The sequence below is a fragment of the Staurois parvus genome, unplaced genomic scaffold, assembly GCF_062004578.1.
Source record: "Staurois parvus isolate SC_StPar_1 unplaced genomic scaffold, SC_StPar_1.0 ptg000358l, whole genome shotgun sequence".
NCBI lineage: Eukaryota > Metazoa > Chordata > Amphibia > Anura > Ranidae > Staurois > Staurois parvus.
In genome coordinates this window covers 2727148-3864372 of record NW_028318154.1, presented here as the reverse complement: position 1 = coordinate 3864372, position 1137225 = coordinate 2727148, and the positions used below count along the sequence as shown (strand labels likewise).

Here is a 1137225-nt window from a genome sequence, read left to right as displayed (position 1 = left end):
CCAGGTGGAGATGGATTTCCTGTCTGGTGTCAGGGTGCCACTGGAGGGATTCGTTTCACAGGTAAGTCTGTCATAATGTGCTAGTATGTAGTGTATACTACTACATTATGATTTTACCCTGTGGGGTAAACCGGTTTTTCTTTTTTTCAGCAGCAGTTTACTACTGCTGTAACAACAGAGGCACTAATGAGTGAAAATGGTCAAAATGCTAAAGCATTGGCAATTTTTTGGGGATGTTTATGTTTTGACGCTTCCCTCAATTTAAGAATTGATAACTGTGACGGAAGCGTAGGCAGGACAGTATACACACGGAGGATGATAAACGCACAAAGCTTTATTGAACTATGGAAGGCACTCAATCAGGGTAGGAAGGTAGCGTCCAGGTACCCAAAGAGAGGGGGGGGGGGGGGAGTCCAAACAGTTATAACTCGGCCCACAATAGGGCGATTCGGGTAGTGATGGCCCGAGAACTCGGGGGGGGGGGGGGGCGCAGTCCAGGTAGCTACGATAATCCAGACACGCAATAGGCAGTCCAAGAAAGTATTAATCCCAGCACACAATAGGGGCAGTTCAGGCCAGGCTAATCTGGGCACACAATAGGGGCAGTTTAGGGAAGGGTAATCTGGGCACACAATAGGGGCTGTTCAGGGAAGGGTAATCTGGGCACACAATAGGGGCAGTTCAGGGCACTCCGCAACATGCGGCTTGTAGGGCCACTTACGGCAGGTGGCTTCCAGGGACACTCGGCAGCCAACAGCTTCCAGGGACATTCAGCAGCGAACAGCTTACAGGGACACTCAGCAGGCAGTGTGCAAGGATACTCAGCAGCAGGCTTGCAGGGACTTGGCAGGGTCTTGGCTGTGGGGTCTGGCCTCAACTCAGACCTCGCTTCCAGGGACACTCAGCAGTGATCAGCTTCCAGGGACACTCACGACAGCTTCCAGGGGCACTCGGCAGCGGACAGCGTGCAGAGACACTCAGCAGCTTCCAGGGACACTCACAGCAGGCAGCGAGCAGGGACACTCAGCGGCAGCTTCCAGGGGCACTCAGCAGCGGACAGCGTGCAGGGACACTCAGCAGCTTCCAGGGACACTCAGTGGCAGCTTCCAGGGGCACTCAGCAGCAGACAGCGTGCAGGGACACTCAGCAGTGGCAGGTACCGATACTCCTTGGCACACAGCGGGTAACAAGCAGGGGCAGCTCCCCAGGGACACAATGATCAGCGGACGCTCAGCGGGGTCTGGCCTCAGCTCAGACCCCACAAAGCCATTCTCCTCTCGGTGCTCAGCTTTCTAGGGACACAGCGGTCAGCAGGCAGGAGCAGCTCCCTAGGGACACAGCGATCAGCAGACAGGGACCCTCACGGTGCTCACCCTTCTAGGGACACAGCGGTCAGCAGGCAGGGGCAGCTCCCCAGGGACACAGCAATCAGCAGACACTCAGTGGGGTCTGGACTGTGGGGGTCTGGCCTCAGCTCAGACCCCACACAGCCATTCTCTTCTTGAGCAGGGGACCACAGGCTTGCAGGGTCTTGGCTGTGGAGTCTGGCCTTAGCTCAGACCTCGCACAGCACCCTGTCCTGAGCATGGGACGAACATGCGGGCTGGGTCCCGCTCCGGCCTTCTTAAACTGGAGCAGGACGCTTCTCGGTTGCCCCAGCAATGGCCGGCCCAGCGTCGGGTTGCTAGGGCAACGAAGTACACCCCCCCTCACTCGGGCTGCGTTCAGGGAGTGCGGCCTTTCTCCGGGGAGCGCAGAGTGCGGAAAGCCTGCGCCCGCCGGGAGGATGCACAGAAACATCCCGGCGGCCTACGCTGGGGATTCCTGGTGGGGGGAGGGCGCGACTCCTCAGCGGCCTCACAGAGGAGAGGTGCTACCCGCACCACAGGGGGCATTTCCTCCTGTCCTGCAGTCTTTGAAGTAGGCTGCAGCAGGATGTGAGGAATCTGCAAGGGGGAGGGAGGGATTGATCAAAGGGAGAGGGGACAGTAGGGGAGGGGGGTGGACCGTGACAATAACAAATACATCCAAATCTTTTAATGCCCAATTTATATATACACATAGATAATAGGGGCCATGAAGAAACATTTTGAATGTTTACATTAATTGTTTAAATTATGATTAAAAAAAAACTGGCAGCACTTTTCACTTCATAGTGGAATCTGATTTATCCAAATGATTTACTGGAAGATGTTCTTCAAAATAATACAAGTGTTAAAGTCTTACTAAACCCACAAGGGGTTAATCCTCTGCATTGTGTAAAAAGGCTGTTTGATCCTGACTTCTCTGATTCTCCCCTTCTTCCATTGTCCCCTTATTATCTCCTGATAAGATATATCATATGGATTCACTCTGCACATGGTCAGTTTGATGTGTATTGGTAGAGAGATTTGTTTTTTTTTTTGGGAGAGTGCATGTGATCTGCACAGGGCCAATCAGCACTGTCCAGACAGAGGGGCAGGGGTTCTGATTCCTCCTAGAGCAGAAAGAAAACTCCTCCTACAAGCTGTAACCAGTGCTCTACTGAACAATGATAGAAGTCACAAGACTGCTCGAACTGCTGATGAGAAAAGGTATTTAGCAGTTTATATTTACTAAAATAATTACAGTTCTGTGTACTGTGAAAGACCAGATATAGTGGATGCAGGGTCCTCGGTTTAGTAACACTTTAACTTAGAAATATGGTCTCCCAATAAAAAAATGTGCTGCAGCACTTAAAGGGGTTGTAAACCTCAGACATAAAAAATGAACAAAGCATATACCTCCATAGTGTGTACTTGTCAGTGCTCAGTGTAGTTCTTATTACTCTGCTGTCTGTATGAATTCACTGAAAAGACTAAGCCAACACCACAGCCTTCAGGAGACAGCCTGCCCTCCTTCAGCACATAGATGACTCACCGCCATAGCTCTGTGCACTAGCTATGCAGTGTGTGTGTGTGTGTGTGACATCACATATCCACCCCTTGCTTTCTGGTGCTGTGCAAAATGTGTGCATTAGGAGTCTGTAGGGAAGATACGGCTGCAGATAAACAGAAACAACTTATGTGGGAGGATCTGTTTCATCTATGTGCATCACCTGAGATTGTCACGTCACTGGGTATATGTAAGGGTTTACAACTACTTTTATATGTGTATCTACATATATAGTTTTCTTTCAGTTCTGCAAAGGTTTGACAGCAACAACAACCTAATGCTGCTACCTGTGATTGTATCTCAGCTGTGCTACATTGCTCCTGAATTCAGAGCAGAGTTTCCAGTCTAATGTTGGCACTACAGTGGAATGACAATGTGTTGCAGGGTAAGTGGCTATCAGCATTGTCACTGCTAATTCACATACCTGTAATTTGTCAGTCATTACTGACTCTGTTACTAAAATCCTCCCACTGTCTAGGTGGGAAGCAAGCGAGACAAAAATGAAGAAAGACATGGATCAGTCAAGTAAAGTAAACATCACCTCTTCACTACTTCTTGGCCACAGCAAGTATTTGGTTGAATGAGTCGAATATCTGATTCCTGCAGTAAGCTTGTAGATCTTGTGAGGGAGCAGCAAAGTTTCAGCATTTCAACAAATAGGTTGCAGGAAAAGTCAGTATAGAAACTTTTCTATTACAGGAAAGCTTTTTACATAAAAAGTGACCCTGTGCTGACAGTTATTTTAATGCATCCTGCGTGTCTTGCAGAGGAACAGCCATGACATATCTATTACATGCATGCTAATGAAATCATTAACCTTCATATATTTGAAAAACTTTAGCTTTACATCATTTTTGTTGACATTCCAAACTTGGATAAACATTAGAATTCTTGCTTACTAATGACTGCGAGGCAGTTAGCAAAAATGTACTGTTCTCTCAGGAAAAGATGTGAAAAATTATACACCCCCAGGTTTTCTAAATCACCACTGTTTTATTTTACTTAAAGATAATGTCAGTGAAAAATGTCTTTGCCTTTGAATAGTACTTTTCATATATAATAATTTCCCAATTGGGTGTAATTTTACATTTTTGTAAGCTTAATGTTGTTCTTCACAATGCTGAATTACTAGTATCATGCTGTCCCTAAATGCCGTCAGGGAAACTGTCAATTTTGGCAACTGCTGTTTCCACCATGAGAGCAGTGTAATAGTTGGTGCTCCCTTAGTTTTCTTCTCATGGGCTGGTTGTTCTCCCACCATTCCTGGCTCTCAGTGTTAGTCTGTGCATACTGAGCTTCTAAGTATTTCATGAGCTTATCACATAAAATGAGGTAAGCCAAATGCAACAAAATGTTATCCATTACAAATTCCAGCCTTTGTGTTTGTGTGTGTGTATGTGTTTTTTTTTTTTTCTAGCAGACCTCAAACTCGTGTGGGAAATATTCTCTATCCCTGTTTTGAGAAGAATTAATTTTTTCTGACCAGGAGTAGCCCAATTCAGGCATAACAGATTGATAGAGATTCTTTTACTGTTAATGTCCTTGTTACAGTTACCAAATTGGCTAAAAGTACCAATCAACATATAACTGCCTAGAAAAATCTCACTTCATCTCATGCTCTGAAATGGGAATCTGCTGCTCTGCCTTTTATTGCAGAAAAATACCCATCTACACAAGCCTTTAGAGCAGGGGCTCCAAACTCTTCATTCAAAGGGCCAGTTTATTGTACTTCAGACTTTAGGGGGGCCGGATTGTGGTCAGTGGGGGTAGAAAATGTCCTGGGACAAGTATCTGCGAGAATAAACATGGCCTCAGGGTTGGTGGTCAGTAAAAGGAAGAGTGTTGGCCCATCATTGGTATCAGTGGAAAAAATAGTGCACCTTTGTTGGTGTCAGTGGGAGGAATAGTGCCCCAAGGGCCGCATCCAGCCCCCAGGCCACATTTTGGAGACTTCTGCTTTAAAGAATAGGTAGGATGCATGTTCTGTTTTCAACTGCCGTTTTATGCCTTGACATACCTCCTTCAATCCAGTGGGGTTTATTTACTAAAGCTGGAGAATGCAAAATTAAGCTTACTTCTGCATAGAAACCAATTGGCTTCTAACTTCAGTTTGTTCAATTAAGCTCCTGCAATAAAACCTGGAAGCTGATTGGTTTCTATGCAGAAGTGAGCCTGATTTTGCACTCTTCAGCTTTAGTAAATAAATCCCTCGTCTGTCTGGACAGTATGATCACTTACTGATTTGGCACCATCCACAGGCAACTTAACTCTTCAATAAGATACAGAAGGTGAATCCAACACAATTTTGCTTCAGCTAATTTCATTACAAAGGATGCTTTTTTTCCAGTCTTTTAAAGTCGAACAAACAATGACTTTCCTAAGCCCTGTCTCTGCGAAGTACTAACATAGACTGAGGGAACATGAAAGAAATGGGGAGGGTCTAGCTAGGCCTAAACTAGCACTAACAAGTAAGGGAGGAAACATGTACATACTGTAGTGTCCCAAAATCTCAGCTAGATGTCAACATACTACTGAGCAATAAATAATCTGATGCATTTTAATACAACATAGAAAACAAATTACATGTAAATAGGACAGAACAATATGCAAATAAAATCCATGAAGATAAAGATAACCACTTTGACCATTAACCTGGCTCAAGTTGGATAATGCACATGTGCTTACAGAGGATAGGATATTTGAACATTAACTCATTATCCTCAGATTTTCCAAGATCGTATACTGAATGGAAGAGCTTGGCGCACATTTAATATGTAATTGATTTTTGGATGCTGCCCAATTCTGTCCAGCATCCTGGCTGGTATTGCATATATGTCAGCCCTCCAGCTGTGGATATCACAGTCTATTTGTGATGAGTGGATTGAACATGTTAGAGTTGATGGATTTTCTCATGTTTGCTCATATCTGCTTCCCACAGTAACAAGTGGGAGAGCTTGTGTGGCTATATGTAAAAGCCAAGAATGGCAGCAAGCTATGAAATAATTGGTTGGTGTGCAACTGTTTCATGCTGTTCAGAGGATCCCTGTTGTGGTTGACTGTTACTTGCAGATTGCCTTACTACATCACTTCTATGAAAGGGGTGGAGTACACCTAAGATCCCCCATGAAGACTGCCACTTCTCTCCTGTCCCAGCACACAGCTTGAGTAGTGCACAGATTGCTCAAAACACATGGCAATTACAGTTATAGAACTGTTACTAAAACTGACCCTGAAACTGGCATGCCAAACTCCAATGCTGCTATGTTCTCCGTACTGAAAAACAGTGTAACATTTTATGGGGTTCCAATTTCTGTCATATACATATAAAAAAAACATTAAGGCTGGTTCTTGTGCATCTGCATTTTCATTTTTCTTGCATTTTTATTGAATGAAGTCTATGGGTCTAAAAATGCACACCAAACTTAGCGTCTTTACCTCTTTTCCAAGTCGCACAAAAGTGAATTAAATAGGTGTAAGTGGGCTCCATACACAATAATAGGGTTCCTAGTGTCTTGTGATGGCTGAAGCGCCATAAATTGCACTCGTGTGAAGGGGGACTAAGGACTGTTTGCCCATTTCTTAACATTGTGTAGCTACCAATGGATGGGAGGGAACAAATGTGGCTCACACTGAGTGCCAGTGATCTTAAAGATGGATGAGCAAGGACATTAATGATTCTGGTTGCCTGATAAAGTAACTCTACTAATTTGTATACAGTATTACTAACCATCCCTGTTTCATATTCTGTGCTTCACTGGCTTGTTAAGAAAACCAATAGCTGGGAGTGTACTGTAAACCAAATAGCAGATGTTTTAACACACAAATACATAACTTGAGCTTTAGAAGAACTTAGGAGTGGCTTCTTTTCCACCAAGGATTTTGCATAGACATATTGTATGACTCATACACTTCTGTAAGCAAAGTGTTCACCTCCTAAGGATATTTTGTTTAATAGGGTTTGGCTGCATAGTTATTTTTCTAACGAAAGATTGTATTGAATGAGTTCATGCCAAGAATTTAAAGATCTATAAAAATAAATCAGCGCAAACCTGGTACATATAACCTACCAATATTCAAACTGTACACCACAAGGGTAATATCACAATACCTCCAAAGATTAGGTTAGCTACACTGGTAGCAAACCAAGCGCCCATAGCTACTCCCCGTACTTGTACAAAATATTGTTGATCATACCAAAAATAGTTTTTACAAAGACAGAAATACAATCTAATATATACCTCCTATGTACCCTGGTTAGATCAGAACTCGAAAGGACCCAATTGACAGAGGATAAAGCATCCTTATGGTTAATAGTGTATAACGAGCTTACATCTGCTGTAACTAATATACTAGACGGAGTGCTCACTAAAGAATCAAGGACCTGTAATGATATGCTTGGTGTCCTAAAAAAAAAAAAACAAGTGCCTGACACTAAAGGTTGTACATAGAAATCAATATACTGGCCCAAACAAAAATTGTGTATGTATAGCAGAGCACTATCTCTTCTGTTTTTTATTTTTATCGACTTCAATGCATATCAGATGATCTGCCAACCTGGACTGGTATTGGTGTCTCTGGAAATATGTTACCCATATGGGAAAGTGCAGTATGACTTACCTGTTCGTTCAGGGGTTATATATATATATATATAAGATGAGAGGCCTAGAGTGCTTGTTCTGGGTGTTGGGATTTATTTCTCTTCCTACAAGGAGTCCGCCATATGATTCATGATTCTTCATATGTTCCACTGTGTGTGGGTTGTCCTTATTCACTGGACTATTATCCTGGAAGAATGTGTTATGTTCAGAGGGTGAATTCCAGAATATGTGGGGTTAAGAAACTTTATCTCCTGTTACAGGTTTCCTGGGATCAACTATTGTTTGCTGTAATTAAGTTTAGGTTTATAAGCTCTCACTTTGTTTAACCACTTGCCTACCAGGCATTTTTACCCCCTTCCTGCCCAGGCCAATTTTCAGCTTTCAGTGCTGTTGCACTTTGACAATTGCGAGGTCATGCAACACTGTACCCATATGAAATTTTTATCAATTTTTTTTAAACAGAGCTTTCTTTTGGTGGTATTTAATCACCTCTGTTTTTTTATGTTTTGCTAAACAAACCAAAAACAACTGAAAATTTTGAAAAAAAAATGTTTTTTCTTAGTTTCTGTTATAAAATTTTGTAAATAAGTGATTTTTTTCTCCTTCACTGATGTGCTCTAATGAGGCTGCAGTGATGGGCACTGATGAGGAGGCACTGGTAGATGGCACTGATGGTCATTGACAGGCATCACTGATGGGCATTGATAGGCGGCACTGACTGGCACTGTTAGGTGGCACGGATGCGCACTGATAGGCGGCACTGACTGGCACTGATAGGCAGCTCAGATGGGCACTGATATGTGGCATTGATGGGCACTGACAGGTGGCACTGATGGGGCTACACTGATCATCCGTGTACATGTCCCTTCTGAGTAATGCCGATCACCGGCTCTCCTCTCCTCATGAGCTGTCAGCGTGAGGAGAGAAAAGCCGATAACCGGCATTTCCTTATTTACATGCGATCAGCTGTGATTGGACACAGCTGATCACATGACAGAGCCGACGTCATCTGCTCTTTCCATTCATCGGTGATCTCAGGGACACAGAGCACCACCAATCGCTGCGCTGCACCCCCCCCCCCCGCGGTTAGAGTGGGAGGACGTCATATGACGTCCTCCCCGAACGAGAGAGCCACCTTGCGTCCGTCATTACCTTATATGGCGGGTGGGAGGCAGTTAATCACCTCTAGAGTCCAGACTGCTAGGTGTCCGGAAGGAATCCATTGTTTTCTTGTGTTTGATTATTTATGTAATGTAATTTTCTCCTGTGACTTGTAATGTGGGCCATACCTGTCTAGGGGAGGCGTTTTTTGTATAAATGCTGTGTTTGTTAATAAAGTCAGTTCTGTTTTACTCCCACTCCCAATCTGATGCTTGGGGTAAATTTTGCTATATCCTGGTTCCAGAGTGGAGGAAGCTGTAGTTGAGATGTCGAGGTGTTAGGTAGTCCTTCACAATGGTATTGCACAGAACTTCCCCAGACCTCCTCTACTGGGTCCTCCGCCAGCGCTTTCAGCTCCTCCTCTTCTCTTTGTGCCACCATAGGAAGCCACTTGATCCTGAGCCGGGCTGTGTATGCCCATAGACAAACATAATGTGGCTTGGCCCACCCCCTGCTCCCAGCTCACATGATTTGATTGACAGCAGAAGGATCCAATGGCTCCTGCTACTCTCATCCAAGCCTGTTAGAGTGGGTAGAGAGGACTGGCAGCTGGGCACATCACTGGATCAATACAGTGAGTAGGTACGTATTTGGGGGGGCATCAATTGGAAGTTTTGTTTTCTTTTTAACCATAATGCATAGAATGCATTAAGGTAAACAAAAACCCAACCACTTTAATCCTGTTCCACAGAAACCTTATTCTGAAATAAACTGGAAAAAAAAGAAATGTTTATTCTTGGATTTGCAACTCTTAGTAACCCAGAAGGTTACAATAAAGGTATAGGATTCTATATATCAGCTGACTGTCATGGGCGTCTTGTTTATCTAATTTGTCCAGGTGCTCATGGTAATTTTAAAGTTAACCTAACTTCATGCAACCTTATCCTTCAAACAGTCCAAGACAAGTCAGTTGTGAATGACATACAGTAAATCTTCTAAAGCTGCTTCTTTGCCTAGATCACATTTGCCATCCATTATGCAGCCCCATGAGGCTGTCACCATATTAGTGGAAATACAAGCTCTCACCAAAAAGCAGACCCAGCCCCTTGATGATACTATGGGCAACGCATACTGCTTAAGTGTCTTTTTATGCTAAAGACCTTTTAGTTACCTTTTAGTTACCAGAGCATAGGGAATTAAACTTTATCCTGCCATCCAACAGGATCTTAAAGCTCCATGTACACTAGCATTCTTTTACGCTAAAGTAGTGTGCATGAACATATAGGATAACACTATTTAGCTTTTGGGAGCATAAAAAATGCTAATAGGCGCTAAAAAAAAACCAACTAGTGTGCATGGAGCCTTAATCAGCAAGTGTCATTTCAGAGTTGAAATCAGACACCCAAAGCACTGAGATGTGCCCTGTAACTATTTTGTACTATATAAGTGAATGTTCTTGTTTTCAGCTTTTCCATTTTTCTGGTTTGTGGGTATAGAAACCCACAACTTATCATTGCCAATTTGTTTTATCGCACTTGACAAAAACAAGTTTGGATTGGCATGTTTTGTACATGTGGTTTTGAAATGTTTTCATACACTGAGACCAACAGAGAAATGAAAAAACAAGAGTTTCACAGCAATCCATCCAGAAAGTAGGCAAAGGAAGACATAAACCCGTGAAAGATGGGAGAGAGGGCTGAAATGTTTAGGTACATTGGGTTAGGCTGCTGACTTCAGAAGATTGGATGCAGGCGAACAACACTGTAAAGACAGCCCAGTCAAACCCCTCCCACTCCTAGTCTGTCTCAGTTACAAGTCCTTCTGCTGTGGCATGAGCTCCCTCTATCCACTTGGCGACCAACGACATACCTGTACATCAATGGACCTCAAGTTGTGGTGGCTGGCTTTCTTGTAAAACCAATCCTAGTGGCTACTTAGCCTCTAGATTGCTTATAGAAGCATTGGAGGGGACATCCCCTTCCTCCCTCCTGCCACCTTCTGTGGCTCTCTTGGGCTTTCCCGTCCCACCAGAAGACCCAAGCGATCAGCTGGAGGTTCTTCCGGCTGACCATAGTGGTAATCAGAGACCAGAAGGGATCTGATAATCTCTATGGTATAGGAAACCAAAAGTGATGAGCATTCATCACTTCCGGTTTTGCAGGATATAGACAGCGCCATTTTCTTAAATTGGGAAAGCATCTGATCACATCAATCCTGGTGTGATCAGATGCTGTGAAGGACCTATCACTGCCTATTGCTGTCATAGGGAATATCTATTTAAAAAAATGATAAAAAAGGTCTAATGCAACAGTGTAAAAATAAAAAAAAACTTTTTTTAAAACGCCCTGTCTAGGGCATTGAATTCACTATACAGGTGAAACTTGAAAAATTAGAATATCATGCAAAAGTTAATTTATTTCAGTAATGCAACTTAAAAGGTGAAACTATTATATGAGATAGACTCATTACATGCAAAGCAAGATAGTTCAAGCCGTGATTTGTCATAATTGTGATGATTATGGCTTACAGCTCATGAAAACACCAAATCCACAATGTCAGAAAATTAGAATATTGTGAAAAGGTGCCATATTCTAGGCTTAAAGTGTCCCACTCTAATCAGCTAATTAAGCCACAACACCTGCAAAGGGTTCCTGAGCCTTTAAATGGTCTCTTATGCAGGCCATAGATGGGTCGAAAATCGGCCGATTTTTCGGCCGAAAATAAAATCGGCCGATTTTCGGATCGTTAGTGGGCGATTTGGTCGGCCGTTTTTCGGTATTTTGGCCGTTTTTTTTTTCTGTAAAGTTGGAAAAAAATCGGCCGATTTTTGCGGCAATTAGTGGGCAAATTGGCCGATTTTTTAACCGATAAAAAATCTGCGCATGAGCAGTGACCTGCAAGAGGAAGACAAAAAGAAGAAAAAGAAGAAGAGGATGGGGATGAAGAAGAGGATGAAGAAGAAGAAGAAGAAGAGGAAGAAGAAGATGATGAACAAGAAGAAGAAGAGGATGAAGAAGATGAGGATGAAGATGAGGATGAAGAAGAGGATGAGGATGAAGAAGAGGATGAGGATGAAGAAGAAGAGGAAGAGGATGAAGAAGAGGAAGAGGATGAAGAAGAGGATGGGGATGAAGAAGAGGATGAAGAAGAAGATGATGAACAAGAAGAAGAAGAGGATGAGGATGAAGAAGAGGATGAGGATGAAGAAGAGGATGAGGATGAAGAAGAGGATGAGGATGAAGAAGAAGAAGAGGATGAAGAAGAAGAAGAGGATGAGGATGAAGATGAGGATGAAGAAGAGGATGAGGATGAAGAAGAGGATGAAGAGGATGAGGATGAAGAAGAGGATGAGGATGAAGAAGAGGATGAGGAAGAAGAAGAGGATGAGGATGATGAAGAAGAAGAAGAAGAAGAAGAGGAAGAAGAAGATGATGAGCAAGAAGAAGAAGAGGATGAAGAAGAAGAAGAGGATGAAGAAGAAGAAGAGGATGAAGAGGAGGATGAGGATGAAGAGGAGGATGAGGATGAAGAGGAGGAAGAAGAGGAGGATGAAGAGGAGGATGAGGATGAAGAGGAGGATGAGGATGAAGAGGAGGATGAGGATGAAGAGGAGGATGAGGTTGAAGAGGAGGAAGAAGTAGGATGAAAATAAGAGGAATTCCAGTCCAGCAAAAAGTGTCTCTGCAGAGAGCTCCGCTATTTCTTTGACAGTTCCTTGACATTTACAGCGGTTGCAGCATTGTATCTATTTGTTTCTGAATAAAAACATCTGTATCCTAAATGGAAACAAATAGATACATTGTTGCAACCTCTATAAATGTCAAGGAACTGTCAGAGAACTGTCAAAGAAATAGCAGAGCTCTCTGCAGGGACACTTTTTGCCGGCTCTAGACGGGATGAAAATCGGCCGATTTTTTTTTTTACCATTGATGGTAACGTCGGCCACTTGAACGACCGATTTTTCGTTTTTTAAAAGAAAAATCTGCCGTTTTTCTCCCCATCTATGGCCTGCATTAGTCTGGTTCAGTAGGAATCACAATCATGGGAAAGACTGCTGACCTGACAGTTGTGCAGAAAACCATCATTGACACCCTTCATAAGGAGGGAAAGCCTCAAAAGGTAATTGCAAATGAAGCTGGATGTTCCCAAAGTGCTGTATCAAAGCACATTAATAGAAAGTTACTTGGAAGGGAAAAGTGTGGAAGAAAAAGGCGCACAAGCAGCAGGGATGACCACAGCCTGGAAAAGATTGTCAGGAAAAGGCCATTCAAAAGTGTTGGGGACTTTCACAAGGAGTGGACTGAGGATGGAGTCAGTGCATCAAGAGCCACCACACACAGACGGATCCTGGACATGGGCTTCAAATGTCGTATTCCTCTTGTCAAGCCGCTCCTGAACAACAAACGTCAGAAGCATCTTACCTGGGCTAAAGAAAAACAGACCTGGTCTGTTGCTCAGGGGTCAAAAGTCCTCTTTTCTGAGCAACTTTTGCATCTCATTTGGAAACCAAGGACCCAGAGTATGGAGGAAGAATGAAGAGGCACACACTGCAAGATGCTTGAAGTCCAGTGTGAAGTTTCCACAGTCTGTGTTGATTTGAGGAGACATGTCATCTGCTGGTGTTGGTCCACTGTGCTTCATTAAGTCCAGGGTCAACGCAGCCGTCTACCAGGAGATTTTATAGCACTTCATGCTTCCTTCCGCAGACTAGCTTTATGGGGATGCTGACTTCATTTTCCAGCAGGACATGGCACCTGCCCACACTGCCAAAAGCACCTAAACCTGGTTCAATGACTGTGGGATTGCTGTGCTTGATTGGCCAGCAAACTCACCTGACCTGAACCCCATAGAGAATCTATGGGGCATTGCCAAGAGAAAGATGAGAGACATGAGACCGAACAATGCAGAAGAGTTGAAGGCCACTATTGAAGCATCCTGGTCTTCCATAACACCTCAGCAGTGCCACAGGCTGATAGCTTCCATGCCACGCCGCATTGAGGCAGTAATTGCTGCAAAAGGGGCCCAAACCAAGTACTGAGTACATATGCATGCTTATACTTTTCAGAGGTCCGATATTCTATGTACAATCCTTGTTTTATTGATTGCATGTAATATTCTAATTATCTGAGATTGTGGATTTGGGGTTTTCATGAGCTGTAAGCCATAATCATCACAATTATGACAAATCACGGCTTGAACTATCTTGCTTTGCATGTAATGAGTCTATCTCATATATTAGTTTCACCTTTTAAGTTGCATTACTGAAATAAATGAACTTTTGCACGATATTCTAATTTTTCAAGTTTCACCTGTATCTGGTATCCCACAGTACACAGAGCATGGAAATGCAATTATTTTAAACTGCTAAATACCTTTTCACATCAGCAGTTAGAGCAGTCTTGTGACTTCTATCAGTGTCCAGCACAGCACTGGTTAAAGCTTGTAGAAAGAGTTTTCATTCCCCCCTGGTTGCCCTATAAGGCTGCAGGAGCCCTGAACCTCTGGTCAGTGGTGATTGACCCTGTGCTAATCACATGCACTCTCCCAAGAAGAAAAAAACTCTAGCAATACACACCAAACTGAGCATTTGCAGCTTGTCCCTAAGGCTCTGTTCTATCAGTAGATGGATTGTGAACAGTAGAAGGGGAGGATCAGAGCACACAGGATCAAACATCCTTTTTACACAATGCAGAGGATTAACCCCTTAGGTTCCACAGTGAGTATAACAAGCATGCTTTACTGCATATACACACTGATTTTACTGTTGTGGGTTTAGTAGCACTTTAATTCTTCATGTCCTGGCATTCATTTTTTGAGTACCCTTCTGGGCAGTCTACTATATGATTGCGGTATCATGATTGCGGTATCATAATTGCAAGGGCAGCAGCCCTAGAGGCTTGGTCAGCTTGCAATCCACTAACACTGCTGGGTATTCTTGCAGTGTCCTCTTCAAAGGACTGGATGCTGACAGCCCAGATCAATGTCTCCTGTCTGAGTTGCAGAACTCCTTTTGAGTTTTCCTTAAAGTGGTATTAAACACAAAGCATACGTTTATTATATTGCAGCTTACCAATTATTAGATGTGATGGCTGTATTAGTTTCATTTTTTGTTTTTTCATCTAGTGATCCATCCAGTAAGCCTGTTGTTTTTCAGAAGCTTAAGCTCTCCAGCTGAATGTATCAGTTTACATAGAAAAGACAACCCATTTACCACTGATCAAATTATCAGCTTTTATTTATTGATGTAAAACCTTTATCTCAAAAGGAAAACATGTTGATGTAACGGACTATAAACTGTGAGCTGGAGTTTGGCTTAAATTTTTTATTCAAATCTGCTAATACATTTAACACTACCCTCCCCACAGACTGACAGTGCTGCTGTCTGCTGTGCCTCCTGTGCTCATTCATCCATAGTTGTGTCTCACTAATACAGGAGGTGTGTTATTGGCCAGATCACAAGTTGACAACAGAGGAAAGAAGCCCAAGAAAAGAAAACTGATGCAGCCACCACATCTAACGATCGGTAAGCTGCAATATATTAGATTTTTGGTTTTGATAATTCACTAAAAATATTACATCAACAGCTCTCAGATCACACCAGTGTTCCATAGCTGTAGATGTGAACATTATCTCTTAAGATCTCAAACTTTTTTCCATGGGTTCCTCCAAGGTAAAAAGTTTGAGAAACCCTGCTCCAGACTGTTGCAACTCGGTTTTTTGCAAGCATAGGTACAGTCTCTGGACAGTCTCACATGCCTGACCTTCAAAAAAAGGCTTGCCTATCATGGTGGTAAACAAGTTTAGTGCTGGAATAGGCAAAAGTCCTTCCAATGGTGTGGAAGGTTCTCCAAACAGATGCCAGCCTATTGGGTTGGAGTCCTAGACACCTCATTCAACTGAGCAGGCTGAATGAAAAAAACTGAGTAGCTCGCCAGGAGGTCGCTGTACTAACTATGCAATGTTAGTACAGCAATCTCCCCGCTATGCTATTGTGTTCTGATAGGGGTACCATCCCCTGGCTAGAACACACCAGATGCCAACTGGCTGCTCGTTTCTAGGATGGTTGTCCGACAGAAGCCAGTCACGAGATCAGTTTCTATCAGACAAGGACATGTACACACTGTCTGAATGTCAGCCGGTATTCAGTCCGTGTGCATGGGGCTTTAGTGACATCCTGATTAACATTCCACTATCACCAGATGGATTTGACAACTCCTCATTCAGGCTTATGATCTCATGAGAAAAGTTCCACCTTTCCCTCTCAAAGTACACTCCACCAGATCAGTTAGTGCCTCTTCGGCTTTTCAGCATCAGGCATCTGTTTCTCAGATATACAAGGGTGCCAGCTGTTACTCTTTTCTCACGTTTTACCAGGTGGATGTTCAGGCCTCAGTTGATGCCGACTTCCATCATAGGATTTCTGAGGTGACTGTCAAGTTACCTCTGTTTACTTGTTGGTTATTGTGGGCTTGTTTGCCTTTTTCTTGCTGTGTTGACCACCCCTCAGATGGACTGCATTTGGATGTCCTATTTCATCTGAATACTGCATCCTGTGTGCCTTAATGTAGGATTAACTTATTGTAAAATCCTTTTCTTAGAGTACATTAAAGCAGAACTTCACTCTCTCAATCAACATGGACTATTTCCAATCCTTATGCTGCTAGCATTAGTAAATAAAAAGGAAAGTACAGTTGTGTTCAAAATAATAGCAGTCAGACATCACTAACCTGATCAATCACTGTTTTTGGTAGAAATGATATTTCTACATGGCAAATAATTTACTAGCAGGTGTAGTAGAGTAATAGAAATCCAACAGACCCAACAGTCATGACATGCATGCTGCTGATTCTGTGTAATTGAATCACTAATTGAAAGGGGCATGTTCAAAATAATAGCAGTGTGGAGTTCTATTAGTGAGGTCATTCATTCTTTGAAAAACAGGTGGCAATTATTACCCCTATTTAAGAAAGGCAGCAAATGTTGTACATGCTGGTTACAGTGCATTTCTCTCTGAAATCCTAAGGAAAATGGGTCGTTCCAGACATTGTTCAGAAGAACAGCGTACCTTGATTAAAAAGTTGATTGGAGAGGGGAAAACATATAAATAAGTGCAAAAAATTATAGGCTGCTCAGCTAAAATGATCGCAAATGCTTTAAAATGGCAACCAAAACCTGAAAGACGTGGAAGAAAGCAAAAAACTACCATTCGAATGGATAGAAGAATAGCCAAAATGGCAAGGACTCAGCCAACAATCAGCTCCAGGAAGATCAAAGAAGGTCTAAAGTTACCTGTGAGTATGGTTACAGTTAGAAGACGCCTACAGTTGCAAGAAAAAGTATGTGAACCCCTTGGGATTATGTGGAGTTTTGCATGAATTGGGCATAAAATGTGCTCTGAATGTCATCTAAGTCACAACAATAGAAGAACACAGTCTGCTGAACATAATACTACACAAACATTAGATGTTGCCATGGTTTAATTGCACATAACATGTAAACATTCACAGTGCAGGGAGGAAAAAGGATGTGAACCTTTGGACTTAATAACTGGTTGACCCTTCTTTGGCAGCAATAACCTCAACCAAACGTTTCCTGTAGTTGCAGATCAGACCTGCACAACGATCTGGAGTAATTTTGGACCACTCCTCTTCACAAAACTGTTTCAGTGTAGCAATATTCTTGGGATGTCTGGTGTGAATCGCTCTCTTAAAGGTCATGCCACAGCATTTCAATCGGGTTGAGGTCAGGACTCTGACTGGGCCACTCCAGAAGGCGTATTCTGTGCTGTTGCAGCCATTGTTTTGTTGAATTACTTGTATGCTTTGGGTCATTGTCCTGTTGTATCACCCATCCTCTGCAGAGCTTCAATTGACGGACAGATGGTCGTACGTTTTCCTGAAAAATGTCTTGATAAACTCTGGAATTCATTTTCCCATCATGACAACAATCCGTCCAGGCCCTGAGGCAGCAAAGCAGCCCCAAACCATGATGCTTCCTCCGCCATGTTTTACAGTGGGGATGAGGTTTTGATGTTGGTGTGCTGTGCCTTTTTTTCTCCACACATAGTGTTGTGTGTTCTTCCCAAACAACTCAATCTTGGTTTCATCTGTCCACAGTATATTTTGCCAGTAGTGCTGTGGAACATCCAGGTGCTCTTTTGCAAACTTCAAACGTGCTGCAATATTCTTTTTGGACAGCAATGGCTTCCTCCGTGGTGTCCTCCCATGTACTCCATTCTTGTTTAATGTTTTCCTTATTATAGATGTGTCAACAAAAATGTTAGCATGTGCCAGAGATTTCTGTAGGTCTTTAGCTGACACTCTGGGATTCTTCTTTACCTCATGCAGCATTCTGCGCTGTTCTTGCAGTCATTTTTACAGGACAACCACGCCTAGGGAGAGTAGCAACAGTGCTAAACTTTCTCCATTTGTAGACCGTCTGTCTTACCGTGGACACATGAACATCAAGGCTTTTGGAGATACTTTTGTAACCCTTTCCAGCTTCATGCAAGTCAACAATTCTTGATGGTAGGTCTTCTGAGAGCTCTTTTCTGCGAGGCATGGTTTACATCAGACAGTGCTTCTTGAAACCAGTAAACCCAAAACAGGTGTGTGTTTTTTAAGGGCAGGACAGCTGTCAGCAACACCTCCAATATCATCACACTGATTGGAGTCAAGGTTGGCTCACTCCTGGCTCCAGTTAGCTCTGGGAGAAGTCATTAAGCTAGGGCCTCACATACTTTTTCCTCCCTGCACTGTGAATGTTTACATGTTATGTGCAATTAAACCATGGCAACATCTAATGTTTGTGTAGTATTATGTTCAGCAGACTGTGTTCTTCTATTGTTGTGACTTAGATGACGTTCAGAGCACATTTTATGCCCAATTCATGCAAAACTCCACGTAATCCCAAGGGGTTCACATACTTTTTCTTGCAACTGTATGTGAAGCCAAGCTATCTGCAAGAAGCCCCCGCAAAGTCCCACTGTTGAAAAAAAAGACGTGCTGAAGAGGTTACAATTTGCCAAAGAGCACATTGACTGGCCTAAAGAGAAATGGTGCAACATTTTGTGGACTGATCAAAGTAAGATTATTCTTTTTGGGTCTAGTGGCCGGAGACAGTTTGTTAGACGACCCCCAAACACTGAATTCAAGCGACAGTACACTGTGAAGACAGTGAAGCATGGTTGCGCAAGCATCATGATATGGGGATGTTTCTCATACTACGATGTTGGGTCTATTTATCGCATACCAGGGATCATGGATCAGTTTGAATACATCAGAATACTTGAAGAGGTCATGCTGCCTTATGCTGAAGAGGAAATGCTCATGAAATGGGTGTTCCAACAAGACGACGACCCCAAACACACCAGTAAACGTGCAACCAACAAGATTGACGTTATGGAGTGGCCAGCCCAATCCCCGGATCTTAATCCAATAGAAAACTTGTGGGGTGACATCAAAAATGCAGTTTCTGAGGCAAAACCAAGAAATAGAGAAGAACTGTGGAATGTAGTCCAATCATCCTGGGCTGGAATACCTGTTCACAGGTGCCAGAAGTTGGTTGACTCCATGCAACACAGATATACAGCAGTTCTCAGAAACAGTGCTTATAAAACTAAATATTCATTAAGTGATTCAAAGGAAAGCAAAATCTTCAAACATTTTTCAGTTTATATAGTGAATGTTTGAGTCTGTAAAGAAGAATACAAACACTGCTATTTTTTTTTGAACAGTCTAAGATTCACTTTTCTTCAATTTTTTTTAGAGGAACAACACAAATTTGATATATTTTTCTTCATGTTTTGATTTGGAATGGAATGTGTAGTGTTCCCAATGCATTTGTGTGTATGGAAATAAAAGCTATTAGAAGGATTTTGAGCTTTATTCACTTTTTTCAACACACTGCTATTATTGAAAACAACTGTATATAATATTTACTTGTTTAAACCTTTTTTTATTTACTCCATTTATTTCCTGGTTTCCATGCCTAGGCAAATTATACATTCCAGGAGTATACCTGAGCAAAGGCAGCAACTGCCACATGAATTATCTGCCCTTACTCAAGACAGCCTCTGTCAGAAATGGATGGTCTTGAGAAGAACCAGTGCTGCATCCTTTGTATTCATTTTGTTCATAGATTGGGTCCATACTGTTTTGCATGCACCTGGCATCCTAATAATTATCAAGTTTGAGATCCCACTGAAGTGCTTTGACTAGCATTTATAAGCTTGTGAGTAGCCAATGTCTTAATTGAAATGAATAGACTTTTTTTTCTGTTTGCATATACAGTTGTGTTAAAAATATACAATATATGCATATACAGTGTGTTTAACCACTTGCCTACCGGGCACTTATACCCCCTTCTTTACCAGGCCAATATTCAGCTTTCAGCACTGTCGCAATTTGAATGACAATTGCGCAGTCATGCAAGATTGTACCCATATGAGCTTTTGATAATTTTTTTCTCACAAATAGAGCTTTCTTTTGGTGGTATTTAATCGCCGCTGAGCACTTTACTTTTTGCGCTATAAACAAAAAAAGTGCAAAAAATTTGAAAAAAAAAAAAGTTTCTTTGTGTCTATTATAAAAATTTTCAACCAGGTAATTTTTCTCCTTCACTGATGTGCGTTGATGAGGCAGCACTGATGGGCACTGATAGGCAGCACTAATGAGGTGGCACGGATAGGCAGCACTAATGAGGTGGCACGGATAGGCGGCACTGATAGGTGGCACTGACTGGCATCACTGGCCACTGACAGGTGGCACTGCTAGGCACTGACTGGCACAACCACTGGGCACTGACAGGTGGCACTGATTGGCAGCACTGCTAAGCTGCACTGGTGGGTGGCACAGGTGGGCACATGTGGGTGGCACTACTGGGCACAGGTAGGTGGCACTTCTGACCACAGGTGGGTGCACTGCTGGGCACAGGTTGGCGGAACTGGTGGGTGGCACTGCTGGGCACCGATCATCAGGGCACTGATCATCAGTGCCCTGATGATCGGTGCCGATCCATGCTCTGACAACTGCCGGTTCTCGGCAGTACCTTTCTCAGGAAAGTGCAGGCGAGAACCGGCAATTGCATTTCCCGGTGATCAGCTTGTCATTGAATATGGCTGATCACGTGGTAAAAGGCCGCTGTGATTGGCCTTTTACCACATCACATGATCAGCTGTGTCCGTAGGACACAGTGATCACGGAGATCGCCGGGGCCGCGTCCCCGGGGTGCGCAGGAGAGCGTGTTCTGGGAGGACGTCATATGACGCCCTCCCAGAACTGGCCGGCCGCAGTGTGACCGTCATTCGGCTATCTGCGGTCGGCAAGTGGTTAAAAAAAAGTGAATAAAGCTTTTATTTCCTTACATGCAAATGCATTGGGAACACTGCACAGTCTATTCCAAATAAAAACATGAAGAAAAATGTGTGATTACTATACAGAAAGTGAAGAAAAGGCATATTAGGTTGTTAAAAAAAAGCAGTGTCTACATTTTTCTTTACAGATTTAGCTTTCCTGTGAATCACTGAGCCCTTGTTTTCAAAGATGCAGATCAGTGTGATTTGTAGCTCCGATTTCACTGTGCCTTGCAACTTCATTGAACAGAAGTCAATGCAAGTTGCAATGAAATCAGAAAAAAGTAGTGCAGGAACTATTTTTGAAATTGCGCTACTTCAGATCACACTGATTAAGACAGTACGATATATATGACTTCAGGTGCAATTTGTAAATCACATGTCACATCTGAAGTCGCACCGTGTGAACCAGGACTGAATATTTAGTTGTATAACCACTGTATTTGACAACTGCTTCACATCTGTGTTGCATGCAGCCGACCAACTTCTGGCACCTGTGAACAGGTATTCCAGCCCAGGGCAATTGCACTGCATTCCACTATTCCTCTGCATTCCTTGTTTTTACCACAGAAACAGCATTTTTGATGTCACCCCACAAGTTTTGGATTAAAGTCTGAGGATTGGACTGGCCACTCCATAATATTAATTTTGTTGGTTTGGAACCAAGATGCCGCTCATTTACTGGTGTGTTGGGGTCGTTGTTTTGTTGAAACATCCATTTCAAGGGCATTTCCTTTTCAGCATAAGGCAACATGACCTCTGCAAGTTTTTTTGATGTATTCAAACTGATCCATGATCCCTGGTATGCAATAAATAGGACCAAATACCATATGAGAAACATCCATTATATCATGATGCTTGCGCCACCATGCTTCACTGTCTTCACAGTGTACTGTGGCTTGAATTCAGTGTTTGGGGGTCATCTTGACAAACTGTCTCCGGCCACTAGACCCAAAAAGAATAATCTTACTTTCATCAGTCCACAAAATGTTGCGCCGTTTCTCTTTAGGCCAGTCAGTGTGCTCTTTGGCAAATTGTAACCTCTTCAGCACGTCATTTTTTTCAACAATGGGACCTTGTGGGGGCTTCATGCCAATTAGCTTGGCTTCATATATGCGTTACTGGGTTGTTACAGTACTCACAGGTAACTTTAGACCTTCTTTGATCACCGTGGAGCTGATCAATGGACTGAGTCTTTGTCATTTTGGCTATTCTTCGATCCATTCAAATGGTAGTTTTCCATTTTCTTCCTCGTTTTTCTGGTTTTGGTTGCTATTTTAAAGCATTTGAGATCATTTTAGATGAGCAGCCTCTCAGTTTATGCACTTCTTTATGTTTTCCCCTCTCCAATCAACTTTTTAATCAAGGTACGCTGTTCTTCTGAACAATGTCTGGAATGACCCATTTTCAGAAAAACAATGCACTATACCCAACATGTTCAACAGTTGCTGCCTTCATCCTTAAATAAGGCCCACCTGTTTTTTTCACAGACTGAATGAAAAAATAATTGAACTATACCCTGCTATTATTTTGAACACACCCCTTTCAATAAATGATTCAGTTACACAGAATCGGCAGCATGCATGTCATGACTGTTGGGTCTGTTGGTTTTTTTTTACTCTACTATACCTTTTAGTAAATTATTTGCTATGTAGAAATATAATTTATACCAAAAAATGTTATTGATCTGGTCAGTGATGTTGGACTGCTATTATTTTGAACACATCTGTATATACATGGGAATGCACAACAGGCAACATCCATGGCAAAGGTTTCAGGGAACATGGCACCAGCTTCACAGGAACAGGAAACCTGTAAGCACTGCACATGTGGAAGTTAAATGCATCTACCCATCATCTAAGATTAATTGCAAAATAAGCTTGCCCCCATTTAAAAGTTGCTTTAACTCTTTTACAGTTCTTCAAAATGTCTGAAAGAATGAAAATGTGTCGAGGGGAAGGAGAAGGGAGAATCTGCAGAGGTATTCATTGATATATGTTACTGTTGGCTAATTGTAAGTTACCTTAGGTGGAATGTACTGTTAAAGAGGTGCTGTCTCCAAAGAACTCTGTGTCTGCAAAAATCTGCCCCAGCACATAGAAAAAAAAGTAGACCTAAGAGTGCCCAGGGTGATCCATTATGGTTTTCAAGCAATTAAATTAAAAAGGTTCAGATGTTATATTTGCAAACTTGCTCCATTTGTCTCCAAATATGTTGAGGAAGCTAAGGTGTTTTAAAAGTGCACCTATCAGGGGGGCAGAGCTGGCTTCCGGCAAGTGAGCAGCGAGTGGTCAGAGCTCCAGCTGGGACACATCATCTTACAGCCATCCTGATAAACAGAGGACTGCGATTTTGTACCCCATGGAGACCTATAGGGAGGCTGAGGTGGGTGAGCACCTCAACATGGTGAAAATCGGGCAGGCTGGAGGGAAATCCTCAGGAGAGTGCCTGGCTAGATTTGCCTGGGGCTCTCAAGACGGCGACCGTGGTCAGGAGACAGGTGGAGGAGCTACTACAGTCAACCTCTGCAGCTATGAGCACTGTGTCGATGGGAAGCTCCTTACCCTAAGAAGGATCGCTCCTGTAAAAAGGGACAGTCAGTGGTCAGTCTGCCAGGGTTAGAGGAAGGTGAAGGGGACAGAAGAGAGGGAGAGCAGGAGCCATCGCCGAAGCAGATCATGTCAGCCATACACCTCTGGCAGACAACCCTTACAGATCATAGTGATGGGCTTAAAGTTGACTTGTCATTTCTGAAGCAAGACATGCAAACAGTTAAGGAAAAAGCTGCTGAGGCCGAACAAAGGATCAGTGACTTGGAAAACATAATCCATCCTTTAGAGGGATCTGTGCAGAATGCTACCAAGGAACTGACAGTTCATACTGGCAAGCTGGGAGACGTAGAGGACAGGCTGATACACAATAATATCAGGCTGGTGGGCTTCCCGGAGGGGGCCGAAGGAAAGTAGCCTGAGTATTTTCTAGAAATTAGCTTAAGGAACATATGGAAGAGCATACTTTCTCCCACCTATTTGCCATAGAAAGGGCGCATAGGATTCCAATGCAGGCTCTGCGTCCAGGAACTCCACCTAGACCTATGATAGCACGTATACTACACTTTCGGGACCAAGAGAATATTTTGAAAGTGACTAGAGCACTTTGAGAACTTATCTACAACGGCAATCGTATATCTATATATCCTGATTTTTCAGTCACGCAGAAACAACGATCGAGTTTTGTTCATGTAAAAAAGCAACTGCGAGAGTGTCATTTGATGTACTGTATGCTGTATCCTGCTAAGTTGAGAGTGGTGGATAAGGGTGCAGTGCACTTTCCTTATCTCAGTGGAGGCCTTCCAATGGCTGGACGCCAGGGGGTGCCAGCGGCGGATGGCCAAATGGAGGATTGATCTTCTATATGGATGTCTTTTATCCTAAATGGAACTTGTATCTTTTCCAGAATGTCACTGCAGGGGAGGTATTTTTTTTTGGGGTGGGAGCCCTGCAAGAAAGCGGAGATGCATGTGGAATTCCTGGCTACTTACATGTTGAGACTTTGCTTTCTAAAGATTGATGAATGACTGTATATTAGGTCCTTCTGTGACAATACTCTGATTTAGTCCTATGTGGGAGGTTTAGTACCTCTGCATACGGTGGTTATTTACTGTTCATAAGTGTTTCTCTATTTGCCACTCCCAATAGGGGATTCTGTTTCTAGAAGTTTGTTTGGAGACGGGACCCCCTATATAGGTGTTTTGGGGTTTGGAGTAGACCTTTTGACTCCCAAAAAACATCTTTTTCTATGTTATGGGAATGAAGCACTCAACAAGTTGGGGTTGCGTGCCGGGAGGGGGGAGTTTGGGACTGTTCTTCTTTGTTGCTGTTGGGATGTGCTGCTTGCCCATTCATTTTATGCTGTATCTTAGGGGGTTATTATGCTTCCTTGGTGTTTACGCTGGGACTGGCGGGGCTTTGTGGATCTGGAGCTCTTCTATTTGTCGGATATTTATGATTTCATGATAATGGCTCAGTTGATCAAATTGTCTTGGAATGCCCAAGGCCTAAATTCTAATATTAAAAAATCTCTTGTTTTTGACTATGTTAAGAAACATAAACCTCATATTATTACTGTTTCAAGAAATATATTTGCAAGGCTCCAGAGTCTTGGCTCCATGGCGTTCTTATATTGCTCAAGGTTATCATGCAGAGTGCTCCACCTGTTCCAGAGGGGTTGCCATTTTAGTTCCTAGATCCTTAAGTATACATTTTCTGCGGATTAAAACTGATCCAGGGGGAAGATTTCTTATTTTGGTCTGTAAGATTTTTAGCCAATGTTTCACTGTTGTGAGTCTGTACATTCCCCCACCATTCTCTTTTTCAGTGTTGGAGGATATTTTCTCAGTGGTTATCTCTGTGGCAGAGAGGCTTTACTGTTCCTGGGGGATTTTAATGTGGTTTCTAATGCTTACTTACTACGGTGGATGGTCTTTCATTGGTTCACCAGGTTAAGTATTTACTGAGGGCAATCTCTGATCATTCTCCTATGGAAATCAGTTTACAGCTGGGAGTACGTTCAGGACTTAAACATTGGTGTATGAATGCGGGGTGGTTGCAAGAGGCATATGTGAAACTAAGCTGTCTGTAGGCAATAAAACATTATTGGATGGATAACTATGCTGTGGCTGATGTGTCTAACCAATGGGATGCTTTTAAAGCAACTCTTAGAGGTGCCTATATGAACGTGGTGGGTGATTTCTCTAGAGCTCTGAGAGTTGATGTAGAACAGCTTGAGACTCAAGTATCTCAGGCTGAATGTTCATATGTCAGTGATCCCTCTTCTGACAAATATAAGACATGGCAGGAATACCTACCCTTGTATCGCATTCTTTTGGCAGAACAAGTGAGTAAAGGTCAACTGTATCAACGTAGACGCATATTTGAGTTTGGGGATAAAATTGGACTTCTTCTAGCATTTTTAGCCAGACCCTCCTTCACTCTAGTTTCTATGGTACGCATTTGCAATTTCCAAGGAAATATTATTGAAAAGACACAGGAAATATTGTACATTTTTGAACAATTTTATAAATCTTTTTGTATCAGTCTCAGGGAGAGGTTTCAACATCCTCTATGTCAGAATATTTAGCATCTATCTCTCTCCCTGTATTGTTTGGGGAAGAGAAAAAGGGGTTGGAACAGGCTATTACACCAGAGGAGATTCAGGCTGTGATTGCATCTTTTGTCCCTTACAAATCTCCTGGCCTCGATGGTTATCCAATAGAATGGTATAAATTGTATGGGGAGCTGTTAGTGCCATACCTCCTAAGGGTTTATAATTCCTCTAGGCTGAAGATGGAATTTCCACGGTCTATGCAGGAGGCTCCTATAGTTTTACTCTCTAAACCTGAGAAAGATCCCCTAAAGTGTGAATCATATCGTCCTACTTCTCTGATTAACACGGACGTTAAAATTTTGGCAAAAGTGTTAATGAGGAGGTTACAAGAAGTGATTATAAAGCTAGTCAGGTTTGACCAGACTGGCTTGATGCCAGGCAGATGTGCTCATATTAATCTTGGGCGGCTCTTCGTTAACTTGCAAATAACTCATGACAATACAGCTGATTGTGAGTGACTGTGTCATTAGATACCAAAAAGCATTTGACTCAGTAGAATGGGCATATCTCTTCCCACTCCTGGCTAAATTTGGCTTTGGACCCATGTTAATTTCCTGGGTAAAGCAAAGCTGTAATATTGGGAGCCTAGAGCTCGCATTATGATTAATGGACTCATATCAGACGCTTTTCAGATCCATAGGGGAACCAGACAGGGTTGCCCCTTATCACCTCTACAATTTTCACTGACCATTGAGGGAGGATGCTGGAGTCCAGGGTCTATGTGTTGGAGGGTTGGAGGAGTGTGTATCTTTATATGCTGATGACATGTTATTATATTTAAATGACGCCCATGTGTCACTATGTAGGGCCTTTTTGCTGATTCAGGAATTTGGAGATTATTCAGGGTTTAGAATAAACTGGTCTAAATCTACTCCTACTGGATGCACAGCGGTTTTTGATTTCAGAATTAGGGTGCCCCATTGTGATATCGGATAAATTTAAATCTCTAGGGATTACTGTACAGCTTCCAGTAAATTCATATCTAAACAATAATCTCTGGCCTATTGTACGAGCATTTAAGAAAGGGTTTGTAATTGGAAGGACCTGCCCCTGACCTTTTTGGGAAGAGTAAGCTTGTTCAAAATGATTTATCTTCTAAAGTTTCTGTATGTTCTCTCCAATGCGCCCAGTTATATTCCTAAAAAAAATTTCAAATGTATTCTTTGCTTATAAATACAATGTGAATGTGATATCAGATCAATAACCCCTTAAACCTGCACTAATTCCAAATTGGAAAAAAAACTTTCAACCCCTGAAAGTTTAAAATCAAATAAATTAGTCCAAAAGAGAATCTTCCCTCTTTTATCAAATAATCTACCTATATATACAACAACAAAAGTTTCCCCATATAATTCTATACGTGAACTAACAAAAAATCATAAAGTCCAGTGTCCCAATGATCAAAACTAAATCATAAAAGTCCAGTGTCTCGATAATCAAAATAGTAGAACCGAAAAAAAGGATGTGTATCTTGCAACGTTGATTGTGTTCGGTGATTTATGTGAAAAACCTCAAAGATAAAAAAACTCACAATAGTGCATTACCATAATATAATCAAAAAAATAAATAAATAAATATATATATATACGCTTACATGCACACACAAATGTGTATCATAAAGTTGTGCAACACTAAGTGATAGTGAAACACTTGTGAAAACCTTCCAAACAAATAGTAAAATACTCGTGCTCAAAAATTCTGAAATCCTGAAGTGAAACACTCAGTGAAACTACTATCCACACGTGACACTTCTAGTGAGTAAGGCAAATGTACCCTTACCAACAGTAGAGAAAAACCACGCCTTTATAGTATAATTAGTAGAAATCCTCCAAAGGAACTTTCTCCTCCTCTCCTCCTTCACTTATTGTTAGGGTGATGTTGTAATGCCATCCACTTTCCCAAGTCTATAATCATGGGTTTACCAGGCTCCAGTATAATAGAAATTAGCCATGACGTACCTCCATGTATTCAAAATAACATTTTAATAAGTCTGCTTACATTAAAATATGCGATTGAGACAAATCCCACTTTCTGGGGATTACCAGGCAGTTCCCACAGTTTTCCAGGCAGTTCATACACAGGTATCCAGCGATTCCCCAACAAAGATGGCCGCTGTAACACTTCCGGTTCCTGTTTCTTGCGTATGACGTCACTTCCTCTTGACGCGTTTCGTCACATCCGGGACTTAATCATAAGAGAGAGACATAAGAGTCTCTCTTGGGACACTGGACTTTATGATTTTTTATTAGTTCACGTATAGAATTATATGGGGAAACTTTTGTTGTTGTATACTGTATATAGGTAGATTATTTGATAAAAGAGGGAAGATTCTCTTTTGGACTAATTTATTTGTATTCTTTGCTTAGTTCCTTCTTTTTGGGTTCTACGCCTCCCCGGGTATCCCTGGAAATACTTCAACTGCTGGTACAGACCTGTCTGTCTGTGAAAACGCCCTGGAGGAGGGGCGAAATGCATTGACGCATTTCCGGCTTCGCCGTCCAATGTACCACGTCACTTCTGGTGAGTGGAGCGCACGCCGGCATGCGGCGCTCTTAGGGGCCATCTTACTTGAGGGTGGATTCTTACATGCTGTCATCTATTGCTGACTGGGAGATCTTTACCCTGGTGATGTGGCATTCTGGCTCCATATAAACAATAAATGCTGATTATATTCTTTTAAAATGTGAGTGGTTTGGTATTTGCATTCATCCTGTCTGAGGCTTGCAGTATTACACTATATACATTTTTTCTCTGTACCAATCATCTTTTTATGGCAAGTGATCTCTGGTGATCCTGGAGGTTGGAGGCTTGGTTTTACCATGGTTTGGAGGTCTGAAGCATATATCTATACCTTCATTGGGGGAGTTCCCCCTAAACCCGGTGATTGGAGGCTGAATTGAATGGGTATAGGATTCCAAAACCTATAATTAAGGCGTTTTTTGCACCATTATCTGGTGAGTGCAGTATGTTAGCTGAGCACTAACGGGTGTGAACACGGGTCAAGGGTCTTTTGAATAAGGACTTTTCAATTTCACTACTCACCATAGTCATCTCAATAATTATTTTGTTGGAGTGGGACTATCCAATTTATATTATATTTATTACAAGTTTTTTGTATTCTTTATTATATATATTTTTTCGTGAGTATTGATTTGTGCTGTTTGATGTTTTTTTTTAGTTATATACAATCGATGGCTTCCTTTCATGTCATCCATTGTATACAAGTGTGTCTAGCTGTGAATGGTCACAGTGATCACATGCACAGGCTGAGCCAGTCACAGCCCATCTGTGTCATGTGATTAGCTACAGCTAATCACAAGAAAAAAAGCTGAATGAATCGATTTTATTCAGTTAAATGCTTGTTTATAGCAAATAAATTATTTGCTATAAGCAATCAAGTTGTGTAAAAAAAAAATAAAAAATACTGATCACCTCCCCAAAGTGGAACAAATGTGTTACTATGGTAACATTATACTACTTTGGGCATAGTGTAATATGGAAAAAATATTTAATAAAAAAACAATTAAAAAATGCTAAATTTTTTTTTAAAAAATTATCATTTTTTTTTCCATACTGTCACCAATCAGTGTTCCTGGTCACCACCACACCAGTTATATGATGATGCTGTACTGCACTGGTGACAGTATGTTAAAAAAAAAAATTGTGAACATTTTTTTAATTTCTTCATTTTTTGAAAAATTATGACAAAAAATTACAACTTCAAAAAATTCACCATGCCTCTTATGAAATACGTTGGACTGTCTAATTTTTGGGTCTCAAGAAATTAGATTGGCTGTCAGTACTTCAGGATTGATCAATTTTCAGATATATCCCCTAGTTTGTGAACTCTATAACTTTCCTACAGACTAAATAATAAACACTGATTTGGGTTATTTTCACCAAAGAAATGTAGCAGAATACATATTGGCCTAAATTTATGAAGAACAATTATTTATTTGCAAACTTTTATAACAGAAACAAAGAAACTTGTTTTTTTTGTTTTCAAAATTGTTGTTCTTTTTTTGTTAATTTAGCAAAAAATAAAAACCCCAGCGGTGATTAAATACCACAAAAGAAAGCTTAGTTGTGTGAACAAAATTATAAAATGTTAGTTTGGGCACAGTGTTGCATGACTGCGCAATTGTCATTCAAAGTGTGAGAGCGCTGAAACCTCAAAATTGGCCTGGGCAGGAAGGGGGTAAAAGTGCCGGGTATTGAAGTGGTTAATAATTGATGGTGTTTTGCATTCTACATGCATAGTTTATTCACATCATTCTATAAATTGGACTATATATGAATATGTTTGACTTTTACCTGATCATTTGGAACATAAAATTGGATAAAAAAAAATTAATTTGCAAGGTTTGTTCTCCTATCAAACTAATACTTCATTACTATATTGTACAGAGCATCCAGAATGTATTCACAACACATAACTTTTGCCACATTTTATGTTACAGCGTTATTCCAAAATTGATTCATTTTTTTCCTCAACATTCTACAAACACTACCCCATAATGACAATGTAAAAGAAGTTTGTTTTGAAATCTTTGAAATGTATTAAAAGGAAAAAAAGGGAAAAAAAAACACATGTATGTAAGCATTCACAGCCTTTGCCATGGCACTCAAAATTGAGCTCTGGTGCATGCTGTTCCCACTGATCATCCTTGATATAATTCCACAGCTTGATTGGAGTCAACCTGTGGGAAATTCAGTTGATTGGAGATGATTAGGAAAGGCATAAACCTGTCTCTATAAGGTCCCACAGTTAACAGTGCATGTCAGAGCACACACCAAGCCATGAAGTTCAAGGAAGTGTCCGTAGACCTCCGAGACAGGATTGTATCAAGGCACAGATCTGCGGAAGGGTACAGAAACATTTCTGCAGCATTGAAGGTCCCAATGAGCATAGTGGCCTCCATCATCTGTAAATGGAAGAAGTTTGGAACCACCAGGAATCTTCCTAAAGTGGGCCAAAATGAGCGATCTAGGGAGAAGGGCCTTAGCCGGGGAGGTAACCAAGCACCTGATGGTCACTCTGAAAGAGCTCTAGCATTTCTCTGTGGAGAGAGGAGAACCTTCCAGAAGAACAAACATCTCTGAAGCACTCCACCAATCAGGCCTGTATGGTAGAGTGGCCAGACGGAAGCCACTCCTTGGTAAAAGACAAATGGCAGCCCTCCTGGAGTTTGCCAAAAGGCACCTGAGGGACTCTCAGACCATGAGAAACAAAACTCTCTGGTCTGATGAAACAAAGATTGAACTCTTTGGCCTGAATGCCAAGCGTCATGTCTGGAGGAAACCAGGCACTGATCACCACCTAGCTAATACATCCCTTCAGTGAAACATGGTGGTGGCAGCATCATGCTGTGGGGATGTTTTTCAGCGGCAGGAACTGGGAAACTAGTCAGGATCAAAGGAAAGATGAATGCAGCAATGTACAGAGACATACTTGATAAAAACCTGTTTCAGAGCGTTCTGGACCTTAGACTGGGGCAACAGTTCATCTTTCAACAGGACAACGACCCTAAGCACACAGCCCACATAACAAAAGAGTGGCTACAGGCCACCTCTGTGAATGTCCCGGAGTGGTCCAGCCAGAGCCCAGACTTGAACCCAATTGGACATCTCTGGAGAGATCTGAAAATGGCTGTGCACCGACGCTCCCCAACCAATCTGATGGCTTGAGAGGTACTGCAAAGAAGAATGGGAGAAATTGCCCAAAAATAGCTGTGCCAAGCTTGTAGTATCATACTCAAAACAACTTGAGGCTGTAATTGGTGCTAAAGGTGCTTCAACAAAGTATAGAGGAAAGGCTCTGAATACTTATGTACATGTGGTTTTTTCGTTTTTTTCTTTAATAAATTGCAAAGATTTCAAAACAAACTTCTTTCACATTGTCATTATGGGGTATTGTTTGTAGAATGTTGAGGAAAAAAATGAATTTAATACATTTTGGAATAAGGTTGTAACATAACAAAATGTGGCAAATATTAAGTTCTGTGAATACTGTCTGGATGCAATGTACTGCTCTCATTGTAATTCTTTAACTCTTTTTGTGCATATATAATCAACTTATTAAAATTGATTGCAAAGGTGAGAAAATCCAATATTTAACGTGTTATGCTCTTGCATAACAAATAAATAGCTAAGTTGTGGTTCTAAAGGACATACATTTTTTACCTCAATGCATTCCCAGCACTAAGATAAAAAATGTCCCACCAGTTGTATCACCCCCTCACCTCTGTTTATACCAGGGATGGACTGACCATTTGGAAACTCGGGCACTGCCCGAGGGCCCGGGGTCAGTAGGGGGCCCCATGAGATGCCCCTGGTACCTTTTTCATCTGCTTTTTTGAGTTTGGGCAAGATCACAGGGGCCCCACGATCCCCTATTGCCTGGGGGACCCATGAGTTGTCAGTCCACCCCTGGTTTATACTATCTTGATCCAGCTCTGTGCCTGTCTGCAGTGGCACAGCTCTCTCTTCTCACAGGACTCTGTGAGAGCAGAGGGAGCCATTGACTCTTGCTGTTGTCATTCAAATCCTGTGGGGAGGGAGTGGGGGGTGATGTTGAGCTGAGTTGTGTATCAATGGACACATACAGCCCAGCTCAGGAGCAAGCCCTCAGGTGCACCACCATAAAAAGCAGTTTCCTATGGTGTCACAGAGAGAAGAAGAGGAAAGAAGAAGAGCTATGATTACTATTTTATAAAAAAAATACCCTTTATGTTGAATTATATTTATCTATATGGTATACATTCCTTGACTCAAGGCTTCTCCTAGGAGAAGGTATTTCATGTATTGACTCAACATAAGGTCTTCTTCATATCTGAATGCAGAAACCATCATACTACTAAAACACAGCCTCTGCTGAGTGAGTCCTTACAGATGGGCAACAGAGAGGTAGCAGGCTATTTGTGGTTCATCCTATGAAGAATTATGAGTATGTTAAAGAAGGCCAAAGCTATATCACACTGGATGTCACACCACTTCCTCAAACTCAAACTTCCCAAATCTGAGCTCACAATATTTCCTCCCCCACGGGCCCCTTCCCATAACTTCTTTGTCAAGATCAAGGGCTTAAAGTGTTACTGAACAGAAATACAGGAGTCACCTTTAACCACTTGGTAACCGCACTATAGCCGAATAATGGCCACAGTACAGTTACCCAGTTGTGGGAGGGCGTCACATGACATCCTCCACAAACGGGCACAGCTGATCACGTGATGAAGTAAAAAGGCCAATCACAACACCCTTTTACCACGTGATCAGCTGTGTCCAATGACACAGCAGAACATGGAGTTAATACAGTTGCCAGTTATCGGCAGCACTTTCCTCACGCTGTCACAGTAGAGCACTGGTTAAAGCTCGTAGGAGGAGTTTTCTTTCTGCTCTAGGACCTCTGTCTGGGCAGTGCTGATTGGCCCTGTGCTGATCATATGCACCCTCCCAAAAAAAAAAAAAACACACCTCTCTAGCAATACATATCAAACTGAGCATGTGCAGAGTGACTCCACACCATATGTCTTATCAGGAGATAAGACAGTGACACAAGGGGAGGATCAGAGAAGTCAGGATTAAACAGCATTTTTACACAATGCAGAGGATTAACCCCTTAGGTTCCACAGTGAGTATATCAAGCATGCGTTACTGCATATACAGGTTGATTTTACTGTTGTGGGTTTAGTAACACTTTAGAGATTGATGTCTTACCCTCCTGTTCTAGGCTCTATCTTGTTGTCTCTGAGGAAGAAGGGACCTCCCTTCAAAGCACGTCAGCCTTTTACGAGAGTTTCCCTGCCAGTGGGATTCACACTCTACTTGATCTCTTGTGATCCATCCTTGGACACTAGACACTTTTTATATTGCTACATTTGTGAGCACACATCTTATTTTAATAAAATCATCTTATTGCCGAGGTAATGCGCAAGGTTGGTGCGCGCTCTTTTTTTCTTATTTGTAGCCCTTCGGTCGTAGGTACTGGTCTATAAGGGCCTTTATGGTAAATATGGTACATAGGCCCTTGACTCCAGCTGAACTTCTCAAATAGATGCTCATGAACTGGCATGCTAAATACAGTATTTCATATCCAGGCACCAGTAGACTGCACGTAAATGGGCACTGGTAATATATGCCTCAGTCAGTGCAGCTCTATGAGGCAAGATAATGGATCTGGAAAAATGTATCAGATCCGCCTGTGCATAACTCTACTACACCATGCCAAGTCTGTTGCATTGCCTTAATGTGTTTTGTGTTAAGACAGGCCATTATTCATTTTAATGGAATGCCAATGCACCACAATGGACTGAAAATTGCTCCTGCAGCATTTTGATACGCCATTGTTTATTGCAGTGCACTGCAACACAGGTTGGTAAGGTTGCAGAGGGTGCACACAGCTGCTACATCCTTAGCAACAATAGACAGCTGGGATAGTGGTGACCATCATTGCTCAAATATGGCCATGCAATGATAAGTAGGCAATAATGTAACCTGCTTCATTCCTTGCCCATTTTCTTCCATATCTGGGGTTTCACAGCCATATAAGTGAATGAGCCAGTTGACATTAGTGGTTGGTAAGGACGTAGCAGGTGCAAGCAGCTCCTGCTTCCTTAACTATTGACAGCCAGAAGCAGTCATGTTCCTTTACACCAAACACCGTAAGCGATGGTCTTTCAGCCAGTGTTTGGTACATACATACATTTGGACTAAACACTGAGCTCATCCCTAGGTGAGAGGATCTCCTGCTTTGTGACTCCTAGTCTCATGAGGTTTGGTGATGTCATTACTGGGCAGCTCACTGTTCTCCTTGAAGAGGAAGCTGTACCTGGGACCTGCCATACAAAGATCTCCCTGCTACTGTCTAATTTATTTTGCGGATCTGTGCTTTCAGAACCTCTCCTGCTGCTTCTTAAATATCCCCCCTACTGGTCATCACATCTCCAGTCATAAGGGGGGCATCTCTAGCATAAGAAAGAAAAAACATATTCTTCTACTGAGATGACTAAGTTAAAAATGGAAAAAAGATTTACTGCAGGGAGTTTACAGGGTATACTGGTGACTAGACCTGTGTCCTCAACTTGCATTTTTGACACAGCTTCCAGAGTTCCGTTCCTCCTTTAAGTTTCCGTGTATTGTATACAGATCCTAGTGGATGAGGCCTTCTTTGACAGGTTTTTGTCAATAAACAATTGACAAAAACTGACAGATCAGGGTAGTGGTTATACATTTCTTCACTCTGTTGGGAAAATAGAAACTATTAGATGATGACAGCATCTGTTAGCAGATGTGTTCTTTGTACTAAGATGACATGAAATAAAATTGCTGTCATTCTCTTGTGGCCCAAAATGGCTTACTGAAAAAGCAAAAACACATGGAACCTGGTCACATAACAAACATAAAAAGTTTTGAACTTCTATGCATGGAAATTGATACATTATGCAGAGAAGTATTATTAGGTGTTTCAAATGATATAACTTACTGTTTAGGTTGTCCAGCCTTTTACAGTAGAGCTGTGTTAGGCTTTAGAATTATCCTCTATAGTCAGAAATCAGCAGCTTGAGGGACCTGTATTTTATTTCTGCCTTGCACAATATAATATTCCTATATGCCAAGTAAATCAGACGTACAGATTTTCTATTACCCCTGTGTAATAAACCTTCATAGTGATATACTGTATATCCAACAAGCATCAAACTCTTTCTACTGTAAGTCAACTGCTGTTGCTTAGTGAGGATGTTTGTAATAAATTAGTACAAGGTATTTAAGAGTCTATAATGTATCATACAAATCCAAATATTATGAAAGAATAATTAATAATCTGATATGTTCTATGGTTCTCTGGTATAAAGGGGAATAAATAACAGAACAGATCAACAGTCTGTATTATTTCATTGACTCTGGAACTGAGATAAGGTGATTTGTGGCCTCCTAAATCCTGTCAGCATGTGCTGTCTCCTCCCTCAACAAACACACCCTAATAGCACATTCAAAATGAATTTAAAGTGGAACTAAACTGTATCTGAGCACCACAAACCGCTATTTAATTCATTGTTAATATTCAAAGCAAACCCACCAATCCATCCATCATCTCTCTATGCTTTATATTGTTGTTGAAATGTTTTTTTTAAACACCCACCTATAATTTCTAACCATCTTGAGTAAGGGTAAGTGATTCATGTGACATTTAGGTCTTGGAATCTGTCTGCCCTTAGCTCAGGCATGCATGCAGGAATATGTGCTTAGCTCATAAAGCCTCTCCTCCAGATGAAAGGAAAAAAATACCCATTAAGACTCCTGAGAGTCCATAATTTTGGCCTAGGCCAGGAAGCAACTGAAGAAATTTAATAAAGTTTGAAACATGTAAATATAATCTATCTTCCTAGCTATTTACCAATGCTAGCAGGATATGGATGATGGATAATGTTTGATTGAGAAAATTTAATTCCACTTTAAAAAAGAACACCAGGCAAAAATAAATTATTTCATAAATATGCAGTTTGGAAAGCTATAAAAGTGTATATAAAGTTTAGACTTGTTTTAATACAGTAGACAATGGTTAAAGTTGTATAAAACCAAAAACAAAAATATATTGCATTGCAATCATTTGTTGCATGTGGTGGTTGCTTAAAGTGGAACTGGAGGTAAAATAAGAGCGGACAGGCAACATTTTTAATACAGAAGAGAAATGCTTTGCCTCTTCTGCATTTCACTTTCTGAAAATAATGAGTTCACCAGCTGAAAAGAAAGTGGAAAAAAAAGCCCACATTAACCACTTGAGCTCCTGAGGATTTACCCCCCTTAATGACCAGGCCTCTTTTTGCTACTCGGTGCTGCACTAATTCAACTGATAATTGCGCGGTCATGCAATGCTGCACCTAAACGAAATTTACATCCTTTTTTTCACACAAATAGAGCTTTCTTTCGGTGGTATTTGATCACATGTGCGCTTTTTATTTTTCACGCTATGAACAAAAAAAGGCCAAAAATTTTGAAGAAAAACAATATTTTTTACTTTCAGTCTGGGGGCGGACTGACCATTTGGAAACTCGGGCACTGCCTGAGGGCCCGGGGTCAGTAGGGGGCCCCATGAGATGCCCCTGGTACCTTTTTCATAGGCTTTTTTGAGTTTGGGCAAGGACACAGGGGCCCCATAATCCCCTATTGCTCGGGGGGCCCCATGAGTTGTCAGTCCGCCCCTGGTGACCAGTATGTAATTGAGGCAGTCAGCAGTATGTAGTGGTAGGACAGTCAGTGAGCAGTATGTAGTGGAGACAGTCAGAGAACAGTATGTACTTGGGGCAGTTAGTGAGAACTATGCAGTGAGGGCAGTCAGTGAGTAGTATGCATTTGGGGCAGTCAGTGAGCAGCATGTAGTAGAGGAAGTCAGTGAGAAGTATGTAATTGGGGCAGTCAGTGAGTAGAGTGTAGTTGGGGCAGTCAGTGTACAGTATGTAGTGGGAGGGCTGGGAGCAGTTCCCCAGTATTTTGGATGAAACATAGCAGCCAGTGTAGGAGCCTGTATGGTGGGAATTCGTCATGGAAAAAGGAAAACCTCTCCCCATCAGCCACTTACAGCATGGCTGGAGGACTAGGCTAAAAGACTCCCGGGCTGCCATCTATGCTCTTCTGCCTTCCCATTTTCAGTTGCTAGATCAGCCAGAGCAGCCACCTACACATGAGGGAGAGTCCAACCACACCCCTGCCCTGCCCACCACCTTTCTCAATCCCCATGGACGTCCAGTCTCAGGATTGTTCATGCAGGGCACTAGAGGTACAGTGCAGCTGGTGGAGAAAGCCAAAGGCAGCCCTTACCAGACCCACCTAGTGACAGAGAGGTCACAGAGATGGGGGTGCTAGCAATATTTTTCGGGTTCTATTGCACACTCAAGCACCTCCCCTGGCACTACCCATGTGGACTGTTGAAGGAAAGGTAGGTATTGCAGACTTTAGCCTTTCTTTAATCAAAGCTGGGGCCCAGATGACACCACAGGTTAGCTAACTAGCATGACTGACCCTGATTAATTCAATCACCAAAGTCCCAACACATCCACAGTGTTTGCCCATATATTTCCTCACGCATGATCTTTTTACAAGAGAATATTTGTTGACCTAAAAGAATGTCCAGAATGGAGGGTACTTGCTTAAACAAGGGTCCTTTAATTAATTAGAATGTTTCCAACATGCAGATTTGCATTATTCAATGCTGTAAGATACAAAGTATCTTTACAAATGCGTATTAGGAGTGCCCTTTAAAGCTGGTACAAGTGCCTTCAAATGTCTCTTTACTCCAAGGGTATAGCTGACAATGCAATCCCTGCTCCACAACAAGAGAAGTCCCCCGCTCCAGAGATGGAGAATACCCCAGCTCCCCCAAAGGGGAACACTCACACTGTGTGTACTCGCATTATGAAGCAGAAGTTGGTTCTTTCCAGAAAACAGATTCCTTCCTTAGGTCTACTTCTCCATTCCAACAACCATCTAACACCACTCATCTTACATACCCTCAGCTTAATGTCAAAGACTGACATCTGGGGTAGCCCAGGAACCTTGATGGTAGGACAAATTAAAGGGGCCTACACTCTCCTACAAGGAGAGAGGGTGGTGTTCTATATTCCTAAACACCACCTTTTTGGCATGTCAATGTTTGTCGTCCATAAATACAATACCATACAGTGAGTGCATTGTCACCCTAGGAAAGAAGGTGTGTTTCCGATCATTGCGTCAAAATAAAGGGGAAAAAAAGAAATAAAGAAAACTAACACAACTACCATATCTAAGGCCTGGCATGCCACAATATATTAATTTTTTATTTGGTTTAGATACTCTTTCTGAAATTTAAATGGAACTATGCAAATCAAAATTACTGCTGCACATTTCTTACTCTCAATAGACAACACAAGCATGTGAGCAGTGATGAGCCAGCTGGAAACTGAGACTTCCCTTGGCACTCTGTAGGGCTAACATCTGTATTTTCTATATGCAGTCCACTGTTAATGTTACAAGATTGGGAGTGTAACCCACTGAGCTCTTTTTATTTTATAATGATCTCTACTACTACACGACAGAACCACTGATACTAGGTGAAACTAGGTCACTGAAGTCTGGAGTAAGAGAAAACACTTCTCCGGAAAGGTGTAGGATACAAAGTCTTTGCTCTAATTCTATTCATATTTTTAAGGAAAGATGTCAAAATAAATATTTCTCTGCAGCAATTCCCCCTTCAGCATTTTGTGGTACATTAAAGAAAAACTCACAGAGAGCTGGGCCAGGTTCATTGTCAGCACATCATGCTGTGTACGCTTTCCCACACAGCGTTCCTCAACCCTGACCTACATTACTTCCAGATCTGGGCCTCTCAGTACAGATAACCAATTGTGTGGATCTCTGCATATTGAAATAAAAATATGAAATTTCATTGACTGTGTAAGCTGTGAACTGGCAGGATTACCTTGTCTACCTGAACCCTCCATATTCTATACTCCTGTCAGTATAAGACATTTAGCTGGAATGTTTTTTTGCAAGTGCAATGCAATGATATCAGACTATCCCACATTTTAGCCATAGCTTCCAAAATGCGGTATGTTGTTTACTGCAGACACAAAGCTCCATTGCCATGATACAAAAAAAAAAAAAAGGGTTCCTGCATTCACTAGGCTATTTGTTACATTCTACAAATTATCCCACTCTGTCCCAAACTGTACACTGCGCCGTGTGCTGTTGGTGACATACTTCGGACTACAGACCTACTCCAGCGTTGCATCACCTATGAGGCCATTTGAAGCAGCTGTCTCAAGCGACACTCATACAGGCATGAGGGGTAAGGCGGCACTGGTCTGACATCACGACGCTTAAAACAACATACAACAAGTATTCAACTATATTGGAAAACTTTACTGTGGATTCAAATTTTAACTTTTAATGCGGTTTTAACTTGCAATACATGTGAGTGCACTACTTTATTCAAATCAATTAATTTTAAAGAGGATAAGGCACTATATTCTTTTATTACATTTCATGGCCATTACACCTATGGAGAAAAATCTCTAAGGAAGCAAGGAGACCCCCTAGTGCGAAGAGGGATATTCCCGTCCATCCATTCGGCTCCAGAAAATCCATAAGGAAGCGAGGGGACCCCTGCTGGGAAGAGGGAACACTCCATCCATCCCAGGGAAAGAGGGATAATCCTATCCATTTGCGACTAAGTCCAATTAAAGGGACACAAGCTTTTTATGACCTCATATAACGGTTTGGTCATATACACCAGGTGAGAGCACAAGGTGTATAATATTTTTTATGATTGGGGAACTGCACGGTTATTATCTCGCATCACAGCAGAAGAAGAAGTGTCAAAGACACAGACTTAATAAGGACATGTTTGCAGCAGCAATATAACTGCAGTGATATTGTTATATATTCTTTTGATGCTGGACTTTTATTTATTCATTATTTATTTACTGACAATTTTTGTAATTGGTAGTGGAGCGTGACACTATTTATGATTTTATTAAGATTCTATTAAGATCTGGCAGTGTTACTGAGCTGCCTGCCTGTCCACTGCAATTGTGACACAGGCAGGCACAGCAGTCAAATCTCTTTAATGAGAAGAAGCCTGTTAAATGTGCAGCACAACTCCTGTGTGTGACAGGCTCAGTGGCTGGGCCAGAAACTCTGCTCAGTTCAGCTGAGCCTGCTCCCTTTAATCACATGCCGCCCAGCCACTGTATAAATACGGCGGCAGGGCGGCACGGCTGGGCAAAACCACGGTTTAAAAATGTGTGTTTTGTAAACAGGTAGGGGGCGCACGAGGCGCACCGCCACCCTACCTGTCCCACCGATCACAGCCGCGAATGTCAGTCGCCAGGTCACAGCTGGTCGTTACCGGCTATGTCCCGGCGATCGGTGGCAATCGCTGACAGAGAGCACAGCTGCAGTAGCTGTGCTTTCTGTCAGTTCCCTGACAGCTCCAGGACAAGCTGATCGGGACAGAAGAGTTTCTCTCTCCCGATCAGCGGTGTTCCCTGCAGTACACACCCCCGCCCCCTAGTAAAACACTCCCCTCACACAGTTAACCCTTTACCTGAAAAATAAACTTAACCCCTTCCTCCCCAGTGCCATTAGTACAGTATCAGTGTTTTTTTTGCACTGATCACTGTATTAGTGTCACTGGGGATGTCAGTGACCCCAAGTCAGTACCCCCCAATGTCAGAATGTCCGCCGCAGTCCCGCCATAAGTCGCTGATCGCCGCCATAAGTCGCTGATCGCCACCATTATTAGTATAAAAAAAACCTAAAAATCCCAGTATCTTTCCCGCCATTTGTAAATGCTATAGCTTTCACGTAAACCAATTAATTTACACGTATTGGGTTTTTTTTTAGCAAAGACATGTCGCAGAATGCATTTTTGCAGAAATTTATGACTAAATTTGATTTTGAAATTTTTTTTACTGGACATGTTTTATAGCAAAAAGTCCAAAATATAGTTTTTTTTTCCTCACAATTGTCAGCCTTTTTTTATAGCGCAAAAAATAAAAACCGCACAGATGATCAAATACCACCAAAAGAAAGCTCAATTTGTGGTAAAAAAAAAGATGCAAATTTCATTTATGTACCGTATTGCATGACCGCGCAATTGTCCGTTAAACTAGCGCAGCACTGTATAGCAAAAAAATGCGTAAATTGCAGTATCTATACCACAGTTTGTAGACGCTATAACTTTCACACAAAGCAATCAATATACACTTATTGGGATTTTTTTTACCAAAAACATGTAGCAGAATACATTTTGGCCTAAATTTATAACCAACTTTGAGTTTACTATATATTTTTTATAGCTGAAAGTAAAAAATATTGTTTTCCTTTTTTTGTTCATAGCGTGAAAAATAAAAAGCGCACATGTGATCAAATACCACCGAAAGAAAGCTCTATTTGTGTGAAAAAAAGGACGTAAATTTCGTTTGGGTGCAGCATTGCATGACCACGCAATTATCAGTTGAATTAGTGCAGCGCCGTGTAGCAAAAAGAGGCCTGGTCATTAAGGGGGGTAAATCCTCTGGAGGTCAATTAACAGGCTCAGCATCACTGAGCTGACTGTTTGTGTACACACACAGGCAGCGTTACTCCTTGAGGTGGCCATGATTGCTACAGGATGGGAGTTGGTAAAAAGTGGCCTCCTTGGCCCTGCCTTACTCCATACATTGGCTGTAGGTAACATAATGCAGGCTACCCCACTCTGTTTTGTGTGATGGTTATAAACCACTCCAGAGTTGTACAGTATGTTACAAAGCCAACACCTCTGCCCCAGAGGCTGTGCTGCACAATATATACTCCATAATGCTGACCATCATAGTATTGTCACATAGGAGTTATTCATACTACTAGGAATTGTGAATGTCACTCTACTTAAAGTGTTACTAAACCCAGGACCCTGCATTCACTCTATCTGGTCTCCCACAGTACACACAACATGGAAGTGCAATTATTTTAGTAAATATAAACTGTTAAATACATTTTCTCATCAGGAGTTAGAGCAGTCTTGTGACTTCTATCAGTGTCCAGCTGAGCACTGGTTGAAGCTTGTAGAAGGAGTTTTAAATTTGCTCTAGGAGGATTCAGAACCCCTGACCTCTATCTGCACAGTGCTGATTGGCTCTGTGTTGATCACCTGCACCCTCCCAAGAAAAAAAAAACCCTCTCTAGCAATACACAAATACATATCAAACTGAGCATGTGCAGAGTACCTCCACACAATATGTCTTATCAGGAGATAAGAGGATGACACTGGAAGAAGGGGAGGATCAGAGAAGTCAGGATCAAAGCATTTTTACACAGTGCAGAGGATTAACCCTTTAAGTTACACAGTGATTATAAGAAGCATGCTTTACTGCATAAATGGACTGATTTTACTGTTGTGGGTTTAGTAACACTTTAATGAATTTAATGAATGGGCACACTTGCTAATGTATAGTAAAAATAATTTTAGTCAGAAACCTGCAAACATTTCAATTCTAATGTTTCAGCATGTTTTCATATCTTGATTATATTATTATTCAATTTAGCACCAACAGTTTGTGTGGCACTTTACAAAAATAAAGGGAAACAGTACATTCGCATTGAACATGAAATATAAAAGTGTAGCGCTGCCCTAGTGAACAAACAACAAAAAATGAAAAAAAAAATAAAATACACTAATAGCTCACTCAAACACAAGTGTAAAAATAGGTGAATAAATACAATAATGAATAAAGAGATGAGTTCAAATAATTCCATCAAAATAGTAATGAATAATATATAACGAATCCCCCCCACACAACTATAAAAAGGTGTATAAATAAATAAATAAAACACAAAAAAATCAGATACATTAAATGTAGCCTAAATACACAAGACATAATGCTAAACACTTGGCAGCCCCGCTAACCCCAAAAGGTGCTAAGGTGCAATGCAATATGTAACCACTACCACAAAGTTGATAAATAAATGAATACCGGTAAATATAAATAAGAAGTGAATAAATAAATAGGTAAAAGTGATCCACAATACACAAAATTAATCAGTGTGTGAAAAGTCTAATAACAGTTCAATCATAAAAATAATCTGTGTTCTACACTTTCCACGAATCAGTGAACACCAGTGAATCCAATCCAATATGTGCACTTCCACCACATGAGAGGCGCCCTCAACTTGGTAATTGAACTATATAGAACAGGTAAAAATGTGCTCTCAACTCAAATAACCAGCTTGCCACGGTTGCCCGCCAGATGGAGTAATACACCATACATATAAAAATGCATTTACATTAAAAACAAGTCCACAGACTCAAATACAGCATATCAGATTACACAACCACGTGACTTCCTTAGAAAAGGGAGGCACAGTGACCGAGCCTGATATAAGTAAGAAAATTGTATAGCAGTTGCTAGGAAACAAATCAACTCACGTGCACCATTTTAATGGAGACCGTAGGACTGTGCACAGCAGACCTGAATGTGCAGCAATAATCAGATAAAATAAACCAAAAAATAATCAAATAAGTAATACCAATACAACCTGCACAGATGTATTGTAACTGATGAGTAGACTGCTGATAAAGAAAAAATAGAATGTAAACCACCAGATATACAAAAAATATAACCCATACGTAATAATCAATAAAAATATAATTTTATATATATATATAAGAATTATCCCTACAGAAAAACATGATTAATCTCTAAGGGGTAAAAAAAATATAATATCTAATAAAAATACAATAAAAATTGTAACCATTAAAATATATACCATTAAAAATACCAAAAATAATAAATACTTGTATATAACTGGTGGACCTAACATATGAAATGGCAGACCTAAAAAACACCCCAATGAAAACAGGACATATATACAGAAGTAAAAATAGAGACACCAGGCAAAACCTAAAGATCCCACAACAAACAAATCAATAATCAGAGATGCCCAGATGGGGCCAAAGTCTGCATCACATAAATCCATTTTGATTCTGCTTGGCTAAGTACTGTCAATTTGGTACTTTCCCGCCAATATGGATGATATTACTCTATAGCCCAGAACACCAAAGAAGCTGGATCTTTATTATGATGTGATGCATAATGCTGAGAAATACTATGTTTATCATAGCCTTTTTTTAATATTTTGTACATGCTCCCTTAGGCACTTCCACAAGGGTCTTTACGTCCACCCAATATACAGTAACCCACAAGAGCACTGCAGGGCGTATACAACCTCCCCAGACCTACACATAATAGATTCATTTTATGATCTACTAACTGCTAAAACCATTGGCCACTACTCCATACTCTTATTACTTGACCTCTCTGCGGCTTTTGATACGGTTGACCATATCCTCCTCAAAAAATTCCACTCTCTTGGCCTCAGAGACTCTGCTCTCTCCTGGTTCTACTCCTACCTATCGCAGCGCTCCTTCAGTGTTAACTATAACGCTGCCTCCTCCTCTTCACTCCCTCTTTCTGTAGGGGTCCCTTAAGGTTCTGTCCTTGGACCCCTTCTCTTCTCCATCTACACCTCCTCCCTTGGTCACTTGATAAACTCCCATGGCTTCAAGTACCATCTCTATGCTGATGACACACAAATCTATCTTTCTACTCCTCACCTCACCCCTTCAGCCTCCACTCGCATTACTAACCTACTAAGCAACATATCGGCATGGATGTCACTCCACTTCCTCAAACTCAAGCTTTCCAAAACTGAGCTCTTAGTATTCCCCCCAGCCCGTGCCCCCTCCCCTGACTTCTCCATCAAGATCAATAACACAATCATCAGTCCCTCCCCTAATGCCAGGGTACTAAGTGTAATCCTAGACTCCCATCTGTCCTTTCAGCCCCAAATCCAATCACTGTCCAAATCGTGTAGACTTCACCTCCGCAACATTTCCATGATACGCCCGTTCCTAACCTCGGAAACCACTAAGCAACTTATTCACTCCATTGTTATATCTCGCCTTGACTATTGTAACTCCCTCCTCATTGGCCTACCTAATCGCAGGCTATCCCCTCTTTAGTCTATCATGAATGCTGCTGCCAGACTCATCCACCTTACTAACTGTTCTGTATCTGCCACCCCTCTCTGCCAATCCCTCCACTGGCTTCCCATTGCCCAACGGATAAAATTCAAAACATTAACAATAACGTATAAAGCCATTTATAACTCTGCCCCAAATTACATCACCAATCTTGTCTCCAAATATCACCCAAACTGTACTCTCCGCTCCTTGCACGACCTCCTGCTCTCTAGTTCCCTTGTCTCCTCCTCCCATGCTCGTCTCCAGGACTTCTCCAGAGCTTTCCCCATCCTCAGGAACTCTCTACCCCAATTTATCAGACTATCGCCTACTCTGCTCACTTTTAGGCGATCATTGAAAAACTATCTCTTCAGGGAAGCCTATTCTGCCCTCAGCTAATAATGGAATCCTCTACTTCCAACCAGTCCATCCCCCACAGTTACTACCTTTCGTACCACTAGCCCCTCCCTCCTAGATTGTAAGCTCCAAGGAGCAGGGCCCTCCTATCCCTCTTGTATTGAATTGTATTGTTGCTGTATTGTCTCCCGTTATATTGTAAAGCGCTGAGCAAATTGTTGGCGCTATATAAATCCTGTATAATAATAATAATAATAATACAGTACTCCATCCCCATTGCATAGGATGTAAACATGTCTCTCTTCTTGTTATTTCCTCTTGTTTCTTAACAAGCATAACACCTTCTGCAGGGGAAGAAGCCATCCTGGTGGAAAAAAGATCTTGACTTCTTCTCTGGAGAGTTCACAACATTCTTCACTGGTCTATCCCTTAGTGAAGGGGCTTTCCTGTATGTGAATGTAGGATGCTCAGGAAAAAAATCTTTTAAATGCTTATATCTCCTCAAGATGGGCCAGTATTTTTTAAAAATCCATTCTATTTTCTTATGCTGAATATTAAAAATCTAAGATAATGGGCAGTACATCATTATCATTTTCAGGTCTAGTTTTATCCTTAATTAAATCCAGCTTTTCCAAATCACCTACTTCCTTTATTTTTTTGATCAATAAAATCTTTTTATAGCCTTTTTGAATAAATCTCTGTCATGGTTTCATGGTTGCCGGCTCAACAAAAAAATGCCTTCTCAGAACAGTTATGCCTTGATCATACTAATTGACCTTTTGGTATATTATCCAACCATGGTGCATAATGACAACTATCTAGTGGAATGTACCCATTCCTATCCAGTTTTGAAGAAGGTTTTTGTTGAAATGCCTTTCCCTTCAATATTGATCTCTAGATCCAGAAATTGTATCTTCTTCGGATCAATCTCCCAAGTAAAGTTGGATACTTTTCTCATTAGTCTTCAAACCATTCAATAAACATTCCAGGATTTGCTGATCTCCTTCCCATATTAAAATCATGTCATCAATTAATTACTTAATCAACTTCAACTGATGCAGTCTATTGCAATACACAGCTCCTTCTTCCCATTGGGCCATAAACACATTGGCCAGACTCGGAGCAAAGTGCGCGCTCATGGCTACTCCTTTTATTTGCTGGAAGTAGGTATCCTCATGCCAAAAATAGTTTAATTTTTAGTACATTCACAATCCAATCCAATGCAAGAGGGTTTAGAGGGTTCCCCTCACAAGAGCTTACAATCTAAAAGGGAGGGTCAAGTGATATTAAAGACAATAACTGAGGAATGATCTAATGGAGAAAGTAAAGGCACAATTTATTAGGTGGAGGCGGGATAGGCTATCTTGAAGGAGTGAGTTTCCAGGCGATAGGAATAGGAGGAAGAGAGCTCTGGGGAAGTTCTGGAGGGCAGCATGGGAGACAGTGATAAGGGAGACAGAGAGCAGAAAGTCTTGGGAGAAGCAAAGAGGATGGTTTGGGTAATATTTTAAGGTTAGCTTGTTGATGTAGCTCGGGGCAGAGTTGCAGATGGTTTCGATTTTGTGTATTGTTAGTGTTATGCTCTTTGTTGTGTGGCAGCCAAATAATTCACCATCTTCTAGATCAGCGGTTCTCAACCTGGGGGTCGCGACCCCTTTGGGGGTCGAACGACCATTTCCCAGGGGTCGCCTAAGACCATCGGAAAACATATTTCCGATGGTCTTAGGAACCGAGACACCGCTGCTCTGTCTCGCGATCTGTGGGCGGGATGATATGCTGCCCCTGTAACCTGGCCACACCTCTGGGATCACTCAACAGCTCCGCCTCCTCGCCGCTCATTGGCCACCGGAACTGTAGCTCAGGAGAGGCACACAGGCAGCCAATCACCGGCGAGGAGGTGGAGCTTGGAGAGGAGGAGCCGAGCGGCAGAGCGCGCAGATCGAAGAAGATCGAGGGAGCTGCCGGACCGAGTGAAGAGGAGAGAGGCCAGAGAAGGAAGACAGCTGACAGGTAAGTGCAAATTTTGCTTCTGCAGGCTGTAGATGGGAGAGGGAGAGAGCGAGCCCAGGCTGGAGCAGGGGTCAGCAAGGTAAGTATCATTGGTGTCAGTGGGAGGAATAGTGCCCCATCATTTGTGTCACTAATACCAACGATGGGGCACTATTCCTCCCCCCACTGACACCAATGATGGGGCACTATTCCTCCCCCCACTGACACCAACGATGGGGCACTATTCCTCCCACTGACACCAATGATGGGACACTATTCCTCCCCCCACTGACACCAATGATAGGCACTATTCCTCCCCCCACTGACACCAACGATGGGGCACTATTTCTCCCACTGACACCAATGATGGGGCACTATTCCTCCCACTGATACCAATGATGGGGCACTATTCCTCCCACTGACACCAATGATGGGGCACTATTCCTCCCACTGACACCAATGATGGGGCACTATTCCTCCCACTGACACCAATGATGGGGCACTATTCCTCCCACTGACACCAATGATGGGGCACTATTCCTCCCACTGACACCAATGATGGGGCACTATTCCTCCCACTGATACCAATGATGAGGCACTATTCCTCCCACTGATACCAATGATGGGGCACTATTCCTCCCACTGACACCAACGATGGGGAACTATTTCTCCCACTGACACCAATGATGGGGCACTATTCCTCCCCCCACTGACACCAACGATGGGGCACTATTCCTCCCCCCACTGACACCAACGATGGGGCACTATTCCTCCCCCCACTGACACCAATGATAGGCACTATTCCTCCCACTGACACCAATGATGGGGCACTATTCCTCCCACTGATACCAATGATGAGGCACTATTCCTCCCACTGATACCAATGATGGGGCACTATTCCTCCCACTGACACCAATGATGGGGCACTATTCCTCCCACTGATACCAATGATGGGGCACTATTCCTTCCACTGACACCAATGATGGGGCACTATTCCTCCCACTGACACCAATGATGGGGCACTATTCCTCCCACTGACACCAATGATGGGGCACTATTCCTCCCACTGACACCAATGATGGGGCACTATTCCTCCCACTGACACCAATGATGGGGCACTATTCCTCCCACTGACATCAGTGATGGGGCACTATTCCTCCCACTGATACCAATGATGGGGCACTATTCCTCCCACTGACACCAATGATGGGGCACTATTCCTCCCACTGACACCAATGATGGGGCACTATTCCTCCCACTGATACCAACGATGGGACACTATTCCTCCCACTGACATCAGTGATGGGGCACTATTCCTCCCACTGATACCAATGATGGGGCGCTAGTCCTCCCACTGATACCAATGATGGGGCACTATTCCTCCCACTGATACCAATGATAGGGCGCTAGTCCTCCCACTGATACCAATGATGGGGCACTATTCCTCCCACTGACACCAATGATGGGGCACTATTCCTCCCACTGATACCAATGATGGGGCGCTAGTCCTCCCACTGATACCAATGATGGGGCACTATTCCTCCCACTGCAAAATTACAGTTCTGAAGTAGCAACGAAAATAATTTTATGGTTGGGGGTCACCACAACATGAGGAACTGTATTAAGGGGTCGCGGCGTTAGAAAGGTTGAGAACCACTGTTCTAGATTGTAAGCTCGAAAGAGCAGGGCCCTCGATCCCCTCATGTTTTGCATTGTATTGGTATTGTTCTGTCACATGTTCTGTCCCCCTTTGTAATGTACAGCGCTGAGTGAACTATCGGCACTTTATAAATACTGTATAATAATAATAATAATAATGCTTTTTCAATCAGGTTCAATATGGAAAATAATGTGGCAACAGTATGCATATTTATTTTACTCAAACTGGTATGGATATCTTTTTGCAAATTATCCTGTTTTCCTTACTTTCTAACAATTTAATTAGTAGCAAAATCCGGTCTTATTTTAAATTAAATGTGAACCCTTACCTTATAAAACAACCCATTCAGTTTAAAATAGAAATGAAAGGGAAAACATTTGTATATACAGTAGATATAAAAAAAAATTATAGATACGTTTTCCCCTTTTTTATAAGTGATCACATACCCTCTGATATCAGCTGCATAAGGTACTTAGAAAGCTAGGGAAGTTGAAACAGCAGCACACTGGTCTTACCAATGAATGGCTGTGTGTCAGGGATCGCTTTGGGTAGGTCTGTCAAGTGGGCAGCCAGAGGCACCACCTGGCGGATCATAACACTGTGCAGTGGAAAGCGCATATCAGCAGAAGTCTGATTATTGGGGGGGGGGGAGCAGACTCAGTTCACAGCACAGCCAGAGAACTGATTACACTATGCTCTCATGCCTAGCGTGGTCAGTTTTTAATAGGAAAGCAGAGTGACTGTCAGGAACACCAGGGATTTCACACAAAAGAAGCAATACAAAGAGGACAGAATACTTTTTCATGCATGTATATGGTAAATCAGGCACATACAGTCATGGCACCACTGCATTTCTGTTAGATAGTGCAACACTTTGCCCAGAGAATTGTTGCAATTACAAATGTTTTGACAAGTTCATGTTTATTTCTTTTGTTTGTATTGGTATGACACAAAAAAGTGGAGAAACAAAAAGCCAAATCTGACACAAAGCAAAATCTCAAAAATGGACTGGAAAAAAAATATTGGCACCTTCTCAAAATTGTTAAAAATAATTGCATTCCAAGTTTGTGATAGTCCTGTAATTTGTAATTAAACTCACTGGTATCAATTAACAGATCTTAATGCTCCTCTGTCCACTGCACAACATTGTCAAAAAGTTTACAGTCTATGGTACTGTAGCTAATCTCCTTGGACATAGATGAAAGAGAAAAACCTCATCAACAATTTCAGCAAAGGATTGTTCGGATGGTGGCTAAAGAACCTTGATCAACTTCCAGACAAAATCAGGCTGACCTGCAGGCACAGGGTACAACTGTGTCAGCTCACACTATAAAGTGAGGAACAGAAGTATTTGAACACCCTGCAATTTTGCATTCCCACTCTGAGAGACAGAATTAAAAAAAAAAAATTCAGGAAATCACATTATATGATTTTTAAAGAATTTATTTGTCTTGCACTGCTGAACATAAGTATTTGAACACCTGAGAAAATCAGTGTTAATATTTGGTACAGTAGCCTTTGTTTGCAATTACAGAGGTCAGACGTTTCCTGTAGTTCTTGACCAGGTTTGCACACACTGCAACAGGGATTTTGGCCCACTCCTCCACACAGATCACCTCTAGATCTGTCAGGTTTCGGGGCTGTCGCAGAGCAACACGGAGTTTCAGCTCCCTCCAAAGATGTTCTATTGGATTTAGGTCTGGAGACTGGCTAGGCCACTCCAGAACCTTGATATGCTTCTTACGGAGCCACTACTTGGTTATCCTGGCTGTGTGCTTCGGGTCGTTGTCATGTTGGAAGACCCAGCCACGACCCATCTTCAATGCTCTGACTGAGGGAAGGAGGTTGTTGCTCAAAATCTCACAATAAATGGCCCCGTTCATCCTCTCCTTAATACAGTGCAGTCGTTCTGTCCCTTTTGCAGAAAAGCACCCCCAAAGCATGATGTTACCACCCCCATGCTTCACAGTAGGGATGGTGTTCTTGGGATGCAACTCATCCTTCTTTTTCCTCCAAACACGACGAGTGAAGTTTAGATCAAAAAGTTCTACTTTGGTCTCATCTGACCACATGACTTTCTCCCATGCCTCCTCTGGATCATCCAGATGGTCATTGGCAAACTTCAGAGGGGCCTGGACATGTGATGACTTGAGCAGGGGAACCTTCCGTGCAATGCATGATTTTAAACCATGACGACGTAGTGTTCTACCAGCAGTGACCTTTGAAACTGTGGTCCCAGCTCTCTTCATGTCATTGACCAGCTCCTCCCTTGTAGTTCTGGGCTGATTCCTCACCTTTCTCATCATCAGTGATACCCCACGAGGTGAGATCTTGCATGGAGCCCCAGTCCAAGGGAGACTGACAGTCTTTTGCCTCTTCCTTTTTCTAACAATTGCTCAAACAGTTGATCTATTTTCACCAAGCTGCTTGGCAATTGCCCCGTAGCCCTTTCCAGCCTTGTGGAGGTCCACAATTTTGTCTCTGGTGTCTTTTGACAGCTCTTCGGTCTTGCCCATGGTATTAGTTGGTGTCTGACTGACTGTGGGGTGGACAGGTGTCTTTAACCTCCCTAGTGGTATGATTATTTCAGATTTTTGGTGCTGAAAGTGGTACCATTATTTTGCATGGAAATATGTAGTTTTTTTATTGTAGGCTGTAATATTTAGGAATAACTCACTGAAATCTGTCCGAACAAGAATCTATTAAACATCCCAGGTATGATAAAATTTGAAACACAAAATCATAAATTATAATTTAATAAATAATCATAAAAAATGATAATATAATAATAATACATTTCATTCAATAATATAATCAAACCAAAAACACTGAAATTTGAAATATAGCGCCAAGTCCGCACATCACTGAGCAAAGTCGCAAAATTGTTTTCAGTGTCTGATGACGAATTTCTCCACGAATCATTATCACTCAATTCTGCAAGTGGTTCTGATTTACTCTCGCTGTTCTCTAGCTGATCTAAACCCGCTTTTGACCTAAAGGGATGCTTTTTCGACGCCATGGACTTTTCTAAGTTTCCAGGCAGAAAGAACAGTCAAAATGCAGACAGGGGACAGGACAAAGCTCTAGGGACAAAATGTATGTGAAATGGTTTGAAACAGCAATGTTTTACTATGTAAAATTCGTTTTGAAAAAAATGACATTTTTTTAAAATTTTAAAATTTCCCGCCGCCAGCGGCGCCCGTACGTCCCGACGTCACAGGGACCGGAACACAGAATCCGGATGCCGGCATCAGCCGGAGGAGATGGCCGGGGACGCTGCAGGGGACACAGGGGAGCGAAGGACAAGGTAAGCTCTGCAGGGACTCCCTGAGCAACGCCGCATGGTAAGCCCGAGCTACACTCGGGAATACCGCCAGGGAGGTTAAAGAGTCAATAAAATTAGAAACAATGGCTCTGAAATGACAGAGCTCAATTCTTTAGGGACCCGTGGGCGTATGCCATCCGGTCCAGGTGCTTTATTCACCTTTGTATACACAGAGCTGAAGAAGGTATATCTTAATTTGCCTTCTCTTTGTCCCCAGTCACCCGCTCTAGATTATTCTGTAAAGAACCTACATGCTCGGACCAGACCTTTTTACTATTAATATATTTGAAGAATTTTTGGGGGGTTTGTCCTGCTATCTTCTGCAATCTGTCGTTCGTTTTCAATTTTTGCAGACTTTATTTCCTTTTTGCATGTTCTGTTATACTCTTTGTAATGTTTAAATGATGATAGCATTCCTTCATTTTTATATTTAATAAAAGCTCTTTTCTTATTATCTATAGCTTTTTTAACTTTGGCCATAAACCACATACGTTTGATTTTTAGCCTTTTAAACTTGTTGCCCATGGGAATATATTTTGCAGTGTGTTCACATACAGTCTTTTTGAAGAACTCCATGCCTAGCCCCTCCCAGTAATTTATCAACCCGGTCCACCACATGCTGACCCCTGTCGATCCTGGTGACAAATTATTTTATTAGTCCTTCGGATTATAGAATCCCCTACTACCACCAGCTGTCTACGCCTTCCTACACTACCCTCACCACCCCTCCCAGATGGTCTGCCCTGTTAAGGATAGCAGTTACATCCAGGACTGCCACCCCTGAGCTTGCCAACCCCACATCTTCACCCAACTTGGCAAATATTTTTGGGTGCTCAAACCCATGGCTGGCCTTCCTTTTCTGTGAGCCCCTACCACTCCCTCTCATTACAGTAACCCATCTTCCTACCTGATAATCCTGATTAGCCCCTCCACATCAATCCCATTAGCTACCTGCTCAGGGAGCAGAAGACCCCTTTCAAGGTTGTCGGTTCTGTCCAGTGTTGCAACTTGCTCCTCCAGATCTCTAACACGAGTTTCCAGAAGGGCAACCCGCTCACATATGGATCCATCCATCCTGGAGCTGTTGCTCCATTGTTGCATAAATGCAGCACACTGTGCACTGCACAAAACCTTCCACCCTGCTAGCACACATTATCCCAGTTACAATAGTAATAGGAAATATCAGATGTCACTTACAGATTAGTAGACTCCTGTTATAATCTCCTGTTTTCCACTCCGGTATTTTAACTCCACTTATCAAATGTCCACTTACTAAAAGGTGCTGCAAGCAAAATACAGGCAAGCTCAAGAATCAGCAAGCTCCGAGTGAGCTCTACAGAAAGTTATATAATACCTGTATCACCTGTGACCAATTAACTCCTCCCCTTAATTAGCAGAGTGAAGGAAGACAAGGAAAGGAAGAGAAAAAAAAAATGCTATTTAATAAGTGACAGAAAAAGTGATTTAAGAAAGTAAAAGCTTTTAGTAAGACCCAAAGAAGAAAATAAAACAACTACAAGCACCAGCAATCAAAAGTAAAACTTTTTCACTCTCCACTCAAATTTCCCACTCTTTTTAGTTATCGGCCAGCAAAAACTGCCAGACGAAAGATGGATGGTCCTTACAGGATGTCTTTAACTTACAAGCCGACCTCAATGCACTGTTTAATTGGGCAACTATGTGGCAAATGAGGTTTAATGTTGATAAATGTAAGGTGATGCACTTGGGGATTAAGAATATGTATGAATCATACATACTAGGGGGCATATAATTGGAATCAATGGTGGAGAAGGTTCTTGTAGATCACAAGCTTTATATGGCATGCAATGCCAAGCTGCTGTTTCCAAAGCAAGCAAAATCCTCTCTTGTATTAAAAGAGGTATAGACTCCAGAGAGAGAGATATCATTTTACCCCTGTACAAATCATTAGTAATACCTCATCTGGAATATGCAGTTCAGTTTTGTGCACCAATTCACAAAAAGAACATTGGGGAACTGGAGAAAGTACAGAGAAGTTCAACCAAACTGATAAGAGGCATGGAGGACCTCAGCTATGAGGAAAGATTAGAGGAACTGAATTTATTCTCTCCTGAGATGAGGAGAGTAAGGGGGGGATATGATCAACATGTATAAATACATCAGTGGTTCATATAGTGAACTCGGAGTAGAGCTGTTCACCCTGAGGTCATCACAGAGGACAAGGGGGAACTCTTTATGTCTGGAGGAAAAGAAATGTAATCTCCAAACACGGAAAGGTTTCTTCACAGTGAGAGCTGTGAAAATGTGGAATAGACTCCCTCAAGAGTTTGTTCTGGCCAGCTCAGTGGATTGCTTTAAAAAAGGCCTGGATTCTTTCTTAGATACACAGAATATAACTGGTTACTAACATTTATAGGTAAAGTTGATCCAGGGAATATCCGATTGCCTCTCGGGGAAACAGGAAGGAATTTTTTTGCCCTGCAGCAGCAAATTGGATCATGCTTTGCTGGGTTTTTTTGCCTTCCTCTGGATCAACTGTGGGTATAGGATTATAATTTTTTTTTTAATGGTTCAACTGGATGGACTTTTTTCTTTTTTTCAGCCAGACTAATTATGTAACTATGTAACGAATACAATCAATACATGTTATTCATAGTTTCCCTTTAGCACTGTAAGTGATGTGAGAATGTGCATAAAAAGTGAGGACTAATTATGCTGCTTGGTGCTAGGTATGTGAAAATGGGAGCGTGAAGTTATATGTTATATGTTATAATGTTTTAAGTTTACAGATGGAGGTGATATATGATGCGGGGAAGTAAGCCTAAAGCTGAACTCCAGCAAGGAAGAACAGAATGTGATTAGCAAGGTACTTCTTCTGAAAAAGCTCTCTCCATTTAATTTTACATTCCTTTTTTAACTACTTCTTCTCTCCTAAACAGGTCATTTATCTTTCCAGTTTATTGTATATTTGTGTGACTGGGTGCTACTGTTTTCTCCCCATGGAGAGATGGCTTCCAGCCATGTTTCCTCCTCTTGTAGTTGACTAAAGGAAATTGGTGACATGCTTATGTCATGCTTCCTTCTGTGGGTGAGTATTATCTACACAGCACTCACCCCCAGTGTCAAGCATCTGTGGTAGTAAGCCCTTGTAGGTCACCAGCTTGGAGTTCCTCAGGGCGCGGAGTCTAAGCCCCAGCTTGCTTCTTCATCAGAGCTCCTGATGGTGGGGATGGACTTGTAGCAAACTGGAACCAGGTCGTGGCCCCCAAGTACACCCAGCTGACAATCTGAGATCACTCATTTGTGCAGGGTACAAACAGCAGGAGACAAGAGGAAATCCAAGAGACAAGCCATCACTGGGCGGGAAGCAAACAAGCACAGATGGTAAACGAAGCCAGGGTCAATACATGGGTAGTCAGGCACAGGATACACAAGTAAAAAGCAAACATAAGCTCAGAGAACTGTGAAGTTGCTTAGGTATTGGCATGTGGCCTGCAATGAGCATGTCTTACATAGACAAGCAAACTAGGAGGCAGGCCAGGAAAGAATGGAAGAGATGGAGATAAAAGCGCACAGAATAACAGGCAATACCGAAAGGAGAGCACAGCTAACTACACATGTGAAGGGAATCAGACTAGAAAATGCCATGCAGCAAGGAAGTAAGAATACACAAGCAGGAAACTGCAAGTTAACTTGTGACAATACCCCCCTCCTACTAGTTCCCACATGTTTAGAGCCAGGCTTGAGAGGAAACTTCTGATGAGTTTCACCAAACGAGGGGCAGAAACATCAGTAGAAGGAATCCAACACCTCTCCTCAGGACCATATCCCTTCCAGTCAATTAGATACAAAAGTCTCACCCTGGAGAGTTTGAAATCTAAGATTTGCTTGATTTCATACTGATCCGAGGTACTGACTGTAGAAGAAGGATGACGAAGAAGACGGGAAACCTATTGATGATGTATGGTCTCAGGACAGAAACATTAGGGATCCTTAGATGTGACCGGAACCAGAGCTTGAAAGTGACAGGGCTAATCTAGCAGGGAATGGTAAAGGGACCAATGAAACGAGGAGCAAATTTCATTAAGGGTACTCAGAGATGGATATTCTTGGTAGAGAGCTAAACCTTGTTGCTAGGAAGAAATTTGGGACTCGCACAGTGATGTGACCATACACAGTGAAAAAGGGAGATTCACCAGTGCTGACATTAGTATGATTATCAAGGATAAACTCTGCCAAGGATAAAAGGTCTACCCAATCATCCTGATGAGCAGAAACGAAGATACCGTTCCACATTCTGGTTGACCCTTTCAGTTTGCTCATTTGACTGCGGATGAAAGGCTGAGGGGAGGCCCAACTTGATTCCAAAAGATGTGGTCAGAGCCCTCCAGAAGTGTGCTGTAATTTGAACTCCTCTATCAGAGATGGTATGCGAGGGCATACCATGAAGACAGAAGATTTCCTTAATAAAGATGGCAGCTAAAGTGACAGCAGAGTGTAGTCCTGGAAGTGGAGTTAAGTGACACATTTCAGAAAACCTGTGCACAACCACCCAGATAACAGTGGAGCCCTCTAAGGGGGGTAGTTCAGAGATAAAGTCCATGGAGATGCAACACAAAGGTACACCTGGAACAGGTAGAGGTAAACAAAGACCTGCAGGAGCTGACGTGGAAGACTTAGACTGTACACAAATGGTTCAAGCCTGGACATATTCTTCAACATCCTTCCGAAGTGAAGGCCATCAGTAGTAACGCTGCAGGAAGGCACAGGTACATTGCAAACCAAGATGCCCTGAGAGTTTAGAGTCATGTGCCCATTTGAGAAGTTTGGTTGGAAGGGAGGGCACCACAAAGGTCTTTCTGGGCGGAATGCATGATGACTGAATATGGGTTGAAGCCAGCATATGATTGGCAGGAATAATAGGTTCTAGTTCAACATGACAGTCAGAGTCAGCAGTGTCAAACAATCTGGAAAAGGCATCAGCGCGGTAATTTGTAGAACGGGGCCATTAAGTGATATTGAAAATAAACCTGGCAAAGAAGAGAGCCCATTGCGCTTGTCTGGGATTCAAATGTAGGGCAGATACTGGAGGTTCTTATGATCAGTATAGATCAGGATATGATGTGGAGATCCCTCCAGTAGATGTCGCCATTCTTGCAGTGCCAGCTTGCTATCCAGGAGTTCCTGATCCCCAATGGTGTAATTTCTTTCTGCATCCAAACACTTCTTAGAGAAGAAGGCACAAAGATGGAGCTTACAGTCATGCATTTGGAGAAGAATGGCTCCTACTCCCATGGATGAATAATCTACCTCCAAGAAGAAAGAATGGAGAATGTCTGGAGGTATGGGAATAGATGCAGACAGAAAGGCCGTTTTGAGCTTCTGTAAAGCCTCAACTGCCTCAGGAGGCCAGGTTCTGGCATTAGCACCCTTCTGGGTCAAAGAAGTGATTGGGGCCACCAGAGAGGAGTAATGAAGAATGAAACGACAATAGAAATTGGTGAACCCCAAGAACCGCTGCGTGGGTTTTAGGCCAGAAGGCTGAGGCCAGTTTGAGATGGCTTGACATTTGGCTGCATCCATAAGCAGGTCTTTATCTGTGAAAATGTAACCTAGGAAAGGAATGTGAGTTTGCACGAAGAGGCACTTCTCCAACTTTGCGTACAGACAGTGGTCCCAGAGACATAGAAGAATTGTACATAAGTGCTGATGATGAAAGTCCAAATCTGGAGAAAAGATGTCACCCAGATACACAATGACACAAACGTATAAGAGATCAGAAAAAGTGTCATTAAAAAAGTTCTGAAAGACGGCTGGGGTGTTACACAAGCCAAAGGGCATTGCAAAGTATTCATAATGCCCCTTTCTCGTGTTAAAAGCTGTTTTTTATTCATCACCCTCTCAGATCCTAATCAGATTGTATGCTCCTCGCAGATCGAACTTAGTGAAAATTCAAGCATCTCATAGCCTGTCAAAAAGTTCAGAAATCAAGGATAGCGGATACCGATTCTTAATGGTGATGGCATTGAGACCACTATAATTAATGCAGGGCCAGAGCGTACCATCCTTTTTCTCCACAAAGAAGAAGCCAACCCCAGCAAGAGAATTGGACTTATGGATAAATCCCTTCTGCAGATTTTTCCGGACATACTCAGACATGGCTTGAGTCTCAGGGACGGAGAGAGGGTAGACTTGACCTCGGGGTGGAGTAGTCCCAGGTTGGAGGTCAATTGTGCAATCGTAGGGACGGTGAGGACGCAAACTGTCAGCAGCTTTTTTACAAAAAATGTCTTGAAAAGCCAGATAATGCAGAGGAAACATTGGAGAGGTGGTGACCTCTGCCACAGGTACACAAAGAGATAGGAGCACCTTAGAGAGACAAGTCTGATGGCATTGCAACCCCCAATTCTAAAGCTGAATAAAAAGAGATTGGGCGACCATCGGTGGTTGAAGGTCACACCCAAAAAAATTTTATAGTGCCATGTTCCAATTGAAGAATAATTATATTAAAAACTGCTAATGGACTTTTTAGGCACATAAACTCAGTACACAAAAGATAAAAGCAATTGCTACTTTATTAACATATCATATCTAAAATATATCTTTTTGTGTATTTAAAATTGCATTGTACATTAAATCACAGCATGTTTCCTCCCATCAATTAGAAAAATTCTAGGTTTTTTCAATGGAAGTTTCATAAAGATGGTAGACACAATCCACTTCAAGTGGTACTGAGTTAATGTGCCTAAAAAGTCCATTTGCAATTTTCGATTAAAAAAAGAAAAAAAAATTATATCGAAAATTGTTTATGGACTATTTAGGAACATAAACTCAATACACAGAAGATAAAAGCAATTGTTACTTTATTAACATATCATATCTAAAATATATCTTTCGTGTAGTTAAAATTGCATTGCACATTAAATCACAGCATGTTTCCCCTTATCAATTAGAAAAATTCTAGGTTTTTTCAATGGAAGTTTGATAAAGATGGTAGACACAATCCACTTCCTTCAAAAGGAGGGGAATATCCAAACATGAAGCCAAACATGTTTCGCAACTGAAGAAGCTTCTTCAGGAGCTAGCAACGCATCTAAAAAATGAACAAACATGATAGTAATGATTGTAAAGTCAAACAGCGAATACCAATGCAACATGTGTACCGCCTACCAGACACTTACATGGAAGGTAAACAGTGTGTATTGTGTGATGAAGGACTCCCCAATGCAGCAACACAGGTCCCCCCAGCTGACCAGAGCAGGAACCCCAAGGTGGGTATGGGGGCACATCAATTGGGCAATAGGCAAACAGAGACACCCCACAGGAATCATAGACATTCAGGAGGGAAATAAAGAATCAGAGGTATAGGGCGACATTAGGCATCATCATCGTAGTTATCCAACTAATCAAGTATAGTGATGGAGGACAAATTAGGCCTATAAAAATATCAAAATATAAAAAGTAGTTAGTGGTGCCTTGTAAAAGGCAACCCATCTATAAGTTGCATAATAATTCAAGGTACTTACAAAAAATTACCTCTTTGAATGACACAACACATCCGCTGTATACGCCTGAAAGGGCACATGAGGACAACCACTACCCATGAAGCAACAAATCCACAAATTCAGAATAGATCACCTCCACTATAAGGCATAAGGGCCAATTGGCCTGAAAGACAAGGAAATTTCCCAGATTGCAAAACTCCCCTCTCAGATAATATCCCCATAGAAAACATGTACCCATCATTGCAACTACTAAGGTAGTGCAACTATACCTATTATGCTATAACCAGAGGGAAGGCTCGTCAGTCTAGAGGAGCCACAAAGATGCCTCTGTGGGGTTTCAGGATTCCCAGGGGTTTGTCCGCTAACCCACGCTGCTTAGACCAGGCACACCAATGCCTAAAGGGCGTGTGACATCATCCTGGCCTGGCCAGAGCATCCACTCGTTTACCAGAGCCCCCACGCCACAGTGCCAAAACAAAGGCAGCTACGCACATGCAGACAAAGGGGGGGTAGGCCCATCGACCCCCACGCCACAGATGACCAAGCCCAGACATCCCCACCCCCCCTAAGCCCAATGGGCCATGGAGGGGCGGGAAAGCCAGCCCGTACAGCAGCCACGGCCCACTGGCTGCACACCCGACCATATAAGGGGGTCACCGCCACGGGGGCTAGGAGGCCCATAGGCCACAAACAGGAGTCCAAAACCAATCAACACAAATCAATAGAGTTCTACATGAAAATAACAAAGAATAAAGCACAATAAGCAGATCAATTATGGATAAGAGAGATAAAGCCACAAAGTAGTTCACAGATAGTGCAAGGCAGTTTGGTCCACCAGTGACACATCCACAGTAGAACATATACACACTACCCAGTCCAGGACAACTAACCAAGGTAGCATAACCATAGGAGGCCACTGATACAGGAAACCCCAGAAAATAGATACATATCTAAGTATTCCATAGTTGTAATATTTGTCATAATAGTTACAATTGTCATAGTTACAATACTTGATAGAACCAAAAGATATATTAATAACTATACACACAGATTAGTATAGACAGTAAGGGATGACATGTTTGAAACCTGCCTATATCTTGGGTAAACAAAGTGACCATGTGTTATCATAATGGGAAAGCCCCCACTTTCTGCCAAAAATAAATAACCATAATGGTACATCCCATAGCTGGAATCCACATAATCCTAAATTGACCACACATGATGTTGTTTGTAAGTCTATACCCTCCAGTCATAGAAAAGATTTATACAATAGGATTTTATTAAGTCGTGGTGGGTGGATTTACAGCGTTTAGACATTCAATCCACATGGTTTCTTTACAAAGAATTTTTGTATCCCAATTGCCTCCACATGGATCTCTCTAAAATACCTCCAACACAATAAACCTAGTATATGTGTATCAAATTTGTGATACAGTCCCAGGTGACGACCAATGGGGGTAAGCATTTTAACATTAGATGAATAATAGACATGGTCATGTATTCTTTGGCTAAGCTGATGTATGGTTTTGCCACATAATAGGCTCCACAGGTGCATGTCATAAGGTATACTACTTCCCTAGCTGTACAGTTGGCATGAAATTTGGGGGTACAAATCTCTCCATTAGGTAAAATAAATTGTCGTCCAGTCTGCACCCAAGGGCAGTAAGTACATCTGCCACAAGCAAAAATACCACTGGGGAATGTAGAAACATTGGTTCTAGGTATATAGTGACTCGATGTTTGTTTATCTTTAATAGGAGCTGCTTTCCAAAACACTAGCTCAGGGTAATCCTTAATATATTTGTTTAATAAAGCATCCTCCTGCAGGAGAGGCCAATGATGTTGTAACATATTACGTAATTCCTGATGTTGTATAGAATACTGGGCACAATTCACTAAAGCTTATCGCATGAGTTAAGTCAGTCACATGACCACATATCACATGCGATACTGAAAATGTCAATTTACTATTCCTAGTATGCGGTATTTACCGAAAACAGCAAAAACACTCTGTAAATACTGCATAAAAAGACCTAAAGTCAATTCACAAAAGGAAATAAATAATTAAATGCATGCGATAATTAAGTAGTGGTCCAGGCATGCGGTATGTACTGGTATCTGCCAGTTCTGTCATGGGTTGTTAAGGAATGGGTAATTGCCCAGTCCTTAACAACCTATGAGTCATCAGCTGTCAGCAGGGTTCTCCACTGACAGCTGAATGTATAAAAAAATAAAAATTGCCGGCAATGAAAAATTAAAAAAAAACTGCGTGGGGTCCCCCCATCCATACTAAGCCCTTCGGGTCTGGTTTGGATTTTGAGGGGAACCCCCACGCCAAGATTTAAAAAAAGGTTGTGGGGTTCCCCCCAAAATCCATACCAGACCCTTATCCGAGCATGCAACCCGGCAGGTCAGGAAAGAGGGGGGACGAGCAAGCGCCCCCCCCTGAACCATACCAGGCCACATGCCCTCAACATGGGGGGTGCTTTGGGGCAGGGGGGCTCCCCCCCCAAAGCACCTTGTCCCCATGTTGATAGAGACAAGGACCTCTTCCCCACAACCCTGGGCTGTGGTTGTGGGGGTCTGCGGGTTGGGGTCTTATTGGAATCTGGAATCCCCCTTTAGCAAGGGGGCCCCCAAATCCCGCCCCCCCAGTGAATGATTATGGGATACATGATACCGCTAGCCATTCACGAAAAAAAAATTGTAGTGTGAAAAGATGGGACACAGTCTTTGATAAATCCTTTATTAAAAGAAAGAAAATATGAGAATGTCCTCCAAAGTAGATCCAATGTCAATCACGATGCCCGCCACCGCCACTGCTACCCGAAAAAAAAAAGCACTCCACTCCCGACGCTGGCTCCTGGCCGTCTGACTGCTCCGCTGGCTTGACAGTTCTTAAATATGTAAGGGGTGGGGTCACCTGGTGACATCACCTGTGTGATTTAATGTGCAAAGCAATTTTAAATATACGAAAGATATATTTTAGATATGATATGTTAATAAAGTAACAATTGCTTTTATCTTCTGTGTCCTGAGTTTATGTGCCTAAAAAGTCCATTAGCAATTTTTTTATATAAATTGCACCCCTAAGACAACACTTAGCCAGAGTTCCAATCCAGATAGGTTGAGTGTTTCTGCAACTATGAAAGTTCAAGAATAATGGGACTAGAAGACTTAGGGGGAGTCAGACAGGAGATTTCCTCACGATGAAGGACACTGACATGCATAATGATGGAGGTAGTTTGAAACCGTAGGGGTCCTAATGCCAAGGTAGATCCTTCAACTGCAGATACTGATAGAACAAGAGGAATGCCCAATTCAGTGGCCAAGGACTGCTCAATGAAGTTCCCAGCCGCTCCAGAGCCACATATACAGAAACCTGATACGAGTTTAGGGCCCAATGAAGGGCGACAGGTATGATAAATTGAGGGAAAGTGGCGGAATTCGAGAGTTTCCTGGACGGAAAGGACAGGACTTTATTATATGAGCGTCAGCCCCACAGTAAAGACATAAGCTAAGTCTCAGACAATGCAACCGCTCTTGTGGTGAGGCATCTGGCCTAATTTCATAGGTTCTTCAGATGCTGATATAACTGCAGAGACGGGTTGTTCAGGAGCTTTCTGGACACTAAAAGCTAAACAACCCAGTGAGGGGCGACGTGGACCAGCCTTTTCCAGATCCCACTCCTGGAAGTGGACATGGATTTGGACGCTAAGGGCGACCAAGTCATCCAGGGTATGGTTCTGCCAGCTAGCTCATCCATAGTACGATCCACTATACCCTTCCAAAAGGTTACTGTGAGGACCTCATTATTCCAGTTCCAAAGCCAAGGTGAGAAACTTAACTGCATACTGACCAACAGATGCAAAGGCGCAAAGTTTTGCGGAAAGCTTGCAGGAAGGCAGAGAGACTGGAAACAGCAGGATCTTGACGCTCCCACAGTGGCGAGGCCCATGCCAGTACATCTCCAAAAAGGAACGCCACTCTGGAACGATCAATAGGAAAATTTTTGCCCGCTAGTTTGAAGTTAATTGAGCACTGATTCATGAAGCCCCCAACATGCTTTAGGATCACCAGAAAAGCGAGGCGGTGGAGGCAGCTGGAGTTTCAAAGGACTGCCCTCCTCTGGAGGGACAGCAGAAGCCGGAGCATCAAGAACCGGAACAGGAGCCGGAACAGAGGGTGAGGAAGTGGACACCACCTGCAGCTGATCCAAATGAGAGGAAAGTTCCTCCAGATACTGCATAATTAATTCCTGATAGGCCTGCTTGACATCAATTTTCCTCATTGTCTCATTGTCTGAGCAAACTGTCAAGTGGTAGTGAGCCCTTGTAGGTCTCCAACTCGGGGTTCCCTAGGGCATGGAGTCTAAGCCCCAACCTGCTTCTTCACCAGAGCCCCTGTTGGTGGGTATTGAAGCAAGCTGGAACCAGGTCGCGGCCCCCAAGTATGCCCAGCTGAGGAAGCGGAGATCACTCGCATGTGCAGGGTACAAACAGCGGGAGACAAGAGGAAATCCAGGCGAAAAGTCGAGGTCAGGGTGGGCAGCAAATAAGCACAGACGGTAAATGAAGCCAGGGTCAGTAAACGGGTAGTCATCCACAGGGTACACAAGTTATAAACGAACAGGAGCTCAGAGATCTGTGAAGTTGCTCAGGCAATGTGACCTGCAATGAGAATGTCTTATATAGGCAAGCAAACTAGGAGGTGGAGCAGGAAGTGATGGAAGGGAAGAAAATAAAAGCCCACAGAATAGCAGGCAATGCCCAAAGGTGAGCACAGCCAACTAACTATACATGTGAAGGGAATCAGACTAGGAAAAGTACTGCAGCAAGGAGGTAAGAATACACAAGCAGGAAACTGTAAGTTAACTTGTGACACACATTTATTGTATTTGTTTTACAGTAGATTTGTCAAATTAAAGGAAATAGAGGCATGTTGGTATGTCAAAAACTCTACATTTTATAAAGATTTACTTTACAAAGTTAGGATCCTTCCTGCATGATACTAAATGGGAATAAATATTCTTAACAAGGAATACAGAGGACAATTGGGCATGTTTTAAGGAAGCATTAAACAACTACATTTGTCAGTGCATTCCATTGGGTAATAAATATAAAAGAACAAAATGTGGCTAAATTCTAGTTTAACAAAACAAATAAATTAGAATACTGACCTTTAAATATACAAATTGGAAGGGACATTGTTGGCATTCCAGAGTTACAAGGAATGCAACAAGAGATGCAAGAGAGCAATCAGGGCAGCTAAAGTAGAATATGAAAACTATATTGCTAAAGAAAGCAAAACAAAAATAAAAAAGTTTATCAGCAACAAAAAGGTAAAGATGGAAAACATAGGCCTCATAAAAGATGAACAAATGACAGGGAAATGTCAGATTACTTCATATTTCTCTTCATTTTATGAAAATGAAAAAAAAAAAGATAGGTTCAGTAGTTGGAATAGTAATGCTAATAACTTTTTACTGGATGCACCTCTGTGACCAACAGAAATCTGGGTTCAGAACAGACTAGAAAAACTTAATGTCAATAATTTGCCAGGACCAGATAACTTACATTTGCAAATCCTCACCAAGCTTAGCTTTGTTATAGCTGTATCTATAGCAAAAAAAAAAAGGATGGGCAGCTACATGGCGAATGAGGTTCAATACTCAAAAATGTAAAGTTATGTACTTTGTTGCTAAACATACACACACAAAGTAATCATTAGAAGGGGCTCCTCTGGAAGAGGGGATTTGGGGTCCTTGTAGATTCCAGACTTCGCAATAGCACTCAATGCAAAGCTGCAGCTAACAAAGCTAACAGAAATCCCTCATGCATTAAAAAGAGAATATATTCAAGAGATAAGTCAATAATTCTACTCCTTTACAAATCATTGGTTGACTATGCAGTTCAGTTTTGGTCACTAGTCCACAGGAAGAATGTCCTTGAACAAGAAGAAGTAGTGAAAAGGACAACAAAATGAAAAAGGGGGGCTGGAGGACCTCAGCTATGAGGTACTTTACTTCCAAAGGTAGCGGTATTAGCTAAGAGTTTTTAGATGTCTCCCTCAGTAAATATAATACACAGGGGTATTGGAATTCACACACGTCTTTTTTCACCCCTATCAACTATCAACTATGTAAGATGTGAAGTGGGTTCAAACTTTGAGACTGAGCTACTAAAAATGGAGAGTACAAAATCTAGTGCAGCAATATACAGTTGCAAGAAAAAGTATGTGAACCCCTTGGGATTACGTGGAGTTTTGCATGAATTGGGCATAAAATGTGCTCTGAACATCATCTAAATCACAACAATAGAAGAACACAGTCTGCTGAACATAATACTACACATACATTAGATGTTGCCATGGTTTAATTGCACATAACATGTAAACATTCACAGTGCAGGGAGGAAAAAGTATGTGAGGCCCTAGCTTAATGACTTCTCCCAGAGCTAATTGGAGCCAGGAGTGAGCCAACCTTAACTCCAATCAGTGTGATGATATTGGATGTGTTGCTGACAGCTGTCCTGCCCTTAAAAAACACACACCTGTTTTGGGTTTACTGGTTTCAAGAAGCACTGTCTGATGTGAACCATGCCTCACAGAAAAGAGCTCTCAGAAGACCTACAATCAAGAATTGTTGGCTTGCATGAAGCTGGAAAGGGTTACAAAAGTATCTCCAAAAGCCTTGATGTTCATGTGTGCACGGTAAGACAGACTGTCTACAAATGGAGAAACTTTAGCACTGTTGCTACACTCCCTAGGCGTGGTCGTCCTGTAAAAATGACTGCAAGAGCACAGCGCAGAATGCTGCATGAGGTAAAGAAGAATCCCAGGGTGTCAGCTAAAGACCTACAGAAATCTCTGGCACATGCTAACATTTTTGTTGTGTTGTGGGCTTTTGAATTATGTCTCAAAAACATGATTTATCAAGACATAATCCTATATAACATCAAGTCAGCATAGCCGGATGTTAAGGGGTTAATTTGTCTTGGTTGGAAAGGCGAATGACCATCTAGCTAGAGAAATGTAATGGGTGAAGGGATTGTTTTTCTTTCCTCCTAGAGACAATACTATTTTGAAGTTCTACAGGTGATCAAACACCATTATTCAGACTTCAATAAGCAGGTAAACATATACAAGGTCTGGACATGACAATAGAGGAACCAAACTGATTGTCTGAGAGCTTACCCAAACCTTGTAGAGTGTGATGAACCAACAGACCTCTGAAACTATTACCATATACTATTGTTCACCAAGGGTGAAAGCATTAACAGTTGTTTACCATGAGTCCAATACAAGGGCCAGGCAAACAGAGAGTTTTTTTTCCTACACAGAGAAAATGTTGATTCTGAAACAAAAAGGTGAAATTCAGGACATTTAAGTCTAAAAGTTCACTGTATATAATTACAAAAATATACTACAAAACATATTATAAATAAGATGGTATAGTTTTTAAACACCACTAAATACTCAGCAATGGGAACTATATATCACTAACTTGAGTATTGAGATGATGGGAAGTAAGATGTATTATAGACTAGCATTAGTTACATGTCTTATCAGGAAACAAACAGGATGGTACTTCAAGAAGGAATAACTGAATATACACCTATATTCCATGGTCCCTATTTAGAATAGTATAGGTATGATCACTGCTATATCTGGAAAGAGCCGTATATTTAATTCCTGAAATTACCTGAAGATTCCACCCAAGGTATGAGTCATCTCAAATACTCACATTGTTCTGTGATACATGACCGCCACCTGGCGGGCAGGTGAGAAATAGCTTATGTACACACATTTCTCAACTAGCCAATCAGGAAGCCTGGTGGGAAGGTATCTTAGAACAATGGACTAGTGGATATAAAAGCCCTTGTGCTTTAAGATAAAAAAGAAAAAACCCTCATAAAAACCTCATGGAAAGACCTGATCAAGAAGAAGATCTCTGCTGAACAACTACTCTTCCATCTTTTAAAACTTCCTAAAACTTTAACTAAATTCCTAAACCTCTAATCTTATAACTTCCTACATTCTCCCCTACTGAGAATCTTTCACTTGCCCTATATATCAGTCCAAAGGCGTTCCACTGCCAGCTAAATCCACGGGAGAGTTGCCTAGTCTGAATTCCGGGTGTGGTGAGATGTTTATTTGATTTTGTATTAACCTATTTTCTCTGTTGTGTGGAATCATAAAATTATCTTAGTGTATCACAACAATATTGGGTAGTTAGATATATGTAGAGAAATCCTATTTTACTGTTAAAAATTGTTTATTGCCATATTATAAATTTTTTCATATTTCATAATTTATTGAATATTAATAACCAGAGTATCATATATCAAGGGCTTGCTTCTTGCAATCCTATGGCCACGGCTTGCGAGAATATAACCTTTGAGATATTCGAAATTATTAATTATTAATAAATTTAATAAATAATCAGATCATTTAAAAATTGTGATTGATGTAATTAGTTAGAAACTTTATTATTGTGTCTTACATTGGTAGGATATATTCTTGATTGTGTGTACCAATATTCATTTATCACCAGTCTTTTGCGTTTTGTGTTAATATATATATAATTTTTGTACATAAATAAATTTTTATATTTATCTATTATAAGGCAAATTTTGTGTGTATGGTACGAAATCATATTGGCTAAAAGAATTCAAGGTATAATAATAAGTGGTGATCAAATTATCAAGGTGTCCAAATTATTGGTTCACTAAATATTTGCCGTATTTTAACGGCTGGAGGCACTGTAATATTTCATCTAAGGGAAAGGGACACGCCCTTTATAAGTAAAATATATCCTTACATAAACCACCACAGGATAAATTTGGAGGCACTGCTGAGATCCATAGAAATCGTACCATAACACAAAACGCACTGGTGATTGTATATTTGTACACTTGGTCAAACATATATTTTATATCAAAATGGCATCCAGTAATCACGGATCCACCTCTTCCAAGCATAACGAGGAAAATATGGCGGCTCAAGGCATTGAGCAGGAAGCTATGAAGCCAGCTCGGAAAGCTGCCGGTGCTTGGCAGAAGTATGTTGAATGTGAAGTAATAGATTATCTCCGCAAGAGATTAGGTCTGGGGGATAGCAATAATGAATTTGTGGATGAAGAGAAACAGCAGGCCATGAGCACCTTTGAGGACCTGTTCAACCAAAAGGGCCAGGTTGTTGGGTTTTTAATAGCATTTGCTGGAGCAGAAAGTGATAGAAGCCGTGACAGACTTCTCCTAGAAGCTTGGCCCATGTTATGGTTCATGACCGCTGGAGCTGCCCAGCGGACCATGACTCTAAGGGAAGAGTTGTCAGAGGCCCGCCTCTTGTTAGAAAGCAAAAATCAGGACATTGAGTCTTTGAAAGGGAAGCTTGGTCATGCCGGTATTCGTTTAGACGAATCCGAGAAACATTATGATAGATTGGTCGGAGACTTTCGAAGTGCTCAGGACCTGTATGAAAGAAACTTTCAGGAATTAAAACAACTTCAAGAGAAGTATCAGGACTTAAAAGATGAGGTGAAGTACTTCAGATCAGAGAGGTTATCTCCTGTCAAAATTAAAGTTCACCCAGGGGATAAGCATGACCAGTCAGAACTTACCTTGATAAAATCTGAGCAGAAAACTCTGGAGGAGCAGATTATAAGGATGACGGCCCAAATAAATTCTGGGGTCCAAAGACGGACCAACCCAGTCAAGCCAGAGGCTGATGAGCGGAGATACCCGCATCACAGCGAAGTATCTGATAGTGAGTCAGGGTCAGAATATAGGTCACCTCCTAAGCTTTCAAGATACACTCCAGAGCGCTCTGAAGAAAAATATGAGGTTTCATATAGGCAGGAAGGGAAATCCCAGGGGTCATTCAGGAGATATGACACCCCAAAGGTCATTAAGTTCCTGAAGGACACTGTTCCTATGTTTTCTAAGAAAGGGTCCTTTGAGATCACCGAACACATGAAAACATATGAACAGACGTTAGAGATTCTGGGCATTAGAGATGACCACACCAAAATAGAATTGCTGCCATGGGTGTTTGAAGAGAAATACCGGCAATTCTTTGAGACCTTGAGGGCCTATTCCAATCAGTCCTGGAGAGAGGTTAAACATAAGTGCCACATGGAATTTGGGCCTTATAAAACTGTAACCTCTGCCAAGGCTGCGGCCTACAATTTAAAGTGTGGTCCTCACCAAAGCCCTGCAGAATTTCTGGCTGTCCTCAGAAATGCCTATTTCCTGGCTGAAAAGGATCCCAATCCTAACCAGCCAGAATTCAAGACCCTATTCTATGAAGCATTACCTGCTTACATAAAATTGGGACTTGCAAAGGATTACAGAAAGGGATGCTCTCTTGATTGGTTGGTGAGAGAGAGTGACTATTTATTCTCGATCCAACAGTCCAGTGAGGGCGGGATAAAAAGAGAACCTAAAAATAGCCCCAAGATAGTAGCAGCCACTACCGTTTCCCCTCCAAATCCAAATTTGCAGGCAGAGAAGAAATCATATGCGGAAGTAGTCCGTGGGGGTAAAACCAATGGTTCCCCTAGATTTGTACCTCAAACCCAGCAGTGAAGGAGGTCCATAACTTTGCACCCCAAAACCAGTGGGTGAGAAAGGATAGACAAAAGCCAGGAAACTACGGTAGTGGAAGTGAGAAGAATAAAAAGTATGGTAAGGGTCAGTACAGTGATGAGAATCAAAGGAGTCAATGGTATCCTCGGAGGTTCTATTATCCTCGCCAAAACCAACATGGGAATTTTTATGGGAACCCCAATTTCAACAGGAACCATAATTACAATAAGAATCCCAATTTTAATAAAAACTCTGACTTCCAAAGATTTCATCCACGCCAAGAACACCCTCAAGCTCAAAGGGGGGATACAGTACCCCAGGCTCCCTTTAATAACAGGGAGACCCCAAAACCTCAGAGAGAACAATGGCGTCGGGACCAGAGCAGTAGTTCTGACTCTGAGTCTCATTACCAGTCTCGTCCAAAATACAAGCGCAAGTATAGGAAAAGGGAGAATCAACAGAATGACTCCTCTGAGCGTATTGGACAAATAGAGGCACAGGTCAGCAAAATGGCTGAACAAATGGACAGGCTTGTCACTCAATTTCCATCCAATCCTTTTTTAGGAGCAGCTCCTGTGACCAACCAAGGGTCACAGAATTAATAGGCAACCAAGCCTTAAACCAACAGGGGAGAACACTGAGTCGAATGACAGAAGATGTGTGTACCGTCCCAGACACGCCTACTAATAGAGAATCTAGTTCTCAGGCAAAGGGGGACCAGTTGTTGGGTATTAACGATTCTCCTGTTTTTCAGTGTCCATCTATTGCCCCTAATATAGTCGCGGCATCGGAAGTCGTCGGGATTGACAAGCCAGACGGAGCACCAACTTCTAGTTGTGCTTCTGTCTTGAGACAGTCCAAGAATCCCACCAGGGAGGATAAGGGTAATGTGTCCACCACATGCGGTGAGATAAGAGCTAGTCGCATGTTATTGAAGGGCCCACAGATCTTCAACCACACTAATTTCATGTGTGAGCTGACTGAATCTGATGGGAGATATTATGCCACAGTACAGGTGCAGGATGCCAGTGATCTTCCTATTGTCGGCCTAATAGACACTGGATCCCAAGCAACCATCATGTCACAGGAACATTTTGATAAAGTGGCGAATGTCATGCCCACCAAGCCGAGACTTAAAAGCTTTGACAGCTCATTAATTGGTGTAGGTGGAGACCCTTTACAGGTCATGGGTACCGCCTGGCTTAAACTGAAACTGGGTAATAAGGAACTGAGACACCCCATCATCATTGCCAGCATCTCCCGGCACCACATGATAATTGGGATGGACTTCCTAAAAAGGCTGAACACCATAGTTGACTGTGTGAACCAAGTACTGTGGTCACAGGTAAATACCCCGATTAAATATGGGAAACTTAAAACTCCCCATTCCCGACAACACTGCCACCTGGTGGAAGAAAGGCCTGGATCATTAGAAATCCATTTCAGGAACAGCCAACTTCCTGATGTAACGGTTATCAAACCTGATGACCATAACCCTATCAGAAGAGATGAGGAACACATTTTTAGAATTCCCCAAGAGAAAATAAAAGATATCTCCCTCCAAGATGACATCCTTACGATATCTTTTCATCAGGAGGATAAACCAAGAAAAGGGGGAGATCATACCCAATTCTTGACAGGTATTGAAAGGGTTAACAGCGACTTGTTTATCCCCATCCGGATAAATGGTCTTAATAGGTCAAAATATGCCAAACTAGATTTGAGACAGGAACACAGCTTTGTAAGCCATGGGCTGATAAAACACCTGACCGAAATGGAAATGATCCGTTTCTCCACACCTCAGCGTCATTGGATTTCAGACTCCATTGATGACTCTGATGATCACAATTCAATGGCTAGGTGTCTCTTAAACGTCACTGTAGGAAACAAAACAGCCACCCATGTGTTCCTAGTCTTGGATAATCCCCAAACTAAAATTTATTTTGGCAACGATGTATTACATCGCTTTGCAATGCAAGTCGACCTAATTAATGACTGTTTATGGAGTCGACTAAAGGGGGACCCCGAAAAATACCAAAATCTGGACTTAGCTTTAAAATCCCAGCAACAGATGCCTTATGCTGTTGAAGTCCAGGTAGCCCAAAAGATTACAATTCCTAAGGGCATAAATAATTTCATACTCCCCATCCAAGTTAAAAAGGGACATAGACTGAAGGGGTCAGATGCATTAGTATGCCTCTCCCATAAAATGCAGGGGGAGGGACTGAACATTACACACACGCCCCTAGTCAACACACATCAATCCCCGATGTACATTTACGTACATAATCTGTCCAATCAGGACATCGTCTTACCCAAAGAGACCCTTATTGGTCTAGCGGTAGAGACTGAATATTACACCTTTGGGGTCACTAACCAGGTGATTGGACTCATCCCCGATGAATATTTGTCGGAGGAACAATTAATTGAACAAACATTCCATTCATTACCAGAGGGTATTTTCACCATAGAGTCCATTTATCCATTCGATTCTAAAGATGGCACCTGTCGAATCGAAGAGACATCAATTGTCTTTGATCACCCAATCAAAGAACAAGAGTACCCAAAAGAACCTGGATGGCAGGAGAACACACACACACATCACATACCCAATGACCTCACCACAAAACTTGAAGAGGCATATGAGATAGGTCAGCCGGAAAGCTTTCCTGGATTCAAGGAGTTAGTGGAAGAGATGGTGGCCCTCGCCGATGCGTGTTCCAGTGATCTCGACCGACAATTGCTCCGAGAGCTTCTCCTTGAATTCCAAGAAATCTTTGCCAAGGATTCTTACGATTGTGGGACTACTGACCTACACATCGCTAGGATCCAAACAGATCCAGATGCCCCACCAGTATTTGTAAGACAGTATAGATTACCATTAGCTTCCTATGAATCTCTAGCTGAGATTATCAGGAAGTTACATGAAAGGGGTATAATTCGGCCCATCCACAGCTCCTACAACCACCCGATCCTGGGTATCTTAAAACCCAATGGACAATGGCGTCTGTGCACTGACCTCCGTCAGCTAAACAAGCGTGTGTACATGTCAGGATGGCCTGTCCCATACATAGACCAGTGTTTAGCCCAGCTCCAAGGATCCCAAGTTTTCACAGCCTTGGATTGTGCACAGGGGTATTGGACCATAAAGGTGAGTGAGGAAGACCAATACAAACTGGCTTTCAGTTTTGGGAATCGACAATATTGTTGGGTGAGAATGCCTTTCGGATTCATAAATTCCGGACATGAATTTGCTGTGTTCATGCACAAGGCCATGCCAGACGCCTTCGAAAGGGGGACGTTGGCATATGTGGACGATATCCTGATCAAAAGTACAGATATGGCCAAACACATTACAGAACTTTGGCATGTCCTGGGCCAATTAAAAGCAGCAGGAGTTAAACTGTCCTTACAAAAAGCCCAGTGGTGTCGCACGAAGGTAAACTTCCTAGGCCATGAAGTTACTGCTGAAGGTTTGAACCCACAAAAGAAGAAGGTTGAGGCGGTTCTGAACTGTAAAGTCCCTACTAACCTTAAAGAATTGAGATCATTCCTAGGTATGGTAAACTACTCGCGTAAGTTTATTGATAATTACGCCGAGATAAGCAAGCCACTGCTTCACCTACTGAAGAAGGATGTCGAATGGTCGTGGGGTAAGAAACAGGAGGACGCCATGAAGGAATTAAAGGAACGTCTCACACAAGCCCCGTGTCTCGGATATCCCGAAGGGGGTAAAAATTTCTATCTAGAGACAGGGTTTACGCAGGTAAGTATGAGTTCTGTTCTTTACCAGAAACGTGATGATGTCAGTAAGGTGATTGCCTATGCCAGTAAAACTTTGTCCCCGGTTGAAGTAAAGTTCAGTGACTGTGAAAAAGCTCTATTGTCCACCGTGTGGGCATTACAGAATTTCCGCAGTTACATTCAGGGAGAGAGAATCATTGTTGAAACGGCACACCAGCCTTTACAGTATTTAAAGAGTGAACGTATCAAGGGAGGAAATGTGTCTAATAGCCGCATCACTGCTTGGACTTTGTCTTTGCAAGGGTGGCCTCTTGAAATTCGGTACAAACAGAACAAGGAAAGTCCAGTAGCCCAGGGCCTAGCCGAGCTCCATGATTGTTCCGCAACTACGCCTGCTATGGAGGGCCCGGACACTGACTTTCTGGAAGAACAACTGTTCTCTCCCTACAAGGTTTACGATGAAGAATACTGTAAACAGCTGCCGTGTGTATATGTGGATGGTTGTGCTTTTCATCACAAGGATGGGGAACAGCTCCAACTTGTGGCAGGTATTGGAATCGTTTGGACCCAAGGTGTCACCCCAATTTCTGTGGGATACAAACTTGGACCAAAAAGCAGTCAGGTTGCTGAACTTACTGCAATTCTTAGAGCAGTTGAGATGGCTATAGAGTTCAACATCAGAGAGTGTGCCATCATAACCGATTCCAATTATGTCAGGAATAGTTTTGTGGAGTATTTCCCTAGGTGGAAGCGAAACAACATGAACAAGAGTAATCACAAACCCGTGAAACATGGTAAGCTCTTTTGTCACATCGATGAACTGGTAAGGTCCAATGATCTCACCCTGCACTTCAAGAAGACCAAAGGCCACTCCAAGGTTCTAGGTGCCGAGAAAGAAGGGAACGATCTGGCCGATTCTCTAGCCAAGGAAGGGGCAATCACCGGTGAACTGTTAGACATTGACCAATTTTTAGGTACCGTACAGGTTGAAGCTGTCACCAGGCAAAAGGCCAGAACAGCTGGTGATCCGAATGCATTACAGTGGAGTCACGATTCTCCTAGTGAGGATTTAATTACTGCCCAAAAAGAAGACCCAATAATTGGCTTATTTTATAGTCATATAGAAGATCCCAACCAAAATCCCATAAATAAGGAAGTATGTAGTGGGAAGGAGGATTTACGTATCTTAATGAAATCCAAATCCCAATTCTCTTTATACCAGGGATTGTTGATACGAACCTCAAAGGGTGGCGTACAACAATGGGTCGTCCCACTTAAATTTAGAGGTTTGATGCTACAGCATGCCCATGATGCTCCCACTTCCGGTCATCGTGGAGAGAAGATCACGTATGAGATCCTGCGGGATTATGCCTACTGGCCTCATATGTTACGTGATGTGAAGGAGTACTGCCAAGGTTGCCTAATATGTCCCCAATTTCAACCTACCAAGCCAACTCACAGAGCACCTCTCCAGAAGAGGGGGATATGTATGCCTTGGTCAGACCTTCAAATGGATTTTATTGGGCCCGTAACAAAATCTTCACGAGGAAATCGGTATATGTTAACAGTTACATGTTTATTCACCAAGTATGTCGAATGTATACCAGCACCAAATAATAGCTCCGAGACATGTGCTGCATTGCTAATAAATCATGTATTTTCACGTTTTGGCTTACCTCAGAGGATAGAGTCTGATAGAGGATCGCACTTCACTAGCGAAGTGATGGCCAAATTGTGGAAGATTTTGGGGGTTAAAAGGAAATTGCATATCGCCTATCGGCCAGCCTCTAGTGGTGGTGTAGAACGATACAATCAGACCATCGTTAATGTCCTTAAGAAATTTGTTAAGGAAACAGGCAAAGATTGGGATGTCAAACTTCCACTGGTCCTGATGGCGTTGAGGGCTACTCCGAATACAGTTACAAAAATGTCATCTTTTGAACTGATGACAGGTAGACGGATGGTACTGCCCCAGCACTTATTGTATCGCACTACAGATCAAAATTTGATCAATGCCACCACCACACACCAGTACATAGAGGATTTACGTAAACATCTGCAATATGCTTTTGCCTTTGCCCAGCGAAATTTGGAAAGAGCTGCAACTAGTGCTAAGACATACTATGACCTCAAAACCTCCAAGAAGGAATATGAGATTGGTGACAAGGTCTATTTATACAACTTTGCAAGAGACCAGATCAAGGAACGGAAATTCCTTCCATCTTGGAAAGGTCCGTTCTCTATCATTGATAAAATCTCTCCGGTCGCATATAAATTGCAGGTTACCCGGTATGGTGAAATCAGTGATAGATGGGTGCACATCAACCAATTACGTGCTTGCCATCCAAAGTCTCAATTGCAGTTGTTGGAAGACTAACCCATCAGTTCCTATCTGGAGATATTGAGATCATCATTAAATTTCCTTTGAACATATAACTCATCTTTTGCCTTACAGGATCCAGTAATATAATTTTATGTATATCCAATACTTAAACTGTTCATTTTAATAATTTAGAAAGGAAGGCCCAGACTGTGATCAGACCGGCGATCGGAGGTGTCAATGACCAGACCCTAGAAGGAAGCTATAATGTCCTGTGGGAAAGACCAGATGCCAGAGATCGATTCGGAGACGATAACCTGATGTCCCAGGCCACCAAGGGCCAGTCCAGAGGAAAAGACCCGCCTAGGAGACCGTCTAAGAGACCTGTCGTGCGGAGGACCCATGGACCCCAAGGTGGATGTGCCAGGCCAGGCCGGCCTCATCACAAGACCAGGATCGTCATCAGAAGTGTCCATCTAAAGACGCCGAGTCAAGCTGAGGACCAACCAGCATCACCGCTGCCATTTTATTATAAAAAAAAAAAAAATTTTTTTTTTTTTTTTTATTTCATTCACTTCACCGGAGAAGACGAACAATCACTCTAGCCAAAAGCCCCACTCATGTTTTGCGACACAGACACCCCTATACACGTGCCTGTACCCCAAACAAAGGGGGATTTGTTGTGGGCTTTTGAATTATGTCTCAAAAACATGATTTATCAAGACATAATCCTATATAACATCAAGTCAGCATAGCCGGATGTTAAGGGGTTAATTTGTCTTGGTTGGAAAGGCGAATGACCATCTAGCTAGAGAAATGTAATGGGTGAAGGGATTGTTTTTCTTTCCTCCTAGAGACAATACTATTTTGAAGTTCTACAGGTGATCAAACACCATTATTCAGACTTCAATAAGCAGGTAAACATATACAAGGTCTGGACATGACAATAGAGGAACCAAACTGATTGTCTGAGAGCTTACCCAAACCTTGTAGAGTGTGATGAACCAACAGACCTCTGAAACTATTACCATATACTATTGTTCACCAAGGGTGAAAGCATTAACAGTTGTTTACCATGAGTCCAATACAAGGGCCAGGCAAACAGAGAGTTTTTTTTCCTACACAGAGAAAATGTTGATTCTGAAACAAAAAGGTGAAATTCAGGACATTTAAGTCTAAAAGTTCACTGTATATAATTACAAAAATATACTACAAAACATATTATAAATAAGATGGTATAGTTTTTAAACACCACTAAATACTCAGCAATGGGAACTATATATCACTAACTTGAGTATTGAGATGATGGGAAGTAAGATGTATTATAGACTAGCATTAGTTACATGTCTTATCAGGAAACAAACAGGATGGTACTTCAAGAAGGAATAACTGAATATACACCTATATTCCATGGTCCCTATTTAGAATAGTATAGGTATGATCACTGCTATATCTGGAAAGAGCCGTATATTTAATTCCTGAAATTACCTGAAGATTCCACCCAAGGTATGAGTCATCTCAAATACTCACATTGTTCTGTGATACATGACCGCCACCTGGCGGGCAGGTGAGAAATAGCTTATGTACACACATTTCTCAACTAGCCAATCAGGAAGCCTGGTGGGAAGGTATCTTAGAACAATGGACTAGTGGATATAAAAGCCCTTGTGCTTTAAGATAAAAAAGAAAAAACCCTCATAAAAACCTCATGGAAAGACCTGATCAAGAAGAAGATCTCTGCTGAACAACTACTCTTCCATCTTTTAAAACTTCCTAAAACTTTAACTAAATTCCTAAACCTCTAATCTTATAACTTCCTACATTCTCCCCTACTGAGAATCTTTCACTTGCCCTATATATCAGTCCAAAGGCGTTCCACTGCCAGCTAAATCCACGGGAGAGTTGCCTAGTCTGAATTCCGGGTGTGGTGAGATGTTTATTTGATTTTGTATTAACCTATTTTCTCTGTTGTGTGGAATCATAAAATTATCTTAGTGTATCACAACAATATTGGGTAGTTAGATATATGTAGAGAAATTCTATTTTACTGTTAAAAATTGTTTATTGCCATATTATAAATTTTTTCATATTTCATAATTTATTGAATATTAATAACCAGAGTATCATATATCAAGGGCTTGCTTCTTGCAATCCTATGGCCACGGCTTGCGAGAATATAACCTTTGAGATATTCGAAATTATTAATTATTAATAAATTTAATAAATAATCAGATCATTTAAAAATTGTGATTGATGTAATTAGTTAGAAACTTTATTATTGTGTCTTACATTGGTAGGATATATTCTTGATTGTGTGTACCAATATTCATTTATCACCAGTCTTTTGCGTTTTGTGTTAATATATATATAATTTTTGTACATAAATAAATTTTTATATTTATCTATTATAAGGCAAATTTTGTGTGTATGGTACGAAATCATATTGGCTAAAAGAATTCAAGGTATAATAATAAGTGGTGATCAAATTATCAAGGTGTCCAAATTATTGGTTCACTAAATATTTGCCGTATTTTAACGGCTGGAGGCACTGTAATATTTCATCTAAGGGAAAGGGACACGCCCTTTATAAGTAAAATATATCCTTACATAAACCACCACAGTTGACACATCTACAATAAGGAAAACATTAAACAAGAATGGAGTACATGGGAGGACACCATGGAGGAAGACATTGCTGTCCAAAAAGAATATTGCAGCACATTTGAAGTTTGCAAAAGAGCACCTGGATGTTCCACAGCACTACTGGCAAAATATACTGTGGACAGATAAAACCAAGATTGAGTTGTTTGGGAAGAACACACAACACTATGTGTGGAGAAAAAAAGGCACAGCACACCAACATCAAAACCTCATCCCCACTGTAAAACATGGCGGAAGGAGCATCATGGTTTGGGGCTGCTTTGCTGCCTCAGGGCCTGGACGGATTGTTGTCATTGATGGGAAAATGAATTCCAGAGTTTATCAAGACATTTTGCAGGAAAATGTACGACCATCTGTCCACCAACTGAAGCTCCGCAGAGGATGGGTGATGCAACAGGACAATGACCCAAAGCATACAAGTAATTCAACAAAACAATGGCTGCAACAGCACAGAATACGCCTTCTGGAGTGGCCCAGTCAGAGTCCTGACCTCAACCCGATTGAAATGCTGTGGCATGACCTTAAGAGAGCGATTCACACCAGACATCCCAAGAATATTGCTACACTGAAACAGTTTTGTGAAGAGGAGTGGTCCAAAATTACTCCAGATCGTTGTGCAGGTCTGATCTGCAACTACAGGAAACGTTTGGTTGAGGTTATTGCTGCCAAAGGAGGGTCAATCAGTTATTAAGTCCAAAGGTTCATATCCTTTTTCCTCCCTGCACTGTGAATGTTTACATGTTATGTGCAACTAAACCATGGCAACATCTAATGTTTGTGTAGTATTATGTTCAGCAGACTGTGTTCTTCTATTGTTGTGACTTAGATGACGTTCAGAGCACATTTTATGCCCAATTCATGCAAAACTCCACGTAATCCCAAGGGGTTCACATACTTTTTCTTGCAACTGTATACAAATCAATTAGCTTTTAGTTTTCTTTTTATCAAAGCTTAATTCAACAAACTAAAGTTAGAAGTTAAATGGCTACCATACACTGCTGCACCATAATTGCACTCTCCAGTTTTAGTAAATAAACACCTTTGTCTTTGGTCAAAATGGGTTCTCAGAGTAGCCAACAGTAGATGTTGAATCCCACCAATTTAAAGATGCCCCAGTTAATAAAAACACCAGATGATGAGGATGAAGTTTCCCACTCCCAGGTTGTAGCTGTTGTGATTGCTGTAGCATTGACAGCTAACAGTCTGACAGATGCAGGCTGAACACTAAATCAAGAGATGGAATCACAGTTAAATTCTAACTTGAGGTAAATGCATGTAACAGACAGGCATAGATGAGGAACTAGACAGGAAAAAGAGATGACCCTAACCATAATCCAAGCTAAATAACCATGAGCAACCAAATGGAAGATAATACCAGATGACTAACCAAGTCAAAGCAAGAGGCATCCAAGCAGAAGCCATTTAAAAAAAAACTGCAGTAGCCATGTCAGGATCGGGACTGTATGCAAGAGGTAAAATTAAATCAACTGGAGCTGCAGAGCAGGATAACTCCAAAAAAGCTTCTAAAACATTGACAGGACACATGAACATAACACTCCTTTCTTCAAGCATTTGTATAAGCTGATTGAGCCATATATATATTTTTTTAATTCTCTTTATTATTTTGCAATAAAGAATATTGTACAAACACCATACAAAAAACCAACTGCAAGGTCACCAGGTGGTGACAAGCAGCTTGAAGAAACATTTAACAAAAAAGGAAACAAGCATGTCTCCCAGTTTATGTTACTCTGATTTCCTATTAATAAAAATTGTTTGAACAAGAAAAAGGAAACAAGCAGCAATGCCTGTAGGTGTCACATTAGGGACCCACAGAATAAGGGTACACAAAAACCTTACTACAATACAATTACTGAAGTGTGTTATAGAAGCAACCAACTGCTTATCCCTTATACAAAGCGGCATACAGTCGCAGAGCAAGGTTACGAACAAGTACTATACAAGGACACATACATCTGGGAAACCTATCTAGGGACCTCAAAGGTTGGAGATTCATTAGAATGTGACTCAATCTGAGACGGTGAAGGGGGAAGCTACCCACCCACCCCAAACCTTATCATATTTGAGCAGTGCACCACTATTCAAGTATATGGCTTTATAAAAGGGTAACGTTTTGTTTATTAGGGATTTCCAGGCTTCTGCTTTTGGAGCATTGTTTTTTTTCCAGGACAGAATACGTTTTCTGGCATGATAAAATATCAAAGAGAGCAGCGTGCATATAGCTTTAGTGGGGGCTAAGTCATCTACCAGACTTAAGAGACAATGTCTCACTGATGGGCATAAGGGTATAGTAGTCATTGCCTGGATGCACAGAAGGACCTTGGACCAAAACCAAAGATGTGCATGAAATCAGCCCCATCTGCAGAACAGTGCCAGCAGGAGGAGGAACCTGATTCAAAAATTTTAGCAATCTTAGCTGGGGTCATGTATATACAATGTAAGAATTTAAAATGTATGTTAGTTGGTCTCTAGTAGAGACAAGCCTAGTAAACGGCGCATCCCAAACATCTTCCCAGTCCTCCGTGCCTAAATCAGGGACCACTGACTCCCACTTAGACCTGCACCCAAGAGTTTCTTTGTTTCAGGGAAAAGAAACTTTTACATAGTGGACAAGGGCTATTCATCATCTCGTAGCAAAGACTCTAAATCTGACGGGAAAAAGAGGACCCCGAATTGCGACTGATAAGTATGCTGCAGCTGTATATACCAGGAAAAGTGATTATTAGGAAGATGATACAATGATTCAACTCATCAGAAAATATCAGTTTCCCATTATGTGTAATGTCACCTAATGTGTAATGTGTCCACACAATAGGGTCCTCATACATATAGAAATGAGATAGGTTAGAGTTTTTCCATAAGCGAATATGGGGTGAAGGGGCAAAAGGTCCCCCAAACTCAACCCCATGCCTCACTGTCCAAGTCCTCATTGAGATAGTTGAAACATATGGAAACTTGAGACCTCTATGCACCAGATGGGTCAAAGTTTCCTATGAGCCAACTACAGCTGCCACAGTAGCATTGTCTAGAGGGCCTGTCAGCCATGTGAAAACTTGGTTGAGCCATATTTAAACCTCAGCAGGTGATGTTTACAAAAATCCCTCAAATCAGTACTGAATATCTACCACCAGGTGGTTCAGTGAGCACCTCGGTAAAATGCACCCACCCAAGGCAGAAGCAGGGTGGAAAGAGGAGCAACCCAGTACAGCTGCTTACAGATGATTTATGAATGAGGAGTAGCAGGTCTGCCTTGGCAAGCACGCATGCCAGGTGGAAGCATCACACAGTCTCCTCTTGCATTACTAACTGACATATCAGCATGGGTGTTGCATCACTTCCTAAGCCTAAATCTCTCTAAAACTCAGCTGATAATACCCCCCCCCTGATTGTGCCCTCCTCCATGACCTTTCTATCAATATCAGTAATACAACTATCAGTCCCTCCCTTCACGTCAGGGTATTAGGTGTAATTCTAGACTCTGACTTGTCCTTTCAGCCCCAAATCAAATCGCTGTCAAAAGCTTGTAGACTTCATCTCTGTAACATATCACCGCTTTTTAATTAATGAAACCTCCAAGCTACTTATTCACTCCCTTGTTATCTCCCGCCATGACTATTGCAACTCCCTTATTATAGGCCTACCTCTCCATAGGCTATCCCCTTTTCAGTCTATCATGGATGCTGCTGCCAGACTCCTCTACCTTACCAACTGCTCAGTGTCTGCTACCCCTTCCGATTGCAAAATAAATTCAAAATACTAACAACAACATACAACGCCATTCACAACTCTGCCCTGAGCTACATCACCAATCTTGTCCCCAAATATCAACCACATCACCCTCTCTGCTTCTCTCAAGAGCTTCTGCTCTCAAGCTCCCTTGTCTCCTCCTCCTATGCTCAGCTCCAGGACTTTGCCAGAGACTCTTCCATCTTCCGAAACTCTCTACCTCAATCTGCTCAGCTATCTCCCACTTTGGCTGCCTTTAGGCGATCCCTGGAAACTCATCTCTTCAGGGAAGTCTATCACACCTCCAACTAAACTTTTATCACTTCCATCAGCTCATTCCCCACAGTAATAACCATTTGTACCACTTGCCCCACCCTATTAGATTGTAAGCTCTTATGAGCAGAGACCGCTTAATCCTCTTGTTTTTTATTGTATTGTAACTGTACTGTCTTCCTTTATATTGTAAAGCGCTGCGCAAATTGTTGGCACAATATAAATCCTGTATTATAATAATGATACACAACAAGCAACTGAGTGAGCTGCATATTTAGGTCACACAAAACAAAATCTGGATGCTTGCATCCATTCACCATTGCTCACATTAACTCAAAATGAGGGATATTGCTGGTTTATGTTACAATTAATTTCACACACTGGATCTTGATGATCATTCTGCACAAAGTATCTGTGACTACAGATATATTGCTATCTGTTTCTGATACTGTTGTTTACATGTGTGCTGCTTTGTAACAAAGGGTGGGGATGCACAATGCCTTTCTCTGCTTTGTGCACTTGTTGTTATGTCCCTACAGTTTAGCAAAATATTTTTATTTGCATTGAAATTAGTTGTGCATCATCCCTCATTATTGGGATACAGTGAAGGAAATAAGTATTTGATCCCCTGCTGATTTTGAATGTTTGCCCACTCACAAAGAAATGATCAGTCTAAAAATCGAATGGTAGGTGTATTGTAACACTGAGAGACAGAATAGCAACACAAAATTCAAAAGAAATGCATGTCTAACAAATTATGCACTGATTTGCATGGTTATGAGGGAAATAAGTATTTGATCTCCTTCATAAAACATGACTTAGTACTTGGTGGAAAATCCCTTAGCAATCACAGAGGTCAGACGTTTCCTGTAGTTGACCACCAGGTTTGCACACACCTCAGGAGGGATTTTGGCCCACTCCTCCTGGCAGATCCTCTCCAAGTCATTTAGGTTTGGTGGCTGATGTTTGGCAACTCGAACTTTCAGTTCCCTCCACAGATTTTCAATTGGATTAAGGTCTGGAGACTGGCTAGGTCACTCCAGGACCTTAATGTGCTTCATCTTGAGCCACTCCTTTGTTGCCTTGCCTGTGTGTTTTTGGTCATTGTCATGCTGGAATACCCATCCATGACCCATTTTCAATGCCCTAGCTAAGGGAAGAAGGTTCTTACCCAAGATTTGATGGTACATTGACCTGTCCATTGTCCCTTTGATGCTGTGCAGTTGTCCTGTACCCTTAGCAGAAAAACACCACCAGAGCAGAATGTTTCCATCACCATGTTTGACAGTTGGGATCAGAGGTGGACTGACAACCCATGGGGCAATAGGTAATCATGGGGCCCCTGTGTCCTAGCCCACACTCAAACCACACCCAAACAAGTCTATGAAAGGTACCAAGGGCATCTCATGGGGCCCCCTACAGACCCAGGGCCCCCGGGCAGTGCCCGAGTGCCCAAATGGTCAGTCCGCCCCTGGTTGGGATGGTGTTCTTGGGGTCATAGGCAGCATTCCTCCTCCAAACACGGAGAGTTGAGTTGATGCCAAAGAGCTCGATTTTGGTCTCATCTGACCACAACACTTTCAACCAGTCCTCCTCTGCATCATTCAGATGATCAGTGGCAAACTTCAGATGGGCCTGGACATATGTTTTCTTGAGCAGAGGGACCTTGCGGGCACTGCAGGATTTCAATCCCTGTCCGCGTAGTGTGTTACCAATTGTTTTCTTGGTGACTGTGGTCCCAGCTGCCTGGAGAATATTGACAAGATCCTCGCATGTAGTTCTGGGATGATTCCTCACTGTTCTCATGATCTTTGACACTCCACAAGGTGAGATCATGCATGGTGCACCAGACCTAGGGAGACTGACAGTTGTTTGTGTTTCTTCCATTTGCGAATTATTGCACCAACTGTTGTCACCTTCTCACCAAGCTGCTTGGCAATAGTTTGGTAGCCCAGTCAAGCCTTGTGTAGGTCTACAATCTTGTCCCTGACATCCTTGGACAGCTCTTTGATCTTTGCCATGGTGGAGAGTTTGGAATCTGATTGTTTAATTGCTCCTGTGGACAGGTGTCTTTTATACAGGTAACAAAATGAGATTAGCAGCACTCCCTTTAAGAGATTGCTTCTAATCTCAGCTTGTTACCTGTATGAAAGACACCTGGTAGCCAGAAATCCTGCTGAATGATAGGAGATCAAATATTTATTTCCCTCATGAACATGCAAATCAGTGCATATATTGTTAGACATGCATTTCTTTTTCATTTTATTGTTGCTATTCTGTCTCTCAGTGTTACAATACACCTACCATTCGATTTTTAGACTGATCATTTCTTTGTGAGTGGGCAAACATTCAAAACAGCAGGGGATAAAATACTTATTTCCTTCACTGTATATATGTACAGTATATGTAGTAAATACATTAGACCTGTTTGTTACCACCAGTTTAGCATGGTCCAAGTATGATGCTTTTATCTTTTAAGCACTCCTGTTATTTAAAATGTAAATGCTAGTCTGTGATTTTGTCAGTAGGAATGTTTACTTTAAATGTGCTATTTGTAGAAAAATAGAAAATGTAACATGACAGGAAGCTATGTATACACTTTATTTGGTATAATTGAAGGGGAGAACAGGTAAATGCTTACTGCAAATGTGGGGTTGAATCATACAAAAGTGAGCACACATAGCTTAACAAATGTAGTCCAAATTGGCACCGAAATTCTGCAAACATTTTGTTCTTGTACAAGCTTCTAGAGCAAGCATAATAGTCCATGTCCTTACCAAGTGGCCTGTCTGATTGTCTTCTTTCAATTTAGTGTTTACTTTTGTCGTATATAGTTGCATTCATCTGGCTGAAGGGAGAAAGAATGAAAAGAAGGGAAAATGGTCATTCTCATCATCACAAGCATATTTCAGAAAATGTTACCTTGAAAATGCTTTCTTAACAACTTGCCTACTGGGCACTTTTTCCCCCCTTCTTGCTCAGGCCAATTTTCAGCTTTCAGTGTTGTCGCACTTTGAATGACAATTGTACGGTCATGCAACATTGTACCCATATGAAGTTTGTATCATTTTCACTCAAATAAAGCTTTCTTTTGGTGTTTTTAATTGCCACTGGGTGTTTTATTTTTTGTACTATAACCAAAAATAGAGCAAAAAATTTGAAAAAAAAAGTTTTTCTTTGTTTTTATTATAAAAATTTGCAAACAGGTAATTTTTCTCTTTCACTGATGTGCGTTGATGAGGCTGCACTGATAGGCAGCACTGATGGGCACTGATAGGCAGCACTGATGGGAACTGATTGGCACTGATGAGGTGGCATGGATAGGCAGCACTGATGGGCATGTATAGGCTGAACTGATGAGGAGGCACTGATGATGCTGCAATGATATGCAGCAATGATGGGCACTGATAGGCGGCACTGATAGGTGGCACTGATGGGCACTGATAGGTGGCACTGATGGGCGGTGCTGGAGGGAGGCACTGCTGGGCACTGGTGGGAGGCACTGCTGGGCTGCACTGCTGGGCACTGATCATTAGTCCTCTGTGTCATTTGCCGGTTATTGTGTCAGCGGGAGGAAAGTGCATCTGATAACTGGCAACTGTATTTACTCGGTGATCTGCTGTGTCATCGGACACAGCTGATCATGTGGTAAAAGGCCGCTGTGATTGGCCTTTTACCCTATCGTGATCAGCTGTGTCTGTAGGACACAGCGATCACGGAGAGTGCCGGGTGCACGCCGCTGGGGGTGCGTGGAGGGCACGTTCTGGGAGGACGTCATATGAAGCCCTCCCAGAACTGGAAAACCTTACTGTAGCCATCATTCGGCTATAGTGTTGTTGGCAAGAGGTTAAAGATTATGTGCACTCGTGTTTCTCAAGGTCCCCGATCCTCCCCTCTGCCAGCATTTCCATATTGGAAAATTCCTGCCTAAAATGCAGCTCCTTGAAAGCCTTCCCAATGAAGTCTGTCTGGTGCCACACAGCAAATCTTCATGTTCTTACCCCTGTACCTCATTCCCAATTAATTTGTGATTCACACTCCACTCATTTTAAAAGGAGAGCCAGTACCACCTGTGCCCAAGTGCTGCATATGCATGTGCTTGTCCATGATCAATGACCCACCACCAATTAGTAAAGGAGAAATAGCAATTCTGGAGCTTGTACCTTCAAAAACAAATCTGCAGTAGGAGTTTATATATTTCTTCCCTCCCATGTTCATTTTATTTACTATGTATAAGCAAAGATAAATATGGTCCCCTGTGCTCAAGAGTGGTATACTAGGATGGAAATGTATCAGGTCCTTCATGTGTCCAGTGCCAGCACAGGCCTTCTTTACACCTAATATGTCCAACTAAAATACATCCATAAAATAAATATAAACAAATCCATAAATCCCCAAAATATATAAATATAGGAAAATAGTTCAAAAGTAAAAATGTCCAAGGTGTCTCTGAAGGAAATTCTTTCAAAATCCTCAAACACACTCGTATCCTTCTTCAGACATCCAAAATTGAATCTTCTAAAAATCTTCATAAACCTCAAAAATATAAACTCATGATAGTGTATTACCCTTAAATTTAAACACCCATACAAACTTGTGAAAAACCGTGTATCATGCTAATTACATAACGTGTATTCACACGTGAGAAAAAAAAAATATATACAAGATATGTGAATCAAACTCACAATGAATAAATATACTCTTAAATGGTAATCAAAATCGTGACCACTCAACTACAAACTATAAACATACGTGATCACTCTAAATAGTGAAATAATAAGTGAAATAGAACCCCCAAAACTAACATGGGCACTACACACTTAATAATAGTGAAACATAGAAGTGATCTCCTTCAATTGGTGTTACAATGGATAACTCTTAGAATAAGTATCAACCTATAACCAGTGGACATTAGTGAAACCCAAGTGATCTCCTCCAACTGGTGCAGCAAATGGATAATTACCCTCTGGAAATAAATGACAGTCTTTGAACAATGGATAATATTACTCTCCAGACCTCCTACTGTTCCTGTGCCATTCTTCGATAGTCCTCATAAGGTGAAACAGAAGATAATCAGCAGTATATAAAAATATCTTAAATCTTTATTAAGTATCTTACATTGTATTGGGAGAAAATCAGCTTCCAAACATCTACAATCAAATATATTAATCCAAAAAAGAATCTTCCCTCTTTCAACAAATTTACCACCTATATTAAAACACCAAGACCTCCCCCATATCAGCGATAATTATATACGCAAACTGAAAAAAATCATAAAGTCCAGTGTCTCAGTAGTCAATAAATCAAAAGTGTAGAACTTGAAAATTTTCTTGCAATGTTGATTGTGTCCAATAACTTTTATGAGAAACCTCAAAGATAAAGAAACTCAAAATAGTGCATTAACATAACACAAACAGAAAAAAAAAAAAATATATATATATATATATGTATATATATATACACACATACATGCACACACATATGTATATCAAAAAGAATGTGCAACACTAAGTGAGACAAAAAGCAGTGAAACACTTGTGAAACATTCCGAAAAAAATTAATAACACTCGTGCTCAAGAAAATATATAATCCTGAAGTGATACACTCAGTGAGAATCCTACCCACACGTGACACTTCTAGTGAGTAAGGCAAATATACCCTTACCAACAGTAGGAAAACCAGCGCCTTTATAATACAATATGTAGAAATCCTCCAAAGGAACTTTCTCCTCCTCTCCTCCTTCACTTGTTACTAGAGTAATACTGTAATACCATCCTCAATCACAAGCCTTGATCACAGATTTACCAGGCTCCAATGTAATGGAAATTAACCATGATGTGACTCCGTATATATTCAAGATAGTACCATTTTAATGAATCTGCTTACATTTAAAGTTGATTAAAATTGTGGTTTGGAACAAAAACCCCACTTTCTGGGGATTACCAGGCAGTTCCCACACGAGGTGTACAGCGATTCCCCCAACAAAGATGGCCGCCGTGACACTTCCGGTTCCTGCTCCTTGCGTTTGACGTCACTTCCTCTTGACACGTTTCGTCATATCCGGGACTTAGTCATAAGAGATAAAATGGTACTATCTTGAATATATACGGAGTCACATCATGGTTAATTTCCATTACATTGGAGCCTGGTAAATCTGTGATCAAGGCTTGTGATTGAGGATGGTATTACAGTATTACTCTAGTAACAAGTGAAGGAGGAGAGGAGGAGAAAGTTCCTTTGGAGGATTTCTACATATTGTATTATAAAGGCGCTGGTTTTCCTACTGTTGGTAAGGGTATATTTGCCTTACTCACTAGAAGTGTCACGTGTGGGTAGGATTCTCACTGAGTGTATCACTTCAGGATTATATATTTTCTTGAGCACGAGTGTTATTAATTTTTTTCGGAATGTTTCACAAGTGTTTCACTGCTTTTTGTCTCACTTAGTGTTGCACATTCTTTTTGATATACATATGTGTGTGCATGTATGTGTATATATATATATACATATATATATATATATATTTTTTTTTTTCTGTTTGTGTTATGTTAATGCACTATTTTGAGTTTCTTTATCTTTGAGGTTTCTCATAAAAGTTATTGGACACAATCAACATTGCAAGAAAATTTTCAAGTTCTACACTTTTGATTTATTGACTACTGAGACACTGGACTTTATGATTTTTTTCAGTTTGCGTATATAATTATCGCTGATATGGGGGAGGTCTTGGTGTTTTAATATAGGTGGTAAATTTGTTGAAAGAGGGAAGATTCTTTTTTGGATTAATATATTTGATTTCAAACTTTCAGGGGTTGAAAGTTTTTTTCTAATTAGGAATTAAAGTAGGTTTAAGGGTTCTTTGGTTTGATATCATATTCACATTGTATTTATAAACATCTACAATCGCTTTGGCATAGCCCTGTATGCAGGGAACCACATGTTCCAACTTCAAAAATGGCCATGTCCGCACTTCCGGTTTGTGCGAGTGTGTCAGACGTCACGTGTCCAGGCGCATTTCGTCACTTCCTGGACTTTTACTTTTTTCCTGGTGAAAGTCCAGGAAGTGACGAAACGTGTCGGGACATGTGATGTCTGACCCACTCGCGCAAACCGGAAGTGCGGTCTGAGCCCTGCACACTGCAAACCAGGGCAATGATAAATAACTCCACAAAACATTGATAACCTCAAAATATTAACCAATGAAGTGATAAATAAAATTAACAAAATAAAGACTACGAATAAACACTCTGGCTGCCCTCCTGGTAAAAATAAAAAATGTGTTATAAACATGTGAAACTATAGTTTCACATGATGAAGTCACGTGATGCGTGACAACGTAATTTCTGGTGCGGTGACCCCAACCACCATCTTGGTTTACCTTTATGCTTGAATAGGGCTATTAACCCTTAGCTCCATGTCAGTGTATATATATATATTTTATACTTATTAATAAATGCTAATACCTACTACACTACGAAGAGCCTCTGTGTTTCTGTTTGAGCTTTATGCCCAACTATGGTGTATCAAAGCAGGCCCCTACTTCTGTGATATCCAAGTGAAGGAGGATTTCATTTGAGCGCAAGTTGACCTGATTTTAGGTCAGAATTGGGAGGTAAGCGCATACCGCTGGTGGAGGTTGATACAGCAGTGTTTGAATTGGGCATTTTGAAGATTGTGTTTTCTCATATCGTGGCTTGATTATTATTCCATTGAGACTCTAATCTATCACTGTACACTTGCACTTGATATATGTTGATTATCATTTATACATTTAAGTTGCTCATCTTAATAATGTATTTGTTACAGTATATGTTGTTGCATATTTCTTAGGAGGGCTGTTTGTTTGTTTATTTATTTACTCTCTTTCTCTCTTTTTGGAGGATCACTATTTGTTTTGTTAAGAATTCACTATGGTTTCACATGTTTATAACACATTTTTTTATTTTCACCTAGAAAGGCAGCCTGATGTTTATTCTTAGCATTTTTATTTTATTTTTTAATTATTATTTATTTTAAATGTAATTATTATTTATTTATTTTTTATATTTTGAGGATATCAGTGTTTTGTTGAGTTATTTATCATTGTCCTGGGTTGCAGGGCTGAGCTGGGTGTTTACTTTATTACTTTATTATTATTTTTTATTTTATAGTTTATTAGGTGGCGAATTTGTTATGTGTTAGCACAGCATCTTTTATATATATCTTTATACCCTGTATATATTTTTCTATATCTCTAATTTGGTGTGGGAACACCTGTGGTTGTGTGCAGCTTACACAGTTGAAGTTAAATGGGATCCATTCATCCTGCCTGGTAGCGCATTTGATTTATTTATTTACATTCACTTCTTAAAAAGACATTGTCAGTTTGCCTATCCAGGGCAAAATGACAGTGTCTCCTGATAGCCCACCCTCCCAGCAAGGTATAATCCCTGGTTGCCACCTCTCCACTCTGTTGGAACCCTTGGTCTGTCGCATAACAGTGCAGTGCTTATAGACATAAAAAGACATGTGACTTCCCCCCCATGTGACAGGTCTCAGGCCTAAGCAGCCAAATGCCAAGCCTAGACACTCTCACTTGGCAGGATAGGTGAGGACCAGGGGCGGACTGACCATTTGGAAAGTCAGGCACTGCCCGAGGGCCCGGGGTCAGTAGGGGGCCCCATGAGATGCCCCTGGTACCTTTTTTTATAGGCTTTTTTGAGTTTGGGCAAGGATACAGGGGCCCCATGATCCCCTATTGCCCGGGGGCCCCATGAGTTGTCAGTCCGCCCCTGGTAAGGACAGTGACTTCAACCATCTGGGTAAACTTCAACACCATCCAACACTGAAGTTTACTCAGGGTGAACTCCTACAGTGGGGAGATGGTGAGAGTATGCAGATCAGTGAGTATACCTTGCAGGGGCGGGGGAATTGTTGTAGCAATCATTCACTGAAACAGTGCTACATTTTATATATTATTACAGGCTTATTCTATGATCTGATCCTGACTTTGTTGTACCAAATATATATAGTGAAAAGGTTCCTAGTTTTCATAAAGAATATTCCCTATTTAATCTTTAAATTACCCCAGATTAAAAGTACCTAGCCCTAGTCAAGTTCTTCCTCACCTTCTCGCCCTAGCTAGTTGTTTTGCTGTTGTTGCTTTTCATGTACTCATGCTTTTCAAATATTTGTTTGTTCTTTCTTATGAGCTGTCTGGACCTAAATCTGAATCTTCTGTAGGTGTACTACTTTAGCTTGATCTGATATAGTCACTTTCTATTATTAAATACATACACAAATGCATTTTTATCTTGTCCTTTATTAAAAGAAATTATGGACTAATCCTTCATAATCCTTATAGAGAAATTCCATTGTTTTAGGCTGGCAGACCCCCAGGACTCTACAGCCTTGAAATGTTTCCTGAATAAATCACAGTGGGTATAACATTAGAAATACATGTATCTCTAAGATGAAAGTACTTTTTCTTATTGTCTATGGATCCTATTGAGAAGGACAGCAGACATACAGTATATTTAAGTTAATCTTTCACTGCTTATTTATATAATTTATCTATAATTTGCAAAGCCGTTTCTGCTGTATATCAATGGACAGACAAATGGATCAGAAATTGGATTTCATAAAGCTGCCATCCTCAAGGTTTCTCATCAGAAGAAATGTTTCTGTGAATTCCAAAAACGTTATTCTAATATTGATCCAGATGAGCATCTTACCACTGGTTCCAGCTTCAGAAAGAGAAACAGAGATGTATTCTCCAATTTTTTTCTCTTTTGTGCAATGGATTGTTTAACAATTATACAAATAAAAGGTGTTGAAAGAGATACCCTTACTGATTTTAAAATGAGCTCCAGGTAAACAGATGAATATTTGTTTGAAATACATATACGTGGGCTGTTATGTATTTGTATTTCTGTATGTCCATTTGTTGTCCGGTGTTACTGTAGCCACCCTATTTCTCACAAGTGGTGTTAATTGCATGTAGTGGTGCATTAGCTGAAGCAAGGTTAAGTCCCATTGTGGGGGTATATAGGGGAGTGTTCCCCGGGGGCGTTGCTCTCTTTTGGTTCTATGAGAAAGGAGGAAAAACCACACATCATACAATGCGATCAATAGCAGATGGAGGAGTCCACCTGGTAGGTTAAGACATAGAAAATATTCCAGCAATGCCAAGAAGTGCCTTGTATTCCCAGTGGAATGTGCTGTGAATAGACCAAGGTTTTCCACTCCAAATCAAACATGATCTGTTGAACTTTACCAGACTAAAATACATTGACTGGTTCTTGAAATCTGCTTGTTGGAACATGCATTAGTTTATAACAAGGTAGAGTTGGCTTCTACTATAGAGGTTCCCACCTCCTATCCAGTTGGGCGATAAGCATCAAATAGGGTTGTTTTTTAGGAAGTCAGGGCAAAGCAGTGGAGAATACTAATGTGTGGACCTTTGCCCCTGTGGGAGCCTCAGGGCCCATGCATTCTAGAGATGTAAATACCATCCACCTTAAAGAAATATTAATGTAATAGTAATGTTGTTAAAATAACATTGTCTTTCTGATAACTGATATGTAATTAGTGCAACTTTTGTGAGCTTTTTCTTTGCTCTGCCTATAATTTGGCCTCTGTCTAGCACAATTTTTTTCCAACCAGCATATTTGGCTGGGTATTGATGGAGCCATTTTGATGTCAATCCTTACAAAGAAATGTGTATGTTTTATGTAGAAAAGTGGTCACAAACAACATAAACTGACAAATTTTTAACTGATATTTTAACAATACAGAAAATAAATATTGGTAGGCAGATATCAAAGCCCAACTCCAGTGAAAATGTTTATTTTGTCTTGGATAGAGTGTGGAAGGATTGGGACCTGTGTTACTCTTGGGAACAGGAGCAAGAAACAATGAGGAAATCTTTCCTATAGGCATCAATAAGAGGAAAGACCAGCACTCTAAAGTAAAGCAATAAAGTACGGGCAGCACAGTGGCTAAATGGTTAGCACTTCCGCTTGGCAGCACTAGGGTCCTTGGCTCAAATCCCAACCACAGCACCACCTGCCTGGAGTTTGCATGCTCTCTCTGTGCCTGCATGGGTTTCCTCCAGGTACTCCAGTTTCCTCCCACACTCCAAAGACATGCTGGTAGGTTAATTGGATGCTGTCTAAATTGGCCCTAGCATGTGTATGTATGAATGTGAATTAGGAACCTTAGATTGTACACTCCTTGAGGGTTAGGGACTGATGTGAATGTACAATATATATGTAAAGAACAGCATAAATTGACAGCTCTATATACCTGTACCTGTAATAAATAAATAAAGTACTTTTACTATGTCAAAATTTAACAACTGAAGTGACAACCTCTTTAACAAGCCCTTGTGTGCCTTTGAAAGTTTACATCAGTTGTGTACCTTTTGATGGAGTAAAAGAGCTTCATTGCTTTATTTTGGAGCACTGTCCTATCCTCACATTGATGTCTATGGCACCCACAAGCACAGCGATGAGAGGTATTTTTGGGGGATGCACTCTGTATACATCTCTCCTATAGGGTCACCAACAAAAACACATGATTTGGTAAAGTGCAGCAAGGTTAGAGCTACATTTTCCAATGACAATTGTTAACTCCATTTTCTGTAAAAAGGACAGAAAATGGTGGACAAAGTATAAACTTTTAACACTTCCCCCACTTTATCCAAAACAAAGAAAAATGTGGCTTTTATCAGAATTGTTATTGACATAAAAGTTCCATAAGCTGGTGAGCAGTGAAGCTACTATGACATCTGCGTGGAACATCAGTACATCAGTAGCACATGTGATTGAAATGATGAACAGAAAAATTATTCTATTTTTAAATAGCAACCACTTGCATTTTTTAATATTTTATAGGTGTTTATGATTACTACATCTCAATTGTTTAGATGATTCTTTGGCGGATTACATTAAAAATTGTCCCATACATTACCAGCGTTATTTGTATGTGTGTGTGTGTGGTCATAGTCAGGGGCGGACTGACAACTCATGGGGCCCCCAGGCAATAGGGGATCATGGGGTCTCTGTGTCCTTGCCCACACTCAAAAAAGCCTATAAAAAAAGATACCAGGGGCATTTCATGGGGCCCCCTGCTGACCCCGGGCCCTCGGGCAGTGCCCGAGTGCTCAAATGGTCAGTCCGCCCCTGGTCATAATAGTAAGGGGAAGCTCAGAGTATTCAGTCCTGTGGCTGGACCTCCTGCTATAGTGGAATACTTGTGTGCATAGACTAAAGTTGGCCATACACGTATAGATTTTTGTCTGAGAATTTTTGTTTCAAGAATATTCGTTTGATTTTCTAATCGTTAGTGGGGTCAAATCGATGTTTGTTTTCGAAAATTCATAGGGGCAGGAAGGAAAACTTTTCTCGATTAAACACATTTTTGGCCAGTGTATGTGGTTATCGTTCAGAAATTGCATTCATTTTAAAATCGAATTTTAAAAGCAAAAGACAATTTTTGAATGACATTTGTCCATTCATCGAATGTGCAAAGAATTTTTGTACGACTTTTCTTACTAATATTTTCGGCTGAAAATCTACACATGTATGACCAGCTTAAGGAGGTGGGTGCTTTACCTTCCTGAGATGAGACTTCAGCACTAATAAAAGAAACAGTAGTCTCCAGTAATGTCAAAAACCAGTACTGTTCTGACGGGTACCCATACTGCATGCAGGATGCCTTTAATTGGCATCTGCCCCCAGCTGCAGACAGTGCTTATTTATGGCCTTGCACCCACTCCTAGATGGCCATCAAATTTTGACATGCTGCAATGTAGCCAGTGTGACTGGATCCTGTACCGCAGGCTGCCTCCACGCAGCTCAGGGTGGATGCAGACTCCAATACAAAGGCCTCCTGTATGCAGTATAGGTGCCAGCGCTCATCTGAATGAGGCCTATAAAGTTTATTACTCGCAACCTTCCACATGGTTTACAAAGGCCTCCAAAACATCCTAAAACAAAACAAATAATCAAATAAAAGCCTGCCACTGCCTAAATAACTATGTGTGGGTTCACAGCACAGTGCATGTGTCCGCCAATATGCATTAACATGCCTATGATGCATGTTGCATTTTTTTTTTTTTTTGCTATTTTTATTGTACCTAGAGTTTGCCTCAATTTCTTTCAGTGTATAAAGGTAGTTTATTGGTTTGAACTGGTACAATAGATAACAAGGCTTTTTGCCTTGGCCATGCGTTGGCACTGTGTAGACCAAGGCAGCCCAAAGCATGTGGTGAGAACAAACCTTCAAGAAAAACTAAAATCAAAACATTATTTTTTAGTTTTAGATAGATTGGAGAGGGATTAGAACACCTGCCAGGTTTTTATTGCTGTCTATGCTCCTGTCACTCTATCTATTGATCATGTTCACATTATCAAAAATTTTTTTATATCCCCAGAACATTAATAGAAGAGGAATCTTCCAATGGGGACATTAGTTCTAGTGACAACCAGGGATTCCCTCTCACTTCCTGTTTGGCTAAGGAGCAGGAAGTGAAGGGAAATTCTCCCAATGGGACACAGATGGCAAAAAATCTGACAGAGGTTATGACTAGGGTTGCCACCTCATCCCTTTAAACCCAAGCACATATGAATTACACAGTTTCTGTGACTGATTAAGGTGTTAATTAAACTCACTTAGTGCCTTATCTGCAATAAATTAGCCTCAGAACCTGTGTAAGTCATATGCGTTCGGTTTAAAAGGGGTGAGGTGGCAACCCTAGTTATGACCTTTCTTTGTTCTATCCAAAGAGAAAAAGTTTTGCCTTTATTTCTACCTAATGGTAGGCCCTGACTACCAGACTGCCTAGATTTTCAACATGCCTATCCCCTTCTTCAGACAAAATAGAGACAAACCTTGTATGAGTATGGTGTTTCCTATTTTCTCAAATCAACAGACCAAGCAGCCTGTTCCTGGGTCAGAAACCCACCCAAAGCTGGCCTCAAACTTTAACTTGCTCACCTGTGTTTGCCCAGAAAAATCCAGGCTTTATTTAAGGGATCAAGATAACATAAAGCAAAACATGAGGGATATTTATATCCCCTTCTGGTCTTTCCCAGACACAAGTTCAACCTTCCTGTCACAAGTTGCATTATAGCTAAAAATGACAAGGAAAAACTGACAAAAGCAGTGGGAATAACCAAAATATAGGAGGAAATGTACTAGCCAACAGATACGTCATTTGAATATAGAAACTTTTAAGGATTTTCATCAAAATTAAAATGAATCATCCAGAGAAAATGATGTTTATGGGAAGACTTCAGTATCCTATGAGGAGGAAACTGTGAAGATAAATTTGTGTTTTAAATAAGAGAAACCTGGCACAGGTCCAGCACCTGATAGAAAATCCCTGAGTATTACTGGAAACAAGTGATTCTTGTTGATAATACATTCATAAATCCACCCATCCTAAAACAATGTTCTGTTCCTCTATTAAACATGACATAAATATACGTGTGCTTGCTGAGTAAAGTGAGTCACTAATACATATCTCAAGATGTGAACATAATAAGGTAAAATTAGCACTACAATTTACTCTTCCAAAATGGAGAAAAACATTCGCCATGTAAAATAAATGTGCTGTTTTGCAATATATCAATCTTTTTTGATGTTTTAAGCTTTGTTCCTATACTGTATACAGTATAAATTGCTTTAAAAAAGTATTCACCCCCCTTTGATTTTTATGTTTTATTGTAATAAATCCTTAAATCACAGCCAATTTCATTTTTTTCTTCACAAAGAATTTAAGTGAAGACAGATCTTTGCAAAGTGATTTAAATGTATTACAATTGAGAATTTATATTTTTTTATGAGGCTTTTTATTTCTGCTGGATACTATTGGACTTTTTATTTTATTTATAGCGCCGTACTTTTTTGTTTTATATGTTTTATGTATTGTTACCTGCGATACTGTGGTGGCTGCTTTTTTGTTGCTATTAATCTCTATGTGATATTTGAATTAATATACCGCAGAAGTGTTAAATTGTTAATTGAGAAAAAATGACATTATATAAGTAATATGATGCACATAATTACTGCAGCCAGTGATTTTCCATAATGTCACATAGTTAAAAAGAGTTATTTATTTATTAGAGGTATTTTCATAGCACTGGCAATTTACACAACACTTTACATACTGTGCATTTACATCAGTCCCTGCCCTCAAGGAGCTTACAATCTTATAGTCCCTATCTTATATGCATATACAGTATACATGCTCACACATACTAGGACTAGTTTAGACAGGAGTCAATTAAACTACCAGCATGTCTTTGGTGTGTGGGACAAAACTAATGCAAGCAAAATGAGAATATGAAAATTCCATGCAGATAGTGTCCTGAATGGGGTTCCAAAAAGGCACATCAGTTCTTCAAGTCTGAAGTGCTAACCACTCGAACACATTATCTTGTATAGTGTGGTTTATTGCAGTATTGTAGAGAACTGGAGGTTGAGAGGTTGTGCCTTCAATTTCTTTGAAGTAGTTGATGAAGGAATATGGCACTGCTAACTGTACACTGTGGGTTTTGAAGTGCATTTCTCCTGTGGAGTTGAGTCACTGGTCATCCATATGGAGTTAGTGGTCTTAGAGGAAGTGCTTCTGTGGAAATTGTGTTGACATTGATCATGCCTATTTACCAATAAATCACACCTGGCCTGAAGGTAATACAAATGCTTCAATAGGGAAATAGAGTTTACACTGGTTACAGAATAGAATATCTTTCCGTAAAGACATTGTTAACTGAAGTTGTGTAGACATGGATCACTTCTAATTACCATTAAAGAACACCTGGCCTTAAGGTAATGCAAATACTTCTGTTTCAATATTTTTATAGAAAATTAACATATAAAAAGAGGTAGATAATAGTATCACTATAGGCCCCTTATCGCCACACAGAAAAAACTCGCAATGCAGGCGAGACACAAAGATACTGAAAAATAATATACATCAATGATATAGAAAGAGAGTATAGCAAGTCCAGGTGTCTTAATCCACCTCGAAGCAGGAGACACTAGGATTGGTCAACAGCAGGCACAAAGGAATGGAAAACCTGAATCTGTGGAAGCAATCCAAATGTTCCAAAGCCTATCTATAGTCCTATATATCAGGCACAAGAGAAAACAAAATACTATACAATGTATCTTTAAATTACAATAAGACATCAAGCCATCAGATGGCCAATCGGGCAATAAAAGGAAGAAAGATGGAGAAAAAGAAAAAGAGAAGTAAAAGAAAACAAAGGGAGAAATAGAGTCCACCCATGTGACAGGCTTCACCGAGCCAGCACAGAGAAAAAAGAGCAATTTTAGGACGTAGCTTGCAGGTAACTAATCCGTGGGTTCTAGACTCGCTCAAACTTGACAGAGGTATCTTGCAGTATACTGATCATTTTCTCATTGATCATGATCCAGGAAAGTTTTTGTTTCATTAACGCTAAGTCCACTACCGGGTTCTTCCAGGCAGTAGCGATCACAATTATGGCTGCTAGGAACATGAAATAAATTAGGGTCTAAGCAGATCTGGAAGCTCCAGCTATTGGTTCATTAAGCAGCGCAGTTCTAGGGTTTTTTATGACAATAATCATGGTCACCGTGAAAATCAGGGAATGAACTCGTATCCAGTACCTTCTAACCTTAGGGCATGTCCACCATACATGGAATATCTTTCCCACTTGCCCACATCCTTGGAAACAGAGTGAGTAGGAGCCAGGGTACATTCTCGACAATCGATCCGGGACTAAATACCAACAAGAGAGGGCCTTATAGCCTGCCTCTACAAGGGAGACATTTATGATGCCCTTGTATATTCTAAGGGACCATTCCCTCCAGTCCTCCTCTCCTATCTCCTCACACACATCCTTCTCCCAGGCAAGCATGTAAGGTAGTTTACCCGAGGTGGAAACAAACAATTTATACAGACTTGAGATGCCCCTCTTCTGAACCTCACCTCAGAAACATCTGCTTTCAAAAGCTGTTTGTGTGGTGACGCTAATGGCATTCCTTTGTAAGGTGCAAATGAAATGGAGGATTTGCTACAGACAATATAGTTCAGTTGCGGGCATCCCAAGCTGTTGTAAGAAATAAGTTGCGGGTTGTATCCCCCTATGGCCTAAGAAGTGTCCCACCCGATACAAGCCTTTATTTATCCACCAGTGTACTTCCAGTGGGTGAAGACTAGGGGGAAACTCTGGGTTGTCAAATATTGGTGCTACAGAGGAGTAGAGTGAGTGAAGAGCCACCTGTTTGTGGGTAGAATCCCAGAGATGCAAAGAGTGGGACAGCATGGGGTAAAGAATAGCCCTCCTTTTCTTAGGGGAGATCTACATTAAAAGATCGCTAGGGAGAGGTGCACAAGTCTGCGCCTCCAGGGCTATCCATTCTGGTCGATAAGAAATGGCGTATATTTGGGACAATTGAGTTATCTGAGCCACCCTATATTATTTCCTGAGATCCGGTACTCCTAACCTATCAGAGTCTCGTAAAGTATATAACATCGCCGTTGTATTCTGTGGCTCCTACTACCCCAAATAAAGTGTATCAATTTGTTCTGGAACCTATGGAGGTAAGAAGCTGGAACAACTATGGGCAAGGTGCGAAAAAAAGAAAGTATTTTGGGTAGCACTACCATCTTAACTGCTGCAATCCTACCCATCCAAGATGGAGAAGCAAAAGATAATCACTGTCCAACGTCCCTCAACAAATGTGCCAAAAGATGTGGATAATTTGCCTTATAAAGAGTCGCTATAGAAGAGGTAAGCTTAAGTATGGCAAAGAGTTTGTCTGCCGCGTAAAGGTAAAGTGGTTCTTTAGGCTTTTCAAAATATCCCCTTGTAAGTTGATGTTCAGGGCCTCAGACTTCTTCCAGTTCACGGCCAGACCAGAGATGCTCTGAAATCGAGCCAGAAGGTCAATGAGGGATGGGAAAGAGGTATGTGGTGAAGTAAGAAAGAGGAGAATATCACAAAATGCATTTGTGTTGTTTATGCGTGCTGTCTATTCCCAAGATGTCAGTATGAGTCCTGATGGCCACTGCAACAGGATCAGAGAGGTACCCCCGCAGCCGTATTTGCACCGCAGGATAACTATTTAGTGTTTGGAGGAAAGTTAGGAATCTGGGCCTGAAGCATAATCACGAGAGAATTTGGAGTACTCCCAAGAAATGGTGTTGAATGCTTTCCGGATATCCAGTGAAAGCAGCATACCTCTCCTTATAATACAAATACTTCAATAGGGGAATGGGGTTGCAAAATGTAGATTACCATGACTACAAAAGGAGCTGCAAGGGTAAGCAAGCCCACATAGAGAGAGAACAAAAGATAGATAGCATGCTGTCCAGGGTGAAAGGCAGAGAAGAAATGGTGAGGAGCCCATGGCCTGCCGGAGTCCCGTCCTACAGAGAAAGGAAGCACATAGAGTTGGGGAATTTGAGAAGGGAGTGTGGCCCAGGAGATTCTCGTGGCTATTAGGGCAACTGCAGTTTGAGAAGCTTGCAGAGAAGCTTCTAGAAAAGAAAACCCACTCTGCCATGATGAAGTTGCCATTCAAAAGCTGTTCACTGTGCATTCCCAAAAATGCATTTTATATGTTTACTACAAAATGTGTACTTTACTATTTAGATTATAGTACCCTAATGTAACTCTGCATTTCTTGACTGCAATGTTTCTAAAAGTTTTTGCCTGGTGTTCCCCTTTTAAAAATAGTTATTAAAAAAATTAAATGGCCAGTTTTAGGAGTCCTCCAGGAACCTTCCAAAAATCACCCCTTTCTTTATATATTCTTGGAAGCATACTCTTCATTAGTTGCTGACTGAAAGTTGCTCAAGGCCGAGCTGTTATGCTCACTGCATGCTTTAAACATTATGCAGGCACTTTTGATATATTTTGCTTAGGTAACCTGGCTTATATCACTAAGGATGCTTGATATATTTGCTATTTTGTGTCTCTAACATTGTTTGTGCAATTTTCTTTTCTGTTTTGCACTGTAAGAGTCCTACCTGTCCGTTTTTTTAGCATCATCGTGGGTTTTCCAGGTGCCTTTTGTATTGTCGAAAAATAATAAATATATTGAATGAGAAAAACATATAGCAAATGTGCTATGTTTAATGTTAGCATCTCGTGAATTACTTTTTGCATTTGATTTTTTACATTTGACACTGCTCTCTGTTTTTCTCTATGTATCTGTAAGATGCCATCCAAAATGAATAATGCAGGAGAAAGTTACTGAGTCACATTAACTGTGTAAATTGTATTTGCAAACAACATTTTCTTGGCAGATATTGGTTTACTTTTCTACACCTGGATTTAATCTTTGAAAAAATAATCAAAAGCTTAGCAAAATGAGATATTGTGATGTTACACCTGCTTAATTAGTGTTACCTAATTGCTTTGATTAGTGAGCATAGCACATTTGTAATTTTAAACATATTCTGAAGAAGATATTCTTTCTCCAGATGCTCATAGATAGCAAAAAGCCTTGCCATAGTTATGTTTAACCCATACAGCTGAAGATGTTATGTATCATGAAGGAATACTTAAAACCTAAAATCTCAGTAACACTTAGACCTGCTGAACTGATCCATTATCTCAACTCTCTGATCATTTTACAAAAAAAAGGACCTTGAGCACATTTGTTCATGGTATAGACAGTTAATCTAAATTAAAGACAAAATTGGGGCAGTCACACATGTGTACAAAACCCTTTGGATGCCATGTTAGGCTTGTGTGAACTAAGCCTTCATTCTCAGGCACATAAATAGTGACAGGTGAAGAGTAGCCACTATGGTGTCCTATTTTCTCATAGCCCATGTGACAAGGAACAGGCATGAAATATCTTCTTCACTAGCACCTGAAATTTCTGTGAAAATCTGTGTTTTTTTAATGAAATGTCATGCTTTTAGCAAAATGCATTAGTGGTGAAATTAAAATTAAGATGTTGGTGGTTTTAAAGTGATACCAAAGGTATTTTTTTAATAACAAACATGTCATACTTACCTGCTCTGTGCTATGGTTTTGCACAGAGTAGCTCTGAATCTCCTCTTCTCTGGTCCCCAGCTCTCATGGCCCATTCCCCCTGCTGAGTGCTCCTGTAGCAAGCTGCTTGCTATGGGCATACTTGTGTGGACTTGCTCCTAGGCTGTGTTCTGTGTGTCCATAGAGATACAGAGCATGGCTCAGCCCTGCCCCCACCTCCACCAATGGCTCCAGCTACTGTCTCTGAGTCAATGAGGAGGGAGAGCGCCGGGAGAGTTGCTGCTCTTGTGCACATCACTGGATAGAGATCAGGCTCAGGTAAGTATGGGGTGGGGGGACTGGGCATTGATGTTTCTTTTATCTTCATGCATAGAATGTAAAAAACCTTCAGCCTTTAGAACCACTTTAAGGGTTTCAGTGGGCCTAGCTCCTGTCATTGACACAGCAGAGTGAGTGAGCGTAGCCACCCAGGGACAGAACATATTTTTGTTTCAAGATTACCAGGTGAAAATAAACAAAAAATATCTGAAAATGAAAACTAATGCAGCTACCTTATCTATGGTCTATATTTATACTTTAGGAATTAAGCAAAATGATACCCATAAAAACTGACCTGCATAAAGTATTGCAGAACATAGCCTTTTCCAAAATTGAATGTGTGTAAGAACTCCTGATTTTTAGATATCTGTGTATATTTTGGAATGCAATTAATGGAAATGTCACTGCATCTCAGAAAGCGGAAATGCCATCTTTAAATCTGGAAACCAAGAAACGTGTTTCTTCAGTCCACCTACATCACCATCTGGAACTCCATAAAACATCAGTAACTGTAAAATAAAAATAGTTACTGTAAAACAGGTGATAACATTCATAAATATGTAAGTATCAGTATCTGTGCAGAAAAGATGTGTGGTGTTGCTTGTTACTTTGCAAACGACTATTCCTAAGCTATCAGCTGTTTTAGGCTAATAAAAGCTTACAGATGTCAATTGTGCTCACCAATACATCTCCTCCCACTTCACATTAAAGATTAAGTGGGCCTATTATAGACCTTAGTACTTTGAATATATTCAGGACTGTTAAACTGTTTTGTAAAGAAAACTTTTCCCTTTTGTCATTGCTCTTCTTCAGCAGATCCAACAGGATATTATTTATATTCCTCATCAGTTTCATCCATAGACATTTTTCTGACTGGTCTCTAGTGTCTCTAAATATAACATCTCTCCAGTGATGATTTAGGCCCCATGTACACGGAACGTTTCTGGATGTTGTGGAGGTGAAGCCTACAATATTTGGACAGCGATTGGATTTGGGGCTGAAAGGACAGATGGGAGTCTAGGATTACACCTAGTACCCTGGCATGAGGAGAGGGACTGATTGTCGTATTATTGATCTTGATGGAGATGTCAGGAGAGGGGGTACGGGCTGGAGGAAATAGTATGAGCTCAGTTTTGGAAAGATTGAGTTGAGGAAGTGGAGTGACATCAAAGCCGATATGTCACTTAGTAGGTTAGTAATGCGAGAGGAGACTGAAAGGGTGAGGTGAGGAGTAGAAAGATAGATTTGTGTGTCATCAGCATAGAGATGGTACTTAAAGGCATGGGAGTTTATCCAGTGACCAAGAGAGGAGGTGTACATGGAGAAGAGAAGGGGTCCAAGGAGAGAACCTTGAGGGACCCCTACAGAAAGAGGGAGTGGAGGAGCCAGAGTTAAAGGTAATGCTGAAGGAGCGCTGCGATAGGTAGGAAGAGAACCAGGAGAGAGCAGAGTCTCGGAGGCCAAGAGAGTGGAGATTTGTGAGGAGGAGGGGATGGTCAACAGTATCAAAAGCCACAGAGGGGTCAAGTAGTAAGAGTACGGAGTAGTGGCCATTGGTGTTAGCAGTTAATAAATCCTTAGTGAGTTTTAGTAGGTCAGTTTCAGTGGAGTGTAGTGAGCGAAATCCAGACTATAAAGGATCAAGAAGGTTGTTGTCAGTGAGGTTGGAGCTCAGGCGACTGTAGACTAAGAGTTTAGAGGTAAACGAGAGCAGGGAGATGGGTCTTAGGTTGTTCAGGTCGGTGGGGTCCAACAAGGGCTTTTTAAGTATGGGAAGATGTGTGCATACTTTAGAGTGGTGGGGAAGGCACTGTTAGAGAGGGAGAGATTGAAGATGTGAGTGAGGGAGCATAGGATAGAAGAAGAGTTTGACCGTAGTAGTTGTGAGGGGACAGGATCCAGGGGGCAGGTAGTGAGACGGGCTTCTGAGAAAACCTTAGTTACCTCTTCGGTAGTAGCAAGGTTAAAAGAGGAAAGTGTTGAGGGAGGTTTAGTATAAGGTATGCTAAGTGGGATGGATGTCTGTGCAGTGGAGATGCCCCTACGAATTGCATCAATCTTGTTTTTGAAATTATTTGCAATCTCGTAAGCAGTGAGTGAGTTACTGGGTGGAGGTGGAGGTGGAGAAAGTAGAGAGTTAAAAGTAGGGAAGAGACGACAAGGACTGGATGACAAGCTATTGATGAGAGTGACAATGTAGGCTTGTTTGGTAGCATGGAGGGAGGAATTGTAGGTTAAGTAAGCACCACAATCGTTCCAGCGCACGACTATGTCACTTAAGATTTCTGGTGTCATCAGTCTGCCACGGCTGCAATGGTTGGGGCCTGATACTTCGTGTAGTTAGAGGAGCAAGTGAGTCTAATGTGGATGAAAGCGAACTGTTGCAGACAGCAGTGGCCAAGTGAGGGCAGGACAGGGGAGAGATTCTGTCATAGAGGTGGTCAGTTGCAGAGTGGAAAAGAGAAGGCTTAAAGTTGTGAAGGTTTCTGCGGGTAATAGTTTGCTGCATGGAGGGATAGGTGTTTGAAGACGAGGACTGTGAAGGTGATTAGATTGTGATCAGAGAGAGGAAAGGGGGTGTTTGTGAGGTTGTTGGGAGTGCAAAGATGGGAGAAAACAAGGTCTAATAAATTCCCATCAGAGTGAGTGGAGGACTGTGTCCATTGTGTTAAGGCAAAAGATGAGGTTAGGTTGAAAAGTTGGGATTAGAGATGAGCGAATCGAACATGGCGAAGTGGAATTCGTTTTGAATATTGGGAAATATTCGATTCGCGCCGAATCCGAAAATTAGCCAACTTCGGATGCACGAATCGAATTTTCCCAAAAATGGCGGCGACATGTGTGGCGACGGAGCGGGGATCTCTGGGAAGGCGCGCAGACAAGGCGCGCTGACCCATAATGCATTCATTCATGACATGTGATCGCATTAGCCAATCAGCAGCCAGCCAGCCAGCACTGTGTAATGGTGGAGCTATAAATTGCGGCCATCTTACAATTCTCCATTAGCATCCGGTCATTCAAGAGAGACAGACCTGTCTGTATTAGGGACAGAGTTAGGGCCAGAGAGACTTTAGGGCCACAGAATCGTTACTCAGGGACACAGAATCATTACTCAGGGACACAGAATTGTTACTCAGGGACAGACACAGAATTGTTACTGAGGGACACAGAATTGATACTCAGGGACACAGAATTGTTACTCAGGGACAGACACAGAATTGTTACTGAGGGACACAGAATTGTTACTGAGGGACACAGAATTGTTACTGAGGGACACAGAATTGTTACTCAGGGACACAGAATTGTTACTGAGGGACACAAAACTGTTACTCAGGGACAGACACAGAATTGTTACTGAGGGACACAGAATTGTTACTGAGGGACACAGAATTGTTACTGAGGGACACAGAATTGTTACTCAGGGACACAGAATTGTTACTCAGGGACACAGAATTGTTACTGAGGGACACAGAATTGTTACTGAGGGACACAGAATTGTTACTCAGGGACACAGAATTGTTACTGAGGGACACAGAATTGTTACTCAGGGAAACAGAATTGTTACTGAGGGACACAGAATTGTTACTGAGGGACACAGAATTGTTACTCAGGGACACAGAATTGTTACTCAGGGACAGACACAGAATTGTTACTCAGGGACACAGAATTGTTACTGAGGGACACAGAATTGTTACTGAGGGACACAGAATTGTTACTCAGGGACAGACACAGAATTGTTACTCAGGGACACAGAATTGTTACTCACGGACACAGAATTGTTACTGAGGGACACAGAATTGTTACTCAGGGACACAGAATTGTTACTCAGGGACAGACACAGAATTGTTACTGAGGGACACAGAATTGTTACTCAGGGACACAGAATTGTTACTGAGGGACACAGAATTGTTACTCAGGGACACAGAATTGTTACTCAGGGACAGACACAGAATTGTTACTCAGGGACACAGAATTGTTACTCAGGGACAGACACAGAATTGTTACTCAGGGACACAGAATTGTTACTCAGGGACACAGAATTGTTACTGAGGGACACAGAATTGTTACTCAAGGACAGACACATAATTGTTACTCAGGGACACAGAATTGTTACTGAGGGACACAGAATTGTTACTCAGGGACACAGAATTGTTACTCAGGGACAGACACAGAATTGTTACTCAGGGACACAGAATTGTTACTCAGGGACACAGAATTGTTACTGAGGGATACAGAATTGTTACTCAGGGACAGACACAGAATTGTTACTCAGGGACAAAGAATTGTTACTCAGGGACACAGAATTGTTACTCAGGGACACAGAATTGTTACTGAGGGACACAGAATTGTTACTCAGGGACACAGAATTGTTACTCAGGGGCAGACACAGAATTGTTACTGAGGGACACAGAATTGTTACTCAGGGACACAGAATTGTTACTGAGGGACACAGAATTGTTACTCAGGGACACAGAATTGTTACTCAGGGACAGACACAGAATTGTTACTCAGGGACACAGAATTGTTACTCAGGGACACAGAATTGTTACTCAGGGACAGACACAGAATTGTTACTCAGGGACACAGAATTGTTACTCAGGGACACAGAATTGTTACTGAGGGACACAGAATCGTTACTGAGGGACACAGAATTGTTCCTCAGGGACACAGAATTGTTACTCAGGGACACAGAATTGTTACTCAGGGACAGACACAGAATTGTTACTCAGGGACACAGAATTGTTACTCAGGGACACAGAATTGTTACTGAGGGACACAGAATTGTTACTCAGGGACAGACACAGAATTGTTACTCAGGGACACAGAATTGTTACTCAGGGACACAGAATTGTTACTCAGGGACAGACACAGAATTGTTACTCAGGGACACAGAATTGTTACTCAGGGACACAGAATTGTTACTGAGGGACACAGAATTGTTACTCAGGGACAGACACAGAATTGTTACTCAGGGACACAGAATTGTTACTCAGGGACACAGAATTGTTACTGAGGGACACAGAATTGTTACTCAGGGACACAGAATTGTTACTCAGGGACAGACACAGAATTGTTACTCAGGGACACAGAATTGTTACTCAGGGACACAGAATTGTTACTCAGGGACAGACACAGAATTGTTACTCAGGGACACAGAATTGTTACTCAGGGACAGACACAGAATTGTTACTCAGGGACACAGAATTGTTACTGAGGGACACAGAATCGTTACTGAGGGACACAGAATTGTTCCTCAGGGACACAGAATTGTTACTCAGGGACACAGAATTGTTACTCAGGGACAGACACAGAATTGTTACTCAGGGACACAGAATTGTTACTGAGGGACACAGAATTGTTACTCAGGGACAGACACAGAATTGTTACTCAGGGACACAGAATTGTTACTCAGGGACAGACACAGAATTGTTACTCAGGGACACAGAATTGTTACTCAGGGACACAGAATTGTTACTCAGGGACAGACACAGAATTGTTACTCAGGGACACAGAATTGTTACTGAGGGACACAGAATTGTTACTCAGGGACACAGAATTGTTACTCAGCGACAGACACAGAATTGTTACTCAGGGACACAGAATTGTTACTCAGGGACACAGAATTGTTACTCAGGGACACAGAATTGTTACTCAGGGACACAGAATCGTTACTGAGGGACACAGAATTGTTACTCAGGGACACAGAATTGTTACTGAGGGACACAGAATCGTTACTGAGGGACACAGAATTGTTACTCAGGGACACAGAATTGTTACTCAGGGACACAGAATCGTTGAATTAAAGAGTATGTCAGGCAACACGCAGAGGAGTGGCAGAGAAGGCAATGTTTCAGGAGCGAGCGGACGTAGAAGCAGAGGAAGGGGTCGAGGCAGCACTATTCGCAGCCAGAGGCCAGTGCTCCCGGTGTCATCCAGCGGTCGTGTCTCCACCGACAACCCTGCCGTCATCGATTGGTTGGCTCGGTCGTCTTCCTCTTCCCAGGTCACCTCTGACACCTACAGCCAACGGTCGGTGGGTACGTCAGACACAACCGTTAGTTGGCATGGCCCGGGAGCAAGCCCACTGAAATCACGTGTCCTCTACCTGCCCCTGTCCTTTGGTGTTCCCTCACCAAGCGAAGTATCGCATGCTGTGGGCTCAGCCCCACTGTACAGTGAGGAAGAGCTAACAGAGGGCGGTCAGGAACGGGGGGAGACATCCGCCTCTTCAGCAGCCAGGCGAAGAAGTACTGGCGAGGAGAGTGGCTCGGTAGCCGGTCTAGAGACAGGTCTGTCTCCTGACCCACACGCAGCCGAGGGGGCTAGTAGTGAGGCGGAGACCCTAATTGATGATGATGAGGCTGATCGCACTTGGCAGCCTTGTCGTCATCTGCCAGGCCCGTAATCTGCCATGGGCCCCTGTACCGCCTCCTCATGCTGCTGCCAGGCCCGTAATCTGTCATGGGCCCCTGTACCGCCTCCTCATGCTGCTGCCAGGTCCAGAGTGTGTCATGGGTCCCTGTACGGCCTCCCATTGCTGCTGTCTCCATCGCCACACTCTGCCATGTGCCACTTTCAGGTCTCCTCACACTGCTGGTGGGTTCCATTTTGTCATAGGGTGCTGGCAGATTACGGGCCTCCCATTGCTGCTGCCAGGCCCGTAATCTGCCATGGGCCCCCGTACCGACTCCTCATGCTGCTGCAGGCCCGTAATCTGTCATGGGCCCCTGTACCGCCTCCTCATTCTGCTGCCAGGTCCAGAGTGTCTCATGGGTCCCTGTACAGCCTCCCATTGCTGCTGTCTCCATCGCCACACTCTGCCATGTGCCACTTTCAGGTCTCCTCACACTGCTGGTGGGTTCCATTTTGTCATAGGGTGCTGGCAGATTACGGGCCTCCCATTGCTGCTGCCAGGCCCGTAATCTGCCATGGGCCCCCGTACTGACTCCTCATGCTGTGACGTTGCAACAAGGTGAAATTCAACCCTACATATGTTAGACCGCCTTTACGAACAGCGAAAGGCCATCACCGATTTCCTGATGTTACAAGCGGATAAAGGTACTCCCCTGTGTAACTTAGATGTCAGCCATTGGCAGCTCATGCGTGACACCTGCCGCTTGCTCAGGCCCTTTGAGGAGGCCACGCTATTCGTGAGTCGGCAGGACTATGGGATGAACGACGTCATTCCTCTGTTGCACGTCCTGGAACAAATGCTGTTAACAATGCCTGGTCAGGGTGCGGTAGACGTGGCGCACAGATCTCAACGCCACATGACCCCTGTGGGGGCAGGACAGGAAGAAGAGGAGGAGGTAGAGGAGGACATTGGTGCTCAGGAATTATTGAGTGAAATGGGTGGTTTTTCCACTCAGCGGACAGGAGTGGAGGAGCAGGAGCATCTGGTAGAGGAGGAGGAGGAGACAGAGGACCCAGACGCACCGTGGCAGTTTGCTGTGGAGATGGAGGCAGGGAGTCCCTCGCATTCCTTGGCACAAATGGCCCATAGCATGCTCGGTTGCTTGCGTAGCGACAGCCGAATAATAACCATCAGACAGAGGGATGACTTTTGGCTGTCCACCTTGTTGGACCCTCGCTACCGTTCAAAAATGGTGGCCTTTTTCACACCTGCTGAGAGGGAGGCCAAAATAATGTACTATAAAAACCACCTATGTAGTCAGTTGGTCTCTGCCTTTCTGCGCCAACGTCCATCCTCAGACACTGTGGGCCCTGTGCACTCGCGTTCCGCTGCCATGGCAGCAGGGGAGGGGTGGGGTGGTAGGAGCAGTGGCAGCTCCACCAGCAGCAGCTGCCTCAGTCTGCAGTCGATGATGAGTACCTTTCTTCACCAGCGCAGTGAGGAAACTACTAACCAGCCGCAGCAGCAGCAGCATCAGGTGGACCTGGAGCAGGACCTCAAACAACAGGCTTGGGCCTACTTGGACAGCACCCTGCCAACCGAGGTAGACAATCCCCTTGACTACTGGGCAACGAAACTTGACCTTTGGCCCCAACTAGCTGAATTTGCCCTTGAAAGGCTGTCATGCCCGGCCAGTAGCGTGGCATCAGAGCGCGTGTTTAGTGCGGCAGGAGGTATTGTAACTCCGCGGAGGACACGACTGTCCACCCAAAGTGTGGAGAGACTCACGTTTGTGAAAATGAATCAGGCGTGGATTAGTCTGGATTTCAAACCACCAGTTCCTGACACAACTGACTAAATCCGCCATGAATCATGCCCCAAACATGTTATTATTTTTAACATAGGCCTCTGTATGGCCTTCAATTTAAGCTGCTTACGCTTCGCCACTCTGCCATGGGCCCCTGTACCGCCTCCTCTTGCTGCTGCCAGGTCCAGAGTGTCTCATGGGTCCCTGTACGGCCTCCCATTGCTGCTGTCTCCATCGCCACACTCTGCCATGTGCCACTTTCAGGTCTCCTCACACTGCTGGTGGGTTCCATTTTGTCATAGGGTGCTGGCAGATTACGGGCCTCCCATTGCTGCTGCCAGGCCCGAAATCTGCCATGGGCCCCCGTACCGCCTCCTCATGCTGCTGCCAGGTCCAGAGTGTCTCATGGGTCCCTGTACGGCCTCCCATTGCTGCTGTCTCCATCGCCACACTCTGCCATGTGCCACTTTCAGGTCTCCTCACACTGCTGGTGGGTTCCATTTTGTCATAGGGTGCTGGCAGATTACGGGCCTCCCATTGCTGCTGCCAGGCCCGTAATCTGCCATGGGCCCCCGTACCGACTCCTCATGCTGCTGCCAGGCCCGTAATCTGTCATGGGCCCATGTACCGCCTCCTCATGCTGCTGCCAGGTCCAGAGTGTCTCATGGGTCCCTGTACGGCCTCCCATTGCTGCTGTCTCCATCGCCACACTCTGCCATGTGCCACTTTCAGGTCTCCTCACACTGCTGGTGGGTTCCATTTTGTCATAGGGTGCTGGCAGATTACGGGCCTCCCATTGCTGCTGCCAGGCCCGAAATCTGCCATGGGCCCCGTACCGCCTCCTCATGCTGCTGCCAGGTCCAGAGTGTCTCATGGGTCCCTGTACGGCCTCCCATTGCTGCTGTCTCCATCGCCACACTCTGCCATGTGCCACTTTCAGGTCTCCTCACACTGCTGGTGGGTTCCATTTTGTCATAGGGTGCTGGCAGATTACGGGCCTCCCATTGCTGCTGCCAGGCCTGTAATCTGCCATGGGCCCCCGTACCGACTCCTCATGCTGCTGCCAGGCCCGTAATCTGTCATGGGCCCATGTACCGCCTCCTCATGCTGCTGCCAGGTCCACAGTGTCTCATGGGTCCCTGTACGGCCTCCCATTGCTGCTGTCTCCATCGCCACACTCTGCCATGTGCCACTTTCAGGTCTCCTCACACTGCTGGTGGGTTCCATTTTGTCATAGGGTGCTGGCAGATTACGGGCCTCCCATTGCTGCTGCCAGGCCCGTAATCTGCCATGGGCCCCCGTACCGACTCCTCATGCTGCTGCCAGGCCCGTAATCTGTCATGGGCCCCTGTACCGCCTCCTCATGCTGCTGCCAGGTCCAGAGTGTCTCATGGGTCCCTGTACGGCCTCCCATTGCTGCTGTCTCCATCGCCACACTCTGCCATGTGCCACTTTCAGGTCTCCTCACACTGCTGGTGGGTTCCATTTTGTCATAGGGTGCTGGTAGATTACGGGCCTCCCATTGCTGCTGCCAGGCCCGTAATCTGCCATGGGCCCCCGTACCGCCTCCTCATGCTGCTGCCAGGTCCAGAGTGTCTCATGGGTCCCTGTACGGCCTCCCATTGCTGCTGTCTCCATCGCCACACTCTGCCATGTGCCACTTTCAGGTCTCCTCACACTGCTGGTGGGTTCCATTTTGTCATAGGGTGCTGGCAGATTACGGGCCTCCCATTGCTGCTGCCAGGCCCGTAATCTGCCATGGGCCCCCGTACCGCCTCCTCATGCTGCTGCCAGGTCCAGAGTGTCTCATGGGTCCCTGTACGGCCTCCCATTGCTGCTGTCTCCATCGCCACACTCTGCCATGTGCCACTTTCAGGTCTCCTCACACTGCTGGTGGGTTCCATTTTGTCATAGGGTGCTGGCAGATTACGGGCCTCCCATTGCTGCTGCCAGGCCCGTAATCTGCCATGGGCCCCCGTACCGCCTCCTCATGCTGCTGCCAGGTCCAGAGTGTCTCATGGGTCCCTGTACGGCCTCCCATTGCTGCTGTCTCCATCGCCACACTCTGCCATGTGCCACTTTCAGGTCTCCTCACACTGCTGGTGGGTTCCATTTTGTCATAGGGTGCTGTATGGCCTCCCATTGCTGCTGCCTCCACCGCCACACTGTGGCTCCACACTCTGGTTTTGGCCCCGTGACTGCCCAAATGAGTGAAGTGAGCGGTGATTCTAAGATCGACGGCACTCATCTGCATGTCATACTGACTGACAGTATTATTTCTCTTCCCCAGCAGACTCCAAGGGCATTTAAATTAAAGGTACAGTGTTCTGCACTAATATAAAGGCTCTCTGAAGCCTAGAAACACCCTTTTTATAAGTTAAATTCGCAGCGAATATATTCGACTCGAATTGAATTTACTCCGCGAATTCGCCGAATCAGCCGAATCGAATTTTTGAATACTTCGCTCATCTCTAGTTGGGATGTAGCTGGGTTGTTCACATTAAGGGGGATGTTAAAATCTCCAAGAATGATAGTGGGTATTTCAGAGGAGAGAAAGTAGGGTAGTCAGGCAGAGAAGTCATCAAGAAAGTGAGACACCGGTCCAGAAGGCCAATAGATCACTGCAATCCTCAGAGAAATGGGAGAAAACAGCCGAATGCAGTGAGTCTCGAAAGAAGAGAAGGATTAAATATATTTAGAAAATTTAAATTGAATTCTAAAAACCTGCAAAAATAAAGCAACGACAAATATGTTTAGATGTAAAATAAAAACTCAATAGGATAAAAAAAATGGGCTGAAAATACCACTAAATTCCAAAAAGTGCCACATAAAGGAAACCAGTCAGGGAAAAAATATCCCCAACCCACACATTTCATTCTGTGCTAGGCACATTAGAGCACAGATACTTAAATCTCCCCTAAGGCTGTGGAACTTCTTCAGGAGGACAAGAACAATGGCTGCTCCAGATCCCAGACTAGTTATGTTCTCCCCAGCCACCTACTGGGTACATTCTCCCCAGGGATTGGCTGAAGCACACTGTGACATAAATGTACAGATTTGAGTAGCTGAAATGTGACCTGTAGCAATATGTAATTGTAAACGTAGTTTCATTCTTTGTTATTAAAGATATATTCAGTCATAGGTATCCAGAGACAGATGGTCACGCATTAGCATCTGAAAAGAGACAGAGCTTCCTCAGGCTGGAAGTGACACCTGGGTGGTAATAAGATTTTGTCACCTATATGTAATGAGACTTTACCACCGTCCTGAAGTTTAAAGGAGGAACTCAGACGTTTCGGCTTCATGACACCAGGGGGGCCTCGACCTGTCTGGGGAGCTCTAAAGTATATACATAGATCAAAGGAGCATGTTTCATCTCTCATAAAAGCTAAAATATTAGTTGCAGAGAGATGAAAATACTTCCTTCTGGTTGGGCACTCTGTAGGCTACGTCGGCATGTAAAAACTGTACTTGTAGCCTATGTAGAATGCCAGAAAAATGCAGGAAATGGTTATGTGGCGCTGGATCATGATAGCTGAACAGTGATTGGTACTGTCACAATCGGACTGATGCGCTGGTGTCGGAAAGTCAACCCCTGACTTGGTGATTCAAACCGTTCCTGGTTTAATCGACTTTGGGCATTCCAGTACCCAGAGTGTCCTGTGGGCTGGTACAGAAACACCCCCTAGAGTCAATTGGCCAAGAACTAATGTCCCGCCTACGTCCATATTCCCATAAATTGAGGACCCAGAGATATGGACATTGTGGTTCGTATGGAGCTGGTTCGATCGACTAACAGATTACGGACTCTCTGACTTGCTCCAGTCGCAGGATAAATCTTGGTAAAAGTTTTATTTCTGTTTTTTATTCCCTTTTATTTTATAGTAAATAGTCAATGTGTGTCTTCTTGTATTTTTTGTATTTCTGTAACTTTTTATACTTTGTACATATTTTATGCACTGCCCACTTTCGGGATATTAAATCTTAAAATTAATAAGTGACTTCTGTGTATTTAAGCACAACTCATATCTTCGGAGAGATTAGATTGTATGGTATTTTAGTGCCTTTATATGCTCTGTTAAGCTCATTGCCAATCTGTATGCAAATGCATTGTGTGTTGGCAGATTGTGTGCAGATTGTAAAGGTAACAGATCTGCCAGATGGAGATCTGTGTGTGTGGGGTGTCCCAGCAGACCATTCTGCGGATAAACTGTTGGGTGGTGGCAAGCTACCGTTTGTGGTGTGTCTGGTGTGGGGATGTGTGGACAGTGGAAGAGTGATTAACACTGGGGTTCTGGCTTGTAGGATAGCTGGAGGGATCCTAGAAGGATGCGTGATTGCTAAGCTGCTCCTGAACTCTAATTAGTGCACCAGATTGTATATAAGATTTGTATCTGCCAGTGTGTGTGGTCGACCAGCTGGATTGGAGTGGAGTCTCCCTCCGGTGGTGGCCAAGAGGTAGTGCGGGCTGTGAAAGTGTATCATGGCCGGCCTTGTATACTTTTATATATTCAAAGTTAAGTCCCCCTTATTCCCTCTTACCCTAAGTCGCAGTCGCATGTGCGTGCCTCGGTTAGCTAGTCGCTGTGGGCGTGGCGTGTGGGTGAATCGTGATACACACAAAATATTTAAGCTGCTCATTTGCCTCTCTCAGCCCTCTATGTTCTGGAGGCCTCCAGACTGCAGGGGAGAGCAGCCAAACCTGCAGCCTACAGCCTGTGAAATCTAGAATAGCGCAAGTGAATGGATAGAAACTCCAGTGATTACAGAGGAGCCAAAAAAGTAAATGTATCTAACATCCTAGCAACCTAACTAGGAGGGTGCTACAAGCTATCAAGTATTTACCTTTTTCTATTTGCAGTCTGTTTTTTGCCTTCTCTGGAAGCAAGGTCCTTTATGACATCATCATGAGAGTTCCCAACCTTGTTGCTTACTGATAGTCCATGCCACCTTTTTTTTGACCTACTGAAGACTTCTGGTATGTCTTTATAGGATTAAACATCCTTGCAGCACTCACAGGAAGGATATTAGATACTGTATTTGTAAACGTCTAAAAGATTTGGGAATAATTTACAACCTATTTACATTTTAAGTAAACAAAGTAAAAAGTTTTAATCTGTTTATCTGTAAATGGTATTATTCTTGGGGGCTCTTATATTTGCTACAAGTTCTCTTTAGTCAATGTCAGACTTTTCTCCGTATGAAAATATTTTTCATTTGGTTATAGCTGTTCCTCTGTTTTTGACCATCCAGATCATTAAATCAGTCCAAAGGTTTATTTCCCTAAAGGCTATGCCTGCTCTACAAAGTGCCTATTTGTATTTCTAAATATTAATTTGTTTACATACCTGCTTTGCTGAGACCTGCAGGGTAAGATTGGCCTGGGGAAAGAACTGAGGATCCTTTGGGGGAAGGGGGGGCACAGCCGTGCTGCATTGATGGCTCAATGATCAATTGAACCATTCTGCACAAACCTCTGCAGCTTATATAACCAAACAGTAAAGTCTACGAGCTGCCTGTGAGCAGATCTAACCAATGTAATAGACAGTGTTACTGCACCCTCAAAAGAAAAAAAATTATACACACACAAACATGCACATACTGTATATAGATATAGTGTGTGTGCGCATGTATATATCTATATATATATATATATATATATATAGAGAGAGAGAGAGAAAGAGAGAGAGAGAATAACTAAGGTCATATTATATGCTTGTCTGAAGAGGTGGGTTTAAATGTGTCATTAAATATTTCACAGATTGAAGAGCAGATGATATGTAGGATGGAAATCCAGAGAGTCTGTGAGTCCTGGATGTGAGAGTATTGGAAAATGACCAGGATGGGATAGAGGCACTGGTGTAATGGGCAGCTAGATTAGCCAGAAAGGGCAGTTAGATCTGAGAGCCTGGGAGGAAGAAGACCTCCACCACCTCCCCGAAGAGGTGAGCAGCAGCGGACACAGGGCGCACGGCATCTCCATCATGGGCGTGCCTTCCAGAGACTGGATTCCTTTTCCAACCTCCTCTCCAACATCACAGTGGCAACAGTCTGGAGGAGAGGATGACCGGGGACCTGAAGGATGAGGACAGGCGGGAGGTACAAGTGCCTACTGGCATGGAAGGTACCAGGCATCATACACATACCCGCAAACAGAGACTGGGACAGGGGGGCAGAGGAGAGACTGCAGACAGGGACAGGGCTAGAGGTCTTTCTCATTTCCCCCATCTCCCACCCCCGTCTCACCACCCCCTCTCTCACCACCCCCTCTCTCTCTCTCTCACCACCCCGTATCTCTCTCTCACCACCCTATCCCTCTCTATCTCACCCTCCACCCCTCTCTCTCACCGCCCCTCTCTCTCTACCCCCCCCACCCTAGGGTTGCCACCTCTTCCCTTTAAAACTGAACATATATTACTTACACAGGTTCTGTGGCTGATTAAGGTGGTAATTAAACTCACTTAGTGAGTTATCTGCATTAAATTAGCCTCAGAACCTGTGTAATTTATATGTGTTCTGTTTTTAAGGGATGAGGTAGCAACCCTACCCCACCCCCCTCTCTCTCTCACTGCCCTCTCTCTCTCATCGCTTTCTCTCTCTCACCGCCCTCTCTGTCTCACCCCCCTCTCCCTCACCTCTCTTTCTCTCACCACCCCCTGTCTCTCTCACCCCCCCACGCCCTCTCTCTATCACCCCCCCCATCCTTCTCTCTCTCTCTCACCCCTCTCTCTCTCACCGCCCTCTCTCTCTCTCTCTCTCTCTCTCACCACCCTCTCTCTTACCCTCCTCTCACTCACTCCCCTCTCTAACCCCCCTCTCATCTCCTTCCTCACTCACTCACTCCCTCCCTCTCTCTCTCACACCCCTCCATCCCTCCATCTCTCTCTCACCCTCTCTCTCTCTCTCTCACCTCCTTCTTAACCCCCATCTCTCTTTCCTGTAAACTGGACTGGTTAACTCCTGGGGGTGGGGGGGGGGTGACAGACAGTGTGCACAGAGCCTGCACAGCCCCTGTCCGCCCTCCTCAAGCTGCTATACAGAACTCTGTGCAGTGCTGTGTCCTCTTCTCTCCTGTTTAGTTTACACAAAGTCCAGAGATGCAGCCTGCTATTTAAGGCACAGGATTGTGAATGATTGTAGCTGGAGAAGAGCACTTTCATTCACAAAAACACAAGCTGACAATGGCACACAGTGGCTACTACACTTGTCCTAGACAGCTTAATGTAGTACCTAGCTTGTGTTGTTGTCAAATTTTATTATAGTGAATGAAAGCCCTCTGGATGCAGTCATTCAAAGCACAAACTGATAGTTTTTATTTCTCCCAGGACAGCAGGCTGCAGTGTACATTAAACAGGAAAGATGTGGAGACACAGCAGTGCAGAATGGAGAAGGAGCAGAGAATGGAGAAGGAGCAGAGCTCAGTGTTGGCTATACCCCCCCCCCCCCGAATCTGGGGAGGTAGTGTTAAATGCACTAGTGGATTTAGATGGACTTAACTAGCAAATTCATTTTTTTAAGTAGAAAAAGTACGTACAAGCAGCAGCTTTTTTTTTGTTTGGGATAAAGGTTTTATAGTTGTAAATAAATTAATTAAAGATGATCATTGTAAGCACCCCTGTCAGTGTTAAATTGTTTGTCTCATTAACTTCCACTTTTGCTGGACAGCTTGATCTGTTAAAAGAAGTTGAAAAATAACAGACTTGCTGGCTGTATCACCAGGGGAAAAGAAGGGAGAAAACTAAAAACATGAAACTGTATCCTAAGGATTGGTAAGTCACAATATAATACATTTTTGTTTTGGGGTTTAATACCACTTTAACTGCAGCCTCGGCTACGCAGAAAGGTTGCACCATCCGCATACCCCCGTCTGCTCTCTTCATCATTCACAGGTTACTACATTCCTACAATGTATTGAGTTCTGGGAATGGGCTGTGGAGCAGTTGAATGACAGGTCTCCTCTGCCCAGTCACAGAATGCAATGCATTGTGGCATTGTAGCAAGACAAGTTCTCTTGTTCAGAAACATCATCTTGCAGTCAACACGGCAATTATTATTCAAACTGTGACAGTCAGAAGATGACCACTATCATAAGTCTGTGAGTGAGGCCTAACCTAGTGATTCTGCTCAAAGGCATATTGTCCAAATTAAGCACATTTCCAGTTTAGATATACAGTATATGCTTTTGGCTAATTTAAAATTTTGTGACATAACCTTAATATACGTAGGTGTATTAATTTGTATGTTGTTTACTATGGCTGTAATCCATGCTCTTGCAGTATATTTATGTTACAATTTGTGGCTGTGCTTGACTTAAAATTCACAGTGTGTTAGTTCATAGTAAATCATTTTCATTCCCGAGCACACTTTCTAAAGTTAAAGCCAATGTTTGGAAATTGCAGTACAGTCTGGCTAATACTTACTCCAAGGTACTAAATAGAGTATGATGGCTTATTTCCTCTACAGTATGGTTAAATGCAACTGTTAAAACAATATTATAAAATATTTGAATCCCTAACACTCATCAAATGAAAGTGTTGGATAATTAAAGCACCTAGTTTATTATAACCTAGTTTTACAATGTGTGGTTTAATACAGTTGTTAAATCTGCCCCATTTAACAACTAGGTGCTTTAATTAACACGTGTGTTTAGCGTTAATTATATAATTCAATTATTTTTCTAAAAAGCCAGACGAAGCAAAATATACTAGAGCTAAAAGTACTTCTATTAATGCTAATTTACGATGACATTACTTTTCCCTAATAATAAAGAGAACATGCCATTTAGCCAATTTTGAGCCGCCTGAATCTTTTTTCTTTTACTATTCCAAGATGCAGGAATTGTCTGCGTCAAACACAAACACACATATACACACACCAACTATATTCCCTCTAAGTACCCTTTCATTTAGTCTACCAACTGTACAGTGGGGATCGAAAGTTTGGGCACCCCAGCTAAAAATTTGTATTAATGTGCATAAAGAAGCCAAGGAAAGATGGAAAAATCTCCAAAAGGCATCAAATTACACATTAGACATTCTTATATGTCAACAAAAGTTAGATTTTATTTCCATCATTTACACTTTCAAGATAACAGAAAACAAAAAAATGGCACCTGCAAAAGTTTGGGCACCCTGCAGAGTTAATATCTTGTACTGCCCCCTTTGGCAAGTATCACAGCTTGTAAACGCTTTTTGTAGCCAGCCAAGAGTCTTTCAATTCTTGTTTGAGGTATCTTTGCCCATTCTTCCTTACAAAAGTCTTCCAGTTCTTTGAGATTTCTGGGCTGTCTGTCACGCACTGCTCTTTTAAGGTCTATCCATAGATTTTCAATTATGTTGAGGTCAGGAGATTGTGAAGGCCATGGCAAAACCTTCAGTTTATGCCTCTTGATGTAATCCCCCGTGGATTTCGAGGTGTGTTTAGGATCATTATCCATTTGTAGAAGCCATCCTCTCTTTAACTTCAGCTTTTTCACAGGTGGCATCAAGTTACCATCCAAAATTTGCTGAAATTTTATTGAATCCATTTTTCCTTCTACTTGTAAGATGTTCCCTGTGCCACTGGCTGCAACACAACCCCAAAGCATGATTGATCCAACCCCATGCTTAACAGTTGGACAGAGGTTCTTTTCATTAAATTCTGTGCCCCTTCTTCTCCAAACGTACCTTTGTTCGTTCCGGCCAAAAAGTTAAATTTTAACCTCATCAGTCCACAGAACTTGTTTCCAAAATGCATCAGACTTGTCTATATGTTCATTTGCAAAGTTCAAACAATGATTTTTGTGGTGAGGACGTAGAAGAGGTTTTCTTCTGATGACTCTTCCATGAAGACCATATTTGTATAAGTATCTCTTTATAGTGGAATAGTGTACCACAACTCCAGTGTCTGCCAGATCTTTCTGGAGGGATCGTGCAGTCAAACGTGGGTTTTGAATTTTTTTTCTCACAATCCTGCAAGCTGTTCTGTCTGATATTTTTCTTGGTCTTCCAGATCTTGCTTTAACTTCCACTGTTCCTGATGACTGCCATTTCTTAATTACATTCCGAACAGAGGATATTGACATCTGAAAACGCTTTGCTATCTTCTTATAGCCTTCTCCAGCTTTGTGAGCGTCAACTATTTTCAGTTTCAGTTTTCTAGACAACTGCTTAGAAGAACCCATGGTGCTGATTGTTGGGGCAAGGTCAGATGAGTCTGGGCATTTAAAACCTTTGAGATTGACATCACCTGGTCTTCCCAGATGATGATTGAGAACAATCCATGACACTGGCAGGTCTCAGCTTGGCAAAGGGGGCAGTGCATGCTATAAATTCTGCAGGGTGCCCAAACTTTTGCAGACGCCATTTTTTTGTTTTCTGTTATTTTGAAAGTGTAAATGATGGAAATAAAATCTAACTTTTGTTGACATATTGTAAGAATGTCTAATGTGTAATTTGATGCCTTTTGGAGATTTTTCCATCTTTCCTTGGCTTCTTTATGCACATTAATACAAATTTTTAGCTGGGGTGCCCAAACTTTCGATCTCCACTGTACATATACTCACAACACTATTCTGATTTACAAAGCTGGCAAATTGTAGCAGATCTTTCAGTGCTGCAACTGCAAATTTATGTACTCTACAATAAAAAGAAGTCTTTCTATAACATATCATTTTTATTGTGTCCCCCATGGAACCAAGTGCATGCAGCATTGGTAATACTAGATCAATATTTATATGACGATTTCATTTAGTAGATTATAGTTCACTATAGCCAAGTTTTACAGTGTGAGATTGAGAAAAAGTTAAGATGCGAAGCAGAAGCTGGACAAACAGCTGTGTTTGTCACGGATCCACGATCGCCGCCACCAACATGCGACAATCGCACGACCGCGACTAACAGTAATACGTCACGCCCACGGCGTCAGACCCCAGACCTTCTCACCAAACTCGTGACCGAAGGACCGGACGATCTAAAACCGCGGTGTGACGCGCGTAACGAGGTCCCACCCAGCTGCACCCTGCACAGCGATTGTCCAGCTAATGGGCTACAATCGGTGCCTGCAGCCTGAATGCGCTTGTTACTGGGTCAGGTTAATTACACCACTAACCCTTCACACTGCCACCACCGTCTTGAAATGTACAGAGAAGACGGACTCTGTCAGAAATACACTATAATGATTGAAAAGTCACCTGTCCAATATGGTCAGTTGGGCAGGGAGTAAACAAACACAGTAGCGTCTCTTCAAAAGGCAGGAATTCGTGAATTGCAAGTAAGCGCTTATAAACAGTTTAACACTTTCAGACAGAAAGATTTATTACTAAAAGAGTCAAACGGGTGCAATAAAATATTTACAAAGAGATGTCACAAAAATATATATATGTATATAAAGACACAGCAAAGAGATAATTAGGAAGAAGATTACAGGGTTAAGTTACTTGCCCATATTCCTGGGTTTGCAGATCCAAGTTGCAAAGGGTCTCCCCAGGTGGTAGATTGATGTTACGCTGGGAGATCTGTGTGTCGCTCTAACTCACTTGTCTCTTCTTAAAAGTCCCTCTCAAAGGGGGGGGGCTCTGACTACACGTTTTGGGAGTGGTCAGTGGGAAACTCTGAATTAAACTACAGCTTCATAATCCATGACATGAAACATACGGTTGACCCGAGGAATGTTCAACTCTCTTTTAAGTCCGGGAGAGAAGCTATCTTATCTTGATTATGATGGGGGAGAAGTTACATGTTCCAGCAGACTGCCTGGTACCTGGCTGATCCACCCCATCTGTCAGGAGATAACGTTTCCCTCTCAGGACTGGAGGGGGTAGGGAATGAGGGCTGAGAAATGCCTCAAAAAACAGAACAGAACACGCATAAGGGGGAACTCCGCGTCCGACTCTGATGAGCTGGTTTGCTACAGTGTTATCTCTACGTAAAGCTCTGTGCATTTTTGACAGGCTCCCTCAGTGAACAGGGGGTGGTGGGAACCAAGTTCTGCTTGAGCTTAACAATAGGAATAACCACAAATTGGGCAAATTGGGCAGAAATGGAAAGATGAAAGAAGTAAGAAATATATTTTCTTTGCTTTGGAGAACTGATAGGTATTTACATATTGCTCTCAGCATTTATTTTTTTAATGCTTATGAGACTTCTTCTTTAAAGTTCCCAGTAGCGCTTTGCAAGCAGGGGCGGACTGACCATTTGGAAACTCGGGCACTGCCTGAGGGCCCAGGGTCAGTAGGGGGTCCCATGAGATGCCCCTGGCACCTTTTTCATAGGCTTTTTTGAGTTTGGGCAAGGACACATGGGCCCTATGATCCCCTATTGCCCAGGGGCCCCATGAGTTGTCAGTCCACCCCTGTTTGCAAGTTTGTTGTTTTATTTATATATATATATAATGGAGTATATATGTTGTTTAAAATAACCTTTCTATTCCAATCTACAGTGAGTTAGAATTCTTTAAAACTATTCCAAAGACCAAAACATTCTCTGCAACCATCTCAGCAGTAATTGTAGACAGGATTTTACAACTGTACTTTTCTTACATGTGTACAGAGAGCTTAGAATCAAACTACAGACATCATTGGCAGTCTAAAGTTATAGCTAAGATCCTTTAATATTACAACACTGTGACTGTACATATAAAGGCTAAGTTCACCTTTCAATTTTAGCAACCTGTTGCATGTTACACCCGTATTTAGGGTGTAGCATAAAATTTTACTATTCAGCACCTCTCCATCCTATACTTTGACAGTGGGCAGTGGTTCTTCTCCCTACACCCGCTGTCACAATTTAAAATTGGAGAAGCAGTATGGGGTTCCACCCACACAGCTGCATCATTCACTAACAGGAATCTGTGAATGAAGAAACAGACAGACTTATAGTTTTCATGGACTGCGAGAGTGCTGAAGAGTACACTGGTAGTCTATTCAGTATTCCTGCAGCTCTGAAACTGAAAAAAAAAGTCATAAATGCACATTTTTTTATCTCGAAAAAAATGTGCATTTATTACTTTTTCTGTAAAGGTAAACCTAGCCTTTAAAGTGGAATTCAACGCTAGAACTAACTAAGCTTAAAACAGCTCCCACCCCATTCATATACTTAGCTATTCTCAAGGTTTTCCCGTTTGGTCATGTGATCTCCCCAGCAGCTGATTTCAGGGGAGAGCGCCAACAATGGATGGAAAGTCTGCACTAAGATACAGAATGCCCCCTGAAAATTTCCTATTTGTGTGATTGACTTACTGATTTTCCCAGAAGTCTGCACTAAGATACAAGTCAGATTTTAGGCACCCCTGCAACAAAAAAGTCATTTTTGGTGAGATACTCCTAAAGGAAAACACATCTAAAATGATGCAGACCCTACAATTTTGAAATATGTACCTACCAATCAATTGATGATTGATCCTCCCATGCCTGTCTGGCAAGCTTTTCAGATTTTTCACATTTTCTACTTTCTAGTCAGCCCAGACAAGCTACCCCTCCCAGCTTTTGAAACCATGTGTAGGTATCCCTCACTGCTGTTGGTACAAATAAATAAGTTTTATAAATGTAAAAAATGTTTGCATACAAATATTTATAGTCTTCCAAATCCAGACATTCAAATATAAAGAAGAGAATTGTGCTTTTTTTCATTGCTATCCTTTGGCTTTATGTGTATTTGTCTATTGTATTCCATGGAGGTTATTATGTATAATTTATTGAAGGTAAAAACACATCAATGATAAAACAGCTATTAACTGGGGCTACATAAAGGGCTCCTTCAATGAAAAACATGTTTAGATTTTAAAGTCGGGAACACAAATAATAATGCAAATGTGTCTGAGGAATAATTGTTTGCTCTTCTTCTTGCTATTATTTAATCTCAGTAGTACTGGAGATACTTCAAAAGTAGTTGGCAATAAAGGAGATACTGTATGCACTTACAAAAGCAAATATATCTATTTATATTGTTTTAAAATAACTTTTAACTGGTTCTGCAAAGATAGCTACCTCTATGAAAAGCATGTTCAGATTTTAAAGTAGTGAATGCAAATAGTAATGCATAGATGTCTGTGGAATACAACATAATTGATTGCTCTTGTTATTACTATTATCAGATAATAATAGTACTAAAAGGAAGAAAAGGTAGTTGGGAATAAAAGAGATAAACTCTATTGTTATTTCTGCAGGTTACAGTGGGGATGATTTAAAAACAATGGAGAAAGAGTGGAGCTGTTTTTCTTGTAGTCAGTAGCCACCAATTAGATTCTTTGTTTCATTAGAAAGAATCGGGCAGCTAACTCCTCTCTGGGCCTTGATGCAAAATGTAAACTATTAGAGTTCTGAGCAGGAAAACCATTTCCAGGTAATACAGGCAATGCTATATTTCAAGCACTGTTGGTTCAGGGTCACAGCTAGAATCCTGAGCCCCACAGGTACCTTGGAAGCTATTACAGATGCCAGTCTGAAGGCTAACGCTGGAATGCCTGCTATGGAAAGCAATTGCAATTTTCATTCAGTATTCCCTTTTTTTTAACGTCTATCGCCAACCTAAAAATATTATAGGTAAAAGCACAGAAAAATCAATTTTAAATGCTTGTTTGCAGTGTTTTTCTTTTCCATAAATTATTTTTATTTACTTGCAATGTGTCTTTGAACTTGCTTGTAAATTCAACTACTTAGGAAAGCATCAATACCCTAGTGTCTGTTTTTGCACGTCATAACCTTCTCCTCTTCTGGGAGTGTCTGATTAGTGTCTGTGCTGACCCAGCATTTCTGCCCTTCCCCTCACCTCCCTACATAATATTCTGTATAGCTGCTAGGGCAGGAGCAAAAGGGGAATTCTATAGTGTCACAGTGACAGCTGTGATTCTGCTGGGGCTAGTGACATCACATTCTGATGGCACTGTCCAGCAGCAGTCTCAGGGCTTTTGGATGTCTACACAAGAGTGGCTTTTACAGGAACAATATCACTGTAAAAGAAATTGTACATTCTGTATATAACTGTATTATATTTTGTACGCTTTGCCTATGTATTGCACACTCCACCCATTGTACACACTGGATAATATTTTGATTGCATGTTTGCATTCTTTCAAGTCCTGCTTGGAATTAGCCTTACACTCCTTGTTTCCAAAAAAAATTAATTGTAATATTTATGTGAAACCTACGTAATCATGTAACCACTAGTCAATATGAGTATAAGAGTTGCCTATCTATAACATTTCCAGAACAGTTGGCGAGCCAGCCAGGAAGGGATTTACAGGTGGCCCTGAGAATTCAAAACTAAGAGCTTCAGATGATCTGGAAATTTCTGATAATCAGCTGGCTGATGTAAACTCTTTGCTTAAATTTGAGTTATCAGACTTCATTGATCGGTAAGGCATTTTTGTGTCAAAGCGTACCTATTTTACTCCTCTTAATTGAACTGTATTGATTGGTGATTATATGTTATGCTGTCACTGTCTACTGTCCAACAGAGTGTTATAGATAAGAAAAGGAAGAATAGTGCTGCTAACGGGTTACATGAAGCACACATCTGCTATAATAATAGTTTAGAGGCAAGAGGGTATAGGCACATGTAGAGAGGAGAGAAGACTGGTCAGTCATTATGGGCATTAAGTTAAGTACAGGGAATGAAGGGTAAGAGACCCTTGCCTAGCACAAGAGGAACTCTAGAGGATATATGAATTGGAGGTATGTTCTGCCTATACTGAGCCCCTAGATAAATGATTAAACTGGATATACAATGGGTAATAGGGTTTCCAAGTCCACAGGGACTAAGAATCATGCAGATTAAACAGCTAGAGAAACAGCTATCTATATGAGCAGGATGGATCAAGAGTGAAAGACAATTACAACATTAGGCATTAGGGATGCACCGATACCGGTATCATTGCCAATACTAAGCATTTGCATGAGCATTGGTACTCATGAAAATGCACCAATACCGGAAGTGACGTCAACATGGAGGGGGAGAGGGCTTCGTTCCCCCACTTGGCGCTCGTGAGTGCTTACAGGTCCCTTGCTGACTGCTGTACATGTCCCTAGCTGACGTTCTGGTGATTGACAACTGAGGCTGCAAATGGCGGATCTGGAACTGCAAAATCACGTATATATAAGTGATTTTGTGCACCCCTGCCACCCTGTAGCAGTATTTCTGCTATAGGGTGGATGGGAAGCTGTTAAACATTCAATCCTGGCATATTCTTGTCTGCAGGATATTCAGATCCAGCTCAGTCAACCTGTTAAAAGACTTCAACAAGATGTTCAGACTTGCTGGAACAGAACTTTTTACATGCTGCTGTCTGATTGAACACAAGCTGCCTGCAACTATCACTGCAAATCAATGCAATCTCATGGAAAAGATGACTACATTTGAAGAATTGATTCGCCAAGTGAGTTCAGATTCTTTTGCTTCAGATGTAATTCCTGCAGTCATTGTGTTACAGAGACTCTTATCGAAAGAAGTGGATGAAGACTATGGTGTTGAAACTATGAAGAACATGTTGCTTGGTGCTTTCAGAAATGCTTCTCTGACATGGAGCAGAACCCACTCTACTGCATCAATAACTTACTCTATCGAAAGTAATTTTTTTTCTTAAAAAGTGATATGATATTTTTTTTGTTACAATGACGTGTATTATACTTACCTCACCCGCTCTTTGCACAGAGCAACCCTGATTTTCCTCTTTTCGGGTCCCCTGTCGGCCCTTCTGGCTCCTCCCCTTCGAGCGGTCCCCACGCAGCAAGCTGCTGCTCTATGTGTCCTTTTAAGACACACAGAGCTGCAGCTTGGCACTACTCTTCTCATTGGCTCATTGACTGTGATTGACAATAGCAGGAGCCAATGGACTCCAACTACTTTCTCATTTAATGAGGAAAGAGAGCCCTAGGAGAAGCTCAGCTCTCGTACACATCACTGGACCAAGAGGGGGCTTGGGTAAGTATTGGGGGGGGCGCTGCACAGAGAATATTTTTTACATTCATGTATAGAAAATAAATAAAATGCTTGAAGGAAAAACCTTGTGCCTTTATTAAAACCACTTTAATTTCTTTTTGGTGTCATTTTGTTTCTTAATGCACAAACAGGGATAGCATGCTGCAGTTCTTGGTTATTCATCATTGTTGTCTTGTTGTTTAGGTATAAAGATTGGTTCTTCTTAAATGCAGACACTGACAGGCAGGCCAAAGAAATGTTCCTACTGGAACTCCAAAAAATATCTGAACAGGTGCACCCAAGGTGCTTGAGACACCAGCTGTCAAAAAGTCTCACACTGTCCAGCCAGGTATCAGTCTGGACAGTGTTTTTCAAGAGATTGCTTATTCATCTACATCTGAGAGCAGTGCTTCCACAACCATTACTATACAACTAGAAAAATATCTTGGAGAGGTCACTGTGCCTCGTTCGGACAAACCTCTGAAGTACTGGGCAGTTAATAAACTGAGATTTCCAACCGTGGGCCTAATGGCACAAAAATATCTTTCAGCTCCTTGCAGTAGTGTGAAAAGTGAGAGATTGTTCAGTGCAGCGTATTTATTTGTAAAACATTTTGAAAACCATTTATCATTTTTCTTCCACTTCACAAATATGTGCCACTTTGTGTTGGTCTATCTGTAAAATCCCAATAAAATACATTTACGTTTTTGGTTGTAACATGGCAAAATGTGGAAAATTTCAAGGGGTATGAATACTCTTTCAAGGCACTGTAGCTAACCGTATTGTACTTGGTTGATGGTGAATGTGAACTTGTGAAGTGTGATGTTTAATACATACATATTTAATATGTCTTTTGAGGTACAGTTCTTGCTCTTCATGCTTAAATATTACATACCTACCTGCATTGCACTTGGTTGGTTGTGAACTTGTGAAGTTGAGATGTTTTATACATTCATATGTCTTTTGAGGTACAGTTCTTGCTCCTCAGGCTTAAACATAACTGTATTGCACTTAGTTGTTAGTGTGAAGTTAACATGTGATGTTTACATACAAATCTGTCTTTTGAGGTACAGTTCTTGCTCCTCATGCTTAAACATAACTAACTGTATTCCACTTGGTTGGTTGTGAACTTGTGATGTTTACATACATTTTATTTAATAATTTAGCCACTTGCCCTCCTGAGGATTTACCCCCCTTCTTGACAAGGCACTGCTTTACTTTAACTGACAGTTGCTCGGTCATGCAACGCTGCACCCAAATAAAATTTCCGTCCTTTTTTTTCTAAAATGGAGCTTTCTTTCGGTGGCATTTGATCGCCTGTGCATTTTTTATTTTTTGCGCTATAAAAAAAAGGCCATCAATTTTGAGGAAAAAAACAATATATTTGACTTTTTGCTATTAAACATGTCCAGTAAAAACATTTCATAAATTTACGCCAAAATGTATTCTTCTACATGTCTTTGCTAAAAAAAAATCCCAATATGTGTAAATTAATTGGTTTACATGAAAGTTATAGTGTTTACAAATGGCAGTGTATATACTGGGATTTTTTTTTCTTTCTTACTAGTAATGGTGCCAATCAGTGACTTATAGCGGGACTGTGGCAACTGTGAAACTGACTTTGTTTCACTGACATCCCCAGTGATACCAATACAGTGATCAGTGCTAAAAAAAAGCACTGACACTGTACTAATGGCACTGGGCAGGAAGGGGTTAACACGAGAGATGATCAAAGGGTTAACTGTGTGATGGGAGTGTTTTACTACTGCGCGGTATCAGTGTGCTTCACTGTAATCACACTGCTTTGGATGGCTGTGCTGTGCACAGCCATCCAAAGCAGCGTGCCCGAGCTGACAGGGAGAGAACTTTTTGTAAACAAAACAGTTCTTCTCCCCATCAGAGATCCTCGGAAATCTCCGGGCACCGGCGAGTAATCACCGGCCAGGACCTGGTCATTGACAGCTGCAGCTGCGAATGGCGACGCAGATAGCGCGTGTGCATGTGGCCCCTACCTGAAAATGTAAAATCACGTGTATATATACATGATTTTGTGCACCCATGCCGCCCTGTAGCGGTATTTCTACTATAGGGCGGTCAGGAATCGGTAAACATGTTCTGTGACATTTGAGCTTTCACAACTTTGTGACAAGCAAATAAAAATGTTTTGTTTGTTTCACACTGTCTTTTGAGTTACAGTTCTTCATAATTAGAAAGAAACGGTAATAACTTTTTATTACTCGGTAAAAACTTTCACATGACAGTAAATATAGATATTAAAGGGAATCTATAAATAATCAGAAATCCTCCTGCGCTATAAATGGTGAAAGACCAACCTTAAGCTGCCAACACTCCCCTGCTGATACCTAGTACAGTGTAAACTCCATAAATAAATAGTGTGGTGCTCAAAATAAATAGATAAATAAATAAATATGAAAATAAATATGTGACCAAATAAATAGATGAATAAATAAACATGAAAATATAGATATGTGACCAATTCATATAGTGTAATCCATGAGAAACTCCCAAAAAAATGACATAAAATAAATATCAATACATAATAAATAACTGCGTATCATATATACCTCAAGTGATCACATATACAATTAATCTAGTGTCAAAGATAAATGATCAAAATCATGCTTATACATAAAAAATATTATATTAAGTGACCAAGTATTATTGCACCCTATACAAAGTGAACAAAGTGCTAAAGTGCCAAAACAGGTGCAAAAAACATATATTCAAACTTTTAGATAATCAATGGAAAACACAGTCCATCAGGTGATAGGTATAACCATGTGATGTGTGGTGATAAAAAATTGGTGATTTGTGCCAAACTCCTCTCCTACAGGTGGCTAGATTGCCTCCTCACCTCCTCCCGGTGACCCCTAGGGGCCAGCAGGCTTGCAGGATCACCCTGGATCCCTAATTCAAATAGGCCAGCAGCTTTTCTCCTTCATTAGATCCCTTTGTGAGACTCCTGTTTCTCTTACTCAGCCAAGATGTCTCTGAAGAACAATGGCTCACCAGTCCACACACTGGCGGTCTCTGCCTGAGCACATGGAGGTCTTGGTTATGTGGCAGAAGGCTCCTGTTGAAGCAAGGATGTCAGCACTGCACAGTTAGTAAAATGAAAGAGGTTCAGAGAAAGAGGAAAGTGCACTAGATTAATTGTATATGTGATCACTTGAGGTATATATGATACGCAGTTATTTATTATGTATTGATATTTATTTTATGTCATTTTTTTGGGAGTTTCTCATGGATTACACTATATGAATTGGTCACATATCTATATTTTCATGTTTATTTATTCATCTATTTATTTGGTCACATATTTATTTTCATATTTATTTATTTATTTATTTATCTATTTATTTTGAGCGCCACACTATTTATTTATGAAATATAGATATTGGTAATTGGTATCCATGAGTACATGAGGAAAAGTATCGGTACTCGTACTCAGTCTTAAAAAAGTGGTATTGGTGCATCCCTACTAAGCAAGGAAAATTTTATGTTAAGTTGTGGAATGAATTTAGGGTCTGGCACTACAACTAGCAAGTTATATAAACATGGGAAAAAGCCAACACAGAGAAATTAGATTCCAATTTTATAGGAATAACATAATTTTTGGTCCTGGACCAAATAGAATACTTTATAAGTGGTCAGAGAAGAAAGCTGGCATGAGCACTATGGCTGCCCGTCTGATCATAAGAGCTACAGTAAATTGAGTACAGGACTACAGTACATGGAATGCAAAGGATATCAGAGAGCAAAATAAGAAAGGCAGAATTTAGGGAGGTAAAACTAATTTAAGCAGCGAAATTTTGAATACAGTTAAAAGACACAGTGACAGCATGATATGCATGTGTGTGTAAAAATGGGAAAAATGTAAGGGATTTTAGAGATATAATCACGTTTGTGTGCGAATGGGTGTGCTGGGGCTTTTAGTTCTTCTGTTTGTTCTATACCTCTGTGCAGAAGTGCCCCCTCCCTTTCTCTTTCCCATGAAAAGAATGTGCTGGGATGAAACAAGACTGGCAAGGTTACCCATGTTATGACTGCAAGTAATAATTACATCATGTGACGGGTTTATTAATTGGATAACAATGTGATCACAGTTAATCACAGTTATTTTGAGTCTGCTTTACTGAGATCACTTGAGTATTAATTTCTGATATGATGTTAACAATTTTAATAATGATTTAAATACACTCACCAGCCACTTTTTCAGGTACACCTTGCTAATACTGGGTTGGACCCCCTTTTGCCTTCAGAACTGCCTTAATTCTTCCTGGCATTGGAAACATTCCTCAGAGATTTTGGTCCATATTGACATGATAGCATCCCGCAGTTGCTGCAGATTTGTCGGCTGCACATCCATGATGCGAATCTCCTATTCCACCACATCCCAAAGGTGCTTTACTGGATTGAGATCTGGTGACTGTGGAGGCCATTGGAGTACAGTAAACTAAGTGTCATGTTCAAGAAACCAGTTTTAGCTGATTTGAGCTTTGTGACATGGTGCATTGTCCTGCTGGAAGTAGCCATCAGAAGATGGGTACACTAGTCATAAAGGGATGGACATGGTCAGCAACAATACTCAGGTAGGCCGAGGCATTTAAACAATGCTCAGTTGGTACTATGGGACCCACAGTATGCCAAGAAAATATCTCCCACACCATTACACCACCACCAGCCTGAACCAATACAAGGCAGGATGGATCCATGCTTTTATGTTGTCTATGCCAAATTCTGTCCCTATCATCTGGCAGCTGAAATTAAGACTCATTAGACCAGGAAACATTTTTCCAATCTTTTATTGTCCAATTTTAGTGAACCTGTGTGAATTGTAGCCTCTCTTTCCTGTTCTTAGCTGATAGGAGTATCACCCGGGGTGGTCTTCTGCTGCTGTAGCCCATCTGCTTCAAGGTTTGACGTGTTTTGCATTCAGAGATGGTATTCTGCATACCTTGTTTGTAACGAATGGTTATTTGAGTTACTGTTGCCCTTCTATCATCTCAAACCAGTCTGCCCATTCTCCTCTGACCTCTGACATCAACAAGGCATTTTTGGCCACAAAACTGGCACTCACTGGTTATTTTCTCTTTTTCGGACCATTCTCTGTAAACCCTAGAGATGGTTGTGCGTGAAAATCCTAGTAGATCATCAGTTTTTGAAATACTCAGACCAGCCCATCTGGCACCAACAACCATGCCACGTTCAAAGTTTGTTTAATTACTGAAAAAGCTGTACTTTTGTTTAAAGCATAATAGCTTTATAAACACTGCATTTCACATTCCCAGACATTTTATAACCAGAATTTGTAAAACTACTCCACACTGAATTTATTTTAGAATTTTTCCAAAAACTACAATTTTTTCCAGGGAAAAAAACAGGAAAAAAAAACATTTTCCCATCCCTTTTCTATTGTGCCAAATAAACAGAACAGTTATTTGGAAAGAAGTGGATCTTTTTGTGTCTTTTCCCTACTGCAGTAGTTATTAAAAATTGGAACCACTAATCAATATGAGAATAGGAGTTGCCTATCTATAAAATTTATAGAACTTAATGCTTAAAATAGGTTTTCTCTCTTTTTCTTTATGTTATAAAATATTGTAAATGCTAAATTTTTGCAGAAATTAATGTTCTGTCCACAGGGTCTTATTACTGAACTCTAAGCAAATATAATACACATAAATGAGTGCAGCTCTGTAATCATCAATACATGCTTTATTTTTATTTTACAATAGAAGTAGCAGAGTGACTTGGTATTAGCCTTTTGCAGCAGGTCCCTCAAAATAGCATATATATAAGTAAATTGATGGTGCTATACAGTCATGGCCGAAATTGTTGGCACCCTTGATATTTTTCCTGAAAATCAAGTATTTCACACAAAAAAGGTATTGCATTAACACATGTTTTGCTATACACATGTTTATTCCCTTTGTATGTATTGGAACAAATATAAAACAGAGGCAGAAAAGCAAATATGACATAATGTCACACAAAACCCCAAAAATGGGCTGGACAAAAGTATTGGCACCCTTAACTTAATATTTGGTTGCACACCCTTTGGAAAACATAACTGAAATCAGTCGCTTCCTATAACCATCAATAAGCTTCTGACACCTCTCACCCGGAATTTTGGACCACTCTTCCTTTGCAAACAGCTCCAGGTCTCTCTTATTGGAAGGACACCTTTTCCCAACAGCAATTTTAAGATCTCTCCACAGGTGTTCAATGGGATTTAGATCTGGGCTCATTGCTGGCCACTTCAGAACTCTCCAGCGCTTCTTTGCCATCCATTTCTGAATGCTTTTTGACGTCTGTTTGGGGTCATTGTCCTGCTGGAAGACCCAGGATCTTGGACGCAAACCCAGCTTTCTGACACTGGGCCCTACAGTGCGACCCAAAATCCTTTGGTAATCCTCAGATTTCATGATGCCTTGCACACAGTCAAGGCACCCAGTGCCAGAGGCAGCAAAACAACCCCAAAACATCATTGAACCTCCACCATATTTTACCGTAGGTACTGTGTTTTGTTCTTTGTAGGCCTCATTCCGTTTTCGGTAAACAGTAGAATGATGTGCTTTACCGAAAAGCTCTATCTTGGTCTCATCTGTCCACAAGACGTTTTCCCAGAAGGCTTTTGGCTTACTCAAGTACATTTTGGCAAACTGTAGTCTTGCTTTTTTATGTCTCTGTGTCAGCAGTGGGGTCCTCCTGGGTCTCCTGCCATAGCGTTTCATTTCATTTAAATGTCGACGGATAGTTCGCGCTGACACTGATGCTCCCTGAGCCTGCAGGACAGCTTGAATGTCTTTGGAACATGTTTGGGGCTGCTTATCCACCATCCGGACTATTCTGCGTTGCAATCTTTCATCAATTTTCCTCATCCGTCCACGACCAGGGAGATTAGCTACAGTGCCATGGGTTGCAAACTTCTTGATAATGTTGCGCACTGTGGACAAAGGCAAATCTAGTTCTCTGGAGATGGACTTGTAACCTTGAGATTGTTGATATTTTGCCACAATTTTGGTTCTCAGGTCCTCAGACAGTTCTCGTCTCCTCTTTCTGTTGTCCATGCTTAGTGTGGCACAGACAGACACACAATGCAAAGGTTAAGTGAACGTCTCTCCTTTTTATCTGCTTTCAGGTGTGATTTCTATATTGCCCACACCTGTTACTTGCCCCAGGTGAGTTTACAGGAGCATCACATGCTTGTAACATTCTTATTTATCCGCAGTTGTGAAAGGGTGCCAATACTTTTGTCCAGCCCATTTTTGGAGGTTTGTGTGACATTATGTCGAATTTGCTTTCTTTCCTCCCTTTTTTTGTTTTGTCCCAATACACACAAAGGGAATAAACATGTGTATAGCAAAACATGTGTTAATGCAATACGTTTCGTGAGAAATACATGATTTCCTGGAGAAATATCAAGGGTGCCAACAATTTCGGCCATGACTGTATATGTACCTTAAATAAATAAATCAATCATGGCCCCCTGGCAAAGTAATGCACTGGACCCCCACCAGGGAGATGGTGATCTGTGGTGCATGTATTGCGCTGTGGCGGAAAGTGGGCGTGGTTAACTTATCCTAAATATTGGGCTTTTTTTTTAAGTCTTATAAGAAACAACAAAGAAAAACAACCAGTGAATTATCCAAAATTAAACTCACCCCTTGTGCACACTGCCCCACCCTCTGTACATACTGTCCTCCTGTATACACTGTCCCCTACAAACACTGACCCCTTTTTCCCCTGCATACATTGCTCACACTCCTTTTTTACACTATCCCCCACACTGCCCCATCATACAGTAAATGCCTCTCCCAGCCTGTCAGCAGCCTTAATTGTCTGTACGTTACTGTTAGACCTGCTGTCGCATATCCTGTGAGCCTATAGTGGCAGAGCCTAATGCAAGATTATCATGGAGCCCCCATGCACCTGGGGCCCCTGGGCAGTGCTGATGGGGCCCATGAATTAAGAAAGCCCTGTCTTGCATTCCCTATAAAGCAGAGCTCTAAGAAGGGGAGGGATAAGCAGCACAAGGTGCCAATCTTGTGTGTTGCAGTTTAAAGAGGATGCTAAGAGGAGGAGGGAGAAGAATGACAGAGATAAGCACATTAGTGTAAGTGAAAATGAAACAGCAGCAGATAAATGTTAGGTCTCTCCCCGTACAAGCAGGACTTTGCTGTGTCACAGAGCTGTGTAAATCTCAGGACTGATAGGAATGCAAGTCCTTTTGGCAAGCAAAACAGCTTTCATATACAGTTGTGACCAAAATTATTCAACCCCCACTGAAATTGAGTGTTTTGGCCAGTTTGACATTGCTTTTGATCATTCAGTCATCTTGCTTACATTTACATTAAAGAGGCACTTGTAGGTCAGACAAATATAACATAACAGTTATAATGAAATAACCACAAATGTCTTTTCTGTGCTCACAGCATTATCAGTTTTATTCAACCCCCAAGTGACATTCAATCTTAGTACTTAGTACAGCATCCTTTTACAGTTATAACAGCTTTTAAACGTGAAGCATAGCTTGACACAAGTGTCTTGCAGCGATCTACGGGTATCTTCGCCCATTCTTCATGGGCAAAGGCCTCCAGTTCAGTCACATTCTTAGGCTTGCGCACTGCAACTGCTTTCTTTAAGTCCCACCAGAGGTTCTCAATCGGATTTAAGTCTGGTGACTGCGATGGCCACTCCAAAATGTTCCAGCCTTTCCTCTGCAACCATGCTCTAGTGGACTTGGAGGTATGCTTGGGATCATTGTCCTGTTGAAAGGTCCAACGTCTCCCAAGCCTCAGGTGTGTGACGGACTGCATCACGTTTCCATCCAATATCTCCTGGTACTGAAGAGAATTCATGGTACCTTGCACACGCTGAAGCTTCCCTGTACCTGCAGAAGCAAAACAGCCCCAAAGCATGATTGACCCTCCACCATGCTTCACAGTAGGCAAGGTGTTCTTTTCATCATAGGCCTTGTTCTTCCTCCTCCAAACATAGCGTTGATCCATGGGCCCAAACAGTTCTAATTTTGTTTCATCAGTCCACAGAACACTATCCCACAACTTTTGTGGTTTGTCCACATGGCTTTTGGCATACTGCAGTCGACTCTTCTTATTCTTTGGAGACAGCAAGGGGGTACGCCTGGGAGTTCTGGCACGGAGGCCTTCATTACGCAGTGTGCGTCTTATTGTCTGGGCTGAAACTTCTGTACCCACATCTGACAAATCTTTTCTCAGTTCCTCAGCAGTCACACGGGGACTTCTCTCCACTCTACGCTTCAGGTAGCGCACAGCAGTCGAAGTCAGCATCTTCTTTCTGCCACGACCAGGTAGCGTTTCAACAGTGCCCTTTGCCTTGAATTTGCGAATGATGCTTCCTAAGGTGTCTCTTGGTATGTTTAACATCTTTGCAATCTTCTTATAGCCATTGCCCTTCCTGTGAAGAGAAATCACCTCTTCTCTTGTCTTCCTGGACCATTCTCTTGCCTTCACCATGTTTGTAACCACACCAGTAAATGTCTAGAAGGAGCTGAGTATCACAGTCATTTTAAAGCTGCCTAATTGGTGCTTATTATGCTTGATTGCTGCTCGGTGACATCCACAGGTGTTTTCAATACCTGATGGAAAGCACCTGTATGAACCTCTGTTCTTCAGAGTGGTAGTCTTTAAGGGGTTGAATAATTGTGGCAATGAAGAAACCACATAAGAACCATTTACTACTGTATTACATAAACAATTGATGTCATTTTAGTTGCATTTGGGTAGTTACAACGTCCTTGTAGGATTTGATTCTGAATACAATTCCAAATGTACACTATAGTCCCTAAACCCCTTTACAGCATTGGGGGTTGAATAATTTTGGTCACAACTGTATGTATTTAATTTGTGTTTTTAGCCATTCATCTGCAGTTCAGCTTTAAAGCTGAACTCCAGCTAAACAGTTAAACAAGACACTGTGAGACATATATAAGAAACCAATTTTACCTAATGGAGGAATTATATTTCTATTCATCCAGTTTCAAGATTTACACAGCCCTGCCGCATAGCACAGCCATGTCTGGCAAGGCAGGAGAACTGATTTTAAGGTGCTGCAGTTGAGTTCAATCACGTGACTGGACAGTGAATGAAGGAGCAGTACACTGATTAGATGATCCCTCACTTTGTTTCTTTTTGAACTGTAACAAAAATGAATGGCTTCTTGCTCTGCTTCTCACTCCCCCAGTCTTTGCTGTATAGGGACTGGAAGAGACTGATACCAGGTCAAATTAAGGTAATTACACTTTTCAAATAAAAAAAAATACATTTAAGGATGTATTAATTAATAATTTTTTAATGCATTAAATTGTGCTTTTAATATCTACCTGACATTAGCTTTATCATAGTCATATGTTCAGACAAAACAGCTAAGACTGACAGTCAAAAATAATAGAATTCTTATTCATACAGGATAAATGCTCTTTTTAAGCACATATCTTGAGTATTTCCCCTTACTATGCTGAACATTTGTGCAATTTGTCATATACTGAACTATAACACAACTCCTTGGAGATCTTCGCTATGTGACCTGCTTGTATCACCCATCAGGTTGACCTATGTTGATGGCTTTCCGCTGAAAGCCGTGAAGAACAAGCACAAGAGGTGTGAGAGAGGACTTGGAGGGTTGTGGAAGAGATAAAATGGATCCTGTGCTCAGCTGCTATAGGAATATCCTTTTAACGCCAATTAGCAAGTGCCACGAGGAGCACAATACCTACATCAAAACACTCACAATGTCTCGGGATGGTGGTACGCTTTTTAAAGTGCTTTGAACATTTTAGAAAAAGCATCACCAGCCCAAAATGTCAAGCATGCTATGCTCTGTGCAGCTTTATTCCTTTCATTGCTATTCCTAATGTAGCGCTACCCCCATAGGAGCCGCTAGAAATTACGCAGGTTCTTTTCCCAGCAAATCGCCTCACAGCCAGGCACACTATCACAGACACTCTTTGGCTCATTAACAAGTCTAGGGGTGTGCTTTTTGTTGTTTTTATTTTTGAAGTAACTGGGATAGGATTGGGGGAATTGAGTGGGATACTCCATAAAAGAAACTACGTGCAGGTTGAGGACAGTAAACGCCTTTCTGAAAGCTGAAGCAGAAGTCATTGCAATAGCAAACTGTGGACTTGGCTTGTAGTGGAAGCATTTTAAAGCAGGCTTCTTCTTTAGAGCAACAAGAGCAGAGTCCCTTCACATAGAATTAGATTGACTGACCCCTTCAGGGCACTAGCCGATGTCCCCTTTAGACAAGCACACAGCTGACTCCTAACACAAGAGGGGTGGTAGCAGCCCAAAAGTCTCTAAGATCTCTCACAGCAGTCTGTACTCACAAATGTCTAGGGAAAGTTGGTTACCTCCTTCCAACATCCATGCAACATTTTTCTTTTGTGATTACAGACTACATCTTCATATGACAGCCCCGCAGTCAGCTCTCTGTAGCTTCAGCATTCTGGCCCTCAGGTTGCCCACTTGAGGCCTCACAAACAGCAAGAAAATGGCAGCCCTACCCAAAGGGCAGCAAGCCCTCCAAGCTGGACTTGCAGGCAAAGACCCAGAAGCTCTGCATCTGACTATTTATACAGATTCCCAGCAGCCTACAGGGACACCCTCCCGGGGATTGGCCAGTGCTGTATATTTATTCATACTGCTGTTTGCATTGCTCCACATCTATGTTCCAGAGGATTCTAATGCTCTCTGGAAAGCACTAAGCAGACCTAACTAATCGGATGCAGCTGAACCGATTACAGTGAGCGCAACTAAATTTACCTAACACAACAATTGCAGCCACAGTGGTTACAGTGAGACAAGCCAAATTTACCTAACCACAAAGATACAGCTCCATTGAACACAGTGAGTCAGCACTAAATCTAACTAATCCTAGCACCTATCTAGGAGGGTACTACACTAATACTCAATAAAAGGCCATGTTGTTAGAGAAATCTGAGTCTGTTTCTTGTGCGAGCTGATGATTCCCCCCCGATGAATCTGATGACTGGTGGGGGCTATTCATGAAGCATTAGGAGAGGTGGAGGAAGCATAGTTCCACAGAATGAATGAAGTATAAGCAGAGACTTTTTTTTCAGATTACAGGTCCTCAGGTACATTGTTCTCTCTAACAATTAGAACAGTTAGCAACGCAATAATCACATCACCAAGTCTTACTCCAAATCTTGTGAGACTAATGGTAATCATACATGCTTCGATAAATAATCAATTTCTTGGCTGACTTATCTCTTTCAATAGTCAGCAACCAATTCGATCAATAGACCACACACGGGGAAGTGGATTTCGATCAATAATTAAGATACGAAGGTTGTTGATCACATCTTGGCTTCCATCATGTATGCTCATCATTTAATTGATTGAAAGACATTCATGAACAAAGTTTCTCAGTGCTGTCAATGTATGCAAAGTGGTCACTAATATTCCACCCTGGTCAGTTGACTTAGTTTGATCGAATCCGATCAAAACTATGTTGATTGGAAAGGATATTATAACTATTTGATTGCTTGCAGATTCTATTGTTTTGATCCAATTGCACATCGATTGGATATGAAAGTAGAAATGTGAGTGGCCACAATAACAGTCAGAGACAACAGTGTCTTTGGTCTCACACTGCAGATATAAAAGCTATGAGGCTTTAGGCACAAGAATTGCACTGCTATTTTGTAGGCGGAAAGGTTTGGGCACAATTAACATTTCTAGATCTTCCCTATAACATAGCAAACCTTCACTGCAGGAAACACAGATTACAGCTTTAGTATGTACATTACTACAGAATATATGTTTTATCCTGTCAGGCTTGTGAGTCCAAATTCATTTGTAAATTTGACCAGATAAGACCCCTGGGACAAATCATGTAGTCACAAATTAATTATAATATAGTTTGTATGGAAGCTAAAGTTTGTGCCTCCTTCATTTTTTATTACTTTTTATCTGTACTCTAAACTTTTTTGCTCTGGAGTGATAGAGATCATTAATTTCACACAATTTAATAATTCATTGAATTATACCCGGAATTTTAAGAACATCTTGCATACCACATGATATTTGCTCAACGGAGAATTTATAGAATGATTTAGACATACAAAGCCTTAATTATTCAAATAAACATATATATTTATTTAAAAAAAACTGTATTTATATAAGCTCCATTTCCAGGGAATTTTGAATGTTAGGGATAACATATCAAAGAGTGTTGTCCAAACTGCAAATAGCTCTCAAGTTAAAAAAACAAGCAACAGATGAACCAATTCATATGACCAGTATGAGACCTAGGTGGTGTTGTTTCATTCAACAGCAAAAACAGTTTCACCATATTTGGTTTCTTGGGAAATTTAGCAGGAGCACTAACTAACATTTTCAGATGATCTGCAGCTAATTTTGTTGGCAAGGAGCCAGACAAGTAAAATAAAACAATGCCTCAATTTATAAAGCTAAAACATCTAGTTAAGGATACTTATTTTCAAAAAGTGACAGATATTTTCAGTCCAATGAGACTAGAATTGCAGTCATGTGGCTGAAATAAAGATACTTATCTTTGTGACTTGAACCTATTGTCACCCAAAAAAAGCAGCATGGTTTTGGAAGTGGCACTGGGAAATTCTAGGAACATTCTCACAGATTATTGAACGTACAGTTGTGCTCAAAAGTTTGCAAGTTTTGGCAGAAATGGTGAAATTTTGTCATTTATATTGAAAATATGATCGATCATGCCAAAAACTGTCTTTTATTTAAGGATAGTGATCATATTAAGCCTTTTATAGCTGTTTGGCTCCTTTTAAAGCATAATGATAACAGAAATCACCCAAATAGCCATGATGAAAAGTTTACATACCCTGGAATGTTTGGCCTTGGTACAGTAATAGCTGTTGATCATTATATAGCATTGGATGGAATGTGAAAATTTGCTAATTTTGATGAAGAAGAGACATCAAAGGGAGGTGACATTTCATATAATCAAAACACAACTCAGTTATCTGGAAGCATATCTATATTAGTATATAGCGCAGGGTGAATCTACCTTGCTGCGGCACAGGCAATAGAAACCTGACAGTTTTTAATGTTCAAAACTAGAAAAAAAATGTAAATGATTAAAGCCCAACTCTAGTCAAAACACTATTTGAACAGGGTGAGATAATGTTAGAAAATCTGTTTTTATGACTCCAGTGAAGAGATCTCCCTTCACTTTTTATATGTGTGACTCTTGGACAAGAAATGAAAGGAATACATGTCACCTGGGCAGGAAGGCACCAACAAACCTGACAGAGGTTCTAACCCCCTGTCTAATCCGATACAGAATGTGTTTTTGTTTCTGTCTCCTTTAGAAAAATTTCCCTTGTGTTTCCCATGACCTAATGACAGATAATGTTGTTGTTTTTGACTTTAGAAATCAGCAGAGAGTTGATGTGAGCTGACAAAATTATGTTAAAAATGTGCACGTGTGTGTGTTGTGGGTCATATTCACTGCCCAAGTGTAATGCCCCTTTATCAGTCAATGATGAATACATCATGACACAGGAGCAAAGACCTTATTCAAACATTCCCTGTCTGTCTATAAGAAAGGATTAGAGTAATGGTTCCCATACTTTGCTTAGATGTATTCCATTAGAATGATCTTTGCAGCGTGAAAGTGTCACCCATACGAAATAAAGTTAAAGCAGACCTTCAGTCACTTTTACTTCTTCATTGTATCTTACTCTTCCTGCTCCCTTACAGCAAATCGCAACAATGGAGGATGAGTGTATAGTCTCAGCATAATTGTGTGCCGAGATTCTCCATCTGGGCCTCACCAGTCAAGATTCCAGTGACTTCAAACAAGAAAGAAAACTGGAAGAAGATTGAAATGCCCATAGTGGAGCATTGACATCAGGATTGCTTTCTTAGGTAAAGCTTCCACAATGTGCAAATATGCTGTGCATGCTTCTACACTATGGCAACAGCCTCCTGGAGAAACACAAACATGAGTATAAAGCTCATTTAATTTTAAGGGTGCAAAGGGGCTCAAATTAAATTGAGTGTTTTTGGTTTCTATGGCCCTTGTAGAACGCCAACTTGGGGTTCCCCAGGGAGTCTAAACCCTAGCCTGCTTCTTCACCAGGGCCCCTGATGGTGAGGATGAACTGGAAACTGAAACCAGGGCGTGGCCCCCAGGTACGCTTAGCTGACAATGAGGAGACCACTTGCGTGTGCAGAATACTGATGCCAGGAGACAGAAGAGGATCCAGGAAAGAGCCAAAGTCAGGGAGCAGGCAAGTGAAAACGGAAGTCAAAGACAAAGTTGGTACATGAGTAGTCAGGCACAGAATGCAAATAACACAAGGCAAAATAGGAGGACATATAAAAGTAACTGGGAAGAAGCGCCTTAGTACTAAATACAGTAAAGCTGCTATGCACAAATGAGGTACCAATAACCCCTAGAAAACCGTAATAAACATAAAGTAGAGTGCAGCGCTAAACGTTTATAGATAATGACATATATTCAATCAATTCGATCAATATAGAAAGTCCTCCTCAAATAGATGGAAGAGAATGGGTGCTCAGGTGATCAGGTGACTTGATCCTGGTATCCGTGCATGTAAATGATAAAGCAATGCGCACTCACCAGACCCGCATAAAATATGCGCCTTTGTGTATAGATGTTCCAGATGTCATCCGGTACTTGGGTGGTCCTCCCTCAGCTGTGTATGAGGCTGATGATCCTCTCCACTTAGGGGTCCCCCTGATGTTGGATGTTAAGAGATCTGGTCTGGGTCCCTCCGGTGTATCCAGGAGTAGGTCTGCAAATTAGAGTGCTCCCCCAGGGGGTAACAAAGATACTCCCATAGTGTAGTATTTTGTAATAAAATAAGGTTTTATTGAGGTTAGGCATAAAACGTTGCAGACAGTTATTAGTGCACAACTAACCGTCTGGAATGCTAAGATGGCTGCCAGAGCTCCGCGTTGCTCTGACGGCGTGACTTCACGGCGTGTTATGGCTCCTCCTTACGCGTGTCGTGCTCCAGCACGTCTTCAGAGGGGGGTTGCCAAACACGCCATACCGTTCGTCACTCGTATTTAAGCGGAAGTGCGCACATGCGCAATAAGGTGTAGCCTGACGGGACATGCAGAACGAACTGTGCATGCGCGAATAGACGCGCGCCATTTTCCCTTGGTCTCCCGGGTGAATAAACAGTACAGGCAGACCGTCTGTCTATTCAATACTGTAATATGCTAAAATTACACAGGGCGAAGAATGTGACACCCTAGAGCAGAGAATGGATAAAAGTATTCTATATTTACACTATGGAAATGACCATACCCCAGCAGAAATACTGGATTAGTATGAATAATAGCTTAATAATAAGCAACTAAAAAGGAGTTTTTGGGGATAATCTGTGTTACATAGCTAGAATTACTGCGCATGTGCTGATCAGAAAAGACATAATAAAATCAAAAACAATGATAGTATCAAAAAGGAACCAAATTTGGTAAACAATAATAATATGTACCAGCCAACTCCAAGTCGGCTTAATATTACAAATAGAAGTGGTGTAACATCGTATGGCCCATATGGATACAAAAATATTAATAAATCTTTACATACAGATGTGAGATAAAAGCAAAAAGACAGAAAAGGAGTATCCACTTTCTGAATATTACTAGGACAATAGATGAGAGTAAAAAATGTATAAAAACCTTAAATGTGTTAAAAATGAGTACACATAATATATATATATATGTATGGAAACTTACACACATATATATAAAAATGACATAACCTTAAAATGGTAAAGATGGTATAAAAAGAAAGAACTATAAAATGAGATAGTTCGTCATAGAGAACAACAGAGGACGGCTGATAAGAGTAAATAGAATATGTAAATAGTAAATTGACCCAATTAACTGTTTTCAATAAAACTGTTAATGTCTACCTCTATATTGAGTCCCTTAGGTTGTAAAGAATGGAGCTCATATATCCATTTCATTTCTAATTGTGACACAGCTCTTTTTTTGTGCATTCCTCTCCAATGGGGTTTGATTAAGTCTATTCCTGTAAATTTAAGTGAGGTGGGGTCTTTATTATGAAACCTCCTAAAATGATTCGAAACCGAATGTTCTCTGTATCCACGTTTTATATTATTGACATGTTCCCGTAACCTATCCCTTAGTCTCCTGGTGGTACGTCCAATGTACTGCAATTTGCACGGACATTCGAGCAAATAAACAAAAATTTACTATTACAAGTAATGAATTTGTTAATGTTATAGGTGTTACCCGTTATGTGTGACGTAAAGGTGGTTTGTTTATGTTTCCTAGTGTTATCACATCTACAAGCTATACATTTATTACATGGATGGTAACCATTTAAATCGTTAAACAAGGAGATCTCTTTAGGAGGGTCTATTACGTTAGGTGCAAGATAGTGGCGTAGGTTAGTCGCCCTCCGAAAAACAATCTCTGGTTTTTCTGGTAATATATTAGCGAGTACTGGGTCGGCTTTTAGAATCTTCCAATTCTTATAAATGATATGGTTAATTTCTTTATATTGTCTCGAAAATGTCGTGACAAACGGACATACGTGGCTTTTCTTAGGCCTCTGTTTATCAATCAGGAGGTCATTCCTATTTAGGTGAGCTACAGAGTCAATAGTATTCTCTAGAATTTTTTCTTCATACCCTTTTTCTAAAAATCTACTTTTTAATATTTCGGATTGTTCTTGAAATGTTTCTAAATCAGTACAGTTCCTACGTAACCGAATGAACTGCCCTTTGGGAATGTTAGCCAACCATCTGGGGTGATGGCAACTGTTCTTGGGTATGTAACCATTACGGTCTGTCTTTTTAAAAAACGTTTTAGTCACTATTCCACCTTGATAATTGATCAATGTTAGGTCCAGAAAACGTATTTCCTTTGTACTATAACTATAGGACAACTCAATATTGAGGTCATTGTGGTTAAGGGTGGTGAAAAAATTGATCAAAGATTGTTCTTCCCCATTCCAGAGGAGGAAGACGTCATCAATGTAATAGTAAATTTGTTGTTTATTTGCTCGAATGTCCGTGCAAATTGCAGTACATTGGACGTACCACCAGGAGACTAAGGGATAGGTTACGGGAACATGTCAATAATATAAAACGTGGATACAGAGAACATTCGGTTTCAAATCATTTTAGGAGGTTTCATAATAAAGACCCCACCTCACTTAAATTTACAGGAATAGACTTAATCAAACCCCATTGGAGAGGAATGCACAAAAAAAGAGCTGTGTCACAATTAGAAATGAAATGGATATATGAGCTCCATTCTTTACAACCTAAGGGACTCAATATAGAGGTAGACATTAAGGCCCTGATTCACTATTGGGCGTGGGCGCATATTTATGGGCTTAAGCCCAATTTTCATGGGCGTCCGTCATTTTTTTACCCTGCAACCTAATTCACTATTGAGCAGAGCCCATAAGCAGATGCCCAATCTAATTCACAAACAGACACACGCCCGAAATCAGACTCACAAAACAGACTTGCTAAGAAGCAAGTCTAAAACCATGAAAAATCACTGCAGAGACATGTTCACTTAGAAATTTGCTTTGCCAAATATCAGGACTTCACTTTAAACAATATCTGCTATTTCCAAAAAAATTAAAAATGTGTTAAAAATCGTTTTTTTCAAGGAAATCGACACAGTAAAAATCTAGAAGCCCGTGCAGTGTCTTTGGCAGATACAACTGAGCATGTGCAGAACACATTTTAGACTTCTGCCATGGGCGTTTGCTTTTTAGCCACTGACTAATAGTGAATCGGATTGTGGATTCCTCTGAGAGCCGGCACTCGCTCGCGACTATTGTGTTTAATAAACAGCACTCGGCATATCTTCATGTAATCTAACTAGATTTCCTTAGTTCTAGTGATTCTATTTTTGTTTCTTATCCTTTATAATTATTTCTGTAATGATTTTACTTATTTCAAAGGTCTAGATAATATTTATTTTGACAGCTGAATGTCATTAAAAAAAAAAAAAAAAAAAACAGCGTGGGTCCCCCCTCTCATCCATACCAAGCCCTTCAGGTCTGGTATGGATATTAAGGGGGAACTCCACGCTGAAATTTAAAAAAAAAAACAGCGTGGGTCCCCCTCAATATCCATACCAGACCCTTATCCGAGCATGCAGCCCGGCAGGTCAGGAAAGGGGGGGGACGAGCGAGCGCCCCCCCCCCTCCTGAACCATACCAGGCCACATGCCCTCAACATGGGGGGGTGCTTTGAGGCAGGGGGGCTCCCCCCCCCAAAGCACCTTGTCCCCATGTGATGAGGACAAGGGCCTCTTCCCCACAACCCTGGCCGGTGGTTGTGGGGGTCTGCGGGCGGGGGGCTTATCAGAATCTGGAAGCCCCCTTTAACAAGGGGGCCCCCAGATCCCGGCCCCCCCCCTACGTGAACGAGTCTGCGGTAGATGCTCCCACAGACTCCCACAGACTCCTTCACAAAAAAAAAAGTGTGGTGTAAAAAAAACACAGTACAGGGTCTTTGACAAGTCCATGTGAAGAAGAGGCTAGCTGACAGTTCTTATATAGGTATGGGGCAGGGCCAGCCGGGCACATCATCCCCGCCCCTTACCTATTTGAGAAATGTCACCCTGTCTCTCCGCTGAGGCTAACTAGCTGAATGCAGGAGACAGTCTGACATTTCTTATATAGCTATGGGGCGGGGCCAGCCGGGGACATCATCCGAGTGACCCGCCCCATGTCACATGCTTGCTGTTCCCGGCTGGCCCCGCCCCATACCTATATATAAGAAATGTCAGACTGTCTCCTGCATTCAGCTAGTTAGCCTCAGCGGAGAGACAGGGTGACATTTCTCAAATAGGTAAGGGGCGGGGATGATGTGCCCGGCTGGCCCCGCCCCATACCTATATAAGAACTGTCTTCTTCACAAGGCTGGGAGCCTCCGACGGGAGCGGAACCTTTTTTTTTTTTCTTTTTTCGGGTCCCTGCCGCCGCCGCCGTGATTGACGTTGGATCTACTTCGGGGGACATTGTTTTAATAAAGGACTTGTCAAAGACCCTGTACTGTGTTTTTTTTACACCACACTTAGTTTTTTTGTGAAGGAGTCTGCGGGACCATGTACCGCAGACTCGTTCACGTAGGGGGGGGGGCGGGATCTGGGGGCCCCCTTGTTAAAGGGGGCTTCCAGATTCTGATAAGCCCCCCGCCCGCAGACCCCCACAACCACCGGCCAGGGTTGTGGGGAAGAGGCCCTTGTCCTCATCAACATGGGGACAAGGTGCTTTGGGGGGGGGAGCCCCCCCTGCCTCAAAGCACCCCCCCATGTTGAGGGCATGTGGCCTGGTATGGTTCAGGAGGGGGGGGGGCGCTCGCTCGTCCCCCCCCTTTCCTGACCTGCCGGGCTGCATGCTCGGATAAGGGTCTGGTATGGATATTGAGGGGGACCCACGCTGTTTTTTTTTTAAATTTCAGCGTGGAGTTCCCCCTTAATACCCATACCAGACCTGAAGGGCTTGGTATGGATGAGAGGGGGGACCCACGCTGTTTTTTTTATTATTTATTTAATTCACGGAAATAATTTAAAATTCAGCTGTCAGTGGGAAACCCCGATGACAGCTGAAACATTCCTTCTGTCCCTGCAGAGAGCTCCGCTATTATATTTGACATTAAAAAGTATAGAGACTGCAACATTGTATCCATTTGTATCCATTCCGGATATAGATGTTTTTATTCGGATACAAATAGATACAATGTTGCAACCTTTATACTTTTTAATGTCAAATATAATAGCGCAGCTCTCTGCAGGGACAGAAGTAATTACTTCGCTATTATATTTGCAGGCCGTAGATGGGGCGAAAATCGAACAATTTTTTTGCCATTGGTGGTAACGTCGGCCCATTGAACAACCGATTTTTTTTTTTTTAAACGGTCAGTTTTCGCCCCATCTAAGGCCTGCATTTTTCTTTTTCTTATTCTTTTTTTTTATTCTTTTTCTTGCAGGTCATGGCTCATGTGCAGATTATTTATCTGTTAAAAGATCAGCCAATTTGCCGATCATTGCAGCTAAAATCGGCCGATCTGCAAAATCGGCCAATTTTTATCCAAATTTACCAATTAAAAAAAGTTGCAAAATCCCCAAAAATGGCTGACCAATTAACCCACTAACGGGCTGAAAATCAGCCGATTTTTTTTGCGGACGATTTTAGACCCATCTAAAGCAGGCCATAGATGGGTCTAAAATCGGCCGATTTTTCTGCCGAAAAGAAAATCGAACGATTTTCGGGCCGTTAGTGGGTTAATTGGTCAGCTGTTTTTCGGGATTTTGGCACATTTTTTTTATCAGTAAATTTGGAACAAAAAATTTTCAACTTTACTGGTAAACAAAATATGCTAAAATCCCAAAAAATGGCCGACCAATTATCCCAATAACGGAAGAGGCCCTTGTCCCCATTAACATGGGGACAAGGTGCTTTGGGGGGGAGCCCCCCTTCCCCAAAGCACCCCCCCATGTTGAGGGCAGGTGGCCTGGTATAGTTCAGGAGGGGGGGCGCTCGCTCGCCCCCCCCCTTTCCTGACCTGCCGGGCTGCATGCTCGGATAAGGGTCTGGTATGGATTTTGGGGGGATCCCCAAGCTGTTTTTTTTATTTCAGCGTGGAGTTCCCCCTTAATATCCATACCAGATCCGAAGGGCTTGGTATGGATGGGAGGGGGGACCCCACGCTTTTTTTTTTTTTTTTTACATTCAGCTGTCAGTGGGGAACCCCGCTGACAGTTGAAACATTAACACATGGCTGTCGCTCCTACAATCCCGCATGAGTTATGTTATCAACTCATGCAGCATTTTAGTAGCGAAAACCAATGCAGCGCTCATGTTTCAGCTGTCGGCGGAGTTCCCCACTGACAGTTGATGTAAAAGTATTGCAGGGAATTATAAACAATTTGTAAAAAACCCGGCGTGGGGTCCCCCCTCCCATCCATACTAAGCCCTTCGGGTCTCGTATGGATGTTAAGGGGTAACTCCACGCTGAAATTAAATAAAAAACAGCATGGGGTACCCCCCAAAATCCATAACAGATACTTATCTGAGCATGCAGCCCAGCAGGTCAGGAAAGGGGGGGGGGGACAAGCGAGCGCCTCCCCCCCTCCTGAACCATACCAGGCCACATGCCCATACCAAATTATTCAAACATTTGTAAACAGACCAATTAACTGAAATGGTTTGGCATTTGTACCCCAAATATGACGTTCCCTGAGGCATTGGTAAACCGAGGTACGCCTGTATTAGTATTGCAATCCTTTGTATTGGGATACATAGAACCATCATACATGTGAATTGGCAACATAGCACAACATTTGTGTCACATTGGAGATATCTGGCTAGTTACACTGAACTTGCCCAGGGACCTAAGATTGATTCACAGCACAGAAATACAGGCTGGATTAGCAATGTAGCTCCGTGGATTAGTGGTTAGCACTACTGCCTCACAACTCTAGGGTTGTCGGTTTGAATCCCAACCACGGCAAGGAAGTAGTATGATCTCCGTGTGTGGCTGTCTTCAAATAGATGTTCTGGCAACATCTTTGCTTTCTGACTAAGTGATCCCTAAAATGTGAATTAGAATGAGGCCTTGTCTGTTGAAACACCTTCAAAGCTGTACCTTATGTGAATGTCATACAATGGGGTAAGATAAGAGCCTGGAGCACTAATAGATTTGATAATGATGGTTTACACTCAACCCACTTTTGTGAAGGATTTGGCAAGCAAAGAGCTGACAGAGAGAGAGAAGAGCGAGCCAGTGAGATGAAGAAGAGTGAGCGAGAAAAACATACTGAAGAGTGATAAAGAGAGACATACAGAAGAGTGAGCGAGAGAGAAGAGCGAGCCAGTGAGACAAAGAAGAGTGAGCGAGAGAGAAAAGACTTGGTTGGTGAATCCACACATCAAACTTGTCACAAATACTGGTATGGATTTTTCCACCAAATGCAAAGCAGACCGCACGCCTTCAAAGATTTATTTCCTTTGTTAATTCTCCTGCTTCGTTCACACTATATGCAAATGAAAATTACTGTTTAAGTTGCCAATTTTACTGTGTTTTCTAGAGAATTACTAACTAGTTGTGTTTTCAATTGTGTGTAGCATTGCGATTTCTATTTGAGTCTAGATGTTAAATTGCTAATAAATGGCCAAAATCTTCAAATACCTTTGAACTCTCACTGCAACAAATGGCGTACGTTAATACACTCACATTCACATTCATTATATCCAATATCAGGTACGATGTCAATTCACAAATCGCACCTGAAATTGCACACCCTGGATGCGACTTGTCATGCGATTGGCATGGCCAGCAACTTGCCCTTTGCATGGCAAATTGCACACAATGTTACTGGGGGCTAACACCACTGTCACATCTAATCCGATGCGGCAATTGCCCAACTTACAGTGAAGTTGCACGAGTTCACAATCCAATTGGATGTGAACAGAGCCTACAGTGGCCAATAGGGTGCGACTTGGTCTACGATTTGCAAGTCGCCTGTAATGCCAATTGCATGGCAATCGCAAACAATGTTACTGGGGGCTACCCGGTCACATTAAAGCAGATTTCTAAGTGGTGTTATTGACACCACAGTCACATCATGTGACTTGCATAGAAGTTGCATGATTTCAAAGTTAGGGTACATGGTGATTTCAAGTGCAATTTGCAAGACAATCGACACCGATCTCTCAGCAAATTGCATGAAAAGTAGTGTATTCATTACTCTATTATTACTTGCGGCTCCAACCAAGTTTGAACCACAACAATATGAACGCTCCAATAGCGTGCACATTGAGTGGGACTTGGCATGTGATTTGCACAACATGCAAGTTGTAAATTGTCTGCAAAGTCGCACCCTATTGTCTGCTATTAGAGCGACCACATGGGTGCGTTTCAAACACTGATTTCTATAGTAGTACATGTACTACTTTAGTGGCAATTTGCATAGAGATCTGTGTCAGATGTCTTGAAAATTGCATTAAAACGGTCAACTTTACTGTAAGTCGCAGGATTTGTAAATCAGCTTTGCCCAGAGTGTAATGTTTGGTGATGTTTGATTTCTGGAGTGTTTTGCCAATTGATGGGAAATTCACCATACTAGTCAAATCGATTTGTCATTTTCAGTATTGCATACAAGATGTGGTCATGTGACTGTCTTAACTCATGCGAGAATCTGGAGGGAATTGTGACCATAGTAGCAATAACGGTTCCAATTGGGGTTCCCTTTCACATCCCTGCTCAATGTTCTGTGGTATGCTGCACACGTACATTTCACTGTATATATCTTTCTGATTTGTGGGGCCTGTATACCAAGGGTTAATGCAGGTAGGAAGCGGATTCATCAGGTGAAAACACTTTCACTGACCAAATTAAGGTCAGTGGTGGGTGTGGCTTCATTGGGTGTGGGGCCTTGTTTGGCACGCTCCAAATACACCCTAGCTTATATAAAGATGTGCAGTAGGGAGTGATTTGGCCTGTTACTAGGCCGGGTGGTTTGTGACTAAGTCCTTGCTTGTAGTGGTTTGGGGGAAGAAGAGATTTTGTGCTGAATTGCCCCAGACACCACTCAGGCTGTGTTTGGAAGTGGGCTGGAAATGTTTGCATATTTTTGGCCTTGTAAAGTGTTTGTGTGTTATTGCACAATGATTGTATTTTTTCTCTTTGCATTGAAAGCCTCACACATGTCAATCGTTTTGTTTAAAATCTGCTCTTGTTTTAATTTTGTTTGCTTATTTAGACTCCAATGCATTTTTCTGACAAACCTGCTGACAAATGTATGTGTAGGGGATTTGTAGAGGTGGGAGGGGATTTGTAGAGGTGGGAGGGTTTTTTTTCACATGCTTTGTTTTCTTGATATTTTGATCTGAAGACTTTTTTTTTTGAATGGATCTTTATACTACGTGATTGTGTAAGTAAATCCTATGTGCATGAAAATGTTACTTGATTCATCTTCCCCTTTGTTTCCTGCTATAACCTGAGCACGCACCGTTCACTAGAAGTATCTTTAGATTGTAAGCTCTTATGACCAGGAGTGTTTTATTTTTGCCACATCAATCCTATTTTTGTGACTCACCAAGATATTGACTGTACCTACTTGTTCCTGCTGACCAAATAAATGACGATATATTTGATCAATAAATATTTGACCGATGTTTTTGTGTTTATTTTATGTTCAATATATGAACAACCTTAATAGTTACTTTGTATACTTATATAATCTGCTCAAATGTAGCTTGTAAGAGCGTGAATATGCAAGTGTGTGCAAACTGGCTTTTTCAAAACCAAAAAAAAAAAACCTACTTGCACCACAATATTGTTATGTACTAATGAATGTCACATTCACTGTGCAGCCAGCTACAGGTTTTCTACAATTCGATTTACAGTAATAAAATAGTCCACACTTTGTTGATTTTTGGCCTTTGGCAACAAATATTAGCCAAGGTTAAAAAAAACAAATCAATAAGAAACACACATTTGCGAAAGCTATCATAGCCGCACATAAAAATGCGCGATTGCAAACAAATAAGCACCAAACAGGTGTCCGCATGGCGCATGAACGGCTATCCTGGAAGTCCGTCATCACGTGCGCACGCACCCGGAAGTGGTTGTGGGGAGTGTAAGTGGATGACAAGTGGTTGGAGGTTTTGTGTTGGTTGAAAATTTTGATAACCTTATTGGCATTTGGACATGGCGAGAGCACAGTTATCAACTGAGGAGATGATCCTTATATGTACAGTAAGTGTGGCCATTGCAAATATGTTAATAACATGTGAGGGACAGGTAATTGCAATTTTGTGGGTGGGGCCTAGCAGAATCTCACTTGGTGCACATGCTACTTATCTGTACATTAGCTCCTGGGTATTGATGGGTCAATTATATTAACCACTTGCCTACTGGGTACTCCTACCCCCTTCCTGTCCTGGCCAATTTTCATCTTTCTGCACTGTTACCCTTTGAATGACAATTGTGCGGTCATGCCACATTGTACCCATCCTCAATTTATATCAGTTTTTTCAGACAAATAGAGCTTTCTTTGGGTGGTATTGACTTGCTGCTGTGTGTTTTACTTTTTGCTCGATAAACCACAAAATAGCTCATAATGAATAAAAGTCTGTTTATATTATAACATTTGGTAAACTGGTAATTTAGCAACACTGATGTGCGTTGATGAGGCAGCACTGGTGGGTGGCACTGCTGGCCACAGGTGGGCGTAACTGTTGGGTGGCACTGGTGGGCACTGATCATCGGGGCCGACCCCTGCTTTGATAACTGCTGGTTCTCGGCAGTACTTTCCACACATTCTGATAGCGTGATGAAAGTGCAGCCAAGACCCGGCAAATGCATTTCCCGGTGATCAGCGTGTCATTGGACATGGCTGATCACATGGTAAAAAGCCGCTGTGATTGGCCTTTACCACATCACGTGATCAGCTGTGTCCTTAGGACACAGCAATCACGGAGAGCGCGTTCTGCCAGGATGTCATATGACACCCTCCCAGAGCTGCCTGGATGCAGTGTAGCGTTATTCGGCTATCTGCGGTCGCCCAATAGGTAACCAGCTAGGCCTTCATGGCTAATCTTTGAATATCTGGACATGTATACTGCGTATAATGCATTACATTCTACAATGTGTTGGTGTACATGGTATTACAGTGTGCAATGCGTTGCTGGATTCTGCATGACAGTGGACAGCGTATCACAGTGTGCAATGCGTAGCTCCATCCTGCATGACAGTGTACAGTGCATTACAGTCTACAATGTGTGGGTGTACACGGTATTACAGTGTATTACAGTGTGCAATGCGTTGTACACTGCAGTGTGCACTAAAGCATTTTACACTCATGCACTGTACACACTAAAGCATTTTACACTCATGCACTGTACACACTAACGTATTTGACATTTTTAGTGTGCAATGCGTTAGTGTGCAATGCGTTAGTGTGCAATGCCTTGGACAGTACAATACATGTGCATACCCTGAAAAAGGGTCCTGCACATTTTTGGCCCGGATGCGGTGCAATTTGAGGTGTGCAAAATGTTTGTCTCTAATTGCAACGCACACAAATTGCATGTGATTTGCCCAGGAGTGCGGTGTTAGACCACAATGCATGTATGTGAAGCCAGAATAAAAGGATGTGGATTTTGTCTACTTTTACTTGCGCATGTTAACATTATGTAAGTGCATTTTTTTTCTGTTTAACATGCTATAGAAATGCAACATGCATTTGGATGGAGTGTTTTTGTATGTGCATTTTGGAAGTATTCTAAACACACATTGACCCTAGGGCCACACCATATCTTATGCAGGCCATAGATGGGTCGAAAATTGGCCGATTTTTCGTCCGAAAATAAAATCGGCCGATTTTCGGATCGTTAGTGGGCTATTTGTTTGGGCGTTTTTCGGTATTTTGGCAGATTTTTTTTTTCGGTAAAGTTGGGAAAAAAAACGGCCGAATTTGCCGATCGGCCGATTTTCGCGGCAATGATGGGCAAATTGGCCGATTTTTTACTGATAAAAAATCTGCACATGAGCAGTGACCTGCAAGAGGAAGACAAAAAGAAGAAAAAGAAGAAGAGGATGAAGAAGAGGATGATGATGAAGAAGAAGAAGAGGATGATGATGATGAAGAAGAAGAAGAGGATGAAGAAGAAGAAGAAGAGGATGATGATGAAGAAGAAGAAGAAGAGGATGATGATGAAGAAGAAGAAGAGGATGATGATGATGAAGAAGAAGAGGATGATGATGAAGAAGAAGAAGAGGATGATGATGATGAAGAAGAAGAAGATGAAGAGGATGATGATGAAGAGGATGATGATGATGAAGAAGATGATGAAGAAGAAGAGGATGATGATGATGATGAAGAAGAAGAGGATGATGATGATGAAGAAGAAGAAGAGGATGATGATGATGAAGAAGAAGAAGAGGATGATGAAGAAGAAGAAGAAGAGGATGATGATGATGATGAAGAGGATGATGATGAAGAAGAAGAAGAGGATGATGATGAAGAAGAAGAAGAGGATGATGATGAAGAAGAAGAAGAGGATGATGATGAAGAAGAAGAAGAAGAAGAAGATGATGATGAAGAGGAGGATGATGATGAAGAAGAATAAGAGGATGATGATGAAGAAGAAGAAGAAGAAGAGGATGATGATGATCAAGATGATGAAGAAGAAGAGGATGAAGATGATGAAGAAGAAGAGGATGAAGAAGAAGAGGATGATGATGAAAAAGAAGAAGAGGATGATGATGAAGAAGAAGAAGAAGAAGAGGATGAAAAATGAGAGGAATTCCAGTATGGCAAAAAGTGTCCCTGCAGAGAGCTCCACTATTTCTTTGACAGTTCCTTGACATTTACAGCGGTTGCAACATTGTATCTATTTGTTTCCGAATAAAAACATCTGTATCCTAAATGGATACAAATAGATACATTGTTGCAACTGCTGTAAATGTCAAGGAACTGTCAAAGAAATAGCGGAGCTCTCTGCAGAGACACTTTTTGCCGGCTGTAGACGGGATGAAAATCGGCCGATTTTTTTTTTACCATTGCTGGCAACGTCGGCCGCTTGAACAACCAATTTTTCATTTTTTAAAAGAAAAATCGGCCGTTTTTCTCCCCGTCTATGGCCTGCATAAGCATTAGTGTGCCTGGGGGAGGGGGGGACCTTTGGTCTTTCCAAACACAGTAGATGCTCCAAGAATGTTTCCTTGAACTCTTGAAATGGTTAAAAAGGAAAGACACTCTAGATAGCCTGCACTGAGAATTGACTGTCATGATGACGTGTCAATGATTATTTGCTCTCATTTTTCAGGAGTGGTACTGCTTGCGGTTGAAGCTGGTAGAAATCCACCATCACGTCCTCCACTCACCTTCACTCGTGGCCAGTGGATATTTTGTGGCCGCAGGCAAGAACTGGCATCGAGGACCTGCATAATGACCCTGGCATGCCAGAGGTGGTTTGGAAGCAGCACAGCAATTTGACCATCCCTTTCCTCTATGTTGGTTTTAGGGGTGCAGAATTGCTTCTCGTTCGTGAACGGACTGTCGCCGGATATCAGAGTCCCCATATTTTCAAGATATGTTTTAGCCATGTTGGCTTATTTTTATGTTATTTTCCAAGTGTGTCGCACCTAACCGCACAGTAGTGTGGTGCCATGCGTATTTGTGGCTGTGAATGGGGCTGTTTTTAATAGACGTGTGTAGGTGCAACAACGTTTTGGTACCTCATGGTACCTGCACACATCTACATAGGGCATTGCATTTCTTTGCTGTGCTGGAAAATGTGTGTTCTTGCATGCGTTTCTGCACCACCAATGGTGTGAACAAGTCCTAAGGGCTGGTTCACACTATAGAAACAGTCTAGATGTGTTCCTGATGGGTTTTTTTCATGCCCTTTTGGCATGCATGTTTAGTGTGTTCCAGTACATTTTGAATGCGTTTTGGACATGTTTACATTGCATTTTTATATCCCTTCCACTTATTTTTTTCTATTTTCTTTGTATTCAATGTAGTTAGGGACATGTGCGTTTTAGTACATTCAAGGACGTTTCAATGTGTTCCAGTACAGTTCTGTGCAGAAACAATGCAGCGTGGTCAACTTTGTTTACAGCACCTGCAATGCACTGAAAATGCAAGCGCTGATGTGAACTATGACATTGACAACCATATAACCTTCTTTCTGTGCGTTTGTGATGCCGAAAAAGCAACTGAAACACATGTAGTGTGAACTGGCCCTAAAGTTTATTAGAGGTCAGGGAACGGGACTGACCAGGAATTGTGAATCCAATCAGACTAGTGGTGAGATACAATCAGCAATTGTATAATAATGTGAGATCTGAGCTGTAGCTGATAGAAAATGAGACACATTCACTTGATCAGTACATAGATAGTTAAAGAGTGGGGCGGTGATCCATAGATTTGCATATGGGACAGGTGATGGCGGGGTGGGGGAGGGGGTCAAGTTGTATAAGGAGACAGATTTAAAAGAGAAAAATGTTACAATGAAATATACACGGCATGAAACTTGCACATTTCCTAATTGGCAGAAGAGTACATTCATCCACTTTCTAGTCATTAGGCAAAATCATAATTGTTTGATCAATATTCCTGGCACTGACACAACCCAGAAAATTGATCTCCATTTTTTAGGATGTAGCCATGACCGGGATTAGAACCCATGACCCAAGTGCTGTAAGTTCTGAGCTCTAACCACTAAACCACTGTGGGAGACACAGTTTGAGTTATAATGTAGAATAGTTCCATTGTTTAAAAATGATAGCGCGAGCTGGTCACTGATATAGACTAGCAAAATGGTATTACACAAGATAAATATAACCACGAACAGTAGTGCATGAACTCGTGAAAGGTCATCCACCCCTGTGACAGTGTACTACACTATTGAGCACCTTTCTGGCTCCTGTGGCTGAGCTAATTCCTCCCCAGGACCATTTGGGCACCCACCCTGATGGATGGATGGATGGATGGATGGAGCTGGATGACTAACCCATAACTGCCAGCATACCGCTGCACCCCCAGATGTGTGGAGTGTATAACCCATACACATTAATACTTTTGTTCTGGTGAGTGTAGACCAGTCCCAAGGGTGGTTTACCTTTCACGAGTTCATGCACTACTGTCCGTCACGGAGAGACCACACGTGCCATTCATAGGCACTCTCTGAGTTGGTACTCTCACACGAAGGACATTCCATTATTCAGGAATGATTCTATGAACTTATTTTAGCACCATTTACAATATTACATCATTGTTGCAATTCTTTGCACTTTTTGGTTTTTACATGCGTTCATTATTGATCACATGCATTTATAGCGCTGCACTTGTCTTTACCATAGAATAGTTACGTGATTAAAGAGAATGAAGATATATAATTATATTGGGAAATTAGAAGTATATAAATTATTTGAGATATAAGTGTGTAAATGTTTAACATTTGAGTACAGAATGTTTGACATTCATTAGTAAATGCATTAGTTTCCTGATCATTTTGGAGACACAGCAAGAAAATAAATAGAAGAAAATAGAAAATTCTAATACAGGTGTACAGGTGTATTTATAACATTCTAAGAATTCTTTTGCCATCATGAAAACGCCAATGTAAATAAAGCCCGCGCTTGTGCGCCATCTAGCGAACATATCCGGTATTGCACCTAAAAATGTGCCAGTGATAGCAAAGTAGTCAATAGACGCTCGTCAATGAGCTTGCTAGACGCTGGTCAGACGACTGATTGATTGACCGGAGTCTGCCTGAATGGTCAGTCTCTGCTATTACACTCACATCTTAGTGAATCAGGGCCTAACTGTTTTATTGAAAACAGTTAATTGGGTCAATTTACTATTTACTTATTCTATTTACTCTTATCAGCCGTCCTCTGTTGTTCTCTATGACGAACTATCTCATTTTATAGTTCTTTCTTTTTATACCATCTTTACCATTTTAAGGTTATGTCATTTTTATATATATGTGTGTAAGTTTCCATACATATATATATATATTATGTGTACTCATTTTTAACACATTTAAGGTTTTTATACATTTTTTACTCTCATCTATGGTCCTAGTAATATTCAGAAAGTGGATACTCCTTTTCTGTCTTTTTGCTTTTATCTCACATCTGTATGTAAAGATTTATTAATATTTTTGTATCCATATGGGCCATACGATGTTACACCACTTCTATTTGTAATATTAAGCCGACTTGGAGTTGGCTGGTACATATTATTATTGTTTACCAAATTTGGTTCCTTTTTGATACTATCATTGTTTTTGATTTTATTATGTCTTTTCTGATCAGCACATGCGCAGTAATTCTAGCTATGTAACACAGATTATCCCCAAAAACTCCTTTTTAGTTGCTTATTATTAAGCTATTATTCATACTAATCCAGTATTTCTGCTGGGGTATGGTCATTTCCATAGTGTAAATATAGAATACTTTTATCCATTCTCTGCTCTAGGGTGTCACATTCTTCGCCCTGTGTAATTTTAGCATATCACAGTATTGAATAGACAGACGGTCTGCCTGTACTGTTTATTCACCTGGGAGACCAAGGGAAAATGGCGCGCGTCTATTCGCGCATGCGCAGTTCGTTCTGCATGTCCCGTCAGGCTACACCTTATTGCGCATGTGCGCACTTCCGCTTAAATACGAGTGACGAACGGTATGGCGTGTTTGGCAACCCCCCTCTGAAGACGTGCTGGAGCACGACACGCGTAAGGAGGAGCCATAACACGCCGTGAAGTCACGCCGTCAGAGCAACGCGGAGTTCTGGCGGCCATCTTAGCATTCCAGACGGTTAGTTGTGCACTAATAACTGTCTGCAACGTTTTATGCCTAACCTCAATAAAACCTTATTTTATTACAAAATACTACACTATGGGAGTATCTTTGTTACCCCCTGGGGGAGCACTCTAATTTGCAGACCTACTCCTGGATACACCGGAGGGACCCAGACCAGATCTCTTAACATCCAACATCAGGGGGACCCCTAAGTGGAGAGGATCATCAGCCTCATACACAGCTGAGGGAGGACCACCCAAGTACCGGATGACATCTGGAACATCTATACACAAAGGCGCATATTTTATGCGGGTCTGGTGAGTGCGCATTGCTTTATCATTTACATGCACGGATACCAGGATCAAGTCACCTGATCACCTGAGCACCCATTCTCTTCCATCTATTTGAGGAGGACTTTCTATATTGATCGAATTGATTGAATATATGTCATTATCTATAAACGTTTAGCGCTGCACTCTACTTTATGTTTAAAATAGGAGGACAGGCAGGGCCATGGATAAGGGGGTACCACCAGTACTCCTGTACGGGGCCCAGGCTAGCAGGGGGGCCCAGGCAGCAGGGTGAATCGGGTGTGGGCAGGAACGGTGATTGACACAGCAGGGGGGGCAATTACTGGAAAAGATCCCCTGTATGGCTCTCTCTGCAGCAACTGAAAGCTGGCTTCTTCTCCTCTCCCTCCCGCTGGCAGCTGCTGCAGAGAGAATCATACAGGGGATCAGTTCCAGTAATTGCCCCCCACCACACCATCACCCTCCCTTTGCGCCATACCTTTCCCCCTGCTGCCCAGGCCCCCCTGGGTGCCCCCACCTCCACAGTGTTACCAGCTTCCCGCCCCTCTTCTCCACAGGCATCTGCAAGCACACAATAGGGTCTTTGAGAATGGAGAGTGGGGGGGAAGGGCAACTGAATGAAAACAATGAGTGATCAGTACTAATCACTCACTGTGTTCATTCATAACTGAAGCATAGTAAACTGTGTGTGTGGAGGGGTTGTCTTTTTTAGGGCCCTGTCAGGTTGGCTGTATGGGGCCCCGTGGTTTCTATCAGCAGCCCTGAGGGCAGAGGAACTAGCAAGTTGCTCAGACAATGCAGGCTGCACTGAGCATGTCTATATATAGGGAAGCAAGTTTGGAGGTGAGCCAGGAAGTAATAGAACGGAAGGGGATATAAATCCAGAATAGAGCAGGTAGTGCCAAAGCTGAAGAAATCAGCAGCACATGAGAATGGAATCACAGGTCTAGCAGAACCACTACAGCAAAGAGGTAAGAATTACACAAACAGAAGACTGCAGGCTAGACTGTGATAAGTGTTATCAAAACTCTTTTCAACTACCAATCTAACAATGTTAATCAAAAATGGCCCCACATTAATCAAAAACCCCAAAAATGAAAAACAACTAATTTTTACAGTAAAAAGGAGAAAATCTTACTTTTCATAGATTCGTAAATAGAAAATCATATTAAATGAATCTATGCATAACCAGTATCCCAGAGAGGGTGGTTTACCTTCTAGACAGCCATGTTGGAGAGCATACTAGAAACGAATGAAAAGGTTAAAATGTTATAGCATCCTGGTCTATTTTGCAGCTAATTTGAAATTTATTGGCATTGAGCAAATAAATTAAAACTGGAAGAAAGGTGATATTGTGTTAATTATAAGCTAAGAAGAAGGACAGTGGATATATAAAATGAGTATCTTTTAGCCTGGTTGACTGTTTCCTGTGATGGAAAAAACCCTTTCAATTATATAGAGTAGATCAATGTTAACTCCTAGATCAGGGGTCTCCAAACTATGGCCCTCCAGATGTTAAGGAACTGCAAGTCCCATGAGGCCTTGCAAGACTGACAGCCCACATACAAGACTCCCAGAGGCAGGGGCATGATGGGACTTGTAGTACTTCAACAGCTGGAGGGCCATAGTTTGAAGACCCCTGTCCTAGATCAAGCTTTTCTAATAAAGGTTGCAATGCACACCGACCAGGGGCGGACTGACCATTTGGAAACTCGGGCACTGCCCGAGGGCCCGGGGTCAGTAGGGGGCCCCATGAGATGCCCCTGGTACCTTTTTCATAGGCTTTTTTGAGTTTGGGCAAGGACACGGGGCCCCATGATCCCCTATTGCCCAGGGGCCCCATGAGTTGTCAGTCTGTCCCTGCCTGGTACCTTTTTCATAGGCTTTTTTGAGTTTGGGCAAGGACACAGGGGCCCCATGATCCCCTATTGCCCGGGGGCCCCATGAGTTGTCAGTCTGCCCCTGACACCGACACATAGTAAACGTTTTTCTGTGAATGCCTTTTGAATATCTTTTATGTATAAAACCTAAATGGCGATTGCCTGCAGCAACAGGACAAGCTAGCAGGTGGGGTACGTACAAGGAAAGCTTGCACTTGAACTTTCTGTTGTGATTATTTTCTGTGAGAGATGCCGAGTAAAAAGATATTCAAAGTGTGAGTGGTTTTAGGAAACATATTTTTAAAATATCTCTTTTAAGGCGCTATTCTTTAAAATAACAAAATATAAATTTCTATAAGTGCTGTCCCTTCAAGTACTCAGCAAACACCAACGCAACAATTTTAAGCAATAATATCCATAAACATAGTACCATAAAAACAGTCCATGCAGAAAGTGCAATAATTACAATAGAGTTGAGCTTTTACCATGCCAGAACACCAGTAATTTGGATCTATCAATGCCACCAGAAAATATAGCCAAACTCCTTACCATACAGTCTGACCCCTTTAATTATGGAGGTCAGACAGCGCCTGTTGTCAAATAAATTATATCCACAAACCATTGATTCCTTGCTCCAGACTCACAGAGATGGCTCACTAGGATCACACGGATGGCTCACAAGGATCACACGGATTGCTCACAGGGATCACAGGGGCTCACTCCAGATCAGCCTTTCCAGCTCCACAACTCACTCAGCACAAACCATAAAGTCAAAAAGCACACCACACATAGCGTAATACCGCTTAAACATTCCCATTTATTGCTAGTAGTCATAAAAACAAAGTATATGTGCATATTTTCCAAACTGCATGTGCATATATTGCAATCAGCAATATTGCTTGCATAAAGCAAGATGGTATGATCGGGATCAGTACCCAGTGCACATGCACAAAAATGTGATAATGGCAGACTATATGCCCCACATAACAGGTCAGAACCGCTTGTTCCCTTTAATAAGGGTCTTATCATCTCAATAGGGTAAGAAACGCCTACATTTAGGTGTTGCACAATGCATTGATTCGAGCAGTATCTGGAAGGTGGAGATGTGATAATGAGAGGACCCCTATTAAAGGAAACAAACGGTTCTGACATGAAAGAGGACAGGTCAGTTACTAGAGGTGAGCACAATATTTGAACGGTGGTGGATACACGGTGTGACTGTTCACAACCGTCTAGGACCTGGGACACGTTTGTCATGGAAGATAATTAAGTGACACAATTGTTCAATGAGGATATTCACTTGGCACATTATATGGACTGTGGATTATTTATGTTATGTGGTTTCTGCTTTAAAGAATTTTGGTGTTTTGTTGATTATGAGGGATTGTTTATTTACAGATGATTCTTGATGCACATTTTATATGATTATAGGTAGGCACAGCATACTGTTATATATTTTTGGGTGTTTTAATATTAGTGTGGAAACACTTTTATGCTTGCAGCCACTCAAAGGTTCACATTTTATATCCTATTTAATAGTGGTTTTTATATTTTATTACACAGTGATTTATGGAATTACACACTTTACCTATAGGTGGCATGGGATACACACAATACACACATCTTTCACTATTCTAGAACATGGAAGTGCAATTATTTTAGTAAGTGTAAACTGCTAAATACTTTTTCTCATCAGCAGTTAGAGCAGTCTTGTGACTTCTATCAGTGTCCAGCAGAGCACTGGTTAAAACTTGTAGAAGGAGTTTTCATTCTCCCCTGATTGTCCTATGAGCCTGCAGGACCCCTGACTCTCTGTCTGGACAGTGCTTATTGGTCCTGTGCTGATCAAATGCACTCTTCCGAGAAAAAAATAACACTCTAGCAAAACACACCAAACTGAGCATGCGCAGCTTGGCCCCAAGGCTCTGTTCTATCAGGAGATATATTGTGGGCAGTAGAAGGAGAGGATCAGAGAAGAGAGGATCAAGCATCCTTTTTACACAATGCAGAGGATTACACCGTAGATTCCACAGTGAGTATAACAAGCATGCTTTACTGCATATACAGACTGATATCACTGTTGTGAGTTTATTAACAGTCAGGTCCAAGTCTAGAATTATTTTGTAGCATCCCTCTATTCCTTCCATGTAATTTGTTTAAATTGATAACACATTAACAGGGGCGGACTGACAACTCATGGGGCCCCCGGGCAATAGGGGATCATGGGGCCCCTGTGTCCTTGCCCAAACTCATAAAAGCCTATGAAAAGGGTACCAGGGGCATCTCATGGGGCCCCCCACTGACCCCGGGACCTCGCGCAGTGCCCAAGTTTCTAAATGGTAAGTCCACCCCTGCACATTAAAAATCTCCAAAAACCCCATAATACTTTTTTTTTTACTTTTTTTACTTACTGTTACATGACACTCTGTAATACAATATATATTCTGGGAGTGAAGTTATGTGCACTTGCAGTCCAGGCCTGCCATCTTTTTGCTGCCCCTCATGTTGTAACATCATGGTACTGTCGATGGAAATCTTCAGGAGCCTGCCAATGGATTCTAAGGTCACATGCACAATGTATTCTTTTAGACACCTTTTCTCCTACAGGAGAAAAGCAGCAGAAAAAATATGGTGTTAATGCATGCTATTGGCCAGAATATTAATTTATTCTATATCCATTAGAATATATTAACGTGCCTAAATGTGCCTAGCATTAAAAGGTGTTTTTACAGCCCAAACGCTCCTCTTAGCCTGGGTTCACACTGACGCGGTGCGGAATTTGCAGCGGTTTTTGTGCGAATTCTGCACCCATCACAATCACAAACCACTTCGGGTGTGTATGTTAAGTTAACAACACCCCAAAATCGGTCCACAAAACACGGTACGATGTGCAGAATCGGATTGCATTGGGTGTGAATACCCATGCGATCCAATTCTAGTGCAGACCAAAAAAAGGGTCCTGCACCTTTTTGGTGCGGATGCGGTGCAATTTGAGCCATGCATAAGAATACACAGAATTTGTATGTGATTTGCACAGGAATACAGTGTGGTTCCTGTGCGAATTACATGCAATAAGCCGCACCACACTAGTGTGAACCCAGGCTTAAGTAGGGTCAAGTAATTTTTTTTTCTGTCTTTAAATGACCCTGCCTCTAAGCTTCTGTAAATGTGTGCATGGAGGGGCGTTTAACCTTTTGCCGCCTGGCCAATGACTGTTCGACGGCCGGTAAAATCCCTCAGCGTTCCGGGTGGATGCCATATGGCGTCCTCCCGGGCATGCGCAGTTTGCATGCCTGCAGAGCTGCGCAGCGGCGCGATCTGTCACCGGCCGTGTACCTCGGACATGGCCGATGACAGATCTGAGTGCCGGCCCCGTTGCCGGTACCATGTGACCTGCTGTGACCAATCACAGCAGGTCACATGACAGTTGTATACAATGGATGGCTTCATTCATGCCATCCATTGTATACTAGTGTGTCTAGCTGTGAATGGTCACAGCGATCACATGAGCAAGCTGGGCCAATCACAGCCCAGCTGTGTCATGTGATTACCTGTGGCCAAATCACAGCTAAGCACAAAATAAAACTAAAAAAAAAAACCCCTGAATGAATCGATGTCATTCAGGTAAATGCTTGCTTGTATCAAAGTAATTCTTTGCTGTAAGCAAATTGTTTAAAAAAAACTAATATTGACCACTTCCCCAAAGTAGTACAATGTTACTATGGTAACATTGTACTACTTTGGTCATAGTGAAATATAAAAAAAAATCTTAAAAAAAGAAAGAAAATGTAATAAAGAACTAAAAATTAAAAAAAAAAAATTAAAAAAAAATTATATATTTTTTTCATACTGTCACCAGTCAGTGTCCCTGATCACCGCCATGCCAGTTATATGATGATGCTGTACTGCACTGGTGACGGCATGTAAAAAAATAAAATAGTGAAAATTATTTTTTTTAATTTTCCGAAAAATTATAACAAACAAATACAGCTTCAAAAAACTCGCCATGCCTTTTATGAAGTACGTCGGACTGTCTACTTTGCAAAAAGTGGTCATTTGGAGGATATCTGTACTGTTCTGACATTCTTGGACCTCAAGAAATTAGATTGGCTGTCAGTACTTCAGGATTGATCAATATTCAGATCTATACCATAGTTTGTGAACTCTATAACTTTCCTACAAACTAAATAATACATCCTAATTTGGGTTATTTTCACCAAAGACATGTAGCAGAATACATCTTGGCCTAAATTTATGAAGAGCAATTATTTATTTGCAAACTTTTATAACAGAAACAAAGAAAAATGTGGGTTTTTTTTCAGAATTTTCGGTCTTTTTTTGTTAATTTAGCAAAAAATAAAAATCCCAGTGGTGATTAAATACCACCAAAAGAAAGCTCTAATGTGAAGAAAATGATAAAATTTTAGTTTGGGTACAATGTTGTATGACCGCGCAATTGTCATTCAAAGTGTGAGAGCTCTGAAACCTGAGAAATGGCCTGGGCAGGAAGGGGGTAAAAGTGCCCTGTATTGAAATGGTTAAAAAATGTCAAGTGTGCATGAGGTCTAACAGTCAATGGGCAGCATCTACATCAGCAGGGAGTAACATAGGAATGTAAGAAGGAAAGTCCAACACTGCACATCAAAAAGATAGAAAAAGAAATACTGCTGTACACACATTCCACACTTTGTCCCACACTGTTAACATTTTATATTATCCAGAAAGCTCAAAATGTATAGGAATAACAAAGAAGGCAGATAGCACAGAAAAGTAAACTACCGTACATTTAGTACAGTACTGTGACTGCAATTGTAATAGAAAAAAAAATTCCAAAAATAGAAGGCGTGTTCTAAGTACGCTTCTTCAGTATTTGTATATGCTAGATTGATAAAATAGAATTTAATTAAAACAAGCTTCAGTGTAAGATAATTGATTGGATAAGAAAGTCCGCAGTTTAAGATTCTGCTGTGGTATGACCATACATCCTGCCCATTTTGTTTGAAGTTATATGATAATGGAAATGCTTTGTTCCATAAAATTCATCACATGTGCAGCTGGTTTATCTTATCTCTCCTGTACCGCATGGATTAACAAATGTATATTTCAAACTCAAATGTACAATAAATCTGTTAATGCCTTAACCGATAGTGCCATGGCATCCACAAGATATTGTAGAAATGTTTTATATGAGGAACAGCTGAATATATTTATTTGTTCTATGTTTTAGAAAGATGCTTTATTCAGCTTGTGTCTCCATGTAGTTACTTGTCAATGTTTTACATTTCATAATTGCATCATTTTTTTAAAAACCTGATTAAAGAGTTTGTTACCCCTAAAACAGATGTGTCAATTTTCAGTGGATGCCAATGAGTAATCGGACAGAGTGGTTAATTATACCTCTTAGGAAGTTGGATCCAAAGATTTCAAATTTTTGTATCCCCTTTTATAACTATTGCAAGCTTCCTGGGAGTATGGAATTTAGAAGCAAAGACTGTTTGCAAACAAGCTTTTTTAAATGAAGACAATAGGAAATTTGACATAAGAGGTCAAGCACATTTCAAAAAGGACAATGACAATATCTGGTTTTTTTCATATTTCAGTTTTAATTATAAACAGTTTTTTCCAAAAGGTAGAATTATTTCTAATGAAATAACAGGTATCATTTACAAACACATGGTGGATTTGCAATGGCGTTGGTGTATTTTTAGCAAATCTGTGTTTAATACAATAGGAACAGTGTAATCGTAATCGTGATCTCCCACGAACATGGGTCTCACTGTGGCTACTACTTCGTCTGCCTGCCTCAGAACTCACTGGCAACACCTTATTACAGGGAGCTACAGTGGGTGGAGCTCTGAACTACAGACAGGTTCTTGGCTATAAAGGGTAAGCCCACCAGCACACATACAGTTTGCTGGTCTCTGGTAAAATGTGGACAAAAGGATAGAGGCCTCTCCCTCCCAAAGCTCTTTGAAGCCTCTGGACTCCAGACCCCAATCTGGGTGTTAAAAAAACCAGAGGAAACTGAAAAGGCAATTTTCTCCACTCAAAACAGACATTCTGAAACCCTTCAATCAGCATCCGTGAGAACCCTGTGTGTGATTTACCTTTTCTAACACAGTGACAGGGCCTAGCAGTGTCACACTGTATAAAGAAAAAATATTGAATAACTTCAATCAGAGAGAGAACAAAATGCTGAATAAAGGCAGAATATTTTCAGTATCGTACCATATCTATTCTTGGCCACACACTGGAACCAGTGATTTGTTTCTTTATCCAAAATGATCAACAGAATCTGATCTGTATCAAAAAAGAGGTAACTAGTAGTCTTTGGCTACTTTCCCCAACTATAGGAAACCCCTTACCAAGGCCTGGACAAGGGGTGGGCAGGAGGAGTGGCTGCCCTGGGCGTGGTTGGGGATTTGGAGGGTTGTGCTAGAAAGGGTGATTTGGAGGGAGATTTGTACTAGGAGGGTGGATTTGTTAGGAAAGGAGATTTGAGGGAGGGGGGATTTGTGCTAGCAGGGAGTATTGGAGAGACATTTGCTAGGAGAGAGGATTTGGGGGGATTTGTGCTGGGAGAGAGGTATTTGAAAGGGGGAAAAAGATTTATGCTCAGAGGGGAAATTTGAGGGGTAGAGGATTTATGCTAGGAGGGGGGATTTGGGGCGGGAGAGGATTTGAGTTCCAAAGGGAGATTTGAACTGGAAGAGGTGGAATTTTTTTGGGAGAGAGGGGATTTTTGCTGACACACAATGCTTTTACATTGTCTCGGCACTGCTGCTTACCCTAGCTTTACTCATACAACACACACTCCAGAAACACAATGGACTATCCTTCTATTAATATCCCCTACTTGATTCAAAATTATGACTGTGTTTATGTTGTTAGTCCACTAGAAAGTTTACTTCTAAATTCAGATGTTTACACCTTAACTTATTGCTCTTCCTGCAGTGGAAAACCAAAAAGAACAATGAGCATTTCAAGCCTTTCTACGAATGATTGTTATCTATCTTTACAAAATTTTCTGCTGTTGGAATGTGTCTGTCCCATTAACGATATGTAAAGATTGATTTCGCAAACACAAATGTGTAGCTGTTATTCATAGTGATCAGATTTTCCCTTTATTTCCTGGGAAAACCATACACAGAATCTAATTAATGACTATGTTTTTTTTGTAAATAAATCTTTTATTATTGTCTTCTCCGTATAAGAATTCCTTTTTCCTTGGCTTTTCTTTTTATATTTGTTCAAATGAATTACAGAAAGACACAAGCAAATGTCCTTAAAAAAGAAGATCTGTTCTGTGTTAAAATTCCAAGAAAATCTATTCTGGAGGAACATCTCTCTTGTTTTCCAGTGTGTCTTGGCAGATGCCATCTCTGGTGTTACGTAACACTAAGGTCAGGTATGATTTTCATTTCCTGTCTTTCACCACATGCCTGAAACAGAGATAATGTACTTCTCTCTGCTGGAAACTTGTTGCAGAAGCCAATGATTAAGTGTCACAGTTCACAACAGAGTATCTTTTAAGTCCAAGTATAACCTTGTATTGCTACACAAGCACCTGATTTTATGCTTCCAAGGAAAACAGTCATTTATGGATTCCACTCAGCCCTTGCTAGAACAAAGTCGTATGCTTCTCAAAGATTTGGGAGCCAAAGATCCACTTCTGATCTCTCACAAGTGATCTTGCAAAATGGCATATTTGAACTGTGAGTCATTTTTTAAAGTTTAAAGGATATTTGCTCTATAAAAGGAAACTTGTACTTGGAGAAATATGTAGGCTTCTATTAGAGGCCATTGCCAGAAGTGTAATTTACATGGTGTACCCCAGCGTACTGGGGAAAAGAATACCAGACTATGGCGAAATGTGTGCGTAGTAATGGGCATAACTAGATGGTAACAGACCTTTCATATATTTTTTCCCTTCACATGCAGCTACTCAGCAAAGCTCCTGTTAAGCTACCGAGTGGGTAAAAATCAGGTTTAGAACCAGAAATCAGGGTTAAAGTCAAGGGAGAAACTAAAAAACATATGCAGCATTCATCTGCAATAGATGCACCTTTCCTGTGTTTTGTGTCTTTGAAGATCCTGCAAATACAGAAAAATACTTGTTAATCAGCCAAGAATGCACTCAGCTCCTAATTTCTGTTATGGCCCAAAAACACAGTATTTTTTGGGTGGAGTGTTGTCAGGCCTGCCTAGATTTTCCCTGCCAAACTACTCAGACTCATCTACACTACTTATTGCTACAACATACAGGCCAATCATTTAGTATTCCGAAGATAAGGACTGGGAGGGACCATTACTCTTCATGAGATAACACATAAAGAGAGCACAGAAGACAGGGCAGCTCTGAATTTCTGACATAATCAACAGGCATTTTTTGCACTTATCAAACAAATATAACAAAACATAATATACATGGTACATTTCAAAGACTAAAATGGAGTAAATAAGAGAAGATGTTAGGGTTTACACACACTTTAAATGTCTGTAGTGTTGACCCTATTAAAAGAGCCCCTTGCATTACATAGCTAGCATAGCTCATCTGATATCCAGATACCCCCTCATTCCATAGTTATGCACTGCCTTCATTTGTGGGCTACATCACCCCTAATTTCCATCTGGCACCCTATATATAAGACACAGACACCCCCCCCCCCCCCATTGACATTGAGCATGCCCCCCATTCCATACTTCTTATAAAGTAAAAACTATGCTCCCCCCCCAACCTGTTCACAGTCAACACTTCTGTATTATTCCATCCACAGCCAGACAGCTCCTTCACTCCAAGCTCCAACAGAGCTACTGTCACTCACAGAAAGATCTTCTATTGTGTCACAAGACATTCTATTCCTATATTACTTTGCTGTACTCCTGTAATCAATTTCCCCTTCATTCCATATCTAGCACCCATTATAACAGCCATGTATTCCAACAGGCTAGAGTAAAGCCCTTGTCTCCTCTGCCATAGGGTAATCTCTACCTCTGGCTGTGCCATGCAAGATTTATGGTCTTTGTTGGCCAAACACTGTGAATTTTGGCTGGTTTGAAATTTGAGTTGTGGGTGACCCTCTCGGCACCCCCCATCCTGCCCAACCCAAAGAAGCTGAGCAGAAAATCATCAGCCAAATAGTACAGCAGTATTGGGGTATTCTGACAGTTGTGGGCACTGGCTATCAGAATACAATATCCAACAAGGGAAGATTTTGTCATTTATGCTGTTTGGCTTGAATGGGGAAATCAATAGAGTGTTTAGCCAGCTTTACTGCTTTTAGAATATTGACCACTGGCCTAGGCTAGACCTAACACTGACATTTGAATTGTGCAGAGCTGACTGAGTCTGAGCTGCTGAGCCAAAGCGGTAAAGAGAGCATAACAGGCACGCTGCACAGTTGTGGAAATGACGCTCCTTTAGAGTGTTCCTGCTGGTAGTTCAGAAGATGTGAAAGGCGATTTTTATTTTGTTTTTTAATTTAAAAAAAATGTTTATTTAAGACATGGCATGTACAACATGCATAACACAGGATATCCATGAAGGAAATGAGGTACAATACAATGTATAAGATTTAATTTGCATAAACTGATATTACACATTTCATCAAGAGGAGAAACAAGACAAATTGCACCAATCGGTTAAAATGCCTGTTCGTCATAAATCATACCGACATCACCATGTCAATAGAGAATTATATGAATAAAACAGTGTCATAAAACAAGCTAGAATAAGAAAAGTATAACCTAAAAGTCCCAGATATTTAGCTTAGAATTCTAATCATCCGGCTAGATAAACAGAAAATCTTTGGAGATCCCTACCTGGTCCTATCCCTGCAGAAGACTATCTTGGACCAATTGGTGTGCTAAGCCTGGGATATCCAGCCAAGGCTGCCATAAAGAATACAATTTTTCGGCTACATTTCGATGTTGATATGTGCATTTTTCAGGTATAAGCATGTTATTCACCTGTTCCACCCACTCTTTCTTAGTTGGCAGTTGGGGAGATATCTAGTACTGAGCGTTCAACTTGCGAGCAAGATATAATACGCGTAAAACCGCTACATGGGTTTGTGGTGTAAGTGATTCCTTGTCCAGAGCACCCAACATACAAACAATAGGGCTCCTTGAGAGTTGAAATAGAAACACTTAGAATATGGAGGTGATAACGTCTGGCCAGTATCGGCATAATTTGGGGCATCTGCAAATAATATGCAAGAGATCCTCATTGTCCCATTCACATTTCGGGCATAAAAGGTTGGTCTATTCCCCCATGTATGTAGTTTGCGAGTGTCCTATATGCCCTGTGTAGTAGGCATAGCTGGGAAGGTTTTTGGGATGCTGATACTGGTACCAAAGGGAGTGGAGAAAGGTGATTTAGTATAATAACTTCACGTCTGTCCCAGAAACAGCTGAAGTATACAATTAGCAGTGAGAGTTTAAGGAGGTACATGCATTTTTAATGCAGAAAAAGGCAATGTAGAAATCAATATAGTGGTTGCATACAAACACCAGAGCTACAACTTCCAAGATAGGCACTGTGTTTGGGATTTCAGTGCAGAATAGGCACTGTGTTGTCAACTCGAACGAAAATTCCGGTAGATAAACAGGAATTGTCTGTACTTGTGATGTTTTTAACCATTTTCCCTCTGACCTATAGCAGAAGTACTGCTACAGGGTGGCAGGGCTGCGCAAAATCACGTATATATACGTGATTTGCATTTCTGGGTAGAGATCACGCACGCGTGCATCGCCCTACCCACGCCGCTATTGGCGGCTAGAAATGTCAATCACCCAGTCCGATCCATTATGCTCCCCAATCCGCAGATCCGATCCATCCTGTGGGGATCTTCGGCTTGCTTTACAACTTACCTTTTCGTGGAGCGGATCTGGTGTCACCCCATATAGGTTACATGCCAATGATTCCCGCAGGATGGATCGGATCTGCAGATTAGGGAGCATAATTGGATCGGACTCTGATCCATTATGCTCAATCCACAGATCCGTTCCATTCTGCTGGAATCGACGGAGGGGGTGTCACCAAATGTTATCGTACCGGGTGACACCAACCCTAGGGAAGTCCCTGCCTATGATCGCCCCAAATGTTAACCCCTTCCTGCCCAGTGTCATTAATACAGTGTCAGTGCTTTTTTTTAGCACTGATCACTGTATTAGTGTCATTGGGTTGTCATTGATAGACAGTTTCCCCCCAGTATATATACCACCATTTGTAGACACTATAACTTTTATGTAAACCAATTAATTTATACGTATTAGGATTTTTTTTTTAGCAGAGACATGTAGCAGAATACAGTTTGGCCTAAATTTATGAAGATATTTAACTTCTTAAATTTTTTTATTGGATATGTTTTATAGCAAAAAGTCAAAAATATAGTTTTTTTTATCAAAATTGTCAGTCTTTTTTTGTTTATAGCACAAAAAATAAAAAACACAGAGGTGATCAAATACCACCAAAAGAAAGCTCTACAGTGGGGATCAAAAGTTTGGGCACCCCAGCTAAAAATTTGTATTAATGTGCATAAAGAAGCCAAGGAAAGATGGAAAAATCTCCAAAAGGCATCAAATTACAGATTAGACATTCTTATTTTTTTGTTTTCTGTTATTTTGAAAGTGTAAATGATGGAAATAAAATCTAACTTTTGTTGACATATTATAAGAATGTCTAATCTGTAATCTGATGCCTTTTGGAGATTTTTCCATCTTTCCTTGGCTTCTTTATGCACATTAATACAAATTTTTAGCTGGGGTGCCCAAACTTTCGATCCCCACTGTATTTGTAGGAACAAAATGATATAAACTTCATTTATGTACAGTGTTGCATGACTGCGAAATTGTCAGTTAAAGTAACGCAGTGCCGTATCACAAAAAATGGCCTGGTCAGGAAGGGGGGTAAATCAGTTGGAGGGAAAGTAGTTATAGAAATAAAACCTGGGAAAATTATCGCAGAGATGAACTTAACATGGTTGTAAAGGTAGAATGCGTTAAGGTAAAAAATCTTCTGTGTGCAGCTCCCCCTGCCAGCCCCCACTTATACTTACCTGAGCCCATACCGCTCAACTTCCTGAGATTGGAACGGGGGACACCTATAAGCAAAAGTATGTATTCATAGAACACAGCACTTGCCATGCCCGCTTGCAAGGAGAGTATTTATGCAAAAAATGACTAGTTAAAACCACACACGTTTTTTTTTACAACTACTATTCCTTTATATTGGCTTTTGAAATGTAGAGATGCTACAATTTCAAAATTGGATGAAAGGTTTGGCACTGGGAAACACTTTTTGATAGATGAATGGTGCATTTTTTTATACAACTATATAGATTAGACCATATGCAGGGTAAATGATGAGGAAAGAGGGGCAGAGGGACTTTGTTCTAAACGAGGGACAGTCCCTTGAAATCAGGGACAGTTGGGAGCTATGCCTGAGCCCATTCTTGATCCAATTCTGTGCTTGAGAGCGGCAACTCGCTCAGTTCTCTCCCTCCTCACAGGGTCCAGTGATAGCAACAGGAGCCATTGGCTCCTGCCGTTGTGAATCAAATCTTGTGATGATGAGCAGGAGGTGGGGCTGAGTCACACTGTCTGTGTCAATGGGTGCAGACAGCGCAGCTTGGGATCGAGCCCACAGGCGTGCCACAATGGGAAGCGGATTCTATGGTGGCACGCGGAGAAGGGGAGGAGCCAGGAGCACCAGAAGGGGATCCGAGAAGATCAGGCTGCTCTGCGTAAATCCTTTGCACAGAGCAGGTAAGTATAACATGTTTGTTATTAAGAAAAAAAACAAAGAGACTTTACAATCACGTTAATATTTTTTTTATTTTACCCTGACTTTAAACATTAGTTATCATGCATGCATTTCACATGGAGATAATAAATATAGGCATATGACTATAACTGTTAGGTCCCTTTTTTACCTTGTGCCTAGTAGCCTAGCACTCAATCTAGTGGCTGAAAATAGTAAATATGAAATATTCATAGACATCACTAAAAAATGTAAACATTATTTTAAAACTTTTTTTAGATCTGAATTTATATCTACACGCAATGCATATATATAAACAGCAAAGCTGCAAACAGTGATTATACACTCACCTCCCTCCAATTACCCCACAGCTCCTATGGCTTACAATGAAGAGTTACTGGAAGCACACCACATTGCCACCAGCACGCACAGAAAGCAGCTGCATTCACTAAAGCCCTGCCATGTAGAGTCATACAAAAAGACAACACCATTTGTATCCCGTTAAATAATGTCTTTGATGTAACCATGCAGGTATTGAACTTAAAAGCCACCTGAACATAAGAAGCAATGTGTAGACCACATGACTTTTTCTCCGCTAGTATTCGTGAAGATTAAAAGCATGACAACAATAATAGCACATGCAATCAGTAAACTCCACAAAACAGGCTGGTAACTTACTGGGAAAAGTACAGCAACTTGCACTACATATACGAATATCTTTTCTAAAGTAGCACTTTACCAGATTGAAGGGATTTAGGAATTCAAAAGCTTCTTGGCTGGTGTTTTTTCAATCGCACAAAATAATGAAGGCAGTTTGTGTAGCTAGCACTGCACTGTGTCTATAGCTTGGTGACTGCTCGAAATCAAAGGTAAACCTGGGGCAAGAAATTCAGGTGCCCTTTATTTTCATGTTCCTATAGAGCCAATGGCATTGCAGGTGTGATAATATTAGTGAGTAATGTAATTGTCCAAACTTTAAAATGCACCATCGTTTCTTTTCATCTAAAACTTTTATATTTCTATGGAAATTAGAAAAAAAATATGTTTTGTCACCGCTTCAGCCAACGTTTACTTTTTCTTTTCTGATTATGGAGAAGGAACAGAGGGTACTTGGTGCAGGCATTTGTATTGTTATTAGAAAAAAAGAAGGAACAACAATTATTATAACTACACGAAAAGCATATGATACGTTTATACTGGTATAATACATTCTAGCCCTTGTCAAGAAATGACTCTAAAGGACCTCTCAGAAAAGAAATATAGGGTCTGCCAATGCTGATGCAGGCAAGGCGTCAGATGTCACCTGAAGTCTGACAGTTGCTGGCCTGCCAACTGTCTGACTCTAAATACTGGGGGGGGGGTTGATTTACTAAAATCTGGTGCAGCTGTGTATAGAAACCAATCAGCTTCTAACTTCAGCTTGTTCAGTTAAACTGGCAAAAAAAAAAGAAGCTGATTGCTTCCTTTACAGAGTTGCACCGCATTTTGCATGCTCCAGTTTTAGTAAATCAACCCCACTGTGAACCAGTATGCAGTGTATGAACTTAGTCAATTAAAGTCTCCCTAAACTACATATAAAGCATTGGGCAATGTACTGTATATAGTAAAGCTAATTAAAGGGGGAATATAAATCTTTCATGAGAAAGCCTATACAATCATAATAATTAAAGTGACACTGAACACCATTAAAAAAAATATATTCTATTCAAGTATGTATTCTTAAAGTATATGTAAACCTTCACCGTGTAAAACAACCCATACAGTTTAAAATAGAAATAAAAGGTAAAATATTTGTGCATAGATTGGAAAAACATTGAAAACACCTCTTTTCCTTTTTTTTATAGGTGATCACAAACCCTCAGTCTTTCCAGTGAACGGCTTTGTGTGTGTGCATGTGTGTGTGTGTGTGTGGGGGGGGGGGGGGGGTGTCAGGTCAAGACTGATCACTGGAGGAGAGCAGAGCACGAGAACTGACCATGCTTTGCTATCTTGCCTAGTGTGGTCAGTTTTTAACAGGAAAGCAAAGGGACTGGCAGGAACACCCAGAAAGCACTACACAGAATACACAGAAAGCAATACAAAAAGAACAGCATACATTTACAAACAAGTACATTGTACAACAGGCACATATCAGGCATATGAAATATTGGGTTTACATATTCTTTAACTCAAAAGGTGCCTTTTATTGCTCCCAGCCTAATCCAAATCTCCAAATTCCTTTTTTTTTCTTTTTGCAGCTTTGAGCAAAAGTATGTAGTATGTCACAGGGAAGAAAAGCTCTATATTAGGCTCCAGTGATAGCACACGTTCTCCAGTTTGTTGCATGAAGCAAGTTCGAGATGCACAGCTATTCCAAATTCTCAAGTTGCAGTGAGTGACTTTGCCTGTTGTAAAGCAGAAGAATCAACTTGACTTCACTGGATCTTCTATCCTGTGAACAGGGCCGGGACCAGGGTTGGGCAGGAGGGGCAGCTGCTCTGGGCACTGTGGTATTATGTGAGGTGGGGTGGGGGCACTGCGAGGAGTGTGGGGGGAGGTATTTTATGTTAGGAATGGGAATTTGGGGGGAAGCAGGAGTTAAGAATTGGTCTAGGAGGGGAGATTTTGGGGGGGGGGGTGCTAGGAGTGGTGATGTAGAGGGATTTGGGTTAGGAGGGTGGATTTGGGAAGAGAATTTGTGTTAGGAGGAGGAAATATATGCTAGAAGATGTAATATGGTAGAAGGGGAATTGTGCTAGGAGGGAATTTTTTTTTTGGGGGGGGGAATTTGTGCTAGTAGGGATGATTGGGGGGTATTAATGCTAGGAGGGAGGTGGGTGGGGGTTGTACTGGGGGGAGGATCTGGAGGGGGGGTGTATACTCAGAGAGAAAATTTGAGTGGTAGAGGATTTGTGCTAGGAGGGGTGATTTCTTTTTTGGAGGATGCATTTGTGGTGGGGAGATCTGGGGGATGTGGCGGAAAAGATCTGTGCAGGGAGCACAAATGACTTCAGCAGGGAGGGAGATTTGTAATGGGAGGAGGAAGAATTTATGCTTAGGGGTAAGCATGCAGATCAGTGCTCATTTTATTTTTTTTTTGGAGGGCGGAGGGCTCATACATCTTGGGGGGGGGGGGCACAGTTTGGCATGTTCGCTCTGGGCTGTAGATGACCTTGTCCTAGAACTGTCTGTGGATGTTGAAAATGGGTGCTGTAGCTACGATTTTCCATTATGACAGATTCCTTATATATCAAAGATTCAGTATTCCTCTCCTGGTGTTCTGCAACTGATGGGCTTCATTAAAGTAGTATTCAATTCTGATTTTCAGTTTAAAGTGGTTGTAGAGGCTGAAGGGTTTTTACCTTCATGCATTCCATACATGAAGGAAAAAAACCTTCAGTGTGCAGCTCCCTCAGCCCCCCAATACTCACCTGAGCCCGATCTTGATCCAGCGATGTGCACAAGAGCAGTGGTTCTCTCGACTCTTTCCTTCCTCATTGGCTAAGACACAGCAGCAGAAACTATTGGCTCCTGCTGCTGTAAATCACAGCCTGTGAGCAGGGAGCGGGCAGCTGGGCCAAGCCACACTCTGTGTGTCTTGACACAAAGAGGTAGCTCAGGAGCGAGCACACATTAGTGCCTCCAGAGCAAGCAGCTTGCTCTGGGGGCACTCAACAGGGAAGAGAGGCCAGGTGCACTGGCGGGGGACCTGAGAAGAGGATAATTGGGGCTGCTCTGTGCAAAACTATTGCACAGACCTGGTAAGTATGACATGTTCATTATTTTAAAAAAAATCTGAACCTTTACAATTGCTTTAAATTATTGAGCACAATAAAATAAACATTCCACATTAAACTATTTGTTAAAATACATACCAAGGGGGCGTGGTCTTGACATGGCCACGTGAAGACGTGCTTCACCAGAGCTTCCAGCTGGCAGCTTCTCCACAGCCTACCTACAGCAGACATCCCACATTGTGAGCCCTCACTGCCCCCCCGGGCACTCACCGGACAAAGTGTATAGGGTCCCCGGACTGATCCTGCTAATATGGAGCGCTATTTAGGACCACTTCAGCCAGCAGTCTCTGCTCCGGATCCTGCTAAGATGGTGCCTGCCTGCCCTGTGACTGCAGCGGCGGCTGCAGCCTCTGTCCTGTCAAGGCAAGATACGCGGCAAGAGGACACACATCTACTGCCTCCCTTCACTCCGCCGAGCGATCTCTCCCCCTGTGTCCCTGGCTCTCTCTCCCTGACACCTGACAGGGATCTGTGCACGCACAGCCCAGCACCAAGTGGCTCTGATGAGGGCTTGGCCTCTCCAAGGGACTTCAGCCTCAGCCAGGCAGTGACACCGGCCTGCATGGACCCAGGGCGTTCCCCTCAGGGCACTGTAAGTACTTTGATGCCCTGTATCTTTGACCTACAACCTATGACTGAATTACCTACAGCACAGACTCTGTGGTCTCTACTCTACAACTACCTACCAGAGCTGACTTTGAGACACTTGCAAGCAGAGTAGAAACTGCGTTGAGGGGTGAGGTACAGGGCCTTAAACAAGAGGTATCTGCTCTGGACTGTCGGTTGTTGGTGGTAGAACAAGATCGTGACGCTATGTCCCACTCTATCCAGTCCCTGCAATCCTCACAAGCAAACCTGTCAGAGCAAATTATTCACCTCCAACTATCACTGGATGATCTGGAGAATCGCAGCCGGCAACAAAACATCTGGCTCTGTGGGATCCCTGAGTCGATACAACCGGGAGAGCTCCGATCTACAGTAACAGCCATTTTCAACAGATACTTAGACCATCCACAGGACATGGAAATTATTATCGACAGAGTACACAGGACCCTTGAGCCTTAATACCTTCTACCAAATAGGCCTAGAGATGTACTGTGCTGTTTACATTCTTATATCCTAAAAGAGGAAATTCTGCTGCGCGCTTGGGGGGTTGGAGTTTGACAATGCAGCTGTACATCTACTGCCTGATGTCTTGAGACGAACTCTGCTAATGCGCAGGACAATCAAACCCCTACTTGAACAACTTGGTGAGTTGGGTCTAACATGCAAATGGGGCCTCCCATTCCATGTGCTCGTTCATAAGGGGAATCACACGTTCTCACTACATCGACCTTCTGAGCTGCCGGATCTCTTAGCTTTTGAGGAAATGGATGCTTTCCATGTGCCAAACTAGCTAACCACTGCTGTCTCGCAGGACCATCCACCAAAAGCTCCTGGGAGCCAACCCCAAAGGGAAAGATCCAACCAACGGGCCCATAGGGGTCGATAACAGAACTCTCAATGGCATGCATCCTGAGGACGTAGTCCTACAAAGGGACTTTTTCATAGTTCATCTGAGCTCTCTACCTTTCCTTTTTTTTTCTTTTTCTTTTTTTTTGATAGTGTTCACTGGTCCCTATATTTTCTCCGGCATCGATAGCTTATTTCAATTGTTCACTATTGCCTGATCCGTTTCGGAGACTTCTTATCACTATGTAAGAACACTCTTCACTCCAAGGGGGTCCCTGAGAATGGGCCTTCTTCCAGAGTGCGTGTGGTGGGGCGGTGCCCCTTTTGCCCTATGGGGTCCCTAGGTGTGGGGCCAATTGGTGGGCGGGGGGCAACCTCCTACTACATATGCTAGGTGTATGGTACCGCAGTACTTGAATTAGATCTATGTTATTGGTTTATCCTGCTCAGTTTTGCCTGAAATACCAAAGCTCTCCTTTGTGGAGTATTTGTTAACTCGTGTTCTGGATATATTGATGTATTTTCATGTTACGGTATACATTTGTTGGATTGGCTAATGCTATGTCTGTAACTAGGCTCCCCGGGAAGGCCAAGTTTGGCTCACAGAAACCCCCCATACATGCTGTGGGGTTCCATACAGCCGGGGCTCTGTAATTGTTAATGCCTTACCTTACCACCTCCCACTATAGGCCTTTTCTGCCCTGGTGTCAGTAGACTTTCTCTATGGAGACTGCATTTTATGGTATCTTTTTTCTGCATCTTGCTCTAAATTTTTTCTTTCTTGGTTTGTCCATTCTTTCCTCTCCCCTTCTTATCTGACTCCTTCTCCTCTCCCTTCTCCTCTTATATCTGTCCCCCCCCTTTTTTTTTCCTATTCATTGGAGAGGGGGCTGACGTGTTGTGCCTGGTACTGCTATGACATTGAAGATCCTACCTTGGAACATTAAGGGATTAAATTCTTTCGAGAAAAGCACAAGCTACCAAGCAGAACTCTGGAGACATAGAGTGCAAATAGTCTTCCTTCAGGAAATCCATTTTAAAATTGACAAAATTCCCAAAATCTACAACAAACGCTTTCCAACGGTTTATCATAACCCATCTCCATCTTCTAAATCCAAGGGCACCAGCATTCTAATATCAAACTCCCTTCCCTGGCAATTCCTTGATGTCTGCACGGATCCTGAGGGCAGGTTCCTGCTGTTCAACAGTTGTATTTACACACATACATTTACCCTTGCAAACTTTTACTTGCTCAACTACGACCTGCTCCCAACTTTAGAGAAGTTCCTCTCTACACTCGACTCCTTTTTGGAGGGAACTTTGATCTTAGGGGGTATTAACAATTTGACCCTAGACCCTGGCCGCGACTCTTCTAAGGGTTCCTCTTGCATATCCAAGAAGGGTAGGTACCATCTTTTAGACCTTCTCCATTCCCATCAATTTGTGGACATCTGAAGCATATTACACCTATAGGAAAAAGATTTTACCTTTTATTTGTAGAGAGGTGCTGGTTGCTTTAAATCTTAAACAGCAGTTGCAAAGCATTTTTTTTCTTTTCCCTCATTGTGAGCGACAGGAAAAGCAGAACTGTGTTCTGATTGGTGGTTGCTACAGCTGAGAAGGATCCACCCATAGCAGCACTGTTGCAGCTGAACTTATGATTGGCTGTGGAGGAAAGGAGAGAGGAAAAAGGAAGAAGAAGCACATGTGAGGAGGGAGACATTTTCAGGGGACCGCATGGAGCAGGGGCTCCTGATGTAAAGTCACAGAGGCTCACTCTCTGTGCTGCTGGAACCCATAAACTGGGGTGGGAGTGTGTAGCAGAGAAATTGTTGCAGGAGGACAGTGTGCAAACCAAGGATTGTCTTGCCTGACACTCAGGATTACAGCCACTCAATTATGCAATTGAACATGTGTCTCTCAAAGTCTGGAGCTGCTGAAAGAGAGAGGATTTCTACTACTGTCTAATGCTATCTAGAGGACAATCCAGAAACAGTGAGTACTCTGTGATGAAAGGGGATTTTGATATTGCTGCATTTGCTGTTCATCTCTGGAGAATGGTCATGAGAAAGCTTGCTCTCTAATTCTCAGATCTTGGAAAGATTCTACCTAACCTGGAAAGGCATCGGGACCAGATGGTTTCGCTTCAGCTTATTATAAATCCTACCAGTCGATTCTGGCTCCTCATTTTACCACTGCCTTCAATGCTATCACTGACGGCAAAGCTGTTCCCTCCGATCTTTTGCATGCTTGCATATCCCTGATTTCTAAGCCGGGTAAGGATCTGCTTTTATGTAGCAACTATAGACCCATCTCTCTCCTGAATTGTGATTTGAAGCTTTTCACTAAAATAATCACCATGCGATTATCCCCTTTTCTACCTCGAATAATTTCGTTGGACCAGGGGGGCTTTATCCCAACACGGGAAGCTCGAGATAACACCATAAGGACTCTTAATATTATTGCCAAGGTTTGGAAATCACATACCCCGCTCTTACTCCTGTCCACAGATGCAGATGACAGAGTAAATTGGAATTTCCTTTTGGAAACTTAACAACACATAGGGTTACCAACACAGATGCTGTCGTGGGTATCCTCGTTACTCAGCCATTGTCCGCTTAAATGGTTTTAATTCAGATCCATTTTGGATATCCCATGGCACTAGACAGGGCTGTCTGTTATCGCCCCTATTGTTCATCCTTACTTCGGAGCCATTTCTTCAACACATTAGACACAATAGTTCTGTCCAGGGTGTGCTAATGAAGAATTACCACCATAAGGTAGCGGCTTATGCTGATGATTTGCTTTTTTATGTCACCAGCCCTCTTACTTCCTTGCCCTCTATTTTGTTGGAATTGAAAAAGTTCGGTGTACTTTTCAATTTTAAAGTTAATCTTCAAAAGTCCGAAGCTATAAACGTATCCATACCGGATTTAACGGTTGCTAGACTTCGCCCTTACTTCCCATTTAAATGGGCTACTCAATTTATACAATACTTGGGAACAAAAATGTTAGCACATCTGGATGCTATTTATCCCCTGAACGTCAAACCTCTCCTGATGGTATTATCCGCTGACCTTAAGAAGTGGTATTCCCTTGCTTTGTTGTGGTTTGGTTGATGCTACGTGTTGAAAATGAATGTTATGCCTCGATTGTTGTATCTTTTACAGGCCCTACCAGTTAAAATCCCACAAGCTTTCTTCCATTGTGTGTGAACTGTATTCACTTGCTTCGTTTGGCATGGTAAACATCCACATCTCAGTAGGAATTTATTGCGTAGACCTTAGTTGAAGGCGGGGAAGGTCTCCCAGTTCTTGCGCTATACTATACAGCTGTCCAGATGACTAGAGTAATAGACTGGTGTAGACACCAGAAGCACAAATTAGGGGTCTCATTGGAACAATAAATATGGGAGCCCTGCTCGCACCATGTTTCGCACCTGTATGTCCATCCATTAATAAGTCCTGTACTGGTTGAACTAAACAGATTTTTTTCCTTGGCATCTTTGGAGAGCTTTCCCTCTCCCATGATGCCTATCATAGGACATCCAGGGTTTTTACCTGGGCTTACTGATTCCTGTTTCCAATCCCTCTCCTCGCAGGGTCAACTTTGTGCATCTCACTTTTTGTGGCGTTGGATACCTTGTTCCCCAGTTCGTCTACTTCATTTACGGGCTGCTGGAAGACCTTCCAACTATCACACTTCCTATGTTCGCTACCTAAACATTTACTGTTCCCTACAAAGCTACACGCATTTGAGGAGCTGTGTTTGGGAGACGATCCGATACAAAGCTCTCTTTTTACCTCTTACAAATACCTCCTAAATCTACCCCCCCTACTTGACTAAATAGGAAAGAGACTTGCCAGTTACTTTTACTGATTCCAAAAAGGAACACATTCTCTTCTTTGCACATAAATCGTTCCTATGTAACAAATACCAAGAGACCACCTACAAGATAGTGACACAGTGGTATAGAAATCCGTCGATCCTTGCAAAATTGTACCCTCAATAGAGTGATTCCTGTTGGAGATGTGGTTCATCGGTTGGTATTCTCTTACATGTCTTTTTCGAATGCCCTAAACTTCAAACATTTTGGTTATCGGTACTACACCTTATTCACAAATTTACGGATATTTCACTGCAAGATAACCCTGCTGCAATTCTGCTTAATCTCACTCCGTTATTGAAGAAGCAATATTGCAAATCTCTTCTGAAACACCTGTTGAATGCGGCGAGGGCCTGCATTCCTAGCCTATGGAAACAACAATCTCCCCGGGCAGTTGCCCATTGGCTTGCAAGGGTGAATGATATAGAGCAATTGGGAGACCTGACCTCAGCCCTGTGAGACAAACATAAGGAACATAAGACCAGGTGGTTTTATTGGAATCTCTTTAGTTTATCCAATGAATATATGCAATACATATGAATATGACTAGCGCAGTCTCCTTCTATCAGATTTTCCCTTGGAAAGAAGTAGAGATGCGCGCCCTCCAGGTTCCTTCAGAGGCTTTCCTCTCCCCCCTTCCACCTCCCTCCCCCCTCACCCCCCCTTTTTTTTTTCTTCTCTCCCTTTATCAGTTTTCCCTAAAAATCCATACCAGACTCGAACTCATGCAGTATTTTAGTAGCTGTGTGGTATCTTACCACATACTCAGATGCAATAAGATACCACTTAGTGAATTGTCCCTGTTTATGGTTTGCGGTTGAACATTCTCGCAAACCAAACGGGGGGGGGGAGGGATGGGGTTTGGCCCATCACTAGTGTGGGGGATATTTTCTTGGCACTAGCAAGGTGTACCCAATAAAGTGGCAACTGAGTGTACATTATTTAGAGCTGTAGGGAATGGAGATTGGAATGAGTTACAATGTTCTTGTGATATGATGCATGAAATAGACAGTCATCTGGATAGACAAATCCATACATAGTTACAGCAGTATGGATTGTTACTGGTAACCCAATATTGCATTGTTATTGTATTTTTAATCAGAAAAGTTCTTTGATCTAAGGCGACTGAATAAACTTCAACTGATAGTATTTTGCAAATTGCAAAGCCTTACTTACTTATTTACTTAAAGACACAAGCTGTTTTCTGATTCAAACTGACTCTTGCCTTTTAGGTGTATTAGGCTATGGACTACTGAACGTCCAATGTGACCTGTTTTGTGACAAGATAGCCTCTAGATAAATGCAACATTAAAAGAGCTTGTCATATAAAATGCAGGAAGCCCTAAAATCTGGGAGCATGCACATAGAGCAAGATTTAAACAGAGAGGTTATATAAACCAACATTTTAAAGTCAAAAAAGGTCCTTTAAAACTCTTTGTAAACTTAGCAGGTTGGATATATACATTTAGCTGTGTACATTAAATATAGAGTATTCCCCCTGCGCTAAATATGTACCTAAAGATTACTAAGCAGCTAACACCTGAATCCTATACCTATAGGTGAGCAAATGCAACCAACAATAATGGTGTAGCGCTACATAAATATTCTATAATAATAAATAACCAGAAGATCATGGATGTGGGGGTATTCAGTGGTCTTCAGATTTCAACTCAACACAGCAGCTGCCATCACATTGGGCACTCTTCATTCATGACAAGTATCATACCTGTTTTCTAAAAAGAATGCAATTTACCAAAATTCAGCTTTAATGGTGGTTTATAACTGGATTAACCCATTTACAGTCAAGGACGTAATACATCAATCCTGACACTACCCTTTTTTACAAAGCAGCAGTGATATACAGTGAGGAACAGAAGTATTTGAACACCCTGCAATTTTGCAAGTTCTCCCACTTAGAAATCATGGAGGGGTCTGAAATTCACATTGTAGGTGCATTCCCACTCTGAGAGACAGAATGAAAAAAAAATTCAGGAAATCACATTGTATGATTTTTAAAGAATTTATTTGTCTTGTACTGCTGAACATAAGTATTTGAACACCTAAGAAACAGCAAGAATTCTGGCTCTCAAAGACCTGTTACTGTGCCTTTAAAAAGTCCACCTCTACTTCACTCATTAATCTAACTTAGTAGCACCTGTCTGAGCTCTTTAAAGACAACTGTCCACCCCACAGTCAGTCAGATGCCAACTACTACCATGGGCAAGATCAAAGAGCTGTCAAAAGACACCAGAGACAAAATTGTGGACCTCCACAAGGCTGGAAAGGGCTACGGGGCAATTGCCAAGCAGCTTGGTGAAAATAGATCAACTGTTGGAGCAACTGTTAGGAAATGGAAGAGGCTAAAGACGACTGTCAGTCTCCCTCGGACTGGGGCTCCATGCAAGATCTCACCTCGTGGGGTATCACTAATGATAAGAAAGGTGAGGAATCAGCCCAGAACTACAAGGGAGGAGCTGGTCAATGACATGAAGAGAGCTGGGACCACAGTTTCAAAGGTCACTGTCGGTAGAACACTACGCCGTCATGGTTTCAAATCATGCATTGCACAGAAGGTTCCCCTGCTCAAGTCATCACATGTCCAGGCCTGTCTGAAGTTTGCCAATGACCATCTGGATGATTCAGAGGAGGCATGGGAGAAAGTCATGTGGTCAGATGAGACCAAAGTAGAACTTTTTGGTCTAAACTTCACTCGTGTTTGGAGGAAAAAGAAGGATGAGTTGCATCCCAAGAACACCATCCATACTGTGAAGCATAGGGGTGGTAACATCATGCTTTGGGGGTGCTTTTCTGCGAAGGGGACAGGACGACTGCACTGTATTAAGGAGAGGATGAATGGGGCCATTTATTGTGAGATTTTGAGCATCAACCTCCTTCCCTCAGTCAGAGCATTGAAGATGGGTCGCGGCTGGGTCTTCCAACATGACAACGACCCGAAGCACACAGCCAGGATAATCAAGGAGTGGCTCCGTAAGAAGCATATCAAGGTTCTGGAGTGGTCTAGCCAGTCTCCAGACCTAAATCCAATAGAACATCTTTGGAGGGAGCTGAAACTCCGTCTTGCTCAGCAACAGCCCCGAAACCTGACAGATCTAGAGGAGATCTGTGTGGAGGAGTGGGACAAAATCCCTGTTGCAGTGTGTGCAAACCTGGTCAAGAACTACAGGAAACATTTGACCTCTGTAATTGCAAACAAAGGCTTCTGTACCAAATATTAACACTGATTTTCTCAGGTGTTCAAATACTTATGTTCAGCAGTGCAAGACAAATAAATTCTTTAAAAATCATACAATGTGATTTCCTGAATTTTTTTTTTAATTCTGTCTCTCAGAGTGGGAATGCACCTACAATGTGAATTTCAGACCCCTCCATGATTTCTAATTGGGAGAACGTGCAAAATCGCAGGGTGTTCAAATACTTCTGTTCCTCACTGTATGTAAAACATATTCCTGTCCTCTCTACTGAACCTGGAATTGATATGGGCCGGCTACACAGCTACAAAATCAAAATCTGGACACCCCCCCCCAACTCACTGTTGTCTCCTCTTGATGGCACGTGCAGTGATTAGCTTTAAATACAGTGTATTAGTAAAGGCTAAGTTCACTTTTTGTTATATAAAATCCAGCTCCCCTATGCACCTATGTACCATTAATGTACCTTAGTTGGAAAAATATTTACACTCTCTTTGACCTGGAGAGCAAGGCCTTTCCTTAGCCCTTGGTAAATTTATTGGAAAGCTTTTTCCATTCCTGGAATGTGGACAGAGGAGCCAGTAGGACACTGGAAGCAGATTATCAGCTGTTCTCATTGGCACACACATTCTGCACTGACCTCATAAGTACACACCCATCACCCATCAACTATTTGTTCACAGCATCCCTGGGAAATCTCCCCACGTACATTTGCCTGGATAGATGCTGTGTCCTCCTAATATATAGTTTTGACAAATCTAAGAGATTGTATCTATCTGATTGTATAGTGTATGGCCACTTTTATACACCTAAAATTATCTAGTTGCACTTTCAGTGTAATTAATTGTTAGCAACACACCAAACACAGAAACAAGCACACTTTGTGCCACATGAAAAGACGTGTGGCAAATGCAGCAAAACGTGCAGCAAAAAATGTTCAACACACATCACGTCAAAATGTCCCATGAGCCTTTGCCACGTGTAGTATAGCCCATTGAAATCAACAGTCTGCCCTATGTGTGTCACTAGAAAAATTAGCTAAAAAACATACGATCTCTCTACTCTCAGTATGAATGGGACCTGAGAGTGAAATTGGTGCGTTTACACAAGAACAATGAGGCTCCATCCACATCTGTGTGTTTACGAATGCTTGGCAAACTGCACAGAAAATGCACTCTTTGCCATGCGTTTCAGAAACACGCTTCAAATGTGCTTTGTGTTTATGTTGTCATTACATGTTAACCCCTTGCCAACTGCGCTATAGCCGAATGATGGCTACCGAGGGCATGCACCTGGCGATCTCCGTGATCGCTGTATCCTATGGACACAGCTGATCACGTGATGTGGTAAAAGGCCAATCACAGCGGCCTTTTACCATGTGATCAGCTGTGTCCAATGACACAGTAGATCACCGGTAAATGTAGTTGCCGGTTATCGGCTGCACTTTCCTCATGCTGTCACAGCGTGACGAAAGTACTGCCAATAATGGGCAATAGTCAGAGGATGGATCAGCACTGATCATCAGGGCAGTGCCACCCATCAGTGCCCAGCAGTGCCGCCAGTCAATGTCCAGCAGTGTCGCCAGTCAGTGCCATCAGTCAGTGCCACCCATCAATGCCCATCAGTCCTGCCCATCCGTGCTGCCTATCAGTGCCCATCATTGTTGCATATTATTATTATTATTATACAGTATTTATAAAGCGCCAATGGTTCGCTCAGCGCTGTACATTACAAAGGGGGACAGAACATGTGACAGAACAATACCAATACAATGCAAAACATGAGGGGATTGAGGGCCCTGCTCTTTCGAGCTTACAATCTAGGAGGGAGGGGATATCAGTGCATCATCATCAGTGCCACCTCATCAGTGCTGCCTATCCGTGCTACCTCATCAGTGCTGCCCATCAGTTCCCATCAGTGCTGCCTATCCATGCTCATCAGTGCTGCATATCAGTGCAGCCTCATCAATGCACATCAGTGAAGGAGAAGAATTACTGGTTTGCAAAATTTTATAATAGAAACAAAGAAAAAAAAATGTTTTTATTCAAATTTGTTGCTCTTTTTTTGTTTATAGAGTAAAAAATAAAACCTCCAGCAGCAAGTAAATACCACCAAAAGAATGCTCTATTTGTGTGAAAACAATTATAAAATTTCATATCGGTACAGTGTTGCATGACTGCACGACCGTGCTATTGTCAAAGTGCATCAGCGCTGAAAGCAGAAAATCGGCCTGGGCAGGAAGGGGGTATAAGTGCCCAGTAGCGCATCGTGCTCCGCTTGAAAAAAAGTTCTCGAGCTTTTTCTAGGTGATTGTTGCGTGTATGGCAGCCTGTTCAAGTGAATGGGCTGCCCTATGCGTGATAAGAGAAAACACTCCAAAACACCCAAAACAAACGCATGCAGGAATGTGAGTCTTCACTACTTGGAGATGTGAACGGGCCTGACAACTGTCTCCATCCACTCCCTCCTATGTACTTGTATAAAGATGGTCATACACTATGCAATCTGATTGTACAATCGCTGTACAATTTCCTTTAGATTTACCAAAACTATGGAATAGGAGCACACACCTGAACAATCTATTCCATTTGTATCAAATCAGACCGGCCCTTGTACTACATAGCTGATGGGAGGAAGGTAGTACTGTAATGATTGTAAGCTCCAGGGAGCAGGGCCCTCGAACCCCTCGTGTATCGCACTGTATTGTTATTGTACTGTCTCCTGTATTGTCTCCCACAGTAATGTACAGCGCTGAGCGAACTACTAGCGCTTTAAAATACTGTATAATAATAATAATGGGGGAATTGTGGTCCATAGTGGTTCCCACACCCTATCATACCCTCTTCTAGGATGCAATAAGGAAGTGAAGGCTTCTGAGAAGTGCCGTACAGGAAGTGAATGCTGAGAGAAAATCGACAGGAAATGATGCAATCTGAAAATCCGTTCAAAATCTCAAATAAACTTACAAAAAATTAAATGCCCAGTGGAAGAGGTAAGTAAGAGAAAAGCACATTGGGATGGGGCCAGATTTGGCATTGGAAAATGCCTTTATTTATTATGAAAAGTGAAGTTCTGCCCAAAAAGATAAACTTACCCTTTAACTGCTTTCCTGCCGCCCTATAGTAGAACTAGAAGAGAACTACAAGTCAGCAGGGCTGCGCAAAATCACGTATATATATACGTGATTTGCACTTCTGGGTAGGGGGTGTGCCATTGGTGCCTATAGATGTTAATCATCGAGCACCAGCTGGAGATTCCCCGCCGGCACCTAGCAATCGCCATGTGGAACTGACAGGGGAGAGACCTGTGTGTAAACAACAGTAGTTAATTCCCGTATATATACTTCCATTTGTAGACGCTATAACGTTCACCTAAACCAATTAATTTACACATATTGTCATTTTTTAGTTTTTGCAAAGTCATATAGCAGAATACCTTTTTGGCCTAAATTTATGAAGAAATTTGATTTTTAAATTTTTTTTTACTGCATATGTTTTATAGCAAAATCAAAAAAATCAAAAATATTGGTTTTTTTCAAAATTTTTGGTCTCTTTTTGTTTATAGCACAAAAAAGTAAAAACGCACAGGTGATCAAATAGCACCAAAAGAAAGCTCAATTTGTCGTATACGTAGATTTCATTTGGGTGTTGTGTGACCGCGCAGTTGTCAGTTAAAGTAACGCAGCGATGTAACTTAAAAAATGTCCTGGTCAGGAAGGGGGGTAAATCCTCAGGAGGGCAAGTGGTTAAAAGTCAAAAATATCGTTTTATTTCTCTAAATTGTCGTTCTTTTTTTTTCATTTTTGCGCAAAAAATAAAAACGCACAGGTGACCAAATACCACTGAAAGAAAACTCTATTGGTGGGGAAAAAAGAACGTAAATTTCATTTGGGTGCAGCGTTGCATGACCGTGCAATTGTCAGTTAAAGTAATGCAGCGCTGTAGCGCAAAAAATGGCCTGGTCAGGAAGGGGGGTAAATTCTCAGGAGGGCAAGTGGTTAATCAACAGGAAATCCAAGTATGACTGTATTTAAGACACAGACTATGTTACAAATGTCAGGCCCAGGTTGATTTCAAGCTGCTTAGTTAACATGTCCTATTGTTTTCCTCAGTACAAGCTGTGATGTTAAAGGAAACCTATTTTGAAAGAAATCTGAAGGCTACCATTTCCTTTCCGTCTGAAAATAATAGTTGCTTGCTTTCCTGACAATTCGTTTGATGTAAAGCCCAACTCTAGGAAAAGTAAAGATCCATCCTTGCACTGCAAGGGTTAAATGCTTGTTTAGGTCTAGGGTACGGGAAAACGTTTTTACTTAATATAAGAAATGTATATACTGTGCTAATAGAAAGCAAATGAAATCACAAATAAAACCAATTTAGAGCAGCAACAGCACTATGAGATACAGTATACATCACAGATCAGAATATTAATACTTCTGTTGCGCCAATAGATGTAAACCCACCAGTGACAATATATGCAAATATATCTACAGTGAATCCATTCAGAAACTTTTTCTAAAATGAAAACAATTCAAAGAATCAAAAGTCCAAATGCGTGTCTGCAGTGAATGAAAAAACTTCAAATATGAAATAGGTCCTGTGCAGAGATAGTGTTATCCAACTAAGATCCAAGGAGGTACCAAAGTGCTCCCACCACTGAGGGTTAAAGCGATACTAAAGGTTTGCTTTTTGGGGGGGGGGGAAATAAACCTGGTATTATTATTATACAGGATTTATATATCTCCAACAGTTTGCGCAGCGCTTTACAATATAAGGGAGACAGTACAATTACATTACATTTCAGTACAGAAGGAATAGGAGGGCCCTGCTCGTGGAGCTTACAATCTAAAGGAAGGGGGAGGTGATAAAAAAGGTGATAGCTGAGGGGGATGATCTGGTGGAGGTGATTCAAGTACAGTTCTTAGGTGGAGTTGGGGTAGGCTTCCCTGAAGAAGTGAGTTTTCAAAGATCGCCTAAAGGCAGACAGGGTGGGGGCTGACCGGACATGCTGTGGTAGGGAGTTCCAGAGGATAGGAGAGGCTCTGGAGAAGTCCTGGAGGCAAGCGTGGGAGGAGGTGATTAGGGAGCTAGAGAGGAGGATATCATGGGAGGAGCGGAGTGGGCGATTTGGACGGTATCTGTGGATGAGGTTGGTGATGTAGCTAGGGCAGTGTTGTGGATGGCTTTGTAAGCTGTGGTTAGTATTTGGAATTTTATACGTTGGATTACTGGAAGCCAGTGGAGGGATTGGCAGAGAGGGGCAGCAGTCGCTGATTGGTTGGTAAGGTGTATAAGTCTACTAGCAGCATTCATAATAGACTGAAGGGGGGATAGCCTGTGTAACGGTAGACCAGTAAGGAGGGAGTTGCAGTAATCGAGGCGGGATATAACTAAGGCATGGATAAGTTGTTTTGTGGTGTCATTGGTCAGGAAGGGGCGGATTTTGGAAATGTTCTGGAGGTTGAGGCGGCAGGATTTAGCCAGTGAGTGGATGTGGGGCCAAAAGGAGAGGTCAGAGTCTAGGATTACGCCTTGCACCTTGGCATGAGGGGAAGGACCAATGGTAGTGCTGTTGATCTTAATGATAAAGTCATGAGTGGGGGATCGGGGAGGAGGAAATATTACAAGCTCAGTTTTTGAAAGATTGAGTTTAAGGCAGTGATGTGACATCCATGCTGATATGGTGCTTAGTAGATTTGTGATACGTGAGGAGATTGAGGGGGTGAGCTGGGGAGTGGGCAGATAGATCTGGGTGTCATCAGCATAGAGGTGGTATTGGAAGCCATGGGTGGTTATCAGTTGGCCCAGGGAGGAGGTATAGAGAGAGAAAAGAAGGGTCCAAGAACAGAACCTTGGGGTACCCCAACAGAAAGAGGAAGCGGAGCGGAGGAGGAGTTGTATGTGACACTGAAAGTGCACTGAGAAAGGTAAGAAGAGAACCAGGAGAGAGCAGAGTCACGGAGGCCGATGGAGTGGAGTTTACTGAGGAGCAGCGGGTGGTCGACTGTGTCAAAGGCAGCGGAAAGGTCAAGGATTATGAGTATGGAGTAATGGCCGTTGGTTTTACAAGTTAGTAGGTCATTAGTGAGTTTTAGTAGGGCAGTTTCTGTGGAATGTAGTGGGCGGAAGCCAGACTGTCGGGGATCAAGAAGGTTGTTGTCGGTGAGGTAGCAGTTCATACGATTGTGAACAAGGTGCTCGAGAAGCTTGGAGGCAAACGGGAGCAGGGAGATGGGTCTTAAGTTATTCAAACAGGTGGGGTCCAGCGAGGGTTTTTTGAGGATGGGGATAACCAGTGCATGTTTGAGTGGGGAGGGAAAGGTGCCCATGGAGAGTGAGAGGTTGAAGATGTGAGTTAGAGAGTTTAGGATAGAGCAGGAAGGAGGCTGCAACAGTCATGAGGGGCAGGATCCAGGGGACAGGTGGTGAAGTGGGCCTTGGAAAGGAGTTCGGTAACTTCCTTGGTGGTAACAGGGTCGAATGAGGAGAGTGTTGAGCCTGGTATGTTGGTTAGAGGAGGAAGCTTGACACTGGAGATCTCATCACGAATTGTGTCGATCTTCTTCTTGAAGTGACTGGCAATCTCCTGTGCAGTAAGTTGGTGGGTGGAGGCAGTGGGGGGTGGATTAAGGGTAGAGAAGAGTTGACGAGGATTGGATGAGAGGGTCTTGATGAGAGTGTTATAGTAGGTTTGCTTAGCAGCATGGAGGCTGGAGTTGTATTTGAGGAGAGCGGATTTGTAGAGGATAAAGTTTTTCAGGGATTTATTTTTACGTCATGCTCGCTCAAGAGTGCGGCTGCGTCTCTTGAGACCTCTGGTGTCATCTGTTTGCCAGGGTTGTGACAGGCGAGGCCCGGTTCTGCGTGTAGAAAGAGGAGCAAGAGCGTCCAGGGAGGACGGTAGTTGTTGTAGGCAGACGTGGCCATCTCTGGGCATGACGGGTGCAATTTCATCATAGAGACGCTCAGTAGTAGAGTGGAGAAGGTCAGGGCTGAGGTGATGGAGGTTTCTACAGGTAACGGTTTGCTGGTTGGAGGCATGGGAGGTAGGAGGCAGGGAGAGTGTGAAGCTTATAACTTTGTGATCAGAGAGAGGAAAAGGGGTGTTAGAGAGGTTACAGGGAGTGCATAGGTGGGTGAATCTAAGGTCAAGGGTGTTGCCATTGGAGTGGGTGGTGGATTGTGACCATTGTGTTAGGTTAAAAGAGGAAGTTAGGTTGAGTAGTTGAGAGGTGGCAGGGGTGTGTACATTGACTGGGATGTTAAAGTCAATGAGGATGATGGCAGGCACCTTTGAGGAGAGAAAGTATGGTAGCCATGCTGAAAAGACATCAAGAAAGCGTGAAACTGGGGCCGGGGGCCGGTAGATGACAGCGATCCTCAGACAAACAAGAGAAAAGAGATGAATACAGTGCATTTCAAAAGAGCGGAGGGACAGAGATGGAAGGGCAGGAAGAACCTGGAACGTGCTTTGTGGGGAAAGAAGAAGTCCGACTCCGCCCCCTTTTCGTCCGCTGGGTCTGGGTGAGTGAGTACAGAGGAGGACGCCATGGGAGAGTGGAGCTGAGGAGACAGAGTCGGAATCCTGGAGCCAGGTTTCAGTAATAGCAAGAACGTTGAGGGAGTAGGAGAGGAAGAGGTCATTGATTGTAGAGAGTTTGTTAGAGGCTGAGCGGGCATTCCAGAGGGCACATAGAAGGGAAGGGTTGGTGCGTAGAAGAAGGGAAACTGAGATGAGAAAGTGAGGGTTGCGGCTGCGGCCAGAGAGGGGAGGCTGCTGCTTCTGTGGGTTGGAGATTGATGGTGGAGGGCCAGGGTTTGGGGCAATGTCTCTAAAAGTTAGTAGTAATAGGAGGGTGAGGGAGATGAGGTGGGAGCGAGATTTATATGAGGACAAATGCCGCAGTGCTTTTGTAGCGGTGACATTATGTGGACCAAGAGAGAGCAGGAGGTAAGTGCAGTGATATTGAGGGGCAGAAGTGAGGGTGATATGTACAGGTTGTGTGGTGGGGAGGAGGGGGAAACAAGAGAAAGTTTGAGAAGAGAGGGCATTATAGCAACAAAGAGAGTTAGCAAGAGCATGCTGGAGAGAGGAGAGATAACAAAGGAAGGCAGAAGGAAAGAGGTAAGAGGGAAAAGCACATGCAATCTACTTGAGGTGGAGCACTAATGTTTGTACTTGCCTTAGTTAAAGTACTGTGTTGAAAGTGCGATGTACTTAGCACCTCAATGCGTACTTTGCGCAAGGAATGCCAGCCTGTCCCCCTCGCCAGGCCATCCTCCAGACTGTACTAAATTTATACTTGGATGGACAGGGGGGGGGAGGTTAGGCAATCCTGCAATGGTCACATAGCAGGTATACAGTACTTACAGTACCTGCTATGTGCAGTGGTTTTGCACAGTGCAGCCTGGATTCTCCTCTTCTCGGGTCCCCTGCCGGCACTTCTGGCTCCTCCTTTCTGTTGGGTGCCCCCACAGCAAGCAGCTTGCTATGGGGGCACCCAAGCAGGCGTGTTCCCAAGACACTGCTCCATGTGTCCATTTACACACAGAGCTCCTGCTTGCTGTCTCAGCCAATGAGGAGGCAGAGACCAGAGACAGCCAAGGCTGTTGAGCACATCGATGGATCGCGATGAGGCTAAGGTAAGTATTGAGGCGGCAGGGGGGGGGGATGCTGCACACAGATGTAAAAAACCTTGACCCTTTACAACCACTTTAAAGTGCTCTCACCAAAAAAGTGGTATTGCACTTACATAATAATAAAATCAATATTGCACTGTAACTGCCAGCTGATATACAGTACAGGGTAAACAAGCTTCATAGTTCTAGGTGCATGGTGACGTCAGCAACGTAGCTCTGCCCTACACGTTTCGTCACAGGTGTCATCTTCCTCGGGTATGAAAAGTGAATACTTGTGAGCTATTATGAATGAGGTGTTCAGTAACAATTATCTATTTATAATGTGCTTGGTTCGCTGGCACTTACACAAACCCACTAAATTGTGTTCCAATTATCCAAATATATATATTTATAGTGCCGCGCTCCTATTTTAAATCCTTAATCATAAAATCTCTCACGCTTATAAATGCATAAGCTAATACATACATAAAAAATGTGTGACCAAATGAAATACTGTGACTTATAAATTAAAAATTAGAAAATGAATATAAATAAATCAAAATCATGATCTATGCTAATTCATATCATATGTGATCAATCCTTATCTGTGCAAATTCATAAATCAATGTGCAAATGTGCAAATACAAACGCATTAGTACCATAATCAGTACCAATACTTATCATATGTGATTAATCAAAATATGTGCAAATTCATTAAAAAATGTGCAAATGCAATCCATAAAGTGCATAAATAAAGTCTTTTATCAAATATGTGCAATGTGCAGGTGATCTCCTTATTCCCTCTCTCCAGGTGCCGTGTGGTCTCAATATTACCTTAATATTTGCCTAAATAAATTTAGGCAAATAAGCTTTTAATCCTTCCAGGATTGGTGGGATAGTACTCATATATTAAATGTTTCCACAAAAGATCTGTAAGAATCCTCCTGTGCTCTCCTCTTTCTCCATAGGAAGCTGCTTATAAATGAGTGTTTATAAAGATCTATAGGGATCTCCCATTTCCCCTCCTGGGGACACCTCTTCCTTATATCCTCCTTTCCTCAGTGTGGGGAGTATAGATCAAACAAAAGAAAGAAGAAAGACCTTGGTGCCTTATCCTTTTAAAATGAATGATTTATTGCTGCCAGATGCGGTGATTTACAGCACTATATGGCACTTAAGTACAGGTCAGCAGTAGATGGTATACTCTGCCTTTGCCTCTCTGTCTGCCTTGCTGGAATCGCCGAGCCTCTCCGATGCAACGTCGTGACGTCAGAGCAATGTCGTGACGTCAGAGGGGAGGGGCTCTGTTGTCACGACGTTGCATCGGAGAGGCTCGGCGATTCCAGCAAGGCAGACAGAGAGGCAAAGGCAGAGTATACCATCTACTGCTGACCTGTACTTAACCACTTGCCTACCAGGCACTTATACCCCCTTATTTACCAGGCCAATTTTCAGCTTTCAGCGCTGCCGCACTTTGATTGACAATTGCGCGGTCATGCAACATTGTACCCATATGAAATTTTGATCATTTTTTTCTCACAAATAGAGCTTTCTTTTGGTGGTATTTAATCGCCACTGGGCGCTTTACTTTTTGCGCTATAAATAAAAAAAGTGCAAAAAATTTGAAAAAAAAAAAAAGTTTCTTTGTTCTTTGTTGTGCTGGGCACAGGTGGGCGGAACTTGCGGGTGGCACTGCTGGGCACCGATCATCAGGGCACTGATCATCAGAGCCCTGATGATCGGTGCCGATCCCCGCTCTGACAACTGCCGGTTCTCGGCAGTACTTTCCTCACGATCTGACAGCGTGAGGAAAGTGCAGCCGAGAACCGGCACTTGCATTTCCCTCTGATCAGCGTGTCATTGGACACCGCTGATCACATGGTAAAACGCCGCTGTGATTGGCCTTTTACCACATCACGTGATCAGCTGTGTCCATAGGACACAGCGATCACGGAGATCGCCGGGTGCGCGCCCCCTGGGGCGTGCAGGAGAGCGCGTTCTGGGAGGACGTCATATGACGTCCACTCAGAACTGGCCGGCCGTAGTGCCGCCGTCATTCCGCTATCTGCGGTCGGCAACAGGTTAAGTGCCATATAGTGCTGTAAATCACCGCATCTGGCAGCAATAAATCATTCATTTTAAAAGGATAAGGCACCAAGGTCTTTCTTCTTTCTTTTGTTTGATCTATACTCCCCACACTGAGGAAAGGAGGATATAAGGAAGAGGTGTCCCCAGGAGGGGAAATGGGAGATCCCTATAGATCTTTATAAACACTCATTTATAAGCAGCTTCCTATGGAGAAAGAGGAGAGCACAGGAGGATTCTTACAGATCTTTTGTGGAAACATTTAATATATGAGTACTATCCCACCAATCCTGGAAGGATTAAAAGCTTATTTGCCTAAATTTATTTAGGCAAATATTAAGGTAATATTGAGACCACACGGCACCTGGAGAGAGGGAATAAGGAGATCACCTGCACATTGCACATATTTGATAAAAGACTTTATTTATGCACTTTATGGATTGCATTTGCACATTTTTTAATGAATTTGCACATATTTTGATTAATCACATATGATAAGTATTGGTACTGATTATGGTACTAATGCGTTTGTATTTGCACATTTGCACATTGATTTATGAATTTGCACAGATAAGGATTGATCACATATGATATGAATTAGCATAGATCATGATTTTGATTTATTTATATTCATTTTCTAATTTTTAATTTATAAGTCACAGTATTTCATTTGGTCACACATTTTTTATGTATGTATTAGCTTATGCATTTATAAGCGTGAGAGATTTTATGATTAAGGATTTAAAATAGGAGCGTGTCATCTTCCTCGGGCCACTTTTTCATTCACTGTGGACATGCATTTGGACTCTGGTTTCTTTGAATTGTTTTCATTATAAAAAAAGTTTCTATACGTGTATGTTCACTGTAGATATATTTGCATATGTTGTCACTGGTGGGTTTACATGTATTGGGTGTTAGCGCAACATAAGAATAAACAATTTTACTTACCTGATCCTCTAATTTCCCTGACAAACAGAGCTCCCCTAGGCTCCAGTAGTGGACTGTCACTTGGCAGCCTTACATCCAATGCAGATCTATGGGTCAGGCATTAGCCTTGATGATGTCCAAGAGTATCCAACCTCCCTCAAATGTAAACAAGCAACCCTTTTGCAAGGGAGGATTTTTACTTTCCCTAATTTCAGCTTTAATATTTCTGTTATTCATCAAGAAACATGTTTTTAGATAAAGGCTTCTGACTGTTCTCTGACTTTCCAGATCTGCATATACAAGTATCCTCTGCACCCCATTGTCATTCTCATTGTTCATTACAGAATGCAGCAGTGATGTAACAATAGCCATAGCAGCCCACACAACTGCTCTGAGGTCTGGAAGGATGTGAGTTGTTTAGGCAATTTCAGCATAGAAATCCTGTGTGCATGTGAAATTAGAATAAATCCAGCACTGTATCATTAAAGCGATATTAAACCCAAAACCAAAAATGTTTTAAATTGTGGCTTACCAATCATTAGAAGTGGTGGCTGCATCAGTTTTCTTTACTTTTTCCTCTTTGTTTTCATCTTGTGATCTGGCCAGTAACACACCTCCTGTATTATACAGACATCACTCAACAACAGATGATATCAGATGCACATGAGGACTTTTAAGGACCATTATTCTTAAGCACAGACCACCCTTTGCAGGCTGTGTAGTAAGTAGTATTTGCTCAGTATTGAAGATATATTGCCCTTAGAGCTGCTGGTCATCCTGGCCAGCACTGAAACTAACTCCTAATGCAGTCTTCTTCAGGCTGAAAAAAATTCAGCTAAAATCTGAGATTTCATTGTAGTTCTGCAAAAAAAAAAAAAAAAAAGCAAAACAAAACTTTATGGAAGTTTGTATTAGGGTGTAATTGTGTTTAGCAGCACTAACAAATATGTTATAAAATACAGTGAATATAAAATATTGTGATGGTCACCCATTATTACTACTCTTGTTTATTTGTTTATTTTACTGCCTACTATACCACTTCTTTTAGATTTGGTTTCCATGATGCTGTGAGGCAGGGGTGTCAAACTCCATTTCATTGTGGGCCGTATCAGCATTATTGTTGCCCTTAAAGGGTCGGTTGTATCTGTAAGACTAGATGTCCAGAGCACCCCATCATCAAATGTCAAGAATCCCACACCCTCCCTAACATCACTGTGCACCCATTTGGGGGCAGATCTGGAAAGCAGAAAGTGCTGGGTCTGGAGGAGGACCAGAGAAGGAGTGGAGCCAGTTACCAGAATCTGCTGAATGCTGAGACCAGGGGAGGAAGAAATGAGGGGGTGCTGCAGCTGCACTGAGAGGTGCAGGATTTGGCAGAGGAGTTCTATTCACCTCTCCGCTGCTGACTGTTGAGACAAGGTGGGGCGGAGACAAAGGGGTACCTGCAGGACAGGTGCAAGGGCCATATGAAATGGCCTGGAGGGCCTTGTGTTTGACACCTGTGCTGTAAGGGGTGGAGGGGTTTTGCTTTTACATCAAAGCCCAGAGATGCAAGATCCTGAGTTATTAAGGACAGAAGAGTTAACTGGAATATTGATGTATAGATAGATAGACTTTATGTTAATATTAATGATAGTTGCTATGGGGCCTCACGATCTATATGTACATCTCTGGTATACAGGTAACAGTACTGTCTGGGCATCTCTTGCACACTGACTGAAGAGCTTGCAGGCCTTAAAGCAGTGGTTCTCAACCTTCCTAATGCCGCAACCCTTTAATACAGTTCCTCATGTTGTGGTGACCCCCAACCATAAAATTATTTTCGTTGCTACTTCATAACTGTAATTTTGCAGTGGGAGGAGTATTGCCACATCACTGATGTCAGTGGGAGGAATAGTGTCCCATCGTTCGCATCAGTGGGAGGAATAGTGTCCCATCATTAGTATCAGTGGGAGGAATAGTGCCACATTGTTGGTGTCAGTGGGAGGAATAGTGCCCCATCATTGGTGTCAGTGTGGGAGGAATAGTGCCCCATCATTTGTGTCAGTGGGGGGGGGAATAGTGCCCCATCATTGACACTAGTGTGGGGGGGGAATTGTGCCCCATCATTGGTGTCAGTGGGGGGGTAGTGCCCCATCGTTGGTGTCAGTGGGGGGAGGAATAGTGCCCCATCATTGGTGTCAGTGGGGGGAGGAATAGTGCCCCATCGTTGGTGTCAGTGGGGGGAGGAATAGTTCCCCATCGTTGGTGTCAGTGGGGGGGAGGAAATAGTGCCCCATCATTGGTGTTAGTGGGAGGAATAGTGCCCCATCATTGGTATTAGTGACACCAATGATGGGGCACTATTCCTCCTACTGACACCAATGATACTTACCTTGCTGACTCCTGCTCCAGCCTGGGCTTGCTCCCTCCCTCTCCCATCTACAGCCAGCATACCTGGCTGCAGCAGCACCATCTGCACACTACAGAAACTTACCTGTCAGCTGTCTTCCTTCTCCGGCCGCTCCCTTGCTTGATCGTCTTTAAACTTCGCGCTGCTGCTCGGCTCCTCCTCCTCGCCAGTGATTGGCCGCCTGTGTGCCTCTCCTGAGCTACAGTTCCGCCGGTCAATCACTGGCGAGGAGGCGGAGCTGTTGAGTGATCCCGGGGATGTGGCCAGATGACAGGGGCGGCATGTCATCCCGCGCACACATCGCGTCCAGGGAAATGTGGACGTATCTGCATGTGGGCAGACCCGCCTGGAGACTAATAGAGGAGCGGTGTCTCAGTTCCTAAGACCATCGGAAATATGTGTTTTCCGATGGTCTTAGGAGACCCCTGTGAAAGGGTTGTTCGACCCCCAAAGGGGTCGCGACCCACAGGTTGAGAACCGCTGCCTTAAAGTATAACTAAAGGCAAAACTTTTTTTTTTTAGTTTTGGATAGAGTGGAGAGGGAGTACAACACATGTCAGGTCTTTACTGCTGTCTGTGCCCCTGTTAAGGAGATTTACCATTTCTACTGGTCCTTTTACTGGTATCACTAATAGTGAAAGTGAAAGAAAATCCCAATTTTGGCTTATTACCAGAACAGGAAAATTAGGGATTTACTCTCACTCCCTGTTTTGGCTATGAGACAAGAATTGAAGGGAAACCTCTCCAGTGGGACACAGAAAAAAAACCCCAGAACTGACAGGGGTTATAAACCTCCTTACTCTATCCAAAATAATATTAAATTGCCTTTAAATGTACTTTAAATAGAATCACCTACACCCTTTCTCCTGTCCTGGCCATCATTTAGAATACAGTAGTTGAGCAATAGTCACCTGTGCTAGCAGTATTCTGTATTTTTATTACATTTGAATAGTAAGCCGATGCTGTGAAGGTATTTAGTATATGCATCTTATTAGTCACATTCTTATGGAGCAATGAGGAACATAATATACAATAGCATTTAGTATTGTTTCAATGGGAAACAGTTGTTTAAATTATGACTAATCTGAATTACACACACATGTCCTGGAACACAACCTTGGCAAAAGTTTAGAACTCCCTGTAAATATATTTAATGATTTCAACAACTCCCCATTTTTAACATTACCCTGCTCTTTTTTTTAATTAGACCTCAATAGTTCTTTAATCGTTCTATTGGATCCGTTGTACCATAAAACCAAAACAAAAACCAAAGCATGACTCATGACATATGTGTAAAGGAATCTATGTATGTAATTGATAAAAGCCCTTCTCTTCTTTACCCCGACTTGATACAGCAAACAATAATTCAGCATATGAGCTTGTGAAAGGTTTTCTCTATGATAAACAGCTGCAGGGAAGGTGCTGAACATCCGGAGGAGGATATTGTCCTCTTGGGTCTGGCTTCAGAACATTAGTTTTGGGGAGAGAAATGTTTTCTAAGAATAAGAACATATCCATCCTCAATAGGGTGCACAGATCATTCTACAGCTGTTGTATGGTGAGCCTTTAACTACATCAATATTGCAGTGGGAGGCTGAAATTTTGTACAAAAACGTTTATCCATTAAAGGATATATAAAATATTTATAGTCTGAAGCTGGTATACTAAAGACTTCCACACTGCAGGTAAATCTGCCACATATAGTTTTGAACAAGTTGAAACAATATGTACAGTACCTCTTAAAGTGTTTGTAAACCTCTGACATGAAAATAAACAAAGCATAGCATTCTATAGTGTGACCCAAAGCACCAAGTGCGATTTCTGTCTGCAGTCTGGTTCCTCTACTATCTGCATGAGTAATTTCTAACAGGTTTTGCTGACTCCAAGGGATCTAGGAGGGGGGTAGGAAGAAAAGCACCACTGAACAGCCTGTGATTGATAGCCTCAGCTGTGCATGTTTCCCTATGAGATTGTATAGAGGGGTGTGTGTTACTTTCCTCCATTCAGGTCTCAAATTATACTCAGCTCTCCTCTCTGAACTGTGTACTTCAGATCCACACCCCCTGCCTCTGGAAGCTCAGATGTACTGTGAAAATTCTGGACTTTAAACAGATGTAGAGAAGACATGGCTGCAGATAAACAGGTACAATGTATGTAGGAGGATTTTTTTCATCTCTGTGTATCACATGAGGCTAGACACTGGATATAACATACTGTATGTAAGAGTTTATAACCACTTTAACCACTTCCCGTCCGCCCTATAGCAGAAGTACTGCTACAGGGCGGCACAGGTGCGCAAAATCACGTGTATATATATGATTTTGCATTTCCAGGTAGGGGGCGCTTGCCATTCACAGCCCCAGCTGTCAATCACCGGGTCCCAGCCAGTGATTACACGTTGACGCCCGGTGATTGACGAGCATCTCCAACGGATGGGGGGGGGGGAGAACTGCTTGTAAACAAAATAGTTCTCTCCCCTCTCAGCTCCTGCATACTGTTTTGCATGGCTGTGCATGGCTTTGTGCAAAGTAGTGTGCATAAAGTGAAGCACAAACATACAGCCCCACAGTAAAACACACACACAGCACACAGTTAACCCTTTGATCACCCCAGATGTTAACCCCTTCATGCCCAGTGCCATTAGTACAGTGTCAATGCGTTTTATTAGCACTGATCACTGTATTGGTGTCACTGGGGATGTCAGTGACACCAAGTCAGTTCCCCCCAGTGTCAGAATGCCCGCTGCAGTCCCGCTATAAGTTGCTGATTGCTGCCATTACTAGTAAAAATAAAAACATTTTTAAAATCCCATTATATATACCACCATTCGTAAAAGCTATACATTTCACGTAAACCAATTAATTTACACATATTGGGATTTTTTTTTAGCAAAGACGTAGCAGAATACATTTTGGCATACATTAATGATGAAATTTGATTTAAAATTTTTTTTTACTGGACACGTTTAACCTCTTGCCATCCGCCTGCTGTTTATAAACGGCAGGGCGGTGGCGGACGGCACCCGCCTTTTCTAGCTGTGCGCGCTCCCTGGGAGCGCGCACCACCGCGATCCGGTGCCCGCTGTGTCCTCCGGACACAGTGAAACACCAATCGTCGGACGGGACCTCTGTACGAGGTCCCGATCATGTGATCACTGATTGGCGAATCAGTGATCACATGCAAAGTAGTAAGCAAGATGTCACTTGTGACATCATTGCTTACTATGTGTGAAATCTGTGAATGATCACAGAGGTCACATGGTACAAGGCTATTCACAACAGCCTTGTACCATGTGACAAGCTGTGACCACTCACAGCTCACTCAGTAATTCTCAATGACTGCAGGAATGCAGACAGAGAGAAAGAGAAATGATTGCTTTTACATCCTATATGGGTGTAAAAGCAATCAGTGTAAAAAAAAAAAAAAAAATCTTCATCACCCTCCACAAGTAGTACAGTGTCACCATGGTGACAGTGTACTGCTAGGGTGACAGTATGTAAAAAAATAAAAATAAAAAATAATATAAAAAAAAAATAAAATGTAAAAAACAATGTTTAAAAATTATAATTTTTGGTTATAAACTAATTTGGATTTTTTTTTTTTTATTAAAAAAATAACGGAATAAATTTTGGCTAAGATTTATGATGAAATATTATTTATTTGCAAAATTTTATTTAAAAAAACACTTTTTTTCAAAATTTTTGAACTTTTTCATTTACATAGTAAAAAAAATAAAAATCCCAGCAGTGAATAAATACCACCAAAATAAAGCTTTATCTGTCTCAAAAAAATGGTAAAAAATTCATATGGGTACAGTATTGCATGACCGCGCAATTGTCATTCAAAGTGTGATAGCGCTGAAAGCTAAAAATTGCCCTGGACAGGAAGGGGTAAAAGTGTCCGGACAGGAAGTGGTTAATATCAAAAAGTTTTTTCTCAAAATTGGAATTTTTCTTTTTATAGCACAAAAAATAAAAATCGCATAGGAGAGCAAATACCACCAGAAGAAAGCTCTATACGTGGGAAAAAAGGACATAAATTTCAAAATTTCAGTTGGGTGCAGAGTTGCATGACCGCGCAATTGTCAAAGTAACGCAGCAGCGCCGTAACGCAAAAATTGGCCTAGTCTGGAAGGGGGGTAAATCCTCAGGAGGGCAAAAGGTTAATGCATTAAAGTAAAAAACCCTTCTATTGTTATCTCCCCAACAGGTTACCCCAACCCCCCCAAATACTTACTTGAGCCCAATCTCAATCCAGCAGAGTGCCTGAGCCAGTAACTCCTGCTGCTGTCAGTCAAATCCAGTGAGGAGGGAGCAGGGGTAGGGCAAAGCTGCACTATGTGTGTCAATAGTCAATGTGCGACCATAGGAAGCAGCTGGATCAGGGCTGCTCTGTGCAAAACCACTGCACAGAGCAAGTAAGTATAACATGTTTATTATTTTGAAAAAAACATATTTGACTTTATAATCACTGTAAATTCATGCTGCTGGAGTACGTATACAACCACTCAGGATTAATAATTATAATAAATATATTAGATTCTAGGCCGCATCCTCAATATTTAAAGAGATACTTTCTTATGTGGCATGAAACACTTGCTTTACAATTGCTATTAGGAAAACAGGAAGTCTGCTGAGACCAGCACATTATTATTTATTGCAGGTGCTTATATAGCGCTGTCAGTTTATGCAGTGCTTTGCATATACAGTTGTGTTCAAAATAAGTCAGACATCACTAACCTGATCAATCACTGTTTTTGGTAGAAATGATATTTCTACATGGCAAATAATTTACTAGCAGGTGTAGTAGAGTTATAGAAATCCAACAGACCCAACAGTCATGACATGCATGCTGCTGATTCTGTGTAATTGAATCACTAATTTAAAGGGGCATGTTCAAAATAATAGCAGTGTGGAGTTCTATTAGTGAGGTCATTCATTCTTTGAATAACAGGTGGCAATTATTACCCTTATTTAAGGAAGGAAGGCAGCAAATGTTGTACATGCTGGTTACAGTGCATTTCTCTCTGAAATTCTGAAATCCTAAGGAAAATGGGTTGTTCCAGACATTGTTCAGAAGAACAGCGTACCTTAATTAAAAGGTTGATTGGAGAGGGGAAAACATATAAAGAAGTGCAGAAAATGATGGGCTGCTCAGCTAAAATGATCGCAAGTGCTTTAAAATGGCAACCAAAACCTGAAAGACGTGGAAGAAAGCAAAAAACTACCATTTGAATGGATAGAAGAATAGCCAAAATGGCAAGGACTCAGCCAACAATCAGCTCCAGGAAGATCAAAGTAGGTCTAAAGTTCCCTGTGAGTACTGTTACAATTAGAAGACGCCTATGTGAAGCCAAGCTATCTGCAAGAAGCCCCCGCAAAGTCCCACTGTTGAAAAAAAGACATGTGCTGAAGAGGTTACAATTTGCAAAGAGCACATTGACTGGCCTAAAGAGAAATGGCACAACATTTTGTGGACTGATGAAAGTAAGATTGTTCTTTTTGGGTCTAGTGGCCGGAGATAGTTTGTCAGATGACCCCCAAACACTGAATTCAAGCCACAGTACACTGTGAAGACAGTGAAGCATGGTTGTGCAAGCATCATGATATGGGGATGTTTCTCATACTATGGTGTTGGGCCTGTTTATCACATACCAGGGATCATGGATCAGTCTGAATACATCAGAATACTTGAAGAGGTCATGCTGCCTTATGCTGAAGAGGAAATGCCCTTGAAATGGGTGTTCCAACAAGACAACGACCCCAAACACACCAGTAAACATGCAACATCTTGGTTCCAGACCAACAAGATTGACGGTATGGAGTAGCCAGCCCAATCCCCGGATCTTAATCCAATAGAAAACTTGTGGGGTGACATCAAAAATGCAGTTTCTGAGGCAAAACCAAGAAATAGAGAACTGTGGAATGTAGTCCATTCATCCTGGGCTGGAATACCTGTTCACAGGTGCCAGAAGTTGGTTGACTCCATGCAACACAGATATACAGCAGTTCTCAGAAACAGTGCTTCTACAACTAAATATTAATTAAGTGTTTCAAAGGAAAGCAAAATCTTCAAACATTTTTCCGTTTATATAGTGAATGTTTGAGTTTGTAAGGAAGAATACAAACACTGCTATTTTTTTGAACAGTCTAATATTCACTTTTCTTCAATTTTTTTAGAGGAACAACACAAATTTGATATATTTTTCTTCATGTTTTGATTTGGAATAGAATGTGTAGTGTTCCCAATACATTTGTGTGTATGGAAATAAAAGCTATTATAGGATTTTGAGCGTTATTCACTTTTTTCAACACTCTGCTATTATTTTGAACACAACTGTATATATTGTACATTCATATTAGTCCCTAACCCTTAAGGAGTGTACAATCTAAGGTCCCTAACTTATATTCATACATACACATACTAGGGCCAATTTAGACAGGAGGCAAGTAACCTACCAGCATGTCTTTGGAGTGTGGAAAGAAACCCATGCAGGCACAGGGAGAACATGTAAACTTCAGGCAGGTGGTGCCATGGTTGGGATTTAAACCAACAACCCTAGTACTGCCAGGCGGAAGTGCTAACCATTTAGCCACTGTGCCGCCCCATGCATACAGGGGTTGATTTACCAAAGGCAATTAGACTGTGCGCTTTGCAAAGTGCAGTTGCACTCTGCAAGTGCAGATGCTCCAGAGCTTAGTAAATGAGGTAATACTTCACTTTGCAAAGAATGCCCAATCACATGCAAGGAAAATTAAAAAAAACAGCGTATTTGTTTGCACATGATTGGATGATTGAAGTCAGCAGAGCTTCTGCTCATTCACTAAGCTCTGGAGCAACTGCTCTTGCAGAGTGCAACTGCACTTTGAAAAGTGCACAGTCTATTTGTTTTTAGTAAATCAACCCCACTGTAAACATGACTTAGAGTGTAAACCAGCCTTATACTATCAGGTTTTCAAACAAGCGTTTGACTTGAAGAATATCAATAAAATGTACTTCAAAATTTTGTTTGCCTTTAACCCCCGATTTTCAAATAAATGTAATTTCCTGTATTAAAACCATAAACACTGCTAGCCTAATAAAAGGCTAAAAGGCAGAAAACTATAGGGTCTGGTTCCTTTAGTTCAATAGTAGTAGTAGCTAAAGCTGTAGAGGCCCCAAAGCCTATTCTAGACAAGGGGAACCATTTTATGCCCCCCCACAGTTTACTACCGCCATTTGTTATAGAACAAAACCTACATTTATAGAGTACCAGCAGAGAGATGCTTAGAAATGACCCTTCAATGCAGACCTGTAGAGGAAGCTGCTGCTGCTGATGACATTACCCCATTTACCGTTTGCATCTAGTCATCACAGATCACATAAAGAAGTTCAAGAGATGCATAGGCCACCTCATTTTGCCACTCATCAGTGAATTCCCTGCACAGTTCTGTACTGATGCACTCTGTTAACACTATACAGCAGACTTTCTCCACCTTGTTACCTTGGAGGAACCCTAAAATAACTTTCTGGTCTCAGGGGACCCCTGCTAATATTACTAATAATATGAATATATTTATAATATTAATAATATTTACTACTAATAAAGAACTATGAATGATCTTAGAAGGACCTCAAACTGATTTCAAATACATGCTGAAGGCACCATAAAGCATGCTGCATTTGCCCAGCGACAAAAGACAACAGCCGGTGACACAGACCTTACCTCAGTTAGTAAACTGCTGTCCAAGGACTCCATGAAAATTGATCAAGTCCATTGTTTGTATTCCATGTTTGAAGCCAATGTGTTTTTACTACAGTATTGCTTCTGACTTTGACTGCAGTCTGTTGTCACATGATTTAGGGTTGCACCGATACCGATACCGGTATTGTACTCGTGAAAATGTTCCCAATACCTGAAACCAACACTTCTGAGGTGCGATTTGAGCCCATACCAAATGAATGGGCTCAAATCTCACTGCAAAGAACTGAATGTGACTTGAACAGGAATGCGGTGCAATTCCTGTCCAAATCGCATGCGGTTTCCCGCATAGCTCTTGTGTAAACCCAGACTTGCCATAAACCAATACCTTTGCAGTGTGATTTGAGCCCATTCATTTTGTATGGGTTCAAACCACACCGCAAAGGTATTGTTACTTGTTATCAGAGAGTACTTGACCAAAAGTATCGGTACACATGCTCACCGGTTAAAAAATGGTATCAGTGCAACCTGAACATGATTCTATCCTTTGAAAACCGTCTTCTGGCTTGCCAAAGTGTATGGTTGAGGGTGTAGTGTGATTCAATGAGGCCAGTGCTAGAATCATGGAACTCACTAATCATCAATTTTACAGCTCAGATTAAGGTCATTCAGATGGTGATGATTCCCACTGAAAACGAACATAGCACAGTAGAATAAGGTCTGGATGAACTTTGCAACAATTCAGTAGGCAGATCACGGAGCCTGAGGGCTCTTGCACACAGGCCACATGTGTGTTCAGTGTAATTGTACCCATGTAGTATCTCCTGTCCCAGGCAGCCCAGCTGCAGCATACAACCTGTCATTAACATAAATGGTTGTGCGTCACTGTACTTGTGCATAACACATAAGTGCAGTGTATGGGCATTTAGAAAAAAATAGAACATTTTGTATTCACTGACTATAACACTGATGAAAAACTATTTCTCTCTAGTTGTAAAAATAGGACCTGCGTTATTCTGGTGGCCAAAGTGCTAAAATAATGGATAATAGTAAGAGCTATCTGCATGAAACTTGAAGTAAAGGAGGGTTATAACCGCGGTCGGTTTTATTTTTACTATCTGTGTCCCATTGGGGAGATTTTCCTTCCCTTTCTGTCCCATAGCCAAAACAGGAAGTGAAGGATGTAAGGTCACCATAGCTAGAGTTCCCATTGGAAGATTTCCCCCTGTATTCTAGTTTTGGTGACAGGGGCACTGTGTGTGTTGGCAGAAGGGGTTATTAGGATGCTGTGTAGTGTATTGGTGAAAGGGGAGAAGTGTGGCCATTTCTATGTCCCCACGACCTAGATGGGGACCAGCTCTGAACTTCCTAATTGCAATCAGCATTCGACATATCTCTGCCAGCTGTGCACTTCAGGGAGCAAATACCCCATGTACCCTATTCAACCCCCTCATGTAACTATTTTCACTACTCATCACGCAACTCTCCACCTCTCTTCATTGCTCTATACCCCTCTTCATCCCCCATCTGCTTCTTCATCACCTCATCCCCCTCTTCACCACTACATCCCCCTGTTCACCACCTTGTCCCCCACCTTACCACCCCATCTCCCTAAAATTGTATTGCACAATGTACAATATGTTAACAATATGCTTCTTGTATGACCACACCCATTTTAAACAAATGCCTTGCCCCCTAACTAAAGTGCATGCTCCACCTATGATGGCTTGCGGAACACACAGCAAAAAGAAAGGTGTCCCTGAAAATTGTTTTCGCATGAAGCTTGAAATAAAATGACACCAGAATATTGGAAGTAGCACAACCATGAACTGGTTATATTTTATTATGTTTGGTGTCACAGCATGTTAGTGTTTTATACACAATAAAACCAAGTTGTGAATAGAAAATATTTGAATAGGTTCAATACATTGGGTAATATGTGGCTTCATTATCAGTGTCAAATACAGTCATGAATGCCATCACGTCAATGGACCCATAAATGACATCATACTGTCACGTGTATTCTCATAGTATTTAATATGGGCAGCAATGCATTCAGAGATGCACACAACTATAACAGGATACTATAATAAGGCAAATAAGGTTTACTAAGCAGCACACACTCCAAATTCCAAACGCAATCCTGCTAAGTGGCAGTGGTGCTGACCACACATTTTTCACTTTGGTAAATTTTATTTTTATTGTTCTAACAGTATAAATTACATAGTGGTAGATACTACAATAAGAAATATAAAAGGTTTACAATGTTGGGTTAGCAAAAAAAGATTACAAAATAAATATAGATCAATAAACAGCCTATGTCGATTGCAGAAATTCAATTCTTGGACAGAAATAACAAAGAAAATATTAAATAAAATAGTATATAAATGCATTTCTTATTAGATATACAGTACTGTGCAAAATATTTGAAGAAATACTATAAAGTAAGAATACTTTCAAAAATATATATTTTAATTATTAATTTTTATCAATTTACAAATGCAAAGTGAGCGAACAGAAGAAAATCTAAATCAAATCAATATTTTGTGCCACTACCCTTTGGCTTAAACCCAGCATCAGTTCTTACACTTGCGTGCTTTGTACACTTGCACAAAGTCAAGGATTTTGTAGGATTAGAGTCAGGAGTTTGATTAACCAATTATACCAAGCAGGTCCTCATAATCATTAGCACCTGAGAGCGGTACAATAATGAGTGTCAGCAGGCAACTGTGAAGCATGGTGGAGGTTCCTTCCATGTTTGCTGCTATATTTCTGCAAATGGAGTTGGGAGATTTGGTCAGGATCAATGGTGAACTGCAGTCATAGAGTTCTCAGATGTCATGTGACTAAACTCTAGGAGCTGCAAAGGAAGCTGATGCTGGAAGATGTGAAAAGATGTGTAACAATAAATCTTTAGAAGCACCTACCTTTCCCCATACCTAATAGTCATTGTGGTACAGTTTAATTTGTGCAAATAATCTATTACTACCATAAAATGGCTATTTAGTTGTCTTAGGGTTTACATACACTTTGTAAATTTACTATTAGTTGAATCTTAGTTCTAGCCTTACCTTCAGTTGTACAGGTTCCTTTCCTGTACTGAAATTGCTTACTTTGATTTCACTGCACACTGTTCGCTTCTCTCAGTATAGGCTGGATCCAGCCTATCTGATCTGGGGGTGCAGTGAAAAAAAAAAGTCAGGGGGCATAATATCAGCACTGTGTGTGAGTCAGTGACAGTCTGTCACAAAGTCTCATAACCTGGGAATTAATATTATGTATTGGGTTTCATTAGATTAGGATAATTAAACAAAACCCATCTGCCCTATATCAGATGTTACTACCTTTACATCAGGAGTCCTCTTCAAAGTCCCTCTTAACATCATGACTATTCATCAGAGTCCCCCTTTACATCAGCTTTCCATCAGCGTGCCTCCTTACATTAGGTGTCCCCATCTGAATGCCCCCGTACATCAGTGTTCCCACCAAAGTGCCCCTTTACATCATGTGACCCCATCTGAGTGCCCCATTACATAAGCTGTCCCCATCAGAGTGCCACCTTACATTAGGGTCCCCTTAAGAATGCCCCCTTACATCAGGATTCCCATCAGAATACCCCCTTACATCAGGTGTCCCATCAGAGTGCCCCCTCACATAAATGTTCCTAATAAAGTACACCCCTTATATTGATTGTCTTTATCAGAGTGTCCCCTTACATATCAGGTGTCCCTATCAGAGTGCCCCCTTACATCAGATGTCCCCACCAGAGTTCCCGCTTACATCAGTGTCCCAATCAGAGTGCCTCTTTACATCAGGATCCCTATCAGAGTGCCCTCTTACATCAGATGTCACCATCAGAACACCCCTTACATCAGTGTCCCTAATAGAGTCCCCCCCCACATCAACTGTCTTCATCAGAGTGTTCCCTTTTATATGATCATTTATCCCCATCAGAGTGCCCTCTTAAATCTGGTGTTCTCATCAGAGTGCCCCCTTACATGGATTATCCCTATCAGTGTGCCTCCTTACGTCAACTGGCTGCATCAGATTGGGGGGGAGCACAGCCCACCCCAGCACCCCCATAGATCTGTCCTTGATTAGAAGCTGCAGCAAGACAGATTGAACTCAGGTCCTTCCTGTCTTGAGGATGTCCAGCATCACCTAGCTTTCCTCCCCAGTCTCTGCTTTGCCCCTTCATTCATTGCATTTCAGTTCTCTAGTCATTCAGGCTCAGCACCGCATGTGGGCGCTACGAAGGGCAATATGCAAACTGCAGTCTGTAAATGTAGCCCACTTAGAACTGCCCACTTCTCTAGACTGACATCCACCTATCAACACGTGTTGATATTTGTGTAACTCTTCCTGAAAGCCAGCCCACTGCTTGCATCAGGGCCCTTGAGAGGAGTACTGAGACTGGGTTATGTGATGTTTTTAAGAAATTACGTACAACACTCTCTTGATCACCCAGTGATGACAGGCAGGGGACAGGCTTTTCTACTCAGGGTGTGGCTGATTTTTAAAGAAAACCAGCTTTAAGACTTTGAATAGCTTTCTGTTTGATGCACCTGGAATGTATTAAGCTGATTTAAACTGAAAGTTTAATTGAGCTTTAATAGAAACTCATTTGAATTGCATGCCAATCACATTCTTTGTTGTACAAAACTACACAATATTAACTGATTTCGACATTCAAGTAGTAGGAATATATACTAGGAATATACAGTAAGTCAGTGGCAGTGCCTACTTGGAGTGGTTCTGCTAAAAAATTGATTATCAGGCTGTCTCTGGCAGGCTTTTTCATAGTTGGCAAAGGCAAACAGCTGTATTCTAACAAGGAATGCTCACATTAATGACTATGATTAAAGTAATGGAACCATCCTGCATTTTGTATTAGGTTTCCCAATATTTTTTATGACTTACAGACAGATGGCAGATGACAGTCTTTTCTACTAAAGACTGAAGCCTTTTGAAGACTCTTTTTCACATACTTTTTGAATGAAAGTTTGAACCAGGCAGGAAAGCCTGGCTAAAATGCTTGGAACTCATTCCGCTAGCTTCAGATGTGGCTACTTCAGTTGGAATGGCTCTTGATCCACCTGGAATGGGTGTACCAGGTTATCACCCCCTCACTGATCCTGCCCTCCCTTGCCTGGGTTTTGGGAAGGGTGTTGGCTCTAATAGATGAGCACCTTCATTGGCATGGGTGGCTCTGTACATTCAGGCCCAGTGGGTCAATGGAAGGTAAAATGTGATGGTGTTCCACTATGTGAGGTGTCTACATCATCAGAGGGGTCACTACCTTTGGGGATTTCAATTGAAATCAGTGGTTGCTGAGGGAAGTGGATGCTGCACTTCAGTTTTCTGTCCCCATCTAGGTTTGCTAAAAATCAACAGGGGGCTATTACTCCTGTGCAGTCCTTGGCACCATGGGTTCATTCACCGCTGCAGAGTCTGCCGTTTGGGCCTTGATCACTGTAATCAATTTAGCTGTTTGAATATTTAGGTCTGTTCTGTGTTTCACAGGCCGCAGGTTTGATTACTCCTCCTGCCTCCTAGAACCTACTGGATGGTTCTGGAACATAGGTGTGACGAGTAAGGCAAAGGAGCAACAAGAATATTTATACTGTCTCAGCCAATCCCTGTGGGAATATTGCACAGGTGGGTGCTGGGATACTTTATAAACAGTTTGAGACCTGGATCAGTCTTGCCTAGTCCCTGAGGAGATTACAGCCTGTAAGAGCTGATTGCCCCCCAGGCCACCTTCCTCGTGTTTGCTATTATCGCGATCCCAGCTGGGCGAGATAGAGAGCCGAGTTTTGCTGAATTTGACAGGTACCTGCTCCCACTTCCGCTGTGATCGCCTCTCTCCCCGTAGTCTTCTGGGACACATGACAGGTCCCAGAAGACTACGGGGCCATTCACAAAGCACAGCGCTTCTCGCGCATGCGCAGTGGGAACCTGGCTGTGAAGCCGCAAGCTGTCACAGCCGGGTGCACACACTAAAGATGATGAGGTGATGAGGACACTGCTGGACTGAGGAACAGGTAGGACAGAGGAGCATGTTCTGCTGCACAGAAGAGCCGAGCAGCTGGCCTGGTATTCTAACACGGCGGCGACGGGGGAATACCGGGCCAGCCGCTCCATATTTGCTCCATAAGATGCACAGACATTTCCCCCCATTTTTTTGGGAGAAAAAAGTGCATTTTATGGAGCAAAAAATATGGTAATCCTTAGTGAAAGGACTTTGCTTGAACTGTTAAGAGAGGAAGATTAATCTCTTTAAACTAATGCTACAACACTTAGTACACTCCTTTACTTGTGCAAGGACCTGGCTCATAGTTCTACAGAAGAGAAAGTGTCCTCCTATTTGTACATAGTTTTGGAGTATCCCGCACAATTCTCCATTCCTACCCAAGTTTCCCAAAAATAAAAATACCAAAAGCAATTGTCCTGGACTGTTCATTGATTCAAAGAGTGACTGTGACCATGTGCCTGGCTATGAGGCAACTGTTGGGAATGCAACAGCATGTACTATAATGTACTATATACAGTATTCTGTGTTAATATCACTTGACCAGTAGATGGCACTATACACTAAAAGGTTACTAGTTGTGTATATCTGAAAACTTGTTTGTTCCTCTCTCTCTCTATCATCTCTTCAGGAAGTAATGAGTCTGTAACATGTCTGCTGTGAAATGTGCTCTGTATGTTTGTAACTTAAGCCACACAAGTAAAGCCTGAATTCTCCTATCACTACCAGTGTCTTCTATAACACATAACCAACAGGTTATGGGCCCAGGTCCAGACACTGGAAAAAGGAAAACTACAAGCAAGTAAGTGCTGCATTTACAATCCAATTCACTGAAAGATGGCAAGTGCTTCAGATATGACGTTTACAATAGCAAAGCTCAACAATACCAACTACCAGCTATGGAAGTTTAAGCTTGAAATGCTGTTATCCAAAGAAGATGACTTGTGGCAGGTACTAGATACACAGAGACCCAATGACAACCCGGAAGAATGGGACAGAAAAAACAGGCAAGCAAAAGCAGTCATAAGCCTGTTAGTGGAGGACGATCAACTCATTCATATAAGGAAAGAAAGCACAGCTAAAGGTATGTGGACTGCACTACAAAGACTGCATGAACGTGCAAACCTAAACAGTAAACTATATCTGCTACGCAAACTGTATAAGATGAGGCTGGAAAAAGGGCAGGAAATGGGTGAACATGTAAATGCCATGCTAGAAATTGTGGACCAGCTGAGTGCAATAGGTGAAGATTTAAAAAGCAACCATGTTCTGTCAATACTTCTGTGCAGCCTTCCAGAATCATACAGTGCCCTTATAAATGCTCTAGAAACTAGACCGGAAACTGAACTGACACTAGAATATGTTAAGGGAAAATTAATTGATGAATACAGCAGAAGAAAGGAAAATTTGCATAGTGAAGAGAACGAGAGACCAGAGGCAGCTCTGAAGGTGCATGAAGGCATAAGACAAAGCAAAGAAACCAGGGTATGTTTTCGCTGCAAAAAGGCCAGTCACCTGAAAAAGAACTGTTCAATCTGGAAAGCTGAGCAGCGAAAGCAGGAGCTACCCACAAGAGAGAGAGCTAAAGCAGTCATGAAAGAAAATGAAAGTGCATCATGGAGTGGTACTTTTAAAGTGACTCAGAATAGTACCTCACATGGATGGTACATTGATTCAGGGGCAACAAGTCACATGACAAGCAACGAGACATTCTTCACAGAAATTGATTTTAGTGTAAAAGATAAAGTCTTCCTAGCAAATGGGAAAAGTATTACAGCAGAAGGTAAAGGTCAAGGATTTCTGAACTGCAAAACACCATCAGGGGGCAAGCAGAGCATCCTTGTAAAGAATGTTCTATATGTTCCAAGCCTAGAAGGAAGCCTCCTATCAGTTAAAACCCTTGCAAGCAATGGACTCACTGTCCAGTTCAGAGGTAATGAATGCACAATTCAAAATGGAAAGCAAATCCTAGCAAGAGGAAGATTAAATGAACATCTGTACAAACTCATCACTGAAAGTGAGAAGGCTAATGCGGCAACTCATAACCCACATGACAAGTGCATCCACCTGTGGCATAGAAGATTGGGGCATCGAAACGCAGAAGCTATAAAGGACTTTGCAAAGAGAGGTCTATCAGAAAACATGAAAATATTGCCTTGCCACACACTCAGCAAGTGCACGTGTTGCATCAAAGCAAAGGCCACCCGAACCCCTCTTCCACAGACCAGTCAGAGTAAAACCATTAAACCCATGGAACTGATACACAGTGATGTGTGTGGACCAATGAAAACCATCACACCTGGTGGGAACAGATATTTACTGACTTTCATCGATGATTATTCCCGGCACACAATAACGTATCTAATGAAGCACAAAAGTGAGACATTAGAAAAACTTCAAGATTTTGTAGCTATGACAAGCAACAAGTTTCAAAGGAAACCTGGAATAATACGCACTGACAATGGAGGGGAATATATGAATAAAGAGATGGAATCATACCTAAAGAAACAAGGTATTATACACCAAACAACCGTACCACACACTCCTGAGCAAAACGGTGTAGCGGAAAGAAAGACTCGCACTCTTGTAGAAATGACCAGATGTATGATTATGGACGCTGGCTTACCTAACAAATACTGGGGAGAAGCAATAATGACTGCAACATACCTACAAAACAGGCTCCCATCAAAAGCTATTGAGAGTACACCATATGAAATGTGGAATGGATCAAAACTCAACATAGGACACATCAGAGTATTTGGCTGTAAAGCATATGCCCACATTCCAAGTCAGAAACGCTCCAAGTTGGAGAACAAAGCCATATAAGGCATTCTGGTTGGCTACAGTGAGCAGAGTAAGGGATATAGAATCCTTTGTCCAAAGACCAACAAGGTCACAGTAAGCCGCAGTGTTTATTTTGATGAAAGTGAAGAACCAGATAATACAATTCTTGAAAAATGTGGAGAGGATTTACACACTGAATCGGCAAGAGACACTGATTTATGCGAAGCAGGACAAGAGCCAGAACAAGAAGTGGAACTTACAATCAACGATCCAATAGAACCCACTGAACAACAAGAAATCAGAAGATCCTCTCGAATGACAAAAGGGATACCACCCCGCAGGTTATCATACGCTGCTAAAACACATCAAACACAGGAGCCAACATCCTGGGAAGACATAGAAACTTTGCCGAGAAGGGAAGCCGATCAGTGGAGAAAAGCAGCTGAAGAAGAAATAAAATCACTTCAAGAAAATAAAACTTGGTCACTAACAGAACTCCCTCCTGGTCGCAAAACCATCGGAAGCAAATGGACTTTTAAAGTGAAATATGATACAGAAGGAAACATCTATAGATACAAAGCAAGATTAGTTGCCAAGGGATACTCCCAGAAATTTGGAGAAGATTACGATGAGACATTTGCTCCAGTTGTGAAACATTCTACTATAAGAACACTCCTTAGTATTGCTGCCGGAAAGGGAATGCAAGTAAAGCATCTAGATGTCAAAACTGCCTTTTTGTATGGAGACATCAAGGAGGATCTGTACATGGAACAGCCACCAGGCTTTGAGAAAGAAAAGAACCTTGTATGCAAACTGCAAAAGAGCATCTACGGGCTCAAGCAAGCGGCGAGAGCATGGAATGAAAAAGTGAACGAAATACTCAGAAAAGAAGGGTTCTCAAAAAGTAAAGCAGATCCATGTCTGTATTCAAAGAATCAAGAGAACAAATGGACATACATCCTAATATACGTCGATGACATCTTGACGTGTTTTGAACAAGAAGGGGACTATGACCAAATAGTTCACAAACTGAAACAAAATTTTGAAATTAAAGAGTTGGGGAACATTACTCACTACCTAGGAATTCAAATAGAGCGGGAAGAGGATGGAAGCTATCTTCTTAACCAAAGTCAGAAAATTACAGAAATGTTAGAACAGTTTTACATGCAAGATGCAAAGGAAGCAAAAACACCAATGGAACCAGATTATCTAAAAAACAATGGAACAGAAAACTTGTTACCTAACAATGATTATTACCGCAGGGCAATCGGAAAATTGCTATACATCGCCACCGTGACAAGACCAGACATCGCCCTAGCAGTGGGAATACTTTGCAGGAAAGTCGCAACGCCGTGTCAACGCGACTGGAATGCAGTAAAGAGGGTAATGCAATACCTAAAGGGAACAAATCGGATGAAGCTGCGATTTCCAGCATCGTCAAACCCAAAACTGATTGGATATGTGGACGCCGATTGGGCTGGAGACACCACTGACCGCAAATCTACAAGTGGTTACATCTTCCAGTATGGACAAGGAACCATAAGCTGGTCTAGTCGGAAACAAGTGACTGTTGCACTCTCTTCAACTGAAGCGGAATACATAGCAGCAGCACATGCATGTCAAGAAGCCATTTGGATTCGTCAACTTCTACTAGACATGGGACTGAATATGTCACAACCCACACCCATCTTTGAAGACAATCAGGGATGCATAAAGCTTACACACTCTGAAAAGATTAACCCAAGAACCAAGCACATTGATGTAAGATATCATCTGCTCAGAGACATGCAAGAACAAGGGGTTATCGACATCCAGTACTGCCCATCAGAGGAGATGACTGCAGACGCACTCACCAAACCTTTGCCAAGGGAACGTTATTGTTTTCTACAAAAGAGACTAAATGTCATATAATTATGCACATGCCGTTGAGAAGGGGTGTTGGGAATGCAACAGCATGTACTATAATGTACTATATACAGTATTCTGTGTTAATATCACTTGACCAGTAGATGGCACTATACACTAAAAGGTTACTAGTGTATATCTGAAAACTTGTTTGTTCCTCTCTCTCTCTATCATCTCTTCAGGAAGTAATGAGTCTGTAACATGTCTGCTGTGAAATGTGCTCTGTATGTTTGTAACTTAAGCCACACAAGTAAAGCCTGAATTCTCCTATCACTACCAGTGTCTTCAATAACACATAACCAACAGCAACTACTGGGAAAACAACCCTGGGCATCTCTCTAGTGGTTCCTACAGGGGTACCGCTACATTTCTTCTCCTGCACTCACTCTTTTCTGGACAAGATATCAGGCTCCTTCAGGCCCCCCTGACTAATTTTATTCAGATTAAATCTGTTGAAAATGTCACTGCTTCTATTCCAGTGCTGACTGCAGAAGAATAAGGTAATTTTGCCACTCATCATGCTTTGGAAGCTTCCAGGATGGTGGACCTGTTGATTTATCTTTTTCTTAAATGTTTTTTTCTGGGATTTCACAATCATCTGTTGACAGGGAATCAGCTGTTGTTTGGTCCCTACCTCTGAATAAGCTAATTTATGTATTTTAGCTGTCATTCCTCTGGTTCCTCCTTCTATTGGTAAATCTCAAAATGTACCTAAATGCTGCCTTAAAAAAGCAATGGTTGAAATATCTGTCCGAATACTGTGGATCATCTGATCAGGGTTTTTTCATAGGAGAATAGGGGCAAGTACTCTTTCCCCCCTTCCCCCTAGATTCACCCTTGTCTCTGCTGCCCCTTACACATCTCCTTTGTCTTTGCCACCAACCTGCCTTTTTAGAGCCAAGTATCATTTTGTAGTGCTAAATAATTTGTAAATAATTTGGAATGTGTTAATGATAACAAGAAAGGAAGGAAATAGATTCCCTGCAACCTGTACCAGTAGATCCCCCAGCAAAAATAGATACCCCTGCAGCAACTGTATGCTACCCCAGAAACAATAGGTCCCCCCACAAAAAAAGCCCCCCCTTCAACAATATACTCCTCTCAGCAAAAACAGACCCTCTCAGCAACAATATATCCCTCATCAGAAAAAACAGATCCGCTCCACCAATAATAGACCCCCACCAGCAACAATAGATCTCCCAACAGCCAGCATCGATAGACCCTGCAGCAGCCAGCAGCAATATGTGTCCCTGCAACGAGCATCAATGGACCTCCCAGTAAATTTCACTCCCCATCCCCTGGAAAAGACCACCCAATCTGTCAGTCTATGCAGGTAGTGGAAGTGAATAAATGGTAACACTTTTTTAGTGCAGTGGGCTACAGAAAGGACACGGGTACCAGGAGTCAAGACACCAGAATGACTTAGCACTTCGCCAGGGACTAAATGAGCTGGCCTAAAACTATAAAATAAGTGCCAACAAATGCATGGTCCAGCTGCACTCAAGTAGTCCCACTGCTTGTGAATGACAACAACCTAGTAGGATATATTGTAGGAGCTTCTATAGCAACTGTTATTTGGGATGCTAAGAGATATGATGGGGTGCTGTCTGCTCACCAAATCACTCCTTTCCAGTACATACATTTGGTGCTGGAGGTGCCAGTGCTATGCACTGCTACATTCCCACTGGAAAAAAAGTCCTGGTTCTGATGACGATAGATGTTGACCTATCAGCAACAATTTTCTTCAAGCCTTTTGTATTCGTGCAAGTTGTTTAGCTGAAAAACTACCAGAGAAAATGGCTCTTTACAGTATATTGATAGAATTTTGAAAGCCTATAAGAACTTTTCTGGTGTTTCCTGGTCAGGGGCGGACTGACAACTCATGTTGCCCCCGGGCAATAGGGGATCATGGGGCCCCTGTGTCCTCGCCCACACTCAAACCACACCCAAAAAAGCCTATGAAAGGTACCAGGGGCATCTCATGGGGCCCCCTACTGACCCCGGGCCCTCGGGCAGTGCCCGAGTTCCCAAATGGTCAGTCTGCCCCTGTTCCTGGTATTACTATGATGAGACTTAATGTCAGAAACTTGAAGTTCATCTCTTTTAAGGTGGGGGGTCAAAGACGAAGGCTTGAGGCCTTGACTGTTAATCTGTCCAGACAACAGGATGGTAGCCCTGCTAATTACGTAATTAGTTTCTTTAGGTTTTAGTCTACATTCTCTGGGTTAATAATTTAAAGCGATTGTAAAGTTCATTTTTTTAAATTAAAATAACAAACATATTATACTTGCCCACTTTATACGATAGTATTTCACAGTGTTGCCCAAAACCTCTTCTTCTGAGGTCCCCTGCAGGTGCTCTAGGCTCCTTGTATTCTCTAAGTGCCCCCTTAATAAGCCGCTTGCTATGGGGGCACTCATGAAGGCTTGATCCTGAGCAAGGCTGTGTGCATCCATTGTATGCAAAATGCAGTTCAGCCACTCCCTCATTACTGGATTTGACTGACAGCAACAGGAGCCAATGGTGTTGGATTGAGAGTGGTATCAAGAAAATGTTTGGGGGGGGGGGGGCACAGTGGACAGTTTTTTTACCTTAATGCATAGAATTTTTTAAGGTTTCATTCATGGTTTAGATAACAATTTTCTTTGGGTAGCGCAGCAGGTCTATTCTCCGATTTGACTTTTACCAATTTTAGAATTTCTCCTCTGGGCCTTTTGCCTTGTGAAGATTGTTCCTTCCAGGTCATTCACCATCTATCTTTCCCCATGGGTTGTTCACTCAGTGATGATATTGGCGCTGATCTAAGTTCAGTTTCTTATTTTTCATCCTTAGATGATGCTCTAGAAACAAATTAGATCCCTGGTGAAAGGAATGTTTTTAACTAAAGCTGATATGCAATTAGCCTATTCTTCCTAAAGTGTTTCATTCTCTGGGTTTCTTTTTTAATGGTCATTTCTTTTTGATAAATAATTGCATATGTTTTCCCCTCTTCATCAACTTGGTACTCATAAAATTAGACTTCCTTTGGACAAAATTTATAAGCCAAGGATTTTGGTGCTGCACATGCCAGGAGATGCAATTGTTGATGGTCTCTTGGCTTTTGTCACCTCTGTGTAATTCTGATGGGTCATAGTTTTCCCCGTAGTTTTTATTTAGTCAGTTCTGGTTTATATTTGCCTCATGCTCACATTTGCCTATCTTCTGTTTAGAAAGTGTGTTTTTCATCCATGAGCTTTATCAATAGTTGCTAACTGGCAGATAGATTTTCTTTTGGATAAAGATTCAGTTTATCTACTGATGTTGCTGGTGCTTTTAGATTTGAGCTTTTTCCCAAGAGTAGTACTTCCATGGCCCATGGCACCCAGATCACAACAGTGAGGAGTTTACAAAAAAAAATGGGTTTTGTGGAAACTTGTTTCTATAGTAGTACAATTGAAATATAGGGTGCACCGTTTATTAATTGCAGAATTCCACTCTTCCAGTATTTGGTTCTGAAATATCTACTACTTAAAAGTGTTACTAAACCCAGGACCATGCATTCACTATATCTGGTCTACCACAGTACACATGCAAATGCAATTATTTTAGTAAATATAAACTGCTAAACACCTTTTCTTATCAGCAGTTAGAGCAATCTTAAGATTTCAGCAGAGCACTGTTTAAAGCTTGTAGGAGGAGTTTTATTTCTGTTCTAGGAGGATGCAAAACCCCTGACCTCTTTTTGGACAGTGCTGATTGGCCTTGTGCTGATCACCTACACTCTCACAAGACAAAAAAAAAACCTCTCTAGCAATACACACCAAACTGAGCATGTGCATGTGGTCATGGGTTCAGTCTGTCTTATCAGGTGGACAACTGAACAAGAGGAGGGCAGAGAAAACAGGATCAAACTGCCTTTTTACACAATATAGAGGATTAACCCATTGCGTACCACAGTGAGTATAACAAGCATGCTTTACTGCATATACAGGCTGATTTTACTATTGTGGGTTTAGTAACACTTTAACTATTGCAGCATACCAATTCTTAGATGTGGTGGCTGAATTAACTCTTCTTTTTTAGGCTTTCTTTCTTCTATTTTCATCTGGTGACCCCGTCAGTATGTCTGTTGTTTTTCAAAAGAACAAATGCTCTTGCACATGTATCATTTACAGGGATGAGACAAACTATTCAACACTAGCAGGGATGCTTACAATGATCAGTTTTATTTATTCATGTAAAACCTTTATCCCGAAAACTGCTTATAAGTTGTTAGCTGGAGTTTGGCTTTAATTTGTTAGTGCATCTAAATCTTGTAGTACATGTAACACTCCTCTCCACCCTGACTGACAGTGATGCTGTGCAAAGGTGCACTCTCTGCTCCTTCATCCAGAGAGAAGGCACTCTAAGGCAGAAGACGTTAATGGCCAGATCACTTGGTGAAAACAGAGGGGAAAGAGTCTAAAAAAAAAGACAACTAATTCTTAGTATCTAATGATTGGTAAGCTGTAATATATTACATTTTTGGTTTTGGGTTTAAACTGCTTTAATGTGTGGATAAAAGGTAGTTATATTTCTAGTAGATTTAATTTACAGCAGATGCTTTGTTTCATTTTCAGCTTGCCAGGTTTAGGGAATTAGTAACAGGAGTGGATAAGCAACTCCTTAAATTGTAAATGTATGGGATTTAAATGAGCTTTTACCTGGGCTAGTACTGTACATTCTGTAGCTCCTGCAACACAAGCCATTTCTATGGCTGCACAGGGGTATTAGTTTTGCTTCCCTAAAGAATATGTAAGCTCAGCATTTCCTATTCTTGATATGGGCCTGCTGTACTATGTACTTGTATGAAAAAGTATCCTGTCCTCTTTGTATTGTATCTTTTGTGTGAAATCCCTGGTGTTCCTGCCAGTCACTCTGCTTTCCTATTAACAACTGACCACACTAGGCAGAAGAGCACAGCATGGTCAGTTTCCTAGTTGTTCTCGGAGCTAATCCTATGACCAGACCTGTGCTGACATGCCCCCCCCCCTTCCCCCACATAGCCATTCACTGGAAGATCAGTGTGATGCTGTTTCTTCTCCCCAAGCTCTTATGCAGCTGAGAACAGAGGGAAAGTGATAATTTATAAAAGGGTATTTATCATTGTTTTTATGACTGTTCACAAATGTTTCACCTTTTATTTCTATTTTAAACTGAATGGGTTGTTTTACAAGGTGAGAGTTTACAAATACGTTAATGATTTTTCTACAGATAATATCTTTGTTTCAGAATGTTTTGTATTATTATTTGTTGAACATCTTATGTGATAAGGCTTCTCTTACTAATATATTCATAAAACAATGTCTGGTGTTTCCTTCTTTTTATGTTTGCTTAACCACTTGCCATCCTGATGATTTACCCCTCTTCCTGACCAGGCCTCATATTGCTATTTGGCACTGCACTATTTCAACTGGTAATTGCACGGTCATGCAATGCTGTACCCAAACAAAATTTACATCCTTTTTTCACACAAATTAAGCTGTCTTCTGGTGGTATTTGATCACCTGTGCACTTTTTATTTTTTGCGCTATAAACAAAAAAAAAAAAACCCCAATATTTTTTACTTTCTGTCATAAAAAAAACCCCAATATTTTTTACTTTCTGTCATAAAAAATATAAAAAAAACTCAAATTTCATCATAAATTTAGGCCAAAATTTATTTTGCTACATGTTTTTGGTAAAAAAAATCCCAATAAGTGTATATTGATTGCTTTGTGTGAAAGTTATAGCATCTACAAACTATGATGTAGATAATGCAATTTACACAGCTTTACCTTTCTGACTGGCTATCACATTTCTTTAGGTGCTAAAATACCAGGATAGTACAAACACCCCCAAATGACCCCTTTTCAGAATGTGCTGTCTGCTGAGAGGCATATTGGGTCCATGGAAGATTTATTTTTTCCCCAACAAGTTTTTGGAAAATGACAAAAACATTTTTTTTTTTACACAAAGTTGTCACTTAAATGATATTTACACAAGCCAAATAGTGCAACCCTTATACCAAAATCCAATAATTAAATACATTAATTTAAATAAATTGATTAATGAAATTAATAAAATTAATCCACCACTGTGTAGGTGCACAAATATTATAAAATTGATTAAATTAAATCCTCATGAAGTCCATTCACAAAAGTCCATATATATTCAAATATGGTCCTCAATCAATGAAGTCATGGAATCTTCCTTCACCAATGTGATATCCAGTGTTTTAACACCCTATCAAAATGCACACTCACCAAAAACTGTTGATAAACCAGCATATCTGTGTATATCCAGCACTCCACCGCTGAGTCTCAGCTTATGGATACCCGTAACACTCCACAGTAAACATGTAGGTAGAAAAGACACTCGCCATAGTGCAAATTTTCATTTAACATTTATTCCAATCAATTCCCCCCTTTTTTAAAACCGCACTCACAATGAGTAATATATAAACCAGCGTTTTGTTACACAGGAGCACAGAGCTCTCTATCCGGCGTCTCACCAGCCTGCCTGCAACCAAGATGGCGTTGTTGCGATCACGTGGTCCAGACCCGTGGATTGGCGTGCGTAGTGATGTTACCGGCTAGCCACACCCTAACCGTTTTGTCATACGACTTCTTCTGAGGGAGTGGCAAACAGTACGAGGAACGTACTCTGAAAGAGCCGCCTCCTTTTCAATTGATCAGATTATAAAAACACCTGGGGGATGAGTCAATGGTCTGAACTGCACCACTAATTGGAACACCACACCATATCATCATAACCGCACCATCTTGTGTACAAATTACATATAACAATTCCACTAATGAATATATTAAGGCTCCACAACTACATGTCAGTACAATTCAGTGTAATCACATAGCCCTAACATAAATGAATAAATAATATAAATATGCTAATTAAAGTAATAATAATTATATCAAAATAATAAACACAACTAAATCAATTAAATTAAAATAAATTCAATAAATTAAATTAAATAATCAAATATAATGCAATTACATGTAATTAATACATTAAATAAATTAATAAATCATAAATCACTAATAAAACAATTTAAGTCCAGTTCAACATTAAGTCCCTTCGGAGCCAAAGCCTCAGTCATGTAAATCCATTTTGTCTCACATTTTGATAATTCTCTCACTCTATTGAATCCTCTCCAGGCTCTAGGTATAGATTCAATAGACCAAAATTTAATGTTAGTTGGATCACAATTATGATACTTCTTAAAGTGTAACGATACACTATGATACTTATATCCCTTAACAATATTCTTGAAATGTTCAAGTACCCTAACTTTGAGTTGTCGTTTGGTCCTCCCAATGTAAATCAAACCACATGGGCACTCAAGACCATATACCACATGAGTTGACTCACAGGTCAAAAAGGTAGAGATATCAAACTCTCTCCCATTTGACTTGGAGGAGAATTTTTGACCATATTACAGGCTGAACACTTCTTACAGGAATAAAAACCTTTTCTTTCTGCAAACATTTTTATAGGTTTAGGGGGTCCAAGATCTTTTGAACTATTTTATCTCCAATAGTTGGCCAATTATTTGGTAAAATATAAAACATGATGGTATGCCAAGTAAATAGATACCAAACATAACATGCTTTAAAACTGACCACAGTAAATCAAAGACGAATTCTCCTGCGCTCTAGGACTCAGACAGGTGGCGAATAGATGGAACCAGGCCTGGAGAAATCGTCCACCAATGCATAAAGGGCTGTGCGGCTCCAAAACAAGGCTGGGGAAGCCCGATCAATACTGCAGAATGAAATGAAGATGAAATGAAATTCGCTGTTTGTGAGTATATTTTTTACAATTAATACATTTTGGTTACTGAGGTAATGCGCAAGGTTGGTGCGCTTCTCATTTTCATTTCATTCTGCATGCTTTAAAACTGCACATGCCCTGTGTAATGCCAACAAACTGCATACATTTTTAATATCCATAGGCAATGCTTTAAAAGTCTTTACAAGCCACCATTTTAGATTTACAGAGGAGGTCTAGTGCTAGAATTACTTCCCTTGATCTGACGTTCGTAGCGATACCTCACCTGCATGGGGCAACTGCTGTTTACATACTGGCACAGAGTCAGCACGTCAGCATGCGCGCGGGGGAAAGAGGGTGCTTTTTTTTTTTTTTTAAGTTATTTTGATTTTTTAAACTATTTTTACACTGTCCCTTTCTTTTTTTTTAATCAATTTTAATGCTATCATAGGGAATGCAAATATCCCCAATAACTTCAATGGGCATTGTCATATATTCTTTTTTTTTTTATATCTGGGGTCTATCAGACTCTAGATATCTCCTTTGCCCTTACATTATCTAATCTCCCCAACAGATCAAATGCTTTCCCAATTTACAAATGGCGCTGTTTATATCTTGCGAAATTGAAGTGATGAAATGCTTGTAGCTTCCGAATTCTTAGACTATAGAGATGATTGGCACCACTCTGGGCTCCAATCAGCTCTATGGTCAGCTGGCAGAAACACGGCTGCATTCTCAGGTTCCTCCGATGGCTCGGGATTGCCCGAGAAAGCCATAGAAGGCAGCGGGGGGGGGGGGCATCTTCTCCCGCTGCTTGTAAAAGCAATCCTGCAGCTAATTAGCCACTAGGATTGCTTTTACATGAAAGCTGATCGCCAGATGAAAAAAACGATACCAGGATGATGCCTGCAGCTGCAGGCATCATCCTGGTATAACCACTCAAAGTCCAGTGATGTACCAGTACGTTGCTGGTCCTTTTTGGGTGTATATGCTATGTTCTTTTTTTTTTATGTGGGCTAAATGAAAAAAAAAAATGAAAAAAAGAGAAGAAATCTCTGCCAGAAAAAGTGTGTGATATGCCCACTGTTAGAATATACTGCCCTGCATCCACCCACGTCTAATGATGCCAGTCCAGTGATGTACCAGTACATCGCTGGTCCTTGTTGGGTGTATATGCTATGTTCTTTTTTTTTAAGTGGCCTGAATGAAAAACAGAGAAGAAATCTCTGCCAGAAGAAGTGTGTGGTATGCCCACTGTTAGACTATACCGCCCTGCATCCACCCACTTCTAATGTGTCAAAAGATATTATAAAATGTATATGCCGAAACATAGAGGCTCTCCACCCACCGGCCACCCCAGGCCCCCAAGCTTCAGCCTATATGCTCTTTTTTTAACTGTGGATGAAAAATCACATCCAACAGCGCTGCCCACACTGACTTATGTATATTCTGAGAGCAAGACCCAGTTGCTGTAAGAATAAACAAGTCGGTGCTCCAGCTGAATGACATCCTCATTTCTCAAGCAAGCTTTTTCCCCCTTTCTAAGACAGGTGTTTACAAGCCGTTGGGGGAAGCCCCAGCGATTAGGTCACATGGTGCCACGTGTGTCAATTCCAAGGTTGTACAAATGTCTAAATAGTGGCACGCTTGAATAAAAATTGTCCACGTGTAAGTGGTACCCCATATGGTAAAAGGATGACATCAAGTCCCAAACTATCTTGCCACTTCTCCCCATGTAGTCTGGGCATCCGAGGGGCTCCACGTGACTATCTTTTCCCTCGTAAATCCAAAACGTATATGTATAGCCTGTTGCCCTCTTACAGGTCTTATACATCTTGACCCCATATCTGGCACACTTGCTAAGGAGAAATTGTTTGAATGCAAGGCAGCCAGAAAAATGAATGAGGGACTCATCAACACAGATGTTTTGCTGGGGAGTATAGACATCTGCAAAATTTTGGTTAAGGTGATTTACGAGGAGCCGAATTTTGAGGAGCCGGTCAAATTTAGGGTCACCCCGAGGACGACTGAGTGTGTTGTCATTGAAATGCATAAAACACATGATACTCTCGTATCTATGCCTGGCCACGGCAGGAGAGAACACGGGCGTATGATGAATCGGGTCTGTGGACCAATAAAAACAAAATTCGTTTTTTTTAGTAATACCCATGTTGAGGGTTAGGCCAAAAAAACCTTTAAATTCGGAAATCGTAATGGGTTTCCATGTGTATGATCTGGCAAGGTTTAAATTTGGGTTGGCGGCGATAAACTGTTGTGCATATAAATTGCTTTGATCCACAATCAACGCATACAGATATTCCGTGAAAAACAACTCCAAAAAATCAAGGGGAGTATTTAAATTTGCTGTTTCCATCTGAATTCCAGATTGGGCCGTGAATGGGGGAAGTACGGGTGCTGCAGAATTTTTGGGCTGCCAATCGAGATTTGCAGGCACATCTGGAAGGATACTAGGGGCTCTATGGGACTGTGTGTGAATTCTTGGTGGCTGCGGGACACTAACAGCTACAAAGAAAATTACCAGCAAGTGGTAACAGAGATTAGGCCTGATTCTGCAAACACTGCAGTTTTGTGTGCAATGTATCAAGTGACAGGGACCTACTGACACTGCACTTGCTGGAGTTAAAGGGGGGCGTAAGCGTAGGGGCTAAACGCAGGTGCTGGCAGGTGCTGATCCTGCAAACGCTGCATTTTTGGGGACACTATACTAATGTGAACGCTAGTATAGTGCTGATCTGATCAAAGATATTGATCCATTCAGACACTATACTAGCAATGGAGGATTATTGTGTATGTGAGCATGTTCCTGACAATCAAGCGGTTAAATCTATATTTGCAATTACCTTTTGAGGCTTTCCCTCCTTATGGAGGGTATCAATGATGGTCTTCTGCACAACTGTCAGGTCAGCAGTCTTTCCCATGATTACGATTCCTACTGAACCAGACTGAGAGACCATTTAACCTCCCTGGCGGTATTCCCGAGTGTAGCTCGGGGTGAAATTTCAGTACCAAAAGCGGTATTCCCGAGCTACACTTGGGCTTACCATGCGGCGCTGCTCAGGGATTCCCTGCAGCGCTTACCTTGTCCTTCGCTCCTGCAATGTCCTTCCTGCAGCATCCCCGGCCATCTCCTCCGGTCGATGCCGGCATCCGGCTTCCGTGTTCCGGTCCCTGTGACGTCGGGGCGTACAGGGGCCGGAAGCGGCGGCAAATTTAAAAATTTTAAAAACTGTCATTTTTTTGTAAAGAATATTACATAGCAAAACATTGCTGTTTCAAAGCATTTCACATACATTTTGTCCCTAGTGCTTTGTCCTGTGCCCTGCCTGCATTTTGACTGTTCTTTCTGCCTGGAAACTTAGAAAAGTCCATGGCATCCAAAAAGTGTCCTTTTAGGTCAAAAGCCGTTTTAGACCGGCTAGAGAACAGCGATAGTAAATCAGAACCACTTGCAGAATTGAGTGATAATGATTTGTGGTGAAATTCGTCATCAGACACTGAAAAGTTTGCAACTTTGCTCAGCGATGTGCGAACTTGGCGCTATATTTCAAATTTCTGTGTTTTTGGTTTGATTATATTATTAAATTAAATTTATTATTATTATATTGTTATTTCTTATGATTATTTATTAAATTATAATTTATGATTTCGTGTTTCAAGTTTTATCATATCCAGAATGTTTACTAGACTCTTGTTCGGACAGATTTCAGTAAGTTGTTCCTAAATTACAGGCCTACAATAAAAAAACTACATATTTCCATGTAAAATAATGGTACCGCTTTCAGCACCAAAAATCTGAAATAATCATACCGCCAGGGAGGTTAAAGGTTCAGGAACCCTTTGCAGGTGTTATGGCTTAATTAGCTGATTAGAGTGGGACACTTTGAGCCGAGAATATTGCACCTTTTCACAATATTCTAATTTTCTGAGATTGTGGATTTGGGGTTTTCATGAGCTGTAAGCCATAATCATCACAATTATGACAAATCATGGCTCAAACTATCTTGCTCTGCATGTAATGAGTCTGTCTCGTATATTAGTTTTACCTTTTAAGTTGCATTACTGAAATAAATGAACTTTTGCACAATATTCTATTTTTTTGAGTTTCACCTGTATATTTTAAAAATATTCTTTTTAAAAATATATTTTTTTAAAATATATTCTTCAGATTTGTTAACATATAAAAAAGTAATTTTAACATATATTTTACATATATTTGTAAATGCATTCCAAAAATGTAGATTTGTATTTTTAAAGACATACTAAATATTTGAAATGTATTTTAAAAAATATTTTTCATATATTTTGTAATAAAAACGCATTTCAACATGCAGTATATATATATATATGTGTGTGTGTGTATATATATATATATATGTATGTATATATATATATATATATATATGTATATATATTTATTGAAATATATTGAATACGGCCAAAATTGCAGCACTTCAAATCTATGGCAATATAGTTGGGAAGAATATTTTAAAAATATATTTCAAATATATTTTTCTTTCATGTGGGTATATCCACTTGGCTGACAAAAAAAGGCTAACTGGAGAATGTACACAGAGAATTTGGGGCTTTACCTTTACTGTTACAGTGGTTTGTGGTTTAGAAAAAGGGACGTGTTGGAAGACGCTTTTTACTTCCTTTTTGCCAGTTGTTGTGTGTCTGGCCAACCCCCTCTATTTTGATTGTTCATTTAGGAGGAAAAATATTTACATGTTTTATTTAACATTCAGTTTTATATACATAAATTAAAATTAACATTCCTTAACTTATTGATTGTATTTTCCGAAATGAACCCTTGCTTGCTTTGGCTGGAGTCTCTGCCAATGAAACATCTGGAAAAGATAAGAAAGAGGTTGAGTCATCGACTTTTAAGTTTAAGTCCAAAATAAATTGCTTAGTGTTTTGTCATGGAGACATGGAAAAAGGTTTGCCAGGCCTGTGTTGGACTGATTGTATACATTTGTTGGACATTAGTCTTGACATTTTAAAGTTTGGTTTGAACTGACCATGGTCAGGGTGGGTTCCAGTATCAGTCATTAAAGTGGAACTATGGGAAAAAAATTAAAATGGCCGAACAGGCAGGATTTTTAATGCAGAAAAAATATGCTTTTTTATACTGAAGTAGAATATACTGTATACTGGTGTACTGATTATGTTAAAGTATAACTAAAGGCAAACATTTTTTTGTTTTTGTTTTGGACAGAGTGGAGACGGAGTAGAACACCTGTTAGGCTTTTATTGTTGTCTGTACCCCCATGGGGAGAGTCACCCTCTCTATTTGTCTCGTTTACTATTATCATTGAAACTGAAAGTAAAAGAAAACCCAAAATTTTGGGTTGTCCCCAGAAGAGTAATAGAGGGGACATTTTCCAATGGAGACATTAGTTCTAGTGATTAGTGATATTCAACAAGCTGCTATGCACAGAAAAACGGTACCAATGACCTATGGAGAAGACAATGTATATAAAGAGTGCAGCGCTTATAAACAACAGGTGAACAAAAGAGAACAGTAAAGTCCTTAATGCTAGAATTGTGGAATAGTCCAGCAAATATATAGATGAAAAAAAAAAATTGAGGTGACTTGGGTATCCCTGTGGTAGTGGTAATGAAATGCGCACTTACCGGACGCGCATATTAAATGCGCCTTATGTGTGATTATCCTGATGTTAGGTAATAGGTGGTCCTCCCTCTATGGGGTCCGAGGTAGGTGGTCCTCTTCCTCAAAGGGGTCCCCCTGTGTAAACCTGATGGATGCTGTCCCTCCGGATAGTCTGGGTAGTGGGTGGTATTCCTTCCTTAGAGTGGATCTGTGGGCTAGAACACTCCCCCAGGGGGTGACAAAAACACGCCCATAGTGTAGTATGTTGTGAAGGCTTTTATTATTAAAGATATATCAGGGTACATCTGGGTAGATTAGGAAAAAATCGTTGCAGACAGTAGTCTGCCATACCACGCCGTGACGTCACGCCGCCGGAGCAACGTGGAGCTCCGGCGGCCATTTTAACATACCAGCTGGTCAGTGCTTTTTCAGACTACTGTCTGCAACAATTTTTTCCTAATCTACCCAGATGTACCCTGATATATCTTTAATAATAAAAGCCTTCACAACATACTACACTATGGGCGTGTTTTTGTCACCCCCTGGGGGAGTGTTCTAGCCCACAGATCCACTCTAAGGAAGGAATACCACCCACTACCCAGACTATCCGGAGGGACAGCATCCATCAGGTTTACACAGGGGGACCCCTTTGAGGAAGAGGACCACCTACCTCGGACCCCATAGAGGGAGGACCACCTATTACCTAACATCAGGATAATCACACATAAGATGCATTTAATATGCGCGTCCGGTGAGAGCGCATTTCATTACCACTACCACACGGATACCCAAGTCACCTCAATTTTTTATATTCATCTATATATTTGCAGGACTATTCCACAATTCTAGCATTAAGGACTTTACTGTTCTCTTTTGTTCACCTGTTGTTTATAAGCGCTGCACTCTTTAGATAAAAAAAACAAAGTGACATATGTTCTACAAGTTCATAAATAAATAAAATTTGCCCAAAACTGTGTCCAAAAATCTTTTTTCAAAAATAATCAGATTTCCAAAAAATGTTTCTTTATAAAGTGCCAAGTGCAAAATCTCAGAAAATTTCTCCCATCAATGTCTTGGTTCAGTGATCACCACCACCATTTGCTCCAAAAAAATCACCAGACCAAATTGCTGATATCCTTCAAAACCAATCTTGTAGGATCAAAAACCCAGACATGCTGCCTGACAGGGATACCTAAAAAAAGCAAAGCAGAACAGAATTACAAATCTGAGGGCAGGTAAGCCATTTCAAATATATGAATTTTAACTGTGTAGTTAGCTCTTTGTATAGGGGTAATCTTTCATGTCTCATTCATACTTGTGCTGGTATCCACAACAAACCTACTCAATGTGCAGAGTGTTGCTGATCCCTCCAATATGATCGGCACCCCACAGCCATGCATGATGCACTGCAGAGCACCAAAACAGCCATAATGAATGGGCTACCTTAGCGCAATGTGCAAAGTATTGCATGTTAACACATATGTGTTTATTAAATGTCTATAGCTGTATACCCATTAGGGAAATGTCATCTTCTGAGACCGGTAGTGAGGGGAGATTTCACTAACAAGGAATCACAAAAATAAAAACACTTTTTTAGTACATTGGGATTGGTTCAATTTCACAATACAGTGGCTCTACAATCATTTGTTCACAGACTGAAGTAAAAATAAGAAAGCGTTTTTGACCATTCACTGACACATTCAGCACAACAAAATAAACATTCCCCAGTAATCTGTTACAATTCTTACCTTGGCACTTGCAGTTTTAATGCTGCTGGCTCCTGCTCTCTCAGTGCTGTTTCCCTGAACTTCTGGCTTTCACAGGAAAAACTTGACAGTGGACAGTGCAGTCTCCAGTCTGTTTGTTAGCTTGGAGAATGGAGAGGGAAGGGGAGGGAGGAGCAGGGGTGTGCCTTGCAACCTTAGGCTATGGGTCTGTGTATTTCTATTGATGCACACAGTGTAGAGAGGCACGACTCTAGTCCCTGCATGCATGGATGGCTCCATAGGTTGCTGCAAGATAAAGAAGCCACTCTGGAATAGGAAAGCTGGGGATGTGGTCATAGCACCAGAGGAACTTCCCTAAGCTTTTTTTTTTTTTTAGAATAAAGTCAGCAGCTAGGAATACTGTAGGAGTGGGTACTGACAAACCAGTACTTGCCCCTCCACCCCAAAAAAAGCCTGCAATTCAGATCAGTGGTCTACTTTGGTTTGGTGCTGCCCTAGGCAAGACTAAAATCTGGCACCCCCCCATCTAAATTTGTCCCACCCCTTCCTGTTTAAGGTCCACCCCTTAAGGCCGGGGGGGGGCAGCATGACGGGGGGCAGTGGGACACGAAGGGGTTAGCAGGACAGGTGAGGGGCAGCAGGACAGGAGAGAGGCTGTGTGACAAGGGGGGGAAGCGTGATGGGGGGCAGCGTGACAGGAGTGGGGAAGCACCAGTCCTCCAAGCTCTGTCCAGCAGTGGCTCCTCAAGATGGTGTCAGGATCTGGTGCCAGAAGGGGTAGCTGAGCCTGTGTCCCATCTCCACTGGGATCTCTGGCAGCTGCTGCAACAAAGAACAGGGGGGGGGACCCTCCACCCTGACCTCGTCCTCTTCTTCCTCCTCCTTCACAAGCCCTCCGCCAGCACCCCATGGCTTCACTCACCCCGCACAGCCCGGCATACTCGGTAAGTGAAGGGTTCACCTTTCCACAAAACATGAAAAGATGAACTAAAGCTGGCCATAGATGGATCTGTTTTTATTATTGAGCCAGTGAGCTGAGGGATAACAAATGGATCCCTCCATCCACAAGGGCAAGGTGGATGGAGGAATTCCCCCTCTGGACCATTGGATTTTGATAGTAGGGACTCTGCACTGTCAGAATACACTGATCTACATCTGTGGCCAATTGGCTGCAGCTGGCTGATCAAGAAAATTGTTTACAACAAGCATGTTTAACAAAAGTTGATCAAATGATTGACATCTGATGAACAAGAATGGCCACACATAAAACGAAATTCATCTGTTCCCTGCTGAACCAGTCAATCTTCAATCCATCTATGGCCAGCTTAACTCACAATCCCTGCTGAAGTTACCCATCCTCTCAGAATCAGTCCCATACTGCAAGCCGGCTGGCGGCTGCTAATCACTGTGAAGTTCCAGCCCTTCTTTTCCTATTCATCAGCGGAGGCAGAACTGCGCATGATGAGGAAGGTAATGTCTGACTCTGATGTCTTCTGTCTGTGTGAGTGTGACCCGGCTGGCCGGCCATCCATCACATGTGCAATGTGTCAGTGAGTGATGACATCATCACAATCCCACAGCCTGCTCTTCTAGTGCCTGCTGATCTGTGTCAGTGTTGTTGGTGGTGTGTTGTGTCGTACCTGACACTGTGTGGGTTCGCTCAGTTCGGGTGTTCTCTCTGTGTGTTTGGGCTGGGCTGCCTGCTGTCATATTGTTTTTATCTCCCCCTCATTGCCTGGGGAATTCCAGCCTGGGATCAGTCAGAGTGTGGCTCAATCATCCTCCACTCACTGAAAATGTCTCCCTGCCACTGCCAGCCACAGATACAGTCCATCCGTGACACTGATTTTGTCTTTAATATTGGTGCTGGTGGCATCTTATGGCACTTATTTGTGAACATTAAAAGAATTTTGCAGTTTCATGTTTTGTTGATTTAATATTTTCTATTGTTTTTAAAATTATTTATTTATTTGGAGGGGGGGCAAGTAGCTGGTCTTGCCTAGGGTGCAAAGTAGTCTAGCACCAGCCGTACTTGCATGATTATCTTCTGCTGCCCATGCCTGCTGGTGTAGCAGTCCAGGCATTTGAATGCCATGCTCTTCTGCACCCTTCTTTCTTCTGGGATGGCTCATTGATTCTCATTGGCCAATGCAGTGATATGTATGAGCACTTTGGGAACATTACGGTACTACACAGACTCTGGGTTGTATACGTACATTTTTAAAATGACCATACTGGCTGGTATGGGAAGCAGAATGGGAGGAAAGTGTAGCAAGGACTGCAAATGTGCTGAGGGTGTTAATAGTTCTCCTTTTCATATTTTGTGAAAAGGTGAACTAACGCTTCAAATCAGCTGCTGAAAGTGCTTACAATCTGGGGATTTAATGTAACTATAAAGTGATATTGAACCCCAAACCAAAAATGTAATACATTGCAGGTTACAGATCATTAGATATAGTATTAGTTTTCATTTCTTTGGATCTTCACCTCTGTTTTCACCTGGTGATCTGGTCAGTAACGCGCCCCCTGTATTACAGCGCCCCCACCAGTGACACTGGTGATCTGGTCAGTAACGCGCCCCCTGTATTACAGGGGCCCCCTCCAGTGACACTGGTGATCTGGTCAGTAACACCCCCCCCTGTATTACAGCGCCCCCACCAGTGACACTGGTGATCTGGTCAGTAACGTGCCCCCTGTATTACAGCGCCCCCTCCAGTGACACTGGTGATCTGGTCAGTAACGCCCCCCCCTGTATTACAGCGCCCCCACCAGTGACACTGGTGATCTGGTCAGTAACGCGCCCCCTGTATTACAGCGCCCCCTCCAGTGACACTGGTGATCTGGTCAGTAACGCGCTCCCTGTATTACAGCGCCCCCACCAGTGACACTGGTGATCTGGGTAGTAACGCGCCCCCTGTATTACAGCGCCCCCACCAGTGACACTGGTGATCTGGTCAGTAACGCGCCCCCTGTATTACAGCGCCCCCACCAGTGACACTGGTGATCTGGTCAGTTACGCGCCCCCTGTATTACAGCACCCCCACCAGTGACACTGGTGATCTGGTCAGTAACGCGCCCCCTGTATTACAGCGCCCCCACCAGTGACACTGGTGATCTGGTCAGTAACACACCCCCTGTATTACAGCGCCCCCACCAGTGACACTGGTGATCTGGTCAGTAACGCGCCCCCTGTATTACAGCACCCCCACCAGTGACACTGGTGATCAGGTCAGTAACACACCCCCTGTATTACAGCGCCCCCACTCTGGATGAAAAATGAAAAATAGTAGACTTACTATAGCCAGATCATCAGGTGATAATAGATAAAGAAAGCCTAAAAAAACTCATGCAGCCATCACATCTAAACAGGAAAACTCATGCAACTATCACATCTAAGAATTGTTAAGCTGTAAAATATAATAAATGTTTCTTTTCGGGAGGGGCTTATCACTTTAAAGGGTTGCTGGCCCCCTGGCAGTACCCCAGCCTCTGTCACTGTGAATGATAATAATATTTCAAGTATGAGAAGTTAAAGGGAGAATCCCCCTATAATTGAGTGTTCAGAGCCCCCTCCTCCCTGTCCTGGCTGTACAGCCCGTGTCTCTATGAGTTAGTACTTAGCTCTTGTAGTTCCTGCAGTCAGTCCTTCCTCTGCTCCTCATCGTGTGCCCAGTGATGGAGGGGGCCCCCTCCTCTGGCACCCAGTGACACACCCAGGGGCCGGGGTATATCTCCTCTCACACGGACCAGGCTGGACTCTGTGCCATGATGGGACCCAAGGCTTCCTCCGGCTTCTACCTGAGCAGGACGTCGGCGGCGCTCCTGGCTCTGCTCCTGGCTGCTCTGTTCCTGGCTCTCATCGTGCTGGCGGCTCTCTATGCCCGCTCTGTAGGATCGGAGGACACCCAGCCGGAGCTCCACTTCTCCACCGCCAATGTCACCGCAACCCCCTTCTCCTTCACCCTCCCTACAGACCCCCCCGGGCCCCCCGGGATCTGGGACCACCCCAGGCTGCCCCATCACCTACAGCCGCTCCACTATGACCTGGAGCTCTGGCCGAGGATGGAGCCGGACGGGGCCGGGAACTACCCCTTGTCTGGCCAAGTCAACATCACCCTCCGCTGTGTGGACGGGACAGACACCGTCCTGCTGCACTGCCACAAGCTCAACGTCAGCCGGGCACGGATCTCCGCCAGGGGCGACGGACGGAGCGCGGACAAGGCTGGACACACGGACGGTAGGTACCCCCCGACCAAGGACGGACAGAGACTGGAGGGGGCTGCGTACGGAGAGCAGAGCGGAGCTCATGTACAGGACACCCGGGACCGGTCCCTGGAGGAGGGCGCCGACATCCCCATCACCAACCTGTGGTACTCACCTAGACACCAGTACCTGGTACTACACCTGGACCGACCCCTCCGAGAGGGACTGCACTACTCCCTACACCTGGACTACACCGGGCTGCTCAGTGAGGACTACTCCGGACTCTTCATATCCCACTACAGGGACCTGGAACACGACAAGTAAGTCTGCACACAGCCACTGCTTGTGTCCAGGGCGACATTACTTGTAGCATGATTGCATTATTATTACATGATTGCATTATTATTATCATTACTACATTGTTATTATTACAGTAATACCTCGGTTCACCAACTTAATTCGTTCTGACCCCTACGAACATGGTCACGAACCAAACTTGTTCGTGGAGCTCGGCTTTAATCCGTTCTGACCCCTACGAACATGGTCATGAACCAAACTTGTTCGTGGAGCTCGGCTTTAATCCGTTCTGACCCCTATGAACATGGTCATGAACCAAACTTGGTTGCCAACCGAATCAAATTTTCCCATAAGATTCAATGTAAATAAAGTTAATCCATAATGAACTTATTTTTTTTTTTTTAAACCACCAAAATATGCAACAAAGTACAGTACAGTATGAAGAGAGAGAACACTAACTTGCTTGAGACGACTTCTGGCGTGGAGGACAGGAAGGCAGGTGGTAAGCAGTTATTGTTCGGAGGGAGAGTCCCCCTCCATCAGGACATTGGGGAGATCTCCTTCAGGGGTTCCTCTCTTCTTTGTCTTTTAGCTGCAGGCTCAGTTTTGGTGAAACATCTGTCCATTGTCACTTGTCTTTTCCTGCGCTGCATAACCCTCCGGAAATGAGAGACCACGTTACTGTTCATCAGATTCAACACTCTGTTGGTTACAGTTATGTTGGGGTGGTGCTTCTTGTCACCTTCATTACCGCTCTGCACTTTCTTTTTAACAACGTGCTTGCTCTGCACATTCTGCTCACCTTCATTACCACTCCGTACATTTTGCTCACCTTCATTACCACTCCATACATTTTGCTCACCTTCATTACCGCTCTGTACTTTCTTTTTAACAACATTCTTGCTCTGCACATTCTGCTCACCTTCATTACCACTCTGCACATTCTGCTCACCTTCATTACCACTTTGCACGTTCTGCTCACCTTCATTACCGCTCCACACGTTCTGCTCACCTTCTTTACCACTCCGCACATTCTGCTCACCTTCATTACCACTCCACACATTCTGCTCACCTTCTTTACCACTCCACACATTCTGCTCACTTTCATTACCACTCCACACATTCTGCTCACCTTCATTACCGCTCTGCACATTCTGCTCACTTTCATTACCACTCCACACATTCTGCTCACCTTTATTACCACTCCACACGTTCTGCTCACCTTCTTTACCACTCCACACATTCTGCTCACTTTCATTACCACTCCACACATTCTGCTCACTTTCATTACCACTCCACACATTCTGCTCACCTTCATTACCGCTCCACACATTCTGCTCACTTTCATTACCACTCCACACATTCTGCTCACCTTCATTACCGCTCCGCACATTCTGCTCACCTTCATTACCGCTCCACACGTTCTGCTCACCTTCATTACCACTCCGCATGTTCTGTTCTTCTTCATTACCACTCTGCACTTTCTTCTTACCACCATGCTTTCTCTGAATTTTCTTTGGAGCCATACTGGATGTCCGGTACAGTATTTGCTAAAAAGCACACAAAAAAGCTTTACATCAAGTGTCCACAGGGATGTACAGTACAGTGTGTGCTAAAAAGCATACCAAAAAGCTCAGTACTGTAAGTGTCTTCACAGTACACTTTTAGTGTCTGTCTGTGACCGCGATCTCGCCTACAGGAAGTCAGAGCCATGTGTCAGAGCAGGGAAGGTGACCGCGGCTCGTATTTGTCAACCAAAGCGGAGTTTGCAAACCCAAGCAAATTTTTGCAAACTCTTCTGTTAGGCGAACCGAGTTGTTCGTGAACAGAAGCGTTCGTGAACTGAGGTATCACTGTATATTATTATTATAAGCTTATATTTTTATTACCATTACCTAATTTATTATTATTATTACTTCAATATTATATTCTTACATTATTATAATAATAATAATATATTACAATTATGTTTTACTATTATTATTATTACTGCATTATTATTGTCGTTATTATTATTTTTATTAGTAGTAGTAGTATCCTCTCCGGCTCCAGAAGATTTTACCCTCTTCATGCCCAGGCCATTTTTTGCTATACCGCACTGCACTATTTTAATTGGTAATTGCGCTGTCATGCAATGCTGTACCCAAGCAAAATTTATATCTTTTTTTTTTCACAAAAGTAATGCTTTCTTTTGGTGGTATTTTTTAACACCACTGGGTTTTTTTTGCGATAGAAACGAAATAAGAGCAAAGATTTTGAATAAATTTTTTTTTACTTTGTGCTATAAAACATGTCCAATAAGAAAATATTTTCATAAATTTTGGTGAAAATTTATTCTGCTACACATCTTTGATAAAAAAAAAAAAAAAGCCAGTAGGGTGTATATTTATTGGTTTGCTTGAAAGTTTTAGCGCATACAAACTATGGTATATAAACTGGAGTGTTTTTTTTTTTTTACAATACTAATGCCAGTGATCAGTCTGACAGTAACTGCCACTGACATTAATACAGTGGTCAGTGATAATACCATACACTGTCACTGTACTAATGACATGGGCCGGTAAGGGGTTAACATCTAGGGCAATCAAGGGGTTAAATGTGAGCTTAACTGTGTGGTGTTTATTATGTTCTACATTTGCTAGCTGATCTCCCAGCTTTGCAGGGATGAGAAACTGACAGATCATCCCCTCTGTACAGAGCTATGTGTTGTTTACCAGCACAGAGCTCTGGTCTGCAATTGTACACAGCCGATCAGCAGGTCCCAGCCGTGAATCATTGGCCATGCTGACATGCTCCAGCTGTGTACAATCACAGCGGGTGCTGGTGTGGGGGGAGTCGCTGTATGAACCCGAAACCCAGATATAGGCAGCGATGCACCGTACATCGCTTTGCCTACAGTGGCCCCCTGTCCACTGTATGTTGTGTACTGGCAGTCGTAAACTGGTTATTATATTATTATTACAAGATTACATTATTATTAATACTACATTATTACAGGATTACATTATTAATATTACATTATTATTATTATTATTATTATTATTTTTACATTGTAAAACCTTAAAACAAAAATGTAATATATTGCAGTTTACCAATCCATAGATGTGATGGCTACAATAGTTTTCTTTTTAGGGTTTGTTAACACTGCAATCCCTGCAGTCAGCATTCATTTCTGCTTGTACGTTTACATGCATTTGTAATGCATTTGCAGTGCACTTTTATTGCTTTTTTGGCATTGATTTTGTTTTTAGGGCTGATTCACACCATGATCCAGCTGAGATAAGCGCAGTTTATTTATTTTTTTTAACACAGACATCTCATAAAGCTTACTTGCCAGCCAAGCAGTGCGCTGCACTGAAAAAAAAGTACTGCATGCAGTGATGCACTACAGTGCAGTGACTGTGCTGGAATAGCTGCCCAATTCAGTCCCACTGTATCAGGTGTGAACCAGCCCTTACTGATTTGCATTTGCATACATTTGCATGTGTATTCTGGTACGTTTAATGCAAAAAATGAAGCTTGTACTATTTTTTTTTTAAAAAAAAACACGGCAATGGTATAAACTAGGCCCATTGAAACACAATATATTTTTCAGTATATGCATTTAAAAGCACGTTTTTAGATGCATATGGTACCTACAAATGCAACTTCCGTCAAGTGGGGAGTTCCACACACTGATCAAAACTTGGCCAGTCCCTACTGAACTAGCCAAATTCAGTCAATTTATGGCCAACTTTAGAAGCACTAGCAGATTTAGGTGGGCTTAGCTAAACAATTAACACTTTTTAAGCAGTTACAGAAACTTTTTCTTCCTTTTGGGATAAATGTTTAAACTATATGAATAAGAACTGACCTTTGTAAGTACCCCTTTCAGTGGTAAATGGTTTGTCTAAACCCTCTAACTGCCACATTTGTTGGACAACATGGTCTGTTAAAGACAGTTTAAGGGTAAGAGACAAAGGCAGCCCATTGATGACCCTTGGTTCACACTAGTTCCACAGCTGCAAGCTGGTTGCGGGTGCAGGAATTGCACCTGTTTCCCCTCCTGCAACCACCCACAGCCACATTGCATTTCTCTTGCGAGACGCAGGGGGGTACCATTCAATCTGAATAGCACCCCCACACATCTCATCCCGCAGCCACCACATCTAAGATGCAGGATCAAAAAGAACATGCGGTTTACGTGAGGATTTGTTTTGCAAAAGGTGTATACACCTTTTCCTTGCGTGAAATGCGGGCACAGCAGCCTATTACATTTAATGGGCTGCAGTGCCCATGCAGATGCAGGCCACACGGCCCGCACTAGTGTGAACCTGGCTCAGTCAATTTTTTTAATTCATCCATCAGGTTTAAGAAAAAAAAAACTTTAATCTATCCACACATTTGAATTGGATAGGGGAATCCTCCCCATTGCGACATTGTATTCTGACAGCAGGGAGGCTTCCCTGCTGTCAGAATATACAGTTGCAAGAAAAAGTATGTGAACCCCTTGGGATTACGTGAAGTTTTGCATGAATTGGGCATAAAATGTGCTCTGAACATCATCTAAGTCACAACAATAGAAGAACACAGTCTGCTGAACATAATACTACACAAACATTAGATGTTGCCATGGTTTAATTGCACATAACATGTAAACATTCACAGTGCAGGGAGGAAAAAGTATGCAAACCTTTGGATTTAATAACTGGTTGACCGTCCTTTGGCAGCAATAACCTCAACCAAACGTTTCCTGTAGTTGCAGATCAGACCTGCACAACGATCTGGAGTAATTTTGGACCACTCCTCTTCACAAAACTGTTTCAGTGTAGCAATATTCTTGGGATGTCTGGTGTGAATCGCTCTCTTAAGGTCATGCCACAGCATTTCAATCGGGTTGAGGTCAGGACTCTGACTGGGCCACTCCAGAAGGCGTATTCTGTGCTGTTGCAGCCATTGTTTTGTTGAATTACTTGTATGCTTTGGGTCATTGTCCTGTTGCATCACCCATCCTCTGCGGAGCTTCAGTTGGCGGACAGATGGTCGTACGTTTTCCTGCAAAATGTCTTGATAAACTCTGGAATTCATTTTCCCATCAATGACAACAATCCGTCCAGGCCCTGAGGCAGCAAAGCAGCCCCAAACCATGATGCTCCCTCCGCCATGTTTTACAGTGGGGATGAGGTTTTGATGTTGGTGTGCTGTGCCTTTTTTTCTCCACACATAGTGTTGTGTGTTCTTCCCAAACAACTCAATCTTGGTTTCATCTGTCCACAGTATATTTTGCCAGTAGTGCTGTGGAACATCCAGGTGTTCTTTTGCAAACTTCAAACGTGGTGCAATATTCTTTTTGGACAGTAATGGCTTCCTCCATGGTGTCCTCCCATGTACTCCATTCTTGTTTAATGTTTTCCTTATTGTAGATGTGTCAACAAAAATGTTAGCATGTGCCAGAGATTTCTGTAGGTCTTTAGCTGACACTCTGGGATTCTTCTTTACCTCATGCAGCATTCTGCGCTGTGCTCTTGCAGTCATTTTTACAGGACGACCACGCCTAGGGAGAGTAGCAACAGTGCTAAACTTTCTCCATTTGTAGACAGTCTGTCTTACCATGGACACATGAACATCAAGGCTTTTGGAGATACTTTTGTAACCCTTTCCAGCTTCATGCAAGTCAGCAATTCTTGATCGTAGGTCTTCTGAGAGCTCTTTTCTGCGAGGCATGGTTCACATCAGACAGTGCTTCTTGAAACCAGTAAACCCAAAACAGGTGTGTGTTTTTTAAGGGCAGGACAGCTGTGAGCAACACATCCAATATCATCACACTGATTGGAGTCAAGGTTGGCTCACTCCTGGCTCCAATTAGCTCTGGGAGAAGTCATTAAGCTAGGGCCTCACATACTTTTTCCTCCCTGCACTGTGAATGTTTACATGTTATGTGCAATTAAACCATGGCAACATCTAATGTTTGTGTAGTATTATGTTCAGTAGACTGTGTTTTTCTATTGTTGTGACTTAGATGACATTCAGAGCACATTTTATGCCCAATTCATGCAAAACTCCACGTAATCCCAAGTAGTTCACATACTTTTTCTTGCAACTGTACTGAACAGTGTTGCAGGCTACTGCTTGCTGCACTGATCGAGCAGAGAAAATCCAACCGGGTGGTTGGATAAAAGTTGATCGGTAGATGAATTCTGTACAAATACAGTGCCCATACATGGATTGAAATACATATAGGTGAAAATAAAGTGGAAAAAAAATAAAATAATTGTAGCCACAACATCCAAGAATTGGTAAACTGCATCTTAAAATGTTTTTGGGTCTAATACCTGTTTAAAAGTAAATCAGAAGCCTAACTGGATGATATTTAGCTTGTCAAAGCATTGGGCATCATAAACATGTGTTTATAATTTGTTTTCCATAAAATACTGATTTTGCCTTTTGTCATCTATTTTTTGCATATTAGTGCTGCTGATCTCTGCAGCTTCTTTCAGCCACTTCCCATCTGTATGATTTCACTCTAGCTCCATTGGCTGAACAGAAGTTTTTTTTACTGACAGTGACAGTGGGGACCATGCTTGTATGAGGTGGCTGGTTTTCTTTTTTAGGTATTTTTTACCTTTATTTTCACATAGGGATGCTGTGCATAACACTTTCTGCCACAAGGTGGCCACGCTCACTGCTCCACTGTATCTGTGGAGGGAGCCAGGGTTGTCACTAGAGATGAGCGAATCGAACATGACGAAGTGGAATTCGTTCCGAAGATTTGGAAAAATTCTATTCGCGACGAATCCGAAGATTAGCAAACTTCGGATGCACGAATCGAATTTTCCCAAAAATGGCGGCGACGTGTGGCGACGGAGAAAATGGACAGAGAAGATGGGGCGGGGATCTCTGGGAAGGCGCGCAGACAAGGCGCGCTGACCCATAATGCATTCATGACATGTGATCGCATTAGCCAATCAGCAGCCAGCCAGCACTGTGTAATGGTGGAGCTATAAATCGCGGCCATCTTAGAATTCTCCATTAGCCTCCGGTCATTCAAGAGAGACAGACCTGTGTGTATTAAGGGACAGAGTTAGGGCCACAGAGACTTTAGGGCCACAGAATCGTTACTCAGGGACACAGAATTGTTACTCAGGGACACAGAATCGTTACTCAGGGACACAGTGTTCAGTGTTGTGCGCATTAAGCCAGACACCAAAGGGCAGCACAGACCTGTTATTACTCGCTCAAGCATGGCTGAACAAAACCAGTCTCTACCACAAATTGGACCCAGACCTGCCCAGGGTCTCGTAACTAGATTGCACGGAGGAGTAGAGTCCGTTATCGGAATTAAATAGACAAAACGCCACACCAAAAAGAGTGGCCATTTCCAACACTTATTCCAGAAAGAGGAACAACCCGTTTCATATACGGCCCGTAGACGTTTCACGTCTGCCACATTCAGTCGATTTAAGACGCAAGCTCCACTTCCTGTGGTCTCTGACCGTCGATATACCTTTAAGTGTCAGCTTTGAAGCTATATTCCCTCCGGAGCACTGACACTGGTGCCCTTCCGTCAACATGCCTTTAAGTTTCAGTTTTCAACCATATTCCCCACAGAAGCCAAACTCTTGGGTATCCCAGAAGCTGCTCAGCGGGTCAGGGCAATAAAGCTCCCGGTTCGCAGGTTGTTCCGTCTTATGGATGGAAGTACGACGGTATATGATCTTCTTCGCACCCACAGCATTACCTCATAAAATTTCTGCATTGCATCTGCAATCACAACGCTGACTTCCCGGATCGCCACTCAGCCATTGGACTCTTGATAGTCGTCTCCCCACACTGCTGCTGGGGGGACTTTTTAACCTAGGCCTGTGTATGGCCTTCAATTGAAGCTGCTTCCGCTCCGCCACTCTGCCATTGGACTCTTGATAGTCGTCTCCCCACGCTGCTGCTGGGGGGACTTTTTAACATAGGCCTCTGTATGGCCTTTAATTGAAGCTGCTTACGCTCCGCCACTCTGCCATGGGCCTCTTGGGTATCCCAGAAGCTGCTCAGCGGGTCAGGGCAATAAAGCTCCCGGTTCGCAGGTTGTTCCGTCTTATGGATGGAAGTACGACGGTATATGATCTTCTTCGCACCCACGGCATCACCTCATAGAATCTCTGCATTGCATGTGCAATCACAACGCTGACTTCTCGGATCGCCACTCAGCCATTGGACTCTTGATAGTCGTCTCCCCACACTGCTGCTGGGGGGACTTTTTAACCTAGGCCTGTGTATGGCCTTCAATTGAAGCTGCTTCCGCTCCGCCACTCTGCCATTGGATTCTTGATCGTCGTCTCCCCACGCTGCTGCTGGGGGGACTTTTTAACATAGGCCTCTGTATGGCCTTTAATTGAAGCTGCTTACGCTCCGCCACTCTGCCATGGGCCTCTTGGGTATCCCAGAAGCTGCTCAGCGGGTCAGGGCAATAAAGCTCCCGGTTCGCAGGTTGTTCCATCTTATGGATGGAAGTACGACGGTATATGATCTTCTTCGCACCCACGGCATCACCTCATAGAATCTCTGCATTGCATCTGCAATCACAACGCTGACTTCCCGGATCGCCACTCAGCCATTGGACTCTTGATAGTCATCTCCCCACACTGCTGCTGGGGGGACTTTTTAACCTAGGCCTGTGTATGGCCTTCAATTGAAGCTGCTTCCGCTCCGCCACTCTGCCATTGGACTCTTGATAGTCGTCTCCCCACGCTGCTGCTGGGGGGACTTTTTAACCTAGGCCTGTGTATGGCCTTCAATTGAAGCTGCTTCTGCTCCGCCACTCTGCCATTGGACTCTTGATAGTCGTCTCCCCACACTGCTGCTGGGGGGACTTTTTAACATAGGCCTCTGTATGGCCTTCAATTTAAGCTGCTTACGCTTCGCCACTCTGCCATGGGCCCCTGTACCGCCTCCTCTTGCTGCTGCCAGGTCCAGAGTGTGTCATGGGTCCCTGTACGGCCTCCCATTGCTGCTGACTTCATCGCCAGACTCTGCCATGTGCCACTTTCAGGTCTCCTTACACTGTTGGTGGGTTCCATTTTGTGATAGGGTGCTGTATGGCCTTCCATTGCTGCTGCCTCCACCGCCACCCTGCGCCATGTGCCTCTGTCGTCTGCTCACGCTGCTGACGGCTTCCGCTTTTTAACCGAGGCCTGTGTTTGGCTTCCGAATACTGCTGCATCCACCGCCACCCTGCGCCATGTGTCTCTGTCGTCTGCTCACGCTGCTGACGGCTTCCGCTTTTTAACCTAGGCCTGTGTATGGCTTCAGAATAATGCTGCCTACACCGCCACCCTGCGCCATGTGCCTCTGTCGTCTGCTCACGCTGCTGCCAGGTCCATACTGATTCATGGCCCCCTGTACCAGCTCCTCATGAACGTGGTTCAGCGGGTTTGCATCACTTAACGGCAAATCGTTGACAAACGCTGGGACGTTCAGTGTTGTGCGCATTAAGCCAGACACCAAAGGGCAGCACAGACCTGTTATTACTCGCTCAAGCATGGCTGAACAAAACCAGTCTCTACCACAAATTGGACCCAGACCTGCCCAGGGTCTCGTAAGTAGATTGCACGGAGGAGTAGAGTTCGTTATTGGAATTAACTGTGAGGGACTTTTAAACCTAGGCCTGTGTATGGCCTTCAATTGAAGCTGCTTCTGCTCCGCCACTCTGCCATTGGACTCTTGATAGTCGTCTCCCCACGCTGCTGCTGGGGGGACTTTTTAACATAGGCCTCTGTATGGCCTTCAATTTTAGCTGCTTACGCTCCGCCACTCTGCCATGGGCCCCTGTACCGCCTCCTCATGCTGCTGCCAGGCCCGTAATCTGCCATGGGCCCCCGTACCGACTCCTCATGCTGCTGCCAGGCCCGTAATCTGTCATGGGCCCCTGTACCGCCTCCTCATGCTGCTGCCAGGTCCAGAGTGTGTCATGGGTCCCTGTACGGCCTCCCATTGCTGCTGTCTCCATCGCCACACTCTGCCATGTGCCACTTTCAGGTCTCCTCACACTGCTGGTGGGTTCCATTTTGTCATAGGGTGCTGTATGGCCTCCCATTGCTGCTGCCTCCACCGCCACACTGTGGCTCCACACTCTGGTTTTGGCCCCGTGACTGCCCAAATGAGTGAAGTGTGCGGTGATTCTAAGATCGACGGCACTCATCTGCATGTCATACTGACTGACAGTATTATTTCTCTTCCCCAGCAGACTCCAAGGGCATTTAAATTAAAGGTACAGTGTTCTGCACTAATATAAAGGCTCTCTGAAGCCTAGAAACACCCTTTTTATAAGTTAAATTCGCAGCGAATATATTCGGCTTGAAGTGAATTTATTCGGCGAATTCGGCGAATCAGCCGAACCGAATTTTTGAATAATTCGCTCATCTCTAGTTGTCACACAGACCTAGCTGCAAATATGTCTTCATCTCCTTTATATGGGGTGGGAGCAGGGGCGGACTGACCATTTGGAAACTCGGGCATTGCTCGAGGGCCTGGGGTCAATAGGGGGCCCCATGAGATGCCCCTGGTACCTTTTTCATAGGCTTTTTTGAGTTTAGGCAAGGACACAGGGGCCCCATGATCCCCTATTGCCGGGGGGCCCCATGAGTTGTCAGTCTGCCCCTGGGTGGGAGAATTAGTTTACAGAAGTAAGAAAACTTTGTGCTTCAGGTCAGCTCAAGGGAAGTGACAAGAGCACTGCATTTCTGGTATTTTCTGTGCTTGCTGAAAACTTACTTAAATGTAACTAAATGTAAAAAAAAATCCTGAAAAAGAAAACTAATGCAGCCATCACATCTATGGACTGGTAAGCCGCAATATATCATATCTTTGTTCTTAGGTTTATATATCCTTTAGGATACCCCTAGCCAGGTATAATTTTTAATGCAGGTTGGTTACAGAAGGTGTTTTTCTGAAGCTGCTATCACTTTGCATGCTTTGACCACTTTTGTATTGTATTTTTTATTTAATTTTGTGATTTTGCTGTCTTTTATTTGTACAGTGCTGAAAATTCTTCCTTGTAGTGAAGCTGTGTCCATACTGCAAGGGTAACCGCATGTCTAGTTATTGTCATTTAGACAGTAAAAATAGCTGGTCATACACTGAAGGAGATTCAGCTGTTCCCTGCTGGAATGGGCCCAGTGGGCCATCAGTGTGTACCCCCCCCCCACACACACACACACACACACACTCTCCTTTGACAGAAGTTCATTGTTAGCCAATCAGCTGCAACCACTGATCAATATATTCTGACAGCAGCAGATGCCACTGTGAGAACACAGGAGGTGGGGGGTTTAGGGGATACATCCATCCATCTTGTTTGTGGGGATGGAGGAATCTGTTAGTCTTTTTCAGTTAGCATCTTGGCTGAACAAAAAAACTAACAGTGTATGGCCAGATTAACCCAAGATTGTACTCCCCAGGAGACAGTGCTCCCCCATGCTCTGATGGTGGACTGTTGCTAAGTATTCTCACGTCCATTGTAGGTCTATGGTCCCTGCATCATTAGATCACCAGAGCATAGGGAAGAACAGGCTACAGGGGCAGACTAGCAGGGTAGAGGAGCCTGCTAGAGCAGAGGATGGAGCAGGGGCGGACTGACCATTTGGAAACTCGGGCACTGCCCGAGGGCCCGGGGTCAGTAGGGGGCCCCATGAGATGCCCCTGGTACCTTTTTCATAGGCTTTTTTGAGTTTGGGCAAGGACACAGGGGCCCCATGATCCCCTATTGCCCGGGGGCCCCATGAGTTGTCAGTCCACCCCTGGGATGGAGTTAGTAAAACTGTTTTTCCAAATCCTCTAGATAAAAACAAGTAGTGAACTACAAGGGAGGTTTAGGTTTCCTGAAGTTCAGTTTTATTAAAGTGTTACTGAATCCACAACAGTAAAGCATGCTTGTTATTCTCACTGTGGAACCTAAGGGGTTAATCCTCTGCAGTGTGTAAAAAGGACATCTGATCCTGTCTTCTCTGCTCCTCCTCTTGTTCAAATGTCCACGTCTTATCTCCTGATAAGACAGACTGAACCATAGCCATTCTGCACATGCTCAGTTTAGTGTGTATCGCTAGAGAGGTTTTTTTTTTCTTGGGAGCGTGCATGTGTAAAGCGCTGAGCAAACTGTTGGCGCTATATAAACCCTGTATAATAATAATAATATTGTGTAAAAAGGCAGTTTGATCCTGTTTTCTCTGCCCCTCCTCTTGTTCAGATGTCCACCTGATAAGAAAGACTGAACCCATGACCACATGCACATGCTCAGTTTGGTGTGTATTACTAGAGAGGTTTTTTTTTTTTCTTGGGAGCATGCATATGATCAGCACTGGACCAATCAGCACTGCCTAGACAGAGGTCAGGGGTGCTGTATCCTCCTAGAGCAGAAAGAAAACTTCTCCTACAACCTTTAACCAGTGCTTTGCTGAACACTGATAGAAGTCACAATACTGCTCTAACTCCTGATGAGAAAAGGTATTTAGCAGTTTATATTTACTGAAAATATTGCACTTCCATGTTCTGTGTATTGTGGTAGACCAGATATAGTGGATGCAGGGTCCTGGGGTTAGTAACACTTTAAATACTTGGAAAAATAACCTAATGAATTATGGCAAAGAAGGAAAAATTACATATTTTTTATAATTTTATAACTATATATCTAGGTGTTCATAGGTAGGAGCAAATTGGTCACTACAAAATCACTATAACTCTTAATGAGAACCTGTCACCAGATCTTTTGTATGAACAAGATTATTAGTGCATTTAATATATTTTATAGTTATTTACCTGTAAAAACCTTCCTTGTGTTGATATCCAAAAACCCTGAGACAGCCGTTGGGTTCTGAATCCAACTCTAGCAGACTCACAGGTGACACTCTATAGTATTCACATTCTCTTTAAAAAAGGGAAATTGAATTAAAATTCACGGAGGTCTGGTCATTAACATTTTCATCCAGGAGAGGTCCAAGCCTCATGTTTGTGCTATGACTCGGGTTCTTCATTTCACAGCCCCCCCCCACCCCTTACAGTACAGTGTACAGTTTCCCCTTTACATCACAGCCCTCTTCGTTCACATCACAGTGCCCCCTTTATACCACAGTACCCCCTTTAAAATTGCTGAACCCCCTCTTTACATCACAGCACCCCCCTTTACATTACAGTACCTGCTTTACATCACAGCCCACCTTTGCATTCAAATCCCCCCATTTTGCATCACAGCACCTCCTTTACTTAACTGTCCTTTGTCTCCCCTTCACATCACAACCCCCCCCCCCCCCACCTTTACATCAGTGTCCTCAGCCTCCACCTCACATCACGGTCCCCCTCCTCGTGTACTCTGTGTCCCCTTTACATCACAGCCCCCTTACCTAAATACCAGTCCCCGTCACAGCCCCCCTTCCTTTCACCCAAGTCCTCTTTACAGCTCCCCTTATTTGCATCTCAGTCCCCTTTACAGCCCCCCTTCCTTGCACCCCTATCCATTTTACAGCCCCCCTTTTTTGCACCCCAGTCCCTTTTACGGCCCTTCCTTACTTACATCTCAGTTCCCTTCATAGTTCCTCCCTTCTTTGCACCCCAGTCCCCTTTAAAAACCTCTTTGCTTGAACTCCAGTCCACTTCACAGCCTCCTTTTTGCACCCCAGTCTCCTTTACAACCCCTCCTTACTTACATCTCAGTTCCCTTCACAGTTCCTCCCTACCTTGCACCCCAGTTCCCTTTACAGCCCTCCTTCCTTGCACCCCAGTTCACTTCACAGCCTCCCTTCCTAGCACTCCAGTCTACTTCACAGCCCCCCTTCCTTGCATCCCAGTACCCTTTACAGATCCCCCTTACTTGCACCCCAGACTCCTTTACAACCCCCTTTTTGTATACTGGTTCCCTTCACAGCCCCCCCTCCTTCCTTCCTTGCAGCCCAGTCCCCTTTGTGTGAATGCCCCCTTCCTTACATTTTCCCCCTGCCATTCACAAACCTCCTTTTCGATCCTACCTTACACAGCAGGTAGAAGGCAAAAGGCATGACATGCCTGGACAGAGGGTGGGACATGTTGGACAAGCTTTTCATGTTAACAGGTAGGTGTTTGCTTGTTAGGAATGCCTAGCAACAGGGTGGATTTGATTTAAATCAAACTGATTTAAATCACGATTTAAATCACAATTTAAATCACTAGTCAGTAAGGCTTGATTTAAATCATAGTTTTCTACATAAAGACTAATTCTTGCTGGTATAACTTTAATTTGCAAGTAGATGAAGATTTTTAGAATAACAACTTTTCATATTAGTTTTTTTATCCCCAGTTTAATAGGTTAATCATTCATATTTGGACAACTTTTCTGTTGTACTTAGGAAGGAGAAAAATAATCATTACCTTAATAATAACAATTTAAATAGATTTATTCATCTGAAACAATAACATTCCAGCATATGTTATTTGCTTAAACATCAATGTTTGTTAACTAATTTGGCTAAACAAAATATATATATTTTAAGAAACTTAGACTGTCAGCCCCTTCCTCCTCACACTTAGTTTCACTTTCTTCTTGTGCAGATCTATTCCACTCCAAACAATCAGAAAAATATTGTTTCTATTCTATTCACTGAACTTCTTGAAACTTAGCACTGAAGGGGTTGATTCTGTATTCACAGGTTTGTAGAAGTTAGGATTAAGGTCTTTTTCTTAACTCTGTTCATGTTATAACATTTTTGCTGTGAAGAAGAGGCATGTGATCTCTGCTGAGTCAAATTCAGTTTTGAGAACTGCAAAAGTAAACCAAGCATCTGTGATAATATCTTGTAGGCAGAGAAACTGCCCAATAATCTTACAAAAACCTCTGGAAGAGCATGACATTGTGAATGGATTCATGGAATTTATTTACCAAAAAAATTAAACATGTACAGCCTTATTCTACATAATTAAAAAACTAATCTTTATTTCATGATGGAATAACCTTTGGCTGGTAATATATTTTCCTCAAAAAGCATTTTATTCAAAAAAATCCGAATCATTGATTTTTAACCACCCTGCCTTGCAACCAATCACTGGCTTGTTAACTTGAAAAGTTGGATAGCCCTCGCCTGCTGGCTGGACATGCCGTGCCTTCTATCTTCTATAAAGATGAATGCTGTGGTGGCAGCGGGGGGGACAGGATATTCGATGCAGAGGACATCCAGGCTGCTAAGTGTCAGTGTCTGTATAGGACTGTCATTTGGTCCGTTTGTGGTCCGCAGTCCACCATTTAATAATGACTGCGCTAAAAGGTTATGTAGGCAGGTGAAGGGAGGGGTGAAGGAGCTGGGTCAGCAAAAACAATAAATAGACACTCCCAAAGGAGGAGGGAGCTATGATGTGCAATGAAGGAGGGAGGTAAAAATTGAAACTTCCTGCCATAGTCAAATTCTCTAGCAGGTTTAAAGGCACAATGGAAAAAAATCATTCATGAAAAGGAAATGCAAGTTAAAGAATAGTTTGTTCTCTGCTACCTCCTTTTTCTCCTATTGGTTACTGAGCCTGCTCATTACAATAAAGGAGTGAGGCTCGCTGTCCTGGTCAGTCATAGATTTTTATATTAAAGCAGCTCTGTTGGAAGAATTTTTAAGGCATCCTGCAAAAGTAGATTATTAACAGCTAAGAATCAAGTGGATGGTGAATTCTGTCTTGGTGTTTTGCAGAGCTGGTGGCTGAAAAATTCTTAGCATCTGACATACCCCTGGGATTGTCATACATCTGTATTCCTCGCTGTGCGCTGTGGGGCTGGCTGCTACATCCCTACAGGACATGGTAGTAACATAGTGGCAAGGGAACCACAGTTCTGACTATAACTGTACAGATGAGTTAGTATATTTACAGCAAAATTATTTGTGAATGAAGATCTTTGACTAAGTCTTCTTTCCTACTAGGGAAAAAAGTTTTTTTTGCATGTGTTTGTATGCTTTTTAGGTAGTTTTATTGAAGTCTGTTGAGACCAAAAATGCATGAAGCTTGTAGCTTAAAATAGGCTCATGTACTTTGAGGTACAAGCTTCAAATGATGTTACTCTCAGGTACAAACAGGCAGCACTGAACACTATGGGGTTTTGTATGTTGAGCATTTTGGAGCATCAAGCTACAAAACACTCAGGTGTAAATGAGGCCTTAAAAACACAAACGAAATTCAGGCCTGTTGTGTGAACTGTACCCAGATGAATACCAGGGTAGCATCATCCCAATTCACCCACCCTTGACGAATACTGCACTTATGGCGGTCCCAGTTTGATGTATGGCTCTCAGCATTAGGATACAAATAAGTACAAATAAACTTGTATTTTCATGCAGGCTTTGCATCTGCATCTGTCATGGTGACACTGTACTACTTGTGGGGGGTGAGGAATATTTTTTTTTTTTACACTGATTGCTTTTACATCCATATAGGATGTAAAAGCAATCATTTCTCTTTCTCCCTGTCTGCATTCTTGCAGCCATTGAGAACTACTGAGTGAGCTGTGATTGGTCACAGCTTGTCACATGGTACAAGGCTGTTGTGAATAGCCTTGTACCATGTGACCTCTGTGATTATTCACAGATTTCACACGTAGTAAGCAATGATGTCACAAGTGACATCTTTCTTACTACTTTGCATGTGATCACTGATTGGCCAATCAGTGATCACATGATCGGGACCTCGTACAGAGTCCGGAGGACACAGTGGGCACCGGATCGCGGTTCTGCGCGCTCCCAGGGAGCGCACACAAGCAGGTTGCAGGGAGGCCAATTATAAATGGCCACCGGACCCTGCAGTGCCACCATCCGGCCATTTATAAACAAGAGCCGGACGGTAGGTGGTTAAAGATGAACTATGTACACAAAAACTTTCATTTATTATATTCCTCAATAGCCACAAAGGATACAACGGCACTTTGTGTGCACTAAATGCCTTTGCAACCTAGTTACTACCTTGTAAAAGTAGCAGTGACATCATTGCTGTGCTGCATATAGCCTGAGCAGAAAGCAGAGTTGTGGGAGGGACTCAGGAGCTTCACCAACTACAGGATTTCTGCAGAAAACTACAGAAGGGGGCTGAGACAAGACCAGTTCCCCTGCACAAGGAGAGAGAACAGCACTGACCAGTCTTTATTACAGGAAGTTCCTGCACAGAAGCAAAGTTGCACACTGGATTACTGCACAGAACAAAAAAGTACACAAATTCCACCCAAGAAGAATACACGTCTTTTGACGTCTTTTGATTTTTGACAATAGTTGCTTATCTTGGAGTTCAGCTTTAAATACAGGTGTAAAATTCTGTATTAACCTATCACTCATGTTCGTATCTGAGATATTTAAATTAATTTATATTTAAAATGAATCTATGCTTTACCCATTCAGGGCAAGCAACAGGTTCACTTGTGCTCCCCTCTCAACTTGCACACACTTACCTACTTTTATTTCCTTTACTCTTTTGTTCAGCCTGCCAGGAAGGAAGAGAGAAAGCTGTGACTTGGCACTTACACAGCCTAAGGACTCTCTCCTTACCCATGGGCAATATATACAGTACGTTTGCCCTAGACGCCCCCTTAGACCCTTAAAGTTGCCAACTAACGGCAGAGATCCAAAAACTGGACTGGCAACATTTTTTGAATGCAGCATACCACAACGCAAGGCATATGCATAGTGGCATAGTGGTACCCTGGAGTGCGGGACCATTGGTGCCTACTGTATTTGTGTGTTTGATTATTACTGAGTGCTGTGTGTTACCGTGCCTTGTGGTGACATGCCCCATTTACCACACATTACTGCAACGCATGAGTCTAAAGGGGCCCTTAAAGTATATATAGTAGGGAAGGATTAGAATCTTCTTTGAAGAGATTCCTCCTCTTTATTTGTCCTGGTGACTATTCTCATAATGGATGGAAAGTGATGGGAAATCAAAAAATTTACAGTTGTCTGCATCTCCAGAACAGAAAATTAAGGGAAATCTCCCTAGCAGCGACACGGAAAAAAATAAAATTACTGGCATTTCATCCCTTCCCTATTCTATCCAAAATGGAAACAAAAAACACAACACATTAGCACTGAAGCTGAGGCTCCTTCATAAAGCCATCCACTACATGTAACTATTGTTTGATTTGAAAATACTCAGTGGAATGTCACAATATGCCCACAAATGAGAAGCACATGTAGGTCATGCTGGCCATTATCAGGAAGGGCTGATCCAGTGCTTGGATGTAGATGAAAGTTTGAAGCAGATGTGCAAAGGAGACAGATGACGGGAGAGTGCTGAAATGACAAAGCAGAAGTTTATATAGTTGCACAAAACAAAGCAGACAGCACAGTACAGTACTGAGTAATGAGTAAATGGACTCTTGCTCTCACCCATTCCTCTACATCAGGGGTCTTTAGACGTTATAAACAAAGGGTCAGTTTACTGTCCTTCAGAATTTAGGGGGGCCGGATTGGGGCCAGTGGGGTAGAAAATGTTCTGGGCCTAGCATCAGTGAGAATAAACCTTGTCTCAGGGTTAGTGGTCAGTGACTTAGTGTCATTGGTCAGTAGCAGGAAGAATAGTGTATTACTGGGAACACCAGTACTCCATCATTGATATCAGTGGAAGGAATAGTGTGCCATCATTGAAATCAGTGGAAGAAATAGTGTGCTTTCATTGGTGTCGGTGTGAGGAATGGTGCCCTATCATTGATATTAGTGGGAATAATACTGCCCCATCAGAAATAGTGCCTCATAGGGCTTTTTTTCAGTGGGAATGCGGGGGAATGCAGTTCCGGAACCTCCAGCACTAAATATATGTAATGGAAAGGGGTGCTGGGGTGTGCTGGAGGGTCTAATATTGCTGACTGCTGGGGAATCTATTGTCAATGAAGGGTATCTATTTTTATGTGGTGGTCTGTTGTTGCTGGGGAGGTCTATTGTTGCTGGTGGGGTATCTGTTGTTGATGGGGGTCAATTGTTGCTGTAAGGGATCTACTGTCGAGGGAGGGGTCTATTGTCTATTGTTGCTGGTTTCTGTAGAGTCTACTGATGCTGTCTGCTGGGAGATCTGTTGTAGCTGCTGGGGGTCTATTATTGCTGGGATGGTATTTTGTTGTGGGAGTCCATTCTTGCTGGAGGAATCCATTGTTGCTTGGGACAGGGAAAGGGTCTATTGTTTCTGGCAGTGGGGAATCTATTTTTCTGCTTTTCTTGTTATCATTAACAATTTCCAAACAAATTATTTAGCAGCACAAAATTATACTTGGCTCTTCAGTCTATAAATGGAGATGTGTTGGGAGGTGGGTAGCGGGTGGAACCAAGTGACAGAGCTCAGAGGTGAGTAGAGGACAGAGACAAAAAGTTACGTGGGGGGGCGTTCCTGCACCTATTTTTTGAGAAAAAAAGCCCTGGTGCCTCATATCAGTGGGAGGAATAGTCCCCAGGGGCCGGGTAAAGGCTAGCAATGGGCCACATCCAACAATCCACCTGCAGTTTGGAGACCACTGCTCTACATTCCATATTGTTGATCAGCTGAATCCATGAACAAAGGTTTGTAACAATATGTGCACACTAGCCCAGTCTCTGAAAGGCGATCCACATTGGAGCACCTTTCAGAGTATGGCTAAGCCACTGTCAGGCATTTGGGGGAATGATCCTTCTGCTTCCTGAATGCCTTTTTTTTTTGTCGAATGGCAATGGGACTTAAAATTTACAATGTCTTAAATGGCCGAGTTTGACAGTCATTGCGGCCTGTCTACTCAGGATACTGTGTTTAATTTTCCACATCGCAAAGCATTGTGAGGGTGGCATGTGAAGGCCCCCCCGGCTGTATTGAAGACTTGAGGTGGGTGATCAGGGGGCCGTAAATTGTTGCTCAGTCACCTGTTTTTACCGCTTTCTATTTGAAAGAGGCCTTTTTCATCTCACTTTTGTGCACTCTTTGGAGAAGATACCTTGAAGGTGAAAAGATGAATTTGTTATCAGCTTTTAGAGGCCTTTCTGTACAATGTTTTAAGCTTCCTATTTCATCCTGTCCTAAATACATAACTTATATCTTGCATCTTCTCTGTCCTGTATTATCAGTATGTCAAGCCACAGCTATTTAAGTTCGAGAAGTGATTGAGCTCTACTATACTTACAATGTTGGATACCATACAACCTGAGATAGAGAACCTAGGGTTCAACGTCTAGTTTTGCGTATTTGTTCAGATTCTAAAAATAAAGAGTGATATAGATGTAATAGAAACTTGAGGAGTACATGTATAAGCCAGTAGCTATAGAAGAGTGCTGGACAAGCTAGAATCTAACAGCAGAGTTCAGTATTGGCAAATGTACATCAGTTATAAGCAAACATTAGGGCTCTATTCACACCTGTATGTTTTGTGTGTTCAGGGTACAGTGTATGTATTTTGAATTTTGCATGAGCTTTCCTTTCATCCTATGTAAAGTGCACCAAAGATTGTCACGTACCTGATGGGAAACTGAAATGACGAGGTCGGCCTCACTTGTGTCACTAGCCCTGACCCCATTGGAGTTGGAACAGAGGGTGTCTAGGGACCAGGGGGACAAGAGCGCCAGTAGATGTTGTTTGCAGCCCTTGCAGATGATGACCTTGGAAGACTGATGATCCTCTGATTCAGGCATAGTAGTAACATGCAGAGCTGGTTTTTTAGATCGCCAGGTGTGCACCAGAGTAAGGCAGGAAGCGAGGGTGAGAGACAGGAGCAGTGTCATAGGAATAGCCAGGGCCATCAACAGGCGGACCGCAAGGTACAAAATCAGAAGCAAAGCCGAAGTCAGGAGCAGAGCCGAAGTCAGGAACCAGTATCAATCAGGAGAGGAATCAGAGTCAGGTCAGGAACAAGTCGGGTCAGCAACAAGGAAATCACACAGGAACAAGCAGAACATGGGGGAGCTGAAGACCAGTCAGCACCCAACATGGGCAGAAACACCCTTTAAATAGTCCTTGTGGCGCCAATCTTCGCCCGTGCGTGTGCGCTTGCGCGTTCGTGCATTTCCGCGTGCATGTGCACAATCGATCACTCTGCTCCGGACGTTTCTGTGCGCATGCGCATTTCTATTCACAATTCGTCTCACCGGAAATCCCTTACAAAGATGCAGCAAGCAAAACATGCAGATGTGAACAGGGCATGAAATGTTTGGGGTTTTTTTGTGATACAGAAGCCATTATATAATTTGAATCATGCTAAATGATAAAAGATATATATCTTTTAATAGTCACTTTTTGTTCACCAAATGTCTTTGCAAACCCTGATATTACCTGGCAGTAGCAGTAGCATCATCACTGTGCTGCACATAACCTGTGCAAAGAACAGAGCTATGGAAAGGACTCAACTTCTCCACTCAGTACAGGCTGCCTGCAAAAAACTACCAGAAGGGCGGATACAAGACCAACCACCTGCACAAAAAGAGGGAGCAGCAGTGACTGGTCCTGATTACCGGAAGCTCCTGCACAGGCAAAATTTCAAACTGGATTACTGTAAGGATCTGGAAAATATACACAAGCAAGAATACATATGACTCTTGTATTTAAAAATATTTGCTTTTCATGAAGTTCAGTTTTTAAGAGAGTCAGTCTGGGCCACACCAGGGTTCTGAGATAGTCTGACTTAGGGACAGCAGCATAGGTAAGGGACTTTACTGGCTTCCCCCTACCCAACAAATAAAATTCAAAATATAAACATCAACATACAAAGCCCTCCACAACTGTGCTCCTAGCTACATCACCAAACTAATCTCCAAATATCACCCAAACCATCCTTTGATCCTCCCAAGACCTTTTGCTCTCTAGCTCCCCCATCACCTCTTCTCATGCTCCACTAAATTACTTCTCCATAGCCTCTCCCATCCTCTGGAACTCCCTACCACAATTAGTCCAGTTATCTCCTACTCTGTCCTTCTTTAGATGATCCCTGAAAGCTCATCTATTCAAGGAAGCCTATCCCACCTCCACATGGAAACTGTACATCTACTTTCTACATCAGCTTAACCCTCACAGTTAATATCTTTTGTATCACTTGCCCCTCCCTTATAGATTGTAAATTTAATGAGCAGGGCCCCCTTAACCCTTTTGTCTTGAATTGTATTGTACCTGAACGGTCGCTCTTGCTTTATAAAGTGCAATGCAAACTGTTGGCACTATTTAAATCTTGTATTATTATAATAGTAATTTCATTCAATATACTGTACTTGTGATACCGGAATAGTCATTTTGTGCATTATATTTTAGCGGTGTCACTGGCTGATACTTGCAATGTGCCATTGAACATGTAAGAATTTTTCTTTAATTCTTTTTTTTAAACAGAAATGGCATATAATAAAATCCAATAGAGAACACAAAAGGCCAAACATCTGTAAACTATAACAATATTCAAAGACAGCCTTATCAAAGCTGGGTAGACTAGAGTGATCATATGTTCAGTGTACCAACAATTTTTTAGAGGTAAATATAGTAACACCTATCCGATTTTGAACAGTAAAACAAAGCAAAAGAATGGAGAGAAAAGAAGAAAAAGGTAAAGGAAAGTTTGCCACCTGGGATGACCCAGTGACCACTGAGATCCCATGAAGGGCACTGAAGTCAGTTTGGTGATGAGAGGCAAAGAGAACAGGTAAAGAGATAAAGAAAGAAAAAAAAAGGGGGGGGGTAAGTGTGCAGGCTGTGTTGAGAGCCCTGAAAGACATCCCCTAGAGAGCCTCTCCATGGACCCTCAAGGCAATCACATGACTGAGTGAGTAGACAGCATACTGAGTTCACAATGGAGATCCCATTACGATACTCAAGCGAGCCAGTAAATTAATTCCAAAAGAACAATGTTTTACGGAAAGGATCTTCCCTATGAGTTGCCAATGCCGTAATTTCATCCTTCAATTTAATTTTGCTAATTTTAACAAAGCATAGGCTGGTGGGAGGCAACGTGTGAGAAAATATGACTACTCCATGAAGAGTCAATTCTCTACAATTTCTTTGACCCTCCCTTTTCTGTAGTTACCAGGGGAAGAGGGAGATGTTCTTTAACACCAGCTTGCACATTAAAACAATCTATTTTAGTATGCGGGCTGGTGCCCACTGTGTAGTGGTAGTGAGTGGTGGTGCCTTGCATTGTTACAGAGCAAGGCAATCCTTACCTTTTTTTAAAAAAACGTTATTAAAATAATTAAATTACATTTCTTTCACTCCTGTGCACTGCAGTGGAGCCATATCTTCAGGTGAGCAGTGGTGTGATGCGGAAAAATTCAGCATTTCAGAATTTTTACAGGGCATACTGCAACTCACCTCAAGGCAGTGTTGTGGTGTGAACAGGGCACATAGCAAACAATATTGAGCCTGTTCATCGATGCAGATTAACACAGGTTGACATGGTGTGAACAAGCCTAGAGTGCCATTTGAGTGACAGCTGGGACTGTTCTGCAGCAGTCTCATAGCTTTTGGATGTCTACACGGTAGTCTTTCAAAGGTGAAACCCATATATAGAATATATTAAATGCACTTATAGTCTAATGGGAAGGTCTTTGTTGAAATAAATTGTGTAGCAAAAAGGTCTCTTGATGTCTTCTGTGAAGGTGAAAAATCTCTACAGTAAAGTGTGATTTACTCATAAATCCATACTTATTCATTACACACTGCAGTACTGTATTTATTTCTGGGTATATTGGTCCATGTCTGTCCAATGATACAAGGAACAGAAAAGATCCCCTGACCTCTTTTCAACAGCCAGTTGGATTGCATCAGTTTTCACAGAGTTCAGAAATATGTGAGGCCAACTGGTGCAAATTAAAACCTAAACAATGTGAACACTCATCACAGTTAAACAAAGCCAATACACTCATTATAACCACATCATTTAAACAAAGTTTCACCGCATTTGTACAGTCAGCTTTCTAAAATGCAGTAACAGTCATTTTACAGAAACCAAATACAAACCGCAGGCACATACCAAGACTCCTGGATGAAGGAAAAGGCAGAATATGTTCCGTTATCTAGATGAGATAATTGGCCTAATTCAAAAGAGGTTTGTATTTTGCGTAATGTTAGCATTTTTATGTAGTGTTCTAAAATAACTGGACTATTGAAAAAAAAGTGTGCACTGCACATGGTTAAAGGGAACAGCGAATGGTTAAAAGCCATGTCAGTTTATTTTTGTGCTGTCTCTGTCTGATTAGGGAGATTTCACGTCAATTGCTGTTGACGAGTGAGAGGAAATCTCTGCAAAGTGAGTGGAATCCCTCAACCCTTAAGGGTGAGAACTTTAAAATTTTGGATTTACTATCAATTTCTATCCGTTTGGTGGTCACCAAAACAATTAGTAAGGATGAATCTACCCTGCAGAGACATACGAATCAATAAAAATCCTATGTTTTTTTTTTATCCTTTCTTATTCTTATTATAGCACCCGTTTTGAAGGGCTTTGGGCTTGTGTCAATATCATAAGTTCTTCTGATATGAGTGAGAATTCATTGAGAGGTGCAGACCCGCATTTGACCTTTTTCAAGTAGATTATGTTTTTTTATAACCTTGTATGGGAATGCAAAACCCATCTGACTTAAACAGAAATATATAAATGAGCAGTCAGCATAGTAGTAATCTTAGCGTGACTATAACAATCAGTGTGATAGAAAATACAATCCTTGAATGCTGGTAAACATCAACAGTGCTTTCCACCACACTATACATACTCAGAATACCACAATGATGTAGCACAAACAAAAAAACAAAAACAAACAAACAAAAAAAAATTAAAAAAGTAAAAAATGTAAAGTCCAAACTTCTGCTGATCAATAGTGCATCACAATTATGTTACATATCATAGCCATTTGCGAATGCTTGGTAGCAGATCTTCCCTATGCATTTTGTCATACGTGACATCATCAGGGACACGCATGCCGATCCACGCACTTAAATAGAGGTAGCGGCCGAAGAGGATGGCTGCCATTGGTTAGTAGTTACCAGGGGGAAAGCCCAAACACCTGGAGCCTATTATTCAAACAATACCTGGGTTGAACCAGCACAGGCAGAAAAACACATGCACTCCACAGCGCTGTCTTGTGATAAAAGAGGCTAACAAAGCTGTGAAATAGATGGTAGATGACCCCATTAGTATGGTAAAAACACATATGATCCATAGGGCCATCTTGTGATAAAAAAGAAAATTAAAATCAAAATGGAGTACATACGTTTTTTTTGCCTGTGTTAATTCAACCCAAGTATTGTTTGAATAATAGGCTCAAGGTGTAAAAAAATATGAAATTTAAATTATTATTTTATTACAAATTGTACCAATAAAAAACATTACAAAATCCATTAAAAAATCCTTGACCGAATTAGATGCCAAAAACAATCCTCCTTAATCTAAGGCAAATCACCTTGATAAAGGTTGGATGTCGAAATCATGAACAACCTATTAGAAATAATGAGTGTCCTTCTAGTGGTTCTGATCAGTTTGACCTCGCTTTTTTTTACTACTTTTTCATGTCAGCAAAATCTGTCATTAGGAACATTATTAGAAAATATTGGCTGGTTCTAAAGAATGACCATGTTTTTGGTCCTATTTTACCTGAACATCCAACAGACATCTTTAGAGGGGCCAGTAATTTGAGGAATAGGTTGGCACCCAAAGTGCTGGATCCTTCAACCAGGCCCACATTCTTTACTAATATGGATGATTACCATTTTTGTGGAAAATGTAAAGCATGTCAGGTGAACTCTTTTAAAGGGAGAAAGATGACCAATTTTGTGTCTGCACAGATCAGGAGATCTTTAATTTCATGCACGACAAAAAATGTATATGTGTTGCGTTGCTTGTGTGGTTTGGAGTATGTTGGACGCACTACACAAGCCCTACATGTTTGCTTAGGTGAACACATTGCCAATATTGAGAAAGGCTACAAGGAACACTGTGTGTTCAAATATTATGCCTTAAAGCATAATAACAACCTTATAAATACAACTTTTATCTCGCTAGAAAATACATACCTCACTGGAGGGGCAGTAATGTTCAGTAGAAGTATATCTAGGGCTGAGACCAGCTGGATATATCGGCTTAAAACCTATAACCCTCTGGGTTTAAACATAGAGTGGGATATTAATTGCTTTATCAATACCAGACTAGCTAAGTTGGTGTGTGTTTCCAGTTGGTCTCTATGTGAAGGGTATACAGTATGTAATGTTGGGGTATATATCATTGGTATACATAAGGTTATTGTATACTTATCATGTATTTGCGTATTCTCATTTCCTCCCCTCCTTTTATTGTATTAGGTTAAGGAAGATGTTTTTGATTGGTATAATTTATATTAAAATATTTTTTTAATGTTATTTTTTTTGGATCATATATGTCTCTGTTTCAGTGCGTGGATCGGTGTGTGTGTGTCCCTGATGATGTTGCGTATGATGAAATGCGTAGGGTAGAGCCACGCACATGCACTACCATGCATGCGCAACCGGCCAGTGGCCATCTTTCTTCCTGGAAAGAGTTCTTCTTTGGAGTTTTTTACATGCTTGTTTTATGGGATACAATGTAAGTGGAATTTTATTTAATAAAATCTCTTTTTGGTCTGAGATTGGCAGTTATGACTCTGGAGTATTTCTTCATTACATGTATTCTACTGCAAGTTCCGGTTCCACTGATTAGAGTTTGAATTTCTGCGGAGTTATTGTTGGCCACAGAGGGGGCTGTGGCTAAAATTGCCTGTCACAATTTTGGGATTCTTGATGATGACTATCCAGCTTCCATGATGTCAACGTTATCTTCATTCATTGACCACTCTTAGTAGTGAGTCACAATCCTTCTGGTAAGCCTTGCATGAGAGTGGATGGTGTCACCTGGGCTTTCTCTGAAGTTTCCTGTTTCCATCACAGCATGTGGGACTGATTATTTTAATATTCACAATATTCACCTTTTGGACACTTTATGATCACAATTTTTTATATGTTTATTATATTTGTCACATTTATAGGTGTAGGTCTAAATTGCCCTCTACTTTGAAAGAGCTAAGTGCTGCACTGTTGTTATATACATTGTGTTACATATGTGAAGATTTCTATAAACTTCCCAAACTTTCATGCTGTGTCTCCAGTCACCGAGTGCAATATATCTGCTCACCTTCAAATGTGGACCCCAAAATAATATCAAGGTCATAAAAGCTTAAATCACCAACACCAAGGGATGTCTCCAGCATGCGTCTATATTCTCCTCCTCCAGCAGCCAATGTGGATCATCTGGGGCTGTGTGAATACCATGCCCATTATGGACAAGAGCTCCCCCATGCTCCTTTGTATACACATAGCTGAAGACGGTATTTAATTTGCCTTCTCTTTGTCCCCATTCACCCACTCTAGATTATTTTGTAAAGGGCCTACATGCTCAGACCTGACCTTTTTGCTTTTAATATATTTGAAGAATTTCAGGGAACGCGGCCACCCATCGCCCTTCGCCGGGGCGAGGAGGGGGCCAGCGCGTTGCGCTGCTTGCCTTGGGACCAGAGCACGGACGGAAGCAGGCCAACGCTCTCCCAGAGCGCATTGCATGTTTGTTGGGAACCTGGTGTTAAATCATTTGTAGAGGACCTGATTCTGGGTCATGGTTTTGTGCGTAGCAGAGCAGCTACCTCGCTGCGATCTATTGAAAGTCATCCCTTGTTCACTATTGATTCCCCTGATTGATACGGATTTTTTCCCAACAGGGAATGATCATATCTCAGGGAAATGGTTTAGAAATAGAAATGCACAATTAAGGGATATAGTTGATAAGGGGAAGTTATGTAAATTTCAGGAACTAAGGAATAAAAAAGATTTATTTTATACACTGGATGAATTTAGATATTATCAGTTGGGTCATTTTGTGTCAGCACTCCCCCAACCACTGAGGATGTCGGAGGATATGCTCCCTTTTGAAAAAATGTTGAGTCATGGGTCCGCCTATAAACATATAATTTCTAGAATATATGATTCGTATTGAATGGGCGGGGCCAGAACCTCCGTTATTCTTAGAAAGGTGGGAAAGAGAGCTGGGTACAAAAATGAATGAACAACAAAAGAATAAAATATATAAGTTGATGCATGGATTGGTAAATATAAACACAGTAGAAATAAGTGCTTAGGTGGTACTGTACACCGAGTGTTGCACATATACAGAGAGAAGAAGTTTCGCCACTATGTTGGCGAGGTTGTGGGGAAAGAGGGACTATGACTCATATTTGGTGGGATTGTATAAAAATTCAGGGGTTTTGGCAAGAGGTAATTCAATATATACAGGAGATTGTGGGAATAACTATCCAAAAGGATTTGTTTTATAGGACTGAGTTGTCAATAAAACAGTATAAAAATAGTTTAATATATCATTTAATTAGTGATGCAAAAGGATTAATCCCTAAATGCTGGCAGGTTCCAGATCCCCCAAAAATGAGAGATTGGATGAGGAGGATTGAATATATAAATACAATGGAGGAGTTATACCACATAGATGAAGATAAAATGGGAAAATTTAGAGAAGAATGGAGTAGGTGGTACGTTTTTAAATCATCAGAAAAATATCTCAGGATAATGGGTACCAAGTAGGTGGATTTAGAGATTCAAAATGAATAACTGGAGAGTGGTAAATATGTAGACTGATCATAGGTGTTTAGTAGAAAGCTTCAGGAAGAGATTAGTAGAAATAGATTTACAGGGGTACTTATGGGGATAGAGGGATTGGGGTGGGAAGGTGAGAGGGTTTAGGAAAAGGACAACTAGACTGTTTATGTTATGATAAATTGTGTACTGTTTTAATGTATTCTGAAATAAAATTTAATAAAATATGTTAATTTAAAAAAATATATATACATATATATATATATATTTTTTTTTTTTTCTATTTGAAGAATTTTGGGGGGGTTTCTCCTGCTACCTTTTGCAATCTATCATTCGTTTTCAATTTTTGCGATTTACATACAGTATATCACTCAAGTACCATAACTACAGGTCACCAATTGCTCTGAACTTGTATCCATCTCCATCTGGAATGCTTCACAAAGTATTACCAAAAAAAGAAAGAGCAATAAAAAAGGAAGAAGAAAAGAAACTTAGAAAAGGAACCCAGGATGAGTAAAATAAGAAAGGAGAAACCATAACTCTCCACTCTCATGGACAACAAGTGCTGAGGTCCTAAGATGGGGGGGGGTTCTCCTGGAAGTGGCAAAGCTCCCAAACCTTATTATGTCTTTCCAGTAAGATGTACTGTAAGGGATTCCATAAATTCCACATCCTGAAATCTAGCATATAATTCTACAGGAGGGCTAGGTTTGTTTTTTCCAGTGAAGCGCCATTGAACACTGCACCGCTGTGAGGATATGGTGCGCTAATTTTTTAGTGGTTTTAGAGAGTTTAGGTGGAAGCAGACCAAATAAAAATACTTTAATAAAGAAAGGGAAATCTATGTCAAACAGATGTTAGAGAAGGTGGTGGACCATCTTCCAAAACAATTCGAGAAGTGAACAATGCCAGTAGAATGTAGTAGTATGTAACATGGTTCTCCAGTCTCTGAAACATCTCCAACAACGATCTGTAGCAGTGTGATAAATGGCTCGGAGATGTGAACGAGTTAAATACCAAAAGTAAAGTACTTTGTAGGAATTCTCCTTATAAAAAGTAGAAATTGAACTTTTTGCTGCTTGAGACCAGATTACCTGCCACTGCTCTAGAGGCATCGCCTCACCAGTTGCTTGTTCCCATTATTCTTTTTTTTTGTTTGCTTGTTTGCGCTATATCATTGTGATAACCTGACTTGAATGAAAGTCTGTTGATGCAGCAGGGACTAATGACAGTGTGCTTTCATGTGCAATGTGGTCACCTTTGTTATATATGGAGGGCCATGTGGTCAATTTTTTCAATATATGATAAGATGACAGACTAGCAGTGTTTCTGCCTATTCATCAGAGCTCTTCCCACCATGTTGAAAATAAAACCTCAGGCTCAGTGGTATTTTACAATGTTTCTTAAAGGAACAAACATTTGTGAGGCTTACTTGCTTTACAAATTCAGTTTTCCTGTTGGCCCATGGGCACTGTGCTGTCCTACTAATGGTTAGGCGACAATTAGCTAACAGAAGCAGCATTGTGTTTAACCCCACCCCAGGATTAAATCAATTACACCCCAGGGGCGGAGTGAAACACAATGCTGCTTCTGTCAGTTTTGTTAGCCAGCTGTGGGCTAACTGTTAGCAGGACAGAACAGTAAAAAGGCATACGTATACAGGCGAAGATAAAGGTGTTTAATTTGAAAGTGAAAGAATCCACATGAAAAAACTGTACTCCACTTTAATTCATACATCATGGATCCAGATAGGAGTGTGAACTTTCTGCATCAAACTTCAAAGATCAGGTCTCACATGTCTGGCTCCAGATATTCAGGGATCATCCAGCAGATCATCAGTCAGTTCTGCAGGCCTCAGAACAAGAGCAAGGCAGAGGGAGTATGTGCAGAGGCCTTATACGCTCAAAAAGAAGCTGACTTGATGAGGTAGAAAGCAGAATTAGAAGCCAACTCCTTGAGACAGGATGCCAACTCCATTAAGCAAAAAGCAGAGCAAGAAGCTAGTTTGCATGTCTTGCAGACTCAAAGGGCAGCAACAGCAGCATTAGTAGAAGCCACGATATACGAAACTGCGGTTGGTTCAGAAGGAGATTGCTAAAGTAAAGGAGCCGTCTATTGGGTGTTCACTGCAACTGCACTTGTCTTTTTTATTCCTTTCAACAAGAATATGATGTGTCTTGTTAATAAAGATTGCCCATTTACCACTGCAGCCATTTTAGATTCCTGAAGAACACCATTGAAGGTCTCCTCTAAGTTCATTCGTTGTGTTTGTTAAAGTCACGTATATATCCAGATTGCATTTAAATGTATTTAATGTGATTTGTAGGTAGCTGTTTTGCATGTGTTCATTGTATGCATTTGTGAGAGACATGTAAATTGTAACTTTAGTGTATGTATGTAATAGTATTGCAGTTTTACTATTCAGAGAAGTAAATTCAGTTTTGGAATGAAACACTCTGCTGCTTCTGTCAGTTTTGTTTGCTAGCTGTTGGCTGTTAATTTGCAATTGAATTCTGATTACTGAAAAAAACCATGGAGAGACTAAATTATTAGTCTTGCTGTACTGTTTTTTGGATACATAGTTCTGATTGTGGAGAAGGTGTTGTTTGCGAACTGCTACCTTGCCACTTAATTAGAAATGCCCCACGATTGGAAAGCTGTTTCTGCCCTTCTTAATACGGGGGAAACCAAGTGGTAACACATGTCTTCTATAACTATATATTTCCCCTAATATGTATACTAATATGTGATCCAAAGAGTAGTGGAGAAATGGGGAAAAGCCAACACTACAGACAGGTGATGACGATCCTATGATGATATCCTCAAGCTGCCCCTCGCATATCATCAGTCTCTCCAGTAAGTACTAAATAAAATGGTATTGCAATGGACATTTTTTCTTTAGGAAATCAGAGGAATCTGACAAGCTTCATTAAGCACTACTAAGGATGTAAAGAAAAACCTTTAGGTACTAAATACATAGAAAAATCCTACTTACAGTACTTTGTACATCAGACATCTCCAAGCACCTATATCATGGCTGATTATCCGTAGACTATCTCCAGGAGCCCCAGATACTAGAACACGTTTAGAAGTTAATAACTGCCAGCTCTCATGGGCTCTGACACTAGTAGGCCACCTCATTGTTGGCTCATCACTGCAATAGGAGAATCACTAATCATGCAATCAGCTATCATGGGATCTGGCCCTTTTTTGCATATCAGCATATCCTGCTGTGTGGGACTCCTGGGGTGCTCTATAGAAAATCTGACATGATGTTCAGGTACTTGGAGGTTCTTCCTTTATAAAATAAGTGGCAGCTTTTTTATGTGTTTTATAGCCATGAGAAAACTATTGCTCTGTAAATGCTGACAGCACAGCATTAGATTTCCATAATTTATCAGTCGATCCACGCATCAAATTTTATGATTTAGACCAACTTTATTTACACAGGCATATTAAAGCTAAGCTGAACTGTATCTAAGCACCACAAAATGAAAATGTTATTTTATTAATTTTAATCTTCAAAGCAAACTCACCTATCCATCCACATTTCCATGCTTTATTTTGTTGAGAAAACATACCCTAGCATTTCCAGCTATGCCCATACTGAGTAAGGGTAGATGATTTATGTAGCATTAACTTTCTGGAATTCATCTGCCCTTAACTCAGGCATACAGGCAGGAGGGTGTGCCTAGATGAGAATGTCCTTACTCCAGATGAAAGAAAAATATGCCCGGAAGTTTAAAACAAGTAAATGTAATATACCTTCCTATGTATTTACTAATGATAACAGCATAAGGATTAAAAATAGTTAATGTTGATTAAGAGAGTTTAGTTCTGCTTTAAGCATCTAGCTTTTATCATGGCATCAGCTGTGCATATTGCAGTTACCTAAGCATTAGCAGAATTAGCTAAGATTTACACCCAACTAATGTTTTTTTCTGATATGTTTGCGTCTAGAGACTACGCCAGCTTACACTTGGCATATTTTCGAAATCTTACAGTGTGCGTTTACAAATTCCGTAATAATTCCCCGGCAATTAAGGATCATTGAATTGCAGGTTGCTTAAATCGCAATTAACAGCTTGCAGCTGACATTTTTTTTACTGAATTCTTTAAAATGATCATTCCGAACACTGATTTACTGTCAGAACTGGGACGCTCAACAATTAGCTGGTATGTCCATGGGAACTAAAAACCTCAAAGTGTTTCACAGGAGTACCTTGCTTCTTCAAGAGGAAAAAGGGAGACCAATTAGGTGCTTACATGTACAGAGTCCCACAAATGTAGATGCAACACCTAGTTTGCTCCAGGGGACAAGCGTGAGGACACTTAAAAAAACAGGACTGTATGTATAAGACATGCTGAGGTTCTCAGCTTCTTTGGACATCCCAGCTCATTGTTTTTCATCGATTGAGACAGATACCCAGTTTCCATTTAGTTAAAGGTTTATGTATGTGGAGCATTTACTTTGCAAGAGTGGGATACCAAGGAGGGCATTAATTAGGAGAGAGTTATACACCTCTGCCATATACTACAGGCAGAATGATGTTTTAAGGCTTAATTTCCTTTAATGGTATGTTTTTATATTTATAATAAATATAAAGTCCACTTCTAATATACAGTGCACTGTTATAGGGTGACAACCCTCTATCTGTGATTATCCACTGTGCTCCTGTGTTGTCACATTCTCAAAGGGGCTTCCAAAGGAGGCCTCATGAGGTTGTTTCAACAAACATTATGCAGACTTGATCAAGTATTTTCATTATCAGGATACCCACCCCGAGAAAATGTCATGCAGCTGTCGTTAGAATGTATTCATGTATGTAGATAGAAAGAGGCTGCAGAGGATCACCAAAGTACTGAGATGCAAAAGAAAAAAAAAAGTGAAAGGTGTTTTCGTAAATACGATGACAGTGTTTTTATACAGAGTGTTTTAGCAGTGTCTAGCAGGTTGATTTATAGAGTGGCTAAAAATATTTCATATTTTATGATATACTCCACTAGGGTACACATATTGTGTGCATTTTATGTGCTTTCATAAATTCCAGGTTGCAATACGGAGCTTGTGGTGCCCCAATGAGAAGAGAGAACTCCATGATTGAAGGAAAGCCGGTCATGTAACTTTGACAGGGCTCTTCTTCCAGCTCTTTTCTCTTCTTATTCAATGTATTGCCCTCCACCATCTTCTCCTGAAGCTTCCAAAGCCAATAGAGTGCAAAGAACATTTATAAAGCACATCACTGTGTATATTTATTTTCTTAATTTTGAAAGTAGTGGTATGGTCGCATCATGGCCATAACACCATTTTTTTAAATGGACCCTTAAAGTAGGTATTGCATTCTCTGAATTAGGGTAAAAAACCTTCTGTGCCACAGAATGCCCCCCACCCCCTTATACTTACCTGAGCCCGATCTTGACACAGCGCTGTGCCCGAGAGCAGTGGCTCTCTCCACCTTCTCCCTCATCACAGGACAGATTGATAACAGCAGGAGCCATTGACTTCTGCTGATGTCAATCAAATCTTGTGGCATGGGGGCTGGTGGCGGGCCCAAGCCACGCTGTGCATATGTGTGTCTATAGAGGATCGAGTGCGCAGGAGTGCTCCCATAAGAAGCAGCTTCCTATGGGGCACTTGCCGAAGAGGTGGAGCCAGGAGCTCCAACGGGGGACCCCAGAAGAGGAGCATCGGGGCTGCTGTGTGTAAAACTATTGCACAGAGCAGGTAAGTATGACATGTTTAATATTTAAAAAAAAGGTTTGTAATTTCTTTAAATGTAATTCTGTTAGGGTTTACAGCTACTTTAACCATTCTTCTATCAAGCACTATGTGAAGCCTGTAAGATGCAAACTAAGCTCTCACCACTTTGGGGTGTTGCCTATAGCAACAAATAGAAATCCTTGTTTCATTTTTAAATCATGCATAGCAGAAATAAAAGTTGGATGTTGATTGATGGCTATGGGTAGAAATATTCTTGTTAGCACAATATCATTCATATGCCTCTTTATTTTCAGATGTATACATAAGCCAATAAGGCTATATTACATTCTTTTTAGTTTAGCAGACTTCGCAATACTTGTACTGTGGCAAAGGGGATCCACATATATTCTTATCCGAATATGACAGTAACATAAACTATCTGGCTGCTAGAATAATTACTGTAAATACGTTTTTATATCTTGCAGTCGACTTGTAGAATGGCCCAGGAACCACTGGGAAATATGTAAAAGCTTTATATGACAGCAGATCATTTTTAATCTTGAAAGCTGCAGTATTAAATACTGAACATGAAACGTTGGCTTTAACAGATAAACTTTGTTGTAGCCAGTGATGAGTGTCATAAGCAAGGATGAATCATACTGATATATATATACCACAGATAAAAAGCAAATAGTATATCTTGTCAGCCCATTTGTTTTATGATTTATTTTGCCTAAGGATAGATTGTATTTATCTTGTGGATGTTAAAAAAACTCCATTCTAAACAAAAGCTATTTCTATAGCTTCTGAAGTCACACAATTTGGCTGGCTAAATATAACCTAGTCAAACTTTTTCACAGTTTGAAGCTGGGAGGGCTAAAAATTTCTATTTGTTTCATCAAATTTTAGTGTAAAGTGTCCTTAGCTACCCTAGTACAGGGTGCTGCTTAAAGCATATATAAACCCAATCACTATTATCTCATATACAGTGCTCAGCATAAATGAGTACACCCCAACAGATTGGTCAGAAAACCTTTCCTTTCCTTTCAGAATCAACATTTTCTATGGGACACTATACTACAAAATACTCACACAAATGCTGGTCATTTATTGCAAACAAGATTTGTTAATTTGCACACACAACAAAAGTGTTTTTCCTAACAAATCCATTCAAGACCATGTTGCAAAAATGAATACACCCCAATGACATTCTTAGGAGCTAAGCTACATTTTAGACAACAAAATCCTAATTAACAAGAATTCAACTACAGGTGAGTCTAATTTGTCATTAATCAGGTGTCCAGCAGACAGTTGATTATAAAAGGGTGTTACTTAACAAAGAAAACCCCTTCCCATTTCATGCTGTCAACAATGGCACCACATGGAAGAGAAGTGTCACAAGGTCCCAGAAAGAAATTAATTTCTTTACACAAGAAAGGTAACGGTACAAGAAGGTCAGCAAAGCTTTACTTATCAGTCAGAATACTGTTGCAAAAGTGATACAAAATGTAACAAAGATGGAACTGCAACCATCTCACAGAGACATCCAGGCTGTCCACGGAGGTTAACATCTCAACAGGAGTGTCTTCTGATGAGAAGGTTGAATAAAATCACCATGCAAGTTCACTGCAGTTAGCTAAAGAAGTAGAAATTTAAACTGGGGTGATTTTTTCCCATAACACAATACGGCATACACAGCAGAGGAAGGGCATGCATGAGTGTCTTCCACGCAGGAAGCTTCTACTAAAGCCCATGCACAAAAAAGCCCGCCTAGAATTTGCCAGGGCCCATGTTGAATAAGAAGAAGTCTACTGGAACTCTGTACTCTGGAGCAATGAGACCAATATAAATGTTTTTGGAATTGATGGCTTCAAAACTGTATGGCATCGCAAAGGTGAGGAGTACAAAGAAAAATGCATGGTGCCTACAGTGAAACGTGGTGGCAGTGTCCTTCTGTGGGGCTGCATGAGTGCTGCTCCTGTCGGGGAGCTGCATTTCATTGGTAGTATCATGAATTCACAGATGTATTGCTCTATATTGAAAGAGAAGATGCTACCATCACTCTGTGCCCTTGGTCACTTTTCCAACATGACAATGATCCAAAACACACATCTAAGGCCACTGTTGCATTTCTGAAGAAGAACAGAGTGAAAGTGATTCAGTGGCCAAGTTTGTCTTATAATCTGAACCCAATCGAACACCTATTGGGAATTCTGAAGAGACAAGTTGAACATGACTCTCCATCTAGCATCCAGGCTCTAAAAGAGGTCATTCTTGAAGAATGGAAAAAGATGGATGTTGCAACATGTCGCCAACTTGTTCATTCCATGCCTAGAAGCCTTAATGCTGTCCTTGCAAATTAAGGAGGTCATACAAAATACTAGATGTAGTAGTTTTTGTTGTGAGGCGTTTTCATTTTTGCATCAATTAATTTGAGTAAAACTGAAGATTTTGTAATCTAAGTTATATTATTAACCTTATTTTCATGTAATGAGCTAACAAAACTCAGTGTCCATTGAGATATTGATTAAAATCTTATTTTTCAAAAGGGGTGTACTCATTTATGCTGAGCACTGTAAATATTTAACATGTTTAAAGACCATATATATTATTTTTTTAAATATTTAAATATTCTGCTCTTCCTTTGATTTCTGCACTGTTTAGTTTTGGTTTTTTACTTACCTTGTCCAAAGACACTGGAAATCTTCTTCACAGCTCTTTTGGTATTTGGAGCAGGTAGAAGGATGGAAGAATGTGTCCATCTCTGAACAGGGTTACAACATTGCAGTAATTTCACTGTAGGGCAATTTCTATTGTCACATTGTTGAAGAAAGTCCCAGGCACTTGTAGGATCAACATATATTTTTAAAGAGATAGGCAATACAAATTCCACTTCAAGTGGAACTAAACCCATCAATTTTCCTAAATAAGTACATTTAAGGTATGCCGTGAATGATGGCTGTCAAAGCAACTTTACTCTCTCAACCAAACTGTCAAGGCATCAAATTGCTGCTGTTATTATTGATCATATGTGCAGTACCATGGCAGCTGCAGATCAAACAGAGACTACGGCAGCCCATAGAAGGATCAATTTTTTCATTAAACCAGTGTGTTCAACTAAAACTACTGGCTCAATTCCCCCATCCACACATTCAATGTGGATGAGGGACCTTCCCTGTTGAGCAATTGTACTCTGACAATGGGGAGATTGCATTCTATAGCCAGAAGCGCTGATTGAGCATGAAAAATCCAACTGATCAACTTCTTTTCAACCACCCTGCCCATACATGGATTGAAATTTGGCAGGTCCCTGCTGAACCGACCGAATGTTGATCCATGTATGGCCAGATTAAGATGGAAGCTTGTCTGTAAAGGATAGGAGGGTTTATTTTTTAGTGATTTAAAGTAGAAGTAAAGGATATAATAAACAAAGATTAAAGCCTTGCCTTCACACTGCAGATAAAAAGGGATGAGCTTAAGTTCGAACCAAATCAGGGAGTAAGCTATCAGTGTTGTCTCAGTCAGCTGCAACCTGGGCATTCCTCACTGCACAGCTGCACATACACAAATCAATGATGTTATGAGCATCTCTGCCCCTTTCTGTATGTGCAGCTGTGGGGTGAGGAATGCTCCAGCCGCAGTCCAGTCTAAAATTTAAAACCATAAATCTTACTTACTACAGCTCTTCTAAAACTCACACACGATCTATTAATGGATGAAACTAATGGATGCTATTCTGTAATCCTACTCCTGGGCCTCTCTGCTGCCTTTGACATGGTCTACCACTCCCTCCTCCTCAAAAAACTCTACTCCTTTGGTCTTCGTGACTGTACTCTTTGCTGGTTCTCAATCCTACCTATCCCAACACACCTCCAGTGTCACTAACAACTCTGCTTCCTATTCTCCGCTTTCTTTCTCTGTTGGTGTCCCCCAAGGTTCTGTTCTTGGACCTCTCCTATTCCCGAGCTACACCTCCTCCCTGGGTCAGTTAATAGCCTCTCATGGCTTCCATTTCTACGCGGACGACACCCAAATCAATCTCTATACTCGTCAGCTCACTCCACTAGTCTCCACATGCATCACTAACTTACTAACGGGCATATCAGACTGGATGTTATACCACTTCCTTAATCTACCCAAAACCGAGCTTGTAATATTTCCTGACCCACGTGCCCCTTCTTCTGACTTCTCTGTCAACATCAAAGGTGCAACTATCAACCCATCCCCGCATGCCAAGGTGCTAGATGTAATCCTGGACTCTTAACTCTCCTTTCGGCCTCACATCCAATCAATGTCCAAAGCTTGCCACCTCAACCTCCAAACATCTATAAAATATGCCCCTTCCCAACTAATGATATCACAAAGCTCCTAGTCCTCTCCCTGGTCATCTGTTGCCTTGACTACTGCAACTCCCTCCTCACTAGCTTACCTTTCCATAGGCTATCCGCTCTTCAGTCCATTATGAATGCTGCTGCCAGACTCATGCACCTTACCAACCGTTCAGTATCTGCTACCCCTCTCTGCCAATCCCTCCACTGGCTTCTGCTTACCCAATAAAATAAACTGAGAATACTAACAATAACTTACAAAGCCATCCACAACCCTGCCCACAGCTATATCACTAACCTAGTCTCAAAATACCAATCAAATTGTTTTCTTTGTTCCTTCCAAGACCTCCTGCTCTCTAATTCCCTTGTCACCATGCTTGCCTCCAGGACTTCTCCCTAGCCCCTTCCCTCTGTAACTCCCTATCCCAATCTGTCTGACTGTCTCCTACTCTGTCCACTGTTAGAAGATCCCTGAAAACCTTTTTATCTAGAGAAGCTTATCCTGCCTTCACCTAACAACTGTACTTCTATTTTCATAATCAGCTCATCCCCCACAGTTATTACCTTTTGTTTCTTTCAACCCTCCCGTTTAGATTATAAGCTCTAAGGAGCAGGGCCCTATGATTCCTACTGAATTAAATTGTATTGTAATAGTACTGTTAGCCTTATGTTGTAACACACTGGGTAAACTGTTGGCACTTTATAAATACTGTATAATAATACTTATCAATGGGAAACTTGAGTCTGGGGCAATGCACACAGCTGCCTTGATTAAATTAACTTCATATCAGAAGCCCTCTTCACATCAGAGGCTCCCCCAACACAACAGAACCCCCCCTTTACATTAGAGTCCCCCCATCATGTCAGAGGTCCCTCCAGCATGTTCGGGTCCCTTTTTCAGGTTAGAGTCAACCCCTCACATCAAAACCCCTCCTATACATCATATACTCCCTATAAATGAGAGCCCCTCATCATAACAGAGTCATCCCTTTACATCAAAGGCCTCATATACCTGAGTCCCCCCATCACATCAGAGTCCTCCCAATCACAGTGTCCTCAACCACAGAGCTCCCCCGTCACACAGCTCTCCCCCACATCAAGGAACCTCCCATGACATAGTTCCCCATCACAGAGCCACCCAATTCACATCAGAGACCTACTGTACTTTCTAGCTCCAGCAGAGTGGCAGAGGGCACAAGGTGGATGAGGTTTGAAGGAGATGGACTTTTGTCTTCTCCTGAATGCTGGGGGCAGCCCTAGATCATAGCCATGCAGTACCATGCTGTAGCCGAGCTGGCTGCCATTATGATAGCAACAAATGATGCTGTACGTTTTTGCCCTAGAGCGTCTTTGGTAGTTATAGCTGTGATGGCTGTCCCACCTACAACATGGCATCTCTTGAAGCTGATCCAGGGCAAACTGGGTCCTGTGCTAGTGGCACCTCTGGGGAACCCAGATTGCATCCCAGCATGCCAACGCACTCTGGTTGGGAAACACTGACCTGGAGAACTACATGGGGACAGTTATTTATTTATTTTTAGAATCCCATCTGGCCAAAGTTCAGAAAAGTAATTTTATTAACACCAAATTACAAAATAGGATTGTATAGTAATTATCTATGTCAAATTTTTTTTCTTTCCACTAAGTAGAGTTACCTTGTAAGGCTTGCGCATAACCCACAGCATCCAAAAGGTTTGGTGGAGTACCTAGGGCTCGATAGGTGCCATCCCCCCAGTACAGCCAGCTATAGGACAATAAGAGAGTGTAGGCACAGGTGCGCAAATTCACATCTCACCTAATGGTACCTGTACAGTGTTTTTCTACCAGTTCATGGATGAGGGCAGCATACACAGTAGGGGAGAAGCTGGCCGCTACTGAACTGAAGATGGTGAGGCAGAAGAGTGTCTTTTTTTCAAGCAGACTGACTATGTAACTGCAGCTGGGCATACACATATAGATTTTCATTTGAGAATTTTTGTTTCAAGAATATTCTTTGATTTTCTACTCATTAGTGGGGTCAGATCGATGTTCGTTTTCCACAGCAGTGACAGAAAAATTCGAAGGAGTAGGAAGGAAAACTTTTTCTCGATGAAATTTATTTTCGGCCAGTGTATATGGTTATCATTCAGAAATTACATTCATTTTAAAATTGAATGTTAAAAGCAAAAGACAATTTTTGAACGGCATTCGTCCATTTATCAAATGTTCAAAGAATTTTTGTACAACATTTCTTACGAATATTCTCGCCCGAAAATCTACACGAGTATTGCCAGCTTGTGTGTGGTTGGTGTGTGCTTGTGTTTCTCTCACTACCTACTCTGTCTGTACCTGTTTATGTAGTGATTGTCTATTTGTTGTCTGCATATTGTCAGAATAGCGTGCTTGCTGCCTGCATATTATAAAAATATTGCCTGTTTGTTGTCTGTATATTGTTAGGATTGTTTTATTCTCATTTCATAATAATTACTGAAACTAATTCTGACATATACAGGAAGGGGGTGTTAAAAAAAATTCTGCACCATGTGCCTAATTTTCATTTCAGTAGGGCTAGGGACACTACTCATGAAGCCACTCTGTGAGAATTATGCCCCTTGTACACAGTTTGCACACATTGGGGAAGATTTACTAAAACTGATGCAATCAGAATATAGTGCAGCTGTGCATAGTAACCGATCCGGTTCTAGGTTTTATTGTAGAAGAAACAATTGAGTACTGTCCGTGATACTTTTTTTATTTCCACTGACATACAATTTTGAGGACAAGCTTTTCGGGGACTGTCCCCTTCTTCAAGGTCCAAGCAGTACTATACAAATACAAATCACAAAGTTTCAGCAGAATATTAGAAGAAAAAAGAGGCTAGAGATAAGAGACAGCAAAAGTGAGGGGGGGGGGGATACTACACTCACACAGAGGCAGTCATGCTTGAGGTAATAAAACTGTTGGATAATGGTTGAGGAATCCCATGTCCAAATTCAGGCCGTTATCTCTTGTGTCAAATAGAATTATCATTCTTAGTTCAAAAGTTTTTCTTTCCTGAATAGATTTGAAATTTCCTTTAATAACTAAAATATTGAGGTCTCCCATTGTGTGGCCTGGTTGTGCGAAATGGTGTCACACAGGTGTGCAAAGGTATCTTCTTTATGTTCCTTAATGGTATGTCTGTGCAAATTCATCCTTGTTTGCAACTACTGTCCTGTTTCACCAACATAAGATCCTTTGCTACATTTTCTGCACTGGATAAGGTACACAACATTACTGGAGGTGCAGCTGTATGATCCGGAGATATTGAAGATCCCTTTTGAGTGTCTGACACTTTCTGATGGATTGATTTGGTTGCACAGTTTGCAGTGTTTTCTATTGCAGGGTGTGCTTCCATTATTTGTGACATCTTGATCAGAAGGAAGTTTCCTACTGATTAGTGTATTTCTGAGGTTGGGGGGTTGTCTGAAAGCTAGTATTGGTGGTTGCTGGAATATTTCTTTCAGAGTTCAATCCTCTGTTATGATGGGTTGTAAATCTTTGATTATTTTTTTTTTATTCCTTCTAGTGCTGGGTTGTATGTGGTTACTAGAGGTACACGGTTGTTTGTTTTTTTCTCTTTGTACTGAAGTAGATTTTCTCAAGGCTGTGTTTATCTTGGTGTTGATAGTTTTGTCCTTGTAACCTTACTTATGGAAGGCATCTGCTAGTGTCCCGAGATGTCTATCTCTGTCTCTTGGGTCAGAACATATTCGGTGGTATCTAATGGCCTGACTGTGTATGATGGCACGTTTCGTGTGTTGGGGGTGGAAGCTGGAACTGTGGAGGTAGTTGCATCTGTCAGTAGGTTTCCTGTATATTGAGGTGTGAAGCGTATCACCCCTGATATATACTGTGGTGTCTAGGAAGTTGACGTGTGTGTTTGAGTATTCCATTTTTAGTTTGATGGATGGATGAAAAGTGTTGATCAATGAGTAAAATTGTTTTAGATTTTCTTCACCTTCTGTCCATATGATGAAAATATCATCAATATAGCAATAGTATCTGTATGGTTTTTGTTTCATGCTGTTCAGGAATGTTTCCTCCAGGTCAGCCATAAATAAATTGGCATATTGGGGTGCCATTTTACTTCCCATCGCAGTACCCATGCATTGAAGATAGATGTCTTTATTGAAGGCAAAGTAGTTGTGTGGAAGTATGAATTCAATGAGCTGTGTAACATCCTCAGCAGTGTATTTGTGGTTTGGTGGGGATGATAAGGATCTGTGACATGCAGCTAATCCATCCTTGTGAGGGATATTACTATACAGGGATACTACATCCATAGTCACTAGAAGTGTGTTAGATGGTAATTGCTGTATGTTGTTGATCTTGGTCAGAAAGTAAGTTGTGTCTTGCAGGAAACTAGCAGTATTCTTGACTAACGGTTTTAAAAAATTTTCTACAAAGCCTGAGATTTGTTCGGTGAGTGTATTCATACCTGTTATGATGGGTCTGCCTGGATTTCCTGGCTTGTGGACTTTGGGCAGCATGTAGAAGTCCCCGATTTCTGAATGATCCGGAATTGCATTTATAAGTTCTGAATGTAGGTGGGCTGGAAGTGTTTTAATGAGACCTTTTAATTGCTTTGTAAAGTCCTGGGTCGGATCATAATCCAGTTTTTTATAGTAGATGGCATTTTCCAGCTGCCTCTGGCCTTTTTGTATGTAGGTTTTATTGTTAAAGCTTAACTGAACAAGCTGAAGTTAGAAGCTACCTGGGTACTATGTACAGCTGTACCAAATTCTGTGTACACCAGTTTTAGTAAGTTTCCCCTATTGTGACATGCCGAGTTCAGGTCTGCCTCACCCTGCAGTGATTCTTCTGTAATCCTCAGGCACAGCTGTAGAAAAAAAAGTCACTTCAGATCAAGAGATCAAAGGTCTCAGCTAAATATTGCATTTTAGTCAACTTTAGTGAAGCTAAATGAAAAAAAAGCTCATGTGCTCTTCTCTCTATCGTCATTGAGCTTAGGGCAAATTTCTTAATAGTCCACATGGACCTAGGATGACACCAAGCCAACTCTATATATTGTATATTTTGACAGCTAGGGATAAATTCTTCTTCAACTGATGCCTAACCTACCAGTGCCATCTGGCTGCATCTTTATTGATGCTGCCCCAGCATTGTTGCCCAAACAGTCCGACTGGTGGTACAGTGTACTGTGTACTAACCGATACACATCCTCTGCATCAACTGTGGGTATTGGATATAGAAGTTTTCTATTTGTGTGTGTGGTTTTTTTTTGGTTGGACTGGATGGACTTGTGTCTTTTTTCAATCAGATTAGCTTTGTAACTTAAAATGATTAGATGCTACATACAGTGCCTTGAAAAGGTATTCATACCCCTTGAAATTTTCCACATTTTGCCATGTTACAAACAAAAACATAAACTTATTTTATTGTGATTTTATGTGATAAACCAACACCATCCCCACCGAGAAACATGGTGGTGGCAGCATCATGTTGTGGGGATGCTTTTCTTCAGCAGGGACAGGGAAGCTGGTCAGAGTTGATGGGAAGATCGATGGAGCCAAATACAGGGCAATCTTAGAAGAAAACCTGTTAGAGTTTGCAAAAGACTTGTGACTGGGGTGGAGGTTCTCCTTCCAGCAGGACAATGACCCTAAACATACAGCCAGAGCTACAATGGAATGGTTTACATCAAAGCATATTCATGTGCTAGAATGGCCCAGTCAAAGTCCAGACCTAACTCCAATTGAGAATCTGTGGCAAGACCTGAAAATTGCTGTTCACAGACTCTCTCCATCCAATCTGACAGAGCTTGAGCTATTTTGCAAAGCAGAATGGGCAAAAATGTCACTCTCTAGATGTGCAAAGCTGGTAGAGACATCCCCAAAAAGACTTGCAGCTGTAATCGCAGCGAAAGGTGGTTCTACAAAGTATTGCTTCAACAGGGCTGAATACAAATGCACGCCACACTTTTCAGATATTTATTTGTAAAACATTTTTAAAATCATTTATCATTTTCCTTCCACTTCACAATTATGTGGCACAATGTGTTAGTCTATCACATGGGTGGGCAACTGTGGCCCTCCAGCTGTTGTAGAACTACAAGTCCCATGAGGCATTACAAAACTGACAGTTACAAGCTTGACTCCCAAAGGCAGAGGCATGATGGGACTTGTAGTTCACCAACAACTGGAGGGCCACAGTTGCCCACTCCTGGTCTATCCCATAAAATCCCAATAAAATACATTTACGTTTTTGGTTGTAACATGACAAAATGTGGAAAATGTCAAGGGGTATGAATACTTTTTCAAGGCACTGTATGTAGCACCTAATCATTTTAAGTGCAAACCCTGCAGGCTTAAAAATGAGTGTTGACACATAACTAGTCCAATTTTGGGTGAGGCGGGCACACATTAAAATATAAATCTGATCCCTACATAGCTAGTTTGGCTGAAAAGAGACAAAAGTCCATCCAGTTCAACCATTAAAAAAAAAAAAGTTATAAGCCTATACCCACAGTTGATTAAAAAGCCCCAGCAAAGCATGATCCAATTTGCTCCTGCAAGGAAAAAAAATCCTTCCTGATCCCCCGAGAGGCAATCGGATATTCCCTGGATCAACTTTACTTATAGATGTTAGTATCCAGTTATATTCTGTGTATCTAAGAAAGAATCCAGGCCTGTTTTAAAGTAATCCACTGAGCTGGCCAGAACCAACTCTTGAGGGAGTCTATTCCACATTTTCACAGCTCTCACTGTGAAGAAACCTTTCCGTGTTTGGAGATTAATGTTCTTTTTGTGAATTGGTGCCCAAAACTGAACTGCATATTCCAGATGAGGTGTTACTAATGATTTGTACCGGGGTAATATGATATCTCTCTTTCTGGAGTCTATACCTCTTTTAATACAAGAGAGGATTTCTCTCGCTTTAGAAACCGCAGCTTGGCATTGCATGCCATTATTAAGCTTGTGATCTACCAGAACTCTGAGATCCTTCTCCACCATTGACCACCCCCAGTTGTACCCCCCCTAGTATGTATGATGCATGCATATTCTTAGCCCCCAAGTGCATAACCTTACATTTATCAACATTAAACCCACATAGTTGCCCAATTAAACAGTGCATTGAGGTTGGCTTGTAAATTGAATACATCCTGTCAGGATGTTAGTCCACTGCACAGCTTGGTGTCATCTGCAAAGACTGAAATGGGATTTTTAATCCCAGACCCTATATCGTTTATAAATATTTTAAAAAGTAAGGGTCCCAACACTGAACCTTGGGGTACACCACTGACAACCCCAGACCATGGAGAGTATGAATCATTACCCACTGCTCTCTGAATACGATCTTTTAGCCAGTTTTCTATCCATTTACATACGGATTTTTCCAAGCCTGTAGACTTTACCTTACACATTAGCAGTGTATGGGGAACTGTGTCAAACGCTTTTGCAAAATCCAAGTATACCATGTCAACTGCCACCCCTCTGTCCAAGGTTTTGCTCACCTGCTCATAAAAAGAAATCAGATTTGTTTGACAACTTATGTCTTTCATGAGAGTCTTGCTTAAAATATTTTTTTCCAGCAAGAACTCATCTATGTGGTCTTTTATTAAACTTTTATTAAACTCTCCAGTATCTTCCCAACTATAGAAGTTAAACTAACAGGTCTATAATAACTTGGTAAAGATTTTGACCCCTTTTTAAATATTGGCACCACATTGGCCTTACGCCAATTCAGTGGTACTATGCCAGTCATTAAAGAGTATCTAAAAATGAGAAACAATGGCTTTGAAATGACAGAGCTCAATTCTTTAAGGACCCGTGGGTGTATGCCATCCGGTCCAGGTGCTTTATTCACCTTTATTCTGTCTAAATATTTTTGGATCATATCAATTGTGAGCCAAAGTGGATCATCTGGAGCTGTGTCAATACCATGCCCATTATGGACAAGAGCTCCCCCATGCTTCTTTGTATACACAGAGCTGAAGAACGTATTTAATAAATTTGCCTTCTCTTTGTACCCAGTCACCCACTCTAGAATATTTTGTAAAGGGCCTACATGCTTGGACCTGACCTTTTTACTATTAATATATTTGAAGAATTTTTGGGGGGTTGTCCTGCTATCTTTTGTAATCTGTCGTTCAATTTCAAATTTTGCTGCCTTTATTTCCTTTTTGCATATTCTGTTATATTTTTGTAATGCTTAAACAATGATAGCATTCCTTCATTTTTATATTTAATAAAAGCTCTTTTCTTATTATCTATAGCTTTTTTAACTTTGGCCGTAAGCCACATAGGTTTGATTTTTAGCCTTTTAACCACTTGCCTACAGGGCACTTATACCCCCTTCCTTACCAGGCCACTTTGAATGGCAATTGCGTGGTCATGCAACATTGTACCCATATGAAATATTTATCATTTTTTTTCCTCACAAATAGAGCTTTCTTTTGGTAGTATTTACTTGTTGCCGGGGGTTTTATTTTTTGCGCTATAAACAAAGAAAGAGAAAAAAAATTTTGAACAAAAAAAAGGTTTCTTTGTTTCTATTATAAAAGTTTTGCAAACAGGTAATTTTTCTCCTTTACTGATGTGTGTTGATGAGGCTGCACTGATAGGCAGCACTGATGGGCACTAATAGGCAACACTGATGGGCATTGATAGGCAGCACTGAAGGGCACTGATAGACAGCACTAATAAGGTGGCACAGATAGGTGGAACTGATAGGCGGCACTGATGATGGGTACTGATAGTCAGCACTGATAGGCGGCACTGACTGGCAGCACTGCTGGGCACTGACTGGCAGCACTGCTGGGCATTGACTGGCAGCACTGCTGGGCTGCACTGATGGGCACTGGTGGGTGGCACTGATGGGCACAGGTGGGTGGCACTGATGGACACAGGTGGGTGGCACTAATGGGCAGAGGTGGGTGGCACTGATGGGCAGAGTTGGGTGACACAGGTGGGTGGCACTGCTGTGCACTGGTGGGTGGCACTGCTGTGCACTGGTGGGTGGCACCGCTGGGCACTGGTGGGCGGCACTGCTGGCACAAGTGGGTGGAACTGGTGGGTGGAACTGCTGGGCACCGATCATCAGGGCACTGATCAGCACTGCCCTAATGATCGGTGCCGATCCCTGCTCTGACATCTGCCAGTTCTTGGCAGTACTTTCCCCACGCTCTGACAGCGTGAGGAAAGTGCAGCTGAGAACCGACAATTGCATTTCCCTGTGATCAGCGTGTCATTGAACACGGCTGATCACGTGGTAAAAAGCCTCTGTGATTGGCCTTTTACCACATCACGTGATCAGCTGTGTTCGTAGGACACAGCGATCACAGAGATCGCCGGGTGCGCGCCCCGGGGAGCGTGCAGGAGAACGCGTTCTGGGAGGACGTCATATGACGCCCTCCCAGAACTGGCCAGCCGCAGTGTAGCCGTCATTCGGCTATCTGCGGTCGGCAACTGGTTAAACTTGTTGCCCATTAGAATATATTTTGCAGAGTGTTCACATACAGTCCTTGAAGAACTCCCATTTCTGTGTTGTGTTCATTGATGCCAATATTCCCTCCCAGTCTAAGTCTTGGAGAGCAGCTCTATGCCTTGGAAAATTAGCTATCGTAAAATTGAGCATTTTTATTTTTCCCGTATCTGCTCGCTGTTTACAGCTAACAATAAATACAATGGTTAAATGTGTACAGAAAGTATACTATTTCATAGAGCCATGATCTCTTAGGTTAAAAAGCTGCCCCTGGCATCAGGAACAGAGTATGTATTAGTAATGAAGATAGTAAAGTTAGAATAAACTCTTTATTCCAAAATAAAAAGCAGAAAACAACTCAAAAAAATAAAAACCTGGTTGGCAGCTCAGTGTTCATGATATCATGGGTTTCATAATAAAGAATAATAGGTGTTGCACAGCTAGGCAGACACTTCTTTATACATAGCTTATTAATTGGCCTCCTATGAATAAATTAGTCCCGTAACATACACTGAACAAATAACACATTTATTTATTCTGCATCTTTTTTACCATTACAAAGACGACAAATGCTTTAACAAAATTCTATTCTGAGACTTCTGCATGCATTTTAAAAGAGGGGAAAAATACTCCAGTATAAATATAGCTTTGTGCATTTTAAAAGCTGAACTGAAATGGGCTTGAACTTTACATGTCGATTTCTACACCCCAAGTATTCCACCTTTATCTCTGAATTCAGATACTGTAACACACCTGAGGAGTAGTCTCTATTAAATTGCCATTCCTCATTTTAAATCTTTTTGCTTTAAGTATATGTTCTGGTCGTATACAAATCTTATTTGAACATCCCTTATAAGCAAGTGTCTAAGTCAGGGGTCCTCAAACTTTTTAAACAGGGGGCCAGTTCACTGACCTTCACACTGTTGGGGGCTGGACTATAGTTTGAAAAAAATATGAACAAATTCCTATGCACATCGCACATATCCTATTTGTAGTGCAAAAAAACAGGAAAAAACAATACAATATTTAAAATGCACTGTACTCTGTAACGCACTGGACTCCGTAATTCACTGTACTCTGTAATGCACTTGACACTAAAATGCACTGTACACTGTAACGCACAGGACACCACATTGCACTGTACACTGCAATGCACTGGACACAGCAATGCAATGTACACTGTAACACACTGGACACAGCAATGCACTGTACACTGTAATGCACTAGACACCGTAATGCACTGTACTCTGTAACGCACTTGACACCAAAATGCACTGTACACTGTAACACACTAGACACTGCAATACACTGTACACTGTAATGCACTGGACACCCTAATGCACTGTACTCTGTAATGCACTTGACACCTATATACACTGTAGCACACTGGACACCAAAATGCACTGTACACTGTAACACACTAGACACTGCAATGCACTGTACACTGTAATGCACTGGACACCGTAATACACTGTACACTGTAATGCACTGGACACAGCAATGCACTGTACACTGTATTGCACTTGACACCGTAATGCACTGTACACTGTAACACACTGGAAACTGCAATGCACTGTACCTGGTGCTTGGTGTGCTCTCCTCCTCTCCTGTTGCTCCTCTGGCTGCTGTGGGTGAAATCAGGGGCTTCCAGACTGCCGCTCACTGGGTCCTCATGGCTGAGGACCCAGCAAACAGCCTATCTATTTGCTGACCGGCAATGTTTTTTTGTCCGTTTTTTTTTTCTGGCTGGCCAGGCGTGTTGGGTAAATGTCTTTGGCGGGCTGTATCTGGCCTGCGGGCTGTAGTTTGAGGACCCTGGTCTAAGTGCTCAAAATTAAATCTTGGAATGTATTTGAAATTAAATGTTTCCTGGCATGAACAGTTCACATGTCTTGATGGACATTTTAAAGGAAGCCTGCTAAAATGTGAAGACTGTTGTTGCCACCCTACTAAAAGCTCTAGATGCCTGCCTGTTATGCTGATCAAACATCTTCAGTACTTCTGTTTATTAAACCGTAAAGAATCAGCAGATCTATAGTTCTAAATTCACTAACAGCTTTCTTGTTATGGGCCAGTGACTCAGTATTAAAGTCAAAGTATTAAAGCCAGATCAAGGCAACTAACATTTCTAGAAGGAGGTTAGCAAGCTTCAGCATACATAATTATCTTACTGCAGTTTTCCCTTAAGATTGCCCACTCTCTTCTATATGACATACTGTTGAGGTTAAATACATTGGCTTCTGTTATGGAGGGGCCATTGCCTATGACCATTCTGAGCCAGGCAGGAGTTTGCACTTACTAGAAATGCTCTGCAACATCAGTTAAGTTTCCCATAAGCACAGTAAGCATGCTCTGTTCATGTACACATCTGTGTTTCCTTTAACCACACCTTATAAATATGGCACCATGGACTAGTAGTTAGTATGCAGCACTATTGTTTTGTTACTTTGCTTTTGTCCTTGGTTCAAGTCCCAATCAGGATACTAAATGTATAGTGTTTGCAGGTTCTCCCTATGATTGTGTGAGTTTCTTTTGGGTGCTCCAGTTCCCTTCCATGCTCCAAAAGACATACTGGTAGATCAACTGACTACTAATGAGATTGATCCTAGAGTGTGTATGTATGCAGGTGCAGCATGGGCTGTGTCACGTACCTGGTTGGAGGCCGATTTATTGAGAGGGCTTCCCTTGCGGCTGAGTACTAAGCACTCCTGAAGGTGAGAACAGGGAGTGCAAGAAGCACGGGGTAGCTCTGCTGGTGGTCGCTGGCAGCAGAGTCCACCTGATAGTTGCCAGCTGGTCTGTCAAGACTGATGGCAGGACCTCTTTTGCCCTTAGAGATACAACAGGACCAAGGCAGTGGTCCTAAGCAAGATGACACCTGAGGTGGTGGTGTGGTCAGACTGGTAAGATCAGACTAAAGCAGCGTAATCAGGCTAGAAGCTGAGCTCATACACAGAGCGTGGAGCAGGAGTGTGGTCATGAACAATAGCCATGGTCATACACAGGAATCAGAAAAAGCAGACAGAAGAGTAGTCAGGTGACAGTCCAGAGTTACGCATAGTTGGAAAGGAGTGGCAGAGTAGTTAGAGCAAGCTGGGGTCAAAACCAGGAATCAGGGAGCAGGAAGATTCAGAAACAAGTCGGGTCAATAATAGGAAGTCCAAGGAATACAGGATACACAGGAGCAAGGAGTACTGTTAGCTGTAGATCATCCAGAAAGTGTCCGTATATAGAGTGTTTGACACCAGTCCTGGTAGCAGGTGAGCGTCAATGTGCGCCAGTGCACACACCCGCGCTAACAATGCACATTTATGCACATGCGTGCATTTCTGTGCAAACGAGCATGGCCATGTATAGTATTGGCAACCATGCCAGGTTTTTTCCTCAACACATGCTCATTTTTGTTCTGCTGTCTTTGCAGCACATAGCCGCCTCTGCTCTGCATGGTGCCCTGACAGACTGATGTGGATGTACAATGCATAAAAGTGCTGCATAAATTGTTGATGTTATACAAATACAATACCTGCAGTAAATAAATAATGGTAGCCATATGTGTACCCTTATGTAGATGTGAAGGTCCAAGATCTTCATCTCTGGATAGGTTCTGATTCTTTGCTAGCCTACATTCATGCAGAGATGGTAAATAATGAAAGCGCCAATCTTCAGGTACAAGTCCAGCTTAGTAGCTGTAAAAGTCAACAAAATAGGGCAATGTTTTTCAGGGGGGTTACGAAGGTCCCCCTTCCTCAGAGCTATAAATTGTTAATGCTTTGGATTGTAATAGCTATTATAAGAAGTGAGGAATTTTGCACCACAGCCCAAGTTCGTTCCAGGAGAAAACCATTTACCTGGTGGCCTTCACTGGTCCTGTAGAGTGCAGTTTACATTATAGGAATTAATTGGATTACAGCATCTGTTAAGGCCACATAATAATGATCGCTGGATCAGGGAAAAAGGTGTGTATCAGACCAGGAGTGCTGCATTCATTAAAGCAGATCTTCACCCTCAGGGAAGAGTTCCCTCCTATCCATCGCTCCCCTCTGGTACAGGAATAGGGCTGTCTTTTGTTTTTAACATTTTTTTAGTGCATGTCTCTCCTAGGTGAATGACGTGTACTGTTCTCACTCTGCCTCCTGAGCTTTGCACATCACATATCCCAGGAGGCATAGTGCTGGCTGAACCAGGAAGAACTGTTTTGATGATGTCACAATGAGCATGGGGGTACAGGACAGAGAGGTGCCAAAAGATGAGGTTCTCCATGGGACAATGCTGGATCCTCAAAGTGGGTGAGCAGAGGGGGGGGGGGGGCTGGGGGAGAAGGTTTGGTGGAAATGGGGGCAAGATTTACTTTAAAGTATAAATAAAAGCACATTTTTTTTAAATATAATGGTGATGAATTAGGACCCATCTATATTGTTGCCTGTGGGAGATCCACCCTTTTTATTTGTCATGTTTACAGTTACCATCTAAAGTGAAAGAAATTCCCAGATTTTGGGCTGTCCACAGTACAGCAATAGAGAAAAATCTATCAGTGGGACATTAGTTCTTGTGATCCAGGTGACAACCAGAAATTCTGGATAATCCCTCTGCACACTGCTATATACCCTTTTTTAGCTAATTTGAAATAAAAAAACATGGATTTGTTGTTCAACACATATTGCAATACATGTTTTAGTTGGCCAACTATGTCAAAGTAATCCCTCCTGGCCAGTCCTACTCTGCTCTTGCCAATGCAAATGCTACCGTGGACACAATGCCGATATGGGTCAAACAGACACAAAGTGGGGGAGAGATACTAGGTTTAGGTCTGGTCACTGACCTGCAATACAACAGAACAAGTGGTGACAACCAGGGATTCCATCAGTTTGGAGGGATTTCCTCTCACTTCCTGTTTTGGCTCTGGGACAGGAAGTGAAAGGAAATCTTCCCAAAGGGTCATAAAGAAGGAAAAAAACCTTGTACCTAAAACACAGTTGTGCTTTAAGGTTCCATCATGAAAATCTTAATTTCTGTATCTTTTGGAGAAGCGTAGTTATGAGGTTCATCTGTAATACAACTTGGCTACCTGCAGCCATAGTCATTAACAAAAAACTAAAGGGTGGTCAAAGCAAGATTACCAAGAGTACTGAGCTTGCACAACTTACAGCACAAAGCTAAAGGAAAGAAGGGACCACAATGAAAATATGGAAGAGTATATCTGGCCATAAACTGAACAAAAGAAATCAGACTCCTCCATCCACAGACTCCTTCCTTTCTAAACAGCATGGAAGAAATCAGACTCCTCCATCCACAGACTCCTTCCTTTCTAAACAGCATGGAAGAAATCAGACTCCTCCATCCACAGACTCCTTCCTTTCTAAACAGCATGGAAGGATGACTCTCCCTGCTGGGCTATTGTATTCCTGTTGGACTGACTGTTCGGTCAGACATTTTTGCAGCAAGCTCCTTAAACAAAAGTCAATCAAACGATCGACTTTTGTCAAATGGAACAGAGTTTGCAGGGCTACCTGCTGAGAGGTCTTTAACACTGAGCCAGGAGGAGAAAGAGCCATAGTGTAGGAGAAGAACAGTGCATATTATATCACACAGCCTGAAACATAGAGCCAGGTGGAGAAAGTGGCCATGGTGTAGGAGAACAACAGTGCATATGATATCACAAAGCCTGTAACACTGAGTCAGGTGCAGAAGGGGCCATGGTGTAGGACAGTGGACTCCAAACTCCAATCCTTTGCATGCCTTTATCCGGCCCTGGGACACTATTCTTCCCTCTAACATCAACAATGAGGTATTATTCCTCCCACTGACACCAATGATGAAGCATAAATTATTTCTTTGACACCCATGGTGGGGGACTATTCCTTCCACTGACACCAACGATGGGGTACCATTTCTCCCAATGACACCCAACAATGGGACATTGTTCCTCCCACTGACTCCAACAAAGGGCACATTATTCCTTCTTCTCCTAACCACATAGGTGCAATGTAATTTATTTACTCCCACTGACTGCCAAGCCTGAGGCATTATCTACTCCCACGGGCCACAGTCTGGCCCCCCTAAAGTCTGAAGGACAGTAAACTGTCCCTTGTTTAGAAAGTTTGAAGACCCCTGGTGTGTAAGAAAAGTGCATATGATATCACAAAGCCTGTAACAGAGTCAGGAGGAGAAGGCACCATAGCGAATGGGGTTGAGATTCTGTGAAGAAAAAGTATACTGTGGTTTATAAATCGGAATCTCACTAGCTAAAATAGGAGATTATAGCCCAGAATTTCCCTTTCATTTCTGTGTCTAGGTAGCTCTTCCCTCATAGACTGAAGTTTCAGAGCCCAGCCGCCGACACTGAAGGTGTCACAGTATGGATGTTCTGCATTCTCAGAGCACTGAAGTGAAGCAGGAGGTTTTGATTTAAAATCTCTATGCTTATTTATCAGGAGTCAGAAGAACCTGAACAATAATTGCTTCAATATTAGGATGAGGTTGCATGCTGAATATGATGAAAATCACTTTTCTGTATAATAATGTGTTTTTTGCATTTGCAATTACCACAAATATCATTTTAAATAGCTGGAAATTATGCAGTTGCTGTGCATACCATTCATTTTTTTTACCAAGAGAATTATTTCATACTGTGCATGGCAAGTTAAGAGGCAGGAAGGAAAGACTAACATACAGACTGGCTGAATCAGTTCAATTTGCCTTTGATTGCAAGGAAATCTGAGGACATGATCTGAATCTCCATAAAGTATAATGCATTTTATTAGTATGCACACTTTCTCAAGTAAGGAAACTTAGCTCACTTTCACTCTACAACCCTTCTAAATGCATGAAATGTATGAAAACAAATTATACAAATGAATTTATTAATGATTTTATCCAACTTACACCCATGAGTTACACATCCAGGTGAATTTATGAAAATTTGTGAATCTTGGGTGAAAACATTGAATAATAGTCCCCTTAATACAGTATAATGCATAAGTGAATCTGGCAAAATACCCATCAGAAAAGGCTATATGTAAGAATTTTCCTTTTTAAAAAGGAAACCCTAGCTTTAGAAAAACTGCGCACAATTATCTGAAATAAAATCTTACATTCCTCCTAAGTTTCTGTAGAATATACATTGAGTTGTGCATTACAGCCTGACACCTCTGTTCTGACAAAAAGAAAATACAAGTAAATAATACGAAAATAAGGTTTTCTATGAGGTTTTCTATGGGCATGGCCTATGTATGTGTTCATCACAATACGTGAGCACGGGGAGACGGGGGCACTTTAAACTTTTATTTATTTATTTTACAGGTAGTGACAGGTCCTCTTTATGAAGAGATATGGGGTCAATAAGACCCCCCATCTCTCTTCTACAATGTAAAGCATTAGATCAAAAAATTAATTGATCTAGTGCTTTAAAAAAAAGTGGCCTTGTTTACAAGGTGGTCATCTTTTCTTCACTGATCTCATGGTGGGTGGAGGGCGGCAAGCGGCAGGGTTATGTTTGGCACCTGTATCGGTGCTTATTTTCATATCAGCTAACGACCGTTAGGGATGTTTTCGGCCGAAATGTTTCGGCCCCCGAAATTTCAGTGCATCCCTACAAGTGCTTCTTATGTCTGCGATTTACCTTCACTTCCTGTTCCAGGAGCAAACAGGAAGCAAGAAAACAAATGTCTCCTTTGAAAGATTTTCCCTCACCTGCTGTTTCAGAGACAACTGTAACATTGTGAAAGCCTCAGTGTTTTCTGTCCCAGGACAAATATCAGGGATAATTCTCCCCAGTGAGGACAATAAAACCTGACGGGTTCAAGCTGCACTCTAGCTAAAAATGTAAAGGAAAAAAAAGGTCCTGCCCATAGACACTAAGAAATAGTGTTCCTCCACAGCTTTCCATTGATATTGAAAAGAACAGGCTCGGGGCCTCTTCATACATCTGAAACTGAAAAGTCAGTTTTCGTTGGGTTTACCATGTGGTATTAATGCACACTAAAGAAGATGTACATCTGTTTTGTTGCTTTTTCCTCTTACTGTGCACCCTGTAAAATAAACTGACAATTGCATTGTTTGGGTACATTAGAAGCAGTTCGAATGTGTTAGAAACATTAGAAACACTTGATATGTGAGCTGCCATATTGTGTTACTCATTTCTTTATATATTAGGGTAAATGATGGTAGTAAATCCATTTTAAAGCTTTACTTCTGTAATACTGTATAATAATACTTCAGCTAACAGTTTTTTTTTGTTTTAAAAAAAAATTATATATTACCGCACGACAAATGCCCAGCAAAGACTTGCAGACACGTTTGTGGAGCGTCACCATAGACTTGAATGGGAGGCTTAGAAAGGCTTCACACTCCTCCAGACTTGACATGAGGCTTCAATTTTGAAGCGACGTGACGCTAATGCTTCATGTTTTGATAATGTGAACAGCACTGTGTGGTGTCCATATTATCATTTGCATAGGCGTTTGAGGTAGGTAGGTAGGAAGGGTCAGTGCCTAGGCTTCCCACCTTCCAGGGTCACCTTCTTGTCTGCCTTCTTCAGCACACCGCCTGGTCATGGGAGGCGCTCCTGAGGACTCCAAGAGCCCAGAGCGGGAGGCTCAAGTCCACACTGCCATGGTGTCACTGAGAGCTGCACAGGGCACCCTGTCGGCTCTGCTCCTCCCCTCACCTGGCCCTCCTACTTCCCTACAACCCAGAATCTCTCCTAACCCGCCCTTCACAGCCCTGCCCCTCTCCTCCTTTAACCCACCCTTACAGCTCTGCCCTCTCCTGCCTCATATACAAGTGACACCAGCCCAGCAATGACAGGACTGGCGTCTGTTCCATGACCCCTAGGGCTGTGCTCCTCTCAAGAGGTTGTAGAGATGATTACTTGTTCTTTATTGAACCCAGCACACTTGGGACAGCGCAAGACTAATTTCTGCTCACCAAATGTTGCGTCTGGGGTGACCATATTGGCTGCCATCGCCACGCTATACCACTGCCTACACATGTGCTTTCTTGAATTCTGTGACATATATTCACTATGTCCTGTGAGTAGGCACGGCAGTGTCACACATTTCACAGAGCCTGCCTTGCCTGCCACAAAGGTGCTGAGAGGAGGAGTTTCAGGAAGAAGTGTCAGTACGTGAATCACTGCTTGCAGACAGCAAAGTACCATGGGATATTTATTCATTAGAAATGGAAAGTAATCTGAAAAGCCGTAGGACATGCAGGGAATCCAGGAAGTTGTGGAAGGAGATGACCAGCAGACAGGCAGAGCTCACAATATGAAAGGAGGTTTTTCAAGTAGGTTTATATTGGATTGTCAATAATAACTATTGCTTGCATTGCTATTACAATACTGATGTTATAAAATGAAAGTGTATGCTGGGACCATAGAACTTCTTTAACTTAGGGTTTAAGGCTCCATGGACACTGCCCTAAGAATTTTACGGGTCATTTAGGGAAGGTTTTTCTAGAACAAAATGCTTTTAGCTTAGTTTTTCTTTAACTCCTTGGCGCCAACGGTACCCAAAAATGCAGCCTCTGGACGGCTGGGCCAATGAAGCCAAGAGGCAGCATATTTGCGTACCCAATGTAAATAACATGTCCAAGAGCACACGCACTGCATGCTCACAGAAAGCTGCCAATTGCTACTTTTCCAATCATGTGACCACTGTGACAGCCAGTCAAGGTGGACACATGACCCTAAACCCTCCTCTCAGAATAGGAAACTCTTAAAGGGACCTCTTAAAGGGGTTAAATGTGTAAATTGTAGTTCTCTATCCTCTTCCTTTTTTTTCAATACCAGAATGGACTTTTTGCATCTGTGTACAGTTGTGTTCAAAATAATAGCAGTCAGACATCACTAACCTGATCAATCACTGTTTTTTGTAGAAATTATATTTCTTCATGGCAAATAATTTACTAGCAGGTGTAGTAGAGTAATAGAAATCCAACAGACCCAACAGTCATGACATGCATGCTGCCGATTCTGTGTAATTGAATCACTAATTGAAAGGGGCATGTTCAAAATAATAGCAGTGTGGAGTTCTATTAGTGAGGTCATTCATTCTTTGAAAAACATGTGGCAATTATTGCCCTTATTTAAGGAAGGAAGGCAGCAAATGTTGTACATGCTGGTTACAGTGCATTTCGCTCTGAAATTCTGAGGAAAATGAGTCGTTCCAGACATTGTTCAGAAGAACAGCGTACCTTGATTAAAAAGTTGATTGGAGAGGGGAAAACATAAAGAAGTGCAGAAAATGATAGGCTGCTCAGCTAAAATGATCGCAAATGCTTTAAAATGACAACCAAAACCTGAAAGACGTGGAAGAAAGCGAAAAACTACCATTCAAATGGATAGAAGAATAGCCAAAATGGCAAGGACTCAGCCAACAATCAGCTCCAGGAAGATCAAAGAAGGTCTAAAGTTACCTGTGAGTACTGTTACAATTAGAAGACGCCTATGTGAAGCCAAGCTATCTGCAAGAAGCCCCGCAAAGTCCCACTGTTGAAAAAAAGACATGCTGAAGAGGTTACAATTTGCCAAAGAGCACATTGACTGGCCTAAAGAGAAATGGCACAACATTTTGTGGACTGATGAAAGTAAGATTGTTCTTTTTGGGTCTAGTGGCCGGAGACAGTTTGTCAGACGACCCCCAAACACTGAATTCAAGCCACAGTACACTGTGAAGACAGTGAAGCATGGTTGCGCAAGCATCATGATATGGGGATGTTTCTCATACTACGGTGTTGGGCCTATTTATCGCATACCAGGGATCATGGATCAGTTTGAATACATCAGAATACTTGAAGAGGTCATGCTGCCTTATGCTGAAGAGGAAATGCCCTTGAAATGGGTGTTCCAACAAGACAACGACCCCAAACACACCAGTAAACGTGCAACATCTTGGTTCCAGACCAACAAGATTGACGTTATGGAGTGGCCAGCCCAATCCCGGATCTTAATCCAATAGAAAACTTGTGGGGTGACATCAAAAATGCAGTTTCTGAGGCAAAACCAAAAAATAGAGAAGAACTGTGGAATGTAGTCCAATCATCCTGGGCTGGAATACCTGTTCACAGGTGCCAGAAGTTGGTTGACTCCATGCAACACAGATGTACAGCAGTTCTCAGAAACAGTGCTTATACAACTAAATATTCATTAAGTGATTCAAAGGAAAGCAAAATCTTCAAACATTTTTCAGTTTATATAGTGAATGTTTGAGTTTGTAAAAAAGAATACAAACACTACTATTTTTTTGAACAGTCTAATATTCACTTTTCTTCAATTTTTTTAGAGGAAGAACACAAATTTGATATATTTTACTTCATGTTTTGATTTGGAATAGAATGTGTAGTGTTCCCAATGCATTTGTGTGTATGGAAATAAAAGCTGTTAGAAGGATTTTGAGCTGTATTCACTTTTTTCAACACACTGCTATTATTTTGAACACAACTGTATAAGTGTATACATGTGTTTGTATGCATTTACAATCATAAGCTCATAGGACTCCTGTTCTCAGATGCTAATTTTTCTGTTTGTGGTTACAGACTTGAGCACAGTGCATGTCTTAATTGAAAACAATACACCTGCATTCAGATCTGTAAACAAAAAACACTGTGATATGCATGAAGCCTAAATAGTTAAAGAACTAGGACACATGCAGTAAATAGAAAATGTATCAAATTGCCTAGGACATACCTGGTATATCCTGTTCTTTCTCCCCTGCTGTAGGCGCTGTACCAAGCAAAATCACTAGGATTGAGCAGATCCTGAACCACACTGCAGATAGTGACTACTTTGTAAATTAAGCTGGCAAACGGTATTTGCCAGCTTTGTTCACAAATATGTTGTAACAATATCTTAGTGCTAATAGAAAAAACAATAGACCCCCTGCAGTAACGATTGTTAACCCGAAGCCATGTGAGCTAGGTTTCTCAGGCTGGAAAACAGTAGCATAAATCATGGCATTTTTTTTCTTTTTGTGGCATCTGCTATTATGGCTGCAGGTAAACTTAAAGACCTACTTATGCTCTTGTATGCATTAAATAAATACATTCCCCTGGGAGTCCATTAGTCCTTGCTCCAACCCTGACCCCTTATGGATACTGATTAAACAGTAGAGGAAGTATTAAAAGAAAAATATGAAAGTGTGCATTAAAGTATATATATATATATATATATATATATATATATATATATATACACACACACTGTATATAAAAAAACAGCACCCACAGCCTTTCAGAGATTTAAACTACATGAATATTAATACTTAATACAGTAATTTACAATGCCTTAACAATATAGCACTCGTTTTGCATACAGATTTAAATGCATGGCTTTTCTCCATGGGGCTCCTTCGCTTCAATCTCCCAGAATAGCATGATTTAAAACATTGGTAAGAATTTTATTAATCCCATTGTTTGTAAAGTAAAATCAGATTATCGTTTAGGCAGATACAAAAAGCTGCATACGTTCGAATGATATTCACTTTTATTAGCCTAATTTTAGAATGACAGAAATAACATAGGAATATACTATCAAGTAGACAAAAAGAAGTCTGCATTTTCTGTCAATAACACATTCAATATTTGTTTAATTTAGTTTCTATCGTTTGTTGGGGCAATCATTTGAAATATATGTAAACCCAATCACTAAAATCTCATATAAGCTTAACATGTCAATGTAATTTCAAAAGTCATTTCATTATTTATACATCTTCAGAATTCAGTAAAATAATACCTAGTGATATTGCCAGTAAGATCCTTGTTCAGGTACTTCCTGTTGTAAGGACACTGTTCTGTCAGTGTCTTCTGTGTTTCTACGTTGTCACCATTTGACCCAGGCTTCCAGTGGAAGACCATGTCTACACACATTATGCATGTATGGTCCACTGTTGTCAGCAGGGCTGCTGTTAGAAACCACGGGGCCCCATACAGTCAATCTGACAGGGCCCCCCTACCCTCCAAAAAACACAGTGTACTAGGCTTCAGTTATGAATGAACACAGTAAGTGATCAGTACCCATCACTCATTGTGTTCATTCAGGAAAGGAAGAGGCTGGTAAATGTGACCCTTCCCCCACTCTCCATCCTGAAGGATCTTGCAGCTGCTGTGGTAAGGAGAAGAGGAAATCTGGCAGCACTGGTGGAGGGGGTGGAGGCACACAGGAGGGCCTGGGCAGCACGGGGACCCATATGGGGCACAGGGAGGGTTTTGGGAATGTGGGGGGTGGCTATTACTGGATCTAGAGCCCCTGTATGGCTTTCTATGTAGCAGCTAAAAACCAGTGGGAGGGAAAGGAGGAGAAGCCAACTTCCAGCTGCTGCAGAGACAGACATACAGGGGATCGGTTCCAGTAATAGCCCCACTGCCGCACCCATCACCCTCTCTGCCCACATCCAATTCACCCAGCTGCCTGGGTCCCCCTGCTGGCCTGGACCCCATACAGGAGGACTGGTGGTACCCCCTCATCCATGGCCCTGATTTTCAGCATTGGAGAAAGGCGTCCTGAGATACTGTATGCCATGCAATCATTAAGTGGGTGTGTGTAGACTTTTAACAGAATTAGGTAATCATTTGAATGATCAGACAGAAAGTAAGTGTAACTTTACTAAACAAGTGCAGATTTAGAAGCCATAAAGCATAAGAGGTGTAGGATGACAAAAAGACACACATACACTTTAGAATAATAAAAGCAGCACAAACATGGACTCTTCACAGCCGCAATCACAATAACAGGTGGCTGCATAGCATAGTCCCTATAGACTATAACAGTAGAGTTTGCTGAGGATCACTACTTCAGTAAAGCAGTTCTTAACACAGCTAGGATTACCTTTATAAATAGTGTCCCTCACTATGAAGTCCAGGGTATCTTTGGTAACACAGGTGAACAGCTGGAGGGATCCAAGGAAAAAAGGGCCAGAGAGGGGTTCCCCAAAGTAGCTGGGCATTGTAGAGAAGCTGAGTGCTATGAGGCTCTAGCTTGACTTCCTGCAAAACAGTTCAGACAGCAGAGGGTCTCTCACATGGCTGCAGATCACTGGACCAGCTACTGTACCTCTGCCTCACCAGATGTGGCTTCTCTGAGCTGCTGAGTGATGGAAACTGAAGAGCTTGTCTTCCCTAGGCATGTCCATGAACCAGTGGAATTTTTGCAAAAAGGGACCTGCCTCTACATTGAAGCATGATGAGTAAATAGGCGCACCACTACAAGACAGAAGGTGACTGCCAGAAGGGGCCAGAAGATCAGCTGTAACAAATGATAAAATGGTGAAAATAATTTTATTAAACATAGTTGCAATTGTTTATTATACTCAGTGCTTTGGCAAACTTAATGTCATTCAGTTAAGGTTTACATTTTAAATTAAAGTGAACCCATTCGCGGGGCATTATCAAAAGCTATATAAATTAATAATAGCAGTGCTCTGTAGACACTCTTATCAGGCATGCACATCTTTCTTTTGTGTAAACACTGCTCAGTTTGAATGTTCTTCTCTTACGTCCACAATTATTTTGTATTTTAATCACATTGTGGAATATCAATAAAGATTTTTGTCATATGCTCTTCCAATATGTAGAAACCACCTGCAGATAAAAGGCAAACATCCAACATCAATTGCGTACACAGTGCTTCCAGAAAGGTGGGAATCTTGAAAAGATTGCTTTAAAACAGGAAGCTTTGTTTCCTGTACTATTCTCTATCATAGGAATTAAAGAAACCTGTCACAACAGAAACAAGATGCTTCCTTTTCTGTCCAGAGAAAAATATAACATTTTAGTGAGTCATTTAGCAATTTTCTGCTGTTTGTTTCACCAAAGAAAACTTTCAAATATTAACTAAAGGGCTTGATGAATCTTTGGGGCCAGGATCTAGCACCTAATTGACCTGTCCCTAAAACATATTTCCACTTTCCAGTCAAATTTGAGAAAACCTCACTATATGTTATGGGTTCCCATTCTCACAGCATGCCTTAAAAATAAAAAAAACATGAGCAGCGCTTGCAGATGGCTGCTCAGTGACTGCGCTCCTCCACCACCGGGCACATCTGCGATCACTGTGCCTCCTGGAGAGCCCATCCTACCCTCCACCACTGTCCTTGTCCTCCGGGGATCCCCCCACCACACATGGGGAAGAAATCGACAGCCTCCAGCGCTAGATTGCCAGACCCCTCCGGTCCTGTGGCTTACCTGCCGGCGCTCTCGCCAGAAGCCCCAGCCTCGATTTTGGCAGCTTCCTCGCTGCTCCTCCCAGGCAACCCGGATGCTCCCTCTGACCTGGAGAGCCTGCAGACCGCCCACAGCCTTCCTTGCAAGACGCAGACCTCCTGGCCAGGTTCCAGACCATGCTGCAGCAGGAACTTACTACAGCCACCTCCAGATTGGCCACTCATCTTACTAAGTAGATTTGAGATTTGGGAAGTCGCACTAACACCCTTGAAGATGAGATGGATGCTGCGGTCATGGTGATAGAAAACCATGAGCAAGACTTTTCAGATCTGAAAAAGGAGCTTGATGCGGTTCTTCTGTGTTTGGAGGACTTTGATAATAGGTCCCGTCGGGGTAATTTTCACCTGTGTGTCCTGCTCAAAACCATAGTTGACCTCATGTCCACTGCTACTTTTCCAAGAGTTGGAACCAGTGATACCAATAGACCGCCTGCAGTTCAATCGTCTGAGGATGTTTGATAATTAAGTTCACCTACTACCATACGAAAGAATCGCTCCTATGCTTTGCACGAGACAAACAGGATCTTCACTTTCAGGGTCATCCATACCAGCTGTTTGAGGATCTGGCACCATCCACCATACAGAAACATTGACAGATGAAGCCCTTAACGTCAGTCCTCTTGAACAATCACATCAGGTACCAGTGGGGCTTTCCATTTAAGCTTACGTTCGCTTACCAGGGCTGGAGCCATGTTGTCCACAATCTGGAGGAAGCCAAGTCGATCCTAGAGGCACTGCAGCTTCTGCACTTGCAGGATAACTCAGACAGCCCGGTGCGGCCCTCCAGCTCACACCCTCCTTCATCTCAGCTGGGGCACATGTAGGAGAAAGTTGGAAGCCATGAACGCTCCCTCACTAGTACCCCTCCACTGTCAGGATCCTTCCGTTCCAACCCAGATTGAGTCCGGCTGGTTGGGTAAGCTCTTCTCTTCCTAGATGGCTTGGTCCATTGCTGTGAACCTCCACAGCCCTGGCAGGGTGGAGGCCTTGACTGGCCCTAGTTGGGCGAACTATCTGTATGTTTCATGTTCTTATTTTTCACAGTTTAAAATGTTTTTCTGTGCAATACTGGACTGTGCTGGTGGAGATCCTCGGCCCCCGCCGGCTTCCTGTTGTCCGGCTTTGATTTACTTCTTCCTACAGGAACTTGGGTGCTCCTGGGTTTGATTGTCTCTTGCTAGGCAAAATGTTTGTAGGCCTCCCTATTCTCTCCAATACTGGACTCTCTTAGTGGGGATCCCCGGCTCCCGCCAGCTCATTGGTTTTTGACATAGAATTGCTGCACCCAGTGAGAACTATTAGGGTCTTGAACTTTCTGGTGCCTTTGTATTGCCAGAAGTTTTTTTTTTCCCTTCCTCATGTGTTGCCTTCCTGATTTTTCTCCCCCCCCCGCCCCCACCTTTTTTTTCTGGGGGGTAGTGTGCCTTTATACTGTACTTCAAGGGCTTTCCTGGCTCGTGGTCTTATGCTTTCTATGGTTGGTGTTGGCTTCCAATCTGTCAGGACCACGGCCCAGGAGTGCTTCCTTTTATGTTATGCTGACATGTTTGTGTTTATTATTATATTTCTCTTTGTATTTTGAAGTGATATATGATGCATTACTTGTGGTTTTATATTTGTAAATGACTATTTTGCCTGTTTAGGATCTCCCCCCTCCTTTTTTTTCCCCCTTCATCCCCTGCTCCATGATGCTTTTTTTATGCTCTCTATGACACACCCATGTGTCCGGTGGTAGAGCCACCCCCCATGAGTGCCCTTGAAGTTGGGACGCAATTCCCACTGATTGTGGTTTTGTTACACTACCTTAGAGTGTACGTTCTTTTCTTCTGTCTCTTGTCTCTTTTCTGTTTATTTTTTCTTTTTTTTTCACAGATCCGGGGCCACCCGTGGCAAGGATGCATTTGAGGTTTGGACCATCATTCTTAGCGTACCTTAGCAGCTGAATTCCCCTGACTCAGTATGGCTTTGACACCTGTAAAGATTTATTCTCAAAATATTCATGGTTTTAATTCTCCGACCAAACGTTCTAAAGTGTTCCATCATCTCAAGTCCCAAGATGTGGACATAGTCTGTCTGCAGGAGACAAGATTTTCCCAATCCTCTGCGCCACGCTATCTCGCTCACCATTATCCAACCTTTTTCTCTGCTTCCACCCCTGAGAAACATAGGTGAGTGGTGTTTGCTTTTAGACACAATCTGATGTTCACTTGCAACCTGGAAATAGCCAATCCCACAGGCCGGTATCTGCTCCTGCGGGGTACCCTTTGGGACCATGAAGTGACCCTGGTGGGCTATTACGCTCCAAACAGATTTCAACACAAATTCTTTTCTCATTTTCTGAAAGTGATATCACACCATCAACGTGGTATTCTTCTTTTGATGGGTGATTTGAATGTTGCTGTTAATTCCTCTATCGATGGTCGTTATCCTACTGGAGTGACTCCTACCCATGATCTTGTCCAGGAATCTAAGTTACGTGATACATTGCAAACCTATGGTTTGGCAGATGTTTGGCAGGAACTGCATCCCATATCGCGGGAATACACTTTTTATTCAGCTCAAAACCAGAGCTACCTACCGACATCTATCTTTAATTCATAAGCTTGTCATCCCGATCTCTCCTTGGTCTGATCCTGACCCTCTGGTCTTCTCACTGCAGCTCTCTGGTATGGCTCGGCCCTCCTTTCAATGGAGACTAAATTAAGCCCTTCTCACCACTCAGACTTCCTCTTCTCAGGTTCTTTCACACATTTAATCTTATTTTACGGATAATGTGGGTAATGTATCTTCGGCCGTCTCCTTGTAGGAGGCTCACAATGCCACCATTAGAGGTCACCTGATTCAAATTGCATCATCCAGCAAATGTGCCAGAAGAAAGAGGATGCTGGAATTGACCTCTGCATTGGGCACAGTGGACGCTACCTGGAAAGCTTGTCCTACTGTGACCAATAGGAAAGCTTGGGATACCGGGGCAGCTGAACTTGATCTTCTCTCTACTATGCAGGCTGAGAAGTCCTTGCATTGGGCCGGACATAGGTCTTCTAAATGCGCCCATAAACAGGGGCCAATGTTGGCCCAGAAACTTAATTCGCTGAGTCGCACACATAAACCTGTTCAACTCCAAGTATGGGGCGGTGGTCTTACCCTTGACCCATTGAAGATTACACACAGATTTGCGGATTTCTTATCCTCCCTTTACAAGAAACCGAGTGCCTTTGTTGCGGAACATGCTGATAGTTTCTTCGCTGATCTGCACCTTCCCTCCTTATCTGCTTTAGCCCAGGATGCTCTGAACATGGATATCTCCGAAACTGAGATTTACCAAGCTATCAAATCTTTGAAGCCCTCCAAGGCTCCAGGCCCTGATGGGTTCTCTGGGCTGTACTATAAAAAATTAGCCACCCTTCTGGTTCCTCATTTGGCGGCCTTTTTCAGTTCTTTGAAGCGCACATTAGTATGATCCCCAAGATGTCTGAGGATGCCTTTGACCCGCAAGCTTTCAGACCAATCTCGTTGCTAAATGTAGACTTGAAGATTCCAGGAAAGGTTTTGAGCAACCAAAATAAATAAATATCTGTTCTCACTCGTCCACAGGGATCAGGTTGGTTTTGTTCTGGGGAGACAGCCTGCGGATAACATGCATAAGGTCACCCATCTCATTCATATTTTAAATCACTGCAGGATACCCGGGTTCCTTTTACCCTTAGATATATATATAAAGCGTTCAATTCACTTTCTTGGGAGTATTTGACCTATACGTTGTCTAGATGGTGGTTTGGAGACGCATTCTTAGCATCTCCCTCGGTCTCTGTCAAATATGCAGGCTTTTTTTCCTCATCTTTCCCAATTTTCCAGGGCACGAGACAGGGATGCCCACTGTCGCCTGCCCTTTTTGTTCTCACTCTCAAACCTCTAGCTGCAGGCTTTCGAAACCATCCGGATATATCCAGTGTCCCTTATGAAAGAACTCAGTATAAGGCAAACTTTTATGTGGCCGATGCCCTCTTGGTTTTAACCAATCCTCTCATCACTCTCCCCAATCTCCAGGGCATACTGAACCGATTTTCAACTATATGTGGCCTTAGCATTAACTTGTCCAAAACCATGGCATTGAATATTATGCTCCCTGCTGACCTGGTTGAATGGTTGCAGACACTATTTCCATACCACTCCCTAGATTATCTTGGCGTTAAACTTCCTACTTCCTACTCTACTTTATTTTTGGCTAATTATTACCCTTTATTACGATTCGTGACTTTCATACTTCATTCCTGGCAGTTTCTTTGTCTAGAATTGGCCAGATACATGCTGTCCAGATGACTATCTTGCTGAAGATTCTGTACTTTTTTCGCACTCTACCTATTCAGGTCCCTGCATTCTTTCTCTGTCTATTGCAAAGTCGGATTCTTCATTTTATCTGGGCTCATAACCGTCCCAGAGTTTCTACTCTGTATACCCATAAACTACAGGGAGGCTTGGGAGTTCTGCATGTTTCCAGATATTATTTAGCAGCTCAAATTTCCTAGTTGTCCATGCTTCACGCTACGACAGATCTCCCATTATGGGTACTCTTGGAATTGCCCAACTGTGCCCCAAGTTCGCTAAATACCTTGCTTTGGCTTCCGCATAAGTTGCCCCCTCCAGACCTGAGCCCCATCATGCTTCACAGTCTACGCACCTGGGATTCTGTTAAATATTCGGGTAACTTAATATCACCTTTTCTACCTCTTTTGCTGATTATGAATAACTCTCTATCCCCCCCCCCGGCTTAGAACATCCCCCTCTTTTTCTTGGTGGACCACCCATGGCTTTGTTACTGTACATAACTTCCTTACCACATGTTCGTTTCCATTTTGGTAGACTCTTCAGGAATCACGGGGGGCTCCACCATGGGAATATTATCATTATTTACAATTGCGCCATTCGATTAAGTCTCTATGGCGTACTCCCACACATCCTTACCACAAAATGCCCTTTGAACACATTTGTCAACATTCCTCAGGGTACCCTGGTCTAATTTCTGTAATTTATGCCTCTGTTAACAGTAGGTCTCACCACCCCTGTCTTATGTGTCTCAATAGGAGCGAGATCTAGGTTCCTCGATTGCGGCGGAGGTTTGGAACAAAGCCTGGAAGATAGTGGCGAAATAATCTTTCAATACCATCACTCTTTAAGCAGCCTACAGAGGTCTCCTGCGGTGGTACTGGGTCCCGGCTTGGACTGCTCACTTTAATCTGAGTGGTGGAAATAGGTGTTTCAGGAACTGTGGTCTGCGTGGGGACGTCCTGCATATCTGGTGGTCATGCCCACGATTGATTAGCTTCTGGTCTAGGGTTTTTGTTCTGCTGCAAACGTTGTTTCATATTACGGTCCATAAGGATGCAAGAGTGGCCCTCTTGCATTGTCCAGTTTTGGGTCTTTTCATGTCTCAGCAGAAATTGGCATCCTACCTATTCATTTTGGCCAAAGGTGCTATAGCTCAATCCTGAAGATCCCCTTCAGTCGCCTTCCAGGGTGTGAAGACACAGCTGAATGCTGTGATGATTAATGAACAGATGTCTAGCATTTTCCATGATTCTCATCTGAGAATGCCTTAAGGTTTGGGAACCTTTGATAAATTATTCCTTGCCGTCCTTGCCTCCTACTAGTTATGGTCTCTTGCAGTCGATGCCTGTGCTGGCCCTGGATCCTAGATCTGGATGAAGTCTGGCCAGAAGTGGAAACAAAGCTAAATGACTCAACTATGCTCAAAAGTATAGAAACTAGGGTGCAGAAAAATGGCAGCAGGAGCTCTGAACTGATGAGTAAAAATTAGAGAGCGGTACAATAATGAGTGTCTGCAGCCAACAGTGAAGAATGGCAGTGGTTCTTTGTATATTTGGGGCTGCATTTCTACAAATGGAGTTGAAGATTTGGTCAGCATCAATGCTGAGAAATACAGGCAGGTACTTATCCATAATGCCATACCATTAGGGAGGTGTGTGATTGTCCCCAGATTTATTCTGCAGCAGCACAACAACCCCAAACATACAGCCAATATCATTAAGAACTATCTTCAGTGTAAAGAAGAGTCCTGGAAGTGTTGGTTTGTCCCCCACAGAGCCCAGATCTGAACATCTTTGAGTCTGTCTGGGATTACATGAAGAGACAAAAGGATTTGAGGCAGCCTACATCCACAGAAAATCTTTGTTAAATTATCCAAGATGTTTGAAAAAACCTACCTGTCGAGTTCTTTCAAAAACTGTGTGCAAGTGCACCTAGAAGAATTGATGCTGAAAGCATTCTTAATTTACAGCATTTTTTTATACTTTGTAAAACTTTTGCACAACAGGAGCTGTTGTGGATGACTGCAAGGTTTTTTGATCACTGTTACAGTGAGTCTATCGCAAGTCTGTCTTCATTAACTTACAATGCAAGAAACCTAGTTGGTAAATCTTTGTTAAGACAGACAGTGTTCATATTTATTTACAATATTTACTTATTTTGATTTCCTGTAACCCGGAGTCAGCTTATAGTGGGTTATTGCCAGCTGTCAGCTGACATAGCAAAGCAGCTTCAGTCTCTGGAAAAATCTCGACCATATTGTCAGGATCCACCCAGCTGCCTGATTGACAGCTGGCTCCACCTCTCAACACTTGGCTGAGACCTGAACTCAGCTGCTCCTGTCCCCTCTCCAGCATGGTGCTTCAGTGAGTGCTGCAGGGGCAGAGCAGAGAGCAGTGACTGACAGTTATTGCTCTCTGCTCTGAGCAGACCAAGAGTTAAGCATTGTGAATGGGGACATGGGTCTGCATAGGTGGATCTTGTCTGCACAGGTTTCCTATTACATTAATGATCTGAGGCTTAATATCATCATACTGAGCAGGTAAAGGGAACAGGATGGAAAATGAGAAACTGTATATTTGGAAGGCAGAGAACAGAGATCTAGATTTAAATTGTGTGAATGGAGACATGTAATAAATATAAAGTAAGTGTTATTCCAGTTTGACTTTTCCAATAATACTTGACTGCAGTGAAGGTGAAAGTGTCTGAGCTGGATCAGTCAAACTTACATGTTCCTGCAGTAAACCAGGGGATCAGGTCAACTGGTGATACCTGGGAACGGGCTGGGCACTTGCCTGTCACTTGACAAGATGTCAGGAATCAAGGAATGACCAGAAAGGTGTGGACTGACACAGGGAAACGCAGGTTTCAGGTATAGTATAATAATACAGGTTATTATTAGCCACCCAGATATATATATATATAAACGCACAGTGTACAAACCAACCTTTCACTAATCTTAGTAGGTGCAGGAACACAGGCGCAGTCAGGGCTGGAGAGGTGGAACGGTCAGGCCGGCCGTAGGGTTCTGTAATGACCGTTTGGTGGTACCTCTAGTGGTCCCCAGGACAGGATTCCCCAGGGAGCGGAGTCTAAGTCCCAGCCTGCTTATTCACCAGGGCCCCTGATGGTGGGGATGGACTTGGAGCAGACAGGAACCAGCTCGCGGCCCCTGAGTACACCTGCTAGTGGTAGAGGGATCCGCCAGAGGTATGTGCAGGTACGGCTGGATCCGTGCAGGATGGATGGATGGCAGAGTAGTTAGCGTGGTCAGACGGGCCAAGTCAGCAACGTGCGGGCAGCAAGGTACCCAAGGAGCAGGCAGAGAATAGTCAAGGTCACAAGCCGGGTTCAGTAACTCACGGACAGCGCGGTACAGGGGATCAGACAGAAGGATGGTCAGGCAAGCCAGGGGTTCAACAGGAGATGGTCAGCAGAGGTCAGAATCAAGCCGGGTCAGCAACGAAGCAGGAACACAGGATACCAGGTACAGAGGCTCATGGGAAAACATACACCAAGGCCCAGAGCACAGGCCTGGTCATGGCTTAAATACACCTTTCTGCAATCAGCCCCAGGTTTGCTGATTGCACGTGTGAGCTTCTCTCTGCTGAGAGCACCCACTGGTCAGCTCTGGTACTGCAGCCCACACGGCAGGCGAGTCCCACCACCAGTGCTGAGTCCATTCCTGACACAAGGGCTGTTGCAAATATAGGCAGCTGGTGTCTGATGCAGTGGGCCATGCCAGTACAGACAATTTACAGGTGAAACTCAAAAAATTAGAATATTGTGCAAAAGTTCATTTATTTTAGTAATGCAACTTAAAAGGTGAAACTAATATATGAGATAGACTCATTACATGCGAAGCAAGATAGTTTAAGCCGTGATTTGTCATAATTGTGATGATTATGGCTTACAGCTCATGAAAAACCCAAATTCACAATCTCAGAAAATTAGAATATTACATGCAATCAATAAAACAAGGATTGTACATAGAACAATATCGGACCTCTGAAAAGTATAAGCATACATATGTACTCAGTACTTGGTTTGGGCCCCTTTTGCAGCAATTACTTCCTCAATGCGGCATGGCATGGAAGCTATCAGCCTGTGGCACTGCTGAGGTGTTATGGAAGACCAGGATGCTTCAGCTCTTCTGCATTGTTCGGTCTCATGTCTCTCATCTTTCTCTTGGCGATGCCCCATAGATTCTCTATGGGGTTCAGGTCAGGTGAGTTTGCTGGCCAATCAAGCACAGTAATCCCATGGTCATTGAACCAGGTTTTGGTGCTTTTGGCAGTGTGGGCAGGTGACAAATCCTGCTGGAAAATGAAGTCAGCATCCCCATAAAGCTCGTCTGCGGAAGGAAGCATGAAGTGCTCCAAAATCTCCTGGTAGAAGGCTGCGTTGACCCTGGACCTAATGAAGCACAGTGGACCAAAACCAGCAGATAACATGGCTCCCCAAATCAACACAGACTGTAGAAACTTCACACTGGACTTCAAGCATCTTGCAGTGTGTGCCTCTCCATTCTTCCTCCATACTCTGGGTCCTTGGTTTGTTTCCAAATGAGATGCAAAAGTTGCTCTCATCAGAAGAGGACTTTGGACCACTGAGCAACAGACCAGGTCTGTTTTTCTTTAGCCCAGGTAAGACGCTTCTGACATTGTTTGTTGTTCAGGAGTGGCTTGACAAGAGGAATACGACATTTGAAGCCCATGTCCAGGATCCGTCTGTGTGTGGTGGCTCTTGATGTACTGACTCAGTCCTCAGTCCACTGCTTGTGAAAGTCCCCAACACTTTTGAATGGTCTTTACTTGACAATCCTCTCCAGGCTGCGGTCATCCCTGTTGCTTGTGCACCTTTTTCTTCCACACTTTTCCTTTCCACATAACTTTCTATTAATGTGCTTTGATACAGCACTTTGGGAACATCCAACTTGTTTTGTAATTACCTTTTGAGGCTTTCCCTCCTTATGGAGTGTTGTATTGATGGCTTTCTGCACAACTGTCAGGTCAGCATTCTTTCCCATGGTTGTGATTCCTACTGAACCAGACTGAGAGACCATTTAAAGGCTCAGGAACCCTTTGCAGGTGTTATGGCTTAATTAGCTGATTAGAGTGGGACACTTTGAGCCTAGAATATTGCACCTTTTCACAATATTCTAGTTTTCTGAGATTGTGAATTTGGGGTTTTCATGAGCTGTAAGCCATAATCATCACAATTATGACAAATCGCGGCTTGAACTATCTTGCTTTGCATGTAATGAGTCTATCTCATATATTAGTTTCACCTTTTAAGTTGCATTACTGAAACAAAATGAACTTTTGCACGATATTCTAATTTTTCGAGTTTCGCCTGTAAATGGCTCTCTGCACCTATTAAAATCTTTGTTAATTTTATGCAGTAGGGTAAAAGGCAAAATTAAAGGTAGACTATCTGTGTCAAGTGTTATTATTTTTTAACAAATTGGGGTGGACTGAGATGAGGGCCATGGGGTGGAACAAGGGTTTGCAATCAGGTCTGCATAGGTTTCCTATTGAACTAATGATCTCAACTGAATAACAAACTGAACAGGTAAAGGAAATAGGATAAAAAAAAGAGCGAAATGTGAAAGTGTATATATTTGGAAGGCAAGGAACAGAGATCTAGATGTTTAAGTTGAATCTAGCTGGGTTAGTACAGGGAAAAAGGTAAAAATAATTAAAAAAAAAAAGAATGAATGAAGATAATTACAGGGTGAGTGCAAGGAGAGAGGTCTCTGGCAGTGATTAAGAGGTAAGATACTCTGCTGCTCTGCTTAGGACCCCATTTGCCCTTAAACTGGCTTTAGGAAGCATATACTGTAGGCCTGGGGAATTTTGCTAGCTGACTAAAACAGGGCTGTTTGTGTCTAAGATAATCTATCTTGGCCTTTCTCAACCTTTCTACCACAGAGAAACCGTTAAAATAACTGAGGTTCTGGATGAACACTTTCCAAAAATAACATATCTTCAGTTCAAAATACATTAGCATGATCAGTAAGTTGTAGATATAGGAATACATTAAAGAGTAAAGACAGTGGTGTGCATATATTTGACACATTATTGAAATAATAATAATAATGCACTGAAAAGAAACACAGTGAAAATTGTAGTGGCTTTTTACATTTGCGGCCAGTGTAGATGTGTTCCCTTACATTGGTTGTCAGTAGGAGAGGTGTCCCTTTATGTTGATGGTCAATAGAGAAGTGCCCCTTACATTGGTGACCATTGGGTGCGTGAGGTTTCCCCCTTACATTGGTGGTCAGTGAGTAAAGAGGTGTCTCTTTACATTGGTGGTCAGTAGGAGAGGATTCCCTTTATGATAATGGCCAATAGAGAAGTGCCCCTTACACTGGTCACCATTGGTTGAGGTTTCCCCCTGCATTGGTGGTCAGTGCTAGAGGTGCTCTTTTACATGGATGGTTAGTGGTGAAGGACCCTCTTACATTGTTGGTCATTGAAAGAGGTGCACCGTTATGTTGGTGGTTAGAGGGAGAGGTGCACCATCATGTTGGTTACTGGGAGAGGTGCACCGTCTTGTTGGTGGTTAGAGGGAGAGGTGCACCGTTATGTTGGTGGTTAGGGGGAGAGGTGCACCTTTATGTTGGGGGTTAGTGGGAGAGGTGCACCATTATGTTGGCAGTTAATAGAAGAGGTGCACCATTATGTTGGTATTTAGTGGGAGAGGTGCACTGTGATGTTGGTGGTTAGTGGGAGTGGTGCACCATTATGTTGGTGGTTAATAGACGAGGTGCACCATCATGTTGGTGGTTAGTGAGAGAGGTGCACCATCATGTTGGTGGTTAGTGGGAGAGGTGCACCATCATGTTGGTTGTTACTGGGACAGGTGCACCATCTTGGTGGTTAGAGGGAGAGGTGCACCGTTATGTTGGTGGTTATTTGGAGTGGTGCACCGCTGTGTTGGTGGTTAGGGGGAGAGGTGCACCTTTATGTTGGAAGTTAGTGGGAGAGGTGCACCATTATGTTTGTGGTTAATAGAAGAGGTGCATCGTTATGTTGGTGGTTAGTGGGAGAGAGGCGCACCATTTTGTTGGTGGTTAGAGGTAGAGGTAGAGGTGCACCATTATGTTGGTGGTTAGTGGGAGAGGTGCACCATCATGTTGGTGGTTAGTGGGAGAGGTGCACTATCATGTTGGTGGTTAGTGGGAGAGGTGCACCATCATGTTGGTTGTTACTGGCAGAGGTGCACCGTCTTGGTGGTTAGAGGGAGAGGTGCGCCGTTATGTTGGTGGTTATTTGGAGAGGTGCACCATTATGTTGGGGGGCACAGTCTCTGATGGGGGTGCTGCATTGCATGAGTGCTGCTTTGATGGAGTGCTAAGAAGAAGCAGTTAAACACAGCAGTTGAACTAATGCAGGAGAACTCAAGCAGCAGGAAGACACAACAACAGCAAGAAACTCTACTGCTTGCTGGACAGACTGCAAGCAAACACCCTGGGAAACATCTCTTACAAATCTGAGTGCCACTCCAAGTACCTTTTTAATATGTCCCCTCTACTCCTCCTTTGCATATCACTATCTTGTGTTCCAAAAATCTAATTTCTTTACCCCTCTGCTCCACCCCAAAACTTGTACATCTCCCCCTCACTGCTACCATCTCCCTATTACTGCTCTCATCACCTCCTGCTGATACTTCACTCTCCTGCTGACCCAAACACCAGGCCTGGAAGGCATGTGCACTCGTGTATATATGGTGTACCTCCTGCACTATTATACCCCCTATCGTTAAAGCTGCTAGCACTTGAAATGCCACAACCAAGGCACAAAATACAATGTAATAAAGAATAGATAGTGCAGCGCTAGAAATAAAGTGCTAATATATATATAAATACACATGCAATAATAGTGATACCCCTAAAATGGGGTGTATCTAGGTTGGCTCTCAGTGTTGTGAGCAATATAAAATAGTGCAATCCACACACATGCTGTACAGTGAGATTTATGACAAACACATGAATCGCTCTTTGTGAACGTGCTCCACACTGAGTGCAGACAAACGGGATGTCAATCCACAATGACAGGGGTGCCCCCTCACCTTCCTGCCCAGGCCCCTCAGGACCAATGAGCCAAAAAGAGTACTTAGTAATTCCTCCACAGCCCGTCAGATCGTCCTCAGCAGTGGTGATGGGACCCTCTCATTAGCACTGAAACCGGAACCTCTCCATATACGTTCCCAGCAAGGCAAAGAAATCCAGCATAGTGTAAAACCATTTATTAGAATAAAACGCCAATACAAAAATTCCTACTCACATTTAGATAGTTGTAAAACAAACTTTTCCACCACACTATGGGTGTACTGCATGCATGGACTCTGTAGGGTGTACCAAGATGGCCCCCACGCCGGATGTGACGTCACCGCGTCGACCGCGTCACCGCTAGAACTCCTCCCACGAACGTATCTACGCGTTACATCACGATTGGACCACGTGACTTCGTCAGGATATACGCCCATCTTAGGCCTGCACCTATTTATCTCTCTTCTCGGCCAATTATGTGTCTGGGGGTGGTGGTCTGGCGGCCATTTTCATGGAGTCCGTCCTCTTACCTTAATATGGGGACATTAATCTACAACCCCAAGGACATAGTGTACTCTCTAACTCGAACTACTCTCGATATTTACTGTGATATTCTTCTATGCAATGCCATCATAGAAACCCCCTAATTGTATTTAAAAGGTTAGTATATAAAAAATATAAATATATAAAAAACATTGTTTTTATTAGTAGATGATAATATATAAAATATATGGAATCCTATGTGAATGAACATGCTCCCTTTATTCAACTATAGAGTATCACTATCTGCAATGTGTACCAATAGCGTGATGTCACAACTCATAATAATCAGTATACAAATGATAAAAGCAAATAAACATCATATAATGCCAAAAAATCCCATATAATGGGAAAAAATAGGTAAAAAAATTATAAAATTATTTTTATAAAAATATATATATCTAGTGAATAATATTCTTCACTCATATTGTCAATGCCCTGAACCTGAAGTCATAGTCTATGATAGTCCTATATGCATAGTCGTATATTCATATGGGGATGCTGTTATTATATCCCTCTCACTCCATCATGCTATTATATTCCTATCATTCCATCATGCGCTAATCATATGTCGAGCCTATACCATCTTAAATACGCTTGAGTATACTCAAACGTCCTATTCATACTACTCATGTTCCCCAAACCTCCAGGCCACTTCCTAGAGTAAAAGAAGGAGACTAAAGGTATCAATACGAGAACAAAAGAGTTTCAGGCTAATAACACAGGTATTATGTACACGATTAGAGACTTTATCTCATGTCAAACGAAAGGAGTAGTGTACTGCCTTGAATGCAAATGTGGTTTGCAATACGTAGGGAGGACGAAGCGTCCGATGTGGAAAAGGATTAGAGAACATGTGCAAAACATTAAGAAGGGTTTTTCGAAGCACAGTGTATCTAAACACTTTTTCACACATCATCATAATGATCCTTTGTCACTCCGATTCTGGGGAATAGAAAAATATAAGGGTCACTGGAGAGGGAGTAATATGGTTAAAAGCCTTAGTCAGGTGGAATCCAGGTGGATCTTTTTGATGAGGTCGCAAGTTCCAAGAGGTTTAAATGTGGATTTTGACCTCAATTGCTTCATTAGCGACTTCTGAATAAAATGTATATAATATTAACAACAATATTATTGTCCATTTATACACAATAGGAGGTAGATCAGTGGATTGTATAAGTATGGGATAGCATGTTTCTTTTACTCTAGGAAGTGGCCTGGAGGTTTGGGGAACATGAGTAGTATGAATAGGACGTTTGAGTATACTCAAGCGTATTTAAGATGGTATAGGCTCGACATATGATTAGCGCATGATGGAATGATAGGAATATAATAGCATGATGGAGTGAGAGGGATATAATAACAGCATCCCCATATGAATATACGACTATGCATATAGGACTATCATAGACTATGACTTCAGGTTCAGGGCATTGACAATATGAGTGAAGAATATTATTCACTAGATATATATATTTTTATAAAAATAATTTTATAATTTTTTTACCTATTTTTTCCCATTATATGGGATTTTTTGGCATTATATGATGTTTATTTGCTTTTATCATTTGTATACTGATTATTATGAGTTGTGACATCACGCTATTGGTACACATTGCAGATAGTGGTACTCTATAGTTGAATAAAGGGAGCATGTTCATTCACATAGGATTCCATATATTTTATATATTATCATCTACTAATAAAAACAATGTTTTTTATATATTTATATTTTTTATATACTAACCTTTTAAATAAAATTAGGGGGTTTCTATGATGGCATTGCATAGAAGAATATCACAGTAAATATCGAGAGTAGTTCGAGTTAGAGAGTACACTATGTCCTTGGGGTTATAGATTAATGTCCCCATATTAACGCGTAGATACGTTCGTGGGAGGAGTTCTAGCGGTGACGCGGCCAACGCGGTGACGTCACATCCGGCGTGGGGGCCATCTTGGTACACCCTACAGAGTCCATGCATGCAGTACACCCATAGTGTGGTGGAAAAGTTTGTTTTACAACTATCTAAATGTGAGTAGGAATTTTTGTATTGGCGTTTTATTCTAATAAATGGTTTTACACTATGCTGGATTTCTTTGCCTTGCTGGGAACGTATATGGAGAGGTTCCGGTTTCAGTGCTAATGAGAGGGTCCCATCACCACTGCTGAGGACGATCTGACGGGCTGTGGAGGAATTACTAAGTACTCTTTTTGGCTCATTGGTCCTGAGGGGCCTGGGCAGGAAGGTGAGGGGGCACCCCTGTCATTGTGGATTGACATCCCGTTTGTCTGCACTCAGTGTGGAGCACGTTCACAAAGAGCGATTCATGTGTTTGTCATAAATCTCACTGTACAGCATGTGTGTGGATTGCACTATTTTATATTGCTCACAACACTGAGAGCCAACCTAGATACACCCCATTTTAGGGGTATCACTATTATTGCATGTGTATTTATATATATATTAGCACTTTATTTCTAGCGCTGCACTATCTATTCTTTATTACAATGTGCACTCGTGTACATCCCGCTCCCATGTTACTTTCCTCACACTTCTTCTTCTCCTAACCCCTGGGGATATTTCCCCAAACCCTGGTCCTTCACCACCTCACTCACCCACTGGGCTCCCTCCTACCCCCACAAACCACCGCAACCCCCTCAACCTTATACCTATCCCCCTCCTCCCCGTGTCCATCCCTCCACTCGCTGTTGCACTCCTGAATGCCCGATCGGTTTGCAACAAGCTCACCTCCATCCATGACCTCTTTATCTCCCACTCCCTCAACCTCCTAGCGGTCACCAAAACCTGGATCCAAGCCACTGACTCCGCCTCCCCTGCGGCACTCTCCTATGGAGGTCTCGTCTAGTCCCATTCACCCAGACCGAGCGGCCGTAGAGGAGGTGGGGTCGGTGTTCTCTTGTCACCACTGACCACCTGCCAGGTCCTCCCAAACCCCCCCACTCTATCCTTCTCCTCCTTCGAGGCCCACTCCACTCTTCTCTCCCACCCCTCTGAGGATTGCAGTAATCTATCGGCCTCCTGGATTGTATCCTGCTTCCTTGACGACTTTTCCGCCTGGCTGCCCTTCTTCCTTTCCTCTGAGCTACCCACCATCATCCTTGGAGACTTTAATATCCCTATCAATGTCAACAATCCGGCTACATCCCAACCCCTCCACTTAACCACTTCTTTCACACTCACACAGTGCACACAGTACTCCACCCACACCAATGGGAACACCCTGGACCTCGTTTTCTCCCATCTCTGCACCCTCCACAACCTCACAAACACTCCTTTCCCTCTCTCTGACCACAACCTCATTACATTCTCCGTGTCACCGTCCTATAACGCCTCCTCCCCCAAACGTCAAACCATCACCAGCTGTAACCTCCGTAACCTGAACCCGTAACCTGAACTGTCTTGCCCTGACCTGGCCACTACCGCATACAATGACTCACTGTCAGCTGCCTTAGACTCCTTAGCACATCTAACCACAAGTAGCATTAGACCCCAACCGCTTCAACCCTGGCAGAACGACCACACTAAAAATCTTAAACGATGCAGTCGTGCGCTGGAGCGATTATGGCGCAAAACCAGATTGCCTCGAGCATTCTCTCTCTACAAATCAGCCTTCCTCACCTACACCTCCTCCCTCCATGCCACCAAACAAGCCTACTTCGTAACCCTCATCAACACCCTCTCCACCTGTCCTCGCTGGCTCTTCTCCACTTTCAACTCCCTACTCCCCCCCCCACCCAGTACCTCACTCACCGCCCACAAGATTGCCAATCACTTCCAAAATAAGATCGACGCAATCCGTAAGGACATCGCCAATGCTCAACCTACCTCCCCACCTAGCCTCCCTCCCACCATAACCCCACTAACTCTCCCCTCCTCTGACCTCACAACCGCCCTACCCCCCACCACACCTAACGTCCTGCACACTATAACCTCCCCAACACTCCGCTCCTTCAGCGTTGCTACCACTGAGGAGGTCACTAAGGTCTTCTCAGAAGCCCGCCTCACCACTTGCCCCCTTGACCCTGTCACCACACAACTCCTACGGTCACCCTCCTCCTCCATTCTACGCTCCCTCACCCACATCTTCAATCTCCCCCTCTCTACTGGTGCATTCCCCTCCCCCCTAAAGCACGCGCACATCACCCCCATACTCAAAAAACCCTCCCTGGACCCCACCGACCTGAACAACCTTAGACCCATCTCCCTGCTGCCATTTACTTCCAAGCTCCTTGAGCGCTTAGTCTACAATCGCCTAAGCGCCCACCTCACTGACAACAACCTCCTCGATCCACTACAGTCTGGCTTCCGTCCCCTACACTCCACCGAAACCGCCCTACTCAAAATCACTAAATACCTGCTAATCGCCAAAGCTAATGGCCACTACTCAGTCCTCTTACTCCTCGACCTTCGACACAGTCAACCACCCTCTCTTCCTTAACAAACTACACTCCCTCGGCATCAGAGACTCTCTCCTGGCTCTCCTCCTATCTATCCCAACGCTCCTTCAGTGTTACCTATAATGCTACCACCTCCTCCTCTCTCCCCCTCTCTGTTGGGGTACCCCAAGGCTCGGTCCCTTCTCTTCTCCATCTACACCTCCTCCCTCGGCAAACTGATACATTCCCACGGCTTCAGCTATCACCTCTACGCCGATGACACGCAAATTTACCTCTCCACCCCTCGCCTCACCCCTTCTGTCTCTGCCCGTATCACCCACCTACGGAACGACATATCAGACTGGATTTCGCTCCATTTCCTCAAATTGAACCTTTCCAAAACCGTGCTCCTGATTTTCCCCCCCAGCCCGTGCCCCCCCCCCACCCTCTCCATCACGACCAACAATTCCACCATCAGTCCCACCCCACAAGCCAAAGTCCTAGGTGTCACTCTAGACTCAAACCTGTCCTTCCAACCCCATGTCCAATCGTTGGCAGACTCATGCAGGCTCCGCCTCCGCAACATCTCCAAAATACGTTCGTTCCTAACCCCAGACATTACTAAACAACTCATTCACTCCCTTATTATCTCACATCTGGACTACTGCAACTCCCTCCTCACTGGCCTACCCCATCGCAGACTATCCCCGCTTCAGTCTATCCTGAACTCAGCGGCCAGACTCATCCACCTTACCAACCGCTCCTCTTCTGCCATCCCCCTCTGTCATTCCCTCCACTGGCTCCCGATTGCCCAACGCATTAAATTCAAACTACGAACACAGACATACAAAGCCATTCATAACGCTGCCCCAAACTACCTCCCCGACCTGATACCCAAATACCACCCAACCCGTAATCTTCGCTGCTCACAAGACCTCCTACTTTCTAGCTCCCTGGTCTCCACCTCCCACGCCCGACTGCAGGACTTCTCCAGGACTTCCCCCATCCTCTGGAACTCACTACCCCAATCTATCAGACTGTCACCTTCCCTCCTCACCTTTAGGTGCACCCTGAAAACCCATCTCTTCAGGGAAGCCTACCCCGCCCTCACCTAACAACCGATCTCCTCCATTCCTCCCACCACTCCATCCCCCACAGCCACTTCCTCCTGTACCACTATCCCCTCCCTCTTAGATTGAAAGCTCGAAAGAGCAGGGCCCTTGAATCCCTCGTGTTTTGTTTTGTCACTGTATTGTCTCATGTTCTGTCCCCCACTATAATGTACAGCGCTGAGCAAACCTATTAGCGCTATATAAATACTGTATATTAATAATAATAATAGTGGGCGAGGGGCACCGTTATGTTGGTGGTTAGTGAGAGAGGCGCACCGTTATGTTGGTATTTAGTGGGAGAGGTGCACCATTATGTTGGTGGTTAGTGGGCGAGGGGCACCGTTATGTTGGTAGTTAGTGAGAGAGGTGCACCGTTATGTTGGTATTTAGTGGGAGAGGTGCACTGTGATGTTGGTGGTTAGTGGAAGAGGTACACCATTATGTTGGTGGTTAATAGACGAGGTGCACCGTTATGTTGGTGGTTAATAAGAGAGGTGCACCGTTATGTTGGTGGTTAGTGGGAGAGGTGCACCGTTATGTTGGTGGTTAATAGACGAGGTGCACCGTTATGTTGGTGGTTAATATGAGAGGTGCACCGTTATGTTGGTGGTTAGTGGGAGAGGTGCACCGTTATGTTGGTGGTTAATAGACGAGGTGCACCGTTATGTTGGTGGTTAATAAGAGAGGTGCACCGTTATGTTGGTGGTTAGTGGGAGAGGTGCACCGTTATGTTGGTGGTTAGTGGGAGAGGTGCACCGTTATGTTGGTGGTTAGTGGGAGAGGTGCTTGCTTTCCAGAGAGTATTTGACAGGTGGTGAGGAGGCTTTGTGGTGCGACCCTATTCACTTGTGACAGTGCGGGATAATTTCATGAATGCAACAGTGGGGATCATTTTTGCAGTAGCCTGTGTATACCCCATATGACTGCCTTTGCAGCTTTGCTCTGCTCATCTCATTTTATAGCCCCCCATCCGTAAGTGTAAACTAAGCCTAAAGGCTCAAACAGGAAGTAAAGCTGAGTTTTCATTGTAACAAAAACAATTTAACCTTTCAAATATTTTTGTGAAAAGAGTGTTGTGTATTTCTGAAACTGCTAAATGAAAATGGTGATGTTAACTTTCCCACAGAATGTTTTTTTTTCAGCATTTAATGATGTCCATTTATATAATTGAGACATTAATATAATTGACTATCATCTGTCTGAAAGCTTAAAATATCCCTGTCACATTTTTCGCCAGAGTCGGTTATGACCACTGCAGTGTTATTTATTCAATTGGCAGTTACATGATTTTCCTGTGCAGCTTTTCAAGAGTAATGGAGAGAAGTATATATTTCACTTAGAAATGGAAAACGTGTTCACAGGTAGCTCAATACTGAAAGCACATATCTGTATAATGCAGCCATTGTAGCCAAAGCAGACATGAAAGGTGTTGTTCTTATTCTATTTCCTATTGTGTGTGTATTGTGTATGAACAATAACTGTGCCGGATGTATAGGGGCTTTTGTGAGTAATTTCAGGCTAAAGCCAGGCAAGCATCTATTATTTTCACTAAGCTGTCACGCATGGCATGTTCTATAGATGGCCATCCTAAGAAGCAGAGGTTTCTGACTTAGGATGGGTAAATATGCAGAAGAAGAGGTACATAAGTGTTAGGGCTCAAAGGCAAATAAGAAACCTTATTTACCCCAGGTTCACACCTAAGTGTTTTCTGCAGCGTTTTGCAGAAATGCAGTATAGTCCATTTAACATGATTTCCTATGGGACACGTTCACATGTAAGTGTTTTCACCTGGTTCGTTTTTTTTGAAAGGGTCAAGGACTTTTTTTAACGCAAAAAGTTGCGTTTTTGGTTGTATAGACTTCAATGGAAATGCTGCAGAAATGTATGTATTGCATTTTTGCTGTGTTGTTGCCACTTTTTTGATGCATTTTGAGTTTTAAATCTGCCTAGCAACAAGAAAAATGTAAAAAAATTAAAAAAAGCAAAAACGCAATGCAAAAACAGCTCAAACTAGAACCTAGCTTAATGCAGTTATGTATTTATTAAGATCAAGGAATGTTTTTTATGTAGCATAAGTATGTGATGTTGACTTGCCATCAGCCCCCTGTGATCCCCTTCAGAGCACCACTTAAAGTGGGAAAGCTTGTGTTCAGTCAGATGTGCTGCTTGCAAATGTGCAGACATGGTCAAGAGGTGACCTAGCTGTATTGCTTAACCACTTGACCTGTGGAAGATTTACCCCATTTCATGACCAGGCCATTTTTTGCTATATAGCACTGTGTTATTTTAACTGACAATTACACAGTCATACAACGCTGTACACAAATTAAATTTTGTCATTTTTTTCCCCCACAAATAGAGCTCTCTTTGGTAGTATTTGATCCCCACTGAGTTTTTAATTTTTTGCGCTATAAAAGAAAAAAGACCAATTTTGAAAAAAAAAAAAAAAAAACAATATTTTTTACTTTGTGCTATAAAACGTATCCAGATAAAAAAAATGTGTCTTCATAAATTTGTATGTATTCTGCTACATATTTGTGGTAAAAAATCCCAATAAGAGTATATTAATTGGTTTGCACAAAAGATATAGCGTCTACAAACTATCGTATATATGCTGGAATTTTTTTTTCTTCATATACTAGTAATGGCAGTGATCAGCTAGTTATAGCAGGACCTTGATAGTGCAGAGGACAATCTGACACTAACTGACACTTTCTGGGAACCATTGACAGTAATACAGTGATTAGTGCTAAAAATATATATTGTCACTGTTTTAATTACACTGGCTGGGAAGGAGTTAAACATCCAGGGCGATCAAAGGGTTAAATGTGTGTCTAACAATGCTTGTTGTATGTACTGAGGTGTTTTAATTGGGTAATGTGCTGTATTTATTCTCTATTTAGCTCTTAGGCTTTTATTTATTTCAATGGCAAGTATTCTGGACAATGAAGTGAATAAACGTCCAGGTGCTAAACATGGCTAAACGAGACACTGCGTTTACACACGTTTTTGCTGCGTTTAGCATTTTTCTGCTGCTAGTAAAATAAACATTCCAGTGTACGTGAGGCCTTAAGTTGCAGTGAATTTCATTAACCACTTGCCGACCGCGCATAGCCGAATGACGGCTTTGCCGCGGCCGGCCAGTTCTGAGTGGACGTCATATGACGTCCTCCCAGAACGCGCTCTCCTGCGCGCCCCAGGGGGCGCGCACCCGGCGATCTCCGTGATCGCTGTGTCCTACGGACACAGCTGATCACGAGATGTGGTGAAAGGCCGATCCCACCGGCCTTTTACCACGTGATCAGCGGTGTCCAATGACACGCTGATCACAGGAAAATGCAAGTGCCGGTTCTCGGCTGCACTTTCCTCACGCTGTCAGATCGTGAGGAAAGTACTGCCGAGAACCGGCAGTTGTCAGAGCGGGGATCGGCACCGATCATCAGGGCACTGATGATCAGTGCCCTGATGATCGGTGCCCAGCAGTGACCCCCGCAAGTTCCGATCAGCTGTGCGCCCACTAGCCCCGCCCACCCATTCCCAGCAGTGCCCCCACCTGTGCCCAGCAGTGCCCCCACCTGTGCCCAGCAGTGCCCCCACCTGTGCCACTCTGCAGTGCCACCTACCTGTGCCCAGCAGTGCCACCTACATGTGCCCAGCAGTGCCACCCACCTGTGCCCACCCACCTGTGCCCACCAGCGCCACCCACCTGTGCCCACCAGTGCCACCCACCTGTGCCCACCCACCAGTGCTGTCCACCAGTGCCACCCACCAGTGCCACCCACCAGTGCCACCCACCAGTGCCACCAGTCAGTGCCCAGGGGTTGTGCCAGTCAGTGCCGCCAGTCAGTGCCCAGAAGTGATGCCAGTCAGTGCCGTCTATCAGTACCCATCATCAGTGTCACCTATCAGTGCCGCCTATCAGTGCTGCATATCAGTGCCGCCTATCCGTGACCCCTAATTAGTGCTGTCTATCAGTGCCGCCTATCCGTGCCACCTCATTAGTACTGCCTATCAGTGCCCTTTAGTGCTGCCTATCAGTGCCCATCAGTGCCGCCTATCAGTGCCCATCAGTGCCGCCTCATCAACGCAAATCAGTGAAGGAGAAAAAATACCTGTTTGAAAAATTTTATAAAAGAAACAAATAAACTTTTTTTTTTTTTTTCAAATTTTTTGCACTTTTTTTTAATTTATAGCGCAAAAAGTAAAGCGCCCAGTGGCGATTAAATACCACCAAAAGAAAGCTCTATTTGTGAGAAAAAAATGATCAAAATTTCATATGGGTACAATGTTGCATGACCGCGCAATTGTCAATCAAAGTGCGGCAGCGCTGAAAGCTGAAAATTGGCCTGGTAAGGAAGGGGGTATAAGTGCCTGGTAGGCAAGTGGTTAATAAATCTGGCACTTCTTCATTTTAGAGCAGTCAAAGCTCTCTTGATCTGGTAGAAAAAATATACCTTCTTACAGATGGTAGCTTCTTCCCAACTCCTTTGTGATGGTCTTCAACAAGAAGATCCTTTTCCAGCCCAACTAGCTCCAGATAGTCACTCCAGCAGAGAGCCTAAAGCATTTTCAGTCTTGGGGGAGGATAATGTTAGATGAACTAGCAAAATTAGGTACACTAGCAAACTGAATCCAAAGTAACACTTTTTAAGCAGTTACAGCAACATATTTTTCCTTTTGGGCTAAAGGTTTTACATAAATATAAAAGCTGATCTTTGCAAGCACCCCTGTCAGTGTTAAATGATTTGTCTCAACCCTCCAGCTACTACATCTGCAGGATAAGCTGTTCTGTAGAAAAACAAATTTACTGGCTAGATCAACATAACATCTAAGAATTGATAATCTGCACTATAAACATTGTTTGCTGTTGGGTTTCTTGCTGCTTTAAGTCCCTGGGCCTCAGGCATTCTCCAGGCTGAGGCAAAGCTCAAGTGTTGAGGCACTTTAAGTATGTATTCTGCCCATGCAGAGCCACGGAGGAAAAAGGATCATCTGGAAATGTGCCCCAAACAGTTATCATCTCCTGAAATCACGCCCTTCAAGAAGTGCCGCAGGGATTGTTTGGGTCAGATAAATAATAATAACTCAGGGATTTACCTTTCCATACTGCATGCTGGTGCCCTCTTCATAGTAACAGAAAAAATAACCAAGCAACCGAACTTAGGGGAGACCTATAGAACCCAGAAAAGGGTACATAACAGCACAGGCTGATTACTAAATGTTACCTAACTTTAGTTATGGTCAGGCAGCATATGGAAGGGTCCCTATGTATATATAAAGGCAAAACCTTGGATACAGTATTTTAAGGGCAATTGAACACTGATCCATAGCAAAAATGCGATACAAACTCATATGCGTTTTTGCAGCAATTTTACCATGATTGTGGTGCATTTTGCATGAAGATAAAAAACCTGTGTGCTGCAGCCCCCCAATGCTCACCCAAGCCCCCTCTTGATCCAGCGATGTGCACTGGAGTCTCAGCTAGCCCAGGGCTCCCTCTCCTCATTGGCTGAGACAGAAGCGGGAGCCATTAGCTCCTACTGCTGTCAATTAAAGCCAGCGAGCCAGTGAGAAGAGAGAAGGGGCTGGGCCGACCTGTGGCTCTGTGTGTGAACAGACACACGGAGCAGTGGGTGCCCCCATAGCAAGTTGCTTGCTGGGGGGGGGGTATCTGACAGGAGGGAGAGGCCAGGAGCCCAGCTGGGGACCCGAGAAAAGGAGGATCCGGGCTGCTCTGTGCAAACCACTGCACACAGAAGGTAAGTATAGACATGTTTGTTATTTTTTCTAAACAAAAAAATAAGCCTTTAGAATCACTTTAAATTTATACATCTTTCTTGCACAAATTAGTCAGTATAGGTGTTAGGAGGTGGATTGGAGCATTTTAGAAGTAGATACTGCAGGTTTGGCCTGGAATTCTATCTTAACTGCTGCAGTAGAGAAAAGTCAGGTCAACATCCTAGCTTCTCTGTCTAGGGGAGCTGTACAGGGTTTGTTTGCGAAGGGACTGGCCACCTGCACCCGCATGTATGTCAAATTAAGATGAGTGGCTGTGTCCTTGCAGCCGCTGCTTCTCCATGGGCTGCCTGCACTCAGTACCTGATGGCTCAAGCCACGCAAAGAAATGGCCCATTCACAGTCTACAGGCATCAGCATCAACTGTTTCTAAGGGGATGATTAAGAGCTAAACTTTTATTATAGGGATTAGATTAAAAGCTAAGGGTTCAGATAGTGGGATGGTTAGGATTTAGGGTGCAATAAAATGTTAGGTAAACTTTCAGTGACAGTTAAGGGGATTGCCATTGCTAGTTGTTTCCACACCCCATAAACTATGGTACTGGTCTCCCAGTAGTGAAAACATATCTCCCTGTGAGACAGAAAGCAAATGAACATGAGGACTCTTCCTACAGGTTTTTAATTCTAGAAACCATAAGAATGCAAATGCAAATGAGCAGGTTTATTTTGCAAGGTAAGTAATTGGGTTTTAACTCATATAGCCCACATTCTGCCCCCAGTGATCAGTAAGCTGGAATCTGATCAGTTACTTTGACCTGCTGCACTTTGTTCTGGAGTTCCTTCTATTATTCGTGTACGTATTATGTATACAGAGCAGTGGATGTACCATATAAAAGCCCAGAGCTGTGGAAGAAGACCCTATAACCTCTATTCATGTGCATACGAAATGAAAAGCTTTATAAATGTCTGCTGAAAATAATGTAGTTCAAACACTGTACTGACTGACTAGTTATAAAGTATAATTATTTCTAAGCATTCATACAAAAGGAGTTCCAGCATTCGGAAAGGTTCTTGTGTCAGCTTGTGTAGAACATTAATGAGAAACAAGGGATTGTTCTCAGGAAGTTGGGACTTTATTACGTGATGAAAGCTTTTACCTTTTTTAACTTTTCGGAAAGTTCATAGAGATTTATTTTGTGAACTTCCATACTCTGTTAGCCAAACAAACCTTCAGAATCTGTTTTACATATCCTCTTCTAATGCATCCCCCTTCAGCTATGTTTATCCCTTAACAGTCCTTACTTTATTTTATATGTACATCATTTTCTGGTATGTACCTTGGATTTTAAATGGGACTGTAATGAAATCACTGTAATTATGGTCAGGCATCCAACACTGATTTTTTTGGTCATATGCTGGAGATCACTATTGATACATATTACAGCAGACTGTAGGTACGTGTTGCAATCCAAATTTAATTGCACCCCAACGCACAACTACAGCATGCTATAATGCAACACAACACACTCATACTTATGCTCTGTGCATTGCAATGAGAAAATTGTGCAGCACACTGTGTAATAGTGAGACCTGTGAATTATCATACAATAATGCATGATGCATAGTGAATTACAGCACCATTTACAGTCAGGTCCATAAATATTGGGACATCGACACAATTCTAACATTTTTGGCTCTATACACCACCACAATGGATTTGAAATGAAATGAACAAGATGTGCTTTAACTGCAGACTGTCAGCTTTAATTTGAGGGTATTTACATCCAAATCAGGAGAACGGTGTAGGAATTACAACAGTTTGCAATTTTACCATGAATGATCTGCTTTAACACATCGTGCCTTAATGCTCCAGAATGTGTTGTGTTAATACATGTGTGTTAACACAACTCAGAGTGTCAGTGGGCCCTAAAAACAAATTTAGGGAGGCCACAGCATACTATTTCTTCTGAAAATGCTGGATTCCTAGCTGTCATGCTGATCCTCTAAACATGCCATCAAGAATGTGTCTAAATATAAGTGATAGGTGATTTAAGTGAAACAAATATTAACCTAATATAAATACATGTGATCATAAATGAACAATATTCATAACTCATATAGCACAAAGTCCCAAACGTATAACTGTGATGAATCAATCTTCGGCAGTGAAAATTAATACGTGCTCAAGTGCATCAGACCATCTGTCACCGTCTAGCGTGCACGCTTACCTCCAATCTTTGACCCTCAAGGAGTCATAAGGCATAACAAATCACCAGTATAGTTCCAGGTGGGATGAATCTCACTCTCTGGATGGACACAGGATCAGCTTCCACACAGCCCATGGTTAATCAACCATTACAATGATAAGCACCTTTACAAAACTCCTGCACTCTCCCAATGGCTCATAAACAGGGAATCATAGAAAAAGCCACCAGGGATCCCTGGAGAAGTCACATGTTATCGTGACGCAACATGTCGGACTAGAGCATGGTGATGCAATTACGCACGGACGGAAGCCATCTTTGGACTCCCTATGCAAGCACCCTGACTGTGGGTTTTACAGTTCATGCCTGGTGGGTGTATGACCCGATTTTTATGTGTGAGTAGGTCTTTGGCACTTGTGTATGGTATAATAAACTTTACTTTATTACACTATGGTGGCTTTTTCTCTGCTTCCCTGTTTATTGACCAGCAACAAGTATAATAAGGAGTTCCAGCTACTCTGAATTTCCACATCTGCTTGAGGCCATCAGGTCAGAACAGCAGTATGGAAAGTAGGATTTTCAGGACTGGTCAGCAATGGCAGCCCCACATTTCTCCCTTGGCAAGTTTACTTTAAAGCAGAGCTCCAGTCAAAATTTACAAAAATAAGTCAGCCACTACAAAAACTGTACCTGCTAACTTTTAAAAACAGACACTCACCTGTCCTTCGATCCGGTGATGTGCTTACAGCAGGTTTTATGAGCTTTCCTGTGTCCCCGGCATCTTGAGTGTGGGCACCTGGCTGTGACAGCTTGTGGCTTCACAGCTGGGTGGCCACTGCACATGCGTGAGTAGCGCTGTGCATTGTGAATGGTGCTGTAGTCCTCTGGGACCTGTCCCGTGCCCCAGAAGACTACGGGAAGGGAGGGGGGAGAACAACTTCTGAATGGAAGTGGGAGCGGGTACCTGTCAAATTTGAGTACCTGCTCCCCAAAGGTGCCAATCCTTAATGAGGAACGGGGGATGAGGCCTTCCGAACTTCCCCCGTTTGGGTGGAGCTCCGCTTTAGGGCAGTCATAGTCATAAGATTAACTTTGGAAACAGTTATTATTTCAAAGGTCACCTTTAGGCCACATGCACACTTGGTGTTTTAAATGCCACTTCTAGTGTCTTGCGGGGTTTTTTTTCCTGCGTTTAAACGCCCCTCAATGCTAGCCTATGTGACCATGCACACATAGGCATTTACAGGCATTTAGAGGCAGGGGTGTTTAGAGGCAGGAAAAACCCCAACTGCCACCACGTTCAGAAGCATCAGTCTTTTGGACTAAACGCATCTAAATGTGCTTAAGCTCTAGGCACATTAATTTATTTTAGTGGCCAGAATAAATTAATATTCTGCCCACTGAAATGAATCGCTGTGCTTTGTGAATGGTCCAGTAGTCTTCTGGGACCTGTCACGTGCCCCAGAAGACTACGGAGAGTGAAGGGGGGAGGATAACTTCCGAGGGGAAGTGAGAGAGAATATCTGTCAAATTCGGGTACCCGCTCCCCAAAGGTGCCAATCCTTAATGAAGAGCATGGGATGAGGCCTTCGGAACTTCCCCCGTTTGGGTGGAGCTCCGCTTTAAGGCAGTCATAGTCATAAGATCAACTTTGGAAACAGTTATTATTTCAATTGTCACCTTTAGGCCACATGCACACTTGGTGTTTTAAATGTCACTTCCAGAGTCTTGCGTTTTTTTTTTCCTGCCTTTAAACACCCCTCAGTACTAGCCTATGTGTCCATGCACACATAGGCATTTACAGGCATCTAGAGGCAGGGGTGTTTAGAGGCAGGAAAACCCTCACTGCCACCACGTTCAGGAGCAGCAGACTAAACGCCTCTAAATGTGCTTAAGCTCTAGGCACATTAATTTATTTCAATGGCCAGAATAAATTAATATTCTGCCCACTGAAATGAATCGATGCACTTTAGGCGTGTTTTTTTACACGGCTTTTCTCCTGCCAGCAGAAAGACTTTTAGAAGAGCTGGGCAAACACCCAGTGTGCATGAGACCTTAAAATATGCAATGCACTCTCTGATGACAGAGCTTGGGAAAATGGCAGTCAGCCATATTAGGTAAATTTGCATAGTCACTAATGTCATTTCCTGAAAAAGGTCAATGCTGGAGCCTATGTGTGGTGCCCACAAAAGGGGGAGTAATGCTTATCTTTGCTGTATTCTAGAGCTTCCCGACACTTAAAGGTAAGTTGTTCTGAGTGAAATATGAAGCTGCCATTTCTGAGTTGTTGTTTTTTTTTTATTAGAGTGCTAGCTGCTTGGCTGTTTTCTGTCATTTCTGTATTGAAACAAACACGGAGATAAAAAAAAAGTTGCTTTTGTTGAGAAAAAACATTCCCCTCTGGATGATATAGGTACATTGCAAGGATTTTAACAAACGTTTTTGCAGATTCCAACCTTTTGTTATTCTGAAGAAATAGATACTTGTTTGTCTGCATCCATGTGCAGAGTGGATGTGAATGGGAGTGATTTTATCATTATCAATTAGCCGCTGAACCGGCAGGGCTCTAATGAGGAAATTGGCAAGGTCTGCATCCCTTTATATGTGATTTCCCTTTGGGGTTTTCTCAGTAAGCCAATCACACAAGCAGGAAATTACATTTGGGGGTGTTCTGTACATCGTCCGTGTACAGAATGCCTCCAAGTTGCTATTTTGCATTGCATTGTACAGAAAGTTACAGCACTGCAGACTGAAAAGTAAAGGTCATTTTTAATAACATTTAATTACAATATGATTTGAGTTGCAATTGTATACGCTATATGTTTTTTTATCACTTGCTAATTTTTTTTCCTGTGAAAGTGAAGTTATCCTTTTAAAGAGTAACTCTACTTTTGTTGAGAAACAAACTTTCCCCTCTGGGTTTTCTATGTACATTGCAAGGATTTTAACAAACACTGTTGCAGAATACTACCTTTTGTTATTCTGAAGAAATAGATGTTTATTTGTCTGTGTCCATGTGCAGACTGGATGTGAATGGAAGTGGTTTTATAATTTTCAATAAGCTGCTGCATCTGCAGGGCTCTAATGAGGAAATTGGCAGTGTCTGCATCCCTTTATACATGATTTCCCTTTGAGAGTATCTCACCAAAAATGACATTTTTGTTGCAGGGGATGCCAAAAATCTGACTTGTATCTTAGTGCAGACTTCTAGGAAAATCAGTAACCAAATCACACAAGCAGGAAATTTTCAGTGGGTGTTCTGTACACCATGTGTGTACAGAATGCCCCCAAGTTGCCATATTGCATTGCATTCTACAGAAAATAAGAGCACTGCTGATTGAAAAGTAAAGGTAATTTTTAATAATGTTCCATTACAATATGGCTTGTGGCTGAGGTGCAATTGTATACGTTATATTATTTTTTTTATTATTTGCTATTTTTTTTTACTGCAAAAGTGGAGTTACCCTTTAACGTGTATGTAAAGGCACAATTTAATTTTTTTGTATTAAATAATACAGGGAATGGTTGAAACTGTTACCAGGATATATTTTGCTGCTTGTTTTCCACTGGATAAGACGATTTCCCTTCACTTTTTGTCCCAGAGAACCACAAGGAAATGAGAGAAAAAATTCCAAAGTTAGGGAAATCCCCATCTTCCAGTATATTCACAACAAGCATTTCAGTACTTTTTATTCCACCTATTTGTTATTGTTATGCACTGCAGCTTGTTCTGAAGTATTACAGCATAGCAGAACACACTGTGCAAATGCAACATTTTTCCTTTTTTTTTTTTTTTTTTTAATACTTGCCAACACAGCACGTTGGGTAAACTAAAATCATAGGACATACCATATTGCCTTGCTGCCCTGAATGGGCACTTAGAGAGCTATCACAGTAACAGGTGTCTGATTGGAGGATTCCCCTTCCCTTTTTTCTCAGTTTACATCCCAGAATTTTGGACTCATCCTCTTTTTGGTCTCCAGGACAAACAGAGTGGTGACAAAGATAGACATGAAAACTTGGGTCTACCTCTACCCCATCCAAAGTTTTTTAAAATATTTCCTTTCGTAAAAAGTTTGCTGTGTGAATGTCTCGATTAATACTTGTAATGTTTATAATACATATGAAATGTCAGTTTCTATTTGCTGCCTTTCACAGGACAATTGTAACATTCCCCAGCATTCAATCCTAAAAGAAAAAATCCTTAGGAACATTTGACCAGAAGAGAAAGAACATTTGAACAATAGAGAAAATAGCCTAAAGCTTCCCATAGATAGACTGAAATTCAACCAGTTTAGCAGGGACTGAACAAATTTCCATCAATCTATGATCATTAAATCGATTTCTCATGAACTGGCATTTTGGAAAATCTTGCTTCAATAAGACCATGCAACCAATCAGCTGTCAGAATACAATTTCACAACGGAGGATTCCCCCCATCCACCTCAAATGTGTGGATGGGGAATCGGTTCAGTTTTTTCATTCAGCCCGCTGGTCTGAACTAAAAAAAAACAGCCATGTATGGTCAACTTTACACTACAGGCTAAGAACACTTAAGAGAAAGGGAGATCGCTGCACTGTGTACAAAGAATGTGGAGGTTCCTGTACTCACCACCTACAGTGTAATTATTATTAATATTATTATACAGGATTTATATGGCGCCAACAGTTTTCTCAGCGCTTTACAATATAAAGGGAGACAATACAGCAACAATACAGTTCAATACAAGAGGGATAGGAGGGCCCTGCTCCTTGGAGTTTACAACTAGGAATCACCTACTGCAAAGCATGACATCTATACAGAATTGATTCAATGTTGCAGAGACAGAACTTGTTTGTTAAGTTTAAAGGAGTGAAACCCCAAAGATAAAGCAACAGATCGCATAAGATAAACAATGGAGTTCCATGTCTGCAACATTGTATTCATTCTGTATAACAGCTTACTCTGTTGCCTGTTAGATTGCTGTTGGTGCCCCTCAAAGTAGAGGTGAAAGCATATCACTGTGTCCCAGAAAAGGGGTGCAGGCTTGTTCTAATACCAATCCAGAGGGCTAGTAAATGTAAAGAGGATAGGGTTGCCGCTGCCCCCATATCAACCCAAGTGAATAAATGATAAAGAACAACCTCAGTCTACATGTCTCCACCAAATCACACACCCTGATGCATGGGGCTTTGTCATAAGGAGTCCCTATGACCCGTGGGATGAAATGCATCAGGGTGTGTGGTTTGGTGGAGACATGTAGGCTGAGGCTGTTCTTTATCATGTATTCACCTGGGTTGGTTGGGAGTAGCAGCAATCATTTCCTCTTTACAGTTCACTCTCTGTTCTCTGTGGGTTGAATGTTCTTCATCTCTTGTATGTTCTTAAAGCTTGGTAAACACAGACAGTTTTTTTTGTTCAACCCAGCAGGCTGAACCAAAGAAAAAAAATGAGGATATTAGTATAGCGATCTCCCTGCTGAGCTATTGTGTACTGACAGGGGGACTTCCCCCTGCCAGAACATCGGTCAGTGCTCTTAGCCATTGACTGCGAGTGCCGATTGGCTGCTGTTTTTCCAGTATGGCCATTTGACAGAAGCCAGACAGACTGATGTATACACAGCAGTTGCTGTTGAACCAACTGATGCCAGCTGATATTTGGCCCATGTGTACCAGCCTTAACCACTTAAGCACCTGAGGATTTACCCCCCTTAATGACCAGGCCTTTTTTTGCTGTTTGGCGCTGCACTAATTCAAATGATAATTGCGCGGTCATGCAATGCTGTACCCAAATGAAATTTATGTCCTTTTTTTCACACAAATAGAGCTTTCTTTTGGTGGTATTTTATCACCTGTGCGCTTTTTATTTTTTGCGCTATAAACAAAAAAAACACGAAATTTTTTTAAAAAAACAATATTTTCTACTTTCAGCTATAAAAAATATATCGTAAACTCAAAGTTAGTCATAAATTTAAGCCAAAATGTATTCTGCTACATGTTTTTGGTAAAAAAAATCCCAATAAGTGTATATTGATTGCTTTGTGTGAACGTTATAGCGTCTACAAACTATGGTATAGATAATGGAATTTATGCCTTTTTTTGCTATACAGCGCTGCACTAACTCAAATGATAATTGCGCGGTCATGCAATGCTGCACCCAAACGAAATTTACGTCCTTTTTTTCACACAAATAGAGCTTTCTTTTGGTGGTATTTGATCACCTGTGCGCTTTTTATTTTTTGCGCTATAATAAAAAAACATGAAAATTTTGAAAAAAAACAATATTTTCTACTTTCAGCTATAAAAAATATATCGTAAACTCAAAGTTAGTCATAAATTTAAGCCAAAATGTATTCTGCTACATGTTTTTGGTAAAAAAAAATCCCAATAAGTGTATATTGATTGCTTTGTGTGAACGTTATAGCGTCTACAAACTATGGTATAGATACTGTAATTTATGCCTTTTTTTGCTATACAGCGCTGCACTAACTCAAATGATAATTGCGCGGTCATGCAATGCTGCACCCAAACAAAATTTACGTCCTTTTTTTCACACAAATAGAGCTTTCTTTTGGTGGTATTTGATCACCTGTGCGCTTTTTATTTTTTGCGCTATAATAAAAAAAAACATGAAAATTTTGAAAAAAAACAATATTTTCTACTTTCAGCTATAAAAAATATATCGTAAACTCAAAGTTAGTCATAAATTTAAGCCAAAATGTATTCTGCTACATGTTTTTGGTAAAAAAAATCCTGTGCATTAGCGGGCAAACTGGCGCTATCTGGGAGGGGCGCTAACACTATCGGAAGTCGCCAGCGACACTGATACAGTGATCAGTAAAAATCGGTTCACTGATCAGTGACACTGGTGACAGGGCAGTGAAGGGGTTAACTGGGGGGGGGGGGGAGATTAAGGGGTTAAATGGGATTACTGGTGTACTAGCGGGCAATCTGGCGCCATCTGGGAGGGGCGCTAACACTATCAGAAGTCGCTAGCGACACTGATACAGTGATCAGTAAAAATTGGTTCACTGATCAGTGACACTGGTGACAGGGCAGTGAAGGGGTTAACGGGGGGGGGGCGATCAAGGGGTTAAACGGGATTACTGGTGTACTAGCGGGCAAACTGGCGCTATCTGGGAGGGGCGCTAACTCTATCAGAAGTCGCCAGCGACACTGATACAGTGATCAGTAAAAATCGCTTCACTGATCAGTGACACTGGTGACAGGGCAGTGAAGGGGTTAACTCGGGGGGGGGGCGATCAGGGGGTTAAATGTGACCTAGGTGTGTTCTAACTGTTAGTGTAGTGCTTTCTACTCACTTTTACTGTGTCTTTTTCTCTGTCTGGAACGGAATGTGTCCAGGCAGAGAAGAATGACATCATATCCTGCCCTGTGTAAATGTCAACACAGGACAGGATAGGACAGGGACCGATCATCTGATTTCAGCCAGAAATCACTGGCTGAAATCTAATGATTGATCCCTCCTAGATCGAATCGTGTCACCCGCGGGTCGGCGGGAGCGCACGCGCGCGCCCCCTGTCCCGCGAAAGTGTCGGGAGCGCGGAGCCCGTTTTAAAACGTGGTTTTGCGCTCCACTGCCGCCCTGCACACCTATATATATACAGTGGCAGGGCGGCAAGCAGTTAAAGTGGTTGTAAACCTCAGACATGGAATTTGAACAAAGCACATATTTCTATAGTGTTTACTTGCCTCTCTGCAAAGCACTAAGTGTCATTTTTCTCTGCTGGCTCCTTCCTCTTTTATCAGCATGAGTCACTTCTGACAACTTTTCCTGACATGTAGAGAAAAAAAGGTGACAGAGGATTCGGGAAGGACCTCCAGCCCACAGAATATGATTGACAGCCTCAGCTCTCTTCCTGTGTGCTGTGTGAAGGGGGTGTGTCCCTTCCCCCCCAATCAGCTCTTAGAGCTCCTATACAGTATGTAACTGCAGCTCACTGCCCCCTGATCATTGTCCTTTAGGTCTGTGTCCTAAAATATATGGAAGTATATGGAACATTGGAATTGGATTACTTTGTTCCAATTCCTTCCATAGCATTTTCAGAGAGAGGGTTGTTAATGAAGCCTTATGTTCTCTCAGTACAGGTTTCCATTAATAACTTCCCATCTGGCCTATTGCAAAATGATGGCTAGGCAGGACTTTCACCATTCCATGTGGATGTCATATGACGTTCTCCAAGAACGTGCCTCACATTCAACTGTAGGTGCGACCTGTCACTGGCTGTCCAAAAAGAAAAATGTAACCAGCACACCAATGAATCCTCAAAAGGGTCCAAAGCTTTATTTAATGGTCACATAATATCAACAGCGGCAACGTTTCTGGGCCATGCAGGGCCCCTTCGTCAGGAAAATCCACCAGACACAGCCAATGACAGCTCATTGTACTAGCCTGCTGCTGGTACCATGTGATCACGGTAACCAATCACAACAGATCACATGGCTTCAATTCATGTCATTCTTTATGTACAATTGTGTTGCTAGCTGTGATTGGTCACAGTAATCACATGGAACAGATAAGGCCAATCACAACCCATGTGATTAGTTGTGGCCAATCATAGCTTATCACAACAATACATACTGAATTAATATATTTCATTCAGTAAAAATGATTGCTTATAGCAATAAAATGTATTGCTATAAGCAATCATGAGTTAAAAAAAACACTATGGTAACATTATTTTGCTCTGGTCACAGTCTGTTAAAAAAATAGAAAATGTAAGAAAATAATCGTAAAAAAGTTTTTTTTCATACTTTCACCAGTCAGTGTTTCTGATCACTGCTTCACAAGTTATATGATGACGTTGTACTGCACTGGTTTTGTGGGGGTTTTTTTTTATTTCTTCATTTTCCCAAAAAGTTATGACAAAAAATTACAACTTCAAAAAAACTCACCATGCTTCTTACTAAATACCTTGGACTGTCTACTTTCCATAAAGGGGTAATTTGGGGGATATTTGTACTGTCCTGACATTTTTAGATAGGCCATCAGTATCGATTTTCAGATACATACCATAGTTTGTAGACTCTATATCTTTCCTACAGACTAAATAATAAGCACTGATTTGGGTTATTTTCACCAAAGAAATGTAGCAGAATACATCTGGGCCTAAATTTATGGAGAACAATTATTTATTTGCAAAATTTTATAACAGAAATATAGAAAACACATTTTTTTCAAAATGTTCAGTTTTTTTTTGTTTATTTATCAAAACATAAAAAACCCAGTGGTGATTAAATACCACAAAAAGAAAGCTTTATTTGTGGGGAAAAAATTATAAAAGTTTCATATGGGTACAGTGTTGCATGTCCGCGCACTTGTCATTCAAAGTGCAACAACACTGAAAGCTACAAATTTGCCCGAGAAGGAGGTAAAAGTGCCCAGTATTGAAGTGGTTAATGACGTATTCATACTGCTGTATCCAGTGTTGTGTGAATTGCTAACATACATTCCCTTCGAAGATACTAGAGGGGCACTAAATCCCTCCATATACAGATGACAGCTGCTGCAAATTCTCTGGCATTCCCTGGAAACATCAACACTTCTCCAAATGTTTACAGTATTTTATGACATGCATTGAAATCACTGATATACTCTAAAGTAATAAGGTTTTAAACCAGAAAATGAGATGATTTTAGATTGTACATTTAAAACATTTACATTTTGAATAGCGTGTTCTGTCAGAATGAAATTCTGCTCTCTTTGAGCCACTTAAGTGCCATATAATAATTTACAGTTAATAAAATATGGGATTAAATCTCAACAAGGTGCAAAGTCATTAGCTCACAAAGGATAATATGAACAATCACTGCACAATCTTAAAATTATAGCTTTAACAGAAATAGAATACAAAATGGAAAGAGTTAGGAATGTACACAGCAGTTGTCATTTTGGGGAGGCTTAGAACTTGATACAAATATACATTCTGCTGTGCATTGTTTAAAGATTTGGGGAAGATTAAAATCCTACCTTGTTCTTGGTACAGACTGTACCCACTGCAGTAACCTATAGTTTTTACTTTTTTTTCTAAGTTCATTGCGCAACTGTTTAAAAAAAAAAAAAAAAGTCTGTTTAGATACAGTACTCATTTTCACCCTAGTGCTGTCCTCTGAAGAGCTTTGTCGTGCAGGGTTAGTTTTTTTTCTGGCTTGGCACCCAGCATTAAGCAACCCCATTCCTGTGAGCCCAGGGCATTAACCTCTGGGCGCCGGCACCTCCTGGCCCTTTAAGAGTTTCATAAGCCGGGAGGCGGGCGGGGTTTTAGGGTCATGTGACCGCTGTGATTCACCCTCACGGTGGTCACACGATCAGAAAATGTCCCGATTGAACAGGGCGCACGCTCTCAGCACATATGTATTTTTTAATTGCACGCAAATATGCGGCCGTTCGGTGTCAAGGCCCAGATGCCAAGAGGCTGCATATGTGCATGCGATCGGTGTCAAGGGATTAAGGGTACAATGCCTGGGGATGCATCATGAAGTCACGCAAGCTAACCATACACTATTAGAATTTTGGTCAAAAAAATGTTGGTTTTATGAACATTTGTTTGATTTTCTAATAATTAGTGGAGTTAAATTGTTGTTCATTTTCAACTGCAGTGACAAGAAAATTTGAAGGAGCAGGATGGAAATCTTCTCAAATGAACAAATTTCTAACAGCTAATTTGTATAGTTTTTTTGAGAAAATGCATTCACTACAAAATCAGATGTTAAAATAAATGTTTTTTGAAGTACTTTCAAATATCATTCGTCATGTCATTGAATGTAATGAGGAGAATTTTTGTACAAATGTTCATTCAGAAATCTAATAGTGTATCGCCAGCTTAAGGGTCATGGTAAAAGAATTTAGAGATAAGTATTGACGTCATTACATTAGCAATGCTTCCTGCATCCTTTTGAACCACCCGGCCCTGGACAAAAGAGAGACAGAAGATCACCCTGAACATCAAGTGACTGCCCAGTGACATCTGAAAAAGGTAAGTATGGAAAAGAATATAAAAATACAAATGAATGGGAACATCCAGAAGGAGAACTTGGGGGTGGGGTTAGGAGGCTTGAATTTGGGCTTTTACAAACTTCTTTAATAAACACTATAGGGAGCAAAGCAAAAGTTACCAAAAATAGATATCAATCATAATATTTATTCTAAATTCAGACAAGTACTACAGAGTTTCTGACTGTGTGCAATGAGTGCTTATTTTATTCTTTGGTCCTTGCACTGTTATATTGAATAAGCCCATAAACATGCTTAAGGTGGTATTAAACCCACTTTTTAAAAACAGGCAGGGTTTTTATGACAGAAGAGACCCTGTCGGTCATAAATGCTTCCCCCTGCCTGTCAGCTGTAATGTACACTGAGCCGCACGCGCAGGAGTGATGTCACTGTGGCTTATTGAGTATGTGGGCCTAATATATGTAATCATAGACCAATTTTATTGTTAATGTATGGGTTTACTACATGAGTAGGAAGTCATGCCCTTGAGTCCTCTGTAGTTAGTAGTTTTATATTTGTGTATTGTTTCGCTACTCAGTAGTATATAAGTCATTTATATAATAATATTTTAATTTTATAATACTAATAAACTTTATTATTTTATATCGTTTATAGTGCTCTAATTATGGTATTTAATATTATATATTTTTAATCTCCATTCTTAATTTTTAAGCAGTGACAGAATTGATATATTTACAGTTTATATATATTTTTATATGGGTAAGGGTCTGAAATTTATCACAGGAAATGGCTTATATACAGCTATAGCCATATATAGTTAGTCAGAAGGATGACTGTCTATCCCAGGGGTGGGCAAACTTTTTGAATTGAGGGCCGCAATGGGTTCATATATTGGACCCGGGGGCCGGACCAAGAGTAGATGAATGATGTGTATGTGTCATCCATAGTAAGTATAGTAATATTCCCCCATAGTAAGCATAGTAATTAATCCCCCATATAGTAATTCACCCCCCATATAGTAATTCATCCCCCATATAGTAATTCATCCCCCATAGTAATTCATCCCCCATAGTAATTCATCCCCCATATAGTAATTCATCCCCCATAGTAATTCATCCCCCATATAGTAATTCATCCCCCATAGTAATTCATCCCCCATATAGTAATTCATCCCCCATAGTAATTCATCCCCCATATAGTAATTCATCCCCCCTATAGTAATTCAATCCCCATATTAAGTCCCCAAGTCCCCCCTGTGTCAATTCACTTACCTTTGCTCCGCGCGTTCCTCTCGCCGTGTTCCCGCGCCGTTCCGGTGTAGCATGAAAATCTGTCTCCTATGAGGATCTGTCCCCCTCGACGTATCAGCTTATTTTACATCGTAGAACATGGATACATAAGTGCATGTTGTATTCATGGATACTCATACCTCAATACATCTGAATAAAATAAAAATAGATAAGTATTGCTATAATAAATTAATGATATATATCAATTCACAGGTGAAGGAGCACATAATAGGACAAATAATCCATTGCCTTGTCCTCACAATGAGTGTGCCCATATGCTTATTGTCTATGTTGATTTCGTCTGGTTTACTTTTTAGTTTTCATGTTTTTTTTCTACTCTGGGGTCTGTGTATTGATGACATATATAGCAGAGGTCCTACAAACAAACAAGGCTTGAGAACCCCTCATCCTAGTCTGTTAACTGCTTCTCATTTTCTGTCTGCAGAACCCTTGTGGGATCGGAGCTGGAGCCATCATCTGCCAGGATGGTTTACCCGTGCTTTGATGAACCAGCATTGAAAGCAACCTTTAAAACTAGGATTGTCCACAATTCCAGTTATGTGGCCCTCTCTAATATGCCAGCTATAGGTAGGTAAATGTAACTTTTTTGTCTGACTTTACAGTGCCTTGCAAAAGTATTCATACCCAATTTTCAACATTTTGTCATGTTACAACCAAAAACGTATATGTATTGTATTGGGATTTTATGTGATAGACCAACACAAATTGGCACATAATTGTGAAGTGGAAGGAAAAGGATAAATGGTTTTCAAAATTTTGTACAAATAGATATCTTTAAAGTGTGGCGTGCATTTGTATTCAGCCCTCGAGTCAATACTTTGTAGAACCACCTTTGGCTGCAATTACAGCTGCAAGTCTGTTTTGGGGATGTCTCTACCAGCTTTGCACATTTAGAGAGGGAAATGTTTGCCCATTCTTCTTTGCAAAATAGCTCAAGCTCTGTCAGATTGAACAGATAGTGTCTGTGAACAGCAATTTTCAGGTCTTGCCACAGATTCTCAATTGGATTTAGGTCTGGACTTCGACTGGGCCATTCTAACACATGAATATGTTTTGACCTAAACTATTCCATTGTAGCTCTGGCTGTATGTTTAGGGTCATTGTCCTGCTGGAAGGTGAACACTTTTGAGATATCTATTTGTAAAAAATTTTGAAAACCATTTATCATTTTCCTTCCACTTCACAATTATGTGCCACTTTGTGTTGGTCTATCACATAAAATCCCAATAAAATACATGTACGTATTTGGATGTAACATGGCAAAATGTGGAATATTTTTTTAAGGCACTAAACGTGGCCAATGGTACAAAACCAAAGAATTTCTCGGTTCAAGTACTTGAACCATGGGTGCTGATGGCTATCCAAGTTCATTCTGCAGAAGCAAAGAAAAGAGCCACCACACACCACATACATTACAAACATCCACATTCATTGTATATCTTCCACAAATACCACACCTTCTAACCACTCCCCTAATGCATTTCACCCAATCAGGGCTTAGTTATTGAGATAGTTACAGAAATCAGTACAACTAAGCCCTGATTGGGTAAAATGCATGAGGGGGTGGTCACCCCTCATGCATTTCACCCAATCAGGACTTAGTCATAGTGATTTCTGCAGAAAAAAGAACAATACACAACAATGGAACAAACCTTCAAAAATGTTAATATGTTCCCAAAAGTGAATTTATCCTTTAAACTTCCTATTCCATTCAAAAACACTTGATTTCCTCATGGATTGTTCACCATAAGCCTGTTGAAAAATTAAAGTTTAATTTGCTCAAAGGTTAATTGGTTATGTTAATTTAATTTACAATTTGGTGTTAATAAAATCCCACCCTTCTTCTGGTCCACAAATTATTTTGAAAGATTTGAACAGTATGTGCATTATTTTAAAATCTTAACAGATTAATCAGCCTAGTTGCTGCAACTATTTAAGGAATGTACAATCAGAGGGGCAGGAGATTAATTCAAATTACTCAGAGTGCTGCATAAGTAAAAGAGGTCATGGTGTCAATCGGTATGAACAATCAGCAATGTAAATTGCCCATGTACAGTACAGTCATATGCTTTCCTCAGTTCCTCAGTAATTTAAAGTGGAACTAAAGTTGAAAAATATAAAAAAAAACAAAAAACAGACAGATTCTTTATTGTAGAAGAGACATGTAATGTCCCTTCTGCAATAAAATACATTTACCTGCCTGTTCGCAATCCCCTGTAGAATATACACATTCCGGCACACAGCCTGTATGCTGGGATGACTGTACTCATGCGCATGTCCAAGATTGACATCATTCAACCCTGGCCAATCAGGACGGCTGAAGTCTGGTATCCGGATGCCAGTGCTGGCGATTGACCTTGCAGACATTTGAACAGTTGGAACTAAGATAAGTATTTTATCTTTGGTTCCGGTTTAACACAAAATAAGGCTCTCTAATTTAAGCATGTGATTGTAATTTTCAAATTTCATTGGACTCATGATTCCGTCACTTACCTAAGCAGATTTCACAATTGATAGGATCCACCATGTACCCAACCCTCCGTCCTTCCAAAGGAAATTCCTAGGGATGTCATGCTTCGGATCCACTTCTTCCAAGTAACTGAGTAACTCCTATCGACAACTGAACACATTGCCAGAGCAAGCAACAAAGTGTCATTGGACTCAATGGAAAAAATAATTGTCACTTCAAAAAACAAGTGTACTTATCCTGGAGTGTTAGTTTGTGAATTGAGCCTCTTTGGTATACAAGGATTCTTAGTAATGTAATATTACCTGACCAGTGGAACAATCCCCACTTCCCAAAACTATTTCTGCAGATATGCAAAAATTAATTAAAATCAGGAAAAAAAATTTAAAATGCATGTGTGCAGTTATCACAATATTAGGAAAACAGATTTTTTTCTAATTTAACAGTAAACCCAATAAAAACCTCATATGTATGTCCCTAAATAAGATTTATTATTAATGCATTAGTAAATTAGGATGTAATAAGACATGCTAATTAGTCAAGGGGCTATTGTTAACTGGCACATGCTGATGCTGCAAAATTTGGCCTGGATATCTAGCCATTGATGGTGCAAAAGGGTTAGGAAATTATTTCTGATAGGTTTGTATGAGTTAGTGCATGTTGTATATCTTTACATTAGTAACCCCTTCTCACCGCCTCCTCCTGGCCCTAGAGGCTCTAAATGCTAGGAGACGGAAGCGGGCATTCTGATTATGTGGCCGCTGATTGGCATTCACAGTGGTCATAGGATCGGAAACCTCCGGATTGCAAGTATGCATTGCAAGTATGGAGCCTTGCCGGTTACTGTGCTGGGAGAGTGTTCTCAGCACTGGAAAATGTTTACAAAGGGACCCATATATGCGGCCTCTGTGCGTTAAAGCACACCTGTTGCATATATGTGTAACTCTGGTAGGAAATGGTTAAATATTCCCATTGCTTTATATCTTACTGTATGAACTGTACGAACATGTGGGATGTGTGTATTTCTGTTCTGTGTCAAATGTGTGTTTGTTTGAATATTTCTGTAGTAAATGGAATTCCTTTTCCTGCAGCTATGTTCGAAAGGGAGGATGAAAATGGAACTAAATGGATGGTTACCACATTTAACACTACTCTGAAAATGTCAACCTATATCACTGCATTTGTGGTATGTGACTTTGATTACGTGAATATGACGGAAAGGGGCAGTGAGGTAAGTCTAATCTTTTTAAAGAATAATAAACCCAACATTTCATATTCCTGATATGTGCCTGCTGTACCATTAACTTGTATGAAAAAGTATCCTGTTCTCTGTGTATTGATCCCTATGTGTGAAATCCTTGATGTTCTTGCAAGTCTCTCTGCTTTCCTATTAAGATCTGACCACACTAGGTATGAGAGCACAGTGTGGTCAGTTTTATGGCTGTGTTGGGAGCTAATCCAATGATCAGGTGTGTGCTGATATGTCCCCCCCCCTCAGCAAAGCCATTCACTGAGAAGATCAGCGTGCTGTTGTTTCTCCTCTCTGAGCTCCTTATGCAGCAGAGAACGTAGGGTGTGTGTGATCACTTAAAATAGGAGACAAAATATATTTATAATGTTTTTTATATCTATACACACATTTTGCCAGGCACCCCAATGCACTTAGTGAGTAGGCGGCATGTATTTTATCACACAGCAACACACAGATGTAAACAATACACGCATTGAAGAAAATAGTACAGGTTCTTTAACACAGCACACCTTAACACACAGAAATGTGTGGAGGAACAGTGTGAACAAGCCCCCATTGTCCCCTCATGGAGTACAACAAATTATTCATTCATTTTTCCAAGAGTACATATAGAAGTTTAGTGACCTAATACTATGCATTGCTGAGTAGATATTCCCTATTGCACCTGTTCAAGTTAAAGTGATTGTAACAGCTTAGGTTTTATTTTTAAAAAATAACAAACATGTCATATTTACCTGTTCTGTATAATTGGTTTACACAGAGCAGACCCAATTTCTTTCTCTGGTCCCCCACCAGCGTCTTGGCAAATCACCAAGTCGAGTGCCCCCATAGCAAGCCACTTGCTATGGGGGCACCTGTGTGTGTGCTTGCTCCTAAGCCGACTCTGTGTATCTCTTCACACTGGCTGTGATTGACAGCAGTGGGAGCCAAGCAAAGTAAAGAAAAGAAGACAGAAGAATCATGAAGTGTGGTGTCATGTCAGTAAAATGGGCATTTGGATAGGTTTTAGATTTTTTTTTATAGTAGCAGATATTATGTCATAGAGATTTCAGTCCGGACCAAATCTAACATTCCTCTTGTACATGTAATAAACTGAATTTTTGTGCTAGAATACTACGTAGAACCCCCAAACAATATTTTTTTTTAACCAAGGTCCTAGAGGATAAAATGGTGTGTGTTGCATATTTTTATGTAACATGATTCTTGTGCAGCTTTTTTCAACCGCAATTTTTTTAAAAAAATACACTTTAATGAATTTTTAATGCACAAAGGCACAATATAATTCCCAATTGTTTAGTAAAATGTAAAAGATGATGTTACACCAAGTAAATAAATACCAAACTTGTTATACTTTAAAATTGCGCACACCTGTGGAATGGTGCCAGACTACGATACCTTAAAAATCTTCATAGGCAACACTTTGGGCAAAAGCCTTTATAGGTTACCATTTTGGAGTTACAAAGGAGGTCTGGCACTAATATTATTTCCCTCTCTGTGATGTTTATGCCGATACCTCACCTGTGGGGTACGATCGCCGTTTACTTATGTGTGTGGGACCTACGTGCACATTCACATTTGGTTTTTTTTTTATTTATTTTGGTAATGTATTTTATTTAAAAAAACACTATATCCTATTTTTTTTAAATCTCTTTTATTGCTATCAGAAGGGATGTACAACATTCCTTGTGATAGCATGGGCCATAGCAGGTCTTCTTTATGGAGTGATCTGGGGTCTATTAGGCCCCAGATCACTCCTCTACCCGCCAAAGCATTTGATCAAACCAAGATTTGTTTGATCAGATGCTTATTTAAGCCAGTAACAGCTTCTTTACAAGAGGCTGAAACCAGAGGTGATAAAATCCTTGTCGCTTCCGGTTTCTGACATCACAAAGTGGGAGGAATAACATCAGTTCCTCTCACTGTGTCCCAGGAACGGGATTCCACCAGTTGCATCCTCCCTGATTGCACGGGAGAGCCTAGTGAAGGTGGTGACTGCAGGGGGTGAGACCCCCTTCCACCACCTGTGAAAGTAATATAGCAGCAAATAGGATTACTTGTACATTGAAGGGAATCGCTGCCACTAAAAAATGATATCTCGATCATGGCTGCAGGTGCAGTGATGACTGTGATATCACCCTACTTATCCATTGACATACCAGTACACCTAGGATTGCCACCTTATGCCTTTAAAACCAAACATGTATTAATTACACAGGCTCTGGGGCTAATTTAATGCAGATAAGGCACTAAGTGAGTTTAATTACCACTTGCCTTCCAGAGGATTTACCCCCCTTCCTGACCAGGTCATTTATTGTGATACAGCGCTGCATTACTTTAACTGACAATTGCGCAGCCATGTAATATGTGTATAAATGACATTTATTCCACACAAATAGAGCTTTCTTTTAATGGTATTTGATCACCTGTGTGTTTTTGTGCTATAAACAAAAAAAGACCGACAATTTTGCAAAAAAAAATATATTTTTGACTTTTTGCTATAAAACATATCCAGCAAAAAAATTTAAAAAATAAAATGTCTTCATAAATTTAGGCCAAAATGTATTCTGTTACATGTCTTTGCTAAAAAAAATCCCAATACGTGTAAATTAATTGGTTTACGTGAAAGGTATAGCATCTACAAATGGTGGTATATATACTGGAATTTTTATGTTTTTTTTTTTTTTTTACTAGTACTGGCGGCGATCAGCGACTTATTGTGGGACTGCAGCGGGCATTCTGACACTAAGGGGGGCTGACTAACTGCCACTGACATCCCAATGACGCTAATACAGTGATCAGTGCTATTAAAAAGCACTGACACTGTACTATTGGCACTGGGCAGGAAGGGATTAACATCTGGTGCAATCAAAGGGTTCACAGAGTGCTGTGTGTGTTTTACTATGTAGACAAGCTGCTTTGTATTGCTCTGCCGTGCAGAGCAATATAAAGCAGCCCGTTCGTGCCTAAAGGGGAGAGATCTGTGTTATTTACATACAGACCTCTCCCCTATCAGCTATGCCGACAATCACCGAGTCCCGGCCCAGAACTGGCGCCCTCGATAGTAGCCAACCAGAGGTACGGGCAGCCAGATACACAGATGGTCTGCAGGACTGTGGCATTACACCCACGTTCTGCTGATCTTGGGTGCAATACTTTACAGGTCCCTAACAAAAAAAATTATACTTGCATATTTTTTTACCTGCAAAAACGTGTATTTATCATTTTTTTTTTGTAAAAGTGAACTTATCCTTTAACACAATGCATATTAATGCGTGACACAGAGCACATTAACAAGTGTGCATCAACAAAATACACAGAAATGCCAAAGTGTGAATGGACCCTTAATGTTAGGGCTCCACTGGTGATTTTAGTCACTTGTCAGCAAGAGGTAACTCCTTACTGACAACTGTATCTTTTGACATGCCATTTTTGCAGTTCAGGCATTTGTCAGTAAAGAGTTAAATCTGTTGCTTGCGGAATATTTAAATCACCTGTGAAGCCCACCGCTCCAGTGGAGCCATGCTAATTCTAGTTATAGGCTGCAATGAAGGCTCTGGCGGCACACCTGCTGTGCACACACTTTGCTGAACACAGGCGCGTGCAGGTGCATAGCACGTAAACGTATTCTGTCAGCTATTTTAAACCTTTAAAATTGAAAGTCCTACCTAAAAAGCATGCACCAAGGTATCAGCTATTACCTTTATTAGCCACTGTGCACCTTCATGATTTAGTTTCATTGTAATACAACTACTTTGACTTCAAAGTGTAAACTCTCTGCCTCCCTGCACTTTGTTCAGTAAGCCAAAAATGTGGTCAAAAGTCAGGGAAACAACCCCTATAAGAGCGTAAGACTTTTGGCTCAGTCACAAATGCCTGCACACTAAAGTAATCCATTTTAATAAGCAGGCTGATCCTTGTTCTGTGCCGGCAGTGGGGAGTGATGCCTTTATTTTTATTATTATTATTATTATTATACAGGATTTATATAGCACCAACAGTTTGTGCAGCACTTTACAATATAAAGGGTGACAGTGCCATTACAATACAATAAACAATCAAGAGGATTAAGTGGTCCCTGCTCATAAGAGCTTACAATCTAATAGGGTGGGGCAAGTGGTACAAAATGTTATAACTGTGGCGGATGAGCTGTTGAAGGCGTGATAGGTTTCCCTAAAGAGATGGGTTTTCAGGGATCGCCTAAAGGCAGCCAGAGTAGGAGATAGCCAGACAGATTGAGGCAGAGAGTTCCAGAGGATGGGAGAGGCTCTGATGAAGTCCTGGAGACGATCATAGGAGGAGGAGACAAGGGATCTCGAGGTAAGAAGATCATGAGAGGAGCGTAGAGGATGGTTTGGGTGATATTTGGAGACAAGACTGGTGATGTAGCTTGGGGTGGAGTTTTGAATGGCTTTGCATGTTGTTAGTATTTTGAATTTAATTCACTGGGCAATTGGAATTAGTGGAAGGACTGGCAGAGAGGGGTGGCTGACACTGAGCAGTTGGTAAGGTAGATTTCCTTGGCAGCAGCATCCATGAAAGACTGAAGAGGGGATAGCCTATGGAGAGGTATGGCAATGAGAAGGGAGTTGCAACAGTCAAGGTGAGAGAAAACAAGGTAGTGAACGAGTAGCTTGTTGGTTTCATTAGTTAAAAAAGGGCGAATTTTAGAGATGTTACGGAGGTGAAGTCTTCAACTATGCAAGGCAATAGTTACCCTTTTTTTTTCAAACTTTATTAAAATGTCAAAGTGACATTTCGTTCATGCCTATTGCAGCTAAACTGCTTTGCAGTAGTCGCTGCTGACATCAGATGAGCTCTAGTGCATGGGAATGCAGGCCGCACATACTCCCTCCCCTGAATACTAATATTTATAAATAAATAATGACACAATACGATTTCTTGGCATAAATGTTGGCCGCAAAACTTTTATTGGTGTAATTAAATTAATACTCAAATAATATATAATCTCTTTAAAATGTTCTTATTAATTTCATATACTACTGAACGTTAACATCCAAAAATGAATTGCTCAGTCATTAAGGACTTGAGCATAGCATGAATAAAAGACAACACAAGCCCCACTAGCCGTACTCGTATTAACAAGCCCGGCCCACCATCAACGCAAGTTTGTAATCCCACATTAAAAATATCCAGTCCTATGTCCGATAAGTGGACATATTCCGACTGGTAAAGACCACTAAATCCGCCTTCCAGATCCACATGTCGATAAGAAAAACCATTAATGGCATACATTTTTCCATTGACTTATTCAACCTTCTCCTAATCTTCTATAATGCTTTAAATTGTGCGTATAACAACTATAACAAATGTGGAACTATTTCGGAAAAAATTAATGTAGTATTCGGGGCTACTAACATGAAGCAGTTTAAATCCCGCTTTAGCACCAGGTAAGACGCTTCCAGGAGATTTTGAAGCACTTCATGCTTCCTTCCACAGACGAGCTTTATGGGGATGCTGACTTCATTTTCAAGCAGGACTTGGCACCTGCCCACACTGCCAAAAGCACCAAAACCTGGTTCAATGATTGTGGGATTACTGTGCTTGATTGGCCAGCAAACTCGCCTGACCTGAACCCCATAGAGAATCTATGGGGCATTGCCAAGAGAAAGATGAGAGACATGAGACCGAACAATGCAGAAGAGCTGAAGGCCGCTATTGAAGCATCCTGGTCTTCCATAACACCTCAGCAGTGTCACAGGCTGATAACTTCCATGCCACGCCACATTGAGACAGTAATTGCTGCAATAGGGGCCCAAACCAAGTACTGAGTACATATGCATGCTTATACTTTTCAGAGGTCCGATATTGTTCTATGTACAATCCTTGTTTTATTGATTGCATGTAATATTCTAATTTTCTGAGATTGTGGATTTGGGGTTTTCGTGAGCTGTAAGCCATAGTCATCACAATTATGAAAAATCACGGCTTGAACTATCTTGCTTTGTATGTAATGAGTCTATCTCATATATTCGTTTCACCTTTTAAGTTGCATTACTGAAATATATGAACTTATGCACGATATTCTAATTTTTCGAGTTTCACTTGTAAACCCCCAATAAACTTGAAAATGCTCTGGATCCAAGGACAAGTTAGTAGAATAACAGTGTTGAGCTACTCTTTTTCTTGCCCAAAATACAAAAGAATGTCCAACTATTCACACGCATCTCTTACTACCTGAAATTCAAATAGAAAGGTCAGGTCTGATATATAACTGAAAACGTTTTGATTCCCATCTACCAAGTTGTTTATCGTTTCATCAAGGCCCATTCTAGCAGCTTCTATAGCTGCACCTATTCTGAATGAATGAGAGGTAAATCTTAGATGCTGTAAACCTGTTAGTCTAAGGAACTTTGTAAATACAGAACTAAATTGGTATTTCGTAAAGGGGGGATGAATCAGAATGAATTAAAAATAAGCCGTTACTTTCCGGTCTCACCGACCAATCATTTTTAACTGTCTCTAAAGGGCATGTGCTGTGATCTTTAAAAGCATATAAACTAATCCATCTGCCTCTACTAAATTTGTCTGTTTTTATTTAGGAATAAACAGTCGCACTCCATTGTCAAAAAGTACCACATGGTCAACTGCCAGCCCTTGGCTGGAAACTTTATACCTCGGTAATGACTCAGATATTCGTAATGCTCCAAAGAATGCTAGAACAAAGGAAACTTTGAATAACAATGCTTCATAATTTGAAAAACATACGCTAGTAGTAGCTACACCTATGTTTTTTAAAATGGGGATTGACAGAGGTCTACGACTATCTTGTCATATGGGCTTTTTTTTTACCCCTTACGGGCCTGCTGAACCATAAAATAACTGGTACATGGGGTTTGAGTGTTAAACTTTAGAAAAAATTATACTAATAATTTTATTATATGGCTATATGAATATTCTAATTGCATTAAATAACACAAAAAAAGACAGAATAGCAGTTTCAGAAGGAGAATCAAATTGGAAACCAAATTCTCTAGAGAATTCTTTCCACTTATACCATGCAACCAAATACTCAGTCCATGCACTGTGAGCTAAGGAACTTTTAATAGAATCAGATATTACTGTCAAATCCATCTCCACAGGTGATCCGGACAAGTAACGCCTTCTTGATCTGCATTGGGTAGTAGTTGACAAAATCTTGACATCTGTAATCAACATAACGCATCTGCAATTTGATTCTCCTTTCCTGGAACATATTTAGCCTTAATCCATATGTTAAAATGCAAACATAAGAAAACCAAGTGTCTTATAAATTTAATGACATATAACGATTTTGAAGATAAGCAAATCACCGCATAAATTACCGCTTTATTGTCTGAATGTATGATAATCCTTTTGTTTCTAACATTTTCCCTCCACATTTCCAAAGCTACAACTAACGGGACCAATTCTAATAATACAATGTTTTTTGTGGCTTTTTTAATTATCCACTCGATAGGCCACATACCACAGCACCAGTGTGTTTGCCATATTGCTGCAAATCCTTTTGAACCCGTTGAATCTGTGAACAGTTCCAAAGCTATTGCCCTAACAATGTCTTCTCGAAAAAATACGTACCATTGAGTTCGTCAAGAAAGTGAAACCACACACTAAGATCTTCCTTGAGATCCTGTGTTAAACAAATATGTGAAAATGGGGATTTTAATTCAGCTGTACCTAAATACAAACGACGTGAAAAAATTCTACCAACTGACATAATTCTACACGCATATGTTAACAGGCCAAGCAAAGACTGTAGCTCTTTTAACAATACTTTCTTTTGATGCAAAAAACATGTTATTAGGGATTTTAATCTCTCTATTTTTTCCCTTGGTAATTGAAACTCCCTTATGACCTTATTGATGTGTATTCCTAAAAAGTAGATCTCCGAAGATGGTAAACAGTTTTTTCATTTGCTAATGGGACACCAAAATGTTGTGTAATGTTTTAAGAATAACTGAAGCAAGTCCTCGCAGATTGGTGAGTTGGCTGGACCTATAAATAAAAATAAATAAAAAATTGTCCAAATAGTGTATAATGCCATCTATTTTTGATTCAAAATGAACCACCCATTGTAAAAATGTTGCAAAGGCTTCAAAATAAACACATGACAATGATCAGCCCACGGGCAAGAACATATCGTAATAGAAATTACCTTCAAAATAAATGCCTAACAAACTCATAGGCATTTACTACATGATTAAAAAACACCCATGTTTGGATTGATTGAATTACTCTGTCAGTAGATGAATAATTCTATATACCTTTCTATTTATATTGCTCATGTACTTAAGTTCTTTATTCTTTTTCTCTCTTCTCTTTCTCTTTACCTTACATGATTGTACTTTCTGACATGCACATTTCAGTTGTGCCTTGTTTCTGTTTTATATACTGTTTGAAGCTGTAATGCTACTTTACAGTCTATAAAATCGTTTGTAAACAAAAAAAAATGCCTAATGAATTAAAAGACCAAGGAGAAATTGGTAATAAACGAAATGCCGCTTTTATATCCACTTTTGCCATTAACGCTCCCTGACCGAATCTTTTAATTTTTTCTATAGCTCCTTCGAAAGAACAATATGAAATAGATGAAAATTCATCCGCTATTTCATCATTTAATGATGAACCTTTGGGCAATGATAGATGATGTATTAAATGATAAGAGTTAGGTTCTTTCTTTGGAATAATACCAGTGGAGATATAGGCAAGGGAGGGAAGGAAAAGGGCAAGCCATGCGGCCTTCTTTAATTTCTTTTCCCTTACTATATCTGAAAAATTTTTAAGCAATTTTAAATTTGGAACTGTCTCACTACCTTCCCCGTTTTTAAAACCATCAATAAGGAAATTAGCTTTCTCCTTGTCTGGGTACAAATGCAGCCATCAAAGCATTTTTGCTAAATTCACAGGAGTGTGTGCTTTTATGAAAATGTTCTCTTGATGGGTGTTGTGAATTGTTATTTCTTTTATAACATTTAAGTACCTGTGCTGTATGAGCATTCATGTTTATATTTGCATGAGGCAGCCCATTTGCATTGGCTTTCATTATAGGCATAACAAGAACCTCTTTTATATGGTGACATAAAAGATGAGGATTGTGGTTTAGGAACTGTTTGATTCTGTGGTACCATCAAATTTAACCACAACCCTACATCCTTCATTCCCCATTTTAAAGAAGGGTCTATTGTAAATTTTTGCCTATATGACTTGTCATAGAAAAAACATCCGAATCCTCAGAAATTCTTATATGCTTCCAGTATATGTTCAAGATGCTGGAAAAGTCCACTGCAGAATTCCGGATGTTTTTCTCCTAATACACTAACAAATGTTGAAAAGGCGTGTAACCAGTTATTAAATGATCTTGCAACTGGTTTACATCTCTCATCTTCTAATTTATCATCTGCTTTTTTATCTATTTTTATAAGAAATTATTTTGCTGATGGTATTAAGGACAATATATCAATGTATTCTCCTTTCCAAATTTTTTCTTTAATTTGCGTTGTTAAATGAAAACCTAATGGCGAAACTTCGCAAGGCATAACTTCTTTGACACAGGTTTCTGGAATCAAATTGCTACTATTATTAAAATTAGGTCCAACCACAACCACAGATTCTTTCTTTAATACTGTAGGCACAGCACTCCTGTTATTTGTAGATGCATTAGACCAAACATTAGCATATACAGAATTATAATCTTTTTCTATATTAGACTCATAACTATTAGCATGTGTATCTAAATTATTACCTGCTATACTGTTAGCCAGTATGGAAAATGAATCCATAAATTTAAGTAATAATTGATGCAGCTCACCATTTCCACTATGAGCCCTTATTTCCTCATTAATCTCAGGTGCTGACCTCTGTGACTCTCTGATGCCCCCGTTGGCCAACGAGGGAATAGTCTGCCCAGGTTCAGCCTTCACACCTGCTTTTTTTTTATTATTATTATTATACAGGATTTATATAGTGCCCACAGTTTGCTCAGCACTTTACAATATAAACAGAGACAATACAGCAACAATACAGTCCAATACAATAGGGTTAGGAGGGCCCTGCTCCTTGGAGCTTACAATCTAAGAGGGAGGGGCTGGTGGTACAAAAGGTAATAATTGTGGGGGATGGACTGGTAGGAGGAATAGAAGATTCCATTATTAGCTGAAGGCTGAAGATCATGGTGCTGCTTCTCCGGCACTGTGATCTCTTACTGATTGTGACTTTTGCCTGGCAAAACTGTTCTCCATACTGTGAGGTGCCAAAATGGACTCCGCTTCCTGCCTATTCCCTGCACGCCTGCACCCTTCTCTGGCTGGCGATGGCGAGTAGTGTCTCCTCCTCTTTGTTCTCATACTCGACTTGCCACCAATTCTACTTCTGCCGACCCTAGCTGCTCCTCCTCTTGACCTGGGGGTGTTCCTTCTCTTTCTCGTGGCAGATGACACTGAAGCCGCAGGCCCTGTAGCTAGTTCTGCCTCTTCGCCGGTTCCTTTCAGGTGAGTCACCTGATTCGCTCCCTTCTTCTTCTATGTCTTGACCTTGGCGATCTTCTTTCTCTGCCAGGTCCAAGCAGTGCGGAAGCCATTTGTCCCCGCCGTTGCTTCCCGTCCGCTCCAGGACTCAGTGCATCATGGTCTTCATGGTCAGTGAGCTCAGCAAAGTATTATAGCTCAGTAGAGCTCACTGAGAAGCACTGACCAACTGGCGAAATGCCTCCTCAGGCAGTTACTTATATAATAAGCCCCTAATTCTAGAACTTTCCACAGGCCATGTTGGGTACTTTTCTTCCCGCTCAAACTACTGCAGTTTCTTAAAGGGGCACTAACCTATAATTTCCGTTTCCCTGAGGTGAATAATAAAACCTTTTAACAATCCTATAATCAAATAGAAGGAGAGGTGGCCGCATGCCCATGCAAACGGCACATATTTATCATTACTGCACAACACATCATACCCGTTATGGTGTGCATGTGACACACAGAAATTGTTTACTATGTGGCCTTGAAGAAACTGTCGTGATCTGCTGAGCAAAAATGCCAGTCACTGCATATAGTGTGAAGGGGCCCCTAATTATGATCAATCTCAGTTTATTAAAGCTTTTCAGAAACTGTACAAAAAAATCAACTGACATATAAACAATACAATGGTAGGGGATACAACAGAAAGGTACTAAGGAAGGGCGAGGGAAGGGGTGGAGAAGAAGGGTAAGAGAACATGAGGCAATAATAAACAATAACAGTCTGGCACTACATAGCTCCAATTGCAGAGCTCCTAATTAGAGAGGCACACTTAATAAATATACAGGATATTTACTCTTATGAAGGACTAGTTTTAGTAAGCAAGCTATATACAATTTTGGTAAAATGTACTTTAGGCTGACAAACAGCTATATAGACTTTGGAGCTGCTTATACAATCCATTCTATGTATTTCCAAGTCAGGTAGCCATCATTCATTATTTATTTATTTCAGTCAGCTCAGGTAGTCATCAGATAGCCAAACTGACAAATTGAGAAGAAGTTGTACAGCCCGACTGCAAGGTGTATGGCTAATGTATACTTAGAAATCTTCAGTGACAGTTGAAATAAAAGTTTGAGTCTGGTTATAACGATACACATATACAGGTGAAACTCGAAAAATTAGAATATCGTGCAAAAGTTCATTTATTTCAGTAACGCAACTTAAAAGGTGAAACTAATATATGAGATAGACTCATTACATGCAAAGCAAGATAGTTCAAGCCGTGATTTGTCATAATGGTGATGATTATGGCTTACAGCTCATGAAAACCCCAAATCCACAATCTCAGAAAATTAGAATATTACATGCAATCAATAAAACAAGGATTGTACATAGAACAATATCGGACCTCTGAAAAGTATAAGCATGCATATGTACTCAGTACTTGGTTTGGGCCCCTTTTGCAGCAATTACTGTCTCAATGCGGCGTGGCATGGAAGCTATCAGCCTGTGGCACTGCTGAGGTGTTATGGAAGACCAGGATGCTTCAAATTTGCATGTAATGAGTCTATCTCATATATTAGTTTCACCTTTTAAGTTTCATTACTGAAATAAATGAACTTTTGCACGATATTCTAATTTTTCGAGTTTCACCTGTACATTCTTGGATACCTCACCAAGAGCAAAAGGCAGTAGGAGATTGCGCTTTGCTAGTTTGAAACGCCACGTTGTAAAAGGCCACAGAGATATACTTCTGCAACACCAATGTAAGGATTATTCCCTTATCTATAGAAAGAAGGGAACAGCTGCTGAACAATTGTAGGTTTGCAATGTGCTGGAAAATCTCTGCATAATGAACACTATCAATGTTCCCAAATGTTTGTCACCATCTGGATCACCTCAGCATGGCTCAATTACTGCAGATGAGGCCAAAAATGTATCCGAAGTGAAAACTTTTTTTTTTCTTTTAATTTATGGATAGAGTCTGGTTAAATCATGTCTCAGGATTTTTGGTTGTCTGTATGATTGGGAAGATTTTTGTCCCAGAGACACAACAGTTAGGGCTGGTGCACACCATAGAAACACAGTTTGGATACATTCCGGATGCCTTTCGGCATGTGCATTTTTTTATGCAGTCCAGCGCATTTTTGATGCATTTTGGTGCATTTTTGTTCACCTTAAATAAAGACGTGCTTATCTGGTGCGTTTTTGATTGGGTTGCAGCAATACCGTTTTTTTATTGGCATGTTTGAGTACCAATACTATTACATCAGTACTCGCCAATACCAGTTTCCGATACCTTTGCAGTGCGATTTGAGCCCATACAAAATAAATGAGCTCAAATTTCACTGCAAAGAATCGCATGTGATTTGAATAGTAAAGCAATGCAATTCATGTCTCAATCACATAGTTTCCCTGTGGGTGCGGTGCAATTTGAGCCATTTGTTTTGTATGACTCAAATCGCATTGCACCTGCAGGGAAGCCACATGTAATTTGGACAGGAACAACACCACATTCCTGTTCAAATCATGTGTGATTCTTTGCAGTGCAATTTGAGCCCATTCATTTTGTATTGGCTCAAATCGCACCACCAAGGTATCAGATTCAGGTATCGGAGCATTTGCACAAGTACAAGTACTCAATTGTAATTGTATTGTCACCGATACCGGCATCGGTGCAACCCTAGTTTTGATGCATTCTAGTACAGTTCAGTGCAGAAAAAATGCAGCATATTCTACTTATTTTTCTGGAACGCCGTCGGAAATCATATAACCTATCATCTATGCATTTTTGATACAGAAAAAAAACACACTGGACTGCCTGTAGTGTGAACCGGCCCTTACAGGGCTGTGAGATCATTCAGAATTTATTGACAGGTGCAGTTGACCTTGAGCTGTTCTTGTATTCGCCTAAATTTGTCATGGGAATGCAAAACCCATCTAAAGTGAAAAAAAGTCACAAACACAGACCCTTACCCTAGGTTCACACCTAAGCGTTTTCCGCAGTGTTTTGCAGAAACGCACTACAGTCCATTTAACATGATTTCCTATGGGACACGTTCACATCTCCGTGTTTTTACTCCGTGTGTTTTTTGGAAAGGGTCAGGGACTTTTTTAAATGCAAAAGGTTGCATTTTTGGTTCTATAGATTTCAATGGAAATGCTGCAGAAAAGCATAGTACGTTTTTGCTGCGTTTTTGCCGCATTTTTAATGCGTTTTGAGTTTTAAATCTGCCTAGCAACAAGAAATATGCATAAAAAAATGCATCAAAAACGCATCAAAAACGTGCAAAAATGCACTGCAGAAACAGATCAAACACACACTGCATAGGTGTGAACCTAGCCTTAGTCAGTTGTCACCAGAACAGTTGTCCTTAGAAGATTTCCCTTTACCTCCGTGTCCCAAGACAATTGTAAAATTTAACATTTATCATCACTTTGCATTCCAGGCACAACAGAGAGGTTAACTCTCCTGGCTTTAAAAACCTGACAAAGGGTCTAACCCACTCCTACTAAAAAAAAAAAAAGCTATGGCCTTAGATATACTGTACTAAAGTACATGCTTTTCTTGTCAATTAGGCCATGCGTGGCCAGAAGAAGAGACAGTTTTTATTTCAGTTGCATAGATAAACAAAGTACATGTGTGATCTGCTAAAAATATCTGTTCAGAGAAAACAGCTGCACAGTCTGTGCTATGCTACAAGTTACATCAGTTGTATAGTAAAGCAATGAAAAGCAGCCTACTCAGGAGGGAACAGTGATGAAGCACAGGATGTCCACATGCATCAAAGCAACATATTGTCTATCCTAGGGACAGCAGGTCATGGAGCGCCCTAATCTGAATATTGCTAAACCTCTTCTTTAGATAACACTGCAATAAAAAATCCATGTAATGTTCTTGCGTTAGCAGATGTTACATAGAAGAGTGACAGCAGATAGGGTCTGCCCCCTTTTTTGTTTATAGATATAGACAGATTGTAAGTTCCACGGAGCATCCCTCTTGTATTGAACTGTATTGTTGCTGTATTGTCCCCGTTATATTGTAAAGCGCTGAGCAAACTGTTGGCGCTATATAAATCCTGTATAATAATAATAATAATAATAATAGACAGAGTATAGATAGCATGTGTAAATTCACTTATTGTTGAGTGACTCACTACCTCTGCTGGAAGTCTGTTGCAAGCATCAAGTACTCCTTTAGTAAAATACCACTTTCTAAAAGTAGTTTTAGACTCAGTTCACACCGATGCAGTGCGAGAAATGCTGTGAATCCTGTGCATTTCCTACACCGCGGTGCAATCGCATGGCGTTCATGCAATTTGGTATGGGTGTCAATGTTAATTTAATGACAAACGGAAATAGATCACAAAACACAGCGTGATTGCCAGAAATGTACAGGTAAAACAAAGGGTCCTGCACCTTTTTGGTGTGGATGCAATGCTATTTGAGCCATACAAAATGTATGGCTCAAAGTGCACCGCATAGATATTGCATATAATTCGCACAGGTATGCGGTGCGATTCCTGTGCGAATTACATGTGAACCCAGTCTTCAACTTTCCATCTGCCAATTTGAGGTCATCATGTCCCCCGTTCATGATATTTGCTTCATATTAAAAATACTGCCCTGCTGAGCCTTAGTCCTCATGCACGCTGGACATTTTTACAGCGGCTGTTCTTGGCTTTTTCGTGTTTATTTCTACAGCCAGAAAACTCCCCAGCATGTTATCCTATGTGTCCATGCACACACAGACAGTAATCAGCGTTTTTTGGCTGGAAACAAAACAGAACTAGTGGGTTTTTAAAGGAGTTTTTTTAGCTGTAAAAACACTCTAATGCTGAAAAACAAGGCAAACCGGTGTTTTTGGACTTTTTTTGAGCAAAAAAAAAATTTGTTTTTGTTAAAAGACGCTAAAAACCACAAATGTGCAAAAACGCAGGGAAACGCAGCAAAACACAGCTAAACGTTAATGCAGAAATGCTGAAAACTCAAGTTTTTAACGCGACTTTACACAGCTACCGTTACCAGCGTCAGGGCCGTGGATAAAGGGGTACCACCAGTCCTCCTGTATGGGGTCCAGGCCAGTAAGGGGGCCCAGGCAGCTGAGTGAATCAGATGTGGGCAGGAAGGGTGAACGGGGAAATTAAACTGTGTTTTTTTGTGGGGATGGGGGGCCCTGTTAGGTTGGCTGTATGTCACCCTGTGGTTTGGGGGGGCCTATTAGGTTGGCTGTAAGGGTCCCCGTGGATTCTAACAGCAGCCCTGACCAGTGTTCTAAAATTGCCCAGTGTTCATGGAGCCTTATTCACACTCTTAATGACATTAACCCTTTCTGCCAGAGTCATTTTCTGCACACTTGTTAAAAACATTAGGCCTGAAGGTTAATTAAAACCCCCAAACAGTATATATTTTCTGAAAACAGAGACCATGGAAAATAAAATGGTGGTAGTTCCAATTTTGTTTGTCACAAAATATTAGTGCAGCAGCTAATCAAGTGCCAATTTTCAGCAAAGAATACACTAGCATTAATTGTAATGCACACAAAAATGCAAAATATTGCCCAATTTATTTCTATAATATACTGTATATAATATGAGGTTGTGCCAAATAAAAAGATACCCAGTCTTAAAATTGCATGTACCCATGAAACAGCATCAAGCTTGGGTACCAAAATGTTCCATAGGTGACACTTTAAAAGCATTTACAAACCATCATTTTAGAATTTACCATGAATAGTGGCCCTAGAATTGTTACTCTCATTCCAGCATGCACAGCAATATGTAGCATGTCAATATGTAACACAGTCAGCGTTTTCATATGTAGGCTCCCCTGATGTGTGCATTTGTATGTATTAAAAACGTGTAAATAAGTGAGCGCCTTCCAAGTAGCAGCAGCTGTACACCAAAGGCACCATATAAAACCTTCCAATCCACAATAATATACAAAAAAGGTGCAGCGCTAAAGCACAAATAAATGAACGTATATACACATGCACAAAATCATGCAACAAATGTAAAGTGATACTGTGCACTCATATATATGCCACTATATGGTGGCTAATATAACGTGAGGAAAAATTGCTGTGTCCACAGATAAGTCCAACGTGAAGATGTGAGCAAGATCTCAACCGATCTATAGATTTCCAAACGACACAGACTGTGCACACGGTGAAACAGTGAGGATACAGATTACGCACTCACCAGATGCGCAACCTTTATGCGCTTTTATATAATATAGAGACTTCCAATATGTCATCAGAGGTCTGGTCAGGTCCCCTTTGTTATCCCATACTTTGCACTCAGCCTTCTCATTAGGTGATGACCACTCTATGGATGTACCTGGCTCCCACAGGAGCTCAGAAAAAACAGAGGAGGCCAGTAGTGCAATATGTCTTTAGGATACTTTATTCCCACACACAAACAGATGCTAATCAGGTACAATGCAAGGAATAAAATTAAAATGAAGTACTGACCCAGTGTAAAGTTGCCGCCGGGACTCCTCGTGGTGCCGGCGGTATTAGCGTCAAACAGCTGCAGCCCGACTCTGACGCGTTTCGAGCAAAAAGCTTTTAGTCATAGGGTTTTTGGCGCTACATTTGTATGTATGTTTGTGTATGTACATGGGGACACAGGGAGGTGCAAAGTTTTTTTTGAGGGGGCATGTTTAAGTGCTTAGGGGTACATTTAATTTAAGTTTTTTTTTTTTACTTACCTCTATGTGATATATGATTACTTACCTCTATGTGATATATGATTACTTACCTCTATGTGATCAATGTCCTCTATGTGATATATGATTACTTACCTCTATGTGATATATGATTACTTACCTCTATGTGATCAATGTCCTCTATGTGATATATGATTACTTACCTCTATGTGATCAATGTCCTCTATGTGATATATGATTACTTACCTCTATGTGATATATGATTACTTACCTCTATGTGATCTATGTCCTCTACGTGATATATGATTACTTACCTCTATGTGATCTATGTCCTCTATGTGATATATGATTACTTACCTCTATATGATCAATGTCCTCTATGTGATATATGATTACTTACCTCTATGTGATCTATGTCCTCTACGTGATATATGATTACTTACCTCTATGTGATCTATGTCCTCTATGTGATATATGATTACTTACCTCTATATGATCAATGTCCTCTATGTGATATATGATTACTTACCTCTATGTGATCAATGTCATCTATGTGATATATGATTACTTACCTCTATGTGATCAATGTCATCTATGTGATATATGATTACTTACCTCTATGTGATCAATGTCATCTATGTGATATATGATTACTTACCTCTATGTGATCTATGTCCTCTATGTAATATATGATTACTTACCTCTATATGATCAATGTCCTCTATGTGATATATGATTACTTACCTCTATGTGATCTATGTCCTCTATGTGATATATGATTACTTACCTCTATGTGATCAATGTCATCTATGTGATATATGATTACTTACCTCTATGTGATCTATGTCCTCTATGTGATATATGATTACTTACCTCTATGTGATCTATGTCCTCTATGTGATATATGATTACTTACCTCTATGTGATCAATGTCATCTATGTGATATATGATTACTTACCTCTATGTGATCTATGTCCTCTATGTGATAGCATATTTATAGTGACAAGTTCTCTTTGAGACATCAGGGTTCTATTAAATTAGGTTCTTAATAGCTAGGAGAGATAAGTGAATAGACTTTTGCTGGTTCCTCTCCCCTGTATCCTGCAACACCTGACATGCAGGTCCTGGGCCCGCAAGTAGGATGACAGAGTCAGGGAAACGTGATGTGGGGGGGGGGGGGGAGCGGCATTTCTGGGGGTCCATGGAAGTGATTGGATATCTGCACAGCCACCTGATCGCTTCTATCTGAAATCCAATGTTGCCTTGTCTGAATTTTAAGACCTACGAAAGGGTTGAGGCCCCTTTCACGATTTAGGTTTCCAAATAACTTGGCAATAGCAACAAAACACGCTGCGTGTGGTTGGGTGCCATTATCCTTCAATAACACCCTAAATGCGCCACAATTCTGCTGCACAACAAGATTGCAGAGCAATCTCAGCAAACCACGCCTTTAGATACAAAAATACACAGACTGTGCTAGTAAAAGATGTAAGAATAAAGAAATAAAAGTGTCCGTAACAAAAATATATCTAAATCATACTGATCCCGAAACATATCATAACAAAGTTAAATCAATCATAAAGTCCCCAAAAAATAATTTAGTAGTGAAGATGAAGAAAATTCAATGGAATCCACCAAGTGTATCCACCACCAAATAAACTGAATAAACTCACCAGAACAATATGCTGATTATGTTATAAACCAGCAGAAGCGCTTTTCTGCTCTGGGAGCAATGATCTGTAGGCTTGGAAAAACCGATCTCCTCTAACCCCAGAGCAATACTCTGCAGGAGACTCTGTGACTCTGTAGATCCACTTCATTCATATCCCATCCTATTCAAAGGGTGTTGGAATGGCCACTCGGAATATACAAAAACAGAAGCTCATGGTGCAGTGACTCCTAAAATCGTTGCTTTATTAAAACTAAACACACTTACAAAAAACGGTGTCCAGACGACACCAGCACAGCCAGCATAATCAGATGCCAATAGACAGACCCAGCCACACCAAACCATGCCTTGCCAAAGCTTTTCGCCCAGACAATTGTATGTGTAGGAGTGGGAGTGGGTACCTTTAAAAACCAGATAACCGCTGCCACCCCCCAAAGAAAGTTTTTTTAAAAAGTTCAAGATGAGGGGGGGAGGAAGCAAAAAAGCAGAACTTATGCAGGCCATAGATGGGTCGAAAATCGGCCGATTTTCGGATTGTTAGTGGGCTATTTGGTCGGCTGTTTTTCGGTATTTTGGCCGTTTTTTTTTTCTGTAAAGTTGGAAAAAAATCGGCCGATTTTGCCGATAAAAAATCTGCGCATGAGCAGTGACCTGCAAGAGGAAGACAAAAAGAAGAAAAAGAAGAGGAAGAGGATGAAGAAGAAGAAGAAGAGGATGAGGAAGAGGAAGAAGAAGAAGAATAAGAGGATGAGGATGATGAAGAAGAAGAGGATGAGGATGATGAAGAAGAAGAGGATGAGGATGATGAAGAAGAAGAGGACGAGGATGAGGAAGAAGAAGAGGATGAGGATGTAGAAGAAGAGGATGAGGATGAAGAAGAAGAGGATGATGATGAAGAAGAAGGAGAAGAAGAGGATGAGGATGAAGACGAAGAAGAAGAAGAAGCAGAGGATGAGGAAGAAGAAGAGGATGAGGATGTAGAAGAAGAGGATGAAGAAGAAGAGGATGAGGATGAAGAAGAAGAGGATGAGGAAGAAGAAGATGAGGATGAAGAAGAAGAAGTGGATGAGGATGAGGAAGAAGAATAGGAGGATAAGGATGAAGAAGAAGAAGAGGATGGGGATGAAGAAGAAAAAGAAGAGGATGAAGAAGAAGAAGAAGAGGACGAGGATGAGGAAGAAGAAGAGGATGAGGATGTAGAAGAAGAAGAGGATGAGGATGAAGAAGAAGAGGATGAGGATGAGGAAGAAGAAGAAGAAGAAGAGGATGAGGAAGAGGAAGAAGAAGAAGAAGAAGAAGAAGGAGGAGGAGGATGAGGAAGAAGAAGAAGAAGAGGATGAGGAAGAAGAGGATGAGGATGATGAAGAAGAAGAAGAAGAAGAAGAAGAGGATGAGGATGAAGAAGAAGAAGAAGAAGAGGAAGAAGAAGAGGATAAAGAAGAAGAGGAAGAGGAAGAAGAAGAAGAGGATGAGGATGAAGAAGAAGAGGATGAGGATGAAGAAGAAGAAGAAGAAAAGGATGAGGAAGAAGAAGAAGAGGATGAGGATGAGGAAGAAGAAGAAGAGGATGAGAATGAAGAAGAAGAAAAAGAAGAAGAAGAAGAGGAAGAAGAAGAAGAGGATGAGGATGATGATGAAGAAGAAGAGGATGAGGATGAAGAAGAAGAGGATGGGGATGAAGAAGCAGAAGAAGATGAGGATGAAGAAGAAGAAGAAGAAGAAGAAGAAGAGGATGATGAAGAAGAGGATGAGGATGATGAAGAAGAAGAGGACGAGGATGAGGAAGAAGAAGAGGATGAGGATGTAGAAGAAGAAGAAGAGGATGAGGATGAAGAAGAAGAGGATGAGGATGAAGAAGAAGAAGAAGAGGATGAGGAAGAAGAGGATGAGGAAGAAGAAAAAGAGGATGAGGATGTAGAAGAAGAAGAGGATGAGGATGAAGAGGATGAGGATGAAGAAGAAGAAGAAGAAGAAGAAGAAGAAGAGGATGAGGAAGAAGAAGAAGAAGAGGATAAGGATGATGAAGAAGAAGTGGATGAGGAAGAAGAAGAGGACGATAAGGATGAAGAAGAAGAAGAAGAGGATGAGGATGAAGAAGAAGAAGAAGAAGAGGACGAGGATGAGGAAGAAGAAGAAGATGAGGATGTAGAAGAAGAAGAGGATGAGGATGAAGAAGAAGAGGATGAGGATGATGATGAAGAAAAAGAGGATGAGGAAGAAGAAGAAGAGGAGGATAAGGATGAAGAAGAAGAAGAAGAGGATGAGGATGAAGAAGACAAGGATGAGGATGAAGAAGAGGATGAGGATGAAGAAGAAGAGGATGAGGATGATGAAGAAGAAGAGGATGAGGATGAAGAAGAAGAAGTAGGATGAAAATAAGAAGAATTCCAGTCCAGCAAAAAGTGTCTCTGCAGAGAGCTCCGCTATTTCTGACAGTTCTCTGACAGTTCTTTGACATTTACAGCGGTTGCAACATTGTATCTATTTGTTTCTGAATAAAAACATCTGTATCCTAAATGGAAACAAATAGATACAATGTTTCAACCGCTGTAAATGTGAAGGAACTGTCAGAGAACTGTCAGAAATAGCGGAGCTCTCTGCAGGGACACTTTTTGCCGGCTGTAGAAGGGATGAAAATCGGCCGATTTTTTTTACCATTGATGGTAACGTCGGCCGCTTGAACGACCGAATTTTCGTTTTTTAAAAGAAAAATCTGCCGTTTTTCTCCCCATCTATGGCCTGCATTATCCTTTTGGGTGAAGTTCCACTTTAAACAGTCCCAACTCAAGTGTATAAAATATTAGAAGGGTTGTTACATCAAAAATATTACTGAAGATGTATTTTTGCAATCCTCCAAACATAGTGCAATTGTTATTCAGTTTAGAATTTGTCCTGATGTCTAATGATTTAGTAAACATGATTTTTTTTTATGTGAATAGTTTCCATCGCCTGTTAATTATTCTTTGGCTAATGTCTGGATATATTGCATGAAAAATAGATATGCATTCTTTAACATTCCATAAAATGTATGGTTTATTAACTGGAACATTTTTTTTCAAAGTAGATTTAAACTCCAGCTGGATAACATATAGACTTGGTTCACATCTATGCAGCTCTGCATGCCATGTTTGCATGACAGCCCATTGACTGAATGGGCTGCAGTGCCTGCCTTTTCTGCATCAATACAGCTGAATGGAAATTGCATGGTGCTTTTGTACCATGTGTTTTCATATGCAAAGAACCATACCACGTTTTTCAGTGTGTGGGGGTGCCATTAAGAGCTAATGTCGCTCCCCTTTGTTTTCTTTAAAGCAATGTGTTTTTTGTGCGGCTGTATGTGGGTGCAGAGATGTGTGTGACCTACACATATTCCTGCACCCGCACAGATTTGAGCCTAGCTTATGGGCTCTTACTGGCTGCGGCAGCCCTTGCCATCCGTTTGTAAAGTGATCCAAAGTGGATTGCTTTTTAGAGGGCATTTGACAGATATTGCTTTCTCACAGAATGTTTTAACCCTGAAAAGGCTAAACCAGCATGCCACAACCATGTGCATTATATGGGGTTGCAGGGTGGTTGTGGCGTGACCCCATATACCTAAATTAGTCACATTCAGCGTCGGTGCCACCCACTGGTTGTAACATATGGTTTCATTTTTCCAATGGCCACAAAGCATTGCATGTGTGCAGCCCTGAGGGGCCCTTCTACATACACTTGCTTTAGCTTTGGCTGCACATCATGCTCAGGACTGATTTCCTGATAGAACCTCTTTTTTGGAGCTAATATGGATGAGCTCTGTGTGTCATTTATCACATATACAGGGCACATGGGTGGCAAAGGTCTATTTCTAGCAGTAACTCATTTAGGCAAGTCATATCGCCTCTTCATTCATGAGCAAGCTCAGCTTTTTGTTGGGACGACTTGAACTTAGCTTTTCACCTAATGGTTCATAAACTGTACATATGACACTTCATACATTGTCAATGCAGCATAAAGAAATACAGCTCCTATGTATCATACTCTAGAACCGTCAGCATTATCACCCTTCACAGCAAGATATAATTCACATTTTATTTAAAAAAACATGTTCCTGCTCAGGGACGAATTTCGGGTGCCTGTGTAATATTTATCTGACATAGATTAATGAATATTAGTCATTTATTAAAAAATGCTATAGAAGTCAAAAGGCTAATATAGTTAGAACATTCACAATATACAAAAAGAAGCATATTTTAGTCTTCTACAGGGAAAATATGCCCACCCTCACAGTTATTAACTTTTGTATCACTTGACCCTCCCTTTTTCATTTTAGGCTCTAACAAGCAGGGCCTTCTTATTCCTCCCGTATTGAATTGTATTTTAACTTTACTGTCTGCCCTCATGTTGCTGCAAAAACTGTTGCCATCTATATAATAATAATGTATTTATTTGTACTTTATTATATCCATGCTTTTACAATATTGTAATGCTCTATTTTACTTTTTTTTCAATAGATACGAGTTTGGGCGCGGAAGGAAGTAATACAAAAGGGATATGCAAACTTTGCTTTGGCCATTGCAGGGCCAATGCTTTCATTTATGGAGGATTTTCTGAATGTCTCATATCCACTGCAGAAAACAGGTGAGCATGGTCCTTCATGTATTACCAGTAGATTATGATATAAGCCGTAATGTTTTTTAAATCAATTGCTATTGGCTGTCAGTTTATTGAAGCTGTGACATCTTGGGGTAGAGACAGTAAAGATTTGATGCTGGACAACTTTGGCACTAATAAGTATGCATTTTAGGGGTTAAAGTAATGTTAGGTTAAGGTTAGGGGGAGGATGGGGTTAAGTGTTAAAATTATGATCAAATAATAGTTTGCCGTGACGGTCCCCACTGATCCTTATTTTCCCTATTCTTACCTGCCTTTTTATCTTCTGGAATCCTGAATAAAGTGGTTGTAAAGTCAGTTTTTTTTACATGCATTCTCTGCATTATGGTAAAAAACCTTCCACTGTCTGAACCATTGGCTCCTGCTGCTGTCAGCAGGGGGGTGAGACCAAGCCTAGCTGTGTGTGTCCATGGACAAACACAGCCCAGCTTGGGAGTGTACCTGTCCAAGTGCCCCCATAGCAAGCTGTTTGCAAAGGGAGAGCTTAGAGAAGAAGAGGAGCGGGCAGTGCCAGCGGAGGACCCTAGAGGAGAAGGTTCAGGGCCACTCTGTGCAGTACTATTGCACAGAGCAGGTAAGTATAACATGTTTGTTATTTTATGACAAAATAACAGGTCCACTTGACAGCCCCCACTGATACTTAACTTCCTATACTTCCCTGCCAGCCTTTTCATCCCCTGGAGGTCTAAATTTAAGTGGTTCTAAAGGCAGAAGGTTTTTCACCTTAATGTATTCTCTGCATTAAGGTAAAAAAAAAAAACCTTCCACTATTTGAGCCACTGGCTCCCACTGCTGTCAGCCAAATCCCGTGAAGAGGGAGCAGGGGGTGGGGCCATGTCCTACTGTGCGTGTCTATGGACAGACACAACCTGGCTTACCCTAACAATGTCCCCATATCTAGCTGTTTGCTATGGGAGTACTCAGAGAAGAAGAGGAATGAACAATTCTGGTGGGGGACCCCAAAAGAGGAGATTTGGGGCTGCTCTGTGCAGTAGCATTGCACAGAGCAGATAAGTATGACATATTTGTTATTTTAATGTAAAAGAAAATAAAAGTCTTTACAATTACTTTAAAAGCACTGTGTAAGCTTCATGACATTCTGTGTCTGGAGCAACACACTGACCTTCCCCTCACATTTCAGGGTTTTGATCTGCTCAGATGCCAAGCATTTTTTGGAGGAAGGTCTCCATACATGCTCCATACCCAGAACTAATGAGTATATCACAGGGCTGGACAGGCAAACAAAACTGCAGGAAAGCAGTGTAAATGTAAGCATCAGAAGAAGCAGGTAAGGGCTATGGAGAATCTGTCCCTTGTGTTGGTATGTGGACACCTAGAATGCAATCAGCTGCCATTGTGCTCTGATATGCTTCTGGTGTGTCCCTGCACCTTTAAGGAGGAATGTGTACTGTCCAGGTATACACGCCCTTCATTTATCTATTGCTATATATGCTCCAACATGGAGACTGTCGCAGACTAGACTTAGGACCACACTATACAGAGGGGTCTTGATGAGACAGTGTAGCTTTAAAACTTCTATTTTAATGCAAATTTTTAGACAGAGTTTTTTTTTTTTGCCGGCTAGCTTGAGTGTGCTGGGAAATACATTTTGTCTTGTTTAATCTGTCACTCTACTCGAATAGGCAAAATTACAGGTATGCTTTAAGTGCTAAGCTTAGTATGTTAAGGGGGGGGGTACATGTTAAGGGTTAAACAGTAACTGTTAGGTTAAAGGTTAACGTTTGATGGGGATTTGGACATGTATTAGGTGCAGGCCAGATAATATTAGGATTTGTTAGGGGTAATGTTTAGAGGGGATTTGGACAAAAATGAAAGTGTATCTAAAGTCAAACTTGTTTTTTTTGGATAGGATGGTCAAGGGTTTGCTGTCGCTGTCCCCTTTAGAAAGATTCACCAACTCTAAATGACCTGGTGACTATTGTCACTGGAACACAACTTGAGGGAAAAATCCTAAATTTTAAGTTGTCATTAAAACAGAAGTAGAGGAAAAACCTTCCCATGGGAACACTTGTTCTGGTAACAGGTGATTTCCCCTTACTTCTTTTGCATCTGAACATCAGGAGGGTGGAAGTCAATGTAGGAGTAACCATTAGGATTATGTTGAAGCTTAGGGATAGATTTCACATTCAGTGTAAGACTGTACACATTTTTAGATTTTTAAATTTGACTCTAAAAGCCCCATTCTGAAAACTGTGCCAGACTTCTGTGGTGAAAATTGCACTGACACCTTTGTCTTATGTTTGTCTACCAAATTCCATATCACTAATGCCACACCAGCCTTCAGTTTCACTTTCAAACATTTCCAGCCAGAGATAGTGACGCACCCATCAACCCAAAGCATTGAGGACCTACAAATATAGTCCACACCTAGCCATAGCTCCCACTGTCATCCCCTGTGACAGAATGGACTTTACATTTTTTTGCTGCCTGCAGAGTATTCTTTTTAATCTATAAAAAATGTAAGGCACTGTGTATGTGTGTTTTAAATATAAAGAAGTAACTTCTGGCCCTGGACGTGTACGGTATCACATTGGTACTTGCAAGCATTGGATCAGGGATATTGGATAAAATAAGATGGTCTTCCAGTCATGCTGTTTAGGGAAATCGGAGAGACCTAATGTAATGTAAAGATGAACCCTTGTCTTCTTTTCTTCTAGATTTTGTAGCAATGCCAGACCTTGGTGTTGGTGCAATGGAAAATTGGGGATTAATTACTTTTCAAGAAAGCTCACTGATGTATAACCCAAACCAAAAATTCAGCACTTCTAGAGCGTTGACTTCTCTGATTGTTGCTCATGAGATAGGACACCAGGCATGTGGTAAAATGTCCCATATCTTTTTTAATTATGCTGTTATGGAGTCTTAATAATGGATGGATGATGAATGACTGAAATAAAGCTGTAATGGTAGAATGTGATCATACATTGCCCGTGGATTGGTTCGGTCTAAAAATCTGGCAGAATGGCAATCAACATCCATCTGCAATATGAAGAAATCAATTCCCAAGCCAACTTTTGGCTTAAAAGATAAGTATGGCTTTTCAAAACAAAACAAACACATATACTTGCCTAGGTCTTAGAGGAGATGGGGGACAGATGCAGCATTGGATCAATGCTGCATCTGTCCCCCACCGCCTCTAAGACTGAAAATTGAGTGATCAAATAATGCTGATCGCTCAGTTCTCAGTCTTCAGTGAGCAGAGAACCGGTGACTGTGACTGGCTAAAATTAGCTGATGTTACTCAGCATGGCTAAGCTCTGGAGGAATCCTGACTTTGATGTTGGGATCCACCCAAATGCCAGAGCAGCAGCTGGTTCAGCCTGTCAGGGCGCTGATGAAAGCTTGAGCCAGCTGCTTCTGCCCCCTCCACAGCCTAGCGCCCCAGTCACTGGCTCACTGATCCCTTTGATTGGTCTTTGATTACTCAGTTCTCAGTCTTAGAGGAAGCAGGGGACAGATAAAATATCAGATCAATGCTGCATCCACCTAGATGAGTATGTGTGTTTGTTTTTTTGAAAAGTCATATGTCTCTTTTGATTGCTTTATCAGTAAAATTACACAGCAAGTTGAAATCTTTAGTAACTGCTGAGTTGAAATATGAGTAACTACACATAGTGTAGATATGGCTTATGAGCATTAATTTTATCAAGGTCACAGGAAGAAAATGTGTGAATCTGAAGATTATATGTTGAAAAGAAGGTATCTGGAGTAAGAAATTTTTGCCAATAAAGATGTGGCTTTGGCCAGACTTGTTTTAATATTAAAAGCTTGCATAACTATGGTTACCTACTATCCACAACAGCATTCTGTATATGTAGTGCAGTCAAAAGAGATAGCCAGGAACATCAGAAGTAGATGTGGTTAGAGACATAAAAATAGAAAGGGTTATACAGTTAATTGTAAAGACTTAAAGTGGTTGTAAAGTCTAAACATTTTTAACTTAATGCATTCAGTACATTAAGGTAAAAAGACTTTCAGTTTGTGTATTGGCCCCTCACCCCCCTTATACTTACCTGAGTCTGATCTTGATCCAGTACTGTGTCCGTCTGCAGTGGCTCTCTCTTCTTCTCCCTGCGTTCACAGGCTTTTCTGAGAGCAGTGGGAGCCATTGGTGTTGGACGGTGGACCCGAGAAGGGGGTGATCAGGGCAGGTATTGCACAGAGTAGGTAATTATAACATGTTTGTTATTGTAAAAGGAAAAAATTGACTTTACAAACACTTTAAACCTTCATCCATAATTTCATCAGATACATTAAATATTTACCATTGGTTCTAATATACTTAAAGTGAACTTGTATTTTACCCATGTAGGGTTAGAAAATAGGCTCATTTTAAAGGATACGTTCACCTTTAAAAAAATAAATAAATGCACATCTTTTTGCAGGCAAAAAATGTACATGTATTATTTTTTATTGGGAGCCTGTAAACCATCCCACCTACAATCGGTGGATTGCTGCTGCAATGCAGAGTTCTTGCAGACTGTTAGTGTAAGCTGTCTGCCCATACCTCGTACAGACAGAAAGCAAAAGCTGCAAAGAAAGCTGCAAAGGCTGATGGTACTTGTAGTTTCTCATTCACAGAATTCTATAAAAGAATGCAAGGGCAGATGGGCTGAGACCCACATGGACAAACCTTTTTTAAATTGAGACAGCAGGTGTGAGGAGAAGATCCCCAGCTTGCTGTCATAGTGGGGACTCGGCGGTATGGGGGCAGCTGCAGCAGTAACATGTTACATGTTACACCTGAATATAGAATGGGAGTAAGATGTGATACAGATACATTAGTTGTAATTCAAAAGCCATGCAAGGCACAAAAGGAAAAGGTTACAAAAAGTAGTGAAATTAAAAATACATCCATTACATGCATACATTAACTGAACATCGTATCACAGTTCCCAGTGCAGAAGGAACCAACTAACTGGGTATTACTTAACAAGATGGAAATCAAAACGATTAAAATAACAAAAAAACGATTCAGCATACAATGCCTGTAGATTTTCCATTTACAGTGGATATAAAAAGATTTCACGCTTCTGTTAAAATGTCAGGTTTCTGTGATGTAAAAAAATGAGACAAAGATAAATAATTTCAGAACTTTTTCCACCTTTAATGTAACCTATAAACTGTACAACTCGGTTGAACAACAGACTGAAATCTTTAGGTGGAGGGAAGTAAAAATAAAAAACTAAAATATTATGGTTGCATAAGTGTGCACACCCTTAAACTAATACTTTGTTGAAGCACCTTTTGTTTTTATGACAGCACTGTCTTTTTGGGTATGAGGCTATTAGCATGGCACATCTTGACTTGGCAATATTTGCCCACTCTTCCTTGCAAAAACACTCCAAATCTGTCAGATTGCAAGAGCATCTCCTGTGCACAGCCCTCTTCAGATCACCCCATAGATTTTGGATCGGATTCAGGTCTGGACTCTGGCTGAGCCATTCCAAAACTTGAATCTTCTGGTGAAGCCATTCCTTTGTTGATTTGGATGTATGCTTTGGGTAGTTGTCATGCTGAAAGATGAAGTTCCTCTTCATGTTCAGCTTTCTAGTAGAAGCCTGAAGGTTTTGTGCCAATATTGACTGGTATGTGGAACTGTTCATAATTCTGTTTACTAAGGCCCCAGTGCCAGCTGAAGAAAAACAGCCCCAAAGCATGATGCTGCCACCACCATGTAGTGTTGTTTTTGTGTCAAACATATCTTTTGGAATTATGGCCAAAAGGTTCAACATTGGTTTCATCAGACCATAACCCATTTTCCCACATGCTTTTGGGAGACTTCAGATTTGTTTATTCAAAATTCAGCCGAGCTTGGATAATTTTCTTCGAAGAAAAGGCTTCCATCTTGTCACTCTACCCCATAGCCCAGACATATGAAGAATACGGGAGATTGTTGTCACATGTACCACACAGCCAGTGCTTGCCAGATATTTCTGCAGCACCTTTAATGTTGCTGTAGGCCTCTTGGCAGCCTCCCACACCATTTTTCTTCTCGTCTTTTCATCAATTTTGGAGGGATGTCCAGTTCTTGGGAATGTCACTTTTGCGCCATATTTTCTCCACTTGATGATGACTGTCTTCACTGTGTTCCATGGTATATCTAATGCCTTGGAAATTCTTTTGTACCCTTCTCTGACTGATACCTTTTAACAATGAGATCCCTCTGATGCTTTGGAAGCTCTCAGTGGACCATGGCTTTTGCTGTAGGATGCGGCTAAGAAAAAGTCAGGAAAGACCTACTAGAATAGCTGAACTTTATTTGGGGTTAATCAGAGGCACTTTAAATGATGGCAGGTGTGCACTGACTCCTATTTAACATGATTTTGAATGTGATTGCTTAATTCTAAACACAGCTACATCCCCAGTTATAAGAGGGTGTGCACACTTATGCAACCACATTTTTTTTTTATGTTTACTCCCCCCCTAAAAGATTTCAGTTTGTTTTTCAATTGAGTCGTGCAGTTTATAGGTCACATTTAAAGTGGAAAAAGTTCCGAAATTATTTAACTTTGTCTAATTTTTTTACATCACAGAAACCTGACATTTTAACAGGGGTATGTAGACTTTTTATATTCACTGTATATAGTAAAGAAACAATGATAGAAAATAGATTGTGCCATGTGCTTTTGTGCTGTTAATAAAGCAAGATTCTTCGAAGGGTATAACTGGTCATCTTTTGACTCAAAAATAAGGAATTCAGGGGGAGACACTTCACAAGTATCAGGAAGAGCTAACAACTCATCCCATTATCCTATCAAATATTAGCAGACTACTGCAATTTTAGCACTGGTGGTTCTAACCAGAGATCCAATAGGCATAGTGAAACTCCTTATGAAGGCCACTGTAAGGTGTGCAAGAAATCTTGCCACTGGTGTCCTTGAGAAATAAAAGAATCTGTTAGAATGTTTAATTTTGGGGGGGGGGGGGTGCATTGACCCTTAAGGCAATAAATTCACTTACCTTGTGATGGCAGCACATGATCATACAAGCCGTTGTCATTTCATGTTTTATTTCTAATCTAGTGGTTTGGAAACCTTGTTACCATGAAGTGGTGGAACGATATATGGCTTAATGAAGGGTTTGCCTCTTACATGGAATATGCAGGGGCTAGCCTTGCTGACCCCAAACTGAGACTGGTAGGTATCATTTTTTACTAAACTGAATTGCTTGTTCTCAAGATAGGACTTTTTTGTAAGCTAGATAGTGTGTTTTTAAAGGATTCATTTTTTAGGGGTGGGGTAGATGTCCAATAAGCACAATGACATTACTATACATGATGCATTTACACTTTTATATGTAGTTACCTAGTGTTAGTCCTACTGTGTCCTCATTGGTATTATGTATCTATGCAGGAGGGTCTTACTTGACCTCCTACTTTTTTTCAAAATGTATGATAAATTCATAAATGCATAATCCAGTCATATTAGGCAGGACAATACAGTGGACATGAAAGAAAGTCATAGCAGACTGGAAAATCAGGTGGCGCTGGGCATTCAGGTGTAGACAGCTCATTGTGGGATTCTCTAAAAATAGAAGGAACAGGTCTGATGCTACTTTTCACCTTCTAAATGTAGATTTTTGGGAAAAAATAATTAGTACACAATATGACACATGTCGATATTAGGTATCAAGTAGCCCTGCATACAGCTTAACCACTTGCCCTCCAGAGGATTTATACCCCTTCCTGACCAGGGCATTTTTTGCCATATGGCGCTGCATTACTTTAACTGACAATTGCGCAGTCATGCAACGTAGCACCCAAATTAAATTTATGTCCTATTTTCCCCACAAATAGAGCTTTCTTTCAGTGGTATTTGATCGCCTCTGCGTTTTTAATTTTTTGCGCTATAAACAATAAAACTACAACAATTTTGAAAAAAAACACAATATTTTTGACTTTTTGCTATAAAACATATCCAATAAAAAAATTTTAAAAATCAAATTTCGTCATAAATTTATTTATTTATTACAGGTACTTATATATCGCCATCAATTCACACAGCGCTTTACATATATATTGTACATTCACATCAGTCCCTAACCCTCAAGGGGTTTACAATCTAAGGTCCCTAGCTCACATTCATACATACACATACTAGGGACAATTTAGACATGAGCCAATTAACCTACCAGCATGTCTTTGGAGTGTGGGAGGAAACCCGAGTACCCGGAGGAAACCCACACAGGCACAGGGAGATTTTTTTTTTATACTAGTAATGGCGGCAATCAACGACTTATAGTGGGACTGCGGGACTGTGATGGGTATTCTGACACTGGGGGGGAACTTACTAACTGCCACTGACATCCCAATGACACTAATACAGTGATCAGTGCTAATAAAAAGCATTGACACTGTGATAATGACACTGGGCAGGAAGAGGTTAACATCTGAGGCGATCAAAAGGTTAACTGTGTGCTGTTTTACTATGTGTGCTGTGTGTGTTTTACTAGAGAAACATGCTGCTTTGTATTGCTCTGGAGACACTTTAAAGCTGGCCATACACTGTTTTCTATTCAGCCAACAGATTCCTCCATCCATACAAATGAGGTGGATGGAGGAATTCCCCCTGCCAGAACATTGTATTCTGACAATGGCATTCCAGAGCTGTCAGGATACACTAATCAGTTGCTGCAGCCACTGAAGGAGTTAGATTTTCCAAAATGTCCCTTAGACAGAAGTCGATCAAAGTGCCAAATGCTAATAAAAAGTTAGTCAATCCCCGCTGAACTGGCCAAATTTCAATCAGTGTAGGGTCAGCTTAAGAAAGAAAATGTGTTTGTGGTTTTATCACCAGGTGAAAATAAAAGGTAAAAAAAAGCCTAAAAAAAAGAAAACTAATTCAGCCACCACATTTAAAGGGTAACTACACTTTTACATGGGAAAAAAATAGCAAATAAAAAAATAATATAGTGTATACATTTGCAAATTAAGTCATATTGTAATTGAGTGTGTTCAGACATTACCTTTCCTTTTCAATCTGCAGTGCTGTAATTTTCTGTAAGATGCAATGCAATATGGCTACCTGGAGGCATTCTGTACACAGATGGTGTACAGAACACCCCATGAAAATGTTGTTTCCTGCGTGATTGACTTACTGATTTTCCCAGAAGTCTGCCAAAAGAAAGAAGTCAAATTTTAGGTATCCCCTGTAACAAAAATTTCATTTTTTGGTGAGATACTCCTAAAGGGAAATGAGATTAAAGCAATGCAGACCTTGCCAATTTCCTCATTGGAGCCCTGCAGGTGCAGCAGCTGATTAATAATTAAGAAAACACTCCCATACAGATTCACTGAGTACATGGACACAGAAAAACAAACAGCTTTCTTTTCAGAATAACAAAAGGTTGGAATCCGCAACAAAGTTTGTTATAATCCTTGCAATGTATGTAGGGGAATGTTTTTTCTCAACAAAAGTGGAGTCACTTTTAAAGCTGCAACATATTTAGTTATTGTTTTTGGGTTTAATACCACTTTATTGAAATTCAGAGCTGCATTAACCTGTGTCTTTTATATCTGCCTAGATTTCTGCTTTATTTAGATCCATTACTGGCCATTAAATGCAAACTCTTGGTTTATTCAATGATACCATAGTGAGAGGGTTTGTTAAATTCTTTCCTGCCTTGTTAACAGCTTATTTAGGAGAGCAAAAAATGCCCCTTAAATCCAAATAAATTCTGCTATTTTGTTATGTCTTCATGTCTTCCCAAGAGATTTATGCCATAATGTACTAGTATATTAGAACATTATGGTACTTACCTGTCAAATGAAGCCCTCTAGCACTGGACTGGCACTGCTCCAGCTGGTCCCAGACGTTTGCACCTTCCCCATCTTCTTCCAGGTTTGCTCTGTTCAGCCACATAAATGGCCAAGCCACAATGATGTCACTCCCGCACATGTGCATGGAAGTCTTCATCACAGCACAGATTGGTGTCGTTAATGTATGCTGAGCTGTACATACGTGGCTCAATGCACATTACTGCTGACAGAGAGAAGCATTAATGATAGAAGAGACCACTAGAGTCTTTTCTACTATAAATACCAAGCCTGTCAACATTTTCTAAAATTTCTATTTTAATTCCACTTTAAGTTTTGCAAATGTGGAATTGATGGTTGAATTCTTTTTTGATGAAAAACAAAATTGCTGAATGATTATTCATGACTTTTTGTCTGAGACAGAAGTGAAGATTTCTGTGGAACTGCTATTAACACTAGAGTAATTACTATATGTAAGTGTTATTGTGTTGGTATGCTTTTTTGTTTGTTTTTTGTATTTGCAAAAAAAAAAATCTAACAAAGAGTACTGATGGTACATTCCCCTGCAGAGTAAACTGTGAGCTTGTCCTTAGCATAATAAAGTTCTGTATGATGAACAGACATTTAAAACATAAAATCTATCATTTAAAATATATATAAAAAATGGCAATGAGAAAAATATTCAAGCCTTGAAAATTGGTTAAAAGGGGTCACAGAATATGTCAAGTGTATCTTTAGGGTTGGTATATAAATGGAAGCAATTTCAGGCACATTTTCCCAGTGTAAGACATTTGCTATGCTGCATTTATGGACAATTATGGAGGTTCTCTGTTTAACATAGCAGGGTGTAGTTTTCTCTAGATTGTTGAGCAAGGCATCCACCTTGAAATGGAAATGAACAGAGGGTAGGTGAGCACTTGGGGCTAATTATCTCTTACACATAGCACAGAAGCTTGCTGTGCCGTTTCAAGCAAGAACATATCTCTCTGTGTAAACAGCTTTCTTCTTTAGGCCAAAAATTTACTACAATTTTCACTGTTTACAGCCTATAGGCATGTGGAGAATGAACATACTTGTTCAATATTCTCTCCAGTTTACACTAAGATGTGATACGAGGGATGTTGATTTATTACAGGAAACAGGATTGTATTTGCCATGATGGCGTTCATGGCACTGGTAGCATGGTATGGTGGGACAGCACCAAGCTTCAACATTTACAAACTGACCATTTTTTGCCACATGCCTCCACAAACATACATATAAAAACACATAGATAGAGTAACAGGGGACTGCTATAGACCAAGGTTCCAATAAACCTAGCTGTATACACAGAAAAGGCATTGTACAGCCTTGGCATGTAACAGGTCAAGCACACCAATAAACAAGATGACTTCACTTAACTGAATAGCGATAAGACCAAGGCACGGTCTACAATGAAATAGCAAAATGAGGTATTGGAGCTAAATTTTGAATATAAACTTATCAAGTATGTACACAAATTGTATTCAAAGTCCCCAGAAAACTCTCCTTGTAGCCCAAGTGGTAGAACTCACATGGGGACATCACACAAAGAAAGGACAGACAGGAGAAAACTAGAATGAAGAAAAGAAAAAAGATAGAAGAAAATACGTGCCAACCCTCCATACCCTGAGCACTGTCTAAACTAAGGCATCCCCATTGGATATTGGATCCAGGGGCTCCAAGTTTTTTCCAACAACGTAACTTTGTCATGCAATATTACTGAGAGGCGTTCATTTACCATGATCCAGGACAGTTTGGTCTTTACTAGGTCAAATGGTCTTACAATAGACCTCTAGGACCTGGCTATCTTTTCCAATTCCAAAGTTTCACCCAGATGTCTCTCCCATTGCAGCATGTAAGATTGTTTCACAGAAGTAGTTGTTAAATAGAATATATCTCGGATATGTAGCCCCTTAGCTTGTCATATTTACAGTATTACACAAGTATTCCATGGGTGTCATTGATGTTATATCCAAAATGTTGATCCGGCAACTGATATTTTTCTATTTAGTATTGCTATGTTATTAAGCCCTTGTGGTCACATAAATCAGCAATTAGCAAAAACTTTTTATTGATCCCCCATTCAAAGGAGTGGGAGGTGAGGCCAGAGGTGAAGTCCAGATTCCAAAAAAGTGGAGCCGGAGGATTATGAAGGGATTTGAAATTGTAAACCCCGGACAACCTATCCCATGACCCAAGGAAAATAAACAAAGTTGGTCATAATACTGTTGGTCATTCTTTAAATGATAGCCACATCGTATGTGATATTGGTCTGGCTGGACATGAGCGTGACTCAGCCCACACCCACAAAGAACAAGACCTCTCTTTATTAAATCAAAATAGGCGTGCCAGTTGAGCCAGATAGAACTATTTGACTAGTTCTGGGACTCCCAGACCGTCCCTGTTGGACTGTATAGGATGCGTTTTTTCACCCTAGGGCTTTTAGCCCCCAAATGAAGGATAACATTTTCTTTCAAAATGTATGCAGGTCAGTTATGTTTATCACCATCTGAGAACAGTTTTTTCCTTGTTTGTTTCTCTCTTCTAACCAATTCTGAGCAATTTGGCCAATATAGATATTGCGGGAGAAGGTCATCCAGCGCCCAGGGCACAGATGGCAAACTGCCATGTAGGATTACAAACACTTATAAACCTTAGCACAATAATTAAGAAAAAACCCACTGCCATTGCATACAGTATGATTTGTGCACACCAAAACAGACAGAGAGCTGACACTTTGAGCCTACCTTAAAGAAGAACTTGGTTCCTCAGCAATCAGTAACTGTTGAGACAATGAACACTTTGGTGAAATGTATGAAATATACACTATGGTGTATATAGTGCAGGAGTATGTAAAGCAGAATGCAGAAGTCCGGAGCGTATAATGGAAAAAGTTCAAATGTCAGGACTGCGTGACACACAGAGTGCTGCAATGAGTGCTGGGTTTAGGAGTATAAAACACACAGAGAGTAGGGGTCAGGAGTTTGTAATGGACAGAATGCAGGGAACAGGAGTGTACCCTAGGGATCAGGAGTACAAAATGAAATGAAAAAAGTGTAGCACAAATCCCTCCATTCCATCCCTCCAGCACAAATCCTCTCCCCTAAGAGCTGATTCATACATGTGCAGTGCGGATTGAAGCTCAGGTTTCACAGCTAATTGATACAGTAGTTGTTCAGCGGTTCCTGTCAGGTTTACATCAGGTTCAGGACAGGATTAGCTCAGGATTTTATCTTTTTCAGACATATGCAGTTGAGAAATGGTTCCTATAGAAATCAATAGCTTGTAATCTGCACCTGAAGGCACTGCACAGAAATCGTACATGACTCTTTTTCGAACCACACTGAATCTGTAATGCCAGTTTACCAGACATATGTGAACAGGCACTATAGGGAGCAATGTTTTTACACATGTCATGCGGATTGGATGCAGTTCAAACCGCATTCAATCTGCATATATGTGCACCAGCACAAATCCCTTCTAGTACAAATCTTTTCCATCCTATTCCAATAAATCCTCCCCCCATCCCCCTTCTAGTACAAAACCTCTTCCCCTCCAAAATCCCCCCCATATCAATCCACCCTCCAGCACAAATCCTCTTCCACCCCTAATTCCCCCATCCACCACAAATCCTCTCTACCTCCTTCCTACTTTACTTTACTCTCACCGATCAATATCTACTGTCATTTGCTCCACGCACAGCCCTCAGACTGTGTATACAGCGTGCCTCAATGCCGGGGCAGAAGATATATGTCCTCCCAAGCTGCTACTCATGTTTTTTCATAGGGCAAATCAGGAGGAGCCTTGGGGAAACTTCCCTGGCTCATTTGACTAACATGACTGGCAGGAAGGGATGAGGATGATGCAGGTACTGGTGATTGCAGCAGGACAGCAGCTGGATGCTCAGCTAAGCTACAGGCACCCCCCACTCCATAATTACACCAACTGCACCTGGAGCATGTGCCCTCTCTGCCCACCCCTTGTCCTAGCCCTGAATATAGGTAAGTTAGCTGCAGGAGGAATTGTGTCCAAAGAAGAGTCAGAAGACTCACTATAGTTCAAGAATCATGAAACCATTTATTTCTTGTTTGTACATACCTCCAAACTTTGGAACTTGAAAAAGAGGGACCCCTTGGGCTGTAGAAGATGAAAATGGGTGGCTAAAAGTGAAGACCTCAGTATTCAGGAAAACAGAATGGAAATAAAAAAACATAACACGAGGAAAAATGTATATAGTGAAGTCACTGAGATAAAATCTTTAGGCACAATATCATCTGACATTTGTATACAAGACAATATAATTCTCTAAAATAATCTTTCAATGAACTTTAAAGAAGAACTTTGATCTTGCTAAAAATTGTAATAAACGTGAATAAAGTGCTGCGCTAAAAAAATCACAACAATAAATGTCTTAACAATATCCACAACATAAATCAGTGATAAATGGATTGCCCGTATAGTGATATCAAAAAGAACATCTTGTATGCAAATATCAGCTCAAAGGAATCAGATCCCATACATCAAGTTTATTCCACTGTGAAAGTGCAGAAATGGGAAATGGATTGGTTTTCCAAACAGTGCTGACACAAGATCCTTACCAGAGAAACTTGACCACTGTGTAAAGAATGGTGAAACAGCATATTTAAAGCCCAAAAACTCCGGTCTCACCGCATTCTTGGAAGCATCTGCTAGTTTATCTCATATTCTCTATATAAGAGTGCACACTCACATTATATAAAATACAATCCAAAGTACATGCATCAGATTGGTATCAATACTTTCCCACCTCTGGTAACTTGCGCAATGACATCACATCCATTAGCCCCGTCCTATGCATTTTGTTTCAGAAGACATTATCAGGGGGATTGGCATAATAAATTAATTTATACTTCTGGTGTTTATGAACCAAGTGTTGGCTGTTCAGTGTAGTGTGTGTCCCTTACAGGGCTTAGTTACATAGTTAGGTTGAAAAAAACACAAGTCCATCGAGTTCAATCATTAGAAAAAACATGCATAAAGAGAATCTTATACCCACAGTTTATCCATTGGAAGAAAAACAATGATAAACCATGGTCCAATTTGCTCCAACAGGGGAAAAATCTTTCCTGATCCCCTAGGGCAATCAGATATTACCTGGATCAGTAATCTCTGGTGTTATTACTTATATATGTAATAGCCAGTTATATTTCATACATTTAGAAATGCTTCCAGCTTTTTTTTTAAACAATCAATCAAGCTGGCTAGAACTAGTTCCTGAGGGAGACTTTCTGAGGGAGTCCACAGCTCTTACTGTGAAGATGCCTTTCTGTATGTGGAGGTTAAACTCAGGTTAGTATGATTTATTACCTTTACAGTTTAATATTTCCAGATGCAACATAAACACAATATATTCTATACATTACATTTTTCATAAATTATGTAACTATTGTCAGTCTGTTTCTTTTTTTTATATAATCTCATTTTTATTGAAAATATTTTTCAAGACAGAATACAAAAAGCATAAGAAAGAAATGAGGAGCATAAGAACAGACGTGTTGTAACCATATATCCACATGCCATGTAACCACCTGCCCGCTGTCTGGGCAGTTAGTATAGGCGAATTCTATACCGCCCAGGGACCCCGTGGCCATACAGGAACTAAATCTCTGCGCATGACCAGTGAGTTCCAAGGTGATAAGTTGGTTGTGTTATAATAAAACTGTTATATCATAACAAAAACATGAACAAACACATTTGATAGCAACATAAAAATAGAACACAATACATGATTCAGGGTACAAACATGAAGGAAAGAAAGAAAAGTAGCAAGAGGCACAATAGGCAACTGCAAAATAACTGTGATCACAGGGCATAACACCATTTTAGATGTGAGGTAAGTGGGTAAGTGTGCAGGTGAAAGATCAGTATACCATGAGGTTGTGTATCCTCTAGAGGTTAAGGAGAGAAAGTTCATCAGGCATGTGGCAACAATCATCAGTGAAGGGGCATCGCCAACCAAGTACGTCCAACAAAACCTCTAGGGAATATAGCTTATATTGCCAGTATTGTCAGTCTGTTTCTGAACAATAAGTTGTTGGATTTGTATTTGCAGAATGAATTTTTTATGGTGCACAACCTGATAAATATTTTTGAAAGAGATGCCCGAGCAACTGCCAGAGCTGTATCAGTAAAAGAAGAAGACATTGGTCATGTGGATGATATAATGCTATTATTTGATGAATTCACATATGACAAGGTAAGAGATGTCAACTATTCCCATTAGAGCTGTAACTTACAGCAGCTGGGCCCTATTGTAAAGTCTAAACTGCTTATATCTCATACTAGAGTCTGTAGGCCTTCAGGATTAGGGGGGTTTTGACCTCTTTACAATTACAGACTCTCAAAGGATTTCCCAATATGCCCCCATACCCATTTGCCAGACTGTCAAAGTCATCAAATCACCAGTCCTATTAGGTTCCAGTATGACTTCAAAAGATTTCAATAGCTTGGTTTTACTTTACATATTGTACGGGGGATGGGCTCAACTGGTAGTGGTAGTGCAAAATCATGCACAAAACAGGGACACACAAGAATAATCCAAGTAGGTTTGTCCTGTACTTTTAAACACAGCTCAATGCAGGAGGGTTTTAACAGCTAGCTCATAGCAAGAAAACCAAACATCAGCTCATCCGAAGCACCAACTGAACTCAGGTCTGCTGCTGAATAACAGTGTGCCCGCTAATGGGTTCATGAAAACAAACAGGCAACACATGTATCTTTTTTAACGTTCTGTCAGAGGTCAGCCTTTTCACCAGCAACAGGCTCTCACAGCAAGAAGAGAGCTCTTGGGCCTCAGTCAGCTCACACTAATTAGCGAGGCTCCCAGGTAAAACATGAACTTAGGACTTGAGGCTTTATGTCACCCAAAGCTCTACAAAGCCACCAGGCTGCAGGACCCAGGCCAGAACAAAGATTTTTTTCCTCATAACAGACACAAACCCTGGAGTCCTTCACCATATATAGGTGAAAAACCTAGGTGACACATATACACTTTCCACAACCCTGCCAGCCAGTAACATTAGGTTAATATGGTATATTATGAGGGACTTTCTCTTTCTGAGCTGGTATATCTAGTAGTTGATAGAGAGAGATTTTCTCTCTCTGTGCTCATAGGGACCCTTCCACTTTGGCAGAAATTAAATCTCTACAATGGGTGACAAAACTAAGACTCTTTCTCCCAGGTTGAAGGTTCTAATTTTAACAGACCAGTTATAAACTCTGGCCTGCGCCTCTTAGGCTTGTTGCATTATTTATTTAACATAGGTCATAATTGCCACTATCCAATCCTGCATGTTAAGAATGTGTTTGATTTAACTTTTGTGAGGTGTGGCATCATGCTATATACCTGAGGGTCCCCAGGGACATCTCTGCTACACAAGTTATAACAGGGAATACCCTGTAGAGGACTGTGGCACTTCCCTGATTGAAAACATTAAATTATGACTCCGAAGTCAGAGTTTTCTCTTATCTGCAACTTTGATATTGGCTGTCCTTTCTCTGCTGTACCTCTACCTACCCTTTTCGGACAACAACGTTAGAACATATCCATCTCAAGGTTCTCCGGGCCTCATCTCCCTTCTCTATGCATTGCTAAATAGTCGATCGTCCTCCACCTCTCTTTCTTACATGACCCAGTGGGAACAGGGCGTTTGAGATAAAACCAGCAGACTGGAGCAAGGCCTGGCCTTCTGTTGCCAAATGTTCATTTAACACTGCCACCTTAGAGGTGGAATACAAAATGCTTCTATGGTGGTATTGGGTCCCTACCCCAATAGCCCATGCCATTCTGACTCTCATTGACTGCTGTTTTCGGGGCTGTGGCCATCACGGAGATGTTTTGCACACTTGGTGGATGTGTCCATGCTTAGCAAGCTTTTGGTCTCGAGTTTTTGGTTTATTGCGCACCCCACTCCATCTGAACATCCAGAAGGATGCTAAATTCCCACTGTTACATTGTCCTTTTCTGTGCCTGTATGCCCACCAGCAAAAATTGGCATTCTACCTATTTTTATCAGCCAAAAGAATGATTGCCCAGGCCTGTGAAAACCTTCCCTTTCAAGGAATACATGACCACATGACGGCCTTGATGCTTAATGAACACATGTCTAGCATCCTCAACGACTCCAATGCCAAATTTTTAATGATTTGGGAAATGTGGCTGTCATATGCCTTTCCTGTCCTCCCTTTGCATAGTGTGGGACACCTAGGATTGACATTCCTGGTGATCTTGAGTGCCTATCTTTTTTTTCTGTTTTGGCCTTACCGTCTTTAGCTTCCTTCCCTCTTTGTTTTCTTTCTCTCCCAATGGGACTATGTCCCCTCCTTTCTGGTCTCTGTATGGGCCCATTGCTTATTGTACAGTTGTCTATTACTCACTCTGTCCAGGCTTGCAATTTGCCAGGTGGAGCTTTCCTGGACCCCTCCATTATGGTGTTCCTATTAATTTTGTCTGTAAACTGCTGCTGATGTTTTCCCTCTACACTTTACTTGCACCATATAAGCTTAAATGTACTTATGCTGTCATCCTTCAGGATAAGTTTTACACCCTGCTCTATCAAAGTCTATAAGTCAGTTCCTGCTCCACCATTTGCCTCTCTCACAGGTCCTATATCTGCTGCTGTAGAGACAGGTTCTCTTGCTGCTGTCTTTTCAAGAAAGCCTGGTGGGCTTCAGCCAGCGGTCACATTTGCTGGGTGTTTATGGAGTTTGTTGCATTCCAATCAACATTTGCTGATATACAGTCAGGTCCATAAATATTGGGACATCGACACAATTCTAACATTTTTGGCTCTATACACCACCACAATGGATTTGAAATGAAACGAACAAGATGTGCTTTAACTGCAGACTGTCAGCTTTAATTTGAGGGTATTTACTTCCAAATCAGGTGAACGGTGTAGGAATTACAACAGTTTGCATATGTGCCTCCCACTTGTTAAGGGACCAAAAGTAATGGGACAGAATAATAATCATAAATCAAACTTTCACTTTTTAATACTTGGTTGCAAATCCTTTGCAGTCAATTACAGCCTGAAGTCTGGAACGCATAGACATCACCAGTCGCTGGGTTTCATCCATGGTGATGCTCTGCCAGGCCTCTACTGCAACTGTCTTCAGTTCCTGCTTGTTCTTGGGGCATTTTCCCTTCAGTTTTGTCTTCAGCAAGTGAAATGCATGCTTAATCGGATTCAGGTCAGGTGATTGACTTGGCCATTGCATAACATTCCACTTATTTCCCTTAAAAAACTCTTTGGTTGCTTTTGCAGTATGCTTTGGGTCATTGTCCATCTGCACTGTGAAGTGGCGTCCAATGAGTTCTGAAGCATTTGGCTGAATATGAGCAGATAATATTGCCCAAAACACTTCAGAATTCATCCTGCTGCTTTTGTCAGCAGTCACATCATCAATAAATACAAGAGAACCAGTTCCATTGGCAGCCATACATGCCCACGCCATGACACTACCACCACCATGCTTCACTGATGAGGTGGTATGCTTAGGATCATGAGCAGTTCCTTTCCTTCTCCATACTCTTCCCTTCCCATCACTCTGGTACAAGTTGATCTTGGTCTCATCTGTCCATAGGATGTTGTTCCAGAACTGTGAAGGCTTTTTTAGATGTCATTTGGCAAATTCTAATCTGGCCTTCCTGTTTTTGAGGCTCACCAATGGTTTACATCTTGTAGTGAACCCTCTGTATTCACTCTGGTGAAGTCTTCTCTTGATTGTTGACTTTGACACACATACACCTACCTCCTGGAGAGTGTTCTTGATCTGGCCAACTGTTGTGAAGGTGTTTTCTTCACCAGGGAAAGAATTCTTCGGTCATCCACCACAGTTGTTTTCTGTGGTCTTCCGGGTCTTTTGGTGTTGCTGAGCTCACCGGTGCGTTCCTTCATTTTAAAAATGTTCCAAACAGTTGTTTTGGCCACACCTAATGTTTTTGCTATCTCTCTGATGGGTTTGTTTTGTTTTTCCAGCCTAATGATTGCTTGCTTCACTGATAGTGACAGCTCTTTGAATCTCATCTTGAGAGTTGATAGCAACAGATTCCAAATGCAAATAGCACACTTGAAATTAACTCTGGACCTTTTATCTGCTCATTGTAATTGGGATAATGAGGGAATAAAACACACCTGGCCATGGAACAGCTGAGAAGCCAATTGTCCCATTACTTTTGGTCCCTTAACAAGTGGGAGGCCCATATGCAAACTGTTGTAATTCCTACACCGTTCACCTGATTTGGATGTAAATACCCTCAAATTAAAGCTGAGAGTCTGCAGTTAAAGCACATCTTGTTCGTTTAATTTCAAATCCATTGTGGTGGTGTATAGAGCCAAAAATGTTAGAATTGTGTCGCTGTCCCAATATTTATGGACCTGACTGTAAGCTGCTTTACAAGCGCCTCCTTTTGTTCAATAATAGTTCATTGTCTCTTTAAGACACTGCCCTCTTCCTCCACTAAGTTGTAAAGGGAACAGGCTTAGATGATATTGCTAGCGGTCATCCCTTTCCCGGAAAAGCAGGCTATCACAGCAGAGAGAGAGAGCCTTGGGCATCAGTCAGCTGACATATATCTAAGCTGCGGACAGATTAGACTAATTAGTGAAGTTCTGCTACAAGGTAAGATGTGGACCTGGGAATAAGGGTTTTATCCCATCCAAAGCTCTACAAAGACTTTAAGCTCCAGAATAAGCTCAGAACTTCAGATCTGAGAAAACAAAATATTTGTTTCCTTCAATACACACACAAACCCTGGAGCTGCTCACATGTATAGATGAAAATGGTAGATGAAACATATACAGCATCCAATACAGCTTCCACAACCAGCCAGCCAGTGTCTCCTGATATTGATAGCTATGAAATAAACAGCTGAAAGAAAATAAGGATTTTCTGATACTTGTTCACATAAACACAGCAATTCACAAATAAGCAAACTAGCTACAATTAGCCAAAATTCACACTAGAATGCTGTGCGGCAAACCATGCACCTTTCCTGCACCGCATTTAAAATGCACTGCCTTTGCAATTTGCTGTCAGTGTAATCTTATTGATACCCCAAAAGCAGTAAGTTTGCCTGCACTGGATCCCATGGTACAAAACGACCATGCAATCCAGTTGTAGTGCGATTCTAAAATTGGTGCATGCATGACTTTGGTCTGATGTGGTGCAATTTGAGGCCATTCAGACTGAATGGGCTCAAACTGCACTGCACTGAATCTCATTTAAACTGCATAGGAATGCAGTGTGGTTCATGTGCGATTCATATACGGTTCATAGTGTACATAGGCACAAGGACTACTGGATAGCCTTTCATGGAATTTAATGATCTGTAGTCATCTGCCACTTATGGTTTGTTTTGAGTGACCAGATCAGCAAAATTTGCCTTGAAGCTACTTAAAATGCCTATTGACTGCCACTGGATGGTTTTGTTAAATTTCTACAGTAATTCCAGAAATTTGGTTTCTAGAAACAAAGTACCAATTAAAACACTGGGTGAACAATTAATGTGGACTGTTCATTTCTAAGTGATTTTAATCCTTATTGCCAGTGTCTGCTGACACTTCTCTCACCTCTGATTGCACTTGAGGTGTTACCTGTCACATGCAAGGCGAATTTAGAGAATGTGTAAAAGAGCACTGACTCTTGCCCTTCCCAGAGATATCTATTACTGATCTTGTGGATGTGTATCCCTACAGCACTCAGGCAGACATTAAAGCCAGCCATCACTGGCTCTGATATAAGTTCACTGACAAATGATGTTTAGCAATGGGTAAAACCTGATGGGTTGCAACAGCTTCTTACATTTCTTGGAGAGTTCAACAGCAAGCTGTCCCTGCCCTAGTTCCTGACTAAAAGCTTTGGTTGTTGTTTCCCACTTTTGTTCCAGGTCAGAGCGTCATTCCCCGATATATAAAATATATAATAAATGCAACAGGTTGAATGACATACAGTGTATATAAAAAGTCTACACACCCCTGTTAAAATGCCAGGTTTCTGTGATGTAAACAAATTAGACAAAGATAAATCGTTTCAGAACTTTTTCCACCTTTAATGTGACCTATAAACTGTACAACTCAATTGAAAAACAAACTGAAATCTTTTAGAGGAGGGAAGTAAACATAAAAAAACTAAAATAATGTGGTTGCATAAGTGTGCACACCCTCATATAACTGGGGATGTAGCTGTGCAGAATTAATCAATCACATTCAAAATCATGTTAAATAGGAGTCAGTACACACCTGCCATCATTTAACGTGCCTTTGATTAACCCAATGTTTCTCAACTCCAGTCCTCATGGACCCCCAACAGGTCATGTTTTCAGGATTTCCCTCAGATGAAACAGCTGTGGTAATTACTAAGGCAGTGAAACTGATCAAATCACCTGTGCAAAATAATGGAAATCCTGAAAACATGACCTGTTGGGGGTCCATGAGGACTGGAGTTGAGAAACACTGGATTAACCCTACATAAAGCTTAGCTGTTCTAGTAGGTCTTTCCTGACATTTTCTTAGTTGCATTCTACAGCAAGAGCCATGGTCCGCAGAGAGCTTCCAAAGCATCAGAGGGATCTCATTGTTAAAAGGTATTAGTCAGGAGAAGGGTACAAAATCATTTCCAAGGCATTAGATATACCATGGAACACAGTGAAGACAGTCATCATCAAGTGGAGAAAATATGGTGCAACAGTGACATTACCAAGAACTGGATGTCCCTCCAAAATTGATGAAACAACGAGAAGAAAACTGGTCTGGGGGGCTGCCAAGATGCCTACAGCAACATTACAGGAGCTGCAGGAATATCTGGCAAGTACCGGCTGTGTGGTACATGTGACAACAATCTCCCGTATACTTCATATGTCTGGGCTATGGGGTACAGAGGCAAGATGGAAGCCTTCTCTAACGATGAAAAACTTCCACGTTTGGCTACATTTTGCAAAAAAAACATCTGAAGTCTCCCAAAAGCATGTGGGAAAATGTGTTATGGACTGATGAAGCCAAGGTTGAACTTTTTGGCCATAATTCCAAAAGATATGTTTGGCGCAAAAACAGCACTGCACAGCACCAAAAGAACACCATACCCACAGTGAAGCATGGTGGTGGCAACATCATGCTTTGGGCCTGTTTTTCTTCAGCTGGCACTGGGGCCTTAGTCAAGGTAGAGGGAATTATGATCAGCTCCAAATACTATTCAATATTGGTACAAAACCTTCAGGTTTATGCTAGAAAGTTGAACATGAAGAGGAAATTCATCTTTCAACATGAAAACTACTCAAATCAACAAAGGCATGGCTTCACCAGAAGAAGATCAAAGTTTTGGAATGGCTCCGCCAGAGCCCAGACCTGAATCTGATCAAAAATCTGTGGGGTGATCTGAAGAGGGCTGTGCACAGGAGATGCCCTTGCAATCTGACAGACAGATTTGGAGTGTTTTTGCAAGGATGAGTGGACAAAGATGTGCCATGCTAATAGACTCATACCCAAAAAGACTGAGTGCTGTAATAAAATCAAGAGGTGCTTCAACAAAGTATTAGTTTAAGGGTGTGCACACTTATGCAATCATATTATTTTAGTTTTTTTACTTTTACTTACCGCCACCTAAAAGATTTCAGTTTGTTTTTCAACTGAGTTGTACAGTTTATAGGTAACATTAAAGGTGGAAAAAGTCCTGAAATTATTTATCTTTGTCTCATTTTTTTACATACACCAACAATTCTCCTCCTGCACTCAGAGACCCAGATTAGGAAATAATTGACTGACCATCCTTGGAGAAATAGATCCACCAAATGAGCAATACTGTGCAGCCCTTTTAGAAGGCTGGGGAAGCCAAGTACAATGCTGTGCATTACCTCAGTGGCAAGAAATTTATTGAAGGATAAAACAGATGTACAGTATGCTCACAAACGCCAAAATTTCATAAGCATATTATATCCAATACTGGACAATCAGACCAGAGCCCTTTGTGAATCCCAAGTGGAGGAAGACCCTAAAATTTCTGACGCATTTCAAATGGAGATCCCTTCCTCAGAGCCAGTCATTTTGTTTACATCACAGAAACCTGACATTTTAACAGGGTGTGTAGACTTTTTATTACCACTATATGGCCACATAATGACATAACAGGTGTCCAAACCAAGGCAGTCCAGCACTGATATCTCACTACTAAAGAGCACAAGAAATATAAGATGTCAGTAATTTATCTGAAATATTGGTTTTGGGTTGACTGATCCTATTGCTTATCTAATTTAAATAAATCAATCTTTGTTAACTAAGTCATTAGTTATATATATATTATACTGAATGCTACTGAAAATATTAGCACATACTTACACAAAGTATCCACTTCTCTGTAGGCATCTGCTTTGCTCCGAATGGCTTCCACCTTCCTGACAGAGAAACTCTTCATCAAAGGGATCAGCGTGAGTTTAGAAAATCATTTTTGGAATTTTTGAACTTTTGGCAATATAAGACTAGACAGACACAGCTGATTCATTGATACACCATGGATCTCTCTCCTCAAGAAGTAATGCACCTTCCATTTGTCTCATCACAGTCATACTTGAAGAAATTTTCATTCTCAAATGCTGACCAGGATGATCTGTGGAATCATATGCAAATGGTACTTTTTCTATTTTCCTCCATCTATATGACATAAAACATTTACTAGTGGTTTCTCTTAGGCTACTAACTTTCCATATGTTGCATTGTGAATTGCATTCTTACACCTGCTTTTTAATACACATTTCTAGTTGTGTTCCTGAGAGAACCATCCCATGCAAAAATACGTTGCCATTGTTAACTTTTCAAAAGAAGAAATAGGGGGTCATATCTATATCTATTCAAAATGGAAGAAAATCCAGTACATAAAAGGACCCCCAACAAAGAAAAACTACAGGACTTTAACCGTTTCAATACCGTGCAATTTTACACCTTCCTGCCCAGGCCATTTTTCAGGTTTCAGCGCTCTCACACTTTGAATGACAATTGCGCGGTCATACAACATTGTACCCAAACTAAAATTTTATCATTTTCTTCACACAACTAGAGCTTTCTTTTGGTGGTATTTAATCACCGCTGGGGTTTTTATTTTTGTCTAAATTAACAAAAAAAGACCAAAAATTTTGAAAAAAAAACACATTTTTCTTTGTTTCTGTTATAAAAGTTTACAAATAAATAATTGTTCTTCATAAATTTAGGCCGAGATGTATTCTGCTACATGTCTTTGGTGAAAATAACCCAAATTAGGATGTATTTTTTAGTTTGTAGGAAGGTTATAGAGTTCACAAACTGTGGTATAGATCTGAATATTGATCAATCCTGAAGTACTGACAGCCAATCTAAATTCTTGAGGTCCAAGAATGTCAGAACAGTACAGATATCCCCCAAATGACCCCTTTTTGCAGAGTAGACAGTCCGACGTACTTCATAAGAGGCATGGCGAGTTTTTTGAAGTTGTATTTTTTTGTCATAATTTTTTGGAAAATTAAAAAATTAAAAAAAATATTTTCACTATTTTTTTTTTACATACTGTCACCAGTGCAGTACAGCGTCATCATATAACTGGCATTGCGGTTAACAGGGACACTGACTGGTGACAGTATGAAAAAAAAAAATATATATATATTTTTTTTTTTATTATATTTCATTTTTTATTACTTTTTTTTTATTTTTTTTTAAGATTTTTTTTCATATTTTACTATGACCAAAGTAGTACAATGTTACCATAGTAACATTGTACTACTTTAGGGAAGTGATCAGTATTTTTTTTTTTTTACACAATTTGCTTATAGCAAAGAATTACTTTGCTATAAGCATGCATTTGCCTGAATGAAATCGATTCATTCAGCTTTTTTTTTCTTTTTTTTTTTTGTGCTTAGCTGTGATTTGGTCACAGCTAATCACATGACATGTGCATGTGATTAGCTGTGACCATTCACAGCTAGGCACTAGTATACAATGGATGGCATCATGAATGAAGCCATCCATTGTATACAACTGTCATGTGACCTGCTGTGATTGGTCACAGCAGGTCACATGGTACCAGCAACGGGAGCCGGTACTCGGATCTGTCATCAGCCGTGTCCGAGGTGCACGGCCGGTGACAGATCGCACTGCTGCGCCGCTCTGCAATAGCGCAAACGGCGCATGTGCGGGAGCACGCCAAATGGAGTGCACCCGGAATGAAGAGACACATCTGAAGCCGCCAAACGGCCATTGGCCGGGTGGCTAATGGTTAAAGGTACCAAGTCATAACAACATTATTAAAAAATTGCATATTTTTATTCTTGCCATTACAAATGTTGAAGATAAAACACGTTTGATGCTGTTCCTCATACATACGAGTTTCATCTACATCATCCCAGATACCCCAATACATATAATTAACTGTATTTGATTATTTCATAATGCACCATTTCATTGTTTAATTCAAGCATTGGGATAACAAAGACTTAATGCATCCAGCATTTTAACCCGAGAGGGGGGGCCTCACCAACCAGCCATCAATGGGGCAACATAAGCCAAAAAAAAAGCCTCATATGGCACTGTAAACATATAAAATATATATTTTATAGTTTGGGGGTAAAATACTCTGCTCATGCAGTGTCATGTAAATGTATTTAAGATAACATAGAATCAGATATAAAATCCTAAACTGTCATATATACTTGCATATGAAACATGAAGCATCAATTTATTTATAAAAATCAAAATTAATATCTCTTTCATTAAAACTTTACAATACCTATCACATCAATAAAAAAATAGCATACCTCCCAGTGTTGAATGGATATTAAAAACTCCTTAAATCTATGATAACCACCAAGCCATCATGATCTTGTGCAATACAATGAAAATTACTTCAGCATGGGTTTGATTTACTAAAGGCGAATAGGCTGTGCATTTTGCAAGTGCATTTGCTCCAGAACTTAGTAAATTAGCCAAAGGTCTGGTGACTTCAACCATCCAATCATGTGCAAGAAAAATGCTGTTTTTTTTTATTTTCCCTGCATGTGATTAGATATTCTTTGTAAAGTGAAGCTTTATCTCATTTACTAAGCTCTGGTGAAACTGCACTTGCAAAGTGTATAGTCTGTTTTCCTTTATTAAATCACCACCCTTCAATGGCCTGGGCCCCTCCTGCTTCTGGAACTGGTCCCACCAAAAAACGTGACAGAATAGCATCACAATGTAAATATATGTTATGATGTACCAACGCAAAAGTTTAAAACGTCATTACCAGTTCCAGAAACTAGACATTTTGGGGTATCTGAGGTGAACTGATACATGTGAACTCATATGTATGAGGAACAGCATTTGTAACATGTTTTTTCTTCAACATTTCTAATGACATGAGTAAAAATATACAGTACTATTTTATATAATGTTGTTATGGCTTGGTACCTTTAAAGTCCTGTCGTTTTTCTTTGTTAGGATCCTTTATATATGCCATTGCTAACTTGTTTTAGAAAGTGCAAGCTCCAAGGCCATCATTTCTTTCCTTGCATCATAAATAAGTCACAGATCTAGAACATGTATGCAGGTCAGGAGCTCTGATTTTGCAGGTTTCATATTTGTTCCTGGTGGTCTGTGGGCTCACTAAGTAGTAAAGCAAGGATGAGAGCCTTGATATTTGATAGATGGATCAGAACATGACATTCTTAGCAAATGCTATAGCAATATTGCAAATAACATGCACGTTTTGGTATTCTGCTCTGATCTACCCCATGAACAATGCTTGAAAAATGTAATGTATGGTATTACTTTTTTAAAAATGTAACTTAAATAAGTTTGTGTTGAATGTTACATCATTCATCATGACATAAATAAACCGTGCTGGTAAAACTATAATGGCTTGCATACTCTTACTGGGTACCCTGATAACTGGGGGTAGTTTAGTGGTCTGTCCAATTAACTAAACACTCCAACACTGTAATACTCTATATCAGGCTTATTTTCAGGGAGCCAGTCTGTGAGCTCACTAGGAATGTAATGGAAGCGTATTTCTTCAAGCTTGTGCTATGTAATTTCTGCTCTGTCCCTTTTTAATGGATCTTCAATCACGTGCAACATCCAAGTCAGATCTCAATCTGATTGCTGGCTGAAAGGTTGTTGGCTTTCCCTTTCATCTCTATATATAACCCGCAGTTGTACCTGTGTACTGCAGAATAGTCATCTAGCTCAAAACTGCATGGAAGCACTGCCAAAGTCATTGGAGGGCTGGGTAGTGGGGAGTGGGTCTGAGGTTTGTGTGTGGTATATTAGACCAGCCTTTCTCAACCACTTTAGCCTGGTGGAACCCTAGAAGTTATTTTGAAGTTTCAGGGAAACCCTGCTAAAATTTGTATCTACATTTCATGGTATAAAAGCATCAGTGAACTGTTAACAGTGTTACATAAAAGAATAAATATTAAATGCCTAGAATATTTGATACCCAGAGCCATTTTTTATAGCACTTCTTTTTCAATAATATTTAGGAAAACAATAAATAATATTGGCCAGAGAAGAAAGAGACTGAAAAAACTCAAGTGTCTTTTTATGTTTTTGGTCAGTGGAGACATACCCACTTACATTTGTTGTCAGTGGAAAATTGCCCTGTTACATTGGTAGTCATAGTAGGTGGAACAACAGTCTGTCATTGCTCAAAGAACCCCTGTCAATCTCTGGAGGAATCCTAGTGTTCCAGGGATCCTTGGGTAGCCTCCCTAGCGGTCTGATTATGTCAATATTTCTGTGCTCAAAGCAATACATTTTTTTGCATGGAAATATGTATATTTTTATTGTAGGCCTGTAATTTTTAGGAATAACTCACTGAAATCTGGCTGAACAAGAGTCTAGTAAACATCCCGAGTATGTTAAAATTTGAAACACGAAATCATAAATGATAATTTAATAACTAATCATAAAAATAATAATATAATATTAATAAATTTAATTCAATAATATAATCAAACCAAAAACACGGAAATTTTAAATATAGCGCCAAGTTCGCACATCACTGAGAGAAGTCGCGAAATCGTTTTCAGTGTCTGATGACGAATTTCCCCACGAATCATTATCACTCAATTCTGCAAGTAGTTCTAATTTACTATCACTGTTCTCTAGCTGGTCTAAAATCGCTTTTGACCTAAAGGGACGCTTTTTGGACGCCATGGACATTTCTCAGTTTCAAGGCAGAAAGAATGTTAAAAATGCAGGCAGGGCACAGGACAAAGCACTAGGGATAAAATGTATGTGAAATGGTTTGATACAGTAATGTTTTACTATGTGATTTTAGTGTATTTAGTGAATGTCACTTTTTCACATTTTTAAATTTCCTGCCATTTCGTCCCCGTACGTCCTGACATCGCAGGGAACGGAACCCAGAAGACAGATGCCGGCATCGGCTGGAGGACATTGCCGGGGACACTGCAGGAGGGACATCGCGGGAGCGAAGGACAAGGTAAGTGAAGAAAAGATCCCGGAGCAACGCTGCAGGGTATTCCCGAGTGTAGCACGGGGTTACCGCTTGTGGTGCTGAAAATTTACCCCGAGCTACACTCGGGACTACCTCCAGGGAGGTTAAGAAAGCTTGTAGTGGACTATGGCACAGGAGTGGGTCAGGGAAACCCATATATGGGGTTTATATTCTATTAAACCTTAATCTTAGTGCACGGTCACACTGGTGCGATTTCAGGTGCTATTTGCGAATTGAAATTGCACCTGAAATCGCATCCAATAAATGTGAATGTCAGTGTCTTAACATGTGCGAATTGCTGCAGCGCGATTTCTATAGTAGTTCTTGCATTACTTTTTCTGCAGTTTTTGTGCGATTTCACTTACATAGAATATAATAGAAATTGCCCTGCAAATTGCAAGAAATTGTTGAAAATCTTCACAAGTAATAATTTAGACTTCAGAAATCGCACTGAAATTGCACAACAGTGTGACCGGTGACTTAAAGTAAATGCCTAATCTCTAACCTAAACACAGAATCCTCACAACTCTCCTACAAATGATAACAGTGCAGAACTGTGCGCGTCAATATTGAGTAATTATTATAAATCAAAAGTAGCTTCAGTTTAGTTTCCTTTGCAGCAGTTTAAGATGATTTCTCTTGCTCATGCTCATTGGATTAGATGAGTGCAACATCTGTTGTGTGTCTGGACAATCTAATGGAAAATGTTCTCATTAGAACACTAGGACATAAAAAAATACACTTTTAAAACTGGAATGTTACTGTTTTTGTATAATTCTGATTGGATTGCTCTTCTAGTTGGTTATGTCTTTTGGGTGCTCAGAGTAATGGAGATTGAGAAAGCTTGTCTAAATTGTGCTTTATACAGCATACTATTACTGCAATTTCCTTTGTAAATGTATTGACTTGATTACTTCCTTAGTTCTCTAATCACACTCCAGAATTATTGCCTTTATGTTCTAACATGGAATTGATGGCAATGGTTTAACAGTGCATGTATGTTTGTGATGTCCTGTAAACATAGCTTATCAATTAGAAAATGAGTGTGTCCTATAGCCACTTGAGCTCTGGAAGGTTTTACCCCCCCCAAGACCAGGGTATTTTTTCTATTCAGCACTGTGCTAGTTCAGCTGGCAATTGCGTGGTCATGCAACCCTGTACCCAAATCAAATTGATATAATTTGTTTCACACAAATAGAGCTTTTGTTTGGTGGTATTTGATCACCACTGTTTTTTTTATTTTTTATTATATAAACAAAAAAACAAAACAAAATAAAAAAGAATATTTTTTCATTTCTGTTAGAAAAAAAAGTTCAATTAATTAAAAAAAAAAAAATCAAATTTCTTCATAAATTGAGGTCAAGATGTATTCTGCTACATGTCTTTTGTAAAATACAAATCCCAATAAGTTTATATTAATTGGTTTGTGCAAAAGTTATAATATCTACAAACTATGCTGCTGGAATTTACACAGCTATAGACGCTAAACTATAATAGTGATGATCAGCAACTTATGGTAGGACTGTGATAGGGTGGTGGGAAATAAGGCGCTAACAGACACGATCTGGGAGGGTCACTAACTGACACTGCCATCACTAGAGACAAAAATACAGTGACCAGCGATAATACTGTACACTGACACTGTACTAATGACACTGGCTGGAAAGGAGTTAACATCTAGCGGCAATCAAGGGGTTAACAATGTGCCTAACAATGTGTAATGTGTGTTATATGTGCTGCTTTTTCTTTACTATCTGGCTGTTTTTTCTCCCTGCTTTTCAGGGAGAAGAAACAGCCAGACTCTGTTCCTATGCACACAGAGTTCTGTGTGTTTGTAAACACAGAACTCTGTGTGTGATTGGATAGAGCCAATTAGCTTTCAGCCAAAATGATTGGCTGAAATCTGCTGGCAAACTCATGCTGTGTCCAAACCTGAAAGAAAGTCCCAATGTACAGGTACGTAATTGTGCCTGTACCTGCCACCCACTTGCAGTATATTTACTGTGAGTGGTCGGCAGGTGGCTAGAAATATTTAATTTTCAATATATATGTTTAATATTTACCTAGATCAGGTTAGATTAGGACTTGGAATATTGAGCCAATGGGTTTTAGGTTAAACGTGAACTTGTCCTTTAACTAATATTAACTAATTTTATTGAAGCATGAATGTATACTGTTAAATCAAGGTCAGCAGCATATGCCATTTTCTAAGTTTATAGATGACCAAGATGAAGTTCAGTTGCCAACATCACTGAAAAAGATCATGGATTCATGGACATGGCAAAAGGGCTTACCACTAGTGACAATTAACACATCTACCGGGACACTGACCCAAGATCAGTTCAAGACAGCTTATGCTGATAACACCACAAGCGATAACAAGTATGTTGCTGTTGTACATACAGTAGTCTGTATTGTTTGTTGTAACCAGCTTATTGTTCACTGCGATGCTCTTAGATAAAGAAGAGACATTGGTTTAAAATTTAATTTCAAGAAAAATGAAATGATTATTAAAAAAAAAAACATTAAATATATAACTCTATAACAAACTGTGCTGTGCTATAACAAAGCTTATTGTGCATATTTAAAGTTAAGAAGTACTGTATCAACTCAAAGAAAAAAGACAAAACGTCCACTTGGAATTTAAAGTCCACTTACCAATTCCAATATTCCACCTAAGGAACAAGAGCAAATAGTGCATCCCAAACCAGTGAAACAAGCTATTACCATGGGTAGATTTGCAGAGGCTTACCAGAGTCTCATGACCCCCTATATAAATAGAAAGGTCATAAAACGTATGGGTTATTTTCCCTGGATCCCTATAAGGCAGGCAAGTTGATAGTAGATCAGACTCAGGAATACTCACAGATGTTCAATCACTTTCACACAGAGCACAAAAGGAACTCCAATGGCTGTTTTACAGGACACTTCTGATTTTACACGCAAAAAAAAAATAAAAGGAGAGCCATGCTCCATATAGTGAAAATCAGCCGCCACTCTTTTATTAAAAACTAAAATTTAACTCACATGTGAAAAAATCAAGACAGCGTTGCAAAAAAACCTCAATCCAAACTCAGCATGGTATGCGCTGGAGTCACGTGCATGGCTCTACCCTGATATGTTTCATCAAATGTGACATTCTCAAAAGACTAAATGTATAAAACTGCTTATATCCTATGCATTTAGTGCAGTTTAGGCTACACTGCTGGGAAAGGTTGATCCCCTCTTCCCCTTTAGATGATCAAGTTATTTGAGCATGCAAATTGCTATTTTATGTACCTGATTGTTTTTATTAGTTCTGATTGTCATTCATTAATTGTTATAGTAAAGAGCAATCATTACACTATATGACTTTTAACCAAGATCACACGATTTTTAAATCTTATGTGAAAAAGTGTGAATCTTAGGTGAAAGTTGTGCAAATCTTGTGTAAAAACATTCATAAATTAGGCTGAAAGTTCAAATTCACACAAAGTGTTGGATTCTTCTCACCAATTTCCACCCAAGACTAGCACTATGTATTTAATTTTTTATAGAGAATAAATCTACGTTTGGTTCTAAGGCATATTTCATGTTTAAAGTCTTTCAATCAATGCTGTAGTCTGTGAGTGGTTAATAAAGCTTACATTTTCCTGTAGGTTTCCTGTTACAGGGTGCTGTTAGATCAGGATTTGGCAGATCAGTTTAAAACATATCTTTTCATTTCAACTTATACTCACACTATAAAAGCAATGAATAAACCTAAAATATGCACAGTTCTGGCCCCAAGCCAATCCTTTGACCGTTTTTTCTGCTTGAGAAAGGCAATATATGACTGCATTGATCTTGGATATATATTATAAAAAGCATGCATGTCTTTACACACATAAATGGACTACAGCATATTTTTCTACAGTCATACATGGATTATTCCCATCTCTTGGATGAAAAATGGAATACAGCAACCAACAGTATGGCTAGACACAAAGACAAGTAAGTACTTATTACCTTTGTCATGTCATTTATATATTTTAGCTAATGCACAATATAATTTTTCATGTAATTATATAAAAGGCCAACAAAAATATTCCACACATTTATAAGAAACACATTTATAGTCACTTGGCTACACAAATTCACCTGGCAGGGGCAAGCTAGTGCATGGCACCCCTGCTTTGCATCTCCTGTTGTGTGCCCCAAGTCCCTAGTGCCAAGATCTCCCTCTCTTCAGCTGCCAGCATTTCTCCCTGCCAACTGCCTGTAATATCAGTACATGTCAGCTAGGCCGCTGCTTGGCTCTGACATGTATCATGCACAAGAGGAGGAAGAGCCAGGAGTACGGATGTCCCCCTGATCGGAGGTCTGTTTCAGGGATGGAAAATTGCACTGGAGGGGCACATGACCTGGTGGAGGCAGTTAAAAAAGATTTGTGCTGGTAATGGACTTATGCTGGGAGGGGAGGATTTATTCTGGGGAGAGATTTGGAAGGGGAGGATCTTTCTAGTAGGGGGGGAGATGGTTGAAGGGAGGGGGATTTTTGTTAGAAGGTGGGATTGGAGGGGGGGGGGTATTTGTGTTAGAAAGAGGTGGGGGGGGATTTGTACTAGAAGAGGTGAGAGCATTTGTACTGGGAGGGGGAACTTGTGCTTGAAGAGGGAAATCGGTGGAAGGAAGATATATATGTATTATGGTGGAAGGGACTCAGGGAATGCCAACAGTCCACAAGTTAGGGGGTACAGTACTTGCCTTGCTCCGGGCTCTGGCAACCCATGCTAAGCCACTGGATCAACAGAAGTTCGAAACGAGGACTACTTTCAGTAGTAAAAGCTTATTTAAGAGAAAACAATTTTGCTAGAATACATTTACAATTATTATTATACAAGTGCTGAATGCACCAGTTTTAGTAAAACTCCCCCTAACGTATCTTCCCAAACAGTTTAGGCGAGAGGCACACATGTGTAAAACAGAATTCTGTTGCTGGGACTTTGTATCTAGCTTTCTAAAGATATCATATGATAATAATTACTGGTTAACATTCAAAATGTAGTCTTGCTTTCCCATTTTCAGAAACTTTCCCAGAAATGACTACAATGGATAATGAATGGATTCTACTAAATATTAATGTAACTGGGTACTACAGAATAAATTATGATGAAAAAAACTGGGATAATCTTGCAAAAACGCTTGAGGAACAACCACAGGTAACGCTTACAATGAATTTACTACAGTTTAGTACCTGTATTCCAAAATATCCTAAATTAAGTTAAAAAGTGATTTGTAAACACGGATCAAAGAAAACTTAAACTATGAAATCCCTGACAAAGAACCTCTCTTATTTGCTATCTTTTGGTATGTTAAATATACCATTGCTGCATATCTAGTGGACCTGTCCAGTGTTAGCCAGGTTTTGGAGTTATTTAAACTTCATACTTACCCAATTCAAATGTCCTTTCCCTAAAGACCCTTGGCCTGTGCTTCTCAACCTCAAACCTCCCGCTTTCACAAAATCTCAATTTAATCTACCATGTATGTGTTGTCAGTGGCCAAACAATGTATCGTTAAAGCATATGCAGTAAGCATTTTGTATACTTTATGAAAGTTAAACAATACATGGACCCATTTGTTAATGAGAAACATATAAGTATATTTATGGATATCCACAAGAAATGTCTTAAAGTCTGGTCCCCATGAATCTAATGCTCCCTTGCTTTCACCCCGACCTGATAGCTTCACACACACACCCATTTAGTTTTTTCCCTCCTGCTTTTTGCCCCCTATTCCTTTCCTCTCTGCTTTCCTTCCTCAACTGCAGAGAGAGCGCTGTGTATTTTCTCTACTCCAGCTATTAACATGAAATTGGTATAAGTAAAGATGAATATGTAATACTTTTACAAACATCCTCATTTTATGCAAACTTCGTAGCAGTGAATTTGCCCTTATGTGACTATGTAAAAATCTGTTATCAGTTAGCATTGTTCCCAGGTCACCTCTGTGAACTGCAAAACATTTCTCCCCTATATTTTGTCAATGATGATAATAGGGGGTGTTCTGTAGTCTTAACACATCTCCTGTCCTATAGTGACCACAAGGCGTCTTTATACAGTACAGCAAGTGAGTGTTGTCAACCTAGGACAGAGAGGTGTTAATATTAGAATTTCCAGGTGAAAAATAACAAAAACAAGAAAACCAACGCACCCACCACATCTAAGAACTGGTAAAAGAAGAGCTGTTTGTCCATCTGATCAGATTACATCCTACATAAAAAAAGAAAAATTCTGGTTAATTGCTGTCAGCTCTATATTTGTTCCAGTTTTTATATATTTGGTTGAGCTTGCTATGCTTCTCTATCACTGTGAGTCTAACTCTGCGCATTATAACTAGAGATAACAGAATCTAATGAAAAATGTTTAATATTTAAAAAGTATGTGTTCATTCAATGACATGGCTTCTGACATCATTCTTATTCACTATGCAGGTGCTGTCAGTGGTAAATAGAATTCAGGTCATCGATGATGTGTTTACACTGGCAAAGTGAGTAGAAAGTGGATTTATTTTGGAAAGCTGGTAATAAGGTCATGTCTATATAAATATATAGGAATTATATGAGTATTTATTTTGTGGTAAGAGGCTTTACTGGTTCTCACAAATGTATGTTTTGGTTTTTTTTTTGGGGGGGGGGGAGAAATATGGCACAGGGGTGTACCTTTCAAGAAGAAACCTTTGGGTTTATTCTAGTTTTGCTGATAAAGGAACAAATACATATGAAGTTCAGGCAATTATAATTGCAGAAAAAGTATCAACATTAATTTACTGCTGCTACTTTTTTAAATTATATATTGAATTATGCTCTCTTAGTGTGACCCTAACCAAAGGCTCCTGCCTTGAAATCTAAAGCTGCTCACAAAGAAGATAGATAATGGTGATCATGACAACAAGTTGTAGGTTATAGGTGGCCTTGTTTGTTATACATTCAGCTATCATGGGCATCTGCTAGGTCAGCCTTGGAATCTCATGTTTGCAAGTATTACTATGGCTAATTCCTATTACAGGGTGCTCGGCAAACTCCATAGACAGAAACATAGTTCATACAGTAACAAACTCTGGTACTTTAAACACATACATATCCCCTGTTTTAAGGTGGCAGAAAATGTGTACACAAACCAAACACATACAGTATATATTGTTACAATGTTAAAAAAAAACAGGTCTGTCCACCTTAACCTTTGTGCATGTGTGTGTGTATGTGAGATTTTTATTCTCTAACAATATCTTTTCTGCATCCTGAGGAAGACATCTAGGAAGAAGGGAATTACACATTTTACTGCTTTAACAATAAAGAACTCTTTCCTCAATGTAAGGTTAAACCTTCTTTCTTCTAACCTCAGATCATCCCTGCATGTCCTCTTGAGGGTGTGATTTTTATTCTCTAACAATTCCCTTAGTCCTGTATTTTCTGCTTCCTGAGGAAGACATCTAGGAAGGAGGGAATTATACATTTTACTGCTCTAGCAGTAAAGAACCCTTTTTCTCAGTCTATGGTTAAACTTCCTTTCTTGTAACCTCAAATCATGGCTGTGTGTCCTCTTCAGAGTCCTTAAAGTAAATAGCTCATTACAGTTACTGTAATGATATTTTTTTTTATATATATTTTTACATTGTATTCATATACCCTCTTCAGTGCCTCTTGTCCAGAGTGAATAACTGTAATGTGTGTAATCAATCCTCATAGCTGATGTCCTCTATCCCTCCTGCTCTTCACTGTACTCTTTCTAATTCAACAACGGATTTCCTGTGGATTGATAACTAGAACTAAACTGCATATTCAAGATGAATTCGAACCAGTGTTTTGTAAAGTAGTAGAATTGATTTATCTCTTGAATGTATGCCCTTTTTATTGCATAAGTGTATTTTGCTGGCTTTGCATGCTATGTCTGTGATCTACAAGCACACCCAAAAAACACACACTTCCTTTTCCGTCACTGATTCTTTCAGGGAAGGCCTCTCCAAATGTGTATTTTGCATGTGTATTTTTGGTACCCAAGCGCACAACTTTACATTTCTCAATATTTAACCTCATCTGCCATGTAGGTGTCAAATACTCTGTGTCAAATATATTCTGTGGCAAAATTGTTTCCCTGCATAATGTGGTATTATCAAACAAATTATACACCCACCAATAATAAAAACACAACCAATCTGTGTATCTGAGGTTAATACCATTACCCACTTTATCAACATTATCCCATTATAATGTATGCCCAAAATTTATGATACCAGCCAGGGGCGGACTGACAACTCATGGGGCCCCTGGGCAGTAAGAGATAATGGAGCCCCCTGTGCCCCCGCCTACACTCAAGCACACCCACACAAACGCCCTACCTACATATTGCAGCTCAGCTGCATAGAAGGGGCATTTAAATATTTACTGCAGCAAAGACTGCATGAATGTTCCTGACTTCTTTCCGTAGAAGCCACTGGGCACTTCCAGGTTTAAAGATGGCTGCCATGTGGGGGAAGTGAAAGAGAGAGGGGAGTGAGAGGGTGAAAAAGAGGAAGGGTGTGAGAGAGAGAGAGAGAGGAGGAAGAGGAGGAGTGAGAGAGGAAGGGATGAGAGAGGAGGGGTGTGTTTTAAATTGCGCTAAAAATTGGGCATGGCTTAAAAGGGGTGTGGTTAAATAGTGTCTGAGATGACTTATATAGTGCAGAATGAGGCAATGTTAAATAGGGAATGTACAGTGTGGAGTGTATGACAGTGGGTAGTATGTACAGGTAGAGGAGTGCGGAGTGTATGGCGGTGGATAGTATGTGTAGGATGGTGTCAGTAGGTGGTGTCAGTAGTAGTTCATTTTTATTAGTATTATTTTTTATTTTTTTTTACAATTTTATGATTTTTGTTTACAAATTAAAGTTTTATTATTTGTATCATTTTTTTCAAAATGCTTTTGGGTGGCCAGTGGGTGGTGTCAGTAGAGCAATGGTGTGGGTGTCAGAATTTTTTAATTTTTATTATCTAATTTTTAAATTATTTTTTACAATTTATTTCTGTATTATTTTTTTCACAATGATTTTGTGGGGGCAGTGGACAGTGTCAGTAGGGAGTGAACAGGGAGCACTAGTATATGTTGGGCTGTCATTAGATTGTGATGAATTAAAGAAAACCTGTACCCCCTTATATCAGAAGGAAGGGGATGGATGGAGGGAAGGAAGGAAGAAAGAAAGGGGAGGGAGGGAATGGATGAAGGAAGGAAGGGGAGGGAAGGAAGGAGGGGTGGGAGGAAAGAATGAAGGGTGGGGATGGAGGAAGAAAGGGGAAGCAGAAAAGGGAGGGAAATGGAGGGAGGAAGGAAGTAAAAAATGGTTGGAGGAAGGAATGAAGGAAAAGGAGGGAATAGAGGAAGTTAGGAAGGGAGGGAGGGAATGGATGGAGGAAGAAAGGGGAGGTGAGGAAGGAAGGAAGAAAAGGGAGGGAATAGATGGAGGAAGGAGAAAAGGGGAGGGAAGGAAGGAAGGAATGGATGGAGGAAGGAAGGAAGGAGAGGGAAGGAAGGAGGGGTGGGAAGAAGGAAGGGAAGGAAGAAAAGGGAGGGAGGGAATGGATGGAGGAAGGAATGAAGGAAGGAAAGAAAATGGATGGACGAAGTAATGAAAATAAAGGAGGGAAGGAAGGAAGGGGAGGGAAGGAAGGAAGAAAAGAGAGGGAATAGATGGAGGGAGGGAGGGAGGAAGGAAGGGAATGAATGGAGGAAGGAATGAAGGAAAGGGAGGAAGGAAGGAAATGAAAGAAGGGGAAGGAGGAAAGAATGAAGGGAGGAGATGGAGGAAGGAATGAAGGGAGAAAGGAAGGAAGGAAGGATTGAAGGAAGGGGAGGGAAGGGGGAAAGAAGGAATGATTGAAAGACGAGGAGGAAGGGAAGGAAAAAATGAAGGGAGGGGATAGAGGAAGGAATGAAGGTAAGGGGAGGGAAGGAAGGAGGGGAGAGAGGAAGGAAGAAAAAGGAGGGATGAAATACATGAAGGAAAAAAGGAAAGAAGGGGAGGGAGAGCGATAGGAAGGAAGGGAAAGAGGGAGGGAGGGAAGGAAGGAAAGAATAAAGGGAGGGGAAGGAGGAAGGAAGAAAAGGGAGGGAGGGAATGGATGGAGGAAAGAAGGAAATGGATGGAGGAAGGAATAAAGGAAGGGGAGGGAAGGAAGGAGGGGAGGGAGGAAAGAATGAAGGGAGGGGATGGAGGAAGGAAGGAATGAAGGGAGGGGGGAAGGGAGAAAGGAAGGAAGGATTGAAGGAAAGGGAGGGAGGGGGGAAGGAAGGAATGATTGAAGGACCAGGAGGGAGGGATTTAAAAAATGAAGGGAAGGGATAGAGGAAGGAATGAAGGTAAGGAATTAAATGGAGGCAGAAATGAAGGAAGAAAATGGATGGCGGACGGAATGAAGAAAGGGGAGGGAAGTAGGGGAGGGAGGAAGGAAGGAAGAAAAAGGAGGGATGAAATAGATGAAGGAAGGAAGGAAAGAATGAAGGAAGGGGATAGAGGAAGGAAGAAAAGGGAGGGAGGGAGGGAGGGAGGGAGGGAATGGATGGAGGAAGGAATGAAGAAAGGGGGGAAGGAAGGGAGGAAGGAAGAAAAGGGAGGGAATGGATGAATTAAGGAAGGGAGGGAAGAAAGGAAGGAAGAAAAGGGAGGGAAGGATTGGAAGAAGGAAGGAAGGAATGAAGGGAGGAAGGAAGAAAAGGGGGGGGGGATGGATGAAGGAAGGAAGGAAGGAAAGAAGGGAGGGAAGGAAGGAAGGAAGAAAAGGGAGTGAAGGATTGGAGAAGGAAGGAAGGAATAAAGGGAGGAAGGAAGGAAATGAAAGGGGGGGAGGGAGGGAGGGAGGGAGGGAGGGAGGGAAGAATGAAAGGCTGGGATGGAAGAATGAAAGGAAGGGGAGATAGAGAAAGGGAGAGAGAGGGAGGGAGAGAAAGATGGAGAGCGAGAGGGAGTGAGAGGGAGAGAGAGGGGGGAGAGAGAGAGGGGAGTGGGAGAGAGAGAGAATTACAGAGCTGCCGGCTGATCTGGACAGGGGAGGCAGAGCAGATCCTCTCTCCTCTGCTCTGCTATGGAGGATGGGGGGAGGGGCTGGACACTGGAAGATGAAGCATCAGCGACCTGCGAGGGAAGGCTGAGGAGCACAGAGGGGGGGCCCAGGAGGGAAATCCGATGCACAGTCGGGAATGATCGGTGCAGTGGAGGGACAGTGACAACACCGATCTGCCTGCATGAATTTCAACGAGGCAGCTGGAAGTCTCTTACTCCCGTGGCTTTCAGCTGCTTCATTGAAATCCATGCAGGGAGATCGGTGCTGTCACTGTCCCTCCACTGCACCGATCACCTCCGACTTTGTTCCTGATACATATCATCCATGGGGGAAGGGTGTGTGCAGGGTGTGTGCAGTGAACATCCCGCACTATGGATGATATGCCTCTCACCTTCCCACTGCCCACCGGCTCCATCACCAGCACAGTGTCTGGACCCATCACCCGACTCACTCTGCCACAATGTGAAGTGACAGGTGAGCTACTTTTGGGTCGGGATCTGAGACTTCCTCCTCCTTCGCTCTCCACACTGTCACTGGACACTGATCCTCTCACGGGCCCCCTACTGACCCCGTGCCCTCGGGCAATGCCCGAATGGTCAGTCCGCCCCTGATACCAGCTTCAAATCACCCAAATACTCAAAGAGGGATAAATAGCTGAAAATTAATGGAGCGGTGCCAGTCCTTAACATGCTTCATGAGCAAGGAAGCAAAATACGTACCCCTAATTGTGCCAGTCATTGGTATCATTGAATCAGGATGGAGAGCAGTGTTCTAGACAGGGAAGTGCTACTGTGCATGTCTGCATATTCCATGGACCTGAAATGCACTATTCTGTATGCTTGTGCCTTATTATCGGGAAATGTTCTAAAAAAGGAGGACCTATGAGTCTCTTAAACATCGATGGTTGTTGTTTCATGAACTATGTTTTGCTATTAAAGTGATACTAAAGCTAAAGTCATTTTTTACTGTAATGCATTTTTTGCAATAAGCTAAAAAACATTTTATATTTCTCTGTCCCACCTTTTCTGTGTGGGAGGGGTGGGGAGAATAGGTCCAGTGCTGTGCACTGCTGCATCTCTTCTCCTCTCACTTCTTCACACAGCAACAGCAGGAACCATTGGCTGCTGTCAATCAAATGCAAAGAGGAGGAAGTGGAGGTGAGGCTAAGTCCTACTGTGTAAGTCTATGGAGTGGCTCCATAGACACACAGTTTTAGAGCGTGCAGACACTGTGTGCCTCCATAGCAAACGGCTTGCTATGGGGACACACAAAAAAAGAGAAGGAGCCAAGATTGCTGTCAAGGGACCTGAAAAGGGGAGGATTGAGGCCGCTCTCTGCATTACCACTCTACAAAGCATGTGAGTATAACATGTTTGTTGACTTTAATAACACTTTAAGATCTCAGTAAAATATTGAAATCTACTTTTCTTGCTATGCTGGCCATTTTTGCCTATGCTAGTGCTAGCAGACTGCAGAAAACACCCCCCGGGAGATTGTTCTTTCAACATTTTCCAATAGCTGTTGTTTTCCCAAAGATAACACCCTTGCCAGCAAAATCTGCCTGCTCTATTTAAAAATGGCCACTATCATGGGAAATATGGAAAGATATTTCAGAATATTTTACTTGTCACTCGAACTTGAGCATTGAGAACCAAGGGGAGTCAGCTTATCCTTACTGAATGGCTCATTTGGAGGATAAACAGCAGTGGCGCTTATTGTCTTATATGGAAAATGGAGCACAGCAAATTTTCTCGTACAGCAAAATGTTGGTTTGCCTTACAATTTGTAAATGTGTAAGAAGAGGAAACATCGTGTATAATGCACCATTTTTTTTCTCATTTTTATAGCTCTGGATATCTGGAATATGAAACTGCGCTCAGTTTAACAAGATACCTGGAAAAGGAAATGGAAGTAATTGTATGGTACATTGTTCTGAAACACATGCATTACTACAAAAAGACACTGGTGACATATCATTCTTTTCCACTTATAAAAGTAAATATATTTTGTTTGCTAGTACATTTATGTCCTGTGGCAGTATCATTAAAAAATTCCAATTCTCTTTCGCAAGTTGAATAGTTTGGGAAAAATAAATGCCTGCCATAATGTTTCTGCACCCTGTAGATTACAGGTTTCCATGTTTCACAACACAGGTTTTTTTTTTAAAGAATAAAACCTCATTCCCCCTCTCACAGATTTACCCCATAGTGTACGCTACAACACACCATAATATAGACTTTTGTTGAATCCAGTTTACTGTACACCCTTCTGTCTGCTCCACGTCACCTTCATTACTGTGTACCCCTTTGTTAGCTCCATGCCATCTGCTTCAGCTCACTATGCGCCACTTTGTTAGCACCAGATGTTGGAAAGTAAAACTAGCTGACAGTTTCTTAAGCCTTATGGGGGCTTATTTGGTGAGAAACTGGCACTTTGGTTCTTGGATCTGAAAACTAGTGTGGTCATTTTAAGTGAGATACCAATCCTTCTCGTTGAATTTTCTGTTTATATAGAATGCAATAGGAGACCCTGGAACACTCAAAACTCCCATGTGGACAGCAACAGGAGTCAGGAACTAGTGCAGGGAGATCTCCATGTTGGAGCATCCAAAACATATGGAAAGCCAGGAACAAACTCATTTGCCAAGCTCCAACTCTTACTGATGTATCACTTTGTTAAAACTGGCCTTTAGGTTAACCCAGTGGTTTCCAGACTGTGCCCCGGGGGCTAGATGCAGCCCTTTGCTTGCCTTTATCTGGCCCTTGGGGCACTATTTAATCCACTGACACCAACAAATTCGTCCCAATGATACCAATGATGGGACACAAGTCCCACCAATGACACCAATGATGGGGCACAGTTCATCCCAATGACACCATCAATGGGGCACAATTCCTCTAACACCAAAGATGGAGCATTATTTACTCCCAATAATGCCAGGACATTTTCCCGTCTGGCCCCCCTAAAGTCCGAAGGACAGTAAACTGGCCCTTTGCTTAGAAAGTTTGGAGACCCCTGGGTTAATCTAAATTAATTTCTTTGTGTATTTTAGCTAATACTGTAATTGCGAAAGTGAGTGATGTTGGTGACCCGAGTTTCATAATAGGTGTTTCATGTCACAACACTGCCAGCTTTCTATTGCTGTTAGGGTAGTCATTTCTCTTGTAGCCATTGATGTAAACTGATGTAAACACAAGATTAGCAAACCAGATGGCTGGTCACCATGACTTTTTAGGGTTGATGCAGCTGTAAATGCAGATGGTGTTACAGAAGTTAAGTGTATAAGCGAGCAAATATTACTGTATAAACCATTCATAGAAAATACAGTAACATTGATACTGACACCACACATTCTATTACTTATATTTAATAAAAAGGGACTTCTCCCAGTCTTCATCTTCTTGCAGTTGTCATGATTCTCACTCATATGATGTTCTTGCCTGGCAGTTCTGTTGTAGTGTGGTAGTTAGTTCAGATCACACTGTAGCTTGGATATAAAGGTCTTTTTCTGATAGATTAATTAAACTCACATTTGTCAACATAATAATCATTTAAAATTTTAACATTTCATCAGTATCCTGGCATCAAGCTCTTACAGCATACTGTCTACCCTACCTAGCAACATGATGGTATCATCTAGGACTAGGTTATAAAATAAGGTTCCGTTGTCATCTACATGTTTTACGTATGTTCTGTTAATTCTGTTCTAATGTTTAAACTGAATGGCTCAGTTGGTTGCTGATTTGCCTGGGTATATGGCTCCATTGTGTTATACCTTCTTTAATATCACACTAAGTGGTGTGTATATATGTGAACTCGGGCAGGACGTGGGATTCTGATTTGGGAGGAAGCAGGCTCTCCAGTTTTGTTCATTGTCATATCCTGAGTACCTAACAGACATCACTAGAAGCACTTTGCTGCATCTTCTATGTAAAATGTTTGCACATACGTTTCATTGTTTTCAACTAGATCTGTTTCCACCAAGCTGACTGCCATGGGTAGCATTTCCTGCACCTGTCTGTCACTTCTCGTAAACATGTGTTATAAGGAAACGCATGCTCGGGTAATTCTCCCCTGGTGCCAAAAAGCACCTGCAAATTAAGCTAGCTATGTACCGTGCCTTGAAAAAGTATTCATACACCTTGAAATTTTCCACGTTTTGTCATGTTACAACCAAAACGTACATGTAATTTATTTTGATTTTATGTGATAAAAAAACCATAAAAAGACTTGCAGCTGTAATTGCAGTGAAAGGTGGTTGTACAAAATATTGACTCAGGGGGGCTGAATACAAATGCACGCCACACCTTTCACATATTTATTTGTAAAAAATTTGGGAAACCATTTATCATTTTCCTTCCACTTCACAATTATGTGCCACTTTGTGTTTGTCTATCACATAAAATCCCAATAAAATACATTTACGTTTTTGGTTGTAATATGACAAAATGCAGAAAATTTCAAGGGATATGAATACTTTTTGAAGGCACTGTAACTATGCTTATAAATTCCCTGTGTGTATGAACCTTTAGTCGTCTGTCATGTAAGACTGTGACTACAAAGGCAAATTTAAGGTCTAACATTGTTTCTACTCATACACGTGCATGCAAGTGCAAAATGTAGTAGACCTGCTATGCCTTCCATGTGACCCGCTGCATCCAAAGAAATGCATAGCAAGTGAAGCATAGCATCAGAATAGGCATCCACGCTACACCATTATCGAAAACAGAAAGCCCATCTACCTTAGCCCTTACTATTATCTTCTTGTTGACAATTGCTTCATGTACAACGCATTGATTATTACTGCAGTAGTCAACAAGGAAATGATTCTCTTGCTAGCAAGCTTACTGAGCCATATTTCCCTTATTGTAGTACAGCTACAGATTTGTAGATTTGCCCTTCCAGTCAGTTCTACATTTTATATGTTCCAGTTACCATACACCATGTACCATATTTCCATTATTGCATTATATACTGTAAATACCAGTTACAAGTCTGTGTCTGATTCTGTATTACACAGACAAGGCACGAGGAGCACAAGTTGTTTAAATATGTCCATATTAGAACTTACTCTGTGTAATTGTTTGTTTCAGAAATATATTTTGAAGAGAATTAAACCAATATTCCAACATTATGCAAGTGTTCTTCAAAGAGATTTTGATGAAACTGCTGACGACTTTTTTGTTCAGTAAGTGCCATGCAGTTATTCATGTTTATAGTAATCATTCCCACACTTACTTAGAAGAAGCACATGGAACCACTATGGTAGAGTTTTTATTAAAGGGCTCTAACAGCTCACAAAATGAACAAATTGCAAAGTTGTAGACACAATCCCATGAATCATAGATCAGTAGTGCTGTGTCACAATTACATTAGTAAAATTGGCTGGATTGTTACAGTTTAGCCATTTTCTGCTGGCCATATGCCTCTTTATTAGGTACACCTGTTCAATTGCTTGGTAACACAAACTGCTAATCAGCCAATCACATGGCAGCAACTCAATGTATTTATGCATCTAGATGTGGTGAAGACGACTTGCTGAATTTCATGGCATGGTTGTTGGCGCTAGACGGCTTGGTCTAAGTATTTCAAAAACTGCTGATCTACTGGGATTTTCACGCACAATCCTCTCTAGGGTTTACAGAGAATGGCTCGAAAAAGAGAAATATCCAGTGAGCGGCAGTTGTGTGGACAAAAACGCCTTGTTGCTGTCATAGGTCAGAAGAGAATGGGCAGACTGGTTTGAGATAATAGACAGCCAACAGTAACTCAAATAACAATTCATTACAAACAAGGTATGCAGAATACCATCTCTGAATGTACAGCACATCAAACCTTGAAGCAGATGGGCTACTGCAGCAGAAGACCACACTGGGTGCCACTCCTGTCACCTAAGAACATGAAACGGAGGCTACAGTTTGCACAGGCTCACCAAAATTGGACAGTAGAAGATTGGAAAAACATTACCTGGTCTGATGATTCTCAATTTCAGCTGCGACATTCAGATGGTACGGTCAGAATTTAGCATTAATAACATTATAGCATGGATCCATCCTGACTTGTATCAATGTTTCAGGTTGGTAATGGTGGTGTAATGGTGGAAGGGATATTTCCTTGGCATACTTTGGGCCCCTTAATACCAATTGAGCATCGTTTAAATACCACGGCTTACCTGAGTATTGTTGCTGACTATGTCCATCCCTTTATGACTAGTGTACCCATCTTCTGATGGCTACTTCCAGCAGGACAATGCACCATGTCACAAAGCTCAAATCATCTCAAACTGGTTTCTTGAACATGACAATAAGTTCACTGTACTCCAATGGCCACCACAGTCACCAGATCTCAATCCAATAGAGCACCTTTGGGATGTGCTGGAACGAGATTCACATCATGGATGTGCAGCTGACAAATCTGCAGCAACTGCGGGATTCTATCATGTCAATATATGGACCAAAATCTCTGAGGAATGTTTTCAACACCTTGTTGAATCTTTGCCATGAAGAATTAAGGCAGTTCTGAAGGCAAAAGGGGGTCCAACCCGATACTAGCAAGGTATACCTAATAAATTGGCCGGTGAGTGGTATACCCAGTGTCAGTATGAGAATTCCCGCTGTACTATCGCAGTCCAGCTATAAGTCGCTGATCACCGCCATTACTAGTTTAAAAAAAAGATAAATACAAATTCCAGTATATATACTGCCATTTGTAGATGCTATAACTTTCGCGCAAACCAATTAATATACACTTATTGGGATTTTTTTACCGAAGACAAGTAGCAGAATACATTTTAGCCTAAATTCAAGAAGAATTTTTTTTATTGGATATGTTTTATAGCAAAAAGTTAAAATATTGTTTGTTTGTTTTTAAATTTTTGATCTATTTTAATTTATAGCGCAAACATTTTTAAAAACAGTGATGATCAAATACCACCAAAAGAAAGATCTACTTGTTTGAAAATATGATATAAATTTCATTTGTGTACACTGTTGCATGATCGCACAATTGTCAGTTAAAGTAGCGCAGCGCCATATAGCAAAAAATGGCTGGTCATGAAGGGGGGTAAATCTGGAGAGCAAGTGGTCATATCAACAGAGTTGATCAACCTTACATTTATTTAGCTCTTTATATACAGCTGTATGCAGCCAATCCTGATATAATGTATGCAAAAATGCTTATTGTGCAACATATTTTCTATTTCGAAGGGAATAATATGCTAAAGTCAGATAGGGGAGTAATTTTCCTTTATGAAAAAATTACTAGAATACTAAATTTTACCTGGTATACAAACTACAGCTAACTCCAATCAGATATGTAGAATTTCTGGAAAGTTTAATACCATCGGGAAAAAAAAACAAAACTTTTTTTCCCTGCTTTTTTTCCAGAAAAAAAAAGTTTTTCTGAAAAATGTAAAAGTTCAATGTGGAGTAGTTTTACTAATTGAAAGTCATTTTGTTAAACTGGGAATGTGAAATGCAGTGTAAATAAAAGTATTATGCTTGAAATAAAACTACAGCTTACTCAGTAAATAAACTAAACTTGCTTTTTAAAATATGTGATGGTCCAGATGCTGCAGAGAGAGTGTTTCTGGAATGAGAACTCTGAAGGGAAAAGCTATTTGCACTTTCAATCTGGTCCTCATCATTTCATTCCATAAAGTATTTTTTTAATGTCTTTAGGACAGCTCCTGCATTTAAGGATGTGTTTTGTCATCCTTGTAGCATTTGAAAAAGAATATTTCATATCACAATATTTGCAAATTGTTCTCACTGCACTGTGGAAATGTTTCCAAACTAGATGTTAGTCTCACCATTTACAGAGAGAACGAAAAAGAAAAAACAATTTACTGACCAGACTATAGGTAAACATTAGGCTGTAGCTGTGGGAAATTAATAGGAATCATTTAAAGGTTATAAAGATACATTCATATGTCAGAAAAGATTACCCTCTTACCTGTCAATGAAGGCCCGAGAGGACAGAAACTATCATCTACTGCAGTGGTCTCCATGCGGCCCTTTGCTAAAAAAAAAAAATAATTTCACATGTGAAAATTCTACTATCCAGTGATAAGTTTGCACGTTCCTTTGTTGACATTTAAGTAGTCTGTGTATAAAATATAAAATGTAACTATGTTGTGAGCTTAAATGTTTTTACTCAAGACTTGTGTATGAACATTTTTTTTCTTCTTTAAAGTACAGGAATTGATCTTATATTTAAAACAGCTTGTTCCCTTGGGCTGCAAGACTGTCTGAGTTTGGCAAGTGGCATCTATACCAAATGGATGGCTAACACTTCCAATAATGAGTAAGTTATGTAGTCATACTGTATATGTATAGTACATTCAATGAATGTTTTGTTAGGCAGACTCAGTGGGAAACAGACATTTTTTAAAATAAAGTTTAACACAAAATTCATCCAAAAAAACTTTGCATAGCCTCTGCTTGCTACTATATTTTCTGAACATTACAACTCCACCAATAACATCTCTAGTCTATATGTCAGGGGCAGAGGAGAGTAGAGGTTCAATTTACAACATAAAGCATCCACATCCACATTTCTCTTATAGCCTTCTAACATTGCTCAGAGCAAACTGCTTTTAAATAATGATTCTGAAGATTGAGAACATTGAGCAGTGAGAGATCTGTCCATCTCCCCCTGATCAAGTGTCAAAGAAAGCTAGCAAGCTCTGGAGCTGGTAAAATTGGACCCGCTCATTTCTAACATAAAATCACTTTGATTCTCCTCTATTGCCATTGAGGTGTAATGTTATAATAAATATAAAAGTTCAACTAAAAGCCTAGTCCATTTAACAGCGCTGACCAGTCAGATTCCATCTGGTCTGTCCTGGAAATGCTGGCGGAGAACAGTAGGGATTTCCAGACCACTGGACCGGCTGTGGGAGCCCTGACATCTCAGAGTTGCTGGAAATAAGTACAGTGGGGACCAGTGGGGTGGTGAAGGTGTCTGGTGTTTGTCCATCTTTACATTTTTTGTGTAAAGGTGAACTAACACTTTAAGAAGTATTTCACTACAGCTTGGAGGGTGCAGTGTGTTGTACTCCATCTGTATACAGATGCAGAATAAACATGCAGCTTTTTGACATACACAATTGTAGAAATTACACCTCTATAACTAAGACAAAAGAACAGTTGGTTTGTTACTACTTCTAAGGCCCCTTTCACACGACTGTTTCGATCAGATTTGCCTATCAGTTTTTCAGGTGGACCTGATCGAACGGTCCATTCACCACTATTGCCCGGCGAGTGTAAACGAACATATGTCTATTTACATCTGCTTACCTCCAATCTGATCAAGGTCCACTAAAAAAACCAGAAGGGAATCTGTTCTCCTCCTTCTAGGCAGATCATCAGGCAGTCCATTTACACCCAGTCACCCATGGAGCAGAGCGGGATCTTATGTCTGCATAAACTAAGCAGACATGGACCTGTCATCTGCCCACTCTATTCTGCTCAGCAGGAGATCAACAGACCGATCCCCTGCTGAGCAAATCAGATTTCACTCTGTGTGAAAGGAGCTTTATGCAAGCCATAGATGATGCAGTTTTCTTTCCTGCAACAGTCAGTATTGATGGAGCAGTTCCTCCCGCAGGGCTATTGTCTCCTGCCAGGCAGGGAGCTTTCCCTGTCGGCAGAAAACAATGATCACTGCTAGCAGCTATAGCCACCTTCAGCTATCACATGCAGACTGGTTGTACTGAAGTTGATCAATGGATTGACTTCAGTACAACCAGCCTGCCCATAAATGGCTTGAATCTCGGCTGGTGTCTGCTGAAAAGGCCTAGATTCGATCCATGTATGTCTAAGTTAAGCAAATACTGTCAGAAGGTAAGGAAATACCATAATACATCTCCTAAATTGTAAGCTCCAAGGAGCAGGGCCCTCCTAACCCTCTTGTATTGAACTGTATTGTTGCTGTATTGTCTCCCGTCATATTGTAAAGCGCTGAGCAAACTGTTGGCGCCATATAAATCCTGTATAATAATAATAATACATGCAACAACTGAAGTGTTGACAGTGGTAGCTGTAAAGCAGTGGTCATCAACTTAGGAGCTGAAGGGGGTCTCAAATTCTGCCACTGACATCACCAAAGGACCACACATAATGTTCAATATATGTAATGCTTGAAAGGACTGTCAGAAACTAATAGAGGAAATGAGGGTCAGAGAGTGTAGACAAGATACATTTTGGGTGGGGATATGCTACAGAAGACAAAATGAAAAACTGGGAACATGTTACATGAGTCTAGTAGAGATCAATGCTATTACCCTAACCATTGTTCCCACTACAGACTGCTGAGGTCCGAGGACCGCACATCATATAGCAAAGGCCCACAAGTTAGGCACCAGAGCTGTAAAGTATATATTCTGTATACACTATATTTCCAAAAGTATTGGGGCACTCCTCCAAATCATTAGATTCAGGTGTTCCAATCACCTCCATGGCCACAGGTGTATAAAGTCAAGCACCTAAGCATGCAGACTGCTTCTACAAACATTTGTAAAAAAATGGGTCGCTCTCAGGAGCTCAGTGAATTCAAGTGTTGTACCGAAGTCAGCCACAAAGTGGTAGGTGACATAAAATGACCGAGCGGGGTCAGTGCATGCTGAAGCGCACAGTGCGCAGAAGTCGCCAATTGTCTGCAGAGTCAATAGCTAAAGACCTCCAAACGGCAAGCAGCCGCATCCAAGCCTTCTCTGAAGTGAGGAATCATGCTTCTCTGTCTGGCAATCTGATGGACGTGACTGGGTTTGGCGGTTGCCAGGAGAACGGTACTTGCCTGACTGCATTGTGCCAAGTGTAAAGTTTGATGGATGGGGGATTATGGTGTGGGGTTGTTTTTCAGGGGCTGGACTTGACCCTTTACTTCCAGTGAAGGGAACCCTTAAGGAATCAGCATACCAAGACATTTTGGACAATTTCATGCTCCCAACTTTGTGGGAACAGTTTGGGGATGGCCCCTTCCTGTTCCAACATGACTGCACACCAGTGCACAAAGCAAGGTCCATTAAGACACGGATGAGCGAGTTTGGGGTGGAGGAACTTGACTGGCCTGCACAGAGTCCTGACCTCAACCCTATAGAAAACCTTTGGGATGAATTAGAGCGGAGACTGTGAGCGGAGACTGTGAGCCAGGCCTTCTCGTCCGACATCAGTGTTTGACCTCACAAATGCTCTTCTGGAAGAATGGTCAAACATTCCCATAGACACACTCCTAAACCTTGTGGACAGCCTTCCCAGAAGAGTTGAAGCTGTTATAGCTGCAAAGAGTGGGCCATCTCAGTATTGAATCCCATGGACTAAGACTGGGATGCCATTAAAGTTCATGTGTGTGTAAAGGTAGGCATCCCAATACTTTTGGCAATATAATGTATATAAACCTGGGGGAGAGGGGGATTTTGGGTAACTTTCATTTTATTTTTTTATAATGGATGGGTGTGCATGTAAGATGCTAATTGTATGGTTGTTGCCTTTTTTAGCTGCAGTAGATTATTGTGGTAAAAAGCTATGGACAATACACACCTAAAAATGAAATCCCAAAAAATACCCTTTCTGCCAAGTAACAAAATGCAGAACACATAACCTAATACAGTCTTATCAAATAATAGGATTTTTTATGATCCACAGTTATAATAGATAGTCCATTTCTCTGCTAGGCGAGATAATGTATCTAACAGATCCAGGGACAGTTTTCTCACACATTAGTAATGTTTTGTTTTGCACTACAATGTTGAAATAGATCCTCAAATTATTCTGCCAGACAAGATATTGTTGCTAAAAGAGCCTGTGATTTTTTTTCTCAGGCAATAATGGTGTTTGGTTATCTGCTACAAAGTTTCTGTAGATTGTCAGTTTTTTGCAACACTTGTTCATTTTGCTAACTGAGTCAGGAACAGTTTCTTCACAGAGGTTTCCTGTTGTGCTGTCTCTGTACTCAGCAATAATGGTTACTTACTCCTTATGCTGGTATTTAATACAGGGATATGCCCATGTTTTCCATCGCTGGAAATGCCTGGCTACTGATTATAGTAAAGGTATTCACAGTATATAGTTAAGGTATATAGCAAAAGTGCCCTTGCCCTTTAAGCAAGCTGTTTATGGATTAGATGGGATTCCAGTCATTATACTGTATATATTCGAGATGAAATGAACTGTTTGTGGAGTACAGGGTATGTCAAGGATTATAGTATAGGCAAGGTGAAACTAGCTTTAAACAGTTCCTATTTAAACTATCAGTGTGCAATGATCACAATACTGATCACATGGTTTTGTTTATCAGCAGAGCCATGTGCAGAACATCATGATCATTGCATTCTCCTGGTTTTAAGGGAGATTTTTTTTTCTCCTTGCAGTGCCACATGGTAAACTTAGAGGCTGATTTCAGTGAATTTGCTGTTTTCGTCTATAATTGCATCTCTTATGTTTATCGCTTCACAAGTTCCCTGTAAAAAGAACCTGTGCATTTCCTATGCCAGGCAAGCAGGTTAATTTAAATTGAACCTATGCCCAGACTATGCAAAGTAAAATATTTACATATTCTGAACACAAATTAAACACTTTAAAACAAGTCCTCATTCATGTCTAGTTATCAGCTTTATGGAGAAATGTGTCTTTAAACCTCTTGCACACAGGCAAATTAGGCCATACAATGTAAATTGCAAGCATATTTCTGCGCTTAAAGCCACCCATAGTAATGAATATATACAGTTGCAAGAAAAAGTATGTGAACCCCTTGGGATTACGTGGAGTTTTGCATGAATTGGGCGTAAAATGTGCTCTGAATATCATCTAAGTCACAACAATAGAAGAACACAGTCTGCTGAACATAATACTACACAAACATTAGATGTTGCCATGGTTTAATTGCACATAACATGTAAACATTCACAGTGCAGGGAGGAAAAAGTATGTGAGGCCCTAGCTTAATGACTTCTCCCAGAGCTAATTGGAGCCAGGAGTGAGCCAACCTTGACTCCAATCAGTGTGATGATATTGGATGTGTTGCTCACAGCTGTCCTGCCCTTAAAAAACACACACCTGTTTTGGGTTTACTGGTTTCAAGAAGCACTGTCTGATGTGAACCATGCCTCGCAGAAAAGAGCTCTCAGAAGACCTACGATCAAGAATTGTTGACTTGCATGAAGCTGGAAAGGGTTACAAAAGTATCTCCAAAAGCCTTGATGTTCATGTGTCCACGGTAAGACAGACTGTCTACAAATGGAGCAAGTTTAGCACTGTTGCTACTCTCCCTAGGCGTGGTCATCCTGTAAAAATGACTGCAAGAGCACAGCGCAGAATGCTGCATGAGGTAAAGAAGAATCCCAGAGTGTCAGCTAAAGACCTACAGAAATCTCTGGCACATGCTAACATTTTTGTTGACACACCTACAATAAGGAAAACATGAAACAAGAATGGAGTACATGGGAGGACACCACGGAGGAAGCCATTGCTGTCCAAAAAGAATATTGCAGCACGTTTGAAGTTTGCAAAAGAGCACCTGGATGTTCCACAGCACTACTGGCAAAATATACTGTGGACAGATGAAACCAAGATTGAGTTGTTTGGGAAGAACACACAACACTATGTGTGGAGAAAAAAAGGCACAGCACACCAACATCAAAACCTCATCCCCACTGTGAAACATGGCGGAGGGAGCATCATGGTTTGGGGCTGCTTTGCTGCCTCAGGGCCTGGATGGATTGTTGTCATTGATGGGAAAATGAATTCCAGAGTTTATCAAGACATTTTGCAGGAAAACGTACGACCATCTGTCCGCCAACTGAAGCTCCACAGAGGATGGGTGATGCAACAGGACAATGACCCAAAGCATACAAGTAATTCAACAAAACAATGGCTGCAACAGCACAGAATACACCTTCTGGAGTGGCCCAGAGTCCTGACCTCAACCCGATTGAAATGCTGTGGCATGACCTTAAGAGAGCGGTTCACACCAGACATCCCAAGAATATTGCTACACTGAACAGTTTTGTGAAGAGGAGTGGTCCAAAATTACTCCAGATCGTTGTGCAGGTCTGATCTGCAACTACAGGAAACGTTTGGTTGAGGTTATTGCTGCCAAAGGAGGGTCAACCAGTTATTAAGTCCAAAGGTTCACATACTTTTTCCTCCCTGCACTGTGAATGTTTACATGTTATGTTCAATTAAACCATGGCAACATCTAATGTTTGTGTAGTATTATGTTCAGCAGACTGTGTTCTTCTATTGTTGTGACTAAGATGACGTTCAGAGCACATTTTATGCCCAATTCATGCAAAACTCCACGTAACCCCAAGGGGTTCACATACTTTTTCTTGCAACTGTATGCCATGCTAGTGTAAACATGCAAATGTGTGTAAAGCCTTATGTGCGTCCAAAGAGTTACACCCCTGTGCGATGGAGCTGTGTCTCCCAGGCATGGAAATACTCCTCTAGTTTTAAAGTGATTGTAAACCCTCACCTGGTAAAACAACCCATTCCATTTAAACTAGAAATGAAAGGCAAAACATTTGTTTCTAGACACAAAAAAAATTATAAATACATTTTACATCCCCTCTGTTCTCAGCTGCATAAGAGCTAGGGGAGGAGAAACAGCAGTACACTGATCTCGCCCAGTGAATGGTTGTGCAAGGGGGGTGCTGCCAGGACAAGTCAGTTCATTGGAGGAGAGCAGGCTGAGATCCCAGCATAGCTAAAGTACTGACCATGCTGTGCTTTCATGCTTAGTGTGGTCAGTTTTTATTAGGAAAGCAGAGGGACTGGTAGGAACACCCAGTGTTTCACACAAGCAATACAAAGAGAGCAGGATACATCTGTGTGCATGAGGCTTCTCAACAGATTCAGTAAAATCTCAGTGTCTTTTTATGGAAAGCACAATATTGGCAGCTTCTCCAGTGTAAACACACAGTGGGTATTGGCTGTGTCTGGGTTCTGGGTTGCCAGGAGAACAGTTCTTGCCTGACTGCATTGTGCCAAGTGTAAAGTTTGGTGGAGGGGGGATTATGGTGTGGGGTTGTTTTTCAGGGGTTGCGCTTGGCCCCTTAGTTCCAGTGAAGGGAACTCTTAAGGTGTCAGCATATCAAGACATTTTGGACAATTTCATGCTCCCAACTTTGTGGGAACAGTTTGGGGATGGCCCCCTCCTGTTCCAACATGACTTCACACCAGTACACAAAGCAAGGTCCATAAAGACACGGATGAGTGAGTTTGGGGTGGAGGAACTTGACTGGCCTGCGCAGAGTCCTGACCTCAGCCTGATAGAACACCTTTGGGAAGAGAGTGGAGACTGTGAGCCAGGCCTTCTCGTCCGACATCAGTGCCTGACCTCACAAATGTGCTTCTGGAAGAATGGTCAAACATTCCTATAGACACACTCCTAAACCTTGTGGATGGCCTTCACAGAAGAGTTGAAGCTGTTATAGCTGCAAAGGGTGGGCCAACTCAATATTGAACCCTATGCACTAAGACTGGGATGCCATTAAAGTTCATGTGTGTGTAAAGGCAATATTTTTGGTAATATAATGTATATATATATATATATATACATATATATGGACCTTTTAACAGGAAGTTGGATCACAGCAACAAAAAAAAAGGAATCTGGAGATTTGAAGGCGGTTCAGAGTAACTCAATGTGCTTTTTTGAGCTAAGAATACATTAATAGAATTATTTTTAAACCAAAGTTTAGTGTCACTCTAAGCTTGTTGAAAGCTTGCTTCCAAATTGTTTGAAAGTATCAGAAAGCACTTCCATTATGACCTGCCTTTAACATTTCCAAACTGGAATTGAAGAGTTTTTAAAGACTTCAACAAAGTTGTTCGAGACCTTCTGGAAACCTTACTGTGCACACTGCTCGTATACAAACTGTAGCCTGTGTGTCTATTGCATGCCATCTTGTAATCTGTTAATATTTTAATTAACATGGTTGTAAACTCTTACATATACCCAGTAAAGTGACTATCCTCAGATGATACATAGAGATTAAACTAATTCTTCCAAATGAGTTGTACCTGTTTATCTGTAGCATTTGTCCAGTACCGCCTTGTAAAACTCAGAGACAAAAATGATTTTTCCCTTCACACATAAAGAGAGCTGAGACTGTTAATCACAGGCTGTGTGCTGGTGCTCCCTCCTCTGTTACCTTTTACCTCTTGGTGTCAGGAAAACTTCCCGGAAGTGACGCATACAGATCACACTAAAAAAATATGTGCTTTGTTCAGATTTCATGTCTGAGGTTTACAATTACTTTAAAGTGGAACTATACTCATCTTGGCCCCAGCGATGCGGCTCCCTGGAGCTCCCCGCCTGGCCACTGCCATCTGCCAGGTGGGCAGATTCTGGGTCTCGATTGCTGGCCACTTTCATTGGCTGGGCAGGGATGACGTCCCATTCATGTATGGGATTTCAGTTAAATTTGGCATTTCTGAATTTGTACAGTGAGCTGTGCTTGCGTGGCTCATTGTACAGGGGTGGACAGGCAGGTAAATAGCTTTATTGCAGAAGAGACAAAGTATGTCTCTTATGCATTAAAATTCCTGCCTGTTCGTCCTTTTTTTTATAACCTAAAGTTCCATTTTAAGTTTGATTATAAAACCATGCAGTTATGTCTCCACTTTTAAATAACCTTTCTAATGAAGGTCAGAGCTTTTGTGGGAATAGTACTTATAAGTATGTCAATGTGCCAAACTCTGAAATTACAATTATGTTGTCCTGAGCAGCCTGCACTAGAAAATGTCAATGGAGTATGAAAGTGTGACGTAATTGGCTGCTATGGGGTGAACTATATAGTTATTTTTTAGGAAAGGCAAAGAACAATCTGCAAAGAGTTTATTGTTCACTGGTTTCCTTAGTTCAGCTAGTCATAGGCTGTCATTGATTACTGTGAGTTATGAGTAAGGCCAGTTGAGGCAGAAACACATCAACTTTTTTTTCTGTATTTCTTACCCCTGTACTGAATTTACTAAATAGAGAATAAGGGCTGCGGTCTATCTTGTTGACGGCTCTTATGGTCAGTTCATTGATCACTACCCTGTGCACTTTACCGCTGCATCTCTTTACCTTAGTACGGTAGTCTGATCACCTCTGATAGCAACATGGTAACATATTTACTCCATGGTGTCTAATGCTGCAGGATACCACAGTCCATTAAAGGAACAGTTTACTGCTATGGTATTGCAGAGGGTGGCGAAAAGGAATGGGATCATGCCTGGAGTGTATACAACAAATCAGACCTTGCAGATATCTGGGATTACAGTTACCTGAAACATGGCTTGAGCTGTACCAAGGAGCCGTGGCTGCTGTATCGGTAAGCAGTACATCAACACTCAATACAACCTACTTATTATGCCAAAAGAAAGGCTGTGTGCTGGGGGTTTTATTCACTTAACTAAAGTTATACAGAACATACAAGACCCATCCCAGTAGCCCAGAGCCTCTGTATTTTTATCCAGACATGGCTATAGCATTCCATTCCACATAATGTATAAATGGTTGTTTTTGCTGGTGTTTTGGAAATAGACTGTTGAACATTATGAATGTACAGTTTGGGTATGCTTTTCTGCATCTGTCTTGGCCTTGCTAATTTTTTTCAAACAGAGAGAATTTGCTCAGTACAGTTGTTTTACAATAACTCCATCTACAATCATATTTGAGAAAGTTTGCAGAATCTGGGTTAAATGAGTTAAAGCGGCATAAACCCCAGAACAAAAATCTGTTATATTACAGATGACCAAATCTTAGATGTGGTGACTGCATTATTTTCTTTATTTTCACCTGGTGATCCTGCCAGTAAGTCTGTTATTTTTAACTTTAATTACCAGGCCAAGTTGTATTGGGTGCTTACAATGGTCAGCTTTATGTAAAACATTGACTTCAATGGGAAAAACTGTTGCTGTAACTGCTTAAAAAGTGTTGACTAGAGTTCAGCTTTAATTTGTTAGTCAAGTCTATCTAATGCTGCTAGTCTAACAATACCCTCCCCTTGATTGACAATGCTGCTGTCCAAAGGAGTCTCCATTGCTCCTCCATCCACAGTGGTGCTATCCTAAGCAGTGGTGTATTTTGCTTTTGTGCTGCCCTAGGCAACACAAAAATTGGGTACTCCCCCTCCCCCAAATGAGAGTGAGACAAAGAGAGAGGGGGGGGGGAAGAGAGAGAAAAAAATAGAGAAGGAGAAAGAAAGAAAGAGAGAGAGAGAGAGAGAAAGAAAGAGAGGGAGAGGGGGGTGGGGGATAAAGATAGAGAGACAGTGAGAGAGGTTGAAAGAGAGAGGGGGAAGAAAGAAAGAAAGAAAGAAAGGGAGAGGGGGGAGAAAGAAAGAGAGAGAGGGAGAAAGAAAGAAAGAAAGAAAGAAAGAAAGAAAGAAAGAGGGGAGAAATAAAGAGAGAGGGGGGGGGGGAAGAGAGAGAGAGAGAGAGAGAGGGGGGGGAGAAAGAAGAGAGGGAGAAAGAGAGGTTCAAAGAAGAGAGGGAGAAAGAGAGAGAGGGGGAGAAAGAAGAGAGATAGAAAGCAAAAGAGAGAGGGAGAGAAAGAAAGAAATGTAGAAGGAGAGAGAAAGAAAGAGAGAGAGAGAGGGAGGGAGAGAGAAAGAAAGAGAAAAAAGAGCGGGAGAGAGAGAAAGAAAGAGCTGTAGAAGAAGAGAAAGAAAGAAAGAGAGGGAGAAAGAGAGAAGAAAAGAGAGGGAGAAAGAGAGAAAGAAATAGAGAGAAAAAGAAAGAGAGGGAAAGTGAGAGAGGGAGAGAGAGGGGGAGAGGGAGGGGGAGAGAGAGGGGAGAGAGAAAGAGAGAGGGGAGAGAGACAGAGAAAGAATGAGGGGGGGGGGTGAGACTCTCAATGTAAAGAAAGAGGGAGAAATAGAAACAAGGAAAGAGAGGGAGAAAGAAAGAGACAGAGATGTCCGATTGTTACCTTCACCTGGCAGTCATAGGGAAGTATGAGCTGCCAGGAATAAGGATTCACTCCTCCAGCCGCAGCCTCTTCTTAAACTCCTGTCATAGGCGCCGCCACCCTAACAAACGCCTTGTTTGCCTTGCGGTAAATACGCCCTTGATCCTAAGACAGAAGGTGCGTTAAAGCTCAGATCACCAGGTCAATGTAAAAAAAGCCTAAAAAAAACTAATGCCGCCACATTTAAGGATTAGTCAGCTGCAAATATTACATTTGTTTGGGGGTTTAAAACTTCTCCCAGTAGTGCCTGTTGGAAGCATCACAGGTTCCTTCAAATGACCTTTATCAAAGAATAAATATTACAGCTCACCAGCCCTTTTTCCTGCCCTGCCCCCCTCCACCTCTGCCACTGTCGCAGATATTCCAAAGAAGTTTAGAAATTGTATGTATCTACTGTGTTGCCTACCTACAGTGTGTGTGCCCTGTTCTCCATCCAAGCTAAACTGTGAAAATACAGTCCATTACATGCAGTAGGGCGTTGAATAGAGACTGCCAAAGAGAATAATGGGAGTATCTGTCTTCAACTCAGTGAAGGTATTTTACATTTGCAATTTTTCTCTTTGGCAGCTTATCATCCTTACTGCAGTCTGCCATGCATGCACAGGACTATAATTTACAGGTCAGATGAACTATGGAGAGAGATCAGGCTGCCCACTGGTTGCATCAGGTCTGAGAGTTCTTGAGAGGAGTGCTAAGGCAGGGTGGTGTGATGTTTTTAGAAAGCTATATACAGAGCCCTGTATATAGCCACACCCACCAGCCACAATCTTCCTGTATTGCATAGAGAAGCACAGAAGCCTAGTGATGACATCTCTGGATCTAACATAAGATATGTAATAAAAACTGAAAATGTTAATGTAACAAGTTGATTAGCATGTTGATAGTGGTGGAGAAAGGAAGGGGGGTAAATTCATCTTTAAAAACATCTTAGCCTCTCTAGTTGTTAATGGCAGGAAAACATGTTAAATCCATGTGCTGTAACTTTATTACACAAAATTACACAACATTAGATATTTTTTAGTTTTGCCGCCAGAAAAGAACTTAATACTTTCCAGTTCCTAGAAAATTATTTTGAAAATGAACCAGTTTAAATGTGTTGTTGCAGTTACTTGGACATTGTCCTGTTTGATGGGGCTCACAGTTTAATGGATACATTCACCGATATGTTTAAGAATGATATAGGAAGGCACATAGCCTGGGAGTTCCTTAAAGAGAACTGGCATCGGTTAAAGGATGATGCGTAAGTACTGCATTTATTGGACATCATACATTATCTATGTTGCTGTTGATTCTTTGCTTTCTGATCTGTAAAACTGCAAAAAATTGCACCTAAAAAAAACTATATAGGCTGTGTACCCCATCTGTACAGTTCAGCCCTGGAAAGGAATGCAAGGAAACTGCAACGAGGATGGACTGCACAACAAGTGAGGATACACAAGGCCTCAACTGATATTTAGACCCTTGCGGACCTTATACGTTATATATAAATGTTCTGTGTATGCTCCTGCATGCATCCCCGATGAACCCTGCTGTTAAAGTGAAGTCCTCATTAGTGGGCAAAAATCAGAGCAGCCCCAGCTTTAATGATAACTACAGCAGCCAGTTGCTGGGATTGATCAGTGTATCTTTGTAAAAGTTACAGTACAGCAGATATGTTAGTTCATATCACCAGCTTGTTCTGTGATATCATCCTAGTGTAGCACTACCTCCTTAAGGGTTGCTTAGTAATTTTTGGGTCCCCTGTCAATCTGGACCTCTTGCTGAAAGCCCAACCTCTGTTGACACCACCGTGCTCTTGTGACCAAAATAAATCACAACTGTAAAATGGACACATAAGTTAGTATAAACCAATATGAAGTTTATATTGGAACTAAATGTAACTTGGTCAAAAAGAACAAAATGACACGGATATATGCAGCAAATATAATAATTCTTGGCAATTGTGAGAAAAAGTAATGACATTCACGGTAAAGCAACAAAAACTGTTAGCACGCCTGCTTTCAGAAATAATCCACTGCCTGCAATCTAAGGGGACTGCTGAATCCCCAGTGGGCAGGAACAATTATCAAGAAGCGGATAAGCTCACTGTGGGTCCTCAGAACTAGATGACAAGGATTAGATGTGAAGTAAAGGGAATTCTCATTTGTGTCTTTTGCATGCTTGTTGGGGCCCAGTTGGTATGAAGTTGAGTTGAGGTGTGGAATATAGTTCCTCAGGATGGCAACACAAAGACAGTGAGGGAAAAGGGAAGATTTAACACTTTTCCTCTTGGTGGTAGCAAATTAGTGCGGGGTCCCACTTAAAGCAATAAACATAGGGCAGGATTGAAGTAATAAATAGCAACAATTGGCATAAGTGTCTATGGACAAAGACAACTCCCTCTGAAGATCAAAGGCAAAATGAACAGTAGTAGGAATCCTGTTTTTTTTAAAAAGGGAAACTTATTGTTTCAGTTGGAACTGCTGTATTGTGGCCTGCAACTGTATGTCCTGCAGTCAGCTTGTACAATAAACTGTAATGCAGATGTATCTCAATGATAGCAGCTGGGAGAACTAGGCCGCAAACTGGGGCAACTATATGTAATGTTCACAACTGGTGTAGGCAGATAGCTGAGATGGAAAACTGTCAGTATTCACTTGGTTAGTGGGTGCATGGGTCTCTCTCACCTGATCAAAGTAGTCAGGAAGATCATAGTGGTCCATCTTTCCCTGCAGGTGGGGTCAGTCCACAGACTCTCTAGCTCATACTCAGTGTTCTGTCTGGTCTCCTGCTGTCAGATCGCACTGCTGGGCAGCATGGCAGACTAGATGGTCAGTAGGCTCCTTTCGCTCTGCCTCTCTCTCCAACCCTGGCTTCATGGCCTAGTTCAGCACTTCAGCCATCGGCACACCTCCTTCTCCTTCAGTCTGTCCCTGCACTCTTCTGGCCAGTCTCCCGAGCTTTGATATTTATATGCCCCCACACACTACATTTCTTGGGAAATGTAGGCCCTGACTGCCCTGCTCACCAGCTGAGTCCTGCTGTTCAGCATACAAGTCCCAGAGTGCTGTTCTGTCCATGTGAGTGACCCTGAATGGCAGGCCACCACCATCTAATGTCCAACTTAATGTATTGCAAGTAATAACACTTAAATTGGTTACACTAGCCATCCTGTAATGTGGGAATAAAAATATTTTTTTATTCATTCAAGATTTTCTCTTAAACTCCTTAAAGAGGAGCTTCAGTCAGGTTCCAAAAACTGTAGCTGCTGACTTTTAATAAGCAGACCATCACCTGTCCAGGAATCTAGCACCATCCTCTCCTGGGCCAGTTCGTTGCTGGTCTTCAGGTCCCTGGCACCAGCATGTTAACTGTGAGAAGCCAACTTTGACTTCTTGCAGCTTCTCAACCAGCTTCCAACTGAACATGCACAAGCTGCGCTGCACCCTGTTAATGGTTCCGCAGCCTCCAGGGAACTGTGACGTTACAGAAGGTTGCTGGCAGTGATGGAAGACCAAACTGGGAGAGGGTAATGAAAAACCCAATATTGTAGAGGAAGCAGGAGGAAGAACAGAACCCCTTTTGGGTAAAGTTTCACTTTAAACACCCCTAATTAGCGATAATTAGCCCCCCAGTTGATCTCTTTATCATCTTATCTTTTCATTTTTTAGTGGTTCCATTTTTACTGCTTTATTTGTGTTCATTGCATAGTGTAGCTTTAAAAAAATACATTTGTTACTTTATCAGCTACACAAGGTGGGGGTGCTGCAGTGCTATACACTTGCTGGCCACTTTATTTGGTACACCTGTTCAATTGCACAAATTGATAATCAGCCAATTACATGGCAGCAATTCAATGCATTTAGGCAACTAGATGTGGTGAAGATGACTTGCTGAAGTTCAAACTGAGCATTAGAATGGGGAAGAAAGGGGATTTAAGTGACTTTGAATGTGGCGTGGTTGTTGGTGCCAGACGGGCTGGTCTGAGTATTTAAAAAACTGCTCATCTACTGGGATTTTCACGCATAACCATCTCTAGGGTTTACAAGGAATGGCTCGAAAAAGAGAAAATATCCAGTGAGTGGCAGTTGTGTGGACCTTAATGCTTTGTTGATGTCAGAGAATTAGCAGACTGGTTTGAGATGATAGAAAGGCAACAGTAACTCAAATAAACACATGTTACAACCAAGGTATGCAGAATACCATCTCTGAACGCACAACACGTTGAACCCCGAAGCAGATGGGCTACAGCAGCAGACCATCACACTGCGTGCCACTCCTGTCAGCTAAGAACAGGAAACAAAGGCTACAATTCGCACAGGCTCACCAAAATCTAAGATTGTAAAAACATTGCCTTGTCTGATGAGTCTTGATTTCAGCTGTGACATTCAGATGGTAGTGTGACGGGCGGTGTCAGACCCCAGCCCTTCTCACCAACTTGTGACTGAAGGACTAGCCAATCTAAAACCGCGCTGCCACTTGCGTAACAATGCCACTCTCAGCTGCACCCTGCACAAAGATTTTCCAGCTCGCGGGACCACAATCTATGTGCCAGTTGCCTGAGAGCGATTGTTACTAGGTCAGGTTAATTACGCAATTAACCCTTCACACTGCCACCACCACCTTTTTACAGAGAACGAGGAAACACACAAATCTTAGCAGTAACATTATGTTTGAATAAGCGTCTGTATACACACTGTCACCGCAGACAGATGTATCCAGAGGTTTTATAACACACAGTAGCACTCTTCAGAGACAGGGATTCTTAGTTTGCATTAAAGAGCTTTAGAAACAGTTCAACACTTTTCAGAAAATAGGATTTATTACTAAAAAGGTCAAAATGGTGCAATAAAAATATTTACAGAAAAGATGTAACAACTATATATATACAGTTGTGTTCAAAATAATAGCAGTGTGTTGAAAAAAGTGAATAAAGCTCAAAATCCTTCTAACAGCTTTTATTTCCATACACACAAATGCATTGGGAACACTACACATTCTATTCCAAATCAAAACATGAAGAAAAATATATCAAATTTGTGTTGTTCCTCTAAACAAATTGAAGAAAAGTGAATATTAGACTGTTCAAAAAAATAGCAGTGTTTGTATTCTTCTTTACAAACTCAAACATTCACTATATAAACTGAAAAATGTTTGAAGATTTTGCTTTCCTTTGAATTACTTAATGAATATTTAGTTGTATAAGCACTGTTTCTGAGAACTGCTGTACATCTGTGTTGCATGGAGTCAACCAACGTCTGGCACCTGTGAACAGGTATTCCAGCCCAGGATGATTGGACTACATTCAACAGTTCTTCTCTATTTCTTGGGTTTGCCTCAGAAACTGCATTTTTGATGTCACCCCACAAGTCTTCTATTGGATTAAGATACGGCGAATGGGGCTGGCCACTCCATAACGTCAATCTTGTTGGTCTGGAACCAAGATGTTGCACGTTTACTGGTGTGTTTGGGGTTGTTGTCTTGTTGGAACACCAATTTCAAGGGCATTTCCTCTTCAGCATAAGGCAGCATGACCTCTGCAAGTATTCTGATGTATTCAAACTGATCCATGATCCCTGGTATGCGATAAATAGGCCCAACACTGTAGTATGAGAAACATCCCCATATCATGATGCTTGCGCAACCATGCTTCACTGTCTTCACAGTATACTGTGGCTTGAATTCAGTGTTTGGGGGTCGTCTGACAAACTGTCTCCGGCCACTAGACCCAAAAAGAACAATCTTACTTTCATCAGTCCACAAAATGTTGCGCCATTTCTCTTTAGGCCAATCAATGTGCTCTTAGGCAAATTGTAACCTCTTCAGCACATGTCTTTTTTTCAACAGTGGGACTTTGCGGGGGCTTCTTCCGGATAGCTTGCCTTCACATAGGCGTCTTCTAATTGTAACAGTACTCACAGGTAACTTTAGACCTTCTTTGATCTTCCTGGAGCTGATTGTTGGCTGAGTCCTTGCCATTTTGGCTATTCTTCTATCCATTCGAATGGTAGTTTTTCGCTTTCTTCCACGTCTTTCAGGTTTTGGTTGCCATTTTAAAGCATTTGCGATCATTTTAGCTGAGCAGCCTATCATTTTCTGCACTTCTTTATATGTTTTCCCCTCTCCAATCAACTTTTTAATCAAGGCACACTGTTCTTGTGAACAATGTCTGGAATGACCCATTGTCCTCAGAATTTCAGAGAGGAATGCACTGTAACCAGCATGTACAACATTTGCTGCCTTCCTTCCTTAAATAAGGGCAATAATTGCCACCTGTTTTTCAAAGAATGAATGACCTCACTAATAGAACTCCACACCTATTATTTTGAACATGCCCCTTTCAATTAGTGACTCAATTACACAGAATCAGCAGCATGGATGTCATGACTGTTGGGTCGGTTGGATTTCTATTACTCTACTACACCTGCTAGTAAATTATTTGCCATGTAGAAATATAATTTCTACCAAAAACAGTGATTGATCAGGTTAGTGATGTCTGACTGCTATTATTTTGAACACAACTGTATATATATAAATAGAGAGAGCAATAACACAACAGAGAGATAAAGAAAGAAGTTTAAGAAGGTAGAATACTTGCAGAAGTCCTGGTTTAGGCAGAGTTCAAGTGTCCGGAACAAAAGGGTACCTTTTCTCCCGAAGTTGGTTCCTGATGTTAAAAGGAAGAATCTCTTCACCCTTCTCCAGGCATGACAGCCTTTTTTCTAGGAACCCAGCAGGGTGTCTCCTTAAAGCAGAGAACTCACACTATGACCAAATCCCTCACTCGTTTATACCATGGTCAATAACCTTCTATAGGTACATGTAGCATCATAGTCACTGGCAGATTATTATGCAGAATGATATCCTGAATGTCCAGACATCAAATATGACATATCTTACCATTCCAGATAAGGACATATTGCTTTCTACTCTCGTGTAGGTGCCACATAGGGGTGTAAGGTATCAGGTGACTCGTATTAAACCGACCTATCTGAATATATGCTTTGTTTTATTGTACCTTGTTCCTATTGGGAGTTATGAAATTGTATGAAAACGTGGTTTCAAGTGGGATGTATTTTTTACTGCCATTCTGGAATGCTTTTCATGTCCAGTGACGGACTGATTTATAGCTTTACGACCAGGCCAAGGCAAGAGCCTGACAGACATCCTGGAACCAGGTAATTGGGTTTACAACCATGAAGCATATCCAGCTGTGCCCTGTGTACTCCTGAACTCAGCACACACACAGACTACATTCCCTGCAAGGGGAGGGGCTGGAGGGACAGAGAATGATATTTGCAGAGTATGATACAAGATGGTGGATCTTTAACAAAATGGTTGTCCACGTCCAATCGCCACAGGTAGGGACAGAATTTGGCATAAACAGCATAAAAACATGGATCCATCCTGTCTTGTATCAATGGTTCAGGCTGGTGATGGTGGTGTGATGGTGTGGGAGATATTTTCTTGGCATACTGTGGGTCTCATAGTACCAACTGAGCATCGTTTAAATGCAACGGCCTACCTGAGTATTGTTGCTGACCATGTCCATCCCTTTATAACGACAGTGTACCCATCTTCTGATGGCTACTTCCAGCAGAACAATGCACCATGTCACAAAGCTCAAATCATCTCAAACTGGTTTCTTGAACATGACAATGAGTTCACTGTACTCCAATGGCCTCCACAGTCACCAGATCTCAATCCAATAGAGCACCTTTGGTTTGTTGTGGAACAGGAGATTCGCATCATGGATGTGCAGCCGACAAATCTGCAGCAACTGCTTGATGCTATCATGTCATTACGGACCAAAATCTCTGAGGAATGTTTCCAATTCCTTGTTGAATCTATGCCACGAAGAATTAAGGCAGTTCTGAAGGCAAAAGGGGGTCCAACCCGGTACTAGCAAGGTGTACCTAATACAGTGGCCATTGAGTGTAGATTCCTTGTCCAGAACTCAGCCACTTCTCTACTTCTCTGATTTTGAATACAGAACAAAGTTCTTAAAGCCCAACTCCATGTTTTAGTAAACTTCAAATGATTTGTTTGGACCAAGCTGGTATAAACTAACTGTTTTCTTCACTAAAATATGCAGCAGTTGTCAGCACTTTATGAGCCTCAGCTACAAACAGTATGCAGGACTATGTTCTGGCAGTGATACAGGGACTTCCCTTCCAGCTCCAGGTAAAAAATCAAGTTTGGCTGAGCACTGCTCAGCCTTTCACAGGAAACTTTGTATTCTTTGAATGAATACAAGGCTTCCACTGATTGGCTGAGGCAGAGAACAGGCACATTATTTTGTTCCGAGTGTGGGACAGGAAGACCTCATCCTGCTGCCAGAATACTGTAATGATGCATACTGTATGTAACTGAGGCTACCTACAGTTCATACAGTGCTGACAGTCGCTGCATGTGTTAGTAAAGGAAATAGTTTGTTTGGACCAGCTTGGTCCAGATGAACTATTTACACTTCACTAAAACCTGGAGTCAGGCTTTAATGGTGTTTTGGGCACGTAACTGAGAGGGCCTGCAGAAGGAGGTGACACGGTCTACTAACTCCTGTTACATGTGGACATCATTCTTAATATAAAGCTGTATTTGTTTGTTTTTCAGGTCTGTGGGAGAAACCGAAATACTTTTTGAAAAATTAGTAACAGATTTGGGATGGAAAGCTACATCAGAGCTGCAGTTTCAAGAGGTGAGGCCACACACAAGGTCTCATTCACTGGGTTGCTGTATTTTGATGCATAGGCGCCGATTTACTAAAGGAGTTGAGAATGTTCACTCAGTAAATAGTGTGAAGATTTACTTCAGTTGCCTAATCATGGTAAAAGAAAATTCCTGTTTACTTATTTTTTGTGCATGATTGGATAACTGAAGTGAATATTTACACAATGTATTCATTCTCTGTCTAATTCTTCTTCCCCTCATCAGTGGTCTCCTTGGTTGTCTGATATTGGCCTGGATCAGCAGAGGAATGTACAGCAGCAGTGGGAGTAGAGTGCTGCTTAACCTCCATAAGGAACAGCTCTGATCCTCCTGAAGAGCTTTGCAGCATGCATACGAAGGTTGGAGCTGCAGTGTGCTCCCCTTAATCTGGCCTATCAGGTGATCAGCAACTGATGGAGCCATTGCTTCCCTATTCACATCTGAAGCTAGCCATATACAGCTGGAATTATGGTGATTCCTTTGAATTAATTGAAATTTGAGCCATGGGAGGCTCTACTGACACCACCCGGCTCTATGAACTTTGATTGAGAAATCAAAGGAACCAGGCGGAAAAAGGTCAGTGGGTGGTGGCTGTCAGAATATAGTAAGCAGGCAGCAGGAGATTCATCTGTTTAGCATTTATGGGGGACTCTATGGATTTTTCTCATCCAGCCCAGCATGTATGGCCAGCTTAATACAAGTTAAAGTAAATATATACCACAACTGGATGACATTTTGTTTGCTGAAGCAAGTTGCTTCACTATTGACTGTGCAGTAATGTTTAGGACCAGCTTCCTGATAGTAAGAATGGTGAACTGTGCCTGTGCAATGTGAGTCAAGTACAGATGACAGGGTGACAATGCAGGAGCACAATTGTGAGACAGTGGTCACACCATAACAGGAGGTGCCTGAATAGAGATCTTTAGCAATTGCCAGGTATTGTTTCATTACACGGTACTGATGCATGACTCTCAGATATTCCTGGCAGAAAAATTGCGAGAATGGGCTGTATAGCACTTGTGTGTATTTGATCACACGCATAAAAATTCTTTTAGTTTTTTTAGCTTTTTATTTTTTTAAATTAAGGGAAGGTGTCATATGATTATTATTATAATACAGGGTTTATATAGCGACAACAGTTTGTGCAGCGCTTTAGAAAATGAAGGCATATGCACATATTTGCACTAACTTGTACAAATACTTAAACACTGATGTATGAGCCTCAGATATTCCAGGCAAACAATTGGGAGAATAAGCTGTATAGCACTTGTGTGTATTTGAGCATATGGGTTCACATGCATAAACATTCTTCTAGCTTTTTTTAAATCAAGGGAAGGTGTCATATTATTATTATTATACAGAATTTATATAGCGCCAACAGTTTGCGCATCACTTTACAAAATGAAGGAATATTCACGTATTTGCACTAACATGCACGTATGTAAAAATACTGATTTGCGATGCAAATTTTTATTTTTATTTTTCCTGATCTATACACAGCATACATTTACACGCATGTGTGTACAGGCCCATTAAAAACAATGGGCTGCATTTAGCTTAGTAAAGAAAAATGCCTGAATGCCTACAAACTTTTCATTTTAAGCCATCCCGTGTGCAAGAGGCCTAAAGCTGCAGATTTTAAAAAACTGAAGGCTTATTTGAGATTTTGGTGATCCGAAATGCAGGTTGTATCTACCATAGACTATGCTATGTCTGTTTTTCAGAGAAAAAACAAAGGGTCCTAGTTTGACCCCACAATGACTAAATCACATAAAGCTGAACTCCATGCACAAAAAAATAACTTTGATAAATTCCTCAATAGCAGCAAAGCATATAAATCCACTGTGTGTGTCAAATGCCTTTCCAAACCAAGACATTACTTTGTAAAATTAGCGTAAACAGCTTGTGCAAAAAACAGAGCTGTGGAAGGGACCATGCAGGCTCCATCCACAGTAAGCTGCCTGCAAAAAAAACACAGAAGGGGCACATTCAAGACCAGTCACCCTGCACAGAGCAGTGACTGGTCTTTATTACAGGGAGCTCCCGCACAGAGGAAATGTTGCACACTGGATAACTGCACAGATCTGGAAAAAATACACAAAGCATACCAAGATTCAAGTAAGAATACAAATGACTGTTATGTTTAAACAAATAATTGCTTATCCGGGAGTCCAGCTTTAAAGATTTATTATAGCAACTGAAGTAGAATGTCTGAATGAACGTAATGCCATACTCCAGTTTCCATGCTAAAGACTCAACATACCTTTTACATAAGAATAGGGGCTTTCCATTTCAGCAATGTGGCTATGATTTGCAAATCTCACTGGAATCCACTGAATTTATCTGTAACTTTTTTTAAAAATAAGGAACCTTTGTGTGTTCACTTTGTGAATTGAGCCTTCTAAGTCGTAATTAGGTCCCATATTCAGTATGAAATATGTAACATGTTTAAAATCATACAGGCTGATATCAGCACAGCCAGAGGCCCACATCCTTGCATCCCTTTTGTTATGGAAATGTAAGTCCATATGCTTTCTGTGCCAGATGTTTATAATTTACGGCATGGTAAAAAGATAATTAAGAATGCTCTGCAGAATCATTGGATCAACTGCTGGGCCAAGTTTTATTTACACACGCTAGGCATACTTTTCACCCACTTGTGACAGTACTTGAGCCTGGCGACTGACCAGTCACCCAGCAATGCATTGTGGGACATCATTAGAGGGTACCTGCTATAGACTTTGGGAGTTATTTGGGATTTCTTTTTTAACACATTTACTGCTTGAAACAGGTTTTTTTTTTACTCTAACAGCTTTCAAAAGTGAAACTATAACTGTGTATTGGTTTTGTTTTAAGATGCAACTCTTCATCACCACTGCTATGGATGAAAGTTTTCAGGAAAGTGAAGTACAGAGGTTAGAAAGAAGAAAGAAAGCTCGCCTAGAGTGGGTAAATATTGTGAATACGAAGATTATTGACTGGTTACAGAAGAACACACTGGATTCGGATTTATGAGACCTCTCATTTACATCACAGATTACAGGATTTTATAGCCTTTTTCTAAAGAATATTCTCTAAAATTGCCAACTATTTTTCATCTAGACTGCTGAATTTGTATGATATATATTTTTTTACAACTTGTAAGAATGTGATTAAATATGTGCCGATTTACAGTTTTGTACATTGTATCTTTGCAAATGAAAAAAAATAATTTATTAATTAAAACTCTGTTTTTGATTGGGTTAATTGTATCAAATAAAAATGGATTCCTGGGATAGTTACAAACCTTTCAGCCACTCATAAAAGACATGTAGTTGGTGTTTTAGGGTCTCTGCCCAGGCTGCAAAATATCTGCCATGTTTTCCTTCTTTTAGTGTTGCTTTGTGTTGATGTCTTTTTAATGTATTTTTCATCAGCAAATGGGTCGTACTCCTATAAAAGAGACATTATTACTTTGCCCAATTCGGACAAAGTGACATTATCTGCAGCAGGGTCATGTTCTGAAAGCAGTAGGCTTGGGTACAAGATCATAAGTTGGGCTCCGTTACTCAAGAAGAGAAAGAAAGAGGTGGTGCACTGTGGTGGCCAACAGTGAGAGAGGCCTTAAAACATGAGCCTTTGTACAAAGTGCAGGGGTTAGACATATGCGATGTATTGAGTGCAGGTGTTAGGGGTGGGTCACACACAGAGTGCCAGGGTCAGGATGCATACACTCTGCAAACACACTGTGTATACACTATACTCACTGCATAAACACATGCATACACATGCACATTTCTCACCTATGTCAGCTGCTGACTGTCCACTTCGGGCTCTGAATACTAGAAGAAACTGCAGCTCAGGTAAGAAGTGCTCTTCTCCTTCATGTGGTCACCCAGGCACTTTCCAAACACTTTTCTCTACCTTGCCTCTTCTCTGCCCGCTCCTGAAGCACCTCAACAGGATCCCTAGGCTAGACCTAACCAGGCATCCTTCTAGACATGCCCACTCAGCACTTTTCCCTTTCATCCAGTGGGCGATGCAGACTCTCTTGTGCTGTCAGATGCTGGCATATCGCCAATGTGTGCAGTGAATGAGAAAACAGTGGGCCCCATCACATTTGTAGAATACACCACTGATCTGCAGATATCCCACCCTCCCAGGCTTTTATATGTACAGAGCAATGCTTCCTTACTTCCCTCATGCTTGGTGTCAGAGCTTAGACAGGGGGGCAATATCAGAACACCCCCCATCACATGATAGTGTTCAGGGCCCGGAGATTTTCTCAAGCGCAAACATTGTAACATAGGGGAGGTCATGTGCTGCCTGCTGCCCCATATGTCATAGCAGCTACTGGACCTACAGCTTTCCTGTGTTCATTAACTTTCTAATTGCAAACATTGCAGGACTCATAATACATATTTAAAACAAAAATCATGGTATACTATCTTGAAAATCCACACTCAAACCCCTATTTTTTTACATTCCAATGAACAACTCTATCCATGGGCAAATAGCTGCGTAAATTGATGGCGCTAATAAAGTATATGTAATAAATAAAATAAATAAATATATTCATATTGAAGCACCTATGTTATGTGTTTATTCTAAGTTATGAGTCTCTTATGTAAAATAATAAATCAAGATACAATGTATGATTTTGTCCTGTGGCTGCAATACTTCGTTATTTTCCTTGTTTGTAAGTGTGTTTCACTAACTCAAGCATAACAGCCCCATGTTTTATAAGAGCCATCATTATGATCCATATTGTAACCTATATACAGTATATGCCCATCAAATCTAGATGCAGGTTTATATGACACATATTTTCTGATGCATCTAAACTATTGTCAGCAAAATATATTTTTCTATTATTATACATACTATATTGTCTTATACATATACTTGTACAAAAACATCTAATTTGAGATAAAGCCAAACAATACCTTTATTTTTACTTTGGACAGAGTGGAAAAGATATAACACCTGTCCAGGAAATCTCCCAATTGGGGACACAAATGGCAACAAAAGACTATTTTTCAACAAAACAAGGAAGGCTTAGAACGTCTGTCAAATTATTATTACCGTCTGTATCTTCCAGTGACAGCTACACCTCTGATTTTTTTTTCATGCTGACACAGGGACAAAAAGTCAAGTCAAATTTGTCCAACAAGCGCCCTACTTTACTGTTGGGCTACTTATTTGTGCAGCCACTGGCTCATTTGAGGGCCCATTCACCAAAACACACAAATTTTACACTCTTTTTTTTCCCCCAAAGAATACCCTAGCGCATTGTACAGTAGAAGCCAATGCACACTGCTATTAATGCTCAGCAGCACACCACAGCATATACAGTTGTGACCAAAATTATTCAACCCCCAATGCTGTAAAGGGGTTTAGGGACTATAGTGTACATTTGGAATTGTATTCAGAATCAAATCCTACAAGGACGTTGTAACTACCCAAATGCAACTAAAATGACATCAATTGTTTATGTAATACAGTAGTAAATGGTTCTTATGTGGTTTCTTCATTGCCACAATTATTCAACCCCTTAAAGACTACCACTCTGAAGAACAGAGGTTCATACAGGTGCTTTCCATCAGGTATTGAAAACACCTGTGGATGTCACCGAGCAGCAATCAAGCATAATAAGCACCAATTAGGCAGCTTTAAAATGACTGTGATACTCAGCTCCTTCTAGACATTTACTGGTGTGGTTACAAACATGGTGAAGGCAAGAGAATGGTCCAGGAAGACAAGAGAAGAGGTGATTTCTCTTCACAGGAAGGGCAATGGCTATAAGAAGATTGCAAAGATGTTAAACATACCAAGAGACACCTTAGGAAGCATCATTCGCAAATTCAAGGCAAAGGGCACTGTTGAAACGCTACCTGGTCGTGGCAGAAAGAAGATGCTGACTTCGACTGCTGTGCGCTACCTGAAGCGTAGAGTGGAGAGAAGTCCCCGTGTGACTGCTGAGGAACTGAGAAAAGATTTGTCAGATGTGGGTACAGAAGTTTCAGCCCAGACAATAAGACGCACACTGCGTAATGAAGGCCTCCGTGCCAGAACTCCCAGGCGTACCCCCTTGCTGTCTCCAAAGAATAAGAAGAGTCGACTGCAGTATGCCAAAAGCCATGTGGACAAACCACAAAAGTTGTGGGATAGTGTTCTGTGGACTGATGAAACAAAATTAGAACTGTTTGGGCCCATGGATCAACGCTATGTTTGGAGGAGGAAGAACAAGGCCTATGATGAAAAGAACACCTTGCCTACTGTGAAGCATGGTGGAGGGTCAATCATGCTTTGGGGCTGTTTTGCTTCTGCAGGTACAGGGAAGCTTCAGCGTGTGCAAGGTACCATGAATTCTCTTCAGTACCAGGAGATATTGGATGGAAACGTGATGCAGTCCGTCACACACCTGAGGCTTGGGAGACGTTGGACCTTTCAACAGGACAATGATCCCAAGCATACCTCCAAGTCCACTAGAGCATGGTTGCAGAGGAAAGGCTGGAACATTTTGGAGTGGCCATCGCAGTCACCAGACTTAAATCCGATTGAGAACCTCTGGTGGGACTTAAAGAAAGCAGTTGCAGTGCGCAAGCCTAAGAATGTGACTGAACTGGAGGCCTTTGCCCATGAAGAATGGGCGAAGATACCCGTAGATCGCTGCAAGACACTTGTGTCAAGCTATGCTTCACGTTTAAAAGCTGTTATAACTGTAAAAGGATGCTGTACTAAGTACTAAGATTGAATGTCACTTGGGGGTTGAATAAAACTGATAATGCTGTGAGCACAGAAAAGACATTTGTGGTTATTTCATTATAACTGTTATGTTATATTTGTCTGACCTACAAGTGCCTCTTTAATGTAAATGTAAGCAAGATGACTGAATGATCAAAAGCAATGTCAAACTGGCCAAAACACTCAATTTCAGTGGGGGTTGAATAATTTTGGTCACAACTGTATTCCATGTGTTGTGGTATGCTGCATTTTTAAAAAAAGTTATGTGCATTTATTCATCCGTTGTGGTACATTGACAGCCCATTCATAATGAATAGGCTGCCCTAATGCATCACATGTTCGTGCATTAGCACACCGCAATATGTAATTTAAAGTACAACTAAAGGCAAAACTTTTTTTTTACGCTTTTGACATAGTAGAGATGGATTAGCACCCCTGTTAGTTGTTACAGATGTTTGTATGCGCGTTAGGGAGATTCACCCTCTGTGTTTGTCCTGTTTACCTTTATCATTGAAAGTGAAAGTAAAAGAAAATCCAAATTTTGAGCTGTCACCAGAAAAGTAATAGAGGGGAAATCTTCCAATGGAGACACTAGTTCTTGAGACATGGGGGTCCCCAAGGGATTCCCTTGGGAATTCCCAATTTGAAGCAGATGGGAAAAAATAAACTGATGGGAGTTATGACCCTCCCATACTCTATCCAAAATGGAAAAAAAATTGTTGCCTATAGTTCTACTTTAAGTGTGAATGGGACCTTAGTAGAGATGAGCGAATTATTCAAAAATTCGGTTCGGCTGATTTGCCGAATTCGCGGAATAAATTCGCTTCGAGCCGAATATATTCGCTGCGAATTTAACTTATAAAAAGGGTGTTTCTAGGCTTCAGAGAGCCTTTATATTAGTGCAGAACACTGTACCTTTAATTTAAATGCCCTTGGAGTCTGCTGGGGAAGAGAAATAATACTGTCAGTCAGTATGACATGCAGATGAGTGCCGTCGATCTTAGAATCACCGCACACTTCACTCATTTGGGCAGTCATGGGGCCAAAACCAGAGTGTGGAGCCACAGTGTGGCAGTGGAGGCAGCAGCAATGGGAGGCCATACAGCACCCTATGACAAAATGGAACCCACCAGCAGTGTGAGGAGACCTGAAAGTGGCACATGGCAGAGTGTGGCGATGGAGACAGCAGCAATGGGAGGCCGTACAGGGACCCATGACACACTCTGGACCTGGCAGCAGCATGAGGAGGTGGTACAGGGGCCCATGACAGATTACGGGCCTGGCAGCAGCATGAGGAGTCGGTACGGGGGCCCATGGCAGATTACGGGCCTGGCAGCAGCATGAGGAGGCGGTACAGGGGCCCATGGCAGAGTGGCAGAGCGTAAGCAGCTAAAATTGAAGGCCATACAGAGGCCTATGTTAAAAAGTCCCCCCAGCAGCAGCGTGGGGAGACGACTATCAAGAGTCCAATGGCAGAGTGGCGGAGCAGAAGCAGCTTCAATTGAAGGCCATACACAGGCCTAGGTTTAAAAGTCCCTCACAGTTAATTCCAATAACGAACTCTACTCCTCCGTGCAATCTACTTACGAGACCCTGGGCAGGTCTGGGTCCAATTTGTGGTAGAGACTGGTTTTGTTCAGCCATGCTTGAGCGAGTAATAACAGGTCTGTGCTGCCCTTTGGTGTCTGGCTTAATGCGCACAACACTGAACGTCCCAGCGTTTGTCAACGATTTGCCGTTAAGTGATGCAAACCCGCTGAACCACGTTCATGAGGAGCCGGTACAGGGGGCCATGAATCAGTATGGACCTGGCAGCAGCGTGAGCAGACGACAGAGGCACATGGCGCAGGGTGGCGGTGTAGGCAGCATTATTCTGAAGCCAAACACAGACCTAGGTTAAAAAGCGGAAGCCGTCAGCAGTGTGAGCAGACGACAGAGACACATGGCGCAGGGTGGCGGTGGATGCAGCAGTATTCGGAAGCCAAACACAGGCCTCGGTTAAAAAGCGGAAGCCGTCAGCAGCGTGAGCAGACGACAGAGGCACATGGCGCAGGGTGGCGGTGGAGGCAGCAGCAATGGAAGGCCATACAGCACCCTATCACAAAATGGAACCCACCAACAGTGTAAGGAGACCTGAAAGTGGCACATGGCAGAGTCTGGCGATGAAGTCAGCAGCAATGGGAGGCCGTACAGGGACCCATGACACACTCTGGACCTGGCAGCAGCAAGAGGAGGCGGTACAGGGGCCCATGGCAGAGTGGCGAAGCGTAAGCAGCTTAAATTGAAGGCCATACAGAGGCCTATGTTAAAAAGTCCCCCCAGCAGCAGTGTGGGGAGACGACTATCAAGAGTCCAATGGCAGAGTGGCGGAGCAGAAGCAGCTTCAATTGAAGGCCATACACAGGCCTAGGTTAAAAAGTCCCCCCAGCAGCAGCGTGGGGAGACGACTATCAAGAGTCCAATGGCAGAGTGGCGGAGCGGAAGCAGCTTCAATTGAAGGCCATACACAGGCCTAGGTTAAAAAGTCCCCCCAGCAGCAGTGTGGGGAGACGACTATCAAGAGTCCAATGGCTGAGTGGCGATCTGGGAAGTCAGCGTTGTGATTGCAGATGCAATGCAGAAATTCTACGAAGTAATGCCGTGGGTGTGAAGAAGATCATATACCGTCGTACTTCCATCCATAAGACGGAACAACCTGCGAACCGGGAGCTTTATTGCCCTGACCCGCTGAGCAGCTTCTGGGATACCCAAGAGGCCCATGGCAGAGTGGCGGAGCGTAAGCAGCTTCAATTAAAGGCCATACAGAGGCCTATGTTAAAAAGTCCCCCCAGCAGCAGCGTGGGGAGACGACTATCAAGAGTCCAATGGCAGAGTGGCGGAGCGGAAGCAGCTTCAATTGAAGGCCATACACAGGCCTAGGTTAAAAAGTCCCCCCGGCAGCAGTGTGGGGAGACGACTATCAAGAGTCCAATGGCTGAGTGGCGATCCGGGAAGTCAGCGTTGTGATTGCAGATGCAATGCAGAAATTTTATGAGGTAATGCCGTGGGTGCGAAGAAGATCATATACCGTCGTACTTCCATCCATAAGACGGAACAACCTGCGAACCGGGAGCTTTATTGCCCTGACCCGCTGAGCAGCTTCTGGGATACCCAAGAGTTTGGCTTCTGTGGGGAATATGGTTGAAAACTGAAACTTAAAGGCATGTTGACGGAAGGGCACCAGTGTCAGTGCTCCGGAGGGAATATAGCTTCAAAGCTGACACTTAAAGGTATATCAACGGTCAGAGACCACAGGAAGTGGAGCTTGCGTCTTAAATCGACTGAATGTGGCAGACGTGAAACGTCTACGGGCCGTATATGAAACGGGTTGTTCCTCTTTCTGGAATATGTGTTGGAAATGGCCACTCGTTTTGGTGTGGCGTTTTGTCTATTTAATTCCGATAACGGACTCTACTCCTCCGTGCAATCTAGTTACGAGACCCTGGGCAGGTCTGGGTCCAATTTGTGGTAGAGACTGGTTTTGTTCAGCCATGCTTGAGCGAGTAATAACAGGTCTGTGCTGCCCTTTGGTGTCTGGCTTAATGCGCACAACACTGAACGTCCCAGCATTTGTCAATGATTTGCCATTAAGTGATGCAAACCCGCTGAACCACGTTCATGAGGAGCCGGTACAGGGGGCCATGAATCAGTATGGACCTGGCAGCAGTGTGAGGAGACCCGTAAGTGGCACATGGCGCAGGGTGGCGGTGGAGGCAGCAGTATTCGGAAGACATACACAGGACTAGTTTAAAAAGCGGAAGCCGTCAGCAGCGTGAGCAGACGACAGAGGCACATGGCGCAGGGTGGCGGTGGAGGCAGCAGTATTCGGAAGCCATACACAGGCCTAGGTTAAAAAGCGGAAGCCGTCAGCAACGTGAGCAGATGACAGAGGCACATGGCGCAGGGTGGCGGTGGAGGCAGCAGTATTCGGAAGCCATACACAGGCCTAGGTTTAAAACTGGAACCCAGCAGCGTGAGCAGACGACAAAGACGCACATGGCAGAGGATTGATCTGGCAGCAGTATGAGAAGGCGGTACAGGGGCCCGTGGCACAGTGTGGTGATGGGGGCTACAGCAACTGGATGCCAGAAAGTGGCCGATAGGGCTATATACTGCATGGAATTATAAAGTTGTAAAGACTTTAGCAGTTTGGCAGAGACCGACATGCTCAAAGACTGGCCCACCATCTCTTCTACATGTGAATGCAGGGCTGGCACTGCCTTTTTGACGAAGAAATGCCGGCTTGGCACTCTCCACCGCGGCTCGGCACAAGCCATCATTTCTCGGAAAGGTGCTGAGTCCACCACTTGGAAAGGGAGGGACTGCAGCACCAGCAACTTGGACAGGAGGACGTTCAGCTTCTGCACCGTCGGGTGCGTGCTCGCAAACTGTTGTCTCTTGGAAACGGATTGCAAGAAAGACTGCTGACGGAATCCGTGAAGAGGAGTAGCAGGAGAAGGAGCATCTGAACGAGCGGAAGATGCCAACGAGCGACAACTCCCCTCAGCAGAGGTGTTGGAGCCTTGACTGGCTGATAGAGGGCGATTGACGTCGGGTGACGGAGCAAGTAACGGAGCGGGTGATGGAGCTGGGGCTGGGGCAGGCAGAACCGCCGTATCTTTATCACGGTTTTCCCAGGCCACCGAATGGCGACGCTGCATATGCTGACGCAACGCTGTAGTCCCAACATTGGCCCCCTGGCCACGCTTGACTTTCTGGCCACATAGTCGACATACGGCTACGTTTACTTCCTCGGGCGGCTTGACGATAAATTGCCACACCGCCGAGTAGGAAACTTTGCCCCCGCTACTCCTCACTGGCTGACTGCTACTTCCTCCGTGCACACCGGCACCACTACTGGCCGTGGTGGTAGGCTGCAGTGGAGCTGGTGCTCTACTCCGTGGCCGTTTGGCTCCACTGACACTGCTGCGACCCTGCTGCCTCCTGGGCAACCCACCGACTGTTTTGCTCGCTGGCAAGCTGGCACCCTCTTCTCCTGATGATGCGGAAGCAATAGCCTGATGACGACGAGGCTGCCAAGTGCGATCAGCCTCATCATCATCAATTAGGGTCTCCGCATCACTACTAGCCCCCTCGGCTGCGTGTGGGTCAGGAGACAGACCTGTCTCTAGACCGGCTACCGAGCCACTCTCCTCGCCAGTACTTCTTCGCCTGGCTGCTGAAGAGGCGGATGTCTCCCCCCGTTCCTGACCGCCGTCTGTTAGCTGTTCCTCACTGTACAGTGGGGCTGAGCCCACAGCATGCGATACTTCGCTTGGTGAGGGAACACCAAAGGACAGGGGCAGGTCGAGGACACGTGATTTCAGTGGGCTTGCTCCCGGGCCATGCCAACTAACGGTTGTGTCTGACGTACCCACCGACCGTTGGCTGTAGGTGTCAGAGGTGACCTGGGAAGAGGAAGACGACCGAGTCAACCAATCGATGACGGCAGGGTTGTCGGTGGAGACACGACCGCTGGAGGACACCGGGAGCACTGGCCTCTGGCTGCGACTAGTGCTACCTCGACCCCTTCCTCTGCTGCCACGTCTGCTCGCTCCTGAAACATTGCCTCCTCTGCCACTCCTCTGCGTGTTGTCTGACATACTCTTTAATTCAATAAGCACCCCAAAAATAAAACCGGATTTAACTCTTTGAACGTACAATAGTGGTTGTGAAGCAGAAAGTCAGTTTATTTAGCACAATTGGTCAATTGCAGCTTGCCGTTGGCTGGAAACTGTACGTTTATGTCACTGGAATGCACTAATCACCCAAAAAATATTACCGCCACCCGGCGTGTAAATGGATCTAACTCTTTGAACGTACAATAGTGGTTGTGAAGCAGAAAGTCAGTTTATTGTACACAATCGGTCAATTGCAGCTTGCCGTTGGCTGGAAACTGTACGTTTGTGTCACTGGAATGCACTAATCACCCAAAAAATATTACCGCCAGCCGGCGTGTAAATGGATTTAACTCTTTGAACGTACAATAGTGGTTGTGAAGCAGAAAGTCAGTTTATTTAGCACAATCAGTCAATTGCAGCTTGCCGTTGGCTGGAAACTGTACGTTTATGTCACTGGAATGCACTAATCACCCAAAAAATATTACCGCCACCCGGCGTGTAAATGGATCTAACTCTTTGAACGTACAATAGTGGTTGTGAAGCAGAAAGTCAGTTTATTGTACACAATCGGTCAATTGCAGCTTGCCGTTGGCTGGAAACTGTACGTTTGTGTCACTGGAATGCACTAATCACCCAAAAAATATTACCGCCAGCCGGCGTGTAAATGGATTTAACTCTTTGAACGTACAATAGTGGTTGTGAAGCAGAAAGTCAGTTTATTTAGCACAATCGGTCAATTGCAGCTTGCCGTTGGCTGGAAACTGTACGTTTATGTCACTGGAATGCACTAATCACCCAAAAAATATTACCGCCACCCGGCGTGTAAATGGATCTAACTCTTTGAACGTACAATAGTGGTTGTGAAGCAGAAAGTCAGTTTATTTAGCACAATCGGTCAATTGCAGCTTGCCGTTGGCTGGAAACTGTGCGTTTATGTCACTGGAATGCACTAATCATCCAAAAAATATTACCGCCACCCGGCGTGTATATGGATTTAACTCTTTGAACGTACAATAGTGGTTGTGAAGCAGAAAGTCAGTTTATTTAGCACAATCGGTCAATTGCAGCTTGCCGTTGGCTGGAAACTGTACGTTTATGTCACTGGAATGCACTAATCACCCAAAAAATATTACCGCCACCCGGCGTGTAAATGGATCTAACTCTTTGAACGTACAATAGTGGTTGTGAAGCAGAAAGTCAGTTTATTGTACACAATCGGTCAATTGCAGCTTGCCGTTGGCTGGAAACTGTACGTTTCTGTCACTGGAATGCACTAATCACCCAAAAAATATTACCGCCAGCCGGCGTGTAAATGGATTTAACTCTTTGAACGTACAATAGTGGTTGTGAAGCAGAAAGTCAGTTTATTTAGCACTATCGGTCAATTGCAGCTTGCCGTTGGCTGGAAACTGTACGTTTATGTCACTGGAATGCACTAATCACCCAAAAAATATTACCGCCACCCGGCGTGTAAATGGATCTAACTCTTTGAACGTACAATAGTGGTTGTGAAGCAGAAAGTCAGTTTATTGTACACAATCGGTCAATTGCAGCTTGCCGTTGGCTGGAAACTGTACGTTTGTGTCACTGGAATGCACTAATCACCCAAAAAATATTACCGCCAGCCGGCGTGTAAATGGATTTAACTCTTTGAACGTACAATAGTGGTTGTGAAGCAGAAAGTCAGTTTATTTAGCACAATCGGTCAATTGCAGCTTGCCGTTGGCTGGAAACTGTACGTTTATGTCACTGGAATGCACTAATCACCCAAAAAATATTACCGCCACCCGGCGTGTAAATGGATCTAACTCTTTGAACGTACAATAGTGGTTGTGAAGCAGAAAGTCAGTTTATTTAGCACAATCGGTCAATTGCAGCTTGCCGTTGGCTGGAAACTGTACGTTTATGTCACTGGAATGCACTAATCATCCAAAAAATATTACCGCCACCCGGCGTGTATATGGATTTAACTCTTTGAACGTACAATAGTGGTTGTGAAGCAGAAAGTCAGTTTATTTAGCACAATCGGTCAATTGCAGCTTGCCGTTGGCTGGAAACTGTACGTTTATGTCACTGGAATGCACTAATCACCCAAAAAATATTACCGCCACCCGGCGTGTAAATGGATCTAACTCTTTGAACGTACAATAGTGGTTGTGAAGCAGAAAGTCAGTTTATTTAGCACTATCGGTCAATTGCAGCTTGCCGTTGGCTGGAAACTGTACGTTTATGTCACTGGAATGCACTAATCACCCAAAAAATATTACCGCCACCCGGCGTGTAAATGGATCTAACTCTTTGAACGTACAATAGTGGTTGTGAAGCAGAAAGTCAGTTTATTGTACACAATCGGTCAATTGCAGCTTGCCGTTGGCTGGAAACTGTACGTTTGTGTCAGTGGAATGCACTAATCACCCAAAAAATATTACCGCCAGCCGGCGTGTAAATGGATTTAACTCTTTGAACGTACAATAGTGGTTGTGAAGCAGAAAGTCAGTTTATTTAGCACAATCGGTCAATTGCAGCTTGCCGTTGGCTGGAAACTGTACGTTTATGTCACTGGAATGCACTAATCACCCAAAAAATATTACCGCCACCCGGCGTGTAAATGGATCTAACTCTTTGAACGTACAATAGTGGTTGTGAAGCAGAAAGTCAGTTTATTTAGCACTATCGGTCAATTGCAGCTTGCCGTTGGCTGGAAACTGTACGTTTATGTCACTGGAATGCACTAATCACCCAAAAAATATTACCGCCACCCGGCGTGTAAATGGATCTAACTCTTTGAACGTACAATAGTGGTTGTGAAGCAGAAAGTCAGTTTATTGTACACAATCGGTCAATTGCAGCTTGCCGTTGGCTGGAAACTGTACGTTTCTGTCACTGGAATGCACTAATCACCCAAAAAATATTACCGCCAGCCGGCGTGTAAATGGATTTAACTCTTTGAACGTCCAATAGTGGTTGTGAAGCAGAAAGTCAGTTTATTTAGCACTATCGGTCAATTGCAGCTTGCCGTTGGCTGGAAACTGTACGTTTATGTCACTGGAATGCACTAATCACCCAAAAAATATTACCGCCACCCGGCGTGTAAATGGATCTAACTCTTTGAACGTACAATAGTGGTTGTGAAGCAGAAAGTCAGTTTATTGTACACAATCGGTCAATTGCAGCTTGCCGTTGGCTGGAAACTGTACGTTTGTGTCACTAGAATGCACTAATCACCCAAAAAATATTACCGCCAGCCGGCGTGTAAATGGATTTAACTCTTTGAACGTACAATAGTGGTTGTGAAGCAGAAAGTCAGTTTATTTAGCACAATCGGTCAATTGCAGCTTGCCGTTGGCTGGAAACTGTACGTTTATGTCACTGGAATGCACTAATCACCCAAAAAATATTACCGCCACCCGGCGTGTAAATGGATCTAACTCTTTGAACGTACAATAGTGGTTGTGAAGCAGAAAGTCAGTTTATTGTACACAATCGGTCAATTGCAGCTTGCCGTTGGCTGGAAACTGTACGTTTGTGTCACTGGAATGCACTAATCACCCAAAAAATATTACCGCCAGCCGGCGTGTAAATGGATTTAACTCTTTGAACGTACAATAGTGGTTGTGAAGCAGAAAGTCAGTTTATTTAGCACAATCGGTCAATTGCAGCTTGCCGTTGGCTGGAAACTGTACGTTTATGTCACTGGAATGCACTAATCACCCAAAAAATATTACAGCCACCCGGCATGTAAATGGATCTAACTCTTTGAACGTACAATAGTGGTTGTGAAGCAGAAAGTCAGTTTATTTAGCACAATCGGTCAATTGCAGCTTGCCGTTGGCTGGAAACTGTACGTTTATGTCACTGGAATGCACTAATCATCCAAAAAATATTACCGCCACCCGGCGTGTATATGGATTTAACTCTTTGAACGTACAATAGTGGTTGTGAAGCAGAAAGTCAGTTTATTTAGCACAATCGGTCAATTGCAGCTTGCCGTTGGCTGGAAACTGTACGTTTATGTCACTGGAATGCACTAATCACCCAAAAAATATTACCGCCAGCCGGCGTGTAAATGGATTTAACTCTTTGAACGTCCAATAGTGGTTGTGAAGCAGAAAGTCAGTTTATTTAGCACTATCGGTCAATTGCAGCTTGCCGTTGGCTGGAAACTGTACGTTTATGTCACTGGAATGCACTAATCACCCAAAAAATATTACCGCCACCCGGCGTGTAAATGGATCTAACTCTTTGAACGTACAATAGTGGTTGTGAAGCAGAAAGTCAGTTTATTTAGCACAATCGGTCAATTGCAGCTTGCCGTTGGCTGGAAACTGTACGTTTATGTCACTGGAATGCACTAATCACCCAAAAAATATTACCGCCACCCGGCGTGTAAATGGATCTAACTCTTTGAACGTACAATAGTGGTTGTGAAGCAGAAAGTCAGTTTATTTAGCACAATCGGTCAATTGCAGCTTGCCGTTGGCTGGAAACTGTACGTTTATGTCACTGGAATGCACTAATCACCCAAAAAATATTACCGCCACCCGGCGTGTAAATGGATCTAACTCTTTGAACGTACAATAGTGGTTGTGAAGCAGAAAGTCAGTTTATTGTACACAATCGGTCAATTGCAGCTTGCCGTTGGCTGGAAACTGTACGTTTGTGTCACTGGAATGCACTAATCACCCAAAAAATATTACCGCCAGCCGGCGTGTAAATGGATTTAACTCTTTGAACGTACAATAGTGGTTGTGAAGCAGAAAGTCAGTTTATTTTGCACAATCGGCAAACTGCAGCACCAACTGTGCACGACAGCCACCAAAAAAAAAAAGGGTGTATGTCACTTTAAATTTTCGATTCTTTGATAGCTGTGGCCCTAAGTAACGATTCTGTGTCCCTGAGTAACGATTCTGTGTCCCTGAGTAACGATTCTGTGTCCCTGAGTAACGATTCTGTGGCCCTAAAGTCTCTGTGGCCCTAACTCTGTCCCTTAATACACACAGGTCTGTCTCTCTTGAATGACCAGAGGCTAATGGAGAATTCTAAGATGGCCGCGATTTATAGCTCCACCATTACACAGTGCTGGCTGGCTGCTGATTGGCTAATGCGATCACATGTCATAAATGCATTATGGGTCAACGCGCCTTGTCTGCGCGCCTTCCCAGAGATCCCCGCCCCATCTTCTCTGTCCATTTTCTCCGTCGCCACACATGTCGCCGCCATTTTTGGGAAAATTCGATTCGTGCATCCGAAGTTTGCTAATCTTCGGATTCGTCGCGGATAGAATTTTCCAAATCTTCGGAACGAATTCCACTTCGTCATGTTCGATTCGCTCATCTCTAGACCTTAGGTATAAGTGATGAGAAAATGCTGGCTGCTTACTGTTTTAGTGGCAGCGCTTTCTGTTATGGAAGCTGTGCCTTTGTCCTGTAGAATGCCCTGCAGACTCCTCCAGCTTGTGCAGCTAATAGCTAAGAAGTGAGAAACTGCACATACAGAAGAAAGAGAATTAAAAAAAAGAAATCACAGGGACTACACGGGTGGGGGAGGGGAACCTTTTAGTCAAAAAAATTGTCTTGCCTGGTGATAGGCTTTAATTTAAGAGCTAATTCACACGTGCAGTATTGAAGCTCAGGCTTCAGAGCTAATTGACACAGTAGTTGTTCAGCGGTTCAGGTCAGGTTTACATCAGGTTCAGGACAGAATTAGCTCTCAGGATTATATCATTATAATCCATATTGTAACCTATATACAGTATATGCCCATCAAATCTAGATGCAGTTTTATATGACACATTTTCTGATGCATCTAAATTATTGTCAGCAAAATATATTTTTCTATTGTTATACATACTATATTGTATTATACATATACATACACTTGTACTAATAGCTAATTCACACATGCGCAGTATTGAAGCTCAGGTTTCAGAGCTAATTGACACAGTAGTTGTTCAGCGGTTCAGGTCAGGTTTACATCAGGTTTAGGACAGGATTAGCTCTCAGGATTATCCTGTTCGCACATGTGTGGTTCCCATAGAAGTCAATAGCCTGTAATCTGCACCTGAACCGGACCGCACTGCTCAGAAATTGTACAAGGCTCTTTTTCAAACCGCACTGAATTAGCACCACCAGTGCACCGGACATACAGTTGCAAGAAAAAGTATGTGAACCCCTTGGGATTACGTGGAGTTTTGCATGAATTGGGCATAAAATGTGCTCTGAATGTCATCTAAGTCACAGCAATAGAAGAACACAGTCTGCTGAACATAATACTACACAAACATTAGATGTTGCCATGGTTTAATTGCACATAACATGTAAACATTCACAGTGCAGGGAGGAACAAGTATGTGAACCTTTGGACTTAATAACTGGTTGACCCTCCTTTGGCAGCAATAACCTCAACCAAATGTTTCCTGTAGTTGCAGATCAGACCTGCGCAACGATCTGGAGTAATTTTGGACCACTCCTCTTCACAAAACTGTTTCAGTGTAGCAATATTCTTGGGATGTCTGGTGTGAATCGCTCTCTTAAGGTCATGCCACAGCATTTCAATCGGGTTGAGGTCAGGACTCTGACTGGGCCACTCCAGAAGGTGTATTCTGTGCTGTTGCAGCCATTGTTTTGTTGAATTACTTGTATGCTTTGGGTCATTGTCCTGTTGCATCACCCATCCTCTGCAGAGCTTCAGTTGGCGGACAGATGGTCGTACGTTTTCCTGCAAAATGTCTTGATAAACTCTGGAATTCATTTTCCCATCAATGACAACAATCCGTCCAGGCCCTGAGGCAGCAAAGCAGCCCCAAACCATGATGCTCCCTCCGCCATGTTTTACAGTGGGGATGAGGTTTTGATGTTGGTGTGCTGTGCCTTTTTTTCTCCACACATAGTGTTGTGTGTTCTTCCCAAACAACTCAATCTTGGTTTCATCTGTCCACAGTATATTTTGCCAGTAGTGCTGTGGAACATCCAGGTGCTCTTTTGCAAACTTCAAACATGCTGCAATATTCTTTTTGGACAGCAATGGCTTCCACCGTGGTGTCCTCCCATGTACTCCATTCTTGCTTAATGTTTTCCTTATTGTAGATGTGTCAACAAAAATGTTAGCATGTGCCAGAGATTTCTGTAGGTCTTTAGCTGACACTCTGGGATTCTTCTTTACCTCATGCAGCATTCTGCGCTGTGCTCTTGCAGTCATTTTTACAGGACGACCAAGCCTAGGGAGAGTAGCAACAGTACCAAACTTTCTCCATTTGTAGACAGTCTGTCTTACCAAGGACACATGACCATCAAGGCTTTTGGAGATTTTTTTGTAACCCTTTCCAGCTTCATGCAAGTCAACAATTCTTGATCGTAGGTCTTCTGAGAGCTCTTTTTTGTGAGGCATGGTTCACATCAGACAGTGCTTCTGGAAACCAGTAAACCCAAAACAGGTGTGTGTTTTATAAGGGCAGGACAGCTGTGAGCAACACATCCAATATCATCACACTGATTGGAGTCAAGGTTGGCTCACTCCTGGCTCAAATTAGCTCTGGGAGAAGTCATTAAGCTAGGGCCTCACATACTTTTTCCTCCCTGCACTGTGAATGTTTACATGTTATGTGCAATTAAACCATGGCAACATCTAATGTTTGTGTAGTATTATGTTCAGCAGACTGTGTTCTTCTATTGTTGTGACTTAGATGACGTTCAGAGCACATTTTATGCCCAATTCATGCAAAACTCCACGTAATCCCAAGGGGTTCACATACTTTTTCTTGCAACTGTATATGAACAGGCACCATAGGAAGCAATGTTTTTTCACATGTCATGCAGATTGGATGCAGTCAAACTGCATCCAATCCGAATATATGTGAACCAGCACTAACAGTTACAGAGACAGTAAAAATGCAATTTCCAAGCAGGTTTAGCAGAAGGACTGACCATGTGAACAAAGATGAAGCATATTTTGGAACAACAGTAATGTTTTTACAATGTGACATTTGATTGAAGAGGTGAAAGTGTTTTCTCATAGTTGTATATTTAGTCAGATTTCCAACTGTTAACATTATAATGCTTTCCCATGAGTGAAACCGTGTAACTAAAAAATCTGGAATGAGATCAGCCTATCCACATTTATTAAAATGCCTTCTTGTTATGTTCAGTAAAATTGTTTTTTTTAGCTCCTTAATTATTATACAGAAGGGCATATTTTCTCAATGGAATGCTATAAACAGTCTAATCCAATAACAAGCAATAATCGGGGGCAGTGAACTGTTGCATATTAAGCTAGTGTATATGTAATATATAAGCTATTATTCCTGCGCCAACAGATTCCCACAGGTTCTATACTGCTGCTGTGCACTGTGCAAAAAACACAAACCACAATAAATAATAAATAAACCAGCGCAAACATAGACCTCTACACACAATCAATATATAAAGTGCATCATAATAATAAAAATTAATAGTGAAAGTCCACAGAAAACACCAAAAAAATTTTTTTTTGTCCGTGAAATATATATAAATATCAAGTGAAACAATTAGAAAAATTTTTTTTATAAAAATTTTTTTAGTGAAAAAAATGATTATTATTATTATCAAGTGAAATTCTTCTTTCCCAAAGAATCTTCAAATACACTAAAAGAGCTTTATTTATTTGTGTATATGTAAACCCAGTTACTTAAATCTCATGTAAATATTAACACATGTAATTTCATCAGTACTTTTTAATAAGTGTAAAATCACAGCTTTTATTAAAATAATACATGGTAATCCTGTCATGCAGGTCCTTGTTTTTAAGGTGACAAAGCTCTGGCCCTGTCTTCCAACAGTGCTCATGAGAAGTCCCATTGGGTTATAAAGAAGTTAATTGGCCATTTCAACACACATTATGCCAACATGGTCCCCCGTGTATCACCGTTTGTGTATAGATATCTATGGTCCAGAGTGGTTATGTTGTGGACAAAATGGTGCCCAAAAAACACACTGCATTGGATGCAGTCAAAGCCTTAGTAAAGTAAATGTTTACTTAGTAAGTAAATAAAGTGAAGCAATTTTAAAATGGTTGCAAACAAATACCCAGTGAAGTGACTAGTGTCAGGAGATACAGGGAGATTAAGCAAATCCTCCTACGTATGTTGTACCTGTTTATCTGCAGCCATTTCTCATTTATATCAATTTAAAGTTCAAAATTTACACAGCTTGTCTGAGCTTTCACATGCAGGGATTTGGGATCTGAGGTCACACACTGTACTGCTCAGAGAGAAGAGCTGAGTGTAATCTGAGACCTGAGTGTATGGGGAGGACACATCCTCCTCTATGCAATTCTCATAGGAAAACATGTACAGCTGAGGCTGTCAATCACAGGCAGTGTGATGGAAGCCCCATCCTCCTCCATTCTTGGAGTCGGCACAGCCTGTCAGAAGTGACTTATGCAGATAGCAGAGGAACCAGACTGTGGATAGAAATCACACTCACTGTTTTGAATTGAGGCAAGTACACACTATAGCAGGATATGTTGTTTTAATTTTTCATGTCAGAAGTTTACAACCGCTTTAACTTGTATGGCTTGCTCACACTTGTGGCTTAGTAGTAATAATAAGTGTTTGAGCTGTTTTGCTTTGTGGCTCTGGGAAAAATTATACCTACTTTCATGTTTTGCTGCAGTTGCCTCACAACCACATGAAATCCGTGGTTGCCTCTATTCAAGGAGGGAAAATATCTTCTCCCAGCCACCTGTCATCCACCCTCTAAAAATGATCTATCAACAAGCCTTTAATTACCCAAATATGTGCAGGGGAGTTAAAAAAAAAGGAGTTGCCAAGCGATCGTTTGCATGATTGACTGCATTCATTAAGCTAAGTAAACATTCACTACTCCTTTAGTGAATCAATGTCCTTAGTCCTCATTTACACTAGCACTCCTGTGTTTAGCTATTTTAAACTTAAATGCTATCTGGGAATTATAGACAATTTTATGCTCCCAGGTGAATTTTTCCTGTGTTTAGCCATGTTTAGACCCATTTACTGTACATGTGTGTAGCCATGTTTCAAGTTTCTAATCCAACACTACAAGGAATGCAATAAGAAAGAGCATGATCAGGGCTGCGAAAATAGACTGTGAGACATGGAGGAGAGTCAAAAGAATCTCAAAAATGTTAAATATAAAACAAGTAAAAAGGCAAAGTCAGAACATATTGGTCTCATAAAGGTTGTTTCCAAATGATCGGGAGAAGCAACTTTGTTAAATACATTGTTCTCCTCAGTTTGTACTATGGAAAAGGGGGAGTGTAACCGACAAGACAGAATGTTTAGCAACACAGCACGGATTGTACCCTTGTGGCTAACAGAAACAGAGTTCTAAAAAGGCTTAAAAAACTTAATGTGAACAAATCATCAGGACCAGATGGCTTACACCCAAGAGCCCTCAAAGAACTTAGGTCATTGCTAGACCATTATTCCTAACCGTAAAGAACAGTTTACTGGCTGAAATAGCACCAGCTGATTGGTAAAAAGCTAACGTGGTACCAATATTCAAAAAAGGGCCGAGATACATACTTGGAAACTACAGGCCAGTTAGCCTAACACCAATAGTATGTAAACTATTAAAGGGGATAATACGGGACCATATCCAAACATTTACTGAAGAAAATAGTATCATTAGCAGTAACCGGCATTGATTTATGAAAGATGGTTTTTGCCAGACCAACCTATTAACATTCTATGAGGAATTGATCTTTAATCTGGATAGAGGAAAGTCTGTGTATGTATTGTATCTAGATTTCACCAAAGCATTTGGCACAGTACCCAATACATGATTAATTTACAAATTGAGGTCTATTTGCATTGATGATAGTGTATCTGGATATAAAAAAAAGGTTGGTGATTAATTGTGTATCTTCTGAATGGTCTGGAGCAGTGTTTCTCAACCTTTTTTCAGTCAAGGCACCCTTTAAAATTTTGGATAGTCTCAAGGCAACCTTTGAAATTCTGGACAGTTTTGAGGCACCCCATTCTAAAACAGGGTACCTCAAGACTGTCCATAGTTTTTTTTATAAGTTTTATATAATGCAGCTACATCCACATACTGTATGTAGGACACCTAACATTAGAGGTGATTTATTCTTCCATAGCAAATACACTTTTGCACACTGATACTAAGTAGTATTCCAATGTTTCTCTACTCCCTCAGTTTTTCTCCATCACTGAGCTAATGTGACCCCACCACTGATAGAGAGAGGCAAGGGAGGGTCAAAGTAGGATGCAACTGATATCCTCCTTATCAACTGATGATGTCATTGGTTGTCAGGACGCCGGCAGCTAGAAGGTGATAATGGTGAACAATGAAAACCTGTGGCTTTGTGTACATAAAAGGTGGGCTTGTTCCACCCGCTGGCTTGTATATAATGTATTTGGGCAATTTTTAGACATTTTGTCAAGGCACCCCTGACAAAACCCCAAGGCACCCCAGGCTGGTCTGGAGTTGTAAGTGGGATACTCCAGGGTTCAGTCCTGGGACCACATCTATTTAACTTGTTCATAAACAATATAGATTGGTATAAATAGTTCAATCTCAGCGCTTACTGATGATACAAAGCTAAGCAGGGCAATGAGGTTAAATGTAGGAAAATGTGAAGCAATGCCCTTGGGACTAAAAATATGAATGCAAGTTACACAGAAGGGTAGAATCACTGGGGGAATGGAGGGTGGAAAATGATCTGCGAGTCCTAATTGATGACAGACTCAGCAATAGTATGCAATGCCAAGCTGCAGCAAACAAAGCCAGTAGACTATTAGCATGAATTAGAAAAGAATATTTACTTAAGAGATAAAACTATAATTCTAATTTTGAGTATGCTTTCAAGTACTAGCCACCAGTCCTCAGGAAGGATGTGCTGGAACTGGAGAGAAACAGAGAAGGGCAACAAAACTATTAAGGGGAGTGGAGGACCTCAGGTATGAGGAATGACTACACACATTAAATGTAATTTCTCTGGAGAAGAGACTCTTAAGAGGAGATATGAATGCAATATACAAATACTGTATCTAAACGGTGATTCTAGCATAGGGAGGAAAACTTTTCAGTCTCAGGTCACTCAAGAAGACACATGGCCACTCAGTGAAGTTGGACAAGAAGCAGTTTAATATTAAATATTAAAATAGTTTTTATACTGTAAGGACCCATTCACATTAGGAATTGCACAGTAATGCGATTTGCGTTCCTATCTGATTAACATGCAGTTCTGTGTGGTGTGATTTCAGCCCATTCATTTTGAATGGACTGAAGTCACACCACATGAAACGTAGAGCATGCACTAAATTTGGAAATGTACTGCAACCAGATCGAAAGGTACTTTTGTACCATGTGATCTGGTGCAGGCAAACGCACTGCATTTGCAATCTGTGTTTGGGGCATTGTTAACATTGCACTGACACCCGCTGCAGATTGCACTGGCAGCGAGTTCTGACTGTGGTGTGGGAATCCCGCACGCAATGCAGGTTTCCTGCATGGCATTCTAGTGTGAACGGGCTCTTAGAGTAGTGGTGTCGGTTGGAAGTGTTGATAATTTAAAAAAAAAACATTTATATGGGCAACTTAGCAAACACAATATACAGGGATACGGGAAACAGTAGAGACATACTGTAAGTACTTATACACTCCCACACCCACACAGGTTGAACTTCAGCCCTCGATATTTTCCACTCCCCCCCTCACGTTGGGCGAGTGGAAATAAGGTGGGGGCGAACAGCATCGGGACTAGGGGTGTGTGGGAAGGGCGGCGGTGGAGGCAGTGAGAAGCAGAAATCTCATGTATGACTTGCAATGAAGCTGCTGGAAGCCGCTTCTCCTCCTCTCCCTCCCGTGACCTCCAGCGGCTTCATTGCAAGTCACAGAGGAGATCACTGCTTCTCACTGCCCCAAACGTGCACCGATCATCCCCGATCATTCCGTTTCTTTCTACCCCCCGTGTGCTCCTCAGTGCCCTAGCCCCTCCCCCCATCATCTACACCAATAGGAGAAGAGGGGAGAGAAGCTGGATCTGCTCTGTCTCCCCTTGTGCCCACCCACACTCCAGTCCGTGCAGCTTCAGAGGAGGTGTGGGCAGGAAATTGAACACAGAGCAACCGACAGCTCTGAAGCATCTGACTTCCTTCCACCCACCCCTCCCTTCCTTCTATAGTATATTGTGTGTTATACATTTATATTGTGTGTTACACATATATATTGTGAAGGAAAATTAAGTTTTTTTCCCCCAAAATATTGTGGCAGTGATTAGGGAAACTGCCTGGTCACAGTATACAAAAAAACAAAAAAAAAATACACTTATTTTTTTTCTTTTTGTTACTTTTTTTCCTCTTTTTTTATAGATTTCTTAACATACTGTGACCAAAGCAATACAGTATTACCATAGTAACAATGTACTACTCTGTTGAAGTGGTATTTTTTTTTTTTCCATACACAGTATGATCGCTTATACCAGTGAATTTCACTGGTATAAGCAGCCATTTTTACTGAATTAAATTGATTAATTCAGTATTTACTATTGTTAGTTGTGATTGGCCACAGCTAATCACATGGTACAGGTAGGCTGTGATTGGCCATGTCTATACATGTGATTAATGTGACCAATCACAGAGATCAACACAATAGTAGACAATGGATGGCATGAATGAATGCCATCCATTGTGTACAATTGACATGTGATCTGCTGTGATTGGTCACAGCGATCACATGGTACAGGCAGCGGCTGGTAGACTGATCGGTCATCCCCTGTGTCCGGTGGACACAGTGGGTGATAGATCGTGCTGTAGTCCGGAACATTCTGGGGAGGATATCATATGACATCCCCCCCGGAATGTCAAGTGTCCCTGTCATTTGACAATAGGCTGGGCAGAAACTGGTTAAATACAAGGCCAAATATCTTCAGTCTTGAAATTTATAGAAAAGTACATACTGGTAAAATTTACTATTTTTTTAAAGCAGAGTTAGTATGGTATGATTATTATTACACAGGATTTATATAGCACCAACAGCTGCTGAGTACAGTCCAACAGAGGAGGGTTAGGGGGCCTCGCTCATGACAGCTTACAATCTAAAGCAACATTATAATGCTGCAAGGAAGCATCCAGCACAGGAAAGAAATAATTAGGAATTGGGAATGCATCCATGACAATAGCAAGCTATAGAATTCACACCCCTGCGTTTTTTTAGGTCAAAACTATCATAAGTCCATATGTTTAGAACGCTCACACTTCTATTCTGTTACATTGTGTAGGTTGCTGCTGACAATTTGCCGCTTTGCTGCGTTGTCACACATAGGAGGAATATCAGTGAATCTAAGCTGAAAGAAACTAACGAAAAGTCAGCAGAAAATTAATGACAAGGTTGGTCATAAACACCAAGTATTTACTTTTACTGTTACCGCTCATGATAAACCCATGTCAAAGGAATTCTGTACTGAAAGAAAGAGTCTGTCATTATTAGTCGTCTGGCTGTCTCCAGCTTCATTAGTCCCTGAGACACTGTCCTACAATCAGAATGTAAATACCACAATTTAGAGTGAAGCTAGACCCCCAGGATAACATATTTGTTTCAGGTCAGTAGCTCAGAAGAATTGAAGCCACTGAATCAGAACAACAGCCAGAGGACTAGTATTTTTAGAAGGGAAGGCCAGGAGTAGCTACCTCCATATCTTGTCAGCACAGGCTTCCTTGAGCCCTTGTTCACAATGATGCGATGCAGAATTTGCAGCGTTTTCAGTGCAAATTCCGCATAGCATCAGAATCGCACCCCATGCATGCGAACCACTGTGGGTGTGTATGTTAAGTTAACAACACACTGAAAGCGGTCCGCAAAATGTGCAGAATCAGATCGCATAGGTGTGAATACCTATGCGATTCGATTCTAGTGCGGACCCAAAAAAGGGTCCTGCACGTTTTTGGTGCGAGTGCAATTAGAGCCTCCAATCACACCGCACACAATTTGCATGTGATTTGCACAGGAATGCAGTGCAGTTCCTGTGCGAATTACATGCTCACCGCAATCCATGACCTCTTTATCTCCCACTCGCTCAACCTCCTAGCGGTCACTGAAACCTGGATCCAAGCCACTGACTCCACCTCCCCTGCGGCACTCTCCTATGGAGGTCTCGTCTGGTCCCATTCACCCAGACCGAGCGGTCGTAGAGGTGGTGGGGTCGGCATGCTCTTGTCACCGCTGAGCACCTTCCAGGTCCTCCCAAACCCCCCCTCTCTATCCTTCTCCTCCTTTGAGGCCCACTGCATCCGACTCTTCTCTCCCACCCCTCTGAAGATTGCAGTAATCTATCGGCCTCCTGGACCCGTATCCCGCTTCCTCGACGACTTTTCCGCCTGGCTACCCTTCTTCCTTTCCTCTGAGCTACCCACCATCATCCTTGGAGACTTCAATATCTCTATAAATGTCAACAACCCGGCTACATCCCAACTCCTCCACTTAACCTCTTCTTTTGCACTCACACAGTGCACATAGTCCTCCACCCACACCGACGGGAACACCCTGGACCTTGTTTTCTCCCATTTCCCTCTCTCTGACCACAACCTCATTACGTTCTCCGTCTCCCCGTCCTCTAACACCTCCCCCCCAAACGTCAAATCATCACCAGCCGTAACCTCCTTAACCTGAACCCGACCCCTCTGCACTCTGCAGCTGACCGTCTGTACGACAGTATCCTTCCACTGTCCTGCCCTGACCTGGCCACTACTGCGTATACCGACTCGCTGTCAGCTGCCTTAGACTCCTTAGCACCCCTAACCACAAGCAGCATTAGACCCCGACCGCTTCAACCCTGGCAGAACGACCAAACTAAAAATCTTAAATGACGCAGTCGCACGCTGGAGCGATTATGGCGCAAAACCAGATCTCCTCGAGCCTTCTCCCTCTACAAATCCGCCTTCCTCACCTACTCCTCCTCCCTCCATGCCGCCAAACAAGCCTACTTCATAACCCTCATCAACACCCTCTCCACCTGTCCTCGCCGGCTCTTCTCCACTTTCAACTCCCTACTCTCCCCCCCCCCACCTCCACCCAGTACCTCACTCCCCGCCCACGAGATTGCCAATCACTTCTAAAATAAGATCGACGCAATCCGTAAGGACATCATCAATGCTCAATCTACCTCCCGGTATCGGCAGTGGCGGTCTCATGATTTTGGCATCAGAATTTCTGATTTTGCCCTGTAACAAAAATGTATTTGAAGTGCAGATTTAATTTCTTTCATTGAACTGCTTAGGCAAAAAAATTTACTTTTTTTAAAATGTATTTTTTTTGTTTTTTGATTACTTTGAGTATTTGATTATTGCTTATATACTATTAATTTTACATTTATTTTACCTTTTGCATTGTCTGTTTTTCTCTTTCTAAAAAAAAGCATAAAATAATGGGAAAAATGAAGGACCATTTTTCTGTCACAAAAACACAATAGTTGAAAGGAGCTTCTGTAGACATTTAAAGCTCACTGCATCTTTAACCACTTCAGTATGGGGGACTTTTACCCTTTTACTCCCCAGGCCAATTTTTAGCTTTCAGCGCTGTTGCACTTTGAATGACAAATGTACGGTCATGTAACACATGAAAATGTTTTCGTTTTTTTCACACAAATAGAGCTTTCTTTTGGTGGTATTTAATCATCACTGAGTTTTTAATTTTTTGCTAAACAAGTCAGAAAATCAAAAAAAAAAAAAACACGTTTTTCTTTGTTTCTTTTATAAGATTTTGCAAATAAATAACCTTTCTTCATAAATTTAGGTCAAAATATATTCTGCTACATTTCTTTGGTGAAAGTAACCCAAATTAGTGTACTATTTAGTCTGTAGGAAAGTTATAGAGTCCACAAACTATGGCATGCATCTGAAAATTGATAAATCCTGCTGTACTGATTTCTTGAGCCTGAAAACACCAGGGCAGTACAATTGACCCCTTTTTGGAAAATAAACAGTTCAAGATATTTAGTAAGAGGCATGGTGAGTTTTTTGAAGTTGTATATTTTTTGTCACAATTTTTTGGAAAATTAAGAAATTAATCACTTGCCCTCCAGTGGATGTACCCCCCTTCCTGACCAGGCTATTTTTTGCAATATGGTGCTGCGTTAATTTAACTGACAATTGTGCGGTCATGCAATGCTGCACTCAAATGCAATTTAAGTCCTTTTTTCCCCCAAAAAATAGAGCTTTTTTTCGGTGGTATTTGATTGCCTCTGCGGTTTTAGTTTTTTGCGCTATAAATAAAAAAAGACCAACAATTTTGGAAAAAAACCCTATATTTTTTGCTTTTTGCTATTACACATATTCAGTAAAAAAAAATTAAAACATCAAATTTTGTCATAAATTTAGGCCAAAATGTATTCTGCTACAAGTCTTTGCTAAAAAAAATCGCAATAACTTAATTGGTTTACGTCAAAGTTGTAGCGTTTACAAATGGCGGTATAAATACTGGAATTTTTTTTTTTTACTAGTAATGGTGGTGATCAGCGACTTATAGCAGGACTGCAGGACTGCAGCGGGCATTCTGACACTGGGGGGAACTGATTTGGTGTCACTGACACCAATACAATGATCAGTGCTAATAAAAAGCAAAGACACTGTTCTAATGGCACTGGGCAGGAAGGGGTGATGAAAGCGTTAACAGTGTGCTGTTTTACTGTGTGCTGTGAGTTTGCGTTTTACACTGTAAGCACACTGCTTTGTATGGCTCTGCTATGCTGGCAGGGGAGAGATCTGTGTTGTTTATACACAGGTCTCGTTCGCGGTCATACTCGGCGATTGCAATACCAGTGATTGATAGCCGAGGGCACGAATGGTGGCACGGGTAAGGGGCGCGCACTTACCCCACCCGAAACTGCAGAATCACATATATATGTGATTTCGAGCACCTGTGCCGCCCTGTAGAGTATTTCTGCTATAGGGTGGCGCACAAGCGGTTAGGAAAATCATTTTTCCACAATTTTATTTAACATATTGTCACCACTCCGGTACAGCGTTATCATATAACTTGTGTGACAGTGACCAAGGACACTGACTGGTGACAGTATGTGGAAAAAAAAGTGTTTCATTTCTTATTTAATTTTCTTTTCTTTTTATAACATTTTTTTAAATTTTGTACGATTTGTTTTAACACATTGTGACCAGAGCAATACTGTGTTACCACAGTAACACTGTACTACTCTGGGGAAGTAATCAGGTTTTTTTTTTACACTTTATGATTGCTTATACCAATGTATCTTATTGATATAAGAAAACATTTTTACTGAATGAAACTGATTCAGTCAGTGGCTTTTGTTGTGATTAGCTGTGATTGCCCAAAGCTAATCACATGGTACAGATGGGCTCTGTTTGCCCTGTATGTACCATGTGATCACTGTGACCATTCAAAGCTAACACCACAATTGTATACAATGGATGGCATGAAAGGAAACCATCCATTATTTACAATTGTCATGTGATCTGTTGTGATTGGTCACAGTGATCACATGAAACTGGCAGTGGGTCGGTGTACTGATCAGTCATCAGATGTGAGCGGTGCCTCCTGAGAGGACGTCATAGGACGATCATGCAGAAGGAAGAACGTCTCACTCGGGCTGTTAATCCGCTGTAGGTCATACGGGAAGGTGTTAAAAACCTCCAAACACTCTTTAACAACAGCATTGTTCATATTAGCAAGTTCCTAAAAGTGGATTCACAGATGGATTTAGATAGTTGGGGCCTGTACAATGCACTGACAGACTGATAGTGGCCACAGCTGTCCAATGGTGTTCGCATGAGATTACCAGTGGTTAGGGACAGATGATTGTCCCTGGTGCAAACAGCTTGCATCAAGGGGTGATCATCTATCCCTAACTGCAAGTAATTTCTCCATGTTCAATTACATGCAAACACCCAAGGAGTACTTGATGCAGTGCAGATTTTAAGAGTGCGTAATGCAAAGAGTTCAGGGCTCAGAACTGAATATTGCACAGAGTGCAGGGCTGAGGAGTGCATAACACACAGGATGCAGGGCTCAGGAGTGTGTATCACACAGGGTGCAGGGCTCAGGCGTGTTCAACGCACAGGATGCCATCCTAAGAAGTGTGCAATGCACAGGGTGCAGGGCTCTGATGTGTGTAAGGCACAGGGTACAGGGCTCAGAAATGCATATTACACTGGGTGCAGGGCTCAGTAAGCAGGGTTCCAGAGTGTGCATTGCTCAGGGTGCAGGGCTCAGGAGTGCCACAGGCTATTTTTTAACCAAAAATGACCTTCTCCTAAACCACCGCAGTACAGAATTCTCCCTCCAGACTCCCAGCACAGTTCTCTCTCTCTCAAATTCCCCTCAACACCCCCAATACTTAGCTTTCCCCACAACTTCTCCCTCGGTACAGAAATTTCACCCCACCCCAAAATTCTACATCCTAACATCCTACAGAGTGGCAGAGAGAGGGAAGAGCAGATAGAATTTGCAGCATCAGAGTGGACAGTGCTTGCTGGGGGCAAAGGCTGCAGGAAGAGCTGCTGCCACCAGACTGGTGCGCCTATTGGAATCCCCCTCCTTCAGATATCAGAGGGATAGTGCAGGAAAGGGAGGGTTCTGTGTGAGCTGCTCAGGAGAGCTGCGCTGTCACTTGTAAACCCAGATGCTAGCACATTAAAGTGGTTGTAAACCATTACATATACCAAGTGAATTGACTGACCTCAGGTGATACATAGAGACGACACCAATACTCTACAAAAGTTGTCCCTTTCTATCTGCTGTCTTATCTTCTCTACAGCTGTTCAAAGTAGTAAATTTATAAAGCTTTTCTAAGAGTTCAGAAAAAAGGGGGAGCTGGAAGGGGAATTCTGAGAGCTTATTGGATGGAAGGGAGACACCCCCTCCACACAGTTCACAGGAACAGAGCTGAGGCTGTCAATCTGCTGAAGGTCCCTCCCCTGTCACCATTTTTCTCTTGGTGTCAGGAAAACTTGTAAATCATGCCGATAACAGAGGAACGAAGCAGCAGACAGAAATTACACCTAGTGCTCCTAAGTGAGACAAGTATATACCATAGAGGGAAATGCTTTGTTCATATTTCATGTCTGTTTACAACCACTTTAAGTGAATGACATAGAAAACTTCCTCCGCTAGCTTTGGCGCTTACAGGCAACAGCGGTAAGCACAGGCCAATAGTGGTACTCCATACTGCCACATTCCAGGTGAAAAAAAGCCATTTTTTCCAGGTCCGTGATTCAGAAAGTACTGAAACCAAAGCATCAGCATGATAACCAGGGAACTAGCATTTTCAGACCCAATGGTCAGCATGGAAGCCTTCTTTTCAGCATATCTGCTAGATATCACAGACACATTAAAAGATATACAGTATGCTTGGTTTCTGAATGATTCTACCCGGCATCAATCAATTATATACTTATACAGAATGCTCGGGTGTTCACAAGACAAACAGCAGCCTTGGAAAATAAAATGACCCCGCTTCCACAGCTTCCCTTTTGTGGTTGCTATGACCTGTCTTGTACTACAGTGTACATGACTGGCAATCACAGTCAGACTAGGAGGTTTTCAGCAGCTATACTGTCTGCATCCACTGGGGTTGATGTACTAAAACTGGAGAATGCAATCAGCTTCTAATTTCAGCTTGTTCAATTAAGTTTTGACAAAAAACCTGGAAGCTGATTGTTTTCTATGCAGAGCTGCACCAGATTTTGCACTTTCCAGTTGTAGTAAATCAACCCCACTGAGTCTCAATGAGTGCTACGATCATTCAAGGCAACCAGGAAAATGTAAGTCTGTTCATAAATTTGAAGATTTTACTGCTTGCCTTGTATTAGCACCACAAACGGGCAGATAGGAATTTTGAAGAAAATGTAAACCCAACATTTCATATTCCTGATATGTTCCTGTATGTGCTGTACTTGTATGAAAAAGTATTCTATTCTCTTTGTTTTGGTTCCTCTGTGTGAAATCCCTGGTGTTCCTGCCAGTCCCTCTGCTTTCCAATTAAAAACTGACCACTCTAGGCAGAAGAACACACAGTGGTCACTTCTCTAGCTATGCTGGGAACTCAGCCTACTCTCCTCCAATGATCACATTTATCCTGACACATCTCCTCCAGCACAGCCATTTACTGGGAAGATCAGTGTGCTCCTGTTTCTCCTCCCCAAACTTCTTATGCAGCTGACAACAGCGGGTATGATCACTTATAACAAAAGGGGGAAATTTATAATATACAAACATCCGATGGCCGCACATCCAGTGCAATCACCTTTATTTCTTCTTATAGCATATTCCACAACTATGACAGGGATACAGGACTCCAGCTAACGCATTTCACTCTCCACTAGCGCTTATTCATAGCTCAAATATACACTGTCACATACAGATATATTTTATATATATATATATATATATATATATATATATATATATACACATACAAAGTAGCATAATTAACATTCATAATGTTTTCATATGTATACACAAATGTTTTACTTTTCATCTTTATTTTAAACTGAATGTTTTGTTTTGTTTTACAACGTGAGCGTTTGCATATACTTTAGGCATGTAGTTAAAAATCTGCTTTAGCTGCAACATTCACATTCTATCCAGTGTTTTCCCCTGCAGTACTTCTTTCTGCCACTAGTTCTGATGGCCAGACTCATTCAACCTACTCTCTCTTAGCCCAGACTGTCTTGGATTCTCCATAGCCTGTGACTTAATGTGGTTCTAAAGCAAAAGCGTTTTTTACCTTAATGAATTCCCACCATTAAAGTTATATTAAACCCACTTTGTTAATTTTTACCTACAGGTAAGCTTATAGTAAAGCTTACCTGTAGGTACAACGAATATCTCCTAAAAGTACACTGTTTAGGAGATATTCGGGGGGGGGGGGCTTTAGTTGGCATATGCCCTCTGAAGTAATGGCATACTCACGCCGTTCCTTCAGAGCACTATGCTGTGGACCGTGACAGGAGTGACGTCATCGCGGCTCGGCCAGTCAGATGGTCGGACCTAGAAGTAAGACTGGGTGAAGATGGAAGTCTTTACAGCGGCGACAGCGTGCCGCTGGAGGGCTTTGTTTTAAGGTACGTTTTACATAATGTGCCAGTATGAGATGTATACTAGCACATTATGCCATTGCCTTGCAGAGAATGTTTTTGTTTTGTTTTTTTTTTATGCGATTTACCACCGCTTTAAGGTAAAAAAAGGTTTTATTGCTTTCTGTCCTCCCCCTTCCCTGTGTGAAGGGGAAGAGATCCAGCGCTGTACATGGCTGTCTCTCTTCTCCCCTCTCTTCCTCTTCACACAGGGACTTGAGCAGCAGCAGGCGCCATTGGCTCCTGCTGCTGTCAATCAAATGGTGAGAGGAGGAAACAGGGGGGGCGGAGCTAAGCCCTGCTTTGTCTGTCTATGGAGCTAGCATGCACTGTGTGCCCCATAGCAAGAGACTTGCTATGGGGGCACATAAAGAAGAGGAGGAGCCAGGATAGCCGGTGGGGGACCCTAGAAGAGGAGTTTCAAGGCTGCTCTGTGCAAAACCATTACACAGATCAAGTGAGTATAACATGTTTATGACTTTAATTAAAAAAAAATACCATTAGTGTCACTTTAACAATGAAAGTAGAAGCAGCACAGTGATGAGCTCATCTCTCTGTCACTCTACTTTTTCTTCTAATCAGCATGTTTGTCAGCATGTGATCTGATTGGCTCTTTGTTCTGCTTCTTCCTCTCATAAGTACAAGGACTGTACAAGGACTGCAAGAAGTTGATATCCGGTCCGCACATAAAATAATACATTTGATCATTAATTAACTGTTTCCACTCTGCACTATAGCAGAAATACTGCTACAGGGCAGCATGGGTGTGCAAAATCACATATATATATATATATACATGATTTTGCAGTTCTGGATAGGGGGTGTGCACGCTCTACCCACGCCACCATTCGTGGCCTTGGCTGTCAATCACCAGGTCCTGGCCGGTGGTTCCCTGCCAGCACCCGGTGATCTCCGAGGTTTTCCGATGGGGAGAGACCTATATGTACACAATAGAGATCTCTCCCCCGTCAGCTCCTGCACACTGCTTTGTATGGCTCTGCATAGCAGAGTCATACAAAGTAGTGTGCTTACAGTGAAACACACACACACAGCCCACATAGTAAAGCAGCACACAGTTAATCCTTTGATCATCCCAGGTGTTAATCCCTTCCTGCCCAGTGCCATTAGTACAGTGTTAGTCCTTTTTATTGGCACTGATCACTGTATTGGTGTCATTGGGGATGTCAGTGACACCAAGTCAGTTCCCCCCAGTGTCAGAATGCCTGCTGCAGTCCAGCTATAATTCGCTGATTGCCTCCATTACTAGTAAAAAAACCAAACTATTAAAGTATATATACCGCCATTTTTAGACGCTATAACGTTCACGTAAACCAATTAATTTACATGTATTGGAACTTTTTTCAGCAAAGACATGTAGCAGAATACATTTTGGCCTAAATGTATGATGAAATTTGAGTTTTTACATTTTTTTTACTGGATATGTTTAATAGCAAAGTCAAAAATATTTTTTTTTCTCAAAATTGACGGTCTTTTTTTTTTTATAGCACAAAATATAAAAAATGCAGAGGTGATCAAATAAAATCACGTAAAAAAAAATAAAGAGAGGATCAGAGCAATGGGAGCAGCAATTACCAGGCAGGGTCTTGTTACATAGTTACATACAGTGGGGATCGAAAGTTTGGGCACCCCAGCTAAAAATTTGTATTAATGTGAATAAAGAAGCCAAGGAAAGATGGAAAAATCTCCAAAAGGCATCAAATTACAGATTAGACATTATTATAATATGTCAACAAAAGTTAGATTTTATTTCCATCATTTACACTTTCAAAATAACAGAAAACAAAAAAATGGCGTCTGCAAAAGTTTGGGCACCCTGCAGAGTTAATATCTTGTACTGCCCCCTTTGGCAAGTATCACAGCTTGTAAACGCTTTTGGTAGCCAGCCAAGAGTCTTTCAATTCTTGTTTGAGGTATCTTTGCCCATTCTTCCTTACAAAAGTCTTTCAGTTCTTTGAGATTTCTGGGCTGTCTGTCACGCACTGCTCTTTTAAGGTCTATCCATAGATTTTCAATTATGTTGAGGTCAGGAGATTGTGAAGGCCATGGCAAAACCTTCAGTTTACGCCTCTTGATGTAATCCCCTGTGGATTTCGAGGTGTGTTTAGGATCATTATCCACTTGTAGAAGCCATCCTCTCTTTAACTTCAGCTTTTTCACAGATGGCATCAAGTTACCATCCAAAATTTGCTGAAATTTTATTGAATCCATTTTTCCTTCTACTCGTGAGATGTTCCCTGTGCCACTGGCTGCAACACAACCTCAAAGCATGATTGATCCAACCCCATGCTTAACAGTTGGACAGAGGTTCTTTTCATTAAATTCTGTGCCCCTTCTTCTCCAAACGTACCTTTGCTCATTCCGGCCAAAAAGTTCAATTTTAACCTCATCGGTCCACAGAACTTGTTTCCAAAATGCATCAGGCTTGTCTATATGTTCATTTGCAAAGTTCAAACGATGATTTTTGTGGTGAGGACGTAGAAGAGGTTTTCTTCTGATGACTCTTCCATGAAGACCATATTTGTACAAGTATCTCTTTATAGTGGAATAGTGTACCACAACTCCAGTGTCTGCCAGTTCTTTCTGGAGGGATCGTGCAGTCAAACGTGGGTTTTGAATTGTTTTTCTCACAATTCTGCGAGCTGTTCTGTCTGATATTTTTCTTGGTCTTCCAGATCTTGCTTTAACTTCCACTGTTCCTGATGACTGACATTTCTTAATTACATTCCGAACAGAGGATATTGACATCTGAAAACGCTTTGCTATCTTCTTATAGCCTTCTCCAGCTTTGTGAGCGTCAACTATTTTCAGTTTCAGTTTTCTAGACAACTGCTTAGAAGAACCCATGGTGCTGATTGTTGGGGCAAGGTCAGATGAGTCTGGGCATTTAAAACCTTTGAGATTGCATCACCTGGTCTTCCCAGACGATGATTGAGAACAATCCATGCCACTGGCAGGTCTCAGCTTGGCAAAGGGGGCAGTGCATGCTATAAATTCTGCAGGGTGCCCAAACTTTTGCAGACGCCATTTTTTTTGTTTTCTGTTATTTTGAAAGTGTAAATGATGGAAATAAAATCGAACTTTTGTTGACATATTATAAGAATGTCTAATCTGTAATTTGATGCCTTTTGGAGATTTTTCCATCTTTCCTTGGCTTCTTTATTCACATTAATACAAATTTTTAGCTGGGGTGCCCAAACTTTCGATCCCCACTGTAGTTAGTCAGGCTGAAAAAAGACAAAAGTCCATCTAGTTCAACCATAACAAAAAAAGTTATGATCCTATACCCACAGTTGATCCAGAGAAAGGCAAAAAACCCAGCAAAGTATGATCCAATTGCTCCTGCAGGGGAAAAAATTCCTTCCTGATCCTCCGAGAGGCAATCAGATATTCCCTGGATCAACTTTACCTATAAATGTTAGTATCCAGTTATATTCTGTGTATCCAAGAAAGAATTTGTTTTTTTTTAAAGCAATTCACTGAGCTGGCCAGAACCAACTCTTGATGGAGCCTATTCCGCGTTTTCACAGCTCTCACTGTGAAGAAACCTTTCTGTATTTGGAGATTACATTTCTTTTCCTCCAGACATAAAGAGTGCCCCATTGTCCTCTGTGATGACCTCAGGGTGAATAGCTCTACACCGAGTTCACTATATGAACCACGGATGTATTGATACATGTTGATCATATCCCCCCTTAATCTCGTCTTCTCAAGAGAGAATAAATTCAGTTCCTCTAATCTTTCCTCATAGCTGATCTCCTCCATGCCTCTTATCTGTTTGGTTGCCCTTTTCTGTACTTTCTCCAAATCCCCAATGTTCTTTTTGTGAATTGGTGAACTGAAGTGAACTGCTTACTCCAGATTGTGATGTCTTTTCTTATAGGATTGCAGAATTGCAATCATTTCTGTATTTTATATCTGCATAGAGTTCATAGATATCAAACAACAACAAAACCAGATTCATCTAAACAAAAACCATAGGTCTCATGGGTGCTTTTAGTGGGAATAAGTCTGTCTGCTTCACAAAAGATGAGCGATGGAGACATCTGGCAGTGAATACAAGTATACCCCAGAGAGTGACACTCTCACCTGTCGCAGGTAAATAAACACAGGCATCCCTGGCCCCGCCCACTGTGTGGCTCGGCTGCTGATCCATTCTATTGCTGCTTCACAACAGGTGACAGGGAAGACATCCGCAGTCTACAGGTATGTAAAGATCTATTATATGGCAAATACAATTACATATACATATCACTTAATCAGCAACATGCGTTATATCACATAGTTATTAAAGGGTGAGCTCACCTTTACAAAAAAAAACTGCTTATGCTGGAAAGGTGTATTTGTAGATAAAAAACTGCACAGCTCTGAGTAATGCTGAATATTACACATGCTATAGGTGTAAGCCATTTACATACCTTCCAAAGCCTGACTGGAATACACCCAGGGCATTGCTAGGGCGCTACTAATTCAGGCCTAGTCCTTACTGCTCGCCTCTATAATCACAGGAGTGAGCTTTTTCTACGATTCTACGAGTTCTCTTGTTCTGGGAGGACGTCATATGACGTCCTCCTACTCTAAGCGATGACGTCGGCCCTGTCATGTGATCAGCGGATCTCATGTAAATAAGGAAATGCCGGTTATCTGCATTCCTCTCCTCACGAGCTGTCACGCTGGCAGCTCCTGAGGAGAGGAGAGCTGGCAATCGTCATTCATCAGAGGGGACATGTACACTGATCATCAGGGCACTGATGATCAGTGACCTGATGATCAGTGTAGCCCCATCAGTACCACCTGTCAGTGTCCATCAATGCCACCTTTAGGAGCCCATCAATGCCACCTGCCAGTGCCCATCAATGCCAAATATCAGCGCCTACCAGTGCACATCAATGCCACATATCAGTGCCCATCTGAGCTGCCTTTCAGTGCCAACTATCAGTGCCAGTCAGTACCACCACCTATCAGTGCTGTCAATCATGCCACTTATCAGTGGCAGTCAGTGCCGCCTACCAGTGCCCTTCAGTGCCGCCTAACAGTTCCAGTCAGTGCCGCCTATCAGTGCCATATATGAATGCTGCCTTCAGTGCCCATCAGTGATGCCCATCAATGCCCATCAGTGCCACCTACCAGTGCCTCCTAATCAGTGCCCAGCAATGCCGCCTATCAGTGCCTATCAGTGCCCATCACTGCAGCCTCATTAGCGCACATCAGTGAGGGAGAAAAATCACTTATTTACAAAATTTTATAACAGAACTAAGAAAAAACTTTTTTTTTCAATATTTTCAGTTGTTTTTGGTTTGTTTAGCAAAAAATAAAAAACCCAGAGGTGATTAAATACCACCAAAAGAAAGCTCTATCTGTCTCAAACAAATGATAAAAATTTCATATGGGTACAGTGTTGCATGACCGTACAATTGTCATTCAAAGTGCGACAGTGCTGAAAGCTGAAAATTGGCCTGGGCAGGAAGGGGGTGAAAGTGCCTGGTAGACAAGTGGTTAAAGAAGAATTCTGATCTGCAGAAAACTTGTCTATGGTTTGCAAACCTGTTTAGGAGCTCAGCTCATCTACTAAATGGAACTCTCATATTTTGCATCTGCTTGTCCTGATTTAACCACTTGCCCTCCAGAGGATTTACCCCCTTCCTGACCATGCCATTTTTTGTGATACGGCGCTGAGTCAATTTAACTGACAATTGCGTGGTCATGCAGTGCTGCACCCAAATGAAATTTATGTCCTTTTTTCCCACAAATGGAGCTTTCTTTTGATGGTATTTGATTGCCTGTGCAGTTTTAATTTTTTTGTGTTATCAGCAAATAAAGACCGACAATTTTGAGATAAAAACAATATTTTTGGCTTTTTGCTATAGAACATATCCAGTAAAAAAATTGTAAAAAATCAAATTTCATCATACATTTAGGCCAAAATATATTCTGCTGCGTCTTTGCTAAAAAAAATCCCAATACGTGTAAATTAATTGGTTTACATGATAGTCATAGCGCCCACAAATGGCAGAATATGTACTGGAATTTTTTTTGTTTTTATACTAGTAATGGCTGCGATCAGTGATTTATAGCGGGACTGCGGCATTGCAGTGGGCATTCTGACACTGGGGGGAACTAACTGTCACTGACATCCCCAGTGACACTAATACAGTGATCAGTGCTAATAAAAAGCACTCACCCTGTACTACTGATACTGGGCAGGAAGGGGTTAACAGCTGTGTGTGTGTTTTACTGTGTGCTGTGCTTTATTATGTAAGCACACTGCTTTGTATGGCTCTGCTATGCAGAGCCATACAAAGCAGCATGCAGGAGCTGACGGGAGAGGTCTGTATTGTTTACATACAGACCTCTCCCCCTTCGGTGATGTTTGGTGATCGCCAGCTGACGCAGTGATCGTCAGCTGAGGCCGCCAATGGAGGCGCGGGTAGGGCGTGTGCTTGCCCCCTACCCGGAGATACAAAATCACGTATATGTACACATGATTTTGCGCAGCCCTAGCACCCTGTAGCAGTAGCTCTGCTATAGGGCAGTCAGGAATCGGTTAAGGAACTTCTTGTGTTCTTCTTGTGCCTCCCCACAACTGACAGCCATGACATGCTGAGCGGGAGGGGGGAGAAGTCACACATAGCTCCTATTATGTGTAAAAACATAGGGGCCCAATACAGACAATATACTACTTACAACGAGGCTTGTTTTTTTTAGTATTTGCATGTTTAGCGAAGACCCCTGTCACATGATCAGTCTGATCAGGTCCGCCTGTCTGTTTTTTAGGCAGACATGATCAGATCCTTCATTCTCCTCTATGGAGTGGCGGATGTACACGGACATGCGTCTGTTTGCACCCACCTACCTTCAATCCAACCCGTCAAAAACAAATGGAAGGGGATCCGATCCCCTCTGTCTGGGGGGATTTGATTGGAGGGCAGTTGGGTGTAAATAGACAGCTGATCCATTTACATCCGACTGCCTATAGAGCAGGGAGGGCTGTGTCCATGTCAGCTCCCATGGACCTGTTATCCGCCCACTCCGCTCTGCTCAGGGGAGATCAGCAGACATATCCCCCTCACTGAGCAAAACAGATCCATCCCGTGTGAGACGGGCCTTGAAAGAACATTTCTTATCATTTATTAGTTGCTATAATTATTGTTTTCTAAGTAGATAATACCTGTCAAAATGATTGGTCACATATAGGCATATTTTGGCCATTGTAATGACTCCCGGACTGCTTGCAAAAGTGAGGCTTGTATAAAGGTGACATATAATTGTACTTTAGGGCTTGTTCACGCTTTGGTCTCTGAAGAGTGATCCATGTTCTGATAGTCAGACAGGAGATGTAACGACTCCTCACTGCCTGCTTTAAACCCTTGATCCCTGCACTAGAGCACCGCAATCACATACATGGTTCAATGGTTTGCATTGAATGAGTTGTATTCGGCGGGCACTATGCCCACAGAAAGTGACAGGGTGCAGCTGCTGCCAAGCAAAGCATCGCAGCTGCAGTATGTGTATACCTCCGGTTGCTGCTACAGGGGGTAGTGGTTGGGGGTGGTAAAAGTGCAACTCAACTGTTTAGGCTGTCCACCTATAGCTGTTTTGAAGCATCCCAAATCTATAGATCATTGAAATCCTCGAAAATGGAGAGAACTCATTATTTGATAAAAAGGTGAACATAAGTAATGGATAGTATAATCAGGGTTGCTTTAAGACATAACTGAACCCAGGACAAAGGTCCCTATGGTGGGATGCTGCCATCTGTTTTAGTTGCTAAGCTCTAGACCTGATAGTGATGCTCATAGGACTGAAATTTATAGACAATGGGGTTAGATTTACCAGAGGCATAGAGACTGTTCACAAAGCTGGTCACACCAGCAGAATTTTGTTGGAAATTTTGAACAGAGATTCTACAAAATCAATTGTCGGATCATTTGTTCTTCTCATTATTGAGTTAACCAATTTTGTATAAAAGTCCTTCAAATTTAATGAAAGCCCGCTACTTAAATGGAGGTGCAGATGTATTAAATGGGTTTGTTTTGTGTCTATGCATATGACAATATGTACAATTGAAGGTTAGAATTTGATTTATTCGAGAGAAAATTTCCATCCTGCTCCATTGAATTTTCTTGTCACTACGATCAAAAATTCGATCAGTCAATTTGTGCCCACTAACCACTGAAAAACTGAATGAACTTCATGAAAAATTTAAATTTTATATGAAATTCAACTAGGGTATGGCCAGCTTAAAAAGGAAAGAAGTATACAATTACGTACCAAGGATATAAAAAAAGATATAAAAAAAAAACAAAACAGAATTTTTGCTGACACATGATTGGATATGCAAAGTAATACCAGATCTTATTTACGAACACTCACTTGCAAAGTGAAAATATACTTTGCAAAGTAAACATTTCTTAAAGTGTTCCTAAACCTACAACAGTAAAATCAGTCTGTATATGCAGTAAAAAATGCTTGTTATACGCACTGTGGAACCTAAAGGTTTAATCCCATGCATTGTGTAAAACTGTTGTTTGGTCCTGTCTTCTCTGATCCTCCCCTTCTTCCAGTGTAACTCTTGATAAGACATTATTATTATAGAGGATTTATAAAGCGCCAACAGTTTCCGCAGCGCTTTACAAAATGAAGGTAGACATTACAGTTACAATACAATTTGGTACAAGAGGAAACAGAGGGCCCTACTCGTTAGAGCTTACAATCTAGGCATATGTTTGGAGTAACTCTGCACATGCTCAGTTTGGTGTATATTGCTAGAGAGGTTTTTTTTTTCCTCTTGGGAGAGTGCATGTGATCAGCACAGGGCCAAACAACACTGTCCAGACAGATGTCAGGGGTTCTGCATCCTCCAAGAGCAAAATGAAAATTCCTCCAGCAAGCTTTAACCAGTGCTCTGTTGGACACTGATAGAAGGCACAAGACTGCTCTAACTGCTGATGGGAAAAGGTATTTAGCAGTTTATATTTACTAAAATAATTGCATTTCCATGTTCTGTGTACTGTGGGAGACCAGATAGAATGAATGCAGGGTCCTGGGTTTAGTAACACTTTAAGGGTTCATTCACACATTTTTCCGCACTGAAAAAACAGCAGGTACTGCTATGGCACATAGAAAAAACTGCATTCTATGTTCCCCATTTGCACTGCAATGCAGCCCAGAGGTGCTGTGCAGTGATGCAATGCACAGGAAGGCACCGTCTGTCACTGCACAATAACGCAGTGACACTTCTTCCTCATGGGCCGGTTCACACCATGCCCACATCAGAATCGCACAGGAATGCGCTGTATGTCCCTGTGCGATTAACATGTGTCTCTGTGAGGTGTGATTTCCATTACTTTCCATGGGCACTAATTAATTTCCCCGGGCATTAATTTCGTCCATGCAGTATGTCCATACCCATAGTGGATCTCCCCACTGGACTCACTCCCACTTCACTGGGATCAGTCACACAACCAGTCCCTTTCAAAATGGTGACAGTCTTACCCTTTCCTAGGACAGGTGTTGCACCCTTCATTGTCTTTCCTTTGTAGCATTTGGACAGGCCTATTCCCCCAGACAGCCACGGGGCAAATTTACAGCTTTTCTGGACTCTCCAGCACCCCCTGAAGGTCAGACAGGTTCCTTGTTGCTAGAAGTAACAGCAGACCTGTACTCTGCAGGAACTTGGCTATATCCCATGCATGGTGTTGGATACTATGCCAGAATTTCTTGAAACTGTAGGATTTGCTGCGGACCCTGCACAACAGCAAGCTTGAAAAACCAACTTATTGTATCCGAGGTTCCCTTTTCTTCCAATTTCACACAAAAGTAAAACAAAATACAGTTACTTGAGTTGAAAAAAAACGTAACGGCCGCCTACAAATATCTTTCCGTAGAGCACTTCCAGCACACAAAACCCTATTTTGAAGGTACTGAGCATCAACTTTGGTCAATTATTGTAACCTTTTTATATAGCACCAGAGTATGCCATAGAAAACATAAGGGAAAAGGTATGAGGATAGACCTAACAATGTATGATTGAGATGGGTTCTTATTCATATTTCAACAAGATTTCCAAGTGGGCTCTGAAAAGAAAATGTTTGAAAAGCATTGCAGCAAAGTACAATGGCACCACCTATTGGAGGAAAATGATATCTACATGTTCATAGAATACAGTAACTACATGAATCTGTAGTTATTGTCCTAATGCTGTAAAATATGACCAAAAATAAGATTTATTCATTTATTTACTGTATGATTATTTTTGTGCTCTAGATATCTGGATCCAGATATGAATTCAGTTATTTAGTAATGTTAGGGAGACAAATATGATTGGACGTATGCACAAATCCAAACATTTTCACCTAGTCAGTCACATTCATGCAGCAAGGCAGGATGTGGGGGTTGCCAACAGAGTTTTTCAACCAGACTTCCAGGGGGGCCATATGGCCTAGAGCATTGAACTTTTTACAAAGTTGCACAGTTTTTTAAATAACTACTATGACCCCCTGAATACATAGGCTATTTTCTGGAAAAAGTTTATTACTTTAAGTACTGTAATTCTACATACGTATTTAGGAAAGATGTATAACACTTTTTTAACCTAACTTTGTTTTTCTGAGATGACTTTTGGAGCAAAGAGACAAAGCTAGAGGGTTACTTGTGAACTATTAAATGCCAACTGCCTGCTAAAACTCTTTCTTCCTCCCAAGGCCTCCTGCTCTCTAGCTCCCTTGTCACTTCCTCCCATGCTCACCTCCTGGACTCCTTCTGAGTCTCTCCCATCCTATGGAACTCTCTACCCCAATCTGTCCAACTGTCTCCTACTCTGCCTACATTTAGACGATCCTTGAAAACCCATCTTTTCATACAAGTCTTTCCTGCCCCCACCTAATGTCTGTACTTTGTTTTCTTCATCAGCTTATCCCCCACAGTAATTATTATTATTATTATACAGTATTTATATAGTGCCAAAAAGTTTGCTCAGCGCTGTACATTATAATGGGAGACAGTACTTAAGACAATACAATACAATACACAAGGGGTATGAGGGCCCTGCTCCTTGGAGCTTACAATCTAGGAGAAATATCTTTTGTATCAATTAACCCTCCCTTTTAGATTGTAAGATCTAACGGACAGGGTCCTCTGCTTCCTACTGTATTAAATTGTATTGTAATTGTACAGTCTGCCATCACATTGTAAATCGCAGCGCAAACTGTTGGCATTATATAAACCCTGTATAATAATAATAATAAAACTCACATTCTGGAATTCATAAACAGTGATGAAGTCACTTCTTAAAAATATATGCACCGCCATTTGACAAATATTGGTAAATATGACAAATTCATGTACATATCAGAAACAAATGCGTAAATTTGTTGCAAAGCCTGCATTGTGCACAGATCTCAAGGACGTAGCGTGGCCGAGCTTCACTGGTTGTTAGGATGATGGTGGCCTCACGGTAGAAGGCATCAGTGATGTTCTGCTGCTGAGTGTCATTGGTTGCTAGGATGCTGGCAGACCTCCCAGGTGATGAGCCTCTTCTACGGTGAATGCTTGTGAGAGTGATTCAACCTGGAAGAGTTCTACTGGTTATGGTTGTGTATGGCTAGCCCAACCACACCAATCACTAAAATCAGAGAAAACTGTATATAAAACACCATGTAAAAAGTCAAATGAATATTAGTTTTTTGTGCAGAAATCCACAAAGCACAAACATTTGTGAAACTCTGTACTGGCATTTTGCTTCTAAAATGAATGATCTGTTAAAAGTTGAGTTGTTACCTGTAGTAGCCAATTAGGCTTCATGTTTTCATCCTGGCCAGATCTGTGGATAAGCAATCTAAGCCAGCTCATAAGGAGGCAAGGGGGAGGGAAGTGGCAAACAGCCTCATGTCATAATTTTTCCTCATCTTTCTCTCTTTTGGGCAGAACAGGGTTAACATGTGGGGCGATCAAAGGGTTAACTGTGTGCTGTAAGCAGTGTGCAGGAGCTGACAGGGGAGAGAACTGTATTGTTTACATACATTCCTCTCCATCCGTCGGTAATGCTTGGCGATCACCGGGTGCCGGCGAGTAATCACCGGCCAGGAACCGGTGATTGACAGCTGAGGCCGTGAATAGCGGCATGGATAGGGCGCACGCACGGATCGTGCACGCCCCTGACCCGGAAATGCCAAATCATGTATATATACGCTCACCCCTGCCACCCTGTAGCAATATACTTGCTATAGGGTGGTGGGAAAGCGGTTAATTAATACTATATTTTTCTGTTTTGCATTTTATTTTTTAACTTAAAGCGGTAATTAATCCAAAAGCAAACATTTAATATATCACAGCTTACCGATTCGTAAATGTGATGGTTGCATTCGTTTTCTTTTTTAGGCTCCTTAATTTTCACCTGGTGATCTGGCCAGTAAGTCTGTTATTTTTCAGCAGAACAAGCTGTCCTGCAGATGCAGCAGTTAGAAGGTTGAGACAAACTATTTAACACTGACAGGGGTGCTTACAATGATCAGCTTTTATTTATTTAAAACCTTTTTCACAAAAGGAGCACAACTGTTGCTGTAACTGCTTATAAAGTGTATGTTGGACCTTAGCTTCAATTTGTTAGTGTAACTAAATCTGCTAGTCCATCTAACACTCCCCTCCCCAAGAATTACACTGCTGCTGTCCAAAAGTGTCTCTATTGCTTCTTCATTCAGAGTGCAGGCACTCGAATACAGGAGGTGTGTTACCAGTAAGAACACCAGGTGAAAATATAGGAAAAAAGCCAATAAAAAAACAATAAAAAAGAAAATGGATACAGTCACGACATCTGTGGATTGTAAGAGTTAATACCACTTTTATTTCTATCATAAGGAGGCTGATTGGGTGTGTGACAGGTACTCTTTATGGATATACCATGGGATTTTTTGACCCCTCATGCCTCCCCTGCACTCAAGCAATGTGTCCAAGAATGCAGTATACTCTGATTGGATGAAGTGGAGAGGCAGGGCAGTGAAGTCACAATTTCCTCATCCAATCAGAGAACGTTATGCATTAATTGAGAAAATGCAACATGCTCTCTGAATGACACCAGTGCCAAGTGAGCAACCCCCATTGTTCACTAAATAGCAGGCAGAACCCGGAAGCTAGTGTCAGTCCTTGTACCAGCTTCCGCAGGGATCAGCCAGGTATGGCACATACATTATCACACTGGTCTAAGTTGTAACTATAATAAACTACATTTCAGCTTTGAACTGTGCTCTATTTTACTTTTACCCCCCCCCCCTCCCCTCCTGACCAGGCCATTTGTGGCGATTCGGCACTGTGTTACTTTAACTGACAATTGCGCAGTCACGCAATGCTGTATATAAATTAAATTTATGTTATTTTTTTCCCACAAATAGAGCTTTCTTTTGGTGATATTTGATTGCCTGTGCGTTTTTTATTTTTTTGCAACAATTTTGAGAAAATAATATTTTTTACTTTTTGCTATAAAACATATCCAATCGAAAAAAAATCAAATCTTCATTTAGGCCAATATGTATTCTGCTACATGTCTTTGGTAAAAAAAAATCCCAATAAGTGTACATGAAAGTTATAGCGTCTACAAATGCCGGTATATACACTGGAATATTTATTTATTCATTTTTTTATTACTAGTAATGGTAATTACAGCGACTTATAACGGGACTGCGGTGGGAATTCTGACACTGACACTGGGTGGGAACTGACTAACTGCCATTGACGTCTCCAGTGACACTAATACAGTGATCAGTGTTAAACCCAGGAAGACAGGATCAAACAGCCTTTTTACACAATGCAGAGGATTAACCCCTTAGGTTCCACAGTGAGTATAACAAGAATGCTTTACTGCATATACAGACTGATTTTACTGTTGTGTGTTTAGTAACACTTTAATAAATAGCACTGACACTGTACTAATGATGCTGGGCAGGAAGGTGGTAGCATCTGGGGTGAGCAAAGGATTAAAAGTGTCAATGAAAGGGTTAATATGTGTCTACCTATGATATGGGTGCAAATGTGCTTTTACTCACATGTGGTGTGTCACAGAGTTCACAGAACCTGCCTTCTGAACTACAGAGGTGCTGAGAGGTGGAGTGTCAGGAGGCAGTCAGTACAGGGATCACAGTTTGCAGGCAGCAATGTACCATGGGATATGTAGTCTAAGGACTTCTAAGGAAGTGGAAAGTAATCAGCAGAGGAGAAGCTGCAAAGCATGCAGGGAATCGAGGATGTTGCAGAAAGGGGTGGCCACTAGTCATGCAGAACTCACGTAAAAGGAGATTTTTCATGCAAGTTTATATTGGATTGTCAATAATAACTATTGTTTGTATTGTTATTACAATGCTGAATTTGTAAATGTATGTACTGTATGTATGTACTGTAAGTTGTAATGTATGCTGTGACCATAGGTTTCCTTTAACCACTTCCCATGTCTGGCCCATGTATATAAACGGCCGGAAGGGAGCCGTTTATAAACGTCCTCCCTGCTTGTGCGTGCTCCCTGGGAGCGCGCAGCTCCGCGATCCGGTGCCCACCACTGATCGTTATACGGGACCTATGTGTGAGGTCCAGATCATGTGACCACTGATTGGCCAATCAGTGATCACATGAAGAGTAGTAAGCAAGATGTTACTTCTGACATCATTGCTTACTACGTGTGAAATCTGTGAATGATCAAAGAGATCACATGGTACCATGTGACAAGCTGTAACCAATCACAGCTCACACAGTATTTCTCAATGGCTGCAAGAATGCAGCCAGAGAGAAGGAGAAATGATTACTTTTACAGCCTTTATGGGTGTAAAAGCAATCTGTAAAAAAAAATAAAAATCTTCATCACCCCACACAAGTAGTACAATGTCACTATGGTGATACTGTACTGTTAGGGTGACAGTATGTTAAAAAAAACCCATAAATAATAATAATAATATAAAAAAATTAAATAAAAATGTAAAAAACAATTTTGAAAATGTATAATTTTTGGTTTTAAACTAATTTGGGTTATTTTTTTTACTAAAAAGATAAGTGAATAAATTTTGGTCAAGATTTATAAAGAAAGATTATTTATTTGCAAAATTTTATAAGAAAAACACTTTTTTTCCAAATTTTTGGACTTTTTCATTTATATAGCAAAAAAAAAAAAAAATCCCAGTGGTGAATAAATACCACCAAAATAAAGTTTTATCCGTCTCCAAAAAATGCTAAAAAAATCATATAGGTACAGTGTTGCATGACTGCGCAATTGTCATTCAATAGCGCTGACAGCTGAAAATTTGCCTGGACAGGAAGGGGGTAAAAGTGTCCGGAATTGAAGTGGTTAAGTATTAAAAAGTTGTTTATATTTCACACAAAAAACAAAAAAAAACATGTAAATAGCAATATCTAAAAAGACAATATAGTAGACGTTTTAGTGCAGATTAGGAATATAGGAATGGTTGTCACTGGATACAAAGCAGACATTAGAATGTTCCCAGTAGAGCCTGTATAAGATACGAGCAGATGAAGCACTGATCACTCTCCCAGCTTGTAATCTAATGTGGGCACACTGGAGGGAAGAGTCTCACTTTCACTTTTGTGAGTACACAGGGTGGAGAATGACACACAGGACTCCTCTTATCAGTTAGGAGCCTAGAACATACATGGTACAAGAAAAGTGCCAAGTCCCCGACAAATAAGACGTGTAGGAGGAATTCTGGAGAACATACCAGGTGGAGGGTCTCTGTTGGAGGTAATGTTGCTGTGTTTTACATACTGTTGTCTACTTACCTTTGAGGAGGAGCCACCTCTGTGTACTTAGAACTGATTACAGGATTTCTTTGTATAATTTGTCATTGTTTCCAGACATTCTTGTTATAGCAAATATGGTGGATATAAGCCAAATCAGAATATATCCCTATGCACGCTGGGTGCAATAATGACTTCATGAGCATGAGCAAACATAAGGGAAACACATGAGGATAGTCTAGCCCAGGCAACCTGTGGTTCTCTAGCTGTTGTGGAACTACATTTCCCATGAGGCATTGCAAAGATTACAAAACTTGACAGTTACATCTATGACTTGCAGAGGCATGATGGAACTTGTAGTCCTGCGGCTCTCAGGTTGTCTACCCCTGGTCTAGCCAAATCTTTTTTTTTTTGTTTGTTTTCTGTTTAACCCATTCCCGCCGGCGCCATCTGGCCCATTAAGAGTTTCAGACGCCGGGAGGCGGGGTGGGTGGGGCATGGTTTAGGGATCATGTGACTGCCGTGACGCATCGTCACAGCGGTCACATGTTCGGGAAAGGTCCCGATCAAAAGAGCAGACCGGGACCTTTCCGTGAGTACCGGACATGTGTGCTGGGAGCAGGGTGCACGCTCTCAGCACATATATTTTTTCTTACATGAACGCAAATGTGCGGCCGCTCGGCATCTAGGCCCAGACGCCAGCATAAAGGTGTTAAGGCTCTATGCACCCTAGCGTTTCTTTTTTCTTAAGCTAAAAAAATGCTGAGTAAAAAATGCTGATAATATCAATTTTTCAGTAGCGTTTAGGAGCATTGGCGTTTTATTAGTGTTTTTACAGTACAAGTAGAAAAAAAAAGAAAAAGCTAGAAAATAGCTGTTAGTAGGGTTTAGGAGCATTCAGCATTTCTTTCAGCTGGAAGAATGCTCATAAAATTTCTACAAAAACTATTTTTCTGCTCCTAGAAGCTAAATAGTGTTATCCTATGTGTCCATGCACAGTACTTTAAGTTATTAGTATTTTTAGATATTCAGCTTTTAGGAGCAGAAAAAAAATAGTTTTTGTAGTTTTTTTGGACCGTTTTTCCAGCAGAAGACAAATGCTAAACTCTTCTAAATGCTACTAAAACACTACTAACAGCTTTTTTCTAGTTTCTTATTTTTTTCTACATGTACTGTAAAAATGCTAATAAAATGCTAATGCTCCTAAATGCTTCTAAACGCTACTAAACCGCTACAAAAAAATGCTATTATCAGCGTTTTTATTCAGTGTTTATTCCAGTGTTTTTTTAGCTTAAAAAAATGCTAGTGTGCTTGGAGCCTTACAGTACATTTATTTATTTATTTCAGGTACTTATATAGCGCCGTCAATTTACGCAGCGCTTTACATATATATATATTGTACATTCACATCAGTCCCTAACCCTCAAGGGATGTACAATCTAAGGTCCCTAACTCACATTCATACATACACATACTAGGGCCAATTTAGACAGGAGCCAATTAACCTACCAGCATGTCTTTGGAGTGTGGGAGGAAACCCACGCAAGCACAGGGAGAACATGCAAACTCCAGGCAGGTGGTGCCATGGTTGGGATTCGAACCAACGACCCTAGTACTGCCAGGTGGAAATGCTGACCATTTAGCCACTGTGCTGCCTATTTAGAAAAAAAAAAAGCTAGAAAAAAGCTGTTAGTATTGTTTTAGTAGTGTTTAGGAGCATTTAGCGTTTTTTTTCTGCTGGAAAAACGCTCCAAAAAACTCTACAAAAACAAATGTTTCTGCTCCTGAAAGCTAAATAGTGTTATCCTATGTGCTCATGCACACTACTTTAGGCTATTAGTATTTTCTGAGCTTCAGCTTCTATAAGCAGAGAAAAAAATTGTTTTGTCCAGTTTTTTGGAGCGTTTTTCCAGCAGAAATAAAAGCTAAACGTTCCTAAAGCTATACTAACAGCTTTTTTCTAGCTTTTTCTTTTTTTTCTACATGTACTGTAAAAATGCTAACGCTCCTAAATGTCACTAAACGCTACTAAATGCTAATATACATGGAGCCTTAAAGTGATTGTAAAGTCTTATATGTTATTTTTTTCAAATAACAAAGAGGTTTATACTTACCTGTTGGAATTGCACAGACCAGAGCGATCCTCTCTTCTCGGGTTCCCCACCAGCGCCCCTGGTTACTCCTCTTCTTGGTGTGCCACCATAGGAGCTGCTTCCCCTGCATGCTTGATCCCAAGCCCCGCTGCCTGCATCAATAAACACAGACAGTGAGGCTCAGCCCTGCCCACTGCTCACACCCTCATTACAGGATTTGACTGAAAGCAGCGGGATCCTATGGCTCCCATTGCTCTCAGCACAGCCTGTGAGAGTGGGGAGAAGAGAGCATCTACTCTTGTGCACAGCCCTGGATCAAGATCGGGGTCAGGTTAGTATAAGGGGGGTGTGATGGGGCAATAATTTAACCCAAACATTTCTACCTTAATGCAAGGAATGCTTTAAAGTAAAAAATGTTTAGGCTTTAGAACCACTTTATGTGAAGTAGAGATCAATTAGAACCCCTGGCAAGTTTTTATTCTTGTCTGTGTCCCCACTGGGTAAATGTACCCTTTAGCTGTCCTGATGACCATTGTCACTGAAACAAAGAGTGATGAGAAATCCCAAATTTTGGATACCAGAATAAAGAGTGCGTTTTGGGGCCCATTTATATTTGTGTGTTGCGTTAATGTGCGTTATGCCACACTGTAAACGTGCATTGCATTAAGGCAGTCGATCGGAATAAATGTATTTCTGACGCACAACAATATCCCAATTTTTGGATATGTCAAAAACTTTTTGTGCAGTGAGTGTGCTCTTGGGTGCTATTCAAAATCACAGTGCATCAACACAGTGATTTTGGAACCACAGTGCAGCAACACATGTAATGTGCGTGGGTGTGTGTGCTGTAGTTGCAAATCATCTCTTAGTGTTCCAAAGGAGACAACAGTTGTGGCGACAACTTGGGGATTTCCTGTTTCATCTCTGGAACAGGAAGTAAAGAGAAATCTCCCCCAATGAGACACAGACAGCAGTAAACTGACAGGTTTTTTATTCCTTCCCCATCCAAAAAAAGGTTTTGGCAATAGGAACATGGTACCTTTGGGCGCTACAGTATTGCAGGTGTAGGGGTTGTGTATTCATACTTCAAGCCATGTCCTGAGTATTTTCTGGGAAACAGAATCTACTTTTGTTAGTATGCATTTGTGAGCTATGCATTAAACATTGTATGGTGCTGATTGTTTCATAAACCCGTCACTCTTTTTTTCTTCTCTTTTCTAGAGTATAGTAGTTGTGTTAATCAAACTGCATTGTTACACTTTTTAGCAGAAAAAAGGAAACATGAATTGGCTCCCATATAAACCAATGGAAACATTCTCTAACCTGTGGAACCATGTAGATGGTTAAATCTTCCTGTTATTTCAAGGCAGCAAATGTCTCTTTAAATAATTTTGAATTAGGCCCAGTATATTTGTGTTTGAAATTCTCATAACTAATTTGTATTGTACAGTATAAGTGCTGTTCACACCAGAACGCGGTGCAAGAAACCTGTGTTCTGTGCGTGTTTCCTGCACCATCCTCAAAATGCACTGGGTATGTGATCGCAAATGCAGTGTGTTTACCTGCACGGGATTGCTTGGTACCGCAGTACCATACAATCCGGGTACAGTGCGTTTTTAAAAGTAATGCATGCACTACTTTTGGTGCAATCCAGTGTGGTTTCAGCTCATTCAAATGAACAGGCTGAAAATTGCACTATACTGAATCAAACAGGAACACAGAGCGCATTTTTGTATGATTTTGGTGTGAACTGGCACAAAATATGTGTAAACTGTGCCTTGTATATACTGGATAAAAGTAACTAGTACAGATATTTTAGCAGGATTTTTGGATTTCCAGCCAAGAAAATGAGTGAAAAATCTGGGAAGTCTACCTCTTCAACAAATAGTGAGACTCAGGAAGAAATGGAAAGAGATACTGCCAAGGAAGATCCACCTCGGGTTCAAAAACAGTCGGTAAGACTTTTGGATAAATTCAACTTTGAGCTCAGTTATAGGTGGACACTGGTAGGATGAATAATCTCCTAGTGTATTTCTGTGGGATTCTATAAATGAGGTCTTCTTGAAACATATAGTGCATGTAAATATATATACAGTGAACACTCGTCAGAAATAGTGCCTATCATACATACATATAGTCTGTGACAGATCTTATTGTGCATATAAATCCTGTGTACGTGGAAAAATTGTTACAATTGGTGTCAATCGTCCAAACACATAACAATCTGTGACAAAGCTTGATGTGCAAAAAAGTTCAATTAAAAATGGTTGTAAACCACAGACATGAAATAGGAACAAAGCATATCCCTCTATACTGTGTACATCTCAATTAAGAGGACTGCATAACTTCTTCTATCTGCAGGAGTCACTTCTGTCAGGTTTTCCTGATACCAAGAGAAAAAAGGTGACAGGGGAGGGACCTCCAACATACAGCTTATGATTGACAGCCTCAGCTCTGTTCTTGTGTGCTCTGTGAAGGGAGGTGTGTCCCTTTCCTTCAATCAGCTCTCAGAGCTCTCCTCACTGAGCTCTGCAGGGTGCTGTCTGCCCCCTTCTTTTTGACAGCTCAGACAAGCTTTACATATTCTGATCTTTGAATGGATGTAGAGAAGAAAAAACTACAGATAAACAGGTACAACTTATGTAGGAGGATTTGTTTAATCTCTGTGTATAATCTTAGGCCAGTCTCTTCACTGGGTATATGTAAGGGTTTACAACCACTTTAATAATTTGTGAGCACTCTAGTGTATAATGATAAAATGCGGTGATCCTGGTGGGAGCATCTGTGGAAACTGGAAATTGCTGTAATAGGTGCCACTACTACAATGATCACTGCTAGCTTACAGGTCTTCGCTCGAGCAGCTGCCCTTCTACTTACTGAATACACTTCTTATCATTAAAAATATATCCAGAAACATGGTGAACATGGGTTTTAATATGTACAGTATGCTGTACTAGAACACAGAGCAAGGTAGTGGTGTGAACCAGACACATAGGAAACAAGGCAGTTTGCTGGAATATCTGCCCAGCAAAGTCCCACATATCCTAATACATTCACCTTGAGGACCACATAAACATATTGGCCACTTCTTTGTTGTTTGTGGTGCCTATTCTCAGGGCACTTCTCTCACCTTCCCCACCTCTAATATATCTTTATTAAACACTTTGCGACTGGCCCATTGTAGCTTCAGGGTGGCCGCTAATGTACAGTTGCAAGAAAAAGTATGTGAACCCCTTGGGAATACGTGGAGTTTTGCATGAATTGGGCATAAAATGTGCTCTGAACGTCATCTAAGTCACAACAATAGAAGAACACAGTCTGCTGAACATAATACTACACAAACATTAGATGTTGCCATGGTTTAATTGCACATAACATGTAAACATTTACAGTGCAGGGAGGAAAAAGTATGTGAGGCCCTAGCTTAATGACTTCTCCCAGAGCTAATTGGAGCCAGGAGTGAGCCAACCTTGACTCCAACCAGTGTGATGATATTGGATGTGTTGCTGACAGCTGTCCTGCCCTTAAAAAACACACACCTGTTTTGGGTTTACTGGTTTCAAGAATCACTGTCTGATGTGAACCTAGCCTCAAAGAAAAGAGCTCTCAGAAGACCTACGATTAAGAATTGTTGACTGCATGAAGCTGGAAAGGGTTACAAAAGTATCTCCAAAGCCTTGATGTTCATGTGTCCACGGTAAGACAGACTGTCTCCAAATGGAGAAAGTTTAGCACTGTTGCTACTCTCCCTAGGCGTGGTCGTCCTGTAAAAACGACTGCAAGAGCACAGCGCAGAATGCTGCATGAGGTAAAGAAGAATCCCAGAGTGTCAGCTAAAGACCTACAGAAATCTCTGGCACATGCTAACATTTTTGTTGACACATCTACAATAAGGAAAACATTAAACAAGAATGGAGTACATGGGAGGACACCACGGAGGAAGCCATTGCTGTCCAAAAAGAATATTGCAGCACATTTGAAGTTTTCAAAAGAGCACCTGGATGTTCCACAGCACTACTGGCAAAATATACTGTGGACAGATGAAACCAAGATTGAGTTGTTTGGGAAGAACACACAACACTATGTGTGGAGAAAAAAAGGCACAGCACACCAACATCAAAACCTCATCCCCACTGTAAAACATGGCAGAGGGAGCATCATGGTTTGGGGCTGCTTTGCTGCCTCAGGGCCTGGACGGATTGTTGTCATTGATGGGAAAATGAATTCCAGAGTTTATCAAGACATTTTGCAGGAAAACGTACGACCATCTGTCCGCCAACTGAAGCTCCACAGAGGATGGGTGATGCAACAGGACAATGATCCAAAGCATACAAGTAATTCAACAAAACAATGGCTGCAACAGCACAGAATACGCCTTCTGGAGTGGCCCAGTCAGAGTCCTGACCTCAACCCGATTGAAATGCTGTGGCATGACCTTAAGAGAGCGATTCACACCAGACATCTCAAGAATATTGCTAAACTGAAACAGTTTTGTGAAGAGGAGTGGTCTTTTGGACCACTCCTCTTACTCCAGATCGTTGTGCAGGTCTCATCTGCAACTACAGGAAACGTTTGGTTGAGGTTATTGCTGCCAAAGGAGGGTCAACCAGTTATTAAGTCCAAAGGTTCACATACTTTTTCCTCCTTGCACTGTGAATGTTTACATGTTATGTGCAATTACACCATGGCAACATCTAATGTTTGTGTAGTATTATGTTCAGCAGACTGTGTTCTTCTATTGTTGTGACTTAGATGACGTTCAGAGCACATTTTATGCCCAATTCATGCAAAACTCCATGTAATCCCAAGGGGTTCACATACTTTTTCTTGCAACTGTATATGTATGTGATTCTGCATTTCCAGGTAGGGCCTGCGCTCGTCCACCAATCCAGCTGTTCTGTGATTTGTCACAGCACATGCCAGTCATCTGGTGCCGCCTGGTGATTGGCTGCCAGTGCCTGGTGATCAGCTTTGAGACTCATAGAACACAGCTCTGTCAAAGTAAACAGGTTATGATTAAGATCGTGTGAAACGCGCTGATAAGTCCTGTATTCATGTCCTGGTGTTTTGTGTGTCCTATGGATCAATAAATACACACTATATTCATCTATCCTCCGGTGCGCGGCTGACCCTTCATCCTGTTGCATCGTGTGTGGTGGCGAGCCAGAGCCTGCACCTGTCGTGGATTGATCTGGATTGTTTGCCTGAGCGGTATACCTTTTGTTCTTTGGTCAAAGTAAACAGCACAGAGCTGTGTTCAGTGACAGGATCTAGTTGACTTTTTTTTTGCAGGGAATGAAAACAACTAGATCCACATTGAAAGCAGCATGCAGTACACACACAAACACGTTAGGCACATATATAACCCCTTGATCTCCCTATATGTTAACCCCTTCCTGCTCAGTGTCATTACTACAATGACAGTGCATATTATTAGCACTGATCACTCTAATAATAGCACTGGTGATATCAGTGACAGTTAGCTAGTTCCCCTCAGCATCAGTTTGTGCCAGATTGACTGCCGCAGTGTAGCAATCCTGTTATAAGTCTCTGATCGCCACCATTACTAGTACTGAAAAAAAAAATTACATTATATATCTCATAGTTTCTACATGCTGCAACTTTTATACAAACTTGTCAATATACACTTATTGGGGTTTTTTTTACCAAAGACATGTAGCAGACTACATTTTGACCAAAATTTTAGTAAGATATTCAATTTTTGTATGGGATGTGTTATATCAGAAAGGAAACAAAAAAATTCCAAAATGTTTAGTCTTTTTTCTTTTGTTTAATAAAAAAATAAAATCACAGAGGTGATCAACTACCACCAAAAGAAAGCTCTATTTGTGTGAAAAAAAATTAAATTTCGTTTGGGTACAGCGTTGCCTGACCACGCAATTGTCAGTTAAAGTGGGGGTATATCTTCCGGAGGGCAAGTGGTTAATAGCTGTCACTGTCAAAGGAGATGATGCCTCATCCCTCTGCAACCCTGTATGATGAGTGGCATAACATGAGTGGCAAAAGAAATAATGACATTGTGTTCTCTATATTTAGTGGCCACACTACATTAGAGCTAAGCTATGCCTCTGTTGAGATGTAGGAGGTAAAATGCAGCATATTGACATTGTTATTGTTTTGACAGCAAATTGAACGACAGTTGAAATGTCTAGCCTTCCAAAATCCCGGACCACAGGTTGCTGATTTTAATCCTGAAACTCGAAAACAAAAGAAAAAAGCTTACATGTCCCAGATGAATGGATACTACACAACAACCAACAAGTAAGGACATTTAGTGTCTCTGTCATGACCATCTGTGCATCACTGGTGTTTATTAGGATCAATTAACAAAGCTGACACACCAAGATAAGGATATTAATTTTCAAGTGACATTTATTTCCAGTTAATTCTAATGGAATTTGAAAATTACAGTTACATGGCTTCAAGTGGAACTTTACTTAAAAAAAGAAACATTTTGAACAGGCTGGATTTTTAATGCAGAAGAGACATGTCTTTTCTGTATTTGGTGTCCGTTTATGACACACAGAATAGCTGCGATTCAGAGGATCACAGCTATTCTCTGGTCATTCACAGTTTATGACACCCAGGAGAATATGTTCAGCCCTTCTCTGGAGATCTGTGTTCTCCCTCCAGATTCTCCAGCCCAGAGCTGGAGAATCGGAGGGACCGCAAACTAAGCAGAGATAATTTACCTCTGCTTAGTAAACTGATCTTTTACTGTAATCTCGCGAGATTATAGTAAAATCAGCCGTTTCCAGCGTTTGTAGACCGTTCTCCCTTCGTTTGGAGAACTGATCTACATATGCTTCATAAACGGCATTCACAGGAGAACTGTGTTCTCTGAGAATGCCGGAGAACTGAGCAGCGATCTATTACTGCTGGTTCATAAACGGACACCTTTGTTACTTAACTGCCTGTCTGCACTGTTCACGAGCAAGACTTTCTACAGTGCCATGAAGACTGGACTCCCAGGTGTGCAACATGTAGCTAAAGGTGAACATATCCTTTAAAATAAATTCAGTTGCTATTACATATTATCACATTCAGTTTCTTTGATTTCTGAGATGTACACTGACTGCTCTTTAGAGTTTTAGGTATGGAAGATTGTAAATGATAGGGCCTATAAACCCATTTATTTGTGAATAGCTCGTGCTCTTCCCCTGTTTTTGTACCATCTCATTAGCACTTACAATCTAAAAGGGAGGGTCATTTGATACAAAAAGGTAATAACTGTGGAGGATGAGCTGATGGAGAAATAAAGTGCAGATATTAGGTGAAGAAAGACCTGTCTGGAGAGATGGGTTTTCAGGGATTGTCTAAATGTAGATTGAGTAGGAGACAGGATGTGACAATGGAGCTTGAGAGCAGGAGGTCTTGGGAGGAACAAAGAGAACGATTTGGTTGGTATTTTGAAACTAGGGTAGTGATGCAGCTGTTGGTTGAGTTGTGGATGGATTTGTAAGTTGTTAGTATTTTGAATTGAATTAGTTGGGACAGCAGAAGCCAGTGGAGTGATTGGCAGAGAGGAGTAGCAGATGCTGAACGGTTAGTAAGGTGGGTGAGTCTGTCAGCAGCATTCATGATTGACTATTTTCAAAATAGATAGTGCCGCGCTCCCATGTACCAATATGTATATCTTATACTTTCAAAGTGCTAATGAATAGCTTTCAAGATACTGCATGTATCAAACAATTATTACTAGTGACTCAAAACATCATTGTGAATATTAATCTTCATGCAAGTGACATTAATAACTGATAATCCTAAGGTGATAGTGCCTATTAAAGTACAGTGATATACAAATCAGAAATACTCCTCTATTCTACTGTGATCCTTATATTTATATTGTGCAAACACATATATATTATGTGCACGTGCTTATGATATATTCAATAAAAAAAAAAAAAAAAAAAAAAGTCTTTCAAAATAAATGTGCAGGTGGATTCTTGGTTCCCTCTCGCCGAGTGCTTAATGGTCTCCCTATGTGCTCACCTCTATATTTGCCTGAATGAATCCAGGCAAATACACTTTTTATCCTTCCAGGATAGATGGGATGGAATGATGCTCTTGAATTATCTCAGAAGGTGGATGTGGATTTATATTTGTTCTCCTGTAGCTGCTCATGAGTGGGTATACTGACCATCTCTCTGAGGATCTCCCAAATCCCCTCCTGGGGCTGTTTCCTTTTCCAGTCCTCCTTATATCAGCTCAAAGGGTGTTGTTCAATTGAGAAAGGAAGACAAACAGACCATAGTGTCTTATCCTTGTGCAAAAAGGGGGTTTATTGCTGCCAGTTGCACAGTAGTATACAATTGTAGTCCAGCATAAATGTGCTCTGCCTCTGTTCCTGCAGTGCTGTCTACCTGTGTCTGTATTCAGATCACCGAGCCTCTCCAGTGCAATGTCGTGACGTCAGAGCCCCTCCCCTACGCGTATCGTCACAGGGTCACGTGACTTCATCAGGGGGAATGATTAGATCTAATCATTCCCCCTGATGAAGTCACGTGACCCTGTGACGATACGCGTAGGGGAGGGGCTCTGACGTCACGACATTGCACTGGAGAGGCTCGGTGATCTGAATACAGACACAGGTAGACAGCACTGCAGGAACAGAGGCAGAGCACATTTATGCTGGACTACAATTGTATACTACTGTGCAACTGGCAGCAATAAACCCCCTTTTTGCACAAGGATAAGACACTATGGTCTGTTTGTCTTCCTTTCTCAATTGAACAACACCCTTTGAGCTGATATAAGGAGGACTGGAAAAGGAAACAGCCCCAGGAGGGGATTTGGGAGATCCTCAGAGAGATGGTCAGTATACCCACTCATGAGCAGCTACAGGAGAACAAATATAAATCCACATCCACCTTCTGAGATAATTCAAGAGCATCATTCCATCCCATCTATCCTGGAAGGATAAAAAGTGTATTTGCCTGGATTCATTCAGGCAAATATAGAGGTGAGCACATAGGGAGACCATTAAGCACTCGGCGAGAGGGAACCAAGAATCCACCTGCACATTTATTTTGAAAGACTTTTTTTTTTTTTTTTTTTTTTTTTTTTTTTTTATTGAATATATCATAAGCACGTGCACATAATATATATGTGTTTGCACAATATAAATATAAGGATCACAGTAGAATAGAGGAGTATTTCTGATTTGTATATCACTGTACTTTAATAGGCACTATCACCTTAGGATTATCAGTTATTAATGTCACTTGCATGAAGATTAATATTCACAATGATGTTTTGAGTCACTAGTAATAATTGTTTGATACATGCAGTATCTTGAAAGCTATTCATTAGCACTTTGAAAGTATAAGATATACATATTGGTACATGGGAGCGCGGCACTATCTATTTTGAAAATATTATATATACACTAGCATATGAGTCAGTGCAAGTGCCAGCGAACCTCACGTGAGAAATAAGGACATCTAAAGTCACATATTGAACACCTCATTTCATAATAGCTCACAAGCATTCACCATTTATATTCATGATTGACTGAAGAGGGGATAGCCTATGTAAAGGTAAGCCAATGAGAAGGGGGTTGCAGTAATCAAGGTGAGAGATGACCAGGGAGTGGACTAGGAGCTGGTGTGCTAATCTGAAGGCCACACTAAGTTTGGAGGTCCTTAGCTATTGACTCTGTCTGTTGGTGACTTCTGCGCACTTTGCGCTTCAGCATGTGCTGACCCCGCTCTGTCATTTTACATGGCCTACCACTTTGTGGCTGAGTTGCTGTTGTTCCCAGTTGCTTCCTCTTTGTTATAATACCACTAACAGTTGACTGTGGAATATTTAGTAGCAAGGAAATTCACGGATGGACTTATTGCACAGGTGGCAAACTATCACGGTACCACACTTGAATTCACTGAGCTCCTGAGAGCGACCCATTCTTTTACAAATGTTTGTAGAAGCAGTCTGCATACCTAGATGCTTGATTTTATACACTTGTGGCCATGGAGGTGATTGGAACACTTGAATCCAATGATTTGGAGGGGTGTCCCAATACTTTTGGCAATATAGTGTATGTATATATATATTATATATAAAAGAAGAGAAGCAGGTGCAAAGCACGTCAGAATATTTGCAGGCGCAGTATATGTAATCAGGCCATCCCAAAGGCCATATATTAAAATGCTTCAAAAATTTACAAAGCAGGGTCTCATGTACACGTGAACTCTTCTAAACATTTAGCTCTCCTGGCAGCAGAAAACGCTAAATGCGTCAAAAACGCGTGTAAATGTAATAGCACGTTTACCCACGTTTAGTGCTTGGACATTTATTCATTTCATTGGCATTTACATTGGCATGAATAAACGCCCAAGTGCTAAACTCTGCTGGCGTTTAGACACATCTACATGCGTTTTTGCAGTATTCTACGTTTTGTGGCCAAAACGTTCCTCTCCTGGACGTGATTCTTCTGCGATCAGGAGAGGGATGTTTATCCTCCTCTAAACTCTGCTGCTCCTAAACTCTGGTAAAAGCCTATGTGTACTGTATATGGACACATAGGCTTTTATTGAGTCATGTTTAGGGGCTTTGGAAAAAAACCACGAAAAGCTCTTAAACTCACGTTTATGAGCAGCAGTGCACATGAGGCCTAACAAAATAAAATCTTTAAGGAACATGTTGATTATTTTGTAAAATTCAATTCAATAAAATTTTGAGTGTGGCAAGCCATCTTTGGGGCATTTATATGTACATAAGCACACACACACATACTATATATATATATATATATATATATACACACAAGCACACACATACATATATTGTATATATTATATTATGATATTACAATAAAATCCTAATAAATAATGAATGTTGAACCTATATACTATCCCATTAACAAGTGCAATGTCTTTTCAGGGCTTCAGTTAAAAAGTATGACAAGCAAGGAAAACTCCTGTGCAATAATGAAGATTTATGTGACTGCCTGGAGGAGAGCTGCCAAGGATGCTTCTATCCATGCCCAAAATGTGGCTCCAACAAGTGTGGCCCAGAATGCCGCTGCAACAGGAAGTGGGTCTATGACAGAATCCAGACAGAGACTGGGGATATTATAAGTCAGCTCCCTTTTTTTGTCCCTGATTAGTGGTATTCAATTTGTGGCATGAGAAATGTGTGCAGTGGGTGATTGGCCACTTGTCCTGATATTTAGGAATATTTTAGGTTTAGTATTGGATGTTTGATCCAAAAAGCATGTTCTATGCATAATGCTCATTATTCCTTGAAAATGCTATAAGAATTAGTTTTATAGCCTTAAAAACAGGAGATATATTTCTGGTGGATAAGCACCTTCAACATACACACACAACCCATCACTGATTGCAGTCATAGGATACAAAATAGAGTGATCAAAGAGACACTGGGGTTTATTTACTATGGAAGAATTGGCTGTTTACTTTGCAACATGTATGTTGGTACATCAAGTGAAACTTTGTCAAAATGAATACTCAATTATATGCAAGAGAAATTAAAAAAATAAATAATAAACAAAGGGAATTTTCCTTGCACATGATTGGATGATTTAGATGAACACAGCTTCACCTCATTTAATAAAACAAGTAAACATTTACTTTTCTAAGTGAACATGCTCTATTCCTTTTGCAACCAACCCCAAAGTCATCACAAAAAGTTACATTTAATAATGCTTTGGATATTACTTATTTTTTAACACTTGCCATTAGCATCACTGTGGAATCTAGTCTTTGCTCCCCCCCACATTCTTAGGCCCCATGAACACAAACAACAAAAAATGCCAATATCCATATTTCAATGTACATTGTGGCATTTAGATTCTTATTTTAGAGCAACATTTAGGGCATTAAAAATGGAGAGGAGTATATTAGCATAATTTGTGTACATACGTGTAAATGCGCACATATGCATAAATTTACTCTAGTGCCTAGAACAAATGAATATTTTAACCAACGGAATGAGTTTAGGCATCTACTCTGCTAAATGTCATACATTCATAAATGCATGTATATATATATATATATATATATACACACACGCCAAAACAAGTATTTTTTATGTTGGATTCTTTTACCAGCTTCTGGTCACTAGATTGTCGCTATCCTGATCAAATCTTGTTTGGTTCAGCAGGGACCAGACGAAATTTGGCAGGGTAATTTTACCCAAGTGGATCCATCAATGTCAGTTGGATTTTTAGCAAGCAATTACTGCCTGCGGCTATGGGCTGCTAGCAGTAATCATAGTGTTCTGCCAGCCAGGAAGGTTCCCCGCACACCCCCCTCCCGCCAGCAGAACACAATAGCACTGCATGAGGGATTCCAGTGTTGATGGGGAAATTGAGCAATTTTCTTTTCTTTGGCTTGCCTAACCCTGTTTTCCAAAGCAATGTTTAATCATTACTACAGAACTTACTTTTTCCTTGTGTGTGAAAGAAGAGTTGTTTATGTTAGCTTGTGTTTTGTTTGGAAAGAGTTTTATACTGTGTATTTTTCTACCTTTGCACTAATTTGAAATTGTTTATTTTTATACACAGTATAATTTATATTTACATTTTTGCTAATAAGTAGTTTATATGATGAAGAGGATACATATTTTGAACAGGATAACTTATTTTTAGGTGTACATTTGTAAATAAAAGATTTTTTGGTTTCTTTTTTTTTTACTTTTATTGGTAATCTGTGTTTACTTTCAAGCTGTACTGTCATTTTGCTGTAAAATAACTTTGCCTACTATTAGCATTTAAAGTGTATTTCCTTTTTTGCAGTCAAATTTGAGAAACCTCCACTATATGTGTGTTATGTGTTCTCAATCAGTATCTAAAAATATAAAAAAATAAAGGATTCTTGCTTTTAGATGTTTCTTTGGAGCAGGCCTCTGTTCAGACTGTCTATTCTTTCAGTGCAAGCTATTCTAAGCAAATTTAAAGTCAGTCTGTTGGGAAAGACTGAGTTTCCCTTCATAAACATACAACACAGAAGGTCATCTTTTAGATATTTTATCCTTTGGGGTGGATTTACTAAAACTGGTGCACTCAGAATCTGGTGCAGCTGTATATGGTAGCCAATCAGCCTCTAACTTCAGTTTGTTCAGTTTAGCTTTGGCAATAAAACCTGAAAGCCGATTGGTTTCTATGCAGAGCTGCACCAGATTTTGCACTATCCAGTTTCAGTAAACAACTCCCTTTGTTGGAATAAATAGTATTCACATCTGGATTTTAACTAATAGTGAGATTTACCAGCACAGTGCAGTCAAGGCTAATTATGGTAAACATTAACTGGCGTTTCAAGAGATGAGTAAGTAAAATGCAAGCAACTATATTTTGTAAAATGAGAACATATTTAAAACAGGTGTTATTCCAATTTTGTTGCAAAAGTAGAAACCCACTTTACATTTTGGATGCAGTCAATGGAGTCAAACCCCCAATCTGCATACTTTTTCCTGGTAAGTAATTCAAGAAATAAGCACTAGGCAGGTAACATTTGGCCACATATGGATTCTTTTTTTTATTAGCCAGCTGGCTGATCAAGAAAAAAAAACATTCCCCCATCCATACATTCAATGTGGATGCAGGAATCCTCCCTGCTGCACCACTGTATTCTGACAGCAGGGACTCCTTCACCATCAGAATACACTGATCAGTGCTTCAACATTCCCATTCAAGAGCAGTCAATCTTTAGACCATAAACTTAATCAGGAGGACTACAAGACCCATCAGGAACTCCACATGCCCCACCAAAGCTTGCATGACTCTTATTTCATCATAAGAGTCCAATATATCTGGTGAGTTGGTGGGCACACAGGAGGGGAGCACAGAGCACGAATCACATACTGTTTTGGAACACTGATTATTGGCACTAAGGACATTATTTTTCACTTTGTATTTCTATTCTTAATTTTGTGCTGAATTGTACATAAGTATATGTATCATATTTAGGCTGGGAATTTATTGTATTTGGTTTCTAATATTACCACTACTGATGGCTGCACGTTGAGCTAATTCTATGCCTGTTTCACACTGAAGCTTGCGAGTGCATTACCACTATTTCGTTGGTTAGCATAGCCCCCCATACACTATCCAATTTTGATTACACAGATTCAGTTTGAATTTTTAGAAAGTGAATGGTTGATTTTTTTGTTAATTTTTTTATATTGTGAAGTTGTACTTTTGTTTGTCAAAAATATAAGATCCTTGTAATGAAATGTTTTATTTAGGAAGACATATATCATGACCGCTAAATCTGTGTCTGTAGTGCATGTCCAAAAATCTTAAAACCATAAATAATAACATGTTACTAGATTTTTACTTAAAAGAGAAGTATGGGAAGGTTTTTTTTTTCAAATCATGCTTATAGGTGGATGCAGCATTGATCCAATGCTGCATCTGTCCCCCGCCGGCTCTATGAGAGGGAACTGAGCAATCACATGACTGCTGATCACTCAGTTCTCCCTGCTGCTCTGAGCAGAGTGCTGACTGTCATTCACCGCTCTCTGCTCTGGGGGTACTGTCACAAGTTAGCCTGCAGTTTCTTGTTTGTGTATTCTTACCTCCTTGCTGCAGTGCTGTTCCTGATCCCTTTCACATGTGTGGTTTGTTTGTGCTCACCTATGGGCATCGTCTGCTGTTCTCTGGGTTTTATTACCTTCCCTTCCATCACTTTCTGGCCAACCTCCTTGTTTTCCTGCTTATATAAGACATACTCAGTCTAGGCCACTTTGCCTGAGCAACTTCTTAGTTGTCTTAGCTCCTGTGTGTTGCTAACTCCTGTATCCGACATTTGACTACTTGTGTACCAACCCCGGCTTTATTCACTGACTGTGCTGTTTTCCACACATCCTGACCTCAGCTAGTCTATTGGATTTCCGTTTGTCTTCTCCCATTGGTCTCAACATCCTCAGCTGGGTGTAGCTGGGGGGCGTGACCTGGTCCCAGCTTGCTGCAAGTCCATCCCCACCATCAGGGGCTCTGGTGAAGAAGCAGGCTGGGGCTTAGACTCCGTGTCCTGGGAAACCCCAAGTTGACTATCTACAAGGGCTCACTACCACAGGTGCTTGACATCCTGAGGAAGCAACTGTCGTCGAAAAACTTGTCTGGCATTACCTACATTATCTGATTGTCCCTTACCCCTCTACAGGATTATTCTGTTGGTATTGTCTACACTGTAACCATTGATTGCAATCATTACAACTGTTTGGTGGGTTTTGGGATATTCACTGTGGGTGAATTGTACAATAATATCTTATCAGATACTTTTTAGATATGATGCGATGTTGAATAAAGGAACATTTTTTCATTTTTGTGTACAGAACTTCTGTGCCTAGAAAGTCCATTTTCACATTTTCTTCTATAAAAACCCGACCAAATAAAGTGAACCCAAAATTTAAAAGATGCCTACAAAACCTTGAAGTCCTCTTTAGTTTCCTCTCCTGCATTGAGCTTGCCTTCTTTCAAAGTTCCTTTTCATGTGTATGCTAGAGACGTTTGTAAAACCATGGCGGTGGTAGTCGCCCAGGTACATGGGAGGGCTATGCGCACCAGTAGCCTATTTTTACAAAGTAGTCCCTGTGCCGGTGCAAGGCATGCCGGCGTGTCTGAGAGCTTTGGCGGTGTGTGCAATGGGAGTGGAGATATCTATGGCTATTACATTGGGACATAATACAGAGTTACATACCACACATCATGTATTACAAATTCTAAATAATCTTATTACACAACACATTCAAAGACACTCAAAGAACCAGTGGGTATGAGGTTATTCTCACTTCCACTGTTCATTTATCTATTAAATACTCCTCTTCAAGTTCAGGACCAATTGCTGTTTTAAACGGCATGCTTGGTTTGAAGTCAGAATCTGACATTCCTGCTGAGGAACATGATTGTGTTTCAATTATACATGAAGACACTACTCCCAGATATGACATGTTGCAAGTGCCAGTAGAAGGAAGTGTTGATATTTTTTGTAGATGGTTCATGCACAAGACCTAATGACAATGTCTACTTGTCAGGTTATGCAGTTGTTCAACTCTCAGATAAGGTTTGGGAAGAAAAGCCCCTCCCTTATCTCTCAGCACAGGCTGAGGTACCTAAAGCCCTTACCCATGCTTGTGAATTATTTGAAGGAAAAGATGTTAACATTGACAAAGTTTCCAAATATGCCTTTGGTGTAGTGCATGATTTTGGCAAGATTTGGCAGCGAAGGGGATTTATTACAGCAGATGGTAAAGGTATTTCTCATGCATTTTTAGTGAATGATCTTTTAGAGGCCATACGCAAACTCCGTAGTATTGCTGTTATCAAATGTAAAGCCCACACATCTTCACATGACCCCATATCTCTGGTTAATGCATTTGCTGACCATATGGACAAGGAAGTTGCTTTGCAGCCTTTACAGGAGTCTGACAGTTTTGTTTTGATTATGTTAGAGCCGCCCATGCTCCCAGTACAACAGTTACTCAAAGAATTACAGTACACAGCCACAAAAGAGGATATTGAATATTGGAAAGATAAAGGTTTGACATTGGACCAGAATGGTCTAATGTCCAAAGAGAGGATCATAGGGATACCTCGGCACAGTGTTACGGTGCTTATAGCACAGTTTCATGGCATAGGGCACAGAGGATGGCAGATGACTTTGCAGGAAATGAAAAAGTGTTTTTGCATAATTTGTCACAACGGGTGCAAGATCAGTTAGGAATATGTGTTATTTGTATGAGGAACAGGACAACAGTATAATCAACATGACCATATTCCTCCACCACAGGGTCCTTTTGAGGAATTACAGATTGATTTTACACACATGCCTAACAACAAGAGAGGTAAGTATCTGCTGGTTATAGTGGATACATTTTCAAAATGGCCGGAGGTTTTTATCACTAACAAAGAGGATGCCTCCACTATGGCCAAAATTTTGTGCAAGGAAATCATTCTGAGATGGGGATGCCCTCTTGTGATTGATTCAGATAAGGGCCCAGCATTCACATCCAAAGTGACTCAACAGGCAGCCAAATTAATGGTTATTCAGTGGAAATTTCACATCCCTTATCACCCACAGAGTTCAGGATTGGTAGAGAGGATGAACAGGACAATTAAGGATAAGTTAAGGAAAGCCACTGGAGGCACATTTGTTAAATGGGAGACTTTTCTGCCCACAGTGTTGGTTGAAATCAGGATGACACCAAACAAAGCAACTAAATTGTCATCTTTTGAAATTTTAATGGGCAGACCATTTCCTACCCCATGGACCAAAGGTCCCCTGGTGATTATGCCTGGAGATTTAGAGCTGATCCAAGAAGCATATGTGATGAATCTTATAAGGCTTTTGAATGGCATTTACTGTGATGTATCTATTTCTTTTCTGCTTCCCTCACAGGAACCAACACATCTGTCAAGGTCCTACCTTTTCCCAGAGGTTATGTTACTCCATGTGCTGGCATCCATCTTGGATTTCTGCTGAGCATGGTGGGAATCTTTTATGCCTTCAGGTCTCTGAGGTCCATCCCCCAGAGGGGTGTGGCTGAGTACATATAAGCCTGTGATCCGCACATGCTCTTTGCACTTGTGTCTTTGTCTTGCTACAGCTCTGTGTATACGCTTGTGACTCTTCTGGTATCTGACTCGGCTTGTGACTAAGACCATTCTCTGTGGCTTCCTTCGATCTGACCTTCCGTTGCTGAACCCGGCCCCTGACCTGTGATTCTCTGTCTACTGTTCTGTACCGTTTTGTCCTGTTGTTGTCGACCCGGCCTGCCTGACTATGCTATTGTCATTCTCACCAACTACACGCCATTGGCGGCGGCCATTACTGCAGCCGGGGTGTCTCGGGGGCCGCGACCTGGTTCCTGGCTGCGTCAAGTCCATCCCCACCATCAGGGGCCCTGGTGAAGGGAAGCCTGGGACTTAGACTCCGCGCCCTGAGGGACTTCGGTCTGTTGGTGGTGGTTGTCGTCCGCCAGTGCGTTACCCTGCCACTAGGCCTACCTGTCCATTCCACAGCCCAGCCCTGACAACATCCCTGCAAGCCTGGAGACCATGTCGTTGTTAAAGCCCTACATAAGCACAAGGTCTTGGATCCACCTTATGGGGAGCCCACGGTGATAACAGCCGTGACATGTACAGCAGTTCTGACTGCAGATTCTCAGGCCTGGATCCATGCATCAAGGATAAAGAAAGTCCCGGACTCTCCTCTAGCTAAAGTGTTGACCACAGACAAAGAGGGCGAAGCAGGTGTCAAACACCCTGAAGCAGACATGTTAGAAAGAGAAGAAGACGATATAGTTCCACTAGAAGACAGATGGACCAAGACCAATCAAGAGGTCCATACTTTTGCATCCACAAACCTCTTGGAAAATCTTCCTTTTAATAGGTTGCCTTACAGTGATAGTGTTTCTCCCAATTTGGGTGATTAGTACATGTTATTATCACTCACAGGACTTGATGTACATTTGCCCGCAGCCCCAAAAGACTGACCCCATGCCCCAACACAGACATCCAAGTGAACTGTTAAAACAACTGGAAAATGTTTGGGTTTATATGGCAAGGAGAGCGATGAATGTTTCCAATTTCTGTCTGTCAGATATGTTTAATCTCACCGATCTTTTAACTACGTTTGATGGCCATTCCCACTCCAAGTTCAGTTTTGATGGACATTTTCAGAGTAATGACTAATGATACTGATATAAGAATGGATGATGTACCATTTATTTCATTGAATGAGTACTGTCGGAACTGTCCAGGTTCATTTAAAGGCTGGGAAAATATGACTAGTATAAAAACGTTAAATGTTACCCAAGGAGATGTATGTTACATAATGACATGTGATTCTGAAAAGATTCCCTGGTGTTGGTATCTAAGATTTACATATGGCCCACATCAAAAAACCCTATCTCCTCAGGGTAGTATTTCATGTAAGTCTAATAGAACATGTACTTCAGTACATAACGCAATGACCTGAAATCATGTTTTATCACAGCCCAGCCACATTAAGCATGTCAAACTACCTTTAGGATGGTTGTTTTCTTATGGAAATACCACATATTCATATATTCCAGGCAATATTACTGGAGGGCCTTGTACTTTAAGCTGTTTGAGTATGATATTGCCTGAGCATCCTAAAGCTATGGAGAAGGATCTAAGCTCAAGAAGGAATACCGAGATTGTATCAGAAAATTGTATATCAGATATTACACTTTTTTAATTTAAGTGATCATGCCCGGTAGTCATCCAAATACCCAGTTCCAGCAATTACCAGTAACATCCTGTTTAATTCCTGAGGCCAACTCATGTAACGCCTTTATGTGTGATTGCATATACAGTGAGGAACAGAAGTATTTGATCACCCTGCAATTTTGCAAGTTCTCCCACTTAGAAATCACGGAGGAGTCTGAAATTCACATTGTAGGTGCATTCCCACTCTGAGAGATAGAATTTTAAAAAAAAATTCAGGAAATCACATTGTATGATTTTTAAAGAATTTATTTGTCTTGTACTGCTGAACATAAGTATTTGAACACCTAAGAAACAGCAAGAATTCTGGCTCTCAAAGACCTGTTACTGTGCCTTTAAAAAGTCCACCTCTACTCCACTCAATAATCTAACTTAGTAGCACCTGTCTGAGCTCTTTAAAGACACCTGTCCACCCCACAGTCAGTCAGATGCCAACTACTACCATGGGCAAGATCAAAGAGCTGTCAAAAGACACCAGAGACAAAATTGTGGACCTCCACAAGGCTGGAAAGGGCTACAGGGCAATTGCCAAGCAGCTTGGTGAAAATAGATCAACTGTTGGAGCAATTGTTAGGAAATGGAAGAGGCTAAAGACGACTGTCAGTCTCCCTCGGACTGGGGCTCCATGCAAGATCTCACCTTGTGGGGTATCACTGATGATAAGAAAGGTGAGGAATCAGCCCAGAACTACAGGAGAGGAGCTGGTCAATGACATGAAGAGAGCTGGGACCACAGTTTCAAAGGTCACTGTCGGTAGAACACTATGCCGTCATGGTTTCAAATCATGCATTGCACGGAAGGTTCCCCTGCTCAGGTCATCACATGTCCAGGCCCATCTGAAGTTTGCTAATGACCATCTGGATGATCCAGAGGAGGCATGGGAGAAAGTCATGTTGTCAGATGAGACCAAAGTAGAACTTTTTGCTCTAAACTTCACTCGTCGTGTTTGGAGGAAAAAGAAGGATGAGTTGCATCCCAAGAACACCATCCCTACTGTGAAGCATGGGGGTGGTAACATCATGCTTTGGGGGTGCTTTTCGGCGAAGGGGACAGGACGACTGCACTGTATTAAGGAGAGGATGAATGGGGCCATTTATTGTGAGATTTTGAGCATCAACCTCCTTCCCTCAGTCAGAGCATTGAAGATGGGTCGTGGCTGGGTCTTCCAACATGACAATGACCCGAAGCACACAGCCAGGATAACCAAGGAGTGGCTCCGTAAGAAGAATATCAAGGTTCTCGAGAGGCCTAGCCAGTCTCCAGAAATAAATTCAATAGAACATCTTTGGAGGGAGCTGAAACTCCAAGTTGCTCAGCGACAGCCCCGAAACCTGACAGATCTAGAGGAGATCTGTGTGGAGGGCCAAAATCCCTGTTGCAGTGTGTGCAAACCTGGTCAAGAACTACAGGAAACATTTGACCTCTAATTGCAAACAAAGGCTTCTGTACCAAATATTAACACTGATTTTCTCAGGTGTTCAAATACTTATGTTCAGCAGTGCAAGACAAATAAATTCTTTAAAAATCATACAATGTGATTTCCTGAATGTTTTTTTTTTAATTCTGTCTCTCAGAGTGGGAATGCACCAACAATGTGAATTTCAGACCCCTCCATGATTTCTAAGTGGGAGAGCTTACAAAATCGCAGGGTGTTCAAATACTTCTGTTCCTCACTGTAGGTGGCACGATCACCATTCCCAAATTGGTGACAATGACACATTCAGTAAAACAATACTGAAAGGTATAAAGGGTGAATACAGCAGTTGTCACTTTGTGACACAAAGGAGGTTGTGAAAGAGTTCATAGTTAACTAACTTTTGCTTTGTGCCTACTAACTGATTTATTTACATACAAGATGTTCCCTTGGGATTGAAATGCTGTTATCTATGCACATGCTTTCTCTGTGAAATTGCAGAAGATATTACTCTGTTGCATTTTTGTTATGACTAGCCACAGAGTAGTTTACTGAAATATTTTTTCTGTATTCTGATTGGTGCTTTATGGAAACCGCCTGAAATATGTGGTGTTATCATTTATTACTTAAGGCCTGATCAACAATAAAGAAGTTGCATTCTGCATCACACATCTAGGCATTTGTGTCACATTGTTCCCAAACTACTCTGAACTGTATGTTTATTATATGGAGAAGAGGGCCCTAAATTGATATTCCTAACAGTCCCACTGTAAGTCACTGGTCACTGCCATTGCTAGTATAAAGGTAATAAATAAAAATTCCAGTATATATACCATTGTTTGTAGGTGCTATATTGTTCAAACCAATCAATGTACAGTTATTGGGAACATTTTCAGTATTTTTTCGTTTATATAATAAAAAATAAAAAACACAATTGCGCGGTCATGCAACAATGTACCGATATGAAATTTTTATAATTACTTTCACACAAATAGAACTTTCTTTTGGTAGTATTTAATTGCCATTGGGTTTTTATTTTTGCACAATAAACAAAAAAAAGCAAAAAATTACAAAAAATAAAAGTTTTTCTTTGTTTCTATTATAACATTTTGCAAACAGGTAATTTTTCTCCTTCACTGATGTGCGTTGATGAGGCTGCACTGATAGGCAGCACTGATGGGCCTTGATAGGCAGCACTGATGGGCACTGATGAGGCAGCACTGATAGGTAGCACTGATAGGCTGCACTGATGAGGTGGCACTGATGAGGCGGCATTGGTGGGCATTGATGAAGAGGCACTGATGATGCACTGATATGCAGCAATGATGGGCACTGATGGGCATCACTGACTGATAGCACTGACTGGAGGCACTGATGGGCAGCCCTGATTATCAATGCAGATCTCCTCTGTCACATTTGCCGGTTATCAGCAGTACTTTCCTCACGCTGTGATGAGGAAAGTGCTGCCGATAACCAGCAACTGCATTTACTTTGTGATCAGCTGTGTCATTGGACACAGCTGATCATGTGGTAAAAGGCCGCTGTGATTGGCCTTTTACCTTGTCATGTGTCCATAGGACACAGTGATCATCGACAGCGTTGGGTGCGCATCGCTGGGGGAGCATTCTGGGAGGACGTCCATGGACGCCCTCCCAGAACTGGACAACTGAGCTGTAGGCGTCTTCCAGATAAAGTGCTGTTGGCAAGCGGTTAAAGTGGAACTTCACTCTTCCAATCAGCACCAAATTGTTTTAAAATCCTTATGCTGCCAACATTAGTAAATAGATAGCAAAGTATGTCATATTTACAACTCCTCTCCTTCCCTGGCCCAGCTCAGGAAACAAATGCCTATATGCTGTATGTGCAAAAATGTCCAAAGTTTGTAATACACCCCCCAAAAATTATTCAAAATCACCAGGAATGCAGGTATCTATTTACTCAGTGCAACATCATATTTTATATTTTACAAAACAAATTGAGTTATGTATTGTGTTTTTTTGCACTAAAATCCCAAAAAGTGTATTTTTTTCAAAAAATTAGTTTGAAAAACCACTGTGCAAATCCTGTGAGCCATAAAAAATTACAAAACCCACCAATGTTTTCTCTAGGACCACTTGCTTTAAAAATATATAATGTTTGGGGGTTCTGAGGAATGTTCTAGTAAATAATACTGCTTATTACATGGAACCAAAAGGTGCCAGCACAGGGCTTGGTGAGGGGCACTTCTGTCTTATGACCCAACTTCCAGTGAACTCTGCCACCTGGTGTACACATATAATACTGCACTGTACTCGGCGCAGCGTATGAAGCCTGACAAGCATAGCTGTACACCGTGCCGCCTGTCCATACGCCCGCCCTCCATCCACAGCACGTAGTAATAGAGCACAGGTGTTTGCAGGTGAAATGACCGGGGTTTCGTGCGGACAATAACCGAGCACAACCATCCAGCTCAGTTCGCGTTTTGAAGCGTGCGGGTCGCCGTAGTAATATAGGAAGAGGTCGGTCAGCTGACGAGCTGTGCGGGAGTCACGTGACTCGCACTCTGAGTTGAACCTTCAGAGGCGCGGACTAGGTTTGGAGGGTGTCTGGGCGTCTGCTGGTTACCATGGCGACGGCGATAGTAAAGGAGAGTGCCAGGTACTGTGTGAGTGACAGCTGTCACCGGAGGGCGGGGCTGGCATACAGAGATCATTGTAGTGACCATGGAGTCATCATATGTGGAAGAGGGAAACTGATGTGTCCTTTATTATCTATGTACATCTGTCCTGATGGTGGACAGTACCCTCATTTGTCATTGGAGAAATATGGAGGTTACTTCAACATGTGTGACCAATTAGGAACTAAAGGCGCTAAACTTCCCTCTTTTCTGGGTCCCTCTCTGGTGCCGCTCTTCATCTTCATTGGCAGGCTTCTAAGCCAGCCTTTCTCAACCAGGGTCCCTTGAGGTTTCTTCAGGGGTGCCTTGGCAAAATGTCTACAAATTGCCCAAAACTTGTATACAAGCCAGCGAGTGGAACAAGCCCGCCTTTTAGTTACACAAAGCCACAGGTTTTCATTGTGCACCATTATGACCTTCTAGCTGCCGGCATCCTGACAACCAATGACATCATCAGTTGATAAGGAGGATGTCGGTTGCCTGCACAGCATCCTAGTTTGCCCCTCCCCTGCCCCTCTCCATCAGTGCTGGGGTCACGTTAGCTCAGTGATGGAGAAAAACTAAGGGAGAAGAGAAACACTGGAATACTAGTCAGTACCAGTGTGCAGAAGTGTATTCGCTTTGGAAGAATAAATCGCCTCTAATGTTGGGTATCCTACATGTGTGGATGGTGCTGTGTTATATAAAACTATTAGAATAGTTTTTCGCATTTTAGAATGGGGTGCCTCAAAACTGTCCATAATTTTATAGGGTGCCTCAAGACTGTCAATTTTATAGGGTGCCTCGGGACTGTTCATAATGTTTATGAGTGCCTTGACTGAAAAAAGGTTGAGAAACACTGTTCTAAGCACACAGGGACAGGGACTAGGGTTGCCACCTCATCCCTTTAAAACCGAACACATATGAGGTACACAGGTTCTGTGTCTATTTTAATTGCCTCCTCATTAGCCTACCTAATGGCAGGCTATCCCCTCTTCAGTCTATCATGAATGCTGCAGCCAGACTCATCCACCTTACTAACCATTCTGTATCTGCCACCCCTCTCTGCCAATCCCTCCACTGGCTTCCCATTGCCCAACAAATAACATTCAAAATATTAACAATAACATATAAAGCCATTTATAACTCTGCCCCAAATTACATCACCGATCTTGTCTCCAAATATCACCCAAAACGTCCTCTCCGCTTCTCCCATGATCTCCTGCTCTCTAGCTCCCTTGTCTCCCCTTCCCATGCTTATCTCCAGGACTTCTTTAGAGCCTCCCCCATTCTCTGGAACTCTCTACCCTAATCTATCTGACTATCGCCTACTCTGCCCACTTTTAGGTGATCTCTGAAATGGAAGCATATCCTGCCTTTAGCTAATAACGGAATCTTCTATTCCACCTACCAGTCCATCCCCCACAGTTATTACCTTTAGTACCACCAGCCCCTCCCTCTTAGATTGTAAGCTCCAAGTAGCAGGGCCCTCCTAACCCTCTTGTATTGAGTGGTATCATTGCTGTATTGTCTGCCTTTATATTGTAAAGCGCTGAGCAAACTGTTGGTGCTATATGAATCCTATATATATATATATATGTGTTTGGTTTTAAAGGGATGAGGTGGCAACTCTAACAGAGACGCGCTAGCTATGTAAGCTGAGCAGTCCATGCACAGTTCAGGTTATATGCCACAGGGAGCAGGCAGCTAGGGGTATTTTATTGCAGAAGAGACATTGGAAACAAGGTTAACTCCTTGGCCCTGAGCGCACAACTATGCGGCCTCTTGGAGGCTGGGCCTTGGCGCTGAGGGGGCGCATATTTGCATACCCAATGTAAACTAAAGATGTCCTGAGCGCTCCTGGCACATTTACCGGCACCTCTTGGAAAGGTCCCCATCGCTACTTGCAGTTGGGAGCTTTCTGGTCATGTGACAGCCAATCATGACAGTCACATGACCCTGAACCCCACACTGCCTCCTGGCGTCACAAACCCCTTAAAGGGCTGGGAGTTACCAGTGCTAAGAGGTTAAAAGAGGAGATCCAGTCTCCCCCAATAAATTAATAGTCAGCAGCTACAAGTACCGTAGCTGCTGACTTTTAATATAAGGACACTTACCTGTTCAGGGATCCAGTGCTGTCTTCACCTGAGCGTATTCTTCAATCAGCTTTGTATGCAGGTGCCAGCATCTTAGGTAAGGGAAACCGGCAGTGAAGTCTTGCGGCTTCACAGCCAGTTTCCTACTGCACATGCACAAGCTGCGCTATGCTTTGTGAATGATCCTGCAGTCTTTTGGGACCTGTGATGTGTCCCAGAAGGCTGTGGGGTGGAAGGAGCAGGGGCTGAATGTCGCCGCAGCGATCTGACTGGAAGTGGCAGTGGGTACCTGTCAAAACCAGGGTGCCTGATCCCCCCCTCCCTTCCAAAAAGTGGCAAATGTGGCATGGGGGGGGGGGGGGGGGTGCAAACAAGCAGAACCTCCCCTTTTTCGTGAAGTTCCACTTTAAGTGACTCATTTAACTATGCACAAAAACATAGGAAGTCAGGTGCAGAAGAATGGTAAATGTTCAGAAATGTGGCTGTAGAAGGAGGCAGTTTGTTCCTCAAAAGGTCTGTAGGCAACAGTGAAGCATGGTGGAGGTTCCTTGCTAGTATGGGGTTCAATTTATGTAAATAGTTTTGGAGGTTTGAGCAGGATCAATGTTGTCCTCAATGCTGAGAAACACAGGCAGACACTTATCCATCATGCCATACCATCAGGGGGCATGTGATTGGCCCCAAATTTATTCTGCAGCGGCGACCCCAAACATCCAATGTCACATTAAGAATTACCTCCAGTGTAAAGAACAAAGAGTCCTGAAAGTAATAATTTGGCCCCTACAGACCCCTGATCTCCACATCATCGAGTCTGTCTGAGATTACATGAAGAGACAAAAGGATCTGGGGCAGCTTACATCCACAGAACACCTGTGGTTAGTTCTCCAAGATGTTTGGAAAAACCCAACTGCTGAGTTCCTTCAAAAATTGTGTTCAAGTATATCTAGAGGAATTGAAAAATTGATACTGTTTTGAAGGCAAAGAGAGGTCACACTTAATATTGATTTGATTTGGATTTCTCTTCTGTTCATTTACTTTCCATTTTGTTAATTGCTAAAAAAATCAAGACTTCTATTTGTGAAAGCATTCTTAATTTACAGCATTTTTTTTAAAACCTATCTAAAACTTTTACACACATTATATATAAATAAGACTTTTATCTAGCCAGCTTTTTCTTTATTCTCTCCTTATCTCTTGCTGAAAAACAAAAAACAGTTGTTTACAGAGCTCAATAGCTGAAGCTGAAATACACCCATGTGCGAGCAGAGACTCTATCATTCAGAGACAGGCACAGCTCTGACAAAGGGAACAGCCTCTGCTGTGCTCTTCAAACAATAAAACCTGTGGGATGCCTTTGCAACAGATGCACCTTGCATTAAATATTTGTTGTAAATCAAAGAATGTATCTAATATAACTGATATAAAACATTGATTTAAAAATGTTGACCCAAAACTGTTATAGTTTCTATTTAATATGTATCTCTCTATTTTTCCCAGCATTAAACAAGCAGTCTCAATTATAAATGAAATGGACGAAGCCAAATTTCCCAGACTCCTTTCTCGCATTCTTCAAAAACTGCACCTCAAGGTAAGTAAGACTGAAAGGGATTTTACAATGTGTGGGTACCCTCCTGTTTATATTGTCTGTTGAAGGCCTCATGCATACTGGATGTTTTTCTTAGACGTCGTTCCTCCTGGCATGTGCGTTTTGGCAGAAAAAGAATGCTTGACCCTTATAAAGTGTGTAACACATTTAGCGGCGTCAAGCATCTGGGGGCGTTAATTCATTTCATTGGCCAGAATGATCATTTTTCTGGCCACTAAAATGAATTAAGGCACAAGCGCTAAACGCACCTAGCACGTGTTTAGAAGCACCAAGCATTTTCTTTTTCATAAAACACTGCTGTTCCTGAACACACTGGCAGTGTTTTTTTCCTGTTTCTAAACTCCTCTTAAAACTCCTCTTAAAGCCCTATATACCCCTGCACATGTGTTTTTGACACATGTACAGGGGTATATAGGGGCAGGAAAAAAAAACGCCAGATGCCCTTAAGAGCAGCTGAGAAAACATCTAATGTGCCTGAGGCCTAACTAGTTTAGGACATACAGCAGGGTGTAGTATGTCCAGTCCTTCTGCCTTACTACCGTGTCTCCCCCTTCCACTTGCCTGTAATTAAAATAAAGCCAGGAGTTGCTTTAATCCCCTAAAGTGGAACTAAACTGAAAACACTGTTTAATTCCTTTTTAATAATCAAAGCAAACTCACGCATCCATTCATGTCTCCATGCTTTATTTTGTTGAGATATTGCTTTGAAAAACACCCCCTAACGTTTATGGCTGTGGCCATCTTGAATAAGGGCTGAAGATTCATATAGTAATTACTTTCTGGAATCCATCTGTCCTTAACCTTCTCACTTGTGTAACTGGTTGGCCTATTTCCTTAAAGTGTAACAATGGCAAAATGACAAATTACATACTGCATATGACACAGTGGGGTTCATTTACTAAAGTTGGAGAGTGCAAAATCAGGCTCACTTCTGCATAGAAACCAATCAGCTTCTAACCTCCGCCTTTTCAATTAAGCTTTGGCAAGACAACCTGGAAGCTGATTGGTTTCTGTACAGAAGTGAGTCTGATTTTGCACTCTCCATCTTTAGTAAATAAACCCCAGTTTGTTAGTAGTATGGTACAGCACTCTTCCTCTATCTGAGTCTTGCAGGTAACAGACGTTTATTCCCTTGTGATCCAGCCAGTAAGTTTGTTGTTTTTCAGATTACTTTAACACCCCAATCTGTCCAGCAAAGGTGGCAGTTAGAGAGTTGATACAAACCATATAAAGTGGAACTAAAGTGGCTGGCGGGGTCGCCCCGAGGGGATCCTGGAAGAGGACAGCCTCGGTCCTGCTTTTTGCCATCCCCCATCTCCCGATCCCCCTCTCTTCTTATCTTTGTTTATCTCTCCAACTGACTTCTCCTTTTTCTCTTCTCCTTCTGTTTTCTCCCCCCCCCCCCCTTTTTCTTTTTTTTTGTTTGTTTTGTTTTCATTTGGATTTTGATTTATATTCTAGTTGATACGGAACTAGCTCGCTTTGTCTCCTACATCTCATTGTGGATGCCCTCCTCGACACGATATTTATTCATATCTCCGTAATACCTGCCATTATGTTATTGATCCTTACATTTCTCCATTTTTTTTTCTATGGAACTATTTTCACCTGAATCATTGTTACATTTGTGCAATAGTTTTTCTTATGTATGTACATTTGTACCTGTTTTCATTTTTCCTCCATGCCATGTACTGTTAAACTGTTGAAAACGTAATAAAGACAAATTTGCCTTTAAAGTGGAACTAAACCCTCCTATCCTTTACAGGCAAGGAAGCTGCCATTGTAGCATCTGTTTGATCTGCAGTTGCCATAGTGCTGCACATGTGATCAGTTTTGAGATCAGTCATTCAATGGCTTCACAGTTCGGTGCAGTGCACTTATGATAGTTAAAGCAATGGTGAACTGCCACAAAAAAACAAATCCGGCCCCCTGCAGGTTTAATCATATTGTACTAGTATGCACCACATACTAGCACATTATGACAGACTTACCTGCACACGGAGCCCTCCAGCGCAGCGCTGTCATGGCTCCCTGACCCTTCCATCTTTTCCCGATTTTTTCCTTCTGGATTCGCGGACTCTTGCTGTATGAATGGCCAGGGCCTCGATGACATCACTCTCGCGCATTTGTGGGGGAGCCCTGGCACAGAGCTCTGAAGGGACGGCACGGGTATGCCCTCTCTTCAGAGTACTTGCGCCCATTACGTCACTGGCTGCATCCTGTGTGAATATCTCCTAAACCGTGCATAGGTTTGCCTGTAGGTACAAGGTAAAAAGTAGACTTTCACAACATACTTTGAATGTAATGGTTTTGGGGAACAGTTGAATCCAGTATCCCTGGTCAGCTGTTATTTATTTATGTAAAATGTTTATTCCAAAAAAAACAGTTGCTGTAACTGCTTTAAAAGTGTGAGGTGAAATTGGACTTTACACGGTTAGTAAACAATGTAAAGTCCATCTAAATCTACAAGTTCATCCAACATCACCATCTCCACTGATTAGCAATGCTGCTGTGCAAGAAAACTAATGCAGACACCACATCCAATGATTGGTAAGCTACAATATATTACATTTTTTGTCGGATTTAGTTATGCTTTCAGTCTGTGCTGGTTACTTTCATAAACCAATAGCTTTACCGCTTGAGATTTTTGATGGAGAACCTATATGAGCACTTATATTACAGTAAGTAACTTATGGGACCTGCTTTACTCATGGTAACCTCAACCAGATGATTTTTGGTACCGTGTGATTAGATCTGCTCAGCTGTTAGGAAGTATTAGGGATGTTAGTGTAACGGAACCGACCCAGACTGCGCTGGAGTACTTCCGTTAGAATACCGCTTCCCCGTCCGAACACCGACAACAGACACCACAGCCGACCATACAAGACTAGACGACACCAGTCTTGAAGTAAACCTGGAGGTAGACTAGTTTATTTGAACACAGATACAAGATATATACACTCAGGGGACAATCCCCCCTCCCTGCATATTGACACAGGGCAGGGCAATCTACATTTAGTAACAAGAGACACACAAGTATTCAAATTTCACACCAGCAGACAGTCCCATCAGGAGGGAGGGCTGCTGGAGACCCTCCCCCCCTAAGCTAATACACATAAACACATACATCCCATAATAGTTTGCTCCCAAGCCAGACAGACAATAGAACAATGGGATGCAGCCACATAACATTAAACAATCAACAACCCCCACCCACCTCCTAAACATGTCTACATAGTCTGAGACAAAGCCCACACAATATTAGGACAGATCACTCTGTACCCCTAACAGGCACAAGGTGATTTACACATAAGAGGGATATGGGGAGGTGAGACAGGGGTCTCCCCACCTCTCCAAAGTGAGCTGGTTCCATGATCCCCCCCCCACCCAAAGTGACTCCCGTCACAGTTTGCTTATGCAAAATAGTTTTAATTTGTGTATATCATTGGAATCCGTGGCGTATTATGTGGTCGCCCTGAGCGCTGCATTTAGAGGGGTGCAGAAATTAGTCCCACTTCCCGCACCATCCCAAGTGTGCTGGGTCCAATGCAGGCCAAGCAATCAACTCTACAACCTCTGGAGAGGAGCGCAGCTCCAAGTGTCATGGAACAGATGCCAGTCCTGTCCATGTTGGCAGGTGTCTCTGTGTCATGTGTGTGTATAAGGCCGGGGGTGGGGAGGGGTGGAGCTGTGAGGGCAGGTAAAGCAGGAGTAGGGCAGAACTGGGAAGGGTAGGTTAAAGGAGATACCGACCTTAGGAACAGCGGTGCAGGTGCTGAAGAAGGAGGGGAAGGAGGTGACCCTGGAAGATGACTAACCTAGGCATTGACCCCTCCCCCTGTGATCCATCCCCCTGCCCCTCCCCCTCCGAACCATCCTCCCCCAAACCATGACCCCAGTGGAAGGGACTCAGGGAGTGCTAAAAGTCTGTGGATTAGGGGGTGCAAATTACTTGCCTTTCCCCGGGTGCTGACAACCCACGCTACGCTACTGATTGGAATAAGACAACTTAGACAACCTCTTGCCAATCAAACACTTCATTTTCAGTAGGACTGAATTCAAGACCCTGGTTTGCCCTTTCTAATTATTTTTTTTTCTTTTTTGGCTACCCATGTTGTAGTACTTGACATTCTGCTCTTGAATTTTTTGATACAACTTGTAGCACAGTAGAGCTATCTCAGAACAGATGGAATTCACATATCTCAATCCATTATACGTACCAAAACTAAGTGAATTGTTCCTCATTTCAGGACCGTGGGCTGAGCCATGCAACTTGTTACTTTTCACCCCTAAGCCCTATTCACATACACTATATTGCCAAAAGTATTGGGACACCCCTCCAAATCATTGGATTCAGGTGTTCCAATCACCTCCATGGCCACAAGTGTATAAAATTAAGCAACTAGGAATGCAGTCTGCCTCTACAAACATTTGTGAAAGAATGGGTCGCTCTCAGGAGCTCAGTGAATTCAAGCGTGGAATTGTGATAGGTTGCCACCATGATAAGTGCATCCATGAAATTTCCTTGCTACTAAATATTCCACAGTCAGCTGTTAGTGGCATTATAACAAAGTGGAAGCAACTGGTAACAACAGCAACTCCGCTACGAAGTGGTAGGCCACATAAAATGACAGAGCTGAAGCACACAGTGAGCAGAAGTTGCCAACTGTCTGCAGAATCAATAGCTAAAGACCTCAAAACTTCATGTGGTCTTCAGATTAGCACAGCAACAGTTCGTAGAGAGCCTCATGGAATGGGTTTCCATGGCCGAGCAGCTGCATCCAAGCCTTACATCACCAAGTGCAATGCAAAGCGGCAGATGCAGTGGTGTAAAGCACGCCGCTACTGGACTCCAGAGCTGTGGAGACTTGTTCTCTGGAGTGACAAATCACTCTTCTGGCAATCTGATGTACATGTCTGGGTTTGGCGTTTGCCAGGAGAATGGTACTTGCCTGACTGCATTGTGCCAAGTGTAAAGTTTGGTGGAGGGGGATTATGGTTTGCGGTTGTTTCTCAGGGGTTTGGCTTGGCCCCTTTGTTTCAGTGAAGAGAACTCTTAAGGCATCAGCATACCAAGACATTTTGGACAATTTCATGCACCCAATTTTGTGGGAACAGTTTGGGGATGGCCCCTTCCTGTTCCAGCATGACTGCGCACCAGTGCAAGGTTCTTAAAGACATAGATGAGCGAGTTTGGGGTGGAGGAACTTCACTGGTCTGCACAGAGTTCTGATCTCAACCCAATAGAACACCTTTGGGATGAATTAGAGCGGAGACTGCGAGCCAGGCCTTCTATTCTGACATCAGTGTTTGACCTCACAAATACACTTCAGGAAGAATGGTCAAACATTCCCATAGACACACTCCTAAACCTTGTGGACAGCCTTCCCAGAAGAGTTGGAGCTGTTATAGCTGCAAAGGGTGGGCCAACTCAATATTGAACCCTACGGAATAAGAACTGGGATGCCATTAAAGTTCCTATGCGTGTAAAAGCAGGCGTCCCAATAATTTTGGCAGTATAGTGTATCTGCGATTTTGAATGTGTTTTTAGCCTGACGAATCGGATGATCGTTGGAATAATGTCTGTTTCTATGGACGTGTTCACATATGTGCAGTTGATCTGCACTGCGTTCTTACGAAGAGTTCTTGTGCAATTTCAGGATGACTGCGATGTAATTTTGTGTTATATAGAGTTCGGTGGGAATGGTCTGTATCCAATGAGTTTTTTGTTATGGATTGCAGAAAGGAGGTGAGAGAGGGAGATTGCAGCTGTTATTTACATGAAAAATGCATTGCTGTTTACCGTCCTTCCTTGCTGTTATTGGACATTTTATTATTTGGCTAATACAAGTCAGCAGGATGTACCTGTTCCTGAGTTATTGTTATGCTCGACCCCTGCGTGGGCATATATTGAGCTTGTTGTGTTCATAAAACAAAACTTTCTTAATAAAAATATTGAAACAGAAAAATCTATTGCTGTTCATAGAATAACGCATTTGATTCACACTGCTGAATCAAACTCAAAACCTGAGCAGTTCTAAGCCACATATGTGTGGCTTACTGTACATTTTGAGCCACTTGTGTATAGTACAGATACAAATTGAAATGAATTGGTACGGAGATAACCCAGACGTTATGCTGTCTCAATTTCCAGGTGAAATGATGTTGGTTGGTAAGCTTTCTTAAAACATTCTATGTACATATACAAAAAAAAAGATACATCAGCTGTGAAGCATCCAGGTGGATGATGAGTGATTTGGGAATCATTTGTTTTTGTTTCTTGGAGTGGAGCGCTATTCTCCATGGTAACCTCCTAGACCTCCATTCATGGTTTTCCTATGATAGATTCATGACGGCAGATGTCATCAGGTGCAGTAGATGTGTTCGCTGGTTTGTCACCTGTCTAATGATTTTACGGTGTGCTCTAGCAGCGATCTTTGCTGGACACCCACACCAAGGAAACGTTAAGAACAGTGCAAATTTCTTCCATTTGTAAATTGTATTAGCCTAACTCTTTGGAAACGCTCCTTTTTATTGTAATACATTTCAGTATCTCTTATAAGGATCTCAGAGGTCCTTCTGTAAGGGAAGAGTTATGTTGTGAAGAATCAATCACTAAAGTGTGATATTTTTTTTTTTTTTTTGATGTTACAGATCAAATCTTTACTTGAGTTGATGGGAACAACCCACAAACTTTAACTATATTTCCACTTTGCAGGCAAGTAGGGATAGCACCTTCCTTATATTTGTAACATGTCCCTGTTCAGATAGCATAACTAAAAAAAAAATCTAAATTTTAGATGCTCTTTTCTGGGAACTCCAACACTGAAAATTCCTGCTTAGTTCTTTGTTTATGAGGGGCTGGGGAGCTGTATTTGCCATAATTAACCCTGTCTGTACTGTGCTGGCAGATCTCATTAACAGTTGGAAACCAGATCTGAACCCCAATTTACCTAATTAAGAGTTAAATGTTTAGAAGAGGGGCTTCTTCACTGTAAATTAATGGGAGGAAACTCATCACTGTCTTTAGCTTTTTGTATTGGGAGAGACTGACATTGTTCATAAATGCTTGCAGTCCGTCACAACACCCTATCTTAGGAAATTTGTAAAAGGTATGCTGTGTCAGTCTCATCATATATAGTAGGGTTTTCTCAAAAGTGGAAATACACTTCAAAGTGGAACGTCACTCTCTCAATCAACATGGACTATTTTTAATCCATATTCTGCTAGCATTAATAAGTGGATGGGAAAGATTATCATATTTTAAACTTATTTTTTTTTTTTTTCATTTCTTCAGTTACTTCCTGGTTTCCATGTCTAGGCAAATTATGTTGTACATCACAGCAGTCTTCAGTAGGGGAGGGAGTGGTCTCAGCTCAGCCAATGCCTAAGCTAAGGGCAGATGGATTCCAGGAAAAAATTGCTACATGAATCATTTGCCCTTACTCAAGAATGCCACTGCCAGAAATGCCAGGGGGTGTTCTTCAAAATGATTTCTCAGAAAAATAAAGCATGGAGACATGCATGGATGGATGGGTGAATTTGCTTTGAATATTAACAATGAATTAAATAGCGCTTTTGTTTTGTGCTGCTCAGATGCAGTGCAGTTCCACTTTAAACAAATGGTCAGAGCTCCTCCTGCGCTATGAAATGAAAGTATGCAACCTAGTCTAAAGCTGCCAACACTCAAAAACTGATACCAAAACAGTGTTAGTGATACATAAAAAATAAATAGCGTAGCGCTCTAAGCAAATAAATACGTGCCAAATATACTCAATAAAATCCTAAAAATAAATAGATATATAATAATCCTTCATAAATAATAATGAAAGACAGATATGATTAGTGCCAAACTGAAATCTATTACCCACTTCATATGTATAACAAATAGTGAGTGCCTATTGGTAAACATAAAAGTGCACACACACCTATAGCAAACAAGAACAATCCAAAGAGCTATATCCAATAAAAAACTATAAAATATAATACACAGTGCTCACACAGTGCCAAATAAAACAGTGTCCTCTCGGTTGAAAAAAACTCTTAGCAATATCCTTTTGTGAAAACAATATAATCATGCAGTGTGAAATGGTGATACATCCGTGATTGTGTCAAGAAAACACTCTTCTCCTATTAACGGCTAGATTGCCTCCTCACCTCCTCCCAATGAACCCAAAGGGCCAACAGGCTTGCAGGATCTCCCTGGATCCTAGGTTTATAATGGCCAGCAGCTTCCTTCCTTTACTGGGTCTCCTTATTGGGGCTCCTATCGCCCCTGAACAGCCAAGATAGTTTCTGAAGAATAATAGCTCACCAGTACAGTGAGCCAAGAAGAAACTCTAAGTGAAGTACTTCAAACCACTTTCGTTTATTAGACAAGGTTTAAGAGTAACACTCACATTTCAAAGCAGTCTTCCCTCCTCACTGATGTGTGGGTACACTGCATGTGAATGGGACTTCCTGGGTGCGACGCCATTTTGCTACGCCCAGTGTGTGTGTGTGTGTGTATGTAATGTATGTGTGTGTGTATATGTACATATATATATTTATTTTGCCCAACATAAATGAGTACACCCCAACAGATTTATCAGAAAACCTTTACTTTCCTTTCAGAATCAACATTTTTAATGGGACACTATACTACAAAATACTCCCACAAATGCGGGCCATTGATTTGTTAATTTGCACACATAAAGAGGTAATAGACAACAAAATCCTAATTAACAAGAATTCAACTACAGATGAGTCTAATTAATTAAACAGCTTTCCAGCAGACAGTTGATTATAAAAAGGGTGTTACTTAACAAAGAAAACCCCTTCCCATTTCATGCTGTCAACAATGGCACCACATGGAAGAGAAATGTCACAAAGGCCTGAGAAAGAATATAATTTCTTTACACAAGAAAGGTGAAGGCTACAAGAAGATCAGCAAAGCTTTACATATCAGTCAGAATACTGTAGCAAAAGTGATAAAGAAATTGAACAAAAATAGAACTGCAACCACTCACAGGCTGTCCACAGAAGTTAACACCTCAACAGGAGTGTCTTCTGATGAGAATGTCTGAAGAAAATCACCATGCAAGTTCACTGCAGTAGAAGAAGTAGAAAAGAAGTAGAAAGTCAAATTGGGGCTGCTGGTGTCGGGGAGCTGCATTTCATTGATGGTATCATGAATTCACAGAAGTACTGCTCTATATTGAAAGACTGCTCTATATTGAAGGGGAAGATGCTACCATGACTCCGTGCCCTTGGCCATCGTGCACTTTTCCAACATGACAATGATCCAAAACATACATCTAAGGCCAGGCCACTGTTGCATTTCTGCAGAAAAACAGGATGAAAGTGATTCAGTGGCCAAGTATTCCTCCTGATCTGAACCCAATCGAACACCTATGGGGAAGTCTGAAGAGACAAGTTGGGCATCACTCTCCATCCAGCATCCAGGCTCTAAAAGAGGCCATTCTTGAAGAATGGAAAAAGATCGATGTTGCAATATTTCGCCAACTTGTTCATCCCATGCCTAGAAGACTTAGTGCTGCCCTTACAAATCATGGAGGTCATACAAAATACTAGATGGAGTAGTTTTTGTTGTAGGGTGTATTCATTTTTGCATCAACTAATTTGTAAGCTAAGTTACATTATTAACCTTACGTTCGTGTAATGAGCTAAATAAATGCCCTACAAAACTCTTTTTGTCAAAATTTTGTAAATTGTTTTTGTTTTCATGGAGATATTGATTAAAATCTTACTTTTAAAAAGGGGTGTAGTTATTTATGCTGTATATATAATTCCAAAGGTAGCCATGGCACTCTGTTTGAGATAAATGCCCAGGTGCTCACTCACAAAGAAATCCATATAAATCCAAAACTGGTTTAGAGGCACTCACAGGTCTTGCCGAGGAGGAAGATCAAAAACAGCAGTGTTTTTATTGTCAGTGTTTCAATGAAGTTCATCTCATGTCTGGAGAAAGATGGGCCGAGCATCATAAAAATGTTGACAATAAAAAAACTGCTGTTTATGATCTTCCTCCTCTACAAAACCGGTGAGTGCCTCTAAACCACTTTTGGATATACACTATGTTGCTAAAAGTATTGGGACACCTGCCTTTACACACACATGACCTTTAATGGCATCCCAGTCTTAGTCCGTACGGTTCAATATTGACTTGGCCCACGCTTTTCAGCTATAACAGCTTCAACTCTTCTGGGAAGGCTGTCTACAAGGTTTAGGAGCGTGTCTATGGGAATGTTTGACCATTCTTCCAGAAGCGCATTTGTGAGGTCAGGCACTGATGTCGAATGAGAAGGCATGGCTCACATTCTCTGCTCTAATTCATCCTAAAGGTGTTCTATCGGGTTGAGGTCAGGACTCAGGAGTGGAGGTCAGGACTTAGGAGTGCAGGCCAGTCAAGTTCCTCCACTCTAAACTTGCTCATCCATGTCTTTATGGACCTTGCTTTGTGCACTGGTGCGCAGTCATGTTGGAACAGGAAGGGGCCATCTCCAAACTGTTCTCACAAAGTTGGGAGCATGAAATTGTTCAAGTGAAGAGTTTCCTTCACTTGAACTAGGGGGCCAAGCCCAAACCCTGAAATCAACCCCACACCATTATCCTCCCGCCACCAAACTTTACACTTGGCACAATGCAGTCATGCAAGTACCGTTCTCCTGGCTTCCACCTAACCCAGACACGTCCATCAGATTGCCAGACAGAGAAGCATGACTCGTCACTCCAGAGAACCCATCTCCACTGCTCTAGAGTCCAGTGGCGTTGTGCTTTACACCACTGCAACCAATGCTTTGCATTACATTTGGTTATGTGAGGCTTGGATGCAGCTGCTTGGCCATGGAAACCCATTCCATGAAGCTCTCTATGCAGTGTGCTCATCTGAAGGCAACACTAAGTTTGGAGGTCTTTAGCTATTGACAGATATATACAGTTAGGACCATATATATTTGGACACAGGCACAATTTTTTATTTTTCAGGTATTTACCAAAACATATTCAAGCTACAGTTATATAATGGATATTGGCTGAATGTGCACACTCTCAGGTTTAGTTTGAGGGTATGTACATCCACATTGGAAGAAGGGTTTGGGAATTACAGCTCTCAAGAGTAGCCATCCCCCCTTTTTCAAGGAACCAAAAGTAATTGGACAATTGAATATAATCATAAATAAAATGTTAATTGTTTAATATTTTTTTGAGAATCCTTTACTGGCAATGACTGCCTGAAGTCTGAAACCCATGGACATTACCAAAGACTGGGTTTCCTCCTTTCTGATGCTTTGCCAGCTGTCTTCAGTTGTTCTTTGTCTGTGGGTCTTTCTGCCTTTTAGTTTTTCCTTCAGCAAGGGAAATGCATGCTCAATTGGGTTGAAATCTGGTGATTGACTCGGCCATTGCAGAATATTCCACTTCTTTTCCTTCAAAAGCTCCTGGGTTGGTTTTGCAGTGTGTTTTGGATCATTGTCCATCTGTATTGTGAAGGTCCGTCCAATCAACTTTGCTGCTTTTGGCTGAATCTGGGCTGACAGTATATCTCTAAACACTGCAGAATTCATCCGGCTCCCTCTGTCTTCTGTCACATCATCAATAAACATCAATGACCCAGTGCCATATGGAAGCCATGCATGCCCATGCCATCACGCTGCCCCCACCATGTTTTACAGATGACGTCTGCTTTAGATCATGAGTTGTTCCAAGCCTTCTCCACACTTTTTTCTTCCCGTCATTCTGGTACAGATTAATCTTGGTTTCATCTGTCCAAAGAATGCTTTTCCAGAACTGGTCTGCATTTTTTAGATGTTTTTTGGCAAAGTCTAATCTGGCTTTTCTATTCTTCAGGATTATGAATGGTTTGCACCTTGTGGTGAACCCCCTGTATTTGCTCTTGTGAAGTCTTCTCTTAATTGTAGACTTTGACAATGATACACCCACCTCCTGGAGACTGTCGTGCACTTGTGTGGATGTTGTGAATGGGTTTTTCTTTACCATAGAAAGGATCCTGCAATCATCCACCGCTATTGTCTTTCATGGACGTTCATGGCTTTTTATATTGCAGAGCTCACCAGTGCATTCTTCTTTCCTCAGAATTTACCAAACTGTTGATTTGGCCACTCCTAATGTTGCTGCTATCTCTCTGATGGATTTGTTTCCTTTTTGAAGCCTTACAATGGCCTGATTCACTTGCATGAACAACTCCTTTAAACGCATGAGGTAGGTTCACAGCAATAGATTCCAAAGGCAAATACAATGCTTAATTGATGAAGAAATAATGGAGTAGTCCACACCTGGCCATGAAACCGCTTATGATTCAATTGTCCAAGTACTTTTGATCCCTTGAAAAAGGAAGGATGGCTACTCTTAAGAGCTGTAATTCCTAAACCCTTCCTCCAATTTCGATGTACATACAGTCAAATTAAACCTGAGAGTATGCACTTTCAGCCCATATCCAATATATAACTATAGCTTGAATATGTTTTGGTAAATATCTGAAAAAACTAAAATTGTGCCTGTGTCCAAATATATAAGGACCTAACTGTGTGTGTGTGTGTATGTATGTATGTATGTATATATGTATATATATATATACAGTGGGGATCGAAAGTTTGGGCACCCCAGCTAAAAATTTGTATTAATGTGCATAAAGAAGCCAAGGAAAGATGGAAAAATCTCCAAAAGGCATCAAATTACAGATTAGACATTCTTATAATATGTCAACAAAAGTTAGATTTTATTTCCATCATTTACACTTTAATAACCGAAAACAAAAAAATGGCGTCTGCAAAAGTTTGGGCACCCTGCAGAGTTAATATCTTGTACTGCCCCCTTTGGCAAGTATCACAGCTTGTAAACGCTTTTTGTAGCCAGCCAAGAGTCTTTCAATTCTTGTTTGAGGTATCTTTGCCCATTCTTCCTTACAAAAGTCTTCCAGTTCTTTGAGATTTCTGGGCTGTCTGTCACGCACTGCTCTTTTAAGGTCTATCCATAGATTTTCAATTATGTTGAGGTCAGGAGATTGTGAAGGCCATGGCAAAACCTTCAGTTTATGCCTCTTGATGTAATCCCCCGTGGATTTCGAGGTGTGTTTAGGATCATTATCCATTTGTAGAAGCCATCCTCTCTTTAACTTCAGCTTTTTCACAGATGGCATCAAGTTACCATCCAAAATTTGCTAAAATTTTATTGAATCCATTTTTCCTTCTACTCGTGAGATGTTCCCTGTGCCACTGGCTGCAACACAACCCCAAAGCACGATTGATCCAACCCCATGCTTAACAGTTGGACAGAGGTTCTTTTCATTAAATTCTGTGCCCCTTCTTCTCCAAACGTACCTTTGCTCATTCCGGCCAAAAAGTTCAATTTTAACCTCATCGGTCCACAGAACTTGTTTTCAAAATGCATCAGGCTTGTCTATATGTTCATTTGCAAAGTTCAAACGATGATTTTTGTGCTGAGGACATACAAGAGGTTTTCTTCTGATGACTCTTCCATGAAGACCATATTTGTACAAGTATCTCTTTATAGTGGAATAGTGTACCACAACTCCCGTGTGTGCCAGATCTTCCTGGAGGGATCGTGCAGTCAAACGTGGGTTTTGAATTGTTTTTCTCACAATCCTGCGAGCTGTTCTGTCTGATATTTTTCTTGGTCTTCCAGATCTTGCTTTAACTTCCACTGTTCCTGATGACTGCCATTTCTTAATTACATTCCGAACAGAGGATATTGACATCTGAAAACGCTTTGCTCTCTTCTTATAGCCTTCTCCAGCTTTGTGAGCGTCAACTATTTTCAGTTTTCTAGACAACTGCTTAGAAGAACCCATGGTGCTGATTGTTGGGGCAAGGTCAGATGAGTCTGGGCATTTAAAACCTTTGAGATTGACATCACCTGGTCTTCCCAGACAATGATTGAGAACAATCCATGACACTGGCAGGTCTCAGCTTGGCAAAGGGGGCAGTGCATGCTATAAATTCTACAGGGTGCCCAAACTTTTGCAGACGCCATTTTTTTGTTTTCTGTTATTTTGAAAGTGTAAATGATGGAAATAAAATCTAACTTTTGTTGACATATTATAAGAATGTCTAATCTGTAATTTGATGCCTTTTGGAGATTTTTCCATCTTTTCTTGGCTTCTTTATGCACATTAATACAAATTTTTAGCTGGGGTGCCCAAACTTTCGATCCCCACTGTGTGTGTGTGTGTGTGTGTGTGTGTGTGTGTGTGTGTGTGTATGTATATGTATGTATGTGTGTATATATATATATATATATATATATATATATATATATATATATATATATATATAGTGATATTCTGGGGGATTACGTTCACACTGGCGGCATGTGAAATCAAGGTCAGTCTTTATTTTTCAAATAAAGATAAACACAGGTTTCTGGCAGCAACAAAAAAAGAAATAAAACTGTCCCAGCAGCGGGATGATATCCTTCACACAAAAATAATCTTTGTGGCTTACCACCATCCAGAGAGTAGTTCATTTCACAGCACTGTCACTTCAGTGCTCGCCTTCCTCTGAGGGTCAAACACGGCGCTTAGCCAGTCTGGCAAAAATGGCTCAACAGGTTAGGAGCAGACACTGTTCCTCATCCATTAAAATGGATTTAATCCATTTTGGAATAAGGCTGTAACATAACAAAATGTGGCAAAAGTTAAGTGCTGCGAATACTTTCTGGATGCACTATATATGTACTATACACTACAGGATATGCTACGATGTGACTATTACAAATGCTTTGATTGTTCCTCAAAAAGGCATAATCATAAACCTGATAAACTAGGATTGATTAAAAAAAAAAAACAGGCTAATGCATACTTTACATGTGGTATCTAAGGCTGTCTCTTACCTGGAAGATGCTGCTATGGAATCTGTGAGGATCTTAGCTGGATCTAATGCCTTTCTCAGTTTCAACCAGTTTGGCTTTAAGGGTTAGTTCACCTTTATTAAAAAACTGCCTATGCAGATAATTGGAGTCTTCAGGTAAAAACAAATTGTGCAGCTCCAACTTAAGTTGAATAATGCCCTTTATGTACTGTAGGTGTATGATCTCCTCCTTTCCACTAAAGCCAAAAAACATGATGATACTGTACGTATCATTACTTGCTATTCTACACAACATCAACAAATTAGACAGATTGTAGAAAAATACTGGCATCTGCTCACTATGGACCCCATGCTGGCCCCCCATGTGCCCACAGTGCCAGCCATCACCTACAGAAGGGTTCCCTCGGTGACTGTTCGGCTGGTTCGCAGTGAGTACTGGGGGGTTAACAAGAGAGACTCTTGCAAAAAACGGGGGACCGTTCCCTGTGGGTCCTTCTCATATTGCAAATTTATGGATACACAATTGTATATCAAACTCCCTAATGCTCAAATTTTCTTCCCTAGACACTATATCAATTTCAAGATACTAGGGGTTGTCTATTTACTTCAATTGGAATGTGGGTGCTTTTATGTTGAAAAGACGAAGCTGCCATTTTGGAGTAGAGTCTACCGAGATGTTACCAGCATGAATAAGAGTGATCCTTGGCTTGCTTTGGGTCGCCATGTGGCATCCATCCATGGGGGAAATCTTTCCTAAAATACAATTTTTAGGGCTAGATCGTATCCACCTGAGTCTCAGAGGGGGGACTTCAACAAGTCCCTCCTATAGCGGGAACTAAGATGGAATTATGAACTCAATGGCACAAATCCTCCTGGCCTCAATGAGACCTTTAATTGCAAAAACTTCCTGCCTGGTTTTCGCTCTGAGGGTTGTGAAAAGGACTTTTAATTTATTCTGTTTCATTTGCCATCCATGTACTGTTTGTTTTTTATATTTTCCCTCTTTTTTTTCCATCATTTCCTTCCCCTATATAGGTCTGAATATATATGCACTATATTTATTATTGTCATGAATTATTGATACTGTAAGGTGGATGCCCCATGTGCCACTCTGGGGGAGTGTTGGTAGGGATTGCCTGTGTTTTTGCCGTTTTTGCCGCAGTCAGAAAACGAGGGGGGACCTCTCGTTTTCTGACTGCGGTTTTAGGTGGCTGCTATTAGCCTTCTCTCCACCAACCCCAGTGTGGTGCAACTCACCATGGGACGCTGAGTGGGTGGTTTTGCTTGCCATCCTATTCTCCTGTGTGGAGACTGCGGCCAGTGTGGTGCGTTGGCGCTATGTGCGTGACATCATTGCGCCAGCGTGCGGGGTGCCGCCGCATGCACATTGGGCCGGGGGACCGCCATTGACGATCATGTGGCTGCCCATGTGCAGTGATGGATATTTAATAATTAAAATACAGGCTGACACTTATTTGGCGCCAAATAGTGGCAAACAGCCATTGGTCTACAAGCACCAGGTTGCTACTATTTATATCAGCTACTCTGCAATCCTTGACCGCTTGCTGGATGATCATGACGTGGTTCTATATGATACTACAACATCATGATTGGTGAGCATTTTTTACCACTTTGTATACAATATTTCTCCAGTTTTTTTGTATATTTGGGTGGATTTCTATACATATGCTTATATGCTTCTTGTGCTATTTTTGCACATGTCTAACACATTGGGTTATTGACCATTATATATTTGTATAGATCCCTTATATCAACAATTTTTGCCTTTGGGCAATATATGATATTTTTTGCCTGCAGAAAATAGCAACCGTTGGATCTTTTTTACTTCATGTGGCTTTTATTGCATCTTATAGATCCCTTCACTGGTTGTTGTAGTGTGGTCATTGCTGGTAGATGGTTCATTGGGCCGCTCCTGGCCGCCCTTTCCCAGGTGTGTCACTTGGGAAGACTTTTTTCACCTAATTCTTTATGATCATTTTGTATCTACTACCTGATGTGGTGCAACCTGTAAGGGTATGAGTAACCAGCTTCTTTTGTACATCCCTAATATGACACTATTTTATCTGGATTTATTTTATGCTCTGTTATATTTTAGACATGACATATTTATTCCCTGAAGTAAACATGAGTTCTGAAATGCGTTGAATTTGTCTGGATACTATCATTGTTCAAGTCTTTTTGGGCTCCTAGTTCTCTTGTCAGTTGTATTACAGACTGTTAGGCTATATGTACATTGTATATTTCATTTACTTTAAAGCCATGAATTGTTGTGCTGAAGCTCAATTTCATTGAATCCTTTGATTATTTTTACCAAAAAAACATTTTGCAATAAACATTTGCTGTTTTATACTTTTTGTACACACTTTTTTTTGCCCCACAAAGTCCCAGGGAAATATCTCCATATTTATTTTCTACAGGTGTAGACCATTTACGTACCTCATGAAGCCTGACCTGAAAACTCCCAGGCAATTTTTTGGTAAAGGTGAACCAACCCTTTAAGTCATGGAGTAGGGGCATTTGCTTCATATTTAAATTATATGGGGTACCCTTTAAAGGCAACCTGCTTTTCAGCGCAATGAGAGTCTGTCCTTTCCAGATCTGCCCAAAAAGGAACACTTTCCCTGAAAAGAGAGAGTTTGGGACCAGACATGTTTTCATATTGCTCTGTTCCAATCTAAATAAGGATCTAAAATCAGGACACAAAGAAAAAAAATGGCCAATTAACATGGCAAAGCATAAAAGATATCGGTTGTTTAATTCTGCAGAATTCTCCAACAAAGACAGTGAGTGATCTCAATGTCCACATCAGGGGACTTTCCCTTTTTAGTTATCCATGGGAAAGCATTTCAGAGAATCCGCTTGTGTTACAACTATTAAGGGTCAGTTATCGTCTAGAGATTCTACCAGGTCACTAAGAGATTGAAAGATGTCAGGGGCTCTGACAGAGTACATAGAAAATTTGGTTTTGGTGAAGGAGCCTCTGTGGGCTTTTCAATACTTTGTGAGGAATCGCAAAGTCTTGGTTTTCTTTGTAGCGCTAGAGATTCTGTCTTGAGGGAACAATTTACTCTCAATTTCGGTGGTATACATCAAAGGATCTCAAAACATCTTGGAAGACTTGCTCAGTTTAACTGAGAAATTATTTGTTTCAGCAACTATTAACAACACTCGTAAGTTTTGTCAGATTGCAGACAAGTGGGGCATGCACACCACATAACTGCTGAAAGCACAAAAAGGAAAGTAGAGCATTTCTTCTTGCTGGAAGGAGTCTTTAGTGTACTCTTGCACTACCTCTCCATTACATTTTTTTTAACAACCACTAATAAACATTCAGTGCTCTAAGTGTAATGCATATTTTAGCAAAGTAATAGGGTGGATCTGGATTTAATTTATTACGAATACCAGCAAGTAATTGGTTACACCGCCTAATGGTTCCAATTACAGGGATGTCTTAAGGGGAATACATTTTATCAGCTTGTCTGAGGTGCATTGGTATGTGCACATTCAAATGTGTTTTCATTACCTTATTTTAATAAATGGATGGTTTTACATATGACGCTATGTAGCCATTTTCTTCTGATTCTGAGCTGTGATGCCCCCCACTGGAGGACTAAAGAGAAGGATTCTGATTTCTTTCCAGCACTGAGCTTCCACCAGGTGGTTACTGAATCAGATCCTGCCATGTATGAAATAGGACATGATAAAAATATTTTGATTTTGGAGACAATACTCTTATCAAGTAAGGAAGATGAATGTGGATTGAGATTCCTAGAAGTTGCAGAGAGGAATACCAGTCATGGCTATAATGACCCTGGTTTAAAGGGGAAGGTGCAGTAGACCTAAGTTTATTTAGGTCATGTAAAGAAGGCGAGGGCATCTGTTTGTTGGTGTGGGGAATTGCACTTATATGGTGAAATTGGAGCACATGTATTGTCAGAAAAGAGTATAACTTGTGAGCACATATGCATGCATAACAAAAAGTAAAAGGACATGGACATTTTTTATGGTAAATTGATAGTATTTATTGAAGGACTCGCATTCATGAAGTTTATTTTGTGCAATTTTGTATGTAATATTAGTTATGTATTACTTTTTTATCACATAGTTACATAGTTAGTCTGGCAGAAAAAAGACAAAAGTCCATCCAATTCAAGCATTGAAAAAAAAAAAAAAAGTTATAATCCTACACCCAAAGTCGATCTAGAGGAAGGCAAAAAAAAACCCAGCAAAGCATGATGCAATTTGCTCCTGCAGAGAAAAAAATTCCTTCCTGATCCCCAGAGAGGCAATCTGGATATTCCTGGATCAACTTTACTTATAAATGTTAGTATCCAGTTAAATTCTGTGTATCTAAGAAAGAATCCAGGCCTTTTTTAAAGTAATCCACTGAGCTGGCCAGAACCAACTCTTGAGGGAGTCTATTCCACATTTTCACAGCTCTCACTGTGAATAAACCTTTCCGTGTTTGGAGATTAAATTTCTTTTCCTCCAGATGTAAAGAGTGCTCCCTTGTCCTCTGTGATGACCTCAGGGTGAATAGCTCTACACCGAGTTCACTATATGGACCACTGATGTATTTACACATGTTGATCATATCCCCCTTTAATCTCCTCTTCTCAAGAGAGAATAAATTCAGTTCCTCTAATCTTTCCTCATAGCTGAGCTCCTCCATGCCTCTTATCAGTTTGGTTGCCCTTCTCTGCACTTTCTCCATGTTCTTTTTGTGAATTTGTGCCCAAAACTGAACTGCATATTTCAGATGAGGTTTTACTAATGATTTGTACCGGGGTAATATGATATCTCTCTCTCTGGAGTCTATACCTCGTTTAATACAAGAGAGGATTTTACTTGCTTTAGAAACCGCAGCTTGGCATTGCATGCCATTATTGAGCTTGCGATCTACCAGAACTTCCAGATCCTTCTCCATCACATTATTGTAAATTCGATGGGTATTGCATGGCAATGTTTTCTGAAGTTAAGATCTTTAGAGGATGTCTGTGTACCCCCCCCCCTTCCCCCCCGGATGTTGTCAACCAGACAGCCTGTTGCTGGATTCAATTCTTTAAGCTATGATCTTGAAAGGGGCATGCAAAGGGAAAAAGGCTGCGCAGACAGTTGGTAATCAACACCTTACACTACGTTTGTGTGTGGCAAAGGTATGTGAAAACCTCTAGGATTCTCAGTAAATTTGAAGGGATATTTAGAGTCTGGTGCTTCAATCATGGGATGATAATCAGATGTGAGTTTTAGAGGCCTTGTCTTATTGAAGGCACAGAAACCTGGATTTTTACTATGTAAGTCTCTCTCAAAGATCAAACCAAGAGCAAGACATATACTATAGATCTAAGAAGACCTTGGGTTTATGTCTAAAGACCTTAAATGCCATACTTGCACTTGCAAATGTCCATGTTAATAAATCTATCATCTGTGGAAGACTAAATAACAGTGGTGGGCATGGCAGGATTGCATGTACTGTACACTCTACTATACGCTCTACTTTTTGCCGCATTTTGCTGGCTAGAAGGTAAAAAGAGTGGGGAATTTGAGTGGAGAGAGAAAAACAGTTTTGCTTTTGATTGCTGGTGTTTGTAGTTGTTTTATTTTCTTCTTTGGGGTCTTGCTAGCAGCTTTTACTTTTTTAAATCACTTTTTCAGTCCCTTTTAAATAGCATTTTGTTTTCTTTTCCACCCTTCAGTCTGCTGATTAAGGGGAAGGGTTAACGGGTCACAGGTGCTACAGTTGGTGGTAATAGGGGATTCTGTAATCAGAAGGACTGATAGAATAATTTGTCGCCAAGATCTCCTCAGCCGAATGGTTTGCTGTCTCCCTGGTGCCAGGGTTCGGCATGTGGTGGACCAGGTTGATAAATTACTGGGAGAGGCTGGGCATGACCCAGCTATTTTGATCCATGTTTGGACCAATGAGAGAATACATGGAGGGTGGAGGCTCCTTAAGAATTGATTTAAAAAACTAGGCTGCAAGTTGAAGGGGAGGACCTCCAAAGTGATATTCTCTGACATTTTACCTGTGCCATGCGCAACACTGGAAAGACAGGGGAGATTAGAGAACTGAATGCATGGCTAAGGACCTGGTATAAGAGGGAAGGATTGGTTTTCTAGAGCACTGGGCTGACTTTTCATTGGGGTGCAACCTATATGCTGGAGATGGATTCCACCTAAATGGAAGGGGGTCTGCTGTGCTGGGGGAGAGGTTTATGGGGAAGATGGGGGAGTATTTAAACTAGGATCGAGGGGGGGGGGAGATTTAGATTACAATGGGTTGAATGGGTCCTTAGTGGTGGGTGGAATGGGGAAAGATGGGGGGAGGTCTATGGCAGGTGATAAGAAGGTTCCAATGTTACAAACAACCATTGGAATTGGTACCATTTGTACAAAAACAAAAAATATGCAAAATACGTGTGCAAAAGGTGTCAATACATTAAAGTGTTAGTTCACCAATGCCAGAAGTCTGCCAAGCAAAATAGGTGAGTTGGAAGCTTTGGTGCATGAAGAGAACTATGATTTAATTGGTATTGCTGAATCTTGGCTTCATTCTTCACATGACTGGGCTATTAATATTCCTGGCTATGTTCTCTTTCGGAGAGACAGGGTAAAAAGGAAAGGTGGTGGTGTCTGTCTCTATGTGAGAAGTGATCTCAAAGCGAGTGTGAAAGAGGACCTAGTTGATGGAGAGTGTGATGAGGCTTAAGCACTATGGATGGATTTGCACATGGGGGTGCATAATACAAAGGTAATCATTGAAGTTTGTTATAGGCCACCCAGTGTTAATGAGGAGGTGGAACTATCAGTACTCTGATGATCAGTGCCGCCCACCTGTACCCGTCAGTGCTGCCCAGCTTTTCCCATCAGTGTCACCCATCTGTGCCCCCCATCAGTGCCACCCACCTGTGCCCTGCAGTTCCACCAATCAGTGCAGCATCATCAGCGCCAGCTCATCAGTGCCCATGAGTAGTGCCTATCCATGCCACCTCATCAGTGCCCATCAGTGCTGCCTATCAGTGCCCATCAGTGCTGCCTATCAGTGCAGCTTCATCAACGCACATCAGTGAAGGAGAAAAATTACCTGTTTGCAATATTTATAATAGAAACAAAGAAAAGCTTTTTTTCCAAAATTTTTTGCTCTTTTTTTTGTTTTTATAGCGCAAAAAATAAAACACCCAGCGGCTAGTAAATACCACCAAAAGAAAGCTCTATTTGTATGAAAAAAATTATACAAATTTAATTTGGGTACAATGTTGCATGACCGCGCAATTGTCATTCAAATTGCGACAGCGCTGAAAGCTGAAAATTGGCCTGGGCAGGAAGGGGGTAGAAGTGCCCAGTAGGCAAGTGGTTAAAAAGGGATTAAAATCTTTAGTAATTATAGACATGTTAGTTTAACATCTATAGTTGGGAAGATACTGGAGAGTTGAATAAAAATCACATACTGTAGATGAGTTCTTGCTTTAAAAAAATTATTTTAAGTAACAGACCGCATGGATTCATGAAAGACAGAAGTTGTCAAACAAATCTGATTTCTTTTTATGAGGAGGTGAGCAAAACCTTGGACAGAGGGGTGGCAGTGGACGTGGTATGCTTGGACAGAGGGGTGGCGGTGGACGTGGCATACTTGGAGTTTTCAAAAGCGTTTGACACAGTTTCCCACACACGGCTAATGTGTAAGGTAACGTTTACAGGCTTGGAAAAATCTGTATGTAAATGGATGGAAAACTGGCTAAAAGACCGAATTCAGAGAGTAGTGGTTAATGATTCATACTCTGAATGGTCTAGGGTTGTCAGTGGTGTACCCCAATGTTCAGTGTTGGGACCCTTACTTTTTAATATATTTATAAACGATATAGGGTCTGGGATTAAAAATAACATTTCAGTCTTTGCAGATGACACCAAGCTGTGCAGTGGAATAACGTCCTTACAGGATCTCTAACAGCCTTAATGTTGATAAATGTAAGGTTATGCACTTGGGGGGCTAAGAATATGCATGCATCATACACACTAGGGGGAGTACAACTGGGGGAATCAATGGTGGAGAAGGATCTGGGAGTTCTGGTAGATCACAAGCTTAATAATGGCATGCAATGCCAAGCTGCGGTTTCTATAGCAAGCAAAATCCTCTCTTGTCTTACAAGAGGTATAGACTCCTGAGAGATATATATCGCTCTACCCCTGTACAAATCATTAGTAAGACCTCATCTGGAATATACAGTTCAGTTTTGGGCACAAATTCACAAAAAGAACATTGGGGAACTGGAGTAAGTGCAGAGAAGGGCAACCAAACTGATAAAGAGGCATGGAGGAGATCATCTATGAGGAAAGATTATACGAACTGAATGTATTCTCTCTTGAGAAGAGGAGATTAAGGGGGGATTTGATCAACATGTAAAAATACATCAGTGGTTCATATAGTGAACTCGGTGTAGTGTTATTCGCCTGGATGCCATCACAGAGGACAAGGGGGGCACTCTTTACGTCTGGAGGAAAAGAAATTTAATCTCCAAATACAGAAAGGTTTCTTCACAGTAAGAGCTGTGAAAATGTGGAATAGACTCCCTCAAGAGTTGGTTCTGGCCAGCTCAGTAGATTAGCCTGGATTCTTTCCAAGATACACATAATATAACTGGATAGTAATATTTATAGGTAAAGTTGATTCAGGAAATATCTGATTGCCTCTCGGGGGATCAGGAAGGAATTTTTTCCCCTGCAGGAGCAAATTGGATCATGCTTTGCTGGGGTTTTTGCATTCCTCTGGATCGACTGTGGGTATAGGATCATAATTTTTTTTTTTTTTTTTTAATGGTTGAGCTAGATGGACTTTTGTCTTTTTTCAGCCAGATTAACTATGTAACTATCCAAAACAAAACCCTGCTGCCTAAAGTTCCATATTTTGTCTCAAAAGAATACAAAGTAATAATATACAATATTTTATACTTAACTGAGTAAAACATGTTTTATTTTTTTAGTCCTGACCATAATAAGTAAACAAGGAAAAAGATTTTTAGCTGTGTTTTGAGGAGTCTTATATCATTATGCTATTACTTTTCTCTACAGTTTATTAATTTGGACCTAAGTCAGCAAACATACAGTGCCTTGAAAAGGGATTCATGCCCCTTGAAATTTTCTAGATTTTGTCATTTTACAACCAAAAACGGAAATGTATTTTATTGAGATGTTATGTGATAGACCAACACAAAGTTGCACATAATTTTGAAGTGAAAGGAAAATGATAAATGGTTTTCAAAATTTTTTATAAAAAAAAATATCTGAAAAGTGTGGCGTGCATTTGTATTCAGCCCGCCTGAGTCAATACTTGATGTAAGGACTGTATGCAACAGAGACTTTCCTCTGCCCTATCGTAAAGCCATAATAACTCTGTCAAGCTCTCACACATGTTTTGTAAGGCCATTAAGGCTCTAGGAATGCAGAGCGTGCCATAAAATGTCTACTCCGCAACTTAACAATTCCACATACAATTCAACAGAGCACATTAATACTAGCTATATATTTGAATGGGGAATATCATACCGAACAAATCAAGGTCATACATGACTATGTTAACACATACGAAAGGGGAGAAAGCAGTCTCCTGCCACCTGGGTGACAAGGTACGCTTTGTTTGGTTCGAAATACAATTCTGAATATTAATCTGCCAGTTGCTAGAATACCACCTGCACATACTGGAAGTTATTAATATTAGTATGAAACTGGAGTTGGGACTTGGTCATAAATTTGGTGACATCCTAGCACCCATCCTTTAACCGAATTATTGGTCAGTTGGTCTCTGGCGACACCCCTATGATATCATAGAAAAGGGACTGACCGGATCTAGTAAAAGAGCTTGGACAATTGGACTCTGCTAAACCCAGGACTTTGCAAGTATTCTGCATTCTTAACTCCTTTCTTTTATTTCCCTGTTGCTTTATTCTCTTTATTTCTTTGTAACATCCCTTTCTGTAAATATTTTAATTGCACCATTTGACCTTTTCATTAATATTTTGAAAAGTGTTAAAATTATCTCTAAGGCTTTTAATACAAACTAAAGAATCCCTGTCTCTTGACTATATATAATAATCCTTTGAATATACTTGTCTGTGGTGAAAGTGTGTGTTACAGACATTTATTGTTCACATTTGTTCTTGCTAACATTGTGAAGGGTTGATAGTCCCAAACTTATCTGGTGGCAGTTTGGAGTATGAAGGGTTAATTGCGTAATTAATTAACCCAGTGACAATCGCTCTCAGGCTGCTGGCACATAGATTGTGGTGCTGCGAGCTGGAAAATCTCTGTGCACGATGCAGCTGAGAGTGGCATTGTTGCGCAAGTGACAGCGCGGTGTGAGATTGGATGGTCCTTTTTCAAGAATTTGTTGAGAAGGGCAGGGGTCGGGCACCGCGTTCATCACACTTGGTAGAACCACCTTTTGCTGCAGTTCCAACTGCAAGACTTTTTGGGTATGTCTCTACCAGCTTTGCACATTTAGAGTGACATTTTTGCCAATTCTTCTTTGAAAAATAGCTCAAGCTCTGTCAGATTGGATGGAGAGTGTGTGAATAGCAATTTTCAAGTCTTGTCACAGATTCTCAATTGGATTTAAGTCTGGACTTTGACTGGGCCATTCTAACACATGAATATGCTTTGACCTAAACCAGGGGTCTCCAAACTTTCTTAACAAAGGGCCGGTTTACTGTCCTTCAGACTTTAGGAGGGCTAGAGTGGCCAGTGGGAGCACAAAATGTTCCAGCATCAATAGGAGTAAAAAAAAGTGACATACTGCTTGTAGTCAGTGGAAGGAGGAATAGTGTCCCATCATTGGTATTAATGGGAGGAATAGTGTCCCATCATTGGTGTTAGTGGGCTGAATAGTGCCCTATCATTGGTGACAGTGGGAGGAATAGTGCTCCATAATTGGTGTCAGGGGGAGCAATAGTGCCCCATCACTGGTGTTAGTGGAGGAATAGTGCCCCATCATTGGTGTTAGTGGAGGAATAGTGCCCCATAATTGGTGTCAGTGGGATGAAGAGTGCCCCATCACTGGTATCAGAGAAAGGAATAGTGCCCCATTCTTGGTATTAGTTGGAGGAATAATACCTAATTGTTTATATCAGTGGGAGGAATTGTGCCCCATCATTGGTATCAGTAAAAGGAAAAATGCCCCATAGTTGGTGCCAGTGGATGAAATGGTGCCTCCTTGTTGGTATCAGTGGGAGTAATAGTTCCCGAGGTCCAGTTAGAGGTAAGCAAAGGGCCGCAATCAGCCCACGGGCCGCAGTGTGGAAACCTCTGGTCCATTCCATTGTTGGTCTGGCTGTATGTTTAGGGTTGTCCTGCTGGAAGGTGAACCTCCACCACAGTCTCAAGTCTTTTGCAGACTCTAACAGGTTTTCTTCTGTGATTGCCCTGTATTTGGCTCCATCCATCTTCCCATCAACTCTGACCAGCTTCCCTGTCCCTGCTGAAGAAAAGCATCCCCATAACATGATGCTGCAACCACCATGTTTCATGGTGGAGATGGTGTGTTCAGGGTGATGTGCAGTGTTAGTTTTCTGCCACACATAACGCTTTGCTTTTAGGCCAAAAAGCACCTTCTTGTACATGTTTGCTGTGTCCCCCACTTGGCTTCTTGCAAACTGCCAACAAGACTTCTTATGGCTTTCTTTCAACAATGGCTTTCTTTTGCCACTTTTCCATAAAGGCCAGATTTGTGGAGTGCACGACTAATAGTTGTCCTGTGGACAGATTCTCCCACCTGAGCTGTGGATCTCTGTAGCTCCTTCAGAATTATCACGGGCCTCTTGGCTGCTTCTCTGAGTAATGCTCTCCTTGCACGGCCTGTCAGTTTAGGTGGACGGCCATGTCTTGGTAGGTTTGCAGTTGTGCCATACTCTTTCTATTTTTGGATGATGGATTGAACAGTGCTCCTTGGGATGTTCAAAGCTTGAGATATTTTTTTTATAACCTAACCCTGTTTTAAATTTATCCACAACTTTATCCCTGATCTGTCTGGTGTGGTCCTTGGCCTTCATGATGCTGTTTGTTCACTAATGTTCTTTAACAAACCTCTGAGGGTTTCACAGCTGTATTTATACTGAGAATAAATTACACACAGGTGGACTCTATTTACTAATTAGGTGACTTCTGAAGGCAATTGGTTCCACTAGATTTTAGTTAGAGGTATCAGAGTAAAGGGGGCTGAATACAAATGCACGCCACACTTTTCAGATATTTATTTGTAAAAAATTTTGAAAACCATTTTCCTTCCACTTCACAATTATGTGGCGATTTGTGTTGGTCTATCACATAAAATCCCAATAAAATACATTTACGTTTTTGGTTTTAACTTGACAAAATGTGGAAAATTTCAAGGGGTATGAATATTTTTTTTAAAGGCGCTGTAGCTGTCTATGGAAATTATATTGGCAAGAAACATTTGAATACAGATGGTTCTAGCTACCTTGGAAACACATTATGTTTATGGAAATGAGTATGAGTTGAGATTTTTACACATCCACTGTGGCTAAGCCAATCATTTGAATAATCTGTGATACAAACTTCTTGGTTACACTATAATTTTTGTCTAGATTTGAAAAGGTTTTCCATCTGAGTGAAAAGTGAGCATTAGCTTCCATTTTACATTTTACTTGTCATGGAGAGACCCTCATTTATAATAAATGTTAGAAATCCAGATTTTCCTAAGAATGTGTTTTGACAGGTATTGGTGACACAAAACAGGAGATTGCTGATTTTCAAGGAGCTGGCCACATGTTGGGGTACAGCACGGTTGCATAGAAACCAATCAGCTTCCAATTGTTTTGTCAAAGCTTAATTGAACAATTTGAAGTTAGAAGCTGATTGGCTACCATGCACAGCCGCATCAGATTTTGCACTCTCCAGTTTTAATAAATCAACCCTTAGATGTTGCCATGCTGACATTTTTTGCAAAGGAATGTCCCCCCATTGTCGCCATCAGAAAGCCCTTTCAGAGCAATGATGTGTTTCTGCTATTGAAATGTATGTTCCATGATAAGAAATGGCTGAAGAAGATCAGCAGCACTGAGAAACAAAAAGGAAGAAAAGATGAAAATGGTATTTTTAAGAGAAAATTGCAATTGCTTGAAACACAGGGCTTTGCAAAGAAATTATTATCCTGTAAGGGTTTAGATATATTTTACCCTTGCCTTGATAAGGCCTCATTCACACTGACAGTGTCAAATCTGCGTTTTATATGCATTTAGTTCTAAATGCATATAAATGCAGGTGTGACGGAGGAAAGGCAGGACAGAACACACAGAGTGGATGGCAGACGCACAAAGCTTTATTGAGACAAACAGACGGCAGTCCTTCAATACGGGAGGTGGCAGAGAGGGTGGATTTGCCACTAAATGGTAACGAGGGGGCCCCACCCACTTATAGTCCACTAGGAGAGCCAAGGGGGTGTCCCTGTAACAGGGGTAGTCCGACACAGGAGAGGGGTGCGAGGAGTCACCACCGCAACAGTTCAGGTAACACAGTGGGGAAGCAGGTACTCACGGATCCAACAGGGTGCCTGGTCTCCCAGGGGTAGAAGCAGAACGCAGGTACCTGTGGAGTCTGGATCAGGCGGGTGGCCTCTGGCTCTGGCAGATGGGCTGTGGTAGTCTCTCCCCCTTCTGTGGGGTCTCTGGCAAAAAGCAGGCAGGCTGGGATAGTCTCTCCCCCTTCTGTGGGGTCTCTCACAATCGCAGGCAAGCTTCTCTGGTTGTCTCTTCCCTCCTGTGGGGTCTCAGTGAGGCTAGGGTTAGGCTTGCAGAGTCTATTCACAAAGGTCTCGCCGAAGCTTGAGATCCTTTGCAGACTACACACCGGAATGAATAGGAGCTCCCAGCATCCACCTCTTAAAACTGCTGCAGGACGCTCCCCGGTCACCTTGGCAACTGGGAGGGGGAAGGGAACACTAGACCCCAGGGAGAATCAGGTTGGTTACAGGGACATCCTGGGGGGCAGGGATGATGTCTGCATAGATGAAAAGTTGGGAGGTGTGCAGAGAGCTCCCAGCCAGCTGGCCGGGAAGGAGGGGGCCCAGAGTAATTTGATTTGGTCATTTGGCCTAGTGACACAGGGGACAATTGGAACAATACAGAGCAGGACACTGAGGGCATGTGATATAAGGGGATTAATAATTGGCAAGCTCCCATACCGTGACACTCCTCCCCCCTCCTTTTCACAAGTGCCGATAAGGGGGACCCACCCGGGTTCCCTGGAAGGCACTTGTGGGGCCTAGCTACTGTGGGTCTTGGCGAGAAAGGCCATCTGCGTTTAGGTGCTGGCTTCCCCGCCTGTAACGAATGGTAAAGTTGTAGGGCTGGAGGGCCAGGCTCCACCTAAGGTGGCGCCCATTGTCCCCAGACACCCGGTTCAGCCATGTGAGGGGGTTGTGGTCGGTGACGATGGTGAACTCCCGGCCGTACAGGTAGGGCTGTAGCTTCTTCAGGGCCCAGACTATGGCCAGACACTCCTTCTCCACTGTAGCATAGGCAACTTCCCGGTCCAGTAGTTTGCGGCTGAGGAAGGCAACGGGGTGTTCCTCCCCAGCCTCGTTGACTTGGCTGAGGACAGCCCCTAGGCCATAGGTGGAGGCGTCTTTCTGCACGAGGAAGCGTCTGTTGTGGTCAGGGGCTGCCAGGACGGGGTTGCTCGCCAGGACGGATTTGAGGGCACGGAAGGCGGATTCACAGGCCGAGGTCCAGGTCACCATCCGGGGACTGTTCTTCCGGGTCAGGTCGGTCAGGGGCTGGGCCATGGAGCTGAAATTAGGTACAAATTTATGGTAATAGCCGGCAGTGCTGAGGAATGCCATCACTTGCTTCTTGGTCTGGGGAGTGGGCCAGTCATAAATGGCCTGAACCTTGGCTGGCTCAGGTTTCAGTGTCCCCCCCCCCCCCCCCCCCCTACTCGGTGCCCGAGGTACTGTACCTCCGCCATTCCCAACTGGCACTTGTCTGGTCTCACTGTCAGCCCGGCCCTGCAGATGCGGTCTAGGATGGCCCCCACGTGGGACAGGTGCTCCTCCCACGTGTCGCTAAAGATAGCTATGTCATCTAGGTAAGCGCACGCGAACTCTTGGCATCCCTCCAGTAGCTGGTCCACGACCCGTTGAAAGGTGGCGGGGACGTTTTTCATGCCGAAGGGCATGACGAGGAATTCATACAGGCCGAACGGGTTAATGAAGGCGGAGCGCTCAACGCCCTCTTTTGTGAGGGTGATGTGCCAATAGCCCTTGCTGAGGTCTAGGGTGCTAACGTAGCGGGCTCCGTCTATGCGGGGCATGGGGTAGGCATCACTGACAGTGTAGTCATTCAACCTCCGTTAATCCATGCAAAAGCGGGTGGTCCCATCCTTCTTTGGCACAAGCACCACCGGGGAGGCCCAAGGACTGCCCAAGGGTCAGATGATACCCAGCTGGAGCATCTCGGAGAGTGCTGCCCACATGGCCGCCTTCACGGATTCGGGGACTCGGTATGGGGCCTGCTGGATTGGTTTGTGTCTGTGGGTCTCCACGTGCTGCCTGGGGTGGCCAAGAAGGCGACGGCCCGGTCCGCTATCACGGCCCGCATCTGGGCCGTCTGGCAGGGGTTCAGCCGAGCCCCCGTGGGAATCTGATCTAGGGGAGTGGTGACCTTGGTGGCTTGCAGGAGATTGGGCAGGGCTCCCTCGTCTGCTCCGCCCGTGGAGGCGGGGCAGACAGAGAGCACTGGCAGAGCCCGGTCATGGTACTCTTTCAACATGTTGATGTGGACCGTACGCTGTTGGCGGTTGCGGGAGTCGAGACCAATGACGTAACTAGTCTCGTCTATCTTGCGGAGGACCTTGTAGGGTCCTTCCCAGATGTGCTGGAGTTTGTTCTGGGGGTTGGGGACGATCTTGAGCACCTGCTGCCCTTCAGTGAACTCGCGACCGCGTGCCTTGCGGTCGTACCAGACCTTCTGACGTGTCTGGGCTGCCTGGAGGTGGCTGTGGGCCATGGTGGCCAGGCGGGTCAGCCTTTCCCGTAGCTCGAGAAAGTAGGGAACGACAGGGGTACCTGTGTCCTCTATCTGCCCTTCCCAATGTTCCCGGAACAGGGATAGGGGACCGCGGACCTTCTGCCCATACAGGAGTTCGAAGGGGGAGAACCCCGTTGACTCTTGCGGTACCTCCCGATATGCAAACAGCAGGTGTGGAAGGAGCTTCTCCCAGTCCACCTACTCATCAACGAAGGACCTCAGCATGCTCTTCAGTGTGCCATTGAAGTGCTCGCAGAGGCCATTGGTTTGGGGGTGATAGGGAGTGGTCCGGATTGCCCGTACCCTGCACGTGCGCCAGAGGGATTGGACCACCTCGGACATGAACTGGGTACCCTGGTCCGTCAGGATCTCGCTGGGGAAACCCACCCGGGAGAAAACGGTGACTAGGGCCTCGGCTACTTTGGGGGCGGAGATGCTGGACAGGGGGACAGCCTCGGGGTAGCGGGTGGCGTAATCCACTACCATGAGGATGTACCGCTTGCCGGCCTTACTGGGCCGGGCCAGGGGCCCCAGGATGTCTACAGCTACCCGCTGAAAGGGCTCGTCAGTGATGGGTAAGGGGCGGAGTGGGGCCTTGGGGTGGTCCCCTGGGCGTCCCCTCCTCTGACAGATGTCACAGGTCTGACAGAAGTGGGCTACGTCCTGGGTGATACCTGGCCAGTAGAAGGCTTGGGTCAGCCGCAGCCCCGTTTTCCTCTTACCCAGGTGGCCAGCTACTGGAATGTCGTGTGCTATCTGGAGTAGCGGGAACCGGAACCGTCTGGGCACTATCAGTTGTGTGGGGCTAGCAGAGGGTTGACCCGGGCGGCTTGGGCCTACTGTGCGGTACAACAACCCCTGCTCCCACCAAAGCTGGCCCCCATCCCCCTCCTGCCGCCCTGCTGCGGCCTGGGTCCTAAACTTAGCCAAGCTTGGGTCTGTGGCTACCTCCCGCTTAAAGGTCTCCCGATCCCAGGTCAGGGGAAGGTCTGCGTCAGGTAGGGGTTCACTCACCGAGTCCATGCTGGGGAAAGGTCCCGTGTTGGCTTCATCTGGAGGAGGACCTCGACCTGCTTGGCGCCGGGTCACCGCCCCAACGTACTGGCATCGTAGCTCCCCTAGGTCATTGCCGAGTAGGACATCCGCCGGGAGGCCACCCATGACGCCGATCTGGCACTGTTGCTCCCCGAATCCATAGTCGAGGCGCACGGATGCCCTGGGGATGTGATGTCTGGCTCCTCCCGCCAGCTTGATGGCGAATCCAGGGCCGTGTTGGATGGCTTCCGGCCGGATCACTCGGGGATCAGCGATGGTCAGGAAGGCCCCTGTATCTCGAAAACCGGTGGCGGGTTGCCCGTCTACCCGCACAGCCTGCAGGTGGCGTTGTTTGGAGTGGAGTATGTAGCCCCCCGGGGGGTGGACACTGTAAACCCCCCAGGGTTGGTTGGTGTCTGGGGGGCTCATCCATTTGCTGGGAGGCGGGCGCAGTGGTTCTTCTGTGGGATGGAGTTCCAGGTAGTGAACCGGACGGGTAAAGTGCCGGCTTCGAGAGGTGGGGCAGTTGGCTTGGAGGTGCCCTGGCTGGTTGCATCCGCAGCAGCTGCGCTCCATGGGGGGCCCTGCGAACCGGGCTCTGGGGAGTGGCCCTGTGGGATTGGCAGTGGTATGTGGGGGGCCCATTTTGGCAGAGGTGGCGGGGGGTGGGGCCCTTGACGGCTCAGGGGCCCGCCGTTTCCAGTGTGGCTTGATGGCCAGGATCTCATCAGCCAGGGCAGCGGCCTTTGCAAGGGTGGTAGGGGCTTTCTCTCTTACCCATCCGCGCACCTCCACCGGGCAATGGTTGTAGAATTGCTCCTTCAGAAATGCTTGAATGATTTCTTCTGCGGTGTGGGCCTGTTCCCCCTCTAGCCACCTCCGACAGGACTGCGACATCTTGTGTGCATACATCCTATAGGACGGTTCCGCATGGCAGGGAAGGTCACGGAAGCGCGCCCGGTGCACTTCTGGGGTCACCGCATAATATTCCAACACAGTCTGTTTGACCCGGGCGTAATCCCGGCCATCCACATAGTCCAGAGTGCGGTAGGCCGCAGCTGTACCCCCTTCTAACAGACCCACGAGGTGCCGTATCCAATCCATGCTTGGCACCTCCATGAGCTGGCACTGCTGCTCAAAGTCCTGAAAGAACCCCTCTACATCCCCGGCGGCTTCGTTGAAGGGTTTAAAGTCCTTGCGGCTGACCCGGGGAGGGGGGTATCCCTCGGCCCTTGGGCTGGACGGACAGCTTAGGTCACGGTGGCTCCCTTGGCTCTCTCTTTCAAGCGCCCTCCGGATAGCTTCTCGCTTGTCCTCTGCTGTGGCGTCTGACCCTAGGAGGGCCATCTCTTCCTCCACCCGAGTAAGCCAGGGGCTCTTGGGCCCTGGATCCTTGCGTGCTGGGGAGGCTGGAGTTGATCTGCTTTTTCCTGGGGCGTCTTGGGGGTCCACCTCCTCAATGGCGGTGATCAGATCCTCTTTGGCTAGGCCCCTCCAGGAAAGGGCCAGCTCCTCAGCCCTCTCCTGCAGACATGCCACAGTCCACTTCCTGTATTCGCTGGGCCGGGCCTGTTCCTGCATCCGCTGGCTTTCGCTGTCTGCCATCTTCTCAGTGTCCTGATCCCACCGCTGCCAACCAGTATGTGACGGAGGAAAGGCAGGACAGAACACACAGAGTGGATGGCAGACGCACAAAGCTTTATTGAGACAAACAGACGGCAGTCCTTCAATACGGGAGGTTGCAGAGAGGGTGGATTTGCCACTAAATGGTAACGAGGGGGCCCCACCCACTTATAGTCCACTAGGAGAGCCAAGGGGGTGTCCCTGTAACAGGGGTAGTCCGACAAAGGAGAGGGGTGCGAGGAGTCACCACCGCAACAGTTCAGGTAACACAGTGGGGAAGCAGGTACTCACGGATCCAACAGGGTGCCTGGTCTTCCAGGGGTAGAAGCAGAATGCAGGTACCTGTGGAGTCTGGATCAGGCGGGTGGCCTCTGGCTCTGGCAGATGGGCTGTGGTAGTCTCTCCCCCTTCTGTGGGGTCTCTGGCAAAAAGCAGGCAGGCTGGGATAGTCTCTCCCCCTTCTGTGGGGTCTCTCGCAATCGCAGGCAAGCTTTCTCTGGTTGTCTCTTCCCTCCTGTGGGGTCTCTGTGAGGCTAGGGTTAGGCTTGCAGAGTCTATTCACAAAGGTCTCGCCGAAGCTTGAGATCCTTTGCAGACTACACACCGGAATGAATAGGAGCTCCCAGCATCCACCTCTTAAAACTGCTGCAGGACGCTCCCCGGTCGCCTTGGCAACCGGGAGGGGGAAGGGAACACTAGACCCCAGGGAGAATCAGGCTGGTTACAGGGACATCCTGGGGGGCAGGGATGATGTCTGCATAGATGAAAAGTTGGGAGGTGTGCAGAGAGCTCCCAGCCAGCTGGCCGGGAAGGAGGGGGCCCAGAGTAATTTGATTTGGTCATTTGGCCTAGTGACACAGGGGACAATTGGAACAATACAGAGCAGGACACTGAGGGCATGTGATACAAGGCATTAATAAGGGGATTAATAATTGGCAGGCTCCCATACCGTGACAGCAGGTAATGATTTTTACGGTGGCGTTTTACAGCTTCGACCTCTGTTTAGGTGCCCTCAACTTAACTGTGTCTAGAGAAAATAGAATTATGTGTGTTTTAGGATTCGATTAGAAACTCTAAATGTGACTAAGCGCTACTAAACCCACGTTATAGCAGGAACATCTAAACACCGGAAAAGTCATCTGGGACACATGCATTAATTTTTCCCAGATAACTTTTCCAAATTTAAAAAAACAAACTGGTGTGCAACTGTGAATGTAGCCCAATAAGCAGTGTTGGCACGTTTCCCCCATGCCTACTTTTTTCAAGGATGATTGCACCTGCTGTTGCTCAAGATTAGCTCTCATTCACACTTGACATTTTGATAACGTTGGTAACGTTAGCTGTGTAAATGCGTGTTAAAAAATGTGAGTGTTTCAGCTTTTTTAAGTGTTCCTGCATTAGTGTTTAGCGGCGGTTTGCCATGTATAGCTGTTTTTTTCCCTGTTTTGCGTTTTCTAGAATTTTTTTGAACCCCCCCCCCCCCCCAATTTTTTTTTTTTGGTCAAAACGTCCAAAAATTCTGGTTTGCTGCATTTTACAGTGTTAGAGCATTTTTACAGCTACAAAACTCCTCTAGAAACCCACTAGTCCTGGGTATTTTTTCCAGCCAAAGAAAGTCCCAGCCAGACAATGTTATTTACAGTCTATGTGTGCATGGACACATAGGATAACATGCTGGGGGGTTTACTAGCTGTAGAAAAAAAACATCAAAAGCCAAAAACAGCCACTGTAAAAATGTCAAGTGTGCACGAAGGCTTAGATATGAGCTTGGACATCTTCTGAACTTGTGGCCATATTTTTACTCTAATGAGCTATGGGCTGGATCATTCACGCCCTTCAGCCCACCTATTTGTTTTTGTGCGAGTGACCCAGTCCACAGCCCACTGAAGTAAAAAAAATGAACATGAGTTTGGCTAGAAATGAGTTTGGAGGACGTCCGAGATCATTTTTACCCAAGATAGACAGTGTATTTGGATAAATAAGAAATGCCATGTCAGAGTTGCATAGACTACATTCACACTAGCTCTCCTTCATTTAGGTTATTTAAATGTAGTTATAATTTCTAGAAAGTGTATACAAACTTTATACCTCCCAAAGTAAATGAAGATTATCCAGCATTTACTTGCCTTTACCTAAGTTTACTTATGTTTATGTGCATTTGGATGTATTCAGGGTGTCTAATGTGCTCCTGGGTGCACAGATAACTGAAGGTACCTAAAAGCTGGTAAATATTCCACGTAAATTTATACCATTTCAAATCAATGTCCTATAAACGCATATAAACACAAGTTTGTCAAGACTAGCGTGAATGAGGCCTAAGCCTGAGAGTGATGTTTAGGAAAAAGAGACATATAATCAAAGCTTTGCAAAACTGTGTTAAATTATATGTATAATATTTGAGGACTTCACTGAAAGTTAGCTTTTGTACTTTTCTCTCTTTTCTAAAAAAGTAGGCTTTGAGTACTCAGCTCTGGTCTGATCAATAAATGCTTTTTTAAATGCTTCTTTACATGACTTCATATCCTCAGTTGATGCATTCCACTCAGTGTATCAGTGAATAGAACAAGATAAGATTCTAACAGGCAGCGCTAGACTGATGAATTCAGCCCCATCAGAATCTCAATTATCCCTCAGAGACCATTTATTTTCCAGATTTGTTATGTGATTTGAGCCTTGGGATTATCACTAGAGAATTTTCGTGACTAGCCTAAAAGATACAAATAACTGACATTAGCTTTGAATGGGTTGAAAATTGCATGATCTTTGCATTTATGTCTCTTTCTAGATACAAATATAAAATGATAGATTTGATTCTTGCAAGGCGGACAAGATTTGAGAAACATAATCTAGTCTTCTGATTTTACTTTGGAAATGCTGAGATAAAGCCCTTGGTAGAAGCTGTGCCAAAAGGAGTAAAAATGATATTGTAACATGAAAGAGTGTTCCATAAAGACTTTGCAGAAATGATAATTGCAGCACCTCTTACTACAGATTCAAACCCGATCACTAAAAACTCATATAAGTTGTCATTTCAAAAGTTGTATGTAATCCTTTTTTTTTTTTTATGGGGTGGCAACTTTTTTTCCACGTGTGCAGCTGCATTATCACCCGTTCACATGCTTCCCTTGGTAGATGATACCACCAAGCGGGTGCTAACACCCATGTGCTGGTATTGTCTACCATTGTCACTATGGGAAGCTGGTCCACAGCATTGTTTATTATAACCAGTGCTTTAAGAAACTAAGCAACATTCAGTTGAGGTTCAGACATTGCCCTTTTTTATTTGTGTTCATAGTTGGTATGGCATACGGATTTACCATTTTGTTGACATTGAGCCATCATGATGACTTTGACAATCACCATATGAAAACATTTGTGATACTCAATGGACTCAAGGCCCTGGTTTTATTAAATATTTGAAGGTTTGTTTTTTTTTTGGACATTTTGACTTGATCAGATTTACCAACAGAAATTCATTCTCTGCCCATGTAAACTGTTCTTTGCAGTCAGGTGTTGTGGTTTTGATGTGTTTTTTAAAAAATATTATTCAAACAGTTTTATTTAATTTTCACATAATTTCCTGCCTTCCATTGTACTTGTACCTAGTTTGCTGGCATGTGCTCTTTTCTATTCTATGAAATAACAGTTAATAGGAAAGGGTGAGTACAAAAGGACTTTAAAGGAACCAATATACCGTAGGTCATAACAACATTGTCACTGTTAAAACATCATTCTGATTTTATTAAAAATGATATTTAAAAATATATATTCTATTCATGCTCTTTATGGGTTGTAATATATAAATTCCTCAATGTCTAATCCACCATATATAGATGTAGACCACAGAATCCATTACTTTACAGCAATGACATATTCAACAACGTCTATGCAACAATTTAAGTGTTACTAAACCCAGGACCCTGCATTCATTATATCTGGTCTCCCACAGTACACAGAATATGGAAATGCAATTCTTTCCGTAAATATAAACTGCTAAATACATTTCTCATCAGCAGTTAGAGCAGTCTTGTGACTTCTCTCAATGTCCAGCAAAGCACTAGTTAAAGCTTGTAGGAGGAGTTATCATTCTCCCCTGACTGTCCTATGAGGCTGCAGGACCCCTGACCCTCTGTCTGGACAGAGCTGATTGGCCTTGTGCTGATCACATGCAAAAAACTCTCTAGCAATGCACACCAAACTGAGCATGTGCAGCTTGCCCCTAAGGCTCTGTTCTATCAGCAGATAGATTGGGGACTGTGGAAAAAAAGGGAGGATCAGAGAAGACAGGATCAAACATCCTTTTTACACAGTGCAGAGGATTAACGCCTTAGGTTCCACAGTGAGTATAACAAGCATGCTTTACTGCATATAAAGACTGATTTTACTGTTGTGGGTTTAGTAACACTTTAATGATAGGAAGACCATATACTTTCTAAGAGTTTCTTTGAACAAAGGTTCTCTAAATCAGGAGAACAAAAGAGGTAAGTATTTATAATAATATAAATATGTTGCAATAACACATAGATAAATGCTATTCAAATGTAAAGAACACCCATGTGCTGCATATTTTCATCCATGGGGACTGTTGCGCCATAAAAGGAGGTGGCAGGAAGGGATTAATAAACATAGGGATTGGGGATATTTTCATATCCACATGCAAAGCTGCATTCACCAGGGAATTTTGTGTTTTTTTTTGCAGGGGGGAGGTCAACTTTAGGCAGTTCTTGGAGCTGCTGTGCTTTGAGGTGCCTACCTTGAAATCTGTTAACTGCCACAAACTTTGTGTTCCTTGGTTTGCCTGGTAACGTTTTTTTCCATTTACCAAGACCTTATAATGATGAAGGAAGTCTGTAGTCACTGACACCTTGACTTTCCAGTTTGAGTTTTTGGAGACCTAAACTTTTTTAATGTGTTAGCAGTTTATTGCTTACCTTTTGTACCGTTTTAGGTCATTGACTGAATTGCTGAATTTTTAATAGGAAACTGGAAAAATAGTGGTGTTCTAAAAGATTTGATCAATAGAGTGTGTAAAATAACTTCTTTTTGTATGCATGTACTTGTATGCATAAAGTTTTTATATGTGATTCCATTTTAACCGCTTCCCAACTGCGCTATAGCCGAAAGACCAGTTCTGGCAGGGTGTCCATGGACACATCTGGCGCTGTGGGTGATTGCTGTATTCTGCAGACACAGCTGATCACGTGATGAGGTAAAAGGACAATCACAGCGGCATTTTACCAGTTGATCAACGCACATCAATGAAGGAGAAAAATTACCTGTTTGTAAAATATTATAATAGAAACAAAGAAAACTTTTTTTTTTTGTTTTTTGCAAAGTTTTCATTTTACAGTGCAAAAAATAAAAACCCCAGTGGCAATTAAATGCCACCAAAAGAAAGCTCTATTTGTGTGAAAAAAATGATAAAAATTTCATATGGGTACAGTGTTGCATGACTACACAATTGTCATTCAAAGTGCAGCAGTGCTGAAAGCTTAAAATACGCCTGGGCAGGAAAGGGTAAAAGTGCCCAGTAAGCAAGTGGTTAATTTCTGAAATTCTATTTATATCTTTGTTATAAAATGTAAAAATCTAAAATTAATTTTCATGTTTTCCTTTTCAGGCTGAACAGAGTTTTAGTGAAGAGGAAGAAGAAAAACTTCAAGCTGCCTTCTCAATTGATAAACAAAATCTGAAATTAGTCTTGGAAACAATTTCGTTCATTTTAGAACAGGTACAGTTATTCCTTCTTGCATTGAAAGGATTGTCCAAAGTGTACATTATGGAAGTCATGCTTCTACACTTCTTTCTTTTTTTTTTTTTAGCTCAGTATTTTTCTGGTTCTCTGTAGCCCGTATAGTGCTTTCTGTAAGAACAATGCAGCTGAAATTAAAGTGAAGTTCCACTCACGCTGTCAAAAAATAAAAGTCAGCAGTTACAAAAACTGCAGCTGCTGACTTTTAAAAACACACACACTCACCTGTCCCTCGGTCCCGCGATCTGTCCCCTGCAGCCCATTTTACCGGCCTTCTTCTCTCCCTGGGTGCCGGCATCTTCAGTGTGGGCACCCGGCTGTGACAGCTTGCGGCTTCACAGCCAGGCCCACTGCGCATGCGCGAGTAGCGCTGCACCTCCTGAATGGTCCTGTAGTCTTCTGGGACCTGTCACGTGTCACAAAAGACTACGGGGAGGGAGGAAGGGAGGACACCTTTCATTTCTGATCGCCTAGGTGATTGGAGTGGAAGTGGGAGCGGGTACCTGTCAAATTCGGGTACCCGCTCCCCCACCCCCCAAAGGTGCCAATTCTTAATGGGGAGCAGGGGACCAGTATTTAAAACGGAACTTCCCCTTAATGAAGGGTTTCTTTTTTGCAGATATTATTTGCCTGACTTTTCTGCTTTTTAAAATCATTTAAGAAATGTTCTAAATCTAGTGAAGTTTATTATAGCTGACACAAAGCAATGACTACTCTCTTGGGCTGATAACATTGATATTTCACTGTAACCTTTTGTACCAAGGTATACCGAAACATTTTCAGTGGTATATTAGTGACAGAAAAAGTGATTTAAAGACGTAAAAGCTGCTAGCAAGACCCTGATAAAGAAAATAAAACAACTACAAGCACCAGCAATCAGAAGCAAACTCAAATGTCCCACTCTTTATGGCTTCCAGCCATCAAATGTGCCAGACACAAATGTGTGCTCAACAGAAAGTTATATAGTACCTGGAGAACCTGTGACCAATTAACACCTCCTCTTAATCGGCAGACTGAAAGAAGGAAAGAAATAAAATGCGTTTTAAAAAAAGACAGAAAAAGGGATTTAAAAAAGTAAAAAACTTTGTATGTTTGCAGGAATTGTGGCCCTACACTTATCAAATTCTTTCCCTTCATCTAGAATGCCAGCTTTTTTATGCAGATATGCATAGAAGGTTTACTTGTTAACAGCAGACTATCCAAAAATCCTTTTTTCAAAATGTAATCATCCAAAGAAAGTAGCACACTGTGAATGTCACTCCTCATGGATACAGTTTTTTTTCTGCCACACTGGCTTGCTGAGAATCCTCTTCATGGATTCTCAGTGAGCCTGAATCTCTGTCAGAATATTTTTTTTTTTATGCGAATTGACTTTCACAATGTACAGCTTCCTTTAGATTGTTACATTTTGAACAGTTGAATTGCTTCTTATTTAGAAGTCCTTCAAAAAGATACATTCTGAGGGTCTGCTTCAAAAGTGTATAAGACAAGGGTCAGCAGCCTGTCAATCATCTACCTGTGGACTACATGCATATGCCGGGTAGTTCATGAATGACCCTGCTTTCTAGCTCCTGCGACTGTCCATTGCAAAACCATGCCCACCCAACCTGCCGTGCACAGGCCTGAGCCAGCAAAGCAGCCTGTCAGTACCTTTTGCAGGAGCAGAAGGTGAGTGACAGTTGTTGCTGTGCTGGGGATGCTAGGCATTAGGGTACCAAACAGGGACTGCAAAAAGACTTATCCATAGATATAATATGGGCACTGGATGGTAGTTGTATGGCATTGAGTAGAGATGGGCTGCTCAGGCCAGAATCTGTCTTTTCTCTGACCAGAGAGGGAAAGTGGAATTTAGAGCAGCACTTGATTCTGGGGATTTCATAAACCGTGTGTTCAAAATTTAAAGTGGTTGTAAAGGATATTTTTTAATTAAAATAACAAACATGTTATACTTACCTGCTGTGTGCAATAGTATTGCATATAGTGGCCCTGAACCTCCTTCTCAGGGGGCCCCTGCTGGCACTCTGGTTCCTCCTCTTCTGTGTTTGCCACCATAGCAAGCCACTTGCTATGGTGGCACACCTGCGGGCTCTGTCCCAATACAGGCTGTGTATCTTTATAGACACATATAGTGTGACTTGGCCCCACCCCCTGCTCCCTCTTTGCAGGATTTGATTGACAAAAGCAGGAGCCAATGGCTCCTGCTGCTGTCTCTGTGTCCTGTGGGGAGAGGAACACAGACCAGTGTTGTTGCAGACAGGCACAGCACTGGATCAAGATAGGACTCATATATGTATATAGGGAGGTGAGGGGGTGATACTAGTACTGGGACATGTTTTTACCTTGCAGGAAATGCATTAAGGTAAAATATGTGACCTCAAAGACCTTAAAGTGTCGCTCCAAGCTCGAGGTGTGATATGCTGCCTGCTAGAGCTCAAGAGTCAGGGTGTTTGTGTCCTGTCACTCATTTAGAAGTGCTGACATGTATATAGAAGATGTGGGATGCCGCTCACCCAGCCCAGCGTTGCACTATTGGCCACACCCACTGACACATTTCGTTCCGCCCACCAGGAGCATAGGCATAAAGGAGAATGCATTAAGGTAAAAAAAAATGTCTTGGCTTTAGAACCACTTCAAGTATGTATTTAAAGCCACCAAACAAGTAATGACCTTTTTATTAAAAGTGATTGCCATCTGATCTTGACCAGCCTCTTTCCTCAGTTTATGCATACCTTACAGCTCACCACGGTGCTAATACACATTCACTCTTCGCAACATGGCATTCCTATTCTTTCTGAGAGGAATGGGAAAACGTGGTGGCCCGATACACAAAATTAATGATCTCTGCAAGGGATACATTTATCCATTTGACGTTTTTACATTGGATATCTTATACCCCCCAGAGGCTCCATCGCATTGATCCCACTCTTCACAAATGCCAGTGGCACTTTTTATGATATGGTTGAATTTTTGCTAATTGGAAAACAAGTGACAACTAGATTGACTAAGGCACTGAAGGTATCCTTGACCTTGGATCCTTCAATTCTGTTTTTATAGGTCTTTATGATTCCCTCTCCATTTTGAATCCTGCTGAACTACTGTTGTTCTACACGTAACACTATGCCAGAATGGAAATGTTCCCCAAATGGAATGCCACCCTAATACAATGATTGGTGCTCAACTGTTAGATCTGCACTTCGCCTGTACCGCCTGATGTACACTGCTCAAAAAAATTAAATGAACACTTTTTAATCAGAATGTAGCATCAAGTCAATTAAACTCCTGGGATATTGATATGGTCAGTTAAGTAGCAGAGAGGGTTGTTAATCAGTTTCAGCTGCTTTGATGTTAATGAATTGAACAACAGGTGCACTAGATGGGCAGCAATGAGATGACCCCCAAAACAGGAATGATTTTACAGGTGGAGGCCACCAATATGTTTTCCCTACTCATCTTTTCTGACTGTTTTTTTTAATAGTTTTGCATTTGGCTAGAGTCAGTGTCACTACTGGTAGCATGAGGTGATACCTGAACCCTACAGAGGTTGCACAGGCAGTCCAACTCCTCCAGGATGGCACTTCAATACATGCCATTGCCAGAAGATTTGCTGTGTCTCCCTGCAGAGTCTCAAGTGCATGGAGGAGATTCCAGCAGACAGGCAGTTACTCTAGGAGAGCTGGACAGAGCTGGCCACTGGCGCCCTCTGCTTTTCACAGATGAGAGCAGTTCACCCTGAGCACATGTGACAGACGTGAAGTGGTCTGGAGAAGCTGTGGAGAACGCTATGTTGCCTGTAACATCGTTCAGCATGACATTTTTGGTGGTGAGTCAGTGATGGTCAGGGGAGGCATATCCATGGAGGGACACACAGACCTCTACAGGCTAGACAATGCCTCCTGATTGCCATTAGGTATTGGGATGAAATCCTTGGACCTATTGTCAAACCCTACACTGGTGCAATTGGTCCTGGGTTCCTCCTGGTGCACGACAATGCCTGGCCTCATGTGGTGAGAGTATGCAGGCAGTTCCTGGAGGATGAAGGAATTGATACCATTGAATGGCCCCCACGCTCGCCTGGCCTGAATCCAGTAGATCACCTCTTGGATATCATGTTTTGGTCCATCCAATGCCGCCGGGTTGCACCTCCGACTGTCCAGGAGCTCAGTGATGCCCTGGTCCAGATCTGGGAGGAAACACCCCAGGACACCATCCGTCGTCTAATTAGAGCATGCCCCGACGTTGTCAGGCATGCATACAAGCACGTGGGGGCTATGCAAACTACTGAGTACCAATTTTGAGTTGCTGCAATGAAATTTCAGCGAAATGGACTAGCCTGCTGCATAATTTTTTCACTTTGCTTTTCATGGTGTCTTTGAATTCAAGCCTCTGTAGGTTGATAATTTCATTTCCATCAAAGTATGGGGCTTCCTTACTTTTCTAACACATTACCCAGTCTACATCAGTATAGATATCCAGCATCATATTTTTCCCCATTGAGATATGATGGGTTTTCAAAGTGTTCCTTTCATTTGTTTGAGCAGTATATATGTGTAAAGACTGGCCAGCCAAATATGATAAAATCTGGCTTGCATGGTTGGATTCCATTTGATCCTCTTCCTTTACTGTATTTCTTGTGTTTTGTTCTTGGATTTTGTACCGGCTATATTTTTACATATATTACGTTTTAATACAAACTTTTCTGTTAAAATAAAAAGTGAATGCTGTTCAATTTCCTGCTGCAGTTGGGATTTTATGGTTCTCCAAACAATGCTATATAAGAGATTTCAGTCTTTGTGATCTGTCAGTTTGCCTGTCACTTGTTTTGTCATTATTTCATTGTTATAGAGAGCACAGCGGTAGATCGTTTTGTTTTTTTTGTTTTTTGTTTTTGTTTGTGCTTTAGGACTTCTGGACTTGTTTTGGTTAACTTTAGATTTCTTGTTTTTTTATGCTTTATTATTCTGCGATTAAGCACAGAAGACTTTAATGGGTTACAGCATAAAGGGAGATGGTAACTGCCTGATGAGTAAATATTTTACAGTTCCATTAAATATTAAAATCATGTGAATAGTAATCTGAAAAATGCTGAATGCATTATTCATTCCTGTAAATATGTCATAGCCTAACAATTCTAACTGTGCTCACATGAGCTGGTGTATTAAAGTGTAACTAAACCCAGGACCTTGCATTCACTATCTGCTCATCTGGTCTCCCACAGTACACAGAACTCGGAAATGCAATTATTTTAGTAAATATAAACTGCTAAATACCTTTAGCAGTATATAGCATTATTGTGACTTCTATCAGTGTCCAGCAAAGCACTGGTTAAAGCTTGTAGGAGGAGTTTTCTCTAGGAGGATGCAGAACCCCTGACCTCTGTCTGGGCAGTGCTGTTTGGCCCTGTGCTGATCACATGCACTCTCCCAAGAAAAAAAAAATCTCTCTAGCAATGCACACCAACTTAAGCATGTGCCGTGTCTCCAAATGATATGTCTTATCAGAGAGGGAGACACTGGAAGAAGGGGAGGATCAGAAAAGTCAGGATCAAACAGCATTTTTATACAATGCATAGGATTAACCCCTTAGGTTCCACAGTGAGTATAACAAGCACCCTTTACTGCATATACAGACTGATTTTACTGTTGTGGGTTTAGTAACAATTTAAATTATGAGGAAAGCAATGTTTTAGCTTTTTCATTTTGTAGTTTGCACTGACAAATGACAGCTAGAACTTGATTGGTTGCTGTGTCATTAGTTCTATTCCTTGTTTAAGTGGTTCTAAAGACTGAAGGCTTTTTTTTACCTTAATGCATTCTTTTCTGAGTACGGCTCATCTCGATATAGTGTTGTGCACTAGAGCAGTGGCTCTCTCCCGCCTCATAGGCTCAGAGACAGCAGTGAGAGTCCTTTTCTCCTGCTGCTGCCAGTCACAGCCAGTGAGGAGGGAGCGGGGCGGGTCTGAGCCACGCTCTGTATGTCAGTGGACACACAAGTTCCCCCATAGCAGGCAGCTTGTTATAGGAGCACTCGGTGGGGAAGAGAACCCAGGAGCTGGTAAGTGTAACATGTTTGTTATTTAAAAAAAAAAATATGGGTTTACAATCACTTTATGCATGGGTTCACACTGTTGTGCACCAGTGTTGGTGCTCTGTAGTACCATTCATTCTTTATAGAACCCCAACACATCTTACCAGCACACCTGTGCACCACTATGCATTATGATGAGCTGCGTTACAAAAAAATAACCTTTTTTATGCTTTAGGCACTTCATTCAAATGAAAGCAATGAGCTGTATAATGCCGCATTTGAATTTTCCATACAGTTTTTGTTTGTAATGCATTGCCATTTAGTTCATTGGCACTCCAATGTGCAAATGTGGCCAAAATAAACAAACCTGCCTCTCGGCATATTGAAACAGATGTATTTTCAGCATGCATGTATTGTCTTGCGGGCTTTTTTGACCTACTGACAAGATGTTCGGGCACACTCAACACAACGCATGTTGACCCGCCATAAGTGTAATAGGTAGGGATTGGCTATATTGGTAAAAATTCCCAACTTCTTGGAAAGTCTCAGCACTCAAGACAATAACATCCTCACCAGAAGTACACCTTAAAGCAGAGTTCCACTCACACTGTCAAAAAATAAAAGTCTACACAAAAGCTACAAAAATTGTAGCGGCCGACTTTTAAAAAACACACACACTCACCTGTCCCTCGGTCCCGCGGGTGTCCCCTGCAGCCCGTTTTACTGGTCATCTTCTCTCCCTGGGCGTCGGCATCTTCAGTGTGGGCACCCGGCTGTGACAGCTTGCGGCTTCACAGCCGGGTACCCACTGCGCATGCGCGAGTAGCGCTGTGCTTCCTGAATGTTTCTGTAGTCTTCTGGAACCTGTCACGTGTCCCAAAAGACTACGGGGAGGGAGGAAGGGAGGACACCTTCCACTTCCAATCGCCTAGGCCAGGGGTAGGCAACCTGTGGCTCTCTAGCTGTTGTGGAACTAAATTTCCCATGATGCATTGCAAAGATTACAAAACTGACAGTTACAGTTATGACTTGCAGAGGCATGATGGAATTTGTAGTCCTGCGGCTCTCAGGTTGCCTACCCCTGGCCTAGGCGATCGGAGCAGAAGTGGGATCGGGTACCTGTCAAATTTGGGTACCCACTCTCCCCCCCACCCCCCAAAGGTGCCAATCCTTAATGGGGAGCGGGGGGGATCAGTCTTTAAAGTGGAACTTCCTCTTTTGGGTGGAGCTGCGCTTTAATCAGTTGTTTTCCAAGTCAAAAGGAAAATTGTGGTGTGTCTTAGCAAGCCATGTGACCAATAATGGCCCAAAGCCTCCCCAGCTTTTCCCTCACTTTCTGTTACTTGTATCCACCCCCTCTTCTAGTTTTCTGCAGGCAGCCCAGTGCACACACAGTGCACTCTATAAATGTGTGACTATTAAGGAATATATTTAATTATTTGTGCCTGGAGTTGAGCTTTCAAATATTGCAAATTTGTTTGAGCATATCAAACACAAAAATAAACATCCACAATCATTGTACATTCTTTTTCAGGCCGTGCATCATAATTTAAAAGCCTCAGTCTTACGTCAGCAGCTGGAGAATATCCACCTAGACCCAAGTAAAATTCAATCTTTTGTCATCGCCTGGGAAAGTGCAGGGCAAGAGACCGTCGACAAGTTCAGACAACGGATTTTAACTCCAAAAATGGTAACCACTGAATAATGTCTATAACATACAGTTCTTTTAGTTCCCTTTTATTCCAGTGGTAGTGTTTTTTTTTTTTTTTGTATAAAGATGTCATTAGGGTAATTTTTAATGAAATGCTTGGCAAGCAAAGTTTGTGGCTTTTCCAGTTATTTTATTGTACTGTAGCCAGACAAGGGTTTTGCTTTTACCTCCATATGACCCTCAGATTTCTCTGCTTGTTCAGGGAATTGGAGATGTTTAGCCCTCACTGATCTTGGTTGACTTCTGCAGGCAGGCTGGTGTGATTCCAGGAACCATTGTGGTTTGTACTCCTGAGAACTCCTGTATGTATAGGTTATTCATGGAAACCGGGAGAATTAAGAAAATTGATTGAAAAGAGTTAAGAAAGGGGAAAAAAGTGTTATTAAAGCTGAGCGTCAGGCAAACCATGAAATATCTATAAGGGACCTGTTTTACCAAATTATTTTCTTCTCTGTCTATTCATTCCTGTGTTTTATACAGCTCTGTAGGTCAACCTAGCCAGTAGGCTGGCACCATTTTCTCTGTAACAGTTAAGAATTACAGTGGCGTCCCCAGTCTGTTGATTGGAAAGTTAGGAGCAACAGCAGACAGATTAGGTCATCTCTCCACCTGCAAGCTTGCCTGTTTTCAGAAATTTTTTATGCGATACATCTGGTTGGCTTCCAGTGCTGAATCTACCTCTCCCAGTCTGAGTAGTACTGTGCAGATGGATGCCAGGTTAAAGGAGAAGTACAGCCAAAGCTGTTTTGGCTGTACTTCTCCTGTGGATCACAGGAGTGCTGTTCTTTCTGCACCCCTGTAACCCATTTTCAGCTCACAGCGAGCTGAAGGCCACTGTCGGTTGACGTCACTCAGCCAGTCCTGGTGAGAAATCAGCAATCAGTTGTCATGTGATCGCTGAATTCTCCCACTTAGAGCCAGTGGGGGACAGATGCAGTCCAATGCTGCATCCACTTAGGTAAGTGTAATTTGGGGGAAAAAAACAAACCCAGACTTCTCTTAAGTTTAGGGACTATTGCAATAAAATATTTCCATTTAACCACTTGCCCTCTTGAGGATTTACCCCCATTCCTGACCAGGCCATTTTTTGCGTTACGGTGTTGTTACTTTACCTGACAATTGCGCAGTCATGCAACGCTACACCAAAATGAAATTTATGTCCTTTCTTCCCACTTATTGAGCTATCTTTCCGTGGTATTTGATCGCCTATGCGTTATTTATTTTATGCGCTATAAAAAAAGAGACAATTTTGAGAATAAAACAATATTTTTTACTTTTTGCTATTAAACATGTCCAGTAAAAAAATCAAAAAAATCAAATGTCATAGATTTAGGCCAAAATGTATTCTGCTACATGTCTTTGCTAAAAAAAAAAAAATCCCAATACGTGTAAATTAATTTGTTTATGTGAAAGTCATAGTGTTTACAAATGGCGGTATAGACACTGGAATTTTTTTTCTGTTTTTACTAGTAATGGCGGAGATCAGCAACTTATAGCTGGACTGCGGCAGACGTTCAGACACTGAGGGGAACTGACTTGGTGTCACTGACATCCCCAGTGACACCAATACAGTGATCAGTGCTAAAATAAAGCACTAACACTGTACTAATGGCACTGGGCAAGAAGGGGTTAACATGAGGGGCAATCAAAGGGTTAGTTGTGTGCAGGGAGTGTTTTACATAGGGGGCGGTGTGTTTGGGCTTTACTTTAATCACACTGCTCTGGATGGCTGTGCTGTGCACAGCCATCCAGAGCAGTGTACCCGAGCGGACAGGGAGGAGGACTGTTAGTAAACAAAGAGTCCTCCTCTCCATCGAAGATGCTCGGTAATTACCGGGCGCCGGCGGGGATTTACCGGCCGGGACTCAGTGATTGACAGCCGTGGCCCCTAATGGCGGAGTGGGTAGGGCGCGCGTGCCCCCTACCCGGAAAAACAAAATCACATATATATATATACGTGATTTTGCGCACCCCTGCCGTCCTGTAGCAGTATATCTGCTTAGGGTGGTTGGGAAGTGGTTAATGGTTGTTAGTAAATGTAGAGCTGAATTCATTGGTGTCTTTTTTTATCTGCCTGGAATCCAGTTTTAAATAAAACACGAAACGATGAATTCACAGAGTATTGGAGAATTACATTTTCTGGAGGACCTGGAACCAGTCTGTCATGTTTGAGATTCCCTGTTTGGGAAATCATAACATTTAAGGCAGTCATGTTTGCGGTGCATTGCTTGCCTATTGTTCTGGACATTAATACTGAAAATTTTAGAGATAAGCAACTCCTATCCTCATATTAATTAGTGGTTCCGTATTAATAATTACTGCAGAAGGGAAAAGACACAAACAAATACACTCAGCATCTTTTTTTCACTGTTTATTCTGCGCATTTGAAGTTTTTTTTCTTTATACACATGATTACGTAGGTATCACAATAATATTACAATTGTATTTTATGGTAACAAAGGTCATTGGATAGGCAGGGTAATTTCTAATCAGGACTTGAAGGAATGCAAACATAATGGAAACATTATTAGTGCAGTGTGCTCAATGAGTGCAGTGTACAATACATAGGCAAAGCATTCAAAATAGAATACAATTTTATACAGAATTTACAAATTTCCTTTACCATCTCCGCTATTTTAATCAATATTTTACATTTTGATCACAGACCACAACTATCGTACTATGATCTTTCACCTGGAGCCTCCTTATAGGAACTAGTCCTGTCCTAGGAGGAAAACTCCACTGGGGAGAATCTATTAGCTGAGAGCAGCTATATCATTGCAAAATGACCTTTTATTGTGACTAAAACTTACATAGAAAGCAAATGATTGATAAGAAATATTTACAGAGTAATTGTCTGTACACTCAGATCTTGTGGTCAGAATGGCTTTGTATCTTAATTGTGGACATGCTGAATTATCAGCATAGTTAAACAGACAATTCTACATAAAATGGAAGACATATAAAAGACAATATGACTTCAACATGGCTGATCAACTTTTCAAATGACATTAAATATACCTTTATCACTTACTAATATATTTATGAAAGCATTTGAATAAATAGTACCCCAGACTGTTATTCCAAGAGGAAACCAAATTAAACACAGAGATACTTTCATTTTTTGCATTGTCTGGCCTAGCTCCTGGTGACTTTTCCTTCAAGTGTTGTAAACTGTACATGAAATAGACTCTGTATTGCGTCTCCAACCATTTCCTCATTTCCATATTCAATCCACAAGTCACCTGGCTTTAGTTTATGAGATTCTTCCAAACTGTAAAAACCTTAAGAAATCAGCAACATTCTCTGTGAGATCTGAGTAGAGGACTTCAGCTGCTGAGAAAAATATACGCAAGTGAGCAACACACTCCTAAACAAAATCTCAAAGGGAGAGTTCATATATCCCCTTGGGGGATTAAAACCTATAAATACATTGAGGCCATAGTTTTCTAGTTTAAGACATCCCCTTAGTTACTCTACTTTTTTAACTACATTGTGGATGCTAGGGGCTGTAGAATAAAGCCTCAAACGTCTTGTAAGAAATCTCCTATAAAATGAGTTCCTCTGTTATTCTGTCTAGCTTCTGGGGTTCTGTACTTACAAACTACCTTTGATAACACTCTTTACTGTGGCCTTTGCAGTAGCATTTTCCACTGGCCAAACTTTTGGCCATTCAGAAAACATGTCCATACAGACCAGTGCATACTCGTTCTTGGGCATCTGGATATATCCTTTTGTAATCTCTGGAAGGGATATTCAGTTTTTTGGTAACGTCTTTGGTAACAGGTAAAACAAGAAGCGGTATATTTAAAAACAACTGTGATAAAACCTGGTGCTATTCCATGCTCACTTACTAAGGCAGCCATAACTGCATTTGACTGCTGACATGATCCATGTGTCAAGCTGAAGGGAAATGTGTAGCTGGCAGACCTAAAAGATCACCTTTTTCCAAAGTCCTGCTTCATAAGTTGCCTCTACTGTGGACCACTTGTTCTTGTTCTGGCACCCTCAAAGTTTAATTATTAATCCCAGAACTAGGGTGGAATCTGTGAGTTGCACAGACCCAGCAAGTGTCTGGGGCTGTAATGCAGCATTTTTAGTCACCTAGTCTGCTTCCAATGTGTGCACTTTTAATGTTAGTATGGCTACCTCAACAAGAAGCTGGAAGGCTGAAGAAACCAATAAATTAACTTTGCATGCTTGATTGCTTTACCTGTCGGAGTAAAAAACTTTTAACCCTTCAAATGGAACCAAAATCATACGCCACCCCGAAAGCGCTCTAATTCTCTACTATCTACATAAATGTATACTCTTTAATAACTCACAGGCTTTGGTAAAGCTTGGATCTCTGCTTCTTGAGCTGGGGAAAAGGATCCAATTACTTTAAATACAGAGTGTTCTTCTGGGTGATAAACTGCATATTCAGTATGGGTCTAGCCATCCTCGGTATAAAACCAGGATCAAATCTACAAAAAAATCAAATATCTGGGTCTTTAAGGAATGTGTCCTGCACTGGGCTCACAGCAGCTGATTCCTACGTCATCAATATAACACACGTGGTTTTTCTTTGTCTCCAGCCTCCTGCTACACAGGTAAAAGGGTGTCTGACTTCATCATACACCTTTTTCATTGTTAGATTTTGTACATAAACAACAATACAAATTCATATTTTGTGAACCTTGCATTAGACAAATATTTAGTTGGGCTGTTTGCAATAATTGCTGCACAGAATGTGGGACTATTAAAGACTATCAATTGTATAATTGACCAAAATAATGTCTGTACCTTTGTCTAATAGCATCTTGCATGCAGCTACTACTTTGATATAGCCGGGTGAATCCGTCATTACTGGGTCCAGCTTGCATGAAATATATCTCAATGGATTGTTTTTTCTATTATGCTCTTTGTGTAAGAACTCCCGTTTCATGTTCTAAAAAGACGACAATGTTTTCCTGGCAATATTATAATTTCTCTTTGCATGCTCTGTTGTTAGATTTAGCTAGATAACACAAGTTCTTAGTTTACATCTTACATATTTTCCTGATGTCACAACATAATATATGATAACAATACCGTGCGGTCATGAAGAGATGTCCTTAAATCCAAACTTTTCTTCAGCTTCACTTACAAGGGAAAGAGACGCATCATTTAACAGTCCACACATTCTGCTTTGGATTCAGAAATAAAAATAAATAAAAACAAAAAGTACCAACAATATGTATATGAAAAAAAGAGAAAAATCATTAGCCAGATCAAAAAACTATAAAACTGCCGGCTGCATGTGGCTTCTATCCTAACGGGGTGTGTGGACTTGGTGAGATGTTTCTGCAATTTTATATACTACTCTTACATCATGCACCACACATCAAGTTACTATAAGACCTTTAGTTTTCAGTTTTATAGAAAAAGTTCTCATGTATTCCATCCATGCAATACAACCACCTCATGTTAACCTAAAGTAACCCCATATCCACCCTATTAGATTGTAAGCTCTTATGAGCAGGGCCCTTTTTATACTCTTGGTTTTTTTGTTTTTTTTTATTGTAACTGTATTGTCTCCCTTTATATTGTAAAGCGCTGTGCAAACTGTTGGCGCTATATACATCCTGTATAATAATAATAAGAAGCCAACTAAAGTTTGTCTAAACCAATTAAAATATATCTATATCATTAATAAAATTGAACACTTCATTTCAATTTTTTAAATGCACGGTTTCCACTATCAAAAGATATTTAATTTGTTATTTTATACTATATGTACTTTTAAATTTAACCTTCATTTTACTGTGATTATTGTAATCACATTGTGTATCAGATTAATTAAGCCGACACGTTATGAAAACTCGTAGTCATATCAATGGTTGTGTCCTTGTCATGTCTCATCCTAGCACATTCTTCTCATGGGAAAGAGAAAAGGAGGGAGGGGGGAAATCTGCACAGACCTACAAAACACACAAAAAATTGTAGGACCAAAATGCCCAGCACACCCATTCACACACATACACGATCATCTCTCAAAATTCACTTACATTCTTCCAATTTTTTACACAAGACATGCAAATCATTCATTCTCTAACTTTCATTTAACTCTCTTCAAAGTTTTCCTACTGAAATTAGTTTTCCTTTTTTTGTTCTATGATATCCCGTCATCACATACTGTAATCCCATACTTAACTCACTCCAGCTCCTATGATCAGATGGGCAGCCATAGTGCTCGTCCCATCTTCCTTCTCTGATCACATATAAAATATTCTGTTTGGGCCAGGGCCAAGAATTATATTATTTCTATACAATTTGACTCTCATTTTCTGTTTTGTTTTTTTCCCATGTTTTTTTAGAATGTACTAGTTATGGTGCCTTACTCTAAATTAATTCCACAACTTAGTGTTACTTGACCCATGAACCAGCATTCACTCTATCTGGTCTCCCACAGAACATAGAAATGCAATTATCTAAGTAAATATAACCTGCTAAATACCTTTTCTCAGCAGTTAGAGCAATCTTGTGACTTCTATAATTGTTCAGTAGAGCACTGGTTACAGCTTGTAGGAGGAGTTTTCTTTCTACTCTAGGAGGATGCAGAACTCCTGACCTCTGTCTGGATAGTGCTGATTGGCCCTGTGCTGATCACATGCACTCTCCCAAGAAAAAAAGACACCTCTAGCAATACACACCAAACTATCCATGTGCAGAGTGTCTTCACACGATATGTCTTATTAGTAGATAAGAGGGGAACACTGAAAAAAGGGCAGGATCAGAGAAGTTGGGATCAAACAGCATTTTTGCACAATGCAGAGGATTAACCCCTTAGGTTCCACAGTGAGTATATCAAGCATGCTTTACTGCATATACAGACTGATTTTACTGCTGTGGGTTTAGTAACACTTTAACATCAAAATTTTCCTTTATGTCTAATATACATTGCCTATCACCCATCATCCATTCTGCTCAAATAGAAAGCTCTTCCTCTAGTGGTTTAATCTGCATAATTCTTAGTCCTTGTGGATTTGGTAACCCTGTTACACATTGTGGATCTCTGTCCACTCTATCCATTTATCTAGGGCAGTGGTCGGCAAGCCACGGCTCGCGAGCCACATGCGGCTCTTTACACAATTTAATGCGGCTCTTCTGTGTGCCGGGCGCCCGCTCCCCTCCCTCCTCTCAGGCACCCGGCACATTGGCTGTCAGGATGTAGGCGGGGCAGCGTGACGAACTCCTCTCCTCTCACAGTCCGCCCTGAAGACCGAACGGCGCGGGAACACGGCGAGAGGAACGCGCGGAGCAAAGGTAAGTGAATTGACACTATAGGGGGGATGAATTACTATAGGGGGGATGAATTACTATGGGGGATGAATTACTATAGGGGGGATGAATTACTATAGGGGGGATGAATTACTATATGGGGGATGAATTACTATGGGGGATGAATTACTATATGGGGGATGAATTACTATGGGGGATGAATTACTATGGGGGATGAATTACTATATGGGGGATGAATTACTATATGGGGGATGAATTACTATATGGGGGATGAATTACTATATGGGGGATGAATTACTATGGGGGATGAATTACTATATGGGGGATGAATTACTATATGGGGGATGAATTACTATGGGGGATGAATTACTATATGGGGGATGAATTACTATGGGGGATGAATTACTATATGGGGGATTAATTACTATGGGGGATGAATTACTATATGGGGGATGAATTACTATATGGGGGATGAATTACTATATGGGGGATGAATTACTATGGGGGATGAATTACTATGGGGGATGAATTACTATATGGGGGATGAATTACTATGGGGGATGAATTACTATATGGGGGATGAATTACTATATGGGGGATGAATTACTATGGGGGATGAATTACTATGGGGGATGAAATACTATATGGGGGATGAATTACTATGGGGGATGAATTACTATATGGGGGATGTATTTTCAGTTTTAAAAATGTGGCTCTCAAAATAAATTTCAATCGTGGTTTTGGCGAGATTTGGCTCAGTTGAAAAAAAAGGTTGCCCACCACTGATCTAGGGACTCAGTATAGGCAGAACCACACCTTCGGTTCATATATTCTCTAGCGCTCTTCTTGCGCTGGGCATTTTCAGAGGGTATCCTCTTACCTTTCAATCCCTTACTTACTTACTTTAATGCCCATAATGACTGGCCAGTCCCTTCTCTTCTCTAGATGTGCCTATAATTCTTGCCTCTAGATCTACTATTACAGCAGATGTGTGCTTCATATAACCTGTTAACAGCAATATTCTTCCTTTTCTTATCTATAACACTCAAATGCACAGTAGAAAGTGACAACATAACACATAATCACCAATCAATACAGTTCGATTAAGGGGAGTAAAATAGGTACCCTTTGTCCCGAAAATGCCTTACTGATCAAGGAATTCTGATATTGCTAAATGTAAGCAAAGGCTTACCTCAGCCGACTGATTATCTCAAATTCCCAAATCTCCACAGGCTCCTCGTTTTGGATTCTCAGGATCACTTCTAAATATCCTCCTAAACAAAGCTTGCCACCTGTTCTGGACATTAATAGTGAAAATGTTATAGATAGGCAACTCCTATCCTCATATTGATTAGTGGTTCCAAGTTAATAATAACTACAGTAGTAGGGAACAGACACAAAAAGATACACTCAGCATCTGTCCAAATAACTGTTCTGTTTATTCGGCTCATTTGAAGTTTTTTCATACACATTATTACGTAGTTATCACATTAATATTACAATTGTACTTTTATGGTAACGAGGGGTGTTACATAGGCAGGCTAATTTCTAATCAGGACTTGAAGGAATGCAAACATGTAATGAAAATCTTATTAGTGCAAGGTGCACGAGTGCAGTGTACAATACATAGGCAAAGCATACAATATAGAATACAGGTTTATACAGAATTTACAAATTTTCATTTGAACCTATGGCTAGGTACACACACATGCTGTGATAGCTCCAGCCTGAGATGTGAAATTGGGATACTTTTTTGAGTGAAGATGGTCCAGACCTCCAACCAATCCACTCCAATGGTTCTGGCACCAGACATTTGAGGGTTTTTTTTTTTTTTTGGCTGTTCTGTGAATCCATGGCTTTGTTGTGATCACACAAGATGGTATCCTGGGAGGCTCAATATAGACCATTACTTTTGATCACTACAGACAGAGCAGACAAACTCAGATGTCACCACTGCCAATTGAGACTCATTGAAGGGAGACCAAAACAATAAGGATCCTATTTTTGAAGGATTATTCAAGAAGTATTTCTTCCTACTCCTACTAAGAGAGATTTTGTAGGTTATGTTAGCCCTTCTCAAAGATTCCCATAAGAAAGACATGGCAGAATTAGAGTCCAAGCCCTGTGGCTTCACCTGGAGGACCAGCATCGCGGGATCAACCTTTGTATTCATGCCCTACCTGAGCCCACAGACCCAATTTCAATTCTACAAGTTGTGGGTATTTATACGTGGCCCTTTGCACCTTATTTTCAGAAGAGTTAGTCTGTGTTTTGGTGCAAACTCAGGCCAGTGAAGAAAAAAAGTTTCCTTTAAAAACTGTACATTGCTCTCCTCTTGTGTTTTTTTTTTTTTTTTTTTCTCTTACCTTTCTTTAATGGGTCTTGCCGAGAGAAAAATCAAATGTGAAACAACTAGTTTTTAAGGGGCCGTAAGGAGCTCAAATGTGTTATCCTTGATTTGTAGAGGGGATGTAATAGCCTTGATCCATATCAGTCTCATGCTACTTTTCTCTAGTCTCTGAACATCTCCTGTAGCATGCCTGCAGCCTCTGATAGTCTCTTGTAGCATGCCTGTAGTCTCCTGTTGCACATCTGCAGTGTTTGAAAGCTGTCTGTAGCATTACATTTACTGCATATTATGTAGGGTTCTTTGGGGTTGTCAGGCGCTACACTTGAGGCCCCATATTTTAAAAGCGAAGTTCACTTTTGAAGCATGTTCCATGTTCCGGTCATGTGACAGGCTTGTGGCGCCACTCAAAGTCAGGCAATATGAAGTAACCCCGCCGATGAGAGTGGGAGCAGGCGCCCTAACACTCCTGGGGTATAGGATCGCAAGGAGATATGGACACCGCTCAAACCTGCCCACATGATGGATTAAGTGGAGATTGTTTGTGCTGGCACCAGTCCTCACTCTGACCATGCCCTCGTGGCCAGAGCGAGAGTTGAGGCCAACACAGACGCTCTCCATTTAATCCATGTGGGCCGCTTTGATTGGCGTCCATATCTCCTTGTGATGTTACATGTTCCATCTGTTTTTAGGGATTGTCTCCTCACACGGCTGTGTCATTCATTCACAATTTCCTGTGAATGACTGCCTACAAGTACCGTTAGCCATTGCAGCTGATGCATTCCCAATGATCTGTGAGGGCACTGGTGAGTGCTCTTGTAGTCTGTTGATCTTCCTGCTGTCAGGTAACTGCCTGCCCTTAAGAGGTACAGGCAAACAGTTATGCAGAGAGCCTGCAGGAGCCTCAGATTGCACCCTCAATCTGCTGATCACGGGAGCAATGCTCTGCAGGCTGCTTAGAGGGAAAAAAATAATAAATGCACATTTTTTTACCTTCAAAAATGTTTTTTTTTTTCTTTTCAAAAGGTGAACTTATCCTTTAAGTAAGATATTCATCACTGCATTAGAGAATATGAAGTTAAGAAATAACGTGCCTTGTGCCCTCTAGTGGATTTTTAGACATGTATAGAGAATGTTAGAGAATGTACAGTATATGAAGGTTAAAAAAACAGCGGCATTTATCTGAGTTCTTTGTTAGCTGTAGCTGTTTCAGGAATAGGGTGAGAAGTTTATACTGATGTTACAGAGAGCAGTAAAGAACCAGTAGGTGGACTAACCATGGTTCAGTCTATTGAAAAAAGAATAAATGTTTTGAATTGAGGTTTTATTCCAAGTTTTTTACTCTTTGCTGCTACATTTCACTAGTGGCTTATAGAAGCAGATTCTACCTTACCTTTAGATTTCTTTAGAAAATATATTACAATATGTTCCATAGCTAATATAAAGTATTGGTATTTGAAAAGGAAAGGAACACCTTTTTCGCATTTCCAGACTTCTTGGTAGTGACACTGAAGATTTGTGTGCCTTTAGTTAGACACATTCAGTATGGATGCTTCCTGCCTAGGACTTGACAGTGTAATCTATATTCGCTCTGCTGACAAAGATCAAGCTCCTGTAGGCAGCTGACTCACACAAGTCATACATCAAAATTAGGGCATAGAACATGTCATTGGTATCATCATGAAGCATGTCTCTGTCACTGTCTAATCTGAGTGCTTTGTGCCCACTTACGCTAGACATACATTATACAATTTTCTTGAGAATTTTTCTTTAGATTTACCAAAAACCATATAATATGAGGTCAAACCTAAACAACACTTTCATTTGTGTCCAATTAGGCAGGCCCTTGCACTACATAGTTGATGGTAAATCTAAAGGAAATTGGGCAGAAATTGGACAGAAAATTGTAAGAAAACTATATAGTGTATGGCCAGCCTTAAAGCTAAGGAAGGCCATACAAAGCAGTTGGGCAAGAAGATATCTCTCCTTAGTTTATGGAACGTGAGACATCTGCCTATATGCAAACTAAGGCTGGCTTTGTATTGGGATCCATATAACCGACGCACATCTCATTTAGTAACACAGCACCACATTTGTATTCCATTTGAGAAATACTGCTTGTTACACTTAGCATGCTCAGGAACTTAGGGCTGGTTCACACCACACAGATGCAGTCTACATCAGGCCTTGAAATTTCCACTCGCCTGCTCGTGAGGGCCGTCTTGCTGAGCAGATACGGAACTCAGTCCGGATCTCTCATTGGCACAGGGAGCCGTCAGACTGCTCAATAGCTGAGCGCAGTGAAATCAAAGGAAGGAGTGTGTGCTGTGTTCTCTGCCTCCCCCTAGAGTGCAGTACCCGGATCTGTGAGTGAACAACAAAGTACTGCAACTTTTTATAGGGTGTGTGTGTCTATCTAATTTCAGCTCACTCAGGTCACATGATCCTCTATGTCAGCCAGTGGTTGCTTCAGGGGAGAGGAGAGAGCACTTAACAGCATGCGTGTGTGTCTGTGTGCATGTACGTGTGTGTGTGTGTCTGTATGTATGTACATGTGTATGTACATGTCTGTGCGTGTGTATTTCTGTGTATGTATGTGTATCTGTGTGTATGCGTGTCTGTATGTTCCTGTGTGTGTATACATGTGTCTGTATGTGTGTGTACATGTGTCTCTGTCCGTGTGTGTACATGTTTCTGTGTGTGTATGTTGGTGGCGAGTAACTCTTAAGGCCTGGCTAGTAGCTCAGGACTTGAAATTTTAAGCCCTGGTTACATGCTTGTGGCAGCACAGTGGCTAAGTGGTTACTACTTCCGCCTACCAGCACTAAGGTTGTTGGTTTGAATCCCAACCATAGCAATGCCTGCTTTGAAGTTTGCATGTTCTCCCTATGCTTGTGTAGGCTTTCTCCCACATTCCAAAGACATGCTGGTAGTTGTTTTGGCTCCTGTCTACATTGCCCCTAGTATATGAATATGAGTTGGGGACTTTAGATTGTAAGCTCCTTGAAGTCAGGGCCTGATGTGAATGTACAATTTATATGTAAAGCACTGTGTAAATTGACGGCGTTATATAAGTACCTGAACTAATAACAATTCATGTTTTATATGTGTTTTTTTCAATATTTTACATGTTAGAAGGTTTCACATTATGTAAACAAAAGAGCTGACATCACAAAATAAACAGTGTGTGTATGGGGGGGGGGGGGCACACTTTTTTTATTATTTATTTTTCCTTTCTATTGCATGACAGTTATATCTCTGTTATATGACAAATCATTGTGTGTGTGTGTTGGGGGGGGGGGGGGGGGAGGCAGGGCTCACTCCTTCACCCCACTTTCCTGGCCTGCACGACTGTATGATCAGATAAGGGTGTTTTAGCGATTTGGGGGGGGGGAGCCACACTTTTTTTATTTATTTTTTGGGCACGGGGTTCGCCTTCAAATCCATGACAGACTGAATGGTCTATGCTCTTTTGGCACATGTTGGCTTTGGTCTTTCCATTCTGCTGTCATTGGGGAATCACAGCTGACAGCAGGGGTGAGTCACTGGTTGCTATGATGCCGGCAGGTACTAACTCCTAACAAACCACAGAATTTACAGGCAAAAATGCCTAGCCATGTACCAGTGTAGGTCAATGCAGAACACATTCATCATGTTCTAATTTGGTGGGCTGCACTGCACTGGGGGGGGGGGGGGACTAGAGCCATTGGAATAAATGGGAAATACTGGACAGTGTTTTGGCAGCCCTCACAAATGTGAAATTTCCTGCTCTGTACCCTGCACATGCTCAAGGACTTTCAACTTATTATTATTTATTTAGTCTTTATCACTGAGCATGCCCAGGAAAATGTCACACTTTCTGTTGTACACTGCATTGGTACACATGCTTAGATAAATGTTGCTTTCCTTCTGTTCACGCTAATGGACTTGTATCTTTGGCCTGCAGTGTGTGAATTGATACACATAGCCAAGGGCTAACATAGTTGGAAGGAGTATGTGTGCTAATCAGGTGCAATCAGTTGAGGCCCACATGATGAGACAGATTGAATAGTACTGCTGGGTGTGTCCTTTACTGGGTATGCTAGCAATACAGTGTTATATAAAGGACTGCAGTAGCTGGGTTTGCGTGGCCCGAGAAGAGGCCAGATTACTTGCTGTCAGCAGTCCTTGGCAGGGCTTTTTTTTTTTTTTTGTGGGGGTGTATTGTGCATATTGACCAACCCCACTAAGGTTTTTTATATGTGTTTTTGTGTGTTTACTGTAATTGTTGTGCATTTGGCCCTCAAAAGTGGGTTTTTGTGGGCATGGCTTCAATGTTGTGTTTATTTTTGAATGCCTTTATGGTTTTGTGAGCATCTGCTGACCCTATTTGTTACTAACAAATGCCAATTGTTCTACTCTTACAACACCCAACTTTGATCTAGTTTGCGTAATCATGTAGATTGTGCGGTCATGCAACACTCACCCAAATGAATTTTACAACCTTTTTTTCCTACGAATCAAGCTTTCTTTCAGTGGTATTAGATCGCTTGTGCGTTTTTTATTTTTTGTGCTGTAGAAAAATAAAAGCGACAATTTTGAGAAAAAACATTATTTTTGACTTTTTGCTATTAAACATGTCCAGTAAAAAATTTTAAAAATCAAATTTTGTCATAAATGTAGGCCAAAATGTCTTTGCTAAAAAAAATCCCAATACGTGTAAATTAATTGGTTTACATGAAAGTTATAGCGTTACAAATGGTGGTGTGTATATATACTGGGATTTTTTTTAATATTTACTAGTAATGGCGGCGATCAGCGACTTATAGCGGGACTGCGGCGGGCATTCTGACACTGGGGAGAACTGACTTGGTGTCACTGACATCCCCAGTGACACCAATACAGTGATCAGTACTAATAAAAAGAACTGACACTGTACTAATGGCATTGGGCAGGAAGGGGTTAACATGTGGGGCGATCAAAGGGTTAACTATGTGCTGTTTTACTGTGTGCTGTGTGTGTGCTTTCAATTGTAAGTACACTGCAGAGTCATGCAAAGCAGTGTGCAGGAGTTGACAGGGAAGAGAACTGTATTGTTTACATACAGTTCTCTCCCTCCGTCGGTAATGCTCCTCGATCACCAGGTGCCAGCGAGTAATCACCGGCTGGGACCCAGTGATTGACAGCCTAGGCCACGAATAGGGGTGCTGGTGGGGCGCGGCCCCCTACCCGGAAATGCAAAATCATGTATATATACATGCTTGTGTGCACCCTTGCTGCCCTGTAGCAGTATATCTGCTATAGAGCTGCAGGAAAGCGGTTAAAGCCTGGAAAAAGTACAAGAACATGGGCAGGATAATCATCTTTAAGATGTTGCAACGTCCAAACCAGGAGTGTAGGCCTTAATTCTATTTGTCCATAAGGGTACAGACTTTACTGAACAAAGGTGGGAAGTTGAGTGGAAAAGTATTACTTAGGACCGGTGGAATATGGGTACTCAAATACTTCAGAGCAGAAGTCCACTTAAGGTGACAGATTGTAAAGTATTCAACAGAGCAGAGGGTAACGCTACACCCATGGCCTCCGATTTATTGAAGTTAATTTTCAAGTTGGAAAGGGCACCGTAGATCTTGAATTTGTCAAAAAGAGTCAGTAAGGCGGTATGAGGGTTGGTTAGAGAAAATAACATATTAGCGTAGGGGGATACCTTACAGTGAGAGGGTCCGACCTGTATACCCTTAATGTCTTTGTATGACCTGACTTTACATGGGAAGGCTTCCAGGGTGAGGGCAAATAATAAAGGGGAGAGCAGGCAACCCTGTTGAGTCACATTAGATATTGCAAAAGGTTTTGAGAATACCCCATTTGCCTTAACTGAGGCCATCGGGGTGGTATAGACATTGTATATCCAATGTATGACCCATTCTCCTAACCCCATGTGATGCAGGACTGCGAACATGAACTTCCAATTCACCGTCAAAGGCTTTTTCCACGTCGGTACTCAAAGCATACGTGATCTAAATGGACCAGCTGAAGCAGATGTGGTTGAATGCAGGAGGCTACGAGTTTGGTAAACAGTTTCAAGTCAATGTTAAGTAATGAGATCGGCCAATAGCTACAACAAGATTCGGGATCCTTAGGATATTAGCTAGAAGAGCTGCCGACAGTAGTGAAGAGGACTCGCCTAAGGAGTTAACCTTGATGTTCTAGCATGGGGAGGAGGGCTTTATAATGTTGTATAATTAAACCATCTGGGTTCGGTGACTTTCTCAATTTAGTAGCGCCAACCGCTGCCTGTACCTTCTATAGTTTATTCGGGGCCTCAAGATCGCGTCATATCAGAGAGGAAAGATGTGGAAGTCGTGAGGTAGTCTTCAAGGGATGAAGGTGAAGAAGGGGCAGCAGAGAGATTGTACAGGGACGAATGATATTCACAAAACGCTTGAGCTATGGCCTTTGGTAATGAGCACTTCTGTCTGTCTGAGCCAGTAATGTGCTGGATATAAGACGCTGTCTGATAGCCACGTAAGGTCTGAGCCAGTGGCCTCCCACGCTTGTCCCCAGATTCATAGTAGAGCATCTTACATGTCTGAAGAGCTGCCTTGGCCTTCAATCTCAAGAGGTCAGTTACCTGTTGGTGAAGATGTGTCAGGTCTTGTTCCAGTAAGGAGGTGGGCGCTTGTTTATGTTGCAGTTCAAGGGATTTGATGTCGGAGAGCAGGTTCATTAGTTTAGCTTCACATACTCGCTTAATATGTGTTTAATCAAAATCCCTCGTATAACAGCTTTATGAGCTTCGCAGACTATGATCGGGTCGCTGCCAGGGGTGTTGTTGGTCTGGAAGTAAGTTGTCAGTTCTTTAGACATCAGCCAAGACTTCAGGGTCTTGCAATAGACTCTCGTTCAGGTGCCATTTTTGTTACACGGATGAAGAGGTATCCGTGAGTGAGAAGTGCAGGATGACTCTGTAAGCGCCGAGATAGTACAAATAAAGGAGTCTTTGTGTAAATTTGGAGCGTAGTTGGTAGCCAACGGCCCTTTAACAGTGGCAATACTGCCTTTGACAAAGAGATAAAGCCTGTGGGTGTTGGAGCGCATGTCCGCAAGTGTCCATGGTACCTATCTAGAAATCAGTTTAGAGACCCCTTTGGATTTGGCTTCCCAATTAGAGGGTATGATAAACATTAGGGTAACATTTATTCTGGAGGAAAGATAGTTTACCCTCCCTAAAATGAGTTTCTTGCCACATCAGAATGTAGGCATTGCAAATCATGTATAGCATATGTCTTTTCTTGGAGACATTGAGTCCTTTTACATTAAGAGATTTACGGCGGGGGGAGCAGAAGAAAAAAAAAAAGGGAGGGGAGAGTAGAAGAATAAAAGGGGATACGGACTAAAGAGAAGGAAAAAAGAAGGGGGACAAGAAAAGAGGAGGGAAGGGAAGAGAGAAGAAATAAAAAGAGAGAGGTAGAAGGAAGGGGTTAGGTAGAAAAAGAATATGGAAGAAAAAGAGGAGAAAGAAAGAAGGGGTGGGATCAGGGACTATCCCTGAGAGCACACTATTGGGGACTAATAAGAAATTTTCAGAAAGTGCTCACTACAGTATAGCATGAGCATGAGTAATGCATGAGCGCAGGCCTAGATGGGGATGAGGAAGGATACAACCAAGGAGTAGAACCCCAAATGCTCCAGCAGGAATACATGAATTACAAGGTATTAACAATATATATTGCAGCAATAAATCAAGACAGTAGGCATACAGTAGAGCAACAAGCTGTTTCAGGGGAGGAATATTGTACTCCAGAAGCTGATGGTTTTATTACAGCCTATAAGCACCCATGTCTAAGTAGTGACTGTACTCCTACGGTCCATTCAGATGCAGCAGACCTGGCGTATTGCCAAGGGTCCCCCACATCCAGATAGAGCACCCCCAATAGGGGGGACCATGCAAATTGATGTACGAGGGGTGGATCAAGATTACGCCCAAGCACATGGGCCACAGGGCATCTCAAAGAGGGCATAAAACCATACCCGTATAACAATAGAACACATCAACTGGGTAAAACAATAACCGTTAAACAGGATACATCCCTGAGGATTAAGAGTAAAGGAGCACATGTTCACCTGCGATCAGGTCTGGATAAGCGAGGTCTTGAAAATAGATTTTAGTTGCTTAGAGGAAAGAAAAATTAAGGAGCTAAGCCCTTTAGGTGGCTGGCAACAGAGTCACAATTAGAGGATATATAGTCCTGAGAACGGTTGTTGGCTACTTCTAGGGAAGGTGATAGAAAAATTGAGGAGCAAAGCCCTCCAGATGTCCATGGAAATGTCAGTGTCTCTGAAAAGGCAGCAGCTAGAATAGCAGGTAAGAGGTATCACTTGCACTTACCAAGAAGCTAGCAGTATCAACTGCAGGGGAAGTCAGGATTCTGGGCCCAAAGATGGAGAACGGGAGCCACGTCTGCTTCACGAGGGCGCTGAGAGAGACCCATGGATTAAGAGGCAATCCGTCTGGAGAGTCACAGGAGCAGCTGTAGCCAGTTTGGAACTGGGATGCTTTCTGTCTCCCAGAAGACAGATAGATCCGGTAGATGATCTGGATGCTGGAGGATGAAGGAAGATGAAATCCTACGGACCGTGAGAGGGAATTCCCCAGCGGTATGTGCACTTCAGGTGGCGTAGTCTGTCCAGCAAGGGATGGAGCAGGGTGGCTCTAGAAAGGTCTGGAAGTATTTTCACTGAGGCCCTGTCAAAGACAACCTCTCCAGCTTCCCATGCCTGAGTTCCTTGTGGGAATAGCAATAAAGGCGGCAGGTAACCTACCTCGGTCTGTTAGGGTCAGCAGAACGGGGGTGAGCGCTCTGTGCACTCTATCGAACTCCAATTGCAGAGGTGGGATAGAGCCCAGGGACCTATGGAAAATTGCCAAGACTATGTCTTGAAGAGCTTCCTGGCCAGTGGCCTCCGGGAGAGTTGGTGGGAGCTCTGGTGCTGTATGACTCTACACTGCCATGTCCAAGTCCCCCCTTTGAAAAAATGTTTTATTGGGTTTCTGAAACATAGAAAAAAATTACAGAAACACAATTCTCCACATTTATTATGTCAGACATAGCCCCACAAAGCAGGGTAAGGGAGTACAGATAAAAACCCCACCTAGGGCATAACCATACATAAGCACTGTGAATAGGGGGAACCACAGACCACTAAAAAGAAAATCTGGGGAAATCATAATACACACATAATGGTAATTTCTTCTTGATAAGGATATTAATGGAAGGGAGATAAGGGTATGTCTTCCTCCTGTGATTTATTCATCTCTGTGTGCATTCTGAATAGAGATGAGCAGTATATCTGCTTTTTACAGCATAGAAGTGTAAAACTACAGAAAGTCATGCTCTAGAGCTGGTCTGCTGGCAATGCTATATATTCTTTTTGAGCACCATATTTCAGATCCTTATGTAACAGATTGTTTATTGTAGTTTTATACAGTTTAATTTGCAGAGTTTTGCTAATAATCTTTTTACAAAGTAACATTTTATTTCATACTTTTGTTTGAGCGTTAATTTCAACGCCTTCTTTGTTTTTCTCTGTAATAATAGTTCATAAACATGTAAACACATTATTTTAGTACTCTACATATTGCTGTCTGCACAGTGTAATAATAGATTTAGTTTTATTCTCTGATTTTAAAGCCTGTATTTTTGACTTCTCTTCCAAACAAATTAAATCTTCTCATAAAACATTTGTAAATTGTGACATTGAACTTCCCTTTTAAATATATAATTGAAAGAATTTTGTTATGTCTATTTGATGCCTGTTGATCTGCTCAGATGTTCAGAGCTGTCCTGTGTCCTTGCACACTTCTTAAAGCGTAGTTCCAGTCGGTTTTGTGTTTATTAAAAGTCAGCATCTACAAAAACTAGCTGCTGACTTTTAATAAATACACTTACCTTTCCCAGGGTCCAGCGATGGCTCACCCGCGCCGTCCCTTCTCTGCCTCTTCTCTCCTCAGTGCCGGCATCACAACTGTGGGCACCAGGCTGTGACAGCTTACAGCTTCACAGCTGGGTGCCCACTGCACATGTGCAAGTCTGATTGGTCTGGCAGCCCTCCAGTTCTTTTCTTGGTTTGCAAAAAAAATAGGCCATATGTTGTGGAGATGAGGAGGGATTCAGAAGTTTACTAAAATGTGTAGGGATGACACCATTTCTTGTGATTTCAATTCAGAAAAGGAATATGTTGATAGTCATCCACAGGACTAGAGTGCATTGCTGGCAGATCAACATATATTTTTCTGTACCTGCAGGTCTTTGAAGGGAGAAAACATAAGGAAATATGCATGTAATCCAGAGATGTACTGCATGTATTTTTTGCCTTGGCATTCACTTAAAATGGGCTTTATTACTGGGAGGCGGCGTAGCTTCCAGATCACGTGACTGTTGTGACTGACTCTCAATTCAGTCTCATGATCGGGATTGGGGGTTGAGTCAGTGTTTGATACTTTATTAACTCTAATGGTTAATTTTTCAGGACAAGCTTTTAAGAACATTGTCCCTGTGTTGATGGTCAATGGAAGTAACAAAGGTCTAATATATCACCAATCTGTGGCAGGAATGTACCTCAGCCTAGATGTCAATAGGAATACCCCCCCCTTTCCTAGCATTGGTGTCAGTTGGTTTAAATAAAAGCCCTTCTCCTGGCACTGGTATTGGTGGACCCTTACTTCATTGTAGGCTCCATGTCCCACACATGCTCATCACTGTGACATCAAAGCCAGGAACATACAGGCACCACTGGACAGGAGATAATGCCACCCAATAGTGCCTGTAGGATTGCTGGGTGGTTGAACCTTCTTCTTTCCACTATCTGGCACCCTGTCACGATCTGGAGTCAGGCTCAGAGGCCAGTAGCTTTAGCAGTTGAGCAGCACCCACTGACAAACGGGACAGGTATAAAAGCAGTTCACCCTGGTGGACGTTGGTTCACTTGAGTTGTGGGGTCTAAGTACTAACTGGTATTCACCAGAACTCCTGATGGTGGAGATGGGTTCTGCTGCGTGTTAGTTCCAGGTCACAGGATTGTGCCACTAGGAAGTGAGCAAGCTGGGGTCCAGTAGCAGATAAGCAGGAAAGGATTAAGTAGAAGTGTAGTTAATAAACAAGCCAAAGGTCAGAAACGAATAGTTTCAGGTTGGGATTAAGCAGAAGAGTAGTTGAGGAACAAGACAAAGGTCAGTAATGACTGGTAGCAAAGATATGGACAGGAGGGAGGAGAGGGAGATATTGGCTGGGGAGAGTACAAAATTTTATTAATCATTTATTTTCAATAAACTTAGTGGATGAGTCTTTTCATTTTCAAACTAGCTACTGTATGCTTCTATAGTCCTTTCAAGTGTTTTTTTCTTGTTGTATCCATTACATTAAAGTTTTCAGGGTCAAACATTTTAATTTTTCTTGTTTTGAATGTATTGAATTTGCAATTATTAGATAGCATTTTGGTTTTAGATAATAATAGTTTGAAGATTAATACTCTTCAATAGCTCACACCTAAACATTGGATATTTGTTTTCAGCACATTATTTTGATTGGTTGCTATGGTGTTGGCATATATCGCATCACTTTTTACACTTGGTATGGAAGTGAAACGTGAATATATATTTCATTGAAAGCATTATTTAAGCCCTTGCATTATATTATCCTTTGTATCTGCTGTGTTCTTTGATGAATCCCTCATATTAATTTGGAGAAGAGCAGAAGTGCCCAGGTCTCCTTCATATGACATTCCGAGATAATCATTAAGCTGCTAATAGAAATGTAGTGACTATTCCAGCTTTGTCAGGTTCATCTTATTTATAGACTTTCAGCTTTGTGCTATTAGAAGCATGGTAGGGCATTAAAGGGAATCTTTCAGCTTTGAAATGTTGGAGCCGCTATTGCTGAATCACTTTTGAAGGTGTATACTAGTGTTTCTCAACCTTTTTTCAGTCTGGGCACCCTTTAATAGCCTGCACATTCCTGAGGCACCGCATTCCAAAATGTAAAAACCTGAATGAATAGTTTTACATAATGTTGCAACATCCACATATGTTGGGCACCCAACATTGGAGGCGATTTATTCTAACAAAGCTAACACACCTTTGTATACTGTTACTGAGTAGTATTCCACCATTCCTCTTCTCACTCACTCTGCTAAATGACCCCAGTGCTGATGGAAAGGGGCAAAAAAAGATGAAGGTGTCAGATGTCCTCCTTATCAACAAATTACATCCCCAACCAATGGCTGGCCCTCACAGTGCCCAAGGTTGTAATATTGCATGTGCTGGCTTGTTGACAATTCTTGGGCAGTTTTGGGTAATTTTTAGGTATTTTGTCAAGGCACCCTGTTTGAAAAAGGCCAGTGTATACTCTAGAATTGTTAAATATGTTCATAGGAGGTGTCCTGACACCTCATCTGGACCTGTTTGTTCAAAGTCAGGACTCACAGAGGAAGGAAAGTTGCAACGATAGCCCCAAAGTAAAGGACAAGGTTAGGATTCATTACAAAAAAAAAAACATAAAACTACTCAGCACCCCCTCCCTGGCCACTGAATATAATCTAAGCCTCAACTTCCACTCAGGTGCCTACTTACTTCTTGTTCTTGATGGCTGTGATCTCCTCTGGCCTTTAGAGTCTTCTTTCTAAAATCATGTCTGGTGCTGCACACACAAGAACTACTTTTAGACATGAAGGGGGCCATACTCCAACAATGTGGGGGTAAGCTCATTTCAAGTCTATAGGGAGTTACTAAATGGACAAGGGCTGCACCAGACAAGATTTCAAAAGAGGGACTGAAAGGGGATTACTAAACCCATGACTCTGCATTCACTATATTCCACAGTACACAGAGCATGGAAATGCAACTATATTAGTAAGCGTAAACTGATAAATACATTTTCTCATCAGCAGTTAGAGCAGTCTTGTGACTTTAAGTGTGTAGACGAACACTGGTTAATCTTGTAGGAAGAGTGTTCATTCGCCTCTGACTGTCCTATGAGGCTGTATGGCCCCTGACCCGCTGTCTGACAGCATTGATTGGCCCTGTGCTGATCACATGCACCCTCCCAAAAGAAAACTCTAGCAATACACACCAAACAGAGCATATGCAGACTTGCGACTGCTGCTCTAACTATGGCAGATAGATTGGGAACAGCAAAACAAGGGTAGGATCAGAGAAGGCAGGATCAAACAGCCTTTTTACATAATGCAGAGAACTAACCCTTTAGGTATAACAAGCATGCCTTACTGCATATACACACAGGTTTTACTGTTGTGGGTTTAGTAACACTTCAATATTGAACTTTTCCTAAAGTTGTGCCATCTTTAAAATAAGGAAACTATTGGCCAATATTGTGCCTTTTTAAAATTGTATTAACTGCCTTTCATTGCTTTAAAAATGTATACATTTGAACATCAGTTGTTCCACCTCTTCACGGCTGAAATACTCAGACTCATTACTAAAAGATTTGAAAATTTTCATGCAATAAATTGTGTGAAGATTCACTTCAAATCTCCAATCATGTGAAAATCTGATTCCTGTTTACTTATTTCATCTGCACTATTTAGTGTGTGAACATTCTCAGCTTCTTTAATAAATAAGCCTCATACTGCTAAAGGACCATTATTTAGAAAAATCTTGTATTTTGAGGGTCCATGCGCACTAGGGGCAGAAAAAAATGCCGGAACCCCTGGCAGAAAAAAATGACAGAAAAATGTTTATAGCAGCTTGTATTGCACAAGAGCTTTTGAGAGTTTATGGGTATTTGCTTTAATAAGCATTTTTTTCCCAAAAAACATTCCCCTCTGCTCATTTTTCAATGCACACTTCAAAACACCAAATGCTCCTAATCCTGCATTTATGCGCATTAAGCAGTTTTTTTGCCCTCAAGCTCTTCTCCAAAACATAATTCTGAAAAGTTTTTTTCTTCCCTCTAATACTCCTTTAAAGATATACCTATAAACTCCCTAATGTACTTGGACACATAGGCTAATATAAAGATGCTTCTACAGGCTGAAGAAAGTAAATGCTAAGCGCCTGTATAAGCAGCATATTTTATGCCCAGTGTGCATGGACCCTGATAGTTCTATGGGATATATACGTGTAATGATAGTATTTACTGTAGTATATTCATTCCTCAGAGAATGTCTGGAGCAAAATATAATGCTGCTGGTGAAGCTTTAGCAATTGTGGCATCATTTTTTTTTTATGAAGACCTGTGCTTTGTCAATTCAGATGAAAGCAGCAGATTTTCTTTAAAAAATACATTCACCTTTTTACAAAAAATAATGAATGAACATTTTTTTGCATGTAAAAAAAAATGTACATTTTTTTTTTTTTTTTCTGGAGCCTCCATAGCATTGCACCAGTGATCAGTAGATAGCTGGTGCCAGGTGCCATGCAGGTCTCCTGCAGAACTGTCAGTATATCTGCTTGCCTGAATGGGATGTGCGGGCAAGCACATATACTGACAGGAAGAATTAATGAACTACCACGGCGGTCCACAGCACTGTGGTAATTTACTGAGAACTACAAGCCGACTGTCGCAAAGGCTGTTGGGACTTTTAGTTCATTCACAGAACACCATGAATGAATGACACGGCCTGAGGGGGATGGAGCCCCGCTCAGCCGTATTTTTTTAAAATTGTGACAGCTAGCAGAGAGGAGAAGATTCCCTGCTAGCTGTCACAATTAGGAGGGGCTGGTCCGTTCACAGCATATTGTAAAGGTGAACTTATCCTTTAATGTCTCCCTCTCCAGCAGCATTTGCTGTCCTTCCCTCCAATCCTTTCACCTGTTGGGCTTGAAGAAGATATCTGGTACTTCCAAGTATGTGACCCACTGCCCTTCCTTTCATCTGACAGCACTTCTTGCTTAGTGATTGACCCAGTGATATCAAATTGGATTGGACCTCAGGCTTAGAGAGAGACCTCAGGCTTCTTTTTTCTTGCATCCGAATAGAACAGCAGGGAAGGGAAGGAGAGGTGAGTATGCCAAATATTAAAAGAACCCGTTGTTTGCCCTGCATAAACAAAGTGCAGGTTTATGAACTAAAAAAAAAAAAAACTCTTGCCACATCTGCTCTAGCATCCATGGCATTGTTGTAGTTTCTTTAAACCACTTGGTGATCACAAATAAGTGAAAGAATATACTGAATACAATGTGAATAAAATGTAACGATTAGAAGCAGTAGCTTGTCACAACCTCTGCCACTGCCACATATGCTGGACAGCTTGACTGGCATTGAACTGTGAAAAGTCATATAAATATTGGTATGTAAAATATAAAAGAAGGAATTTCTTTTGGAATCATTTACATGCATAAACCAGGTAGTGTTATCAAAATACAATATTTTTTTTGTAGTCCTTTTTTATTGACAGACAAACCGATGTCACTATAAATCAATAAAATAAATCAAGGACCCATAATATACCATATCAAATTATGATACAACATGACACTCTATAAAATGGCATCATAAATATTAATATCAGGAAATAGGAACATATTAAAAAAAGAAACCATGGCATCATTTATTATGTATCACCAGCTGTTAGCCACTATTGCTTTTGATCCCTTTTGTAGCGCATAATACCCTCTATTTCCTTTAACCTCTGAGAAACTCCCAATGAAACAAGTTCTATAAACGTGCCACAGCCGTTTAGTGACCTGCAAAGATTAGTTGCTGTGTAACAATTACATGATTATCCTCAATAGTGCATGACTTTGATGAATGAGGCACTTCAGTTCCCTATACAGACAAATAAGTTAATTAAGTTACTGTTTTGTGATTGTTTTGGGCAAGTTAAGGGATGAATGTAATGAATATACTTCCCAGAGCCACTCTGTATAGTTAACAGTCATGTGAAAAGTAAGGGCACCCCATTGAAATTTTTGACTTTTTCAACATATTTAAACGAACAAACATTCGTTGAAACAGTACCTACACATATAGGCTATATACTTGGAGAAAACACAAAAAATGCCCTTTTAATTGTTTATTCAACAAAGTTTGAATAGATATAATGATGTACTGGATCTTTGGCCTTTGGGCCTCAGATGCTGGCATTACCCTCTTGGGTAGAAATTGCTTTTTGTAGGCATTTTACATAACTGCCCACCAGTTTGTGCCATCAATTCTGTGTAATTGTTGACTACTCCTTTTTTCAAATTTCTTTCAGTTCCTTCAAGATATTTGTGTTTCTTTGAATTAACTGCCTGTTTCAAATCCCTCTAAAATATTTCAGTATGATTCAAATAAGGGCTTTGACTAGTCCAGTCCATAACCTCCAATTTCTTCTCTTTTGAGCCATTCCTTGATGGATTTACTTCTGATCATTATTGTGTTGAAAGATTCTGGCTCAACTTTAGATTTTAGACAGATGGCCTCACATTCTTTTATATGATGCAGAATTCATAGTTGACTTGATGACTGCAAGCTGTTCAGGCCCTGAAGTAACAAAGCAACCACAAACCTCAACATTTCCACAGCCATGTTTCACAGTTGTCATGAAGTTCTTGTCCTGAAATGTCTTCTATTTGCGTCAAACATGACTATTGTTACTGTGGCCAAACAACTCTGTCTTTGATTCACCAGTCAACAGTACAATGTTCCAGGATTGGTCTTTGCCTATATGTTTACTGAAAAACGTTTTTCTTTCTGGCACATCTCCCATGCAAGCTAAATTGGTGAAATATTTTTCTTAGAGGCAAGCTATTGAGCCTTGATTCCCTGGCTTCTCAGATGCTAGAGCAATCATTTCCTTTCTGGACTTACGCCCAGCTACAACACTTCTTCAAGAGGCCAGATGGTACAGCCCTTTGGGCACTTTCCCCACCCCCTTGAATCACTCTGCTCTAAGAATGTGCCACAATAGCACTTGGTTTCTACAACCCATGCACTTTTCTTTGTGCTCACTCTTTGAACGCTAACAAAGCATGTTGAGCACCCGAAAAAGACCTGACCTTAGACTGAACTAAGGTCTGGAAACTCATACATACTACCATCCATAAAGGCTCAATTGATGCTTTAGTACAGAAAAATGGATATAATGTACAGTCGTGCTGGTATAGGATCCCGGCGCAGATCCACTGGTACTCCCCATCCACATCCAATTTGTGCTGGTGATGTGGGTTGGGCATAAGCTCATTATTACATATTTGGTGTACCTACTTGGCCCCCCAACATTGCTGGTCCAAAGCTCACCATATCATTGCTTCACTCAACATGTATGCACTCAACTTTACTCCTGCTCATTTCCCCTTGCATCACATACCTCTCCCTAGGAGATCATGCTTCAAGTATTTGGTGATGCATATGGTGAATGCGGCCAAGCTTTGCATCCCCGTATTATGGGGTTCTTCCCACGCCCCATTGGTCCAAGATTGGCTCATGAGACTCTATACAACAGTGGAGATGCAAGAACTAATAGCCATATCAGATGACAATCCTTCAATGTTCACAAAGAACTGGTACTGTTGAAGGCATTTTCACTTCTTCCTCCTCCTTTTCCTCCACCTCTTCTTTTCTTCCTGTAATCTTACTTAGTTCTCCCTCCCCTGACATGAGCACTGCCTTGGCTGGGCCCTTTTACCGGGCTGTCTGGCCGGATCACCTCCCCTTTTGTATATTTTTGTCTTTCTAAGATAATCTTCTCGTAACCCACCACTCTCCCCTGTTGTAGCTGATCTGGGGCTCATCACCCACTGTTTAACTCCAGAACTCATTTCTTCTGACAAGGGATGTATCTGTTGGTCATGTTCACTCAGCTTTCCTGTGTGTCTCTTAGGCAGACCAGAAGGTATGTCCTCTAATGATGTTATACTTAATTGAACTGAACTTGTAGCAATCTTTCGCTTGTTTTAATGCTGGTTCTGACCCTTCTGGCCCCTTTTGGTCTTTGTATTTGCTTTACTTTAATAAAATACTTGTGGAATTAAATTGGTGAAATCTTTTTCTGTATTTTTCTGTTTTTGTATTTGATTGCATTTGCATGCAATATAACACCAACTGAGTTACCTGCTGATCTTGTAATGAAATGTTGGGGTTATAGGAGATTCTTTTAGTATTAAATGGTCAACTCTTAAACTCTTGGAGATTTCTTGGAGATTTTTGTAGCATAAGTGGCAGACGTCAAACTATGTCACAAAGCATCAAGGTGTATTGTAGAAAACATCATCGAACACCCATCACCCTCTATTAAGCGAGGAACAATGACATAGGAAGATGTCTCCTCCACGTATATATTAAATAATTAAAGCACAGCACCACTTATGCACCAATAAAGCAGGGAAAGCTCCAGGCTTCTCCACATTGTTTAATCAAAGCATTGTGTACATCAAACTCTTCTAGTTTTCTCTCAGAGTCCAGCAGTAACTTTTTCTTTTAAACTAACTTTTTTAAACTATACCACTTGCAGATTATTTTTCTAACAGTGGAAAATCCCTTGCCTAACTCATTGACATTCACAGACTTCTTCCTGAGCGCTTTACGAATGCAACCTGATGTCGATTTCATGTAAGAACCCCATGCTATCAATGGGGCTTCTTACTCACAGCTAATCACGGGAACCCCCACTGGGGTTCTCGCATTTAATCAGTGGCAGGGTGCATTTGCAGGTATAAATACTTCGAGTTCGACAATTATTATTATGACATTATAAAAATGACAATTTTATATGTGTCAAGTGTTTAAGTATACAGTTTTTAGGTTTTATTGAATGAAAATCTATTCTTTAACTGTTCAGATATGTTAAACATATCCATGTAGTGTATTTACTTTTTCACATGACTGTATATTTAGACAGATTAGAGCAAACCTGCATCCCCCGCCTAAATAATTACCTGGCTCCTCTCGATCAAGCGCTGTGCCCGAGAACAGCATCGCTGCTCTCTGCTGCTCTTTCCTCCTCACAGACATGGAGGCTGCAGGGGAAGCCATTGGCTGCTGCTGCTGTCAATAAATTCCTGTGAGGTGGGAGTGGAAAGAGAGGCTACAATGCGCAATCTGTGCCTGTGAAGAGGAGGTTTGGGTTTGCTCTGTCCAATACCATAACATATTTATTTTTTTTATTTTTTAAAAATTGCCTTTAGTAATGCTTTAACCATTTGTCATGCAAATTCTTACATGTCTTACCTAAATTTATTTTTGCTAGAAAATTACTTAGAACCACCAAACATATATTTTCTGAAAGAAAAGGCCCCGGAGAATAAAATGGTGGGTGTTGCAATTACTTAAGTCTACACAATATTTCCGCAGCGGTTTATCAAATGCAAATTTTCAGGAAAAAGTATGCTTTAATGAATTATAGTGCACACATATGCAATATAATACCCATTTTTTTTTTGTAAAATATAAAAGATGATGTTACATTGAGTAAATAGATAACCACCATGTGACATTTTAAAATTGCACACACCTGTGGAATGGCAACAAACTATGGTACATTACGTTAACCTTTATAGGGTACCAGTTCAGAGTTAAATGGGAGGTCTAGTGGTAGAATTATTGCTCACACTCTAAAGGTTTGTAGCGGTACCTCACACGTGTGGTGCAATCAAGGTTTACATCTGCATGTGGGCCTACTTGTGTGTTTGCATTTGTGCGTGAGCACAGGGGGATGGAGGAAACTTGAAAATTGAATTAAATTTTAGTAGTATCACAAGGGGATAAACGACATCCCTTGTAATATCATGGAGAGTGACAGGCCCTCTTTACGGTGTGATCTTGGATCTTTTAGACCCCAGATCTCTCCTGCCCTCCAAAACAGCCGATCAAACGGAGTTCAGTGTGATTGGCTGCTTTACAAGTCTGTAATGGCTTGTAAACAAACAAACTGAAACTGGAAGTGACAAAATCCTTATAGCTACCGGTTTCTAACATCAAAGAGATGTGACAGGAACCTAATTTTACCACCTGTAAAAGTGATCTGGTGACTGTAGAGCCGCTCAATCACTTTTACAAGAAAGCTTATCTACTCTAAAGAATGATACCAGGCTCATGGCAGCCCCTGAAAGCATGTCTATATATGGCCTAAGGACAGGAAGCAGTTAAACGTCTGTCAGCACCTGGAAGTAGGTTAATTTAATAAAGTGCAATTTTTGTTTGCTATGTTGCAGTGTTCTTTATAATTTTGAATGCTCAGAGCCCACATGAAACCATGTATTTCATTATTGTTATGCAGGCTACATTAAAAGTAAACAATATGGCGGCACAGTGGCTTAGTGGTTAGCACTTCCGCCTGGCAGTACTAGGGTCTTTGGTTTGAATCCCAACCACGGCACCACCTGCCTGGAGTTTGCATGTTCTCCCTGTGCCTGTGTGGGTTTCCTCCAGGTACTCTGGTTTCCTCCCACACTCCAAAGACATGCAGGTAGGTTAATTGGATCCTGTCTAAATTGTCCATAGTATGTGTATGTATGAATGTGAGTTAGGGACTTTAGATTGTACACCCCTTGAGGGTTAGGGACTGATGTGAATGTACAATATATATATGTAAAGCGCTGCGTAAATTGACGGCGCTATATAAGTACCTGAAATAAATAAAAAATAAAATGTGTGTTTTTTAATGTGTTGAAGGTGCTTTACTACTACATTAAGCTGCCAGATGTCTGGACCATTTAACTGCCACGTTCAATGGTTCTGGACCATTGCTCCCACACAAAGTGCATAGTCTGAACTTCTAGCAGTCTAACACCTTTCCAATAATCAACAGTCATGCTCCTTGAACATAACTTTTAACATTTTAAAAACACACTCTCTCTCCCCCCTTCTTATGCAGCCCAACAATAATTATTTGATGTGATTTTGTGAGCCATGCAACCCTGCCAGACAGTACTGCTACACTATATTGCCAAAAGTACCAGGACACCCCTCCAAATCATTGGATTCAGGTGGCTGCAATCTTTATTGGTCTACCTGTACTTGGCTTGGTATCAAGAGGTCCTTGAATGTTCTACTTCTTAGTGGAAGTGATGAGTGGCATATTCAAGGATTTTTACATCTTTTTATGTCCTTTTACATCTTTATAAAGTTCCATTACCTTGTTACGCAGGACTTTTGACAGTTCTTTTCTGATCTCCATGGCTCAGTATCTAGCCTATTCAGTGCTTCCACATAAGAGCTAACAAACTCATTGACTATTTATACACTGACACTAATTGCAATTTAAAAAGTCACAGATGTGGGACATATAAACTCTAATTGGAATTTTAACCTGTGTGTGTCACCTTGTGTGTCTGTACCAAGGCCAAGCATTCCAGGGTATGTAAACTTTTGATCCGGGCCATTTGGGTGATTTCTATTATTATGATTTAAAAAGGAGCCAAACAACTATGTGATAATAAAAGGCTTCATTTGATCATCATCGTTCAATAAAAGAGCATTTTTTGGCATGATCAGTCGTATTTTCAATATCAATGCCAAAATTTCACAACTTTCATGCTCCCAACATTGTGGGAACAGTTTGGGGATGTTCCAACATCACTGCGCACCTTTGTACAAAGCAAGGTTCATAAAGACATGGATGAGTGAGTTTGGGGTGGAGGAAGTTGACTGGCCTGCACAGAGTCCTGACCTGAATCCAATAGAACACCTTTGGGATGAATTTGAGCGGAGACTGGGAGCCAGGCCTTTTTCATCCGACATTCCCATAAACACACTCCTAAACCTTGTAGACAGCCTTCCGAGAAGAGCCGTTTGGCTCCTAGAGCTTTTCCCCTCCCAAGCTACCTATTTCTATGCAGGAGATTTTAGAAACCAGATATCAGGATAATGCAGGTACTTACATTTAACAAATGTTTATTTTTATTGGAAACATAACTGCATTAAGTGATGTTCTGTTACATCTTAATAGTTTATCTAAACCCAAAGCTGGCCATAGAAGGAGTGATTTTCTTTCCTGCATCAAGTGTTGATGGGAGAATCACTCTTATGGAGCCATTGTGTTCTCCACTGGGAGAACACAGCAATTACTGCTAGCTGCTATAATAGTCACAAGCAATAATCGATGTAAAATCGTACAAGCTGGATTTACTCAAGTTGATTGATCAACTTGGGTACATTCTGCCTGCCCATACATGGTTTGAATCTCTGCTTGTCCCTGCTGGGACCGGTCAAGATTCGAACCATCTTTGCCTGGCTTTAGATGTGGCTGCATTAGGTTTCTTTTTCTCTGGCTTTTTCTACTTTTTTACCTGGTAATCCAGGAATTACACACTTAATGTCCATGGGTAACTACAGTCACTCCTGAACTGTATCTATGGACAAACATATTGCAGCAGGGCCCTTTGACAAACGTAGACTGACTTTTGATGAATGGAGCAGGGCCAACCATGTAGTGAATTTCATCCGGTTCAGCTGGAACCGAACACAATTTGCACAGTGCATGATCAGCTTAAAGGCATTGTACACTTTTCAAATGTTTTTATTGTTTTCACTAGGCTTTATTATGTTTGTATTGCCTGTGTTGTTTACCTTACTGATGGCCTCACATGTCCAGCCTCTAGTTTGTAGTTTCATGGCTGGTTGTTCCCCCATGTCCATGAAAGCAAAAAAAAAATACTACATTTGTAAAGTTATAAAAAGTGTGTGTGTGTGTGTGTTTGTATATCACAGTGCTGCTCTGAAGTAAAAGTGCAAATCACTGCTTCTCAAAAAACTAAATCTTCAAGTGCTGAGTGTAGCACCTACACCAATAATATCAAAAATACTGTATGTGCTACAATACTCCATATCCATGTATTCATTCACCTAGCTTGTCTCTAGTTGCTAAAGGGAAAGGCTGCATGGTAAGCACTCTATCAATTGCAGTCAAATCTAATTACTGTGTAGTTCTCACCTGATGAGCCACCAGACTGAGAGATTCAGGGATTGTGGGATATGCAATTTCTTTACAGGAAGTGTCAGTTCTTAGACTACAGACAGAGGTGATGCATTAACCTCTGCAGTGGAATGCCTTATGTTTGAGCACAGAAATTGTTGGGAATGTGAAGATTTATGCAGGCCATACATGGATTGAAATTCAGTTAGTTCCTGCTGAACCGGACAAATTTTGGACCATGTATGGGCTAGCTAGATGTACACAAGTTGCTCTATCGATGGACTTGTGTGCAACCACCTGAATGATCAGTGCCATCGGCTATAGCCCACAACACAGATAATTGTATTCTGACTGCTGAGAAGGCCCCCCCCCCCCCCCGCCAGCAGCTTACAATAGAACAGTGGAAGGCATTCCCCCAACTATATTGAGTGTGTGGATGGGGGAATTAGATATATATATTTTTTTTTAGTTCAACCCAAAATGCCTTACTCTACTTCTGGTTGCGTATAGTGCACCACCATGAAATTACATGACCAGTGCACATCCTATGCAGGTGAAAAACACAAGGTGCAGGTAGGAAGTTTTAAAATGCTTTTAAGAATTAGCTTGGATTTTAGGGTGGGAAGTACAGGTATCTATTGTTGTTTTTCAAACTGCAATTTATTCCTTTACTGGTTTCATTTAAAAGATAACATAGAGGCATCGAGGGGCCAGAAATGGTGACTTGACTTTAATGTGAACTGTTGATTAATGACCATTTGTTGACCTTGTGAAACTAATTAATTTATGATGACTGTGATCAGATTATGCTCTTATCTGGTAATAAATGATTGTAACGTATTTTGTTTGATAATTAATCTGTTTTATTGCTTCATTTTCTCCTTTGCTAACTAAATCCACATTTATTTGTTTAGCTTCTCTTGTAAATGTTTGCCAAATATTTTCTTTGTGAATGAACATTCGAATAAGGAAAGACTTAAAAGTAAGCTTTTTCTATGCCAAAAACATTTATAAAATGCTAATTTGTCCTAATACAAATTGTACCTTTTTCAGCCTTACCCTGTGTACTCTTGTTCAATATTTTTGCTAAAATTTGCAATACAAAAAAAGAAAAAAAAAGTATAAACCATCACGTATACATATTGGTATTAAAGTGGTTCTAAAGGCTCAAAGTTTCTTTACCTACCTTCATGCATCCTATGCATGAAGGTAAAAACCTTCTGTGTACAGCTGTCCCCTCAGCCCCCCTAATTCTCACCTAAGCCCCCTTTCAATCCAGCAATGTGCACTGGAGTCTCGGCTATCCTGGGACTCCCTCTTCTTATTGGCTCCCACTGCTGTAAGTCACAGTCAGTGTGCCAATGAGAAGAGAGGGGGCGGGGCCAAGCCATGGTTCCGTGTGTTAATGGACACATGGAGCAGCAGGTGCCCCTATAGCAAGCTACTTGCTGTGTAGCACCCGACAGGAGGGAGGGGCCAGGAGAGCCTGTGGGGGACCTGAGCAGAGGAGGAGCCGGGCTGCTCTGTGCAAAACCATTGTACACAGCAGGTAAATATAGACATGTTTTTATTTTTCTTTAAAAAAAAATAAGCCTCTAGAATCACTTTAATTTACTTAAACTGGAGAGTGCAAAAGCTGGTGCAGTTCTGCATAGAAACCAATCAGCTTCCGGGTTTTTTTGCCAAAGCTTATTTGAGCAAGCTGAAGTTAGAAGCTGTTTGGTTACCATGCACAGCTGCATCAGATTTTGCACTCTCCAGTTTTATTAAATCAACCCAATTGTGTTTAGAAGATATGACATAGGTGGAAGGGCCATATCTCAACATGTGTAATATGGGGGGCTAATGGCCCGAATATTAGAGTCAAGATGTACACATTAATGAATATGAACCAAACAGGTTCAGTATTAAGAAGTCAAGACACTGTTGGCCAACAAAAAAGTATTAGTATTTAAAATTATTGAGGGGATAACTAATGTAGAGTCATGGCAGGCTATAAATAATGTCAATGTATGTCATGTTCACTGAATTTTTTGTGGAGAGAAGAAGAGGACATAAAAATAAGAGAAAACAAAGGGCCTTGGATACAGGCAAAAGGTCAAGGGATAGAGGAGTGAAAAGAAGAGGAAGAAAATAGTGGGCAAGGAACACCACACGGCAATCCCCCATCCCTGGAACCACAAAACTCCATATCCTTATTTAGGGACCAAGGAGTCAGAAGAGTAATGTTTTCTGAACAGGTTGGGAATAATTTATCCATGGAGTCCATATTTTCTGAAATATGAGCAGCACAGTGGTGGTCCTGAGCACTTGTGCCTAGCAGCACTAGAGTTGTTTGTTCAAATCCCAACCATGGCACTACTTGCATGAAGTTTGCATTTACTTCCTGTGCCTGTGTGGGTTTTCTCCAGGTACTTCAGTTTCATCCCACACTCCAAAGACATGTCGGTAGTTTACTTGGCTTCTCTGTAAATTGTCCCTCATATATATTAATGTGAGTTAGGCACCTTAGATTGTAAGCTCCTTGAGAGCAAGGACTGATGTGAATGTACAATATATGTGTAAAGTGCTGCATAAGTTGACAGATCTATATAAGTACCTGTAATAAATAAATACATTTGTGTTTATCCTCCAAAATGGCTATCAACTTTTTTGTTGTTCATTGTACCATTCAGACGCGTTTCCTGGAAGTTCAAGGAGGGTCATCTCCAGGAGTGAGCATTAGTTTGATAGGTGGCACAAAAATGATCACTTTACGATCTGTAGCCTGAGGTGAATCATTCAGCAAGGCCTTGACTGGATCCTTTAGCAGATTACAATTTAGAGCTGTATATAAAAAGATCTGTTTTTTAAAACTATCACCCATATGTAGGGCTGGCGAGTACAGCTGTATGAACTTCAGTCAATACTAAATACATAGATGAAGTACATATACATTTTACCGGGCAAAGTATTTGTATTTCTGTCCATTTATTTCTGAGATTTACACAGCTCTGCTACACAGCACAACCAAACAGATGACACCACTTTCTCTGTTACAGTTATAGACTGTAGAAGGGTTGCACTTGTATATTTTTTCCACCCTTAGCCTGCTGATCAAATTGCTATCTCTTCTCCTCAGTATGTTCCTTGTCAGCACATACAGTGGGAAAATAATGATTTGATCCCCTGCAGATTTTGTGTGTTTTCCCACTTACAAAGAAATTAAGGGTCTATAATTATTTTCATAGGTGTGTTTTAAATGATAGATATCAACTAAAAATTCAGAAAAAAACACATTATACAAAAGTTATAAATTGAGTTGCTGTTCAATGAGTAAAAAAATAATATTTGGTCCCCTACCAACCAACAATAATTCTGGCTCCCAAAGACTGGCTCATGGGGTACACAGGTTAATCCTGTCAATTTAAGAAGGTGCTCCTAACAACAATTCGTTATATGTATAAAAGATACCTGTCCACAGAATCTCTCTCTTCCATACAAATCTCACCATCATGGGCAAAGAGCTGTCAAAGGACATCAGGGACAAGATTGTAGACCTGCATAAGGCTGGAATAGGCTACAAGACTATCAGCAAGACGTTTGGTGAGAAGGAGACAACTGTTGAAACGATTATACTCAAATGGAAGAAATACAAAACAACAGCCAATTGCCCTCGGTCTGGAGCTCCATGCAAGATTTTGCCTCATAGGGTAAGGATGATCATGAGAAAAGTGAGGGATCAGACCAGAACTACATAGGAGGAGCTTGTGAATGATCTCAAGGTAGTCGGGACCACAGTCACCAAACAAACCATTGGTAACGCAATACGCCACCATGGATTTAAATCCTGCAGCGCCTTCAAGGTCCCCCTCCTCAAGAAGGCACATGTACAGGCCCATCTGAAGTTTGCTGTATTTAGAGGAAGAAAAATGCTGACTATAACTCTAGGAACAGCATCCCTACAGTCAAGCACGTAGGTGGAAACATTATGCTTTGGGGCTATTTCTCTGCTAAAGGTACAGGCCAACTCTCGCCGCATTGAGGAGCCAGTGGACAGGGCAATGTATTGTAAAATCTTGGATAAGAACCTTCCCAGAACACTGAAGATGGCTCACGGATGGGTCTTCCAGTATGACAATGACCCAAAACACCACCAAGGCAACAAAGGAGTAGCTAAAGAAGAAGCACATGAAAGTCATGGAGTAGCCTAGCCAGTCTCCAGACCTTAATCCTATAGAAAATTTATGAAGGGAGCTGAAACTTTGAGTTGCCAAGTGATAGCCAAGAAACCTTAAGGATTTAGAGAAGATCTGTAAAGAAGAGTGGACCAAAATCCCTCCTGAGTGTGAAAACCTGGTAACCAACTACAAGAAACGTCTTACCTCTGTGCTTGCCAACAAGGGAATCAACTACTTATTTTACTCACTGAACTGCGACTCAATTTATAACATTTGTATCATGTTGTTTTTCTGGATTTTTGGTTGATATTCTGTTTTTTATCATTTAAAATACACCTATGATAAAAATTATAGACCCTTAATTTCTTTGTAAGTGGACAAACTTGCAAAATATGCAGGGGATCAAATAATTATTTTCCACACTGTATACAGTAGGTAAGTATGCTTATTGGTTCCCACTCCTGTTACTTCCAGTCTCAGCCAGAGACTGGAAATTGCAGGAAGCTGATATATAATCTGATACAGGTACTTACACTAGTTGCATTTGAAAAATACATTGATTGATTTTAACGAATACCTAGCTGCATCATTCTTTGCCTTCAGTAAGTGCCTGGATTTCATCTTTAATTCCAAATTTGATCCTTCTAGTCATTAATTTTGCATGATATGTGCAATTTTTCCAGTCTTGTGCACTTCCATGATGGTACTTAACTGACTTGTTTTGCTCCCCATTTGGATTGTTTCCATTATCATACAGCAAATAATCTGATTTTAGTTTAATGTAATCATTTCACATGAATACGAATATTGAGCAATTTCTATTGATTATTCTAGTTTATACATTTCTGTTTGCTTTGTTAAAGAAACCTTCTCATGACAGTTTAAAAATTAAATATAGCTTGAGCAATGTCTGCTCAAATACCTCAAATAGTTTTTTCTACAAACCACAATAATTTTTTGGGATAAAAACACATTTCTTACTCCTTGTCCCTCCTCTCTTTCCCTCTCCACAAAGTAGCTCATTTTGTGGACGGTGGCAGAGCACAGCTGCCATTGTACAGTTCTCAACATTCTCGGGTGCAGTGTGCTCGTTCTGTTAGCCCAGTGTCTCATAATGTCTTAACAGCAGCACAGGCAGAAAGGGGAAGTTTGACTTTATGTCCTTGCCCCTCCCCCCTTCTTTTTTGGGAACTTTGTTTTGGGGGGTGGAGCGGGTAACCAATTTAGGCATGCACCTGCTTGCACTTTTGGTCAGATCACCTAAGCGATTCCACCGGAAGTTCGGTCCCCCTTCTCCTTGCCAGCAGCCTTCTGGGACACGTCACAGGTCCCATCAGGCTGAGGGGACCATTCACACAGCACTGTGCGGCTTCCCACACTTAACATCCCAGCGCCTAGAAGACTGGCGAAGGACCGGTCCGGGTGAGGATGGCACTGGATCCCTGGACAGGTGAATGTCCTTTTAACTCAGCAGCTGTAGCATTTCAGTGACAAACCACTTAAAATTTAGGTTGATGCCAGAACAGGAATAGAGGGGAGATCTTTCAATGGGGATACTAGTTCTGGTTACACCCCGGGATTCCGTCACTTTGAAGGGATATTATCTTCTTGTTTTGGCTATGGGACATGAAGTGAAGTCTCCACAATGGCACATAGATTGCAGAAAAAAAAACCCGACAGGAGTTCTGACCCTCCTTTACTCTGTACAACATGAAAAAAAAGTTTTGCCTTTAGTTCAACTTTAAGTGATATATTTTTAATGAAATATTGGTTCAGCATCAACTTGGCTGACTGGTTGTAACTCTCACTAATTTTATATAATATTTTTTACAAGGACATGTAAGACTTTTATTTTGTATACTGTTTTAATAACATTGCTAGTTATATTTTTTATTCTAGGCTGACAAATTGGCAAAACATTTATACATACGTATATTTTAGAATGTTTAATGTGTTATTTTGAATGCTGTAATTGTATAGAACAGGTACAGTGTTAAGCAGAGGCACATTGCTATAGTTAAACTAATCTGATCAACATCTAAATTATTGTAGAACATGATATACACATGAAAGTAATTATTGTAATCATCCTATATTAAGAACAGTGACAGTTTTTCATATAGTAGGCCAGTACTTGCCTTCCTGACAGTCCTCAGCCACCTGGTACCTCTGGGAATCTGAAAACGTGATATTTCCCCTTACCTCCCTCAACACAGTGCTCCATGCAGATGATTTTAAGAACCCAGTGTTGTCAGGTTAGAGTGCTGTGGTGTACATTTTGAATTTCTAAAAAAAAAGAAATGCACATGGGTATTTCTAGGAACTGTGCATTGGATGAGGCTGTTGAAGAAACATGGATGATAAGTACAGAATGATTAGTTAATCTTTAAAGTACAAGTTACTTTAAGGGCACTCTTAGTCAGAGTACTGCTGGTGCATATTAGTTAGAAATTTGCACCTGTTGTACAAAATGTTATGATAGATCTTCCCAAGGCCAGAAGATTCACAATAGACTGTCTTGTTGAGGGGTCACTGTTAAACACAGAGTTAAATTGTCTAGTGACAATTAAATTGTGCTTTGCAGAAGACATAATTACAGAAACCTCAGGCATATCACAAATGACTTCAAGGCCATCTGCAATCACTTACTAATGCAATGCTATTGGATATCATTCCAAGCTGTTTGTCATTGCCTGCACAAGATCACCAATTAAAAACTCCTCAACAATTAGAAGAATCATTATATCATATATCAAAGGCACACAAGACAAAGTCAATGAGCTTTTGAAACTATTCTGTTGAAGCAATATGTGAGGCTTGTAATGGATATCTGCTTAGTACTGTTTAACACGTGAAGACTGGCTGATTCTTACCCAAGGACTGGAGTTGAGAAACAGTTATTTGGTTCCCGTCCAAGTTTTTGTTTTGCCTGTCAGTTTGTATTTTGGGAATCATGAAGACGTACATGCATAATTGTGGTGCTGAGATCTCTAAAAATATCTTCTTAGAATAGATGCCGTCATTTCCTATGGGTATTAATGAGCGAAAATGAGGGCTTATTCTGTCGCTTCTCTGTCTACTTGTCAATCAATGGCATATCAACATGCCACTTTTTATTTTTCACTGTCCATCTTGTCATCTCCTACACTCTCCTAGTTTGAAAAAATATAGAGAAACTTAGTCAAAATGTGCCTGTTCTAAAGATTTACTGTTGTCAACATCGCAGATCTATTTTTAAACAGCATAGTGAAGCTCTATTTATATAAGTTATACCAGTGTGGAACAATACTGCAAAGTTTTTACTCTTTTTAGGCAATTATGACTTTTTCCTACACATACTATACACATATGAAAATATAAATATATATTTTTTTTCTCTTGTTTGCAATTTTTTTTTAATTAACAATTTTCAAAGTATCCAGCAGAGAAAGAAAAGACTGAAGATTGTAACATTTTACCAATAGTGTCAATGATGAAGACAAAACAGCGGAGTATGAAAATGTGTAAAGCGGCTCAATAGAGTTAAATGTTACAATATGAGAATATAGTGACAATACAAGATTAAGATTTAAAGGGTGAGGATATTGTTAGAAAAGACATGATTAAAGGGTTAGAACTGGGACAGAAAGGGTGTATCCTGGGATTACAGGTAGTATCTAAGTCCTGGTAGTATGAACTATCAATTGCATTTAGTGATCAAGTAGGTGTCAGTTAGAATTGCTTGGTAGGTAGTGAGTGATTTGTGGATCTCAGGTTTTCTTGAACTTGGACATAGCTTCCAATAGTTTTGCCATAGGTTTTTCATTGGAGAATGTCCAGTGGATTCTGAAATTGCGTTCAACTAGTAAGTGTAATGAAAATCAATGACTTCTCTCTATTTCCTATAATGTGTATTAGTTTTACATGTTTTCTCATTATAATATTTCTAAAGGCGTCTTCAGAGTGCTGTCCAATGCAGTTGCATACAATTTAACCATATTATAAGCCAATGCAGGTGCTCACATTTGCCATGGACTCTTTGTCTTCTGTGACCTGTTTCATATTCATTAAATCCAAACTCCAGCCACATTTTTTTTTCATAGCTTTTGGCAGAGCAGGGAAAGATTAGAACGTTGGTATGGATGTCACTGCTGTTTTTGTAGTCATTGGGAAGATATTCTCTCACTTTTTATGTGGTCACAGCAGCACAGGTATAGAAAAGGATTCAAACCTAGGTCATATATATATTGCAGTCAGCGATACCCATTGGTGAGATGCCCTTACTTTCTATTTGTACCAAAGAACAGGATATGAGATAAAATCTCCCCAACAGGTTGCAAACTTAAGTCAGATAACCATTGTGGTCAGTGGTCCCCCTTTGTTAGATGCCTTTACTTTCTATTTAGATACAAGAACAGGACATGAAAAAAAATCTCCCTAGCAGGATTCAAACCTAGGTCAGATATTCATTGCGGTCAGTAAGCCCCATTGGTGAGATGCTCTTACGTTCTACTTGAATGCAAGGACAGGGCATGAAATAAAATCTCCCCAGCAGGGTGCAAACCTAGGTCAGATATTCATTGCTGTCAGTGAGCCCCATTGGTGAGATGCCTTTAATTTCTATTTGAATACAAGAACAGGACATGAAATAAAATCTCCCCAGCAGGGTGCAAACCTAGGTCAAATATTCATTGAGGTCAGTGAGCTCCATTGGTGAGATGCCTTTACTTTCTATTTGGATACAAGGATAGGACATGAAATAAAATCTCCCCAGCAGGGTGCAAACCTAGGTCAAATATTCATTGCGGTCAGTGAGCTCCATTGGTGAGATGCCTTTACTTTCTATTTGGATACAAGGATAGGACATGAAATAAAATCTCCCCAGCAGGGTGCAAACCTAGGTCAGTTATTCATTGCTGTCAGTGAGCCCTGTTTGGTGAGATGCCTTTACTTTCTATTTGGATACAAGAACAGGACATACAATAAAATCTTCCTAGCAGGGTGCAGACCTAGATCAGATATTCAATGCTGTCAGTGATCCTCACTGGTGAGATGCATCTTACTTTCTATTTGGACAAAAGAACAGGAAGTGAGATAAAATCCCCCCAGCAGGGATACAGCTGGCAATAAATGATTTATTCAGTTAACTTTTTGTGAAAGTTTTTCTTTTTAAACCCATAGTCTATATTAGTATTTAACTGTTTCGTTTATAAAACATCAAAGCAATACTCGCTTACATACATTGTAAGGAGTTTAAGAAACTTTATTAAAAGGCTCTACCATTTATGCATTGTGCCTACTGAATGCACTTGCTGAACTGTTACAGTGAAGTGGAAGCCTGCATGTCTGATTTGTATTTCTTTAAAATCAATGCTAACATTATCAGACATTTGTGCATAATGACCATTTTAACAGTGTTTTCCATGGTTTTCTAAGTGAATAATCAATCCCTACACAGGCAGCACACAGCGACCAGCAGAATGCTGACCAGCTGAGATGCACTCATGGGTAACTAATCTAAGAATACGGCGAGCCAATATACGAAAGTATAAAGCCGTTGTTTGCGTAGATACACCCATTTAAGTTTTATTCAGCTGCTTTCCTATGTTATGTATTTTATTCTGGGCTATTATGTTGTCCTCTTCACAAAGCCAGCTTACCTCATTTAGGTAATTTGTTGAAAGTGATTGCCAAGAATACTGACACAGATGGCAGGGAAAGAAGATGCTTTATAATGATATCCTCACTTCACCAAAACTGCTGTTTGACTTTATCTTTGCAAGCACAGAAGCACATAGAATAAGAAACTATTGCCTTTTTGTGTTTTGTTGTCTAGCTGGAGACAACTGCCTGGCAGCTCAACCTCCAGATGGCTCAATCCACCCAAGCAAAAATGAAGTCTCCCCAGGCTGTGCTAGAACTTGGAGTTAGCACCGAAGACACAAAGGTAGGCAGACACATCTGCTACTGAGCACTTCCATTCTTTCCTCCAGGAAACTTCTGAAATCAGGTCTTTGCCTGAACGGTGACGTTTTTTAACCCCTTCACTCCTTGTCCAAAGACGGGGTTAAATAGGTGACACGTTAGATGATCATTTTGCGGTTTTGCTTTTTATTAGCCATGTTGGGCTAGCATATAAAAGCAGTTCAGTTCTAAAATGGCCTCTTGAGTTATTCTGTGCTCAAAGTTTGCAGTCAAGTCATTTAGAGCTGGCTGTTGTCTTGAAACAAGGGATATAAGTGGATGAAGTGAATTGAAATACCCTCTGGTCTTATTGTTACCCCGCGTGCGTCAAGGGATTTAGATTGTCTTGCTCTGTAAATTACACACATGCCAAGCTGGATTTCATGCTTTTGTTTCAGTGAAAGACATTTATCTGCCCTCATTTAATGACTCCTTACAGAAACACGTGATTTGAAGGAATATATGCCAAGAGAGGGTTTATTGTTGTTAGCATGTTTTTCTGCAGTATTTAGCTAGCTGGAGTTTGAAAAAAAATATATAAGAGCAGTTACAACCATTTTGGGTGCTTACACAGGGAAAACGTAAGTTGTGGCAGTATACAAAATACCTTATATAGCATAAATGCTGGCTGAGAACCAGTCATACTGTCATGTCTTCAATCTGGGCTCTTTTCTCCTTAAACCTTGCCCATACCCAGGCTGCAGGTAGAAGGCAGTCTGTGATGTGTTTAAATTATTTGTACACCCAATCACTGAAATAATAATATGTTAATGTCATTTCAAAAGTAAATTTCAGTCTTTCCAAATTAGCAGTTTTTACTGTAATACCTGGTGATCCTGCCATGAAGGTCCTACAATTAGCTGTGCCAATACATATATTAAACAGGTATTTCACCCTGTTGTCGCAACTAACAAATCTGCCCTAAGTAATGTCATGTTGCCATCGGTTGACTGCATGCATGTAGACAGGAAGCAGCTGCAGGAGATTAGCAGCCCTGAGATGCAACATAAGAAGAAAAAAAGGTGAAATAGTTTTGCATCTGCTTTAAATAGATAAACCCTACAGTTTACTAAACACTGCATACCATAGGCAATTGTTCTTTTTTAATACAATATTTTTTTTTATATATAATTTGCTACGTCTCAGTGCAGTTGGCATCCTGTAGCTACTTTGCAGGCATATTCTGTCTACATGCATGTACCTCAGCCATGGCCACATCCTGCCTTCAGCTAATAAAGGAATATTCTGTTCCTCCTATCAGTTCATCCCCCACAGTTATTACCTTTTGTACCACCAGCTCCTCCCTCTTAGATTGTAAGCTCCAAGGAGCAGGGCCCTCCTATCCCTCTTGTATTGAACTGTATTGTTGCTGTATTGTCTCCCTTTATATTGTAATGCGCTGAGCAAACTGTTGGCGCTATATAAATCCTATATAATAATAATAAAAATAATAATAACTGGACGTGCCTACATGAGAAACTTCATGGCAGGATCACCAGGTATTATTTTACTGAAAGCTGTAGATTTGTAAAAATTTAAAATGACTTTTCAAATTATATTTACATTTTAAAGCTTATCAGAAACTTTAATGATTGTTTTTATGTATTCTTTCATTTTTCTCACCATACTATAAATAAATCATTACACCACAGTGATTTAGGGGTCATTCTGAATATGTATGCCACACATAAGACATCTATTGAACCTTTTGTGCCTAAACTTGGAATGATCAAATCTACCCAAAACTAAGTTCACATCCCCTTACCTTTTACCCCCCCCCCCCAGAGATTTGATGTTGCATATAAGCTCGCATAGAATCCAGCAGTATTTAAATTAAAGTGTTACTAAACCCACAACATTAAAAGCCGTCTGTACTGTATATGTTGTCAAGCATGCTTGTTATACTCACTGTTGAACCTATGTGGTTAATTCTCTGCATTGTGTAAAAATTCTGTTTGGTCCTATCTTCTCTGATCCTCCCCTTCTTCTACTGTCCCCATCCATCTACTGATAGTACAAAACTCTGCACATGCTCAGTTTAGTGTGTATTGCTATGGAGTTTTTTCCTCTTTGGGAGGGTGCATGTGGGCCAATCAGCACTGTCCAGACAGGGGATCAGCAGTCATGCAGCCTCATAGGACAGTCAGAGGAGAAATAAAACTCCTCCTACAAGCTTTAACCAGTGCTCAGCTGGACACTGATAGAAGTCACAAGACTGCTATATATTACTGATGAGAAAAGATATTTGGCAGTTTATATTTACTAAAACAATTGCATTTCCATGTTCTGTGCACTGTGGGAGACCAGATATAATGAATACAGGGTTCTGGGTTTAGTAACACTTTAACTCACCAGGAGGCCAGTACCTCCTGCAGCAGTGTGAGAGGTGTCAGTAACAAATACGATATTTCAACTTGTGGTTAATTTTGACTGTTTATTTTTTTTATTTGTCTGGCCCCCCTTGTATACTTGTGTGAAATTCCTGTAACAGAACTGAAGGAGACGGAGTAGCAAGACTCCTGAAAATAGTCACAAGATCCTGTTTGCTGTTTGTAATAAAAGAACCTATATGAATGGGCATCCTTATTTATTTTTGCCCTGGATAGCATGAATTCTAAATACAGCCCTGTCTGATGGGTTGGGTGACTGTAGATTCCTAATTCCCTTGTCTTCTGTGACTCTTCTTTCTGCTGTCAGTAGGATTTTTACTGGAAAACTTGAGCACATAAAATATGCATTAGGTACATCCCGTCCCCGGCCAAGCTGAGAAGAATTACCCACATTCTCCAGTGGTCCTTCCCTGTGCTGTCTGTGGATTATAGACAGAAAAGAAATCACAAACACACTCCATTGAAGGTTAGGAATACATCTTTCAGTTTATAAGCCAACTGATTTCCCCTCAGTGCAGGATTCTTACGTAAGGCTATAAGTGTAGAAGAAATTGGTTCTTCCTGCTTTATTTTGGAAACATTTGCTTTTCCGAACTTATGTGTACATAAATAGCATGGGTATATTATTTATATAGAATTCAGAAGTCAGTCAGTCCTTCATAGGAAAATGGAATAGTTCTACTGACAACAGAAATTACTGAAAGAATTATGGAGCTAGTGGTCATTTTTAGATGTATTGGCTATCTGGCTCTTTCCAATGACCGGACGATTGAATGTTTATATGCTCCATATTTGCCAGTTCTTCTTTTTTTTTTTTAAATGTCGCCATAAACAGTCAGCTGTTGCATTAGGTTGTTGGTCCTCATTGTACTCAACAATGCCTCTAGTGCTTTTGTTTTACTGCCGCTTATCTGGACAAAATAATATGACATTGCCAGGAAAATGGTTGTAGTTCCCAACCATAATCTATTTGGTTGCCAATAGAAATGATTTCACTTTCCCTTCTATCTTGTTTTCGTAATTAAGCCCCAAGCATCTTTTGAGTACATCTGAGAATCTTCGAGTATTTTTTTTTTCTCTAGCAAGCGTTCCTGGCACTAGTACAGGTATAGTAATTCATATTAGTCATAAGAAGGAGCTTCATTATCCATACACATACAGTGCTGTACAAATTGTAACAATATGGGATCTCTTGGCAGAAGGCGTGCTGAGCAGACTGCATTGAACCATCGTTCATTCTTTGCTTAACACATTTTACCATTTGTTTCTAACACATCCTTTAATTATTATCTGACTTTAACGGGGTCACAGTTTTGTTTGGAGAATAAGTTGCTAGCATTAATCTCCAAGACTCTTTCCAGCTGCAGACTCTTTCCGTTTTTCAGTGTTAGGGCAACAGGATTGGGAGAAGATTAGTGGGGAAAGATAAAGAGTGGACACAATCTTGGGAATAGGATCCATGGCTTATTGTATGATGTAATATAGTAAATTATAATGTTGTTGTCAGTTGTAACTGGATGAAATAGAAACTATTGGAGGATGAGTTGACCACCAAAAGTCACTAAAGTAATAGAGCTTTATAAAAAGTAGCATTATGAGGAAAGAGTGTTAGAAGGATATGGGCTTATAGGAGGGACAGTTAGGAGAATTTTCCTTTGTAATACGGTTTATTGCATGTTTCAGACGCATACTTTACATTATTATTATTATTATACAGGACTTGTATAGCGCCGACAGTTTGCTCAGCACTTTACATTATGGATGGAGACAGTACAGTAACAATACAGTTCAGTACAAGAGGGATTTGAGGGCCCTGCTCCTTGGAGCTTACACTCTAGGAGGGAGGGGATAGTGGTACAAGAGGTAATTAGCTGTGGGGGATGGAGTGGTTGGGGGAGTAGGGGATTCCAGTAGTTAGCCGGGGTCAGGGTAGGCTTCCCTGAAGAGATGAGTTTTCAGAGTGTGCCTAAAAGCGAGCAGGGTAGGCGATAGCCTGATAGCTTGAGGTAGGGAGTTTCAGAGGATGGGTGAAGCCTGTGAGAAATCCTGGAGAGGAGCATGGGAGGAGGAGACTAGGGAGCTAGAGAGTAGGAGGTCTTGCAAGGAGCCAAGAGTACGGTTTGGGTGGTATTTAGAGACAAGGTCGGTGATGTAGTTAGGGGCAGCGTTATGAACGGCTTTGTAGGTCAGTGTTTGTGTTTTGAATTTTAGCTGCTGGGCAATTGGAAGCCAGTAGAGGGATTGGCAGAGAGGGGTGGCAGATACAAAGCGGTTAGTAAGGTGAATGAGTCTGGCAGCAGCATTCATGATGGACTGGAGTGGGGATAGTCTGCGATGAGGTAGGCCACTGAGGAGGGAGTTACAGTAGTCAAGGCGTGATATAATAAGGGAGTGGATGAGTTGCTTAGTGGTTTCCGAGGTTAGGAACAGTCGTATCTTGGAGATGTTGCAGAGGTGAAGTCTACATGAGTTTGTTAGTGATTGGACCTGGGGCTGAAAGGCCAGATTGGAGTCTAGGATTACACCTAGTACCCTGGCGTGAGGGGTGAGACTGATGGTAGTGTTGTTGATCTTGATGGAGAAGTCAGGGGGGGGGGCACGGGCTGGGGGGAATACTAGAAGCTCAGTTTTGGAAAGGTTGAGTTTGAGAGTGGAGTGACATCCAGTCCGATATGTCACTTAGTAGGCTGGTGATCCGATCTGAGACTGGGGGGGTGAGGTGAGGGGTAGAGAGATAGATTTGTGTTTCGTCGGCATAGAGATGGTAGTTGAAGCCATGTGAGTTTATCAATTGGCCAAGGGAGGAGGTGTAGATGGAGAAGAGAAGGGGTCCGAGGACAGAGTCTTGAGGGACCCCGACAGAGAGAGGGAGTGAAGGGGAGGTGGCAGCGTTCTAGGTAACACTGAAGGAGTGCTGCAATACATAGGAGGAGAACCAGGAGAGAGCGAAGTCTCTGAGGCCAAGAGAGTGCAGTTTTTTTGAGGAGGAGGGGGTGGTCAACCGTGTCAAATGCCACAGAGAGGTCAAGTAGTAGGAGTATAGTATAGTGGCCATTGGTTTTGGCGGTTAGTAGGTCATTGGTGAGTTTGAGTAGGGCAGTTTCGGTGGAGTGTAGGGGGCGGAAGCCAGACTGTAAAGGGTCAAGAAGGTTGTTGTTGGTGAGATGGGAGCTTAGGCGATTGTAGACTAAGCGTTCTAGGAGTTTAGAGGTAAATGGCAGTAGGGAGATGGGTCTTAGGTTGTTCAGGTCTGAGGGGTCCAGGGAGGGTTTCTTAAGTATGGGTGTGATGTGCGTGTGCTTTAGAGGGGAGGGGAAGGTACCGGTGGAGAGGGAAAGATTGAAGATGTGAGTGAGGGAGCATAGGATGGAAGAGGAGGGGGACCGCAGGAGTTGTGAGGGGACAGGGTCCAGGGGGCAGGTGGTGAGGCGGGCTTCGGAGAAAATGTTAGTGACCTCTTTGGTGGTAGTGAGGTCAAGGGAGCAAAGTGCTGAGGGGGTTTTTGTGTGAGGAGTGCTAAGTGGGATGGGTGTCTGAGCAGTGGCGAAGTCCCTATGAATTGCGTCAGTCTTGTTTTTGAAGTGGTTGGCAATGTCGTGGGTGGTAAGTGAGGTACTGGGCGGAGGTGGAGGCGGAGAAAGTAGGGAGTTAAAAGTGGAGAAGAGCCGGCGAGGACTGGAAGAGAAGGTATTAATGAGGGTAATAAAGTAGGCCTGTTTGGCAGCGTGAAGGGAGGAAGTGTACGTTAAGAAGGCAGATTTGTAGCGGGTGAACGCTTGTTGGGATTTGGTTTTACGTCATAGTCACTCCAGTGCACGACTATGTCGTTTGAGGTTTCTGGTGTGGTCGGTCTGCCAGGCTTGTAGCGGTCGGGGCCTAATGCTTCGTGTTGTTGGGGGTGCGAGCGTGTCTAGAGCGGCTGCAAACGAGCTATTGTAGGCAGTAGTGGCTAGGTCAGGGCAGGACAGGGGATGGATGGTGTTGTACAGTTGGTCAGTTGCAGGGTGGAATAGAGCAGGGTTCCAGTTCCGGAGGTTTCTGCTGGTAATTGTTTGGCGTTTGGAGGGGTAGGTGTTTGAGGACGAGGAGACAGAGAAGGTGATGAGGTTGTGATCGGAGAGAGGAAAGGGGGTGTTTGTGAGGTTGCAGGGAGTGCAAAGGTTAGAGAAGACAAGGTCAAGAGTGTTCCCGTCAGAGTGAGTAGAGGACTGTATGCACTGAGTTAGTGCAAAAGAAGAGGTTAAGTGGAGGAGTTGGGATGTAGCCGGGTTATTGATGATGGTAGGGATGTTGAAGTCTCCAAGAATGATAGTGGGTAGCTTAGAGGAGTGAAAGAAGGGTAGCCAGGTGGCGAAGTCGTCAAGAAAGCGGGACACGGGTCGAGGAGGCCGGTAGATCACTGCAATCCTCAGAGAGATTGGAGAGAATAGCTGGATGCAGTGGGTCTCGAAGGAGGAGAAGGATAGAGAGGGAGGGTTAGGGAGGACTTGGAAGGTGCTCAGTGGTGACAGGAGCAAACCAACCCCACCACCTTTCCGACCACTGGGTCTGGGTGAGTGGGTCCAGATGAGACATTAGTCATGGAACCTCTTCTTCAGTATTCTAGTTCTGCTTGCAGAAATTCCTGTAGTGATCTGTTCAAACCAGAAGATAACTGATGTAGCGATTGAGTCGCTACATACATTAGTTGTGCAGTTATAAACATCCTACAAAGTCATTAGAACTGGGAAATACATAGTTTGCTGCTCTAGCTGCTGACAGCAGAAGTGAGTTTGACATTGCTAGTTTGTAAAAGTTCCACATTTATAAAAAAATAAATGTGGAGTCAATATTTCCTTATGAATATACTAAACTATGTCAGTAACATAAGACACAAAGTGAAACTTCGATATAGATGCCTTAAAGAATATGTAAACTCAATAGTTCCCTAGCTGTACTGTGGTCAGTTCCTAGCTGTACTGTGGTCAGTTCCCTAGTTTTTCTGGGAACTCAGCCTTCTCTCCTCCAATGATCAGACTTCTGCTGACACCCCCCTGCACAGCCATTCACTGGGAAAATTGGTGTACTGGTGTTTCTCTTCCTCTAGCTCTTATGCAGCTGAGAACAAAGGAAATATGATCACTTACTGTATAAAAAAGGGAAAAAAGTATCTATAATATTTTACCTGTCATTTCTATTTTAAATTGAATGGGTTGTTTTACAAGGTGAGCATTTACAATCACTTTAATTTTCTTATTTGAGAAGAGTAGGAACTCACAGCAGCACAATCTGCTGTGCATAATTAAGACATTAGTGGGGTCTCAGCACAACTGTTGCTAATGGGCATCATTCTCTACAGCTTTCCTTTAAATTACAACTCTGCAAGTAACACAATCTTTCACATCTGTGGGTAACATCTGCTGCCTAAGACAGTGCAATTATTTGGCTTTCCAGTATAGCACCCTAGCGAAACCATTTAGTTCATATAGGCCAGGGGTAGGCAATCTTGAGAGGTGGAGATCTACCATGACAACATTAAAGACAGCAAAGATAATTTTTTTTAACTAGCCAGCCCCAAGAAGTCATTAGTGGGTAGGGCAGTATAGAGAGGACAGTCAAATGTAGGGCAGTGTTCAGATGTCAGTAGGATGTAAGGCAGTGTACAGAGGTCAGTAGAATGAAGAGCAGTCTACAGATATCAATAGGGCAGATGAGAGGGGTGAGCAGGACAGGGGTTAGCTGGGCAGAGAACAGGGCAAAGGACAGGGGGGTTAGCAAGGCAGTGTAAAGGGGAGTGAGGAGGGCCTGGTACAGGGGGGTCTGGAGGGCACAGCACAGGGGGGTCTGGAGGGTATGGAACTGGGGGGTCAGGACAGCACGGTACAGGGGGGTCTGGATGGTATGGAACTGGGGGGTCAAGAGGGCACAGTACTAGAGGATCAGGAGGGCACAGTACTGGAGGGGTCAGGAGAGCACAGTACTGGATCGTCAGGAGGGTATGGTACTGAAGGGGTCAGAAAGGCATACTACAGGGGATTCTGGAGGGCACTGAACTGGGGGTTCAGAAGGGCACAGTACTGGGGGGGTCATTTGGGCACACAGAGGGGCCAGGAAGGTACACAGAAATCAGGGGGCATCACAGAAATCAGGGGTCAGGAGGGTACAAGTGTTTTCTCAATGCAGATTAGCGCAGGAAAGCTGCTGTGGCACAGCTACCTGTTCTGGTGCGCTGATCCCACCAGTCCACCTCTCATGGCACATGTCACCCACAAGCACACCCACTGGAGAGAACTGCAGAAGAGAAGATTGGAGCACTGCAGTCAGTGGGAAGTGAGCCAGAATTTGCTGCTAGCAAATCCTAGGTTGCAGAGGCGGTCTCCGCCCTGCAGCCACACATTAAAAGGATGTGCTGCAGAGCAGAGAATGCTTCTGCCTGTGCTTATTGGTGAGAAAGCTCAGGCAACAAGATGCCTTAGCCCATGCCTTCACTGTGCAGTTAGCCAATCAGGGGTGTGGGGGGAGGAGCACTTGCGGGTCGGCACGACAGGGACTTGATCTCCGTCTACCTGTCATCTGCCCACGGTCGACAGGTTGATCGCGATCGATGGGTTGATATAGGCCATATGACCTTTAGTGATTAAGTGCTATTCTTTTGTTTTCTTTTATTATGTAGATTGTAGGACGGTTGTCCCCACCTGATAGCTTGTGACTTGCACTGTGCTCTGATCTGTCATTGGTGTTGCTTAAGGCCAGTACTCAGTACCTGTCTTTGTGAAATTTTGTTTTATCATACAAATAAGCTCAGCAGAAGTCACGGTCACCTGACGCATACAGGTTTAGTAAAAAGAAAATTGGAGCTGTGGGGTGCTTTTTCTATACTTGGTTTGGCCTAGTGCTGCATTTTCTGTTTGAGGTTACCCGCAAGCTGAGTAAGACTGTCCATACACTTATAGATTTCTCTTGTTAAGACCTTAGAGCTAAAAAACAACAATCCTTTGATTCCTCATTCAATTCTAAACAGCATGGATGGAGAAATCTGCACTGCTGACTTTTTTATTCGGACAGCTGTGGCACCCAAGGCTGTCTGAATACTGTGATAAGGTATAGTCACTAATAAAATAAAGTGAAAAACCGCACAAATGTCACACGTCCACAATTAACAGACATTTTCTGGGGCTCCGGAAGATGGCTGTTTATGACGAAACGCGATGGATGGAACTTCCCTTCTGACATCATCGCGTTGTCCGCCGTCTTGAAACACCCATGTGTAATGATTGATGCCTGTAACTTCAGCACTGTTGTAAGTGCAATCTTGTTTCAATAAAGTAATTGAATTTACTGCACTATGAGAGGCACCTCTTTCTTGTTTTTTGTGAGCCAACCCTGATCTTTACTTTTGGAATGGCTGATTATATCGGAGCAGAGCATTGGGTCCCATATAGTCCATCAGTCTGACGGAAGTCACATTCACACTGAGCCCAACTAGACCTCCTATAATTATGAGGTCTGAGAATCTGGTAAGCCTTTGACTTGCTTAAATATGTTGGTGGCCATTCACATTGGTGTTTCTTGGATGGAATGAAGACTTTTCACCAGTATTTGCACATCCAAGAAACCTTCTTTACTCACTAAGACTGTTCTGACAATATTCTTTATATATGTGGATTTTGAACACTATAGGGTCCTTTATGGACTGTTATTACTTGTGTATGTAGTGCTGTAGTGCACTTTATTGTGTATTTATTTGTTTCTGTGTTTATGTTGTTCACTTTTAGTGCAACACTTAAAGATACAGTCACTGTTTGGCCAACAGTTTTCCACCCAACAAGATGGTTGCCCTTTTAAACAAAACAACTTGTATTTCAAAATTGATTTCCAAGCACTTTTACAAGATAAACAGTGGTACAGTTGCACAAAATTTGCAATTGAATGTGGAAGCCACACTGCCTCGTCAAGACACCTCTGTAAAGTGCAGTCCTTAGCTCTAGTCTATAAGAGTCTCCCTGCTGAAGCTTACATACCAATGGATAAATTAAGACCAGGAATGCCCAGTAGGCAGCCCATTCCTTTTTGAAGGCGCAGGACAACACCAGAAGCCCAGCACAGCGGCATCTTAAGGCATCCTATGTGACCATGCACCAATTCCACCAAGCTAAAAAAAATGTACACTGCCCTAATTTATAACTGGCTTTTAAAATGAGGTGAATATGTAAAATAGTTTACTTTTTTCTTTATTGGCTAATTGGTAGGTGTGCTGGGAAATATGGTTTGTTTTGTTTGCCCTGTGCAAGGACCTTCCATATGCACCTTACTCTAAAAGCTAGTAATAAAGTGGGGTGGTTGCCATTTTTGTTTAGCTGGGTGGTGGTCCCATGGGCTGGATTGGACAAATTTCAATTGTTGGTGGCCCAGTTGACACCATCTGACTTGGCACAAATCAGTTAAGAAAATCGGAGCCCTGTTGGGCTAGCATAAGGTTGGGGACTTCTGTAATAAATATCTTCAAACACATTTTCATGTCTAGTAACAATTTGCATTTAAATACATGTTTGTTCAGGAAAAAAAAACAACAAAAAATGACTTGCACTAAAAATAGCAGTGTGAATAATGGAGGTATGCAAAACCCAAGAAAGAAAGCAGATTTGGAGCATCCTGTTATTCTGTACTGCTATACACCGAGCTGTGGAAACATTTTCATCCCCATGTTTTTCACACATATAGTCCAGGCAGTCATATGCGATTAATTTTAGCAATAAAACAGATTTTGTTTTGCTTGTTTTTTCCTGCCGTGCTGTTTTCTGTTTCGTGTAGATAGTAACAAAAAAACACAAATGATATTCTTCAATTATAAACACAAAAGCAATCCAAATGTAAGTTGATGGTATGTCAGAGAAAATGTTATTCCTGTGATTGACATCAAGATAAATCCCATTTAAAACGCTTTGGCTTATACGCACAAGCAGATGTGCTGTGTTGAGTTCAGCTTATCTATAAATCTGTCATGAAGTAACCAGCACTATTTATTGTTTTGGAGAATATTCAAGCCATTGTACAGCTTGATAGTTTAATTGCAGTTTGAGGACTTGGAAAGGTTATGTCATAGTTTTCTTTTTTACTTCACTCGCCTAGTGAGTACATGCTGACCTTGTGCAGGAGGGAAAAATAAAGACTGTGTCATGCATCATTGGGTAGAAGTGTCCCTAGGCACAGGACATTGGGAATTATTTATCATTCCATGGGCTCTTTGGTCATCAGCATTGTACATGGCAATCAAGCTCTTGACAATGTGGCCTCTGCTACCTCTAGTGTATACCATAACCTTAACATTCCTTTTTATTGGATATTAAAGAGAATACATTTTGTGTATGTGTTTTTTAATATGTTCAGTACCTAAATGCTATTGTAATTTCTTTTAATTTGGCAAATATGAATATTTACCTATTTTCAGCTAGGAGGTGGCGATTTTGGAACCTTTTCATATGTGTACCACATGACGTCCAACTCTGGGCTCAGTTCCTCCACCAGTTTATCACCACCCATTCTCCCAAAAGGCCTTCTAGCTATTTGGTATGCTATTTTTTAATATGCTTACCTTTTTTCCAAATTCTTCAGGCATGGATACATGATGTGCAGTCTTGTCACCTACCCTTCAATGGTCCACAGTTATACAGAGATTGGAGCTCTCTTGATGCCATCAGTGCCATGAATACACTGTGATTGCAGGGCGGGCCCATGACACACTGGACACAGTATGTAGTAAATCTTCCAGGTTGAATGGCACTGTTCATTATTCAGTGTAGAAGACCAAAGTCACCTTGTGGTGGTAAAGAGGTACTTTGGGGAGGGAGGGAATTTCTGGTATCAAGGCACATATTACAGTGTGTACTTCTTCCTTTTATACCATTCTATAATTTGAGTTAAACTTTAATCCTCAATTACATTACTGCATTGCTAAAAAAAATCCTATTGTCTACAGGGCTCAATAGTTTAAGATCAAATTACATAGACAACTGAATGAGTTAGAGGTGAGCCACATCCTCTGCTTCTGTTTCCCTACATAATATACTCTGTGTGTGTATATATGTGTGTGTGTGTATGTGTGTGTATATATATATATATATATATATATATATATATATATATATATATATATATATATAATAAATAAGAGAGAGACAGAGCTGAAACCATTATAGTTTCCTTTTAAACAATCCAATGACTGTTTGCATGTAAACATGTAAATTGCCCATTTTCTGTGAAAGGTCCTTTTATTAAGCTATAAGGGGCATTTGGAAGAATGAAAATAATGTGGTCCTGTGTGGAGTCATTCCTTCAATGTATGTCATAACTGAACAGGTATGAACCAGGAACAAATTCTGCCACAATACAGTTATGCCTTCCTTCTCTCCATGTAAGTTGTTAAAGTAATTGGCTGCACACACAGGTTTTCGGGGGTTTCGGGTACTGGATTGCATATCAGTCCCCCCCCCAATATTAGAAAAGATGGTAGGAGTAGTTTTTATGGTCAATCTGGGTTTATTGAGGTTTTTTAAAATGTACATAGAAAGGTAAAAGCCGTCAAAAAAGACAGTAACAATAATAAAATACAAAACAGAAAATACAAAATTAGGTCTGGGGAAGAAGAATAAAAAGGGGGACAAATAAATAAGCAATAAATAAACAATAACACCCTGGAGCTAGATGATGGCAGTAATCAACGTCAAGTACAGAGCCCGCAGCCGTATATAAAATGGCTTACACAGTATAGGCAAATCTGGGAGCAGTTTTTGATGCCTGTCTGTTTGTTGATGATCATGATCAACAAGACAGTGTGTGATGGGAAATCTCTGCACATGCAGGAATAGAGGCAGTTTTCTAACAGAGAAGAGGTAAGGGTTGGAACATGTGAACTTGTATGCTGCTTTCATACCTGTTGCGGATATTCTCCTCACCTCGAGTCCTGTGACAGTTACAATATAAAGCAGTATTATGCAAAACAATTCAGTACTTATTAAAAGAAGAGTTCCTAAAATCAAAACTCTAAAATCCTGTCTCCAGTCACTTATGACTTTAATGATCCCCACCAGATGTCCAGGATTTCCTGGGTCTGATTGCTACTAGTTTCTGTGGCTTGGCACTGATTTTGCAAGTTCCTTCTGTCTTTTAACAGGCAAAAACACAGATCATCTGTGATTATGTACAAAATCTTTCCACCATATTTTGACATTGCTAGCAAATGCAAGTAACAGACATCCATGAATTACGGAAATGCCAAACCCCACTCAGATAGATCACTTATTTTGTTGAGGAACTTCTGATACGTGGCTGCTGTACAGCTGCTAAATCGTCTACATGTATGTACCTTTTAAAGATGCACTGCAGTCAAAATTGGAAATTAATCAATGGGCTGAATTAAAGGATAAGTTCACCTTTCCACAAGAAATAATAAATGCACATTTTGTGCAGGTAAAAAAAATGTGCATTTAATATTTTTGGTGTTAGGAGCCTGTAAAGCATTGCACCAGCGATCAGCAGATCACTTTCATTTGGTGGTAAATGGTAATGGATATCTCCTGATTTTTTTTTATTATCAAAGGAAAACTGGCTCAAAATAATTTTATTTAGCTGCGTGTTTCTTGTTACTACCATAACTTACCACCAAAGAACAACCCAAAATAAATTCTCCAGCTCTTGGTGATCGCAGTGATATCATATATGTGTATGTTATTTGTTGTTTGTACCCGTAGCAGAGCCCAGAAACAATAGTGCGCATTTCGTTTTTGTCTTTTTCTTTTTTACCTAAAACACGCTGACATTGACACTGATATAATTTTTTTTTTAAATCCTGACCTTTGACCCTGACCTTTTGACCCTGACCTTGACCCAAATAATAACCCTGGCACTGAACAAGATCAAACCTTGATCTAGGTATTTTTCTTTATTTTTTATTTTATTTTTTAATATTTATTTATCTTCTTTTTTTTTTCTTTTTTTTTATACAAACATTTTTTTTTCTCTCTATGCCAGGAGTTAGAGAGATGCAATGTATCTCTCTTCTCCATTCATAGAGAGAAAAAAAAAAACAAGGGGGCCAGGCTGCACAGTGACTGATCACTGTGCTAGCCAATCAGAAGCTATCACAGCGATCATGTGACCTGGAATCGGGAGTCCCAGGTCCCGATCGTTAGAACGGGACCTGGGGCTCTCAGTGACACCACGGTCTTTGTGCTGGGAGTGCGCTGTGCGGTGCGCTCCCAGCACAAAGAGAAGTACGCAAATATGCGGCCTCACGTAAAAAAGCCCAGTTCCGTGAGGCTGCATATTTGTGTGACTTCGGCGTCAAGGGGTTAATGGCAGGAAGACTTAATTAACTACTACAGCGCTCCACAGTGCCATGGTAGTTAATTGAGAACTAAAAGCCAGCAGCCACTAAGGCTACCAGGACTTGTAGTCCATTCATTCACAGAAACTGTGAATGAATGACGTGGCCTTGTGGGCGGAGCCCCGAACCTCCGCTCTGTTTTTGTAATCTGACAGCTAGTATGGTGAACTTCTCCCTGTATTTCTGTCAAGGGGGGGAGCAGCGGGCAGTGGCTGCAGGATTGGCAACATGTTACATGTTCCACCCTAAAAATAATCGGATGATTTCTATGTGTCCATGTACACATTGTTGTTTACAGTCGTTTTTTGAATGCAGAAAACTTGCATTCAGCAGTAGAATTTATCAGCGTTTCAGACGCTAAACACTTGTAACCGCAGCTAAATGCGGCTAACTACATTTATAAGCGTTTGCGTTGAAATTTTTTTTCAACACTTCCATTTCCAGATGCTGTCCAGAGCCTTTTTTCATCATGAAAAATGCATGCAAAGCATTTTCCTGGTACTCAAATGGACCTGGTACACCATACTTTGAGGTTTTGCATGACAGAAACTATGTTAGACACTGCTGCAATCATTTCTGCACAGAAATGAGCTGGAACACATCCAAACACCACAAACCAAAAAGACAGCTAATCTCAACACATACTGCTCTCTCTGCTTCTGCTCTCACTATTTCTCTCAAAATGTATGAAATAGTAAATTTTTTACTGTTTTTCAGTGCATTCTGGGCATTTTGGAAGGTCTCCTGAGGTTATCTTTAAAAAACGCTTCTAAACGCAAATGCTCATAAACGCGGTATGCAAACGTGGCTAAACAGACGTTTTTTAACCCACGTTTTCCAGCAGTCAGTTTCCATCGCTCAGAAGTGTCCCGTGTACATGGGGCTTTAAAGAAAGCACAGTAGAGCTTGTATTGGTGTAGTACACCAGTCCACCTTTTGGCTTGAATGCAGTAGACAGGGACAAGCAGTCTCCTAGCATGCTTTATCTCACAAACTGAACTCTGAAAACCTTACTGATGGACAAAAACCCAATAGACACCATAAGAAAATAGAACAAATGGTCGTCCGGTTCTTCTCAATGTTTTCACAGCAGGTCAAAGCTGAGGATGGTACTAATTGTGCGAACATTCTCGTATGACAAAGGCTTTTTTTGTTGTTAATTGTTTCTGATCATGTTCAGTCTTTCGCATCTGATCTTTTTTGTTTGAAAACCGCACCAAAATAGGACATATTCAATGAAAATTGTTAGATTTGTTCGTGTTATGGTAACAGGGTTTTCCTAACTTTGGGTAGATTTCCTCTCTTCCTGCTGTGTCTCCAGGACATAAAGTATGATGAACAGTGAGGACACATACAAAAGCTTGACAGAGGTTCTGACTCTTCCATCTCTAAGAAAAAGAAAATGGCTGCAGTTCCACGTCTAAAACAGGTGTGCCCAAAAATTGATTCTTCAGTCATGGGAGTTAACCTGTGATGATATTGACTCCCATAGTGCTGTGTGTTTTAGGATAGGTCAACATTAACATGCTATAAAGCATTCTTCTTTTTTTCCTTTTTCTTTATTTTTTATTACAGGGGCTTATATAGCTCTCTCAATGTATGCAGCGCTTTACATATATATTGTACATTCACATCAGTCCCTAACCCTCAAGGGGCGTACAATCTAAGGTTCCTTTTAACATGTTTGAGCCCGTGTGTACTCTGTATGAAACCTTTGTACAGGTCAGTGCATGACCCATAGGGCATACAAATATAAAGAGCTTTTCTAAACATTAATTGCCGAACTAACATTTTTGAAGGTTGTATTTTTTCATTTTCTTTGCCTTCAGCAGACAATGACTTATGGAAAATAGAAGAAAAGGTGTCTCTGGTCCCTGGATCTATTGGGACTACCCATATACATGTTATGTGCAGCCCTTACCTACAAAGGATGTAATGTTTTGACAGTTATTACCTGGGGACTTCCATCAGCAGAGCGTGCAAGGTTTGGACATGTTAAATCCACATGTCAACTGTTGGAGTTCTGTCTTCCAGGCAGAATTTAGGAAGGTCTCTCATTTTCCAGTCTAGATATAGTATACATGTTAATGGTATTGTATTTCAATTTACTCTTATGTTTATTTAAAAGCTGCTTATCTGAAATAAAAGTGTCCTTAGTCTAAATATGTGATCCTTCCCTTTTATTGTGGATTCCTGCATTTGGACCTATAAACATTTTAGCCTCAGGAACGTAGTTGTTAAAATGTCATACTTTATTTTAACATTAGGAAACTGGCAGTATATGCCCTAGAGAAAGCTATCGCAAACTATTGCACTGCTGATGTTTGTGTTTCCTGATCAATAAAGTATGTAGTTTTATCTGCCATCTGTGGAGATCCTTAAGATGAACTTCAAGCAGAAATTTTTTTGCACTTTTGTAATAGCAAATTCAGACCTGCAAGCGCTAGTTTTGTGTTTTGCAGTGCGGTTATCCAGCCAATGTAAAATCCCATCGTGAATTATACAGCTCGAAAGAGCAGGGCCCTTGACCCCCTTGGGTATTGTATTGTTACTGTATTGTCTCATGTTCTGTCCCCCACTATAATGTACAGCGCTGAGCAAACCTTTTAGTGCTATATAAATACTGTGTAATAATAATAATACAGAATATGAGCTAAGTGTCTCTTATTTCTGTTTCATAAGGCTGGTGGCTGCTATTCTCTTTGTGGCCACCAGTGGTGTAAATGCACTTTTTAGCCCCCTCTGAGTGATGATGTAATTATTTCTTGCTGCTGGTCTGTTCTGCCCATCAATGACTGTATGGAAAAGGATAAGAGAAAAAAAGGAAAACTCCCACCAAGTGCAGTATTAAAAGAATTTCATCTCAAAAATTAAAAACACTCAGCATAGGATAAAACTGATCACTCATCGTGAAAAGAGGCACTGCCGCTTGTCCCCATCCTGTGGGTGCGTTCCCTTTTTCCTCTTATCCTTTTCCATACAGAGTTGATTTACTCTGGGAATCGCTGCCCGCTATGCCTGTAGTGCCCCATTTACTGTTTATGGACTTTTTACTGACGAATTTTCAGAGTTTGTGGTTCAGAAATGTACATTAAAGTGTTACTAAACCCAGGACCCTGCATTCATTATATCTGGTCTCCCTCAGCACACAGAGCATATAAATGCAATTATTTTAGTAAATATAAACTGATAAGTACCTTTTCTCATCAGCAGTATATAGCAGTCTTGTGGCTTCTATCAGTGTTCAGCCAAGCACTAGTTAGAGCTTGTAGGAGGAGTTTTCATTCTGCTCTAGCAGGATGCAAAACCCCTGACCCTCTGTCTAGACAGTGCTGGTTGGCCCTGTGCTGATCACATGCACTCTCCCAAGAAAAAAAAACCCTCTGTAGCAATACACAAACTGAGCATGAGCAAAATGCCTACTGTTCAGTCTGTCTTATCAGAGATGGTTGCTTAAACAAGGGGAGTAACAGAGCAGTCAGGATCAAACAGCCTTTTTACACAATGCAGAGGATTAAACCCTTAGGTTCCACAGTGCGTATAACAAGCATGCTTTACTGCATATACAGACTGATTTTACTGTTGTGGGTTTAGTAACACTTTAACCCTTTCTATGCACCACTTTTTATACTCTGCCTCCATCAGTAACTGTAGTAGCTTAATAACAGCCAGGAGACCTCTAGTCTGTCCCACCCATAAGTGATTTTAGGAGCTGAATGACAGCCAGGAGACTCCTAGTTTGTCCCACCCATCAGTGACTATAGAAGTTGAATGACAGCCAGGAGACTGCTAGTCTGTGCCCCCCCCCCCCAATCAATGATTGTGGGAACTGTATGGCAGCCAGGAGACTTCTAGTCTGTCCCAACCTTCAGCATATGTAGAAGATGAATAACAACCAGGAGACTTCTAGTCTGCCCCAATCAGTGATTGTAGGAGCTGAATGACAGTGAGGGGACTCCATGCCTGTCCCTCCTCATCAGTTATTGTAGGAGCTGAATGATGGCCAGGAGACTGCTAGTCTGTCCCATCCATTAAACTGAACAGCAGCAAGGAGACTCCTAGTTGGTCCTGTCAGGCAGTGACTGTAGGAACTGAAAGACAGCCAGGAGACCCCTAGTCTGTCCTACCCATCAGTGATTTTAGGAGCAGAACGACAGCCAGGAGACTCCTAGTTTGTGCCACCCATCTCAGACTATAGAAGCTGAATGACTGCCAGGAGACTGCTAGTCTGGGCCCCCACCTCAATGATTGTAGGAACTGAATGGCAGGCAGGAGACTTCTAGTAACCTTCAGTAACTGTAGAAGCTGAATAACATCCAGGAGACTTCTAGTCTGCCCCAATGAGTGATTGTAGGAGCTGAATGACAGTGAGCAGGCTCCATGTCTGCCCCCCTCCCCCCCCATCCCATCAGTGATTGCAGGAGATGAATGATAGCCAGGAGACTGCTAGTCTGTCCCACCCATCAAACTGAACAACAGCAAGGAGCCTCCTAGTCTGTCCTGCCCATCCGTGACTGTAGGAACTAAATGATGGCCAGGAGACTCCTAGTCTGTCCTGCCCGTCACTGACTGTAGGAACTGAATGATGGCCAGGAGATTCCTAGTCTGTCCTGCCTGTCACTGACTGTAGGAACTGAATAATGGCCTGAAGACTCCTAGTCTGTCTTGCCCATCAGTGACTGTAGTAACTGAATGACGGCCAGGAGACTCCTAGTCTGTCCTGCCCGTCACTGACTGTAGGAACTGAATGACGGCCAGGAGACTCCTAGTCTGTCCTGCCTGTCAGTGACTGTAGGAACTGAATGATGTCCAGGAGACTCCTGGTCTGTCCTGCCCATCAGTGACTGTAGGAACTGAATGACGTCCAGGAGACTCCTGGTCTGTCCTGCCCATCAGTGACTGTAGGAACTGAATGACGTTCAGGAGACTCCTAGTCTGTCCTGCCCATTAGTGATTGTAGGAATAGGAACTGAATGACGTCCAGGAGACTCCTGGTCTGTCCTGCCCATCAATGACTGTAGGAACTGAACGACGTCCAGGAGACTCCTAGTCTGTCCTGCCCATTAGTGACTGTAGGAACTGAATGACGTTCAGGAGACTCCTCGTCTGTCTTGCCCATCAGTGACTGTAGGAACTGAATGACGTCCAGGAGATTCCTAGTCTGTCCTGCCCATCAGTGACTGTAGGAACTGAATGACAGCTAGGAGACTCCTAGTCTGTCCTGCCCATCAGTGACTGTAGAAACTGAATGACGTCCAGGAGACTCCTAGTCTGTCCCACTTTCCTCGGCAGATTATGCATATGCCAATGGTGTGACATTGCTCCTGCATAATCTCTCCTCTTATTGGCCGGACATCTCTGCATTTTTTTACTTAAAGTGATGATGCAACATACATTTCAGTAGATGATTTCTTAAATTATAGGTAAGTGTTTGAAACAAAAACAAATCATTTTTACTAAGGAAGGGGAAGGGAAACATTGAGGAAATAGTATCCTGCAGTCAGCTTTAAAGTATCCAAAGCTAAAGAAAAAAAATCCTGTTCACTTTGTGATTAAATTAAAAAATATGTTAAGTTACTTTCTGATTTTGAGTGTGTTTGTATATATGGACAACAAAGTGACTTGTTTTGGTCTCCTAAAGCCTGTCACTTTTACTTACACAGTGAGCTAAGCAAGTCCTATAGAACGTGTAGTTCCTCTTGGTTGCCACCCAGAGGCATTGTTGCTCTATAGTTAGACTGTTGCTATACTGACACCCTGAATTTATTGTCTTGAAAGCAGCATTCAGAATCAATTGTGAAGCCAGTAGCTGTGGGAAATGCGAAGTGTTTACATTTCTAATCTGTGCCTAACAATGGTCTTCTGTTGCACTTCTAGCAAATGAATTCCTATTCATCAAACCAGGGCAGAGCACAACAGCAAGCAATTTAACCTGTGCAGCTCTAGAGGGATCATTCGAGCATCACAGCTTAATTCTCTGCAGAGCTCTTTAGCAAAGAAGAAGCACAAACTTATTTTGTTCTTCCCTTGCACAATGGAATTTGGCGGAGTACTCTAACCAGAGATCAGAAGCTCTTCCTCCACTATTCGAAGATCAGAAACTCTTTTCTCCGTTTATCTTGTATTAGCTGTTTTCTATATTCTATAGACAGATGCTAAACAACTATAATATTGGCAAAGCTATTTTGCTTAGGTGAAGGGTTAAATTGGCTCTTTCAGTTTTCCGCCTGAGAACAATATTTGTGTTGCACATAAATCACTTTTACAGCTACATTTAGCCTTGTTGTTGGGGTTTGCGGCTCTGATATCAATGAGACTAGGCAGCTTTATTCAGTCGCTTTCTGCGATGGTTCCCTTCAGTTCTCAGTGTACAGCATGGTATCTTCCAGTGGGGATTATTAAAGCAAAATTAAACTGAAAATATAAAAAAACTCTAGTACAGCCTTTCTCAACTAGGGTGCCCAGGCACCCTGGGGTGCCTTGAGGTTTCTTTATGATCGCCTTGTCAAAATGCCTAAAAGTTTCCCTAAGCTTTTATACAAGCCAGTGGGTGGAAGAAGCCTGACTTTTATTTTCACAAAGCCACAGGTCTTCCTTGTGTGCCATTACAACCTTCTAGCTGCTGGCGTCCAGACAACCAATGACATCATCAGTTGATAAGGAGGATATCAGCTGCCTGCATAGCATCCTAGTTTGACCCTCCCCTGCCCCTCTTCATCAGTGTTAGGGTTACATTAGCTCAGTGATGGAGAAATACTGTAATACTAGTCAGTACCAGTGTGCAAAAGTGTTTTTGCTCTGGAAGAATAAATCACCTTTAGTGTTTGGTGTCCATGTGTGGATGCTGCTGCGTTATATAAATTAGAAAAGTTTTTTACATTTTAGAAAGGGGTGCCTCGGACTTTCCATAATTTTAGACGGTGCCTTGACTGAAAAAAGGTTGAGAAACACTGCTCTAGTAGGTAGGTAGGATTTTTTTTTATCAGAAGAGACCCAATTGGTTTCTCCTGCCATAAACTCTTTTTCCTGCCTGTCAGCAATTATGTACACGGATCCATGCATGCGCAGCACAGCATACATTTATGGCACCACCGTGTGCCATGACAACATTACTCCTGTGTGAATGCGCAGGAGTGCCATCGTTTTGGTCCAGCCAATCAGGCTGCCGAAGAGTGTGAACCGAAAGGAAGACTGGGAGAAGATGAAAGTACCCTTGACAGCCAATAGCGCTGATACCGCAGCTCTGGATGGGATCACTTGACAGCTAAGCCTGTCATGAATGTGCTAACCTGCAGCGCCTGCTAATACAATATAGCATAAAGCTTCTGGGGGCGATTTTTAAAAAAAATTTTTAACGGGGATTTTTAATTCTGCTTTTTCCCGAAAAAAAACACAACTTTTTAATTGGATATCAATAACATAGTTGTGTGTTTGTTAATCGCAGCCATTCACATTGGAGAGGTGTGTCCTGACTGATGTCAGTGAGTTACAATGCATCTAAAGTCCGACTTATTTTTTCCAGTTTTGAATAGGGTGGGGAAGAGTTTATACTGAAGTCCGAGGCTCCACTAGAGAGATTCCTTCACTTCTGTGTTGTAAAAAAAGTGGTCCTTAGGTCAGGAAGTTAAAACGGTATTAATCCCAAAAGCTTGCAGCTTACCAATTCTTACATGTGATGACTGCATTCATTTTCTTTTTTAGACTTTCTTTCCTTTATTTTAATCTGGTGATCTGGCTAGTAAGTGTTGTTTTCCAGCAGAACAAATTTCAGCAGTTAGAAGGTTTAGACAAACCACTTACCACTGACAGGGGTGTTTACAATGATCAGCTTTTATGTATTCACATAAATCCTTTTATTGCAAAAGAAAAAAATCTGTTGTTATGACTGCTTGTGTATATGCAGTGTGAGCTGGAGTTTGGCTTCAGTTTGTTACTGTATCTAAATCTGATAGTATATCTAACACTTCCCTTCCCCCTGACTGACAATGCTGCTGTCCAAATACACCACCTGTGCTCCTACCTCCATAATGGGAGCACTCTCATACAGGAGGTGTGTTACTGGCCAGATCACCAGCTGAAAACAAACAGGAAAAAAGCCTAAAAAAAAGAAAACTAATGCAGTCATCACATCTAATGATTGATAAACTGTAATATATTTACGTTCTGGGTTAAATGCCACTTTAAGTGAAATCTCTCTAGCAGCAACATAGACAAAAGTTAAAATGTTTTTTTTTAAATCCACAGAATACTAGAACCTCCGTCAGCCTTTTATTATCTTTTTTCCTGTTGCAGATTTTTCCTTCACTTGCTGTCTGGTAAAAGGTTGTCCCCAGAACAGGAAGTGAAGGGAAAATCTCCGGAAGCCCCACATTCACACTGAGCTTCAACATAGCCAGAAGACGTAAAGTTGCACACATGACATAGTGCAGGAGAAGATTCATGCATTTTTTTGTCTCCATGGACTTTTAAATGGAGTGTCTGAGAAAAGCATGTTAAAAACACGCACTTTCAGGCACTCCTGATAAAGTCTATGGGACCAGAAATGCTTACTTTAGTCTTTTATGAGTTTCTTGTGACAGGCGTTTAGGTGTTAACAGGCCTACTGAGAATAATGGGATTCTTCATCTGGACTGTTGTTGAGCCTCAGGAATTGCATGACAAATCATTCAGGTGTGAATGGAGGCAAGCAGAGTCCCAGATAGCAGTAGCCCTCACATGGGTTCTAACTTAACCCTGCTCTATCCACAACTAAAAAAAACTAAAGAAAATTAAAAAAAAAAAAAAAAAAAAAGGTTTTGTATAGATATACAGTGAGGAACAGAAGTATTTGAACACCCTGCGATTTTGCAAGTTCTCCCACTTAGAAATCATGGAGGGGTCTGAAATTCACATTGTAGGTGCATTCCCACTCTGAGAGACAGAATTAAAAAATAATTCAGGAAATCACATTGTATGATTTTTAAAGAATTTATTTGTCTTGCACTGCTGAACATAAGTATTTGAACACCTGAGAAAATCAGTGTTAATATTTGGCACAGGAGCCTTTGTTTGCAATTACAGAGGTCAAACGTTTCCTGTAGTTCTTGACCAGGTTTGCACACATTGCAACAGGGATTTTGGCCCACTCCTCAACACAGATCTCCTCTAGATCTGTCAGGTTTCGGGGCTGTCGCTGAGCAACACAGAGTTTCAGCTCCCTCCAAAGATGTTCTATTGGATTTAGGTCTGGAGACTGGCTAGGCCACTCCAGAACCTTGATATACTTCTTACGAAGCCACTCCTTGGTTATCCTGGCTGTGTGCTTCGGGTCGTTGTCATGTTGGAAGACCCAGCCACGACCCATCTGCAATGCTCTGACTGAGGGAAGGAGGTTGTTGCTCAAAATCTCACAATAAATGGCCCCATTCATTCTCTCCTTAATACAGTGCAGTCGTCCAGTCCCCTTCGCATAAAAGCACCCCCAAAGCATGATGTTACCACCCCCATGCTTCACAGTAGGGATGGTGTCCTTGGGATGCAACTCATCCTTCTTTTTCCTCCAAACACAACGAGTAAAGTTTAGACCAAAACGTTCTACTTTGGTCTCATCTGACCACATGACTTTCTCGCATGCCTCCTCTGGATCATCCAGATGGTCATTGGCAAACTTCAGACGGGCCTGGACATGTGATGACTTGAGCAGGGGAACCTTCCGTGCAATTCGTGATTTGTAACCATGACGGCGTAGTGTTCTACCGACAGTGACCTTTGAAACTGTGGTCCCAGCTCTTTTCATGTCATTGACCAGCTCCTCCCTTGTAGTTCTGGGCTGATTCCTCACCTTTCTTATCATCAGTGATACCCCACGAGGTGAGATCTTGCATGGAGCCCCAGTCTGAGGGAGACTGACAGTCGTCTTTAGCCTCTTCCATTTTCTAACAATTGCTCCAACAGTTGATCTATTTTCACCAAGCTGCTTGGCAATTGCCCCGTAGCCCTTTCCAGCCTTGTGAAGGTCCACAATTTTGTCTCTGGTGTCTTTTGACAGCTCTTTGGTCTTTCCCATGGTAGTAGTTGGCGTCTGACTGACTGTGGGGTGGACAGGTGTCTTTAAAGAGCTCAGACAGGTACTACTAAGTTAGATTAATGAGTGGAGTAGAGGTGGACTTTTTAAAGGCACAGTAACAGGTCTTGGAGAGCCAGAATTCTTGCTGTTTCTTAGGTGTTCAAATACTTATGTTCAGCAGTGCAAGACAAGTAAATTCTTTAAAAATAATACAATGCGATTTCCTGGATTTTTTTTTAATTCTGTCTCTCAGAGTGGGAATGCACCTACAATGTGAATTTTAGACCCCTCCATGATGTCTAAGTGGGAGATCTTGCAAAATCATAGGGTGTTCAAATACTTCTGTTCCTCACTGTACTTAGTAGAGAACCATAATGGTAAATATGTATGCAATTTGAAATGTGCTATATACAGTTTATGTTTAAAATTGTGATGACTGTGTTGACTGCGTTTTTCACTCGACAAATCGCACCAAACAGTATTTACTCTTTATAGAACTGAAGTGGTGACATATTGCTGAAATTGCTGCCAAATTAAGGCCTTCGTCACACGCCTATAAAACAGCCATAAAAAATGTACTGATCACTAAACCCTTTGTGACTGGATAAAAGAAATGTTATCGCTTGAACTTTGCAACGTTGATATGTGTTGGTAAAACTGTACATATCACCGCAACTACTTAGCGGTGAATTATACCTTGTTTTCTTCAGGGCAAATTGAGCTTTCATTTGGTGGTAAATGATAACAAAAATCACATGATTTCCTTTTTATCAAAGGAAAATTGGTCAAAAATTGTAAAAAACAATATATATATATTTTTTTAAATTTAGCTTTATATTTCTTGCTATAACTTACCACCAAAGAATAACCCAAAATAAATGTTACCCGATTCAAGTAGATCTTTTGTATATAACGAGCATAAACACGTGATTACGAGCCAAAGAAGCATTATTTAAGATGGATTTTTCTGCCAGCTTCCGATATGAATTTTTTAATATGCTTGTGGGCATGAAGCCATAAAGTGGAACTTCACTCTCTCAATATTGACTATTTTTAATCCTTATGCTGATAGCATTAGTAAATACAGCAGATATGTAAGTACAGTGCATCCATAAAGTATTCACTTTTTCAAATTTTGGTACGTTGCAATCTGATACTACAGTTGTTTAACCACTTGCCTACCAGGCACTTATACCCCCTTCTTTACCAGGCCAATTTTCAGCTTTCAGCGCTGCCGCACTTTGATTGACAATTGCGCGGTCATGCAACATTGTACCCATGTGAAATTTTGATCATTTTTTTCTCACAAATAGAGCTTTCTTTTGGTGGTATTTAATTGCCACTGGGCACTTTACTTTTTGCGCTATAAATAAAAAAACTGCAAAAAATTTGAAAAAAAAAGAAAAAGTTTCTTTGTTTCTATTATAAAATTTTTCAAACAGGTAATTTTTCTCCTTCACTGATGTGCGTTGATGAGGCAGCACTGATGGGCACTGATAGGCGGCACTAAAGGGCACTGATAGGCAGTACTAATGAGGTGGCATGGATAGGCGGCACTGATAGACAGCACTAATGAGGTGTCACGGATAGGCGGCACTAATATGCAGCACTGATAGGTGACACTGATGATGGGTACTGATAGACGGCACTGACTGGCATCACTGCTGGGCACTGACTGGCAGCACTGACTGGCATAACCCCTGGGCACTGACTGGCGGCACTGACTGGCACAACCCCTGGGCACTGACTGGCGACACTGGCAGCACTGCTGGGCAGCACTGGTGGGTGGGCACAGGTGGGTGGCACTGGTGGGCACAGGTGGGTGGGCGCAGGTGGGTGGCACTGCTGGGCACAGGTAGGTGGCACTTCTGGGCACAGGTAGGTGGCACTGCAGAGTGGCACAGGTGGGTGCACTGCTGGGCACAGGTGGGTGCACTGCTGGACACAGGTGGGTGATCTGCTGGGCACAGGTGGGCGGAGCTAGTGGGCGCACTGCTGGGCACAGGTGGGCGGAACTTGCGGGTGTCACTGCTGGGCACCGATCATCAGGGCACTGATCATCAGTGCCCTGATGATCGGTGCCGATCCCCGCTCTGACAACTGCCGGTTCTCGGCAGTACTTTCCTCACGATATGACAGCGTGAGGAAAGTGCAGCCGAGAACCAGCACTTGCATTTCCCTCTGATCAGCGTGTCATTGGACACCGCTGATCACGTGGTAAAAGGCCGCTGTGATTGGCCTTTTACCACATCACGTGATCAGCTGTGTCCGTAGGACACAGCGATCACGGAGATCGCCGGGTGCGCGTCCCCTGGGGCGCGCAGGAGAGCGCTTTCTGGGAGGACGTCATATGACGTCCACTCAGAACTTGCCGGCCGCAGTGTAGCCGTCATTCGGCTATCTGCGGTCGGCAGCTAGTTAAATTAATTTTCTTTTCTCATTAACCGCTTCCCGCCCGCCCAAAAGCAGAAATACTGCTACAGCGTACCACAGGTGCACAAAATCATGTATATATACGTGATTTTGCATTTCTGGGTAGGGGGCGTGCACCCTACCTGACCGGTGATTACTCACTGGTGCCCAGTGATTGCTGAGCATCTCCAACAAAACAGTTCTTCTCCCTGTCAGCTCATGCACAGCACAGTTATGCTAAGCAGTGTGCTTACAGTGATGCACACAGCCAAAGTAAAACAGCACACAGTTAACCCTTTGATCACCCCACATGTTAACCCCTTCCTGCCCAGTGCCATTAGTACAGTGTCAGTGCTTTTTATTAGCACTGATCACTGTATTGGTGTCACTGGGGATGTCAGTGACACCAAGTCAGTTCCCCCCAGTGTCAGAATACCTGCCGAAGTCCTGCTAGAAGTAGCTGATCGCCACTATTAGTAAAAAATAAAAATCCCCATATATATATATATATATATATATATATATATATATATATATACACCGCCATTTTGTAAATGCTATAACTTGCACATAAACCATTTAATTTACACATATTGGGATTTTTTTTTTTCTAGCAAAGACATGTAGCAGAATACATTTTGTCCTAAATTTATGACAAAATTTGATTGTTAAAATTTTTTTACTGGACATGTTCAATAACAATATTGTTTTTTTTCTCAAAACTTTTTTTATAGCACAAAAAATAAAAAACACACAGGCGACCAAATACCACCAAAAGAAATCTCAAATAATGGGAAAAAAATTTCAGTTGGGTGCAGCATAAATAAATTTCAGTTGGGTGCAGCGTTGCAGGACCGCGCAATTGTCCGTTAAAGTAATGCAGAGCCTTAAAGCAAAAAATGGCCTAGTCAGGAATGGGGGGGGGGGGGTACATTTTCTGGAGGGCAAGTGGTTAATCTATACTCCATACTCTGTAATGGCAAAGTGAAAATATAACTTTAGAAATGGTTGCCAATGTATGAAAAATGAAGAACTGAGACATCACATTGCCATATGTGTTCAGACCCTGTGCAAGAGCACTTGAAATTTAGCTCAGGTGCCTCCTATTTCTTTTAATCGTTGCTGAGATGTTTCTACGCCTTGATTGGAGATCACCTGTGGTAAATTAAATTGATTGGGCATGATTTGGAAAGACACACACGTCTCAGAGCTGACATGGTACATTGTATCAGATCAAAAGCCATGAGGTCAAAGGGACCCAGAATCTGATGGTCACTCTGACTTAGCTCCAGAGATCCTGTGTGGAGATGGGACAGAGTTCCAGAAGATCTGGGCTTTATTGTTTATTTATATGCTATGAGTAGGGGCACAGCATCTGAAACCTGTTAGCATTGTTTTACTGGATGTACTTTTGTAGCCAATAAAGATTTTCAGTGTTTGAGTAAACTGAGTTGCCGACTTAGACCCATCTAGATATGGGCTTTATGGCAGAGTAGCTAGACGGAAGCCTGTCCTTAGTGCAAAACACATGACAGCCTGCTTGGAGTTTGCCAAAAAGCACCTGAAAGACTCTCAAAACTGTGAGGAACAAGATGCTCTGGTCTGATCAAACCAAGATTTAACTTTTTGGCCTCAATTCTAAACCTTATGTCTGGTGGAAACCAGGCACTGCTCATCACCTGCCCAATACCATCACAACAGTGAAGCATGGTGGTGGTAGTATCATGCTGTGGGGGTGTTTTTCAGCAGCAAGGACTGGGAGACTGATTAGGGTTGAGGGAAAACGGAATGGAGCAACGTACAGAACTATTCTCAATGAAAACCTGTTCCACAGCACTCAGGACCTCAGACTGGGCCAAAGGTTCACCTTCCAATATGACAATGTTCCTAAGCACACATCCAAAACAACACAGGAGTGGGTTAGGGACAACTCTGTGAATGTCCTAAAGTGGCCCAACCAGAGCCCTGACCTAAACCCTATTGAACATATCTGGCGTGACCTGAAAATGGCTGTCCACCGATTGTCACTATCCAACCTGACTGAGCTTGAGAGGATTTGCAAAGAAGAATGGCAGAAAATCCCCAAGTCCAGTTGTGGAAAGCTTGTCACTACATACCTGAAAGGAATCAAGGCTGTAATTTCTGCCAAAGCTGCTTCAACAAAGTATGAAGTAGGGTAGTAGTAGGGGTCTGAATACATATGCCAATGTGACATTTCAGTTTTTTGTTTTTAATAAATTCACAGACAGTTCTAAAATTCTGTTTTAACTTTCATTATGGGGTACTAAGTGTAGATTATTGAGAAAAAATGAATTAAAAAAAAAACTGTAGTATCAGGCTGCAACATAACAAAACTGAAAAAGGTGAGGGTGTCTGAATACGTTATGAATGCACTGTATATCATATTTACTTGTTTTAAACTTTTTTTTTAACATTTCTTCAGTTACTTCCTGGTTTCCAGGCCTAGGGAAATTATGTCATACATCCCAGGAGTCTCCAGGAGGGGAGGAGGGGTTTTCTCAGTTAAGCACACCTTCTTGCCTGCATGCCTGAGCTAAGCGGCAGATGGATTCCAGGAAGTAAATGCAACATGAATTACAGAATCATGGATGGGAAAATTACAAATGATCTAAATAGCACTTTTGGTGTGTGGTGCTCAGACGCAGTGTAGTTCAGCTTTAATGTGTGTTTTGGCAGAGATCTACTAAATAATTCCCCAAGGAGTCCTTAAATGTACAATTTTTGCCGAACTGGAGAGTAAATTAGACTGTTATTTGGTTTGTAAATGTTTTAGACCAGGGGCGAACTGACCATTTGGAAACTTGGGCACTGCCCGAGGGCCCGAGGTCAGTAGGGGGCCCCATGAGATGCCCCTGGTACCTTTTTCATAGGCTTTTTTGAGTTTGGGCAAAGACACAGGGGCCCCATGATCCCCTATTGCCCGGGGGCCCCAAGAGTTGTCAGTCCGCCCCTGTTTTAGACCTTTACCCTAGACTTCTGTTCACTTTGTAGAACTTCATCATGATTTTGTGAACTTATTTTTGCAGTTCCAGTATGAAATATGAAAGTTGATGTAAAAATTGCAGGTTGCAATAATAGCAGTACGTCAGTGTATAAGTCTATAAAACTATTAGCCGCGTATGTCAATGTTTAGAGATAATTCTGTATATACGTATATACATTATTTACCTGTATTAAATTATATGAGCAAGCATAGACTTTGGCTGCAAACTGCAGAACTATGCTGATCTTTTTACTGCAAGTGGGAAATTAAAGCGATTGTAAACCTTCACCTTGTAAAACAACCCATTCAGCTTAAAATAGAAATGAACAGCAAAATATTTGTGTATAGATGTGAAAAAATAATAATACCTTTTTTTTTTTTTATAAGTGATCACATACCTTCTGTTCTCAGCTGCATAACAGCTAGAGGTGGGGAAACAACATCACACTCATCTTCCCAGTGAAAGGCTGTGCGGGGGAGGGAGGTGTGTCAGAACAAGCTGATCATTGGAGGAGAGCAGGCTGAGTTCCCAGCATAGCTAGAAAACAGACCATGCTGTGCTCTTATGCCTAGCGTGGTCAATTTTTAATAGGAAAGCAGAGGGACCGGCAGGAACACTAGGGTTTTCACATAAAGGAAGCAATACAAAGAGAACTTGTTACTTTTTCATATAAGCACATGATACAGCAGGCACATATCAGGAATATAATATATTGGGTTTACTTATTCTTTAAGTAAAAATGACTAGTGGAATAGAGGTAGAAATTCTGCCTTCTATTAAACTTTGAATATACTTTCCAACTTTTGTGTAAAATAGGGAACTAGAGCGCAGATATCTGATCATCAGGGGCCCTAAAGAGACAGAAGTGGTTAAACTGCTCAGGATAGATCAGTGTTTGGCCTGACCTTACCCTATGCTGGTGGCTCATCACCTAAGACTGTCATGTTGGCAAAAAGAGAGGAAACACATATCAGATAGAATATCCACCATGTCTTCCTGCATGAAAGCTGTATGAAAGCTGATCATGTTAGACAAATGCCTGTAGCTTGTAATGCTGGCAGTGGTTATAGCCTGGAACTCAGTAAAATGTTTGTATGGAAGTGCCACTCCTTTCCTGATCAGTACAAGTGCTGGGCACAGATCTCTATTTCTCCTTGAGTCCTGTGGTCATGAGCTTAAGAGTTTAATTTCCCTTTTCCCGGTGAAAGATAAAATCACCTTGGCAACAGAGATAAATCTCATTTATGTTATAGGAAGTTGGACTGGGCTCAGGTTACAGATGGCGCTTCGTTTATGGAAGGCGAGTTGTGACATTGAGTCAAATTAAATCCTGCTAATGTAAATTTTCAGGGGAGAGAAAATTCTCCCTGACATTAACCAGTTTGCTGCTGAAGATGGGACACTTTTTGCCAACACAATATGCCAAGAGCAGATCAAGATGGAAAATGCCCCAGAGAAAGCCTTATGGGATAAATCTGTTTAGTTTTTCTTTCTTCCACCATCTGTTTATATCCCACTGCTATGAGTCTCATTGTATTACCTTTTCTGATCTTTCATTATATAGCTTTTAACATTTATTTCAAGAAATTGTTGAGTCAAAACTGAGAGATAAGCCACTTGAGCTTTGTGCAGATTATGTGAATGGGATTTAATGTCTAACAATGCTAAACATATTTAAATATTTTTTAGACTATTTTCTTTTTCAGTTTTCCTCCTAATCTGTTATTTGGCTATTGGCCCGAGCTGTTGTGAGGACCACCTTGTGATTGCAGTTAAATTTGGTGTTTGAGCAGCAGCTGTTCACTTCAGTAAGACCTACTGTCCAGTAAATATGACCAAAAAAAATACTGTGGTGCTCAGGTAAGGATAGAGATAGGGAAAAGCCAATTGTTAATAAATGGACATTAACCCCAATCATGAATAATGCTCATATACAACGTTAACAAAAATAAAATAATGAAGAAAAATGGTGGATTTAGTCTAATATAGTAATTAAAAGTGGTCTAATAGGAATGGGGCAGCCAACTCTTACAAGAGAGGAAGGGAAGCTCCCGGCAAACCCTATAGAGACCAGACAGAAAAGAATGGCGCAAACAATCCACCATAGTGTAGTATTTTAAAGAGGACCTTCAGTCCTCTGTAGCTTTGGCCCTGGTCCCCTCTAGTGCCACCATCATTTTTTAGTCTGGTGTGTGCAGATGTACCGAAGGGCTCTACCTGGTATTCTGGTCCCGTCAGAGCCCTGTGGCACAACTGCATAGGCGCAGGGGGTTTTCAGGCATACACAGTCATGTGGAGTGTACTGACTCCGTCTTTTGCCCATGTGCAGATGTATCACAGGGCTCTACTAGGACCTGAAGCCCTGTGGCACGGCACATCTACGTACATGCAAAATTGTAGGGCAGACTTCATTGTCATCCAGGCAAGGAACATGGAAGTGCTGTACAGCACAGCAAAAAATCAAACATGAGAGAGGGAGAGGGGAGAAGGCAAGGGGGTTTTATTTAGGGTGAAGATCATTTAGAGTTAAGGACTGCTTTAATTTCAAATTGTAAACGTCAAAAGAAAGCAACCATGTGACGTCTTACCTGGAAGGGGCATAGCCTAGCACACTGCCTCCACTCTCCTGCTGTGAACGCTTGCAGGTTCTTTTTACATCCTGTACCTGATGAGCAGTTCCCTGCCTGTGGCCAGGGCAGTATCACCCAGCTGAGGGATTCCTTCAGGACACTTGCTGCTTATGACTTTGCCCAGTAAATATGCCATGCAATATTCTGTACCTGGAGGACAAACGCTTTTCCGACTATATCTGTTGAAGCACCTTTGTATGAGTAGAAGACATCTTGTTCTCATACTTGTTGAAAGAGTTCCAGTCCCTCTAATCAATTTTTTTTTTTTAAAAAAGCTCACCCATGATTGCCAGTACTTGCATATTAATATTTGCATCATGTCCTAACTATCTTCATGCTAGTTACTTTAAAATTAGTAATATCTTACATGATCTCAGAAGCAGGCAGGGGCCATCTCGGATGTGGGCATCTGAAGCCTGCTCGTGTATTTCCGGGGTTAGGTGCTGCTGGCTACCCAGCATGCACCTCTGAATCTTGTGCCTGTGCAGTAATGACATGGCACAGTTTGTTGAGTACAGGTTGCTATAGTAATGGCGTCTTTGGCGGAAATTCCCACCCTGTTGTTTAGGCAGCCTGTCAATCAACGCAGAACAGCAGTATCCCAAAAATACAGTGAGATTTAACTATTAGGCTTCCCGAGGACTCCTGGAATAGATGACGCCGATTTCCCAGGAGTCCATGGGCATCGCTTAATAACGTCATCACCTAGGAAGCTGGAACCAGAACTGCCTCCCGAATCTCTTAAAAAAAGTATTTGGAAACCCCAAAAAAATATATATCCATTTAGGAATGTATACCAGGGGGGCATTGAGAACAGAGGAACTTATAAAAAGGGTGGAGCTCCACTTTAATAAGTTTTAGATGGATAGTTAATGGAATACTACTAATAAACAGTATAGCCTTTTTTCCAAATACATTGAAGCTAAGGTACAGAGCATCCAGAAAGTATTCACAGCGCTTAACTTTTGCCACATTTAGTTATGTTATAGCCTTATTCCAATAAAATCTTTGCAATTTATTAAAAATAAAAAAAACACATGTACATAAGTATTGACAGCCTTTGCCATGACACTCAAAATTGAGCTCTGGTGTATCCTGTTCCCACTGATCATCCTTGAGATGTTTCCACAACTTGATTAGAGTCCACCTGTGGGAAATTCACTTGATTGGAGATGATTAGGAAAGGCATAAACCTGTCTATATAAGGTCCCGCAGTTAACAGTGCATGTCAGAGCACAAACCAAGCCATGAAATCAAAGGAATTGTCCGTAGACCTCCGAGACAGGATTGTATCAAGGCACAGATGTGGTGAAGGTTACAGAAAAATTTCTGTAGCATTGAAGGTCCCAATGAGCACAGTGGCCTCCATCATCCGTAAATGGAAGAAGTTAGGAACCACTAGGAATCTTCCTAGAACAGGCTGTTAAGCCAAAATGAGCGATCGAGGGAGAAGGGCCTTGGCCAGGGAGGTAAACAAGCACCCGATGGTCACTCTGAAAGAGCTCCAGCATTTCTCTGTGGAGAGAGGAGAACCTTCCAGAAGAACAACCATCTCTGCAGCACTCCACCAATAAGGCCTGTATGGTAGAGTGGCCAGGCAGAAGCCACTCCTCAGTAAAAGGCAAATGGCAGCCCTCCTGGAGTTTGCCAAAAGGCACCGGAGGGACTCTCAGACCATGAGAAACAAAATTCTCTGGTCTGATGAAACAAAGATTGAACTCTTTGGCCTGAATGCCAACCATCATGTCTGGAGGAAACCAGGCACCGCTCACCACCTGGCCAGTACCATCCCTAAAGTGAGGTATGGTGGTGGCAGCATCATGATGTGGGGATGTTTTTCAGTGGCAGGAACTGGGAGACTAGTCAGGATCAAAGGAAAGATGAATGCAGCATTGTACAGAGACATCCTTGATGAAAACCTGTTCCAGAGCGTTCTGGACCTTAGACTGGGACGATGGTTCATCTTTCAACAGGACAACGACCCTAAGCACACAGCCCACATAACAAAGGAGTGGCTATGGGCCAACTCTTTGAATGTCCCGGAGTGGCCCAGCCTTGAGCCCAATTGAACATCTCTGGAGAGATCTGAAATGATGTCTGTGCACCGATGTTCCCCACCCAACCTGATGGAGCTTGAGAGGTACTGCAAAGAAGAATGGGAGAAATTGCTCAAAAATAGGTGTGCCAAGCTTGTAGCATCATACTCAAAAGATTTTGAGGCTGTAATTGGTGCTAAAGGTGCTTCAACAAAGTATTGAGCAAAGTCTGTGAATACTTATGTACATGTGTTTTTTTTCTTCATATTTTATTTTTAATAAATTGAAAAGGTTTCAAAATGAACTTTTCACATCATCATTATCCATTTTGCAATAAGGCTGAAACAACAAAATGTGGCAAATTTAAGCACTGTGAATACTTTCTGGATGCACTGTATATACCTCTGGAGGAAAAGGTCTATGCTCGGTCACCTATTGAAAGCTGGGAGAAAGAAGCCTGCATGTGAGTACAAGCTTAAAGCTGACATTTCCACAAACAGTAAAATGTGTATGACAGCTCTCTGGCTTAACAAGAGACATCAAGTTTGTTAGAAAGCTCTTGGGTCCTGTTTTGGACCAGCACTTGGCTGATACAATGGGACTTGGTGTCAGTGTTTGTTATAGTACAAAAACATTAAAATGGTGGCAGCATAGTATTTTTGCCAGAAAGGTGACAACATTGGCCAAGCTTATGTAGCTTGCCCACAAATCCAGGTGTGCAGAGGACTGTTTGTAAAAACTAACAATAAATGTTCTCTAAATAGCTGCATGCACACTAATAAAGGTTTATTTGTTGAAAGTTACATTTCTTGCAGTTTAAGAACAGAAAACTGTAATTTGTCTTGGTGTATAGCTAAAGCTAAATCTTTAATTTTGGATAGAATAAGGAATGGTTACAGACCTTACCAGGTTTTTTTTTTGATGCCTGTGTCCCATTATGGGGAAAGTCCCTTTACTTCTTGTCCTGTAGACAGAGCAGGAGATGAGAGAAAACCCATATTGAGGAAAATGTTCTTTTAATCAGTTGTCACAGAACAAGTATCTCCATTGTAAGATTTACCATATCTTGATGACAGCTCAAAAGTTTGCATCAGAACACTTAGAGTATACAAATCACAAAAAAGAAAAGAGGTAAAAAGGGGAAGGGATTTAGTTCCCCTCTATTCAAAATAACAACAACAAAATGAAATACAGTACCATTTAACCACTTGAGCTCCGGAAAGCTTTACCCCTCTCATGACCATTGTTTTTGCTATTCAGCACTGTGCTGCTTTACGTGGCAATTACTCAGTCATGCAACACTGTACCCAAATGAAGTTTATATAATTATTTTCACACAAATAGCTTTCTATTGGTGGTATTTGATCACTAGTTTTTTTATTTTTTATTGTATAAACGGAAAAAAATATTTTCTGATTTCTGTTCTAAAACATATCCAAAAAAAAATAAATAATATTATCTAATTTCTTAAATAAATTTAGGCCAAAATGTATTCTGCTTCATGTCTTTGGTAAAAACAATCCCAATAAGTGTATATTAATTGGTGTGTGTGAAAGTTATAGCATCTACAAACTATGGTATATATACACTGGAATTTACGCAGCTATGACACTATACTGGTAATGGTGGTGATCAGTGATCATTGACTGTGATAGTGTGGTGGGCAATCTGGCGCTAGCTGATGCTAGCTGGGAGGTACACTAACTGACACTGGCATCAATATTGACACTAATGCAGTGATCAGTGCTACTACTGTTCACTGTCACTGTACTAATGACACAGGATGAGAAGGGGTTAACATTGAGGGGCAACCAAGGGGTTTTCTGATAGAAGAAACATCATGATTGCTCTTCTGTTTACACAGAGTCCCATGTGTTTGTCAACAGCCAATCAGCAGGTTTCAGCTAAAATCATTGGCTGAAACCTGTTGACAAAACCTGTTGACATGTGTGCGTCCACAGACCAGGAAGAAGCCACTTACTTACATATACGTAACTGAGCTGCCCCACCGCAGTGAATGTACTGTGGCGGGGCTGCAAGAGGTTAAAGCACATATTAAATCACCTCTAAATAATTTTGATCCTCCACTGTGGCTTGCCCCACCCTTTGTACCTCACAATTGGCCAGTAATGCTGCCCGTAGCAGTGGGCTAATAGCAAGGTTTTCGGGAATGGTGGTTTACAATCTCAAAACTAGAAAGAACAGATATGACATTCATTCTCCTTTATGTAGCTGCTGTTCTATTGTCACAGCATTTTACCACGTTTAAAATGACTGGAGGGCTTTGTGTGAACTGATGATGTCTAGTAAAATATGTCCACACATTAAAAAAAAAGGATAATTTAGGAACTGCTTATATAAAAAAAAAATCTCCTGCCTTCACTGGGTGGTGCTGTCTCTTTTCAGGAGAACAAATTACAAAGTCCTGCAGCCACCACTGTAGAGCTTATCACTAAAGAAAAGGCCATTTCCAATCGTGTCAGCTTCCAATTATGAAAATCAGTGTGACTTGGATCTGAAGCATAAAATTACATTTTAAAGTAAATGTGCGGTTATTTCATTGTGAGCTTTCAGCAGTTCCAGCCTGCCAATCACAGAGAATTAACTATTGATTTTTAATTTTTTGCTAATTTGTTCAATTTGCAAAGTAAAGGAGCATAGAAGGGAATCCTCAAACAGAATGGAAGTTGCTTCTTACTGCTGAGGAATGTTTTACATGCTAATGAAGCTTACTCATTTACAATGTGTAGGCTTTGCATCTTATTTAATGATAACAATGGTTTTCTTTACAGCACATAAAGATTTGCTCAACTTGAACTGGGTTTAGATTTTGACACCATGATCTTTTTAGATTTGACCATACAAGCATTTAGCCAAATCTGTATGATCCAAGTGTTTGTATCCTTGTCTGATGTACACATGAGTATTATAGAGAGGACAATAGAAATGCTTGTACAATGGATGGACATCTGTGCAGATGCCTTCATAATACAACCAATCTGTTCTGCATGTTCAATATACTGGTAGATATTAATCCAGCAAGGAAAACCATATGTGTCCAATGAGCAGCAAAGATTGTAGTTAGATTTGGCCTAAAATAACAAGTCAGATAATCTCCCTGTGTATTAGCTGTGCTTAAAGCTCCAGTCACTGTTATCTAAACCCATTATTCCCCCTAGCCAAATGGTTATTTAACCCATGTAGTGCGGGGGATAACTCATTGCATGGGGAAATTTTACAGCAATCCCGGAGTGGAGCTAAAAGGCCTGAATCCAGTCAAAACTTTTTGTTTTGGACATGGTGGGGAAAGGTTTTTTTTTTTTTTTGCAGTCTAAATGCTCTTTGGGGAGATTTCCCCTCATTTTCCTTTGAGACGGGATGTGATAAGAGATTCATAGTGGGGAAACAAGACCGCTTTAAAACACTTTTTTCAGTATAGTGAAGGAGTGTTATTAGTGCTGCCTGTGTCTTACTGTCCCAATGATAACCCATCCTATAATTCTTAGGGATGGGAAATTCTCTGAAGTATCCATAACAGGGAAAAATATACTTTAGTAAAAAAATATACATCAGTATTTATTCTTCCCATAGATGGATCGAATCTTGGCTGTTATAGCAGGGCCAGCTGAGACTCAATCCATCTATCTGGAGGCTCGTTGTACCCAAGTAGACCTGTTGGATTTCTTACATGCAATTACTGCCAGTGATTATAGCCACTAGCAGTAATCTTGGTGTTTTGCCAGCCAGGAAGGCTCCCTGCCAGCAGAACAAAATAGCACTCTGGGAGGGATTCCCCCATCAACACAGTCGGTCATCAACACAGGGAATTGAGAGGTTTACTTTCCTTCCATGGTGGAAAGAAAGAAAATAGCATAATCTATGGGCTGCTTAAGTCTATCCAAAAAAGGCCTATCTCAGTCGATGAGATTGGCATCCCAGGTCTGCAAAACTCCAGAAGTAAGGCTGGGCATAGATTAATTGAAATAGTGGGTTGAATGGAAAAAAAAAACTGACTGTATTCTTCCATCTACACACTCAATTTTTGATGGTTCAATCCATCCTGCTGTGTCTTGGTATTCTGACAGCAGGAGGGACTTCCCTGCCATTGGAACATTTCTGCTCGATCAGTGCTGCAGACTATAGCCTGTAGCACTGATTAGTGTATTCTAACAGTGCCTATACATGAATTGAAATTTGGCCAGTTCCTGCTGAACCGGACGAATTTTGATTTGTGTGTGGCCGGCTCAAGTTCAAGGGGTTCCAGTTTCTTTAGTTCTTCATGAGGTAACACAGATTAAAACTAGACCAAATAGGTGGAGTGGAAACACTCACACAGTACTGACAGAACGCCGAAGGAGCTAGAAACAGGGCCTGGAACTGTTGCAGGGAGATCTAAAAAGTGAGATAGAAGAAGGTAGTGGGGGACGTGGGCTACTGTACCCATTAATATATAATTTGGGCAGTGCTAACTCTTTAAAAAGAAAATATTTAGTTTTTTTATTTTTTCAGTTAAACAGCATTATTTCTTCTGTTTGTATTAATTTGGCAGCATTTCATCAATAGGTAAAAGCTGAATGACCTACAAACAGTTCTGTCAATATTGCAGCATTAGAAAAGGTTATTGATATAAATTAGCATTTCCTTAGTGTAGAAGAGAATCTCCACTGCCTTGCAGAAGAAACAACTATTAGAAAGCCCCAGGACTCGCGATTCGTGTCACTCTGTGCTGTAGACTACAGGGCTTTAATGCAGGTCCTGATGACAGCACACGCTCATTTACACTTCAAAGAAACATACTGGAGCTCATTTACCCTAAACTGCTATCAGCAAATGGAATTAATTTCATTTCAGAGACTGCTGTTGAAAGAGAGAAACACTTCTGTGGTCAGTAGAGGTGGATAATGGAGTTTCCTTGCTGGCAGTTGGTAGATACTGTGACCTCATGCTAGCTTCATACAACTACCCAACCATTGCACATTTTTATGTGAGACTTTATTGGGCTTAATGGCATTCTGGAGGGTGAATGTCAAACATTATTAAGTTTGGGCGCTCTTCTTCTTTTTTTTTTTTTTTTTTTTTTTAATAAGCATTGTGTTTTTCACGTGAAGGGATGGAAAGCAATATATGGATTGATGAAGAAGAGTGTGGAGCTGTTGTAAAATTTAAGGCAGAGGAAGCAAAATTGATAGTTCGATATGATCTTTATTATGGAATTTGGAGTCAGTTGAGCTTAAGAGGCTCTTGTTTAGTGAAGCTATGTCTCAAAGGCACATTTTATAATATATATAATCGCCATACTAGGCGCTCTAGGCAGGCAAACATGCATTTAGCTCTAAAGTAGAGACTGGACATCCAAATGATGTACAAAGTGTAAATATACTTTAAAGCAGAACTAAACTGTATCTGAGCACTACAAACTGAAAATGCTATTCAATTCATTTTAATATTTAAAGCAAACTCACCCATCCATCCATGTTTTCACACTTTATTTTGTTGATTAAACACTTTGAAAAACACCCCCTAGCATTTTTAGCTGTGGCCATTTTGAGTAGGGGCAGATGATTCATGTAGTATTTACTTCCTGGATTCAATCTGCCCTTAGCTGAGGCTTGCAGGAGGGTGTGCTTAGCTGAGGAAGCCCCTCCTCAAGATGAAAGAAAAACAAAATGCCCATGAAGACTCCAGGGATGTATGACATCATTTTGGGCTAGGCCTGAAACCATAAAGCAAAGGAAGAAAAAATGAAAAAAAAAAAAAAAGTTTGAAACAAGTAAATACAATATAACTTTCTATCTATTTGCCAATGGTAGCAGCATAAGGATTAAAAATATTGAGAGATTTTAGTTCCTCTTTAAGCCAGATACATGTTTCATGCTACGATCAGAGTGGAGTCCTATCACAGTTTAGGAATGTCTTATTTGTGGGTCTATAGTCACATTTACCTTTTTAGCATTTTAGGTATTTTTAGCAAAGGATATGTGTGTGTGTGTGTATATATAAATTTTATGTATGTATATAGTATGTATGTATATGTTTTTGCTTGCATTTCTATTTTAAACTGAATGTGCTGTTTTACAAAGTAAAGATTCACATATACTTTAAGCTGTGGTTCACACCAAATGCGGCTTTGAAATCTCGCTATTTCAGTGTAATTTCAAAGCCGTCGATCAGTGGGACTTCATGAAATTACAGAAAATAGTGCAGGATCCTTTTTTCAAAGTTGGTGCCACTTGAAGTCGCACCGATTTGACCGGTTCCATAGATGCAAATAGGGTGTGACGTGTCATGTGAGTTGACAGAAGCACCTCGGCTAAGAGTAAATGTAAAAAGCTGATGGGGTGCTCGGGGAATCATAAAAACAGTTCTTCTCGTGACCATATTGGTAGGCACAGGGTGTAAAAGTTTGCGTATAGGTTGACACATTTTGTATATTGTTTCTTAGGTATATCTAGCACTCCGCACGGAGCACAGGGCTATGAGTTATACACGTATTATGTAAGAATACACACACAGCCATAGATAGTATGTCACACATCCACCAGAGACAAGTTTTTAATGGAATGGAAAATCATATTTAAAATCAAGGAATCTCTAGGGAGAGTAATATTCAGAGAATCTGCAGCTGCTTTGAGAACAGATCCAGAAAAGACAAGTCTATCCTCAGAAGTTGGTGAGCACGTAGGGTGGGGGCCACAGCAGCAGCAGCAAAGGAATGGGATAACACATGAACAGGGAACGTGACAGCCAGCCTGGGTAAACCATAAATGTGTCTCGGGGTTGAGGGATGCTATTCCAATGCAAGGGCAAATAAGGAAATTTGTTGCAGCTAGCCAAATTTGGTTTGATTTAACCATGGCTTGCACCGCTAAGGAAGTTTTCCTTTTCTTCTGTAGGCTGTTGTATTTCATCTAAAGCATCCTATCAAATATACTGATTATCACAAGCAGAAATGCAGAAATGATTTGTGTACAAAATGTACTGTAGTCTAGCATGAGTTGCACTGTATTTCATAGAAAGGACAAAATGTTATAGAAGCAAGAAAGTCCAATCCTGTGTTTGTTGTTGCAAAAGCACAGCAGGTTCTCCTAAATTCTCTTTATGTGACATTTACTGTGAGAATGCATCAGAGCTAGGCTTTTTTAAGCCAGCTTCTGTGTACTTAATAGTTCAGAATACAAAAATTAGTCAGCATGGGACAAAGTTTATTTTGTCCCACAGCCCAGTTGACACTTGGGCTATGAACCAATATGTTGGCCTGCAATGGGAGCCTTTTGTCCAGTGCTTGGCTTGACTGTTTTATTGGAACTTTTATAAGACTGCAGAGCAGGTAGAATATATCCTGTAGTTATTGTGGGCAGTTATTGTTTTATGTGATCGGAAGTAAACATACATTTTTTAACTTCACTGCTAAGAAAATGTGTTTTCTCTTATTTGGCCCTTTCACATAATGTATTCCTCAGACCAATATTTCTTTAAAAGTACAGTGGTTGAGCCAGTGCAAGGCAAATGGTTGTCTATTTCGTAAGTACTTTAGCCAGCAAACTTTTCACAGGGGTGAAAGACCTTTGTAGAGCCTAAAGTGATTGTAAAGGCTTTTTATTTTTTAAAAATAACAAACGTGTTATACTTACCTGTTCTTTGCAATGTTTTTGCACAGAGCAGCCCAATCCTCCTCTTCTTGGGTCCCCTGATGGTGCTTCTGGCTCCTCTCCCCTGCTGAGTGCCCCCATAGCAGGCCGCTTGCTATTGGGGCACTCATGCATGCTTGTTCCCGAGTCCTTGTGTCATAAGAGACACAGAGCACGGCTCAGCTCTGCTCCCTGCTCCATCCTCAATCCTCAATGGCTGTGATCGACAGCAGCAGGAGCCAATGGCTGTATCTGGGTCAAGAAAATGGAAAGAGCTGAGAGAACCTCTGCTGTCGTGCACAGCACTGGATTGAGATCAGGCTAAGGTAAGTATGGGGGGGGGGGGGGGCTGGTAGGAGCTACATACTTCCCCCAGCCTTCAGCCTTTATAACCACTTTAACAGTGAGATATTTTTAAAATTGTTTTGTTATACCTGATGCATCGTTTTGCTGACAAAAATATTGTTTTTAGGTAAAACTTTTAGAGGGATAACAAGTGCCTTGGACAAATGAGAGAGGTCTTCATAACACAAGAAGATTTTCTAGCTTCTCAAAAATGTCCCTGTGAACAGGTCCAAATCCTTCATTCTTCTGTGTTGGAGAGCAAAAGAACTGAAAGTGTCATGTTTGTGTTGCTGTCACTGGTGGTGAGTATGTTAGCAAGCTCCAATACTGGAACAAGTTAACAGTCCAGTATCTCCCCTCCGATTGTTCTTAGAGAGTGCAGCCAGTCTATAGCCAACCATATTCTAGAACAAACTCATAATTACTATATTTTCTTTGCCGCATTTTTTTAAGGTGGCCCCGCTGTGCATGCACACAAATAGTGATGCAGTGTCGTTCATTTCAGATAGCTACATACTAGAGTTCTACTAGCTAGTTTTTCTGTAGCATGTAAATTTAAGTATTTAGACTAGTAGGACTAGTAGAAGTCTATGAAGATTTACCAATACCCAGCATGCCTCAGAGCTGCACTAAGGGGCCAGAAACATCAAACCAGCACTGAGCAAACTTTTTGGTGCTATATAAATACTGTATAATAATAATAATATTGAGACTGGGGACAAGTGCTGACTTCTGGATGGCAGCCAAATTCTCTAGCCGATATTTGGGGAAGCCTTCTTTACAGTGATACTGTATTGACATGGTATGTAAGATGAAACAAGATGTGTAGGCACTCCTAAGTCCCTTTGTTCACATCTTACATACTGTGAGTTCATTGCAGAGCACACAATTTTGTATTCATTTTTTCATGTCTAGTTAAAATGCAATTAAGGACTCCAAATTCAGACTGTTATGAAAGGGGATATGGAAGAATTAAGGAAATAAGTGTAAAGGTTCCCTTGATTATAGGACTAGAAAATTAGAGCAAATGGACTTTTTTTTTTTACTTCAGCTTTTGAGAACTCTACGTAAAAGAAAAAAGAAAGGGCTGAGCAACAGTGACACCATGAGAGCTCTCTGGTAAATGTCCTTATAAAAATAATCAAGTTAAAATAGTAAATTAATAGATTAAAACTCTGTGTATAGGTTAGTTGGGCCATGAATCGAGAGTCAGAGGCAGGTTGATAATTTATTTAAATGAGTTAAAGATGGGAGTGTACCCATTAAACTGCAGCCTAGCTTCGTTAGTTTTCAATTTTAGAAGAACATTAAAGACTGGTCTTAATTTTCTGAAGGCATGCTAATTGCCCCTGTTTTAATTTCATTTTCATGGATCACTTCTATATCTCAGCGTTGACACTAGAGCCCAAGGGCTTGGCTGTACAGCGGTGCTAGATGATAGAACACACCACTTGTAGAACTAAATATGAACTAAGTATGCTTGAGATTAATATAATGCAATTCTAATTATTACACAAATGTGTTCTTATTTAATAAAGATAATACATGCTAAAACGCTTTCTACCTAACACCTCATTAGCAGATTTGCAGACCAGATGCTATCCCCGTTTATATATATGTAATTATAGACTTTTAACAGATGTACGCAGGTAGGCAGAATATGTAAAAAATGTCTAATTTATCATGTGGTGTTCCTATATTACATGAAATGATGTACTGTAAATTATAAGGGGTTTAGGATTCTTTTAAGAATATTGTGACCATGAAAAGACATACAGAAACGGGACCATATACTGTGGAACTGACATACCTTATGCAGGCTAGCATACCCTAAAGGCAATGTCTAGTAATAGATCACATCTGTATGCCTGATGGATCTCTTAGGGCTCGTTTAAACCTGCTTTGATTTTAACACACATTTAAGCACCTACTGATTCAACATGCACTTTTGATGTGTTTTTGAGGTTGCTGTGATGCTTTTTTGAAGCTTTAATGATGCTTGGCAAATGTCCTCTGTGTGTTGATTTTCTGTTTGTTTTAAAGGGGCTCGGTAGAACTCTGGCTCAGTAGTACCCCCAGCTCAGTAATACCACCCCATCAACAGATCCTCAGCTCATTAGTTCCCCCGCTCAGCAGATCCCCAGCTGATTAGTACCCTCTTTCAGCAGATCACCAAGGAAGTTACCAAACTCCTTTCCAAGGCCCACTTCACCACCTGTCCCCTGGATCCTGTCCCCTCACTACTGTTGCAGCCTCCTTCCTGCTCTATCCTAAACTCTCTAACCCACTTCTTCAACCTCTCACTCTCCATGGGCACCTTTCCCTCCCCAATCAAACATGCACTGGTTACCCCCATCCTCAAAAAACCCTCTCTGGACCCCACCTGTTTGAATAACTTAAGACCCATCTCCCTGCTCCCGTTTGCCTCCAAGCTTCTCGAGCGCCTTCTTCACAACCATATGAACTGCTACCTCACCGACAACAACCTTCTTGATCCCCGACAGTCTGGCTTCCGCCCACAACATTCCACAGAAACTGCCCTACTAAAACTCACTAATGACCTACTAACTGCTAAAACCAACGGCCATTACTCCATACTCATACTCCTTGACCTTTCCGCTGCCTTTGACACAGTCGACCAGCCGCTCCTCCTCAGTAAACTCCACTCCATCGGCCTCCGTGACTCTGCGCTCTCCTGGTTCTCCTCTTACCTTTCTCAGCGCACTTTCAGTGTCACATACAACTCCTCCTTCTCCGCTCCTCTTCCTGTTTCTTTTGGGGTACCCCAAGGTTCTGTTCTTGGGCCCCTCCTTTTCTGTCTCTATACCTCCTCCCTGGGCCAACTGATAACCTCCCATGGCTTCCAATACCACCTCTATGCTGATGACACCCAGATCTATCTCTCCACTCCCCAGCTCACCACCTCAATCTCCTCAAGTATCACAAATCTACTAAGCGACATATCAGCATGGATGTCACATCACTACCTTAAACTCAATCTTTCAAAAACTGAGCTTGTAATTTTTCCTCCTCCCCGTTCCCCCACTCATGACTTTACCATTAAGATCAACAGCACTACCATTGGTCCTTCCCCTCATGCCAGGGTGCTAGGCGTAATCCTAGACTCTGACCTCTCCTTTGGGCCCCACATCCACTCACTGGCTAAATCCTGCCGCCTCAACCTCCGGAACATTTCCGAAATCCGCCCCTGCCTGACCAATGACACCACAAAACAACTTATCCATGCCTTGGTTATATCCCGCCTCGATTACTGCAACTCCCTCCTTACTGGTCTACTGTTACACAGGCTATCCCTCCTTCAGGTTATTATGAATGCTGCTGCTAGACTCATACACCTTACCAACCGATCAGCCACTGCTGCCCCTCTCTGCCAATCCCTCCACTGGCTTCCACTAACCCAACGTATAAAATTCAAAGTACTAACCACAGCTTACAAAGCCATCCACAACACTGCCCCTAGCTACATCGCCAACCTCATCCACAGATACCGCCCAAATCGCCCACTCCGCTCCTCCCATGATATCCTGCTCTCTAGCTCCCTCATCACCTCCTCCCACGCTTGCCTCCAGGACTTCTCCAGAGCCTCTCCCATCCTCTGGAACTCCCTACCACAGCATGTCCGGTCAGCCCCCACCCTGTCTGCCTTTAGGCGAGTTTTGAAAACTCACTTCTTCAGGGAAGCCTACCCCACCTCCACCTAAGAACTGTACTTAAATCACCTCCGCCAGATCATCCCCCGCAGCTATCACCTTTTGTATCACCTCCCCCGTTCTTTAGATTGTAAGCTCCACGAGCAGGACCCTCCTATTCCTTCTGTACTGAAAAGTATTGTAATTGTACTGTCTCCCTTATATTGTAAAGTACTGTGCAAACAGTTGGCGCTATATAAATCCTGTATAATAATAATAATAAGCTCTCACTCAGTACTATCCCCAGCTCTGTCGATCCCTCGCTCAGTGTTAACCCCCAGCTCTACTGATTTCCCGCTCAGTAGTAACCCCCAGCTCTGCTGATCCCTCACTCAATAGTAATCTCCAGTACTGCTGATCCTCTGGCTCTGGTCCCCAATCACTTCCTGCTATGTTTTCCCATTCTGCACACCACATGTTTTATGTGCTAGTTTCTCTTGCTGTAGTCTACCATTTCTGCTGATGCTTTCGCTCAGTCCTCTCTCTTCAGTCCCCACTCACCCTCTGCTATAGCATTCTCAAGTTGCACACCACCTGTGCCGTCTGATAGTTGCTCTGCTCTGATTCATACGCTGCTCACCTTCCTGCTGCTCCACGCTGCACACCAGATGTGATGTTTGCACTAGACACTCTCAGTATATATACACATGAACCAGAAGTGACTGCTGATGATGTCTTTCTAGTTCATTAGTCGATTTCCCAGTGCACCCTTGGATATCTCATACCTCCAAAACAAAGCAACGCTAACTTTGCATAAATGCCCCTCAAATGCTGCAGGTGTTAGTGAGCATTGTGATAGACTTCTGTGGAGGCTTTAGAGATGCTTTGAAGCACCAAGAAAGTGACATGGGATATAATTTTTGAAGCAAAGCAAACACTACAGTGTGAACAGGACTGTAAGTAACCATTTTATTTCATAAGAGGTGCTTTGATTGACATTCAGAGTGCTTTAAAAAAGCATGTCAAATGCCACATTTTGAAGGAAGTGTAAACGAGCCCTTAAAGCCCAACTCCAGCAAATTTTCCTTCATACTGAGTGAGGAAGGTAAATACAAGAAACACTTGTATTAACCCCATTTGCTATGCACCTACAGTATAATTAATGGAAGTCAAAAACAAATGTCAAGGCAAGTATCTTATGAATATTAGAAGAATGTACCCCTTGTTTTCAAACAAATCTAAAACAGAGCAAGAGTAAAGAGTAAATAACTTGGAAATGTCTGGGAAGGACGTTGCCCATTGAGTTACTATGCGGCTTCCATTGTCAGCTGCCTCTCCTCACTCTTACACACTGAAGCCACTGCTGATAGTTCTCAGGTATCCCCCTGAGGAAGCCACATGACCCTGTGGCGTAACGCGTAGGGGAGGGGCTCTGACGTCACGATGCCACTTTCAGCAGAACGGCGAGTACTGTTATTGTGCAAGGGCACACATTGAAAAACGCTCTGTATTGCTTTGTGGAATGTGAGTTTCGCATTTTGCCGGAGACAAATTAAAAGCTTCTGTAAAGGATAAAGCACTATGTGAGGATTTTTTCTTTTTCATGGCCTAAATTGGAGGAGCAAAAGGGAAGAAGAGGAGATAGGAGATAGACCCCCACAGGACGAGGGGAGATATCTGTATCTATCCATCCAGCCCTCATAACCCAGAAGAATTTGGGAGGCCATCTAGTGGAAGGAAAGTAACATTACAGCCCACTCCAACAGCAATATATTTTCCATATACTTCTATATACAGATTGGGACGTTTATATTTTACCTAAGTTAAGGACAATCAGTATACAGTTCTAATTACTATGTTAGGCTGCATAGGTGAGGTGAGCATACTATATCATCTGCACAGTAAGATTAAATAGAGTTTTTTATTATTATTTATTATTTTTTATATCAACTTGTTTATTACTCTTTAATATTTTTAATTTTTTCATAAAATTGTTATGTGTATTTTGCAATTTTGCACACATATGTTTTGCACATATATATCAATATGAATGGAGGTTTTTTTTTTTTTTTTTATCTGATTCGATTAATTTTAATATCACGCATATGGAATTTGAATAGATTTTTTAGTTTCTTCACATTATCAATTTTATTAATTTAGGAAGATTGTATTATAATTAATTACAGCACAAGGGGTGTTTTAATTTTAAATTATACCACTAAGGATTAATAATTATTTATTTGGATTATGTATTATTAATTAGTATAGATGTTCATATTATATACGTTTGAAGGGGAGAGTATTGTAAACACTTTTGAGTAGTGGAGCGCGACACATCTAATATTTTATTTCACTGCTGATAGTTCTGCCTGGGATTGGAAAGGAGCAGCTGCAGAACAGGTACAGCAAGTATAGCAATTTTTTTTCTTTACACAGCTAGATAGATTGGGCTTAGAATGTGGCTGAGTGTAGGTTCAGAGTTAGTTAGGTTTTGCCTTTACTTCCACCTTCAGAGACTGTGTAAGTATCAAACGTGTAGTTGTGTTGTAAGTTCTTCAAACTGCATCAGATTATACAGCTCATTAGTCCATTCCCTTTTAGTAGGTGGAGATGTTGATTTCCACTGGGAATCACAGCACAAGCTGCAGTGAAGGAGAAGCCCTTTCTTGAGTTTGGCAAGTGAACCATATCCCAGAATTGTCATAATTGTGGCCATTCCCAACAAATGTGGGTCATAGTTCCCAGCAAGGCTAAGCAATGCCAGCACATGTCAGGAATACTGGGAAACATTTTGTGTAAGAGGTGAGGGCAGCTATACCACCTTGTTAGTAATTTAAAGTTCTTTTTTGTGCAGTGCTGGCTAGGGAAAGTGTGTGTGTTTAAAGGAAGAAATGTAGCTATTTATTGCTGTGAAAAGGAACAAGCTGCTTTCCCCACTCAAAGAAGTACTGGGCTTTCAACGGTTGAGTGGGAAGTAATTGCAGATAAAAAACAAGGGAAATCAAGTGTGTAGGGGCTTCCATTTGTAGACATATCGATTGAAATGGGAGGAGAGCATGGTGTGGGCCACCTTCTCGGCAGAGTGATCGATAAGTCCCTCAGTTGGAAATATAGTACCCCAGAGCTTGGGTTGGGTTTTCAGTGAAAAAGAGTTAAAGGCTTAAGCATGGTCTTCGTGAGAACCTTCCGAATAGGAGTTACAGTATTCTAGTGGATACATTTTGAGAGGATAAACCTGTGAGTAATTCCACATTTGTTGAGAAAAAAAATCCTCTCTGGATGATCAGGATTATATACTTTATTAAACACCAAGGTTATTTAGCCTATCATGAGCACCTATATATAAAAACATTTAAAAATAGGAACAGAGCATTTATGTCTGTAGGTAGAAAAGTTCCCTGTACGTACTGTGAAAAAATTACAAAAACAAAGAAATATCCAGTACCAAGTGAAGTCCTATAGAAAAATTATGTCCATCCATCAGTGGATATAGAATAAATGTCCTAAGCCCATTATATCAAATAGTGTTTTATTAAACTTAAACAGTAACTCCACTTTTGTTGAGAAAAAACAATTTGCTCAGAGTGAGCAATGCACATTGCAAGAATTAAAAGTAAAAAAAAAATAGTTGTAGAATCCCAACTGTTTTCTGCTATGAAGGAATAGCTATTTAATGAGATCATGCCTCATTCAGGAATGAGTGTGAATGGGAGTAACTTTTTCATTTTTGATCAGGTGATGCACTTTCAGGACTCTAATGAGTGGCAGTGTCTGCATTATTGTAGAAGTGATTAGACCTTTAGGAGCATCTCACCAAACTGAAATGTTTGTTGCAGAGCATGCTGATATCGGACTTGTATCTTATTGCAGAATTCTGGGAAAATCAGTGAGTCGGTCACACAAACAGGAATGACATTTCTGGGGGCGTTCCGTACACCAACTGTGTACAAAATGCCTCCAGGTAGCTGTATTACATTGAATTTTAAAGACGATTACAGTGCTGCAGATTGAAAAAGGAAAGGTCATTTTTTTTTATAACAATTAATTACAGTGTGGCTTGTGTTGCAATTGTATATGCTATAATATGTTTTTTTTTTTATTTGCAATATTTTCTCCCATGAATGTGACGTTACCTTTTAGGATAGACCATTTCATGTAATCCAAATGGTTATATCTGGACTATTACTGGTCAGATAATAGTCCAAATCCTTAAAGTGTACTTGTGACGAGACTATGGACATTGAAATGGGCCTTCACCCTCCCCACCCACTTATTGTAATCCCCGTCCTCTTGCATAATTGGATTTTATACCTCTTGGTTTCCCACAGCTTTCTTGGATATCTGCATTACACCTCCTATGATGTACACTACTACTCTACTGATCATGCATTGCATCATCTTCTTGTATTAACCTCTTCCCAACCAACCATTGTATATAAACGGCCAGACGATGGCCCTGCAGGGTCGGGTGGCTGTTTATAAATGGCCTCCCCGCACCCTGCTTGTGCACGCTCCTCGGGAGCGCGCAGCACCGCGATCCGGTACCCGCTGTGTCCTCCGGACACAGTGAAACACTGATCGTCGGATGGGACCTCTGTACAAGGTCCCGATCATGTGATCACTGATTGGCCAATCAGTGATCACATGCAAAGTACCGTATTTTTCGCTCCATAAGACGCACCTGACCATAAGACGCACCTAGGTTTTAGAGGCAGAAAACAGGAAAAAAAAATTCTGAACTAATGGACTGCAGACACAGTACAGGAGATGACCAGAGACTGCGGACATAGTACAGGAGATGACCAGAGACTGCGGACACAGTTCAGGGGATGACCAGAGACTGCGGCCACAGTACAGGAGATGACCAGAGACTGCGGACATAGTACAGGAGATGACCAGAGACTGCGGACATAGTACAGGAGATGACCAGAGACTGCGGACACAGTACAGGGGATGACCAGAGACTGCGGACACAGTACAGGGGATGACCAGAGACTGCGGACACAGTACAGGAGATGACCAGAGACTGCGGACACAGTGCAGGAGATGACCAGAGACTGCAGACATAGTACAGGAGATGACCAGAGACTGCGGACACAGTACAGGAGATGACCAGAGACTGCGGACACAGTACAGGGATGACCAGAGACTGCGGACACAGTACAGGGATGACCAGAGACTTCGGACACCGTGCAGGGGATGACCAGAGACTGCGGACACAGTACAGGGATGACCAGAGACTGCGGACACAGTACAGGGATGACCAGAGACTTCGGACACAGTACAGGGATGACCAGAGACTTCGGACACAGCACAGGGATGACCAGAGACTGCGGACACAGTACAGGGATGACCAGAGACTGCGGACAGCACAGGGAATGACCAGAGACTGTGGATAGTACAGGGGATGACTGCTGACCTTTGGGGAGGGAGGGGGAGCGGGTACCTGAATTTGACAGATACCCGCTCCCACTTCCGCGGAGTTGTTCTTTCATCTTACCTGTTCCTCTATCCAGCCGCGCGCTGTCTTCCCGGCTTCTGTAGTGTCGGCGCTCGGCATGACAGCCGGGTGCCCAGTGCGCATGAGCGAGAAGCACTTGCGCTTTGTGATTGGTCCGGCGGCTTCTGGGATCTGTCCCAGGTGCCGCCTTACCATTCACAAAAAGCACCGCTTCCTGCGCATGTGCACTTGGCACCCGGCTGTCATGCCCACACTACAGAAGCCGGGAAGACCGCGCCGCTGGATAGAGGAACGGGTAAGATAAAAGAACTCCACGGAAGTGGGAGCGGGTATCTGTCAAATTCAGGTACCCGCTCCCCCCCCTCCCCAAAGGTCAGCAGTCATCTCTATAAGGTCCCGCTGTAGAGCTGAGCGGCCGGCCCGGTATTCTGACACGGCGGCAGTGGAAATACCGGACCGGCCGCTCCATATTCGCTCCATAAGACGCACTGACATTTTCCCCCCTTTTTTTGGGGGAAAAAAGTGCGTCTTATGGTGCGAAAAATACGGTAGTAAGCAAGATGTCACTTGTGACATCATTGCTTACTACGTGTGAAATCTGTGAATGATCACAGAGGTCACATGGTACAAGGCTATTCACAACAGCCTTGTACCATGTGACAAGCTGTGACCAATCACAGCTCACTCAGTAGTTCTCAATGGCTGCAAGAATGCAGACAGAGAGAAAGAGAAATGATTGCTTTTACATCCTATATATGTGTAAAAGCAATCAGTGTAAAAAAAAAAAAAAAAAAAATCTTCATCACCCCCCACACGTAGTACAGTGTCACTATGGTGACACTCTACTGCTAGGGTGACAGTATGTACATAATAAAAAAATAATATAAAAAAAATGTTTAAAAATGATAATTTTTGGTTATAAACTAATTTGGCTTATTTTTTTTTTACTAAAAAGATAATGGAATAAATTTTGGCCAAGATTTATGATTAAATATTATTTATTTGCAAGATTTTATAAGAAAAACACTTTTTTTCTAAATTTTTGGACATTTTCATTTACATAGCAAAAAAATTAAAAATCCCAGTGGTGAATAAATACCACCAAAATAAAGTTTTATCTGTCTCAAAAAAATGGTAAAAAATTCATATGGGTACAGTGTTGCATGACCGCGCAATTGTCATTCAAAGTGTGATAACGCTGAAAGCTGAAAATTGCCCTGGTCAGGAAGGGGGTAAAAGTGTCCGGACTGGAAGTGGTTAAAAAAACCCAAAATCCATGTTCTACTGAAAATCTCCATGCTCCAGCATTGTCCCTGGCTTCCTCCTCAGTTCAGCCTTGGCAATCCTCTTTGGATAGAAAGACTGTCATTCTTCCCATTTTCTGTCAGCCCAGCCTAGGGGAGTCATCAATCACATAGGCTAGGCTTACAGTACTCCAGGAATAGGTGGCACTCACATGCCATTATTTGATTGCAGTTTAGTCTTGGAAAAATGCCCATTTCCATTGCCCTGGAAGAAGAATAGGAAACTGCCAGACGAGGTAAGAGAGTGCAGGATAGCTTATCGTTTTAAAAAATACTTGGTACGGAGGAGCTCAAGCGGGTAGCAGAAGGCAGGCTGGGGGGTTGGGATATGTAAGACCTGGAGTTCCACTTTAATTTCTTCACAATGATTATAGATACAGAGATGAATAAGAGCTTGTGTAAAGTGCTTTTAATATTTGTTCAAAATACGTAAATACTTTATTGTTCACTTTAGGAATATGCAAGTTATTTGCATTGTATATACTTAAGTTTATTATTGAGTCCACTGGGTAACAAGTGACAACTGAGCAGGAACTCTGTAACGTCACATGAGCTTGTCCTATTAGTAAAGGGTAGAATACATTATCTCGTCTTAGTAGCCAGTTAGCAGTGGGTAAGATTTGCAGCATCAATGGAGCATGAATTTGCAATTAATATATGAGGCTGGCTGTGTGCTAAATCTGGCAGTTCTTTTGTTTTAGTTTATGGCCTTTCTTGTTTTTCCTGAATATATTTAAAGATATAATAAAAATACAAATATAATATGTTTGAGCAAGCTTCCCAGTCCCTCTTGCAATGTTGATTTGTGTGAGGGAACGTGCAGTACATGTGTCTGTTTTTCTTGCTCGCACTTTGGCCAGGTCTACTTACATATACAGGATATATTTTCTCATTTTCTACGCAGGCTGATCTATAGAAGAAGTCTCTAATCCCACAACAAAAGCTGTTTTGGCCTGGAAAGCTCTTTTATATGCTCCCCTGGGTCCAGCTGCCAGCATATAATAGTGTTTTCCCGTTCTTGTATCATGAAAGTTCAGTGCATGGAAGGGAGCGTCTTCCTTTTGGGAGGATGAAAGATTAGGCTGTGCGTATTCACAGCTGACGTCTGTTGTGTTCTATCTACGTTATGACCTTACATCTTTTTTTTTTTTTCCCTTCCTTCACCAAAAGTGTGGTGGTTAAAGTGGAAGTACTCTTAAAAAGGAAGCTACAATGCCTTTGCAAGTGCAGTCCTGCTTACAGCATGGTAAAATGCTATGTCCACCCTATGCCTTCACCTTCTTTTCTACATCATGCAGAATTGAAGGGTGGTAATTGTCCACCAAATATAGAGCTAAGCAGTCTGCCTTTCACCTACCAGCATGCTAAATTAAAGTTTAAAGATTGGTTTGCACACATTTCAGAGCCAGGTAGTCTCCTTCCTCCCTGGCAGAATGCTGAACTGAATGTTAATAGTTAGTCTGCCCATTTCAGAGCCAGTCATCTTCTACCATGGCAGCATTCTGAACTGAAGGTTAAAGATTGGTCTGCCCACTTCAGAGCCAGGCAGTCTCCTTCCTCCCAGACATCATGCCGAAATAAAGATTGAGGGTTGGTCTGCCCATTTCTGAACCAGATATACTCCTCCTTTCCTGGCAACATGCTAAACTGAAGCTTAAAGACTGGTCTACCCACTTCAGAGCCAGACAGTCTCTCTCATCCTTAGCAGCATATTTTCTGAAAGTAAATGGTAGGTTGGCCCATTTTATGGCCAGGAAGCCTCCTGAGAGTTAGCTATTCTCTGCCTTGGCTGTAGAGATTAGACACGTGGACAGTCTGGAAAGGCAAAACTATGTCCTTGATAAAGAACTTCAACAAAGATAAAACGTTCAGAGGTTTTGGGTTTCTAGCAGGAATAGAAACCTGTTTTCAGACCCACCTAGGTTTTTTTTTTTACCATTATCACCTATGCAGTTTAATTAAAAATATAGTCCTCCCTATCCACCTTGCCTTGAGTAGAAGACATTGCTCTCTTCTTTTGTAAATAAATTTGCTGTTGTTGCTGCAACTTACAACAAAAACTGAATAGATACAGCTTGACATTATATCATTACTTATAACTTTTGCCCTGACTGGAGCTCTTTGTGAATTTCATATGTATGATTGAATTTAATGGAAGTGCCTCTTTTCAGCATGACAACAATTTAGCTATGTAGTTGTGGGAAAACTCGCTTTCTGTATCCAGTGTATCTGTCTAGTATTGGCTTGACACAAGCATGTGATGTGATTTGCATCGCACATGGATATTCTAACACTCTGAGAAAAATGTTCACTGTCAAAGTAGTTGAATGAAAGCGTTAATACTATGGTGTGTATTAAAACAGCCTGCAAGGCAAATCCTTATTTACATTTTTGGAAGTCACTGCTGGTGCTTTTTTGTGATGGACAGGTCCACTCAAAAAGTAGGAAAGCCTACTGCCCCTTGACATGATGTTTAAGCAGCTCTTTCATGAAAATGTGCAAGAAAGTAATGGTTGTTTTAACAAAATGCTAAAACATACTGCTGTGCATCCATCTTGGTCTTGCCTGCACTTAAAGCTTTTGTAAAAGCCTATAAATCCATTGCAATCAACACTTTTTGTTACGCTTTAATTCTACCATATATTTTGCATTATGGTACAGATAATATATGTTAACTACAGCATTGTAGGTCGTGGATGTTCTGTGAAATACAGTATAGCTGTAGAAATTGTGTTAGAAGAAACACAAAGGAAGACTGACGTATGGCATTTGTGTGCTATTATCTTTGTTTCTTCTCAGATTAATCTAAATATACTGATAGTAAAGGTTATATACACTGTGTGCACAATTATTAGGCATGTTGTATTTTTGAGGAATAATTTTATTATTGAACAACTACAGTGCTCTCAGTCAATCCAAAATGTTAATAAACCTCAAACCTGAATATTTAAGAAAGTAAAAGTGAGGTTTTGGCTTTCTTAGGAGAATATCTAGGTGTGCACAATTATTGGTCAACCATTAATGTACAGAATTATTATGTAACTAAATGAAAAATGAAAATTTTACCATCTCACTTGTTTATTTTCATCTGTTAAAGTGAGAATAATAAACAAACAACTAAAAATTTACAAATAAACATTTCTGACATTTCAATAAAAAAGGTGAGCAATATAGCCACCCTTCTTTTCAATAGCAGTCAAGCCTTCCATTCATGGAGTCTGTCAGTTTCTTGATCTGTTGACAATCATTTTGTGTGCAGCAGCAACCATAGTCTCCCAGACACTGATCAGAGAGGTGTGCTGTTTTCCATCACTGTAAATCTCCCATTTAAGAAGGACCCACAAGTTCTCAATAGGGTTTAGGTGAGGTGAGGAAGGGGGCAGTGTCATTATTTTTTCATCTTTAAAGCCTTTACTGGCTAGCCACACAGCGGACTACTTTGATGCATGCGATATAGCATTGTTTAGCATAAATACTATGATCTTCTTTACAGATACAGACTTTTTCCTGTATCATTGCTTGAAGAAAGTGTCTTCTAAAAATTGGCAGTAGGTTTGGGAGTTGATTTTGAGTCCATCTTCAACCAGAAAAGGTCCAACTAGCTAATCTTTAATAATACCAGCCCATAGCAATACCCCACCTCTACCTTGCTGGCATCCGAATGGAAGTGGAGCTCTGTGCCTGTTACTGATCCAGCCATGGACCCATCCATCTGGTCCGTCAAGAGTCACTCTCATCTTATCAGTCCATAAAACCTTTGAAAAATCTGTCTTCAGATATTTCTTGGCCCAGTCTTGTTGTTTCAACTTATGTGTCTTGTTCAGTGGTTGGGTTTCAGCCTTCCTTACTTTGGCTATGTCTCTGAGCACTGAACACCTTGAATTTCTGGCCAATCCAGGTAGGTTGTTGTTCTAGAATATGACAGCACGGGAGGATAATGGATTCCTGATAGCTTCAAGTTGAATTATTCTCAAATCTTTGGCAATTAATCTGTGTCTTTTTTCTCTCAACATGTTTCTTGTGACCCTGTTGACTATTTGCAACAAAATGTTTTATGGTTCTGTGATCATGTCCCAATATCTTAGTCAGTTAAATATATTTTTTGGCCCATTTTGCCTGAGAAATAGAAGCTGCCTAATATTTATGCACACCTTGATATAAGGTGTTGATCTCCTTGGGTCACACCTCCCTCATTACACATATACACATCACCTGCTATTCTTAAATCCAATAAGCATTCAAGTTTATACAGCTTGGAGTTGGACAATATGCATAAAAATGATGATTTGGTCAAAATACTCACTTGCCTAATAATTGTGCACACAGTGTATGTATAATGATTTTTGCAATTATATTCATGTTTATTTATTAATGCAAAAGACAAAGCTGTAAAATATGATTTCCTTTGTTTTTTCCTGGGTCAGGAAAATATGATTAGTTTGTATGTTCATTTCTAGCCAGCAGTTGTAGCTCTAAGTTGATTTTATATTTTTACCTGTTTGCTGTTATCTGTTTTACTTTGAAAAGCCCATTGTTTAGCATGTTATACTTACTTGCTCTGCGCAATGGATTTGCACAGAGCAACCCCGATCCTCCTCTTCTTGGGATCCCCGCCATCACTCCTGGCCCCTCTTCCCTGCTTAGTGCTCCCATAACAAGCTGCTTGCTCTGGGGGCACACAGAGAGTAGCTTGGCCCTGCCCCCTACTCCCTCCATACCAGCTGTGATTGACAGCAGTGGGAGTCAATGGCTCCCAATGAAGAGGCAGAGACCCAGGAGAACTTCGGTTCTCGTGCACATCGCTGGATTGGGCTCAAGTGAGTATAAGGGGGGCCTAATGGGGGAGCTGCACACTGAAGGTTTTTTGGCTTCATGGAGATAATGCATGAATGGAAAAAAACTTTCAGCCTTTAGAACCATTTAAAATTGCTTTACTTTTTGGTCAGTTTCACTGTAGTTATTCTTTATACATTTTTAAAGTGTGTATATATATATATATATATATATATATATATATATATATATATATATATATATATATATATATATATATATATATGTGATTGCCATATTTAGGTGTATGCAATCTTTGTTTTAAAAGTAAACATATAAACATTTGTATGTAAGAATTATTGGCTAGGCAAAAGGGTTGCTATTATTGTAATATTATTTTTTTTCCTCTTCTGCATAAGTTGTGGGTGCAGGATTGTGTATATGGAGGTTTTTTCTTTTGATTGAACTGGACTTGTGTCATTTTGCAGCCTGACTTAGGCCTCGGTCTAAAAGTAAATGTCTTCTGTTGTACTGATTTGATAGAAATCTCATAATTCTCCACAATACAATATTGATGCACTGATGGTAAAAAAAATAGAAAACATCAGTTTAAATGTATAAATCTAAAAAATATATGTAACATGCAATCAATCCATGATGCGCTGTGTGATGGTTCACCTCCTCAAGTTGGTACATCCTGAGTTAAATATTAAACATCACTGGGGCTGCAGTCATATCATACAGATGGCCATTTGATACCTCTATGTTAATTAAAGGAATTAGGGGAAACTGGTGTACTTAAAGCATTACAGGGTAAAATGAGGCCTGGTCTCAGGGAAAAAGGTGTCTCCTAGTCCCTCTTGGACAGATATTTCTGTTTATATGCATGAGTAATCTTAATCCCAGATTGCGGTTTAAAGAAAATGAAATAACTTGTATCTCTTTCATCTTGCATCACACAGTCATAATAAATACAGAAGATCACATGGAGAATTTAAACATTAAAGTAATATTAAAGTTTTTTTTAAAATAACAAACATGTCAAATTTACCTACTCTGTTAAGTACAGGTAAGTACAGGGGTAGTTGGGTGGGGGAGGGAGCAACACACGGAAGTTCTATTGTACCTTCATGCGTAAAATGTATGAAGGTAAAAAAACTTGAGCTTTTACAACCACGTTAAAAGCCTTGGTTTATGGTAAGGTTATTAATAATCTTGTTCTGTCTGCGACCATAACAGTTCTGATATCCATGTTTAGTCTCTAAGCACAGATAAATGCTTGCCACATTTGTTAGATAATTACCTTACCATTCTCCACAGCTATATGGGTTTAAATCTGTTTGTCAAGTGTAAACCTGTCCATGGAAATAATGGAGTGCTGGAAGCTCAGTAATTGTCCATATTCCTAGTATCCAGTTACTGACTGGAGCTATTTTCTGCAGTTTCCTCCCCAAGCATTCTGTATTTTGTTTCTCTGTTATATTTTAAACAACTGCTTTACTTATATGTATAGCTTTTGATTTGTTTCTATACGTGCTCTATATTTTATTGGGCTATTAAATTAATATTTATTTTTTCTTAATCGTTTCAAAGTTTGAATACATTTAAACAAGTGAGCCTGTTGTCCTGTGTGTCTTCACTAACACTATAGGTGAATAGACAGTTTTTAGTAATCTTTTAACTAAAGCAGAATAATCTGCTTGTGTGTTTTCAAAACATCTATTTACTAGCCTACTGGAAAGGAGAATTTTTTTCTGAGTTGAAGCATCAGGAATATGCATCTCCCACAAACCTGTAATTTGTGCATATTCACATAACCACTGTTATTACACACATGAAGCTGGTGTTAAAGTGTGAATAAACTAAAACTCTATGGTCCATTGTGTTTGGCATCATGTCTTATTTTTTTTTCTTAAGCAAATATTTTTTTGTGAATTTGTGGCAAAGCTTCTTTCCTGGGGAGAAACACACTTCCAATTGCAGGCTGACAATGCACTCAGCAACCACGTTATCAATGCTCCTTCAGTTGGCCATAGGCTGCCTATTTAGTTTGCAAGATGCACGTGCAGACCTATTAGACAGAAGAGGCCCACAACATCACTGCTAATTTCAAGGCAGTGGATTAGAGGTGTTAGATTGCATTCAAGATGTTCAGGTAAGTAAAAAATACAGTGAGGCCTATACAAGCAAAGAGAAGCATTGCTCAATACAAAGATCCCATGTGAGAGTTGAGGGAAGCAGTGCACAGGCTGGTAGTGTCTCTACTGTCATTTGGTATCATCATAGCTATGATTAAGGTCTGATGGCCGAAACGCGTAAGCGTACCTACTGTATGCTTTACCCATTCTGTAGTCAATAAACATTACTGCATTCAGATGATACTGGGTTGCTGGCTGTTTTCCATTTTGGATACAGTGGGGCCTGATTCAACACATACTTAAAATTAATTTTTTTGGGTTTACAGACACTTTAATTTGGGTCATGTTATTGTGATTAGCTCCATATAGCAAACAGCCAACCTTCTAGTGATTGATGCTGTCTTGGATTTTTTTAATCTTTGTTGTAACAGCAGTGTCGGAATATGGTGATTCTTTCACAGACTAAATGTATTACAAATAGTCCTTGATGTATTTTGTTGCATTAGAAATGAAATGAAAATTGTCAAAACAGACTACAATGACTTGTGCTCGATTTAGAGGAATGATTCAGTTTAGCTATTCTTATAGACAAACATTTTTCTACTCAATACCAGTTTTATCATGTGGTGTTCAGCATCTAACCGCAGTCATGACATATTACAAGTTCCCTGATATTTAAAAATATATTTCTCAAACTTCTAGTTCTTCCAGCTATGCAGTGTTTGAAGTAATGCTGCTTGCTGTACCTAGACTATAGTTGTACTTTTTTTACATTATTCACATATGACAAGACATTCCAGGGGAGAAAAGCCAGAGTTCTAATACCTGATCCCTTGTCACTTTCCACCCAAATAAAACGGATTTTCAGTGTTTAAAGTTTATGTAGAGGAATGACCTTCGATGTACAGAATATCTTTATAATCTTGGATGTAATTTATGTGCTTTGTAAATAAGTCACTCTGAACAAAGTGTATGCATGGAATCTCTAGATGCAAACTTCAGTGTACTTGTTTGCTAGCAAAGTGGAGCTTAGAGTGAATGGAATAATCAGCTTGTCAGCCGCAAGGGGCACTGGATTCCACAGGTTTTTCCCCAAAGTTAGTGCAGAGACAGCCAGGCACACAGCAACAGTTCACCATCTCTGGCTCAACAATCAGTCTAGGGGATGTCTTTTTTGGTTTCTTGCTGAAAACTTGTAATTAGAGAGGCCAAGGGGGTATGGGATATTCCAAAACGTCAGCACAAGTTTTGCTAAAGACACTTGCCCTTGGTGATAGCAACAGTCTTTCACTCCTAGATGTGCACAAGGAGAATATTAGGCAAAGAATTAGCAAAGGCACCTCTTTTCTAGGCAGCAACTACACATTGTTTCACTCCCAGCTGTAGACCAGGAGCATATTAGAGCATGAGTAGGACATGTAAATAGACTGGGAACAGTCTATGTTTTCCCACAGCTGATGACCACAGGATAGGTTTGGATAGTTATTAAAGCAGACTGGAACAGTCTGAGTTCTTGAAGCTGAAGACCACAAGATAGACCGCATGCTAAGCATACTGGAGCAGTTTGTAATATTCACAGCTGAGGATAAAATGATAAACTGCAGCTCAGGAGCTTATGCTTTACACAAAAATGTCCATGGTCTCGATCCAGTCCATGGTCTCGATCCAGGGGAAGGAGTAGTCCAGTAGCCAGTCCAGAAAGGCTTCAGGTATAGCAGCCCCTTGAAGCACATGGTCCCCCTTCTTCCAGGGGAAGACCAGATAGCTCTTGGCTCCCAGCTATTTACCTGCCTCCCATCCACCACTGGGGCACACCTCCCCAGGGATTGGCTTTGGCAAAGTAAGAGCCAAACCTGGGCATTTGAATTTCCCCGTCCTGAACTCTGGAAAGTTCTCAACAGGCTCAGAGGAATCCATTAAATGCTCAGACTGTGGAGCCAGAACAGACCAAAACAGCAGATCACCACTCCTCTGGCTATAGAGAGCAAGCAACACTAAATTTACCTAGCATCCTTAGCCTGTGAGGGTGTTACATTGGTCATATGCTCAGAATGTTTTCTAGCAAGTTCAGTCCTCTTTCAGTTGCAATGGAATAGACCAGGGCAGTCTGCCTCCATTTTAGATTAAAATCTTGACATCTTTGGTAATTGTTGGTAACTTTTTTTTATCTTAATAGAAAATTATATTTTTTTGTTTGCTTGAGTCATTTAAGTCCAACCCCAGTCCCCCTGGCACATGTTTTAAACTTGATTTATCATTTTTTTCAACCAATATACTGCTTACTGTTTCCTTTTTACATCAGAGAATACTTCTTGCCTTATACATGCAAGGGAGCCTTCTCATCAACTCAGATTTGAAGCATTCATGTTATTCAGTTATAGTATAAAACTGAAACCCCAGAAAGTACATCGTGAGAGCTTGTGTTTGATCATGCCTCTTAGCCTAATTAGTAAATATTTTCTTCACATCTAACGGATTTATTTAGGAGAAAGTGCAAATTAAATGGTTATCTTTCAGATGTGTTGTTGATTTCATATTTTTTCCCCCTCTGTTTGGAGCTCTGTGTGTGAAGACATAGAGGTCAGTAGTTGAAATAAGCTTTAAAAAATCCTCTCCAGAGCCATTGTTGATGTCAAGTATGTGAATATTTACAGGGGGTGATAATTAACTTTTCAGTGAAATTTCACATTGTATGAAAACGAGTGCTGCTGCAAGTCCAAGAATAGAACTTCAGTCCTCATATATACTGACTCAAGGGAAAAGAGTTCCCTGTAGCAACTGTCCATATTGTAGTCGTCACTTTCGTTGCAGAGCCTGAAAAATTAAAGTAAAATCTATTTTTTATTATCAGTCTACAGCTGTGCTTAATGGTAAACTTTCAACTCGGTTAACCTTCTTCCTTTTAATGAAATAAAAGAAGCCTAAAGATGAAACATTCTCCTGTTAAGAACAGTAAAACACTAGCACCTACTTTGTGTGCCATTGTGTAAGAGTCACTCATTCATGCAGGAATGTATGTTTCTGATCCTATGCAGAATACTGATACTGTACATGATTATTCTCATCAAAGGACATTCAAGGCCTTATGTCTCCTTGAATTACCTTTATCAAAATCTATAAATAAATTGTGTTACTTTTTCATAGTTTGATAACTATAAAATATATTGCATATTATTTTTTGTAGTCTTCTATCCATTAAAAAGGTGGTGTTCTTTTCTGCTGTTTACATTATAAGTATGACTATTTTTCAGTTGTATGAGTCTTCCCTTACCAGAGGTCACAAAGAGATCTCAGACTAATTCACAATTTTGTCAGTTTTATTTTACTTATTTTTTTTTTTTTACATGTATATATACATTTTTAACTGTTTTACGTCTAATTTTATTATGTATGTACAATATTTGTTTTACAAATAAATATTTAATACATGACAAAGGATTCACAGAGCACTAAGGTGTTGGCTATACAGACAGCTTATTACACAGTACATAGCTTACTTTTGCAGCTCCTTTTGTCTAATTGAAACTTTCAGAGTCATCTGAAAAGGGATAAGTCACTGCTATGAGTCATCCAACATTTCCACTTATGTTTGTAAATATTGCCTACCAAACATGAAAGTAGATTTTAGCTAGTTAGAGTTACAGATGTCTTAGGCTCCATGTACACGAGCCTACCCTGACCGCCAGCTGCAGGAAAATGCGCAACCGCGATACCACGATTTTGCTGCTATTTTGCGGTTTCCCGCAGTCGGTTATCAAAACAATCCTATCCTGAACGAGATTCTTCCGCGTTCAGGAGAGGGAGGTTTAACCTCACCTAAATTCGGTAGCTCCTAAACTCTGTTAAAAGCCTATGTGTGCATGGAAACATAGACTTTTATGGAGCTGAGTTTAGGAGATTTGGCAAAAACATTCCAAAAGCTCCTAAACTCAAGTTCAATAGTTGCTCGTGTACATGAACCTAAAGCCAATAGTGTAGCGCAACCCAAATAAATTATAATATCCAATATATATCCACACCATGTGTAATTAAAGTGAAGTCCATATAACATAAAATCCAGTGCTCTTCATGCTTCCACCACCGAATATCAGATGGCTGCTCACCTCAAATACTTGACTCCTGCATTACCAGTCAACTCATGAAGCACTTTTCCCTTTTGAGGCAGTTGACTTCTTGATATGAATAGAAAGTACCCTGTTTCCCCTAAAATAAGACCTACCCCGAAAATAAGACCTAGTGCTATTTTTGGGAATTGCTAAAGTATAAGACCTACCCCAGAAATAAGACCTAGTTGTGATCAGGGCTTTTTTTCAGCCGGAACATGGCCGAGCGCCATTCCGCCACCTTCGGCACTTGCCCTGCGCACACCCATATCTACTGTCTCTTATAAACACAGAAGCGCGGCTTAAGTGACAGCACCATCAGTTCCCACAGAACCTCCCTACCTCTGTACTCACTGTGGGAGAGGGAAGGAACAGATATCTGCAGGCGCAGTATGCAGTGTGTTTAGGGACGGGGCATCTCCTTCTGAAGCCTAATGCATGGAAGCCAATGCCCCAGGGTGATCACCGGCCAGTGGGGAAGAGGCGGAGCGGTGAGTAAGCGCTCTTGGTGCACTGTGTGGGAAGATGGGACCCGAAACGGGAGTTACTATAGACAGGGGCCGGCTGCTGACAGCTGTGTTTTGCAAAGCTAGCTAACCATATGAGGGCAGTGGAGGGGGAGGGGGGGATGTGCAAAGGTGAGTGCAGTCAGGTGTTGCAGAGGTAAATTGAGTCAGGTGAGTTACAGACAGGGTGCATAGGTGAGCTGCGGCTGGGGTGGTGCAGATATGAGCTGAGTTGCAACCCACCTTTGCACCCCCCAGCCACAGCTCAGCTCTGCACCCCCTGGCCACAGCTCACCTCTGCATCCCACGTCTGCAACTCAGCCCTGCACCCTGTCTGTGGCTCATATCTGCACCCTGTCTAAAACTCACCTGTCAAGTCACCCCTGCAACACCTGACTGCAGCTCACAACTGTCATCAGCCGGCCCTCTCCATAATAACCCTCATCCACAACTGCCTGCATCTCTCCTCTGCACCCCCTGTCCATACTTGGACATTTAAAAAATAAGACCTACCCCAAAAATAAGACCTAGCGTATTTTTCTGAGCCAAAAAAAATATAAGACAGTGTCTTATTTTCGGGGAAACACGGTATCTCTTCCCCCTTCAGATGGAACACTCAACGGCAGGAATATATGTGTAGAAATGGAATACAGAATCTAGTGCCCTCTGTATAAAGCTAAAATTGCACTTACAGTGCGTGGCACTGAAACCAGTGCTTGTTGGGATTGCATGTCACACACAACGGGAACACGCTGGGAAGGAAAGATGGCCGCGGGATGACGTCACGCCGTAGGCTCCTTCCCCATACGTGTTACGTCCATTATGGGGACTTAATCAGTGAGAGTTACAGATGTGAAAACATTTTGAGCTTCGCATGCTGGCTAGAAGATGCAAAATAATGTGTTTCATATTTACCTACCAAATTGTTCTAAAATACTAATACTGACCATAGTAAATAAAATATACACACTCGCACTATGCATTTTCTTTTACAAAACATATGACCCATTGTTTTATTTCCTGGTATAAGCAGTATACTAATAAACACAAATTCCTTTGATAAGAGCTGAGCAGCTATGTGTTCTTTTTCAGAAGGGAAGTCCAGATGAAATATCACCATAATGTGCACGGGCAAATATTTTAATATACAATAGATAGACTGTCTGTTTCCTTGTTGGCAGATGGTATAATAAAACAGAATGATGAAAGTAAAGTTTCCTAAGCCCTCTCGCTGATGCATGGCGTGTTCAGCTACTATTTTACATGAGATCAATAAAACATGCTGCCATGCCATTAAGTGTAAAGTCAATACATGCAGTTTCCTGTGTTATTTTCTTTTGTTAACTCATACAGATGTGTGCATACAGCTTTCCTTAACTGGCATTTGCACAAATAGAATATATATAGAATAAATGTTCCTAGATTTGCTCATCACCTAAAGCAGAACCACACTGAGCACCACAAACCAAAAACATGTCTTATTCATTTTTAATATTCAAAGCAAACTTCCCCATCTATCCATTTCTCCATGATCTGTTTTGCTGAGAAATACACCCCCTAGCATTTCTGGTTGTGGCCATCTTTGAGTAAGGGAAAATGATGATTCATGTAGCATATACTTCCTGGGGTCCATCTGCTCTTAGCTCAGGCATGCAGGCAGAAGGGTGTGCGTAGCTGATAAAATCCCTCCTCTCCTCCTGAAGACTCCTAGGATGTATGACATCATTTGTTGAGGCATGGAAACCAGGAAGTAACTGAAGAAACAAGTAAATATGATATATGCTTTGCTATCTATCTAAGGATTCAAAATAGTCAATGTTGATTGACAGAGTTCCGCTTTAACTACACACAGACTCAATGTGCTGCAATCACTGTCGTTTTGTGATGAAACACTTTTTGATGTTCTTTAACTCATTGATGCCGACCGTACGCAAATATGTGGCATCTCGGCGTCTGGGCCGTGATGCTGAGCGGTCGTATATTTGCGTACCATTTGAAAACATATATGTGCTCAGAGCGTGCGCCCTGCACATAGCCAGCACATATGTCGGTGTCTCACGGAAAGGTCCTGATCTCCCCTTGCAATCGAGACCTTTTCCAATCATGTGACTGCCATGACAGCAAATCACGCCGGTCACATTACCCTAAAATCCTGTCCTCCCTCCCTTAAAGGGCCGGGAGGTGCTGGCGTGAAGAGGTTAAACTAAGGTTCAGCGGTTTTCATTTGAAAGTTAATGTAAAAGTACATCTTTTCAAAAAATGAAAAGATCAACTAACACCCTGCAGCCTTAACGCAGCCCCCCCACCTCTTCCCTGCTCCCCACTGTGCTTTTCTCTGTGGGTTATGAACTATCAGTGCACATGCAGCCAATGCAGCAATCTGGTGGGGAGGTGGGTTCTTTCCAATCATTTTACAGGACTTCTGGGACAGCTCAGAATGATTCTGAATGGTCAGCGCTGTCACAGAGAGTTGCTCTGATCTGTCCTTAAGCCTGTGCAGAAAGAAAGGGAAGACATACAGGGATTTCAGATCCCAAGACTGCTGCATGGGCATGGACAACTCATTACCCACAGCGTGTGAGTACAGCGGGGACCGGGGGGGTGTAGGGTGTCAGTTCACTTTTTCGTATTTTTTTTTCTGAGAAGGGGAACTAATCCTCAAGGTATACTATATGTGAACCCTTTATCACATGACCTCTGTCCTCTTTTGAATAAAGAGCTTGGAGAGGTGGGGGGTAGAGATTTCAGGGGGCCATGTTAGCAGGAGTCAGAGAAATAGCAGTACACTGATCTTTACAATGAATGGCTGTGTGGGTGAGGGGGCATGTCAACTCAAGCTTTGGGCATTGGTTCTCCCAGCACAGTCAGAAAACTGACCACACTGGGATGGTTGTGCTCTCATGCTAAGCATGGTCAGTTTGAAATAGGATAGCAGGAGGACTGGCAGGATCACCAAATATTTTGCACAAAGGAGCAATACAAACGGAACAGGTTACTTTTTTATACAAGTACATGGCACAGCAGGCACATATAGCAGGATTATGAAATGTTGGAGTAACATACTCTTTAACCACTTTACTACCACGCTATAGCCGAATGATGCTACAGTGCAGTAGTCCAGTTCTGGGAGGGTATCATATGACGTCCTCCTAGAACACACCCCCAGCAGTGCACAATTGGTCCTTTGGACACAGCTGATCACATGACATGGTAAATAGCCAGTCACAGCGGCCTTTTGCCATGCTATCAGCTGTGTCCAATTGCTACTATGTAAATACACTTGCTGGTTATCAGCAGTACTTTCCTCACGCTGTTACTGCTCACAACCAGCAACTGTCAAATAAGACATCTGCACTGATAATCAGGGCACTGATTATCAGTGCTCTGATTATCATTGCAGCCGCAAAAGTGCCCAACAGTACCACCCATCAGTGCCAAACAGTTCTGCCAATCCGTGCCTGCCAGTGCCAACTATTAGTGCCCTTCAGTTCCACCTATCAGTGCCCATCATTGCCGCCTCTCGCTTCCGTATATCAGTGTAGCATCGTCTGTGCCTCCTCATCATTGCCCAACAATGCTGCCTCATTAGTGCGCTTCATCAGTGCAGCCTCATCAAGACACATCAGTGAAGAAGAAAAATTACCTGCTTGCAAAATTTGATAATAGAAACAAAGAAAACCTTTTTTTTTTTTGTTAATGTTCGCTCTTTTTTTCATTTATAGTGCAAAAATAAAACACCCAGTGGTGATTAAATACCACCAAAAGAAAGTTCTATATGTGTGAAAAATTATAAAAATGTCATATGGGTGCATTGTTGCATGACCGCGCAATTGTCATTCAAAGTGCAACAGCGCTGAAAGCTGAAAATTGGCCTTTGCAGGAAGGGGGTAAAAACACCCGGTAGGCAAGTGGTTAAAGAGTCCTTGTGGCACAGAAGATTCAGTGTCTAGGTCTTTTCCCCCATTTTTTACATTTTTTATTTTTCCAGTGAATCCTTCGCTGTAATAGGTTAGAAGTTGAGTACATGAGCAATAAAAGTAAACTGACAATGCAGCAGCGATAGACAGTTATCATTATGGCTCTCATCATGGCTTTCATAGTCTATCTTGTTTCTCTGTATCTGAACTCTACATTAGTTCAAAAGTAACAGCCACAGCGCCTTGTCAAATGCTTCCTGAGGTGGTGATGTTGCTTCTGTGACCGTCCATGTTGCCGTGAAATCCAGGTCAATAGGCCTGCAGCAACTGACATTTATCAGGAAAATCAAAAACCTGTCCTACTCTACTTTGTCATACCCCCTATGCCTGTTTGTTTGTTCCTGACACATATGGAGACTAAAGCAAAGAGAGAAAATATTTGTAACACATGTTCGACTTTACCATCCCTGTTCTATGGTATTACATAAAAAAAAAGACTCGCTGTAACAACGATATTGAGGTTGATTTACTATAGGAGTTGATTCTGTTCACATAGCATTGATAGAGCTCACTAAGATTGTTTTGCTCTTATATTACAGTGTTCTTTAAACATTAAAGTGCAATACCCATATTACATCACGCATCAAAGTGCAATTACATAAAATGAAGTGCAATATGTGATATCATTTACATTCACTGAAGTGCTTCTCTGAATGTCCTTTATAATCAAATGCATCTTGTGCAAGTGAAGTGCAACACAGTCCTTAGTGTATCTTCAGTGCATCACTCACACCAAGAACACTAATTCACAAAAAGAACATTGGGGAACTGGAGAAGGTACAGAGAAGGGCAACCAAACTGATAAGAGGCATGGAGGAGCTCAGCTATGAAGAAAGATTAGAGGAACTGAATTTATTCTCTATTGAGAAGAGAATATTAAGGGGGGATATAATCAATATGTATAAATACATCAGTGGTTCATATAGTGAACTCAGTGTAGAGATATTCACCCTGAGGTCATCACAGAGGACAAGGGGGCACTCTTTACATCTGGAGGAAAAGAGATTTAATCTCCAAACACGGAAAGGTTTCTTCACAGTGAGAGCTGTGAAAATGGGAATAGACTCCCTCAAGAGTTGGTTCTGGCCAGCTCAGTGGATTGCTTTAAAAAAGACCTGGATTCTTTCTTAGATACACAGAATATAACTGGATACTAACATTTATAGGTAAACTTGATCCAGGGAATATCCGATTGCCTCTCAGGGGATCAGGAAGGAATTATTTCCCCTGCAGGAGCAAATTGGATCATACTTTGCTGGGTTTTTTTTAGCTTTCCTCTGGATCAACTGTGGGTATAGGATTATATATACAGTTGTGTTCAAAATAATAGCAGTGTGTTGAAAAAAGGGAATAAAGCTCAAAATCCTTCTAATAGCTTTTATTTCCATACACACAAATGCATTGGGAACACTACACATTCTATTCCAAATCAAAACATGAAGAAAAATATGTCAAATTTGTGTTGTTCCTCTAAAAAAATTGAAGAAAAGTGAATATTAGACTGTTCAAAAAAATAGCAGTGTTTGTATTCTTCTTTACAAACTCAAACATTCACTATATAAACTGAAAAATGTTTGAAGATTTTGCTTTCCTTTGAATCACTTAATTAATATTTAGTTGTATAAGCACTGTTTCTGAGAACTGCTGTACATCTGTGTTGCATGGAGTCAACCAACTTCTGGCACCTGTGAACAGGTATTCCAGCCCAGGATGATTGGACTACATTCCACAGTTCTTCTCTATTTCTTGGTTTTGCCTCAGAAACTGCATTTTTGATGTCACCCCACAAGTTTTCTATTGGATTAAGATCCGGGGATTGGGCAGGCCACTCCATAACGTCAATCTTGTTGGTCTGGAACCAAGATGTTGCACATTTACTGGTGTGTTTGGGGTCGTTGTCTTGTTGGAACACCCATTTCAAGGGCATTTCCTCTTCAGCATAAGGCAGCATGACCTTTTCAAGTATTCTGATGTATTCAAACTGATCCATGATCCCTGGTATGCGATAAATAGGCCCAACACCGTAGTATGAGAAACATCCCCATATCATGATGCTTGTGCAACCATGCTTCACTGTCTTCACAGTGTACTGTGACTTGAATTCAGTGTTTGGGGGTCGTCTGACAAACTGTCTCCGGCCACTAGACCCAAAAAGAACAATCTTACTTTCATCAGTCCACAAAATGTTGCGCCATTTCTCTTTAGGCCAGTAATGCTCTTTGGAAAATTGTAACCTCTTCAGCACATGTCTTTTTTTCAACAGTGGGACTTTGCGGGGGGCTTCTTGCAGATATCTTGGCTTCACATAGGCATCTTCTAATTGTAACAGTACTCACAGGTAACTTTAGACCTTCTTTGATCTTCCTGGAGCTGATTGTTGGCTGAGTCCTTGCCATTTTGGCTATTCTTCTATCCATTCGAATGGTAGTTTTTCGCTTTCTTCCACGTCTTTCAGGTTTTGGTTGCCATTTTAAAGCATTTGCGATCATTTTAGCTGAGCAGCCTATCATTTTCTGCACTTCTTTATGTTTTCCCCTCTCCAATCAACTTTTTAATAGAGGTACGCTGTTCTTCTGAACAATGTCTGGAACGACCCATTTTCCTCAGAATTTCAGAGAGAAATGCACTGTAACCAGCATGTACAACATTTGCTGCCTTCCTTCCTTAAATAAGGGCATTAATTGTCACCTGTTTTTCAAAGAATGAATGACCTCACTAATAGAACTCCACACTGCTATTATTTTGAACATGCCCCTTTCAATTAGTGATTCAATTACACGGAATCGGCAGCATGCATGTCATGATTGTTGGGTCTGTTGGATTTCTATTACTCTACTACACCTGCTAGTAAATTATTTGCCATGTAGAAATATCATTTCTACCAAAAACAGTGATTGATCAGGTTAGTGATATCTGACTGCTATTATTTTGAACACAACTGTATATATATAATTTTTTTCTAAGCCAGACTATGTAGTTATGTAACTCCACCAAAGTGCCTTCACCACCACACAGGAGAACTATAGTGACACTGTACTACTTGTGGGGGGTGATGAAGATTTTTTTTTTTACACTGATTGCTTTTACACCCATAAAGGCTGTAAAAGCAATCATTTATTTTTCTCTCTCGCTGCATTCTTGCAACCATTGGGAAATACTATGAGAGCTGTGATTGGTCACAGCCTGTCACATGGTACAAGGCTGTTGTGAATAGCCTTGTACCATGTGACCTCTATGATCATTCACAGATTTCACAAGTAGTAAGCAATGATGTCAGGAAGTGACATCTTGTTTACTACTATTCATGTGATCACTGATTGGCTAATCAGTGATCACTTGATCGAGACCTCACACAGAGGTCCCGTACAGCAGCGGGCACCATATCGCGAAGCTGCGTACTCCCAGGGAGCGCGCACAGGCTAAAATGGCGGGTGTCATGTATGAATGGCAACCCGCTCCTGCACTGCTCCCGTCCGGCCGTTTATATACATGGGCCAGATGGGAAGTGGTTAAAAAGTGCATTCCACCAAGAAACTGGATTCAATCCTAACTCCACTGCATTACGGCTAAGCTTTACCATCCCTAGTGCGAGCTCGGCCTGCTTTCCAGGTCTGTCTGGGTGTATCTCACCACTTTTGGGTGTGCTCGATGATGTCACTTACTGTAGCTCTGCCCCCAGCGTACGTTTTGTAGTGACGGCCTGAAGACATGCTTATTCTTACATTTTTTTACACGGTTAAAACTTTGTCATGTGACCATGCATCTCTTCTGAGGTTGGGGGCAGGGTTACAGGACACTGTGCAGACACACAGTGCGCCTGTAATCTGTAGCCTTTTCAGCCTGAGACAAGATGCAGGTTGTGCTTGAGCAGGGGGCGTGTTCAAAAGGTAGGCTGTAATTTGGAAGGGGTGTGTGTTAAAGGCAGGCTTTGATTGGTCAGATGATGTGGTGGCTGAACAAACTACCCAATACAGGCATGCTGTGTGTCTGCACAGTGTCCTGTACCTCTGAATTGCCAGCCAATGGATGAAAACTGACCACGCTAGCACAGGTCATCTTCTATGCTTTGTGCGGTCAGTTTACAACAAGGAAAAACAAAAGGTGACTGCCAGAATCAACCAGGTACTTCAGATAGAAGATTGTAAAAGACACATACTGTATGTGAAAATAAATGTATATGGTAACATACACTTTAATTCACTGCTGTCCAGAAAATAGCCATAAATCAAAGCCAGGCATTATTGATTATATAGTGCAGTAGAAGGTATGCAAATCACAAGATTGGCTGAACAGAGCAACACATTCTTTTGCAAACAAATTGAGGCATAAATATGTTTATTTAGCTGTTTACCATGAGTCCTGCTTTCTCCATAAAAGGGTGAAATGCTGGCATTCTTAATGGTGTTCTCTTTACTTTAAATATGAGAAAAGTGTGCGCTTTATATTAATAATAGAAGGAATTGTGTGAACAAGGACCCTGAAGGAAAAATAAAAAAGTAGTTTGATATGCCTTTGATCAGTGTTCTGCTTAAAACAAATGCTTTTCTGTTGCGAGTTGTAAAATGTAGACTAGTTTTTGCTTCCTTCTCTGTGGAATACTATTTGGGTCGTTTGAGAAAGACATTCACTATGAATTATTTAAATATATGCAAATATGCATTGTCTTAAATTTCATTTGATTGCTTAGCAGGCTTGAGCCATAAACATGTATCTCCCTAGACTTCCAGATTTTTTTCTTAATTTACGTTTTTAATATTTCATGCAGTAATGGCATGCACACATCTATTACAATAGCGCTGTTTACTCACTAGTATCTTCTGGCTACTTTTTACATTAAATGAGAGGATTAGGACTTATTCCACATTTCATAAATATGTTTTTTTCTTCTGTAAGCTTCTACTGTTAGGGTATTGTTGCATTTTTCTGCACTGGGTAATGATCAGAACCACCAAACATCCAATGTGACCAGCCTGGCAAAATTAAAAAAATCAGAGGTGGAGCCCTACTATATAATACTGACTATCAATTAAAGTGTTTGCAAACCCCCACATATTCCCTGTGAAGTGACTGACCTCATGTGATACACAGAGATGAAACAAATCCTCCTACATACGTTGTACCTGTGCATCTGCAGCCCTCTCTTCTCTACATTTGTTCAAAGAGATGAATGTATAAAGCTAGTCTGAGGGTTCAGAAAAAGGGGTTGGAGAACTGAAATTACACACTGCAGATCTCAATGAGAAGAGATATGAGAGCTGATTGCAGGGACATGACAAAGCCCGTTCACACAGCTCACAGGAACAGATGAGGCTGTCAGTCTGCTGGAGATTCCTCCCCTGTCACCATTTTTCTCTTGGTGTCAAGAAAACTTGTCAGAAGTGATTCATGCTGATAGCAGATGAACTAAGCAGCAGACAGAAATTACACTTTTTATTGAGAGGGATATGCTTTGTTCATATTTCATGCTTAGGTTTACAACCAATTTAAGTTTTTAGCACTTTTCTTGTAAGCAAACACCCATGGACAATAATATCAGAGTTAGAACAATGGCACCTCTGCCCCTCAACATTTTTAACATAGTATAAAAAAATGTGTGGTATATCTTATTAATAGTGCCGATCAACTTTCAACTTGGATGTAATCATGGTCCAGGTGGGAATCTTGCTTTCTTTATTTTATAAAAATATGGCTATCTGATTAGGACAGAGAGTGCTGGGTTTCATCTTTAAATGAATGGGTTGCATAGTTAGATTTAAAAAAAAGACTAATCTAAAGGCCATCTAGTTCAATCAATAGAAAAGAGAAATACATTGAAAACCTCCATATACACAATCCTATACCCACAGTTGAGCCAGAAGCAGGCAAAAAAATCTTTGGTCAAACATGCAATTGCACAAAATGGAAAGGACCTTAAAGCAGGTTTAATTGCATTTACTCTCATTTAGCCATGTTTAGAGTTTCTAACCGGATTCTTGATGCACAGAATTCTATTTTCTCAAAGCTCAGTTAAAATGACTGCACCCAAACACAGATAAATGCAAAGTGTGAACGGTAGCACTGAAAAAGCAGATGCATTTAAATGCTTTTAGAATTAAAATGCATAGTTTGACAGTGTGAATGAGACCTTAAGGGCTCATTCACACCAGGTGCATTGATCAACACAGGCTCAGTATAAGGGCACAAAGAAGACCATAGTTTTCTTATAACCCCTTCATGACAAGGGTAAAACAAATCCTAACACTTGAACACAGTTTTGCAACTTTGACATGTTATCAAGGCTACGTTCACAATAGCGGTGTGTGCAGGCGGCAGAAAGGCATTTGGGAAATGTTTTTACCGCTTCCCAAACGCCTCGGACAATTCTGCACATTGCAGCACATGGTGCTGTTCTAACGGGAGCGTCTCGTAGCGGCAAAACGGACGCCTTTGGTCGAGTCAGGAGGCGTTGAAGCCTCCTATTCTAGTCTATGGTGCCGCTCCACAAGGCCCAGTCGGCATTTGCGGTGCGGTTGCGGGGCGTTTCCGGAACGGTAACACCATTCAAACTTCATTATAGGCGTTTGTAGGGCGTTTTTTAACGATCGGCAAATGCCTAGCAACCACCGCTGAACCGCGCATGCAGCGTTTGCGGATCGTTAAAAACCGCTTCGCAAACACCGGACCAACACTTGCTAAATGCTATAGGGGCGTTTGGCAAGAGTTGGTAAAACAGTCAAGTGTGAACGAGCCCTAAAACTGTACATATTATCGCAACTGCTTAGTGTATCCAGGTGAATTATACCTTTTTTTCAGGACAAAGTGGGCTTTTCATTTTTTTCTTTTTTGTATTAAGGGAGAACTGGCCCAAAACTTAAAATTTAAATTTAGCTGTATACTATAAAATATATAATAATATATAAAATATAATACTGTAAAATATATTCAGATTTTTTTTTAACATATAAAAAAGTCATTTTAACATACCGTATTTTTCACTCCATACGACGCACTTTTTTCCCCTCAAAAAAGGGGGGAAAATGTCAGTGCATCTTATTGAGCGTATATGGAGCGGCCGGTCCGGTATTTCCACAGCCGCCGTGTCAAAATACTGGGCCGGCCGCTTAGCTCTGCAGCGGGACCTTACCTGTTCCTCGCTCTATCGCTGCGCAGTCATCCCGTGCCGGCTTCTTTAGTGTGGGCTCTCGGCTTGACAGCCGGGTGCCCAGTGCGGATGCACGAGTAGCGCAGCACTTTGTGAATGGTACGGCGTCTTCTGAGACACATGACAGGTCCCAGAAAACGGCGGACCAATCACAAAGCGCAGCGCTTCTCGTGCATACGCACTGGGCACCCGGCTGTCAGCCGGGAGCCCACACTAAAGGGAGGACAACTCCACGAAAGTGGGAGCGGGTACCTGTCAAATTCAGGTACCCACTCCCCCTCCCTCCCCAAAGGTTAGCAGTCATCTCCTGTACTGTCCACAGTCTCTGGTCATCTCCTGTACTGTCTGCAGTCTCTGGTCATCTCCTGTACTGTCCACAGTCTCTGGTCATCTCCTGTACTGTCCGCAGTCTCTGGTCATCCCCTGCACTGTCCGCAGTCTCTGGTCACCCCCTGTACTGTGTCCGCAGCCTCTGGTCATCCCCTGCACTGTCCCCAGTCTCTGGTCATCTCCTGTACTGTGTCCGCAGTCTCTGGTCATCCCCTGCACTGTCCGCAGTCTCTGGTCATCCCCTGCACTGTCCGCAGTCTCTGGTCATCCCCTGCACTGTCCCCAGTCTCTGGTCATCTCTTGTACTGTCCGCAGTCTCTGGTCATCCCCTGTACTATGTCCGCAGTGTCTTGGTCATCCCCTATACTGTCCGCAGTCTCTGGTCATGCCCTGTACTGTCCGCAGTCTCTGGTCCATCTCCTGTACTGTGTCCGCAGTCTCTGGTCATCTCCTGTACTGTGTCCGCAGTCTCTGGTCATCTCCTGTACTATGTCCGCAGTCTCTGGTCATCTCTTGTACTGTGTCCGTAGTTTCTGGTCATCTCCTGTACTATGTCTGCAGTCTCTGCTCATCTCCTGTACTATGTCCGCAGTCTCTGGTCATCTCTTGTACTGTGTCTGCAGTCTCTGGTCATCTCCTGTACTATGTCTGCAGTCTCTGGTCATCTCCTGTACTATGTCTGCAGTCTCTGGTCATCTCCTGTACTGTGTCTGCAGTCCATTGGTTCAGAATATTTTTTATCTTGTTTTCTGTCTCTAACACCTAGGTGCGTCTTATGATCAGGTGCGTCTTATGGAGCGAAAAATACGGTATATTTTTACATATATTTGTACATCATGCATTCCAAAAATGTAGATTTGTATTTTTAAAGACATACAGTATATTGGAAATTTATTTTTAACAATATTTTTCAGATATGTTGTAATAAAAATGCATTTCAACATACAGTGTGTGTATATATATATATTGCAATATAGTTTGAAATATATTGAATATGGCCAAAATTGTAGCATTTCAAATATCAATATATTTGGGAAGAATATTTTTTATATATATTTCAAATATTGTTATCTTCCATGTGGGCAGGAAAAAATTTGTGCAGGTAAATCAAAATGCAGGAGAAATGGGAGACATAAAAGTTGTTTGTAATTCCCAGATAAAGTCTGCTTTTAAAGAAGCGCCAGTGTGAACGAAGCCTAATAGTAAACTACCTACCAATTTTTTAGGCCAGATAGCGAACGAAAAAATGCATAGATAAAAATATAAACCTTGTGGAAAAGTTTACATAATGGCAGAAAACTAAAATACCCAAGATCATAGGCAATACAAAAAATGAACAGCTTATCATTTTACATTAAAGTAGAAGTTCACCCAAAACCGAACTAACTCTAAACCTGCTTGCAGCCACGTCCTAAAACTAATCTATCCAGCCCTGTAAAAAAGACATACCTGTTCTGCAGCTGCTCCGGTTCGCTCCCACGTTGAGCTGTCAGCAGTGTCTTCAGTGTGTAGGCGTGTGCAGAAGAGGTAGCTGACAATGGAAGCCCCATACTAAGTCTATTGGTGACATCACTTCCCAGCCCTTGTTTGTTTTCTCCTGCGCACAGCGTCCACCTCTGAAGGCTGAAACAGAACAGCTTCTGAAAAGGTATGTATAGCGATTTCTTCTTTACAGGGCTAGATAGATTAGCTTTAGAATGTGGCTGTGAGTATGTTTAGAGTTAGTTAGGTTTTGGGTGAACTTCTACTTTAAACCCAATGAAGCTGTCTCCTGTTTGGAAATCTATGCAAATTAAGTGCACAAAGTCCCTGATCTGCTACTAACCAAGCCACTGTTTTCAGGATTCTGACAACTCAAAACCCGAAGTTGCTGACCACTTTCGGATTCAGCAAAGCCACAGGAGTTCATTCTCCATCATGAATTCCTTTGCAGAAATCCTGGGGTCACAAAAGAGTTTGGTAAGCTTAGGGCCAGGAATGATTGCAAATGCTTTAAAATGGCAACAAAACCTGAAAGACGTGGAAGAAAGTGAAAAACTACCATTCGAATGGATAGAAGAATAGTCAAAATGGCAAGGACTCAGCCAACAATCAGCTCCAGGAAGATCAAAGACATGCGCTGAAGAGGTTACAATTTGCCAAAGAGCACATTGACTGGCCTAAAGAGAAATGGTGCAACATTTTGTGGACTGATGAAAGTAAGATTGTTCTTTTTGGGTCTAGTGGCCGGAGACAGTTTGTCAGACGACCCCCAAACACTGAATTCAAGCCACAGTACACTGTGAAGACAGTGAAGCATGGTTGCACAAGCGTCATGATATGGGGATGTTTCTCATACTACGGTGTTGGGCCTATTTATCGCATACCAGGGATCATGGATCAGTTTGAACACATCAGAATACTTGAAGAGGTCATGCTGCCTTATGCTGAAGAGGAAATGCCCTTGAAATGGGTGTTCCAACAAGACAACGACCCCAAACACACCAGTAAACATGCAACATCTTGGTTCCAGACCAACAAGATTGACGTTATGGAGTGGCCAGCTCGATCCCTGGATCTTAATCCAATAGAAAACTTGTGGGGTGACATCAAAAATGCAGTTTCTGAGGCAAAACCAAGAAATAGAGAAGAATTGTGGAATGTAGTCCAATCATCCTGGGCTGGAATACCTGTTCACAGGTGCCAGAAGTTGGTTGACTCCATGCAACACAGATGTACAGCAGTTCTCAGAAACAGTGCTTATACAACTAAATATTAAGTGATTCAAAGGAAAGCAAAATCTTCAAACATTTTTCAGTTTATATAGTGAATGTTTGAGTTTGTAAAGAAGAATACAAACACTGCTATTTTTTTGAACAGTCTAATATTCACTTTTCTTCAATTTGTTTAGAGGAACAACACAAATTTGATATATTTTTCTTCATGTTTTGATTTGGAATAGAATGTGTAGTGTTCCCAATGCATTTGTGTGTATGGAAATAAAAGCTATTAGAAGGATTTTGAGCTTTATTTACTTTTTTCACCACACTGCTATTATTTTGAACACAACTGTATGTCCAGTTGTCGGTTCTCACACATTTTCCTTACAAGAAGAGGTTAATATGAAGTTCAGTTTACAAAATATTAAAAAAGGTGTATATGCCCACCATTTCCTGTCCATTATGTAGACTAAGAGCTGACATATCCATAACCAAAAATCTAGGAATCTGCAACTGAGGACATGCGTATACATGTGTGCCATTGAGAAAAACAACATGACAATTTGTATGCATTAAAAACGTATTTATGAATCATTTATGCAGGAATTTTTGTTCCTTGCATAGTGGTCAGAAAACTTGTTATGGCATATGAATGTAGTCTGAGGCTCCATGCACATTTTTTTCTTTTTTTTTTTAAGCTCAATAAAAATACTGGTAATATCGGTTTTTAGTAGCGGATTAGGAGCGTTAGCTTTTTATTAGTGTTTTTACAGTCATGTAGAATAAAGCTGTTTAGGAGTATTTAGCATTTTTATCTGCTGGAAAAAGCTCCAAACCAAAAAACTCTATGAAAACAAATTTTTTCTGCTCCTAGATGCTAAAGCTCAAAAAATGCTAATAGCCTAAAGTTGTGTGCATGCGCACATAGAATAAAAATTTTTAGCTTTTAGGAGCAGAAAAAAATATGCTGATTAATATCTTCTAGGAGCTTAACCGCTTCCCACCTGCGCAATAGCTGAAAGATGGCTACAGCGTGGTTGTCCAGTTCTGGGACGGTTTCCATCGACATCCTCTCAGAATGAACCCCCTACTCGCCCCCAGCGATATGCACCCGGCGCTGTAGGTGATTGCTGTGTCCTACGGACACAGCTGATCACGTGATTAGGTAAAAGGCCAATCAGAGCGGCCTTTTACCACGTGATCAGCTGTGTCCAATGACATAGCAGATCACAATGTAAATACAGTTGCCAGTTATCGGCAGTACATGCCTCATGCTGTCACAGTGTGAGGAAAGTACTGCTGATAACCAGCAAATGTGACGGGGAAGTCTGCACTGATTATCAGTGCCCTGATTATCACTGCCGCCCAGCAGTGTCACCCATCAGTGCTCAGCAGTGCTGCCAGTCAGTATCATCTGTCATTGCCTCCATTCAGTGCTATCAGTCAGTGCCACCTATCAGTGCCCATCAGTAACGCCTATCAGTGCTCATCACTGCTGCATATCAGTGCATCAACAGTGCCTCCTCTTCAATGCCCACCAGTGCCACCTCATCAGCCCTACCTATCAATGCCATCTCATCAGTGCTGCCTATCAGTGCAGCCTCAACAATGCACATCAGTGAAGGAGAAAAATTACCTGTTTGCAAAAATTTATAATAGAAACAAAGAAAACTTTTTTTTTTGCTCTTTTTTTGTTTATAGTGCAAAAAATAAAAACCCGATCGGCAAGTAAATGCCACCAATAGAAAGCTCTATTTGTGTGAAAAAAATGATAACAATTTCATATGGGTACAATGCTGCATGACCGCGCAATTGTTATTCAAAGTGCAACAGCACTGAAAGCTGAAAATTGGCCTAGGCAGGAGGGGGGTGAAAGTGCCCGGTAGGCAAGTGGTTAAAAAAATGCTAGGGTGCATGGAGCCTGATAGGAAGAGAAAGCAGAGTGACAGAGAGATGAGTTTAGGTCTATGCTGCTTCTCTAATCACTGTCCAGAAACAGGCTGAGGAGGATTCAGGATGACCTGGGCTCAGAGGGGTCAGTTGACTGATGCTAGCCATCAGACTGAGGAAATCTATTGGCAGAAAAAAGTACTGCAGTGGAAATCTCTGGATTGAAGGTAAATATTATATCAAACAACATTTTTGTAATTTTATCTCTTAGTGCGCTATTTTATCTTTGTTGTTTTTGTCTGGAGCTTTGTTTTCATGTTAATGAAAGGGCAGAATACTGATCTGATGGTATCCCAATATAATGATCCAGCATGCATGATGCCAAAAAGCCAAATTCAGTATTCTCAGCATGATGCCAGACAGCGACAAGGCCAGGACAGTCTGCGTGAGAACAGACAACTGTGATTAGATATATTCAATTTAAAGCAGACTTAAGCAATGCTCCAGTAATACACAAACAAACTATCATATTTCCGTCAGTACCAGAGACTTCTGCAAGAGGACACAGTAGATTGAAGTGCCAGTCTGCACCGTCCTAACATTTTATAGTGAAAAAAACCTTTACCAGTTTTCAGTGGAATTTATAGTTCTCGTTTATCTAGATGTCTGGTATTCTTTATATAAATCAGTGACATAATCATCTTTAGTACTTGAGCGTTGTTTCTATTAAAAAGGACAAAGTAAGTGAACTGAAGATGGGATGGAGGGTCCTGGATTGGAATAGGAACATTCATTGAGCGCCATCTTTTTCTTCCTTGTTAAATGGAAGCACTTTGCTGTGCAATATAATAAAACAAGGTTTGATGTATTACCCTAAAAGAAGTGTATTACCTCAAGACAAGAAAAAAATTGATTGCCTTGACACATGTGAATGCAGCATTACTGAGTTATAACAGGAATATTTCTGAGATTTATTTGTCTCTAGCGGCTAGAGAAATATGGCCTATCTTGGTATGTTATTTTCTATTATTTTAAATCAGCAGTTAATGTTTACAACTCCGCCCAGAAAATATATGCAATCCAGTTCACCTCCTGCGATCGAGACACAAAGAATTATTCATAGAGTCGTCTTAATGTATTGATTGTTGTATAAATTATTGCCACAGTAAAGGTATGCAGACATGGACAAAGTTGTTGGTACCTTTACAGCTCAGTAAAACAATTCTTCATTCCTCTAGAAGAAATGAAAAGCTATTCTCTCATGTATACCTGAATGCATTTGGTATGTCAAAGAGTAAAGCAAAGAAAGTGTGAAAAGAGATCAATTATTGCTTAAAGTGGAACTTTACCCAAAATTGAAGTTCAGCTCTTCCCTCCCTTTCCCCCTTCATATTTGTTACATTTGTGGTTTTTTTTGGGGGGGGGGTCAGGTACCTGGTTTTGATAGGTACCTGCTCCCATCTCCTGTTGGATTGCCTCGTCACAGGTCCCAGAAAGCTGAAGGACCATTCATGTGCAGTGAAGCCACATGTAGTCACAGCCAGCTGCCTGCGGTGCAGAAATCGAACAGGTGATGACAGTACTAGATCCTGGGACAGGTTACATAGTTAATTCAGTTGAAAAAACACAAATAATGAAGCTTTCAAAGAAAAGCACACTGAGCCTACTGTAAATTTGGGAAAAGGGTAAGTTCTCTAGGAATACTGGAGGGAACATACTACCCAGTGTCCAAAAGCTCTGTTTAGTTGCAGATCATCTCCAACAAGCTAATAACCCAAAATACACAACTGAAAGCACCCAAGAATGGTTAAGAACAAAACAGGACTATTCTGAAACTGCCCTTTAATGAGCCTTGATCTGGATAATATCAAACGTTTATGGAAAGATGCAGTCTGGAGAAAGCACCCTTCAAACCTGAAACAGCTAAAGCAGTTTCGCAAGAAGAGTGGGCCAATGAACGTGTTTGGCAGGTGCAGAAGTCTCATTGAGAGTTATATAAATCGCTTGTTTGCAATGATTGTCCCTAATGGTTGTGCAACAAAATTTTATTTTAACGGTCCCACCATTTTTGTCCATGCCATGTTCTTTTGTTTTATTAAAAAGATTCTTTTGAATCAAAAACCATAAGCAAAGTCTATTTAGTTTTTTTTGGAAACCTGGAATAATCCAGAATGATAGATACCAATTACTTTGGTTAGTTTCAAGTTATTTCAGAGAAAAATGTGGACTGTCCTTTTTTGTGGCAGGGTACCAACAAATTTATCCATGTCTCTATGTCAAAGAGTTTTGTGGCATTCTGTAGCTCGTTTCTTTGTCATGGTACAGTGCACTGAGGTGCCATTCAAAATCAATAGCACCATAGCACACCAACACACTTAACATGCATTACTGCAAGATGATAGTGTAAACCTGGCCTTATACTCGCCTGCATCCTTTTGCTGTTACTCTGTTGCAGACGGCTTCACTACCCATTGCTTTCGTATTGAGGAGCATGTGACCTGCTCTCCGGTCTTTTGAACTTAGGAGCTGCCAGAAGGGATTACATGAAAAAATCCGACAGGCTGATTGTACTGAAGTCAGTCCATCAATGGATAGTCTTCAATACAACCAGCCTGCCCATAGATTAATCAAATCTTGACCGGTTTAGCAGGGGCCAATTGAGATTTGGTCCATCTATGGCCAGTTTAAGCCAGTCTGATTGTTTGGAGAAAAACATCAAACTAAAAATAGGGTGAGTGAGCGCAATCTCAAAATAGCAGCTAGCACACAAGGCAATCCTCAACACCAAAAAGAAAAAATGATAAAATGGTATGCAGTGCTAAATAGTAAAACAAACATCCATATAACCAAAATGACAGTAAGTGGATAAGACTGTGTAAACCATCAATCAAACTTTGAATAGTTCCATAAAAGGTAAAGATGAAAGATCGACAGTGTCACAGTGGAGATAAATATATTAAAATCCAGTCAGGCTTGTGGAAGAATCCGGTAAATTAATGCGCTTACCACAAAGACATACAAACTGAGCGTTGTATGTATAATTATGGACATCAGGGCCTGGTCAGCAAACAGGACTGCATCCGGTCACCATGTAAGACCCCCAGGAATGGTGGGAAACACTCTCCAGGGTCATCTCAGGTTTCGCCGGCAGGTCCAACGAAGTCCTCTCCTAATAATACTCCTCCAGATCGCTCCACCTTGATGGGGCTCGTAAATAACGAGCCAGGGCAAAATGGCAATAATGGTGAAGTATGTCTTTATTGGGTAAACAGCAAAATGGTATATTAGGGAACTCACAAAATAGAAGGCAATGCCTAGGTCAAACAGAGAAGTTCCCTGGTGGTTAGTGGCTCCCTGGTGGTTTAATGGCGTCTGTTGAGTGGATCCCCTAACATGTTTCGAGCCACGCTCGTTGTCAACATTATATGGATGTTTGTTTTACTATTTAGCGCTGCATACCATTTTATCATTGATTGTTTGGAGAAGTAGGGGTAGGGAGGAAAGGGAGAGTGCTTTACCATCCTAAGCAATGGGGCTGTGTGTTTCTATTGATGCACACAATATCGAGAGACACACTTCCTGCATGCATAGGTGGCTCTATAGGATGCTGAAAAAAAAAAAAAAGATTGGGTGTCATATAGTCCAATATATAAGAAGGGACCCTTTACAGAATTTGTATATTTGCCTTTTCAAGATGTTTCACCATCATAGTCTCCTGCCAGCAGGATATTTGGAATATACACCATGCAAACTGAAAATTGATATCCCTTCAGCTTTCTAGCTTACTTATATAGCAGGTTTAAAATGCCATCTGGACAGGTTGTAGATCGGACCAGCCCATAGTCCAGTTCTTTGCTGAAATATGTCATCAGCTAAGGGCAAAATTGTAGTTTCCATTGCAACTAATGAAAATATTGAAGAGTACATCTGCAACTAAGCTAGTAGCAGATGAGTTAATATTTAAGTGAAAAGGCTTCATGTACCCTGGCAGCTCCTAAACTTGCCAAAAGCTCTGTGTTTAGGTGAGGTTAAACATCTCTCTCCTGAACACAGAGGAATCGCATGCAGGATAGGAACATTTTGACCACCGGCTGCAGAAAAATGCAAAACACAGCAAAAACACACGTAAACGTGGTAGCTGTTTTGAGTTATCCCGTGGTCACGGTCAGGGTAGGCTAGTGTACATGTAGCCTTATAGATATTTATATTGTATTTAACATTTATGATAAAAGACCTGTTTAGGCTTGTCAAAATACATGACAGTTGAAAAAAATACTTTAAAAAAAAAATTATAAATTGTACTTAGATTCCAAATGCTTATAACTATTTTTTTTTTTCATCTGCAATGTATTGCAGATTTTTTGCCTCTATTCCCATTCCATTTGCCTTTATACATTGTAGCCTGGGGCCAAATTATCCAAACTCTAAAGCAGCTGCTTGAAATAAGCTCAAGCCAATCCACCTTCACGATGTTAAGGAAATGCAGTCTGAAGATAAAAGCTGGAGATGTAACTAGCTAGCTCTACAATCTACATTATATTGTTCATTAATTACGACAAGCCTCTTTCCCGTGTAACAGAATACTGTGGTTTAATGTGACATTTACATGGTATTCACAAGGTATATAAAACAATAACACACTGTTTTTCTGTAATTACTGGACTATTTGCTTGTGAACAATTATGTGAAAAGTACAGACATACGTGTTTTTAAAGGTTCTTCCATTATCTGAGAAATATTCACAGATGTGCTCTAAATGCCTGCATCTGATAGAAGTAAAAGTTCTTATTATAGGTAAAATTCAGCGATTAAGCTATAATAGCACCATTCTAGGAACAGTAGGCCGAGATGTTATAAAATGAAGCTTTACCTTTTCACAAGCAGCTTTTATTCTAATATTTCCAAAATGTATTATGTAGATATTTTTTATAATTTGCCATAATGTCTAAATTTCATCCTTCTTTGCCAGATTTTGAAAATAAAATTAGAGCATCTGAATTTCTTTTGTGCTTAGAGTTCATCAATTGATAAAGTCTTTCCTCCAGGTTTTTCTCCAAAAATGTTGCCATTAGTTTAGTCTCATCAAGGCGCAGTAATTTCTTTCATCTTTATTGAATATTGCCTTTTTCCATAAATTTTTAATGTTTTCACTACTGCTCACAGTTGTTTTAACATTACAACATACCATGCCATTTTTTGTATGTTAAAAAAAAGCTACATTTTGCAGAGTCCACTAGTGTATAAATGTATAGTCCGTCTTTTATATTGTGTTTGTGTGGCAACTCCTTCAGAAGTCATGGGTCTTACAGCAGGACAATGACCCAAAGAACACGTCAAAAAGCACTCAAAAATGGTTTCAGACAAAGCACTGGAGAGTACTGAACTGGCCAGCAATAAAAGGAACCCTTCCAATCTGAGATACCTGGAGCAGTTGGTGAAAGAAAAGTGGTCCAAAATTCCAGTAGAGAGGTGTTAGAAACTCATTGATGGTTACAGGAAATTAGTGATTTCAGTTATAATTTCCAAAGGGTGTGCTACTAAATATTAAATTAAATCCATTTTTGGAGTTTTGAGTGGAATGTTTCAGATTTGGCTTTTTGATTCTCCCCTTTTTGTTTCATACCAATACAAACAAAAGAAGTTAACATGAGAATGCCTAAACATTTGTAATTGCAACAATTTTCTCAGTGAAGTGGTACATTACCTGACAGAAATGCAGGGGTGTCAATATTTTTGGCCAGACTGTGTGTGTGTATGTGTATATATATAGATATAGATATATATATATATATATCTATCTATATATATTTATAATATTTAAAGCGGAGCTCCACCCAAAAGGGGAAGTTCCACTATAAGCCTTTGTCCCCCGATCCCCATTAAGGATTGGCACCTTTCGGGAGCGGGTACCTGAGTTTGACAGGTACCCGCTCCCACTTCCACTGCGAGCGCCTAGGCGATTGGAAGCGGAAGTTGTCCCCTCCCTCCCGTAGTCTTCTGGGACACGTGACAGGTCCCAGAAGACTATAGGGCCATTCACAAACACAGCGCTTCTCGCGTATGCGCAGTGGGCACCCGGCTGTGAAGCCGCAAGCTGTCACAGCCGGGTGCCCACACTGAAGATGCTAGCGCCAGGGAGAGAAGATGGCCGGTGAAACCAACCATGGTGAGGACACCACTGGACTGAAGGACAGGTAAGTGTCTGTATTTTAAAAGTCAGCAGCTACAGTTTTTGTAGCTGCTGACTTTTATTTATTTTTTTTTCAGGTGGAACTCCTCCCCCAAATGAAGACAATGCTTCAAAATGAAAAGAAATTGTATTATGTACAAAGCCAGCCACTCAAATGGTGTTGCCTTTGTTTAAGGATAGACATTCCCAGTAGCTTTGTAGTGGTGTCTCCAGGTAAGGAACATTAAAGGAAATATTACAGACCTAGCAACAGCTAGTTTTAAATGGTGAATCACAGATCAAAAGTACCGCATAGATATGAGGTGCACTATATGGTCAACTGCTTTTGGAGACTTGACCATCAAACCTATACTATATATCCAAACATATGTGGACCCCCACAAACTGAGTTCAGGTGTTTCTAGCAAACTATTGCTACAGCATACAAAGACATTTTAGACAATTGTGTGCAATTTTTCGGGAAGGCCCTTTTCTGTTCTGGTATGACTGTACCCATGCCTAAAGACAAGCCCATACATACTTGATTTGTTATGTTTGGTGGGAAGAAACTCGTGTGATCTGCACAGAGCTCTGATTTCAACCCTTTTGAGCACCTTTGGAATGAATTATAAACACCCAATGGGGGAAATTTACTAAAACTGGTGCACACAGAATCTTCAGTTTGTTCAATTAAGCTTTGGCAATAAATCCTAGAAGCTGATTGATTACTATGCAAAGCTGCACCAGATTCTGTGTTCACCAGCTTTAGTAAATCCCCCATTGTGAACCAGGTCTTCTTGTCTAATATCACTGCTTGACCCCACAAATCTTGTTTTGGCTAAATGGATGCAAATTCTCAGACACACATCAGAATCTTGGAGAACACCTTCCCAGAACAGAGGAGGCTATAATCACTGCAATAGGGGGCTCAGCTCATGATATTGGAATGGGATCTCCAACAAGCTCATTATATATATGTACATCAGGTGTCTACAAACTGTTGGCCATATAGTGTAGCTGTCAGAAAATCCAAACATCTGTCACTCTGTGGGACAGTCACAGTATATGTAGGTATGATCACACTAAATGCTCATGTACGTTTATGCTGTGTAGATATTACAGGTATTGCATAATCTTTGGAATTGGGCTGGGAAAACCTTTTTAAGGTGTTACATTCTTCTACTGAGAGCCATCATACTGAATATTGCTGACGAATTTGGTACTGGGTTGTCTCATTGTACATTATTTGCTACAAATAGCTTGTAGCATTAGAATTAACCAGGAAGAGTTTTCAAACATTTCCTAAAGAACAGGTACTGTATATGCTATATTACTTTTGCTAGTAGGTTGTCTCATTGTATGCTATTCAGTGTGCATTGAGTATCACTTTATTTTTTTGTGACTGCACCTTGCTCCTTTGCCAATTTCTAAGAGAGAAAATCTAGAGAGCTGTTTAGTATTTCATCATACTGTGCTCCGTTCTTTTCTGAAGTATAGTTTGATGCCGTGAAAACAAATTTCACAGTAGGGTAACATTAAGCATTGCTGGTAAGAACAACATCAACATTTTTTACAAAGTTATGGATTTTGCTGAGTTTGTTGTTGCAGATGTGCAAATGCCTGGGAGAAATCAGTGTTGGCGTAAAGGGAGCTTTTTGTGCTCTGCATGCAGGGGACATCAATGTAACACAGCACATTGTCGCATACAGGGTCCTGTTATTTACTGCTGCAGTGTAGACATGGTATCTGTAGCCCTGCACCCAACTACAACTTGCTTTTGACATTCTCTCGTACCTGGGGAGTTTATACTGGTAGCTCTGTGCTGTAAACTGCCTTCAGCCCTGGGCCACACTAATGGATGTGTTTTAGACCGCTCCGATTCACATGACATGGTAAATAAAATGTTTTCTTATGGAGGGCATTCACATCCATACAGTCCAGACACAGTGCGTTTTGAAAAAAAGATACAGAGAGACACCTAAGGCATTAATCCAAAATCGCAAGTGTATGAAAATCACATGAAAAACACTGAGCTATCCAAGCTGAACCTCAGCTTAATCCTAGAATCGCACTTGAAAACAGAAGGAACTTGCACCGATTCAGTGTGAACCTATCCTTATTGCTGCTGTGTTTCAGTTGCAGATTTCAAACCCAGCTACACATTACATGGAGCTACCTGGTCATAGAGAGAGACATTCAGAGAAAGGCCAGTGTTACACAGAGAATGGTGATATTTACAGAGCTACAAAAGCTGGGTGCAATGTAATTTTGAGGCTGATACCAATACATATCTGCACATGGATGTCTGTACGAGGGACCTGTGTTGAGGCCAATGATGCTTTTACCTACCTTTCTCTGGTTCATATATTACAGGTCACATGGCTAGATGCATCTCTCAGGGAAAAAGTACCACCATGTGCAGCCCTGCATTGCTGGCATTTCATAGGTTTTAAAAAGTACCCTGTGCACCTGTATAGGAACCCCAGAAACCACAACTGATACATTGCGGTTACCCCTTGGCTAATCTTCAGGTTCTGGGACCCATGCCACTTCATTTCACAAATGCTGATTTATTAGAATTGACAGAACTACCTCACCTCCTAGTTAAGTAGTGTTTTATTGTAGGGGGCAGGATTTGTTATGCATACTAAGACAGCCATTGAATTTTTATAATTGTTTTACATTTTTCACTGATTGTGGTTATCATGAAACAGATTATCTGCTGTTCCAGATTGGGTATAAACAATGCCCTATCATTTAGAACAATATTTTTTTTGCATTAGAATATTATTGTAATCATAATACTATACCCTGCTCACAAGTGGAGCTCTAAGTCACTTTTTACAGGGTTAGTTAGCAAGTTTACCTTAATTGCATTTGTCAAAATAAAATAAAAAATAGCTGATATTCAGATGCACAAATAATAAGCAAGACAAGTCACTTACCCCCCACCTCCTTCTTTCCTCTGTACAGCTCGATATGGGTTTCCAATTAGACAGAGATCATCACAAAGGGAGAAACATCCTGCTGTGCACCATCTTCAGAAAATCCAGAATGCTCTGGAAAATCAGCATCATGGGTGTGTTAAATGTTAACTAAAAGAGATATAACACATCAGTTTAAAAGCATGTAAACAAAAAAAAATAAACAAAATTGGCCAAAACCATTGTAACTTCACTTTATATAGGGTTATTTGTAGCAAAAACACTCATTCTGATGTACTAATCTTTCTATCACTATGGATCTGAACTTGGAAATCCCCTTTTAAACTGATAATTATAGTTGAGTGGGTATAAGTGGTATTTATACCTGTCATGTATATCACAGTTCTTTATCTTGTATATGAATGAGTGAATGTTACGTATATGGTCATAACTGTCTAAGTTGAAATTTTCCTGCGTTCTGTAATACAGCACTGATCGTAATCTTAAAATGAGTAGAGCCCTACCTAGACAACACTCTTGCAAAGGGAATGAGATGGATTACAGATGGAAAATGTATCCTCTTTAAAGCCTACGTAACTAAACCTGTACCTTTTAAAAAGTAGGATCAGAGGGTTAAATTCAGATAGCTGCCATCTGGTCAGCCATATTAAAGTCATTAAATTCTGCAGTGGGCTTGGGAAATATATCAGCTATTTAGTCTCTCTCTGCCTGTAGCTCACACAGGGTAACATCCAATAAAATAATTTGAAATGTCTAGATCAGCAAACTAATTCTTCATCTTCCTATTATCCTACGCTCCCCATGTCCTGTCTTGATTTATCTCCGAGAACTCCTCCTCTTCTTCCTGAGCCGGGGATATACTTTATGGGGAAACAGAAGCTAAGGCCTCATTAACTGACTTCTTCATCAGACTGGAAGTAGAAAACCTTAATTTAAAGGTCTGCTGCATAAAAGAGACAGAACATCAAACACTTCATTGTAGATGACCATTCTGTAAAAATAAAACCACAAAATCTAAAAAAAAGAAAAAAAAAGGTGGAAAAGGTAAGTCCAAGGTAGATAATACTGTGTCTGCATAGTATACTGACAGCATTTCTAAAATGTATTTAACAAGCTATTATTCCTCCTTGTGTTCTGCCAGAATAGCTAAGGGAGAAATCAGCTCTAAAAAAAATCATAATTATAGGTCTGAAAGTGTATTATCTCAGCATGAACCTTTTTTAACATGTAAATTTATTAAATGTAACCTCACGAAGATGCAGCAGAAATAGCTGCAGGTTTTATTGTGTTCTACATTGTTTAGATACAATAGTTTGCTTGTAATTATACAATTAAAATGTTTGTTACAGTTGTGTCCAAAATTATTCAACCCCCAATGCTGTAAAGGGGTTTAGGGACTATAGTGTACATTTGGAATTGTATTCAGAATCAAATCCTACAAGGACGTTGTAACTACCCAAATGCAACTAAAATGACATCAATTGTTTATGTAATACAGTAGTAAATGGTTCTTATGTGGTTTCTTCATTGCCACAATTATTCAACCCCTTAAAGACTACCACTCTGAAGAACAGAGGTTCATACAGGTGCTTTCCATCAGGTATTGAAAACACCTGTGGATGTCACCGAGCAGCAATCAAGCATAATAAGCACCAATTAGGCAGCTTTAAAATGACTGTGATACTCAGCTCCTTCTAGACATTTACTGGTGTGGTTACAAACATGGTGAAGGCAAGAGAATGGTCCAGGAAGACAAGAGAAGAGGTGATTTCTCTTCACAGGAAGGGCAATGGCTATAAGAAGATTGCAAAGATGTTAAACATACCAAGAGACACCTTAGGAAGCATCATTCGCAAATTCAAGGCAAAGGGCACTGTTGAAACGCTACCTGGTCGTGGCAGAAAGAAGATGCTGACTTCGACTGCTGTGCGCTACCTGAAGCGTAGAGTGGAGAGAAGTCCCCGTGTGACTGCTGAGGAACTGAGAAAAGATTTGTCAGATGTGGGTACAGAAGTTTCAGCCCAGACAATAAGACGCACACTGCGTAATGAAGGCCTCCGTGCCAGAACTCCCAGGCGTACCCCCTTGCTGTCTCCAAAGAATAAGAAGAGTCGACTGCAGTATGCCAAAAGCCATGTGGACAAACCACAAAAGTTGTGGGATAGTGTTCTGTGGACTGATGAAACAAAATTAGAACTGTTTGGGCCCATGGATCAACGCTATGTTTGGAGGAGGAAGAACAAGGCCTATGATGAAAAGAACACCTTGCCTACTGTGAAGCATGGTGGAGGGTCAATCATGCTTTGGGGCTGTTTTGCTTCTGCAGGTACAGGGAAGCTTCAGCGTGTGCAAGGTACCATGAATTCTCTTCAGTACCAGGAGATATTGGATGGAAACGTGATGCAGTCCGTCACACACCTGAGGCTTGGGAGACGTTGGACCTTTCAACAGGACAATGATCCCAAGCATACCTCCAAGTCCACTAGAGCATGGTTGCAGAGGAAAGGCTGGAACATTTTGGAGTGGCCATCGCAGTCACCAGACTTAAATCCGATTGAGAACCTCTGGTGGGACTTAAAGAAAGCAGTTGCAGTGCGCAAGCCTAAGAATGTGACTGAACTGGAGGCCTTTGCCCATGAAGAATGGGCGAAGATACCCGTAGATCGCTGCAAGACACTTGTGTCAAGCTATGCTTCACGTTTAAAAGCTGTTATAACTGTAAAAGGATGCTGTACTAAGTACTAAGATTGAATGTCACTTGGGGGTTGAATAAAACTGATAATGCTGTGAGCACAGAAAAGACATTTGTGGTTATTTCATTATAACTGTTATGTTATATTTGTCTGACCTACAAGTGCCTCTTTAATGTAAATGTAAGCAAGATGACTGAATGATCAAAAGCAATGTCAAACTGGCCAAAACACTCAATTTCAGTGGGGGTTGAATAATTTTGGACACAACTGTATATGGTTCACAGACAGCACTCTGTTGAGTCAGGTTAACAGACAGAGCCTAAAGAGAAGCTGTCACTTTTATTAAAGGAAACCTGTTGTGAGAAAATGATGATGGCTATCATTGCTGATGATTCCTTCTGAAAATGCTAGTTGCCTGGCAGACATGATGATGCATTGGCTTTAACACTTCTAAATACCTTACTTGGAGTAAGTATAGAGAAGGAATTTTGTCACTTTTATGTCTCTTGTTTATAGCATGTTCATGTTCAGGGTCTCTGACTTGAGTGCTAATGTCAGACATGTAGGCATTTTTGAAGGAAGTCAGCATTGGCAACCATAATGCTTCTCTGATGACAGGGTCACTTTAGGTTAGGTCCACACCTTTGCATTTTCACGGGTTTTTAACAGTTTTTTTTTCAATGCTCATTGATGTGCATTTTTCATGTTGGCCAACAAAAAAACTAATTAAGCATGTTACCAGGGGCTGCAAACCCATGCAAAATGCATCATATACAGTCATGGCCGAAATTGTTGGCACCCTTGATATTTTTCCTGAAAATCAAGTATTTCACACAAAAAAGGTATTGCATTAACACATGTTTTGCTATACACATGTTTATTCCCTTTGTATGTATTGGAACAAATATAAAACAGAGGCAGAAAAGCAAATATGACATAATGTCACACAAAACCCCAAAAATGGGCTGGACAAAAGTATTGGCACCCTTAACTTAATATTTGGTTGCACACCCTTTGGAAAACATAACTGAAATCAGTCGCTTCCTATAACCATCAATAAGCTTCTGACACCTCTCACCCGGAATTTTGGACCACTCTTCCTTTGCAAACAGCTCCAGGTCTCTCTTATTGGAAGGACACCTTTTCCCAACAGCAATTTTAAGATCTCTCCACAGGTGTTCAATGGGATTTAGATCTGGGCTCATTGCTGGCCACTTCAGAACTCTCCAGCGCTTCTTTGCCATCCATTTCTGAGTGCTTTTTGACGTATGTTTGGGGTCATTGTCCTGCTGGAAGACCCAGGATCTTGGACGCAAACCCAGCTTTCTGACACTGGGCCCTACAGTGCGACCCAAAATCCTTTGGTAATCCTCAGATTTCATGATGCCTTGCACACAGTCAAGGCACCCAGTGCCAGAGGCAGCAAAACAACCCCAAAACATCATTGAACCTCCACCATATTTTACCGTAGGTACTGTGTTTTGTTCTTTGTAGGCCTCATTCCGTTTTCGGTAAACAGTAGAATGATGTGCTTTACCGAAAAGCTCTATCTTGGTCTCATCTGTCCACAAGACGTTTTCCCAGAAGGCTTTTGGCTTACTCAAGTACATTTTGGCAAACTGTAGTCTTGCTTTTTTATGTCTCTGTGTCAGCAGTGGGGTCCTCCTGGGTCTCCTGCCATAGCGTTTCATTTCATTTAAATGTCGACGGATAGTTCGCGCTGACACTGATGCTCCCTGAGCCTGCAGGACAGCTTGAATGTCTTTGGAACATGTTTGGGGCTGCTTATCCACCATCCGGACTATTCTGCGTTGCAATCTTTCATCAATTTTCCTCATCCGTCCACGACCAGGGAGATTAGCTACAGTGCCATGGGTTGCAAACTTCTTGATAATGTTGCGCACTGTGGACAAAGGCAAATCTAGTTCTCTGGAGATGGACTTGTAACCTTGAGATTGTTGATATTTTGCCACAATTTTGGTTCTCAGGTCCTCAGACAGTTCTCGTCTCCTCTTTCTGTTGTCCATGCTTAGTGTGGCACAGACAGACACACAATGCAAAGGTTAAGTGAACGTCTCTCCTTTTTATCTGCTTTCAGGTGTGATTTCTATATTGCCCACACCTGTTACTTGCCCCAGGTGAGTTTACAGGAGCATCACATGCTTGTAACATTCTTATTTATCCGCAGTTGTGAAAGGGTGCCAATACTTTTGTCCAGCCCATTTTTGGAGGTTTGTGTGACATTATGTCGAATTTGCTTTCTTTCCTCCCTTTTTTTGTTTTGTCCCAATACACACAAAGGGAATAAACATGTGTATAGCAAAACATGTGTTAATGCAATACGTTTCGTGAGAAATACATGATTTCCTGGAGAAATATCAAGGGTGCCAACAATTTCGGCCATGACTGTATGTGCTTTCACACATTATCATTGACTTCCAAAAGCCTCAAAACACATGAAAGTGGGTAAAAAACAGACTGAACAATTTGGGTCCCATGATTCCAAATGAAAACAACCCTTCTGGCAATGGGACACCCTCTGACACACCAAGGCTGTAAATACCTTATCTTGGAGTACAATACAGCACAAAGACCATAGGTTATATGCAGGCTACCTTCAGGTGATTGTACAATGCCAAAAAACCTGCTAGGGCCCAAGAGTATACTCATATTACTCATATGTTTGTATAGTACAGCGTTAAGTTGTCATTCCGTAATGATTTTATATATGTATGTATATGTTAAATAAAATGTTGTATTTTATCATTTATTGTTGTAGTGCCTATAAAGTTCATGAGCTTCCTCCTATTTACAATTTCTTATTAATCTTCTTTTGCCATGTTTATTTTTTTTTATTTGTTTTGCTTGCCACGTTTGGGGTGCCATTGACAATGAATCATGAAACATTTTGTGAATTTGCCCAAAGTTGCACCATTTTGTGGACATTGACGTGCTATGCAAGTGTGGACAGCTTAAATTTCAGCATTGTACTGATTCACTAAATGCATGTTCCCCATAATGTCCAATGATGGGTGTCCTGGGAGGGATGGTGTAAGGACTGTAGATGTCAAATGCAGCCTTTTTCTTTTTCTTCTCAAACTCATTGCGAGCTATTCAATGTAGTTTTTGCTCTAATGCAATAGAAGAGATTCCTGTGGCAAATTCAAATAAGCCATGCAACGTTTTCTTTATTATTTCCAACATGTGCTACAAATTTACAAAGTTTTTATTTGCAACACTTTACTGACATGTTGCTATGGCTGCAACAAATTCATTAAAAATACCACCAAAAAAGTATATTAGTCCGATTTTACCTTCACTAAACTCCCTCTCCAGCCTTGTTGGTTGCTAGGGTGCAATGACGTGGACCGAAACATACTAAATCATAGATTTGTCTCCTCTTATGTTTACAATGGACAGAGCCCGATGAATGATGCTGGAAGAGAGCAGGTCCACCTGCCTTGTAATTGACAAGGGATGACAGTAGGTGGATGCCAAAGCAGCAGATTCTCCAGCCAAGAAATTTAAAAAAAAAAGGGGCTTATTCTATTATGATCTCAAGACCGTGGGAGGAGTTTGTAGGATTTCATTTTGATATGTCTGCTTTATATGTGGAACAATATTACATAAATGCTACAGTCTATTTTAGAGTCCCAAATTGAATACTTTCAGGTTCTTTCTGCCTGCTATTCCTCTGCCTGAAACAGGTTTTGAAGGCATTGAGATCTGTGAGAGGTTTTCAGAGTTCCAGCAGAAGGGGTCGGAAGTAATTGAAGATGAAGCCTTGAAAAATATTACAGGATTTACTCAAGTTCGCCATTTCCTTTCCGAGCAAACGTTCCCCTCTTGGGCTTCATTACAGGAAGCGTATCAGGCCCTTCTGACTGAATTTTATCGCTACCTTCAGCTGCGCCATTGGGCATCTTCTTTTATATGGACCTCCGAGTTCCCTTATAGGTCATCGGCATTTGAACATCTCTGTTGGACGTCTCCAGGGTCCCCAGGCACTATCTCTCTTCTCTACTCTGCACTTAATTCTGCTTCTTCTTCTCCTCTGTCTTATGTTTCACGTTGGGAGCGGGACTTGGGAGCATCTATAGACCCAGCTGAATAGAGTAAAGCATGGTTGATTATATCCCGTTGCCCTTTCAATACGGCGACTATGGAAGCTGCTTATAAAGTTTTATTGCACTGGTATTGGGTGCCTGCTCGCATTGCATGCACCAATCCCAACTTTTCGGATAGATGCTTCCGTGGCTGTGGAATGCGTGGGAATGTACTTCATATTTGGTGGTCGTGTCCTTGTCTAGTCGGGTTCTGGTCCAGAGTTTTTGGCCTACTATATTCCATTTTCCATGTTTCTATTCCAAAATATATGAAAGTGGCAGTACTTCACTGCCCAGACCTGTTTGTGCACCAGCAGAAGCTTGCCACTTGCGTCTTTATAGCCGCAAAACGGGTTATTGCCAAGGCTTGGAGATCACCCTCTGTTCCTTTCTGTAAGGTTAAGCCTACTCTGACCACCCTGATGTTACATGAAAAAATGACCAGTATTGTTGATGATACCCATGCTAAATTCTTGAAGATCTGGCATCCTTGGCGGACGTATGAGTTCCTAGTCTATTTTTTTTTTGAGCCTGCGGGAGAAAAACTCCTTTTTTCCTTCTTCTTGCTTTCTGATTATCAATTTCTCCTCTTTTTCATTCTCTGTATCCTTGTCTACCTCTTTCCTCCGGTTAACTGATACGCTATTGTTCATTTTTTTTTTGCTAGTACATATCGTTTGATCACTCAGGCATTGTTCCTGAACCATGAAAGCCGCGATAGAGCTTTGGCCTCTGGGCGGCTCTATATTGCTAATAATGTTTCTCAAATGTTTGATCTTTGCCTGTTTAATTACTCATCGGTTGTCTAATACATGGCACCCCTACGCGGACGATCAGCTGTTTATATTGTTCAGTATTTCAATAAAACTTTTGACAAAGAACAGTGTTACAGGAAATACGGTTTATATTTTTTCCTCCAGGCAGAGCTATAGTGGACATATTCATCCTACTTCGGTTATCTTACCTATTTATAGATCAGTTATCCTCCCTAAACTAATTTTTAACCTGGATTGCTAGGTTAATTATAATTGGTAATAAAGATAGAGAGCGGATTTTCTGACTTTAGCACAATTGCAGCACTTTCTATATTGCATTAATCTAAACTAATATCGCTTGATGCCTAGAATTTCTTTATAAAATAACATAATGTGGGGGACAACTTAGAGAAACTGTGCAGACAGTGATCTTCTGAAATACATTAAAAAGATGCATTAAAGTATTGATTTGGCAACACATCTTTGAGTGAGAATACATTATATACACAGTATATATCCACATATAAAGCCCCATTTTCTATTGCCATTACTCCTGTGTCATAATAGTAATGTTTCTTACTTAAAGTAGAGTTGAAACACCTGTCAGTTTTTTGGGTTTTTTTGTCATCACCCATCTTTGTGTGGGTGATGACTTATTATTTTCTGTCCTGTAGACACAGCAGTAAATGAAAGGAAACCTTTCCAAAATTAGGGAAATTCCCTCATAGTTGCCAAAAGGATAAGCATCACCATTGTACACACCATGTGAATCCATAAATAGATGATTCTGGGATGCTGCCACCATTTTAATGAAATGGTCATATCTGAAACTGACAAATGAAAAAAGTTAAATTGGGAAGAACAACACCTGCATTGGATGCAGGATGACTGGATAAGAGTATTATGAATGGATGAGTAAACATTTGACATATTTTGCTTAAGAAGGAGAACATTCTGTGTAAGAGACGTGTTTATTTCATGAAAATTGTGCATGGTATGTACATTTTACTTTAGCTTCTGACATATAGTGCACATGGTGAGAGGCTCCAGGGGTTATGGTTGATGCAGAGAAAACAACGTTTTTGTTTTCTTAGATCTTTTATTTTTTTTCAAATATTCACAGTCAGACTCCAACACAGTCTGTTACCAAAGTGATAAAGAAAACACCAGAGTACAAAACAAAATAGCCATGTCTGTACAAACTGATAGAGACACATTACAGGTGTATACAGAGGTCTCATCTGGTAGAGTATAAAAATAAGCAGTCAAACATGAAGACAGTAGGGCAGGGAAGACCTGTTATTGAAGCTCCAAGGATGAGCGCGATATAACCGCCGTCAAATCCATGCCCATTCATGACTGGGAGGGAACCTGCCACCACAGAAAGACATAAAGGCAGAAGAAGGAGAAATCGAGCCAGCAAGAGGAAGGGAAAAGGGAGGGGGGGGAGTGATAGAAAAAAAAATAAGGGGAGGGAAGAAGGAAGGTGTTTATGTTCCCGAGTGGCTCACTTCAAGTTGTCTTTTGGGTCCAGTAGCACTGAGGCTTTGTAGAGCTTTTGGGTGGGATAAAGCCTCCATTCCAAGGACCATATTGTACCTGGCAGCAAGACCTCATGTTCAGTCTCACAGTCCTTTTATATATGTGAGCTGACTGATGCTCAGGGCCTTCACTGTCACTTTTGTGGGAGTTTGCTGCTGGGTGGAAAGGTTGACTGCTGACAGAACACGCAAAATGTACAAGTGGTGCTGGTTTGTTTTGGTGAATTCCTTGTTAATCAGGAACTGACCTTACTTTAGTAAGTGTCTCAGAAGAGCCTGTATTTTTATTTTATGTTATGGACTTGCTGTACAAAGTCTTCCTGCATTGAAACTGCATCTCTACGGCACAACCATATTCAGATGATTGGGTTACATTTGGTGGGTGGTATTTCCTGGTGTTTGTGACAGAGGATCATTTTTTGCTTCGCTGGCCATGGCATGTGTGCATCCCTATTTGCTGCCCTTTCAGCTTAAGAGGGGTTGGTTGGGAAAGTGGTAAAAATATGACTCGGTATTTTAGCCCAACTTGAAAATGAAGATTTGAAGTGCCGGATACTTGTCTTCCCGAATATTTAGATTTATTGTAATGAGTAAAATGTACAGATAAGATGGCACAGCCGCAAGTGTAAGCAAGGCCTGAAAATTGAAGTGCAGGATGAGCCTGTTCCTGGTTTGTGCATGTTTTACCACCACCAATGTCAGCTGAGCCTGTGCCCATTACAGTATACTAGAACACACAAATACGGAGCAATAAATAAATCTGATGTCTGACTCACATAGTAAGTGTAGTCTCATGTAACCTTAAAAGACTAGTAGAAAAAATTAGGTATGGCATGAGAAGCCCCACCAAGAAAAGTGGTTACCTCAAGAGACTAATGTGGCATATACCAGAAACAAACATGTACAATAAATACATTTTGTTATCTCATTTAAAATGTAAATTCAGACATTACTCAAAAAATATTACATCCATCCATCATCAAAACCCTGACAACAATGTCTTCCCTCTTAAAAAATCCAACCTCACAGGTGGTCACCACATCTAATGCTTAGACCAAAATGCAGAAAAAATCCTCTAAATTGGTACCCCATAAAATATAGAAAACTCACAGGAGTACTGAGTGTGGGGGTCACTAACTAGTGACTACTATTTGTTTACTTTCTCAGTCATTTGCTTCTAAACATATAGTGGAACACTGACTATTGAAGTTGTCTTGGGCAATTTATCCAGCCTAAGCAAAGTATATACTATCCAGTATATTACACCTATCTGGATTTTATTACTATGTGGAAGACAATTCATGTAGATATATAAAACTGCGTTTGGTGCTAAAACAAGTGCCTTAATTTTTAGCCGCACTCAAAAGCATAAAATACAAGTTCCTAATAAACATATATCTAAATATTATTGTACTATTGTGTCAAATAAAAAATACAGAAAAAGTGAACACCATAACCCCATGTATAAATATCTGTGAATAAATCACTAAAGTTCTAAGTTGTTCACAAACATAATATCAGTAAATTATAATAAACACCAAACTAAATGTGACCCAAAAAAGTCCACAGAGAGTGTCTCTTAGTGTTTGAAATATTCAAACGTGCTTCTGTGGATAGCTATGTCAATGATATCCATCAGGATAAATAACCAAGTGACAGATGTGCCAACCACTGCAAAACACACAGCCTCTTACAAAACAGTTAGACTCCAAATTATAGGTGGTATAACTTAGTGTAGAGCTGCATATATCTTGCTTCATTGCTTTCTCAGCATGGGGAACATATGTCACATATCTCCAATTTATTCCACTCCTTTCCCTCTCCTTTTGACAGGCTCGGGCAAAAAAGAGAATTCAAATAGCGTAATACCGGCAATAACTTTAATAGATAATTAAAATTGTACATACAAACATCTATCATGCAAGCATGTGTGATCTGCACATGGACATTTTTTATTGTTCCTTTCTTCTTACTGTATTGTGTCCTCTACCTGCTGGCTAGCAGCCGCATTAAGGGCTCTATTCATAGTTAGTGACCCCCACACTCAGTACTCCTGTGAGGTTTCTATATTTTATGGGGTACCAATTTATCTAATTTAGCAGATTTTTCCACATTCTGGTTTACCCATTATATTTAGTGACCACTTGTGAGGTTGGATTTTTTAAGTGGAAAGACAATGTTGTTGGGGATTTGGTGATGGATGGATGTAATATTTTTTGAATGTCTATGCAATATTATGGATTTACATTTTAAATGAATTGATGAAATGGCTTTATTTTACATGTACGCTATTTTTCTGGTATATGCTGCATTAGTCTCGGTGGGGCTTCTCATCCCTTTACAGTATGTATACTGTATGTGGGTGTGTGTGTATGTATATACATACACAGCGTAAAAAAGTACACCCCTTTTGAAAGTAAGATTTTAATCAATATCTCAATGAACACAAGAACAATTTCCAAAATTTTATCAAAACTGAGTTTTTGTTGAGTATTTGTTTAGCTCATTACATGAAAGTAAGGTTAATAGTATAACTTAGATTACAAAATCTTCAGTTTTACTCAAATTAGTTGTTGCAAAAATGTGTACACCCCACACAAAAACTACTCCATCTAGTATTTTGTATGACCTCCATGATTTGTACGGGCAGCACCAAGTCTTCTAGACATGGAATGAACAAGTTGGCAACATATTGCAACATCTATCTTTTTACATTCTTCAAGAACAACCTCTTTTACAGCCTGGATGCTGGATGGAAAGTGATGCTCAACTTGTCTCTTCAGAATTCCCCCTAGGTGTTCGATTGGGTTCAGATCAAGAGATATACTTGACCACTGAATCACTTTCATCCTGTTCTTCCGCAGAAATGCAACATTGGCTTAGATGTGCGTTTTGGATCATTGTCATGTTGGAAAAGTGCACGACCACGAAGGGCATTGAGTGATGGTAGCATTATTATTATACAGGATTTATATAGCGCCAACAGTTTGCGCAGCGCTTTACAAAATGAAGGTAGACATTACAGTTACAATACAATTTGGTACAAGAGGAAACAGAGGGTCCTGCTCGTTAGAGCTTACAATCTAGGAGAATCTTCTCTTTCAATTCAATAGAGCAGTACATCTGTGAATTCATGATACCATCAATGAAATGCAGCTCCCCAACACCAGCAGCACTCATGCAGCCACACAGAAGGATAGTGCCACCACCATGTTTTACTGTAGGTACCATTCTTTTCTACTCTTTACCTTTGCGATGCCATACGGTTTTGTAGCCATCAGTTCCAAAAACATTTATCTTGGTCTCATCACTCCAGAGTACAGAGTACCAGTAGTCTTCTTCAATTTCAGCATGGGACCTGGCAAATTCTATGCAGGCTTTTTTGTGCATGGGCTTTAGGAGAGGTTTCCTTTGTGGATGATACCTATGCATGCCATTCCTCTACAGTGTATGCCGTGTTGTGTCATGGGAAAAATCACTCCAGTTTGGCTTTCTATTTCTTTAGCTAACTGCAGTGAACTTGCATGGCGATTTTGTTCAACCCATCTCATCAGAAGCTGCTCCTGCTGAGGTGTTAACTTCCGTGGACAGCCTGGACGTCTCTATGAGATGGTTGCAGTACCTTCTTTGTTAACTTTTTGTATCGCTTTTGCTACAGTATTCTGACTAATAAGTAAAGCTTTGCTGATCTTCTTGTAGCCTTCATTTTTTTTTTTGTGTCAAGAAGTAATTTTCTTTCTCAGGCCTTGTGACATTTTTGTTTCATGTGGTGCCATTGCTGACAGCATGAAATGGGAAGGGATTTTCTTTGTTAAGTAACGCCTTTTCATAATCAACTGTCTGCTGGACACCTGTTTAATGAATAATTAGACTCACCTGTAGTTAAATTCTTGTTAATTAAGATTTTGTTGTCTACAATTTAGCTTTACTTCTAAGACTTTCATTGGGGTGTATTCATTTTTGCAACATGGTCTTAAATGAATTTGTTAGGAAAATTACTGTTTTATGTGTGCAAATTAACAAATCTTGTTTGCAATCAATGGCCGCATTTGTGGGAGTATAGTGTCCCATAAAAAAATTTTGATTCTGAAAGGAAAGTAAAGGTTTTCTGACAAATCTATTGGGGTGTACTCATTTATGATGAGCACTGTATGTCATATCATAGTATATCATTATACAACCTCTGTGATTTGAATGGACACCAAATTCATCTCACCATATTATCTTAATAAAAATATGTCAACAAAAAATGCATATGGTCCTTTATCTGTATTTGATAAAGTTAGCCATAACCAATTTTTTATCCTTTCCATTTTCAAATCCAGCTAAAGATTCGAAATGACATCCTAGTTTAACTAGTCTAGGAAAATATATAGAGAAGAGGAATACGAGAGGGGTATAGAGAAGAGAGAAGAAAAGTTGATAGACGTCACCCAGCTGTAGTTTAGAGTAGAGTTGGCCAAGGCCCAATTTGACATATTTATTTTGGAGGACATCACATTCCTCATCCCTAAATGACTATTATATTTATATAAGCTTTTCTTTTTTTCTACAAAACAAAGCTGTAAAGTGATAATGTTGGATCAATGTCCAGAATATGTAGGGGCCTCAACATGGAGCTGCTCACACCTGCAAGCTGTATTACAAGGAATGTGTCTATGTTGGCTTGCCAACTACTTTTATTGCCTGGGACAAAATATATTGAACATATGCACTGTAACATCAACCTGAGCACTGCAAGCGAACAGATCATTGGCAATTCTTGTGGGAGCACAGAGAGAAGGCCATTTAGAGTGTATTAATAAATTAACAGGTCTTTAATATTTGCATGTTTACTTTACAAAAATTTACATTTTAGTGTTTCCAGTGAGCATGCTGGTCTATTTTCCCTGTCTGGGAAATGATGCAATAATATCATACTGCCAGGAGATTAGGTGCTTGTGTTAATGTGTAGGATTAGACTGTTAATATTCAATTTTTTTTTTTGTAAGTACAGTGATTCCAGGCCAGGAGTTATGTAATACACAATAATAAGTACTGAATACATTTAGACATGTGCTGATGGTCTCTTACAGCAGCTATTTAATCATTGCTATCAGTCTCCCTCAGTGCTGTGTGCTAAGGGGCCTTATAACTGTATTAAAAGGTTTTATTATTGTCCTTTATTGATATAGCACTAACACATTACACGGCAGTTTACAGCGAATGCATAATTATTCACATCAATCTCTGCCCCAGTGGAGCTTACAATCTAATTTCCCTCTTGCACATGTATATGCACTAGAGTCAGTTTTGTCAAAAGCTAATTAACTTACAAGTTTGTTTTAGGACTGTGGGTGGAAATCCAGGCACTTAGAGGAAATCCACGTGAACCAAGGAAGGACAGATCAGTGTCCCGAATGCAACACAGTTTGCAGCTTCAGTGTAACAGTAGACAGATCACTTTTCCCCCAAATTTTGGTTTACAGCAAATTGATAAAGTTTTGCTTATGTTTTCATGGCAGCCATATGACTGCTGTATAGGGCTTTATCATCAGGATCTGAGGATGGGGGGTGCAGAGACTTCTTCCAATGATTGGCAGCTTCTGCCAGTGTCACATATCCAAGGAGCTGTAGTAGTGTCCTCTTGCTGTGGGGCAGGGATGATTGATAGGGAGAGGGGGGAACTGGCAGAATCACCTGGTATTTCCTAGTAAAACGGAGTGTAGTTGCATAAAAGGAACATGTATCACATGATTTCCATTGCAACTTTGCAGCACGATTTGATGCGACTTTCATCTGACTATTCATTCTCTGGACCAAAGTCACATCAAAAGTCAAACCAAAATAGTTCAGGCACCTTTTCAAATTTGCTGCAACTTTAGGTCTCACTGATTTGAATGGGCGCCATTGAAAATAATGGGCTACGATTTGTCATTCCACTTTGATGTCCATTTGTCCATAAGATGTCCAAAGTTGTATGATACACTGCTCAAGTATGAATCAAGTTTTAGGCTAAGTTCACACTGATGCGACTTGGAATTCGACTTGTGAGACCCTAAGTCGCATGAAATGTGAAATCCCATGTTAGTCAAAGAGAGCTGTCTTAACCATTAGCCGCCCGGCCAATGGCCGTTTGGCGGCTTCAAATGTGCTGCTGTATTCCGGGTGCACGCCATTTGGCGTGCTCCCGCACATGCGCAGTTTGCGCTAATGCAGAGCGGCACAGCAGCACGATCTGTCACCGGCCGCGTACCTCGGACAGGGCGATGACAGATCTGAGTACCGGCCCCCGTTGCAGGTACCATGTGACCTGCTGTGACCAATCACAGCAGGTCACATGACAGTTGTATACAATGGATGGCTTCATTCATGCCATCCATTGCATACTAGTGCCTAGCTGTGAATGGTCACAGCTAATCACATGCACATGTCATGTGATTAGCTGTGACCAAATCACAGCTAAGCACAAAAAAAAAAAAAAAAAGCTGAGTGAATCGATTTCATTCAGGTAAATGCTTGCTTATAGCAAAGTAATTCTTTGCTATAAGCAAATTGTGTAAAAAAACAAAAAAAAACAAAAACAAAATACTGATCACTTCCCCAAAGTAGTACAATGTTACTATGGTAACATTGTACTACTTTGGTCATAGTAAAATATGAAAAAAAAATCTTAAAAAAAATGTAATAAAAAATTAAAAATAATAAAAAAATAAAAAAAAATATATATTTTTTTTTCATACTGTCACCAGTCAGTGTCCCTGTTCACCGCCATGCCAGTTATATGATGACGCTGTACTGCACTGGTGACAGTATGTAAAAAAAAAAAAGTGAAAATAGATTTTTTAATTTTTTCATTTTCCGAAAAATTATGACAAAAAAAATACAACTTCAAAAAACTCGCCATGCCTCTTATGAAGTACGTTGGACTGTCTACTCTGCAAAAAGGGGTAATTTGGGGGATATCTGTACTATTCTGACATTCTTGGACCTCTAGAAATTAGATTGGCTGTCAGTACTTCAGGATTGATCAATTTTCAGATCTATGCCATAGTTTGTGAACTCTATAACTTTCCTACAAACTAAATAATACATCCTAATTTGGGTTATTTTCACCAAAGACATGTAGCAGAATACATCTCGGCCTAAATTTATGAAGAACAATTATTTATTTGTAAACTTTTATAACAGAAACAAAGAAAAACGTGGTTTTTTTTTAAATTTTTGGTCTTTTTTTGTTAATTTAGCAAAAAATAAAAACCCCAGCGGTGATTAAATACCACCAAAAGAAAGCTCTAGTTGTGTGAAGAAAATGATAAAATTTTAGTTTGGGTACAATATTGTATGACCGCGCAATTGTCATTCAAAGTGTGAGAGCGCTGAAACGTGAAAAATGGCCTGGGCAGGAAGGTGTAAAATTGCACGGTATTGAAATGGTTAATTAGCACTGCTGAAGTCACTCCAGTTCCTGTAATACGTCAAGGTAATTTCTATCTAACTTCCATGTCGGATCCTTATCTATATTGATGTGATTTGGAGCCGACATTAAAGGAAGATTATCCAAGTAAAGTCACATTGCATGAAGGTCACTCATCAAGTCACATCAAAATCGTACTCAAGTTGCATAAAGTCACCAGCAAATCGCCAGAACGTCGCCTTGCAAAGTTGCACCATAAGTCCATAAGGTTGTAGTAGCGTGAACCGATCCTTGGGTATAAAAAAAGTATTAATTTATTTTTGCTATGCATTGTTTTAAAGGTTTACATTCATTCATGTAATCCTGACAAAATCTGTGTTCCATTAGCTGTGTTTTGGATGTCTACTGAGAGTGGTCAGGCAGGAGAATGGATGACCTAACAGCCTGTCACTTCTTCTCAGACATGGAGAGAATACAAGTAAATATATATATGTAGAGGGAGTCCTGTTTTCCTTTTTTCAAGAATCAAAATATTCAATGATCATGTAGTCTATGGGAGAGAAGTCTACACTAATTATGGTGCAAACGTGGAGATTCAGATTTATGCACATATGTCATTTGAAACATTTTAAAAAGTTAAAGTCCTAGTCCTGCCAAGAACAGATCCCATAGTCCCTTGCTATTTCATTTGTTTCCCAAAAACGCCTGTGTACATCTCTGTGATTCTGGTTTCATTTTGTTACTTAGCACCCATCTCTTGAAACTCTGTCTTTTTCCATGAGACCACCCTTTATGGCCACTTTCATTAGACAGGGGGTAGAACATTGGTACAGCTTACCTCTGAGGTGGAGAATTTGAAGCAGAAGCACACCTCTTAGTTAAAAATTAAAACTAGGGTTAGAGAAACAGTTAAATTGTGACCGTGGTGTCCACTTTTAGGCTTGACACTTTTAAATGTTTTAAAATGTTCGCCAATTTTTGCTTCAAGACTCCTTAATCACTATGGTTAAAGCTCAGCTCCTAACTTGGCAGGCTTCCCAGTGTGTCTCCCCTCTCCGCCCATTGGAGAACCACTGCGGCTTTAAAAAAGAAACTATGTGCACCATTTTCCAGGTGTCTTTGGGATGGAGACATTAAAGATCACCCTTCTTGATCCAGAGGTAAGTGCGTCCTAAATATGGATCTGTAATGACCTGCTTTCTGCAGCATTCACCTTTGAGTCCAGGGCAGTGGACAGAGTCTTGACTCATGGGAATCAAACATAGTAGTTTGAATGATGCTTGGTGTCATTCAACCCAGAAGAGGATCTGTAATGAATCAACGAGTAAGTATAGCTAGTTTTTACTTTTGTTTATGTTTTTTTTGTTTTTGTTTTTTTAACACCTGCTGATCCATATCTTTCTTACAGCAACTCAGCCACGAAGTAGTAGGCCACGTAAAATGAAAGAGCGGGGTCAGTGCATGCTGAAGCGCATGGTGTGCAGAAGTCCCCAACTATCTGCAGAGTCAATAGCTGAAGACCTCCAAACCTTGTGTGGCCTTCAAATTAGCCCAACAACAGTGCATAGAGAGTTTCATGAAATGTGTTTCCATGGCAGTGGATGCAGTGGCGACAATGGACTCTAGAGCAGTAGAGACGTCTTCTCTGGAGTGACAAATCATGCTTCTCTGTGGGTATTTCTGGGTTTAGCGGTTGCCAGGACAACAGTACTTGCCTGACTGCATTATGCCAAGTGTAAAGTTTGGTGGAGGGGGGGTTATGGTGTGTCTTTCAGGGGTTGGGCTTGGCCCCTTAGTTCCAGTGAAGGAAACTCTTAAAGCGTCAGCATACCTTTGTATGTTTTGACATTTTGGACAATTTCATGCTCCCAACTTTGTGGGAACAGTTTGGGGATGGCCCCTTCCTGTTCCAACATGACTGCGCATCAGTGCACAAAGCAAGGTCCATAAAGACCTGGCTGAGAGAGTTTGGGGTGGAGGAAGTTGACTGGCCTGCACTCATCCCGGTAGAACACCTTTGGGATGAATTAGAGCAGAGATTGTGAGCCAGGCCTTCTGGTCCGACATCAGTGCCTGACCTCACAAATGCACTGCTGGAAGAATGGTCAAACATTCCCATAGACACACTCCTAAACCTTGTGGACAGCCTTGCCAGAAGAGTTGAAGCTGTTATCGCTGCAAAGGGTGGGCCAACTCAATATTGAACCTTACAGACTAAGACTGGGATGCCATTAGCGTTCATGTGCATGTAAAGGCAGGCCCAATACTTTTGGCAATATTTTGTGTGTGTGTGTGTATATATATATATATATATATATATATACATATACACAATTTGAATATCTATTGTGTTAGTTACATAAATACATTTTGTATGTGCAGAGTCTTACAGTCCTAGCACGTTTATGTTAGTACTGTGGTGTTAATGCAGTGACTTTGAGTTGAAACAAGTATGTATGTTCCATCGTGCTGTCAATAATGTCCTATACATGAATGAGTAGCTGTGTGTTTGTTGCATAACTAATGGACTTTTTTTGCTTTTATATTTATGGATCTATTCCGTTTTCTTCTCTACTTATATTAGAGTTACTTGGAACTGTTTGGCTATTTTGTTTCTTTGTTTTCAAGCAAATAATTGATGGTGTTATTAGCTCATTGATGTTATTCTTGAGACATTTCTAAAAAATTACATGCCAAGTTAAACATGAGAAGAGTGTACCTATTATTCCAAATACCTTCCTGTTGGATACTATGAAAACTTTTCTGGATCCTTACAATACAGTATTATATTACTACTCAGAACCTTACATTATACACTTCCACCAATATTATATTAATACTGCATTTGCACCTTGACTAGTTTAGAAGAAGAGTTCCTCTGGGACTTCAGCAATGTCTGCCTTACTATTTTACCTCATTTCGGAAGGCAGAACATGCATGCTTAATTGTTTGTCCTCCATTCTGTTTAGAAAAGGAAATAATTGCTTATTCAGTGAAGAGATTTTCAGACATTGTGAAAAATCTCTACATGGCATTGAGGTGCAAATTACACCTTTCACAATGAACTGTCCCATTGCACTACATAGGAAACAGCAATGGAGCATCATCTTGCTGGTTTGGCCAGCAAATACAACAATATCACAGGTGTAAAATGGCCCAAAAAGTTTAACAACATCTAAAAATACGTCACTATAGTAGGAGATATAAGAAGCATTCTACTTAAGCCGGCCATGTATGGATTAAAATTTGGCTGGCTCAGCAGGGTCTTGTTGAGTTTCGATCCATGTATGGGCACCCTGGCTGTACACAAGTCAATCTTTCTATCAACTTGTGTTGTGTTGATGGGGGAATCAAGCTATTTTCTTTCCTCCCTCCCCTGGTGGAAGGAACAAACATTGCATAATCTATGGCCTGCCTTAGATAGCTTGGCCATGTGATAACAATGAGGTGCGAACCCAGGAAATGATGTGTAGGAAATATAGGAAAAAAGGGGAAAATTATAGGAAAAATTGTTTAGTGGTGTAGAAGACCTCAAATAGCTGGTTGTCAGAAGAAAGAGATTAGCAACAGAGTAGGGTGATTTAAAAATGTGTTGGAGCCAGAGCTTTTCAGGGGTTGTAGACTCAAAGATAATATAAGTTATGTAAGGATTTTGAGAAAGCTGGATTGATCTGTATTAGCCACAGAGAGAGTGGTACAGTATATTGGATTTTGATAAGCAATTCATCTGCCTATGTGAATGTGAGCATCCTTAATCTTTTATTGTAATGAACTTGTGATTTATGGAAAGTAGGATGATGTGCCTTTGTTTTATGGGGCTATCCTGGGACTGTTGTGGAGGAGAAGGAATAACCCTTGAGAGGCTGTTCCTGGAGAAAGCCTTAAAGTGATTGTACACTCTTTAATTTAAAAACACCTTTTTTAATAGCAAACATGTTATGTTTACTTGCTCTCTGCAATGCTTTTGCACAGAGCACTGCAGAGTGCCTCCACAGCAGGAACCGGCTGAGATTCACTCCATCTATGGGCAGGCTAGTTGTACTGAAGTTGATCCATCAATCAACTTTTTTACTTGTGATTACTACTGGGGGTTATAGCCACTAGTAGTAATCATTGTGTTCTGCCAGCAGGGAAGGCTTCCCATTGGCAAAACACAATAGAGCTGCAGGAGGGATTCCCCCATGAACACTGGCTATGTTGATGGGGGAATTGAGCAGTTTTCATTCCTACAACCTGTGGTTGCAGGAAAGAAAATTGAATCATCTATAGCTTGCCTTAGTCTCAGGAGGATGAGGTAACTGAGTAATGCCTCCCAGGTGACACATTCCAGCTCACGTTTTCTGGCAAAAAAGCACACAGCCCCGCTGCCATCTTCTACAGAGGTGCAATCACAGAAACCTGGTCAGTGCCTGGGTTATATTGTCTCCTATATACACACGCCCATGTATCCCACTGGGGATCTCCTCATTTATCAATGGCAGATCCCAAGTGCAAAGTTCCTGGAACAAAAGGACCAAACAGCATGTGTTCTACAGACAGACTACAGAAAACTCAAACCACCATTCAAGGTGATAGCTCTTCCCTTGTCCCGAAGGAATGTCCTTTTATGACATCGTTCCCTTTTGACTTTAGCTCCCTCTCAGGCATGAACCATGTTTGACAAAAGAAACTCTGCACTTCTAGGATCTTTGGTTTTCATAAATCAGAGGTGGAACCTCCTTTACTTGAGGATATTATGGAGGAAAACATTGAAGACAGTTGAACCTAATGAGGTACAAGCTACGACTTTTCACTCTACTGTGCCAGTACTTTCTACTGTGGACATATTAATTAATGTGCACACAAGTCTTGGCCTAGCCGCACCTGACTCTCTACAGGCTAAACAAGCCACTATGGGCACTAAAATCTGTCTAAGCAAGAAAATCTTTTCCAATGCACACACAGATTGAATGTGCACTTCATGAGACTATATTGAATATGAACTTTATAAGACTTTATCAATCCTGAAAGGATATTTAGTTCTCTTAAGATTTTTGCTGAGATATATCTAACCCTGTCATTTCAGGTTACAATAAACACCTTACAGTTCCTATTGAAGATATTCTCTCTTTTAAGGAATGTTAAACATGTTTATGTTAAAGTCATCTAGAAGCCCCCCTAATGAAACTCATTTTTTTTACCATCTCTCCTTTACTCCCTCCCACCAACCTCTAACTCATGCCACTAAGCAGTTTTCCCAGTGCTGTGATTCCCCTTGAGATCTCCAGTTCTCTGTGATGTCATACTCCTCTGGATCCTAAGAGGACCTCCCCATCAGACAGCCAGTAGGAAGTGTCCACATCATGCAGGCACTGATGTTGATACCTAAAGAAGGACCCTTTCTGGAAGTAAATACACATAGAAGAAGCAAATCCAATTCTTAGGCCTCCTTCACATGGCCAGTTTATTGCGGCTGCTAGATTCCTGCAGCAAGATTATGTGGATTTTTGCTGCTCTAATGACCAAGTTATGCAATCAGCAGCAGCTGCTCAGCCCATTTAAACTAATGGTGGGTTGACAGCAGCTGCTGCTGGTCACATGTAGTTGCACAGAGAGTGATTAACTGTGGTTTGGGACAGATGTCTAAGCTCTAAGCTGGCCTTCACCCCTATGGACCGATGGGTATAAATGGACTTGTGTCCATTTACACCTGCCTACCTCCAATCTGAACTGGTCCGCTAAAAAAATTGAAGAGGATCCGTCCCCCTCCGTCTAGACTGATTGAATCGGAGGGCAGTTGGGTGTAAACGGACAGTGGAGTCCATTTACATCGGACTGCTCACAGAGCAGAGCAGGCTCTGTCTGTGTCCACTCTGCTTAAACTGAGTGGACATGGACCTGTCATTCTCGTCCGCTCTGATCAGCAGAAGATCAGCAGACAGGTCCCTCGCTAATCAAAACAGGAACCCGCCCCATGTGAAAGGGGCCTAAGTCGATTGCTGTCTAGATTAGACTTGCAGTCTCCTTTCACTTTCAAGAAAACAAAACATCCAACTGGCTGTACAGGCCTCAGTCTTGAGACACTCACCTCAAGGAACTCAGGATCTGCACCTTTCACACAGCTTCCTTAGCTCTCTTGTTCACATCTCCATGCTGCACAGACCTATGCCCTAAACTCTCGATAAAAAACCCCCACCTGACTCTTGTGCTGAGACTGCTTGTCTCCTGGCTGGAGCCTTGAACTACTGAAATGAACTAGCTTATAATGACTGTGCACATCTGCACAAATGCACACACAGCCTGCAAGTGTCCTGTAAGACCTGGCCACAGGATTAAAGGTTTCGTCCCACTTAAATGTCTTTTGATGTCTTCGGATTCCATCCCCTGATCAGGGATTACCAAACCTGGAGAACATCGACAAGCCAATTTTCACCACAAACAACACTGCTGAGCCCCTCAAACTGTAACCTTTAGAATACTGTGTGCCCTCTGTCTACACTCACACAATGGCAGGGCTAAGCACTCAGGGTAGGTTCAGTACCATTGTCATTCTAGCTGCTATTTTTCTCCAATATTGATAAAAAAGTGGGTAGCTGCAGAGCACTTGATAACGGGAACCGATATCTTGCTGACATTTATAACAAATTGGACAAATGGTGTCATCAATGCAATATAATCGCTAAGAAGTGTAGTAGATTTTATGTAGAATGTTCAGTTGAACCAATTCGACCCTAGCAGAGATCATCAATTGAGCCACCACATCCTGCCATTTTTGTTCTAAAAGGGTTTTGATATAATTTTTCATCTGCTGGTGTTCGCTTCCTTTGATTGAGTGCAGACAGACATGATATGAATGACCCCCCCGTTCCTTTTTTATAAATATTCTGTTGAATCAATAATCAAAAGCAAAGTCTGCTTTTTTTTTTAATGTGAAATAAAAAAAATAATGGATGATAACTTCTTTCTTCTGTGCCTTCTGAAGAGGGATACCAACAAATTTGTCCATATCTGTATACAGGACAGCAATTTTCAAGTCTTAAAGTAGAAGTAAACCCTTACTAATTTAGTTTGCTGAAGCACTGTGTATCATAAACAATTATCATATTCTTTTTTTTTTTTTTTTTCAGAAAACATTTTTTTCACCATTATTTCTATTTCAGTGATGATGTCTCCCATCCTCTTTCTGTCTTCATACACTTGCTCCATCTTTGGCTGCACATCATTGTTTTGAACCAGCTTTCCAAAAGTGACAACAGTGGACCATGTCTCTGCAGTCTGTTCTGGGATGGCTACTTGTAGACAGGGTGACTATGAAGGAGAAAAAATGGGAGACAGTTGTCACCCCATAACAGGACGTGCCTGACCTATATGGGAAGACCATCAATGATTGATTTGATAGAAGTATCTGATTTAAAAAGATTAAAAACAATTGGCGAAATTAACATGAACATCTTAAAGGTTACATGATATTTTAATGATAGGATTTGCATAACATTAAATATGTGCATACATTCTCTTTATGCTTGAGCACTTTTATTGTGAGACGTGATGGTATTTGGATCCTTCTAAAACTGTTTGGTAAACTTTTGCAGCCTATTAAATTTTCTAATCTTGTGCTAACCGCTCACCTTAATATACTATGAACAAAGCATTTTTGTGTGTCTCAGTCAAGGGTGCGCTGTAAAATCATTCTGAGCTCAATACACAATTTCAGCATAGAAGGTTATTGCCAGTTAAGAATAGCTATAAAACACTGCAGATCAGTTTTATAGTTCTGCATGACATTTCATATTTTGTATTAATTAATCAAAGGAGACAGGCTTTTACCCAGGGAAAAAAAAATCTATTTTCACCAAAACATATTTGACAGCAGCATTTTCAGGTTATATACATTATGTTACAGGTGGTTTAAGTGGGATCACACATCCCCTAACTGGACGTACATTTTAGAGTATCTTATAACTAAATAAATCATGCCATCCCAGCCCAGTTAATAGAGAATACAGGATCCATAAGAAAACTGGGGGAAGATGGCAGCGGCAAAGCAACCAGAGAGCACTGAGCACATCACTTAAGGAGGGAATTCTAGGTAAGCATTGCCACAATGTGCAAGAATACCATGCATATTTGCACATCATGGCAAGAGCACTCTGTGGTGGTGGTGGGGGCTACAAAAACTATAGTTCTGCTTTAAGTAAAGTAAACCCCTACTCCCTCAGTTATTACATCTCCCAAACTCCCCACTGCTCAAACCCTGCCCAACACCACATTTTACAATACAAGGTACACTCAGAGTTGTACATTTATTATATAATCTATTTAATGATTTCATCTTGCAGAACTCTACTATTGCCTGCAACTATTCATCCTATGTTCATTTGCACTGGCCTTAAGGAAACTGATTATATATGGTATTTAAGTCAACATAGTACCAAGGAAATAACATACACTCACACAATTAAAAACAAAAATGAAAAATAACATTGACTTAAAAGAGAAGTAGGGGTTTGGATTTTCTCCCCCAATTATACTTACATAGGTGGATGCAGCATCGGTCCCCCGACGACACTGAATGTGAGAACTCTGCGATCATATGATCGCTGATTGCTGAGTTCTCACAGCCGCTCTGAACAGAGAGAGGTGACTGTCAGTCACCGCAGTCTGCACGCCACCCACGTCCCCCACACTTACTGGAGCACTGGGTTGTGGAGGAGGAAGGAGCAGCTATCTCAGGCTCTCAGGCTGAGCTAGGTGCCGCTCCAGACTCTGGGGTGGATCCTGACTTTATGGTCGGGGTTTTTCCCCAGCCTGGACTGGCTGAGTGGCGTCAGCTGACAGAGGACTTCAGCTGCAAACGGGTCACAGGAGTGCATGACAAACTGTACTCCTGTGATCCAGAGGAGCAGTACAACCAAAAGAGCTTTGTCTGTACTTCTCCTTTAACAGAACATTTGATAGGTTACAAAAATAACCGTCTTGGGTCTCACTTATAGGTTCTGTCTATCTCACCAAAATGTCCAAACCTTCAGAGATCACTGCAAACTGTTGAGATCCGGTGGTGTTTCTGCTGTCGGTTCAGGCAGGGAGAGAATTGGTTAAATGCACCAACAAATGGTGACAACAACTTTCTCTCTGTCTTCCAAATTTGTGAGGCAGCCCAGAAGTTTAATATATCACTGAGCTGATTGGTCAGAGCAGCTATTGCTAATTATGTTGCACTGTAGTAAGCAAAACTGTTGCTTTGTGAGATTTATTTTTTGGTTTTAGTGCAATGTAAGATATTAACTTACTATAAAAATGATATAATAATCTAGCAATATTTAAAGGGTTAGTTCACATTTTCAGAAAAAAATATTTTTCCCCCTGTAAACTAACACCTAAACCTTCAGCACCCCATGGTCCCTGCTGTACTTACCTCTGTGAGTGAAAAATAAAAAGATAAATTAACACTCTGCACCCTGCACACTCCCCATTTCCAAGGGTTATGAGTTGTCAGTGCCCACGCAGTGGGTGTAGCAGTCCAGGGATTAAAAATTTCTGTTCTCCCCTTTCTCTGTTCTCCCCTTTCTTTCTGCAGGGCTTCCAGGATGGATCAGTGACTTTCTGTGCCGGTGCTGACCAATCAGAATGACTCTGTTCTGTTCTGTAAGCCCTGCAGAAAGAAGAGGGAGACGAGTCGGAATTTTTTAGTTCATCTTTTTATTTTTTCTTTACTAAAAGTGAAGTTGTTCAATGCATATAAATTATTTTTATACTGTACTTTGGTAGCCTTGTATTTCTGTTCCGGGCTCTTCAGAGAGGTTATATATTTGTTCTTTTAGGTATGCAGTACATGTGAGAGAGGTTACATTTAAATATCGCTCCAGTCAAAAGGGGAAATGCTTGAACACTTGTCAGGTTTTATTGTTGTATGTTGCCTTGTTTAGGACATTTTTCTAAAAGTAAGGTTATTCTTAAATACAACTATGGTACTTTAACACTGCACATTGGTAACCTTGTTCTTCTGCTTTTGGCTCTTTAAACAGGTAGTATATTTATGTATTTAGATATACAGTACACTTGAGAGAGTAATGCTCCAGCCAAAAAAGGGCGGGGTTTAAATGATTGTTGGGGTTTTATTGTTGTATCTGGCCTGGTTTAAGACCTTTTTCCTGACTGCAGTAGTTAAGTAGGATCTCTCTTAATAGACAACAAGGAACACTTTGTTGTTTACTACTGTGTGTTAGACCTGCTAATGGTATTGTACAAGGGGACAACAATTTTTATACCCTTTTTCCCCATGATCTAGGCTTTCAAGATAAGTAAGAGGCAAAAAACATGTTCTACTTATTCACATAAAGGGTACATTTTAATGATAGGCCCACTTTATCAAGAACTAATTTTAGCCATCAAAAGCAGGATGATTACGGTCATAAAGTAGACAAGAATCTTCGATTCATAAAATGGGTTCTTCAGCTACAGCAGCTTTTCATCAGTCATCTGTGCATTCCAGCTTCTCTAGTACAGTGATCTCCAAACCAGATGCGGCCCTTTGCTTAACTTTATCTGGCCCTTGGGTCACTATTCCTCCCACTGACATTAATAATGGGGCAGAATTCCTGCCATTGACACCAACAGTGGGGCACTATTCCTCTCACTGACACCAACGGTGGGACACTATTCCTCCCACTGATATCAACGATAGGACACTATTCCTCTCACTGACATTAATAATGGGGCAGAATTCCTGCCATTGACACCAACAGTGGGACACTATTTCTCCCACTGATATCAACGATAGGACACTATTTCTCTCATGGACACCAATGGTTGGGCATTGTTACCGATGCCAGGACATTTTCTATTCCCCCTGGCCACAGTCTGGACGCTCAAAATTCTGAAGGACAATTAACTGACCCTTTGTTTAGAAAGTTTGGAGACGCCTGCTCTAGTATACTTAAGGACTTCAGGTTTTAAAATAGATGCTTAATTTCCAAGGCATACAGTACATGTAGAATGTGTGCGGCCCGTCCGCAAAACTTCAAGAATTGGTGACCCCCCACCAGCAGTGGAACACATGGCCCCATCAGAGCAAGAATAAGTGCCCTGGCTTCATTAAAATATGCACATGTGTCTTGTGTTGTATCCCATTCTTTCACGCAACGCTGAACTCAACCGCTGCTGAGAAAGAAGGAAAGAGTGCACTGTGTATATGCGAGGTTTGACCGAGCTAGTGCTGGTGAAGGATTCCAGAAGAGAAAGCAAGGGACACTTTTTTATTTTAAAAAAATTGCCTGTACAATCACTTAAGCACACTTAAACAGGAATAAAAAGAAAGTAAAATTCTTTAGCGTGTGGGGATTATATCCATCACTGCATTCAACTGCAGGTGATAGTTACAAGAGGGAACCGGAAAAATGGGCAGAATGTTGTCACATGTCACTCACTCCAAACAACTTTCATTGGTTAAGCATGCAATGTTAGGTGCAAGACAAATCACAATAGTTGTATAATGCCCCCCCTCCCCCCCGTTGTTTTCCTTCTTTTGTTATTTCTATTTGAAAAACCCAAAATCTGCACATTATTTCTCTTTGGAACCTGTAGTAAAGTGAAGTTTAAGAGTTTGTTTTAAAAGCTCTTTTAAACTGCTTTATTTTTCACTTGTTAGTCAGGTTACTGTTTGCTAAATGTATGATCTGTAAAGGTATTCACTTATTCATGTTCACTGCTCTGTTACTGGTCAACCCTTTTATTTTCTATGGCTATCTGTCCACTGGAAACAAGGATTTATCTGAATCAAGGATTTGCTGCACATTCACCACAAGCCTATTGTGTCTGTTGCTTAAAATAAAACTAAAGGCAAAACTATATTTAGGATAGAGCAATGGAGGATTTTAACCCCGGTAAGTTTATTTGTATCCCATTGGGGAGCTTTCCCTTCACTTCCTGCCTATAGCCAGACGGGAAACAAAAGGAAGTTCCTGGTTGTCACCAGATCACCAAAGCCAAAATTTGGGTTTTACTTTTACTGAGGATACCCTCAGGACAGTTGGGTAGATGAGGAGAGTTTCATCTGGGGTCTGAGGAGGTACAGCAAAGGGGACTCAGTGCTCCTTGCTAAAGACTGTTGCCGATTTTGGTGCACATTTTTGTAAATTTTTTGCTCAAGAAGTTGTCCTAAAAGTTCTACAGTTCCTAAGGCATCCCATATACTCCTAGACCACGGGTGTCAAACTGGTGGCCCTCCAGCTGTTGCCAAACTACAAGTCCCATGAGGCATTGCAAGATTGACAGTTATAAGCATGACTCCCAAAGGTAGAGGCATGATGGGACTTGTAGTTTCACAACAGCTGGATGGCCCCAGTTTGACACCCCTGTCTTAGACCCTATCCAAATTGTTAACCTCTAATAAAAACAACAGAAACAAGCTCAAGAGGACTGTGTTACTGACTCTGAGAGAAACTGTGGAAAATGCATGTTGCCTGGCTGTGCAGACTTTAGGGGGACCCAGCAGAATCCAGCCGCCCTCAAGGAGGTAGAGCTATATATATATGTGTGTGTGTGTGTGTGTGTGTGTGTGTGTGTGTGTGTGTGTGTATATATATAAATATATATACACACACACATTCGCTCATTATATCAACTTTTTAATTAGATCTGAGTTGCTCTTTCAATGGGACTGATAATATTTGAAAACACTATCTACAAGTGCACACCTGCAGTTTTCATCTTATTTTCTTCATTTAGTAGCTCTCCAGGGCACTGTGTGGCTATCCCTCTGCAGTGCGTCACAGGCAATTCACTGTGACAGTCTGGGCACTGGGCATTTACATATTAATTAATTTATTGGCGTTACGCTGCGTGTATGATAAATCAAACAGCAATGCTGCATTATGGTGTCGACTTGTTTTAACTATACATGCAATTTAAACAATAAATAACATCCAGCAAGCATTAAGGTAATTTGATTTGGTTGCCAAGGGACATGTGTCCTATATCATAGTCCAAAGTGGTGTCATAAAAGACTTCCTGAATAAATTCATTGTATGCTAATATTTCAGATACAGTGCTTGTTCATTTAGCCTCCCTGCAGCCTGGCTCTGTAGTGTTTGTAAAGAACTTATACTTTGAAGTTTCTTTCCAAAACTGGAGGGCTTAGACTCTCATACAGAGGAATTCATTCATTTCCAAGGTGTGCAAAATTTGCTGCTGAACCAGTTCTTCAATAACAGTTTTATCTTATGGTATAAATATAGCCTATGTTCATATAGCTAAAAATAGTGTTTAAGTGGGCTGTTTTTTCAGAAGTGTATTAGAGGCGCGTAAATTACCTATAGGTGAGAACCATTTTCAGACATTTAACAGCAGCAGAAACAATAGGAAATGAAATAAGTTTAAAGAAATGCATTCAAGTCAAGAACGTGCTTGGGTAAAACTACATCTGCAGTACATTCAGAACACTTATTTTCAGCAATGGATGAAGGGGTTATGGTTTTATCCACAAAGGTGAAGATCACCAAATGGCATCCTGGCTATGGAGCATCACCCACAGGCCATTACCACCAGCCTCCCCTTGGTTATCTGCTAGTTTTAAAGTTCAGCCTATTGCCAGTTTTGTTAAATAAATCTAGTGGTGCACCGAAATGAAAATTCTGGTGCCAAAACCGATACTGAAAATTCAGAATGCATGTGGCTGAAAGCCGAACCGAAACCAACATGTCTGCATATGTGGGGGTGGGAAGGCTTCAATTTTTTTTTTTTTTTGTAACTTATGATTTTATAGCTATCGCATAGGGGACCAATAATCCCCTATGTGATAGCATATGAGTGACAGGTCCTCTTTGCAGGGGGTGGGGAGGGAGCAGGAGAGGAGCAGAGAGACTTCCTCACTGGCTGTCACTATGTCAGTGCCGGTTTTTAAATGCAATTGCCTGCTTTTATTTTTCTTCACTATAGCTCAGATAATGAGCTATCACTTTCCCCAGAGCTAAAGCAAACTTTTTTAGCTCAGGAAAGAAATTAAAAAGAAACACTGTTTCTTTTAGCTTTGGGAGAGTGACAGCTCATTCTCTGAGCTATGGTGAAGAAAAAAAAAGCCAGTAATTACATTTTAAAACTGGCACTGACATATAGTGACAGGCAGTTACTGTATACACTGCTCCTTTCCTGCCATTATCTTTTACTCAGGATGTACTCAGGGTTGACCCAGTCCTCTTTCAAGCCCTGCCCGAGAAGCCTGAAATTGTTTTTAGGAAGGCACAATCACTGAGGAACAGGATTGCCCCCCATGTGATTGACCCCCCTCCTCGTCCCAGTTTATTCTCTAATTTAAAGGGCTTTTATCCGTGTAGGAGGTGTCAAATGTGCCAACACAGCAATATGTCTAAAAAGAAAATTGAAACTTTCACTTCATCCATAACGGGGAAATCTTATGATATTCCTCTTTTCATCTCCTGTAACACACGCTACGCGGTTTATCTTCTGGAATGCTCGTGCTGGAAACAATATATTGGCCGAACAACCAGAAGATTGAGAGATCGTTTTCGAGATCACATATATAACATCAAGAGAGGTTTTCGTGAGCATTCATTATCCAAACATTTTAGATACTTTCACCATAGAGACCAGTCATCCCTTAAATTTGTGGGGATAGACGTAGCACAACACCACTGGCGAGGTTCAAATAGATGCAGACAGGTCTCCCGTATGGAAACTAAGTGGATCTTTGAAATGAAGACTTTGACCCCTTCAGGCCACAATGTTGAGATCGACATAAATTGTTTAATTGATAACAGTTGAATATGCCAGTGACCAACTGTATACATGCATTTATATTTATGCATTTACAGTATATATTATATTTTAGATTGTGATATAGATAATATCATATCTCTTATGAGGTTTCTCATACTGGCAATTTTCTATTTTTTACCAGTTTTAAAATTTTTTATATAGATATATATTTCTTATATTTTTTACGTAAGGTTATTCATGTATTAACCAGCTGAGATGATGTATGTATACACATGTTAATGTCATATTTGTTAATGTCATATTTGTCCATGTTATTTTTATCCGCTTTCCCTATATATGTGGAGTACTGACTGTCACGATCGCACGATCGCCGCCACCAACATGCGACAATCGCACGACCGCGGCGTCAGACCCCAGACCTTCTCACCAAACTCTTGACCAAAGGACTGGCCGATCTAAAACCGCGGTGTGACGCGCGTAACAAGGCCCCATCCAGCTGCACCCTGCACAGCGATTGTCCAGCTAATGGGCTACAATCGGTGCCTGCAGCCTGAATGCGCTTGTTACTGGGTCGGGTTAATAACGCAAATAACCCTCTACTGCCACCACCACTTTTGTTGAAGACTGGGAAACTCCCGTTATCAAATATACACTATAATGATTGAAAAGTCGCCTGTCCAATACGGTCACCGCAGGCCGATTGGGCAGAGGATTAAAGAAACACAGTAGTGTCTCTTCAAAGGCAGGAATTCGTGAATTGCAAGTAAGCGCTTAGAAACAGTTTAACACTTTCAGAAAGAAGGATTTATTACTAAAAGAGTCAAACAGGTGCAATAAAATATTTACAAAGAAAATGTAACTATATATATATATATGCATATAAAGGTACAGCAAAGAGATAATAGGAAGGAAGTTAAAGGGTTAAGTTACTAGCCAGTATGCCTTGGTTTGTAAGCAGATCCAAGTTGCTGAGCAGGAAGGGTCTTTGATCTCCTCTATTACAATGTTAAGCTCAGGAGATGTGTGCAGCTCACCTTAGGCTGCCAGCCTGTCTTTTTAAAAATCCCTCTCAAGCGGGGGTGGCTCTGAGTCTGCCAATACCCTGTTTTGGGCAGGACGTCAGCGGACTCTTAATTAAAACTAACAGCTTCATAATCCATGATATGAAACATAGGTGACAGCTGACCTGAGTAATGTTCATTTCACTCTATCATCTTTGACGGTTTTGTGAGGTTACAACTTCTTTCAAGTCCGGGGAGAAGCTGCCTTATCTGTTTTATGATGGGTGAGCATACACAAGTTTCTCGGGTCAGTGCTTCCGACATAGGTGAGGAAAGTTACACTCGCAGACTGCTCGGCACCAAACTAGGGATGTCTTAACCTGCGGTTGACCCACATCATCTGTCAGGATATAACATTTGCCTCTCAGGAAGGGAGGGGGTGGGAATAAAAGACTGAGGAATACTTCTAATAAAAGAAAAAAAAGGGGAACTCCGCGTCCAGCTCTGATGAGCAAGTTTGCTACACTGACCACATGGGAGAGGAATGCATAGCTTTCTATATGTCCACTCATATTGCCATATTTGCATGCACCCAGATCTATATGCCATTACTATACAGGTCACCAGTAATATGGCGATCGCGACACTCGCGCATGCGCAATCCCATGCGCATCTGCCGGGTCTACGATCTCCAATAATATGGTGACCGGGACACCTGGGCATGCGCAGATCTATGCGCGTCGGCCATGGCTATGATCTCCAACAACATGGCGCTCGCGACTCTCACGCATGCGCAGTGGCGCGAACCCATGCAAGATGGTGCATGCTCATCTGCCTATAAATAGACCCATTTGATGTCAGGCAGCCACGGCATCACCCCTACAGTAGACGTATGGTTATACGAAATGCTTTTATCAGGAGCCTTTGCACGCCTTGACGTCATGCCGCCGGATCAAGGAGGTCCAGCGGCACCCATTCTCCTATATACTGGTCAGTGTATTCAGCGGTTTATACTGCGCTTCTACCTATATCCACAGTCACCCTGTGCCTTGATATACTTATGTATGTATACCACATATTTTAACGCTTAATAAATACTTGACATACTACACTATGGGTATCCATACATTTGTCGCTCGGCTCTGAGCATCTAACCCCTGTCCAGGACCCCAGACGTTCTATTCGGACCAGAGGAGGGAGGTGATAGATCAGACCTGCACCCAATATTTGATTGAGGGACCCCCTGGAGGACATCAAAATTCCACCTGGCCGTTCCCACATCAGATTCCTAGCTGGTCTTGGATTCCTATATGCGCATATTGATTACGCTTCTGGTTAGTAGCCAATCTTACCATTCTTTCACTGGATACTGCATTGGATTTCATAACAGAACTGTCATATCAGTACTCCTTATAACTATTAAGGAGCTTGTCCACCTAAGACTGTAGTCATTAGTTTTCTATTTCTTTAGCTCTGCACTCTATTTCTTTGTTTTGCTGGTTATTGAAAGGTATTGTGGTTCCTTTTTTCAGTGCATTTAGCTGCTTACGTGTGTGCTCGCTAGGCCTCTACACATTAGGAATTGACAGGTGAGCTTGCTTGGAATATTAAAAATGAATTAAATCAAGTTTTCAGTTGTAGGTGCTCAGATACAGTTTAGTTCTGTTTTAAGGTCTGGACAACAAGGTTAATGGAAGTTGGGAATTCACTTGCATCACACTAGCTGTCATACAACCAGAGAGACTGTGGAATATTTGTATTGTAGCGGTGTACTGTACAGGATACCTCCTCTCCTTTGTCCAACTTGATTTTCACTATGGGAGATACAGATTATATAGTACATTGTACGCAAGAGCCTATTTTCATGCTTCCCTGCAGAGTAAATACACAGTTATGAGATTCTAAAAGATAAACAACGCAGTTTCAGTGTGGGAGATAAATGCACAAATGTATGTTTGCTTGAATACATTTTTCATATATAACATAACCTAATAATAGCAGTAGACGGAAACAATAGTGGACCCAGGGTAGAAATTACTCTAGAGGGCCCCTGACAGTTTTCAAACACAATATTAAATTTTGATATTTGAAAGAAAGTGTAACTTTTGATGATGTCTAACATTCTATTATTTCCTGGGAATTTCCAGATCTAGTTTAGAAACCGTAAAAGCGTTAGCATGGATGTTGGTTATGAGCCTAAAGGAGTTCTCTGTTACACTGTATATAATTTTTAGTTTGACTTACCGGTAGGTTGTTTAGGGTGACTTTGAACTCAGACTTCTTCAAGTCTGGGAAGGCAAACTTAATTGCTTAAAGCAGATCTAGAGCTGATTTAGAGATTGATTTACTAAAAGTGAAGTATGCAACACCTGGTGCAGCTCTGCATAGAAACCAATCAGATTCCAGGTTTTATTGTCAAAGCTTAATTGAAGTTAGAAGCTAATTGGCTACCATGCACAGCTGCACTAGATTTTGCACTCTCCAATTTTAGTAAATGAACCCCTATGTGCAGAGACCTAGGTTTTTCAGTATCTGATCAATGAAGGTCCTTGCAAGGGCTTAGAGGAAACAATATTTTGTGTCGCTTGTTCACACCATAATGGATCGGAGAGGTGCAAAAATGCAGCATGTCTTTCACACAGCACAGGAATAGAGCTCTGTGCTGGAAGTCCCTCTCCTGTCACCATTTTTCTATTGGTGTCAGGAAAACTTCTCAGAAGTGACTCATAATAGATAGCAGAGGAATGAGGCAGAAGACAGAAAAGACACATAGTCCTCTGGATTGCACTACCTACTATAGAGGGATGTGCTTTGTCCATATTTCATGGCTGAGGTTTACAACCATATTTCATGGCTGAGGTTTGTCCCCTTCTTAACCTATTACTGTTATATCACTGCTATTACTGGCTATACCCATCATACTTGAAGCAGAACTTCAGTCAAAACTGTTTTTGTTAGGTACATTGAGGAGGGCTGGAAGTCACTCCATCAAATGTGACACTTGTTAAAGGAAAAGCAGAGCCAAATCTTTTTTTGCTGTACTTCTCCTGTGGATTGCAGGAGTGCACTCCTGTAACCCATTTTCAGTCGACAGCGGGCTGAAGCCTGCTGGCGGCTGACGACACTCAGCCGGTCCAGACTGGGGAAAGATCCCGACTTCATAGTCGGGATCCACCCCAGAGTCTGGAGCGGCACCTGGCTCAGCCTCTCGGCAAAGAGCTGAGAGCCTGAGCCAGCTGCTCCCTCTCCAGTGAACACTAGTGGGCAGAGCAGACAGCAGTGACTGACAGTCACCGCTCTCTGCTCAGAGTGGCTGTGAGAAATCAGCGATCAGTGGTCATGTGATCACTGAGTTCTCACCCTTAGAGCCGGCAGGGGACAGATGCAGCATCGGACTGATGTCGCATCCACCTAGGTAAGTATAAATAGAAAAAAAAAAGCCCTACTGCCTTTTATTGATTAAGGTCCTATTCACACTGACTGCACATTAAACCAGAGCCATTTAGTGTGGGGAAAGCTGTCATTTCAGCTGCAGTGAGCTGGAAGTAGTTCAACTTTATTTGAAGTGCACAAAGGATACTTCATTCATGTCACTACACAGTAACATGGTGCATTATGCTGCTGTGCGGTGACATGCAGTGCTTCCCTGTGAGCTGCCATGAAATACAGCATGTTTGAATTTTATCACAGCTCACCATACCGCGCCTCTGGGCTGTGTTGCAGTCTATGAGCACTAGAAGTGACTGGTGTTCTTCCATTGTGGAAAAATGCCAGTTACCGCGCTATTATTATTATACAGTATTTATAAAGCGCCAATAGTTCGCTCAGCACTGTACACTACAAATATGTAAATAGGCACGAAAGTTGAACTCCACTTTTAAATAGTTTGTTTAGGTCAGGCTGGTCCAAACAAACTATTTACTTCACTAAAAGTTGCAGCAGCTGTGTGCAGTATAAGCAGTACGTAGCTTCAGCTTTCTATAGCAGCCTTTCTCAACCATGGTGCCCAGGCAAATTGCCCAAAACTTGTATACAAGCCAGCGGGTGGAACAAGCCTGCCTTTTAGTTACATAAAGCCACAGGTTTGCATTGTGCACCATTACGACCTTCTAGCCGCCGGCGTCCTGACAACCAATGACATCATCAGCTGATAAGGAGGATGTAGGTTGACTGCACAGCATCCTAGTTTGATCCTCCCCTGCCCCATCCATCAGTGCTGAGGTCACATTAGCTCAGTGATGGAGAAAAACTGAGGGAGAAGAGAAACACTGGAATACTAGTCAGTACCAGTGTGCAGAAGTGTATTTGCTTTGGAAGAATAAATCACCTCTAATGTTGGGTGTCCTACATGTGTGGGTGTTATATAAAACTATTAGAATAGTTTTTCACATTTTAGAATAGGGTGCCTCGGGACTGTCTATAATTTTAAAGGGTGCCTCGGGAATATCCACAATTTTAACGGGTGCCTTAACTGGAAAAGGTTGAGAAACTCTGCTCTATAGTATACTGTGTTCCGGCAGCCATATAAGACCACCTTGTCCCTCTCCCAGAACAAAATTGTGTCAGGCTAAGTGGCATTCAGAAGGCGCCTTCTATGCTATGAATGAATACCCAGCCTGCTCTGATTGGCTGAGGCGGAGTCGGGCTGATGATGTCACTTTGTCAGCCAATCCAAAGAAGCTTTGTATTCAACCATAGAATGCAATATCAACATGAATGCAACATGTCACTCTGAATCTATTTTGTTTTGGGAGCAGGATTGGAAGAGCTCAGTATACTGCATGAATGTTAGGCTACATACAGTGCAGACATCTGCTGCATCTATTAGTGAAGGCAATAGTAGGTCTGGACCTGCTTGGTTCAAATGAATATTTAAAATTAAAGTGGAACTTAAGTAAAAAAAAAAATAAGTCCCGATAGATGATGTCAATCTGCCTTTTTTTGCAGGTATAGGTATGTAAAACAAAAAAACAAGTATAAACAAGTTTTAAACTATACTGTTTAAAATCCGTTAATGCACTGTCCCACCCTGCTCTGCACATGCTCAGTTGCTCTCTACTCTCTGCACTGTGCCTAAAATCAGAGATACTACAGGCCGATATGCTGACAGCTTTAGGGTTGGTTGACATCACAGTTTCTGCCTTCTTATGCATTTCTGCCTGTCTATTTTTAATATGTACTGGCTCGTTTTTGATGTGATTATGAGCAGTTTTTTTTTTCCTTTTTTTTTCTCCATTTCAGTTGAAGACAATTGAGGATATGTGCATTCTAGTGCATTTACCTTGTTCAGATGCGCTCCATATAGAAGAAGATGCCACATGTACTGGTGTAAACTAGGGCCATTGGAATCCATGTTAATCCATGTTTTGATGCAGAATTAAAACGCACTGGACTACATTTGGTGTGAACTAGTCCTTAAGATTTACTGCTGCTGAAGAGGGAATCAAGCAACAGGAATGACACAGACTGTTTGGCGGAAACACAGATTAGGGAGAGAGAAAAGAAAAGCAGGATAGGTGACAGGACAAACTCTGCTGCCAGGGAGATTCAAAAGAGTTAGACCCCATTTCACACAGGATGGACTCCAATTTGATCAGCAGGGGATCTGTACACTGGTCTCCTACCTGATTAGACCAGAGGGGGCGAATGACAGGTCTGTTTCTGCACAGTTTCTGCAGAGCAAACACGGACACAGCCCATTCTGCTCTATGGGCGGTCGGGAGTAAATGGACTCTACTATCCGTTTACTCCCATCTGCCCTCTGATTCGATCCGCCTAGACAGATGGGGGCAGATCCCTATAAATCTGTTTATCCCCTCCATTCCATAGGGGCAATAGGACCCATTCATGTCTGCCTGAAAAACTGACAGGTGGACCTGATCAGACCCTTCATTTGAAAGGGCGTTAAACGTACAAGAATGGTATCTTACCTGCTTGACATTATCTCCATTCTCCCTCCCAGGATCTGTCCTACAAACTTCAGAACTGTTAAGTTTTTGTCAGCCTTCCTCTCTATCTGAGCCAAGACATACAATAAAGGCTGGAAATGTACACAATTTAATTGAAAAAAAGTGACATATAGTGTTTGAGATCAAAGGGGGGGGGGGGAGTTACAATAAGGAAGTGACTGCTTGGGGCTCCAACAACATGCCAACTTCCAGCAAGAAGAAACAGGAGTAATGCCTGTGACAATTTACAGCACACATTAATTTTGGTAGTATAATTATTATTATGGAATGTATGTTCTCTTATTAAAGAACATTAATTGCCATCAAACGGTTATGGGTAAAATTCCGCTTTAAATGAAACCTGGAGCTCAACTTTAAGACATTTATGCCTAAAAATCCCTTTTCAAAGCAGAAGAGCAAAAATGCCCATTCTGCATGTTGCTATAGTGCCCTAAATAAATTCTGCCAGTGCTAAATGGAATTCTGTACATATGTTAGGATTTATCTCATGACGTATAGAATGGATGTTACTGTGTAGATAAGCACCACATACATATCTCTTTGTATTTTTATGACTTTGTATTATAGATGACTGAACATATTCCAGTATATGCTAAAAAATATCAGTAAAAATGAAACATTTATTTTACTCTGAGATGGAAAAAGCTTATTTTCATTCACTTGTTTGAAGATTGGTGTGGAAAATTAGCTTAGACTTTCATGTTCAGGGCTTGCATTCAGGTAATCATAAAGAGCCTATAAATTAGCAGGAGGCTGCATCTAGGTCTCCCAAAGGCAAGTTCTTATCAGATGCCTTCATAAGTTATTAATGAGGCTTCAATCTCCCTTCTACCTTTACCATGTTTAATTAGGTTTCCTGGTCCCCAAGGCCTTTCATTTTCAACCGGAACTCACCAACCTTCACATGTTCTCGTAATTATAAAACGAAGCAGGTACTTTTCTTTTAATTAAAAACATTGTTTAGCTTTTGCCCATTTCTTACAGGTATTAGCTGCATGAGTTAAATTTCAATTGCTCCAACAATTTTGCAAGCAAATTTTTTCTCTATCATCCATACAGCTTTCTTTGGAAGTTGTATTTGATTGAGTGAATTTCAGAGAGCAAAACAGAGCAAAGATAAAGGAAAAGTTACAGCTTGCCCACTTAAGCTCCGGAAGAGTTTACCCCCTTCATGACCAGGTCACTTTTTGCTATTCAGCACTGCTCTACTTTAACTGGCAATTGCGCGGTCACACTACACTGTACCCACATGAAATATATATAATTTAAAAAAAAACAAATAGAGTTTTTTTTTTGGTGCCATTTGATCACCACCAAGTTTAACATTTTTTTGTTATATAAATGAAAAGAGACAGAAATTGTAGAACCCCTGCCCCCCCCCCAATATTTTCCATCTTCCATTATAAAACATATCCAATAAAAAAAAAACATAAAATCTAATTTCTTCATAAATTTGGGCCAAGATGTATTTTACTACATGTCTTTGGTAAACAAAAATCCCAATATGTGTATGTGAGTTTGTGTGAAAGTTATACTGTCTACAAACAATGGTATATATTCTGAAATTTATATTTATTTATTTTTTTATACTAGTAATAGCAGAAATCAACAACTTATAGTGGCACTTTGATAATGCACCATGCAAGCTGACACTGGGTGGGAACTTACTAAATAACACTGACATCTCCAGTGACACTAATACAGTGATCAGTGCTAATACTATACACTGCCACTGTACTGACTTTTGCTAGAAAGGGGTTAACATCTAGGGGTAATCAAAGGGTTAACTGTGTGCCTAACAATGAGTACTGTGTGTTGCTTTTACTGTCAGAAGTGACTGTTTTATCTCCCTGCTTTGCAAGGAGAAGTAAACAGTCACATTGCTGCTCTCTGTTTAGAGCAGTGTGTTCTTAGTAAACACAGGGCTCTGAACTGTCATTCACTAAGCCAATCAGCACCTGGTCATAAATCATTGGCTGGGAACTGCTGATTGGCATGTGTTGTAGCACATACCCCCTACCTGGAAATGCGAGATCACGTACATGTACATGATCTGGCGCAGTGGGGCCTCTCTGCCACATTAAAACTGTGGTAGGTCATCAACTGGAGATCAGATACATATTCTACATTTAATTAACCTAAAGTGAGCAAAAGTATTCCTTCTGTAGATAAAATATTATTCTAGGGTTTTCTGCTTGCACACCATGCCACGTCTTAATCAGCTATTCTGGAGCCCAATTCTAAAGCCTAAATTCTGGATCTAAGATAATGGATAGTGTAACCAAAGAGTATTGATAGACAGAAGAAGGGTTTGAAGCTTTCAAGATGAAGATTGGCTAGATCTATTGTACGAGATAAAGTACTGTTGAAGCTTCCCTTTTTTTTTGTTTGAAAATAACAAACATGTTATACTTACCTGCACTGTGCAATTGTTTTGCACAGAGCAGCCCTGATCCTCCTTCTTGTCGGTTCCTCTGCCAGCGCTCCTGGCTCCCTCCCCACCCCCACTGAGTGCCCCATAGCAAGATGCTTGCTCTAGGAGCATTTGTGTGCACGCTGTCAAGCCCTGTTATGTGCATCCATAAGACACACACAGCGGGGCTAGGCCCTCCCCACTCCCTCCTCATTGGCTTTGATTGACAGCAGTGGGAGCCAATGGCTGCTGTATATGCAGCAATGAGGAGTGAGAGAGACTCTGCTCCTAAGCATATTGCTGGATTGGGATTAGGCTCAGGTATGTATTTGGGGGAAGCTGCATGCAGAATATTTTTTTAGCTTACTGTATAAAATGCAGTAAGGTAAAAAATGTCCTGCCTTTACAACCACTGTAAAGGCCTGCTGATGCTTTCCATCAAATATTACTCTCAATTTATAGTTTAATAAACCAGTTTTCTTAAAATTTCTTAATCTTACCTCATCACACACCACACAGAGGACTAAGAGCTGATTCACACATGTGCGGCACAGATTAAAGCTCAGGTTTCACTGCTACAGTAGTTGTTCAGCAGTTCATGTCAGGTTTACATCAGGTTCAGGACAGGATCAGCTCAGGATTTTATCCTGTTCACACATATGCGGTTTAGAAACGGTTCCCATAGAAGTCAATAGCCTGTAATCTGCTCCTAAACCTGAACGCACTGCTCAGAAACCGTACATGACTCTTTTTCAAACCACACTGAATCTGCACCGCCAGTGCAGCGAACATACAGTATGTGAACAGGCACCAAAGGAATCAATGTTATTTCACATGTCATGCAGACTGGATGTGGTTCAAACCGCATCCAATCCACATATATGTGAACTGGCACTTAGATATTCATGACCACTTTAGTTATGCCACCACCTTCAGGTGAATGAATACTAGGAAAAAAAGGCTGTAATTCCTGTCCAAGAATGACCCCTCCAGCTCAGCTAAGGCTACTTTCACACTGAGCAGCGATAAAAATACATATTTTGCTGCATTTTTCCCGTATTTGCGGTGCGTTTTTAACATGACGTGACTCAAAAACAGCACCAACAACATACCGCGGGTGCGTTTTGCTGTGTTTTCCATTGATTTCAATAAGGAAGAGTGTTTTTGGTGGGTTTTTTTACCGCACCAATTTTGCAACAAAAATTCAGCAAGCATGACTTTGAAAAACATATCGGACCCGCAACAGATCAGTGTGATGAGTTCCATAGGAATATATGGTCACACATTTTTTTTTTTTTATCACAAAAGCGGAAGAAAAATGGATCGGTGTGAAGACAGCCTAAGCCTAAGTTTTGTACTAGTGTCTAGTGGATGTGCTTCCCTGAGTCTCGCTGAAGATCTTCTTTCTGGGCTCTGTTCCCATTATCCCTGGCCTGTTCTTTATACCCCAGATGGGGCAGAAGTGGACCCTATCCAGATTGGTCTCGCAGGCAGCTTTGTAGTGGGGTTCCCCACATTCGTTTTTTTTTCGTTTTGTACAGGCTTAGTGACTGGAACTGTTCACATACACCTGTGATCCCAGCCCCAAGTCTCTGCTGATATCTGCTGTATACCACTGATTGCTTGTTGGAATGAGGCCTTAAAATGTCAGAAACAAAAACAAGCAGATCATTTCTAGACTGATTCAAGGTCAGTATCTGTGGACTTTTACCATTCCCTTTATCTGTGTGGGGAATTCCTCAGTGTGTCGCTCCCAATCTCTTCTCATTAAAAGATTTCTTGCCTCCAGTTAAGATACAGTGCTTGATAAATAGGATAATTCATTTTTTCAGAAGCCAACATTAGATTGAGATCGATGGTGCCTAGTCATCCAATTACTTGTTTCTTGCAAAGTGTCAGTTTTTTTTCTTCCTGTTTCACTATTTAAACTTTTTGTATATTCTGATATAATTAGATGTATTAAAGTCTGCTTTTGATGGGCATAACTTAATTATAGCCTGTGTTAGAAGTTCCTACAAGCAGATATTGTGGCTTATTATATTTAATAGGTGACTTTGATTTGTAACCCCTTCTTTATTCCATACCGTAGGCGAGGTACTGTATTTAATGCATACAACTTATCAGGGTGCAAAAAAGCGTGAGTAATCTTATTACCACAATGCCCGACCCTGGTTATTTTTTCTTTTCTTAGAATTAATTTGGACAGAATTATCAGGTATCTTCAATGTTATCTTTGATCACAAACGTGTTTCTTTACTTGCATTTATGAGATTTCTACAATCCAGACAGTTATTTAATACAGGCATATTTTGTACACTCCTCTTCTGTAGTTTAATAATGTGTTTTAATGCTACATCCTCTTATCACACATTCAGATCAATACATACTTATGCATCTCCAAAGTGCTTTTGTTCACATTGTTGGTATGCAGAAGGAGGATTTGCTACATTTTTCATCATTTTAGCCAGAGCTGCTGTGCCCATTATGTATATTTGCTCCTGCATGTAACAGCTCCTAGAAACAGCATGTACAATTGTCACCAGAGAGATAATTACAGCTGAAATGCCAGCCACTGCCTCATACCTGTTGCTTGTGTTAAAAGCCCTGGTATATATTGAACCAGCATAGGGTATATACTGAACTAGTAAGGTTTTGAATACAATGGATATAAAGGAATACTCCTTCATGGGCCTCATAGGTACAAGCCCATTCGGATGATATGATGGTTTGAATATTTAACATGCTAAAGTATATCAGCTGCATTAGTAATCAGCAAAGTGTCAATGAGCATTGACTGCATTATAGAGATCATCGTCTCCATGGTAACATTTGTACACGCCAGCCCCAAGAGCTATAAATTAAAATGTTACTAGACCAAGGGCCCTGCATTCACTGTATCTGATCTCCCACAGTACACAGAACATGGAAATGCAATTACCGTATTTGCCGGCGTATAAGACGACTGGGCGTATAAGACGACCCCCTACTTTTCCTGTTAAAATATAGGGTTTGAGCTATACTCGCCGTATAAGACTACCCCTCTTCCAACGCACACCAAATAAAAATGAAAAAACATCAGATTTGATTTCAATATGGTATGGTATTTCAGTATGGTATTCCAATGATGGGGTGCTATTCCTCCCACTGACACCAATGATGGGGCATGATTCCTCCCACTGATCCCAATGATGAGGCACTACTCTTCCCACTGACACTAATGATGGGGCACTATTTCATCCACTGACACCAGTGATGGGGCACTATTCCTCCCACTGATACCAATGATGGGGCGCTATTCCTCCCACTGATACCAATGTGTCCCATCATTAGTGTCAGTGGGAGGAATAGTGCCCCATCATTAGTCAGTGGGAGGAATAGTGCCCCATCATTGGTGTCAGTAGGTGGAATAGTGTCCCATCATTGGTGTCAGTGGAAGGAATAGTGCCCCATCATTGGTGTCAGTGGGAGGAATAGTGCCCCATCATTGGTGTCAGTGGGGGGAATAGTGCCCCATCATTGGTATCAGTGGGAGGAATAGTGCCCCATCATTAATGTCAGTAGGAGGAATAGTGCTCCATCATTAGTGTCAGTGGGAGGAATAGCACCCCATCATTGGTATTAGTGGGAGGAATAGCGCCCCATCATTGGTATCAGTGGCAGGAATTGCGCCCCATCATTGGGGAGGAGGAATAGTGCCCCATGGTTGGTGTCAGTGGGGGGGGAATAGTGACCCATCATTGGTATCAGTGGGGAGAAAAGTGCCCAATCATTGGTGTCAGTGGGGGAGGAATAGTGCCCCATCATTGGTGTCAGTGGGGAGGAGGAATAGTGCCCCATCGTTGGTGTCAGTGGGGGAGGAACAGTGCCTCATCGTTGGTGTCAGTGTGGAGGAGGAATAGTGCCCCATCGTTAGTGTCAGTGGGGGAGAGGAGCGGCTGCTCCTTCTTTCAGTTCGGCCGCTTGATTTTCGCGGGGCCGTTTGGCTCCGCCTCCTCGCCGGTGATTGGTCGCCTGTGTGCCTTTCCAGTGCTGGCGCCCAATCACCGGTGAGGAGGCGGAGCCGAGCGGGCGGCGGGACCATCGAGCGGCCGAACTGAAAGAAGGAGCAGCCGCGCTTCCTGGACCGGATCGTCGTGGGACTGGAGCCAGGTAAGGTACAGCAGCCCCTCTGCCCACCCCTGTACTTGGTGTCCGTTGGAGGAGGAGGGGGGGTGGCGCCGCCCCTCGAAAAAGTGCCGCCCTGACACCGGCTCGCCGTATACCGGCGTATAAGACGACCCCCGACTTTTCAAAAGATTTTCACGGGTTGAAAAGTCGTCTTATACGCCGGCAAATACGGTATTTTAGTAAATAGCTAAATACCTTTTCTCATCTGCAGTATATAGCGGTTTTGTGACTTCTGTCAGTGTCCAGCTGAGCATTGGTTCATCTTGCAGGAGGAATTTTCATTCTCCTCTATTTGTCCTAAGAGGCTGCATAACCCCTGACCTTCTGTCTGGACAGTGCTGATTGGCCCTGTGCTGATCACATGCACTCTCCCAAGAAAAAAAAAGTCTCTAGCAATACACACCAAACTGATCATGTGGAGCTTTCTCCCAAAGCTCTGTTCTGTCAGCAGATGGATTGGAGACTGTAGAAGAATGGGAAGATCAGAGAAGTCAGGATCAAACATCCTTTTTACACAATGCAGAGGATTAACCCCTTAGGCTTCACAGTGAGTATAACAAGCATGCTTTACTGCATATACAGACTGATTTTAGTAACACTTTAAAGATATGTAAACAATGTTTAACTCTTTTGCTGCCAGGGCCATTTTTGCATAATTGTTTTTTGCACAATTTTTTGCACATTTAAAAAGATCATTTTAGGCATGAACAGGGGCGGACTGACCATTTGGAAACACGGGCACTGCCCGGGGTCAGTAGGGGGCCCCATGAGATGCCCCTGGTACCTTTTTCATAGGCTTTTTTGAGTTTGGGCAAGGACACAGGGGCCCCATGATCCCCTATTGCCTGGGGGCCCCATGAATTGTCAGTCCAGCCCTGGGCATGAAGTTTAGTTAAAACCCCCAAACATATATTGTCTGTCATATTGGGGTTTATTTACTAAAACTGGAGAGTGCAAAATCAGGCTCACTTCTGCATAGAGACCAATCAGCTGCTAACCTCAGCTTGTTAAATAAGCTTTGGAAATAAAACCTGGAAGCTGATGGGTTTCTGTGCAGAAGTGAGCCTGACTTTGCACTCTCCAGCTTTAATAAATAAACCCAATAGTGTCTGAAAGCAGAAACCTTTGGAGAATAAAACCGTGGTGGTTCCAATTTTTTATGCCACATGATAGTTGTACAACGGCTTATAAAGCTCAAATATTCAGCAAGAAAATACACTAAGGCCTCATGCACACTGACAATCATTTTTAACTCCCCTAGAAGCCAGCACCATTTTGGCCAAAAAACTGCTTGACAGTGTTTACCTGCTTCAAGCGTTTGGGTATTAATTATTTCATTGGCCAGAATAATTCATTTATTCTGGCAATTGAAATAAATTAACGCTCAAGTGCTAAACGCAGCTAGTGTTAACATACGTTTAAGTGTGGCAAACGTTTTTTCAGCCAAAGCGCTGCTGGTCCTGGATGCCTTGGCAGTGGGTTTTTTTCTGCCACTAAACTCTCCTGCACAAAACGCTGCTACAATTCTATGTGTGCATGGACACATAGGCTAACATGCAGGGTAGTTTAGAGGCAGTAAAAAAAAAAAAAAAAGCCTGACGCTCCTAGGAGCAGCTGTAAAAACATCCAGTGTGCATGAGACCTAAAGTTCATTTTAGGGCACACAAACATAATGTTTTACCCAAATCTTTGCTGAAATATAAAAGATGAGGTTGTGCTGAGTAAATAGGTCAAGCCTTAAAATTGCATGCGCCCGTTAAACAGTGACAAACTCTGGTACCCTACATTTTCCACAGGTGATGCTTTATAGCCCCTACAGGTTCTAGGATTAGAGTTATCTGTAAATATTTGGCCTAGAATTATTTCTCTCACTTTGGAGTGTTCACCATATGTACCATGTGTAGTAAAATCAACGTATTTGTTCATAGCCTTTCCTGATGCGTGCGTTTACATTCGTATGTACGTGGGGGTGCGCTCAAAACATTTTAAGTGCTTGGGTATAACTTCATTTTTTTATATATATTTTTTTTTAACTAAACATTTTTTTTCATCACATAGGAGACAAATTGTCCCTTATGTGAAGCATTGTTTGGTGATGGGTTCTCTTTCATGAGACATCAGGGATCTAAAGGACCACTGCTAGCTCACCTGTCCTCCAGTGAAGCTAATGGAGCACAGATCGCTCTCCATTAACTTTACTCCCAGTCACACTGGCTGAGGAAAGTGACACCAGGACCTTGAAGTGATGTTTACATGTTACTTTTGTGTCATTAGCAAGAAGGGGATATCGGCAATGGACGTTCACTGATCTGTCTCCATTCTACCCAGCAGCACCCATCACATTGGTCTCCGGTCTGTACAGTGGTGGCACTAAAAAGGTTAAAGTAAATCTAATCCCAAGAACAAATATTTCATATATTATAGCTTACAGGTCCTCAGATGTGGTGGCTGCATTGCATTTAATTTTGGTCAGGTTTTTTTCGCCTTTTTTTGGGGGGGGGGGGGGGGAGTCTACAGTTTCAAAAAATCCTGTATTGCAAAAGCAGCAACATTCACTCACTGTACTATATATGTGGAGGAACAGGGTTGTCCCTATAGAACAGACATGATTTTGGGACTAGACAACACCTCTTTCATCTTCTCCATTACATAAAGGGTGTGGCCCTCTGTAGACTAAAGCTGGCAATAGCTGGACCAAATCTCGGCCAGTTCAGCACAGACTGGCCGAGATGTGATCCATGTATGGGCACGCTGATTGTACCCAAGTCGATCCATCGATCGACTTGGGTACAACCAGCATGTCGGATTTTCAGTATGTAATTATTGCCAGTGGCTATAGCTGCTAGCAATATTCATTGTGTTCTCTCAGCAGGGCCGTCTCCCCATGCCCCCTGCCCCGCTGGGAGAACACAATAGCTCCACGGGAGGGATTCCCCCATCAATAATGACTGTGTTGATGGTAGAATCAAGCAATTTTCTTTCACATCATCTGTGGCCTGCTTTAATGTGGCTCTTGAAGCTTAATTCCACCCATTTCAACCCAGTGTTTGTTTAAATTTAACTGCCTGTGTTCAAGACCAACTTTGGTTTAAATACAAAACAAAACACAGCCCAAGTTGCAATACTGACTTTCATTTCAACACTGTCACTTGTAGAACCTTTTCTCGGGCCCCAAGATGTCCTTGATTTTTTCTGTTAAATGATGCCCAGAATCACTCAATCTGGAATAATGACTGTGATTGAGTGCAGTGTGCCATAGTTCCACCCCTTGAGCAGGGCGCTGTACACTCACAGTATATTTATGCAGAGTCCTGTGATGGAGTCATCACATCAGCGCCAATGTCTGCATCATGCAGGACCACCCATCACCAGGACAAGGCAGGGGAGTAAAAGGATCAAGGGGTTTGATTGACTAAAACTGGCAAAGTCTCTGCGTAGAAACCAATCGGCTTACAGGTTTCTTTTTTTTTTGTTATCAAAATTTTATTGAACAAACTTACGTTAGAAGCTAATTGACTACTATGCAGAGGCGCACCAGATTTTGCACTCTCCAGTTTCAGTAAATCAACCCCAAAATGTTAAGTGACCAACCAGCAGAAATCTAAAAACAGGTGGGTAAAAATCAGAATGCATAAAATACTATTATGATGACCTCAAGCAGGGAGGGGGACTCTGGATGGGCAAGCATAGACGTGGCAGTTGTTCTTTCAGGGAAGTCTATTCTGAGAAAAATATTTCCGCTCCCATTACTGACCTCCTAATATTTCCATAGGTTAAAAAAATATAAAGCCATCTATTTTAACCAATAGAAAATATGAATAAATAAATTGAAGACTTCCATATACAGAACCCACAGAGGATTCAGAGGAAGGCCAAAAAAAAAAAAGAGAAAAATGCTAGTTGGTTGGCTGATTCATGCCTTAATATTTTCAATGAAGCAGAATATGCATGCACTGGGTGTCAGAGCTCCTAATTGCATATTTTTCTGGACCAGGAGATTGTCAATAATTAATAATAAAGACATTCGGGGATATGGGGGTATCTACACATACGCTATACTGCCAAAAGAATTGGGATACCCCTCCAAATCATTGGATTCAGGTGTTCCAATTTCCTCCATGGCAACAGGGGTATAAAATCAAGCACGTAGGCATGCAGACTGCTTCTACAAACATTTGTGAAAGAATGGGTCGCTCTCAGGAGCTCAGTAAATTCAAGCTTGGTACCGTGATAGGCTGCCACCTGGGCATTAGGCCCATCCATGAAATTTCCTTGCTACTAATTATTCCACAGTCAACTGTTAGTGGTATTATAACAAAGTGGAAGCAACTGGGAACAACAGAAACTCAGCCATGAAGTGGTAGGTCACGTAAAATGACAGAGCGGTGTCAGCACATGCTAAAGCACACAGTGTGCAGACGTTGCCAACTGTATGCTAAAGCCCTCCAAACTTCATGTGGCTTTCAGATTAGCACAACAACAGTGCATAGAGAGCTTCATGGAATTGGTTTTCATGGCCAAGTAGCTGCATCCAAGTCTTACATCACCAAGTGCAATGCAAAGTGTCAGATGCAGTGGTGTAAAGCACACACTTCTCTGTCTGGCAGTCCGATGGACTTGTCAGGGTTTGGCGGTTGCCAGGAGGACGGTACTTGCCTGACTGCAGTCTGCCAAATGTAAAGTTTGGTGGAGGTGGGATTATGGTGTGGGGTTGTTTTTCAGGGATTGGGTTTGACCCCTTAGTTCCAGTGAAGGGAACTCTTAAGGTCTCAGCATACCAAGACATTTTGGACAATGTCATGCTCCCAACTTGGGGATAGCTCCTTCCTGTTCCAACATGACTGTGCACCAGTGCACAAAGCAAGGTCCATAAAGACATGGATGAACGAGTTTGGGGTGGAGGACCTTGATTGGTCTGCACGGAGTCCTGACCTCAACCCGATAGAACACCTTTGGGATGAATTAGAGCGGAGACTTTGAGCCAGGCCTTTTTGCCCAACATCAGTGCTTGACCTCACAAATGCACTTTTGGAAGAATGGTCAAACATTGCCACACTCCTTAACCTTGTTTACAGCCTTCCCAGAAGAGTTGAAGCTGTTATAGCTGCAAAGGGTGGACCAACTCAATATTGAACCCTATGGACTAAGACTTGGATGCCATTAAAGTTCATGTACATTTAAAGGCAGGGGTCCCAATTCTTTTGGCAATATAGTGTATCCAGCTTTGATGAAGGAGGAAAGGGTTGTATGTGGCCAGTATTAGGCAGTAGATGATTGCCCCCAGTTTTGGTTGGGTAAGGCAAATACAATTACTAGTAGGGGAAAAACTAATTGATTGCTTTGGAAGTTTTGAGTAATCAAAATTGAGTGGGATTTACTAAAACTGGAGCACTCAGAATCTGGTGCAGCTGTGCATGGTAGCCAATCAACTTCTAACTTCAGCTTCTTCAATTAAGCTTTGACAATAAAACCTGGAAACTGATTGGTTTCTATGCAGAGCTACAACAGATTTTGCATGCTCCAATTTTAATAAATCTCCCCCATTGTTTCCCAATATAAGAACAGCCCAGAGTTCCACAGGATCCTCACCCATTGTGTAAACATGAACACCAAGCTATGTGAGCATGCATGTACATGCAGCAGTTGTGCAGAGCACAGATCATGCCTATACATGATCATACCAGTATTACATGTCAGTGGTCAGTTTCATATCCACTTTTTGCAGGTTTTGGTTTTTTGGTATTTGCCATGAAAATGTTGTACTGTGGTATAAGATTTAGACCGAAAAGAAACCTTGAAAGGTGTTTTGTGGTATATGTCATGACATAACGCTAGTTCTTATTCACTCTTCTGTAATAAATGGATTTTGCTGCATAAAACAAACGGTGATGGTGGGTCCATTTGTGTCCGATGTCACAGTGACCTTCTTACTGCCTTCCCTTGAGAACAGTGTGGTGAATAGTTGTCTCTGATATCCATTGTGGCTCTGTAGTGTAGTGGCTGCAGTCATCTCTCACCGCTCTGTATGTTTCTTCATTGTATCAGCTTATTAGAACTTTTTTAATTAATCTGCACTTTATGAGGTCTGTAAAAGAAGACTGCTGACTCTTGTCACTAGGGAAATGCCAGTACTAAGTGGACTTGTTAGCTGACGACAGCCAGTCGTTGTGGGGCTATACTGCATGCCCTTGTTATTCTTCTCATACATACTGGCTTATTTATGTCTTGTTGGAATCGAGCATATTACCTCTATGTGACAAGAGATCTGACAGGCTGATCAGACACCGAGGAAATAAATACTTCATTCACGTGTGTAATAAGCCTTCAGGGTGAATGGGAGGCATACGTGTACACATATTTTCCATTATGGGATAAGGCTAAAATGCTCCCATAAGAAATCTTCCAAGCTGGCATGCAGAGCAATTGTGTAATCTCCTGGGGGCACGTCTGCTAATTTTGTCTGCTGGTGGTGCATTAAAGGGGAACGCCAGGCAAAATACTAAGTGGAAAGCTGCTTTTTGTTTTTTTGGAGACATGATCTGAAAGACAAAAAAAATCCTCTTCCACTATTTTATGAGGGAGCATCATCAAATAAACCATTCTCCTTTTTTGTCAGGACAAGAAGCTACCCATTATGTATGTATAAAGCAGATTTTTGGCTTTAAGGTGCCATTTTACATTCATGAGTTTTTTCAGCATGTTTAATGTGCTTGATTGAATTTACATGCTCTTTGCATTTTCTTTAGGGATATCTGAGGTTAAAAGTTCACAACCAGGGGTGTTTCGTAGCTCCACCATATAAAATCACACAAATTTGCACTTTTGTATATTTTTTTATACTATTTTATACATACTTGACAAAGTAGTCATATTAAAGAGCAGATCTCCTTCAAATTACTTTCTCTATTTGGGGTGGAGTAAGGGATGGCCTGATCCCCATCTAGTCTTTACTGCTGTCCTAATCCCTGGCAAGGTTTTGATAAGCTAAGTTCTGCTTGCCCTCCAAGATAACTGTGACTTGTCTATGGCTGCTCCGTATTTCTATAGAACAGCCTTTTTCAATGAGAGTGCCTTATAGGTTCTTCATGGGTGCCTTGGCGAAATGCATAAAAATTGCCCTAAAGTACCCAAAAATTGTGTACCAGCCAGAGGGTTAATCAAACCTGAATTTTTGTTACACAAAGCCACATATTCTCATTGCACAACATTATAACTTTGGGCAGTGTGCAGGCCAGCCTCCTAAAGGTCACTGGCATCATTGGTTGATAAGAAGGACATTGGGCATCTAGCACAGCATCCTTGTTTAACCACTTCCCATCCGGCCCATGTACATAAATGGCCGGAAGGGAGCAGTACAGGAGCGTATTTCTCAATGGCTGCAAGAATGCAGCCAGAGAGAAGGAGAAATTATTGCTTTTACAGCCTTTATGGGTGTAAAAGCAATCAGTGTTAAAAAAAAAAAAATCTTTATCACCCCCCACAAGTAGTACAGTGTCACTATGGTGACACTGTACTGCTAGGGTGACAGTATGTTAAAAACAAAAACATAAATAATAATATAATAAAATATAAATGTAAACAAAATTCAGAAAAATTATTTTTGGTTATAAACTAATTTGGGTTTTTTTTTTTTTTACTAAAAAGATAACCGAATAAATTTTGGCCAAAATTTATGAAGAATGATTATTTATTTGCAAAATTTTATAAGATAAACACTTTTTTTCAAAATGTTTGGACTTTTTCATTTATATAGCAAAAAAAAATTAAAATCCCAGTGGTGAATAAATACCACCAAAATAAAGTTTTATCTGTCTTAAAAAAATGCTAAAAAAATTCATATGAGTACAGTGTTGCATGACCGCGCAATTGTCATTCATAATGTGATATCACTGAAAGCTGGAAATTGGCCTGGACAGGAAGGGGGTAAATGTGTCTGGACTTGAAGTGGTTAAGAAAATGAGGGAGAAGAAATGCTGCAATACTGGTCAGTACCAGTATACAGAAGTGTTCTTGCTTTGTACAAATCACCTCCAGTGTTAGGTGCCCCATGTGTGTGGACACTGCAGCATGATGTAAAACTATTAGTTTACTTTTTACATCTTAGGATGGGGTGCCTCACAATTGTGCTTAGAGCCCATTCACACTTGTGCAATTTGTCATGCGACTTTAGGCTGTAAAATGTAACAGCCTCATTATTATTTACATTGTCTGTTTTGTATGGATTTTAGTTGGGAAATGTCACTTTACGGTGCTCAGATAGATAGCTATCCTCTTTGCTTCTTGTGTGCCTGCTAGCTAGTCACGTGGGGTTTCAGGAAGAAATGATACTTGGAGCGCTCGTGGGACGGCTGCAATGCCAGGAAGAGAGGATTATGTCACCACAGCATATCACTATACACTTTCATGGCACATTGACTGTCAGTCAATGTGTCATCAATCTGAACTGAAATGCTAGAAAGATGTAATCATACAAAGAACAGGGCGAAATCTCCTAAACAACACATCTCAAAAAGGATTTAAAGCGGACCTCCACCCATAAGGGAAAGTTCCGCTTTTATGCCTGGTCCATCGCTCCTTGTTAAGGTTTGACACTTTTGGGGAGCTGGGGTGGGGGGTGAGCAGGTACTTGTCAAATTCACTTCCGCTGTGATTGCTTAGGTGATCGAGTGTTGCCTTTCCCCTATCCCTCCCCATAGTCTTCTGGGGCTATGGGACCATTCACAAAGCGCAGCGCTACTTGTGCATGCGCAGTGGGCACCCAGCTGTGAAGCCGCAAGCTGTCACAGCCGGGTGCCCACACTGGAGATGCTGGGGACACGGGACGGCTGGTGAATCTGGCCAGTGTGAACACACCGCGGGATCGTGGGACTGAGGAGTACCTGTTTCTTTAAAAGTCAGCAGCTACAGTTTTTGTAGCTGCTGACTTTTATTGTTTTACATTTTGACCAGACACCCGCTTTATAGAAACCTACATGTAAGTCTTAGTGTAAGGTTTTAAATGGCGCTGAGTAAAGAAAAAGAGTTTACTACTACTTAAACAGGCAGATTAAACCGATAATGCATAAGTAGGAAAATAGAAGGGGATTGTAAGAATTAGAAATCACATTATACTTTAAATCTGTGTTTGAGCCAATAAGCATGTCCAATTGTTAGAGCTGGCTCTGACATACGGTTTTAAGAGATTTCAAATGACTGGTAAGGGACTCCTTTTTTTTTTTTTTTTTTTTTTCTAGTAATTGGTTTAACCCTCGAGGTAAATTGCATTTGAAGACGTGCCCCTTGCCTGACCTGTTATTATGATCAGAAAATGTCTCCCACCTCCCTTGCTCGGAGTTCACGAAGCCCAATTTACAGTACTTAATCACTTAGGGTTCAAAAGAGGAGTTAATTATTCCTAAATAACTCTGAATACTTGTGCGCAACATCATAACTGTCACCTGTCGGATTTAATAACAAATACACACTTGCCCTAAGCAGAAACACATGGAGCTAATTGTGATCGAGCTGACCTCTGTCTTTAGATCACTCTTCGGAGCTTAGCAGAAGGGTTGGCGATTTAAATGTACCTTCTGGTTATAAGTTTCCCTGAGGAGTGTGTGTCAGAAGGCCAACATCCATTGATGAATGTGGCTAAAACTTCCAGCCTAATACGAACAATACCGTTTTTAAGAGATCCAAGCCAAGATTATTAATCTATTCCAAACGGAAACCTCACGAAACAAAAATAGATAATTCTTTAATGCAACCATTAGTTGCAGTGTCACAGATAGGTTGAGATGAGGTTATTCTTTTGATCTTAACATTATTAAGGTAAATGGCCACTCATCATAGCCAAGAGCCTGAATGATTATATGTGATTGTGCAAAATATGCTTTATTAATATGTTACTGCGAAGAAGAAGAGTTTGCTTTTATCTGCTTGTAAAAATGTAATAAAACAATATTAAAGGTCCTTTCACATGGGCGCTCCGTATGTCTGTTTTTCATCTGTCCGTTTACAGATAAAAAATGGACCCCCATATATTTCTATGGACTAACGGATGTAAACGGATGATCTGCTTACATCTGTTAATGTCTGCATCTGTTAACCGCTTCCCATACACCCTATAGCAGAAATACTGCTACAAGGTGGCACGGGTGTGCAAAATCACGTATATATACGTGATCTTGCATTTTCGGGTAGGGGGTGCACGCGCCCTACCCGCGCCGCCATTCGCGGCCATGGCAGTCAATCACTGGGTCCCAGCCAGTGATTACTTGCTGGCACCCGGTGATTGCCGAGGATCTCCAACAGGGAGGGGGAACTGTTTGTAAACAAAACAGTTCTCCTCCCTGTCAGCTCTGGCACACTCCAAAGAACAGAGGTATACTGCTCAGGCAAACAATCCAGATCAATCCACAACAGGTGCAGGCCCTGGCTCGCCGCCATACACGATGCAACAGGAAGAAGGGTCAGCCGCATACTGGAGGATTGATGAATATAGTGTATATTTATTAATCATTTATTGATAAATGATTAAGCATGAGATTGCGTGTAACGCGTTAACAGGTCCTGTATTCATGTCCTGGTGTTTTGTGTGTTCCATGGATCAATAAATATATATTATATTCATCAATCCTCCAGTGTGCGGCTGACCCTTCTTCCTGTAGCTCCGGCACACTGCTTTGCATGGCTGTGCACATCACAGCTATGCAAAGCAGTGTGCTTACAGTGAAGCACACAGACACAACCCCATAGTAAAACACAGCCTGCGCACAGTTAATCTTTTGACCACCCCAGATGTTAACCCCTTCTTGCCCAGTGCCATTAGTACAGCTTTTTATTAGCACTGATTACTGTATTGGTGTCACTGGGGATGTCAGTGACACCAAGTCAGTTCCCCCCAGTGTCAGAATGCCTGCCGCAGTCCCGCTATAAGTCGCAGATAGCTGCCATTACTAGTGAAAATAAAATAAATAAATAAAATCCCAGTATATATACCACCATTTCACGTAAATCATATAATTTACACTTATTTTTTTTTTTAGCAAAGACATGCAGCAGAATACATTTTGGCCTAAATTTATGCCAAAATTTGATTTTTTTAAATGTTTTGTCTAATGCCAGACTATGGGCTATGCTTTGGTTGTGAAGATATCAGGATCATAGACCGCTAGAATGTGGGGGGGGGGGGGCTGCACGGAAGAGAGGAGGTCCGGGTATGTAAATCTTTTTTTGTTCTCTAATACCAAAAGAGCAATTAACCCTTTAATTGTAGGCACAGCCCCAATGCAGTGAATAATTTTATAGTTGCAAGGAATTGGGCATAGAAAATCTGTTCACAATTCTTGTTTTTACAGATGGCCCCTTGGGAAGGCTTTATCACCAGTGCCTTCCAGGGAAGTCTTGTTCATAAATTGCAAGTTCATGGGGGATGTGGGAACTAGCATCAAATGTAGAGTTTTTAAAGCACACAGCCACTCGCTTCTTCTTTTTAAGGGCCTTTTTGCCCAGTTTTATTTAAAAGAAAGTTCCATAACGTGTTTCCCACACAGGGCTGTTCACCATCAAAACAAATGAAACCTATATTTAGCCTCCTGGCTCTCTCAGGTATACACAATTCTGCCGCTCTGGCCTTCCACTTCAGGCTCACAGCTGTCTCCTACAGACTCCTTCCAAAATGGCTTTTAGCACACAGCTAGCAGCCTCTTGCTGCTCTGGCTTCCACCTCTCCTAGGTAGAGCCATCCTGACTCCTGGGCAATGACCTCCTGTCTGCCGGGGTGGAGCCCAGGACCCTGGTTAGGCCTCTACAAAAAGGCCTGCACACACCTGTGCAATCAGTGTGCTGGCTGGTTTCAAAACATTGTCCCAGGGTTGGAGATTTCATGCCTCCCAAATCACTTAGAAATCTCCAGGCCACAGGTCCCAGAACAGGCTTTACAAACCAAAGATGAAACTGGCAAACCAGTTTTTTCTGCATCAAGAGAACTGCCTGGAGCCCCTCAACCTGTATGGTTGAGAATCCTGGGTTATAACCTTGATTTTCACCGTAGTAGGATACTGCACTGCCAGAGGGAGAAAAATACTTTTTTAAAATGAAGCGATGAGTGCATGTGCAAAATGAAGTACCATGGGATCATGCACCTCATCTTGTCCATGTGTCCCAAACATTACATTCATGAGATCTCTCGAGGATAAGACCTTTTTTTCAACAGATGAATGTAATGTCCTATGGCGCATTTGTGAGATGAGGCACATGACGCTATGTGCTTCAGTTCACGTCATTTCGTTAGCAATTTTTTAAGAGGTTAGAGGAAGGTCTTCTTTAACTGAGAGGCTGGTTGGGCAGTATTTGCCATAATGTGCAAGTATACACAATATATTTGCACATTACAGAACGCTTACTTCTTAGTGTTCTTTTCCTCGAGCAATGTAAGGTTCTAGCTCTTGCTACTACTCTGTCTACCGGGTTTGGTTTCTTCTGCCATGGGGCAGACAATACTGATGTAACTTCTGTGAGTGCATGCTGGAGTTATGTTGTGCTGGCTCCCAACTCCATTTTGTGGCATTCTGCAGAAGCCAGGAATGGGTCAGGACTATACACTGTACTGTTAATGCAATGTTGTCACTCTGCTAAAGGAGGGAGAATTGGAGAAATAATGGATCTGACAGGATCAAAAGGTAATAAAATGATAATACAAGAGTGACTTCGAAAAAAAACCGTACCTTTGGTTTACGAACGCCACAGTTAACGTAATTTTCGGTTTACAAATGAAAATCCATTGAAAAAAATGCCTCGGTTTACAAATGTTTTTCGCAATACAAACAGATTAATTGGTTTTCAATGCATTTACAATTTTTTTTAAATCATGTCCCTATACAGCACTATGCATTTAAAGTGCACTTTATAAAGAGTTTTGAACAGATAAGACTTTTTTTTTACTTTTTTCTGACCTCCAGAACAGATTACCGTATTTTTTGCTCCATAAGACGCACCTGACCATAAATGGCACCTAGGTTTTAGAAAAACAAGAAAAAAAATATTCTGAACCAATGGACTGCAGACATAGTACAGGAGATGAGCAGAGACTGTGGACATAGTACAGGAGATGACCAGAGACTGCGGACACAGTACAGGAGATGACCAGAGACTGCGGACACAGTACAGGAGATGACCAGAGACTGCGGACACAGTACAGGAGATGACCAGAGACTGCGGACACAGTACAGGAGATGACCAGAGACTGCAGACACAGTACAGGAGATGACCAGAGACTGCGGACACAGTACAGGGGATGACCAGAGACTGCGGACATAGTACAGGAGATGACCAGAGACTGCGGACATAGTACAGGAGATGACCAGAGACTGCGGACATAGTACAGGAGATGACCAGAGACTGCGGACACAGTACAGGAGATGACCAGAGACTGCAGACAGTACAGGGATGACCAAGAGACTGCTGACAGTACAGCAGATGACCAGAGACTGCTGACCTTTGGGGAGGGAGCTGGAGCGGGTACCTGAATTTGACAGGTACCCGCTCCTACTTCCGCGGAGTTGTCCTCCCTTTAGTATGGACACCCGGCTGTGACACCCAGGTGCCCAATGCGCATGCGCGAGAAGCGCTGTGCTTTGTGAATGGCCCGGCGTCTTCTGGGACACATGACAGGTCCTAGAAGACGTCGGCCATTCACAAAGCGCAGCTCTTCTCGGTCATGTGCATTGGGCACCCGGGTGTCACAGCCGGGTTCCCACACTAAAGATGCCGGCGCGGGAAAACTGTACAGCGCTGGACCGAGAATCAGGTAAGGTCCAGCTGCAGAGAAGAGCTGAGTGGCCGGCCCGGTATTCCGACACGGTGTCGGCGGCGGAAATACCGGATTGGCTGCTCCATATTCGCTCCATAAGACGCACTGACATTTTCCCCCTTTTTTGGGGGGAAAAAAGCGCGTCTTATGGAGCGAAAAATACGGTAATTGGTTTTCAATGCATTTAATAATTAATTTTTAATCATGTCCCTGTACAGTATTTATGCCTATAAAGTGCACTTTATAAAGAGTTTTGAACAGAATACTTTTTTTAAACTCTTTTCTGACCTCCTGAATGGATTCATTGGTTTTCAATGCTTTCCTATGGGAAACCGTACAAGTTATTCGCAATACGAAAAGTCCCACAAACCGAGGTATGCCTGTATATGTGTTTTTGTAGTTGCACTTTAAATGTACTGTGTTTGCATGTATAACTAGCAAAGGTGCTTGCATCTCTTCAATTCATCCTCCTGTTCTTCTCTGCACAACAGCTGTCAGCCTGGGAGAGGAAAGGACAACACTATGTCAATCAGGCTCTACTGCATTCAGCGGGGCTGTCCATCTAAAGCTGAGCATACCGGAGCATTTATGCAATTTTTGCAAGATCTACCTACAACAGTTTAGTTCAAAGACCTCCCTAATTCGGTACAAATGATATGAATTGTTTATGTAGGACATTACTTACACAGTTTTCATCAGTCTAAACCAGCTTGTACAGAGATTGTATAATTAAAGCTCTTTTGGCTGTACTTCTGTGGATCACAGGAGCGCAGTGCGTTTTGCACTCCTGTGACCCGGTTTCAGCTGACAGTGGACGGAAGCTTGCTGTTGGCTAACGTCACTCAGCTGGTCCAAGCTGCGGAAAGATCCTGACTTCAAAGTCGGGATCCACCCCAGAGTCTGGAGCAGCACCTGGCTCAGGCTCTCAGTGAGCCGCTGAGAGCCTGAGCCAGCCGCTCCCTCCCCCTACGCAGCCCAGAGCTCCACTGAGCACTGGGGAAGTAGAGCATACAGTCACCGCTTTCTGCTCAGAGCAGCTGTGAGAACTTCACCATCAGCGATCATGTGATTTCTGAGTTCTCACACTTAGGCCGGCCATACATGGGTGGGTTTTCGAATGATTATTCGTTCAAAAATCGGACCTAAGAATAATCGGCCAATTTTCGCTCTATTAGTGGGGCAATGGCACCGGCCAATTTTCGTAGTTCCTCCCATTTCGTTTATCAGGCATGCTGGACAATTCATGAAAAACTATCAATTTTCGAAATCATTGGTGGCACCATTGGATTAAAAATGAACAATGTTTTTGATCAAAAAATTTTTGGAATTCAACCCATGTATGGCCTGCTTTAGAGATGGCAGGGAATAGATGCAGCATCCATCTAGGTAAGTATAAATGGGGGAAAATAAGAGTCCACACTTCTCTTTTAAATCGTTACATGTATGGCCACCTTTTAATGAGAGCAACCTGATAGGAGGAGATAGCAAAATGGTCATCTCATCAGTGTGCTGCAGATCCATCCTTGTTTAGTCATAGGCAAGGGCAGTTCCTAGACTTGGCTTTATTGCATGAATAAGTGTCAAGGCACCCTTTAAAATTCTGCACAATCTCGAGGCGCTCCATTCTAAAATGTAAAAAAAACAGACTATTATTATATAGGATTTATATAGTGCCAAGAGTTTGTGCGTCACTGAAACTAATAGGACACCTAACATTAGCAGTGATTTATTCTTACAAAGTGATATACCTTTGCACACTGGTACTGACTAGTATTCCATTGTTTCTCTTGTCCCTCAGTTTCTCTCCATCACTCAGCTAATGTGACCCCAGTGTTGATGGAGAGAGCCCGGGAGGGCAAACAAGAATGCTGTGCAGGCCCCTGCTATCCTCGTTCCCAACCAATGATGTAATTGTTGGCTAGGACACTGGTAGCTAGAAGGCTGTATTGGTGCATAATGAAAACTTTGTGTGATAAAAAGGCAAGCTTGGCTTGTATACATTTTTTGGGCAATTTTTAGGCATTTTGCCAAGGCACCCCTGAGAAAACCTGAAGGCACCCCAGGTTGCCTGGGCACCATAGTTGAAAACAACTGGCCTAGATGTTGATGGAGAGGTCCATGACCTAGCTGTGCTTCCTGGATCACAAGACTGGCCGAAGAGGATTACCAGTCCTTTGGCAGGCAAGACAGTTCCATGTATTCATTTCAACAGTGTAATAAGCTATTTCCCTGGAGTTCAACTTTAAATCAGGGCTTACTTCAATTTAGAACTATTCTCCTGTAGAAGTAAAAATGTAATTTACCTCTCGCATTATACTGTAGTTTGTCTGTCATATTAAACAGAGTGCTGGGGCTTACAGCTAAGCTTTCTAACCCAAATCCTGCTGATGTGAAGCAAAAAAGCAGCAGTTACACAATGGAAATTGGAACGCACTAATCACATTTGCAAAATTAGTTACTGTACGTGAAACTCTATTAAACATCAGGCTTGTATTTGTTCTCTGCAATCCTTTAATTGTAAAAGAGGAATGTGTCTCTTTAAATCCAGGCTCATCTAGCCTCTGTTAATGTATTCAGCTCGTGTTCCGGTGATATTATTTGAGTTTTAGGTGATTGCTTTGCATGAGAGATGTTTCTCGCCTGTCATGCAGCATCCTGCCAAATTGGGGCAGCGCCCATGCTTAGCATAATACAGCAGGAAGAAGGTCAGCACATATCAGAGCCCGGGCGCCAAGCCTGCTTTTATCCGGCATGTGCAGATATATTGTTATCTTCTAATACATGCTCAGACTTTCGAAGGTCAGCACTGATTGGTGTTTACAAATGACAGGCTTTAAACCTTTCCATGGAAACACCTTGCTAGAAGCTCTCTTGATATATTCCTTCCAGTCTTCTTTACTCCAGTAATAGTAAAAATGTCATTATCAGAAAAAAACACTATTGAATTGCAACTCTCTAGAGCAGCATTTGTTGTTTGCGGCTTTGTTTCGGAGCAAGGTAGGTATATATACAGTCCATAATGTGTACATACTGTATATGTGTGTGTATTAGTCCTCATGCACACGGGACGCTTTGATAACGCTGGTAACATTAGCTGTGTAAAGTCACGTTAAAAACGTGAGTTTTTCAGCTTGTTTCAGCGTTTTTGCATTAGCGTTTAGAAGCGTTTTCCCACGTTTTTCTGTATTTACTTTTTGTATTTCAATATTTGTATTAATTTATAAACAGTTTAAGACAGTAGCAACAAAACACGCCCACGCAGGGGCTATCAATTGCACATAAAAATATTAGAAAAAACAGTGCTTCAACACCAACAGAGCAAAAGGTGCGCCCACGCAGGGGTTATCAGTGGCACATAAATTGCAAAAATATTAGCTTAACACTGACAGTAACTCCCACTAAAGACAGTTATCCACTGCCACACCAAAAACAAAAAGAAAAGGAAAGAGGAGTACAAAAGAAAAAAGATAACAAGACCAAGAGCAGGGGTCCGAGAACGCCAATACTGAGCAACATCACAACCCCAGACTAGCCAGGGGGAGCGAGGGAAAGGCATATTGCAACCACGGCTCCCATATTTTCAAGAATTTCCGTTGGAAGCCATTACAGATACTCTACATCTGCTCATTGAGCATCATAGTGGTCATACGGTCCCGCACCCCCTGAAGAGGGACTCCTCCAGGCCTGAGCATTTGTTCTAGTGGCCGATAAAAACAAATAGCCAACTTCTGCTGGAGAGCCAAGAGGTCCTGTATGGGACAATGAAGCAAAGCCATGTTTGCGGTTTTTAGCATTTATTTACCAAAAAAAATTTATTGTTTTGGTTTAAAAGTCCTAAAACGCCGGTTTGCGGCGTTTTACCACGTTTTTCAGTGATTTTCAGCATTTTTACAGCTAAAAAACTCCTCTAGACACCCACTAATCCTGGGATTTTTTTCCAGCCAAAAAATGTTGATTACAGTCTATGTGTACACATAGGATAACATGCTGGGGGGTTTACTAGCTGTAGAAAAAAATGTCAAAAGCCAAAAACAGTCGCTGTAAATACGTCCAGTGTGCATGAGGGCTTATTCTGCTCTTGGTTCCACCTGATCAGCATGTTACAGAACTACTTTCCCAAGTTCCAGTCTAGCTCTGTCCATCCTAGGCACCAGGAAATAGTATCAAAGCAGCTTGTATCTAGCTTTAATCTTTTCGCTCTTTAATAGGCAAGTCACACAAAAAGATATGATTTAAAGCCTTTTTTCCTTTTCACATTTGTGGCTCACTTCCAGCTATGTCATCAAACTCATTTACAGAATTGACCCTGTTGCAGTATCCACAGTTTAAGCGTGGACATTTTGACTATTGTAAATGTCTAGCCTACGCTGATCCCTCGTTATTGTAAAGTTTGTTAGACTGAAAAACACAAATGTCTGTCAAGTAGAAACTCAGTGCTTCTTTCTGTCCTGTCCCTTCTATGTGGATTATTTTTGCTGGTGAAGACAGTTAGAGATAGTCTTTGCTGAGTGGCTAAAGCATGCAACATACCTTAAACAGAGAATCGCTCTTAAGGCCTCATTTGCACAACCGATTAGGGCCATACATCACCAAGAATTGGTGGAAAACTGCAGTGGTGACCATAGGTGTTTACAAATCAATAACCGGTGCCATGGCTGCTTAAATGCAACTGCACATTGAGTGGACAATATGATGTATCTTAGAAAGACACAGTCATGGCTGAAAGCACAAAGTTTCATCTTTAGGTATAAAACTTTTATTGGCTAAATGAAAAATTTTTAAAGATGCAAACTTTTGAAAAGGAAACCTTATACATTTTGAGAGCTTGCATTGTTAACCGCTTCCCTGCCGCCCTATAGCAGAAATACTGCTACAGGGAGGCAGGGCTGCTCAAAATCACGTATATATACACGTGATTTCGCATTTACGGGTAGGGGTTGTGTGCACACCCTACCCGTGCTGCCATTGGCGGCCTCAGCTGTCGATCACTGGATACCAGACCGTAATCCCTTGCTGGCACCCAGTGATCGCCGAGTATCAGTGATGGGGGAGAGACCTGTATGTAAACAATACAGATCTCTCACCTGACAGCTCCTGCACATTGCTTTGTATTGCTCTGCATAGCAGAGCAATACAAAGCAATATGCTGACACAGTAAAGCACACACACAGTGCACTGTAAAACGGCACACAGTTAACCCCTTGATCGCCCCAGATGTTAACCCCTTCGTGCCCAGTGCCATTAGTACAGTGTCAGTGCTTTTTATTAGCACTGATCATGGTATTAGTGTCACTGGGGATGGCAGTGACAGTCAGTTCACCCCCAGTGTCAGAGTGCCCGCCGCAGTCCCGCTATAAGTTGCTGATCGCCGCCATTACTGGTATTAAAAAAAAAAAAATTCCAGTATATATACCACCATTTGAAGACGCTATAACTTTCACGTAAAAAGAATAATTTACATATATTGGGATTTTTTTTTTAGCAAAGACATGTAGCAGAATACATTTTGGCCTAAATTTATAACGAAATTTGATTTTTAAATATTTTTTACTGAACATGTTTAATAGCAAAAACTCCAAAATACTGTTTTTTTTCTCACAATTGTTGGTCTTTTTTTTATTTATAGTGCAAAAAATTAAAAACGCACAGGCAATTAATTACCACCGAAAGAAAGCTCTATTTGTGGGGAAAAAAGGACATACATTTAATGTGGGTGCAGTGTTGCATGACTGCGCAATTGTCAGTCAAAGTAACGCAGCACCATATCGTGAAAAATGGTCTGGTCAGGAAGGGGGGGTGATGTTTTGCATTAAGCTGTCCATCGATGGATTGAAATTTTGGCTGGTTCAGCTGGGATTTGCTGAATTTTGATTGATCTGTGGCCATTCCTGCTTGACAGAAGTTGAACTAAAGGCCAATTTATTTCGAACGGGAATGCTGGAAAAATTTGTCTATCCTTAACATGCAGCCATCGATCAGTGTATTCTGACAGCAGAGGAGTCCCACTGTCAGAATCCAATGGCACAATGGGGAGGATTCCTCCAACCAGCTCACATGTGTGGATGGGGGAATCTGTTTGTTTATTTGTTTTTGGTTTTTTAAGGATCAACCCCGTGGAACTGGCCAGCTCAAGCCAAATAGCGTATTACTTGAACTCCAACTTCTCTGCTACAATCAATCAGTAAATGTGTCAGTGTAAAATGGTATGTAATTTGATGAATACTGTCTTCTTATTATAACTTAGATTAGATTGGGCCACATTTTAGGTGCCATTTATGCCAGATAGTTTTTAAAGGAATACTGAACTTTCACTCTCAACTGTAAAATGCTACTAGAAAGCGTTGAACTCAGTGGTGCATATAATCAGGAAACAATAGGACCACAAAAAAAACAACTTTTTTTATTAATGTCATTGGTAGTTATTTTTTCAGTACACATCACTGTGTTTAGATTGCATGCCTGGTAAAATGGAACTAAACCCTATCCTATACAACCAGAGAGGCTGCCATGATAGCCTCTGTAGCTGCCATGGGTGCTGCACTTGATCGTTTATAACACCAGCTCTTTGATGGCTTGACAATTCCTTTAATAGCACACGTAACTGTGACAGTTATCATTTACTTACTACATGCCTTTTTTTTTCTTTAATACGTTTATTAAAACATCAATGAACAGAAAACAATTCCATGTCATGTTTCATATCAAACATACCGTATATGAAATGACTGTAAAAAGGCACAATAAGAATTGGCCCCAGAAAGGATTTGTGCCTAATAATAGAAATAGCCATAACATGGATTCCTAAAAACAGCCATAAATATAACACCTGTAAGTACACATTCCAGTTGTCTTGGTCAAGTGTTATCTGTAAACAAGATAGAAAGGAGAGTAGGAAGGAAAAGGGAGCGAGGGGAGGAAATTGAAAAACAAGAGAGGGAAAGGGAGAGGAGAGTGGGCAAAGAGCTATGATCGAGAGGAGGGTCTCTAGTAGATACACAAATAGTGAATGACATCCAATCTTAGACAACAATATCCATAGGTTTACTAACTTACCAGATTGCAGAGGCCATGTGCTCTGTGTGGCGGGGAGTGGACTTGAATGCCAACCAACAGGTCCATATGTTGCTAAAAGTAGACAAAGATTGACGCAACTCATATATAAGGTCTCCCATTTCACAAATACGGTCTATAGCTTGGAACCAAAGCGTTAAGGGAGGTACAGATCGTTGTTTCCAATATAAGGGGATTGATGACTTTGCTGCATTTGTTAAATGGGGAGTGATGGAGCATTTGTATGGGCCTACAGGTTCATAAGAACAATAAAACAGGTCTACTCAGGGATCATCAGGTATTTGGGAGCCTTGCATGGATTGGATTAGTGACTGAATGGTAGACCTGTAAGGGCGTATAAGTAGGCAGTTCCTGTATATAACTTGCTTCAAGAATGTATCGCATTCCCATAGACTTAATTGTAAAACTGCTTAAAGCAAAAAAAAAACCCACCGACATAAGGTCCTAATTTTCTAGAAAATGGAGCAGGGAATGTGAATGATAGGATTACCCGTGGAAGGCTTGCACAGAGTTTTTTTTTTAAAACATAAGTTATGTTTATAACAGCTGAAGGGCAGAAAATGGTCATTGAATGCAGGTGTACCTTGTATTTTACTGACTATGTAATATAGCTTCCCTGCTTCTTTTTGGATTGTGCTGCAGTTAGATATTTCACTTAAATCTGGAAAATCCCTTTAGGATTTTAAAGTATTTGTGCTGAAGTCATGAACATAAGATGGATGTTGTACTCGGTGTCAATGCACCTGTATATTTAGATTGTCTGAGTCATCCAAGGGTTGAGCATTGTGCTACACTCCACAGAGCATGTTCACTGAAGTATTCAAAGGCAATTAATGTTGTAAGACTCTGCTCACTCCTATTTTGAGCTGCATTCTTCCATATCCCGTGGTCCCAAGTGAGGCTTCATGTATCAACTCTGTGCACATTCAGTGGATAGATACCGATTTCAGTTTTCTTATCTTATAAATTATGGGATATAACTACATTTGAAAGTGATTTGAAATGGAGTTAGCAATTGCAAGTGTATTAAATTGAACAGTACTTTCAGTACATTCTGTTAAGTAAGAGATCTTGACAGGTCTGTATTAGATATAGAATTCTGACAAATAAAGGTTGAAGAAAACATCTTGAACCATGCATGACTGCTTTGTGAAAACTTAAAAAAGGGAATGTACAAGTTGTTCTTTAAGAATATATGCACTTTCAAAACACCTAGGTTTATTTAACATATTCAGGGAAAGCAAGCAAGTTTGCAAAACGTACCTCCACGGGCTGAAAATTGTACCTCATTGAATTGCACAGGAATGTGGACCACGATTCCTGTGCTATTTCTTTGTGAACCGGCCCTAACTGCACCTGAAATCAGCCATAAAAATATACCCATCTACAAACATTTATTTGTTTTTAATTTGTTAACGCAAAACATGTAAAAGTTTGAGCATGTGCATTAGCTGAATGCCAGGAAAATATACAAAGACACAATTCATTTTAGTTATTTGTAAAGAAAAATACATTTTACATAGCATAGTATAAGTACCCTAATCTGTATACTATTTAGCTTAGCCTTGTGTACAGGAAGACAGAGTATAGGAATGACCTCATCAATTTCCTGCAGCTCCTTCATTGACCAATCACCGATTGAGGTAGGTCGTGGACCAGGCTGTACTACTTAACTGCCGTGTAGACTTCAGTGAAGGTTTCATGACTTCACTGTGGTGTCTGGCAATAGTTACTGTATCATGAGCAGTGCCGGGACAAGGTTATCCAGCACCCAGGGCCATTTTACACACACTTGATCATTATACCTACGGTGGCAAAAATAATTATTTGATCCCTTGCCGATTTTGTAAGTTTGCCCACTTACAAAGAGATGAAGGCTGTATAATTTGTATCATGATAGAGAAAGAATATCAACCAAAAATCCAGAAAATAACACGATACAAATGTTATAAATGGAGTTGCAGTTCAGTGAGTAAAATAAGTATTTGATCCCCTACCAACCAACAATAATTCTGGCTCCCACAGAATGGCTCATGTGCTACACATATTAGTCCTCTCAATTTAAGAAGGTGCTAATAACGACAACTCATTATTTTTATAAAAGACACCTGTCCACAGAATCTCTTTCATTCAAACCTCTCCATAATGGGCAAAAGAGACCTAAAGATTTGGAGAAGATCTGCAAAGAAGAGTGGACCAAAATCCCTCCTGAGATGTGTGCGAACCTGGTAACCAACTACAAGAAACGCCTCACCTCTGTACTTGCCAGCAAGGGTTTCTATTAAAAAAAAACATATGTGCTGAGAGCGAGCTCCCAGCACATATTTGGTATTCACGGAAGGGTCCCAATCTCCTCTTTGATCGGGACCTTTCCTGATCATGTGACTGCCGTGAGAGCGAATCACAGCAGTCATATGACCCTAAAACCTACCTGCTTCTGGAACCCTTAAAGGGCCAGGAGGTGCCGACGCCAAGGGGTTAAGCTGATACATGTGCACAGTTTTTTTTCTTTTTTTCAGCCCGCTGGTTGACAGATTCCTCCATCGACACAAGTGTGGACTCTTCCCTGTCAGAATACAGTGATCAGTGCGGCACCTGTTTGGCTGTAAGCTGCTGATCGAACAACATTTTCCAGCAGTCCTATTTAGCAAAAGCTGATATAATGATTGGCGAGGGCTACACAGGGATCAAAATTCAGCCAGTCCCTGCTAAACAAGATGAATTTTGATCTGTGTGTACCCAGCTTTACCATATTCCTGGCTTCAGTAGGCTCCCTGCAGTGCTGTGACTATTCCCCACCGCTTCTGTGTACGTTGTGACTGGCTGTGGTAACACTCCAGCCTCCATGTCCTAATATACGGGGTTAAAGCGGAGTTCCAGCCCCCTCCCCCCACAAAATTAAAAGTCAACAGCTACAAATACTGTAATGTGGAGAGGATGGAGTTTGCCATCCATATTCTGACATCTTCCATCTGCTTGCCCTGGAGAGAGCTCTAGTGTGTGCTGAGCGGGAACAAATGATGGGTGTTGAAATGTAAGGTTCTCTTCCTGTCCCACCCACCCATCTGTCACTGGGACTGTACCAGTTCTGATCCAGGGGGGCAGACTGACAGGAACTCAAGGAGAGAGTCCGGAAGAGAGCGAGGAGATTTTTTTTCTGGAAAGGGGCATGGCTGCTGCCGCAGATAGGCAACAAGTAAGGGCGCATCCGCTCTAATTTTGGGCAGGCATCATGGGGTATACAATGTTACAGCTAGATTATTTTATGGACAAACTTTTCTGTTCACAACTTGGTGCCTCTTCTCTCACTGCGCCCTGGGCACTTCCCCTCTTGCCCACCCCCTACCCCGGCCCTGATCATAAGACTTTCTGAAGAGAATTTAATATCTTTTTTTAAGGTAAAACAGTTTACATAAGTATCTCAACTATGCCTCTAAGTCTATGCCTCGAATTTAGCTTTAAAGAGATACTGTAGGCAACTGAAAGCAATCTAGGAACTTTTATTACTGTCCAGGAAATGCTGAAACTGCTAAAAGCAGAACTTCTGATTACCTCACCTTCCCTCCTCAACTTTCTTTTACCTCATCTCCTTTTCCCTCCCCTCCCCTTTCCTTCGCTCTTCTCCCCTTTAATTCCCTTCCCTCCCCACCCCCTTTTCTTCCCTCACCTTCCTTTTTCTTCCCTCACCTTCCCTTTTCTTCCCTCCCCTCACCTTCCCTTTTCTTTCCTCCCCTCACCTTCCCTTGTCTTTCCTCCCCTCACCTTCCCTTGTCTTTCCTCCCCTCACCTTCCCTTTTCTTTCCTCCCCTCACCTTCCCTTTTCTTCCCTCCCCTCTTTTTTTCCTCCCTCCTCTCTTCTTCCTCCCCTCACCTTACCTTTTCTTCCCTCCCCACACCTTCCCTTTTCTTTCCTCCCTCCTCTCTTCTTCCCTCCCCTCACCTTCCCTTTTTTTCCCTCCCCACACCTTCCCTTTTCTTTCCTCCCTCCTCTCTTCTTTCCTCCCCTCACCTTCCCTTTTCTTCCCTTCCCTTTTCTTCCCTCCCCTCACCTTCACTTCTGCCTCACCTCCCTTTCCCTCTCTTCATTTATCTACCCTTCCCTCACACCGCTTTTCTCCCCTCACCTACCCTTTTCTTCCCTCCCTCCCTCTCACCTCCACTTCTCTCACCTCCCCTACCCTTCCCTCATCTTCCATTTCCTTCCCTCTCTCCCTCTCTCCTCACCTCTCCCTCTCATAACCTCTCTTCCCTCCCCTCACTTACACTTTTATTCTCTCCTTCCCCCTCCCATCTTCAGTTCACCCCACCTCCCCTTGCCCCTCTTCCCTCCCCTCAGTTCCCTTTTCTTTCCTTTCCTTCCTCCCTCTCTCATTACATTATTACATTACATTACATCAAGTTCATATAGCACCAAAGGGTTTGCTCAGCGCTGTACAATAGAGGGGGGGACAATACATGAAACAGTACAACAATAAGAAACAGCACACGAGGGGTAAGAGGGCCCTACTCTTTCGAGCTTACAATCTAGGAGGGAGGGGGTGGTGGTACAGGAGGAAGTGGCTGTGGGGAATGGAGTGGTGGGAGGAATGAAGGGGAACGGCTGTTAGGTGAGGGTAGAGTAGGCTTCCCTGAAGAGATGAGTTTTGAGGGAGCGCCTGAAGGTGAGGAGGGAAGGTGACAGTCTGATGGATTGGGGCAGTGAGTTCCAGAGGATGGGGGAGGACCTGGAGAAGTCTTGCAGTCGTGCGTGAGAGGAGGAGACCAGGGAGCAAGATAGAAGGAGGTCCTGTGCGGAGCGAAGGGTATGGGTAGGGTGCTATTTGGGAATCAGGTTGGTAGGGTAGTTAGGGGCAGTGTTGTGAATGGCTTTGTAGGTCAGGGTTAGAAGTTTGAATTTGATGCGTTGGGCAACCGGGAGCCAGTGGAGGGAGAGGCAGAGGGGGGTGGCAGAGGTGGAGCGGTTGGTGAGGTGGATGAGTCTAGCCGCTGAGTTCAGGATGGTCTGAAGCGGGGAGTACCTGCGTGGGGTAGGCCAGTGAGAAGGGAGTTGCAGTAGTCAAGGCGAGAGATGATGAGGGAGTGTCCGAGTAGTTTAGTGGTGTCTGGGGTAAGGAAGGTACGTATCTTGGCAATGTTCCGGAGGTGGAGCCTGCATGTGTTTGTAAGTGATTTGACATGAGGTTGGAAGGAGAGGTTTGAGTCAAGAATGACGCCAAGGACTTTGGCTTGCGGGGCGGGACTGATAGTGGTGTTGTTGGTAGTGATGGATAGGATGGGGGGGGTGTGGGCAGGGGGAAAGACGAGGAGCTCGGTTTTGGAGAGGTTAAGCTTGAGGAAATGGAGCAACATCCAGTCTGAGATGTCGTTTAGGAGGTGAGTGATGCGGGCGAAGATTGTGGGGGTGAGGTGAGGGGTGGAGAGGTAGATTTGAGTGTCATCAGCGTAGAGGTGGCAGTTGAAGCCGTGTGAGTGTATGAGTTTGCAAAGGGAGGTGTAGATGGACAAGAGAAGGTGTCCAAGGACAGAGCCTTTGGGGACCCCAACAGAGAGGGGGAGGGAGGGGGAGGTGGCACTGTTGTAGGAGACGCTGAAGGAGCATCGGGATAGGTAAGAGGAGAACCAGGAGAGAGCGGAGTCTCTGATGCCAAGGCAGAGTAGTTTATTAAGTAGGAGGGGGTGGTCAACTGTGTCAAAGGCCGCGGAGAGGTCCAGGAGAAGGAGGACAGAGTAGTCGCCCTTGGCTTTGGCGGTTAGTAGGTCATTAGTGATTTTGAGGAGGGCGGTTTCAGTGGAGTGTAGGGGACGGAAGCCGGACTGTAGTGGATCAAGGAGGTTGTTGTCAGTTAGGTGGGCGCTTAGGCGGTCGTAGACCTCTCTCCACCTCACCTCACCTCACTTTTACTCCTTTCGCCTTCCCTCTCCTGCCTTCCCCTCCTCTCCCTTCCTCTTCACTTATTTCTTCTTTGCTCACATCCCCTTCCTCCATCTCCTGTCCAACTCCCCTCCTCCAACTCCTCCTCCCCCTTCCATCACCTCCCCTTTCCCCTCACCTTTCCTCCCCTAACTCCCTAATTGACACTGATATATGCTTGTTAGCCTCCCAGAAAACTCTCCAATAATGGAATATGTGGCACTCTTTGTTCTCCTGCATTATGAAGCCAGTAACATTGGATGAAATAAATCCAGCTCCAGTTTATGTTACTAATTATCAGTACTGTAGTGAAATCTATACTGAGGGATAGTATACGCTGAAATAGTAAATGACCCTGTATGGAGCAATAGATTAGTGACAGTGATGTCTTCTCGTTCCCAGCAAGCTATGGTATATTGTATAGTTAATCATGAAATTGGAATTGTTGAGGATTTCCCTGCTTCTAGAATCCTTTCATCCCCATATTTGTAAATAACAATGTCCGGTCCTCTTCCTCCTGCGGTGTATTCAGTGTATAGATATGTGCAGCTGAATCTACGGTTTCTCACATAAAGCATGCTTTCTATTGTTCTGTCATGCTGTCTATCTCAGTCTTTGCCAAATAAGAATTACGCTTCTCGAACTGGAAAAACACAATGAAATTCAGCGGCTGGAAGCGCGGATTAAACATTGATTGCAGTCCAATAATATTCTGCTTTCTCCCTGTTTTGGTCATAACATTTTATTTATTTATTTATTCCCCTCTCAATAGGATTGTCAACAGTCTATTTGTGTAAGACATGTGCTTATCTCTATAGAAGGTAAAAATCCAGCAGTACACAGTCGAGAGCCTTCTTTTCTACTAATACTGATGAGGAGGACGTTAATTCTCCAGTAATCACTATGCCACACACACCCACTAGTGTCTCGCCTGTGCTAATAAGCTGGACAACATCCTGTGCTTTGTTCTGATTGCATTTTAAACTGTAGAAAAATATCTTCATCAAGCAGTCAATCACAGGAGCCGCTTCCTTATTTTGCACTGATTTGCTGGGGTGCGTCTTTGTAGGGTACTTTGTACAATGAAAAGCACATTCTGCGGCATTCTTCCTAGAATTAGAAGTCCTAAATGGACATTGTGTGCCTTTTCAGCCAATCTTGGGGCTCAGGCAGTATATGCTGTGTAATATTGGGGAGCCTGGGACCACCAGCCAGCCATGTACATTAGGTAAATGCAACAATCTTTATTTCCAAACGTTAAACAAAGCCGCTAATTTAGCATGAAAAAAATATACAAAACAGTACACATAAATAATATTTCGGCTCACTGCCAGAAGAACGTGTCCCTCCGCAGGGCTTTTAAAGTTCCCGTCTGCTCATAGGTCCAGAAATGTTGCAAGAGCTCAGCAACAGTCCACAGTCCTCACATAGCTGTGTCCTGCTCCACTCCACCTCACAGACACCCGTTGACTGCTTATTGTTCTTTTCAGCCCTTCCTTGCTGTTTCCTCCTGAATAACTTGCATGGTATTTTCAGGCTGTCTAGGCTAGCCTTGAAGAACCGTTTAACCTCTTCCTGTCTGGCCCATACCTATAGATGGCCGGACAGGAGCGCTGGCGATGCGGGTGGACGTTTCTAAACATTTGAAAATGTAACCATCTTCCCTTTCTTTTTACCTGGACTTCTCTTGTCTAATTCCATTCCATAACACCTTATCTCAACATGGAATATAATAATTTCTCAATCTCTTAAACTGTGGAATAAATGCAGAGCAGTTTCTGTCCTATATTCTACCCCTCCCTCTGGCGCAACATTTCTACGGGATCCTAGATGTAAAACAGCTTTTGATTGCCCTAAAAATTTTCAATGGTGGATAGATAACAACATGATCTATAGAAAACATTTGTTATAAAAACTCCTCCTTTATTTCCTTCACGCTATTACAAGAATTAAATTCGATTCCCACCATTGAATATCAACATTATTTACAAATACGCTTTTTTTTCTACTCTCATTATATCTCCTTTCAAACTAATCATCTTACTATTTATAAACAGATTTGCCATAAATCTCCTAGAGGTAAAGGTTTGATTTCCACCTAATATAATGATCTGGACACAGAAAAACATCCTTATATGATAAGTTGAGAATCTGAGTTAGGCACACAATTTTTGAAACAAAAATGGGATTCTAGGTGGAATAATCTCTGAAAATGTACTAAGTCCCCGATGATGCGTAAAACAGAAGTGAAGCTTTTTACCTGATGGTACTACGCACCACAACGTCTACATTCTTTTTACCCACAGGTTTCACCATCTTGTTTTAGAGGTTGTCCCCTTCCAGGCACATTCTTACATATATTTTGGGAATGTGATAAATCGGCTCCTATCTGGAAAGAAATTTTTATCTTAATTAACACCTTAGCACAGGTGTGTCAAACTGGCAACCCTCCAGCTGTTGTGAAACTACAAGTCCCATCATGCCTTTTGCCTTTGGGAGTCATGCTTATAACTGTCAATCTTGCAATGCCTCATGGGACCTGTAGTTTGGCAACAGTTGGAGGGCCACCAGTTTGACATCTGTGCCTTAGCAGGTAAAGAAATAACCTTAACATGCAACAACTGCATATTATTTACTAATATCTCAGATCTTTCTAATAAATCTTATACACACCATTTGTGAAGCTACACATTGGACAATAGCCCTTCGTTGGAAAACAAACACAGTGCTATTCCCACAAATTATTGTTAGAATTGATGATATCATGATCATGGGAAAAATATTCCACACAATACAAAACACAAAGAAAACATTTGAACTAAAATGGAATCCCTGGTTTACATATAGGTTGCCACACAATGACTATATTCAAATCTTTCATGGTGTATTCTGGTTTGCACTCAATTCTTTTTTTTTTTTTTTTCTTCTTGTTACGAATAATCGTCGATTCATTCACTATACTAAGTACTTCAGTTAGACATTGTTTTTTTGTATTTTGAAGTATGGATATATACCCTATGTTTTCTGTGATATCTGACCTTGTTCACTAACTGTATTGTCTCTGATTTTGTTACTTTTCCAAATAAAAGTTTGTAATCAAAGAGAACTTGAAAAATGCTTGGCAATGCGTGAAAAATGCAGTAAATAACTCCCTGCAAATGCAGACGCACAAGTATACACCTAGTTTTATTGTAAACGGAGCGTGCCCAAAATACTATTGTTCCAATATGTTGGTGGTATTTATTTGAAAAGATACTTTGATTCTATCAGAACATGGGCTTACTGTGATGGGGGAGTCACTTTGGGTGGGGGGCCCATGGAACCCAGCTCACTTTGGAGAGGTGGGGAGACCCCTGTCTCAGCTCCCCATATCCCTCTTATGTGTAAGTCACTCTGTGCCTGTTAGGGGTACATGGTGATCTGTCCTAATATTGTGTAGACATGTCTAGGAGATAGGTGGGGTGGGGGGTTGTGGATTGTTTGATGTTGTGTGGTTGCATCCCATTGTTCTATTGTTTGTCTTGTTTGGGAGCAAACTTTTATGGGATGTATATGTTTATATGTATTGGCTTGGTGGGGGGGGGGGGGTGTCTCCAGCAGCCCTCCCTCCTGATGGGACTGTCTGTTGGTGTGTCTCTTGTTACTAAGTGTAGATTGCCCTGCCCTGTGTCATTATGCAGGGAGGGGGAACTGTTCCCTTGAGTGTATATATCTTGTATCTGTGTTTATACAAATTAGTCTACTTTCTGGATTACTGCAAGATTGGTGTTGTCTAGTCTTGTTTGGTTTGCTGTGGACGGGGAAGTGGTATTATAATGGAAGTACCCAAGCGCAGACTGGGTCAGTTCTGTTACACTTACTGCTTGTTACATTTTGTACCGATTTGTACCACTGCCTATCTTTGATAATATCTGTAATAGCTAACATTAGCTGTGTGCAGTCTGTGTGATCACATGGAACATCATGCTATAAGGGAGCGCTCAGAGTTGGATTTTCTTCTCTCTTGAACATTTGGTAAAGGTAATTAAATTTTGTAAGGTAGGCATGCCTCTAATACGTTCTTTGATTTTAGACTGGGCCACTTGCAATTTCACCCCCATCCTCTTCCCATTGTCATTAAAGTGGGGAAGAAGCATTGACAGTCTACTATTTAGTCTCTCCAACACTTAGCAAGCTTCAAGGGCAGTGAGACACATTTTACATTGCGGGGAGAATAAGGAGAGAATGAGAAGACCCTTTGACACCCCACTTCTTCTTTTCTCGATTGTTTACTATATCACGCAACATGCATTCACTGACTCTGATATCAATGCATCACTATGGCAACATGGCACAGGCATGTAGGAGATCAGGGAGAATTTCACAAAAGGGGCACTTTTTTTAAAATTCCTTTTCAGTAGCAGTAGTTAAAGTGAAGGTTAGTAGAGTTTGCATTGAGTTTGGCACCTAATTAAAATGATGCAGAAGGAGCCATATGCCCTAAGGCAAGCTTTAGAGGATTCTAACTTAATGCATGTGTATAAAGTTGAGTCTGAAGAGCTACAATCCACAACTCAAACCCAAGTCTGTTGTATATTTGTTTGTTATGACTTCGGATCATTGTGATGTCGTATGTTGGCGTAAAGTCATTCTTTCCTCTGTGATCATGCACCTGTCATAGGAAGCAGATGAAACTCCACATTTGTTGTCAGCATGTGTTTGCAGGACTGCAGATGGAAATAGCACAAGAATTCTGTGTTACAGCTGGTTGGGAAACAATTGCTTGGCTCTTTTACTGTGCCCTATCTGCTGTCATATTTAGGCATTTTTTTTATCAAATGCAAGCAATCACTTTAATTACAGATGTAGCATTTAGAATAGTATGGCCATGGCTTGGGGACTGGGCACTCTAACTTTTAAATGGATGTAACCTTAGGTTTGATGTTGGCACAATAAATAATTTAAAATGGAATCTAACTGCTCCTAAAGTGGTTCTAAAGGTAGAATTTTTTTTTACCCTAATGTATTCCTTGTAAAAAAAAACCTTCTTCGTGCAGCTTTATACTTATCTGAGCCTGATCTTGATCCAGGGATGTGCATGAGAGCAGAGGCTCTCTACTCTCTCTTCCCACATTGGCTAAAAGACAGCAGCGGGAGCCATTGACTAGTGAGGAGAAGGACTGAGCCGCACTCTGTGGGCATGAGTGCCCCCATAGCAAGCCGCTTGCTATGAGGGCACTCGATGGGGTAAGCAGCCGGAGTGCAGACGGAGTATATAAGAAGATGAGGATCGGGGCTCCTGTGTGCAAAACCATTGTGCAGAGCAGGCACGTATAACATGTTTGTTATTTTAAAAAAATAAAAAATCAATGATTTACAATCACTTTCAATTACCTTTCCTCGCCCCTCTTGCATAATGCCAATAAAATTTTTTTAAAAAAGCACATGTACAGAAATGCTGCATGTCTCTTTTACGCATTTAGAATGTTTGGCGAATTTCTCCACTTGCTCACAAATGCAGACACCTTCATAGTGCCCCATGGCATTTGTGTGCATGTGTAGCTTGGGAAGACTCTGCCTTCTGGGTTAGATGGGATGTAGTAATTCCAGGAAGCAGCGAGCCCAACTTAGGCCAGAAACCCAGAAGTGCTGCCTTGGCCAACAAAACAGTTACAAAGTATATTTTTTTTTGCATTTAACCCCTTTGCGCTGGCGCCTCCCGTGCCTTTAAGAGTTTCAGGAGGCAGGGTGGGGTTTTAGGGTCATGTGACCACCATGATTCACTGTCACAGTGGTCACATGATCAAAAAAGGTCCCAATTGCAAGGGGAGATTGGGACCTTTCCGTGAGTCACAGATATACGTGCTGGGAGCGTGCAGGGCGCGCGCTCTCAGCACATATGTATTTTCAAATGGTACGCAAATATGCGGCCGCTCGTCGTCAAGGCCCAGACGCCAAGAGGCCGCATATTTGCGTGCATTCGGCGTCTAGGGGTTAAGTAAGAGGAAGGGGCAAAGTGATAAATTGTTATTTAACCACCTCCCACCCGCCATATAGTCCAGTGATGGGCACAAGGTGGTTCTCTTGTTCTGGGAGGACGTCATATGACGTCCTCCCATTCTCACTGTGCATGCGCAGCTCAGGGAGTGCGCAGTGTGGCACTTGGCGGTGCGCTGTGTCCCTCGGACACAGCGGATCACCGATCATGGAAAGAGCCGAAGCTGTCGGCTTGGTCATGTGATCAGCTGTGTCCAATCACAGCTGATCACATGTAAATAGGGAAATGCCGGTTATCTGCATTTCTCTCCTCTCGAGCTGTCACGCTGACAGGAGGAGAGGAGAGCCAGTAATTGGCTTTCCGCAGAGGGGACATGTACACTGGTCATCAGGGCACTGATGAACACTGTGCCCTGATGATCACTGTAGCCCCAGCAGTGCCACCTGTTAGTGTCCATCAGTGCCTTGTGTCAGTGCTCATCAGTGCCTCGTGCCAGTGCCCATCAGTACCACATCAATGCCACATATCAGTGCCTACCAGTGCACATCAATGCCACATATCAGTACCCATCTGAGCCGCCTTTCAGTGTCACCCATCAGTGCCAGTCAGTGCCGCCTATCAGTGCTGCTAGTCAGTGCCGCCTATCAGTGCGCATCAGTGCTGCCTTTCAGTGTCCATCAGTGATGCCTGTCAATGCCCATCAGTGTCACCTACCAGTGCCTCCTCATCCGTGCCCATCAGTGCCACCTATCAGTGTCCATCAGTGCAGCCTATCAGTGCCCACCACTGCAGCCTCATTAGCACATATCAGTGAAGGAGAAAAATCATTTATTTACAAAATGTTATAACAAAAACTAAGAAAAAGCGTTTTGTTTCCCAAATTTTCTGTGGTTTTTGGTTTGTTTAAGAAAAAATAAAAAACCCAGAGGTGATTAAATACCACCAAAATAAAGCTCTATCTGTCACAAAAAAATGATAAAAATTTCATATGTGTACAGTGTTGTATGACCGCGCAATTGTCATTCAAAGTGCGACAGTGCTGAAAGCTGGAAATTGGCCGGGGCAGGAAGGGGGTATATGTGCCCTGTAGGCTAGCAGTTAAGTGAGTTATGTTCCACTCTAAAGAATGTGTACAGGAGACTTTTTTCCCCCAAATTTATGAATCTTGCACATTTTTATCGTTGATATAGGCACACAGGTTTTTTTTCTGAACTACTTAACCACATAGCAACATTTTTTAAAATTCAATTCCAATCCTCAAAGGAACAAGGGCTAAGAAGAAGGACCAATGGTTAAGATGTCCACATGTGATTTAGCAACACCAGGCTGACTTGCCCATTTTAGGTTACTGCTAGATCCCCTTTTTAATTTGAACCTTTATATATAACCTCAAAGATCAGGCACACAGCATACGGTCTAGAAACATGGAAAAGTGACGGCAAAAAAAGATCACATGGTCCATCGAGTCTGCCCATTTTTTAAATATATTTTTGCATTTTTTTTTCTTTGTTACCTTTTTTGTCGGAGTATAGATCTATGTTTCTCCCAAGCGTGTTTGAATTCACTTACTGTTGACTGACTCACTACCTCTGCTGGAAGTCTATTTCAAGCATCAACTTTTCTTTCAGTAAAATAATGTACAGAAAATAATTTCCTAGTTAGTTTTGGACTTTCCTCCAGTTAATTTAAGGTGTCCCCGTGTTCTTGATCTTAGCTTCATATTGAAAATACTGCCCTCTTGAACCTTATTCACCCCCTTGATGTATTTAAAGGTTTCAATCCTGTCTTCCCTTCTTTCCTCCAGACTGTACATATTAAGTTCCTGAAGTCTCTCCTGATGTTTTATCCCTCAGACCTTTCACCTGTTTTGTTGCCCATCTCTGGATTTACTCTATCTTATCAACATCTTTTTGTAAGTGATGTCTCCAGAACAGGACACAGTATTCTAAATGAGGTCTAACTAAAGATCTATATAGGAGAATCAGGGCCTCCTTCCTCCTGCTGGTGACCTCTCTAGTGATGCATCCTAGAATTCTATTTGCTTTTTCCACTGCCTGGCCACGCTGTTTGCTCATTTTGCTATCATCTGAAATAAGTTCCCCCAAATCTTTTTCCTCTGTAGTGCTGGCCAATACTGCACCCCCATTGTTGTACTCTCTCAAAGGATCCTTTTTCCCTAGGTGCATTATTTTTCGTATTTGCTGGACCAATTGTCCAGCAATGCCAAATTCTGTTCCATGTTACAAACACCTCCAGAGATATCAACCCTATTACACACCTTTGTATCATCAGCAAAAAAGATATACCCTGCCCAACAAACCTTTATTTATATCACTCACATATAGATTAAATAGAACAGGACCTAGTACAGAACAGGGGCGGACTGACCATTTGGAAACTCCGGCACTGCCCGAGGGTCGGGGGTCAGTAGGGGGCCCCATGAGATGCCCCTGGTACCTTTTTCATAGGCTTTTTTGAGTTTGGGCAAGGACACAGGGGCCCCATGATCCCCTATTGCCCGGGGGCCCCATGAGTTGTCAGTCCGCTTCTGGTACAGAGCCTTGTGGTACACCACTAGTGACTGGTCTCTGTTCCGAATGAACCCCTTTTACTACCACACTCTGGTATCTATGCTTTAGCCAGCTGCATATTCACTGAACTGATCTGCATCTGAACATACTGTCAGTTTACAGGGAATTTACATGTGTGTTTGAAGTCCGGCTTGATACTCATGTTGAGGATTCTGCATAGTTTCTGTTTAGGACTAACAAATTGAAGGGATATACACTCACCGGCCACTTTATTAGCTACACCTGTTCAATTGCTTGGTAACACAAATTACTAATCAGCCAATCACATGGCAGCAGGTCAATGCATTTGAGCATCTACATGTGGTGAAGATGACTTGCTGAAGTTCAAGCTGAGCATAAGACAGGGGAAGAAAGGGGATTTAAGTGACTTTGAACGTGGCATGGTTGTTGGTGCCAGACGGGCTGGTCTGAGTATTTCAAAAACTGTTGATCTACTGGCATTTTCACGCACAACCATCTCTAGGGTTTACAGAGAATGGTCTGATAAAGAGACAATATCCAGTGAGTGGCTGTTGTGTGGATGAAAATGCCTTGTCGATGTCAGAGGTCAGTGGAGTAAGGAAGTGTGTAAATCTGTAGGTCACAGAGTTAAGTTTGACTTTGCAGGATAAGTGAAGATTTACAGATCTCTCTGGATATACTGATCTTTTTCATATGTTTTTGTTTTTCATTTTGTACTTAGTTGGTTACAGGTTTACTTTATTGAATATGTTTCAAGCTTCTTTTCGGAGCATATTTCAATTGTGCCATAACATAGAAACACAAATTTTCTGAGACTATTGTATTCTTTAAAGCTAAAGTTTTATCTGTTTATATTTTGCCTTGCATAGTTCCTCCTTACCCACTCATCAACATAGTAATGACATTTTTACAGAAAACCTTTCCATTTTCACGATATATTTTATTTTAGTCCTAGTGATGCCAGCACTGAGTCTCTGTGCTTCTCTACGCAATGCTGGCAGATAATGGCTGGTTGGAGAACCTCTGTCTTAGAATTTCTCTCATGAACCCTCACCCCTGATGCAAACAGTAAACTGCCTTTTGGAAGGAGGAGTAGTGCAAATATTAAAATGGGTGTCCTAAGTAATGCCCACATGTGATACTGAGCCTCCATGATAGAAATCCAGTACACGAAAGTGGCAGGTCAGGGGGGCAGTAAGGCTGAGGAGGAAAGTGCTAAATGATGCTGGATGTCCTCCTGTCTGGAAATGAAAGGGACTTTTTCTTACCTGCTGTAGCTCTTAATGTATACTGTGATTTATGTGCAGTGAAATCAGAGTAAGCAATTTCAGGACAGAAGAGGAATGTATACAACTGTGCAAGATTGAAGGGAAGGCCGGAGTTCCACTTTAAAATTTGCATCTTAATTTACCTTTAGAACAGGCTTAGTGTGAAGTCCAGCTCATGGTTTAAATTCACTGCAGGCAGTCTGTTTTTCTAGCCAATATTCTTGGGGTTTTTTGTTGTTTTTTTTCATTTTGTGATCTAAGCTATGAAAATTGCTAACGAAATTGCTAATGTAGTAGATGGAGCTGTGAGACCATTGATTGTAGCGGGACATTTCAGATGGAATACTGCTGCAAATAATCTCTTCTTTGCATACTAAACCATTGAAGTGGGTTCTAGCTTATTCCATTTTGTTTTCAAGCAATGTCAAAGTACAAGAATTTCCTTGTACATACCGTATTTTTCGCTCCATAAGACGCATTTTTCCCCCCAAAGAAATGGGGGAAAATGTCTGTGCATCTTATGGAGCGACCGGGCCAGAATTCTCACCACCGCCGTGTTAGAATCCTGGGGCTGCCGCTCGGCTCTTCTGTGCTCCTACCTGTTCCTCGGACCAGCGCTGTCCTCACTGTTTTCTCTCCCCCAGCGCCGGCAGCTTTAGTGTGAGCACCCGGTTGTGTCAGCTTGTGGCTTCACAGCCAGGTGCCCATTGCACATTCACTGCGCTTTGTGAATGGTCCGGCAGTCATCTGAGACCTGTCACGTGTCCCAGAAGACAGGGAGGGAGGACAACTCTGCGGAAGTGGGAGCGGGTACCTGTCAAATTTGGGTACAAAACCCCGCTCCTCAAAGGTCCTTAGTGTTTGGTCATCTTCTGTACTATGTCTGCAGTCTCTGGTCATCTCCCGTACTGTGTCCGCAGTCTCTGGTCATCTCCCGTACTGTGTCCGCAGTCTCTGGTCATCTCCTGTACTGTGTCCGCAGTCTCTGGTCATCTCCTGTACTGTGTCCGCAGTCTCTGGTCATCTCCTGTACTGTGTCCGCAGTCTCTGGTCATCTCCTGTACTATGTCCGCAGTCTCTGGTCATCTCCTGTACTGTGTCCGCAGTCTCTGGTCATCTCCCGTACTGTGTCCGCAGTCTCTGGTCATCTCCCGTACTGTGTCCGCAGTCTCTGGTCATCTCCCGTACTGTGTCCGCAGTCTCTGGTCATCTCCCGTACTGTGTCCGCAGTCTCTGGTCATCTCCCGTACTGTGTCCGCAGTCTCTGGTCATCTCCCGTACTGTGTCCGCAGTCTCTGGTCATCTCCCGTACTGTGTCCGCAGTCTCTGGTCATCTCCCGTACTGTGTCCGCAGTCTCTGGTCATCTCCCGTACTGTGTCCGCAGTCTCTGGTCATCTCCCGTACTGTGTCCGCAGTCTCTGGTCATCTCCCGTACTGTGTCCGCAGTCTCTGGTCATCTCCCGTACTGTGTCCGCAGTCTCTGGTCATCTCCCGTACCGTGTCTGCAGTCTCTGGTCATCTCCCGTACTGTGTCCGCAGTCTCTGGTCATCTCCCGTACTATGTCCGCAGTCTGTGGTCATCTCCCGTACTGTGTCTGCAGTCTCTGGTCATCTCCTGTACTATGTCCATAGTCTCTGCTCATCTCCTGTACTGTGTCTGCAGTCTCTGGTCATCTCCTGTAGTATGTCCATAGTCTCTGGTCATCTCCTGTACTGTGTCCATAGTCTCTGGTCATCTCCTGTACTGTGTCTGCAGTCTTTGGTCATCTCCTGTACTATGTCCGCAGTCTCTGGTCATCTCCTGTACTATGTCTGCAGTCTCTGGTCATCTCCTGTAGTATGTCCGCAATCTCTGGTCATCTCCTGTACTATGTCCGCAGTCTCTGGTCATCTCCTGTACTATGTCCGCAGTCTCTGGTCATCTCCTGTACTATGTCCGCAGTCTCTGGTCATCTCCTGTACTATGTCTGCAGTCTCTCGTCATCTCCTGTAGTATGTCCGCAATCTCTGGTCATCTCCTGTACTATGTCCGCAATCTCTGGTCATCTCCTGTACTATGTCCGCAGTCTCTGGTCATCTCCTGTACTATGTCTGCAGTCTCTGGTCATCTCCTGTACTATGTCTGCAGTCTCTGGTCATCTCCTGTACTATGTCTGCAGTCTCTGGTCATCTCCTGTAGTATGTCCATAGTCTCTGGTCATCTTCTGCACTGTCCGCAGTCTCTGGTCATCTCCTGTACTGTGTCCGCAGTCTCTGGTCATCTCCTGTACTGTGTCCGCAGTCTCTGGTCATCTCCTGTACTATGTCCGCAGTCTCTGGTCATCTCCTGTACTATGTCCGCAGTCTCTGGTCATCTCCTGTACTATGTCCGCAGTCTCTGGTCATCTCCTGTACTATGTCCACAGTCTCTGGTCATCTCCTGTACTATGTCCGCAGTCTCTGGTCATCTCCTGTATTATGTCTGCAGTCCATTGGTTCAGAATATTTTTTTTCTTGTTTTCCTCTTTTCCTCCTCTAAAACCTAGGCACATCTTATGGTCAGGTGTGTCTTATGGAGCGAAAAATATGGTATATAATTAAATAAATTAAGCTATAACAAGGTGTGTAATAAATTACTTATCAGGGACCCATTTCTTTGGCTAAATTCATGCTCAGATCTGTATTTAGCTGCTACTATAGACATTAAATCCATGTAATCGCCTATAAAAATGAACATAACACTGGTAGCGACACATTCTTTCTACTGCAAAGATACCACTTTTCAAACAATTTATTCTGAGGAGCCTACCTGGACTAAATTAGACTCTGTTAGACTAGGTTCACACTAGTTGATACTCTGAAAAGCATTCCACTGTGGATCTGTTTTCAGGTGTTAGCGCATCATTCCTCCCGACACCATGGTTGACATGGTGTCAGGATGATGAAAGCACATTATTTCTATTATTACATTGTATTATATAATGAAATAGTTCAACTCACCATAATGCACAATCATGGGGAGCCCTGAGCTTGTCACTTGCCACCATTGCCTGCCACCAGATGCAGCTTGTCACTTGCCACCAGATACAGTGTGTCACTTGCCAACATATGCAGCGTGTCACTTGCCACCGTAGCCTGCCATCGGATGCAGTGTGTCACTTGCCACTACATGCAGCATGTCACTTGCCACCATTGTCTGCCACCAAATGCAGTGTGTCACTTGTATCCATTGCCTGCCACCAGATGCAGCGTGTCACTTGCCACTACATGCAGCATGTCACTTGCCACCATTGTCTGCCACCAAATGCAGTGTGTCACTTGTATCCATTGCCTGCCACCAGATGCAGTGTGTCAGCTGCATCCATTGCCTGCCACCAGATGCAGTGTGTCACTTGCATCCATTGCCTGCCACTACATGCAGCGTGTCACTTGCATCCATTGCCTGCCACCAGATGCAGTGTGTCACTTGCATCCATTGCCTGCCACTACATGCAACGTGTCACTTGCATCCATTGCCTGCCACCAGATGCAGTATGTCAATTGCATCCATTGCCTGCCACTACATGCAGCGTGTCACTTGCCACCATTGTCTGCCACCAAATGCAGCGTGTCACTGGCCACCATTGTCTGCCACCAAATGCTGTGCGTCACTTGCCAACATATGCAGCGTGTCACTTGCCACCATTGCCTGCCACCAGATGCAGCATGTCACTTGCCACCATTGCCTGCCACTTGATGCAGCATGTCACTTGCCACCATTGTCTGCCACCAGATGCAAAGTGTCACTTGCCACCACTTGCAGCGTGTCCCTTGCCACCCTTATCTGCCACCAAATGCAGTGTGTCAATTGCCACAATATGCAGCTTGTCAATTGCCACCATTGCCTGCTACCAGATGCAGCATGTCACTACGCTGCCAACAGAAGCAGCTTCCCACTGTAGCATCAGCAGATGCAGCATGCCACTTTTTAAGAATTTTAAAGCCAATTTGAATGTGTGTTCTGACAGCAGTGAAATAACTTAGTTGCAGCCTCTCTCCAGTGTGATGGAGTCCAGCATCCAGGGGTGTGGAAACTGGCACATGCACAATTAATCTCAATGGGGTTCCAGCCTATGAGATGTGAGAAGATGGACCCAGCAGTGATGATGCGGGGCGGGTTGTAAGAGACAATGATGTCCTTTCTCTCTGCTCAGCCGTCCCAGCTCCTTCAGTGCTCCCTGTGCGGCCTGTCTGCAAACAGGAACGGTCCGGCGGCGGTTCTCAGCCCAGGTTGGGGACCCCTGCTCTAGACTGTAAGTATTGGGATTGTAGACATCTACGGTGTATATACAGAACACACCATGGCTGGATCTGAAGAGCTGTTAGGTGGCTGCTGCTTGAACTGTGGCAGAATTTGAAATACAGAGTGGCTTCCATGTACTATAATTTTACTCTTTTAGAGCTCACCCTGGGTGCCTGCTACAGTGGGTCACTGATCTGAGGTTTGATTGATGATTAGTTCTCATCCTCTCTATTTAAGTCACTCTCTAAGTTAAAAATCTGCCTTTGAAAGCATCCTGCTTCTTATAAAAAAAACAAAAAGGTAATAACTGCAGCTTACCGATTCTTTATTTTCACCTGGTGATCCTGCCAATAACACACTTTTTGTTCTAGAGTGACAATTCTAAGTCACTGCACTGTTTCTATATTGTTGTCACCCTAGGCTGTTGTCCTGATTTGGACTACAAACACCTCCCTGTCTCCTCTTCTCTAGTATCTAGATGGGATTTGCGTTGTAGTTCACAGACAGCAGAAGATTTCAGTTTTGTCTGACAGGAAGGTAAGATTTCAAAAGGTACTATTTTGCACCTGCAGGATGTGTGCTTAGCCTGAAAAACGAATGCAAAATTGGGATCTTTGAATCATTCTTTTAATGTCTACATCTTCTCCCCAGGCTCTGGCATCTCAAACAAAACATTTTTTAACTAATGGTTTGAAACAAAGAAATACCCCTTTACTTGGCAATTCTGATTATTTATCCTCTAGTATATGGCAGTCACATAAGAAAAGACCACTGATTTGTCTTGTCATGTACAAGTGGACAGAAGGCAAAGTCGCTCTTCAGATTCCACAGTGACAATCTCATCCTTCTGTCAAGAAGTGAAATTACCTAAATGCCAGAGATTTATCTTGGCTTGAATAATGCTATTTCAAAAATTGGTTCTCCCAGAGGAATATTTTAGGTCAAAATCTGAAAAAAAAAAAACCTAGTGAAAGGAGCTGTACATGTAGTTTGGGGATACATTGAAATAATCTGTCATGTTGTCATACATTTTGTAACCAGCTTTGTGCACAGTCCATCTTAAGTTTCTTTTGACCTTAAGGGCCTGATGTTTAGGGACAAAATACTTCTTAAAGTGATTGTTAACTAGGAATAAATGGCAAACATATTATACTTATCTGCTGTGTGCAATGGCACAATGGTTGCACGGAGTAGCTCTGATCCTCCTCTTCTGGGGTCCCCCACTGGTGCCCCTGGCTCCTCCCCCCTGATCAGTGCCCCCATAGCTAGCACTTGCTATGGGGGCACTCATGCGTGCTCACTCCCAAGCTCTGCTCTGTGTGTCCTTTGACACACAGAGCACGGCTCGACCTTCTCCCCTCTCTCTCTCTCCTCACTGGCAGTAATTGACTGCAGCAGGAGCCAGTGGGTCCCACTTCTGTCTCTGAGCCAATAAACAGAAAGAGGAGAGAACTGTTGCTCTCATATCTGAATCAAGATCGGGCTTGGGTAAGAATTAAAGGGGGGGGCTGCGGCGAGAGGAGACCACAGAAGGCTTTTAAACCTTAATGCATGGAATGCAAACACTTTAAAGTGGTAGTAAAGTCCCATTGTTTATTTGTACCAATAGGTATGCCTAAAACAAGGATTACCTGTACCACTCTACCACTTTAAAGTGGTTGCATTCAATGCATTATGGTAAAAAGCCTTCTGTGGTGTGCTCTCTCCCCAGCCCCCCCTTCATACTTACCCAAGGCCAATCTTGATTCGGATGTGCATGAGAGCAGTCTCTCTCTCTCTCTCTCTCTCTCTCTCTCTCTCTCTCTCTCTCTCTCAGTGCTAATCACCTTATTGATACTTGACTTACTTCAGTTTCCATTCGGAACACGGCAGTACTGATGATTCATATGTAAAACATATATTCATTGACTTAAACCCAAAAACCCACAATTATAGTGAAAAAATCAAGACCCAAAGAGATTACCCAAAAATAAAAAATATAATATATATATATAAAAAAACAAAAATAAAATAAAGTCCCAATATGCAAAGTGTCCAAATAATGTGTCCAAACAAAGATCAATTTCTTGATAGGAAGACGCTTCCTACTCCACTGAGGAAGATGCAAATCAATCACAGGTGCTCTTCAAATACCTCAAAAAACAATATCTCAACATAGTATATTACCTTTTAAATCCCAGAACTAAAGTGCCACACGTGTATCATGCAAAAAAAACACTCCAGTGTCACAGCACTCATATGAAAAGAAAATTAATAAATATCGCTGCAAACTATATATAAAGTGCATAATTACCCTAAAACAAACAGATTCCAGCTTGTAATCAACCACATATGTACAGAGTGTCCTTAGATTGGTATCCTCTTGTTCCTCAGGACCTCCCAAACAGACCAGGAATCAGTATGTGAATTATAATCATATATAAAATTTATTGTAGCCACTTACATATAAAAACGATAAGATCAGCAAGACAGCATCAAATTCCTCATGCCCAGTATACGATCCCCTTTCCGTGTGTAGAGGGTCTCCCGATCACCAGGTAATTCCCCCTTGCTACTCCTATCCAGCACTATCACTTTGTAGCTCTGGGGGACACCTGAAGTGCACCGTTACTCTCCAGACCTCCAACACACAGGGATTCCAGATTCCAAAATGGCTGCCGCAGCACTTCCGGGAACGTCACGTGCCCTGGACGCGTTTCGTCTCTTCCGGACTTTGTTAACAAGGATCCTTGTTGACAAAGTCCGGAAGAGACGAAACGCGCCCAGGGCACGTGACGTTCCCGGAAGTGCTGCGGCAGCCATTTTGGAATCTGGAATCCCTGTGTGTTGGAGGTCTGGAGAGTAACGGTGCACTTCAGGTGTCCCCCAGAGCTACAAAGTGATAGTGCTGGATAGGAGTAGCAAGGGGGAATTACCTGGTGATCGGGAGACCCTCTACACACGGAAAGGGGATCGTATACTGGGCATGAGGAATTTGATGCTGTCTTGCTGATCTTATCGTTTTTATATGTAAGTGGCTACAATAAATTTTATATATGATTATAATTCACATACTGATTCCTGGTCTGTTTGGGAGGTCCTGAGGAACAAGAGGATACCAATCTAAGGACACTCTGTACATATGTGGTTGATTACAAGCTGGAATCTGTTTGTTTTAGGGTAATTATGCACTTTATATATAGTTTGCAGTGATATTTATTAATTTTCTTTTCACATGAGTGCTGTGACACTGGAGTGTTTTTTTTGCATGATACACGTGTGGCACTTTAGTTCTGGGATTTAAAAGGTAATATACTATGTTGAGATATTGTTTTTTGAGGTATTTGAAGAGCACCTGTGATTGATTTGCATCTTCTTCAGTGGAGTAGGAAGCGTCTTCCTATCAAGAAACTGATCTTTGGACACATTATTTGGACACTTTGCATATTGGGACTTTATTTTATTTTTGTTTTTTTATATATATTTTATATTTTTTATTTTTGGGTAATCTCTTTGGGTCTTGATTTTTTCACTATAATTGTGGGTTTTTGGGTTTAAGTCAATGAATATACAGTCAGGGCCATAAATATTGGGACATCGACACAATTCTAACATTTTTGGCTCTGTACACCACCACAATGGATTTGAAATGAAATGAACAAGATGTGCTTTAACTGCAGACTGTCAGCTTTAATTTGAGGATATTTACATCCAAATCAGGTGAACAGTGTAGGAATTACAACAGTTTGCATATGTGCCTCCCACTTGTTAAGGGACCAAAAGTAATGGGACAATTGGCTTCTCAGCTGTTCCATGGCCAGGTTTGTGTTATTCCCTCATTATCCCAATTACAATGAGCAGATAAAAGGTCCAGAGTTAATTTCAAGTGTGCTATTTGCATTTAGAATCTGTTGCTGTCAACTCTCAAGATGAGATCCAAAGAGCTGTCACTATCAGTGAAGCAAGCCATCATTAGGCTGAAAAAACAAAACAAACCCATCAGAGAGATAGCAAAAACATTAGGCATGGCCAAAACAACTGTTTGGAACATTTTTAAAAAGAAGGAACACACCGGTGAGCTCAGCAACACCAAAAGACCCGGAAGACCACGGAAAACAACTGTGGTAGATGACCGAAGAATTCTTTCCCTGGTGAAGAAAACACCCTTCACAACAGTTGGCCAGATCAAGAACACTCTCCAGGAGGTAGGTGTATGTGTGTCAAAGTCAACAATCAAGAGAAGACTTCAGCAGAGTAAATACACAGGGTTCACCACAAGATGTAAACCACTGGTCAGCCTCAAAAACAGGAAGACCAGATTAGAGTTTGCCAAACGACATCTAAAAAAGCCTTCACAGTTCTGGAACAACATCCTATGGACAGATGAGACCAAGATCAACTTGTACCAGAGTGATGGGAAGAGAAGAGTATGGAGAAGGAAAGGAACTGCTCATGATCCTAAGCATACCACCTCATCAGTGAAGCATGGTGGTGGTAGTGTCATGGTGTGGGCATGTATGGCTGCCAATGGAACTGGTTCTCTTGTATTTATTGATGATGTGACTGCTGACAAAAAGCAGCAGGATGAATTCTGAAGTGTTTCGGGCAATATCTGCTCATATTCAGCCAAATGCTTCAAAACTCATTGGACGCCTCTTCACAATGCAGATGGACAATGACCCAAAGCATACCGCAAAAGCAACCAAAGAGTTTTTTAAGGGAAAGAAGTGGAATGTTGTGCAATGGCCAAGTCAATCACCTGACCTGAATCTGATTGGTCATGCATTTCACTTGCTGAAGACAAAACTGAAGGGAAAATGCCCCAAGAACAAGCAGGAACTGAAGACAGTTGCAGTAGAGGCCTGGCAGAGCATCACCAGGGATGAAACCCAGCGTGTGGTGATGTCTATGCGTTCCAGACTTCAGGCTGTAATTGACTGCAAAGGATTTGCAACCAAGTATTAAAAAGTGAAAGTTTGATTTATGATTATTATTCTGTCCCATTACTTTTGGTCCCTTAACAAGTGGGAGGCACATATGCAAACTGTAGTAATTCCTACACCGTTCACCTGATTTGGATGTAAATACCCTCAAATTAAAGCTGACAGTCTGCAGTTAAAGCACATCTTGTTCGTTTCATTTCAAATCCATTGTGGTGGTGTATGGAGCCAAAAATGTTAGAATTGTGTCGATGTCCCAATATTTATGGCCCTGACTGTATGTTTTATTAGTACTTCAGGGGAAGGATATTGATATGACTTTAAGGGATTTCTGAGGATTTTATATATATACGTGTGCTGATTTATACTTATTATGATGATTCATATGTGTCACTATACTTTTGTTCTTGGGTTTCTAGGTCCTGGGAACACAGCCCTACATTACAAATACCAACAGTGACAGCAACATCCAACGACACATTCTCTCCTTAAACCAAACTGCTATACCTAGTCCAACCTATCCAGATTCCAGTTAAACTAATGAAACTCACTTACCCACACATCTGCAACATCAATGGGCACACCAGCGTGACAGGTTGATTTACTAAAGGCAAATAGGCTGTTCACTTTGCAAGGGAATTTTCCCCCACAGCTTAATGAACATTTTGAAGTTGCATGTTGCAAAGAGTATCCAATTACAGTAGATGCAAAGAAAAGAAAAAAAAAACAGCATTTTTGCATAAAAATGTACATAACAGTGATACGCTTATCAAATAGTATAGTGTTGAAATATGTGCAATACAAACTAAAAATATTTTACCACCTGCACCAAATATAATATACTATACAAAAATATGATATTCCTTATATGACATAAGTAAACTTCCAAAAAAAAGTCTGTAATGTTGCTTTAAGACTCTAGAGATGAACAGTTTATGAAGATGTAATATATCCTTCTCAAAACCTTCACTGTATTTGTCCTCCACTTTAAAAAGAATAAAAATGAAACCTTCCACCAGTGGTCACTCACCAGCAGTGACTGCACTTACCAGATGTGGAGACCCCTTTAATTAATAAGTGGGTCAGCATACGTTTTATACAGCATTCCACTTCTCCGAACTGCTTATATTCTCCAGTGGTACGTTTCCAGCTGCATTAACAATAAACTCTCTCGCCCGCACTACACCACTTAGATTGGTCATGGAAGCCAAAAAGCAAAGGTGGTGATAGATTTGTGTAATCTGAAAGAGAGGATCACCTAAAATATTGTCAATTACTTTCTGGAAATCCAGCCCACACCTTCACACATGATTGGACGGCAGAAGTCAGAACTTCACCTCACCTTATTCACTAAGCTCTGGAGCACATTTCTTTTGAAAGTGAAATTTCCATTGCACATTGAAGAGCCCACATACCTTTAGTGAATCAACCCTTAAATCTTTTCTACGGTAAGAGATTTTCCTGAATTTATAATATGAGTTTTTAGCAATTGATAACCTTGTAAAGGAGACAGAGACTTCTGGTAACAAGTGGTAGATTCAGTTGTTTCAAACCATGTTCCTCTGACTGCATGAGCAACTGTGGCCATTCTTCAGGCTAAATGTTACTTGGCCTATAAAGTGCCACATCCCAGTAGTTAGAATTAAAACAGACATTTGATATGGTGGGACTTTGAAGGCACCACACAACAGTTCTCATAAAAATATACATTTTATTCATACACTCACAATACAATAATTTTTAACATCAAAATGCGTGATAAAAATTACAGTTGCCTTATGAGTAACAACTCAAGATACATTACAAATCGTAAGTTACAGGTATCAATTCTCTGAAAGCTCAACACGTTTCTTAGATTTTATCCACTACATCAGGAGCCAGAGACTACATCTAAATATATATATATCTTGTTAGTATGTATTAATGCATTCCGCTCTGTGTCTATACATTTTGGATATTATTTACCTGAGTGTGTCCAAACAAAAAGGAGCAAAAATCTTAACAGATGAACCAATGTCAGAGGTTCGGAAAAGGGGGCACATGTAGATATCCAAACACTCATAAATATGTTGAGGGGCATACAACAGCCCTGTTGGTAATATATTTCCTTAGGCTTGGTGGAGGAGAGAGAAGGTATGCCTATAGGACATCTGCAATATAAAATAACATCAAATGCTCTCTAGTTTCCATAATCACAGAAATAAAGTTTTCCCAAATGTTTTAAACCATGTTCCTCTGACTGCATGAGCAACTGTGGCCATTCTTACTACACTAGATGTATAGAAATGCTGGCTGTGGCTTTTAACAAGTATTTAACAGACTTTGTTAGACAGAAAGCAAGCTTTAGCGCTACTGTAACATGAAGAATGACTTCTGAAGCCTGCAAGTGTTAGTCAAAAATTAGCAACAGCAATACCCATTAAAATTTATAATGAGAACTTAGCCAACTCCAATGCTTTCATAGAGTACACTGCAAAGGTTGTTTAGAATGGGTAAGGTTACACACATGGGTAAGGTGAGACACCACTATACATTTAAAAAAGGAAGAGGATAATCCTACGCACATGATCTCGTGCTGGGAAAAATAGGACCCTTTTGGTCTGAAGTCACTGAATTTATGTCTGAGTACATCACTATCCTCATTATCTATAACCCTAAAAGGGGTGTCTGTTGGAACTACTGGAAAATATGGAGCAGAGCTCTGCTAAAAATCATTTCATGTGCCTCCTTTTCTTCTATGTTGAAAAAAAAACCCCTGTAGCTATACAGTGGAAGAACATCGAAGCCTCAAAACTATCTGCATTAATAAAGGGTGGTAAACCAAGTGGTGCCCCTTTTTAAACTACCGTATTTTCCGGCGTATAAGACGACTGGGCGTATAAGACGACCCCCCTACTTTTCCTGTTAAAATATAGGGTTTGGGCTATACTCGCCGTATAAGACTACCCCCCTCTTCCAACCAATCACGGCAAGCAATGTACCAGTATTTTCTGTGCACACTGTGCACACTGCATACAAAGCCTGCTTGGATTGGGTGGGTCAGCTCTCCCTGCCTGCCCAGCCCTGCCTGTCTCCAAGATACCATAAATTGCACAGAACTGCCACAGACATTATAATATTAATAATTACCGTATCTCATAGCAGTTAAGGGGACAAGGTCGGATGCAGCAGTACCATACCGGTACTTCCGAGCTGACACTTCTGCACATGTCTAGGGCAGCAGTAGACGATCACTGATCACCATTCCTCGCAGAACTGCATGAGACGTCGGATGCAGCCGTTCAGTGCTCGATTGATCGTGACTGAAACTGTGACATGCGCAGAATCACTGTGTATCCCTTCTCTGCATATCACAGTTTCAGTCAAGCTCAATCGAGCACTGCTGCATCCGACGTCTCATGCAGTTCTGCGAGCTACGGTGATCCGCGATCGTCTACTGCTGCCGAAGACATGCACAGTAGCGTCAACCCGGAAGTACGGTAAGGTTTCAGCACAGCACCCGGCGTATAAGACGACCCCCGACTTTGTAGACGATTTCCAGGGGTTAAAATGTCGTCTTATACGCCGGAAAATACGGTAACATATTACGCTAGAGGCTGTCCAGCTGAGATCGAAATATCTAGGCAGATTGAATTGTCAACGTGAAGGGCCCCAGGCATGGCATTCCCAAGCACTTCTATTATGACCATAGCCATGCACAATACAGCACTTTACAGCTACATACCAAGAAGGACCAATGATTTAATGCTGGCTCAAATGTTTGAAATTCCATTATAGGTACACTTCAACAAGGTAACACATATATTCAATGGAACCACTGTTCATTTATCTTGTTGTTTTGTTGTTTTCTTTCACGGTAAAACAAAAAAATATAGTACATTGTTTTGTATTTTGGCTGAGAAAGCTGTACATTTGTCCATAGGAAACATTCTTTACCACTATGCTGGCCTTGGACTGTTCACTCTGTTGTACATATGTTGGTACACTTTTCTGTTCTGCAAAAAAAGTAATTCAAATCTCCCAGACTGATATAATGCCTGTTTCTGCTATGAGATGGCTGTGATGGTCTTTTCTTTACCAATCAGGCTTGTAACAGTCCACTGTGCTCCTCCGAAGCCTTTGTAAAGTAGCCTAAATAATGTTGGCATTAGCAATTGGTTTAGGCCAATCTGGGAGGATGTCCTAATGTCCTAATTTCACATTTTAAAACTTAAGAAGGTTTTAATGTTAGTAGCTTATTTCATGCTAAGGCTGTTGTCACATGAGTGATTCTTGATGCTGGTGACACATTGCCATCTCTAGCTTTGCTAAGAGACTGCCTGCCAGTCTCTATGAAATAGATGCTGTTCCATTGCTGCCCCTTCTTTAACCACTTGCCCTCCTGAGGATTTACCCCCCTTAATGACCAGGCCTCTTTTTGCTACTCGGCGCTGCACTAATTCAACTGATAATTGCGCGGTCATGCAACGCTGCACCCAAACAAAATTTACGTCCTTGTTTTACACAAATAGAGCTTTCTTTCAGTGGTATTTCATCACCTGTGCGCTTTTTATTTTTCATGCAATAAACAAAAAAAGACCAAAAATTTTGAAGAAAAACGATATTTTTTACATTCAGCTATAAAAAATATATAGTAAACGCAAAGTTGGTTATAAATTTAGGCCCAAATGTATTTTGCTACATGTTTTTGGCAAAATAAATCCCAATAAGTGTATATTGATTGCTTTGTGTGAAAGTTATAGCGTCTACAAACTATGGTATAGATACTGCAATTTACGCAATTATTTTGCTATACGCGCTGTGCTAGTTTAACAGACAATTGCGCGGTCATGCAATACGGTACATAAATGAAATTTATGTCCTTTTTTCACACAAATAGAGCTTTCTTTCGGTGGTATTTGATCACCTGTGCATTTTTTATTTTTTATTAAAAAAAAAGACTGACAATTTTGAGAAAAAAAAACAATATTTTGGACTTTTTGCTATAAAACATGTCCAGTAAAAAAAAAAATTTAAAAATCAAATTTCGTCATAAATTTCGGCCAAAATGCATTCTGCGACATGTCTTTGCTAAAAAAAACCCCAATACGTGTAAATTAATTGGTTTACGTGAAAGTTATAGCGATTACAAATGGCGGGAAAGATACTCGGATTTTTAATTTTTTTTTTTATACTAATAATGGCTGGGGTCACTGACATCCCCAGTGACACCAATACAGTGATCAGTGCAAAAAAAAAAACACTGACACTGTACTAATGGCACTGGGGAGGAAGGGATTAACTTTTTTTTGCACTGAAAGGGTTAACTGTGTGAGGGGAGTGTTTTACTAGGGGGCGGGGGTGTGTACTGCACGGAGACACGCAGATCGGGACAGAGAAACTCATTTCTCCTGGTCTGCTTGTCAGGAACTGTCAGGGAAGTGACAGAAAGCAGAGCTACTGCAGCCCTGCTCTCTGTCACTGATTGCTGCAAATCTACGGGACACAGCTGATAACAACCGGCTGTGACCCGGCAACTGACACCCGCGGCTGAGATCGGTGGTGAAGGTAGGGCGGTGGCACGCCTCGCGCACGCCCCCTACCTGTTTTGCAACAGCACGTTTTAAATTGTGCTTTTGCCCAGCCGTGCCGCCCTGCCACTGTTTTTATACAGTGGCTGGGCAGCAAGTGGTTAACAAGGGAGATTCTGCAGGATTTGAGCCAGCAACATTATTACTACATAGAGCAGTGTTTCTCAAGTAATAAGTTGTGATGGCAAGTGCCCCCCAGGCCTCTGTAATGACCCTACCATCACCCCAGACTTTGAGACTATTATCAAGGACAAGAAGCATCCCCAGTTTTCCCATTAGTTCTAATTAATTTCATATGTTTCAAATACCATTTATTTTATTGGGTGTTTACCTCAACTGCATTTTCATTTACACGAGCGCTGTGATTACTGCACTTTCCATTTTGGAAGGAAGCTGTTTGTTTACTGTTTAAAAAGTACATATACATTGTAGAATACTGCACAATTTTTTTTGTGGAATAAATTATAATGTTTCAGAAATTAAATTATTTTTGGGTCACCACTTAATGACCAAGGACAAATGTGGGTCTTGAGGTTCCACAGGTTGAGAACCACTGACATAGAGGTAAGTGGAAGGCTGTCCGTTGGCTATGTGTCTTTAGTGGCAGAGTCTCTTGTGTGACATAAGTCTAACCTAGTACCTGGTTTTGCAGTGGAACAGTGGAGGGGTTGTTTGGTGGGTTAGTTTTCAGAGACACTGGGATGATTCAGTTAAGCATTTATAACACTTTTCTAGTTCTTTGGCCATCTTAGAAAGTCCTGTATTGATAGAAGTGTGTGACCGTTTTCTTGCTATGCGCCAAAATTCAGGTAGTTCTTATGTGTGACGCTTTTACATTCCTGTGCTATGACTGCAACAAATTCCTTAACAAATTCCGCCATATTGGTGAAAAGAAAAGCAGAAGTAAATAGGACCTCTTCCATGCTGGAGTAAATTGAAAGTAGTGTGTTACAGGCAAATTCTATATTAAGCAGTTCTGCAACAGATTATTTCAAACTTTACTGATAGTTACATGAGTCTGTCATAGGCTGTTCCATTTTTAGATTTTTTTTTTTTTATATGGACAGAAGACAGATTCTAGTGAGTGTCTACAACACACCTTATGAATTCCAGCATTACTTAGCACTCAAACAGCAGTAATCTCTGATAGGTCAAGTAAGTCATTAAACACGTTTATGTAATTTAAATAAAGATGAAGAGTTCTCTCTTGGCTTAAATATTAAGTTCATCTTCAGAAACATTTTCCAAAACGCTCCCAAAGTAATTCCATATTTTCTGAATAGAACATACAAAGGAGGAGAGCTTATACATTTACCATAAACCTTTAAATAAGCCCACTAAAGTAACTATCCTCGGGTGATAAACAATGATGAAGCAAATCCTTCCACCTAAGCTGTACCTGTTTATCGGCGACCCTCTCTCCTCCAGAGCCCTCTAAAGTACACAGATCTGTTAGCTTCCAAGAGGTGGGGGGGGGGGGTGCATCTGATGTCACCCACTTCACAGCTCTGTACCCCCTCTACACAGTGTCACTGAAAAACATGCATATCTGAGGCCTCAATCACTTCTTGTGTGCTAGAAGGATTGCATAGAAAGGAGAGAGTGGCCAGGATCCATGGTAGGTCCTATGGACTAAAGCAAATACACTTTATATGAGGCTATGCTGTGTTCCTTTAAAAAAAATTACAACCATTTTAAGGCTCTGTTCACACTAATGTAATGGGATTTGGCATGATTTTCAGTGTGTTTATGTAGTGTGACTTTGATGTGACTTGATAGTATTTTTTTTCATATGCTATGGGGCCAAGTTGCACCAAACTAGCACAGGAACCTTTTCTAAAATCACACTGTGCTGAGTAGCATCGATGTGAACGGGCACCATTGATGATAATGTGATTTATTTTGTCATGCAATTCTGTGCAACGCAAGTCACATGAGAAATTGCATTAGTGCGCATAGAACCTAAGCCTGCAAGTTTAGGGTAATATTTCACCCACCAGCAGCTTCATGTAAGAATGTGTTATGCAGGGGTGGTTATAGGGTTCTAATGGACAAGAGGCACCACTGGGCACAGAGATTAAGGCCTCATGCACACAGGGCTTAAAGAAACGTCATGTGTACAGGTGTTTGGCTGTTCTTGCTGCTTGTTAGTGCACCTCTATATGTGTCCATGCAAACATAGGTGTTTACAGGAGTATTAGAACAGGAACGTTTACAGGTAGAAAATAAGTACCACCAGCATGTTCAGGAGAGGAGCTGAAGTGCAGAAAAAATGCTGAATGTACCTAAACGCTGGATACATTTTAGTGCTTGAGCCTTCATTCCCATGGCCAAAATAAATTAATATTCTATATAAGCAGAAATCGGCACCAAAAAATAAAAGTACATAAAGAAAAAAACAAAACAAAATTAAATGCTGCTGTACATAAGTGTAGCTTACACCAAAAATTATAACATCACAAACAGCGCAAAATAACCTGTTATATTGCTAAATCAATATATAAATAAATTCAATATAAAATATGGTCCCATTCCAAAATTCGTGAAAAAATAAAAAAAATTTAAAAAAATTCTTAAATAATAGGAAAGTCCTTATTCCAAAGAAGTGTGCTTCCACCAAAAATTAATGGTCAAACCAAGATATACCGCACTCACCAGATTCTGGTGAAATAAACTGCTTTTAGGTATTTATGGGATCCTAGACCCTTATGATATATCTTTAGTGGTTTTAGCACTCATTTTTGGTGGAAGCACACTTCTTTGGAATAAGGACTTTCCTATTATTTAAGGATTTTTTCACTTATTTTTTCACGAATTTTGGAGTGGGACTATATTTTATATTGAATTTAGTTATATATTGATTTAGCAATATAACATTATTTTGCGCTGTTTGTGATGTTATAAATTAATATTCGGGCCAATGGAATCCGTAAATGCTCAAACACTTGATGTGCCTAAACACGCATTCAACACATAGCTTTAGTCGTGTTTTTTAAGTTGCTTTTCTCCTGCCAGTATAAAAGGCATTCAGGGGAGCTGAGCATTGAGGCCTGAAAATGTTGATTAGCTGGTATCATACTATGATGAGCACTTTGAATGAAATCTAGAACTAATATAATCTTTGTTACTGAACAAAAGTGAATCGGTCTAAACAATGCAATGTCAAATTATGATGTCAAAATAAATGTCAAAATAAATATAATAGATGGCTTGAAAAGTAACAAATTATACATGTAATTATAATGTTCCAAAACTATACCAAACATAGAAAGTAACATCTCCATATCTCAAAAGAGCCCTGGGGCACTCAGTAGAATTCCTAGGGCATGTGCCAGGGTCTAGCAACACCCCTGTGCTATGTATTCGAACCCAGATTTTTCAGTAAAACCAAACAACAAATTACTAAATGAAGTAGTAGACAGCAGTTTACGTCAGCACTGCTATATAACTCCATTCTGCTGTAGTAGAGTACATCTCCAAAGCACAAATGAAAAACAGGACAACATGCCCCACCACTTCCAACTTAGCCATGTCCCTTTTAACCATGGTGTCTTGGCTGGTTCAAAAGTTTGTTCCACAATGGCACAGTTCAGGAGAAGATGTATGAGTCTTCCCTTTCTATTAAAGGAAGGAATGTCTGTTTATACATGGACCAGAAGATGTTTTGAAAAAAAAAATCATCAAGTAACAAGAGACAATTCTGGAAACCTGTGTTTAATTGAGCCAGTAGTACTCAATGTCATCTTGTTTATGTCTGCTTGAGTGGATGTGGTATACACAATGGAGGAACTGACACTGCCGAGCCAGCAAACTTGGAATCTACACTCTGGAGAATGCAGTTAGTTCCATGCATTGTTTGTGCAGAAAATCTGAAGTCTAGCTACAGCAGACATATTAGTTTGCTTTTTGCACCATTATAGATAATATACATAAGTATATGTTTACATCACAACATGTTATCTCTCTTCTCCTTTGTTTTTTTTGATTGTATTGCTGCGATATCTTCCCAAGAATAATAAAATAGCCAAAAAATAAGAATGACTTATTACTACACAGAACTTTCACAAAACATTTCTCTGTATTAATGAATAGGAAAAAAGCAAGGTAGTTTTGCTTAAACTCACATTGAAAATAGCAAACTATTAAAATATTGCAGAGAAATCTGCTAATTAATAGCAAGCTAGAACCCTGTCATAATTCACACTGCATCTAATTGAAGCATATGTAACCTGTGTGTTCTTTACTGCTGAGACATTCATTTTGAATAACTGCTTTGTAGCAGGCAGTGGATAATAAGGGTATCTGTCCGTTATTGTTTTCATAATTTAGTATGCAATATGTTCTTTATTTATAAAACAGACATAAAGGGCACCCATGCCCAGACTATGGGAATTAAAATATTTTCATATTCTTAACAAGCAGTATGAAAACTTTAAAACATTCCATTCATGCTCTCTCTAGCTTTTTTTTTTTAAACTTGAATTTTTATTGAAGTTTTTTAATATAAACAAATGTAGACAGTATCAAACGATGCGTAACAGACAATGATGAATTAAGGAGAAAATTAAGTTATGGGAAGATGCAACCTCCTGGTTTATTAGTTCAACAGCAACATGCAAATAAACATTAACTGAAATGTAGAATTAACAGGCTTACTGTAAAGCAGTGTGAGTGCCAAATTAGAACAGAGGTGATTCGACCAATAGCAGGAATGCCTATGTAGGGGGTGTTATTATTCTTAAGATAATGCAGAAAGTGGGTTAGTAAATGGAGGGTAAAGAGATAAGAGAGAAAATGTGTAGAAGATATTGTAGTTACCTTGTAATGCATCATAAAATAGTGTAAGACAATAAGATATCATGTTATAGTTTCAACAGATGGCTCTCAAGTGGGCCTGGGACTAGAGCAAGTGGTAAAAAACAAATTGCCGTAGTTGGGGGGATCTAGAGTCTATTAGCCAAATCTGCCAGTGGTTGAAAATTTTTGGTAGAGTCTGGTGGGCTTTGGCAAAGAGATATTCCAGCAGACAATGATCATTTAGGATTAAGATAACTGTATGTAGTGAGGAGAGGTTGACGGTTTTCCAGGTTCTGGCTATGGAGAAACGTGCCGCTATTAAAATGTGTGTCACAATAGAGTGATAAGCAGTTGGCCATGATTGTATCTCTAGCCTGAAGAGAGCCATCTCTGGGGTCAGATTAATATTAATCTTAGATAAGCTTTGAATAAAGGTATAAATATCATTCCAAAATAGATGTGCATATGGGCAGGACTACCATATGTGAAGAAGAGATCCTTCAAAACCACAATTCCTCCAGCAGTTTGGTAATGAGTTCAGGTATATGTTGTCCAATCTTTTTGGGGTATAATACCATCTGTGACATATTTTCATGGCAGACTCCCAATGAGTTCTATTTCTAGAAAATGTAGAAGGGATACAGAAAGCTTTTTACCACATAGAAGGGGGTACATTGATTTGCACCCAAGGTTTTTTCCATCCTGCTGTCATCTTAACACACAGGTGATATCCTACAGGATGGATTCAGAGTGGTCTTACATCCCTAACACAGATGAGCTTTATTTCTTGCTCTTGTGAGTGTTTTTATTGCTACTATTAAATGTTACTGTTACATACTGCATGTCAGGGCTCCCAGGTGTGACCAGAGGTGTGTGACTGACGCAGGGAAACGCAGACTTCAGATATGTGATAAACAATATAATTTATTAACACTAACAATACAAACATAAACGCAGTGCAATACTAAACATAATACAGTGCAAACAAACCCAACCAACCACCCACAGATAACAGTACATACAAGCAAGCGTCGTCAGGCAGGCCGAGTCAATATCAATTGGGCAGGTAGGTACAGGGGGAGCAAGCGGAGAATGGTCGGGGTCACAGGCCAGGTTCAGCAGGTAGCAAGCAGCGTAGTACAGAGGGTCAGGCAGAGGGATGGTCAGGGTCACAAGCCAGGGATCAGAACAGGTAGCAAGCAGCGTAGTACAGAGGGTCAGGCAGAGGGATGGTCAGGGTCACAAGCCAGGGATCAGAACAGGTAGCAAAGGAACAGAAACAGGATGCAGGACAGATACAGGGCCCAGGACAAACACAACACCAAGGCAGAGTCTGCAAGTCTGGCCATCCCTTAAATACCCCAGCATAATCAGTTCCAGGTGTTAGCTGGCTGCAAAGTTGAGTCTCTGATTGCTGGGAGCACCCGCTGGCCAGCCCTGGTACTGCAGATCAAAAGGCAGGTGAGTCCCACCATTGCTGGCTAGTCTATTCCTGACACTGCACTTAGCTTGGTGCCTCCTGTTCCTCTCTTCTCTATTGATTTTGAGAGTATCCTCCCAAAAGATCATTGCAGGAGATTTGGTGTTGAGGTCCGGTCTTGCGAGGAGAATCTGTTTAGAGAGTTGCTTAGGTGAGGAAGTAGCTGGTCAGAGTAGACTTTATAATATTCATTGCAGAAGCCATCAGGGCCTGGGGCTTTGTGTGTGGGAAGAGATTTAATAGCAGATTTTAATTCCAGATCGGTAAAGGGTTGGGACAATTGCTGCAATTGAGAAGTCAATAAAATGGGGAGTTGCAATGGTTCTAGGAATGTCTGTGTTGAGTGGGAATTGGGTTGTGGATCAGAAGAGGAAGAGTTGAGGTTATAAAGGACTGGAGGTCAGGGTGTATTGTGGTCTTCCCACATGAGAGTGCTCACTTTTATTATTTTTATTGATCTTAGAAAAAGGTTTACGCTTTGGAGGGATTTTGGGGGCGCGCTGAGTGACCCCCCCAGTTGTGGAGTTGTTTTAATCCATCATAGATGTTAAAATGGGAACAAGCTGATTGCGGGAGTTGATTAGCAATTTTGTGGGAAAGATCCACTTGTAAGGAATATTGTGATCCATAAGTAATGAGGTTACTGGCTGAAAAGCTGAACATTCAATGTGGATGCAGAGATGTCATTGTTCAGAGATATTTTGGTAAATGGTTCAGGGAGAGCGGTGAGATCTAGCTGCTCTGATGATTTGCTCGTTAAAATGGTAAAAATGCATTCTTGGCTTGGATTCCTCTGAATTTAATATTGTTGTGCTTGAAACGTTCTTCCAGATCGGCAACTTTGAGACGCAGTTGTTGCAGGGTTTCTGCATGGTCATCCTGTATATCCACTACTGCGTTATGCGCTTTAGTGACTGCACTCAAATGGCGTTCAATGTGGTCAGTGCGTTGCTCCAGCAAATCAACCTGATCATGCAGGTGATTAACAGATGATCTAAACTCTCTTTGCAAATTGTCCTGCAGACTAAGCAACATAGCTTTAAGAGAGTGTTCAGATGCAGAGTGATGTGGGGAAGTCCGCTAAAGAGTATGAGGGAAGCGGTTCCTCTGTGGGACTACAAGGCCCAGCACCACTGCCGCTTTACCTGGGGAAGTTTTGATGGAGAATGTGCTGGTGAGTAAGCAGCTCTCTTACCTCTCTCCCCAGCAGAAGGCTGATATCCAGCTGAGAGTCCGCAATGTCTTCTGTGTCTGAGGATGGTGTTTCAGAGGCAGAGTGTCCTGATGGTGGGGCCGTTTGTTGAGCGGGACCATGCTCTGCGCCATCTTGCCCTGCATGCTGTATAGGCTTCAGGTAAAAATCCAAGAGCTAGCACGATCCCCATGGCTGGGATCGCTTACGGGACATGCTCTAGTGGTGTCCCTGTCGGTAGCCATCCAGTCCGGAGGGGTTAGGAGCTGTGTACTGCGCTGTTTGTTGCTAAGCCAGACTGTGGAGGAGCGGAGCACAGGGTCTTAACAGCCATCTTCTCCCCCTCTTTAGCTGCTTATAATGTGAAGTTGTTCCTTCTCAAATATCCTCAAAGATCACAACAAAGATGAAGTCAGGTCTAAGGGCTGGTTTACATATTCCTGTGTGATGTCTGTGTATTCCCCTGCAGTGAGATTTTCACCCAATTCATTTTAATGGGCTGAAATCGCACTGGGTCACAGAAAAAGCAGTGCATTACTTTGCAAAAACGTGCAGCACCAAATTCAATGGTACTGTGGTATCATGCGATTTGGTGGTCACAAGGGCACTGCATTTGCAATCTGCATTCAGGTGTCATTAACAATGTTTTGGCACTGCAGCAGATTGCAAAGGCAGTGTGATTTTGAGCCCTCACAATGATGGTCAGACTGCCACCCTAAGGCTTCGTTTGCATATTGTGACTTGAACAGGCTGCCTGTCGCATGCAAATTGCTGAACACTGAACGTGCCTTTCCCGAACCACGTTTTAGTGTGAACTGGCCCTTAGTCAGGTTCTCAATCCTTAGTTACCAGAGGGAAAAATGTCCCTCATACATTGGTGGTCAGTAGACAGAATGCCTCCCTTACAATGATGGTCAGACTGCCACCCTAAGGCTTCGTTCATATCTTTGCATATTGCGACTTGAACAGGCTGCCTGTCGCATGAAAAACGTGACAAAGAAGCTCAATTACCAAACTTTGGCACTGAACCAAGTGATTAAATGACGCACATTTTTGTGCATATGTTGCCAGTATTGTTGCACGGTAAATGTGTAATAAAATGTGGAACTGTTAATTGTGTTTGGGATGGCATTAAGTAATAATGGCACCACAAGCCTGTTGCGTGTTCTACACAAGTTTTGAAAAAACACAAGCAGAATTCTGTGTTTCTTCCTGCATTTCCATTACACTCAAGTGTAAATGAAGCCTTACAGACAGCTAAAAAAAATCATTGATATAATGCTACTGGCCCCAGAACTATGCAGGCACCATCAGTTGGGAGATCAGTTAGCCACAGCTCAAGGAACCCTGAGCAACCTCTGTGGGATACCTAGAGCTTATTGGTTGGAAATGTGGGGAATACCAAAAACAACAAAACAAATTGAAGCTCATAACAAAAGTAAACATGATGCCACTTTGAATTAGCATTTTCCAGATTCCCAAAAAAGACAATATAAAAACAGTGAAAAGTTTAGAGCGGGAGTCTCCAAATGTTTTAAACAAAGGGCCAGTTTACTGTCGTTCAAACTTTAGGGAGCCAGACTCTTGCCAGTGGGAGCAAATGTTCTGGCATTGGTGGGAGTAAACAATGCCCCAACCTTTGGTGTCAGTGGGGAGGAATTGGGCCCCATCTTTGGTAATGTGGGGGGGGGAGAAACAGTGCCCCATTGTTGGTATCAATGGGAGGAATAGTGCCCCATCATTGGTGTTAGTAGAAGAAATAGTACCTCATATGAATGATAAGAATAGTACCGATTGAAGGCAAGGAAAGGGCCGCATCTGGCCCCCAAGCCAGTTTAGAGGTAGATCAGATTGATTAGAGGAATGCATTATGCATGATAATATAGTAATATGAAATGGTAACTAAATACTGGAAAAAATTGCTTTTTTTTTTTTTTTTTTTTTTTTTAAGAATCCTGTTTTTTTTTTTTAAGAATTAATTTTTATAGAATTATGGAATGACAACATTTCCTTGTTCCCTTTATAGATATTTCCTATAGAGTGGCAGTGCTAAGTGTGCCCTACAGTTGGGAACATTCTGGATGACCAGATGGACTAGACAACTCTCTTTGTATCTTTCTTTCATTAGGTTTTGTGTGAAATTTCTCATAACGGGGGAAATTTGAAGCATTTTTTTTCACTGCCATAAATGCTTGTAGGAATAATAGCTGTAAAACCGTAAGACTAGTAAAATCAGATTTAAAAATTAACAAGGATCTGCATAGGGAAATTAAAATTTCCCTGACATTTAAAGTAGATGTTAGAATTGGAACATTAAAATGATGCCCTCAAAATCTGGTAAACATAGTTGAAGGTAACTTTAAGCTATATTTATGTCTGACATTTACTTAGCCTGTGGTATAGCAGATGCATCTGTATTGCAATGCTTCCGTTTGACTGATGCTCACGAAACTCTTGACAATCTTGTTTTGTCTCTGGGCTTTCATAATTAGAGTCTGCTGTATATTTATTTGCTTCCTAATTATGTTTTCATAGAGATATTTGTTTAACAGTTTTTCTCTATGTTCTCAGCATTTACTCGATATTTACATTACTTTAAAAGTAAACCCGTTGTGCATAGATCATCTCACATTTTGTAATTTAAAAGCGTAATGCTACAGTACAGGTAGACTTTGAAGATTAAGCCTTGAAATTCATGCAGGCAACACAGCCTTTCTATTCTGTGCTTCAATTTCTTTTTGTTTTCAGGTTTAGCTATTATTTATCAGGCCCCAGACTCCTTTTTGCTAATAATCTGATGATCTGGAAACCCCTTTTGCTCACTTGTTATAAAGGAGGTTGTATTCTTAGGCAAACCCAAGATCTTTGTGGTCTCTCGCTTACAGAATTCAACTCCTTTCTAAGAAGTTCCTCACAGTGAGTAATCAGAAAGAGCCACTGTATGGACGTATCACCGTGCACATCTCAGAGAGCAGGTTTACCCAGTGCCCATATGGACTACTCTCCAAACTGTGTCTGTATTGGATAACTCAGAACTCAGATTAGGGGTCATTCCCACTCAAAAGACATATTTTAGTTATTGATAGATCCACCTTTGAATGTTTCAGCTACTGCTTTTCCATTCTCCATAATATAAAACGACTAACAAATCCAACAGGGAGAGTGACAACCTATCATAAAGGTCCTGGCAGTTGTGCAGATCTGTGTATATATAAATTTAAGCATACAGATGTTAAAAATAGAGTTCCTGAGACATGAAAACAGTTGTTTTAGCTCTCTGTCTTGCTTTTTACAGTGGACCCATGGCCAAGCTTTGGACATACAACTCTTACATAGCAGAAGCACAAAAATTATTCAAGGCCCTCTCTCAGCAGCTCAGCTCTTGGAAAAAAACAAGCTATTAAGGACTTCTTCACTAAAACACTATTTCACTAATGTACTGGATCAGAAGTATTTCTGTAGGCTGAACTTGATAAATGTTGGCATATGTTAGTGTTTAGTCTGCTTCAATCGCTAGTCAAGATATGCGTTGCAATTGGTGGACACTGATAATTATATATACAGCATAGACTGGTAGCATAGCTGGTGGAATAGGACATGCATGTGCACTGTATCAGCGGCCCGAGTCTTCTCCTCTTCAGATTACTTCTTGGAAGGGTCCTACTTCAAGTGTCCACATCACTGCCTGTGAGACGTGGACACTTCCGATTAGATGGCTGCCAGCTGGCTCCAAGAGAGAAGGGACAATGTCATCACAGGGAGATGGCAGAGGATTTGTAGTCATTGGTAGCTATTGCAGCATTGGATCAAAAGTCCTCCACTCCGGAACCAGCAGCAATGGAGGACCTGGATGGTGTACGTAGGTGAGTATATCTGCCTTTACCAGGTAAGGGGGGGTAAAAAGACTATTAGGATGGTTCGTGGGAGGATTGGTAGGTACTATAAAAAAAAAAAAAAGTTTTTGGTAAGGTGTGGATCTTTAAAGTTTTTTGCTTGAAATAGATGGGATTCAGTAATTTATAGCATGCACATTTTAAGAGGATTCTATATGTGTGGCTGTTTCTATAGCTCAGATGGAGCACTCTGCTCATCTTTTTGGAACATGTAAGAATTCATTGTTCTGAAACACCCATTATACAAACATAAAACTACTTTTGCGTGAGCTACTAGAAGAAATCTCAATAATAATGAATAACCCGTGAGGCCTTTAGCAGGCTGTTGTCTTTTATCATATTGCAAGGCGCCTCAGTAAACTAAAAATTACACGCTTTCTGATTTTCATAAGAACACTGAAGATTTCAGAGCTTCACTTACTTAAAGCAAGAGTTGGCTTTCAGCTATGACAGACTGAGAGTAATTCTCACTTCACACTATAGAGATCAGTCTTGCCGCCCGTGACGAAGTAAAACTGATGTAAATTATGTGCGCATCAGTTTAAAGGACAGGTCTGTGTAGCTCAGTCAGGCAGAGCAAAGTGGAGTCTGTTTATTTGTCTCAGCTATCACAAGAATATAGGCTGCCACAAGAGCATGGAAGAATGAGATAGTGATGGAGTGCTTTCTGATGACCCGCACGCCGCGCCTGCACAAATTACAGAAAGTGAAGGTTGGACATGTCAAGGAAAGCTTGAAAGCCTTGTTCTCTCTAAGCACAAGCAGGCTTTTAGTAATGGTGCCCATGACAGGGATGCCACATTTTAGATGGGTACAATAGGTTTATATTTTTCCCTAATCTCTTTGCAATACGTTAATGGCATAAAACCGGTGGTAAAAACCCATGCCTCACTGTATGAGACACTCAGGCATCTGTATGTGTTCTCAGCTTTGGTAGAGGAGGTTATCACAATACAGTGGACTTGAAATAATTGTGCTTGTTCTGTAAGATGCTATTGTGGAACTGAACAGATGGGCAGTACTATGACCGCTACAAACAAAACGATTAATCTGAATGTAGAAAAGAAGGAAAAAAGGGAGTTTATGACTGCTAAAACAATTTGCTGATGTACTGAATACATTTATTAAAAATATAATTTAAGATAATATAGATGTTATTTCTGAAAGGAAAAGGCAAAAAATGCAGCAAATAACTTGTGGATTTGAAGATATAATTCATATTGGGGGAGATTTACTCAATCTGAATCTGGTGTAGCTGTGCATAGTAGATAATCAGATTCTAGAATTTATTGTCAAAGATGAATTGAACAAACTGAAGTTAGAAGCTGATTGGTTGCTTTGCACAGCTGCACCAGATTATCTGTGCACCAGTTTTAATAAATTTCCGTCATTGTGTCTCTAGCTGTGTAGATGTGTTTGGGGGTGGAGGTGGGCTTTAAATGTGCTTAGAAGGCCAAAAATTGTTTTGGGGATGGAATTCGGTATAGTTGCTCATTAGTTAGGGGATGGAGTGATGGCTGAGAAAGGGGGTGCAGAGGCTTATCAGTACTCTGAATCAGTGCACATGAATCAAGAAAATGCTTGTAACAACAGATTTGTAACTTTTTGTTATATCAACCTATAGACTATACCTTACATGAGTTATATTTGTTCACCAGCAATGATTATACAGACTCGAGTGCCCATTTAAAGTGAGCCTGACAGCCATTTTGAACATAAAAATGTTGACCAATGCTAACCAAGAGAAGGCAACAAATGGCTCAACATACTTTTTTCTGAGGTAAGTCCCATCTTAGAGCATAGCTCCACAATTGCCCAATAAAGCACCTTAATGGCCAGTAAGGATGCTGAACAAGAATATGGCGGTTAAATAGGAATTAAAGTTCCAACTGCTAGCAGGCAGGCTATTTATTGCAGAAGAGGCATGCTATCAGTTATCTGTAATACAAATATACTCATCTGCCTGTTTGCAGGCTTCTTTGCAGTGAGCTGTGGATGATCAATTCATGGTACATTCTTGACACGTTGCCTGTCTACTGGATTGAGTGGACTCCAGTGCTTGCTAAAACCGCCAAAGACCCAGCGCCCAGAAGAAGACAGGGAGAAGATGTCAGCACCAGCAAGGCGCGTAGTGGACAGTGAACCGTTGGTGGGGGTGTTTGTGGCTTTGATTCCGCTTTAAGTAGGCCTTAGATCCAGGGGCTGGTATTAGACCAAAAGACAGAGTTGCAAAGCACTTAGTAACAAAATAAAATGTGTATCATCAGAAAAAAAATCCTTTTCTGTACTTATTTTAACCACAACTTGTGATGCCTTTTCTATTGCATATAGTATCTCTTTATGCTTTCAGTTTCTAACTTTGTAGAAGTGGTCTTACCCATTAAAATCAATCAGACTCCTTCCTTTCATTTCAGTTCCAGTTAGGATTTGAAAGTTTTACTCAAATTAGTTTGTATATTGAACACCTCAATTTTTCCATTCCTTTTAGTTTTGGTAAAATACCCTGTAAGTACTCTGTGTCCTGTTTCTGGCACTTATCAGACTTTCACAGATGTGCCCTGTAGTTGGGTATCTTATGAAAGATAAGGCAGAGTTCCAGGAAAAATGCTTAATACAGAGTTGGAAAACATATGCAAGAAAGCTTTTACCTGCCAAGGATTTGTAATTTATTTAATCCAGTCTTGTGATACACATACCCCTGGCAGAAAGCACAGCCAGAATGATCACTCTGATATTTTAGTTTCTTGCATCCCATGCCTGTTTACTGGAGCAGTGTTGTTATAAATAATTCATTAACCAGTGAGAAAACTGGAGATAAAGAGGTGCATAGCTACAAATTTCATCCAGGAAACAGTGATGTCGCCTGTGGCAGTATTGTATGAACCTCAAGACTAGATTAGCACAATTACAGACCCCCTTGGTAAGTAAAGCAATCCAAACATTTGTATTCCAGCTATGTGTTCACACCTATGTCCGTTGATGTTCCTGCTTAAGCAGTGTTTTTATTTAGCAAAAAAGCATCTGTACTATGAACACAATTCAAGGTTAAAAAAAATAACATACAACAAATTGACAACGTCTGATCGGATTCCCAAGAGAGGTGAGAGCTCGGTGAACAGGCCGTGGGTGTCTTTCATACACCCAGTGAAGACTATTACAGAAACTGATAGTCGGGAACTCAAAACATCCACATGTGAGGTTCTTTATTAATACAGACTGAACACAGAATGCAGACGCTTATGAATTTTGGCCATGGGTATGATTAACTCTGCAAGCCGAAACACGTAAGCCTCTATATTCTGTACTCAACCTGTATTAATAGAGATTTTATTAAAAAACAAACAGCTCAAAAAGACATTGCAGATTAAAAAGTGGTTTACCTATCAAATGTCAGAGCCACCAGAACATTAGGTAACTTAGATATGTAGTAAATAATTTAAAATGTTGAGTTGGTGCCTTTTTTTTTTTATTATAAAATATTTGAAAGTAACACTTTTGAAATGTACCATTTTAAGTGATAAATGATGTAGTATAGGTTAGGAGGTTGGAACTGTTTTAGGTTTAGAGAGTGTTCCAAGACTAGGGGAGAATAAGTTCTTTGCTTGGATTGTGCCGTTAAGTTCCTCTTAAATAGAACTAGATGAATTGTAGTCACCGAGGTCCTCTGATGACTAAAAAATACTGCAAAAAGCAACGCCATTCATAAGCAGATGGGTTTGCTTGGGACCAGCACAGCACATAGCCGCAGTCCATCTGGCCTAACCTTGAGTACTACACTGCCAGGATTGAGTTGCCAGCCTGGGGGGCAGAAGATGTAGGATGATGAGGAGGCTGCATCTGAATTACCAACAATTATCTAGAACTGGGCTGACTCCCCCGATAGCCTGTTAAACTGGACGTCACTGCTTTTATGCCCAGAATGAAGCCAGGCTTTTTTAGGACCTTTGTCAAGACCTACTCCTAAATTACTGCACTTGGAAAACGCAGAGCAGATGTGAACAAAGCTAATTTTTATTTAATATTTTTTAACAAAGTGGTGGGATTATGGAGAGCTTTAGTGGTGGTTTTTATTGGTGGGTAAGTTTCTGTGTATGAGTACCGCCATGTTTTACAGCGGGCATTAGAAATGGTGAATTTTTCTGATCTTAAAGTACAGCAATACTCAGATGCTAGCATAAAACTACATTAAGGGTCAATGTACACTGGCTTAAAAAACACTGCTTCTACAGAAATTTTGTGTAAAGCTCAATGTTATCCTATGGGGTAGATTTACTAAACCTGATGCACTCAGAATCTGGTGCAGCTGTGCATGGTAGCCAATCAGCTTTTAACTTCAGCTTGTTCAAGTAAGCTTTCACAACAGAACTGCACAATGCAGTTTTAGTAAATAACTCCCTACAGTATGTATCCATGCACATCAGGACGTTTAGGGGCATATTTAGAGGGAGAAAAAACCTTTCTGTTTTGTGTTTTTGAGAGCTGTGTTTTTCTGGAAGAAGAAAAAAATGCTGAATGCTCCTAAACTCTCCTAGAAGCTTTTAACTGCTTCCCGACCGCCCCAAAAGCAGATATACTGCTACAGGGTGGCAAGGGTGCACAAAATCACGTATATATACGTGATTTTGTATTCCCTGGTAGGGGGCACTCGTCAGCCCTGCCCCCGCCGTCATTCGCGCCCGCGGCTGTCAATCACTGGGTCCCGGCCGGTGCTTCCCTGCCGGCACCCGATGATTACAGCTAATCTCCAATGGGGAGGAGGACTGCTTTGTTTACTAACAGTCCTCCTCCCTGTCAGCTTGGACACACTACTCTGGATGGCTGTGCACTGCACAGCCATCCAGACCAGTGTGCTTACATTGAAGCACCAACACACCGCCGCCCAGTAAAACACTCCCAGCACACAGTTAATCCTTTGCTCGCCCCTCATGTTAACCCCTTTCTGCCCAGTGCCATTAGTACAGTGTCAGTGCCATTACTAGTAAAAAAAAAACCAAAAAAACAAATCCAGTATCTATACCACCATTTGTAAACACTAACTTTCACGTAAACTAATTAATTTACATGTATTGTAAGACATGTAGCAGAATACATTTTGGCATACATTTATGACAAAATTAGATTTTTTTTTAATTTTTACTGGACATTTTTAATAGCAAAATGTCAAAAATATTTTTTTTCTCAAAACTGACAGGCTTTTTTTTTATAGTGCAAAAAATAAAAAACGCAGAGGTGATCAAATACCACCAAAAGAAAACTCAATTCATGGGAAAAAAAGGAAGTAAATTTCATTTGGGTGCAGCGTTGCATAACCGTGCAATTGTCAGTTAAAGTAGCGCAGTGCTGTAACGCAATAAATGGCCTGGTCAGGAAGGGGAGGGAGGGGGTAAATCCTCAGGAGGGCAAGTGGTTAAACTCCTGTACAAAAATACTCTATATGAGCGTTTTTTTCCTGCCAAGGGAACTAGTGTTTTTTTAAGTCCAGTGTGCGTGAACCCTTTTAGTCTTGCTGGTCTATACTGTTGCTGTAAATGCTGTTACCCTCAGTGCCAGTTCACATATATGCGGATTGGATGCGGTTTGAACCGCATGCAATTTGCATGACATGTGAAAAAACATTGCTTCCTATGGTGCCTGTTCACATATGTCTGGTGCACTAGTGGTGTGGATTCAGTTCGGATTCAGTGAGGTTTGTAAAAGAGGCATGTACGATTTCTGAGCAGTGCCTTCAGGTTCAGGTGCAGATTACAGGCTATTGACCTCTATGGGAACCATTTCTAAAGGACGTATGTGTGAAGAGGATAAGATCTTGAAAGCAAATCCTCTCCTGAGTCTGATGTAAACCTGACATGAACCGGTGAACAACTACTGTATCAATTAGCTGTGAAACCTGAGCTTCAATCCGAACCGTACATGAGTTGAGTGCTGATTAACACATGTGTGGTGTAGATTAAAGCTCAGGTTTCACAACTAATTGACACAGTAGCTATTCATGTCAGGTTTACATCAGGTTCAGCTGAGGATTTTATCCTGTTCACACATGTCAGGCTTAGAAACTGTTCCCATAGAAGTCAATAACCTGTAATTCGCACCTCAACTGGAATGCACTGCTCAGAAATTGTACATGACTCTTTTTTTAAACCGCACTAAAACTGCACTGCTGTGTACTGGACATATTTGAACAGGCACCATAGGAAGCAATTTTATTTCACGTCGTGAGGATTGGATGCAGTTCAAACCACATTCAATCCGCATATATGTGAACCGGCACTTAATCAGCTGTCAGTGCTATCCACAAAACTGAGAACCCAGGTACTTGATCATGTGATCTCTTCCAACTTAAGGGTAGAAGTTGGAATGGAACAATCTTTATTGATGAGCCTTGCAGTCTTTTTGAGTTCCTAGGCAGAAATATCCAACCTTTATCCTGGTAAGAGAGAGCAGTCTCTTTGTTTTGTATGGATATAATGAGGATATACAGTAAATGCTCCATCTTGCATACCCTACATCTCAAGTACTTTCTCCATACTGCAACGTTTCCTGGTCTTTCCATGGGAAATCTTTTAAATACACAATACATGATTTGTTTTATAAGAGTAGGCAGAGCTCCAGTCAGGGATGGTGGGAAAAGGCTGATTAATGGACATAAATGTGCATACCGCTAAACATAACTAATATTTATTGATTCATGTGGACATAACATGAAGCAAGGTTGCTGCTGGGGACAAAAGTCATTATTTACAATCTGCTTCTTTCCAAATGCGGATTATCATTATCACTGAAAAATGTATTTTCCTACACAAGCTTCTCCTGTTGCTCTCAGCAACAGATCATTAATTCCCATCTCTGGCAACTCATTACAATCCATCAGAATCCAGGTATCGTGAGGTGTACTTAACCCTCATACGCCAGACTTAAACATATGCTCTAGTTTATTATAATTGTGATAATATTATGGGTTATATCCGTCGGATCTCATTGTTTGCGGTCTGTCTGCTTATGGAAAAACGCTGGAGGACTGTATCTTGCCCATTGGTGTTTTGCTACCCACAACCTCTTATTCAAGTCTCCATGATAACTAAATGTTTACTTCTTCTCTGGGCAATACATCTACAGGGGGTAGCCTAGTAATTTATTGCTTGTGAATGCTTATGTTTTTCTATTCCAAACACCACGCAAATGTCTGAAAGAGGCTTTGTGAGGCAGCTTGAACCAGCTGGTAAATAAGAGCCTGAAAATCTGTAGCATGAACAGTTTGGAATAGCACATAGCACCTGTGTGGATAGGGCTGTTATTATGTCTGTTTTGTGTTTTCCGGAACGGGTCTTTGCCGCCTTTGTGTTCTCGGACACTTTATAATTATATCAATTAAGTTATTACATGCATAGAACACAGCATTACCTGCTAATTAATGGGCATGGGAGGTTAAAGGATGTTCTACCTTGGCATTTCAAGGAAAGCATAAAAATATGATTGGCTGTTGTGCTTTTTGTATGGTAATGTAAATTTTTGTTACGTTTTGACTTAACTTTTATTTTGCATTTTCCTTCTGGGATGCAAATTAGAGTACATGTAAATTCCAAAGGACACATTGCTTATATAAGAATGATTTGTGACTATTTTTGGAGAAAAAATGTAATATGGAGAATATTTTAAACATTTGCTGTTATTTTAAGGGCTCTGTTACACACAATAGTAGCTGCAAAGTGATTAAAGTAGAACTATGGCCTTCCATTAAAAATATATACTGTATATCCTGCAGCACAAAATTAGACATGTATCTACATTTAGGCTCCATTCACACTAGGGTGATATGGAAATGTGAGAATGTGCCTTCATGTGTTAAGGTGCCATGAAAACGCACGGGGGGGGGGTGTTGTGCCGCAATCATGGCACGTTTTCCTGCTAGAAAAACACACCACGATTGTGCACACAAAATCGCGGGATGCGCAGTGCCCAATAAAGGTTTCGGATCGCAGCAAAAATTACCCACTTTTTCAGGTGTCATAGAAATTAATGACACCTGAACACGCGAATGGGCATTTTCACAGGACGTTTTCAAATTGCGGGCAGAATCAGGTCAATTCTGCCTGCAATTTGAAATGCCTTAGTGTGAATGGAGCCTTACAGATTTTTCTTAGTTCCTCTGCAAAATCCCACAAATACCTTTGAGCCTGACAGTGATGTCCACCTTATGCAGCTTCTTGTGATGGGGTGGCAATGATGCTACACTGCTCCTGAATTCTAGGCATAGTTACCACTCTTATGAAGGCAGGTCATGCTTGCCCTACATAGAATGCCATTACCATTGTTACTACTGATTCACAACCCTGAGCTTGTCAGTCAGCACCTGGCCACACCTAGTCCTACCCAATGCTTTCTGGATTAACAGCACTACTGCTGCAGCTACAACCTAACCTAAAGGATATTTAAATCATATATTAATTTTCATATTGAATTTAAAATATTTCTGGTCTACTCCTATTAATCTGAACAATTTTGAAGTTTGTAAACTTACTTTGTGAAGATTCCCACACATTTACTGACCATATTTACTGTGCCCTGTGAATATGCACTGCTGTCTCACATTTCATAAAGCCTGTCTTCTGAACTACAAAGGTGCTGAAGTAGAAATGTTTCAGGAGGCGGAGTCAGTACAGGAATCACTGCTTGCAGGCAACAAGGTACCATGGGATATGTAGTCCTTAGCAATTATAAGTAAACCAGAGGAATGAGTAGAGTTGATACCGCAAAGTAAGCAGGAAATCCAGGAAGTTGTTGAAAGAGATGGCCAGGCAGCAATTACAATATAAAATTCACTTCCAAAGAACATCAGAGAGTCATCTTCTCTAAACTAATTCAAATCAAAAATAAAAACTTTTTTCTGTAGACAAGCTTTCATGTAATTGTCCCATTTTGCCATTATTTTATCCTGTATTTTTCTTGTGTTTCCTTTGTAAAGCACCTTGAGAAGCTACCTTTAAAGGTACTATATAAAATAAGTTTTTCATTATTATTATTATTATTATTATGAAAGGAGATTTTTCAAGTAAGCTTATATTTGATTGTTCAGAAAACTCAGGAAAGTATTAAAGCTATTGGAAAAGCTAGGCAAATAGTATTTTTATAAGTATAGGCAAAAAAAAGTGACAGACTCTATAATCTATCAGTATTGTTTTAGTTTAAGGTGTTTGCTGGATGTATAGGCAACAACTGGAGACTTTATTGTTTAGATGTAGGGTAGCAAGAGTATTTGTATGAGAGGGTTGTCTCCTCACTTGTGAATAAAGGAGAAGTACAGCCAAAGCTCTTTTGGTTGTACTTCTACTGTGAATCACAGGAGGGCAGTTCGTTCTTCACTCCTGTGACCCATTTTCAGCTGACAGCGGGCTGATGTTACTCAGCCGGTCCAGGCTGGGGAAAGATCCCTACTTTAAAGTCGGGATCCACCCCAGAGTCTGTAGTGGCACCTGGGTCGGCCTCTCAGCGATCCGCTGAGAGCATGAGTCAGCCACCTACTCCCCCTCCACAGCCCGGCACTCCACTGAGCGCTGGGGGGGCAGAGAAAAGAGCGGTGACTGACAGTCACCTCTCTCTGCTTAGAGCAGCTGTGAAAACTCAGCCATCAGCAGTCATGTGATTTCTCTCACTTAGAGCTGGCAGGGGACAGATGCATCATTGGACTGATGCTGCATCCACCTAGGTAAGTATAACTGGGGGAAAAAAAGAAAACCCTACTTCTGTTTTAACAGACTGAACAGAATCACTATGGTCTTCGGACCATGCTTTGATATTAGGGGTGTATTTAGATATTGTGCTGCCCTAGGCTCACATGAATGATAGTACCCTTTTAATCAAGCTGCGCCACTTATGTCCAGTGATTAGTAAAAAGCTACTGCTAGAATGTACTGTTGCTTTATATCAATATGCAGGTTGCTTTATATCAATTAAAATGCTGGAACTACAAGCTAATTGCAGGTATAAAATGGGCTGGACCACTCTTCACTCACTGTGCTTACAAGCGGTCTCCAGTCCACACACAAGTCCTCCAAGGTAAGGTGAAGTCAGCAACAAGGTGAATATTTATAAAATTATTCCTATTCAATCCAAAGGAGTACATGCATTCCAAAATGGAGCCAACTGACATGTTTCAGTCCACCAGGGGTGATTAAGGCCCTAGTGGACTGAAACATGTCAGTTGGCTCCATTTTGAAATGCATGTACTCCTTTGGATTGGATAAAGAATAATTTTATTAATGCCCACCTTGTCGATTTCACCTTACCTTGGAGGTTGCTTTATATGCCTGGATAAATTTTAACTGTACGAACCACCAAACAAGAGAAAGAACCAAAGGTTTCATGTTCCTTGAACTACAGTATGAAGAGCCTTAGGGCTCCCCTCAAAATCCACTGTACATTGAGTCATAAATGTGCTGAGTTGTACAGAGGAGGGAAACAAATAAGGAAAAATATTTTATAATTTGTAAATCTTTGAGCTGTATTGCCAAGCTACTGCCAGGATAAAACCCTCCCTCGGCAACTTGGAGGAACCTCAAGCACACAAGTCTTTGTCCTTATAAAAGCTCTTTAACTATATTATAAAAGCATAGCAGTACAAACCAGTCAAGCTCCCATTTCACACAGTAACATTCCAGTTTTATCCTAGCTTGATAAAGGGCTAGACAAGGTCCAAAATGTGTGAAATGGGAGCTTGACTGGTTGTACTGCCAAGCTTATGAAGTGATAGAGCTTTTAATACGGACAAAGACCTGTGTGTAAATGTTTTGGTTTGGTTCTGCCTCTTCTAACTCTGCTGTCCTGTACACTGGTCCACTTGTGACTTATGGTAAATACAGGCCTATGTTATTGAGTGCTAGAACTGTAAGCAATCAGTTGGTTTACACAGTCTTAATACACGGTGACAATGTGCATCTCAAGTGCTATAAGCAGGACAGATGTTAACTGGATAGGATGACACTGTGTTTAGAGTTTTCTCAATGCTGCTCTGTCACAGAGTCAGATTGTTGGTCCAGAGAATCAGGTGGCATTTCAGTAAACTCAGACACAGATGTTACCACTGGTGCCACTTTGGGGAAACACAATACACTGCACCTAATAGTGTGCTAAATTCCAGAAATTTCAAAGAGTAATTGCAGCACGGAGAGAGAGATGTTTGTAAGCTGCTATTACCATACAAAGACCAATTAAATGTTTTAAAGCACAAGTTGCTATAAATGTCTTTAACCACTTGCCCTCCAGAGGATTTACCCCCCTTCCTGACCAGGCCATTTTTTGCGTTACGCGCTGCGCTACTTTAACTGCGCGGTCATGAAATGCTGCACCCAAAAGAAATTTATGTCCTTTTTTTCCCACAAATAGAGCTTTCTTTTGGTGGTATTTGATCACCTGTGCGGTTTTTATTTTTTGCACTATAAACAAAGAAAAACCGACAATTTTGAGAAAAAAAACAATACTTTTTACTTTTTGCTATTAAACATGTCCAATAAAAAAAATGTAAAAATCAAATTTCATCATAAATTTAGGCCAAAATATATTCTGCTACATGTCTTTGCTAAAAAAATTCCAATACATGTAAATGAATTGGTTTACATGAAAGTGATAGCTTTTACAAATGGTGGTATTTATACTGGAATTTTTTTTTCTCCTTTACTAGTAATGGCAGCAATCAGTGACTTATAGCGGGACTGCGGCAAGCATTCTGACACTGGGGGGAACTGGCTTGGTGTCACTCACATCCCTAGTGACACCAATACAGTGATCAGTGCTAATAAAAAGCATTGAGAATGTACTAATGGCACTGAGCAGGAAGGGGTTAACATCTGGGGGTGATCAAAGGGTTAACTGTGTGCTGTGTGTGTTTTGCTATGGGGCTGTGTCTGTACTTTCCACTGTAAGCACACTGCTTTGTATGGCTATGCCATACAAAACAGTGTGCTGGAGCTGACAGGGGAGATAACTGTATTGTTTACATAGAGTTCTTTTTCCCGTCAGTAATACTGAGCAATCGCCGGGTGCCGGCGAGTAATCACTGGCTGAGACCTGGTGATTGACAGCCGAGGCCGCGAATGGCAGCACGGGTAGGGCACGTGCGTGCCCTTCCCGGCAATGCAAAATCACGTGTATATATACATGATTTTGTGCACCCCTGCTGCCCTGTAGCAGTATTTCTGTTATAGGGCAGCAGTAAAGCGGTTAAAATATATCAGTGTAAGAAATCTCTCACTGTATAATATACCATATGGACATATGGAAATATGTGTAGAGAATCTATGTTGGCACTCACATAAAGCTCACATATATTCATGTCTTCGTAGAAATAGTTTTTTTTTTTCCAGCAAAGTTGTGAAGCAATGTATTCATAGTATGATGCAGAATTGTGCCTCAGCAGTGTCAGTCCAATACTCTAGCAGCAAAATTTCACTGGAAACTATTACAAAATGTTGACAAACTACACCATATTTTACTTCATGTTTTATAGTGAACTTGTGCTTCAACCACCCACTTGGGGCAAAGCAACAGGTCCACTTAACTACAACCCGTACTCACCTTCTCTTCAAAGAAGCATAGAAGAGTGATAACAGAAAAAGGACCAAGTGGTCCATCAAGTGTGCCCATTTTTTTCCCCTTTTTGACTGAGCATTGATCTGCTGTATGTTTCTCCTACGATGTTTTATTCCACTTACTGTTGACTGACTCACTTCCTCTGCTGGAATTCTATTCCAAGCATCAATACTCTTTGGGTAAAATAATACTTTCAAAGGTAGGTTTTGAACTATCCTCTGGCTAGTTTGTTGTCATGTCTGTGTTCTTGATATGATATTATCTTAATTCCCCGAGACTGTATATATTAAAGTAGAACTGTAGGCCGAACCTTTTTTTTTTTCATTTAGGATAGAGTAAAGGATGGTCACTTTTTTTTTTTTTTTGCCATATGTTTCCCATTAAGGAGATTTACGTTCACTTCCTGTCCCATAGCCAGAAGCAGGAAGTGAGAAAATATCTGCAGATTAAGGGAATTCTAATTCATCTCCACTCTATCCAAAACTAAAAAAAAAATTGCCTTTAGTTATACAGCCCTGGCCAAAAGTTTTGATGACACAAATCTTAATTTACCTGCAAGGAAACACGTACAGTCATCATTAGTTTGCACAAGAAGGGATTCACAGACAAGGATATTGCTGCTACTAAGATCGCACCGAAATCAACCATTTATCTGATCATTAAGAACTTCAAGTAGAGAGAGGTTCAATTGTTGTGAAGAAGGCTTCAGGGCACCCAAGAAATTCCAGCAAGCGCCAGGACCTTCTTCTAAAGCTGATTCAGCTATGGTCACCACCAGTGCAGAGCTTGCTTAGGAATGGCAGCAGGCAGGTGTGAGTGCATCTGCATGCACAGTGTGGTGAGTACTTTTGGGTGATGGCCTGGAGTCATGAAGGGCAGCAAAGAAGCCACTTCTCTCCTAGATAAACATCAGGGACAGACTTATATTCTGCAAAAAGTACAGGGATTGGACTGGTGAGGACTGAGGTAAAGTCATTTTCTCTGTTTAATCCCCTTTCCGATTGTTTGGGTCATCCAGAAACAACCTTGTCCCGAGAAGAAAACGTGAGCACTACCATTAGTCCTGTGTCATGCCAACAGTAAAGCATCCTGAGACCATTCATGTGTGGGGTTGCTTCTCAGCCAAGGGAGTGGGCTCACTCGCAATTTTGCCAAAGAACACAGCCATAAATAAAGAATGGTACAAAAACCTCATCTGAGAGCAACTTCTCCCAACCATCCAAGAACAGTTTGGTGATGAACAATGCCTTTTCCAGCATGATGGGGGACCTTGACATAAGGAAAACTCCAAGCATTGATTTTGCAAGAATGGGCTGCCATCAGTCAGGATGTGGCCCAGTAGTTGATTGACAGCATGCCAGGGAGAATTGCAGAGGTCTTGAAAAAGAAGGGCCATCATTGCTAATATTGAATCTTTGCATAAACTTAATGTAATTGTCAATTAAGGCCTTTGACACTTATGAAATGCTTGTAATTATACGTCAGTATACCAGTGTAACATCTGACAAAAACACCTAAAAACACTGAAGCAGCAAACTTTGTGAAAATTAATATTTGTGTCATTCTGAAAACTTTTGGCCAGGGCTGTACTTTAAGCTCCTGACATTTTTCTTAGTATGTTTTATCCCCCAGACCTTTCACCATTTTTGTTGCTTGCCTCTAAATTCATTCTGTCTTATCAATATTTTGTAAATGAGGTCTCCAGAACTGGACACAGTATTCTAAATGAGTTCTAACTAAAGATCTATATAGGGAGATCAGGACCTCCTTCCTTCTGCTGGTGATCCTTATAGCGATGTACCCTAGAATTCCATTTGCTCTTCCCATTGTCTGGCCACACTGTTTGCTCACTTTGAAGTCATTGAAATAAGCACCTCCAAATATTTTTTTCTATCGTTCTGGTCAACACCTAGAACTCCTAAAAACAAGGGATTTTTTTCCCCTAGGTGCTTAACCTCTTCCTGTCCGCCCATTGCTTATAGACAGCAGACAAGAAGCTTTACTGATGCAAGCTAATGTACCTGTATGTCAGCCCACATCGGCGGCTCCTGCGCCCAGCAATCGCTACATCGCACGAAAACAGCAGATCACATTACCGCTGTGTCCGGGCAATCACATGGTGTTTTACCATGTGACTGATGTGACCAATCACAGCACTCACATTGTAAAGTCTGTAAAGCGAAACTAAAGATCGCATCTCTCTGCTCTCAGTGTGAGAGCAGAGAGAAGTGATCCTGCAGCCTGTGAGTGTACAACAGGCTGCCAGGCTACCTGTACACTAACAGACTGCAGTGCCAGCCACTCCTGTGTACCTGATCACTGCCCCAGTCTCCCTGATCACTGTCCCAGTGTAGTGTAGATATAAAATGCAGCCAGCCCTTGTCACCTGTCCCAGTGCACACAAAAACACCCCCATACACCATACCAATGTCCTGATCACCACCATTACAGTATCTTGATCACTGTCATACCCCAAACCAACACCCAGGTCACTGCCATACCCCATATCAACAACCTGATTACTGCCATACACCATACAAGCACCCTGTTCACCGCTATACCCCATACCAGCATCCTGGTCACCGCCCTACCCTATACCAGCATCCTGACTGCCATGCCCCATACCAGTGTCCTGATCACCGCCATACCCCATACCAGTGTCCTGATCATTCCCATACCAGCATACTGACTACCTCCATACCAGCGTCCTGATCACCGCCATACCCCATACCAGTGTCCTGATCACTGCCATACCAGCGTCCTGATCACTGCCACACGTCATACCAGCATCCAGCATTTTAGGGTCTCAGCTGATCGATTTTCAAATATACAGCGGGTAAAATAAGTATTGAACACATCACCATTTTTCTCAGCATATATATTGTGCTATTGACATGAAATTTTCACCACATGTCGGTAGCAACCAATGCAATCCATACATACAAAGAAACCAAAACAAAAAAGTTCATAAATTAAGTTGCTTATAGACAGCAGTGGAATGACACAGGGAAAAAGTATTTATCAAGGTCCTACCTTTCCTAAGGGCTTGTGCTGCTCCATGTGCTGGCATCCATCTTAGGTGTCTGCAAAGCATTGTGGGATCCTTTATGCTTTCAGCCCTCTGTGGCTCCTCCCCTAGGAGGTGGTGGCTTATCACATATAAGTCTGTTGTTTGTAGCTGTCCATTGCATTCGTGTCCTGTCTCTTGCACAGCAGCAAGCTCCTGTTTAGCTACTCATTGCTTTCCTGGACACCGACTCTGCTTTGGCTAAGACTCCTCCTGGCTTCTGACCCCGGCTCTGGCGACGATTCTTCCTGGCTCCTGATCCCGGCTCTGGTGACGATTCTTCCTGGCTCCTGATCCCGGCTCTGGTGACGATTCTTCCTGGCTCCTGATCCCGGCTCTGGCGACGAGTCTTCCTGGCTCTTGATCCCGGCTTTGGCTACGATTTCCGCTGTTGGACTTGCATAGACTCTTGTCTTATTTTGATATTAATAAACCTACCTTTTAATTGCACCTCCTTGTGTGTCTGGCTCCTCGCTCCCTGACAGTATTGAACACGCTAACTGAAATAAATTTAATGCTTCATACAAAATCCTTTATTGGTAATGACAACTTCAAGATGCCTCCTGTATGGAGAAACTAGTCGCTTGCATTGCTCAGAGGTGATTTAGGCCCATTCTTGGCCCATTCTTCCACACAAACAGTCTTCAAATCTTGAAGGTTCTATGGGCCTCTTCTATGATCTCTGATCTTAATTCTTTCCATAGATTTTCTATTGGATTCAAGTGAGCTGATTAGTTGGGCCATCCTACCAGCTTTATTTTCTTTCTTTGAAACCAATTAAGAGTTTCCTTGGCTTTGTGTTTGGGATTTCTGTCTTGCTGAAATGTCCACCCTCGTTTCATCTTCAGTATTCTGGTAGATGGCAGCAGATTTTTATCAAGAATGCCTTGGTGCATTTTTCTGTTCATCCTTCCTTCAATGATATGAAGTTTATGAGTACCATATGCTGAAAATAGCCCCACACCATGATGTTCCCACCTCCAAACTTCACTGTTGGTATGGTGTTTTTGGGGTGATGTGCAGTGCCATTTGACCTCCAAGCATGGTGTGTATCATGGTATCCAAAGAGTTCAATTTTGGTTTCATCTGACCAGACTATATTCTCCCAGTATTTTATAGGCTTGTCTGTTGTGCAGCAAACTTTAAACAAGCTTCAACATGCTCTTTCTTCAGTAATTGAGTCTTGCATTGTGAGCATGCATACAGGCAATGGCAGTTGACTACATTTACTTATGGTTTTCTTTTGAACAATTGTACCAGCTAATTCTAGGTCTTTCTGAAGCTCTCCAAAAGTGGTCCTTGGCACTTGGAATACTCTTCTGATAATTTTATTCACTCCTCTGTCAGAAATCTTGTTAGGAGGACTTGGTTTATGGTGAAATTATGTTATTTCCACTTCCGGATTATGGCTCCATAGTGCTCACTGGAACATTCAAAAGTTTAGAAATCCTTCTGTAACCAATGCCATCAGTATGTTTTGCAACAATAAGGTTGCAAAGGTCTTGAGAGAGCTCTTTGTTTTTACCGATCATGAGATATTTCTTGTGTGACACCTTGGTAATGAGATTCCTTTTTATAGGCCATCAATTGAGACTGGACCAGCTGATATTAATTTGCACTGACAAGGGGCAGGATTCATTTCTAATAACTGATAGATTTTAGCTGGTGTCTTGGCTTTCTATGTCTTTTTCTACCTTCTTTCTTCATGTGTTCAATACTTTTTGCCTGTCATTGCATTTTATTACACATAACCTAATTACTGAACTTAATTTTTTGGGTTTCTTTGTAAGTATGGATTGCATGGGTTGTTACCACAGGTGGTGAAAATTTCATGTCAATACCACATTTAGAAATATATTTACCTAGAAAAATGGTGGCATGTTCAATACTTATTTTACCCGCTGTATATCCCATAGTTTGTAGACTCTATAGATTATGCATAGACTAAATAATATACACCATTTTTGTGTTATTTATACCCCAAAATGTAGCAGAATAGATTTTGGCCTAAATTTATGAAGAAAAATTACTTATTTGCAAAATTTTTTAACAAAAAATATTCTTTTTTTTTATTTACATAGCAAAAAATAAAAACATCCAGTGGTGGTCAAATGCCACCAAAAGAAAGCTCTATCTGTCTAAAAAAAAATATATATACAAAAATATCATATGGGTACAGCGTTGCATGAAATTAGCCTGGACGGTAAGCGGGTGAAAATGTCCGAACTTGAAGCGGTTAAAGCTGTCCATACACGGGTCAGTTTTTTTGTTCATCCAGCTGTCTGAATGAAAATAAAACTGACTCAATTCCCCCATCTACACATTTGGTGTGGCTGCAGGAATCCTCCCTACTGTGTCTTTGTATACTGACAGCGTAGAGACTCCCCTGCTTCTCCTCCGTTGAAATACACTGATCAAACTGAAATTTTCCAGCAGTCCCATTCTTGAGAAGTCGATCATCAGATTGACTTCTCATGAATAAGAATGGCCATACATGGATCGAAATTCATTCGGTTTCTGCTGAACTGGCCAATCTTTGATCCATGTTTGGCCAGCTTTTTTTTACAATTAGAACATTATACTGCTGTTTCCACTGCTTTGACCAATCATCCAGCAATGCCAAATTATATTCTGTGGAACAGACATCTCCAGGAATATCTACCCTATTGCACACCTTTATGTCATCAACAAGAATACATACTTTACCCATCAAACCTTTATTTATATCACTTCTAGATTAAATAGAACAAGACCTACTACAGAGCCTTGTGGTACACCACTAGTGACTGGTTTCTGTTACAAAGGAGTCCCATTTTAAACCACACACTGATATTATACAGGATTTATGGAACGTCAACACTTTGCACAACACTTTATAATGTATGTATCCTTTAGCTGACTGCACATTCACTAAAGCACCCAAGAATTAAGCCTTAGCTTGTACAACTTTTTATTTCCCCTCCACTCACTTGCTCAGTAAACCCAGAATTTCCAGGTATTGGGAGCATGTGACAACAGTGTTGAATTGTAAGGTTCAGTGCCAATATCAGACATACATATTCGCCTTATTTGATATACGAATCATATATATAAGAATTAATACTAATTTAAAGTGTTGTTAAGACTTTTTTTTATCTTAATGCATTCTCTTTACATTAAAGTGTTACTAATCCCAGGACCCCACATTCACTATATCTGATCTCCCACAGTACACAGAGCATGGAAATGCAATTATTTTAGTAAATATAAACTGCTAAATACCTTTTCTCATCAGCAGTTAGAGCAGTCTTGTGACTTCAGCTAAGCACTGGGTAAAGCTTGTAGGAGTTTTCTTTCTGCTCTAGGAGGATGCAGGACCTCTGACGTCTGTCTGGACAGTGCTGATTGGCCCTGTGCTGATCACATGCACCCTCCCAAGAAAAAAAAACCTCTAGCAATACACATTAAACTGAGCATGTGCAGAAGGGCTATGGGTTCAGTCTATCTTATCTGCGTGGACATTTGAATAAGATGAGGGGCAGAGAAGACCGGATCAAACAGCCTTTTTACACAATGCAGAGTATTAACTCCTTAGGTTCCACAGTGAGTATAACCAGAATGCTTTACTGCACATACAGACTGATTTTACTGTTGTGGGTTTAGTAACACTTTACGGTAAAAAACCTTCCAAGAATAGTTTACCCCAGCCCCCCCAAATGTTTACTTGAGCCCAATCTTGATAGAGCACTGTGCCCGAGAGCAGCATCGCTGCTCTCTCTATCTCCTCACTGGACGTGGAGGCAGCAGCAGGAGCCATTGGCACCTGCTGCTGTCAATCAAATCCAGTGATGAGGGAGCAGGGGTGGGACTAAGCCTCACTATGTGTGTCTATAGATACACAGAGCCCAGCTCTGAAGCTTGCCCGTACGTCTGCCCCCATAGCAAGTGCTTGCTATGGGGGCAGACACTGAAGGGAGAGGACCCCAATAGCATTTGTGGGAGACCCAAGAAGAGGAGATTTGAGGTCTCTCTGTGCAATACCACTACATAGAGCAGGTAAATATAACATATTTGTTATGTTAATTAAAAAGAAAACCCTTTAATGATCCTTTAAAGTAAGCCAGATTTTAGGTCCTTCCGCCCACTCGAATTTGAAACCCATATAAACACAAGTTAGGCACCAGTGCCTCTCTGCCTGTCCCCACCTATGGTTGACTTGACACTGTGGTCAACATGGACATGCAGTGCTTTCTAAGTTATTAGTTTAAACAGATTGTTTTTGTCTGTTATTGTAATTTAGCTGAAGATCAGGCCACAAGACACACAAGAGCTTTTAATTCTGGAACTCCAGAAGATTACTTTTCTTGCTACTGTACTAGGACTTACAAATACCAACTCCCACCATCACAATTAAGGCAATTAAACTTCATACACTGAGTTTTAGGAAGGATATTGTTAAATTCAGATGGTGATAACAAGATGTGATCATTGTTTGATCATGTTCTGATCACTTCAGGAACACTTTCTGTGTTTTAACTACTCTGAAAAAATATAACCACAACAAAGGCATTTCAGCAAAATCTGTCAAAACAAAGGAATAATAATGCAGCGTAGCAGCAGGTTGCAGACAAACCTCTGCCGTTATTTTAATGACACAGGCACATGAAACACTACATCAAAAATAAGTAAGGTTTCTTTCTACAGAGGACATATTTTTTTATTTTTTCACCAAGGGGAAATTGTTTTAACATGCAAACAGCCTTGATTAACTAAAAAATGGACATAATGTTTCATAATATAACGTTTGCTTATTTGGTGTTTGATAAACCTGGTCTCCAGTGTTAAATGGACACAAACAGTTTAATGTCAGTGCTGTTTGCCATTCAGATACTGGCACTGTCAAAGTCTCACCAAGTCCCTTTCAATTGTAGTCAGCTTAGCTGTCCTATTGTGTTGTGCGGTGTTTTAACATTCACTGGATTAAAAGACCAACATTGAGGGCTTTGAAGAGCTGCATGTGGTTCACAATCCACAGGCTAAATACCTCAGTGCCTGTGGCTTGACTTTACTAGGTATTAGAACTCAATTAGACTTTCAAATATACAATGAACATAGTTATGTTTTATATTACAAAGAAACACAAATACCATCATTCCTAGAAAGAGACCTTATAAAAATATGGAAAAAGGAAGTTGCTGCCCAGTCAGGTTTAAAGTAAACCAATGCTTTACTCAAGCTGCATACAGCAACAGGTCCACTTAAAATGTATGTCCAGACATTACCCAGCTTTATCACTAAACCCCCGTCCAACATAATTTTTTTTTCTTTTGGCTTGTTCTTCATTACTCAATGCAGTCAAACCTTTATTTTCTATGTGACTATATGGAAGTATTTAAATTACGTTGTTTAAGAGAGCTTAGAAAAATAATCATGGCAGGTAAAAGTGGTAAACACAAATATACAGTGCCTTGAAAAAGTATTCGTACCCCTTGAAATTTTCCACATTTTGTAATGCTACAACCAAAAACATAAATGTATTTTATTGGGATTTTATGTGATAGACCAACACAAGTGGCACATGATTGTGAAGTGGATGGAAAATGATAAATGGTTTTCAACATTTTTTACAATAAATATCCGAAAAGTGTGGCATGCATTTGTATTCAGCCCCCCGAAGTCCATACTTTGTAGAAACAACGTTCGCTGCAATTACTGCTGCAAGTCCTTTTGGGAATGTCTCTATCAGCTTTACACATCTAGAGAGTGAAATTGTTGCCCATTTTTCTTTGCAAAATAGCTCAAGCTCTGTCAGTGTCAGGAATGGACTGCCCAGCAATGGTGGGACTCACCTGCCTTTTGATCTGCAGTACCAGGGCTGGCCAGCGGGTGCTCCCAGCAATCAGAGACTCAACCTTTCAGCCAGCTAACACCTGGAACTGATGATACTGGTGTATTTAAGGGATGGCCAGACTTGCAGACTCTGCCTTGGTGTTGTGTTTGTCCTGGGCCCTGTATCTGTCCTGCATCCTGTTTCTGTTCCTTTGCTACCTGTTCTGATCCCTGGCTTGTGACCCTGACCATCCCTCTGCCTGACCCTCTGTACTACGCTGCTTGCTACCTGTTCTGATCCCTGGCTTGTGACCCTGACCATCCCTCTGCCTGACCCTCTGTACTACGCTGCTTGCTACCTGCTGAACCTGGCCTGTGACCCCGACCATTCTCCGCTTGCTCCCCCTGTACCTACCTGCCCAATTGATATTGACTCGGCCTGCCTGACGACGCTTGCTTGTATGTACTGTTATCTGTGGGTGGTTGGTTGGGTTTGTTTGCACTGTATTATGTTTAGTATTGCACTGCGTTTATGTTTGTATTGTTAGTGTTAATAAATTACATTGTTTATTACATATCTGAGGTCTGCGTTTCCCTGCGTCAGCCACACACCTCTGGTCATACTTGGGAGCCCTGACAGTCAGATTGGATGGAGAGTGTCTGTGAACAGCAATTTTCAAGTCTTGCCACAGATTCTCATTTGGATTTGGTCTGGACTTTGACTGGGCCATTCTAACACATGAATATGCTCTGATCTAAACCATTGCATTGCAGCTCTGGCTGTATGTTTAGGGTTGTTGTTCTGCTGGAAGGTGAACCTCCGCCCCAGTCTCAAGTCTTTTGCAGACTCTAACAGGTTTTTTCTAAGATTGTCCTGTATTTGGCTTCATCCATCTTCCCATCAACTGTGACCGGCTTCCCTGTCCCTGCTGTAGAAAAGCATCCCCACAACATGATGCTGCCACCACCATGTTTCATGGTGGGGATGGTGTGTTCAGGGTGATGTGCAGCGATAGTTTTCTGCCATACATAGTGTTTTGCTTTTAGGCCAGAAGTAAAATTTTGGTTTCATCTGACCAGAGCACCTTTTTCCACATGTTTGCTGTGTCGCCCACATGGTTTCTCACAAACTGCAAATGGGACTTCTTATGACTTTCTTTCAACAATGGCTTTCTTCTTGCCACTCTGCCATAAAGGCCAGATTTGTGGAGTGCACGACTAATTGTCCTGTGGACAGATTCTCCTCTTAGCTGCTTCTCCTATTTAATGCTCTCCTTGCCCGGCCTGTCAGTTTAGGTGGACGGCCATGTCTTGGTAGGTTTGCAGCTGTGCTATACTCTTTCTATTTTCGGAGGATGGATTGAACAGTGCTCTGTGAGATGTTCAAAGCTTGGGATATTTTTTTATAATCTAACCCAGCTTTAAACTTCTCCATAACTTTATCTCTGACCTGTCTGGTGTGGTCCTTGGTCTTCATGATGCTGTGTTCACTAATGTTCTCTAACAAACCTCTGAGGACTTCCCAGAACAGCTGTATTTATACTGAGATTAAAATACACACAGGTGGACTCTATTAACTAATTAGGTGACTTCTGAAGGCAATTGGTTCCACTAGATTTTAGTTAGTGGTATCAGAGTATAGGGGTCTGAATACAAATGCATGTCACACTTTGCAGATATTTATTTGTAAAAAATTTTGAAAACCATTTATCATTTTCCTTACACTTCACAATAATGTGCCACTTTGTGTTGGTCTATCACATAAAATCCCAATAAAGTACATTTACATTTTTGGTTGTAACATGACAAAATTTGAAAAATTTCAAGTGGTATGAATACTTTTTCAAGGCACTGTACTAGTAATGAAAACCACCTGTGCATGATAAATCAGATTGTGCATAACAAAGACGTATAATCAATGTACGGTACAATCAATGTGCTATAAAAAGTCCATTTATAACTTGTGTATTCATCAGTCAGTAATAAGTGTTTTCATTTTATATTATGTGCAGTCTTCTTCGAACAACTGTGAACCTCTTCAACCTTCCGTGCCTTTTTTGGGTGTGTTGTTACCTGGGAAGTTAGGCCTTAAGATTCATGAGGCCACAACAGCCTTGTACCCCTCAGGGGTTAATTCTTTGTCCTCACTCCTTTAAGGCCCATACACACAATAAGAAAATAATTTAAAAAATGTTTGTACGAGGAACGATCCTATGATAATCTGATCGTTAGTAAACAGCTTTCGACAGTTCATGCGACAATAACCATAGGGACAAGCATGAAACCGTTTCTCGTATGATACCAAATCAGACGATTTTCGTTTAATCAGTACGGTAGTTGTCCAAAAATACAATACAAATACAATACAATGCAATACATGGCATCACTTCTGAAAATTCTATTCTGTCATAATGAGAATTTTCGTAAGTTGAGTAACCTCTTCATTTTAGGCTCAGAAGTATGTGGTCACAGCAGCTTCTGAAGGGTGAATCCTCCTCATCCACACGATTGCCAACAATCCTAGCACAGCTCCATAAAACATGGACAAATCATTGTGCTTTCCATAAAATCAGGCTTATTGTAATATAAAATATCAGAAACACTCATATTGTTATAGGAAAATGGATCACTCATTACATCTCCATATACTGCTCTTTGTGAAGCTAACACAGATCGATCCTACTTCCTCAAACTCCAGGGAACGTCCCTAGCATGATGATGTCGCACCTGCGGCTCCACCTTACTCGTTATGTCCATTGGACTTCATTAGAGGCAGGAGCTATATAATCACTCCCATTAGACTGTGCCTGAGGAAACCCTGCTGAACAAACTCCCTGACGAGATGAGACAGAATTTGTCAATCATCCCACCCACTGTTACCTAAGAGATTAGTGAACCCGTCTCCAAAGCAAAGTAAATGGTGCTACACCTGTCCTAGGACTCACGTATCTGTTGACTAGTTTTAGCATAGAGTATTGTGTATTTTTGAGTGCTGAAATTTATTAACTTATCTATTATGTCATTTAGGTGTGAATCCCTATTGGTGGACAGCTGCTCTAAACCTATAGAGATTAAACCTGTTATTTTTTTTTTCCTGTGAGGAGATTTGAGGTTTGTTTGTAGTTTTGATCCTTAAATACAATAGCCAGTAGTGGAGATTCCTCCATCCATGCTGTTTAGTGTGGATAGGGAAATCAATTGATTTTCTCTTGTTGAGCCTGTGGGCTAAATGAGAGAGAATCGAGCCATGTATGCCTGCCATTAGTTTCACTGAAACACAAAAACCCATTGACTTCCAAGTGAAAGCTACTGGTTCTTCTCTAATGTGTGACAATATCATTAGGAAATCGTACATAGCCAAAGAGGGAGTAAAGGAAAAAGGGTGTTTGTATATGTGAGGGAGGAAAGATTTGCACATCACAGGTTTACTTTACCAAAGTGCTAATACACGCAGGTAGGAAATTATTCAGTCAGCTGCTAATGCTTTTCTACACTTACAGTGGGGATCGAAAGTTTGGGCACCCCAGCTAAAAATTTGTGTTAATGTGCATAAAGAAGCTAAGGAAAGATGGAAAAATCTCCAAAAGGCATCAAATTACAGATTGGACATTCTTATAATATGTCAACAAAAGTTAGATTTTATTTCCATCATTTACACTTTCAAAATAACAGAAAACAAAAAAATGGCGTCTGCAAAAGTTTGGGCACCCTGCAGAGTTAATATCTTGTACTGCCCCCTTTGGCAAGTATCACAGCTTGTAAACGCTTTTTGTAGCCAGCCAAGAGTCTTTCAATTCTTGTTTGAGGTATCTTTGCCCATTCTTCCTTACAAAAGTCTTCCAGTTCTTTGAGATTTCTGGGCTGTCTGTCACGCACTACTCTTTTAAGGTCTATCCATAGATATTCAATTATTTTGAGGTCAGGAGATTGTGAAGGCCATGGCAAAACCTTCAGTTTACGCCTCTTGATGTAATCCCCCGTGGATTTCGAGGTGTGTTTAGGATCATTATCCATTTGTAGAAGCCATCCTCTCTTTAACTTCAGCTTTTTCACAGATGGCATCAAGTTACCATCCAAAATTTGCTGAAATTTTATTGAATCCATTTTTCCTTCTACTCATGAGATGTTCCCTGTGCCACTGGCTGCAACACAACCCCAAAGCATGATTGATCCAACCCCATGCTTAACAGTTGGACAGAGGTTCTTTTCATTAAATTCTGTGCCCCTTCTTCTCCAAACGTACCTTTGCTCATTCCGGCCAAAAAGTTCAATTTTAACCTCATCGGTCCACAGAACTTGTTTCCAAAATGCATCAGGCTTGTCTATATGTTCATTTGCAAAGTTCAAACGATGATTTTTGTGGTGAGGACGTAGAAGAGGTTTTCTTCTGATGACTCTTCCATGAAGACCATATTTGTACAAGTATCTCTTTATAGTGGAATAGTGTACCACAACTCCAGTGTCTGCCAGATCTTTCTGGAGGGATCGTGCAGTCAAACGTGGGTTTTGAATTGTTTTTCTCACAATCCTGCGAGCTGTTCTGTCTGATATTTTTCTTGGTCTTCCAGATCTTGCTTTAACTTCCACTGTTCCTGATGACTGCCATTTCTTAATTACAATCCGAACAGAGGATATTGACATCTGAAAACACTTTGCTATCTTCTTATAGCCTTCTCCAGCTTTGTGAGCATCAACTATTTTCAGTTTTCTAGACAACTACTTAGAAGAACCCATGGTGTTGATTGTTGGGGCAAGGTCAGATGAGTCTGGGCATTTAAAACCTTTGAGATTGACATCACTTGGTCTTCCCAGACGATGATTGAAAACAATCCATGACACTGGCAGGTCTCAGCTTTGCAAAGCGGGCAGTGCATGCTATAAATTCTGCAGGGTGCCCAAACTTTTGCAGACGCCATTTTTTTGTTTTCTGTTATTTTGAAAGTGTAAATGATGGAAATAAAATCTAACTTTTGTTGACATATTATAAGAATGTCTAATCTGTAATTTGATGCCTTTTGGAGATTTTTCCATCTTTCCTTGGCTTCTTTATGCGCATTAATACAAATTTTTAGCTGGGGTGCCCAAACTTTCGATCCCCACTGTACATTAGTGTATTTAGTTTACCTTAATTTGATGTTTATATAGTAATCCCATCAGCCTTGCAGGGCTTTAAGAGTGCCACATAGGCAGGTCTCTAGTCTCTTACTAGTAATGTTGTATGGTACTGAATGCTTTCTAAGATCTGTGATGGCCTGCACACTGTGCATCCAGGGTGTAAAAAGTTTTATATTTTTAATTCTTCAGGTTAATACAGTGGACCTGTTTATTTTCAGAGTATATTTTTGATGTGTGTATCTCACCGCTGGAAAGGGGGCTCTCTGTGGAAAGAAATCACTGACAGATTGGGTGACTGTCATCTTATGCATGTGGGTTCCTTAAAGTGTTTGTAAATCCTAAAAATAAGCTGCTTTTATGTGGTCCCTTTTGGTCCTTTAACTTTACCATGGAATGTGTTTGTTATATCCGTTTCATTTACACACCAGTACAGTGCTAATTAAAATGAACAAAACAAATCATATAAAAAACACAAAGTCCATAAGTAATAGTATATATCATGCTTGACAGCAATCCATAGTGAGTTTGTGATTGACCATACAATCAAGTGCACCGTGATATCTTCACTTGTTCACTACTGTGGACAGCTTGGGGTTTATTTACTAAAGCTGGAGAGTCCAAAATCAGACTCCCTTCTGCATAGAAACCAATCAGCTTCTAACCTCAGCTTGTTCAATGAAGCTTTGGCAATGAAACCTGGAAGCTGATTGGTTTCTATGCAGAAGGGAGTCTGATTTTGGACTCTCCAGCTTTAGTAAATAAACCCGCTTGTGTCCTCTACCAGCTACACTCCGAATCTTGCCAAATGAGATGCGACTCTCACATGAGAAGTCAAATTACATTTGTAGTAACCATCAGCATGAATAACATGGGACTCCATAGTTCACAGCATGGGTTTCATCTCCATCCCTGTCACGAAATTAAACATGAAAAAGAGTAAGAAGCTGCTCCCAATAGTGTAACTCCAGATGGCACTTTTATTAAAATTGGTTAAAAACACATTTGCATTGTGTATAGTATTCTGCATAAAACTACAATTCCCAGAATCCTCAGTAGCAAAGTGCACAGCTTCAGGCTTCACTCAACATGTTTCGTCACATATGATGTCTTCAGGAGTGCACACAATCCTGATGTAAATGTTTGTAACTGATTTTAATTAAAGTGCTGTCTGGATTTTTAACTTCATTTTAATGTACAAGACACCACATAATATCCTGTTGTTTGGTAAAATGTAAAAGATGATGTTACGCTGAATAAACAGATACCTAACATGCTTTAAAAAAGTGCACACCATTGGAATGGTGACATACTACGGTACTTAAAAATCTCTATAGGCGATGCTTTAAAAGTCTTTACAGGTTACAAGTTTAGAGTTATACAGGAGGTCTGGTGCTAGAATTATTGCTCTCGCTCTAACGTTCATGGCCATGCCTCACATGTGGTGCGATCACCGTTTGCATGTGTGCTGTACTGATGCCTGTGTTCGCCTTTACGTGTTATCACAGTGGGACTGGGGGCATTTAAAAAAAAAAAAAAAATTTATTATTTCAATTTTTTTTTAACACTGAAACTTTTTTTTTTAATTTTTACTATCACAAGGGTTGAACAACATTGCTTGTGATAGCTGGAGCACTGAGAGATCCTCTTTATGGAGAGATCTCTGGTCTATTAGACTCCAGATCTCTCCTCTGCCCTTAAAAGCATCTGATCATAATCAGATGCTTTCAAAAGCTAGTATTGGCTTATTTACATCCTGGCAAAACCAGAAGTGAAAAATGCTCATTTCTTCCAGTTCCTTATATAAAAAAAATGATCAGGGACGTTCCAGTCCTCGATCATGTCTATGGTAAGTCACCAGTTTAATTTAGGATAACCAGAAGGCAGCGGGGAAGGGGGAGACCCCCTTTAGCTGCCTATAAAAGCAATCCAGTGGTTAATTAGTCGTTAGTATCACTTTTCCATTTAAGCCCACCGCCGGGTGAAAAGAAAGATACCTGCAACTAAAGGCATCATTCCGGTCTAACCACTTCAACATGGCAATGGACGGGTGCATCACAGAGGCTGAAGTGGTTAAAGCACTTTGTTGCTAATAATTATTTATTTTAATTCTGTATTCTGAAAGCATTGTTTGTATTTCATGTGACGGGCACAGCACCAATCAACGCATACACAGATTCATACATCAGCAGAGTACTAGAAACTCCTCCCTAAGGATGGGAAAGAACTGGGAAATGTCATGTAACCACTGAACAACAATTAATAAATAGAGGTACTATATTAAATCCAGTAGCATGATCTATTTGTACAGTAAAAATATTAGGGATAATGGCAATTAAATAGTCTATGTTTAGTATCACTTTAACATAAACATACATATGGGACATTTTAGATACTAGAAACTCAAGGAAAAATAACATTAACCACTGCCGCCAGTCCGGGCCAATTGTGACATTCCTCTCCTACATATAAAAAACATCATTTTTTTTCTAGAAAACTACTTAGAATCCCTAAACATTATATATTTTTAAGCAGAGGCCCTAGGGAATAAAATGGTGGGTGTTGCATATTATTATTTTGCATGGCATTTGCACAACAGTTTTTCAATTGCATTTTTAAAAACAAACCTATGCTTTAATACATTTTAATGTACACAGTATAATACCCCATTGTTTGGTAAAATATAAAAGATGATGTTACTCCAAATAAGATAGATACCAATAGATCTGCCCATTAAATATTACAGAATGTTGATTGGATACAGCATTTTGTTTTTGCCTAATAGATTACCATTTTATACACCCTTATCTTAACATATGTACATCATTACATAGCCCAATGTAATCAGCAAGTAAAAAAGACATTAGAAAACTTTAACTTTAGGTTTAGTTACACTTCACAATGTGTCAGATCATATGTAAAGTGCACAGATAAATGGTCCTATAACAACAAAATAAAGGTTCATTTTCTTAGCACCAGAAACTATTTGGTGAAATCTGGTTGCCACAAGCAGCTTTTTGACTTTACTTTATAACCCCTCCTGTTTGAAAAAATTTAATGTATCAAAAGAACACAGTTAAAGCCTATTGGAAAGGGCAAGAGGGAGCAGACAAAACATAAGAAATGCAGATTACACTTGTGCCTCTTCTAGGTAAAGCGATCATCACTTCAGGGTTGACTCATTTTCATGAGGATTACTGTAGTTTCCATGTAAAACAGCTGCATTCTGGATGCTATTTTATCTGACATTGTAAGCAAGCGGAGGAAGGTATAGACCTCGAGGCACACTGAGCACATCTTTTAACAAGCTGGCATATACTGTAGTCAGTTGAATTGAATTTTAATAGGTTAATTTTAAAATGTGCTCAACCTGAAATTTCATTTTAGTCGCTACATGCAGCATTCCAATAAGACAGGGATTGGATAGATTTATTGAGATAAATGTTTGAGGCCTCTCTCTAATCAGCCTGGGAAGTAGGAAGATGCATGCTCAATTTATTATGCTGCCCCATAATTGGGTTCAATGTTGAGGTGGTACACACTAAAGATACTGAATGGAGCTGGAATCCCAGTTGCTATGGCAACAGCAGAATTATGCATGATAACTGTGCTGATTGTTGGGAGGGAGAACGAAGGATGTTGCTTTAACTGCTGCGTTCTTCTTGGAACTGATGATTTAATGGAAGTCTCAAAGAGAACAAAGAAGATACAGATGCGGCTTTACTTTAGGAGATATATCCATAATCTGTCAAGCGCTTTTGAAAACCTGCGAGATCCTTTGCCTTATTTACTATATTTTTTCTGTTTTCATAACTGACAGCATTTTGAAATAATTTCATGAGACACTGCTGCTGTTTGCATTTATAGCTGTCGGGTGTATTAATAGGACAAAAGAACAAATCACAAAATACTTAATATTGATGGTAAAGCATCCTTAGCCACTGCTGCTTATTTTTTTGCACACCTATAGGGACCATTCTTTGAGGATGCTTTATGTATGTGTAGTGGTATTCAGGGACCCATAGGAACTTATAGGTAGGTGACTATAAAACTAAAATGGGGAGGCTACAGCTAGCAGGTATATTAGAAGTCCAGGCATTGGCTGTAATAGTGAGGGTCAATTCCCACTGTACCATTGCAATACATTATCTGTGGTTCTAATGTTATAAACAAGTAGTGTTCACATCTCTGCTCTGTTGTGTGGTATTGTTTGGAAAATATGACCCGTCTGAGGTTTTTTTTTTCCCAAATCAACAGCATTGTGAGGTCCGTAGATGTTCATGGCAATACATTGTGAATATTAACATCAAGGGTTGAGCTTTAAGGACACAGTCCACTCACCAAACTTGCAGATAAAGGCTTTCATTGTCTATTTTTAATAAAAGAGACTTTACTCCTAACACAAAAAATGGGTTAGACTCACAGGGTTTTTTAAGCCTTCATTTTCCAAAAGCTACACTACAGCACAAGTGCTTCATTTAGCCTATTAGCTTAGACTTGCTGCTCTAGTCTCAGGAATCAGACTTGTCTGGTCCTCCACATGAAACTCAGCCAGATGGAGGCGTGAACTCGACTCATTTCCCATACTACAGGGCTTCTGCACACCTGATCAATCAGATGCTGGTCACCATTAAACATGGACCCAGGGTACGAAGCTTCATCTTGCCCAAAACTCTTAAAAGCCTCCAAGCTCCAGAACCCATAACAGGATTTATTAATCTTAGAGAAAACTGCAAAGCCAGTTTTTTTGTAATGAGACGCACATTCCAGAGCCCCTCAGCCTACATGGGTGAGAACCATAGGTGATACCAAATATAATGTGATAAGATGCAGCACTGTTGTATCAAAGGATCAGCGCCACTCAAAGCCCCTCATGTATGCCTATGTAAGGACAAAGTTCAAATGAAGTCAACAACAACCTGAAAATTGATGAAGAGTCACACAACAAGAAAAACAATGGGGATGTGAATTTGGGAGACATATTTGGTCAGTAAAATTTTCCAGGATATGGCCATATTAGATCAGTGATATCATAAGTGTCCTCATCCTTTTGTAACCTAAAGCTGGGAATGCTCTGGCTGCGGCTGATTGGGTGCTGGTTTGGCAGCTTGCTTTCGTGTTTGGTCTAAACCCAAATTTTAACCAAATCCTAATAGAGAGTGCCTTTCTAAGTGCACAAAGAGATCACTTATTCAGGCACATCTACTCTAGAAAGACCCAGAAAGTTCATTAATAAGTTACGGTAAGAAATCTGCTCTGCAAGTCGTAGAAATGCTTCTGTTTATTCCAGAGTTCTTCTCTAAATAAGCCAGGTAGGATGTAAAGGCAAATTGCTTTCACATCAAAATCCTGTGCAGTACACATCTTAGAATCAGCCTGACACAGACGTTGTACGCTGTTGTATTTCTCCCTAGGTATCTCATTTTCAAGACTTTTAGGTGAGAGGTAATTAGAATAAATCAGCTCTCTCGGGGGTTGTTTTGAAGTGTGAAACCAAGACGGTTATTGTAAACAGATCTGCAACATGCACAACATATTGTCCAGACATGACTGTGACTCTCCCACTACAGTCTGATCAGCACTGAGATCTGCCAGGTGGTGCCGACACTTTTATGGTTAATTGCAGGTGTTATTTTAAGTGAAATTGTACCTTGGCTGTGCTCATATGTGATAGCAGTGATAATTGTAATGTAAATATGAGGAAAAGACACAGGCATGATTGATGAGTATAGGGACATGCAGGTGGTTGCTGGGGAGCTGGATGATATTATTTATATAAAACAGAAATGTTTAGTAATGGCAATCTAATGCCGATCCTTATAGGGTTGCAGGGTTTTTATACTTTTCTTCCCCATTCTTCTCACGGTCTCCATTATTATTAACGACTTTACTTCCTGGATCTCTGCCCAAAGTTTTGGGTCGGCCTCCAGGAACATGTGACAGTACACATCTGAGGGTGAAAAAATGCCTTTCAATCAGAATTTTGCAGTTTACAGATTTCCCAGGAAGGCACTGGTGATATATCCTTCCCAGAATGCAACAGGGAGGCCACAGCTACACCACCCGTGCCTCGCTCACAGAGTAGAAAATAGTACTTGTAAGTAGAAGCAAAAAATATGTAACCACCTCAAGACTGGACACTTGCACCCCCTTCCTGCCCAGGCCATTTTTCAGCTTTCAGTGCTGTCACATTTTGAATGACAATTACTCAGTCATATAACACTGTACTGAAATTAAATTCTTTATATTTTTTTTAGACAGATAGCTTTTGGTGATATTTAATCACCACTGGGTTTTTATTTTTTGCTATATAAGCAAAAAGATATCAACAATTTTGAAAAACAAAATTTCTTTCTGTTATAAAATGTTGCAAGTAAATAACACGTGTTCATACATTCTACTACATTTCCTTGGTAGAAATAACCCCAATCCGTGTATATTATTTTTTTGTGTGAAAGTTATAGAGTCTACAAGCTACTGACGGGCTATCTCATTTCTTGGGTCTCTACAATACCAAAACAGTGCAAATACCCCCCAAACAACCCTTTTTGAAACTAGAGAGACCAAGGTATTTAATAGGAGGCATGATTAGTTTTTTGAGGTTCAAATTTTTTGCCAGACTTTTTTGGGAAAATTAAGAAATTCATTTTATTTCTCAAATGCAGTTTAGGCATACTTATAATTAAACCTCAAAACGCATTCTGCAATGCCTCCTGAGTATACTTTTAACAGCCTAGATGCTTAGAGGGGCCTAACATTCAAGAAGGACCCTTGGGCTTTCAAGGAACATAAATGATGCATCTAATTTCCTGATTAGCTATCACTTTTTTTGGAGACCCTGGAACACCAGGGCAATGGAAAAACCTGCAAAATGACCCAATTTTGGAAAGCAAACAATCCAAGGTATTTTTAAAAACACATAGTGAGTCTTTTTTGCCACAAGTTTTTAGAAAATGCAGGAAAGAAAATGAAAATGTATTTTTTTACACAATGTATCAATAAGATTTTTATAGTACACAGCCTAGGCATACTTAGAGATACACCCCAAAACACATTCTGCTACCCCTCCCCAGTATGATGATGCCACGTGTGAAGCTTTTTCACAGCCTAGCCACATAGAGAGGCCCAAAATCCAAGGAGCACCTTCAGGCATTACAGGGGCATAAATTACGCATCCAATTTCTTGACTAGCCATCACATTTTTTTGGAGGCCTTGGAGCACCAAAACAGTGGAAACACCCACAAAATGACCACATTTTAGAAACCATTCACCCCAAGTTAATTTCTAAGAAGCATAGTGAGTCTTTTAAAGACTTCATTTTTTTGCCACAAGTTTTTGAAAAATGCAGAAAGAAAATTAAAATAATATTTTTTTACACAAAGTTGTCAATTTAATAAGATATTTTTCACATACAACATGTGCATACTTAGAATTACACACCAAATCACATTCTATTACTGTTCCCGAGTATGGAGATTCCACACATATAAAACTTTTTCAGTGTCTGGACTGATTATGTACAGGACATTGTATCTTGTGTATCACAAAATCAACCAATTGTATTAAAACCAATGTACAATAATGGTAATTTCTATTCAAGTGGTCAGGGAATATAGCTTAGTGTAGCATCACTTATAGCAGTCACAATTCCTATATGCCAAGCAAGCCTAGCCTACTGGTACAAGGAGACTGAAGAAAGGGAGAACAAAAGAGTTCCTGTGGTTCTAGTGCAGTTATCCATAAGGGAAGGCTGGGACTGGTGTCTTGAAGGAACACAGTCAGTTGCACATGCAGATGGGTCAGTTCAGGCAGCAGGCAAAGACACGGTTGGCAAACGGGCAAATAATTGGTCAAGGCAACAGGAAAAACGTGATCAGTAAACAGGCCAGGGTTAATACAGGCAGCAGGAAGAGACAACACTGCATTGCTGTGGTGGTAATCAGGAACACTGGCTTACACTGGTCTGGTGATAGTGTTACTCATGTGGCGACAATCAGGGACACGTTTGCTAGCTTACACTGGTGTTGTGACTTCCACTGGTGTAGCAGTAATAAGGAACACTGTTTCTAGCATACACTGGTCTGTTTACACTGGTACTGCTGTGGTGGTGATCAGGGACACTGTAACTGGTGTGGCGGTGATCAGGGGTACTGTAATGGGTGTGTTGGTGATCAGGGACACTGTAACTGCTGTGGTGCTAATTAGGGACAATAGGACTGGTGTGGCGGCAATCAGGGACACTGGGACTGGTGTGGTGATGCCCTGAGTGTGGCAGTTATTGGGGACAATATGACTGGTGCTGCGGTGATCAGGGACAATATGACTGGTGTGGCAGCAATCAGGGACACTGAGTAGTGATTAAGGACACTGACTGGTAACATTGTACTGCTGTAGCAGTGGTCAGAGATAATGGCTGACAGCACTGACATATTTTTTACATACTGTATCCAGAACAGTGCAATATTACCATAGTGACACTGTACTACTCTGGAGGGGGGGGAGGGTGTTACTGATTGGGATTTTTTCTTATACTATGGATGCTTATTTCAGTGATGATCACGGCATAAGCAGTCATTTCTCTCTGTGTGTTCCATTCATGATGCCAGTGTTTACTAATGTGATTGCTGTGATTGACCACAGCAATCACATGGTACTGGACAGCTGTGTTTTGCCCTGTACCGTTTGATCACCGTGACCAATCACACAGATCACACTAGTAAGCAATGGCATCATGAATGACAGCCATTGTTTAATACTGGACATGTGATCGCTGTGATTGATCAATCACATGGTACCAGGGAGAATCACAGCAGCTCGGCACTGCAACCAGTGATTGGTGCCCACCAAACACAGTGGTCACAGATCGCACCGCTGCAGTCCCCCAGGGGCACGCACAAGGTGCACTTCTGTACGGATAGGTCCTCCCAGAATGATGCTTGTCCCACCTGGCCATACAGTGAGGAACAGAAGTATTTGAACACCCTGCAATTTTGCAAGTTCTCCCACTTAGAAATCATGGAGGGGTCTGAAATTCACATTGTATGTGCATTCCCACTCTGAGAGACAGAATTTAAAAACAAAATTCAGAAAATCACATTGTATAATTTTTAAAGAATTTATTTGTCTTGCACTGCTGAACATAAGTATTTGAACACCTAAGAAAAAGCAAGAATTCTGGCTCTCACAGACCTGTTACTGTGCCTTTAAAAAGTCCACCTCTACTCCACTCATTAATCTAACTTAGTAGCACCTGTCTGAGCTCTTTAAAGACACCTGTCCACCCCACAGTCAGTCAGACGCCAACTACTACCATGGGCAAGACCAAAGAGCTGTCAAAAGACACCAGAGACAAAATTGTGGCTCTCCACAAGGCTGGAAAGGGCTACGGGGCAATTGCCAAGCAGCTTGGTGAAAATAGATCAACTGTTGGAGCAATTGTTAGGAAATGGAAGAGGCTAAAGACAACTGTTAGTCTCCCTCGGACTGGGGCTCCATGCAAGATCTCACCTCGTGGGGTATCACTGATGATAAGAAAGGTGAGGAATCAGCCCAGAACTACAAGGGAGGAGCTGGTCAATGACATGAAGAGAGCTGGGACCACAGTTTCAAAGGTCACTGTCGGTAGAACACTACGCCGTCATAGTTTCAAATCATGCATTGCACAGAAGGTTCCCCTGCTCAAGTCATCACATGTCCAGGCCTGTCTGAAGTTTGCCAATGACCATCTGGATGATCCAGAGGAGGCATGGGAGAAAGTCATGTGGTCAGATGAGACCAAAGTAGAACTTTTTGGTCTAAACTTCACTTGTCGTGTTTGGAGGAAAAAGGATGAGTTGCATCCCAAGAACACCATCCCTACTGTGAAGCATGGGGGTGGTAACATCATGCTTTCGGGGTGCTTTTCTGCAAAGGGAACAGAACGACTGCACTGTATTAAGGAGAAGATGAATGGGGCCATTTATTGTGAGATTTTGAGCAACAACCTCCTTCCCTCAGTCAGAGCATTGCAGATGGGTCGTCGCTGGGTCTTCCAACATGACAACGACCCGAAGCACACAGCCAGGATAACCAAGGAGTGGCTCCGTAAGAAGCATATCAAGGTTCTGGAGTGGCCTACCCAGTCTCCAGACCTAAATCCAATAGAACATCTTTGGAGGGAGCTGAAACTCTGTGTTGCTCAGCGACAGCCCGAAACCTGACAGATCTAGAGGAGATCTGTGTGGAGGAGTGGGCCAAAATCCCTGTTGCAATGTGTGCAAACCTGGTCAAGAACTACAGGAAACGTTTGACCTCTGTAATTGCAAACAAAGGCTTCTGTACCAAATATTAACACCTTAAAAATCATACAATGTGATTTCCTGAATTTTTTTTTTAATTCTGTCTCTCAGAGTGGGAATGCACCTACAATATCAAACACAAAAATAGTGAAGCGCTAGAATGAATCCCTAAATACGCACACAGTGCATATAATATTAAATGAAAACCATACCTCATAAATAAAATATATCCGTGACATAAAAAAAATATATATCAATAGAAAACCAAATATATAAAGAAAATCTTTTTCTTGCCCCTAAATTATTTCTTCAAATCAAACATTAATAGAAAATCCATAATAATGCGAATAAATAGTGATGAAAAAAAAATATATATAAAAAACTGTGTTAATTAACATATATATATATATGTGATAATTCCAATAATAAATGTGACAATAAAAAATATGAATAGTGAATCTCAATCAAATATACGTGATTGATGTGAAAAAACCATATATTAAACTATTACATATAAAAAAATCCACTGAAACTTGTGATGTTTAAATATAAAAAAGTGTCCATAAATGAACAATCACAGTCCATGCAATACGGTGAAAACGACACTCCGTGTTCTTCACTTCTAGTGCTCAAAAAAAGAAAGGGAAGAAATCCTCCAATGGCAGCAATGCCTGCTCACCTCCCCAACTCGACCCGCAAAGGGCCACAAGGCTATAACTCTCCTCCAGGTAATCCTTTGCTTCCAAGCAGCTCAGTAAGGAATCACAGGACCTCCTCTCCACCTCCTCTCAAACGTCATATAGGACACAAACAGAGCTTCCCATAGTGTAATACCATTTATTAAAGACACTCCATATAGCAAACTGTTTCCACTCACATGCGTTTTGTTAGTAAAATGCAGTCCTCCTCATTCCCTGGGTGCATTCACATGTAAATAGGGAAACCAATATGGTCGCTGTGCTCGGACATCCGTCCCCACGTGACCGGAAATGATGTGTCTCTGGGCTGGGAAAAACGTTCCGACGCGTTGCGTCACGTGCGTCGTGACTTCATCAGGGTACCGCCCCCCAGTGCCAGAATGTGTTTATATAGGGAATGGTCAAATTACCATTCCCAATAGGAGGGCGGGCTCCCGGCGGCCATTTTACCGGAGCCCATGAACCCGACCCAACTCGTGGGGGATAATCTAATCATACCTTCTCCCCTAGTAGCCGGATGCAATCTCTACTATGGTATATATACCTTTGGGCAAAATACACTACATTAATATAAATAATACATGATGTTTATTTAAATAACGTTAAAAAACTTACATATTAATCCACTTCATTTAGAAAAAACATCTCCTTACTAATATCTAAAAAACGGGGACAGGGGAAAAAAACTAAATATATACATATGCCATCACTGTATATATTATAAAGATCTACTATGGGAAAGACCCAAAATAGGAGTGTATATATATATATATATATATATATACATACACACACCTTACACTCATTTAATACCTCAAAACTAAAAAAAAAAAAAAATATATACTAAATATTGGCCAATCTTGAAATCAGATCCTTTGTTAAACCCGGTGTTGGGTAACTGTCCTAAATTTGTGTATAGAAGGGCACCAACATTAAGGATGAAGTTAGTGAAGAGTGTGTTGGATCCACCTAATAAAAAGAAAAAAGGGACGTTTCTTGACCATACTGGCTTTTTTCCATGCAAACAATGTTATGCATGCAGGGAAACGAAAAGAAATAATGTTAAACGGAAAACTTTCAAATGTAATTTTGATGAAACTGAATTTGAGATTAAGGATTTTATTTCATGCCGTACAGAGGGGGTCGTTTATGGTTTAGAATGCGATTGCGGCCTACAGTATATAGGAAGGACAAAGAGACCACTCTGGAAACGTATTAGGGAACATGTACAGAATATAAAAAATGGTTTCCCGAAACATAGTGTGTCAAAACATTTCCTGAAACAACATAATAAGGATCCATCGGGTTTAAAATTTTGGGGGATTCAGAAATATACCAAACATTGGAGGGGAGGAAGTAAGATTAAATCCTTGAGCCAAGCAGAATCCCGATGGATCTATATTATGCATACGCAAGTGCCTTATGGATTAAATGTGGATTTTGATTTAAATTGTTTTATTAGTGACTTTTAATTATTTTAGTATTTCTTAGGAAGTAGCCATGAAGTGTTTATTAGTGGCTATTAAAAGATTATTTTGGAATATGACTGTGTTTATATATGTTAGGTTATTTAGTATGTTAGAGAGATCGTTTTTAGTTTTTTCGGTATTTATAATAAAGTCATGAAAGTTTCTTGTGAACTCGGACCATGGGTATATTCACATGATTACTATTATTATTATTTATATATGGGTACATTATATATGCCTATATGGTAATAAAACCGTTATAGGATCCCTTTGATTGTTATAGATCAATAATGTGTTCTCTTTTTTTCTAAGTTTCTCAGTGAGAAGATAGAGTAGATATGGATGGCCCGTTCTTTCTATATAGATATATGGTTTTAATTATTTTTTAATTTTTTATTTTAATATATATTTAGATTTTTTATAATAAAAATATTTAGTTTTGAGGTATTAAATGAGTGTAAGGTGTGTGTATGTATATATATATATATACACTCCTATTTTGGGTCTTTCCCATAGTAGATCTTTATAATATATACAGTGATGGCATATGTATATATTTAGTTTTTTTTCCCCTGTCCCCGTTTTTTAGATATTAGTAAGGAGATGTTTTTTCTAAATGAAGTGGATTAATATGTAAGTTTTGAGAGGAGGTGGAGAGGAGGTCCTGTGATTCCTTACTGAGCTGCTTGGAAGCAAAGGATTACCTGGAGGAGAGTTATAGCCTTGTGGCCCTTTGCGGGTCGAGTTGGGGAGGTGAGCAGGCATTGCTGCCATTGGAGGATTTCTTCCCTTTCTTTTTTTGAGCACTAGAAGTGAAGAACACGGAGTGTCGTTTTCACCGTATTGCATGGACTGTGATTGTTCATTTATGGACACTTTTTTATATTTAAACATCACAAGTTTCAGTGGATTTTTTTATATGTAATAGTTTAATATATGGTTTTTTCACATCAATCACGTATATTTGATTGAGATTCACTATTCATATTTTTTATTGTCACATTTATTATTGGAATTATCACATATATATATATATATGTTAATTAACACAGTTTTTTATATATATATTTTTTTCATCACTATTTATTCGCATTATTATGGATTTTCTATTAATGTTTGATTTGAAGAAATAATTTAGGGGCAAGAAAAAGATTTTCTTTATATATTTGGTTTTCTATTGATATATATTTTTTTTATGTCACGGATATATTTTATTTATGAGGTATGGTTTTCATTTAATATTATATGCACTGTGTGCGTATTTAGGGATTCATTCTAGCGCTTCACTATTTTTGTGTTTGATATTTTATCACTTATTGGTTAAGGCAGAGTGATAGCAGCTGTTAGGATAGGGACTCACCCATACCAAGCGCAGGAGGATATTTCCATTCAATGCACCTACAATGTGAATTTCAGACCCATCAAGGATTTCTAAGTGGGAGAACTTGCAAAATCGCAGGGTGTTCAAATACTTCTGTTCCTCACTGTATATAAACAGTGTCTGGGTGGGAGATCGCCTTTTTTTTTATCTTTAGTGCAAAGAGAAAGAATAGCACAAGGTAAGCACAATCCCCTTTCCCCTTTTGCAATTGTTTACATTTTGTCAATAATTACGTATTTTCCTGTTGCATTTTGGCTGGTCATGTAACATATGGGATCCTCTTCTTCAGCAGTGGTCATATTCAATACTGCAGAAAGGGGCACTAATTTTATGATGTCAGTAATGCTGTTGTACCATGAGCTCAGGTCAACATGATAACACCCTCAAAATGTATATAAAAAGCAGCTTAACGGGCTTTTTAATGGAAACACCCTGGAACATATGGGTTCCCCTTGGCATCTTGGTGTCATATGCACTTCAACACATTTTTTACAAGGATTTCCTCAGGAGAATCTGGACGTTATGTCAGATGCCAAGGAGAACCTGGAAGTGCTGGAGTGTTTCCATTGAAGAGAGAGAGCTAAGCTGCTTTTTATGTACAGTAAGTGCAATTCTACTTTTTTTAAATAAAGGCGTTTTAAGTATTAAGTTGGCTGTAGATGAATCGAATCTCGTCCGGTTCAGCAGGAACTTACCAAGATTTAGTCCATCTATGGGCAGGCTGATTGTGCTCAAGTTGATCCATCTATCACCTATGGTACAACCAACCTGCCGGATTTTTAGCATGCGATTACTGTCTGTGGCTGTTGCCACTAACAGTGATCATTGTGTTCCACCAGCCAAGAAGGTGCCCCGCGCAGCACTAATCATTGTATTCTGCTGGTCAGGAGGGCTGGCAGAATGCAATAGCTCAGTGAGAGGCATTCCCACATCACCTCTGATGAAAAGGCAGGTTGCCTAGAAACACGTCACCGCCCCCTTGGAGGATTCCCAGCAACGTCCTGACGTCATTTCCTGCCCAGCGGCCATCTTGGATGTGCCTCAAGCTGGCTCCTATACCCACACTGATGTGAGAGATCAGCAGTGCCTGCCCTGGATCCCGGTTCTTATCTGCGCCGCGACTCCCGGTTACTGCGCCTGCCACCCTCGCTTCCTCCTGTGGGACCCGCCTAGAGCGCCAGCCGCGCAACACCTTGGCATTGCAGCCATCCATTTGTGAGGTGCAGCACAGATGACATCCTCCTCCTTATATATTGATGCCTGATATCTACCCACTTCTTGTGAGTTTTTATAATCTTGTGTGCAATAAACTGTTATATTCCTACTGCACTTAGTCTGGCGCACTTCTCTTTTTTCTCTATTTACCACAGAGTCCGGTTTACTCTAGAAAGTGCAAGCCTCACGACGGTGTCTACATTGCAGCTTTGTATATATATGTATACATATATATATACCATCTATCTCAATCCAGTACTGTTTGCATTACAAGTCTTTTTTCCCCTCCTTTCCCTCCCCCCCTCCTTCCCTTTCCTCACCACTAAAGCTGCATCATTTACTTGTTGTCCTTTTATTACTAGCATATATAATTATATATCTCAATTTCTGTTTACTGGATTATTTTGTTTAAGATTTACTGAGTGAACGTTATATCCACTACAAATTCTCTTGCGCCAATTCCATTTTTATTTTTGTCTAAACCTTCAAGTGTGTTTGACCATCTTAGAAATAGGTGGTCAAACCAATCTAGTAAGCACTTTGTATTAACAAGTGTGGGTACAAAGGTGGTTGATTAAGGGAAGCAAAAGTCTTTGTCAGCTTGTGGTGGACACATTCATCATATAAGGACAGTTTAACCCAGGGCTTGAAATTTCCACTCACCTGCTCGCCAATAGCGAGTGGAAATTATGGTGGGGGTGAGTGTGTCCCCCAGGGCCGTCTTGCTGGGCAGGCTCGGAGCTCAGGCCGGATCTGTCATTAGCACTAGGAGCCGTCAGACTGCTCAATAGCTGAGCGCAGTGACAGCAAAGGAAGGAGTGTGTGCTGTGCTCTCTCCTGCTAGAGTGCAGTACCCGGATCTGTGAGTGAACAACGAAGTACGGCAACTTTTTATGGGGGGGGATTTGTGTGTGTTTGTGTGTGCATGCAAAATTGTACATGTGTCTGTGTGTATGTACATGTGTGTATCTGTACATTTGTCTGCGTGTATGTACATGTGTCTGTGTGTGTGTGAATGTACATGTGTGTGTGTTTGTGTGTATGTATGTACATGTGTCTGTGTTTACATGTGTCTGTGTATGTATGTACATGTGTCTGTGCATGTGTATTTCTCTGTATGTACATGTATCTGTGTGTATGCATGTCTGTGCGTGCCTGTGTGTGTACATGTTTCTGTGTGTGTATGTAAATGTCTGTGTGTGTGTACAGGTGTCTGTTTGTGTGTGTTTGTTGGCGGCGAGTAACTCTAAGGCCTGGCTAGTAGCTCAGGGCTTGAACTTTTAAGCCCTGATTTAACCAATGTGAACATTGAGTGAAATATGTAACACCGTTGATGTAGGGTGTTTTTTGCTGCTTGTTTTACACTTTAAGCACTGTCAAAATAATTTTCACTTTACTGTGTGATTTATGTAAAGTATTTTTGCTTAGGTGTTTTCATTATAGGGGACAAATTTGTGTATAGAGGTATGTAATTTGCTATTTATGACACACTGGTATTTGGATATTCGGATTTGGTTGATAGGAAGGGGTCCTTTTATTACAATGATTTGTGAAATCCATTAACGAGGCTTTTTTTTTTTAATTCTGCATGTGATGTTAGGATGGTGTGAATGAGTGGGGTTTATTTACTATGCTGGAGAGTGCTAAATCAGGCTTAGTTCTGCATAGAAACCAATTAGCTTCTAACCTCAGCTTGTACAATTAACCTTTGGCAATATAACCTGGAAACTGATCTGTTTCTATGCAGAACTGAGCCTGATTTTGCACTCTGCAGCTTTAGTAAGTAAACCCCAGTGTGTCACCTATAGACCTATCTAACCACAATAAACATCACGGACCTACAGACAATGTTGGGTGCAGCAGTGTACATACCAAAATATGACGTAAATGCACAGCATGGATATAGGGTGATCTATAGCACACAGCAGTTACATGTGTTTTCTTCTATTCTCTATTTACAGTGTTTGTTTGCTTCCAGTCTCAGAAAAGCAGCAGTCATGTAAAATAGTGCCGGATTTCTAATTCAGCATTTCTTTTTGGTACTTTTGAGTTATTTACGGAATGTAAATCTGTTGGCTTGTGCATTTTTTATTTAGCTACCCAGTTCCCTTGGTTCATGAGTTATTTAATAGTGTGATAAGGTGCTGGTTGTCTGCAGCTTTTATGATAATAATATGGCTGCCGTCCAAGCTTGTTTTCCAATGACCAGACTGTAAAAATTGTTCAGGCTGCATTTAGAGCCATTCAGGCCTGTGGGATGCATTTGTTATACTGGGATATGTGTGTGAACGCCTCCCTCCTTATCTGGAAACACTGTTGCACATAATATTCACAAATAAGAATTAATGCGGCTGTTCATTATTTCTGTGTGTATAAACATTGTCCTCGATCAGGTGCCTTCCCATATGTCATAGTGTGCGGCTCCACTAAGCAATTTAAAGAGAACATAGCAGGACTTGCAATGCTGCTGTAGGCAAAGCTCAGATCAACGGTGGTAACTGCCATTGCAAGGCTTCGTTTTAGGACAGGATTGTATACAATGACCTGCCAGCTCTGCAACTAGTACCACTTCAAGGACTAGATGGATCTTGGCTGTGCCAGGTGACAGACGTTCTGACAGGTTCTTCTCTTTAACCACTTTCTGTCTGGCCCATGTACATAAACGGCCGGACGGGAGCAGAACAGGAGCGGGTTGCCGTTCATAAACGGCACCCTCATTTACAGCCTGTGCGCACTCCCTGGGAGCGCGTGGCACCGCGATCCGGTGCACACTGTGTTTGATCGCTGTAAGGGACCTCTGTATGAGGTCCTGATCATGTGATCACTGATTGGCTAATCAGTGATCACATGAATAGTAGTAAACAGAATGTCACTTGCTGACATCATTGCTTACTACTTGTGAAATTTGTGAATGATCACAGAGATCACATGGTACAAGGCTATTCACAACAGCCTTGTACCATATGACAAGCTATGACTAATCACAGCTTTCACAGTATTTCTCAATGGCTGCAAGAATGCAGTCAGAGAGAGAAATTGTTGCTTTTACAGCCTTTGTGGGTGCAAAAGGAATCGGTGTTAAAAAAAAAAAAAAAAAAAAAATCTTCATCACCCCGCACAAGTAGTACAGTGTCACTATGGTGACACTGTACTGTACTGCTAGGGTGACAGTATGTTTAATAAAAACCAAAAAAAAAACAAATAATATAGAAAAATAAACTAAAAATGTAAAAAAAATGTAAAATTATAATTTTTGGTTATAATCTAATTTGGGTTATTTTTTTTTTACTAAAAAGATAACTGAATACATTTTGGCCAAGATTTATTGCTTTATTTAGATTTATTTGCACAATTTTATAAGAAAAACACTTTTTTTTCAACATTTTAGGACTTTTTCATTTATATAGCAAAAAAATAAAAATCCCAGTGGTAAATAAATACTACCAAAATAAAGTTTTATCTGTCGCAAAAAAGTGCATATAGGTACAGTGTTGCATGACCGCGCAATTGTCATTCAAATTGTGATAGCACTGAAAGCTGAAAATTGGCCTGGACAGGAAGGAGGTAAAATTATCCAGACTTGAAGTGGTTAAAATAAAAGGAATGGAAAGGACAGCAGAGAAAGGTAAAGGTTGCAACTTGACAAATTTTAGGCACAAACTGTTGGCTGGAAAAGACTTGTCTCTAAATTAAGCTTTTCAAGACGTTGAGTTAGCTAACAGTTCTTCTATTGCGCACATGCCACTTCTCCAATCAGAGAGTGCTTTTGCATTCATTGAGAAAATCCAAAGCGATTTTTGAATGGTGACCGTGCCAAACAGGCAACCTCCTGTGTTCACAAGTCAGCAGGGCAGCCACTCGGCATGGGACCTGGAAGCTAGTATAGAGCATGGTAGCAGCAGTGTGTACAATCATGATGTCTAGCTTCTAGAGTGATCCCACAGGTATGTTATCTGCATAGTTATGTTGGTCTAAGCCACACCAATATAACTATGTAAAAACATCCATACCTGGAGTTCTTCTTTAAGTCTATTTAATCCATGCATTGTGTTTCTGCTTCTTTCTCAAGCTGTTTACAGGCAAACTGTGCTTTGCCCATACAGCACAAACAATAGATTCACTTAATGCAGACCTTCACATATGCATCTACTTAACCTTGGTTTAATTACCTATCTGCTCAATTCACTCTCCGGGAGTTAAAGGGCAGACCTGTGTAAGCTAAGAGTTGTTAATGTCGAAGCTTACTCAGGGCTTTATATGAAAGTGCACTTGATCAGACAAAGTGTTAGCTCTCTGTCTTTCATTATGTGTTTAGAAAAGCATATGCAATAAAGTTTCAGTTTTTAGAAATGATTGTGCTGAGGCTTCAATGTCTATGTGAGATGTTTGTTGTGGCACAGTAGTACATCATATATTGTGAGTACAAAGACAGTAACACATGCATCCTATACAGACAAGAAGTCAGTCCAGGTTTTAAGCAACTATGCCTATCTAAGCCCCTCCTAATGTCAGTGGAGTATGGCCACATCCACTTTTGCCACAATGTGCTGCAACATTGTTCTACTCATGGTGCCCAGGGGAGTTCCTCATCATTCCCAAGCCGATTGAAATGGCACTTAATAACCTATTCTGCTTTGAATGATAAATATTGGTTTATTACCAATACATTAGCTTTTCACTGTACTGCTATACAAATGAGGAAAAAAGAACTGTACATACATGGAAGCACATAATACATTTGTTGTTTGTGGCTTTGTGATAATGTGATGACCATTCTCTTTTTGGGTCCCACTATGGTAACATTTTATTTGGGTCCTTGAGTTACAAAGTTTAAAGGATAAGTTCACCTTTGGAACATGTTACATGTTCCACCCGTAATTTTTGTACAATGTATGTAACATGTTCCATCTCCTGCCCCCACAAACAAAGGATTTCCCAGCAGCACTTACCAGCCAGCCTGCAAAACAACCAATTTGTCCCTGCCTAACAGTTTGCATTAAAAACAGAGGGTTTTGTTTGCACACATTTGCAAACACATCCGTAAGCCACAGTCCCACGTCAAGGGTCCTCTGTATACTGTGGACCTATCCCTAAAATTTCCAGAGCCTCCATAGTAGGAGCACATATATCAATGGATAGGTTACGGGCAGGAGCCCATCTCTCTTTAACTACCTCCCACCCGCCATATAAGGAAATGAAGGATGGGCGGTGGTTCTCTTGTTCTGGGAGGATGTCATATCACGTCCTTCCACTGTAACTGTGCGGTTAGATCACTGATCAATGGAAAGAGCCAATGACGTCGGCTCTATCATGTCCAATCACAGCTGATCGCATATAAAGAAGGAAATGCCGGTTATCTGCATTCCTCTCCTCACGAGCTGTCATGCCTAACAGCTTGAGAGGAGAGCCAGTAATCGGCTTTCCTCAGAGAGGACATCTGCATTGATCATCAGGGCACTGATCAGTGCCTTGATGATCAGTGTAGCCCCATCAGTACCATCTGTCAGTGTCCATCAATGCCACCTGTCTGTGCCCATCAATGCCACCTGTCAGTGCCCATTAGTGCACATCAGTGCCACATATCAGTGCCTACCAGTGCACATCAATGCCACATATCAGTGCCCATCTGAGCTGCCTATCAGTGCCAGTCAGTGCCGCCTAACAGTGCCAGTCAGTGCTGCCTATCAGTGCTGCCTATCAGTGCCATATATGAGTACTGCCTTTCAGTGCCCATCAGTGATGCCTGTCAATGCCCACCAGTGCCACCTACCAGTGCCTCCTCATCAGTGCCCATCAGTGCCGCCTATCAGAGCAGCCTATCAGTGCCCATCAACAGCCTCATTAGCGCACATCAGTGAAGGAGAAAAATTACTCATTTACAAAATATTATAACAGAAACTAAGAAAAAAACTTATTTTTTCAAAATGTTCAGTTGTTTTTGGTTTGTTTAGCAAAAGAGGTGATTAAATACCACCAAATGAAAGCTCTATCTGTCTCACAAAAATGATAAAAATTTAATATGAGTACAGTGTTGCATGACTGCGCAATTGTCATTCAAAGTGCAACAGCGCTGAAAGTTGAAAATTGGCCTGGGCAGGAAGGGGGTGGAAGTGCCTGGTAGACAAGTGGTTAAAGATACAGGGATGCATGTGACGACCAGCTATAGCAAAATGACAGCAAAGGCAATCAAATTAGCCAACTGGCAAAAAAAATTAAAATGACAACCGTCCCAACCTATAACCAGCCTTAACAGTAAGGTGCACATGGAAGGGCAGTTGGCTAATCTCCTGCCCCCAATCCACCCCCCCACCCAAAGTTTCTTTCCTCGCACCGCTGTCACAATTTAAAAACAGCACAGCAGTGTGGAGCTTCACCCACACATTCCTGCATGCACAGATTCCTGCCACACCGTTTCAGATGGACTTCAGTGGGCTGCAGGTGAGCTAATGAGCGCTCTCGTAGTCCACTGACGTGTCCACCGGCTTTCAAACAGAAACCCCATACAGAGGTATGGGCTCAAAGCTGGAGGACATGTCTGCAGGAGCCCTTGATCTACTTATTGTGGGTAACATGCTTTCCAATCTTCTGCAAGAAAAAAATAATACTGCAAATGTACTTTTTTTTCAGAAAAAATATGTGCATTAACTATTTTTCAGTAAAGGTGAACTTATCCTTTAAGAACCGCTGGTCTAAGGAAAAGTCATCCCTACTGGCGATGGATCAAATTTTCTTCTATGTTCTGCAGTAGAATGTTCCAAATTATTTTATAAAGGTGGAAAAAAACATGGTCTAAATTTTCATTTTAATTGCTTAGATTTGTTATAAGTGTACACTAATGCACGTCCTATTTATACTACTTGAAGCTAATAGTCCACATCATAGTGCTGTAGAGATGAGTACATGTTTATCAGAGGTAATTATGCCTATTAGATGAATGTTCTATTGAAAGGTTCCTTCCTCAAATGCCATGTAACAAGGTAAAAAGACTAGATTATTTCTGTTATTTTAAGACATTTTAAACAAGTCTAATTGCATATGGGAAGCTGAAAATAAATGTTTTCTTTAGACTGCTGTTGACATGGTTTGTACACTTTTCTGCTACAAGTCCAGCGATGGTTGTCCATAGATAGTGGGATTAATGCAAGAGATGAAACCAACTGAAGCTTCAAAGTGGTTGTAAACCCTTACATAAAGCCTCTGAAGTGAGTGGCCTCAGATGATATACAGAGATGAAAAATATCCTCCTATATAAAATGTACCTGTTTATCTTCATCCCTCTGTCCTCTACAGCCGTTCTAAACACACACATCAAAAGATTATTTTCTCAATTCCCGAAGGCAGGGGGTGGGGATCTGATTTCACACATTACACAGCATAGAGCAGGGAGTGTAATCTGAGACCTGAGTGGAGATAATGGACACTCTTTCCATCCTGAAGGATCCTATTGTGTGCTTGCAGCTGCTGGTATAAAGGAGAGGAGGGAAGCCGGCAGCACTGTCAGAGTGGAGGCACGCAGGGGGGCCTGGGCAACAGAGGGAAACATATGGTGCACAGGAAAGATAATGGGTGCGGCGGGGGGGTGAATGACTGGAACCGATCCCCTGTATGGCTCCCTTTGCAGCAGCTGAAAGCCAGTGGGAGGGAGAGGAGAAGTCAGTTTTCAGCTGCTGCAGAAAAAGCCATACAGGGGATCGGTTCCAGTAAATGCCCACCAGGCTGTGCCGATCACTCTCACTGTCCATATCTGATTCACCCAGCTGCCTGGGGCCCCCTGCTGTCCTGGGCCCGTACACGGGGAATGGTGGTACTCCCTTATCCACAACCCTTTGTCTCACTAATTCCGGAGGTGTGTTACTGACCAGTAACACAAGAAAACTAATGCAGCCACCACATCTAATGATTAGTAAGCTGCAATATATAACATTTTTAGGGATTAATACAGCTTTAAGACAAGTAAATAGAGGTATAGAACATTCCTGTTGCCTGCCCTGAATGGCCAAAGCACAGGTTTGCTTTATCTACATAGGTTTAAGATGCTGTATTGTTTGATTATACAGGCATAGCTCCCTTGTATTTTATTTACAAGCCGTCTTACCTGCAGAGAGTGTCCAGGCTGACTTGTGTCCAAGCACTGCTGTAAATTATTCAAATAAATCCGGTTTAGTATTATTTACTGAACCTGTGGAGCAGCGAGGAACTCAAGCCAGGAATTATTACTGTCTGTGTTGTTCTGCGTAAGAACAATGATGTAATTTCATCGCTTTTTGCTGCTAGACCATTAATTACTTGAATTGTCACATTTCATTAACACATGAATATCATATTTATACCCGCTGAAAGAATGTTATAACATTAGCATTTCAAAGCATTCCCTTTATTGCATTATTGTTGTGCCCACTTATGACAATGGTGCATGTTATGAAATTATTGGCTACAATTACTCACTCAGGTGTGACACTTGGAAAATGTAATCAGGATAAACCAATAGAGTAGCAGATGCTGAACAGCATAGTTTAGAGAGAGTCTATCTCCTGCTTTATAAACCTTCTGTATCGCAACACAAACATTTAAAGTGCTGATAAACCTATGAACAAACATTTATATTGCAGCTTACCAATGGTGACCGCATTTATTTTATATTTTTAGGCATTTTTTCTTTATTTTCACCTGTTGTTTCTGCTAGGAAGTGTATTGTTTCAACTTCAATCAACTGACCAAGCTGTCCAGTAAAAGTGACAGTTATTAGATGGAGACAAATCACTTACCACTGACAGGGGTGCTTGCCATGGTCAGCTTTTATTTATTATATATGTAAAAACTTTATTCAAAAAGGAAAGAAACACTGTTGCTGTAACTGTTTAAAAAGTGTTAGCTCAAGTTGAGTGAGGAGAACCAACCCTGGTGTTGGCGAGGGTGTGGAGGGCTGGGCACGATATATCACATATGGTGGGAATGTTCAAAAATACAAGTATATTGGGAAAAAATTAGAAATCAAATCACGATTATCACTGGAATAGAGATAGGACTGGACCCTGAAACCTGTCTTTTTCATAACTCAATATTACCTGGAAATAAATATAAAGAACTGGGTATAATGTGTTACTTAAATGCAGCAAAAAGTCTGATTCCTAAGTTTTGGCGTAAGGTTGAGGTACCGAGGGAAGAGGATTGGATGAATAGAGTGGACCAGATTGGTAGAATGGAAAAACTTTATTATATGCAGGAAGATAGGATGGTGACATATCATATGAAATGGGGGAAATGGGAGGAGTTCAAAGTAAAGGTAAAGGAAGGTACTGAGTGAGTAAGTAAACATAAAGAAAAGGGAAAGAGAGGATAAGAAGAAAGGAAGAGAAAAGAGGAAAGGCCAAGGAAAAGGAGAAAATATAGCAATTAGCCTGTCTTTCTTTCTTCTTCTTTTCCAAGCCTCGGTATCCAGAGGATGTGAGATACAAGTCGATCAGATAGATGTCAGGGGTATATTGAAGCAGGGTGGGAGGTGGGAGGGTGGAAAGGATGGGGGTTAGGGGGAGAAAATGATATGAAATTAGTGTTTTATGAGATTTTGTAATGTTATATTTTTACATTATGGAAATGTGTATTGTTTTATTTGAAAAATAAATCAATATTTAAATTAAAAATAAATAAATAAAAAGTGTTAGCTGGAGTTTGGTTTTCATTTATTAGTAAGTTCATTTTAGGCCTTGTTAACATGGGTATGCATAGGCCTACATGCGTGCAAAGGGCCATGCAGATAGTCTCATTCTTGTCTATTAGGACGCAACAGCTGCATGGACATAGCTGCTGCTTCCAATTTGACACTTGTCGGGTGTGTGTTCCCGAACTCACACTGTCTGTATTTGGGGACACACACCAATATGTATGTTGAATTGGGAGCAGCGGCTGTATCCGTGCCGCCACCAGTTCCCAATAGACTTGCATGGGACTGCCTGCATGTGGATTTACAGAGCATCTGTACATCCCATGCAAGAAATACAGCCCTTTTGTGTAAGGTGGTTCTAAAAGCTAAAGTTTTTTTTTCTTACCTTAATGCATTCTCTGCTTTAGGGTAAAAAAAAACAAACTTTCAACTGTTGCTCCTCCCCTTCCCAAATACTTGCCTGATCTGCATACTCTCTCTCTCTCCCTCCCCCCTCCCCCCCCCCTCTCTCTCCCCACTTTCCCCATTGGCTCCTGCTGCTGTAAGTCAAGTCCCGCGGGGCCATGCCACAGCCAGGCTGTGTGTGTCTATAGACACACACAGCCTGGCTCAGGAGCGAGCCCACGGTGCCTGCCTCCTTAGCAAGTAGCTTACCATCGCATAGAGCAGGTAGTATAACATGTTTATTATTTTATTTTTAAAAAAAATGTTGCTTTAGCAATGCTTTGAGTACACTAAAAATGTTGCTTTAGTAATGCTTTGAGTACACCAAAGTGTGAAAGAGGCCTAATTCTGCTAGTGAATCTACCACTACTCTATCCACCTAGCCTGGTAAAATTTGATCAGAAAATTAAACTTTGGCCAGTAGCTTTTTGTGTACTAGGGCTACTTCCTAAACTCAGTCTGACAGTGGGCCAAAAAAACAAAAAAAAAAAGAATTTAGCTCCACATAATCACTTTCCTAGCTTATCCATACACATTAAAGTAGAACTATAGGCACAACTTTTTTTTTATTTTGGACAGACCAAGGGAGGGTTATTACCCTTGTCAGATTTTTTTGCCATCTATGTCCCATTTCTGTGATTTCCCATCCTGTCCCATAGCCAAACAGGTGAGAGGAAATCCCTGCAAATAAAGGGTATTCTTTGGGTACCCACAGGGCACCAGAATTAGTGTCCTCATTGGAAGATTTCCGCTCTATTACTTTTTTGGAGACAACCCAAAATGTGTTATTTTCTTTACTTTCAATGATAATGGTAAACAGGACAAATAAAGAACGTGAATCTCCCTAATGGGGGCACAGGCAACAATAAAAACTGACAAGGGTTCTAATCCCTCTCTACACTATCCAAAACGAAAAAAATGTTTTACCTTTAGTTATACTTTAAAATTTCCATGGAGGATGGAAGAATCTCCGTTGGCGGGTTATGTATTCTTACAGTCGGTGCACCTGCTCCTCCTAGAATAACAGTGACTCTATCTGATTGGCTGAGAATTTTCAGCCTGGTTCCTTTGATTTTCAGATAAGTTTGTTGAGTTGGGTAATACCAACAAGACCACCCGTAACTCCAATTTTGCAATTGGGCGGGAAATCGGCCATAGTTTGAGCTGTGTATGTCCTGCATTAGCCTTGGTTCACATTAGTACGGTTTTGGGAGCCATGGCACAGCGGCCCATTCATTTGAATGGGCTGCCATGCCTTGCAAAACACAGAGAAAAGGTCTCTGCACCTTTCCAGAAATTGCAGCCCACACTGGGAATCGCACCACAGTACGATTCCCAGTGCGAGTGCGATCTCCAGTGTGGGCAGCATGCTGTTAAGATTAGTGGCACCCACCCGTGGGTTTCACATTTTGTGTGTGGGTGGTTGTAGCTGTGGGACAATTGTGGGTCCTCCACCAGCACTAGTGTGAACCGAGCCTTAATCTGACCATACTAAAGAAAAAGGTATCACACTGACTTTTGCAGCCTGCCTGTGATGAATCAAATTGATGTATTTGCTGTTTTATAGTGTCCTGACAGCTAGCATGTTTGTTTTCATAGTTCCAAGGGAGAAAATAAACTGGCACCTTTATTTAAGCCCATTAAAAGCAATTTTCATGGGCATGTAATTGTTCCACAAACAAAACACTTGGCTTGTTGCCTTAATTGAAATTCCTTAGCTGTCATCTTAGGTGGCTCAGGAATTTACAATAATGAAATAATAACAGAGTAGCAGTGGGACTACTATTGGGACAATATGCTTAGAAGAGGCCTATTCTGTCAAGTCTATTAAAAAAAAAAAAAGCTAAACTGCCTTCCTCTTCTTGGGATAATGCGGATATGCCAGGAATATATATATATATATATATATATATATATATATATATAAATAAATTATGAGAAAATGTTTTAAAACTTGCCATTTTTCTTTGTCTCCATGTCATGCCAATTATTCACACAATTTAACATGTTATGACGCGGTGTGTTTCTCTTACTGTGAAGGTAACGGATTGTTACATACAAGCCCATTCATCACTGCTATCAAAGCTGTTTAGATTTGATTACTGTCATCACACATGCCAGACGACCGCATACTCTGCTGAAGAAACCGATAACCATTGATTATTTATCATTGTTGCCAGCGTGTAAATTATTTAATTGTGCAGCAAATGCAACCATTTCTAGTATCTGTACAAAAAACAGTCATAGACCTTATCAAAGGAACACTATATGTTTAAGGCAAGAGTCAACCACCTGAAAAATATCGTAAAGTGATTGTAAACCCTCACCTTGTAAAACAACCCATTCAGTTTAAAATAGAAATGAAAGGCAAAATATTTGTGTATACATATAAAAACATTTCAAATACCTTTTTTTTCCTCTTTTTTTATAAGTGATCACATCCTCTCTTTTCTCATCTGGATGAGAGCTGGGGGAGGAGAAATAGCAGGACACTGTCCTTCCCAGTAAATGGCTGTGCAGGGAGAGCGTGTCAGGACAAGTCTGATCATTGGAGGAATGCAGGCTGAGTTCCCAGCACAAAAAGAGAACTGACCACAGTGTGCTCTCCTGCCTAGTGTGGTCAGTTTTTATTAGGAAAGCAGAGGGACTGGCAGGAACACCAGGAATTTCACATAAAAGAATCAATACAAAGAGAACAGATGTTTTCATACAATTACATGGTACAGCAGGCATGTAACAGGATTATGAAATGTTGGGTTTACATATTCTTTAAAGTCCACATTCCAATAAACACATACATGTTCTGGTTACCTGGGAGTTCATGAGTATGCGTTTGGAGTAGAGGATAAGGGAGTATACAGACACATCTTTCAGCAGTTCTTCTCTGGGGAAACAATAGTGACCAGGCAAAACTTTTAACCTTTTACTATTTTCCTCTGCTGCCAGCATAGCCTGATATATTGTACAGTAAAGCTGACAATAGCATTAGCTCATAGTCTGATGCTAGGAAACTACACAACAACCAAATGATCTTTTCTTTCTTCCATCACAATGTTTTATCACCCTGACACTCACTTACAGTGACGAAATTAATTATTGATCCCCTGCAGCTTTTGTAGATTTGCTTACTTACAAAGAAATGAAGGCTCTATAATTTTTATCATAGGTGTATTTTAAATGATAAAGACAGAATGTCAATCACAAATCCAGAAAAAAACATGTTACAAATGTTATAAATTGAGTTGCAGTTCAGTGAGTAAAGTAAGTATTTGATCCCCAAGCAAAACATGACTTAGTACTTGGTGGAGAAACCCTTGTTGGCAAGCACAGAGGTAAGATATTTCTTGTAGTTGGTTACCAGGTTTGCACACATCTCAGGAGGGATTTTGGTCCACTCTTCTTTACAGAACTTCTCTAAATCTTTAAGGTTTCTTGGCTGTTGCTTGGCAACTCAAAATTTCAGCTCCTTCCATAAATTTTCTTTAGGATTAAGGTCTGGAGACTGGCTAGGCCACTTCATGAGCCTAATGTGCGTCTTCTTGAGCCACTCCTTTGTTGCCTTGGTGGAATGTTTTGGCTCATTGTCATGCTGGAAGACCCATCCACGACCCATCTTCAGTGTTCTGGCTGAGGGAAGAAGGTTCTTATCCAAGATTTTATAATACATGACCCTGTCCATTGGCCCCTCAATGTGGCTTGTACCTTTAGCAGAGAAAAAAACATATTGTTTCCACTTCCGTGCTTGACTGTAGGGATGGTGTTCTTAGGGTCATAGTGAGCATTTTCCTTCCTCCAAACATGGCAAGTCGAGTTAATGCCAAAGACCTACATTTTAGCCTCATCTGACTACAGCTCCCAGTCCTCTCTCTGAATCATTAGATGTTCATTGGCAAACTTCAGATGTACCTGTACATGTGCCTTCTTGAGGAGGGGGACCTTGTGAGCACTGCAGGATTTCGATCTATGGCGGCATATTGTGTTACCAGTGATTTGTTTGGTGACTGTGGTCCCAACTGCCTTGAGATCATTCACAAGCTCCTTCTTTTTAGTTCTGAGCAAATTCCTCACTTTTCTCATGATCATCCTTACCCCATGAGATGAAAACTTGCATGGAGCTCCAGACCGAGGGCGATTGATGGTTGATTTGTATTTCTTCTATTTGTGTATAATCGCTCCAACAGTTGTCTCCTTTTCACCAAGCTTCTTCCTGATGGTCTTGTAGCCCATTCCAGCCTTGTGCAGGTCTACAGTCTTGTCCCTGACATCCTTTGACATCTTTTTGGTCTTTCCCATGATGGTGAGGTTTGAATGGAAAAAAAAAAGATTCTGTGGGCAGGTGTCTTTTATAACGAGTTGCCGTTATGAGCACCTTCTTAAATTGACAGGACTAATATGTGTACCACATGAGCACATACTGTAGCCAGTCTGTGGGAGACAGAATTATTGTTGGTTGGTAGGGGATCAAATACTTATTTTACTCACTGAACTGCAACTCAGTTTATAACATTTGAATCGTGTTCTTTTTCTGGATTTTTGGTTGATATTCTTTCTCTATCATTTAAAATACACCTATGACAAACAATTATAGAGCCTAAATTTTTTTGTAAGTGGAAAAACTTACAAAATCTGCAGGGGGTCAAATAATTATTTTTGCTACTGTATAAACAGTCATATCCGATGATCATTTATGTGAAATTATGCCACCTATGATGCCCCTCTACCCTTAATATAACCTTTTTCATACAGACACATTATACTCTGTATTACTGTATTACTCTGTATTATAGAATAAATATGCTTGTACAGCAATAAGGAAAACACAAGGTTCCACTTATTTGTGCTTGCAATCTGATAGAGAACACAAATTAAGTAATGGAACATCTTAAGAAAAGAAGCATCAACCATATCTAATACAAAATTATTTTGGAAAATTACATGTCCTGTAACTAGCATACAACTGAGGTGCTTGGGTCAACCAATGGTATATTACTGAAAGATCCAGATCCTCACATGAAGGCCATTAGTAAACAGGAGAGAGAGTTTAGAGGGATGTATCTAGTAAAGCTGGGTTGAGAAGGGACCAGCCACATTGATCTGTGTAGCCCTTTCTGTTCAACACAAGCTGACTGTTAGACCGACTTCTGTCGAATGGTCCAGCTGGAAAACCAGCATTCACATACAATAGAGCAGCAGGGGAAATCCCTGCATTCACATAGCTTGTGTACTGCAGAGCATAACAGAGAACCCTAAAGATAGACTACTACAGTGCATGTACTTACCTATCATCTAAAGTTTATGGAACAGACAGTAAAACCAAAGAATCTACCAAAATGATTTCTGAGTGATAAAGGAAAACAGATAATTTAACAAAAGTTTACATACATCGGGAAAACATACATAGAGCAGCTATAGATGTGAAATGACAATTGGCAGGTATGTTATTTTCTTTGATTAAAGTCATATTCTTTTCAGTTCCCAGGATGGCATAAGTGTTTTGACCTGAGTGCTTAAGGCTCCGTGTACACTGCTGCTGATAAACTCACGTTTAGGAGCTTTTCTGCGGTTTTTTCAGCAGCCCCTGATGTTTTCCTATGTGTCCATGTACACTATGTCGTTTTTTGAACGCACCAAACTTGCGTCCAGCAGTAGATTTTATCAGCGTTTCAAATGCCAAATGCTTGTAAACGCGGCTAACCGTGTTTATAAGCGTTTGCAAATTTTTTTTTAACTCTTTCATTTCCAGATGCTGTCCAGAGCCTTTTTTCATCATAAAAAATGCATGCAAAGCATTTTCTCCGTACTCAAATGGACCTAGTACACCATACTTTGAGGTTTCGCATGAAAGAAAATATGTTACACTGCTGCAATAATTCTGCACAGAAATGAGCTGGAACACATCCAAACACCACAAAAAAAGACAGCTAATCTCAACAAATACTGTTCTCTCTCTGCTTCTGCTCTCTCTATTTCTCTCAAAATGTCTGAAATAGTTAATTTTTTACTGTTTTTCAGTGCATTCTGGGCATTTTGGAAGGTCTCCTGAGGTTATCTTTAAAAACGCTTCTAAACGCAAACGCACATAAATGCGGTATGCAAACGCGGCTAAACAGACATTTTTTTAACCTACGTTTTCTGGCAGTCAGTTTCCATCATTCAGAAGTGTCCCGTGTACATGGAGCCTTAAAGTCATTGTAAATCTGTACATATACCCAGTGAAGTGACTGGCCTCAGTTGATACATAGAGATGAAAAAAATCCTCCTACATAAGTTTTACCTGTTTATCTGCAGTCTTCTCTTCTCTATATTTCCTTTCAAAATACTGTATTTATACAGCTTGTCTGACAGTTCAGAAAAAAAGGGGGCATAGAGCTGAAATCACACACTGCAGAGCTCAGTGAGGAGAGCTCTGAGTGCCAATTAGAGGGAAGAGCCCCCCCCCCCCCTTCACACAGAAACAGAGCTGAGTCTGTCAATTTGCTGGAGATCCCTCCCCTGTCACCATTTTTCTTCTGGTGTCAGGAAAACTTGTCAGACATGATTTATGCTGATAGAGGAATGAAGCAGCAGAGAGGAGTGACAGTGCTCTTAATTGAGACAAGTACATACTATAGAGGAATATGCTTTGTTCATTTTTCCATGTCTGAGGTTTACAACCACTTTAAGCCTACAACACTACCCAGTGAGCTATATGCTGCTCATTTAGAATAAACCTGACAACTGTCAGGAATACCTCTGAAAATTGAAACAAGACATTTATGGAAACAAGCTGCTCTATCATTTTTTTAAATAATTATACATGGCTGTTTATTCAAGTGAGAAATATTTTATGTCAGCACGATCATATATCTAATACCCATACAGCATCCTGAGATAGTGCTCCATTAGTGTGTAAAGAGCCATAACCTAGTGATTATGTGCTAGAATACCACACATACTTTAACCTTCCAATTGATTTTAGTGAAATTACAGCCTGACTTTTATTGTATATTAATATTCCCTTGGCTGTGATATGTGCTCGACCACACTTAATAGATATATCACTTTTAAAAGAACAGCCATAAACCTGAAACAGCAGATGGGAAGCAACGCTCAACTTGTCGAGCTGGCTAAAGTTGTATAAATAATTGAGTATGCACTTCACGTGCATGTTTGGGAATAAAAAAAGCCATTATTTAACCTTAAGTGAACTGAAAGAACAGAGGGGTTTTGTAAAAAACGGGCTGATACTTTTATTTATGTCTAGCTGACAATATGGCTTTCCCACAGCCGGGACGGTAACTGGGGGTGAGAAGTGGGTGAGTAGAAAGTGCTGGAATCCCCTGTATATAAGTCATAGTTGTTTTGGGTAGACTGTTGTAGCTTCTGCTATAGTCAAAGGACTGCTGCATATGCTCACTGAAAAAAATGTACTACATGTCTTTCTATTTCGGAGTTCCAAGGGTTGTGACGTTGCCCTCAAATAAACCTATAAACAATGAAACCAGCACATAGTGCTAAAAATATTAATGAAATGTCTGCCAGCCATATGGTACCAGTCCCTTACAAACAGAATTGAGAAGGATTACCCTGCCAAGCTGCTAGTATGACTCACAAATCAAGGCCCTGTTCTGTTAAATGCATCAAACTGTCCATTACCAAGCAGCAACCAAACTGGCACTTTCGTTGAAGAGTGGGCATCTCCATTAGTCAGCTGTCACTCGCCTTTATTTCTAGAATGCACTGGAGACCCTGAAACCAAGGGAGATTTAATGGAATTTTGATCAAGACACTTCTCCACCTTACTATTGGTTCGAGAGGCAACCTATCACAGTGATGGGCCAATTTGGAGGGGCAGGAAGGGGTGTTTCAGATCCCATGAACACAGTGGCTTGGTTGTTTTGGGCATAACAGTACACCAGTGCCAGCTTTGTGTTTAATGCCCACAGGTATGCTTTAACCCAAGACATTTTGTCCATTTAAAGTCAAAAATTGGTTTTCAGTCTTTCACTTTTGATGTTCCTTTGCCCACTGTAGACTCACCTTCTCTATTCTTAGCTATTTGGAATGGATTCCAGCATGATCTTCTTTCACCATGGAATGGTTCATTGAGTTTGAATTGCCCTTTTACAAACCAGTTTCAAAGAGTTGTTTTTTGGGTACTTAAAGCATTCCTGTCACCTTGAGCAAATTTGGCCATTCTACTCCATCCGTTCTTATTACCACAGAACTGTCACTCACTGAATGTTTTTATTTCCCCACTAGTCTCTGTCAACTTTTTAGCCCTGGTTCACACTGATGCATTGTGATTTCTATACGTTTTCAGAAGCAGTTACAGTGCGATTCTGATACAATTTTATGCAGCGGCGATTCCTGTTCTGGCTATTTTGTGAGATTAGAACTAGGTGTATCTCGCACTGAAATCATATTCATTTGAATACATGCATTTTCACTGCTGTTTCCATTAAAGTCTATGGGGCTCAAAAACACACTGCATTGCACTAAACATGCACAGGATTCTTTTGGAAATTGCATCGCGTTTGGAATGCACAGGTGTGAACGACCTGCATAGAAAGCCATGTTATCTCCCTTGACGTGCAACTCTGTGCATTCTGGAATCAAATTCCCAACAGTGTGCACCAGGGCTAAATGATTGAAAATTCTAGGCGGTGAGTAGTTCACAACATGGTACAACCATTGTATATGGTGCAAACTATGGCTCCATGGTCCTGTTCCTTTAGATTACTCACCTTCTTCATGATGATTGGCCGAACAGCAAACCAACTCTTGATCATGTCCTTATGTATTAAAACAATATTAAACCCAAAAGCAAATATTTCTTATATTGCAGCTTACCAATTCTTAGATGTGATGGCTGCTTTAATTGTATTTTATCAGTCTTTCTTCTGTTTTGATCTGGTGATCCAGCCACTAAGTCTGTTGTTTTTGAAAAGAACAAGCTCTCTTCCAGATGTATCAGTTTACAGGGATGAGACAAACCATTCAACACTGGCAAGGGTGTTTACAATGATTAGCTTTTATTATGTGAAACTTTTATGCCAAAAGAAAAAAATAGTTTTCAGTAACTGATTATAAAATGTGAGCTAAGTTTGGCTTCAATGTCTTACTGTATATAAATCTGCTAGTACATTTAGCAACCCCCCATCCAAACTGACAATGCTGCTGTTTGTTGTGCTCCTTCATCCAGAGTAGAGGCACTCTAATACAGGAGGTATGTTACTGATCATATCACCAGGTGAAAATGAATGCACCTACCACATCTAATGATTGGTAAGCTGCAATATCACATTTTTTTGTTGTGGGTTTAATACCACTTTAAAGTGGAGTTCCACCCAAAAGGGGAAGTTCCGCTTTAAAGATTGGTCCCCAGCTCCCCATTAAGGATTGGCACCTTTGGGGAGCAGGAGGGGAGCGGGTATCCGAAATTGACAGGTACCCGCTCCCACTTCCGTTGCAATCGCCTAGGCGATCAGAATGGAAGTTGTCCTCATACCCTCCCTTCCCATAGTCTTATGGGACACGTGACAGGTCCCAGAAGATGACGGGGCCATTCAGGAAGCGCTGCGCTACTCGCGCATGCGCAGTGGGCACCCGGCTGTGCAGCCGCAAGCTGTCACAGCTGAATGCCCACACTGAAGATGTTGGCACCTGGAATAAAGGACAGCCGGTAAAACGGGCTGCAGCGGGGGCACCGCGGGATCGTGGGACAGGTAACTGGCTGTTTTTTAAAAGTCAGCAGCTACAGTTTTTGTAGCTGCTGACTTTTATTTTTTTACAGAGTGAGTGGAACTCCGCTTTAAGTTTCAGAACATGCAGTTAGCAGTTTGGGTCCATTTTTATAAGTACGGGTTCTTTAGAAAGTAGCGGCTGTAAAATAATTACTTAAATGGTAAATCTGTGTTTTCTTGGTTGACCTTGATTGGTCAGCTTTATATGAACAACACACTTACCTGTAACCCCTCTGCAGATACAATTGTGCAGTAGTTACTGTAGCAGCTTCCTGATTGGTGAGTGGCTTTATAATCATTCTTACGTGTCCACACCTGCACACACAATGCTTGTTTAAGGACCTTACAGTCTTTAGAAGCAACCCAGCACCTCATTGCTTATGGTAGTAAATGTAATATAAGCTGTGAGATTAATGCTGAGTTTTTGTATGCAGGCAGCACCCTGCCATCATTTCATATGCATATTCCTTCACAAAGGTTGCAAATGCTGACATCTCTTATTTTAGCTGTTCATTGTCAATTTATGCCAACTTTTTTTATTTTCAAGAAGATTGTAAAGGGTGGAAAGATACCAGGCCAGCACAATCTCTTCTCCAAACTGCTAAACAGAAAATTGCTATGTAGAGCAAGAAAACAGGTATTTTTAGAATAGTTGTAGTTTCATGGATTGCATGTCGTAGGCTGATATTAAAATGCAAAGATCTATATAAGTGATACACCCTTCACATGGATACAGCAAAACTCAACAAACATGTGGTTAGAGTAAAACTTTTTTTCTGTTTAACTGAAGAGATTAAAATGTTAGATTTTGTCTTTTGGGTATATTCAGCGACACAGTGCAAGCATCAGAATTTAGTACCATTTAGCAACCATTTCGAAATCCATTTTGTATTTCCAAAAAGAAAGCCTTTATTAATAAAGAACATAACGGTACAAAAGACATGTACAGGGTGCCTAAGCGAAACAGCAGGCACAACCTACAGCGACACAGCAGTAACTCAAACAAGAAAACACAGACAATGCAATGATACAAAACCCAAGTACAATAAGGTTATGCTTGCAACAAACCGGAGCCAATATAGTATAGTATGGGGTGTAATTGCATCATATCCCCTGCGCTCGCCATGCAGGGCTGTAGCGATAGGAAGAGTGGTCATGGCACCTGAACGTAGGATGCGGTCAAAAGCTTATGGCAATGGGGAGAGTTACAAAACCGGCATACGTTGCGGTAGGAGCCATTGATGGAAGTGGGGAGAGTGAAAGAATCGCATGTCTAGTGTTCCAGGTAGCACATCAAAGCGAGAGTCGAGAAGAAAAAAAAAAGGAGAAAAGAGAGAAAGGGAGGTAGAAAGAAAAAAGATAGAAGCAGAGAGGGGGGATGGAGGTGGAAAGAAAAGAAAAAAAAAATTAATAGTGGGGGGGGGGGGGGGGGAGAACATATGGGGTGAGTAATGACAGCAATATCTGGGGTTAATCATGTAAGGGGATAGGAGTTAAGCTAACGCCATCGAAATCCATTTTGAACTCATCTGACTGCATGAAGAGGGGCAGTTCTGACAATTATAAGGCTCTGTGCCCACTGGCTTAAAGGATACGTTTAATTTTTAAAATAAAAAAATAATAAATGCACATATTTTTGCAGGTAGAAAATGTGCATTTCCTTTTCCAATTTTTTTTTTTTTTTTTTTGAGCCTGGAAAACATTGCACCAGCGGTCAGCAGATTGCTGGTGCCATGCAGGACTCCTGCAAACCTGTCAGTGTATCTGTGTGCCCAGACAAGCAGATACAGTCTGACAGGAAGACTCAATGAACTAACAGATCACTCAACAGTGCCATAGTTTTCTATTGAGAACTGCAAGCCGACAGCTGCAAAGGCTGTGGGGACTTGTAGTTCATTTATTCACAGAACTCTGCGAATGAATGATGCGGCCGTGTGGGCGGAGCTGCTCTGTTTTACAAAAGTGACAGCTAGTACAGGGAACTTCTTACTACTGTCACAGGAAGAGAGGACAGTAGGAAGCGGCTGCAGCAGTGGGAACATGTAACTTGTTCACAAAGGTGAACTTATCCTTTAAAAAAAAACACTGGTCCTAGAGGGGTTTAGCGTTTTGTCTGTAGGAACAACTATTGTTATCCTATGTGTCCATGCACAGTAGGTAGTCTACTCAAAGTTTAGAGGCAGAAAAAGTCCTCCTGTTTTGTATTTTTAGTGTTTTTCTGGCAAAGAGCTCAAAATTAGCGTTTTTTTTTCTGCCAAGAGTGCTGGCAGTTTTTTTTAACCAGTGTGCATGGAGCCTATGTGTGTTTTCTGAATTGAGGTGAAATGAATTGACAAGGAAGCTTCATGCTGCAGAAAAAGTCAGCGTGGTTTTTTGAGAATCAGTATGGTCAAACAGACATCAGCAATTGGAAGTGTACCCCCCCCCCTCCTTAAAAATGAGCACTATTACTGGTTTCAATGTCACAAGTAGTTAGGGGACTGTTGGCCTTTACTAGGGTTTTTGGGAACCGCTGGGACAAAAGAACATAATTACAGATGTGTTGAGGCAATCCAAGGTTGACTAAGAACATAAATCTGAGCAACCCTAGCAGACATGCAGGAGAGCAGGTACAGGATTAGGGACGACAGAATGGGACATACTACATTACCACCAGATTGCTATTATATGCTCTGACTGGGATGCAGGGACCCAGAGCATCTGGTTTTCACCACAGCTGTGGAGAAGGATAACTCTTAATATACTTACACAGGATTGTCTTGTCTGAATAACCAGAGAGCAAAGGACAAGAAACAAAAATGTACCAGTGCACAGGTAGGAAAAGATAAAGTTGCCTCCAGGAGAAACAGAATACACGTATAAATGGAAACAGAATTTTAAGCAGTAGTAAAGTCCTGAAAAAGAAAAAAAAAACAATCCGGTCCCCCTGCAAGTTAATGGCATAATGCGCTAGTATGCATCACATTTTAGTATTTTAACACATTATGAAAGACTAAAACAAAGCCCTACAGCGACATACTGTCACCTCTGACAGTTTTCATCTTCACCTGGTCTTCCTTCCAGGCTTGTGGGCTCTAGCCGCTTGAATGTCTGAGCTGTGATAATGTCACTCCCTCGCATGCGCACTGGAATCATGGCTGCTGCTCAGAGCTCTGGATTGACTGCACATTCACTGTGCTCTCAGTTCAGAGCATGCGCTAGTGAGATCACTGGCTCCAAACACGCAAATATCTCTTAAATGGTGAATTTTTATGAGATATTCATTTTGTTAACAGGTAAGCTTATTATAACCATTTGCTGACCACCCTGTAGCAGTTTTAACTGCTACAAGGCGGCCACTCTGCGCAACATTACATATATATGCGATTTTTAATTTCCGGATAGAGGGCGCGTACATACCGTCTTGTTCTCGCTGTCATTGGCTCCCACAGGTGTCAATCACCGGATCCCGCCCAATGATCAATGGCTGGGACTCGGTGATTGGTGGAGCACTGAAAGCAGAGATATCTGTGAGCGTAAATAACACAGATCTCTTTCCTGTCAGTGGGGACATGCTATTTTTTATCTCTCTGCAAAGCAGGGAGATAAAAACCAGCACGCCCCCTAGTAAAACAGTACACAGTGTAATCACCCCCTAACACACCTTTGATCGCCCTAGATGTTACCCCCCTCCTGCCCAGTCTTATTAGTACAGTGTCAGTGCTTTTTATTACCAATGATCACTTTAACTGCCACTGACATCTTCAGTGACATTAATAGTTAGTTTCCACCCAGTATCAGTTCGTGTCAGAATGCCTGCTGTACTATCGCAGTCCCGCTATAAGTTGCTGATCGCCGCCATTACTAGTATGAAAAAATACATATATAAACATTCCATTATATATACTGCCATTTGTAGATGCTATAACTTTCATGTAAACTTTCATGTAAACCAGTATACACTTATTGGGATTTTCTTTCACCAAAGACATGTAGCACAATACATCTTGGCCTAAACTTATGAAGACATTTTTTTATTTTTAATTGATATGTTTTGTAGCAAAATTTTTGGTCTTTTTTTATTTATAGCGCAAAAAATGAAAAAAAACCCAGTGATGATCAAACACCACCAAAAGAAAGCTCTGTTTGTCTGAAAAAAAATATTTAAATGTAATTTGTGTACAGTGTTGCATGGCCGCCCCCAATTGTGAGTTAAAGTAGCACAGTGCCATATAGCAAAAAATGACCTGGCTATGAAGGGGGGGTAAATCTTCCAGAGGGCAAGTGGATAAGCTTACCTGTAGGTAACACTGACAGAACAGCATTGACAGTAAAATCAACCACAGTCAAAAGGGGAACACACACCAGACATATAGTTCAAGGATGCTAATGCAGGGTCAGTTTGATATGTGTCAGTATACAGCATATTAGTATTTAGCGAATTCAAAGCTGAGTTTTTAAACAACCTGCTCTTCAGAGGCCTGTAAACCACATAACACAGCCATGGTCTTTAATTCAGTGTGTTCAAACTACATCACACGATCAAAGTAACATTCTTCAACTTAGATTAATAAATTATAGTTGACATGTATTGATGTTTAGTACAAATGTTACACGCAGTACAATTTGTCAACGCATATCAGCCAACAATGCTGACAGGATAATTGTTTATGTCCACGAAGGGACACATGAAAAAAACTTCTGACTGTAAACTTTGACATCCCCCCTCTACTTATATACATCTCTCCTTTCCTTCCCAGCAGAGTCCAAATCCATCTACTCCCCCAGGCAGCCTACTCTGCCCCTGGTGGAAAACACATGCCCTGTCCCCACCCTCAGAAGTATAACATTGCCTTTTTTCCTTTCCATCACAATCTAAATGGCTGTATCCTGCACTAAGAACAGACCAGTACCTGCCTTACACTTAGCATGTCTTTCTTCATATGTCCCGTGGATTGGATGGGTACTGAGCAGTGAAGCAGATGTGGGTCCTAGCAATAGAGCAAAGAAACGTCAAGGTATCTGAGTTGTACAGGAACCATGGCACCACCTACAATGCCATCAGGGTCTGTTGGTATGTATGCCAGAAAAGTGCTGAGCCTGAGATAGCCTCAAAACTGGAGCAGGCAGGATGAGCGCATATAAAGTAAATTACAGTAGTTTGATGTAGGTTTGTTCTTGAAGAGGACTTTTGTCAACAAATGGCTTTAGCCAACACCCATGCTGTTCCCTGAACTGTGAAAGTTAAAAAAGTGTTCTTTCTTGCCATAATGGCTTACCATTAGGTACAGTATGGATCCAGTTCTTCCATGAAACATTTCATGTCCCAACAGTAGCCTTGCACTGTACAGAAAACCGGATGAGGATGGTATTCAGCACTACTCCACCCAAAATGGTGTTGCTCTTTAAGAAATAAATGTGGATTGTATGACAGTAAAATAACTGCTGCTAAGCTAATGCTTATCATATTGCCTGCTGCAAATGTTTAACATTTGGAGGATAGATATAATTAATCTTTTTTTCACAAAGCATAAGTTTAAATGTTCTAGAGGTGTACTACATTGAAGAGGATGATGAGGGTTTAATTTGCATCTCCAGGTGTGTGTTCCTTGTGTATTCATGCCATCATCCTTCTCATTGCACCTTGGTAATCAGACTGAAGCCAACGACATTTCCAGCGGAACCTCATTCATCTTGAATAAGATGAGAACTAATGGGCGACAATGGAATATTACTGCCACAATGATGAGCAATATCCTAGGGTACATGATTCGATTTGAGCTTGATCTGGTGCTGCTCTACCAATTAAGATCAACAGAGCAGATTGTGCACAATTTCTGAAAGGACATGCTCCATGTATAGAACAACCAAATATGTAGCAAGGACTTATAAGGGCACTCACTAACAAAGATATTGTGGTAATCATGGGTTAAAAAATACAGTTTATATATTGACCTAGAATAAAAACAACACACATAAAAGCCATAATGTACACTTTTTGAACATATTACATATTGAGAGAGATTACATATCAAATATGGAGCAACTCTTAATATGAAGAGGTTCATATGGAAAACTCAACATGTTTCGAACAATTATCTTCTTCAGGAGTAAATGTGACCCATATCTATGTTGTTGCCATTGTTTTCAATTCTTAAAGTGGTTGTGAGCCTCAGTCATGAAAACTGAATAAAGCACATATATCTGTAGTGTTTACTTGTCTATCTCCAAAGCTCTAAGTGTGTTTCTCTCTGGTGCTTCTTTCCTCCGCTATCAGCATGTTTCACTTCTGAGAAGTTTTCCAGACATTTGAGATAAAATTTGTTTTGGGGAGGAGAGCTCAGCACATAGCTTGTCCATTCACAACATAGCTCCTGTGCCATGTGTGGAGGGATGTGTGTCCCTTTCCACAAATCAACTCTCACACACTGTACAAGAACTCTTACTGAAGCTCCCCACCCCCTCCTCTGTCATACTGACAAATTCAGAACTATTTTACATAAAATCGTCCCTCTTGGGATGTATAGAAGAGAATAAAGAGAATAAACTGCCAGCAGAGGTAGTGAGCCATTCAACAGTAAATAGCGTCAAACATGCTTGGGACAAGCATAGATCTATACTCAGACAAAAAAGTTAACAAAAAAAAAAACAGAACAAAAAAGAAATAATAAACAACCCCCCCCTGCAAAAAAAAAAAAAACCCCAAAACAAAAAACAAATGGGCCGACTCTATGGACCACTCAGTGTTTTTCTGACGTCACTTTTCTATGTTTGTATGAGCAGACTGCAGATACCCAAGTATGACTTATGTAGTAGGATTTGTTTCATCTCTGTGTATCATCTGAGGCTATTCACTGCACTGTGTATATGAGAGGGTTTACAACCATTTTAAAGTGCAATCAGTAAAACAAATATTGTTATCGCATCCATGGTACCCAGTGAAGCCCCCCAAAAATTCATGACAACTCCAGAACAAACACAAGGGACATCAAACCAGACACCAACCAACTTCAGGCGGGACCTCAGGCAGTTTAAGCAAAAAGAGGGGATCAGTCAATAAGAGAGGATCAAACAATGGAGGTATTGAGATAAATCAAGATAGTATCCTCCACTGATCAAGTTCAATCCACACCTAGATCTGCTGCAAACTGCTTACCACAAAGTGGACATGTATGGCCAAAGTAAAGGTAATGGCTAATCCCTCATTCCAATACAGTTTACCAAATCTGATGACCCTTGTACCAACTGAACACCAGTAGACACTGCAAGTTTTCTTCCTGTTGTTTTTTTTCCTGGTTTTGCCATATCTATTTTTATTTTGTGCATAGTGAAATGTTGGTCACATATTATTTCTCACTTATGCCTGCTTGTTTTTGACAGTAGTTAATTTTATTGCCAAATATATAGCATTTTCACGTTCACCATTCACTCACAAGAGTCTCATAATATTCATATGAAAGCAGTAAGCTAAAACATGGAGGTAAGTTTTCACCTGAATCACTTCCCTGTTTAGGTGTTAATAATTACAATTCTGTGTACAATTATAAGCATTATACTGCACTTCTTGTGTTTATTAAAAATTTAGCATAGTGTTTTGAATAAAAAATGCTGTGTGGGTTTCTAGCCAGGTGTTTTACAGAGACTTGCAGAGACTATGTCAGACTTTGTCTCGTCTTATAACCTTCAAATTGCAGGCATCACTTCTATAAATGCCTTAAGGCACTGATGGACATACCGAATGTGTCACTTATTGCTTCCCACTTTTTAAGACATACTGGTAGTGCTTTTACACTACATTACGTTGTCTTTTCATTCAATCACAACCGAAAGAAATAAGATCAGAGAGATCAGCCGACAGCTATTTGTTGTTATTTTCCTTTTCAGGCGAACGTGTTGGCAGTAGGTAGGTAAAGCACTGGTCGTGTTGCCTGCGGTGTACTGGAAAAGTTATTTCAATGCTCTATACATTTTCTGCAGGTTACATTGTAGCTCCACTTAAAAAAAATTACAATGTTCCCTAATAAATATGTAGTATAACTATGACACATTAGACACATGAAAGGGCTGAATTGAAACAAACAAGCTAAAGAATAAGCTAAATAAGCTTTAGTAAGCTTGCACTTACAAAGTGAAAGACGCAGATGTCCTATGGCCATGAAGTGATAAATACACAAAGAAGCAATAATAATGATTAAAGTATTTGTAAACCCAAACTGAATAACATTTAAAAGAAAATAATTTGGCAGAGCTCACGATACTACCATCATGCAGTAAGCAAATATCGAATAAGAAATCATTCAGTGGACATAAATGAATCCATTTATTTTTTGGTTTTATCATATTAAAAGGAAGTGAGGAAATATATTTGACCTCTCCACCTTGCCTCTCCATCCTGTGTATTTTCACTTCCGTTGTGTGGAGGAACGAGCATTAGATACAGAAAGATCTTTCTTTGCCTCTTTGTTAGCTTCCTCATATTTTTCCAGCCATTATGGATTATGTGGATGAGAAGACCATTGCCATAGCAATGCTTGGCATTATGACAATACAACTTGAACAGAAGATCAAAGCCAAAAGGAGAAGGTTATGAACCAAGCAATGGCTGAGGAACCATGAGAAATATTCTCACATGAAGTTGTTACAAGACGTTCGGGGAGAATAATCCATCTTGCTAGAGGAAAGATTGTTGATTCTGAATTATACTTTCCTTCTAACAAAATATTTTACTTCCAGGTTACTGTTTTCTTGCACATGCGCATTAAAATTCAAACTATTTTTACCGTACGAGAAACACACTAACCTTTCAAATTTCATTCATTCAGTAAAAATTTTCCCAACTTTTCAATAGATTTTTCAGCTCTGAAAAGTTATTATTCAAAAATCAAATGAATGTTACAATTAATAGAATTTCATATGATTTTTCGTATAATGTATGGCCACCATGTGTTTGCTGAAGCACTTTACGTATATCATAAACTATTGGCATTTTGTTTTCATAATCACTTTTTATTAAAGTTTTCACAAAGTATAAACTGTTGTCTGACATCATTTGACATTACATTATCATATAATAGCTGTTCCAGGCCAACAGTCAAGTTAGTTCTGCAGATACAGTCAGTAATGTGGACAAAGCCGTACAATAAACAATGACCACTCCAAATTATCCAGAAACTCTTCCCACAACTTTAATATCTGTAGCTGTATAGGCTGGGCCATTGGCATTAGAATAGATGCCAGCATTATCCGAATAGGACAATAAAAAAGTCTGCTTTTTGCTGCATTTTCTCTTTTGATCATACATAAACCATGAAAAAATGATCACGTGCTATGGCTGAAGAGGTCATAAGGTCTAATAAATAAACTTAAAGGTACATTATTCAGGTGTGTCCAAAAACTAGTTTATTGGCATTTTTTAAGTATACAGTGGGGATCGAAAGTTTGGGCACCCCAGCTAAAAATTTGTATTAATGTGCATAAAGAAGCCAAGGAAAGATGGAAAAATCTCCAAAAGGCATCAAATTACAGATTAGACATTCTTATAATATGTCAACAAAAGTTAGATTTTATTTCCATCATTTACATTTTCAAAATAACAGAAAACAAAAAAATGGCGTCTGCAAAAGTTTGGGCACCCTGCAGAGTTAATATCTTGTACTGCCCCCTTTGGCAAGTATCACAGCTTGTAAACGCTTTTTGTAGCCAGCCAAGAGTCTTTCAATTCTTGTTTGAGGTTCCCATTCTTCCTCACAAAAGTCTTCCAGTTCTTTGAGATTTCTGGGCTGTCTGTCACGCACTACTCTTTTAAGGTCTATCCATAGATTTTCAATTATGTTGAGGTCAGGAGATTGTGAAGGCCATGGCAAAACCTTCAGTTTACGCCTCTTGATGTAATCCCCGTGGATTTCGAGGTGTGTTTAGGATCATTATCCATTTGTAGAAGCCATCCTCTCTTTAACTTCAGCTTTTTCACAGATGGCATCAAGTTACCATCCAAAATTTGCTGAAAGTTTGTTGAATCCATTTTTCCTTCTACTCGTGAGATGTTCCCTGTGCCACTGGCACAGCATGATTGATCCAACCCCATGCTTAACAGTTGGACAGAGGTTCTTTTCATTAAATTCTGTGCCCCTTCTTCTCCAAACGTACCTTTGCTCATCCCGGCCAAAAAGTTCAATTTTAACCTCATCGGTCCACAGAACTTGTTTCCAAAATGCATCAGGCTTGTCTATATGTTCATTTCCAAAGTTCAAACGATGATTTTTGTGGTGAGGACGTAGAAGAGGTTTTCTTCTGATGACTCTTCCATGAAGACCATATTTGTACAAGTATCTCTTTATAGTGGAATAGTGTACCACAACTCCAGTGTCTGCCAGATCTTTCTGGAGGGATTGTGCAGTCAAACATGGGTTTTGAATTGTTTTTCTCACAATCCTGCGAACTGTTCTGTCTGATATTTTTTTTGGTCTTCCAGATCTTGCTTTAACTTCCACTGTTCCTGATGACTGCCATTTCTTAATTACATTCCGAACAGAGGATATTGACATCTGAAAACGCTTTGCTATCTTCTTATAGCCTTCTCCAGCTTTGTGAGCGTCAACTATTTTCAGTTTCAGTTTTCTAGACAACTGCTTAGAAGAACCCATGGTGCTGATTGTTGGGGCAAGGTCAGATGAGTCTGGGCATTTAAAACCTTTGAGATTGACATCACCTGGTCTTCCCAGACGATGATTGAGAACAATCCATGACACTGGCAGGTCTCAGCTTGGCAAAGGGGGCAGTGCATGCTATAAATTCTGCAGGGTGCCCAAACTTTTGCAGACGCCATTTTTTTGTTTTCTGTTATTTTGAAAATGTAAATGATGGAACTAAAATCTAACTTTTTGTTGACATATTATAAGAATGTCTAATCTGTAATTTGATGCCTTTTGGAGATTTTTCCATCTTTCCTTGGCTTCTTTATGCACATTAATACAAATTTTTAGCTGGTGTGCCCAAACTTTCGATCCCCACTGTATGCTTGTTTTCATCAATCTCAATATTTTTTATTCTTTTTTGTATATTCATACTGCTGATCTCCTGTAGGTTTTTTGCAGCCACTTTCTGTTTACATGCATATGCTTCGGCAATGCCTGCATGGAAACTAATGTAGTTGTGCATTCAGCTCATTTGAATTCCTTCCTAAACAACAGGTAATGCTGTGGGAAGAGTAGTGACCAGGGATTATATTGTAAACCAGATCCTGCACTTGCTTCACTGTATTGCCAGCAAGAAAAAAATGGAGATTTTCTAGATTAGGTGGCATGTAGTTATGTTAACCGGTAATGGAAGGATCATAAAGCCCACTTCTAGGTATTTAAGCTGGAGTAGACCAATTTGGATTTCACTTCTGAGTCTTCTTGGTGACTTAAACTGTCTGTCGATCTTATCAAATCAGCAAGTTGCTCTACTGTCCAGTGGTCTCAAGAGATCTTAACTTTATAAAAAGTGTAATATAAGACAGAACACCAGACTACCCCACTTTTGAGATTCTTTTTGTTACCAGTGACACAGTCATAGGAATTGCTTGTTGGAACTCATAAGGATGGGATTCAGCAGAGGTCTGCTTTAATCTGCATGTCGATTTAATAAATTTGATTATTCAAAAGAAAGTTATTTACATCCATTATCAATTCTGAGTATAATCCCCAGGAAAGATTTTGTGTTGGTTATACAGTTAGGTCCATATATATTTGGACACAGGCCACGGGCATAATTTTCATACTTTTGGCTCTGTATGCCACCAGAATAAATTAAAAAAAAATAATCCAAATGAATTTGAAGTGCAGACTTTCAGCTTTAATTCAAGAGGTTGAACATAAATATCAAGTACAAATTTTAGGAACTGCTACCATTTTTATACACAGTCCCTCCATTTTCAGGGACTCAACTGTAATTGGACAAATTAATATATACATAAATAAAATGTTAATTTTTAATATTTTGTTGAGAATCCTTTACTGGCTATGACTGCCTGAAATCTGGAACCCATGGACATTACCAAAGACTGGGTTTCTTCCTGTCTGGTGCTTTGCCAGGCTCTAACTGCAGTTGTCTTCAGTTGTTCTTTGTGGGTTTTTCTGCCTTTAGTTTTGCCTTCAGCAAGTGAAATGCATGCTCAATTGGGTTGAGATCAGGTGATTGACTCAGCCATTGCAGAATATTCCACTTCTTTTCCTTCAAAAGCTCCTGGGTTGCTTTTGCAGTGTGTTTTGGATCATTGTCCATCTGTACTGTGAAGCACTGTGCAATCAACTTTGCTGCAATTAGCTGAATCTGGGCTGACAGTATGTCTCTAAACACTGCAGAACTCATCCGGCTGCTCCTGTCTTCTGTCACATCATCAATAAACACCAATGACCCAGTGCCACTGGAAGCCATGCATGCCCATGCCATCACAAAGCCTCCACTATGTTTTACAGATGTTGTGTGCTTTGGATCATGAGCTGTTCCAAGCCTTCTTCTCCCTTTTTTTCTTCCCGTCATTCTGGTACAGATTAATCCTAGTTTCATCCATCTAAAGAATGCTGAATGGGTTTTGCTTTACTATAGAGAGGATCCTACGATCATCCACCACTGTTGTCCTCCGTGTACCTCCATGCCTTTTTATGTTGCTGAGCTCACCAGTGCATTTTTCTTTCCTCAGAATGTACCGAACTGTTTTTGTCACTCCTAATGTTGCTGCTATCTCTCTGATGGATTTGGTTCATTTTTGAAGCCTTATAATGGCCTGTTTCACTTGCATGGATAGCTCCTTTGAATGCATGATGTAGGTTCACAGCAATAGATTCCAAATGCAAATACCACACTTAGAATCAACTCCAGACCTTTTACCTACTTAATTGATAAAGAAATAATGGAGTAGCCCACACCTGGCCATGAAACAGCTGTTCATTCAATTGTCTAATTTCTTTTGGTCCCTTGAAAAAGAGGGGATGGCTACTCTTAAGACCTGTAACTCCTAAACCCCTCCTCCAATTTGAATGTACATACCCTCAAATTAATCCTGAGAGTATGCACTTTCAGCCCATTTTGGTAAATACCTGAAAAAAAACTAAAATTGTGCCTGAGTCCAAATATCTATATGGACCTAACTGTATATGACCTTAGATTGTACACCCCTTGAGGGTAAGGGACTGATGTGAATACAATATTATATGTAAAGCGCTGCGTAAGTTGACAGTGCTATTTAAGTACCTAAACAAAATAAATATGTAGGCTTTATGGAGACTGCCCACTGCTCAATCACTGGCAAGAGGCTCTAGTCAGCCAAGAAGCAATGCAAAGACCTTGCTTATCCTAACTGCGCGAAACCATAAGAAAGTGATAAAAAAAAACTGTGAAAAGGCTGCAGTTCTACCAAAATATACTGCAAGCACTCTGCTGTTTTATCTGAAAGGAATCATGAGAAAATTATTTGAGACTGTTTCCTAGACAGTATTAATGTTAAAGTGATTGTAAAGGATTTTGTTTTTTAAATGTTATATTTACCTGCTCTGTGCAATGGTTTTGCATAGATCAGCCCTGACCCTACTCTTCTGGGGTCCCCCACCGATGCTCCTGTCTCCTCCTGCCTTCCAAGTACCCCCCCCCAATAGAGCCACTTTCTAGGGGGATATTCATGCTTGCTCAATCCCGAGCCGCACTGTGTGCATGGACTGGCACACACAGTGTGGCTTGACCAGCCCACCCACCCAATCCATTGTCACTGGATTTGAGTGGTAGCAGCAGGAGTCAGTGGCTTCCACTGCTTTCACTGAGCCCAGTGAGGAAGGAGAAAGAAAGCAGTGCTGCTGCTCTCGCACACAGCACTGCTGCTCTCGGACACGGCTCTGCTGCTCTCGGACACGGCTCTGCTGCTCTCGGACACGGCTCTGCTGCTCTCGGACACGGCTCTGCTGCTCTCGGACACGGCTCTGCTGCTCTCGGACACGGCTCTGCTGCTCTCGGACACGGCGCTGCTGCTCTCGGACACGGCGCTGCTGCTCTCGGACACGGCGCTGCTGCTCTCGGACACGGCTCTGCTGCTCTCGGGCACGGCTCTGCTGCTCTCGGGCACGGCGCTGCTGCTCTCGCGCACGGCGCTGCTGCTCTCGCGCACAGCACTGCTGCTCTCGGACACAGCACTGCTGCTCTCGGACACAGCACTGCTGCTCTCCGACACAGCACTGCTGCTCTCCGACACAGCACTGCTGCTCTCCGACACAGCACTGCTGCTCTCGGACACAGCTCTGCTGCTCTCGGACACAGCACTGCTGCTCTCGCACACAGCACTGCTGCTCTCGGACACAGCTCTGCTGCTCTCGGACACAGCTCTGCTGCTCTCGGACACAGCGCTGCTGCTCTCGGACACAGCGCTGCTGCTCTCGGACACAGCGCTGCTGCTCTCGGACACAGCTCTGGATCAAGTTCAGGCTCGGACACAGCTCTGCTGCTCTCGGACACAGCTCTGCTGCTCTCGGACACAGCGCTGTTGCTCTCGGACACAGCGCTGCTGCTCTCGCACACAGCGCTGCTGCTCTCGGACACAGCGCTGCTGCTCTCGGACACAGCGCTGCTGCTCTCGGACACAGCTCTGCTGCTCTCGGACACAGCTCTGCTGCTCTCGGACACAGCTCTGCTGCTCTCGGACACAGCTCTGCTGCTCTCGGACACATCACTGCTGCTCTTGGACACAGCTCTGGATCAAGTTCAGGCTCGGATAAGTATTTGGTGTGAGCTGCAACTAAAAGGTTAGGGGAAAAGTAGAAAAAAAAAAAAAGCAAAAGTAAATGCAGAAATGGCAAAACCTTTAGCATTTAAAACCAATTTAACATTTGAATTAATTAGATGGATTTGTTTGTGTGTTTGAGTTTTTTTTTTCTTAAGAAGGAAATGATTTCATTTCTGGTCTTCTAATTGAAGACCAGTAATACTGGCTGTAGGTCTATTTTGTATTCATTCACTGCGTGCGACTAAATCAAACTAAATGCAAGTGGTTGTTTTGTTTGGTGCATGACTGCTAAATCCAGATTAAACTGAGATATGTTTGGCACTTAAGAAAGGAAATGGGAAAGGGGTAGTGTGGACGGATTTCCCATTGATACAGCCTGTTTAGTACATAGTCTGGAGAAAATTGAAGGACTTTGCATCCTGCTAATCCTCTGTGTTCTGCTATTTTATGGAATTTTGCTCACACAAACACCTTTGTCATAGAGGTTTTCCAATCATGTAAACACATTTTAAACAGGAAGGCCATGATATCTTCAAAAAATGTGCTTTACTTTAACCACTCGATGACTGGAAGCAAGCAGTATGACTCTGAAAAAATAATAATGATTTTGTTTGGTTTGTTTTAAGCAGTATTGGCATTGTGCCATCTTCCCAGGGTTCCTATTGGCACCGTAAGGATATGTCTTTGATACAAAGCAAAGGACACCACATAGATGTAAAATACCAGTGGGATATCCTCAGCAGTATAATTATAGTACAGTACATCTAAAAATACATAACACTGTGTGTGAAACAAATCCATCATTTTTCTTTTGGCTGGCACTTGAAAATTGGGACGCAAAAAGGACATGCCAAATACATATTAAATAGGTTAGTTTTTTCCTGCATTAGTTTTTCTAATTACCAAATATGAACATTAAGGTGCATTAAAGGACAACCCCAGGACAGCTCTTTATTAGGTAGACTAGAATAGGGTGTGTTTTTATGCCAGGTTCTTTATTCCCATACCTGGCACAACTGTAGTAGGCTGCGCTGTAGTAGTTGTTGCTGTTATATGGTTGTATAAGAAGAGTGTGTACAGAAAGCGTTTACAATGTACTTGCAAGGCTGCGGTGTCCCCTTTTAGATGGAGTTCTTCTTTAAAAACCATTAAAGTCAATGTAAACCCAAAGTGAATTCCTTTAGGTTTCTAAAGCACCGTGTATCATAAACATTTTTTTTTTATATAATAAAACACTTATTTTGATCTTTTTTCATTGTTTGCTGCATCTACATTCTGCTGGTCACTTGCAGCCACTGTCTGTCTACACTCATACACTTCAGAGGTGGCAGTATGGCATTTCTAAAGCTGGCCATAGATAGATTGGAATTTGGCCAGTTCAGGAAAGACCAGATAAATTTTGATCCATCTATGGCCAATCCATCTATGATTAACTTCTATTATACAGGACTCTTGGAAAATTTTCATTCACTCAGCGGCTGCAGCACCTGATCATTGTATTCCGAGAGCAGAGGGGTCCTCGCTGTCAGAATACAATAGCACAAGTGAGAGGATTCCTCCACCCACCTTGCTTGTGTGGATGGAGGAATCTATCTGTTTTTTTTAGCAGCCCGCTGGCTGATTGAAAAAAATAAATCATCTATGGCCAGCATAAGGGTGGATTTCCAGATGCTGACAACCCTGCACCATGTCTGTGTATTATGTGTAGACACAATCTACACCAGAAACCCAGGCATACAATGCAGGAGTTTGTGGCTGGATGAGCAGGTATTATTTTATACCTGTGAATGTATTTACTGTACATGTACATTATATTTCCTTCAGGTATAATTTCCTTTAAATAGATGTAAAATCTTATACCTTAAACATGTTAATGTTTTTTGTTTTTAATCTGTAGCTTTCATTAAAGTGATATTGAGCATAAACTGTTTAATTGCCCTTATCCACAGACAGGGGGTACAGTCACAGATGGGGCATTGTCCTGCGTGAGTGCATTTTCTGCTGGAGTGCACAGCAGCAGTTTAACACATCCCCTTGATCAAATCCTTTCTGCTTTTTCACAGGTAAATGCTGTCTGTTGTCTCAACTCCATCCTAAACTGTCTCACTGCTATGCACTGACTCTGCAAAACTTAGGATAATTAGTCTATACCTTTTTGTCTGTAGTGATTGAGTCCCACCTCCTTTTTGCCTCTCTGTGATCTAAGAATCAATCATCTTTTATGACTTTGGCCTGTGTCTGTGGCTGGTCTGGTTTTGACCAATCCCCCCCAATTCATGTTTTCTTATCAGTTCCTAATTGTGGTGAGGAAGGATTTTTCATTCATCTCCCTATAAATTTAGCCCCGCTTATGGGAAAAGTCACAAATCGGTACAGTCATAGATGGGGCATTGTCCTGCGTGAGTTCATTTTCTGCTGGAGTGCAAAGCAGCAGTTGAACACAGCAGTTTACCTAAAGCAGCCGGAAGATACAACAAGGAACTCTACTGCACTCTAGATGGACTACAAGCAAAACACCCTGGGAAACATCTCCTACAAGTTTGATTCCCACTCCATGTACCTTTTAAAATGCCCCCTCTACTCCTCCTTTTCATATTAGTATCCTCTGTTCTCAAAATCTCACATCTTTACCCATCTGCTCCACCCGAAAGCTTATACATATCACCCTTCTACCATCTCCCTACTACTGTTCTCATCACCTCCTGCTAATACTTAACCCACTTGCTGACCCAAACACCGGGACAGGAAGACATGCACTCATTTACATCCTCCCATCTTACTTTTCTCACCCTCTTTCTCCTAACCTCTGGGGATATCTCCCCAAACCCTGGTCCTCCAGTATCTCTCCCCCACACTAGGCACCCCCACACCAGGCAATAGACGCAATCCACTCAATTTAATCTCAGTCCCCCTGCTCCTAAAAACCACCCTCCCTTTTTCATGTGCACTCTGGAATGCCCGTTCTGTCTGTAACAAGCTCACCTCTGTCCATGACCTTTTTTCTCCAACTCTCTTAACCCACTAGCAATTACAGAAACCTGGCTTCAAGCAGCAGTTTCTGCTTCTCCCACAGCACTTTACCATGGAGGCCTTTACTGGACTCACCCAGACCCAGTGGATGGAAAGGAGGTGGAGTTGGTTTGCTTCTATCCCCACTAAGAACCTTTCAAGTCCTCCCTACCCCTCCTTCTCTATCCTTCTCTTCTTTTGAGACTCACTGTATTTGGCTGTTTTCTTCCATTTCTCTGAGGATTGCAGTGATCTATCGGCCTCCTGGACCAGTGTCGCGCTTTCTTGATGACTTCTCTGCCTGGCTATCCTACTTTCTCTCCACTGAAATTCCCACTATCATTCTTGGTGATTTTAACATCCCCATTAATGTTAACAAGCCAGCTACTTCCCAACTCTTCAACCTAACCTCATCTTTTGCTGTAAAACAATGGACACAGTCCACCACTCACTCTGATGGGAATGCACTCCCTACACCCTCACCAACACCCCCTTTCCTCTCTCTGAAGATGAGGACACTGTGAAGGTGAGATTGAGATCAAACACCTATCCCTCCAAGCAGCAAACAATCGATGGTAGAAACTTTCACAATTTTAACCCTTCTCTTTTCTACTCTGCAACCGACAGAATCTCTCCCCTGTCCTGCCCTGACCTGGCTACTTCTGCCTACAACACTTTCTTCCACACTAGACTAACTTGCTCCTGTAACTACACAAAGTATCAGGCCCCGACCATTACAACCTTGGCAGACTGACGACACCAGAGATCTTAAGAGACATAGCCATGCACTGGAGCGATTATGGCGTAAAACCAAATCCCAGCCAGCATTCACCCTATATAAATCTGCTTTCTTCAAATACAATTCCTCCCTCCATGATGCCAAACAAGTCTACTTTGTCACTTTTATTAATACCTTGTCATCCAGTCCTCATTGTCTCTTCTCTACTTTTAACTCTCTACTTTCTCCACCGCCACCTCCACCAAGTAACTCACTCACTGCTTACGAGAGTGTCAATCATTTCAAATACAAGATTGATGCAATTCATGAGGACATCTCCACTGCACAGACATCTATCCCACTTAGCATACCTTATACTAAACCTCCCTTAACACTTTCCTCTTTTGACTTTGCTACTACCGAAGAGTTCACTAAAGTTTTCCCATCTCACCACCTGCCCCCTGGATCCAGTTCCCTCACAACTACTACGGTCACCCTCTTCTTCTATTTTATGCTCCCTCACTCTTCAATCTCTCCCTCTCTACTGGCACCTTTCCCTCCCCTCTAAAGCATGTGCAGATCATTCCCATACTCAAAAAGCCCTCACCGACCTGAAAAACATAAGACCCATCTCCCTGCTCCCGTTTACCTCTAAACTCTTAGATCGCCTAGTCTACAATTGCCTGAGCTCTTACGTCACTGACAACAACTTTCTTGACCCTTTACAGTCCTGCTTTTGCTCACTGCACTCCACTGAAACTTCCCTATTAATGATTTACTAACTGCTAAAACCAATGGCCGCTACTCCATACTCTTACTACTTGACCTCTCTGCGGCTTTTGATACTGTTGACCATCCCCTCCTCCTCAGAAAACTCCACTCTCTTGGCCTCCAAGACTCTGTTCTCTCCTGGTTCTCCTGCTACCCGTTGCAGCGCTCCTACAGGGTTACCTATAACTCTGTCTCCTCTCCACTTCTGTAGGGGTCCCTCAAGGCTCTGTCCTTGGACCCCTTCACTTCTCCATCTACACTTGGTCACTTGATAAACTCTCATGGCTTCAAGTACCAACTCTATGCTGATGACACACAAATCTATCTTTCTACTCCTCACCTCACCCCTTCATGTCCTATGAGGGTCCAAAACCGATGCCTAAACTTTTTTTACCGTAAGGCAGGGAATGCATTAAGGTAAAAAATGTTTAGGCTTTAGAACCACATTAACTCAACCATCTATATATTCCCAAAGCTCTGTTTGTCTTGAGCAACTTTATTAACACAGCCTGCCATTTATTTTCTTATCTTTGATGAGTGGTGACATCATTTATTTAGAGAAGACATGAGTTACAATGACATCACTCTTCTGCATGTCTTCTTTGAATATGCCCATCATCAGAATGACAAGATGTTACGTGATCTATTAGAAATATGATTCTGTTGCAGAATCACACTGAATGAAATGTGCTAGCTGTTTCTCTCTCTGACACAAGCAAATTATAAAGTAATAGGAATCTGGAGTCCAATTCATTTGGGTAATTTCCCCCATCCACATCTGTAATGGAAAAATCTTTTTTTTTTCTTCTCCAAAATAGGTCCTAGAATTAAACGATACATCTTTAAAAATGTATAAGCTCATCCTCAATATTTTAACTGGCTATCAAATTAGAAGGACAGGGTCTTTTGTATGACTATTGATTTTTATTTCATTGCATATAGTCAGCAGTACATGAAAATTGATCTGATAATAGGAAATAAGAGTAACACAATACTTTCAGAGTGCTAAGTCAGAATAACTAATGGGCTTCAGTTATTTTGAAATGAAGGTGAAAATAATGAATATGTCTAGTGGATATGTGTGTTTCAGCTTATGATTAGTTACTTGGATTCATACTTTTTGCATAGTGTACTAACCCACAGAAACCAGTAAGCAGTTTTCTTCCATTCTCCAGCTGGTCAGAGGTTGATCTGGGTATCTGAATACTACTGCTATCCTATTTAAATGCATTTAAAGTGTACCCAACACATCCCCTAGGAAAAAAAACATGTTAGCCATATAAATTATTTTGCATTAAGAGGTTTTTGCATTGGAAATACACCCAAATCCCCAGGTGGTGAAATTCTAACATAGAAATAGACAGTTGCTCTTAAATCTAGGAAATAAGATCAAGGATAGTCCATGAGGGGTGCTCCCAAGCATCAGCCTCCAATCTAGATAGCATATGGGAAGATAAACATCAAACATCAGGAGCAACCATGACAGAAGGAGATTTATCCAGCAAATTGGAAACCAGGGAATGATGTTCAAGGGGGGATGGAGATTATAGCCTGATGTCAAATACATCCTGATTGAAAAATTACTGAGTGGTGTAAAATGTTAGGATGGAAGGGGCAAGCCTTGTGGCTGTGTCAGAATACTCAAGCCGGTGGGATCGAACCTTGCTAAATTTTATTGGAGCATCTCCTGTTGTTTTATAGTGCTTTGCATAGCAGTAAAGTCCACCTTTTGCAATAAATAAATAAATGTACCCAACTGAAAAAAAATGCATTTATTATTTTTTGCTTAGGAGCCTGGAAAGCATTGTGACCACAATCAGTGGTTATTGGATATAATGCTCTGACTCCTGCAGACTCTTTCTACAGCTGCTGGTCCATACTCCAGTACAGACCTTCGGTTATAGGGCTGGAGGAAGTATCAAAGGACAAGTGTGTTGACATCACTGCACTTGTGCACGATTGAGAACGTGGTGGCAGGTGGGACTTGTTTTTTAGTTCAAAGATTTCTGTGAATGACTAATTGTGTGAACGGATCTGTGTGGGTGGAGCCATGCACAGCCGCAGCAATTTAAAATTTATCATGAGGCAACAGGGAATGTCTGCATTATATACAGTGATAGCCGTGACTTTCCATGCTCTGTAATACAGCTTCATGTCTGACCACAGGGAGTCACTCATTTGGCACCTCCACCATACATAGAACCCCTTTTTTTTATGAATGCAAGGCATTCTCTGATTGGACAAAGTGGAGTGAAAGGGCAGAGAAGTCACAATTTTCACCTCATCCAGTGAATGGTGGGGGTGCCAAGGGAGTTCAGTGTGCATAGGGGAAGACACTCAGAACTCCATAAGATCACATCTATAACTGTATGTAGTGCTGACTATTACAAAGATTTACAGCATCCTCAGTGGCCCTTCGGATATCAGCTGTGGATGCATGCATGCATCAAGCCAAGCTGGCCCAATGTAAGTATGCAAAAAATATACGTTCACCTTGAAGTAGAGCGTAGGGAGGCTATGCTCACTGTATGAAAGTCAATGCTTAGTTTTCAAGTTTGACTGTAATATTACTTTAATTTTTCTAACTGATGTATAACTCTGAGAGATTAACTGTCAGGAAGTGACACTATCATTTCAGAAATTAATAGATTGTGAACAGGGGCATTGATAAAAAAACGATTTGTTTTAGTTACATTTTGTATCCAAAGCAGTGCTGGTATACATGGAGAAATGTCAGATATGCCATGAAAAAGGCTAGAAGCTGCTCTCAGTTATTTATCTCTCTACAACAGATCCCAGCAGTTGTTCTATAGAGTTCCTTCTGCTGCCCGAGTCAATGCATTTTAATGTTGGCGAGTGGACAGATAAAATATGAACACAGTGAAGGACAGCAGGAGATATATATATATATATGTATATATGTATATATAAATGTAACATTGCTTTAGGTATCCTGTACAGTCCTTTAGACCACCCACATCAATGGTCTATCAGCCCACCTTTCACGGATCAGGCATCATCCAACGCAGGTCTGGCTGAATTCTCCATTTATTTCTATGTGAATGAAGAGGACCATCTTGCAGGGTACAAAGGTAATCGAGACGCAGAACTGGGCAAGCCACCATGGTGATCTTGATAATAAACTCCCAGAGAAGAAACCAATGGATGATTGCACCAGCCAATGTCAATAATATAATATTTGGTTTGGAATTTTGAATGGTGGCATCTCAGTTCAACTCTGAAACCTAAACTTATGTCAGTAGAGCAATAATGATTTCAGTAATATGATGAAGGCACCCCGCAATGTCTGCTTTTGTACATTGTTATTAGTATTACAGTGATTGCCATACTACAGGCTTACTTCAAAGGCTTGTTCAGAGAATCAATCATTCGTGTGTTGTGGTCCCATTCATTTTAACCTGCATCTCAATGCTTCCCCAAAGCACAGCTGCAATTCAGCACAGTGTGAGCTGCTCTGCAGAAAAATGCAGCATTATTTATTTTTTTCTATGCATTGAGGTGCATTACATGCCCTTCATTTTGAATGAGATGTCTGACCTCAGTGCAAGAATAAGCCTGCATTTTGATGCCCTGCATTCTGCTGTGATTGGAATGATGACCTGTTTGCTGAAGAGGATTTCTGTGCTCTGATTTTGTTGTTACAAAATAGTTTCCAAAGCTCTTCTAGATGTAGCCATTTCCTCATATACTTTCCCACAGACTATTTCCAAGAATGGTTACAGATTTTTTTTTTATTGTCTGGCCTTACTTTTCCTGCTTATTTTTTAAAGCTACACTCCGGGCAAACAGATAAATATACAGATTTAGGTAGTTGTTTTACCTGACAATAGATTTCTGCAGGGATTTTTTTCAGCGGGAACGTGGGAGAATGCAGTTCTGGCATCTCTAGCACCTCCAGCACTGAATGTATGTAATGGCAACGGGTGCTGGGGTAAGCTGGAAGGTCTATTGATGCTGGCTGTTGGGGGATCTCTTGTCACTGGAAGGGATATATTTTTGCATGGTGATCTATTGTTGCTGGAGATGAATTATTGGTGGAAAGGAGTTGAGGGAGGGGTAGGGATGTATTGTTGCTGGCTACTGGAGTCTATTGATGCTGGCTGCTGGAGACTATTGATCCTGGCTGCTGGGAAATCTGTTGTTGATCCTGGCTGCTGGGAAATCTGTTGTTGATGCTGGAGATCTATTGTTTCTGGGCTGGTATTTTGTTGCAGAGCTCCATTGCTGCTGGGGAAATCTTTTGTTCCTGGGTTGGGTCTATTGCCACTGGCTGCAGGGGATTTATTTTACTGCTTTTCTTGTTATTAACAAATTCCATACAAATTACTTAGCACCACACAATATTTGGCTCTGGTTTGGGGGGGGGGGGGGTAGAGGTGGAGGATAGTGGTGCAGAAATAAGGGGTGACTCAGAAGGAGGGGGGTTCCTTCACCTATTTTCTGAGGAAAAAAGCCCTGGATTTCTGTTTCTGTCTAATCAGTCTTGAGATTTACACAACATGGCCACATAGCACAGCTCTGTCTAGTAGGGCAAGTAACCTGGCTTTTTGTCTCCTGCACTTTTTTAACATTTATTAGCCTTGTTTGTCCCACTACCTGTGACTGGACAGTGAAAGGAGAAGCAGCAGACTGATGAGCTCCTCTCTATATCACTTTGCTCTCTTCTATTAGCTTGTCTTTTTTAGCAACAACACTACAGAATAGCTTGTAGTGCTGCTTCTTCCTCTTCTGGTCTGAGACCGGCTGTAAAGAGACTATTGGAGGCAAGCAAACACGAAGTCAAGTTCAGGGGCATATACAGTTAAAGTGTTTGTAAAGGCTCAAGGTTTTTTTTACCTTCATGCATTCTATGCATGAAGATAAAAAGCCTTCTGTGTGCGGGAGCCCCCCTAGTACTTACCTAAACCCCCTTTCCATCTAGCATTGTGCACTCCGGAGCCTCTCCCTCTTCATTGGTTCCAGTGACCCAATGAGGCGAGAGCGGGGACAGGACTGAGCCATGCTCTGTTTCTGAATGGACAGACAGAGCAGTGGCTCAGGAACAAGCCTGCTCAGATTCCCCCATAGTAAACTGCTTGCTGTTGGGGTCACTCGGCAGGAAGGAGGGCCCAGGAGTGCCAGCGGGGGACCCAAGAAGTGGACTATTAGGACTACTCTGTGCAAAAACCCTGCACAGAGCAGGAAAGTATGAAATGTTTGTTATTAGAAAAAAAAAGCCTTTAATATCACCTTAATGATGCATTAATTTTTTTAATTTTTTTCTTCTTTATATTGTAAAAAATAAATAATCCAGTGGTTATTAAAGCCTAACTCCGCAAACTTTAACCACTTCAATACCGGACACTTTTACCCCCATGCTGCCCAGCAATTTTCAGCTTTCATCGTTGTCGCACTTTGAATGATGATTGCACAGTCATGAAATACTGTACCTATATGAATTTTCTATCATTTTTCCACATCAATAGAGCTTTTTTTTGGTGGTATTTAAACATCAATGAGTTTTTTATTTGTTGCTAAATAAACCAAAAAAGGACTGAAAATTTTGAAAACAAAACGCATTTCTCTTCATTTCTGTTATAACATTTTGCAAATAAATAACCTTTCTTCATAAATTGAGGTCAAAATGTATTCTGCTACATTTCTATGGTGAAAATAACACAAATCAGTGTATATTATATAGTCTGTAGGAAAGTTATAGAGTTCACAAACTATGGTATGTATCTGAAAATCGATCAATCCTGATGTACTGATGGCCTATATCATTTCTTGAGGTCCAAAAATGCCAGGATAGTACAAATATCTCCCAACTGACCCCTTTTTGGAAAATAGACAGTCCAAGGTATTTAGTAAGAGGCATGGCAAGTTTTCTGAAGTTGTAATTTTTTGTCACAATGTTTTTGGAAAATGAAGAAATTAAATTTTTTTTTTTTCACAATTCTGTTTCTTACGTATTGTCACCAGTCCAGTACAGCATTATCTTATAACTGGCCTGGCAGTGATCAGGGACACTGACTGGTGACAGTATGTAAAAACTAATAATAATAATTGTTCATTTTTATTTACATTTTTTTATGTTGTATTACTTCTTTTTATATTTTTTACAATTTTTTTTTAACACACTGTGACCAGAGCAATACAGTGTTACCATAGTAACATTGTACTACTCTTGGAAAGTAATCAGGATTTTTTTTTTTTACACATTATGATTGCTTATACCATTGTATTCCATTATTATAAGAAACCATTTTTATTGACTGAAACTGATTAATTCAATGTGTTTTGTTGTGATTAGCTGTGATTGGCCAAAGCTAATCACATAGTACAGATAGGCTGTGATTGGCCCTCTCTGTACCATGTGATCGCTGTGACCAATCACAGCTAACAACACAATTGTATACAGTGGATGGCATCAAAGGGAACCATCCATTGTTTACAATTTTCATGTGATCTGCTGTGATTGGTCAGGCCGGTGTAGTGATCAGTCATCTGGTGTGACAGATCACACCGCTGCGCTGTCTCGTGGCCGCGTAGGCAGCACCTTCTGAGAGGACGGCACATGACACCCACACTGCCCGGCCATCAATCTGCTATAGGCCGGGTGGGAAGGTGTTAACTAGTTCGTTTGGACCAATCTGGTCCAACCAAACTTATTCATTCATTTACACATGCAGCAGCTGCCGGCACTGTTTGAACTATATGTGGCCTCAGCTACATACAGTATACAGTGCTGTGTTCCGCAGTAGTACAGGGACTTCCCTTCCCGCTTTTGGGACAAAATCGGGTCAGCACTGCTCAGCCATTCACAAGAAGCTTTGTATTTTCTGAATTAATACTAAGCTTCCTCTGATTGGCTAAGATAGAGATTGTGATGTCATCAGCCCACCTCTCCACCTTTTGCTCATTCAGAAAATACAAAGCTTCCTGTGAATGGCTGACCAGCGATCAGCCCCAATCGGTTTTGTTCCAGGAGTCTTTCTTGCTGTGGCACACAGAGCTTCATACTGCATGCAGCTGAGGCTACCTACAGTTTACACGGCTCTGACAGTCACTGCATGTATTAGTGAAGGGAATAGTTTGTTTGAACCAGCTAATATTGCCCACCTTCTTCTATGAATTCCATGTTTTCTCCCAATATTGTTTCGTTTTTGTATTTGCCTTTTCTTTTTATTTTAGAGATGATCATGGACCTCAGAAAGTGGTTGGGTGGACAGGCACAATCTGACCGCCCCCCCCCCCCCTTCCTTGTACAAGTGCTCCATAGACATGAATGTTCAGCTATACAGTATATGTCCCTAGTTATTTCCGTGGGAAGGGGAGGAGGAAAGAAGCACCAGTGTATTCTATCACAGGAGACAACGATCATCATTGGGGCAGGTTTTTTGATTGCCCTGAGAATTGATAGAGCAGATCAGACAAGTGTTATCTCATGTTATTTGGTAGCTTGTCAGTCCAGTGCCAGAAACTGTGCATGTATTTATGTCATTACGCCCACTATTGCTATGACATCACAAACAATGTTCTTTAATATTGATGCTCCTGTAAACTCGTATTCTGCTCACAATAGGTTTCTCACCTGCAAATGTACAATTCCAATTCCTTGCTTAAGAGGATTTATTTTTGAATCCCAGTATTTCACTCTGTTTTCCAGCTGATGTTTAGCATAAACCTTCCACTTTTATCAGTCACGTTGCTTAAGCCACTTCAGCTTCTGTTACCTTCTTTTGATGTTTTATTTTTACTTGTGCATAGCAAATGAAGTGCACAGAAAACATCCGTTCTCAGGTTATTGGCAGTCATCCTCTCCGACGCACAGCTCTGTATTAACCAGCCGTGGTAGCTGTTTCAAATATATGTTAATTCATTGTAGGTTTGCTCTGCAAAAATCACAACATTGTACATTTTGCATTTAAAGAATACAAAAGGGTAAACATAAACGTTGACTACTCTGTGGGTTTTTTCTCAGGTTTTGTGGGTAATCATGTAGCAGTTTAAGGAGCTTATCGTCCCATTCACTTCAGTAAGAGGGGGGAATTTTGAAACAGGTCAGGTCTGTAATGGAAATGTATAGCCTGCCATTGTTGATCTCCTTCTGAAATGCTATTTTCTTGTCTTTAGCCTCTTGTGCTTTCGGAGCCACTGATTCAAGACAAGCATGTAGTCAGTAAAAACAGAATCATCACATGGTATGGTAGTGGTCTCTACAGCATTCAGGACCCACCATCAGAGGGACAAAAGAAGGCAGAGGACCCATGTTAATGGTGGAGACCTATCAAAAAAGATGTACAGCAGGGGTGTCCAATGTTTTGACTTTCCTGGGCCACATTGAAAGAAGAAGCATTGTCTTGGACCACACAAAAAATACACTAACAATAAGAATAGATGATGAGCAGAAAATATCAACAGATCACAAATGAACAATCACTGATATAGATAATGTATCTATCTGAGTAACAAAACTCCATTTTTTTAGGACAACATAAAAATAGTGTGATATTTGACACTGTTTTTGATAAAATAACACATCAATATGTGGTTCCATAGATGAAGTGGCAATTCTCAAGAATTGTTTTTTGCATGCGCATTTTAACAAAAAATTTTTTTTTTAAAAATCAACATTTGTAAGTAAGTTTACCATTTGTGTTGGACACCCCTGATGTACACAGTGATTTAAAAAAGTAAAGGCATCCAGGGTGTTGTGGAGGGGGTTGGGGCAGGGTACGAGGGAAAAAGGGGTTGAAAGCAACCTGGAATTGGACTTTAAGCTTACTAGACAATAGAGTTTAAGAGTTAACAAAGTGTACAGTGTGTGGTATTTATATACCATAAAAAAAAAAACATGACAAAGAAACCATATAACAATAAGTGTTGGAATGGAAGATTAATCAATTTGAGGAATATAAAGTGTATCTAAACCAAAAACAAAACCAGTCCTTAGATGTGGTGGCTGAATTAGTTTATCTTTTTACAGGCTCATTTATTTTATTTTCATCCAATAATCCTGCCAGTACCACTTCCTGTCCTAAGGTGATAACACTCATTATGAGTATCTATGGAGGAGCACAGTGTTGTCACCCTAGGCCAGTCTCATGATTTGGACTACAAATACCTCCTCTTGAGATTTCAGTTCGGTACACAGGAAGATACATTACTTTATAACTCTGGCACAATCAACTGTTTTTATTTGCAGAAAATGTTCTTAGCCTGAAAAAAAAACCTAAAAGCAAATGCAACCGCCACAGTTAAAGGAGAAGTACAGCCAAAGCTTGTTTGGCTGTACTTCTCCTGTGGATCACAGAAGTGCAGTTCGTTCTGCACTCCTGTGACCTGTTTTCCGTTGACAGTGGGTTAAACAAAGAGAGACCAAAAATTTTGGGGAAAAAAAACTATATTTTCTACTTTCTGTTATAAATTATGTCCAATAAAAAAAATATTTTTTAAAAAAGTTAGGACAAAATGTATTCATGTATGTGCCTTTGGTAAAAAAAAAAATCTCAAGTGTTTACAGTATTAATTGGTTTGTGTAAAAGTTATTGTCTAAAAGCTATGGTGTGTAAATATATATATTATATAAATGAATATAGGCAGCTGTGACACTATAGTGGTAATGGCGGTGACTGTGATAGGGTGGACTGTGATGGGGTGGAGGGTAATCTTGCACTAGCTGACGCTGGCTGATAGGTACACTAACTGACACTGTCATCCATAGTGACACTAATACAGTGATCAGTGTTAATACTGTACCCTGTCACTGTACTAATGACACTGGCTGGGCATCTAGGGGCCTCCCTGCAGGACAGTGGCTAGCACTTTCGCCTAGCAGTACTAGGGTCGTTGGTTCAAATCCCAACCACGGCACCACCTGCTTGGAGTTGGCATGTTCTCCCTGTGCCTGCGTGGGTTTCCTCCGGGTACTCTGGTTTCTTCCCACACTCCAAACACATGCTGGTAGGTTAATTGGCTCCTATCTAAATTGGCCCTCGTATGTGTATGTATGAATGTGAGTTAGGGACCTTAGATTTTATGCCCCTTGAGGGTTAGGGACTGATGTGAATGTACAATATATATGTAAAGCTATTACTTGCTATTACTTGCAGATCTTGATGTTTTTTCTTCCTGCTTTTCAGGGAGAAGAAACAGCAAGATTACTCTTCTGTGTGCACAACACAAGACTCTGTGATTGGCTGTGATTGAACAGAGCTGATTAGCAGGTTTTAGCCAAAATCAATGGCTGAAATTTGTTGGCAAAATCTGTGATTGGTCACAGAGCGGGTTGGCAGGGGGCGCACATGCATGCACCCACAGACCCGGAAGAAGCCAGTCACTTACTGTGTGTGTATATATATATGTCACTAAGTCTGCCTGTGCTGACCTGCCCCATAAATGTACTGTGATGGGGCAGCTAGAGGTCAAAGAATATGTACACCCAACATTTCATATTCCTGAGATGTGCCTGTTGTACCATGCACATGTATAAACAATGATCCTGTTCTCTTTTATTGCTTCCTTTATATGAAATCCCTGGTGTTCCTGCCAATCCCTCTACTTTCCCATTAACCCCTTCCCACTGCTACCTCCCGGCCCTTTAAGAGCTGCTAGATACTGGGAGGCGGGCATTCAGGTCATGTGACCGCTGTGATTGGCTGTCACAGCGGTCATATGATCAGAAAGTTTCTGATCGCAAGTATGCATCGGTAGCTTACCAATCCCCGCTGTTTACCGCACTGGGAGTGTACCGGAAGCGCACTCTCTGCACAGTAAGTTGTAGGGCTGCATATATGCGACCGCTCATCATTAAGGCCGCCGAGAAGCCGCATGTATGTGGGAAAAAGATTAACAGTCAATCACACTAGAGCACAGCGTGGTCAGTTTTCTGGCTGTGCTGGAACTCAGCCTGCTCTCCTGCAGTGATGAGACTTCTGATGACACACTCTCCCTGCACAGCCATTCACTGGGAAGATAAGTGTACTGTTTTTTTTTCTCCCCAGCTCTCTGAGCTCCTTATGAAACTAAGGGTAGAAAAAAAGTATTTATAATGTTTTCTTTTATATCTATACACAAATGTTTTGTCTTTCATTTCTATTTTAACCACTCTCCCGCTGCCCTATAGGAGAAATACTGCTACAGGGTGGCAGGGGTGCGCAAAATCACACATATATATATATATATATATATATATATATATATATATATGTATGTGATTTTGCATTTCCGGGTAGGGGGCACGCCGATGATTCCCCGCCAGCACCCGGCGATCACCGTGTATCACTGACAGGGGAGAGACCTGTATGTAAACAATACAGATCTCTCCCCTGTCAGCTCCTGCATAGCAGAGCCATACAAAGCAGTGTGCTTACAGTGTAAAGTAGACACACAGCACACAGTAAAACAGCACACAGTTAACCCTTTGATCGCCCCATATGTTAACCCCTTCCTGTCTAGTATCATTAGTACAGTGTTTTTTGTAAGCATTGATCACTGTATTGGTGTCACTGGGGATGTCAGTGACAGTTAGTCAGCTCCCCCCAGTGTCAGAATGCCCGCCACAGTCCTTCTATATGTTGCTGATCGCCGCCAATACTAGTGTATTTAAAAAAAATTCCAGTACCTATATGCTATCTGTAAATGCTATAACGTTCATGTAAACCAATTGATTTACATGTATTGGGATTGTTTTTAGCAAAAACATGTAGCAGAATACATTTTGGCCTAAAATTATCACAAAATTTGATTTTTAAATTTTTTTTTTACTGGAGATGTTTAATAGTAAAAAGTCAAAATATATTTATTTTTTCTCAAAATTGGCTGTCTTTTTTTTCATATAGCGCAAAAAATTTAAACCGCAGAGGCCCTCAAATACCACCGAAAGAAAGCTCTATTTGTGGGGAAAAAGGACATAAATTTCATTTGGGTGCAGAGTTGCATGACCACACAATTGTCAGTTAAAGTAACACAGCGCCATAACGCAAAAAATGGCCTGGTCAGGAGGGGGGGGGGGTAAATCCTCTGGAGGGCAAGTGGTTAACACACGTGCATGTTTAGCACTTCCACCTAGCAGTACTAGGGTCATTGTTTTGAACCTCAACCACGGCACCACCTGCCTGGAGTTTGTATGTTCTCCAAAGACATGCTGATAAGTTAATTAGGTCCTGTCTAAATTGGCCCTAATATGTGTATGTATGAATGTGAATTATGGACCTTAGATCGTATGCTCCTTGAGGGCTATGGACTGATGTGAATGTACATATATGTAAAGGGCTGTGCAAAACATTTCCTGGTCATGAGGGGGGGGGTAAATCCTCTGGAGGGCAAGTGGTTAATACCTTTTTTTTACCATTTTTATAAGTGATCGCATGGCATACCCCCTGTTCTCAGATGCATAGAAAGGTGGGCAAGGAGAAACAACAGTACACTAATCTTCCCAGTGAATGGCTTTGCAGGTCAGGCGTGTCCGCAGAAATCTGATCATTGGAGGTGAGCAGGCTGAGTTAACGCAACGCCGTATTGCAAAAAATGGCCTGGCCAGGAAGGAGGGTAAATCCTCTGGAGGGCAAGTGGTTAAACTGAATGGGATGTTTTACAAGGTGAGCGTTTATATATACTTTAAATTAAAACTATAATCTGTTTCAGAGTGGAAGAAAACCACCATGTGTATGGCCATGTAAGACATTAAGCACATAGATATCAAATGGGACCCCTTCTAATTATTTGTAACATCCATCCAAATGCATATTGTGGTTACACAATCAAAATGCTGCTATCATTGTCTGCTTGTTACTATAATAAAGGCTGAATGATCTTGAGGTCAGCAACACATTTTTGTGAGCTAAAAGAAAAGTGAATGAAAACGTAGGGGAAGCATTTCAGTAGCAGCAGTGACATCATGGTGTACATCGTGATAGTCTTTGTTCCATTGTTTCTGTGCAGAATGCACGTTGTCTATGGCATGCCGTCTTCTGCTATAACGAGTATGATGTATCCACACTGTGTAGAACTATGATGTACTCCGGAGCTCGGGATAATGTGCCTATATGATTTCACTACAAAACAAATGTTGCAAATAAAAAGCCATTCAATAGTCCATAAAACCACAGGACAATAAAGATGATAGGCACAAATAAGACTAAAGTTTATGAACATGGAGCAGAGATTTGTACTCACGACTGTTATGGTCTGCTTGGTAGGCATGAGAGGTATGCAAACCAGAAATATGGGCACTCATAAACTAGCCATTCTCCATAGGGCTCCACGAACCAAATATTTGTCAGTTAAATGCAGTGTGCTAAAAGCTGCCAGAGACCCAATGAAATAATTAGGAGATAAAATGAAGAAAAGTATCTTTTCTCCACCTGGTTACCTTCCAGGATTTGTGGTCAAACATAGCTGTAGATAATGACAGACTTTGGGGTAATGCCGCTTGTAATGGTTGAGCGCAATGGAAGTGGCCAAATAGTTCAAAGGAGCTCTGAAAGTAAGGATCCCGTATTGTTCGGTGCTTTAAACAACAATTGCATTTGGTTCTAAAGGAGGAAATTCCTGCATTTGATGGCCCAAAAATAAAAAAAGCTGCTTTGTTTTACATGTGAATTGTCACAAATAGTTAGAATCTTGGCCAGCAACTGTTCTACATGGGTTGATTTACGAAAGGCAAATAGACTGTGCACTTTGCAAGTGCAGTTGGATTAGTGAGGGGAAGCTTCAAAGAATGCCTAATCATGTGCAAGGGAAATTTTAAAAAAACAGCCTTTTTGCTTCCACAGATTGGATGATTGCAGTCAGTAGAGCTTCCCTTTATTTACTAAGCTCTGGAGCAACTACAATTGCAAAGTGCACAATCTATTTACCTTTTGTAAATCAACCCCTGAGTGTGCAATGTTTGGCTGTTTGTGTCAATTCTGCTATGTTACTGAAAAAATTCATTTATCATTTACTGTATACGCAACCGTGAGTGATGGACCACTGCCCTTCTCTATGGTGCTACAATATGCAGTCTTTGGCTCATGCACCACCACAGCTGCTACATGACTATAGGTGTATCAAAAGGAAAAGGAATTGCATCAATCAAATAACCCAGCTTGGAGAGATGCACTAATCTGCTGAACCCAACAAGACTCATCTTTTTTTTTTTTTTTTTTTTAGACAATTATAGGTTTTGTAAAGAAGAAAATATTGCTGCGCTTATGAATAAAATCTTAACGCAAATAAACTGTGTTAAAGCAGCAGTCCTAATTTGTGAACTCACACAAAAAGAAACAGATAAATACCATATGGACCGCGCATACAATAAACCGTGCAATAAAATATATATATGATTGTGATATTCAATACACATATATTGATAATATTATTCAGTCCCAGTTCGTGAGAATAATGTGCAAAATTGCTATATGCTTGATTGTGAACTCAGTTATAAAGTACCAAGTGCTCCACTGTGCTCATTCGGTGCCCCACATGGATCATCCCGTGACCCCCTATCTCTAGGATGGTCTAATGCGCTTTGTTTGGGACTATCCCAGTGTGTTGCATAGTAATGATAGCCAATAATCCTTCCCGGGGGGGGGGAGGGGGGTATGCAGTGTTGCTAGTGGTAACAGTGAAACTCCACAGGGGCTGTATTAGAATTCCTCCTCTCCTCCACAGGCAGTAAAGCAGGTATTCACATAAAAATAGAGACAAAAAAGGACATCCATAGTGTAAAACCATAAAACTTTAATATTTGGGAGAAAATGTAAAATATAACTCACAAGCAAAGTGCCCATAACCTGGCCCACAGTGTGTTCAGCCTTGGTGCTTGTGAATGGAAACCAAGATGGCCGCCGCGTTCCAGCATGCGTTCCAAAGGGCGGAAGTGATGTCAGCAGAAGTTGCGTTATCAAACCTTGACCCGTTTCAATCAATAGATCGTCATCAGGAATTGCAACTTGACAGCAGCCATCTTGGTTTCCATTCACAAGCAACAAGGCTGAATACACTGAGTACCAGGTTATGGGCACTTTGCTTGTGAGTTGTATTTTTACATTTTCTCCCCAATATTAAAGTTTTATGGTTTTACACTATGGGATGTCCGTTTTTGTCTCTATTTTATGCTAATACCTGCTTTACTGCCTGTGGAGGAAAGGAGGAATTCTGATACAGCCTGTTATATAACAATCAGTTACCACTAGCAATGCCACATACCCCACCGGGACAAATTATTGGCTATCATTACTACGCAACACACTGGGATAGTCCCAAACAAAGCACATTAGACCATCCAGCTCATCCACTCCCTCATCATATCACGACTCGATTACTGCAACTCCCTTCTCACTGGCCTGCCTCGCCGCTGGCTATCCCCGCTTCAGTCAATCCTGAATACGGCTGCCAGACTCATTCACCTTTCCAACCGCTCCATCTCTGCCACCCCCCCGCCAATCCCTCCACTGGCTTCCGATTGCGCAACGGATCAAATTCAAAATCCTAACACTGACGTACAAAGCCGTCCACCATACTGCCCCGAACTACATCACTGACCTAATATCCAAGTACCGCCCAGCACGCACACTCCGCTCCTCACAAGACCTCCTTCTCCCTAGTTCCCTGGTCTCCTCCTCCCATGCCCGCCTCCAGGACTTCTCCAGGGTGTCACCCATCCTCTGGAACTCCCTGCCCCAACCCATCAGATTATCACCTACTCTCCTCTCCTTTAGGCGCACCCTGAAAACCCACCTCTTCAGGGAAGCCTACCCCACCCCCTGCTAATCTGCCTACCCCCTCCACTCTTCCTACCACTCCATCCCCCACAGCTATCTCATCCTGTGCCACCATCCCCTCCCTCCTAGATTGTAAGCTCGAAAGAGCAGGGCCCTCGATTCCCTCATGTTTTGCATTGTATTGTTATTGTTCTGTCACATGTTCTGTCCCCCTTTGTAATGTACAGCGCTGAGCGAACTACCGGCGCTTTATAAATACTGTATAATAATAATAATCCTAGAGATAGGTGGTCACGGGATGACGGTGAGTGCAAATTCATGTGGGGTACCGGCTTGAGCACAGTGGAGCACTTGGCACTTTATAGCGGCGTTCACAATCAAGCATATAGCATTTTTGCACCTTATTCTCACAAACTGAATAATAATATCAATAAATTATATGTGTATTGAATATCACAATCATATATATATTTTATTGCACCAAGTTTATTGTATGCGCGGGTCCATATGGTATTTATAGGTTTTCTAATGCCTAGAAAATCAGATGAAAAATAAATTTTTTTCGTCTGATAATCTGATCGTTCATACACAGCTTTTGAGAACCAATCACAACAGCTCATATGAAATTATCCAAAGGCACAAGCAGGAAAAGTTTTCTCATATGATACCAGAACAAATTATTTTAGTTTTAATCAGTACAGCATTTATCAAAAACAAAAATCAAGTGGTCAAGCAACCTCAGAAACGAAATAATATATTACAATACATTACATCATCGCGAAAAGTTGTATTCTATCTTGCAATAATTTTTGTACCTTTAGTAACCTATTCTTTTTCAATATGAGACTAACATGCAAAAAAAACCCCAAAAAAACGTTCATTCGTCTGACATTCTCATAATGTGTACCAGGCTTAAGGCTGTAAATTCATGGCCACTTCAGCAATTGTGAACTTATACCCAAGTGGTGCGTAACACTTTCCCTTTCTGTCTTTCCGTGAATGAATGTGATCAGTGGCAATATCGAAACCTGATCTTAATGTGACATTTCTTTCATGCTTGGGTGTCTGATTGATTCATATTCAGTGACAGCCTGTGCCTGAAAACCCATCACTTTTATACATAAGGACCACTCTATATTGATCTATTTAGCATGTGCTATCACTTGTTAACTCTGTAATATTGATTTTAGGATATATTTTAAAGTAAACAGCAGGGGCTTCAAGTCGAATTCACACTTCAAGATAGTGATTTGTCATCTACCTTCTTAAATATTTCATAGTTGTGTGGTTAGTATAGGCTGTTATCAGATTTCTGTTTTCTTTAATCAAGCCTGCGAGCAATTAATTCTGAATGGTCATTTGTTATGGGGTATTGCACTTTGTGCTTGCCATATTTCTGTCTAATTGCCATATAAAATGTATAGAAAGTAGGGTTGCACTGATACTGTCAAGGTGAGTACGAGTACCAATACTTGCTGAAACCGATTACCGATTCAATTTGAGCCCATACAATATGAATGGGCTCAAATCACACTGCAAAGAATTGCATGTGATTTGGAACAGGAATGGCTCAAATCACTCTGCAAATCGTACCACACCCACAGGGAAACCACGTGTGATTTTGGCAAGAATCGCGCTGCTACTTCAGCCAAAGCAACACAATTGCAGTGCGATTTGAGCCCATTCATTTTGTATTTGCTCTAATTGCACCGCAAAGGTATCATTTTCAGATATTGGAGCATTTTGCAGTACAAGTACTCCTGCAAATGCTTAGTATCAGCACTGATACCTGTATTGGTATTGGTGCAACCCTACTAGAAAGTGTTCAGCACTACTTTCTACTTTTGTAAAAGAAGAATGTGTCTTTTTGTGATGTATGTAGTCAAATGCTTATAATATCAACAAATCCATTTGTAGACAAAAGTTTACCAATGCTCAGATTTTGAATTGTGTGTATTTTAGTTGGAGACAGCTTTGCTGAAATGTGCACACTGGTATTATTCATTGAAACCAGTGGCAAGTTGGCAAAGCCTGCGTGCATGTTCCACTGTTGACAGATCAGCATACCTGTACTGACAAATGTTATGCAGTACATGCATGTATACAGGAGATTGCTACAAAGAGGCTGCAGGTGACCAGCTGACTGAGATGTAGCAAAGCCTAAAAAAAAGGGGGAAAACAAGTATTATTTATTAAAAAAAAAATCAATTGTTTATGATGCACAGGCTTTGGCATCCTTAGGGCCCATGTACACCAAAGTCAGGTATACACATATCAAAATTCAGCCAGTTCAGCAGGAATCGGCTGAATTTCAGGACTTGTGTACTGCTGTCTGTTCAACAAAAGCCAGTCTAATGCCCAACAGTCCTGTTGGAAAACCAGCATTCAATTAGCCACTGAAGCTTTGATCTTTGTATTCTGGCCAGATGTCAGAAAACAATAGCACTGCAGGAGAGATCTCTGTATCCACATCACACGTGTGCAAATTGAACACAAAAAAAATTATGCATGTGTACTCTACTTAAAGAAGCAGTAAACTGCAAAAAAAAAAAATCTAAAAAATCTTCCTGCAAGAGCAAAATGTGCTAGTATGCATTGCACATCAAGCACATGCTACACTTGATTAGCTGCAATGGAGGTCAGTGGTGGCATTGTGGGGGGTAGGGGTTAACATACACGTGCAATGCAAACATGCATGTAGGGACTGAATGTATTTGTAAGCAGTGATTGCATCTTACGTGTGAGGTGTCAGTGCGAGAGTGATAATCAAGTGACATAATTCACAGTTAACTCTAAACTGATAACCTGTAAAGGCTTAACATGTTTAATATCTGTTTATTCAACACAAATCTTTCTTTTTATTTTACTAAAATGGATATTATATTGTGCTTGTATGTACTAAAATTCATTTTAGCATATTTTGTTTTACTAAAAATATGCATTTGATGAACAGAATATCAAGTGACATAAAAATTGGAATTGCCAAATTTAGGTCAATTTCACTGCCAAATGTTGACATTAAATTATATGCAAAAATCTTGGCCAGCTGACACCTTCCCCTTCTCCCCCTGTGGTTTCTTTCTGGGAGAGATGCCTGGGATAACACTCGAGAGGCCTCACAAAATGAGCAGGGCTTTTTTGCATCCTTGAATGCAGAGAAGGTGTTCAACAGGGTGGTCTGGGACTATATGCAAATGGTTCTTAAATCTGTTGGTCTTTGTTCTAAATGTATGCTAGAATCCTGACTCTTTATTCCAACCCAGGTTAGGATGGAAGTAAATGACCACATGTTGGACATCTTCGATATTGGAAATGGAATGAGACAGGGATGCTCCCTGTCCTCTTTAATATTTGTCCTTACCTTGGCACCTGTTCTACACTGCATTTGATCCAATCATGGCATGAAAGGCCACACAATTCAGGGTAAGGAGTATAGCATAGCTCCTTTTGCTAACAACAAAAGCAGCTTTTTTTTTTTTACTGAACCTCATACTACTATCCCAAACCTACTGAAGGAGCTTGAAATCTTTGGACATCTGTCCAGCCTTAAAATTAAGTACACAAAGTTGCATTATCTGAACATTTCCTCCTTCAAGTAATTCATCTGTGGTTACTTCGCAAGATCCCCCTTCTAACTGGTAATCTGGTCTAAGTTCTGTTGGAAAATGCCACAGCTGTGCTTTAAATCAGTCATCAGGGGGGTGCCAGGAGTGTTGCAGCGGTGGTGGAGGTCTTTTCTGTTCTGGGAGCAGCTTCATGTTACAGTGATCTTTGCAGCGTGAAAAACTGTCAGGCAGATTTTATCAGTAGGAAATGTCTGGACCTAGAAGAATGGCCTCTCCATCCAGAGATGTTCTGGGAAATATATCTGTGTTGGGAGACACCAGATGTGGTTTTCCTAGCTTCTCGACTTAACAAGAAGCTAGACAGATTTGCCTTCAGGATGTGGGTTCCGATTGTGGATGCAGAAGTTTTCCTGGTGGTGCTATGGGATTAGTATCTCCTGATCCATGCCTTTCCTCCACTGAAGCTTTTGTCTAGTCTTGTGTGAAGGTTCAAAGTTGAGGGCACTCTAGTTATTCTCATAGCTTTGCATTGGCCTTGGAGAGTGTGGTATGCTGATCTTGTCCATCTGCAGCCGTCTGTGATCCCTGCCAAATCAGTCGGCTACTATCTGATCTTCAAATCCAGTTTCTCAGAGATAAGGGCATTTCAAATTCAATAATCCAGATCATGCTAAAGTTGCATAAATCTACTAACCTCAAGGTTTATCATTGAACATGGAAGGCAAATTTTCAAAGATGAAAGTCTATAGGGTTTCCCTGCATGCCTTTTTCAGTGGACTGTGTTCTTTCTATCTTTCAGTTTGGGTGGAGCACTTGGTCCTTTGTATCATCAAGGGTAAGGTTTCTCCTCTGTCTGTTCTTTTTCAACAAACATTCGTTGACTCTTATTTTTATATAAGGGGTTAAACACGTTGCTCCCCCGTCAGGCTTTCCCTCTAACTGTGGGATGTAAATCTAGCAATGTTTATTCTGAAAAGACTACTCTTCATACACATTTAGGATATCTCCTTGTCATTGTTATTCTGTAGCCTTTCTTGTGGCATTCACTTCTGCCAAAATGGTTTCAAAGTTATCAGTGTTGACCTGTAGAGAACCCCATCTGGTTTAAAATAGGCACGAAGCTGACTTGAGACCAAGGTCCTCTTTTGTACCCGAAGTGGTCTCTGTGTTTCATCTCTCTGTGTTGGGCACTGGTTCATGCCAAGGACATTGCTCTTCACTGCTTGGACTGTGTGAGGGCCGCCACCATTTACCTTTGTCATTCTGACTCTGCTTCCTTTAGGCAGACAGATTCCCTATTTGGCATTCTGGAACATCCTAAAAGAGGTTTCCTGACCTCAAGATCCACTATTTCATTGTGAATTTTGCAAATTATTGTAGTATTGTTTTTTATTATAAAAGAGTGATAAAGGGGCATGCAGGGGTGAACCTAGGAGAGTTCTGTCCATTAGTAAAGCCACCAGGTATAGAGGAATGGATTTGCAAGATGTTTTTTTTTATAGGTTCCAATAGCAGGTTCCTGCTGGTGGATTGTCCTGGTTAAAGTGGTATTAAACCCCAAAGCAAACATTTATTAAATTGCAGCCTACCCATTCTTAGATGTGATGGCTGACTTCATTTTCTTTTTTTAGCCCTTCTTATATTTTCATCTGGTGATCCAGCTAGTAAGTCTATTGTTTTTCAAAAGAGCAAGCTCTCCAGTAGAATGTAGTGGTTTACAGAGTTGAGACAAACCATTTAACACTGGCAGGGGTGCTTACAATGATCAGCTTTTATTTATGTAAAACCTCTATCCCAAAAGGAAAATAATGTTTGTTGTAAATAAAAAATTCAGCGCATTTTGCAACAGTATAAACTCAAATGGTGCTAATAATACAAACATGCATATATGAATAGTGAAACTCCTGATGACGTCAGGTGACGTAACACGTAGGGTACGTCAATGACATCAAGCCACAAACTGGAAGTGCACGTGCAGACATTTTGGAAAAGGGATTCCTGTACATTGTTCACAAGACATTCTGTATAGTGAGTTTTTACCCTGCAGTGCCCCTAGTGGACACTTTTAAATGTGTTTACTTTGTTTTAATAAAGTCAGTTTTACTTGGCAATACACTATATAGAATAATAAGTATAAATAGTGAAACTCTAGAAATGAGTATGATATCAACATATAATATACAGTGCTCCTATTAAGATATTAAATAATATAATAATATGATTATGATATTAATAAGTGACAAACCAATATATAAACACACTGTGCTCTGATCACATTTGGATCCAATAAAGTGCAACTCTAGTGAAAACCACAGTATACACTTGTGGTGACACTCCGTGATACAAATCCCCCCTTATTTGAATCCTTTTCAGGATAAACTTGGTGATTAGACAGTCATGGTCCCTTATATAAAGGGAAAATATAATAGTATTTGGTGCCTTATAAACACTAAATTGAACTTATGAATAATATTCAGTGCCTTCTTAAAGAGAAAAATACCCAATAATTATGCATAAATAACAAAATCCTCCCACAAACGTCCAATGAACATATATACGTGATTCTCCAAAACAAAAAAATCATGCAAGTGATGAAGTGAACTGGTGATCTTCACTCTGGTGCCAAATCCTCAAAACAGCAGAAATACCCGCTCACCTCCAAACCTTGACCCTAGGGGCCAACACGCTTTTAGGACCACCCCGATCGATCCTTAAGGGTACTTTTTTACCACAGGGAAAGATGTCATATATACTCTTTAACGTAGGAACTCTTACTCCTCTCAGATTCCTTAAAGGCAATGGTACTGCAATACAGCTCACTCTCCACCTTCTCCACTCAGGGTCATGTTAGTGAGATATAAAAAACAATATCCTCCATAGTGCAATAATACTTTATTACTCAATGCAAAATAGTAGCCAATAGCACACTCACATGTATTCCCATGAAAAACGCCTTTTCACCACAAACTATGGGTGTACTGCATGGGCTGGGTGTACCAATATGGCCTCTACGCCCAGAAGTGCATCACCGCAAGTTGCGCACCAACGCGTTGCGTCACTTGCCATGTGACTTCATCAGGGTACCTATATATATATATATATATATACACTATATGGAGCATTTTTTTCCTATGATTGAGGAGCGTTCTGGAGAGTTTTAAAGTGCTGACGTTGGTGAAGATCTGTGTACCAGTATTCCCTCCGGGGTTAACCACTTCCAGACCGGACACTTTTACCCCCTTCCTCACCAGGGCAATTTTCAGCTTTCAGCGCTATCACACTTTGAATGACAATTGCGCGGTCATGCAACACTGTACCCAAATGAATTTTTTAACATTTTTTTCAGACAGATAAAGCTTTATTTTGGTGGTATTTATTCACCGCTGGGATTTTTATTTTTTTTTGCTATGTAAATGAAAAAGTCCAAATAATTTTTTTTAATAACATTTTGCAAATAAATAATATTTCATCATAAATCTTTGCCAAAATGTATTCCGTTATCTTTTTAGTAAAAAAAAAATCCAAATTAGTTTATAACCAAAAATTATAATTTTTAAACATTTTTTTTACATTTTTATTTTATTTTTTTATATTATTATTTTTTTTTTACATACTGTCACCCTAGCAGTACATGGTGACACTGTACTACTTGTGGGGGGTGATGAAGATTTTTTTTTTTACACATTGCTTTTACATCCATATAGGATGTAAAAGCAATCATTTCTCTTTCTCTCTGTGTGCATTCTTGCACTCATTGAGAAGTACTGAGTGAGCTGTGATTGGTCACAGCTTGTCACATGGTACAAGCCTGTTGTGAATAGGCTTGTACCATGTGACCTCTGTGATCATTCAGAGATTTCACACGTAGTAAGCAATGATGTCACAAGTGACATCTTGCTTACTACTTTGCATGTGATCACTGATTAGCCAATCAGTGATCACATGATCGGGACCTCGTACAGAGGTCCCGTCCGACGATCGGTGTTTCACTGTGTCCGGAGGACACAGCGGGCACCGGAACGCGGTGCTGCGCGCTCCCAGGGAGCGCGCACAAGCAGGGTGTGGGGAGGCCGTTTATAAACGGCCACCCGACCCTGCACTGCCACCGTCTGGCCGTTTATATGCAATGACCGGTCGGGAAGTGGTTAAAGGGAAAAGCGTAGTTTGACCTGGCATTACGGGTCAAACCTGAAGGTGAGCGCAACAGTGTATTGGAGGTGAATGTACACTAAGGGGTGACACAGGAGCACCGTACACTTGTATGCAGTAGTGTGATTACACTGATCCACTTGGAGTATAGCGTATTTAAAGGGACTGTTCACCATTTTTCTGAGATTTCATTTATGAGACACTTGTTGCTGGTGTATCTGGACCACAATATATAGGAGGCATACCGCAGAAGCACGCGTGAAGATATTTGAGATTTAAACGGACAGTTCACTATTAAGTACAATTTATTTGGTATTTATATTCATTTTAGCACTGTTATGTGCAGGTCTATGGTTATTTATGTGTATGCTAAACAAAACATCACCAGCACCACAAGATATTGTGAAATAATTCCCAAAAAATGCTGCTGATCCTTAATGATAACACTAATAAAATAACAAAAAACAGTGCAAATATATATTAAATAAACAACTCAAAAAAATTAAGTAATACAAAGAAAAATCATACAGAGAAAAAATAAAATTGTTGAATAGTCCCACTCCAAAAAAAAGAATATATATAGAATATGGTGAATAGAATAAAGTAAAGTCCTTGTTCCAAGACTTTTGACCAGTGTTCACACTTTGTATTTGACAATTTGTTTTGTAGGAGGTTTATTGCTCTGAGGGTTTTCTATACACAATGTTGTAACTGCTGATAAAGTGTGAGCTGGAGTTTGACTTTAATTTGTTAGTGTATTTAAATCTGCTAGCACATTTAACACTACCCTCCCCCCAGACTGACAATGCTGCTGTCTGCTGTGCCCCTTATGCTCCTTCATCCAGAGTGGGAGCACTTTATTACAGGAGGTGTGTTACTGGTCAGATCATCAGGTGAAAATAGAGGGAGAAAGCCTAAAAAAAAGAAAACAAATGCAATGATCACATCTAATGATCTAAGCTGGGTTTTGGTTTTAATACCGCTTTAATGACAAGTAAAATTAAACAAAAAAAAAAAAAATAACAGGCTATCAACCGTGTTGATTATTTGTAAGTTTTATTATTACTTTCAAAGTCATAAATTGCTGGGGAATTTATCCTCTGTATGAAAGCATAGTTGATATATAGAGACAGCTCATTTTCATAAGCAGCCCTGACTGTAATGTAAAACTGCTGTACAGCAGTAGGCTGATATAAGGAGCTGGCTTGAAAATGCTCAGCTTAATGTTCAGGAAGCGTACGCCTCGGCTGCAGATTCAGTAAAACCACTGAATTATTTACAGAGTGCCATTTCCATCCAAGATGCTTATGTAAATGATTCAAAACTGGTCATTGCAATGGTAATAATACAGTCAGCAGCATGTAGGTTCAGCTTTATTTGACAGCTGCCTTGGCTTTTTACTCCCACTGGTACATGGCACAGCCTTAAAGCAGCACCATGAAGCCCTGGCTGTGATATTCCAGCTGCCCCACTTAAACTATTTGATCCTTTCAAAGCAATGCTTCCTATTTAGGTCACATTGAAAATGAGGTGTTTGGTGTACCTTAAATAAAGTGCTGTCATTTTTTTTGTTTGTCAGATTTTTGGCAATAGTTCCCTTTAAAGTGGTTGTAAACCCTTACATATACCTAGTGAAGAGACTGGCCTTGGGTGACACAGAGAGACAAAACAAATCCTCCTACATAAGTTGTGCCTGTTTATCTGCAGTCTTCTCTACATCCATCAAAAGTGCTAAATTTAGAAAGTTTGTAAAGCTGTCAAAAAAGAAAAGGGCAGAGAGCTAAAGTTACACACTGCAGAGCTCAGTGAGGAGAACTCTAAAAGATAATTGAAGGGAAGGGACCCCCAACCTCATTCACATAACACACAGGAACAGATCTGAGGCTGTCAATCTGCTCAAGGTTCCTCCCCTGTCACCATTTTTCAGTTGGTGTCAGCAAAACTTGTCAGAAGTGATTCATGCTGATAGCAGAGGAATGAAGCAGCAGACAGGAATGACATTTAGTGCTCTTACTTGAGACAAGTACACACTATAGAGGGATATGCTTTGTTCATATTTCATGTCTAAGATTTTCAACCACTTTAAGGCTCCATTCACATTTGAGCGTAGCATTTTTCAACGTTTCACGTGCATATTTTACTGTGATTTTTGTGCGTTTTTGCACATTTTCATACAGCAATTTTTGCCGTTTTTGAGCTTTGTTGTTTTTTTATATCATCTGTTGCATCGTTTGTTGCTAGGTTTTTCTGCTTCAGCTTTTCCATCAGCTTTTATTTCTTTTTATTATTATTATTATTATTATTATTAATAATAATAATAATAATAATAATTTATTAATTTTTTTAGGGTAAGGGGTTAGAGTTAAGGTTAGGTTAGGGTTAGGATTAGGGGTAAGGTTTTGGGTTGGGGTTAGTATGTTATTTATTATTTTCTTATTATTTATTTATTTAATAAATAAAAAGGAGCATAAATAAATACTATGTAATAATAAATAAATAATTAACCCCTTACCTTAACCCCCTAACCCTTAAAAAATATATAAAACAAATTATTATTATTATTATTAATAAAATAAACACCTAATAAAATAAACACCTAAACACAAAAAATACATTATTAATAATAATAAATTAATAAATGTAAAATAAATACAAATAATCATAAATAAATACTTGGAATAATTTAATAATAATTAACCCATAACCTTTAACCCCCTAAAGCCTTAAAAAGTAATAAAATAATAATTTATTATTTTTTTTTTCTTAATGTATTTTTTGTTTGGGTGGTTATTATTAATAATAATAATGTATTTAATATTTTTATTTATATGTGTATTTATTTTACATTTATTCATATATTATCAAAAAAAGTTTTAATTTTTTTGACTTCAGCAGACAGTGGCACAAAATGTTAAAACGCACCAACCGCACGTTTCTATTCTTTTCTATGAGAATAAAAACATGCCAAATATGTGCCCAATTTGAGCTACAAAAGTAGCTTCAAACCTTTTTTGAGCTTCAGGCATTCTGTTTCAGGCGACTTGGAGTGAAGATCTCCATAGAGTAATATTGATTTATTTTTTTTTTTCCCTAAACATCTTTGAGCTTCGGACTTCGCGCTACAAAACACCTAAGGTGTGAATGGGGCCTAAGAGCTACCTGTGCCTAACTCAAGCAAGCATCAATCAGCACTGAGCAAACTGTTGGCGCTTTATAAATACTGTATAATAATAATAATTTGCGGCAGCGCTAGTCACATTAAATGTGTCACATTCAGGTAGTTCTTAAGACACTTAAGTATCTTTTGCCATAGCAGCAAAATATTCTTAAAGGTTTATCGCAAATTCTCAGATTTGAAAACCAATGGTAATTAATACCAACTCTGAGCTAGTGTATAAAAATATGCCAGTACTCATAGCTTGTATCCCCAGCCCTATCTAGCTGCTGGCTGGGAAGCTAAATGTAAATGGGAATACAAGTGTTGTAATTACCCAAATATAGCAATGCCCATATTTCAGAAATAAAAAATGTCTTCTTTATTGTATGCAAGAAGTAAAATATTCCATAGAGCAACCAACACTAATGCGTTTCAGTCAAGAACAAACCACGAGGCTATGAATAAGGTCTTTTCTTGACTGAAACATGATAGCATTGGTTGCATTATGGAATATTTTACTCTTTCCTTACAATAAAGACATTTTTTATTTCACCTTGGTGCCGACATTTCATTTTTTTGGATGTCCATACATGAGCAGATGGAGACTGCTGGTCTGGCATGGTGATTTTGAGCTTCAGCTGGAGAATTTCTAACCAGGTAGCAGCTCCTTACTTTTGTCTTGTCTCATATTTGAGAAATGTCCTCTCACTGGGTAGGCAGAGCCTGACGGAGAAGCTTGTTCCCCATCAGGTCCTTCTTACTCTTGATTGATGGTGCACGGTAGTGAGTGGATTCAAAAGCCTTTATTGGACTGAATAGCAGATGTGGATCTGATCACTGGCATGTGCTGTCAAATAGAGCAGTTCTCCATCAGGTTCTCCATCAGTTCTCCATCAGGCTTTGCCCACCCCAGTACAAATCTCAGCTATGTGCCTGTCAGTTTGATGGGCACAGTGGCCAGGGAGGGAGGGACTGCGGGAGATTGGACAGATTCATGTGACTGTCTCTGACAGGTACATAAATCAGGTGAAAGCACTGACATTTTCACTGCTGCACCCCAACAGTATTCTAAAGGGTGTCTACAACACCCTTCATGAATTCCCCCCTCTCTGTCTCATTCAAGGTAAAGCAGAATAACAACAATGTGCAAAATCTCATAGCAACTCATGCAACCATAATACAGACTACTACAGCCATATCAGAGGCCATTTTGGATTGGTTGTGATAAATGACTGCTCTTCCATACATTATTCTTGAACTTTACTCGTTGAACAAGTCTGCTGGGAGGAATATGTAGACTGCTATTGTTGAGTTTCCTCTGAAAATTGATAGTTGCTTGGCTGTTATGCTAAGCCAATGGCTTCATTACTATCAGAATCGATAAACAAAAAAGCATACAGCAAGCACAAATAACTCTGGGCTATTTCTGCTTAGTGCTCTGCTTACAGTACTCTTCTGTGGAGCACTTTGTAGCTACAAAGTGCTCCACATGAGCGCAATGTAAGCAGAGCACTTCAAACACAATGTGTTACAATTATTGGACTTAGAGCTGGATGGAAATATCACTCTTCACAATTAGGGGTCCCCTCACTTCCTTAGGACTCTTCCTCCATGAGTATATGCACCATAAAGAGTAATAAAGAACATAGTGCCTTACCTTTTTTTAAAATATATATTAAACAAAATAGTGCGCTCACATGTATTCAAGTTAAAATCATTTTAAAACGTTGTAAAATCAATCCACAATGTACTTTTGTAATCTGTAGTATACTTACTTGCTGTGTGTTGCCTTTAAGCATCATGACGTCAGAGCCCCTCCCCTACGCGTTACGCCACCGGATCACTTGGCTTCAATAGAGCTGGATGGAAATGCTTTTTCCCCCCTAAGTCCAATTAAAGGGACACAAGCCTTATATGACCTCACTTAACCGTTTTGTCATATATACCAGGTGAGAGCACAGCCGGTGAAGGTGCACATTTTATTATTGGTGGACTGCACGCAAATCATCTTTGTCACATCACCAGAAGGAGTGTGAAAGTCATGGATTGAATAAGAACAATTTTTGTAGCAAAAGTGCGATTGTAATTTCACATATAATTTGTTTTGGACTGTATCTCATTTTTGATCACTTATTTTGATTGTCAGTGGACTGCGACATTGTTTATATAATTTTGATTCTGTTATGACACATTGGTATGAGTACGTGTAAAGTGTAGGCAACCTACTATTTCCATTTCATTTTTTATTTTATTTCATTGGGTAAAAAATTCACAATATTGATTTAACACATTAAGCTAACTTTTCTCACACCAGACCCAACTATTTAAGTATTCACAATGTGATCAATGCTATCCTGTTGGGTTTACATAAGAACTGATTCAGGCCGTACGATGGGTGCCCCGGATGTCACTGTGACAGGTGCTTTATAAGTGGGTGTGCCATGGTTTGATCTGTGCAGTGTTTGGACAATCTTTGAGCACTGTGAAGGAGCTTGTGGCTGCACTGCTTTCCTCTCTGACATGAACTCTGCACTGCCGCCGGCCACAGCAGTGCTCTGCAACAATAACTATTCCTTCATTGTGGGATGCACTCTGCATGGTGAGGGCTCCTGACTGGATGGTGCTATTATAGATCATATTCCATCATCATGTACAGTATAGCACAAGCCACAGTGGAGGCAGAGTTGTTATTGAATACTAGCTAGCGTAAAGTCCATGGTTTAACCCCTTGGAGCTGGCACCTCCCGGCCCTTTAAGGGTTTCAGAAGCCGGGAGGCTGGGTTGGGGTTTTAGGGTCATGTGACTGCCGTGATTCACTGTCACGGTAGTCACATGATCGGGAAAAGTCCCAATCAAAAGAGGAGATCGGGACCTTTCCGTGAGTATCGGACATGTGTGCTGGGAATGCGCAGGGCGCACGCTCTCAGCACATATGTTTTTCTTAATTGCACGCAAATATGCGGCTGCTCGGTGTCAAGGCCCAGACAACAGGAGGCCGCACATTTGCGTGCGGCCAGCGTGCAGATGTTAAAAATGCTTGACCTTGCCAAACAGAAAAAAAGATCCCCAAATCCCACTTGCAACATGACTTACTGTGTTGATTTTGACTAGCACCCCAACACACCCCAGCACTTGAGCGGCCGGGAACACATGACATTGTGGTGCATTATCTTAGAAGAAAAGGGTCATGTTTGATTTAACCACTTCAAAAACCTGGCCATTTCTGACAGATATGTAAAAACCTGCATTTTTTCCCTAGAAAATTACTTAGAACCCAAGCATTACAGTATATACTGAAACTTTTCAGCAGAGGGCCTGGGGAATAAAATGGTGGGTGTTGCAATTTTTTATGTAACACAATATTTATTTATTAAATACAAATTTTCAGGAAGAATACACTTCAATGAATTTTAGTGCACACAAACACAATATAATACCCAATGTCTGTAAAAATGTGTGTAAGATGTTACGCTGAGTAAATAGATATCTGACATGTCATGCTTTAATGGATACAAAGGAAAGCAAAAAGAGGGCGCACCGGCCTAGTGCATTATCGTAAAGAATATTTATTAAAAGGATAAAAAGTAGGTATCATACTCACAATGGACATATAAAACAAAAGCACATCACAATAAACAGTGGTGTCCAATCCATACAGCATCTAAGTTCAAAACAATTGGAACCCTGGACTTCCAACTGGCTAATGCGTTTTGAGGACTTAGCCTCTTCCTCAGAGCATGTGAGTATCATACCTACTTTTTATCCTTTTAATAAATATTCTTTACGATAATGCACTAGGCCGGTGCACCCTCTTTTTACTTTCTTTTGTATCCAGTGACTTTGGACTACCCTGGTCCGTTGAGGGCAGCAAGGGGAGTGCCTATTCCAGGATATCTGAATTGTTACCATAGCCTCTGCTGAGTCCATCCCCAGCGCAGGAGTGCTAAGTTTGCAATGTCATGCTTTAAACTTGCACATGCCCATGGAATGGCATCACAGTCTCCTGTGCCTTGTTGCTATGTTTTTTTTAGGAGTGTTCCAATTTGTTATGACCTACCTGTGAATATGAATCCCAAAAGAAATGTGTTTTGGGTTCGAGTTAAACTGAATGGAGATTCTAACTGGCACAGTGGTTTTGTTCCCTATTCTTGTATTCCCTGTATTGTATTTTCTCTTCACTGATCTCTTTCACTCCTCTGAACCCACTGTTTCAGCTTCTCCATGAGATGCCTTCTAGACATGTCACTTTTTGCATCTGATTACCTGTAACTTGCTGACTAAAGCATAGGTTTATGCAATGATCTTTCTATAAATTACACAGGACAATTGTCATGTTTTCAGGATGTGTACTCATATGCTCCAATGTCATATATGAAAGCAGTCTGAATGTCAGTTTGTGTGTTCTAGCCTTGCAGCTACTTCCAGTCAACTGATATTTCCAGCTCCTGCTTCCACACTACATTACTTTTATTTTCAGACATCCCAGGCAGCAACTGATGAGCCACAGCTTTGAATATGACTGTCGATGTTTAATCTGCCTGTTGGCAGACAGGGACAACATTTTTACTACGCTGCGACTGCTAGATATTCACGGCCACAGTCTGTTTTATGCAAGAAGCTAATCTGGTCATTGGCACTCTATCTATTCCTACTTCGACCTGCTTTCAAAAAAGCAGTAAGGTCTGGTAATGATACATTTTCTCTACTACTTAATTTCATCAAAATGTTATAATATTTTTATATGTATTGTTTAATGACCACTAGACTGTACAAAAATCTGCCATAAACCCAGAGTTTAAGATGCCAAAAACCCAGAGTTTAACCAGATATCTATTGGCAGAAATGCACCATTAGTCTTATCAAAATCATTTTGATTTTCTATAGATTTCATGCTGATTTCACCACAAGTTGCTGGTATTATTTAAAGTAGAAAATAACTTTTAGGTTTTTTTTTTAAATTATTTTCACATAACAAAACATCAGATTCAAATGTTGAGATAAAGGTTGATAGATATGTATGAGGTGTAAATACCATGTACAATGGTAAGCACTCTAAATGTAGCTTGCACTGCTACCATTGAACTGGTGATGTTTTTGCATTGCTGTGCCCTAAAGCAAATCTTTGATTGAGTATAGTTTCTATAGAGATCTTACATGATCTCATCTGCAAACATTCTATCCTAATGCTCAACAGCATGCTTTTTGAATCCATGTATCAATGGGAGTTTGAGGGAATGAGTCAAGGTGTTTGTGCTTCGCTAGGACAAAGTCATCGTATATATACAGTTTCTGGTCGGGAGAGTAAAAAGTATAGTCCCTAGTGGAGGCATGGTGATTTGCCCAGACATTGCTTAAAGGAGAAGTACAGCCAAAGCTCTCTTGGCTGTACTTCTTCTATGGAACACAGGAGTGCAGTTCGTTCTGCACTCCTGTGACCCGTTTTCAGCTGACAGCAGGCTAAAGTTGGCTGACATCACTCAGCTGGTTCAGGCTGGGTAAAGATCCTGACTTTAAAGTCGGGATCCACCCCAGAGTTTGGAGCAGCACCTGGCCAAGCCTCTCAGCGAGCCTCTGAGAGCCTGAGGTACTGCTCCCTCCCCCTCCATAACCTAGCGTTCCAGTGATCACGCAGGGGGGGCAGAGTACTCAGCAGTGACTGACAGCAGCTGTAAGGACTCAGCAGTCATGTGATCGCTGAGTTCTCACACCTAGAGCTGGTGAGTGACAGATGCAACATTGAACTAATCCTGCATCCACCTAGGTAAGTATAATTGGGGAAAAAAACAAAACACCATATTTCTATTTTAATTGGTTTAGGTGAAAGAGGCATTTCATTTTTTATAGCGTGGAGTAGAAGAGAGAAGCAAAGAGCAATGGGATGTGTCAAGGTGCGGTTCAGGGACAAAGTTGAAATCCTTCCATAGAATGGTACACTACACAAAGCCCTGTAGGTGTTCTAGTGTGTTTTCTAATAAATAAGCATGTTCTGGTTGGGAAAGTAGACCATGGCAAAATTCGAATACTCACATCCCTGGATCTCGCATTGGCTAAAACCCTGTGGTACATAATTTTGGAATTCTTGTCTAGAAGTTTAGAAATATTGTCCTTTTCGAAAATGGGTCTTCTGGAGGAAAACGGTAAAATCTTTTATGTGGTGGAGATGTAGTAGCATGATGTGTTTATCTGGGACATGGAAGCCCCTGACATAGAAGGAAACAATTTTAAGGTCAGACGTTACAGAGCCTGAGCACCCCCTAAAGGGTGGACAAGGAATCAGGGTGAGAATATCAGGAAGAGGAGGGGTAGTGGAGTAGAGAAGGAAGGTCTAGGATAGGGAAGAACTGAGAGACAAGTAGGGTCTATCTTAGTAGGGGTTGGGTATGAGGGTAACCTCTAAAAAAACAAAAAAATCTTTAGTGTACCCTTTAGCATTATAGCATAGAGAATGGCCCTCTTTAGGGGGAGGTGATGGCAACATGACCGTGCTTAGGTGTGTCCCAGGGCACAGAGAAATGAAAGGAAACAGCAGTGAATGATAGATGAAGTAACTGTGCCACCCTTAGAAAAAGTGCATTTGTTCAAACAGTAAGGTTGAGATGCTCCTTCAGGGTGCTGCCAGTTATGAAAACATGTGCATTCAGAAACAATTACAAGAATCCCAGCAATAGCAATATTGTGGGGTCACCTACTAAGTCCAAAAAACAAATGCAGCAGTGACCTGGTTCTTGAGAAGACAGTTGGCCCACAGGGGATCTCTGCTTCCAATACATGTAGGCACAATGAGAAGGGTTAGCCTAGTAGTACCAGGCCTGGTGGGGGAGAGGGACTATCTTGACAAGGGGGAGCAACATAGTGAAACACCAGATGCTGGGGGCTGTACAGTAAGTCTTCCTTTGGTATGGCTGATGAAGGCATGTAGAGCTCCAGGCAGGGCCAACAAGTGACTGTGATGAGGGAAGGAGAAGATAAAAGGACAGTTTGCAGATCAAGCTAGATTTACCAAAGGTCCCATGATGGGTAGTTCTCTTGTTCGGTGTGGGTAGTGGAGTAATATGGGCAAAGGAAGGGTCCATGGCAATCCTCAGAAACTTTGGGTCTCTGCCAACTGCTGCCCCTTCTGGGGCAACAAGAGTGAGATCTATGCTGGGGTCAGCAAAGCTGTGGTGACTGGTCAAGGCAGTGCAGGGTACATTCAGCCAGTTTGGTACCGGCAAGTCTCTGGTATTTCACAAAATAAATTTGGGGTTATGAAGGAATGCGTAAGGAGTTCTGGTCTACTTTCCTCACAACGAGGTGAAAAGGGTTTGTAGGTAGCCATTGGTAGGTAGCCTCACCATAATGTGGTCTTGTAGAAGTCATAGGATTCTTCTTTTCTGAAGGGTGTAGAGAGATAGATGCAACACTTTCTGGATGTTGATGCTGTTGATGTCAAATCGACCCCTAAGCCAGGAAAAATGCCCTTATTTATGTTGAAGAAGTGGACCCTACATAAGACATCTTTGGGAGGGCTCTGCAAGAGTTTGTGGGCATTGGCAGCCCTGTGAACACGGTCCAGTTCCAAGGTTGTAGGATAGTACTTTTAATGGCTGGGCCATTTGTAGCTTCTCAGATTGTTTCAGTGATTCTTCTTCTTGCTATCTTTAATGCGCAGGCGAAGAGATTACAAGTGTGGAATGAGCATGCAGTCTCCAAGGTGGTGGTTTCAAGCAAGGAGACCCATGTGTTCGCCTTGTAGATGTCTTGGTAGAGTTCCTTCACCTCCCTTTTCAGTGTTACCTCTATGCATGCAGACAGAGCCTCCAGGTTTGCCTTGGGTGCCAGGGACTGCAGGTGGCTTCTGAGGCTTGGTAGGGCCTGCAATTCTGGCGAAGGGTGGACCCTGAATAGTCAGACTGCTGGACAATGTTGTCTTCAAGCTTCAAGGGATGGTGATGGGGTGTCTGGCAGGGCAGGAAAACTCTTAACACAGTCATGTCCAGGAGGGGTGCACCCTTTATGTGCAAAGTGGCCTGCGACATCTTTGTTGTGGCTCTCTCCCCTCATTTACAAAACTTGTGATCAAAAAACTGTTGTAATATCACACCATTACATGTCTTTGTAGTGGCAGGTGCCTATGTGTGCTTTTGGATGGACATGCTGAGAGATCTGTTAAGTCATATAAAAGGCTGCTGGGACACATAGCTCTACACTCAGTGTCTAAGAACTTCTATCGCCTACTACACCCCCGCACCTGTTTTTTCAACAGGTTTAGATTGTGACTGCAAAAGTAAAATGACTTTAGTTGAAAAATATCAACAAGACTATCCTCTTCTATATTTAAAACTGCATCCATGCAAGTAAGTGCATCATTTTAGGGCCCAGACTTACATTAGATGCTGCCACATAGGGACAGGAAGAAGACAAAATATAACAGTTAACTCAATAACAAATAAGCAACATATCCTGCTAACATTATAATCACCGATATAGCTATGGATTAAAGAAAAAAACTGGATTTTCCTATTACTGGCATTTGGAAGTCCTGGTTTGTTTGAAACGTTTTCAGTCTATGCTGTGGGGCATCATATTTCCTTCATCTTTGCCTGAACTCCTGTAAGTTTTCAAAGAGTGGATGTGAGACTGACATAAGCGCTTCTTTGCAAATGTCAGATGACAATTGGGTAGAATATGAAATATCAGCCACAGAAAACAGAAAACCTCAGGGTACCTCCATTTAATCAAAAGCCTGTTGGCAACAATGGAAGGTTTGGTCTGAGAGCCAACTGTTCTCCATTGTCAGTGAAGATGTCATGAATGTTTGTTCTCCATTGTTGGTGAATAGGCGAACTGTGTATCTTTTTTTTTTTTCAGTGCTTCAATTGTGCCTGAAGATCCCCATCTAGTAACTATGGGCACCTTTTGCCAATGTTCACTTGATGTTTTTTTATTTTTTTCGTTTCCTCTTATTGATTTTCTTATCTGCCTGGTTTTCTTTCTAATCTTTCCTACCCCTCTATGTTATATACAATTGAGAATGCTGCAACCTTTCTTTCGCTGGAGGCCAACTCATTCATCAGGTTTCACTTTAATCTAGTTTACATTGCCATCCATAAAGCATAGCAATGATTGTCAACATTGTTACTGACTTTGAATTGTATTTTATAGGCTGTTCGAGAATATTTAATTAGGTATTCATCTTGATGTAGCCCCTCTAGGACAAGCGTGTTAGAACTGGATAGTGCACTGAGCAATTCATTACAGCAAATCTGGAAATATTAACTCACGGTTGAAGGCATATGGGTATAAGTGTTCTAAGATGCAGTCATAAACAAGGTGGGACGCTGTTATTGCTTCTTATATAATCTAATTTTGCTCATTTTGCTTTATTACAATTTTCTGTATTTCTCCCTCGTGCGCTGTTTTATTGAGCGATTGTATTTGGTTATTTAATACATTGTTTTAAGTATTTTGTGGGTTTATGTGAAACCTAACATTTCTGTAACATTGGAGCTTTTTGCTTTGACAAAAAAAAACAAGAGCAGGGTTGGCTTTAGCTATGTACAACCTGTGCGGTTAGCCTTACACAGTGACATCTGGTCTTGGGCTGCCTACCTGCCTGATTGCTGACAAGTGCATAAAGAACATTTATTTGCTGTTCCTCTCCTTTCCTATAATAGCCAGGAATGCAGGCTCCAAATAATCTGATATGATTAATTTCTCTAAAGCAGTGTATCTCTAAAGGTATTCTGTGGAATCTGGAAGCAAGTTGTCTGTACCAGATCCTTTAGGTCCTGTAAGTTGCGAGGTGGGGCCTCTGTGAATTGGACTTCTTTTTAAAGCACATAACACAAATGGATTGAGATCTGGAGCATTTGGACGCCAATTCAACACCTGAATATGTTCCTCATACCATTTTGAATTCTTCAGTCCAGGCCACCTTCTTCCATAGTTCTGTTATCCAGTTCTGATGCTCAAGTGCTTATTGTAGGTGCTTTTGGCTGTGGACACGGGTCAGCATGGGCTGACTGATCTGCTGCCACGCAGCCCCACTCACAACTACTTCCTTTCCATTGGAACCAGCGTTAACGTTTTCAGAAATTTAAGCTACAGTAGCTCTACTATTGGATGGGATTTCATAATAAAGCCTTCATCAATGTATCAATGAGCCTGCACCAGTTTGCTGTTTTTCCTTCCATGGACCACTTTTGGTAGGTCCTGATCACTTCCAGACCAGGAATATCCCAAAATTGCCGAGCTGCAGTTTTAGAGATGCTCTGACCCAGTCGTCTAGCCATTACAATTTGATCCTTGTCAAAGTTGCTCACATCCTTATGATTGCCCACATTTTCTGCTTCTAACACATCAACTTCAGAGACAACATTTTCACTTGCTGCCTAATATATCCTGTCCACATATGCCATTGTAAAAAGATAATCTAATGTAATGGCTGAGTGATGTAATTTTTAATTTAAGGGATATACTATATAGTATAGAATATAGTGGCCCTGTGAAATCCCTGGAAATTATTTTATCTTGTAACAATGCATACTGCTTTGTCATTCTAGTAATATGGAATCTATTTTGGTCTTTGGACTCTACAGACTACATGACAAATTGAGGGTCTATGGCAGCACAATCCAATCAGCTCTCCATGGGCATAAACCACAATAAAAACCTCATGGAGGTCCTAGCATTTTACCCACTTTATCTAGAACTTAAAAAAAATGTAATCTTCCAGAGACTTGTGCTTCCCAGAATTATTTTCACATGTCTGATAATTTTCCTTCCCTGGGGCAGTGGTATCAAGCAGTGACTGCATGTGGCTTTTTAAAATTTGGATAGCATTTCTTTGCATTCTGCCCCCACTTCAAGGCTGCCCACTCTGGCTTGACTCCTCACTGCTGCTGGTTGGGTCCTTTGGATTACCAGATCTCCCATCTATCCAGTTGAAGAGCAAGAGCTTTATTTTGCTTTGTTGGAGCACAACTTTGTTTCAGCTCCCACCATTAATCTCTTCTGCAATAATCAGATGTCATCTGAGGCTTTCGTGACAGGAGCTCTGTTCTCCCTTTAGCAAGTATGCCAATCTTTCTAGGTGATCCAGCCACTTTCTTGAAGACATCCCTTTCTCCTGGGTCTTGATATCCCTTGGTTGGCCCCAGTCTCCAACCATTGACCTTTCCACTTCCAATTACAAACTAGGACAGATTCCTGTAGAATAGATGTAGGACTCCCAGACCCTATGATAAAAAGAACACTACATCACAATCATTCTTGATTTCTATAAGTGCCCTCACCTCTGGAATATTAATTTGCAGAATATTCCGGCTGTCTAGGAACCTTTGCTGTCTGGCAGAGCTGAGGTACTAGTGCCTCATGGGTAACCCATTGTCATGTGATCCTGTAGAAATAATTAGTATTCTGCAATTCATGATTGTACTCAATGGCTGAAATAGTTAACCCTCTTCACTCCACTTTGGAAAAAAGTACTGAAGGAAGGATAAGGATGATAGCAAAGTGTCATGATCAGAGGGTAAGACCACCTGGAACTGGAACTCAAGATCTAGTGGGCCAGTGTAAACAACTGAAGAGGCTCCCCCAGGTATCAGTCCTCACAGGTGCAGGAGCAAACAGTGGTGTGTCAGAGTCGCAGGATCTAAGGAGTCACCCGGTCTTTACGAGAGCCACTGGAGGTGTGAATGTTGTGCTGCATGGCAGCCCCCAGGTTGTATCTCTCTAACACACCTGTGAGGACACAGTGCAACCAAATAGCATGCTGGAAGGACACGGGGTACACACAAGATACAAGGAACCAAAGTGACCAACTGCAGCAAGCTAGGAGGGGACTACAGGGCAAACAAACAATGCTGAGAAGGACAAACAGCAACAGGGAAGGAAGGAATCGATGGACAGAGAGCAAAGGGAATAAAACTGCACAGCCAGGGGTAAAAAACTGAGAACAAAGGCAGGATCAAACACGCACAAAATATGAGAATACTCCAACAGCGATGAACACCACAGGAACCAGAGGGGTCCAGCTTCTACATGAAGACACGTTTCTGGAACAGTAGCACACAGGTGCAAACGCTTAATAATACCTAGGTTCAGGGATGATAAGCAGGAACCGGATGGATGTGCACAGAAGCATGACACAAAGGAGGTTGCACCCTGAATGGAAACTAAACCGTGGCAAAATCCAAATTTCTGCCCTGCCTCGATACCTTTTTAACCTTCTTAAAAAGTCTGCTTGCTGTGTCTTTTAATGTAAAAATGGTGCTTTGGTATTGTTACAGAAATTTGGACTTTAAGAATAATCGTATGATTTAATAAGGCACATTTCCTGTACCAGAATTATTATAGTTTGTGCTTTTCCTTGAATGTCATAATTGATTAGTCAGAACAGAGCTCCATCAGCAACTACAATTATGTTTGTCTGTTTATACCTTCAATATCTGTTGTTGTTTTTTTTTTTTTTTATATCACAAATGTTGACAGAACGTAGATATTATAAAAGAGGATTTGTGGTTTGATTTTCCTGTACTGTGAAACCTTGAGCCTGGCCCAGATTTACAGCTCTGAAGTTGTATAAAATCCCTCCTTTCTGGAGTGTGTGCAATATTCATAAAGCTTAATATGTGAGAGACTGATCCAAGACTCAGAACTATTGTTATTATGTCTTATTCTGAAGATGAGTCTCAACACTCACCTTCTTCTCAAATGATGAGCTCTTCACATATTATTGCTGTTTATTTTATTTTACTGTTTTTTTTTTCTTTCTAATGATTGTCTTATTTATTCCCACCATATTCTTGAAACCTTTTCTTTAGCTCTATCATTGAACCCAAGGAAGAGAGTTTATCTCTAAGAAAAGCTTTTCGTAATGCATAAATATATAGTTCCCAGTTCTCCACTTCTACTGTAAAGGAAGAATGCTCTTTATTTAATGCACAGAACACTGAGCAAGTACATTTTGGAAGGTACCGCTGGGGATATGATCATGCCATGTGTTTAACAATGAATCTGCTATAATAAAGTTGTTTGGTTGTTTTTTAACACATTTTAACCAATCAATACGTTTTAAAGAAATTTTTTGTCAAGAGGAGAGGCACTAATATGCTTTTCAGGATCTGACACCCTGAGAAAATTGAGATCTCTGACCATTTTTTCTGATACAGCATTATGACCATATAATTTGGTTTGTGAAAAGTGATGATGCTACAACATCATGGGAACAGAGGTTTTTTTTTTCTTGGTACAAACAATCCAGCTATGACATACTGAGAAGTGCCAACATACCGTTTTTCCCTTAAAGTCAATCGGAACCCATAAACAGAAACGGTTCTTGTTTTCACGTTATTGCACTGGAATTGCATAGTATGACATCTGTTAAGAATGTAAAAAGTGCTTTGTAGAAGTCACCTTTAAGCAACACATGATATTTTCTCTGCTTGACATAAGAGTTAGGTGCAGGGTTCATAACAGACTAGACAGTGAACTCGTGCAGGGCATGCAGAGGGATGTTTTGCACAATGTATGAGTGGATTTTCCACTACGTGCCTTTAATATCCAAGCAGGTCTTAATCCTAATAAATGTCCAGGGAATCCTCCAAGCAAGCTTTGTTTTTAAAAGTAGATCCATACTCACAATGTACATCTTGTTGGGGTTGATAAACAGTAATGAAAGAACATAAAATTCTAGTTCCTGGAGAAAATGCTTCCTCAGGATCCCTCGAGTGCTGCTCACACAACCAAAAGCGTAAGCCTGGGCTCCCACTTTGGGCTCATTACGTCATTGGACACCTTTGGATATATCCAAGTTGCAGGTGCCTGTCTTCTTGACCCAACAGAGAATCATCAGGTGTGCTTTAGCATGAAGCGCAAATAAATACTCCACACACATGTATAGACAGCTTTTGGACATGAAAGCTTATAGATAGAAGCCTTTTAGTCCGAGTTACAGTTTTGTCCTTGATACAGCAGACACAGACCTATATAATGTGTAGGTCAGAGAAAGACAGATTACCATTTATATACAATATGGAGTATAATGCCATCCACAACTCTGCGTTAAGCTACATCAAAATATCAACCATGCAATCCTCTTTGCTTTTTTCTATGCTCTTTCGCTCTCTAGTCATCTTCTTCCATGCTCGCCTCAAGAATTTCTCCAGAGCTTCTCCCATCTTCTGGAACTCCTTACCCCAATCTATCTGGTTATCTCCTACTTTGTCCAATTTTAGGAGATCCTTGAAAACTCATCTTGTCAGGGAGACCTGTCCTGCCTCCACCCAATAAACTTTTTTACTTTTCCTATCAGGTTATTCCTCAGAATTATTACCTTTTGTATCACTTGACCCTCCCTTTTAGATTTTAAGCTCTCCGAATCGTGAGTGCATCACTGTGATCCCACTTTCATTGAGGTGTATTGTAACTGTACTGTCCCCCCACCCTCTTATTTTGTGAAGCTTTGTGCAAACTCTTGGCACTATTTTATGTCCTGTATAATATTCATTTTATAAATGTGTGTGTGTATATGTGTATGTACGTGTATTGGATTGCTGCACATCATCTATAGAAAAAAGAAAATTGGATTGCTGCACATAAACTTTTATTGTTGAAAAATCACCACACAAAACGGTGATCCTAAAAAATGGACAAGGCAAGGCCATATATCATAGTATTCAAAAAAGGTTTTTTTATGGGCAGGAATCCAATTTTTTTTTCTATATATGGCCTTTGGGAGGGCCAGATTGCTATACACTGTGATTGATCATTGTAGTGCACTCCACCCATTTTACTACTATATATATATATATATATATATATATATATATATATATATATATAAGATATTATATATATACATCGTAGTTTGTAAAGGATAATACCTTTCGTACAAACCAATTAATATACACTTATCAAGATTTTTATTTTACCAAAGACATGTAGCAGAATACATTTTGTCCTAAATTTATGAAAAGAAGAATATTTTTTTTTATTGGATATAATTTATAGAACAATGTACACTTGTTTTCTTAGTTCCAGTTGGCTGTATGCATTTTGAAGAGACTTTTGTATTGTGTGATTTATGGTGCAATAGTGCTTGATAAATTGGCATTTTCTTCCGTGTCTCTTCTGTGGTTTGGTGTGCACATTGACTTTGTTTTGTGTGTCTTAAAATCATTGTCAAGATTGCTTCAAAAGCGGATGTGCATGTGCTTTGCTGCTCAGTTATGTGTGTGTTCAGGCACGTTGCACAGATGTCTGAACATGCAGGCACATGGGCACACATGCCTAATTCCAGTCTTCATGCCACACAGACCCTATTTAAAGGACAGTGCTGATCTAGGAAGTTTCTGCAGGATGATCTTTAGCTCTTTCTTTGTAATCTGAATTTGCTTATTCATTGCTTACTCAGCTTTCCTCTGGTCTCTTCTCTGCTCTGACCTCCTGTTGTGACCCAGCTCGATATAGACCTTGTCTCATCTGCCTACCCATTGCTGACCCGGCTATTTCTTGACCAAGGCTTCTGCTTATTTCTTGGTTTTGACCTTGGCCTTCTTCAAGACCATGATTCTGCTGCTTCACAATTTCTGGGGTGATGAGGAGGACCTACTGTTAAGAGAGGCATAAATTACAGAAATGAGACCAGGTGACCCTGGGGAATGCTGACAGACGTGTTCAAAGGGCGTTTTGCGGTAAGGAATGTAGAGGTACAACAGAGGGATAAAACCCAGTGGTGCCACTGCAAATACCGATAATATTCCCGTGTCAGGACCCCCCTTGCCTCTCAAAGAGATTCCCATGATGGAAACGTACGAGCACACATGAAATCATGTACAATGACAAAGCCATGGGAGGTCCACCAAGAGAAAGAAGGGGGATGTTCTAGAATTGGTAGAAATAGAGGATTATGTGTAATCGGCAAAAGAGGTAGAAACAATGATATCAAATTATACGAATATTTAACAGAATCCCAGATTCGTAAACTGTGAAGCTTGATAGGGGACAGATCTGGAGGACGCATCTTAGGCGGGAGCCAAAGCAACGCAGTTAAAGAAAGCGGAGCACAGTTGGGTAATTCCAGGAGTACCCATAATGGGATATATGTCTTGGCATGAAGCATAGACAGCTGGGAAATCTGAGCCACCAAGTAGTATCTAGAAATATGTGGAACTCCCAAACCTCCCTGTAATCTATGAGTATACAGAGTGGCTCTAGGCACTCTGGGACGCTTATGAGCCCAAATGAAACAGAGAATCTGGCTTTGCAGTACACGAAGAAAAGACGCAAGGACCTGAATAGGGAGAGTGTGGAAAAAGTACAAAATCTTCGACAAGGTAGTCATCTTGACAGCATTTATCTGGCCAATCCAAGATAAAGAAGGAAACGGCCAAGAATGAAGCAGGGAAGTAACAGAGCACAATAAGGGGAAATAATTAGCCGAAAATAAGGCAGAGTAGGAGGACTGTCTCTGCTTCTCTGTTGCATCCTCACCTGGTTTCTTGGTGGTCTCCTCAGCATTGTGTTAGAGCTCATCTCTACTAATGTAACTAGCAGAACTGAACACCCATAGACTGCATCTCTAGGGACCCATGCTACTTTTACCCTTTCACTTTCTGTTACCATTTCATGGGTGTGTAGACCACAGGTTTAAAGTGGTTGTAAGCCCTTTTGTATTTCCAGTGAAGTGACTGTCCTCAGAGATGAAAAAAAAATCATCTTAAGTGGTACCTGTTTATCTGAGTATTCTCTTCTCTACATCCATTCAAAGTCCAGAATTCATAAAGTTTTTCTGAGAGTTCAGAAAAAAGAGAGCTGAAATTACACTCTGAAGAGCTCAGGGAGGTGAAGAAAGAGAGAACTGATTGGAGGAAAAAGGCACACACCCTTTTTACAGCTCACAGGAACAGAGCTGAGGCTGTCAATCTGCTGGGGGTCCCTACCCTGTCACCATTTTTCTCTTGGAACTTGTCGGAAGTGATTTATGCTAATAGCAGAGGTATGAAACAGCAGAAATGACACTTAGGGGTTTATTTACTAAAGCTGGAGAGTCCAAAATCAGACTCCCTTCTGCATAGAAACCAATTAGCTTCTAACCTCAGCTTGTTCAATGAAGCTTTGGCAATGAAACCTGGAAGCTGATTGGTTTCTATGCAGAAGTGAGTCTGATTTTGCACTCTCCAGCTTTAGTAAATAAACCCCATAGTGTTCTGTATTGAGACAAGTACACACTATAGAGCAGTGATGGCGAACCCGTGGCACGCGTGCCACAGCCGGCACGCCGAGCCTTATCTGTGGGCACGCCAGGAGAATCCAGCGGCGCGCTGTCTTCCCGGCTGTAGTGTGCGTGACAGCCGGGTCCCAAGTGCGCATGCACAAGAAGCAGTGCTCTTTGTGAATGGTAAGGCGGTACCTGGGACACATGACAGATCCCAGAAGCCGCCGGACCAATCACAAAGCGCAGAGCTTCTCGCGCATTGCGCACTGGGCATCCGGCTGTCCGACGAGCGCCCACACTACAGAAGCCGGGAAGACAGCGCGCGGCTGGATAAAGGAACAGGTAAGATAAAAAAAAACTCTGCGGAAGTAAGAGCGGGTACCTGTCAAATTCAGGTACCCGCTCCCCCTCCCTCCCCAAAGGTCAGCAGTCATCTCTGTACTGTCCGCAGTCTCTGGTCATCCCTGTGCTGTCCGCAGTCTCTGGTCATCCCTGTGCTGTCCGCAGTCTCTGGTCATCCCTGTGCTGTCCGCAGTCTCTGGTCATCCCCTGTACTGTCCGCAGTCTCTGGTAATCTCCTGTACTGTCCGCAGTCTCTGGTCATCCCTGTGCTGTCCGCAGTCTCTGGTCATCCCTGTACTGTGTCCGCAGTCTCTGGTCATCCCTGTGCTGTCCGCAGTCTCTGGTCATCTCCTGTACTGTCCGCAGTCTCTGGTCATCCCTGTACTGTGTCCGCAGTCTCTGGTCATCCCTGTACTGTGTCCGCAGTCTCTGGTCATCTCCTGTACTGTGTCCGCAGTCTCTGGTCATCCCTGTACTGTGTCCACAGTTTCTGGTCATCCCTGTACTGTGTCCGCAGTCTCTGGTCATCCTTGTACTGTCCGCAGTCTCTGGTCATCCCTGTACTGTGTCCGCAGTCTCTGGTCATCCCTGTACTGTCCGCAGTCTCTGGTCATCCCTGTACTGTCCGCAGTCACTGGTCATCCCTGTACTATGTCCGCAGTCTCTGGTCATCCCTGTACTGTCCGCAGTCTCTGGTCATCTCCTGTACTTTCCGCAGTCTCTGGTCATCCCTGTACTGTCCGCAGTCACTGGTCATCCCTGTACTGTGTCCGCAGTCTCTGGTCATCTCCTGTACTGTGTCCGCAGTCTCTGGTCATCCCTGTACTGTCCGCAGTCTCTGGTCATCCCTGTACTGTGTCCGCAGTCTCTGGTCATCCCTGTACTGTCCGCAGTCTCTGGTCATCTCCTGTACTGTCCGCAGTCTCTGGTCATCTCCTGTACTGTTCGCAGTCTCTGGTCATCTCCTGTACTGTGTCCGCAGTCTCTGGTCATCTCCTGTACTGTGTCCGCAGTCTCTGGTCATCTCCTGTACTGTGTCCGCAGTCTCTGGTCATCTCCTGTACTGTCCGCAGTCTCTGGTCATCCCTGTACTGTGTCCGCAGTCTCTGGTCATCCCTGTACTGTGTCCGCAGTCTCTGGTCATCTCCTGTACTGTGTCCGCAGTCTCTGGTCATCCCTGTACTGTCCGCAGTCTCTGGTCATCTCCTGTACTGTGTCCGCAGTCTCTGGTCATCCCTGTACTGTGTCCGCAGTCTCTGGTCATCCCTGTACTGTCCGCAGTCTCTGGTCATCCCTGTACTGTGTCTGCAGTCTCTGGTCATCCCTGTACTGTGTCTGCAGTCTCTGGTCATCCCTGTACTGTGTCCGCAGTCTCTGGTCATCCCTGTACTGTGTCCGCAGTCTCTGGTCATCCCTGTACTGTGTCCGCAGTCTCTGGTCATCCCTGTACTGTCCGCAGTCTCTGGTCATCTCCTGTACTGTGTCCGCAGTCTCTGGTCATCCCTGTACTGTGTCCGCAGTCTCTGGTCATCCCTGTACTGTCCGCAGTCTCTGGTCATCCCTGTACTGTGTCTGCAGTCTCTGGTCATCCCTGTACTGTGTCTGCAGTCTCTGGTCATCCCTGTACTGTGTCCGCAGTCTCTGGTCATCCCTGTACTGTCCGCAGTCTCTGGTCATCCCTGTACTGTCCGCAGTCTCTGGTCATCTCCTGTACTGTTCGCAGTCTCTGGTCATCTCCTGTACTGTGTCCGCAGTCTCTGGTCATCTCCTGTACTGTGTCCGCAGTCTCTGGTCATCCCTGTACTGTCCGCAGTCTCTGGTCATCCCTGTACTGTGTCCGCAGTCTCTGGTCATCCCTGTACTGTTAATTAGTTTGCACTACTGTACGAGTTGTTTTTTCTAAACCAAAAGCTCGATATTCAGGTTTCATTGCAGTGTTGGCACTTTGAAAGAAATAAGTTGGTTTTGGGTTGCAGTTTGGGCACTCGGGCTCAAAAAGGTTCACCATCACTGCTATAGAGGGATATGTTTTGTTCATATTTCATGTCTGATGTTTATGACTACTTTAAGGGAAGCCCTCTGGTCACTTTGGCATTTAACCAGGTGGTACGGGATAGTCACGAGCCTTCTGAATAATGGCAGAACTTGTTCCAATTGTGTTTGAAGGTCTGTGCTCTGCATTAGTAATTATTGGCTCTACTTTTTTTTTTTCCATTTCCTTCAGCAGCTCTCTGCTTTCTGTATAGATGAGATATTCTTTTTGTTACTTTTACACAATGAAGTGTCACAGTTTGTTCTTTAGGGTATCTAGGTCAGGTGTTCATCAAATTTGAGAACAGAATGATCAGCTCATCCCTGATGAAGATTTTCTCCTATAAGAAGGAAGAAACTGTACAATACCAAACAATATATTCAAGATGACATTGTTTACCCAAACTTAAACAGTGTTATCATACGATATCATAGGTCAGCCAATTAGTGTACATTCTGGAATGCCTCTGTGTCTTGTATTCATTAAGTGTTTGACCCACTAACCTGTGAACATAATATTGCTTTATTAAAACAGACATTATTTACATTCATTACTTCCATTACAAATCCTAATACTAGGGAGTTGCTCCTCATTTTAGGTAAGTGAGTGGAATGATACTAATGAATCCTTTGTGTCCCAGTGGCTAGCTATGCTATTTTACCGATAATCTTCAGTTATCTAGCCATTCCAGCCTGTATCTGAGCTATAATCAGCAAGAGGCACATATAGAAATCATTTGTATAGGTCTGTTTACTATCCAAAAATTGAATTACACCTCCTGTATTAAAGCCCATCTCTGGCAAAACTCACCAGCGGGGCTCTCTATACCTTTCCTCTTCTGGATAATACCCCCCATACCCCTCTCCTACGTCCCTCTTGACCATATGGCATTTTTTCCTTAAATTAATATATTATTATTATAATACAGGATTTATATAGCGCCAACAGTTTGTGCAATGCTTTACAACATGAGGGCAGATAGTACAGTTACAATACAAATTAATACAGTAGGATTCAGAGGGCCCTGCTCCTTAGAGCTCACAATCTAAAAGGGGAGTTCAATGTCTTCTGAAGCACTTCTATACCTTTCTAATTTACCATCCCTGTCCCTTCCTGCCATTTTCTCAGTGTAGGTGACTTGTAATCCAATGCTGCATTAGCGGCTGCATTTTTTAGTCCTCATGCTAACGACATCATTGCAGTTTGTTTTCTGGATTCTAAAGGGGACCCCGTTCCTGGATAGCCGGTAAGAAGTGTGCACATCATGTAGGCGATGACTTTGACATCCAACAAAGGGCCTCACTCCCTACGCATAGATCAAAAGAGAGGACATGGTACCAAAATGGCACATGAACCAAGGATTAAGGGATGTAAAAAGGCATTTCAGCAGGGATTTATATGGTTTTGGTAGCCCAGAGAGTAGATTTTAAAAAGATGTACTGTACTTCATAGTATTTCAGTGAAGGATATTTTGGTTAATTTAAACTCATTACAATAACCTGATTATCTGGTCACATGTGTCTTCCTGATATATGTACAGTGGAAGAGTGCTTCAAGGGCTCCTTAACCGCTTGCCCACCGCCCTATACCAGAAATACTGCTACAGGGCGGCAGGGCTGCACAAAATCACGTATATACGTGATTTTTATTGCCAGGCAGGGGGTGCGTGTCTGCCATTGGCGGGTAGAGATGTCAATCACCGGATCCGGGCCAGAGATTCCCCGCTGGCACCTAGCGGTCATTAGGGAAAGCTGACAGGAGAGAGGTCTGTGTGTAAACAACACAGATCTCTCTCCTGTCACCATGGACATGCTGTTTTCTATTTCTCTGCACAGCAGAGGTACGAAATAGCATGTCTCCAAAGTAAAACACACACACAGCACACATAGGAAAATACACATAGAACACACACACAGCACATCCTTTGATCGCCCCCGATGTTAACCCCTTCCTGCCCAGTTCCATTAGTACAGTGTCAGTGCTTTCTATTAGCACTGATCACTGTATTAGTGTCACTGAGGGTGTCAGTGGCAGTTAGTCAGTTCCCACTGAGTGTCAGAATGCCTGCCATTTGTAGATGCTATAACTATCACGTAAACCAATTAATTTACATGTATTGGTTTTTGTTTTTTTTTAGCAAAGACATGTAGCAGAATAAATTTTGGCCAAAATTTATGACGAAATCAGTTTTTTTTCTTCATGTTTTTATTGGATGTGTTTTATAGCAAAAAGTTAAAAAAATAGTTTTTTCTTTTTTTTCAAAATTGTCGGTCTTTTTTTGTTTATAGCGCAAAAAATAAAAAAAGCGCACAGGTGATCAAATACCACTGAAAGAAAGCTCTATTTGTGAGAAAAAAAATGACAAATGTAATTTATGTACAGCGTTGCATGACCGCACAATTGTCAAATTGTCAGTTAAAGTAACGCAATGCCGTATTACAAAAAATGGCCTGGTCAGGAAGGGGGGTAAATCCTCTGGAGGGCAAGTGGTTAACACACATGTGCATGTTTAGCACTTCCGCCTGGCAGTACTAGGGTCATTGTTTTGAATCCCAACCACGGCACCACCTGCCTGGAATTTGCATGTTCTCCCCATGCCTGTGTGGGTTTCCTCCCACACTCCAAAGACATGCTGGTAGGTTAATTAGATCCTGTCTAAATTGGCCCTAGTATGTGTATGTATGAATGTGAATTAGGGACTTTAGATCGTACGCTCCTTGAGGGCTAGGGACTGATGTGAATGTACATATATGTAAAGGGCTGCGTAAATTGGTCCAAACAACTCTGTGTTCCAGCTCTGCAAAACCTTTAACATTTGACACTTCCGGGAAAGTCGAATGTCTGCATCCCCCACTGCTCACAGAGGTTCCAACCTCTACATCACTTATGAGTCGTGTAGTGATGTAGGCGTTTGGAGAGAGGAACTGTAACACAGAGGTTGTTCACACTCAAAGCCTGCCAGAGAGGTCCCCCCACTTACGCCAATGAAGGGGGCACAACTCCTTCCAATGACACCAACGATGGGGCACAATTCCTCCCAGTGACACAGTTGATATGGTCCAATGACATCAATGATCGGGCAGAATTCCTCCCACTGACACCAAACAATGGTGCATTATTTGTTTTCCACTGACGTCGGGACCTTTTCTACTCCCACTGGCCGCAGTCCGGCCCTCATCAAGTCTGAAGGACAGTAAACTTGCCCTTTGTTTAGAAAATTTGGAGACCCCTGCTCTAGATCTAAGAAAAGCTCTGAAATGAGGGGAAGCTCTGCTGATTTCTATCATCCAGTCATGTGCAAGCAAAACGTTTTTTTTTTTCTTACATGTGATTGGGTATTCTTTGCAAAGTGAAGCTTTACCTCGTTTACTAAGCTTTAGAGCAACTGCACTTGAAGTGCATGGTATTTTTGTCTTTAGTAAATCAATCCTAGGTGTTCTTCATGCTGTCTGTTATTGGAGGCCTGATGGTTTTTTTTTTTTTTTTTTTTTTCTTTTTTTTAAGAGCGATGCCCCCCTGGGGATCTTTTAATTTCCTCCATATTGTCCAGGTAGATTCCAACCTCTGGAAGGTTGCCTACCCCTGGTATAGATAATTTAACATTGGCTGAAATAGTTACCTGTATAAAGGCGTGTTTTTTGCTACTTTTAAAAAAAGGCAAATTGCTGCAACTGTAAACTGAGTAACTCCAAAAGCAGAAAAGACTTCATGATGACATTATTGACTATTCCCTTTCACTCAGTGCTACTCCTACTGACGTTAGGTTATTCTATGGCATGCATTTGACATAATCTCTAATCTCTACTTTTTTTAAAGACCTATTATTACAGTTCCCATTTGGCAGTTAGGGAAATATCAGTATTACAAAAATCCAAATCACATTTGTATTTTTTAAGTGCATATTGCATAACATATATAAATTACTTCCTCTTCTGAGCTGACAAATGTAATCTATAGCCTAGCAGCCTATATCATATAATCAAGAGCTTTGCGAGAGTTTCATCAGTCATGTCATTAGATACAGCAAGCAGGATCATTGTTTCCATTTAGACATACTGTCTGGTAAGCTCATGCTTAAAGTGTATGTAAACCCAACATTTCACATGCTTGATGTGCGCCTGCTGTACCATGTACTTGTATGAAAAAGTATCCAGTTCTGTTTGTATTGCTTCTTTTGTGTGAAATCTCTGGTGTTCCTGCCAGTCCCTCTGCTTTCCTATTAAAGACTGACTACAGTAGGCAGGAGGTCACAGCATGGTAAGTTCTCTAGCTGTGCTGAGAACTCAGCCTGCTCACCTCCAATGATCAGATTTCTGCTGACATGCCTGACTTGCAAAGCCATTTACTGGGAAGATTAGTGTACTGCTGTTTCTCCTCGCCCACCTCTCTATGCATCTGAGAACAGCAGGTATGCTATGCGATCATATAAAAAGAGTAAAAAAAAAAGTATTAATAATTTTTTTTGTATCTATACACAAATGTTTTACTTTTTATTTCTGTTTTAACCACTTCCAGTCCGGACACTTTTACCCCCTTCCTGTCCAGGCCAATTTTCAGCTTTCAGCGCTATCACACTTTGAATGACAATTGCGCGGTCATGCAACACTGTACCCATATGAATTTTTTAGCATTTTTTGGAGGCAAATAAAGCTTTATTTTGGTGGTATTTATTCACCACTGGGATTTTTTTTTTTTTTTTGCTATGTAAATGAAAAAGTCCAAAAATTTTGAAAAAAAGTGTTTTTCTTATAAAATTTTGCAAATAAATAATTTATCATAAATCTTGGCCAAAATTTATTCCATTATCCTTTTAGTAAAAAAAAAATAACCCAAATTAGTTTATAACCAAAAATTATAATTTTTAAACTTTTTTTTACATTTTTATTTTTTTTATATTATTATTTGTTTTTTTTACATACTGTCGCCCTAGCAGTACAGTGTCACCATGGTGACACTGTACTACTTGTGGGGGGTGATGAAGATTTTTTTTTTTTCACTGATTGCTTTTACACCTATAAAGGATGGAAAAGCAATAATTTCTCCTTCTCTCTGACTGCATTCTTGCAGCCATTGAGAACTACTGTGTGAGCTGTGATTGGTCACAGCTTGTCACATGGTACAAGGCTGTTGTGAATAGCCTTGTACCATGTGACCTCTGTGATCATTCACAGCTCACACAGTAGTTCTCAATGGCTGCAAGAATGCAGTCAGAGAGAAGGAGAAGTGACATCGTGCTTACTACTCTGCATGTGATCACTGATTGGCCAATCAGTGATCACATGATCGGCACCTCGCACAGAGGTCCTGTCTGACAATCAGTGTTTCACTGTGTCCGGAGGACACAGCGGGCACCGGATCGCGGTGCTGCGCGCTCCCAGGGAGCATGCACAAGCAAGGGGCGGGGAGGCCGTTTATAAGCAGCTACCCGACCCTGCACTGCCACCGTCTGGCCGGACAGGAGGTGGTTAAACTGAATAAGTTGTTTTACAAGGTGACGGTTTACATCTATTTTTAATAACAAGTATAGCACATCTCTACATTGTGGACATCTCTACATTGTTCACTACTACCAAGCAGGTAAGAGACTAAAGAAACTTAGCTTCATGTCCATGCACGCAACCTGATGAATTCACAGCAAACCTCCAAAGAAGTACAAAGGAAGAGAGGGTGGCAGCATATAGAGCTCTTTATTGCTCATACAAAAATGACAGCATGTAGCAGCATTTCAGACATCCCTGCCATTTCTGAAACCGAGAAATAGCAGGGATGCCTGAAACGTTGCTACATGCTGTCATTTTTGTATGAGCAATAAAGAGCTCTATATGCTGCCACCCTCTCTTCCTTTGTATCTCTCTCTCTGTATATATATCTATTTATAATGTCACAAACTAGGTGCAAAAAGAAAGTTTTCAATATATTAACATGCAATGCAAATATGTCACTCTAAAGTATATAAACTTTATATGAGATTTTAGTGACTGGGAATGCATGTGCTTTAATCCTCGCGGTGCATACTTAGTGCTCTCCATTGATCATATATTAAAGACTAAAATCACCTTCCCAGGCAGAATTTCACTTTTCATAAGAGGTAGAAGCCTCTTCTAATGTCTTTTCTGCCCAAGCTATCCCAAGGTGCTTATTTCTCACCTAACTCATCCACGGAAGCTTTGAATTTTTATCTGTCTGTTTGAGATTTTAAAAACTACTTTCACTTCCTAACAAAACAAATAAAATGGTGTTGCGCTAATATCAATAGTACTAAGGACACAATACTTCGAAGAGTGGGGAGACAGAAAAAATAACCCCAAACAGATGTGATAAGTATAAAGGCCTGAATCCAGACCTAATTAGGTGCAATATGAACTGTGACAAAGACAGTGTGAGTAATAATCAGCAAGTGAACATAAATAATACATAAAAATGTAAAGGCCTGAACCCAGACCAAACTAAGTGCAATATAGATTGTGATGAAATGCAACGTGAACAATAGTCACCAAGTGAACATAAATAATGTATTCAACATAATAGGACTAACACGTCCTAAATAAAAGTGCACAAAAACACAGTGCAAAGAAAACTGTGCCAAAATCAAATGGCAAAAAATAGGGAGAAACTAATCATACAAAGTGTATGAAACTATAAATGCATCAGAAATAATACATACAAATGTAAAAGCCTGAAACCAGACCAAACTAAGTGCAATATAGATTGTGATGAAAACAACGTGCACAATAATCAAAAAGTGAACATAAATGATGTATTCAACATAATAGGACTAACACGTCCTAAATAAAAGTGCACAAAAAACACTGTGCAAAGAAAACTGTGCCAAAATCAAATAGCAAAAAATAAGTGCAAAACTAATCATACAAGGTGTATGAAACTATAAATGCATCATAAATGATACATAAAAATGTAAAGGCCTGAATGAAATCAGACCAAACTTAGTGCAATATGGATTGTGATGAAAACAACATGCACAATAATCAACAAGTGAACATAAATGATGTATTCAACATAACAGGACTAACACGTCCTAAATAAAAGGGCACAAAAAGCGCTGTGCAAAGAAAACTGTAACAGTCAAAAAGCAAAAAAATATATGTGCAAAACTAATCATACAAGGTGCATGAAACTAAAAATGCACCTTATAATCAGGATTGATGCCAGTGAAAAATGCACAGTGGAAATAAACGTGCGTCAATAAGCACAAAATATAATGAAAGCAACGTAACATATAACAAATAACGAGTGACCATCAAAATAAACATAAGTGATCATCAAATCGGTTTAAAGTCCATGAAAATGGACCGCCAACTTCAAACGAACAAAGCAACTGGGTGAAATGAATGATAGATCTGTCACCAGCTAAAATGCCTCCTCACCTCCACTCCAAGACCCCAAGGGGCCACACAGCTTTCAAGTCTCACACTCCCAGGGCCCTTAATAGATATCCAAGATGATGGAATCACACCGATCACAGGAATATGGCCTTCCTCACCGTATAACCGGAATGATTTCAGTAGTGTTGAAACGTAATCCTTTTCACAAGAACATCAGCCAGCTCAGACGCACCCCAGAGGAAGAAGAGAGAGCAATCCCATAGTGTAGTCATTTTAAAGCAAAAACTTTAATGGAGAAATGCCAAATGAACACTTACATCACATTAGTTAATATCAGGCTTCAAACATATGTATTGATATGGATTTATACTGCCAGGGTGTACCAAAATGGCGGGGACCATCACCAACGCGTTACGTCACTTCCTGCAGATCATATCCCATCATGCACTGCCTTATCCTAAGCTCACATCTAAGCGTTTTCCAGAAACGCACTACAGTCCATTTAACATGAATTCCTATGGGACACATTCACATCTCCGTGTTTTTACCCGGTGCGTTTTTTGGAAAGAGTCAGGGACTTTTTTTTTTAACGCAAAAAGTTCTGTTTTTAGTTCTATAGACGAATGGAAACGCTACAGAAAAGCATGCAGTGAGATTTTGATACGTTTTTACCGCGGTTTGCGTTTTTAAATCTGCCTACCAACAAGAAAAAAAATATGCAAAACGCATGTGCAAAAACACAAAACGCACTGCAGAAACTGATCAAACGCACCCTGCATATGTGTGAACCTAGTCTTAGTGCATCACAGAAAAGGGCATGTATTACCTCTAAATAAATATTGGGACATCGACACAATTCTAAAATATTTGTCTCTATACACCACCACAATGGATTTGAAATGAAACAAACAAGATGTGCTTTAACTACAGACTGTCAGCTTTAATTTCAGGGTATTTACATCCAAATCAGGTGAACGGTGTAGGAATTACAACAGTTTGCATATGTGCCTCCCACTTGTTAAGGGACCAAAAGTAATGGGACAGAATAATAATCATAAATCAAACTTTCACATTTTAATACTTGGTTGCAAATCCTTTGCAGTCAATTACAGCCTGAGGTCTGGAACGCATAGACATCACCAGACGCTGGGTTTCATCCCTGGTGATGCTCTGCCAGGCCTCTACTGCAACTGTCTTCAGTTCCTGCTTGTTCTTGGGTCATTTTCCCTTCAGTTTTGTCTTCAGCAAGTGAAATGCATGCTCAATCGGATTCAGGTCAGGTGATTGACTTGGCCATTGCATAACATTCCACTTCTTTCCCTTAAAAAAACTCTTTGGTTGCTTTTGCAGTATGCTTTGGGTCATTGTCCATCTGCACTGTGAAGCGGCGTCCAATGAGTTCTGAAGCATTTGGCTGAATATGAGCAGATAATATTGCCCGAAACACTTCAGAATTCATCCTGCTGCTTTTGTCAGCAGTCACATCATCAATAAATACAAGGGAATCAGTTCCATTGGCAGCCATACATGCCCACGCCATGACACTACCACCATGCTTCACTGATGAGGTGGTATGCTTAGGATCATGAGCAGTTCCTTTCCTTCTCCATACTCTTCTCTTCCCATCACTCTGGTACAAGTTGATCTTGGTCTCATCTGTCCATAGGATGTTGTTCCAGAACTGTGAAGGCTTTTTTAGATGTCGTTTGGCAAACTCTAATCTGGCCTTCCTGTTTTTGAGGCTCACCAATGGTTTACATCTTGTGTTGAACCCTCTGTATTCACTCTGGTGAAGTCTTCTCTTGATTGTTGACTTTGACACACATACACCAACCTCCTGGAGAGTGTTCTTGATCTGGCCAACTGTTGTGAAGGGTGTTCTCTTCACCAGGGAAAGAATTCTTCGGTCATCCACCACAGTTGTTTTCCGTGGTCTTCCGGGTCTTTTGGTGTTGCTGAGCTCACCGGTGCATTCCTTCTTTTTAAGAATGTTCCAAACAGTTGTTTTGGCCACGCCTAATGTTTTTGCTATCTCTCTGATGGGTTTGTTTTGTTTTTTCAGCCTGATGATGACTTGCTTCACTGATAGTGACAGCTCTTTGGATCTCATCTTGAGAGTTGACAGCAACAGATTCCAAATGCAAATAGCACACTTGAAATGAACTCTGGACCTTTTATCTGCTCATTTTAATTGGGATAATGAGGGAATAACACACACCTGGCCATAGAACAGCTGAGAAGCCAATTGTCCCATTACTTGTGGTCCCTTAACAAATGGGAGGCACATATGCAAACTGTTGTAATTCCTACACCGTTCACCTGATTTGGATGTAAATACCCTCAAATTAAAGCTGACAGTCTGCAGTTAAAGCACATCTTGATTGTTTCATTTCAAATCCATTGTGGTGGTGTATAGAGCCAAAAATGTTAGAATGTCGATGTCCCAATATTTATGGACCTGACTGTACTTCTCCTGTTTTCAATACTATAGCTCTGCTTCACATAGGCTGTTATCTGATCGCTCAGCTCCTGCACACTCTGCCAAATGAAAGACCTATGCAAGAATTAGGTAGCATGCAAAACGAGGAAGTGGCTGTGTGTTTAATGAGAACAGTACTGACATTGCCTGCATTGGATTAGCATGTAACTGCAATGGTGGACGGGAGTGATCTCTTGGAGGGGGAAGACAGGCACAGTGTGTGTGTTAATTAGGTCAGCTGCTAAACTACTTCCATCTAATGCTTTTTCCATCACAAATAACACATTTCAGGATGGAAAATGGAGGAGCTATATATCGGAGACTGGAGGCTGAGGTAAGGCCTGACCTAAAAGACAGAGAAAGTGTTTTCTTTTCTGCAACACAGGTATATTAATGGTATAATGGTACATAGGGAAGCTGGAATTTAGAAAAAAAAGAGGTGAATTTAGCCTTTAAAGCCGTATTAAACCTAAACCAAAAATGTGATATATTGCAGCTTACCTGTCATTAGATGTGGTGGCTGCATTAGTTTTGTTTTATAGACTTTTTTTCCCCTCTGTTTTCACATATTGATCTGGCCAGTAACACGCCTCTTGTATTGGAGTGCCTACATTTTGCATGAAAAGGCAACAGAGGCACCTTTGGACAGCAGCATTGTCAGTTGGTGGATGGCATTGTTAGATGTACTAGAAGATTTAGATACACTAACAAATTGAAGCCGAACTCCAGCTCACACTTTTTTTCTAAATTATTATTTATATATTAAATACAAAACCAGTATAATCATAAATACATTAATACACATTCAACAGACATTTATTACAAATTTCCCAATACACCCCCTCCACCCTTACTTCCCCCCCTATTTTCACTGTCTTTTCCCTTCTAGTAATTTTCGTTCTCCTCTACTATCTTCCTCTAAATCAGATGTATCTTCTTGTCATCAACTTTTTACACCTTACAGCAAACAGTTTTGTTCCTCTTGGGATAAAGGTTTCACATAAATAAATAAAAGTTGATCATGATAAGCACCCCTTACAATGCACTCTAATGGCTACATCTGCAGGACAACTTGTTCTGTTGAAAATCAACAGACTTACTGTAAGGATCACAAGGTAAAAATAAAGGAAACAAAGCGTTAAAAAAGGAAACTAATGCAGCCATCATGTCTAAAAATTGGTAAGCTGCAGTTTATGAAATGTTTGCTTTTGGATTTAGTGCCACTTTAATGTTACAGATCTTGTCTGCTGCCTTTATCCACATTGCAGTCCAACTGAAAGAAGTTCTGGGTTTCGGACACGCACCTCCAGTCTTTCTGCAATGTAGTGTGTTGTGTTCTCACCAGCCAATCATCAGAGTGGCAGAGAGTAGGCTAGTGATAAATGATGGTACACTGATGCGGTGTGGAATTCGCAGCATTTTCTGTGCTAATTCTGCACCGCATCAGAATCACACCCCATTCATGGGAACCTTTGCGGGTGTGTATGTTAAGTTAACACACCCCAAAATCGGTCCAGAAAACGCGGTGCGATCTGCTGAATCAGATCGCATAGGTATGAGTACCCATGCGATCCGATTCTAGTGCGGACCAAAAAAAGGGTCCTGCACGTTTTTGGTGCGGGTGCGGTACGATTAGAGCCACTGCACACTAATCGCATGTGATTTTCATAGGAATGCGGTGCGGTTCCTGTGCAATCACATGTGATATACCACACCGCACATATGTACGTATTATGGAGTATTCCCTCCAGCCCGAGCCCCCTCCCCTGACTTCTCTATCAAGATCAGTAACACAATCATCAGTCCCTCCCCTCATGCCAGGGTACTAGGTGTAATCCTAGACTCCCATCTGTTCTTTCAGCCCCAAATCCAATCACTGTCCAAATCTTGTAGACTTCACCTCCGCAACATCTCCAAGATACTCCCGTTCCTAACCTCAGAAACCACTAAGCAACTTATTCACTCCCTTGTTATATCTCTCCTTGACTATTGTAACTCCCTCCTCACTGGCCTACCTCATTGCAGGCTATCCCCTCTTCAGTCTATCACGAATGCTGCTGCCAGACTCATCCACCTTACTAACCATTCTGTATCTGCCACCCCTCTCTGCCAATCCCTCCACTGGCTTCCCATTGCCCAACGGATAAAATTCAAAACATTAACAATAACATATAAAGCCATTTATAACTCTGCCCCAAATTACATCACCGATCTTGTCTCTAAATATCACCCAAACTGTACTCTCCACTCCTCGTACGACCTCCTACTCTCTAGCTCCCTTGTCTCCTCTTCCCATGCTCGTCTCCAGACTTCTCCAGAGCTTTCCCCATCCTCTGGAACTCTCTACCCCGATTTATCAGTCTATCGCATACTCTGCTCACTTTTAGGCAATCTCTGAAAACCTGTCTCTTCAGGGAAGCCTATCCTGCCTTCAGCTAATAATGGAATCTTCTACTCTCCCAACCAGTCCATCCCCCACAGTTACTACCTTTTGTACCACTAGTCCCTCCCTCCTAGATTGTAAGCTCCAAGGAGCAGGGCCCTCCTATCCCTCTTGTATTGAACTGTATTGTTACTGTATTGTCTCCTGTTATATTGTGAAGCGCTGCGCAAACTGTTGGCGCTATATAAATCCTGTATAATAATATGTGAACCCAGGTTTACATTTGAGGGGCGATTTGTTTGTATTTAATATAGGGTGACAAGTATACTTTAAGCGGATTTCTTTTACATATATGTATGCATACAAATACACAAAATACAGATACTGTTCCCCTCAAGTATATTTTGTCATACACGATACAAGTTTAGAACAGGCCAGAGGAAATTCAGCAAAGTGCTAGAGGTAATCTTATACCAGAGGGATTAGACTTCTTCACCAGATAAACCGACTTCTTTTCTGGAAGTCATAGACAGTTGGCTGCTATGTAAACGTATACTGAGCATTGCTCACATCCATGACATGGCTGAATTAATCGAATTATTCCTGTGGAAAGGAAAAGCTGACACTGTCTATTAACTAATTCAGATGACTGAAGTGTCAGATGACTTTAAAGGAAGGCGAGTTAGGATCAAAATCCTGACACATCTAATCGGATTAATATGCATGGCTTATTTATCCATTGGTTGCCGAAGAACTGCGCTGAGTGCTCAATTGACCGAGCGCTTCGTTATGGGCAAGCCTAAAAACTGCTATCAGGATTATAAAAATTAATCGTCTGATGCAAAGGACAGATGGATCCTTTAAAAATTGCATGCTAACTAATTTCATTATAACCTAATGAACACAATTGTATTTTTTCTTAATCTCAGGCCATTTAACTGCTGATTACTAAGTGTCCAAAGAAAGTGTTTCTCTTTTGCATGGCCCATTGACGGCTGGCAGGAAATTTGTTTAGGTTAGCCCTTATCCATAGGATGAGGACTGAAATCAGCTGCCAGTTACGGCCTCTGCTTCAATTTGTTAGGCTGCGATTTTCCCATATCAAGAAGTAAATGGCACATGTTGTAGGGGGAGGTTTTAGTTATTTGTCTAAAATAATGCCAGGCTGCAATGGTCTGGGCTGCAGAAAAAGTGAAGGAAATTGGTGGCTTGCTACAAATTGTTGACTGTTAACCTAGGTTCACACTAATGCGGTAAATCCCATGTGATTAGCACAGGATCCGCACTGCATTCCTATACAAATCACATGCGATTTGTATGCAGTGCCATTAGAGCCCTACATTTTGTATGGCTCTATTTGCAACGCACTCGCAACAAAAATGTGCAGGACCCTTTTTTGGTCCACACTAGAATCAGATCGCATGGGTATTCACACCTATGCGATCCAATTCTGCACATTGCACCGTGTTTTGCGGACTGATGTCGGGGTGTTGTTAACTTAACATACACACCCGCATCGGTTTGTATGAACGGGGTGCGATTGTGATTCGGTGTGGAATTCGCACTGAAAACGCTGCAAATTCCGCACCGCATCAGTGTGAACCCGGGCTTAGGCTTTTATAATGTTATGGATTTTGCCATTACAGTGAATGGTCATGTCTGTTTCAGATCAAATCTTTGTCAGGGAGCTGGGTCTCTATCGACAGGTACACACTATAAGAAAATCGGGCGAACAGGGTTTTCCTCGATGCTTCACAGCAAGTCAAACCAGAGGATGGTACTAATTGTATGAAAATTCTCAAACAACAAAGGCTTTTTTATGTTTGACGCAGGAACTGAATTTATTCTCTTGAGAAGAGGAGATTAAGGGGGGATATGATCAACATGTATAAATACATCAATGGTTCATATAGTGAACTCGGTGTAGAGCTATTCACCCTGAGGTCATCACAGAGGACAAGGGGGCACTCTTTACATCTGAAGGAAAAAAATTTAATCTCCAAACATGGAAAGGTTTCTTCACAGTAAGAGCTGTGAAATGTGGAATAGACTCCCTCAAGAGTTAGTTCTGGCCAGCTCAGTGGATTGCTTCAAAAAAGGCCCGGATTCTTTCTTAGATACACAGAATATAACTGGATACTAACATTTATAGGTAAAGTTGATCCAGGGAATATCTGATTGCCTCTTGGGGAATCGGGAAGGATTTTTTTCCCCAGCAGGAGCAAATTGGATCATGCTTTGCTGGGGTTTTTTTTGCCTCCTTCTGGATCAACTGTGGGTGTAGGATTATAACTTTTTTTTTTATTTTTTAAATGGTTGAACTGGATGGACATTTGTCTTTTTTCAGCCAGAGTAACTATGTAACGTTGCAGCGTAGATTATTGTTTATTGTTTCCAAACATACGCAGTCTTTCGTATCCAGTTTTTCTTGTACGAAAACAGCACATATTAAATGAAAATCGTTAGTTCTGTTCATGTACAAGAAAAATTTTGGAGTTTGTCCCTTAGGAATTTTTATTTAGTCTGATTCAGATGTCGAATGTTGTGTACACACCATATGAAATTCGAACTATCTGCCTTGTAATGTTTCTTAAGGCAAGCTATAGGTGATTTAATTTTTTTTTCTGCAACCAAATTGCTCAAACAGAGTCAATGTTGATGGGGGAATGCCTCCCGCAGTGCTATTGTGTTTTGCCAGTTGGGAGTCGTCCCTGCCGGCAGAACATAATGATTACTGCTAGCAACGTCAGCCTCCAGCAGTAATCTCATGCAAAACTTCCAACAGGCTAGTTGTACTGAAGTCGATCGATGAATCAACTTTAGTACAACCAGCCTGCCCATAGATGGATCTAATCTTGGCCAGTCCCTGCTGAACTGGCTGAGTGAAGCAGTGTTTTCCTCTTCACTCTAGTTATCGTACCTACAATTGATTAAGCAAAGGTGTGTTTCAATCAAATGCAGCTGACAGCCTTTTAACTATAGGCTATATAACAATAACTTTGTTGCATATCAAATGTTGTTGCCCTGACAGTAATAAAGGTTCATAGCTGCTGACTTCTAATTTTTATAAGTTTGACAGGGACTTCACTTTAATTTGAGACAAACCGTAGAATTTGTGGTATACAACTTCAGGTCCTTTGTGCTGTTTTCTGCAGAAGTCGAATCCGCGTAGGAACAGCCTGAATTCCATAGGGATGCGTCTCCTGCTTCGTTCTATCACTGTTACCACTCCTAGTGCTGGTTCTATACATAATAATTGATCAGTAGATCATAGATTTGACTATTTAAAATGATCTTCCATTTGAAAACATATTAAGTTACATACATAGATTTGTCTGAATTTAGCACAGTTAGCTGATTAAAGCCAAACACTTGACTAGCAGCTGAATAGAATAGCTGAATAGAGTTGAAATCTATATATGGAAGCCGTTTTACCTGTCAAAGGATTTGTAATCCTATCCATCTTGTTCTGAAATTTACAGAACCCTAGTAGATTCCACAGCCAAATGCATTCTGGCCACTACATGTAGATGAAGATAAGTATTTATTTCCTGTGATTATCAGATACATCCAGGGCCGCTGTTACAGACCACAGGGCCCCATACAGCCGACCTGACAGGGCCCCCTCCAAAATTCATTCAGCACCCACTCACACTATTAACATGTCTTAAAATGCGTCGTGTTATGGCAGCCAATTCGTTATGAATGGGCTGCCAATGCACCACAAAAGAAAAAAAAACCTGCATAAATTTTTTTTTTTTTTTCAAATGGGTGCTTTGTGGTGCGCTGGGTACGTTGTGTGTTTACGATGTTTCAGGGTGCCTTTCACAATGAATAAATTGTGCATTGATTACAAAAAGCTGTGTATGAACACCACCAATTTTTGATAGACACATAGGAAAAAGTTTTCTGGAGCATGGGCTTCAAGGAATTCTGGAATGTTGTGTAATTCCTATTATAGCCAGTGCTAATAAATCCTCTATTATAAAATAGTCTATGTACTATGATTCATTTTTTTATGGCATTGATTGTTAACCAATAATGAGCTGTAGTTTGCTTTCCACCTATATTGTTTGGTAGTTTGCTGACTCTGTGATCCCTTTCTCAGATCTTTGTACACTGTTCCCTGGATAGGAAAGCAAAGCTGTTTGATTTATATCTGCTGACAATCAGTGGTATCCACTGGCTGCTTATTATACAGTAGGCCAGGGATTCACTCTGATGGCTGATTACCCCTGATTAGTTTTCTGCAGCTGAGCCCAATTGCTTTGGCCCTTACTGTACATGCAATATGGAAAAAAGGAATTATTTGAAATTGGCTGACATGACGATATTCCATGTAACTACAGTCTCCTCGCTGCAGTTTGTTGGGGATTTATTCCTTTCCTTTTCTAAGTCTTAGACTAGTCTACAGCTTACTGGCGCAGCTAATCTGTTCGTCATGGATAGTGTCCTTTAATGCTGAACGGGTCATCTACAAACCCATCGACCTATTTATCTCCTTGTATATTTTGTGATGCTGTACAATTACATTTTGAGAAACGTTGTTCTAGCCCCATTCACCTTATAGGAAACCTCTGATCAAGCTACAGTATATACCAGGTGGAAGCTGAAATTATCTGTGTTCTGCATAGTGATTTTGAAGCAGGGAATCATCTGTTCAGACTAGAGTGACCCATACCTTCCTACTGTCCCTGATTTTGAGGAACTGTCTCTGATTTGGAACAAAGTCCCTCTTTCATCCTCATTTGTCCCTCATTTTGGTCTGATCTATATAGTTGTATATAAAATGAACAATTTATCTTTTAAAAAGTGCCAGTGCTATGCCTACATACATTTGCTAATAGGTGTCCTTCGTTCCCATCTCAAAACGTTGGGAGGTACAGTGACCTGATGGTTGATATGCATCCATTTTTGGAATGTCCAAAGCATAAGGATCTAGAGCAGATTTGTGGGTTGAAACTTGTTCTGGATTGCTGTGAATGAAGCAACTGCCTGGAAAATGGCATATAGCCCAAGATTTAGAGGCATGCTTGGCATCTCAGACAAATATTTAAAACCTACTGTAGGTACATGCATCCACAGAGAAGATAAATGATCAAAACCAAAAATGTTTAAGCATGGTGCAATGCCTAAAGAATATGTAAACCCAACATTTCATATTTCTAATATGTCCCTGCTGTACCATGTACTTGTATGAAAAAGTATCCTGTACTCTGTACTCTTTGTATTGCTTCCTTTGTGTGAAATCCCTGGTGTTCCTGCCAGTCCCCCTGCTTTCCCTTCATAAACTTGCCACACTAGGCATGAGAGCACAGCATGGTCAGTTCTCTAGCTGTGCTCTTCTCCAATGATCAGAGTTGACCTTACCCTCCCCCCCCCCCCCCCCACACACACACACACACACACACACTTATGCAGCTAAGAACAGAGGATACGTGATCACGTATACAAAACAAGGGGGGGGAGGTATTTATACATTTTTATATATAGATATATATATATATCTATATATACAAACAAATGTTTTGCCTTTTATTTCTATTTTTAAACTGATTGGGTTATTTTACAAGGCGAGGGTTTACGTATACTTTGCCATTTTTAGTTAGTCCACTATGGGAAAAAATGACATATATGATATAGTCTGCCATTAGCATTTGGGGCTTGTTCACACTGTATGTAGTGACCTTAATTTTTTTGCACAGAACAACATAGGTCAGTGCTAGAGCAAAAAAGAAAACAATTGTTTCTGTTCACACTACAATGCTGCAGGGATGTACGGTATGCAGAAATGCAGACATTATACATTTTTCCACAGTGCAACAGATGGCACTGCAGCACATGAGTGTACACTGAATGATGTGTACACTCTCTATAAAGTTTATAAAAAATGTAAGTAGTACAGTGTGCTGACTGAATGGGCCCTTACACTAAAGTACTTGTTCTTCTGAGTTTCCCCATATCAGATTTTTTTAACCTGTTGCTTCTGACAGTAGATTTGTTATTCTTCTATACTTTCTATAAGGCCCCTTTCACACTGACGGTCCACCTGTCAGTTTTTCAGTCAGACCCGATTGGACCATCTATAGCTCTTTATGGAGTGGCGGGTGTCAGCGGACATGTGTCTGCTGACACCCACTGACATCTGATCCTGTACACTAAAAACAGACTGATGGGGATCCACATCTATCCAGTAGATCAAATTGGAAGACAGTCAGATGGAAACGGACTGGTGGTCCATTTTCATCCGACCGCTCCATAGAAAACAGCGGCCTGTGTCGGTGTCTGCTCTGCGTAACCAAATGGACACGGACCTGTCATCTGCCTGCTCCCGATTTACGGAATCTGCCCCATCTGAAAGGGGCCTAACAAGCCAAGCTGTCCAGCAAAGTGACAGTTACTTAGATTAGGACAAGCCATGTAACACTGACAAAAGTGCTTACAACAGGTTTAAACCTTTTTTTCCAAAGGTTTGCTGTAACTGCTTAAAAAGTTTTAGCTAGTAATATTGTTTGCTTTTAATTAAAGGGGATCTAAAGTCCAAGATGCATACCTTAGCTCCAATTGTCTGGCACTGATATCTTCTCCTCAGTGTTCTTCTGGATGCTGGTCTTTGGCCATCTTGATGGGATGCCTGTACATGCGTAGGAGTTCAGTGATCCCGAAACACAGGCCCAGTGTCGGAATGTATACTGAGCTGCAGATTCATACATACATACATACATACATACATACATACAGTGTCTTGAAAAAGTATTCATACCCCTTGAAATTTTCCACATTGTGTCATGTTACAACCAAAAACGTACATGTATTTTATTGGGATTTTATGTGACAGACCAACACAAAGTGGCACATAATTATGAAGTGGAAGGAAAATGATAAATGGTTTTCAACATATTTTTACAAATAAATATCTGAAGTGTGGCGTGCATTTGTATTCAGCCCCCTTTACTCTGATACCCCTAACTAAAATCTAGTGGAACCAATTGCCTTCAGAAGTCACCTAATTAGTAAACAGAGTCCACCTGTGTGTAATTTAATCTCAGTATAAATACAGCTGTTCTGTGAAGCCCTCAGAAGTTTGTTAGAGAACATTAGTGAACAAACAGCATCATGAAGGCCAAGGAACACACAAGACATGCCAGGGATAAAGTTGTGGAGAAGGTTAGGTTATAAAAAAAAGGCACTGTACAAGCAAGCAGGTAGGCTTATTTTATTGTAGGAGAGATATTGCATGTCTCTTCTGCCATAAACAGGCTGCCTACTTACATTTGTTTTAAAAAATACTTTAGTTCCACTTTAAAGTCCATTTAAAACAACGTTTCCATATATGAGTTCTCTGTACACAGTGTGACAACATTGCTGTGTGATTTTGCTACAGAAAGAAGTTGTCACTCTGTTAAACGAAGGGGAAAAATAACATCTATTGTCAGGATGAACTGTTAAAAAAAACCCAATGTTACAATGGTAACTCAAGAAAACAAAAACTTCTATGTTAATTCTAGTAACTGACTGCATCATATATGTAATTTTTTTTTTGCCTATAGTTACACTTTACATATCAGTATTTGCCAAGGAAAAGCCTTTTTTAATGCACACCAGCAGGCAGCATCAACCCATACGCAGTTCTCAGCTACACAGTTTTCCATTCTATGCCTCTGTCCTGGAGAATTATGGCTTATTGTAGTTCAATTATCTGTTTAAATGGTTTAAAAATAACCTGTAATATTGAGAACGCGGTGAAGCTCAGCAGTTAAGCACTGTGGCTCTATCAGTATTGTGCTGCTCTTGTTTACCAGTTCGATTGATGACCAAGGTCCTTGTTTTTGATGTAATCCATTGGCAAGTGTGGCTATTTTTTAATGAATAAAATCTCACAATATTTCAGGAGTGAGTTCAGTGTTCCCAGAATGTATTATCCAAGCTTTAATCAAGGGGTATCTTGGTATCTGTTTGAAGGCCAATCCTCCCTCCCAGCTCTTTTGTTATTTACCACAATGGCCTAATTTTATACATTACCGGTTTCAAACCTTTTCTCAGAAAATCCTTTTATGATTTTTTTTATTGACCTATATCAAAGGGTTCATTTTATTGCAATTATACTTGTCATGTTTCTGAAGGGTACCTTCAAACCCTCCTCACACTCTATGGGGAAATTCAAAAAGAGTGTTATGGACACTTGTTAGAATTCCATCGGGCCTCCAAATTAAAATTGTCAGTGCTTGTGCCAGATTCATGTACTTGTTAGAAACAGGTACATGAATCTGTTGGAAGTTGCCACTGAGTTTAGAGTGTGCCCTGCACACAGACATGCGCATGGAGTTTAGTAGCGGGGTGGGTGAAGACTGGAGGGGCAACTGGGAGACAAGTTCCCCATCGGGGCTCCTTCCTTTTGATTGACAGAACATGGCAATGGATGGATCCATAGCCACTATGCAGTCCAATTGTGCTTTTCGACTCTGCTCACTGCTGTCCGCTGTCAATCAAACACAAAGGCAGTCCTGGTAGAGCACTAGTCTCACAGTTCCACATCATGCTCTACCGACCCAATAGGCACTGTGGCTGTGTGGACTAGTTCCTCATCAGGTCCACCTCCCCTGTGAATTTGTCATTTCCCAAATATGGGCATTGCCATATTGTGAAATTACATCAATGGTATCCCTGCCCCTTTCATTTACTGGGGATTTTCTTGGCTCCCCAAGCTGAATGGGGTGGGGGATAGAGCTCTATGCAGCCCTATGTTTTCTAATCTACAAACTGAAGATACTTCTTCAATAATTCTTCAAGAATCTGTTGCAGCTTTAGCAAAAGGTGCTCAAATTGGGGGTATTAAGGACTAAATTTGTCACACATGTCAGTTATGTTACCGAAACAGGTGCAAATGCTTACCTGAATAAGATGCGGGTAGTTTTAAAGGGGGAGCGACTGCCAAAAAAAATTAGGGAAATGCATTTTTATCTTTGTTGTATGTATACAGCACTGACAGATTGGGGGTTATTTACTAAAACCATAGAGTGCCAAATCTGGTGCAACTCTGTATAGAAACCAATCAGCTTCCAGGCTGTATTGGCAAAGCTTAACCACTAGCCGCCCAGCCACTGTATAAAAACGGTGGCAGGGCGGCACGGCTGGGCAAAAGCACATTTTAAAACGTGCTGTTTCAAAACAGGTAGGGGGCGCACGCGAGGCGCGCTGCCACCCTAACTTCACCGCCGATCTCAGCTGTGGTATCAGTCGCCAGGTTATCAGCTGTGTCCCGGCGATTAGGCAATCAGTGACAGAGAGCAGGGCTGCAGTAGCTCTGCTTTCTGTCAGTTCCCTGACAGTTCCTGACAAGCTGACCAGGAGAAAAGAGTTTCAATGTCCCGATCAGCGTGTCTCCCTGCAGTACACACCCCCGCCCCTAGTAAAACACTCCCCTCACACAGTTAACCCTTTCAGTGCAAAAAAAAGTTAATCCCTTCCTCCCCAGTGCCATTAGTACAGTGTCAGTGTTTTTGTTTTTGTACTGATCACTGTATTGGTGTCACTGGGGATGTCAGTGACCCTAAGTCAGTTCCCCCGCAGTCCCGCAGTCCTACCATAAGTCACTGATCGCTGCCATAAGTCACTGATCGCCGCCATAAGTCGCTGATCGCCGCCATTATTAGTATAAAAAAATTTTAAATCCGAGTATCTTTCCCACCATTTGTAAACGCTATAGCTTTCACATAAACCAATTTAATTTACATGTATTGGGTTTTGTTTTAGCAAAGATATGTCGCAGAATGCATTTTGGCCGAAATTTATGACGAAATTTGATTTTTACATTTTTTTTACTGGACATGTTTTATAGCAAAAAGTACAAAATATTGTTTTTTTTCTCAAAATTTTCTTTTATAGCGCAAAAAATAAAAAACGCACAGGCGATCAAATACCATCGAAAGAAAGCTCTATTTGTGTGAAAAAAAGGACATAAATTTCATTTATGTACCGTATTGCATGACCGCGCAATTGTCCGTTAAACTAGCGCAGCGCTGTATAGCAAAATAATGGCGTAAATTGCAGTATCTATACCATATGTAGACGCTATAACTTTCACACAAAGCAATCAATATACACTTATTGGGATTTTTTTTACCAAAAGCATGTAGCAGAATACATTTTGGCCTAAATTTATAACTAATTTTGAGTTTACTATATATTTTTTATAGCTGAAAGTAAAAAATATTGTTTTTCTTCAAAATTTTTGGTCTTTTTTTGTTTATTGTGTGAAAAATAAAAAGCGCACAGGTGATCAAATACCACCGAAAGAAAGCTCTATTTGTGGGAAAAAAAGGACGTAAATTTTGTTTGGATTCAGCGTTGCATGACCGCGCAATTATCAGTTGAATTAGTGCAGCGCCGAGTAGCAAAAAGAGGCCTGGTCATTAAGGGGGGTAAATCCTCAGGAGGGCAAGTGGTTAATCGAACAAGCTAAAGTTAGAAGTGGATTGGCTACCAGGCACACCTGCACCAGATTCTGAGTGCTTCACTTTTAGCAAATCTCCCCCATTGTGTAGTACTTTGGGGCAAAGACCAATGTTAATGATCTTATGTATTCTGCAGAGGAGCTTACATTTTAATGGTGGAAACCAGTTAACCTAGACAAGCTGGCTAACTTCTTGGATAAAGTGTACATGACATTTTGCATTGCTATATTTATGATTACTAAAGTATACTTGTGCTAGGGAGTTTTCCCAGACAGACTGCGCACAGTCTACTTGTATAGAAGTGAACAATAGCAACTGGAAGAATGGTAAATCGTGTGCTAGGAATGTTGGAATGTGTTCGAAAATTTTGGAAAAATGGCCATTTTAAAGCAGTTCTTCACTCATTTTTAAACATAGGCTCATCCTAATGCCCACCCATAGTGTTGTAAAAATTGGATAATAAAATTTTTATTTTCTCTAAAAGTCCCTTTTTTTTTGGTTTCCTGGCACTTCCAGTTGCAGCCACCTAGGTAAATGACATAATTAGGCTTTCCTGTTGACTCTTGGATTATCTGAGTCATCAATCCCAGGAGTCTTCAGGTATTCTAAGCTTCTAACATCACCTTATTTCTAGACCAGAAGTGCTGCTGTTGTTAACAGCTTGCTATAACAACAGGGCAGGAACTTCTGCCCATGCTGCCATTGCTTTGGCAGCCTGTTAACAATAATGTGCGCCGCGTGGTGACATTACTGTGCAGGTGTGAGACATGATGGTTAGCTAGCTGCATGAAATCCTGGAATTGAATGGGCACTGGCAGCAGATGCCCACAGATGTAATGGCTGCCCCCAACGTTTTGCAGGAGAGATTAAACTGATAAAAATGATTTGGCAAGTAAAGATTATATGGACATGTACGAGAGTATAAAATGTATATATTTGTATCCTAATGAGAAAAATGTTTTTTATTTAATTTTGGTTAGGAGACTGTAGCTGTTCTTTAAAGAACAACTCTAGGAAAATAGCTGAATGCACAGGTGCAATACAGGGACCTGTTTTACTGAGGAATTTCTATCTTTGTTTATCCACTCCCGAAATGTATACAGCTATGCTATACGGCACAGTTCTGTCTGGCAGAGCAGGATACTATTCTCTATTGTAGTTCAGTAACTTTTAGTCCTTATGCACACTGGAAGTGTTTACAGCGGCTGTTTTTGGCTTTTGGCATTCTTTTCTACAGCCAGTAAACTCCCCAGCATGTTATCCTATGTGTTCGTGTGCACATAGTCTGTAATCAGCATTTTTTGGCAGGGGAGTTTTTTGGCTGGAAAAACAACCCAGAACTGGTGGCTTTCTAGAGGAGTTTTTTTAGCTGTAAAAACGCTCTAACACTGAAAAATGCACCAAACCAGCGTTTGTGGGTTTTTTTAACCAAAACGTCCAAAAACACGCAAAAATGCTTCAAAATGCCACTAAACACTAATGCAAAAACACTGAAAAACTCATGTTTTTAACGTGACTTAACACAGCTAACGCTACCAGCGTTATTAAAATGCCCCGTGTGCATGGAGCCTTAGGCTAAATAATGCTTCTGAATGCTGTAACACACTGTGCTATGGTTGTGTGCAAACTGGCTGATGAGCGAACCGCGTTGGACATTTATTTGCACAGGTGTCCATGCTTCGGCTGTTCACACAAACAGTGTGCGTAGCTGTTCTTCTGCTGGTAGGAATCCGCCTGCAGCTGTGGGTGACTGTCCATGTTGAATGAGGCCTTACACATCTCCTCCTTCCCACCAGCCTGTGACTTGACAGTGAAGGAGAAGCAGCAAACAAAAGAGTTCAGCTTTAACTAACATATTTGCAAAGTGCTGTGGATTTAGTGGCAGCCAAGCTCAGACTTTTGTTAAAAAATGTAGCTTCTACTTTTGCGCAGGCGTGATTTATGATGGAGAGCTCTAGGTTCACATTGCAAGTGAGGTTAGACTGATGCCTCAATTTGGTGGATTACATTGTCCTCTGAGATCCATAGATCTCTTCAGGTACTTTAAAGCTGTTGTGTTTATTGTGCCATAAACAGTAGCTTACTAAGCAAAGTTAAAAGGCAGAAGGCAGAAAAGTGTAGGTTAGATGGTCAGCCAAGATTATGTAGAATTTTGAGATGAAAAAGACACTTGGGAGCTTATTAAGAAGAAAAACCATAAAGTGCTCTGTAAATCTAGCAATGTAAAAGGAAGCCTAGCAATGTTGGATGTACAAAAGGTTGAGTTTTCTCCTCCGGAAGATGGACATTTGGGAACAACTATTCCAAAGTTTAGTACTAAGGGGGTTATTTTAACAAATCTTTTGAAAGCTTTGAAGAAAAAAAAAAACATATTGAAAGTTGTTCTTTCAGAAATTTCTAATACAAAAAAGGGCTTAGAGATGAGGGTTGTGAACGCTTCCCTTTAATTGGAGATACAACCAGCACTTCTACTAAGATTTGTATTTAACCCTCCCAGACTGGAGCGCAATGGTGGTTTAATGTATAACTAAAGGCAAAACTTTCTTTTTAGTTTTGGATAGAGTAGAGAGGGATTAGAATACCTGTCAGGTTGTAAGGGAGATTCACCCTTTCTAGTTGTCCTGTGGCCCTTGCCACAGAAAGTGAAAGAAAATCCCAAATTTTAAGTGGTCATCAGAATGGGAATAGAAGGGGAAATCTTCCACTGGGACATTAGTTATGGAGACTTCCAGGGAAATCTCTCACTTTGAAGGAATTTCCGCTAACGTGCTGTAGTGGCTATGGGATTGGAAGTGAAGGAAATTCTCCCCATTGGGACAGAGATGGCAGAAAAACCCTTACAGTGGTTAGGGCCCACCCTTCCTTAGTCTGTCCATAAAAAAAAAAAGTTTTGCCTTCAGTTCTACTATAAGGGCTCATTCTCATGTGTGGTAGCCCTTGCTGGCCCTCTGGAAAGACAGAACAATTGCCAGGCAATATGTCACCTCCTCACTGTCTGTTTTAACCCCAAAAAGGCCAAACCACATAGGATTCAGTTGTGGCGTAATTGCAGCATTGCCCCATTACCTTTAATGGGCTGCATTTGATGGCGGTACGTGATTGGGTTTAATCTTTGCCCCGAGGCAAAGCATTGTGACTGCGGCATGTGCAAAGCCCTGAATAGCTGCTTACCCTTCTTTAAGTGGACAGTCAGAGAGCAGTAAAACCGCGGCTCAAACGCCTGCTTTGCATGCTCTGGCTGCATGTCTAAATGAGCCCGTACTTCTTCAAGAAAGTCCCTGAGCTCTTCTTCAGTGTTTTCAACTGCTTTCCAGATTGGTGATAAACTTGATGTTTTTAGAAACACAAGCATTTAAAAGTTCACATTTAAAAAACTAATGCGTACAAGGTCTTATCATCCCGTTTTTCCTCAGAAGAAAGGGAATGATTCCCCAGCTGTGCCAATGTTTAAAGTGCTTCTAAATGCTGAAGGGTTTTTACTGCTTTCAATCATAGCCAGTGAGGAAGAAGCGGGGGGCAGGACTGAGCCATGCTCTGTGTGTCTATAGGCACACAGAGCTGTGGTTCAGGAGTGAGCACGCATAAGTACCGGCTATGGCAGCACTTGGCAGGGGGGAGGAGCTCGGAGCACCAGCAGGAGACCTAAGAAGAGGAATTCGGGGCTAAGCATAACATATTTGTTTAAGAAAAAAACAACTTTACCATTAGTATCGCATCTCCCCCAAGAAGAGGGATTCTTCTCAAAATACTAGCATCAAAGTTAGTTGTGGATGAGGAATCTGCCTGTGGCCATAGTGAATTGCCAAAAGTGATTTTTTTTTTTTTATAATTATTTTCATAATTTTAACCATTTTACAAAGTGTACATAAATATAGAAATACAAAGTACAAAAAGTGCTGGTATTGTGTACAGATTGATAAAAACATGTATATTTTTACCAAGGCGTTTCAGCCATGCAGGTTACTTATGGGTGCATTTACTCAAGTCATGAGAGAGATCAGCATGTGCAAATGTGATTTTTGATTAAGAGCTATGGATTTATATTAAAATGGGAAGGTTAAAGCGGTATTAAACTCAAACCCAAAAATGTAATATATTACAGCTTACCAATCATTAGATGGGGTGGCTGCATTAGTTTTCTTTTAGGCTGTTTCCCCTCTGTGTTCACCTGGTGATCTGGCCAGTTACACACCTCCTGTATTAGAGTGCCTACTTCTGGATGAAATGGCAACAGAGACACCTTTGGACAGCAGTATTTTCAGCTGGGGGGATGGCAGTGTTAGATGTACTAGCAGATTTAGATACACTAACAAATTGAAGCCGAACTCCAGCTCACACTTTTTAAGCAGTTATCTCCTGTACTAGAGAGCGCCCACTCTGGATGAAGGAGCACAGGGGCACCTTTGGACAGAAGCATTGTCCATCTGGGCATTTTTTTTTTCTTTTGGGATAGAGGTTTTACATGAACACATAAAAGCTGATCATTGTATTTGTGATTGTCTCAACACTCAAACTGCTACATTTGCAAGAGAGCCTGTGCTACTGAAAAAACAAGAGACTTGCAGGATCCACAGATGGAAATAAAGGAAAGAAGGCCTAAAAAAGAAAACTAATGCAGTATCGCATCTAAGAATTGGTAAGCTGCAATATAATTAATGTTTTCTTTCAGACTGATGCTACTTTTAACTGGCTGTAAAGGCAGAAGGTATGGTACCTTATGCATTCTCTGCATTAGGGTAAAAAACCTTCCACTGTCTGCCTCCCCTCTACCTAATACCCCTCTTGATCCAGCAATGTCCCCACTGGTAGCCCTGCTTTCCTCTCTTCCTGTATTCACCAGCTTTACGGAGAGCAGTGGGATCCATTGGCTCCTGCTGCTGTCAGTCAAATCCTGTCACAAGGGAGCAAGGACGAGGCCAAGCCATGCTGTGTGTTTCTATGGATGCACACAGCCCAGCTCAGGAGCTCACCCCTCACGAGTGTTCCCATAGCAAGCTGCTTGCTATGGTGTGACTCGGAGAAGAGGAGAAGCCCAGAGCACTGGCCGAGGACCCGAAAAGAGGAGGTTCAAGGCTGCTCTGTACAATAGCATTACATAGAGCAGGTAAGTAGAACATGTTTAATATTTTAATTTAAAAAGTTGCTTTATGATAACTTTAATTGTACTCTGTATCTGTGATTGGTATCTTGAGTTTCCAGACTGAACAACAACTGGTTGTCTCAAGTTCATGGTGAGTAACTGCCTCTGTACAAAAATATTGTAGAAACAAATTGAATTTGATGTCTGTCAGTACAAGGGTTATTCACTTTCCTATTAATGTGGACATTTAAAGAGGCATTAATAAAAAAAAATGGACAGATATGGAATGGTGTAAATTATATCTTTTCTGGAAATAATATGTACACAAGCTACTTTTCTTGGAGCAAAGCTCACTGATTTCACCATAGACAATAAAATATGCTGTGAAGCGGTGAATTTGTAGGCCATGCCTCCTGAATTCTTGGCCATTTATCTGCTGCTTGTGGGAGAGTGAATTTGATATCATGTAAGATGGCGTATCGGTCATATGTTTTATTCCAGTTCTGCTCCCATCCACCTTGTAGTTTCAGACCTTTGACTGCTGTTTTCATTACAATAATGATAAATTCAACCTTATTACCCAAAAAGGGAAATTTTGCTTTAAGGCCTTATTCCCTGCTCCCCATTAAGGATTGGCATCTTTGGGGAGCGTGTACCCAATTTTGCCAGGTACCCGCTCCCACTTCTGCTGCCACCACCTAGGCAACTGGAAGCGGAAGTTGTCCCCTTCCTCCCCGTAGTCTTCTGAGATGTGACAGGTCCCCGAAGACTACGGGACCATTCGCAAGGTGCAGCGCTACTCGGGTATGCGTAGCGGGCACCCGGCTGTGAAGCTGCAAGCTGTCACAGCTGGGGACCAACACTGAAGTTGCCGGAACAAAAACGAGAAGCGCACCAACCTTGCGCATTACCTAAGTAACAAAAGTTTATTAATTATAAAATAATACTCACAAACAGCGAATAAAATCAGGCATGTAAGTCCTCAGAGGGACCTGAAAGATAAAGAGCCAGCGCGGATCCCATCATGGGGGTGGATACTCAGTACAGCTGACGCGTTTCGAAGGGCATCCCTTCTTCATCAGTAGCTCTTCGAAACGCGTCAGTATACTGAGTATCCACCCCCATGATGGGATCCGTGCTGGCTCTTTATCTTTCAGGTCCCTCTGAGGACTTACATGCCTGATTTTATTCGCTGTTTGTGAGTATTATTTTATAATTAATAAACTTTGGCTACTGAGGTAATGCGTAAGTTTGGTGCGCTTCTCGTTTTTGTTTTGATTTGCAGTATTGGTCGGGCTTCCCCAGCTTTATTTGGAGCTGCACAACTCTACATGCATTGGTGGTTGATCTTTCCAGGTCTGGTTCCATCTATTCGCCACCCGCCTGGGTCCTTGAGCGCAGGAGATTTCGCTTATGATCAACTGAAGTTGCCGGAGCCAGGGGGAGAGGACAGCCAGTGAACCCGGCTGCGGCGAGCTGGATGAGGAGACGGGTGTCTGTTTTTTAAAAGTCAGCAGCTACAGTTTTTGTTTTTGTATTTTGTATGTTTTGACTGGAGCTCCGCTTTAAGTGAAGACGCTACCTACCAAACAATACATCAGCTGAACAGACCTGGAAATGCAGCTAAATAGATCTACCTACTGTACATCTAATTACTCAAGTCCCTGAGGTATATAGGGAGCTAAAGAGTAATACAACCTGGAGGAATACATCCATAACTAAGATTTGAGTTTAGGAGGCAGTCACCTGGATGACCGTACCATGGCTGATAGGTTCTTTTAAAACACTTAGAGGTTGATTTAATAAAACTGGTGCGCTCAGAATCTGGTGTAGCTGTGCATGGTAGCCAATCAGATTCTAACTTCAGATTGTTCAATTAAGTTTTGACAATAAAACCTGAAAGCTGATTGGTTTCTATGCAGAACTACACCAGATTTTGCACTCTCCAGTTTTAGAAAAATAACCCCCTTTGCATTGGAAGTATTTTCAATCTCTGTAAACTTTGAGTATTTCTGAAATGTCCCATCAACTAGTGACAAATTACTGTGTGCACTTTCAGTTTTCAAATATTCAAGGTTCCAACTTTCACCACCAAGAGACAAAAGCCCTGGAGATTGTATATTATGGGTTTTACTTTAATTTTGATGACTGGTAATTCTTAGGAGAACCACTAGCCGTAAAAAAAAAACCAGACAGTTCTAGGTTATCTCCTTTGTTCCTCTGTATGGCAATGATGAAATGATAAACAAAAACATGAATAATGGCTGTGTCATGCTGTGATTGATTTTAGTGTCACATATTTTTAATTGTTTAGGAGCTTGAATAAATCAAGTCATATCTTGGTACTCACTTGTTTTATTACAACGTTACTTTAAAGATTTAGTGCTTACTTTGCATCTGTTCAGCTTAGTGTGCAGATGTAAGCAAAAGTATGTGAACCCTTTCTTCTTGAATGGTAGAGCTAGTTTTAGTCAAAGTCGTGCCCTGGGCAAAACTGGTTGGGTGCTCTAATGTTAGAACACGCTAGTTGCAGCCCAGCACTATATACTAAGTACAAGGTATATGTTGAGAATTAATGTTGTACTTCAGCACCATAGGGGACAGAACTATACCATATTAAATCAGACTTGTGCCTAGGATGACGCTGTGATAAGAGTGATTAAAATATATGAAAACCAAACATTTCATATTCCTGATATGTGCCTGCCTTACCATGTACTTGTATTAAAATGTATCCTGTTCTCTTTGTATTGCTTCATTGGTGTGAAATCCCTGGTGTTCCTGCCAGACCCTCTGCTTTCCTATTAAAAACTGCACACACTAGGCATGAGAGCACAGTGTGGTCACTTTTCTGGCTCTGCTGGGATCTCAGCATGCTCTCCTCCAATGATCAGACTTCTGCTGACACACCTTCTCCATTCACAGCCTCTCACTGGGAAGATCAGTGTGCTGCTGTTTCTCTTCCACCAGCTTTATGAGCTCCTTAAGCAGCTGATTTCAGAGGATGTGTGATCACTTATTAAAAAAGGGGGGAAAAGGGATTTTAGAATGCTTTTATAAAGTGTGCACATACATGTTTTACCTTTCATTTCTATTTTAATCTGAATGGGTTGTTTTACAGGGTGAGGGTTCACATATACTTTGAGGCTCAGTTCACACTCCTGCGACTTAGGATCCAACTTGTGAGACCCCAAGTCGCAGGACATGTGAAATGCCATGTATCTCTATGAGCACCATTCAAATTAACACTACTGAATTTGTTTCAACTTCCGAAAAGGTTCCTGCACTACTTTGATTTGACTTTGACACTGTTTCATTGCCAGAAAGTGTAACAGTCATATCAAAGTCACTTCAAAGTCGTATCAAAGTCAGACTCCAAAGGGTTAAATGCTTGTTTAGGTCTAGGGCAGGGGTCTCCAAACTTTCTAAACAAATCTTTCAATCTTTAGGGGGGCCAGACTGTGGCCAGTGGGAGTGGAAAATGTCCTGATGTCAGTGGCAGTAAAAAATGCCCCATGACTAGTGGCAGTGGGAGGGATAGTATCACACTATTGGTATCAGTGGGAGAAACAGTGCCCCATCATTGATATCAGCGGTAGGAATAGTGCCCCATCATTGGTGTCAGGGAGAGGAATAGTGTCCCATCGTTGGTATCAGTGGGAGGAATTGTGCCCCATCATTAATATCAGCGGTAGTAATAGTGCCCCATCATTGATATCAGCGGTAGGAATAGTGCCCCATCATTGGTGTCAGGGAGAGGAATAGTGTCCCATCGTTGGTATCAGTGGGAGGAATTGTGCCCCATCATTAATATCAGCGGTAGTAATAGTGCCCCATCATTGATATCAGCAGTAGGAATAGTGCCCCATCATTGGTGTCAGTGGGAGGAATGGTGCTCCATCACTGTTGTCAGTGGGAGGAATAGTGCTCCATCATTGGTATCAGTGAGAGGAATAGTGCCTCATTATTGGTATCAGTGGAGGGAATCGTGTCCTATCATTTGTATCAGTGGGAGGAAAAGTTCCCCATCATTGATATCAGCGGTAGGAATAGTGCTCCATCTTTGGTGTCAGTGGGAGGAATAGTGCCCCATCATTGATATCAACTGTAGGAATAGTGCTCCATCATTGGTTTCAGTGGGATGAATAGTGCCCTATCATTAGTGTCAGTGGGAGGAATAGTGCCCTATCATTGGTGTCAGTGGGAGGAATAGTGCCCTATCATTGGTGTCAGTGGGAGGAATAGTGCCCCATTGTTGGTGTCAGTGGGTGGAATAGTGCCCCATTGTTGGTGTCAGTGGCAGAAACTATGCCCCACTGTTGCTGACATGAGGTAAAAATGCTCCAAGGGCTGGAGAAAATGAAGCAAAGTGCCACATCTGGCCCTTGGGCCGCGGTTTGGAGACCACTGGTCTACGGTATGGAAAAAGTCATTTTATTTACCAGATCCACAGCTCTCGCAGCAAACAGTGCTTTATTTGGCTCCCACAGTGGACTATTCCTCGATATCCTCAGGTTTGCCACAGGTTTTGGGCTCTGCATTGGTCTTGATGATGTCAGAGGCTTATGAATGCCAAATCACAGGGGAGAAGAGTCTGCAGGAACCAGTCTTGCCACACAGAGGTGACAGGAGTGTAGGGTCAGGTAAGTATAACTGCTTTTTTTGGTCCCCTAGATGTAAACGAGCATTTAACCCTTGCAGTGTGGAGACAACCCCACTGCACAGCAGAATGTTTACTTTTCCCCAGAGTTCAGATTCATAAGAGTTTCTAGTGCAACAGTTAATATACATTTACCGATCTATACTTCTCTATTACATTTTCTTGCACTGTGTTGCAATTAAAATTTCTAACAAAGTAATTAAAGCCATGACTGTGCACAATTAAATAGAGACCTTCACTGGAAACTATGGATGTGTAAGAGGACACAGATAGTGGCAAATGGATTATAAGATTTATGCTGTTGAACATCTTCAGCAGAAAATAATAGTGCAGAGCTGATTTAGGTGCTATCACATTGATTAAGTAAAGTATCTCTTTGTTATAAAGACTAGAACAGGGCAATAAATAGAGGTCTGATGTCAGTAATTCTGAGATCAAGATGCTGTATTTTTCCCTTAGATGTTAGAGTACAAAGATAGAAAAAAAGCACTATATTAGCAATGGAAAGATGTCCTTTGAGAGCAGAGCTTCACAACGTGCGGGAGCCTCCTCTAAATCCCAGGCAGAATTGGAATTAGTTCAGCTTCATATGTTACAGACTTGTTGTGTGGCTTAAGGTAGAATCATATTATCTCAGTAGGAAAGGATGTCCTGAGGGAAGCAGGCCCTAGAATTAATTGGCTTCTGTTAATTTCACTGTGAAAAAAGGAAACGTATATTTTTTTTTTTTACCTTGAAGGTGTACTTGTTTTTCTGTAAATGCACATCTCCATGCACATACATACGTATTTGCTTTTTAATAAGGTTGAAACCAAGTGCAAGTAAAGTCATCTTAATACTAGAATTTATTCAAAGTAATTATAACTTCTACCATATTTTTAACAACTTTTATGATTGATGATCTTTGGATACAACTAGTTATGAGCTGAGCTGCACTGGGTCCGGTTCAAGCAGGGTTCGACAGGGTCAAAAAAAGGGAGGGCACTGGAAAAATAGGCTGGCAATCAATGTAATTTTCTGGCAATTTAAACTGTTTTTCTTTGTGAATGTCAACAATAAAAAAAAAAAGCAATTAAAAAAAAATTGAGCCTTCCCAAAATACATAGCAGACCCTTTGAGTCTGGTATGGGTTTTAAGGGGATATGGCCCAAAACAATGCCAATTGTAAATTCATTATCAATCATAATGCCAACTCTGGGCACAAACAACTGATCCCAGTGATACATGTAGATGAATGACAGCTCCCAGAACTGTCTTGTGTTATATAAGGGAAGGGGCGGGGATAATGGTGATATTATTGACCAAATATGGTCAGTGTCAATATTTGGGTACAAGCGAGGTGGATAGGGAAATCCTCCCCACTGTATTGTATTCTGACAGCAGGAACTCCTCCACTATTAGAATATGCTGATCAGTGCTGAAGCCAATTGGCTGCAGTGCTGATCAAACCAATATTTTCCGGCAAGCCCATTCAATAGAAGTTGATCATCAGATCGGCTTTTCACAAATGGGTACAGCCATTTGATCCATCTATGGCCAGCTTTAGACCATTGTCATCAAGACATTCATGTTCTGGTGGCAAAATGTTCTCCTTTACTTCTAGTCCCAGTGACAATCGGCACTAGAACAAATAGAGAGTGTGTATCTCCCTAACAGGGACACGCAGCAGTGAAAAGCTGACAGAGGCTCTAACCACTTTAAGTGGTTATAAAGGCTCATGGTTCTTTACGTTCATGCATTCTATGGTTCACTAAAGGTTCACTGAGCACAAACGGTGATTGATCTGCTACTCTGATTAAAGGTGGAAGAGAGAAGCTGTGACTTTTGTCTTTTTTCAGCCAGACTAACTATGTAACTATGTGAGTTATTTGACCCAGAGAAAAACATCTCACTGACTGTTTGAGATTTGGTGCACTTTTCATTTCCAGTTGGTGGCAGACTATGAGCCTTTAAGAGTATGAATCGCCGTTGTGATTAATATTATATTGATTGCTATTGATGACAATAGTACCCCATCGTTGGTGTCAGTGGGGGGCAATAGTGCCCCACTGTTGGTGTCAGTGGAAGGAATAATGCTTTATTGTTGGTGGCAGTGACAGGAATTATAGACCTATTGTTGCTGCCAGTGAAAGAAATAATGCCTCAAGGGCTGGATAAAGGCACGCAAAGGGCAGCATGTGGCTCCTGGGCCACAGTTTGGAGACCACTACCCTATAGGAACGTTTCCCCTCACCTCCTGTTCCTGTAACAACTGTTACATTTTGGATTATTGTCCCAATATAAGGGTCTTCAGGACAAATAGAGAGGGTGAATCCCCCTGCTGTGGACACAGACCACAATAAAAAAGGGGATCTAAACCCTGTAAAACCCCTTGGATCATAGGTTCCACCCACCTTGCACTAAGCCTCACCCCTTTTATTTATCTGTCTAAAGCCATAAATTCAGTGGGCAGAATAGGCAAATGTCATTGGTTGATTGTCACTGGATGATTTGAAGACGTGAGCTTGCAGCACATGACCATATTTTAGTAGCATTCTCACACTAGTAAATCATTAGAGACATTTTGCTACACATATAGAACAAACGGCTATGTCCCTATGGACTGGTATACACATGTAGCATGTAGAAGAAATTGATGCACAGTTTTGGAACACTGTATAATCTTAGAGATAATCTCCAGTACGTGCTAACTTCTTTTCATTCCATAGGGGTTATTTCTCCTAATGTATAGTGGTTGATCAGTTTAAGTATACATTTTTAAGGATTTTTGTAGTGTCATTGTGTCACTAGCATAATATGCAAGGTAATTGCATTGAAAATGTATGTTACCCCAACATTTCATATTCCTGATAGGTGTCTGTTGTACCATGTACTTATATGAAAAAGTATCCTGTTCTCATTGCATTTTGTCCTTTGTGTGAAATACTTTATCTTGCCAATCTCCCTACTTTCCTAATTCAAACTGACCACTCCAGGGCAGGGAAGCGCATCCATCCCAGTGTGGTTAATTTTTTTCTTTGCATTCTATTTGCTAGCACAGCTTGCCTGTACTCCAATGGTCAGACTTCTGCTGAAACACTCCCTGTACAGCTCTTCAATGGGAAAATCGGTGTACTGCTGTTTCTCTACCTCCTGCTGACACACCCCCTGAAGTCACCACCCCTGGCTCTCTAAGCCACTTATGAAGCTGAGAACAGAGGCCATACAGTACTGTGCAAAAGTCTTAGGCAGGTGTGAAAAAATGCTGTGAATTAGGAACGCAGAAATGGAAAAGTAAATTTCAAAAATGAAAAGTTAATTAACAGAAGAGAAATCAAAATTAATATTTGCCTTCAAAACAGCATCAATTCTTCTAGGTACACTTGCACACAGTTTTTTAAGGAACTCAGCAAGTAGGTAGTTCCAAACATCTTGAAAAACTAACCACAGATCTTCCGTGGATGTAGGCTTCCTCAGAACCTTTTGTCTCGTCATGTAATCCCAGACAGACTTGATAACATTGAGATTAGGGCTCTGTGGGGGCCAAACCATCACTTTCAGGACTCCTTGTTCTTCTTTACACTAAAGATAGTTCCTAATAATATTGGCTTTATGTTTAGGATTGTTATCCTGCTGCAGAATACATTTTAGGTCAATCAAATGCCTCCCTGATGGTATGGCATGATGGATAAGTATCTCCCTGTATTTCTCAGCATTGAGGACACTATTGATCCTGACCAAATCTTCAATTCTCTTTGAAGAAATACAGCCCCAAACTTGCATGGAACCTCCACCATGCTTCACTGTTGCCTGAAGAAACTCATTTATGTACCACTCTCCAGCTCTTCTTGAACTATCTGCCTTTTGCTACAGCCAAATATTTCAAAGTTTGACTTCTCAGTCCAGAGCCCCTTCCGTCATTTTTCTGCACCTGAGTTCCTATGGTTTCGAGCATAGGACATGGAAACAAGGCTAAGCAACTCAACTATGCATCAAAGTATAGGAACTGGGATACAAACAAATGGCAGTAGGTGCTCTGGGCTGATGACTCAAAATTTGACTGATATAAATATGTATATATAAACACCTTGGAATAACTGGTTTTCTGCAGTAATTTGCCTTTAAATGTGATCTGATACTTATCTACGTCACAACAATAGACAAACACAATGTGTTTTCTCGTGTCTTTACTGAACATGCCCAATAAACATTCACATTTCTGGAAGAAAAAGTATGTGAACCCATAGACCAATTATCTTAATGAAAGCTAATTGGAAACTGTAGTTTGCATACCTGGGGGCAGTTAATTAAATGTGTTTGGAGGTGTGGTTTGGAGCTACTTTGATTGATAAGATACTCAAACATTAAGATTGCTGTTTAGAGAAAGCATCAGTATGTCTTACAAAAAAGGATCTTGGAAGACATATGATCAAGAGTAGTTGATCTGCATAAGGCTGAAAAGGGATACAAAGCAATCAAAGTGTTCAGGCATCCATCAGTCGACAGTCAGACAAATTGTCTAAAAAAGAGGACAGTGTAGTACTGTGGCTATTCTTCCCAAAAGCTAAAGTAATGAGGTAAAGAAGAACCCACGAGTAACAGCTAAAGACTTGAAGACATCATTGGAACTGGCAAACATCCCTGTTCATGAGTCGAAAATACATAAGTCTTTGAACAGGCTAGATATCCATGACAGAACACCACTGCTGTTGATCTCCAAAAAAAGAATTGCTTCACACCTAAAGCTTGCCAAAGAGCAGCTTGGTAAACTGGAACGCTACTGGGAGAAGGTTTTGTGGACTGATGAAATAAAAGTCAAATTGTTCTTGAAGAGTACTCAGCACTATGTATGGTACAAAAAAGAGCACAGCTTACCAACAGCAAAACATCATCCCAGCAGTGAATTATGGTAAAGGAAACATCATTGTTTGGGCTTTCTTCGCTCCCTCTTGAACCACTTGCCATCATTGAGGGGAAAATGAATTCCCAAATTTACCAAAATATCCTACAGGATAATGTCAGAGTGCCATCTGCCATCTGAAACTTAGTAGAAGTTGAGTGAGCAAGACAATGACCCTAAGCATCAAAATTAATCCTCCACAGAGTGGCTGAAGAAAAAGAAAATGCACCTATTGGAGTGGCACAGTCAGGGCTCAGACCTTAACTCCATAGAGATGCTGTGGAATGACCTCAAAAGATCCATGTAGACATCCTACAAAAAAATTTGTCTGAGCTGAAGCCGTTTTGTAAAGAGCAGTGGTCTGATCCAGTGAAGTCATTGCTGCCAATGGAGGCTTGACCAGCTATTAAATCCTAGGGTTCACTTAATTTTTTCTCCCGCACTGTATGTTTAACCGCTTCCCAACTGCGCTTTAGCAGAAGTACTGCTACAGGGAGGCAGGGATGCGCAAAATCACGTATATATACGTGATTTTGTTTTTCTGGGTAGGGGATACACGCTTGCTCCCTACCGCACCGCTATTGGCTCCTCAGCATGTCAGTCACCAGGTCCCAGCCGCCAATTTTCGGCCGGGACTCAGTGATCGTTGGCGGAGCTGACAAGGGAGAGGTCTGTATGTAAACAAAACAGATCTCTCCTGTCTGCACGAACAGGCTGCTTAAAGCAGCTTGTCTCCCAAGTAAATCACACACAGCACACTATGCAAAAAACCACACACACGGCACACAGTTAACCCTTTGATTGCCCCAGATGTTAACCCCTTCCTGCCCAGTGTCATTAGTACAGTGTCAGTGCTTTTTATTAGCACTGATCACTGTATTAGTATCACTGGGGATGTCATTGGCAGTTAGTCAGTCAGTCCCCCTCCAGTGTCAGAATGCCTTCGCAGTCCTGCAATTAGTTGCTGATTGCCGCCATTACTAGTAAAAATTTAAATTCCAGTATATATACCGCCATTTGTATACGCTATAAATTTCACGTAAACCAATTAATTTACATTTCAGAAGCAAACGGTGAGCGCTATAGAGATGGGAGCAGCTTGCACAAGAGATAGCGACAAAAAATCTCAATAGACAAAATATATAAAAAGTGCAGTGCATGAAAACATATGAAGTGAATAATAGAGCAATTCAGTGACAGAAAATATATATAAATTGGATATAAATGAATCTCAGTGTGACCAACAAAATAGTAAACAAAACATGTCCTTCCAATATAAATCTGTATGTCGGTGGTGTGATGATAATAATTACAGCAAATGGTGTTCAGTCCCAGACAGTGCTCTGAAATCCGATGTGTGATCCACCACCAGTATGCACTCACCAGAGAGCTACTTGTTAAGTAGCATGTATGTCATGGGATCTATACCATCCTCTCTCCAGCGGCTCTACTGGTCTGATTCGATCCCAGAGAAAGATGCTCACCCCACAGAGCCCAGTGATTGATATACAGTGTAGTATTTATTTAAAAGTAATCCATAAAAGCATTCCACGTGGAGAAGTAAAAATATATTACATATGCCACATACCAAGTTGGCCGCTGCTCCGGAACACGGCTGCATGATGTCAGCACGTAGGATAAAATTCAAAATATTGTTTCGGTTTTTTTAATTGTTGGTCTTTTTTTGTTTATAGTGCAAAAAATAAAAAACGCACAGGTGATTAAATGTTGCATGACCTCGCAATTGTCAGTTAAAGTAACGCAGTGCTGTATCACAAAAAATGTCCTGGTCAGGAAAGGGGGTAAAACCTCTGGAGGGAAAGTGGTTAATCAGTGTGTGCAATAAAGACACATAAGACAACATTAGAATTGTTTGTGTGTTATCAGCTTACACATATTGGGGTTGATTTACTAAAGGCAAATAAGCTGTGCAATGCAAGAGCACTCCAAGTGCACTATAAGGACACTGATAGTGCAGTTGATCTAAATCTGAGGGGAATATACAAGGAAAATAAAAAAAACAGCATTTGTGCTTGCACATGATTGGATGAAAGAAATCAACAGAGCTTCTCCTCGGATCTAAAGCAGTGCCCAGTATATTTACCTTTAGTAAATCAACCCCTTTATGTTTGTCAAATGTTGTGACTTAGATGAGGATCAGATCACAGTTTATTGCAAAAATCAGTTAATTCCAAGGGGTTCACGTGCTGTTTCTTGCGTGTGCGTGTGTTTATTTTATATATATATGTATATATATATATATATATATATATATATATATATAATATACTCTAAGTACCATATTATTATTTATTATTCATTATATATATATATATAGATAGATAGATAGATATAGCTATATTTATATATATATATATACATATATATAATATACTCTAAGTACCATTTTTTGTTTAGGAGCCTTTTAAACCAGGTCAGGTTCACTTTAACATATGCTTGCTATTCATTTTATGTTGACAGTGTGACCCCCCCCCCCTTTCCCCTATATCTTGTTTGCTGAATCTGCTGAAGAATATTACCCCAGTATGCTATGCTGTTCAGCTTTTCAAAGCTGGGGAAATCAATTCACTGCCTAGACTCCAATAAATGGTTGCTATGATCCTGGGTCCTTATATATGTTGTGCTATCAGTGCATAAATGTGCGGCTGATTTAATAAAAGATATCACAACTTGTGACAGGCTCTTAACGTGTCTTGTTGATTTAAACCTGGAAGTGGAGATGAAATGCTGGAATACGGAAATACCAGTAATCCCTTCTGCTTTTCAATAATTCACACAGTAGCTAGAATAAAGAGACATAAACTCAGTTTTTCTGATAACCTTTGTTACTCTGGGGCTATTTTCCCAAGCCATACAGCTAAAAAAAGAAAGCAGCAAGGCCATTTACGTAGATAAAACTAAGCTAATGAAATTAGGTGTAATGTTTTCCCTTCTCTTGAGAATTGCTTGTAGGCAGCTCCATCTAACAGCACTGTGCAGTTGCATAAATGGAGTGTCTCTTGATGGCTGAAGGCAGTCATTGTTCACAGCCCAGTTAATTATCACCTCTAAGCCTAGACTTAAGTGTAGCAGTGCCAAGTGGACAGAGGGGTGTTTTCTGCATTGTTGAAGAATTTTGGCGATTCTATTGTCCTGTGTTTCAATATATGCTTTAGGTTTTTAATACCGATTGAAAATTAATTTCAAGTTAGAGCTGCAGGTCCACGCATATGTATGTCTTAAAAATACTAATCTTTACAAATTATATAAAACATTGGTCCGTGCAACACTTTTGGTTTTTTTTTGGATATGACAAGACATTGTGATTTTGTTTCTCTTCTTTTCATATTAGTAGTGACTGATAATATACTTCATACTTAAAATGGTTTGCCACTGTAAAGGACATGTAAACTTAACACACCTATAAAAGTCTATGATTACCATTTACAGGTGAAGATATGTGGCCTCTAGTCGATATTCTGACTTTCTGAAATAGCTAACATATAACAGTAAACTGTACCCAGGAAATGTGAAAACATGAAGTATATCAATTTATTTGAAGGTATGAGAACTTTATAACCTAAAACTAGAAATACTTTAATGCAATTTTTGCAGATGGAAACTTGGTATGTGGTTAATGGCCTTTTATAGGATCACAAGAGCACTACATTGGACACCTGCAGGGGGATGCATTAACCTTCCATTTCTGCTGTGTAGAGGACCAAGATTGTGTGAACCATTACTAAACCCGTGATTAACTGAGTGAACATGCCACCTGAGAGTGCAAGTGATCCCTAAGCTTTGACAGCTTAAAGTACAAGTGAGAAAAAACAATCCTACTGAGTAAACTATATGGCGCAAGCAAACTTTTTTTGCAGATATGTTTCTGTAATAGCTATGGTTGGTCGTGTCACCATATTTTATACTTTTAAAGCTTTATTGTATTTGCATGCTGGTATGGTAAGTGGTTTCCTTCTATTGCCTGTTGTAAACATAACCTGAAACCTTTGGATAAAATGTTCATTTTGGATTTTCCGACAGCATTTTAGCGTATAGAATAGTGGTGCCCACCATTAGGAACTCTCACGTACCTTGTATGCTGTTTCTCTTCTGGACAATGTGACTTCTCTTAAACTGAATATGCTTTCAGTAGATGTTAGCAGGTGCCAGCAGGTGGCTGAAGCCTGCCTTTTAGTTACACAAAGCCACAGGTTTTCATTGTGCACCATTACAACCTACTAGCTGCCGGCGTCCTAATATCCAATGATGTTATCGTTTGATAAGCAGGGCATTGGGTACCTGCACAGCATCCTTGTTTGCTCCTCCCCTGTCTCACCATCAGCACTGGGGTCATGTTAACTGAATGAGGGATAGAAACTGAGGGAGAGGCGAAACATTGGCATACTAGCTGGTACTAGTGTACAAAGGTGTATTTGCTTTGGAAGAAAAAATCGCCTCTAACATTGGGTGTTTTACGTGTGTGAATGTTGCTGTGTTATGTAAAACTATTAGTTTATCTTTTTACATTTTGGAATGGGGTGCCTCAAGATTGTACAGAATTTTAAAGGGTGCCTTTACTGAAAAATGGTTGAGAAAAACTGGTATAGATGTTAGTAGAAATGTATTTGTCCCTAAAGTGAATCTTTGCTTTTGATCAAGAAGGGCAAAACAACACGTTCATTTTACTGCCTAACTCCCTTCCTACATATAACCACTTTCCCTTCTCCCTAAGATGAAGGTTTTCCAGTACAACAGTATTTCAAAGGTAATTCCAGTCTCCCCCCAAAACTTTTGAAGGCAGCAGCTACAAACACTGTAGCTGCTGACTTTTAATATATAAGGACTCATACCTGTCCAGGAATCCAGCGCTGTAATCATCTGAGCCGATTCTTCAATCGTCTTTGGTTCCAGTCTTCTGGGATCTGTGATGCATCCCAGAAGGCTGTTGGAAGGAGGGGGCCTAACATCCGCTCAGATCACATTGACGATCCGACCACAAGTGGAAGTGGGTATGTGTCAAACGTCGTCATACGTCAGATACGTCACTTCCAGTCACACGCATTGGCGCCATACACGCTGACCAGCAGGAAAGCGGCCATATTTGTGGGCCACGAGTTGTGCAAGGCTGCACAGACACCAAGGGAAGCACGGAGCCCGCCAGTTACAGTTCCGATGGTGGCGGCTGTCCCCGGGACTATGCTTGGTAATCCAGATGGAGGAAACTTCCAGAAAGTATCACCTATGGCTCGGGTGGTGAGTTAACTGTCACACAGCTAGATGAAAAGGCGTTTACTCGCCACACTATATATACATCAACAAGAATACATATTAAGTGACTGTCCATTTGTCATCAATTTATTGCAGGATGGGGACTATATGATTCACTATCTAGGTGCAAGGCACCATTTATACATTACAAGAGACGGAGGACCCAGCAGGTTTCATACTATCATCTTTATTAAGGTGGTCTATAGCCCGCACGTTGCGGTGAAGAAACCCCTTGAAGCAGGGCCCTGCCATCTTTATCATCTTTATTCCATTAAGGATACCAACAGTGATTCTTTTATGACTGAATCTGAATCCATTTATATGGGCATATCCACAGTGAATTTGTACATGTTCACCACTTACTCATGCCCTGTATAGGGGCTGTATTGCCATCATTTTGTCACTATAGGAGCATCCATGCCCCCACATATTTTTCAATTTTTCACCCACATTGCCTTGATTGGGTTATGGGTAATCTTGTTATTAATATATGGTGCCTGTTACACTGTTCAACAGGTAAAAAGTTTTGGGCATAAAATTAGCTAATCTTACATAATTTTGGGGTGCTAAAAATGAAAATGACCCTAAAAAATGTTGATTGGCTCTAGTTTCCATGATATATTCACCCATCTAATGACGTAAGCCATTCAAAATTATGATGCAACTTCAGCTGCATATTGCGCAATTGATACTGGTGACCAATAGAAAATTGCATGTATACTGAGATGATGCAATATTAGCCTTTAATTGCATCACTTCACTGCATAAAAGCTGCAGTATCTGTAGCTGATTGTAGTTCGACAGCGTCTTTACATTTCGTTTTCTGCTTATATAGGCTACTCAGTAATGCCTCGAACTTGTGTGAATAAAGCAGATAATTTCTGCTATATCTGCAGTGAAATAACTTTTATCTCACAAAAAAGGAGGATAACAGGAATGATTAAGAAAGCCTACAACTTGTATTTTGGCTGCAAGATAGGAGACCAGGACAAGAGCTGGGCACCACATATATGCTGCAATTCTTGTGGGACGGCACTGGAGCAATGGTTGAATGGAAAAAAGGCATCTATGTCTTTCGCTGTGCCAATGATTTGGAGAGAGCCAACAGATCATGTTAGTAATTGTTACTTTTGTATGGTGCCTCCAATTGTAAAAGGGCTAAATAAGAAGAAAAAGTTATCTGTGCACTATCCAAATATTCCATCGGCAATACGTCCAGTTCCTCATGGAGAGGGGCTACCAATTCCTAAAGCACCAGAATCCTTCGTGGTTGAGCCAAGTGAGGAAGAACCTGAAGCATGTAGTCACGTGCAGTTGTAAGAGATAGCCCTTTCCTCGAATACAAGAGAAAAGCCAAGAGAAGCAAAACCGACACAAACTAAAGACAAAACTAGTGAGAATCCTAAGTATTAAAATGATTCAACTTAGCTTATGGCTATAATTTTTCTTGGTAATCCTATGCAATATATTATGCCATTTAGGCTTTGTTATGTAGTCAATATCACTTGCTTTATATTTGTGGAAAGACATCTATCTATATAATTATTGTGCATTATGTAGTCATTACGCCTATAGTAGAAAACTTTCCGTTTACAGAAAAACTAGAGCCAATTGACAAATTTCATTGTTATATTTGAACTCAGAATGTGAAATTCATTAAGAAATGGATCCTTTTGTTTCCAAAACTGGCAAAAAATAAAAATTTGTTGAACAGTGTTATCAGCCATTATTGCATAGTATTATGTAGTATATTATACCTGATGGTACACCCTACTGGTGGTGTAACCAATGTGTTGGTGCTGCAAATGTACTAGACAGGTTTCTGTCATTACATATGCAGCACATTCTGATAAAGACCGGTCTTGATGTTGCTTTTATGTGATTTTAGGTATTTTGTATTATCTCATACTGAGGTGATGGGGAACCAGGGTATTTACCCTATTGTTTATAATTATTGTGTAATAAAGCATAATTTTTGGGAACTACTCTGTATCACATTCTGTCCATAATGTAACCACTTTTCTGTGAATCTCTTTTCACAACCCCCTCTTTTTTGTATGTGTCAAAACCAGACAACCCCAAAAAAAGTGCCAATGGTTAAAGAAGAGGGGGAGAATGCAAACAAGAGGACCTTCCCCTTTTCAATGATGTTCCGCTTTAAGCAGAACAATTTTTTTTTCCTTTGTTGCAAGCTTATCTTTTTTTTTTTTAACAAACAGATTGCGTGTTCAGGCAATGCTTCCAATATTTGAGGTGATTCTAGGCTACAGGTTTACATGTGCCTTTGACAGTGGACGCTTTATAGCTGGACCTTTCATCTCCCCTTTATTACTCACTATGTTCCCAGCATTGTCTTCAAACTACAAAAAAAACACAAACCTTCCTGTGATATGATTTTCATTTTCATATCACCACTGAGACAGCCTACTCTGCCAAGCACAATCGAAGTAGATCGGGTGTATCAGGTCTGTGTTCATAGTGTAAAAGGATACAGGTTAGTTTTTGGTGTAGAATACATGGGGATAACTGGCCCACATGAGGGGAGGGCATAAATACCATATCAGAGATGGCAATGTCTTACATAATCTTTGAAAGGCCTCTGTTAAAATAAACATTTTTAAAAAATGCCTTCTTGGATGTCAGTGATCCTATTTTGTGCAATTATGATATCCATGGAAGTGCAGTATACCTTACGTATAGCACTACACATTCTGTACGGCAGCCTTTTTCAACCAGGGTGCCTTGAAGTTTCTTCAGGGGTGCCTTGACAAAATGCCTAAAATTTGCCCAAACGTATACAAGACAGCAGATGGACCAAGCCTGCCTTTAAGTTACACAAAGCCGTAGGTTTTTCAATGTGCACCATTACAACCTTCTAGCTGCCGGCGTCCTAACAAGCAATGATGCCATCAGTTGATATGGAGGATGTTGGTCACCTGCACAGCAACCTTGTTTGACCCTCCCCTGCACCTCTCTGTCAGTAATGAGTGATAGAGAGAAAATGAGGGAGAAGAGAAACATTGGAATACTATTCAGTATCAATGTGCAAAAGTGTATTTGCTTAGGACAAATAAATACCCTCTAACGTTGGGTCCTACATGTGTGGGTGTTGCTACATTAGATACAACTTTTAGATTAGTTTTTTACATTTTAGAATGGAATGCCTTGAGATTGTCCATAACTTTAAAGGGTGTCTCAAGATTGTTCATAACTTTAAAGGGTGCCTTGACTGGAAAAAGATTGGGAGACACTGCTGTACAGTATATTATGTGCTATTTATATGCTCAGTCACATTTGTTTTAATTAACTACCTTTTTAAGAACAGAATTGTTTAATATGATGATTGAGCAAGTACTTTTTGTGGAAAACATGAAGGGCAGATTTATAAAGTACATTACACTGTACGGTAACCTGCATCGCCTTAGCAATGGATAGAAATGCATACATAACTTGTTATTACAACTCATTGCACCACAACACACAATATGTGTTTTGTGGTCCACTGCAGGTCGTAAGTCCGAGGGTAGGTCGTAAGTCCGAGCAAAAAAACGGTCGTAAGTGCGAAAATTAATTAAACGGATAGGTTGTTAAGCGAGGGATACCTGTACTGTAATGTCATACAGTGTATTAATAACGTATTCATTTTATTAATATATTATTGTTTTTATTACTTTTACTATTTGAAAATATTTTCAAATAATTTTAATAGAATTAATATTAATATAGTAATTTCATATATCAAATAGGGATTTCTTTGACATCTTCGCTTTACTTCTTGAAATTAAATAAGAACTCTCACCAGAAGTTTAAAAGAGTTGTGTAATTCTCCAAGGATGCAGTGCACATATTGCTTGTCCCTGTTAAAATCTGTGCTCTGGTTTTGAAATGAAATCTAATTTTTATATCTGTTAGTGCTGACTGAAGCCCAAATTATATATGTTCCTAAGGGGGGAGGTGCAGGCAGGCATGACACCACAGCCCCCCTCTATTCTGCAGCTCTCCTTGTGCCCTCCCTCCATTCTGCAGCCCTCCTTGTGCCCTCCCTCCATTCTGCAGCCCTCCTTGTGCCCTCCCTCCATTCTGCAGCCCTTCTTATGCCCTCCCTCCATTCTGCGGCCCTCTTTGCCATGCAGCTTTGTGCCTCCTCTGCTCTCTTTGTACAGTTAAAACATTGAACCCCCCACAGCTGCCACCTTTAAAGGAGACTGCAGTAATTGCTGGTGGCTTGTGTTGTGAATTATGGAGGCTAGAGAGGAGTCTATCATTCACAAAAACACAAGCTGACGACAACACAAGTTTGCAACTACTACATTTGTATAAGAGAGACTAGTGTAGTAGCTGCCAGCTTGTTTTGCTGTGAGCTTGTGTTTTGTGAATCACAGTGTATATTTACAGCCGCTGTCATTCACAACAAAAGCTGCCAGCTATTACTGTTGTAATCTCCTCCACAGCTTGCAACTGCAGATGATTGAATTATGAATTGCTCTTTTCACAAGCTCCCCTGTGTGCTGCCAGTAAAAAGTATAACTCTTTGCTGCAGCATGGTTGGAAAATGATGGGGGAAGTGATGGGCGAGCCATGTGCTGCTCCTCAACCGTTGCAAACATTTTAACAGGGACAAGTGTTATGTGCACTGGGTCCCCCTGGGAGTTTAACAAGCCTTTTTAACAACTTCTGGTGAGACTTTTTCTTTAGAATAAAGAAAACCCATATGCAAATTAGCCTTCGCATTGCTGAGGCTCATATATTTCATTGCATTTTCTGGTTATTAAAATTTCTATAAATAAAATATTGCTGTACTTTTATATATACTTTCACTTTAGGGATAACAAATGTGTTGCATTAGATAAGCTGTGCACAGAGATTTTCTTATGTAGTTTTTACAAAATGTCTCATAAACACATGTAGATTTATATATTCCGTGAAATGATTGGAACCATCTATTTCATTTTCCTACACAGCTTATAGTCATTTTGCTTTCATGTATGAAAACCACAAGCATTCATGTATGATACCCCATGATGTAGCAGAGTATGAATTGATTTTGTCAGATATGTTTATGAAACATTTGTAAAACTGCATGCAAATGTGTAAGGCAATTAGCTTTGACACAGCTCATATATGCTATATATAGGTGGTGATGTGTAATAAAGGTACTAAGAATTTAACCCCTTCAGCTCTTACACTTCTATTCCATTTATGGACCAGAGCAATAGGACCAGACCAAACATTTTTAGGCTTTTTTCTTTATTTTCCCCTGATGATCTAGTCAGTAATACACTTCCTGTCTTACGATGTCTCCAGTTTGGATGAAGGAGCTTGTAGGCCCTTTACAAAATTTTCTCACGTAGTGACAGCCCCCCATGTTCACTGTTTAAAAAGCCAGTTATAGACCTGGGCAGGTGATCAGTTTTTTCTCTGTATGCTTTGTAGGTTCAGTGGGTGCACTGGACTCCCTAGCTGCCGTTGTGCAATAGGCTGGGTGTCAGGTGCGCTCCCATAACCTTTTTAATGAAGGGTGGGGCTCCCCTCATGTTTATCTGCCCTTGTTTCTATCCATTTAAATGCATGTGCCTCCACTGTGAGGACTCTTTAGACTTGTAGAGTTAGGACCACAGATACTCAGGGTGCCGTGACGCGGCTCTGTGGCTTACGTATGTATTTGCAAATGTGTGCTAACTAAACCCCTGTTTTTAAACGCATGTTTCCAGACAGGTTAATTTGGTTTTTGATAGTTGGCTAACTGGCTGACAGTTTGAACTGGCTTTTCTTATCCCCCTTGTTGATAAGATGTACATATCCTTGTTCCTTGCCAATAAAAGCCGATATTAGATTGGGGTAGGCTGGCAAGTTGAACTGGATATTTTTACTTATTTGGAAATTTTCTCACGTAGTGACAGCCCCCCATGTTCACTGTTTAAAGAGCCAGTTATAGACCTGGGCAGGTGATCAGTTTTTTCTCCTTTACAAAATAATCTAGAGTGGGTGACTGGGGACAAAGAGAAGGCAAATTTATTAAATACCTTCTTCAGCTCTGTGTATACAAAGGAGCAAGGAGGAGCTCTTGTTCATAATGGGCATGGTATTGACACAGCTCCAGATGATCCACATTGGCGCACAACTAATATGATCCAGAAATATTTAGACAGAATAAAGATGAATAAAGCAACTGAACCAGATGGCATACACCCTCGGATCCTTAAAGAATTGAGCTCAGTTATTTCAAAGCTATTGTTACTAATTTTTAGGGACTTTTTAATGACTAGCATAGTACCACTGGATTGGTGTAAGGCCAATGTGGTGCCAATATTTAAAAAGGGATCAAAATCTTTACTAAGTAATTATAGACCTGTTAGTTTAACATCTGTAGTTGAGAACATACTAGAGATATTAACAAAAGACCACATAGATGAGTTCTTGCTGGAAAAAAATATTTTAAGCAACAGACAGCATGGATTCATGAAAAACAGAAGTTTTAAAACAAATCTGATTTCTTTTTATGAGGGGGTGAGCAAAACCTTAGAGGGGTGGTGGTGCATGTGGTATACTTGGATTTTGTAAAAGCGTTTGACACAGTTCCCCACACACGGCTAATGTGTAAGGTAAAGTCTACAGGCTTGGAAAAATCCGTATATAAATGGATAGAAAACTGGCTAAAAGATCGTATTCAGAGAGTAGTGGTTAATGATTCATACTCTGAATGGTCTAGGGTTGTTAGTGGTGTACCCCAAGGTTCAGTGTTGGGACCCTTACTGTTTAATATATGTATAAACGACATAGGGTCTGGGATTATAAATACCATTTCAGTCTTTGCAGATGACACCAAGCTGTGCAGTGGAATAAAGTCCTTTACAAGCCGACCTCAATGCACTGTTTCATTGGGCAACTATGTGGCAAATGAGGTTTAATGTTGATAAATGTAAGGTTATGCACTTGGGGGCTAAGAATATGCATGCATCATACATACTGGGGGGGGGGGTACAACTGGGGGAATCAGTGGTGGAGAAGGATCTGGGAGTTCTGGTAGATCACAAGCTTAATAATGGCATGCAATGCCAAGCTGCCGTGTCTAAAGCGAGCAAAATCCTCGCTCCTGTAGACTCCAGAGAGAGAGAGATATCACTTTACCCCCATACAAATCAATTTTAGCCCTGTACAAATCATTAGTAACACCTCATCTGGAATATGCAGTTCAGTTTTAAGCACCATTTCACAAAAAGAACATTGGGGAACTGGAGAAAGTACAGAGAAGGGCAAACAAACTGATAGGAGGCATGGAGGAGCTCAGCTATGAGGAAAGATTAGAGGAACTGAATTTATTAGAGGAGATTAAGGGGGGATATGATCAACATGTATAAGAGGTTGATATAGTGTAGTTATTCACCCTGAGGTCTGGAGGAAAAGAGATTTAATCTCCAAACACAGAAAGGTTTCTTTACAGTAAGAGCTGTGAAAATGTGGAATAGACTTCCACAAGAATTGGTTCTGTCCAGCTCTGTTGATTGCTTTTTATAACTGGATACTAACATTTATAGGTAAAGTTGATCCAGGGAATATCCAATTGCCTCTCAGGGATCAGGAAGGAATTCTTTCCCCCACAGGAACAAATTGGATCATGCTTTGCTAGCTTTTTTTTTTGCCTTCCTCTGGATCAACTGTGGGTATAGGATTATAACTTTTTTTTTTCTGTGATTGAACTAGATGGACTTTTGTCTTTTTTTTCAGCTGGACTAACTACAGTATGTAACTATGTAAGAGACACCACTGGACAGCAACATTGTAAATCTGGGGAGAGGGTAGTGTTAGATGCACTTGTAGATTTAGATGGACTTGACTAACAAATTAAAGCTGATCCACACCCAATGATTTAAATAAAACTGTTACATTTACAGCATGCCAGATATGCGGTCACATTTAACAAACTAGGATGGCAGCTAACATGTCTGACATGTCTAACATGCCCGGGTATCAACAAAGTACAATAAATAGTCAATACTCATCCAGATGAATATAAATCATACAATTAAAATCAAATGTATATAGGAGGTGAATAATACATTGTACATTAAAAAGTGCAGCTTATCAATACAATAGTAGGAATAAAAAAATAAATAAAATAAAATAAAAAAAAATCATATAAGACACATATATATATATATACACATATACATATATATAAAAACAATAATACACATCAATGGACATAGAGGAACCCACACAATTGCATAAACTATATATTGTCCAATATATAGTTTATGCAATTGTGTGGGTTCCTCTATGTCCGTTGATGTGTATTATTGTTTTTATATACTTGTATATGTGTATATATATATATATATATATGTGTCTTATATGATTTTTTTTTTTTTTTTATTCCTACTATTGTATTGATAAGCTGCACTTTTTAATGTACAATGTATTATTCACCTCCTATATACATTTGATTTTAATTGTATGATTTATATTCATCTGGATGACTATTGACTATTTATTGTACTTTGTTGACACCCGGGCCCCTCCTCCCCCCCACCCGGGCACCTCCCCCCGGCCCAGGACAGCCCAACCCATTTGGGAGGGTCCCATTTCAGTCTGTGGGCATAAATGGGAGCATGCACTCTCAGTCCAGTCAGCTCTGAGGAAGAAGGCTTGACCTTCGAAACGCGTCAGCTGGACTGAGTGCCTTTACCCATGATGGGATTCGCGCTGGCCTCTTGCCTTTGAAGTCCCTGGGTGGACTTACATGCCTGTTTTTATTCGCTGTTTGTGAGTACCATTCCTTCATTTAATAAATTTTGGTTACTGAGGTAATGCACAAGGTTGGTGCGCTTCTTGTTGTTTCACTTCACAGTTTGTTCGGGCTTCCCCAGCCTTGGTTTGGAGCTGCACGACTTTGGATACTCCGGTGGTTGCTTCTCTGGAGGTTTTCATTCCATCTACTCACCACCGGCCTGGGTCCCGGAGCGCAGGAGGAATCGCTTTGTGGTTTGAACAGTTTCTAAGTAGTTGCAGCAATTTTTCTTTTGTGATAAAGGTTATTCATGAACATTTAAAAGCGGACTTTTATTGGCACCTCTGTCAATGTTTAAGGCCTCGTTCACACCATATGTGCAGAACAACTAATGGAACTGATGTAAACTAATGTCTCTGCAAGTGAAATCTGTGCATCAATTTTCATGCATGCTTCAATGAGTTTTATACACATTTCAGATTACATCTGTACGTGATACTAGTGTTGTGGTGTGAACAGGGCACATAGAGAACAATTGATTTCGTTGTGCCCTTGCAGAATGCGTGCAAAAATACTGACATCTCTGCACCATGGTATGAATGAGTCCTATATGTTTTTATCTTCTATCTGACACTTTTTGCATGGCAGCTTGGTCTGTTAAAGTGGAAATAAACTGAAATAACTCCTCATTCCAGTGATACGGCGGTTAAGCCCCTCGCCGGCCTCTTTCATCCTCTCCCCAGTTGCTTCCAGATGCCTGGATTTCTGCCTCTTGATTGGCCAGTCAGGGAATAATGTCATCCCGTGCAAGTGCACATGCAAAGATTAGTGTGCATTCAATAGAAGACTGCGAGCAGGCAGGGGTTTGTTATTGCAGAAAAGATATTGCATGTCTCTTCTGCACTAAAGCTGCCTGCTTACAGTTTTTTATTAGTCAAGCTTAGTTCCAAAAAAATAAAAATAACAGACTTACTCAAAAGGTGAAAATAAAGGTAAAAAAGGCTTAAAAAAGAAACCTAATGGAGCCATCACCTCTAAAAATAGGTGAGCTGCAATTTAATACATTTTTGTGTTTGGTTTATTACTGCTTTAAGGTAAAGAAAACTAATGAAACCTAGAAAATACAATGTGACAATAATATTGTTATATAGTATTTCTGAATAAAGCTTCAACAATATTTTAGGCACTGTTCACACAGCACTGCTGTTTGACAGACCAAGTCCCACTTTTGCTGACGAGTGACAAGGGTGGCGGCATTGTGTATGCCCTGTGTACTTGGTTAAAGTTTTTAGGGAGGATACCTTTAGTCCTCATTTAGAGGGATAACGTTACTTGTTGGCCACGGCAAAAATTAATTTTGAATTTCACTTACATAGTATAATACATACTTTATGTGCCGCATCCAAATAAAAGATGAGTTATGACATCTTTTTAACCACTTCAATACTGGGCATTTTTACCCCCTTCCTGCCCAGGCCAATTTTCAGCTTTCAGCGTTGTCGCACTTTAAATAACTATTGTGCGGTAATGCAACACTGTATGCAAACTCAAGTTTTGTCACCAGTGCAGTACAGCATCATCATATAACTGGTGTGGCGGTGATCTGTGACACTGACTGGTGACAGTACGAAAAAAATAAATAAATATTTTTTTTTAAAAATTACAATTTTTTTATTACATTTTTATTTTCTGTTTACGCACTGTGACCAGAGCAGTATAATATTATCATTGTAACATTGTACTACTCAGGGGAAGTGATCAGTGTTTTTTTACACATTATAATTGCTTTAGAAATGAATTTAAAATGCTATAAGCAAGCATTTTGCTGACTGATATCAATTCATTTTGGGTTTTTTTGTTGTTGTGATTAGCCATAGCTAATCGCATGGCACAAATAGGATGTGATTGTCCCAGTCTGTACCATGTGATCACTGTGACCAATCACAGCTAGCAACACAATTGTATATAATGTATGGCATGAAAGGAAGCTGTCTGTTGTTTACAGTCGCCATATGACCTGCTATGATTGGTCACAGTGGTTACATGGTACTGGCAGCAGCCCATTAGACTGATCAGTCATCAGCTGTGTCCAGACAAATCGCACCGCAATGTGCTCCCTTGCTCCAGGAGGACGTCATATGGTGTCAACCTGGATCGATGAAAATTAGTGCATAGTTTACCAGTTCCTGGCCAGTGTATAGCACAATGATAACCGGGTAGGAACTAGTCAAGGTAAACTATGCTATTCCTGTTATTATCCCATCTAACAATACGTGTATGTAAAGGCTGTTGTAAACACTTTATTGCTGTCTCTGGAATGCCAAAACTCCTAGATACAGTCTTCAAAAACTTAGGCTGGAAAGCAGACAATTTTTACCGTTTTCACAGCTACAGTCTAGTGGTTGTTTGGGAGCTGATAGAGGGAGCAACAAAAAGCTTACAAAATAGATGGGACAGCAAAAGGAATGGCATGGTTTATTTTAACAGAAGAAAAGCTGCACCACTAAGAAATCCCCCCTCCCTTCTTTAAAGAACTTTATTGCAAAAAGAATGGTGCAATACCTGTACACCTCTATAATTAACCATTTCTCTACCAGATCATTTTTAAAATTTCTGCACACATGCTAAAATATTTTGCTAGCAAATTATATAAGGCCCTCATTGTGCATTGCTAAAAACTACCTACCCAAAATTGGCCATAAGCTAAGATGTAAAAGCCTTTATAGGTCAACAGTTTGGAGTTAACAGTGAATGATGACCTTAGAATTATTGTTCTCACTCTGATGTTTGAAGTGATGCCTGACATGTTTGGCAGCAGTTGCTGTTTACATACATGTGCACACCCCTTTGCATTCATGCGTGTTGATGGGGAGGCTACAAGATTTTTTTTTTTTTTGTCATATTTATTTTGTGATTTTATTTTTTTTCTTTATTGCTAACACAAGGGGGCTAACAAGTCTTCTATGTGATAGCTTGGTAACAGGTTCTCTTTAGGGAGACATCGGAGGGTATATTTTACCCCCAATTTTCCCCAGCTCTCCACTCCAGCCGATCAAGCACAGGATTTTGCATCATCCATTGTTTACCCAACATTTCTGCTGGAAGTTTGACAGTTCCGAGCCCAGAAATGGTCAGAGCTGAGCACTTCTGCGCTCTTTGATAACAGAGTAAGTGAAAGTGTCTAGCCTGCTGATAAAAATGATACCAAGCTCACAACTGCTGCTGTCATAAACTTGCTTTAACCCCTTGATTACAGCATGTTTATAAACATACCCTGGTAGACAAGGTGTTAAAGCTCCACTCAGGCTGAAACAAATTATAGGAGGAGCAGGGTCTGGCAGAAAGCAGCTGTAAAGCCATAAATACATCTGGATCGATAATGTTTGCAAATATGGTTTACTTTAGAGAGGAAAATATACTTGTATGCAACTTTACCAAAGAGCGTGTCATGTCCCATGTAACTGAGGAGAGTTGATCATTTGCATAGAATGTTCAGGGGCCTGAAATAGCACTCCTAGGAGGCTGGTAAGGTTGTGCAGCCAGGATCAGGGACTATTAAAGCTGAACCCCAGCAAAAAAAAAAAAATGTTATTGTGTACTAAAGCAGCGTTTTTCAACCACTGTGCCGCGGCACACTAGTGTGCCGTGAGATATTGTCTGGTGTGCCGTGGGAAAAATTCCAATTTCATCTGTAACATGTGGCTTCGGCTCACAAATAGACCAATCATTAGAATCTAATGATTCAGTGGTCGGCAAGCCGCGGCTCGCGAGCCACATGCGGCTCTTTACCCAGTCTAATGCGGCTCTTCTGTGTGCCGGGCGCCTGCTCCCCTCCCTCCTCTCGGTCGGCCGCTCCCCTGCCTCCTCTCGGTTGGCAGCCCCAAAAGTCCGCGCGGACCTTTTAATCCGGCTTGCGGATGTGGCTGTCAGGATGTGTGTAGGCGGGGCAGCGTGCCGAACGTGAGGGGAGGGGAGCTAGGCTCCTCTCACAGTCCGCCCTGAAGACCCGAACGGCGCGGGAAGACAGCGAGAGGAACGCAAAAGGTAAGTGAATTGACACGGGGGACTTGGCTTACTAGAAGGGGGGGGGGGGAATAGTACTGTGGGGGATGAAATACTATATGAGGGATGAATTACTTTATGAGGGATGAAATACTATATGGGGGGATGAAATACTATATGGGGGATGAATTACTATATCAGGGATGAATTACTATATGAGGGATGAAATACTATATGGGGGGATGAAATACTATATGGGGGGATGAAATACTATATGGGGGGATGAATTACTATATGAGGGATGAAATACTATATGGGGGGATGAAATACTATATGAGGGATGAAATACTATATGGGGGATGAATTACTATATGAGGGATGAATTACTGTATGAGGGATGAAATACTATATGGGGGGATGAAATACTATATGAGGGATGAAATACTATATGAGGGGATGAAATACTATATGGGGGGATGAAATACTATATGGGGGATGAAATACTATATGAGGGATGAAATACTATATGAGGGATGAAATACTATATGAGGGATGAATTACTATATGAGGGATGAAATACTATATGGGGGGATGAAATACTATATGGGGGGATGAAATACTATATGGGGGGATGAAATACTATATGAGGGATGAATTACTATATGAGGGATGAAATACTATATGGGGGGATGAAATACTATATGGGGGGATGAAATACTATATGAGGGATGAATTACTATATGGGGGGATGAAATACTATATGGGGGATGAATTACTATGGGGGATGAATTACTATGGGGGATGAATTACACTATGGGGGATGAATTACACTATGGGGGATGAATTACTATATGGGGGATGAATTACTATGGGGGATGAATTACTATATGGGGGATGAATTACTATATGGGGGATTAATTACTATGGGGGATGAATTACTATATGGGGGATTAATTACTATGGGGGATGAATTACTATGGGGGATGAATTACTATATGGGGGATTAATTACTATGGGGGATGAATTACTATGGGGGATGAATTACTATATGGAGGATGAATTACTATGGGGGATGAATTACTATATGGGGGATTAATTACTATGGGGGATGAATTACTATATGGGGGATTAATTACTATGCTTACTATGGGGGAATATTACTATACTTACTATGGATGACACATACACATCATTCATCTACTCTTGGTCCGGCCCCCGGGTCCAATTATAAAATACTTTATTATTTCATAATAAAGTAATTATAAAATAATTTCTTTGTGTTTGATTCCTATTCAAGAGAATTACTTTATATATAGTCAATATAGGCACAGAGGTAAATTTTTTTAACATTTTCTAATGGTGGTGTGCCTCGTGATTTTTTTCATGAAAAAAGTGTGCCTTTGCACAAAAAAGGTTGAAAAACACTGTACTAAAGTACTAATAAAGTGTGTGTCCCATGTGTGTAGGCTGCAGCGTTATGTAGAAGTCTGACTTTCCCTCTCCCCTGTACAATGCAGCCAGCGCCTAACATCCTGCCGGCGCTGAGAGTTAAAGTCTCAGCTAAAGTATACATCATGGTGGGTTGCTTGCACTCCATTTCCTCCATTCAGGAAATGTCTTGCACTCTTTACAATAAATTCAAGGTGCTCTGTCATCTGAGCAGGGGTGTTCATCTGCCCAACCTCCAATCACAGAACACCTTTCATCCATTAAATAAAATGCAAGACATTTACTAAATGGAGGAGGTGGGGTGCAAGCGAGGACTATGATGAGCAATTCAGCCAAGACTATAGCTCTCAGCACTGGCTGGGTGTTCGGCGCTGACTACATTGTATTGGGGTGAAGGAGTTGTACATAACACTGCAGTCAAGTCACATGGGAAACACACTTCATTAATTTGGATTTGTTTTTACAGTGCATGTGTCAAAAAACAGTTTTTGGCCAGAGTTCAGATTTACCTGTAATTTTAAAACTGTGATGGCATAATACTGGTATGTAGACCAAAATAATAAAAATAGTACCGCTCAAATGCCCTTCCAAGCCTGTATCAGCATGTGAAAAAACTGGTGCAAGAGAGACAGAATCAGCTTGTCAGGCTTCAGTAGACTTCAGCAAAATGGTGGCCATCTGCACACAGACACCATTTCCTTGTTGCATAAAACTAATCAGCTTGTCAGGCTCCAGTAGACTTCAACAAAATGGTGGTCGTCTGCACACAGACACCAACTCCTTGTTGCATAAATCTAATGAGCAAGGCCTCTACAATTAAGCACCAATAAGGGAAAGACTAGTCTGACAAGTTCTCTACAGGCGAACAGTAGCTGAAGCCACCTTTCACCCATCTCATTACATTCATACAACAGAGAGTCTGTGTTTGTGTGCAGAAGGCCACCATTTTGTTGAAGCATAACACTGGTACAATGTGTTTTCTTCTTGCAGACTTATTCTACCTGAATTGTACCCTGCTAGCCTCACACTCCGAGGTGCTTTATTTGTGGAAATACTAACCAGATCTCTCACAGTCGCAGTGAAGTCTCCACTTCATGTTTTCCTCACTTCCCTAAATTTTAATTCTAATGGGTGTGCTCATTGGCCAAGGGTGTCAAGGAGAAAACCAAATTCATTCTGTCATGGCAGTAGTATAGATACGTTAAAAATAAAGAATCAATAGTAAATACCAAATCTTCAAAGAGCAGATAACTTGTGTTAAATTGTTTATGACATGTCATTAGAACCAAGTGTGCATTGATTTATATAAAATAGAATTTTTTATTTATGTAATTGAACTGATATGTTTTTTCATTGTGACCTATGAAGAAAAAATATGAACTCAGCAACTTTAAATTAGATTAAATCAATGACACCAGTAGCTGCATTCTTTGTGAATCATACATTAGAAAAAATCAATAAAATAAGAATAGACAACAGTTTAAGCAATCCGCTTTTTAACAACATAGCTCAATCTGTATCTTTCTGGATTTGCATAAATAATTTCTGTGATCACAGCACGACATGGCGGAAGTATGCAAATGTTTTAGGGAAAGATGGTGAGAAATAAGACAATAGATTGGTATGCAGTGTTAAGATTTACAGAAGGAGATGAGATAGATACTTCACTGTTAACTATTTCAGTGGAAGCACCATAAAACTTGTTATTCCACTGAATTAATTGGCTCTCATTAATAACTGGATCACAGAAAATGTAATGCGTTGCCGGTATCAATCAGTTGAGCTACATTCACACGAGCACTGGATGCCAAAAAGCCTGTGTTTTGCAGGCTTAGTTCAAACCACTTTGTCAACTGTAACATTGAGTGTAACAAGGCATCTTGGCCTGATTGCATATGTCCTCACATCAAGCAGCTACCTGTGTTTAGGGACATCTTTCCCTAACAGCACGTAACTGCTTGATGTGTATACATGCAAACAGTGTTGGTTCCTCTCAGCCTGTCATTTCTTTGTACAGGCTTAGCAACTGCAGCTGTTTGCATATAACTGTGGTCCCAACAGCAAATATCCACTCATTCTTGCCACTGGAATTCTCTGTATGCCCCTAATTGCCCATGTGCAAGAGTCCTAATCCCGGGACCTAAGATTTCAGCAGTTAAAAGCTTGAATGACCATCACCCGGTGGCATTTACATCAGTAATTAAATTGTTTTAAAGACTGGTGCAGACTTCTATTAATGCTTGGATCCCCCCTGATCTTGATCAATATCAGTTTGCTTATAAGAATCTACTTATAAGATCTTCTGATGATGCCATTTCTTGGCTCTTCATACAGCTCTCTCATTTGGAAAATTAGTTCAGCATTTAATTCTATCAACCCAGACAGATTGGTTTACAAATTGCAGACATTAGGTTTAGGAACCTCATTATGTCTTTGGATTAAAGACTTTTTAACAAATAGGCTGCAGTGTGTTAGGCAGGGTATTTATACTTTGTCAACCACTGTTGGGGTTCCTCAAGGCTGTGTCCACATGCTTCTTTGTTCCCCTTATATTTACGATGGCAGTGTCAGTCATAGCTTTAATATCTTCAAATCAAATTTGTAGGTGACATGATGATGATGAGTTTAATATCCAATGCTAATGAAACAACGTATAGAAATGAGGTCCAAATGCTGTCTGAGTAGTGTACGGATGAGGACCTGAATTTTAACACAAGGAAAACAAAGGAATGTGTGATTGATTTTAGGAGAACAGACCATGTTTGATTGTGTAAATATAGGGACGAGGTGAAGCTTGTAAGTTTTACATTTTTAGGTGTACATGTATTTTAAGATTTAGCTTGGAGTATGAATACTTCATATTTAGCGGAGAATGCTCATCCGTGTCTTAGTGCCTCAAAAACCTCAGGAACAAAGACTTCCTCAATTAAAGAGTTAACATTTTGTATCATTGTACAGTAGAGAGTATTCTGATGTATTGCTGCACAGTCTGGTTCTCTAGTTGTACTATGACAGAGGAAAGATCTGCAGCGAGTAGTTAAAACAGTTTAGTTGGTTATTGGCTCGCTACTTCAGTGTTCGAGAGATATCCACTCCAGCCATGTTTGTTAACAATCCGTAAATATTAGAGATCCCACACATGCTGGACATCCCTTTTTTACCATCCTCCCCAATAGGTAGGTTTAGAACTATCAGTGATCAAACTTATCGGTGGATAGAGGTCTCCTCCCTGCAGAGACATTGTATTCTGACAGTAGGACTCCTCCAGAGAGCAGAGGCAGAGAGCACAGGCAATTATCAGCTCAATACTTTGCCAGGATCAACAGAAATGTTTTGCATTTATTGAGCAAGTGTAACAAATGTACGTTTTTCATACCAAAAGTGAACAAATATACACAGTTTATTGTTATTTTTTGAATACCCTTTAAGGCTAGGTTCATAATTGTGTATGTGGTTGCAGGCAGGGCTGCTGTTAGAAATCACAGTGCCCTGTACAGGCCACCTGACAGCCCCCACCCCAAAAATGTAAAAACAATATTTTCACTAAAAATACATTTACATCATTATTAGCGTGCATAAACATACAGGTAACAAACTTACAAAATTCCTGCTTCATCTAAACGATAAAACTGTGTTGAGTTAATAAATAATGTTCTGTGTATATATGAGGTATTGGGGCTCATTCACATAGGTGATGTAGCCTGTACAGTGTGTTTTTTTAAAATGGGGCTTTTGCTGTTATGCTATGGGGACACAGCAGCTGTACAAACTTAGCTGCAGGTCCTAATTTGACAGGTGTCTGGATGTAGGTGTATGGCAAACAACACTGACAGTTTGTATTTGGGGCTACTGACCCGCACCTGCACACTTATCAAATTAGGACTTGTGTTCATACAGCCGCTGCATCCTCATAGATTAACAGATGGCTCCATCAAACCACTCATTCACACTGTATTGGTCAGCGAACCTGTGTGAATGAGCTCTTAATTTTAATTACAATTTTTAAAATACATTTTTTACAATTTTTAAAAATTATTTTTATGATTTAATTTTTACATTTTTAAATAATTTTTTACATTTTCTTTTTTTTACTGTGCTGTTGGGGCAGCTTGGGTGAAATATCTAAACAGACCCCTGACCACTTTTCCTTTTTGCCAATACAATTTTATCTATTGTTTTCAGTTTTTTTTACCCTCCTTTATGCAGGCGATAGATGGTTCATTTATCGGCCGATTTTTCATCCGAAAAGCGAAACATCGGTCGTTCTGTTGCCACCAATGATTGTGAAAATCGGCCATTTTTCACAAATTTTCCAGCATGACCGATAAAAGAAATGAGGAGGAACCGCAAAAATCGGCCGATGCCATTGCCCCACTAACAAAAAATCGTCCGATAAACGAATCGTCTATGGCCTGCATTACCTAAACAGTAATGTAGTCGCTAATTTACACACCCATTTATAGCTGATACACCCTCATCGCTAGCAATCAAGCTAATATGACCTCTCTTTGCAGCTGTGTTTAAAATTTTCAAAACTTCAAAATTAAACACTCATTTTCATATGATGCTTGCGTTATTCTGCCGAATCCTTGGGCTGTATATCAGAATGGGTGAGTTTTAATACCAGTGAAGGTTGATAAAGGTATTATAAATGAATCCAGTTTTGCAGGGTTTTGTTTCTGAAAGAGCAGGCCCAACATATGGAAAGTCAGGTTACCTCTGGATTGCTATACCAGGGCTCAAGGAGGTGTTTTTATTTTAACATAGAGAACCTTGTTAAATTATTTCCAGAAGTTTTTTTTGTTTAATTGCAACTCTACTACGTTTGAGTTCCTGGTGCCTGCAACTTTAATTCCTTCTCAAATCCCTGCTAATCTCTATTTTGTAGCTGGGCCCATATTACCTCCAGAGCTACTGAATGAGCTCCACATAGATCCATCAGAATAGACTACAGACAGAGAAATTCCACACTTGGCAAGACATCTTACAAACTGGAAAAGTCTTTACAAAGCAGTTAATCATCTTACGTTAGCTCCCAAAATTAAATTAGCAGTAAACAATGCCAACATTTTCTTGAAATGTTGAAAATATGTCAAACCATATAATTTAATTTGTGTTTCTGATGCAAACAAATGAGAGTTCTCAGAGATATTTAGTCAACATATAAAGCATGGACTAATAGCTCATAAGTATAATAATAGCTGTCATTTTAGAATCTTGGAGTGTCATACATTTTACTGTAGTACAAGGTAGCGGGTTGAAAATGGGATTTTTAGTATTTATTAGACACTAAAATAATGTCTCTGGATGCAAAATATTACCATTAGAGTTATAAAAATGAGTTTACGTGGCTCCACACATAGCCTGTTCCAACTGCTTGTCTACAGCTAGCCACGTTACAGTTTATGCGCAGTCTCTTTTAGATTTACCAAAAGGTGTTGTGTAAGGGCCTGTTCAATCTATTCAATTCATATATAATTAAGTAGGCCCTCATACTGCATGGTTTTTGTTTTTTTCTTTTGGTAGATCTAAGGTAGGTTATGCAATCAGATTGCAAGTTGTATCGCTGACTTAAAACCAGTTGAAGCAGTTAAATGTCTAATTCACCCTAATCATACTCTGCCTTCAAATACACTGCAAACCAATCACAAGACAAGGAGGTTGCCTGATGTCTATAACATAAGATATGCCTAAAGTGATATTAAAAGCTCACATTTTTTTTTTTTACAATTACAAACATGTCATACTTACCTGCTTTGTGCAAGGGTTTTGTACAGAGCAGCCCCAATAATTCTCTTCTCGGGTCCCCTGCATACTCACTCCTGGCTCACACACCCCCCCCCCCCCCACCGACAAGCCACTTGCTCTGGGGGCACTCATGTGTACTCGCTCCCAAGCCCCGCTCTGTGTTTCCATAAGACACACAGAACAGGGTTCTGTCCCTCCCCATTCCCTCCTCAATGGCTATGATTCACAGCAGTGGGAGCCAATGGCTCACGCTGCTGTCTTTGAACCAGTGAGGAGGAAGAGAACCAGGACAGTAGCTTCTCTTGTTCACATCACTTGATCGGGATTGGGCTTGTGCAAGTGTTAGAGGGGAGCACGAGGAGATATATTCTGAAGGTTTTTTTTACCTTCATGCATAGAATGCAGGCTTTACAACCACTTTAAGGTGGATGTAGTGTATAGTGTGTTGGCATATACAGTATGTGTTTTATATTAAGGATTACAGACTTTTTCTATTCTTTTTTTAACCCATTTTGAAATACTTTAAATAAATATTTCATATGCTCATATTTACAAGTTGCAGCCAGTCATTGGAGTCAGTTCTCTTTTTTTAAATTAATTTTTCTGCTTGATTTAGCCACTTTGCAGTGGAATTGCTGTGATTGACAACATATATACCACTGGACAAGGAGAAAGGACACACCACCACCCCTCTTTGTGACTGTAGGACTTCATCAGCAGTTTATTTTGACAGGACGTGAGCAGTAACTACTGAATTTTATTGTTAAAAATCCCAGTAAGCTCTGAAGATACTGTATCATGGAAGTACCCCATATTAATTATCTGTAAGCCTGTGATTTTATAAAACCAAGCACAATTTGGGCTTATGCATAGGCAGTTTGGCCCAAATAGTGTAAACACTTCTGGGCACAAGCGAATTATAAGTGCAGCCACCTGACTTTAGGTGCTGCTAGTAGCCTGTCCAAAATAATAACAGGCTGAAATACACTGCGTCTGTACTCAGATGGATGCTGTTCCAGGTGGTACTCATTTAGGTCCATATGTGTTAAGGGTTGTGGGCTCTTTATGCCGAGTACCACTCAGAGTGGCTTGTTATGTAGAGTTGCTATGTATTTCAGCCTGTCATTGATTTTGCCAAGTTTCTGGTAGCAGACTGTGCACTGAACGTTTGCTTCCTTTGAACCAAAAAATGCCAGGTTCTTACATTATGGTGGCCAAACTGTCCATTTGTTTGAGCTCCTATAGCTTTCAGTAGGCCAAGAACTATTTGTACATTGCATTTTGGTTATGTACATCAGTTAACATATGCCTCAGTATGTCCTTATTGTGAAACGATTCCAGTGTGGACCATGTTGTTGGTTGGATGCTCACTCCCTGCCTTACAGGAGTAAAAACCAACAGTTTTCTTGTCCTAGCAATAAGGCAGTATGCGGGGACATATTGAGGTATATGGTAACTCAGGGGTTGGCAAACTGCGGCTCTCCAGCTGTTGCAAGACTACAAGTTCCATCATGCCCCTGCAAGTCATAGGAGTCATGCTTGTAACTTCCGGTCTTTGCAATGCCTCATGGGAAATGTAGTTCCACAACAGCTGGAGAGACGCAGTTTGCCCACCCCTGTGTTAACTGATGTACATAACCAAAATGCCATGTACAAATAGTTCTTGGCCTACTGAAAGCTATAGGAGCTCAAACGCATGGACAGTTTGGCCACCATAATGTAAGAACCTGGCATTTTTTGGTGCAAAGGAAGCAAATGTTCAGTGTACAGTCTGCTATCAGAATTTTGTCAAAATTGCAAATTGGGAGGTTTTCGGCCAGGCTTCTAGAATTGCAAAAATGTCTTACAGGTATATAAAAAAAAAATAATGAACATTTTACAAAGCTGCACAACTTTTAATACTTTCTGGGGCCCCTTGATTATATAGGTTATTTTCTGGAAAAGGTGATCTTAGCCTCTAACAAACCTGCTGACAGCCATTCTCGAAGAATGCCTTCCCTGATATATAAACAGCTCTGTCCAATTCTGTTGAATTTATAGTGATTAGACAGTGATCGTCTAATGTCTGTGGGCACTGTTAATAGAATTACTCTTCGAATGAGTACCTCATTGCTGAAAAAAGTGCTATAAAGTACTTACTGAAAATCAGTTTGCGCCACAAAAGTGCATGACACTGGTAGAGGTAACTCTTATTTCCCAACTGCTGTCTGTCTTAAAAAAGATATACCTAAACATTGCCTGTGACTGGGGTTATAAAGTCACTTGAAAAGGACTAAGTGGTAGTTCTTTCACTACTTCTATCCACTCTAAACCAGAGAAATGCACTTCAACTTGATAGAAGATGCACACTCTTCACCATCCGTAGATTGAAGTTCCCTCTGGCGGTAGCTGGAATATCTTCATTATACTCACAGAGATTTAAACCCAATCATAGCATAAAATGAAGTTCATGTTACAGTCATCTCCTCTTTGCTTTTCATTTATATTTTATGGTGTATGAAGAGATGGCTCCTTTGAATATAAATTGAGCAGATTATGTGGTTTCAAGTCAATACAAACTCATTCATACCTTTGAAGTCAGAGCATTTACGTTTCAAAGCCTCATGGCCACATAACTAGGACAGTATTGATGAAAACAAACTATTCTAAATGTATCCTTGTAAAACATTGCTCTGAGCACCTGCTGTTTGAGTACATTACACTTAAGTTTTATATTATACACCCAATATCACCAGGGAGCTCAGCTGTGTTCTTATGCGTCTCTGAGTTTGTGCTTTAGAGCAGCACTGCGACCTTTTCTTCCATCCACTATAGAAGAAGCTGGAGAATATCAACATGAAATATGCACCGTAACCATTAACCAAATACTTTTGTCAGTAACTGTTGTAAATACAAAAAATTTCAGGTATGGTAGTAGAAGACAGCTGGTTAAAGGCAAGACTTATTACAGTAATATTAAAGGCAATTTTTTTGTTTTAAACAAATAACAAACTTCATACTTACCTTTCTGTGCAGTGGGTTTGCACAAAGCAGTCCTGATCCTTCTCTTCTCAGGTCCCCTGCCGGTGCTCCTGGACCCTCCCTCCTGCCTAGTGCTCCGAGAGCAAGCAGCTTGCTATGGGGGCACCCAAGCAGGCATGCTCCTGAGCCACTGCTCTGCATATCCATTCACACACAGAGCCATGCCTCGGTCCCGCCCCCTCTCTCTCCTCATTGGCTCACTGCCTGTGATTCAAAGCAGCGGGAGCCAATGGTTCTTGCTGCTGTCTCAGCCAATGAGGAGGGAGAGTCCCTGGAGAGCTGAGGCTGTAATGCACTTCGCTGGGTTGCAACAGGGCTCAGGTAAGTATTATGGAGGCCTGCTGCACACATACCATAGAATGCATGAAGGTAAAAAGCCATTAAAACTACTTTAAGCCTAAATGTTCAAAAATGTTATGCATAACTATGATAACAAAAAGAATATTTCCTACCATATTTCTATTATATTACGGTTCTGCAGATAAATTGAATGCTGGGACAAGACTATTGAATCATGCTTTCTGTTGTTGGATGCTCCTCTGTTAATTTACAAAAGGATTTTCTTGATGTTATAATTATACCCTTACAGGTCACTGAAAACTGTAACCTGCTTCCTTACTGTCTATAATCTGAAATATAATAGAAACTAGTTTAACAAGAAGCATGGGAAAATTTGTCTCTACACAACAATATTGACCAATATATGCTTCATCTGCTTTCCCAGATTACCTTGTGGTTGCCTGTTTGTAGTCCTGCTGACTAAAAGGGGTTTATGGCATGTTGTTTTTACATGCACACAGATGTCAGATTTAATTTTTATGTACCTGCAGAATGCCATTAAGTTTACGGACTGTTTCCTGTACTATTAAAAAATTGGTTATGCAATATGTCAGTTATTTTTAATGGTTCAAAAAACTTTGCATACAACTGGTACTGCTGGTGGTTGATACCCATTGTGTGTGGTGTAGCAATATATATTTAAAAATGTTTATTTTTATCAATTTAAAAAATTCAAAGTGAGCGAACAGAAGAAAAATCTAAATCAATAAAAAATTTGGTGTGACTACCCTTTGGCTTCAAACCGGTATCAGTTCTTACACTTGCACACTTTGTACACTTGCACAAAATCAGAGGTTTTGTAGGATTCAGGCGTATGAGTAGCCAATTATACCAAGCAGGTGCTAATGATCATCAATTTCATATGTAGGTTGAAACACAAACATTAACTGAAACAGAAACAGCTGTGTAGGAGGCTTAGAACTGGATGAGGAATAGTCATACTCTGCTACTAAGGTGAGGTTGTGGAAAACCATTTCATGTCACAGGTCATACACTATTGTAAGACTGAGCACAGCAACAAGACACAAGGTAATTATACTGCATCAGCAAGGTCTCTTCCAGGCAAAGATTGCAAAGCAGACTGGGGTTTAATAATGTGCTGTTTAAGCTCTTTTGAAGAAGCATGAAGAAACAGAAAACAGTGAGGATCATAGACACAGTGGCCAGCCAAGGAAACTTAATGCAGCAGTTTAAAGAGACATCATGCTTACTTCTCTCTAACATCAGAAGATGTCCAGCAATGCCATCAGAAACTAAACTGGTGGAAGCCAGTGGGACCCAGGTACACCCATCTACTGTCCAGAGATGTGTGGCCAGAAGTCGTCTTCATGGAAGTGTAGCACCCTCTTAGTGCAGCTAGGGGGAGCTAGACCCTAATGGTTAATCAGGAGCTGGTTAGCAGCTCAGGTGTGATAGCCAGAGGGGTCAAATTGTGGTCAGGGCTGAGAGACTCTGCAGGCCAGCCCCTCTGGAATTTATCCCTGCTGTGAGGCTTTCGGAGGGGGGGCCTTGGAGGCAGTGGGTGGATCTGAGGAGTGGCTGGCTGCACTCTTGAGGGACCTCAGGCTTGGCAAGGGGCTAGGACTCCCTTAAAAGTGTAAGAGGCTGCTCAGTAGCAGGAGTATGGTGGTGGAAGAGGAGTGTGGAGCAGGAATATCTGAGGCTGGAGGTGGAAGGCTGCCAGGAGGCCTAGTGAGATGGGGCCTGCCTGCGAGCCTGGAGCTGAAAAGGAGAAAAACTTGGGACTCACTGGCCCCCAGATAGAGGACCATCTGTATGGCAGGGAAGGAGCAGCCCAGCTGATATGACTGGTAGCAGCAGCCACCTTGCAAGCGTTACAGGAGAGGATCTGAGTGAGTACATCTGCACCCCCTGTGAGGATAGGGGAAGGAGCACTCTACTGGGAAACCAGATTAGCCCCTTACTATTGACTGTTTATCTTAATTAAAGGGTCAGGAGCCAGATCCCCTGCTCAAGAAGAAAGTTTCCTGATTGCTGGGTAAAGCAGAGTTCATCTAGGGCAGGGGTGTCAAACTGGCGGCTCTCCAGCTGTTGAGAAACTACAAGTCTCATTATGCCTCTACCATTGGGAGTCATGCTTGTAATTGTCAATCTTGCAATGCCTCATGGGACTTGTAGTTTGGAAACAGCTGGAAGTCCGCCAGTTTGACACCTGTGATCTAGGGTCTGTGGTGGTACAACTAGGAGCTGCTGGCTAGCACTCCACTAGAGAATGTGTTGCTGAAGAAGAGAAGCTTGTGAATAGTTCAGAATGATGTCCTCAGGTATTGGTTCCCTTGGGCATGCCCCCCCCCTTACCCTATCCATGTTCTGATCCCCTAAATAAATACCAAAAGCAAAGCTCAAGGACTGGTTCCTGTCTCCGGATGAAAGTTTGTTTGGGAAATGCTTAATGACTGGCCATTCAGGTCCATAGAGGGGGAGCTGGTGCTACATAACAATTATGGCCAAAAAGCCAGACCTCCGACATAGAAACAAGGCTAAGCAACTCAACTATGCATGAAAACATAGGAACTGGGTGCAGAAAGATAGTAAGAGGTGCTCTGGACTGATGAGTCAAAATTTGAAATATTTGGCTCTAGTAGAAGGCAGTTTATTCGTCGAAGGGCTGGAAAGCGGTACAGTAATGAGTGTCTACCGGGAACAGTGAAGCAGGGAAGGGTTTCCTTGCAAGTTTGGTGCAGCTTTTCTGCAATTGGAGTTGGAAATGTAGTCAGGATCAATGGTGTCTTCAATGTTTAGAAATACAGGCAGATATTTATCCATTATTCCATGCCATCAGAAAGGCATATGATTGTCTCCAAATTTATTCTGCAGCAGGACAATGATCCCAGACTTACATTCCCTTGCATTTTCCTTGGTGAAAATGCTGTTCATAGGGGCTTTAATCCTGTAATCTAAAACTAAAAAGAAAAGTTTGGGATCAACATGCAGTTTAAGTTAAAGAAGGTTGTACCCGATCAGCTTTGTCTCAATTAAAATTGGTGTAGTGACATACAAGAACAAAAACACAGCCTTTTCCTGACAAATTGGAGATATCATAGTATCATAACAACATGGCAATACATAGACATTTGGTCTGCCCACAACAGTCTGAGTTGTGTTTTTGTATTTTAGAAACAGATTTTAAATGGTTCGATGTATTTTATGTATAATATTTTCACAGCTGTGATGTTTTATACTTGATACTTTTTTGTCCCCCAAAGACCAATATTGTAGAGAAGGTTTCTGAGTGAGAGATAAATCCTGTTTCACAACTCGCTCCAGTTGTGTCAGAGGAGTTATGTGGGAAAGGCAGTATTTTTACACATAAGGACTACATTTGGCTAGGATGCAGACTGAGCTGTAATAAAACATTTTTCCTTAAGGTTTAGCATGATAATACTTCATATGTTATCTTCTGCATGCTTACTCATGAAGATGAGGAGCATAGGTTTTATTACCAATTAAAGTATTTGTAATTGGACTTGTAAAAGGGTGTGAACATTGGATGGAAGTTGTGTCAACTTTGTATGGAAGAATTTATATATAGATGTCTTGGTTTGCTAAAGGACTGGGAATCATAAACAATGGCCATTTTTTAAAGTGGAACGTTAGTCAGAAATTAAGTCCTGCTTGACCACTTCAGGCTGGCCCCTTTTGCAGGTATAGCTATGTAAAACATTAACAATAAGTCCCTATACTGTTTAAAATCCAGTAATACACTGTCTCACCCTGCTCTGCAGATGCTCAGTTGCTCTCTATTTTTCAGCACCGTGTCGAAAATCAGAGCCACTAGAGGCTGATCTGCTGATAGCCTAAGGATTTACTACTGCTCAGGGGCACTGGGCTTCAGCAAAATGGCAGCCTCCAACATGAACAATGCTGGAGGCAATTTACTGCACACACTAATTTTGGTAGCATAACTATTAATGTGGAATGTATGTGGTAAAGAACATAATCTTTTATTAAATTGTTATGGGTAAACTTCCGATTAAAATATAAAGTGCTACATAGCCTTTTTTTAAATCTTTTTTTTTCATATAAGCACTTCTGATCTAGCATTTTACAACCTCTTCCTGTCTACATGCTTGTCCTTCAGTAGCGGCTGCTTGTAATTTCATAGGACAGGTTTCTTAATGTTGGCAATATACCTGTGTAACGTGTGTCAATGGGTGATTATAGTCTCCACTGAATAAAAAGCTGCCCTATGATAGGAAGTGCCTGGAAAAGGACCTTCATGGTCGGATAACCCGATATTTCTTTAAAGGATAAGTTTACTTTTTAGACAAAAATAATAAATGCACATGGTTTTTGTAGGTAAAAAAAATGTGCAATTATTATTTTTGTATAGAGGAGCCTGGAAAGCATTGCACCAGCGATCAGTAGATCGCTGATGCCATGCAGGTTTGCTGCAGACCTGTGAGAATATCTTCTTGCCATATGGGATGTACGGTCAAGAAGATATATTGACAGGAAGCTTCAATAAACTACGATGGCGCTCCACAGCACCGTGGTAGTTCATTGAAAACTACAAGCCGACAGCTGCTAAGGACTTGCAGTTCATTCACAGAAGTCCGTGAATGAATGATGCGGATGTCTGGGCGGAGCCCCATTGGGCCGCGCTGTTTTCAAATTTGACAGGTAGTACGGGGAGAAGTCTCCCCATACTGTCTGTCAGGGGGAGGGAGGGCGTTGGGCACGGCTGTGACTATGGGAACATGTAACATGTTCCACCCTAAAAACAGGTGGAACATGTTCCCAAAGGTGAACTTACCCTTTAACCACTTGCCCTCCTAAGGATTTACCCCCCTTCCTGACCGGGCCATTACGGCACTGTGCTATTTTAACCTCCCTGGCGGTATTCCCGAGTGTGGCTCAGGGTAAAGTTTCAGTACCAAAAGCGGTAACCCCGAGCTACACTCGGGAATACCATGCGGCGCTGCTCCGGGATCCCTCGATCACTTACCTTGTCCTGCGCTCCCACGATGTCCCTCCTGCAGTGTCCCCTGTAATGTCCTCCGGGGGATGCCGGCATCTCTCATCTGGGTTCTGTCTCCTGCAAGCGTCGGGATGTACGGAGATGGAACGGCGGGAAATTTGAAAATGACAAAAGTGACATTCACTAAATTCACTAAAATCACATACTAAAACATTACTGTATCAAACCATTTCACATACATTTTGGCCCTACTGCTTTGTCCTGTGCCCTGCCTGCATTTTTACCTTTCTTTATGCCTGGAAACTGAGAAAAGTCCATGGCGTCCAAAAAGCGTCCCTTTAGGTCAAAAGCGGTTTTAGACCAGCTAGAAAACAGCGATAGTAAATTAGAACCACTTGCAGAATTGAGTGATAATGATTTGTGGGGAAATTCGTCATCAGACACTGAAAACGAATTTGCGACTTTGCTCAGTGATGTGCGAACGTGGCGCCCTATTTCAAATTTCAGTGTTTTTGGTTTGATTATATTATTGAATTAAATTATTTTATTATTATTTTTTAGGATTTTTTATTAAATTATAATTTATGATTTCGTGTTTCAAATTGTAACATACCCGGAATGTTTACTAGACTCTTGTTCGGACAGATTTCAGTGAGTTATTCCTAAAAATTACAGGCCTACAATAAAAAAAATATTTCCATGCAAAAAAATGTACTGCTTTGAGCACAGAAATATGGACATAATCAGACCGCTAGGGAGGTTAACTGACAATTGCACGGTCATGCTATGCTGCACCCAAATTAAATTTACGTTCTTTTTTTTCCCACAAATAGAGCTTTCTCTTGGTGGTATTTGATGGCCTGTGCATTTTTCATTTTTTGCGCTATAAAAAAAAGACCACCAATTTTGAGAAAAAAAACAATATTTTTGACTTTTTGCTATTAAAAATATCCAGTAAAAAAATTAAGAAATCAAATTTCGTCATCAATTTAGGCCAAAATGTATTCTGCTACATGTCTTTGCTAAAAAAAATCCCAATACCTGTAAATTAATTGATTTACGTGAAAGTTGCAGCATTTACAAATGGCGGTATAGATACTGGAATTTTTTTTTTTTGTACTAGATCAGCGACTTATAGCAGGACTGCTGCTGGCGTTCTGACACTGGGGGGAACTGACTTGGTGTCACTGACATCCCTAGTGACACCAATACAATGATCAGTGCTAGTAAAAAGCACTGACACTGTACTAATGGCACTGGGCAGGAAGGGGTTAACATGTGAGACGATCAAGGGGTTAACTGTGTGCTGTTTCACTGTGTGCTGTGTAAGCGCACTGCTTTGTCTCTGTTGTTTATACAGGTCTCTCCCCCGCCCCGTTGGAGATACTCTCTGATCACCGGGTCCCAGTGATTGACAGCCGAGGCTGCGAATAGCGGTGTGGGTGGGTGCCCGCATGACAGGCCTGCACCTCTTACCTGGAACTGCAAAATCACGTATATATATATATGTGATTTTGCACACCCGCGCCGCCCTGTAGCAGCATTTCTGCTATAGGGTGGCGCGGAAGCGGTTAAAGAAAGCTGAAGATGTTCGAATAATAAAAATTTCTTTTGACATTAAATTAACATGTTAAAGTTTCAGATTGTGTCTGGGTTTACACATATTTTTCAAAGAAGATCATATACATTAAATTCTTTACAGTCCGGGGGCTTACTGTAAAGTTCATATCAGACATTAAACATTACCAACGAGTTATTATTATAGGTTCACACTGCTGCAATCCTATTTTCATCCGATTTTCAGTGTGATTATGTAATGCAACTTGGATGCGGTGTGCATATTCTGTGAGGCTAAAGTCACACTGGAATTGCACCAAAGTAGTACAGGAACCTCTTCTAAAATCACCCCATGCTGAGTTGCATTGATGTGAAAGACACTATTGAAAACCATGTGATTTCTATTCTCATGCGATTTTGTGCAACTCAAGTCGCATCTGAAATTGCACTTGAGTGAATGGTGCCTAAATATTATAGTAAGCCCCTAAAATGATATTGTGCTTATTGGATCATGCTGGTTATTTAAATGCCCAGCCAGATTCTCTCTGAAAAAATGGTGGTGCTCTTTGATATTAAGTTCATAGGTAATGTCCACCCACTATCCCCCATCCAGGTCCTAAGCTTCCAGCTGGATTTTTTTTATTTTCTTTGCTTTATAAGGAATAGAGAAGTAGAAATGAAAATATAATAACACTGATGCAAGAGGAGGAATGAGGCACCAAGACCGGTAATCAGAGCCTGCAGCTATGGTGGGGAATTTTTCAATGTATTTTTGTATGAAATAGTGGGACCTTTGTATTGAAAATGTAGGCCACAAAACCTGCCACATTCATCCATTGTTCATAGTTGTGATTTTCAACAAGAAGAAAAGAATATATTAATGAACATCATATGTTTATTAAAGTATCACTGCAGAATTGGTGCAGTTACAATTACAGTGCAGTCATAAAGTATTCAGACCCCCTCCACTTTTTTTCAATTTTGTTATGTTGCAGCCTGATACTACAGTTGTTTTAATTCATTTTTTTATCTAATTAATCTACACTCAGTACCCCATAATGACAAAGTGAAAACAGAATTTTAGAAATGTCTGTGAGACGCACCTGTCTAGCCACTCTGCCAGAAAGCCCAGATCAGTGGAGGGCTGTTGTGATGGTTGTCCTACTGGAACTTTGTCCCATCTCCACACAGGATCTCTGGAGCTCAGTAAGAGTGACCATCGGGTTCTTGGTGACCTCTCTTACTAAGTCCCTTCTCCCCTGATTGATCAGTTTGTCCGAGCAACTATCTCTTGGAAGAGTCCTGGTTGTGCCAAACTTATTCCATTTGAGAATTATGGAGGCCACTGTGCTCTTGGGAACCTTCAGTACAGCAGACATTTTTTTGTAGCCTTCCCCAGATCTGTGCCTAGCAATAAACCTGTATCTGAGCTCTGCAGGCAGTTCCTTTGATCTCATGGCTTTTGTTCTGATACAGTATGCATTGTCAGCTGAGTCTTTTTTAGAGAGGTATGTACCTTTCCAAATCCTGTTCAGTCAATTTAATTTACCACAGGTGGACTCCAATCAAGGTGTAGAAACATCTCGGCAACTATCAAGAGAAACGAGAGGCACTGGAGCTAAATTTCAGGTGTTGCAAAGAGTCTGAATACTTATGCCAATGTGATATTTCAGTTTTTTCTTTTTAATAAATTTACAGACATTTCTAAAATTCTGTTTTCACATTATAGGGTTCTGAGTATAGATTAATGAGAAAAAAAAAAGAATTGAAACAACTGTAGTAGCAACCTGCAAGATAATAAAACTAAAAAAAAAAAAAAAGGGAAGGCGGTCTGAATACTTTATGAATGCACTGTGTATTGTACTGTTTTACACTCTTACATTTCAGAAAATACAAATTGTTCTCTAAATGGCACCCATGTTGAGAGATCTCCTGTGTTCAGAATGCAGCAGGGCAGCTGCTCAGCACGGGACCCTAAAAGCAAGTGAAGATCACTGAAGTAGCGGTGTCTACTTCAGTGATTTCCAGCTTACAGGTCATCAGCCAGTTCTAGTATTGGCATGCCTCCCTTTACATGCACATTAACTTTAATGGCATCCAAGTCTTAGTTTGTAGGGTTCAATATTGAGTTGGCCCACCCTTTGCAGGTATAACAGCTTCAACTCTTCTGGGAAGGCTGTCCACAAGGTTTAGGAGTGTGTCTATGGGAATGTTTGACCATTCTTCCAGAAGCTCATTTGTAAGGTCAGGCACTGATGTCAGACGAAAAGGCCTGGCTCACAGTCTCCACTCTAAGTCATCCCAAATGTGTTCTATCAGGTTGAGGTCAGGACTCTGTGCAGGTCAGTCAAGTTCCTCTACCCAAAATTTGCTCATCCATGTCTTTATGGACTTTGCTGTGTGCACTGGTGCTCGGTCATGTTGAAACAGGAAGGGGCCATCCCCAAAGTTGGGAGCATGAAATTGTCCAAAATGTCTTGGTATGCTGACCCTTTAAGAGTTCCCTTCACTGGAACTAAGGGGCCAAGCCCAACCCCACACCATAATCCCCCCTAAACCAAAGATTACATGTAGCACAATGCAGTCCAGTCAGGCATGTACCATTCTGGCAAACCCAGACATGTCCATTGGATTGCCAGACAGAGAAACGTGATTTGTCAGTCCAGAGAACATGTCTCCACTGCTCTAGAGTTCAGTGGTGGTGTACTTTACACCACTGCATCCGACGCTTTGCATTACACTTGGTGATGTAAGGTCTGGATGCAGCTGCTCAGTTATGCAAACCCATTCCATGAAGCTCTTTATGCACTGTTGTTGTTCTAATCTGAAGGCCACATGAAGTTAGGAGGTCTCTAGTTATTGACCCTGCAAACAGTTGGTGACTTCTGTGCGCTGCAGCATGTGCTGACCCTGCTCTGTCATTTTACGTAGCCTACCACTTCTTGGCTGAGTTGCTGTTCTCAGTTGCTTCCACTTATAATACCACAAACTGTTGACCGTGGAATATTTAGTAGCAAGGAAATTTCATGGATGGACTTATTGCACAGGTGGCAACCTATCACGGTACCATGTTTAAATTCAATGAGCTCCTGAGAGCGGCCCATTCTTTCACAAATGTTTATAGAAGCAGTCTGCATGCCTAGGTGCTTGATTTTATACACCTGTGGCCATGGAGGTGATTGGAACACCTGATTTCAATGATTTGGAGTAGTGTCCCATTAGTTTTGGCAATACAGTGTAGTTACCTTGGTCAAGCTTAAGTCCGATATGAATTATTGTTATTTAACAAAATAAAATGTAAATTATTTTGTTGAGAGAAAAGCAATTTTCTGTAGATGACCTGTACACAAGGAAAAATGTTCCTTCATTACTCCCCATGCACTGTAAGAAGGAAAGTTACATCATTTGCACTCCTTCCACCCTTGCAATGTATCTCAGCAAAAATTAAACCCCTTTTATTTTAACTCCCAGCTCTGTGCAAACCTTAGAAAAGCAGTGATCCAGTCACACAAGCAGGCAAAGATATGTCTCAAAATAAGCACAGAATGCTCCCTGGATGCCAGAAAGGAGCATTTGAGATTTTTAGAAAATCATAACAGCTACAGATTGAAATACACCACACACACCTGTATAAATGAAGCAGAATTTTCCTGATTTCTTTGTTTTCCCAGAGTTTGCATATTGTTTTATTAAACACTTTTTTAGAATGCAATTCACTTTGCTGACTTTAATTCCCATTATTTTCTCTGGATCTTTTCACGCTACATTTCACCCTTGAGTTATGGCAAAATTAAATGAGAACAAGTGTCACAGGTGTGCTTCCAGACACTGTTTTATTACTGTCTTTGGTATCTTCTGCATTCTCCACTTATATTTCCTCACCTGAGTGTAGATATCTCAAGGGACTGCTCTGTCTTCTGTTAAATTTGTTCCAACTTTAGGTTCAGTTTTATTATTTTAACAGCAGTGTTCCAAGTTGGACTTAAATAATAGGAGCATTGCAGACCACACATTATGTGCTTGTATCTATTACAAAACAAAAAAAATTGCTCTAGTCTGTGAGATGACTGTATTTTTTCCTAACCTTTGTTATCACCTGCATATTGAAGTTCTGAAACAAAACTTCAATGGCACCCTGGAACCTATTAGTTAAATTAAAAAATAATTGCAGAGCTATGTGTCAGAAGTAACTATATAAATATGAATCCTCATGATAACTGTACAGCCTTGGATAAGCCAGTTGCAGACTCTGCAGGAAACATTCATTTTGCTTACTTTGTACATACTGACTATGGTGCAGTGAAATGTGTGCGGTATGCACAGAAGCTGGAGCCTTCAAAGTGCACTATATTAAAGAGGAACTGAACTGTGGAAACTGTGCCAGGCAGAGGGTAAAGGACTAGTCAGGAATTTTGTGTGTAGGCTACCTGCAACTGACTATTTCCCCGTTACTTACTTAGCTTGTCTTTGTGTGGAGGTGGTGATCTTGCTAGAGGCATTTCTTTCTTACAGTATGTTAGTCATGTCATATCCAGTGATCAAGAAGGGGGAATAATCAAAAAGCAGAAATGGAGGTGCAGAAAGCACAGATTGTTACTATAGATAAAGTAAAAGCAGGGCAATCCTTGCAGATCCTGAGGTACTGCTTCCTCCCCAGCAAGGAGAACAATGAGTAGCACAGTAGTGACATCACTAATTGCTATTCCAACTCTTTTCAAACTAATAATTAAAAGCAACAGTGCCTTAGATTTCAATATATATATATATATTGTAACGGGGTTCGCTCGGCAGCGGGTGTGTGTGACCCCCTGGATGGGTGCACAACACAAAAACACAGGCACAGCACAACAACAGTGGAGGTGAAAAACAAAATGGTGCAGTTTATTTACAATATTTACAGGAACACGTCAAACCAAAAGAAACATCAAATCAAATCCTGGCCAACTTGGCTACTTACTGTACAAATAGCTTCCCTAGCTATCCCCTAGGTACAGCTGGATGCTATACCTAGTCCCTGTTAGTTGGAGGCTAGCCACACAGGCTTTTGTCTCACTGCACTCAGATCGTATGTTGCTCCCCAGTCAGTTCAGGCACAGATCTGGTTCCAGGATGGAGCAACTCCCTAAGCAGGCTGGGAAGTTTTTTAAAGGCCTTAATGAGCCCACTACCTTCAGCTGGGCTCATTACCTCAGTGCTGAAGGACTCAGCACTTCCCCCTAGTGGATCAAATCCAAATAGCGTCTAAACCTTGGACAAATATATCGTCCATCCAGGATGCAACCAGGTGATTTCACCTGCCTACTGTCACAATACAGATATGTGGCTCAGGGCACGGAGTGTGCTATTTTTCATGAGGAATTCACTGGTTGGCTAGAGAAGTAAGACAATGGTGTGCTTGTGCGTTCTCTCTCCCAAGCCAGCCTTGTGTTTCCATAAGACACACAGAGCACTGCTCGGCCCTGCTCAGTGCTTTCTCCTCACTAGTTGTGATTGATAACAGCAGGTGCTAGTGGTTCCCACTGCTGTTTGTGAGCCAATGAGAAGAGAGGGAGCCTCTGCTCTCTTGCACATTGTTGGATCAAGATTGGTAAGGGGGAGCTGGGGAGCTGCTTGCAGAAGGTTTTCTTACTTTAATGCATAGAATGCATTAAGGTAAAAAGAAACCTTCTGCCTTCAGAACCACTTTAAGTGTTGAAGCAATTAGCAGCAATGATGGTTCCCCAAGAGTACCATTTCTTAGTGCTGCCAAATGTTTGAGGGAGGAATTGGCCCTCTGTGGCACTGAGATGTACAGTTACCGTAAAGAGATTCCTTCATGTATTCACAAAATAGAAACTGCTATTGCCAGTGGCCAAGCCGCATTCGTCCATCCTTAGTATTTACACTGATAAGGTGTATGTATGGAAAGGCAATGCTGGGGCAAAGCAGTATTGCAATTTTTGGTGACCCTCTTTCATGTAAGAATTTTAGCTGAAGCAAACCTTATGTGTGTTCCATTATAGAGTACAAATAGAAGACTGTTCGTGCTTGAAAAAGGCCTATATCTTCAAAGTAAAACCTCATGTTCTACTTGAAAATGAAATGTAACTCATCTGTGAAAATAACCGAGATACCTTAGTTTTCCATTTTTTTTAAACTGCCTATTATAGATTGGATGATTCTTTTTTACAGTGAATAATCATCCACAGCCTTTGATAACAAGTAAAAAAAAACATTCTTACAACACTTCTCTAATTAGTTCATGTGTGAATAGCTTAGGTTACTGAAATTAATTGCGAAAACATAGCTTAGCATGATGTGCAGACACTGCTCCTAGAGATCATTGTGGCGAAGATACTTTTTCTTAGTTCTTAATGTGTGGTTTTGTAATAATCTGCTTTTGAGAGAGTAGAGTTCATAAATACAGTTTTATGTTAACTCATTGTGTTCTGAAAACCCATACAAAAATTTAGAAGATTCTAGGTGTGCAACATGTGGGTCAATATCTCAAATAGGAATTTTGAGATCACTAGGTTGCCAAGTTCAATGTACATTGGCAAGAACATATTTTGGCATCTAGAGCAGGGTTCTCCAAACTATGGCCCTCCAGATGTTGAAGTTCTACAAGTCCCATCATGCCTCTGCGTGTGGGAGTCTTGCAAGGCCTCATGAGACCTGCAGTTCCTCAACACCTGGAGAGCCATAGTTTGGAGACCCCTGATCTAGAGCAAAGGTGGAACTGAAGTTTGGGATCCCGTGCAAACACTCAGAATACTGCGGTCACAAATTTAAAAGTTTGCCTGCCATTGGGGGTAGATCTTTTCAAATTTGTGGCCCCAAGTGTTCCTCCACTTTCTCAATAGCATATGTGTGTGTAGTCCAAAGCCTGTAAACAGAGAACTTCTGCCCATTAACCTAACTCTAATCAAAACAGATATTACGTGGTGAATGTAACAGATGTCACAGCAAAACTTTTCTATCTAGAAAAGGTACACAGAGTTGCAGAGCTACAAGAAATGCATGGTTAAATTAAACCTATCCTGAGATAAACATAGAGGAAACCATTGCAACGCCTATTTTCCTGCATATTATGAAGACTCTCTGGTTTCAATATTTGGGTCATTAACTTCTGATTTGCATATTTGTTCTGGAATATGTTTCTCTGAAAATGGTAATCGGTCAGCATAACAGTAAGGTATATCTAGCACATATGGAAGGAGGTCAGCAGTGGAAGGCCCCATATTTAACCTAGTTGCATGGGAGATACTTATGAGGTTTTATGTTGCTCTACACCATGTTACTTAGGTTCCATTTTGCCATATAATATGTGTAAAGGAAATTTGTAAATTCTGTATAAAATTGTATTCCATTTTGTATGCTTTGCCTATGTATTGTACACTGCAATCCTTGTGCACAGGGCACTATTAACTATTATGTTTATATACCTTCAAGTCCTGATTAGAAATTAGCCTGTCTATGTAATGTCCCTTGTCACCATAAAAGTACAATTGTAATATTAATGTGATACCTACGTAATCATGTGTATAAATAACTTCAAACGCACCAAATAAACAGGACAGTTATTTGGAAAGATGCTGAGTGTATCTTTTTTGTGCCTGTTCCCTTTTGCAGTAGTTATTAATTTTGAACCACTAATCAATATGAGGATAGGAGTTGCCTATCTATAAAATTTTCAGTATTAATGTTCAGAACGCATGTAACTGAAGTGTTATGTCACTTTATATATTGTGTGTTACACAAATATCATAGGCTCAGTTTATTAAGATAGATAAGTTATTATACGCCAGTAACTTATTTTTATGTCTTGATCATTTTCTCCTAAAATGTCCACAAATCACAAACATAAATTTCACTACAATGTCTTTTTTTTTGCACATAAAGTTGGCATTTTATCTTGTGAAATTATATTTCATCACCACCTCAGATGGCTTTTTTTTCCTGCTCCCCCCATAGATAGCTTTTGAGACACCTAGATATCACCATCCTGAAGCTGGTGTTAGGGTTAAATAAACAAATAAACTTAATACTGTGCTGCGAATGTAAAGTCTTAATTCGCATTGTTTCTTTGTTTATTTACATTTATGTTGTGGGAACACAATTTTTGATGCTAGCAGCAGCTTTATACATAATCATTCATTACATTGTCACTTTTAGGTAGCGCAGGAGATATTTTTTTCATCTTTGGTGTTAGGGATAACCTCATTTAACTCTGATATTTTTTTTCGTAAGGGACAATAAATTAACACTACATTGTAATACCACCAGTAGTGTTAATTCCTTTACAACAGCTCTACGAATATATGTGGCTTCTTGGCATGTGGACCTTAATGCTGAGAGGCCGCATATATGCATACCAGAATGTAAACCAAACTGTGCCTAGAGCACATGCCCTGCGTGCTCCCGGAACAGTTACTGGCAGCTAATGGAAAGCTCCCAATCTTTACTTGCGATTGGGAGCTTTCTGACCATGTGACCACTGTGACAGCCAGTCAGCAATCACATAAGCAGAAACCCTGCCCTGCCTCCTGGCATCTGAAACCCCTTAAAGGGCCAAGGAGGCTCTGTTAATTACAAAGTAGGCTAAATAAATTGTGTTAGCCATTTTTTGTGAATTGAGATTTAAAATATGTGGATATGGTGGGGTATCAATGAAATAACATCCAATCAATAGAAAAAAAACATTTTGTAATTTGAGCCCTATGTGTCAGTAATCTGTGTCTTCCCCCTGTTTTGTATTTCCCATTACTGAGATGCCATATATTGTATCCTCTGTTGCTGTTTAACATATTAACGAGATTCTGTGTTGCACAGTGCCTAGGGTAGATATGCTAATACTGTCTAAACTACCAATCAGAGCTTGCTATATTCTGGCAAGTTCCTGATTACACGATTGGTTGAGTTCATGTCCTGCTTGCAAAACCTGCTTTATATCAAGCCACATTTTTTTATTAGGAATAATTTGAGTACAATGACTAGATCATTCACAAAACTATAGAGTTTCTTCTGTTAGAACCACTATGGTCAATTATCTCCAGCGGTTTATGTTGCACGACCATACTTCTTTTACATTTTGAAGCAAACAGATGCCTCTAAATGTTGTTGTAGAATAGCCCAGTACATCTTGGAATTGATTTGTATTTTAGTAATTGCCCATAATTGCACCAGTAGGGGAGTACAGATAGAGCTTATGTCCTGGCCCTGGACCTGATAAGGGCAGCATGGGGGTCTGGGTTCAGGTTTAAAGCAGGATGATTCCCCATGTAGATGACTGATGAAGGGGTCCTGTGTGGCTTCTAAACATTGCTTCAGATGTTATGATGTGATTGCTGAATAAAGCTTTGGACTCTTTCTGGATATTTGTGGTATGCTGATGACATACTTTTGCTCCACCGTATAGATGAGGTTTGGGAGTTGCAGTCCTGTGTCCAGCCTACTAATGATGAGTGAGGATGAGCTAGATCAGGAGCACTAAGGGCTAATGAGAGTTGAGTTAGGAGGGACAGGGAAGGATCTGAAGAGGGATTCACACCACGGCATACCCCCCACTAAAGAATGTTGCTAATAATTTGATACTAGCTGCAAGAGCTGTGGGTGGGCCAGGTCCTGTCACATAGGCTGTATGGGGCCCCATGATTTCTAATGGCAGCCCTGTGCATGTCCATGGAAACCTGAGACCGCACAGTAGCTTCACACACTTATACTACCTCTTTGTTGTAAGAGCAGTGGTTTCACCTGTGGCAATCATCATGACTTTTACTGGGATGCAGGAGGTACCTGAAGATATTTGAGAACTGAATGGCGTATGCTTATACCACTCTCTATGGGAAACCAGGAACTGGGGAAAAGGTGATGTTTCTTTGTAAACTACCTAGGCTACCCAGTTCAACTTGTAAGCCAGCTCCAGTCTAACAATGGCTATAACACAAGGAACATGGACAGGTATAACTTATCAAAGAGGGGGATAAGAAAGCCAGTTCAATTTGCCAGCCAGCCAACAACTAAATTAACCGTTCTAACAATATGCGTTTATAAACAGGGGTTTTAGTTAGCACACATTTGCAAATACATATGTAAGCCACAGAGCCACATCACGGCACCCCGACATTCTGTGGTCCTAACTCTACGAAATGTGGAGTCCTCATAGTAGAGGCACATGTATTTAATGGATAGATCAAGGGCAGGTGATCCGAGGGAGCTTACGCCCCATTAAAGGTACAGGAGCAGAACGGACACCCAGCATATAGCACAATGGCAGCCAGTGTATTCAGTACACCCACAGACCTCCATTACATTGTGCGAAAGAAGTGGGTCACCTCCCTTGTCTATAACTGACTTTTACAGCAGTGAACATGGACGGGCATTAAATATAAACTACCAAGGCTACCCAGTTCAACTTGTAAGCCAGCCCCAGTCTAACAATGACTATAACACAAGGAACATGGATAGGTCTTTCTTAAGGTCCTGTGTTCCATCTTGCTTCATGGTCATGTGCTTTGACATCTGTGCAACAACAACATAATATACTTACTGTGTATGCCGTTTGATGGTGAACATCCTTTTGGTACTTCCTTGATTACACTCATAAAAGATATCACTGGGGGTAAAAGTACCTCTTTGTCCTAGCCAAGGAAGCCTAAGCCACAAAGTGGTAAGACTTTACCCCCCTCTGAAACCAAGAAGAGATTGTTTTGTAATTGTACCTACATCTAGAAGTGGTTCAGATTCTGTGTCACAAGTGGGGGGTGCCTGATATGGACCTCCTGACCTCTAGCTTTAACTGCAAAGTTTGTCTTCAGATGATGAAGCAGTGGAAGCTCAGATAACTTCATGGGATCAGTACAGCCTGTTGTATGCCTTGAAAATTCCTTCCTTTTCTGCGTTGCAGGGTCTAGTTGGAGGCTATTTTGGTGATCCTCATGCAGATGTTGTACTCTGACCTGATAAAACGTCTGGCCTATCTAGATCAACCAAATGTTCTGTATCAAGGACTGGTTTACTACCCTGTTTTAAGATCATTAGCTGTATTGACATAGCTGTTGAAGCTCAAGTCTTGAGAAACAGGAGATCTAACTGATTTGGACATTCTCACACTGTTGAGAGCTAGGAATTGTACATCTGTCAAGGTCTGCCATGACACCTGGAAGGCCCACTTCACCTGGTGTCAAAAAAGATTTCATCCTAGATAGGACTCCATTGGAAGAATCCTAACCTTTCTGCAATCAATTCTAATCAGCGTTTGACCCTGAGTACCATCAATGAGGAAAATCTCAACCCTTACAATCTTATTTTAAAGACCACTTACTTCCTATTGGTTAAGACTTTTGTACAGAGTATTTCTCATGTAGCTTCTCCATCTGTGACTTTGTGGGATTTGAATTTGGTTCTGTCAGTACTTAAAAGACCTGCTTTATATATTTAACCTTCTACTCTCCCCCATAAAGTTGTTTTAATTTTTACCAACTTCTGTACGATTAATGTGTTTAAATTGGCAGCCTTGTCCTGAAATGAATCCTGTCTGTTCTTATACAGGGATAAGGTGATATTGGGGCCTAGAGCCTTCTTCCTTCCTGAGGTAATTTTGGCATTTCTATATATGATCAAACAATAGTGCAGCGCTCCCGTCTTAATTAGTGTACTAAAAATATATGAATTCATGAAATATTACACCATACAATTGTGTAAAAAACAAAATTAATTATATAATCCACCTAAAATAAAAATAAATATATTAGTGACCAAAAACAATATATTCCCTCAACCTATAAACAATGTATCCCATCAACATGTGTCCAAAAGCAATATAGAAAAGTCCTCCTTTCATAAAATATTATTAAGATAAAATATGGATTTATCCCAACACATGGATGACTGCGGGATGAATATTGCTTTATTATGCGCTCACCTCCTTATAAGCCCAATATATAGGCTAAAATAGCTGTTTATCCCAAAAGGATAGATATATGTACTGTTGCTCCTAAATTCCTTTTTGGATGATTCCATGCTGTAATTTGCTAATTATTCACCTGGTGTCTCTCCACTGTGTAGTATCCTATGATAGTATGAGGATGGATGGATGGATTTTCTCCTTCTCACCTCCAGGGGTCTATTCCTCCTTGTATCCACTCCAAGACTCCACATATAGGCATATGTGTATCAAAGGGAAAATAGAGGAGACCTTCACTGTTCTTCTAGAAGCTGAATGGTTGCAATGGTGGATGGGAAGACAGAATCCTGTCTGTTATTATACAGGGATAAGGTGATATTGAGGCCTAGAGCCTTCTTCCTTCCTGAGGTAATTTTGGCATTTCACCTCTTCAGGACATTGTTCTTCCAACTCTGTCTCTAACACAATAAAAGGAAAGTTCCCTTCACTGTTTGGATGTAGTTTATGCTGTGCCACTGCTTCCATTAAAAATGACTGACCTTTTTTTGTCATTCCTGATGGTCCCCATAAAGGGTACCCAGCATTTTCTCCATTTCATGGTGGTTCAAACAGTTCACCAATCAGGCGTGTTGTCTTAAATACAACTTTTCACGCTTTCCTGTCAAGATGAGCTCTACTTGGTCTGTAAGTGCTTCTTGGGCTTTTATGCATCAGGTAACTGCTTACCAGATTTGCAAGGTTGCCACTGTCTTCTGTTCACAAGTTATCTAAGTTTTACCAGTTGGATGTTCAGGCCTCATCTGATGCCAGCTTTGGGCATAGTATGATCCTTCAGGAAGTTCTTTGGGATGCAGGCTGACCCCAGTTCTATTGTTTTTGTTATTTGGGCCCGTTCGTGTTTTCCTTACAATTGAACATCCCTCATATAGAATACTTTTGAAAGGTACAATTGTCCTTAATGAAAAAGAAAGAAAACAGGATTTTTGTACTTACTGTACTGTAAAAACTATTTCTTATAGTTTATTAAAGGACACACGTCCCACCACTCTGTGTTTGTGATCTCCTCCTAATGCTGCTTTTCTACAAAACATTTGTTAACTGATATGGCCTGAAACCTTACAACTGTGCTCAGAGAATACCTAATAATATGTATTCGGTGTATTGGTATTATGTCAGTTCCTGTAAATTTCCAATTTCACTGTTAAATTTAGAAAAGAGTTGACTGGTTGCAAGACATTAACATATATTCACTTTAAAGAGAGTTAATGTATTATTGACTTTGCATAACTCCTTACAGAAAAATATTGAGTTGAGCAGCTGTGTCTACATTGCTGGAATGCAGTGTTTGATAGAATCCTGCAAGCATTTTCCAATCAGTAAAAAATGGGCAATGCATTTAATCAGACTTCATGTCAAGAACTGTTATATAGCCTGAACTGTGCCGTCAATTTAATTAAAAAGAAAGCCAATGCTTTCACATTTGCCTACATTAGAATGTATTGTTTAATGATTTAGAATTACTTTTGAGAGATGTATCAGCCTTTAAATTATTTTTCCAGTGTTTCACATTTATGTATTGTCTTTCTCAGGAAGCCCAACACAGCTCAGCTTTAACATAAATAATATGCATTTATGGTAGCTACTGAGAAGACTATAGGATGAGGTTACTGTATGCCAGTGTGGGCAGTTCTCTGCAATAACATATCTGTTGAGACTGGTGGTTCTCGAATACACTGGCCCAATTAATCTGTGGTGCTGCCTAAAAAAAGTGCATGTTCTGTTAAGGACCCAAAAGTTGAAGGTATCTATGTATGCAAACAGGTATCTATTCACTATTTGGCATATCCCTGAGGACATGCGTGTGCACGAAACACGTCGGGTGGAGCCTATGTGCTGACGTCATGCTGCAGTTTCTGAGTCCCAGATCGTGGCCATCTTGCATTTCCCTTCAGGCTCCTGGTTGTGTTATCAGTGTCTTGGAGGAGTGAGAGACAGAGGTCCCCACTTTGTTGTATTACAGGCTATTGACCAGCTGGCCTTCTGGTGAGTGCATGGCAGGGGAGGATCTTGCGCAGGAGAAGGAGCACTTTTTGGATTAGCAGTATTTGGAATTATTTCACCATTATTCTTATTGGACTGTCACTGGAAGGACTTTTTGTTATGTTATTGCACGTGGCACTCAAATGAACACTACTTGTGTCATAATATTGATTTACAATATTTTATTTATCTATTTATTTGGGTAGTCACATATTTACATATATAGAGTATATATTTTATGCGCTGCACTGTTTTAATTCAATTTATTTATACGTTTGGGTGCTGTCACTCCCCTTTTTAGTGCAAGTAATTCCAATACTCTAGCGCTCGACATTTATTTTTTTATTTCAGGTATCTATTTAGTGTATACTGAATGCAGTTGTACTGTTGAGTGCCAAACATTTTATCTTAGGACTAGGCTGTATCCACAAAGGAATCTTGTCTTGGGAAAGATATGATGGCTGCCACTGCTGATCATTCCTTCTACAGATGTTAATTGCCTGGCTTTTATGCTAATGCATTGACTTCAAGGTTTTCTAAATCATCGACCAGCAATAAGCATAGAGATGACCAAACTATCAGTCTTGCAATTTGAGCAATTGCCAGGGAAGTTTTCTACCTGTAGATATCTGTAACCTGATGGTAACCTTTTCATATTTTCATACTCAAACAACCCATTTAAAAGTGAACCTGTGGCAAAACTATGCACAGTAAATATTTACATATTCCTAACAAGCAGTAAAAGCAATTTAACACAAGCCCATATCCATCTCTGTAGTCATAAGAATTGTGGAGAAATTTGTCTTCAAAGTTTACAACAGAAACTTTTGTATCCCAAGCTTTTTCTATCACACCAGAATCATGGCAATATGCAGGTTTCTAATGTAAACACACAGCAGGTGTTTCTAAGCTATTAGAAACTGACTAGGCCTGGGTTCACACTGATGTGGTTTCTGTGCGAATTCCGCATCGCAGCTCAATTGCACCCCGTTCATGCTAACAGCTGCGGTGTGCATGTTACGTTAACAACACCCCGAATTCGGTTCGCAAAAGGCGGTGTGATGTGCACAATCGGATCGAATGGATGTGAATAGCCATGCGATCCGAATGTATGGCTCAAATCGCACTCCACAGAATTCGCATGTGATTTGCACAGGAATGTGGTGTGGTTCCTGTGCAAATCACGTGCGATATGCCGCACTGCATATGTGTGATCCCAGGCTAAAACCTGACTTTAGAATTTTGGTTGTGATCTTTGAGAATATAATACATTGCATAACAAGTAGCTTGAGAGATCAGTTATGGCTTGTTTTAAAGATGTTTTGCTGCTTGTTGAAAATAATTTCTGTCTTCATACATAATAACCACAGGGGGTCACTTGCTTACTGCTGCCACCATTTAACATTTTGCAAAATACACTCATATGCATGGAATTTTAAAGTCAGTGCCGGATGTTACATGTATATAGTTTTACTGAGCAAAATGGTGCTGCAGCTGTGGCTCCCAGGCACCACAACAACAGGTTTATTTGACTCTACACTCTCCGGCCACTCTATTAGACACATTGGTTCAATTGCTTGGTAACATAAGTTGCTAATCAGCCAATCACATGGCAGCAACTCAATGCATTTAGGCATCTAGACGTGTTAAAGACAATTTACTGACGTTCAAACTGAGCATCAGAATGGGGAAGAAAGGGGATTTAAGTGACTTTGAATGTGCATGGTTGTTGGTGCCAGGCGGCTCGTTTGAATATTTCAAAAACTGGTGATCTAATGGAATGTTCACGCACAACCATCTCTAGAGTTTACAGAGAATGGTCAGGAAAAAGAGAAAATATCCAATGAGTGGCAGTTGTGTGGAGGAAAATGCCTTGTTGATGTCAGAGGTCAGAGGAGAATGGGCAGGCTGGTTTGAGATGATAAAAAGGCAATAGTAACTCATGTCAATATGGACCAAAGGTGTTTCCAACACCTTGTTGAATCTGTGCCATGAAGAATTAAGGCAGTTCTGAAGGCAAAAGGGGGTCCAACCTGGTACTAGTAAGGTGTATCTAATAAAGTGGCCAGTGAGTGTATATGGCCATATGTAAGAGTCCCATAAACATGCTGCCTTTGATCTAGAAGTAATAATGCTTATATTGACTTGCTGTTCTTCAGGTATAAACCCATTAAGGCTAGATGCTTTCGTTCTTCTTAAAATGTATTTTGAGGTAGTAATGAATTATGATCTTACTATTACAGCAGGGGTGTCCAACCTGCGGCCCAAGACAGCTATGAATGCGACCTAAAATCATAAACTTACTTAAAAATATAGATTTTGTGGAATTTTTTGTAAAAATGGATTTACACTTAGCGAACACATGTGGCCAAAGAAAAATCTAACAGTGTCTCTGTACTGGACTTTTATCAATTTTATCTTCCCAGGTATCCCACCTTTCACAATCACGCCTTATTCATGTCATTAGTTTTCATCAGCACCTTTATTTGTGAGCTATTGTGAACTATTTTCAAGAATAAAGCACATGAAGGGCACAATTAGAACCAAAATATCTGATGAGCACCTTGTTAATTAATTAAGTGTTCTTGCATGGCAAGACCACTTACTGTTATCTCACATATATATTCTTATTATTATAGCCAAATTTACCACCCTAACTCCTCCCACAGTTTTTTACATTACATAGAAAGTAATATACCGAAACGTGCGGATTGTTCCCGATTGGTGTGCTATTACTTTGTGGAACGTTTCGCCGAATGATTCATGAAATATTGGCATTTTGTGGTGAAATTGGTCCCATAGGAATGAATGGCGGAATGTTCAAAACTAGAGTGGGAGCTGACAAAAGCTAGAGTGTGAGCTGAAAAAGCAGGACATGATTTCTAAACTGCCATCACTCCCTCATTTGCAAGCCCACCTACACAAATCTTATATCAAAACATTCAGCTATCCCTGCTGCCACTAAAAATGTCAACAGCTAAGCCATAGTCCTGATAGTTTTCACAATATGACCATTTGTTTGCAACTCACGCCGCCCATTGACATTCATTGAAACTCCACTCTAGCCACCTCAAATTTGAAGGGCAATTTCTAAACTGCAACTGTGCCTTCATTTTTAATATTTCAGAGACATACTATGCATCAAAATGTAGGTATGGGTCTTGTGATTCTCACAATATAAAGCTCTTCGGTGTAGGATGTATAATTTTTTAAACTACAACCATCTGAAGATGGCAACCGCCAGTGAAGTGAGCAAGTTGGAGCAGTTTGTTTTTAACTGCCCTTCTCTGGCCTTGATGTAGAGTGAGTTGCATGAGTTTTTAACCCACTCCATAAAGTTACTCTGCCCAGTCCAACCTTTTCACAGTTACTCCAGCCACTCCAACCACACAACAGTTACTCAAGCCACTCCACCCAGTTACTCCGCCCACTCCAGTTGTAGACTACTGGTGGAGGCAAGAACACTTCACACAAGTTCCCCAGAAATTGTAGCTTTTCTAGTTGAATTGCTATTACATCCATCAAACCAGATATTGATGTGTTAGTTTATCAAAAACCATGTCAAATATTGCACTAGTTTTATGTTGCCCACTTTTTTTTTACTTTTATAATAAAATAATTACAGAAAAATGAAGTTTTATTACTGAGATAGGTACATTATCTATATGAGTGATCGTTAACTAGTGATCTGCCCGAATTTTACTGCTCATCAGCTATCCTTATTGTTAGTGTATTTTAAGACAATTCCTCTTCTTCCATTGTAACTCAGAAAGGTCAAAAGGTTGGACACTCCTGCCCATAGTATGCTGTCCCTGGGTTCTTTTATTTATGTACAATGTGAAAAAAGCGAAATCCACATTATTTTGTGTCTTAAATATATTTTCTCTTTCTTCTAGAATCGGGAGAATGTTTTTATTGAGTTTAACCATAAGGAGCTCTTGGAGTTTTATAACAAGGTGGGTATTGAGTACTTTTCTCTATGATATCATTGGCATTATATCAAGTTCTCCTAACACCGCTGTAAAGTTACACCATGTATTTCTAGGGGACATCCCCAGGCTTCCTTATCTACCTCAGTAAATACAATGGGGACCTTTTTAAGTCATTAAAGGTTTAGTTTATTGTATGTTCTCTAGAATATAGCAATCAGACAGCCCATGGTACACAGGATCACCAAAACATTCAAAGTAGAAAGGAACTGAATCTAAAGAACAGAGGTATACCACTCAGGCAAGCAATCCAGGTCAATCCACGACAGGTGCAGGCTCTGGCACACCAACACACACGATGTACTAGGAAGAAGGGTCAGCCACACACCGAAGGATAGATGAATATAGTGTGTATTTATTGATTCATAGGACACACAAAACACCAGGACATGAACTCAGGACTTGTTAATGCGTTTCACATGATCTCATGCTTAATCATAAACATAACTATGATTAAGCACGAGATCGTGTGAAACGCGTTAACAGGCCCTGTATTCATATCCTGGTGTTTTGTGTGTCCTATGAATCAATAAATACACACTATATTCATCTATCCTCTGGTGTGCGGCTGACCCTTCTTCCTATAGAAAGGAACTGAGCCAAGAACTCTAAAAAGAAAACTGCAACTGGAGTTGTTGAGAGACATAAAAAGTAGTGAATGGAAGCTTACTAATTCCACCTTTAGGCCTTATGCAGGCGGATGGCTGAATTTACTGATTTTTATATTCAGGATCTTGTTTACAGAAAGATCCTGAGTAAAATACTGTTTGCGATGACCTTGAGTAAAGATGAGAAAAGACACATAAAGATAAGTATGAGTACATAGGAGTAACATCCTCTCTAGCTTCCAGAGTGTTCTGTTTGCATATCTTGTCTCCTTTTTCCTTGCATGTTATTGCTCCCTGCTCTTGATAGAGATCCCTGGACTGATCCCCTGCTGGTCAGAGTAGAGAGAGCAGATGAGAGGTCCATGTCCACTTAGTTTATGCAGAGTGGACATGGACAGAGCCCACTCTACTCTTTAGGCAACCAGGAGTAAATCGACTCTGCTATCTGTTTATATCCGACTGCCCGCTGGTCCATAGGGGTGATTGGACTGTCTGATCAGGTCCACCTGAAAAACTGACAAGTGGACCTGATCAGCCTCACTGTGTGAAAGGGGCCTTCTGCATTAAAAATCCTGCCTGTTTGATATATTTTTTCACACTAAGGTCCTTTTCATACAGGATGGACTCTGCATAAACTGAGCGGTCAGGTCCCCTACTGATCAAAACAGAGTGGACACAGCCAGAGCCCACTCTTTTCTATGGCCAGGGGTAAAGGGGCTCTGCTGTCTGTTTATACTCAACTGCCCTCCAATGCGATCCACTTAGATGGAGGGGGACAAATCCCCTTCCATTATTTTTAGTGGACTGTAATGGATTAAAGGTAGGCAGGTATAAATTAACAAGTCCGTTTTTATATCCGCATGTCCATAGGGTTGAATAGAGGGCTCGATCAAATCTGCCTGAGTATTATGTTTTTGTTTTGTTTTGTTTTTTTATTGGGGGAGGCGCTTTGGTGAAATATCAGGGGTCTAAACAGACCCCTGATGTCTCACTTTTCAGAGAGAGGAATTGAGGACACAGATTTTTCAATTCCTTTCATTCACTGTCAGCTACACTAGACAATGAACTGTAACACAGCTTACTATGCTTCAGTTATGAATGGACACAGGAGTGATCGGTACAAACCACTCTGACTGTGCTCATTCAGGAAAGGAAGAGGCTGGTAAATATTCTCCATCCTGAACCCTATCCTCCTGTGTGCCCTGGTGGGAAGAGAGGAGGAAAGCCAGCAGTGCTATGGGGAGGGGGGGGGAGGGAGCGCACAGAACGAGAACATAGCTGCAAGGGGGAGTAGAAAGTGCATCGGAGTGCCAGGAAGGGGGGTGGATGCCACAATTATTGGAAGAAATCCCCCTGTGTTGCTTTCTGTTATAAATTATTTCTAATAAAATCAAATTTCTTCATAAATTTAGGCCAAAATTTATTCTGCTAGATGTCTTTGGTTAAAAAAATCCCAATAAGTGTATATTAACCACACAGAGGATTTACCCCCTTCCTGACCAGGCCATTTTTTGTGATACGGCGCTGCATTACTTTAACTGACAATTGCGCGGTCATGCAACACTGCACCCAAATTCAATTGAAATATGAAAATATGAAATATGAAAAATCAAATTTCTTCATAAATTTAGGCCAAAATTTATTCTGCTAGATGTCTTTGGTTAAAAAAATCCCAATAAGTGTATATTAACCACACAGAGGATTTACCCCCTTCCTGACCAGGCCATTTTTTGTGATACGGCGCTGCATTACTTTAACTGACAATTGCGCAGTCATGCAACACTGCACCCAAATTCAATTTACGTCCTTTTTTTGGTATTTGATCGCCTGTGCATTTTTTATTTTTTGCACTATAAACAAAAAAAACGACAATTTTGAGAAAAAAAAACTATATTTTTGTCTTTTTGCTACTAGTAATATGACGGCCAGACGAGCCTCTCGTCCCTCCGGTAGGGTGTCATATGACGTCCTTCACAGATCGCGCGTGCCCGCAGGGCCACGCTGTGGCGAGATCTGTCACCGGCTGTGTACCTTCGACACGGCCGATGACAGATCTCTGTACCGGCCCCGTTGCCAGTACCATGTGACCTGCTGTGACCAATCACAGCAGGCCACATGACAGTTGTATACAATGGATGGCTTCCTATCATGGCATCCATTGTATACAAGTGTATCTAGCTGTAAATGGTCACGGTGATCACATGCACAGGCTGGGCCAATCACAGCCCATCTGTGTCATGTGATTAACCGTGGCCATTCACAGCTAATAACAACAAAAAAACCTGAATGAATCGATTTTATACAGTTAAATGCTTGCTTACAGCAAAGAAATTTGTTGCTCTAAGCAATCAAATTTGTGTAAAAAAAAAAAACTGATCACTTTCCCAAAGTAGTACAGTGGTACTATGGTAACAGTGAACTACTTTGGGCATAGTGTAATATGAAAAAAAAATCTTAAAGAGAAAAAAAAATTATAAAAAATAAAGTAATTAAAAAAATAAATAAAAAATCAATTTTTTTTTCGTACTGTAAAACACTGGTGACAGTATGTAAAAAAAAATTGTGAAAATAATTTTTTTCATTTCTTAATTTTCCTAAAAATTATGACAAAAAAATTACAACTTCAAAAAACTCGCCATGCCTCTTATGAAATATGTCGGACTGTCTACTTTGAAAAAAGGGGTCATTTAGGGGATATCTGTACTGTGACATTTTACTGTGACAAGAAATTAGATTGGCTGTCAGTACTTCAGGATTGATAAATTTTCAGATATATCCAATAGTTTGTGAATGCTATAACGTTCCTACAAACTATATAATAAATACTGATTTGGGTTATTTTTGCCAAAAACATCTAGCAGAATACATCTCGGCCTAAATTTATGAAGAACAATTATTTATTTGGAAACTTTTATAACAGAAACAAAGAAAAACATGGGTTTTTTACAAAATTTTCTGTCTTTTTTTGTTAATTTAGCAAAAAATAAAAACCCCAGTGGTGATTAAATACCACCAAAATAAAGCTCTAGTTGTGTGAACAAAATAATAAAAATGTAGTTTGGGTACAGTGTTGTATGACCGCGCAATTGTTATTCAAAGTGTGAGAGCGCTGAAACCTGAAAATTGGCCTGGGCAGGAAGGGGGTAAAAGTGTATTGAAGTGGTTAAACATGTCCAGTATAAAAATTGAAAAAATCTAATTTCTTCATAAATTTGGCCAAAATGTATTCTGCTACATGTCTTTGCTAAAAAAAATCCCAATACCTGTAAATTAATTGATTTACGTGAAAGTTGTAGCATTTACAAATGGCGGTATAGATACTGGAATTTTTTTTTTTTGTACTAGTAATGGTGGCAATCAGCGACTTATAGCAGGACTGCTGCGGGCATTCTGACACTGGGGGGAACTGACTTGGTGTCATTGACATCCCCAGTGGCATCAATACAGTGATCAGTGCTAATAAAAAGCACTGACACTGTACTAATGGCACTGGGCAGGAAGGGGTTAACATCTGGGGCAATCAAAGGGTTAACTGTGTGCTGTGTCACTATGTTGGCTGTGTGTGTTCTTCACTGTAAGCGCACTGCTTTTTATGGCTCTGCAGAGCCATACAAAGCAGTGGGCAGGAACTGACAGGGGAGAGATCTGTGTTGTTTATACACAGGTCTCTCCCCCGTTGGAGATACTCAACGATCACCGGGTGCCAGCGAGTAATCACCGGGCAGGACCCGGTGATCGACAGCCAAGGCCACAAATGGCGGTGAGGGTAGGGTATATATACATGATTTTTCACACCTCTGCTGCCCTGTAGCAGTATTTCTGCTATAGAGCGGCGCAGAACCGGCTAATTGGTTTGTGTGAAAGGTATAGCTTATATAAACTATGATATATATATTTGAAAATAAATAAATCCTGATGTATTGATGGCCCAACTTATTTCTTGAGGCCTTTAAAATGCCAGGACAGTACAAATACCCTCCAAAGTAAACAGTCTGAGGTATTTAGTAAAAGACAATGGCAAGGTTTATGAAGTGGCAGTGATCTGGGATAGTGACTGGTGACAGTATGTTAAAAAAAAATTTCTTTCACAGAGTAGTTCAGTGTCATCATTGTGACACAGTATTACTCTGGGGAGGGGGTGTGAGAAGTTTTTTTTTCACACTTTGCTGTTACAGAGATGATTACTGATACATCAATATTTTGAACTGTCATGAATGGGTTACATTTATAACAGCTGTGATTACAATTGTGTGCTGTAATTGGCCCACAGCTATCACATGGTACAGGGTGCTGTGGTTGGCCCAGGTAATGTGATAGCTGTGGGCCAATCACAGCATCACTATAGGAATCACAGCTATTATGAATGAAATTAATTCATAACAGCTTTGTTGACATGATCATGTGATCACATAGTGATCACATGATCCCCTGGCGGCCGCAATCTGCTGGGTCCAGTGCACACAGTAGTTGTGGGAGCAGCATGCTACGCGCCCCTCAGCTGGATGACGTACATATATTTGATCAAGCTTGCCTGTGCCACCCGCTCACAATAAATGTACATTGGGCAGGTGGCAACTGGATAAAATAATAAACTTATTTTCCCCATTTTAGCCTTCCCCATCAGCATATACGCACCATCTTTTCCCTCCTTCACCACTCCAGCTGCCAGGAGCAAAGGAAGTCCTGCATAAACTACGAGTCACTGGAGTTGTAGCTTACAGAGAGCTATGGACTGCCTGTGTGGCTTTGCTATTTGGCCCAATACTGTCATTTGCTCCTCTATACCCAGAGGCACTAGGTATTTCCTTCAGTTGACAGAGCTGAATAAAACAATTGGGAAATAAGGGAAAGATGTGTGCTTTTTGGGGAGGGGTGGGAGATTAAAGCAAACCTGTTGCATTGGCCTGAACAGACAAAACATAGGTTTGCTTTCAAGTGCATATATGCCAAGACTATGCACATAAAATATTTCCATTTTTCTGAACAAGCGGTTAAAGCACTTTAAAATAGACCATTACTGACCTTTTTAGCTATAGAAATTATGGAAATATTAAAGTATAACTAAAGGCCAAACCTTTTTTAAATTATTTTTTTATTTGGATGCGTCAGCAATTAGTTTATGCAAACTTATACATTTACTGTGTGGTGAACTTAAACATACCAAGTAACAAAAAATATAGACAAAAAGTAACTGTGCATGCTCTTATGTCTTACCCAGTGCATGGTATCAAATACTAAAAATGACCCATGCTTCTAAGCACATAAAAGATTTCGGAGTAATTTCAAAAATCAAAGAAAATAATACACCTTCAAAAGTAATGTTTTTTTCTGGGTAACGGTCAAAAATAACAGCCAACAAAATAAATGCTACTCTATTCAATAACATCCAGCATGTATTGCTTTAAATCGGTCTGTTGTTGTCCATGAAAATGATGTTCGTAGATTGTGCGTTTAATTTCCATCTTTAGAAAGAGCTTTAATTTACCTAGCTGTGCACAGAAGATTAAGCACAATCAAAGCTGAATTTTTTTTTCCCCCACTGCAGCTCAGCCTCTACTATAGTGCCAAATGAGAAATCGTAATTTTCCATTATAAAAAACAGGTGTTCAGTTCTCTGAAAGCTTGAATATTCATTAACGCTTTTAAATGAAATGGCTTTTTTATGAAATAGATATTTTGAGATTCTGCTACTTTTTAATAACTTTTTACGTAAGTAAATTTAATATGGGTAGCTTCAATACTGTTATGATTTTTGTGTGTGTAAATAATCCTTCATGAAATCTCTTTTTCTCCTTCTTTAATAGCTTGAGACTATCCAAGCACAGCTGGATTCCCTTACGTGATGTCTTAAAGACGGGTTCTTCCACTGCACTCCTGCCACCTCATTATTTTGTATAGAAGATAGATTGCCAAGCTGTGTTTGTTAAAGGAATCAATGGGCTGCTTCCTGTAAAATTATATGGCTTATCTCCTCTTAGACTAGCAACATTAGCCGAGGGAGATCATTGTGAAGGATGCCGAGAGTCTAATTGACTTTCTTGTTGGATCCTGTGAATACAAGCTATATTATGAATTCTCTTAATAAAACAGAAGACAGTAATGATCTTTCCATTCTCCAAGTAAAATATAGCATGACTAATAAAGAAGTTTATGTATATCCTATCTACAGCTTACAAATGGAATAATTTGGGACCAAATGTGTTTTATAACATTTCATTTTTCCTTCACCTTTTTGGAAAATGTGGTATTGTATGAAAGGACAAGAACATAATACTGTATGTGAATAGTATTCACTATCCAAATGTTTCTATTAGACTTAGTCAAGATGTGGTATATCCTTTCCCAACTGAGAAAATGTAGTGTTTTCTGGTAGTCTTGTTTTCAACCTTCGGTATTCTATAGTTGGCAATGATGTTTTGGAAACAAAGTGTCTGAGACAAACTTTGTCTCAACTGTAGTGCAGCCAGTCATCGTTTAATTTTTCATTTTCTAAAGTAAGTGTGGAAAAATGAAAACACCAGTTGATATATAACTTGTCTCAGATTTTGTTTTGGTCACCACAATGGGGAAGGTCTACTAAAACTGGAGCACTCAGAATCTGGTACAGCTGTGCATGGTAGCCAATCCGCTTCTAACTTAGCTTGTTTAATTAAGGTTTGGTAATAAAATATGGAAGCTGATTGGTTTCTATGCAGAGCTACACCAGATTTTGTACTCTTCACTTTTAGTAAATAACCCCCATTGCATCTATATAATAACTTAATTGTCAACATGGAACTGAACTTGAAAAGCAGAGAACTGATATATTATAGAGAAACTAAGCAGTACACTGAAAAATGTACAGTTTGTCTTAACTTGCTCATGAAAAATAGCAATTAATTTCCTTGTATGTGAGTGTGCCTAAGCATTTTGGTTCTGTATACTTATCTGCATATCTTCAGAATGCCATTATTAAACTTGACTTGACTTGAGTTGGTATTTAGTGATGTCACTACTATGCTGCTCATGGTTCTCCTTGCTGGAGAGGAAGTTGTACCTGAGGACCTGTAATGTAATGAGAGCTCTCCATTCATTGTGTAGATATGTGCTTTTCAGACCTCTCCTGCTGCTTCTTGATCAATGCACCACTAATTGTCACATCACCAGTCATCAGGAAGCAAACTCCACTTCTCTGCAAAGATAAACACCTCCACACAGATACAATGGGGAGCAAGGCATAGTAAGTGACTAATGATCAAATGTAGGGGGCCAAAAAGCAATGCTGGGGACTAGTCTTTTGTCCTCAGCTTGTCTTTTTTTTGGCAAAGCTTTCACAGCACAGGCCCTCTTTAATATTAGATCTTTATAGATTTGAGTAGACAACAAGGTTGTCATTAAAATGAACACTTTTACATGGGTTAGTATTGCTGATCGTCTTTTGAAATTGCCATTTTTTTTAATGCTAACTCTCAGGGTACTTTCTGAGATGAATCCGTAAACAAGCATGCAATTTAGACCTCCTCCAAAGTAGTAGGTCAACATAATAGCCAGGCAACTAGCATCTTCTAAAGGATAGGTCCACAATGTCAAATTCCATGCTTCTTTCATGACCTTTTGAGACTACCGATACTACCTTAAACTGAACTTTGAAATCCTGAAAAGTGTTAAAATTCAGTCTGTCAGGGCCTGCGTCCACAAGCATTTCTTCACTTTAGATTTAAGTTTTGCATTCCTATACCACTCTATGGAATGAAGCAGTTAAATTGCAGATCAGAAAAAGGTCAGCTGAAAGTCAAATACACCTGTCTATTACTTCTGAATGATCTCAGAAGCATCTCAAATTGATGCCATTGACATAAGACCATAAAGCCCATTGACACAAGCCCTTACACTGACAGCTTATTTCACATAGTCACCAGGACAGGACATGCTGACAATGCTTAAACACTTTCAGAGGTTCTAACCCTTCTTTGAACTATACAAAACTAAGAAAACCCTTTTTTACTCTAGCTCTTCTTTAATCATTTTCTAGTCATGGACCTTTCTTAATCATTCTCTAATCCTGGACTACTAGGGTATTTGTAATTGTGTGACTTGCATAAACACCCTGTTTTTCTTTTTGACAAAAGTGGTAATATCAATGGATTTACTGTACTTTACATGTTGCTGCTTTGTTAATGGGAACATTTATATCACATTTCCAATGATTTCCCCCCAAGGCTTATTTTGTGAAATAAAATGACAGTGGAATACCAAGCTTTGTGTAAATTCTTTCCTTTGTAGATATCTGAATTACAGAAACAGTGCAAGGACAGGCACGTCAGAAGCCATTAGGGCATGAGAGTTTACTGAGGAAGGCTGTGGGCTTCTGGCTCTTGGAACACAAACGGCAAAAGCCTACTCAGCTGATTGGAAGGATACAATGACCAAATATTATGTAGACAATACAAATATTGAACTGCAGAGCTGGCATCACAGAAAGGCGATAGGAGACAATGCATTGCCAAAATGAATTATGTGCCCCTACATATTATACTTACAGGGTTTGCTATTTTTTTTCCTTATTGTAAGGGTGCCCCTAAATAAAGTAGATATAAACATTAACTAGATTGTTTGATAAAGCACTTTGTATAATATGCAACTCCCATGTATTATCATGGTTAACCCCTTTATGTCAGCAGGAGCTGGCACTTTGAATGGGCTGTGACACCAGGGGCTGGTAGGAAGGGCTCCGGGTAACCTGGTAATGTAATTGGCTGTGTAGTGCCGATGTAATTGGGAGCCTGTTCTACCATCTACCTGATTATTAGTAGCTGACCGTTGCCCACTTAGTTCTGAGGACATCAGTGGAGTGTTCCCCAAAACAAGGGTGTTAAGGCAATGCCACAATATAGATTTCATAAAGGGTTAAAATATTGTTTTCACCCTTTTTCATTTTTGTTGCAAAGCATCTTAGTGCAGTTGATCTCCTCCTGATGGTTTCAGACACTTCACTTGCACTTGCCCCAACATTGGCTGAACCTCATTGCTCTAGACCAGCACCATAACTGTGCTCCATGCATGTGCCATGTTTGTCAGCTTGTCCGCTTTTCATCTGAATCACAGGTGCATGTGACTTGGTAGCAAAGCAGTAGCATTTGGGTAGCAACTATCCCACAAGGACCTTCATGACAGGATCACCAAGTGGAAATTTAATAACAGCTGCAGATTTGAAAAGTTGAAATTAACTTTTGAAAGTTTGAAATTACATTAAAATATATGCAAACTCTAAAGAATGCATTGCTCCACCATAGGTAAATATACCCACTCATCGTAGCACAGAAATAAAGAAGAAAATGTAGTCGTGCTGTTATCTCTGTTTATTATTCAACCTGCTTTAAGGCAGACCACCTGAGCTTCCCTGATGACTTTCATTAACTAAGAATTGTTTTTGTAGAGTGAGAACTGTTGATAGGAAAATAGTTATTTTATTTATTAAGGAAATTAAAACAATTATGGAAAATGTCCTTCCTCACACTATTCCCCCTTTATGTTAGAAGAAAATAACTATTCATTAATGAAATGCATTCTACTGCTTATCAAAATATTTTAAGATAAATATACAGTAAGGAATATGTAAGTTTGAAAAAAGACAAAGGTCCATCCAGTTGAACATGTGTGTGTGTGTGTGTGATTTTTCCTGAGCAAGACATCTAAAAGTTTTTTGAGGATGTCAAAGCTCTCCGGTAGTACCACTTCCTGGGGGGAGGGAGTTCCATATTTTACTGCTCTAACTGTAAAGGACCCTTTCCTCCATCTATGGTTAAACCTTTTTTCTTCAAACCCAAATCATGGCTACATGCCCTCTTCAGGGACTTTAAACTGTTTATTACTGCTTATGGCAAAAATTTAATGGAACAGGGCAATGTTGCAACTGCAGGCAGTGTGTGCCTCATAAATCCTTTAGTTCTATACATGCCTCTAAGCCCACCTCCCCTCCCCTTCCCTTCTTCATCCCACTGTCTGTCTTTCTCTGACACCAGCGATGCAGCTCTTTTTTTTCTCCACTGATGCAGCACCATTTTTCATCTTAGCAACACTGCTGACATGGGGATATTTTATTCCTTCCAGTGACACCATCGCCACTGGGGCATTTTTTCATTTGAGTGACACCACCAATGCAGGGACATTTACTTTCTTTACCACTATTAGCCCCTTATTTGTCCACTGATTATTAAACTCTTCAGTGTGCTGCAGTATACCACATTTTTTTCTATTCTATAAATCTATACTATATCTATACTGATATAGATTGGGTAATGTGTTAAGAACGTAAGGATGCCCCATCGTTTGATGTAAATGAAAATTATCAACCTACAGAGGACTGAATTCAAAGACACGCCGAAAATCAAAGTAAAAAATGATGCAGCAGGCTAGTCCATTTTGCTAAAATTTCAATGCAGCAACTTCATCCCGACACCTAATGGCAGTCAGGGTGCCATTGTCTAGCCTGTAGAGGTCTGTGTGTCCCTCCATGGATAAGCCTCCCCAGACCATCACTGACCCACCATCAAAAACGGTCATGGTGAACGGTGTTACAGGCAGAATAACGTTCTCCATATCTTCTTCAGACCCTTTCACGTCTGTCACATGTGCTCAGAGTGAACCTGCTCTCATCTGAGAATAGCACAGGGTGCCAGTAGTGGACCTGCCAATTCTGGTTGTAGTTGGAAAGATACTGAAGAGTTTAATAAAAGACCACATAGATGAGTTCTTGCTGGAAAAAATATTTTGAGCAACAGACAGCATGGATTCATGAAAGACAGAAGTTATCAAACAAATCTGATTTCTTTTTATGAGGAGGTAAGCAAAACCTTGGACAGAGGGGTGGCGGTGGACATGGTATACTTGGATCTTGCAAAAGCGTTTGACACACGGCTAATGTGTAAGGTAAAGTCTACAGGCTTGGAAAAATCTGTATGTAAATGGATAGAAAACTGGCTAAAAGATCGTATTCAGAGAGTAGTGGGTAATGATTCATACTCTGAATGGTCTAGGGTTGTCAGTGGTGTACCCCAAGGTTCAGTGTTGGGACCCTTACTTTTTAATATATTTATAAACAATATAGGGTCAGGGATTATAAATACCATTTCAGTCTTTGCAGATGACACCAAGCTGTGCAGTGGAATAACGTCCTTACAGGATGTCTTCAATTTACAAACTGACCTCAATGCACTCTGCGCAACTATGTGGCAAATGAGGTTTAGCCCTGGTTCACACTGATGTGGTGCAGAATTTGCAGTGTTTTCTGTGCAAATTCTGCACCGCATCAGAATCGCACCCCGTTCATGCAAACTGCCCCAGGTGTGTATGTTAACAACACCCCGAAACCGTGAAAGCGGTCTGCAAAACACAGTGCGATGTGCAGAATCGGATCATATAGGTGTGAATACCCATGCAATCTGATTCTAGTGCAGACCAAAAAAAGGGTCCTGCGCGTTTTTGGTGTGGGTTCTGTGTGATTAGAGCCATTAGGCTCCAATTTCACCGCACACAAATCGCATGTAATTTGCACAGGAATGTGGTGCGGTTCCTGTGCGAATCACATGCCATATACCGCACCGCATATATGTGAACCAAGGCTGAATGTTGATAAATGTAAGGTTCTGCACTTGGGGACTAAGAATATGCATGCATCATACATACTAGGGGGAGTACAACTGGGGGAATCAATGGTGGAGAAGGATCTGGGGGTTCTGGTAGATCACAAGCTTAATAATGGCATGCAATGCCAAGCTGCGGTTTCTAAAGCGAGCAAAATCCTCTCTTGTGTTAAAAGAGGTATAGACTCCAGAGAGAGAGATATCATATTACCCCTGTACAAATCATTAGTAACACCTCATCTGGAGTATGCAGTTCAGTTTTGGGCAACAATTCACAAAAAGAACATTGGGGAACTGGAGAAAGTACAGAGAAGGGCAACCAAACTGATAAGAGGCATGGAGGAGCTCAGCTATGAGGAAAGATTAGAGAAACTGAATTTATTCCCTCTTGAGAAGAGCAGATTAAGGGGGGATATGATCAACATGTATAAATACATCAGTGGTTCATATAGTGACCTCGGTGTAGAGCTATTCACCCTGAGGTCATCACAGAGGACAAGGGAGCACTCTTTATGTCTGGAGGAAAAGAAATTTAATCTCCAAACACGGAAAGGTTTCTTCACAGTGAGAGCTGTGAAAATGTGGAATAGACTCCCTCAAGAGTTGGTTCTGGCCAGCTCTGTGGATTGCTTTAAAAAAGGCCTGGATTCTTTCTTGGATGCACAGAATATAACTGGATACTAACATTTATAGGTAAAGTTGATCCAGGGAATATCTGATTGCCTCTTGGAGGATCAGGAAGGACTCTTTTTTTCCCTGCAGGAGCAAATTGGATCCTGCTTTGCTGGGTGTTTTTTTTTCCTTCCTCAGGATAAATTATGGGTATACTGTAGGATTATAACTTTTTTTTTTTTAATGGTTGAACTGGATGGACTTTTGTCTTTTTTCAGCCAGACTAACTATGTAATGGCAAATGCCAATTGAACTCTATGATGCCGGGCAGTGAGCACAGGGCCCACTAGAGGATGTCTGTATGAAGATAATAAATTTGTAAGTTACACAGAGCGGTCCCACTGCGCCAAATCATGTACATGTACGTGAACCGGCTCTTCTGGGCAGGGGCTGGCACATGCCCACTGTCCTGGTTCTGCTGCCATTCGCTCCAGCACATGCCAATCAGCAGGTGGAAAGATTTGTCTCTGCATGGAATGCAGATTTACTTAAAAAAGTTAAATAAAAGAATGAAGTGGACACTTTGGTGTGAATTTACTAAAGGCAAATAGATTGTGGACTTTGCAAGTAGGGTTGCACTTATTTTCTCCAGAGATTTTTAAATGTGGTAATTCGTCACTTTGTAAGTAATACCTATTCAGGTGCAAGGAAACTAAAAAACAGCATTTTTGCTTGCAGATGATGATCTTTACCACGTTTACTAAGCTCTGAGTGCAACTGTATTTGCAAAGTGCACAGTCTATTTGCCTTTAATAAATCATCTCCTATGTATTTCATATGAATGAACACTTTTTGATCACTGGGATTAGGAGTGTTTTTGGTCGTCAGCACAGGACACAATTGAAGTAGATTTATTTTGGCTGATGTTGTGCTTGTTTATGATCACATAAGAATTTATTGTTTGAAGACAGTTTGTGCATAATAGATGGGTTATCGGTTTAGCACTGTACTATATGAGGTTGTTTGCCTTCTTTTTTTATTTTGTGTGTGCTGTTAAGTATAGCAGCTATTTTATTTAATTATGTATGTTGTAAATCGTTGCATAAACTGTTGGCGCTATATAAATCCTTTCTAACAATAATAATAATTATTACATGACTTTGGATATTAGGTAGTTAATCGATTTTTAGCAGGGTTTGATTTTCTTAATATTAACATCTTTAGCGCGGAGTGCGTATATTAATATTACATTGTAATGATATCCCCTTTTAAGCACTTCTTCTCCAGAGTAAATAACTGCAATCTATGTAATCGATCCTCATAGCTGAGGTCCTCCACCCCCTACTAATTGCATTGCCCTTCACTGAACTCTAACTTAACAGCATCTTTCCTCAAGATTGGTGACCAAAACTGAGCCACATATTCAAGAGGAGGCTGAACCAATGTTTTGTAAACAGGTAGAATTATTCATTTATTTCTTGAATGTGTGTTTTTAACCACTTCAGTACCGGACACTTTCACCCCCTTCCCGCCCAGGCCGATTTTCAGCTTTTAGAGCTGTCGCACTTTGATAATTGCACAGTCATGCAACACTGTATCCAAATGAAACGATAATCATTTTTTTGACACAGATATAGCTTTTTTGGTGGTATTTAATCACCAATCACCACTGGGTTTTTTTTTATTGTTTTGCTATATTAACAAAAAAATCCAGAAACTTTCTGGAAAAAAAAAGTTTCTTTGTTTCTGTTACACATTTTTGCAAATAATCTTTCTTCATAAATTTAGGCCAAAATGTATTCTGCTACATGTATCTAGTAAACATACCCAAATCAGTGTATATTATTTATTCTGTGTGAAAGTTATAAAGTCTACAAACTATGGTATATATACTGTATTTGAAAATTGATTAACCCTGATACAGTATGCTGATGACCTAACTCATTTCTTGACACCTTAAAATGCCAGTACAGATACCCCCCCCCCTTCCCCAAATGACCCCTTTTTGGAAAGTAGACAGTCCAATGTATTTAGTAAGAGGCATGGTGAGTTTTTTTGTTGTAATTAGTGTTGTAATTTTTTTGTCACACTTTTTTGGAAAATTAGGAAGTTAAACAACATTTGGGATTTTTTCAAATTTTATTTTAACAGTGCAGTACAGCGTCATCATATGTCTGGTGTGGTGGTGATCAGGGGTACTGACTCGTGACAGTAAGTGATTGCTGTGATTGGTCACAGTGATCACATGGTAATGGGGACATCCACCCAGAATAAATAGCGCCCCCACCTGGCCATCTGTTTACTATAGGTTGGGTGGAAGGTGGCTAAAGTGTTTTGCTAGCTTTCTTCGCTATGGCTTGGCATTGTAAGTTATTGCTAAGTCCTTGATCTACAAGCCTCCCAGATCCTTTCCCATCACTGGTTCTCCCAGGGGAGCTCCTCCTAGCATGTAATGTGCATGTGTATTTTTGGCACTTACGTGCATAACTTTACATTTCTCAATACTGAATCTCATCTGCCATGTATCTGCCCAACCCCATATTTTCAAGGTCAGATTATGTACATATAATACAAATACACAAATGTATGTAATATATAAAACAACCCCCTCCACCTCCGCTCTATTACTTAAATTTGCAAAGGCTTAGCACTTGCTTTATGTGTATCAATAAAATATTTAGCTAAATTTGTTCTTTTATTAGGAGGGGCGTTCAAGTTAAACCGGGACTTTTAATTTCGCAGGTATAAAAAGGTATGCTAGCGTGTTGGTTCTACACGAAGTAGTAAAATATTTAGCTAAATTTGTTCGTTTATTAGGATGGGCGTTCAAGATAAACCGGAACTTTTAATTTCGCAGGTATAAAAAGGTATGCTAGCGTGTTGGTTCTACATGAAGTAGTAAGCGGCAAGTATGTCCTATTACTGATAGGAGGAACACATGTCACGGGTGAAGGTGTAAATCCCGCGGATTTCTGCAGAAGACTTCAAGCACAGTACGGTGATGAGATGCTCAGCCGCAGTAAGACATTTGAATGTTGTAAACGTTTCAAAGATGGCCGTACATCCGTCAATGACGATCCTGGCTGTGGTGGTTCCCAGCCAACAGCAGTCATTTCTATGAACATTCAGTGCATGGAAAACCTGATCCTGGATAATCTACGCATGATTATGATCACTGAAAAAAATGGGTATATATTGATTTACAATATATTTCATTTGTTTAATTTCCATACTAAATTACTTGTTGAATACATTTTTTTTCTCTATTTCTTGCATATTTATATACTTTTGTAATCCCTTTCATGCCATAACCACTTTTCCTGAATCAGTTTGTCAAAACTCTAGATTCAATGTCAAAGGTTGTTATATCCAAACTCATATATTGTACCCTAGGAAGAGCCTCTTGGGGAAGATAGCTATCTGCATGTAGCAATTAATTTTTCGATGTAGGATTCCCAAATGTCCGTGTGATATTCCAATTGCTACAAGCATGGATAGTAAGATTTACTTATATTTCTTCAATTTCTTACTATTCAAGCGACTAATTCTTGCACATCCATGTTTGCACGAACTACAAAACTTAGATCATCTACTTGATGCAGACATAAATGTGTAAGAATTTAATTTACTAGTTATGATTCAGGTTGCTTTTTCTGTGCCTAGGTCTAACGCCTAAGTAGCACCTTTCAGAAATATCCTGCCAACATTGCACTTATAAATAGGGCACTATCTGACAATATGTGTGTGAGAAACCTGAGAATAAAATTTTTTACACTTTGTAATATATGTCAGGTAGGAAATGCAGTTTCAAACATTAAGAAAATAAAACACAAAAATACAAATTCTAGACCCCACTAACATTCCCTGTTTTTCTGTCTCTGTTTTAAATTCAGATAATAAAACAAATCGGTTTTACAACCCCAACATCAAGTTCATTCATGGAAACAACTCCTTAATGCATAGCTTCAGCTCTTAAAGCGGAAATTCATTCTCTCAATCAGTATTGACTATTTTGAATCCTTAGCGTTAGTAAATAGATAGGAAAGTATATCATATTTACCTGTTTTTAGTTTTTTTTACATTTCTTCAGTTACTTCCTGGTTTAGATGCCTAGGTAAATGATGTAATACATCCTGGGAGTCTTCAGGAGGGGAGGGAGCGGTCTCAGCTCAGCATATGCCTGAGCTAAGGGCAGATGGATTCCATGGTGTTTTTCAAAATGATTTCTCAGCAAAATAAAGCATAGAGACATGGATGAATGGGGGAGTTTGCTTTGAATATTAAAAATGAATTAAATAGCATTTGTAGTTTGTAGAGTTTAGATGCAGCGCAGTTCCACTTTAAGTTATTTCACATGAAGACTTTTTTAAGTCCACAAAAAGAAAGTTCTTGCATTGATTTAATCTTTTGGATAGAATGTGTAGGGGGTTAGATGCTTTGTCAAGCCACTGCCAACAAGACAGAAAGTCAAGAGAAATAAAAATTTCAGAGTTGACAATTGAAAAAGTTGTCAGTCCTGTCTGCCTGCTCATCACTGGCACAATGCTCTGCAGGCTCCTGTAAAAAATAATAATAGTAAATGCACATTTTTTTAAACCCGAAAAATCATGTGAATGTATTATTTTGATAAAGGTGAATTTAGCCTTTAAACTAGCAATACCTCTATCTGCATAGCTGGTGCCATGCAGGTCTCCTGCAGACCTGCCAGTATATCTACTTGCCCGTACGGGATGTGCAGGCAAGCAGATATACTGACAGAAGGATCAATGAACTACCACAGTGCTCACAGCACTGTGATAGTTCATTGAGAACTACAAATCGACAGCCACTAAGGCTGTCAGGACTTGTATTTTTCTCATTTACAGGGCACTTTGAATGAGTGACGTGGCCTGGCAGGTGGACAGGGAGAGCCCCACATGGCCGTGGGTTTTTTTTTTCCAATTTTGCCAGCTAGCGGGGAGAGAAAATCCCCTGCTAGCTGTCAAAGCAGTGGGAGCGGGGGCCAGTCCATTCATAGCATGTTACATTCTGAATATGGGCGTAACATGTTATGAAAGGTGAATTTATCCTTTAAAAAAGAGAAAAGTATTTTTAGTGTATTGACTTTTTTAGCCCAGTTTCCTTTAAGACAGGCCTTGAAATTTCCACTCGCCTGCTCGCCAATGGCGAGTGGAAATTATGGTGGGGGCGAGTGTGTCCCCCAGGGGCGTATTTGCCGAAAGGCAAACAAGGTGTTTGCCTAGGGTGGCACTTTTTAGGGGGGCAGCGCAGCGGCCACGCTGCCCCCCCTCTTTCCCACGGAAGGGACACTTAGTACAGGGGCGGGCTGCTGTGTCTTACCTGGGTCCGCGACTCCATGTCTCAGTCCCACGTAGATCCGGTCCACGAGGCGCTGCTGAAGGAGGGGTAGGGAGGTTGTCAGCTGGTCCGGTGTCTTCATTTCCCTGGATCGCGATGTGTGGCTGGGATGACATGCCACCCCTGTCATCTTGCCACACCCCCCGGGATCACTCAACAGCCTATGGCAGCTTGTCCCTCCCTCTGCAAGCTCTGCCTCCTCGACGATGATTGGCAGCCGGAACTGTAGCTCAGGAAAGGCACACACGCGGCCAATCACCGGTGAGGAGGATGAGCTTGGAGAGGAGGAGCCGAGCAGCAGCACGAAGATCAAAGAAATGAGGGAGCAGCCGGCGCAAGTGAAGAGGAGAGCGGCCAAAGAAGGAAGACAGCTGACCTGTAAGCCGTGCAGATGGTGCTACTGCTGCAGCCAGGTATGCTGGCTGTGGATGGGAGAGGGAGGGAGCGTGCCCAGGCTGGAGCAGGGGTCAGCAAGGTAAGTATCATTGATGTTAGTGGGAGGAATAGTGCCACATCATTGGTGTCACGGATACCAATGATGGCACACTATTCCTCCCACTAACACCAATGATGGGGCACTATTCCCCCCCCACTGACACCAACGATGGGGCACTATTCCTCCCCCCACTGAGACCAACGATGGGGCACTATTCCTCCCCCCACTGACACCAACGATGGGGCACTATTCCTCCCCCCACTGACACCAACGATGGGGCAGTATTCCTCGCCCCACTGACACCAATGATGGGACACTATTCCACCCCCCCCCACTAACACCAATGATGGGGCACTATCCCCTCCCCCCCACTGACACCAATGATGGGGCACTATCCCCCCCCCATTGACACCAATGATGGGGCACTATCCCCCCCCCACACTGACACCAATGATGTACATGTGTCTGTGTGTGTGTAGATGTGTCTGTGCGTGTGTATTTCTGTATATGTATCTGTGTCTGTATGTGCCTGTGTGTATACATGTGTTTGTATTTGTGTACATGTGTCTCTGTGTGTATGTACATGTCTGTGTGTGTGTACATGTGTCTCTGTGTGTGTATGTACATGTCTGTGTGTACATGTGTCTCTGTGTGTGTATGTACATGTCTGTTTGTGTGTACAGGTGTCTCTGTGTGTGTATGTACATGTCTGTGTGTGTGTACAGGTGTCTCTGTGTGTGTATGTACATGTCTGTGTGTGTGTACAGGTGTCTCTGTGTGTGTGTGTGTGTGTGTGTGTGTACATGTCTGTGTGTGTGTGTACAGGTGTCTCTGTGTGTGTATGTACATGTCTGTGTGTGTGTGTACAGGTGTCTCTGTGTGTGTATGTACATGTCTGTGTGTGTGTACAGGTGTCTCTGTGTGTGTATGTGTGTTGGAGGCGAGTAACTCTTAAGGACTGGCTAGTAGCTCAGGACTTGAAATTTTAAGCTCTGGTTTAAGACATACATTTTCTCTGAAGTATAGCAGAAAATTTTAAATTTTCATAAATAATAAAATATTTCTCCTTAACCATGACATTCTGCTGAACTAATCCTAATCTAAATCTCCACTAACATGTCTCTGTTTCCGAATATATAAAAGAAAGCCTATTTTAATGGGCAATGTGGATTTACTTCTAACCTTCAAAAGCTGTGGAGTAAGAAAGTCAGTCATTGAGAGCATTATTTTTTGGCAAATATGAAAGCAAATGTGTAACAATCAAATCAGGTTGCCTTGCCTCCATAATCTATAGTTCCTTGTTCTGTTTAAAGCACAACTCAATTTTAACCACTTCAGCTCTTGCACCTCTATACCCCTTATGGGCCAGCAATATTTACAGTGGGGATCGAAAGTTTGGGCACCCCAGCTAAAAATTTGTATGAATGTGCATAAAGAAGCCAAGGAAAGATGGAAAAATCTCCAAAAGGCATCAAATTACAGATTAGACATTCTTATAATATGTCAACAAAAGTTAGATTTTATTTCCATCATTTACACTTTCAAAATAACAGAAAACAAAAAAATGGCATCTGCAAAAGTTTGGGCACCCTGCAGAATTTATAGCATGCACTGCCCCCTTTGCCAAGCTGAGACCTGCCAGTGTCATGGATTGTTCTCAATCATCGTCTGGGAAGACCAGGTGATGTCAGTCTCAAAAGTTTTAAATGCCCAGACTCATCTGACCTTGCCCCAACAATCAGCACTATGGGTTCTTCTAAGCAGTTGTCTAGAAAACTGAAACTGAAAATAGTTGATGCTCACAAAGCTGGAGAAGGCTACAAGAAGATAGCAAAGCATTTTCAGATGTCAATAACCTCTGTTCGGAATGTAATTAAGAAATGGCAGTCATCAGGAACAGTGGAAGTTAAAGCAAGATCTGGAAGACCAAGAAAAATATCAGACAGAACAGCTCGCAGGATTGTGAGAAAAACAAGTGAAAACCCACGTTTGACTGCACGATCCCTCCAGAAAGATTTGGCAGACACTGGAGTTGTGGTACACTATTCCACTATAAAGAGATACTTGTACAAATATGGTCTTCATGGAAGAGTCATCAGAAGAAAACCTCTTCTATGTCCTCACCACAAAAATCATCGTTTGAACTTTGCAAATGAACATATAGACAAGCCTGATGCATTTTGGAAACAAGTTCTGTGGACCGATGAGGTTAAAATTGAACTTTTTGGCCGGAATGAGCAAAGGTACGTTTGGAGAAGAAGGGGCACAGAATTTAATGAAAAGAACCTCTGTCCAACTGTTAAGCATGGGGTTGGATCAATCATGCTTTGGGGTTGTGTTGCAGCCAGTGGCACAGGGAACATCTCACGAGTAGAAGGAAAAATGGATTCAATAAAATATCAGCAAATTTTGGATGGTAACTTGATGCCATCTGTGAAAAAGCTGAAGTTAAAGAGAGGATGGCTTCTACAAATGGATAATGATCCTAAACACACCTCGAAATCCACGGGGGATTACATCAAGAGGCGTAAACTGAAGGTTTTGCCATGGTCTTCACAATCTCCTGACCTCAACATAATTGAAAATCTATGGATAGACCTTAAAAGAGCAGACAGGCCAGAAATCTCAAAGCCCTGGAAGACTTTTGTAAGGAAGAATGGGCAAAGATACCTCAAACAAGAATTGAAAGACTCTTGGCTGGCTACAAAAAGCGTTTACAAGCTGTGATACTTGCCAAAGGGGGCAGTACAAGATATTAAATCTGCAGGGCGCCCAAACTTTTGCAGACGCCATTTTTTTGTTTTCTGTTATTTTGAAAGTGTAAATGATGGAAATAATATCTAACTTTTGTTGACATATTATAAGAATGTCTAATCTGTAATTTGATGCCTTTTGGAGATTTTTCCATCTCTCCTTGGCTTCTTTATGCACATTAATACAAATTTTTAGCTGGGGTGCCCAAACTTTCGATCCCCACTGTACATATCGACTATGGGCCAATTTATTTGGTGCTAACTATCATTATAGTAAGACAAACTAGTCTTTCTCTTGGCACATTTGTCTTTGTTTTCAATGTTCCCTGTAGACAAATCATGTAAAGAAAAAAAAAACAAAGGGTTTTTTTTCATATTTTGACCAGTTTTTTTTTTTAATTTCTATTTCAGTTTTGTGCATTATTTTTAACCACTTGCACTCCTGAGGATTTACCCCCCTTAATGACCAGGCATCTTTTTGCTACTCGGTACTGCACTAATTCAACTGATAATTGCGCGGTCATGCAATGCTGCACCCAAACAAAATTTACGTCCTTGTTTTCACACAAATAGAGCTTTCTTTTGGTGGTATTTGATCACCTGTGCACTTGTTATTTTTCACGCTATAAACAAAAAAAGACCGAAAATTTTGAAGAAAAACAATATTTTTTACTTACAACTATAAAAAATATATAGTAAACTCATAGTTAGTTATAAATTTAGGCCAAAATGTATTCTGCTACATGTTTTTGGTAAAAAAAACCCCAATAAGTGTATATTGATTGCTTTGTGTGAAAGTTATAGCGTCTACAAACTATGGTATAGATATTGAAATTTACACCATTTTTTTGCTATACAGCGGTGTGCTAGTTTAACGGACAATTGCGCGGTCATGCAATAGGGTACATAAATGAAATTTATGTCCCTTTTTTTCACACAAATAGAGCTTTCTTTCGGTGGTATTTGATCACCTGTGCACTTTTTATTTTTGGCGCTATAAACAAAAACATTTTTGAAGAAATTTAAAAAAAAACAAAACAATATTTTCTCACTTTGGTCATAACAAATATCCAAAAAAACTAAAATGTTGTCATAAATTTAGGCCAAAATGTATTCTGCTACATGTTTTTGGTTAAAAAAAATCCCAGTAAGTGTATATTTATTGCTTTATGTGAAAGTTATAGTGTCTACAAACTATGGTATAGATAATGGAATTTACACAGCTTTTACTTTCTGACTGCTCATCACATTTCCTGAGGTGCTAAAATACCAGGATAGTACAAACACCCCTAAATGACCCCTTTTAGGAAAGTAGACACCCTAAGCTATCTGCTGAGAGGCATATTGAGTCCATGGAAGATTTATATTTTTTCCAAAAGTTTCTGGAAAATGACAATATTGTTTTTTTTTTGTTTTTTTTTTACACAAAGTTGTCATTTAAATTATTTATTTCTCACACAAGCCATGGGTATATGTGGAATTACACCCCAAAATACATGCTGCTACTTCTACAGAGTATGGGGATACCACATGTGTGGGATTTTTGGGAGCCTAGCCACATACAGGAGCCTGAAATCCAATGACCACTTTGAAAGCCTGAAGGTGCATAACTTCCTCATTTCACTTCCTCAATACCTATCACAGTTTCGAAGGCCCTGACATGCCAGGATAGCACCAACCCCCCCCCCCCCCCCCCCAAATGACCCCTTTCTGGAAAGTAGACACCTCAAGGAATTTAAAAAGCGGCATGGTGAGTATTTTGCAGGTCTCATTTTTTCTCACAAGGTTTTGAAATATAAATAAAGAATAGAAAAAATAAGTTTTTGTTTTTTTTCTTCATTTTCCAGAAACCTGTGGCAACAAATGAGATCTGCAAAATACTTACCATGCTTCTTATCAAATTCCTTGGGGTGTCTACTTTCCAAAAAGGGGTCATTTTGGGGGGTTAGGTGCTATCCTGGCATTTCAGGGCCTCCGAAACTTTGATAGGTAGTCTGGAAGTATAATGAGGAAATAAAGCCCTTTAAAAGCCTGAAGGTGCTTATTGGATTTTGGGGTCCTGTACTTGGCTAGACTGCCAAAACGTCTCTCTCACATGTGGTACCCCCATACTCGGGAGAAGTAGCAGAATGTATTTTGGGGAGTAATTACACATGTACCCATGGCATGTGTGACCAATAAATCATTTAAATGACAATTTTGTGCAAAAAAAATAAGTAAATAATTTTTTGTCATTTTCCAAAAACTTATGGTAAAAAAATTAATTCTTCTATTGATTCAACATGCCTCTCAGCAAATAGTTTGGGGTGTCTACTTTCCAAAAAGGGGTCGTTTTGGGGGGTGGGGGCGTTTTATGCCCAGCATTAGAAGTTTATGCCACACATCACTCACTCTTCTAACCACCTGAAGATCAGGCCTTCTCTGACACTTTTTGTTCACATGAAAAAAAATCTGTATTTTTTGCTAGGAAATTAATTTAAACCCCCAAACATTATATATATTTTTTAAAGCAGACACCCTAGTGAATAAAATGGTGGGTACTACAATTTTTTATGGCACATAGCACTCACGCAGCGATTTTTCAAAAGCAATTTTTAAAAATAAAATACACTCTTTTTACTTTTAATGCAGAAAAACACAATATATTGGCCAATTATTTGGTAAGATGTAAAAGATGATGGTATGTCGAGTAAATAGATACCAAACATGACATGCTTTAAAACTGTGCATGCCCCGTGAAATGGCGACAAACTGCATACATTTTAATATCCATAGGCAACACTTTAAAAGCCACTATTTTAGATTTACAGAGGAGGTCTAGTGTTAGAATTACTGCCGTTGATCTGACGTTCACGGCAATACCTCACATGCATGGTGCAGCCGCTGTTTACATACCGCCACAGGGTCAACGCATGTGCACACAGGTGTGCGTGCATGGGAGGGGCGAGGTTTTTTTTTTTTTTAGTCATTTTGATTTTTTAAATTATTTTTACACTGTACCTTTCATTTTTTTTTAATCACTTTTAATGCTATCACAGGGAATGCAAATATCCCCTATAACTTCAATGGGCATTGTCATATATTCTTTTTTCAGAAATCTGGGGTCTATCAGACTCTAAATATCTCCTCTGCCCTTACATTATCAAATCAAACCAAAATCAGTGTGATCAGATGCTTTCCCAATTTACAAATGGCGCTGTTTATATCTTGCGAAACTGAAGTGATAAAATGCTCGTAGTTTCTGAATTCTTAGACTATAGAGATGATTGGCACCATTCTGGTCTCCAATCAGCTCTATGGTCAGCTGGCAGAAACACCGGCTGCATTCTCAGGTTCCCCCAATGGCACGAGACTGGCCGAGAAGGCCGTGGAAGGCAGCGGGGGAAGAGGGCATCATCTCCCGCTGCTTGTAAAAGCAATCCTGCAGCTAATTAGCCACTAGATTGCTTTTACATGAAAGCCGATTGCTGGCTGAAAAAAACGATACCAGGATGATGCCTGCAGCTGTAGGCATCATCCTGGTATAACCATTCAAATTCCAGTGATGTACCAGTACGTCACTGGTCCTTGTTGGGTGTATATGCTATGTTCTTTTTTTTTTGTATGCAGCCTGTGGGCTGAATGAAAAAAAGAGAAGAAATTTCTGCCAAAAAAAGTGTGTGGTATGCCCACCATTGGAATATACCACCCTGCATCCACCCACTTCTAATGGTGGGCACACATTAGGTCACACTTTGCCACATGCGCAAGATTGTACAAATCTCTAAATAGTGGCATGCTTGAATAAAAATTGTTCACGTATAAGTGGTACCCCATATGGAAAAAGGATGACACCAAGTCCCAAACTATCTTGCCACTACTCCCCATGTAGTCTGGGCATCCGGGAGGCTCCACGTGACTATCTTTTCCCTCGTAAATCCGAAACTTATAAGTATAGCCTGTTGTCCTCTCACAGGTCTTCTACATCTTGACCCCATATCTGGCACGCTTGCTGGGGAGAAATTGTTTGAATGCAAGGCGGCCAGAAAAATTAATGAGGGACTCATCAATGCAGATTGATTTGTGAGGGGCTGAATTTTGTGGATCCGGTCAAATTCAGGGTTACCCCGAGGATGACAGAGTGTGTTGTTGAAATGCATAAAACACATTATACTCTCATATGTATGCCTGGCCATGGCAGCAGAGAACACGGGTATATGATGAATCAGGTCTGTGGACCAATACAACTGGAATAAGTTTCTTTTAGCAATGCCCATGTTGAGGGTTAGGCCCCCAAAAAATGTAAATTCGAAAACCGTAATGAGTTTTTATGCGACTGGTCTGGCAAGGTTTGAATTTTGGTTGGCGGTGATAAAATGTTTTGCATATAAATTGCTTTGATCCACAATCAACGCATACAGATATTCTGTGAAAAACAGCTCCAGAAATCAAGGGGAGTAGTTAAATTTGCTATTTCCACCTGAATTCCAGGTTGGGCAGTGAATGGGGAAAGTACGGGTGCTGCAGAATTTGTGGGAAGTCAATCGGGATTTGCAAGCACATCCGGAAGGATACTAGGAGCTCTATGGGCCTGTGTGCGAATTCTTGATGGCTGCGGGACAATACTTGTGCTCGCCACCGCACCAGCTTGTACTGGACTTATGGGACTCGCCACGTCACCAAGTCATACTGCAGTACTGGTATTATTATTATTATACAGTTTGCTCAGCGCTTTACAACCGGAGACAATACAGAACAATACAGTTCAATACAAGAGGGTTAGGAGGGCCTGATCCTGGGAACTTACAATCTAACAGATATGTGAAAGACCAAGATGTACTAGGCCGCTGGTGCTTGCCAGTCCATCAAAAGGTAGCGCGGCACTACTGGCACTCTGCTGCATATGAGAGTCATCACAATTTACTGACAAGTGCTAACAGAGATCAGGCCTGTTTCTGCAAACACTGCAGTTTTGTGTGCAATGTATCAAGTGACAGGGACCTACTGACACTGCACTTGCTGGGGGAGAAGGGGGGGGGTAAGCGTAGGGGCTAAATGCAGGTGCTGGCAGGTGCCAGGGCTGATCCTGCTAACGCTGCATTTTTGGGGACACTATATTAATGTGAACGCTGGTATAGTGCTGACCTGATCAAAGATATTGATCCATTCAGACGCTATACTAGCAATGGAGGATTATTGTGCATGAGCGTGTTCCTGGCAATCAAGGGGTTAAATGTGATGACTGGTGTACTGACAGGCAATCTGACGCCATCTGGGAGGGGTGTGAAAACCATGGGAGCGCAAATCATGTGTATATATATATATATATATATATATATATATATATATATATATGTGATTTTTCGCACCCATGCCACCCTGTAGCAGTATTTCTGCTGTAGGGTGGTCAGGAAGCACTTACAGAAGAGGTTTGTGTTATGGCGCTGCATTACTTTAACTGACAATTGCACGGTCATGCAACACTGCACCCAAATTAAATGTACGTCCTTTTTTTCCCACAAATTGAGCTTTCTTTCGGTGGTATTTGATCGCCTGTGTGGTTTTTATTTTTTGCGCTATAAAAAAAAAGGCTGACAATTTTGAGAAAAAAACAATATTTTGGACTTTTTGCTATAAAATATGTCCAGTAAAAAATTTAAAAATCAAATTTTCTCATACATTTCGGCCAAAATGCATTTTGCAACATGTCTTTACTAAAAAAAAAAACCCAATACGTGTAAATTAATTGGTTTACGTAAAAGTTATAGCGTTTACAAATGGCGGGAAAGATACAGGGATTTAAATTTTTTTTATACTAATAATGGCGGCGATCAGCGACTTATGGCGGTGATCAGTGACTTATGGCGGCAATCAGCGACTTATGGCAGGACTGCAGGACTGCGGCGGACATTCTGACACTGGGGGGGACTGACTTGGGGGTTAACTTTTTTATTCAATGAAAGGGTTAACTGTGTGAGGGGAGTGTTTTACTAGGGGGCGGGGGTGTGTACTGCACGGGAACACACTGATCCGGAGATATAAACTCTTCTCTCCGGATCAGCATGTCAGGAGCTGACAGGGAACTGACAGAAAGCAGAGGTGCAGTGTAAATACTGCAGCCGTGCTCTCTGTCAGTGATTGCTGCTAATTGCCGGGACATGGCAGGTAATGACCGGCCGTGACCTGACGACTGACACCCGCGGCCGCAATTGGCTGCGCAGGTAGGGCGGTGGCGCGCCTCGTGTGCGCCCCCTACATGTTTTGCAAAAGCACATTTTAAAACATGGTTTTGCACAGCTGTGCCACCCTGCCACCATATTTCTACAGTGGCTGGTCGGCAAGTGGTTACTGCAACACCGAGAAAAAAAATAAACAAACCACCTGAAAGTGAAAAACTATCATTGGCAGAATAAAACAGTAAAACAAAATTAGCAGAAAAATAATAGCTGAGAGGAGAAGGGGGTTAATTAAGGCTGATTAGGGTTAACTAAGGGTTAATAAGAGGTTAAACAGGAATACATTTTAGTAAAAGAATTTTTTTCCTTACTTTCCTTACAAGGTGTTTGCAACTGATGTCACGTGCAGATCACATGTCACAGATTAGATCTACAAATCAATCTAATAGTAGATACAGTATAACAATACATTGTTACAAAGTATTACTCAATGAAACGTGAAGAATATCTGCAAGTGTAATTTTCTAAGGAGCAGTTGGCAGCTAGTACTTACCAGTAATAGTGGCTAAGGAGCTGCGTCTGGGGAAGAACAATGAACGTAAAAGATACAACTTTCAATGCTCGTCCTCTAAAAGGTCCAGCACTTCTGTTCTTTTGGGCTTGGCTCACAGGAGAATGCAGCATTGATATCATTATGTGAGCTCTGCTCTCTTCAGCATTCAGGACCCCCTCAGCACTAGAGGAAGAAGAGGGCCTATTATGTCAAGTATTTTGACTGAAGATGTATAGGAAACAAATTGGTATACCATTTTAAACAAAATGGAAGAAAGTGTGGGGGTGATGGGGAGTGCCAAACTTGGTGTTAGCCTTTAATATGGAGATATTTAGATTTTCCCTCTAGTAACATAGGTAAAAAAAGACACATGCCCATCAAAATTAGCATAAAACAGATCTAGTTTACTTTAATAGGACAATAAAAAGTCCCTGAATATCTATATTTCAGACATATCCTAACATCTATGTAAACAACATCTAATACACATGCCTTGGGTCTGGTCACATGACTGGGTGCTGGAAGGATGCAGCATTTATTTTTTAAATTGCCTTAAAGTGTTTAGCCACTTGCTAGCTGCCCTAAGGACTGCTACAGGGCAGCAGGGCTGCGCAAAATCACATGTATATATACGTGATTTGCATTTACAGGTAAGGGGTGCATGCCGCCCTACCTGCACCGCTATTGGTCACTGATCGCCACCATTACTAGTATAAAAAAAAATTAAAATTATAAAAAAATATTGGGGTTTTTTTTTTCGAACATTGTCGGCCTTTTTTTGTCTATAGTGCAAAAAATATTAAACACACAGGTGATCAAATACCATCGAAAGAAAGTTCAATTTGTGGGAAAAAAGGACATACATTTAATTTATGTACAGCATTGCATGACCGTGCAATTGTCAGTTAAAGTAGCACAGTGCGTATCGCAAAAAATGGCCTGGTCAGGAAGGGGGGTAAATCCTCTGGAGGGCAAGTGGTTAAAGTCTCTAGGCAATACATTTTTTTTTAGTTCAGGGTATAGTGGGGAAGGATTAGATAGTCTGTTAAGTTTTTATTGCTGTCTGTGTCTCCATTGGGATGTAGGGATGAAGCTCAGTTTTGCAGTTTATCCAGCAAGTTCACATTTTGCAGTCCCTGCACATCTAAGCAGGAATTTTCCAGAACACATGCTTTGTAACCATAAGTAATGCCTACCCCTTAAATTTAGGTCAGCAGACTTAGAAGGGCCAGTAAAGGGAATTTTGGAAAAGCCAGCTCTCTAACTTTAAAAGGGGGAGGTCACAGCAGTCCTATTGATACTATGCTTTATCTGTGATAGGGAAGGTATAGGGAGTGCAGCTGACAAACTGCCTAGGGAAAGATTACTGTAAGTCTTTGTAGGCACAGGCTGGTCTATTAACCCTTACCCAACCCTTGGTCTATTCCCAGTGGCTATCAGCTGCCCTTTAAGTAAGCTTTAATGCCGATAGGCAGATCAACTTTCCAACCACATGCTGTGATTGGCAGATACATCATACAACATGCATGTAATTCTCATTCAATGTTACAGAATACCCATATAGCCCTGGGGATAAAATCATGTTGTTTGATGTATTGGCTATTCTGTTTATCTGAAAACTATGTTTTTTAGACTGTACATAAAGATACATGATTTTATTATATACTGCTTGATTGTAATGTAATTGCATATAAAGTCTCATTGGACAGTGTGACGATTGTACGCAATAGAGACATGGACGCTGTATGTGATAGCCATCTTGTTAGGCCTTAGCCATTTTATCTCTCCTCCCTCCTTTCTCTTGAATGGAATTTATAGATGTAAGTTGAATGGACATCAAAAGGGCCTCTTATCTTAAATAAAACACAGATAGATGAAGCTCCAGGGCTGTAAACCACTAATTAGTCTGGTGCAGGAAGTCTGCTTTGAAAACCACTTTTCTCTGCCCGATCGTAAAACAATAACTCAGTCAGTCATGACCTGTTAGGGCTCTAGGATACAGAGTGTGCCATAAAATGTCCATTACACATGTAGACATTTTGCATACAATCCATAAAGTTCAGCAGCAACTGGGCACATTAATATTAGGTATATATTTGGATAGATTATTTTAATGTGAGTCAAACAAGGCCTTACATGACTATATTAGCACCTAGGACGGGGAAGAAAGCAGTCTCTTCCCTCCTGGGTGACAAGGGTACTCTGTGTTTGGTATCCCTGGGTTTGAAATATAATTCTGAATATTAATCTGCCAGTTGATAGGATGCCACCTGCACCTATTGAAGGTTATTAACCTTATAATGAAATTGTAAGGCGACTTGGTCATAACCTGGGTTACCTCCTAGACCCCATCCCCAAACTGGATGATTGGTCATTTGTTCTCAGGCGACACCCCTTTAATATGATAGAAAAAGACTGACAGGCTGGAGAAAAGACAGCTCTCGTTTAACATCAATCAGGACACATCTAACAAACTTGAGAGCCAAGGCAATCTTTTTGTTCGGACAATTGGACTCTGCTCAAACCAAGGACATTGCAAGTATTCTGCCTTCTAAAACTCCTTTCTTTTATTTTTCTGTTGTTTTATTGCTCTCTTTATATCTTTGTAACATCTTTTTCTGTAAATATTTTAATTGCACCATTTTTACCTTTTTAGTAATAAATCCTATTTTGAAAACTGTTGAAACTGTCTCTAAAGCTTTTAATGCAAATTAAAGAATCCATGTCTCTGGAAGAGTGCGACTGTGTGTGATAATCCTCTGAATACATCTGTCTGTGGTGACAGTGTGTATTACAGACACTTATGCTAATATCATAGTGTGATTGCTAAGATTTGTGAGTTTCCTCCTCTGTAAAAAGGAGGTGGTGGCAGTGTGAAGGGTTAATTGCATAATTAACCTAACCCAGTAACAACCGCTCTCAGGCTGCTGGCACATAGATTGTAGTCCTGGAAAATCTTTGTGCACGGCACAGCTGAGAGTGGCATTGTTACGCAAGTGACAGCGTGGTGCGACATCGGCTGGTCCTTAGGTCACGAGTTGGTGAGAAGGGCAGGGGTCAGGCACAGCGTTCTGTCACAGACATGAATCAGTACTAATGCTCTAAATGTAAGCATATCATCTCAAGGACACTTAACAAAAACTGACCAGCACCAAGGCAGATTGATGAGGGCTTAAGCCGGCATAGATGATGTGATTTTCTTTTCTGCAACCACAGGAAAATCCTCAGAGCTATTGTATACTCTCAGCAGGGGGGAGTCGACCCCGCTGGGAGAACACAGTAATTATTGCTAGTCGCTATAATAGTCGCTAGCAAAAAATTTGCATGTAAAAATGTGACAGGCTGGTTGTACAACAATCAAATTGGGTACAATCAGCCTGGCCATAGATCATTCGAATCTCGACCAGTCCCTGCTGAACCGGTTGGGATTTGATCCATCTATGTCTGGCTTAAAGTGGAGTTCCACCCAAAAGGGGAAGTTCCGCTTTAAAGATTGGTCCCCCACTCCCCATTAAGGATTGGCACCTTTAGGGACCAGGTACCCGAAATTGACAGGTACCCGCTCCCACTTCCGCTGTGATCTCCTAGGTGATTGGAAGCGGAAGTTGTCCTCCCCCCTCCCTCCCTGTTGTCTTATGGGACACATGACAGGTCCCAGAAGACTACATTCAGGAAGTGCAGCTCTACTCGCGCATGCACAGTGGGCATCCTGCTGTGTAGCCGCAAGCTGTCACAGCCAGGTGCCCACACTGAAGACGCCCCGGCGCCTGGAATACAGGACAGCAGGTGAAACAGGCTGCAGCAGGGGCACCGCAGGATCGTGGGACAGGTAAGTGGCTGTTTTTTAAAAGTCAGCAGCTACAGTTTTTGTAGCTGCTGAGTTTTATTTTTTTACAGAGTGAGTGGAACTCCGCTTTAACACGCAAATCAGTTATTTTATTACACTGAAGACATTCAACATTGTACCCATATGAATTTTTTTTTTGTGACAGATAGAGCTTTATTTTTGTAGTATTTAATCACCTCTGGGTTTTTTATTTTTTCTTAAACAAACCAAAAACCACTGAAAATTTTGAAAAAAGAACATTTTTTCTTAGTTTTTGTTATAAAATTTTGTAGATAAGTGCTTTTTCTCCTTCACTGATGTGCGCTAATGAGGCTGCAGTGATGGGCACTGATAGGCTGCACTGATGGACACTGATAGGTGGCACTGATGGACACTGAAGAGGAGGCAATGGTAGGTGGCACTGATGGGCATTGACAGGCATCACTGATGGGCACTGAAAGGCAGCACTCATATATGGCACTGATAGGCGGCACTGATAGGCGGCACAGACTGGCACTGTTAGGTGGCACTGATAGGCAGCACTGTCGGGCACTGATAGGGGGCACTGATGCACACTGATAGGCGGCACTGACTGGCACTGATAGGCAGCACTGATTGGAAGCACTGATAGGTGGCACTGACTGGCATTGATAGGTGGCACTGATGGGGGACACTGAAAGGCAGTTCAGATGGGCACTGATATGTGGTATTGATGTGCACTGGTAGGCATTAATATGTGGCATTGATGTGGCACTGATGGGCACTGGCAGGTGGCATGGGTGAGCGCTGACAGATGGCACTGCTGGGGCTACAGAGATCATCAGGGCACACTGATCATCAGTGCCCTGATGATCAGTTCACATGTCCCCTCTGAGGGATGCCTATTACCGGCTCTGCTCTCCTCTCCTCTCGAGCTGTCAGCTTGTGAGGAGAGAAATGCCGATAACCGGCATTTCCCTATTTACATGTGATCAGCTGTGTTTGGACACAGCTGATCACATGACCAAGACAACCTCTTCGGCTCTTTCCATTGATCGGTAATCCGCTGTGTCCGAAGGACACAGCGCACCACCGATCGCCACGCTGCATACTCCCGGAGCCGCGCATACGCGGTTAGAATGGGACGACATCATATGACATCCTCCCAGAACGAGATAACCGCCTTTGCGCCCGTCATTGTACTATGTGGCGGGCGGGAGGTGGTTAAATAGGTCATATTTTGTAAACACTAACTGTTTTTTTATGTCAGCAATTTGTTTTTTTGTTTGCCAATAAGATATGACATTCACCAAACATTCACTGCATGTGTTTTGAAAGACAGTGATTGATTCCCCACCAGTAAGGCTCCATTCAAACTTTTTAATAGCACCCGTTCAATTTGGTGTGACTTTGGTCCAGTGAATGTAAAGTTGGATTAAAGTCGCATCAAAGTCCAGCTTCAAAGTTGCACTGGTAATCGCTCTACTTTAGAGAGGCTCTAATGTAAATGGATTCACTGCTTATAATATGCCTTTTATTGTACCTGTGGACTGGAACTTGAGGGACAATCTACAGGAAAGTCCATCACGTGCGAATACTAAGCAGCTTCTTAAAGGAGAAGTATGGGCTTTTGAAAAACGCAAACACTCTCTACTCACCTCCATGCTGCAGCATTTGTGTGTCTCACACTGGCTCTGAGAATGAGAACTTGAGCGATTACACTACCACTGATTGCTCAGTTCTTAGCCTCTTCCAAATGGAGAGTGGTGATTGTAACTGTGACTCAATGGAGCACCAGGCTGGGGAGGAGGTGGCTGGCTCCAGTTCTCAACTGCATGTTGGAAAGCAGAGCCACCTGTCAATCAGGCAGCGGGATGGATCCTGACAATATTGTTCTGCTAATTATCCTGCTGAGTCCTTGCCTGACACTCCTGCCTGCATGTCCTGCTGGATCTTTCTGGTCAGCTTTTCCAGTTCCAGGTTCAGCAAGCTACATCTGCAAGCTTCCATTTGTGATATTTGATAAGGGTAAGATTGTTATGTATCTGAAATTCTCTTTCTTGACTAAGGATTTCACTAGAATGAGGACAATATGCTTCCATTGCTTTGTCTCATGCCAATGCACCCAGAAGCGGGCCATCGATGGATCGAAGTTCAGCAGGGACCGGACAAATTTTGGTCTATCTATGGCCATTCCCGCTAGACAGAAGTCGCTCTGATGATCTACTTCCATCTAATGGGACTGTTGAAAAACTTTCATTCGATCAGCAGCTGACACCAATTGGCTGCAGCACTGGTCAGTGTCAGAATACAATAGCACAGTAAGCAGGATTTCTCAATCTTCAACCTTTTCGTTTTTGGGCTGATCCAATAAAAACAAATTATATATGGCCAACCTAAGGAAGTTTACTTACATTATTTGGATGTAGTCAGGGCAATTTGGGTGTATTCGAATGCTGTGTCTGGATTTGAAGGTCAGATTTCATATTCATGGTTTCAGAGGGCCTATGTAAAGGCCTTGTGGCATCAACTGCTACTATATGATGCTGAATCCAGCAACCTGTTGTCCAAACTTATGCTATCAAGCATTGGGAACTACTTTTTGGTTACAGCACATTGGAGTTGAGAGATAAGTACATCCTGGGCATCCGTTGGAGGACACAGCACCCACTATTTGACTTGCTGAGTGCCATGTGTTTACACAATTTGTTCTTGTATGCACTGCTACACCATTTAACTGTTGTTCCACAGAGTGGGGGTTTTGTCTATCAGTACTGGCCACCCCTGGGCTGTCTTTTCTTTTTTTAGTTGCATCTACTCCTGTAGGTGGCATTATTCCTGGTAGGTGTTGATCTAAAGCAGATGCTGTGTCTTCCAATGAAAGCAGAGAAAAATATTTGATGGCAAGTACAAAAAGAATCTGTTGTTTTGTAATAAACATCTCTGTACTTGGTCACTACGTTTTCTGCAGTCATCTTCCTTCTTTACTGATCTGTCTCATTTTTAAGATGGCTTTTATGTCTCCAGATGTATGTCGTGGTGGTGGGTGGAAGTCAGTATTTATTTCTTCTCCTACAACACTATAAAGTGTGACTGTTTCAGGAGTCCCAGTAGGACAATTGTGCTCTGCATGAGTTGATTCAGTATGAATTTCTCTGTTAGAAAAGTGTGTTTGTAAAAACTCTAATTTTATATTTCCTTAAAGAGTTTCAGGCAACATTAATACTATACTCAGCTCTTCAGATTTCTCTTATTGACCATCTTGTATGAAGCAAAATGTAAGCCTTGAAACATCATCTAGTCCTATGGCTTCATAGACATGACCCCTAGCAAAGATGATTTCACATACCAATAACAATAATTGAGTGACTTTTAAAAGTTATAATGTTTACCTATCAAGTTGTGCACTCACTTAAAGTGGAACTCCATCCAGGATTAAAAATACCAGTAAATGCATATTAGAATATACTGTATATACTTGAGATATCTTTCAAGTCAGATAAATTCACCTTTCCTTTCCAATTTTTTCTTTAACAACTGTTACAAGGGCTGAAAGTAAGGAAAAGAACTAAATTTCGAGTTGCCACTAAAACAGGAATAGAGGCTAAATCTTCCAATGGGAACACTGTTGATAAATGGGTGTCCTCATGACAAATTCTAAAGAAAGGCATTTCCTTCACTTTGGATTTTACTCTCATGTTCTGTTGTTTCTACAAAGTAGGAAGTAAAGGCGAATATCTCCTGTTGGACACAGATGGGATAAGAAAAGGGAGAGGGTATTTAACTATTGTGTACTTGACCAAAATGAAGAACAAAAGAACTTTGGCTTTTTAGAGTGCAGAAATATGGGGTCTATGTTACTGTGTGCATCCATTTTGTGGTAATTGTCACAAGTTAGCCTGCAGTTCTTGTTTGTGTATTCTTATCTTCTTGCTACAGTGCTGTTCCTGATTTCTTTCACATGTGTGGTTTTTTTGTGCTCACCTATGGGCGTTGTCTGCTATTCTCTGGGTTTTATTTCCTTCCCTTCCGTCACTTCCTGCCCCCTCCTTGTTTGCTTGCCTATATAAGACATGCTCAGTCTAGGCCACTTTGCCTGAGCAACTTCTTAGTTGTCTGAGCTCCTGTCTGTTACTATGCTTGTATCCTGTAGCTGACTACCCGTGCACCGACCCCGCCTTCGTTTACTGGCTGTGCTGATCTCCACCTGTCCTGACCTCGGCTTGTCTATCGGCTTCCCTGTTGTCTCCTGAATTACACTCACGTGATTGGTCTCCGCATCCTCAGCTGGGCGTACCTGGGGGCTGTGACCTGATTCCAGCTTGCTGCAAGTCCATCCCCACCATCAGGGGCTCTGGCGAAGAATCGGGCTGGGGCTTAGACTCCGTGCCCTGGGGAACCCAGAGTTGGCGGTCTACAAGGGCTCACTACCACAGGTTCGTGACAGTAATCTCCCCACTTAACAATGTTATCAGAACAGGTGAAGGTTCTGGAGTGACCATCACAGTTGCCTGACCTTAATATCATCGAGCCACTCTGGGCAGATCTCAAACGTGCAGTTCACACAAGATGACCAAAGACTTTGCATGAGTTGGAGGCATTTTGCCAAGATGAATGGGCAGCTATACCACCTGCAAGAATTCAGGGCCCCATAGAGAACTACCACAAAAGACTACATGCTACCTTTGATGCTAAAGGGAGAAATACACAGCATTAAGAACTACCAGAGGTACCAGAGAGGGAGATTAGATTTATAAAGAGAGCACAAATATGCGCATAGCCTAGACGATAATGGTAACCATTTGTATGTTTTCTTTTGTACTGGTCAACCTTCTCCTTTGGAGTTGGTGGATACTGTGGGAGATCATTTGAAAAAAACAAAACAAAACTGTATTAAATGGTTTTCACCTGTCGATGAACACATGGATGGCTGGATGTCAGTCAGTCTGGCTGTGGATGTCACTTGAATAAGCCCATTTTGAGCCCCAGTATTCCATTGGTCACAACTGAGAAACAGGGTTCCCCAAACCATATGGAGAAATCACCATACACCAAATTCAGTTTAAGATGTGTTTTAATTCATATGGAAAGGTTGTAAATTCACAACACCAGGGATCCTCATTTTCTCTTACTTAGTCTTACTTAGTGCAGAAATAACAGAATAAACCATGTTGCAGAGGCACTCAATGCTGAAGTATGGATCAGAAACAATTTCTCAGCCTTTAAAGCCTAACTATACTGCATTTGAGCACCACAAACCAAAAACACTATTTAACTTGTTTTTAATATTCAAAGTAAACATATCCAGTCATCCATTTCTCCATACTTTATTGTGCTGAGAATACATTTTGAAAAACATTCCCTAGCATTTCTAGCTGTGGCCATCTTGAGTAAGGGCAGATGGTTCATCTAGCATTTACTTTCTGAAATCCATCTGCCCTCAGCTCAGCCATGCAGGCAGGAGGCTGTGCTTAGATGAGAAATCCCCTCCTCCTCTCCTGAAGACTTCTGGTATGTACGCCATCATTCGCCTAGGCAAAGAACCAGGAAGTAACTGAAGAAATGTAAAAAAAAAAGTTTAAGGAAGTGAATATAATATACTTTCCTATCTATTTACCTATGCTAGTAGCATAAGGATTTAAAATAGTCAATGTTGATTGAGAGAGTGTGTGTAGCACTTAAAGTGTAACTTCAAACAGTGATGCAGAATCTGTGTTTGTCACATATTTCTGAAAAAGTGACCTGTGGTCACAAAAAAGTGTCTTTGTTGTGTGTGTAATAAATACTTCATTATCAAGATCTTGATCCCTGAGACTTTTCTTCTTGCACATGACGTGATCCACAATCCAGTGATGGCATCTCTGCGACATGATTTATCTTCTTTTTTTTGCAATATATAGCATCCTACCATCCTGATTTCTCCTAGCAGACTTGGATTAGGGCCTCCAGAGAATTGAGGGCAACCATCTACTTCTCTGCATGAAGACAACTACATTCTCCACAAGTGCAATATACGGGTTGCAGCCTCCACCTCCATATGGTCACTCACAAGCTCACCAATGTGAGTCCTATTCCTCCATCTTTTAAATCACCTTTTAAAACTGTGAGGTACTCAATACACCGTAAGGCTCTTCTCATTTCTCCTCTTCTCGAGTTTTTCACTTGGAGCCCCACATAGATCATACTCGCTCTCTTTAAGTATGCTTGGAATGTATTCAACTTTTTCTGGTAAGATATGTTATAGGTACAGTACATACTGTATATATTACTCAATTTTAACATGTTTACTACAGTCAACTTTTTTAACAACTTAAATGTTTGTGACCAATTATCTCAATCATAAGGCTCAAGCAGGGGTGAAGCAGGTGTTGTCGCAGTCAGTAGAAGTTATCAGGATATAGACAAGCACATATAACCATCAGCAATCCTGATATTGCATATAACGTGACCAGCATCATGCCCTTTTGTCATGGGAAAATTTAGAGACAAAAAAAGTTCAATGTTGACTGCTCAAACATAAAACAAAAACAGCAATTGTCACCGGTTCATTTATTTGTCAAGTTAGTTAGTCGCGGAAATCAAATAATTTTGAATACAGTAAGGAAAGATAAACCCCCATGCAGGTTTATTTTTTGCTGCCAGCTTACTCTTTGGAGTATGTCTCTTGGTAAGATTGGTAGACCTCAAGCTTGCATTGTGGTAACTTCTTGTGGTTACATTTAAACAAATAAGGATATAGATGTGAATCTGTGCTGCTCTTCTTATGGGAAAGGCAATCCGAGTTAAGTTAACGGGTATGATAAAGTGTAGCTAAAGTAAAAAAAAAGAATTACATATAGAGTATGTGTCAAGTTTCAATTCTCAGTTTTATTCTGTTTCCGCATTCATTCACTATCATTTTCTTTATGCTTGCTTTATCCCGCTCTCTCAGTATCTCCCTTGGAGCCACCTATTCTGTTGCATGAAGATCATATGAGAAGAATTATGAGCCTGGGTGAAATAACATATTTCCAGCATCCCTTTAGACAAGCATATTCCTCCTTTAGCTGTGTTGTGCAAGAAGCTATTGTGCAGACTGTATAAATAAAGTCTGCATAGCTGCACACTGCATAGCTAAAGTCTCCACCCTCCAGTGGCCAGTTCCTCTCTGTAACCTGCACATCTACAGGGTGCTGGGGATGAGTTCTTTCATTTAGGGGGCACTACAAAGTACCATGTGATATTCAGTTTTGCAATCAGCAGGAAGCTGACATATCAATCCCTGTGCTGGCTGATATGAGAAGGCAGGAATACTACCAAAGAGCAGCTGCAGTTACAGTGACAGTGATGGACTGAAGATATGCACAGATTCAACATAGGGAAAAATATTTAAACAATACTTATACAAAGTTATGAGTCAGTGATTAATTCTATTTATTAATACTTACATTAATTTGATGAATGTGACTATAGTGCTTGTTTAGGGTCTATTCACACCAGCTGCTGTTCATTTGTTTTTAAACTAGCTTTATTGAAATGCCGCAGACACTTCATAAAGTTCCATCGGCTGCCATGTGGTGCAAGGTGGTGCCCTGTGGTGCGCTGATAAAAAGCAGTGCATGCGGTTCTTTTTACAACACACTTTACCCACACGCCACCACAACGCACTGGTGTGAACTGGGCACACCAGAGACCAGGCATTTTGCAGTGAGACTGCACTGAAATAGCCGCCCAACACAATCCTACCGCATCTGGTGTTAATCGGCCCTAAAGAATTCTCCCAAGCTGCAAAGTTCAACTGTATAGTCCTCAGGCAAAAACATTTAAAAAATGTATCCTTATCTCAGAATGATTAACTTTTTAGTTATAAAACGGTTTATTCAATTTAAGATCCATTTTTGACTCTTTCAGGAAAGAGAAGGCGTTCAGCCTTCAAACCAAAGGAAGATAACCTTATCAGTCATGTCTAACATATTATAACCGAAAGTAATGATTGAGTATAATACAGTGACCTTCCTCTTCTAATTCCTGTTTTTTTTTCTTAGTTCTAAATGAACTTGCACATCATACAGACGTTTATTTCTCTTCTATTCACATTTCTGTGCTGATGCTTTAAGCTATTAAATTTATCTTCAATTATCACACCAATGTTAGAAATGGTGCGCCTGTTATTTCATAGTCGGGTGACTCCATTTTATTGCCTCTGTGGCCTTAGATGGTCAGTGGTATGGCAATTTACTTTGAATATTTCATGTTCTTAATCCTATTTTTGTATGAAAGGTTAGTGTTATTAAATTCAAGGTCTTTCATTTCCTGGATGACTTTTTTTTATGAAAAGAGAACTGTGCAAGCACAAAATCCTTAATCTTCTATTTTTTTTTCTTTTTAAAACTTTATTTCAGAAGCTATGCCATGATTACAGGATAAGGACATAATATTTCTTACAGCCTGATGACCATTACAGAAGTGCTGAGTGGAACAGTTCGCCTCACGCAGAAAGGTCTTCAAAAGATCAGAAAAGCGGTAAAGAAGCCTTTCTCATAAAAGTGTTTGCTGTGCTGAGGGGAATAAGATTTTAGTGCTTCGGAGCCAAAATAAAATGCTATGGGCCGACTTCAGTCAGGTGCTTAGTCACAGTTTGTCAATGTTTGAAGCTTTAACAGAGTTTCCCCATCACAAACTCATAAACCATTTAATCACTTGAGGGAAGTTATGGCCTACGGCTGTATAAAAAGAAGCAGAATATGAGAACTGAAGTAAAAGACAGTTTGTTTGTGGACATTTAACTTGTTTGCCGGTAAAGAAACCTTTGTTTTCGATATGTTGGTGGATTTCTCAGTTAAATGGAGTCCTGGGTTGACCTAAAATGTGTTTCCTGGTCTTTAAAAAAAGATAGTGCTTTTAGATTGAATGGGTAGTGCTGCCTTTGACTGTTAATGAGTTATATAAAACTGCTAGACATGTCTAGGAAATTATCCCGGTGTCTGAAGTCATCTAAAATATTGCCTTTTTTTCCCTCTACACCTGCATGAACAACAGACAGGTTTGAATTTATTTTTAGATTTTTTTCTCCATCAAACCTCAAATGTGAGTGATGTTTCCACACTTTAAAACCTTATCTTTTAGTAAGCTTTATGCTCTAGGGCACAGCACTTTCAGCCTGTCTGAACTTATTAAAAGAGCAGAAAATAGAAACTTTTCTTTCACAGAGCAGGCAAATATGTTTGAAAGGATCTCCGATTAACCTGACCAGCATGTAGATGCTCAATTACACCAGTGACTTACCTTTCCATCTAGACAGGTCAAACTTGTGTCATAGTTTATCAGGTTTAAATGCAAGCTGATCATGCTGATGAGCCGAACTGTCAAATTCTTTGTCGTAAACACTTTTTTTTCATTTAGATTAAAACAGGCATGAACTGTTTTGTTTTGTTTTTTTTATCAGAAAACCTACAATCCAGAGTGTTCAGGAATATGAAAAGATAAATGGATTATTTTTTGGAATGCTGTTAAGATGCATAATGAGTGGATGAGGCTGTGGATGCTGAGGGCAGTGGAAGGTCATGGTTGAATTTTATAAAGAATCTTTTCTCCCAAAAATCTTATTTCTGTAATGGATGCTTCTGGGCTCAATCACTTTATCTCCTGGGGGCTCCATATCCAAGATGTCATCATCAAGAAAGTTTAATTCCTGCATGAAAGTCGTGATCTCCAATAAAGTCGCATTTCATCTGTTGCAGAAGGAGAGTCCCATTCTTTTCTGTTCATGTTTAACTTAGGTTCACACTGATGCGGTGTGAGTTGAATCCGCTTTGCAGTGCGATTTCAGGAGCAGCTCCATTGTGAGTTGGTACTGGAACCTCCAAGAGTCCACAGATGCAGTTTCCATTCAAGTCTATGGAGCAACAAATTGAACTCGCACAGGACCCTTTTTCAACTCATGTTATTTCACTAGTCATGTGATTCCATGTGTTTTGAAACGCTTCAGAAATCACATCCGTGTAAACCAGGACTAAAGGATACAATCATCTTTTGGAACATGTTACATCTGTATTTAGGGTGCAACTTGTAACATGTTTCAGCACATGTGATATTCACTTGCAATAGGCTGTAGGAGATGGGTGAGCCTGGAAACCCATGTGAGAGTTTTATATGGCCAGGTCCCTAGGACATATAGGAAATTTGTGAGTAAATCAACATGGCAGAATCTGCAGATTAGATAATTGTATTGAACTGTATTGTCCCGTTATATTGTAAAGTGCTGAGCAAACTGTTGGTGCTATATAAATCCTGTATAATAATAATAATAATAAAAATTAGTAGTGGTATCCCTTTAAAGTGGCCCTAAAGTCTGGATTTTAAAAAAAATCTGTTCAAGTTTGTATTCTTAATGCAAAAAAAAGCCTCCTCCAATTCTCCAAATACCTTTTTTTTTTCTTCTGTGATAAGACTTCCCGATAGAAGGTGGATACATTTGTTCTACTGTATGTAGGTATGTAGCCACCCTCTCTTGTTCGCTTCAGAGATGGACTAAGGATTATGGACTATGGGATTTGTAGTGTGCATACAGCAGTGACCACAACTAACATGTACTACTCGTTCCAAACAAACAGTAGTGAGAGAGGAAATGAGAGGTTGAGGAGCATTATTCAAGCACTGCAAATAATTTAATAATAATACATATCTAAAGCAAGGTTAAAATGGAATATACTGCAGTTTTTTAATATGATGGCTGCATTAATTTTCCTCTTTTTCCTTTGTTTTACCTGGGTATCCTGCCATTGAAAAACATCCAGTCCTATTATTATTATTATTATACAGTATTTATATAGCGCCAATAGTTTGCTCAGCGCTGTACATTATAATGGGAGACAGTACACGAGACAGTACAGTAACAAAACCATACAATACACGAGGGGTTCGAGGGCCCTGCTCCTTGGAGCTTACAATCTAGGAGGGAGGGTGGTACAGGAGGAAATAGCTGTGGGGGATGGAGTGGTGAGAAGAGTGGAGGAGATCAGCAATTAGGCAAGGGCGGGGTAGGCTTCTCTGAAGAGATGGGTTTTCAGGGTGTGCCTAAAGGTGAGGAGGGTAGGTGACAGTCTGATAGATTGGGGTAGTGAGTTCCAGAGGATGGGGGAAGCCCTGGAGAAGTCCTGGAGATGGGCATGGGAGGAGGAGACCAGGGAACTGGAGAGTAGGAGGTCTTGTGAGGAGCGGAGAGTGCGTTTTCGGTGGTAGATGGATATCAGGTCGGTGATGTAGTTTGGGGCAGTGTTATGAATAGCTTTGTACGTCAATGTTAATATTTTGAATTGTATGCATTGGGCAATTGGAAGCCAGTGGAGGGATTGGCAGAGGGGGGTGGCGGATACGGAGCGGTTGGTGAGGTGGATGAGTCTGGCCGCAGAATTCAGGATAGACTGAAGCGGGGATAGCCTGTGTTGGGGTAGGCCAGAGAGGAGGGAGTTACAGTAGTCAAGTCGTGATATGATAAGGGAGTGAATGAGTTGCTTTGTGGTTTTTGGCATTTGTGGTTCCCCTCATTATTTAAGTTGCCTTTTTCTGTGGGCAAGCCAATTTAGCAACATTCTTTTTCTGAACTAATCTTTGCATCCTCTAAAAAACAATTTCCGACATTGGTATGTTATACATAGCAAGTAGACACCCCTGCTCCAGTGATCTCCACGTACTTCCAGGTGCCACCCTGAGTGTCTGCTCTCCTACTTTATGAATGCAGGAGGCTCTGCATTTTCCCAATTAATGAAGTGTTCTTTGGATGAGATAGAGTGAGACATCACCACCTCACCTCTCCACCTCGTTCAGAGCTTTATCTGAATGGTGCCTGTATTGATTGGCCGACCTGCTGTGTTAACAATGCATGAGTCCGACTGCTCAGCATAGGACCCGGAGGTAAATAAGCCTTACTCTTAATTGGTGTTCAAAGACAGGCAGAGTGCCTTTCCCTGTCTGCAGTGTGGAAGAGTGGCATATTCACAGCTGCTACTCCCTCCCTGTCACTGGTTATAAAAAGAGGCTGTCGGCTTCACAGCCCACAGCTTCCTAACATCCAATGATGGCTGCAGCACATGGAGCCCGATTGGGAAGCTGAGACACTGGTTCCCCATTCAGTCCGCACTCACCTTGTAATTGACAGCAGGAAGTGGACTGATTAATTAGTCCACAGCAAGCTACCTATTGGCTTAGGCTCCACCCACTGTCTGATGTCAGTCACAAGGGGTGTGGACCTGATGGGGAAACTAGTGTCTATAATTCCCCATCAGGCTCTGCCTCCCAGGTACGGAACTACAAGGAGTGCTGCTGGACTGAGGTCAGAGTGCATGTCCCAGATTTGTGTAGCTGAGTACAACATGTACATGAATCTGTCGCCCACACCAACATTTGTCATGTGGAGGCACATTGAAATCCTCAAGAGTATCCAGGGATTGTCTTCTTAGACTTCAAAATACTGTAGAACATCCTCTGTACTACAATTAGTTAAAGTAAAATTGTATTCAGCTTCTGGTTCTTATTGAAGAATCAAGTGGTTGTGGAAGATGCCAAGTCAGCAGGTGACCATACTGTCCTGACAGACTGGGTCTAAGGAGGTATGTTAATGCATAAAGTAGCATGTGAAACAGAACAAAAGTGAACATTTATAAAACTTCTGCAGGCTGAAAAAGTATAACACCTGGGAACATGAAAATTAATACAAACATATTTTAATATAAATAATGGACATGTGAACAAAATTCTAGAACTAACTTCTAAGAAAGGAGAAATGAACTGATAATAGTGGTCCTTTAAAAAGAATGTTTGTCCCCTCTTATGCTGGCCATACATGCTTTGAATTTCAGCTGATTCCTGCTGAATCAGTCAAAATTCAAGCTTTGGGTGGCCTTGTTGGCACTAAACAACTCAATAAACCTCAATCTGAATATCAAAGACCCAGACAAAAAATGTTTAGTTGCTGCAGCCAATCAGATACAGTCACTGCTTGGGTATTCTGACAGCCATGGGAGCAGCAGTTGTCAGAATACAATAGCTGGCAGGGGAGATGGCTCCATGTATGCTGTTTACGGAGAATCTTTTGATCTTGGTTAGCCGTTTAGGATTTGGAAATACAGACTACACATAGAAAGAACAATAGTTTATATTGTTTCACTTTACACAAATTGCTTAGTTAACAAAACAAACTTTTCAGGATAACTTTGTTTAATTATACCTTTGTAACTATTGGAATCTTGTGAAACAATGAAGCCTTATAGTGCTTATTTAGGATTCTTTTCTGCTAAAGGATTTCTATAAAATACCTTCAAACATGTTACGGAACATTTCACAAATAGATTTATCTTGTTCTTTCCAACTTTTTGGGTTTAAAGTACTTTACATTGAACATAGAAGAGATGTTGCCTTTTAATTAAATCTAATTGATCAATGTGCTCCAGGCAACAACTTCATAACTTGTGACATCTAACTGTACCTTTCTATCACAACAGCTGGAACCTGTTTTAGATTTCTCATATGCCCCATAACTGACTGCTGGAGTCCAGCAATGCTGATGTCCATTATCCAGAGCTGTTTCAGTATTCTGGATAATATATACAGAAAGTGCATTATACCGAGAACTACTGTGTACTATTGATTGTATGATTTATACATGTCAGGTGTATCATACAAGCCCAGGGAGACCATTGGATACACGGTAGTTATCTTAAGTAAAATCTGCAGTTAAAAAGTATCAAGGCTTCTGAAGATAGTTGTTTCCTGGCTGAATTTGAATTTCAATGACTCTACTATTTTCTAAAGTCCAGTATTCACAGGCCAAAAATCGTCTGGTTCAACAGGAACCTACCGTCATTTGGTCCATGCATACAGCTGTCTGTTCAACAGAAGGTGATCTAATAACTGGCTTCTGTCCAACAGTCTTGCTGGAAATCCAACATTCGATCGATTGCTGATCAGTGTTAACATTGTTTTTAATGATGCGAGGATCTGTCTTTTTTTTTTTTTTTGTTCGGCCCACTGGTTGATTGAAAAAAAAGCTGCGTGTGTGTACATAGCTTAAGTCACTGACCTAAACCAGCATGCATTTCAGGCTGACTTTCCTGGTCTACATGCTTGCTCCAGTCAGTATGTCAAAATACTAAAGTCATAAATAGACAGTCAACTAGCCCGCATTAGGAGATTAGCATCAACAACACTGGACTTTGTACTTCTGCCAGTACAGGTTTCCTTTACAGTGACCCTGTCACCAGACCATTTATTTTACCTAAAACATTCTCATATGATTATATGTGCATTTAATGTATGTTATGCAGCACAAGCAGATTTAGAGCTGTCACTCAAGTGACACTCTATAGCAGGGGTTTCCAAACTTTCTAAACAAAGGTCCAGTTTTTCTGTTCATCAGACTTTAGGAGGGCCAGACTGTGACCAATGGGAGTAGAAAATGTCCCTGCATCAGTGGGAGAGATAGTGCCCCATCATTGGTGTCAATCAGTGGAATAGTGCCCTATTGTTGGTGTCAGTGGGAGGAAAATTGCCCCATTGTTCATGTCAGTGGGAGCATTAGTGTCCCATTGTTGGTGTCAGTGGAAGGAAAAGTGCCACTAAGTGCCCCACTGTTGGTGTCAGCAGGAGGATTAGAGGCCATTGTTGGTGTCATCATAAGAAGGAATAGTACCCCATCATTGGTGTCAGTGGAAGGATTAGTGCCCCATTGTTGGTGTCAGTGGAAGGAAAAGTGCTCCATTGTTGGTGTCAGTGGAAGGAATAGTGCCCCATCATTGGTGATAGTTGGAGGAATAGTGCCCCATCATGGGTGGCAATGGGAGAAATAATGTCCCAAGAGCCAGGTAAAAGCAAGCAAAGGGCCGCATTTTGGATACCACTGCTCTATAGTATTCCAATAAAAGGTTATGTGTGGAGGTGAAGGGAGGGATGGAGGAGCTGGGTATATACAGAGGGTAATTAAACACTCCCAGAAGAAGAAAGGGTAGGGCATGCAAGGAGGGAGGGGCTATGTTAGGGAACTGACTCTTCAGTATTCAAAATTGCTAGTAAGTTCAGAGGCACATTACAAGTAAATAAAACATCACTTATGGATTGGAAAAACATAACTAAGCTGATGGATCCTGCTCTTTCAATGCTGCATCTTTGAACTTCCAAGGAAAGAGTTAACAGTGGAGAGTGCAGTCTAGAGACAGTCTGTTAGCTTGGAAAGAAAAAATAACAAACATGTCTATACTCACCTGCTGTACATAGTGGTTGTGGACAGAGAACCCGGATCCTCCTCTTCTCAGGTCCTCCACTGGTGCTCCTGGCCCCTCCCTCCTGTACAGTGCCCCGCAGCAAGCTGCTTGCTATGGGTGCACCCAGTAATCCATGTGTCCATTGAAGGTCTAATATCACTTGAAATCACTTGCCTGGCTCCTGTTTTAATCTATAGATGTAGGTACTCTTGAAGACCTTTTTAAAATTACCCCATGGGCTATATTGGGGTCACTGGTGTAGTGGTTAGTAGACATGCGTGATTCAATTTGTTACAAATAGAAATTCCTATGTTCACATATGTCCAGTGCACGGCCGGTGCGGATTCCGTGAGGTTTGAAAAAGAATCATATACGATTTCTGAGCAGTGCCTTCAGGTTTAGGTGCGATTACAGGCTATTGACTTCTATGGGAACCATTTCTAAACTGTATATGTGTACAGGATAAAATTCTGAGCTAATCCTGTCCTGAACCTGATGTAAACTTGACATGAACTGCTGAAAACTACTGCATCAATTAGCTATGAAACCTGAGCTTCAATCCGCGCCGCACATGTGTGAATCAGCTCTAAGTCACTGATCACCATCATTACCAGTATAGCATCATAGCCTGTGTAAGTTCCAGTATATCTACCATAGTTCATAGATGCTATAACTTTGGCACAAACCAATTAATATACACTTTTTCTTTTTTTTAACTAAAGACATGTAGCAGAATACATTTTAGCCTAAATTTATGAAGACATTTAATTTCTTGATTTTTTTTATTGGATATATTTTATAACAGAAAATAGAAAATATTTTTTCCCCCAAATTTTTGGTCTTTTTTTGTTTGTATAATAAAAAATAAAAAACCCAGTGGTGATGAAGTACCACCAAAAAAAGCTCTTTTTGTGTGGGAAATTTTTTTTTTTCATTTCCATTTGCATACAGTGTTGTATGACCAAACAATTGCCAAATAAAGTAGCGCAGTGCTAAATGGCAAAAAATACTCTGGTCATGAAGGGAGAAAACTTTCTGAAGCTCAAGTGGTTAATGAAAGTATTAAAACTGAAAGCTTGCATTATTCCTGATGAGAAAATTCAGACAGCCTCAATGCTTGTCTATCAGCTTGTCTTTTTAACTCAATGCAGTTCAGAAATATTTGGTGAATATGCAATTTGATTGTATTAAATATATATATGAACATGTAAGGGAACATGCGGAATCTCTGTAACATCAGGCATTGGCAAATGCATATCTGTTTCCAGAAAATGGGGTAAATATTGAAATTTTAATTATTGTTAATACTTCAAAAACCATAAGACTGTTAGGAGACTAATTGTAATCACTGTACTTTGCCAAACTAGGCCTTGCTAGAGAAGGATGAAGCCGCTTCTACTTTATGTATCCTTGATCTAAAAAAACTGGAATTTTAATGAGCTTTCATCTTAGAAAATATAACATCATTTTCCACAAGCATATAGAAGAGGTTGAGATGCTGAATAGTAAAACAAAGACAGAGCACCCCAATTGTAGAGGTGGTCTGGTAACCTTGTTAAGCAAAACAGTCATTCAGTTGAACTCCATCATGGGAAGCATTGTGAAACGAGAAATAAGCCATGATGTTAGAGAAACTGATACATTCAGTGTGTAAATGGACAGTACACAGGATGTTGCAGTGAATGAATAATCTGAGAGAATGGTAATAATATTTTACGATAAAAACATTTCTGAAAACTGTTTCTTTTTCTATCCTTCAGCATGTGTCACAGTGTAGCATTGGAAGGGGAATATAGAATTCCTAAAATAAAACCCATATGTTCACAGTAAGCTTTACCTTTCTGCTACATTGCATAAGTAACACTAATGTGATATCATTTTAATCTAAAGATTTTATATTTTGAGCTAAATATATGAGGATGTGCAAATTATGTAAACATTGCATTGTGAGGGATGCTGTGTCAGACCACCAGCCCTTCTCCCCGACTTGTGACCGAAGGACTAGCCAATCTAAAACCGCACTGTCACGTACCTAACAATGCCACGCCCAGCTGCACCCTGCACAAAGATTTTCCAGCTAATGGACCACAATCTATGTACCGCAGCCTGAGAGGGATTGTTATTGGGTCAGGTTAATTACGCAATTAACCCTTCACACTGCCACCACCACCTTTTTGTACAGAGAAGGAAGAAACTCGCCAATCTTAGCAGTAACACTATGATGTTTGAATAATCATCTGTATACACACTGTCACCAACGGCAGATGTATATAGAGGTTTAAAACACACAGTAGCACTCTTCAGAGACAGGGATTCTTAGTTTGCATTAAAGAGCTTTAGAAACAGTTCAACACTTTTCAGAAAATAAGATTTATTACTAAAAAGGTCAAAATGGTGCAATAAAAATATTTACAGAAAAAGATGTAGCCAATATATATATATATATATATATATATATATATATATATATAAATACAGAGAGCAATACCACAACAGAGAGATAACAGAAAGAAGTTTAGAGAGGTAGGATACTTGCTGTCAGCCTTGGTTTAAGCAGCTTCAAGTGTCCTGAGCAAAAGGGTGCCTTTTCTCCCAAAGTTGGTTCCTGATGTTAAAAGGGAGAATTCTTCAACTTCCTTCTCCAAGCAAAACAGCCTTTTTCTAGGAACCCAGCAGAGTGTCTCCTTAAAGCAGAGAACCAATCGCTTCATTTGGGGAGGGGTGTTTTAGGTGGGGAACTCAGGCTATGACCAAATCCCTCCCAGTTTATATCATGGTCAATAACATTCCCTAGGTACATGTAGCAGCCACTAGTAGATTAATATGCAGAATGTTATCCTGAATGTCCAGACATCAAATATGCCATATCTTACTATTTCAGCTAGAACTATATGGCTTTCTACTCTCCTGTAGACTTTAACTAGGGGTGTAAGGTATCAGGTGACTGGTATTAAAGTGACCTCTCTGAATATATGTTTTGTATTCTGGTATGTATTACCTATGAGAAATTACGAAATTGCATGAAAAAGTGTTTTCACATGGGATGCAGGTCTTACTGCTATTTCGTAATGCGTTTGAAGTCCAGTGACTGATGGGTTTATAGCTTTACGATCGGCTTCAGAGCAAGAGTGGGACAGACACACTGGCATCAGCTTATTGGGTTTACAACCATGAAGGATATCCAGCCGTGTCCTGTGGACTTCTGAACCCAGCACACAAGGACCACGTGTCACTCAACAGAGAGGGAGGGGGGAGCTGATTTGGAGTGAGAAATGATACAAGATGGAGGGTCTTTACCAAAATGGATGTTCGCGTACATATTTGTACGTACAATTGCTACATGCATAACCAAGAGATTGCCACAAATGAAAAAAAACACCTTCGGACAAAAGAGCATGTAGGGTGTAAAGGTTTGGGGGACTCGAGAGGTTAATATTATTGGCTACTTAATTTGATGGCAGTGCAGATTTAAGTGGGAGCTATAGTACAGGTCCACATTATAACGATGCCATAAAGTTCTTTAAATACAGGGTGCTATACTCACGCTGCGTTATTTGGTGATTACTGATGTCATATGATATGTCTCTCCTCACGCTTGAAAAATTTGCTGAGTTTTTCTTAGTCATGCAAATGCTCTTCTACTTTGATTGAACGGGGTCATGGCCATGAAAAGCTCTCTAGACTTAAGAAAATTGGTGAAACTGCTGAAATAACTCAAAAGCACTGTGCACCATCTTTGATTCCACTGTTGACCAATCAAAGGATTTGTTTACCATTCTACTGTACTGTTTGGAATATATTTTTGATTCCCCTAGATTTGACAATAAAGCTGTGAGTGAGAGCAAACATCTGCTTCATGCTTGAACATGAAACCTTGCTTATCTAATTCATGCTTATGCAAATCTCTAATGTTGATAGTCCAATGTTAGTGCTTCTGCAAACACGTGGATTAGATCGTTTTCAAACATGGAGAATAAAGGAAATTGCCAAAGACTGAATTCTGATGCTTAGGGATTTCTTTTCAAACCTAACTACTGTATACCGGTGGAATCCACAAATGCAAGCAGTACCCTTCTGGAGTATTCTGAAATTGAAAGTCATTAAACTCAGAAAAGGCTCACAACAAAAAAAGAATGCCTGGAGAATTTTCACAAGATGCACCCCTTTCTAAAGTTCTCAGACATTTTCAATATCAGGTTTTCAATGTAGTCATTGATCAAGCGATCAGACCCCCTGTCAGAGCCTGGGTCCAAACCTGGGCCTTCTGCAGTGAGAGGCAATGTTTCTTCTTGCTGAGCCACCTGGAATGCTGGACAGCTCCCTGGACAATTATTTGGATGATCCTACCTTGACCTTGTTTGTCATGAACCTTGAACCCCTTGCTCCTCCCATGAACTTCCTAATATAAGCCATGTCTCTGCACTTCCTGATTGCCAGATTATTGTGCTCTCCAGCCAGTATCTTGCTCATTGTCCTCTCTGTTATTATCCATATTTTGCTACTACTCGTTATTGACCCTTGGCTTGTTCTTGACTATGCTTCTGCCTGATCCCAACCTGCGACTGCTCATTACTGACCTTGGCTTGTTTATTGACCACGCTTCCGTTTGATCCTTACCTGCTTATACGCTACTGGACCTCCGCTTGATCGCCTCCTGGTAGGATGATCCTGAGGACCACAACCTTGTGCTAACATGCAGCAAAATCCATCTCCACCATCAGGAGCTCTGGTGAAAATCGGTTAAACTCTGCACCTCGGGTGATCCCATTCCCCCTGCCCCACGGTGACTTGCCTGTGTACCTATCCTGCTGGTTTCAGGTGAGTCTTTCCACTGCTATAGCAACTGGTCTTTGAGTCTGACCCCTGATCGTGACACCCCCCCCCCCAAATGATTAGCCAGATCAAACACGGGACATTCTACCAGAAGCTTTGAAAACTGTAGCACAGTTGGCTGATGTTGATAATGTTCAATTTATGGCTAATTCACTGGGGCACAGGGGCCCAAATAGCATACAGAAGGGTCTTGTTTATGCGTGTGGGAGCCACAGGTGTTCTGTATAGCCCTGGCCAGCAGCCTGTTAAAAATTAATGACAGGCTGAAAGACACATTGGCTGTACGGATCTTCCTTTATGTTTAAGCATTTTCATTTGTACAGGGACAGATGCATGGGAAGATCCATAGAATCTTCTTTCTACCTGTTATTGATTTTTAACAGGCTGCTGACTGTGGCTGAATGAAACACCTGTTCCTCCTGGAAGCAAAAATACAGCACTTTTACACATACAATGAATAAGCCCTTAACATTGAACTGCTTGGTTTCAAAGAAAATGATCTTGTCCTGTACTTTCATCCAAATATATCAATAATGATTTTAGTGTGAATGAAGACTTATATGAAACATATAGAATGTGAGAACTGTCCTGCTCGCTGATATAGGATTTTATGTGACCTAAACTTGCAATCTGATACATATACAAACCTTCTATAGCATATAAAGTTTTTCTTAATCTTGCAATAGTGTGTTTTGAAGGTGAAAAGTGTAAAAAAAACAAAAAACAGATTGAGGTCTTATATTGGACATGATCTTCGGGAATCCCTTATTTTACTGAGAGGGATATCAGCAAAAGTGTAATTTATGATGACTTCCTTTATTAATTTGCTCATTCTTCTATTTTCGAAAAAAGTACTCTTTAAAGTTGAATACAAAAACTGCAGTCAGCACACTCTTGTAAATGCAGATTATTTTGAGTAAACTTTGACTGGTATATGGTTCTCTAAATTGCAAACAGGAGGCAAGGCAACCATGTTTCATTGCAACCTTTATATTTGTCTTTAATGGTTTTCAGTAATTTTCCTTTTACTACGGCAAATGGCTTTTAGTCACTTCAACAGTTGTGTCTGAGTTATTTCTAATTTTATACTTTGGATGCTACTTAATACTGCTGAAGCACAACCCTATGTTTAATCATTGACATTGCAAATTGGCACTGCCTTGCCTAGTGTCAGTTTTGCTTTTAATGTGGTAAATGTATTTCAGTGGCTCAAAACAGTTAGAAGTGAGTTATTCCAAATCATTTATTTATTCATTAGGTAGGTATTTCTTGTTGTGGTTAGCTTTCACTTGCTTTTTTATGTAATAAGGTAAAAGGTTCAGATCTGTTCATATATTGCAAAAAAGTTTTGGGACACCCCTCCAAATCATTGGATTAAGGTAATCCAATCACCTCAATGGCCACAGGTTTATAAAATCAAGTACCTAGGCATGCAGACTGCTTCTACAAACATTTGTGAAAGAATGGGTCGCTCTCAGGAGCTCAGTGAATTCAAGCGTGGTACCTTGATATGTTGCCAACTTTACAATGAGTCTGTCAGGGCTCCAGGTATGACCAGAGGTGTGTGGACCGACACAGGGAAACACAGACTTCAGGTATAGCGTGTAACACAATATAATTTATTAAAGGCAACACAAACATAAACGCAGTGCAAACAACCAAACTCAACACTTACATAAATATGTACAACCAGGTGCAATAAACCTTAAACTAATAGGTACCAGTGCAGTCAGGGCTGGAGAGGTGGAGTGGTCAGGCAGGCTGAGCCCACAGCACGGATTTCCTCAGGGCTCGGGGTCTAAGTCCCAGCCTACTGTTCACCAGGGCCCCTGATGGTGGGGATGGACTTGGTGCAGACTGGAACCAGGTCGCGACCCCTGAGTGCGTCCGGCTGTGGTAGAGAGTACTGGCAGGGGAGTGCGGGAACGGAGTCTGATGGGAAGAGGCAGGCAGACTTACTGAAGTGATCCATGCGGGATGGATCGTCGGGTGAAGTAAGCGTAGTCAGGCAGGCCAGGTCGGTATCGTGCGGGCAGCGAGGTACAAGAGGAGCGAGCAGAGAATGGTCGGGGTCACAAGCCAGGTTCAGCAGGTTGCGGGCAGCGCGGTACCAGGGGTCAAGCAAAAGAGTAGTCAGGCAAGCCAGGGGTTAATCAGGAGACGGTCAGCAGAGGTCAGGATCAAAGCAGGGTCAGCAACGAGGCAGGAACACAGGATACCAGGTACAGGGGCTCATGGGAAACATACACCAAGGCCCTGATCACAGGCCTGGTCATTCCTTAAATACACTTCCTGCAATCAGCTTCAGGTGTTGGCTGACTGCAGGAGTGAGCTTCTGGCTGCTGAGAGCACCCGCTGGTCAGCCCTGGTACTGCAGCCCACACGGCAGGTGAGTCCCACCACCAGTGCTGAGTCCATTCCTGACAGAGTCCATCCGTAAAATGTTCTTGCTACTAAATATTTCATGGTCAACTGTTAGTGGTGTTATAACAAAGTGGAAGCAACTGAGAACACCAACAACTCATCCACAAAGTGGTAGACCATGTAAAATGACAGAACTGGGTCAGCGCATGCTGAAGCACACAGTGCGCAGAAGTTGCCAACTATCTACAGAGTCAATGGCTAAAGACCTCCAAACTTCGTGTGGCCTTCAGATTAGCACAGTAACAGTGCGTGGAGAGCTTCATGGAATGGGTTTCCATGGCCGAGCAGCTGCATCCAAGCTTTACATCACCAAGTGCAATGCACAGCATTGGATGCAGTGGTGTAAAGCAAGCCACCACTGGACTCTAGAGCAGTAAAGACGTGTTCTCTGGAGTGATGAATCACGCTTCTCTGTCTGGCAATCTGATGGATGTGTCTGGGTTTGGCGTTTGCCAGCAGAACGGTATTTGCCTGACTGCATTGTGCCAAGTGTAAAGTTTGGTGGGGGGATTATGGTGTGCGGTTGCTTTTCAGGGGTTGGGCTTGGCCCCTTACTTCCAGTGAAGGGAACTCTTAAGGGGTCAGCATATTAAGACATTTTGGACAATTTCATGCTCCCAACTTTATGGGAGCAGTTTGGGGATGGCCCCTTCCTGTTCCAACATGACTGCACACCAGTGCACAAAGCAAGGTCCATAAAGACATGGATGAGTGAGTTTGTGCAGGCCAGTCACATTCCTTCACCCCAGAGCCCTGACCTCAACCTGACAGAACACCTTTGGGATGAATTAGAGTGAAGACTGTGAGCCAGGCTTTCTCATGGGACATCAGTGCCTGACCTCACAAATGCGCTTCTGGAAGAATGGTCAAACATTCCCATAGACCACACTCCTAAACCTTGAGGACAGCCTTCCCAGAAGAGTTGAAGCTGTTATAGATGCAAAGGGTGGGCCAACTCAATACTGAACCCTACGGATTAAGACTGGGATGCCATTAAAGTTAATGTGCATGTAAAGTCAGGCGTTCCAATACTTTTGGCAATATAGTGTACATTACTAATTATACATACTTAGCTTTTAAAACTACTCCACTTTATAAACTTACAGCATGATGGCTTTGATGATTTTTTTATAAAGCTGACCTTATGTTACAGTAAAATAGTGCTTTTACAATACCGGATTACTCATCTGCCTCCTTCCAGGGGATAGTGCTAATGTGACTACCCAAATATGGCAATACCCACATTTGGGAAAAGACTTGTGTAACTGGATGAGTGGATCCTGATGAGGAAACAAGAGACTAGTTCCCCATCAGGTCCACCATACTCTTGAATGACAGCACAAAACAGTGGGAGGATTCGAAAGATTCTACTGGACTGAACAGCGGCTTTGGCTCACTGAAATGTGCTGTCAATCAACAGCCAGGCAGACTTGATAGGGAACTCCCAGTTTCCCATTGGACACCTCCTACTGCATGTGCCTGCCATTGTTAAAGTGATTGTAAAAACCTAAGGGTTTCCCCTAAATACTTACCTAAACCTAACCGCAATCCAGTGCTGTGCCTGAGAGCAGTGGCACTGCTTTCTCTATCTCTTTCCTCACTGCACATGGAGGCAGCAGAAGGAGCTATTGGCTTCAGCTACTGTCAATCAAATCCACTAAGGTGGGGCAGGGCTGAGCCGAATTGTGTGTTAATAGATGCACTCAGCCCAGCTCGGCATTAAGCCACACGTGTGTCACAATAGGAAGCAGCTTCCACAAGAGGAGGATTGGGGCTACTCTGTGCAAAGCTTTGCACAGAACAGGTAAGTATGACATGTTTGCCATTTAAAAATAATACAATCACTTTAAGGGTGCAGTGACCAGAGAGGGAGGGAGCACACTGAGGAAGGAGGGTCCAAAATGGATACCCCAACGTCCATGCCCAGTAGCGACAAATTCATGCACCTGTCTGTGACAGGCACAGTTGTGTTCAAAATAATAGCAGTCCAACATCACTGACCAGATCAATCACTGCTTTTGGTATAAATTATATTTCTACATACAAATAATTTACTAGTAGGTGTAGTAGAGTAATAGAAAACCAGCAGACCCAGTAGTCATGACATGCATGCTGCTGATTCTGTGTAATTGAATCACTAATTGAAAGGGGCATGTTCAAAATAATAGCAGGGTAGAGTTCATTTAGTGAGGTTATTCAGTCTGTGAAAAATCAGGTGTCAAACAGGTGTCACTTATTTAATGATGAAGGCAGCAAATGTTGTACATGCTGGGTATAGTGTGTTACTTTCTGAAAATCAGAATTTTTCTTTCTGAAAAAAAAAAAGGATCATTCCAGAGATTGTTCAAAAGAACTGCGTACTTTGATTGAAACGTTGATTGGAGAGGGGCAAACATATAAAGGAATGCAGAAACTGATAGGCTGCTCAGCTAAAATTATCTCAAATGCCTTAAAATGGCAACCAAAACCAGAAAGATGTGGAAGAAAATGGAAAACTAACATTCAGATGGATTGAAGAATAGCCAAAATTGCAAAGACTTAGCCAAAGAGCAGTTGCAGGGTGATCAAAGATGGTCTAAAATTACCTGTAAGTACTGTAACAATTAGAAGACGTCTTGTCAAAGCCGAGCTATTGACAAGAAGCCCCCCCAAAGTTCCATTGTTGAAAAACAATTACGTGCTGAAGAGGTTATAATTTGCCAAAGAACACATTGACTGGCCTAAACATAGAAATGGATGTTTCAACAACACATCAACTCTAAACACACCAGTAAACGTGACACATCTTGGTTCCAGACCAACAAGATTAATGTTATGGAGTGGCCAGCCCAATCCCCGGAACTTAATCCAAAAGAAAAATTGTGGGGTGACATCAAAATGCTGTTTCTGAGGTAAAAATGAAATGCAGAGGAATTGTGGAATGTCGTGCAATCGTCCTGGGCTGGAATACCTGTTCACAGGTGCCAGAAGCAGGGGCGGACTGACCATTCGAGCTCTCGGGCACTGCCCGAGGGCTCGGGGTCAGTAGGGGGCCCTATGAAATGCCCCTAGTACCTGTTTTTTGGAGTGTGGGCAAGAACGCAGGGTCCCCATGATCCCCTATTGCCCGGGGGCCCCTTGAGTTGTCAGTCCGCCCCTGGTCAGAAGTTGGTCGGCTCCATGCAACACATCTGTGAAGCAGTTCTCAAAAACAGTGGTTATACAACTAAATATTAGTTCAGTGATTCACAGGAAAGCAAACTTTTCAAGCATTTTTCAGTTTATACAGTAAATGTTTGAGTTTGTAAAGAAAAATGCAGACACTGCTATTTTTTGAACAGTCTAATATTCCTTTTTCTTCACTTTCTGTAAAGTAATAACAAATTTGAAACATTTTTCTTCATGTTTTGATTTGGAATAGACTGTTCAGTGTTCCCAATGTATATGAGTGTATGGAAATAAAAGCTATGATAAGGATATGCAGAGCTGATTAGGTGAACTTTGTCATTAATGATTACTGTTCTTTACCAAAATAGTTTATTTGAACAGACTTAAACATTGCAACTTTGTAGTAAGTTGCAAAGTTGCATCAGGGGCTAATCTGTGTCAGACCCTAGTCAAGAACTGTACAGGCACCATCATCTCAGTCCAGGAAATAGTTGGTGCTTCTGGGTAATCCTGAGGCTAGGTTCACACTTAAGAGGATTTGCGGCCCGCGTTTGACAGTCTATTTATTTGAATGGGCTGCTGTGCCTGCATTTCCCACAAAAAAGGGGTCTGCACCATTTAAAAAACACAGCCACAGGGAAATCTGCGGTTCCCACACCCGCAAATGCACTGCGGGTTGAGATGTGTGGGGTGCCGTTAAAAATGAATGGCAGTGTAGTGCAGTGCAGTTTGGCTGCTGGTGATTGCAGGAACAGCTGTGATTCCTGCACCCACATCTACCTGCTTGAGTGTGAACCTAACCTTACCTTAAGGTTAGGTTAGTAAACTGCAGGAAAGTAAAAAATATTAAAAAGTCCCCTGCAAGGTAATGTCATATTGTCCTGTTATACATCGCATACTAGCACATTATGTGAAACGTACCTTAAAACAAAGCCCTCCAGTGGCCTGCTGTAACTGCGGCAGAGGCTTCCATCTTCACCCGGTCTGACAGTCCAGGCCGCGATGACGTCACTTGTGTGGGAGTTCCAGGCCACGCACAGAGCTCTGAAGGAACGGTACGGCCATGCCGTTCCTTCAGAGCACTTGCGCCGGCTTTAAAAGAAGAGAGAATATCTCCTAAACGGTGCACGTTTAGGAGATATTAATTTTACCTACAGGGAAGATTTATTATAAGCTTACCTGTAGGCAAAATTTAAAAAAAAACAGTTTACTATCAGTTTAAGATGACACTACGCTGCTGGAGAGAAAAAAAGATGAAAGCCCTGTCAGGGAGAGTACTGTGACCTCTTTGAGCCATAATAACCACTTGCCCTTCTGAGGATTTACCCCCCTTCCTGACCAGGCCGTTTGTTGCGTTACTCTAACTGACAATTGCGCGGTCATGCAAAGCTGCATCCAAATGAAATTTACATCCTTTTTTCCCCACAGAGTTTTCTTTTGGTGGTATTTGATGGCCTGTGTTTTTTTTTCATTTTTGTGCTATAAAAAAAATTTTGAGAAAAAAAAACAATATTTTTAACTTTTTGCCATTAAACATGTCCAGTAAAAAAATAAAAAATAAAATTTCATCATAAATTTAGGCCAAAATGTACTCTGCTACATGTTTTGCTAAAATAAAAAATCCCAATACCTGTAAATTATTTGGTTTACGTGAAAGCTATAGCGTTTACAAATGGCAGCGTATATATACTGGGATTTTTTTTCTTTACTAGTAATGGCGGCAATCAGCAACTTATAGCAGGACTGCGGCGGGCATTCTGACACTGGGGGGAACAATTTGGTGTCACTGACATCCTCAGTGACACCATTACAGTGATCAGTGCTAATAAAAAACACTGACACTATACTAATGGCACTGGGCAGGAAGGGGTTAACATGTGGAGTGATCAAAGGGTTAACTGTGTGCTGTTTTACTGTAAGCTGTGTCTGTGCTTTCCACTGTAAGCACACTGCTTTGTTTGGCTCTACTATGCACAGCCATACAAAGCAGTGTGCAGGAACTGACAGGGGAGAGAACTGTATTGTTTACATAGAGTTATCTACCCTGTCGGTAATGCTCCTGATCACTAGGTGCCGGCAAGTAATCACCGACCGGGACACGGTGATTGACAGCCCAGGGCACGAATAGCAGCACGGGTAGGGCACGTGAGCAGCTCACACGAGCCCCCTACCCGGAAATGCAAAATCACGTATACTGTATATACGTGATTTTGCGCACCCCTGCCGCACTGTATCAGTATATTTGCTGTAGGGCAGTGGGAAAGCAGATAATAATTACCTGTTGTTATTATTATTATTTGTATACAGGATTTATATGGCGCCAACAGTTTGCTCAGCGCTTTACAATATAAAGGGAAACAATACAGCAACAATACAGTTCAATACAAGAGGAATAGGAGGGCCTGATCCTTGGAATTTACAATCTAAGAGAACCTGTTGTTGTTACACTTACACATTACATAGTATGCATGCAATTACTGTAGAATGAAATAATATATCTGATTCTAGATCCATTTTAAAGGAAACCTTCAAACTGCCATTGCTGACTTACTAAATGCAAGTTACCTGGCTGTCATTCTAATACCCTGACTTCAATGCTGTCTGACTTACAGAACAAGTATTCCGCATGTGATATCAGAGTAAAGGCTGCCTACTTGATTTAAGGTACAGACTCAAAGCATGGAAATCAGACTATGAGCATGTCACACAGAGAAAAAGTGTTTTTACCAGCAGGCCAGCAATGGACTATATATTTTTCTTCTGACAGGTTTCCTTTAGCTGTTCTCCCTTGTGTGGCCTTTGCCTTGTTACGGATTTATTTTTACTAGCGAGATGTAAAATTACACTCCACAAAATGATTTCTTTACATTTCCATTCACACTCTCAATTAATAAACTGAATGGAAACACTTAAACCCTGAACTGTTTGAATATCGAAATTAAAAGTTCACACACCCCAAGAAATGCAGTTCCTTAATTTGCTGCATAAAGTAGTCTTGAGTTTTTTTTATTATAGCAACTTAACAAAAGAGTTCAGAGAGTTCAGATAAATTATATTAAAATGTTTTAGTGTATGTTTTGGAGCAAATGTATGCTTTCAATACGAATTCCCATCAGTCTTCACTTGTTTTTCTTTTACTTTTAACGCCAACACAAACTCCAGTTGAAGTCAGCCCCATGTACTGTGAATCAGTGCGGGATTATATCAAGGGTTACCACCACCCTGATGTTTCCATGTGCTGATAGTCACCGCTTCCAGCAGAAGATTTGAGCAAATCAGGTAATAACTGACACCAGCACACAGATGGGATGCTGGACTGACTCATAGCAAAATCTTTTATTTTAAGGTTGCTTTTCTGGTAGGGAATATTCGGAGCAAAACATGTTAGTTTAAAAAATGCTAAACCTGGACAAAAATAGAATTGTACATATCAAAGTCATTGGATTTCTGGTCGATCATAACCAATGTGTTAAACACTGTATATTTTTCTGCTATTTTTCTCTTATAATGCATGGCCTATAAACACACGCACACCCATTAATTGAACAAAGCCATAGGAAATGTTTTTTTTTTCTCTGCATGCCCTTGCAAATGGAAATTAGTTGTGAGATGTAGCATCCCCGTAAAGTGTAAAATAGTAATAGGATGGCTGACCTTGATAAAGCATGAGATGGTAAGTAAACAGGTCTTCATTTTGCAATGTTTGTGTGAGCTTTTTTTTTTTTTTTGCCAGAACATCAAGTACCAACGACTTTCCCAAATGAGATTACTGTAGCCTTGAAATATGTAGCCTTGAAGTTCTTCTTCTCATGAGGCTCAATTTGTATTGCTCACAGCAGTTTCAATAATTATTATTTTTACTGCATAAAGAATGAGGAGCCCTGTTTCCTACATCTTGCAAAGATTCATATTTTAAGGCATATACAATAAAAAAAATCATTTATATTTAATTTTTTAATGTACTGGAAATAAAATGAAACACGCTTTTGTTTTGTAAGTTGTATTTTTATTTTAAAGCACAACTTTTTATTGTAAACACTGAAATTGCAAGTTAAATATAATGCATGCATGCACACTCAAAAACAATGTGGGGAATTTATCATAATTGGAACAGCCAGAATTGGGAGCAGCTGTGTAGGGCAACCAATCAGTTTCTTATTTCACTTTCAAAACTTAACTGAACTGGCTGAAGATAGAAGTTGATTGTATCCACACGCAGTTGCTCCAGATTCTGGTTTGATAACTTTCCCCCAAAGAGTCTTGCGGCATTTCCAGAAGGTCTCCCAGATATTGTGCAGGCATAATGCAGGACCTTGGATTCTCTATGGCCTTTTGGCTTCAGCTCTGCAAGCTTCACAAGAGGCTTCGCAAGCTTCCAGAGGTTATAGGCTTTTCACATCTCCTGCTCAGTATGACACTATGGGGGAGATTTACTAAAACTGGTGCAGTCATTATCTGGTACAGCTGTGCATGGTAGCCAATCAGCTTCTAACCTCAGCTTGTTCAATTAAGGTTTGGCAATAAAACCTGGAAGTTGATTGGTTTCTATGAAGAAGTGAGTCTGATTTTGCTCTCTCCAGCTTTAGTAAATAAACCCCTATGCTTCTATGTTTTCATAAACGTATGTTCATAAGTATAAGGATGTTTCATAAAAGGCTCTTCCCAGTCCTGCTATCATTTTAAAACAAATAATATCAGATAATATGAAATGTGGATAATGCAAAATACAAAAGATTTGCATGCATGAACAACTCTTAGGGCTTGTTTACATTGCCCTGAACAGCTGCAGTACACTAAACCAGCCTTTCTCAACCAGGGTGCCCAGGCACCCTGGGGTGCCTTAAGGTTTCTTCAGGGGTGCCTTGGCAAAATGTATAAAAATTGCCCAAAACTTGTATAGAAGCCAGTGGGTGGAACAAGCCTGCCTTTTAGTTACACAAAGCCACAAGTGTCCTGACAACCAATGACATCATCAGTTGATAAGGAGGATGTTGGTTGCCTGCACAGCATCCTAGTTTGACCCTCTCCTGCCCCTCTCCATCAGTGCTGGGGTCACATCAGCTCAGTGATGGAGAAAAATTAAGGGAGAAGAGAAACACTGGAATACTAGTCAGTACCAGTGTACAAAAGTGTATTTGTTTTGGAAGAATAAATCACCTCTAATGGGTGTCCTACCTGTGTGGGTGTTGCTGTGTGATTGTTATATAAATCTATTAGACTAGTTTCTCACATTTTACAATAGGATGTCTCAAGACTGTACATAATTTTAAAGGGTGTCGCGGGACCAGGGGTGGAATGACAACTCATGGGGCCCCCGGGCAATAGGGGATCATGGGGCCCCTGTGTCCTTGCCCAAACTCAAAAAAGCCTATGAAAAAGGTACCAGGGGCGTCTCATGGGGCCCCCTACTGACCCTGGGCCCTCGGGCAGTGCCCAAGTTTCCAAATGGTCAGGTAATTTTAAAGGGGGCCTTGGGAATGTCCATAATTTTAAAGGGTGTCTTGGCACTGTCCATAATTTTAAAGGGGGGCTTGGGAATGTCCATAACTTTAAAGGCTGCCTTGAATGAAAAAAGGTTGAGAAACACTGCACTAAACTACAGTGGTTTAAAGTGCGCAGCTGTCCATTCCAACTGCAGTGAGCCAGTGGTAGATGTGGTGTGGTGCAAGTTTCAGTGCATGGAGCAGTTCTCTTTTTTTTTGTACCAAAAGTGCACAGAAGTAACCCTTCATCCATTTCACTGCACAGCAACACGGTGCTGCTGAAGCATGTCTTCATTTTATTGCAGCTCACTGTACCACATCTTCAGAGTGCATTGCAGTGTGAATAGGACCCATAGAAAACAATTGTTTTCTGTGTTTCCTAGCGGTGACCTGCATTCATTCAGTGCAGTAAACCGTTGGTCACGGCACTATGTGTAAATTTATAATCAGGCAAGTATATTGTGTTTGCATTAGAAACAAAATAATTCAGTTCTGCTTTAAGGGTACATTAATTTAGCTGGGACTTCGCTCCTACTTGCTAGGAAGGGGAACCATAATGTCTGATATTATGTGTATGGTTAGTTTACCAATCATTTTTGATCTGCATAACTTTGAGTGTGGCAGGGGGCTGTCCTTTGTCTACATATGTTATATTGAAAAGGGCGCCCCCTCTTTCTCATCCAGTAAAGTTTGGAGACATAGGGATTAATTTAAGATACGCAAATAGACTGTGTACTTTGCAAGTGCAGTTGCACTCATTTTCCCCAGAGCTTAGTGAATGTGGTAAAGCTCTGCTGTTCCCATCATCTAATCATGTGAAAGTACAGATGCTTTTTTTACATTTTCCTTGCACCTGATTGGGTATTCGTTACAAAGTTTTACCACATTCACTAAGCTCTGGGGAAAATGAGTGCAACTGCACTTGCAAAGTGCACAGTCTATTTACCTATTGTAAATTAAACCCATGGTGTTGCTATATGGATGGGCCTCCTAAACAGGGTAAAAAGAGACACCTTTATAATTTGAAGTATGCCAATCATTCATTGGATCACTAATTTCAGAGCAGTCTATCCTGTAGCACAAAGATTTACTTTGGTTTTTATTATTTACTGTTAGTTTTTAAATTATGGCATTGGTATAACATGCCTGTCATTACAGTGCCTGGATTCCCATGCCTTTTGACTGACAGCAGTGTGCTTATTAGCCCTACAAATTTCCAAATGTAATATGATAATTTTTTTTTAATTCTTCCATGTCGGTTTAAAAAATGAAGAGATATTCAAATTGTTGTTGAAACCACACACCAGTCCTTACCCCAAGCGTGTTTAAATACATCTACTTGTCTGGCTGTGTCTTATGTGGACATAATCACAAGTCTCTAAAGTGGGAATGAGCAATTTTAAATAGATATAATTGTTTTTGGCATTCATTTTGTAAATAGAAAATTAAACTTGAAGGCCCTTTTAGAACTATTTAGTGCTTTTTCTATTGTTCTCTGTCGATCATTTATAGGTATAGGCAACATGCTTGACCAACTTACAATGTTCAAATCATGTGCATGTTGGGTTAGAAAACAATTTTCTGAAGGTCTTATTATTCAGAAACTAACATTTGTACTCCTTTGTGTATAGCTGACTTTATTAACAGCCAGAGATATTACTCAGTTAATGACTGGAACCATTTTAAAATTACTCTGCTTTGTTGGTCATGAATAGTCCACATTAATAAATAATCGACTTTGTTACCAACGTACAAGCATTGGTCACAGGCAACTAACTGTGATATTGCCTTTGATAGTCTAATTAGGATAGAAAACACACCTTGCTCTGCAGCCCATTGATCCAACTCATATGTGTCTTCTGTATGTGAAAACTGCATTGGCTACTAATTTGTTTGGTATCAACTTGGAATTTTACCTTTTTATCTGCTCCATTTTAGAATATCTTTTTTTTTATTAAATAAAATAATAAAGATAGAATTTTTTGGCAGAGAAGTGTTTTCTCATGCAGAATTGCCTTTCAAATAAGTGTTATGTAACAGTTAAATAATAAAATGTACTTATGTGAATATAAATATTTCAATATTTTTCAAATGCAAATCTACCCAAAACATTTTTCAGCTTTGAGTCTAGTAAGGAGGGGCTTCTTGATTTTGCAAGTTCTGCCAGCACAGCTTCAGTGAGTTGGATTTCCTGGTTGCTCTCTTTGGAGGATATTTTAAGTATATTCTTTTGGAGGATCCATTAGAATATTTTTGGCATGAAGCTGTTAATTTTTTTGTAAAGTAGGAGAAAATGAAACGATCTCCTATTTACATTGCAAAGAGTTTAGCAAACATTTTTTGAAGATCTCCAGTAACTTAAAACTAGTTATTCAATGGCAGCTTGTCTTCCCAAAATCTCTCCAATGACACACAGGCACAAGAAGACCCTGACTATGCTCTTGACCATTCCTTACTTCATTCAAACCTAAAAATTAAAACGTTTTGGCTTATATACACATTTGGACGAATATGATCCTAAAATGGCTGTGCCAGTGCAATGAAATCTTTCTTTTAGCACCTGTACGTTGTTTGCATTATCAAAATGTGAGAGTGAAAACCTGTTAAAGACAGTCAGGGTTGCCCTATATTAAACAATCATACTGCACTAGATGGAGAAAAGGCTTGATGTTATTGTTTCTATGGGCAATACACACAACCTAAGACAGCTCTCCACTTATTTTGATGAATGGTCCCTAATTTTTTACCCTAGAAAAGTTTAGCTCATGCGTAGACATATGAGGTGCTATCAAAAATGTTCAAAGTTTTTCACGCTCTTTATTTATCTACATTTACGCACTATCACCTTCAAAATAGTCCCCTTGCACAACAATACAGTGCTCCCAGCGTTCCTGCCACTTCTGTTATGAGTCCTGGAAGTCTTTTTGAAGAGTGTCAGGCACCTTCTACTAGTCGCGCTGGATCTCCTCAATGTTATCAAAACAGCAACCTTTGAGCTGGATCTTCATCTTCCGAAAGAGGGCTAAGTCCACAGGAGTCAAATCTGGGGAGCAGGGTGGGTGTGGAATTGAGATCATTGCAGCCTGGGGACAAACTTGGCAGCAACACGGCGCATGTTCAAATCACACATAAGGATTGCCTAGACTGTTCCGTATGACACACTGACAATGGCAGCAATGTTGTGGATTATTCTCTGACGATTATCATGCACAATTTGCCGAATGGTTTTGACATTTTCAGAGGTTGAGCTCGCTGAAGGTCTTACTGATCCCTCGCCGTATTCCAGTGATGTTCTTCTGCTCTTCAAGTGCGCGTGCCACTCAAAACACCTTGAAGGACTCATTGCAGCATTGCCGTAAACTTGCTGAATCATGTCAAACGTCTCTGTGGCAAATTTGCCCAGTTTCAAGAGAATTTCACATTTGCTCTTTGTTCGAACTTTCTGTCCATGATGAAATAGCAGACGTGGTAACGCAAGTGGACTTATGAAGGTTGGTGCTCCATGTGACTGTACATGCAGCCTTGTGCAAAACTAGTCCCAAAACATTTTGATACCACCTTGTACTTCTTGATTTTTAAAATGCTGCATTTTACAGTGCTGAAGTACTGTACATTGCAGTGTTTGAATAAATATGACCTGTTTTTTAGGACTTTTTCTCCTACTTGTGAGATACCATGAAATTAGGTTCTCTGTGCCTCTCTGTTCTAATGGTGAAAGTGGAAACAAAGCATTAGGGATGCAGATCCACACTGAGAGTTTGAATTGCTTCGGTACCATCTTTGCATTTAATACTACAAATGTATACATGTACTGTAAGAACAAAATCCATCAAACTTTAAATAGTAATTTATTCCATTCTGCTAAAATCCTACAGTTTTTATGTGAACAGATAGAGACACAGCTGTCAGGGTGAGTTCATGGATAGTGATTGAGCAAGTCAAGTCCTATAATCCATGAACCGTTTAGATAACAAGCTAAGTCTGCAGAAGGGTAAGAAAAAGAAGATAAGCCCCATACACATTTTATAGGTTCCAAAATATCTATGGATGTGTGCCATTTAGCCAACTGTCCTTATTTAAAGAAATTAAGTCTGTCTAATGGTTTCCAGTGTGTCATCTGAAATGATGTGTTACATATCTATTGGTCCATATGTTTCTCCTGAACTAGTTATGTCCTTTTCCCTTTAACAGATTAAAAGTAGATTTGACCTTGATGTTCCCCAGTGCTGTCTATATTTCCCTAAATCAGCTCAAGATGTTGAACAGAATTTATCCGATGATGTTATTTTATGTTATCCAGTATGATATCAGTTCTGGCAAAGCAACTTTAGAGTTAACTTTAGAGTTAAAATGAGCAGAATTCTAAAATCTGACAACAATCTGATCCTATTGAGATGCCTAAAAGATTTTGAAGTTTCCTCACACAGTTAGTGAGATGTTATTTTGGTGGGTTTTGTATAATCGGAACATTTCATTGGGGCACATGGTTCAGAACTTGGATAAAGACACCTTGAGGATGATTTTCTTAATGAATAGAAGCTGTTACTAGCGATGAGTGAACTGAGCAAAGTTTGGTTCGCTAGAGTTTGCCAAACCCAGCAGGAAAGCTTAGAAACCCGAGCATAGTGCCAAACCCTATAGAAGTCTATATGAGCTGAACTTTATTCATTTTTAATGGCCTTTTTGAAGACCAATTTGCAAGCTTTTGTTAAAAACTTGCTCAAAATTAATGCTAAACCCTTATCCACTGTTTGAATTTCTTTGAGACCATCTTTGACCAAATATAGTCAATGACATCACCCAGAATTGTAAACACAAGAAATGTGAATCAGTCGGCTGGCAGGAAGCTGTAATTAGGTGGCAGTAGTGATATCGCAAATAAATTAAGGATCCCGTCCACAGCAACTGAAATAAAATCTAATAGTGTTTTTGCTATGACATAACTGGTAAATTGGACTGAGCACTTACTAAGCCCAGTGAACAGCCTGTACTTTAGCAAATCAACTCAGTAGGTCAATGTGAAAATGATTATTACCTGACTGTGCTTGACTTCAGCAGGGCTCATACAAAGATGAGAAATTCTGCCTTTAATTCTGTGTGTAGTTCTTTCTGGTTTGTCACTCAGAAATATTAATGGCAGACAAAGGAAATCATTTTGAGACAGAAGACCAGAAATTGCACCCTGTATGTTTTTCCAGTGATGAGTGTACAACAGCTAACCAAGAACCAGTTCTTAACAGATAAAGTGTTTTAAAAAGAATGAAGGAAATGCTTTCACAGGCACCAAACAATGGATCTTGGTAGGTATCAAGCACTCAAGCACACCCCAAGCGAATGGCCTGGAATACACTACATTTGTTGGATACTTTGTCATGCTGAACAAACCCAAATGTTCCATGCAGAAATTGGGCTGTGCTGTCCCATTTATTTCAGTTGCTTTGCTCTCCTCTGGACAGTTGATAGCAACATGGACTGGAGGAGACTGAAACAGCACAAGCACTGAATGTTTTCCTGCAATTACTGCCTGTGGGAAGGCAGCCCAAAGATAAAATGTATCACATGAGGAGTGACACCAAGCCTTATGTGTTTATATTGTGTTCTTAGTTCAGTTTTATCCACAACAGATCAAGAGCCCTGGAATTGAAATGTAGTGGGCAGCTTCTGGAAGATAATACTAAACTAGTAGAATACATTTCTGGTTTAATGACCCTTCTAGAGAAGTGGGAGTTTGGTCCCAATTTTATGTCATGGATCGGGGCCTTGTACAATAATCCCTATGTGTTTATATAATATGAAGCATTCAGATCACTTATATTCCCAGTTCAAAGGGGTACAAGACATGGGTACCCTCTTTCCTCCATATTATATCCCCCTGTGCAAATGAATCCCTGGCCCTTGCTATTAAGACCAACTTGGATGTTTAGGGCATAGAGGTGTACCTGTTTGCTGATGATGTCCTGTTCTCTCCTACTAATATCACAATAACACTCCCAAGCCTTATTCAAATCATTAAAGAGGCATTAAATCCAAAAGCAAACATTTATTATATTGCAGCTTACCAATTCTTAGATGTAATAGATGCATGAGTTTTCATTTTTAGGCTTTTGTTCCTTTATTTTCACCTGGTGATCTTGCCAGTGAGGCTGTTTTTTTCAATAGAACAAGCTGTCCAGCAGATGAAGCAGTTAGAGGACAAACCATTTAATACTGACAGGGGTGCTTACAATGATCAGCTTTCATTTATTTATGCAAAACCTATATCCACAATGAGCAAAAACCTGTTGCTGTAAATGGTAAAAAAGCATTAGCTGGACTTTGGCTTCATTTTGTGTATATAAATTTTGCATACTTATACTGGGTCACTAGGTGAAAACAGAGGGAAAAAAAAGAAAAGTGATGCAGCAACCACATCTAATTTTTGGTTTTTGGTTTAATACCACTTTAATGACTTCTGAGCCTAATCTAGGGACTGTGTGTTAATGGCTTGAAGTCCACGGCCTTAAATGCCACATTCACAGCAGATCAAATCCAGTCTTTTAATGATACTTTGCCCTCTCTTGGGTGTCTTCTCACCTCCCCTATTTTGGATTTATATTAGATGGTGTGCATACTAGTACATTATGGCATAAGGTTGAAGGGAACCCAGATTTGTTTTTCTTGCAAATTCACTACTGCTTTAAGCTTTCCTTTGCTGAAATCTTCTCACCATGCTTCATCTGCAGAACTTTTCTGTTATCTTCAAATTCATAACTATGTGCAATAAATTGGAAAACACATGTATTCACTTCTGACTCACACCTGTTTTGAACACATATACCTGAGAGATGCTCTTTCTAAAAGTATACTATCTTTGATATATCATTATAATAATCATCATATTGGAGGAAGAGCTGTCGTGCCTTCCGCCTCATGTCTTTCAATGGGATAAAGACCTGGGTAGACCACTGGAACTACAACAATGGGCCTGAATCTGGGACATAATTGCACATGGATCATTAAATTCATATTTAATGAGGCCAACACAAGCTATTGTTTAGGTGGTACATGGTAACTTATAGAATTGACAAATTTATATTGTAAAGCGCTGAGCAAACTGTTGGCGCTATATAAATCCTATATAATAATAATAATAAAATTTCTAAAAAAAAAAAACAGGTGCAAAATTTTAATCAATAATGAATGAATCAATAATGAAAAACGGGGTCAGAATGGCAAAGAGCATGCATTCAGTGTAGAATAATGCAAACAGATTATGAAAGTTGCACAAACATGGAGTCTTCACAGCAATGTATCTGTACCCAATCAGGCTAAGTAAATTTGGTGCAGTTAAAAGCATCCTAACACCAGTACCAGTAGCACAGCAGTGGTCCTGCTCCAGTCTAAAAGGCTTCTAGAAACAACTAGAATAAGTGTTTGGTGTGATTGGACCTTAAAGTAGAACTATGGCCTCCATCAAAATAAAATATCTGCTGCAACATCTAATTACAAATTCATCTGTACTTACAGTTCTCCTCAGCCCCCTGCAAGGTCCCACAAATACCTTTTAATCCAACCAGTGACATTCACCTTATGCAGCTTTTTGTGATGGTGTGGCAACAATGCTGCACTGCTCCTGAATTCACAGCAGAGTTGCCACTCCAAGGTGGGATAAAAAAAAATGTTGCGGGGGTAGGACTCTCAATATTTTAAATGCTGATTCACAAGCCTGTAGCTTATCAATCAACACCTGGCCACACCTAGTCCTGTCCACAGCCTTCTGGATTGCCAGCACTGCCTCTGTTGTTGAAACTTTGTGAGTCTGCATGCATGGTGGCATGTGAGACACAAAAGAAGGAGGGTTTGATCCAGACAGTGAAGGTAAAGGAAATATGTTGTTTACTTTATGAGGCTAACTGGATTTGATACTTGCTTAGACTTTTAGGCCCCTTTCAATCAAACGGACTGACCGGGTCCGCCTGTCCATTTTCAAGCGGACCTGAACTGACACTCCATTGCTCTTTATATGTCCGTTTACTACCACCTGCATCCAATCCGATCTGATCCTGTCTGCTTAAAACAGACAGATCGGGATCCATTACCCATCTATCTTGCAAATTGGATAGGATGACAGTCAAATGGAAATGGACAAGCGGTCCCTTTCCATCTGACAGCCCATAGAGAATAGTGTGCCATATCCATTTCCACTCTGCATAAGTGGAGCGAACATGGACCTGTCATCCTTTTCCTCAGTGGGGATCAGCTGGCAGATCCCCTGCTGAGGAAGCGAATCTGCTGACAGGTCCACCCTGTACAAAAGGGGCCTTATACAGCTACATTTAGGGCTCATGTACACTGCAGCTGCTAAACTGACGTTCAGAAGCTGTTCAGCATTTTTTTTCAGCAGCCCCTGAACGCTCCCTAATGTTTCCCTATGTGTCCATGTACACTACGTCGTTTACAGTCATTTACAGGCAGTTGAGTTTACAATCGTTTTTTTGAATACACCAAACTTGCGTTCAAGAGTAGATTTTACCGGCATTTCAAACGCCAAATGCTTGTAAACGTTTGTAAACACTTGTATATGCGGTTAACAGCATTTATAAGCGTTTGTGTTTAGAAGCGTTTTTTAACTGTTCCACATCCAGATGCTGGCCAGAGCCTTTTTTTCATCATCAGAAATGCATGCAAAGTGTTTTCCATGTATTCAAATAGACCTAGTACACCAGCGCAGTCAGTTCCAGGTTTTGCGTTAAGGAAAAAATGGTAGAACGTGCTGCATTATGCTCATGATGGGATCCATAGTGAATACAATCAGAAAAGACAGGTAATCTCAACCAGGGGTGGACTGACCATTTGGAAACTCGGGCACTGCCCGAGGGCCCAGGATCAGTAGGGGGCCCCATGAGATGCCCCTGGTACCTTTTTCATAGGCTTTTTTGAGTTTGGGCAAGGACACAGGGGCCCCATGATCCCCTATTGCCTGGGGGCCCCATGAGTTGTCAGTCCGCCCCTGATCTCAACACATACTGCTCTCTCTGCTTCTGATCTCTCTATTCCTCTCAAAATGTCTGAAATAGTTTTTTTTTTTTTAATTTTCAGTGCAGTCTGGGCATTTGGGAAGATCTCCTGAGGTTATCTTTTAAAAACGCTTACAAACATGGTATAAAAACACCGCTAAACTGACGTTTTTTAACCTACGTTTTCCAGCAGTTTCCATCATTCAGAAGTTTTCCAGTCGCCCCGTGTACATGAACCCTTAGTTGTATTTTAAAAGAAAAATGGTACAATGTAGAAAGAAAAAAAAATCACGAATCTTACAACAGTAGAAATAATATAAAGTTAAATACTGGAAAATAGCTACACATAAAGCAAGTGTCTATTTAGCAGCGTTTCCAGGGAACTGTAGTTACTGGATTATTATGTAAAACTATTGTCTAAACACTTCCTTTACTAAATGCATTTCCTGGCGATGACAAACTAACGAAATAAACAGTGATCGCAAATCTGCCTTTGTTCTCGAGAGGAATAATCAAAGCATCAACATCACAAGCATGTTTTTTTTCCATTTCTGCTGGAAATATTAAGGCTCCATCACTTACGAGTACTGCAAAATCCTTTTCTACTGATCAGCAGGAAATGGAGCTGCAATCAATTCTAAATATATATCATGGTTGTATAAAGCAAAATCCAGAAACAGATCTGAGGGTAAAAATCACTGTTTGTCTTTTTCTAAAAATAAAAGGAAATACTGCAAAGCTTTTAGACTGAATGGAAAAGATGGAATGTAAAAATGTTGCTAGTTCATTCAGAGGACACAGTTATATTGCGCTAGAAATTATATAGATGTAATTTCTTGTACCCTTGTACACTTTGTGTTTCTGTGTGTAGTACAGAGCTCCATTTATGTAGAGAACATAAAATGTAGACATCATAAGTTGCTGAAGGAGTATTTGGTATCTCTTTGGTGTTTCCAGCAGCTTATCAATTAGCGCTCACTTTTTACTTATCGTCTTCATAAAATGTAGTATCATTCATTGTCATTTTTTAGCATATTTACTTTGTGAGCATTTTAAACTCGCACAATTGTCACAAGCATGATAGATGATGATATATCTGGATTTCATTGGCTTATACCATATAATATACCATATTTTCCAGCGTATAAGACGACTGGGCATATAAGACGACCCCCTACTTTTCCTGTTAAAATATAGGGTTTGGGCTATACTCGCCATATAAGACTACCCCTCTTCCAACGCACACCAAATAAAAATTAAAAAACATCAGATTTGATTTCAATATGGTATGGTATTTCAGTATGGTATTGCAATGATGGGGTGCTATTCCTCCCACTGACACCAATGATGGGGCACGATTCCTCGCTCTGACACCAGTGATGGGGCACTATTCCTCTCACTGACACCAATGATGGGACACTATTCCTCCCACTGACACCAATGATGGTGCCCCATCATTAGTATCAGTGTGTGAGGAATAGTGTCCCATCATTAGTGACAGTGGGAGGAATAGTACTCCATCAGTGTCAGTGGAAGAAATAGTGCCCCTTCATAGGTGTCAGTGGGAAGAGTCGTGCCCCATCATAGGTGTCAGTGGGAAGAATCGTGCCCCATCATTGGTGTCAGTGGGAGGAATTTTGTCCCATCATTGGTGTCAGTGGGAGGAATAGTGCCCCATCATTGGTGTCAGAGTGAGGAATCGTGCCCCATCATTGGTGTCAGAGCGAGGAATCATGCCCCATCATTGGTGTCAGTGGAAGGAATAGCACCCCATCATTGGTGTCAGTGGGAGGAATCGTGCCCCATCATTGGTATCAGTGGAAGGAATAGTGCCCCATCATTGGTGTCAGTGGGAGGAATAGTGCCCCATCATTGGTATCAGTGGGGGGAATAGTGCCCCATCCTTGGTGTCAGTGGGAGGAATCGTGCCCCGTCATTGGTATCAGTGGGAGGAATAGTGCCCTGTCATTGGTGTCAGTGGGAGGAATAGTGCCCATCATTGGTGTCAGTGGGAGGAATAGTGTCCCAACATTGGTGTCAGTGGGAGGAATAGTGCCCCGTCATTGGTGTCAGTGGGAGGAATAGTGTTCCATCATTGGTGTCAGGGGTGGAATAGTGTTCCATCATTGGTGTCAGGGATGGAATAGTGCCCCATCGTTGGTGTCAGTGGGGGGGGGGAATAGTGCCCCATTGTTGGTGTCAGTGGGGGGGGGGAATAGTGCCCCATCGTTTGTGTCAGTAGGGGGGGAGGAATAGTGCCCCATCGTTGGTGTCAGTGGGGGGAGGAAAAGTGCCCCATCGTTGGTGTCATTGGGAGGAATAATGCCCCATCATTAGTATCAGTGACACCAATGATCGGGCACTATTCCTCCCACTGACACCAATGACACTTGCTGACCTCTGTTCCAGCATGGTGCTGTTGCAGCCAGCATACGTGGTTGCAGCAGCACCATCTGCACGGCACACTTACCGGCCGCTCCGCCTCCTCGCCAGTGATTGGCCGCCTGTGTGCCTTTCCTGAGCTACAGTTCTGGCACCCAATTACCGGTGAGGTGGCGGAGCCGAGCGGCCGTGCGAACATCGAGCTGCCGAACTGAATGAAGGAGCAGCCGCGCTTCCTGGACTGGATTGTCGTGGGACTGGGACCGGAGCCAGGTAAGAAACAGCAGCCCCCTGCCCCCCCCTAAAAAGTGCCGCCCTGACACCGACTCAGAAGTGTCAGCACGCTGTATAGTGGCGTATAAGACGACCCCCGACTTTTGAGAAGATTTTCATGGGTTAAAAAGTCATCTTATGCGCCGGAAAATACGGTATATATACAGGTGAAACTCGAAAAATTAGAATATCGTGCAAAAGTTCATTTATTTCAGTAATGCAACTTAAAAGGTGAAACTAATATATGAGATAGACTCATTACATGCAAAGCAAGATAGTTCAAGCCGTGATGATTATGGCTTACAGCTCATGAAAACCCCAAATCCACAATCTCAGAAAATTAGAATATTACATGCAATCAATAAAACAAGGATTGTACATAGAACAATATCAGACCTCTGAAAAGTATAAGCATGCATATGTACTCAGTACTTGGTTTGGGCCCCTTTTGCAGCAATTACTGCCTCAATGCGGCGTGGCATGGAAGCTATGCACCTGTAGCACTGCTGAGGTGTTATGGAAGACCAGGATGCTCCAATAGCAGCCTTCAGCTCTTCTGCATTGTTCAGTCTCATGTCTCTCATCTTTCTCTTGGCAATGCCCCATAGATTCTCTATGGGGTTCAGGTCAGGCGAGTTTGCTGGCCAATCAAGCACAGTAATCCCACGGTCATTGAACCAGGTTTTGGTGCTTTTGGCAGTGTGGGCAGGTGCCAAGTCCTGCTGGAAAATGAAGTCAGCATCCCCATAAAGCTCGTCTGCGAAAGGAAGCATGAAGTGCTCCAAAATCTCCTGGTAGATGGCTGCGTTGACCCTGGACTTAATGAAGCACAGTGGACCAACACCAGCAGATGACATGGCTCCCCAAATCAACACAGACTGTGGAAACATCACACTCGACTTCGAGCATCTTGCAGTGTGTGCCTCTCCATTCTTCCTCCATACTCTGGGTCCTTGGTTTCCAAATGAGATGCAAAAGTTGCTCTCATCAGAAAAGAGGACTTTGGACCACTGAGCAACAGACCAGGTCTGTTTTACTTTAGCCCAGGTAAGACACTCCTGATGTTGTGTATTGTTCAGGAGCGGCTTGACAAGAGGAATACGACATTTGAAGCCCATGTCCAGGATCCGTCTGTGTATGGTGGCTCTTGATGCACTGACTCCAGCCTTAGTCCACTCCTTGTGAAAGTCCCCAAAACTTTTGAATGGCCTTTTTCTGACAATCCTCTCCAGGCTACGGTCATCCCTGCTGCTTGTGCACCTTTTTCTTCTACACTTTTCCCTTTCTCATAGCTTTCTATTAATGTGCCTTGACACAGCACTTTGGGAACATCCAACTTCTTTTGCAATTACCTTTTGAGGCTTTCCCTCCTTATGGGGGGGGTCAATGATGGTTTTCTGCACAACTGTCAGGTCAGCAGTCTTTCCCATGATTGTGATTCCTACTGAACCAGACTGAGAGACCATTTAAAAGCTCAGGAACCCTTTGCAGGTGTTATGGCTTAATTAGCTGATTAGAGTGGGACACTTTGAACCTAGAATATTGCACCTTTTCACAATATTCTAATTTTCTGAGATTGTGGATTTTGTTTTTTTGTGAGCTGTAAGCCATAATCATCACAATTATGACAAATCACGGCTTGAACTATCTTGCTTTGCATGTAATGAGTCTACCTCATATATTAGTTTCACCTTTTAAGTTGCATTACTGAAATAAATTAACTTTTGCACAATATTCTAATTTTTTGAATTTCACCTGTATTACAAATTATTGGTACCTGCAGCATTCACCCCCAGCTCCCACGCCCAACCACCCAATACCCCACCGTGAAGGTGGGCGAGGTATCCTCTGCCACTGATTAGGGTTGCAGTGCTATTCAGGCTCCTGCAAAAAAAAATTCACTTTTTCCTGCAAAAATATGTGCATTTATTATTTTTTTTAAGTAAAGGTGAACTTATCCTTTAATTGTTTTTATGAACTGTCTGTTAATCGATAATAGATGCATATAAAAATGATTTTTGCTTTTTTTTCATATACTGACATTGAAGTTGTGTTTGCCAGCATTTTCTGATGTTGTTCTAGTTATTTCATACTGTTCATTTGGCACAGCCTTATCCACTTTGTGTTTTTGCACATATGTGTTGCAATAAATGGCTGTTCGTTTTTTAATGGGGTCTATTTATATTTGCGCAAATGCAATGGATAATATGAGTATGAATACCCATAATGTTTTTAATCTGGTATAGTATTTGGGGGAACCTCATACTGTTTGTTATTGTTTTTTTCAATGGAGTCTACCTTAAAATCCATAATAGACCTTATGGGCCTGGTACTAATTTTGGAGGCAAACTTACACCTTTTTCTTTCATTGTCCCTATTTACATTTACCTATAAGCTGGATATCCCCAGCTAATAGATTAATGAGCTAGAAAAAGACAATTTACTGTTTTTTAGGACAACAGCAGGTGCTGGCTCCATAACAACCAGTAGCCCTGAGCAAGAAGAAGTCGCATTTAGCAATGATACTAGCACTTACAACACTTTTGGTGGAATGGCCCCATAAAATGGCCTGCACCAGATTAAAGAATATCTGCTACTAGTTTTGGTGGCTTTACTTATGTGTGCCAAAGTTTCAGGTAGTTCTGAAATGCTCACCTTTTTGCAACATGGTGCTATGGCTGTACTAAACTCAATAATAATTACCTCCAGTTTGTAGATAACAACTGGAGGTAATATTAATTAAGACCGACTGAAACTTGACATAGAGAGACATTGTCACATATTAATATTACAAGGGGGCAAAGCTATTATGTTCATTTAAACCTGGTTGCAAAATTATTTTTATTTCATAGATAAAATTGTCTTTTCAGGATAATTTTTCATAATCACCCCCTCCAAGTGTCTGCACATTGTCATTTAAGATTGCATAGGTGTGTAGGGAAATCCTACCCTTCCTCAATTCAGACTGCTACTGGATCCAAATGTATAGCAGAAGAGTGCAAAGCGACTTTTAAATGTATTTTGTCAGAAGGGAAGCAAATAAGATGTAATTAATTAAAGCTCAAAAATCACTTACCCAATTGTATGCCTTGTCGAGTCTTAGACTAAGTCATGCAGTTAGGACACAATTCCTGACACCCATTGTCTTAGAATCAGACCCCATTGAAAGGCTTCATACCTTAAGAGTTATCCACAAACCCCTATCGTCCATACTCCTAAGTTATCTTGGATCTACCTTAAATGGAAGGAGGATATAGCCAATCTAACAGATGATGACCGGGACCATTTGCATCATTATCCTGCATGTATGATTTGAGCAAAGGATAGGTTTATCCAGTTGAAGCTTCTGCATATACGGTAATTTATTATCCTCCACCCCGGCTCTCTACTATTTAACCTACATCTAGTCCTCTATGCATATACTGTCAAACCAATTTAGGTATTTTTTTTTTGTTGTGGATATGCCCAGGTCATCAGTTAATATTGTTTGTTTTTATGAAACTTTCCATGCAAAAAGAGAGATTTTACTTAAATGGACACTCTGGGTGGATTTAATAAAACTGAAAATGGCAAAATCTAGTGCAGCTCTGCATAGAAACCAATCAGCTTCCAGGTTTTATCATCAAAGCTTAGTTGAACAAGCTGAACTTAGAAGCTGACTGGCTACCATGCACAGATGCACCAAATTTTGAACTCTTCAATTTTAATAAATCAACTGTCTGTTCTCCAACCTTATCTGCCTGGCAAATGACTGTAAATAAAGTTCTGACTACATATAAACTCACCTATGAAAGTTGAAACTGTCCTAGGAAACTTTATAAAACTTGGGCTGCCTGAGTTAATGCTCATGGTACCTATTGTTTGCTCTTCTGCAGGCTTCTTTTTTTTTTGCAGGTATGTTTTGCTATTGCCTTGAGTCAATAATCATATTTGTAGTTTTTTGCCTCTAGTTTAAAATCAGACTGTCTTGTATACTTTTGTTTCAATTCTAGGCATTGAGTTAGGCTTGTCGTACACTGATTGAATTTCCATCGGTGCAGCAGGGACTTGTTGAATTCCAGCCAGCGTGTTGGCTGTACCCACTTGACAGAAGTCAATTGTTTGACTGATTTCTGATGAAGGAACATGCTAGAAAACATTTGTCAATCAGTAGCTGCAGTAAATCTGATCAAGCCCCTGATCAATTCTATTGGCAGTGGGACCCTTGGCTATCAGAATACAATGTCCCAGCTGAGGTATTCCTTCAACCACCTCATTTAGGTAGATGGAAGAAAGGAAAAAAAATAATCATGTATAGCCAGTTTTACCAGTATGTTTCTGATAAGCTGTTGTGGATGAAAACTGTATATGCGTAAAACTTCATTGCCTGAAGTCAGCTTTCTTTTTAGTGTATTCGCACTAGTATTATATGGTCCTTTCACTGTCGTGTGGCCCTGAAATGGTAAACAGGCTTTGCCAAATACAGCTGTGAAAAGTAATATGCACTGTATGTATGGTGGTGAACCCCCCCCCCCCCCCACACACACACAAATTCATACGATTTTTGTTTGCCAGTCCATAAAAGGAAGATATCATTTATATATCTATGCTAATACAAAACAGGACACAGATAAGTTGAGGCTTCCTCATTGAAGAAGAGACATCAGTCCCACTTCCCAGGTACAGGATTGCTTATGACAGAGCACAAGCCATTCTTCTCACCACACCCTGCACCTGGAGAAAATGGGACCCATTAAAGTAAATGCATTGTGTGAAAGAATAAAACTCGACATGTGCAGAATAAACTGATTGTATTCTCACCAATTACTGCCCATTTTATCAAAATACATTTTTATTACAAAAATATGCTTGTAATGTATTGGGTGTCATAACCAAGCCATTTAAAATTGTCAATAAATTGATTGTATTCTTTAAGTACAATGACAACCTTTCAACATGTGGTCGAAGGTGGTCATTAAAAACTCTCTTTACATAGAAGGTGGGTATCACTGGAAATGAGACAATTTGTTTTTACTGTTTTTTTTAAACAATAACTAAATATTTTTGTATAAATTATATATTTATGTTGCATATACTGACTAGGGATAACCTCACAGTTTGTGTGGGTATACCTTTTGTTTTTACACTTTATTGCTATAGCATTTTTACTGTGACAGTTTTTTAAATGTTTCCCATGCACTCCACTGAAGGCAATGGAACTTTTACCCTGGCCAGGAAAGGTTACAGCAGAAATTAGAAGTGTCAAAATCCTTATAGCTTCTATGTTACTAGTTAGGGGGGGGGGTCAGCAAATTGATATTCACTCATCTCCATCCCCTCTCAGTGAGAACATCCGCCTTGCAGGACCTGGGCCTGCAGGAGGGATAGCCAAGCCCAGTAAACATGGTGGAGAGCAAATATACTGTGGGTCTGTGGATGTGATCGGGCTGTTGTACAGCCACCCAATTGCTTCCACCTGCAACTCAACAGTCTGTTTTTTAGATTTTTTTTGCACTCTCAGTTTTTAACAGCTGCTGTCATCAAAAGTCCTTCCAAACCATTGCATTAGTTAGACTCACTTAAAGCAGAACTTTATCCATAACAAACTGATAAAAAAAATATGATAATGATCTTTAGCAAGGAACATACATTCCATATTAATCTTTATGCTGCAAAATTAGTGTGTGCTGTAAATTGCCTCCAGCATTATTCCTGTTTCTTCTTGCTGGAAGTTGCCACAGTGCTAAAAAATAGCAACTGAACATGTGCAGAGCAGGGTGAGACGGTATTATTGGATTTTAAATAGTATAGGCATTTATTTTTAAAGTTTTACATAACTATACTTGCAAAAGGGCCCAGCCTGAAGTGATCTAACAGAACTTAATTTTCTGACTAAAGTTCCATTTTAAACCGATGGTGCAAGTCTTGCCTGCAGCTAGACCCTATCATGGCATTTCATTTCTATATAAGGTGCTCCCAGCAGCTGAAATGTAAATTCCTTGGACTACTTGGTCATTAGGAACAGGAATTATCCCACATTCTCTGATGAACACCACTGCAAAATTCCTACTTTTACTCATACCTTTTCTATCAATATTCATACATCATAGAGTAACTTTTAATTTACAGCTTGTTGAAATAGAGACCCAGTGCACCTAAGTAGTTGGTACACCAATACTTTTCCACTGTACTGAAGGTGCAACCTTTCCCACATATTGTCTGGTGTCAGTATTCACTAATTAAACCTTATTGAGAACAAAGTGCCAACCTAATAGTAAAAATTACCTCCATAACCCTATCATTGGACCCTTGGGTCCTCTTATTCCAAAACACACTTCTCCCATTCCTAAGTATAAAAAATCTTTGGCATAACTCTTAAGTGTAGTCAAGAGTCAGATTTCAAATTATTGGAAAGCTAATGCACCACCTTTGATAGCAGACTCCGTATTGAAGGTGTGTAAGGTACATCTAATAGAAGAAATTATGATCCTTCAAAGTTCTGACTACAACACATACTAACAAACCTAGGCGGGCCAACATTTCATTTCAACTCTGACTTCCATAATTATTTGCTTTAGACAGCCCCAGACCTAATATTACAATAAAATGTTACATTTATCCCAATGGATGAGCAAAGGCCCGCTGAATGCTAGCCTTAACATTTTAAGCGTCTTCTCAAGGAGTGCAGAGTCCATTTCACCCCTCTACCACCCCGATGTCTTTGTGATTGTATGTGTACTATTTCAATGGTTGTTTTCTTTTGTTGATCTGGGATGCACAACTATATGAAAATTGCATAAATATATTAAAGAGACCTAAGCTCTTCCAGCTTGTTGGACACATTCTTCAGGTTTTAGTGTATTGTGACCAATGTTCATTGTAATGGTTCACTCATTGTTCTTGATATTTGAGTAGTTATCTATATGAAAAATGCCAATAAAACTTTACTGAAAAAAAGACTTTCTGATATACAGTACATAGATCACAAACTATACCTAGCAATTACATTTCTAATATATTGGCTTACATTTATTATTTACAGTAAGACAATCTGCTTCATATGTGTATCTAGATAAGGAATAAAAAGATTATTAATCCCTAAGGAGTGGGAGGATGATGTTACAGGGGAACTATAATTGGTTTACATTTATTCCAATTTTTAATTAGATTTCCAATGTTTTATTTTTTTTTTTAGAGAATTTAAATAAATGTTTTTATATTATACATAATGATTCATCATGGAGTGAATTGATATACATTCATGATTTTCAGGTTGTTGAGTTTTGCCCAACATTGCCTGCATGTGTAAAGTTGAAATAGTCAGACAGTACCTCTAACTGCTAGGACAGGTAGAGAGGTATATCTCTTCTCTAAAAAATACTCCTTAGTGTGTGTAGTCAGATCTCTCTGTTATTCAGAGCTACTTTACAACAGCAGCTGTTAAATGAACCTCTAGAAATCTGATTCTTTTGTTTAGAGCTCACCACCTGCGAGACATAAGTAGTAATTATGGCATATGTGCATATGCAGTATTTAATAATTACCTGATTAAAATGTTTTATTTAATTTATTTGTGCTATATATATTGAATACATTAAGAAATACAATATAAAATCAAACGAAAAGCAATTTGCTTTTCATTCAATATACATTTGAATAACTAATCATGATCTAGTGTACTGCAATCCTACATGTGGTAGATTTGCTATCACATGTAGGACAGTACTACCACTCGTGAGAAAGAACCAAGCCCCTTTTTACAACATATCAACACCATTCCTAATAAATGTTCTCTAGTTTGCCTGCTCTGTTTAGGTTATGAGCATAAACAATATGTTGTGATAATCCTATTAATGTAATGAACAATGTACCATTAGATGATTGCTTAATACAATAAACAATAAATTGGATGTAAATCAGGGTCTGTGTGTAAAACAAATGATTTCTCTTTCCCACAATACAGTGCAGAGAATGGGCTAAATGTCTTTCTAAGGGTGTCAAACTGAATGATCAACGTCAAGAGGGAGGATCTCATTGCCAATTATTTTTATTAGACTGCTTAACCTGAAATCTCCCCTTTCAAGCTGAAGGAATTAGTTCATAACCTATGACTATCATTATTAATGAAGTGACCCACAGAGAGTTCTGATCTTTATTATTATATCCTGTATTCACAGCCCTCATAGCTTCTTATATATAATTATTTTGACATAAGACTGTTAACATTTTCATACTTTTACCCTTTTCTGAACTATTTCCAGACCCATGTGTTTATGGTTATATATCATAATCTGAAAGCAATGTATTCCAAAATGTGAACTTTCAGAGTTAACTAATGTCTTTTATTTCTTCTACTTTTCCTTGCCACTGGCATTTCATGAACCATTTATCTGCTGCTATAACTGTACCCTCGTTCAGAACAATGAAATGGTGGTTTAAAAAAAAATCTTTCCTATTTAGTTTTCAGTCATCCATACATAACGTAATATCTCAGCAAAGAAAAATCCTTGCTAATTATATTTTAGGCCCTCATTTCAAATCTAGCAGCAGAAGTGTGTCCTACAAAGTAGTTTATGCACTATTTAGTATTAGTCTAAAAACTAATGTGGACATAAATAGAATTTAATAAATGGAGTCTATGCCAAAATCCTAGACTTGCACCATCATTCCTGCTGCTTTCAGCAGCTATGTATTAAAAATTGTTGGGACTTTAAAGGTGTACAAACTCCCAAGTTGTAATATCAATAATTAATTATTTTTCTTGAATAAAAATTATACGATATAAAAACATACAAGTATGTTGTACATTTTAAAGGCTGGTAATATTTTTACAGAGGATCTCTTGCATACAAATTACCACATATCTCTTCTTCTACATGTTAATAACATATTCCACCTGTATATACTGTATTTTATATAATCATTTACTAAAGATGTAGCAGCTATCTATGCATGTCATGGACAATGTTCACTTCTTCAGGAGATTGTAAGTATGTAGTATGTATATAGACAACCAGACTTAGCAAAATATAAGTATTATGTGTTTTTCTCCACAGATGCCAACCCAGGTAGCTACCTAGATACCACAAAGAATATCTATTCATGCCCTTCTCTAGTCTTGTAAATCATCTTAGTCTATTTATTCCATCCCACCTTCAGGAGCTTATGACCTTTTTATATGTCAGTTTCATCTGAATCACCCTGTATTTGTAACTGAAAATCCAAAAATTGATGGTGTTTAAATGGCTCTGTATCTATATGGATTCACCCAAAGAAGGTAAGATGGATTGATTTGGTGGCTTGGTGTTAGTGTCAGAATATTCCTCCTAGACTGGTGACAATGTTGTGGCTCCCAAAAATGTACTGGCTTCTAAAAATAAGAGGAATTCCACGAATCTTTATGACTTATTGTTATTGGCATTGCTCAAATGAGGTGTCCTTCATTTATACAAAAGCTGAATGGAGGAAGGTGGAAAATTGTATGTAAGACACCCACTGTGACAAATATTAACAACCTTAAAAATGTACTTAAGGTCTCAACAATCTGGATATAAATACTAGTTCATTCAAAAACATCTAAACCCTAACTGAAGGACCTTTAGTTAGCTAAAGCACTTTGTATCTTAATCAATTGTAATGTTTGTTTCCTGATAAATTACTGCTTTGACCATTGTTCATTGTTTTTTTGCATCTCTGTGCTGATGATCTACTCCAGCACCCTTTAGGCCTAGTACACACCATGACTTTACATCACTTCCAAAGTTGTATTCTGTCGTACGAGAAATTTCATAGCTTTAGTGACCTCTTCATTTGCGATTAGAGATGAGCGAAGAAATGAAAAATTCGATTCGACTGATTCGGCGAATTCGTGGACAATATTCGATTCGAGTCGAATAAATTCGCTGTGAATTTAACTTAAAAAAGGGTGTTTCTAGGCTTCAGAGAGACTTAATATTAGTGCAGAACACTGTACCTTTAATTTAAATGCCCTTGGAGTCTGCTGGGGAAGAGAAATAATACTGTCACTCAGTATGACATGCAGATGAGTGCCGTCGATCTTAGAATCACCGCACACTTCACTCATTTGGCCAGTCACGGGGCCAAAACCAGTGTTTGGAGCCACAGTGTGGCGGTGGAGGCAGCAGCAATGGGAGGCCATACAGCAACCTATGACAAAATGGAAACCAGCAGGAGTGTGAGGAGACCTGAAAGTGGCACATGGCAGAGTGGGAGCAATGGGAGGCGGTACAGGGACCCAGGTCACACTGTGGGCCCAGCAGCAGCGTGACCAGGCGGTACGGGGGTCCATGGCAGATTTGGGGCCTGGCAGCACCTATGGGAGGCCTGTAATCTGCCAGCACCCTATGACAAAATGGAACCCTGGGCTGGGGCAGGCAGAACCGCCGTATCTTTATCACGGTTTTCCCAGGCCACCGAATGGCGACGCTGCATATGCTGACGCAACGCTGTAGTCCCAACATGGGCCCCCTGGCCACGCTTGACTTTCTTGCCACATAGTCGACATACGGCTACGTTTACTTCCTCGGGCGGCTTGACGAAAAATTGCCACACCGCAGAGTAGGAAACTTTGCCTCCTCTACTCCTCACTGGCTGACTGCTACTTCCTCCGTGCACACCGGCACCACTACTGGCCGTGGTGGTAGGCTGCAGCGGAGCTGGTGCTCTACTCCGACCTGCTGCGACCTGCTGCGACCCTGCTGCCTCCTGGCAGCAGCAATGGGAGGCCGTACAGGGACCCATGAGAGACTCTGGACTTGGCAGCAGCATGAGGAGGCGGTATATAGGGGCCCATGGCAGATTAGGGGCCTGGCAGCAGCTATGGGAGCCCCGTAATCTGCCAGCACCCTATGTCAAAAAATTCAACACAACAACAGTGTGTGAGGAGACCTGAAAGTGGCACATGGCAGAGTGTGGCGATGGAGACAGCAGCAATGGGAGGCCGTACAGGGACCCATGAGAGACTCTGGACTTGGCAGCAGCATGAGGAGGCGGTATATAGGGGCCCATGGCAGATTAGGGGCCTGGCAGCAGCTATGGGAAGCCCGTAATCTGCCAGCACCCTATGTCAAAAAATTGAAAACACAAGCAGTGTGAAGAGACCTGAATGTGGCACATGGCAGAGTGTGGCGATGGAGACAGCAGCAATGGGAGGCCGTACAGGGACCCATGAGAGACTCTGGACTTGGCAGCAGCATGAGGAGGCGGTATATAGGGGCCCATGGCAGATTAGGGGCCTGGCAGCAGCTATGGGAGGCCCGTAATCTGCCAGCACCCTATGTCAAAAAATTCAACACAACAGCAGTGTGTGAGGAGACCTGAAAGTGGCACATGGCAGAGTGTGGCGATGGAGACAGCAGCAATGGGAGGCCGTACAGGGACCCATGAGAGACTCTGGACTTGGCAGCAGCATGAGGAGGCGGTATATAGGGGCCCATGGCAGATTAGGGGCCTGGCAGCAGCTATGGGAGGCCCATAATCTGTCAGCACCCTATGTCAAAAAATTGAAAACACAAGCAGTGTGAAGAGACCTGAATGTGGCACATGGCAGAGTGTGGCGATGGAGACAGCAGCAATGGGAGGCCGTACAGGGACCCATGAGAGACTCTGGACTTGGCAGCAGCATGAGGAGGCGGTATATAGGGGCCCATGGCAGATTAGGGGCCTGGCAGCAGCTATGGGAAGCCCGTAATCTGCCAGCACCCTATGTCAAAAAATTGAAAACACAAGCAGTGTGAAGAGACCTGAATGTGGCACATGGCAGAGTGTGGCGATGGAGACAGCAGCAATGGGAGGCCGTACAGGGACCCATGAGAGACTCTGGACTTGGCAGCAGCATGAGGAGGCGGTATATAGGGGCCCATGGCAGATTAGGGGCCTGGCAGCAGCTATGGGAGGCCCGTAATCTGCCAGCACCCTATGTCAAAAAATTGAAAACACAAGCAGTGTGAAGAGACCTGAATGTGGCACATGGCAGAGTGTGGCGATGGAGACAGCAGCAATGGGAGGCCGTACAGGGACCCATGAGAGACTCTGGACTTGGCAGCAGCATGAGGAGGCGGTATATAGGGGCCCATGGCAGATTAGGGGCCTGGCAGCAGCTATGGGAGGCCCATAATCTGCCAGCACCCTATGTCAAAAAATTGAAAACACAAGCAGTGTGAAGAGACCTGAATGTGGCACATGGCAGAGTGTGGCGATGGAGACAGCAGCAATGGGAGGCCGTACAGGGACCCATGAGAGACTCTGGACTTGGCAGCAGCATGAGGAGGCGGTATATAGGGGCCCATGGCAGATTAGGGGCCTGGCAGCAGCTATGGGAGGCCCGTAATCTGCCAGCACCCTATGTCAAAAAATTCAACACAACAGCAGTGTGTGAGGAGACCTGAAAGTGGCACATGGCAGAGTGTGGCGATGGAGACAGCAGCAATGGGAGGCCGTAGAGGGACCCATGAGAGACTCTGGACTTGGCAGCAGCATGAGGAGGCGGTATATAGGGGCCCATGGCAGATTAGGGGCCTGGCAGCAGCTATGGGAGGCCCGTAATCTGCCAGCACCCTATGTCAAAAAATTGAAAACACAAGCAGTGTGAAGAGACCTGAATGTGGCACATGGCAGAGTGTGGCGATGGAGACAGCAGCAATGGGAGGCCGTACAGGGACCCATGAGAGACTCTGGAACTGGCAGCAGCATGAGGAGGCGGTATATAGGGGCCCATGGCAGATTAGGGGCCTGGCAGCAGCTATGGGAGGCCCGTAATCTGCCAGCACCCTATGTCAAAAAATTCAACACAACAGCAGTGTGTGAGGAGACCTGAAAGTGGCACATGGCAGAGTGTGGCGATGGAGACAGCAGCAATGAGAGGCCGTAGAGGGACCCATGAGAGACTCTGGACTTGGCAGCAGCATGAGGAGGCGGTATATAGGGGCCCATGGCAGATTAGGGGCCTGGCAGCAGCTATGGGAGGCCCGTAATCTGCCAGCACCCTATGTCAAAAAATTCAACACAACAGCAGTGTGTGAGGAGACCTGAAAGTGGCACATGGCAGAGTGTGGCGATGGAGACAGCAGCAATGGGAGGCCGTACAGGGACCCATGAGAGACTCTGGACTTGGCAGCAGCATGAGGAGGCGGTATATAGGGGCCCATGGCAGATTAGGGGCCTGGCAGCAGCTATGGGAGGCCCGTAATCTGCCAGCACCCTATGTCAAAAAATTGAAAACACAAGCAGTGTGAAGAGACCTGAATGTGGCACATGGCAGAGTGTGGCGATGGAGACAGCAGCAATGGGAGGCCGTACAGGGACCCATGAGAGACTCTGGACTTGGCAGCAGCATGAGGAGGCGGTATATAGGGGCCCATGGCAGATTAGGGGCCTGGCAGCAGCTATGGGAGGCCCGTAATCTGCCAGCACCCTATGTCAAAAAATTGAAAACACAAGCAGTGTGAAGAGACCTGAATGTGGCACATGGCAGAGTGTGGCGATGGAGACAGCAGCAATGGGAGGCCGTACAGGGACCCATGAGAGACTCTGGACTTGGCAGCAGCATGAGGAGGCGGTATATAGGGGCCCATGGCAGATTAGGGGCCTGGCAGCAGCTATGGGAAGCCCGTAATCTGCCAGCACCCTATGTCAAAAAATTGAAAACACAAGCAGTGTGAAGAGACCTGAATGTGGCACATGGCAGAGTGTGGCGATGGAGACAGCAGCAATGGGAGGCCGTACAGGGACCCATGAGAGACTCTGGACTTGGCAGCAGCATGAGGAGGCGGTATATAGGGGCCCATGGCAGATTAGGGGCCTGGCAGCAGCTATGGGAGGCCCGTAATCTGCCAGCACCCTGTGTCAAAAAATTCAACACAACAGCAGTGTGTGAGGAGACCTGAAAGTGGCACATGGCAGAGTGTGGCGATGGAGACAGCAGCAATGGGAGGCCGTACAGGGACCCATGAGAGACTGTGGACCTGGCAGCAGCATGAGGAGGCGGTATAGGGGCCCATGGCAGATTAGGGGCCTGGTAGCAGCTATAGGAGGCCCGTAATCTGGCAGCACCCTATGACAAAAAATTGAACACACCAGCAGTGTGTGAGGAGACCTGAAAGTGGCACATGGCATGAGAGACTCTGGACCTGGCAGCAGCATGAGGAGGCGGTATATAGGGGCCCATGGCAAATTAGGGGCCTGGCAGCAGCTATGGGAGGCCCGTAATCTGCCAGCACCCTATGTCAAAAAATTGAAAACACAAGCAGTGTGTGAGGAGACCTGAAAGTGGCACATGTTTGGGGCATGATTCATGGCGGATTTAGTCAGTTGTGTCAGGAACTGGTGGTTTGAAATCCAGACTAATCCACGCCTGATTCATTTTCACAAACGTGAGTCTCTCCACACTTTGGGTGGACAGTCGTGTCCTCCACGGAGTTGCAATACCTCCTGCCGCACTAAACACGCGCTCCGATGCCACGCTACTGGCCGGGCATGACAGCCTTTCAAGGGCAAATTCAGCTAGTTGGGGCCAAAGGTCAAGTTTTGTTGCCCAGTAGTCAAGGGGATTGTCTACCTCGGTTGGCAGGGTGCTGTCCAAGTAGGCCCAAGCCTGTTGTTTGAGCTCCTGCTCCAGGTCCACCTGATGCTGCTGCTGCTGCTGCGGCTGGTTAGTAGTTTCCTCACTGCGCTGGTGAAGAAAGCTACTCATCATCGACTGCAGACTGAGGCAGCCGCTGCTGGTGGAGCTGCCACTGCTCCTACCACCCCACCCCTCCCCTGCTGCCATGCCAGCGGAACGCGAGCGCACAGGGCCCACAGTGTCTGAGGATGGACGTTGGCGCAGAAAGGCAGAGACCAACTGACTACATAGGTGGTTTTTATAGTACGTAATTTTGGCCTCCCTCTCAGCAGGTGTGAAAAAGGCCACCATTTTGGACCGGTAGCGAGGGTCCAACAAGGTGGACAGCCAAAAGTCATCCCTCTGTCTGATGGTTATTATTCGGCTGTCGCTACGCAAGCAAGCGAGCATGCTATGGGCCATTTGTGCCAAGGAATGCGAGGGACTCCCTGCCTCCATCTCCACAGCATACTGCCACGGTGCGTCTGGGTCCTCTGTCTCCTCCTCCTCCTCCTCTACCAGATGCTCCTGCTCCTCCACTCCTGTCCGCTGAGTGGAAAAACCACCCATTTCACTCAATAATTCCTGAGCACCAATGTCCTCCTCTACCTCCTCCTCTTCTTCCTGTCCTGCCCCCACAGGGGTCATGTGGCGTTGAGATCTGTGCGCCACGTCTACCGCACCCTGACCAGCCATTGTTAACAGCATTTGTTCCAGGACGTGCAACAGAGGAATGACGTCGTTCATCCCATAGTCCTGCCGACTCACGAATAGCGTGGCCTCCTCAAAGGGCCTGAGCAAGCGGCAGGTGTCACGCATGAGCTGCCAATGGCTGACATCTAAGTTACACAGGGAGTACCTTTATCCGCTTTTAACATCAGGAAATCTGTGATGGCCTTTCGCTGTTCGTAAAGGCGGTCTAACATATGTAGGGTTGAATTCCACCTTGTTGCAACGTCACAGCATGAGGAGTCGGTACGGGGGCCCATGGCAGATTACGTGCCTGGCAGCAGCAATGGGAGGCCCGTAATCTGCCAGCACCCTATGTCAAAAAATTGAACACACCAGCAGTGTGAGGAGACCTGAAAGTGGCACATGGCAGAGTGTGGCTATGGAGACAGCAGCAATGGGAGGCCGTACAGGGACCCATGACACACTCTGGACTTGGCAGCAGCATGAGGAGGCGGTATAGGGGCCCATGGCAGATTAGGGGCCTGGCAGCAGCTATGGGAGGCCCGTAATCTGCCAGCACCCTATGACAAAAAATGTAACACACCAGCAGTGTGAGGAGACCTGAAAGTGGCACATGGCAGAGTGTGGCGATGGAGACAGCAGCAATGGGAGGCCGTACAGGGACCCATGAGAGACTCTGGAACTGGCAGCAGCATGAGGAGGCAGTATATAGGGGCCCATGGCAGATTAGGGGCCTGGCAGCAGCTATAGGGGGCCCGTAATCTGGCAGCACCCTATGTCAAAAAATTCAACACACCAGCAGTGTGTGAGGAGACCTGAAAGTGGCACATGGCAGAGTGTGGCGATGGAGACAGCAGCAATGGGAGGCCGTATAGGGACCCATGAGAGACTCTGGACTTGGCAGCAGCATGAGGAGGCGGTATATAGGGGCCCATGGCAGATTAGGGGCCTGGCAGCAGCTATGGGAGGTCCGTAATCTGCCAGCACCCTATGTCAAAAAATTCTACACACCAGCAGTGTGTGAGGAGACCTGAAAGTGGCACATGGCAGAGTGTGGCGATGGAGACAGCAGCAATGGGAGGCCGTACAGGGACCCATGAGAGACTCTGGAACTGGCAGCAGCATGAGGAGGCGGTATATAGGGGCCCATGGCAGATTAGGGGCCTGGCAGCAGCTATAGGGGGCCCGTAATCTGGCAGCACCCTATGTCAAAAAATTCTACACACCAGCAGTGTGTGAGGAGACCTGAAAGTGGCACATGGCAGAGTGTGGCGATGGAGACAGCAGCAATGGGAGGCCGTACAGGGACCCATGAGAGACTCTGGACCTGGCAGCAGCATGAGGAGGCGGTATATAGGGGCCTATGGCAGATTAGGGGCCTGGCAGCAGCTATAGGAGGCCCGAAATCTGCCAGCACCCTATGTCAAAAAATTCTACACACCAGCAGTGTGTGAGGAGACCTGAAAGTGGCACATGGCAGAGTGTGGCGATGGAGACAGCAGCAATGGGAGGCCGTACAGGGACCCATGAGAGACTCTGGACCTGGCAGCAGCATGAGGAGGCGGTATATAGGGGCCTATGGCAGATTAGGGGCCTGGCAGCAGCTATAGGGGGCCCGTAATCTGCCAGCACCCTATGTCAAAAAATTCAACACACCAGCAGTGTGTGAGGAGACCTGAAAGTGGCACATGGCAGAGTGTGGCGATGGAGACAGCAGCAATGGGAGGCCGTACAGGGACCCATGAGAGACTCTGGAACTGGCAGCAGCATGAGGGGGCGGTATATAGGGGCCCATGGCAGATTAGGGGCCTGGCAGCAGCTATAGGGGGCCCGTAATCTGGCAGCACCCTATGTCAAAAAATTCTACACACCAGCAGTGTGTGAGGAGACCTGAAAGTGGCACATGGCAGAGTGTGGCGATGGAGACAGCAGCAATGGGAGGCCGTACAGGGACCCATGAGAGACTCTGGACCTGGCAGCAGCATGAGGAGGCGGTATATAGGGGCCTATGGCAGATTAGGGGCCTGGCAGCAGCTATAGGAGGCCCGTAATCTGCCAGCACCCTATGTCAAAAAATTCTACACACCAGCAGTGTGTGAGGAGACCTGAAAGTGGCACATGGCAGAGTGTGGCGATGGAGACAGCAGCAATGGGAGGCCGTACAGGGACCCATGAGAGACTCTGGACTTGGCAGCAGCATGAGGAGGCGGTATATAGGGGCCCATGGCAGATTAGGGGCCTGGCAGCAGCTATGGGAGGCCCGTAATCTGCCAGCACCCTATGTCAAAAAATTGAAAACACAAGCAGTGTGAAGAGACCTGAATGTGGCACATGGCAGAGTGTGGCGATGGAGACAGCAGCAATGGGAGGCCGTACAGGGACCCATGAGAGACTCTGGACTTGGCAGCAGCATGAGGAGGCGGTATATAGGGGCCCATGGCAGATTAGGGGCCTGGCAGCAGCTATGGGAAGCCCGTAATCTGCCAGCACCCTATGTCAAAAAATTGAAAACACAAGCAGTGTGAAGAGACCTGAATGTGGCACATGGCAGAGTGTGGCGATGGAGACAGCAGCAATGGGAGGCCGTACAGGGACCCATGAGAGACTCTGGACTTGGCAGCAGCATGAGGAGGCGGTATATAGGGGCCCATGGCAGATTAGGGGCCTGGCAGCAGCTATGGGAGGCCCATAATCTGCCAGCACCCTATGTCAAAAAATTGAAAACACAAGCAGTGTGAAGAGACCTGAATGTGGCACATGGCAGAGTGTGGCGATGGAGACAGCAGCAATGGGAGGCCGTACAGGGACCCATGAGAGACTCTGGACTTGGCAGCAGCATGAGGAGGCGGTATATAGGGGCCCATGGCAGATTAGGGGCCTGGCAGCAGCTATGGGAGGCCCATAATCTGCCAGCACCCTATGTCAAAAAATTGAAAACACAAGCAGTGTGAAGAGACCTGAATGTGGCACATGGCAGAGTGTGGCGATGGAGACAGCAGCAATGGGAGGCCGTACAGGGACCCATGAGAGACTCTGGACTTGGCAGCAGCATGAGGAGGCGGTATATAGGGGCCCATGGCAGATTAGGGGCCTGGCAGCAGCTATGGGAGGCCCGTAATCTGCCAGCACCCTATGTCAAAAAATTGAAAACACAAGCAGTGTGTGAGGAGACCTGAATGTGGCACATGGCAGAGTGTGGCGATGGAGACAGCAGCAATGGGAGGCCGTACAGGGACCCATGAGAGACTCTGGACTTGGCAGCAGCATGAGGAGGCGGTATATAGGGGCCCATGGCAGATTAGGGGCCTGGCAGCAGCTATGGGAGGCCCGTAATCTGCCAGCACCCTATGTCAAAAAATTGAAAACACAAGCAGTGTGAAGAGACCTGAATGTGGCACATGGCAGAGTGTGGCGATGGAGACAGCAGCAATGGGAGGCCGTACAGGGACCCATGAGAGACTCTGGAACTGGCAGCAGCATGAGGAGGCGGTATATAGGGGCCCATGGCAGATTAGGGGCCTGGCAGCAGCTATGGGAGGCCCGTAATCTGCCAGCACCCTATGTCAAAAAATTGAAAACACAAGCAGTGTGAAGAGACCTGAATGTGGCACATGGCAGAGTGTGGCGATGGAGACAGCAGCAATGGGAGGCCGTACAGGGACCCATGAGAGACTCTGGACTTGGCAGCAGCATGAGGAGGCGGTATATAGGGGCCCATGGCAGATTAGGGGCCTGGCAGCAGCTATGGGAGGCCCGTAATCTGCCAGCACCCTATGTCAAAAAATTCAACACAACAGCAGTGTGTGAGGAGACCTGAAAGTGGCACATGGCAGAGTGTGGCGATGGAGACAGCAGCAATGGGAGGCCGTACAGGGACCCATGAGAGACTCTGGACTTGGCAGCAGCATGAGGAGGCGGTATATAGGGGCCCATGGCAGATTAGGGGCCTGGCAGCAGCTATGGGAGGCCCGTAATCTGCCAGCACCCTATGTCAAAAAATTGAAAACACAAGCAGTGTGAAGAGACCTGAATGTGGCACATGGCAGAGTGTGGCGATGGAGACAGCAGCAATGGGAGGCCGTACAGGGACCCATGAGAGACTCTGGACTTGGCAGCAGCATGAGGAGGCGGTACATAGGGGCCCATGGCAGATTAGGGGCCTGGCAGCAGCTATGGGAAGCCCGTAATCTGCCAGCACCCTATGTCAAAAAATTGAAAACACAAGCAGTGTGAAGAGACCTGAATGTGGCACATGGCAGAGTGTGGCGATGGAGACAGCAGCAATGGGAGGCCGTACAGGGACCCATGAGAGACTCTGGACTTGGCAGCAGCATGAGGAGGCGGTATATAGGGGCCCATGGCAGATTAGGGGCCTGGCAGCAGCTATGGGAGGCCCGTAATCTGCCAGCACCCTATGTCAAAAAATTGAAAACACAAGCAGTGTGAAGAGACCTGAATGTGGCACATGGCAGAGTGTGGCGATGGAGACAGCAGCAATGGGAGGCCGTACAGGGACCCATGAGAGACTCTGGACTTGGCAGCAGCATGAGGAGGCGGTATATAGGGGCCCATGGCAGATTAGGGGCCTGGCAGCAGCTATGGGAGGCCCGTAATCTGCCAGCACCCTATGTCAAAAAATGGAACACACCAGCAGTGTGTGAGGAGACCTGAAAGTGGCACATGGCAGAGTGTGGCGATGGAGACAGCAGCAATGGGAGGCCGTACAGGGACCCATGAGAGACTGTGGACCTGGCAGCAGCATGAGGAGGCGGTATAGGGGCCCATGGCAGATTAGGGGCCTGGTAGCAGCTATAGGAGGCCCGTAATCTGGCAGCACCCTATGACAAAAAATTGAACACACCAGCAGTGTGTGAGGAGACCTGAAAGTGGCACATGGCATGAGAGACTCCGGACCTGGCAGCAGCATGAGGAGGCGGTATATAGGGGCCCATGGCAGATTAGGGGCCTGGCAGCAGCTATGGGAGGCCCGTAATCTGCCAGCACCCTATGTCAAAAAATTGAAAACACAAGCAGTGTGTGAGGAGACCTGAAAGTGGCACATGTTTGGGGCATGATTCATGGCGGATTTAGTCAGTTGTGTCAGGAACTGGTGGTTTGAAATCCAGACTAATCCACGCCTGATTCATTTTCACAAACGTGAGTCTCTCCACACTTTGGGTGGACAGTCGTGTCCTCCACGGAGTTGCAATACCTCCTGCCGCACTAAACACGCGCTCCGATGCCACGCTACTGGCCGGGCATGACAGCCTTTCAAGGGCAAATTCAGCTAGTTGGGGCCAAAGGTCAAGTTTCGTTGCCCAGTAGTCAAGGGGATTGTCTACCTCGGTTGGCAGGGTGCTGTCCAAGTAGGCCCAAGCCTGTTGTTTGAGCTCCTGCTCCAGGTCCACCTGATGCTGCTGCTGCGGCTGGTTAGTAGTTTCCTCACTGCGCTGGTGAAGAAAGCTACTCATCATCGACTGCAGACTGAGGCAGCCGCTGCTGGTGGAGCTGCCACTGCTCCTACCACCCCACCCCTCCCCTGCTGCCATGCCAGCGGAACGCGAGCGCACAGGGCCCACAGTGTCTGAGGATGGACGTTGGCGCAGAAAGGCAGAGACCAACTGACTACATAGGTGGTTTTTATAGTACGTAATTTTGGCCTCCCTCTCAGCAGGTGTGAAAAAGGCCACCATTTTGGACCGGTAGCGAGGGTCCAACAAGGTGGACAGCCAAAAGTCATCCCTCTGTCTGATGGTTATTATTCGGCTGTCGCTACGCAAGCAAGCGAGCATGCTATGGGCCATTTGTGCCAAGGAATGCGAGGGACTCCCTGCCTCCATCTCCACAGCATACTGCCACGGTGCGTCTGGGTCCTCTGTCTCCTCCTCCTCCTCCTCTACCAGATGCTCCTGCTCCTCCACTCCTGTCCGCTGAGTGGAAAAACCACCCATTTCACTCAATAATTCCTGAGCACCAATGTCCTCCTCTACCTCCTCCTCTTCTTCCTGTCCTGCCCCCACAGGGGTCATGTGGCGTTGAGATCTGTGCGCCACGTCTACCGCACCCTGACCAGCCATTGTTAACAGCATTTGTTCCAGGACGTGCAACAGAGGAATGACGTCGTTCATCCCATAGTCCTGCCGACTCACGAATAGCGTGGCCTCCTCAAAGGGCCTGAGCAAGCGGCAGGTGTCACGCATGAGCTGCCAATGGCTGACATCTAAGTTACACAGGGAGTACCTTTATCCGCTTTTAACATCAGGAAATCTGTGATGGCCTTTCGCTGTTCGTAAAGGCGGTCTAACATATGTAGGGTTGAATTCCACCTTGTTGCAACGTCACAGCATGAGGAGTCGGTACGGGGGCCCATGGCAGATTACGTGCCTGGCAGCAGCAATGGGAGGCCCGTAATCTGCCAGCACCCTATGTCAAAAAATTGAACACACCAGCAGTGTGAGGAGACCTGAAAGTGGCACATGGCAGAGTGTGGCTATGGAGACAGCAGCAATGGGAGGCCGTACAGGGACCCATGACACACTCTGGACTTGGCAGCAGCATGAGGAGGCGGTATAGGGGCCCATGGCAGATTAGGGGCCTGGCAGCAGCTATGGGAGGCCCGTAATCTGCCAGCACCCTATGACAAAAAATGTAACACACCAGCAGTGTGAGGAGACCTGAAAGTGGCACATGGCAGAGTGTGGCGATGGAGACAGCAGCAATGGGAGGCCATACAGGGACCCATGAGAGACTCTGGAACTGGCAGCAGCATGAGGAGGCGGTATATAGGGGCCCATGGCAGATTAGGGGCCTGGCAGCAGCTATAGGGGGCCCGTAATCTAGCAGCACCCTATGTCAAAAAATTCAACACACCAGCAGTGTGTGAGGAGACCTGAAAGTGGCACATGGCAGAGTGTGGCGATGGAGACAGCAGCAATGGGAGGCCGTATAGGGACCCATGAGAGACTCTGGACTTGGCAGCAGCATGAGGAGGCGGTATATAGGGGCCCATGGCAGATTAGGGGCCTGGCAGCAGCTATGGGAGGTCCGTAATCTGCCAGCACCCTATGTCAAAAAATTCTACACACCAGCAGTGTGTGAGGAGACCTGAAAGTGGCACATGGCAGAGTGTGGCGATGGAGACAGCAGCAATGGGAGGCCGTACAGGGACCCATGAGAGACTCTGGAACTGGCAGCAGCATGAGGAGGCGGTATATAGGGGCCCATGGCAGATTAGGGGCCTGGCAGCAGCTATAGGGGGCCCGTAATCTGGCAGCACCCTATGTCAAAAAATTCTACACACCAGCAGTGTGTGAGGAGACCTGAAAGTGGCACATGGCAGAGTGTGGCGATGGAGACAGCAGCAATGGGAGGCCGTACAGGGACCCATGAGAGACTCTGGACCTGGCAGCAGCATGAGGAGGCGGTATATAGGGGCCTATGGCAGATTAGGGGCCTGGCAGCAGCTATAGGAGGCCCGAAATCTGCCAGCACCCTATGTCAAAAAATTCTACACACCAGCAGTGTGTGAGGAGACCTGAAAGTGGCACATGGCAGAGTGTGGCGATGGAGACAGCAGCAATGGGAGGCCGTACAGGGACCCATGAGAGACTCTGGACCTGGCAGCAGCATGAGGAGGCGGTATATAGGGGCCTATGGCAGATTAGGGGCCTGGCAGCAGCTATAGGGGGCCCGTAATCTGCCAGCACCCTATGTCAAAAAATTCAACACACCAGCAGTGTGTGAGGAGACCTGAAAGTGGCACATGGCAGAGTGTGGCGATGGAGACAGCAGCAATGGGAGGCCGTACAGGGACCCATGAGAGACTCTGGAACTGGCAGCAGCATGAGGAGGCGGTATATAGGGGCCCATGGCAGATTAGGGGCCTGGCAGCAGCTATAGGGGGCCCGTAATCTGGCAGCACCCTATGTCAAAAAATTCTACACACCAGCAGTGTGTGAGGAGACCTGAAAGTGGCACATGGCAGAGTGTGGCGATGGAGACAGCAGCAATGGGAGGCCGTACAGGGACCCATGAGAGACTCTGGACCTGGCAGCAGCATGAGGAGGCGGTATATAGGGGCCTATGGCAGATTAGGGGCCTGGCAGCAGCTATAGGAGGCCCGTAATCTGCCAGCACCCTATGTCAAAAAATTCTACACACCAGCAGTGTGTGAGGAGACCTGAAAGTGGCACATGGCAGAGTGTGGCGATGGAGACAGCAGCAATGGGAGGCCGTACAGGGACCCATGAGAGACTCTGGACTTGGCAGCAGCATGAGGAGGCGGTATATAGGGGCCCATGGCAGATTAGGGGCCTGGCAGCAGCTATGGGAGGCCCGTAATCTGCCAGCACCCTATGTCAAAAAATTGAAAACACAAGCAGTGTGAAGAGACCTGAATGTGGCACATGGCAGAGTGTGGCGATGGAGACAGCAGCAATGGGAGGCCGTACAGGGACCCATGAGAGACTCTGGACTTGGCAGCAGCATGAGGAGGCGGTATATAGGGGCCCATGGCAGATTAGGGGCCTGGCAGCAGCAATGGGAGGCCCGTAATCTGCCAGCACCCTATGTCAAAAAATTGAACACACCAGCAGTGTGAGGAGACCTGAAAGTGGCACATGGCAGAGTGTGGCTATGGAGACAGCAGCAATGGGAGGCCGTACAGGGACCCATGACACACTCTGGACTTGGCAGCAGCATGAGGAGGCGGTATAGGGGCCCATGGCAGATTAGGGGCCTGGCAGCAGCTATGGGAGGCCCGTAATCTGCCAGCACCCTATGACAAAAAATGTAACACACCAGCAGTGTGAGGAGACCTGAAAGTGGCACATGGCAGAGTGTGGCGATGGAGACAGCAGCAATGGGAGGCCGTACAGGGACCCATGAGAGACTCTGGAACTGGCAGCAGCATGAGGAGGCAGTATATAGGGGCCCATGGCAGATTAGGGGCCTGGCAGCAGCTATAGGGGGCCCGTAATCTGGCAGCACCCTATGTCAAAAAATTCAACACACCAGCAGTGTGTGAGGAGACCTGAAAGTGGCACATGGCAGAGTGTGGCGATGGAGACAGCAGCAATGGGAGGCCGTATAGGGACCCATGAGAGACTCTGGACTTGGCAGCAGCATGAGGAGGCGGTATATAGGGGCCCATGGCAGATTAGGGGCCTGGCAGCAGCTATGGGAGGTCCGTAATCTGCCAGCACCCTATGTCAAAAAATTCTACACACCAGCAGTGTGTGAGGAGACCTGAAAGTGGCACATGGCAGAGTGTGGCGATGGAGACAGCAGCAATGGGAGGCCGTACAGGGACCCATGAGAGACTCTGGAACTGGCAGCAGCATGAGGAGGCGGTATATAGGGGCCCATGGCAGATTAGGGGCCTGGCAGCAGCTATAGGGGGCCCGTAATCTGGCAGCACCCTATGTCAAAAAATTCTACACACCAGCAGTGTGTGAGGAGACCTGAAAGTGGCACATGGCAGAGTGTGGCGATGGAGACAGCAGCAATGGGAGGCCGTACAGGGACCCATGAGAGACTCTGGACCTGGCAGCAGCATGAGGAGGCGGTATATAGGGGCCTATGGCAGATTAGGGGCCTGGCAGCAGCTATAGGAGGCCCGAAATCTGCCAGCACCCTATGTCAAAAAATTCTACACACCAGCAGTGTGTGAGGAGACCTGAAAGTGGCACATGGCAGAGTGTGGCGATGGAGACAGCAGCAATGGGAGGCCGTACAGGGACCCATGAGAGACTCTGGACCTGGCAGCAGCATGAGGAGGCGGTATATAGGGGCCTATGGCAGATTAGGGGCCTGGCAGCAGCTATAGGGGGCCCGTAATCTGCCAGCACCCTATGTCAAAAAATTCAACACACCAGCAGTGTGTGAGGAGACCTGAAAGTGGCACATGGCAGAGTGTGGCGATGGAGACAGCAGCAATGGGAGGCCGTACAGGGACCCATGAGAGACTCTGGAACTGGCAGCAGCATGAGGAGGCGGTATATAGGGGCCCATGGCAGATTAGGGGCCTGGCAGCAGCTATAGGGGGCCCGTAATCTGGCAGCACCCTATGTCAAAAAATTCTACACACCAGCAGTGTGTGAGGAGACCTGAAAGTGGCACATGGCAGAGTGTGGCGATGGAGACAGCAGCAATGGGAGGCCGTACAGGGACCCATGAGAGACTCTGGACCTGGCAGCAGCATGAGGAGGCGGTATATAGGGGCCTATGGCAGATTAGGGGCCTGGCAGCAGCTATAGGAGGCCCGTAATCTGCCAGCACCCTATGTCAAAAAATTCTACACACCAGCAGTGTGTGAGGAGACCTGAAAGTGGCACATGGCAGAGTGTGGCGATGGAGACAGCAGCAATGGGAGGCCGTACAGGGACCCATGAGAGACTCTGGACTTGGCAGCAGCATGAGGAGGCGGTATATAGGGGCCCATGGCAGATTAGGGGCCTGGCAGCAGCTATGGGAGGCCCGTAATCTGCCAGCACCCTATGTCAAAAAATTGAAAACACAAGCAGTGTGAAGAGACCTGAATGTGGCACATGGCAGAGTGTGGCGATGGAGACAGCAGCAATGGGAGGCCGTACAGGGACCCATGAGAGACTCTGGACTTGGCAGCAGCATGAGGAGGCGGTATATAGGGGCCCATGGCAGATTAGGGGCCTGGCAGCAGCTATGGGAAGCCCGTAATCTGCCAGCACCCTATGTCAAAAAATTGAAAACACAAGCAGTGTGAAGAGACCTGAATGTGGCACATGGCAGAGTGTGGCGATGGAGACAGCAGCAATGGGAGGCCGTACAGGGACCCATGAGAGACTCTGGACTTGGCAGCAGCATGAGGAGGCGGTATATAGGGGCCCATGGCAGATTAGGGGCCTGGCAGCAGCTATGGGAGGCCCATAATCTGCCAGCACCCTATGTCAAAAAATTGAAAACACAAGCAGTGTGAAGAGACCTGAATGTGGCACATGGCAGAGTGTGGCGATGGAGACAGCAGCAATGGGAGGCCGTACAGGGACCCATGAGAGACTCTGGACTTGGCAGCAGCATGAGGAGGCGGTATATAGGGGCCCATGGCAGATTAGGGGCCTGGCAGCAGCTATGGGAGGCCCATAATCTGCCAGCACCCTATGTCAAAAAATTGAAAACACAAGCAGTGTGAAGAGACCTGAATGTGGCACATGGCAGAGTGTGGCGATGGAGACAGCAGCAATGGGAGGCCGTACAGGGACCCATGAGAGACTCTGGACTTGGCAGCAGCATGAGGAGGCGGTATATAGGGGCCCATGGCAGATTAGGGGCCTGGCAGCAGCTATGGGAGGCCCGTAATCTGCCAGCACCCTATGTCAAAAAATTCAACACAACAGCAGTGTGTGAGGAGACCTGAAAGTGGCACATGGCAGAGTGTGGCGATGGAGACAGCAGCAATGGGAGGCCGTACAGGGACCCATGAGAGACTCTGGACTTGGCAGCAGCATGAGGAGGCGGTATATAGGGGCCCATGGCAGATTAGGGGCCTGGCAGCAGCTATGGGAGGCCCGTAATCTGCCAGCACCCTATGTCAAAAAATTGAAAACACAAGCAGTGTAAAGAGACCTGAATGTGGCACATGGCAGAGTGTGGCGATGGAGACAGCAGCAATGGGAGGCCGTACAGGGACCCATGAGAGACTCTGGACTTGGCAGCAGCATGAGGAGGCGGTATATAGGGGCCCATGGCAGATTAGGGGCCTGGCAGCAGCTATGGGAGGCCCGTAATCTGCCAGCACGCTATGTCAAAAAATTCAACACAACAGCAGTGTGTGAGGAGACCTGAAAGTGGCACATGGCAGAGTGTGGCGATGGAGACAGCAGCAATGGGAGGCCGTAGAGGGACCCATGAGAGACTCTGGACTTGGCAGCAGCATGAGGAGGCGGTATATAGGGGCCCATGGCAGATTAGGGGCCTGGCAGCAGCTATGGGAGGCCCGTAATCTGCCAGCACCCTATGTCAAAAAATTCAACACAACAGCAGTGTGTGAGGAGACCTGAAAGTGGCACATGGCAGAGTGTGGCGATGGAGACAGCAGCAATGGGAGGCCGTACAGGGACCCATGAGAGACTCTGGACTTGGCAGCAGCATGAGGAGGCGGTATATAGGGGCCCATGGCAGATTAGGGGCCTGGCAGCAGCTATGGGAGGCCCGTAATCTGCCAGCACCCTATGTCAAAAAATTGAAAACACAAGCAGTGTGAAGAGACCTGAATGTGGCACATGGCAGAGTGTGGCGATGGAGACAGCAGCAATGGGAGGCCGTACAGGGACCCATGAGAGACTCTGGACTTGGCAGCAGCATGAGGAGGCGGTATATAGGGGCCCATGGCAGATTAGGGGCCTGGCAGCAGCTATGGGAGGCCCGTAATCTGCCAGCACCCTATGTCAAAAAATTGAAAACACAAGCAGTGTGAAGAGACCTGAATGTGGCACATGGCAGAGTGTGGCGATGGAGACAGCAGCAATGGGAGGCCGTACAGGGACCCATGAGAGACTCTGGAACTGGCAGCAGCATGAGGAGGCGGTATATAGGGGCCCATGGCAGATTAGGGGCCTGGCAGCAGCTATGGGAGGCCCGTAATCTGCCAGCACCCTATGTCAAAAAATTGAAAACACAAGCAGTGTGAAGAGACCTGAATGTGGCACATGGCAGAGTGTGGCGATGGAGACAGCAGCAATGGGAGGCCGTACAGGGACCCATGAGAGACTCTGGACTTGGCAGCAGCATGAGGAGGCGGTATATAGGGGCCCATGGCAGATTAGGGGCCTGGCAGCAGCTATGGGAGGCCCGTAATCTGCCAGCACCCTATGTCAAAAAATTGAAAACACCAGCAGTGTGAAGAGACCTGAATGTGGCACATGGCAGAGTGTGGCGATGGAGACAGCAGCAATGGGAGGCCGTACAGGGACCCATGAGAGACTCTGGACTTGGCAGCAGCATGAGCAGGCGGTATATAGGGGCCCATGGCAGATTAGGGGCCTGGCAGCAGCTATGGGAAGCCCGTAATCTGCCAGCACCCTATGTCAAAAAATTGAAAACACAAGCAGTGTGAAGAGACCTGAATGTGGCACATGGCAGAGTGTGGCGATGGAGACAGCAGCAATGGGAGGCCGTACAGGGACCCATGAGAGACTCTGGACTTGGCAGCAGCATGAGGAGGCGGTATATAGGGGCCCATGGCAGATTAGGGGCCTGGCAGCAGCTATGGGAGGCCCGTAATCTGCCAGCACCCTATGTCAAAAAATTCAACACAACAGCAGTGTGTGAGGAGACCTGAAAGTGGCACATGGCAGAGTGTGGCGATGGAGACAGCAGCAATGGGAGGCCGTACAGGGACCCATGAGAGACTCTGGACTTGGCAGCAGCATGAGGAGGCGGTATATAGGGGCCCATGGCAGATTAGGGGCCTGGCAGCAGCTATGGGAGGCCCGTAATCTGCCAGCACCCTATGTCAAAAAATTGAAAACACAAGCAGTGTGAAGAGACCTGAATGTGGCACATGGCAGAGTGTGGCGATGGAGACAGCAGCAATGGGAGGCCGTACAGGGACCCATGAGAGACTCTGGACTTGGCAGCAGCATGAGGAGGCGGTATATAGGGGCCCATGGCAGATTAGGGGCCTGGCAGCAGCTATGGGAAGCCCGTAATCTGCCAGCACCCTATGTCAAAAAATTGAAAACACAAGCAGTGTGAAGAGACCTGAATGTGGCACATGGCAGAGTGTGGCGATGGAGACAGCAGCAATGGGAGGCCGTACAGGGACCCATGAGAGACTCTGGACTTGGCAGCAGCATGAGGAGGCGGTATATAGGGGCCCATGGCAGATTAGGGGCCTGGCAGCAGCTATGGGAGGCCCGTAATCTGCCAGCACCCTATGTCAAAAAATTGAAAACACAAGCAGTGTGAAGAGACCTGAATGTGGCACATGGCAGAGTGTGGCGATGGAGACAGCAGCAATGGGAGGCCGTACAGGGACCCATGAGAGACTCTGGACTTGGCAGCAGCATGAGGAGGCGGTATATAGGGGCCCATGGCAGATTAGGGGCCTGGCAGCAGCTATGGGAGGCCCGTAATCTGCCAGCACCCTATGTCAAAAAATGGAACACACCAGCAGTGTGTGAGGAGACCTGAAAGTGGCACATGGCAGAGTGTGGCGATGGAGACAGCAGCAATGGGAGGCCGTACAGGGACCCATGAGAGACTGTGGACCTGGCAGCAGCATGAGGAGGCGGTATAGGGGCCCATGGCAGATTAGGGGCCTGGTAGCAGCTATAGGAGGCCCGTAATCTGGCAGCACCCTATGACAAAAAATTGAACACACCAGCAGTGTGTGAGGAGACCTGAAAGTGGCACATGGCATGAGAGACTCCGGACCTGGCAGCAGCATGAGGAGGCGGTATATAGGGGCCCATGGCAGATTAGGGGCCTGGCAGCAGCTATGGGAGGCCCGTAATCTGCCAGCACCCTATGTCAAAAAATTGAAAACACAAGCAGTGTGTGAGGAGACCTGAAAGTGGCACATGTTTGGGGCATGATTCATGGCGGATTTAGTCAGTTGTGTCAGGAACTGGTGGTTTGAAATCCAGACTAATCCACGCCTGATTCATTTTCACAAACGTGAGTCTCTCCACACTTTGGGTGGACAGTCGTGTCCTCCACGGAGTTGCAATACCTCCTGCCGCACTAAACACGCGCTCCGATGCCACGCTACTGGCCGGGCATGACAGCCTTTCAAGGGCAAATTCAGCTAGTTGGGGCCAAAGGTCAAGTTTCGTTGCCCAGTAGTCAAGGGGATTGTCTACCTCGGTTGGCAGGGTGCTGTCCAAGTAGGCCCAAGCCTGTTGTTTGAGCTCCTGCTCCAGGTCCACCTGATGCTGCTGCTGCGGCTGGTTAGTAGTTTCCTCACTGCGCTGGTGAAGAAAGCTACTCATCATCGACTGCAGACTGAGGCAGCCGCTGCTGGTGGAGCTGCCACTGCTCCTACCACCCCACCCCTCCCCTGCTGCCATGCCAGCGGAACGCGAGCGCACAGGGCCCACAGTGTCTGAGGATGGACGTTGGCGCAGAAAGGCAGAGACCAACTGACTACATAGGTGGTTTTTATAGTACGTAATTTTGGCCTCCCTCTCAGCAGGTGTGAAAAAGGCCACCATTTTGGACCGGTAGCGAGGGTCCAACAAGGTGGACAGCCAAAAGTCATCCCTCTGTCTGATGGTTATTATTCGGCTGTCGCTACGCAAGCAAGCGAGCATGCTATGGGCCATTTGTGCCAAGGAATGCGAGGGACTCCCTGCCTCCATCTCCACAGCATACTGCCACGGTGCGTCTGGGTCCTCTGTCTCCTCCTCCTCCTCCTCTACCAGATGCTCCTGCTCCTCCACTCCTGTCCGCTGAGTGGAAAAACCACCCATTTCACTCAATAATTACTGAGCACCAATGTCCTCCTCTACCTCCTCCTCTTCTTCCTGTCCTGCCCCCACAGGGGTCATGTGGCGTTGAGATCTGTGCGCCACGTCTACCGCACCCTGACCAGCCATTGTTAACAGCATTTGTTCCAGGACGTGCAACAGAGGAATGACGTCGTTCATCCCATAGTCCTGCCGACTCACGAATAGCGTGGCCTCCTCAAAGGGCCTGAGCAAGCGGCAGGTGTCACGCATGAGCTGCCAATGGCTGACATCTAAGTTACACAGGGAGTACCTTTATCCGCTTTTAACATCAGGAAATCTGTGATGGCCTTTCGCTGTTCGTAAAGGCGGTCTAACATATGTAGGGTTGAATTCCACCTTGTTGCAACGTCACAGCATGAGGAGTCGGTACGGGGGCCCATGGCAGATTACGTGCCTGGCAGCAGCAATGGGAGGCCCGTAATCTGCCAGCACCCTATGTCAAAAAATTGAACACACCAGCAGTGTGAGGAGACCTGAAAGTGGCACATGGCAGAGTGTGGCTATGGAGACAGCAGCAATGGGAGGCCGTACAGGGACCAATGACACACTCTGGACTTGGCAGCAGCATGAGGAGGCGGTATAGGGGCCCATGGCAGATTAGGGGCCTGGCAGCAGCTATGGGAGGCCCGTAATCTGCCAGCACCCTATGACAAAAAATGTAACACACCAGCAGTGTGAGGAGACCTGAAAGTGGCACATGGCAGAGTGTGGCGATGGAGACAGCAGCAATGGGAGGCCATACAGGGACCCATGAGAGACTCTGGAACTGGCAGCAGCATGAGGAGGCGGTATATAGGGGCCCATGGCAGATTAGGGGCCTGGCAGCAGCTATAGGGGGCCCGTAATCTGGCAGCACCCTATGTCAAAAAATTCAACACACCAGCAGTGTGTGAGGAGACCTGAAAGTGGCACATGGCAGAGTGTGGCGATGGAGACAGCAGCAATGGGAGGCCGTATAGGGACCCATGAGAGACTCTGGACTTGGCAGCAGCATGAGGAGGCGGTATATAGGGGCCCATGGCAGATTAGGGGCCTGGCAGCAGCTATGGGAGGTCCGTAATCTGCCAGCACCCTATGTCAAAAAATTCTACACACCAGCAGTGTGTGAGGAGACCTGAAAGTGGCACATGGCAGAGTGTGGCGATGGAGACAGCAGCAATGGGAGGCCGTACAGGGACCCATGAGAGACTCTGGAACTGGCAGCAGCATGAGGAGGCGGTATATAGGGGCCCATGGCAGATTAGGGGCCTGGCAGCAGCTATAGGGGGCCCGTAATCTGGCAGCACCCTATGTCAAAAAATTCTACACACCAGCAGTGTGTGAGGAGACCTGAAAGTGGCACATGGCAGAGTGTGGCGATGGAGACAGCAGCAATGGGAGGCCGTACAGGGACCCATGAGAGACTCTGGACCTGGCAGCAGCATGAGGAGGCGGTATATAGGAGCCTATGGCAGATTAGGGGCCTGGCAGCAGCTATAGGAGGCCCGTAATCTGCCAGCACCCTATGTCAAAAAATTCTACACACCAGCAGTGTGTGAGGAGACCTGAAAGTGGCACATGGCAGAGTGTGGCGATGGAGACAGCAGCAATGGGAGGCCGTACAGGGACCCATGAGAGACTCTGGACCTGGCAGCAGCATGAGGAGGCGGTATATAGGGGCCTATGGCAGATTAGGGGCCTGGCAGCAGCTATAGGGGGCCCGTAATCTGCCAGCACCCTATGTCAAAAAATTCAACACACCAGCAGTGTGTGAGGAGACCTGAAAGTGGCACATGGCAGAGTGTGGCGATGGAGACAGCAGCAATGGGAGGCCGTACAGGGACCCATGAGAGACTCTGGAACTGGCAGCAGCATGAGGAGGCGGTATATAGGGGCCCATGGCAGATTAGGGGCCTGGCAGCAGCTATAGGGGGCCCGTAATCTGGCAGCACCCTATGTCAAAAAATTCTACACACCAGCAGTGTGTGAGGAGACCTGAAAGTGGCACATGGCAGAGTGTGGCGATGGAGACAGCAGCAATGGGAGGCCGTACAGGGACCCATGAGAGACTCTGGACCTGGCAGCAGCATGAGGAGGCGGTATATAGGGGCCTATGGCAGATTAGGGGCCTGGCAGCAGCTATAGGAGGCCCGTAATCTGCCAGCACCCTATGTCAAAAAATTCTACACACCAGCAGTGTGTGAGGAGACCTGAAAGTGGCACATGGCAGAGTGTGGCGATGGAGACAGCAGCAATGGGAGGCCGTACAGGGACCCATGAGAGACTCTGGAACTGGCAGCAGCATGAGGAGGCGGTATATAGGGGCCCATGGCAGATTAGGGGCCTGGCAGCAGCTATAGGGGGCCCGTAATCTGGCAGCACCCTATGTCAAAAAATTCTACACACCAGCAGTGTGTGAGGAGACCTGAAAGTGGCACATGGCAGAGTGTGGCGATGGAGACAGCAGCAATGGGAGGCCGTACAGGGACCCATGAGAGACTCTGGACCTGGCAGCAGCATGAGGAGGCGGTATATAGGGGCCTATGGCAGATTAGGGGCCTGGCAGCAGCTATAGGAGGCCCGTAATCTGCCAGCACCCTATGTCAAAAAATTCTACACACCAGCAGTGTGTGAGGAGACCTGAAAGTGGCACATGGCAGAGTGTGGCGATGGAGACAGCAGCAATGGGAGGCCGTACAGGGACCCATGAGAGACTCTGGAACTGGCAGCAGCATGAGGAGGCGGTATATAGGGGCCCATGGCAGATTAGGGGCCTGGCAGCAGCTATAGGGGGCCCGTAATCTGCCAGCACCCTATGTCAAAAAATTCAACACACCAGCAGTGTGTGAGGAGACCTGAAAGTGGCACATGGCAGAGTGTGGCGATGGAGACAGATGCAATGGGAGGCCGTACAGGGACCCATGAGAGACTCTGGAACTGGCAGGAGCATGAGGAGGCGGTATATAGGGGCCCATGGCAGATTAGGGGCCTGGCAGCAGCTATAGGAGGCCCGTAATCTGCCAGCACCCTATGTCACTCTCCTCGCCAGTACTTCTTCGCCTGGCTGCTGAAAAGGCCGATGTCTCCCCCCGTTCCTGACCGCCCTCTGTTAGCTCTTCCTCACTGTACAGTGGGGCTGAGCCCACAGCATGCGATACTTCGCTTGGTGAGGGAACAGCAAAGGACAGGGGCAGGTAGAGGACATGTGATTTCAGTGGGCTTGCTCCCGGGCCATGCCAACTAACGGTTGTGTCTGACGTACCCACCGACCGTTGGCTGTAGGTGTCAGAGGTGACCTGGGAAGAGGAAGACGACCGAGCCAACCAATCAATGACGGCAGGGTTGTCGGTGGAGACACGACCGCTGGATGACACCGGGAGCACTGGCCTCTGGCTGCGAATAGTGCTGCCTCGACCCCTTCCTCTGCTGCCACGTCTGCTCGCTCCTAAAAAATTGCCTCCTCTGCCACTCCTCTGCATGTTGTCTGACATACTCTTTAATTCAACGATTATGTGTCCCTGAGTAACAATTCTCTGGCACTCAGTAACAATTCTGTCTGTCCCTGAGTAAAAATTCTGTGGCCCTAAGTAAAGTTTCTGTGGCCCTGAGTAACAATTCTCTGGCACTCAGTAACAATTCTGTCTGTCCCTGAGTAAAAATTCTGTGGCCCTAAGTAAAGTTTCTGTGGCCCTGAGTAACAATTCTCTGGCACTCCGTAACAATTCTGTCTGTCCCTGAGTAACAATTCTCTGGCACTCAGTAACAATTCTGTCTGTCCCTGAGTAAAAATTCTGTGGCCCTAATTAAAGTTTCTGTGGCCCTGAGTAACAATTCTCTGGCACTCCGTAACAATTCTGTCTGTCCCTGAGTATGAATTCTGTGGCCCTAACTAGCGTTTCTTTGTCCCTAAGTAACAGTTCTGTGGCCCTGAGTAACAATTCTGTGTCTGTGCGAGTAACAATTCTGTGGCCCTAAGTAACAGTTCTGTGGCCCTCAGTAACAGTTCTGTGTCTGTGCGAGTAACAATTCTGTGTCTGTGCGAGTAACAATTCTGTGGCCCTAAGTAAAGTTTCTGTGGCCCTCAGTAACAGTTCTGTGTCTGTGCGAGTAACAATTCTGTGTCTGTGCGAGTAACAATTCTGTGGCCCTAAGTAAAGTTTCTGTGGCCCTAAGTAACAATTCTCTGGCACTCAGTAACAATTCTGTCTGTCCCTGAGTAACAATTCTCTGGCACTCAGTAACAATTCTGTCTGTCCCTGAGTAAAAATTCTGTGGCCCTAAGTAAAGTTTCTGGGGCCCTGAGTAACAATTCTCTGGCACTCAGTAACAATTCTGTCTGTCCCTGAGTAACAATTCTCTGGCACTCAGTAACAATTCTGTCTGTCCCTGAGTAAAAATTCTGTGGCCCTAAGTAAAGTTTCTGTGGCCCTAAGTAACAATTCTCTGGCACTCAGTAACAATTCTGTCTGTCCCTGAGTAACAATTCTCTGGCACTCAGTAACAATTCTGTCTGTCCCTGAGTAAAAATTCTGTGGCCCTAATTAAAGTTTCTGTGGCCCTAAGTAACAATTCTCTGGCACTCAGTAACAATTCTGTCTGTCCCTGAGTAACAATTCTCTGGCACTCAGTAACAATTCTGTCTGTCCCTGAGTAAAAATTCTGTGGCCCTAATAACGTTTCTGTGGCCCTAAGTAACAATTCTCTGGCACTGAGTAACAATTCTGTCTGTCCCTGAGTATGAATTCTGTGGCCCTAACTAGCGTTTCTTTGTCCCTAAATAACGATTCTGTGGCCCTCATTAACAAGTCTGTGTCCCTGAGTAATGGTTCTCTGTCCCTAAGTAACTTTTCTCTGTCCCCAATTATCGTTTCTGTGGCCCTAACTCTGTCCCTGTCCCTAGTACAGAGCGGTCTGCCTCTGTTCAATGACTGCAGGCAAATGAAGAATTCCAAAATGGCCGCTATTTATAGCTCGACCATTACACAGTGCTGGCTGGCTGGCTGCTGATTGGCTGATGCGATCACATGTAGTTGAGGAATGCATTATGGGTCAGCGCGCCTTGTCTGCGCGCCTTCCCAGACATCCCCGCTCCGTCGCCGCACATGTCAGCCGCCATTTTCTGAAAAATTTCGATTCGCGCGTCCGAATTAGGCTATTTTTCGGATTCGGCACGAATCGAAATTTTTCCGATATTCGACTCGAATTCCACTTCGGATACTTCGATTCGCTCATCTCTATTTGCGATATGAGACTAGCATGGAAAAAAAACAGATGATCATTTGTTCGATATTGTCATCATGTGCATGAGGCTTTAGCTACTTGCATTGTTTAAAGGATTGAAAACAACTTTTGAAATTAAAAAAATTAAAAGCACAGCAAAACTATGTTAAATGCTTGCTTGCAACATTTTTCCTTTACATATTTTTTTTTGTTGACTTGCAATGTGCTTTTGAACGTGCAGACAAATTTGACCACTTCAGAGATGTCCATTCACAGCCCACACAGCCCCTTCTGCCTTGTACATCATAGCTACTGCATTTCCCTTTCCCATAGGCCACTCACTGTCTATTACTGCTTGTGCAGGCCAAGTTCCTCTGACCCTCACTTCCCTACTATATCCTTTTTGTAGCAGCCAGGGGAGAAGTGAAGGGATATACTGTATAGTGATTATTATATCGTGTGTTACAACTCTGTGATTCTGCTGGAGTAGCTAACATCACATCCAAGATGGTGGCACCTAGCAGCACTCTCAGGACTTATAGTTGCACAAGGGAGGCTTTTACAAGTAAATACCATTGCCAAAACAAGTCAAATGTACTTTTAACCTAATGGGAAGATTCTTGTTTAAATGAATGGTTTGGCAACAGGGTCTCTTCGACACTTTAAAGCTTTTGAAAATATTTACTGATATGTTTTAGATCCAGTTCCATCAACAGTGTCATGTACATTTTCCTGGAAGGTTTCCAGATGTGGTCTAAAATATTTTTGCATATTAGTTGCTTTGTATTAGGTCATAGGTGAGAAATAAATACGGCTCCGACCATTGATAATATTATTTTTCTGAAGTAATGTAAAAAATCAAGTTTGTCCTGATCAACCTTGCAGCACAGTAGCAAAATGGTTAGCACATCCACCTGGCAGTACTAGGGTCATTGGTTCTAATCCCAACCATGGCACCACCTGCCTGGAGTTTGCATGTTCTCCCTGTGCCTGCGTGGATTTCCTCTGAGTACTCCGGTTTCCTCCCACACTCCAAAGACATGCTGCTAGGTGAATTGGCTCCTGCCCAAATTGGCCCTTGTATATGTATGTAAGAATGTGAGTTAGGGACCTTAGATTGTACACCCCTTGAGGGTTAGGGACTGATGTAAATATACAATATATATGTAAGGCGTTGCATAAAAATTGATGGCGCTATATAAGTACCTGTAATTAATGAATAAATAGCCTTGTAAAAGTATTACAATTTGACCACAAATGCAGAGATTTTCAGGTGTGGTAACATTCCAAGTTGCCGGAAATTATGCTAAAATTGGTACTTCTGTAACCTATCATCATTACAAAGCTAAGTAAACTTCATTTATACTTACAATCACCAACCACTTTATTCGGTACATATTGTTAGTACCGGGTTGGATCTCCTTTTGCCTTCAGAACTGCCTCAAATCTTCATGGCTTAGATTCAAAAAGGTTTTGGAAACATTCCTCATAGATTTTAGTCCATATTGACATGAGTGACATGAGCCTTTCTATCATCTTGAACCAGTTTGCCCATTCTGCTTTGACCTCTGATATCAACAAGGCATTTTCATTCACACAACTGCCGCTCACTGGGTATTTTCAGATATTACTGAATATTTATTTCTTGGACCATTCTCTGTAAACCCTAGAGATGGTTGTGCTTGAATATAAGTAGATCAGCATTTTTTTAAATACTCAGACCAGCCTGTCTGGCACCAAAAACCATTCCACATTCAAAGTCACTTAAAGGAGAAGTACAGCCAAAACTCTTTTGACTTAACTTCTGTGGATCACAGGAGTACAGTTTGTTCTGCACTCCTGTGACCTGTTTTCCGCTGACAGCACTGTTGGCTGACATCACTCAGCTGGTCCAGGCTGGGTAAAGATCTCAACTTTGAAGTTGGGATCCACCCCAGCGTCTGGAGCGGTATCTGGCTCAGCCTCTCAGTGAGCTGCTGAGAACCTGAGCCAGCCGCTCCTTCCCCCTCCACAGCCCAATGGGGGGGGGGGGGGGGAGCAGAGAGTAGTGACTGACAATTACTGCTCTCTGCTCACAGCAGCAAGGAAAACTCAGCAATCAACGTGTTCAGAGAGTAGTGGTTAATTATTCATACTCTGAATGGTCTTGGGTCATCAGTGGTGTACCCCAAGGTTCAGTGCTGGGACCCTTACTTTTTAATATATTTATAAACAATATAGGGTCTGGGATTATAAATCCCATTTCAGTCTTTGCAGATGACACCAAGCTGTGCAGTGGAATAACGTCCTTACAGGATGTCTCCAACTTACAAGCCAACCTCAATGCACTGTTTAATTGGGCAGCTACTGTATGTGGCAAATGAGGTTTAATGTTGATAAATGTAAGGTTATGCATTGGGGGCTAAGAATATGCATGCATAATACATACTAGGGAGGGGTACAACTGGGGGAATCAGTGGTGGAGAAGGATCTGGGGGTTCTGGTAGATCACAAGCTTAATAATGGCATGCAATGCCAAGCTGCAGTTTGAAACGTGAGCAAAATCCTCTTTTGTATTAAAAGAGGTATAGACTCCAGAGAGGGAGATATCATATTACCCCTGTACAAATCATTAGTAACACCTCATCTGGAATATGCAGTTCAGTTTTGGGCACCAATTCACAAAAAGAACATTGGGGAACTGCAGAAAGTACAGAGAAGGGCAACCAAACTGATAAAAGGAATGGAGGAGTTCAGCTATGAGGAAAGATTAGAGGAAAGGAGTTTTTCCCCATGCAGGAGCAAATTGGATCATGCTTTGCTGTGTTTCTTTGCCTTTCTCTGGATCAACTGTGGGTGTATGATTATAACTTTTTTTTTTTTTTTAATGGTTGAACTGGATGGACTTTTGTCTTTTTTCAGCCAGACTAACGATGTAACTATGTAACTATGTGATCGCTGAGTTCTCACCCTTAGAGCCAGCGGGGGACATATGCAGCATCAGCTCTTAAGTGTAATTTGGAAAATAAAAACCCCATACTTTTCTTTTAAATTCCCTTTCTTCCCTATTCTGATGCTCGGTTTGAACTTGAGCAAGTCGTCTTCACCACATCTAGATATCTAGATGCCTAAATGCATTGAGTTGCTACCATGTGATTGGCGGATCAGCAATTGAACAGGTGCACTTAATAAGGTGGCCGGTGACTGTATAACTTGTATGCGAATCTTATAATTTTCTAGAGGTATGTCAGGAGGCTTAAACAGTGAATTTGTATAAACCACATAACAATATTTGGCCTATTTTATAATCCTTTTGGTATAGTAACACACGTTTACACACGTCTGCTTTTATTTTAGATTTTGTTTATCAGAAAAGAAGAAAATAAAATTCCATTTCAGTGTTTGCCTTGGAAAACCACCAAAAGCCTGCCTGTGATACAAATTTTTCCCGTGTGAGTGATAGACTCTCTATTGCTAAGTCTATTGACTTTCTATTGCAGTCAATTTAATATGGTCCAGCGATGGAGGACAAATGTAGAATATTGTTGACTTGGAAGCCTATATAAATACTAGCAAGTTCCAGAAACCTTAAATTATCTCCTGAAGCTCATAAAAATCAATAAATATAAAGAGAACATTGAAGTTATTGTGGTAAAAGTATTAAAAATATAAAAAAAATATTTCTGTTGCCAAAGTTTATATTTCAACAGGGCTAAGGGGGTTTGTGCAGAATTGGCCTTGGTATCATATGTAACAGACATATTGCATATATTTTTTAAGTCAGTACAAAGAACAATGCTGATATGCTAAATGCAATAAGATAACCTGTGCTAGCAGCAATCTGGAGTGCCGGACTACTGTTTCCACATACAATGAACAGCCCAACTCTTCAGCTGTCCGACTACAGATTGCTGCTTGCATCTAGTATTTTAACCCTTACTACAACACTTAGTATGAAAAAAATGCACAAAAAGAAAAAAAATGTATTTCTGTACATGTACATAGTCTGCCTGCATTACAGCAATAAGTATGGAGTCCTCAATTAGGCTTTAAAAATACTAACATCTGGTAAATAGAGCTGAAAATGTTAGAGAAAATTACATTTCTTTATTGTCCATTGAGGGACATAGTAGTAATTGAGGGATAGTTGTAATTTTTGGACACACTGTATGGTTTATACTGCCAACTACAGGAGGTCTGAACATTGGCAAAAAAAGACGTTAAGCTATCCTATTTATTCTGCTGTGGAAATCTCTAATCCCTATTTTTTTTTTAGTTAAGATACTTGATACACCACCAATATTTTACTACTAAGTAGCTTCAATCAAGACTTTGAATATGATTCTTGAGCTAGTCTATTGATAACAGCTATCCAAACCAGCATATTCTCCAGCTTTGGAGGCCGTGCCTGGATCCTTCTGGACTAAAGATTGTGGGGCTAGCCTGGAATGTGATGTCTGGGCACTGAGCTCTGCTTTCTGGTGCTTTTCAGACCTCTGTGTACTGTATCAATTAGCAGAAGAGCACTTTCCAGGTCCAGAGCTCCATGGCATAGCCTCTGGTGTGACCCAATCTTTGAAGGCTTCTTTTTTGAGCTGAAGTATATTAGTATTTCCTCAGCATAGCTTCAGAATCCCTGCCTGCACCCTACTGAACTGGTAAATCGTGGGTTAGTCTCAATGTAACTTACTTGGCTCTGCATTTAAGTGCTTTCTGTTTACTGTGTTAGTTGGCTACGGGGTATTTTCCAGGTCCAGAGATATGGTTTAGCCTCTGGTGTGACCCAGTTTCTGTAGACTCACTTGATACGCAAGGCCATCTGGCCCAAACTATTTCGGCATTACCCTAGCTGTATCCCTTTGCTTTGTCAGCCTTGCATGCTATGTGAGCTTCTGACAGTGGGCTTAGCTTATAACATTTCCCAGACTAACTGTGATAGCTGTAAAGCGCTTTCTAGATTCAGAGCCATAGCATAATCACAGCTGTGATGGACTGAAGCACTGGAAGCTACCTCACTGTTTGTGCTTTTGTGCACTTTTTACAATTTTCTGCCTCTGCCATCTTCTTTCTGTAATGTTTAGGCTGAGGAAACAGTGCTGACATCATCTGCAAGGTGGAGTGTTGTGTGTGCACTCCACATTATTTTTCCAGTATTTTAGCCAAGAGTTAGCACCTTCTAGTTACAGCTCTTTTTTCTCCAATACCTTGTGGAACTTTTGAATTCCCACTTCCCACCTACAATGACTTGGTCACCACCAGACACCTACGACTATCTTGAGCACCGGCTACTTGGGTTTGTGAGTACTTTTGCCTCAATTTGGACCTAATAGTTCTCCA

The 1137225-nt window shown here is 41.5% G+C and overlaps 3 protein-coding genes across 7 annotated transcripts; all 3 read left to right on the top strand.

Moving 5' to 3' along the window:
- The first annotated feature begins 239999 nt into the window (after nucleotides 1-239999).
- Nucleotides 240000-442496, top strand: LVRN (laeverin). Its single transcript, XM_089684834.1, has 20 exons — nucleotides 240000-240920; nucleotides 343207-343349; nucleotides 346341-346480; nucleotides 369779-369905; nucleotides 372617-372771; nucleotides 376985-377098; nucleotides 385829-385972; nucleotides 394130-394195; nucleotides 394330-394395; nucleotides 401444-401613; nucleotides 403127-403203; nucleotides 404278-404411; nucleotides 405686-405741; nucleotides 412132-412279; nucleotides 415378-415472; nucleotides 418478-418588; nucleotides 427431-427604; nucleotides 430350-430484; nucleotides 437837-437921; nucleotides 440789-442496. Exons 1-20 carry the CDS (start codon nucleotides 240163-240165, stop codon nucleotides 440945-440947), a joined length of 3057 nt encoding a protein of 1018 aa, XP_089540960.1. The 5' UTR covers nucleotides 240000-240162; the 3' UTR covers nucleotides 440948-442496.
- Nucleotides 442497-488017: 45521 nt separating this feature from the next.
- Nucleotides 488018-503108, top strand: ARL14EPL (ARF like GTPase 14 effector protein like). 3 transcript variants are annotated; one of them, XM_089684832.1, is made up of 4 exons: nucleotides 488018-488150; nucleotides 492062-492194; nucleotides 496385-496521; nucleotides 501145-503108. In XM_089684832.1, exons 2-4 carry the CDS (start codon nucleotides 492087-492089, stop codon nucleotides 501368-501370), a joined length of 471 nt encoding a protein of 156 aa, XP_089540958.1. In that variant the 5' UTR covers nucleotides 488018-488150; nucleotides 492062-492086; the 3' UTR covers nucleotides 501371-503108. The 3 variants fall into 3 exon arrangements, with proteins under 3 accessions (XP_089540958.1, XP_089540957.1, XP_089540959.1); XM_089684831.1 differs by having other exon boundaries at nucleotides 492059-492194; XM_089684833.1 differs by having other exon boundaries at nucleotides 488054-488150; nucleotides 492079-492194.
- A 10178-nt stretch (nucleotides 503109-513286) lies between these two features.
- On the top strand, nucleotides 513287-1030101 carry COMMD10 (COMM domain containing 10). 3 transcript variants are annotated; one of them, XM_089684828.1, is made up of 7 exons: nucleotides 513375-513527; nucleotides 517119-517209; nucleotides 556407-556517; nucleotides 564097-564252; nucleotides 606692-606802; nucleotides 1021166-1021225; nucleotides 1027671-1030101. In XM_089684828.1, exons 1-7 carry the CDS (start codon nucleotides 513496-513498, stop codon nucleotides 1027707-1027709), a joined length of 600 nt encoding a protein of 199 aa, XP_089540954.1. In that variant the 5' UTR covers nucleotides 513375-513495; the 3' UTR covers nucleotides 1027710-1030101. The 3 variants fall into 3 exon arrangements, with proteins under 3 accessions (XP_089540955.1, XP_089540954.1, XP_089540956.1); XM_089684829.1 differs by lacking the exons at nucleotides 1021166-1021225; nucleotides 1027671-1030101 and adding an exon at nucleotides 734203-735574 and having other exon boundaries at nucleotides 513287-513527; XM_089684830.1 differs by lacking the exons at nucleotides 1021166-1021225; nucleotides 1027671-1030101 and adding an exon at nucleotides 720388-720406.
- The last annotated feature ends 107124 nt before the right edge of the window (nucleotides 1030102-1137225 follow it).

What these genes read in the sequence shown, in the direction of transcription:
- LVRN (XM_089684834.1), top strand. Translation starts at nt 240,163, where the DNA reads ATGATGGGACCCAAGGCTTCCTCCGGCTTCTACCTGAGCAGGACGTCG. An exon ending in AGGGACCTGGAACACGACAA is followed by an intron (nt 240,921 to 343,206) that starts GTAAGTCTGCAC and finishes TTCTGTCTGCAG; the next exon opens with AACCCTTGTGGGATCGGAGC. An exon ending in CTGACCCCAAACTGAGACTG is followed by an intron (nt 377,099 to 385,828) that starts GTAGGTATCATT and finishes TTGTATTTGCAG; the next exon opens with AATGAATTTTTTATGGTGCA.
- ARL14EPL (XM_089684832.1), top strand. Translation starts at nt 492,087, where the DNA reads ATGAGTGAAAAATCTGGGAAGTCTACCTCTTCAACAAATAGTGAGACT. An exon ending in CTCGGGTTCAAAAACAGTCG is followed by an intron (nt 492,195 to 496,384) that starts GTAAGACTTTTG and finishes TTGTTTTGACAG; the next exon opens with CAAATTGAACGACAGTTGAA. An exon ending in TACTACACAACAACCAACAA is followed by an intron (nt 496,522 to 501,144) that starts GTAAGGACATTT and finishes ATGTCTTTTCAG; the next exon opens with GGCTTCAGTTAAAAAGTATG.
- COMMD10 (XM_089684828.1), top strand. Translation starts at nt 513,496, where the DNA reads ATGGCGACGGCGATAGTAAAGGAGAGTGCCAG. An exon ending in ATAGTAAAGGAGAGTGCCAG is followed by an intron (nt 513,528 to 517,118) that starts GTACTGTGTGAG and finishes TATTTTTCCCAG; the next exon opens with CATTAAACAAGCAGTCTCAA. An exon ending in GGATTTTAACTCCAAAAATG is followed by an intron (nt 564,253 to 606,691) that starts GTAACCACTGAA and finishes TTTGTTGTCTAG; the next exon opens with CTGGAGACAACTGCCTGGCA.